This window comes from Mesoplodon densirostris, chromosome 3, assembly GCF_025265405.1.
Source record: "Mesoplodon densirostris isolate mMesDen1 chromosome 3, mMesDen1 primary haplotype, whole genome shotgun sequence".
Classification (NCBI taxonomy): domain Eukaryota; kingdom Metazoa; phylum Chordata; class Mammalia; order Artiodactyla; family Ziphiidae; genus Mesoplodon; species Mesoplodon densirostris.
The window spans coordinates 118,283,401-119,256,276 of NC_082663.1; the positions used below are offsets into that span (position 1 = coordinate 118,283,401).

Below are 972,876 nucleotides of genomic sequence, written 5' to 3' on the forward strand. Positions count from 1 at the left end.
AAATTAAAAGAATATTTATTAATCTATTTTAAAATAACAACAATAAACCATTACATGTTTAACATAAATATTTTGGTGACAGAAAAACTATATTTTACAAAACAAAAAAATTAGTGATAAGATTGGCATATTTTATATTTTTTCAAATCTCTTTAATATCCAGCTTAATATTAGAAGATACCTGGATTCTCACTTCTGCTTCTGCATCCAATCAGTGTCAATATGTTGTTCTGGTTGAAGTATATGATGAAATTCTGGCCTCAGAGAGTTGGAAAAGGAAGAAGTATTTTAGCTTTCAAATAATTGTGGATATTTTTCTTTGATACTACACCAAAACTCGATACATGGTAATTTCTTTTTTTTAATTTAATTTAATTTATTTTTTATACTGCAGGTTCTTATTAGTTATCTATTTTATACATATTATTGTATATATGTCAATCCCAATCTCCCAGTTTATCCCGACACATGGTAATTTCTTAAAGATCAGTTGCAATGTGGAATCTGAAACCATATCAATCAATCCTACTCTATTACATTAAAATCCATTGATTTACCTTGCACTTTAAATAAATTTAGTAACATCATGCATTGGTTACTTGGAAAATACAGATCCTCTGAGTTATACAGATCTTCCAAATGTTGATACATTTCATTTACAGTATTTTAAAAATCACATTCATTGTATCACCATCAATCTCATCAGAGATATCTTTTTTTTTTTTTAAGAGAATGTAAGATATCTCTGTACCTTTTTTTTTTTTTTTTTTAATTAATTTATTTATGGCTGTGTTGGGTCTTTGTTTCTGTGCAAGGGCTTTCTCTAGTTGTTGCAAGCGGGGGCCACTCTTCATTGCGGTGCACGGGCCTCTCACTATTTTGGCCCCTCTTGTTGCGGAGCACAGGCTCCAGACGCGCAGGCTCAGTAATTGTGGCTCACGGGCCCAGTTGCTCCGCAGCATGTGGGATCTTCCCAGACCAGGGCTCGAACCCGTGTCCCCTGCATTGGCAGGCAGATTCTCAACCACTGCGCCACCAGGGAAGCCCCAGAGATATCTTTAAGCATTGGGAAGCCATCAAGTTCTTGGTGGCAGATACAAGTGTTCCAAATTCTAATTTTCGCTTGAAAGCTTGAATGTTCTCATGGGCAACAAATGCTGTCAGTTGTTTTCCTTGAAGTGACAGGCTAAGTTTGTTCATTTTTGGGAAACTGTCTGCCAAACACTGAAATCTGAAGAATCTTAGTTTGTCTTCCAGTCATTCTAACAAGTAAAAATGATGTTCCATGAAAAAGGAGGGTAATTCAGCTTGAAACTCAAAAAATTGCCAAAGTACTTTTCCTAGAGACAACCATTATACTTGAGATACAGCAGAAGTGCTTTATGTGTGCTTCCTATTTCCTCAGACAGAATATTAAAAAGATGTGCTTGAGGGTTGAGATTTAGTAAAAATTAATAGGGTTTACAGTTTTATCAAGGACAGTCCTAAGTTAAAGTGAAAATTTTTTTTACTGCAGTGAAGAATACAAGAACTACTTGTACAGTTTAGTGCCATTGCAAGGTGCAAGCTATTTTACCCACTATTGATTTTGCACCATCAGTGCAAATGTCAACACAGTGAAAAAGGAGAATAATGTCTTAATTGTGTTATGAAAATAGTTTTGACTTTATGACCTTTAGGGTCTTAGGGACCTCCCAATGGGCCATGGATCATACTTGGAAAACCACTGCCCTAAACCCTGTGGCCACGTTCCTCAGGGTTTGACTCTAAGTCCTCTTTTCTTCTCACTCTCTGCTCTCTCCTTAGGCAAACTCATCTACTGCCTTTGAACTGCTTTTGAACAAATGACCCACACACTTATTATCCCTAGCTCTGACCCCTGCCTGGAGCTGGAGACTCATGTATCTAGCTGTCAACCTTGGCAGTTGGATGTCTCAAAGGCTCCTGAAGCAACCTAAGACTTTGCTTGTGGTCTTCTCCCTGGTTTTCTTCCATCAGGTTATACAAGCTGGAATCCTTGTTCTCACCACATTGTTCTCACCACTCCATATCCAATCAATCACCAAGTCCTGTTAATTTTACCTCCTAAATTTCTTTTTAGTCCATAACTTCTCTCTATCACCACCACCACTACCGAAGTTAGAGGCACCCTTATCTCTTGCTGGAATTACCACAACAGTCTCCCTTCAATCCATTCTCCTCATGGTAGCTGAGTGATCTTTTCAAAACACATATTTGATCCTGCCAAAACTCTGCTTAAACCCTTTAATGACCTCCCATTGCTCTCAGGATGAAGGTCAAAATCTTTAACATGGTCTGACTCCCCAGTCAGGGGAGGTCAGGTTCTTTGGTATATGCTCTCCTTAAACATGTTCCTTTCCTTCATAATGCTCATCATGGTTTGTACTTATATATTCATGAGTGGGATTATTTGGTTAGACTGTAAATTCCCTCCTTGCTGAGACTGTAAGTTCCATGAAAACAGATGTTTTATAAATATTTACTGAGTTAGTGATCAAATGAGGCCTAGGACAATTCCTCTGAGCATAGGTTAACCACTGAAAAATAAGTCGTCTGCCCAGGTCCCTGGGTTGGGGGAAGACCTATTTTTATTTTTACTGTCTCATAGCATTTCACAGAAAAATACTACCTTGTGCGAGGCTTTCCATCAAAGCATCCTCCTAAGCATGGGGACACATCAATCTTCCTTTTGACATAGAAGCCCTCTTTGCTCCCTATCACTCATGCTGCCAATGGCTCTTGGAGAGGGTTAGCTAGCAATTCTGGCCCTTCAGGAATATAAAGGAGGACACATCTCTCTCTCCCACGAGGTGCTTGGCTAGGAGGCTCATTACAGCAGAAGAGAATAAAGTATATCAAGTGGAGGTGCCAAGGGGGAAACAAAAAGAGGATGAGTCATAATGTTTGTCCTCAGGGAGACTTCAATCTGCTGTAGAAAACAGAACCCCATCTTGGGTTTTTTGTTTTCTTTATTTTTGTTTTTTTTAGCTGAGGTCGATATAGAACTGGAAGTGGTCCTTCCTATAGGAGGAAAGGGAAACAATGTTTATTAAGCACCTACTGTGTTGTTAAGCAACGACCAGGCACTTTGACTGTTGTTCTCTCATTTAGTCTTTACAACAACCCTATGAAGTAGAAATTATTTTCCCACTTGTTTAGATGAAAAAACAACTGAGGCCCAGAGAGGTAGTGTAAGCAACACAGTCAGAATGGCATATTAGGTCTGTTTATCCACCCACTCCACATTCCCCTTGTGACTCTGTACTGGTCAAAACTTGGCTGCAGGCAGTGTCGTATACCACATGACACCCCTCACCCCAATGTCTTAAACTACCACTTACCCACTTCCATCCCCCTCCGCCCTTAGGTGATTGAACAAGAGGGAGGTTCTGACCCAAGGTCAGTCAGTTCATGGGTTAGCCAGTCACCTCTAATTTATGGTCCAGTGGAAAAAAGATAAGTTGAGCCAATCTGATTCCCTCTATTAGAAACCTCAACTTAAAGCAAAGAGTTCCCCAGCAGCAACCAGAGCCTGCAAGAGAAGCCAACTTGCCCAGTGCAGCTGAATCACATTAGCAGTGAGTGGAGCCTGATAAGGAAGAGCCATGACCTCCAGTTGCTGAGGAGCCTTGAATCTAGACTCCTCCCTAGCTCCAGTGCCTGCCCCTGGAGGCCCTGTGTGGCTCCTCATGATCTGACAATAACCTTATATGCTTGAGCTAACTTGAGGCGGGGGGGTCCTCTTTTCCCATAAGAGTTGGACTCACAGGGTTATACAGTGACAGAGTCAGAATCTGAACCCAAGCTCATCTGACTGCATAGCCTGTACTCGTCTCATTTTTCCACACTGCAGAGGGGGAGTCCCTGAGCAGTTCAAGGGCCCAACACCGTGGGAGTGAACACAGTCAACTTTGGAGAGAGGTACCAAGTTAAAGAAGGAAGTGTGAAGGACTTCCCTGGCGGTCCGGTGGTTAAGATTCTGCGCTTCCACTGCGGGGGGTGCAGGTTCGATCCCTGGTGGGGGAACTAAGATTCTGCAGGCCGTGCAGCGTGGCCAAAAAAAAGGATGTGTGAGGCACACTTTCCTGCTGGGTGCTGTGAGGTGGTCAAAAGATTGATTAATAGCGGCTGGCCTTGCTTTGGGAATCCTTCCTGAGAAGTACACACCATGCTAGCTAGAAGCCCTTGCGCTGCCAGTTACAGTTCGGTGTGCAACATCTTGTGTGAAGTGACTAGTCATCAGGGACATCACTCAGTGATGCCACTCCCATAAAGGCCCTAGACTTTGGGCAGGTCAGAGTGAGGAACTACAAAGAGCACAGGCTTTGGAACTGGGCAGATTGGGATTCAAATCCTCTTCCTGCCTGTCTGTCCTTGGGAAGGGCAGCACTACTTTCCCAGTGTGTTCTTGTATCCTCATTGGCAGAAATGGAGAAAAGTCCTACCTCGCAATAAGGATTATGAGATAAATATGCAAGACCCTACACTGGGGGAGTTAGTGTTTGGTGGGTACAGTGTTTGAGTTGGGTAAGATGAAAATGCTCTGGAGAGGGATGGTAGTGATGGCTGCACAACAATGTGAATGTACTTAATGCCACAGAACTGTACATTTAAAAATGGTTAAAATGGTAAATTTTATGTCATGTATACTTTACACTTTAAAAAAAAGAAAGGCTTTAAATTGGTCTCCCATTAGCAAGTGCTTTGTAGATGCTGGTTTCTGTTTTCATCCCCTGTGGCAGAAGCCAAGGTCCAGTAACTCCTGGTGCCCTTAACCCAAGGCAACCCTCTGGCCTCTCCTCCAAGACCATGAGGCATGGGGCCCACCACAGCCCCTGCCCTAAAGAGCTGGAGGCCCATCAGGGCAATGAAGTAAAGTCCCCAGACCTGGGAAGTCAGGACACAGTTATGAACTGAGCACTTTCTAGGGCAAGAGGCCAAGACTTGAAGCTGCTGAGGCAGAGGAGAACTGGATTTGAGACTTGACCAGGCCCAGCCTCAAGATGCTAGGCTACGGGGCAGTGTCCAGTGCTCTGACTGCTGAGGCTCTCTGCCCTGGAGAGGAGCACCAGAGAGAATGCTCATCAGGGAAGAAGAGTGGGTGGTTGATCTGCATCTCTGCTGGAAATTCCAGAGCTTTCTGGGAGGGCTCCTTTCTCTGTAGCCATCAGTTTTCTGATCACACCACTAGTGATGCTCATTATGTGCTGTGTGGAGCTGGGCTGGTGCCCCACCCCTTCCTCACAGTAACCTCCCTGCCTCCCCCAAAGTTGCACGTGTGTTAATATGATAATGCTGTGATAATGACCAGGAGATGACTTCAGGTAACTGATTAGGCCTTCTGGAATGGCATCTGAGGCACCTCTTTAATTTTCCCTGGTGAGGAGGCAGCCAGGGCCCAGGGCTGGAGCACAGGCGCTGGCTGGGAAATTGCATCTGGGAAAGCACTGAGGGGGAAAATTGGAAGTATCAGAATTTCCCAGGTTGCTGTTCCACAGGGGCCAAACATCGTTAGCAGCAGCACTAATTATGATCCAGGAGTGTCAGGCCTGGCTGCCTAGCCTGCCCAGGCAGTCCTTGAAAGCAGCCTTGGGAGCCAGCAGGGCAGAGGTATAGCTGCAGGGAGGCCTGGGAAGCTGGGAGAGGAGAGACTGCAGGGTCATTCAGACATGTGGGGAAGGGGAGCTGGTTAAGGTTCAGTGGCTGGGTGCCCTCCTGTCCTTCAGAATGCTTGGGACTGGGATAAGAAGGATGGAAGTCAGATTGCTGGAATGATTTCTATCTGACGGGAACTGAGAGTTGTCTCCACTTCCTCTCTTTTCATTCTCTCTTGTCCTCAATGCTCCCCTGAAAATTCTCTTGTCAGTGTCACTGGTGGCTTCTCATTTCAGCAGGATCTCTTAGTCCTCCTCTTACTCATCCTAGGAGCAACATCTGACACGGATGGCTGCTCGTTTCTTCTTCTTCTTTTTTTTTTTTTTTTTGCGGTACGCGGGCCTCTCACTGCTGTGGCCTCTCCTGCTGCGGAGCACAGGCTCCGGACTTGCAGGCTCAGCAGCCATGGCTCACGGGCCCAGCCACTCCGCGGCATGTGGGATCTTCCCGGACCAGGGCACAAACCCATGTGCCCTGAATCGGCAGGCGGACTCTCAACCACTGCGCCACCAGGGAAGCCCTTCTTTTTTTTTAAAGATTTATTTATTTACTTATTTTGGTTGCGTTGGGTCTTTTTATTTATTTGTTTGTTTGTTTGTTTGTTTGTTTAATTATGGCTGTGTTGGGTCTTCGTTGCTGCGCGGGCTTTCTCTAGTTGTGTTGAGCGGGGGCTACTCTTCGTTGTGGTGCATGGGCTATTCAACGCAGTGGCTTCTCTTGTTGCGGAGCACAGGCTCTAGGCGTGTGGGCTTCAGTAGTTGTGGCACATGGGCTTCAGTAGTTGTGGCTCACGGGCTCTAGAGCACAGGCTCAGTAGTTGTGGCGCGTGGGCTTAGTTGCTCCGCAGCATGTGAGATCTTCCCAGATCAGGGCTCGAACACATGTCCCCTGCATTGGCAGGCAGATTCTTAACCACTGAGCCTCCAGGGAAGCCCCTGCGTTGGGTCTTCATTGCTGTACATGGGCTTTCTCTAGTTGTGGTGAGTGGGGACTACTCTATTGCTGTGCGCAGGCTTCTCATTGTGGTGGCTTCTCTTGTTGCAGAGCACAGGCTCTAGGCGTGTGGGCTTCAGTAGTTGCAGCACACAGGCTCAGTAGTTGTGGCTTGCGGGCTCTAGACTGCAGGCTCAGTAGTTGTGGTGCAAGGGCTTAGTTGCTCTGTGGCATATGGATCTTCCCGGACCAGGGATCAAACCTGTGTTCCCTGCATTGGCAGGTGCCCTGCATTGGCAGGTGGATTCTTAACCACTGCACCACCAGGGCAGTCCCGCTGTTTCTTCTTAAAACATCCTCTTCCTTTTGCTTCCCAGACACTCCTCTCTCAGTTCTCCTCCACCTCCTCAGTTTCCTGTGCTGGCTCCTCATTTCCCCCATCTCTGATGCCCTAGGACTGTCATCACACCTTTGTTGTTTCTCCACTCTCCCTAGGTGTCCCATCTATCTTAGGACATTAAAGTCAGCTACATGTTAATGACTCCCAAATGGATATCTTCAACCCCTACATCTCATATCCAGCTGCTACTCGACATCTCCCTGTGAATGTTGCTCATAGTCCACTCAAACTCACTGTCCCCCAGTCTTTTCCACAGCAATAAACGCAACTCTACCAGATACCAAACTTTGGTGTCATTCCTTGATCCTCTCTTTCTTTCACACCTCCTTATCTAATTCCTCAGAAAATGTTGTCAGTTCTACCCTTTAGATTATTTCCAGAATCTGGTCACTTATCTCCAGTTACACCATTCCCACCCTCATCAGAGCCACCATCGTTACTTGCCTAGGCAGTTGCAGTCACCTCTGAATTGGTTACAATTTAGATTAGGCTGCTACATCAGAGTCTCCAAAATATAGTGTTTTGTACAAGATAGATTACTTCTTTCTCAAGTATGAACCTGTGCATAAGTGGTCTGGGCTTGATACAGTCACTCCATAACGTCAGGGATCTTAGCTTCTTGTGGCTTGCTGCTCTGTCATCTTCAACATATAACTTCCATTTTGTGGCCTAAGATAGCTGCTCCAGCTGCCACTTTCATGTCCATGAGATTCCAGTCCATGGAAAGGGGAAAAGGAAGAAGTGGATGGCAGGCCCCTTCCTATAAGAACATGACCTGAAAGTTGCAGATATCCCTCTGCTCACATCCCATCTGTCAGCATTTTGTCACGTGGCCACACTTAGCTGCAAGGGGGCTTGGGAAATGTAGTCCTTTTTTTGAGTAGCATTGTGCCAAGCTAAAATGTGGAAGGAGAGACTGAATTTTGGGGGAAAATAAGTGGGCTCTGCCATAGCTCCTAAGTGGTTTTCCTGCTTCTGCTCTACTCCCTGCAGGTTGTTCTCAACACAGAAGCCAGAGTAGTCCTGTAAAATCAAAACATGTCACTTCTCTGTGCAGAACTTTCTAATCACTTCTCTCTCACTAGGAATGAATTCTAAAATCCTTACCATAGTCTACAAGGTCCAATGTAATTTGAGCACCATTTCTCTGTGATCTTATCTCCTACTGATCTCCCCATTGTTTACTTCACTCCAGGCATGCTGGACTCCTTGCAAAATGCCCCCAGTGCAGGGCTTTTGCATTGCTATTCCCTCTGCCTGGGACGCTGTCCCCTCAGATAGCTGCAAGTCCAGCTCCTTCACTTCCTTCAGGTATCTGCTCAAATGCTACCTCCTCAGAATAGCTTTTCTTAACCCCTATTCCCACCATCCCTAGCCCCCTTACCTACTTTGGTTTTTTTCCAAGACAATTAACACCACCTGAAATATGTTTCTCCCCACTAGGCCTAAGATCTATGGTCCACATATAGCAGGTGTGCTATAAATTCTTGTTGAATGATTGAATGAATGGATGAAGATGGCAGTGCCTGGGATCAAAGGTGGCAGGATGGGGCTTCTTTCCTAATCCTTTCAGGGAGGACCCATTTCTTGATCTCTGTTGTGGTTCCATTTTGGAAACAGACTAGTGAGTTTCTTGCTTCTGGGCACTCCCTTCAGTTCAGTTTATCAAATATTCATTAGGCAGCTAGTGTGTTAGGTATTTAGTACGATGGATATAAAAGGAGAATAAGTACTATAGATTAGTACTGGCGCTCAGGAAACTTACAGGTTGGTTAAGAGCCTAAATTTTGTCCTTTTTTTTTTCTTTGCAAGTCTGGCCATTCAGGTGCAGTATAAAAGATCAGGAAAAGAGTGATTCCTCTCTTTCTTTATGGCAGCACTGTGAACTGGTGTGGCCTAGGTAGGGGGAGAGGGGTGGGTATGAAGAAAGGCTGCCTTAGTATAGATTATAGTTTTAGGTTCTGATGGGCTTCTGTCTCTTACTCTTTTTTTTTTTTTTTTTTTTTTTGCGTTACGTGGGCCTCTCACTGTTGTTGCCTCTCCCGTTGCGGAGCACAGGCTCCGGACGCGCAGGCTCAGCGGCCATGGCTCACGGGCCTAGCCGCTCCGCGGCATGTGGGATCTTCCCGGACCGGGGCACGAACCCGCGTCCCCTGCATCAGCAGGCGCACTCTCAACCACTGCACCACCAGGGAAGCCCCTGTCTCTTACTCTTTATGGAGTAGGGCCTTACTCACTGCTGGTCTGCTTAAGAAGTAGTTTGAAATAGTTCTCGTTCAATGGATGAAGGGAAAAGACATAAGACACAGCAGGTAGCCAAAGGGCTAGGGAGATGGAGTGGAGGGATGGGAGTTTTAGGGGGCCCAGCTGAAGGGAAAGGTAGCTCAGAAAAGCTGAGCAGGAGATAAATTACCTGAGCAGGAGATAAATTACCATTATCCTTTCCTGCTCTGGGCAAAATGCAAAAGGTCAGGGTTGGTTATTTTCCCCAGACTCCTCTGTGCAGGGCCACTTAGACACTGTTCTGACATTTATAGTCCAAGAAGATCAGAGGACTCCTCTGAGGCCTAGCTTTGGATTTCCACATTGGGAAAGTTCCTTTTTTTTTCCCCCTTTGGATGAGGCTGCTTGTTGCATCCCCCTCTAATTCTCCCTTCTCTTGACATTTCCCTTCCATCTGAGAGGTAGAGCCAAGAGCAGTGGCTCTTAAACTTAAACAAGCGTTGGAACTACCTGGAGGGCTTGTTAAAATAAGATTGCAGGTTGTCACAGCCAAAATTTACTAATTCAGTAGGTCTGGGGTAGGGCCTGAGAATTTATGTTCATAGCAAGTTCCCAGCTGCTGGTCCCAACCACATTGGGAAAACCACTGGCTTAGAGCAACTAATTTGGGTCTAAAGGTGTCCCATCCCTGACCTTCCACTCCAGTCCTTTCCCCTAATTCCCCAGCTACCAGGAAGTGGGCCTTGAGTTATCACAAGATTAAATTAGATGTCAAGGATTTCCTGATTATGAGGGTTATTGGCCAAGGCAGTCCCAGTCCCAGTCCCAGGAACCACCCTCCCTGTGAATCCTTGACAATCTCCTCTACTCCCATATGTCTGGGTGCATGCAGATCTGGTTCCCCCCACCCCCACCCCCTGCTATGCATGGAGGTCGGGGAAGGCCCTCCTCAGACAGGGAATCCCTGGATCTGAGAGTTGCAGAAACTGTTGCAGGTGGAGGATTGGAGAACAATAGATGCAGAGTAAGCAGAGGGAACCCCCTCCCCTCCTAGATTTCTGTTTCTTTGAGGTTAAAATATTTGTTTCTTTCTGGGCTTTGCTCATGCTCATGACTGGGAAACCATTTATGCTTAATGTCCCCAACCCATTAGCAGCCCAGCATGGGGCTCTGCTAATCAGGCTCCTTAATGGCTGCGCTGTGAAGAGTAAGGTCGTGAGTGTCTGCACCAGCTTCCCAGCCTCAGCTAGAGAGAAGCATCTAGACAAAGATCAGGGCCTAGATAGGCTCAGAGGTGTCCTGAGAATGATTCATGTCAGTGTAGCAGTCCCATCTAATTCATGGTAACCTGTCTTCCCACCTCCATTTTTGGTAGAGATGCCAGATTAGGCCCCTTGGTCACCTTGGCTGAAATAAGAAGACACCTGCCCTCCCACTCCAGCCTTCTCTCTCCTGCATTAGAAGACAGTGAGCTTCTCTGGAAGCATATTCCTGTACCAGTGATCCTCATCCAAAATTTGTTGAGCACCGCTGTGCATGAAAGTCTCTCTTCTACATCACCTGCTTCCCCCTTCAAAATCCAAAAGCCTATTTGTTCTGTCACCAGATAGGTGATGAGGGCCTTTGGCCTGGAATCTGGGGAATCCCTGAGGACCGTTTAACTCTAAGACCCTGCAGTTCTGTGTTGGCTACTATTTCGGCAGCTGCTCTTTTTTTTTTTTTTTTAATATTTATTTGGCTGAGCCGGGTCTGAGTTGTGGCACGTGGGATCTTCGTTGCGGCATGAGGGATCTTTAGTTGTGGCATGTGATCTCTTAGTTACAGCATGTGGGATCTAGTTCCCTGACCAGGGATCATACCTGGGCCCCCTGCATTGGGAGCGCGGGGTCTTAGCCACTGGACCACCAGGGAAGTCCCTCTGCAGCTGCTCTTAAAGAATTTGTGTTCTGTGGCTTTGATCTACAGAGCGTATATTTGTAGTGCCCTCATTTAAGGGTAACCAGATAATCGCAGAGAGGAGGCCATGCCTTGAATCCCATCTCAAAGTATTTGTCTCTTGCTCTCTTGACATCTCATGATGCATTTGATCCGACTAGATAACTCAAACTACTGGCAGTTCCATAAGGCCCTGAGACGGAAAGATATTCTCTCCCCCGCCCCAACTACCCCCTTCAATGAAATACTTGAGAGAAGAGATGAGTTTCTACTATTAAGAGGCATGGAGGGAGCCAGCAAGTGCCAGTGACTGGTTCCTGCTTGCCCTCCCCTCATTTCTGGGAACTCCAGGGCCTGGGACAGGTTGAGCACCTCTAAGGGGGACCCCAACACTGAGTCTCAACAGCCATCAGAATTACAGGGCTGGATAATGCTGACTTTTCTCCCTCCAGGCAGGGAGAGCCCATATGGGCACCTGTATTTTAAGCCACCAATAAGCAGGCTGGTTGGCCAAGAACTTGCGGGCCTCCTCTTTCCTGCTTTTTCAGCCTCAGGTCTAAGCCATGGGGAACCCTCTCCAATCTGCTGGAACAGACCATCACAAGCTGCTCCTGTTGTGGTCTGGGCTGCCAGCTCCCCAGCCTGCTGCTGCTGGAAGAAGGCTGCAATGTCAGTAATCAGTCCACAACATCCCTCCACATGCCAGCCCTTTGTGGGGGAGGGGAGCCCATTTGGAAAGAATCACATCTGAAGCAGGTGGTTTGGAGAGGCTTGGGGAGAATGGAGGAAGGGAGAAACGCTCAGGTCGCCAATTGGGCAAAGCCATGTTTTAGCCAGGCCACGTTGTGTCCACACTTCTCCCGTAGCCCAGCCTACCCACATGGCCTGTTCAGGACCATCTGCCCAGTTCTCATACCCTCTACTGCTCCTGGGCCCTGGAGAAATGTCAGCATTTCCCTTCTTTGTCCCTTCTGACTCCTGGGCCCCACCTGGCCCACCCCCAAGATGTACAAACATCCAGCTGGAGACTGGCTTGGAGGCAGGCAGTGTAAGCAGGGCAGGGGCTAGAACTGTAGTTTTGAGCTGATGATACTGTGTTCCAGAGCCAAGGGTAGTTGGACATACTTAGCAACTGAAATGTTACCTGTTTCCTGGCCTCCTACCCTACCAGGACATGATCTTCCTGAAGCAGACTTTATTTTATTTTATTTTTTGGCCGCACTGCGCAGCACATGAGATCTCAGTTCCCCAACCAGGGATCGAACCCGCACCCTCTGCAGTGGAAGCAAAGAGTCTTAACCGCTGGACCGCCAGGGAAGTCCCCTGAAGCAGACTTTAGAGGTAGAAGACCAGTGTTTGATTCAGATCTGTCCCTTTTCTAGCTGGTAGCTTTGGGCATGTCAACTCCTATGAGTCTTTACTTCCTCAACTGTAAAATGAGGGCATTAAGTAGGGTAATTTGAGAAGGAATGAGTAAACTGGGAACTGCAGTACAGACCTCAGTTATCATTCTCATGCCCTGCCCTTTTGGGTGCCCGTGGATGCTGATCACACAGGGGATGCTCTCTTGTCTGCCTGAGGGGTCAGGATGCTCTGAGGAGCAGCCCCACCCTGTCCAGGAGCAGCCAGAGCCCTGAAACCTCCAGGAAGGGGTGCTTAAACCCATATCTGTGTTGCTTTTCCAAGGACCCAAGGGAGTGGGCTGGCTTGAAGATAACTGAAGTCACAGGAGGCGCTTTGGGGTGCCGGGGTGGGAGTGGGTCTCATTTCCTTCACTTTGCCCCGGAAGTCCCCAGAGTATGTGTGTGTAGAGTTTTTCTCCTGTCTGGCCAGGTTTGGAGGAGGAATCCCCACTGAAGATTGATGTCACAGACTTGCCTTCCCCTCCCCCAGCCTCACCTTTGGTGATTTAAAGAAATTATTTGGACACAGTAGTTAACGGAAGTAGGTTGCTAGTGTGTGGGCGAATTCATCACTGTCTCCCTGCATTCCAAGAGCAGATCTGTCTTTCAGGGTGAGATATCCCCGTGTGACTTTCCCAGGTCTGAGAAATACAGGCTACCTTCGGAGGGCAGAGTTGGGGGCAGGCTGGACAGGGATTTGGGGAAGGTGGGGTGACTGCAAAGTGGCTGTAGGGGTTGGTTGGGAGGTCTTTCCCTTTTGTTTCTTTAATTATGGGAGAAGGGAGGCAGAGGGTATTGGCACTGCTGGGAATGTTGCTGCCCCAGACCCACCCCCACCCCCAGCTGAGAAGTAGGCATATCCTCTGCAGTCCACTCCTCAGGGTGAAGAGGGCTGTTTTTGCAGCTGTCAGGTGGCAGTGATGAAAGAGGTGGAGGGGAGGGGAGGTAAAGGGAGGTTGTCTGATGGGGTCGTGCTGTGGAGGGAAGAGGACTGGCTCTCCTCCCTTCCATCCCCCCATTCGACCAGCTCAGCACTTCCTGGAGGTAGCACTCAGACAGGGAGCTGTTTTGAAATCACAGAGACCAAGTGCTAGAAGGCTTGGAGGCTGGGAGGGGGCCTGTGAAAAGGGGAAGATAATTATTCAGGTAGGGGCAGAAGTCTCTGGCCAGGAAATGATTGCTGCCCTGCTACAGCCCCACAGCCAGCCAGGCCTTCCCCACAATCTAAGCACACATGTGTGTACGTGTGCATGCACACTCATGCCTACATTTAGTGGGAGCACAGAGATGAGCTATGAAATGCTTACAGGGAAAATGACTAGAGACAGTGCTGAGGCTCATTCCCTACCTCTCTAGCCAGTCAGATGGTTTCTCAGATATTTACTTGGGTCTTGGCTGGTCATCTCTCTACCCCTTATTTTACTCCTTTCTCTCCTCTAGGTTTCTCGGTGTCCTGTCTCTTTTCCCCCCTCCCTCACTGTCTCTGTTCTTGAAAACAGGAAGTGTTGGAAGAAGACTCTCCCTTCTAGCTGCCACTATTTAGGATGCAGCAAGATGGATTTAAATCAGGTTAAAGAAAGAACTAGGAGTGGGGAGTAGTGGGTGGTCAGGACAGAAGGCAGCCACTAGGGGTGGAGGTGGGGGGCTGTGGAACCCTATAGACTCATAGAATGGTGGAGCTAGGGCTTCCCTGGTGGCGCAGTGGTTGAGAGTCCACCTGCTGATGCAGGACACACGGGTTCGTGCCCCGGTCCGGGAAGATCCCACATGCCGCGGAGCGGCTGGGCCCGTGAGCCATGGCCGCTGAGCCTGTGCGTCCGGAGCCTGTGCTCCGCAACGGGAGAGGCCACAACAGTGAGAGGCCCGCGAACCGCAAAAAAAAAAAAAAAAAAAAAAAAGAATGGTGGAGCTAAAGAGACCTGAAGAATCTTCTAGTCTCTCTTGAGCTTACAGATGTGGAGCTGAAGATGCTTTTGGAAACAGCTATTATTATCTGTATTATCAATGGTAAATTTGGTCATGTCTCCCTGGCACCTAAGGGAGTTGCTGGGGAGAAGTGGGGTCTCTCCTGTGCTCCCTGAGGTTGGCAGATCTTCCACCACTCACTCACTGAGGTGATTCACTGAATGTGGCACAACCTCTTCTCTCTGAGGCTCAGAGGAGGCGGGTGATTTTGCTTTGTGATATGTGACTTTTCTCCTAAAGCTAGGGACATCTACAGACTGGACAGCCCTCCTCTGAGCTCTGGGCATATATGCCCAGAGGCCAGGCTACAGGGTCCCGGTGTGTTGTCCTTCTCCCAGGTCGACTGCTCTCTGGATGTTCCCCTCCTCAGTGACCCCTGGGGAAATCCAGCTCTGATTCACGCTCTGGCAGTGAGTAAATGAGGCAGCATAAAGCGTGGCCCCTTCTGTTGGAGCAACTAGAATTGGCTTTCACTTCTTCCTTCTTCCACTCCCGACTAGCTTCAGACAAGCCAGACAGCAGGGGGCACTCCTGGGTCATCCTAGGAGAGGATTCTGTGAGGCCACCTTCAGCCTGGACTCTGAGAACATTAGAAATTTCGTCTGTCCACCTGTCATTCTGAGGGTGAGCAGGGGAGACCCTTTGAGAGTTGGAAGCAATCTTTTTCTAGCAGGCAGAGACAGAGACTTGAGAGAAAAATTGCTTTCCTTAACTGTCTCTGAGACTCCTTGGGCTGAAAGGAACCTGACTTTTGCCTCTGGGAGACCAGTTAGTAGGGCAGGTCTCTATCTGGAAGCCACGGCCAAGACCAGGAGGGCCCAGTTTGGAGACCGTGTAACTCCTGGCCCCTTGCTATTCCCTAACAGCTAACGCTGGTTTAGCTGTCTTTGGGGAGCTAAATTTTCTTCAGAATGACTTCCAGATTAATCTGTGTTGCTAATACCCATGCCCTGCCCACTAGGTTCTTCATCATGGCGGGGGGTGGGGAGAGGTTTTTTCTCTTTTTCCCAGACCTAACACAGTCCTCTGTGACTATTCCTGGACCTGTCTGGGAGTCTGATGGGGATGGGGTGCAGCAGGGAGTGCTGAGCAGATTGGTGGGGTGTGGCTCATTCCTGACCTGTAGCTGACCCAGCTGGGGCTTTCTGGGCAGCAGCTGCCCTGAGGGAAAGCCCCTAAGAGAAGAATTCCCAAGGCCCCCCACTCCTGCTTTCTCTCCAGTTGTCTCCCTCAGACTTCCTCATCCCCTACCCAGTCATCCCAAAGCCACCAACCCTCAGGAACCCCTCCTCTTCAGTTACAGGGCCTGTGTGAGTATTGACTTATGGGCACAGGGATGGTAAAATGCCTGTATCAGGAGTTCTGTCTGTCCAAAGAATCGGGAGGAGGCCAGTGTATAGTGACTGGTGCGCAAGATGGGATCTCTGAGCTGGAGACAAAGGTATTGTTGCTAGCAGAGCTGAGGGCACAGGTTCAAATCTGTGAATTTATTCTGGTGGAGTATATGTTCGAGTCATCCTCAGAACTGATCTCTCACTTCAGAGCCCAAAATTATTGGTTCTCCCTAGAGTCTGGCTCTGCAGAAACCACCTCATCCCACAGGGTCTCAGCTTTGCCATAAACATTAAGGCAGCAGTCCTCCAAGCTATGGAGGAGAGAAGGGTTAACGGAATGGAAAGAAACCCAGTGTTGGAGGCCTTGGCTCCAATGTCTTGAGCATCCTGACAGCCCTAGCCCCACCTGTCCCCCACTGAGGGATCAGCTCTCAAGCTCTCTAGGGCAGTAGAGGTTAGGGACTGGGCCTTCTCCAGCTGAAAATCTGCAGAGGTGAATTCCATAGCTTACCTGTAGCCTTTTCCCTGTGTCTCCCAGCTCCTTTAACCAAGAGGTTAAAGGTTTCCTGAGGTTTCACCTAAGTTCTTCCAGCTGCAGTTGTAGCCTAGGTTTTAGCTTGTGGCAAACCCTGGAGACCCTGGGACACCCTCCCATGTAGTTCGTGTGCGATTGGACCAGTGAGGTACAGATGTATGGAAAGGGCTGAGTATGAGGAAGACTGCATCACAAACCAGCCTGTTCATGGGTCTCAAAGGTCAGAAGTGTGACTAGGCTCTGGAGGAGTGTTGGTGTTTCCAGAGGGGAAGATGGTGAGGTATTGGGAGCAGTCTGCAGTTGCTTGCCATATCTGAGATCTCCTTATGGAAATGAGGCCTCAGATGGACCAACAAAAGACAGGAACAAGAGGCTCTGTAGCTCCACCCATGTGGTCTCTCATCCATTCTCTTGTGTCCCCTCCTCCAGCATGGCACCTGACCCTCTGTGTAGGGACAAAACATTTTTCCATTCTAAATGACCATTTACCCCTTTCCTCCAGGATGCTGATCTAGCTGGACATCAACCTAAGGCTCCTGAGACGGAAGTGAGGGAGTACAGAAGTCAAAGGCTTATTTTTGGTCCAGAAGTGAGTTAGAAGTTAACCACAATTCCAGAAGCCTCATTTTCACAGCCAATACTACTTAGGGAACTAGGAGTTTCAGCCAGCTCAGGGATTGCTTCCAGGTACATAATCTGAAGGCCTGGGGCGGGGAGAAGGGGAAGGGAGATGTAGAAATCCTAATAAGAGCAGCTCCAATTTATTAGGCATTTTCTATGGGGAAGATATTGTTCTAAGCATTTCACATGCTTTATCTTGTTTAATCTTCAACCCACTGAATCATGATTCCTATTTTACCGATGAGTAAATGAAGGCACACATTTATAATAAAAATTAAAATACTAATACTAAGGATAAAATTTTAACAGCTAAAAATTTTTTTTACATCTTTATTGGAGTATAATTCCTTTACAATGGTGTGTTAGTTTCTGCTTTATAACAAAGTGAATCAGTTATACATATACATATGTCCCCATATCTCTTTCCTCTTGCATTTCCCTCCCTCCCACCCTCCCTATCCCAACCCTCTAGGTGGTCACAAAGCACCAGCTGATCTCCCTGTGCTATGCGGCTGCTTCCCACTAGCTATCTACCTTACGTTTGGTAGTGTATATATGTCCATGCCACTCTCTCACTTTGTCACAGCTTACCCTTCCCCCTCCCCATATCCTCAAGTCCATTCTCTAGTAGGTCTGTGTCTTTATTCCTGTCTTACCCCTAGGTTCTTCATGACTTTTTTTTTTTCCTTAGATTCCATATATATGTGTTAGCATACGGTATTTGTTTTTCTCTTTCTGACTTACTTCACTCTGTATGACATAGTCTAGGTCCATCCACCTCACTACGAATAACTCAATTTCATTTATTTTTATGGCTGAGTAACATTCCATTGTATATATGTGCCACATCTTCTTTATCCATTCATCCGATGATGGACACTTAGGTTGCTTCCATCTCCTGGCTATTGTAAATAGAGCTGCAATGAACATTTTGGTACATGACTCTTTTTGAATTATGGTTTTCTCAGGGTATATGCCCAGTAGTGGGATTGCTGGGTCATATGGTAGTTCTATTTGTAGTTTTTTAAGGAACCTCCATACTGTTCTCCATAGTAGCTGTATCAATTTACATTCACACCAGCAGTGCAAGAGTGTTCCCTTTTCTCCAGCATTTATTGTTTCTAGATTTTTTGATGATGGCCATTCTGACTGGTGTGAGATGATATCTCATTGTAGTTTTGATTTGCATTTCTCTAATGATTAATGATGTTGAGCATTCTTTCATGTGTTTGTTGACAATCTGTATATCTTCTTTAGAGAAATGTCTATTTAGGTCTTCTGCCCATTTTTGGATTGGGTTGTTTGTTTCTTTGTTATTGAGCTGCATGAGCTGCTTATAAATTTTGGAGATTAATCCTTTATCTGTTGCTTCATTTGCAAATAATAAGGATAAAATTTTAACAGCTAAAATTTTTTTAAAAACTGACCCAGTACCAGGCCTTGCAAAAGCACATTATATGTATGATATTATTAAGTCCTGGGAATTTATCATATTATAACCATTTTCAGCCAAGGAAACTGGGACTGAGAGAGAAATGACTTGCCCAAGGTCACAGAGTCTTAGAAAGTGACCAAGCCAAGAGTCAACCCACTTCTGTCTGATTCCAAAGCAGCCCATGCTCATGATCCCTTAGCAACACTGCCTCCCTCATGCAGAGAGCAGGTGGTTATGAAAGAGAGTCCCGCTGAATTTTAAAAGCAGAGATTGGGGCCAGGAGCTGCAACACCTGCCATTTTGGGAAGCTGTGGAGGAGCTGCCGCTGCCCCCCACCCCAACAGTGAGGGAAGCTTTGATCCTGTCTTCTCACCCACCTGGGACTGGGCTGTGTAAATCCACAAACTGCAGGAAAACAAATCCTGGAACAGACTGGACAGGGAGGCAGGGGATGCTTCTGTGGCCTGAAGCCTCTGCCTCTTTGCTCACTCTAAGATGTGTGTTCCCGCCCTGGCAACCTGTCGTGCGGCTGCTGTCAGTCTCTGCTCTCTCTCTCTCTCTTCATCTTCACTGTGAATCTTGCTGGGCTGTTGTTGCCTTGGTAACTTGATGGGAAGCTCTTGAGGTTTTCTGGAACCAGAGAGGGCTATGGAGGGAGGAACCAGGCTCCGTTAGGCTGCTGGTCACAAAAGGAAGAAACCATTCCAGTGCTCATGGCCCCTGCCAGCCAGTCAGCCAGTTTTTCTCTGGGTCTGACCTCAGCCTCTTCTGTTGCATCTGCAGGAGCTTAACAGCCTTTAGGGCTGGGGCTGGGGCTGAGAGGAGGGAGCTGTCAGGTACTGCTCTGCCCTTGGAGTTGGCTCACACAGTCACCAGTGCTGCCTGGACTCCTGCTTGCTCCTGTGCCCTGGCCCTGAAGTCTTAATTGGTTTTATGAAGTTCAGTGCCTATTTTTTATGAGACAGATAATTATGGTGAGGGGAGGTCAGGCCCTCCTCTGCTAGGCTTGGCGAGGCCTCCAGAATTGCTGACTCACCAATCATCACCAGGCAGATTGATGGGAGCAGGGTGGGCAGGGGCAGACCTGGGGGGAGCGGGGGATACTCACTGCAGAAGGAGGCGCTGAGTCTCCAGGCTTGCAGTCCCTGTGATGGGATCAGGGAGGAGAATGCACACCACCTGCCTCTTGAAGGAGCCCACACATCTGAGGTGGGCACCTGTGGATGCTGTCCTTCCCGGTTGTTGGTGGGTGGGAGGTGTGGCTCTTCTTCCAGGGATTCCTGGCAGCTCTCTCAGGCCTCCTGGGGGGATTTCTACATGGGGCTGTCTCTGGCTGTGCCAAGAAACCCTCAATCTCGACACAGTTACTACCTGAGGAGCTGTTTCTTCCTCCCTCTCTCTTTCCAGTCTTCCTCCTTTACCTCTCCCGCAGTCTCAGTCTGAAATATGACCTATGTCTTTCTTAGGTCAGTCTCTATAACAGGTCTCTGTTTCTCTCTTGGTCTTTCCCCTAGTTCTAGTCTATGATATTTTCTTTCTCTTTCTCTCCCCCCCTCCCACCAATCCCTCATTCTTTCTCTCCTCCCCAGGTGGGAATTGACTTGTTGCCCATTGGAGGACAGTTGCACTCTGTGATTCACTGCTGGCACAGGCAAGGTATGAGGATAGTGGGGAGTAGGTGGGGGGCACTGGAACAAGAAATTCTGCTAATGCTAGGATGGCTCCCCTCCAACACTCATGGCCAGGTGGGGCAGAGGTTTATTTGCATCTCTTCAGGCTAGGAGCTACTGTCCAGTTTTGTGACTCCCAGGTAGGCTAAGAGGTTGGCCCTGTCCCTAGACCAGGAACAGGACCCCCTAGCTCTCTGGGAAGGACCTTTGACAACCTGCTTTGGCTCTAGTTACTGTCTGTGTGTCCTCATGTCCTCCTCCAAAGGGAAAGAAGGTGATTGACCCATTCATGGCAGACACATAATTGCACTTTTAGATTGAGCCGGTTGCTAGATATGGCTGGCAGTGGTACACAATGACCTCAGGAAGACCCTTACCTACTCAACATATTGTTAAACTCCCTCCTCCCTTTGCTTTCTGACTCAGTCACCAACTCCCCAGAAGTCGCTTCTTCTTTAGAGTGAGTCCAATCTTGCAGAAAAAGAAGAAAGGAAGAATAGGACTGGAGCTGCTCAGGTCAGGTGGGCCGGAGTCCCTGACAGCAGAGGCCAGGCCCTCTTCCGTCTCATGCTCCTCCATTTAATTAGCTAATGTCTGTAAAGGCCTGGGCAGCAGAAAAGCCCTGTACAAATGTTGAGCACAATTTTATTTCCAAGGCTCGCCAAGAATATATTTGCAGACTTGAGGGAAAGGTCACTGGGCCTTCCTGGGACAAAAGGAGGACTCCCTGCAGGGCCCAGAGAGAGGACACTTCTGGGAAGCCAGGATTGGGCAAGGAGAGGCCACAGTGGAGGCCAGGGCCCCTGCCTCTTTGGTGCTCCAGCTGAGCATCTTGGCACCATGCCTGCTTCACACTGCTCCCTGCCCCTCCTGACTCCCAGGGTCCTAAAGGCTCAGCCCTCTCTGCAGAGACCACCCTCAGAGACTTTCCTCCAGGAAATTATGCTAATATTCACACCAACTAGTATTTATTGAACACTTACTATGTTCCGGGCTTTGCTAAGGGGGCTGGAGCTCTTCAGCTTGGGGAAAAGTGGCTGCCTCTTGGTACAGTGGGGTGGGGAACTTTCCAGCGAAGCAAGCCCCTGTGTGCTGTAACCAGGTCTGTTTGAAGTCTCTCTGAAACCTTTAGGAGGGGGGTATCACTTATCTTCTCTGACCAATGAGAGAAGTTCCTGTTCTGTAATCCAGGTCCCTCTAGTGTGGATGTTCTGCAAGCTTCTGGACTCTCCTGTCCTTTCCCCAATGACAAGTAACCTGGTCCTAAATCCATTATGAAATGGATTGGCTCTACCATCATTGAGGCCAATTAGCCTTGATAGGCTGCATGTCCAAGGAGCAGCTTTCCAGTTTTTGCTCCAAGGCCTGATTTTGTGTCCCTGCCTCTCTCAGAATTCTATGTTATCCCATACCTAGGAGCAGTCCCCTCATTCCGTCTCTGGGCAGGACTTGGTTTTGGGTGAGGGCCAGAGGGCAGAGGCTGGGAGAATAGAATAGCCAGCCTTACCCCTCACAGCTCACAACCATGGTCAAGGTGAGCACTTTGGGAGGGCAAGAGAGACAGCAAAGCAGGGATTGGAGGCTCCCAGAAAAGGCAGGCAGGCCAGGCCAGGAATATTGATAACGAATTTCCAGAATCCTCTGGGCTTCCTTTGTCCATCCACTTACCCTCTAAAATCTGAACAGAGCTAGAATGGGCTTTCTGAGACACAAGGTCCTTGAACCCCCAAGTCTCACCAGCCTCCATGCTGTTCCCAGTTGTTCTCTGGCTCCTTTCCAGAGCCGGGAGCTTCCATGTGTCATCAGTTCATTGTCATTCTGATAAAAGTCATTAGTCCTTGAAAAAGCATGACTCCTCAGCTGAGGCCAGGCCCCCACAACCTGAGAAGGAGTACAGGTGAATGGAGACTTAGGGGGAGGGTGCAGACACAAACACAGCCGTACAGGCACACAGTGGTGCCTGTTCCCAGGGGTGTGTGTAAATGGACACAAACCCTCCAGGGGACACAGTGCACATACCTGTACACACAGGCACAGGAGTGTTTCACATGCCCAGGTGTAGAGCTGTACCAGAGAGCCCCCAGCGCCATATCACTGTAGCCACACTCGGTTGCTTACAGCCCCTGAGATTCAGTCAACACCTAGATCCGCCGTGCAGCATCCAGCAGCCTCAGCCTCCCGCAAACCCAGCGGGCAGCCTCCCTAGACTCGGGGTGGGGGAGGAGAGTGGAATGTGGAAGCCGAGGTTAGAGATCTGCCAGTTCCATTAGCCTCAAGAAGCATGTCTGGAATCTAAAAGCGCAGGGACAAGGGCGCTGCGGAGCAATTCCTGACAGCGGGTTTACATTTCCCACCCCCTCCCCCACCAGGAAGCTCCGTGTGGTCAATAAAGCCATTTACGGATTAGAGCAGCTCCCTCAATAAAAGCTGCTTATTCAAAAGGTGCTTTCAGTTAATTTGCATTTACTTCATGGATATTATAGTGTGTGGAAGAGCTGCCTCCTTGGTCTCCCTTCCTGTTCCCATTTTGAGTCCCTGGCCCACACACCCCCTCTTCCTTCCACGCTCCTATCCTCTGCCCCAACCAGCGGGCACAGGTATCAGTTTGGGATGGGCCATGATTTGCAACAACCCAGGGGCCTTGAGGGGGAGTAGGAGGTGATGAACACTGGCCACTGACCCATGGTAAGGGGGCAGCTCCAAGGACAGCCAGAAAGGGCCAGAGCTAAGAGAGTTTTCCCAAAAGAGAGGGAGGAGGGTCGAGGCCCTCGGGGAGCCCTGGCTGGTTCCCCCAGGTTGGGTACAAGCCTGATCTCCTAGGGAAGGGGGAATCTGTTTGCTGTTTGAAAATGGGGATGCGATGGGTATTGGTAGAGTCAGCTTCAATTTCCAGGACTTCCTCTGACAGCCACCTCCCATGCATTCAGTTCATTCAGAGAATATTTAATTAATACCTACTGTGTGCTAGGCTTTATGCTAAGTATCTGGAACAGAGTGGTGAACAATACAGTATGGCCCCTGCCCTTACAGAGATTCCAGTGTCAAGGGGGAAACCCACAAAAAAAGAGGAAACCAGCTGAGGAGTACAGAATTACAAATTACATAATATATAATAAGTACTATAAAGTGAACAAACAGGGTGCTGACATAGAAAGGGGGACCTGGTTCAGATGAAGTAATCAGCGAAGGATGGTGACATAGGAAGAGACCTAGAAGAGTAGGAGCCAGAGGAAGAACATTTCAGGTTTCAGGAACTGCCAGTGCAAAGGCCCTGTGGCAGGAGTGTTGGAGAAACGGAAAGCAACGTGGCTAGAGTGAGGCAATAAAAGGAGTGGTACCCGTTGAGGTTGGTATGGTTAAGATGGGCAAGGTCAGGTCTTGTGAGCCATGGGAAGGAATTTGATGTTATCCTAAGGGAAGAAGGAGGCTTACAAAGAAGTTTAATCAGGGAAGCAAGAGGCATGATCTCACCTTCGTTCAGTAGAAAGATGTGTTAGGAGGGTACTAGTGGATGCGGGTAGAGGGGTGAGGAGGCCATTGCAGTCATCCTTACAAAGAGAAGCAGGAAGGTGAAAAGGGAAGCGTCTACCTTTTTTTTAAAAGTAGGAGAATCAAAGTCCTCAAGGAAACAAGAAGGCCTCTCTTTTTAAAAATTTTTATTTATTTATTTATTTATTTTTGGCTGAGTTGGATCTTTGTTGCTGGGCGCAGTGCGGAGAGTGGGAGCTACTCTTCAGTGCGGTGTGCAGGCTTCTCAATGCAGTGGCTTCTCTTGTTGCGGAGCATGGGCTCTAGGCGCATGGGCTTCAGTAGTTGTGGCACGCAGGCTCAGTAGTTGTGGCATGTGGGCTCTAGAGTGCAGGCTCAGTAGTTGTGGCACATGGGCTTAGTTGCTCCGCGACATGTGGGATCTTCCTGGACCAGGGTTTGAACCATGTCCCCTGCCTTGGCAGGCAGATTGTTAACCACTGTGCCACCAGGGAAGCCCAAGAAGTCCTCTCTTGATTTGTCCTTTTATCACTCTCAAGGTACACCATGGGGTTTCCCATCCCAGCTCAGGGCAGAGCCATGGCTTGTGCCTCCTCATCCCTACATCAGTACATAAGGAGGGTGCTATCTTCTGGAGACTCTCCAGGGAAGGCCCCCACCTGCTTCCTTCTGGTACATCCTGCAGGACTGGGAGGAGAGTGCCTTTCTGCAAGGAGGGGTTAGTTTCATTGCCTTCTTGCCCAGGTGATCTGGAGCATGCACACTGGGCAGCGTCCAGCTCAGGCCTGGCCAACTCAGGTAGACACAGAGCCACCCACCCTCACTCCCCAAGCCAGGGTCCCAGAGACCCTAGAGCCAATTCCAGCTCCCCCACTGCCCCTCCTACCATCAATCAGGGGACAGGAAGGATGTCAGAATCAGGACTAGGGGAAGGGGGGGCACTCAGAGCCTGAACCACCCCCCAGGGATGCGGGAATATGAGGCAAGGAGCCTGAGCTTGAACATTTACAGGTAGCACTCAGGATTGAAAACTGATTTATAGTCTGAACACAGGCAGAAGGGAGCGGGGGGAAGGTGGGGAGCTTTGTGTACAGTGCAGCCTTGTAGGGCGGCGGTAATTATATATTACATTGAACTGTCCTTGCAGCACAGTGAAGGGCAGTGGAAATGAGACTCTAAATCACGCTTTCCTGATGCTCCCCATAGCTCACCTCCCTGTGATGTGGCCCTAGAGCACAGGGCTGACACTTCTGTGCACGTGCACACACATACACACAGCACCTGGTGGGGAACCAACCTGACTGGGGACCCAGAGAGCAGGAAGATAGAATGTTATCACCTCTGGCAGCTTCCAGGGGCTGCTCATCCTGCAGGCCTCATTGTTTATTGCCCCTACACATCCCCCATTCTCTATCCCTCTTCTTCCACCAGTGCCTGAATGTAGGCTGTATCATTTGAAGACATCCCTGTTTACCCTTCATTTGTTCACTCCTGCAGCATCTTTCTTCTCCACATCACAGTCACTAGCTTCATTTAGGACCTCATCATTTCTCTCCTGGATTTTTGTAACCATTTCCTAACTCACCCTCACCCCTAATCCACCATCCTTTATTTTTCGCCATGGTGATCTTCCTAAACACACCTCTGACCATAATCTTGATCTCATTTATCAGGGAATTATAGGAGTGGGGAGAAATGGTCAGAGATTTGGGGGTCTTGAGGGCCCAAGAGGGAGGAAGCCTCCTCAGGCTTATCTCAGGTTGGTGAATGTTGGCTCACTGTCCACCCTGAGCAATCAGCACAGGAGGAACACTGGTACTCATCCTTCCTTCCCTGGCAAGACCCTGAACCTTAGACCAATCACCTTGTGCCTCCTCCCTCCAGGCCCCTGGCCACAAGTGGCTGGCACTTCCTAGTTCATTAGAGAGGTTGTCATGCTTAGTAGAGATGAAAAAGGGCTCTGGGGTCAGAAAGATCTGGATTTAGATTGTGGCCCATGAACACGCACAAGTTGTTTTGGTAGTGAACTGATTAAGATCAAGAACTCTGCAGCCAGACTGCCTGAGTTTGAATCTTTGCTCTGATACTCTTTAGTCTAGCTAGGGCAAGTTCCTTAACCTCTCTGTGCAGTTTCTCCATTTCTAAAAATAAGGGTAATAATGGTACTTCATAGAGTTGTCTACTTCATAGAGTTGTCGTGCAGATTAAAAGAAAACAATAATAATACATGTAATCATCCCTGCTGTTACAACAAGGTTGTGAGTGTGAGCTGTTATTATTTTAATATCACCTCTCTTAGCCTCAGTTTCCTTGTCTATAACAAATCTCCATAATATATCTCCTCCCTACCTCAAGGTTGTTGTGAAGATCAAATGACGTGTTCCCTTTAGAAACTCTCAAGGGCTTTACAAATGTAAGATATAATTATTATTCAATATCAGGTACTTGCTCCCTGAAGTTCAGAGTTTGGGTAGGAGGGCCACACTCCCTTTAACAACAAAGCAGTTACCTTCAACCTCCTCCAACAGCAGCCTCAACACAGGAAACTGTGGAGTCCTGGAGCCAGGAGCAGCCTTGGAGCTCATCTGGGTCTTCGACCCAGAGGAAGGGGCTTATAAGGCCATGTAGACAGACGGGCATCTCTGATAAACAGATGATCTCAAAGGAGGCTGCTAATTAAATTAGAAATAGAGAGTTTATTCTCTTCATTGCAGAGGTGGACCCAGGTTTTGTGGGTCCCGAAGTTCATACAATCTGGGGAAGTTCTCTTTAAGAAAAAGAATACAAAATTATAGACATAAAAATTAAGGGCAGGGCTTCCCTGGTGGCGCAGTGGTTGAGAATCTGCCTGCTAATGCAAGGGGACACGGGTTCAAGCCCTGGTCTGGGAGGATCCCACATGCCGCGGAGCAACTAGGCCTGTGAGCCACAACTACTGAGCCTGCGCGTCTGGAGCCTGTGCTCCGCAATAAGAGAGGCCGCGATAGTGAGAGGCCCGCGCTTCGCGTTGAAGAGTGGCCCCCGCTTGCCACAACTAGAGAAAGCCCTCGCACAGAAACGAAGCCCCAACACAGCAAAAATAAATAAATAATTAATAAACTCCTATACCCCCAACATCTTTAAAAAAAAAAAATTAAGGGCAGCCTTTGGAAGGGGCCTGTGGAAATGTGTAGCCCCAAAGCTTAAGCTTCATTAGCTTTATGGAAAATCCACCTCTGCCACCATGTCAAGTGAGCAATGAACAAATACTTGTGAGTTTGTTGCTTATGGCCAAAACAAACCATTCCCACCACAGGCCAGGGTCTCCAGAGGACTGCAGTGGGCTCATCCTCCACCCAGACTCTGGAAGTTACCCCATTACTTGGGCTATGGGTTCTCCACTGCCTTCACCCCAGGCTAATTGTTTTTTTTCAAGACCCCGCAAGCTATTTATTTTTGCTTTCAATGTATTTGCATGTGATTTACATAGCATTAATATTCTCATTCATATTTGGAACCCTTTCTCTGCCCCAGCTTAAGCTGGATTCCTGGGACTTAGTTAACAAGGAAGATCCAATTCTCTGTCTTCCCAGGATGTAGAGGGAAAGATATAGTCAATTTGGGGGTGGGTAGGAGAGGGGGATATTATGAAATTTGTCTTGGAGTCAGTTTCTAAAGTCTCTGGCTCTACTCAAATTGTCCTCTTCCACATACCCCCATCCCCTGCCAACAACATCCCTTCCCAATTTCCCCATGATTATGAATTTGGAAACGAACATATTCAAGGACACACACCTATTCAAATGCTGGGCTTACTTTGGCTCAAGTGTGCGGCCCCTGAAGTTGAGGCACAAGGCATCAAGATGCCAGTAGATGAGCACACAGGAGCTCTTCCTCACATCGCTCCCAGGGAGAATCGCCCCCTAGAGTCCCCTAGCATTGTTTTTTTTTTTTTTTTTTTTTCCGGTACGCGGGCCTCTCACTGTTGTGGCCTCTCAGGCTCCGGACGCGCAGGCTCAGCGGCCATGGCTCACGGGCCTAGCCGCTCTGCGGCATGTGGGATCTTCCCGGACCGGGGCACGAACCCGCATCCCCTGCATCGGCAGGCGGACTCTCAACCACTGCGCCACCAGGGAAGCCCCCCTAGCATTGTTTGATGCCCAGTTTATTCCCCTCACTGATGGAAACAGATGGCAGGTGGGAGTATATTTCAGTGTGTGTGGTGTGTGTGTGTGCGTGCACACGCTCTTGCAGGTAAGCTGTACACACATGTCAAAAGTGTGCACACATGTGTGAGACAGTGACTGCCCATGTGCACATTAGTACATCTAATAAGACAGGCAGATGAATTGGAGGTGAGGATGTGGGAAGGAAGATCTTAGTCTAAGAAAACCACATTGTGGTTCTAAATGACACCAAAGGTGAAGTCTGCTTCCCCAGCCCTACCCTGTAATGGGGAGGCAAAAAGAAGCTAGAAAGGGAAGAAAATGTCTCAGGTCAGGGATGAGGTGCAGCTGGCAGTGTCACCATCAGCTCCAGCAATGACATCACCCTCCTAGATCCCTCCTCTGGGGTGGTGAGTCACCCGGAGCCCAATCAATACTGCATTCCATTTGTCTATGCCTTCCTTACGCTCTCATGAGCCAATTCATGCTTTCCTCTTCCACACAGCCCAGCGCCAGCGCCCCCACCCGCGTGCCCCTGAGGCTCAGTCCTGGGGCTTAGCTCTCCCATGCCTCTATCAGAGAACGCAGGAATTCCTGCTTCAGAGAGAAGAGAGAAGAGAGGGAACAAGAGAAACAAAAAGAGAGACACTGCTGCATGTTTAGGGGGTCTAGGAACAGAAGTTGAAAACTTGCAAAGCCAGCTTGTGGATAAGGAGAGGAGAAAGAGGAAGAGGCAGAGAGAAGAGAATGGAAAGGAGAGAGTCAAAAGAGAAAGAAGAAACAAAGACCGGGATTGGGGAAGAGAGATGGGGTGAGGTGATTCTGACTTCTGTGGACTCTCCCTTCTCAGGATCTTAGGATTGCTACCCCATTTTCCTGGAACTTCAATCATATTTGGGTCTCCGGAGCTAGTGATGTAGGGGGAAGCCCAACGCTCTAAACTCCCTCCCCGGGAGAGGAGCCCCAATTTTTACCCTGCGAGGTCTCACCTTGGTCCCACTCTCCTTGTCAGAAATGGGGTTGGGTGGGGCTAGAAACAGGGCAGTGAGGAGGAGCAAAGAGTGAGAGGCATAAAGGGAAGGGAGTGCCCACGGGGGCAGCTCTGGTTTCTCTCTTGGGACCTCAGTTTTTTTCAAGGCCTTGGCACCTGCCCAACCATTGTTCCAACTGGCCAGGCCCTTGTGCTCAGTGGCAGCCTGAGCATCATCCCTCACCACTGATGGGAATCAGAACAAGAGCCCCTTTATCTGACGTTGAGAGGAACTTGACTGCCCAGTCTCTGTGACTCTAATTTTCCAAGGTGCTGTTTGTTCCTGGTGTAAAGTTAGCTGCCACAAGGAAAGAGAATAGCCTCTTTGGGTCTATGTCTGGGTCAACAAGACGGCACTGGAGAGGTGAGGCTGGGCTTTCACAAGATCACACAGAACTTCTGGTGGAGACCCTTTGTCTGGAGATTTCCTCCCCCCGGAACTCACTGTGGCCGAGTGTCCTGCAAACAAGAAAGTCTGTCTCCAATCCCCACTTCCTAAATCTCCATCATAATACTGATACTGATACTAATACTTAATAATAGCAACCATTTACTGAGTGCCTAATATATGCTGGAGGCCTTGGTAAGTGTCTTATGTACATTATTTCATTCAGTCCTGCAACAACAATATGGAATAATCACCATTGTGGAAAGTGAAGGAGGAAACAGGTTTCCAGAGGTTGTCTAAGATTTCACAGCTTGAGGTAGAACTGAAATTTGATCCCATATCTGTCTGATTTTTTCTACCTCAACAATCCAAAGGTTTTTTTGTTTGTTTGTTTTGTTTTTCTAAATTTATTTATTTATTTTTGGCTGAGTTGGATCTTCGTTGCTGTGCGCAGGCTTTCTCTAGTTGTGGTGAGCGGGGGCTACTCTTCGTTATGGTGCGCCGGCTTCTCATTGCGGTGGCTTCCCTTGTTGCAGAGCACAGGCTCTAGGGTGTGTGGGCTTCAGTAGTTGTGGCACACGGGCTCAGTAATTGTGGCTCGCAGATTCTAGAGCGCAGGCTCAATAGTTGTGGCGCACGGGCTTAGTTGCTCCACGGCATGTGGGATCTTCCCGGACCAGGGCTCGAACCTGTGTTGCCCGCATTGGCAGGTGGATTCTTAACCACTGTGCCACCTGGGAAGCCCAATCCAAAGGTTTTGAGTTGCTATTCAAAGACTTCATCTCCAGAAAGTTCTCATTCCCTCCTCCCTCCCTCAGCTCTCCCTCCTGCACCAGCCCCAGGAAGCCCCTGGCTGCCCAGATGGTCCCTTTTGCTGGCTCAGGTTAGGTTTGGAGTTCCCTCTGTGGTCCTGGGGTTGAGGTGGTGATGAAGAGAGCAGTCTGCCCTAAGCTCCCACTCCCCAGGGAGGAAGAGAGGCAGGTGAGAGTGACTGTCATTTCACACCAGGAGCAAAAACATGAGGTTGTTGAAGAGGTTTAGGGTCACATGGTACCTGGGGCTCCTGGTTCTCTGGAGTTCCACAAAAGGGAATAGAAGACTGTGGAAACTACCAGGTCCTAGAGGGAGCTGTGAATGGGGCAAAGGAGGAACAAGAAACTTATTTTCCCACCAGAGCATGTGCCCCTAGAAGGCTGGTGCTGCCATTTGCTGACAGGGCAGTCACAACTTCTAAGGCTGCTTGAGATGTAGCCCGGCCTGCATTCCTAGACCCTGTGGTCCCCAGTGAAAGGAACCTCTTCCAGACCTTGGAAGACCCCAGACACCTCCCGATATGCTCAGTAAAAACAGTGTGCTGCTAGGGCTTTGAGGCAGTCATGGAGCCACCTCCCACCAGACTTTCTCCAGGCCCCTCTCAGAGGGGCTGTTCTGGGGCTCTAATGGGAGACACATGTGGATCAAATATCCCTCTGAGAGTCTGTGGGCAAATCATTGAGAGATCTGCAGAGAGAACGGAGCAAGGCAAAGACAGCTGGGTGTTCTCACATAGGAAGGAGCAGTCACCACCTAGGGACAGAGGTGGAGCAAAGCAGCAGAGAACAGCTGTCCTTTCCCCTGGAGTCTGGGCACATGTGCTGCAAGGTGGCTCTAGGCATAATTTAGGGCAAACTCTTTTTTAAATATAAGGAAGTTGAAGGTCAGGGAGGAGCCAGGAACTGCCCTAGGTCACATGGCTCCTGAGTGGGTCTCCCCTTCAGTGTTCTGGGTGCAATGAGAAAAGGCAGCACTGCCCCATCTGTCTTTTCAGAAACAAGGGGACCTGAAGGTAAGGGGTCACAACTTCAACTACCCCCACCCTGTTGCCCCCTTCCCAAGGATTTCAGAGGCTTGTCTTTCATCTGTAAAATGCCCTGGACCCTCAGTTCCCTCATTAGTAAAAACAAGGACAAGAACACCTGCTTTCCTTGCAGGGCTGTTGTGAGAATCAGCTGGAAATAATGCATGGGGAAGAGCTTTACAAGCCAGGGTGTTATTAAGTTTGTGATTAGTCCAGGTCAGTGAGGGCTACAGGAAAAATGGGAGGATTAATGCCAATGCTGTGGGAAGGAGAGAGGCTAAAGTCTGCCCTGTCCTCTTCTCTCAGTCACCTGCCCTGAGAGAAAACAGTCGGTGTTTCCAAATTGACTTAAATAAGAAATGTGTGGCAGCAACAGCCATCCTTCACTCAGCCTTCACTTGCCCAAGGCAGAGAGATTTTAATTTTCCAGCAGTAATGAGAAAAAGAAACTCAGAGTTAAAGAATATTCCAGTGAAGCAGTCAAAAGAGCTGCCCAGACTCTGAATCAAGGGGAGAAATGTAAATTAAAATTTCCCTCTCCCTCCCTAGCACCAACTGGACTTGCAGAAGCAGGTCTGGGCCAAGACACAGCTGGTCAAAGTCCCCACGACCTTGGCCCTGAAGTCACATGGGCAGGCAGGCCCCACCCCCACCCCAGGATACTGACAGGACAACAGGAACAGAGACCTTCCACCCACTCACTTCTGGGCACGTGCACTGCAGGGTGGCTCTAGGTGTAATCAGGGCAACCTCTCTTTTAAATGTAAGGAAGTTGAAGGTCACGGAGTAGACAGGAGCTGCCCTAGGTCACATGGCTCGTGACTGGCTCTCCCCTTCCGTGTTTTGGGAGCAATGAGAAGAGGCAGTCCTCTCCCCATCAAAGGGAGATTCACCTCCATCAGGCTGAACACGACCCTGCTGAGTGAGATCAGGCCTTGAATGTTGAGTTCAGAGGTGGCAGAGAGTGGGTGGTATGCGGGGGTGACTCCCTAGTCCCCACATTCTAGTCTTCTGAGGCACAGAGACGCTGCAGCCTGCTTTTATTTCCTCTTCTCACAAATGCTAGCTCACTCATGTACCACGCACCTCTCTCTGTCCCCTACAACTCAGGCCAGTGGTCCTAGGCATGGGGAGGGGCTGCCTAAGAAGGAGGGAGTACCTGAGCCCTCCGCTCACCTTCTTCTGAGCTTCAGTTTGTTCCCAAAGGGGACACCCTTTCAAACACAGTTGGAAGTTGGGTTGGTGGGAATGGCACAGGCCCCAGAAGAGGTGTGCAAACCTTAAGGCCAAGACACAGCTCTCTCCCTGGCCCTCTTCTGGCCTCATCTGCCCTTGACCTTCTCCTTTCTCCCTCTCCTTTTCTCATCTACTTATCCAAGAAACACTAACTGGGGAACCTACTTTATGCCAAGATCTGTGCAGGGATCGGGGACTGCATAACTAAAACAGACCCAGGCCCTGTTGTCAGGTAAACTGAGGATTGTGATATAGTGTAGAGCACGCTCAGCAGTCAAGTATGGAGTTGGTCAAAAACCCTGGAGTCAGACTGACCTGGTTCAAAAACTGCCTTCATCCCTCACTCCTGACAGTGTGGCCTCAGGCAAATTGTCTAACCTTGATAAACTTCACTTTACTCACCTGTGAAATGGGGATGACAACACTTACCTTATAGGATTGTTGTGAAGATTGAGATAATCCTGCTAAATTGCTTGGAACAGTGCCTGGCACATGGTAAACACTCACTAAAGGTTAGTATTAGTTTAAGTATGCTAATGATAATGCTGACATTTATTACCCTTTATTGGGTGCTCACTCTGAGCTAGCCAGGGTGCTATGGGTACAGCAATGACTCAACTGTGGCTCTGTCCTCAAGGAGTCCGCAGTCTATTAGGGGTGACAGATGTGTAAATAGTGAAGAAGTGTGATCACTGCCATCATCACTCCAAGAACTGTCATTTTCTGAGCCCTGACCATGCGCCAGACACAATTCTAAGTTCTGAGAATGCAGTATCTCTAATTCCTCCCTAACCCTGCAAAGGCTACATTACCCCCATTTTATAGAGGTTCCATAATAATTAGTAACTTGCTCAAGATCAGTCTGTTGGCAGAGTGAACTACTGAGTCAAAAGAAAGTGATGAGCTCTGCCTGAAAAGGGATCAGGGAAGGCTTCAGAGAAAAGGTGATCTTTGATCAGGATTTTGAAGAATGAGTAGGAGTTTTCCAGGAGCCAAGATGGGGAAGGAATGAAATGGCATAGCACTCACTTCTGTGGGCCTCCTGGAGAACTGGAGCTGCAAGCAGCATCAGCTGGAGTTCCACAGGCCTGGAGGTCCTTGTGTTTCACATCAGGAAATGCTCAACAGGGCCCTGGTTCCCTGCACCCACCCTGACAACTATTCCCTATATCACTCAAGATCATATCATAACCTAGATGAAGCGTGATTATTTTAGAGAGAAAATAGTCAACAAGCCTATAACTCCAGAGGATTTCAGCTGAGGCACAGAGCTGAAATAATTGCATGGAAGTGGAGCTCCTCCCCCAATCATTCATTGACATAGCCATGGGCCCGGCAAGTCAGGGGTGTGGGGTGGGATCCCTGGGGAGGCTGGGAGGCACTGACTAGGTTGGAGTCCGGGAGATAGTCTCAATGACCTTGAGAGGACCCCACCAGATTTGGGGCAGATAAATGAAACTTCTTCCTTCGTTATGGTCATTTCCCCTCCACTCTCTCTCTGCCTGTTCACTCCCCTCATACCCAGCAACAGCTTCAGAGGAGGCAGCCATCTTGGTACAATCACAGATCTGGTGGACTGAGCCAGGATGTGGCATTAGGATCCATCGGCTTGTTCCGCACCCAGGAAAATCTGGACTTATCATCATTGACATTCTGTTTCCCTACTCAGAGCAAGGAGAAGCAGGCATCTTGAGCTAAGGACAGCAGCAAGGGGGAGGCTCTTACAGCAAAGCAGTCTTCAGAGCTCAGACCAAGTCTCAGGGCCACCACCCTCAGCAGCACAGCGAGGGGCTTCCAAGGCACTGTGGGAGTTGGGGCAGACCTTGGGGGAAATTGACCACAAGGTGTTGAGACTTTGGTGCATGTGACAGGATTGCAGGTGTTCTCCAAACTCCAGCTTGAATAACGTGGCCTTGGAGGAAGGGGTAGGATAGACAAGGTACAGCCCTGAGGCCGACCTACCCTCCACCCTCACCTTGAAGCAGCCCACAGTCCTAATTCATTCCTTACATTAAGAAGTGTCCCTGGGAGGGAATGGTCCCCACAAGAAGCAGGAAGCACATGCACATTCCAATAAAACACTCAAAGAGGCAATTATTTCTGGGCTGCCTATCCCAGCCCAGAGTACCAGCAGCCAGATTTCCAGAGCTGCTCTCATTGCCTCTGGCTGTTGGCAAAATTAAACTTCTTGAGAGATGAGAATGAGCTGGCCCCCAGCTCAAGGGGGTTGGAATCATTTCCCTGACTGGGGCCTTCATTGTGAGGCTGGGGGAAGCAGGAGGTAGGTGTGGGGACAGGGGGAGATTATGGAGGAAGCAGAGTAGCATCGTAGGCCCCCACCAGGCAGCACACACCTGTACCACATAAATGTGCATGGAACATGTACCAAGTCTGCATATCACCCACTGGGATGTGAGCTCGGTGAGGGCAGGGGCCTTGGCACTCTTGATCACCTCTGCATCCCCTGTGCCTGGGACAGTGTCTGGCACATAGGAGATGCTCAGTACACAGATAGTGATTCCTGAATGAATGTGCATACGTAGGCACCAGACCACAGTCTTGTGATACACACTGTGAGAATCCTTCCCAGTCTTTCAACCAACACAGGTCACATGTGGGTACCTTGAAGAGCACATAAATGCCCTGCCTTCTTACCCTTGCCATGGGAGGATGCTGCAAGATACTTAGTAAATTCCCCAAGAGTGAGAAATGGCCTCCTCAGCACACAAAGGGGCAGACAGTGTCCTGGTTAGGCAGCCTACAAAGAGGAGGTCCTCTCTGGGGCCTCAGACCACCATGGTTCACCCTTCCACCCGTGTCAGGAGCATTTGCCTGCCCAGAGCAACCTCCACCCCCCTCTTCTGACGTGCACTGCTCAGCCCTCATATCTTCAGCCTCCCCCATCAGCCTCGCATTGTGTTACTCTTACTCTATTGGGACACCTCTTGTGCCCCACTTCAAATTCTGTCTCACTTTTTATTCCAGCCATTGCAGTGACAAACAGCTTCACCCTGGCTTCAACCAGTTCATGGGTGTAACCCGACAGCACCTTCCCCTCAGGCCCCTGACCTTTCCCTCTGGCTTTCTGCCCTAGGGCTTCTTTGTGGCCAGGGAACTGTTTGGCTTTCCTGAAAGCCAAGTGCAGGGTAGATAATACCATGGAGGCGACTCTTGACAAGGAGGGTGGGAAGCACTGGATAAATGTTTCCCTCTTACTTGCCCCAGGTTATGTTTCTGAGACCCTCCCATAAGTCTTTTCAGAATGCTCCCCGAGGGCTTCCCTGGTGGCGCAGTGGTTGAGAGTCCGCCTGCCGATGCAGGGGACATAGGTTCGTGTCCCGGTCCAGGAAGATCCCACATGCCGCAGAGCGGCTGGGCCTGCGCGTCCGGAGCCTGTGCCCCGCAATGGGAGAGGCCACAACAGTGAGAGGCCCGCGTACCGCAAAAGAAAAAAAAAAAAAAGACCAAAACAGAATGCTCCCCGATTGCTTGAAGCCGTGACCAACTCAATACATACAATTCTCATATGGGCTCTCCTTGGTCTCCCTCCTCTGATCCTCATCCCTGCTCCCTGGATTACAGCCTTCGGGTTGGCTTTCAGGGGAGCTCAGACTAAACCATTTCCCCTTTCCCTTTGCCCTCTCTGCACCAGCCACACTGGTTTTTTTTCAGCTCTTCAAATCTTTCCCATCTCAGGACTGTCAAACAAGCTTTCTCTGCTACCTGGAGTGCTTTTCTCTCTACTAGGAAAGTCCCTTGGCTGAGACCTGAATGACTGGAAGGAGACAGTCATGGAAAGGAAGATCTTTTCTTAAAATTTTATTTATTTATTTATTTATTTTTGCGGTACGCGGGCCTCTCACCGCTGTGGCCTCTCCCGTTGCGGAGCACAGGCTACGGACATGCAGGTTCAGCGGCCATGGCTCACGGGCCCAGCCACTCCGCGGCATGTGGGATCCTCCCAGACCCGGGGCACGAACCCGTGTCCCCTGCATCAACAGGCGGACTCCCAACCACTGCGCCACCAGGGAAGCCCCTTATTTATTTTTTTATCAAATTTTTAAAAATTGAAGTATAGTGGATTTAGAATGTTGTGTTAATTTCTGCTGTACAGCAAAGTGATTCAGTCATACATATATATATATATTCTTTTCCATTATGGTTTATCATAGGATATTGAATATAGCTCCCTGTGCTATACAGTAGGACCTTGTTTATCCATTCTATACATAATAGCTTACATCTGCTAACCCCAACCTCCCACTCCATCCCTCCCCCAACCCCCTCCCTCTTGGCAGCCACCAGTCTGTTCTCTATGTCCATGATTCTGTTTCTGTTTCATAGATAGGTTCATTTGTGTCATATTTTAGATTCCACAAATAAGTGATATCATATAGTATTTGTCTTTCACTTTCTGACTTACTGCATTTAGTATGATAATCTCTAGTTGCATCCATGTTGCTGCAAATGACATTATTTTGTTCTTTTTATGGCTGAGTAGTATTCCATTGTATATATGTACCACATCTTCTTTATCCATTCATCTGTTGATGGACATTTAGGTTGTTTCCTAGCTATTGTGAATAGTGCTGCTATGAACAGAGGGGTGCATGTATCCTTCTGAATTATAGTTTTGTCTGGATATATGCCCAGGAGTGGGATTGCTGGATCATATAGTAATTCTATTTTTAGTTTTCTGAGGACCTTGCATACTGTTTTCCACAGTGGCTGCACCAACTTACATTCCCACCAACAATGTAGGAAGGTTTCCTTTTCTCCACACATCCTCTCCAGCATTTGTTATTTGTAGACTTTTTTTTTTTTTTTTTTTTGCGGTACGCGGGCCTTTCACTGTTGTGGCCTCTCCCGTTGTGGAGCACAGGCTCCGGACGCGCAGGCTCAGCAGCCATGGCTCACGGGCCCAGCCGCTCCACGGCATGTGGGATCTTCCCGGACTGGGGCACGAACCTGTGTCCCCTTCATCAGCAGGCGGACTCTCAACCACTGCGCCACCAGGGAAGCCCCTGTAGACTCTGATGCTCGACATTCTGACTGGTGTGAAGTGGTACCTCATTGTACTTTTGATTTGCATTTCTCTAATAATTAGCGATGTTAAGCATCTTTTCATGTGCCTATTTGGCCATCTGTATGTCTTCTTTGGAGAAATGTCTAGTTAGGTCTAATGCCCATTTTTTGATTGAGTTGTTTGGGTTTTTTGTTGTTAAGTTGTATGAGCTGTTTGTATATTTTGGCAATTAAGCCCTTGCTGGTCGCATCGTTTGCAAATATTTTCTCCCATTCTGTAGCTTTTTTCGTTTTGTTTATGTTTTCCTTTGCTGTGCTGCTAAGTTTGATTAGGTCCCATTTGTTTATTTTTGTTTTTATTGGAAAGGAAGATCTGGGAGAAGAACGTTCCAGGCAGAAGGAACAGCCAATGCAAGAACTCTGAGGCAGGAATGTACTTGGCATGCTCAGGGTACAGCATGAGGGCCTTTGTGGCTAGAGAGAGTGAGACAGGGAAGAGGGGCACAAAATGCAGTTGGAGAGGAGGACAGAGACCAGACCAAGTGCAGCCTTGTGGACCACAGTAGGGAGTTTGCATTTTATTTTTATTTATTTTAAATTAATTAATTTATTTTTGGCTGCATTAGGTCTTTGTTGCTGCGCAAGGGCTGTACCTAGTTGTGGCGAGCTGGGGCTACTCTTTATTGCAGTGCATGGGCTTCCCATTGCGGTGGCTTCTCTTGTTGTGGAGCACGGGCTCTAGGTGCGTGGGCTTCAGTAGTTGTGGCGCACGGGCTCAGTAATTGTGGCGCATGGGCTCTAGAGCGCAGGCTCAGTAGTTGTGGCGCACGGGCTTTGTTGCTCTGCGGCATGTGGGATCTTCCCGACCAGGGCTCGAACCTGTGTCCCCTGCATTGGCAGGCGGATTCTTAACCAGTGCGCCCCCAGGGAAGTCTGGGAGTTTGCATTTTAAATGCATCAGGAAGCAAGCTCCATGAGGGCGGGGATTATGTTTATCTGGTTCACTGCTGGCCCCCAGTGTGAAGTAGGCACTCAATAAATCTTTGTGAAATAAATGAATAAACATCCCTTTCTGTATCCGTGTTCCAACAACCCCTCACCCCTCACAAGGTGACAAGAGCAGTCCTCTTTCCTAAGACAACAGCTCCCAGGAGGGCAAGGTCAGGCTGGTTTCATTTTATCCTGAGAATCCTCCGGAATCTGCTTGCTCTGTGCACTGACTCTCCTACCCTCTCCTTTTTCTCCCACAGTCAATTCTGATGTCGTTGCTCACTTCTCTGCTCATGTTGGGCTCCGCTCCTGACACCATTAGTCACCTCCCTCGGTTCTCAGCTTCCCTAATGAGCAGCTGTCTTGTCTTCAGTCTGAGACAGGCCTCCCCCTGCCTGCTGCTTCCTGGGGAAACCAAGGTCTGGGGTGGGAGTGTAAGGCTCAGAGAAAGGTCCCAATCTTCCTCCGTGCTCCCCACGTGCTGTGAAGGGCGTGGGAGGACAGAAAAAAGTATTATCTCTAGGCAAAGGAGGAGGCAAGTGGAAAACAGCTGACGTTTAAGGGTAGATCATAAAGGGTGGACCCGGCTTCCCTGCTGGAAAGAGTCCATGGAAGGGTCAAGAAACAGGATGAGATAGCGGCAGGAGGATCTGAGTCAGGCCTGAAGAGGAGAGAACCCATTCTGGTGGGCAACTGAGGCCAGAGGACCTCTGCTTGCTTGACGGCCTTTCCTGGGCTGGCCAGTCTCTGCCTTGTTACTGATCTCCATGTGTGGAGGCAGGGAGGTGACAGAACAATATCTTAAGGGTCCTGCCAAATACCAGAGAACACTTGATTGAGATTCCTTGATTTTTGTGGGTTGGTCTGAGGCAGCCCCAGGCAGGGATGCCCATCAAGGGGCCAAGGTGACTGGAGGTTTCCACGCTGCTGTGCCACAGTGAGAGGCTGTACTTGGCAGGGGCCCTACGGAAAAGAGATGGCACACTCATAGATTAAGGTGAAGAGGGGCAATGAAGGGAATATTTCCTGGGTGGGGTTACAGTAAACAACATAGGACCTAGAGGCACCCAAGGCCTAGCCACAGAAGAAAGTTGTTACCAATTCTAGGCTGGAAGGGGAAGGGGTAAAGGAGGGAGTGATGTTGCCAGAACCTGGTGAGAGCTGTATGTGGGAGACCCCTTGCCCCAGGAGCGGTAGCCTTCTGTAAAGGACCACAGCTGCTGCCAACACCGAGGCCCAGCAGTGGGGCTGAGGGTGGAGAATAAATACCCCTACCTCGCTCTCTTCCCATTGGTTTGTCTCCTGTCAGTGCCTCCCATTGGCCAAATCCAACAAGGAGCTGAGGGCAAGGAGCCAGGGTGAAACTATCCATAGAGGCCAGCTTCCTGGGCCACTGAGCAGAGCAGAGAAGAATGGAGAGTGAATCGAGACCCTTCTTATCTCTTCCTCCTGATGTCACCCACCTGTAAGCCTACCTCGTCCCTACCTAGTTCCTGAAAAGCTTATAAGTCCCTGTGCAACCTACGCTCAGAACTCATCCCATCTCTCAGGCTGACATGGACCAGTTCGGGGCCAGGATCAGGGGAGGCTCCAACCATGTGGGGTAGATTTCAGTTGCCCTGAGACTGCCTCCTGCCTGGCTGTTCAGCATCAGGATTCTCAGATGGCCTCATTCTCTTTGCATCAGGCTTTAGGAACAGGGAGGCTGGGTAATCATACTTTCCTATCAAACCCTTGCCTCCATTTGACTCTCTGTCAACTAGATGAAGCAGGAAGTTTCTCCCTGCCTTCCCCTGCATGGGTACTGACCACTGCCCTTTATCCTCCAAAATTCCATTTTGATATGGGGAAGCTGGGAGAGCACCCTGACCCTCTTAGCATCTCAGAAACTGAGAAAGAGCCTGTTCCTGCTTGACTTATCCTGGAAATGACAAGTCCCTCTCTCCTCCCCCTTAGAACTATTAAATTATTAAATTCCACTGGTTCATTTCTCAATACTGACCTGGGTTACCACCTTGGACCTTAATTAGTCCCTTCTTCCAACTAGCTCATTTCTCACCCTGGTCACTCTGAAGGACCCTAAGAGAGGAACTTGAGGTGGACTCTAAGCTCTGAAGCCTAGGGGTCCAGTCATAAATATACACTGCATTATTCAGGGTTCTTCAGAGAAACAGAACCAATAGGATCTATTGATACAGCTATAGATGTAGATATAAATGGGAAGTGAGACTTATTATAGGGAATTGGCTCACACAATTATGGAGGCCGAAATGTCCCATGATCTGCCATCTGTAAACCAGAGACCCAGGGAAGTCCATGGTCTACTTTTTTTTTTTTTTTTTTTTTGCATTACACGGGCCTCTCACTGTTGTGGCCTCTCCCCTTGCGGAGCGCAGGCTCCGGACGCACAGGCTCAGCGGCCATGGCTCATGGGCCTAGCCGCTCCGCGGCATGTGGGATCCTCCCGGACCGGGGCACGAACCCGTGTCCCCTGCATCGGCAGGCGGACTCTCAACCACTGCGCCACCAGGGAAGCCCCCATGGTCTACTTTGAAGGTCTGAGAACTTGAGAGCTGATGGTGTAGATTTTTGTCTGGTTCTGAAGGCCTGAGAACTAGGAGTGCTGAGGAGAGGAGAAGACCGATGTCCAAGCTCATGCAGTCAGGCAGAGAGAGGATTCAACCTTCCCCTACCTTTTTGTTCTATTTGGGCCTTTAGCAGGTTGGTTAATTTTATGTGTCATCTTGACTGGGATATAGGAGGCCCAGATTTCTGGTTAAGCATTATTACCTGCCCACACTGGGGAGGACATTCTGCTCACTCAGTCTTCCAATTCAAGTGCTAATCTCCTCCGGAAACACCCTCACAGACATACCCAGGAATAATGTTTAACCAGATATCTGGACTCCTGTGTCCCAGTCAAGTTGATGCAAGATATTAACCATTACATGTACCTACCAGTTCAGGTAACTGTGCCATCCTTCCTCTCTCCCCAACCTCCAAGACCAACTGGGCCCTAGGTTTTCCCAGTGCACATGTCTTGTAGTAGAAAACTACTGTTTTGGCCTATCCAGAATCCATTTCAGTCTTTTTTTTTTTTGAGCCGCGCCACGCGGCATGTGGGATCTTAGTTCCCCGACCAGGGATTGAACCTGCGCCCCCTGCATTGGAAGCATGGAGTCTTAACCACTGGACATCTCGGGAAGTCCCCCTCCCTTCAGTCTTGAGTGGAAAGACATGAAAATGGAATTCATTTATCGCCAAGACAGCAACATGAAGAGATTATTGCTTAGTCCCATCTCCCTTGATTTCAGTGTTCTGGTTCTTCATCTTCCTGGGATAGCCTCTTCAGTATTTTCTTTGATTATGTAAGCCACCCCCATTTCTTTCTAATATCATCATTTTTTGCTTAAGTTACCTAGAGTTTTCCTGTTGCTTGCAACCAAACATTTTCACCAATACAAATTCCTCTTTCTCAGAGGAGCTATGGGCTCTGCCCCTCTAGTGGGCTCATATTTGCAATCTCTGGCTTGAATTCAGATCTCATTTAGTCCTGGAATGAGAGGGAAGAGAGCTCCTGCTGCTAATGGATACTTGTCACACCTCATCTCAGGAACAGGGTCTTTGTTGCCTGACTCATCAGGACCCACTCCCAGCCTGACTTGCATGTCTCCACACTCAGGTCACAGCCTGAAATAGCCAAGCTTATTTCCCATGACTCGCTGTCACAAGTCCTACAGCCAGGTCAGCCTGGTCTCCTTGTTATTTTCCACTCATTCCTGTGCTGTGCCTTTGCTCGTAATGTTCTTGGACATCTGACAAGCTGGTGACCCTCTGCTGACTGCCTGAACCCCTCTCAGACCTTCAAACCACCGTGGGCCACATCCTACCTCTTCCTTCCCTAAGCCTCCTGTGCACTATCAAGCCCACAACAGCTTCCAAACCAAGCACCTCTGTGGGCTCTTTTTGATATGGAACAGAGAAAATGATTTGTTTGGTTGAGCTTTGTTTCCTTTGTAGACTTAAGTCTTTGAGGACTTGAGTTGAGGCTCAAGTACTTTTACCTTATGGGTCTCAGCGTTGGACATGAGGCTGAGCACACAGTGGGTGCTGATGTTTATTTCTCCATCCCTAGTTTGGAAATTTTCTTGGTCCTATAACACATATTCTTCATTCATTCATTTACCCAACATTTATCAAGCACCTCCTAAGTGTGGGTTCTGTGCTAAGCTCTGGAGGTACACAGTAAATAAAACATAGCCAAGGAAATCACAGTCTAGAACTGAAGATTTATTGAGAATTAGACATAGCAGAATGACCCATTGGGAAAATAACCCTGTTTAGTTTTTCTCAGCTGCAGGCTCACCTCAAAGGAATGAAAAGCATTTCACCCATTCTGAGAGGAGAGCCAAGCTTTATGTCTTTGAGGTTTGGACTTTTTTGACCCCCATGAAGATTTGTGTGTTTCTGGGTAGAAAGGAGAAGCTGCAAGCATCAGGCTACATGGAAGACAACTTCCATAAAGCCTTTCCTAACAGAGCTTAGGGCTGGAGGCTTAATGCTTCCCACATTGAAGAGGGCTGGTCCCAATTCAGGAGGGTTGGATGGAATGAAGGGGATGAAGGTATTAGTTCCATCAGAGCAGAAACCTGAGCTCATGTGAATGCAAGTCCTCTGAGATAGGAGGACCGAGGAGGAAGAATATTTAGGTGAACAAATACATGATAACAGTAACAGCTGGCATTTATTGCACACTTAATGTATGCCAGGCACTGTGTTAAGCACTTTATGTGCATTCACTTATTTCTCACAAGACCTCTATGAAGTAAGCAATATTATGGTTTCCATTTTACAGATGAGGTAAAGAAAGATTAAATGAATTGCTCAAGGTTATGGATCTGAGAATCAAACCCAGGCAGTCACTGAGGGCCATAAATGCCTGTGAGGTCTGAGTACAAAGGGCCACAGTTTGGGGAGCCTTGGCAAGGTTGCTGTAGCTGAACTTGTCACAGAGGGCATGGAGCTGCCTGAGAACTCTCACTTTCAGATGTACTTCACAGCCCAGGCAGGGGGTACAGCAACTGGCACGATCTGAGGACCTGGTAATCTTGATAAGAAGGTGCTTATATCAGTCAACTGTGACCACAGTAATGCTGTATAACAACCACCAAATTTCAGTGCACACAACAGTAAGCATTTACTTAACTTGTGTTTGGAGGTCAGCTGTGGGCTGGTTTTGGCTGGGGTGGTTTGGCTCTGCTCCATTTGTCTCTCATCCTCCTTCCAGGACCAGCAGGCTAGTCAGGGAATGTTCATCTCATGGAGACAAAGGAATACAAGAGTAACAGCCCCAATGCATAGCCCATTTTAAGCCTCTGCTTGTGTCAAGTCTCATAAAATGCCACTGGTCAAAACAATTCATATGAATCATATGGCCAAGCCCAGAGTCAAGGGATGGAGAAATACACTCCACCCACAGGACAAATCTGCAAAGTTACCTGGCAAAGAATGTGGATTTATAATCCTATTACCTAGGAGGAAGCAAAGAGATGTTATCTAGTGTTCCACAGAATTTAAACTGAACTTAATTTGGATTTAGAGAGAGAATGAAATCTTACAATGTATCATGGAACAGTTCATGCCTATTACAGAGGTAAAAATCTATCTTCAGAGACTACGACATTTGCTATGTGAATATTTAAATTTTTAGTTTTTATTTTAGTGAAAATTTAAAAAATACCTTTTAACAAGAACATACTCTGGAGGGTCTAGATGACTATGATAGCTGCCTTACAATTTTCAAAGCCCCAGTGATCACCTAGAGTGCCAATATTTAACTTTATATGCAGGCTTCTCAAACTAGAGTCTGTATTCTTAGGAAGACGTGTTTTCAAGGTAGGAAAACATTAGCGAGAGTGGTACACAGCAGACAATGTATAGAAGAGGCCCAGATACAGTGCAGTGGGCATCAAAGGGTGCTGGAGGCAGGGGCAGCTTTGGGGCTTAAGGGAGGGCTTATGGTGCCTTGCAGGACAGCAGTGGTAGCATTTGAATAGATCTTGAAAGATGCTGGGGTGGTGTCCTGGGAATAATCCTCAGATTCCTTCTCCGTGTGGGCATAACTAGATTCTTGTTTCTAGGGCTTCCCCCAGAAAGAAAGAGCTTTACATTCCATCTCTGTAAATCTAGAATCTCTTTCACATTTTTGCATCAGTGCTTTGTCCTTCACTTTCACATATATATGCTGTTAGTTATAGCATTTGAAGAGTAGACTGGGGAGGTTAATGGCTAAACTTCCTGGCTTTGGAGTGTTCAAATCTTGGCTTTGACATTTACTAGTTCTGGTCTTTAGGGTTCAAATCTTGGCTTTGACATTTACTAGTTCTGGCCTTTAGGCAAGTTGCTTGAACTCTCGGAATTCCAATTTCCTCACCTGAAGAAGGAAACACTAATTCTTCCAGGGGGTATTTAAAGAATTAGAACTTGCTGGTAAAGTGTAAGTTTTCTTTATGGGAAGATTTTTAGATTGAATTTCTGATTCAATTTCTTTAATGGCTATAGGATTTTTCAGATTTCCTATTTCAAGTTGAGTTGGTATTAGTAAGTTATATATTTCGAGAAATTTGTCCGTTTCACATATATCCTCAGTTTTTAAATAAATAAATAAATAAATAAATAATTTTTGGCTGCGCTGGGTCTTCGTTGCTCTGCGCAGGCTTTCTTTAGTTGTGGAGAGCAGGGGCTACTCTTCGTTGCCGTGCGAGGGCTTCTCATTGTGGTGGCTTCTCTTGTTGCAGAGCACAGGCTCTAGGAGCACGGGCTTCAGTAGTTGTGGCACGTGGGCTCAGTAGTTGTAGCTTGCAGGCTCTAGAGCTCAGGCTCAGTAGTTGTGGCGCACGGACTTAGTTGCTCTGCGGCATGTGGGATCTTCCGGGACCAGGGCTTAAACCTGTGTCCCCTGCATTAACAGGCAGATTCTTAACCACTGTGGCACCAGGAAAGTCCCTATTTTCAGTTTTATTGGTACAAAATTATTCATAATATACTTTCATTTTCTTTTTAATGCCTGAAGCATCCATAGCAACATCCCTCTTTTCATTCCTGACATTATTTATTTTTGTCTTCTTTCAACTTTTCCTTGATCAATATCATCAGAGATTTTTCGGTTTTCACAGAATCGGCTTTGGCTTGGCTTATACTTTCTGCTGCATATTTGGTTTCTATTTCTTCAATTTCTATTCCTCATCTTGCTATTTCCTTCTTTCGACATTCTTTGAGTTTATTTTGCTCTGTTTTTTTATAACTTATTAAGAAAGATTCTTAGCTCATTAATTTTCAATCTTTTTTCTTTCGTAAGATGCACATTTAAGGCTCTATATTTCCTTTTGGAGGCTTAAATAAAAAAGACATATGTAAGTGCCTGGTCCTAAATAGGCACTCATTAAATATCTTATCATCACTATCATAATCATTATCCAGTCTCAGATGAGATGGCCTAGCATAGTTTCCAACTCTCTTGCTCTCTAATATGACCTGTGTCCCCTGAGTTTTACCATTGGACTCTCTGAGGACTTCTGAGGAATTGTTTTGGGCCACATCACGTCCTTTTGGGGGTTTTGGGGAGGCTTCCTCTGAAGATTAAGGCAGGGCACAGACAGGGGCATGTGCCTTTGACTCCACCTTCCTCAGGAGCTCAGACCTTATTTTCCTAGAATGTCTGACAATGTCCCAGGCCCATGGGAAGTGTGGGTTCTAACCTGCAGGCCTTTGGCACATTATATTTTCAAAAAATGGCCACAGTAGTATCTCCCATCCCATAAGCTCTTCTAGAACTTGTCATTTCCCCATCAAGAGGTAGAATATACTTCCCCTCCCCTTGAGTCCAGGGTTTGTATTCCTTACAGATTATAGACCAATAGGTTGCAGCAGAAGTGGTGCTGAAATATTTCTGAGGCTTGGTCATAAAGAAAATGAAGCTTCCACCTTATTAGCTGAAAAACTCATGATTCAGAGCCCAAAGTCACCATATAGGAAGTCTGACTAGCCTGCAGGCACCATGTTGTAAGGAAGCCATACCACCTAGAGAGGCCATATATAGGCACTCTGGCCTCCAGTCAAGGCACCAGACATGACTGAATAACCATTTGGTGATTCCAGACCCCAGCTGTTGAGGGACCTACATCCTTCTAATCATACCAGCTGAGGCTCCAGACATTGTGGAACAGAGACAAGCTATCCCCCACTCTAGCCATCCCAATTCTTGATCTACAGGCTCATGAGCATAAAAAAATGATTGTTTTTAGCTCTTAGCCTTTCAAGTATTTTGCTACACAGCAGTAGATAACTGGAACAATATTTATTAACCTTTCTGGTATCCAACTCCTCCATCAGACTCCTTATACACTGTATTTCCCACTGAGGCCCAAGTAGAGACTGCAGAAGCAGAGCACAGCAAAGGTCTTTTGTGTGAGCCCTGTAGGAGCAAACTGGAAATGGAGATTCTCTGATCCTATCAATTTGTCTAGACTGAGCTCTCCTAAGACCATTGGTTCCCAACCTTCCCGAGTACTAAGAAAGACATTTATCTCATCTAAAAGGCTGAGTGTCTCCCAAATGATATGGCTGTACTTTCAGTATAGCTTCATACATAGCTAACATTCATTGAGACCTTACTAAGTGCCAGGCACTGTGTGAAGTATTTTATATACATTATATCCCTGAATCCTCATAACAAACCCAAGACTATTGTCATTCCCATTTTACAGATGTGAAGTGAGGTGATCAAATTGCCCATGCATCCTGTTCTGCATATCAGATGCAGAGCTCATGAAGTAGGGCCTATAGAATAACATCCATACCCTTACCCTGGTGTGATGGTGAGTGTTGTTGTCTAGCCCCACATTTGCCCTCTACACTGTTCCCCAAGACCTAGGAGCCTGCAACCCACATTTCCTATACTCCTTTGATAGCTGGCTACCTGTTATGTTCCTCCAGTTGAAATCACTGGCTGGTGACTAGAAGGCAGGAGTAAGGGAGAAGCCATGTTCTTTTCTGCATCTTGATGGCACCTCTAGCAATGGCCACATTGCTTGCTCTTGTGTTCCTTCTCGGGCAGTTTAGTTCCTAAAAGCAGCCTCAGTGGCACAGCAGTTTTTAGCTATGGTTAAAACCGTTGCCCATTTTGTTCTTCCACCTTAGGGCTAATAGTGACTTCCTGTGATTACTAATCTTTGGAAAATCTCATCTCCCTCTTTTCATTCCTCCAGCCCTTCCAACATGTTTGCTACCAGTTCCTCAAATTAAATCCCTTCTACTTGAAATACCTAGAGTGATTTCTTTTTTAAAAAAATTAATTAATTTATTTATTTTTGGCTGCATTGGGTCTTCGTTGCTCTGCGCGGGCTTTCTCTAGTTGCGAAGAGCGGGGGCTACTCTGCATTGCAGTGTGTGGGCTTCTCATTGCAGTGGCTTCTCTTATTGCGGAGCTTGGGCTCTAGGCACGTGGGCTTCAGTAGCTGTGGCATGCAGGCTCAGTAGTTGTGGCACACGGGCTTAGTTGCTATGCAGCATGTGGGAAATTCCCAGACCAGGGCTTGAACCTGTGTCCCCTGCATTGGCAGGCAGATTCGTAGCCACTGCGCCACCAGGGAAGTCCCCTAGAGTGATTTTTGATTTCTCCTGTCTATTGACTAACACACTTATCTTTACAAAACTTAACCTGACCTTTATTTAACTCTCCAACATCAACTCCAATCATTCTCCCTCTTGCTCACTATGCTTCAGTCACACTTGTCTCCTTTCTGTTTGTCAAATAATTGCAGTCTTTTCCTGCCTTGAGGCCTTTGCTCCTGTTGTCCTCAATGCTTAGAATGCTTTCCGCCAGCAAGTTGCAAAGCAGGTTCCTTCCCCTGCCTCTGGTCTCAGCATAAACATCAGCTTTGCAGAGCAGCCTTCCCCAGCTAGAAGTCTAGAGTAAACCGACCCCATACCCAAGCAGTCTTATCACCTCGCCCTTTTATTGTCTTCACAGCACTTATTACTAACTAACCTTACTGATCTATTCCTTAACTTGTTTATTGTCTGCTTCCCTCTCTAAAATGAAACCCTGAAAGAGCAGAGAGCTTGTCTCTTTTTTTTATTACTGTATCCAGTGCTTGGCACAGAGTTGGTGCTTAATACATATTTTTTAGTGAACGAATGATGGAATGAGTGGTATGCAAGCCTCTCCTTAGGCCTGAAATGTGCTCTGGCACCTACTGAGATGTTTGACATTGGAGGCTATCCAAGGGAGAGACCTCCCTGCCTCTCTTGAGACAGGACCACCAAGGTTTGTACCTAGTAATAGGGCCCTGAGCTCCACTTATGTCTCCAGGCAGGCTCCTCCTGAGCTGTGGGAGGCCTCCCTGTGGCCCTGCCCCTGTCTTCTGGCATGTTCTAGTCAGTCTGTTTCTTTCCATGCTTCTAGCAGGCTTCAGGGCATTAATGATTAAAAGTGCAAACTTGTCCAGGGCCAGTATAAGTTAGACCACACGCCCACCATGTGGGCAGCTCATTAATTCTAATAAGCCAGGACCCACTCTCACAAAGCTTTTCCATCTGTGTACTGCATTTGATAACTACAAAGAAAACAAACAAGACTGTTACAAAATTAATTTTACTGAGCATCATATTCTTATCACACAATAAGAAGCAGAAAGTTTCTGTTATATAACATTTAACCCAAATCATTGCTGTAATAATAAGCTGAACCCAAAAAGAATGAAATTCATACTGTAATGCACGCAACTATAAAGAGCCATTATATTTTCCTTTTATGACATTATGAACAAAATAAATTATGGGATCTTATTCTAAACAAAACAAAACAAAACAAAACAAAAACCCATTTTACTGCTGCACTAGAAAAGAGAAGCCAGCAGGATGAAGCCTGAGGCTTTCTTTGCAAGATTGGGTGCTCCAGCAGGTCATCTTGTCCATCTTACTGCTTCTGGAGAGACCTCTGTTTAATGTCTCCCAGTTTGGGAGTATCCTCTGGATAGCAGGCTGGCTGACACAGGCAGAGGAAGCCAACAGAAAACCCATAGAAATGTTTATAAGAACATTAGGAATCCAATTTCTAAAAAAACTTTGAAAGAGATTGTTGAGAGAGGGAGAAGCTGACTCTGGGCTAGGACCCGGACTTGACCAAGCTAACAAAGGCAGAAGAGTCTAGTCAAAGGCCCATCTACTCTGGACTCATTTACCAGCAATTGCAGGCACTCTCTTGGTCCAGGAACCCTTGGCTGGGCAGTTGGATGGGGTGGGGATAAGACCCTCTGTATGCTCTTGGAGGCCAGCAGACATACTCGTTTTGCTATCTTTCCATTATTTCCTCCCAATTTTTCTGCTTTAGGCTAACTAAACCATTCACCATTCCCTGTCTAAGTATCTTACTTTCTATCTTCTATAGCTTTCTCATGCTGTTCTTCCTCTACTGGAATGCCCTGCCTTCTTCTATACCCACCTAGATCCTCCGGTATTGTTCAAAACCCAGCCCAAAAGCCACTTCCTTCAAGAATTCTTCTCTGGTCTCCCCAGCTGGAGAGTATTACTCTTCCTTTTGAGTTCCTAATGCCCTGGATCATAGGGCTCTGATCATTTTATATTGTATAATGAGTATTCATGTTCTTCTACCCCTTAATAATGATTATATTATTTTCCCCAATTATTCACTTCTCCTCTCTGTAAAAGTAATATAAATTGACAGATATCTGCATGTGACTTTCAGTACCTCCCTGTAGAGGGAGGATATTTCCTTACCCCATTGTCATAGGTTTGGTCATGAGACTTGCTTTGGCCAATCAATTGAGAATAGAAGTGATCAGAGCCATCACAGTATCCTCTACCCTCTGCCACAAGAATGATGTGGGGCTTCCCTGGTGGCGCAGTGGTTGAGAGTCTGCCTGCCGATGCAGGGGACACGGGTTCATGCCCCAGTCCGGGAAGATCCCACATGCCGCGGAGCGGCTGGGCCCGTGAGCCATGGCTGCTGAGCCTGCGCGTCCGGAGCCTGTGCTTCGCAACGGGAGAGACCACAACTATGAGAGGTCCACATACCGCCAAAAAAAAAAAAAAAAAAAAAAAAAAAAGAATGATGTGTACTAGACTCTTGAAGCAGAGCCAAAGCTAACCTGAAGCTGATGAGCAAGAAATAAACCTTTGCTGTTATAAACCACAAAGTTTGGGGGGTTGTTTGTTATCACATCATAACCTGGAAAAAGCTGACTAATACATCTTTACAAAAGTGGAAGCATATTTTGGGGAGGATCATATCTGATTCATGATTTGTTTCTTCTCTTTCATAAACCTAGCACAAAGCCTTTTTTAGAGGCTCAGTAACTGTTCACTGAGTGAACAAGTTAATAAATCTATCATTTACTATGTGCCACTCTAATAATTCCTCACCTTGTGTAGTGCTATGCAACCCACAATGCAGTTTCACAGATACTGTCTCACTGGACCTCAGGACAACCCTGTGAGATCAGTAAGGGAGAGTGGACATCTGTTGCTTTCTGTCTATCTAACATCTCTGATTTCTTTGGGGAATCACCCCTCCCCCACTGCATGTGGTTCTGGTGGGGCTGCCAGTTGTAACACCAGCCCCACTAGTCACAAGGCTAACTATGTGACCCAGGTCTGCCTGATTACAGTATCTCATCCTCTGGGCACAGTGACTGGACCAGAGATAAGCATAAGACCTAAATAGGGCCAACGGAGGTATAGACCCAGAAGAAAGATGTCTAGAAAGAGTCCCAACTATGAATGGGAACTCTAAAGAGGCCACTTAACTGTTCTGTAATCCTCCTATACTCCTCTAATATATTCACTTTCTCACTCTTCAAAACTTCTGCTTCATAACTTCTCCTGTCTTTGAACATTTTTCACTCTCTTCACCACTCACTTTCAGCTGATGACCTCACCTCATGACTCATGGAGAAAATAGAAGCAATTAGAGAAGTGCTCCCTCATTTTCCTAGCAGCAATTCTACTTACCTACCTGTATGTGTCCTCATATGATCTACCTTCCCTCTTCATACAGTGGCTTGAGTGTCCCTGCTTCCATCAACGGCCAACTGCTATACAAGAACATTTTCAGTATCACATATTCTCTAATGTATTCCAGCTTTAAAACATAAATAAACAACCCTCCCATTACCCCATGTTCTCCTGTATCACCACCCAATTTTTCTACTGTGCTTCATGGCAAAACCTCTGGAAAGAGTTGTATATAGTTCCTATCTCCACTTTCTCCCTCGCATTCTCTCCTCAGCCCCTCAGGTGGGCTTCCATCCCCACCATTCCACTGAAATTAAAATGTTAGGGTTATCAACGGTCAGCATGCTGCCAGGTCTGAGAGCTACTTCTCAACATGGTTGACTTCACTTGCAACTTGAAACATGATCTCCCACATATGTACACTACCATATATAAAACAGAGAACTAATGAGAACCTACAGGGAACTCTACTCAATGCTCTGTGGTGACTTATATGGGAAGGAAATCTAGAAAATAGTGGATATATGCATATGTATAACTGATTCACTTTGCTGTACAGCAGAAATTAACACAACATTGTAAAGCAACTATACTCCAATAAAAATTAATTAAAAATAAAAATTAAAATAAATAAAAAATGAAAAAAACCCCACTAAGGTTAAAAAAATAAAGAAAGAAAGAAAGGAACATGATATCCCCTTGACTTCTAGGACACCATACTCTCCTGGTTTACTAACTCACTGACGTCTTTGCAGTCTCCTATGCTGGCTCATTCTCTTCCACAAACCACTAAATATTAGACAGTCCCAGAGCTCAGCCTAACATCTCTTCTGTTCTCTATCTACATCTAGTCCCATGGCTGTTTTTTTATGACTGGCAAACTAGTATCTCCAAAATAGACCTCACCTTTGAATTTCAGCCTTCTATACCTATCAGCCCACTTGATGTCTGCTATGGATTGAATTGTGTCTCCCAAAAAGATATGTTGAGGGACTTCCCTGGTGGTCCAGTGGTTAAGACTCTGGGCTTCCAATGCAGGGGGTGCGGGTTCCATCCCTGGTTGGGGAACTAAGATCCCATGTGGTGTGTGGTGCAGCCAAAAAAAAAGATATGTTGAAATCCTAACCTCCAATACATATGAATATACCCTTATTTGAAAATAGGGTCTTTGCAGATATAATCAAGTTAAGATGAGGTCATATGGATTAGAGTGGGCTCTAAATCCAACATGACTGAAGAAGGGAAGACATAGAGACAAACAGAGAGACTGTCATGTGAAGATGGAGGCAGAGATTGGAGTGATGTGTCTACAGCAAAGCACTGCTGGCAGCCACTAGAAGCTAGAAGAAAGAGACGTGGAACCCATTCTCCCTCAAAGCACCCAGAAGGAACCAACCCTGCTGACACCTTGGTTTCAGACTTTTGGCCTTCAGAACTATAAGAGAATAAATTTCTGTTGTTTTAAGTTTGTGGTCACTTGTTACAGCAGTCCTAAGGAAATAATGCAACATCTTGTCAGCATCTCAGATTTAACATGACCAGAAGAGAACTCTTATCCCCTCCTGTGCCCAAATCTGGTCCTCCCCCTCGCCATTCCCCCAAATCCTTTTTCTACCTTGACCCATGGTCTGCTTTCCATACAATAACCAGAGGGTTCTTTTTTTTTTTTTTTTTTGCAGTACACAGGCCTCTCCCGTTGCGGAGCACAGGCTCTGGACGCGCAGGCTCAGCGGCCATGGCTCATGGGCCCAGCCGCTCCGCGGTATGTGGGATCCTCCCGAACCGGGGCACGAACCCGTGTCCCCTGCATCGGCAGGCAGACTCTCAACCGCTGCACCACCAGGAAAGCCCAGAGGGTTCTTTTAAATACATAAGTTAGGCAGTTCCCTGGTGGTCCAGTGGTTAAGAATCTGCTCCCAATGCAGGGGGCCTGGGTTCGATCCCTGGTCAGGGAACTAGGTCCCACATGCATGCTACAACAAAGATCCTGCATGCTGCAACTAAGACCTGGCACAGCCAAATAAATAAATATTTTTTAAAAAATAAAATAAGAACATAAGTTAGATTAACTCCCTCTGTTGTTTAAAACCCTCCAAAGTCTTCCCACAATCCTTTGAATGCAATAAAAATTCCATATCTTGACCTACAAGATCCTTCATGCTCTGGCCCCTGCCTCCTTCTTTTTTTTTTTTTTTTTTTTTTTTTTGCGGTACGCGGGCCTCTCACTGTTGTGACCTCTCCCATTGCGGAGCACAGGCTCCGGACGCGCAGGCCCAGCGGCCATGGCTCACGGGCCCAGCCGCTCCGCGGCACGTGGGATCCTCCCGGACCAGGGCACGAACCCGTGTCCCCTGCATTGGCAGGCGGACTCTCAACCACTGCGCCACCAGGGAAGCCCCCTGCCTCCTTCTTTGTTGTCATTTCTTAAGTTCTCTTCCTGCTCACTGCTCTCCACTCACACTGGCTTCCTTCTGTTCCTTGCACAAGCTTAGTCCTGACTTTGGGCTTTTGTACCAGCTATAATACTACTTCTGCCTGGAGCTGCCCTATCCACAGATCTGTCCATAATCCACCTTTCCTGACCTCCCAATAAAGAGTGGGCCCAGACTCTACCACACCACCAGGTTTGATTTTCTTCATGGGAGAGCACATCCTTTCAAGCCAAGTCCCTGGTTCCAGTCCCTTGGTCCTGGATTTCCTTTGATCCTTTGATTAGAATCCTCCTCAAATCTGGGAGTCAAAGCACTCAATTTTTACTTAAGAATTTGAGGGAGGTGTCTGACACTTCCAGTAGAAAGAATCCTGCCTAATTAAAGGCTAATAAGCCCAGTCTCTACAAAGGACCACACCCCAAGGAAGACTGATCAAAAGTCCATGCTAGGGCCTCCCTGGTGGCGCAGTGGTTGAGAGTCCGCCTGCCGATGCAGGGGATACGGGTTCGTGCCCCGGTCTGGGAGGATCCCATATGCCGCGGAGCGGCTGGGCCCGTGAGCCATGGCCGCTGGGCCTGCGCATCCGGAGCCTGTGCTCCGCAACGGGAGAGGCCACAACAGTGAGAGGGCCACATACCGCAAAAAGAAAAAAAAAAAAAAAAAAAAAAAAGTCCATGCTCTTCCAGTGCAAGAAGCCTGCTGGCTTTCGATTAGCATCCTCAAACTTTCTGTCCTGTGATGAGAAAAGGTCATATCCAGCTTCCACCAAGGGTAGAGGGAGGCGGAGCTCACAGTTTATCTCTCAAATGCCATCACGCCACCAACCAGCTATCATAGTTTCCCTGACTCTGGCCTCCTCACAGACTGAGGGGGAAGCAGAGCAAGACAGAAGAATTCAAGGAGAGAGGAACTTCAGGGAGATGTCTGTGTGATCTGTAGTTTGCCATCATCCCCCCAAAATTGAAAGGAGATCTGTAGCTCTGTGTGTCCTCTGTTGATGCCAGGCACTGTGCTAGGACTTTAATAATAATAAAACATCAATTGCTGCCATTTGGGGAGTGTAATCTGGACCAGGCACAGGGCTAGGCATTCTAGAACCATTATAGCATCTAGTTCTCACAACAGTTCTCTGAGGTAGGTATTATCATCCCCACCTAACAGATGAAGAAACAGACTCAGTGAGCAGAAGGACTTGCCAGGTGGTTTCTACTGCAAAGCTGTGGTCTTCCTTCTATGTGGCATTGCCTCTTTGCTAAACCTTCTGGCACCTAATTCCCAGCATGAGACGAACCTGTGACTAAATGTACATACTGGGACCTGCAACCCTCGATTCTAGCCAATGAGTCACCAGAGTGGGGATCTGCCAGCTCAGGAACTTAACCCTCAAGGCAGCTGCCCCCAGCCCTTCTACAGCTGTGCTTCAAAGAGAGATACCAAGGCCTGAGTCACTTCCCTGGAAACTCCCTTTCAGAGACTGTCCTTGAAATAAGATAATGCAAAAATCTGAGCTGGACTGCCCCGGGGGCCAATTCCCACCAGCCTCCACTGATGAGTTGCCTCTGCCTGTTCAAGGCGCCACAGCAAGGGTGAGCTTGAAGCAACATTCCAGCAGGAGCTTCTCCAGATATGGAGAGGCCAAGCAGATAGAAGCTGCTGCGGTGGGACAAATAGCATGCATAGAAGGATCCTGGGCATGGAGGTCTGGGAAAGGGATGGAGTGAGCATCTCTCATCAAGAGAATGATTCCTGGGCTTCCCTGGTGGCGCAGTGGTTGAGAATCCACCTGCCAATGTAGGGGACACGGATTCGAGCCCTGGTCCGGGAAGATCCCACACGCCACGGAGCAACTAAGCCCATGCGCCACAACTACTGAGCCTGCGCTCTAGAGCCTGTGAGCCACAACTACTGAGCCCGCGTGCCACAACTACTGAAGCCCGTGAGCTCTAGGGCCTGTGCTCCACAACAAGAGAAGCCACCGCAATGAGAAGCCTGCACACCGCAACGAAGAGTAGCCCCTGTTCGCCACAACTAGAGAAAGCCCGTGCAGCAACGAAGACCCAACGCAGCCAGAAACAATAAATAAATAAAATAAAATAATAAAATAAATAAATTTTAAAAAAGAGAATGATTCCTAAGGCCTCCTCCTTGCCAGAATTGCAACCTGAGATTCTGTCAGTCAGGGATGAGGCTATGTTAGTGAAATGTCTATAGCCTGACCCCCCGTAGGAGACAGTGAGGCCATTGGTGTGAGCATCTGCCATGGCAGAGACTCAGCAGAGATTTGGTGGGCAAGAGTCAGGAGTCTCAGTTTAGACGTTGACACAGGCCTGAGGGTCCTCGGAGTGTCATACATGGCATGTTGTGATGGAAGCCTTTAGGGATATGGATTCCAACCTCCTTGTTGCACAGATGGAGAATCCAAGGCCAGGTAGGGGAAGTTACCTGCTCAAGGTCCCCAGCCATGAGTGAAAGAGCTGGTACCTCTCATACTTCTGTACATTCAGGTGAGAACCCCCCCATCTCATCCCTACTCTAACAATAGAAAATAAAACATTGAAAATTCAAAAATAGAACACTGAAACCAGGACGGGAGCCACGTCTAACCTGGCTGCTTTGGGAGGGCCCATGTGTTTAAGCCCATGTCATGACCCCTGAGTATCCCTGGAAAGCCAAGTTGGCATCCTGCATTGTGTGGATGGGATTCACGCTTGTGCCAATCACACACCAGCCCACCTCCAAACGTAGAATGGTGTTTGCGTATGGGCACGGCATCTTTGTGATTTTCCTCTGATGATATCTTGTTTTGCCAACTAAATTAAGACTATGACAGAGAACAGAGACTACCTCTAGCAGTTTAGTTCAATTAAGATTTCACATCAACAAATTAAAATGTATCCTCACCGTCTGCAAAGTAAATCTGCCTGCATTTAGGAGGAAGCTCTGACATTTGCTGTTCAGACACCTAGCTGTTAACGAGCCGAGTATCAGTGAGGACCCATCCTTTCTGGGACTGGCTCTGGGGGTTCAGAGACTTACAGCTTCTGGGCCAGGGCTTCCCAAGCATGAATGTGAGGACCAGCCTGAGCCTCTGATGAAGTTTTCACTGGTCCTCTGTAAAATCACAAAAATTAGAAGTAGGAAGTCATGTTTTCCATAAAACTAAGTCAATTCAAACTAAAAGACTGTTAACAAACAGTTTTAAATTTGTCAGCCACTCTTGAAGGGACTGAGGATTCACCAATGAACAAAACAGACAAAAATCTCTGTTCTCTAGGAGCTTTTATTTTATGCGGAAGAGACAGACAATAAATAAGACAAATGAGTGAAATATGCAATAAGTTAGAGAGTGATAAGAGCTGTGGAGAAAAATAAAGCCGAGAAAGAGGATAAGGAGTGTGGAGGGCAGAGGGATTTGTGATTTTTAAATAGCAGTTTGGAAGGCTTCCGTGAGAAGGTGACAACTGAGTCAAGACCTGAAAAGGTGAGGGACTGAGCCATGAGGATATGGGAGATGCGGGGTAGGCGGGGGCACTTGGGCAGAGGAGTGCCAAATGCAAAGGCTGATATGTAGTTGTAGGTGGTGTGCAGATGGAACAGAGTGAGCAGGAGGAAGAAGAGGAGATGGGGAGGTCAGAAGAGAGGGATCATAGGCCATAATAGGGACTTCAGATCATTCTCTGAGTGAACAGGAAGTAAGCACAGGGATGGAGCAGAGAAGAGACAAGCTCTCCCTTAGATTTTAGTAGGATGGTTGTGGCTGCTGTGTAGAGCATAGGCAGAAAGAGGGCAAGGTTGGAAGCAGGGAGACAAGAGACTTATTGTGGTTACTAAGTGAGATATGGTGGTGGCCAGACTGAGGGCTGAAGAGCAGGTGATGTGGGAAATTGGCTCAAAATGTTTAAAATCAGTAATATCTTAGAAAGTTCAGCATGTAAGGTCAGCACCTTCTTGACATCTTTGAAAAAAGGCAATTCCATTGGTGGTCCTGGGACAGGGACCTCAAATCCTTAATGGCAGCACAGGGACCACCCACAGTGTGGCGCTCCAAGAAATGGACCTTTTCCTCTGTAAAATGAGATGAATAATCTTTTCTTTCTAGAGAAGGCAAGTAAAGCTATCTCCTCCATTGAAAATTAGAGAACTGAGAGAGTGCAAGCCCCATGAGGGCAGGTGCTATGTCCACATCCTGTTTTCAGATGTTCCCCAGCAGCTACTTCTAGGTCCAGGACATGCATACTCCAAAAATAGTTGTTGAAAAAATGAATGCATGAGTACCCTTCCCCCATGCTTCAGATAGGGATTTAAACAGAGTTTTAATAACAAACTTTGAAATTGTGTATATATGTGTGTGTGTGTGTGTGTGTATATACTTTTTTTTTTTTTAAACCAGAGGGCTGTTTGTGTGTGGTGATGGTGGTGAGTTTGTTTTCTGTGAACATAAAAAATTATGGATTATTATATAGATTAGGTTCTTGCTGCTGAAGGATTTGGGTAACTTCAGGGTTATTTCTCATTCTCTCTTTTCCCCTTATTTTCTTCATTTCCTTTCTCCTTCCTCTGTAATCTTAGTTAGCCATCATGTAAAACTGGACAGAGTTTTATGCTTCCTATTTCTACTCTTTAAAGTAGATATGTGAAATGTTTTTTATTTTTATCTTAGAAAAGCCCAACAACTAAATTAAATTCTTTTTTACTTGTGTAACTCTCAGTTGATTTTTCTCTCACTGTATGTCAGCATCCCCACTTTCTGCATCTAAGGAGTTGATACTACTTCCTGATGGGAAGGAAAACACACCCAACATGGGACTCTGGACTTCACCACTTTAAACTTCTCTGCTATTTAACTTGCATGGTAATTTGCATAGATCTACATATGTTATGCAATCAGCCTGCTCTCCTTTTACATTTAAGCCTAAAATAATTTTGCTTTTATGATGTTCTACTCTGCTGCCTTCTTTATTTCTTACTGGTCCTGCGATTTAGATTTTTGTAAAAGGAATTGATGAAAAGCCAAAGGTATAGACACATTACCCAAACAGCTATTGGGGAGAGGGAGACAGGGAAGCAGCATGGTGAGATTGTCTTTGGGATTCATTTATTCATTCAGCAAATGTTTATTGAGCACCTACTATGTGTTAGGCTCTGTGCAGGTGCTAGGAATACAATGGTGAGGAAGCCAGGCACAGTTCTTACTCACATAGAGCTTATACTCTCCTGAGGAAAATAGACAATAAACAAGTAAACACATAAATACAAGCATGATTTCTGATACTAATAAGTGCTAAAATGAAAATATAGTTATTGGAAAACTGGTTTAGATTGGGTAGTTCATAGAAAGTCTCTCTGGAAAAGTGAAATTTTTTTTTTTTTTTTTTTTTTTTTTTCAGTATGTGGGCCTCTCACTGTTGTGGCCTCTCCCGTTGTGGAGCACAGGCTCCGGACGCGCAGGCTCAACGGCCATGGCTCACGGGCCCAGCCGCTCCGCGGCATGTGGGATCTTCCCAGACCAGGGCACGAACCCGTGTCCCCTGCATCGGCAGGCGGACTCTCAACCACTGCGCCACCAGGGAAGCCCTGGAAAAGTGAAATTTGAGCTGAGACCTGAATGATTGGAAGGAGACAACCAGGTGAACATCTGGTGGAAAAGTGTCCCAGACAGCAGGAACAGCCCTGAAATGAGAAGGAGCTTCCTTTTAGGAACAGGAAGGAGGTGTAGTATTTTGAATGCTTTGAATGCTTTTCAGTGGAAAGAAGTTGCCTCAATTCAAAGTAGTGCAAAAAAAAAAAAAAAAAAAAAAAAAAAAGGAAAGGAATTGTATTACCTCATATAAAGAAGCCTGAGGGCAGAGGGGTAGGGTTGTAAGGCTGGTCAACATCATCCAAGGCCAGACTATTCCCTTTTGTCTGCACAGTCACCCTTTTGTGCTGAGGTCCTTCTGGATGCCAAGATGGCTGCCAAAGCTCCAACTTCATACAACTCCCTTGTACAATGTCCAGGAAGAGAGGAAGAGGGCAAACCCTTCCCTTTTCAAAACAAGGAAACCCTTCCCTGGACACTGTGCAGATTTCCCTTCATATCTCAGAACATAAAACTTTCATCACATATGCATTCCTAAACTGGTCATTAGCAAGGAGAATGAATGACTCAGATTGGTGTAGAGTTGGGCAGAGGAGCAGTCTAGCTTCTACTGAACTTCATGGAAGAACCAGTGCTACCAATTTCTGACAAAAACCAGGCTTCTGAGAGTAAAATTAGGCTTCTGTGAGCGAGGAAGAAGTGGGGAATGGCTGACTGTAATTTGGTGCTCAAGAATATTACCGCAGGAGGACAGTGTGGCTGGAGTACTGGTATAAGAGAAGGTTATGGAGATGGAATGAGGGAATGCAGAGCTTGTTTTAGGTTCTTCAAATGTAATCTTTCAGATCCATGTAAGTCCCTAAGGCCTTACCTCATTTTGCACTAGTTACTCTCTCCAGTGCTGTCCCTCTTCCCGTCACTCGCCCAAGGAACCACCTCACCTCTGGGTGTGGAGTTGTAGGAAGGCTGCCCAACTCAAGTATTAGACACTGAGTCTAACACTAGCTGATGACACTGGGTAAGTCCCTTCCCTTCCTTAAGCCTTAGTTTCATTACCTACAGCAAAGACACAATAACATTTGTCCAACTGGCTCTTCAGGAAAGTTGTAAGGATCAAATCAAAGAGTTTCTGCATGTCCTTTGAATACTATAAAGTGCCATAGTTATTATTATTGCTGTTACTGTCATTCATCTTCAGTGAGAGACAAAGGGTTTTTTAAAAATTTATTTTATTGAAATGTAGTTGATTTACAATGTTGTGTTAATTTCTACTGTACAGCAAAGTGATTCAGTTATACATATATAAACTTTCTTTTTCATATTCTTTTCCATTATGGTTTATCACAGGATATTGAATATAGTTCCCTGTGCCATAGAGTAGGACCTTGTTGTTTATCCATTCTATGTATAATAGTTTGCCATCTGCTAACCCCAAACTCCCACTCCATCCCTCCCCCATCACCCTTCCCCTTGGCAACCACAAGTCTGTTCTCTAGAGACAAAGCAGTTTTAAATTTTGAGTAGTCACCTCCTCCAGCTCCTTGGGAAGGGAAAGCTGTCATTTTGGAAAGTACTCTGAGGGGGTAAGGAGGGCAGCCTTGAGCTCTCTTTTGCCCTTCATTCCCCCAGACCTTTCCTCAGTGTCCCCCATTCCCCCCTCCCCCAACAGTCTTCTGTGCTTCACATCAGAGATGTCCTTAGAAACAAGCTGGGCTGATGTTCAATAAAATGTGAGCTAAAGCTGGCTGAGTTATTATCCTTTTTTCTTGATAAAAAGAGTGGATGTATTTTCATTACTGGCAGAGTGCTTTTAGCTGGTGCGGACAATTAAGCCCTGGAAATGCAGCAATCCATTTCACACTGAGAGAAGATTTGAGGGATGACTCACCAAACACCCAGGCCCTGGAGGAGCCAAAAACATGGCCACTGTACCCAATAATAAAAACCATAGCATTTTTGTGGTAATAAGGTAAAGCAGCCTCTAGATGACTCCAAGTAATTTGCCCCACAGTGGAATGCTGCTGTTGCTGCTGGCATGAGAGCTGTGAGCCTGACACTTCTCCACATGCCTCAAGACCCTTCTTAGCCATCCTCTTCCTTATTCTTATCATCTCTTGGGAAGGCAGGCTGGGAGGAGCTCCATGTTATGGGCAGCAGCTTCTGCCAAATGTTACCTTTTAGGTTCAGACACTCTTCTTGGTTTTGCTTCATAATCTTTTGATCACCTCCCTCACCCCTCAAGCCAGACCCTATGTCCAAAGAATCAGATCTCTTGAGACCAAGAGAGTTGTCCATTCCAAAGCTACAAGATCGGTGGAAAAACCCTCCTTTATGAGATCAATGACAACCCTCCTCTCTCCTCTCTCCTTCCCTCCCATCTTTTTTTTCTCTTTTTCAAAGATGAATTAGCAGTTCTAATTTCCAGCCCCGAGAGGCAAAGGTGAGATGACCACTCCCCACCTTCCCTGCCCCACCAACCCAAGCTGAGAGGAAGAGTCTTAAGCTGCAGATTCTTGGAAGCAAGAAATTTGCTGGTATTGTGGCTTATTTGGCTACACATCTACCTCCCTCCTTAAGAACAACGAGGAGCAGGGATGGTGTTGCCAACTCCTTCACCTCTGCATCTCCTGCAGCCTGCACAGTGCCTGGGATAGTCAGCTCTTAGATGTTTGATGAATGAATGAATGAACAAACAAAGCCACCTCTGTGTTGGTTTATTTCCCATGGCTTTGTCTTTTTGTTCTGTTCAACACACAGCTCCACCATCATAACTTAGAAAGTGGAAATTACTTCAGAGGTGCAGGGACTGAGTATCAGCGGAGTGAAAGCGATCTGGTACATTATTACAATTTTTTCTTAAACCACTTAAGCTCTAGTTTCCCTCCTGTTTACTGTTAGAAGGGATCCCAAATCAGTCGTGAACTTTCGTCTGCCTTGAGGGAGTAAGAGGAGAGGGCTGGGGTGGTTGTCCAAGCTTATTATCCTCTCCATTACTCAGGAGTGTTCCCCTGAGCTTTCACATGATTTTATTTTAATGCTGTTATTTGTATTAGGCGAGTCTCCAGCTCAGCCAGGCCAAAAAGGGAGGTGGGGGAACCAGGGAGGAGCTGATGGAAAAATAAATATTCTGTAGGTTCATGATGATCTGACCATGGCTTTAATATGAATCATATTTGCTCTAACCTGCTTTCCCACAGTCAGCATTTCTGCTAGAAATAATTTATAATTATCAAACTCCAGTTAGGCTAGAAGATTCCTTGCAAAGGACTTTGATATGATTAGGGAAAGGCTTGGAAATGTAATTTGCATGGTTCTTGTCCTCTCTGCCAATGACATTCCTGGAGAAGGCATCTTGTCCTTCCTGGCAGGAGAAATTCCAAGGGCAGATAGGAGCTGGGGACCAGACTTCAGGGTCACTGGGGCTGCTGCTCCAAGGCTGGCCCAAGAAGAAGATGCTTTCCTGGAATAATGAGCCTGAAAGATTTCCCATCTCAGCATTTCAAGAACTGAGAGTCAGTGAGTGGCCCAGAGTGGGACAGTGCCAAGTGCATGCTGACCAACAGCTGTGCCCAACACTTCAGTGTGAAGGCCCTTTGGTAACTGCCCAACACCCAGCATGGGTCATCCCAAGAGAGTCCTGGTCTTGCTCCTGGCTGAGAACTAGTAACAATCCCCTCTACCTCTTTCCTCATCTTAACTCTTCAACTCTGCAGCAGCTGAGCCAGAGAAGGATAAAAGTTAAGCAAAGGTGTGCTGAAAAATACAAATATTATTGAAAGAAATTAAAGAAAACCTAAATAAATGAAAATATATCCCATGTTTGTTACCAAACCAGGTTCATTTGCCTGACACACAGCAAGCAAAACGCTGAGACACTGAGGTTTGCAGCAGAGAAAGGGTTTATTTACAAGGCAGACAAGCAAGAGATACGAGGACAAGTCTCAAATCCACCTTCCTGAAGGTGAGGGGCTTGGGATATTTATGGGATAAAGAAGCAGGGTGGTCTGAGATGTGGGGAAAGATAATTGGAGGCAAGAAAAAGGTAAAGTAATTGGTGTTCTGCGTAGGCATATCTGAGTTACAGGCTCCTTCATGGGATACACATTCAGAAAATGGCTGCATTAGCATGAGGGTGGAGTTTTTGGCCCTCTGATATCCAATGTTGTCCTTCAGACACTCAAGCAGACCCAGCTGAATGGTTGGTGGTCTTGACTGGTTTGAACTGGGCAAGGCTAGCTCCATGTTTCTGAAAAACAATTTAAACAACAGTTGCTATAGCAGATATACATCAGAGGTGTTATCTATAGCAGGGTGGTTAAAGGAGTCTTGTGATATGTTGTCTAAGCTATGTGAAGCTTAGAGGGTATGCAATTTACAAAAACAATTAAAGCAAGTTTAGTTAGTAAAGGCAGGTTACAGGATATTATTTATTAAGCAAGTTATAGTTTAAGGGATCTAACTGATGACTGCCCTCGGTTTCATGTTCATGGAAGACTCAATATTGTTAAGGTGGCATTACTCCCTAAATTAATTTACACATTCAATTCAATTCCTATTAAAATCCCAGCTGCCTTACAACAAGAAAAAAACTAAACAAACTGAAAAGCAACAACTTTTCTTAGATTCATCAGAAACTGAGGTCACAGGACAAACGACCACCCTATAAACTAGAGAGATAGGTGAATGCGGAGAATGCAGACCACTTTACCTAAAGAAGAAGCTGCTGGAGCCAGGAACCAATTGCACTGAAGTACTGATACATGCTACAGTATAGATGAACCTTGAAAATATTATGCTAAGTGAAAGAAGCCAGTCACGAAAAACCATACATTATATGATTCCCTTGATATGAGTATCCAGAATAGGCAAATCCACAGAGACAGAAAGTAAATTTGTGATGGCCAGGTTGGGATGACTGGGAAATGTGGAGTGATTGCTAATGGACACAGGGTTTCTTTCTGGGATGATGAAAATGTTCAGATTATGGTGATGGTTGCACAACTTTGTGAATATATTAACAACCACTGAATTGTATGTTTTAAAATAGTGAGTATTAAGCTATGTGAATCATATCTCAATTAAAAAAATAAAAAGTTAACCAATGATGATTTGGGATGGGAAATCCAAATTTCCCTTTAGATTCGGTCTGCAGACCGTTTTTGGGAACCAGAGCCTCTGTAGGTCATTTTCCTACTGACTGACCAACCCAGCCTTTGACCATTCCAAGAGGAATTCTGGGATATGGAAGGAAAGAGAGTGAAGAAGGGACTTGAAGGAAGGGGGCTAGGACTGGGAAATGCTTGAAATGAGACTCCAGAGCCTTGTGATTGTAGCTACTGTTCTGCAGGAGGCTACCTCCTTCATTAAGTCTCCCTGGTTTCTTCTTTCCCTAAAGCATTTCATCCAAAATATATCATTTTGACCCAAAGACCTCTCACTGGATCCTTGTTAGCTTGTAGGCTCTCTGTTTATTCCACAGTAAGCTATTTTACTTGTTCCAGATATGTGTCCCCTCCACAATGACACCACAACCTCTTCCAGGGCAGGACCCCTGTCTTGGTCTCACAGACCCTTAATGTAGGAAAGAACTTTGGGCATTGCTTGGCTTTCCTCTCCTAATTTAAATGTAACCCAACTATCAGCTTCTTGGGTTTATCCAAGACTCCCAGCCTCCTGGGGTCATCTTCCCCCTCATGTTCAGCTGGGAGGAATCACCTTATGCTGCTCCCCACCCTCAAATACAATAGGAAACCCCATGTCCTGAACTCTGTGTCTTTGGGAATTCTTGTGCAGTGTTTGAGAGAATGGCTTTGGAGCCTGGGTTCACATCCTATCTCTGCCACTTATTGGTGGTATGACCTTGGACAAGTTATTTAACTTCTCTGTGCCTCAGTTTCCTTGTATATAAAATGGGAATAGTCAAAGCTCCCCCTTCATAGCATTAAATGAGTTACCAGTAATATATGAATATATAGCACATAGAACTGTATCTACCACTCCATAAGGGCTATAAAAATATTTGCTCTTGGGGCTTCCCTGGTGGCGCAGTGGCTAAGAATCTGCCTGCCAATGCAGGGGACACAGGTTCGAGCCCAGGTCCAGGAAGATCCCTCATGTCACGGAGCAACTAAGCCCATGCGCCACAACTACTGAGGTTGCGCTCTAGAGCCTGCGTGCCAGAACTACTGAACCTCACGTGCCTAGAGTCCGTGCTCCACAACAAGAGAAGCCACCGCAATGAGAAGCCCACGCACCGCAACAAAGAGTAGCCCTCGCTCGCCGCAACTAGAGAAAAGCCAGCGTGCAGCAACGAAGACCCAACGCAGCCAAAAGTAAATAAATAAATTAAATAAATTAAAACAAAAAAATTTGCTCTTTTTACCTCTTTCAGCTGAATTCTTGACCTACTGTGCCCCTCATCCCTTTCTCCTCTCATGCTGCCAAAACTCTTCACTCTCCAAAGCATCCCTAATTCAAAGCGATGTGTGGCAGACTTTTGCTAAAAGCTTGAGGGAAACATGCCACACAGCTCAGCCAACAACTTAAAATTGTATCTTGAGCATCGTTGTTCTTCAAAGTCCCCTGATCATTCTTGCTACCAGGCATGTCTCAGTTACCATCCAACTTTTCTTCTCTAACGCCAGCTTGCTGCCTTGCTCTGTACACCCAGTTTCCATCAACACTTTCTCACATCTCCTCTCGCCTTTCCCCAGCCCCTCATCCTGGAAACTCAAAATTTCACGGTGGAATTCTGTTCTCGTTAAGCCTCACAGTAGCCATCTAAGCCCTGCATGAGGCGGGCAGGGGAGCATGGGGAGAGGCAGGGAGAATAGCTTTTGCATCCAGAGAGGCCTTGAAGCTGGTTTCCTATTAAAGAGGGCTCTCACTACCAGGACTCAAGGAGGCCCAGCAGGGGCCAGGGACACCCCCAAGGTTCCCTGGATGGAGAGAAGTTACCATCTTCCCAAGGAATGCATTGCACACCCAGCAAAAGCTACATAAAGCACCCACTGCACAAAGGACTAGCCAGAGAGCAGCAAAGTAAAACTAGCTTCTTTGTGCCGTTTGCCTTATATAATTTGTTACTAGGCCCAGATGATCAGGGAGTTACTGTTTTTGAGGGAGGGTTGGAGGTGATATTTTAGCCCATTAAAGCCTTCCCCAGGCCTGATTTTCCTCTGGCACCACGTTGAACTTTTTCTCTAGCTGCCAAGGAAGGCAGGATGTCAGGCTAAGGTAATTTATGTTAATTTTTTTCCCTTTCTGGTCCATTAACTTTTGTGATGTTAATATATCTTACAGGATCTCCTCACCGCATGAGTTGCTGCATCTGCTGGGTGCTGCAGGGCCTGCGCAGGAGGCTGCCTGCTGGCATGACCTCCCGGGCCCTGTGTGTACCCTTTCTCCACTGCCTGGGGATGTTGGTAGGGGGTGGGTTGGCTCCCGCCTGCTCAGATGAAAGTTAATGATTCCCTGAAGTGGGATTCCCGGAAGCTCTGGGAGGGAAATGTTGCCAACAAAGTCCTTCCCTGGGCAGTTTCTTTGGAGTTCCTTCTGGCCACCCCCATTCCAAGGCCAATTTGAAAGGAGGCTAGGGTGGAATAAACTGAGCAACACACATTTCCTTACATTACAGTGTGCTGTCTTGCAGGGAGGGGGAGCTTTGGGGATTAGAAAAGGAATAAAAATCTCTTCGTTCCCTTCAGGTGTTTTCTGTATAGTTGGGGGCAGGTTGGGGTGGGAGGGTAGATGTAACCTAATAGGGTCAGTTCTGTTAGAAGGTGATGTTGAGGAGGGGGAAATGTCCCTCTCTACTTCTCTGGAGTTCTTGTGGCTGGATAAATAAAATTGACATAAAACAGATTAACAGGAGAAAAAGAAAAAAATTTTAATTCATGCGCATGGAGGTCTTATAGAAATGGGACCTAAGAAGTGGCCAAAGCAGGCAGCTTTTATACTTTTTAGACAAGGAAACAATAAATTTGTGAGGAATTGACAGGACAAAGAAACTTAGGTTTTGGGTGCCCAATTAGTGAAGAATCTAAACAGCGTTTTAAAGAAGTAACATGGTTTATATACACTTCTTGGCCTGAATTCCCTACCTTGGGCGATAAGGGTGTCCTTTTACTTCCAGATGCAGGGAGAGCATCTGTCACGTGAGAGACTGATTTCCTGCTTTCAGGAGACAGAAAGGAGAGTCACAGTGTCCCTCTTGTGTTGGCCATTTTTTAAGTAACTTTAATTGAAAATAAGCAATATGCCACTGAGGCACATTTTGGGATGGCCTAACCTGGGCCCCAACAGTGACATATATGCTCCTAAATATCACCAAGCTTTGCAAAATCCCTCAGGGCTTATAAGAAAACCTGGGATTTCACAACAGTGAAAAGTTCACCAGTGACACATTTAAAAAAGACAGGAACCTGATAAAAATGGTAGCATAGCTTTACAAATGTTAAATGGTTAAGCAAAACATAAATACTATAGTAAATATAGCACTCTGATTTGGAAAAAACCTGCAGTTGGCTTGTGGAAGTGGGTGTTGGCAAAGTCACAGCTCATGAGTTATTGTGAAGTAGAGGAAGGAGGGTTATCTGAAATTTTGTTTGTTTGTTTGATTAAATTTATTTATTTATTTATTTTTGGCTGCGTTGGGTCTTTGTTGCTGCGCACGGGCTTTTCTCTAGTTGCTGCGCACGGGCTTTTCTCTAGTTGCTGCGAGTGGGGGTACTCTTCGTTGCGGTGCACAGGCTTCTCATTGCAGTGGCTTCTCTTCTTGCAGAGCATGGGCTTCTCATTGCAGTGGCTTCTCTTCTTGCAGAGCATGGGCTCTAGGCGCGTGGGCTTCAGCAGTTGTGGCTCGCGGACTCTAGAGCACAGGCTCAGTAGTGCTGGTGCACGGGCTTTGTTGCTCTGCGGCATGTGGTATCTTCCCAGACCAGGGCTTGAACCCATGTCTCCTTCATTGGCAGGCGGATTCTTAACCACTGTGCCACCAGGGAAGCCCAGGTTATCTGAAATTTGATGGAAAGTTGTAACACCAGATGTGGATGGGTATGGATCATAACACATGTGTGGTGTTTGTGTGGGTTGTGTTTTGTATATTTCTACATGGGTTGATTCAGGTGGGTGTATTTTTCTGCACTCACCTAGTGTTTCTTGTGGATGAAGTCGTATAGAAGCAAATGTGAAATTTGCATTTTTGTCCAAACTGTTTCCTAATATATCAGTTTGGAACAAATTCATGTTTTCAAAACAAGCCTTATAGAAACATAAGACTCTCTATACATACACTAAATGCCATAATATCGGTTTGTAACCAGATAATTTATTAAGAAACTAATTCATTTGTTTTCTCTACATTTTTTTTCCTCTTCTCCATTCCAAGAAGGTGGCCATGTTCCTTGTAATTCTTTGCCTCTGTGACATTTGCAGAACAGAAAACATGCAGTCATTCAATCAATAAATAAACATTCATGAGTCTCTCCTATGCACCAGGCAGGGTTCTACACACAAGGGGATAGAGCAGTGAACAACCCACACAGGCTTTGTTTTCATGGAGTAAGGGTTCTAGTGGGAGAAGCAGACAAAAAACAAATAAATGTATAATAGAATGTCAGGCAGTGAGAAGTGCTGTAAAGAAATATAGAGCAGAATAAGTGGTTAGGGAGTGACTAGAGGTGGAGGGAGAGGACATGACTCCTTTAAAATCGATGAAATAGTGGTGGGAAAGGGGAGATTTGAGCAGAGATCTAAATGAAGTGAGGGAGTGGGCCATATGATTATTTAAGGGAAAAGTGTTCAAGACAGAGGGAACAGCAAGTGCAAAGGCTGTGAGGAAGAATCATGCCTGGTACATTCGAGGGATATCAAAGAGGCTGAGGGCCGGAAGGATTGAGAGATGGAGAGAACAATAGGAAACTAGATAGGAGGCATAGCAGGAACCTGGTCACATAATGTCTGTAGGTCATGGTCAGATATGGATTTTTTTTTTTTTTTTTTTGGTAAGTGTGATAGGAAGTCATTGGAGTGTTTTGAGCAGGTGAGAGATATCTGACTGAAGTGTTAAAAGACTCACTCTAGGTCAGTGCTGTCCAAAAGAACTTCAATGATGAAAATGTTCTGTCTACTCTGCCCAGTGTGGTAACCATTGGCCATATGTGGCTATTGAGCATTTGAAACGTGGTATGACTGAGGAAGTAAAATTTTAATTTATTTAATTTGAATTAATTTGAATTTATATTTGAGTAGCCACATGTGGCTAGTGGCTAGTATATTAGTGCAGTTCTAGATGTTGAGCATAAAATAGACTAAAAGGGAGTGAGAATTGAAGCAGGAGGACTGATAGGAGTGTAATAGTCCAAATAAGAGGTGATGGTCACTTGGACTGAGGTGGTAGCATTGGAGGTGATAAAGAAGTGGTTATATTTTTATTCTGGATATATTTTGAAGGTAGAGGTAACAGGCTGATGGATTAAATATTATAGAGTATAAGAGAAAGAAAGGAATTGAAAATGATTCTTAAGTTTTTGGCTTGCAACTGAATGAACAGTGGTTTCATTTCCTGCCATGGGAAATAATTGGGAATGAACAGAAAGTTTCCATTTTGTGTTGTTTTGTTTTTTCCCCCAAACCTAAGCTCACTGATGAGGCTGTTCCAGGGTCCTAGAGTGCGTGGAAGAGAGGAAGGTGCCCTGGAATGCAGCCAGGTTGGGAAGAAATCTGAAGTCAGGAATATTTCAAATTGTGTAAACCTAAACCCTAGTCCTTGCAGAACCTCTGAACAAGTGCACTAGAGAAGCCGGCCCCCAAAGAACACTGTCCCAAGTCTGGGCCCAAAGCAGCAGAGCTTCCTGATCCGAAGGGACCAGTGGGCTGGGATGATGGATGTGTCAGTGGTGACCTGGATGGCTGACATGTGGAAGAATCTCCCCGACCCTGCCTGAGACACTGAGCTTCATGAAGGTGGGCAAAATGGCTGGATATCAGTGTTCTGCCAGTCTCAAGAGATGGGTATTTGGAGTCATCTTTACATGCATTTAAGGTAGAGAAAGAGGTGTAGGTACATGAGAAGCATTGTGGATGGGCTGAGGCATTGTGGATGGCTGTGAGGGAGATTAGGGGGATTAGGAGGCGGAGTCAGGAACGGTGGGTGCTTCTACCCCATAGACTCTAGATTCTAAGTCCAACAGTCAACTTTCAGTGCCTTCTGTAAACTTCTCAAAGGGTGTAAAAGATCCTTTCATTCAAGTCATTCTATAAACATGTTAGGAATAACCTTTAATCTTTCTGTTTTTCATTTTGAGGAGGGTGGGAGTCACACGCTGGGATATCTGTGCCAAGGCAAGGATATACCTCTCACACGCAGTAGGTAAAATAAAGAATTCAGAGTAAACAAATCTGGGTTTGAATCCCAGGTCCCTCCCACACTACCTGTGTGATTTGGGGCAATTAACCTCAGTTAATTAATTACTTTTTTCTGAGCCTCAGTTTACTCATTCATAAAATGGGACCACCCAGGTCTGAAATGAGGAATAAATAATGTATGTACAATATCTTGCATGGCACCTGACAAATAGGAAGAGTTCAGTAAATGCTAATTTCCCCTTCCTATAGAATTGCCCGGAGTTGCTCATTGTAGCTTCAGCCCCAGAACCTTCTTGTGGTATGCTGCCCAGCGTCTCCTGTTCAACCTGGGTTCTCCATGGCTTGCTCAGATCACATCACAGCTTTTTCTCCCCTGCATTAATGCTAAGCACTTCTTATTAAAAAAAAAAAAAAAATTCTCTGCTTGCCTCGTACCTTGTGATCTGAAAAAGCAGCTGTAAATAGAAGGTGTGCTCCCTATGATGCAGCACTCTTGGCATTTTGCTCTTTAAAGGTTAATGGCCGGGACTCTACCTTTGGAAAACTCAGCCTACAGCACTCACCAGAAATTGCTGTGAAGGAAAGTGAGCTTGAGAGGATGTGGGGAGGGTGTTGAGGAAGGTCTGTGGAGTGGGATGGTGAACCTGTACAGGGAGAATGGTACATTCTAAGAAAAAAAGATAGGCCATGGGAGCCCCCAGTCATGAGAGGTAGCAGGACTATGGCTTCCATCTGGCCCCCTTTCTGGACCACACTGAGGTCTTATTGCCTGTCCTTTGCTAGAGAATTCCTGAGAGGACTTGCAGTGATAATTCGGTGCTCAATCATGCTTCAGTTGCAATTTATTTAAAGTCGACAATAGGGTTCCTGCCTTTTACAACCAGATTCCTAGTACTTGAATCTCTGAGGCTGGATTTTTTTTATCTTGATAAAAAAGCTATATTTCACACTTATTACAACACCTGGCACCTGACACCCTCCAGAGACTTTATAAAACTAATGAAATGAAACCCTCAGCACCATTGTAAACAGGAAAGAGAGTTGAAAAACTAGATTCCATACCCCCTCACGTAGGAGACAAAGGACCAAACCTGCCTCACCTCCACCTTACCGGTAGATCCAGATTTTTTTAGGCCAGTCTTCAAAGAGCTTTTGATTGGTCCTCAAAGAAGTCCTAGCTCACAACATCTCCTGGAGGTCAGGATATACCTGAAAAATGGGTCAATCAGGCACCAGCATACAGCTCTGACCTGTATGCAGATGAGTCCTCCAGAACCAGGAACCCCCCTCCAGCTTTTCACGCTCAGCATCAGACAATAGCCAGTCAGAGAAGCTGGATTCATCTTTGCCAAATGTCCCCAGGGGATGAAGTATGTGGGCATGTCTGTCCTGTGATGGAAAGGTAAATGCAGTGGTTCAATTGAGGAAAAGTACAATCATATGATTCTCCCTGACCCTACAACCCAGCTGTCCTGATATCTCATCCCTGATTGGGTCCCTACTGGAAAAACAGTGGGGCTTATAGTCAGAGACCTGAGTTCAAATCATCCTTCTGCCACTTAACTAGACTTAAAACTTAATTTCTCCAAGTCTCAGTTTTCACATCTGTATAGCAGGAATAATAATACCATTATGGTTATCTATTACGGTGTAACAAACAACCCCAAACTTAGTGGCATTAAAAAACAACCAATCTGTCATGCTCACAGATTCTGTAAGTTAGTAATTTGGACAAGACACAGTGGAGATGGGTTGTTTCTGTTTCATGATGTCTGGGGCTTCAGCTGGGATGATTTGAAACTGGGCTCAGTTGGGACTGTTGACCATGGCCTCTCCACATGGCTTGGGCTTCCTCATAGCATGGTGGCCTCTGGGAGTTCTTACATGATGATTCTATGTTCCAAGAATGAGTGTCCCAGCCAACAAGGCAGGAACTTCATGGCCTTTTATGATCTAGCCATGGGATTCACATAGCATCATTTGTACCATACTCCACAGTCATAGAAGTCACCAGCCTGCCCAGATTCAAGGGGAGAGAACACAGAATAGATATCACCTCTTGCTGAGAGGAGGATTAAGAATTTGAAGTCTTGCTTTCAAACTGCCATCAGTTCCTCCCTCACTCGGTTCCTGTGAGGAATGAAATAACAATCTTGTACATAGTAGAGGCTCAATAAATAGTATTCTGTATTCTCTTTATCTCCTTTAGGCCTTTCAGAACAATTTGCACTCACTCCGAAGGAGAGGAACACAACCAAAATTGCCAAAGTAACCAAAACTGCTTCTCTTTTTTCTGGTTTATGTCCAACTCTGGAATATCACAAAACCTAGAGAAATGGTCCCTCAATGCTGACTCTTAGGGTGGTAGCCTGGGGCAGGTAGGTGATTTAATGTCCTTTGGGAATTTTCAGAGCTACTTCTCAGGATAGAAAATTAAAACCAAAAAAACCCCAAAAACAACCAAAAGGAGATGGACTTCCCTGGTGGTGCAGTGGTTAAGAATCCGCCTGCCAATGCAGGGGACATGGGTTCGAGCCCTTGTCCAGGAAGATCCCACGTGCCGCGGAGCAACTAAGCCCGTGTGCCACAACTACTGAGCCTGCGCTCTAGAGCCTGCGAGACACAACTACTGAGCCCACGCGCCTAGAGCCCATGCTCTGCAACAAGAGAAGCCACCACAACGAGAAGCCCGCGTACTGTAGCGAAGAGTAGCCCCCTCTCGCAGCAACAAGAGAAAAGCCCGTGTGCAGCAACAAAGACCCAACGCAGCCAAAAATAAATAAATAAATAAATAAATGTAGGGAGGGGATAAAAAAGAACAATTATAAAACCAAGTTCAGAGCTTGACTCCTCTGCTGATAGGAAATCCAGCCCTGCAATTCAATGCTAAGCATGTCCAAATTCTGCACTATAGCTTTAAGATAAGTCTGTATTTGACTGTGTATTTCCTTCATGCTCTGTGAGGAAATCACCCTGGGAGTGTTTGCATATCTCTGACTGAAAGAGCTGTCCAATGAGGCAGAGGGACTGAATCAGAGGAGGGCAAGGAAGCTGCCAGGTTTGGAGTCCACTCAGATAACACAAATTCCAGATTCAAAATCCAACTCCAACGTTTTGAGGTCCAAGTTTTGTTTACTCTTGGCAAGCTCACTTCTTTTGTTCACAGAAAGAGTAGAAGTTTTAAGGCGCTCAAAGAGAGACCTCTCTCACACCAAAAGCCCATTCATAGGCCATGGGGATGAAGTGAGTATAAATGATTCCTGAATGTATGGCTTCTTTTTTCCCTTGAATTGTATATAAGGGAACATAAATTAAGAGAAAAAACTGGCAAGGGAAAGAAAAGTGTGTAGGGTTTTAGCCAACTCTGAAGCTTTGAAAGCACCTTGGGAATCATGTTGGGATGCCTTCCACCAGGCCCACCAAGAGATGCTGGTGAGCAGGTGGACAATGAGAATCATATGGGACAAGCAGAAAGGCCCTGGATATCAAAGGGAAGGTGGTATATTAAGGCAGTATATTAATCTATTGCTGTGTAACAAATTACCCCCCAAATGTAGCAGCTTTAAACATTTATTATCTCCATAGTTTCTGAGGGATGGAAAGCAGGGAACAGCTTAGCAAGGTGGTTCTGGCTCAGGGTCTCTCAGGAGGTTTCATCGCCTAGGACTGGAGTCACCTGAAGGCTTGACTGAGGCTGGAGGATCTATTTCTAAGATGTCACTGATATGGCTGTTTTCTGGAAGTCTCATTTTCTCTACAGAGATGCTTATGATATGGCAGTGGAACCTCAAAGCAAATGATGTGAGAGAGAGAGGAAAATAATGAGCCCAAGATAGAAGCTGCAGGGTCTTTTATAACCTAATCTCAGTAGTGATATACAATTACTTCTGCCATATTCTTTTTTTTTTTTTCTTTTTTTGCTGCATTGGATCTTCGTTGCTGCTCACGGGCTTTCTCTAGTTGCAGAGAGTGGGGGATACTCTTCATTGCGATGTGCGGGTTTCTCATTGTAGCGGCTTCTGTTGTTGCAGAGCATGGGCTCTAGGCATGTGGGCTTCAGTAGTTGTGGCACATAGCCTCAGTAGTTGTGGCTCATGGGCTCAGTAGTTGTGGTGCAAGGGGCTTAGTTGCTCTGCAGCATGTGGGATCTTCCTGGACCATGGCTCGAACCCGTGTCCCTTGCATTGGCAGGCGGATTCTTAACCACTGCACCACCAGGGAAGTCCCTGCCATATTCTGTTGGTCACATAGACTGACTCTGGCACAGTGTGGGAAGAGCCACACCAGGTGTGAATACCAGAAGACAGGAATAATTGGAGGCTGGATACAGATGGAAGAGGTACAGAGACCAGGAAGGCAGTTGGATCTGGGCTCCTTCCAGAATGATTTTTTTTTTAATACATCTTTATTGGAGTATAATTGCTTCACAATGCTGTGGTAGTTTCTATTGTGCAACAAAGTGAATCAGCCATATGCATACATATATCCCCATATCCCCTCCTTCTTGAGCCTCCCTCCCACCCTCCCTATCCCAACCTTCTAGGTTGTTGCAAAGCACCGAGCTGATCTCCCTGTGCTATGTTGCTGCTTCCCACTAGCTATCTATTTTAATTTGGTAGTGTATATATGTCAATGCTACTCTCACTTCACCCCAGCTTCCCCCTCCCCCACTCCATGTCCTCAAGTCCATTCTCCATGTCTGCGTCTTTATTCCTGCCCTGCCACTAGGTTCATCAGTACCAATTTTTTTAGATTCCATATATATGCGTTAGCATATGGTATTTGTTTTTCTCTTCCTGACTTATTATTTCACTCTGTATGACAGTCTCTAGGTCCACTACCTCACTACAAATAACTCAATTTCATTTCTTTTTATGGCTGAGTAATATTCCATTGTATATATGTGCCACATCTTCTTTATCCATTCATCTGTCGATGGACATTTAGGTTGCTTCCATGTCCTGTCTATTGTAAATAGAGCTGCAATGAACATTGTGATGCATGTCTCTTTTTGAATTATGGTTTTCTCAGGGTATATGCCCAGTAGTGGGATTGCTGGGTCATATGGTAGTTCTATTTGTAGTTTTTTAAGGAACCTCCATACTGTTCTCCATAGTGGCTGTATCAATTTACATTCCCACCAACAGTGCAGGAGGGTTCCCTTTTCACCACACCCTCTCCAGCATTTATTGTTTCTAGATTTTTTAATAATGGCCATTCTGACCAGTGTGAGTTGATACCTCATTGTAGTTTTGATTTGCATTTCTCTAATAATTAGTGATTTTCAGCATCTTTTCACATGCCTCTTGGCCATCTGTATGTCTTCCTTGGTGAAATGTCTGTTTAGGTTTTCCACCCATTTTTTAATTGGGTTGTTTGTTTTTTTGATATAGAGCTCCATGGGCTATTTGTATATTTTGGAGATTAATCCTTTGTCCATTGCTTCATTTGCAAATATTTTCTCTGATTCTGAGGGTTGACTTTTCATCTTGTTTATGGTTTCCTTTTCTGTGCAAAAGCTTTTGAGTTTCATTAGGTCCCATTTGTTTATTTTTGTTTTTATTTTCATTACTCTAGGCAGTGGGTCAAAAAAGATCTTGTTGTGGTTTACGTCAAAGAGTGTTTTTCCTATATTTTCCCCTAAGAGTTTTATAATGTCTGGTCTTACATTTAGGTCTTTAGTCCATTTGGAGTTTATTTTTGTGTATGGTCTTAGGTAGTGTTCTAATTTCATTCTTCTACATGTAGCTGTCCAGTTTTCTTAGCACCACTTATTGAAGAGACTGTCTTTTCTCCCTTGTATGTTCTTGCCTCCTTTGTCATAAATTAGGTGACCATATGTGTGTGGGTTTATCTCTGGGCTTTCTGTCCTGTACCATTGATCTATATTTCTGTTTATGTGCCAGTACCATGCTGTCTTGAGTACTGTAGCTTTGTAGTATAGTTTGAAGTCAGGGAGCCTGATTCCTCCAGCTCCATTTTTCTTTCTCATGATTGCTTTGGCTATTCAGGGTCTTTTGTGTTTCCATACAAATTGTAAAATATTTTGTTCTAGGTCTGTGAAAAATTCCATTGGTAGTTTGATAGGGACTGCATTGAATCTGTAGATTGCTTTGGGTAGTATAGTCATTTTCACAATATTGATTCTTCCAATCCAAGACCATGGTATATTTCTCTATCTGTTTATGTTATCTTTGATTTCTTTCATCAGTGTTTTATAGTTTTCTGAGTACAGGTCTTTCACCTCCTTAGGTAGGTTTATTCCTAGATATTTTATTTTTTTTATTGTGATGGTAAATGGGATTATGTCCTTAATTTCTCTTTCTGATTTTTTGTTGTTAGTGTATAGGAATGCCAGAGATTTCTGTGCATTAATTCTGTATCCTGAAACCTTACTAAATTCATTGATTAGTTCTAGTAGTTTTCTGGTGGCATCTTTAGGATTTTCTACATAGAGTAGAAAATCATGTCATGTCATTTGCAGACAGTGACAGTTTTACTTATTCTTTTCCAATTTCTATTCCTTTTATTTCTTTTTCTTCTCTGATTGCCGTGGCTAGGACTTCCAAAAATATGTTGAATAATAGTGGTGAGAGTGGACATCCTTGTCTTGTTCCTGATCTTAGTGGAAATGCTTTCAGTTTTTCACCACTGAGTATGATGTTTGCTCTGGGTTTGTCATATATGGCCTTTATTATGTTGAGGTAGCTTCCCTCTATGGCCGTTTCCTGGAGAGTTTTTATCATAAATGGTGTTGAATGTTGTCAAAAGCTTTTTCTGCATCTATTGATATGATCATATGGTTTTTATTCCTTAATTTGTTAATATGGTGTATCACATTGATTGATTTGAGTATATTGAAGAAGCCTTGCATTCCTGGGATAATCCCACTTGATCATGGCGTATGATCCTTTTAATGTGTTGTTGGATTCTGTTTGCTAGTATTTTGTTCAGGATTTTTTTTTTTTTTTTTGCGGTACACGGGCCTCTCACTGTTGTGGCCTCTCCTGTTGCGGGGCACAGGCTCCGGACACACAGGCTCAGCGGCCATGGCTCACGGCCCCAGCTGCTCCGCGGATGTGGGATCTTCCCAGACCGGGGCACGAACCCGTGTCCCCTGCATCGGCAGGCGGACTCTCAACCACTGCACCACCAGGGAAGCCCTGTTCAGGATTTTTGCATCTATGTTCATCAGTGAGTGATCCTGGTCTGTAATTTTCTTTTTTTGTGATATCTTTGTCTGGTTTTGATATCAGGGTGATGGTGGCTTCATAGAATGAATTTGGGAGTGTTCCTCCCTCTGCAGTTTTTTGGAAGAGTCTGAGAAGGATTGGAGTTAGCTCGTCTCTAAATGTTTGATAGAATTCACCTGTGAAGCCATCTGGTCCCGGACTTTTGTTTGTTGGAAGATTTTAAATGACAGTTTCAATTTCATTACTTGTGATAGGTCTGTTTATATTTTCTAATTCTTCCTGGTTCAGTCTTGGAAAATTGTACCTTTCCAAGAATTTGTCCATTTCTTCATGGTTGTCCATTTTATTGGCATATAGTTGTTTGTAGTAGTCTCTTATAATCCTTTGTATTTCTGTGGTGTCAGTTGTGATTTCTCCTTTTTCATTTCTAATTTTATTGATTTGTGTCCTCTCCCCTTTTTCCTTGATGAGTCTGGCTAAGGGTTTATCAATTTTGTTTATTTTCTCAAAGGGCCAACTTTTAGTTTTATTGACTTTACTATTGTTGTCTTCATTTCTATTTCATTTATTTCTGCTCTGATCTTTATGATTTCTTTCCTTCTACTGACTTTGGATTTTCTTTGTTCTTCTTTCTCTAGTTGCTTTAGGTATAGGGTTAGATTGTTTATTTGAGATTTTTCTTGTTTCTTAAGGTAACATTGAATTGCTATAAACTTCCCTCTTAGAACTGCTTTTGCTGTGTCCCATAGGTTTTGGGTCATCATGTTTTCATTGTCATTTGTTTCTGTGTATTTTTAAATTTCTTTTTTGATTTCTTCAGTGACTTCTTGGTTATTTAGTAGCACACTGTTTAGCCTCCATGTATTTGAGTTTTTTAGTTTTTTTCCTGTAATTGATTTCCAGTCTCATAGAGTTGTGGTCAGAAAAGATGCTTGATACGATTTCAATTTTCTTAAATATTCTGAGGCTTGATTTGTGACCCAAGATGTGATCTATCCTGGAGGATGTTCCATGTGCACTTGAGAAGAAAGTGAATGCTTTTTGGATCAAAGAAGGGCAATCTTCCTAGGATCTCCACTCCATCTTTCTCTTCTGCACCTCTAATGGGTTGTAAACTCTATGAGGACCAAGACTGTGTAACTGTGTCTGTCTTATTCACTGCTCTTCCCTGGTGCCTGGCCCATGCTTGTTACATAGTAAAGCCCTTGATGTTTGTTGAATAATGAGATGCATAGGACAAGACAGAAGTAGATTAGGTAAAGAATGGTGAATTGGATTAAAGCATTGAATTCCAGGCTCAGGAATTTTGTATCCTGGGTAATGTGAAGCCACTGGGAGGGCACCCTTAGACCTAGTTTATGAGCAGGCTCTTATGGCTTCTGCTGCCTGGAATACTCTCTCTTCAGGATTCCTGCTCCTCAGTCAAAGGGGGTAACTGATAACAGAACAAAGTATTGAAAGAAGCAAGAGGGGGGTGTGTGTGTGTGTGTGTGTGTGTGTGTGTGTCACTATGCACACGTGCATGGGCACATATGTGCATGCATACAGAAGCTCAGGTGGAAGGAAAATATTACAAGCCCAAAGCAAAGGAAAAAACATGGGTGGAGATTCAAAGACATTTTGAGGTGGATAAGAGGGATATATATATATATTTTTTTGCGGTACCCGGGCCTCTCACTGTTGGGGCCTCTCCCGTTGCGGACGCGCAGGCTCAGTGGCCATGGCTCACGGGCCTAGCCACTCCGCGGCATGTGGGATCTTCCTGGACCGGGGCACAAACCTGTGTCCCCTGCATCAGCAGGCGGACTCTCAACCACTGCACCACCAGGGAAGCCCAAGAGGGACCTTTTAAGTCCACAGGGACAAGAGAAAAGAGGGAGAGTGAGGAAGCTCCCAAATAAACTATGTGCACCTGAATCCCTGTTTCAGGGTTTGTTTTGTGGGAACCCAAAACAAGATGTCTCACAAAATTCAAGCATAGATATTTAGGTCTTGCTTGGAGGAGATGCAAGACAAGGGCTGCTTTTCCAAAGCCCAGAGTCAAGGTGAAGTGTCTACAAGATGCTTTTCATTCTTATGGTATAGCTCTGGTAGTTATTATGCTAACAATAATATCTCTTTTCTCCAACAATGTCTCTTTCTCCATCTTTTCAAAACCTGCCTTCTAACTCCCTAGTTTGGTGTATGCCACAGTCCCTGCTCTGTCACATATGCCACTGAGCTCATCATGTCTGAAAGAGCTTCATGAACTGTACTGTTAAGCAAATGGAACAAGTGAGGAATAGGGGGAGAAGGAGAAGGAGGGGGAAGGAGAAGACAAACAGAGGAAGGAAGATGGAAGGTCTCTAACGTAGAACAAGTAATGCAGAGTTGGGCACAAAAGTCAAGGCAGGGTGATGGGAGGCATGTTACAGAAAGTAGCCAGAAGTTGGGCACTGAACTTTTGTAGGAAGCCAGTGTTGAAACAGCCTGGGAATAGCAGACACAGGCCTTCACTTGAAGCTGGTTCTTCAACTCTCCTTGACTTCATTTTAAGTAACCCTTCCACCAGGCTGGCATGTGGCAGACTGGAGCTGCAGTGAAGATGCTGGGTTGCTCACAGCTGTGCTGCGTGATGCTGTGCAGCATTTCTTCAGTTTCCTCTTTTGCTTCTGTATCTGCTGGCAACTAGCAGGGGTGGCTCAGAGGACCTGCCGAGCTGAGGAATATGCTCTCCTGGGGTGTGGCACTCAGAACCCTCCCTGGAGCTGACTGCAGATCCCTAGACACACAGTTTTGGCTTTCTTCGAGGGTTATATTCTGTGGGTGGAGCAGAGGCAAGAGTGGGGCTAAGGCAGTGGGGTGGGCTGGGGTGGGGGGGAATTTAGGTCAAATGTCAAGAAGGCCAACCTAGCCCTCTGGGTTTTCTGGGGAGAGAATGCAAGGACTGCAAAACTGACAAAGAATGCAGGGTGGCTGGGGATGAAAGCTCCCTTTGCCCTTTCCCCAAGAGGAGACTTTGTGCTTCATGCCTTCCTGGAATTCTGCTGGCAGGGGCCTGGACCCAAGTAAAAAGGCTGGGTTTGTTGTTTCTTGAGGTTGTGAGGCAGAGAATCATCAAGACACAGAGGAAACAAGCCTGGGGAGGGAGAGGTAAAGGGCTTAAGCCACAGAATGACACCATTTTGGGGTGGGGAAGGAGTCTTTGTTGTGTTCATTCATTCATGCATGCTTCCATTCATACATTCATCTACTTGCAGGCATTTATTACTAGAGGTGCTGAGCTCAGAGGCGGCCCAGATACACAAAGCTTCCTGACTTACGTGTCAGGTTGCTGCCCTTAAGGATAGCTCTCCTGCTGTGGTGAAACGAATCTTTTCTGTTCTCTGAGGAGCAAATTATAATAGTTCAGGCACAGGGGGTAGATGTGAATTCCAGACTGCTGCCTGTAGAGAGGATGAGCTTTCAGAGGGAGGAGGCCTGGCAGGATCAGTGTGCCTCACTTTCTTGCCTGTCCCCCACGTTCCCTGAACCCCAAGAGAGGGCACAATCATGCCTGTTGAAGCCTGTCCCTTTTACTTGGGCAATCTGCCTTCTTGCTTCCTCATTCTTCACTCCAGCACCACTTTAGTCCACAGAATGGGACCAACTTGCAGGACATATTCTTCCTTCCTTCCATGCTTTCTCTTTCTTTTCCTTCTTCTAGTATTTACTGAACATCTACCAAGCACCAGACACTCTACTAGGTGGCTTCCTTAAATCTGTTGAAGTGAAATGGTGCTTTCCGAACAAGAAGTATTCTGTTGTCATTCCTCTTTCTTTGGCCACGTGGAGCTAGGCAGAGATGCTTTTTCTCCCTCTCTCTTTTCTCTGCCTCAGCCGGTTCTCTGAGGTGACAAAAGCTGGCCTTTGGCTCCCTCCTTGGGGACAGCCCACTGCAGCCCTCCCTTCCTTTCCCCACTTTCTCTGGCACATATGGGCCAGATGAGACTGGGGCACTGTGAGTCCTGCCGTCTATGACTGTGTCCATTCCATTAGCACTTTGGTCACTTTAGGGCCTCTGGGAGCCAGGACACTTTCATAACCCCCAGAGAAGACCAAAGCCACCCCAGCCTTCTGGATGCCAAAAGTTCCCTCCCATGTGGCTTCTGCATCAATGACCTACCCCTGGTTTTGTGTGTGTGTGTGAGTGGTGGTTTTTTTGGTTTGTTTCTGCCTCAGGCACATTTTCTCTGTAATTTTTGGAACCCAAATATAAGGGAAATCTCATTTGCTCCGTTCTGACTCATTTACAATTAAATACACTTGTTCCCATCTGTGTCTGTATACATCTGCATACATTTGCTATAGCATTGCCCTTAATTTTGGAAAATGATGCGGCTGGTGTTATTTTTACCATGACTGACAAATTGTCTGAGACCAGTGGGTGTTCACCCACCCAGTGACAGCCCCCACCCAGTCCTGTCCCTGAGGGAGGTGGTGACATTTCTCACATGGGAAAGACATCAGACCCCTGGTCAGTACTGGTCTTTGTGGTTGCCTGTCTTAGGGGGTCCAGCTGCCAGGACTGGGTGTGTTCCTGTCCATCTCAGTGCCAAGGCCTCACTGACCACAGAGATGGGCCTTGACTCCCTAGGCTACCTGCTGGCAGCTGCTTTGCTAAGCATCGAATTGGGAGGTGGAGTTGGGGGGGATTGCTGACACTCAAGGAAGGTGACACTGAGGAAGCACTGCCAGGTCACCTCAGCCCATCCCCTCCCAGCCCAAGAGAACTGAAGAGCTGTCTTTACTGTTCAGAGGGATATGGTAGCATGTGTGGGCGCCTGCCTCACCTACTTACCTAAAAATACCACACCATGGTTGTCTACCACTTTTTTCCTCAAAAATCCAAGTTATATTCACATTTAATGAGATGATGGTGCCTGTCAGTACACTTCAAGACCTTTTTATATTATCTCATTGAATAATGTTATTTATACCCATATGCTAAAATAGAACTTGGCCAACAATAATATAGGATGCAGAAGATAAGACATCAACTGCTGCCTATCAAAAAAAAAGTTTATATCAAAACAATTCTTGAAACAATAGTCACGTTCTGCTGATCTTTAACCTCTCTTGGAAATTCTGTGATGGGTAGTGTTGCTACTGCTGTTGATAAATAATTCAGATCTTCTCAGAGAAAGGCTAGGCTTTCGTATTTTTTCTGCATTACTTCCAAGACCCTGGACTCCATACTTCCTGTTGATGCCAGAATTGCCCAGAGTGTCATTCAGTAGCCTGAGACCTCTTTAGGCTGAGAAACAACGATCCATGGGCACCAGTTACAACCAAGGATACTCTTTGTACTCTTTGTACTTGGCTTTGTCTTGGGCCTAAAGACTCCACAGAGGTGGAGTAGCTGCCATCCCTGGCCTTGGAGAGCTTAATGACTGGCCAATATTTCCAATCTAAGGTTGGGGATCAGTTAGCTACTCTCCTCCAGTGGGTTCCTGGGTCTCTGCCATCTCCACTGAGAACCTCTGCCCAAGTTTCCTTGACTGGTTAAGGCCTTATCCCTTGCTCAGTCTGAGTGGCTGCTAAGCACACACACACACACACACACACACACAGAGTCAGTTGTGGGCAGAGTCAGCTGCTCCTTAAGCAACCAAATCTACTATACATAACCCCCTTTGCCTAGGTTCTAGACATACAATGCCTCTTAAAATTTCCTCTCTTTTGGCGCTTAACTCCTTGCCATCCCTCAGGTCTTGACTGAGACACCACCTTCTCCAAGAAACCAGGTTGGGCTGGGTGTCCCTGCTCTGTGTCTAAATAGCAGTATATTGTAATTGCCTGGAGCTGTGTCTTTGGTTTCACTAGACTGTATGCTTTCTGCAGACAAAAGCTGTGTCTGTCTTACATCCCTTGTGCCTAGAGCAGGGCCTGATATTTGGTAGCTGTTCAATAAATATGTATTAAATGAGTGAGTGAATGAGTGAATAAATGAATGCATTCCTAAACTGAGTCATTTTGTAGAATCCAAGCTCCATGGTCATTTCACTCAATTCATCCTGTGGAAGAAACCAGTTTTCTTAAAAAGAAACATATTGCATATGTTGAGATAAACATTTAGAGAGATCTACCCCAAAATGAAATAGTAATGACAGTAATAGTTGAAAACAATATGGGATAGTACAATAATAGGTGAATTGAATTTTCTTTTTACTTGTGTGTGTTTTCTAACTTTTCTACAATGAGATATATATACCAAAAGAAGTTACCATGCACAATTATGCTATATAACTGTCCTAAATTCTTTTTATAAATTTGCTTTAAATGTGTCTTCCCCTTCCCAAGAAATAATGATAATGATAAATAATGTTTATTAAGAAGCTGTTGTGTCAGTATGGTCCTCTGAGAAATAGACACCAAGATGAGAACAGGCATGCAAGAGATTAATGGGGGAGCATCTGTGAAGGATAAAGGGAGAGGGAGCTGGGGAAGATGGTGAGAGTCTTTTGACTACAATGCAGATTTGACAATCTGGAAAAGGAGATGGGCAATGAGGGAGGACTGGGTTGGAAGAGCTTCAGACTGAAGTGCAGTTCTGAAAAAGTCTCAGCCAGGCTCGCTGAGAGTTCTGAGCAAATGTTGGTCATCAGATCAAAGAATAAACAAAATGTCATATATACAAAACACAGAATATTATTCAATCTTCTTTTTTTAAAATTTATTTTCGGCTGCATTTGGTCTTTGTTGCTGCTTTCTCTAGTCGCGGTGAGTGGGGGCTACTCTTCGTTGCAGTGCACGGCCTTCTCATTGTGGTTGCTTCTCTTGTTGTGGAGCATGGGCCCTAGGTGCGCTAGCTTCAGTAGTTGCAGCACGTGGGCTCAGTAGTTATGGCATGTGGGCTCAGTAGTTGTGGCATGCAGGCTCTAGGGCACCCAGGGTTCAGTAGTTGTGGCACATGGGCTCAGTTGCTCCATGCCATGTGGGATCTTCCCGGACCAGGGATTGAACCCACGTCCCCTGCATGGGCAGGCAGATTCTTTTTTTTTTTTTTTTTTTAATCTTTATTGGAGTATAATTGCTTTACAATGGTGTGTTAGTTTCTGCTTTATAACAAAGTGAATCAGTTATACATATACATATGTTCCCATATCTCTTCCCTCTTGTGTCTCCCTCCCTGCCACCCTCCCTATCCCACCCCTCTAGGTGGTCACAAAGCACCAAGCTGATCTCCCTGTGCTATGTGGCTGCTTCCCACTAGCTATCTATTTTACATTTGGTAGTGTATATATATGTCCATGCCACTCTCTCGCTTTGTCATAGCTTACCCTTCCCCCTCCCCATATCCTCAAGTCCATTCTCTAGTAGGTCTGTGTCTTTATTCCTGTCTTACCCCTAGGTTCTTCATGACATTTTTTTTTCTTAAATTCCATATATATGTGTTAGCATACAGTATTTGTCTTTCTCTTTCTGACTTACTTCACTCTGTATGACAGACTCTAGGTCCATCCACCTCATTACAAATAGCTCAGTTTCGTTTCTTTCTATGGCTGAGTAATATTCCATTGTATATATGTGCCACATCTTCTTTATCCATTCATCTGATGATGGACACTTAGGTTGCTTCCATCTCCTGGCTACTGTAAATAGAGCTGCAATGAACATTTTGGTACATGACTCTTTTTGAATTATGGTTTTCTCAGGGTATATGCCCAGTAGTGGGATTGCTGGGTCATATGGTAGTTCTATTTGTAGTTTTTTAAGGAACCTCCATACTGTTCTCCATAGTGGCTGTATCAATTTACATTCCCACCAGCAGTGCAAGAGTGTTCCCTTTTCTCCAGCATTTATTGTTTCTAGATTTTTTGATGATGGCCATTCTGACTGGTGTGAGATGATATCTCATTGTAGTTTTGATTTGCATTTCTCTAATGATTAATGATGTTGAGCATTCTTTCATGTGTTTGTTGGCAGTCTGTATATCTTCTTTAGAGAAATGTCTATTTAGGTCTTCTGCCCATTTTTGGATTGGGTTGTTTGTTTTTTTGATATTGAGCTGCATGAGTTGCTTGTAAAATTTGGAGATTAATCCTTTGTCCATTGCTTCATTTGCAAATATTTTCTCCCATTCTGAGGGTTGTCTTTTGGTCTTGTTTATGGTTTCCTTTGCTGTGCAAAAGCTTTGAAGTTTCATTAGGTCCCATTTGTTTATTTTTGTTTTTATTTCCATTTCTCTAGGAGGTGGGTCAAAAAGGATCTTGCTGTGCTTTATGTCATAGAGTGTTCTGCCTATGTTTTCCTCTAAGAGTTTGATAGTTTCTGGCCTTACATTTAGGCCTTTAATCCATTTTGAGCTTATTTTTGTGTATGGTGTTAGGGAGTGATCTAATCTCATACTTTTACATGTACCTGTCCAGTTTTCCCAGAACCACTTATTGAAGAGGCTGTTCTTTCTCCACTGTACATTTGGCAGGTGGATTCTTAAACAGTGCACCACGGGGGAAGTCCGTTATTCAACCTTTTTTTTCTTTTTTTTTTTTTTTGGTACTCCGGCCTCTCACTGTTGCAGCCTCTCCCGCTGGGGAGCACAGGCTCTGGATGTGCAGGCTCAGCGGCCATGGCTTACGGGCCCAGCCGCTCCACAGCATGTGGGATCCTCCCGAACCGGGGCACGAACCCGCATCCCCTGCAATGGCAGGCGGACTCCCAACCACTGCGCCACCAGGGAAGCCCCCCGTTATTCAATCTTAAAGGAAAGGAATCTGACACATGATAACATGCATGAACCCTGAAGGCATTATGCTAAGCAAAATAAGTTAGTCACAAAAGGACAAACAGTGTAGGATTCCACTTATATGAGGTACCTAGAGTAGTCAAATTCATACAGGTAGAAAGTAGAATGGTGGTTGCCAGGAGCTTCAGTTGGGGGGCACGGGAGTGGGGAGTTAATGTTTAATCAGTATGGAATTTCAGTCTGGGAAGATGAAAAAGTTCTGAAGATGAATGGTGGTAATGGTTGCACAATAATGTGAATGCACTTAGTGCCACTGAACTGTATACTTAAAAATGGTTAAAATGATGAACTTTATGTTATGTATATTTTACCACACACACAAAAAAGTTGTCCATCAGAGCAGTCCCATGTTGTGCAGGAAAGGCCCAACTCTAGTGCCCCTGCTAGGTTCAGTCATAGGCTGAGAGCAGCCCAGAGGGTGCATGGCCTTGGTGTGGATGCTGTGATAGATCTTGAGGTCAGTCAACTCTGCTCACTACAGCAATTTTCTCAAAGGGAAATCTGAGCAGCACATCACCATGGCCACCATAGTCACCATAGCTGTGTAATGCCTCTGGACTTTGACTGCCTGGGTTCAATACCCAGCTCTCATATTTTCTGGCTCTGTGACTGTGGGGAAATTATTCAACTTCCCTGTGTGTGCCTTAGTTTATTTATCATAAAAAAGGGGTAATGATGTTAGTTCCTACCTTATAGGGTATTACATAAATGAGCTTATATAGGTAAAGTGCTTAGAACATTGCCAGTTGTAAAGTATGCTGTTTGTAAGAATTTGCTAGTATCATCATGAAGCATTTACTGTGATATAGGCTCCGTGATAATGAGCTTATTTGATTACTTCAAAAGAGCCTCCCAACAACTTAAGAGGTAATAATCTCTCCATTTAGAGATGGGGAAACTGAGGCTTTGTGAGGCTACACAGCCAATTAGAAGTGAAGCCCTGAGGAGGTCACTGGTAGCCCAGCTCAAGAGTCCAGACAATTACTAGGTAATGCTGTATCCTGATCAGTCCTTTGCCTGTGACACTGGCTCTTGCTCCATTCCAAGATAAGGGTTCCATCTTGGCCCTTGTCCTCAAGTATAGCATCTTCATCATTACCATTATCAAAATTGCCATCATCTTCATCAGCAGCAGCATCAGCATCATCCAAAAGGCCTTTATTAAAAGCATCTAATTACACATTCTGCTGTTCTGTATTTTAGAAAATAATTATACAGACTTCTAGGAGCTTAGCAACTAATGCTTTGATGAGCACGTTAAGGGCTCCCAAATAGCAGGATAAAGGCACAGCTATAGAGTAACTTACAACTGGTGATGTCTCCTTGGGCAGGCTGTGAACTTCTTTGAGCCTTTTTGATAGGATAAAATCTACTTTCCTTCCCCCCCAGACCATAGTGAGATAAGGTTTGAGGACATGCTTGGAGGATTAGGAAGCTCTGTGCAAACTTTAGCTAGCACTTCTCCCAGGCCTCTTTGATTGATCCTGCCAGAGTTGATAGTGAGAATGCTCCTGTACTTCTCACCTGTGAATTCACTGCTCTTGTCCACCTGGGAGTACATGGATGATGAGGAGTAGGATCTTTTTGGCCACACCTTCTGCCTTTTGCTCTTAGTTATCAGAATTTAATATGGTGTTATTTTCCTGGTTTGGCCCATAGGAAGGGGCTGCCTCTCTGCTTTAGGTCTAGATTTATGACAACCCCTCCTACTACTGCCATAAAAATGACCATTTCCTAATTCATATTTCTCTGAACCGCATTTTTCTATCTAGTCAGTCAACACACATTAGTGAAGTACCTATATGTGCTGGTTATTGTGTTGTGTGCTAGGAGTAAGGAGGTGAACGGATGCCTTCATTGAGCAGCTCACTGATATCGGCTAGTGGGGTAGATGACAGGTAAATGTGTCATTGCAATACAGTGAGATAAGCCTTGACAGATGTGTGTACCAGGCTTGAATATCTGGGAGGATATCAGAATCTGGAAGAAAAAAGAGAATAACTGTGGGGGTAGGAAGGTGGGTGGTGAGGAGAGAAGGAAAGTTATTCCAAGCTGAAGGAATTAGAGGCTTTGATTAGTGAAGCAGGTCTAAAGACATTCATAAACCCCCATCCTTCCAAATCTCAGGGAATGAATACAGGAATTGAGTGGGATGAGGTTGGAAAGATAGACCAGCACCATTCATCCATTCAGCACCTACTATGTACCAGACATTGTTCTAGGTACTGGGAATAAAATAGTGAACAAGACAGACAAGGTCCAAGATGTCAGGCTACATCCTAGAGGGAGAAGACCAATAATAAGTAAGTAGACAAACAAATGAATAATTTTGGATGGTGACATGTGCACTGAAGAAAATACAATGGGATGATGGGATAGAGAGTGACTATCCAGCTACCTTAGAGTGGGTGATCAGGGAGGCTGAATTGAGGCGGTGACATTTGAGTTGAGACCTGAACAATAAGAAGTCACTGCCATAGGGAGATTTGGGAGAAGAGTCCACCTGGCAGGGAGACAGCTTGTAGAAAGGAGCAGATCCCTAAAGGCCCTGTAGGCAGGCTAAATTGTTTAGGTTTTGTCCTGTAACAATGGTAAGCCACCTGAGTCAGGGAGCACCTGCCTAAGCCACATTTTGGAAATCTCACCCTAGTCTCCTGGGCCTCAGCCTCAGTGAAGACACAGGACACCTTCTCCCTACCCCCTAAACCTGAATACCCTTTGATGGGCAGGGCAGTCAGAAGACATTGCTCACCACCAGGTAAAAAGGGCTTTGGTCCAGAGAGCCAGATGTTTGGCTGAAAGCTCAAGGTGAGAGTAAAATGCTGAGGGCAAATGATAGCAGTCATGGGGTCACAACCTCACCTTAAGCAAATTAAAGAAAGGAATAAGGCATTGCGATCTAAGGGGACCTTGCTCTGTGCACTGCATTATGGCCCAGGAGGCAGAGGAAACTGGTGTGCCCAGTGTTGGAGGCACTGATGTGTTGTTGCTTAGCACAACAGGCAGATGTCTTCTGAATTCATGATTCCTGCTGGTCCTGAACTGGGCTGTGGAGGCTGGGAATAGCAGTAATGGGGTAGACAATTTCATTTGCTAAACTGGACCTTGATCAACCCAGAAAACCCCAAGAAGGGTTTCACTGAAGGCATAATGCCCACTTTCAGTAGGAACTGCTGTTCTAGATAAAGTGCGGCATGTTGTGTGGGGCTCAGCCCAGTCTCCTTTCTCTGTCCAGAGATGTTTCTAATACTCCATCTGGCATGGTCATTCCCCTGCTTAAAATCCTTTACCAGTCAAAAGAATTTATTAGCATAGCATGATTCTAACCTGCTCGCTTCTCTATCCTCTCTGACCTTGCTGTGCCCAGTCATTAAAAAAAATATTTATTTATTTATGTATTTTTGGCTGTGTTGGGTCTTTACGGCACTTGGACTTCTCTCTAGTTGTGGCACATGGGCTCCAGAGCGCATGGGCTCTGTAGTTGTGGCACACGGGCTTAGTTGCCCTGTGGCATGTGGGATCTTAATTCCCCGACCAGAGATCGAACCCACGTCCCCTGCATTGGAAGGTGGATTCTTAACAACTGGACCACCAGGGAAGTCCCCCAGCCCAGTCATATCGAACATCTTGCTTTCCCCCAGAATCCACTATATTCTGTTGCCTCTGTGCCTTTGCACAGGCTGTTCCCTTGCTCTTGAATGCCTTCCCTTCACCTCCAACAATGCTTCACCTGGCTAATTCCTACTTATCTTTCAGGACTCAGCTTAGATGTCAGAAAGTCTTTCCTGCCCTGCAGAGCTAGGGTTAGAGTTCAGTGGGCCACAGCACTCTTCCCCTCCTTTTTTTTTTTTCTTTTTTTATTTCTTCCCAGTTTTATTGAGACATAATTGACAATCCTCCTTTCCTTTTTTACCTACCTACCTCTTTACTTGCAGCTCATCCTTCTGGCCTCCTGAGTCCTCCCAGACTAATCCAAGCTTCCCTCTTATACATTCTCACATTATTTTTCTTTCATAGCTCGTATCACAATGGGTAATGACATGTCCGTGAGAGTGTTTAATTAATGTCTGCCTCCTCCACTAATCTGTAAACACCATGGGGGTATATATGTTGTCTGTTTAGTTCATCATTGTATTCCAAGAGCTTGGCACGTAAATACTTATTAAATGAATGAATGAATGGTACCCTTAACAAATGGAAATTACTCCCAGCACAGGACTTAGCTCATTATAAGAGCCTATGTACTTCTCTGTCCCTCCAGCTATCCTGTAAACTCCTTGAGGGGAGGAATGATGTTTGGCTCACCATGATTTCCCAGTGCTTGGCATACTGTCTGGCAATTAGCCACTCAAAAAATATTTTTGAGTAGGTGAATAAATTAATGTATGATGACAAGCATTCACTCATGTTCTCTTACCCTTCATTCATTTTTTTTTTTTTTTTTTTTGGCCGCACCACACGGCATGGCATGCAGGATCTTAGTTCCCCCACCAGAGTCCTAATCACTGGACCGCCAGGGAAGTCCCACACTTCATTCTTTTTGTTTTGTTTTGGTTTTTTTTCATAATGTTACTTTTTTATTAATTTTTATTGGAGTATAGTTGCTTTACAATGTTGTGTTAGTTTCTGCTGTACTGCAAAGTGAATCAGTTATATGTATACGTATATCCACTCTTTTTTTAAAATAAAATTTATTTATTTAGGCTGCGTTGGGTCTTCGTTGCTGTGCGTGGGCTTTCTCTAGTTGTGGCGAGCAGGGGCTACTCTTCGTCGTGGTGCATGGGCTTCTCTTTGTTATGGAGCACAGGCTCTAGGCGCATGGGCTTCAGTAATTGTGGCTCATGGGCTATAGAGGGCAGGCTTAGTACTTGTGAAGCATGGGCTTAGTTGCACCATGGCATGTGGGATCTTCCCGGACCAGGGCTCGAACCCGTGTCCCCTGCACTGACAGGCAAATTCTTGACCACTGTGCCACCAGGGAAGCCCTATCCACTCTTTTTTTAAGATTTCCTTCCCATTTAGGTCACCACAGATTAATGAGTAGGGTTCCCTGTGCTAAACAGTAGGTTCTCATTAGTTATCTATTTTATACATAGTAGTGTGTATATGTCAATCCCAATCTCCCAGCTCGTCCCACCCTCCCTTTCCCCGCTTGGTAACCATAGCTTGTTCTCTACATCTGTGACTCTATTTCTGCTTTGCCAATAAGCTAATCTGTACCATTTTTCTAGATTCTACATATAAGCGATATTATATGATATTTGTTTTTCTCTTTCTGACCTCACTCTGTATGACAATTGCTAGGTCCATCCATGTCTCTGCAAATGGCACTATTTCATGACTTTTTAATGGCTGAGTAATATTCCATTGTATATATGTACCGCATCTTCTTTATCCATTCCTCTGTTGATGGACATTTTGGTTGCTTCCACGTCTTGGCTATTGTAAATAGCGCTGCAGTGAACATCGTGGTGCATGCATCCTTTTGAATTATTGTTTTCTCCAGATATATGCCTAGGAGTGGGATTGCTGGGTCATATGGTAGCTTTATTTTTAGTTTTTTAAGGAACCTCCATACTGTTCTTAGTGGCTGTACCAATATATATTCCCACCAACAGTGTAGGAGGGTTCCCTTTTCTCCACACCTTCTCCAGCATTTATTGCTTGTAGATTTTTTGATGATGGCCATTCTGACCTGTGTGAGGTGATACCTCATTGTAGTTTTTTTTTTTTTTTTGCGGTACGCGGGCCCTCACTCTTGTGGCCTCTCCCATTGTGGAGCACAGGCTCCGGACGCGCAGGCCCAGTGGCCATGGCTCATGGGCCCAGCTGCTCCACGGCATGTGGGATCTTCCCGGACCGGGGCATGAACCCGTGTCCCCTGAATTGGCAGGCAGACTCTCAACCACTGCGCCACCAGGGAAGCCCTCATTATAGTTTTGATTTGCATTTCTCTAATAATTAGTGATGCTGAGCATCTTTTCATGTGTTTGTTGTCCATCTCTATGTCTTCTTTGGAGAAATGTCTACTTGGGCCTTCTGCCCATTTTTTCATTGGATTATTTGGTTTTTGTGATATTGAGCTGCATGAGCTGTTGGTATATTTTGGAGATTAATCCCTTGTCAGTTGCTTCGTTTGAAAATATTTTCTCCATTCTGAGGGTTGTCTTTTTGTTTTGCTTATGGTTTCCTTTGCTGTGCAACCACACTTCATTCTTAATACAGCAGTCAAGTGACCTTTTAAAAATGCAAATCAGATCACGGTCACCACTTCATTTTTTAATATTACTAGGGTTTTTGCATTGCTCTTAAAGGACAACCCAAAGTCCTTACCATCACCTACAAGGTCCTACATGATTTGGCCCCTGCCTACTCCTCTGACCTTATGTAGTACTACCTTTTCCTTATTTACTACCCCCCACACACTTGTCTTTCTTGTGTTCCTTGAATACGCCAGGCTTATTCCCACCCTCAGGGCTTTACACTTGCTATTTCCTCCTGTGGGATATTGTGCCCCATCACAGGGCTCATTTTGGTCATTCAGGTCTCAGCTCAAAGCTCACCTTTTCAGTGAGGCCTCTCCTGACCTTTCTATCCAAATAAGCATGCCTCCTCCCGGTCACTCTTAGCACTTACCCCTACCTGAAATCACATTGTTCATTTAACTGTTACCTACTTATTGTCTTTCTCCTTCTCTAGAATGTAAATTTCATGAGGGCTGCCCACTACGGTATCTCCAGGGTCTAATACAATGCATGTCACATAGTAGGTGCTCCAGAATATTTGTTCATTGAGCAAAAAAAATGGATGAATGAATGAATATGGTAATAGCCTTCTGTGATGGAGGGGCAGCACCTGCCAAACTTACAGGCAGGTAGAAGAGTGAGTTACTGTGACTAAAGAAATAAAGAAGCTGGACTGGTAAGAACTGATGGAGGGAGACAGACAGGATGGAATGTAGGTTTGCCAGACTCCACTGTGAGCTCATAGAGTATGGGAATCTCAGGGCCTACTAGACTGCCTGACTCTAGTCAACTCAGAATCAAATTCACTCTGGGCAAACCAAAGACAAAGGCTGCCCCGGCTTCCACTTTAAGTTTTCCTGTATTCAGAATGCCCATATGGGGACACACGGAGGCATGTAAAGATTCTTGGCAGATGTATCTCTCTGCTCTGTTCAAACAGGTTTTCTTTTTCTCAAAGTTTCTTGGAATTTAGAAAAATTGTTAAGCCATGAAAGCAATGAATGGAGACAAATGACTCATTCACTATTACATCTGAAATCTAAAGTGTATTAATTTAATTGAGCTTACATTACAATGCAACAATTCTTATTTTGATAGCATTTTTCATACTCTTATAAAAATCTAAAAATGCCAGACATAAAAAGAATTTTTAGAATGGTGAATACAAAGAACCAGGTTTCCATAATAAAGCCTACTGATACTTTAAAGAGAAAAATAAAGCACAAACAACCCTCTTCTATCTCCCTCCCTTTTTTCCTTTCTTTAAAAAAAAAAAAAAAATTATTTATTTATTTAGGCTGTGTTGGGTCTCTGTTGCTGAGCGCGGGCTTTCTCTAGTTGCACTGAGCGGGGGCTACCCTTTGTTGTGGTGCGCAGGCTTCTCATTTGTGGTGGCTTCTCTTGTTGCAGAGCATGGGCTCTAGGTGCGTGGGCTTCAGTAGTTGTGGCATGTGGGCTCAGTAGTTGTGGCTCACAGGCTGTAGAGCACAGGCTCAGTAGTTGTGGTGCATGGGCCTAGTTGCTTCGTGGCATATGGGATCCTCCTGGACCAGGGCTCGAACCCATGTCCCCTGCATTGGCAGGCAGATTCTTAACCACTGCACCACCAGGGAAGTCCCTCCCTCCCTTTTTAAAAGACTTCTTTTTAGATACGATTGTGCTTGGTTGTCACAGTCTTTAACTTTTTTCTTTTCAGGTTCTCTTTCTCCATTGTTATCAACAAAAATACGAGCATGAAAGGGGGGGAGTGTTTTTGTGTACTCATCTTTGATCATATCAGAGAGGAAAATCGTGAACACCCATTGCTGACTGATTTTAAAAATTAAATCTTGATTTCAGTTTCTTCAGGGAAGATGAATAACATGAATAAAGAGAACCTTACGCATGTTTCTTAAGCATCAAGGGCCTAAGTTTGGTTCTTTTATTTAAAACTTAACTCACCAAATAAAGCCAACAGCATCCTCTATTAGAAGAGGCCTGGAAAGGATACAAGTGAGCCTCTGTCCTGGTACCCCCACCCCCAAAAGAAGCTCCCAACCAGCCTCACTTATCACACTGTTCGAAGCTGTGTAAAAAGACAAAATGTAACAGTATAACAACCAGGGATTTAAATTACCTCCATCATAGTATAGCCTTAAAATGAAAACTATTCTGACTGTGGCTTGTCAACAAAGAGTTTTTAAAAGCCATTGACATGGGACTTCCCTGGTGGCGCAGTGGTTAAGAATCCACTTGCCGGGCCTCCCTGGTGGCGCAGTGGTTAAGAGTCCGCCTGCCGATGCAGGGGATACGGGTTCGTGCCCCGGTCTGGGAGGATCCCATATGCCGCGGAGCGGCTGGGCCCGTGAGCCATGGCCGCTGGGCCTGCGCATCCGGAGCCTGTGCTCCGCAACGGGAGAGGCCACAACAGTGAGAGGCCCACATACCGCAAAAAGAAAAAAAAAAAAAAAAAAAAAGAATCCACTTGCCAATGCAGGAGACACGGGTTCAATCCCTAGGTCCGGGAAGATCCCACATGGTGCGGAGCAACTGAGCCCATGAGCCACAACTACTGAGCCTGTGCTCTAGAGGCCGCAGGCCACAACTACTGAGCCTGTGCTCCTATAGCCCATGCTCCACAACCTACAACAAAGAGTAGCCCCCGCTCACCACAACCAGAGAAGGCCCGCACGCAGCAACGAAGACCCAATGCAGCCAAAATCAATCAATCAATCAAAAAAAAATTAAAAAGAAAAAAAAAGCCATTGACATTTCAGAGGCTAAGTGGGGCAAGATTAAGAGCCTGGTTCTGGATTCTGGTAGATCTGGGTCCCAGCACTGCCATATTCCCAGTGTGACCCAAGCTTCTGTTTCTAATTTATAGAATGAGGAATACAATAATCCTAACTTCTTTAGGATTATTGAGAGGTTTGGATGACATGTGAAGCTCTTACCACGGAAATTGGCATGTACTAAAGACTTAGTAAATACAAGCTATTATTATTTTCAGTCACTGAGTATTAAAATAATTATAATTGTGTGAACAAATGAATTAATGAATGAGTTTTAAGTATACTTGACTTCACTTTGTTTTCTGTCCAGCCTTAGGCAAGTTATCAGTGATTCTCAACTCCGGCTGCACAGTAGAATCACCCAGGGAGATTTTAAAAAATGCTTAGTCCCTGCCTAAGAACAACTGAATCTGAGCCCCCGGGGTGGTGCCTGGGTATCATATTTTTAAAAAGCTCTTCAGGTGATTCTAAGGTGCAGACAGAGTTGTGAATTACTGTGCTACACAGAAATGAGGAAAATACCCTGGTGTTAGTTAAGCTAACATAAAACTGCCAGGATGGCAGGGCTTTACTGCTTTCCCCCAGCCATCTGAAAGGGAACGGAAAGGCAACCAGTGCCACTAGCCATCCAATTGCCTTTGACCCTGATGTGGTCCCACACTTAGAGTTTTATTTATTTATTTTTGGCTGCATTGGGTCTTCGTTGCCGTGCGCGGGCTTTCTCTAGTCGTGGCGAGTGGGGGCTACTCTTTGTTTTGGTGTGCGGGCTTCTCTTCCTTGCGGAGCACAGGCTTTAGGCACGCGGGCTTCAGTAGTTGCAGCACGCATGCTCAGTAGTTGTGGCTCACGGGCTCTAGAGCGCAGGCTCAGTAGTTGTGGCGCACGGGCTTAGTTGCTCCGCGGCATGTGGGATCTTCCCCAACCCATGTCCCCTGCATTGGCAGGCAGATTCTTAACCCACTGCACCACCAGGGAAGCCCACCACACCTAGGTTTTACCTATAGTTTTTTCTGACTCCTGTCCCAATCTGATCCCCTTTGTTGGCTTTCCCAGGCTAATCCAAGGGTCCCTTTGGTCTCTTCTATGGGTCTTATTGGGGGAGGGTGGCTCATCATTTCATGGCAACAAGAGGTAAAGGTTTTCCAAACTTTCATTTCAAAGCTGCCAAGTCTGTTCTCATCTTCATTATTTTCGGATCTTTACTCATTTTGGTTCTTCATACAGGAATGTGGTTTGTAAACTGTAAAGCTCTTTACCAGCACAGGAAGATAAATAATAATGAGAGAATATGTAGAGATCATAATGTAGAGAATCTCTAAAATGATCTCTGATGGTTCATCTTTATTGACATTTTGACATTATTTTATGTTACTTTTCAGAATACTCTGGGAAGTCTTGCTGATTGACTTTTTTGGACTGTTTTTTCCTTAACATTCTTTCTTTTTTTTTTTTTTTTTTGCGGTATGCGGGCCTCTCACTGTTGTGGCCTCTTCCGTTGCGGAGCACAGGCTCCGGACACGCAGGCTCAGCGGCCATGGCTCACGGGGCCTAGCCGCTCTGTGGCATGTGAGATCTTCCTGGACCGGGGCATGAACCCGTGTCCCCTGCATCGGCAGGTGGACTCTCAACAACTGTGCCACCAGGGAAGCCCTCCAAATATTTTTAAGTGCTTTTTTTTTTTTGGCCGAGCCATGTGTCATTTGGGATCTTAGTTCCGCGACCACAGATCGAACCTGTACCCCCTGCATTGGGAGCATGGAGTCTTAAGCACTGGACCATCAGGGAAGTCCCTTAAAGTGCATTTTATCTTCCAGGCACTGTGCTACATTTTTTTTTTCTTTATTTTTGGCTGTGTTGGGTCTTCGTTGCTGCGCGCGGGCTTTCTCTAGTTGCGGCGAGTAGGGGCTACTCTTGGGCTTCAGTAGTTGTAGCACGCAGGCTCAGTAGTTGTGGCACACGGGCTTAGTTGCTCCGCGGCATGTGGGATCTTCCCGGGCTAGGGCTCGAACCCGTGTTTCCTGCTTTGGCAGGCGGATTCTTAACCACTGCGCCACCAGGGAAGTTCAGCACTGTGCTACATTATCAGAGCAGAGAAGTAAAAAAGTCAGACAAGATTCCTGTCCTCATGGAGTATATAGTCTAATAGAGGAGACAGAAAATAAACCATGAGACAAGACAATTCTAGAGAGGGATGAGTGCTATAAAGAATAGAAATGCAGTAACACGGGTGGACAGTGACTGGGGTGTGGGAGATGTGGTCAGGAAAGGTCTCTCTGACCAGGTGATGATGAAACACTGAATGTGTTAGGTGGTGACAAGAGCTAAGAAGTACAACAGGGTAAAGAAATAAAATGGAGAGGGGCGGGAAGGGAAGTGGGTGCTAGTGTTATTTTACAAAGGGTAATTAGGGAAAGACTCTTGGATAAGGTGATATTTGAGCAGAGATCTGAACGAAGCCATGGAGTGAGCTAAGGCGCTATGGGGGAGAAGACCATTCCAAGTAGAGGAAACTGGAAACGCAAAGGCTCTGAGGAAGGAAAGTGCTTCCTTGTGTTATGGGAATGTCTGGGACTCCAGTGTGAGTTGAAGTGTAAGGATGGAGGGGAAAAGCCAAAGATGGGTCTGAGGTTGCTGGGCAAGACTACCACTCTTTTATTTAGATTAAGATGGGAAGAACTGGAGGGTTTTGAACAGATGATAGGTTTTAAATGGCTCAGATGCTATGAGAAAAGAGCTTTAAAACGAATATGTATTCATTGTTAAAACATAAATGGGATATTATATGCATTGCTTTACAATCTGCTTTTTTCCAAAGTGAATTTTATTTATTAAAAAAATTTTTTTAAGTCTTTATTGAATTTGTTACAATATTGCTTCTGTTTTATGCTTTAGTTTTTTGGTCCCGAGACACGTGGGATCTTAGCTCCCCAAACAGGGATCGAACCCGCACCCTCTGAATTGGAAGGCGAAGTCTTAACCACTGGACTGCCAGGGAAGTCCCCCAAAGTGAATTTTTAAAAAAACGAAATATTATCATCTTTCTCTCTTTATGTCTGAAATCCTTTGTGGTGCCCATTCCCTCACAATCAAGTCTGAAGCCTTACAAAGCCTTCTCCAGTCTGGCCTCTCCCTACTTTACAGCTCTCAAATCACGGGACTTCTTTTCCTGTAGTAGGACTTGGGGCTTTCAAACTTGCTTGTCCCCTTGTCTAGAAATACTCTTTCCTTCCCTCCCTATCCACCTTGTCAATGGCTTTTCTATAGATTCCATGTATTCTTTCTTTCATTCATTTAACAAATATTTATTGAGGGATCTATGTCCCTCAGGTCCTCTTCTAGAAATATATTCTAGGTACCAAGGACATAGCACTGAACAAAACAGACAAAAATTCTAGCCCTCATGGGGCTTAAATTCTAGTGAGAGGAAGACAGGAGAAAACAATAATTTAAAAAATATATGTGTAGATATATACTGTACGACTTTATATGTCAGATGGTGATCCACCCTAAGGAGAAAAATAAAGCAAAGAAGGAGGGATGGGATGCTGAGGGAAGGGAATGCAATTTTAGATAGGGTGGCCAAGAGGAAGCCTCACCAAGAAAGTGACAGCTGAGCAAAAGACCTGGGGGAGGTGAGGGAGTGAGTCAGGCAGCTATTTGGAGGAGAACATTCCAGGCAGAAAGCAAAGGCCCTAAGCCGAGAGCCTGTCTCTAAGTGTTCCAGCAATTGTAGAGGCCAGTGTGTCAGGTTTGTGGTGGGGCAGGTGAGCTCTGGAGGCCCTCATATGGACCTTGCCTTTTACTCTGAGTGAGATAGGAGACACTGGAGGGTTTTGGGCAAAGTAGGAGTGACATGTTTCGACTTATTAAAAAATTTAACAGGATCACTCCAGCTGCTGAATTGAGACTAGACTGAGGGAGGCAAGGGCAGAAGTAGGAAGACCAGTTAGGAGGCTCCTGTTAAATTCAAGCTAAGTGATGATAATAGCTTGACATAGGATGGTAACAATGGACATGGTAAAAAGTTGGTGGATTCTGAATATACATTGAAGAGAGAGGCACAGGATTTGCCAGGAATCAGGTATGAAATGTGTGAGAGAAATAAAATAGTCAAGGATGACTCCAAAGTTTGGCCTAAACAACTACAAGAATGGAATTGCCATTTATGAAATGAAGAAAACTGTGGGATCAATAGGTTTGGACAAAGGTATCAGGAAATCAGTTTTGGACATATAGACATAAAGTGTGAGATGCCTAGATGCCTACTGGATATCCATACCGAGGTATCAAGTAGGGAGCTGAAAGTGGGAGTTTAGAATTCAGAGGGAAAGGTTCAGGTTGAGATATAAACCTACAGTTGACAGCATAGTTAAAGGCAAAAGACTGGATGAGATCACCGATGAGTTCATGGTAGACAGAAAAAGAGGTCCAAGGATGGAGTCCTGGGACACTCTAACAGTAGTTCTTAAACTTTTTAACCTCAAGATCCTTTTACACTCTTAAAATTTTTTGAGGATCTTGAAGAGCTTTTGTTGAGGTGAATTTTATCTACCAATATTGACTGTACTATTACATGATCATAAATAGATTTTTTTTAAAACATAGAAAGTCAAAGTTTATTTTGGTAGACTTGCTTTTATAGGCGTTGGTTTAAAGTATAAAATAGCATTTTTTTTTTTTTTTTTTTTTTTTTGCTGTATGCGGGCCTCTCACTGTTGTGGCCTCTCCCGTTGCGGAGCACAGGCTCCGGATGCGCAGGCTCAGCGGCCATGGCTCACAGGCCTAGCCACTCCGCGGCATGTGGGATCTTCCCGGACTGGGGCACGAACCCGTGTCCCCTGCATTGGCAGGCGGACTCTCAACCACTGCGCCACCAGGGAAGCCCTAAAATAGCATTTTTTGAAAGAAAAATAACAATGTTTTCTGAAACAAAAGAAAATTCAGGGGGAGAAGTGTCCTTGTTTTGCATTTTTGCAAATTTCTTTAATGTCTGGCTTAATACAAGGTAGCTGTATTCTTGTATCTGCTTCTGCATTCTGTGTGATATTATATATCATGTAACCTGTAAAACACTCTATTGTACACCATGAGATATTGGGAGTGAAAAAGGCAAATGATATTTTAGTATTATTATTAAAATAGTCTTTATCTTACAATCCCTTGGAAAGGTCTCAGGAGTCCTCAGATTGCACTTTGAGAACTATTTAGAGGTTGGGAAGATTTAGAAGGAATCATTAAAGAAGACTAAGAAGTTGCATCCAGGGAGGCTGAAGGAAAATCAGAAGAGCCTTGTGCCCTGGAGATCCAATAAAGACAGTATTTTAATGGGGAGAGTGATCAAACACTGCTGATGGTACAAGTCAACTGTGGGCAGAGACTGATCACTGGATTTGGCATCATGGAGGTCATTAGGGACCTTGATAAAAGCAGTTTTGGTGGAGAGGTGAGTGTGAAACTCTGGCAGGAGTGGGTCACAGCATAAAGGTGACTTACTTAGGTCACTGAACCCCAGACTAGGTTAGTTTCCCCCTAAATCTACTTGTATCTCTTCCCTATCTTCACATTTGACCTTCTTTTTTTTATAGTTTACCTGTTTTAATACCTGTCTCTTCCATTATATTTTAAATTTTGTGAGAACAGGGATCTCAATTGTATTATCTCAGTTTTAAAGTCAGTTTTATTCACTACTGCTTCTCCAGCACATAGCAAGTACTTAGGACATAGTGAATGCTCAAGTTGCCCCTAGTAAGTTTTTCATGCTTTCTCAGGGGTCAGGAACTGACTCCCCATAACTTACAGGGCACACTGCAAGTCTCTCATCATGCTCTTTTTCTGTCACCTGATCCTTCTTGTCCTCAAACAAATCCACTTTTTCATCTTTAGGGAGTCAGTCCGTTCAGGCTGCTATAACAAAATACCACGGAATGAGTAGCTTATAAATGTCAGAAATTTATTTCTCACAGTTCTAGAGGCTGGAAAGTCCAAGATCAAGGCACCAGCATCATCATGTTCTAGTGAGAGCTCTCTTCCTGGTTCATAGAGCCTTCTTGCTCTGTCCTCACATGGCAGAAGGGGCAAGGGATACCTCTGGGGCCTTCTCTTTAAGGGCACAGATCCCATTCATGGGGGCTCTGCCCTCCTGACCTAATCACCTCCCAAAGGCCCCATCTCCTAATACCATCACCTAGGGCATTAGGTTTTCAACATATAAATTTGGGGAGACACAAACATTCAGTCTATAGCAGGTCCCCATGCTTAGAAAGGTCCCATGCTTGGTTTAACGCTCCAATGTTGCTGTCTTGAAATTGTTAGTAATTTTTGAACACGGGGCCTTGCAAACTAAGTAAATGGTACTTGAGTGAAGTGATGAATATACTAAGTTATGGAGCATAATCCTTTAACTCTGTCTCTTGTTAGTTCAAATATTTATTGACTGAATATTATGTTCTAAGGTAGCTAAGCGTAGTGGGGGGAAGCCATAGCCACTCCAGGCAGGGGGGACCATAGGAGCAAAGGCTCTGAAGCTAGAAGCAGAATGGGGTGTGGTTGGAAGAGAATGGCCTCATTAAGGTATGTCTCTTGAAGGTTATTCTCTCCTTTCATGGTCCTATTTCCTTTTGTCAGCAACTCTTAACTAGCACAAATCCATAGTGCTTTGAATTACAGTGGGCACATTCACCCACAGACATTAACTGGGCACTGCCTAGGGGATGAGCCTTGTGCTGGGTGCTGTAGGGGATATAGCTCCTGTCTTGCAGGAGTTTGCATTTCCTGGTAAAGGGAGATATAAGTAGTAAAGAGTAAACATGTTGAAGGCAAGTCTCCCTAGCACCCTGTTCAGTGCTCAGCACCAAACAAGCAGTGGATACTGTCTTGCATTATTTTGGATTTATAGACCAATACTGAAATCAACCTCGTTCATCATCCCATGATGAAGATAAAACGTCATTAGGGTTTTCTATACCAGGATGATAGTGAATATGTATTTGGTTTGTTTTTTGTTTTGTAGTTTTTTTGGGGAACATTCACCAGGAAGCTAAGGAAGAGTGGGAATAAAATTCCGTAAATGGCCAGAAGGATAGGAATAGACGCCATGTCCTTCAAATTTGTGTGTATTTATGTGTGTGTGTGTGTGTGTGGGGGCAATCTCAGGAGGGGACACTGATGTGAGAAGCCTCTTGTCCTCCATCAGGAGAGCTCTCGGTTTCCCCATCTGTAAAGTGTCAGATGAGTTACGTGACTTCTAGAAGGGCTTCTATCGCACATTATGAGGTCCCTAGAGTCGGATTCTACTTCCACTTCGCCTCAAGCTGTGAGGCCTGTTTCTCCTTCTGTAAAACCAGTGGGAGGACCTAGAGTACTTTTCCAGAAGCCTGTTACTCCGAACACCTGTGGCACTCCTCAGAGGAGAGTGCCCAGGATCTGCGTCGACTCAACCCGTTCCCTGAGGCACCAGCGGGGGGTGGGGCTTGAGCAGGCCGCGCCCGGAGACTCACCTGTGCGCGGAGCGGTGACTCACCTGCCCTCCCCGGCTCGCGGGCTGTTCCAGGAGTCAGCGCTCCTCCTTCCTCTCGGGCGGCGGGGGGGGGTCACTCCCATCCCTAGATCACTAGGGGCCTGGGATTAAGTAACTCAGGGGTGAGGGGCGGAGAGCAAGAGGTCCTGTTGGGGGTCCAGGCCTGGCACTGCCAGGCTCTTTGGTCGAGGGCTCTCTCCAAATCGAGGAGCGGGAAAGCTGGGCTGCAGTGGGAGGTGCCGGGAAGAGCGCGCCGGAGGGAGGTGCTGGGAAGGGCGGGCGGGGCCGGGGGCTCCGGGCGGCCCATTTCCTCCTCGGAGCCGGACAGGCGGAGACAAAGCGGCGGCAGTCGGCTTCGGGCTTCGGGAATCTTGCTGCACTCGCCGAGCTCGTCGCAGGTAATTGTCTTCGTGCGGGTGCGGGCTCCCCAGCCGGGCCGAAGGGGCTCCTCGGGTGGGCGGGCCGGGTGCGGTCACCTCCACGACCCCGCCCGGAATCAGGCTCCGGGCGGGCGCTGGTGCGGCCTCCGGCCCGCTTCCCCGGCGGCGCCCCGGGCCTGGGCCCTGGCCGTGCGGGGCCGGCGTTTCCTGGCGCTCGAGAAGTTGAGGGGCCGCGGCGGCTGGAGCAGGGCGAGCCGCCGGCCCCGCGCCGCCGCGGCGCTTCCTCACTTGAAAGTTTCTCCCGGTTTCTAAACTTTGTTCAAGTGGGCTTGGTGCGCGCGCCAGGCCCGCGCTGGGCCCCTTCGGCCGCCTTCCTTGTGGGGAAGAGTCGGCGCGTTGTTCCAGGTGCGGGCGGGTCCGGGAGTTGAGTTTTCCATTGAAGTACGTGTGGTTTGTGGTTTCTGTGGTCGCACCCCCGCCACCGCCACCGAAACTTCCTGGTCAGGTGGACAGGACGTTTGCTGGGCCCGCAGCCCCGCATTCCCGGCCCGAGCGTATGTGAAAGTTTGAGTGGCCCTTTTCTCTGACACAGTCTGGTTGGGAAGGGCAGCCACGCCCGTGTGGACTTCTGGCGTGCACCGTGTTAACCTTTGTTGTGAAATTACTCAGACTTCTTGTGCTGGTTAATTGGACGCACCTAACACTGATTAGTACTAGTTTTCACGAATGTCCTTGGAACCTTTTTGTTGTTGTTGTTGACTTTTAAAGGAGTGTGCGTGTGCGAAGCGCTTGTTGAAAAAAATGTTGACTGAATGCCTAACCTTGGCTTGGCAGGAATGGCTTCCCAATAATGCAGGCGGCAGTTGGCTCAGATCCAGGACTGACAACCTCTTATGTACTCCCGCGTCTTTGTAACATTTTTTTTGGTGTGTTTTATACAAACACCTGTTTTATACAAAACTTAGGATAGTTTAGAAAAGAGTAAGATATGTTAAGTCTCCAACTAAATTAAGGGCATTTCGTGTTTATGATGAAGGAAATGATTACACCACTGTATTGTTGCAACAGGAAAGGCATTTCGATGAGAGGATATTTTGTTGAGCAGTGATTCTTAAAGACTGTACAGGTGTATGTTACTTTGGGAAAGTATGAATTTATAAATCAAATTAAGATGTGTTATTTTATTTTACAAGAGGGAGGGGTTGAGAAATTATCCATAGCCTCTGCGCAATTATTTACCCTTTTTGAATTTTACCAAGTTAAAAAATAATTTATCCACTTTCTTAAGGGACCACAGTTGATTAAGAAATGGTCTCTGCCCCCAAGAGCTCACAGTTGTAATAAGGAAGAGACACACACACCCCAGGTGTAGTACAAGGCTGATGGCGTTTAGTACCGTAACACTACTGCTGAGAAACTTGTGCATGGGTCAGTCTTACATAATAATAATGATAAAAACTGGTGGAGATGTGGAGTGGGGGCTAATGCTTCCAGGAGGGGACGGCATTTGAACTGGATGAAACAGGAGTAGGGTTTGGTAGGGAGGAAGCATAAAAGGGCGAAGGAGTTTGTGGAATTGTGATGTAAATCTCTCCTGGTTTTCCTTACAGTTTTGGCTCTTGTTTCTCAGTCTTCTTCTTGTTGTTGTTCAGTACACTCATATCCAGGATTCTGTCCAGCATATCTCAGTCTTTCACAGCGTTGATGTGGTATCACCCTCCTTCCATCAGTAACATCTCGTTCCTATGGTGACTGAAGAGATCAGGGGTGCCCTCCCCCTCCAAGTTGAGAATCCGTTCTCTGTGCAGTCTCCCTGCCATCAAACTTATGCTAAAGTCCGATACTTGTGCTAAAGTGGAAGCTTCTATTTTGAGTGCAGATGTTTCACCTCATCCACATGGTCACCTGTGCACTGGAGAGCTGCTTGGGTGCCCCCAGGGGCATCTCAAACTCAAGAGGACTGGGCTTCCCTGGTGGCGCAGTGGTTAAGAATCCACCTGCCAGTGCAGGGGACACGGGTTTCGAGCCCTGGTCCAGGAAGATCCCACATGCTGCGGAGCTGCTAAGCCCATGCGCCGCAACTCCTGAGCCCACGTGCCACAACTACTGAAGCCTGTGCGCCTAGAGCCCGTGCTCTGCAACAAGAGAAGCCACTGCAATGAGAAGCCGGCACACCGCAATGAGCCGCAACTAGAGAAAGCTCACACGCAGCAAGGAAGACCCAACGCAGACAAAAAGAAAACAAAAACAAAAAAACCAAAAAAACTCAAGAGGACCAAAATGAGAAACATTTTTCTTCTTTAGACCTAAACCAGATGTAGAGATAGGCAGTAACTGGCAGAGTCCTGGGATTTCTTTGAGAAAGTAGCAGTGGTGTGAGACGTGACAGACAGACCTGGTTGTTGGGGGTAGTGGTTTGTGTGCTGATGAAGATCTAGACAGAGGGAACAGGATATTCTGCTTGTGTAAATAAGGGTCCTGAGACAGGAGAGAACTCCATGTGTTTAGAGACCTAAGAGAAGACTTGTGTAGCTTGAATACTTTTAGGATGGGGAGAAGGCCTTAACGTGAGATTCCCAGGAAACTCCACGTCACATGTTTGGATTTTCTTCTAAGAGCTGTAAGAAGCCATTGTAGGAAGTTTCATGATCTGATTTCCTTTTTTTTTTTTTTTCTTTTTGCGGTATGCAGGCCTCTCACTGTTGTGGCCTCTCCCGTTGCGGAGCACAGGCTCCGGATGCGCAGGCCCAGCGGCCATGGCTCACGGGCCCAGCCGCTCCGCGGCATATGGGATCCTCCCAGACCGGGGCACGAACCCGTATCCCCTGCATCGGCAGGCGGACTCTTAACCACTGCGCCACCAGGGAGGCCCTGATTTCCTTTTTAAGAAGATTGCTCCTGCTAGTGCTTGCAAGGCTTGTATATGTGTACAAGTGGAAGTAGGGAGTTGAGCTAGGAAGATGGTGGGAGTGAAGGTGGTGGGATAAAGAGAGCTGTATTTTGGAGAAATGAGATAGGCCTTACATATAAATTGGATGTAGGGGCCTCGGATAATCTTTTACTGTTGTTTTGTTGTTTGCTCAGTGACGCACCTTGTTCTCCCCCACTCCCCCAATTTGTATTCCATCACTTTTTTTTTTTTTTTTTTTTTTTTTGCGGTATGCGGGCCTCTCACTGTTGTGGCCTCTCCCGTTGCGGAGCACAGGCTCCGGATGCGCAGGCTCAGCGGCCATGGCTCACGGGCCCAGCCGCTCCGCGGCATATGGGATCCTCCCAGACCGGGGCACGAACCCGTATCCCCTGCATCGGCAGGCGGACTCTCAACCACTGCGCCACCAGGGAGGCCCTCCATCACTTTTATAACGAGCTCTTAGTCCTATCACAAGGCTCAAGCTAGCACTTTCCTTTCTGGTAGCAAACTTCTTCCCACTAGCTGGTGTACTCCACTGTACTGTACCTTGTTATTGATATCCCTGTTTGCCTTTCCCGCTAGGAAGTGAGCCTTAGCCTTCGGCATGGTACCTGGCCTGGAGATTAAAGAAAAAATTAGATGCACGTTGAATGAAGGAGGAAGGAGTTTTTTCTGTCTGGAGCCTGGCTTGTGGTTGGAACTATGACAGATGAGGCAACAGTCAGATTATGGAGGGCCTTGATGACCAAGTTGCTGTTATGGGCAAATTGAGAACCATCCTCATTCCATTCTTATTCCTTTCCACCGAGATCTAATCAGATGAAATCCTTTACATCTGGTCTTCCTCTTACATAAATTCCTGTTTTCCCTTCTCTCTGCTTCCACTCTAGATTATCTTCTTATCTTTGAACTATCAAAACTACTTGTAGTTCTCTGGATAAATTGTTCTATTGTTTGCTTTGGTGCCTTTTTCATATTTTTTCCTTTGCCTAGAGCACTGTTTTTCTCATCCATCTGACAAACTTGTTTATTCTTTAAAACTCACCTTAGACGTTAGTGCCTCTGGGTTTTCTCTTGGATCTCAGTGCTTCTTGGGTACCTTGTACATATTCTGTGGTTACATCTTTTACGTCATTTGGTAAATATTTTTATGGATTACTTCCTCTCAGCTGGGGGTTTCTTAGAAGTTGGGTCTTAGCCTTTATTTTTAATAAAACTTTAAAAACTTAAAGTATAACGTACATGTAGAAAAGTATTCAAATTATAACAGTACCTGTCTAATGAATTATTTGAGTGAACACCACCCATAGACACCATCCAGATCCAGAAACAGAAAATTACCAGTACTCTGGAAATCTCTTTGCAGTCACTACCCACCCCTCCTCTCCCTTCAGTTTTTATAATCTGAGAATTTGGAACACTGTTGCTCTGTAAGTGTTTGCTGAAGTTAGTTGAATTTCTTACTATCTTCCCCTCCACCATTCAGTCTTTTACACATAAGCAGTACTCATTCTTCTTTTGGGAAATGTACTGCTATCTTGTTGTTGCACTAGTCAGAATCTTAGATAGGCATTCAGCACCTTCTAAGTCCTGGCCCTAACTTATTTTTCAGCCTTATTTTCTATTGTGAATTGTTGCTACATGTCTCTGCATCTGCCAGGCATTTGTTCTGGAATACTCCATCCTTCTCTGATACAAATGCTATCCATCCGAAGGCTGATTGATATGGTTTTTCTATTGACACATTGATCATCGTTGCTGAAAGTGATCTTTAACTTATCTGAAATTCTAAAATTTGCACCTGATTATGACATTCTCATTAGTTTTTAAAATATACATAACAAAACTTACCATTTAAATTATCTTTATGTGTACACTTCAGTGGCATTAAGTACATTCACATTGTTGTGTAACCACTACTGCTGTCCATATCCAGAAAAAATTTTCATTGTCCTAAACTGAAACTCCATATCCATTAAACAATAACTCTCCATTTCCTCTCCCCCCAGCCCAAGGGCAACCACCATTGTACTTTCTGTCACTTTGAATTATTAACTTAACTGTGTTAAGTACCTGGCTTATTTTACTTAGCATAATGCCTTCAGGGTTCACCCATGTTGTAGCATGTGTCAGAATTTCCTTCCTTTTTAAGGTTGAGTAACATTCCATTATCCATTCATCTATTGATGAACACTTGGGTTGCCTCCATATTTTGGCCATTGTGGATAATGCTGCTGTGAACATCGATGTGCAACTATGTGTTTGTGTCACTGCTTTCAGCTCTTTTGGGTATATACCCAGAAGTGGAATTTCTGGGTCATTTGGTATGGTAATTCTACACTTAGATTTTTGAGGAACTGCCGTACTGTTTTCCACAGTAGCTATGTTACTTCACATTCCTAACAGCAATGTGAAAGTGTTCCATGTTCTTCACATTTTCACCAACGCTTGTTATTTTCTGTTTTTTAATTAAAAAAAAATTATTTACTTTTTAATAATAGTCATCCTAATGGATGTGAGTTGATGTTTCATTGTGGTTTTGATTTGCATTTCTCTAATGTTTAGTGTTGTTGAGCATTTTTCTTGTGATTATTGGCCATTTGTTTATTTTCTTTGAAGAAATGTCTGTTCACGTCCTTTGGCCATTTTAATCGTTTGGGGTTTTTTTGTTGTTGAGTTATAGGACTTCTTTGTACATTCTGGCTGTTAATCACTTATTAGATGGAGGACTTGTAATATTTTCTCTCAGTTTTACCCTGTTGATATGTCCTTTGATGTTAAAAAGCTTTAAATTTTGATCAAGTCCCATTTATTTGTTTTTTCTTTTGTTGCTCATGCTTTTGGTATCTTCTAAGAAGTCATTGCCAAATACAGTGTCATAGAGCTTTTCCCTGTGTGTCTCTCCCCACCCCCACCCCAGCTGAGCTATGTCTACTTTGAGGGCAGGAACTAAAGTTTTTATTGTAGCCAACTTCTGGAAAGAATTTTTTTTAAATGTAGTTCTTAAAATGTCATAGCAAACAATAATTGTATGGTAAGTGGTTTCCTGCTGTTGCTAATTTGTCATTGATTATGTGTCTATTATCTGATGATTTATGATGTTAACCTGCTTTTAGGGTTTTTTAATCTTATGAGTCTCAGTTGGAGAGTTTGAACTTTGTCATCTATGTAATGACTAAGATGACTTATAAAGGATATTTATTTTAATGTCTAACATGATAGAATGCTAATTTATTCCTTTAGTTATGGACTGCTGGGCAGGACATGTTTTGGTTCATATTAAGTTGTCTTATCAGTAAAACCAGTGGACTAGTTCAGTTATTTACATAGCACTGAGTTGCTGATTTACCTTCGTAAAGACTCTTGTGGACCATAAATTCTTTTGTTACATGCTGAGCTCCTTCAAGGCAATTATATTCTTTTGTATCTTTTAGTCTTTTGTGATACCTGACTCATATCTAATATGAGTAGATATACTTATGCTATATATAGGATTGTGCCAGATTGATATGGGGGTGGAGGCAGCATGGCTTTACATCCAGTTTATTTAAGTTTTTTAAAAAAATAAAACCACTGAGACTTCCTGGCGGTCCAGTGGTTAAGACTCCGCACTTCCAATGCAGGGGGCGAGAGTTTGATCCCTGCCCAGGGAATAAGATCCCATGTGCTGCGTGGCACGGCTGAAAGATTAAAAACAATAACAAAAAAAGTCAACAACTTTATTTAAAAAATTCATATTTATATCACCTAGAGATATAAACACTGTTAACATTTTGGTGTACATCCTGTGATATTTTTTTCTAGGTATGTGTATTGACTATGTATAACTTTGATAAAAACTAGATTTTACTTTATTTGCTCTATTGTAATCTGCTGTCCATTTATCATACTTGAACATTTCCCCTATTAATAGTAGCATTAAGATTAACCTTTATGTACCACTAAGAAAATAAACACTGCCAAGTAAACTAGGAAATGCCATCAATTGTAAGACATCCAAATTTTAGAGACTTAAAGATGTGAAATATGTATGCTTTAGAATGGATGAAATATGGTTAATCTCACAGTGTTAACATAGCATATTAATGATCCCCTACTGTTCCAATATAGCTTCTTTAATCAGTCCTCTGTTGGACATTTCACTTGCTTCCAGAGCTGCTTTAATTTGTAGCTGAATCTTTTGCCTGTCCTTACTTCTTAAGGGAAACTTCTTAGAAGTGGAATTCCTAGGGGAAAAGATTTGCTACTCTTAAAATAATGTTTTTAAATTGGGGTTAAATATACATAACATAAAATTTACCATTTTCACTATTTTTAAGCATTAAGTGCATTTACAATGTTGTGCAACCATCATCACCATCCATTTTAGAACTTTTCCATCATTCTAAACAGGAACTCTACTCATTTAACAGTAACTCCCCATCCTGCCCTCTCCCGAGCCCCTGGTAACCTCTTATCTACTTTTTTTCTTTATGAATTTGCCTATTCTAGGTACCTCATATAAGTGGAATCATATATTTGTCCTATTGTGTCTGGCTTATTTCACTTAACCTTTGAGGTTCATCTATGTTGTAGCATGTGTCAGAATATTCTTCCCTTCCTTTTTTTTTCTTAAATTAAAAAATTGTAAAATACACATAACAAAATTTACCAACATAACCATTTTTAAATGTATAGTTCAGTGGTATTAAGTACATTCATATTGTGCAGTCATCACCACCATTTATCTCCAGAGGTCTTTTAATGTTGTAAAATTAAAACTATACCCATTAAACTTCAAGTCCCCATTACCCCCTTACCCCAGCTCCTGGCAATCACCTTTCTTTCTGTCTCTTTGACTACTCTAGGTAACTCATATAAGTGGAATCTTAATCTTTTTGTGACTAGCTTATGTTACTTAGCATAATGTCCTCAGGGTCCATCCATGTTGTAGCATATATCAGAATTTCCTTCCCTTTTTAAGACTGAATAATATTTTATATATATCCTAGTTTGCTTATCCATTCATTTGCTAGTAAGCATTTGGATAGTTCTGCTGTGAATAGTACTGCTATGAACATGGGTATACAAATATCTCTTCGAGACACTGTTTTCAGTTCTTTTGGATATATACCCAGAAGTGGAATTGCGGGATTATATGGTAAGTTTATTTTTAACTTTTTGAGAAACTGCCATACTGTCTTCCACAGTGGCTGTACCATTTTGCATTCCAACCAGCAGGGCACAAGGGTTCTTATTTCTCCACATCCTTACCAACACTTGTTATTTTCTTTTTTTTTTTTGATAGTAGCCACCATCTTAATGAATGTGAGATGGTATCTCATTATAGTTTTGATGTGCATTCCCCAAATGATTAGTGATATTGAGTATCTTCTCATGGGTTTATTGGCCATTTGTATATCTCTGGAGAAATGTCTATTCAAGTGTGTTGCACATCATTGAGTTGGTTTTTTTTTTGGTTGAGTTTTAGTTTTCTATATATTCTGGATACTAATCTCTTTTCACATATATGCTTTGCAGTTATTTTCTTCTGTTGTCTGGATTGCCTTTTCACTCTGTTCATAATGTCCTTTGGTACACACAGGTTTTTATTTTGATGAAGTTTATCTCTTTTTTTCTTTTGTTACCTGTGCCTTTGGTGTCATATCCAAGAAATCATTACTAAGTCCAATGTCATGAAACTTTTGCCCTGTGATTTTTAAAATATTTATTTATTTATTTTTGGCTGCATTGGGTCTTCGTTGCTGCACATGGGCTTTCTCTAGTTGTGGCGAGTGGGGGCTACTCTTCATTGTGGTGTGTGGGCTTCTCATTGCGGTGGCTTCTCTTGTTGCGGAGAACCAGCTCTAGGTGAGTGGGCTTCAGTAGTTGTGACACGCGGGCTCAGTAGTTGTGGCTTGCGGGCTCTAGAGGGCAGGCTCAGTAGTTGTGGCACACGGGTTTAGTTGCTCCGCAGCATGTGGGATCTTCCTGGACCAGGGATCGAACCCGTGTCCCCTGCATTGGCAGGTGGATTCTTAACCACTGTGCCACCAGGGAAGTCCCCCTGTGATTTTTTTTTTTCCTAAGAGTTTTATAGTTTTAGCTCTTACATTTAGATGTTTGATCCATTTTGAGTTAATTATTATATATGATATTAGGTAAGAGTCCATGTTCATTGTTTTACAGGTGGATATCTAGTTTTCTCAGCCCCACTTATTGAAAAGACTGTCCTTTCCTCATTGAGTGGTTTTGACACCTTGTCGAAAATCATTTGACCATGAAAGGATTTGTTTCTGGGTTCTCTGTTTTGTTCTATTGATCTCTGTGTCTGTCTTTATGCCAGTACCATACTGTTTTGGTTACAGTAGCTTTGCAGTAATTTGATGCCAAATTTGCTCTTGAAGTGAATAATCTTTTGTACAGTTAGGGTCTATGGTTTAGTTGTATGTGTGTGCTGTTGTGAAAATAAAATAAATTCTTTAAACTGTTCTATCTCTTTATTATGGAAATGATTACACAACTGAGTTTGTCAAAAGTCGTAGAATAGTATACTAGAGTGAATTTTACTGCATATAAAAAGTGAAAAAATAAACAGGTAATAATAAATTCATTCAAAAAATATGTATTTTGCAAGTTTGACCTTCTGTATAGAGATAAACAAAATAGTGAAAAACATGAAATCAATTATCCTTTCTGCTTTCCCAGCCCAAATCATTTTTTCCCCTTGAGGGACTGTGAAGCCACACACTTAGAAGTATTAAGGAATTTTGGCTATACCTTATGTGTTGGAGGATTTGTCTTATTAGTACCTTCTGTTTTCTCTTAAGAAAAAAGTTAAACACATCAGGCATTACGGAGAGTCTCACAGAGCAACAGTTCCTAAAATTTGCCTAGGTGCCACTGTGCTTGCTTCCAGACATTGAAGGTGGTATTTGTTGCTTGTGCAGTGTGGTGGTCAGCTCAGCCCCCCATGTTGTGGTCCTGGGCTGAATGGGCCGAACTGTGTAGGGAGGTGAACAGTTTGGCTTTACTTGCCCTGTCTCATGCTGTTTTGTTCACTTGCAAGAGCACTATACTAAATTTATCCATTATTGAAAGTTCAGAGTGTGCAGAAATAACCGTGCTTCAAAATAAAACTTCAGCATTGCCCTTTCTCTGTTGGAGCCTCTAAATGTTCATTATTTTCCCCTTGAGTTTTTTTTTTATAACTATCAAACTTTCTCTGTGTGCAAGCATACCACCAACTCCATTTCTAATGGAGCTTGAAATTACCATACATTTCTATTTACTTGTTGATGGGCTGTCATCTATCAAACCCCCTTTTGATTGGGATTTAATTTGTGCTTTTTCACTGGCTGCAAGTTTGGAGCAATGCATGTAAGGTAAATACAGTTTGCAAGGCAACTTTGAGTGTTATTCTAAATATTTGTAACAAAGATTTGATCATTTGGAACAAGTATTGTATGAGTAGTGTGATTAGATTTTTAAAATTTCTTGTCATCTGTTCAGTGGTCCCATTGTAGTAAAAGAAGAGAGGGAATTTTATTGTGGAAGTTGTAATTTTCAGCTGTAAGAATTTTTTTGCATTTTTAAAAATATTCTTTTCCATTATGGTTTATCACAGAATATTGAATGTATTTCCCTGTGCTATACCTTAGGACCTTGTTGTTTATCCATTCTAAATGTAATAGTTTGCATCTACGAACCCCAAACTCCCAGTTCATCCCTCTCCCTCCTCACCTTCCCCTGGGCAACCACAAGTTTGTTCTCTATGTCTGTGATTCTGTTTCTGTTTTGTAGGTAGGTTCATTTGTGCCATATTTTAGATTCCACATATAAGTGATATCATACGGTATTTGTCTTTCTCTTTCTTACTTACTTCACTTAGTATGATAATCTCTTGTTACATCCATGTTGCTGCAAATGGCATTATTTCATTCTTTTTTAATGGCTGAGTAGTATGCCATTGTATATGTGTACCACTTTTTTTTTTTTTTTTTTTGGGACAAAACTGCGAAACTTTACTGAGATAATTTTAACAGTTACATTTCCGACACAAGAACGGCCTGCAGGGGCTTCCCTGATGGCGCAGCGGTTGAAAGTCCGCCTGCTGATGCTGGGGACACGGGTTCGTGCCCTGGTCCGGGAGGATCCCACATGCCGCGGAGCGGCTAGGCCCGTGAGCCATGGCTGCTGAGCCTGCGCGTCCGGAGCACAACCTGTGCTCCGCAACGGGAGAGGCCACAACAGTGAGAGGCCCGCATACCGCAAAAAAAAAAAAAAAAAAAAAAAAGAACGGCCTGCATGGTTACAGTTTGTCTTCATTTAAACCTGTGATTGCCCTTCACCTGTAAGATAACATAACATTTGGGAATATTAGTTAGAACTTTATTTAGATAATGCTAAAGGAATACAGAGGACACTACAATCTTAGTTTTATAAAATGGTTAAAACCAGAACCCTAAGGGTGACCCTTGGCTTATATACAGTTAAACCTCTGTAGAGACTTTGAAGGTAGACTTCAGGCACATTAACAATATTTGCTAAACACACCACTCTTTCTAGTGGTACAGAGAAACAAAGAGACTGTTCAAGTTCAGAACTGATTAAACCCAATGCTTCCATTCAGAGGTGTTTTTTTTTTTTTTTTTTTTTTAACATCGTCTTTGGAGTATAATTGCTTTACAGTGGTGTGTTCGTTTCTGCTGTATAACAAAGTGAATCAGTTATACATATGTTCCCATATCTCTTCCCTCTTGCGTCTCCCTCCCTCCCACCCTCCCTATCCCACCCCTCTAGGTGGTCACAAAGCACCAAGCTGATCTCCCTGTGCTATGCGGCTGCTTCCCACTAGCTATCTATTTTACATTTGGTAGCGTATATATGTCCATGCCACTCTCTTACTTTCTCACAGCTTACCCTTCCCTCTCCCCATATCCTCAAGTCCATTCTCTAGTAGGTCTGTGTCTTTATTCCCATCTTGCCCCTAGGTTCTTCATGAACTTTTTTTTTTCTTAGATTCCATATGCATGTGTTAGCATACGGTATTTGTTTTTCTCTTTCTGACTTACTTTACTCTGTATGACAGACTCTAGGTCCATCCACCTCACTACAAATAACTCAATTTTGTTTCTTTTTATGGCTGAGTATGTACCACATCTTTATCCATTCACCTGTTGATGGACGTTTAGGTTGTTGCCATGTTTTGGCTATTGTAAACAGTGCTGCTATGAACATAGGGATGCATGTATCTTTTTTTTTTAATTTTTAAAAATCTTTTTGGCCACTCCACATGGCATGTGGGATCTTAGTCCTCGGACCAGGGATGGAACCTGCGCCACCTGCATTGGCAGCACGGAGTCTTAACCACTGAACCACCAGGGAAGTCCCTATCTTTTTGAATTATAGTTTTATCTGGGTATATTCCCAGGAGTGGGATTGCTGGATCATATGGTAATTTTATTTTTAGTTTTCTGAGGAGCCTCCATACTGTTTTCCATAGTGGCTGTACCAACTTACATTCCCACCATCATCTGTAAGAATTAAAAAAAAAAAAAACTTTGAGGGCTTTACAGAAGCAAAAATTTATCATTTGCATTTAATTTTTGTGATGAAGTAATTTAATCCAATTTAATCTTAATGTTAGATAACTGATGTAATTCTTTAATTGCTAATTTAAAGGGTAGTTCTTTTCTGGATTACTTCATTTTGTCTATTCCATTTCATTATATTGAGCTGTGGATTTCCTTCTTTTTCTTGTTCTGAGATTTCATTATTAAATACTGTCATAAGTAAGTGGCTCATCAGTTGTATTTTGAAAATGTTTTATTGCTGTTTTATTTTATTATGTTTTATTTTATTTGTTTTATTTTGTTTTATTTTATTATGATTTGAAGAGTGTGTTGAAAGCCTGGTTAATTATCAGATTACATGTACTGGTTTATTAGGTTAGACTGCAGGCTGTTCTTGAAACTGAAAGTGCTATCATAACTCAGAAAATGCATTCACTGTGGCCCATTTCAAGTTACATGAAGGATAGGAGCCTTTGCTAGTAGTCCATTTGCCCTGTGCAACTCCGATACATGCTTTGTTTCCAAGCAAAGATGCATTGTTACTATTTTCTCATGGTATGTTGAATATTTCATTATGTTAAATATTTCAGTATTAATCTAGACTCTTAATCATGGTTTGTGAAAAATGATAGCGCACTGAATAAAGCAGAGCTGAAAGGGTAGGTTATTATTACTGACGAGTCAGTGTTCTTGGGGGTTTTCTGTTCCTGGAGATCTCTAAATTGGCAAAGGTTTCTTATAATCATCTGCTATCATTTTCTTGCTTCCTTGGACCTGGGGTCATCATGTTCTCAGAAAAGCTCTGGACTGACTTTGAAGTGTATCTTTAGAAACCTGTCATTTGGCACAGAAGTGGATAAGTGAAATGTGAGCTTGATCCCTTGGGAGGAGGGGAAAAAACTCAAGGAAATGGAAGATGGCAACCCTTGAGAGAAATTTAAGCTTCTTTGATGTCATTAAGACCTGTGAAAGAGGTAATGTTTTCTAGGTATCTTTATTGAGTTCGGGTCTAAGGTCGTGTTTAGTTTGCTGTATCTCAATTGCAGGGGGAAGGGTTTAGTTAAATACAATGCATTTATTAAGCCTGCCTGGTTTTTTTTTTTTTTTTTTGCTAATCTATAACGGGAGAGAGATTTCTTAGTCCTTTGCACACACATCGGTGTTGCTAGATGAAATCTAAAAACAGTGGAGCCAGTTCAGTTAATCATTTATAGAATGTTGTTAGATGAAAGTTATCATGCTCAAAAAAGGCATGATCTCTGTACTCAAAGGAGCTCTCAGCTTTATGGGAGATGGAAACACTGATATCGTGCTATGTGGCAAGTGCTGAAATAGAGATGCTTGTAAAGTGATGGGGGAACCCAGAAAAGAGGGAACAGCTCTTTCTATGAAAGCAGAGGACATTTGTGTGAGCCTTGAAGGAAGATGGAAGAGTCTGGAGGGGTGCTCTGGGGCAGAGGATAGGGGTTATATAAAGGTCTGGAGACATATACTATCTGGAGAAGAGTTTGGAGTAGAGGCAGGTGATGAGGTTGGCAGGCCATTGTGAGTAAGGTTTGTAGGAATTTCTGCTTCATCCTGCCTGTGGTGGGGAAGCAATGCCAAGTTCTTTTCAGAGGAGAGATTCCATGACAGTGATAACTGGGGCTGTCTGGAGGGTGATTGGAAATGAGAAGACTCCTGAGAATGGGAAGGGTTAGAGTGAGATATTTACTAAGATGCAGAGGAGGGGAGGGAAGAGGAGGAAAAGGGCCTAGAGGCTCCTTCTAGGGGACCTGGTTTGGTGGAGCTTTGGTAGGTGGAGATGAGGAAGGCCAAGGGGGAATAGATGGGGAGGAAAATGCTTGGCTCGGGCCTTGTGGGGTTTAAGGAACTGAGCTCTGCGGTCATGTGCGTGAAGTCCTTTAGATTGGGAAAGTGCTGCTCTGGCCAGGAAGGCACTTGTTTTTGACTTTTGGTCTTTACTATGGTTACTGTAAGAGGTGGGGTTTTCTCCTTTGTCTTTGAGGGTTTTTTCTGGGGCGGGGTGTGTATTTCAGGATTTCCCAAGTATTATAGAATGGTATTTTCAAGTTAAGAAAACCTCCAGTACCTTCTTAATTTCTTTGCTTGTCTTTTAGCCTTATCTTCTGCCATTTCACTATCTGTCTTATATTTTTCATTCACACTTGTGGTTCTTGGAAGGTGCCAAAGTTCTCTGGTCCCTTTGCACAAACTGAAACAACTGCCCTCCCTCCCTCCCAGTACATCAGATCCTCAGTGAGGACTCTCTGGCCATTGGGGGTTCCCTCCTGGGTGCTCCTCTTTGTACTGGTGGTTCACTGTACAACTCTATACTTTCTGTTTTACTGTAACTATTTTCCGTTCTAGATTGTGAGCATTTCCCCCAACTGTTTTTGAGATGCTTCAAACGTACAGTAAAGTTGTAAAAGCGTAATACAATGAGCACTTGATTCTTCAGTTTACCTAGTTTCATCAATTGTTAACACTTTTCAAATTTGCTCCATTACTCTATATAAACTTTTTTTCTGAGGAATTTGAAAGTAGACTGCAGACACCAAGTATTTCACCCTTAGGTTTTTTGGCATGTAACTTCTAAGAGTAAGGACATTGCCTTACTTAACTACACTATATTAGAAATTTTATATTGATATAGTAACATGATTTAAAGAGTGGTCCAAGAACCAGTGTCTGCTCTCCCTAGGAACTTGTGAGAAATTCAGACTCTTACGTACTACCCTAGACCTACTGATTCAGAATTTGCCTTTTAACAAGATTCCCAGAAGTACTGATCTCATATACAGTCCATATTCATATTAAATTCCACCAGTTGTCCCGGTGATGTCCTTCATAGTTTTTTTTTTTTTTAATCCAGGAATCAGTAAAAGATCCCATACCTCATTTAGTTGTTGCATTTCTTTAGTTTTTTTTCCAAATTATATTCTTTTTAAAAATATATTTATTTATTTGGCTGCGCAAGGTCTTAGTTGTGGCACGTGGGATCTTTGTTGCAGCACACAGGGTCTTTTTAGTTGTGGCATGCAGGGTCTTTTTAGTTATGGCATACGGGATCGAGTTCCCTGATCAGGGATCGAACCCAGGCCCCCTGCATTGGGAGCATGAAGTCTTAACCATTGGACCACCAGGAAGCCCCCTGTATCTCTTTAGTTTTTGATTTTCAGTCTTTTTTTCCCCCATGACATTGACACTTTTGAAGAGTTTAAGCCAGTTTTATAGAATGTCCACAGTTTGGATTTGTCTTATTGTTGCCACTTTTGGCAGGAACAGTACATGTGTGATGATGTACCTTTCTCAGGGCATTGAAATAATTGTCAGGTTGTTCTATTGGTGGTGATGCTAAGTTTAAACACTTGTGATTAAGTGACATCTGCCAGATTGTTCCATTTAAAGGCAACTTTTTCCTTTTGTACTTAATAATTAATTGCTGTGATGATCTGGTAGGGATTTCTAATTAGACTTTGTGTCCCTGGCACCTAGCAGGATCCCCAGGATGCGGTAATTGGTCAGTCATTGACAAGTGAATGACAAACTAGGTCATCAAAGGTTTACATTACAAGTTTTAGAGATAGTTCTTTCTTGCTTTCTCACTCAGTCTGGGTAACTTCCTATACTCTAGTTAAGTTCGGGCATCTTTTCTCCTGGCTCTCCAAGAAAAGTCCAGTCCTCTTCTTCCTGCGCAAATTCTCAGCTGTGTGAGAAGTTTCTCTGCCTTTTAGTCCCATTGTTGTAAAACAAAACCCTCTTTTTCCCTTTGTCTCTTTTCTCTTGTGCTTCCAGCCCACATGCTGGTTTCATCTTTGTTTTTCAGACCAGAGTCATCCAGTTTCTTATGGAAACAGGGACTTCCTGTGTATCCATAATCAGTTGCCTGTTAGAGGGCTTAGTGCAATTTTCTCTTAAACACTTCCTTTGTTGATGGTCTCAACCATGTTGAGTGGAAGCTAAGTAAACGAACAGATATCCAGACCACACTGCAGTTACTTCAGCAGCTCTGGAGCTTGTTTTTGTTTTTTCCTTCACTTGATCTCTCTCACCTCTTGCTCTATGCTCCAGCCACATTGGCCACCTCTTTCTCTAAGCCCTGGGAGATGCTGCCTTGTCTCTGTTACCTCTGCCTGCAGCACTCTTCCCCCAAATAATTCAGTTGATTGGCTCTTCCTTGACTTTCAGATTTCAGCTCAAGTGTTACCCAGACAGAAGGCCCTGGAAGGACCCCACCTAATTTCATTACCATTACCCTGCTTAATTTTCTTTCTAGCACAGATATTGTCTTATTTGTTTATTTATTTATACTGTTACTACAGCGTAGTTTCATGAAGGCAGAGTTTTTGGTCTCAAATAGTGTCTATACAGAGAAGGCACTAAAATATTTGCTGATTGGGTGGCTAAATGGTGGACTGAACATTGTTTTTTTAGGTTTACCTTTTGTCCTTTGCTTAGTGCTCTTGGTAATCATTGTGTCTCCTAATGCTTGTGGCATGGAAATTCTCTCATTCAGTTGTTCCCTGTGTTTCCCCATTGCCTGTTTTTTTTTTTTTTTAATATTTATTTGGCTGCGTCGGGTCTTAGTTGCGGCTTGTGGGATCTTTTGTTGGGGCGCGCGGGCTTCTCTCTAGTTGTGGCACACGGGCTCTGGAGCTTGCGGGCTTAGTTGCCCCGAGGCATGTGGGATCTTAATTCCCCGACCAGGGATGGAACCCGAGTCCCCTGAATTGGAAGGCAGATTCTTAACCACTGTGCCACCAGGGAAGTCCCTGGAGTGAGTCTTAATTATAAAGGTTACCTTTTTTTTTTTTTTGACAGTAACCAGGAGATTTGAGAGTTGAGATTCCAACAGCTGTGTTAACTCTGTTTAATGCAAATGCAACCTGGCATCCCTACGACTGCCCTGAGTAATCCACAGTCCTATATCTTGTGCACTGTGACAGTTAACGTTACTGTGGGTACTTTAATTTCTAAATTTCCTGATTTGCATTTAAATGACCCATTCTAACACTGCATTAACTTAACCTTGCTGTTTAAAAAAAAAAACTGGCATTTAGTAGCTAGGTGCGGATATTCTAAAGCTTTGGAGCAGACACATTTTAAGAATAATGTGGCCATTCTGTTGTAAATGAACCTTTAATATTTTTGGAGAAGGTATATAGCTCTTTGCACAAATGAGACAGATTGCCAACAATCAGCCTCCTTCGTTCTGATGGAACTGTGCTTTTATTTTCTGCTTGTTGCTTCTCCATTTCTCTTTCTGTCATGAAGATTGCTAGTCACATGCCTACCGTCTCTGCCCCTGTCTGAATTTATAGTGAACTTTTGCTTTATAGCCAGGATTGCTATTTATAAGGTAATGAAGACTGAGTAACTACAGTTTAACTTTTTATTTCATTCCGCTAAGCGTGATCCCTCCTGGAAAAACCTAAGGTTGCTGTAATTCATTAAGGTTGGCTGGCTCTAGTAGGTTTTGTAATAGATCTTGTGAAGGAATGCTCTGTAAGTTAATTGGAAAACTAGAAATTGCCAAGAGTTTAAAAGTTACTTGTTTAGTTACTTTAAACAATGCCATTAATTGTAGAGAAGCAGAAGCTATGACTAAGATTGAGGCAGGAGCTTTGTCTTGGTAGGCTTGTAAATATTTTAAAATCAGATTGCATAAATTTAGTTCAACTAATACTGTGTCTGCTTTGCATAAAGCATCTTTGCATAAAGTACCTTGCCAGCAACTTAAGGTATATAAAGAGACATAAGCATAGTTATCACATTAAAACTTAAAATACAGGTAGGAATACCACAGAGTAAACCTGGGAAAAATCAATTACGTTTAATGAAACAGTTCAGAGGCTACTGAGAGACCATTTAAATGAAGGGAATACTAGAATTTCAGAGCTGGAAGGATATGGAGCTTAGAATTCAACCCCTTTCATTTTATAGATGAGAAAACTGAGGATCCAGAAAGGTGAGGTCAGTTGTCCAAGGTCAGAGAATAAATAAATGACGAAGCTGGTTCCAGGAGCCATGTTCTTTCCAGAGAACGTATTTTCATTAGATTTTATTTTTTATTATTTTTTTAAACTTTGAAGAGGTCAGTATTCTTTTTTTAAAAAATTAATTTATTTAATTTATTTTTGGCTACGTTGGGTCTTTGTTGCTGCACGTGGGCTTTCTCTAGTTGTGGTGAGTGGGGGCTACTCTTCGTTGCGGTGCACGGGCTTCTCATTGCGGTGGCTTCTACTGTTGTGGAGCACAGGCTCAGGCACGTGGGCTTCAGCAGCTGTGGCTCGTGGGCTCTAGAGTGCAGGCTCAGTAGTTGTGGTGCACGGGCTTAGTTGCTCCGCGGCATGTGGGATCTTCCCGGACTAGGGCTGGAACCCGTGTACCCTGCATTGGCAGGCGGATTCTTAATTACTGCGCCACGAGGGAAGCCCTTCATTAGATCTTTAAATGTTCTACCTCCGCTTTTTGAAATCCTTTTAGGGTTGGGGTCACCAAAAGCATAACTTGATTCTGTAGTATAGTTTAATAACATTTGGTGTCACTCTTGGAGGGGCCTTTGATTAAAGATGCCTCACAAGGCAGTCTGCTTCCATCATGGTATTGAATGACTTGAAAACACATTGAATGGGTTCTCAGTTTTCAAGTGTCAGTATATTTCAAGTTTCTCAATGGAAGTGAGTGATTGAGTCCTTTGCCTTAACACCTCCCTCCTCAGAGACAGTACTTAAGAGGATGTGGAGTTCTGGGATGTGGAATCAGAAAGGACTTCAGGGGAGAATCTTGTTTAGTGATTGCAAAGTGGTGACCAACAGGGCAAACATAGTACTCAGATATGAGTGTTTGTCCCATACAGTGGTAAAATCTTTTGGAACAAGTTTCTAACATTAAAGTTGGGAGATTTAATGTAAAAATCTGCAAGTTTGGATTTCTTTAAAAATCGAATGATCTGCTAACCAGAGGTGTGCATGATAAAGGTTGCCTGGAGCTCATGGGAAGCTGGGCACATGCTTTTCCCATTTACCAGTCCCTAGTGGGTCTCCCCAGACCCAGAGAGGTCAGGGTCGTTTGCAGTTCATTATTGTGCTTACACTCTGCCTTTTTTTCCAGTTAATAAGAAAGTGAAATTATTTTGTAATTGGGAAAACAAAAGACCAAAAAGACTCTTTTCTTTAGAATTAAAAAATTTTTATGATCAATCAACATGTGTACAGATCATCAGGGGACTCTTGTTCTTTCTCTAAGGCAGCCCTAATTTTTCTCCAAGTGTCTGAAGCCTTTTTCCCCGTTACTGGACTGGTCCAGTCTTCCCAGGCTCACCTTGGGCAGCTTGCTCCCCCTCTTTGAGTTATCTCCAAACAGCTTTTCTTCTCCTTGGCAGCTTCCCTGTGGCTTGAGACCTTGTCTCTCTCTCAGCTCAGGATTCTCATCCTCTCCAGTTTTGCTCATTGGGCGTGAGCAGTGGATTCTAAAACCGTAAGAGAATGCATGTGTATGGTGTTTGGACCTTGTTTTGCTGGTTTTCAAAAGTAATCAAGTCCTCAGGACAGATGCCTTTCTTCAGGCAGGGGTTGGGCTAAGTGCTTTTCCCTGGGCTCCTTTCAAGAAGTCTTTTTATTTCAAGAAAAAAATGAAAGGGTGTATTTCTTTGGGAAAGTGAATTGTTGTATGTTGTACTTGTTTAATAATTAAAATCCAAATGTGACCACATGTCTTCTTGCAGCTAACTTCACTTAAGTTGTCTTTTGACTCCTTCCCTCTGCAACCTTTGAAAGATTTTCTGTTCTGTGTTGATACAGTGGCTGGAATGCTAGGATACAGAAATGTGGGATCCATGGGGAAAAATCATTCCTTCTGAAATGTCTTATCTTTGACATTTGATGACATTTGCTTGAGCTGTTGTCAGTCCTGTAGCAATCTAAAGGACTCCCATCTCCTAGGGTTTACTGACTTGGGCTGATGTTTAGTGGGCAAATAACCTTTAAAAACCAAAGTATAGGCTTGACATAATATGAGTGTAGAGAGCAAATTTGCCCACTTGAAATGAAACAAATTCCCTGGAAATGGGCATTTTGTGTTACCAGATTAAGCAAATCCACATTCCTTTTGGCATTCCATCTTCAGCGATTCTAGAATTTGTAGATGATGCCTCCAGTAATATTTTCAGCTATATCTAAAGGAGTCTACCTATTTGTGCCTCAAGCATGCATTTATGGGAGAGGGTACAAACATATTTTTTATACTAAAGTTGTTAGGAGTGTACTGGTCACAGACATGCGTAGTTCTCCCTTGTCCTGGTCATTATTCAAATACAGGATTTAGATGTCTGATGTTGCTTTCTGTAGAGGGTTTAGAACTGTGCTGTCCGATAAGGTAGTCATTGGTGGCTATTTAACATTAATTAAAATGAAATAAAATACAGATAATCAATTCTCAGCTACACTAGCCACATTTCAAGACGTCTCTCTCCCCCTCCTCTCCTCTCCCCTCCCCGCCTTGTTCTCTCCCGGTCCTCTCCCTCTCCTCCTACCTTCTTCCTCTCTGTTCCTCCTCCCTTCTCTTCTCTCCTTCTACCCCTCCCTCTCTCCATCCTGTCTCTCATTTTTCACTTCAATTTCCCTCTGTTCCTAGTCTTTCTCCTCTCTCCCTTCTTCTCCTTCCCACTCTTCCTCCCACTTTCCATTCTTCTCTGTATATATGCATATATTTAATACATTAGTTTTTTCTAAACCATATGAGAGAGTAAGTTGCAGACATCATTCCCCTTACATGTCACAAGGACATAGCTACAATATAATGATGGGAATTTGAAAAGTTAACATTGATACATTACTATTTATTATCTATTTCAGAGTCCCTGATAAAAGTTTTATCAGTTGTCTCAATTTTTTTTCCCTCCTAATACAATTTTCAGTCCAGAATGACTGCATTTAGTTTTCATGTCTTTTTTAGCCTCTTTTAATTTGGAAGAATTTCTCAGCCTATTTGTTTTTCCTACCTTGACATTTTTGAAGACTGTAGCTAGTTATTCTGTAGAATATCCATCACTTTGAGTTTGTCTGATGTTTCCTCATGACAAGATTGAGGTTATGTAATATTGGTAGGAAGTACCACAGAAGGTGATGCTGTATCCTTCTCAGTGCATTGTACCAGGGGATACGTGATGTCCATTTGTCCCATTATTAGGGATGTTAATTTTTGTTACTTGGCTAAGGTGTTTGCCGGGTTTCTGCATTGCAGAGTTATATTTCCCCTCTTGGTAATCAGTAATCTGTTGGGAGTTACTATGAGACTATGTAAGTACTCAGTTTCTTAGTAAACTTTTCATCTGTTTGCTTTAGCATTCTTTGATAATTCTTTTTTTTTTTTCAGCCTCAATTTTATTTTATTTTTATTTTTATTTTTTATTAGTTTCTGCTTTATAACAAAGTGAATCAGTCATACATATACATCTGTTCCCACATCCCTTCCCTCATGCATCTCCCTCCCTCCCACCCTCCCCATCCCACCCCTCCAGGCTGTCACAAAGCACCGAGCTGATCTCCCTGTGCTCTGCGGCTGCTTCCCACTATCTATATGCCTTACGTTTGGTAGTGTATATATGTCCATGCCTCTCTTTCGCTTTGTCACAGCTTACCCTTCCCCCTCCCCATATCCTCAAGTCCATTCTCAAGTAGGTCTGTGTCTTTATTCCCGTTTTACCCCTAGGTTCTTCATGACATTTTTTTTTTTAAAATTCCGTATATATGTGTTAGCATACGGTATTTGTCTTTCTCTTTCTGACTTACTTCACTCTGTATGACAGACTCTAGGTCTATCCACCTCATTACAAATAGCTCAGTTTCGTTTCTTTTTATGGCTGAGTAATATTCCATTGTATATATGTGCCACATCTTTGATAATTCTTGCCTGAATATTATTATGATGTTTCCTAAATGGTGATTTTTCTAAATATGTTATTCCTTCCCTATTCGTTGGTTCAGAGGAAACTTTTCTTTTGTTCATGTTAGCGTGGACTCATTCAGTGGATCAGTCTGTTTAATTTAATGTTTACAAAAGCCATCTAAAGATAATGATAGTCTTTTTTCTTTATTATTATTTTAATAAATGTATTTATTTATTTATTTATTTATTTATGGCTGCGTTGGGCCTTCATTGCTGCACGCGGGCTTTCTCTAGTTGCAGCGAGCGGGGCTACTCTTTGTTGTGATGCGCGGGCTTCTCATTGCAATGGCTTCTCTTGTTGCGGAGCACAGGCTCTAGGCGCACAGGCTTCAGTAGTTGTGACACGCAGGCTCAGTAGCTGTGGCGCATGGGCTTAGTTGCTCCGCGGCATGTGGGGTCTTCCCGGACCAGGGCTCAAACCCGTGTCCCCTGCATTGGCAGGAGGATTCTTAGCCCCTGCGCCACCAGGGAAGACCCCTATTATTATTATTTTTTTCTTTTCTTTATTTTTTTGGCTGCATCAGGTCTTAGTTGCAGCACACTGGATCTTTGTTGAGGCACGTGGGATCTTTCGTTGCGGCTCACAGGCTTCTCTCTAGCTTTGGTGCATGGGCTCCAGAGCATGTGGGCTCTGTAGTTTGTGGCACTCAGGCTCTCTAGTTGAGACATGAGAGCTCAGTAGTTGTGGCACGCAGGCTTAGTTGCCCCGTGGCATGTGGGATCTTAGTTCCCCGACCAGGGGTCGAACCTGTGTCCCCTGCATTGGAAGGTGGATTCTTTACCACTGGACCACCAGGGAAGTCCCTGATAGTCTTTTTCTAAAAAGTAAATGATAGTTTTATTTTATAAATGAGGAAACAAGTTCAAAGTGATTAAGTGATGATCAAGCCTGCCTTTTGATTATATTGTCCTCCTTACAATTTGTAAAATAAAGATTGTACTTTTTTTCATTACAAAAATAACTTTCTAAATACCTGTCATTTTATAAAATCAGAAAATAAAATTATAAAAAAGAATGTTAAAATCACTCATAATCTCCAAATCTTAGAGGTAACATCATTGTTAATATTTTGGTTTATATATCCCCCTGCAGTTATACTTCATATTGTTTTCAAAATCCCCTTTCCATCTTCAGTAGTATGTATTTTGAACATTTTCTCATAAACCTCTACATTTTCCCCTTATTTAAAATGAGAAATTTCAGATATACACACTCAGCCACACACTACATCTTCCATCTAATTTAACATTTATGAATATTTTTTCATAATTCCTTGGTCTCTCTGTGTATGTGTTTTTACTTTTGCTGAATTTGAAAGTTGCGATCATCTTGACATTTCACCCCTAGATATTTCAACATGCATCTCCTAAAAATAGTCCTTTTTCTATATAGCCACAATTCATTATCACACCTATGAAATTGAGCGGTAATTCCATAATATAAATATTAAAAATTTACCAATTTTCCTGCAAATGTCTTCTTAATAGCTTTTTGTTTCAAACTGGGATCCAAACAAAATACATGTATTGCATTAGATTCTTACGTCTCCTGAGCCTTTTAGTCTAAAATATTCCCCACCCCTCCATATTGACTTTCTGATGAGTTAATGTTCTGTTTTGTATGCTGGTTTTGTCTGTTACCTCATGGTGTTGTTTAACATGCATGTGTATCCCCTATAAACTTCTATACTTCATATAAACTTGCAATACAGTCTAGGTTAGGGTTTCTTAACCTGCACTGAATTTGAATTGGAAAAATTTTGTCTTTGTTGTTATTATTAATAGGAATTTAGCATTTCCTTCTATTATTAACAATAGAAAACCAACTCCAGTTTTCAGTTGAACCTCTAACTTTGTCCCACTAGTAGGAATCTCAGTGCTTTTCATATATGCAGCAATTGCAATGTATCTTGAAAAAGTGCGTGTTCATTATACTTTGAAGTAGTTATCAGACTTATTGACTTTTTTTTTAAAATTTATTTTTGGCTGTGTTGGGTCTTCGTTTTTGTGCGAGGGCTTTCTCTAGTTATGGCGAACGGGGGCCACTCTTCATCGCGGTGCGCGGGCCTCTCACTGTCGCGGCCTCTCTTGTTGGAGCACAGGCTCCAGATGCGCAGGCTCAGTAGTTGTGGCTCACGGGCCTAGTTGCTCCGCGGCATGTGGGATCTTCCCAGACCAGGGCTCGAACCTGTATCCCCTGCATTGGCAGGCAGATTCTCAACCACTGCGCCACCAGGGAAGCCCAAGCATTATGTTTTAATACAGTAAGACAAGATATTCTCTAAGAATCCATCAAACTAGGTTTAGTTATTTAAGGGGATGATTATTAGATCCCAACATTGTAAAGGTGTATCCTCCCCCCTTTGTAATTAGTAAGTAGCCTGTTCAGGTGATACTTTGGCACCTTACAAATACCCTATTCCCCAATAGCCTATCACCTAATGGTGTTAACATTCATTGATAATCCGTGTTTGAATGTTATCACACTGGGGTTTACAAAATGGTCATTTTCTAATTCTATTCTATATTTATGGTACAGAAATTCTCTTCCCACCCCCTTTCTTTTGAGGATCCCTGTGGTCATAGGATAGCTATCTACTAGGCAGTTACAGTCATCAGTTATTCTTCTTGATACTCAACTTGTGAATTTAGCCAATGGAGCCCTTGGTTCTAGTATCTTTTTGATATGATCTTGTTAGTCTTTGTGTCTTTCCTTGCTTTCTGCACAATAGGATATATCAGACCTGTAATAAGCCTTTTTTTTTTTTTTTTTAAGGAAATAGTATTTAATAGAAATAAAGACCTGGGCAGTGAGAACACTAATTTTTGTTTTTTCTAAATTTTGTCAGTATAGTTTTTTAAGAGTAGCACAGTATCCCCTTGTGTGGTTGGTTGTGTGATTTATTCAGTGATCTGTTTGAAATTTAGGTAGTTTCCAGTTTTTAATGATTGTATACAGTGCTGATGTGAACATCATTGATTCCAAGTTTTTACATGTACCTTAATTTTTCCTTTAGAATAAAAATTGAGAAGTAGAATTTCTTGTTCACAAAAATGCACCCTTTTAAGGTTTTATATTTCTGTGAACAGTTTGTTGTCTGGAAAGTTTTAGTGTTTACCTCAACTACATGTCTCACCTGGTTTTCTGGTTTTTCTTTAATCTTTGAGGCACTACTTTTAGAAGCAAACACCAACTGCTTGGTATTTTGGCTGAAGTCTTTTCCCTTAGTCTTAAAGCCTCTTTCTAATGGAAGTTTACTTTGACACTGATACAGTGATATTTGACTAAGTGTGACTTGAAATTTTTTCTGGCTACAAGTGATAATAGCTGTAGGTGCAGAGGGCAGTAGGCTTAAGCATTATGGGTTTTTTTTTTTGCGGTATGCGGGCCTCTCATTGTTGTGGCCTCTCCCGTTGCGGAGCACAGGCTCCGGACGCGCAGACTCAGCGGCCATAGCTCACGGGCCCAGCCGCTCCGCGGCATGTGGGATCCTTCTGGACCGGGGCACGAACCCGTGTCCCCTGCATCAGCAGGTGGACTCTCAACCACTGCGCCACCAGGGAAGCCCAAGCATTATGTTTTAATACAGTTAGACAAGATATTCTCTAAGAATCCATCAAACAATGAAGTGAGGTTTACCTTTTAGATAATAGTGTAGTATAAATATTTTGGAATAAGAAAAACCAGAATCTTTTGTATGTCTTCTTCCACTTTAGCTTTTCATCCTAATTCTAAGTCAGTGTGGAAAAACTCGAGGTAGAAGTGTCTTGGTGCCAGAGAAGCCGAAAGGGAAAAAAGCTCTGTGTGTTTGGGAATGCCCTCTTACAGTAGCCCTAATGTTTGTAAACTCGAAATCTTAAGTGTAAGAGGTTGTAAGAATTATGGGCCGTCACGTGCAGGCTGGTAAGAATTTTTTTCATCTTGTGGTGATTGTAGCTTTCCTGGTATAAAAGTCCTTAAGTAGGAGAAGATTTGTTATATGTTTCATGTTTGTATTTGATACTTGCCTGACTTTGTCTCTTTCTCTTTCAGAAATGACTGCTGTCCACGCAGGCAACATAAACTTCAAATGGGACCCCAAAAGTCTAGAGATCAGGACTCTGGCAGTTGAAAGACTGTTGGAGCCTCTTGTTACCCAGGTAAGAATCTGCAAACAAATACATAGTTGTTGTAACATGATTCCATAGCAATAGGCCCCGGTAATAAACACAGGGCAAGGTTATTTAGTTTAAAGCCTTAATTTGAGTGGTTGAGTTTAGGCTGATAGTAATGAGACAGTTTGGCTCCGCTAATAGTTAAATATTGATGTGTGGATTCATTTAGCCCTTTAGAAACACACTTGCTGCCATTTTTTCAGTCTTATTGGCAGTAATAGGGGCTAGTGGTATGTAGTGCAACTAATACTTAAAAGTATTTCCAAAAAGGATAGGATGTGGAGCCTTGACTGTTAAGCTTCTTCACCCTGCTTAACACACCTTTTGTTGTCTAGGATTGATTAACAGGTCATTTAACTTGAGGATGTAGGTTTGGTATGTCTTGTTATAAGTACAGATATCACAGTGTGATGACATTTCATTAACTCTTAGCAACTAGCTATGCACTTTTAGTGTTTTGGCACATTTTACTCGTGTGTGTGTGTATGTGAGACAGACAGATACTGTGTGAGCACGAAAATGAGATGTAATGGCATGTGCTAGCTTTTTAAAAAACTCCATTCTAGCTCATAAATATAAACTAGTATTATAAATAAGTAAGTAAGTAAGTAGGAGTGTGTGGTAATACTCGAGAATATTTACTTTCTTGGAGCCCATCTACTGCAGCTCTCAGGTCTGTGGACCGCATTACACTAATAAATGTTTAGTCATCTTCAACCTATACAGATCATCATTATTATATGTGTTAATGATGGTTAATGTCTGGAACTTAAAACATCATCACAGTAGGCTGCTTTGGGCAATTGTTCCTTTCTTTATTAAGGACCTTTCCTAATTAATTGCTATTTGTATGAATACACTGAAAAGATTTCAGAAGCAAGTTATCTTAAAACATTTTGCACAGGTTGAAAACATGGAAAAATGTGACCTCCAGGTAGATCTAATAAATTCATTGTTAACCTCTTTCTAACCTTCTTGATGACATGCAGTAGAGACATGTAACTGGTTTGTTACCAGTTTTTTTTTTTTTTTGTTGTTGTTGTTTTTTTTTTTCTTTTTGCGGTATGCGGGCCTCTCACTGTTGTGGCCTCTCCCGTTGCGGAGCACAGGCTCCGGATGCGCAGGCCCAGCGGCCATGGCTCACGGGCCCAGCCGCTCCGCGGCATATGGGATCCTCCCAGATCGGGGCACGAACCTGTATCCCCTGCATCGGCAGGCGGACTCTCAACCACTGCGCCACCAGGGAGGCCCCTGTTACCAGTTTTTAATTTGTAAAATGAAGCTTAAAAACCTAATGATCATGTTTGAGGAATTAAAATATTCATTATATTTCTTAGCTTACATATTGAGATAGCTAAATTATTTTGGAAACTAAATAGAGTATCATTCCTGAATATCTTAAATATGGAGAGAGTTGTATGTTATTTGTTAATGCTTAGTGGAATCTCATAAGTGTCATGTTTCATTTTATTATGAATAATTTATTCTTGCTACCTTTAAAGTTGTTAGTCCTTCTGTTTTTTAAAAAATTTTAATTGACTACAATTTAATTTTCAAAAATGAAACTTTTAGGTTACAACCCTGGTAAACACCAATAGCAAGGGGCCCTCTAATAAGAAGAGAGGTCGTTCTAAGAAGGCCCATGTTTTGGCTGCATCTGTTGAACAGGCAACTGAGAATTTCTTGGAGAAGGGGGATAAAATTGCAAAGGAGAGTCAGTTTCTCAAGGAGGAGCTTGTGGCTGCTGTAGAAGATGTTCGAAAACAAGGTAGGTCAATATCGCTTTTTATATATAGAGAGGCAGGCCTTTCTAGAAAAATAATCCTTAAAGGTGACTTTTTGTGGTCAGTATTTTCATTTTTATATTCTTGCCAGTTGCTCAAGTAACTATGAATATTCACTTAGTGGAGATGTATTAAGTTGTACTGGCTTAAGCTTAAATCAGGAGAGATTAACAAAGGAACGTCTTTTTTGGAGACTCTGAATCCGGTTCCCTTGGGTGTTGCAAATAATAGTTGAGTCTTAGAAATGTTATAACACAATTTGATAGGAAATAAATGGGGCAGAAGTTTATATTTTATCCTATGTAATATCTCTTAGTTTGTGCTGAAGATGTAAGGGTGATAAAATGGAAAAATGTCCAGCCATTCTGAAAATACACTAGAAACTGCTTCATTCTGTCAGACTGGTATGTTAAATCAGCCATGCATATTTGCACTGGCTTGAGTTTAAAATAATTTAAATGTGAGCTTAAGGGAAACATTTTTTTTGGAAACTCAGAAGTAGTAAAAAGTGAAATTGTAACCCACAGCTAATCAGTAGTTACTATTAGAAAAACTGTCATCACTATGATGTAATAAGAGGACTTTATTTTATTAAAAATTTATTTTATTTTATATTGGAATATAGTTGATTGACAATGTTGTATTAGTTTCAGGTGTACAGCAAAGTGATTCAGTTATACATATACATGTATCTATTCTTGTTTCAAATTCTTTTCCCATTTAGGTTATTACAGAATATTGAACAGAGTTCCCTGTGCTATACAGTAGGTCCTTGTTGGTTATCTAGATAAGAGGACTTTAAATCTGGACGATTAACTTCTTGAAACCTGCAGTTTTGTGTTAAACTTCTGGTCCAGCAGGAGGACTTCAACAAAGACATAGGTTTTTTTTTTTACAGCTGTTGGATATCATCTAAGGTGAACTGACCTCCTGCTCTGTGCATGTGCTTTACTGGCTTTTGGGAGAACCCCAGTGGCTCTCTGATGGCTGACAGCAATGTACATAGTCCATTGGAATCTTAAGTCAAATTCATCCCTGTGACAGTACCCAAAAAGAGCAGTGCATTAAATGGAGATGCTATCTCCCATTGTTCTGAGTTTGTGAATAAATATTTTAATACTGCAAATGATGAGATTACTTAAGTTCTGTAATACTAGCTAGGTGGATGTGTTAGTTTTCTCTGGCTGCCATAAATAAATTACAACAAACTTGGTAGCTTAGAACAACAGAAATTTTTTTTTTTTTTTTTTTTGCGGTATGCGGGCCTCTCACTGTTGTGGCCTCCCCCGTTGCGGAGCACAGGCTCCGGACGCGCAGGCTCCGGACGCGCAGGCTCCGGACGCGCAGGCTCAGCGGCCATGGCTCACGGGCCCAGCCGCTCCGCGGCATATGGGATCCTCCCAGACTGGGGCACGAACCCGTATCCCCTGCATCAGCAGGCGGACTCTCAACCACTTGCGCCACCAGGGAGGCCCAGAAATTTTTTTTTTAAAGTTCTGGAGGCCCGATATCTGAAATCAAGGCGTCAGCAGGGTTGATTCTTTCTTGGGGCCTTAGATGAAGAATCTGTTCCATGTTCTTTCCTGGCTACTGGTTGTTGCTGGCAATCCTTGGCATTCCTTGGCTTATAGACACATCACTCCAATATCTGGCTCTTTTTGTCACATGGTATTTATTCTCAATGTATCTCTGTGTTGCAAAGTTACCTCTTATAAGGACATTAGTCACTGATTTAAGGTCCACTCAGTATGACCTCATCTTAATTTGGTTATATCTGCAAAGACCCTATATCTAAATAAGGCCACATTCACAGGTTCTGGGTGGACTTGAATTTTGGCAGGACACTATCAACTTGGTAGAGTGGGTTTTTAATGAGTTTATTTTAAAGTGGTTTAATTTTCCAATTCAGGACAATTTTTGAGCTTCCTGTTGAGGAAATCAGGACAGCTGTTATTACTTCACTGACCTCAGAAAGTTTTGTTTCCTAGGCCTTCTTGCCTCCTCTAATGAAACAATCTTAACAGGTGAATTTGGTCAAGTGTTCATTGTCTAGTGACTAAGACATTTATTTTCAAAATAAAGCTTAATTATTGCAAGTAACTTTTTTTCCCACTGTATATGTTCCTTGTTTCAGAAGTTACTCTGATACAAATCTGTAGCAATCATGGTATAATACACTCTCCCCAAGCACCCCCCCATTATGAATGCATATCTAAATTTCTGTTTCTTTGTTTTTCTTGTTTATATCTGAGAAAATCTTTTATGTGGCTCTGAATCATAAATACGTGTTCGTCCCAGTCCAGCTTTGCAATTATTTTTGATCTGTTCATGATTTAGTCACCATAATTTTCCTTCTCCTTGCAGGAAGACAAAACAAAACAAAAGTAAAACTAAAGCAAATATACAACTGCCTGTCATCATCGTTACTGTATCAGATGTGAAAAGCTGAAGTGCCTTGCCTTTTTTCTGTTGGCTTACTTTTTTCTTTGTTGATTGTTAACAAATGGTGATGCAGCCTTTCTCCTATCATAAGTAGAAAATACGTGGTATGAAAATGGTTAAGCACAGATTCTTTAGTCAACCAAACCTTGTTGGTTATGTTGTTGAAGCTGTTTACTCATCGTTTGAAACCCTGAAGTGATGTTAATATATCTGCAGGTTCTTTGACACCTCTCCGTTTAAAAAGTGGCCTCTACCTTTGATTCTCTTGAATGTGTGTTGTACTTAGAGACTCTTGGTTCTATAAAGAATAGAATGGGATGTGGAAGTTATACTATTTACTTTCAAAGCAAAGTCATAAAAAGAGTGTTGTATCCTCTTATCTCTTTCTCATGGGTTATTCACTCTGGGGAAGCTGGCTGCTATGTTAAAAGGACACTCAGGAGGTTTTGTGGAGAGGAACTGATGTCTCTTGTACCAATTTGCCAAGCATGTAAGTAAGCTGCCTTGGAAGCACATCCCCCAGCTACAGTCAAGTTTCAGGTGATGGCAGCCCCAACCAACCCTGAATTCCTGACCCACAGAAAACTTGGGGAGATAATAAATATTTATTTTAAGCAACCAAATTTTGGGGTAATTTATTGGGTAGGGAAAGATAATTAATGCAAAAACCTTTCCCAGGCCCGCTTTCAGTGGTCCTGAGCACTTACGCAAAACTCTGACCTAACTGCTCTGAATTTTACTGGTATATAAAATGTAGAGTAATTATAATTTATCTAGCGCTCCATAGCAGATTGACTAATGAAGTAGAGTTAGAATCCTTTGCATTTCAAGTCTGTTGCTTATCCACTGGAACACTTAATTGCTAAAGGATGTGTATTTATTTATTTATTTATTTATGGCTGCGTTGGGTCTTTGTTGCTGGGCATGGGCTTTCTCTAGTTGCGGTGAGCAGGGCTACTCTTCATTGTGGCATGCGGGCTTCTCATTGCAGTGGCTTCTCTTGTTGCAGAGCGTGGGCTCTAGGTGCGTGCACTTCATTAGTTGTGGCACGTGGGCTCAGTAGTTGTGGCTCACGGGCTCTAGAGCACAGACTCAGTAGTTGTGGCGCACAGGCTTAGATGATAGGCACTTAAATGTTTGAGGAAGGTAATTGACTATGTTCTCCAAGAATTTTGTGAGAAAAGGCTCTTTCCAAAAATTAAGGTGAGTTTCCTCCCCACTGCCAAATGTAAATGCAGGGATACTAGTGGAGAATCTTACCTTAAAAAAAAAGAAATTAAGATGTAATTCACTTAACATAAAATTCACCCTTTTAAAATGTATATGATTCAGTGGTTTTTAGTATATTCACAGAATTGTGCAGCTGTCACCATTATTTAATTCCAGAACATTTTCATCACCCCCAAAAGAAATCTCATACCCATTAGCATCCATTCCTTATACATATATTGATTTTTTTTTTTTTTTTTTTTTGCGGTACGCGGGCCTCTCACTGTTGTGGCCTCTCCCGTTGTGGAGCACAGGCTCCAGACGCGCAGGCTCAGCGGCCATGGCTCACGGGCCTAGCCGCTCCGCGGCATGTGGGATCTTCCCAGACCAGGGCACGAACCCGTGTCCCCTGCATTGGCAGGCAGACTCTCAACCACTGTGCCACCAGGGAAGCCCATATATATTGATTTAAAAAAAAATTTATTTAATTTATTTATTTTTGGTCACGTTGGGTCTTCGTTGCTGTGTGCAGCTTTCTCTAGTTGTGGTGAGTGGGGGCTACTCTTCGTTGCGGTGCGTGTGCTTCTCATTGCAGTGACTTCTGTTGTTGCGGAGCACGGGCTCTAGACGCATGGGCTTCAGTAGTTGTGGCACATGGGCTCAGTAGTTGTGGCTCGCGGGCTTAGTTGCTCCGCAGCACGTGGGATCTTCCCGGACCAGGGCTCGAACCCACGTCCCCTGCATTGGTTGGCGGATTCTTAACCACTGCGCCACCAGGGAAGCCCATATATGGAAAAGAGTATTCGTGAATCCTTGAATAGGGCTCTGATAAGAAAAAGAGGGCCCTTAACTGATTAGGGGACATCCAAGGGACAGAGATGGGAAAGCCTAAATGAAACTTGTTTGAAAAGGGGAGACATTAATAAAGGAGGACCAGTGATGGTAAATCGGAAGTTGACTGATGAGGAATAGTTTCTACTAGAACAGGGTTTTTAATCCATTAGTTACAATTCACAGTTAGGTCTCAAAGGCCAAGAACAGAGACTTGCTGCTGCATCAGTGACTTCTTCCCTACAGCTCTTGGGCATTTCTGGGTGGAGGAGGGAGGAGAAGGCCCCAAGAATCTGAGGTGCACCTTTTTTTTTTTTTTTTTTTGCGGTAGGCGGGCCTCTCACTGTTGTGGCCTCTCCCGCTGCGGAGCACAGGCTCCGGACGCACAGGCTCAGCGGCCATGGCTCACGGGCCCAGCCGCTCCACGGCATGTGGGATCTTCCCGGACCGGGGCACGAACCTGTGTCCCCTGCATCGGAAGGCGGACTCTCAACCACTGCGCCACCAGGGAAGCCCTGAGGTGCACCTTTATGTATTCCCGCACGGCTTCTAATGATACTCTGTTCGGTAAAGGGACCAATGATTGGTGTACTGCACAACAGTGGGTTTCCTGGGAAGAAGCTTGTGTTTAGAGACACCAGAGTGGGGAAGGGGCTGGGTGACCATGTGTGGTCTCTGATGCAGAGAGACTGTCTGCAGGAATTCCCTGGCAGTCCAGTGGTTAGGACTCAGTGCTTCCACTGCAGTGGTCCCCAACCTTTTTGGCACCAGGGACCCATTTTGTGGAGGACAGTTTTTCCACGGATGGGGGTGGGGATGGTTCAGGTGGTGATGCGAGCGATGGGGAGCAGGCAGATGAAGCTTTGCTCCCTTGCCCGCACCTCCTTTGCACCTCTTGCTGTGCAGCCCGGTTCCTAACAGTCCGCCGCACCTGTCCGTGGCCTGGGGGTTAGGGACCCCTGCTGTAGGGGGCTTAGTTTCAGTCCCTGGTCAGGGAACTAAGATTCTGCATGCAGAGCGGTGCGGCCAAAAAGAAAAAAGGCAGACAGGAGGCTGTTTTTCCTGTTTCATCTTGGAGCTTATAATCAGGACATATGGAAATGTAAATTAATAATAGCATGAGTGTCATGCAAAGAATGGAGTGGACTAGGAGGTTAAGCATGGGATTAGAAAAGCTTCCTGAAGGTGCAGTAGTGGATCTTGAAAGGTGAAAGAAGGGAGGGGAAAAAGTCATTCAGGTAAGAAAACCAGCAGACAGAGCAAGATGTGGGTGAGGAACAGTGAGGGTTGTGACTGGAGAGGAGTGCTGGGAGGAGAGGTTGGATAAGAAAGAGCTTGGAAGCTAGATTTTAGAGGGTGGCTTGGAATGCCAGGTGAAGAAGGGAGCACTGTCCGGGAAATGACACAGGACTAGAGGGTTCTGTGGCTGGAACAGGTCTCCCAGGTTCAGTTTCCTATATATTTAAATATATGTAGTGACTCAGGACTTGCTACCTCTGGAAGCAGCTTTTTCCAGCCTTGTGTTTATTTTTAAAGCTTTTTTCTTCTTAAATTAAACTGAAACATGTCTCCTTAACTTTGTTCCTGTTTTTAAGAATTTCTGCCATCTGGGCAACACAGAATATGAAAAAAAGTGGTGTTTGGGAGAGATTAGTTTCTCAGGTGTGTGCAGGAAGCTTAAAAGTGGTTGGGGGCGAGCCTGGAGGACAGACCTACAGTCAGGAAACCATCAAGGTGGTGGGCGGTGAGATGGTGCTATTAAGGACAGGACTGCTGCAACAGACCGTGGAAAGGGAGAGTTGGCCCGTTGTCAAGCTGGTTTACTGCCAGTTTGGCCTGTGGTAAATGGCTAATTTTCTTCATAGATAAAACTAAGGGACCTGGTATGTGAAAAATTACAATATTTTCCTCAGACTTGAATCACTTAGGGTATATATTGAGGCAGTGTGTGCTACTAAAAACTCCAGGTGAATTACCTAAAATTAGCATACTCTCCTCAGTTTAGAGCCATTCTAAGGTTCTGGTACGCAGTTTTCCATCAAGCTGAAAAAAATTCCATTACATTATTTGCTTCAGTGTTTATTTACACTAATAAAAAGTCAACTAACATTATTATTTTTCTTAACTTTTTATTTTGATTCACAGGGATTTGCAAAGATAGTACAGAGCAGTCCAGTATACTTTTACCCAGTTTCCCCTAATGGTTACATTTTATGGAACTATAGTGCAGTATCAACACCAGGAACTGACATTGGCACAGTAATTCTCTGGTTTTATCACCTGTGAAGATTTGTGTAACCATCTCTGCAATCAAGATAAAGAACTATTCCATCACCACAAAGCTCTCCCTCATGCTACCCGTTATAGTCATACCCATGTTGCTTATATTCCCCACCATCCCTAACCCTTGGCAACTAATCTGTCTCCATCTCTAATTCTGTCATTCCCAGAATATTGTGTAAGTGGAATCATACAGTATAATATACTGTATATAAGTATATGACCTTTCAAAATTGGCTTTTTTTTTTTTCCACTTAACATGTTGCCCTTGAGAGCCTTCCAAGTTGGTGTGTCTATCAGTAGTTTGTCTGTAAGTACTCCATAGTGTGGATGTAGCTTGTCTTTTCATCCTCTTAACAGGTCTTTTGCATAGTAAGTTTTTAATTTTGATGAAGTCCAATTTATTGATATTCCCCCCCATTTATGGATCGTGCTTTTTTTTTTAAAAAAATTATTTTTGGCTGCATTGGGTCTTTGTTGCTGCGTGCGGGCTTTCTCTAGTTGTGGCGAGTGGGGCTACTCTTTGTTGCAGTGCCCGGACTTCACGTTGTGGTGGCTTCTCTTGTGGTGGAGCACAGGCTCTAGGCGCGTGGGCTTCAGTAGTTGTGGCACGTGGGCTCAGCAGTTGTGGAACGTGGGCTCAGTAGTTGTGGCACACAGGCTTAGTTGCTCCATGGCATGTGGGATCTTCCTGGGCCAGGGCTCGAACCCGTGTCCCCTGCATTGGCAGGCGGATTCTTAACCACTGCGCCACCAGGGAAGCCCATGGATCGTGCTTTTGGTGTCACGTCTAAGAATTCTTTAACAAGCTTTATGTTAGCTCATGAAGTTTTATGTTTTACGTTTAACTCTCAGACTCATTTTGGGTTAGTTTTTGTATAAAATGTGAGGTTTAGGTTGAGTTCTTTTTTCCCTTGCAAACATCCAGCTGTTCCAGTATCGTTTTTTGAAAAGACTGTCTTTCCTTCATTGAATTGCTTTTGCACCCTGTTAAAAATCAGTCACCTGTACTTGTGTGAGATTATTTCTGGGTTCTCCGTTTTGTTGTATTATCTATGTGTCTGTCCCTCTGCCAGTGCTCACACAGTCTTTATTGCTGTAGCTATGAGTCTTAGAAGTGGGTAGAGTGATTCCTCCCCCTTTATTCTTTTTCTAAATTGTTTTAGCTATTCTAGTTTTTATTGCTTTTCCATATAAATTTTAGATAATCTTGTCTATGTCTACAAAAAAGCTGCAATTTTGGTAGGAATTACATTAAACTTGTAATCAATTTGGGGAGAATTGATATTTTTACTATATTGAGTCTTCTATGAACAAAATATGTTTCCATCAATTTAGATCTTTTTTATTTCTTTCATTAGTGCTTAGCACCATGTATATATATATAATATATATATCCTCTATATGTTTTATTAGTTTACATTATTTTATTTTTTGAATTATTATAAATAGTATTTTATATTTATTTAGTTTTGTGTTTCTTTTCAAGTCCTTGGCTACACGCATATGCATTTTACCCTAGTTTTATTTCTAGCTTTGATATCATTTTACTATTTCCTTTAAAAAAATTTAACACTAATTACAGGCATTTTTTTATGATTTAGTATAACCTTGGAATTTATTATCTTTAAAACTATGTACTTTCCAGGGGCTTCCCTGGTGGCGCAGTGGTTGGGAGTCCGCCTGCCGGCGCAGGGGACGCAGGTTCGTGCCCCGGTCCGGGAAGATCCCACATGCTGTGGAGCGGCTGGGCCTGTGAGCCATGGCCGCTGAGCCTGCGCGTCTGAAGCCTGTGCTCCGCAACGGGAGGGGCCGCGACAGTGAGAGGCCCGCGCGAAAAGAAAAAAAAAAAAACAAAAAAAAAAACTATGTACTTTCTGGGACTTCCTGGTGGCGCAGTCGTTAAGAATCTGCCTGCCAATGAAGGGGACATGGGTTTGATCTCTGGCCCGGGAAGATCCCCCGTGCTGTGGAGCAGCTAAGCCCGCGAGCCACTACTACTGAGCCCGTGTGCCATAACTACTGAAGCCCGCGCGCTTAGAGCCCATGCTCCGCAACAAGAGAAGCCACCGCAAATGAGAAGCCTGCGCGCTGCAACAACAGAGTAGCCCCTGCTCACCACAACTAGAGAAAGCCCGGGCGCAGCAACAAAGAGCCAATGCAGCCAAAAATAAATAAATAAATTTATTAAAAAAAACCAAACTATGTACTTTCTATTACATCATTTCCCTGTTATTAGACTTAGAGGTTATTTTTATGTTTTTGATATAAATAATGCTGTAGTGAGTGAATACCATGTATATATAATGTTTTCCCCTTTTCAAAAAATTATATCTTTAAGATGTATTTTCTGGAGTAGGAATATAGGGACACAGATCTTTTTTTAAAAAAATTAGAGTATAATTTATATACAGCAAAGTACACAAATTGGTGTACAGATTGAAGAAGTTTTACATATGTGTATACTCATGTAACTACCATTCAGAAAAATGTAGTCCTAAATAGTTCTCCAGTAGGGTTATATCTATCTATCTGTCTGTCTATCTAGTTTGCTTAGTGTTCATATAACCTCACCTATTACAGGTTACAGAAATTCAACTCAAACTTGTTTAAGCAAAAAGGGAGTTAATGGGTCTTAGTAACTGGGAATTCCAGGAGTAGATCCTGAGTTCAGGCATGACCAGTGTGACTTGACTGAAAGGATGTGAAGCTTCCTTCATCACTTGCCTCCATGTATTTGTTTACCTCTGTTTTCATATATACATATTGGACAAGATGTCCACCTCTAGTTTGAGGTGGTCATCCTAGTTTTGTCATCCCAGCAGATAAAACTTTTCTTTCTTAGTGTTTATATCTTAGTCATGGAGGGGACTGATTAGCTTTGCTTTGGTCACGCTCGGCTCTAAACCAGTTTCTGTCTCCGGAGGAGATTGATGAGCCAGTGTGGATCACATGTTCACCCCACGACACAAGGAATGGTGGAGCGTTCTCCTAGGGAACAAGGGATATAATAATATGATGTTTAATGGAAGCAAATTATCCTTCTTGACAAGTAATGGGATAGTCCATTAAAATTTTTTACTATCCTTTTTTTTTTTTTTTTTTAAATCTATTTATTTATTTTTGGCTGCATCGTATCCCTGTTGCTATGCGTGGGCCCCCTCCAGTTGCGGCCAGCGGGGGCCACTCTTCAGTGCGGTGCGCGGGCTTCCCATTGCGGCGGTCCCTCCCGTTGTGGAGCACGGGCTCCAGGCGCGCAGGCTTCAGCAGTTGCGGCTCATGGACTCCAGAGCACAGGCTCAGCAGTTGTGGCACACGGGCCCAGTTGCTCTGCGGGCTCGAACCCGTGTCCCCTGCACTGGCAGGCGGACTCCCAACCACTGCACCACCAGGGAAGCCCTTTTACTATCTTTAGAGGTGTAAAATGCTACTTTAGTTTTTTTAAATTTGCATTATTTGGAGTAATTGATGTTGACCATTTTTTCGTGTTTGTTTATGACTGTATCTGAAACATGATGGTGCTTGTGAGAGCCCCTAGGGCAGTGATAAGTATCTATAAACATTAGTGCTCCTTTGTTGATTTGTTGAATCCCTGTTATTTTTCTTATTGATTGGAATTATGCCAGGTTTTCAAAAATTGTAACTTGGCTTATTGGACCAGAGGTGCTAATCTTTTAGGTTTCTCATCGCTAATCTATTGGTATGCAGAGGTAGTATTAACTTGGAGAATCAAGACATGATTGTGTGTGTCTGTAATGATTTTAATGGTGGGACCTGTTTTATGGTAGACATGGAAAAGGTGGTTGAGTTCAGTTGAAAAGAGCAAAGATTGCAGCTAAATCTAGTGACTTTTATTGCCTCCCAGACCATGTGGTTTGATTTTTGTTCCATGACTGCCATACTACTAACCACACCCAGTCATCTCTCATGTATGTGCTGTTATTCACATGGTGGACAACATGAAAACATCTGGATAATTCACTGTGGCCTCCTCTCCAATATTGGAAAAACAGTTAATAGTAATACCTACATACCCCATCTCCCCAAATGGATAGAAGGTAAAAATAGAGTAAATCCTTTTACTAAGTATCCTTGACAAGTAAATAGAAAGCAAACATTTTAATGTTTGGCTTATAGTTTCCCACCTTTCATGTCTGTTTATGTCAGGCAGTTATTTGTCTTAAGATTTCTTTGGAGGCTTTTCTTTTCAAGCTCTGGCTTTGGGATCATTACAGTATTCCATTTCAGGTAAACTTTGATCATAATGCAAGCCCATTGTTCTTGAGTAGAAGTAGGACTTCAGCTTATTGAGAGCAATCATTGTTGTTCAGTACTAAGTTTCAGTTGTTATAAGAACCATCTTTTCTGTAGAAAGTGTCTTGTAACTTTTAGAGCAAGAAAGCAGTATATATTGGTGTTCTAAAACAATAGAGTTAAAACTGTTGAGTTTGCTAAGATCTGTGTGATCTTAGCAGTTACAGTGCGTTGGTGAGCATATTCATTAACGGACTTCTTGCACAAATATCTTCTCAGCTTTTTTTAAATCTTGAAAGTACAGAATTACATGGATAAAACTGATGGTCTTTTAAGGACATTGTTATAAAGAAGGAATAGTCAGTGAAGGTTTTAAATTGATATTAAGAGACATTCTTTTATTTATCTCAGTAACTGTGCAGTGAAATTGAGGATGTAGAGGCCTTCTTCCTTGTTATAGTTTGAGTGATTTGTATACAGAGAGAAAATAGTATATACATATGGAGAGGTGTGTGTGCATGCATATATATGTGTGTGTGTGTACATATTTTTGTGGTGTGTATATATGTGTCTGTATACATATATATATATATATTTTTTTTTTTCCCATTGTAGGTCTTGGCAAGGCAGTTTTAAGGAAAATAATGATGTATTTTATCCCTTACAAAAGAATATTGAACACAAGTTATCAGGCTCTTGAGGCATAATTTTCTCCCTGGCAACTAACTGAAGTCAGATTGAAGGAGGTGAAAATTGGCCTTCTGTCCAGTGCAGATGTTGACAGCTTCAGACTGGTATACCCACATCTAATATAGCCAGCCTGCAAGATAGATGTTAGAAGGCAGATGTGATCAGGACAAAGCAGCTGTCAGTGAGTGTTTTGAGTAGGATTTGAGAGGTAGACAGGAGACAGCGAAATCTGGGTTTGCTGAGTTCATGATGTGAAGACTTGAAACATAGCTTTGAGGAGCTTTGTGTGGGTGTGTGAGACTGCATTTTAATCTGTCTGGTCTTGTTAGTGTGGTTTTATTCATGTTGAAATCATGAGCTTGATCTTATATATGGGCTCTTTAATTTTTCACAGGAAAAAAAATGACAAGTATTCCTACCCTGGAATATTGAGTATGGGTTTCAAAAAGTGTTAATTATGCTATGGAAGAGCAATAGCAGAGAAACATTTAACGTTTTGAAAACGATTAAATTTAAGTTAATTAGGTTTTCAGATTAGTGTAATCACTTTCTTCATTAAATCTAACAAGAAATCAGCTGATTTTTCTCATACTCTTGCTTTAAGTTCTGGCTTCTCATTTGTTATCCTGCCTTTTCCCCTTGCTATTTTGGTAGATTTTTCATCCTGTTTTCGCTGCTTATTTTTGTGGATATCTCTCTTCATGTGATCCCGTGATGGCTGTATCTGTTGTTAGAAGTGCTCCCACTCCAATTCCTACCCTTCATATGTTCCTGAGGACTGTGATTAATTTAAAACTTGTTCATTATTGACCCCTCTTCCTCCGCTCTCACTATTTAATCCATTTTCTGTTGTTCTTCATTTAACTTGAGCAGGAAAAGCAAAATATAAATTCCAAAAAGTCATTAACTGGTCGGCATCTGGGTGTTTTATGTCTTAAAGTTGTCTGTCTGACTTAAACTGTAAGTCTCTAGGCTGGAGGCTACATTTTCTTTGACTTGGGATGTGTCAGGGATGCTGTCTGCTTCTGGATCACTACCCTTGTGTGAGCATATGCTACTTTGCAAATACTTGGGTTCTGGTGTAGCCAGCTTGGAAGTGAGGAAAGGAGGATGAAGTTATTAAATTCTAATGTTTCCTGTCATTTTGAAATTGCTTCTTTTTTTTTTTTTTAAGTCAATCTTGTTAAACTCACAAAAATAATAACACTGACCAGGATAATAATACTTTAAGATACAGTGGGTAATATTCCTGCCTTAATATATTTGTACAGTGTAGCTAAGGAAGTTATCTTAGGTATTGAATTTTTGACTTTGGCATGACTTCAACCATGATGTAGAAACGTGGTTGCTACTAGTTAATTTCTTAAAGTGATTCCAAGTTGAAATGCATGTTATGCATTTATTTGAATGTGTAATCAGGAAGTAAGTGCTTCTCTGTGGAGTGTTTTTGAATAGCAGCAGGGCACACTTGAATTAGTAAGGAAGATGAGAACATGAATATGTGTGGTACTCTTTTAATTTTTTTAAAAGATCCATTCTGTCTACTAGAAAAAGTAGAAATTTCAAAACTCCTTTTCTTACCCAGAGTGGATGGGGAAGGGTGTAGATTGAGAGTTTTTCTAGGTGCTCCCTGAACTGATTCAGATGGGCTGACAGTATTTAAATAACATATTAAATGTTTTTTTTTCTGGGTTGATTTTCAAAAAATAAATAGTTTTGTGAATTAAAAATGACACACCAGGGAAGTTCTCTTAAAGCATCTGTCAGGAATTCTTTGAATCATTGTCAGTTTTTCTATAGTTATGGAGGTGTCATCTAGGGGTCTGTGGTTTTTGCCACATATCACCCATTGATGAATGGAAAGGTGAAGGTGGAGAGCATTAAGTGTTTTGTTCACGTTCATCTGTATGTCACAGGGTGGGTGAGTTGCACCAGATATATTCCACCATTTGGTTCCTTCCCATAAGAACTATGTTATAAAATCTGTTATTCTTTGCAACTATATTGCTAGTTTGTTTTCATTGACAAGTGTGGAAGATGTCTTATTTTGTTACTAGATCATGGAAAATGAATTAAAAAATTTTGGATGTTGGAGGGAAGGGATTGGGACAGGTTGGGAAATGCATGTTAATCCTTGATTATCTTGAAGTTGGCAAATAATTTTGTGAAGACTTGGTCCTGTCAATTTATTATTTTGTAAAAAGAAAGTTGGTGGAATGATAACAAAGAAGTAAGAACAGGTATATCACTTTTTGGTGAGATCTTTTAATCAGATATGTTTAAGAGAATTTGGTATAAAGTAGGTTTATCAGTGGAGCTAAAGCAATAAGAAAGTAACTTTCAAGAATTAGGAATCCTGTATTCAGATTCAGGGCTGGATTTTTTTTTTTTTTTTTTTTTTTTTTTTTTTTTTTTTTTTTTTGGCTTTCTACTGTGTAAAAAGATGCCCAGCTGTTAAGTACAGGGTGGTTTATAACAGACTTACCTGTGATGTTGGTTGCTTGCTCTTTTTTTTTTTCCTCTTATTCGTCTGGCTACTCTGGGTAGAACTGAAAACATTCCTTTAACAAAAGTTAATTTTCTGCAGTGAACATGTTTTTGATAGTAAGAGCAAAAGAGAAGTAAAAATCAGCTATAATTTTGTTACCTAGAGATGAAATCAATGGTTAACATTTTGGTCTTGACCCCTCCAGTTTGTTTTTTATGAATATACTCACATGGGTAGAATTATGTTTTGCTCATTTATTTTTTTCACTTAATGGGTCCTGAACATCTTTCAGTATCATTAAGTACTTTCCTACAACATAATTTTTAATGGCTGAATAATATCCTCTATAGAGTAATATGATTTAAGAAGGTTATTTTGAACCAGAAAACTAAAGACTTCTCTTTATTATATTTATGACCAGAGTTTTATTCACTTTTCAAAAACTTAAAAGGAGTGTGGTAAATAGGACAGTTTTTATTTTAAAGACTGAAGCCTGCCATTGTTAACAAGGATAGTATGAGATATCTGAGAGAATGAAAAATTTTAGACAGTTAAAATCATTTTGAGATAAAGAGATCAAAGTGACTTGACCAAGGTTATCCAGGAAATTAGTGGGAGAGGGGGAATCAGAATTACACATATGGCCATGAAATTGATCATGAAATGAATAAATAATTGGAACATGTTTAAGATGATGAATGGCTTTTAACTCTTCTCCTGGAAGCGTCTGTCATTTTAACACAGGGCTGTGTTTGCTGGTCCTCAAAAGCATATTCAGGTGGATGTCTTAAAATATCTTTTCTTTTGGATCTGGCAGTTGATAACAAACAATATGGTCTTATAAAATGTTCTATTTAAGAAATGTCTAGTTAGGGTCTGTATAATAGTTGAGCTTCTCCTGCAGCAACTAAACAAAAAAATAATGACAATAAGATTGGCTTTGCAGATGGGCCCCTTATTTTACCAGTTGGCTTTCCCATATTTTGGATAAGCTTCTCAAGATAGCTGATTTTACACAGCTTTTATTTCATAATGTATGCTAATTTTCCTTTTTCCTTTTTGCAGTGACACTAGTAGCCATGGGATTTTTTTATACCTTTGAAAAAAGAAAATTTGCATATATACTTTCTTGGAGTGCTTTAAGTTATTCGTTTCTAGGAAAACCTCAGTTTTATGTATCACAGACATGAATTAAGGATATTTTACATTTTAAAATTATTTGAAGACTTTTTTCTTTAAAAAGATATTCATTATAGAAAGTTAAAAAAGAAAACCCACACAAAGAGCAGAAAATAATCACCCATCGGGCTATACAACCTTATACTATACCACCTCTGTTAATATTTTCGTGTATGTTGGTGTAGTCTCCCCCATGAAATAAATACTTTGTGATTTCCATTCTCATTGTGCAGTACAGATTATTGTATGTCTGCTATTTAAGGTGGAAATTTAAAAAAAGGGTTTTTTTAATTCGTAAAGACACCTGGAGCTGGTAGATTATATAACTTACAGAAGATAAACCATGTTCCTCTGCTGGGCTGGCCGAGTTCTTGTCTTTTTCTGGACCTAAAGATAGAAAAAGTTCTGGCCAAGGAGCATATTAGAAGTATCCTTAGTATTGTTTTTAGGGAAAATATAACTTTGCTCTATATTTTGAGTCTCCTTGGAGGACTTTTGAAGGCTTATAGAGATGTTTCCATAGCTGAATTTCTGAGGACTTGGTGCCCTCTGCTATGGCATTGTGATTAGGAGCCTTTTTTTTTTTTTTTTTTTTTTTTTTGCTGTACGCGGGCCTCTCACTGTTGTGGCCTCCCCCATTGCGGAGCACAGGCTCCGGACGCACAGGCCCAGCGGCCACGGCTCACGGGCCCAGCCGCTCCGCGGCACGTGGGATCCTCCCAGACCGGGGCACGAACCCGTATCCCCTGCATCGGCAGGCGGACTCCCAACCACTGCGCCACCAGGGAAGCCCGGAGCCATTTTTATAGTATGGCATGGGCTTTTGGGGATGGGAAGTTGTAAATAGGATATACGAGGGAGATGACCAGTTTTTAAAAACTTGAAGGAACCTCAGATTGGCATAATTTCTCTCTCTCTAATTTTAAAAACCAGCTGGAAAAACTAAAGCCCAGCAAGGGGAACTAAGTCAAGCTTTGTAACTATTATCACAAAAGGACTGGTTTTTACCACTTTCTGCACTATGGAGATGGGAGTGAAGGAGGTGCCTCCTTTACTACTTCATCACTACAAATTAAAAGCCAATGTTTCCTTCATCCTTTGAGAAACTTGCTAGCATGCCCTTATTTCTGAAAATATAAGAAACGATTGGTATGTGAGCAATGACAATGTTCTGAATAGGTTTAAGAATTGGAGAAAGTAGATGAGAAAGTGGAAGGGGCACAGAAGTATTTGTGAGCTTCGTATTTATTACTTCATTTAATTTTCAAAACAGCCCAGTGGGGTGGGAGATGGTATTCTCATTTTACAGAAGAGAAAACAGACTTAGAGCTGAAGCAACCCGAAGTCACACAGCCATCAAATAGCAAAGTTGGGATTCAGACCCAGTTCCAATACCTTGTTTGATCTACTCCAGACATTGTTCTGGGAGAAGAGTATATATTCATTAATATTACTTAGCAACATCCTTTGTTTTAAAGGAGTGGCATAATAGAATATCTCATGTTTCCTAGGCTCAAGTTAAAAAAGAAAAAACAGTCCTCTCTTTTTTTACTTTGTGTGTGTTTGTGTGTCTCATACACACACACCCACACACTTTTCAAACCTGTCCTTTACCCATAACTTTATAAAAAGTTGGATTGCTTTGAAGGGAATTTACTCAAGATATTTGATGCTTCAGAAAGGCCTTTATCTTGTCCTGTTCTAATGTAGAACGGTGTTTTTTGGTTTACTTTACTTACAGTTGCCATTTGTCCTTGTTTCGAACTCCAGAAGAGCTTAACTTTTATCCCCAGCTTAGTTAGGGGAAAATGCCAGGGGATGGGCATGTTGACAGATCTGATTTCATGGCTGATGGAACAGTAGTAGTGGGTTCCAGAAGACACAGTTATGTTCTCAACCTTTACTGCTGATCATGTGACCTTGGACAGACTGCCTGTCTGCCTCAGTTTTCCTAGTTTGCCTTTTTTGTGTACAGAAAGAGTACTTTTTTTTTTTTGCGATACGCGCGCCTCTCACTGTTGTGGCCTCTCCCGTTGCGGAGCACAGGCTCCGGACGCGCAGCCTCAGCGGCCGTGGCTCACGGGCCCAGCTGCTCCGCGGCATGTGGGATCTTCCCGGACCGGGGCACGATCCTGTGTCTCCTGCATCGGCAGGTGGACTCTCAACCACTGCGCCACCAGGGTAGCCCAGAAAGAGTACTTTTGATAACTCTTACAAGTATGCACTGTAAACTAATTGACAGTTACATTTATCGTTTTTAAAGTTTGATTGATTACCTTATTAAACATCTCAAGTCAATCTTATAATATCATGTTCCTTTTATAGAGATGACCATTTAGCAGAAATTTGAGGTCCACCCCCTTTTTTAAAAAAAAAGTTAATGGATTGGGGCTTCCCTGGTGGTGCAGTGGTTAAGAATCAGCCTGCCAGTGCAGGAGACATGGGTTTGAGCCCTGGTCCGGGAAGATCCCACATGCCGCAGAGCAGCTAAGCCCGTGCGCCACAACTACTGAGCCTGTACTCTAGAGCCCGCAAGCCACAACTACTGAGCCCGTGTGCCACAACTACTGAAGCCCGCACGCCTAGAGCCTGTGCTCCCAACAAGAGAAGCCACCACAGTGAGAAGCCTGCACACCACAACGAAGAGTAGCCCCAGCTCGCTGCAGCCAGAGAAAAACCCGTGTGCAGCAACGAAGACCCAACGCAGCCAAAAATAAAATAAATAAAATAAAATAAATTAATTTATTTTTTAAAAAGCTAATGGCTTATTTGCTATTCATAGTTGAATGGAAAAAATTGTTTGTTTTACTCCATCACACAGTATGTTTTCTGATGTATTTTTCATTACTAATACCATATGTTAGCCATGAAGTTAAGGGTTTGCCATTATGGTTGTGAGCTATGGTTGTGAGGGTGGATGTAAATATATTTAATTTACTGTGCTTCTTCCTTCCAGTTCCACTTATCGTTTGACCTGATACAAATTTAGAATGATATCATGCTAGCTGTAGAGGCATGAAACTGTTTAAGAGGAACTGGGGAGGGAGGGAGAATTTGGAAGGAGGGGGTTATGGTATAAAGAGAGATTAGAGTTGGGGATCAATTGGGGGATTATTACAGTGAGGTTAAGTAATTAAATTTAAAATTATAAGACTTTATGCTTGTCCATTTGAATGTAGCTAATTATTGAAGAGTTTTGATTCATTTAGGTGGGCTATAGCTTTAAGAATGTACTGTAAGTTCATCCTGTTTGGCTTACTCTGGGCCTTTAGTTCTTCCCACAGTTCTTTCATTTACCTCAGGTTGATTCACTTTTCCATTTCCTGTAGCAGCTGCTTCAGAGTTTCTTCCACCCTCCTCAAACCTTCATTTCTATTACCATCCCGTTCAGTTTTTAGGAGAGCTTCATTTACTGCCTCTGAGAAAATAGATTCTCTAGCTATGCTAAACTTTATACTGCCTGGAAGCCTCTTGCTACCTCTGCTTTCACTTCTCATCTGAGGGTACAAGAACTCCATGGCTCTCACTTCCTCCTGTGGTCCTGATTATGTGTGTTCCTGTCTGTGATCTAGAATCTTCATTCTTTAGTTATGTGTCTTTGGTGTCTTTTTGCCTCCTTTACCCCCTCAATCTGTCTGGAACTAATTCACATAGTGATAAAAGATAGTATGGGAGTGCAAGCACTATTCTAACCTCTCTCCTAAACATTGGGTTTCATATCCACAGTAAGCCTGGGAGGTACATAGAGGCAGTCCTCACTTTGCAGTGTTCCAGTATGCACAAATTTGTTACCACAGTTTCATAATACCAGTTCCCCAATAACATGGTTCAAATTTTAGTATATTAACTGAGTGATTGTATACAGTACAGACTTTACTGCTAGCTCTGAAGTGTACAAATCACTACATAAATAACAGGTCTGAATCACGATCACTGACCAATCATGTCTCTTCTTTCAAGGTCTGTTAGTGATTGATTGGTCACTGCAACTATTCAGTTCATGCAAAGTGTGTAGTTGTGTTGCCTCCTTGTCTCTCAGTGGTAAACCCACGTGAGCCATTTTATAAGAAGAGATCATTGAAAGAGGGAATTTGCTAACAAAGATGAAAGTACAGCAAAGAAAGAAAAAGTGATAAATCCAAGTTACAGAAGAAATAGCTGACTGGAAATGTTGACACTGCTGCTGTTTAAGAGACTTTAGATATGCAGTCAGAGGAACTTAGTGAAGGCAAACTTATTGACATAAATGAGAAAAGTAGTTGTGATGGAAAGGATAATGATGTCCAAGAGAAAGTGATGTCATCAAAACCTTCACATTAAAGGAACTCTTGGAGATAGTTCATAACATTGAAAGTGCAAAGGAAATGTTGGAAACTGATCCAAACGTAGAAAGAAATAGGATAATTGTGAAGGGATAAAAAAGATACTCTGTATCGTGTTGAAAAAGGTAAACATTGTTCAGAAACTACTTTTGAGTAGTTTTCTTACAAGGAAATAAAACATTTTCATTCTCAGTGTTATTATCATAATGTTTTAAGTTATGTATTAAATAAATATTAGTTGTACTATTTTTGTTTAATTTCCCTGTATATTTATAATCAATAGTAAGGAGGTTTTAACCTGTTGACAAAAAATTTTAAAGGTCACAAGGCAATTGTAATTTTTCCCATTGATGATTAAGATCACATTGCATTGTTCAGTTTGTGTGATCATTTTTACAGACCAGCACTACTGTGCAAAGTAAGGATTACCTGTATTATTTGTTATACAGCTGTGGAAACTGACCTGTGTAGTGGTGAAGCTACAGTTTCTGTCTGATTGTAAGTTCATGATCATACTCTCTTCCATTATACTGCTAATCCTACAAAAAATAAAAACAAAAAACAAAAGAATTTTCTTTAGTAGGCCCTTGACTTTTCTTCTTAGTAGCAGACCAAATTCTTGAAAGAGCAGTTTTATTTCTAACTTGTTCTGTTATCCTTGTAATCTGGCTTTTGCACCTACCACAGAATCGCTCTTCATTACCTCCATGCCAGCCACACTGGCTTTCTTGGTCTTCCAATATCATTTTAGTGTGTATCTGCCCTAGGGTCTTTGGCTTGGTGTTCCCTCTGCTTGGAATGTTGCCTTGAGTTAGCTAGCCACATTGCTCCTGTGCTGCCTTTTTCAAGACTTTCCTCAAGTGGTACCTTTTCAATGAGGCCTGCCTTGATCCCCCTATTTTAAATTGTATCTTATATCCCCACTCCCCCTGTCTTTCTTTCTGTCACTGCCCCTCCATAATTGATTTATTATGTTTATTATCTTTCCCTCTCATTAAAATATAAGCTCCCTGGAGCCAGGAATTTTTGTCTGGTTAATTTCTATCCCAAGTGTTTAGAATAGTGCCTGGCTCATTGCAGGCACTCAGTAAACACTTGCTGAAAGAAGGCATGGATGCCCTTGAGGGTCATTGGTGAACAGATTTGAATACTCAGGAAATGCAATGAAGATCTTTTCTCTGTCTTCTCATCTTGTTTTACCTAATAGTAATAATTTCTACCACCCCCTTATTGTCTCCTAATGCAAGGTAATAAAGTAGGCCTTTTATATGTCTTATTAGTTGACCCTCACAGCAAGTTATTCTCTAAGTATTACAGAAGAGGAAACAGGCTATGGAGTCCAGTCACATAGTAAGTGGAAAAGTCAAAACTCAAGCTTACCTCCAACTCCAAGGTGTGTGCATTTTCAGGTCACTGCATTTGATACTCTTATTTATCTTTTTATTTTCTGAGTCGTAGTAATTCACATACCGTAATATTTACCCTTTTAAGGCATACAATTCAGTGGTTTTTAGTATATTTACAAGGTTGTACAGCCATCACCACTATGTAATTCCAGAACATTTTCATTACCCTAGAAAGAATCCTCATACCTATTAGCAGTTAGTAGTCCTCACTCTTCCCTTCTGCCCCAGCCCCTGGCAACTGCTGATCTAGTTTCTATCTCTGGATTTACCTATCGTGAGCATTTCATATAAGTGGAGTAATATAATATATGGCTTTTTGTGGCTGGCTGCTTTCACTTGGCATAATGCTTTGAGGGTTCATCCATGTTGTAGCATGTACTTTATTCCTTTTTATGGCTAAATATTTCATTGTATGGATATACCACATTTTATTTATCCATTCATTAATTGATGGATGTTTGGATTGTTTTCATATTTCAACTGTTATGAATAGAGCTTCTGTGAACATTCATGTATATGTTTTTGTGTAGACACTTGTTTTCAGTTCTCTTGGGTATATACCTAGGAGTAGAATTGATGGGTCATATGGTAACTCTACATTTAATCTTTTGAGGAACTGCTAGACTGTTTTCCGAAGTGGCTGTACCATTTTATATTCCCACCAATTGGCTATGAGAGTTCCAGATTCCCCATATCCTCACCAACATTTGTTATTATTTGTCTTTTTTATTATAACTATCCTAGTATAAGGATAGTTTTATTTTAACATATCTTAGGTATCAAGTAATATTTAGTGATTTTCTTTTTATTGCCTTCATTCTTTTTTTTTATTCTTATTAGTCATCCATTTTATACACATCAATGTGTACATGTCAATCCCAATCTCCCAAATCATCACACCACCACCCACACCTCCGCCACTTTCCCCTCTTGGTGTCCATACATTTGTTCTCTACATCTGTGTAACAATTTCTGCCCTGCAAACCAGTTCATCTGTACCATTTTTCTAGGTTCCACATATATGCATTAATATACGATATTTCTTTATCTCTTTCTGACTTATTTTACTCTGTATGACAGTCTCTAGATCCATCCACGTTTCCACAAATGACCCAATTTTATTCTTTTTATGGCTGAGTAATATTCCATTGTATATGTACCACATCTTCTTTATCCATTCATCTGTCGATGGGCATTTAGGTTGCTCCCATGACCTGGCTATTGTAAGTAGTGCTGCAGTGAACATTGGGGTGCATGTGACTTTTTGAATTATGGTTTTCTCTGGGTATATGCCCAGTAGTGGGATTGCTGGGTCATATGGTAATTCTATTTTTATTTTTTTAAGGAACCTCCATACTGTTCTCCATAGTGGCTGTAACAATTTACATTCCCACCAACCGTGCAAGAGGGTTCCCTTTTCTCCGAACCCTCTCCAGCATTTGTTGTTTGTAGATTTTCTGATAATGCCCATTCTAACTGGTGTGAGGTGATACCTCATTGTAGTTTTCATTTTCATTCTCTAATAATTAGAGATGTTAAGCAGCTTTTCATGTGCTTCTTGGCCATATGTATGTCTTCTTTAGAGAAATGTCTATTTAGGTCTTCTGCCCATTTTTGGATTGGGTTGTTTGTTTTTTTAATATTGAGCTGCATGAGATGTTTATATATTTTGGAGATTAATCCTTTGTCCGTTGATTTGTTTGCAAATATTTTCTCCCATTCTGAGGGGTGTCTTTTCGTCTTGTTTATGGTTTCCTTTGCTGTGCAGAAGCTTTTAAGTTTCATTAGGTACCATTTGTTTATTTTTGTTTTTATTTCCATTACTCTAGGAGGTGGATCAAAAAAGATCTTGCTGTGATTTATGTCAAAGAGTGTTCTTCCTATGTTTTCCTCTCAGAGTTTTATAGTGTCCGGTCTTACTTTAGGTCTCTAATCCATTTTGAGTTTATATTTGTGTATGGTGTGAGGGAGTGTTCTAATTTCATTCTTTTACACGTACCTGTCCAGTTTTCCCAGCACCACTTATTGAAGAGCCTGTCTTTTCTCCATTGTATATCCTTGTCTCTTTCGTCATAGATTAGTTTGCCATAGGTGTGTGGGTTTATCTCTGGGCTTTCTGTCTTGTTCCATTGATCTATATTTCTGTTTTTGTGCCAGTACCATATTGTCTTGATTACTGTAGCTTTGTAGTATAGTCTGAAGTCAGGGAGTCTGATTCCTCCAGCTCCGCTTTTTTCCCTCAAGACTGCTTTGGGTGTTCGGGGTCTTTTGTGTCTCCATACAAATTTTAAGATTTTTTGTTCTAGTTCCCGTAAAAAATGCCATTGGTAATTTGATAGGGATTGCATTGAATCTGTAGATTGCTTTGGATAGTATAGTCATTTTCACAATATTGATTCTTCCAATCCAAGAACATGGTATATCTCTCCATCTGTTGGCATCATCTTTTTTTTTTTTTGTGGTATGCGGGCCTCTAACTGCTGTGGCCTCTCCCGTTGCGGAGCACAGGCTCTGGACGCACAGGCTCAGCGGCCATGGCTCACGGGCCCAGCCGCTGTGCGGCATGTGGGATCCTTCCAGACCGGGGCATGAACCTCTGTCCCCTGCATTGGCAGGTGGACTCTCAACCACTGCGCCACCAGGGAAGCCCCTTTTCTGTATTTTCTTAAACACAGATTACGTACATTTATCATTTCATCTTTTTTTTTCTGCTTAAGATTTCATCATAAGCTTTAACATTTTTTCCCATATATGTGTTAATATTTGCATAATAGTCAATTGTAGGCTTTACCATAATTTACTTAACTAGATGCTTGGTTGAGCATTTGAGCTGTTGGAAGTGTTTTGCTATGAGGAAAATGAATGAGTCAGTGACTGAACATACCAGTGAGTTTCTGTTTGAGCTATATGCATTAGGTAGTTGTGATGGTTAATGAAGTATAATGGTCCTACATAATGGTTGCTGTGTTTCTGTATCATTCTGTGGATGTGAGGGTAGATTGCATTAGATCCATTTTTTTTCTCCCATTCAAATCTTGAATTTTTTTTTCCCACTAGGATACATATAATGGTCCTTCTTGGAAAGGAGTATTATTAGATCAATGGAAAGAAGTATTTTTAAGGCTCTTGGTACATAGTGCTAAATCACTTTCTAGATATTGTGCTTTTACCAGGAATGTATGAAGGTGCTTTTCTTAGGGACGGCTAGAAAACAAAACCAAAAAGACAACAAAAAAAATCCTTAAACTAAATTCTGCCCATGAAATATACAAAGTTTGAATTATTTTTATTTTTTAAAAATGTAGACCAGTTATTTGGTTCATTCTGCTGAGTTTGTTTTTCTGTTCTGTGAAACAGGCGATTTGATGAAGAGTGCTGCTGGAGAGTTTGCAGATGATCCCTGCTCTTCCGTGAAGCGTGGCAACATGGTTCGGGCAGCTCGAGCTTTGCTCTCTGCTGTTACCCGGCTGCTTATTTTGGCTGACATGGCAGATGTCTACAAATTACTTGTTCAGCTGAAAGTTGTAAGTATAGGCCTACGTCTGTAATTTGTTCTATCACAGCGAGGCTGCTGCTGGCCATACTTAGTTCAACATTTCTTAGAGTTTGGTTTGGTTTTGAACTTGGTTTACCTAAATGGACCAGGAATGTTTTTAATTTCCACTCACTCCTCTGTTCCAAGTGAACATCATACTGGCTCTGCTGTGAACCTGTGTTGTCTTTGTTCTAATAAAGAATTTGCAGAATAGGTTTTGTTTTGACTCCTTCCCTTTTTGTGGTAGTGATTAAACATTTCCTTGTACCAGCAGAGTTCCAGAGTTGAGAAATCAAGATATGTTAAATTGTATCCTTTTAGATGGAAGTCACAATAATGCTGTCCTTCCCCACCTCCCATAAAACTCCCATGTAGTAGCTGCTCAAATGTTTGAGGGCCATGTAAATTGAAGAGGAAGTTTGGATTGCTATGTGAGTAGCTGTCGAAAGGAATAAAAAGTTCTAGATCTTCTTTATGTACAGACTTGTATTGTTGAGAATTTTTCTTTTGGGGGTGTGTGTTTTATAGGTAGAAGACGGTATCTTGAAACTGAGGAATGCTGGCACTGAACAGGACTTGGGAATACAATATAAGGCCCTGAAACCTGAAGTGGATAAGCTGAACATTATGGCAGCCAAAAGACAACAGGTACAACCATGATTTGGGGATACATTTAAGTTGCTTATGTTATTACCTAGTGGGAAAAATCGATTTTACCTAAGTTTTCAAAAGGTACCAATATCTCTCTCTGCTAATATAGTTCCATTAAAATATTTAGTTTATGATGTGTCCTTTCAGTATTGTTAATAAAGTTAGTATTAAGTTGTATTCATGTTTTGCTCCTATTTTGATTCCTGTGAAAATTTTACTTTAGGTAGCTTAGCAGTTTGTGATAGTGTCTGGAGAAGTGATAGGCTTTTGTTCTGTGTGTTCAAGGATGAACTTGAGTTGGTGGTGGAGTTTAATTCAAACTTTTAAAAACCTTAAACCAGTCAAAACATATTTGAATTACTTCTATACCAGAAAGTACCTCCCCCTCCATATTTTGTAACTTTTAAAGTGTTTCTTACCATTCAAGTAGTTTTCATAGTGTTAGGAATTTGTGTTGTGTGGTATGTGGATCAGTGTTCTTATTTTTCCAGCCTTTGCTACCTCTTGGGCATTTTGCTGTTGGGGTGCTTGAACTCTTCCCTGTGCCCTTCCTGGATGCTGTGTGTTAGATGTGTGTTCCTTAGGGAGCATGCATGTGTCACCATCCAGCTCTTAAAATGTTCCATAGTCTTGGTCAAGCTTGTGCTATTCTTATTTTTATTTTTTATTTATTTATTTTATTTATTTATTTTTTTTTTGCGGTATGCGGGCCTCTCACTGTTGTGGCCTCCCCCGTTGCGGAGCACAGGCTCTGGACGCGCAGGCTCAGCGGCCATGGCTCACGGGCCCAGCTGCTCCGCGGCATATGGGATCCTCCCAGACCGGGGCACGAACCCGTATCCCCTGCATCGGCAGGCGGACTCTCAACCACTTGCGCCACCAGGGAGGCCCTATTCTTATTTTTAAAGAGCACTGAGAAGACGAATTCTTATTTTTTTTTTAAATTAATTAATTAATTTTTGGCTGCGTTGGGTGTTCGTTGCTGTGCGCGGGCTTTCTCTAGTTGCGGCGAGCAGGGGCTACTCTTTGTTGTGGTGCTCGGGCTTCTTTTGTTGCGGGGCACGGGCTCTAGGCGCACGGGCTTCAGTAGTTGTGCCGCACAGGCTCAGTAGTTATGGCTCACGGCCTTAGTTGCTCTGCAGCATGTGGGATCTCCCTGGACCAGGGCTCGAACCCGTGTCCCCTGCATTGGCAGGCGGATTCTTAACCACTGCGCCACCAGGGAAGTCCCGAATTCTTATTATTGTTAGCCAATACCTGTATTGGTTAAAATAGTTTATGCTGCAGTTTACAGAACACCCAGCTCCAAAACTGCTTGAACATTGAGGGGTTTATATTCTCACTAATTAGAAGCCCCAAGTTAGGTTAAGTGAGTTCAGGGTTGTTAAATTTAAAGGCTTTGCAGTATCATCAAGCATCCAGTTTCTTGACATTTTCCAGCACTGCCATCTTCAATGTGCCTGGCACTGGATGGCTGTAGAAGCTCTAGATATGACATTTGCACGCATCAATATGTCCAGTGAGAAAAAAAAAGACTGTTTCTTCCATATGTCTCTCGTTATAAGCAAATGATCTAGAAGCCTCTAACAGATTTGCCCTAAATATGGATTGTATAACATACCCATTCCTTACTAATCATTGGTAAGAGGAAAGCAGTTAACTCTATCTGACTCAGAGTAATGAAGATCTGCCTTCTTGTCTGTGATAGGGGTAGCCTTCCTGAGAATAGGAACATTCAGCAAGAACTCTGAGGAGTTCAGGCATGAGGAACATGGGGTCAATACTGTAAATGTCCAATATATGACAGCCTCAGCTTTGGAGACTTCAGCTTTCATTTGGTTACATTTACATTAGTATAAAATTCTACCCCACAGGGTTGAGAGAATTAAATTAAAGAATGTGTGTGAAGTATTTAATATAGTGCCAGACATTCAGTAGGCCCTCAGCAGTGGGCAGTTGGTGAATAGTAGTTATTGCTCATATTTTAAGCTGTAAGGTGTGATCAGATTGAATCTGTACATATGAGATCCTGGTTTTACATTTCCAGTACTTAATATTACACATGATAATATAGCTAGATTTGTTGTATTGCCTGAGTAATTTAGTTAGTGTAGGCTCAGTGTGCTTTTATCATTTGTCCTTGTGTTGGCTTATATTTCCATCACATAAATCACAAGTAGTTTTTTCTTTTTGAATTTTTGAATTCTATAGGTTCTTATTAGGTATCCATTTTGTACATATTAGTGTATATATGTCAGTCCCAATCTCCCAATTCATCACACACACATACCCTGCCACTTCCCCCGCTTGGTGTCCATATGTTTGTTCTCTACATCTGTGTCTCTGTTTCTGCCCTGCAAACTGGTTCATCTGTACCATTTTTCTAGGTTCCACATATGTGCGTTAATATATGATATTTGTTTTTCTCTTTCTGACTTACTTCACTCTGTATGACAGTCTCTAGATCCATCCACGTCTCTACAAATGACCCAATTTCTTTCCTTTTTATGGCTGAGTAATATTCCATTGTATATGTGTACCACATCTTCTTTATTCATTCGTCTGTCGGTGGGCATTTAGGTTGCTTCCGTGACCTGGCTATTGTAAATAGTGCTGCAATGAACATTGGGGTGCATGTGTCTTTTTGAATTATGATTTTCTCTAAGTATATGCCCAGTAGTGGGATTGCTGGGTCATATGGTAATTCCATTTTTAGGTTTTTAAGGAACGTCCATACTGTTCTCCATAGTGGCTGTATCAATTTACATTCCCACCAATAGTGCAAGAGAGTTTTTTTCTTTTTGCTGGGGCTGACTGATCCGAAAAAGAATTTGTTGTATGATAGTATGGTAATTTTATAAATATGGCAAGCTGGCCAAATTATGTTCACAATTTATTTTACTTAACATTCTTGATATAAGTTCTCTTTTGAATATGTGAAATGAATGTTAGTTATATTTAAAAAATAAAGTTTGGTGAATAGTCTTACTGTCTTAAAACCTAGTCTGATTTTGACTTATGAAGACTTACTTTTTTTTTTTTTTTTTTTTGGCGGTATGTGGGCCTCTCACTGTTGTGGCCTCTCCTGTTGCGGAGCACGGGCTCCAGACGCGCAGGCTCAGCGGCCATGGCTCACGGGCCCAGCCGCTCCGTGGCATGTGGGATCTTCCTGGACCGGGGCACGAACCCGTGTCCCCTGCATCAGCAGGCGGACTCTCAACCACTGTGCCACCAGGGAAGCCCCAAGACTTACTATTATTTGAGGAAAGTGAGAACATTTAGACTGACACTATTGCATATCTTTGCAAAATGGTGGAATAAGTAAATTGATGATGTTCTTGAGATAAACAGAATAATAGTCCAGAATTTTGTATACTACTGGAGAAACTTACTGGAAAGTAATGCTGCCTGAGTTTTAATTCATTGTGCCATGAATCCATGAAGAGTTCCTTCATAATCCCTGATGTATTTTTTTTAAAAAAAGAGAATTTCAAACATTTACAAAATAAGATGTCATAAAAATCTTGAAATTATTAGTTAACATGCCAGATGATCTTCTGTTAGCACCTCCATGTCTGTTTTCTGCCCTTGGTCACCCTGCTCTCTGCCCCAGGGACCTGACCTGTCTGGACTGCATCCAGGGGCTTCTTTGCCCTCTGGCTTCTGGTTGGGTTGGCCACTGGGAGCGCTATTAGGAGATCAAAGGACAGTGAGGATAGGGTTTTATCCCTCCCTGCTGGTTGCCCTGGGATGCTAAAAGTCATAGCCTCTCTTGGGTGGTATTCTCCCCACACCTCACTTCCTGGGTTCTGGTTTTGTCTCTCTGGGCCTAAGTGCCCTAATAGCCTGTGGTTTTCCTGTACTTTGCCCATACCTTTTGTAGCATAGTCCCTAAACCATCTTTGAATTGCCCAGCTTGATTTTACCATCTGTTTTCTGCTGGTATCTTTTTTTTTTTAAATTTATTTACTTATTTATTTGTTTGTTTGCCTGCGTTGGGTCTTAGTTGCAGCACTCTAGTTGTGGTGCATAGACTTAGTTGCCCCACGACATGTGGGATCCGTTCCCAGATCAGGGATTGAACCAGCGTCCCCTGGTGGGAAGGTGGATTCTTAACCGTTGGACCACCAGGGAAGTCCCTCTGCTGGTATATTGAGTGATACATTTTAAAGTTTGTCTTGGGTTTGTAGTATGTCATGGTCATTTATAGTTTTCCTTGGACCTAATTCTTTAACCTTTAGCCTTAGCCTCCTATCATAGAATTTGTTGAATAGGCTGGCTGTGGGTGCCTGTGTGCCTTCTGATCGTAAAGTGACTTTTTATAGGGCCTGGGCCTTGGTGTATATTTCTATAAACTAGTGCTGTTTTTGGGAATTAAACTCAACTCATTTTATCCTAAAGTACCAGCCTGGTGGAAATTTCATTCTCTCTTTTAGATACTGCCCATTGGCCTCCTTCAGTTACTGGTCACAATTTTGCATGTGTGTTTTCTGGCAGAGTTCCTCTACTGCTGTATGCTTAGTACCCTAGACTGTTTTCTCCTGTGACCTTTCCTTCTCTTCCCAGGTGTGGTATGTAATAATTTACCTCCTCATCAAGCCTTTTATATTTGCAGGCAGCCCTAGTCCAGAAAAAGGGTGTTTCCTCAAGAGCAGTATTTGGATGTGATGTGTGTACTTGGATGCTTTAGCCTCCCTTGTACCATTTAAGCAGCAGCCACCCAGTGAGGAAATGTTGAACCTTATGAGATCTGCAGGCACTCTGGGATTTACCTATTTGTCTCTAAGGTTTTTCTGCAACGTGGCGTGGGGGTGAGGATGTTGCTGAAAATAATAATGAATAACTTTAAAAAGGTGTTTACTATGTGCTAAACACTGTTACAGTTCCTTGATAAACATGAATTTAATTTTTACAAAAACAGTATAAGGTAGATCCTATAATTGATCAGATATTAGTTTTTATAGGTGAAGGAACTGTATGTAGCATAGAGAGGTTAAGTAATTTGGCATGGACATTCATCTAGTAAGTGGTGGAGCCAGGTTTTGAACCTAGGCTTGTCTGGCTCTAGAGGACAGGGATTTTGTTTAAACTGCTACTATAATCCCTAATGCCTAGAACATTGCCTAGATACAATAGTGATCAATAAATATTTGTTTAACTAAAGAGAGAATAACCCATTTTGCTGTACTGCAGATCCATCCTGGAATGGGATTCTGTGTGTGACCATAATCTGTTAGTTTCTTGGGCTAGAATATTATTTGCTGACTAGAAGTTTTGAATTTCTATTAGGCTGCAGGCTCTTATTTGACTGTAAGGGTGAATTAGATGGCAGAGGTAAGGATCTGCCAGCATCCACCCTGGTTCCTGTGAAGAGGACTACCTCTGCCTTACATTGTCAACTCTGCCTCCCCAATATGCTAAAGATGGAATACTTTGATGTTTACAATCTATCCACCCAGGTACATGAGCTTGTTGATATAGGTTTGGTTAAAATGTCGTGCTTCTTACCTAGTCTGTGAACTCTTTCATGATTATTTTTCTGAAAGCCTGAACAGACAAATTGGTAATGGATAGTACTGCCACTGTTTTATGTGTAAATCACCTGTACTGGATGGGTTTGACCATGGACCATTTCTTTAAGTATAGTCATTTGAATCCAAGAGAAGACATCTGATCAAAAGTATCTATGGGGACTTCCCTAGCAGTCCAGTGGTTAAGACTCTGGGGGGATCATGGAGTTCGATCCCTGGTTGGGGAGCTAAGATTCTGTATGCTGTGTGGTGTGGCCAAAAAAAAAAGTATCTATGGCTACAGTTTTACATTGTTAAGAGGCACATGAGAGGAAACTTTCACTTGAATTTCCAGGTCTTGGTTAGAAAGTGTTATGGATTGCTTAGAATTTAGCTTCTGTTTCTTGGTCACTGCCTGTGATCGTTGGTTCAAATTATGTTGAAAGGGGTCATTTCCACTTTATGTTTTCTGTTTGTTCCTGAGTCTGTTTGAAATATAACTGGATTGGTCAAATTGGTGAATCATGAAGGCTAAAGTAGACCAAGGAACTCTGTAATTTTCTAAGTAATCTATTACACTGCTAATAGCTCACTTTTTTTTCACTAATCTGGGTTACTTATCAGGACTATATATCTTGAAAAGAATTCTTATGATTGATCATTATTATAGTAAGTAGTGCTGCCTTGTGATAGTGTCTATTTTCCTATCTTAACAAAACCTAGTTTCTTTGTCCTACGGCAAAAGCAATTCTAAAGAGAGAAAATAGAACACCTTAGCAGTTAGGACAAACGATGGTGGCTGTCATTTTCATCATAGATTAAAATATATCCCCCGTACTTGTAAAAAGAAGTCTATCAAAGATACATTGTGATGAGGGCAAGACATTTAGAAAATGCCACACAGAACATGTACACTAGCTGCTTACGCATAATGGTGAGCCCTAGACCTTTGTCACAGTTTATGAGTCTTGAAATGATCGTCGACTCCTCTAAATCCATGGGGTCCTATTTCTGAGTATTGAACCTGATGTAGTCTTTGGAAAGGTAGGAGTTTATCATACCAGGCCAGGCAGTGGCTTTAGGAAAGTCAGATGTTGAATAGTAATTTTGGCACCTATTATAACTTTAAGTGACCACAAGTGTCTTTGCTAACCTTTACAAGAGGCTGTACTGATATCTAGGTTATAGATACTTAGGGAGAATGCCAAAGTTGATTGCAAAACATTTTATAAAACAAAGGACATTATTAAGTGCTTAAAGGCAAATGCCTCCTTAGAAAACTTAAAAGTCCCTGAGGTGTTGGTGAGGGCAAGACATTTAGAAAATGCCATACAGAACATGTGCACCAGCTGTTTAAGCATAATGGTGTGAGCCTCAACCCCCTGTCATAACCTGAGTCTTGAAATGATCACTGATTCTCAAAATCCACAGGGTCCTGTTTATGAATATTTAGCCTAATGTACGGTGCTACAGGGCATTTGGAGTGCTGTGTGCTATTGCTTGCAAATTCAGATTCCAAATGAGAAAAGAATTCTAGGAGGAAAAGTAAGCTGTCATATTATACAAGGTTTGAATAAAGATGCAAACCTAAAACATATAGTGAGATGAAGTTTCAGGAAAAGGGAGGAGGTTTGGTGTTCTAATGCTTAATCAGGAACTCATTTAGAAAGATGAGCCATTAAACAGCTGTCAGACTTTAAGTTGAGTAATTGACTTTGGCCTTTCTAAGTCAGTTTTCTCTTACTGTTTGTACAAGTAATACTCATTTTAAAAACATTTAAATTTGTACTCTAGGATTCAGTTGGTGACATTAACATTGAAATTCTAGGATCACACGTAAAATAGAGTTGGAACAGTTGGTGGTCAGTTATGGTTATCACTTATATTTCTCTTCTGTGGTGGCAATCCACATTTACTGAAGACTTAGTTTTCTCTGAGTAATTGCAGTAACATAGGGGTACCAGAAATACCCCCTTTCCATCTTGCTTATTATTGGTATCACTTAATTGTCACTTAGCATATTCACCCGGTTTACCAAGTAGATGCTGGTAGTTGAAACCATGTTAGGAACCTCAAATCCTTTTAACTCTGAATTATAATTATGGGGTAGAGGAAATTGAAAAAGGACAGTTTCACCTAAGACTACATATCTATAGAGTATTACAGTGAAATACAAACCTTTTGGATTAAAGTCATGGAGTCCATGAGCCTCAGCTTTATGCCTTAATAAACCGGGTCCTAAGGTGGTCTTTGGGATGTGGGAGGGGGGAGATGTTCTGTACTTGGGGGAACAGCCTGCCACATCCTCACCTGGCTGGTTTGAGTAGTTTGTGTATACTTGTGGTATCCCATCCCAAATTTCATAAAAATCTTTCAGTGAACTTTTATAAGTTAATAAAAAAGAAATCCTCAATAAGTTTTCCTGTGTTTAAATGTGTCTCTGATTTTTCTATTTTGGTTGGAATAGGTACATCCATCTTTATAAAGTTGTAATCAAGATGCTAGTCAGTTTTATGTTTTGTTTTTTATTTAGTGCTGTTCTAGATGCTTTACATGCATTATTCCATTTAATCCTCAAGACAATTGTAAGAGAGGTAATATTATTGCTCCTATTTTACAGAAGGTGAAACTGAAGATGGAGAGTTTAAATAGGATCATAATAGTAAAAATTAGAGCTGGAGATTCAAATTCAGGTCCATGTGTTTTGGAAAAGTTTGAACTCTTAACCTACTAAGCCATACTGCCTCCTTTGTGATGAACTTTCAAGCCAGGCTGTTAATGAAAATATTGTCTAATTAGTAGAAATTCTAACTTTTCAGAATTCACTGACAAATTTTTACGAGTAGGACCCATATTCTTGTTTTACTCTTGTAGGAACTGAAAGATATGGGCCATCGGGATCAGATGGCTGCAGCCAGAGGAATCCTGCAGAAAAACATTCCAATCCTCTATACTGCATCCCAGGCATGCCTACAGCACCCTGATGTCGCAGCCTATAAGGCCAACAGAGACCTGATATATAAGCAGCTGCAGCAGGCGGTCACAGGCATTTCTAATGCAGCCCAGGCTACTGCATCAGATGATGCCTCCCAGCACCAGGGTGGAGGAGGAGGAGAACTGGCATATGCCCTCAATAACTTTGATGTAAGTTATACTTGGGAGGAAACTACAGGCTCTTGACCATCCCTCAAAGTTAACAGATTTCTGGGGAAATGTGATAAAGGTTTCTCATGAAAGCTCAATTTCTACTTAGATTTGTAGTCTAAGTTGAAAGAAATTTTATGAACTATCAGTCTACTTGACCTTGACTTGGCCTAAAGCATTTTATCTTTTCTTCCCCCTCCCCTTCCTCTTCCCCTTCCCTTCTCTTTTCTTTTTTAGTTTTAAACTTCTGAATTCTTTTATGCAACTTGTGTTTCCTATGAGGTCATTCTTTGGTGAAGATATGAATTTGGTTCATTTCAATCAAGACTTTAACCTTCTGGTAGATATGAAGCTATGGGAGATACAGAGGCAAAGCTCACTTAGGCTCTGCCCTCCGGGGGCTCACAGTCAGTGAGAGATACAGACACATCATAAGTGACTACAGCAGAAGTGCTGTCCTCTTAATCTGACTTGTCTGCCTAGATACACTTCTCTTCTCAATGACTAAATAATAGACAAAATTTAATCAAGTGGAAGCAAATTTAGGATGAAAATACTTCCTTAGCATAATGCCATATAACTACCTTTTATAGATGATGCCCCAGATCTGTTCTGTATATATATTCTGTGTACACACTATCCTATGTATCAACTTTAATCTTAATTTTTTGGGTTGTGTTTTATGGTTTTAAATTCCTACCCACAATGCCTCATGGCTTCCAGTAGATGGCAGCAGTTTTAAGATTTTTTTAAAGTGGTTTTTTGTTTGTTTGTTTTTTTAAACCAACTGTTATGTTATTATTATTTTTTTAATTAACATAAGGGAAAATTGCCTTCCAGGTGACCAGCATCCTTTCATTAGCAGGAGTGCTTTGAGGTATAGAATCAATATAATGGAGTGCATTTTAACAGTTTTTTCTGGTCTTTACTTTTCTTTCCTTTGTCTCACCCCTTTACTTTGTCTTGGGTAAAGACAGTGTTAAGCCTAAAGACCATGATGTTAGAACTAAATTTTTACCCTGGAGCCTTAAACATCAAATGACTTTATGGCAAATTCTTAAGATATATCTTACAATTAACTGGCACTGTTGTTTTTCCCCTTCAAATTTGGCAGTATTAGGTACTGCCCCCTTCAAGGCAGTACAGATTACATTTTGCCCTAAGTTGAGTAATGTCTATCAGAGGTCACTTAACCTCTTAAGATTCTAGTGAAACTTCATTCATAAAATGACAGGGTTGGACTAAACGGTTACAGGTCTGTTGAAGTTCTATGACTCTATGTTAAAATTCTTTGACCATTCATTCTTCATTCCTGTTGGTCATTGTGAAGAAGATGTTGTGTATTCAGTTTTTTTTTTTTTTTTTTTTTGCGGTATGCGGGCCTCTCACTGTTGTGGCCTCCCCCGTTGCGGAGCACAGGCTCCGGACGCGCAGGCTCCGGACGCGCAGGCTCAGCGGCCATGGCTCACGGGCCCAGCCGCTCCGCGGCATATGGGATCCTCCCAGACCAGGGCACGAACCCGTATCCCCTGCATCGGCAGGCGGACTCTCAACCACTTGCGCCACCAGGGAGGCCCAGTGTATTCAGTTTTGACCAGAGAAATACTGCAGTAACTTAATCTGGTAAAAAAATAATCAGCTAAAATGTAGGTTAATAATAAACTGAAGGAATTGTATGTTTAGTTTTGAAACTGACGGTTCTTTGGAAGGGAAAGAAGACGTGTACTTATTGGAAAAGGGCAAGCTTTTTTTAGAGAAAAAACTTGGCATTTAAACTGAGATCAATAAGAGCATAGTTCTTATAAAGAAAAATTAAAGGCAAAATATTTGTACACGCATTTATTGGTGTAAGGATAAATTGTATCAAGTGGAGAAGTTTGAGGAAGGCCAGTAGATCTTGTCCTGGGGGTGTTGATGTTTGACCTAGAACCTATAGCTTACTTGTGACCTGACCTCACTCATCAGTGGTAAAGCTGGATTTAAGTGGAGTCAGGGGAGTGAAGGGAAGACAGAGGAAGGATTTATTCTTTTTCAGGCAATTGTATCTCAGAGAGTGGCTTTGTTGGGACAGATTGCTGTCATCTCTTACAGAATACCTGGAGGTCTTTCAGCAAAGAAAGTCTCTAGTTTGGAATTAACAGGATAAATTTGAGCCTGAATTGTTTATAAGCTTTAATGAAATGTATAAGATGAAGAAAATTGAAATTGATTATAAACTCATTCCTTTCTGAAACTTAGAAGACAGAAGTCAGTGTTTTGTTTTTATTTATTTTTTGTGGTGAAACAGTTCTGCTAATGTCGTGTAGCAGTTTTATACTCTACATAGAAAAGAACAAGAGTGCTAATGTTTATTTTCCTTGTAATTCTCATTTGGTAACTTACTATTACTGCATAGGCTGACCTTTAGATGTTCAGATTAAGTAATGTGAACATGATTTTTATGCCGACATATTTCTGTTTGCATTTGTGGTATCGTACCTTATTCAGGCCCTGTTCCACTGGATAGTATTGCTTCCAGCGTCTTCTTTGAGAAGTAATCCACCACAGGCCAACTTGTGTGGGATGCCCCTCATCTGCCAAGAAGTATAACTTTGTTTCAGGAATTGAAATTTTTGTGTTATATATTGGTGTTCCTAATCAACACTTTCCTCACCTTCTTGAATATTGGAGGGAATAGAGATTACACTAGCATTCAATAATGTTTCCTTTGCAGAAACAAATCATTGTGGACCCCTTGAGCTTCAGCGAGGAGCGCTTTAGGCCTTCCCTGGAGGAGCGCCTGGAAAGCATCATTAGTGGGGCTGCCCTGATGGCTGATTCATCCTGCACACGTGATGACCGGCGTGAGAGAATCGTGGCAGAGTGTAATGCTGTCCGCCAGGCCTTGCAGGACCTGCTCTCGGAGTACATGGGCAACGTGAGTAAGAGGAATTTTCTATAGCAGATATTGGATCTGAGGTGTTTTTCAGAACTTTTCTTTGAAGTAACAGGAGTTTTCCATAATAATTGTTGGGTCTTAACTATACATGTTAAGAGGTGTTTTAACTATACATGTTTTAACTATACATATCAAGTATGTTTTAACTGTATATGTCAAATATGTTTTTAACTTCTTGACTCTCGGGTGGAGTAAAATTTTTCAAGGAATGGATAAATGGCTTTCTGTAGTGCACCCTTTCTGCCCAACTTTTTGGTGTGAAAAATTTTAAACTTACAGAAATCATATAATGAACACCCATCTACCCTTTACCTAGATTCACCAATTAACATGTAAACACATGTGCATGTTTGTGTGTATAAATATATGCATGTATATGTATATATACACATATACAACCTTTTTATTTTTATGAAACATTTGAAAGTAAGTTGCAGACATTGTATTGCTTCGCCTCTAAATATTTCAGCATGTGTCTACTAGGGATAGTAACTTTCAGTACCCCTAAAATTCCATTATCACATGTAGGTGGCCATCTAATTTTGGGCAAAATGGAATGCTGAAAATATTCATAGTTGATGAAGTTATTTGAATGAGCCATGTGCAGTGCTATAAGAGTAAGTAATTGCCAAGTAGAGCTGTATTAGGTGAACTGAGTAGTGTTTTTTAATTTTTAAGGTTTGTGTTTAAAAACCAGTGCTGTGAAATTGGATACCTGACAATTTTTTTGCCGTAGAAAATACTGTATCTGTTGATTTCTTTTCGGTATTGTTAATGTCTTCTTTTTTCCTTCCCTAATACTTCTTTCATTCCAGTTATTTAATGCTGGTTTAGGGTTAGTGTAGTTTAGACCTTGTACGCAGCATTTTACTGTGGCAAAGAAGGAATAAATTAAATAAAAATTATATAAAATCATTTTAAAGGGAAGAAGGACAATGCAAATTAGTTATCACTAGTGATTTTTCCCTATTTAATAGTTTTCATGAAAAGATCTTTGGTGCTTTCTCATTTGTTCATTTGCCATATATCTTGTTTGTTCACTTATATTCTTATATAAGTGAACATATAATGGTGAGTCATGATGGAATTCCTAGGGTGAAGATGAATGCTTTCCTGTGTTTATCTGGTTTCTACCATATTGTGAAATTAGTGAAGCATATTGAATTCTTTTAAGCCATTGCCATGTTTTGATCGTATGCAGTCTACCTCAGAAAAATGAGATTAGAGACTTGGTTAAATCAAATGGAAGAAGCGGTTGATAAGTCACATTGAAAATGTGGGACACATTTAAAAACCCATATATAAGCCTGAAAATCAGAAAATATAAAAAATGAATAATTTGAAGACTGGCTCAGGGAAACTAAGACTCATGGCATGTATGTGAATCAGTTATCTACTGTCGTGTGCTGAAGTGGTATGAAAGTGTCCAGTGCAGTTATGATTGGGAAACCACTTTAAAAACAGCCTTTGTGGGGAAGAGTATGTGATAAATCTGTTCTCATTCCCCTATACTAGAGTTTCCTAACCAGTCTAAAAGATATTCCTTGAGTCTTGGGGTTGGTCAGATCTTGGACTAGTCATCTCTGATCATGAGGTACCTCCTAGATTCTCCCCAGAATGCCAGACAAATAGTACTTTCTATTTTGTGCCATGGATGTAAGTATTGGTGGGAGATACTCATTTATACTGAAGATATGGAGACCATAACAGCACTCTTATATAACATTTTATTATGTAAGTGAAAACTAGAACAGTGATTGATGTCAGGCTGAAATTTAAGGATTATGGTGGGGGTTTTGAAAGAAATTCTCTCAGTATTCAGAAATATATTTTAGAAGGTGATTTCTGAACACATTTCTCCTAAAGATAAAAATATTTAGTTTCCTTGAATTGACTCACATAACAGTGATCAGGCTGTGTCCTGTCAAAAAGTGATGGAGTGAGGATAAAGGGGGAGGGCAATGAAGCACATTTGAAGAAAGCTTAGAATGATAAAAGGGTCTGCAAGAAGCAGAATCAACTAGGGATAGATTTTTGCTTATTTATGAAACATTCAAGAACATTTAGAACCTCCAGTGACAGTCAGAACTTAACCCGCAGTATCTTCCTGTCACTCAGTTCATATTGAGTATGTGTCATCTGCAGAGTAGTTTGCTGGGCACTGTGTAAGAGGAGGAATGAGGCACTGATCCCTTCCTTCTGAAACATACAGCATCTCTACAGAACATTTATTGGGAGTGCCATCATAGGTACTACTAAAATACCATGGGGATTGCAAGGAGGATGAGATTATTTCTAGCTGGAAAACCTGAGGCAATTTATGGAGTATTTATTTTATAATCTTTGTATTGAGCTTTACCTTGATTTTAAAAAAATGATTCACTTTAAGTTTTGATTATTTCTTTTGAAAAATATTAGATAAATAATTATGGTATGTGGAGAATTGAGACAGTCTGGATTAATTAAAACTGGTTCAGTACTTAGAACTTTGTTGACAGAGTGGTAAAATCCAGAAAGGTTCACATATTTTTACTTTTTTTCATTTACTGGATTCTCTCAGTCATGTCATGATTTTTTTTTTTTTTTTTTTTTTGCGGTATGCGGGCCTCTCACTGTTGTGGCCTCTCCCGTTGCGGAGCACAGGCTCCGGATGCGCAGGCCCAGCGGCCATGGCTCACGGGCCCAGCCGCTCCGTGGCATATGGGATCCTCCCAGACCGGGGCACGAACCCGTATCCCCTGCATCGGCAGGCGGACTCTCAACCACTGCGCCACCAGGGAGGCCCATGTCATGATTTTTATAGATACATACTTTAAAATAAATCTTGTAATTTCTTGAGCCTTCCTTCTTCATCCTTTGTTGCCACTTATCAAGTTACATTGGTGTTTCCTCTAAGGCAATGATTCTTTTTTATTTTTTAATTTAATAAAGTTTTATTTTCCAGAATGTACAGTTGGTGGGATAAGGCAATGATTCTTAACTTTGGATGCACATCAGAATCCCTGGGGGGCTTCCCTGGTGGTGCAGTGGTTAAGAATCCGCCTGCCAATGCAGGGCACACGGGTTCAAGCCCTGGTCCGGGAAGATCGCACATGCCGCGGAGCAGCTAAGCCCGTGCACCACAACTACTGAGCCTGTGCTCTAGAGCCCGTGTGCTGCAGCTACCAAAGCTCGCGTGCCTAGAGCCGGTGCTCCGCAACAAGAGAAGCCACTGCAATGAGAAGCCTGCTCACCGCAACTAGAGAAAGCCCATGTGCAGCAACGAAGACCCAACGCAGCCCAAAAAAAAAAAAAGAAAAGCTTTTTCTGAAAAAGAAACTTAGAAATCCTGATGTCTAGGTTGTACCCAAGTTAAGTCAGAATCACCAAATTGAGTTCCAGGCATCAGTATTTTTAAAAGTTCCCCAGGAGATTCCAATGTGCAGTTAAGGTGGAGAAAGTGCTACGATGGTTTATTGCATTTTTCCTTTTCTGTCTCCACTGCTGTTGTCTTATTCCAGGCTGTATTCACTTTCTCCACTTCCAGTTTGTTCTGCCTGCTCAGGCCAGTCTGAGCTCATGCCTTCAGTAAGACATTGTCCATTGTGTTATTGAAATTCCCTTCCTACTTATTTAAACCTAACCTGCCCTTCCTTCAAGGCCCACATTTCGCCCCCCATCTCTTTGCTGAAGGCCATTTCAGACTACACCATTCTACATTATTTCTTTGTAGCTTGAAGTTTTGCACTCAATTGTTTACTTCCTTGAATTGTTGCTCAATTGTATTTCCTATATCCATGTAATTTCTGCAGCTAGGTTTTAAGCTTTTGAAAGATGGGAACTATTTAAAAAATATTCTTTCAGGGTCTGGTATAATGGTAGTAGAGATACTCAATAGGTGCTTGCTTAATGAACTCACGCTGACTTGGGAGAATGGATAAAGTGAACAGTTTGGGATATTCATGGTACTAGGGATATATTAGTGGAAAAAACAAAGATCCTTGCCCTTATTGACCTTACATTCTAGAGGGTTATGGGGGAGGAGGCCATGGGTGATTTACCCTTACTTCCTGTAGCTCTTTCAGTATACAGATGACATTTTTGGAAAAAGTTAATACTCTGAAATAAGCAGTGAATGGAAGTGATATGTTAGATCATAGGGTGAGGGCCAAACTCCCTTTTAAAGGCATCAAGGGCCAGGAGGCCAGCAGCCTTACTGCTTCTACTTGCATTGTAGTTTGAAGAGTTAGAGATAGATAGTCTTAGATCTATCACTAACTTACTGTATGATGCTTTAAGAGATACTGATGTTAAGGGTAATGCATTTGACCCCTACTTACTTAAACATTATGGAAATGCTTCAGATGCCTGAGAGCAGAGGGTTTTTGACCGTTCAGGGGATCTTTGTTTCACAAATGACTTCCAGGTTTCCTTGAAATGAAATGTAGTTATTGTGGTTATGTTTAATTTGTTCTTGCTCTATCAGCCTAAGGTTACTCTGCCTATGAGGATTCTAGAGAAAGAAAAACAGCTTGGATGGGTTTAAAAGTGAATGGATTGGACTTCCCTGGTGGTCCAGTGGTTAAGACCCCATGCTTCTACTTCAGGGGGTGCAGGTTCAATCCCTGGTTGGGGAAGTTCTGCATGTTGTGGGGTGCGGCCAAAAAAAAAAGTGAATGGATTGAAATTAAAGTGAAATGTAATTGAATTTGAAAAAAGTTATTGCCACTTTGTTTATTTTTTTGTAGTTGAAAATCATACATGTGCATTAAATTATTGACCCACCATTACTATTAACATTTAGGTATATGTATTTCCAGTTTGTCCCCGTTCTTGTATGCAGAGTGTTTTTAAATTTTAAAATAGTTTTAACCCTCTTAATGCTCTCTGCATAGACACAAAATATTCGTATAACATTCAGACTATTAGGTTAATGGTGCAACAAGATGGGTGGACCTGGAGGACATTATGCTGAGTGAAATAAGCCAGACACAGGGACAAATCCTGTATGATCCACTTCCATGAGGTTCCTAGAGTTGTCAAATTCATAGAGAGAAAGGAGAATGGGGGTGCCAGGCGCTGGGGGAGATGGGAATGTGGAGTTACTGTTTAATGGGGACAGAATTTCAGTTTGAGAAAGTGAAAAGTTCTGGAGACGGATGTGGTGATGGTTGCACAATAATGTGAATGTTCTTGAGACCTATGAGCTATATGCTTAATATTGGTTAAGATGGTAAATGTTATGTTATACGATAAACAGTAAAAAAAAATAACAAACAAAATTAAAAAACAAACAATTAGGTTAATGGGTTAAAACAAACTACTAGTTTAATAGGTTAAACTTTCTGTTTCTTAAATGTGTAGTTGACTTTGGAGTCCAGTTCTGTGTTATAATACTCTTTGAAGATAGTATTTCAATGCCAGTGAAAAGTCTCCTTCTGAAAAGCCCTGTACTTGGTACAGCCGAATTCTTTCTTTCACACTCTCCGTTCTGCTAAGAGATATGCTGATCCTTAATGTGGTCCTTTCTCCCTTTGTTAGGGCATGTGCTTTGAGTTTTTCCCAGTACTGCAGTAGAATTTATTGGGACCAAACTTATTTGTCTCTTTTATCACACTCACATTCCCCTCAAAAAACAAATGAACAAAACTCTCCACTCTAACCCCCCTCCCCCCCGACCCCAATCTGAAAACTCTTAACACAGTGTCTGAAACATAAATGACCCTCAGTCTTTGAAATGAATTCCATCTGGTTTTGACCTGAGCAATCTTGTCCAGCAGTTCATGGTCATATGCTGACTGACTAGAATGAGAATTTATAATTGGTGTGAAGAAACACATGCCTTGGGCTTGAGTAGCTTTAGCTCTGTTCCATCCAGTGTGGTAGCCAGTAGGCATATGTTGCTGTTGAGCACTTAATAGGTGACAGGTCCAATTTAAAATGTGCTGAGTGTAAACTATATACCAGATTTCCAAGACTCACTGCACTGAAAAAGCTGTAAATATCTCAGTAATATCTCATTGATAATATTTTGGATATATTGGGTTAAATAAAATCTGTTCTTAATTTTTATGTGTTTCTTTTTACTTATGGCTACTAGAAAATTCTAAATTATATAAGTAGTTTTTGTTTCTTGCTTGTATTATATTCTGACTGCTGGGTAACCAACCAGCTAAGGTGAGTAGATAAGAGTTAAGCATCAACTTTTTCCTTTTTTTAAAATTAATTAATTAATTTTATTGAGCTAGCTGTGCTGGGTCTTAGTTGTGGCATGCAGGGTCTCCATTGCTGCAGGTGGCATCTTTAGTTGCGGTATGTGGGATCAAACCCCAGCCCCCTGCATTGGGAGCATGGAGTCTTAGCCACTGGACCACCAGGGAAGTCCCAACTTCTTCCTTCAGTGTCCAGAATGGTAACTTACATAGTAGCTATTGTAGCTTGTATTTTTTATACCTTAAACTAGTTTTAGGCAGAAGAAAATTGGTACAGCTTAGGACCAGGGGAGGATGATGTTGCTTAAGGTTAAATTTTATCTTTGCTCTTGCCCAGAAACGTTGGAGGTTGTAGGATCCTAAAAGAGTAATGAAGTAACTGGACATTTTTTGTATTGGACTGGGCCTATATTTGAGGGGTTTGATTATGTTAGCATATCAGATATAAAATTTTTATCTGATTTGGATAATAGTTAGATATGGAATATATGAATAAGGTGCGGTTAATGTTCACTCTCAAAGATATATTGTTATTGCAGTGAGGGGAAGCACTTAATCTAGATGCTAATCTCTTCTCAGTTTTGCAAATGCTTTCCTGGAACCACTTTAGCGGAGCCAAAGCTTCCAAGCCTTTGAAGGACTCCTTTGAAGAGCTTGTTAACTGCATTATTTTGTGGCTGCATTTTCTTATTTTCAAAATTAGAATAGGTTAATTTTCTTCTGATTATAAAGTTCTCTGTTCATTATATATCACCATTTTCAGTATATAGCATTCCAGAGTTCATTCTGTCTGTGTGTATGTACACATTTATCTGTTCTTTTCTTACTGTTTCTTCTTTTTTTGACAACAGAAATAAGGATTGTCTTTACTATTATACTGCTTACCATATTCTAGCCATTGTGCTGAGAGACACACATTATTACCTGTTTGACTTCCATAATAACCCTATTGAATTGTTACTTGCTCAAAAATACTCAGTCATGTAGCTTAGATTTGAACTCAGATCCCTGTGACCTGAAAATCTGAATGCTTACTACTTTTATCATAGTGTATCTTTGTAAGTGAGCAAATACGATTTTACATCATCATCTTTAATAATCATGGGTTTTTTCACTGTATAGCTTTATAAATGAAATTTATTACTGAAATTTATTAATGAAGTTAAATACTTCACACTAAATAAGGTAAACCCAGGTCTGGTATAGCTGCTTGAAGTGAGCTGAACAAGAAAAGAAAGCTTTTTTAGAGTATTCTCCCAAGCTAGACTCTCTGGAGTTACTTGAGTGTCATAGATGTTTCAGTTGGCTCTGTGATGTGCAGCTACAGGGCCTGAGTTTTGTTATATGATATGCTATGATTTTCATCTTTGTGCGAACCTTTGGGTTTCCTGCAGTAGAATCTTTTTTTTTTTTTTTTTTTTTTTTTGCCGTACGCGGGCCTCTCACTGTTTTGGCCTCTCCTGTTGTGGAGCACAGGCTCTGGAAGCGCAGGCTCAGCGGCCATGGCTCACGGGCCCAGCCGCTCCGCGGCATGTCGGAACCTCCCGGACCGGGGCACGAACCCGTGTCCCCTGCATTGGCAGGTGGACTCTCAACCACTGCGCCACCAGGGAAGCCCCTGCAGTAGACTCTTGCCTGTATTGCTAGTCCATAGTTCTCTAGCTATATGATTTTATTGATTTGTTAGTGTAAGCTTTTTGGTGAGCTGCCTAGCATATTTGGAGAATTTAGGTATAAATAGATGTTTCATTGAATGCAGAATTCAAGCATGTTTAGGACTTAGTCCTCTTGACATAGCATTTATTTAATTTGGAAAGCTTCTTTGTCAAAAACTGTGTGATTTTCTTGTGGTGTGAGATGAGAGGTTTAAGAGAACTTCTTAAGTCTGAGGACGACATCTCACCCTAGTTATATTTTATGTTGCCTGAGGTACTTCCTATATATGCCACTCTGGCATTATGGATTGCAGTATTTAACAGGCAAGTTCCTAACCTTTTATATGCAGAAAGATACATGTTTATATATTAGATAAAATGGTGCTGGCTTAATGGAACAATAGTAGAGTGGTCTCTTGAAATCAGGATGATGGGGCAGACCCGGAAGCCTGCCCAGTGTCAGGCTGCAGATGCGTCAGGTTTTAGCCTACAGGAGACTGCTGTTAGACTGTCCTTGGTGTTAATTTATGCTTTTTAGATGTCAGGCGGCCTTGAAGAGCTTTTATATCTAAAAAATGTGTCTAAATTAAACGGTAGTAATAACCTCTAAATATATCAGAATATTAGTAATTATCACTGGGTGGTGGGATAATAGCTAATATAAATTTTCTTCTGTAGTTCCTCCCACATTTTTGACAATGTTTCTTATGGTCATTATGACACAAAGTTTAGAAATAAACTTAGACCCTTAGTTTTATGTGTCATGGATTTTTAGGTTTTGTTCATAATCATATACTGTGCTTATTTCCAAAGTACTATTAATATGAGAACACTGAAGATTTTTCACGTTAATAAGGTGATTCGTCTTTGAGGTAATGATTCATTCAGGACTAGTTTGAAGTGGTGAGTTGTCTGGGAGGGTTTTTTGTTTACTACAGTATATACTTCTAGAAAGTCTTGGTCAAAACAGAGTCAGTTATCTCTGTGTGATAGTACTTGCATTATCCTTTTCTTGAACTATTTGTCAGTGATTTTTGACCATGGAAATATAGAATTATAAATTTTAGAATTTGGAAGTGACATTAGTTATCATAGTGTAGGGTTGACAAATTAAACTTCTCTGGTAAAGTCTTGCCTGCCATCTATTTTTGTAAATTTAATTGGAACATAGCCATGCCCATTTGTTTACTTACAGTCTATGACTGCTTTTCCACTGCAGTCGTGTAGTTGAGTAGTTGTGACAGAGATGGAATGGCCCCCAAAGCCCAAAATATTTGATATCTGGCCCTTTACAGAAGTTTGCCAAGCCTTAATCTAGTCCAGCCAACTAATTTTTTTTTCAACTAATTTTTTGAAGGTTTTAAAGTACAAACTCAATTTCTCTTAACGGATGTGAGATTATTTAGGTTATATATTTCTTCTTAGATAAATTTTGGAAGTTTGTGGCTTTTAAGGAATTGGTCCATTTTATCCAGTTAGTCAAGTTTTATATGCAAAAGTTGTTTGTAGCATTCTCTTATTATCCTTTTAGTGTTTGTGGGGAGTCTGTAGCCATATTCTCTAATTCATTTCTAGTGTTGGTAATTTGTATCTGCCTCTATTTTCTTTGCCAGTCTGGCTATAGGTTTATCAATTCTGTTGATCCTTTGAAAGAACCAGCTTTTTTTGGTTTCATTGATTTTTCTGTTAATTTCTATTTCACTGATTTCTGTTCCTCATTGTTTCTTCTGTTTCCTTTAGGTTTATTTTGTTTTTCTAGTTTCTTGAGGTGGGAAAGTAGGTTATTGGCTTGAGATCTTTCCTCTTTTTAAATGTAAAGATTTAGGGCAGATTTCCATATAAGCCCTGCTTTGTCTCCATCCCATAAATTTCAATATTTTGTATTTTTATTTTTGTTTAGTTTGAAATATTTAAAAATTTTCCTTGAGTCTTCCTCTTTGACCAGTGGATTATTTGGAAGTACAGTATGTTGTTTAATTTCCAAGTATATGGAGATCTTCTTGTTGAATTTCTGTTATTGATTTCTAGTTTAATTCAAATTCAATATGGTCAGAGAACATACTTTGCATGATTTCAGTTTTTTAAATTGCTTATTGAGATTTGTTTTATGACCCAGTGGTGCTATCTTTGTGATGTTCTGTCTGCACTTGGCTATGTTTTTTGGCTGTTGTTGGATGGAGTGTTCTATAAATGTCAGTTAGATCCAGTTGGTTGATGGCATTGGTTGATTGAATTGGTTCAGTACTTCTATACCTTGATTGCTTATTTATTTGTTTGTTTATTTAGGGTCTGCTTGTTCTAATAGTTACTGAGACAGTTATAGCCCTGTCTGCCAACTATAATTGTGGATTTGGCTCTTTCTCATTTCAGTTCTCAGATTGCTACTTTATGTATTCTCTCCAGGGTTTTTAGTTGCATTCAGTGGGATAGACAGGGTGGAAAATGTTTACCCCATCTTAACCCGAGCTAAAACCAATCACCTATTTTCAAAACAGCCTGAAACTAGAGGTAACTTGGCTGTGATTATACCCAGGTAAGAATAGTTAAGATTAGAATTAAGCCTTCTGATTATCAGTCCAGAGTTACTTCTAATGGTCCTCATCATATGTGATGCCATGGATGGTGGACAGTAATGCTTACATCGAATAGGCATCATTAAAGCTTGATCCAGTAGCCTCCCCCTGAGCTACTTTCTCAACTGTGAAACAGGGTCATTAATAGCTGCCCCTCTACCTGACTTTGTTAGAGGGCACAGAGAACCACTCAAGACCAAGCAAAATGAAGAAAATGGGATAATGGGTGGTGGTAATGCAAAAAATGCCTTGAGACAAAAGAGCATTAAATGATGTGTAGCCAAGAACAAGGTTAACAGGGATCTGGATAGGCAGTGACCGAGGCTGCTCTCCTGTCTCTGTAGCAGATTCTTCTCAGCTCTGTGTGGTAGCTCCATTCCTTGCTCTGTCTATAGCAAAGAGCCAAGGCAGCAGTCTCCACCCACAAGTCTGCATGATCTTGTAGTTCAAACATCTAATCACAGCTGACAGGGGATCTCCCCCGCCACCCCTCATTTGAGTGTGGAAAGGGAAGGGGATACCATGTTTGACTTGAACATAAAATTAGAAAGTGCTATAAATACATGCAAATTGGTATCGTTTTAGGAAATTAATAATACACTTCCTTCTTATTTATTCTTTTTACTTTTGGCAAAGTTGTCATATGTTAATAATAAATTGATTCTTTTAAAAGAGTGTCATTGGGCTTCCCTGGTGGCGCAGTGGTTGAGAGTCTGCCTGCCAATGCAGGGGACACGGGTTCGTGCCCCGGTCTGGGAAGATCCCACATGCTGCAGAGTGGCTGGGCCTGTGAGCCATGGCCGCTGAGCCTGCGCGTCCAGAGCCTTTGCTCCGCAACGGGAGAGGCCACAACAGTGAGAGGCCCGCATACCACCAAAAAATAAAATAAAAATAAAATAAAAAATAAAAAATAAAATAAAATAGTGTCAGTGTTTAAATGTAACAAAGTAGGCATTTTATTGTTTAATAAACCTGTTTATCTAGAATGCCATATGTGACAAACATGTAAAATTAGAAGCTTATCAATCATAACTTTCTACCCTAATATTTTCTGTCCATTGGTCTTAAAAAAAATTTTTTTTTAATTGGGTGTTTTAGAGGACTTAAGGTAGTTAATAAAACTCCTTGAGTTTCCAAACTATCCTTGCCAGAGACAGGTATAGCTCTGGCTGCCAGGAAATTTTCTCTTCTGTGATTTCAGGCCTGCTCTCTTGAAAATTACTACGGTTTTCATATTTCTTAGTCATAAAATTAGAAGGGTTAAAGTCTGTGGAATGTGATATTTTTCTTCTCTGAGCGAATGCCCTTATTTTTTCTGTTTATTTTTTGTTCAATCTGTGTTCACATCTGATGACTGCTAAATAAGTACTTGAAGTCACTCAATAACTTATTTATTTTAAAGTGGAATATTCAATATTTAGAACCAGATACTGCTGAGAACTGATTTTGTTTGGTCATTCTCTGAAAATGGCATAGGACCTTTTCATAATGGTATGATTTGGAGATACACTATAAGGAAGACATTTCATTTGATTTGCTTTATGCTAAAATAATATCTAGTCAGTAAATTGTCTTACAAGGATTATTTTCAGATGTGTTAGAATGATTGGCCTCCTGGTTTTACTCCAGTTGCAGATATTCTAACTTAGGGTTTTGTAATTTACAGTTTGTAATAGTCTACCGTATAGAATGCAGAGTGGCATCTGATTTCAAGGCTTCCCTGATAATTGTCCTTTAAATTTAACTCTGGAGCGTACTTGTCCTGAATTAATTCTCCCTGCTTTGCGGGAGAATTATTGGTTTTGCAGACTCAAATAAGAAACTCATCTTCTAGGAATAAAAAGATTTATGTTTTGACTTGGCCTTGTTCTTGTGTCTATATGAACATTGCTTATTATTCCCTGGTGTAAAATAACCTGAAATATTTTATAAGAAAAATCCTAAGTATTTGACCAGTGATACCCAACTGTAATCTTTAAAGCTCATAACAATAAATTCACTTGTTGCTGGGAAGTAGACCTATTTATGTTGTTGCTTTTTTTTTTTTTTGGCTGCATTGGGTCTTCTTTCGTTGCTGCGCGTGGGCTTTCTCTAGTTGCGGCAAGTGGGGAGTACTCTTCGTTGCAGTGCGTGGGCTTCTCATTGCAGTGGCTTCTCTTGTTGCAGAGCACAGGCTCTAGGTGCTCGGGCTTCAATAGTTGCAGCTTGTGGGCTCAGTAGTTGTGACACACGGGCTTCAGTAGTTGTGGCACGCAGGCTCAGTAGTTGTGGCGTGCAGGCTCAGTAGTTGTGGTGCACGGGCTTAGTTGCTCTGCAGCATGTGGGATCCTCCTGGACTAGGGATGGATCCCGTGTTCCTGCATTGGCAGGGGATTCTTAACCACTGCACCACCAGGGAAGTCCCTATGTTGTTTTTAAGATTCTATGTTGGTGAAAAAAAGATAAAGACATTATATACTGGAAAATTGTTTGGTTTTTAAAAGTTGGTTGTTTATATATACCCTTATTTAGTGATTTCTTTTGTGATAAAGGAACCCCCTGTCCCCTTGACCTTTTCAAAGCTGGTTTTTCTTAGGCTATCAGAATTTCTTAACTCAGGAAATGGACTTCAAAACATTAGGAAGACGTTTGTTAGATTTTTTTTTTCAAAGCAATATCAAACTTTGTAGCATTCAGAAAAAAATTCCATTTAAAAAGTGGAATTCTGGGCCTTCCCTGGTGGCGCAGCGGTTGAGAGTCCGCCTGCCATGCAGGGGACACGGGTTTGTGCCCCGATTCGGGAGGATCCCACGTGCCATGGAGCAGCTGGGCTCGTGAGCCATGGCCGCTGAGCCTGTGCGTCCGGAGCCTGTGCTCCGCAACGGGAGAGGCCACAACAGTGAGAGGCCCGCGTACCGTATTAAAAAAAAAAAAAAAAAGTGGAATTCTAATCACAGTGTTCGTTGAAACTGACTCCATTGACTAGCTCTTACTTGCTGTCTACAGATCTGTCATTTTGGCAAACTCTAGAGCTAGAATCAAACTATTTTTTTTTGAGTTGGTTTTCCCAGCTAGTGCAAAATTAGCTATTTTCTTAAAACCATTCCGAATCAAGAATTACATTAGTTTGGGAATTCTCTGTTAGCTGAGTGGTTAGGACTGCACCCTTCCATTGCCGGGACCTAGGTTCAATCCCTGGTCAGGGAGCTAAGATCCTGCAAGCCAAGCAGTGCGGCAAAAAAAAAAAAAAAAAAATCACATAAGTTTTAGGGTTATGGTGATAAACGTCAGTAACTGTATGTTTGCAATTTGAGGTTTTGGACAAGTGATAGTTCTTTTAACCCTCAACATTTGACAAGATTTGAACATCAAGAGATGAACATAGATTCAAGGGGAATCCCTTATGAAATGACATGATGTTGTAGATTTGTTTTAAAATACTCCACCCCAAAACTAACAGAAGTGCTATAAATGATACAAGAAAGCAGAAAGTTGATAGCTGTGAAAACTTGGTGATGTTGCATAAGGAAGTTCATTTTAGTATTCTTAATCATTTTAAATGTTTGGAAAATCCCATAATAAAAAGTTAATAAAAGACATCTCTTATCATTATGGTTATTTGAGTAGATGTCAGCATATTAGATGTTTAAGGGCATAGTCTTTGCAATGTTTACAGCCCTTCTGAAGGCATTTGTCTGTCTTGCAACCTCTCGAACAGCTTGCTTTATTCTATTCCAGCCCCCTTCTCAGTCCCCAGTTCTTAGGCCAATTAGATTCTCTTGGGAATTTGTATGGGAAAATAACGAGAAAACGATGCAGTTAGTAAATGGAAACTGAAGTAGGAAATTATGCCATTAAGTAGAGTCAGGGTCGTGAGGGGTCATGGCAAAGTGAATTTGTGGGTGGGCAGCAGCTATGAATTAGTTAGGCAGCATAGAGGGTAACATTGGGTCAGGTATTTGAGGTTGGAGAAGGGTGCAAGCAGCTAAGAGGAGGATCCTATTCTTCCTGTATGGCCTTCCTGAGGCTGGTTGCCCAGGTGTGCTTGGGTTTTTGTGCATGTGTCCTTGAAGTAAACGCTTTGTCACTGTATTTGATTTTAGTTCCTTGATTCTTCCAAAAGGAGTGTACCTAGTATAGTCATTGGACGATGCAGAGTTTTCTTGGCTAAATTGTTAGTAAGCACTTTTTTAGAAGGTCAGAATTGGTCATTGCCTAATCATCTAGGCATTCCATAGTCTACTACCTGAAGCATTATCAGAGCTATTGCCCTCCCCTGAATCATATTTTTAAAGCTCTATCATGTATAGTAAGAAGTTTTCTGTTTCTTACCTGCTTGATTGTTATATAATTTAGTAGTGATGTTTCCTTGTTGTTCACTAAACTTTGATTGAATGGAATTTAATAAATGGCAGTAATTAGAGCTTTCTTTTTTTCAGGAGGGTGGTGGTACGACTTCTGTAGATTTCATATTAATTAAGAAGTTGCCTCAGCACAATTTTAGGTGGCTTAAACAGTATTTTCTTGGCCACGATGATTTCAGATTCCTTGCTTTTGCTGTTGATTATGAAAATACATTGTCTCTAGCTAGAGAAAACCTTATTTGAATATAAACATTCTATGTACTGTTTCTATTATTTTTCCTTTTTTAGTGCTCTTTTTGTCGGCAGAAATCAGAATGAGGAGTTCTGATTTATACGAGATAATGCTGGTGCAATGAAGTTTTTTAAAGGAAAGCACAAATAAAATTATTTTATTATTATAAAGCACTGGAGCAAGTGTAAAACTTATATTAAATAGGATATACAAAGACAGACAAGGTTGGCATTGATTGGCATTGAAGAGTGGGCGAAGGGAGAAACAATAATAGATTTAGAATCAAGAATTAATTAGTGTGCAGGGAATGGCAAACCTCTTGGCTTGTTGGGAACAAAGAGCCTTTTTTTTTTTTTTTTGCTGCACCGAGCATGGCACATGGAACTTCCCTGACCAGGGATTGAACCTATGCTCCCTGCAGTGGAAGCGTGGAGTCTTAACCACTGGACCACCAGGGAAGTCCTGAAGAGCCGTTAAGGAACCATTTTACAAGCAAGACTAGCTAGAAGCAGTCCTCTTTTCCCGTTAGTGGGTAGCTCACTGACAGTCAGAGGTGTTGGGAAGTGTTTGCTTTTTCCCCTTTAATTTGCTCCTATGGAGAAAGGTATTGTTTAGATTCTAGTGATAAGGGGCTTGTGGAGAGAGGAGTTTTAATCATTATTATTTTTATCTTGTAACATCTTCAATTGACAGCATCCTTGTAGGGTGGTTTTAGCCTTTGATACATTTCCTCAGGCCCAAGAAAATGATCTGCTAAAGCAGAAACGAATGAAACTATTCCATTTAGCCTCTAGACAGCGACACATTAAGGACTAATGACTGCCAAAAGGAAATGTCAAACACTAAGCTAGTCTACTTTTTTGGCAGCCGAAAATCCGGTGAATCAACAGTTTTTGGGGGTGTATATTTAATGTGGGTGGAAGAAAAGAGTGTCTAACATTCTTTAAGGCCCTGTTAAGTTTGGCACGGTTGGACTTGGAGCCCACTTCTACTTTTCTAAACCCAGGGAAGCCATGTGCCACAGAATAAGGATAATTACTTGTTATGTAGGTAGTATTGGATAGACACATTTTAAAATGTGTTTGTGGGCTTTGTTTTTATGTATTTTTGTTCGTTATAGGTGCTAAAAAGTGGTGCATTCATGTGTGATGAATCAAGAGTTGATTGCCTTGGTACCCTTTTTCACAAACAGGAATTATCTGAAGAGTTTTTTGAAAAAGAATGGATAAATTTGTGATTCTGGAGGTTTAAGGAGCAAGTTTAGACTGAATACTAAAAATTACTTTTAAGAAAAGGACAACAAATTTAGAGCTTTAAAACTTAAAGCCAAGTATGGTCACCATGTCCCGGATATTTAAAATTTAGTACTTAAATATTCACATCCAAGGATTGGAGGAGTGATAGCTAAAGGGTATACAGAGCTTCTTTTTAGGTGATGAAAATATTCTAATGGTAGTGGTTGCATATATCTGTGAATATACTTAAAAAATATTAAATTGTATAATTTACCTGGGTGAATTGTATATGCATTATGTCTTAATATACATCATAATAAATATACATATCTTAATAAAGCTGTTTAAAAATAGTCACATGCTTTTTCACGTACGTACCCTAATGATGTGATGATCATTTTAAATTGTATTTTATATAGATTCATGCAATTTGTTTATCTCATATGAAGTAAAGAATGTTTCCCCCATTTTGAAACGGGGCCTGTGTCAGTTATTGCCATCAGAATGACATTGGCCAAATTAAAAAGCCTACATAAAAGTACATAAAAGTTGGCCTCTTTTATCTCCTGGCTTTGTATTGAATAGACTAATGGCCTGCAATTTTCTGTGGCTGTTTCATTTAAATTATGAATATGTCAAGTTAAGGGTTGTTGAATCAAAAATAATTTAAAAACTCAGAAATCAGATTGAACATGTATCATTTCAAAGCGACTTTTTTATTTTTGTCTTTGTGAAAAAGTGGCGGATCTGTACAATATGCATATTGTTAGCCCTTAAATTATCACATTTTAAATACTTTGGACTTTTTATTTGAAGATTCTGCATATAATCACTAGAAATTTGATTATCTTAGAACTCTAAGAACTATAAAAATGGATCAGCTTTTATTAATTACATAGTCTTTTTTTTTTTTAATTGGGGTATGGTTGCTTTACAGTGTTGTGTTTCTGCTGTACATCGAAGTGAATCAGCTATATGTATACATAAATCCCCTCTTTTTTGGATTTCCTTCCTATTTAGGTCACCACAGAGCACTGAGTAGAGTTCCCTGTGCTATACAGCAGGTTCTCATTAGTTATCTGTTTTTTGTTTTTTTTTTTGCGGTATGCGGGCCTCTCACTGTTGTGGCCTCCCCCGTTGCGGAGCACAGGCTCCGGACGCGCAGGCTCAGCGGCCATGGCTCACGGGCCCAGCCGCTCCGCGGCATATGGGATCCTCCCAGACCGGGGCACGAACCCGTATCCCCTGCATCGGCAGGCGGACTCTCAACCACTTGCGCCACCAGGGAGGCCCTAGTTATCTGTTTTATACATAGTAGTGTATATATGTCAGTCCCAATCTCCCAATTCATCCCAGCCCCTCTTTCCCTGCTTGGTGTCCATACGTTTGTTCTGTACGTCTATGTCTCTATTTCTGTTTTGTACATAGGTTCATCTGTACCATTTTTCTAGATTCTATAGTCTTTTTAGATTAAAAACTTTTTTTTGTCAGAGGAATATAATGGATTCCAAAGAGGGATTTTGATAGAAATAATGGTGCTCATAAATATATACTAGTATCTCATAGCTATATTCTAGGCCCACTTGAACTTGAAGAAATTGCAAAAAAGATGTAGCAGAGGTTGTAGGTGAACTGGCTTGTTTAAAGCAACATTAATTACTTTGTTAGCTTATAATAGATTTTTGCTTTTTTTTTTTTTGTCTCTATGAATTATTTGTAGCTCAACAGCGTGGCTCTTCAGTTTGTGTTATGCTGGCCGTTTCTGGTCTTTGTGGTTCACCTACCAGAATAGAATGGCTGATCCCATAGGGTTTGCTGCTGCCCTGCAGAGCTAAACTGCAAATCTATCAACGTTGGTGGACCCAAGGGGCTGGCCTTACCTACTGTGAAGTGTAGGCAAAAGTTGGCAGCCTCCTTCCAACTTTCAGTGATCCTAAGGCTTTATCACAGAAGTATGTTCAATTACATCATAGAAACCAGCAACAAATATACAATCATAAAATAAGTCTCACTCCACTCTGTGTATATAATATAAAATTACAATTACTAACAAGGGTTCAGATTAACCATAATGACCTCATTTCAGGGTTTTCCATTTATGTTAACCTGCTAGGTAGTTTGTACCTTTTATCTACTGGTGTTTGCTACCAGACCAAACTGTAACAGGCTCCAAAAACATTCATATGAGAGATGGGATTTTTCAAAATACTTAAGCTTTTTCTGAAATTAGGAGGAAAACTGTGAACATTCATTTTTTTTTTTTTTTTTTTTTTTTTTTGCGGTATGTGGGCCTCTCACTGTTGTGGCCTCCCCCGTCGCGGAGCACAGGCTCCGGACGCGCAGGCTCCGGACGCGCAGGCTCAGCGGCCATGGCTCATGGGCCCAGCCGCTCCGCGGCATATGGGATCCTCCCAGACCGGGGCACGAACCCGTATCCCCTGCATCGGCAGGCGGACTCTCAACCACTTGCGCCACCAGGGAGGCCCATGAACATTCATTTTTAGCTGTCATAATTCCTTAGTTAAAATGTCAATTGAAATAGTCAGATATAATCTCTTTTCCCCACTTTTCATTGTTGCTTTGTTTGGGGATATTTGCACCTGCACCCCCCCCCCCTTTTTTTATCTTAAAGAAGATTCTTAAAGAGGAGGCTGATGGTGGAATTTCAGGCACAGTGACAGGAAGTAAGAAAGATGTGTTTTGGTAGAGACAGTCACCCTCAGATCAGTGTGGGCAGGTGCTTGTGAAGCCTATTTTGGTGAGGGAATCTCTCTCTAAATTGATGTCCTGGGAGACAGAGCATATTTTTGCTGCCCCAAGTAAATTTTCAATGAGTTACAGAAAGGAACTGTTGGGTCAGCTCTCGGTTCTGTTGCTGCTTCTTGGAGCTTGGTACTAATGAAGTTGGTATTTCTTTATCTGGGACTGAAAGTAGAAGCTGAAGATGACAAACATTGTATAAACTAGTGTATCTCTCATTAGTTGTGAAGGTGTCAGGGATGCTTACTGTTACCTATGTTTCTGGAGAGAAATCAGGTGGCTCCTCTGCATCTTTAAAATTCTCTTTGCTTAGTTGGGATTTAGTGGCCTTCCTCTGGGGTGGTGAAATCTACCTAATTTGAAGCTTTGTTTTCCCTCCAGAGATGTTTGAACTCTGTGTTTACTAATTTGTATAGGTTGTTGGCATTAAGATAAATTTCTTACTGAAGGGATTTTCAGTGGAGTGCTGTTGTTCTTTTTTTTTTTTTTTTAATAAATTTACTTATTTATTTATTTTTGGCTGTGTTGGGTCCTCGTTGCTGTGTGTGGACTTTTTCTAGTTGCCGCGAGCGGGGGCTACTCTTTGTTGCGGTGGGCTGACTTCTCACTGCAGTGGCTTCTCTTGCTGCGGAGCAGGGCTCTAGGCGCTCGGCCTTCAGTAGTTGTGGCTTGCGGGCTCTAGAGCACAGGCTTAGTAGTCATGGTGCACGGGCTTAGTTGCTCCGCGGCATGTGGGGTCTTCCCAGACCAGGGCTCAAACCCGTGTCCCCTTCATTGGCAGGAGTATTCTTAACCACTGCACCAGCAGGGAAGTCCCGTTCTGTTTTTTGACAGCTGCACTGAACAGGAAGAGTCACCCAGAATCCCCCAGTTTCAGTCGCCTCAACACTGAGTTGGGGATGATGATTGTGCCTACACACAGCATGGTTGAGAGTGTGTAAAACAGCCCCTGCTGTTCATACTGCTGCTACTATTACCACTACTATTACTAATAAAGTTTAGAATTTTGAATGGTTTAAAATTTTAACTCCTCTGTTTTTTATTTTTACCTGTCCTGCTTTCCAGTGATTTCTTAGAGTAGTTGCATTTCTCCTTCTGCTGAGTGAAAGAGCTTAATTCCTACCCTCCCTCCATTTACCTTCTTCCCTCCTCTCTTTTAGCAATGGTCAGATACATTTGGAGAATTTTCTTTTTTTTATGCATTCTGGTAATAATGTCTAAAGATTGTATTAATTTTTAGCAAGTGTGTCCCTGCTGACTGTGTCGCACAGGTTATTTTATTGCTTTCTGTTTGTTTTAACTGTCTTGCCTGAAGTTGGTGGCCTTATTCCCAGATTCATGATATGTTCTGTTTACTATTAAAATGTACATTTTGCTTGGGTCTGGCATACTTCTTTTTTTTTTTTTTTTTTTTTTTTTTTTTTCGGTATGCGGGCCTCTCACTGTTGTGGCCTCCCCCGTTGCGGAGCACAGGCTCCGGACGCGCAGGCTCCGGACGCGCAGGCTCAGCGGCCATGGCTCACGGGCCCAGCCGCTCCGCGGCATATGGGATCCTCCCAGACCGGGGCACGAACCCGTATCCCCTGCATCGGCAGGCGGACTCTCAACCACTTGCGCCACCAGGGAGGCCCTGGCATACTTCTTTATAGTAAATTCTGAGTTATCTGGCATGGGGAAGCGAGGCTCTGATTGTCAGTGTTCATTCTCTGAATTGAGTTTTCTGTAGGCATCTCTGTTTAAAATCTCTCCATTATTCTTTCCCAATCATTTTGCATTTATTTGATGATTACATTTGAAATAGATTTTTAAAAATTTCAATACTATATCCATATACTTTCTTTTCTCGTTCACTTTCTACAAGTCATGTTTATTTGTCCTCTCTAGCTTATTAAAACATCTTTCTAGCATCAGAGGAAAATATTGTTATGAATAAAACTTTTTCTGATCTTATTAATAAGATCTTTTCTGATCTTAATTCACTGTTTAAGATAATTTACACACCCTAGAGCTGGTTAAATAATTAACCCCAAAAAATAAGTTTAGGCATTGCATAGGTAGTATTTAAAAGACACTGGAACAGGTAGTGTGAGGTCTAGAAGGTTTCTTTTCCCTTTGATGTTTATAATCTTTATTTCTTTTTAGAGCTCTAAAATGGCTGAAGAGAAAAATCTTAGTAGGAAAAATCTTTGTAGTTAAGCTGGGCTGACTTAGAAGTGAGGCATGTGGGCTGGCTGGCATCATCAATCTTCACTTAGGAGATATGAACAGTTGCCTTCAGATATTATCTGTGAACTTGCTCATTGGATTAATGGTTAGTTGCTTCAAAAGTGATATTAAAGCTAAGAGTAATGGGAAGCGTTTCATTTGCTGCCTCTCGTAGGCTTGTTTTGAAAAGGTAGGTCTCTCTTGTTGAGCTGAGATCCTATGACTGCATTATTGCTTTATACCTAATAAAAAGTTGTTTTTTTAATTCTCTTTTAAAAAAATTAATTAATTTAATTTTTGACTGCTTTGGGTCTTCGTTGCTGTGCACAGGCTTTCTCTAGTTGCGGCGAGTGGGGGCTACTCTTCGTTGCGGTACGTGGGCTTCTCACTGCGGTGGCTTCTCTTGTTGCGGAGCACGGGCTCTAGGCTCGCGGGTTTCAGTAGTTGCAGCACGTGGGCTCAGTAGTTGTGGTGCATGGGCTTAGTTGCTCTGTGGCATGTGGGATCTTCCCAGACCAAGGCTCAAACCCGTGTCCCCTGCATTGGCAGGCGGATTCTTAACCACTGTGCCACCAGGGAAGTCCCTGTTTTTTAAATTCTTAAAATAGGTAATATATTTACATGGTTCAATATTAAAAGGGTATAAAAGAGTATATAGTGAGTATATACTTTCATTCCTGAGTCCCCTTTCATTCCTGTACTGGAGCCATCCATTTTCTTTCCTTACATTTTGTTATATTTCCTTCCAGAAATGTTTTATGTAGATACAGTAAAGTACACACACATGTAATTAAAGGTGTCTGTAATGAGAGTTTTATTACTTAATTGTAAAAGAGACTCTGATAATTTCTTGATTTCTGCTTATTTTTTTTTCCTTTTAAAAGTGTTATACGGGCTTCCCTGGTGGCGCAGTGGTTGAGAGTCCGCCTGCCGACGCAGGGGACACGGGTTCGTGCCCCAGTCCAGGAGGATACCACATGCCGCGGAGTGGCTGGGCCCTTGAGCCATGGCCACTGAACCTGTGCGTCCCGGAGCCTGTGCTCCGCAGCGGGAGGGGCCACAGCGGTGAGAGGCCCGCGTACCACACACACACACACACACACACACACAAAAAGTGTAATTATGCTAAGTATTTTATACTTTGCTCTTATGGCCACCAAACTGCATCCCACAGCTCCCTTTTTTGGCCAAAACTTTCTGCAGTCTCTTTTTTCACTCCTGAGAAAGCTGTTTCCAGTTTGTCTTTGCTTTCCTGCCTCTTTCTTAGATATTTAATCTCAGAGGCCTCTGTTCTGTTCTCTCTACTGTGGCATCAGCTTATAGTCCCTTATTGTAATGAAGTCCATAAACCTCACATGTCTGGAATGTAATAATTGTGTTGTGTTTCCTGTCTGAATTGCTTTTCAACTAAGTCAGATTGAGTAGCCCTAGGCGAGGTTTTCTATTATTGACTGTTCTGTATAATATTGAGATTACTTCTCTTTAACAAATAATTACTATTAATGACAGCACATCTTAGTGTATTATCTATGTAGCCAATAGGCATTTACTATCCTCTTTGAAATGTTTATTTCAGAGTGTCAGATCTCTTTACACTTCATAATTTATTACCTTTTCTCATCACAGATGGTTTATAGTAGTCTTCATTCACTATAATAACTTTCAAAGTTTTATCGTTTCACTATAGTCTCTTTCAGTTTTGCATATCTGACAATTCCTGTGGTCTTTAACTCTTGACCCTGGCTCTTGTCCTGGAAAACATTGATGCTTTCTGGTTTTAGAGCCCAAAAGATGATACCTCTGTAACTTTTTTGCCTATTACCATTATACTGGGGTTGGGGGGGAAACCCTGTCTAATAAGTCTTTTTTTTGTGATTGATAGTAGTTTTTGCTTTCTAATTTTGGACCTTTAACTTCAACCAAGCACAAGGAGTTTTTACATTCAGTTTAGGGGATATTGTGCATTACCTATAGCCATGGTAAACACTGCCGTGCTGTGCTCTAGGAAGAAAGACTAACTGTTAATAAATAAATAAACAAACAAAAAGTACTCTTTGCCTTGTGCCATTAGGAAACATGCAATACAGTGTAACCAGTGATATATGCCTGGGAAGTTCAGTTTTAGAATAATTCCACAAAATATTCTGTGTAGAGCATATCATGGGTAATCAAGAGAGGGGAACCCATGTTGCCTTTAATGGGCTCCTATCTCACTGAGCCTCTCTTCTTATCCTGCTGGGCACTTCTGTGCTTGATCTCTGACCCCAGGGCTTCTGGGACCCTAAGCTTCACATCCTCAGGAGATTTTCCAGTGGATTAAGGCAACTGGTCATCTTGGGAAGTGATGCTACATGGCCTGTGGGTAAAGGTGGACTATGATGGGGATGGATGGTTCCTGCCTCTAAGTAGGGGAGGTATTCATTATAGGTACAACTGGTTAATGTGGATGCTACCCAATCAGTATTGCTTTTGTGCTGGAGCAGGATTCTAGAAGCCTCCATCAGGCCTGGCATTAACCTTTTAAGTAATGGGATGTGTGTGTGTAAGTGTAGTATTTCAATACCTTTAACAATGTCTCAGTGTATTGCCACGAATATGGGCCTTGTCTATGAGGCTGTGGGCCAAGAGCTGCCACCCCCTCTCCACCCCCATCAACATTTCCTGCTTGCAGGCTCAGTTCAAGGAGCTACTTTCACCTCTTTCTTGGCAGTGTTCCAGGACAGTGATTCCAGCCTCTTCTCCACTGTACATTCTCTTTTCACTGCCTTCCTTCTCTTCTTCCGTTTTCTGCTTTTTTTTTTTTTTTTTACATTGTTGTCATTTCCTTTCCAGGATCCAGTGAATCTGATGACTAGTATAGTTTAATTATAGTTGCTTCCTAGACTCTATATTGACTTTTAAAATATTATAATTATAAGAAATTAGGCATCACTTTTTTTTTTTTTTTTTCGGTATGCGGGCCTCTCACTGCTGCGGCCTCCCCCGTTGCGGAGCACAGGCTCCGGACGCGCAGGCTCCGGACGCGCAGGCTCAGCGGCCATGGCTCACGGGCCCAGCCGCTCCGCGGCATATGGGATCCTCCCAGACCGGGGCACGAACCCGTATCCCCTGCATCGGCAGGCGGACTCTCAACCACTTGCGCCACCAGGGAGGCCCCAGGCATCACTTTTAACAAGTGCAACTAGCAACACAAAAATTATAAAGACAAAGATAATTCATCCTCTTTTAAAATTTATACTTACTTGCTCACAGATACACATACACATACACATGCACATAGCTTTTCCATAAATGAGATCTATATATCCATACTCTTTATTTTTCACTTTCCCCTACTTCCACTCAGATCTCTCCCTCATCCCACATCTTCCTTGGCCAAAGAAACAGTGTTAGCAATCTGGTATGAATATCTCCATACTTTTCTCTGCTTATATCTCTACTCTCCACATCCCCAACCCCCATATCGATTTCTTGGCATAGGTGTTTCCATGATCAAAGTAGGATCATTGTTTACAAACCTGCGTCTTATTGTTCAACAATGGAAATCCTTTCAAGTCTCCTGATTTACCTCTAATTCATTCTTTTAATTGCCGAGTAAGATTTCATAGTGTGGATATACCATAAATTATTTGACAATTCCCTTCTTCTTATGAGCATTTGCTTTAACAAATTTTTTTAAGCATCATGAACAATGTTGCGTTACCTTGCATTTGGTACTTTATTTCTATGAGATAGATTCTGTATTTTATTTTTATGGAATTGCTGGGTTGAATAGTATATACACATTTTTATTTGAATGGCTGTTGGTAGATTATTTTCCAAAAAAGGCTAAACTAGTTGCAGTTCTACCACCAGTATAAGAAAATAGCCTTTTCTTCACTTCCTCTGTGTAGTAGGTGTTATTTAATTTTCCTAATCTGATGGGTAGGAAGTAATAACTCATTATTACTTTAATTTGCATTTTCTGGCCACTTTTGAATTCAAATAATCTTTTTATATATTTGTAGGTCACTAGATTTGCTCTTCTGTGAATTGCCTATTTATATCCTGTATCCATTTTTCTAATGGCTTGTGTGTCTTTTTCTTTGCTGGAGCTCTTTATATAGTATAGCTATTAACCTATTATCTGCCATCTGCATTGCGTATATTTTTTTCTAAATCTGTCATTTATCTTTTGACATTGCATATGGCTTTTTTTCCTCACCATATCAGAGTTTTCTTTTTATTTTCATGTATGTATGTTTATCTTTTGTTTTTTGGCTAGGGGATTTCCTGTTTTAGATTACTTACGTACACAAACGCACACACCCCTTTGTGTCACTAAGGTTTTAATCACAGAAGCAGAGCAACTATGAAAGATATATAAGGGATTTATTATAGGGATTTGACTTTATGTATTGGGTTGGCTAAAAAATGCCTTCAACTTTTAAGTAAAAATAAAAGACACATTTTTCATTTTCACCAAGAACTTTATTGAACAATGTATTCACCCTTTTGTTCCACAACCTTCTGCCATTTTTTAGGCAACTTCACAATTCCATCTTCCCAAAACTTTTTATCTTTTTATCTTTTTGAGCAAAGAACTGTTCCAGGTGCCTTTTACAGCCTTCCAGGGAATTGGAATTTTTTCCATTAAGAGAATTTTGTAAAGATCGAAATAAATGGAAATCCAAAGGTACGATGTCTGGTGAATACAACGGATGAACCATAACTTCCCAGCCACACTGTAACAGTTTTTGCCTGATCGTCAAAGAAACATGCAGTCTTGCGTTATCCTGATGGAAGATTATGTGTTTTCTGTTGACTAATTCCGGACACTTTTCGTCGAGTGCTGCTTTCAGTTAGTTGGTCTAATTGGGAGTAGTACTTGTTGGAATTCATCGTTTGGTTTTCCGGAAGGCGCTCATAATAGAGGACTCCCTTCCATTCCCACCATATACACAACATCACCTTCTTTGGATGAAGACCAGCCTTTGGTGTGGTTGACGGTGGTTCATTTTGCTTGTCCCACGATCTCTTCTGTTCCATATTATTGTACAGTATCCACTTTTCATCACTCATCACAATTTGTTTTAAAAATGGAACGTTTTCATTACGTTTAAGTAGAGAAAAACGGTCAAGGTTTTTTTTTTTTGCTTAACTTATCTGGAACCCAAATATCAAAGCAATTAACATGACCAGGTTGGTGCAAATGATTTTCAATGCTTGATTTGGATATTTTGAGTATGTCATCTATCTCCCACATGTTATAACATTGCTTGTTCTCAATTAATGTCTCGATTTGATTGCTATCAACTTCAACTGGTCTACCTGACCGTGGAGCATTGTCCAGCAAGAAATCTCCAGCATGAAACTTCTCAAACCACTTTTGACACGTTCGATCGGACACAGCACCTTCTCCATACACTGCACAAATCTTTTTTTGCGTCTTGGTTGCGTTTTTACCTTTCTTGAAATAATAAAGCATAATATGCCAAAAATGTTGCTTTTTTCTTCCATCTTCAATTTTAAAATGGCTACTCAAAAATACACCAATTTTGATAAGTCTTTTTTTAAATGCACGCTGATATGACAGCTGTCACATACAGTCTAACAAAATTGTTTTGAATGAAGTTAAAGAGAGCTGAATGCTACTAGAGCCATCTTACGGAAAAAAACGAACGAACCTTTTGGCCAACCCAGTAATTATGGGAGCAGATTAAACAGTTCATATGAGGCTGTTGCTTTTGTTTCTGGTGCTGGAGCTAGAAATTAGCAGGGCATGCAGTCAGTAAGAGAACATGGTACATATGAAGCAGGATCATTCTGGAATATAAGTTGGACCCCATGAGGACAGCCTGCAACTCATGTTAGTCTCTCACTACATCCAGACCTCCAACTCTGATGATAGAGATTTCTTGAAGGAGAATATGGGTACCTTTATCACAGATTTAAATATGCACCTGGCCCAGAAGGCAGAAAAGCTGAAGGAAAAAAACCCTGTAGGAGTTGTGGTCATGGTCGTTGCCCCATGCTAAGCAAAGGAGCCAGCAGAAAAATCAACAATGTGTGTGACCTGCAGTAGCACCTTGTACCTGCACTGACTTTTCCAGTTTAAAAAGGTGGTGCTGCTTCATTTCCACCTTTCAAATCTCATGCCAGGATGTCTCTTGCGGTCCAGGCTAACCTGGAACTATGCAGGGAAGAGAATTCTGGGAAGTGTAGTTCTGGATTGCCTAAATCGACAAAATACAAATTCATCACATTCTTTCATTTGCCTGCTGTGAGATAAGTGCTCCAACTTAATATTTCTTCTAGCTGGATAGTGACTTACGTTTATACTGTTCATTAAATAAGCTATGGCTGTGAGTGTGCATGGAACACATGCAGAAGTAGTACCCAAAAAAGAGAAAAGACTGTTTAACTCTGGTTCTAGGAATGAATTTTCAAATGAGAGTATCATATAAATTGACATATTCCAATTACAAATTCCTTTGCAAAAATTTCATGGTTGAATACAAGGTAGTAATTAATTGCCTAACTTTGAGCTTTTAGGTTTCATAAATTTATAAATTTTATAATATTTTTTTTCCACACAGGCTGTTTCAGTTGTTTAGGATCAGAAGTCATTTGACCTGCTGGATAGGGGAAGTAGCCCAGTCATAAATCTGGTTTAGTGGAGGTTTTCAGAGCCTTCTGTGGTAAACTTTTCACAATTCTCATTGACATTGCATCTGCAGGATTTCTATACTGATAAATAGTTTTAAGAATATTTGTTTTTATTTGTACCTACGTCTGCAGAATTTGTGTGGATTTCTACAGTTTATTTATGGATGTACAAGTTCTTGAATGCAAGCATTTAATGTAACTACACATATTCAAGTGAGGGGTTCTTTAATCAAGTAAAAATGACTGGTACAAGACTTGAAATCAGAGGGAGGTGCCAAAGTTTTAAAAAAAAAATCTTCGACAGGAAATGAGCTAAATAATGGCTTTCTCATTGAGACAAATAGAAGCTATTTTATTTTGTCTTGATCCAAAAGACAAAAGACTTGATATTTTATTTTATCTTGTCTCTTTGCTTCCATTTTCCCTCAACTGAACACAGATACTTGTGCCTATTGAAATATTCTCTTACATAGACTTAAGTGAAAAGTATAAATGCTTGAAAGCTCTCAAGTAGGGAAAGACAGAACAAAAGGCTGAATGAGTAGGCTGCCAAGCATCCTGGAGAGAAACTTAAGTGAGAGAAGAGGTGAAGAAAGAACAGTTTGACAAACTTCTCTGGCTGCAGTAGTGTAAAATATAGACATTTTGTGGTACAGTGAAAACAGAGTAAGAGATTTTAAGGGCAGAATTCATTTAACCTACTATGTCCCTCTACAGTAAGTCCCCTACATACGAACAAGTTCTGTTCTAAGAGCACGTCCGTAAGTCCAATTTGGTCATAAGTCCAACAAAGTTAGCCTAGGTACTCAACTAACACAATTGGCTGTACAGTACTGTAATAATACTTTTCACACAAATAATATGTAAAAAACAAACACAAAAAATAAACATTTTAAATCTTACAGTACAGTACCTTGAAAAGTACAGTAGTACAGTACAACAGCTGGCATACAGGGGCTGGCATCGAGTGAACAGGCAAGAAGAGTTACTGACTGATGGAGGGAGAGGAGGTGGGAGGTGGGAGGTGGTAGAGCTGAAGGATCATCAGCGATAGGAGACGGAGGGCAAGCTGCAGTTTCACTCACGCCTGATGTTGATGGCACAGGTTCTGGTTCTTTGCTGGATTCAATTCTATCTACCTGCTTGAAAAAATGATCCAGTGTTATCTGGGTAGTAGCTCTTTTTTTTCTCGTCATAGATGACATGGTAGCCCTGGATTGCATACTGAACGGCTGCTGCAACCTTTGTGTACCGTTCTACATTCGGGTCCTATGCCTCAAAAACTAACAGTGCCTCCTCAGATAAAGAAAATCCCCTTGCCATTTCCTGCATCATGAATCTTTGATTCTTCAGTTACTTCTTCCTCTTGTCTCTCTTTGTCCTTTCTCTGGGCCTCCAATTCCATCAGGTCTTCCTTAGTAAGCTCCTTGTGTTGCACAGCAACAGAACTGTACAGTAAAGAACACAAAAGCACAACCACTTGTAGAGGATGCACACACGTTGCAATGTACGCCAGACACATGAACTAACTTACATGATTGGATATACAAATACACTTTCGCATCTTTGAAAGTTGGCAACTTGAAGGTTCGTATGTAGGGGACTTACTGTATTAGAAAAGAATTCCCACTGAGCCTTTCTGGATACATTTTTCCCAGTTCCCTTTTTTTTTTGGACTAATTTATTATGATACCATCTTATTCTTCCTTATCCTATGTGGATACTATTCATTAAAAGGGATAATGATGGCTTATATAATATGTCATCCTGTATGTAGAGGTATTTCTTATTTCGTGGGACGTAAACTCTGAATGATTTCTCCCTAGCACTGGCAAAGCATTTTCACTCATCTCCTCACAGTTTTCGTTACCAGTTGTAACCATTGACAGATATTTTCAGTTTCACAGACAAAATCATTGGAGTTTAGAATGTGAAGAGCAAAACCGATCTCTTGAAGAGACCAAACCCATGACTGACCTTTTAACCAAGCAAGCTAACCAGCCAGTTCTATATATCAGTGTTATTGTGGATGCAGGAAATTGTAGATTTACCATTAGAAACCCTTTAATATCAATGCAGAAAATCTAATACATACTGGGTACATTTTTCCCTACCTGCCTCCTGAAAATGTGCACTTTGTTGAATTTTAATAATCTTTTTAAAAGCTTAGAACACTGTATTTTTTACCAGTGGTTCTAGTTGCAGACCCTCGCCTGGAGGTGTTCTGGGAGCCCACGCTTCTAGTGTTTGGTGGGTGAGACAGAGTCTCCATTTTGTCCCTCTCTTAGCACAGGGGAAAGCATGTCCCTTTTTTTTTTTTTGTCAGAAGAGCTGCAGAAAGCAGCAAGAGTTGACATCTGGTTGGGTCTTGCCGTTTAATTTCCCCCTACTTTGGTTAAATTAAAAAATATTTTATTTATATACATATTTTTGGCTGTGAGGCATGTAGGATCTCAGTTCCCCGACTGGGGATTAAACCCGTGTTCCCTGCAGTGGGAGTGCAGAGTCTTAACCACTGGATTGCCAGGGAAGTCCCTTAAATCAAAAATTAATGTAGAATTCTTAACTCTGTGGAAAAATCTGGATATCTGATAATTTTCATCGTTTGCCTAAGTAGAGAAATTTATCAGCTAGTCTTTTTTTTGGCAGGGGGGGGAGTAAAATTGCTTTACAATGTTGTGTTAGTTTCTGCTGTACAATGAAGTGAATCAGCTATATCTATACCTATATTCCCTCCCTCCTGGACCTCCCTCCCACCTCCCCCATCTCGCCCATCTAGGTCATCACAGAGCACTGAGCTGAGCTCCCTGTGTTATACAGCAGGTTCCCACTAGCTATCTATTTTATACGTGGTAGTGTATTTATGTCAAGCCTAATCTCCCAATTCGTTCCACCCTCCCCTTCCCCCCCGCCCCGTGTCCACATGTCCGTTCTCTACGTCTACATCTCTATTCCTGCCCTACAAATAGGTTCATCTGTACCATTTTCTTAAATTCCACATACATGCGTTAATATACGGTATCTATTTTTCTCTTTCTGATTTACTTCACTCAGTATGACAGACTCCAGGTCCATCCACCTCACTACAAATAATTCAGTTTTGTTTCTTCTTATGGCTGAGTAATATTCCATTGGCTATATGTGCCACATCTTCTTTATCCATTTGTCTGTCGATGGACATTTAGGTTGGTTCCATGTCCTGGCTATTGTAAATAGTCCTTCAATGAACATTGGGGTACATGTCTCTTTTTAAATTATGGTTTTCTCAGAGTATATGCCCAGTAGTGGGATTGCTGGGTCATATGGTAGTTCTATTATTAGTTTTTTAAGGACCTTCCATACTGTTCTCCATAGTGGTTGTATCAATTTACATTCCCACCAACACTGCAGGAGGGTTCCCTTTTGACCACACCCTTTCCAGCATTTATTGTTTCTAGATTTTTTTTTAACATCTTTATTGGAGTATAACTGCTTTTACAGTGTTGTGTTAGTTTCTGCTGTATAACAAAGTGAATCAGCTATATGCATACGTATATCCCCATATCCCCTCCCTCTTGCATCTCCCTCCCACCCTCTTCCTCCCACCCCTCTAGGTGGTGCAAAGTACCGAGCTGATCTCCCTGTGCCATGCAGCTGCTTCCCACTAGCTGTCTATCTTACATTTGGTAGTGTGTATACATCAGTGCCACTCTCTCACTTCGTCGCCGCTTACCCTTACCCCTCCCTGTGTCCTCAAGTCCATTCTCTACATCTGTGTCTTTATCCCTGTCCTGCCCCTAGGCTCATCAGAACCATTTTTTTTTAGATTCCATATATATATGTGTTAGCATACAGTATTTGTTTTTCTCTTTCTGACTTCATTCTGTATGACAGACTCTAGGTCCATCCACCTCACTACAAATAACTCAATTTCCTTTCTTTTTATGGCTGAGTAATATTCTGTTGTATATATGTGCCACATCTTCTTTATTGGAGTATAATTGCTTCACAATGCTGTGGTAGTTTCTATTGTGCAACAAAGTGAATCAGCCATATGCATACATATATCCCCATATCCCCTCCTTCTTGAGCCTCCCTCCCACCCTCCCTATCCCAACCTTCTAGGTTGTTGCAAAGCACCGAGCTGATCTCCCTGTGCTATGTTGCTGCTTCCCACTAGCTATCTATTTTAATTTGCTAGTGTATATATGTCAATGCTACTCTCACTTCACCCCAGCTTCCCCCTCCCCCGCTCCATGTCCTCAAGTCCATTCTCCATGTCTGCGTCTTTATTCCTGCCCTGCCACTAGGTTCATCAGTACCAATTTTTTTAGATTCCATATATATGCGTTAGCATATGGTATTTGTTTTTCTCTTCCTGACTTATTATTTCACTCTGTATGACAGTCTCTAGGTCCACTACCTCACTACAAATAACTCAATTTCGTTTGTTTTTATGGCTGAGTAATATTCCATTGTATATATGTGCCACATCTTCTTTATCCATTCATCTGTCGATGGACACTTAGGTTACTCCCATGTCCTGGCTATTGTAAATAGAGCTGCAATGAACATTGTGGCACATGACTCCTTTTGAATTATGGTTTTCTCAAGGTATATGCCCAGTAGTGGGATTGCTGGGTCATATGGTAATTCTATTTTTAGTTTTTAAGGACCCTCCATACTGTTCTCCATAGTGGTTGTATCAATTTACATTCCCACCAACAGTGTAAGAGGGTTCCCTTTTCTCCACACCCTCTCCAGCATTTACTGTTTATAGATTTTTTGATGATGGCCATTCTGACCAGTGTGAGGTGATACCTCATTGTAGTTTTGTTGCATTTCTCTGATAATTAGTGATGTTGAGCATCTTTTCATGTGCCTCTTGGACATCTGCATGTCTTCTTTGGTGAAATGTCTATTTAAGACTTCCGCCTGCTTTTTAATTGGGTTGTTTGTTTTTTTGGTATTGAGCTCCGTGAGCTGTTTGTATATTTTTGAGATTAATCCTTTGTCCTTTGCTTCATTTGCAAATATTTTCTCCTATTCTGAGGGTTGTCTTTTAGTCTTGTTTATGGTTTCCTTTGCTGTGCAAAAGCTTTTAAGTTTCATTAGGTCCCATTTGTTTATTTTTGTTTTTATTTTCATTACTCTAGGAGGTGGGTCAAAAAAGATCTTGCTGTAGTTTATGTCAAAGAGTGTTTCTCCTATGTTTTCCTCTAAGAGTTTTATAGTGTCCAGTCTTACATTTAGGTCTTTAATCTGTTTGGAGTTTATTTTTGTGTATGGTGTTAGGTAGCGTTCTAATTTCTTTCTTTTACATGTAGCTGTCCAGTTTTCCAAGAACAACTTATTTAAGAGGCTGTCTTTTCTCCCTTGTATGTTCTTGCCTCCTTTGTCATAAATTAGGTGACATATGTGCTTGGGTTTATCTCTGGGCTTTCTGTCCTGTACCATTGACCTATATTTCTGTTTTTGTGCCAGTACCATCCTGTCTTGATTACTGTAGCTTTGTAGTATAGTTTGAAGTCAGGGAGCCTAATTCCTCCAGGTCCGTTTTTCTTTCTCAAGATTGCTTTGGCTATTTGGGGTCTTTTGTGTTTCCATACAAATTGTAAAAATTATTTTTGTTCTAATTCTGTGAAGAATGCCATTGGTAGTTCGATAGGGATTGCATTGAATCTGTAGATTGCTTTGGTTAGTATAGTCATTTTCACAATATTGTTTCTTCCAGTCCAAGAACATGGTGTATTTCTCCATCTGTTTATGTCATCTTTGATTTCTTTCATTACTGTTTCATAGTTTTCTGAATACAGGTCTTTCGCCTCCTTAGGTAGGTTTATTCCTAGGTATTTTAATCTTTTTGTTGCCGTGGTAAATGGGATTGTTTCCTTAATTTCTCTTTCTGACTTTTTGCTGTTAGTATATAGGAATACCAGAGATTTCTGTGCATTAATTTTGTATCCTGCAAACTTACCACATTCATTGATAAGTTCTAGTAGTTTTCTGGTGGCATCTTTGGGATTCTCTATGTATATTATCATGTTATCTGCAAACAGTGACAGTTTTATTTCTTCGTTTCCAATTTGTGCTCCTTTTACTTCTTTTTCTTCTCTGATTGCCGTGGCTAGGACTTCCAAAACTATGTTGAATAATAGTGGCGAGAGTGGACATCCTTGTCTTGTTCCTGATCTTAGTGGAAATGCTTTCAGTTTTTCACCATTGGGCATGATGTTTGGTGTGGGTTTGTCATATATGGCCTTTATTATGTTGAGGTAGGTTCCCTCTATGCCCATGTCCTGGAGAGTTTTTATACTAATGGGTGTTGAATTTTGTCAAAAGCTGTTTCTGCATCTATTGAGATGATCATATGGTTTTTATTCCTCTGTTTGTTAGTATATGTACCGCATTGATTGATTTGCGTATATTGAAGAATCCTTGCATTCCTGGGCTAAATCCCACTTGATCATAGCGTATGATCCTTTTAATGTGTTGTTGGATTCTGTTTGCTAGTATTTTGTTCAGGATTTTTGCTTCTATGTTCATCAGTGATATTGGTCTGTAATTTTTTTGTGTATGTGGTATCTTTGTGTAGTTTTGGTATCAAGGTGATGGTGGCTTCATAGAATGAATTTGGAAGTAGTCCTCCCTCTGCAATTTTTTGGAAGAGTTTGAGAAGGATGCGTGTTAGCTCTTCTCTAAATGTTTGATAGAATTCGCCTGTGAAGCCATCTGGTGCTGGACTTTTGTTTGTTGGAAGGTTTTTAATTACAGTTTCAGTTTCATTACTTGTGATAGGAGTGTTTGTATTTTCTAATTCTTCCTGTCTCAGTCTTGGAAAATTGTACCTTTCCAAGAATTTGTCCATTTCTTTGTGGTTGTCCATTTTATTGGCATATAGTTGTTTGTAGTAGCCTCTTATAATCCTTTGTATTTCTGTGGTGTCAGTTGTGATTTCTCCTTCTTTTCTAATTTTATTGATTTGCATCCTCTCCCTTTTTTTCTTGATGAGTCTGGCTAAGGGTTTATCAATTTTGTTTATCTTCTCAAATAACCAACTTTTAGTTTTATTGATCTTTGCTATTGTTTTCTTCATTTCTATTTCATTTATTTCTGCTCTGATCTTTATGATTTCTTTCCTTCTACTGACTTTGGGTTTTCTTCGTTCATCTTTCTCTAGTTGCTTTAGGTGTAAGGTTAGATTGTTTATTTGAGATTTTTCTTGTTTTCTTGAGGTGAGGTCGAATTGCTATAAACTTCCCTCTGGTTTTGCTGCATCCATAGGTTTTGTGTCGTCATGTTTTTGTTGTCATTTGTTTCTAAGTATTTTTTTATTTCTTTGATTTCTTCAGTGATCTCTTGGTTATTTAGTAGTGCACTGTTTAGCCTCCATGTATTTGTGTTTTTTTTACAGTTTTTTTCCTGTAATTGATTTCCAGTCTCATAGCGTTGTGGTCCAAAGAGATGCTTGATATGATTTCAATTTTCTTAAATATTTGAGGCTTGATTTGTGACCCAAGGTGTGATCTATCCTGGAGAATTTTCCATGTGCACTTGAGAAGAAAGTGTATTCTGCCAGTTTCAGGTGGAATGTCCTATAAATATCAATTCTATCTGGTCTATTGTATCATTTAAAGCTTGTGTTTCCTTATCTATTTTCTGTTTGAATGATCTGTCCATTGGTGTAAGCAGGGGTGGTCCTATGTTGGGTGCATAAATATTTATATTGTTATTGTTTAAGGAAGGAAAAGCTAACTTATTCTTTTTTCCACTTCCACGCACCCTAAAAAATACATAGCTTTCTTACTCAGTTCCCCCATTTCTTTCGTACAGGTATTTAAAAGATTGCTCAAATTACCCTATATGTTTAAAATTTTCCCTTCTTTTCTTTTTCTTTTTTTTCCAGCTAGTCTTGATTTTAATGAAAATCTGAAAAAGAAAAGAAATGTGTTTTCTTATTTGACACACTGAAGAACTCTTATAAGTATGATGGTTTCTGAGTCTTTCTCAAGAAAGAGGAAGTATTTGATTACAGACAGGAAACCAAAAACATGAGAGTGTTAAATTCAAGTAGGGAATGAAAGGATTCTGAATTTTGAAACTTGTTGCTGTTGTGAAATGAAACCCTTAAGATGTCATTTTTCACCTTCAATTTCTGTTATTAAGATAGGACTTAGGTACCGTTTGGGGCTTTTATTAAAATTGTATTGGCAGCCATGCCACATAGTTTTTAACAAAACCAGCAGTTACACTGAGGTTTCTAACAGTGAAGCCATTAGTCAACCTCTTATATATGAAAGTAACACATTAAACCTTGTAATAAGATTCTTTTGTAGTATGTGAGAGACTTAAATTAGCAGGTTGTCACTACACTGTGCTCCTGCATTTCTGTTTAATTTTGCACCATATAAGGGAATCAGAAATTATTGTCCTAAAAGTTTAAAACTTTAGCGTCTAGAAAATTTAAGAGTACATGAATAAGATGGGGAAAAAGGGTAGATTTCACTAGAGTGAATGGGACCCAAACCAGATCTTTGCCCCATACTTAAAAAAGTAGAAACTGGTTCTGCCTTTTCCATGTCTAATTCATGAGAGCAAGTCCTTATTGATACTTGATAAAAAAAGTTGTAAATATGGAAGCATGGAGAAACTATGTATCTTCTCAGAAAACAGTTTCAGATTGGAGATTAATAGTGAAAACTTGAAATTTAACATGAGAACTTGGAGGCTCTGTTTAGTACATCCTAGTGAATGAATGATTTCTTACATCTCTGCCCCTCACGCTACCCATTTCTCTTGAGCAAAGATCTCAGAAAGAGTCATTTGTTTTTTTTTCAACTGACCATTGGTTCTTACCCTTTGCCTGTCCTTCAATAAATCTTTCTTTTATCCATCTTCCTTAGCAGCCCTTTTCTGATAGTTAAAATTATAGGTTTTGTGTCAGCAAAACAAAAATTGCTAAAATACATTTTTCTAAATCACCACTTTGACCATCATATCCCAGCCATCTCCACAAATCCAGAGTGGCCGTTCTTGCTGACCATGTTAAATCTGAGCACCTTTCCTGGTCCCAGAGGCCCCTTGGCATTTGGCCCTACCTTCTCTGCACTTACTGGTATCATCTGTCAGTGGCTCTGGCCACTCCTGCACCCGGCCATATTGAAATCCTGATGGTGCTTTTGTACCTAGCTTTAGGCTGTTTTCTCCACTGCATTCTTCAGTGCCCTCCCTGTTTTCTAAATATCAGCAATCTAGGTGGTACCATCCAATGCACCTCTTTCGGGCTTATCTTCTTTTATTAGTTATTTATTGAATATTTTAAGTTTTACCTCTGAGTAAACTATAAACTCCTGAGGGCAAGGGCCTATATCACCTTAGCACCTTGTATAGTGGAAATTGAAGTACTTGTTGAATTACATATTTTAAAATATTGTGAAGAAGAAGAAGAAGAAGAAGTAGTAGTAGTAGTAGTAGTAGTAGTAGTAGTAGTACAGGTCACACTTCAGCGCTGTGTGCCCAGAATTGTTTTAAGTACTTCACACACATTCCCATTTAATCTTCAGAGCACGAGTTTGATACTGTTAAGACATAGAGATTAAATGACTTGTTTAAGATCTCACAGGTAGTAAGTGGAGGTACTACACCTTGAACCTAGCCTGGCTCCAGAGTTCAAGCTCTTAACCACCATGCAGTGCTGTAGGTCTAGTTGAGAGGAATACTATGTTAGATTGCCAATACCATAAATTACAATTGTAATTATATTTTTTTCCTTTTCTCTCAACATTTTATTATGAAAATTTTCATACATACACAGAAGCTGGAAGACTGTTCAGTGAACATCATATATACACACACCTATTTCCTAGATTCTGTGATTTACTTTTTGATATATTTGCTTTATCACATATTTATCCATTCCTGTATCCATCTTATTATTGTTTTGATGCATTTCAAAGTCAGTTGCAGGTACTTGTGTATTTCACCTCTAAACATTGCAGTATGCATGTCATTTAACTAGAGTTCAGTTTTATTATCGTAAATTTTATATAGTGAAATGTACAAATTTTAAGTGTATTATGTGATAGGTTTTGATAAATGCACACACTTTGTACCCCAATCCTTTATCAAGATAGAGAACATTATATAGTTATCATTTTATTGAATATTTGGGTACATTGTAGCTCAAGTACATGAGCCGTACATTTCCCCCCACATTAAAACCTGCTTTTCTGGGACTCCCCTGGCAGTCCAGTGGTTAAGACTCTGTGCTCCCAATGCAGGGGGCATGGGTTTGATCCCTGGTCGGAGAAGTAAGATCCTGCATGCTGCATGGTGCGGCCAAAAAAAAAAAAAACCACAACAGACCTGATTTTTTGATTGCCCCGTGTTCTCTTTTTTTTTTCTTGTCAATTCTTGAGCCTTTAATTTTTCATATGAATGCAGAGGTCCATTTCTCATTTTCACTGCACTGTGCTATTAGGATTTTAATAGGAATGCCACTGGATTTGTAGATTAATTGACATCTTTGCAACAGTGAGCCTTCCTATTCATACACATTGCCTACTATTTCACTTATGCAGGTGTTCTTTTATTTTTTTCAACAGGTTTTACCATCATCTCTAAGAACATCTTGTTTCTATCTTTTTAGATTAGTCTTAAATACTAAAGTTTTGTTGCTGTTTTGAATAGTTTACCTTTTTATAATGAGATTTTACTTCCTTGTGGTATTATATACAGATGGTATTAATTTTTTTTTAACATCTTTATTGGAGTATAATTGCTTTACAATGGTGTGTTAGTTTCCGCTTTATAACAAAGTGAATCAGTTATATATATACATATGTTCCCATATCTCTTCCCTTTTGCATCTCCCTCCCTCCCACCCCCCATCCCACCCCTCTAGGTGGTCACAAAGCACCGAGCTGATCTCCCTGTGCTATGCGGCTGCTTCCCACTAGCTATCTATTTTACGTTTGATAGTGTATATATGTCTATGCCACTCTCTCACTTTCTCACAGCTTACCCTTCCCCCTCCCCATATCCTCAAGTCCATTCTCTAGTAGGTCTGTGTCTTTATTCCCGTCTTACCCCTAGGTTCTTCATGACCTTTTTTTTTTCTTCTTAGATTCCATATATACGTGTTAGCATACGGTATTTGTTTTTCTCTTTCTGACTGACTTCACTCTGTATGACATAGTCTAGGTCCATCCACCTCACTACAAATAACTCAATTTCGTTTCTTTTTATGGCTGAGTAACATTCCATTGTATATATGTGCCACATCTTTTATCCATTTATCTGTTGCTTCCATGTCCTGGCTATTGTAAATAGAGCCGCAGTGAACATTGTGGTACATGACTCTTTTTGAATTATGGTTTTCTCAGGGTATATGCCTAGTAGTGGGATTGCTGGGTGCCCATCCTTTTTTGGTTGACTGCCATTTGATAGATATTGTTTAAAGATTCCTCAGGTTGGTGTAGGAGAAAAGTGTGGTTTTATGATTCTCTTCTTCATCTCTCAGTCCCTTGGTGAAATCATTCAGTTTTATGACTTTCAATACCTCTATTCACTGATGATGACTTCGAAATTTATATTTCCAGCCTAGATCTTTACCCTGGATTTGTCATCTCTACTTAAATTTCAGCTTTAACATGTGAAAAACTGAATCTTAATCTTTCTTACTCCTTCCCTTCCCAATCTATGCCATCCATAGTGTTCTGCATCCCAGTTGATATTGGGTCTTGGAATTCACTTAGTTTAAATGCTAATTAATAAATCAGAATAAAGAATGTAGCCTTTCGTAGGTTTTATCTAATCCCCAGATGCCCCACCTCCCGTCCCGTTCTGTCCCCTCTTCAGTTTAAACTGAGGACTGTGTGTGTGTGTGTTTGAAAATTGACGTAAAATATTTAGAAGGCACGATCTTCAAAATACTGATTATTATTTTGGAGAGCCAGAAGATTTGTGTTTTTAACAGAATTATATTTGTTTAATAATTTTTGTAATAATTTATGGTGATGTATCTTGTGGGAAGGTCAAGCAGACTTTAGATAAACCCTTTTACAGTTTGACTGTTTCTTCACATTCTGTCTATAATTCATCTCTCGTGTAATTCTAAGAGAGCACAAATTGGGTGTCTCGATGATACCGCTTATGCACTATAAGGTCTTTTGACACTTTAGGAATGCTGCATCAAAAAGAAGAAAATTCTTGACCACCTGCTCTTAGGTTTTCATGTAGAGTAGTAGATAAATCTTAGCCTGGCAGTTTTACCACAATAATAAAATGGACTCTAGTTGTTGGAAGTTGATGGCAAGTGTCAGAGAGCAGTTTTGCACCCACTGGCCTGAAGGGATTGTCAGGAGATGAGGGAGATGTGGTGGCCTGACACTGTCCCAAGATGTCTACAGGAGTATGCTGAGGGTAGTAGATTCTTTTCTCTTCTTTATCCCTGCCATTATTTTCCCTTGTGAATTTCAAGGGAGAGTTAGGGAGGTTGATCAGAGAGAAGGTAGCATTGTCAGGGTCACTTCTGAACCCAGTTCTTAGTGTGTGCCATGAGCGACAGTCGTAGCATGGGGTGCCTGATGCTCTCGTCTTTTTCTCTATTTGGAGCAAAAACTATGGCAGAACGTACTTTCAAGTGAAAGGTCAGTGTTTTTGTGGCCAGTTCATTGGAATCCTGACAAAACTGGTATGAAATTTTAGAGCACAGATGAGGGAAGTAAGGATTACTACCTGTTATCTTGAGAATTCTATATTTCTGAAACTTTTACAACCATGGCCTGTGTACCTGTGTCCTTTATGCCCCAAGGCATGTTCCCCACCCCCACATAAACCCAGCAAAATAGCTATTAATATTAAAGATGTGAAGAGTGTTAGGAATTTTATTTAGTCAGAGAGCTGGATGAGTGCTAATTATTAAGAGCAAAAAGGGCACTGTCCTTCAATGACTGGTATTTCTTGTCTTTTGAAAGTAAAAGCAAAGTGAATAAACATTATTTGTTACTTGAATCTATACAAAGGGAAGGGTATACTGAGAAGACAACTCAGATGTGTAATTGTGTTTCTAACAGTATTTTCCAAGTTGTATGGATTAGTTTGCAGCTGACAGACACTTGGTTTTGTGGAGTTGAGGAGTATTTTTGAAATTATGGCTATTTCTTAAAAAGGGGTTGCTTAGCACTGGATATACTACAACTGAACAGTTTTCCCCCAATAAGGTTGTTTATCCTTGGAGTTTTGGAAACCATGAAGAGAAGGAGAAATGTGAAAAGCTTGTTTATGTGGTGATAAAAGAGGAAGGAGAACAAGCCTAGGGTCAAGAGATGGGGAAAGTGCAGAAAAGTTGCAGGTGAAGGAGCAGTTAAGGTAATTTGCCTTGTTGGATAAACTGGATCATGATCTTGGGGAAGACAATGTCAAGAAAGAAGTTCTTGAGTTGAAAAATCTGGGCCATAAGATCTGTAGGTTCTGACATGACCAAATGTGTGTCTTCATTCAGACAGGTTAATTCTGCACAAGCTTTATATTTAATAGAGATTTTGGTAATATGGAGGATCACTGTACAACAATCATGAAACATATCCTCCTGGATTGACGGGTTATCTTTGTCTTTTAAAATTCTCATACTTGCCTTGCTCAGATCCCTCAATAATTCTGACAAACCTGCCTAGGAACCAATCTGCCACAATTGGATGGGCTGCTTCCTAAATTAGATGTGGTAGGCTTGAAGTACATTTTTTCCTAAGCAAAAAAACCCGAACATAATAGTGATCCTTAATTCTGAGTTATGTATTTTGTACTAAAATAAAATTGTCAGAGGCCGAGATATCAATGAGATTATTTTATATTTATTTTGAAAAACAGAATCTGTTTGTGATAATGGATAGTATGTGTTGTCCTATATAATTTTACTGAACAAGGAAAGACATTACTTGATTTTTAAGTGACTGTCTTACCCAGAAGGAATTTTGGAATTATGGATTCTAAATCTTTTGAAATTTAGCCTTGATTCATAAAGCCAAACCAAAGTAATGTCATGACTAATATAATAGTACATTTATATAAAGCAGATTACTTGACTATGAGATAATATGCTCAGTTCTATATCAATATTAGATACAAAAAGTGTATCCAGGCTATTGGCTTATTAAAAGCTCTCGCTGGGCTTCCGTGGTGGTGCAGTGGTTGAGAGTCCGCCTGCTGATGCAGGGGACATGGGTTCGTGCCCCGGTCCAGGAAGATCCCACATGCCACAGAGCGGCTAGGCCGGTGAGCCATGGCCGCTGAGCCTGTGCATCCGGAGCCTGTGCTCCGCGACGGGAGAGGCCACAACGGTGAGAGGCCCGCGTACTGCAAAAAAAAAAAAAAAGCTCTTGCTAATTGTCGATATTCATTTCAGATACTATACATTAACTTAGTGAGGGAAGTAATACTAGAAAGTAGAGAGTTTCAGGGAGCAACTCAGGGGCCTAACATGTCTTTAATGTGATTATATTCTCGGTGGATCTCTCTCATCTAGTTCTCCACATACTGTTACTAAAAATAGCAAACATTTGTTAAATATTTACTGTGTTCAGGACTTTCTCAGGACTTTACATGTATTAAATTCCCTTTTGGTTGTTACTGCTATTAATTCCAACTTAAGGGTGAGAGACCCAAGGCACAGTGAGGCTGATGGACTTGTCCAGGGTGACAGGCCCAAGTGTGGGGCAGGTCTCTGAACACAGGTCTCTATTTGCTCCTGTTGAAACCTAGGAGGTTTTGCTAATGGCATACAGAATGGGTTTTAAATTTTAAAGAGACTGTTAAATTTCTGACAGCTATTCAGACCATTGAACGCTTTATCTTTTTAAATGTGTTCTTTCTTTGGAAATTTGTTATCATCTTATAGATTCTTACCCAAGGAGAACATTTATGATTATCATCAGCATAACTAGAGATGATGCATGAAATGTGCTTCTCTTCATTTGTAATGTAGTGGAAGAGTTTTAAATTTTAAATTGTACTCCTAGCCTAGAAGATTTATAATGTAATGGATTAGGAATTTACTGGGTGTCCCTTATGTGATGGAACCCTCTAGTTTGGGTCCCAGGGATGTGATAAGGAGGAAACATGAACTGTTCTTCCAAGTAGGTGCATATTCATTCTTGCTGACTTTATAGGCTCTTGCCTTGGGTCACAACAAAGGTTAGATCATACCACAAAGCATGCATCATGCTTGTGTAGCCTCCTTTCCCATAGTTTTTTCAAGGGTTGACATGAAAAACATGTCTGCCTGTTCTCTGAAAGCTCCTTGGGGATATTTTCTGACATGTTTCCTTATTGTTCCTAAAGCTGGCTCTATTTTAAAGATAATTCACAGACTTTTGCATTTGTGTCATTCCCCCCAAATAAACCAATGTGCTTTCTTTATCAGACGAAAGCTGTTGATTTTCTTCTTTGCCTTGGCCAGGAAGATCAAGGCCCAATTAGAATATACTAGTGTATACTAGAATTGTTTCATTGCTCTGTTAGGGCTTTTTTGTGAGTTAACCAAAATGGTTTAGGATCGGTGAAATTGCTATACTCAACACAATATTTGCAATATAATTTCAAGAGATTCTTGCATCCTATGAAACATATCCTGGACCCTTAGAATGAAGAATCCATGCTTTTGATCTTTTTACATCCTTATTTCAATCATTCTGTACATATGAATGTATTTTGCTAAGTTTCCTTGACTTTTAGGCTATATGTAAATGATAAATACATTGTTTTCAGAGATCTTTAGGTGCTGAGCACTTACCCTCTATGTATTTGGCAGTGAGGCCATAGGAAACGTTTTTGTTTATCACAGGAGGAACTTTTTTGGTTCTCATGATAATGAAGCATATAAATGGCTGTAGAGTTTTTATCGTTTGATTTGCCAGAAAAAGCAACCTGGAGATTTTGTGTGTGTGTGTGTGTGTGTGTGTGCGCGCGCGCGTGTGCGCACGCGCGCACACTTAGTAGAAATACCAGGTCCTAAAGATGGAGTTTTTGTGCACTGAGCACAATTGTGAATGGATATTCAGTAAAGTTATGACATTTTTACATCTCTTCGCTGTGGTTCTTGGTGAAGTCTCTTCATGGAAGTTGTGAAAAGGCTTTGGGAATTGTCTCTGGGGCTGCAGTTTTAAAATCTGGTTCCCAAATGAGGGAAGAGCCTTCTCTCTTTGGGTGGTGGTAGAGCCATTGGCCCCTGCCTTCAGGATTGCAGGATTGTTGTTCACAGGTGCTCCTTCATGTTGGAGGTCCTGAGATGAAGGATGGGCTAGCTTTGCTCTTGGCCTCCATGTTTAAAAGGAGGGTATATTCACTTGGTGGGCTTTGCAGGAAAGCATGTTTCATTGTACTTGCCTTTGGAGATGTCTTGCTCTTTAATGTCTCCTTCAGATAGAGCTTCAGGGAGGCTCAGCATCTGTCCCTTAGAGGTGTTCCCAAAACATTGGCTAGTGAGGAGGAACTCATGCTAAGGGGAGATGTGGGAATAGCTGTCATTTTCACCTCTTTTCCCCTTCTTTCTTTGTAAAAGACAATTTGTAGTACATTTTGTCTCTCTAAGGGAGACTCGAGTACCCAGCTGGTTAGATATATTTAAAGAAAGAAAAAAAAATCTCTTCACACAGACCTTGAAGAATTCTATTATAAATCTGAGTGGGAACCTGAGAATGCTGTGGCATACAGGCAAAACTAATTAAAATAACTGATAAAGAAATCAGATGTAGCTTTACATGGGATTTTCAAGATTAAAATGTACGAGAATTATGTTAATAAGCTCTGCTTTTAACTCTATAAAGGATAGGAACTCATTCCTTTGTGCAACTTGAAACTACTATCACCTGTGCCCTCTAGTGCATACTGGATGAGTTAGTTTGACAGTAAAATTCTGTATTGTGCTTCCTGCCTCTGCCCTAATTCTGCTGAGGTTCCTGGTGTAAGAATTCCCTTAGCCTCTCTGATCCCCTCATCCCTAGGTGTTTATTCCTGCCTGTCTGGTCCTGTTGTACTGCTCCTGGCCTGGAGAATTAGTAAGGTCATCCTGGCAAGTACAGCGACCTGTGGCAGTCAATTCTCAAGGCCAGGGCAGTTTCTGCCCCCAGTGCTGCCGAGGCAAAGCATGCTGTCCTGAGGATGTTTATGCCAAGCAAGGGAGACTAGTTAAAAATCTTCCCTCCCTTTCCCCTATCCATACTTACTGAGCTGGTGTCTGGGATAGAGTGGGTTATGTAGGGATCCTAGAGACCCCAGCATGGTCAGCACCTGTGGACCTCCCTCCCAGGAGTGGTGTGCAAGGTACTGCTAGGATCTACCCCAACAGATCCCTGAGGTAGAGGCCAAGTTACTGTTTGCTGGGTATAGGCAATCAAGTACCTTTTTGAAGTTCCCCAGGCTGTGGCTGAACACAGGGGAGGGTGGGGGATGGCGGCCAACCTTAGGCCCTGTGAGCCCCACAGATAGCTGTTTGTCCACTTGCTAAGGCTTGTGACAGAGCAGCTTCTTATTGCATGACTGCTGTTTACTGGCATGGTGGCTTTTTAGCCAGCCCTCCCCTCCCTGCCTTACTTCCTAGCCTAGTTTTGCCTGTCTCCGAATGAAGACAGGTGATGATTAGCTGCCCTTTTTCCAACTGGCACATTTGGCATTGTAGAGAGCATGGTACAAAACAACTGTTCATTTAAGGTTTCTATATCTGTCATAAATGAGTTTTCAACTTTCACATGTCAAAATTGATAGGTTACCAAGGAAAAGCTTTGGAAAAAAAAGAAAGACATTGGCTGTTTACAGTATACACAATTTTAATAACAAAACTTCCCTGTACACTGCACTTGGTTACCCCCCCACCCCCATCGCCCCAGTATAATCGTATTTTCTTCCCACCCTCCCAACCCACTTGACCACCTCCCACCCCCACCCACCCACCCAGATGGCTTAGGGTGATTGAACACAATAGGTTTGGACTGTACTTTCAGTTTCCAGTTTCAGTGTTGATAGGAATGTTCATCAAACATTCCATAGATCAGGCTTTTAAAAAATTACCAAGGAAGAATAGGTTAATTGAAGGAGTAGCAGACATTTCCAAATGTCTGCAATAGCAATATGAAAGCTTAAACAGTCATTTACTACTCGTTTTTTGCCTTAAATTATTTAAGTACTATGAGTTTCCCTAGGTTAGGAACAGAAATATTTAATTATCTGTGGATGGCCTTATCACTTTTGTCTTCTTTTTCTGGTTGAAGCAATTTAGCCAATAAGGTATGAAAAGCATGTCCCAAAACAGATTTTTGAGACCAGTCTGTCATTGTATTGCTTTATTAGGAAAATGATCATGTAAGTCATCTTCTAAAAATAGTATTTCAAAATTTCATACTGATATCCACACTTTGGAGAGAACGGGACATTTATAGCTCCCCCTCATAGTTGCGTAGGAAGTATGCCTTAAGAAAATGATATGCCTGTTTTGAATTTTAGGATTAAGACCTCATGCTACATAGGGTTCATTTTTATTGGAAAGAGTCTAGCTCTTGGTGACTAGCATTAGAATAAGCAGATGGATTTTAATAATTAGTGGAGTGGGAAAGTTCAATCAATTCCATTCAATGAATCGGTACAGAAATTAACTTAGGCACATTAAGAAATTACATGTGTTAGTGCAGATTTTTGGCTTAAAAAATTAGTATCTTTGCTATTTGATGTTGGCAGTGGGTATTCTCTGAGTGGTGTAAGGATTTGCAAATTTATCAGCTCACTCTTCTGTCAGAAAGGTGATTGAAATCCCTGGCAAGCTACAGAAATGAATATAAATGATTCCAAACTAGCTCTTGGTTACTAGGTGGGTACAGTATCATAGCCTTTGTTAGCTTGCTTTTTCCAGAGATTTAATTATTTTTCTGTTTTTTAAGTGGTCATTTTCCTCTAATCTTGAAAGTGAAAAAAGGGAGAGGGGACGTTGAAGAGGATAAAACGACAGCAAAAAACAAAAGGCCTAACATTATATTACCAGGATCTGCAGTGTAGTTGTGATGCTCTTCCACCCGAGCCAGTTGGTAAAGAGAGCACATATGACTAACAGCCTCATCTTCAAACCTGTGCTGATACCAAAACACAAATAGACCAAAATTAAAAGAAATTCTGCCTTCTATAGGCAATTGAAAAGGGAAGTTTGCACTTTAAATGGACAAGGAAAATGCTATTTGGCACTGTTATTCACTTTTCTCAGAGAGCATTGCCCAAAAAATGAAGGGCCAAAAAAAATCTGTTAATTTTCAACTGAAAAGTATGCCTTGGTGGCCTTGGCTATGCTGTTCCCCTGAATTACTAAATGGCTTGCTTTTCCAATTTTCTTTCCTACATACATTAAGGATTTTGCCAATTGACGGTCCATTTCACTAACTGTAATCTTTAGGATTAATGTGGGGACTCCCAGCCACTATTTCTCACCCTTCTGCTCACAGTTTTAATTAATTTTAGGTTGTGGTTGAAATGATGGAAACTACTTCTCTGCTATCCTCCAGGGCTAGTGGAATCTTGTGTGTCTAGGACACAGTTGTATTGTGATAAAGTTGTTCTCTGACAAATGGCCATGGTTACCCTGATAAATGGGTTGGTAAATTTTAGCTTGTGGAGCTCTCATTTGTAATGGGGCTTCTGATCCAGCCCTTCTGTAAGGAAGCTGTGAGACGTGCTCTGTGCCGTAAAATCAGCTTCTGTCCTTGCCCAGGCAGGCCTAGTGTCTGGTTTAACAAGAGGTGAAATGCTCAATGCTCAGGATCAGTTGAGATGGGCTGAGACTTTGCCAAACTAATCTACCCACCTTAAAAATTGTAAAGAGCACATTCTTACCATAATTTGTGATCTTGTCTGCTTTTTACTGAGACACATTTTCTTTGAAATGTAGGTAGACATCCCTCTCTTAGTATTAAATCTCATGGATTAAACTAATCTTAACATGTTTCAATTCAATCTTGGGAAGAAATATGCCTTGAATGAAGGATATCATGTTAAGTAAAGATAACTTTTTTTATGGTAGTGGTTTTCTCTAAGAAGTTATGTCTTTTTTCTCATCAGCAAATGTCAGTTGTAAAAATGCTCATTCTTCTAAAATCAAGTCAGTAGTCTAATTTCATGGTTTTTGCTACTACATACATGGAACCTCATTTATGGAAAAATTCTGTGTCAATTGGTAACTTGCATCTAAATTCTAACTATGTCATAGTTTCTCCATAGAAATCATAATGGAAGAAACAAAGTACTTGTGACTCTTTTCTACACGAATAGTGTGGCATCATAATGATTTTTTAATTTCTGAACATTTATATTAATACCAGAGAACCTCCCCCACTCCCCTTTCCAGCTGCAGGTCCCCGGGCCTTGCCCTGTTTGATGCAGATCATGTATAGTTGCCAATTTGCTTGGCTGCCTTTTAACTTTGCTAACCTGTTTCAGCAAGAGTCATATTTCAAAATGCTGCCTTTCTCTTTCATCCCCTCACCTCCTTCGAGTTACCACTGTGTGGCTGCATAGGCATATGTTGTGTTCTGTCATGAGACGGTTTGCCTCAGATATGTGTTGTTCCCTTCACTTAGAAGGACCTGCTCTTACAGTAAGAATAGGTATCCATTAAAATGTCAAAATTTAGCATATAATTTTTATAAAGTGATTTTTTTTCAAGGTTCCTTTAAAATTTATTCTAACAAGAATCAGTATTATGCCTGTTGCTAGCCAGTTATTTTTAATTTGGCTCTTTGAGGCCTGAAGATCAGGAAAAGGCAGAAGAAAGAGGTTTAAACCCCTTTGTCAAGGCATCTTTGATCATGGCAGTTGAGGGAGAGATGGAGGTGGGGGGTGGATGACAGGGGGAGAAAGAGAGAGACTGGGAGAGAGAGTGTATTTGTGTGTGTGCTTTCAAACTAGAGTGAGCAGCTGGTCATAGGATTGCTAAATTGACTCAGTTTATCTCTTTTCTCTCCAAAATAATTTCTAAATCTTTTTTCACATATAAATGTATATATAGGATTTAGTAAACTAATTAGTAAAGTGATAATTTAACACTAGTTTAAAGTAAGTATCTAAATGCCACAAAAATCAACATGTCCATTATAAGTCAAACTAGAGATATGAAACGAAGTCAGTGTAATTATTTAGTATTGATTTCATTGTAATGAGACCTTTTCACAATCACTTGGATTCATTGTTTAAATATATTAAAGAGTCCCTCAACTTATTAGAATTACATAAAGGGTTCTGATTTCATGATATGGACTTTGATAATATCTATTAACCCAGGCAAAAACTCTGGAAGAAGAGTGTTTAATATTGACCAGTCTTCAGCATATGTGAAATTCTACTCCCCACGCTGGCAGTAAATAATAGGTTTGAGTAAATACCAAATTATCATACAAGAGAACTTTGCTAAGTCTCCTTTTAAGCAGCAAGCCAGTTGTGGTACTTGGGGTAGAGAGCAATGATCAAACAAGTATTGATCCATATCTCTTTCTGCTCAGTAGCTTCTTTCCAAACTGTTTTCAGTAGAAAAAAATAGCATATGGAGACCTTAGTGTAAATGTTTACCCACAGTAGCATATAATTACATACATGAAGTGTCTTATTTTGAAGTAAGCATTTTTAGACTTTCCAACAAGAGTGCAAATTAATGTGAGCATCGCTTCATTTAACACTTAAAGTATGGTTTCATTAAAAAAAATTAAAAATACTTCAACACGTCAGAAACCTAAGTCTCCACTTGGTTTGGAAAAATTAGCCTTATTGTCACCATTGGTAAAAATTAGATATGTATTTAGCCCCTACTATGTAAAATAGGTTACTTATCTGATGTGATTTTTGATGATGGGTAGATATTATACTTCGCATTCTTTGTATGGCAGCTGCTGACACTTGCACTGTCCATAACCATTAATGATGATGAAAGGTCCTTCATGGGTGGGTTCATATTCATTATATGGTCCTTGGTCTGACATGTTTGACATATGGAGTCGTGTTTGGGATCGGAGCTGCCTGTGGTTCTGAATCATTGAGCACTGCCTAATTCTTCTTAAAGTGGGAGGGCAGCACTTCCTGGAGATGAACACTATAAAAATAATAAAAAAGAAAGAAAACAATAAAGCCATTGTTCCCGTAATTACCCGCTGAGTGAAGATGGCATTGTCTGGTTCGGGAAAGTGTTCCTCAGTAGTAACTGCTATGCCCGCAGTAGTTGGGATTTCTTTGTCTCCCACATGGTAACTTGATGAGCTTATTCTTTTTGTATATTCAGTGGTTGGATCTTTATAAGTTGTAGCCATGGCGGTGACAGTGGTTGATAAATTCCAGCAGAGCTGAAATCCGTGGACTGCATCTAGTATATCCTCTCCTTGGGTGTGGTCGGGGCTGTGGCATAGGATGGAATGCTCCCACCGACCTTGGAAACTGCCCAGCCAGGAGGCCAAAGCACATATTCGAGGGCTGCATTCCCACAGATTGCCAGAGAGGCCAACGGTTGTGAGGGATCTCAGGGAGTTTAAGATCTTGGAATCAAGGCTGTTTAACTTGTTGTTATCCATGAGGAGTATTTTAAGATTAGGCATCGTTTCAAACACTGTCAGGTCGATGGCTTTTATTTCATTTCCAGTCAGGTCTAGCTTTTCTAAAGTGCCCCAGGTCCACTCCATCCCACATGTCAAGTTGCTAATTTTGTTCCATTGTAAGAAGAGTGTGTGCAGACTGCTTAGCCGTAGGAAATGAGCAAAATTAATCTTCGTCAGCTGGTTGTGCTCTAGGTGAAGCTCTCTCAGTTTGATTAATCCTGCAAATCCATTGCGAGCCAAACTTCGCAAACGGTTTGTGCTCAAATCCAGAAACTCCAGACTACGACAGTCCCAGAACAGGCGTACTGGGATAGTCCGCAGGGAGTTGGACCGTAAATGCAAGGTCTGTAGCTTCCGGAGGCCATAGAAGAGCTCTGGGTGCAGAGATGACAGCTGATTAAAAGACAGGTCCAAATTTTGCAGGTTAATCAGTTGGGTAAAAGTTGTGTTTGGTAAATAAAATATTTTGTTGGAACTTAAGATTAATTCCTTAAGTTTATATAGTCCTTGAAAAGCATCTTCTTTTACTGTTGATATTTGATTATGGTCTAAGTGGAGCCAGGTAAGTTGACTGAAGCTGGCAAATTGATCCCTTTCAAGCTCTGTGATGTGATTGTGCCTCAGGGACAGGCCCAGAGAGCCCTTGTCTGTGGTGTTTGGCACTGAGTGGAAGCCCTGAGAGTCGCAGTAGAAGAGCAGCTTCTCACAGCGGCATTTGGGTGGACATGCCATACCCAGGGCAGGCAGCATTTTTAAAACCATACTCATTGCATATATTGCTGCCAGCATAGGGGCCCCTAATGGCCACTTGAAATGTAAGCCTGCAGAATATAATTTAAGGAAGACAAGAAGATAGGATATTTTTCAGCAGAGCGTATGGGCTATTAAAACAACAACAACAACAACAACAACAACATAACATTATGGCAAAAGATTTCACTACATATAACTTATTTTTCATTTGCTGCAGGAACACTAACCTTGTTAGTATGACTAGAACAAAACTTAAACCATTAAGAAAGAATATAAAACACATCCTATCATCAGCAATATATGTTTTTACCTAAACCTCAAAATCCAAAAATGTGACAGTGATCTCCCTCATAAAATGTGAATTCAGTGGCTTATTATTTTAAAAGCGTTGATTCCTTGCTGACTGTACAAGACACATAAATACATGGACTTACCCATTCTTCTGAGCACATTGGAGCCTGCATTCAGTCTCGGCTGTCAGACTCAACGCAGTGAGTCTGTAAAAGGCTCTAACATGCGGGAGCCTTTGACCAGTTTCCTGTTTTCTGTGTCCCAGGCTTTCCGAGTAAAATTGAATCCACCAGGGTGAGTTGTTTTTTCCTTAGGATATTCCTCTCGAAAGCATTGGTTTCATTTTCTGTGACCACTCTGATCCCCTAAATCAGTTTTGAATATGTTATTAATTTCGTCCTCCTCTGACTGCTCATCTGGTTAACCAAAGCTTCAGCCTCTCCTTTCTGCAGCCGTTAGTTCTCTCGGTCTTAACTTGTTGATGGCAGATGGGCGGCTTGTTGCAGAGAAGAGCTCCTGGAGCAGCATGAGTGCATTTACTGAAAAGCTTTTCCGAGAAACGGCACAAGAATGGATTTGCTTATGTGCTGCGACCACACAGAACTGTATATAGGCTGACGTCACCGGGTGACGTGTCTTTTGTTTGGGTTTTCCAGAAGCTTTACTGTTATAAAGCAGTGTGCTTTGTAACAGTATCGGGGTCGTTGTTAAGACCCCTGATTATAATGAAGCGAGAAAGAAGAACTCCTGACTTAAAAACATGGTATTCCTTCAGTGTAGGAAGCAGCAGTGAGGTTGTAATAAAGGCTGCATTCAAGAAGACCCGTCTGAACAGTGAGTTGGGTTAGCAGAGTGATGATTTTTTAATGCTTGGGAGAGCCAGTGTTAGACTGCCGATTCTGCATAGAGAGATCATCTAAATGGGCAGGAGCCTGCACAATTTATGAAGTGCTGATTTAACAGCAGCCTCTGCAAGTGCCTGCTGCTCTGGTAGTTTGGAAAGCTACTCAATCACCTTGCTGTCATGCTTGGTTAACATAGAAGTATGACTATGATTTGCTTCAAATGTGTTGGTAAACTAGCTAAGTGGGCTTTGTTTCTTTGTCATTAAGAGTTTAACATCATAAACTAAGAATAAAGGGCAAAAAAAAAAAGGTTGGAAAACAAAGCATTTGGTTATTTTGCTCTTTGAGAATTTCAGGAGAAATCTAATTAAAAAGATTCTTCTTCTCTGTCTTATTTTATATAATAGTGTTTTATCACAGTGCTAATTGAAAAATAATGCTGATTTGATCTTTGGATGTCTTCGTAGGAGAAAAGGGTAGGTTGATACAGTCATTTAATATTGCATGCCCTAAGTGTTAACAGTGGAACAAATGATTTAGGACAAATGGTATAGCGTGGCTGGATTCTGACATGGTCCCTTGTATTTACCTCAGAATTTCACCTACTTCTTCGGCTAAAAGCCTCTACTGCTCTGGGATTGGGGCATTGTGACCCTCAAACAATGGAGCATTTACACACTCAGTAGTGCCTACTGGCACACTTAAGAACTGACTTTGAGTCTTATACTAACTGTTGTTGAAATCTCTCTAGGGAATACAAAAGGTCACTCATACTCTGGAATAGGATTTTTGCTTTGGCTGTTTTTACTTGACCTAACACCATCTTCTCCCTGTCGAATAGTATCACTTTTCAGAATTTGGTTATGACTGTACAGCTCCATGTTTACTATTGTATAAATGTAAAAGATATTTCTACTGTGAGTCAGGGTCATATTTTCAGGCCTGACAAAGGTAAGGCCTTTTATACATCTGACATTATTGATTTGGCCTTCCAGGCCATTTCTCCCATATAATTGGCACTTATCCTTAGTAGGTCTTGTCTCAGACCTGAAGGCAGAAATCTGAAAACTACCCATTGTGTCTGTGAAACCAGAACGTCATCAGTCTGTTGGCTTCCAGGGGCTTTATCACACTGGGCATGTGTAAGAAGTTATTGTCTCAAGGGGTATAGTTTCTGTGTTGGAGTGTGGTGCTAGAGTGAGGACTGGAAGACTCCAAGGTGCCTTCCTCAGGGCTCTGTGGAGACAGCAGCAGCTGCAGGTGTGTAGTTTGGCTCCTCCTAGAAGCAGACCCCAAGGTAGGATTAGAAGTATAAGAATTTTATTGAGGAAAATGCCTGGATGTGTAAAGGGAGAGAGAAGACAGCAGGAATACACTTAGGTCTGGTAGAGTCTAACAACTGTGGGGCATGTCTGATACCTCTGAAAGGAGAAGACTGAAGGAAAGACTCTGTGGGCAGTGCAGTTCTAAGATAGTGTGCCCAAGCCAAAGTTACCCATGAGTGGAACCCCTTATTCTCAGGAACTAGTACTCCCACTGTATTCCTGCTTGCTGGTTAAGGAAGGGAGGGAGAGGTCCTGTTTTAGACTTCAAGGATGCCACTCCCCCAACTGACCTTGATCCTTTCCATAGTCTTTCTCTCTTGTAAGCTAGAAGTTCTTAACCTGGGTCCATAATTGGCTTGTAGAATTTTGTTGCTTGTGCATTTTTCTGTGGATAAGGTTTAATGAAATTCTTACAGGGTCTGTGACCATAGGTTTCAGAGTGACCGTTCTATAGGAACTTGCTCCCAAAACTTCCAACGAGGGGAGTCTGACAAGGGTGTTAATTTTTTTTTTTTTTAAGGAAAAGAAGCCCTTGGGATACTGTAAATGCTCTTACTGAAGTCAGCCACCCTCTGATTAAAAAAAAAAACTTTGCAAGGCAGGAGGAGCTGGATTAAATTCTCCCCTGAAGTAACAACTTTAGTTCCATGTGGAGAAAAGCATTAGAACCAATTGGATTAGAGCAACCATGATTAGGAATGAGTTGTATGTGAAAATTTAGAGGGAAGAACATTTCCTTCCCCTTAAACTCTTGGTTCTTTTCTGCTCTGTAGTCTGCTTGGCCTACTTCTTATACTAACAAATGGAAAACCCTTAAGTTACATTATCCCAATACTGCTATAACAGATTTGTGGGCAAGGAAAATTGCGCAGAAAAGCACCAGTGCAATCAAGAGTAATTATTTTTTGATGCATCTGGAGAGTGGGCAGTAATGCCTGCCATATCACAGTACCCAGAGAGCACAGTCCGTCTAGGTCACCAGCCATCTTGCCCACTTGCCCTCTCTTTGGGTTCGAAAGGTTTAGACTGTGGAATCAAAGAAGATGTGAGTTTGTTTTAAAATTGGTTGAAGTACCATAGTTCCTATTGATGGAACTTTTTATCATTTTTTGATCTTTATCTTTCTTTAGCTAAAAGGACTAAAAAACCCATGTTCTTTCTGAATTAAACTTTTTCTTGGTTTCATTTTACAACAGCTTTATTCTGCATACATATGCCTTTGACTTAAAGTTGCAGTACAACCTCTGGAAGGTACTTTCCATATCATCTGTTTCAATTTTCACTGTTTTAGTTGTTTGTGACAAGGCAAAGGACAAGTAAAATCTGGCCCGCCTGTCCTCTCTGTAAATGGTTGTAAGCAAATTAAATGAGTCATGTGGCAGGGCTGAGGTGTTGTAGTTACCTGCATTACTCTACATGATAGTTTGCTTTGAATATATATTGCTAATTAGGGACAAATACTTCCCCACTTGGAGAAGCAGATGTATGGGTATATACATGAAATCTTCTAATTTGTGGTAGAGAGGGAGCTGGATTTTGCTTTATGCTAAGGAGTCAAATGTTTCTTAACTAATCATGCACGACTCCAAAAATTTTAATACCCCAGCACCCAAAAGTGTGGTGGGGAAGCACAGAGGTGCTCTGGAGAAGTATGTTAAAATAAACCTTTTTGCTTCCAGTCTTGGTCATCATTCCTTGGAGATCTCCTTACGATCATCAAAAAGTGATAGACATTTTTAGGGTGGAGATCCAAGATTTGTGGGTCTGAGTATATCCCCTCCTAAGAACCTTTTAGGGTTCTTAGTGGCAGCCACATACTTGGGCCTATACTGTATCAACACCTGTATTAGAGTGAGTGGGTTTTACTAGCCTGTTTTTGGAGGCGGGAAAGAAAGAGGATGGGAGAATATTCTGATAAATCCTAGAGTTGTTCACTGCTTTCAGACGTGTGTATTTGGAGACAAAGATTGACTGTTCTTTTAAACTATTTATTTATTTATTTGCTGTGTTGTGTCTTTGTTGCTGTGCGCGGGCGGGCTTTCTCTAGTTGTGGCAAGTGGGGGCTACTCTTCGTTGCAGTGCGCGGGCTTCTCCTTGTGGTGGCTTCTCTTGTTGCGGAGCACGGGCTCTAGGCTCACAGGCTTCAGTAGTTGTGGCGTGTGGACTCAGTAGTTGTGGCACGCAGGCTTAGTTGCTCTGTGGCATGTGGGATCTTCCCGGATCAGGGCTTGAACCCATGTCCCCTGCATTGGCAGGCAGATTCTTAAACCACTGTGCCACCAGGGAAGTCTGACTATTCTTTAAAATTTTTGATTTGCTCTTTAAAAGCTACTGGGGTTTGGCACTAAACCATTTGTTATCTTCCCAAGAACCAGAACTTATCTGATAGAGGCAGATAGAATATGTAAGGATTGATGGACTTACCAATCTGTCATGTTAGAGATGGGCTAAAGAGTAGTTGATTATCCCAGGTAGAGCCAGAGGATCTGAGAACATTTAAAATTCTAGGCTCTTAGAGTTTCGGTGAAAGCACAGGGGACCACTGTTGAGTGTAAATAAGTATCTCTATTGCTGGGATCTTTCCTTTCAAAAGCCCTTTAAGAAGTAGACTGTCGGGCTTCCCTGGTGGCGCAGTGGTTGAGAGTCCGCCTTGGTGCCCTGGTCCGGGAAGATCCCACATGCCGTGGAGCGGCTGGGCCCGTGAGCCATGGCCGCTGAACCTGCATGTCCGGAGCCTGTGCTCCGCAACGGGAGAGGCCACAACAGTGAGAGGCCCGCGTACCGCCAAAAAAAAAAAAGAAGTAGACTGTCCACGTTAAGCCTACAGAATCCCTATTTATGACCTCGTCTTTGCCCTCCATTAATTGTGATTTTTAAGTTCTTTTGTTATCTTTATTAAACATGACCGAGAAAGGAGTAGGAAGGAGTGATGGTTACACCAGTGATGATGAGCTGTGTCCCTTTTGATGCTGTGACTTACAAAGTTTGGTTTTGGAGGCATGTGCTTTTTGGCAATTGTTGGTATTGGTGGGGTGGCAGAACTAGGATCATGTGACAGCCTAATTCTGTTAAGCTAGCATTGTGATCTGTGCCCAGGGCTAGAAAATTCAGCAGTAAATTTTGAGGTGATGCACCTTAGGTAAGGGAAGATTTTCCATAGAAGTTTGAGCAGAGGTACATTTAGACCACAAAGATCTTTTATGTCACCTATTGTAGATATCAAACCAACCCAAACCAAACAGAACTATCCTGAGGTCTTGATAAATGCATAGACTCATTGAAATTTATATTGCCAAGCCCTTTTCTTATTCTTGCTTGCCAGTGGCTTCATCGTGTTCATGTTTCCCCCATCCTCTGTGCATGGCAGGCTTCGTTTTTTATTCTGAAGTAGAGCCGAGTTTGCTTTTTTTGTTTTGTTTTTAAAGATTTACTTTTTAAAAATTTATTTTTGGCTGTGTTGGGTCTTCGTTGCTGCGCACAGGCTTTCTCTGATTGTGACGAGCAGGGGCTACTCTTTGTTGTGGTGCGTGGGCTTCTCATTCTTATTAAAGAAATTAATTTTGTTTGTGAAATATTTTACAAAGATTTCTTCCAGTTAGTCATTTGTTTTTTAAAGGTTTTATGGTCTTTGCTATATATACTTAATTTTAATGAGTGGCAGAGAATCTTTTCCTTCTCGTTGGAAGGAAAAAAAAAAGTTTGTTCTCCCAGAGGTCACCACCGAAATGGGTAAAATCCTCCAGGAAATTCTAGTTCTTAATACTTTAAAAAAAAATCAGTTACAAACTTAAATGTAATTTCCTGTATGACTTTTACTTACTGCTCTGACCCACTGTTATGTCATTCTGAACTCCTGTCAAGCCCAGCACAGTACAGGGTCTTGCTGAATTAGGGGTTGCTCTGAATTATTTTATCTCAGATTAGAAACCCTCTGAGAGAAGGATTATGGCTCATCCTGCCTACTCCAGTGGATGTAGAGTGCTCAGTAAAGATAGTCTAAATAGATAGAAGTCTGTCCACGCAGGAGGAAGGTGGAATGGCTTCTTCATGCTTCTCTTAAAGATTGGTTTTAAAAGCCCTTTCACTGTCTCAGCCAAAACTGTGTTGCTTAGAGGTAGTCCCAGCTAATAACCTTTGCTTCTCCTCAATTCAGCTGATCTTTACTTGTTGAGGAGAAGCTTTATGTTGAAACCCCAAACATACCATATCTTTTTCTTAGAAAGCCCTTTTGTCACTGTGTAGCAGGGGCATACATATCAACATTGAGTGAGTCTAGGTGGTGTCTCTGCTTAGTGGAATAGAGTCTCTCAATTAGGTGGGAACCAAGAGTCACTTATTTTAAAGATTCATTGGGCAAACTTACTTTGGCCTAGCCAAAACTAGAAATACAAAATCATAACAGCCTTAATCTCAAAGAGAAGTAAGATCTTGTTTTACAGATCAGCAAGCCTTCTACTTTCATCAAGCTCATTATTAAGTTTGTAAGCGTGTGTACTCACCCCTATTATATTTTAAATTATTGGAACTGTAAACTTGCTATTTGGACTGGGTTTTTTTTTTCTATTTTTAAGAGATGCTTTGATTTAAAAGGTGGTCTAGGGTTTCCCTGGTGGCGCAGTGGTTGAGAGTCCGCCTGCCGATGCAGGGGACATGGGTTCATGCCCCGGTCTGGGAAGATCCCACATGCTGTGGAGCGGCTGGGCCCGTGAGCCATGGCCACTGAGCCTGCGCGTCCGGAGCCTGTGCTCCGCAACGGGAGAGGCCACAACAGTGAGAGGCCCGCATACCGCCAAAAAAAAAAGTGGGGGGGTGGTCTGTCTAGTATAACCTAAAAACTTCAGTAAGTAACTGCTTCTGAACTGCTCCCTACTGATTAATGAGGTATAAGCCTCTATTTCCTAAAGTAACAAGAAAGACAAATTGATTTTTAAGGTAGTTTGACAAAGAATTAACAGATTCATGTTGTGTGAATTTTGCCTTGTGAATGTAATTCCCTCAAAAGTCAAGTTTAAGGATTTGCTTTTATATAACTTTCTGAGTATTATAAATCCTTCTACCCAAATTGAGGACATTGCAAGGAATTAGGCTCTCATGAGGTTATTGAGCCCAGCCTTTGGATTTCAGATAACAGATGTTTTCTGGGTAAATGATCTATTAGAAACACCCCCCAAAATGTAGCTAGGTACAATGACAAATTTTACTAGGTTTACTTCAAAGTGAGTGCTTGAGTATCTAAGAAATGTACTGAGACTTTCCTGATTTAAGGATTAATTATGAGGTCAGTTTGATTTTTTTAAAATTCAGTTTTAGCCACCTTTGCCTTAGATCCTGGTATTTTGATCTTTGAGATTGTCAGTAACTAATTATACTTGTCAAGTTCTCTTCTGACTGATGGCCGTGAATAAATCACAGATTATTCCTACAAGTAGAAATGCTCATATTTTCTCAGTTTTTGTTGGGACTCTTTTTTTTTTTCCCCTTAAACCCATTAATATTAGTGGATTACTTAACTTTATTGACAGTACAGTTGGAGGAAAAGGTAAGGGATATGACCCTGACCAGATTTGATAGGGACCATATCAATGTATCAGTTATATTTCAACTTTTAATTTTAAGTCCTTTTTTGTCTCCTTTCTGCCTTCTGCTAAATAACCTGTATCCATCAGTATTCCTTCTCTTTTCTTCTAATAGCCCAGAGATGGAGGCAGAGGGACAAGTGTCATTGTCTCCATTTAACAGATGGGGGATAAGAGAGAGATTGAGTAATAAATGTACATTAAGAGGCACTCGGAAAGCGTGTAACCACATCTCCCCATCCCCGGCTATTTATCTACTATGCTGACTTATGTACTGATGGCATATCCATACCAGAATGTCTTGAGGGCGACCATGGGTAGAGAAACACTGAGTTAAATTCCTTTGTCCATTCGTATCTCTTCTGTAATTGCTATATGTTTTACAGAAAGAGCCACATTTGTTGACAGGGCATTTTGTAAGGAAAAACTTTTAATATATTTCGTAGTTTAACCTAGCTGATGTCTTACTAGGTATTTCTAAGCACATGGCTAGCTATCTCTACCTGGGATAACTACCTTTGTCCCTTTTCTTTCGACTACCATCCATTTTGATTCTGCTTAGAATGTTCCCCAATGCAAATGTCCACTCAACCCCCTGACCTCTGAACAAATGCTGATTTACATACCTCTCTCAGAGTGGCTGATAGGTTCTTTTCTGTGCAGTACAATTGCGTTAAGCTTAGCCTAGAATTTTAAGTAATCTTACGAAGCATACTTATTTGGCCTGTATAATATACACTGTTAACTGAAGTAATCTGACAAAGCATTCTTATTTGAGCTATATAAAAATACGTTATTAACTCCTATCCATCATGGTACATCTTAGTTTTACGACTTGTTGTTTCACGTTGTTTTAGTGCCAGGTGCCATCTTTCACATTTTGACCTTCTTCGCATCTCAGAGTTCTTCAAAATCAGGTATAACCTGTTCTTGCTTGCAGTTCTTGGAGAGCTGGTTCATTAATGACGTTGTATGCTGAACCTTTTTTTTTTTTTAACATCTTTATTGGAGTATAATTGCTTTACAATGGTGTGTTAGTTTCTGCTTTATAACAAAGTGAATCAGCTATACGTATACATGTATCCCTGTATCTCCTCCCTCTTGTGTCTCCCTCCCACCCCTCTAGGTCGTCACAAAGCCACCGAGCTGGTCTCCCTGTGCTATGTGGCTGCGTCCCACTAGCTATCTTTTTTACATTTGGTAGTGTATATATGTCCATGCCACTCTCTCACTTCGTCCCAGTTTACCCTTCCCCCTCCCCATATCCTCAAGTCCATTCTCTACATCTGCTTCTTTATTCCTGTCCTGCCTGTAGGTTCTTCATCACCATTTTTTTCCCTTTAGATTCCATATATATGTGTTAGCATACGGTATTTGTTTTTCCTTTCTGATCTACTTCACTCTATGACAGACTCTAGGTCCATCCACCTCACTACAAATAACTCAATTTCGTTTCTTTTTATGGCTGAGTAATATTCCATTGTATATATGTGCCACATCTTCTTTATCCATTCATCTGTCGATGGACACTTAGGTTGCTTCCATGTCCTGGCTATTGTAAATAGAGCTGCAGTGAACATTGTGGTACATGACTCTTTTTGAATTATGGTTTTCTAAGGGTATATACCCGGTAGTGGGATTGCTGGGTCATATGGTAGTTCTATTTTTAGTTTTTTAAGGAACCTCCATACTGTTCTCCATAGTGGCTGTACCAATTTACATTCTCACCAACAGTTGTATGCTGAACCTTGAATTAAAATATAAATTTAATTTTTCAAGCAGAACTTTAAGCAAAAGTCCCACCTCTTGGCTTCTCTTATTTTGGCAGAACCCCCTCAATTTCCATCCTGAAATAATATGGAGCCCCTAAGAGTTGTAAAATTAGCTTTTTATGAACAAAGCCACATGGCGCTCTCCCCAGCCTCCTGTATGTCCCAACTTAGGGCTAAAAAAATTGATTTTTCCATATTGATCTGAACTTAGTTATTGACTATCATTACATTTCCTTGTAAATTACTGCAATGTGCATCTCTTTCCTTGTTTTCCAGGCTGGACGTAAAGAAAGAAGTGATGCACTCAATTCTGCAATAGATAAAATGACCAAGAAGACCAGGGACTTGCGTAGGCAGGTAAGCTGGAAGAAGTGTCGATTGCTTTCCCAAGTTCTCAATTTAGTTGTTTTGGTTAAAATCCCAACAGATACTGGGCACATATTCTTTCTTGAGTTAACGGATGAATTTTCATAGAAAACTGACTATCTCTATTTGTTTTTTGCTAATAAGCTTCTAAATGGCTAATAAAATATCTTGGGGACCTGGAATACTACAGTCCCACTGGAATGGACTGAATAAATTAGCTCTAGTTTGAAAAGGATGTTCAGGTAAGAAAATCAATTTAAAATGACTTGGGGATCTGTGAAAATACCCTGCAGGATCTTGTGATGTTAACTTACAAACAATAGAGACAGAAATTGGAGTTATTTATTTGACTTGCCCCATTCTGATTTTGATCCTTGATGGAAATGTGTTTCTGGTACAAATATGGTAGATATAGAGGTATTTGGGGCCATCAGTTTTCTGAGTTAGTAAGTACAGAGGGTCTTTCTCTTCATTTAATGTTAAATAATCCCATTAACATTTTGGAATTAAATTGAGTTTTAGTCTTTAAGAAAAAGTTGGATTGAATTTGTAAAACAGTGTATTAAGACTTAAAAAGAAGTTGTAATAGTAATACAATCTCCTGACTTAGTGGAGAAACATTTTATTGTTAATGTCTGATATAAAGCAGAATTAAAGATGGAATGTATCTATACGTCTTCCTTTTGGTAGAGTAGTATCACAAATGGTTATAAAGATAACGTTTCAATTTTAAGGTTCATAGTATGCTCACCCTGTTCAGATAAACCAGAAAGTGCTTTTTTTCTGCCTTCTCAGTTTTATTTAGCCAATTAGGCTAATTATATATATATTTCAAGGCTATGTGCCAATTCAGTCTAGAGCTGTTTCCTGTTCAGTTTTTTTATTATTCCTTTAAGATACAAGCTTTAGTTTTGTAATTCCCAAGAAAAAAAGGATTTTATTTTGAAAACTGAGACTCTGTTGCTGAAATGCTGTTACTGTAGTGTAAGCTGTTAGCTCCACAATTGTGTTTCCTGTGTTGCAGATTATATAACTGCGTGGCTTACATGAGGGGTCCTCATATAAATGCAGCCAAACTGTCATGAGCTTCCATTAGATTTAAAAGTGCAAGAGAAATAAAAAGCAATCTAGCTTCTTGGTAGAAATAAAATCAAATTTTTACAATTTAATTATTAGCTCCGCAAAGCTGTCATGGACCATGTTTCAGATTCATTTCTGGAAACCAACGTTCCACTTTTAGTATTGATTGAAGCTGCAAAGAATGGAAATGAGAAAGAAGTTAAAGAATATGCCCAAGTTTTCCGTGAACACGCCAACAAATTAATTGAGGTAAGTGTATTAGCAGTTTTATTAATTATGTGTAACTTGGTGGACTGTGGTGATTTTTAACCACAGTATTTAATCAGCGGAAAAATTTAGGGGCTCATCTAATGTACAATATGTGTAAGACGAAAGTCTTTCATTATTAACATCTATCCAAAACTACCATTTTGGTCAGTTTACATTAAGTACATACATAATTAAATATAGGTAGTCTTTATCCTGGAAACTTAACATCTCCACTTGGTGTTAATGCAAATAAAGATAGATCATGACATACTTAAACTCAGAAGACACTGTAGAAAGTAGTGGCTAGAAGCTGGAGCTTAGGAGTCATACTGCCTGGGCTTGCATCCTGGCAAATTACTGAACCCCTCTGAATTCCCATTTCTTACTATAAAATGAAGATACTAATGATGCCTATCTAGAGATTATTTTGAGATCTCAAAGAGATGATGTATGTCAAGTGCTTAACCCTTTGCCTGAGACACAGACTCAGCTCCATCATCTTGTTTTAAAATTGTAGAAATTGGGAATTTCCAGGTGGTCCAGTGGTTAAGACTCTGCGCTTTCACTGCCGAGGGCGTGGGTTCAATCCCTGGTTGGGGAACTAAGGTTCCCCAAGCCAGGTCACATGGCACAGCCAAAAAAAAAAAATTGAAGAAACTGAGCCCTAATGTGCTGCTAATTAGATATGTTTGAACAGTAGATATCTGTATGTTAGTGGTTGGTTTTTTGGGCTATAAGAAGAAAGAGTGAGTTGCTATTTAATTTCCAGATAAGTTAGGCTTGCCTCCTATCTTTTGATTACTGAAATTATGTTACTGTTTAATTGATTTCATTATTACTTTATTTCAAAAATTTGACACACTGTAAGCATATACCCAACTTATTTAATTTTGTAACCCTAATGTAAAACATCTAATATTTGGAAGAGATATTCCGTAGACCATTTGGTAAGTTGGTCATTATGTAAGAACAGAAAATGGGCCTTTTATGTAAAATGTTTCTTGTACGTTTGGATTTATAGTGACATTAGGCCAGGTTAGTACCATAAAAATATTCTAAGGAAATCATCAGTTATCACATTAAATGTGTCACTAATTTTAAATCTAGTTTTCTTTGAACATTAATCGTTATTCTCACCTGAATTAATTATGTGCAAAATACATAGGTCAGTCTGCTATTCAAGTTACTGATTCTGGCATTTGGTTCGAAGACTTGCATTTTGTGTCTCCATTAAGCATAACCTTTTCACGGTAGTTATATGACTGCGTGAGGTGTAACCTCCAAATGTACAAAGATTGTCTTCACAAAGATTGTCTTCAGGAAGCCAGCCTCCTGTAAGTAGCCTACATCTTAGAAAGTGTGCCTGTGAGGCAGGAAGCAAGGACACTGCCAACCCATGGCCTTGGTTAACAGGTAGCAGTAATGGCATGGGAAAGGGCATCTGAAAGAGTATGGCAGGCTGAAGCTCACAGGGCAGCCCTTTTCTGTTCTATGGCTGGAGGGCCCTTTATAAGGACCTGCTGTACAGTCCTCAGCCTCTCCATCCAACAGAACTGACACTTGTTGAGCACCTGCTGTGTACCATGTATATGCAAATACAATGTACTTTCCACATTCTCAGGTAAGGAAACAGGCTTAGAGAGGTTAAGTAACTTGCATTCCTCCCACAATGAGGGCTGTGCCACTCAAGCTTACTGGCGTAGTGGACAGCCTTATGCCCAGTAAGAAGCACTAGATGGACCTGGTGGGTTTGGAGACCTGCTCCAGGAACTTTGTCCATGCTTATACTTCTTATTTCATTCTGAACTAACCAAGGGCCCCTTAATGTTTAGATTTTGATATTCCCTGTCACAACTCACTTCTGACTCCTTTCTCCCCTCTCTCCCCTCTCCATGCCCTCCACCCCCATCGTCCCACACACATAATATATGTGTATTAAATGACACATGGCTTTTCATTGCTTGATGCATAACCAAAGGCCTTGTAGTATCATTCTGCAAACATTTAAATTACATTTATGATAATAGAGATCCTAGGGTATATAATTGCATATGTGCATGGAAAGGAAATGAATTTTTAAAGTGTTTGTTATAGAAGCCTCAAATTCCTGATTCAAGGCAGAACTTCATTCTTCAATGACAAGCCTTCTCCTCCCCACACTAGTACTTTTGTATTATAATGAAACACTGAATTAGTGAGAGACTGTTTAAAGCAAAGGTAAAATACTTTATTGTGATTATATTGTTAATCTCCTGACATCTTCCTTTCTTTTTATTAGTTCCCCCTCTTAAGTGGAGTAAATGTCTGCAGGCCAACTTTGGTTTTAGGGGCCATTTGCCATTTTTCCTGGGGTTTAGGGGGAGTAAGGGTGCTATGTGAAAGTTGGGAAGGACTGGTGGTGATAGGCCTCTGGCAGGAAAAGAAGGGCTCAGATTCTGCAGCCACTGAGAATTCTGCCAGGTATGTTTGTCCGCCTAAAATATTGAAATACAATTCTATCACTAACCACCTGGAATTAGCACAGACTCCACAGGTAAAAGGCATAATTCCCAGTAAGATTGCCCTCAATATAGATGCCAACTGCAAGTTAGGGGAGTCCCCAGCCCACCTGTACTTCTGACCCACCTGTCTATAAATTCAAGTGTTCCCATGACCTCTCATCCCTTCTTCACAAGACTGCCCTCATTTCAAATGCCAGCCGCAAGTTTGAGGGTCCCCAGTCCACCTGCTCTTCTGATCAACTAGCTACAAATTTGGAGGGTTTCCATGGCCCACTTCAGGTTCAGTAATTTGACAGGACAACTCATAGAATTCAGGAGAGTGCTATCCTTATGACTGCATTTTATTGTAAAGGATACAAATCAGGTCCATCCAAATGAAGAGACACATAGGGTAAAGTGTGGGAAGGTCTCAAAGACAGAGTTTCCTGTCCTCTCCCCATGGATCAGGGTATGTCACTCTCCTGGCACATTGATGGTTCAGCCAGGAAGCTCCACTGAGTTTCAGCAACCAGAGTTTTTACTGAGATTTCATTATGTAGGTATGATTGATAGAATCCCTTCCTTCCGTGGACCTTGGTTTTTCCTGAAAGCCCCCATCCTCTAATCACATGGTTGGCATGGTGGCCTCCCCATCCTCAGTCATCTCATAAGTCTAACATATATAGGGGCTCAGCTGGAGTTACCTCGTTAGCATAAATGATGAATAAGAAAGACACTCCTGTCACTCCTGAAATCTCTCAAGGATTTAGAAGTTTCCTCCCAGGAATCCAGTGCAAAGACCAGACATTTTTTTATTATGTAACACCTCCCCATCTTGAAGGAATGTGGAGTGCATGGTTTTTGGATAGCTTGCTGCCCAGCCATAAACACCACATGGAAGAGGTAAGACAGGGCAGGTTTGTTTCCTGCAGCTTTATGTAGATCCTGTTTGTGGCCATTTACCCAGTGATTTACCACTTGTTTTATCTGGTGTTCCTTGCATTGTTTGGTTTTACTTTTCCCTGGAGGTTTGCCCATTAGGAGCCCAGTTTTCTGATTGAGTCCATCTCTTCTCTCCTAAGTGAATGGTTCTTTCTCATAGAATCATTGATTCTCCCTCTGGTGTATAAATCCCCTTCTGTTTAATATCCGTGTATTGACACTTACCCTTTCTTAGACTCATTTTGTAGTGGGAAACCTCCCTCCTTTCAGAGCCGGCACCTTCCACTGGTGGATTTCTCTGGTTGTTAGGAATGGGGGGCCACAGTCTCCTTCTCTGGAACACTCCCTGTCCATCTTTTTACTGCTGCACACAAATGAATTGAGAGGAGCTATAAGTAAAAATAGACACCTGATTTCAAAGATGTGGCGTGGAAAAAGAATGTAAAAGATTTCATTATCTTTGTATTGATTACATGTTGAAATATATTATCTTGAGATTAAATATTATTTTTTCTAATCTCACCTCTTTTTTTTTTTTTTGGTGGTACGCAGGCCTCTCACTGTTGTGGCCTCTCCCATTGCGGAGCACAGGCTCCGGACGCGCAGGCTCAGCAGCTATGGCTCACGGGCCTAGATGCTCCACGGCATGTGGGATCTTCCCGGACCGGGGCACGAACCCGTGTCCCCTGCATCGGCAGGCAGACTCTCAACCACTGCGCCACCAGGGAAGCCCTAATCTCACCTCTTAATGTGGCTCACGTTGTATTCCTTTTGGACAGCTCTAGTCTAGGTGATTTCCTCAGGCCTTTGAGAGGCTCTCTTCATTCTGCCTCTTCTCTGGATGCTCGCCACTTACGTGCCAGTCCTTATTGAACACCTGCTGCAAGAGCGGGCAGATGGAGGTAGAGCAGCCAAAGCTTCCGCTGGCTTTTGGGCAGTGACCTCACAGTTAGTCAGCTCCAGGATTTTGCTTCCAGAGGTGCTGCTGCTCAACTCCATCTTCTCCATCCTGGTCTGTGTGGGTGCAGTTGGTTGTTTGGCTCTCTCTGTTTTGACACTCATCCAGTATAAACTTCTTAGATTCAGTCTAGTGTTCTGTCCTGTCAGGACTGTTGCTGGCATTGCTCTTCATACTATTGACAGCCCCTTCCAAACTTGTATCATTTCTTTCTTTTTTAAAAAATAAGCATGTCTTTCCTCCTTTGATCCAATATGTTTATAAAATACTGTCTAAGACAACCCATAGGATAGAAACTTTCTCTCAGCTTGCCACTAGAAATCATTGTGTTGATTGTACCATTCTTTGTATATAGTTAGCCGTTCAGCCAGTTACAAATTCCTTAATTTTTGTTTTGATCTCTGTCCCTGCCCACCCTGGCCAAATAAAATAGGGTAAAAAGGTTATGCTATAATTTGGGTTGTCATGTAAAGTCGCTTCAAATGTATTAATAGTTTCTGAGTAGTATTAGGGATAGCATGCACAGAGAAATGGGAATATTATGGTACCTTCTCTGTATACCACATTATGGAAATACAAGATTAGCTTGAAGAATAAAAACCACATACTGACTCGTGAGGTTTTATGAGCAGAGGTGAATTTCTCCAGCCCCTCTGTGTGGGCATAGTGTTTGGAAGGCTGTGTGGTGCCTGCCGCCTATTGGATCCTTATTAAATGACTGTGATTTTACTTGGGAAAGCAAATAACAGAGTGTTTGCTGTGTGGCTGCTCTTATTTTCTCAGGGTCTCACTAGGACCTCTGACTGCCTCACACTACAGTTGTCAGTGGGATCTATTACCTCCCCACATGGTATTGAATCCCCTTTTCTTATGTGAAGGGTACATAGAGGTTGTGCGTCTCAAGGCCAGTGAGTAGGGGAGCAGGAGCTGAGGGTCAGTGTTAATGAGCTGGTGACCCTTCTGTTCACCGTTTTCTTCTGTTCTGGAATATAGCACTGAGGGCTGTTCTTTCATGTTTATGAAAGGGCATGGCCATTATTCAGGGTAACGATAACACCTTTTATACTTGACTCTCCCATATCAAGTTAATGATTTCTTTATGTTGCTTGTCAGTTTAGTGTATTGAGGTGAAAAATTTATTTTCTGTCAGAAATATTAACCTTTTTGTCAATAATGCAACACCCATGTGTCCTTTTTAATTGCTTCATTCTTTGCCTACCTCCTTTGCTGTGAGCAGCTTAATAGCTAAAGAGCAATCAGTTTTCCCTTTTTAACTTTGCTGTCTTCTGGTTCCTTTTCAATTTCATGAATTGAGAGTGAAATAGGAAAAATGCAATTCATGAAATCTTGCCTGTAAAAACTATTATTTAGTATCCCTTTCCCCTCAGCCCGAGACACTGTACAATAAGATAGTGTTTTGTTCATTGCCTTATGAATTAAGAACCAAAAAGTAAATGTAACTGGTATGATTTTGACCTGGATTATCATTATTTGCTATGCTCCCACCACCACCACCACCCCAGGACCAAGTATTTCCCATTATCCAGGACTTCATAGGGTGCGGCTTTATTGGCTTAAAATGTGTATTTTAACTGCAAATTGAATGATCTGCATTATAACTTTTATTCTGTGTTATGCTTATAATACACAGTAAAGTGACCTTGAAGAAACCTCTGTAAGGGGCATTTGAATTAAACACTGACCTTATACGATCTGCCTGTGACATCTTGGATATTTTCTCAGTACCTCTGTACAATACTATAGGCTGAAATTCTTGCAAATGACAAATCAAATGAAACTTCAATTTTCCAGGACTGTAGGATGTTTGCATGAAAGCAGTTGGGTATTCTTAGGGAAGAATGCTGACCTCGGAATCAAGAAGAATTTCCTGAGCATATTGAGCTTGGTTTTCTCACATTTTCAATGGTGTGTAATTTCATATGCGTAGGGTTGTGTAAGACCAAAGTGTCTTGCCTGTACTATTTTAACACCTTAACACCAAGCTTTTTTGGCTGAACTTAACCACCTAGTCAAATTTTGGGATGGTCAGGTGAAGGCAATGGATGTATCTTGTTCTCAAGGAGCGTTGAGCTTCTTTTTTCTTGGAGTGTTGGCAGGAACAATTAAGGAAGCACTCTGCCCAACTCTGGTCTTGCTTCAGAAAAGAGTGTAGGCCCTCCTGTTGCCTCACCAGTAGAGCTGATGGACTAGTGTTTAGACAGGCACCCTTCCTAGCCTTATTGACAGATTTATTCAGGAGATTAGACAGAAATAGGGACCTTTTTAAGTGATCTGTATAATAACATGTAAATGGAAATGATGACAATATCACCTGGGTGGTTATATACACATGAAAGCCTTTTTAAAAATATCAAATAGCCAAGCTGTTTAAAATAGTTTATGATGTTTTAGTAAATTCACAATTTCTAATCCTGTTACTAGAGGTACTGATATCCTGCCTCTTCCTAAAATTAGATTTGGCATGGCTTATTTTGAACAAAAACATGTAAGAGAAAATAAGGTAGATGTAGAAAATCAGGATGTAGGAGAGAAATAATACATAATTATGAGCTATAATTGCCATGCTTGAGTTTGGTTGTGGCACTGCACTTCCTGGTAGCATGGAGGAAAGGAAGACACACAATCAGTTATGTATTCTTGTCTTTAGAATGGAAGAGTGATATTTAAGTGATATTTCCCATTTTTTCATGGGAAATGAGCCTATCGTAAAATGTTAAAAAAAAAATCCTTACTTGGGACTTTTACATAAGGGGCAGTGAATGATTTAATACATAGGGTCCTCAACATTTTAGTAATAAATGTAGTGACAGAGTCCACATGATTTTTTTTTCTTGTAAATTCCGTCTAAAATGAGTCATATCATTCAGTTGACACTGAATTGAGTTCCAAAGAGCTGTGATGAGGAGCTAACCCAGCATGTGGCCTTCTGTCTCCCAGTAACAATATTAGAAGAACTGAGGGCTGTGAGTCTGTGAGTCCAGTGCTTCCTCCTGATCATCCCAGTGTAGCTTTCTTTCTTTTTTAAAATAATGTTCAACCTTCCTGTTTCTTTGTGTTTTAAATGTATCCTGTAAAGAGCTTATGTTTAGTTATTGTTATTCAGGTTAGCAGGGTTTTTTTTTCCTGTTAATTAGGGAGTTTTGTACACACACATTTATTATCATTATGACATGTGGATTCATTCTTACCATTGCATTTTTGTTCTCTCTTTCCCCTTCTTAACTGTGCTTCCATCCCTCCTCCTCTATTTCTAACTCTCCTTCCCTCTTTTGGACTGATTGAGTCACTTCCTTCTATTTCCCGCCCCCCGCCCCTTCTCATTTGGAAGTCATACACTCCGTTTTATTACTAGCAACTCTGGATATTTTAAGCATGCATGTTCAATTCAGAGGTTGAGGTTAAGTAGTATCTTTTCCTCCTTCTGAAACAGTATGAGAATCTTAGAATGCTTTGACTTTAGTTATACTCTAACTTAGATGTTATTGTTGTCCAGTATTTTGGTTCTCTTAATTTTTAGCCCCATGAGTTAGACACTGTTGGTATTGCTTTATTCACTTATTTCAACTTTTGCATAAAATTTACCTGATACCATATTTTCATTGCTTCCCATTTCTTCTTGCATATTAAAACTTCCTTCTGGGATTGCTTCCTTTTTTCCTGAAGCATCTTTATTAAACACCTTTAGTTGGGGTGGGAAAGATCTGTTGGGAGTAAATGCTCTGAGATTGGTTTTGGTTTTGTTTTGTCTTAGTGTCTTTATTTTGGCTTAATTCTTGAAAAGATAATTTTATTGGATGTATAGTCCTAGGATGATTCCCCCCACTACCTCCCTTCAGGGATTTGAAAATATTATTACCCTATCTCTGGCTTCCATTGTTGCTGTTGAGAAATCAGCAGTCAATCTCACTGAGCTTTCTTTGTAGATAATTTGTATTTACTTTCTGGCTGTTTTTAAAATCACTTTTGTTCTAAAGCTTCACTTCAGTGTGTCAGGGTGTAGATTTCCTTTTATTTACTCTGCTTAGAATTTATCTTCCCAGATCTGAAAATTGTTTCATCCATGCTGAAAAATTTCAGCTGTTACCTCTTTCAGTATTGCCTCTTTTGCATTCTCCCTGTCTTCCCTTCTGAAATCCTCATAGTTGAATAATAGACCTCAGTTTATCTTTCATGTCTCTTAATTCCTTTTATGGTTTCCATGTCATGAAAATGTCTTGGTTTTCCTGAATAATTTCTTCAGTTTGACTTTCCAGGTTAGTAATTCTCTTTTCAGCAGTGTCTAGTCGATATTATTTTAAATGTCTAGAAATGGTAGACATTATTACTTTTCTCTTAAAGTTCTATTTTGATCCTTCTCAAATCTGCCTAGTTATTTTTGAGTGTGTTTTTCCTTTTCTATACTTTGTATCCTTTGTGTTATCTCTGTTAATGTAAAAAAACATATTTCTTAATACTCCACTTTTGATCATTTAAATATCTGCAAGTCATGGATCTGATTACACAGTTCTTTTGCTTCCTCTTGCTCAAGATACCTTATTTCCTTGTGTACTTCCTGTATTTTTTATTGTGGGTTCACATTCCTGGTATTTCGTATTTGGGAATTCTTTGAGGCCTGGGTTTAGATTACTTCCCAGAGAAAATTTCCATGTATATTTACTTCTGCCAGTTGCTTATGGATACTATTAGTACATGACCTCCTAAACCTAAAAGTTTTGGGGGCCAGATAAATAATATAATTTCTATACCTAAACCCCTGAGGAGGGCCAGCCTTTGGTTAGAATTTACAGGAGAGACCTTTTTTTTTTTTCCTCCTCCTTGAGGGAATGATTAGGGCTTATACTGGCAAGTATCCTACTATTTTGCTCTTCATGTTGACTTTTCTCTTAATTCACTCACTTAGGATGTTGCCTTTTGGCTGTCCCAGCTCTGTGCAGATTCTCTCATCTAAGGCATCTACCTTATGAGACCCATTAAAAACCCAAGTTCTGACCACAGAATGGCTCACATACTCCCCTTCATAAACAGTTTTCCGTGCTTGCTTACCTCTCTGAATTTCTGTTTTCTCATTTCTAGCCTCTCCTAATTTCCCTTAATTACTCAACTCTTACCCTACATTTTTTTTTAACAGCATGATTGAGGTATAATTTATATACCATAAAACTCACCCATTTTAAATGTACAATTCAATGGTTTTACTAAGTTTACAGAGCTATGCAGTCATCATCACAGTCCAGTTTGGAAGTTTTCTGTCACCCATGTGTGCTTTACTTTTTGGTTAGCTATCTTGTTCCTCCTCATAAGATAGCCAACACCTGTCCCTGGAAATTGGAAAGTTGGAAGCTTGACCTCTGTTCCATCATCATTTCTTCTGTGGGTTTGGAAGTAATTGTTAGAAATATCTTGAGTGGTTCTGAAATTTATATGATGTGCAGTTGGGACTTCTCTCTTCATATATGACAAGTTTGGAAAAGTTGATTTATTATTACTTTGGATTTTTTGAGAGTACAGAGAGCTTAACCATTTTAAAGAAGAAAACTCAGGTGGTAGCTTGACCCAAGATCACATGGCAAGTGATGTAGAGTTTGAGCTTCAACTTTACGGCATGCTACTCAGGTCGTGGTGTCACTACTTAGACGTAAAAGCTCCCTATTCCACAATTCTTGTCACTTGTTTCACCTCCACAACAGGTATAGGCTACTATGAGAGTAGGTCATTAATTTATTACCAAGAACAAAAACAAATCTCTTCTTGTCTTCCTGCAAAGGTCCCAGGGTAAGGGGCAGTGGGAAACAACCTGTGTTTGACTTAAACAAATTTTAAATTTATTTAAAGTCTTCAACACATGTATAACAGAGGAAAATTTGTCATAATGGTATATTTTTTCCCCCTTGTAACCTTGTTTCATATATTTTATTTAAGTAAAGAAATTCTAGAGCTTTCCTAAATGTCTGAAAAGTTGTCTTTCCTGTCATGTCCAGATGTCATATTTGTTGATTTGACACAGCCTGGCTGTGACCATTTTTTCCTGCACAGCACAGATTATTACTGGGCTACTCCTAAAACCAGCTAAAGCCCAGGGCTGTTTTTTGTTTTTTTTAAATCAGGGAGTTGAAAGTTTTCTGAAATGCTGTGTCTTCTACAGGGTCCAAACTTAAATGGGATAGGCAGAAGTGGTGCAAGAGAGGCCTCATGATTCCAAAGCTAGTAGTCATGGTGTCAATCTTAGCCCACCTCTTAGATTAGCGGGAATCTAAGATGTTTAACTTGTTAATGCACAAATTACTGTGGTAGCAAAGATATAAAAAGTTATTCCCAGAGCAAATTAGAGATGTTGCTCATCACTCTCCAAAGTCTCAGCTCTGCTAGGTTCTCTGGAAGTTAGCTGCTCTGAGTATTTTTAATTCAAACTTCAGAAACTTCTTCAGTCTACTGAGCTGCTATCCCAGATTTCTAGAGCCCCACAAAGAGGTATTTAGGAAGCTCCTTCCCTCATTCCCAGCTTTCATGGCAGTCAAGCCTGGCACTAGTATATGAGGGAGGTTAGCTTCTCAGAGAGCTGTGGTCGAGATGTTGCATTTGCACATTTGTCATTGTTAGAAGTGAGTGGTGCTTTCCCTGGAGGGTGAATTGAAGCTCATTCATCTGGAGAAGACTGTCAGTGACAGGCGCCCACTTCCTCCTCCCAGGGCAGGCGGGGTGGCCTCCTGAAACAGGCAGTGTAATCTTGTAGAACATTAAAGTAATGTTTTTAAAATAAAGAATACGTCTTCCCAAGTCTTGTTAGTATTTGTATCAGGAAACAGGAAAGATGGTGTACAGAAGTCAGCCATTTCAGCCTTTAGCCACATACCATCTCGTGTGTCTGATCTGTAGTAGATAATACTTATTGTAATCCTTTGCTTCTTAATTATTTTTTTCTGAGTTTTACAGATTCATAAAATTGGGAGAATACGAAATTATACTAGTAGTGGCTAGAGAGTGGAAGGCAGAAACAGTGACAGACCTTCCTGAATCTAACATGTGACTGGCCTCCGAAAATGGTGGGCATGGGGTGGGACTAGGGATCTTTGTTAGTCCCAAATTGCTAATTTAGTCATCAACCTCAAATTTTATATTTGGTTTCAAAATGCCTTGTTAAGGCAGTGAAGCAATAGAAGCTGCGGCTTCATAAACACATCTAATTTAAGCTTTCTCCTTCAGTAGAGCATCATAAAATGTACATTTGAGGGATAATGTTTGTAAAAGTTTTATCTTCTACAGAATTTAGCTTAGGTCCTATTTTGTAGCACTTTTAAAGGAAACAAATAGAAATCAACAATTATCTTTATAGACTGTCATCATAAATAGAAGTGCCTCTTTGCTCAGGTCCAGTTGACACTGGAAAGTGGAATTGTAACCTTCAGGAAGTATAAATCTTACTTCTTTTGTGTGATTTTGAAGGCCCCTACCCATTAAAGATCTGACTTAATCTTCTTTTTCCGTACATTTTTATGTTTAAGTTGCATGTTAGTTCTTTTGTTTCTCCTGGTGATTAGGCATTGCAGGATTGTGATAGTTCACAGTCTAACAGAAAGCTGATAATCCCTAACTGTAACACTGCGAACAACAGTAATGGTATATAATTTTTCTTGTGTCTTTATCTGCTTAACTTGGGTGGAGGAGTGAAAATCAAAGGTTATTGCCATTGCCCTTGTTTACTCTGGCATTTTAAATTCTCAGAAAGTGCCTCTGATATTCAACTGCCTGCACCTCTATTATCCATAACTCAGTTTGCAACTGGGGTAAGATATGTCTCAGCACTGTGTATTCAGTTGGTCCTTGGTATTGCTAACGGAATTGGCAAGCCTGTTTATTTAGAAACATTGGTAAGTGATCACAGCCCTAGCAGCCGCTACAGAACAACATTCTCAGCACAGCCAGAGCTTCAGCAGAAGTATGATACAACTTGGAAAGATTGTTTCTGGCTACATGAGTAGTGTCATTGAGGCAGTTGGATGGCAAGGTAAAGATTTTAGTTCAAATGAAATAGCATCATTCAGGAAACAGTCCAGCTGTCAGTGCTTTTGAGAGACCAGTTAAAAGACAGTTTTGCTCTTAACTACGGGATATCATCTCTGTTTCTTCTTCCATTTCTGATGAGGATGGCCTTGGGTCCATCTTGAGGTGTTAATGCTACTTTTTAAATTTGAAAAATAGCCTTGCGTTCAAATAAAACTCATCTTGGCTTAAAGTAAGCGTCCATTCACCTGTCAAATGAGAACAGCAGCTTAGAATTTCGATTTCTTTCCTTTAAGAACAGCTGCAAAGTACATTTTTATTTGAGGGTACCAATGATTCTTTGGTGCCTTTGTTTCCTTAGTTTTTCTCACGTCTCACAACAGGAGACCCTTTTTCTAAAGTTACTGTTCAGGCAGGTTAGAGCCCATGTAAAGCTGGTGAGTTACAAGCCCTAGGATCTTTCAGGGTTCTGCCACCAACTTACAATGTGACCTGTGTTATGAGTTTAATTTCCTTAGCACAGAGCTAAAAAATTTGTCCTCATAAGCAGGTAGTCAATCTGTGAGAAGTAAAACACCTTTGGTGCTTTTGTCATTTGTTCTGTAAAGGTCAGGGATAGGGTAGGTGTACATTTGTTTTCCTTTGCAGTTAAAAGAGAAAAATCTTCAAAGGTCTTTTTAATCTTTTCTTCTAGGTTGCCAACTTGGCCTGTTCCATCTCAAACAATGAAGAAGGTGTAAAGCTTGTTCGAATGTCTGCAAGCCAGCTAGAAGCCCTCTGTCCTCAGGTAAACTACAACCAGCAATGTTTAAGGTTTCACCAAATTGGATTTGGGTTATTAGAGTGGGGATGAGGTTTATTTTGTTAGTTTCGTTTCTAGGATTTTAGATAGAAGTCTTGAGGACAGAACGCTGATCCACAGTCCATATAGCTTGAGAAATCTGTGTTTGGCTTTAAGTGATATTTCCTTAAGGCATCATGTATTACTGTCTCCTTGCCCTTCATTAAAAATGTATAGTGTCGGGACTTCCCTGGTGGCGCAATGGTTAAGAATCTGCCTGCCAATGCAGGGGACATGGGTTCAATCCCTGGTCGAGGAAAATCCCACATGCCGCGGAGCTGCTGAGCCTGTGCTCTAGAGCCCATGAGCCACAACTGCTGAGCCTGCATGCCACAACTACTGAAGTCCGTGCACCTAGAGCCTGTGCTCCACAACAAGAGAAGCCACCACAATGAGAAGCCCGTGCACTGCAAGGAAGAGTAGCCCCCGCTCACTGCAACTAGAGAAAAGCCCATGCAGCAGTGAAGACCCAATGAAGCCAAAAAAAAAAATGTATAGTGTCCTCCACTGCTGGCAAATGGAGAGTAGGCAGTGGCCATTCTACACCCTCCCTAAGGGAGGGCCATCTGCAACATGTGGTAGTCCTGGAATCAGGATGGTTACCCACAAGCCTGATAGAATAACTGTTACCCACCCACACTCCATTGTGATGCCCAGTATTTGGATCTTGTTAGAGGGAATGAGATTCAAGAGCTAGAAGCCTTACTTAGCTATGTCCTGAAGTAGCCTTATGATACAGATATTAATAATGTAATTCAGCCAGCTACTGAAGTAAAAGCTTAAGAACTTTTCTCCATTTATATTGGCATATTGGAAGACGGGTGATCAGGCTAGGTTAAGCATCTGGGGCTCTAGAAAGACTCTGAAGCACACAGAAGAATGGTTTCTTTGTTAAATGTTAGATGAGTTGCCTGCCTCCTGTGAGGGGAACTGATCCTGTGTGTGTGCCTGACACTCCTTGCCCCTCACAGGGATTTCTAAGCAGTGTCAGTGCTGTTTTGGTGGAAGAGGTTGCCTCTTCAGTTTCCCAGGTAGAGAATGGTCATGGGCATACTCTGAAGATTTACATTAAACTCTTTCTAAATGTCCTGTCAGATTGCACTGACCTCAAATAAAGGGGAATAAAGCAAGGGAACTGGAGTAATAGAATAGAGGTCACAGGAATGAAATTTCTATGTTATGTCTGCAACAAACTTTAAAATATACCGTGACTAATACTTTGTTTCTTTCATATGTATAATTCCTGACACTCAAGGTAGGTGACCAAAATAAGTAAAGCCTGGTTATTAACCTGGGATCCTAACTGGTACACAGGTTAGCTAGGGCATTTATTCTCATTCTCAATCATGTGGGTTAGTTTGCCAGTGAGAGCTGCTTCATCTGAGTATTAGTGTGATGAGCCAGTTGTGGATCCACATTATCTAATCAACATTTCCCCAGCTTTAATCCAGTCATGAAGTCTACTACTGGTCAATAGCTGTACAGATAATAAGCACAATGAATTTAATCACCTACAGAAAGTTCATGGATGACCAAGTTGTATGAAATAAATTTAGAGTAGATTTTAAAGATTTGGCATTCTTTTCTCAAGCTTGCCATTTTACCTTATCAGCACTTTATTATTATTTTTTTTTAAAGAAAAGGGTGGAATTTAATCTTTATTTACAGGACACTGCAAGATACGAAATTCCACATAGAAATAAGAAACCCATTGAGAGGAGAAGCTTCATACAGTATGTACAGTTTGGAACTGCTCAAGAATAGTTTCTTTGTAAAAAAGTGCTACAATAACAAACCACGTGTAAAAAGAGTTCTTAGGAGAGAAAGAGTAAGACAAACTTCTACCAAACATAGTACACAACAAACAACTTTATGCCTCAGGTGTACAATCTAAAAGTTGAAGGTCCCAGCAGTGCCATCTTGAACTTGGAATGTAAACCCTTCAGAGGTAGTTTCTGGCACAACATTTTGATCTTCCTCCACAGAGAAATACGTCTCAATCAAGTTTTTTTTTTTTTTTTTTTTTTTTTTTTTTTTGCGGTATGCGGGCCTCTCACTGTTGTGGCCTCCCCCGCTGCGGAGCACAGGCTCCGGACGCGCAGGCTCCGGACGCGCAGGCTCAGCGGCCATGGCTCACGGGCCCAGCCGCCCCGCGGCATATGGGATCCTCCCAGACCGGGGCACGAACCCGTATCCCCTGGATCGGCAGGCGGACTCTCAACCACTTGCGCCACCAGGGAGGCCCTCAATCAAGTTTAACGAAGCTTTGTACACAGACCCATTTTCATGGTTTTGTAGAGCTTCCATTTTGTCCAAACCTCCACATTCTTCAATCATCATACTAAGTTTCTCAGTTTCACCTAGTTTCTCAGCAGCGTGAAAAATATTTGAAATGGCATCCAGAATAACCAGAGTAATTTTGGTGTCTTTCGCAGTTAGGAGGTTCATCAACGGTTCTGTTATGCCACAATGAACAAGGTATACCATCTGCTCAACTGTTCCGCCACGTGTATAGTTTGGTCACAGCCCATACAGCTTCCTTTTGTGTCTTAAAGTCTGCCTTAGAGAGAACGCCAACAAGGAACGGGACTAATTCATTATTTACAGCTTGTTGTATCTGGTCCTGGCGGCCAGCCGTGATGTTTGACATTGTCCACGTAGCCTCCTTCTGAATATTAGTTTTGGAGTTTGTTAGCAGGCTGGGAAAGATGGCAAGTGCTCCTGCATCTTTTACAACCTGAGTCTGTTCATCTGTTCCAATGACAATATTCCCTATGGCTCTTTGCGTAGGAGTCACGATTGGCAATTCAGTAGCTCCTAAAAGCTTCACAAGTTGGGGTACAACCCCAGTTTTCACAACCATTTCAGTCTGTTCATTTGGACCATTGGTAAGGTAGGAAATAGCCCAGCAGGTATCAGCTAAAACTTCTGGATCATTGTGATGCAGGAGATGAACTAAAGTAGGAAGAATTTGCTCAACAGAGTCTGGGGCGGGGCGCACGATTCTTGTTGCGACAAAGATTTGAAAGTGTCCAGGTGAGATTATGTAAGTAACCACATGCTAAAGATGACAAATCAGGAACCGCCAAAAGTGCCAACAGCGGGTCAACTGCACCATACTTGATAACCAAGTCTCGGAAAACTGAGCTGTCATCTGCAATGTTTCCTAGAGCCCATACATCTTGTTCACTGATGTGAGTGTGGGGAGATGCCAACAGAGAAATGAATGCTGGGATAGCACCTCCATCTACCACAGCCTTGGTCTGTTCTGTAGTCCTGGAAGCAATGTTAGTGAGGGCCCAAGCAGATTCAAACTGAATGGGACTACAATCCGTTCTGCTCAAGGACACAAATTTTGGAATCAAACCAGCCCGTATTATGCTATGGGGGGCTATTTTTCCCTAGAAAGCAGTTTCCTAGCAGCTTGAGTAGCTTGGAGCTGGCTTTCCAAGTTGTTGTTGTTTATGCCTTTGACAATATCATCAAGAGACCAATTTACAGTGCCCTGGTTTTTGCGGTTTTCCTGCAGTGGAGAAGCAGCATCATCTGGAAAAGAGCTGACATTTCTCCTTTTCAGCGTCTGGTCATCCTTCTTAGCTTTCCTGAGCTCCACATTAACTTCTGTTCAGCGCCGCCTCATTTCTGTACTGTCTTTCCCCTTGTTTTTGAATCTGTTAAGGCGGGCAGCTGGTGAATTAGCATCCTCATTGGTGGACATGGTTATGAGACAAAGGAAGAAAGCTACACAGTTGACTCAAGCTTCCATAGGAGGTGGTGCGGGGCGCACAGGCTGCACATCGGCTGCCCTCAAAACGTCCACCACGGTCAGCCCGAGGATGGTGTGCCAGCACTTTATTTTTAATGCCTTTGGTTCTTCTCCATTTGATTTTGAAATGCTTGAAAAGCGACAATGCTTTCACATATTGGCTGAAACAGATGGTAACATACGCTGATCACACCTACTAAGAGTATTTATATAAATGATCTTAAAGCCTAGAAAAAAAAATCACATGGAGAGTCTAGTAGATCCTAATAAGAGTGATGGTGTGCATAAGTCATGTTTGGCTGGGACGTGTTGCCCAGGTTTTAGGTTGCCCTCAGAAAGCACCTTTTTTCCCTCTCCTTTGTAGATTCATTTCTCCTGCTAGAACAGACCTCAAGACAGTGTCCAGACCACGCTTGGAATTGGGTATATGTCCTAGATAAAAAGGTGTTTCTCTAGGTGTGATTATTCCTGCAGATTCTCTCCTAGGCCCCTTCCTACCCTTGCTCACAAACAGGGCTGGGCAGGTTCAGTGATGGCAAATACAGTAGACATTTGCAGGCATGGTAATGACCAACTATGTAGCATGTGCCATTTCTAAATGAGGTAACTGTGACTCCGCTCCAACCCATTATTGCTAGGTTCTTTCATTATTTTTAAAGAGGAGTCAGCAATTCAGATTTTTTTGACAAGTCTCAATTTTAAAGGATCGGTAACTAATTTAAAGTTTTGAAATTCTTTGAGGAGCGTAAACCAGATTTCTGGGAGCTGCATCTTACCTACCCTGGCCATGTGTTTCATGCTCAAAGGACCTCTCCTTTAAGGATGGCTGATGGCTGTCCTCTCAGGAGGAGTGGAGCCCTCTCCTTATTCTTCAGCCTGATGTAGGCAGTGATATCAGGCATCGGGGGGTCTTAGTCCTGAGGTGTTTCCTTCCAGGGTCACTGGCTTGTTTGATAAACAAACCCTAGGCACGTTAATCAACTTGACTAGGCTAGTTAGTTAATTCGCCAGGAGTTTAAGATGGTGTTCAGTATGCTGTAGCATGTAGACAAAAAGTTATTATATTAAAGTGTATGTTTCTTTATTTGAGGCTACTGTCAGCAACCGTCCACAGTATGGAATATGTATCGGGTTTTTCCGGTTTGTTTTTCAGGTCTCACACCCACACTGCTGCATTCAGGCAGCCCTGGCCCCTCTGCTGGGGCTGCTTTTCTGTGGCTCCACCTACAGTCTGGAGTTGGTTCCTAGACCTTATTGTTCCTTTCTGGAGAGGAGAGGTGACAGATGGAACCTGTAGAGGAGTTTTCTTCTCCATCTTTCAGTTCACCCAATAGCAAATTAATTTTTGGAAATGGGAAATTCTGTTCTAAAGTACTAACTTTTTAGCAGTTAAGTGACTTAACTCTGATATTTGCAGTGTTAAAGTTGAGTTCAGGCAAAGTAACCTGAGAGTGGATTTATTTTGTTGCTTGGGGGAGAAAAAAGCACCCACATTTTTTGGTGGTTTATGAGTAGGAAAGAAAGTAGGTCAGCTCTTTCCCTGCATTGCCTTCTGTTTTGTGTCTGCAGTATCGCACTGTTCATCAGAAAGGGGACCTCTCTCCATCTGAGCAGAGAGCCCAGCCTCACATGCTTTTATCAGGAAAAAAAATCTAACTGTTTTGGGAAAGAACCTGATTCTCTACCCACATGTCCTCCCCATCATCTTGCTCATGGATGTGCTGAAGTCTTAGTGCATGGTAGCTGCTTAAAACACTTCAGTTTTTCAGTTCATCTGATGCTGGTCAAAAGAAAATAGAAAAACCCTGCCAACAGCATGTTTCTGACAGCTGATAATTCATATGGCCTTTCTTGGAAATTTAAGCAAGGGTGAATTAAGTATTTGAAGCTGCTGCTTATCTACATTTCTTTGTCTTTTTTTTTTTTTTTTTTTGGCGGTACGCAGGCCTCTCACTGCTGTGGCCTCTCCCGTTGCGGAGCATAGGCTCCAGACACGCAGGCTCAGCGGCCATGGCTCACGGGCCCAGCCACTCCGCGGCATGTGGGATCTTCCCGGACCGGGGCACAAACCCGTGTCCCCTGCATCGGCAGGCAGACTCTCAACCACTGCACCACCAGGGAAGCCCTCTTTGTCTTTTTTGGGGGGTATTTCTCACTAAATTGAGAAAGAACTTATAAAATTGTTGGTTCTTTCTTCTGCCTCCTTAGATTTATCTTCCATATTGCTGCTTCTCCCATTGTTCTGTGGGAATGCTGATCATTTTTGTGGCTAACAGGCTTGACAAGCATCAAATAAGCATAAACCCAGACAGGCCTGGTCTATATAGGTAGTGAGAAAATATATAGCTCTTAAATGAGCATCCAAGGCATACGGGCCAGGGAAGCCTGTGGCCTCAAGTTCTCATTCATGTATTATTTCACAATCATAGGACCATCTACCTTTGAATCACCTCACTTTTCCACTTCTGATATTCTCTAATCTTCTTACACAGCAGTTGCACAGAAGAGCTAAAAGGAGGTGCTTCTGACTAAAAGTTTCTCTCAGCATTTTCTGTACCTCTTTCCTCCCTTACCCGCTCCCATGGAGGTCTGCAGGTAACAGGCCTCCAGAGACACTCTGGTTTCCTTGTAAGCCTTGCATATTGGTATTGGTTTGTTGTTTTGTTTTCTTGTAAAGTCTGATTTCCATATCATAAAAGTTGGAAAATGTTTCCCTCTCTTCCATTTTCTTGAGAAGTCTATATAACTGGTATTCTTCTTTAAATGTTTAGGGGGAGTTTATTAATGAAGCCATCTGGCCTGGAGTTTTCTTTTTTCTTTTTTAAAAATAAATTTATTTATTTATTTTTGGCTGCATTGGGTCTTCGTTGCTGCGTGTGGGCTTTCTCTAGTTGTGGTGAGTGGGGGCTACTTTGTTGCAGTGTGCGGGCGTCTCACTGCCATGTCTTCTCTTGTTGTAGAGCATGGGCTCTAGGCGCGTGGGCTTCAGTAGTTGTGGCACACGGGCTCAGTAGTGTGGCTTGCGGGCTCTAGAGTGCAGGCTCAGTAGTTGTGGTGCACAGGCCTAGTTGCTCCGCGGCATGTGGGATCTTCCCGGACCAGGGCTCGAACCCGTGTCCCCTGCATTGGCAGGTGGATTCTTAACCACTGCACCACCAGGGAAGTCCCTGGAGTTTTCTTTGTGTGAAGATTTTCAACAATTAATTTAGTTTCTTTATTAGGTATAATGATATTCAGATGATTTATTTAAACATTTAGCTGTTTATTCTTGAGTGAGCTTTGGTAATTTGTATTTTATTAATTGCTACTCTGTTATTTTTTTCCTTCTCCTTGCTTTGGGTTTAATTTGCCCTTTTTCTAGTTTCTGAAGTTAGAAGCTTTTAAATCATTGATTCGAGACCTTCTCTTCTAATGTAACATGTAATTGTTGGTGTGTGTGTTAAATAGCATCGTTGGGATGGTCAAGAAAGACCTCACTGAGAAAGCGATGTAGAAGCAAAGACCAGAGAGGAGATGACAGAACAAGCCAGAGAGGGTGTCTGAGGGGAGAGCACTCAAGGAAGAGGGAACAGCAAATATAGAGGCTTTGAGGAAGGAGGGTCAGGTATCTAACAGGAGTGTGAATGGTATAGAGCCTTCTTGGGCCATGGTAAAGCATTTGGCTCTTTACTCTGAGTCACATGGGAAGCCATTGATGGGTTTTGAGTAGAGGATTGACATAATCTAACTTTGTTTTAGCAGGGTCTCTCTGACTTCTCTGAGGAAGGATAGAAGCAGAGGGACTCCTTAGGAAGCTGTGGTTAGCAGAATAATGTGCTGCCTCCACCCCCAATTTTCTAATTCCTGAAACCTGTGAATATGTTACCTTATATAGCAGAAGGGACTTGGCAGAGGTAAACAAACTAAGGATCTTTAAATGGTTAAATTATCCTAGATTATCCGGGTACATCCCCAGTATAATCACAAGGGTCCTTATATGAGGGAAGCAGTGGTGTTGGCATCAGAGAAGGAGATGTGATCATGGAAGCAGGAGTTGGAGTGATGTGGCCACAAGCCAAGGCATGTGGGCAACCTCTAGAGGTTGGAAAAGACAAGGACTGGATTCTCCCCTAGAGCCTCTGGAATGAACAGTTATGCTGACACTTGATTTTAGCTCTGTAAGACCCATTTTAGACTTCTGACCTTCAGAACTGTAAGGTAACACATATGTGTTGTTTTAAGCACAGCTAGTTTTGTGGTTATGTTACGGCAGCATAGGAGACCAAAACAGAGGTAAGAGTACAGTGGAAGTGGTGAGCACTGGTTATAGAGTCTGGATATATTTTGAAGGTAGAATTTACTGAAGGATTAGTTGTGAAGTGGAGGGGAAAGAGAAGAGTCAGGAAAAATTCCAGGTTTTTTTTTTTGGTTTTTTTTTTTGCGGTACGCAGGCCTCTCACTGTTGTGGCCTCTCCCGTTGCGGAGCGCAGGCTCAGCGGCCATGGCTCACAGGCCCAGCTGTTCCGCGGCATGTGGGATCTTCCTGGACCGGGGCACAAACCCATGTCCCCTGCATCGGCAGGCGGACTCTCAACCACTGCGCCACCAGGGAAGCCCAAAATTCCAGGATTTGATCCTAAGTAGCTAGAAGGATGGAGCTGTCATTTATGTTAATTTTGTGGTGCCTGTTAGACATGCAAGAAGCAAAGTCAAGTTCAGGAAAGAGGTCTGCACGAAATGTATAAATGTGAGATCCATTACCACATACATGGTGCTTAAAGTCATGAGACTTAATAAGTTCACCAATGGAATGTGTAAACCCAGAGTAAAAAGGTCTGGGAAATAAAACGGGGGTTCCCTAACATTTAGAGTTTGGGGAGATGAGAAGTATCCAGCAAAGGAGATTAAGGAAGTGTTATTGACCAGAAGAGCACCAGAAGCTGGCTGTGTCTTGGAAGACAAGTGGGATAAGTATTTCTAGGAAGAGTGATTATTCATGTAAAATGGTTGTAGAATGTGACCTGAGAACTGATCCTTGGATTGAGCAACATATAGAGATCACAAGTGATCTTGGACAAAGAAGTTTAGGTAGAAATTTAGGAGAGATAAGCTTGACTGGAGTGGATTCACGAGAGAAGAGACAAATTGAGTATAGCAAGTTGACAGCTCTTTCTAATTAAATGTAAGGATTATGGAGACATGGGGTGATAGCATGAGGTAGATATGGGGTTGAGAATGTTTTTTGCTTCTGATTTTTAGTCGGGAGCATTTTTCTATGTTTAGCTGATGGAAATAATCCAGTAGAGGGGGAAAACTGTTAATAAAGAATAGAGCAGAGAGAATTGCTAGGACATTGTCCTGGAGCAGAGGAGGAGAAATGAGATCCAGTGGACACGTGGCAAGGTTGGTAGGAGCATAGAGAGGAACATTCATAAGTAAAGAGAGGTAAGATAGAGCATGTGGCGTGGATGCAGGTAAGTGGATAGGTGCGGTAATAAGATTCTATAGACATTCTCTTTTGATGGCATTCGTCTTCTCATTTAAATAAGAAGCAGAGCTATGAGCTGAGAGTGATGATGCTGGCAGAAGTGTTACAGGTTTGAGGAGAAGGTATGGAACAATTACTCTTTTAGGGTTCAGACTTGAGGAGAGGAAGAGACTGATTGGACTAAGAAAATCTAGTTCTCTTGCTGTCCCCAACACTGAGTCCACTTGAAGTTGAGTGATCAAGATTTTAAAGGAGTTCCATTCAACATGGTTGAGAACAGGAAATCATGAGTTTTATTTTAGACATGTTTATTTTGAAATGTCTGAGACATCTCAGTAGAGCTGTTGGGTATGTAGCTAGGAAATGACTTAGGGGCTAAAACGTATGGTCTGGGTTGGAGATGTGGGAGTAGTTGGCAGACGGGTGGTATGTAAAATCATATGATGAAATTGCTCATAGGTGGGAGAAGTGTAGAATGAGGAGAGAAGGTAGCATAGGATCAAGCCTTGAAGAACTTCAGCATTAGTGGAGGAAGACAAGACAGCAAACGAGACACAGAAGAAGTAGCCAGAATGGTGGAAATGAAACAGAAAAAGTATTTGACAGAATCTAACATCCAGACCTGATAAAAACACTTTGTAAACTAGGAATAGAAGAAAATTTCCTCAGCCCGATAACATCGTACTCAATGATGAAAGGCTGAATGCGTCCCGCTAGGATCAGAAACCAGACAAGAATGTCCTGTTCGATGTTGTACTGGAGGTCTTAGCCAACAATAGCATTTAAAAAGTTGCCATGGTATATATGGTGGTAGTGCGTAGTTTGGGGCTCTCTGCAAATTTAATGAGCAAGAATAGTGACTCATTAATTTATAAGTGAGAGTAAACTTTTCCCTCTAGTTGTTTCCTAGCGACTTGTAGGTCACCTTAGGTAGGCTGTTGATGTCTTACCCCATTTTCTACTGGTATTTTAGTGTTCTCCTTACTGATTTACCTAACACTATGTATACTTCATCTGTCATGTATACTTAAATACAGATGTAAATAGAGAATTTTCTAAGACATGAGGAATGTTCAGTAAATGCATAAATAAACACGTTCTTTTAGGCTTATCTTTTTGTGTGTGTGTGTGTGTGTGTGTGTGTGTGTGTGTGTGTGTGTGTGTGTGTGTGTGTGTGGTATGCGGGCCTCTCACTGTTGTGGCCTCTCCTGTTGCGGAGCGCAGGCTCAGCAGCCATGGCTCACAGGCCCAGCCGCTCCGCAGCATGCGGGATCCTCCCAGACCGGGGCACGAACCCATGCCGATGCATTAACCTGCATCGGCAGGTGAACTCTCAACCACCATGCCACCAGGGAAGCCCAAGGCTTATCATTTTTAATTTAACTCATTATCTATCTGGAAACGATCTTATTTAGCACATAAATATAAGTATGAAGTGAAGCTATAACTTTATTTTTCTCCAAATAGCCCATATCAAATGTAGAAATATGCCATTCCTCACTGATTTTGATGTCACTTTTATCATACACTGAATTCTGCTCTATGATAGGGTCTGTTTTTAGACTATTCTTTTCAGTTACTTTAGCTTTGTATTACATTTTAACTCCTTTCATTACTCTTTTTTTTAAAAATATTTACTTATTTATTTGGCTGCACTGGGTCTTTGTTGCAGCACACTGGATCTTCATTGCCGCGTGCAGGATCTCTTTTGGTTGCGGCATGTGAAATCTTTAGTTGCAGCATGCGGGCTCTTAGTTGCGGCATGTGGGATCTAGTTCTCTGACCAGGGATCGAACCTAGGCTGCCTGCGTTGGGAGCACGGAGTCTTAGCCACTGGACCACCAGGGAAGTCCCTCTTCATTACTCTTGCTCTCTATCCCTAATATCTTTTTGCTGTTCTCAGCTATTTACTGTTTCAGATTAATTTGTGAATAGGTCAGTCTTCCTACTCCTAAACATGGACTGTGTTTCTATTTATTCACATTTCTTTAATGTACCTCAGAAAAATTTAGTCATTTTTGTTACTTCAGTCCTCTGGGTTTCTTTACAGATTTAATCCCGCATATTTTCTATTAATTGCTTTCATGAACAGCTAATACTCCCCTCATTTTATTTCCTGTTTTCTGGCGTATAGAAACGTTACTCATTTTTATATATTTATATTGTCTCTAGCTAACTTAATGAAGTCTTATTAATTCTAAGAGTTTTTTTGGTTAACTCACTTCAGTTTCCTAGATAAAGAAAGATGATCTACATTGAAAAGTAATTTTGTCTCCTTTCTAACAGCTTTTTATTATTATTTCCATTTCTCACTTTATTTCATTAGCTAGAAAGACCATTATTATTTAACTAATGGTGACAGTAGGTATTCTGATCAATAACATCTTGATTTTTAAGGTAAATGATTCTAGAGTTTCACCACTAAGTATCATGTTGGATGATTATTTGAAATAGTATGTTAAGTATCTTTCTATTCCTAATTCATCAGAAATTAGTATTTATCATGTCCTTTGTAAACAGTTTTGTAATCAGAATGAGAAAATTCACCTTAGACGAGGTGCTTTTCCTCCATTATATATAAGGTATTACAGAACAAAGAGAGCAATTTTCTCTTTGTAAGGGAAAATTATCTTAATATTTAAGACATATAATTAATTCCCTGACCCGTGTTTACTTGGCTCTCTTAAGAAACATTTTCTTCACCCAGATTTTCTTACAAAGTCTAGCTCCACACTGATTCATTGACACATTAGTGAATTAATGAGTTAATTAATGAAGAGTAGTCCACAGTGTTGAATCACCCAGTGGGAAACGAAGGGAAGAGGGAAAAGAGTCAAAGAACAAGCCTGGAAATGATGAAAATAGAGGAGACCACAGTATAACACATGGGAAAGATAGGATACCTCTTCTTCCAAATAATTTATTGTCCAAACCCATTCACTTTTTTTTTTTTTTTTTTTTTGCGGTACGCGGGCCTTTCACTGTTGTGGCCTCTCCCGTTGCGGAGCACACGCAGGCTCAGCGGCCATGGCTCACGGGCCCAGCTGCTACGCGGCATGCGGGGTCTTCCTGGACCGGGGCACGAACCCGTGTCCCCTGCATCGGCAGGCGGACTCTCAACCACTGCGCCACCAGGGAAGCCCGAAACCCATTCACTTTTGAAAGTAGTGGGTTATTAATAATAACTAGGATAGCCTAGTCCCCAAAGTCTATGAATCTATAATTGATAGTCTTGATAATCTATCCCTTCCAGTTATCTAGGAGGGAAGAGGAATAGTTGCACCAGTCTAATGGGTCTGATTCTTCTTTAGTTTGTTGATTACAGTCTTTGGGGGGTTGGGGGGGCTAAGTTGATAACCTCACTCTTGAATACCTCTCCAGTATATTAAGAATTAAACGTATGACCTAAAGGCATGTGGTTTCTATAGCACCGAAGAAAACATCATCCCAAACTCCAGCCCTCAGGTAGCATTGCCCATATGACTCTGTGATAACTACTGTTCTGCCTCTTCCAGATGTCCACTCCATCACCACCAGTTTCCTCTTGTCTTTGCTTACGTTCAGAGTTGCATTATTATGAACACATTTATTTCCAATAACCCATAAGCACCTTGTACATAGAAATCTTACTAATTATTCTCTCAGCTCCTTTTCATACTTACTTTCATTATTCATTTACTGAATACATCAAAGGATCTGAAAGGCATTTCTCCAAAGACTGTACACTAGTGGTCAACAAGTACATTAAAAGATAAGCAACATCATGAGCCATCAGGGAAATGGAAATCAAAACCACAGTGAGATATCACTTCACATCCACTGGGATGGCTAAAATTTTTTAAAAAAGGAAAAAGGAAAAACAGGTGTTGAAGATGTGGGGAAATTGGAACCTTCATACATGCTGGTAGGAATGAAAAATGGTTCAACTGCTTTGGAAGACAGTAAGGCAGTTCCTCAGAAAGTTAACCATAAAGTTAACCATATGATCCAGCAGTTCCATTCCTAGTTACATATTCAAGAATAATGATAACAAACAAAACACATATGTGAATGTTCATAGTAGCATTATTCATAATGACCAAAAAGTAGAAAGAATGCAGATGTTTGTCAGCTGATGAATGAATAAAGAAAATGTGGTAAATTCGTATAATGACATATTATTTGTCAATAAAAAGGATGAAATACTGATACATTCTGTAGCATGCATGAACCTTGGAAACATGTTAAGTGAAAGGAGCTAGTTCCAAAAATGCACATATTAGTATGATTCCATTTTAAAGAAAAGTCCAGAATAGGTAGCTCCATAAAGACAGAAGTTAAGTTAGTGGTTGCCAGGAGACAGGGTTCAGGGAAATAGGGAGTGACTGCTAGTGGGTATGGGGTTTCTTTCTGGAGTGATGGACATGTTCTAAAATGATTGTGGTGATGGTTACAAAGCTGAATATACCAAAAATCTTTGAATCTTCCAATTTAAATGGGTGACTTGTTTGGTATATAAAATTATATTTCAGTAAAGCTTTTTTTTTCCCTAAAGAAGTTATTTTTTATTATTCTAGAAGAAATTACTTTTTAAACTTAATAAATGTTACACTTTCTGTGAAGTTATTATATGTCAAATACAGTATATCTCAGAAAAAAATATTTTTCACATATGTACTTTGAGAATGTACCAAGAACCTAAAATGCCAAATGTTCATTACAAGATTAAGAATGGTGGGTGACTGGAACAAACCTAGGTATCATATAATCAGAATAGTGATGTGCATCTATAAGATGGAATAATAAACAGTTAATGTTTTTTAACATACATTTAATGATATGGAGAAGTATTTAAAAGAAGAAACAGGAATAGTCAGTTTTATGTAGCATATAATTCTAATTATGTATTTTTTGATTTGGCACACATAACCTGTGTATGTGAGGGGGAAAAAAAGCCTGGAATATAATGTCAAAAATTGTGAAGAGTTGTTATCACAGGGTGGAGAGATTAGAGATACTTTTGTTTATCATCCATAGTTCCAGTGTATTACTGTATTTCAGATGTATTCCTTCTCCATTCACATATAAAGCCTGTTGTTCAATACTTCTCTACTTCATTTTTGTAACTGTTACAGTGGAGCATGTGATGTCATACGTCCTCATGAAATGCACAGGAGACAAAGCCATAGACACTGTGCTGACCAAATTATCTCACTTGTTTTATTTTCATGACTCTGAAAGAGTAAACAATGAACTTTAATGTCTTTGCAGGTTATCAATGCTGCATTGGCTTTAGCAGCAAAACCACAGAGTAAACTGGCCCAAGAGAACATGGATCTTTTTAAAGAACAGTGGGAAAAACAAGTCCGAGTTCTCACAGATGCTGTCGATGACATTACTTCTATTGATGACTTCTTGGCTGTTTCAGGTAATGAGCTGATTCCCCAGGGAAGTATGTGAGGCTGTGCATAATTACTTTCACCTAAGTTACAATCATGGGATATCAAAATGCCCCCAAGTATGGGCAGGTAAATTATTCTAGCAATAATATTGTGCTCGTTTTCATTTTAATTAAAAACAACAAAAACAACAAAAAAAGCTACCACTGACTCCTGAGCAGTGGGACTTGGGGTTGGAGTTGTTTCCCTTGTTATGGGGTGGTCTCGATCTTAGAAGTGTGAATTAGTAACTGCCTGGCAGAGGTTTTTCTCTGTTTATATAGAGTAAGGTCTTGCAGCTGTGACCTGTACAACACTATAGCCATCCACCTCTCTTGCTGCTGCTGTGTTTAGAAAACACATGGACCTGTGTCCTGGCTGTGGTTATTTGTTATGAGCCTATGAGACTTAGGAGGAGGGATTCCCAACATCATCAGCTTTAGTTTCTTTTGTAAAAATTGTTCCCCTTGGAAAGCTTCTCTTTCTCTCTCCCTCAGAAAAGATCGTAGTTTAACTGCCTACTTTTCGAAAGACTCTGTCTGCATGATGCACAGATAGAAAACAGAGAGGAAATATTTAAGTACCTTTTAATTATGAACTTGCAAAAAATAAATCTGGGTAATTCACCTCACAAAAACAGTTGATTTCATTATATAAACATAAACTGGTAATGACATAGTAAATTGCATTCATATAGAAAATGTCTGTCAACTGCAATTCCCTGTTTATCACACAGAGATAAGTTTCAGTCCATCTTCTTAGAGTTGAGCAAGTATAAATGCATTCTCCATTTAACAGGCCTCTGCTGCCCTCGACTGCACTGCTTGCTCTCTGGAGGTGCCAGGCTTCCTGAGGCCAGTGGCTGTGGGCAGAGTCAACGGCTGGTACTTGTAGGGCTGAAACTACCTGTCACCCCAGGGAACCACAGTTTGGAATGTGGGAGATGTGAGTGGCCATGGGGCTTGAAACTGAAGCGGGGCTTAAGTACATGCACAGCACAGTCCTCCAGCAGTGACCTATGTAAGGTGACAGTGTGTTCTGCATACCAATGTTCCCCTGTGTCTGCTTGCTCTCCTTGGGGTTGGAGCTTTGGCTCTACTTGAGATAGTGGGGAGCAGGCAATCCGTAAACTGCAAAATAAGGGGGTAAATCATGCTGCTGCAGGACTGCCAAATTGCAGGTGCTGGTACTTTAAAACAAAAAACCCATTTGTAAGCACATCTTTGCAGGTGCCAAAAATGCAGGAATTGCTTTTCTGGGAAATCTTTGCCTTCTGTTGTTTTCCCCAGTGAAGTACTGAATTATTCTTTTCCATAGATTTAGAGAAAAACATTCCACCTTCACAGCACACTTTTAAGCAAACAACAAATTCTGATACCTAAATGCAAAGCCCCCCTCTGGAGATAGATATTACATTCCTAAACTTACTTACCAGGTAAGGCTGGGTCTCAAGGGGTTTTCGGTCCTTCTTATAGCAAAATAAAATGTAATAGAATCAAATGTCCCTCATGCAACATTCTTCAAATCATAGAACAAAAGGGATTTTGCAGTAGCATTTAGTGGGATCCAGGCAGTATCTTTAGGGTATATGACATAAAACAGAAGAACGGTAAAGAGAAATCAGATTCTTTAACAGATACACTTTTGTCTGGTGAGTATGTTCAATTTTTATGCAAATGTGGGAAAGTAGAAGAGTTGACTTGGTGGAAAGGAGTTTAGACAGTTTCTATTTAGCAAATAAAAACACAGAACAGTCCTCTCAGAAAGTGGTGGTGCTTTCAGAGTATCTGAATTTTAAAGATCCACCTTAGTGTGTTTCTCTAATGTTTTGTCACAGACTTGCTTAGCAGTGTCAAGTAATTAAATAATTAACAGGACAAAACTGTTATTCACAATTCCTTTGATTTTTATGGTGTGCTTTTTAGGGGCATGGGATGAAGGGAAGAGACAAGCAGATACCTGTGCAGAGTTCTACTGGATTGACCAGTTAATTTTTAGCATTCAGACTCCTTTATACCCTTATGCACTTACCTCACCCATGGCAGCTTTAGCACTTTTTATGTGGCAGACTAGAGATGTCTCTCCATCTCACCTGATACACTGGCTCTCGTTGAGAGGAATCCCATTTTCAACCGGGCAGGCCCCCACTGGTCCCCAGTCCTTGGCCCTTGTACAACTCACAGCCTCTCTAGAGGTGCCCCGTGGATTGGAGAGCAGGCGTCATCTGCAACCACTGTGTGCAGTCTTTATACCAGAAGCTGAGATCTGCCCACTTCTATTACCCAGAGGCTCAGTAGTCTGTTAGCAAGGTGGGCATGTTTCTGAGTAAGGGGCTGCAGGACAAGTGCCCAGCACAGGGCCTGGCTTAACGTTGGTGGACTTCATAAAATTTTACGTAATGAAAAGTAAGAATGCTGCTTGACTCCTTGGAGTGGTGGTGTTTTACTGTGTCCCGGGATATTGTGGCCCTATGGCAGTGTGATAGGTTTTGAGGAATAGTTCTAGTAATGATATTTCACCATCAATCCCCCTTGGAATCCCTGGGGCCTGTGTGTTTGCTGTAGCCCTGCCCACTCATGAGAATCCATCCAAAGGGAAGTTACTTAGGGGATAGGACTGAAAGGACCCTCTGCTGCTCTATCTCTATTATTCCTGGATATTCTGTCCCATTGGTTCCAGAAGTTCCCTCGTGCTTATTACAAGTTATATCCTAAATTTGTGGCTCAAAAATTAATGGCCATCTTGTGTATAGCCTGGTAAAGCCATTAAGACCCTGATGCCAGTGTTTCATGACGCTGCAGGGCAGGGGGAACTTGAGTCACTGTGTATCAAATACGCCAGCGGCACTTGGAAATAAAGAGGGACATGCAAGCCACCTCCGGGGGAGAGGGAGCGGGACCCGTTCCCCAAGCTGTTCTATTCAGAAGGTTGCCTTGTAAATATTGGAGGTGGTTTAGGATGCTACAGAGCGTTCAGCAAGCCGTGAATATATTTATATGGACCGATCCCTTAAGGACAGTGGTTTGAAATTTATCAAAGCGATAAAGACTGTTTGAATTTCATTTGAATTGTATTTGATAAACATTTTCCATGGAAATGAAATTTACTTTCTCATTCGTTTACTCTGCTTTCATGTGGAAGTTCTGATCCTCCCCCCCCAACACACACCTTTTTTTTTAAGTTGCAAGTGGTTGGTTAGAGTGGTTCTAGTTGGGTTTATTACTTTTCTTTACCAAGTGCTCTTGGAAACAAATAACATAATGCATTAGATACTTTGGGGCAACACATAGGAGTAGTAATTTGTACTCTTCTTCAGTGTCAGCGTGCTCAAATAATTTGGTCTGATTGGTCTAAATAAAAGGATTTTTGTACCTAATTTTTGTTTTTGTGTTTAATCGCAAAAATCCAAAACTGAAATTAAGGTAAGGAAGTGGTGAAGTTAGTTTGATTTCTGACTCCCATGCCCCCTAGCTTGAGCAAGTCACTCAGTACTTCTGTGCCTGGTTTGCACATTAATTAATAGTGATTTTTAAAAAGTGGTTACTATAGAGTTAGTTAAATGTCAAGCAACTCAGAATCTTTCCATAATATTAGAGTAAGTTCTCTATATAATGTATTAATATTATCATCTCCTGTGTGCATAAGGCTGCACTGATAAAGATATCCAGAGCAAGGGGAGGGCGGAATGGGCCCTGTTAGACATTGTGGACTGAAGTATAAGTTCATGCAGGCTTTCTGGAGAATGCCAGTTGGCTTGGTTCCGGAAGGCAATTAGGCATCATACATCTACTTTATACATATATGCCTTTTGACTTAGTATTCCCATTGCTAGAAAATTTCCCCAGGGATGTGTACATAGATGTTTGCCAAAATACCTGTACAAGGATGTTCACTTCAGCCAAAATGCCTAAGAGAAGACTGGATAAATGAATGATGGCCCCTCCGTCTGTTCAGTAGGGTACGGTACAGCCATTAATATGGATGAGGAAGATCTGTGGAGGCAGTTCTAGAAAGATTTTCAAATGAAAATCAGACATGTTAACGTCCATAATGTGACCCCTTGGAGACAGACTGTTGTGTGTGTGTGTAGGGTTTTTTTTCCTTTTGGAAGTATCTACATATAAAGACTGTATTAAACAATCAGTTTTTAATGGGGTACAGATTGGTGTGTCTACTCAAAATGGAGCCATGCTGAGTTTACTTGGAAATTCAATTAGGGTAAAGTAACATGGTTTAAGTTAGTGTGGGTACCTCCAACCCTCCCATATTTGCACATGTCCAGTGGGAACTCACTTCTCCCTTAGGGCTCAAGTGTAGAGAGCAGGTTGTTGTGTCCTGGGTATATAGTGGCCTCAGCTGGCTGGGGCTTTCCCAATGAAGGTGGAAAATGTTACTTTAGTCAGCTTCCTGAAATAGAAGCCTTCCTTGGTGGCTAAAGAATGGCAAGCTCTTCCCTGGTTTGGGTTCAGCTGGAAGAAAACCTGTATAAATTCAAGAAAATCTAAATTGATTTTTAAAAACACACTTGCCGGGCTTCCCTGGTGGCGCAGTGGTTGAGAGTCCGCCTGCCGATGCAGGGGACACGGGTTCGTGCCCCGGTTTGGGAGGATCCCACATGCCGCGGAGCGGCTGGGTCCGTGCGCCGTGGCCACTGAGCCTGCGCATCCGGAGCCTGTGCTCCGCAACGGGAGAGGCCACAGCAGTGAGAAGCCCGCGTACCACAAAAAATAAATAAATAAATAAATAAATAAAATAAATAAATAAAAACACACTTGCCTAGATGAAGGTTAACAAATCCTTGGTGGAAGTTTGGGCTACTTTGTTTAATGAATGACAAAGAATGCTATACTTCATTGATTCTAAGATGTGCTTTCCATCCCCTGGTATTAACAATCCTGATACCAGGATGAGTCTTAAAAATCAGTGATGTGAGAAAACATTGGTTCATAGTTTCATTAGCAACATCTTTTCTTTCCTTTTTATTCCTTTCCTTCCCCTTCCCCAAATGTTAGATTCAGTAAAAGCAGCAGTTTTTAACCTAAGGCCTAGTATGGTAGGCAGGCTCAGTACCAGTCTGCTTAGTTTAATATGTAGAGAGTTTGTATATAAAAGATGTTTCTGATCTAAACATGGGCTCTAAATCCATTTATTCTTATAATGGGCTCACTTATTCCTCCTAAAATTGGTTTATGTAAGAAGTTTAATACATTATCTCTTTCAGTAGTGCAATGGTGTAAATTCTAGCAAGTCTCCTAATTTTTGAATTAGCACATGCTAAATTATGGTCTTAGCTATCTTGTGGTAATTCACTTTTCCCTTCTGCAGTGGAAATTTTTACTACATTTTGGCTTTCCCTGGAAAGATATTTATTTTAATTGATGAATTTTTATTTTTTAAAAAGACTTTTAGAGCAGTTTTAGGTTCACAGCCAAATTAAGAGGAGGGTACAGAGACTTTCCATCTACTTCCGGCCGCCACACATGCACAGCCTCCCCCTTTATCAACATCTCCCGTGACAGTGGCACATTTGTTACAATTGATGAACCTACATTGACACCTCATTATCACCCAAAGTCCGTAATATACATTCCTGTTCACTCTTGGTGGTATATACTTCATAGGTTTGGACAAATGTATCCATCATTGAGTATTTTCACTGCCTTAAAAATCCTCTGTGCTCCACCTATTCATTCCTCCCTGCTCCAACCCCTGGCAACCCCCGAGGTTCCTGCATGTCTCAACATAGCTTAATAGCACTTTTTTTTTAAGTGCTGAATAATATTCCACTGTCTGGATGTACCACAGTTTTTCAGTTCACCTACTGAAGCATGCCTCAGTTGCTTCCCAGTTTTGGCAATTATGAATAAAGCTGCTATAAACATCTGTGTGCAGGTTTTTATGAGGACTTAAGTTTTTAGCTCCACTGCATAAATACCAAGGAGTGCAATTACTGGATCATAGGTAAGAGTATGTTTAGTTTTGTGGGTGCAAGTCCCTTCCTGCAGTCTCTTGGGAACTACAAAATGAAGGGCCTTGTTCCGGGAGCCTACAGGGGATCTTGAAGCCCAAAGGCAGGGCACTGTGGTGGCTCTATTCTTTGCTGAATCCACTAAGTATCACTTGCCTCTGGCTCCCCTTAAGAGGAAATAGCATCGTGATCACTAGACATTGTCATATATAACTTGACTGAGTATGTTAGCAGAGGCTGTGAGGGAAGGGCGAAGACTTTGGAAGAGAATTAAATCAGGAACCAGTCTAGATAATGACAGGTCAAAGCATAAGGTAACCAGGGATGGCAAAGAAATGACCAGGTGTGTTTCTTTCCTTTTTCCTCCCCTCCCCTCCCCTCCCCTCCCTTCCTCTTTCCTTTCCTTTCTTTCTTTCAAAAATTTATTATTTATTTATTTTTGGCTGTGTTGGGTCTTCGTTGCTGCATATGGGCTTTTCTCTAGTTGCGGTGAGGGGGGGCTACTCTTCGTCGCGGTGCACGGGCTTCTCACTGCAGTGGCTTCTCTCGTTGCAGAGCACGGACTCTAGGCATGCGGGCTTCAGTAGTTTTGGCCCGTGGGCTCAGTAGTTGTGGCTCATGGGCTCTAGAGCACAGGTTCAGTAGTTGTGGTGCACGGGCTTAGTTGCTCTGCAGCATGTGGGATCTTCCCAGACCAGGGCTCAAACCCGTGTCCCCTTCATTGGCAGGCGGATTCTTAACCATGGCGCCACCAGGGAAGCCCCAGATGTGTTTCTTAAACAGATTACATTTGCCCTAATTGTCCTGTCTCTTCCAGAAAAACCAGAACCATTACTCTTTCACCTATTGTGCCAAGTACTTTCTTGGTTTAAGGAAGTGACCATGTCTTTAACAGACACTGCTTCTAAGAGTTCTTACGTGTCTTGAAAGCTCCTTTCTAAGCTGGAAGGAAATGGGCAGGCAATGACCTGGAGGCTTTGTGTTGCTCACTCACCCACCCACCCCATGGATTGTGGGCATCCCTGTCACTTGGGCTGTCTGCTGGTAGACTCTGCAGCTCCTGGTGGTGAGCACATTCCCTTTCCCATTCTGGGTCGATCCCTACATATCAACCTCATCCATTTTAATGGCTGCATAGTGCCCATAATTTATTACCCACTCTGCTCTTGGACATTTTGGTTGCTTCCACTTTGCTATTATAGATGAGGTTGAAGCGGACTCCTCACTCTTGTTTCCAGTACCCACTGCCAAGCTTTTTGCTTTGAGGAAAAAAATAGTTTTGGTGGGTCCTCCAAATCCAGCTCTATGACTAGACAGCTTAACAGGAGTCAAGGGTTTCCTCAAATATCACAACAGGCCCACCTGCATCCCATGAGTGGTTTACTGAATGTTTCGCCTCAGGGGCGGTCCCTCAGCGCCCTCCAGAGGGGGCTTTAACCTGCCTTCCAGGACCTTCTTCTGTTCCAGAGCTGTCCTGGCACCTTGGTAGCTTGTCTGAATACCATCGGCATCTACTGTAGGGAGGGGCAAGGAACTGGGAGAATAAGACCTTACAGTGAACCTTTTCTTCTAATTTAGACCTTGTTTGGGATGTAAAACCAGTGAAATCATTTAAGGGAAGGAGAAGTTATTAAGGATCTGTGATCTTGAATTTTCTGCCTGGCTTAAAACAACTGTGCCTTAAAGATGGGCATCTCTGTCTCTCTCTTTTAAACCTGGAATATAGATTGTTATTCTTGGAGGCGATTGCAGGTTGAGTTTCTGTGGGACAGTTAATCTGGTCTTTTTTTTTTTTTTTTTTTTTGCGGTACGCGGGCCTCTCACTGTTGTGGCCTCTCCCGTTGCGGAGCCCAGGCTCCAGATGCGCAGGCTCAGCGGCCATGGCTCACGGGCCCAGCCGCTCCACGGCATGTGGGATCTTCCCGGACCAGGGCACGAACCCGTGTCCCCTGCATCGGCAGGTGGACTCTCAACCACTGCGCCACCAGGGAAGCCCTAATCCGGTCTCTTGAGTGAAATGATACGTGTAAAGCTCTTGGCACCATAGCTGGCACAGAGTGAGCTGTCGATGAATGGTAGATGCCAACTTACAGTTGGCCCCTTCTAGTGGAAGGCCTCCTCCCTCATTCAGCATTTTTTGTTTGTTCCTCAGAGAATCACATTTTGGAAGATGTGAATAAATGCGTCATTGCTCTCCAAGAGAAAGATGTGGATGGGCTGGACCGCACAGCTGGTGCAATTCGAGGCCGAGCTGCTCGGGTCATTCACGTGGTCACCTCAGAGATGGACAACTATGAGCCAGGGGTCTACACAGAGAAGGTGCTGGAAGCCACCAAGCTCCTCTCCAACACAGGTGCGGGGGCTGCCTCCCTTCCCTCTGCTCCCCACACACAGATGGCCTGGTGGCCAGGCCATCCAGTTAGTGCAGGCCCTGTGGTTAGGAAGTAGGACACTGGGACTCAGATCGGTCTTAGGGACAAGAATTCTGGAAGGTATGTTAGATTTGTGAGAAGTTGGTCAGCCACACTAAGGCCTCAAAAAAACATTTCTTTATGTGTGTCCCACAATTAATAATGGGAGTTATTTTAAGATGAACATCTGAGTTATATCTCCTGTCAACGAACACAGTAAATTAAGGAGGGTCCCATTCTAGCAAGGCCTCAAGTTAATCCCAGTTCTCAACGATGTAAATCCTGTTGCAGAATCTGCCCAGAGACAAAGAAGATGATTTGAGTTTGTAAAATACAGCATTTGATTTATTTCAACCATAAATACTTCTCACATGGGTAGAAGCAGAGGCTCTTCATCATGCACCCTTCCTCTTTGTGTCTAACTGAGGGATTTAGGGAGGGCTGGTAGAGCAACAATGTTTGCAGGGCCAGCAGGATCTGCCATGCTCTCTTCTTCCGCAGTCATGCCACGTTTTACCGAGCAAGTGGAAGCGGCCGTGGAAGCCCTCAGCTCGGACCCCGCCCAGCCCATGGATGAGAATGAGTTTATCGATGCCTCACGCCTGGTGTACGATGGCATCCGGGACATCAGGAAAGCGGTGTTGATGATAAGGGTGAGTAACTGCATTTCAGGTGCTTTAACAGCTTCTTTCTTATCATTTGCTAAACTTGAGCAATGCATCGTTTTAGAACTCAGCAGATGAGTGGCAGTATATTAAAACCATGAATCTAAAAGCTGTTAGAATGAGATATATTTAATTACGTTGTCTAAAATGACTTATAGTTGCAAGTTAGAGCCCAAACTTGGGCTGAGAAGGGGAGCTAGTATGAGTTGGCCTTGACGATTTACTTCAAGTTAAACAATTGCCACAAATATGAGGCTTCCATTTGAGTTAGAGGGAAACTACAGAAAATAAAGGCTCATCAGTTAGTTTCAGAGAAGGGAGCGTTTCCCTAAGGCAGGTTGAAGCTCTTCTTTACGTGGAGCACCCCTCGCCTCAAAGGTGGCAGGCAGGCAGGATGCTAGAACCCCAGGGTTTTGAGGGTGAGAATGAGGGGCTGTGGCAACTCCTGGGCTCGGGGCCAAGCGTTGAGCCCTCTCACCGTAGCTGAATGGAAGTGCCACCTGCCCTGGGCCCCACGTGACCCATCCTGTCTGAGGCCGCAGCAGTTCTCACCATCTGAGACAATGTCTAGGGCCCCCTGTGGATTAGCACATGCACAAAGGGGTTTTGAGAAACTACGGACTCCTCTGTGATCCTCCCCAGTGTGCTGCGCTGGGACTCACAGCTGCCCTTTCCATAGCAGTTGATGCCTCACATGCTGTTCTGAGCATGAACAGCTCTGGAAGCTGGAGCAGAGCCTGTGCCAAGCTCCCCCAGGCTCACCTGGGCCTCCCCCAGGCTCGGGCCATCCCTGCCATAGCCACAGAGCCAGCAGTTGGAATGCAGGGTCTGCCTGCTGAGTAGACAGCTGCTTTGCTGTGCTGACGATCCAGTCGGGTCAGGGGAGTTTCAGTTACACCTTCATGGGTTGCTAGTCAAACCTCCCAAGGTAGGCAGGGGTTCTGTCCCACTTTTTAGCCCCTCAGCTGGAAACAGAGGCCATTTCTGAGGCAGATGCATGACGCTGGACCCATTCTGTATGCAGTGTAGAAGTGCTTGGGCAAGACTGCGTTTCTCTCTGGGGTGAGGAGGAAAGAGAACTATTCAGGGATGGTCTGGTTGGCTGATGACTGTCCCTGCAGGCCCAGGTCACCTGGACATGCTGGGGTGTGTGGGGGAGAGCTGGGGGACCCTTTTTGCTTTCTCCACGGCTGCTGCTGTGCTAGAGAGCAACCCATGCTCAGCAGTCGTAGCCCGGTTGAATGCAAGGTTAAAACCCAGCAGCCAGATCTCAGTGGTGTGAAGGGATCCCTGGGTCAGGTGTACCAGTGGTGGTAAAACACAGCCCTATTTTTCCAAAGTTCTTTGCATACTGACAGACACTTAGAGAATAGAAGAAATGATAATGAGGAGTCACTGGGTGTTTGAGATTAATGCCTTTGGGGTTTTAAGTGAGCTGGTACTGCGCACACTCCAGGATGCCTGCACATTCCAGGGCCTGTTCTGTGGAAGCAGGTCGGGTTGTGGGAAACCACACCCTGGGAACAGGCAGGCAGCTTGGATTCCTCTTCACGTCTGTGACTCTAAGCAAGCTTCCTCATCTTTCTGAGACTCACCTGATGTTGTTGATGGTTTTAATGGGATGAAATGGAGGTAGCGTGTTCAGCTCAGGGCCTGGCATGTAGTAGCTGTTTCTTGCGCACTTACTGCTGTGTTGGAGCGTAAGTATGACAGAGGCCCTGGCAGGCCCCGTGAGATAGAACCCGGGGTGTGGTCAGCTGGGAGGGCCCAGAGCAAGGGCAAAGTAGGTCTGCGGCAGCAGTGGTTTAACTCCTCCCTTATTGTCTTGATTTTAATTCAGGAATCATCCTTCCAACCCCCAGGCCTCTCGGTTTCTTGATGTCTTATCATCCCCCAACCTCAACCTCACTTGCCTAGTCTTACCCAGTCCTTGTCATTACCAGTATCTGCATCATCCCAGTGTCAGGTTTCCGCCTTCCATCCGCTCACTGTCTCTGGTGCTGTGACTCCCAACAGTCCTTTGAGTCCATCAGGATCTTCAGCCGGTTGGCCCTCCCCACTTGCAACCCTCACTCAGCCCTTCAGGTCCTTGCCTCACTTCTTTTCTAGCTTTGAGTCTGGTCCATCAGTATAATCTCCTTTGCCCCCTTTTCTGTCCTTTTATTTGCCTTGCAAAATACAATCCTAGTGAAATTCCTTCTGCTGAGCATGGTGTAGAAAAGTGCAGCCACTCTGACTGGGGTCACCGAACCCAGGACCGTCAGGGGGCCCTTGATGCCATGCAGCCTCGCCCACACAGCCATAGGGTCTGGGAGCACTTCATACCTTCCTGCTCGCCTCCCCATCTGTGCCCCATCATCCTACGTGTCTGGTCTCAGTGCCTGTTGCACTGAGGATCCTGAGGCAGTTAGAACATCTGCTCCTGGCTGAGCCCGTCCCCTGCACTGGGTCCCATTCTCTCTTCCTCCAGCACCTTCCCCCCAGCATACAAACATGCCATTATTTCTCCTGTTATAAGAAAATCTCCTGGCCCCCCTCCTCCTCAGTCTCCTTTGCTGGTTTATCCTCATCCCTCATCTTCTCAGCCCCTTAACCACTGGTACACCCTGTAGCAGTTTTTCACCTTTCTCTTTTCTGACTGTACTCACTCCCCTGGTGCATAAAGACGTGAGAAAACAGCAAGAGGTTGACCCTTCTGCAGTCCACATTCATCTAGCCACCTTGCCTACTGCCTCTCACTTGTCTAACAGGCACCTCAAGCTTATTATTCCCCGAAGTGAGCTCCTCATCTCTCTCCACCCTGTTTTCTTGTATCAGTTGATGGCAAATGTGTCTTCCACTTGCTCAGGCCCGAACCTTGGATTCACCTTTGATTCCACTTTTTGCCTCAAACCCTGAATCTGATTTATCAGCAAATCCTGTTGGATCTACCTTCACAATAAATAGAAACTCTGAACACTGTTCCTACCCTGGTCCAGGCCACCAGCATCTCTCACCTGGATTCATGCAATTGCTTGCTTCTCAGCCAGTCTCCCTATTTGCATTCCTAGGTGCCTGCAGTCTCATCCACAGAGCACCCAGGGTGATCCTTTTAAGCTTCAATTAGATCACGTTATCTACTGCTTAGTACTCTCCAAAGGCTGCCATGTCACTCAGTCCTTACACTGGCCCACAAGGCCTTCGAGGAGCTGAACCTGTCACCTCTCTGACCTCATCTCCTACTGCTCCCCTGGCTTTGCTCCCAGGGCTTCAGCTGACACTGTGCCATAAGGGCAGTGAGCTGAGCCCCTACTGTGGCCTTGCTATTCATCCAGTTCCCCAGGCCTTTCTGTTGGTGACTCCGTCCTGCCGGAACACTCCTCCCCCAGGTACCTCCTGTGCTCCCACCTTCATTGCCTTCAGGTCTGTGCTCCAATGTCACCTTCTCATGAGACCTTTCCTGACCACCGATATAAAATTATAGTCTTCCTCTACTGCTTACTTATAGTACTGATCACTTTCTAATAGGTCATGTGATTCACTTTTGTCATTTTTCCCATCAGAATATATGTGAGAGCAGGGATTTTTTGTCTGTCATTTTGTACCTTCAGCGCCTAGAACAGTGCTTGGCACACAAATATTCAGTGAATGAATGAATGAATAGGAGATACTTGGTTTTCTTGGCAAGAACAGTTCTTGGGTCTGTGATGAGCTATCGAGGAAGGTGGGGAAGTGGAAATCCTGTTAGGAGGGCACCCCTTTGACAAAGCTTCTCCACAGACTGAGGCTCAAGTGCCTGTGACCTCAGGACTAAAATGGCGAATGGCAGCAAGACTCCAGGATCTTGCATTGCCATGGGACTCAACTGGTTCCTCGAGTGACCCTGGCTGTCCTCACCTCCTCATGGAGGGGCAGGCCTGGCCTTTGCACCTGTACAAACCCAACATACTCTGGGCAGTTTTGGATGCTTCCTCACAGGAAATCCTTGGGCTGGGCTTGGATTAGGTCCTGGTGCAGATGAGGGACTTGCCTCACTGCCCTCCTGTCACAGGCCGGCCGGCTGGGCTAAGAGCCAACCCCAGCTGTTCTGCCTGCTGCCCTGTTGCTGATAACTTCCAGAAGATGACATTATGTTTCAAGTCAGCAGCTAATCATGAGAGGCTGGAGAGTGTACAAAATAAGAATTTTATTTTATAATTAAAGCAAAGAGGTAGGACCAGTAATCGGTCCCTTTGGTATTTATTCAGACCTCATCTGCCATATTCTCTCTTTAATAAAAGTAAGTACATAAAAATACATTGCCTGTTTTTACCTCTCAAATCAGCCTTTGGCACCCTAAGAGAAGTCCCAGTATTAGTTAATTCATTTAATTTTCTTCTTGTCATAAAATGGGAAAGTTGTAAGAATCTGCTTAATGTTGTATGAAACTGCTATTTTTAATACAGTACCTTTTCCACCCAGGACAACTCTCACCTTTGTCTTAAGATGCAGGTGTTGGAGAAGTACGTTAAGAAGTGAAAACCTTTGTCAAGCAAAGAGTGTCGACTCATTGGTAGAAACTGAAACCCTCATCCCCATAAAGGACCTGTGTCCTTTGGGAAGTGCTAGTGTGGTGCCTTTGCTTGCTGTTTGTTGAACGGGCTGCCTGGCACGTGCATGAGCTAGAGCAGGGTCTCAGACAAATATTGAGCGATTTTAACTTTATTCCTCACGACTGTTTGAAATACTGCAGAAAATTCTGGATGTCTGTACATCAGGCTGTGGGCCCAGAGGCCTGGGTAAGCTGGAGGCCTAGGTTTGTGTTTGACTTGTGATTTCTGTCTCTGTGGCAGACCCCTGAGGAGCTGGATGACTCGGACTTCGAGACGGAAGACTTCGATGTCAGAAGCAGGACAAGCGTCCAGACAGAAGATGATCAGCTGATAGCTGGCCAGAGTGCCCGGGTAAGGACCAAGTTTAACTTGTCCTGCAGACCCTCCCTGTCCCTCTCTGTTCTTGGCTTTTTCTTTTCCAGGAAAACACTCTCATTATTGAGAACACCATTTTCCCTCTCGTTTTCTCTGGCAGTAGGACCGAAGTTATCCTAAGTTGTGGCACCTGCTAGTCAATTGTAGGTTCATCCAAAACATCTTCTCAGCTGTGCCCTGAAGCTTTGGTTTGTGAAGAGCCCTGAGTCAGGAAAGCCCTAGGATCTAGTCAATGCAATGTTTGTTAATAGGACAGTGAAATTCAAAAAAGATTGCTGTCTTTGCCTATCTCAATGATACCATGGGCATGAACTATTTAATTATTCATGGGTTAAAAAAAAACAACAGTGGTACATTCAAGAAAATCAGAGCCATTGCATTCATTTAAGTCATTAAATCTTCAATCAACTGCATTTATGTTTTTGGGAGGATGCCAAGAAATATTACTAAGGAGTCTTTTTTCACCCCTTAGAAGATATTTTGAACAGCGGGTACATCCCTGCTTTAATCCCCACTCAGTCCTAAGCATTTTGGGAAGCTGAGTGGAGAGGAGCCCAAGGCCCTCAGTCTGTGACTTGAGGTGGGCAACAGGCTTCCAGGTCCTGTGGTGATAAGGTTTAAATGCCGTCTCAAGTACCTAAAAAGTGTACTCCGCAGCAGGTTCTCTTCTGCCTGCCTACTTGCCTTCTTTAAAATTCACATTCTAGGGCTTCCCTGGTGGTGCAGTGGTTGAGAGTCCGCCTGCCGATGCAGGGGACGTGGGTTGGTGCCCCGGTCCGGGAAGATCCCACATGCCGCGGAGCGGCTGGGCCCGTGAGCCATGGCCGCTGAGCCTGTGCGTCTGGAGCCTGTGCTCCGCAACAGGAGAGGCCACAACAGTGAGAGGCCTGCGTACTGCAAAAAAAAAAAAAAATTCACATTCTAAAACTACTTCTGGGTCACCCTGAAAAATTAGAGATGTATTACAGCCACTGGGCCTGCCACAGAAAGGACTCCATGTATTAGCCCCTCCCTCATCTCCTCTCCCCATGGCAGGAGGCAGAGGATGAAACTTCTTTTTTTTTAAGGTTCAAATGAAGTTTATTTTTTTAAATATTTTAATTTTATTGGAGTATAGTTGATTTACAGTGTTGTTAGTTTCAGGTATCAGCAAAGTGATTCAGTTATACATTCTTTTTTAGATTCTTTTCTCATATAGGTCATCATAGAATATTGAGTAGAGTTCCCTGTGCTATACAGTAGTTCCTTGTTGGTTCTCTCTCATAAGAGATATATATGTGGTAGTGTGTGTATGTTCATCCCAAGCTCCTGATTTATCCCCCGGTCCCCCACACGTTTCCCCTTTGGTAACTATAAGTTTGTTTTTGATATCTGTAAGTCTGTTTCTATTTTGTAAATAAGTTCATTTGTATCTTTTCTTTTAAATTATCAATAGATTCCACATATGAGTGATAGCATATGGTATTTGTCTTTCTCTGCCTGACTTCATTTCAGAGGATGAAACTTTTAAAGAATTAAGCTGATTCTGTCCCTGTGCAGGCATGATCATGAAGCTTCTGCATTGGCCTTCAACCCCTCATACCCTGTTTTTCTCCACACTAAAACTTGTTCTTGAAAGTGGGTCGGGAATTCAGGCTGCTGTAAACTTCGGTGCAAAATGGCTCTTCAGGCAAAATGAAACCTATTAAAGCATTAGCCTACCTGTGTCATAGATTGCTTGGTGGAAATATTCTTGGCTAATGCACTGTGAGAACTTCATATTCTCTTTATGTAAGAGCTTCCTGGGCTTCTGATTTTAGGCGATCATGGCTCAGCTTCCCCAGGAGCAAAAAGCAAAGATTGCGGAACAGGTGGCCAGCTTCCAGGAAGAAAAGAGCAAGCTGGATGCCGAAGTGTCCAAGTGGGACGACAGTGGTAATGACATCATCGTGCTGGCCAAGCAGATGTGCATGATCATGATGGAGATGACAGACTTTACTCGGTGAGCAGTGCCCAGCCCCAACCTGCTACACGGAGGGCTTCCCCCCTCCCTGCAGGTCACGTCACACAGGCAGGACGTGCTGCTCTGTACACACTTTTCTGTTCATCTCCACCTACAAGGGCTTCAGTTGCGATCATTCTTGTTCCCTTTTTTCAGAGGTAAAGGACCGCTCAAAAACACATCAGATGTGATCAGTGCCGCCAAGAAAATTGCTGAGGCGGGATCCCGGATGGATAAGCTTGGCCGTACCATTGCAGACCATGTAAGTGACAGACTTGCCACATGGGCCTTGAAGTTCATCCTGGGACTCTGGCAGCCTAGCGGTGATAACAGTGTTTTTCATGAGACACAGCACTTTTCCCATCTCAAAAATTGTTCTTAACTCATCAACCTGCTTGACTAACATCAGCATAGAGTTTTAAGGATTTCTGTATTCCTGTTTCTTCTTTGCCAAGTTTTGTAAGGCAGACCCAGTTTGCATTGAAGCACATCTCTGGAGCAGGTGTGTATGTCCTGAAATCTTCCCTTGGTCTACAGCTAAAACCAGCCTTTACTGTTGTTTATTATCTCTCAGATCTCTTCAGGATGTCAGCTCTGGGCAGGAGCTAATTCTGCAAGCCCTAATACACTGAAACTAGGTGTATAAGAGCCTCTTCTTGTGGAAGTATTGCAGTATTTCATGTGAGAATCAGGAGCCCTTTTGGCTAGTGCTTTTGGAAGGCTGACGTGCCCAACTGGGGACAGACATCTATGTCCTCAATCACCCAGCCTTCATCCCTTCATTCTCTGTATTGATGTGTCCAAAAAAATGTGGTTCCTACCTCCTGGGAAGTTTACAATATATTTCTCTTGATGCGCCAAGATATTATCAGCTGTAGTTACAAACCCTTCCCACTCCTTTCCCTGAAGTATCCACACGCTCAGCCTGCATTGGGGTTGTGGGACAAGTGACAATGGTTTCTCATTGCTCAAGCCAAAGATTGGGAAGTATCCTCGACTCCCCTCTTTCATGTAATAACCGATACTCAGCCCTGGTGCTTCCACTGGCCACACGAATCTCAACACCATCTATCTGGTCCTTCCCTCTTAGCAGCCCCCAGCTGAGTCCTGGCACGCATGGCCCACACCTGCACAACTGTGGCCTCTCCTCTGCATGCCAGCCTCCACACAGTTGCCAACACAGTCTTCTTATATGATCATCTTAAAATGCAAATGAGGTATGGCTCTGCCATGCTTCAGTAGCTTCGTAGAATACAATTCTACATCTCCAGCGTGGTCGGCGTCCCAACCTCACAGGAGGGAGGTTTTGGCATAAACACTTGAGAGAGGTGCTCTGTTCCTCCTTTGGGTGAAGTCTCCGAGGTTGGCCCTGAGCTTTGGCAGCAAGACAGGCATTTCCCTGTGACTGGTCGGGACCCCACGGCTCCCATGTGCTCTTCTTGCTTTGGTTGACTCACCCGTTCTCCATCTTTGCCTAAAATGACTCTCCTTTCATCAGGTGTTTACAGAATGCATCATAACTGAGCAGATGAAGTCCCTTTGAGCAGAAGAGCTATTTGGATGGTTATCGCCTAGTTCACAACACTCTCACTTTTCTCCAGAACCAGACTCTCGCTTGCTGAGGCTATTTTTCACCTTTAGGGGCTAGGGGCAGGGGCTGCAGCAGAGAGCAGCCTAGGGCGATGATGGCCCCAGGTAACTGGGTAACTCCTCTCTTGCCCTTCGCTCAAGCAAGGAGTGAAGAGCTGGTGGCACACTGAGCCTTTCAGAAATACCTGTGGGGGTGGGTGTGTTTGAGCCGGGCTCAGCGTGCTTGGTGCTAATTCCACTGTCCCATCAGTGCCCAGACTCAGCCTGCAAGCAGGACCTGCTGGCCTACCTGCAGCGCATCGCCCTCTACTGCCACCAGCTCAACATCTGCAGCAAAGTCAAGGCTGAGGTGCAGAATCTCGGTGGGGAGCTGGTCGTCTCCGGGGTAAGTTCCATCTGTGAAGAGAGCTGGTCAGTGGGAACGTGCTAGGAAGTGTGCTGTGGAAAAACTGGAAGTTTCCTCTTGGTCCTCAGAGGCCAAGGGCTGCACATTGTCTACTTCCTGCAGAACTGCAGCTCTGCTTAGCATGGTTGGTTACAGCTAGGAGCTCTTACAGTGCTTGCCTCTTCCCCTTTGTTGACCACTCCATAGGTAAAAGTATTTTTGTCTTCATCGCTTTTCCTCCCCCAGAGAGAACTGAGCCTGTTCAGAAATTGCAGAGATGACATATAGGCTTTCTCAAATCCCCTCCACTCTCAGAGTTCCCAAGTAGTATCTCTTCCCTTGTCTGTTTACCATGGCACAGTTCTGGACCCCTTGTCACCTTGGGCAGGGGAAAGAGGACATCTCGCTCCACTGAAGCCCTGTGGCTTCTGCTAAACCCCACAGAGTTTCTTTCGAAGAAGACTTGGTATGTTGGACATACTCATACCATTTGCTTACCTGCTACAACATAAATGCCCCTGTCTCTGGGGAGCAATTATCTATATTCTCTAAATGAGAGAGGAGACTCCCTGGGTCATTACTGAAAGCACTGCGGGGGGGGGGGGTGGTTCTCTGTCTAGGAGGCTGACATTGCCACCTCCCCCTGCACCATGGCCATCCATGGCTGTTCTCGGTGCTTATGGTTATAGCTCTGCCATCACTCAAAAGATTTCGGCAGATCCTCCCCCAACCTGAGTGAATGAAAACTTGTTGAGGGGTGGGGGCAGGTAAGGTAATGGTACCTTAGGTTTTTATCATTCCTCCCTTCTTCAAAAGACCTGAAACACAGGCATTTTCAGGGTATTTGGATAAGAGCACCCAGTCATTGGGAGAGCCATTCAGAGGCAGGGCTGCTGCCCCCGCCCCTGTCCTGGTCCAGGAGGAGTGGGGACTCCCCCGCCAGGGACTGACAGCCTCCAGCTGGACCGGAGGGTCCAGGCCCTCCGGTACCTAGACCCAGGCCCCCTGGGTACACGTGGGGTTGGAGGTCAGGCCTGTGCTCCTTACCTCCCTGTCTGCCTCTTAGGTGGACAGTGCCATGTCCCTGATCCAAGCCGCTAAGAACTTGATGAACGCTGTGGTGCAGACAGTGAAGGCGTCCTACGTGGCCTCCACCAAATACCAGAAGTCTCAGGGGATGGCTTCCCTTAACCTCCCTGCTGTGTCATGGAAGATGAAGGCGCCTGAGAAAAAGCCCTTGGTGAAGAGAGAGAAACAGGATGAGACACAGACCAAGATTAAGAGGGCATCTCAGAAGAAGCATGTGAACCCTGTGCAGGCCCTCAGTGAGTTCAAAGCCATGGACAGCATCTAAGGCTGCCCCCAGCCCTCAGGGCTTCTAAAGATCTGTCACTGTTCTTCACTCGTATACTTGCTAAATAGAACACTGATGTTAGATTCCATAGGAAAATAGATTTCAGACCTGGCCAAGCTGGTGAATTTTGCAAAGACACACTTGTGTTTAAGTCAGTCAAAAGTACTTTTAGAATTCAGGAGCATGTATCTTAGCTATATTTTTTTATAAGCGTAAAAATTCCATAACCAAAGAGAATGCCACATTAACTTCTTAGTAACACTGTTGGCCAAGTTGAAATGCCTGTCCTCCTAGTGGTGGCAGCTGTAGGGTTTGAGAGAAGGGGGTCTGACTCACCCTGGTTCACAGAGAGGGCTTCCACCGGTTCTGGCAGTTTGGCTGGTATTAAATGACCAAAGATGACCCAGAGTAAGCAACCTGGCATCTTAGGAGGCCCTGGAAAAAGGAACATTCCCAGAAAGGTCTTCAGAGGGACAAACCACATGAAACTGAGTCAAACATAAATGTATCATGAAGAAAACTGATTACTCTCTTTATGACATGAGAATTTTAATGCATGGTTACAATAACTAATGTACTCTGCTGCAGGACATTAATAAAGTTGCTTTTTTCAGGCTAGAATGTTGTGATGCTGTAATCAGAACATGCTTTTTTTCCTTTCTTCAGCTTCAAATGCAAATTCATCATTGGGCTCACTTCTAATAATTGCAGTGTTTCCTGCCTTGGGCTTATGAGAGAAGCCTGACAAAATAGTGTTTGCTTAGGCAGTAATTTAGACTTACCTTATTTGTGATTACTATAGCTACAAGGTATAATTTTACTTTCTTATTTAAATTTTATGAATTTGAATGTTTTTTACACTAACTTTTCCCAATAAAGTCCAAAATGAAACCAAGTCTAAGGGGCCAGGGTCCTTTTCTTTGCCTTCCAGTGGAGTCGAAGTTTACATTAAACATCTCCTGGATTTGCCTGCAGCATCTGCAGTGCTCTGGGCCCCCCCACCGCCGTCCCTCATTCCCTGGATGGTACTGCCCAGTGAGGAGACCATGCCTATGGCTCTAGGCTGAGGGCCTCACCTCCTTGCAGCTTCCATGCCAGCCCAGCAGGGAGGGCCATGCCCACAACGGGAATTCACATGTCCGTGCTTCAAGGTGCAGGTCAGAACCTCGGAGGCATCCTTGACATCTCCCTGGATGTCACCCCCTCTCTGCTGAATCATCCCCATCAGTTTGCAACCATACCATGGTAATGGCTGCCTTAGAAATGGCTGCCTTAGAGATAACCAGCCTCCTCAACCCCATGTCCTTTCCTAGCCAACATCCCCACTTAAGCAAAACTCCCTAAAGAAATGTGTGTAGCCCATGTCTCCTCTTCCTCACTTCCTTCCCTGCCATCCAGTCAGCTCTCTGCCCCACCATCTTGTCACCATCCTCCATTCCATCTTACTGTCCTCACCCTATCAGTGGCCCAGGTGAACAGGCCCTCCCTCCTGACAGCTCCTCCCCTGTCCTCCAGAGCACCTCGCCCTCATTTCCTGTCTTCCTTACTGGGCACTCCTCCTCCTCTTCCTAGTTGTTCTAAGTTGCGCTGTCCCAGGGCTCAGCCCCTGGGCCTCTTCTCTTCTGTTTCTGCTCACTCCTGATCTTAGCCAGACTCCTGACTTTAAATACCGTCCAATGCCAACTTCTCCCAGAACTAGACTTTTATAACTGCGTGCTTCCTAAAGTCTCCACTTGAATGTCTTCGTAAGCATCTCAAACTGGACCTGTCCAAATTCTTCCCTTTGAAATACATGCTAGGTCCAATTATTTCTCACCAGTTCCACTTGCCATCACCTAGTCTAAGCCTTCATCACTGCATTAATTTCTATTAGTGTGTAACAAACTGCCCTACAACTTAGCAGCTAAGACAACAAATATCACCTCACACTTGCTGAAGGTCAGGAATCCAGGGGCAGCTTAGTGGGAGGTTCTGACTCAGGGTCTCTTATGAGGCTGCAGTCTCTGGAGGCTTGTGAGCTGGAGGGTCCACTTCCAGGCTCTTTCACGTGGCAGGTGGGCAGAAGGCTTCGGTTCGTGCCAGGTGGGCCTTCCCATGGCAGCTGCCTCCCCCCCAGAGTGAATGATCTGAGAGAACAACAACCAGATGGAAGCTACAGTGTTTTATAAAAACCTGATCTCAAAAGCAATACATCATCCCTTCAGTATTCTATTGGTGACACAGAACACCCCTGGTCCACGGTTGGAGGGCACATGCCAGGAGGTGGCTCCCATGTCTGTACGCAGACCATTGCAGTAGCCTACCCGCTGCCAGGCTTCCCTGATGGTCCTGCTCCCACGGCAGTCACAGTAACCCCTATATACAAAAGTCGGAGCATGTCATTCTTTTAGCTCAAACCTTTCAGTGGCTTCTACGTTCTAGAAGCCAGAGTCCTAAATGACAGGTATGGCCTCTTGCTGTCTCTGGCCTTTCCTCTCACCAATCTTTGTCATTTGCCCTTTACACTTGTGGTTCCACTTTCCCCAGAGACCCCTATTTCTTCTCAGGATCGCCTTCAGGTGTCTTGTCAAAAGTCCCCTTATCAGAAAGACCTCCTCTGATAAATCCTTACCCTGCCCTCCTTGTTCATAGCTTTGAACTATTTACGCATCCATTTGTTTCTATTGTAAGCTTCACAGGGACAGGAATCCTTATTTTGTTATCACCGACTCTCCAAGGCTCAGGACACAGTAAATGGCCACCCTGGGGATCCCTCGCGGGGCCAGGCCCACAGGTACTGGCCTCCCTTTACTCAGCCATTCCTCCTGGCTGACTCAGAATCCATGCTGACACCTGGAACATTTGCATGGCTTTTGTTGCCATCAGTTTGTCACACTCCGAAACTGTCTTCCAGGCTTCAGATACACGTCTGTCCCCAGCTGCTTCACCCTATCCGCTGATGTCCTACAGCCCTGCACCCCAGTGCCAGGTTACCAACCAGTCTACCTCCCCACTCAGCCCATCTACTTCTTAGAGGCTGAGCCCCACCCCTCGTCTGGACAGCCACCTCCCTCAGCCCCCAGCATCCTTTATCCGTTCTCCACCTGGTGGCAAAGGAAGCTTCCAAAAGCTTCTCAAGAGTCGAGCCTCTGCATATAATCCTCTGGGGCCCCCCATGCCTGCCTCAAGAATGCCTGGCACTGTGACCCTGCCCTCTGCACCCACACTGCCCCCTGGAAGTGATTCCTGGGACACACCCGTGCTCTCCCTGTGAGCCCATCACTTGCATGTCCCAGTCATCACCTTTGCCATCCCAACCTTAATACCATTATTTACCTAAAAAGACTGACTTTTGTTGAGCTTCGCCTCCTCCTAAGCAATGTCTATGAAATCACGTTTGATGTGCTACATTTTTTTCTAATACACGTTAAAATAATTTTAGTAAATGTTCGTTCATGTATCACCTAAAATCATCCCTTGTATCAATACCACAATGGGAAACAGTGGCCCACAACCTTCCTGCTCATCAGGCCTTGGCTCAGCCCTCTTGGCCATGGCACGTGGTGTCATGGCGCCAGCCCTCACAGGACTGTCCTGCAGTCCTTGGGCAAACGGCATTGGTCTTGGTCACCCCATTGCCCAGCAGAGGGCCTGGCACGTGCTTGACAAATAGCTGTTGAAGCATTCGAGTGATTCATTGCTTTAAACCAATCTATCAGAAGATACTAGAAGGCAGAGAGCAGGTCACTGAGGAGGCACCAGAGGCCTTGCCCAGAAATCCTGAGACCCTCCTCTGCCCTCCTCAGAGACCATGATCGGGAGCGGCGTGGCCTGGGCTGAGCTCAGGGGAGACTCACCTCACCACGTCCTTGGGGGGATTTGCTCCTGCCCCTTGGCTACCGCCAAGAGAACTGTCTCCCCTCAGCATCCTGAGGCTTCTTGCTTCTCAGCCAGGGCAGCGGTGACCTCAGTGTCACCTCCTTCCATGACACCTCCTCCGGTGAGGCCTGGCCAGCTCCCTGCTGGACGGTGCCTCGTCAGCCTGGCATTCTGGGCCTGGCCGCCCCACATACCTGCTCTGGCCACGACCTGTGCACAGCGTGGGCAGAGCCCAGCTGCCCTCCCCGCTGCCCTGCAGCACCTCCCACAGCGCCTAGGCGGACACTTCCAAGGCCCCACCTCCCCTCTGCAGCCTTAGTCCTCACAGCTTCCGCTCTCCACCCAGGTCAGGGTCGCCACCCCACTGCAGGAAGAAAGGAGGAGCGGCCACAAGCTGGGGACGCCCAGGACCCCGTCAGGCCTTTACCCACATCCCCCCATTGCTTGTTTACAGCCTGTGAGGTGTTGCTGCTATTCCTGTCCCTCAAACTTCACAGTTGTGGGAACTGACTCAGGCACAGAGCCCTCACCCAAGTTACACAGCTCACAAGCCGCCCAGCCCCTCCTCCCAGCCGCAAGATCCAGTCCCTCTAAAGCCCAGGTTCTGACCATCCCTCTGGAGCCCTAGACGGCAGCAAAGGGGCTGGTGCCCCCAGTCTTCCTCCCAGGAGGCTGATTCGAGGAGGCCGGCAGCTGGGAATGCCCTCATGCTCCCACCACCACACCTGCCCCATCCCTGCACGGGTCCTCAGGACTCCGCCTGTCAGGATGCAGGAATTCTCCAGGCTCCTGGGTAAGGCCACCCCCTGACTAGTCACTGGATCCCGGCCCACTCAAGGATTTTACCCCTCAATTCTCCCCTCCATTTCCTGCCTCGCCAAGTTTTCCTTCCCCCCAGATCATTCTCATCAGCACACACAACAAGTTCTGATAGCTCCCAGAGTTTTAAAAAAAAAAAAAAAAGAAAGCTTTTCTGAGTCCATGTCTCCCCTCCCCTTACACAGAGCTCCTCAGGTGAGTGTTCAGACCCCATCTCCACGGCCCACCACCATTCTCCCCACACGGTCCAGCCCTCCCCTCAGCAGCACGTGCAGCTGGCAGCCACTCCCTCCTTCCCTGTCACACTTTCATTAGATTTCCACCACCTCCACACCCTTCACTTACCCTGCTCCTGATATCCTTTACCAGCTCTTTCTCTTGATCTCTAATGTTGAGCTGGTCCAGGCCTCTGACCTTGGTCCTCTTCTCTTCCTTGTTTCCGGTGATTCCTAAGTAGTGGTTTGCTGGATAATGTGCAACAACCAGCTTTTCAGGGTGGGGTTGGGAGAGACTGCATATATAACCATACATTTTGTTATACATTTTACTCCTATAAAGGAATTATAGCACACAGTTCACAAATAACAAAATATGCAATATTCTTTAAATTCCACTGAGGCTTTGATTTTTGCTGAACTCTTGCATCCATAGCCAACCTATGGTTGCAGCCAACAGAGTCTAGTTCTGACATGAATATTGGTTGATATTTTTGTTTACCTTAAGGAGTAAGGAAGTAAAACAACAGAAATATATGTGTGAGAATTTTACTTGTTTGTCAGTGAGTGACCTCTGTTGAATCAGTAATAGTTGTCAAATACTGTAAGACAATTTCCTCAATTTTTTGTGCTATGTATAGATGACACACTCTAAGTTTAATTGGCATTAACGTTTTCATCATCACTTTCTCAAGTCTAGACAATCAACAAAACAATAAATTAAGCCTTGGTCTGTAGCATTTCCCAACTTCTATGGTGTAAATACTCCCACCACATCAGATTTCCAGCCACCCACACGGTGTCCTGATGGTGGAACCGGGAAGAGAAGCACAGAAGCGCAGGAAGAGAAGCGTTTCCACCACTAGATGCAATAGACGGAAGTAATCTCAGGAGCAGAGATAACAGTCAAATGTTAGGAAAGGATACGTTCTGAGTATTTATTACCTTAAAATTTTTTAGCTATAAATTTACACGGATTAAGATTCACTCTTTTTGGTTCACAATTCTGAGCTTTGACACATACGTAGAGTTGTGTAACCACCACCACAACCAAGATACAGAACAGTTCCAATGCCCTCCCCAAGATTCCCCTGTGCTACCCCAATGTCGTGGAAATGTCCCCTAAGTCCTGACAAAACGCTTTCCCTATAGTTCTGCCTTTTCCAGAATGTCAAATAAATAAAGCAAAAGGTTTGCAGCCTTTTGAGTCTGGCTTCTTTCAATCAGCAGCATGCATCTGAGATGCATGTGTTTGCTGTGGGCATCAGCAGTCCATTCCTTCCCACTGTGGAGCAGAAGCGGTGCATGGATTACCACATTGGTCCATCCATCCCCAGATGAGGAACATTTTAATTTTTTGTAGTTTTGTTTTGTTACAAATAAAGTTGATATAAATATTCATGTACAAGTTTTTGTATAAACAAAGATTTTTATTTATCTTGGGTAAATACCTAGGAGTGAGACTGGGATTCTGTATGATAAGAACATGTTGAACTTTATAAGAAACTACCAAACTGTTTTCCATAGTGGCCGGCGTTCTTGCTTTGTTCCCAATCTTAGAAAAAAAGAAGTCTTTGACTATTGAGTTTGAGGTTTGCTGTAGGTTTCTATGTGGTTTCCCTTCGTCAGGTTAAGGAAGTTACCTTCTGTTCCTAATTTGCTGAGAGTTTTTATTAGGAATGGATATTGAATTTTGTCAAATATTCTTTCTGCATCTATTGGGATGATCATGTCGCTTTTTCTTCTTTAGAAACACATCATCTGTGTTCCCACCACAACGTATGAGCATTCCAGTTGCTCTGCATCCTCACCAGCATGTGGTATTGTCAGGCTGTGTTCAGGTTTTTTTTTTTAAGCCACTTTAATAGGTGTCTATTCATGTCTCGTTGTGGTTTTAATGTGCATTTCCCTAACAACTAATGACACTGAGCATCTTTTCATTTGCTTATCTGTCATTTGTATATCTACTTTGGTGAAATGTCTTTTCAAATCTTTATTTTTTTAAACTGGGTTGACTATTTTCTTGTTTTGAGGATTCTTTATATTTCTGGATACAAGACCTTTGTCAGATACATAATTTGCAAATATTTTCTCCCTGTTTTTGACTTGTCTTTTTATTTTCTTAATTCCACAGATCAAGTTTCTAATTCTGGTGTTGTTCAATTTATCAATTTTTAACCTTATGAATTGTGCTTCTGGTGTTGTAGCTAAGAACTCTGCCTAACACAAGGTCACAAAGATTTATTTCCTGTTTTCTTCTAAAAGTATTATAATTTTTCATTTAGGTCTATGTTTGGTTTTGAGTTAAATTTTGTATAAGATGACAGGTATAGGTCAAGGTTCATTACCTAAAACATGGCTGTCCAGTTGTTGCTACACCATTTATTGAAGACGAATCTTTCTCCACTGAAGTGTCTCTGCACTCTGTCAACTCAATTAACTATATTTGTGTGGGTCTAATTTCTGAACTCTGTTGTGATTCATTGATTTATGTGTCTATTCTTTGACCAGTGCCATACTGTCTTGATTACTATAGCTTTGTAGTAAGTCTTAAGACCAGCCTAGTATGAGTCCTCCAAATGTATTCCTCTTTTTTTTTTTTTTTTAAGTTTTAATTTTCAATTTTATTTTTGGCTGCACTGGGTCTTCATTGCTGTGCACAGGCTTTCTCTAGTTGTGGCGAGTGGGGGCTATTCTTTGTTGCGGTGCGTGGGCTTCTCCTTGAGGTGGCTTCTCTTGTTGTGGAGCGCGGGCTCTAGAGCGCAGGCTCAGTAGTTGTGGCGCACGGGCTTAGCTGCTCCGCGGCATGTGGGATCTTCCTGGACCAGGGCTCGAACCCGTGTCCCCTGCATTGGCAGGCGTATTCTTATCCACTGCGCCAACAGGGAAGTCCTGTATTCCTCTTTTTCAAGGTTGTTTTAGTGATTCCAATTCCTTTGCATTTCCATATATTCAAATCAGACTCTTGATATCTAAGAAATTCCTACTTGGGACTGCAATGAATCTATAAGTCAATTTAGGGGGTGGACTTAACAATATTAAGTCTTCCAACCCATGAACACAGTGTGTCTATTTAGATTTTTTAACTTTCTTTCATCAGTGTTTTGTAATTTTCAGCATAAAAACCCTGCATATTACTTTGCTAGATTTATACATATTTCATTTGTTTCATTGCTATTGTAAATGTTTGTTTTTTAAATTCAATTCCCAGTTGTATACAGAAATACAGTTGATTTTTGTATGTTGACCTCAGGAGCATGTTAGACGTACTGCTATTTCTAGGAGATTTTTTTGTACATTCCATGGGATTTTTTAAATTAATTGTGCCATCTATGAATAGAGACAGTTTTATTTCTTCTTTTTCATTCAGTATGCCTTTTATTTCATTTTCTTGCCTTACCGCACTGCCCAGGACTTCCTGTACGATATTGAAAAGGAGAGGTGAGAGCCGGCATTCTTGCTTTGTTCCCAATCTTAGAAAAAAAGCAGTCTTTGACTATTAAGTTTGAGGTTTGCTGTATGTTTTTATGTGGTTTGCCTTCATCAGGTTAAGGAAGTTCCCTTATGTTCCTGATTTGCTGAGAGTTTTTATTAAGAATGGATACTGAATTTTGTCAAATGTTCTTTCTGCATCTATTGGGATGATCATGTGGCTTTTTCTTCTTTAGTCTATTTATGTGGTGATTTGAGTTGAACTAGTCTTGCATTCCCAGGATAAACAGCCACTTGGTGATGATGTATCTTTTTATATACTGCTACATTCAATTTGCTAATATTCTGTCAAGGAGCTCGCATTGAAGATTTTACTAGGGACTGCGGAAAAATCTGAAGTACTTACCACAGCCTCCAAGATCTCCCCTCCCCAAGCCCCCCAACCTCATCATTTATAAGGGATGCTGATCTGTAATTCTTTTTTTTTTGTCTTTGCAATTTATTTAACACAGATTCACTGTGGGAATTATAATAATTTCACTAGCCAAGAGAATACAGGATGTCTCTTAATAAACCAATAAAGAAATTAAACATACTCAAAACAAATGATAGATTAATTACCCTATGGTACCAGGCAAGGTGAGATAAAAGGAATAAAGTCTAACTACACCTTAGTTAAGGTGTACCTTTTCTATGAGTTTTATTTTCTCGGGAGAGAAGGCTTTGCCAACCAAGATCTGACTTCCATCTGCCAGCATAAAAGTCCATCGCGGCTAGAGCACGTTGCTAGGGAACATTGGTGCAGGTGCCCACAGGCAGGCTGATCTCCTCTGGCTGCTGTTCCAACCACCGCCTAATAAAGATGTTGCCTTTACCAAGGCAAGAGGTATTAGCAAAGGGTAGCTTTTACCCGGACCGACAGTTGCTTCTCCTCATGTTCTTACCAATAAGCCCCCAGAAAGCCCCCTCAGCGGCTGGGCTAATAAGTACTTTTCTTTTTTTTTCTCTTTTACTCTTTATTTTATATTGGAGTATAGTTGATTAACAATGTTGTTAGTGTCAGGTGTATAGCAAAGTGATTCAGTTATACATATACATGTATCTATTCTTTTTCAAATTCTTTTACCATTTAAGTTGTTACATAATATTGAGCAGTTTCCTGTGCTAATACAGTAGGTCCTTGTTGGTTATCCATTTTAAATATAGCAGTGTGTACAAGTCAATCCCAAACTCCCTAACTATCCCTCCCCACCCAACCCTTCCCTGCCCCGTAACCATAAGTTCATCCTCTAAGTCTGTCAGTTTGTTTGGGTTTTGTAAATAAGTTCATTTGCATCATTTTTTTTTAGATTCTGCATATAAGCAATATACAATATTCCTCTTTGTCTGTCTGACATACGTCACTCAGTATGACAATCTCTAGGTCCATCAGTCTATCCATGTTGCTGCAAATGGCATTATTTTGTTCTTTTTTTAAATGGCTGAGTAATATTCCATTGTATATATGTACCACATCTTCTTTATCCATTCCTCTGTCAATGGACATTTAGATTGCTTCCATGTCTCGGCTACTGTAAACAGTGCAGCAATGAACACTGGGGTGCATGTATCCTTTCGGACCACGTTTTTCTCCAGATATTCGCCCAGGAGTGGGATTGCTGGATCATATGGTAGTTCTATTTTTAGTTTTTTAAGGAACCTCCATACTGTTCTCCACAGTGGTTGTATCAATATACATTCCCACCAACAGTGTAGGAGGGTTCCCTTTCACCACACCCGCTCCAGCATTTATTGTTTGTGGATTTTTAAAATATATATATTTATTTATTTGGCTGTGTCGGGTCTTAGTTGTGGCACACGGGATCTTCAGTGCAGCATGCTGGCTCTTAGTTGCGGCATGTGGGATCTAGTTCCCTTACCGGGGATCGAACCCGGGCCCCCTGCATTGGGAGTGTGGAGTCTTAACCACTGGACCACCAGGAAAGTCCCTGTTTGTGGGTTTTTTGATGATAGACATTCAGACAGGTGTGAGGTAATATCTCATTGTAGTTTTGATTTACATTTCTCTAATAATTAGCAATGCTCAACATCTTTTCATGTGCCTCTTGGCCATTTGTATGTCTTCTTTGGAGAAATGTCTAGGTCCTCTGCCCATTTTTTGATTGGATTCTTTTTCAAAGAACCATCTTTTCATTTCACTGATTTTCTTTAGTTTTTCTGTCTTCAATTTTATTGGTTTCTGCTCTTATCTTTATTATTTTCTTTTCTTCTGCTTTCTTTGGGTTTAATTTGTTTTACTAGTTTTTAAAAATTACCTTTGTTCTTTTAATATTTAAGTATATACAATTTGATTTTTTTTTAAGATTTTTTTTTTTTTTTTCTTTTTGCGGTATGCGGGCCTCTCACTGTTGTGGCCTCTCCCGTTGTGGAGCACAGGCTCCGGATGCGCAGGCCCAGCGGCCATGGCTCACGGGCCCAGCCGCTCCGCGGCATATGGGATCCTCCCAGATCGGGGCACGAACCCGTATCCCCTGCATCGGCAGGCGGACTCTCAACCACTGCGCCACCAGGGAGGCCCAAGATTTTTTTGATGTGGACCATTTTTAAAGTCTTTATTGAATTTGTTACAGTATTGCCTCTGTTTTATGGTCGGGTTTTTCGGCCGCGAGGCATGTGGGATTTTAGCTCCCCAACCAGGGATCGAACCCACACCCCCTGCACTGGAAGGCAAAGTCTCAACCCTGGACCGCCAGGGAAGTCCCAATTTGATTTTTAATAATGGCTGTGTTCCACAAACAGCTCACAATGTTTCTCATATCCACACGCCTCACACACTGCTATAAGCTGGCTCCATCACACACTGCTTCTGAGTCTCTCTCTTCACAGGTGGCCTCTTCCCTCAGCTCCAGACTCTCTCCAGCTGCCTATTCAGCATCCCCACTGGAACGTCCCATTGACATCTCAATACAAACACGTCAAAACAACATCCACCACAAGGCCCCAATCTTTTTTCCCCTACTCTTCTATCCTCCCACTTTGTAAACAGCATCTCCACACACCAGTTTGCTCAAGTCCCCGGGTAGGGCTTCATCCTTGACTCTTCTTTCCTCACACACCACATGTAGTCAGTCAGCAAGTCCTCTCAGCTTGACCTTTAAAACACATCTGGAGTCTGACCACTTCACACCACCTTCTCCATCATCACCCTGGTTCACAACGTATCAGCTCTCACCTAGATTCTACATCACACCCTGCATGGGCCTCTTGCTTCATTCTTGCCCGTGTCATCTATTCTCACCACAGCAATGTGAGTGATCCTGCTAAAATGTCAGTCACGTCGGGTCTCTCCTCTGTTCACAACTTTCTAATGGCTCCCATCGCAAAGAAGAAGCTCAAGTCCTTACCAGACCAGCCAGGATCTGCCCTCCCCATGTTGCTTACTATTCTCCCTTCCACCGACTCTTGCTTTTCTTCCAACACCCAGCCATGTTCCTGCCTCTGATATTCCCTTGGTCTACAAAGCACTTCCCCAGATCCCCACAGGGCTCACTGCCCCGCTTCCTTCTGTTCACACAGCACCTCCTCAGAGAGGCCTTCCCTGACACTCTTTAACCCCATTTCAGGCTTTATTTTTCTTCATAGCTTTTAGCACTCACTGCCGGACATCATATTACATAGTTATTAGTCAGGGTCTACCCCACACACACCTCAACTGTTCCACTTACCACTTCATGCCCTAGAACAGCACCTGGGTCCTAGTAGTCCTGAATCAGATTTGTTTGTGAATGAAGGACTGAGTAAATGAATTGAGCAGCAGCCAGGAGAATGCTTAAAACTCACCCCTTGCTCCCTGCTGTATCGGAACGAGGGCGCGCTCCCTGGCAAGGCTGGTAGGGTGCTGGAAAATGTGGTCCCCTTGACTCCTGTAGCTCCACCTTGGCCACCTGGCCCTTCACCCCTGGCACTTCCTCCACCTATGGTGAACTTCTGGGTTCCTCAAATGGACCACTCTCTCTCAACCTCAGGCCTTCTTCTATCTTCAGGCTGGAAACCCTTTCCCCACTCCACTTGGCTTGCTCTTCAAACGTCCTTCAGGCTACAGCTTGGCTACCACCGGCTCTGGGAGGCCTTCCTTGACCTCCTCAACTAGGTGAGGGGTCTTCTCAGGTCCAACTGACCAAGGCTTCCCCCACCACAGTACATGTCACGCTCAACTGCTTCCCCACCAGACTGTGAGCTCCCTGGTGGCAGGGCCTGTGATTTATTAATCTCAGGCTATGGGAGCCCAACACAGAGTAAGTGCTCAACAAATACAATTTGAATGAAAGAATGAATGAACAAGTGGATTAATAAAGACCAAGCCTGCTGAGGGATGGGGAGAGGACCTAGGCCCCCCACCCTACTCCCCACCCCTGTCAGCCTCCCGCACAGAGGGCCTGGTTCAGCCCAGCTGAGGAGCAGGGAACCAGCAATCATCCAGGGACTACAGGGTGTCAGCCAGTCACAGCTCTCAGTCCAGTCCTTGTCAGAAGGCCAAGAGCCTTGGGGCCCTACCACGTGACAGGGGTGGGAGAAGAAATAAATGGCCTCCAAACCCTGGCAGGAAGAAGCTGAATCACCCCAAGTCTGGTCACTATGCCCCCCCACCATTACCACTTTCTGCCTAACTTCAAGCCCAGGTCCCACTCCCTGGGCACTGTTCCCAGGATGGCACCCAAAGGGAAGGCAGAAAAGGGCTCCTCCTAGACCTGCAGACAACAATCACTGATGAACTGGGTGGCAGAACCAGAATCCACACCCATGTAGCCTAAGCCTGAGCCCTGGGTCACACTGCTGCCTGTGTCCCTGGAAGGTCTGCTTCAGGGCCCAGGACCAAGAAGTCAGAGGCCCATGATGAACCCAGATGAGGCCACTGAGAAGACAGACTGCAGACCAAGCTTCACCCTCCCTGATGCCTTGTCTGTGTGTATGTGAGGTGGAGAAGAAGGGAGAAACAGTCCCATCACCCGGCTGTGGCAGCCTGGCACTGGTCTGGCTCCCCTCTCTTACCTCCCATATGTTCTTTTCTCGGCCCCAGGGTCCCCTCTCCCCAAGAGTTCGTGGCCCCAAATCTCCTTTCCGCTTTACAGGTATGCTATTTTATGCAGCATACCTGAGGGCAGAAGAGATACCGGGGTCCTCAATTAGGCCTCTACTAGTGCCACTCCTTCCGTGGGAACCCCTTCCCATATCCCACATCAGACCCTGGAGGTTACAGAAGCTTCAATGGCTCTGGGGATCCTCAGTCCCAGCCTGATACTACCATAGGGGCCTCACAAGCCCTCCTTCCACAGCTCCCCACATTTCTGTCAGCCCTCGTCCAAATAGTGCACCTGCTCCTACAGCCTCAGTGCTCACCTCTGCCAGGACCGAGACTCAGACCAGACTTGTTCCCAAGTCCAAGTTCCCCCCTCTCCATGTGCCAGGGCAGCCCCATTCCCCTATGTCTCCCCTTCCCCCTTTGTCAAACCCACCTGAGAGTCTCCTGACACCCTCTTTAAAGTGACTCTTGACCTTGGCCTTACCCAGGTCCCAGCACCTCCTTTCTGTACCCTGCCCTGCTCTGCCATCTCTCCTGGCCCTCCCGCCACTGCCTGTCAAATTAAAAAGATCCTTTTCTGAGCCAAACATTCAAGCTTTCCACAGCATGGTCAGCCCAGCAAACTCCAGCTCTGCCACTCACAACCTGTGTGATCTCAGGCAGATCATTTAGCCTCTCTGGCCATGATTTCCTCATATGTAAAATGTACTTCGAAGGCTACTGAGAGGTTTTAAAGGCAGTGAGTCAGTAGGTATCCAACTCTTGATAGACTTTGGGTCTGATCCCCACACGGCCGAGCCCTGAGGCATCCTACCCTGGCTCAACAGACTCCTGCTTTCCTCCCGCCCTCCTGGGAGAGCTCTCTGCAGCCAGCAGCACTCCCAGGCTTCCTGTGTGTTGTGGCATGAGGTGGGCAGGGGAGGGTCTGAGGCCGAGCAAAGGGACTGCAGGGAAGTAAGCCACCAACTTGCCCCAGGTTTCTCTGGGCCTCAGTTTCCCCTCAGTTCAGTGAAGCTGAGATTTCTACACGCAAGGTCAGGATGGGGAGATTTCTACATGGAGGCTGGGAGGGGCTGCCTGAGCAGCAGGAGTGAGTCTCTGGTGCATTGGGAAAGGCAGAAAAACAAACGCACCAGAATCCAAATCAGGAAAGCCCAGAGCAGGGGTTGCCGTGGCAACCTGCGGCAGGCTCCCAGCTTCTCTAGGGTGGGAGCTGCGACTTGTCAGGCTCAGCTGCCCCTGCCTCCAAGGCCGCCTCCTCCAGCTCAGCATAGATCACCACGGACACAGGAGAGGGGCAAGGGCACAGAGAAGCACCTCTGCCCCGTTAGATGGGCCCAGCAGGCCTGGGCTCCCACTACCAGCTTTATCGAGATTATTCCTCTCCCAGAGTTAGGCCTACACCCAAAGGCCTCCAGAGGGCACGGAGCCACCGCAGTCCCACCACCCAGGCCCCAGCGCCAAAAGCTCCAGCCTCGCCCATCAGCTGCCTGGGCTGACATGGCATCCCTGCGTGTGGAGATGCCCTCAGGCTTCTGCCCGTGCCAGTGGCCTTGAAACTAATATGTAGGCACAGGATGAAGGGGCCAGTGAGATGATTACCCAGACCTCCCTACATAGCTGGGTGAGGAGGGGACAAGCACGAGTGCCAGGCACTGGTGTAGTGCTTTATGTATGTTTTCTCTCATTTAACAGCATTCCCCTTTGACAGATAAGGGAACAGCCTCAGGCAAGTTAAATGATTTCCCAAAGTCACAGAGCCACTGGCTGGGTCCCAACTGGGGTTTTCCAACTCCTGGGCCCAGACTCTTCCCACAGGGCCTGTTACTGGATGCCCTGGACTGACCACCCAGCAAGTCACCAGGGGACCTCAGGGCGCTATCACCCAAAGACCACCAAAGCACTGTGCCCAGTCTGCACAGACACACAGTAAATAGACAGACAGTGGCCTTCATGCTTCCATTTAATGGCCAGGCCAGCACTGCCCTGATGATGCCCAGGCCCCAGTGGGGAAGTCCTCCCTCCTAGCTGGTATCCCCTGAAGAGCCCACCCCAGCTGGTGCCCCTCAGCCTCACCAGCAGCATCCCAGTCCAGTCCCAGTGTCAGGGGCAGCCTCATCTTAGCTCCTTCAGCAAGCTGTTGATAGAGCCCAGGAGTTCCCAGAAGTAGCCCTCATCCTCGCCATCCTGGAGCTCCAGGGCAGCCAGTGCCTGGTACTCAGCCTGGAGGGTGACCAGCGTCCTGTTGAGCTGCGGGTCCTGACGGTAGCGGTCCCGACAGGTGGCCAGGAGGGCACCTAGCGTTTGTAGCACCTTTTCGCGGGCGTCGTGCTCTGGCAGTGCCAGGAGGTGGGCAGTGATCTCGCACCAGCCCTGTTCCTGAAGGCCTGGCAGGAGGTGCACCTGGCGGTACTGCTGCAGCTTCTCTGGGGACGTCTCCCGCATCAGCTCGGCCTCCTCCTCAGCAAACATCTGCCATCCACACGGCCAGGGGCCAGGGTGTGGGAAGGGGAGAGAACACACAGAGAGCAGTCAGCCCCGGCTTTCAGACTCGAAGGCACACGGCTGACCCATGAGTCTGCACCCTCTTCCTCCTTCCCCTTGGGCCTCAAGGGCCCTTCATGGGAGAAGGCCAACTGGACTCATAGCTTCACACATGCTCTCCAGCCCATCCATATGTCCACCCATCTGTCCATCCATCCACTCATCAAAAACAACTGTGTAATGTGCCAGGTGCTGGAGAAACCAAGATGGAGACATGGTCCGTGCCCTCAAGGAGCTCAGGATCTATCAGGAGATTAAAAATTAACTGAATAAGTCCTAAATATCATGATACATTTCATCCAGCAGGGTGGTGTGGAGACAGACAGTCTGGATTCAAATTCCTGCTCCACCACCGAGAGCTGAATGACGGAATGACCTTGGGCTAGCACTTTGCCTCCCTAAGACTCAATGCCATCATCTCTTATGTGGAGGAGAGGACATAACCCCTTCAGGACTGTTGGGAGAACTCAGTGGGACAGTGACCATGCAGCCAGTGCCCAGCACACAGAGCACACCCACAACGTGAGCTTCGCCATCAACAAACGTTAGCTGTACCAGCAGCAGCATCACATCACCATCACCACAACTACAGATCCACTCCCTCAGAGGAGTTAGGGCACGGGCAACAGAGGAGGCTGGCATGTCCCTGAGCCTTGAGGGGCTTGTGGGAATTGCCCAAGGGGATAAGGGTGGAGGGTCCACAGACACAGGAGGGTTGTGACAATAGGCCTGGGCCCACCTCATGTTTGAAGACCAGCAGGCTGTTATGGTCGATGGGGCACGAGGGCCAGGCTGCACCCCAGAATGCTCAGAGCCCTGGGCGTCCCTGGCCATTATGCTGAGGGCCTAGGGAGTTGAGGAAAGTTTGGGCAGGAAGTCACATGCATGGCCTGTGTCTGGTAAGTGCAGAAACCCAGCCCCATCAGAATATGGTGGGAACCAATCCTGCCAGGCTGCCAGAGGAAACACCTGAAACCTGACAAGTTACCAACTTATTTCACAATGCAGAGTACTAATCACTATACGATCACGGCAAGCCACCAGGAGTCTACCAACTTATTTCAAATGTCAGAGGAAGGCTATGCAGAGGTGGAGGGTCGGCAGTGGGTAGAGATGTCCCACACTGGTTGTACTAAATGCACTTGCAAGTAGAAAAAGAAATCACTGCCCTAACTCCAGGGGAGGATGAGGCATGCAAGTGACAGGGAAGGCAAGAGGGAAGCCCAGAAAAAGATCAGGGGCCACAGTGGAGCACCTGATGGCTTTGGCGCTTGTTGGAGCTGGCAGAGGAAGCAGGGGAGGAGCGGGGTCAGCATCCTGGGACAGAAAAGGCTGAGAGGGATGTAGTAGTCCTTTCCTAACCTACTCCCAAGTCCTGCCAGCTCCACCTCCAAACACATCCCAGTCCTCCCAGCTCTCTGCCCCATGGGGGCTGCTCCTCACTGCACTTTTGCAGTCTCCTGTCTCCCGCTCCCAGCCTGCATCCTCCAGTCCTCTGACAGCAGACAATGGCACAGCCCCAAACCCTTCACAACTTGGCATTTCTGATGATAAAGACTGACTCCCTTCCCTGGGACTTGGAGGCTCTTCAGGATCTGCCCCTGCCTGCACTTGGGCTCCTCCCCACACATGCCCTCACTCTGGCACCTGTCACACCAACTCTCCCCCAGGACCTATGTATGTGCAGCTCCCACTTCCAGGCACCCTCTCACCCAACACTGACTCCACAGTCAACTTGACTCGCCCCTCATTTCTCACTCAGCACCTCCTTTGACTCCCCAGAAGAGGTTAGGGCCCTGATCATAAGCCTCCAGGGCCTACATGCTCTAGGAGATTCTCTGAAAAATGTCTGCCTGAAAGCACCAGGAGGGCAGGGACCATGGGGCTGGCACAGCACTGGCAGGGCAGACACCCAGTCAACACTTATGGAAGGAACCAGCGGGCAGGTCACCCCTGCGGCCCTTCGGCTCCAAGAAGGCACGAGAGGACGTGGGCTCATGACCACAGGAGGGCATCCCAGTTCTGCAGGAGCCCAGACGTCAGGGCACAGTTTCTTAGTGGAGGGCCCACCAAGAGCCAAGGGACAGAAGAAGAAATGCCTGGGGTCTGGGCGACCACAGAAGGGGAAAGCCAGTGAGCCAAGGACCCTAACAATCTGAGAGGTGGTCCCACACTCTCTTGGGAATTCCGCCTTCAGCTGCTACCTCCCGACACCAAAGATGCCCTCAAGGTGCATGGCACCCCCCGGTTGGCAACCTGTCACACCTCTACCTTCAGGCAGCTCTGGACCCATCCCCAGATGGGTTTGGCTACTTTGACTAGCTCTTTATTCTCTCTGAGAAACCATAAGAACAAGAAGCCTTGACTGCCTCAAGCATAAAGTATGGCTGCCATCTGTTCTAACACTCTCTGGCTGAAACTCCTCCACGGTCCTCCTCCTGCAGGAGGATGGCTGTCTCCATACTGTTTGCAGAGAGACATCACTCCCTCCCTGATCTTCACAGCACCCCAAAGCCTCAAAGCCCGGCTCGGGGGCCAGCTGACTCAGGGGCCTGCCTCTCACCAGGGCAGCCCCCGTGAGACTGCCAGTGGTAGCTCTCCGGGGATGAAGCAAAGTCACAGTGCCCACTACACCAGGGCTGGGGGCAGCAAAGAGACACACACGTCACGAGGGGAAACTGATAGGTTTCTCCTGGGAAATGCCAAGCCTATGTACATGTCCTCCCCCTGGCTTGCTGGCCCACTCCCAGGATGTCAGCTGTGCTCCGGCCTTATTAATTGGACGTGAGGACCACATGGCTGTCTGCTGTTCTGAGAAACCGGGTCTCTGCAGCTTAGAGGGGTGGAGGAAGAGAAAGGGGGAGAGGGGGAGAGAGAGAGGGAGAAACTGAAAGACAAGACAGGACAAGAGAGACAGAGCGAGTGAGTGAGTGCACACACACAAAAGCCAACAGGTGGAGAGAAAAGCAGCAACAGACAACCCTGATCCTTGGCCTGAGGCCTGGGGGGAGGGGTGCGCAGGGGAGGGGCAGGGAGGAAGGGCTGGGCCCCTCTTCCTCCAACATTCAGAAGTGGTTTCCAGTGGCTGCTCAGCCCTGCTCCACTGATCCGCAGTTGGCTGTAGGGAGAGTGTGGCCCCAGAGAGGCAGCTGAGAAAACCCTGCCAACGCTCTCTGCAGCAGCTGAATTAAGAATCAGCCCTGGCTGGTTTTACCCTCTCCTTAATTAAGACACTTCTCAGGCTCACAAACACCAAAGTGCGCTGGGCACCAAGTCTCCTCCCAGATGGCAAGCCTGTGGGTCCCTCAGTGGCAGCCAGTCTGAGCCCCTGCCCAGAGCCAAAGCTCCCAGAGGAGGCACCTCCAGGTTTCTAGAATCTTAAGATTCAGCATCATTCCAGCCCCTGGCTCCTCAGTCTCCTGGCTGCTGTGATGGCTCCCAGACACAGCTGCTCCTGGTCACCCTCACCCTAGGTTTCAGCCAAATGACCTTTTATTCCATGAAGGGCTGATCCTGGCTGTTTCTGGCTTCCGGTCACACTGACCCTTCATCATGCTGACCCCTGTGCTTGCACACTTGGCCCTGACCACTGCCAGTGCCCCCTCCTCCCCTCCCACTCCTCACCAGCCCTCAGGTTTTAGCTCAGCAGTCACTTCCCACAGGACATCCGCCCTGACACCTCAGAAATCCTGGGCTCCACAGCATCCCTGTCAGCCCAGCTCAGGGCTGGCATGTTTGCTCAGGACACTCAGCTATGAGGATGGAGGGAATGGATGGAAGATATGGGGAGGGGGGAGGGTCAAATGGCCAGAAACAAACACAAAGCAAAGTGCACAGGAGGCAGGACAGGCCTGGACACTCACCTTCTCAGTGAGCAGGTCGTAGAGCAGAGTGACCACGCGCACGGCCAGCACCTCCATGCCCTTCTCCTGGACCAGACTCCTCAGCACCTGCAGCCCCCCCAGCTTCAGGAACTGCTGCTGGGCATAGGGGAAGTGTCGCAATAAGGAGCACAGGGCAAACAGAACCTGGGGAGGCACAGATCCAGATGGGTGAGTGGCCACAGAAACTAGGCCTTGGGGCAGGCACCCGGAGGTGCCCTAGCTACCCCAGCCCAGCTCCCATTCTTCCTGGCCCCAACCACCACCCTTGGGTATAGCTCACCCCAGTACCCAGGGCTATGAGAGCCAGGAGAGACATCAGACACCTTCAACACCACCCAGTGGACAAACGGAGGCCCAGGACAGGAAGCCACGGTGTTGAACCTGAGACTGCACCGTGGGAGCAGGCCTCCAGACGCCTCACATGCTGCTGTGCTGCTTTAGGTGAAGAGGACCTCTCCCCCTACGCCACCCAGCGGGTGGCCACTCAGGCCCCCAAGGGTGACGTGTACAACCCGGAAAGGGACCCTCGCCTTTTAGGCTCCATGGGTGTGCTGGGGTCTGGGCGGGAAAAAGGCAGCAGAAACGCACCTTCTTCTTTGCAGTGAGAGACTGCTCCGTGGCCAGAACGACCAGCAACTTCTGCAAGGCTCCTCCCTCAATGGCCTCCACCTGGACCTTTGGGTTGCTGGAGGGGGAAGCACAGGAAAGCAGGACTTTGCACCTACTCACCAACTTGGGGGCACGCCCCTGGGCCCAACCCAGGGAAGCGGGCTACCACCACAGCAGCCATGCCTGGGGAGGAACAAGGTGCACAGCAGGTGTTCCCACTCCGGACAAGCTAGAACTTATCTGGGGAAACAGAAACAAACTGGTGTAGGTCCACCTGGGTACAATGGCCTATGGCACAGACAACAGGGCCAAGGGCCCCAGGCCAGTGTCCACTCCCTATCAGCCAATGGGCTGGGGTGATCTGGGAATGGAAATCACCTCTCTACCATTTTAAGATCCCTCTGATGCTAAAGGTGCTACTTCAGTGTCCCTCCTATGGAAAACCTTCCTCCACACTCCTCAAGACAGCCTTACGTGCTTCCCCCTTCCATGATCCCAGGTGCATCACACTCTGGGGGAATCTCTAACGATCTGTTCCCTTCAGGGTGTGGAGCTCCAGGGCCAGGGACCCCTTCCTCTCTCTCCTCCCCTCCTGGGTGGAGCACACAGACAGTATGGAGTAAACACTTATGGGAGGGAGGCAGGCAGAAAGAACAACATCCAGGGAGCCTTTGCATCCCTGAGTAGATCCCAACCCAGCTGCCTCCCTGCTGGACTCTCCACTACGTGACGACAGCTACTGTGATTTTCCCTGTATCTCAGCACTCAGCACAGGGTCTGCCATGGCGTAGGGCCCTGGACAGTAAGGAGTGAATGAAGCAACATATGTGTACAACCATGACTGCATCAACCAACAAACGGGCAACACTGAAACACAAAGAACCCAGAGCTGCCTCTGGAACTCCAGTCCCCATTCTGGGCTAGAGAAAGAGTGATGAGCTTTAAACAAATATTTCAGGCAAAGTGCTCATGGATGAAAGGATGGGGGACCTGGAGGGTGAGACCTCCTCTAGGGCAGGGTGCCAGAAAGGGACATGGCTGGGAACCCCTTACTTTATAAGATCAAACTGATGATGAATTAAGGAGCAAGTGCCAAGCACAGGGATCTGTGTAGTTAGGCCTTCGAGGAAGGTCAAGACTCCTTCATCAGCAGCTTATGAGGCCTCAGAAAAGAAAGGTGGCAGGCATGTAAAAAGGCTAAGACCAGCAGCAAGGGGAGAGGCTGGACCAGAGGTGAGACAGTGGCTGTCACCCTCACCCAGACAGCTAGCACAGAGGGCACCCAGTCTCCTCTGGGCTCTGGCTGCCTTATCTTAGCATGGCCACCACAAAGTACCCTGGAGACCCAAAAAGCACCTGTTTCTCCTAACCCCCAATCTTAGCAGGGGGCCTTCAGAACATGTTGGAGAGTAAGGCAGGGTACAGACAAATCAAAGAGTCCATTCCTGGTCCAAAACCCAGAGAAAAGGGGAGGCAGGTAACAAGAGAGAGAGCACACTGCTGCTCACAGGAGAGGGCCTGGCACACAGAAGGCACCCCATACAAGCTGGCTGGATGGTACGGTAATGGGGCCCAAGTGAGTCCTTGATGGTCCACCCACTACTCCTACCAGGCACCAGCTTCAAGGTTTGAAGCAGACTTGGCACATGAAGCCAGTTTTCCTGCTGTAAAATGGGAGGCGCCTGCATCCCTCTGCATCTTCTCTGCAAAAGGATGTGCAGGGTGGGTGCCGGCCTTTCCCACTGCAACTTCACTTGTGTCTGAGGAGCAGCCTGGAGATGCACTGGGGTCCCTGGGGAAGAAGGCTGACAGCTCCTCTCCAGACAGGCAGGTTGGGCGCCAATGCAGGGATTATGGAGCTGAGCCTCTTCCCTGCCCCCTGCTCCCCCAACTTGAGAAAGGCAGCTGCTTCATCAAAGCGTGAGTTAATTAGGGCTGTCTCTGCCGTCATGTGTCTGAGGAACGCTCACCCACAACAGGCAGGGTCTAGGAAAAGAAGTCGACCACGCTGAGAAATTCACACAAACATCAAACGCAGTCTCCCAAGGAAGGGGGGCTGTGAGGCCCAACATCTCATCAGCCTCAGGGAACAGCACCTAGGAGCCCCATGCCCAGTGGGCCTGCAGAGCGGCACAGACAAGGCCCTCCAAAGATGTCACGTGAAGCTTCATCCTTGTCTACAGATCTGCTGAGAACAAGACCCAGAAACAATCACCTGGCTAACCCCGAAAGACAAGCTCAGAGCTCAGGAGCAGAGGGGCCTCCAAGGAGACCCAGCCTAAGCAGCTCCCAGAGTAGCAGCCCTGTCACCAACTTGGGCAGTACTGGGAGAGGGGAGAGACATGAAGAATACTGGGACTCTGCCCACCCAGGTTTCACCTGGTAGAAGGGGAGAGAAGACTCAAACCCCAAAGGGAACCACAGCACAAACAATAAAACAAACTACCAGGGGCAAAAGGGGAGGGCACATACTGTGTAGGCAAATTCCTAGGATCCTCCAGAGAAAGAATAAGCCAATGGAAGTAAACAAAAGATGCCAAAAGCCAAGAAGATATATGGCTTTCCCAGCATTTTGTCTATCAGAGCCCCGATGTGAGTTAGAAAGGGCCAGAAAGCACTGTCCTAGGAAAGATCTAGAGGCAAGGCACTGTCCAGGCAGTTGCTCAGAGAAGCCCCACATGCAGAACAGATCCTTGGGGACACTCAGCCTGTTCTCTGCCACTCAACACTCAACAAGCCAGGCTCCACACATAGGAGAGACACCACACCACTATATTCTACTTACAGGTTTCAGAGTGAATAAATGAATGGGTACATAACTTTTAGGCCGTAGCAGGTGGCTCTGAACCTAAGGTCTGTGGGGGTTCAGAGAAAGAATGTCTGGTCTGAAAGAGCCAGGAGGGCTGCCTGGAAGAAGAGGGACGGCAGAAGACTGGAGTACAAGTGAGGAAGATAGCCTGTGCACCAGACGACAGGCATGTGCTCAGGGAACAGCATGAGCATGTACAGAGAGGCAAGCAGACTATTCAGTGGAAGGCTGCCCTGAAGAATCATAGAAAACGGGGCTGAGGAGTGCAGCTGACTCCTGACATAAGGGCAGGTCAGGCTGCGACTGAGGATGGGGAGACACAGGACCCATATCCTGCCCAGCAAGTGGAATCTGCTCCTGCTTCTCCTTCCTCAACACACGCAAGGCAAAACGGGGAGTTGGAAACAAGCATTTCTAGGGCATACAGACACAAGAGAGGGCCCAGGAGAAGGGCCTGCCTCAGGACAGTGACCCCAGGGTGGGAGATGAGCTGGAGGGACACTCTGAGCCAGGCATAGCCCACAATTCCCAGGTCAGGCCGACTCTGTTACGTGGTGCATGTCGGTATCTGCCCAGCATCCTTTCTTCCTCACCAGGCACTGACACCCCTTTCTTCCCTTCCACTGATGGCTGCCTCTTCCACTCCTTGTGGTCCTGAGGGGGCAGGTCCCAAACCCGCAGGGAGGGCTTATGGCCCAATACTGGCTCATCATATCTGCCCCCCACCAGGCCCTCCGTTGGTTGCCGAGGACTGGCAATCAGAGCTTTTCAGTCTTCTACACTGGAGTCAGGACAGAGAAGTTCTCTTCTTCACAAGGTAGGTAGGTTGCTGTAAGCCAGAAGCACCTATAGCCATGCTAATAGCAGCCAGGTCCCATCCCAACCCAAACCATCCCCATGGAGGGAAGCCACTTAGAGTAGGAAAGAATAGAACTCAAACACAGGAGAAGTAAACCAGAGAGAAAAAGGGAAACCCTAGTGCCTTTTGCCACTTGCGAAAATCACTTTCATAAGGCAATGAATCTACTCTTTCACCTGCAGCAGAGTCCTGAAAACTTGGGTAAGTAGAGCAGGACCATGGGCCAAATGTGGGCCTGTGGCTGAGTGTGGCCAAGTGCGTCCTTAGCAGCCCTGGGCCCACACCCTGACTAGCTTAAATGAGGGAACCCACGTAACTCTGAGCTCTACCCTAGGCTTCAGGGCTTCAGTGGCTCCACGGACACATCAGGGGTTCCATACAATACCCTTCCAAAAAAAGCCTTTTAGTGCCACCCAGTCAAAGAGGCTGAGGAAACACAGCAGGAGGGTAGGAAAAACCAGGCTAGCATTTCCAGATGGCACTCAGTCCATCCAGGCAGGGACAGCAGAGAAGGGCTTTTCTTGAGCAATCTGCCCTAGAGAGGCAGACACCAACATGCTCTCAGAACCCCTCTCTCTCCAGGCAGCTGAGCCTTGGGCTCTGAATGCTCACTGCTATGTTTTGGGGGAAGAAATGCCCAAAATAGCTCAGAGTGAGGTCTACAGAATGTGCCAGGGCAAAAGTCTGGGGAACTCTTGGTGAGAATCCTGTAAACAATGGCTGATGACCTTGGGCAAGTCCCTTCACTTCAGTTTCTTCACCCGTAAGGCAGAGTTAACACTACCTTGAGTTAAAGATAGAACAGCTAACGAGTGCCAAAATGCTAGACACTACACTGTGACTGAAAGATTATAACTAGAGTGGGTTTGCTACACAAAGAGCCCAGACCATATCCTTGAGAACACTGCTTTTATTGAGCCCAGATGCCCCAGGCACATGTATGCTGGCCTCATCCCCCTCCTAGCCTACAGACTCAGGACCGGAGCTGTGGCCCACGCCTGAGGGTGGGGGTGGGGGTGTCTTGCTGGCTGGAAGATGGGTGTCCTGACAGCTGGGGATCTGAGTGAGTTGGAAGGCCAGGGGCCTGGCACGCCTCTCAGCGACATCAGTGGCGCTGGTGTGCTCAAAGTCAACAGAAGGATATTAAGGACGTAGCTCGTCTCCAATGAGATAAATGAGAATAAACCTTGTTCAGGGCTAAGCTGGCTGGACTGAATAAATACCATTAGCACTTGGATTACTGGGATGTTCACAATCAGCAGGCGAGTCAGCTGTCTGTGTGCAGAGGGACGGCAGCAGCTGCTACTCTGTTAATCTTGAAGGCGGGGGGTGGGCGGGGTGCACGCAGAAATGGAAGTGATTGCATTTGCAGAAACCAAACACTCTGGGTCAGGGTGACTGATGTGGGCAATATGCCAAGGGTCAGAGGTCATATTTCAGCTAACCAAGCTGAGCAAGTGTTTAGGGGGCATTGAGGAGGTGGTGGAGCTGCTCTCAGGGTGGCCAGGGGGCTCATGAGAATGCTGAGCACTTCAGACTCAGGAGCTGCCCTCCTCCTTCCCTGTCACTCAGGACTCACTACATAATGTTCATGGAAATGTGCACACTTAGTTGTTCTAAAACTATCAGGAATTTCAAGATGGTTAGGGCAGAGCATTAAATCAAACACAGGCCCCTTTCAGTGTGGGGTCCTCTGCAATGTACAGGGCCATGAAGCAGCCACTGCTGGCACCAGAGTGTGTGCACAGAAACAGGAAATGCACAGAAATCCTGCGCACAGGTGAATCAGAACAACAGGGGCTAAAAAGGGAGTTTGAATCAGTGGAAAAGGAGAAAAACAAAAAGGCAGAGCTTCAGGACGGGAAATAAGGATTAGGTTGACTGGTTCGATGGGGGCTGAGGAAATACTAAGGTGAAACCTGTGGCGCAGAGCCTGTGTCACCCGGAGTTTCAGTCCAAACCTAGATATCAGGCTTGTCCACGGCACACTGGGGACATGGGACACATGGGGTATGTGCCCTCTCATGAGTCCCTGCAATATTTCTAAGTAGGACAATTATCATTTCTTCTGTCTTAGCAACAGAAGAAAAAGCTACCATTGTTCTGAAATGCTCTCTGCGAAGATGCTGTGCAGTAGCGAAAGGGGGCACATCGCAGGCTTAATCATTTGTGATCCTGACTGATGACACTGTGCATGCTCATCTTCTTGCCCAGAGAGAAAGATTCCTTCTCCGATGGTCTCACCTTGTTTGTGCCCTAGCGTGTGGCCTTCATCACCTGTGAAACACAAGGACTTGCAGGATGTGTATTCCTGAAATAGGTTCATTAGGGATCTATAGTAGCCTGCCATCTAGGGATTAATAGGGTTAAGCATCTGTTAATCAAGATGTGGACAGTTACCAACTTAAATAAAAACAGAATAGGTTCACCAAAAAAATAAATGCCACGTACAACTCTTCCACATGAAAGTGAAGCCCCCAGGAAAAACAAAACATCTAGCCTGTTACGAGCTTCATATCACCTAACTATGGTGGGAACCACATTAGGCCCCTCAGAAGTTCTATCTGGACACTGGAGAAAAGAAGGAGAATCACTGGACCCATTCAAATACAGTCCCCAACCAGATGCCAGTCATGTAAGCAAATGTGGGACACCCACTGTTCACCACAATGATAAAGCTCACAACAGTATCTCTAGAACCTCTTTCCAGACACAAACACACAGAATGATAATCTTCCTACCTCTGGAGAGACAAAGGGGCCTCAGAGGAAGGGGCACTGAAGAATCTTCTTGACATCTGGTAGCTCTCAAACATAGCTCTGCATCACAGTCACCTTTGGGCATTTCCCCCCTCCCTTAAATCATTTCAGACTGGGCACTTAAAAACTACTACAGAGAATTATACAGAAAAATAACCTACAGAAAAGTTGCAAAATAAAAAAAGACTCCTATCAAGTCACCTGTTAACATTTTACTACATTTGCTTTCTCATTTTCTCTCTGTATGTTTATACATTTTTTCTGAAATATTTGAGAGTAAGTTGCAGATTTGATGCCACTTTACCTGTAAATGTGTCAAGTGTGTATTTCCTAAGAACATAACCACAGTTATCAAAATCAGGAAATTAACATTGATACATGATCTATAGATATTCAGATTTTGCCAACTGTCCCAATAATATCCTTTTTAGAAAAATAATTTTGGTCCAAGGTCCAATCCAGGACTTACATGATGAATTGAGAAGCATGTCTTTGAATCTCCTTTAACCTTGACACACCCCTCCTTAGCCTGTCTTTGTCTTTCACTACATTGACAGTTTTTTTTTTTTTACATTGACAGTTTTGAAGAGTACAGGCCAGTTGTAGAACGTCCCTCAGCCTGAACTTGATGTTTTCTCCTGATTAGACTGAGGTACTGTAGGTTGGCAAGAATGCCACAAAAGCAATGTCTTGTCTTTCTGGGTGCATCATATCAGGAGGCACATGATGTCATTCAGGCTCGCAAGTGGCTGTGTTCACTTTGATTACTTGATCATGGTGGTGTCTGCCAGATTTCTCCACTATAAAGATACTATTTGTCCCTTTGGAATTGATAAATATATTGTGAGGAGACTCTTTAAGATATGAAGACAGCCGGTTCCTCATCAAACTTTCACCCATTAGTTCTGGCATTTATCAGTAATTCTTATTTAAAATAATTAATACCATGATGTTTGTCAAAGGATGATATTCAAACTCCATCATTGCTTCTATCTGTATTTGTTGGCACTCTACCTAAAAGAAGTTTTCCTTCTTCCTCACTTATTCATTCATTTATATCAGTATGGATTCTTATTTAATCTATGGGTTAAAATCCAGTTCTACGATTATGTAAAATATACCTGATTAAATCTGAAAAAAAAATAGAGCCTTTTCATGTTGGTTTCTGTGTCTTTTTGACACATTTCCATCATTCTTTGAGCACCTCCATACTTTTTGGCACAAGATGTTCTTGTACAAGATATAGTACTTTTCCTGCACCTGCTGTGGAATAAGCCATTTCTCCAAGGAGCACTTTGGGCACTTGCTGAAAATTTTAACAGATTCTAACCCTTACCCTACACATACTGAATCACAGTCTCAGAAGATAGGGCTCAAACACCTGATTTTTCACAAATGCTTCACATGAGCCTTACCAGGAGGCCTGGCACTGATCTGAGGACCAGCATTTGGGATAACTAGATCCAATGCCCAACCTTTTATCCAGTACAGCATGTCTGATAACTGGCTGCCAGGTTGAAGATTACAGCAGTAGGGAGGCTTATCCTTACGTTAGCTTTAAACTCTTCCAATTGCTAGAAAAACGTCTTCTGTTACCGAGCTAAAATCTGCTTTCATGAAGCTTATATCCACTGGTCCCAATCTGCCCTCTCAAAGTATAGAGAGTCACCTGAACCTGACCTGACAGGTCAGCCCTTCTGAACCTTAGAAGCCAAATGCCCAGAGAAAGATCCCCTCTCACAAATCTAGCCTCATGGGACCCAGGAGTCATTGTTCGTGTGACTCCTGAAATCCTTTGCCTTCTTGACAATGCTCTATGGGACACTGCCCCATGTACTGAGGAATCCCTAGAGGTGGTACTCACACCTACCCACAGGGCTCCCCCCAGAGCTCAGTGGGCCCAGCCGCGCTGCCCCAAGGTCATCTGCCCCTAATACCTGAGGCAGTAGTGTCACAAAACTGACTCAACGCTGGGCCTGCCTAGGTCAAATCCCTGCAGGCTGTTCGTATCACCCTCTGATGAGTCAAGTGTTCTCCAACATGGCCCTGAATACAAGTAGAGAAGGTAAAAAACAAGTTACAAATGATGCGGTGGACTGACACCATACTTTTGTTCCTGTGTGGTAAGACTTTAAAAAAAAAACCCACAAATATGGGTTATTTATAAAATTAAAAACTGAATAATAACAAAATTTTAAATGTTGCTTTGCTACCTGGGCCCTTCATCCTAGCCTGTCACTATTCTTCTGGATCTTCATTCTGTCTGTCTAACATGTTGGTTATCCCTTCCGAATCTGTGTCATCTGCCCCCATGCCCTCACATGAGAACCTGAATGCAGGCTGGACAGGCAGAGTCTGACATGAGCTCTTTGGCACATCACTACAGTGAAGGCTCTGTTGACACTTAACCACTTATAAACAAACCTTTATTAGGTCTGATTGTTAAAGACATGTGGATTTGTAGCTACTTGATCATCAATTTCTCTATCTGACCTATTTGATTATCATGAGGTTCTGACAAATGCTTCTGAAATGCAGATTCCCTCTTTGTCTATAACATTGGTCTAATCTTCTAGGTTGGCAAATCTTCCTGAAAAAAGAAATTAGAATTAGGAGGGAGCATGAGAGTCTTCTGGGGTGCTGATAAAACCCTATTTCTTGACTCGGGTGGTAGTTACATGGGTATGTTCACTTCAAAAAGTCATCAAGTAGTACGCGTAAGATGGTTGTACTATTCTGTAGAAGGAAGGGCAGGGGGAAGGAAGGGATATTAAGCTTTAAATCAGTCTATTTTCATGGAACCCACACTAGCTGCAAGAGATCACCTCTCTTTAGAAATGCCCATAAATGAAGTCTCAAAAACTTGCCTTGTTATTTTGAAAAGCAAAACAGTTACCATCCTGTCTCCTTACTCCTCTCTCAGTGATGCTTAAACATCCACATGCACAGGTCTCATGATGATATCATTAAGTTTTCATTTGATGTTTCAGACCCTAACTAATTTTAAGGAGCAAGTGGCTCTTCTCCTTCCTCACACTTCTGTGCTGAAGTTCTTCTTAGCCATGTTTGTTTTACTCTTTCTGGAGGGAAGGCCATTCTTCTTAAAAGAGAACTTAGAGGCAAAATAGAAGAGAGGACGGTGATACCCTGTCATCTGCTACACTGAATCACCTGACTGAAGCAGCTGGCCCAACACCTTCCCTGCCATTCCTCTCACTCTGAACAGTAACTGCTCAGGCAGGTCCTTTGTTCTAAGCATCCCAGGTTCCACCCACCTAGTATTCCTGACAGTGTTCTCAGAGATCTACACCTTTGTCCTCAGTTAAAGGCCCCTTTATCATCTCTCAGACAAAAGCCCAACTCTAAGAGCTCCCCATGCGGCCTTGTTGGTCTGTTTAGGTGTCTCCTCTCTGTTCCTTGCAGTAATCACTTGTGACTATCTTAAGCACATTTCATTGTTCAGACTATGAGTCATCCTTCCCTTCAAAGTTCTTGCCCAAACAACATATCTACTTTTTCCTGGACCTTCTAAAATCTGCTTTCCTCAAAACTCAAGAGTTCTGCATTTCCCTTGGCTTCTCCAAACACAGCCACTTTCTGCTAAAGTTTCTAACACCTTCACTTCACCAAACAAATCCTTCGTGATGCTCAGAATACAATTTCAGTGAAGCCCTTTTCCTGAATCTTCTGAGAGATAAAACTGTCAGAAAAGTGAGTTAAGAATTAAAGCAATTCAATAATTGACGAGAGTCTTGTTTTCTGCAGAAGGTTTCCCAAAAGACCTATAGCACCACACCAACTTGCTTCTGCACCAAGTTTTATAATCTCAATTCAAAAGGCCTCTTCTGACTGTCATACAGAGTGAAGTAAGTCAGAAAGAGAAAAACGAATACCGTATGCTAACACATATATATGGAATCTTAAAAAAAAAAAAAACTGGTTCTGAAGAACCTAGGGGCAGGACAGGAATAAAGAGGCAGATGTAGAGAATAGACTTGAGGACATGGGGAGGGGGAAGTGTAAGCTGGGACAAAGTGAGAGAGTGGCATGGACATATATACACTGCCAAATGTAAAACAGATAGCTAGTGGGAAGCAGCCTCATAGCACAGGGAGATCAGCTCAGTGCTTTGTGACCACCTAGAGGGGTGGGATAGGGAGGGTGGGAGGGAGACACAAGAGGGAGGATATATGGGGATATATGTTTATGTATAGCTGATTCACTTTGTTATACAGCAGAAACTAACACAACTTTGTAAAGCAATTATACTCCAATAAAGATGTTAAAAAAAAAAAAAAAGCCTCTTCTACACTGAGAGTAAATAGCTGACATCTTACCCCAGGGTGTGTCTGTTTTTTGGTGGGCTAAGAGCCAGTGATCTGGACTTTTGTTTTACCACAAAGCCCAAACTCAGTAAGCAAACTACTGAGTAAGAGCTGCTCTGGAGTCAGAGAGACCTGAGTTCAAGTCCTAGTTCCAGCATTTTCAAGCTGTATGACTGCAAAATGTTACTAAACTTCTTTGGACCTCAGTTTCTTCATCTATAAAATGGGGATTAATAATATTTATCTCATGAGGTTGTTGTAGGGATGAAGTGTGATAATATATAGAGATTAGCAGACTTCCTAACACCAAGCATTCAAATAATAGTTGTTTTTATCATAACACTTTATACTCTTAAATGAAAATTACTATTTTTACCTTTCTGCTAAGAAAGGCAGAGTGCCTGGGTTTTCAGGCTTCTCAGAAGTGGGAGGGGTTACCTGTGGTAGGGGAAGAAGAAGAATGTACCACCTCCCACTGAGTGGCCCTACATTCTCATTCTCAGCTCCTCTGGCTAGATAGGCAAAGCCAGTACAGGAAGAATTCATGGGGGAGAAATGTAATTAACAATCTAGAGGGAGAGACAGGGAGGAAGGATCAAAGAAGCTAATTAAAACTGGCTAAAGGGAGGCCACAGAGTGGGGAACATGGAAGACAGAGAGCTAAAGAGAAATTATCTGTGGCCTATAATTATTCAACAAACATCTCCCAGTAATTGTCTCAGACAGTTTGAGGGAAGCAAGGTGGGGTCAACAAGGTTAAGCAGAAGAAAATTCAGGCTAAAACATATGGGAGATTTTTCACAGTGAGATTTATCAAGTTTATTAGAGAACACAGAGAGGGTGTTAGTTTGGGTCCTCTATACTAGCTGGAGGTAAAACTATCCCCCTAGGTGCCAAAGGCTGAGGGAGAGCAGAGCAGGCTGGTCCAGCAGGGTATAAGGGCCCCAGGGAAATCACCTGGCCAATCCTTGTTCCACGCTGCAGGCAATACACCTTCTCAACAAGCCTAGTGGCTCAGGAAGGAACTTCCTTACTCACTCAAATCTTGCTCTCAGGAGTTCTGAGACGTGTGCTAGGAAATCACTCACTTTTCCTTCCAATCTCCTCATCTCCTCAATCAGACCCAATGGAATCAAGCAAGGCCTATTTTGCTTTTGCCACACAACTGTAGAAATGTTTACGAATGAGCCATCTCTCAATAGCAAAAGGAAAGGCAACGACCGTGGGATGGTCTATAGCAGAAAATGACAACATTGAAATGCTTCATTTCCAGGATTTGGAAGTAGTATAGACTACAAGTCTCTCTGCTGTGCAACATACATAACAAGTCCCCAAAATATCCTTTGTTTGCTAAGGTTCTGCTTAGATATTTAAGGTTCCTGACAGTTTAAATATGGTGAACAATATGGTGAACCATCCAAATACTTTGCATCATTGGTATTTGGAAAGATCTTTGCGAACAATTAGTTCTAGTTCTGAGAGACAAGAACAGCACCCAGGCTCCTGGTTTTCCATAGGGGTGGATCAACATGGCCTCCTTGGCCAGTGCCATTTCATGTGGCTGATCTCATGGCTTGAGTGAGCATGGGTTTCCTGCTCCTAGCCACTTCTGTCACATTGTAACAGAGGAGAAAACCGAACAGAGTGGGTCTGCTGACTCCCCAGCCAGGCTCAGGGCTCACCAGGTCTCCTCCAGGTTAAGAAGGACACAGAGCTTCCCTGATGCAGAAACAAACCTGGGAGGCCTGGTCTTGCCCAAAGCCTTTATACCTGTCTCATCAGACACTGGAATGGGGGCCTAAAAGGAAAGTGAAGACTTCCCATTCTGTGGAGATCTTCAAACACTGGAGAAAACCCCCAGTCACTCACAGCTTCTGGAGACAGAACGATGGATGGTTTTGTTTGTGAGCATGCTATTTGTCTGAGGCTCTTTGCCCAGTCAGCTGGTTGACAAATGCTGATTGGGCCCAGAGTGCACAGGGTCTTCAGCTAAGCATCTTAAGGCCAGAGCAAAGAATGAAAATAGCTCCTGTCCCTATTAGACAAAATTAACAGCCGACAGAAACATGCAGAGATGAACTCTATTAGACAAGAAACTGTGCAAGAGGATGGCTTCAATATTAGGTGTAATCTGAAAAATGGAGGGCTTGACCAGGAGGGTGTCCAGGAAGAATGACCTCAACAAGATCAAAAGTCACTCAGCTAGGAAGAGAAAGGCTAAAAGTCTGCATGTATTACCCAAGTGAATTCAGATAAAAATCTACTTTTTTTTTCTTCAAAGAAAATGTTAAGAATCACCTTCCACAGACCCTTTTAACTCTTTTACTAATAAGTCATTAAAAGGCCTTCTGTTGCGATCATTCTGATGCCAATGAGAAAGTTACACTCATAAAATAGTCAATGTCAAAATGTAAATGGTTTGTTTAAGATTCAGCAATTGTTGCTGAATCAAACACAAAATCTCTATGGCTTGAATAGGAAGGGAAACAAAAGGCTTGACGATTTAGTGCTCATTAAAGCCTGTCTGGCTGAATTTTAGATTGCAACTTAAAAGAAAAAAACATTAAACCAGTTCAAGTGTGAACTGAGTCTGGAATGTGACTTGAACATACCAAGGCTGTGGTTGGGCATGGCCCCATGTCCAGGGTACATAGGGGTAGAGCCAGAGATGAGCAGAACCTGAGACAAAAAAGCACTGGGACACACAGCCCAGGCTCCCACCAGAGCTTGAGTTCAGCACAGTGGAACAGACCAACCCCAGTTAGCTCTTTCCTGCAGGAAGGCTAAGGGGTTTGTGGACAGCCAAATTCTAGGCTGGGGCTCTTTTGCCTGGGAGAAGTGGGAAAATGTAAGCTTTTTATACTTCTTCCCCTTTTCTGGCCTGGCTTGTCAGACACTTCTATGAAGCCACAGTGGGACTCTTGTCTTGATAAATCTGATTGGCTTTGTGACCCTCACAGACCTCAAGTCTGGTCTTAGAAATAGTCCTTTGTGGTAAGTTTGTGGGGTGCTGAGCAGAAACTTTGTCTAAATCCTCGTGCCCAATGGGCTATAAAAGTGCTTAAAATTTTACCACCTGGGGTTTGTTTCTTTGAGTCTTAAAGATAATTCTGTCTTTCAGGGTCCCCTATTAAAATGCCACTGTCCCTGGGTTGGGAGAACCAGTCATGTGTAAGTAGGGTGACCACATAATTTATTGTCCAAACTGGTACACTTTTAAGAGTGAAAAAAAGCACTATTAATGACTGCACTGGGGCAAGAGGCATAAACAGAACATATGGTCACCCTCTGTATAAGATTCTGTGTTAAGTTCTATGAAGGTACAAAGGTGAATAAAAAACTTGCACAGTCCTGGACCCTGGACACTAAGCTAAGGAGCAAAGGATACTGGGAACAGGCCAAGGTTAGGCACCCATGGGAGGGGGAAAATGACACCCCAGAGGGAAAGATCACGGTAGAATACAAGGAGGCAGCTTCACAAAGGTAAAGACCACGGGCTCTGGAGCCAGACAGACCTGAGTTTGAATCTTGGACCTCCTTTCTGCATAACCGTAATTAAACTATCTTTGCCCAAACTTCATCTGTAAAATGAGAATTATTTCATTGGGAGGATTAAATAAGGTATCCAATGTAACTGTGCCTGGCACATAATGTTCAATAGGTTGCATACTATTAGCATTATCAGGACCAGCACTCTACTTAAAACCCCAGCTAGTTCTATACATGCCCCTGTCAGAAGGTGGAGGAGAGACAGGAAGACAGAAAAATACTGAAAGGGCAGACAGCTTCTCCTCCTCGCAGACTAACCCCTGAAGGGCCACTCCACGGCTGAGTTCTCAAGGGCCTCAACTGCAGCAGCTCCTGAGAAGTGATCTGATGACCTGGCTGCCTTGCCCTCCTGGTCTTAGACTTCACACACTGACCCAGCCCAGCAGCTATAGCTCTACCTTGAACTCCTAGATGCTCACGCCATCCACAGTTCCCTCAGTGCAGACCATAGAGAGAAGGACCTTTCCGAAGTGAGTGAGCCCTGTCCTGATTGTCCAAGATAATGCTTGCTGTCTGTTGAGTAGTGGTACATTCTCCTGGGCCTCTTGTGACAACAGAAATGCAAAACTAAGGGCAGCCCCTCACAGTCATTAGGAGAATGGATTCTGGGTTCCACCATTTAACAGTTCTTAAGTGCTTTCCAAATGTTAAGTCACATAATCCTCACAACAACTCTATGGGGCAAATACTATTATTACCCCCATTTTACAAATCAATAAACTGAGTCATGGAGAGTTAAGTAGTTTTGTTTTTTTTTTTTTCTTTTTGCGGTATGCAGGCCTCTCACTGTTGTGGTCTCTCCCGTTGCGGAGCACAGGCTCCAGACGCGCAGGCCCAGCGGCCATGGCCCACGGGCCCAGCCGCTCCGCGGCATATGGGATCCTCCCAGACCGGGGCACGAACCCGTATCCCCTGCATCGGCAGGCGGACTCTCAACCACTGCGCCACCAGGGAGGCCCTAAGTAGTTTTTTTCCCAAGGTCACATAGCTAGTAAGTGGCAGAGGCCTCAAAGCTCAATAGGAGCTAAGAGACCTGGATTCCACTGGGGCTATACCACAAACTACCAGCTGAATGGCTATGAAAGAGTCCTTAACTTATTTGAACTTTACTTCTATTATCTGTCAAAAAGCTGTCCTACTTAACCAAGGGAACTGCTTTGAGTATCAAATGATACAGGGCAAGTGAAAGCACTTGCTTTTAAAAGTGTTTAAATATTATGATGCCACTGCCAACATCTGCCATCATTTAGTTTTGGAGAGCTGGACCCAGTATGAAGAAGAAGGAACCTGGTCCCGCACTATTCTCCCGTCCCTAGGACCCTGGACACTGGCTCAAGGTAAAGAAGGAATTATACTAATACAGTGGTTTTCAAAGTGTGGTCTCTGGACCAGCAGTACCAGCATCACCTGGGAACTAGTGTGAAGTAAAAATTCTTAGGCCCCAACCCAGACTTAGTGAATCAGAAACTTGAGGGAAGGGTCCTGGCAACCTGTATTTTAAGAAGCCTTCCAGGTGCTCTGATGCATGCTTAAATTTGAGAACTACTAGGCTAGAGTGTCCATGGACAGATGACAGGCTGGGCTCTCTCTAGCCCTGGCCAGGAAAGGCCTGCTTCAGGGGCCTAAGGCAGAGCCCAGCTTTTGCAAGAAGACCCAGGCCCCGAGGGCCACTGCCAAGAAGATGAAAAGCTCCCAATAAAACCCAGACCTACATGGCCACACTGATCAAAATACAATAAAGAAGAAAGTGAGAAATCTGACAAAAGAAAAACGCAGCTTCAGTGGGGACAAAATACAACAATCTTCTGTAGGAGATGAAAAGCATAAGAGGGATGTTAGATGTTCAAAGAACCAAATGTCGAAATGACAAAAAATACAAGAATAAAGACAAAGTGTGGCCATCAATGCCACATGGGCCTCCGTCTAATGATGGCAGTAGCAGGAAACATCACTCCCCCCAAGCCTAAGCCTGCTCTCCCCCACCCCCAACACGACAGTCTCTATAAATAGTCTTGAGGAAAAAAATACCAGCAATTAGTCACTGAATCCTGCTTGTTGGAATGAGGAAAAGCTTGTGAAAAGTCACCAGAGGCTCTGGTGAGAAAAGCTTGGCTAAGCAGGCCATGCAGACTGAGGGCGGGAGCAAGATCATTACGGGAGAAGGCCTGTGGGGTGTTCCTGGCAGTCTTTGATGCCTGCCAGGTCTTACCTGGAAGGAAAAATGGAGGGCCCAGCCACGAGGCTATAATGAGCTCCAACCTGGGCCCATATCCAAGTCAGAAGACCATTTATGTGGGCTTGGGCCAGAGGCGGGTGGGTGGGCGGGGGAAGGAGTCCTCAACCCAGGGTAGCAGACCCAGCCCTGGGCTGTGGAACCTTGGAGGATGAGGCACTAGAACACAGAGCCTCTGACCAAAGTGCCTCCACACAGAAGCCTATCCAGCTACATACAGGTCGTCTCCCAGGCACCGAGCAATCAGTATAGTAGCCTCAGTACTCCCATTCAGGAATCTGCTGAAAATGACCCCATGTAAGGACCAAAAACTGGACCTCCTCCTGCAACGAATTTCTCAACTCAAACGTTCAATGCTCACTACTGTCTCTTGCCTGGAGTGTCCTCTCCCCACCACTCCCCATCCCTGGGCCCAACTTCATCAGGCTAGTTCCTATTCCTCCAGGTCTCTCTCCAACCATCTCCTCAGAGAAAGCTTCACTGACCACCTGACCAACACAGGGCCCCTGCTATGCATTTCTGGGACCCCTTTCTCCTTCATAACACTCAACAGACTTGGTCAAAGTCTGTTTCCCCTACTAAACCGTCACCACCCTCAAGGACATGGACTATGCCTTGCTGCCTGATCACCTGTAACCTCACTCTCTAGATGGTCTAGCCCAGTGCCCAGTACTCAATTAGTAGGAGCTGCCTAAAAGGATGAGGCTGGCTTGGTGTCGTTTCGCTGCTGGGACACCGAGGCCTAGATGGTCCAGCCCCATAAGCAGGTGTGTGGATGGGTTGGACACACGACCTCCCTCCCTTTCTGAGCAGCTTACCCACTCCAAGAGCTCACACAGGGCAGACCCCAGTTAATGTTCTAAATTTTGCCTTCTTTTCCTTTCCTCCTCTAGTTTGACTCTTTAACCAGCTCCCTGTGTGTCCCCATCGCCATGCATTCCCAATTGCTTGAGAAAAAGGATAGAGTAGAGGTGTTCAATGACCCCTGGGGTACCCCTTCTGGGAGTATCTATATTTGCTCACAAGAAGAGGTAAGAGATGTATTTAAAAACCAAGAAATTAATTCCCAACAGTATTAACAGAATTTTAGGCAGCAGGAGAAAAAAAAAATTGGGGGGGGCAGGATCCTCCAACATGGTTCCCGAAATCAATCTCCAATAGGTAACTTCCTTTTGTGCTGTGTCTGAGATCAGCCCTGACTCAATCCTAATGTTAGGCACTGCTTGCCAGCCATGGCGGGGCAGTCACAGACATGTCTGCAGATGGCCACTGTCATCTCCTTTCAGCCCAACCTCACCTGGCTGACCTTGAAAACAGCCCTCTGACTAAAGATCAGAAACCTAGGCTACAACTTCTGCTTTCATTTCTGGAACCCTAGTAACAATCCAACTTTCCAAACCAATGTCAGGTCAGCATGGCATCAGAGGTGGCTCCTTGGCCACTCTCCTCCTTCTGCAATACTCCAAGCTCCACCAACTTCTGCTCCACCTAAGAGCTACCCACAGTCAGCTCTGCCAGGGGCCCTAATAGACTGACATGCTAGGGATCCACTGAGAAGGTGGCAGAGAGCCACAAAGAGGAGCACGAACACTGTAAGAGGGCAAGGTCAAGTTAACAAATATCATACAATGAGAAAGAATTGCATGAACTGCAGTGGAATTACGTAGCATAACAGATGGATAATTTGATTTATTCTAAGATCTGTAAAAGTAAGTAATTAAAAATATGGATGAATCTGCCACAGAGAGATACCTAACAGCCTCACAAGGGCCCTGCGGCTGGCACAAGCAGCCTGGGAAAGAAGCAGTGGGCAAGGAACCTCTAACACTTCCCTGATGTTTTAGGGACAATAAATTCAGCACCAGCTCAAGCTGGGCACCAGGGGACAGCCCGATTTCAGAGGGAAATAGTCAGACTCACAGCCGCAAACAGCACTGTGCCACAGGAGTATGGTTCCCTGTCTACATATGGAAGACAGGAGCTTAAGGTAGACTGATAAAACTCCCCATCACTGACATGTTTGGCAAGTCCCCTGCAAAGCAAGACTGACAGATTGTATTTATCTCTCCAGGAGCAGAGGAAGGAGATGAAAAATGCATGCACGGATGACAAGATTAACTGACACCAAGAGGCAGGCTGGGAGACCCAGGCTCAGGTCTCTACCCTCCTCCCATAGGTTGGCAGTAGATGGTGAGGGTGCCGTTACCCACATAAGAAACATGAAGTGAGCACTCAATGTGTGTGAAGCACAGTGTTCCGCACAGGGTCCCAGCAATGAAGCTTCTTCCCTGGACATGATATTAGTTATTTGGAAGCAAAGAGTCAGATCAGTTGGAAGCTGTTTTCTATTAGTCAGGACTCCTTTTTTTGAGGGACCAAAACTGAATTCAGACTCATCTAAGGGAAAAACTAAGTTTGTTGGGCCCCATCATGAAAAATGATGACGAAAATAAAAGGACAACTGAGTCTAGAGGCTCAAGCAACATGCCAGCCCCTCTCTCAGGCTGCAGGCTCTGTTTTCCTCTCTAGATGAAGATGCATTCTCAGGCAAGGATGAGTCTGATGGCCACTGGTAGCCCCTAAACACATCAATCCCAGCATAAACAATTCTTCCTCTCAAATGGTATGGAATTCCAGGGCAGGACTTTGATTGGTCCTCCCTCTGTCACATGCCAATCCCCGGGACAGTCACTGTGCAGACGGAGGAGGCACTATGAATAGCTAGTCCAGGTCATATGACCAGCCCTAATTGGGAAGGGAAGAGGTGGGTCACAAAGATTAACAGCCTTACCTGACCACATGGTTCTGATAAAGAGATTCCCAAAGGAAAGAAGATGTTTTCCAAAGGAGGAAGATAGAAGAATCTTTCGAGAGACCAAAAACAACATAAATCAAGAGCCTTCACAGCTCACCACACTGTTTCATACCAGCTCAAGCCATAATACTAGATAATAATTGGCTGTTTGGGGCTAGATTGGGAGTCATCCCAGGTATGTAACAGTCTGGCTGGGGTCCTCCTTGCAGAGATCCAGTTTGACCCTACCAACTTTGAATGCTCCAAAGTGCCTGCTGCTTGTCCCTTTAACAGCAGCCCGTCCTTGCAGCCGTGTCCCCATGGCTCAGGCACAAGATCATGTGGACACCAAGCAGCTTCATACTTAGGAAACTCACACAGTACTAAAGCATAAAGCCTCCAGGCAGCCAACTCCTTGGATGTTTTCTTTACTCACTAACTTGAATCTCCTTCCCATAGCACCAACCACGCAGAATAACGCCCACCCCGCTGCCCCCCGCAACCTGGAAACCTCAGCTCCTTATCTTTGATAAGGAGCCAAGAATAGGGATGAGGCTCGCTTCAAAACCACTCCCATTTACATCAGTGGCTCCACAGGGTGGCTCTCTATTCCAAGATATTCCTACCTCCTGGAGAAGGGAAGCAGGTATTTTAGGTACAGAAAGAGAAAACTCACCATATCCCCACTGCCACAAAAGCCACCACTTGCTCAGCGCCTAGCACAAAGTGCTCACATTGGGGCTCTCCCCCTAATCTGACTCGAAGGAATAGAGTCCCTGGCCTTCCTCACCTCCAGAGCCCACTGTACACTCCTCTAACTCCCTCATCAGGCCCCAGCCAACAGCCTCAGTCATCTCTCTGGCTAATTATCAAAGCTAATTATCCCCTTCTCAAAGGACTCTGAGAACTCATATCTCCTTTAGCCTACACATATCACATTCTTCCTCCAAAAGCCCAGATCGAGCTCTGTCAGGGTCCCTGGGGAGAGGTGAGACATATTCAGGAGGCCCCTTTGTTCTAAGGCCAGCTGGGGACACGAGATCACAGGGACCTTTGGGAGCCAGATCCAGCAGAGGCATCTTTAGGCCATCAGCTCCCAAGTTCTGCACATTCTTGAGTCATTCCAACAACTTCATCACTGACCTGAGGCCTGCCTAAGCAGTGATGCTGGCCAACACGGGGCTATGAAGTTCTTTCTGCCACTGAGGCCTTCTCTAGAAATGCATGAAAATGAAGCTTGGCTCCCACATGGAGCAGCTAAATGCTCTGGCTATGCCTGGTACTTTGGAGCCACATTTGAAGGTCTGGCCCAAGGCAGCTATGCTGGGCTCAGATGTAAAAACCTCCAGCTGGGCTGAAAAGCAGCTCTGCCCACAGACGGGCCCTCTGGCCCAGAGCTCCTTGAGCTGGCTCTGCTCGTGCTCCACACACACTGAAATTTACTGCTGCTGCTAAGAGCCCCAAAGACAAAAAAGTTCCTGCCTCCACTTTGTCCCTGCCCCTCCTAAGCACATGCTGGAACCAATCACCAGTCAAGACCTGGAGTGAACCTCAGTAACTATGAACCCCAAACTGAGCTCAAACAACTTTTCTTGAGCCACAATCTAAATGAAAGTTGTTTGTTTTTTGTAACTCAGAGAAACAGTTAAACACCAACTAACCTTTCTCACCCCCTTCAAAATTACTGATCTTGGACAAACCACATACATCAAAATAGTATCTGGATCAAGAGTTTAATCCTCTCCCCCAGAAGCAAAGAGGGGTCTAGGTGGGTAATTTCAGGGTAACCCTGGGTCTAGCAGATGCAGGGGAAATGGTTCCTGGGTCCTCAGGGAAGGAAAAGAGAGAGGGGTAATAATAAGAGCAGGAGGGAGGACAGCAATCATGGGACTAAGGCACTGGTGACTGGGGATAGATCTGTGCTTGTTTAGCTCCAATAAGGAGAACAAGACTCTAAGAGAGCCTGGGCCATGGTATTCATGAATAATGTCTCGCTGGCCACCTGGCTGAAGGGATCTGAACAAATGGTTGAGTCCACCCCAAAACTCAAGCCAATTAAAGGTTACATACCATAACGATTCAAAGGGCCGATTCCAGCAACTTCTCTTACATGTTTTAAGTTCACTGTATCTTTTAATTAGAAAATGATATAAGCTCATGATAAAAAAAATCCATACAGTATAAAAGGTGCAAAACAGAAAAGTCCCTCTAACTAATAACCTCATTCCTCATACCCTCAGAGATAAAAGCTGATTTTTATATTAGTATTTACATGCACTATAAATTTATAAATAAATCTTCACTCATTTACTTTTTATATGAATGGATCATTACTGTACATGCTATTTTCAATGTTGAGACCCTACTTTACAGAAAGGAGAGGCTCCTCGAGGCTCCTAATGTAGTCCCCTGATGCCAAACAGAGCAGCAAATAGAAGGAAAGAGGGTGGTCAATCATATTTTAGAAGACTCCGGGAAGATCTAACATTTCAGAGTTGGGAATTCCCTGGTGGTCCACAGGTTAGGACTCCACGCTTTTACTGCAGGGGGGCTGGGTTCAATCCCTGGTCAGGGAACTAAGATCCTGCAAGCCACATGGCATGGCCAAAAACAAAAACAAACAAACAAAAAAACACTCCAGAGTTAAATTTAAATCCAAAGAGTTCCTCAGAGGGCTTCCTGGGTGGCGCAGTGGTTGAGAGTCCGCCTGCCGATGCAGGGGACACGGGTTCATGCCCCGGTCTGGGAAGATCCCACATGCCGTGGAGCGGCTGGACCCGTGAGCCATGGCCGCTGAGCCTGCGTGTCCGGAGCCTGTGCTCCGCAACGGGAGAGGCCACAACAGTGAGAGGCCCGCGTACCGCAAAAAAAAGAAAAGAGTTCCTCAGAGAAGCATGACCCTTGACTCCAATAGGGCCTCTCCCTCTGGCCCAGGTGAGAGAAAAGGTGCCTTGTAAACCATTCCTCCCTGGCTCTCCCGCTCTGCCGTTAGCAGCTTTGCCTCCCCCAACGTGTCAATCCAGGGCTCTCATCCTTCACCCTGAATCCTGTCACCACCTTTGTCCTCTCCCCTTGGGGTCTGCTCTACAGCCTCCATGCTCCTCTGAAACATCACCATTGGCAGGGCTGAGCTAACTGAGAACAATAGGAGATGACCTCATGGCCTTCACATTCTAATGCCAGCTCTCAATTACTTGTACTGTTGAATAACTGAAAGAGGAGAATAATCCACTCAGCTGATTTGAGAAGCTGGCCAGGCACACAGATGATCTCAAAGTGAATTATTCACACTAGATAATCGGGAGTTGCCCAAACTGCTATTCGTGGTTCAGGCATCACATGGAAGAACATTCAAGCTGGAAAGTATGAATGCTGGAGGAGGGATGGAGACCTCCCTCCTAGGCCCAGAGTCCCTTTGTGTTGCTGGGTAAGTCACTGCCCCTCTCTTGGTCTAACTTAGGGTCAAAGAATATAATAATGATGATGATGATGATGAGACTGATGTTAATAATATTATTAGTGACAGGTCTTATTGTATTTGTTTACCACATGCCATGCTCTGTGCTAGGAACTTTATTTATGCTGTACATACATTATTTCATTTAATCCTCACAGTGAGTCAGTGAAGCATCACTGTGTTCTCCACTTCTCAGCTGAGGAAGCTGAAACTTAGATAGGTTAAGTAACTTGTCCAGGATACAGTGTCAAGATGCCTGTCTATCCAGAGCCCAGGCTCTTACCCAAGAAGCTCTTCTGCCACCCAACTCTTACCTCTCCCACTTTGTAAGGGAGAGTCTTCCTAACAGAACACGTGAAACTATAAGGAATGAAAATAGCCCTTTTTTAGTGTACTACCTTCTACCCTCATCTTGAAATGACTGGATTTCAATTTACCAAAAATGGCCCCCTCCTCTGAAAGCTTGTAGGAAGAGGCTGGTCAACTGGTCAGTCTACCTCAAGAAATCCAAAATCTAAATGCACAAGCCATTGGCAGAGTTGTAATAAAGCAGTCTTCTGTCACTCACTTCAGCTATCATCATGATCAAAGACTGAAAAATCAAACCACTGTCCTCCCCGACATGCCACAACTTCAGCCAAGAGGCAGCTCAGCACTGTGCGGCTGGAGCACGGGGAAGGTTGTGGGGCCTGCAAGCTGCAGTGAGCGCCCCCTGCCTCTCAGACAGGCACCCACAAAGTGCCTGGGCCAGGCCCTGGATGCTTGGGATCCCCCCAGTGCCTTTTCAGGAAAGCGTTCTTGGTGCTCTAGGTGTGGTAGCCAGTCTCCAAAATGGCCACCAACAATCCTTGCCATCTGGTATTTATACCTTTGTATAGTTCCCGCTCCCACTGAATCACAGCTGATCTGTGTGACCAAAAGAATACAGAGGAGGTGGTGGTGACGACTTCTGAGGCTACATCATAAAAGGCACTGACACTTCTGCTTTGCTCTCTTATGTTGTTCACTCTGAAAGGAGCCATGGGGATATATAAACAGGCCTATGAAGAGGCTCACATGGAGAGGAACTGAGGCCTGTAACCAACAGCCAGCATCAACTTGTGAGGCATGAGAGCTGCAAGTAGATCGTGCAGCCCCAGTCCCAGCCAACATCTTGACTACGCTTCAAAATTTGTGACCCACAGAAACGGTGAGAAATAATAAATGAATGCTGTTGCTTGCTTTAACTCACTAAGTTTGGAAGTAATTTGTTATACAGCAATAAAAAAAAAAAACTAACAATCAACAAGAAGGAAAGGAGAGAGACATTTCACAGCGTTCTGTTTCCTGCAAGTGACACATCGTTGGAAGAACTGGGTCCGGTGTCAGAGCCACAGGCCAGCAAAAGCCCTGACTAAGCCCATAACGTCCAGAACACTATACAAGAGAGGACAATCACCTTTACGGCCCATATATCCCAGCTTTCCAGCTAAAAAAAAGCTTGCAGAAAATACAATGCCCATACCTCTGCCTCCAGTCAGGATAACAGAAACAACAATAATAAAGCTACCATTACTGAGGGCTTACTGCCTGCCTAGCATGTGCTAGGCACTCCTTTACATTATCTCCCTTACTCTTCATAATAACTCTCTATTATGTCCTTTTGATGTCATTTCAACTTTCTATATCACATATTACTTTAATGTTTGGAAAGCTTATACTGAGCATGCATTTCTTTGAGTCACACGAAACAATACATATGAAATTAAAAAAAAATATTTGCAGAGCAAGCAAAGCACTAATGACTATGTGCCATACACTGCCTTCCCCAGAGAAGTGTCCTGAGCTGACTCTCTGAGTTAATGTTTGGGTGAACAAAGAAAATATAATAGCAGTTAACACTCTGATCACTACCTGCCAGGCATTCTTCTAAATGCTTTACAAGTATTACCCCATTTAATTCTCTGTAATAACCAACCTTAGGTAGGTTGGTTATCCTCATTTTACAGATAAGGAAACTGCTTGAGAGATTACATAACTTGCCCAACGTTTTTCAGCTAACGAGTAGTGGAGTCCAGATTCAAATCCAGGCCATATTGCTCCTGTCTTATGTTCTAACTCACCACATCACTGGCCTCTCAAGAGATAACCTGGAACTGTAAAAAGTTCATTCCAACCCTGCCCACTGGGTTATGTTGCTTACCATCCAGCCTGTCCTCAACCGCAGGGGAAGAAAGTAGGTATGCTGCTAGCTGGTAGAGGCAGAAGGATTGCCCTACTTATCTTGGGGCCAAGGAACTAGGGCCAGAGCCAGCCCCAGCACTGGAAAACCAAGGAGACACCATGGTCCTGAATATGGAAAGTGACAACCACATGATGAAAGTAGCCACATCCATGGAGAAACATAGAAACTTTCTTATTCCATTTTCTAATCTGGAAAGCAATAATCTTCCAGGTTATGAAGGGCTATCATGGCCATGAGATCTACCACCCAGAATCCTGATGAGAAGGGATGACTTGAACAAGACACCAAGAAGAACCTCCTACCACGAGAGGTGTAAGATTACTAGACAGGAGGCTCTACATTCTGAAAACATGAAGAATTCCTTCCCACAAGGCAATCAGAAGGATCACTCAAAAAATGTAAATCAGATCTTGTTACTCCCCTGATTAAAAGCTACCAGTGGCTTCCTATTACCCTTAGAATAAAACCGAAATATATCTTACCTTGGTCTCTAATGCACTGTTAACTTCCCCAACCTCAATTCTTAGTCTCCCACTCCACTCAGGCAACAATGGCCTTCCAGCTGCTTCACCAACTGGCCAAGCTTGTTCCTGCCTCAGGGTCCTTGCACTGGCTATTCCTCTGCCTAAAAAACTCTTAGCCTAATGTGTGCATGGCTGACTCCATCTCGACATTTGAGTTAAGGCCAGAAGGACATCTCTTGAGAAAGGCCTCCCTAACTAACCCTTCTAAAAAAACAATCCTATTTTATTTTCTTCATAACACTTATCACTGACTTTTTTTTTCTTTTTCTTTTTGGCCGTGCCTCGCAGCATGCGAGATCTTAGTTCCCCAACCATGGATTGAACCCATGACCCCTGTAGTGGAAGCAAGGAGTCTTAACCACTGGACCACCAGGGAAGTCCCATCACTGGCTTTTTAAAATAGCTTAATTGAGATATAATTCATATACCATACAATTTACCCATTGAAAGTATACGATCCAATAGCTTTTTAGTATATTCACAGAGTTGTGCAACCATCATTACAATAAATTTTAAAACATTTTCATCACTCATCCTCTCCCCAAAAGCCATATCTATTAGCAGTCACTTCTCATTTTTCCCAAACCCCCACCCTCCCAGGATCAGGCAACCTCTAAATTCGTTTCTGGCTCTATAATTTGCCTAGTCTGGCCATTTCATATAAAGGGACTCATACAGTATGTGGTCCTCTGTGACTGGCTTCTTTTATTTAGCATGTTTCAAAGTTTCATCCATGTGTTTCATGCAGCAGCACTTCATTTCCTTTTATTCTCAAATAATATTCCACTGTATAGATAAACCAAATTGTATTGATCAATGAACATTTGAACTGTTTCCACTTTTTGGATACTATAAATAATGCTGTTGTGAACATTTATGTATCAGTTTTTGTGTGGACATATATTTTCAGTTGTCTTGGGTATACACCCCTAGGAGTGGACTTGCTAGGTCATATGGTAACTTTATGTTTAACTATTTGAAAACTGATAGACCATTTTCAAAGTGGCTGGATCATTTTACATCCCCACTACCAGTATGTAAGGGTACCAATTTCTCCACATTCTCACCACAACTTATTATCATCTGTTTTTTTGATAACCATTCTAGTGAGTGTAAAGTGTTATCTCATTAAGGTTTTGATTTGCATTTCTCTGGTGGCTAATGATGTTGAACAGCTTTTCATGTGCTTATTGGCCATTGTATATCTTCTGTGGACAGCTGTCTATTCAGATCCTTTCCCTATTTTTCAATTGGGTTATTTATCCTTTTTATTACTGAATTGTAAGAGTTCTTTACGTATTCTAGATATGAGTCCCTTATCAGATATACGATTTGCAAAATTTTTCTCCCATTCTGTGGGTTGTCTTTTCACTTTCTTGACGGTATCCTTTGAGGCACAGAAGTTTTTAGTCGTGATGATGTACAGTTGACCCTTGAACAACTAGGGGGTTAGGGGCGCCGCCCTCTGTAGTCGAAAATCTACACGTAACTTTACAGTCAGCCCTACTTATCCATGGTTCTACATCCACAGGCTCAACCAGCCATGGATTCAACCAACCTTGGATCATGTGGTACTGCAGTGCATATTTATTGAAAAAAATCTGCATATAAGTGGACCTGAGCAGTTCAAACCCATGTTGTATTAACTGATTTTTAAAAATTAATTTCTGACTAAAAGGTAAGCTATTTAAGAAGAGAGACCTATCTGTCTTGTTCACCACTGTTCACCCCCAGTACAGCAGCCTAGCACATGGTAAATATTCAATACAAGTATTTTTAATGAATGAATGACTTTTAAGACCAGAAGAGGTTAAGTATGAAATGGGCTATGAGAAATGGCTTCCTTGCTAGGAGACAGGGGTGAAAAGGTGACTTCTGAAATCATTTCTGGTCTAGAGAAGATATTAAGATGGAGAGCATGCAGACTTCCATTGGAGCACAGGGGAAGAGCATTGAGGGGTGCTAGATGCAACATACCTGAGAAGTGTACATCACCAATAATAAACTCCCTCATTTAACTGCTCAGGCAGTCATCCTTTCTCTTCAGCCACTCTGGAGAGCCAAAAGACAGAACAATGGCTCAGGAATGGGGCCATCCAAGGCAGAGAGGCCCAGCCACAGGGGGAGGTTCTCTCCAGAGTCCTCAGCTCAGCACAAAATTCCAGAGGCAGGCTCCAGGCTCCTCTGTTGTTCAGAACTGCTAGGGCTTGTACGTCACTGTGACTGACAAGCAGAGGTTATACTAAGGAAAAAAAGGAGGTGAAAGCTGGCTCCCTAGACCCTTCATCTAGCCTTTGCCAAGAACAACATCAATAAATCTGAAGAGCCGAAGGTCCAAGCCAGGGTACCTCATCAAAGCATCCTGGGGATCCTGGATTTCACTGCCGAGGGGGAGCATTTCACCAGCCAGGCAAAGAGGGTAGAGGTATGGTATGGGAGCTCAAGGTTGCCCGAGTTGTGGAAAAGGTCTGGACAACCAGGGCAGGGGAGAGAGAACTTCGCAGACAAGCAGGAATGTGAAACACAGGTGTGGGAACTCATCAGCATCAAAGAAAGGGATTCAAAAACAAGAGCCCCTGCCTTCCACTATGTCGCTTTCATGACAGGAGAGGAAAGGGGCAGAATGAGTTTGTGAGGCGCATGCATGCATGTGTGTGCACATGTGCACACACACACAGACACTCACAAACACACATATGGAGTTGCCCCTGGGAGGGTAAATAAATATTCATGAACAGTTCAGTGTGTGAAAAGCAAGGACAGAGGATGACAAATGGTGACAATTAGAAAGAAAGGGTCATATCTATTTTTAAAGTGGCTGAATAAACAATAAAGGATTGCTTGCTAAAAATACTGTGCTTGACCCTCTCCCCAATGACAGACAGGGTCCCTCTCCTGTGCTTGGTGACAACAGGCAAATTCTCTTCCCAGTGTTGTGGGTCCAACACTGCCATGACAGCCTCAGATTGGCATTAGAGGTTCACCTTGGGTGCCTGTCTCCAGCAATAAGAAGATGATTTCTTCTGAGAAGCATTCTGGGCTCAGGACCACAAGCTGAGATGGGCACTCACACTCTCCAAGATTCCAAAAGGAGCCCTTGGTGAGGAGGGGGCAAGTGAATGAAGGACTCCAATGAAGAATTCAACTACAGAGGCAACATAACCCAATGTATCAAAAAGGGGGGAGGAAACCCCAAACTACCTTCCCTAGGGAGCAGAGTCCCCTGTGACAGGAGTGTTTGACAAGGGTCATTTCATGGGAATGGTGAGTTACCAAAATCAAGTTTCTTATCTACTGCCCACTCCTGATACACATCTTGATTTTCCTACTAGGGTTGGATCTGACCTATGGCACAAGGAAATAAAGGCAAAGAATAAGGCTGATTATCACACACAGGCAGAGAAAACAATAGAAACCCAGATATCTAGCTGGCCCTCTCTCAACCTCTTTCTCATCCCCCTCATCTTCTCGTCCATCTCCCCTCCACTCTTTCCCTTCCCCCTGTCTTTTTCTCTGTCTCTCTCTGTCCCTTAATGTATCTGTCTTTCTCAGTGTCTCTGTCTCTCCTTCAGTATTTGCCATCACTCCGGCATCGCACAGTGGTGGAAAAACTTGGCTTTTGGGTTACACTACCTGGGTTCATGTCTTAGCTCTAACACAGTCTAGCTATGTGATCCTAGGGAAATATTTGACCTCCCTAGGTCTCATTTCCTCATGTGTAAAAATGTACATGATAGTTGTATTTATTCATAATAATACTTACTTGGATATATTCAATGAACAAATGTACGAAAGCCTCTTAGTTCAGTGTCTGGAATACTCTAGGTACACTGGTTATTTCTAAACATTCTTCATGCCTTGATCTAGACTCTAAACATTCTGAGGGCAGTAAACATGCCAAATCTATCTATCTCTTTGGAAAGCAACAAGAATTGAAATTCAGTAAACATCTGTCAGATGAGTTGGCCTCTCTTAGCCTGTTTGCCCTGGGCAATAAGCATGGCTGCCAAGTACTTTTGCCCAGTTCACAGTTCTGCTGTGCTCATTACCTCGCAGTTAATCCTCCCAACCATCAGTGAGGTGTGCAGGGCGGGCAGCATCTGCCCCTCCCTTCATTAGGAAAAGGTGAGACTAAACTGGAAAACTCTTCCAGGTAAGAGCACAGAGGCCAAGGGCTTTGGCTAAGGTCCCTGTGCAAGTCAGTGGAACCTCAGTGTTCCTGGCTTGTGGGTCCCTCTGCACCCCTGGATGGCATCTCTGCTTCCTGTAAGACTTCCCCAGCATGCTTCTTCTGGGACATTTAGCAAATAAAGTCACCTCTTAACAACTCACCCATGGTGGGGGGTGGCATCTGGCACTATTCCAAAAAACATCCCTCTTGGTGGGAAGCCCTTAGCCATGACTGCTACCTGGCTTAGTCCTCCCCTTCCAGCTTGTCATCAAGAATCACATTTGTACAGCAGTCCAGAGGCTGGGGTGCCACACAGAGAGGGGAGCAGGGCAAGGACAGGGCCCTCATACTGCATGAGACATACAGGAGATATGTGCTCAAGTAGATGTCTGTCCCACCACCACCTATCCCACACTAATGGGTCTCCCACATTCCAGCCCTCCACAATAGAGCTTGTCCACCTACCCAGTCATAATAGAGAACACTGCTCCCAAGAGAAGAGGGACAGTGAGGCCTGGCAGAACTGTGAATATGTGTGACACTGATGTCCAAGCAGAAAGAGACAGTCTCTGTGAGACACAAGCTTAGGAAGCATCTCTCCTCCTAGAGAAGATCCTAACCACTGCCAGACAAAGGCTTCCTCTGCTGGGAATAGCTCTTTCAGCCATCTCTCTGACACATACCCTGCCCACAGCACTGGGCATTGGACAGATAGGTGGTCATGATAACCGCAAGTAGTGTGTGTTATCCTGGAGACTAAAGTAAGAGCTTCCTGTCACAGTGGGCTTCTTGGGGGATTAGCAAAGGTGCTAGAACTGCCCCTTGCCCCAGAGGACAGGTTCCAACCAAGGTCTGGAGAATCAAAGACTAAAGAAGGCACTGCTAAGTTCCGCTTCCACTTTTTATAACAAGTAGGGTTAAGTGTCTAGCCTATCCTCTTGTCACTGAATAGAGCAGCTGCATCTCCAGGACTCCAGGAAAAGTGGATGAGAGGTAACATCCAGGCTCAAGCACAAAAAGAGGAATGAGTACTGAGACCCTGGATGCCAAGGATTACTCAGTCCCAGGCAAGACTGGCATTGTCCTGCTAATTCCTCCCTTTCCCATACATGCTTGAGTCCTTTCAGGTCCAGGAAATCAGGCAAGGTCCCTAAGCATTGCCATCCCCTTCCTATCCCCAGATACCCACACAAAAGCAAGGAGGAAAGTCTGCTGAGCACTGCTGGCTCTTGGGGTCCAGGCGAGTAAGAGGCAAAAGGGCCAGGTGAGGCTGAGCTGGAAAGGGAGATGTCTCTGACAGGAACAAAGGCTGTATCGGACACAGGGGATTAGATACTTCTCAGCTCAGGGGATTAGACAGCATTCTTCACAAAGGGGACTCCAACGAAATAGGCAAATTAAACTCCTTTGTGCCTGACACAATGGTAGCAGTGGAAAGTACAGCCAGAGCAGCTAGCAGGGCCAAGGTAACACCAGGACATGGCAGTGGGAAAATGGGGAGAAGAGAAGCAGGGCTCAGTTCTTAGCTCTACAGCGGCCTGAGCGTGGGGTATGGACTTTGGTTTCACCTTCTCTGATGTGGGACCAAGAAACCTTACCTTGCTCCCTTGGGGATAGTGCTCTCTAGGCTTGTTCAATTTAGAGAATGCCCGAGAAATGTCATCAAGAAAGATTTTTTTTCACCCCCTTCTGAGGTGCTTTGCTGTACTCCTTTCCATCTAGGGATGAGTGAGATCCCTTGTGATTCCCTCTGACCTGCCTGGTTAGCAATTCAGCAGGAAAACACCTCCCACGGCAAAATGAAAGTAGACTTCAAGCCGCTTTCCTTCTGGCTGTCTCCCATGTAAATGAGTTGCCTGCAGCCTGACTCACAAGAGCTCAAAATGGAAAAATGAAAAAAACAAAAAACAAAAAAAAACCCAACAACAAAAACTCAGTTCGAAGGTAAGGGTAAGGCTAGCCTATCAGACGAGGCTTCTATGGGCCTAAACCCAGCACAACGCCAGGAACTTGACATGAGCACCAGAGCCTGGAAGACAACTCAAGAAAGGGATGGTGGCACACTTCTCTGTCCGGAAAGAACCTCAGATATCTATTCCTCTTGTTTTTATAAGTAAAATGATTACTCAAATGTCAGTTAGCTGGTGGCTATAGACCTGATACTATGACCCACGTGAGTACAGGACTAGATCAGAGTCACCCTCAGGATCAGGATCCCCTGCCCCACCTCCCACCCCATGCCCATAGCTAGAGTTAGTGGTGGCAGAGGGTGATGAGGGAACTTCGGCTTCCTCCCTTAGCCCCTGGTCCAGGATGTGCAGCCCATCCATGAAAGCAAACCCGAGCTCTTTAGTTCCACAGATGATGTACCGTACTAACAGGTCCCCTGGCAAGGTGCCAGGGTACCCAATTATCCTAATGGACTTGGTGATTAATGTGACTGCAGTCCCCCATAGCACCAGGCCTTCTCCCTCTTGCTCCCTGTATGGCAGGGTCTCCACAGGCAGAAGCTGCCCTAGGTGACTGTTTGGTTCAAACATCAAAAAAGAACACATCCATTTATTCGCTATGGAAAGGAGGCAGTCATTTCAAACCTATACATCATGCATCTCTGCTGCAAGAAAAAAGAGCAAATTAAATTAAAATTCTCTCTGGAAGACTTCTGCCCCAAAAGACAGAAAAGCACTCTACAGTTGTACCTAGTTCCCACCCCCAAGCAGCTTTCTGCTCCCCTCCTCCCTCTTTCCCTTCTGGCTGGCCAGCTCCAGATGTGTCACTGAGTTTCATGATTCACTCTAATAATAACACACCCTCAGAACAAATCATGGACTCTGACTGATTTAGGAGGCAACTTGCACAAATACCTGTAATCTAGTCGTAATCTTGTTTGTTTCCATCCCAATTATCCTGCATCAATGGTTTAAAAATGGGAACCGTCTGGTGCATACATCCAATCCATTTTAATAGAGGATAAATCTGGGTTATTGTGACCCTTTCCTCTCTCAGGCTCAGGACAGCACCAGCCGTCTCAAGGCGCTGATTGGGCCGAATCAGCTCTAACTCTATTCAACTCTTTAAGGATTCAATTAATCATACAGCCAATTCCATTCTGGGCTCCATCTGTCTTGCCTCCTTCAGGGACTAATAATTACTCACTGCGTGTTTTTACACACTAGTTGAACTGAAATTAAGACTGATTTCATCATGGAGCACTCAAGAAGAAAAAGCATTTCTTGGAGGAAAATTTCAGAGCTACTCCAATATTCAGTCTCGGTAAAGATAATATTAAATAAACAAAAGAACATTTTTTTAAAAACTTCAAAATTCTTGACATTGTAAAATAATTCTTGTCATCCAAGTCCTGGGAAGAAGGCAGCTCCTCAGGAGAACTAGAAACTCTCAATGTTAGATCATGGAACAGAGAGACTCAATTTGTCCTTGGGCATTAGCAAAGCATGGGTACCCAAAAAATGTGAGGGAAAAAATGAAGTCAATTTGATATTTGATACATTTTTCTAAAAAATCTAACTAGTCATCCTTCCTTGGAGTGGTAGACTTAATTTAAAATTTGGAATTCTTTTTGAGTTACCTATCTGTGGGGAGAAGGAGACTGGGGGGTGGGGTCAATGGGCACCATATTCTTTTCAGTGTTCAGGACCTCTGGATGTCTTAAGCTGGACCTGTGGATTCTAAGCCCATGCACTCCTCTAAACGGCAAAAAATGTGGCTTTTGTCTTCTGTAAATAGCCTGGCTGCCCCAGAAGCATTAAGGTTGCTGCCCTGGCAAACACTCAAGATGGAGCCGTCCTACTCACCCCAGAAAGATTCCCTGATCTTTCTGGGATCATCTCTTTACCAAGAACATGACCACAAAAAGGTCAGAGTCCAACCAGTCAGCCACCTGGGTCTGGAAGCATTCCCAACTTGTCAGCAGGGAAAATGCAAATAGCTAAGCTTTTTATTTTTACTTTTCACAGTTGCATAGAAAGTATCTGGGCATCTCCAGAGTCCCAAGTGCCTAGTGGCCATGGTATACCTAGTGCAGCCCCCTACATCTGACTGTTACAAAATTGTCCCAACACAGCATAGGAAAGGCACTGCAGCCAAGGAGACCCAGCATGTGGCTGCTTTACTCCCTTAACAGGTTTTAAACTAAAATTCTGAATTGCACAAACTCCCAATCATAACTAATGACATAGTCATTCTAAACTTATCATCAAAGATGCTTTGTGAGTCATACTGGCTCTAAAAAGCCACCAGTAATCACTCCTTAGATACAACAATCAAATACATCCTTAATTTAAACCATAAACTGCGCCTAGTAATAAATCTAATTAATTGGAGCACTGTCATTTTTAAACATGGGTCAACACACACACTTTCCCAAAGGTTTCCACCTGAGTCATTCTACATTTATTTAAAACAAAAGCCACCTCCTAAGAAGCTGTTTATGTACTGATAAAGAATGATATCTAAGATATATTGTTAAGTGGAAACAAGTAAATTGTATAATCATGTACACATAGTAAACTACCTTTTGTGTAAAAATAGGAAAAAACACTATATAGGTGTATTTGCTTGAATATACATAAATGTCTCTAGAAGAAACTGGCAACACTGGTTGCTCTGAGGAAGGGAAGCTGGATGGCACAGGAATGGGGTGTAAGGAAGTATTTTCACCATTGCCTTTAGTGCACTTTGAATTTTGAACCATGTGAATATATTACCAAATCAGAGTTGAAGACATAAAATTTAAATTTAGTAAGTCACCTCATAGACACTAATCTGGACATTTGCCAAAACTCTACAGAGAAGTCTAACCACATTTCATGGAGAAAACAAGAGTCTTACCCATCTCTCAGCTATGCAGTTTTCGTAAGCCTTTGGGTACAGACTTCAAGAACACAGGACCAAAATTAGCTATAGCTAGAAAGATGTAGGGACCCAAGTGGTCACTATGAACATCTGAAGACAAAGCTGTAGCAACAAAGGAGGGAGGGGAAAGGAAAGCGGGGAGAAGGAGAAGGAAGGCAGGCTAGACACTTTGCGTAAGACACCCACTGCCCCATAAGCACCATCTAGCTTGATAAGCCCCCAGTAGGGCTTTGTGAAACAGGAAACTGCAGCTCATCTAAGGCACAGGTCATTATGAGTTACAGGGCTGGAGAGAGGGGCTTTATCTGAATATTGCAGGAACACGTTGTTCCGGATCCCAGGAGCTTCTGTGCAGGAAATGCTACCTGAAGGCCATATCTTAGCCTGAAAAATCAGAGCTTCTGACTCATCTTCTCATTTTGGCTGCCAGCTGGCTCTGTGGTCTTGAACAAATCATTTCAACAGAGACACTGAGGGGGATTTGAGGCTCCTCCATTCAGCCATTCTCCACAGCTCTTCGGTAAGAGCATCTGTGCAACAGGGATTTCATGTTAAATGGCAAGGGTATGCACCAGGGCTTGCTGATTCTTGTCCTCTCTTCCTGCCTGAAAACAACTCAGCAAGCTTACTCCTGGGTCCACTTTCTGCTTAGCCTTTGCTTCTCTTTGAATATTAATGCCCACCCCAATGTGGACATACTTACCCAAAAGAGTTTTCCACCAAGACAATGGGGATTGTGAAAAGACACCTGCTCAGAGTGAAGGTACCAGAGTGACCATCATGAAGGAAAATCCCTCAGGATGCCCCCAGAACTCCCACCCAAACAGAAACCCTACTGGGACAGCCTTTACCCTCAAGCCCTTGCTGTGAGAATCTAAATGGCCCAACCACAGAACATAACATGGGGAGTACTCCTGGGAATTGGGCAGGTGGACTGCATTTTATTTTTCATGCACTTTCTAGGTGGTTTTTAAGAAGAGCTTTCAGCTCCCCCTTTATCCTTCTCATATTCTGGATGTTTTGCAAAAGGAAGGCTCCATGACAGCTTAAACTACCCTGCACTTGCCAATCAAAGAGAGAAGGAAGCCTCTAGAAATTCTGTATTCTGGCGTGTTGACCAGATGCTCTAGATGAGGCCGGGGCATGAGGGCCCAGCTATAATCCTTTCATGGCAAGCCTCACTGAAGTGGCTGTGAGACTAAAGCAACTGATTAAACGCAGTATAAAAGCTGAGAGAAAATGAGGTAGAAATAAATTAGCTTTAAACCTCAAGGCTGTGTACGCAAATGAAGTGCAGTATGGCTTGGGAGGGAGCCTGGGAAGTCAGTCTTAGAGATTTCCCTGAAACAAAGGGATTATGGATTGTCCAATACGAGAAAATCCTTCTGTTCCACAGCCACATGACAGCCTTTTACCCGGTGCTGTTCATTAAACACTTCGCATACATTCTGAGATAATGGGATGCAGCCAACTTCCTGAAAAAGCCCTGAGACTCCTCCCTTCCCAAGTCTTCTACTCAGGCAGCACAAGCTGCAAAGCATGGCTGTCATCAGCGGGGACAGGGTCGAAATTTCCTGCCATCTTTCAATTATTGCCCTCCCCCTTCTCTTTATGGATTCTCCTCTTTAAGTAATGGACTACTGTTACCCGCAGATGAAAGGGTGGGAGAGAAAACTCTTAACTGATCAGAATTCAATACATAACTCAGAAGTGCTTGAAGGGAGGCAGAGAAGAAAGGAAGTATGACAAGAGAAGGTTCCTCATCTCTGACCTTGTGACTTAAATCCCATAGAGAAACCACGCAGAAGGGGCTCGACCGTTCTGAAAAATGAACCAGAGTAGCAAAATTCGAAACATGCTTGCCCAGTCTGAGCAGCCCCACTTCTGGAAAGGCTGGTCAGAGCTGCTTTCAGGGTTCATTTGCAATGGGCAAAAAGCCTGTGGCCATGAAATTCCTAATGAGGCTCAATCTAGTCAGTGTCCATTGGACCCTCATACTAATGTATAAGCAGATCATGGAAAGAAAGGAAGGTACAGAACACTTACCAAGTCACATCCTGTGTTGGCTATAGCTGCTAGCCTTAATAGAGACCTTTCCATAAGCCTCACCTGTTATTTCCCCATCTCATTCCCTGCAACCTCAAAATATCAAAGTCAAGAGCTTCCATGACTGATGAATAAAAAGACTAGGGTCTCACTCAAGACCCTTAGAGGCATAGCCCTTTCTGTGGGAGTCTTAACTCTTCAAACTAAAGAAAGAACATGGGCTTTGACATCAAAGACCTGGTTTTAAAGGGTAGCCCTCCCATAAATCATCTGAGAGTCCCTGGGCAAGTACCCTCTTCTGTAAAGCCAGAATACTATTACCCACAGCAAGAGTTGTTGCAAGGACTAAATGAAACAAAATATGTAAAGCCCCTGCCCCTAGCAGGCTCCTCTTCCACAACCAGCCTTCCTCATATCCACATTGTACCTGGTCCAGGTTAGTTCAGTTCTCTCTGGCATACTGTGCTCTTCAAGTTCTCCCCATTCTACAGAAAAGAAACTGAGTCTTTGGTAATTTCTCAAATCCCCCCAAAAAGAAAAGAGATAATTTTATGCTTAACTATCCCAGAGCACCCAAATTCCACCGCAGCCAAATTTTTGCTGGGCAAATAAAGTATAAGTAAAAAGACTACATTTTGGCCAACAGGGTATAAACAGGAGCATCATTTGCCAGCTTTTAAGATCCTCCTTAAAAGACTTAAGTGTCGGGCTTCCCTGGTGGCGCAGTGGTTGAGAATCTGCCTGCCGATGGAGGGAACACGGGTTCGTGCCCCGGTCCAGGAAGATCCCACATCCCACGGAGCGGCTGGGCCCGTGAGCCATGGCCGCTGAGCCTGTGCCCCACAACGGGAGAGGCCACAACAGTGAGAGGCCCACGTACCACAAAAAAAAAAAAAAAAGACTAGTATAACCAAAAAAAATTAAACATCACCAACATCATTTATAATCACAGATTTTAAAATTCTTAATTAAGGATTAGCAAATTAAATCAAACAAAATATTAAAGATAACACATCACAGCCAAGTAGAACAGTAGAAAAACTTCCTAATGCAATTCATCACTTCAGCAAATTAACAGAAACAAAATCATATAATCACTTCTACAGATATAAGAAATTATCAATAAAATCTAATACAAATTCATGATTAAAAAAACAGCAAACTGGGCTTCCCTGGTGGCGCAGTGGTTAAGAATCTGCCTGCCAACGCAGGGGACATGGGTTCAAGCCCTGGTCCGGGAAGATCCCACATGCCGCGGAGCAACTAAGCCCGTGTGCCACAACTACTGAGCCTGCGCTCTAGAGACCGTAAACCACAACTACTGAGCCCACGTGCCACAACTACTGAAGCCTGCGCACCTAGAGTCTGTGCTCCGCAACAAGAGAAGCAAGCACAATGAGAAGCCCGCGCACTGCAGTGAAGAGTAGCCCCCGCTCGCCGCAACTAGAGAAAGCCTGTACACAGCAACGAAGACTCAACACAGCCAAAAATAAAAAAATAAATAATAAAAATTAATCATAAAAAATTTTTTTTAATCATACATCAGCAACAACAAATTAGAAAATGAAAACTTGAAAACAATCCTATTTACAATAACAACTCCTATAAGGTACTTTGGGATAACAAAAGATATTTAATACCTAAGTAGAAAAATTATTAAAAGATTATTATTAAAAGCTTTAAAAACATCTAAGTGGAAAGATAAGCCATGTTCACAGACAGGAACACAACTGTGTAAATATGCTGATTCTCACGAATTAATCTGTAAATTTACTTTAATTCTAAAGGAAATATCCAGAGTTTTTGTTGACCCTGACAGAGTGTGCCCAGAATCCATATGGAAGAGTAAAGGGCCAAAAATATTCAAGGCAATTTTAAAGAAGAATAAGAAAAAAGGATCTGTTTTACCTGATATAGAAACATATAAAGCTACAGTAATGGAAATAATATGAAATTGGTACAAGGATAGGAAAAGAGACCAACAGATCAGAATACAAACCCATATAAACAGGGGAACTTGGTATACAGTAGAGGGACCATTATAATTCACTGGGGAAAAGACAGATTACTCATTACATGGTGCCAGGACAACTAGTTGACCACATGGTAAGAACTAAAATAAATCTATGTATCACAGCATAGAGCAAATAAGTTTTAGAATAAAAATCTAAGGGTCGGGCCTCTCTGGTGGTGCAGTGGTTGAGAGTCCGCTTGCCATTGCAGGGGACACAGGTTCGTGCCCCGGTCCGGGAAGATCCCACATGCCGCGGAGCAGCTGGGCCCGTGAGCCATGGCCGCTAAGCCTGCGCATCCGGAGCCTGTGCTCCGCAATGGGAGAGGCCACAACAGTGAGAGGCCTGAGTACCGGAAAAAAAAAAAAAAAATCTAAGGGTCAAAACTTTATACTCAGGACCTCCCTGGTGGCGCAGTGGTTAAGAATCCGCCTGCCAATGCAGGGAACACAGGTTTGAGCCCTGGTCTGGGAAGATCCCACATGGCACAGAGCAACTAAGCCTGTGCGCCACAACTACTGAGCCTTCACTCTAGGGCCTGTGAGCCACAACTGCTGAGCCTGAGTGCCACAACCACTGGAACCCATGCACCTAGAGCCCGTGCTCCACAACAAAGAGAAGCCACCACAATGAGAAGCCTGTGCACTGCAACGAAAAGTAGCCCCTGCTCGCTGCAACTAGAGAAAGCCCGTGCACAGCAATGAAGACCCAAAGCGGCCAAAAATAAATAAATTTATAAAAAACAAACTTTATACTCTTAGAAGGTAACATAAAGAGAATATCTTTATACATTCAAGGCAATAAAGAGTTTCTTAAAATATAAAGAAAAGAAACTATAAACAAAAAGTGGTAATTTTGACTTTCTAAAAATACGTTAGAATGTCTATAACAAAAGGCAACATAAACAATGCTAAACAACAAGTCACATACTAGAAGACATTTGCTATGCATATAACTGACAAAATATTAGTATAGATTATATATAATAGACATGAAAATATACACACTATATGTTAAGTATACAGATTTTATATTTTTTAAAAACACTAAGCAATAAACAGAAGACTCAATGGAAGATCAGGCAAAAGATGTGAAGAAGTAATTCAAAAAAGTGCAGCCCTGATGGCACAAACAAAAAATTTACTCATCAAAAAAAGGAAGGGGGCTTCCCTGGTGGCGCAGTGGTTGAGAATCTGCCTGCCGATGCAGGGGACACGGGTTTGTGCCCCGGTCAGGGAAGATCCCACATGCCGCAGAGCAGCTAGGCCCGTGAGCCATGGCCGCTGAGTCTGCACGTCCAGAGCCTGTGCTCCGCAACGGGAGAGGCCACAACAGTGAGAGGCCCGCGTACCGCAAAAAATAAAAGGGAAGGGAGGGAGGGAGGAAGGAAATTTCTGAACAGTAAATACAGTACGATTCCAATTATGGGGGGGAAAATGTATTCAATCTCTCTAGAAGTCAGGGAAGAGTGAAATAAAAAGGATGGGATACAATTTCACATCCATCAGATTGGCAAAAACTTAAATACAAACATACATCCATACAGACACACACAGATATGAAGACAGATATATATGATAAACTATAAAAAACAGATATGATACACACAAAATTGAGAACAGTGGTTACCTTGGGAAGAAGAAAGGGAAATAGAAAGGATTACGAAAGTGTCTTTAACTATATCTAATATTTTATTCCTTTAAGAAATCTTAACCAAATATAGCAAACTTTAGTTTATTAAATCTGGGCAGTGAGTATAAGATTTTCTAAACTCTTTATGTTTGAAATATCTCATATTTAAAAAATAATATGAAGAAAAAATATTTATATACTCCTGGTGTATAAACAGCTTTATATGTGCCATAAGAAACAGAAACCAGGGCTTCCCTGGTGGCGCAGTGGTTGAGAATCCGCCTGCCGATGCAGGGGACACGGGTTCATGCCCCGGTCCGGGAAAATCCCACATGCCGCGGAGTGGCTAGGCCCGTGAGCCATGGCCGCTGAGCCTGCGCGTCCGGAGCCTGTGCTCCACAACAGGAGAGGCCACAACAGTGAGAGGCCCGCGTACCGCAAAAAAAAAAAAAAAAAAAGAAAGAAACAGAAACCATAATAGATTAACAATTTTGTCAAAATACACATTTTTAACTTCCATATAGAAAAGTACAATGGTGGGGAGGGATGGACTGGGAATTTGGGGTTAGTAGATGCAAACTATCACATTTAGAATGGATAAACAACAAGGTCCTACTGTATAGTACAGGGAACTATAGCCAATCTCCTGGGATAAAACATAAAGGAGAAGAATACAAAAAAGAATGTATATATGAGTATAACTGAGTCATTATGCTATTCAGCATAAATTAACACATTGTAAATCAATAAAATTTTTGTACAAGTACCATAAGTAAGGTTGAAAGAGAAATGACAAACTTGGAAAAAATATTTGTAACACAAAAGGTTAATCCCTAAAATATAAAGAGCTCTATTGCTTCAACAATGCCTGGGGCACAAATTGTTCAACAAACTAATCCTATCAATGTATGACTCCTTTGAAGGAATAGTTTCTGAGGTCCCTGTTTGATGTTTGTTCTCACCCTGGAGGGTTCCTCCCAACTATCTTACTCCCTGGTTCCTTCCTGCAAAGTAGCTGGTGTACAATCTAGCTGGTGCCTCTTTGTAAAATCCATCAATCTCCTCCCAGCTGCCTTTTAACACAACCTCCACTGTTCTTTCTTTCTTTTTCTTTTTAAATATCTTTATTGGAGTATTTACAATAAATACTTTGCTTTACAATGTTGCATTAGTTCCTGCTGTACAATGAACTGAATCAGCTATACGTATACATATATCCCCATATCCCCTCCCTATCCCACCCCTCTAGGTCGTCACAAAGCATTGAGCTGATCTCCCTGTGCTATGCAGCACCTTCCCACTAGCCATCCATTTTACATTTGGTAGTGTATATATGTCAATGCTACTCTCTCACTGCATCCCAGCTTCCCCTTCCCTCCGTGTCCTCAAGTCTGTTCTCTATGTCTGTGTCTTTATTCCTGCCCTGCCACTAGGTTCATCAGTACCGTTTTTTTAGGTTCCATATATATGTGTTAGCATACGGTATATGTTTTTCTCTTTCTGACTTACTTCACTCTGTATGACAGACTCAAGGTCCATCCACCTCATTACAAATAACTCAATTTCGTTCCTTTTTATGGCTGAGTAATATTCCATTGTATATATGTGCCACATCTTCTTTATCCATTCATCTGTCGATGGACATTTAGGCTGTTTCCAAGTCTTGGCTATTGGAAATAGTGCTACAGTGTCTTTAGGTTTGAACTTCTGCACACTGTTGCAGATGAAGTCAGTTCCATTGGGAGGAGATGAGGTGAGATCTGTTTTATGGCCTCACATCCCCCCAGGCAAAATTTGAGCCAGGGCTCTGGAGCTGGAAGTCAGAACAATGACAAGCTTCTGAGTGACACTCCTAATCCAGGAGTTGAGTGCTCAGTGCATTGGAGTACAGAAGCCAGCAGTGGAGGTCCTGTCAGCTTGCCTCTCCCAGCATAGAAGGACCACCTCATGAGCCAGGGAAAAGATGAATGGGGTCCCAGGATTCTCAGTGCTCCACACCAAAGGTAGCACCTTCACTGCACAAGTGGAGATTGGACAGAAAAAGGGAACACCAGAATGCGCTCTGGAATGCGCTCAATCACAACTTAGCTTTAGCTACAGGTAGCTCAGGGGAGGATGAGAAATGATACATTTCTTCTCTTCCCAGGAAAGAAGCCCTCCAACTGGGAGCTGGGGGTAGAGGAAGTCCCGCATTCCTGGCTGCAGCAGTTTGGAGTAGAGTCTCTACCTCACTGAGCTGGAAGTGGGGAGGGAAGAAGCTGTCTTGGTTCAAATGACACAGACTCTTGCCTTTCTTACCAAAATTTTGTAGATTTCAGTGAGTAAAGGTTTCTTTATTTGCTGTTTACCCTCAGGACCATTTCCAGAGGTTTTATTTATTATTATTATTTTTTTCGTGGTACGCGGGTATCTCACAGTTGTGGCCTCTCCCATTGTGGAGCACAGGCTCCGGACATGCAGGCTCAGTGGCCATGGCTCACGGGCCCAGCCGCTCTGCGACATGTGGGATCTTCCTGGACTGGGGCACGAACCCACTTCCCCTGCATTGGCAGGCAGATTCTCAAGCACTGTGCCACCAGGGAAGCCCTCCCTCTTTTTCTTGATGAGTCTGGCGAGTGATTTATCAATTTTGTTTATCTTCACAAAGAACCAGCTTTTAGTTTTACTGATCTTTGCTATTGTTTTCCTTGTTTCTATTTCATTTATTTCTGCTCTGATCTTTATGATTTCTTTCCTTCTACTAAATTTCGGTTTTGTTTGTTCTTCTTTCTCTAGTTCCTTTAGGTGTAAGGTTAGATTGTTTATTTGAGATGTTTCTTGTTTCTTGAGGTAGGATTGTATTGCTATAAACTTCCCTCTTAGAACTGCTTTTGCTGCATCCCACAGGTTTTGGATCATCATGTTTTCATTGTCATTTGTCTCTAGGTATTTTTTTTTTTTTTTTTTTTTTTTTTTTTGCTGTACGCGGGCTCTCACTGTTGTGGCCTCTCCCGTTGCGGAGCACAGGCTCCGGACGCGCAGGCTCAGCGGCCATGGCTCACGGGCCCAGCCGCTCCGCGGCATATGGGATCCTCCCAGACCGGGGCACGAACCCGTATCCCCTGCATCGGCAGGCGGACTCTCAACCACTGCGCCACCAGGGAGGCCCGTCTCTAGGTATTTTTTGATTTCCTCTTTGATTTCTTCAGTGATCTCTTGGTTATTTAGTAACGTATTGTTTGACCTCCATATGTTTGTGTTTTTTACGTTTTTTCCCTGTAATTTATTTCTAATCTCCTAGCATTGTGGTCCAAAAAGATGCTTGATATGATTTCAGTTTTCTTAAATTTACCAAGGCTTGATTTGTGACCCAAGATGTGATCTCTCCATGGAGAATGTTCCGTATGCACTTGAGAAGCAAGTGTAATCTGCTGTTTTCGGAGGGAATGTCCTATAAATATCAATTAAATCTACCTGGTATACTGTGTCATTTAAAGCTTGTGCTTCCTTATTAATTTTCTGTCTGGATGACATGTCCATTGGTGTAAATGAGGTGTTAAAGTCCCCCACTATTACTGTGTTCCTGTTGATTTCCTCTTTTACAGCTGTTAGCAGTTGCCTTATGTATTGAGGTGCTCCTATGTTGGGTGCATATATATTTATAATTCATATATCTTCTACTTGAATCGATCCCTTAATCATTTTGTAGCATCCTTCCTTGTCTCTTATAACATTCTTTATTTTAAAGTCTATTTTATCTGATAGGAGTATTGCTACTCCAGCTTTCTTTTGATTTCCATTTGCATGGAATATCTTTTTCCATCCCCTCACTTTCAGTCTGTATGTATCCCTAGGTCTGAAGTGGGTCTACTGTAGACAGCACATATTTGGGTCTTGTTTTTGTATCCATTCAGCGAGGCTGTGTCTTTTGGTCTGAGCATTTAATCTATTCACAGTTAAGGTAATTATCAATATGTATGTTCCTATGACCATTTTCTTAATTGTTTTGGGTTTGTTTTTGTAGGTCCTTTTCTTCTCTTGTGTTTCCCACTTAGGGAGTTCCTTTAGCATTTGTTGTAGAGCTGGTTTGGTGGTGCTGAATTCTCTTAGCTCTTGCTTGTCTGCAAAGCTTTTGATTTCTCCACGGAATCTGAATGAGATCCTTGCCGGGTAGAATAATTTTGGTTGTAGGTTTTTCCCTTTCATGACTTTAAATATATCGTGCCACTCCCTTCTGGCTTGTAGAGGTTCTGCTGAGAAATCAGCTGTTAACCTTATGGGAGTTCCCGTGTATGTTATCTGTCGTTTTTCCCTTGTTGCTTTTAATGACTTTTCTTCATCTTTAATCTTGTCCATTTGATTACTATGTGTCTCGGTGTGTATCTCCTTGGATTTATCCTGCCTGGGACTCTCTGTGCTTCCTGGACTTGGGTGGCTATTTCCTTTCCCAAGTTAGGGAAGTTTTCGACTATAATCTCTTCAAATATTTTCTCGGGTCCTTTCACTCTCTCTTCTCCTTCCGGGATCTCTGTAATGAGAATCTTGGTGCGTTTAATGTCCCAGAGGTCTCTTAGGGTGTCTTCATTTCATTATTTCTTCTTTCTTCTGTTCTGCAGCAGTGAATTCCACCATTCTGTCTTCCAGGTTACTTATCCGTACTTCTACCTCAGTTGTTCTGCTATTGATTCCTTCTGGTGTATTCTTCATTTCAGTTACTGTATTGTTCATCTCTGCTTGTTTGCTCTTTAATTCTTCTAGTGTTTATTCTTTAATTCTTCTAGGTCTTTGTTAAACATTTCTTGCATCTTCTCAATCTTTGCCTCCATTCTTTTTCTGAGGTCCTGGATCATCTTCACTATCATTATTCTGGATTCTTTTTCTGGAAGGTTGCCTATCTCCACTTCATTTACTTGTTTTTCTGTGGTTTTATCTTGTTCCTTCATCTGTTACATAGTCCTCTGCCTTTTCATTTTGTCTATCTTTCTGTGAATGTGGTTTTCGTTCCACAGGCTGCAGGACTGTAGTTCTTCTTGCTTCTGCTGTATGCCCACTGGCGGATGAGGCTATCTAAGAGGCTTGTGCAAGCTTCCTGATGGGAGGGAGGGACTGGTGGTGGGTAGAGCTGGGTGTTGCTCTGGCAGGCAGAGCTCAGTAAAAATTTAATCTGCTTGTCTGCTGATAGGCGGGGCTGAGTTCCCTCCCCAGTTGGTTGTTTGGCCTGAGGCAACCCAGCACCACAGGCTCCTTGGTGGGGCTAATGGTGGACTCCAGGAGGGCTCATGCCAAGGAGTACTTCCCAGAACTTATGCTGCCAGTGTCCTTGTCCCCGTGGTGAGACACAGCTGCCCCCCGCCTCTGCAGGAGACCTTCCAACACTAGCAGGTAGGTCTAGTTCAGTCTCCTATGGGGTCACTGCTCCTTCCTCCGGGGTCATGATGCACACACTCCTTCGTGTGTGCCCTCCAAGAGTGGAGTCTCTGTTTACCCCAGTCCTGTCAAAGTCCTGCAATCAAAACTCACTAGCCTTCAAAGTCTGATTCTCTGGGAATTCCTCCTCCCATTGCTGGACCCCCAGGTTGGGAAGCCTGTTGTGGGGCTCAGAATCTTCACTCCAGTGGGTGGACTTCTGTGGTATAAGTGTTCTCCAGTGTGTGAGTCACCCACCCAGCAGTTATGGGATTTGATTTTACTGTGATTGCGCCCCTCCTACTGTCTCACTGCAGCCTCTCCATTGTCTTTGGATGAGGGGTATCTTTTTTGGTGAGTTCCAGAGTCTTCCTGTCGATGACTGTTCAGCAGTTAGTTGTGGTTCTGGTGCTCTCACAAGAGGGAGTGAGCGCACATCCTTCTACTCTGCCTTCTTGCGGTCCTAACTGCAATTATTATATTTTCCACTTCTAGAAGCTCTATTTGATCTTTTTCAAATCTTCCTGGATGTTATTTTTGATAGTCTGTTATTCTCATACATTTGATAAAATATTTTATTTCTTTAAACATATTAAAAGAATTATTCTACATACTGTACCCTCAAAATTTTACTCTCCGTAGCTTTACAGGTCTGATTACATTGTTTCTGCTGTCTTTTACTCACGATGCTTTTTTTTTTTTCGGTACGCGGGCCTCTCACTTTTGTGGCCTCTCCTGTTGCGGAGCACAGGCTCCGGACACACAGGATGAGCAGCCATGGCTCACGGGACTAGCCGCTCCGCGGCATGTGGGATCTTCCCGGACCCGGGCACGAACCCGTGTCCCCTGCATCAGCAGGTGGACTCTCAACCACTGCGCCACCAGGGAAGCCCTCGATGCCTTATTTTTTGTGTGTGCTTTGTAATAGTTTGTTTGCAAGCTCATGATCATTGCAATTTTTTCTTCTTTGTAGAGATGCTTTCAGGCCTAGATTTAAGATGTGTTCCTCCAAAAAGGGTTTATATTTGTTTCTACCAGTAAGTTGGAAATTCTGCCAATTTGGAACTACATTAAAAAAAAAACACACACAACTTTTTCTTACAGAAATTTTCATCTATAGACTAAAGTACAGAGAATGGTATAATAATCCTTCATGGATCTGTCACTCAGCTTTAAAAATTATGAAGTCATGACCAGTCTTGTTTCATCTATATCCCCACCCACCCACTTCCCCACTTCCTCCAGATAAGCATAAAGCAAAACTCAGACATACTATCATCTTACCCATAAATGATTCATTATGTTTCTCTAAAATGACTCTTTTTAAAAAACACAACCACAGTACCATTTCACATTAAAAATGTCTAACAGAAACTCCTTAATATTATCAAATACCAAGTAATTATTTAAATGGCCCCAATTATCTCACAAATTTTTTTAACATTGTTGATTTGGTCAGGCTCTAAATACAGTGTAACTGGTTGATATTTATCTTAGGTATCCTTTAATTTACTGGTTTCATTCCCTCCATCTTTTTCTTATAATTTATTGTTGAAAAATCCAGTAGTTCTACAGTTTCCAACATTCTGAACTTTGCTGATTACATGTCCATTATATCATTTAACATATCTGCTGTCCCCAGAATTTCCTTTAAATTGGAAGTTCGATCTCAGATTCAGATTTGATTTTCTATCAAGACAACTTCATGGGCGGTGGTGTCTACTTCTATCAGGAGGCATGTCAGAGTCAGGTTCCCTAATAAACAAACTCTTAAGATTTGTGGGCAAGAGGTATACTAGGGACTATTCTTGGGTACAATACCTCTGAGGGATGAGGGAAGCAGGATTAGGCAATGGGAGAAGCTGAACTGTGATGGCAATTACAAAAGAGGGCTCAACTGATCCCACAGGGAGCTCTGGAGTTAGGATGGTCTTTCAGAGTTGTTTCCTTTGAGGTAAGGGTGGAAGCACTTTGAACCCCTACTTTGTGTCATTTGGAAGCAGGCTACCCCCAGGAAGGGGCCATAACCTTGAGCAAGGCAGCTCCCTTCTGGATTAATTCTTGGAGGAACTGAATCATGAGCCTTGCGTAGCCAACACTCCCAGACCTGGGGGAATAAATGCCTTGGTCCTAAAGGGATAACTGGATGTGCACCACATCATCCACAACAATGCAGATAATGTTTGATTGCCTTTCTTTTGCAGCCATTGATGATCATTGCCAAGATCCATTAATTCATTAAAGGTTACAGAAAGGTAATATTCTAACTGCATCACTCTTCCTTTTTTAGCTAAAGTTTCTCTATAAAGATAAACTTGCCCTCAACTAGTTGAGTGCACGGAGATTCAGTTCATATTGGAAAGGCAAGATAAACAGAAAATGCTTTATTGTTTCTATTTATTTGCTATTTTTGATTATGAATTGGTTGCTACCCAGCACTCTTCAAAAATGACCAGTGAAGTTTCATTTGTTCTTTTAAGTATCATGATGAGCTTGGGGATTTAAACATATTTGATTTGCTTCAATTCATTGAAGTTATTATCCTTCTTGAAACTCCAAGAGTCCCATCTATGGGCAATGGGAACCTTTTCACATTGAACCCTGAGTCCTTTACACAAGACCCAAGTAGTCTTTGAGAATGTCCTTGCTTTTGATTATGACAAGATATCCAGGGTCATTTTGCAAATGTTTTACTCCAGATTTGAAATGAGCTATTTCTTTAAGAAATCACAGTTCCTTTTAGTGGAAAATGCTATTTTAGAGGGAAATGTTATTTAGAAAATACAATCTAGGAGGCACAGTTGATCACTGTTATCAGGTTCATCTTTTTTTCTAGATCCTTTCAGTGAACAGAGCTAAAAAAAATACCTTTTTTAAGAAAAAATTCATCATGAAATCATACTAATACTTTCAATCCAAAATCAGGACTAAGAGGGATTTTACCCAATATTCAACTTTACATCAGTATCTCCCTTCTGGCACGTTGAAAATCCTGGTTCTCAGAGAAACCAGCATAATTATTCATCTGCTTTATCCCACAATACACATAATAGTCTGAGAATAACAACACCAACATTTCCATCAACAATAGGATTTCTGAAAAGTTTTACAGATTTTCTGTCTTTAAAATACATCCAAATTGGGATGTATAGTCAAATTATTGGATTGTAAAATCACATAAAAGAGTTCCTCCCTGTGTGATTATCCCACCAACTCTACAGACAGCTAGATTCAGTTGTTTCATCTTGTTCTCAATTTTTATGAAAAATATTTTTTGTAATTATTTTGAGTTTTTAAATTCATAAAATATCTGCATGATCACAAAGTCTATCTCCCTATAGCATTTATCCTTCATTTTTTAAAAATATAAGCACATGCACATGCTTAATAGCAGTTTTTCATAATTTTCTCTACCTTTTTTTTTCATTTAACAATATAGCCTGGAAAATATCACAACAGAAATATTCTGTATTATACAAAAACATTCTTAAATCTTTTCTATAACTCTATAGCACTCCATGGAATAAATTATATAATTTATTCAACCAATTCCCTGCTGATGGACATTTGGGCTGATTCCTATCTTTGCTATTAAAAATAGTGCTATAATGAATAACCTTGAGCTTACATATGTTTTTTCATATCTTTACCAGTGTATTATAGAGGTAGAATTCTAGAAGTAGGAATAATATTTCAAAGGGTAAATATATGTGTGCAATTTTGTTAGATATTGCCAAATTTCCTTCTGTAAGGGTTGTTCCATTTTAAAGTTCTCCCATCAGTGTATAAGAGCCTATTTCCCCACAGCTTCACAAACAGAATATGCTATCGACTTTTGGACCTCTACTATCCTGATAGGTGAAAAACAGTATCTCAGTGTAGTTTTAATTGGTCTTTCTCTTCTTATGAGTGAGGTTGAGCATTTTTTCATATGGTTAAGCCATCTACATTTCCTTTATTCTGCAAACCGTGTGTGTCTATCCCATTTTTCTATAGGGTTATTAATGTGCTCACTATTTTTAGGTGCTCTTTATATATATCGGAATATTAATGTTATATCTGTAATATAAGTTGCAAATATTTTTTCTAGTTTATTATTTCCCGAGACTATTTTAGACTAAACTCTCAGCTTAGAGATTTTTAGGCCACAAAAAGAGTATGATTTCCAGCCCAAATGCACTCAAGGGTGAATAATTTTCTTGGAAATTTTTCTACCTTCTGTTCAAAGCCAAAATGCCTTAATACCTCCTTTCGAGTAGAAGATTTTCATTTTTCTAATTCTCCCTTTCATGGGCTGAAATTTTCACCTCCTGTCCCCCAGCTTAACGCCTGTTGATATCAAGAGATCTTGGCCACTAGGGAATGACAAGTGTCCTGAGAACAGATATAACTTTCAGCATTCCGTATCTCTAAGAATTTGTGCTTTCCATTATATTTGTCTTTGGAACTTCTCTCAATTTCTTGCAGGACTACCACATAAAGAATACGTTGAGACTTCTCTGGTGGCGCAGTGATTAAGAATCCACCTGCCAATGCAGGGGACACAGGTTAGTGCCCTGGTCTGGGAAGATTCCACATGCCACAGAACAACTAAGCCCATGCACCACAACTACTGAAGCCCACCTGCTTAGAGCCTGCGCTCCGCAACAAGAGGAGCCACCGCAATAAGAAGCCTGCGCACCGCAACGAAGAGTAGCCCCAGCTCACCGCAACTAGAGAAAGCCCGCACGCAGGAATGAAGACCCAACGCAGCCAAAAATAAATAAATAAATTTATTAATTTTTTTAAAAAGAATATGTTATTTATTTCCCCTTTAGTTATGCAAAGCAGTGGCCCTACAGTTTCTTATCAGCTGAATTGAGCATTTAAGGAAATGTTTATATGTTATAGATCCAGCATCCTCAAGTACTGTGAACCAAAAATGCTTTTTGGGAAATGTAAACCACCATTTGCTAGATACAGAAGTCTTCCAATTCTGTTTTGCTTTGTTACTTATTGTTTAAATTTTAATTACAAATGTAATACACACTCACTGGAGGACAAATAAAACAAAACAAAAAATTAAGAGCTTCCCTGCTCTTCCTGGCTTCATTCCTCCCACTGATTTTTGGTGATTTCAGCTTTTGTGCTGGACCATTTAGTTTGTACCGTGAAATGCCCTAAGCAGCTACATGAAACTTACCCTCTATAACGTGTTCTGGGTACCACAGACCCAGGTACTAGCTTCCACTCTCAAGAAACTATTTTATTGGGAAAACAGAGGAAAGAACTGGCATACATAGAGAATTAGATGTATAAAAGAGATAGTTTAGGAGTCCAGACAACAAATGCTAATAAAGTTGAAAGGAAAGAACTTTGTGGGCTGGAGTTATGCAGGGAAGAAATTAAAGAGGAGGTAGTAAATAATGAAAAAATCTGAAAGCAGCCACATACAGAATCTGGAGGAGGCAGGGGAACATTACAGAGATAGATTCAAAAGAAATGCAGAAGGGACAAGTTCATTAAGCAAAGTGGTGCTTCCCTCCTCAGAATGAAGCCTTGGTTTCTTCAATACTCAGGGTAGCTGGTCAGGCTTAGATCTCATTTTCCATTTGTCATTAATTGCCATTTGAAAAAAGAAACCAGACTTTGAATGCAGCTTTAAAAGCTATAAGGCTACCCAACTGCCCAGGCCAACCTGGTTAATATGCTAATTAATTTATGAGACACAAAATGGTTTGAGCACCTCCCTGTCACTAGAGGAGTGTGAAAAATTAGGTCATGGAGTCAAGAGGTCAGAACTAGTCCTAGGAGTTGCACTTGATCTTTTATTCAAATTCTGGCATTTCCAACATCTGACCTCATCCCAATCTCTAATCTTCTATTTTCTGGGCCTTCAGCTGCAGGGCCGGGTTGGGGGTAGGAGTGGGGAGTGCTGTTTCCATGGCCTTAGATTTTTAAAGGGTCAAGGTGAGGTATATGAATCATCCACTATTACGTCATTAATAAAGACAGCATTCTCCACTCAGCCCTCATATGCTATCTGAAAAACACTTCATTTCCTAGGTATCACTTTATTCTTTCATTGTTTCATTATCATTTCCTAGCACTCAATGCTAGGTCCTGTGCTATATACTGGGGAGACAGCAAGATTAAGATAGAAAATGAATCCTATCCCCCTTGTACTGTCTAACAGGGGTTATCAAGAGGTAACAGGTAATCAAACAAATATTTAGTTGCAAATTGAGATAAGTGCTAAGAAGAAGCAAGGGTATTTAGGTGTTTTTTTTTTTAACATCTTTATTGGAGTAATTGCTTTACAATGGTGTGTTAGTTTCTGCTTTATAACAAAGTGAATCAGCTATACATATACATAGATCCCCATATCTCCTCCCTCTTGCGTCTCCCTCCCAATACTCCTTAGAAGCAAGGGTATTTAAAAGGAATTTTAAAGATGTGAGAGAAATTTTTGAAATTTATTAATATAAATATGTTCAGAAACAAGTAACAGAATAATGACTAACATTGTTTTTTGTTTTCTGTTTTTTTTAAAAAAGACTATCTCTCACAACAAAAGTATGGAAATAGATGGTTCCAAAACCGGTATAGTAGCTAAACTATTCATAAAGGAGCTAGTTTCCTGTCCTTCCCCTCTTTTATCCTCCTCAACATGTTGCCTTGTGCATCTCATCTCACTGGTCTAAGCCAGCTGTAGCTCCAACAACTGTAATCAAGGCAGAAAGAAGTGGACAAGGTCTCTTTACTATCTTTCTTTTTATAAGAGAACAAAATCTTTCCCAGAAGCTTTCCCAGCAAACATCTCTTTATGTCTCATTGGTCAGAACTGGGTCACATGCTTATCTCTAAATCAATCTACATCCACAGAAAATGGCATTACCATGCTTGGTTTAGACTATTCAGGGCTCATTTCCTAGCATTGGGAGAGAGAGTCCCCTCCCTAAATATGTTGCTGCCCTCACAATATCAAGGTTCCTTAAAATAGATTTATAAAAGGGAAATCTCTGTTTAGTAGACAACAATCATGAAAATAAAAATCCATAGGACTCAGTGACCAAGTAAACAACTAAATAGAGAGAAAGAAGGCTCAAATATCACTCCAAAGTTTCAAGTTTTGGTAACAAAGACAATCATATGGCCAAGAATAGATAAAAAGAGAAAGTGGAAGAAAAACCTAGTTTATGAGACAGGCAAAATGAATCCCACTTTCTTCTCCTTGAGTTTGAGGTGCAATGACACAGTCTGGTAGAAATGGAGGAAAGGACCTGAGGAGGAAGACTGGACTTAGACATTGGAGTCATCCACATGAGGTAGAATTTGAAACCATGGGAATAGGTAGGACCATTGGTGAAGAAAATGAAGAGACAATAAGGACAAGGCCATAATAATCTTGGTGAATTAGGAGATAGAAGGTGATGATTAGGAGACAGAAGATGATGTTGCCATAATTAGGAGATAGAAGATGATGCTGCCATAAAAAGAAAAGGGGAGGGAGTAATTAATTACAGACATCCAAGACCAAGGGACTACAATCACATGGCAGCCAAGAAGTAAAGTTTCCAAAGGAAAGCAGTGGTCGAAATTGTTAAACGTTATGGAGATGTCAGTAATGCAAAAATACTATTGAAAAATTTCAGGGATGGTATCTCATGTGCACTTATTTGGATCCCTTTTTGTCTACTCTTCCAAGAAGTTTGGAAAGGAAGGCTGGCAGGGGTCAGTGGATAAGTAAATGAGAACATCTGTGGGCTAAGAGGAAGGAGCCTAGAGAGTGGCAAGAGAGTGAGGAACACTGACGGCAAAGGGGAGAACAGGAGGGCATGCAGAGGTTGGAGATCACAACAAGGATAAAAACCACATTTAAGAGGAGAGATGAAAATGTGAAGACATGATGGAGGTGGGCAGAGAACATGAAATGTTGGGGAAAAAACGGAAACAAGTTTCGAGATATCTACTGGATGACAGCAGTAAAGGTAAAGGTCAATGGAATTAAGAATGCTGATCCCCAGGAAACTCACAAGAGCCATCAGGAAAGACAGAGAAGATACAGATGAGCCCTGAAATTCACTGGGATAGCAGGAAAGAAATCTGGAAATTGGAGGCCAACCGATGGAAACAGGACACAATGATTTGACACTGGCCAAATGGTTAAAATTAATTAGTAAAATATCAGTGGGAAGAGTACAACGGAGAAAACTAGAGAACCAACGAAGCATGGGGTGACAGTGTGAAGGTCAGCAGTGGGATAAACATTCATTTTATAAAGAGATGTATGTAACTCAATATTTCCTAAGGAGGTTCCAATGAAGATGTTGAAGACAGGGTAGAATGTAATCCTGTTCCAGGGATTCATCATAAGAGGCCATAATCACACTATGACTGACTGCACATGTACCTCCCTTTCTGTACTAGGCATAGGTTCACGACACACTGCAAACTACAGACAGTTCAAACAAAAGGACTGCATACAGTGAGCATTTACAAGCCTATGTAATTGCATAATAATTCATACATATGCATATAAGAATGTGAGTTATTAAAGATGGACAGAGAACACCAAAAGTGACTGAGGGAGGGTCATGAGAACAGCAAAAGCCAGTGATCCCTGGGATAAGCATACCAGTTTCTTGATAATTTAACTCCTGACAGTTAAAAGGTAAGGCTACAGATAGGGAGATAGTGGAAAACAAAAGGAAGCAGCCAGTTAGCTGAGAAGTGAAACCAAAACGAGTTTACAGAAGGCTGCATGACTTCTGAAATTCACAAGGCCTTTCTGAGTGTTCCCAAACACAGAAACACAAATAACTTGCCCAGGATTCCAGAGACTTCTCATAGGCCAGACTGTAGACAAACACAGGCAGGTGCCATCATGAGATGAAATCAGGTCACAGAAAGACCACTGAAAGTATCTGACTTGAAGAAAGGAGAAAGGAGAAAGGGAAGGAGGGAAGGAGGTAGGGAGAAGGAAGGAGGGAGGGAGAGGGAAGGAGAAAGGAAAGATGAAGATGCCAAAGGCATCAGACTCCTACCTCCCTATCTTTACATATCTTCTTATGCAAGAGCCTGACCTGCCTTGCACATGGGCAACAAAAACATGGGCAGCAGAAAATGAATGTGTGTGACCCATAATGAGTGTGAATAATATTTTAAAAAGGGAACAAACTTTCAGTGGCCACGTAACACTGAGTGGCCACATCAATTACACTTATGTCAACTCTTTCTTCTTGATCTTGGATTAACTGCTTCACATTTAACACCAAGGAAGAGATCTCTCCATCCACAGAATGTATGTGGAGGCCTGATGAAGCAATTAACTCAGGTAGGCAAATAAATACCCTCATGAAGCAGCAAGGTTAACACCAAGAGATATATGTGGTAGAATGCAAGCTCTTAATAGAAGAGAAAATGAGGAAGACAAAGGTCTGCACTGTAAAAACAAAAGAAAAAGAAGTGCCTTATAGTGAAAACTCAGAGTAAAAAGGACACACGATGAACATGATGATATACCCCACATCACTGACAGGTACTTTATAAGCATTTTCACAGGACTTATTGTATATTATGTTCTTTCATGTTCATTCAGTCTTATGAAATGCAGAGGAAACCTATTATTGCTTCTAGCTAACAAATGAAAAAGGTGAGGCTTAGAAAGGTGAAAATCCCTTGCCCATAGGCAAACAACCAGGAAATGATAGAGACTGGACTTGAACCTAGATTTTCTGACTCTAGGTACAGTGGTCTACCTAGTCCTCCCAAACAGTCAAACATCTGGACTGACTGGGCAATATTCCTGCTCATCAGCAGAAAACTGGAAGGAATGACTTCTAAACAAGATCCCCAAACCGTGAGACTCCATGATTCCAATGTGCTCACTACCCCTTGAATGCCCTCTTGACAAAGAACAAACTCACACAATCATTTTGTATGTGCACATATGCATACATGCATGCTATGTGTGTGCACACCTGCATGCTGAGGGCAGGTAGGGAGCTGCGGAACCAATACTTAGGACATCAAGAATAAATAATGAATATCAGACTAGACCACTGAAACCTGCCTCTCTGCATAGAAATATTTTTAGCTTGCATCAAGTTCCTCTTTGCATAAAACACTGACATTTTCGTGATGTTCAGGAGCCTGCTGTTGGCTTCCAAAAGCTCTGGCACTATACCATGCTGTCACTGTAACTGCCCTCCAGTGAGCCATCGAAATCCTGACTAGACCATTTTTGAATACAGCAGCTTTCTTGCCACCAAAACACTAAATTGCAATATTTTATATTTATCTCTATTTAAATTTTAGTGATGCCACATAAATGTTAACACGGTCTTACACTAATACAATCATGAAAAAGTCTTAATAACACCACATATTGGCACAGACCCCAGATGAGTTATGGCTTGCTAAGCAGGTCCAGAGCATGCTTCTCAAGTCACTTAGTCTCCCTTAACTAAGATGTGACATCAAGATGTTTCCCCCATGAAATGTGTTTCCGGAAGCAATGGAAAAGTATACATAGAATCATTTGTTCACATTCAAAGTAGAAAGAAAGTATTTGGGATTACAGAAAAGATTACCCAAAAGGGTCTGGGAGAGAGGTTAATAACATTTGAATCAATTATTTTATGGCATGAGAAACAAAAAGTGAGCCTCAGTAAGTTCGCAAGCCTCTAAAGCCTTATGAAGATAAGGACCTTAACTTTTCCGGGGCTGAAATCACAGCTACCATCGACAAATTCACATATTCTTCACCTTTCCAGTAGGTGCACAGGCAGTGATACCCCTGCCTGGCTCTGGTAAATCAGAGCAAGGGAGATATGCCCTGGAGTCCACAGGACAACCAGGGGTTGAAGATGAGGCAGGTAAGCAATAAGGGAAACAAAGGCCTGCAGTGCCCTCAACCTCTCCCCATGGAACAATTCTTCCAGCCTTCCTAGCTCTGCCCTTCAATTTACTAAGAAAAGATGCTTAAGTCTTTGAGAATGAGAGGGCATCAGACCGATACTGTGATTAAATAAAGATAAGCAGAGATGAAAGGCAAAGGAAATCTTTTCAAAACAAAGATTCCTGTCCATCAACAGCGGAATGGATAAAGTAGGTGTGGTACATATATACAATGGAATATTACTCAGCCATAAAAATGAACAAAATTGGGTCATTTGCAGATGTGGATGGACCTAGAGACTGTCATACAGAGTGAAGTAAGTCAGAAAGAGAAAAACAAATATTGTATATTAATGTATATATGTGGAATCTAGAAAAATGGTATAGATGATCTTATTTGCAAAGCAGAAACAGAGACACAGTCGTAGAGAACAAATATATGGATAACAAAGGGAAAAGGGGGGTGAGAGGAATTGGGAGATTGAGATTGACATATATACACTACTGATACTATGTATAAAATAGATAACTAATGAGAACCTACTGTATAGCACAGGGAACTCTACTCAATGCTCTGTGGTGACCTAAATAGGAAGGAAATCCAAAAAAGAGGGAATATATATATGTATAGCTGATTCATTTTGCTGTACAGTAGAAACTAATACAACATTGTAAAGTAACTATATTCCAATAAAAATTAATTTTAAAAAAAGATTCTAAGGGTAAAAATGTTCAGAATAGCCTTTTTCCTACATCACCACAATCCCTGCATGCAAGCGAGGCAACACTTAATAGGAACCACACGTGCCCTTAAAGCAAGAATCAGAATACTGGTTCCTGTTGTAGAGGAACAAATGGTCCTAGAACAGATTTTCAAAAACAGAAGGAACTATAGTTCCAACGGACCAACTACAGCTTGAAGACATCTTGACTTTTTTAGGATGAGTATAATGATGAGGTGTTCAAATCTCTTTCTGCATCCACTCCTTAGAGATGCTCATTTCTCTTGCCTGATCAGTCTTCTAGCATAAGCCAGGCTAACTGAAATTTAAACAATTCCCAATCCAGAGAGTGTGATAATCTGACTGCATGTTGATTGGTTCCAGGCAACTAGGGGAAGACACATTTCCCCCCAGAAGGCCCTCCTTGGTCAGGTTCATCATTTATTCATCACCAGAGTAGCTTTACTGACAAAAGGATCAGCTCTTGGAGTTCATTCCCCTTCCTCTCAACTACCTATGGTTGGTCTAACTTCAACTAGCTTTAAATAAAACAGAGAATGTGACCTAAAATATGTTATTAAATGTCCATACAGGGTTTTGCTGGTGGCGCAGTGGTTGAGAATCCGCCTGCCAATGCAGGGCACATGGGTTCGATCCCTGGTCCGGGAAGATCCCACATGCCACGGAGCAACTAAGCCTGTGCACCACAACTACTGAGCCTGTGCTCTAGAGCCCGTGAGCCACAACTACTGAGCCTGCATGCTGCAACTACTGAAGCCCACGCGCCTAGAGCCTGTGCTCCACAACCAGAGAAGCCACCGCAATGAGAAGCCTGCTCACTGCAACAAAGAGTAGCCCCCGCTAGCCGCAACTAGAGAAAGCCCACGCACAGCAACGAAGACCCAACACAGCCAAAAAAAAAAAAGTCCATACATATAAGATGAGGGGGAATCAAGAGTCACAGATGCTGACAACATGGGTGAAAATTCTTATCTACTTGGAATAAGGGCAGAATCAAATTCTTACTCTAGTTTCAATGGGATTACACTAAACTGTGGATAGAGATGTGCATGAGTTCAAATGTAACCTTCTTCCAGGCCAGTCAGGCCAAGAGTAAAGCTAGACTTCACCTGAAGGTTCCAAAGGATCCTGGCCAATGGGATGTCCATCCATGCTGCTCACCTGGAAAACGCAGCACCCAGCACAAACGCAGCATACTCCTTCAGCAGGGGTTCTGTGCTGTTCAGCCCATTGATCACCACTTGAAGGCCACCGAAGGAAAGCAGGTCCTGTGCGTTATCCATCTGCAACAGAGGCACTGCTTAGTACAGTACAGACATCAAGGAAAGAAGAGCCTTTCTTTTGGTGACTATTGAAGAACAAACTAAAAAATCAAGTAAAAAGTCTCAGTGGCCTTTCTAATTAGGAAAGCGTTTGTAAAAACAAACTACATTTTAAAATAATCTTAAATTTGAGAATTCCTAATTCACCCAACATGATTTATGAGCACCTGCGTGGGAACTGGCAGAAATGGTACCTAGCAATTGCTTATGCCAAAACGTCCTGGAAAATTCTAATACCGTAATGAGTCACAAGCTTACTCATAATATACAAGCTGTTAACACAAAGATCTGGTGTCATCAGCAGTAGTAAATGGCACTATGCTTCCTGTTGGTGTCCAGCCTCAATGGGGGCAGTGGAGGCAGCAGACACTTTTTAAAAAGCTGATTTTTAATTAGAAATCAGGGACCGTAATAGGAACTCTGTTGCAGGGAAAGGGCTGGAAAAGTGCTAGGAGAAGAATAACAATAGTATGCTTCTCTTCCCTCTTCCTCACTTTATAGTCTAAGGTTGACTGAATCTGAGGACACTCATGATAAATCTGCACAAAAGTCTCTCTCTCAAAAGCTTTAGCCTAGGTCTGTGCTACTCACTAGTGGCTATTATTGGACAGTGCAGAACATTTCTACCATCCCATAAAGTTCCTTCGGACAACACTGGTCTAGGCTATACTTAAGGTCCAAAGCCCCAAGTCCAGACTCTGTCTCTTTTATTCTATAGGGAATCTCATTCCCCAAGCTTTATTGGTATCCTGGAACAAGAAGACTCAACTTCCTCAGAAAGGTCACTGGATCCTGTTTTCCCCATGCAGTAGCTACAGTCTCCCTTGAAAATATCTCTGTTGCTATAAAAGCTGTCTCTTGTCTACATGCTGATCCCACTCTACAAATAATCAGGAAAACTCAGGAAACTAGAGCCCAACAACAATGTGACTACTATCCACCTTTTTCCTCCAGACACCACTGAGCCCTTTCCTACCTGACTGTATCTTTCCAAACTGGAAGATGGCTCTAACAGAGAAATCCAGTTTGAAGGGCTGTATTTGACTCTGCCTATGTTTTTGGAGAAGCCTAGCCCATTTTTACCACTTAGAAGATCATTCTTATACTCAACCACAAGAGCAGGGGTTTTTGTCTTTCTGTCCACTGGTATACGCCCAGTGATTACAACAGTGTAAGCATATAGTTAAGTGTTCAATAAATCATCATTAAACCAATGAATAAATTTGATCAGAAAAAGATGTTACTGAAATAAACTCCACTGTGAGTAAAAAAGGCAATCTGGTGTATGTGTGTCAACAAAATGAATGGGTCGCTTGTACCACAAACCTAAAGAGATGGCCAATCCAGGGCCATGAAGTAAGCATGGAGTCTGCTCTGTCATAAGGTCCCCAAGCCAGGGTTGGCATTTGTCTGCCCTAATATGTCCTATGAAGAGGAATGATTTACTGGGCCATAGCCCAGCTAACTAGGAAGACTCAGAGCTGGGTGCTTTGCTGACATAAGCACAAATAATACGGGACTTCCCTGGTGGTCCAGTGGTTAAGAATCCGCCTTCCAATGCAGGGGACACAGGTTTGATTCCTGGTTGGGGAACTAAGATCCCACATGCCGCGGGGCAACTAAGCCCGTGTGCACTGCAACTACTGAGCCCACGCACCACAACTAGAGAGAAGCCCACGCACCGCAACAAAAGATACCGCATGCTGCAACTAAGACCCAACGCAGCCAAAAACATAAATAATAAATAAATAATACTTACTGAGTCTTCCTTCCTCACATACTTTGATTTTAAAATCTAAGAATTCACTACCTCTCCTTTGATCTTCCTTCCTCCAAGTTTTCTAGATATAAAACTCTGGCTCAGAGTCCTATAATTTCATGCCTGAGATGGCTACCTATCAAGGCTGGTATGAGTCCCTAGCAGAGCAAAGCAACACAGCCCAGAGTCACAGAGGTTCTATTCTAGATTCAGTTTATCTTCATTACTACAAAGATAATCCAGGGTATTATAAATGCTGACATTTATATAAGCACTTCAGCCTTTTCAAGATGTTTTCTCATTTGTTATTTCACTGGAAACTAGGAAGAAAAGAGTCACTCTGCCTACTGCATACCCAAGCTCCAAAATCTGGACCCCGCCCAGTATCACACAGGAGAAGGCATGACCAGAGTCTGGGTCTGGGGCCAGAACTTTTCCCAGGCTGCCCTCAGGATTGGGTGGGACAGGTGGAAAGGAGCTCAAGGTAGAAGCAGGGAGCACATAAGGAAGGAGGCAGTAGGGAACTCTGCCAACACTCAGGAGGGAAAAAGGGAACCAGAAAACTGACAAGACGATGAGAGAACCAAGAGAATAAAGAACGAGAGAAATGATGGTAAATAACTGAGGAGTCACATGAGGGAAGGCAAATACACCACCCCAGGGTGGATGGGGCAGACAGTGACTGTTCCTCATAAACAACTCACACACTGTTTCCACACACACAGTTTTGCTTTTCACAAATCTCGTTTAATAATTCAAACATGGCTGTGAGGAATCCTTGGGCAGATCCACTTTGGGTCCTTGAAGCCCATAGCTCCTCAAAACTGCCAATCAGTAAGTCTAGAATAGAAATGGACTAAGTATGTTCCTGGCAAGAAGAGTTCTATCTTCCTCAAAGCTAGTACTACATCACCCTAATTCCCCATCGCAACTGGAACTTAAGGCCGAGCTATGTCTTCTTTAACCCCCTGGTGAAATCACAACACTGCTGCAGGAAGCCCGACATACCAGCCCAAACCACCTTATCCATATTTCTACTCAAAAGACCAATCACCCAAAACACTTATGACTCTTCTGCCAAAAGATCAAGTTTGGTCTCCATGCAGGGACTGGTTCCTGGACTGACCACAGGCTAAGTTTGGTGATGTCCAAGAAACTGTTAATCCTACCCAGTGACCCATGAAAGCAGAATGGGTTATCAGCCTAGAGATGACACTGCAGGGTGACCAAAGAACCTGCAAGGGAAATAAAATTTGTTAGGGCCCTGCTAGCCTCCTGTGTACTCACTCCCCCTAGGTAAGATAAGCTCTTATAAAAGGTCATTTGGCCTTTTATGCTGCAACTAAAGAGCCTGAAGCCTGATACCTAAAGATCCATCCAAGTATGTTAAGATGAGAAAGAGTAAAAGCTGTCAACATCAGAGCAGGACTGAGTGGCCAATAACCCCTAGGATCCTTAATCCTTTAAATATCTATAACGGAAAAGCTGTTGGAATTTTTGTTTTTTACCCTGGAGAGAAAGACTGGAAAGAGGAAAGAGAACCCAGGTCCATTTTCTTCTCTAAAAGGATCACAGACCTGCTATTTGAGGCCTGAGAAAGAGTTATGAGCAGAGAGAGATGAAGAGGCCACCCCATAATTCCTGCAGATACAGTACATACTCATCCTCTCTCAACACAAAGGCTGGCAAAATCCTAAAGAATGTCTTTTGGCCTAGTTTATAGAGAACAAGGACGCTGTCGTGCGTGGGAGGATGCTGAAGATCTATGTCTTGATGAAGATCTCAAACAAGCCTTTGATTATGATTGCACAGCTTTCCCAGGCCACCATCGCCCCTAGTCTGGATTACTGCAATAGCCTCCTATCTGGTTTTCCTGCTCCTACCCATGCCCTCGGCCTACAGACTAATTCTCAACACACAGCCAGAGGGATCCTTTAAAAGTAAGTCAGATCAAATGCTTCTTCTGCTCAACATCCTCCAAACAGTGTCTGTCCAATTTCATTCTTTTCCACGGCGCTCCGTGATCTCCCTTCCCTTATCTCTCCAAGTTTTACCTACTTCCCTCCCCCTTCTCTTAGCTCCCGCCACATTATTGTTCCCCAAACACACTAGATATGCTCCCACCTTTAGGATTCGGTACTTGCTGTTGCTCCTGTCTGAAATCTTCCTTCCCAACACTGCCAATCCTTATCCTGCTCTACTTTTTATTTTTGAATAGTATCTATCACCTTCAAACATATTATATATAATTTACTTGTTAGTTATGTTTGTTGTCTATCTGCCTCTTCTAGAAGGTAAGCTCCAATTTTGTTCACAAATGTATCTTAAGTGACTGGAACAGTGCCTGGAACTTAACAGGCGTGCAATAAATTAACTTATTCAATAAGTGCATGACCTCTCTTGGCTCCTTCCACTTACATCCACCTATTCTCCTCTGAGCTTCATTCAGATGGCACCAGTATCCTGTGAGTAGCCAAAAGGTTTAGAGCACAGAGTTTAGGGTCAGACAGATCTTGTTGCAAATCCCAGCTCTACCCTCACTAACTGGCTGACCTTGGGAAATCACAAATGTGACCTGTGTTTTATTTGCCTCAGTTATAAAATGGTATTAACAGTAGTACTCCAAAGGCAGGTATGGAAGTCAATGAATTAATGTGTACAAGGCACTTGAATATGTGCCTAGTATATGATAATGCTCAATAAACATTAACTATTACAATTATGGCACAAGTCTGATCAGTCATTTCCCTGCTTCAAACTCCCCAGTGGTTCTTAGGATCAAGGATAAAATCATGAAGAGAATGATTTTCCAAACCTCACCTCTCTGACTCCCTAACCTTTCCACTTTATCTATGCCACCCCACCCACTGGTCTCTGTGCTCCAGTCACTCCAGTCTTTTCCAGGTCCTCAATCTCACCAAGTTCTTCTCTGACTCAGAATTTTTGCACATGCTGTTTCCTCTGCCTCTAATGCTCTAATACAATGGGGCAAACTTTTCCTGAAGGGCCTGAAAGTAAACATTTTTGGCTTTGTGAGCCATGTGGCTCACAACCACTTGACTCTGCCACTGTAGCAGTAAAACAGTCAAAAGCAATAAAACAACACATAAACAGATGTGACTGTGTTCCAATAAAACTTTGTTCACAAAAGTGGGCCATAGTTTGCCACCCCCAGCTCCAATCTCCCCTCTTTGCCTAGTTAACTCCTAATCATCCTTTAATGCTCAGCCTAAATGGCACAACTTCAGAGAAGCCTTCCCCAGTGTCCCTGACTAGGCTAAGTTCCCCTGTTATATATTCACACATTACCCTCTGGAGCCCTTATCACAGTCTTAAATTATCTCATTATTAAATTGTTAATTTTTTCATTGTTCAATTGTTCATTATTTAATCACTCTCACTTCCAGACTATAAGCTACATGGAACAAGTACCACATCTATTTTACCTCTGCTGTATCCTCAGTGTTGAAAAATTAAATGAAGTAACACTCCAAATGAAAAAGAGCTTGGCTCTGGTCTGTAAGAAGATATCTTACTACAACAGATATTGGCCTAGATTAACAATGCTATATACCGGGCTTCCCTGGTGGCGCGGTGGTTAAGAATCTGCCTGCTAATGCAGGGAACATGGGTTCGAGGCCTGGTCCGGAAAGATCCCACATGCTGCAGAGTAACTAGGCCCGGGCGCCACAACTACTGAGCCTGCGCTCTAGAGCCCGCGAGCCACAACTTCTGAAGCCCATGCACCTAGAGCCCATGTTCCACAACAAGAAAAGCCACTGCAATGAGAAGCCCTCACACACCGCAACGAAGAGTAGCCTCTGCTCACCACAACTAAACAAAGCCCGCGTGCAGCAACGAAGACCCCACACAGCCAAAAATAAATAAATAAATAAATAAATTTTAAAAAAAATGTTGAATACCTTGAGAGAGAAGGAAAGATGGTGACAATATTTTCGTAGGGCCTTGGGCAGTGGGTGTTATTTTTTGGAGCTGTTAGTTAAAAGTCAGACTGACAGACAATGAAATATAATACCTGATGGACATAATATTCAAGATCAAAGAGTGCCGCAATCTTCTCTTCCAGGCTGGAGTTGGAACTATTGAACTTGTTGATCAGTCGTACCATGATCTGCATGTCAGTCTCAATGACAACATTCAGCTCCTCAAAGTCCTTCTTCAGCTCCTCAATGGGACGGAACAGCCGTTTAACTTTGGCCTGCCTTGCCTAAGGAGAGTAGCAAAGAGATGGTTAATCCTCGATTGAAGACATCTCCCCAAGACTCCTGTGGTCTACCATGGATACCCATCCTCAAAGAACTGCTGCTCTAGGAGGCAATCTTCTTTAATCTGTACTATCAAAAGTCCTGATACTTTCCAAGATGCCCAGAGAATAGAGAGCCCTCAGAGTCTACCCATGTAACCCTCTGCCCCAAGAACACACTCAAGATTTTCCAAGGTTCACCTATCTCAGTATGCCTTCCAATGTTCGGAAGAATGTCAAGTATTCTTGTAATCACTGAGGTCAGAGGAAGCAATGCAAGCTCACCCTCCAACCCTTAACCTCACATGGGAAAGCTGAGGTCTAAGGTGGAATAATCCACACCTTGGTTCTCTTTCTTCTACAATCATAGAATATCTTTGCTTTGCCCCTGCCCCATCCAGCAACATTTTAGGGAAACCCGGATGGAGGAAACTGTGGGTAAAGAGCTGTCAGAGTGGGAGCAATTTGCTGATGAAAATTAAATCTCTGTCATTACTGTCAATCTAACTACAGGTGTACAATTTGTTCAACTTTTGAAGTAGCTAAATTACTGCATGTACTATACTCGTCTCAAACAATTTTCGCTCAGTACCTCCCCACCCCACACACATATAAAGATTTTAAAATGAAGTTATGTTGGAGGTGAATAAGAGGCTTTAATTAGATATTTTATACATGTGACACTTTCTGTTTTCTTCCCAATTTTAGAGGATAGTGCTTATAAAGAGAGTCTGAAAGGTCACAGTGGCTTATGTCTCTATCTTCCAAGAATAATTAAAAGGCCCGAATATTTATAAAAAGCAGGATGATGAGCAGCTGTCAGCTCCAAATTGCTCATCTATTACCTATGGGTTTTCTCTCCACTTACAAGGACTCCACAGAAACACCAACCAAAGAAATGAATCAGTCTCTCTTAAAAAAAAAAAAAACCAAGTTCCTAGCAGAGCAATCTCATCTATGCGATGCCATATTCTTCTCCTTTAGGCTAAACAGTGAAATGCTCTCCTTACACCCAGCTAGAGGACTCTGGGTGGCTGCCAAAGGCCAGGCAAAGAGGTCTAGGAAAGCTGAGTCACTGCCTAGAGCTGTGGGATGACAGACAAGTGAGCAGGATAAGAAACTAGTCACCTCTGCCTAACAAAAATGATGCACGCCCTCAGGAAGGCCTTTAACAAAACAAAACTTTTAATTTTGCAGTAATTATAAACTCAAAGGAAATTACAAAAATAATACACAAAAGTACTATATAACCTTCATTCAGCTTCCTCCGATGGTAACATCTTATGCAATAACAGCACAATGTCAAAACCAAGAAAGTGACATAGGTACAATACTATTAACTAGACCACAAGCCTTATTCAGATTTCACCAGCTTTTACATGTACACATTTGCATGTATGTATGTGCATCATTCTCTATAATTTTATCTAATATACAGATTCATAACAGAACTATCAAGTTACAGAACTGTTCTATCACCATCAAACAACTCCACCATAGTCCTCTATAGTTGCACCTCATCCTCTCATCCCTTGCCTCCTGTCCCTATGCCCTGGCAACCACTAATTTGTTCTCCATATCTATAATTCTAGCATTTGGTGAAAGCTATACAGACAGTTACACAGTCTGTAATTTATTGAGATTGGCCCTTTTACTAAACTTAAAGCACTTGAGATCTATCCAAGTTACTGTAAATATCAATGGTTTGTTTCTTTTTAATGCTGAGTAGTATTCCATTATATAGATGTACAGTTTGTTTAAACATTCACCTGTTGAAGAATGTTTGTTTCCAGGTTTGGAGTATTATGAATAAAACCGCATGAACATTTGTATAAAGGTTTTTTTGGTTTATTTTTTTGCAGTATGCGGGCCTCTCACTGTTGTGGCCTCTCCCATTGCGGAGCACAGGCTCCAGACGCGCAGGCTCAGCGGCCATGGCTCATGGGCCCAGCTGCTCCGTGGCATGTGGGATCTTCCCGGACCGGGGCACGAACCTGTGTCCCCTGCATCGGCAGGCGGACCCTCAACCACTGCGCCACCAGGGAAACCCTGTATAAAGGTTTTTTAAAAAATAAACTTGGGGGCTTCCCTGGTGGTGCAGTGGTTAAGAATCTGCCTGCCAATGCAGGGGACATGGGTTTGATCCCTGGCCTGGGAAGGTCCTACATGCCGCAGAGCAACTAAGCCCGTGCGCCACAACTACTGAGCCTGCGCTCTACAGCCCATGAGCCACAACTACTGAGCCCGCATGCCACAACTACTGAATCCCATGCGCCTAGAGCCCATGCTCTGCAACAAGAGAAGCCACAACAGTGAGAAGCCCGCGCACCGCAATAAAGAGTAGCCCCCGCCCTCCGGCGACCTACACGCAGAGGCGGGGCCAAATCCAAAGCTGAGACCCAGGAGCTGTGAGAACAAAGAAGAGAAAGGGAAACCTCTCCCAGCAGCCTCAGAAGCAGCGGATTAAAGCTCCACAATCAACTTGATGTACCCTGCATCTGTGGAATACATGAATAGACAACAAATCATCCCAACTTGAGGAGCCAGGAGTCAGTGCTGTGCCTCTGAGGTGGGAGAGCCAACTTCAGGACACTGGTCCACAAGAGACCTCCCAGCTCCACACAATATCAAACTCAACAGCAGCACCCAGCTTCACTCAACGACCAGCAAGCTATAGTGCTGGACACCCTATGCCAAACAACTAGCAAGACAGGAACACAACGCCACCCATTAGCATAGAGGTGGCCTAAAATCATAAAAAGTCCGCAGACACCCCAAAACACACCACCAGACGTGGACCTGCCCACCAGAAAGACAAGATCCAGCCTCATCCACCAGAACACAGGCAGTAGTCCCCTCCACCAAGAAGCCTACACAACCCACTAAACCAACCTTAGCCACTGGGGACAGACACCAAAAACAACGGGAACTACGAACCTGCAGCCTGCAAAAAGGAGACCCCAAACACAGTAACATAAGCAAAATGAGAAGACAGAAAAACACACAGCAGGAGAAGGAGCAAGATAAAAACCCACCAGACCTAACAAATGAAGAGGTAATAGGCAGTCTACCTGAAAAAGAATTCAGAATAATGATGGTAAAGATGATCCAAAACCTTGGAAATAGAATAGACAAAATGCAAGAAACAGTTAATAAGGACCTAGAAGAACTAAAGATGAATCAAGCATCGATTAAAAACACAATAAATGAAATAAAAAATACTCTAGATGGGATCAATAGCAGAATAACTGAGGCAGAAGAACGGATAAGTGAGGTGGAAGATAAAATAGTGGAAATAACTGCTGCAGAGCAAAATAAAGAAAAAAGAATGAAAAGAACAGAAGACAGTCTCAGAGACCTCTGGGACAACATTAAACGCACCAACATTCGAATTATAGGGGTTCCAGAAGAAGAAGAGAAAAAGAAAGGGACTGAGAAAATATTTGAAGAGATTATAGTTGAAAACTTCCCTAATATGGGAAAGGAAATAGTTAATCAAGTCCAGGAGGCACAGAGAGTCCCATACAGAATAAATCCAAGGAGAAATACACCAAGACACATATTAATCAAACTGTCAAAAATTAAACACAAAGAAATCATATTAAAAGCAGCAAGGCAAAAACAACAAATAACACACAAGGGAATCCCCATCAGGATAACAGCTGATCTCTTAGCAGAAACTCTACAAGCCAGAAGGGAGTGGCAGGACATAATTAAAGTGATGAAGGAGAAAAACCTGCAACCAAGATTACTCTACCCAGCAAGGATCTCATTCCGATTTGATGGAGAAATTAAAACCTTTACAGACAAGCAAAAGCTGAGAGAGTTCAGCACCACCAAACCAGCTTTACAACAAATGCTAAAGGAACTTCTCTAGGCAAGAAACACAACAGAAGGAAAAGAACTACAATAATGAACCCAAAACAATTAAGAAAATGGGAATAGGAACATACATATCAATAATTACCTTAAATGTAAATGGACTAAATGCTCCCACCAAAAGACACAGACTGGCTGAATGGATACAAAAACAAGACCCATATATATGCTGTCTACAAGAGACCCACTTCAGACCTAGAGACACATACAGACTGAAAGTAAGGGGATGGAATAAGATATTCCATGCAAATGGAAACCAAAAGAAAGCTGGAGTAGCAATTCTCATATCAGACAAAATAGACTTTAAAATAAAGACTACTAGAAGAGACAAAGAAGGACACTACATAATGATCAAGGGATCAATCCAAGAAGAAGATATAACAATTGTAAATATTTATGCACCAAACATAGGAGCACCTCAATACATAAGGGAAATATTAACAGCCATAAAAGGAGAAATCGACAGTAACACAATCATAGTAGGGGACTTTAACACCCCACTTTCACCAATGGACAGGTCATCCAAAATGAAAATAAATAAGGAAACACAAGCTTTAAATGATACATTAAACAAGATGGACTTAATTGATATTTATAGGACATTCCATCCAAAAACAACAGAATACACATTTTTCTCAAGTGCTCATGGAACATTCTCCAGGATAGATCATATCTTGGGTCACAAATCAAGCCTTGGTAAATTTAAGAAAATTGAAATTGTATCAAGTATCTTTTCCGACCACAATGCTATGAGACTAGATATCAATTACAGGAAAAGAGCTGTAAAACATACAAACACATGGAGGCTAAACAATACACTACTTAATAACGAAGTGATCACTGAAGAAATCAAAGAGGAAATTAAAAAATACCTAGAAACAAATGACAATGGAGACACGACGACCCAAAACCTATGGGATGCAGCAAAAGCAGTTCTAAGAGGGAAGTTTATGGCAATACAATCCCACCTTAAGAAACAGGAAACATCTCGAATAAACAACCTAACCTTGCACCTAAAGCAATTAGAGAAAGAAGAACAAAAACATCCCAAAGTTAGCAGAAGGAAAGAAATCATAAAAATCAGATCAGAAATAAATGAAAAAGAAATGAAGGAAACGATAGCAAAGATCAATAAAACTAAAAGCTGGTTCTTTGAGAAGATAAACAAAATTGATAAACCATTAGCCAGACTCATCAAGAAAAAAAGGGAGAAGACTCAAATCAATAGAATTAGAAATGAAAAAGAAGTAACAACTGACACTGCAGAAATACAAAAGATCATGAGAGATTACTATAAGCAACTCTATGCCAATAAAATGGACAACCTGGAAGAAATGGACAAATTCTTAGAAATGCACAACCTGCCAAGACTGAATCAGGAAGAAATAGAAAATATGAACAGACCAATCACAAGCACTGAAATTGAAACTGTGATCAAAAATCTTCCAACAAACAAAAGCCCAGGACCAGATGGCTTCACAGGCGAATTCTATCAAGCATTTAGAGAAGAGCTAACACCTATCCTTCTCAAACTCTTCCAAAATATAGCAGAGGGAGGAACACTCCCAAACTCATTCTACGAGGCCACCATCACCTTGATACCAAAACCAGACAAGGATGTCACAAAGAAAGAAAACTACAGGCCAATATCACTGATGAACATAGATGCAAAAATCCTCAACAAAATACTAGCAAACAGAATCCAACAGCACATTAAAAGGATCATACACCATGATCAAGTGGGGTTTATTCCAGGAATGCAAGGATTCTTCAATATACGCAAATCAATCAACGTGATACACCATATTAACAAACTGAAGGAGAAAAACCATATGATCATCTCAATAGATGCAGAGAAAGCTTTTGACAAAATTCAACACCCATTTATGATAAAAACCCTGCAGAAAGTAGGCATAGAGGGAACTTTCCTCAACATAATAAAGGCCATATATGACAAACCCACAGCCAGCATCGTCCTCAATGGTGAAAAATTGAAACCATTTCCACTAAGATCAGGAACAAGACAAGGTTGCCCACTCTCACCACTCTTATTCAACATAGTTTTGGAAGTTTTAGCCACAGCAATCAGAGAAGAAAAGGAAATAAAAGGAATCCAAATGGGAAAAGAAGAAGTAAAGTTGTCACTGTTTGCAGATGACATGATACTATACATAGAGAATCCTAAAGATGCTACCAGAAAACTACTAGAGCTAATCAATGAATTTGGTAAAGTTGCAGGATACAAAATTAATGCACAGAAATCTCTGGCATTCCTATATACTAATGATGAAAAATCTGAAAGTGAAATCAAGGAAACACTCCCATTTACCATTGCAACAAAAAGAATAAAATATCTAGGAATAAACCTACCTAAGGAGACAAAAGACCTGTATGCAGAAAATTATAAGACACTGATGAAAGAAATTAAAGATGATACAAATAGATGGAGAGATGTACCATGTTCTTGGATTGGAAGAATCAACATTGTGAAAATGACTCTACTACCCAAAGCAATCTACAGATTCAATGCAATCCCTATCAAACTACCAATGGCATTTTTCACAGAACTAGAACAAAAAATTTCACAATTTGTATGGAAACACAAAAGACCCCGAATAGCCAAAGCAATCTTGAGAACGAAAAATGGAGCTGGAGGAATCAGGCTCCCTGACTTCAGACTATACTACAAAGCTACAGTAATCAAGACAGTATGGTACTGGCACAAAAACAGAAAGATAGATCAATGGAACAGGATAGAAAGCCCAGAGATAAACCCACGGACATATGGTCACCTTATCTTTGATAAAGGAGGCAGGAATGTACAGTGGAGAAAGGACAGTCTCTTCAATAAGTGGTGCTGGGAAAACTGGACAGGGACATGTAAAAGTATGAGATTAGATCACTCCCTAACACCATACACAAAAATAAGCTCAAAATGGATTAAAGACCTAAATGTAAGGCCAGACACTATCAAACTCCTAGAGGAAAACATAGGCAGAACACTCTATGACATAAATCACAGCAAGATCCTTTTTGACCCACCTCCTAGAGAAATGGAAATAAAGACAAAAATAAACACATGGGACCTAATGAAACTTCAAAGCTTTTGCACAGCAAAGGAAACCATAAACAAGACCAAAAGACAACCCTCAGAATGGGAGAAAATATTTGCAAATGAAGCAACTGACAAAGGATTAATCTCCAAAATTTATAAGCAGCTCATGCAGCTCAATAGCAAAAAAACAAACAACCCAATCCAAAAATGGGCAGAAGACCTAAATAGACATTTCTCCACAGAAGATATACAGACAGCCAACAAACACATGAAAGGATGCTCAACATCTTTGCTCATTAGAGAAATGCAAATCAAAACTACAATGAGATATCATCTCACACCAGTCAGAATGGCCATCATCAAAAAATCTAGAAACAATAAATGCTGGAGAGGGTGTGGAAAAAAGGGAACACTCTTGCACTGCTGGTGGGAATGTGAATTGGTACAGCCACTATGGAGAACGGTATGGAGGTTCCTTAAAAAACTACAAATAGAACTACCATATGACCCAGCAATCCCACTACTGGGCATATACCCTGAGAAAACCATAATTCAAAAAGAGACATGTACCAAAATGTTCATAGCAGCCCTATTTACAATAGCCCGGAGATGGAAACAACCTAAGTGTCCATCATCGGATGAATGGGTAAAGAAGATGTGGCACATATATACAATGGAATATTACTCAGCCATAAAAAGAAATGAAATTGAGCTATTTGTAATGAGGTGGATGGACCTAGAGTCTGTCATACAGAGTGAAGTAAGTCAGAAAGAGAAAGACAAATACTGTATGCTGACACATATATATGGAATTTAAGAAAAAAAAATTTCATCAAGAACCTAGGAGTAAGACAGGAATAAAGACACAGACCTACTAGAGCATGGACTTGAGGATATGGGGAGGGGGAAGGGTAAGCTGTGACAAAGTGAAAGAGCGGCATGGACATATATACACCACCAAACGTAAGGTAGATAGCTAGTGGGAAGCAGCCGCATAGCACAGGGAGATCAGCTCGGTTCTTTGTGACTGCCTGGAGGGGTGGGATAGGGAGGGTGGGAGGGAGACGCAAAAGGGAGGGGATATGGGAACATATGTATATGTATAACTGATTAAATTTGTAAAAAAAAAAAAAAAAAAAAAAAAAAAAAGAGTAGCCCCCGCTCGCCGCAACTAGCGAAAGCCCTCACACAGCAATGAAGATCCAACACAGCCAAAAATAAAATAAAATTTAAAAAATAAACTTAAGTTCTTATTTGTCTGGGATAAGTGCCCAAGAGTGTAATTGCTGGGTCATAATGATAAGCATATGTTTGGTTTTATAAGAAAGAGCCCAACTACTTTCCAGAGTAGCTGAACCATTTTATATTCCCACCAACAATGTATGAAAGATCCAGTTTCTCCACATCCTCACTAGTATTTAGTATTATCATTTAATAGTAATAGATACTGCTATCTATTACTATCTATCTAACAGATTGTATTATCATTAAATAGTAATAGATGTATAGTGATATTTCATGGTGAATTTAATTTGCATATCTCTAACATCTAATGACATTAAACATTTTTTCATGTGCTTATTTGCCATCTACATATCCTCTTTGGTGAAATGTTTGTTCATGTCCTCTTCCCATTTTCAAATTGTTTGTTGGTTTTTACTGTTGAGTTTTGAGGGTTCTTTATATGTTCTAGATATATACAAGTCTTTTTTCAGATAGACAGTCCTTGCTTTGTACAGATCTGATATGCACCACTTTCAAACACAGTTTAAATAATACTAGTCTCCCAACATGATGCAAACTTCAGTTGCCATCATATATTTAACTTTAATTGCATTAAGTACCAACTTTGCTGCTAGCTCTTCAGTCCATAAATCACTATGTAAATAACATAAATGCCAATCATGAACAGTGGCTGATCACATTATTTATTTCAAAATCTGACAGTGAACTATCACTGTGCATCCATTATGCAGTTCACACACAGATGTCAAGTGTGTGGTTATATGGCTTCCTCATCTCCCAAGGATAAACCCATGTAACATTTCATAAAAATGGATAATCAAAAGAGAGAACTGATCAACAAAGTTGAAAGAGCAGCAAAGAAACAGAAAGTGGTAACTCTGGCAGTTGAACATATATTATTAAACATACACGGAATTACAGATGATGTCATAATTTTTGCTACAACTATCAAACATAATTTTAAAACTTCAAGAGAAGGATAGTCTATTAGAGTTTCCCTTACTTTTATTCACTTCACTGTTCTTTCTTCCCAATGGTCCATGATTTCTTCTGTTATTATTTCCTTTCTCTTTGAAAAATATTCTTCAGTCATTCTTTTAGGTAGGTCTGCTGGTGATAAATTCTTTTAATTTTCTTTTTTGTGAGAGTGTCTTGATTTTATCCCTGACACTCCTGCAGGAGATTTTTATTGGCTACAGAATTCTGAGTGAACAATTTGTTTTTTTCAGCACTTGAAAAATATGCCACATATTTTTGGCCTCTGTGATCTCAGATGAAAAAGATGCTGTCATTCAATCATTATTCCCTATTGATAGTATGTGGTTTCTGTCTTGCTGCTTCCCAGATTTTTTTTCTGTCTTTAGTTTTCAGAAGGTTGACTGTGATGTGTTATGGCATTGATTTCTTTGAATTTATCCTATTTAGAATTCACTCAGCTTCATGAATCTGTGGGTTTATATCTTTCACCAATTGGGGGAGTTTTCCATCTTTATTTCTTTGATTATTTTCTCAGCCCGATATTCTTTCTCCTCTCCTTCTGAGACTCTGTGACACAAATCTTAGATTTTCTGTTATAGTCCTACAGGTCCTTAAGTCTCTGTTCATTTTTTTTTCAATCTGTTTTCTGTTACTTAGATGACTTTTTATGTCTTTAAGTTCACTGATTCTTTTCTTTCTCATCTCTATTCTACTATTAAGCCTATCCAGTGATTATTTTTCTAATTTTCAGTTGTATTTTTCAGTTCCAAAATTCTATGCTCTTTCTTATGTCTTCTATTTCTCTGCTGAGGTTATCATTTGTCTCAAGAGTGTACATAACTGCTTGAAGCATTTTTATGATAATTGCTTTAAAATTCTTGTTTGATAATACCAACTCCTAGGTCATCTCACTGTTGGCATTGGTTAATTGTCTTTCCTAATTCAAGTTTTGATTTTCCTGGTTCTTGGTATGATGAGTGACTTTTGGTATACTAGGCATTTTGAGTATTAAGTTATGACTCTGAATTCTACTGAAACTTCTTTTTCAGTAGGCAGTCACACTGTTTAGGTTTAATATATTGGTTCTGGTGTTCTTGTACAGTTGTGACCCCAAGACAATTTAGTTTTCACAGAATTTGCAGTGTATTTTGGTCTGCTTCCTGTGTGTACTACCTAGAGCTAATCTAAAAACCTGGGCAGTATTCCACACTGTAGCTCCATTCTCCAATCTGTTGTGTTAATTCTGGTCGGTTTCTCTTGTGGGTTACTAAGGAGCATTCCCAGAACTTCATATGCAAAATTCCCTTCTCCATCTCCCTTCCCTCCAAAACCCTACCACCACTCTCTTGTTAGGAGAAGGAAGAGCATCATCTGCCACTGCTGGACACTCAGCATTGGGAATGGAAGCCCTTCCTTGGCCTATACTGACATCACCTTGGCAGGGTAACTGAAGCACTGCCTCATCACTGCTGATCTGAGGGTAGAAGTTCAGGCTCCTCACTTATCCCCATTAACACCGCCCCAGAGTAGAAAGCAGAATGCTGACTTACGCTGCCTTGTTCCCACCAGATGGAGGGCAGAAGGACAGACTCTCCATTCACCAGCCCTCTAGCATCGCTGAAGCTAAGAGGAGTGAAAAACTACCTTGGTGCTGCCAGGGAGGAGACATACATTCAGGTTCCCTTCTTGGCCTCTGCTGACACCACCCCAACAGAAAAAGCAGCCTGCTACACGCATGTGAAGGGTGAAAACCAGGGTCCATACTTGGTCTCTGCTGGTACCACAGCAGTGGGAGAAGCAGAGAATAGTCTTCTACCACCAGGCAGAGAGTAGAAATTCAGGCTCTCTGCTCAACTCTCCCTGACATCACCTTGACTGAGGTAGAAGAGCACTGCCTCACACCATCTATTGCCACCAAAGGGGGTGCAAGGTCAGGCTCCCCACTCAGCTTCTGCTGACACCACTCTGGTAGAGGAAAGAGAGTACAGCTTTGCTATACTACACCAAATGGGAGGTGGAAATACAAGTTCCCCAATCAACTCCCACTGGCACTAAGGGAGGTCTTTGGCTAAAGCAGAATAAGTATTGTCAAAAAGTTTTTTGTTCTATTAGGCTGCCCTTTTCCTAGTTCTATCTTACGAAGAGCAGGCCTTTCTTAGGGCCTTTTCTCTATCTGTACCTGTTGCTATTTCCATGATATGGGCTTCTCCAGTGCCCATTCTGGGATATACAGACGGCAAAAAGAAAGCCAAGGAACTCACTGCCATGTCATCCCTGAAATTCCAAGGTCCCTATCTAATCCACCTTCTTCTTCTCACCTTTAAAGTCTTCTTATGTTTGCTTTTAGTATTATGTCCAGGATTTTTAGTTGTCCTGAGCAGGAAGAATAGGGAGAAATGAGTCTATTTTATCTTGTCCAGAATCAAAAGTTTAAGAAGGCCATATTTGGGGGACTTCCTGGTGTTCCAGTGGTAAAGAATCTGCCTTCCGATGCAGAGGACGCAGGTTCGATCCCTGGTTGGGGAACTAAGATCCAACATGCCACGGGGCAACTAAGCCCACACGCCTCAACTGGAGAGAAAAAATCCACACGCTACAACTAGAAAGAGAGAAACCCGTGTACCACAACGAAGAGCCCGTGCGCCACAACAAAAGATCCCACATGCCGCAGTGAAGATCCCACATGCCACAACTAAGACCCAACGCAGCCAAAAATAAATAAAATAAATAAATAAATATTTTTTAAAAAGAAGACTATATTTTTTAATGGAGCAATTTATAGGATGTAGGTAAATAACAGCTGACATGATAAAAACATAAAGCATCAAGCAATTTGTTTGATAGTAGGGGGATAAAGAGATCAGGTTCAACAAAAACGGCCCAAATGTGTTGGGTAAGACAGAGATTTTCCACAAAGCAAGGGACTCTGGGGGCTTCCCTAGTGGCGCAGTGGTTGAGAGTCCACCTGCCGATGCAGGGGACACGGGTTTGTGCCCCGGTCCAGGAAGATCCCACATGCCGCGGAGCGGCTGGGCCCGTGAGCCATGGCCACTGAGCCTGCGCGTCCAGAGCCTGTGCTCCACAATGGGAGAGGCCACAACAGTGAGAGGCCCGCGTACCACACACACACACACAAAAAAGCAAGGGACTCTGGGAAGGACTGATTCACTTAAATCTAATAAGTTACCAATGGATATAATGGAATTGATGCCCTTCCCCCAAAAAAATCAGGTAAAAAAAATTCACTCAAGTGGTTAAGATACGACACAATATCTAACAGTATTGTCTTTATAAATAGTAAAAGCACATCCTGTACTTGCAAGTCACCATGCAAAGATTTTGTTTTAATATTGATAAACAAAAAGTATTATGGTATCTGCAGCCAGGAGCTTGAGACATGTAAGAAACTCCCCAACCTACTTCAAGTTAATTTATTTGCCAGTCCCAATGCATTGGCAGGGAGCTGAGTCAGTCCAGGAAGGATACAAATGAAAATGAGAAAAAGAACCTAGGACCCAGCACCTCAGTGAAGGAGCTAACAACCTAAGTGCCACAGAAGTAAAGAAACAGTGTGGCAGCCATAGGTCAGAAGTGGCAGCTGACTCAAATCAAATGGTACAGAGGTGTCGTATTTGGCTACCATTATTTGGATCTCCCCTTGCACAGGGAAAGAATTATTTTTAATTGCAAAAAAAAACAGCAACTGAAAACTTAAATAATCTCTTGCTTTTCCATTTAAAAAATATTTTCATAATATTCATACTTTTCTACACTAATTGAATTAGGGGATAAGAACGCCATTAAAGGGAGCAAAGAGAAGAAACAGGGGTGCAGTGAGTCTTCCACCCACAGAGAAAACATGGAACAGGGGCCAACTTTTATGTTCCCATCTGCTCCATGTGGAGCTCATGGTGAGAGAATGAGTAGTAATGAGCCCAACCCCTGGTCACAGGAATACCAATCTCTGCTCCAGGCACCTAAGCATGCACTGCTCTCCTCTGCTGGCCTCACCTTCAGCAGGTAGGGGATTTACTTTTCCTCACACCTCTCCACCCCCACAGTTAATACACCTGCAATGGGATATAATTTTATGCATCACCTTCCTTTACCACAATTGCTGCCATCCTGCTACTCACCTTCTCATACCACATACACTCTCCACATTGGGAGATGAGACTTTGGTAAGATGAGTAAAGACTTGGAGACTTGGCCTGCATATTAACACCTCCTCCTGAGGTCCTCTCCAACACACACACACATGTGCACGCACACGCGCGCACACACACACACACACACACAAAGTCCATCTGTCTCAGAAATACTTAGCTCTGAAGGATCTGAGGGACCTAAAGCTTCCTCCACTAACACACAGGCTGTCAAGAACCTGGTGTTGCCTTTCCAAGATACCGCCAGAATTCTGGCGTGAGGGCAGAGAAATATAATACAAAGCAAAGGGGCTTGTGAAGAGGAGAAGGGGGAGGGAGAACTTAGAAAGGTCTGCAAGGCAGCCATTGGAGGAGGTTCTTTCAAGGACAGGACTCAAGTGGAAATGTAAAAACTGATTTGCAACATTCTCTGGTTATCACATGAGCTCATGATCCATCTAAGAATAAGACTTCATTCTGATAGGTCGGGATCCACGAGCCATCCCAGACATTAGAGGCGTAACCAAAGGGCTGCAATTCTGCCTCTTTCTCCTTCTCATTCCCTTAGCTTATAAACAAATTTAGAGCTGGAGGAAACCTCAGCCATCTGTTGTACATTTAAGGAATTTGAGGTCTGGAAAAGGTTTGCTACATGTTCAAAGGACTTGGGCTCCTTCCTTCCTGGCCTAGGTCCTCTGTCCTTTAAATTTGTGTCTAATCCAAGTATAAGTGAAGAGATCTGGGTTTTAATCTCTATTCCCCTCACTGATGTCTGTGGTAATGCAGAGTATGGCTCTCTCTGCTTTCTGCTTCAATTTTTCCAGATATGTAATGAGAAGTTGGATCCTAACGTAAACGATGACAGAAAAGCTCCCAGCATTTTTTTTAAGAGTCTGTAAAGGGTTACTTATTTGGCATTAACTTACTTGGCTCTTTAAATTATTTTATAATATTATTGTTATTATTATCCCATGTTTACTGCTAAAGCTTCAGGAGACAGTGATTCCCTTCAAGGCCATTCTGCAGGATGATATGAACTCACTATAAACAACATCACAAACCTTGTCTTCCTTTGAACTCTCCATATCTGCCCCCTCCTTGAATTTTGCCAGTGCACTCTTGAGGTCCTGAGATGTATAGGTATTGGTGTTGATGTCCAGCCTGTCCAAAGAGAAGTTGAGAGTCACAAGGGGGGCACCATCTTTCCCAAGAAAGAAAACCCCTCTGGGTGGCTGGCACTCCAAGGCCAGCTAATCCAGGCCAGCTTTAACTCAGAGCACACTATCCTAACTTTGCCGTGGGTCAGCCAGAAGTCTAACAGGGTAATCTCACCTTGAAGCTAGAGGAGGAAAGAGCTGAAGATGGAGTCACTTCATGAAAGAGGAGAAAATGGCATGAGGCAGAGAGAAGCCCACCATGGACAGAGAGCTCTCAGCCAGCTACTCGGGCAGAACAAGTCTAGAATGTCTGTGCGATGCTGCTCTCTCAGTACGTGCCAGAGTAAGACCTCCTGGAGGACACTGGGCACAGACAGAGGAAATAACATATACCTTATTTATATTCTTCTAGGAAAGAGACCAACAGGGACCTGAGCCCCCCAAGTGTGTGCCTGACCTGATTTGACGACTCAGTCTATCTTTACAAAAACAGGTTGGATAAATTCATACCCTTAAGACCAACCCCTGAGCACAGAGTACATGCAGGAGGTATGAGTCAACCTGACAAAGGAATGAGTCTGAGATACTGAGAACTAAAATCGAGGCCAGCCACCTTCCATAGCCAGCCTCCAAGGGCAGGGAAGAAAGGAACCAATGTGGACATAATGTCAGGAACCTGGCAGAGACTAGAGTGGTATCCTCACAAAGAGCTCTGGAGCTGATCCAAGCCACAACAATTCATCTTGACTGGAGAGAAGGTATTCATGGGGTGAGGGGGTGGAAGGCACGTTTTGCCACCAGCACTCACTTCAGTTCAGGGAACAGAGGTAAGAAAAAGAGTGGTACATACAGACTAAGGGAAGTGTAGAAAGTGGGCTGTGCATGACAAGACTGTCCAGCTGGCAGGGCAGGGGGAGGGAGGAATCCAGATATCCCTGGAGATATATCAGAGGCTGGGGAGGAAGGGGCTACTGGACCACTCTCTGTTCCAGGCGAGATGAGTACATCAGTCTCATGGTCCAAGATCCTAGCCAGCCTCAGGTCTCATGAGAGGTACTCACTCACAGTCTTTGATTCATCCTAGAGACCCCTTAGGGCCCTCAGAAAAACACTTGACTTCTTTAAACCCCAGTCCTCCTAAACTAATTAATAATAGCTAATCACTCCCATTTACAGACGACTTATCCATGTGTCAGGCACTATGTTAACCCTTTAGAAGTAATATTTCATTCAAATCATTACCACAACCCTACAAGGTAGGAAAGAGAACCCCTTTCCTGTCAGAGAATCACCCACTGCCAGCTGCATGAGGATGCCACTGCCCTGACCCTTACCCCTAAGAGGGAGTTACGTATTTAGGGCTATAACTTGAACAGATTATCTCCTCCTTCCTCCAATACTTGGTCAGGATTAATCCCGTCATGTCTGTATATCTGTTTACTGCCTAAAGTCCCATTCTCCAGGCTATCCATCATCACCCACTCTCAGCCCCAACTGCACACACAGAAATGTGCACGTGTGGGTACACACGAGTGTGTGCACACACACAGGCACACATACAACTATCCTCAGCTGGTATTCTCACTTTATTCTTCACTGAGAAAAACAGATGTTATCAAGAACTCCCTCACCTTTCCATCATCCACTCTATACACCAACCTGCACCTAAATCTGTATTTTCTGCTTTCCCTACTACTGGAATGGATGACAGTGTCCCTGCCCCTGCTGAACTTAGGCTAGAGATCCCACTTGCCTTTTCAAAAGCTTTAACTCCCATAATTATACCACTCCCACCTGCCTGCATCATCAATTTTCCCTTTGATTGGATTATTCCCATCAGCATACCAACACTCCTTTGACTCCAGTCTCTAATTATCATGCCATTTCCCTACTCCTGTTAAGATTAAGTAAAACTTTATGAACACATTGTCTTCATTCACTATCCACACCTCCTTGAATGCTATTTACGTTGCCATATGCATTAACCTGGATTTTATTCCCACAACCCCACTAAAATGGCTCATCAAAATTCCCAGTAACTGATGGCCAAATCCAATGGACTCTTCACTAGTGCCATGTTCCTCAACCGCTCAGCAGCATTTACACAGTTCACCCCTCCCTCCTTGAAACACTCTCCTTTCCTGGCTTCTTGTTGCCACACTCTCCCGGTTCTTCCTCTTCCTTACTCCTTCTCTGTCTCTTCTTGCTGGTTCCTTATCTCCTACCTAAATCCTATATGCTGGAACACCTCAGAGTTCAATCCTGGAAAATCTTTTCTTCTCTATCTCTATCCTCTCACCCTAGATATTTTAAAATATCTATCAGGCAGTGATGCCCAAATTTACATCTTTGACCCAAACCTCTTCTCTGAGTACCAGCCAGACTCCTGTACAACTACTGATATATCTTGGATCTCGGATGTTTAATGGCCACCCCAAACTTATTACATCTAAAACATAGGTCTTGATAGTTCTCCCCATAAAACTGTCCCTCTCTCAATCTTTTCTATTTCAGTAAATAGTACCTTCAAGTACCTAGTTGTGCAAATCCCAAATGAGGCTTTACCCTGAACCCCTAACCCTACCCTTTTTCCAACCCCTACATCTAAATCGTAAGCAAGTCTTATTGCTGTTACCTCCAAATTAAATCTCCAATTCATCCACTCTCCTTCACACACCATAGACTAAGCCACCATTACGTTTTCCCTGATCCACTTAAATGACATTCTAATTGTCTCTGTGCATCTGTTTTTGTCCACCTTCAATCTATCCTCCATATACATAGCAACTAGAATGATCTTGCTAAACTATATTAAATGACTCTCCCACCCCCAATCCTCCAATGGCTTTCCATTACAATTCTACTTAAATGAAGAACATTCAACATGCTCCTCAAAATTCCACATGATCTGGCCCCTCATACCTTCCCAATCTCATCTTAGTCTTCTTCCTTCTCCTACCCTCTAGTCAACCTGATCATTTTCCTGTTTCTTGAACTTGACAAAGCCCTTTCCTTAACAAAGCCAGAAGCTCTTCTTGTTTCTTCTGCCCGAAATGTTCTAACCATAAACCTATAAAACTAACCCCCTGCATGACTAAATACCCCTCATTCTTCAGGTCTCAGTTCGAACATCTCTTTGAGAAGGCCTTCTCAAACCATTCTATCTACAGTTACCTCCCTCAGGGACTTATCACCTTATTTCTTCCCTAGTATTTATTATAATCTGTAATTACCTTACTTGCATACTTATTTCTCTCTTTTCCTGCCTGCCAACCTCAATAAAGCTAGCATCTTGCCTGTTTTGTTTACTACTGTATCCCCAGTGCCTGGCACATAGGCATTCAATAGGTCTTTTGTGAAATGAATGAATGGAGTAAGTAAATGGTCCTGTCCTTGGCCCACTCCCTTAACTACTATACCATATTATACCGTGGTAAATGCTCAACCCAAAATGAAACAACTTGGATGCAGTTTGTCCCTTATCCCTCTAAACATAAGAGGATGACTCAAAAATCTGGTTGTTCCAAGGCAAAAATAGAGATGTACTATGGAGAGATTGACAGGGATACAGACTAAAACCAGTGGAGATGGCAATACCTAACACACAAAGAGGAAAAGGAAAACCTGCTGAGAGCCAACTATACACTGAACTCAGGTAGTGCCAAGAGAATCTTCTGGGACAAGTCAGAGTCAGGAGACCTTGCCCAGGCTTTAGAGCCCACCGGAACTGTAGCTCTAGGTAGCAGTGTGGCCAGTCACACATCCAGCAGCTCTAATGGAGAAGCTGCCATGGATTAGGCTGAATGGACTATCCCCATCTCTCTCTAGCCAGTGGTTCTTTTTTTTTTTTTTTTTTTTTAACTTATTTTTATTTTTGGCTGCCTTAGGCCTTTGTTGCTGCGCACGGGCTTTCTCTAGTTGCAGCAAGCAGGGGCTACTCTTAGTTGCGGTTCGCGGGCTTCTCATTGGGTGGCTTCTCTTGTTGCAGAGCATGGGCTTTAGGAGCGTGGGTTTCAGTAGTTGTGGCACTCGGGCTCAGTAGTTGTGGCTCGCGGGCTCTAGAGCGCAGGCTCTGTAGTTGTGGCGCACGGGCTTAGTTGCTCCGTGGCATGTGGGATCTTCCCGGACCAGGGCTCGAACCCGTGTCCCCTGCACTGGCAGGCGGATTCTTAACCACTGCTCCACCAGGGAAGTCCTAGCCAGTGGTTCTTAACTTTGTGGGATCACCAACTTCTTTGACAATCTGATGGAAAGCTGTGGATCCTGTTCCCCAAAACAGAATTAAGTCAATAAGCAAAATATTATAACAGTTTTGAAAATCAGCCCTGCCCTTTGGCCTCTGTTCCCATTCCAGAACTAAAGAGGCAGGAAGACACTGTGAAGTGGAATTAAAGGAGCACAGGATGAGGTCGACTCCATGAGCAGGAAGTCACCACCAAAGGCAACCAGAGACTCACTGAGCTCACAGCACTGAACACCCACACCACCTTGTCAACGCCTTTGGGCTTCTGTTCAGACAGGTTTGCTGCTCGCTATAAATGCTGAGAAGGAAGAAGACATGTCCAGCATATCCTGGAGGCCATTCCAGGGCAGAGCCCTCAGAAACATTCCAAAGGAGAAAAGCAAAGAGGCAGGAGTAGGGACGAATATTCTTCTCTTATGGTGGCTCTACTACAGACCACATGGATGGCTCTGCTTTCTAGTATAAAAAGACAGGAGCAACAAGACAAAGCAATAAGTGCTCCTACTGATGATCTATGGTCAGGTACTGGAGAAATCACTTCCCATAGTATTAAAACCAACAAATAAAAACCTCCAAAATCATCAAGTTCCTAACTCAATATTCTTTTTTTTTTTTTTTTTTTTTTTTTGCGGTATGCGGGCCTCTCACTGTTGTGGCCTCTCCCGTTGCGGAGCACAGGCTCCGGATGCGCAGGCCCAGCGGCCATGGCTCACGGGCCCAGCCGCTCCGCGGCATATGGGATCCTCCCAGACCGGGGCACGAACCCGTATCCCCTGCATCGGCAGGCGGACTCTTAACCACTGCGCCACCAGGGAGGCCCAACTCAATATTCTTAAACGAAGAAAAATCAGACTTCTTATTCAGAAAATAAGACTTGACTTAGATGTGAGAAAAGACTTCCTAAGTACTTTGAGACACTGAAAAACGTATGTATGTGCATGCTAAGGATGGAGGGAGGTTGATAGGGGTTACGACAACGAGATTTGATTCTTTCTTCGACGGTTCTGAGAAAATAATCATCATATAACCTGGGTTAATCCAGGTTCAGGACTATCTGGAGAGATGGGGAAAGTAAAGATCCTTCCCAGTTTGGGGTGACTATAAGGACGACAAATAGCTCCTTATCTATCATAATATAAAGTTGAATTTTCCAACAGTGAAAAATGCCCAAATCTGAATAAGCTACTTTATGGGCTTGTGAGTGCCACATGGACAGGATGGATGACCTTTTGCCAGGTATATAAAAGAAAAGACTCAGGTAAAAATTGGGTCTCTAAGGTAACTTTCTGCCTCATATCTAACTGCAAAATATTGTTAAAATAATAAAAATCCAAGGACTGAGTAACACTAACCCCACTCAGTAATCCATGATTGATTCCCAATACTTACATAAATAGGCATATCTAGGAGATATTGAGGTCACTGTTCCAAACCATCGCAATGAAGTGAATATTGCAATAAAGCGAGTCACATAAATTTTTTGGCTTCCCAGTGCACATAAGTTATGTTTACACTATACTGTAGTTTATTAAGTGTGCAATAGCATTACGTCTAAAAAAAAAGTAGGTACCTTAATTAAAAGATACATGACAAAAACCAATACAAACCAAAAAACCAATTACAATAGTAACATCAAAGATCTGTTCATCAAAGAACTAATCACAGGATCACCATAACAAATATTAATGAAAAAGTTTGAAATATTGTGAAAATTACCAAAATGTGACACAGAGACATGAAGTGAGCAAATGCTGTTGGAAAAATGGTAGCAATAGACTTGCTCGACACAGGGTTACCACAAATCTTCAATTTGTGAAAAACGCAGTATCTGCGAACCGCAACAAAGTGAGGCGCAATAAAATGAGATGTGCTCGTATTAGAACAGGGACAGCGAACTATTTGTAATAATCAGATAATATTTTAGGCTTTGTAGGCCTTATGGGGTGATTTTCCCAACTACTCAACTCTGTCAGTGTAGCAAGAAATCAGCCATAGACAATACCTAAATGAGTGAGCATGGCTATGTTCCAATAAAACTTTATTTATGGACACCGGAATCTGAATTTCAAATAATTTTCAGTCATGAAATATTATTCTTCTTCATTTTCTTTCAACCATTAAAAAATGTTAACAACAACCTAGCTTCTGGGTCATACAAAAAAAGGCAGTAGTCCCAATATTTTGCTTCAGGCCATAATTTGCTGGTCCTTGTATTAGATACTTCATGGCTGGTATTTATACTGACCTTTCAAACTGCACAATTCCAGCAGCCCCTGCAACCCCATGCCTCAACCTCCTTCTCCCTTACACAGGAAATAGCAAGCAAAAAAACTTGATAACTCAAGACAAAAAACATAAAAATAGAGACTACGAATTGCCCAAAAGCAAATAATCTAAACTGATTATTAAAAAATAAGGCAACTCTTACCATTGGAGAACTTTTGAAAGCCTGTTTTAATATAGACTAACAAGAGGAAAAGTTGGTCTGAATTAAAGACTTTAAAATGCAATTTTATTGCTCACCAAGTAAGTATTACTGCAAAGCAGAAGGCCTAACAGGCCTGTTTTAATGAATAGATGACCCATCTGTAATCAGTGCATTAATTGTTGGGATTCAAATGAGTACTCTTAAAGTACTGGGGAAAATGGCTTCATTTTTAAAGCAGGTTAAGCATTCCCCCTACAGCCTTTTTTAAAGTATCAATTTGCTTTGCAGACCATAGAAGTAAACATGCATAAAACCCTGACAGATTTATCACAAATTCTAAGCTATTAAATTTCAAAAAAATTTAAAGCCATGTGTATTTTTTTTTTTTTTTTCTTTTTGCGGTATGCGGGCCTCTCACTGTCGTGGCCTCTCCCGTTGCGGAGCACAGGCTCCGGATGCGCAGGCCCAGCGGCCATGGCTCACGGGCCCAGCCGCTCCGCGGCATATGGGATCCTCCCAGATCGGGGCACGAACCCGTATCCCCTGCATCGGCAGGCGGACTCTCAACCACTGCGCCACCAGGGAGGCCCAAGCCATGTGTATTTGGGTAAGAAACAATACATTGTCATTACTCCCAGTATTACAGGGTCAGTGCTGTCAGTCTCCCAGTCCCTAGGGTTGACACTATACCTTTTGCCTTTTTTCAACCCTTTCAAATTATTTCGAAGCTTGTCCTCATCTTGGAGTTTCACTTCTCTTGCCCCAGTCTGGAGATTCAGACGCACATGGGATCCTGCAGGAACAGCATGACCTAAAAGCCAAGAAGAGAGGAGGCTTATGACGTATACAGTACATGGAGGGACACTGCATGTGAAAAATTCCTTCAAGCGAAGTGCATAGCACAAGTTATCTTGGAAAGATGAGGTAAACTCCGAGCATAAAAGAGTAATGACGTAGCAAGAATTCAAGTTTTCTCAATTCTGGCAGGATCATAGCAAACTCCACGTTACATCAACCACTGTGCCTCCATCAGAGAACCGAGGAGCTGGGGAAACACCACTCCAAGACAAGCTGTTCTGTTCCTGCCATCCCACTTCAGCAGGGAGTTTCTATATCTTTGCCTAAGAATTAAAAGGGAACTTGAGTACCTGAGTGTATGTGTATAATGATCCACTTCTAACCTCAAACCCATCCAAAACGCCTCAAGGATTTTTTTAAAAAGGTATGTTCAGAGTAGAATGGGGAAACCTATCTCTGGGGAGGCTCCCTGAATTGGGGGTTAAATGATGCAAAAAGTGAGACCCAGACTGGGAATAAAGGGAATCCCAAATAGATGGTGCCCTTCATGCAAAGACTCAGACACAGAAACTGACAGGCCACATTCAGGAGGCAGGGAGCAAGAAGAGCTTGGAAAAACTGGAAGGGCTGTGGAGGCTGCTGTCTTGATGTGCCATTGGAATCCCAGTTTGGGTAGGAAAATAAAAGGTAATGGCTGAGGAAGTTGGTTCTGGGAAAGATGAGGCCAAATACTGGCAAGAACAAGAAACTGGTAACTTCTATCCTATTCCTATGATCATGGGGCAAGAGGTAACTTCTTTTAGCATTAATTCCATCTCCAAGGGAGTTCCCTGGTGGTCTAGTGGTTAGGATTTGGTGCTTTCCCTGCCGTGGCCCAGGTTCAATCCCCAGTCCGGGAACTGAGATTCCAAAAGCTGTGTGGCACAGCCAAGGGGGGGAAAAAAAATCCCATCTCCAAATGTATGAAAGGGAGAGATTATCTCACCTGGAGAGATCCAAAACCAACATAACAATAAGAGTATCTTCCCGGCTGAAGGCTAAGCAGGTCATCCTTGATTTTCCCTCTACTTTACACCCCATATACCCAATCTCCCAAATCGAGTGTTTCTCCTGCCATATGTCTTCTTTCTTCTTGAATGCATACCTTTCTCTCTGCCCTCCCCACCACTGCCCTTCTCTGAACCATCACCATCTCTCTTCTGGATACTGCCAAAGCCTTCTAACTGGCCTCTACTATCTCCTCTTACCTCATAATCAAACTGTTCTTTACAATGAATGATTTTTTTTCTTTCAAAACACAAATCTGACTATGTTATTCCCCTGCCTCGAACCTTCTGATGGCTTCCTACTGTTCTTAAAGATGAAAATCTTCATGCTGGTCAATGAGGCCCTTTTTAGTATCTAGCTCTTTGCCTGCCTCTTCAAACTTGTCCACTCCTCGTTCCCCATGTTCTAGGCCACACTGGCCTTCTTCCATTCCATGAAAGGAACCATGCTCCCTCCTACCACAGGGCCATTCCACCTGCTGTTCCTTTCACCCAGAATGCTCCTTCCTACCCCAGCCTCCATCTCTTCATCCTTCCAATCCCAGCTAAGAGTCATTTCCTCTCTGAGAGGCATCCTCTTTTTCCCCAGACCAGATCTGGCTTCCCCCTAAAGGTTTTCACACAACACCATGACCCGTTTTCTTTCTCTTTCCTTCTTCTTTTTTTTTTTTTTGACCACCCCATGCAACTTGCAGGATCTTAAGTTTCCCAACCAGGGATTGAACCCGGGTCCACGGCAGTGAAAGCACCTAGTCCTAACTACTGGACTGCCAGGGAACTCCCTGCCATGACCCCTTTTCTTAATAATACCACAATCAATAGTTATATCTTAGCTTATCTTCAGGGTCTATCACATATGCAAGCATATAGTAAACCCTCAATAATTATATATTAAGTGAAAAATCAAAAATGGAAGAGAGAAAATCCTAGCTTATCTAGAGGTGTGTGGAAATGCCAACAAGGATTTTCACTAGGACAAGTAGATTCATAATAATTCATAATAATTAGTAGTCATAGTTATTTTTAATAGTAAATGTACTAATAACATAATAATAATAATAATAATATCTTGAATTTTCAGACTTTTGAAATTAGAAATAAAAAAGAGAAAAAGTACATGACTTTAAAAGTTTCAGAACATAACAGGTTAGACTGTGCTAAGCTGGCCAAGGAAAAGACTAGGATCTTATGTGAATCCATATATTTTATTTGGGGAAAATTCCAAAATTACTCCCTTCACATAAGCCACCATAGGGGGCAAGAGCAACCACAATAACATTAACTTAAAATACAGGTTACGCTCATTTAAAATACATGAAACCAGCCACGGCAGCAGTGGCAGAGGCAACAGAAAACACGGTATTTCAAAGGTTTCCACCCCATTGGGAAAAAGGCCAAGTTAGAGAGTGTGATCTGACCTGCTTCCTTCTAGGGCCTCTCTGAAGGGACCAGAACACTGGAGAAGAACAGAACAGAGGCAAAAAGTCACCAGATACATGCAGGGATTGGGAGGTAGAGGGGAAGGGGAAAAGCAGAAAATAAGACAGGAGTCCAGAAAGGCAAATAGGCCTGCAAAGCCTGCGGTGTCTATTTCCCTAACCCTGGCTCCCTGAGGGGGAAAAAAATAGGTGGTAGACTGCATCATTGTCACCAGTTCTGTTCCATCCACCCCCTTTACCATGTGACCTCACAGTCCCTCCTACTAGTAGTAGAGTGTACTTTCCCAACCTTTGACTTCGGACTTAGCCTGTGACGTGCTTTGGCCGGCAGGATGTTAGCAAATGTGCCACAGAGGTTTGAAATGTGCTTGTGTGTTTGGCTTGTCTCTTGGAATTGTGTATCACTGTGAGAAGAACATGCTATACTAGCATTCTGATCCAAGAAGGATGAGAGGTCCATGGAGCAGACCTGGACCCAAAGTGCAGACTGGAGATGAACCCAGCTGAGCCCAACCACGGTCAGCCAAGTCTAGCCTATTTGCAGACATGTGAACAAGAATAAATGACTGGATACCTTTTTTAACTTTTTACTTTGAGCTACCTTTAAATGTACACTTGCAAAAATAGTATAGAGAGTTTCCATATATCACACAGCTTTTCCCAATGTTAATATCTTATATATCCATAGACAGTTACTGGGAAGTTAATACCAGTAACCAAACTAAAGATCCTTTTCAAACCTTACCAGTGCTTCCACTAAGGTCCTTTTTTGTTCCAGGACCCCATATGACCTTTGGTTGTTATTTCTCCCTAGTTTCCTGCACTCTACAACAGTTCCTCAGTCTTCCCTTGTCTTTCATGACCCTGATACCCTCAAGAAATAAATACTTATCAGTTATTCAGAACTGTCTGGTTCTTGGCATGATTAAACTCAAATCATGCCACCTTGACAGAAGAACAACAGAAATTATGTCATGCTCTTCTCAGTGTATCATATCAAAAGGTTCGTGATGTCAACATGTCTTATACTGGTGATATTGGTCTTGATCAACTAACAAAAGTAATCTATACTGAGCTTTTCCACTGTGGTAAACAAAAATCATGGCAAACTACCAAACTGTAGAAAACAGGCTGGCGGTTTCTCAAAATGTTAGACAAAGAGCTACCATATGAACCCAGCGATTCTTCACCTAGGTGTATTCACGAGAGAACTAAAAACATATGTTCACACAAAAACTTGTACATGAATGTTCACTGTAGCATTATTTATAATATCCAAAATGTGGCAACAACCCAAATGTCCATCAACTCTGAGAAATGAACAAACAAAATGTGATCTATCCATTCAGCAGAATACTATTCAGCCACTAAAAGGAATGACATACTTCAGATCATTAAACTGTATCTCAATAAAACTGGAATAAATAAATAAAATACACAGTAACTTTAAAAAAAAGAATGAAACACTGATATATACTATAACATGGACGAACTTTGAATGCATTAAACTAACTGAAAGAAGACAGATACAGAAAGTCACATATCATATGATTCCTTTCATATGAAATGTCCTGAATAGGCAAATCAACAGACATAGTAAATTAATGGTTGTCAGGGGCTAGGGGAAGGGAGGAATGGGGAATGACCACTAATAAGTATTGTTTCTTTCTGGGGTGATGAAAATGTGGTGATGGTTACACAATACTGTGTGTATACTAAAAATCCCTGAATTGTTTAAAAAAAAATCATGGGGGAAATATTCTGAGATTACACAAATCCTCTTTTTCCTCAAACCTTTGCACACCATTAGAGGGGTCCGTTTGCAACAATTACCACTGTGGAGACAGTCTAATAGCAATTTTCTACTCCCCTCCTTCCTTACACATTTATTAATTGAAATTTCACTACAAGGAAAAACTGTTCCTCCTCCATCTACTTAATTATTTACTTTATCAATATGTTCTCATGGATATTTTATTCTATGAGTTATAATGCAATATTATCATCATTTTGTTGCTCAAATTATTTCAAATTATTTCAGCTTTGGCAACTAGGAGCTCCTTCAGGTTAGCTCTTGTGTTCCTTTGGCAAGTCCCTTTGCCCCATCATTTTCTTTTTTCAAGTACTTCCTTACTTTCTGGATCCATAAGATGCTCCAAGTTTATCTTGCATTTTCCTTTTCCCAGCCCTGGAATCAACCATTTTTCAAGGAGTCCTAGTTTTTTACTGAAGAACAGTGTTTAGAAACCATGATCTGCATGATAGGTGTGCTCATTACTACTAGGTTGTCATTGCTTCTGGGCTCTCTCTGGGTCAGAGAAAGAAATTTATATGTGTGTATACATATACATATACATATATTCACATATACACATCTGTATTTCTACATCTATTTGTCTGTGGACCTCTTAAAAACTACAAGTTTATACTGATACCTCAGATTCCAATCAGCCCCACAGGGTTCATCTCCCCCATTTCCTTATTTGCAACTTCTTTCTCCAATAGTGAGAAAACTAGTTCTTTTTACCTGCAATAATTTATTGTTCAATACTAGTACACATACAAAGTAGTTTCAAAATTGCTAACCCATACCCCTGTGAGAAACACATTTGACAAACTAGATTACAGCATTTACATACAGCTCCTTTGTCTTTAATTTTACAGTATCTAGTCAAAGTTATCATTTCACAAGGTCACTTAGGTTAGTTCCATTCTTCCCTACCCCCATCAGTATGATTATGTTATCAATTTGGTTCATTTGTTAGTGTCTGTGTTCCACTTTGTTGTTTCCATTCCTCCACATCCTGGTTGGTTCAGTTTTTTATTTGGGGGCATATGAAGGGTACGTGAACTATTACTATGGTTCTAAGAGTCAAAGCTATACAAAAAGAAATTACTGTCGTTTTAAAGCTGAGTTTTGAGTGGTTTGTTTATTGTGGCAATTCATTCCAGTGGTCCCGAAACAAGGAATTTAGAAGTGTCCAATATAAAAAAGAGTTCTTTTTTTCTGAAATTACATCATTTCTATCTTTTTAGTGTTAAAATGTCCTTTTATAAAATGAGATAATGATGATGGTGGATGATAGTGGGTTGTTTCTATGTTAAGGCCCTTAACTCAGCAAAGTAAAGAAATTGGCCTTTGGTCCTCCGAACTTTCTTTTAAAGTTTTCTGGTCCATGAAACACCATAGTCTAGAAACCACCCATCTATTCTACCAACATTCCCTAGGACGTTTGAGAATTATTCCCATGGTACACTTTAAATTACTGAATTTTATGGTATATAAATTTTATCTCAATAAAGTTGTTTTAAAAATTAATTTCTTTGGATAAAGCAGTACTTCTCCTTTTGAATCCCGGGACAGCAATTAGGCTATCAGATATAGTACAAGGTGACAGCAAGCATTCCTAGGGGCCAAGAAAAAGCTAAGTTCAGAGCCTAAACACAAACCCAGAAGGATAGTTCTGGGTAGGGTAGAAAGAAGAAAATGAGCCTAGAAAGCCTGAGGCCATCAAACACCTAGGCAAGAGGAATACTGGTAGAAGGGCAGGTAAGAAATATTGATCCAAGATGCAGAAGCCAACTCAAATGCCCATGGGAGGGAGGCAAATAAGAGAGATGAGTGAGGAAGGCCATCTGTAAGACAACAGGGAGTGGTGAGGGCTGAGAAAAAAATGCCCCCTCTGAAAGCATTCAAATTTTTAAATACAAAAGCTAAACAAAACATATCTATATATGGAATTCAGCCCACAGCCAATTTGTTACTACTGGAAAAGATGTTTCACCTATTGACATATCTTGCCTGACTCAGTATTTGTCCCAACTCACCCAAGTGCCCAGTGATTAGAAACTTAGCCCTCCTGGGCTCAGAGTGGCAGCATCCTGCTTGGGTAGTGCCCACAATGAGCCTGCTGTGCAGTCTGACTGCCCTGCTTCAGCGGAGACAGGGCCAATTGAGATGGATGCCACAGTGCCCTGGTTTCTGCGTTGGCATCAGATACCTCGCGAGTTATATGTCTTTGGGAGGTGTCTCTGTAGGCTTTTGCCTGGAAACCTCCCCCTCCAGGGACTTCTAGGCTCTTTCAAGTCAAACCTGGACACAATGGCAGAAAATCAAGGGCTGCCGCGGCACAGCCTGCTCAGATGAGAACTGGCCATGAGACCATGAGCACTGGAACTCTGCTACCCACTCAGCTCTTTCTTTGAGGGCCAGGTAAATTCAGGCAAATTCCTTTTTATTTTTTAATCTTCATGCCCTTATGTGTCAAATGACAAGAATCTATCATGTCTGCTTTCACTGTGTTAGACTGTTGTGAAGAATAAATGAGAAAACACTGCGTCAGTGCTCAGAAGAAGTTAAAAGTGCTTCAGGAAACACAGCCCCGAAAAGGTAAATGTCGGGCCTTCCCTGGTGGCGCAGTGGTTGAGAGTCCGCCTGCTGATGCAGGGTACACGGGTTCATGCCCTGGTCCGGGAAGATCCCATATGCTGCGGAGCGGCTGGGCCCGTGAGCCATGGCCGCTGAGCCTGCGCGTCCGGAGCCTGTGCTCCGCAACGGGAGAAGCCACAACAGTGAGAGGCCCGCGTACCGCAAAAAAAAAAAAAAAAAAAGGTTAATGTCAACCAGAATGAAACAAAGACATTTTATTTATCAAGTCCTGTAGGTATGTGTTAACACGAGTAAAAATTCCCAATTATGCCGAGTTTCTAAAGGGCAGGGACGAATTACTTGTGCCCACAGCTCAGGCTCAACTCCAGGCACACAGTAGGCCGCCAGAAAGGTCAGCTTGAATGCCAGCCCCCTGGCTCCCACTTCCAAGACCAGAAAGAATAGGAGGAATATGGGACAGGAAGCAATGCCACTCACCTCCAAGCTCCTAACCAGGGCTGGTCAGAGCTGAGACTTTACAAGCACAGTTGCCATCGCTACCACAGCCCTATCCTCCTGCTTTTTAATTCAAAAACCCCTAACAAGTCCTGGCAAGATCCCTGCCTCACACAAATGAGCATCTATCCTGTCTCCAAGGCAGGACTTGAACTGAACCAGTAACAAAAAAATGTGCACAAACCTCTCTAGGGTGCTGAACCCTGAACCAATGCTTAATGTTTTTTGAAGGGAAACACAACTGGAGATCGTTTTTGTAAGCAGCAAAACACAGAGTGAACCAGTCTGTATTGTCATTACATTTATGCATTTTCTAAAAGGACTAAACAATGGCAAAATGAGAAAAAATAAAAATATTCTCCAAACTGATTTTTTACTCTGCTGCATAATCTACAGTCTGAGCAGGGCCTTAGAAGAGTTCTCTGGCATGGCTTCCAAGCAAGGGTGGAAATCCATCACCTGCATTAAAGCCCTTCAGATCAAGAGACTCCACAGTCTTCCTCTGGGAACAGCTATCTTCATAGCTCCCACCACATTCCAGAACTACCCTCCAAAATTTTATCTGCTGTGACCTAACCAGTGTCTCCTTTCCAGTTCTCAAGGAGGACAGACGACAGCTGGGCACCAACTTCTGTATACAGAATTCACAACAGCAGTGGTCTTCAAGTACAAGGACTAGCAATGCTACTTGGAAGATTTCCTCTGTTACAGTTGGAGAGGTGCTCTGAACAGCCATCAGGACAAAGGCTCAAAGTAACCATATCCAGGACACCGTGAGCCTCTTTCCACAACTGGCTAGTCAACAAGCATTTACTGAGGATTAGGTAAGAGCCTGCCTGCTCTATTCTAGGCATTCCTTCTACCACACTTTACTGTGTACCCACTGAAGAAAGCCACCTGCTGTGTTGGGCACTGGTAAAGATACCACATTAACAAAACCAATAGCTGCCACTGAGGAATATGAAGTAAACGAGGAAGAGGGGTAACAATATTTAGAGTCCCAAGTCCAGATAACAGCTTTCAGGCAAGCAAAGAAGTGGGCATATTCAGGGGACAATGAATAACTCCATTTGAAGCTCAGCATGTAACAGAAAGAGAAGGAGCAAAGAGGCTAGTTAGAAAGCTATTATACTTGACCTAATCAAATATAATCAAGCCTGAATGAGGGGAATGGGTAGGGAATGGGAAGAGTGAGACGGAGTAAGGGATGACAGTATTTTGACCAGAAAAACTTAGGAATTCTATCTGACAGGGGTCAGTCCTCCTTCCCTCAAAAGCACCAGACCTTTAAGCATGTGCAGTGACTCCTCGGACCAGCCCAGGAGACCTGTCAGAGCCCCACAATTTAGTAAATCCATGGGTAAAGGAGAACAGGGGAGAAGGGGCAGAGGGGCTACTTTCACCCAGAGACTCAGGATGGGTATCCCACACCTGTTTCCTAGCCCACTGATTGCCTCCGTTCCCCTTTTATCTCTACCCTCAATGTGTTCCATGTTCCTCTTTAGCTCAGAAGACCCAGTGAGACTAACAGATATATAGCACAGCCCTTTAATCAGAGCACTTGAGCTTTTACATCCATGTTGGGAACTGGTTTTCAATAACCCTATTTATTGCTATAGTCTACTAGTTCCTGCCATTTCTTTTTTTAGAGATATTGTCCCACACCCTACTCTCTCAACCCTACAAAATGTTAAATATATTCAGATTTCAAACCATTTTCAATAACCCTATTTATTGCTATAGTCTACTAGTTCCTGCCATTTCTTTTTTTAGAGATATTGTCCCACACCCTACTCTCTCAACCCTACAAAATGTTAAATATATTCAGATTTCAAACCATTTTCAATAACCCTATTTATTGCTATAGTCTACTAGTTCCTGCCATTTCTTTTTTTAGAGATATTGTCCCACACCCTACTCTCTCAACCCTACAAAATGTTAAATATATTCAGATTTCAATCCATTTTCAATTGTGCATACATGTATCTGTTGGGGATGAGGAGACAGGGGAAAGACTTGAGAAAATTAGAGGGATTTCCCTGGTGGTCCAGTAGTTAAGAATCCATCTTCCAAAGCAGGGGATGTGGGTTCGATCCCTGGTCAGGGAAGTAAGATCTCACATGCCACGGGGCAACTAAGCCCGCACACCACAACTAGAGATCCTGTGTGCCACAACCACAGAGCCCACGCACACTGGAGGCCACACACCACAACTACAGAACCCACGTGCTCTGGAGCTCGCATGCCACAATTAGAGAGAAGACCGTGCACCACAACTACTGAGCCTGTGCACCGCAACGAAGAGCCTGCATGCCACAACAAAGACCCGATGCAGCCATAAGTAAATAAACAAATGAATGAATGAATGAAAAGAAAATTAGAAGAGGAAAGGAATCATTACGAGACCAAAGGCCAGGCAGTTCTTCCAGCTCTCTAGAGACCAAAGGCCAGGCAGTTCTTCCAGCTCTCTAATCCCACTTAGGAATTATTGAGTCAAATAAAACCACATTTTGAAAAGTCTCACTACAATTTAAGTTAACCATAAGATACTGGCAATGAGTTTCACTTAATAATGAGGAGGGGAAAAACAGCAACTGGGAATGGAGGAGTTAAATGTGCCCCTTTCCCAGGGGTCAGGGATCTTAGTTCCACTACAGCTCATTTTCTGGAGAAGACTCAGGGATTCTAGAGTGCCTGCATTTCCCACCCAGGCACAATTTCATTAGCAGCTCATTAGCAAGAGTGGCAACCATTTCTGACTCTTGTTTTTCGTAATATTTATTGGTTAATTGAGACTTTGAACACAAGTTGACTGAGAACCAAATGAAAGTACTAAAACCATTCATTAGTCAAATTTAAAACACAAAGATTATATTTTAAACAAACCCTTTGTTCTCATTTATTTTCCTCAAACAGAAGTCATAATTTAATAAGAGGGCTAAGAAAGCAAATTGCCAAGATACTGCCATAATTTTTAATCCTTTTTTTTTCCACCACATCAGTCCCCAGGGTTCCTGACATCATAATTGGCTGTTTGTTCTCTTTTTTTTTTTTTTTTTTTTTTTGCGGTACGCGGGCCTCTCACTGTTCTGGCCTCTCCTGTTGCGGAGCACAGGCTCTGGACGCGCAGGCTCAGCGGCCATGGCTCACGGGCCCAGCCGCTCCGCGGCATGTGGGATCTTCCCAGACTGGACCGGGGCATGAACCCGCGTCCCCTGCATCGGCAGGCGGACTCTCAACCACTGAGCCACCAGGGAAGCCCTGTTTGTTCTCTTTTACAACACCTGTTACCTCCACAGCCAAACATAGTTCTGTGAATTATTTCAAAACAGTACCAGCTACTCCTGACCTCCACAATTTCCCCACTACCTGATGCAAAAGCCCTCAGTTTGGATGCTTCCTGCAGTGGAAAGAGAGGAAATCCATAAGTATGAGGGGAGCAAAATTCCTAGGGCCAAATTTCTCTCTAGATAAGTTCTAAAGGATGGGACTCAACTCCCTTCCTTTTTGAGGGAGAGGGGCAGAATGCAAACCAGAAGGGGAAAAGATGCAAATGGAGCAATAGATACAGTGTAGAGAAGGCAGTCAAGGAAACAACTGGTCCCAAGTCCTTGCACCTCATTGTGAGAGGGCCTCCCTTAAATGTAGGCAACATGGACAACAAAATGAGGTTAGTTACCTGAGCCTTCTTTCAGCTATCAAAAATGTAATGACAATCCCAACTTGTTACCTCTTAAAGTTTTAGATCATGAGTATTAAGAGACCTACTAAGCAGTGCTGTGCTTTGCTTTCTTCACCTGCACTGTTAGTCTCACCAGAAGGAGCTAAGCCTCTAGCACTTGGGTGACCTGGGTAGTTATCCAGTCCAGTGGTAGAGAGCACAGGCTAAGGAAGACCCAGGTTCCAGGTCCAGTTCTACCACTTAATAGCTTTGAGACCTTGGGAAAATAAGCTCTGTGGTCCATGTACAGAACAGGGCTCAGAGTACTCACTTCATAGAGTTCACAGAGTTCACTGTGAGGAATAAGAGATAATGCAAGTGGGATGCTTAGGGTTGATCCAGAGTACTCTCAACAATGGTGTTTGCTGGACTCTTGTCTCTCTCTGACTTGTTCAGTTTTCCCAGCTATGGGACAGGGACCATTACAGATGGTTAGACTGAGTGTTAAGCTCTCAGTACATACTTAATTGAGTTCTGTAGAGGATAAGTGAGTACATGATTTTTGTAGAATTTTGATGTCAGACTGCCTCATTAAGGCTGCAAGAAGTTCAATAACAATGAAGCCTACAGGGCATCCAAATTGAGAGGGCAGCCAGTTAAACCAGGCTTCTACCACACTGAAAAGATGCACTACAGCCTTCCTTGGCTGGGGCCAGCAGTAGGCCAACCAAACCCATGGAGCAGTCCTACCTATCCTATTCCCCAAGTCAGAACAGAAAACAGAGGCCATAACCAGCAGCATGACTTAAGCAAACGTGGGGAGGATTTAAATGAGAACAACTGCCAAGCCAGCAACAAGGGAAAAGGGTTTCAGGTTTCCCGATAAACTTAATTCAAACACAGGCTCAAGCCAGTTTTGTAACAATGCACTATAAGGCTTATAAAAGCAGCTGCCCTGCTCTGGCTTCATGTTTCTCGGGGGACAGTGCTTGCAGGTGCCCACCCAAGCATGAGTGAGAGGTCTAGATGTTCCAGGCCACTGGGCACAAGGTTGGTGCTTCAGCAAACCTGCTAATATGTACACTCCTGACAAGCAGCCTGCTTCATACTCCCAACCCGTCATCACAACAGCTGATGCTGCCCCCAGCTGTGCATCCCCACAAGACTCCCAATCCTAAGCACTTAATGTTAACTCTGCAACTGTCACTTGATTATATACACTCTACCTGCTATACACTCTGAAGTCCCCTACAAGTACCCAGTCAGTGCTTGCAAGTTCCGGCCTTGGTGCTTACTACCATTCATGAGTGGATTCACTCCCTACTGAGTGCTTCTGGTCTGGATCCCTTTTGATAGAAATCACCTCACAAAAAGCCATTGCCAAGACACCCTCTTTCCAACCGCCATTTCAAATTTATGAGAGAAGGCAAACCCTTCAGAACTCCATGGACACCAGCATCGTGAGCTAGAAGGAACCTTAGGAGATCATGAGACCTAATCTCCACTGGAAAGATACATGATCCCTCCTTGTGCCATGCCTCCTGCCATTGCAGCCTGGCGAAGCATCCCCAAGGACAATTCTGTTGGCACTCTCCTTAAAACATTCAGTGGTTTCTTTGCTACCCTCCCAAGTACCAATACTCCTGCTGGTGTTCAGATCCACCTAATACAGCAAAGTCCCTGCCTAACATTCTCTGCCTTATCTCCCCTCATCCACAAATACTCCATCCTCTGGCCAAACTCACCCCCGCTTTCTTTGGTCCTTGATACTGCCTCTTCACTTGCTTTTACTCTGTCAAATTAAAATCCATTTTTTAACGGCCTAACTCAAACAATTCTATGCAGTTTTATATATTGTCTTCCCTTCCTTTCAACCTTGAGTGTCTTGCTTATTCCTCTCAAATGGCACTTCCTCTATTCATTGTTTCCTACTCAACTGGGTTCTTTGATACTCATTCAACAGATATTTACTAACCACCTACAATATGCCAGGTTTTAGGGAAATCAAGGATGAGACATGGCCTCTCTACACTTAAGGAAATCACTGGTCTGGTGAGGGAAGCAAATCCATAAAAATATGATACTTGTCAAATTTTCCCCAGTAGGTTAAATTCTCCTTGAAGTCAGGACATCTTTATATTCCTACAGTGCTAAACAGAGTGTCTGGTAGTAAATGTCCACTGTGTGTATGTTCCAAAACAAAGGTAAGTTAGCTTTATGGGAAGAAAAGCAAATAATTTCCTCTTTCTGAAATGTGGGGAAAAGGGATGTATTGCTGCAAAGACAGTCTTTAACATGGGATCATGGGAAAATAAAACCTAATTTAATAAATACAACAAATATTTTTAAATGTGTTTTAATTCCACAGTATCATTCCTCAACCCACAAGTTAAATGAGATAGAGGTACAAAGACTAAGAATTGCACAAAGAGGGACTTCCTTGGCATTCCAGTGGTTAAGACTCCACGCTTCCACTGCAGGGGCACGGGTTCCATCCCTGGTCAGGGAACCAAGATCCCACATGCCACACGGTGCGGCCAAAAAAAAAGTTGCATAAACAGAAACAGAGAGCAAGAGATCAAAATAGAATGAGAGACCTACACTGCTGGTGGGACTATAAGCTGGTACAGCCACTATGTAAAACAGTATGGAGGTTCCTCAAAAAACTAAAAATATAGTTGCTATATGATCCAGCAGTCCCACTCCTGGGCATATACCCAGACAAAACTATAATTCAAAAAGATACATGCACCCTTATGTTCATAGCAGCACTATTCACAGCAGCCAAGACATGGAAGCAACCTATATGTCCATCAACAGATGAATGGAAAAAGAAGATGTGGTACACACACACACACATGCACACACACACACACGCACACACACACACAATGGAATACTACTCAGCCATAAAAAAGAATGAAATAATGCCATGTGCAGCAACATGGATGAAACTAGAGATTATCATACTAAGTGAAGTAAGTCAAAAAGAGAATGACAAATACCATATGATATCACTTATATGTGGAATCTAAAATATGATACAAATGAACTTATGTACAAAACAGAAACAGACTCACAGACATAGAGAACAGACTTGTAGTTGCCAAGGGAGAGGGAGCTTGGGGTTAGCAGATGCAAACTATTATATATAGAATGAATAAATATCAGGATCCTATTGTATGGCACAGGGAACTATATTCAATATCCTGTGATAAACCATAATGGAAAGAATATGAAAAAGAATGTACACATATGTATAACTGAATCACTTTGCTGTACAGCAGAAATCAACACAACATTGTAAAGCAGCTATACTTTAATAAAAAAAAATTTTAAGAAAAAAATGAATGAATAACCAACAACAATTTAAAAAAAACAGAATGAGAGAGAAGCATGGTTGAGCTCTTAACTGTTAGTAAACCACACACATCAGACTTCACGTGGACTTCAGAGTATTATCACCTCTGATTACAGGCTTCGGTGGATGAACTATTGGTCGTAGCTTTATAAGTGCTCTTTATCCTTAAACTTTCAAGTATTCCCAAGTCCACCAAACAGAAGCAAAAGAGATGTGGTAGCTAGGAAGGCAACAAGAAGAACTATGTCACCTGAGAACAGTTGGTGAAGACTCTAAAACTGTATGTGAAATATTTAAGTATACAATTACATTTTTCTGAGAAGGTTTATAGCTTCTACCAGTTTCTTAAAGAGGTCTGTAAATCACTCTCCCAACACACATATAAACATGCATACTTTGGAGAGCCTGTAGGCCAATACTGGGAAGGCTACACAGCAACAGGCATTCTAATACACTGTAGGTAAAGATACAAATTAGTGCAATGTTTTTGGTCATCTGGCAATATCTATTAAAATTGTAAATGTTCATTTCATTTGACCCAGCAGATTCCACTTGTAGGAATGTATCCAATAGAGACATTCGCCAAAGTACACAACTGATATATTGATAGAATGTTCATTACAGCATTTTAATAATTGCAAGCAATGAGAAACAATACAAAATGTCCATCAGTAAGGGATTTACTACACAATGCACTTCATGCCTTCAATGGAACACAATAGTCTCCAGTAAGGACGAGGGAGAATTATCCTGACATAAAAAGATGACTAAAACTAAACAAAAAGAACAAGCTGCGGGCTTCCCTGGTGGCGCAGTGGTTGAGAATCTGCCTGCCAATGTACGGGTTCGAGCCCTGGTCTGGGAAGATCCCACATGCCACGGAGCAGCTAGCCCCGTGAGCCGCAATTGCTGAGCCTGTGCGTCTGGAGCCTGTGCTCCGCAACAAGAGAGGCCGCAATAGTGAGGGGCCCACGCACCGCGATGAGGAGTGGCCCCCACTTGCCGCAACTAGGGAAAGCCCTCACACAGAAACGAAGACCCAACACAGCCATAAATAAATAAATAAAATTAAATTTAAAAAAAAAGAACAAGCTGCAAATACATGATTTCATCTTTCTTTTTAAAGAACATATATGTTAATGTGGCAGCAATACAGTTTTTAATCTATCCAAATCCTCATATTAAAACACTCAGTGACTAGATAGCAAAACCAGCCCTATAGGCAACATTTGTATCAAAACAAAGTGAAAAGATGCCTATAAATCCCCAAACAGAAGTGAAGCAGGTGAAGACAAATCACCACATCTGCATGGTATCAGTCTCTGTATGGGAGGACATAGGAAGCAATGATGTGTCTGACAAACTTGAAAAAGGAAAACCCCAAAGTAGTCAATAGGTATTCACACACACACACACACACACACACACACACAATAGGCCAGTGGGAGAAGAGCACTTGAACCTAGGAGGGATTTTTCCCAGTCTAATAGTAGGCAAGTACAAGAAACCTGGTGGTAAATTCTCAAGGGGCTAGAGCAATCGAGCCCCACTGAACTCTCAAATTTAATCAACCAGTGCTCCCTACTAGGACAGGGAGGCACTGAGAAGACACTTCTAGAAGAGAAATCAAAAGCAGAACTGGAACAAGAGCAATACAGGAAAGAGAAGATCCAGATAAAAGTGCTGGAAGAAAACAGAGCCAGGAATTCTCATAGAGCAAGCTGCCATGTTGAAAACAACAGAAAGGGAGTACTGCGAATTTTTTTTTAAAAAGATAATTAAAGCCATGCTTCTTTTCTAATTTTCTAAGAAATGTAATTTCACATAAAAATGACCTGAAAAAAGTAATGAGCTCAAATCCTATACAATAACGTTATTATAAGAAAGAAAAACAGAATAAGGAGAGGAGTAACATTCCTATGGATAATGAAAGCAAGCCAGAAAAACATGCCATGAACAGATCAGAACTGCAACTTCCTATTTCAAAATGAGCTAAACACATGTTTTTGATGATACAAGATATTCAAGAATAAAAATAAGAGGTACCAGAACTCAATGAAAGTTAGAAATAAAAGAATAATCACAACAAAAAATTCCTTAAAATAAGTAGAAGGTGAAAGGAGAAAAATTTGAAAAACCAAAAATGAAGGAAAAAAAGTAAAATTTATCAGAAACTGACAAATAAAGACAGACAAAAAAGATCCAACATTAAAGAAGAAAACCCAAAAAAGGAAAGAGAATACCAAAAACTATAATTCAAGAAAAATTTCCCCTAGGGCCTTCCTGGTGGTGCAGCGGTTACGACTCCACGCTCCCAGTGCAGGGGACCTGGTTTGAGCCCTGATCAGGGACCTAGATCCTACATGCTGCAACTAAAAGCCCGCATGCTTCAACTAAAAGAAAAAAAGATACCACATGCCGCAACTAAAAAGATTCCGTATGCCACAACTAAAGATCCCACATGCTGCAACAAAGATCCCACACGTGGCAACTAAGACCCAGCACAGCCAAATAAATAAATAAGTAAATAAATATTTTTTATTAAAATTCCCCTAAAATAAAAAAAAGTTAAAAAAAAACTATGTATTGGGACTTCCCTGGTGGTGTAGTGGTTAAGAATCTTCCTGCCAATGCAAGGGACACGGGTTTAGGCCCTGGTCCGGGAAGATCCCACATGCCGCGAAGCAACTAAGCCCATGCACCACAACTACTGAGCCTGTGCTCTAGAGCCCTCGAGCCACAACTACTGAGCCTGTGTGCCACAACTACTGAAGCCCGCACACCTAGAGCCCATGCTCCACAACAAGAGAAGCCACTGCAATGAGAAGCCTGTGCACTACAACGCAGAGTAGCCCCCACTCACCACAACTAGAGAAAGCCTGCATGCAACAACGAAGACCCAACGCAGCCAAAAAAAAAAAAAAAAAAAAGCTATGTATTGAAAGAACACACTGTGTACCTCAGAGAATACTGACCAGGAATGTCTAACAGCAAGATATATTTTACCAAAATTATTGGATTTTAAAGGGAAAAAAGAGATCATTTGGGCATCTAAGTCCAAATTAAGAAAATCAGTCTTATGAGTGTTTCTGACAGCAAAGCCTACTGCCAAAAGCAGATAAATTAACATATTTAAGATATTCAGAGAAAAAAAATGTGAACCAAGAAGTTTATATCTACCAAAGTGACTTCTGGGTATAAAGACCACAAACTTATCATCAACACCCAAGAACTCAAAGAATATTGTTTCAATGAACCCTGCCTGAAGAATCTACTAGAAAGCCCATTTCAGACAACCAAAATAACTATAAAGAGACACTGTCATTAAGACTGATGTTAAGTATCAAATATATATAATTATTCATAGAAATAAGACTAAATGAGTGTTAAAATGAAGAAGTATATAATGGCTATATGCTCTGACAATATAGACACAGTACAGCTGTTTACAAATGATGAGCAAACACGCGCAAAAGAATGTTTTTAACTTTTTTCAGAAATCATATCAGGGTAGTAGTATTGCCATTCTGAAACTGTTATATGTATAATATGACACAGGACAAATGAGTAATTATTAGATATTCTAATTGTACACTCTCCTATATCCCAGAACCAGAATTCTTAGTGTGAAAGAAAAGAGATATAGATGTAATATCAAAGAGGCTAAATAAAAATCCTGTACTCCTGAATATGAATATCTGCTTGAACACATGAAGTATATTATCATATATATTATTAGCTCTTGTCACCTGAAAGACCTGGAAACAATGACCAATGCAGTAGCAATGAGCTACCCTAATGGCCAGATTACAGTCTTAAAACATCATTTCCAATTAAAAGAAACCAGAGCTTCTTTAGAGCAATGGCTGATTCCAGTCCTAAGCAGGAAATAAACAACATTAGCCTAGACTATCCTGTCACACCAGACGGCAAAAATGCTACCAATAACTACTATGGTAACATCAAAAGCACTTTGGTTCAAATGACCAAAGACGATTTCAGTTTCAGTAAAAACAGTAATTGCAATGGGTTGAAACTCACTAAACGTTCTTAAAGAAAAAACACTTAATCCCCTTCAGAGGAAGCCTGGGAAACAACTCATTACCTTGAAAACTGAGAAATCAGGAAAAAAATCAAGCATTTATCCTGTCTTTCCTTTATGAACTATACCACTGGATAACCAAATCGTGTATGAGGGGAAGTGTCTCTTTATAAAAGTTTTACGGGTAAAAGTAAAAAGGAAATGATAGGTTTGAATATCGCCATCTTGTAACCCCACAAAAGGAGAGGAACTCCCCAATACAAAAACTCAAACTTATTTATAGTATTGTGAAAAGGATGGAACCTGAGTCTGATTGAGCCTCTGGATCCAGCTGACAATTTGTAAGAAATATTGAGGTCTGAGGATCATGATTAACTGCATCATGAGTATGAAAGCAACAAAATTCAATCCGGGAAATGGCCTCAGTTCTTCAACAGACAAATTGTAAAGATAAGGAATGGAAAAAGGAATAACCTGTGGATTCAAGGAAACTTAAAGGATATAACAATTTTTTTAATGGGAAACACTTTAGAGTCTAGGGTGTACATCTGGGTAATATACTATTTTGAAATGCAAAGAAGCAACTACTGTAAAAGCCAGGATAACAGCTACATTTGGGGGGAAGATGTTGCAGCTGGGATGGGACACAGGAGGGGCTTCTGAGGTGCTTGGTAAAGTTCTCTTTCTTAACTTGGGTAGGATTTCACGAGTGTTCCCCTTGTAATTCATTAAGTTTTACATTTTTATTTAATTTTATAATTCAAATTGTTTAAAAAGAATATATTAATATATGTTTTCTCTGGTGAAAAAACTGGACTTAGAAGGACTTCTACTTCCTATGATATACTACATCTTATGATTTTCTAATGGTGAGCATGTATTACTTTTAGTACTAGAAAATTAAATAAAAATTTATTTTAAAAAGAAAAAAGGAAGGGAGCTGGAAAAAAACAAATCAACCATTTGACATCTCTTACTATAGGTTGGCTTCATTCGGGCTCCCTTGAAATACACTGTTATAACTGGGATCTATCTATTCTATCTAATCTATCTAAATTACATACCAGCAACACACACACACATTCTAAATTGAGAAATGATGACTCAGAGTACCACATACAGGGCCTGAACCAAGATGGCAGAGTAGAAGGATGAGCTCTCACTCCCTCTTGTGAGACACCAGAATCACAACTAGCTGCTGGGCAATAATCAACAGGAAGACACTGGAACTCACCAAAAAAGATACCCCACATCAAAAGACAAAGGAGAAGCCACAATGAGACAGTAGGAGGGGCGCAATCACAGTAAAATCAAATCCCATAACTGCTGGGTGGGTGACTCACACACTGGAGAACACTTATGTCACAGAAGTCCACCCACTGGAGTGAAGGTTCTGAGCCCCACAACAGGCTTCCCAACCTGGAGGTCCAGCAATGGGAGGAGGAATTCCTAGAGGATCAGACTTTGAAGGCTAGTGAGTTTTGATTGCAGGACTTTGACACGACTGGGGGAAAGAGAGACTCCACTACTGGAGGGGACACACAAAGTAGTGTGCACATCGGAACCCAGTGGAAGGAGCAGTGATCCCAGGGGAGACTGTACCAGACATACCTGCTAGTGTTGGAGGGTCTCCTGCAGAGGCAGGGGTGGCTGTGGCTCACCGTGGGACAAGGACACTGGCAGCATAAGTTCTGGGAAGTACTCCTTGGCATGAGCCCTCCCCAGAGTCTGCCATTAGCCCCACCAAAGAGCCCAGGTAGGCTCCAGTGTTGGGTCGCCTCAGGCCAAACAACCAACAGGGAGGGAACCCAGCCCCACCCATCAGCAGTCAAGTGCATTAAAGTTTTACTGAGCTCTGCCCACCAGAGCAACAGCCAGCTCTACCCACCACCAGTCCCTCCAATCAGGAAACTTGCACAGGTCTCTTAGATAGCCTCATCCACCAGAGGGCAGACAGCAGAAGCAAGAAGAACTACAATCCTGTTCCTGTGGAACAAAAACCACATTCACAGAAAGACAGACAAGATGAAGAGGCAGAGGGCTATATACCAGATGAAGGAACAGGATAAAACCACAGAAAACCAACTAAATGAAGTGGAGATAGGCAACCTTCCAGAAAAAGAATTCAGAATAATGACAGTGAAGATGATCCAGGACCTCAGAAAAACAATGGAGGCAAAGATCCAGAAGATGCAAGAAATGTTTAACAAACAACTAGAAGAATTAAAGGACAAACAAACATAGATGAACAATACAATAACTAAAATGAAAACTACACTAGAAGGAATCAATAGCAGAAAACCTAGGGCAGAAGAGCAGATAAGTGACCTGGAAGACAGAATGGTGGAATTCACTGCTGTGGAACAGAAGAAATAAGAAAGAATGAAAAGAAATGAAGACAGCCTAAGAGACCTCTGGGACAACAGTAAACGCAACAACATTCGCATTATAGGGGTCCCAGAAGGAGAAGAGAGAGAGAAAGGACCAGAGAAAATATCTGAAGAGATTATAATCGAAAACTTCCCTAACATGTGAAAGGAAATAGCCACCCAAGTCCAGGAAGCACAGAGAGTCCCATACAGGATAAACCCAACGAGAAACACGTCGAGACACACAGTAATCAAATTGGTAAAAATTAAAGACAAAGAAAAATTATTGAAAGCAGCAAGAGAAAAATGACAAATAATATAAAAGGAAACTCCCATAAGGTTAACAGCTGATTTCTCAGCAGAAACTCTAAAAGCCAGAAGGGAGTGGCATGATATACTTAAAGTCATGAAAGGGAAGAACCCACAACCAAGATTACTCTACCTGGCAAGGATCTCATTCACATTCCATGGAGAAATCAAAAGCTTTACAGACAAGCAAAAGGTAAGAGAATTCAGCACCACCAAACCAGCTCTACAACAAATGCCAAAGGAACTTCTCTAAGTGGGAAACACAAGAGAGGAAAAGGACCTATAAAAACAAACCCAAAACAATTAAGAAAATGGTCATAGGAACATACATATCGATAATTACCTTAAACGTGAATGGATTAAATGCTCCAACCAAAAGACACAGGCTTGCTAAATGGATACAAAAACAAGACCCATATATATGCTGTCTACAAAAGACACACTTCAGACCTAGGGACACATACAGACTGAAAGTGAGGGGATGGAAAAAGATATTCCATGCAAATGGAAATCAAAAGAAAGCTGGAGTAGCTATACTCATATCAGATAAAATAGACTTTAAAATAAAGAATGTTACAAGAGACAAGGAAGGATACTACATAATAATCAAGGGATCAATCCAAGAAGAAGATATAACAATTATAATTATATATGCACCCAACATAGGAGCACCTCAATACATAAGGCAACTGCTAACAGCTGTAAAACGGGAAATCAACAGTAACACAATAATAGTGGGGGACTTCAACACCTCACTTACACCAACGGACAGATCATCCAAAATGAAAATAAAAAAGGAAACAAGCTTTAAATGATACAACAGACCAGATAGATTTAACTGATATTTATAGGACATTCCATCCAAAAACAGCAGATTACACTTTCTTCTCAAGTACGCACAGAACATTCTCCAGGATAGATCACCTCTTGGGTCACAAATCAAGCCTTCGTAAATTTAAGAAAATTGAAATCATAACAAGTATCTTTTCTGACTACAAAGCTATGAGATTACAAATGAATTACAGGGAAAAAAATGTAAAAAAAAACAGAAACACATGGAGGCTAAACAATATGTTACTAAATAACCAAGAGACCACTGAAGAAATCAAAGAGGAAATCAAAAAATACCTAAAGACAAATGACAGTGAAAACACGAGAACCCAAAACCTATGGGATGCAGCAAAAGCAGTTCTAAGAGAGAAGTTTATAACTATACAAGCCTACCTCAAGAAACAAGAAAAATCTCAAATAAACAATCTAACATTACACCTAAAGGAACTAGAGAAAGAAGAACAAACAAAACACAAAGTTAGCAGAAGGAAAGAAATCATAAAGACCAGAGCAGAAATAAATGAAACAGAAACAAAGAAAGCAATAGCAAAGATCAATAAAACTAAAAGCTGGTTCTTTGAGAAGATAAACAAAATTGATAACCCATTAGCCAGACTCATCAAGAAAAAGAGGTAGAGGACTCAAATCAATAAAATTAGAAATGAAAAAGGAGAAGTTACAACAGACACCACAGAAATACAAACCATCCTAAGAGACTACTAAAAGCAATTCTATGCCAATAAAGTGGACAACCTGGAAGAAATGGACAAACTATTAGAAAGGTATAACCTTCCAAGACTGAACCAGGAAGAAATAGAAAATATGAAGAGACGAATCACAAGCACTGAAATTGAAACTGATTAAAAATCTTCCAACAAACAAAAGCCCAGGACCAGATGGCTTCACAAGCGAATTCTATCAAACATTTAGAGAACAGCTAACACTTATCCTTCTGAAACTCTTCCAAAATATAGCAAAGGGAGGAAAATTCCCAAACTCATTCAACAAGGCCACCATCACTGATACCAAAACCAAACAAAGATGTCACAAAGAAAGAAAACTACAGGCCAATATCACTAATGAACATAGATGCAAAAATCCTCAACAAAATACTAGCAAACAGAATCCAACAGCACATTAAAAGGATCATACACTATGATCAAGTGCAGTTTATCCCAGGAATGCAAGATTTCTTCAATATACGTAAATCAATCAACGTGATACACCATATTAACAAACTGAAGGAGAAAAACCATATGATGATCTCAATAAGTGCAGAAAAAGCTTTCGACAAAATCAACACCCATTTATGATAAAAATCCTCCAGAAAGTAGGCAGAGAGAGAACTTTCCTCAACATAATAAAGGCCATATATGACAAACCCATAGCCAACAACATCCTCAATGGTGAAAAACTGAAACCATTTCCAATAAGATCAGGAACAAGACAAGGTTGCCACTCTCACGACCACTATTCAACACAGTTTCGGAAGTGTTAGCCACAGCAATCAAAGAAGAAAAAGAAATAAAAGGAATCCAAATCGGAAACGAAGTAAAGCTGTCACTGTTTGCAGATGACATGATATTATACATAGAGTATCCTAAAGATGCTACCAGAAAACTACTAGAACTAATCAATGAATTTGGTAAAGTAGCAGGATACAAAATTAACACACAGAACTCTCTTGCATTCCTACACACTAATGATGAAAAACCTGAAAGTGAAATTAAGAAAACACTCCCATTTACCATTGCAACAAAAAGAATAAAATATCTAGGAATAAACCTACCTAAGGAGACAAAAGACCTGTATGCAGAAAATTATAAGACACTGATGAAAGAAATTAAAGATGATACAAATAGATGGAGAAATATATCATGTTCTTGGATTGGAAGAATCAACATTGTGAAAATGACTCTACTACCCAAAGCAATCTACAGAGTCAAGGCAATCCCTATCAAACTACCACTGGCATTTTTCACAGAACTAGAACAAAACATTTCACAATTTGTATGGAAACAAAGAAGACCCCGAATAGCCAAAGCAGTCTTGAGAAAGAAAAATGGAGCTGGAGGAATCAGGCTCCCTGACTTCAGACTATACTACAAAGCTACAGTAATCAAGACAATACAGTACTGGCACAAAAACAGAAATATAGATCAATGGAACAAGATAGAAAGCCCAGGGATAAACCCACACACCTATGGTCAACTAATCTATGACAAAGGAGGCAAGGATATACAATGGAGAAAAGACAGTCTCTTCAATAAGTGTTGCTGGGAAAACTGGACAGCCACATGTAAAAGAATGAAATTAGAACATTCCCTAACACCATACACAAAAATAACATAACAATGACATAAATAAAATGACATAAATCACAGCAAGATCTTTTTTGATCCACCTCCTAGAGTAATGGAAATAAAAACAAAATAAAATAAATAAATTTAAAAACAAATGGGACCTAATGAAACTTCAAAGCTTTTGCACAGCAAAGGAAACCATAAACAAGACCAAAAGACAACCCTCAGAATGGGAGAAAATACTTACAAATGAATCAATGGACAAAGGATTAATCTCCAAAATATATAAATAGCTCATGCAGCTCAATATTAAAAAAACAAACAACCCAATCCAAAAATGGGCAGAAGACCTAAATAGACATTTCTCCAAAGAAGACATACAGATGGCCAAGAAGCACATGAAAAGCTGCTCAATATCACTAATTATTAGAGAAATGCAAATCAAAACTACAATGAGGTATCACCTCACACCAGTTAGAATGGCCATCATCAGAAAATCTACAAACAACAAATGCTAGAGAGGGTGTGGAGAAAAGGGAACCCTCTTGCACTGTTGGTGGGAATGTAAATTGATACAGCCACTATGGAGAACAGTATGGAGGTTCCTTAAAAAACTAAAAATAGAATTACCATATGATCCAGCAATCCCACTACTGGGCATATACCCAGGGAAAACCATAATTCAAAAAGACACATGCACCCCAATGTTCACTGCAGCACTATTTACAGTAGCCAGGTCATGGAAGCACCGTAAATGCCCATCGACAGATGAATGCATAAAGAAGTTGTGGTACATATATACAATGGAATATTACTCAGCCATAAAAAGGAACGAAATTGGATCATTTGTTGAGACGTGGATGGATCTAGAGACTGTCATACAGAGTGAAGTAAGTCAGAAAGAGAAAAACAAATATCATACATTAACACATATCATGGAACCTAGATAAATGGTACAGATGAACTGGTTTACACAGCAGAAATTGAGACACAGATGTAGAGAACAAAGGTATGGACAGCAAGGGGGGGAAAGCGGTGGTGGGGGTGTGTGATGAATTGGGCAATTGGCATTGACATGCATACACTGATGTGTATTAAATTGATGACTAATAAAAACCTGCTGTATAAAAAAGTAAAATAAAATTCAAAAATTAAAAAAATAAAAAGGAAATCGAGAAGACAAGAATGACTCTAATGTGTTGGCTGTAGCAACTGAAAGAATGGTGTTGTTGCTCAGACAGAGAAGTGGGAGGAATAACTCTTTGGGGAGGGAAAATTACGAGTCCAGTTTTACACCTGTTAAATTAGAGATGTTTATTAGGCATCCAAGCTGAGATGTTAAGTAGGCAATTGGTTAAAGAGTTCAGGAGGGAAAGCTGGGCAGGATTCTTAAATGTAGCAATAAGTAGTGTTACATGTGGCATGTAAAGTTATAGGAGTAGATGAGATTACTTAGGGGGTGAAGGGGAGATAACCAAAAAAAAAAGAGTACCATATAGTCATAATCAACATGCACTACTCAGACACATTCTAACACATCCTGCTAAGTAGACATGAGTCCAACCGATCAAATGTAAATTGCATATTTGCAGTAAAGTACCTGACAGGTATTTCCCTAGGGTATGGCTTTACAAAGAGGTGGTCCAGAAGGCTGAGAACACGGGCCTTGCTCAAACACAAACCAACAAGATGCTGGGTTCAACCTTAGTGCCTTTTTTCCCAAATGGCCTTGAACAGAGCCCTCACCCAACCAGCCAATCTGCCCCTCAAGGCTTAAGCAGGGAAACCAAAGACTGGAAGAGAATGGGCACTTCAGGAAAATTGGTACCCACACAGGTAGTGGTGGGCAAGGTGGGCGTGGAGAGGATTAAAGAGCTTTTTTTTAATGGAATTCGTGTCCCTTCAACCCCTCTTGCCTCCAGAGCTAATCATCTCTGAGTTATGTTTAATGCTTGCTATGGACTGAACGTCTGTGTCCCCCATAAAATTCATATGTTGAAAACTAATCCGCAGTATGATGATATTTGGAGGTGGGGTCTTTGGGAGGTGATTAGGTCATGAGGGTGGAGCGTCATGAATGGGGTTTGTGCCCTCATATAAGAGACCTCAGAGAGCTCCCTTGCCCCTTCCACCAAGTGAGGCCAGAGTGAGAAGATAGCCATCTATGAACTGGAAGTGAGCTCTCGCCAGACACTGAGTCATATATTGGTGCCCTGATCTTGGACTTCCCAACCTCCAGAACTGAGATATAAATTTCTATTGTTTATATACCACCCAAGACATGAAATTTTGTTATAAAATTCCAAACTAAGATGATGTTTTGGTTACCAAAGGGGAAACAGGGTGGAGGGATAAATTAGGAGTTTGGAATTAGCAGATACAAACTGCTATATATAAAATAGGTAAACAAAAAGGTCCTACTGTATAGCACAGGGAACTATATTCAATATCTTGCAATAAACTATAATGGAAAAGCATATGAAAAAAATATATATATATGCATAACTGAATCACTTTGCTGTACACCAGAAACACAACACTGTAAATTAACTATATCTCAATTTAAAAAAAAGGATGATGCTAAATGCCCATAGTGACTGAAATGCACAAATGAGCAACCAGAGTTTGATAGCATTATCCACAGAAACCGCTGAAAGAAGGGTGTGCAGACCAACCTAGACAGGGTTCTGCCTTGAGGCAGATGGATGGAAGCACTACTTCCTAAAAATTTCCATCGCCTGGAACTTTATTTTTCCTCCACAGCACGAGCTATCTCAAAACAAGGACATCAGTCCAAACTGCTCTATGGAGTAAAAGCTACACTCCAAGGACTTTTCTGAGTTTGTGGCAGCCACTGAAGGGTAGGAAACGATAATGTGTGCTTAAGTTTATGTCCAGTCCTACTAACTCTACAAAATGGAAACAAGTTCCCTAAAAACCAAGTACTCCTAGATGCCCTAAGCAGTCCCCACCACTTCCCTGGCTCTGCAGACATCAATAACAGAGCTCATCACAGGGAATAAAACACGATTATAAGATAATGCTACATAAACGCTGGTGCATTTATGGGGAATAAATGTCAAGGTAAAGCAGGAATATTTATTTTCCATGAGGGAGATGGTGATTTCGTGTGTCAATGCTTATTATGCTGAACTGATTTCAGTTTTTACAGATCAGTAAAATATTTCACATCATTTTGCATGGCTATGGCAGTCATAGTGACAGAACCTACAATGACCTTCCACAAGGTCTAGCTTTCAGACATCTGGACTTCACAACCTCCTCTATTCTAAGGTTCCATTTTCCCAGGACAGACATAGTGAGGCGTGCAGAACTGGCAAGTTTTGATTCCCAGTAGGACTTGCCACAAGCAGGCCCATCCATTCTCTTAGCATTCCAGAGGAGCTGGACCCAGGTCTTTCCAAGGACCCTAAAAGTCCTGTTATTTAGTCCCTTCTGAAAGTTGCTTAAAAGTAACAAAAAGGAAGCAGCTAATTTACAGCCCTATTCTTTTAATCTTGGTCAGCCAGATTTTCACAGACATCAGTTTATTTTGCTTTATAATAATATTAGACAAAACAACAGTACCAGAGTCAGCCCCAAGGCAGCAACTCACTCTCAGGGGTTCTGCTGACATTATAAACTGATCCTATTTCTCTCTTGTGTTTTATGTTATCAGCTAAACCTGTCAACTTAAATTATTGCCTTGTAACCAAATCAGAGTTACTTATTACTCCGGTATGTGTACATTTCTGAAGCTGTGTACCTATATCAAGTTTTGCAAGGGTAGAAAACAAGACCATAAATAAACAAATGGATAACAGAATATGTTACCATTACTTTAGCAATGGATGCTAAAAGTCAAATGCATCACATGGAAAGCCACTAAAATGGCTGAATATACAGACCTTGGAAACACAAAGCTTGATACTGATACAGTCATTTGTACGTTGCTCCATCCTGCAATCAATCTCTGGGCTCTGGTAGTTCAGAGCATCTCCATTTAGCAGAGTAATTAAGTATCCCTGGGGCCTGTGACAGGTGGGTGGACATTTGAAAAACTGAGGGCATGATGTCAAAAAGGTCAGATTTATAGCCACTCCATTATTTCAGCAGCACAGTAACAAAGAAACCAATTTTCCTTCAACTGGTATGGCTAATGGTCACTCTTATTCAAAGACCACTGTGACCCAAATTGAGCAATAAAAGAGCCTCCAATAAGCCATCAAAAAGCTATTCCCTTCTCAGGACTAATTCTGGTTCTTTAACCATACCCTCCTCCACAATCTAAAAACAAATCTTCCCCCAATTTTTCTGGGATTTCATGGTGCTAAATATATGATACCTTTATAAGCAAAATGCGTAATTCCTTCTTCATTTCCAAAATAAATAACTTCAAAACTACAAAAAGTATAAAACTTGACATACATTTCAATTTCCCCCAAATTTCTATTATCCAATACCCAAGACTTCCTCATTTCACATTTTTTATACTTTACATATCTTGTCATAAGCATCAGTTAAATGTTCTCCATGACTTTCAATGACAAGCTCACAGTGTCCAGGGACACTATTTTAACTTGAATTTCTGTATAGTTCACAGCATGGCAGCATATCCTTAGAAAGGACAGCAACAGACTGCAGGCTCAGAGGAATGGAGGAGGCATTCTATGATCTACAGCAGGGGTCCCCAACCCCCGGGCCACGGACCGGTACCAGTCCACGGCCTGTTAGGAACCGGGCCGCACAGCAGGAGGTGAGTGGCAGGTGAGCGAAGCTTCATCAGCTGCTCCCCATCGCTGGTATTACCACCTGAACCATCTCCCCCACCCACCCCCACCAACAACCATCCGTGGAAAAATTGTCTTCCATGAAACCAGTCCCTGGTGCCAAAAAGGTTGGGGACCGCTGATCTACAGAGAGGTCCTGAGGCTCAGAAGACAAATGACCACCTGAGAGACCACCCATTAAGTGGAGTGGTGTTTCACTGAGTTCTCATCAGTTTTCCTAATGAAATTCTAACAGGTCCAAATCCAGGAAAAGGAGGCCAGAGTCGCACCCTACAACAAAACTCCATCTCCCCAAACTCTTGTCTATAATATAATTCCAATCTAACAATCATTTTCATTCTCTCTGGGAATTTATTGTTTAATCTCCCTTAGCTTTTCCTAACACCTACTACCATACCTCCTGAGCCTAGAAACTGAGGCCTTGCCACACATCATGGGAAAGTTTCCCTAAAGTCAACTCTCTGAATAAACCTGAAAGGGTAGAGCAGGAGGCACAGTTCTATGCAGAGGCACCAAAACAGTCACTGATGAGCTGGATTTGAGGGCTATCAGAAAGACACTAAAATCCCAATACTCCCCAAAATCCTACTAATTAAATCCCATTGTTAGAGAGTCATCTTTTTGGTCAAATCTTTAGCTCATCCTAGGACAAATCATACAATTAAGTGCACGTTAGGAGGAGGGCATGGCAGGGTAGGAGTGGTGTATATGAGTGTGCCTGCCACTGTCCTCATTCCCTCTAACGCTGCCCAGACAAACTAAAGCACAGATCAAGGACGCATATATCTAGATATGGGATTTGGAAAGATTTTGTATGAGCCCAGGGCAGTAAAGATGTCCCTCCAGGGTCACTTATGCAATGTGGCTACATTTTTCCATGAAAAAATCTCACATTCACCTTTCTAGGTACACAACAAACAATATTTGGTTACTATACACTCCTATGTCTCTAATATTTGCCTAACCTCACCTTGCCTGAAAAAAATTACTAAGAATTATAGTAGACAAAATTGTAATTGACAAAAATGCTTCCCAATCTCTCATTTAGGCATCTGGGAAATTTTAAAAAAAAATCTTCATTTCTGGAATCATCTTAACTCTTGTGGAACCCTTTGGACTTGATTTTCACTCTATAGGTCCTGAAAGCCAAGCATCTTCCCACCTGAGCCTCCCAATTTCACTAGACCTACTTTCTTCGTGCCTCCCTGCTGGGGAGAGTCAGAGCAGCAGAAGAAGGCAGGTCCCAACATGCAGAAGCCACCCACATGATCAGGTACAGCTTCTCTGCTGAGAAGCTTGGCCTCACAACCTGCATGTCAACTCGTCACCATTCCCAGTGGATGGAGAACCACCACCACATGGCACACATATAAAATGCCAGGCAACAAGAGGCAGAGAACACCACGTTGCTGCCAATGGCTTTAGCTAGTACTATCTAGCACTTTCCACTTGAGAATTTTAAATTAATAAAGCAGCAAAATAACAACAACCATAAAGCAGCTATTTAAGAGATAATACAGAAAAGGTTATGTTTCCACATCAGCAGTCAATTAAGGCAGACTAGCATCAGCCATTTACTTTCTAAACTAGCACTGTTCAATTGAACTTCCTGTGAGGATAGAAATGTTCTAAATCCATGCTGTCCATTGCAGCAGCCCCTGGTCACACATGGCTATTGAGCAATTGAAATGTCACTAATGAAACCAAGGAACTGAATTTTAAATTTTATTTAATTCTGATTAATTTAAATTTAAATAGTCACAAATGGTTAGCGACTACCATATTCAACAGCACAAAAGTAGATCCTCATTTCACAGATGACACATCCCTGAAGTACTGTGAGGGCCCAGTCAAACATCAGATGGAAAAGGGCTTTGAGAGGCATGATGGCCCAAACATAAGCTGAAATCCTGGGGCCTTACAGCAGAGGCCCCTCTAGGGGATTCAAATCTGGTTTATAATACTGAGTATCTCTTGCCAGTTCCACTTCAGGAGACCCTAAGCCAAGGAGTAAACAAGAGCAGTGGCTCTCCAGAGTCAGAGAGGAAGGAGGCCAGGGATCCATTAGTACTACATCTCTTCTGAGGACAAGAATTATGGGTAATTCCCCTCTCTCCAAGCTAACTGTTATAACAGATACCTATTCCCTAAAATAAAAATGCTCAAGGGTCATCTCCATAATTGAAAGGAAGGCTGAGTATAATTGAATGCAAACATAAATAATAGATGAAAACAGGTACAGAATACCCTGCCCTCCCAAACAATTCAGATAACCCTTTCAGAGATGAAAGGAGATGAGATGGAAAATAACTTACTAAGGAGGGGCAAAGGGATAATGAACTGCACTGGACTTCTTTAGTTCAGGTGGTGACAAAAAAGAACTAAATGGAAAATTAAACTCTACTGAATAGCATCTTATGTTAACTGAAACCAAAAGGTTCAACGAAGTAAGAAAATAACTTCATAATCACTTTATTCATATACAGCCTGTGGTTTTCCTCCATTTCTGAGGTCTGAAGGAACTGTACCCATTAGCAAATGTGCACTGGCTATACCAACATTTTCCAATTTCCACTTTTTTTCTTCTCCATGCCAACTTCAAAGTCCCAAGAAGAGAAAAACCAAAGGGAACAGATAGGAAAACCTGGGATTTCTACTTTCTTTCATATAGCCACAACTAACATCTTTCAGCAAATCTCCTAGGCCCATATTTACTTCTGATCTTAAACAAAAGAATTTCTTATGTAACTGAAGGCTACCATCTTCAATGGGGGAAGGGGGTTAGGGGGGTGGATGCATGTTATTGTACTTGGCAATAGATTGTGAGTTGATGTTCTTTTCTCCAAATAAAGCTATACATAAACACAAAACTTGCTGGATACAGATTTTACCACCCATTGGACACCCTAATGAAAACCATTAAACAATTCATTAGGATTTTTATTAAAAAGTCAACGTGTCCAATCATTTTTACATTGCCACAATGCACAGAGTATGAACACAAATGGATCATTCCAGATAAAGCGCTGTCTTGAAAGATGAAACAATGACCAGTTAGATTGTACCAAGTCCTGGCCAAAGTTTTCAGTCTTAATCTGACCACTATTCAAGTCCCTGCCAAAAACCAACCTGACAGAGCAGATATCTGAGAAAGGCAATCTAAAGTACAGGCTCTCTCCATTCTGCTAAGGGGACTCTATATTGTATCCTAGTTAAAACAGAAGAATGCTCACTGGACTTGTCCCCTACAAAACAAATTCACTGAAACCTGCTTTCTTGTATGCCGTCAGGTTTTGTTCAGGTTCTATATAAGGAACAGATAGAAAAAAAAATTCTGCATTTTCTGAAAAAATCTTGTTAAAGACATTGTCCAGTACATGATTTAATGTCTATTACAAAAATGCTTTTAGATCAGTTCTTACTAGTACCAGGGAAAAGCTTTCAGCAGACAACCTATTTTATAATTTTTGACTACTTTATTAGATGATAATTATGTGATTCATCATATTTTCCTTTTTCTCTTGCCTGCCAGGACATTCAGAATTACATTTAATGTTTAGATCCTGTAACCAAAGTAGCCAAGGTAGTTATTATATTTGTTTTCCCCAATCCCACACCCACAAAGAGTTTAAATTAATTCTAATTTATATTTAAGCAATCATACATCTTTTACTAAAAGCTACTCGAAGTCCTTTTAATTAGCAGGCAGCCTCATAAAAGAGTTGTACTACCACACTATGAGCACAGCATTAATCACTGTTATCACAATGTGGTGTCAATGGTAGTTCACTTGATAAATTCCTATCCTAAGACAGACATTCAAGAGAAGTAAAGTGAGTACAGTCAAGGCACCAGGTAGGGAGGCATGAAACAGGATACAGCATCCTTCAGGAACAATGTGGGTAGGGGAATTCCCTCTCAGAAAATAGATTTGAACTGCAATATAAATTCTAGATAGGGCAAATATTACTTTTTTGCAGATAAGAAAACAGATGACAAGGAGCTCAAGTATCTTGCCCTAGTCCCTGGCTCTCTCCACTACACCATACTGCTGTGCCATGAGCCACTGATGTGAATAAAGCCTTCACAGACCACGTGGATGGCTACAAGGACCACAGAAGACAACCTAGATGGGGAGAAAGGCCATACCTGCTAAAAATAAGATACGCTCAAGCCATTCTCACTGTAGCCTATTAAGTGTGTACATAGTAAGTCATAAGATTTCTAACCTTTAAGGGTATAAGAGGGAAGGGGGGCAGAAAAGAGGAAATTAGCAGTTACCAATTAGTTACCAATTACCTCTTGATGCTAGGCATTAGAATAGCTTCTATACATATCTTATTTCGTTTTCACAACAATTCTATGGGGTAGGTATTCCCATTTTACAGACAAGAATACTTTGGTTATACAACTAGACCAACTCAACAAATATTTACCAAACATCAAATTACCAGGCATTTTGATTCTGCAAACCACAGTGCTTCCTGTCTACAGTAGCCTTCAGGCTGGTGTTAGAACCAGGTCTCCAACCCAGATCTGTCTGAAAAAGGACTTCAAAAGTACTTCTTCTTCCACCACTGACGCTGCCTCCCTCTGTCTCTGAGCCAGGCTGAGGACACACTGAGCCTGATAGTATTTCAGGAACAACCAAATCCTAACTGTCAACAACCTCTGCTGCCTACCCCCAAGAAAGCTAAATGAGGCCAAACAGAAAAGTCTCTCACTATGTGGTATAAGTCCGTTGATGCAGAGACCAGAATCTATGCTGATCTGGGGCCTGGCTGCATCTGCAAAGCAGATATCATTAAAGGTCAAGAGAGAGACTGGTGAGCTGGTAGAATAAAAGATTCCCTAGAGGCTGGACAGCTCAGCCCCTTTAGCCTAAAATTCTTCCATGATTTCCTCCTGCCATTCGTGGCAGGCACTAATCTATACTTCAATTACTTTGTGTCTTGATGGATTGCTGAGTTGAATTTATCTAATGCTAGGTTAGTGCCTAGGTTGCTACGTAGAAATGGATTCCTCTAGGGATCAGTAAGAACACAGATGAGACTTCCAATCAAATCCTTATCAGTCATAATCATTGGGACCCTAGTCAGGAAGCTGGTAGTAAATTAAAGGTCAATCAATCAGCCCCATCAGGCATATAGCTCCTGCTATTGAAAAAGTAGGGCCTTTAGTCCCTCCCAAGGCATAGGAGCACTAAAGCCCCAGAATACCCAGATATGTGTGGGGCATGGCAGCCCAGCTCAACAAAGATGGAGCAGCCACTGAGCATGAGCACCCAGCCAGACCCTACAGGTGTTCAAGATTCCAATGATACCAACTCCTGATTCAGGAGCAATAAGTGGGGAGGTAAGGCAAATCCAAAAATTACTATAATATGAGGCTCAGTGTGAGTTTCATGGGAGAGATTGTGGGGTGGGGGTGGGAGCTGGAGGAGTGGAAAGTATAAGCACCTGCCACTGGGAAAAACAAGGGGGGAGAAAATCTGGGTGAACCCTGAAGGCTGGGGACAACTTGTTTCTCATTTTTTCCATGCTTTATGTTTTCTGATTACTATAGAAATATACAACCATTTTATTTTAAAAATCAAACATTACATGAATATATAATCATCCTACAATCCCTATAATCATTACTTTTCTTCAAGAATTATCATTTAAAGGGTCTAGTTTTCCAATCTTTTCTCTATACATTCATATACATTTACTATCAACAATTTTTTTAAGAATGGAATCATAAATATATATTGTTATACAACATGCTTTTTAATCATCTAGCAGTATACCTTCAATATCATTCCATGTCAGCACATATACATCTACTTCATTTCTCAACAGTGTCACAGTATTCCATTGTAATATATATAAATCAACATGATTTTAACAGGTAGAAATTATGTTGGGAAGTGGAAAAGAAGCTTCAGGATGAAAAGTAACATGAACAAAGAAGGAAAGTCTAGGACACACTCAGGGAAACAGAAGCAGTTCCATGGCTAGAAAATGAGGTATGTATAGGATCATAATAGGAGGTAAGGAAGAAAGAGAGAGGTTATGGGGCCTCACAACCCAGGCTGAGAAGTTGGACCTTAACTCTGTAGGCAGTGGGGAAGCATTTCAGTTTCTTCAGGGAAAATTGATGTTACAATCGCTTAGACAGAAGAACAGTGGGTTACACAGACTGAAGCAGTAGCCAATTATGCATAGGATATGCCTGGAGGCAGATGCACCTAGAGTTGGGGAAACTGGGCAAGGAGCCACAGCTCAGTAAGAAGTCATGGGGTGGGAACAAGATGGAGCAGTGGGAAGGGAAACAAGTGATGGGACACAGCAAAGCGAGGTGACTGATGAGAATGGGCTGGGGGGAAGGGAAGAAGAGAGATGCCAAAGTTTCAAGGTAAGGTAACTGGAAGAATAATGATGCCATAATTAAATCGGAAGAAGAATGGGTTTTGGAGGAAATTATGAGCTTGGTTTTAAAGAATGTGTAGCACCAATGGGACAGGTGGATATACATAAGGCAGCTGAAAATATGGGATGGGGGTTCAGGAGGTAAGGCTGAGGCTGGAAATACAGGCTTGGGAGTCATCGGCATGGCAGTGAGAGCTGAAGCCAGAAATCCCTGAGGCAGAAAGTGAAGAGAGAAGAAATAATACTTTTCTTTTGACAGCCTTGATAAAAGGCTACATCTGAAAAGTAGGAAGGAGAAAAGGAGTCAGAAAACAGGTAAGAATGGACCCCAGTACAGTAACAGATGTAAAAGCAATTTGCCAAATTTAACTTCAATATAAATGAGAGTTATTAAAATAATAATAAACTACATTTAGAGGCTATCTTCCTTCCCCCCTCTTCCAGCTCCAACTCCACTCCTAGAGCTAGCAATTAGACATCAATTCTAGCCCAGACCCCAGGACTCTAACTTCCACCCTATAGCAATTCTTCATTCCTAATCCAACATCCTGCAATGGTCCCACCTTTTCCCCTATATGACAACAAGGTGAGGGAATCAAGGGGGCTGACAACAAATACTAGTGTCTTGGAAATGAGAGGTGCCATGAGGTCCATGTTACATCAAGAAGAGAGAGGCCACAAGGACACTGAGAGACTCTAAGAACCAAGATGGGGCTGATGGGTCACAGGCCTGGCTCCCTGAGGTAAAACAACAGCTTATGGGAACTGGGGGCAATCAGTGACCAGAGTGGGGGTCAGTCATATTGTTATAAGTTCTGGAGGGAGGAGGTGATAGAGTGGGTGGGGCTGCGAGGCTATGGGAGGGAGCTACTAGAAGCAGAAGAAGCCCACGTAATTCTCAAACAATGGGAAGTGGGTAAAGCCTCCTCAGAGAAAAGATAACAAGTCCACTCCCTTCATTTCCCAAATGACTACATGTGGCAAGTATCCAGCCACCTGTCCACTTCCAGGTATGCACCCTCTCTTCCTACAAGCCAGCTGAGGCAGTTGCCCCCTGTCTACCATCACCTGGGAATCTCCCTACCCCTCCCTGAACCACTGTGCCTCTGTTCCAAACTCTATCCCTCACCCTCTCTTTCCATGTTGAGCTATTATTAAGCCTGTCAAGCTGCTACCTCTGGAGCACAGATTCCTCTAAAAAGATGACACAGAATTCTGACCCCTGCTTCCTGCCGCTGCTCAGCCCACAATGGTTCTTTCATTCACTCGTTTAGCAAACATTTGCTGACTGCTGACTAGGTGCCCTTTCCATTTTGTGATTTTTCTGACAAAGAATAGTGAAGTCAAAAACATCATGAAACATTTTCAAAATCCAAACCACTCCTGGTTAGTTGATTGGCTGAGAATAAAGCCCTTCTAATAAGCGAGATTTTGCTCCCCATGGGAACTCGTGCCCAAGTCCTCAAATGCCACGGCTCAACTCATTCTACCTGCTTCTCTACACTCTGAGAAGCAGAGTGTAATTTCTGGTGCCAACTCTACCTGCCCACCCAGCTCCTGTCCATCAACTTAGTTTCTAAGAACATTTCCTGGGGCAATGATGGGAAGAGTCGATCTAAAGAAGTCTGCTTCCCATATGCCTCAACTCCAAGCTGTTCCAGCATGGTTCCCAGCTATACTGTGGCAGATATGCTCAGATCCCCCTTTCAAGGAAAGACTTGCATAGGTCAGCAGGCAACCTATAGTGTCAGCTCCTTCAGGGTTTGTCTCGCCTGCAGAGAGCTACTTTGGTCAAGGTCATGATATTCAGGGGCAGCCTGAATTCAGGGGACTGAGCCAGGAATGGGTATAAAAACCTAACCATTGTGGCCTAATGTAAGGCAATCTGAAAAACAATACTCACTCCAGAACTCCTTGCTGGGATGGCCATGGCTTCATTGAGTTTGCATCACAGTTTGACTTCATTCTCTGTCCAATCCTACCTTCCTTCCCCTTCCTTTCACACATGTTGATCCCTTATAAACAGACTGCACCCCATCATCAATCTCAGTGTCTGCTTCAGGACAACCCAACGAAAAACTTTTTATACTAGTGAAGCTGTAAAACCTTGTGGGCCCTATTTATGGCAGGACCCCAAGCTCTGGTATGGCTATAGCACTGTCTTGGAAGAAAGAAGCAGAAACAAGTAAACAGTCGCTCTGTGATGATGCAACATTTGGGGAACTTCCTCAAAAGACCTTTTGTGAACTGAAATAAATAGTGGACAAAGTGTCTAGTACCACCCACCAATCATAACCACGTTTCTCTAGTTAGCACACTATACCCCTCTACTCAATCATTTATTCAGATCATCCACCCTCCCTGCAACCTCTGATTCCCCGTTCTTAGTGGAGGCCTGGCCTTCTACATCATGGAGCATACAGAAGTTATCAGATGGGGTCTCCCCAACTTCCCCCTTACAAATGGATAGAGTATCTCTTTTCAAGAACCTTCCTCTTATCCACCCTCTCTCCTGAATCTTCCGCCTGTCCCTGTGTACTGCAGTCTTTCCATCAGCATGTATACAGTCTCCAATTTCTCCAACACTAATGAACTTTGAAAACATTATGCTAAGTGAAAGAAGCCAGACACAAAAAGTCACATATTGTATGATTCCATTTATATAAAATATCCAGAATAGGTTAATCCATAAAAAAAAGAAAGGAGTTTGATGGTTGCCAAAGGCTGGGGTGTGGGGTGTGGGGTGTGGGTAATGGGGAGCAACTCCTTTCCCTTCGGAGTGATGAAAACGTTTTGGAACTGGATAGAGTTGGTGACTGTGAATGTATTAAAGGCCACTGAATTGCTCAGCTTAAAATGGTTAACTTTAAATTATGTGAATTTCACCTCAATTTGTTAAAAAGACAAAAGAAAAATTTCCCTATACCCGTTCCGGGTATGACCTTTTCTCATTTCCTTTCCTTTCTCTTATACTGAGAAACTTTTCAAGGGTTGTCTACACTTAAATGTATCTCCTAATCCTCCCGTTCACTCCATAGCTCACTCACTCTACTCCCACCCAGTGACAACCACCGATGCTTCTTACTCCTCATCTTATGAGATTTTGTGGCAGCACCTGACACAAGAGATCAGTATCTCAGTCCTAAAGTACTCGCCCTGACTTCCTTGAGACTGCACATCTCTGGTTACCTCCTACTGTAGAGCCTCTCCTTCCCCAGATTCCTTTGCCAGCTTACCCTCTTCTATCTACATTTAGGAGTTGAAATTTCTCAGGAGTCAGTGTTTGGCTCTCTTCTGGGGTTCATCACACACACACACACACACAGGAAAGCACAGAAATAAAACTAGAATGACCTATTAGATAACAAAATAAAATATATTGTAAAGTCTATATAATTAAAACAGTTTCATAACTGGCACACGAATAGCCAAAATTAGCTACGGAAAAGGAAAGAAAATTCAAAGATAGACCCAACTGCATACAGAAATTTAGTACACAATAAGGTAGCATCTCAAATCTGTGGGGAAAGAAAAGACTTTTTAATCAGTGTTGTTGGGATAAAGTAACAAACATATGGAAAAAAATAAAATTAATTCCATTCCTTATGCCTATATATCAGGATAAATTTCAAACAAATCATATTTAAACATTAAAAATGAAACCACACAAGCATCAGGAGAAAACACAGGTGAATTCCCTTATAAACTGGGAGCAGTGAATAACTTTCCTAAATATGATTTAAAAATCCAGATGCAATAACAAAAATACTAATAAATCTGATTATGCAAAAATAAAAATAAGTTTATAAAGTTTTAAATGCATGGAAAATAGTATAAGCAAAGTAGAAAAACAAATGACAAACTGGGAAAAAATCTGCAACTTAATATAGTCAGCTCTCTGTAACCGTGGGTTCCACAACCAACCATGGGTTGAAAATACGCAGGAAAAAAAATTCCAAAAAGTTCTCAAAAGCAAACTTTAATTTGCCACACACCAGCAACTATTTACGTAGCATTTACAATGTATTTACAGCTATTTACATAGCACCTATGTTGTATTAGGTGTTTTAAGTAATCTAGAAATGACAAAAAAAAAAGAGGGTGTGTGTAGGGTATATGAAAATACTACGCCATTTTCTACAAGGGACTTCTGCATCACAGATTTTGGTATCTACTTGCATACACTGCTGATGGAAATGTAAAATGGTACAATCTCTATGGAAGAGAATTCAATAACATCTAATAAAATTACAACTGAATTTAACTGTTGACCCAGAAATCTGATTTCTAGGAACTGATTCTGAAGACATATGATCAACAACCTGAATGATCTTGGAAGCAGATTCTTCCCCAGGGGCTCCAGAAAAAATACAACTGGATGACATCCTGATTTCAGCCTGAGACCCTCAGCAAAAGATCCAGTTAACCAGTACCTGGACTTCTGACCTACATACACTGAGATAAGCCACTATGCCACTCAGTTTGTGGTCATTTATTACAAGGCTATAATCTGTAATACAGACCTGCAGATGGGAGAAAGAGTTTACACCAAGACCAAGAGATGGGACTAAGTCAGCTTTGTGAGACCTTAGGCCATCTAGTTCAGCTGGATGGCAGGTAGGCAGAGCTAGGAACTGAGAAAAGCTAAGGTTCTTGAGGCCCACTTTCCTTGCCTGACCATCCTCTGAGGGTGGGGGAGTAGAAGGTGAGGAAGAAGGTCAAGGATGGGAAGCCCCTGGTAGGCTGCATTGCTGGTAATGAGCGTATGATAACTCACACTTTAATTCACATTCAAGAATCTTTAAGTACTTTGGTGTCTTTTTATTCTTTCCTTATTTTTTTTTTTTTCTTCTCTCTCCTGGACACTCAGACTTTAAACCAGAGAGCCTTGAAAAAAAAATTTTTTTTAACAAAAAAGTAGCCTGTTATTTGGTACAAATTTCCCCTTTGTAAGCTTTCCCTTTATGTGAGTCTATTTCTGCAGATAATTGAACCCAACTGTGATATTTTAATAGTTTTAAGAAAGTACATTCTGCTCTACTTGCAAAGGGAGGGGATCGTTTGGCCTCTTCCTAAAGATAGGCAAAATGGAAGGGGATGCAAGGTGCCCTGTTTATTTGTCTCCAAGACCAATCTACTCCAGGCCCAGGCCCAATTCCTGTACCCAGAGCGAGTAGGCCTTTGTTCAGAGAGCATCACAGGTGTGACGGGCTCAGCACCAAAAACATAAAGCAAAATTGCTCCATATTCAGGCTCAAGACAAGGGAAACATGAAAACAACAAGAGATGGAGAATGCCAGGCACAAAGGAAATATCTTTTATCTTACAGTTTTGTTGTTCCTGATGACTTGTGTTCAGACCTGAAATCAGTGTGACTCCATTCTTTGGAAAGTATGCACTATGGAGGCTTAAAAACATATTATGAGGGGAGACCTTCAAGATGGCGGAAGAGTAAGACGTGGAGATCACCTTCCTCCTGAAAAATACATCAGAAATACATCTACCTGTGCAACAACCCCTACAGAACACCAACTGAATGTTGGCAGAAGACCTCAGACTTCCCAAAAGGCAAGAAGCTCCCCACATACATAGGTAGGGCAAAAGAAAAAAGAAAAAACAGAGACAAAAGAATAGGGATGGGACCTGCACCAATGGGAGGGATCCATGAAGGAGGAAAGATTTCCACACACTAGGAACCCCCTTCGCAGGCGGAGACTGCGGGTGGCGGAGGGGGGAAGATTCAGAGCCACGGAGAAGAGCGCAGCAACAGGGGTGTGCAGGGCAAAGCAGAAAGATGCCCGCACAGAGGACCGGTGCCGACCAGCACTCACCAGCCTGAGAGGCTTGTGTGCTCACCCACCGGGGTAGGTGGGTGCTGGGAGCTCAGGCTCTGGCTTTGGAGGTCAGATCCCAGGGAGAGGACTGGGGTTGGCTGCGAGAACACAGAATGAAGGGGGCTAGTGCGCCACAGCTAGCCGGGAGGGAGTCTGGGAAAAACTCTGGACCTGCCTAAGAGGCGAGAGACCATTGTTTCGGGATGCGCGAGGAGAAGGAATTAAGAGGGCCACCTAAACGAGCTCCAGAGAAGGGCGCGAGCCGCAGCTATCAGCGCGGACTCCAGAGACGAGCATGAGACGCTATGGCTGCTGCTGCAGCCACCAGAAGCCTGTGTGCAAGCACAGGTCTCTATCTACACCTCCCCTCCGGAGCCTGTGCAGCCCGCCACTGCCAGGGTCCCGTGATACATGGACAACGTCCCCAGGAGAATACACGGCGCCCCTCAGACTGTTGCAACGTCCCTCTAGTCTCTGCCGCTGCAGGCTCACCCCGCAATCTGTGCTGCTCCATCACCCCCACACACACCCCAGCATGAGTGAGCCAGAGCCCCCTAAGCACCTGCTCCTTTAACCCCGTCCTGTCTGAGCACAGAAAAGAGGCCAGAGGGTGACCTACATGCAGAGGCGGGGCCAAATCCAAAGCTGAACCCCAGGAGCTGTGCAAACAAAGAAGAGAAAGGGAAATTTCACCCAGCAGCCTCAGGAGCAGCGGATTAAACCACGATGATCAACTTGATGTACCCCGCATCTCTGGAATACCTGAAGAGACAACGAATCATCCCAAAATTGAGGCGGTGGACTTGGGGAACAACGGTATGTATATATTTTTTCCCTTTTTCTCTTTTTCCAGGTGGCTGAAAGAGTCTTGGTTCTCCAGCCGGGTGTCAGGCCAGAGCCTCTGAGGTGGGAGAGCTGAGTTCGAGACATTGGTGCATTAGAGATCTCCCGGCCCCACATAATATCAAATGGCGAAAGGTCTTACAGAGATCTCCATCTCAACGATAAGACCCAGCTCCACTCAACGACCAGCAAGCTACAGTGCTGGACACCCTATGCCAAACAACTAGCAAGACAGGAACACAGCCTCACCCATTAGCAGACAGCTAATGATTTTAGCACCCTAAAATCATAATTAGGTCACAGACACCCCAAAACACACCACCGGAAATGGTCCTGCTCACCAGAAAGACAAGATACAGACTCATCCACCAGAACACAGGCACCAGTACCCTCTACCAGGAAGCCTACACAACCCACTGAACCAATCTTAGCCACCGGGGGCAGACACAAAAAACAACAGGAACTCAGAACCAGCAACCTGCGAAAAGGGGACCCCAAACACAGTAAGTTAAGCAAAAGGAAAAGACAGAGAAACACACAGCAGATGAAGGAACAAGGTAACAACCCACCAGAATGAACAAATGAAGAGGAAATAGGCAGTCTACCTGAAAGAGAATTCAGAGTACTGATAGTAAAGATGATCCAAAATCTTGGAAACAGAACGGAGAAAATACAAGAAACATTTAACATGGACATAGAAGAACTAAAGAGCAAACAATGATGAACAACACAATAAATGAAATTTACAATTCTCTAGAAGGGATCAACAGCAGAATAACTGAGGCAGAGGAACAGATAAGTGACCTGGAAGATAAAATAGTGGCAATATCTACTGCAGAGCAGAATAAAGAAAAAAGAATGAAAAGAATTGAGGACAGTCTCAGAGACCTCTGGGACAACATTAAACGTACCAACATTCGAATTATAGGGGTCCCAGAAGAAGAAGAGAAAAAGAAGGGGACTGAGAAAATATTTGAAGAGATTATAGTTGAAAACTTCCCTAATACGGGAAAGGAAATAGTCATTCATATCCAGGAAGTGCAGAGTCCCATACAGGATAAATCCAAGGAGACACACACCAAGACACATATTAATCAAACTATCAAAAATTAAATACACAGAAAAAATATTAAAGCAGCAAGGGAAAAACAACAAATAACATACAAGGGAATCCCCATAAGGTTAACAGCTGATCTTTCAGCAGAAACTCTGCAAGCCAGAAGGGAGTGGCAAGACATATTTAAAGTGATGAAAGGGAAAAACCTACATCCAAGATTACTCTACCCAGCAAGGATCTCATTCAGATTCAACAGAGAAATGAAAACCTTTACAGATAAGCAAAAGCTAAGAGAATTCAGCACCACCAAACCGGCTCTACAACAAATGCTAAAGGAACTTCTCTAGGCAGGAAACACAAGAGTAGGAAAATATCTACAATAATAAACCCAAAACAATTAAGAAAATGGTAATAGGAACATAGATATTTATACTTACCTTAAATGTAAACAGAGTAAATGCTCCCACCAAAAGAAATAGACTGGCTGAATGGATACAAAAACAAGACCCGTATATATGCTGTCCACAAGAGACCCACTTCAGACCTAGGGACACATTCAGACTAAAGTGAGGGGATGGAAAAAGATATTCCATGCAAATGGAAATCAAAAGAAAGCTGAAGTAGCAATTCTCATATCACACAAAATAGAGTTTAAAATAAAGACTATTAGAAGAGACAAAGAAGGACACTACATAATGATCAAGGGATCAATCCAAGAAGAAGATATAACAATTCTAAATCTTTATGCGCCCAACATAGGAGCACCTCAGTACATAAGGCAAATGCTAACAGCCATAAAAGGGGAAATCGACAGTAACACAATCATAGTAGGGGACTTTAACACCACACTTTCACCAATGGATAGATCATCCAAAATGAAAATAAATAAGGAAACACAAGCTTTAAATGATACATTAAACAAGGTGGACTTAATCGATATTTATAGGACATTCCATCAAAAACAACAGAATACACTTTATTCTCAAGTGCTCATGGAACATTCTCCAGGATAGATCATATCTTGGGTCACAAATCACGCCTTGGTAAATTTAAGAAAACTGAACTCGTATCAAGTATCCTTTCCAACCACAATGCTATGAGACTAGATATCAATTACAGGAAAAAATCTGTAAAAAAAAAAAAAAAAAACCACATGGAGACTAAACAATACACTACTTAATAACCAAGAGATCACTGAAGAAATCAAAGAGGAAATCAAAAAATACCTAGAAACAAATGACAATGAAACCATGATGACCCAAAACCTATGGGATACAGCAAAAGCAGTTCTAAGAGGGAAGTTTATAGCAATACAATCCTACCTCAAGAAACAAGAAACATCTCAAATAAACAACCTAACCCTACACCTAAAGCAATTAGAGAAAGAAGAACCAAAAAACCCCAAAGTTAGCAGAAAGAAAGAAATCATAAAGATCAGATCAGAAATAAATGAAAAAGAAATGAAGGAAACGATAGCAAAGATCAATAAAACTAAAAGCTGGTTCTTTGAGAAGATAAACAAAATGGAAAAAACATTAGCCAGACTCATCAAGAAAAAAAGGGAGAAGACTCAAATCAACAGAATTAGAAATGAAAAAGGAGAAGTAACAACTGACACTGCAGAAATACCAAGGATCATGAGAGATTACTACAAGCAACTCTATGCCAATAAAATGGACAACTTGGAAGAAATGGACAAATTCATAGAAAAGCACAACCTTCCAAGAATGAACAGTGAAGAAATAGAAAATATAAACAGACCAATCACAAGCACTGAAATTCAGACTGTGATTAAAAATCTTCCAACAAAGCCCAGAACCAGATGGCTTTACAGGTGAATTCTATCAAACATTTAGAGAAGCGCTAACACCTATCCTTCTCAAACTCTTCCAAAATATATAGCAGAGGGAGGAACACTCCCAAACTCATTCGACGAGGCCACCATCACCCTGATACCAAAACCAGACAAAGATGTCACTAAGAAAGAAAACTACACGCCAGTATCACTGATGAACATAGATGCAAAAATCCTCAACAAAAACTAGCAGACAGAATCCAACAGCACATTAAAAGGATCATACACCATGATAAAGTGGGGTTTATCCCAGGAATGCAAGGATTCTTCAATACACACAGATCAATCAGTGTGATACACCGTATTAACAAATTGAAAAATAAAAACCATATGATCAACTCAATAGACGCAGAAAAACCTTTCAGCAAAATTCAGCACCCATTTATGATGAAAACCCTCCAAAAAGTAGACACAGAGGGAAGTTACCTCAACATAATAAAGGCCATATATGACAAACCCACAGCCAACATCATTCTCAATGGTGAAAAACTGAAACCATTTCCTCTAAGATCAGGAACAAGACAAGGTTGTCCACTCTCACCACTATTGTTCAACTTAGTTTTGCAACTTTTAGCCACAGCAATCAGAGAAGAAAAAGAAATAAAAGGAATCCAAATCAAAAAAGAAGAAGTAAAGCTGTCACTGTTTGCAGATGACATGATACTATACATAGAGAATCCTAAAGATGCTACCAGAAAACTACTAGAGCTAATCAATGAATGTGGTAAAGTAGCAGGACACAAAATTAATGCACAGAAATCTCTTGCATTCCTATACACTAATGATGAAAAATCTGAAGAGAAATTAAGGAAACACTCCCATTTACCACTGCAACAAAAAGAATAAAATACCTAGGAATAAACCTACCTAGAGAGACAGAAGACCTGTATGCAGAAAACTATAAGACACTGATGAAAGAAATTAAAGATGATACCAACAGATGGAAAGATATATCATGTTCTTGGTATGGAAGAATCAACATTGTGAAAATGACTCTACTACCCAAAGCAATCTACAGATTCAAAGAAATCCCTATCAAATTACCAAGGGCATTTTTTACAGAACTAGAACAAATAATCTTAAAATTTGTATGGAGACACAAAAGACCCCGCATACCCAAAGCAGTCTTGAGGCAAAAAAACGGAGCTGGAGCAATCAGACTCCCTGACTTCAGACTATACTACAAAGCTACAGTAATCAAGACAATATGGTACTGGCACAAAAACAGAAACATAGATAAATGGAACAGGATAGAAAGCCCAGGGATAAACCCACACACCTATGGTCACCTTATTTTTGATAAAGGAAGCAAAAATATACAATGGAGAAAAGACAGCCTCTTCAATAAATGGTGCTGGGAAAACTGGACAGCTACGTGTAAAAGAATGAAATTAGGGGCTTCCCTGGTGGCGCAGTGGTTGAGAGTCCGCCTGCTGATGCAGGGGACATGGGTTCGTGCCCTGGTCTGGGAAGATCCCACATGCCACGAAGCGGCTAGGCCCATGAGCCATGGCCGCTGAGCCTGTGCGTCCGGAGCCTGTGCTCCGCAACGGGAGAGGCCACAACAGTGAGAGGCCCGTGTACCGCAAAAAAAAAAAAAAAAAAAAAAAAAAGAATGCAATTAGAACACTCCCTAACACCATACACAAAAATAAACTCAAAATAGATTAAAGACCTAAATGTAAGGCCAGACACTATCAAACTCTTAGAGGAAAACATAGGCAGAACACTCTATGACATAAATCACAGAAAGATCCTTTTTGACCCACCTCCTAGAGAAATAGAAATAAAAACAAAAATAAACAAATGGGACCTATTGAAACTTCAAAGCTTTTGCACAGCAAAGGAAACCATAAACAAGACGAAAAGACAACCCACAGAATGGGAGAAAATATTTTCAAATGAAGCAACTGACAAAGGGTTAACCTCCAAAATTTATAAACATCTCATGTAGCTCAATATCAAAAAAACAACCCAATCAAAAACGGGGCAGAAGACCTAAATAGACATTTCTCCAAAGAAGATATACAGATTGCCAACAAACACATGAAAGAATGCTCAACATCATTAATTATTAGAGAAATGCAAATCAAAACTACAACGAGGTATCACCTCACACCAGTCAGAATGGCCATCATCAAAAAATCTACAAAGAATGAATGCTGGAGAGGGTGTGGAGAAAAGGGAACCCTCTTGCACTGTTGGTGGGAATGTAAATTGATACAGCCACTATGGAGAACAGTATGGAGGTTCCTTAAAAAACTAAAAATAGAACTACCATATGACCCAGCAAACCCACTACTGGGCATATACCCTGAGAAAACGATAATTCAAAAGGAGTCATGGAGGATCCGCCGCGCCGGCTGCGGCCGGCCGGGCTGGGAGACCCGCGCAGGGGAGGTGAGGGGACCCGGCGGGCAGCTCTGCACGGACCGGGAAATGAACGCTTGGGAATCTGTCTGCGAGCGGACCCATGATCCAAGGACCAAAAGAGCCGCGTGATCGCCCGACCTGGCCCTGCGACCCGAGACATGGGCCAGACCTCGGTCTCCACGCTGTCCCCGCAGCCCAGCAGCGTTGATGGACTGGACAAAGCTTCTATAGCAAACTCAGATGGCCCAACAGCAGGCTCCCAAACACCTCCCTTCAAGAGAAAGGGGAAACTCTCCACCATTGGTAAAATCTTTAAGCCTTGGAAATGGAGGAAAAAGAAGACCAGTGACAAATTTAGAGAAACATCAGCAGTATTAGAAAGGAAGATTTCTACAAGACAAAGTAGAGAGGAGCTGATAAGAAGGGGAGTTCTTAAGGAATTGCCTGATCAAGATGGAGATGTAACAGTTAACTTTGAAAATTCAAACGGGCACATGATACCCATCGGAGAGGAATCTACCCGAGAGGAAAATGTAGTAAAATCTGAAGAAGGTAATGGCTCTGTAGCTGAAAAAGCACCACCTCTGGAGGAAAAGGCAGAAGATAAGAAAGCTGGTTCCTCTCATTCAAGAAAAACAACTGGCTCCAAAGCAACAGCTTCACCGTCTACTTCCTCCACCTCATCTCGTCCTAAAGCTTCAAAGGAGACAGTTTCTAGCAAAACAGGGATGGTGGGACTCACAAAGGGCAAGAAAAAAACTGGCAAGCAGCCAACGTCTCAGCCGTCCTCAGATGCAACCACTTCTGGCATATCTGACCTTAAAGGAGAGCCTTCGGAGACCAGGGTGGCGAGTCTCAAACCCGAGCAGACTGCCCCTGGCACCGAGGAGCAGACCACAGGCAGACCCAAGTCCGCAGTCCCTCTGCCCGCTGTGGCTCCAGCACCTCCTGCCCCCACCCCTCCTCCTGCTCTGGAGGAGCGGAGTGTTGTTTCCTCAGACATGCCTGTCGTCCTGGTCAGCAACGGAGCCGAGCTGCCCGCCCCTGCCTCAGACCCAAGTCAGCTTCTCTGGACTGAAGAGACGACAGACAGCACCACTGTCCACTCAGGCACTGGCTTAAGTGTTAGCAGAGAAAATGCAAAATGTTTCACAACCAAAGACGAGCTGGGGAAGGCAGCGCCTCAGCTCCTGACTCCTGGGCTGATGGAAGAATCTTCAGAATCCTTCAGTGCCTCAGAGGACGAAGGCCAAAGGGAATACCAGGCCAATGACTCTGACTCTGATGGGCCTATCTTGTACACCGATGACGATGATGATGAAGAGGATGAGGACGAGGATGGCAGTGGAGAAAGTGCTTTGGTAAGTAAAATACGACGAAGGGATACCCTTGCTATCAAACTCGGCAACAGACCGTCTAAGAAGGAATTAGAGGACAAAAACATCTTGCAGCGGACCTCTGAAGAAGAGAGGCAGGAAATCCGACAGCAAATTGGAACTGAGCTTGTCAGGAGACTTAGCCAGAGGCCCACAACTGAAGAATTAGAGCAAAGAAATATCCTGAAGCAAAAGAATGAAGAAGAAGAGCAAGAAGCAAAAATGGAACTTAAACACAGACTCAGCAGAAAGCTCAGCCTGAGACCCACAGTGGCAGAGCTGCAAGCTCGAAGGATCCTGCGGTTTAATGAGTATGTAGAAGTCACCGATTCACCTGACTATGATCGCCGGGCAGACAAGCCCTGGGCCAGGTTAACACCTGCAGACAAGGCGGCAATAAGGAAAGAACTAAATGAATTTAAAAGTACAGAAATGGAAGTTCATGAAGAGAGTCGACAGTTTACCAGGACACAGTTTTCATTGCGACCTCCAGTTTATGAACATGACTGGTCTACTCACCTTCATCAGCATTTTGGGGTGGTGGGGGTTCTAAAGAATGAACAATAATATCCTATTTCATTGATTTCTATAAGGTTAGGCATTTTACATATTTTTATTGATTTTTTTTCTAATTTGATGTGCTTCGACCAGTTCTCTTTGGAGTTGTTTGTCTTTTTCATATGGATTAGTAAAACTTCCTTAAATATTGTGGATATTGGCCCTTTGTTACATGTGTCACAATACTTTCCCCCAATCTGTAGTTAATGTTTTAATTCTTTTTATGGTCTTTTGTTTAAATTTTTGCATATTCAAATTTGTCTATATTGTTATGTTTTAGTTCATTATTTTGTGTCTTATGGAGGATGGCCAAGCTTATAAAACTTATCTTTGATTTTTATATGTGCTTTTTTTTAGTAGTTAAATCTTTCATTCATCGGGCATTTATTTGTACGTATGATTCAAGGGAGTAAACTAACTTTACTGTGTTCTATTTTTGTTGTTGTTGTTGAGTTTCTTTGTTCTAAATCAATTATCAATTGTCCCTATGCCATTTGTTTCCCCCTTTATGTGAAATTCTTCTTATTAAAAGAAGACCATTAAGGATCAATTTCCAGATTCTGTATTGGGCTCTAATGAGCTGTTGTCTGTCCTGGCACTGTGTCACACAGTTTAATTAGAATAGATTTGTAGTATATTTTTAAATCTGTTGGAGTCTTTTTCACCTTTAAAATTCTATTGGCTATTTTTCTGTATTTATTCATCTGTAGAAATTTGGAGTGTTTGTGTGTGCCGTAAAATAGTCGATTGTTATCTTCATTGTTTAAGCAAATATTAATAGATGCAAACAGGGATGACTGCATTTCAAGAGAAAATCATAGGCTTTTTTTTTTTTTAACAGCTGATACAAAGGTAAGCTTTAAAAGTTTTCCCAAAAATGTACTGGTTAACACTCTTTAAAATGTCTTTTAAAGACACTGGTGGGGGAAGGGGTGAATTAGGTGAAGGGGATTAAGAGGTACAAATTTCCAGTTATAAAATAAATAAGTCATGAGAGTGTAATGTACAGCATGGGGAATATAGTCAATAATATTATAATAACTTTGTATGGTGACAGATGGTAACAGCCTTATCATGGTGATCACTTCATAATGTATAAACATACTGAATCACTATGTTGTATATCTGAAACAAATATAATATTAAAAGTCAATTATAGTTCAATTTTTTAGAAAATTAAATTTCTGGATAAGGAAAAATTAAATATTCATATCACTAAGACAAAAAAAAAGGAGTCATGTACCACAATGTTCATTGCAGCTCTATTTACAATAGTTAGGACATGGAAGCAACTTAAGTGTCCATCGACAGGTGAATGGATAAAGAAGGTGTGGCATATATATAGAGTGGAATGTTACTCAGCCATAAAAAGACACAAACTTGAGTATTTGTAGTGAGGTGGATGGACATAGAGTCTGTCATACAGAGTGAAGTAAGTCAGAAAGAGAAAAACAAATACTGTATGCTAACCCATATATATGGAATCTAAAAAAATGGTTATGAAAAACCTAGGGGCAGGACGGGAATAAAGACACAGATGTAGAGAATGGACTTGAGGACATGGGGAGGGAGAAGGGTAAGCTGGGACGAAGTGAGAGAGTGTCATGGACTTATATATATTACCAAATGGAAAACAGATAGCTAGTGAGAAGCAGCCACATAGCACAGGGAGATCAGCTCAGTGCTTTGTGACCACCTACAGCGGTGGGATAGGAGGGTGAGAGGGAGACACAAGAGGGAGGAGATATGGGGATATATGTATATGTATAGCTGATTCACTTCGTTATAAAGCAGAAACTAACACACCACTGTAAAGCAATTATACTCCAATAAAGATGTTAAAAAAGAAAAACGTATCATGACATATATCAAGTTCCAATGCAGGAAAAACTTGCCATTGAACAAGCACTGCCTGAAATCCTCCAGAGCTCAGTCAGGTCCATTTGTCAACCAACATTTCCCCATTTCTTGCACCTGAAAAGGTGCCGACAGTACAATTCTCCACCCAACACCACCTCCATTAAAGCATCAGAGGAACGCAGAGGACCTCCTGGCATGGGCACGAAGTATGGAAGAGACTGGTCCTTCTCCACTCTGTTCAATGGAGGTCCTCAAAACTCTCTTTCCGGGGCCTCCCTGGTGGCGCAGTGGTTAAGAGTCCGCCTGCCGATGCAGGGGATACGGGTTCGTGCCCCGGTCTGGGAGGATCCCATATGCCGCGGAGCGGCTGGGCCCGTGAGCCATGGCCGCTGGGCCTGCGCATCCGGAGCCCGTGCTCCGCAACGGGAGAGGCCACAACAGTGAGAGGCCCGCATACCGCAAAAAGAAAAAAAAAAAAAAAAAAAACTCTCTTTCCGTCCCTTGCCCATTACACTTCTATCATCCACATATTTTTCTTAGACATTGTGAATCCATACTTTTAAGCATGCATTTACTATACATTGTGTGAGGCAGGTTTGCTTTAGTTCATCCTAAATTTAGTCCCCTTGAGGTCAAGCAGTTTTGCCAGCTTCTACTGACCAGGATTTGCTGAACCAGTCCACATTTCCACCATCTTTATCCTCCAGGTTTTCAGTGCTTGTCACAGAGAAGCTCCATACATATTCGTGATTAAATGAATTTTCTTTCACTGGCTTTACTTTCCTAGATCCGAAAGTCCTATGCTTCCCTCAGTGTCATCACTATCCATACACATTCCACGTCTGTAATGCCAAACCAGCCAGTCCTGGAACACAGGTTTAACCGTGGGGGGAAGCAGGTGTAGGGAAGAGGGTGTCTCTCATAAACCAATCCTCACCTTCAAGAGGAACAATTTCTGCCAGGAAAATAGTAAATTGCAACATTTACTTGTTCTTTCTGCTGATGGGTGAACACATTGGAAGCACACAACCCACTTCTGACATGATTCTCATTTCCATGTGAACTCAAGTAGAATAGAAACAACAGATGTCATGTCCTCCATTAAAATGGGACACCATTAGAAATCTCAAAAGAGAAAAGAGGGCTTCCCTGGTGGTGCAGTGGTTGAGAGTCCGCCTGCCGATGCAGGGGACACAGGTTCGTGCCCTGATCCGGGAAGATCCCACATGCCGCAGGGCGGCTGGGCCCGTGAGCCATGGTCTCTGGGCCTCTGGGCCTGCGCATCCAGAGCCTGTGCTCCACCAACGGGAGAGGTCACAGCAGTGACAGGCCCACCTACCACAAAAAAAAAAAAAAAGAGAAAGGAATACTCAAACACAAAATCCTCATGTTGTTTAAGGACGAAAGGGTGATACAGAGGAATTCATTCTTTCATTCATTAACAAATATTTCTTAAACACCTGCTATGAGCTAAGCACAGTTCTGAGCCTTGAAGATCCAGATATGAGCAAGACAGGTCAAAATCCCTATTCTCTCAGAATTCTGTAGTGTGGAAATAGACGATGAACAACACTAGTAAAATATATAAGATAGCCAAGTACTAAGGAGCACAATAATGTAGGGAAAGGATATGAAATGACAAGGAAGGAAGAAACTCGTTTCAGATGGTGGCCAGGGAAGGCCTTGTTTGAGACAGTTACTTTTTAATTTGGGGGATAATTTTAGATTTATGGAAAACTTAAAATGATAATAAAAAGATTTCAAAATATTCCTGTACACCTCTCACTCAGTTTCAGTTCCTCTAATGTTACGATCTTCATTACTGTAATACATTTGTTAACATTTAGAAATCAACACTGGGGTGTGGTCAACACAGAAGAGCAGGAAGACCTTGACTGAGCCCACCTCCTCCCATTAGCCCACGAAAATTATAACTATTTACAGAACAACTATCAATGAGAATGACCCGAAGACTCTCAAAAAGATTTTCAGGGACTTCCCTGGTGGCACGGCTGTTAAGAATCCACCTGCCAATGCAGGGCACACAGGTTCAATCCCTGGTCTGGGAAGACCCCACATGCCGCTGAGCAACTAAGCCCATGCACCACAACTACTGAGCCTGCGCTCTAGAGCCCACGAGCCACAACTACTGAGCCTGCGCACCACAACTACTGAAGCCTGCGTGCTCTAGGACCCACATGCCACAACTACGAGGCTGCGTGCTGCAACTACTGAAGCCTGCATACCTAGAGCACGTGTTCCGCAACAAGAGAAGCCACCACAATGAGAACTCTGCTCACCACAACAAAGAGTAGCCCCCACTCATCGCAACTAGAGAAAGCCCTTGAGCAGCAACAGAGACCCAATGCAGCCAAAAAAAAAAAAAGATTTTCAATGACTAAAGATATAAAGAAGGAACCACAAGACTCGTAGGAGGGGCAATGACACGGGAGTCAAGACATACATCCTTGGGTAGGTAACGCACAAATGGGAAGATAATCACAATTGCAGAGGTTCTACCCAAGGAGTTAGGGATCCAAGCACCACACCAGACTCCCCAGCCTGGGGGTCCTACACTGGGAAGACAAGCCCCCAGAATGTCTGCTTTGAAGGCCAGTGGGCTTACATATGGGAGAGATGGAGGGCTGTAGGAAACAGAGGCTCCATTCTTAAAGGGCACACAAAAATATCTCACACGCTCCAAGACCCAGTGCAGAGGCAGTAATTTGAAAGCAGCCTGGGTCAGACCCACTCGCTAATCTTGGAGAGCTCCCCACAGAGGCAGGAGGATGCCCCCTAGGAACAAAGACACTTGTGGCAGCCATTTTGGGGAGCTCATTCTACCACGAGGACACTGGTGCTGGCAAGCACCATTTTGGAGTCCTCTCTCTAGCCTACTAGCACCAAGGGCTCACCTGCCCACCAGCAGGTGAGTACCAATCCTGGGACACCCTGGGCCCTGTTGCCAGTGACACTGGAACCTGGCCCTGCCCAGCACCAAGCTAGCGACAGCCCCAAGATCCCCTGGATTGCAAGCCAGCCATGCCATGACCCAGCCCCACCCGCCAGTGGCCAGCAGCCTCCATATGAGGTAGGGCCTGGTAGCCAACTAGGCTGGAGGCTAGTCCCACCCACCAACACATCCACAGTAATTGGTGCTACCACAAGAGAAGGGCTTATGCAGCTCACAAAGGGGGCACCCCTAGAGCATACAGCTCTGATGATGAAGGTAGAGTGTGCTGCAGGGCCCCATAGGATGTCTCCTACATAATGCCACTTCTCCAAGATCAGTAAACATAATGATCTCCTAATACACAGAAACAAGATAAAATCTCAGAAGAAGAACTAAGCAAAGTGGAGATAAGTGATCTACCCAATAAAGAGTAAAAGGTAATGATCATGACAATGTTCAACGAACTCAGGAGAAGAATGGGTGAACACAGTGTGAAGTTTAACAAAGAGTCACAAAATATAAAGAGGAACCAGAGATGAAGAACACAATAACTGAAATAAAAAATATATTGGAAGGAATCAACAGTAGATTAGGGCCTCCCTGGTGGCGCAAGTGGTTGAGAGTCCGCCTGCCGATGCAGGGGATACGGGTTCGTGCCCCGGTCTGGGAGGATCCCATATGCCGCGGAGCGGCTGGGCCCGTGAGCCATGGCCGTTGAGCCTGCGCGTCCGGAGCCTGCGCGTCCGGAGCCTGTGCTCCGCAACGGGGGAGGCCACAACAGTGAGAGGCCCACATACCGCAAAAAAAAAAAAAAAAACAGTAGATTAGATGATACAAAGGAACAGATCAGTGAACTGGAAGAAAGAATAGTGGAAATCACCCAAGTCAATAGAAAAAAGAGAGGTATTTTTTCAAATGAGGTCTCTTAAATAGTTTAAGAGACCTCTGTGACAACAGCAAGCAGACTAAAACTTGCATGATTGGGGTCTCAGAAGAAGAAGAAGAGAGATAAAGGGGCAGAGAACTTATCTGAAGAAATAATAGCTGAAAATGTCCCTAACCTGAGAAAGGAAACAGATATTCAGGTCCAGGAATCACAAGGAGTCCAAACAAGATGAACTCAAAGAGATCCACACCAAGACACATTGTAATTAAAATGGCAAAAAGAAAGAGAGAGAGAAGGAGAAAATCTTAAAGCAGCAAGGGAAAATCAACTAGTTACATACAAGGAAACTCCCATAAGACTGTTGGCTGACTTTTCAGCAGAAATTTTGTAGGCCAGAAAGGAGTGGCACCATATATTTAAAGTGATGAAAGCAAAAAACCCACGACCAAGAATATTCTACCTGGCGTGACTATTAGTCAGATTTGAAGGAGAGATAAAGAGTTTCAGAGACAAGAGCAAGCTAAGAGTTCAGTACCACTAAACCAACTTTACAAGAAATGTTAATGGGACTTCTCTAAGCAGAAAAGTAAAAACAACTAGAAATATGAAAATTACAAAAGGAAAAATCTCATTGATAAAGGCAAATATACAGTAAAGGTATCAGAAAAACACTTACAAAGTTAGTAGGAAGGTTAAAAGACAAAAGTAGCAAAATCATCTATATCCACAATAAGTAGTTAAGGGATACACAAAACAAAAAGATGTAAAATATGATGCCAAAAACATTCAATATGGGGAAGAGTTAAAATCCAGGGTTGTTAGAATGTGTTCAAACTTAAAAGATCCCCAACTTTAAATAGTCGTGTATGTGTGTGTGTGTATTTGTATATAAACCTCATGGTAACCACAAGCCTAAAATCTGTAACAGGTACATACACAAAAAAAGAGAAAGGAATCCAAACATAACATTAAAGATAGTCATCAAATCACAAGGAAAGCGTGGGGGGAAAAAGAATAAAGGAACAAAAAAGAACTACAAAAGCAACCAGAGAACAATTAACAAAACAGCAGTAAGTACATACCTAACAATAATTACTTTAAATGTAATTGGATTAAATGTTCTAATCAAAAGACAGAGTGGCTGAATGAATAAAAAAAAATGAGACCCCTATATATGCTGACTACAAGAGACTCACTTCAGATCTAAAGATACACACAGACTGAAAGTGAAGGAATCGAAAAAGGTATTCCATGCAAATGGAAATCAAAGGAAAACTGGGGTAGCAATACTTATATCAGACAAAACAGACGTTAAATGTATATGAATAACTAAATCACTTTGCTGTACACTTGAAACTAACACATTATAAATCAACTATACTCCAATATAAAGTAAAAGTTTAAAAAAATAAACTTTAAAACAAAGACTGGGGCCTCCCTGGTGGCGCAGTGGTTGAGAGTCCGCCTGCCGATGCAGGGGATACGGGTTCGTGCCCCGGTCTGGGAGGATCCCATATGCTGCGGAGCGGCTGGGCCCGTGAGCCATGGCCGCTGAGCCTGCGCGTCCGGAGCCTGTGCTCCGCAACGGGAGAGGCCACAACAGTGAGAGGCCCGCATACCGCAAAAAAAAAAAACAAACAAAAAAAAACAAAACAAAGACTGTAACAAGGGATGAAGATGGGCATTACATATAATGATAAAGGGATCGATCCAACAAGATGATGTAACACTTATAAATATATGTGCACACAACATAGGAGCATCTAAATACATAAAGCAAATATTAACAAACATAAAGGGAGAAATTGACAGTAACACAGTAATAGTAGGGGACCTTAACACCCCACTTACATCCATGGACAGATCATTCAGATGGAAAATCAATAAAGAAACACAGGAATGACATGTTAGATCAGATGGACTTAATATATATACACAGAACATTCCATCCAAAAGCAGAATACACATTCTTTTCAGGTGCACATGGAACATTATCCAGGTTAGATCACACACTAGACCATAAAACAAGTCTCAATAAATTTTAAAAGACTGAAATCATATCAAGTATCTTTTCTGACCACAACATTATGAGACTAGAAATTTTTACAAGGTAAAAAACTGCAAAAAGCACACATACTTGGAGTCTAAACAATATGCTACTAAACAACCAATTTTCAGTAATTTCTTCACTGAAGAAACCAAAGATGAAAACAAAAAATACCTGGAGACAAATGAAAATGGAAACAATGACCCAAAATCTATGGGACACAGCAAAAGCAGTTCTAAAAGGGAAGTTTATAGTGATATAAACCTACTTCAGGAAACAAGAAAATCTAATAAATAACCTAACCTTACATCTAAAGGAAAAGAAAAAGAAGTACAAGTAAAACCAAAAAGTAGTAGAAGGAAAGAAATCATAAAAATCAGAACAGAAATAAATGAAATAGAAAGTAAAAAACATTAGAAAAGATCAATGAAACTTTAAGAGTTGGTTCTTAAAAAGATAAGCAAAATTGATAAACCTTTAGCCAGACTCATCAAGAAGAAAGAGAGAGGGCCCAAATCAATAAATTCAGAAATGAAAATGGAGAAATTACAACAAACACCACAGAAATGCAAAGAATAGTAAGAGATTACTACAAACAGTTATACACAAATAAAATGACAGCTTAGAAGAAACTGATAAATTCCTAGGAACATACAATCTCGCAAGACTGAATCAAAAAGAAATAGAACAGACCAATTACCAGTAATGAAACTGAAACAGTAATTTTTTTTTTAATCCCAACAAACAAAAGGCCAGGGCTAGATGGCTTCACAGGTGAATTCTACTAGACACTAAAAGAAGAGTCAACACCTATTCTTCTCAAATTATTCCAAAAAAAATTGAAGAGGAAGGAATGCTTCCAAACTCATTCTACAAAACCAGCATTATCCTCATACCAAAACCGGACAAAAAACACCATAAAGAGAGAAAATTACAGGCCAATATCACTGATGAACATAGAAGCAAAAAAGCTCAAGGAAATATTGGCAAACCAAATTAAACAACACATTAAAAGGACCATGCACCATGATCAAGTGGGGTTTATCACAGGGAAGCAAGGATGGTATGATGTCCACAAATCAATGTAATATACCACACTAAGAAACTGAAGAATAAAAATCATATGATCATCTCAATATAAAGAGAAAAGGTTTTTCATAAAATTCAACATCCATTTATGATAAAAACTCTCCACAAAGTGGAGAACATACACCAAGAGGGAACATACCTCAACATAATAAGGGCCATATATGACAAGCCCACAGCCAATATCACACTCAACAGTGAAAAGCTGAAAGCATTTCCTCTAAGATCAGGAACAAAAGAAGGATTCCCACTATCACCACTTTTATTCAACATAGTATTAGAAATCCTAGCCACAGCAATCAGACAAGACAAAGAAACAAAAGGAATACAAATTGGAAAAGAAGTTAAACTGTCACTGTTTGCAGATGACATGATACTATATATAGAAAATCCTAAAGACACCACCAAAAAACTATTAGAACTAATAAAAGAATACATTAAAGTTGCAGGATACAAAATTAATATACAGAAATCTGTTGCATTTCTATACACTAACAAACTATAAGAAAAAGAAACTAAGAAAACAATCCCATTTACAATTGCATCAAAAAGATTAAAATACCTAGCAATAAGTCTAACTAAGGAGGTGAAAAAACTGTACTTGGAAACCTGTAAGATATTGATGGAAGGCACTGAAGATGACACAAACAAATGGAAAGATATACGGTGCTCATGTATTGGTAGAATTAATACTGTTAAAATGACCATATTCCCCAAGGCAATTACAGATTCAATGCAATCCCTATCAAAACACCAATGACATTTTTCACAGAATCAGAATAATTCTAAAATTTATATGGAAATTAGGAGATTGGGATTAACATATTCACACTACTATATATAAAATAGATAACTAATAAGGACCCACTGTATAGCACAGGGAACTCTACTCAATATTCTGTAATAACCTAAATGGAAAAGGAATCCAAAAAAGAATGGAGATATATGTTATGTGTATAACTGATTCACTTTGCTGTACACCTGAAACTAACATAACATTGTAAGTCAACTATACTCTAATAAAAATTTTTAATTAATTATTTATTTTGGCTGCACTGGGTCTTAGTTGCAGCATGCAGACTCTTAGTTGTGGCATGCAGGCTTATTAGTTGCAGCATGCAGACTCTTAGTTGCAGCATGCAGGCTTCATAGCTGTGGCATGCATGCAGGATCTAGTTCCCTGACCAGGGATCAAACCCAGGCCCCCTGCATTGGGAGCATGGAGTCTGACTCACTAGACCACCAAGGAAGTCCCCCAATAAAAAAAAAATTTAATTATATTGAAGCATGTAAAGTAAAACAGGAATAAACACTGAAAAAAATAAAACTTCTAAGGAAACACAAAAGATCCCAAACAGCCAAAATAATCTTAAGCAAGAAGAACAAAGTTGGAGGTATCATGCTCCCTGATTTCAAACTATACTACAAAGCTACTATAATCAAAACAATATGGTACTGGCACAAAAATAAACACACAGATCAATGGAACAGAACAGAGAGCCCAGGAACAAACCCATACTTATATGGTCAATTAATCTATGACAAAGGAGGTAAGAATATACAATGAGGAAAAGACAGCCTCTTCAACAAATGATATGGGGAAAACTGGTTACATGCAAAAGAATCAAACTGGACTACTTTCTCACACCATATACAAAAATAAACTCAAAATGGATTAAAGACTTAAATGTAAGACCTGAAACCATAAAACTCCTAAAAGAAAACATAGGAAGTACACTCTTTGACACTGGTCTTAGCAGTATTTTTTGGCGGGTTTTTTTTTTTTTTGGTTTTGTTTTGTCTTCTATTTTTTGGCCTTGCCACACAGCATGCGGGATCTTAGTTCCCCAACCAGGGATCAAACCCATACCCCCTGCAGTGGAAGCATGGCATCTTAACCACTGGACCGCCAGGGAAGTCCCTTAGCAGTATTTTTTTGGATCTGTCTCCTCAGGCAAGGGAAACAAAATAAAAAATAAACAAATGGAACTACATCAAACTAAAAAGCTTATACACAGCAAAGGAAACCATCAACAACAACAACAACAAAAAAGGCAGCCTACTGAATGGAGAAGCTATTTGCAAATGATGTATCTGATAAGGGGTTAATATCCAAAATATACAAGGAACTCATAAAACTCAACATCAAAAATAAACAACCTGATTTTAAAATGGGCAGAGGACTTTTTTCCAAAGAAGACATACAAATGGCCAATACACACATGAAAAGATGCTCACTAATCATCAGGGAAATGCAATCAAAACCACAATGAGATATCACCCCACACCTATCAGAATGGCTATTATCAAAAAGACAACAAATAACAAATAACAAGTGTTAGCAAAAATGTGGAGAAAAGGGAATCCTTGTGCTCTGTTGGTGGGAATGTAAATTGGTACAGCCACTATAAAAAACAGTATGGAGGTTCCTTAAAAAATTAAAAATAGAACCACTTACCATACAATCCAGCAATTCGACTTCTATTTCCAAAGAAAACAAAAACACTAATTTAAAAAGATATATGCACCCCTATGTTACTGCAGCATTACTTACAAAGCCAAGATATGGAAGCAACCTAAATGTCAATAGATGAATGGATAAAGAAGATGTGGTATGTGTGTGTGTATGTGTGTGTGTGTGTGTGTATGTATACACACACAATGGAATATTAGCGATAGAAAAGAATGAAATCTTGCCATTTTCAACAACACGGATGGATCTAGAGTATATTATGCTAAGCAAAATAAGTCAGAAAGAAAAAGACAAATACCATACGATTTCACTCATATGTGGAATCTAAAAAACAAAACAAATGAGCAAACAACAAAACAGACTCAGATTCAGAGAACAAACAGGTGGTTGGAGGGGAGAGGTGTAGGAGGATGAGTGAAATAGGTGAGAGAGATTAAGAAGTACAAACTTCCAGTTACAAAATAAATTAGTTAAAGGGATGAAATGTACAGCATGGGAAATATAGTCAATAAAATTGTAGTAACTTTGTATGGTGACAGATGGTAACTAGACTTATCATGGTGATCATTTTGTAATGTATAGAAATATCAAATCACTATGTTGTATACCTGGAACTAACAGTGCTGTAAGTCAATTATACTTGAATTAAAAAAAATAAAGAAAGAAACCAACATTGTTACATTACTAGTAACTAAACTCCAGACTCTTTGTGTTTCACCAGTTTGTCCATTAATGTCTTTTTTCTGTTCCAGCAAACCATTCAGAATACCACGTTGCATTCAGATGTCATGTCTTCTCTGGTCTATGAGAGTTTCTTGGTCGTTCCTTGTTTATCACAACCATAAAAGTATGAGGAGTACTGGTCAGGTATTTTGTAGAATGTCCCTTAATTTGAATTTGTCTGATTTTTTTCTCATGATTAGAATGGAGTTATTGGTTTTGAGGAAAAATACCATAGAGGTGAAGAGCTCTTGTTTTCACATCGCATCAGGAGACTTATCATATCCATATAACAGCACTGGTGATGTTACCCTGAATCACAGGTAATGCTTACCAGGTTTCTCCACTGTAAAGATACTGTTTTTCCCTTTCCATAAACTACTCTTTAGAATTGAGTCACTAAGTCCAGATCACACTTCAAGTTCTACCTCCTGGAAGGGGGAAGTATCTATGTATATTACTGGAATTCTTTTGTAAGAGATTTATCTTCTCTCTCCCATTTATTTAGTTATCTATTCATTCATTCATTCAATCATTTGTTTATATAAGTTTATATTCATTCAATAATTTGTTTATATAAGTTCAGACTCAGGTATATTTATTTTATACTTTGGGTTATAATTGAATACATTACTTGTTTTGCTGCTTAAATCATCTGAGCTTTGGCCATTGGAAGAGAAGGTCACTTCTGAGTAAAGATCTAGGAGAAGTGAGGGAGCAAGCCACAAACTTATCTAGGAGAGGAGTATTCTAGGTCCCAAGGTGTGATGGGCCTGGTGCATTCAGGAAACATGAGGGAGGCCAAGGTGTCTAAAGGAGAGGGAATGTGAGGGAGAGTAGTACAAGATGAAATGACGGAGATAAGGGTAGTAATACACATCACAGAGCTGTGTGGGCCATGGAAGGGACCTTGACTCTTTATAAGAGAAGGAAAGCCAAAGGATATTTTTGAGCACAGGAAGACGTTAACAAAAGGATCATTCTGGCTGCTGTGTTGGGAACTGACTGCAAGTGTTAACAGCAGAAGGAGGAAGGCCAGTTAGCAGCCTATTACAGTAACCCAGGGGAGAGATAATGGTGGTCATAGGGGTAATGAGAACTGGTCAGATTCTGGATATATGTGAAGATAGAGCTGTTAGGACTTGCTGTTGGATAGAATGTGGGTGTGAGAGAAAGAAAGGAGTCAAGAATGGCTCTGAGGATTTTGGCCTGAGTAACTGAAAGGACAGAGTTGCCATTAACTGAGATTGGGGAAGGTTACAGGAGCTCAGTTTCAGACATGTTAAGTTTGAGATGCCTATTAAACATCCAAGTAGAGGTAGCAGATGGACAGATAGGTCTGGAGTTCAGAAAAGTATAGGCTGGAGGTTAAAAAAATTTGGGAGTCTTCAGCATACAAATAAAATGTAGGCTAGAGGAGATCACCAAAGGCATAAAAGTAGATGAGAAGAGTAGAGGTCCAAAGACTAAGCCTCGGACACTCTGGTACTGAGAGAAATCAAGGCCTTCTTACCTGCCCTTCAATTAGAAACAAATTTAGCAAAAATTTTCCCATCCATTGTGTACATAGTACTGTTCTGGAGCCTATAACTCTCAGGTCTCTCAGTATGCAACCTTAGCTCTCACATTTCTGCAATTCCCTACTCCCAATCTGCTCTTTTGCTGCTGTGCAACTGGTCTCCATCATGAGACAATCATTACTGCCACCATACCTTTGCAAGCTGTTCCTCCCACCTGGATAACCCTTCCCACTCCACCTCATAAAATTCCAACTCTTTATCAAGCCCTAGGTGTCCCATCTTCTCTCTGAGCTTTATCTAACTATTCTGGCTTATAATAAATGACATTCCACTCCAAAGCAGCCCATCTCTGAATCTCTGTAACACCTGCTATCTGTACAATTAGATATTTATCACTTATTGACCTGTATGGCTAGTTAACTTTACCTATAAATAGCTCTTATTTATACGTACTGCAGCCTCCTTTAAGGAGAAGGGTATCTCAGCCTTTCCTATTCTCCCAACAGTAGCCTGCCAAATACCTACCACATAGCAAGTGCTTGATAAACGTGTATGGATTATTTCATGTCAATTCTGTTATCCAGTCCAGTTCAGTAAGCTTCTTGAAAGTAGGGGTCTGTTTTATATCCCTCCTTCATCTGGCATTGGGCTGGACACAGGTGGGCAAGCACTCAACATCTGTTTACCATCAAAGAGACTGATGACAATGTCCCTGTCCTGGGGATCCTACAGTCTTGGTACAAAACAATAAGAACGTGTGTTCTGTGCTTGCTGCCCTGTCTTTCCTGAAGCCAGCTACTTCCTAGTCAAGGGAGAAGTACCTAGAGATCACAGAGAGAAGAAATCCCAGGGCATCTGATGTGCGATGCACAACAGGAATGAGAGATACTCAAAACACGGTGTTATCTTAACAGCCCAGACAAGGTTATCCCCAGCTGAGGTGCTGGGCAAAAGAATCACAAAAGATGAGCACTTCTACTTTAGTGAATCTCTTCTAAGAACATGGAGAGCACATAAAAATATACGCAAGAATGTTTACTGTAGAATTACTTATAATAATGAAAAACTGGAAGCCACCTAAATGTGTAAAAATAATAATCAATTAAGCATAATTTGGTATATTCATACAAAGACTAGCATCTGGAAAAAGTTCACTGTGTGCCTAATTATGTGCTGGAGGCTCTAGCTTTTAAAACTCCACAACATTTAGCTCCCAATTTCTAAATGGAAAATATTAGCCTCTAAATATTATGTACAGAATGAAAGCACTTTTGTAAAAACAACTGGAAGAACATAAACCATGTTATCTTTATATCTGGACAGTGGAATAGGGATGGTTTTGTTGTTGTTTCCCTTTGTGCTTTTCTGTGTTTTCCAAGTTTTCTGCTTTGAAAACATAATATTACTTTGTCAGCAGGCAAAAAAAAAAAAGCGTTTTAAAAACAAACACATAAAAGCTAAATTCTCAACCATCTAAGCATCAACTGCTAGAATGTTCCTACTTCTGATGTCAAATGCAAGAATCATAAGCTTGAGCCCTCCCCTTATCCCCCCTCCCCGCCCATAACAGAGAAAACCCATGAAACTATGAGACTAAGAGCTTCTTGAAGGTAAGATCCTGTTTTGCTGATCTTTGGTTTCCCCCCAGAGTTTTCAGCACCCCATAAGGCACATATTTACGTGCTCAGTAAACACAAAAGGGAAGGAGGAAGTGTGGTGAACTTATAAGGCACAGGTGCCACTAACACAATGACATTACCCTACCTCCATCCACCCCATCCCAGGTCTGATCCCTTCCTCTCCTATCTCTAGGCATTGCACAAGCCGGCCAAGTAGCTCTTAGAATAGACAAACTGCTGACTTTTTGCACCGCAGCATACATCTTTTGCTTTATTTCCCCTTTCCTTTCTCCCTCTTCTTAAAAGGTAATCTTGCCTTTCAGCTAGTATAATGCACCGCACTGAACCAGCGTGCCAGTCAGTCTTGCAGAGAATCATTGAGAGAATGAATCTAAATAATAAAAGCCAGAACAACGGGCTTCCCTGGTGGCGCAGTGGTTAAGAGTCCGCCTGCTGATGCAGGGGACATGGGTTCGTGCCCCGGTCCGGGAAGATCCCATATGCCACGGAGCAGCTGGGCCCGTGAGCCATGGCCGCTGAGCCTGCGAGTCCGGAGCCTGTGCTCCGCAACGGGAGAGGCCACAACAGTGAGAGGCCCGCGTACAGCAAAAAAAAAAAAAAAAAAAAAAAAGCCAGAACAAGGAGATACCTTGGAGAGAGACTTGGTGTAGTACCTTCAATTTAGAACCTCATTTCAGTGGCTAATGCAATCGTTGGAGACATTAGCCTAATTTTTGCCAGGAGAGTCCAGCAACACAGCGGTACTAAACATGGGCACAGAGGACCCTGCTCATCTCAGAGACAGAGTGCAGAGAATGAAATTAGCAGCACTGCACTTCTGGTGTAGAGGAAAGCAAATCCCCACACTCTTCCACCAATTCATCACCAACCATGTTTATATATATATATATATATATAAACATATATATATATATATAAACGCGCAGGCTCCGGACGCGCAGGCTCAGCGGCCATGGCTCACGGGCCCAGCCGCTCCGCGGCATATGGGATCCTCCCAGACCGGGGCACGAACCCGTATCCCCTGCATCGGCAGGCGGACCCTCAACCACTTGCGCCACCAGGGAGGCCCACCAACCATGTTTAAAATAAAAACACACAAGAATGAGTATGGGAGTCAGCAGGAGAATGAAGTTCGAGAGAGACCGAGACCCCTGAAGAGGCCCCCGTGGGGCACTTACAGACTACATGAAAGTTAATTTCAAAGGACATCCAATAAAGGCAGCCCTACAACAGATTTTGTCATTGCTAAGCCCCATATGCTGGGATGGCTCCAAAACTTGCCAGCAGATCAGTCTGCTGAAGCCAGAAATAGGGAGGCAAGCCCCAAAAGGTCAGACTGGAAGGGAAAGGCTTAGCTCCAGACATGTCTACACAGACTTAGGAGATAGGGAAGTTGTTCCTAAGACAAGAGCTTCCCATTGGCTAGGCTAAAAAGAAGTTGCATCTGGTCTGGTCCAGGCTTGTCCTAAGTCTCTCTCCCAAGTGGTCAGTCTCCTTGCTGCAAGAGCCAAGCAGCTCAGGACCATGCACTTTCCTGTGGCTACGTGAAGAGGGAAGCAGGAGCCTCAGAGGTAGCAACAATATCCCTAGGGAGCAGTCTCTGAGGGGCTCCCCAATCCCTTGTAGACTGGGCCCACAGTGGGTCTCCCTGAATGGTCAGGTAGAGGAAGGCACTCCTTTCTCTTGCTCTAACAGGTTGTTGGGCCAGCAGCTCTCTCTCTGACCTTAAGAGATTTCTCATTGTCTCTGGTCCCCCAAAGTTCCATTCTGCCCTCCATTCTGTTATCTGAGGTTCTTCTGACTTATCTAGGGGTGGGTGAGAAGAAAAAAAGTTTAACCAAGTCTTCATAGCAAACGATTTTCTAGAACACAATGCTCCTTCTTCCTCTCCCCTCCCCCAACATAAGGCAAAGGAGAGCCCAAAGTCACCAACAACTCTTTCCTTTTTTTCAGTTGAAGTATAGCTGATGTATAATATTCTATAAATTACAGGTATACAATATAGTGATTCACATTTATAAAGGTATATTCCATTTATGGTTATAACAAAATATTGTCTATATTCCTTGTGTTGTACAATATATCATTGTAGCTTATTTTATACCTAATAGATTGTACCTCCTAATCTCCTACCCCTACATTGCCCCTCCCCCTTCCCTATCCCCACTGGTAACTACTAGTTTGTTCTCTGTATCTGTGACTCTGCTTCTTTTTGTTATGTTCACCAGTTCATTTTATTTTTTAGATTCCACATATAAATGATATCATACAGTATATGTCTTTTCCTGACTTATTTCACTTAGCATTATGCCATCCAAGTCCATCCTTGTTGCTGCAAAGGGCAAAATTTCATTCTTTTTTATGGCTTAGTAGTATTCCTATATATATATACACACACACACATATCACATCTTTTTTATCCATTCATCTGTTGATTGACACTCAGGTTGCTTTCATATCCTGGCAACTGTAAATAATGCTGCTATGAACACTGGGGTGCATGTATCTTTTCCAATTAGGGTTTTTGCATATATATTTTAATATATACACAAGAGTGGAATTGCTGGACCAGTAACTCATTCTTAACAGCTTCATGGCCCTACCAGCACTAGCCTAGACGCCTTAATGACTTTAAGAGGTCAACACTGTAATGACAGACACAAAGACACCTATACATCAAGACTTTTGAGTGGAGGGGTGGGACCACCAACATTCTTGATCAAATGGATTCCCTGTGGTGCTTAAAGCCAAGATACTCTGCTATGCTCCCACTGTACTTAACACAATGGTAGGCACATAGTAAGTACTCAAACACCTCAGGACCTGAACTCTTCTCATAGGTCTCTCCATAAAGTTCTGGGTATACGAAAAACTGTGCCCTCTACCTCATAGATACTAAAAGACAGCCCTACAGGAGACACAGGGGTTGCTTGGGAGGAAAAGCAAGAGATGAAAAGCTAGACACCCCAGACTCCACCCAGGAGGCATACGCAATGAGGGGAGCAGTGCAGGCATAGGGAGACAAGAATTACTCTCCACATACACTGCCTGCCTGCCAAAATTTACTGGATGGCAGGAATCCTAGATCTGTGGGCAAGGAATGAGTCATGTTATGAATCCCTTTTTTCTAAGCAGCATGTGCAAAAATTCCTCCATCTCAGGAAGGGAAGACAGTGGTCTACAACTGGAAGCACCAATTTCATTCTAATGCTGGAGCAGCCTCCTCAAATTACAGAGTCCATTCTGGAAGAAGCCAGGCGAGCTAGACTGTGGCTTTGGATAGAGTCAAAATACCACCGCCATGAAACTGTATCATCACAGTGTTGATAATTTCCCTTTAAGAAGCAAATCTTCCTTTAACTGTAAATCAATCCCTCACTGCAGTTCTAGAAATCAAAAAAAAAAAAATCAGCTATTACCAGAAATTCTAAATGCTAGACACTAGAAGCTGAGCTCCAGTATAATTAGGGGAGATTCTGAATGGTGCCCTGAGGCAGACTATACAAGAACAGGGTAGGAAGGAATTATATACACTTAGAAAGCTCATTTAGGGAATAGGCTGTGCATAATGCATGTAGGCCTGGGAGTGCAGACATTCAAAGGCAGGCTTCGAGCCGTGACACTGGCAGATGGTTGCCTCAGTGGCAATTGTGCACGCTTCAATGGCCGCCTCCTCCCGTCCACCCTTAAGCACAGGCTTATGCTCCCATGAGGCATGGGGAGCACCGGCAGACATTACCCCCAAAGAATGGTGCCTTTCCCTAGGGTTGGTAAACATTTCCATCAGAAGGCAGAAGCTGACACAAGGCAATATCTCTCTGTGCAGGGAAAAGAAGCCACAAATATAAAGTTGCTCATTCAAAAGAGACAGATGACCTCTGCAAGCCAAGCAGTGCCAAACCATTTGTAAAGGGTTTGCACACATCCATCAGCACAAGTGGCTGCAAGGGGGAGGAGGAGCAGGAGCGTGGAAGGCCCACTCAGGGTACAAGACTCTCTGGCCTCAGGCCACTTGTTATCTGACTGAAGAGAAGCCCCAGGAGAAAGGAAGCTGGTCATCTTTCCACTGGGGCTCTAGCCCGAGCAAAGGTGCAGCAAAGGTTTGATTTGTAGCCTTGTCTCGCTCCTCTATCCCAGGTGCTTCCAATCCTCCCAATCCACACCCAAGGTCTGTGCACTTCAACCCTCTGCATTCACAAGCCTTCAGGGGTAGTGTACTGTTCAATCTTGAACGGGACACTTCTCCCTCCCACCACCACCTCCCATCTTTGTTTTTAGTCACATGTGTCACATACTAGTCTTATGCCTAAAATATCCTACAGAGAAATATGGTTTATGAACTCTCCTGTAATACTATACATAATTCAGAGACCAGCCATTTGTCACACTATTGAGTAAGCCACATGCGTCCCCAGGGTGTGACAATAAAATTTGTAAATCAACAGCAAAAAGCAGTACACCTTAGCCACTGAGTTAAAATACAAAGAACATTTTTTAGCATTGATTTTTTTTTTTTACTTAGAAAATATATGGGCTTTTGGAAGGTAAATACTGGCGAGGGAGCTGTGGGCTAGAATGGAAGACTTTATACTTTCCAGACCCCGCCCCCCACAGCTGACTTCAATGCAAAAATAAAAACTCCAAGACTCATATTCTCCCAATGATAATAATGGCTTTCTTCTACAAAGCCTGTTATTAGCATGACAGAGATGGCCACATTAGTCATAAGAAAAGCACATGTACCTTCTGCACCCAAGATGAGCAAGCAAAGTACCTGCTTTATGTGAGAGAAAGGCACTTAAAACAGGAAAGAAAATAATAAATTATTGCAAATCTTGGTTTGAACTTATTTTTCTTTCTTCTGGATGATCAAACAGTGAGCGTGAGCGTAGGGGTAGGCATTGAGATCTGCGAACATATTGCCATAGTGATTGGTGCTTAGATAATAGGATAAAATAGGCAGTATTTCATTTATATTCCAAGGAACAGAGACAAATGCCCTGATCACTCAGCCTAATGACAAATGAGTGGCCTCCACCCTAGTCGCTATGGCACCACTGCAGAATCAGAACTGGGGCATGTGTCTGAGTTGTCTGTCACCCAACGAATTATCCACCTAACCTCTGCTCAGGATGCAGCAGGTGTTCAGGAGCTAAAGGCCAAGCATTGGGGCCCCTTAGTAAGAGCCCTTCCTGTGACACAGGAGGTGAGACTGAGTCAGGTATGACCTGCTATGCATGGCTCCACCCTGGTCAGTTTCTCTTTTTACCTAAGAGGTCACTTGGACTCCAGTTATTTTAACTTTTTAATTCGAAATAATTTTAGACTTGGAGAAAAGTTGCAAAAACAGTACAAAGTCCCCATACCCTTCACTCAGTTTCCCCTAATATTAACATCTTACATAACCACAGAACGATTATCAAAACTAAGAAATCAACATTGGCACAATAGTAGTTAACTAAACTACAGAATATTTGCATTTCACCTGTTTTTTCCTCTAATATCCTTTTTTCTGTTCCAGAATCTCATCTAGGATATGACACCGCATTTAGTTGTCATGTCTCCTTAGTCTCCTCCAATCTGTGACAGTTCCTTGGTCTCTGTCTTTCTCGATCTGGACATACTTAAATACTGGTCAGTTAATTTTTAGATCATACCTCAGTCTGGGTTTGTCTGGTGTCCACTCATTTTTACTACAACAGAAACAACAGTAGCTAATATTTATTAAGCTATTCCTATATACCTGGCACTATAGTAAACACTTTATGCTTACCTTATTTACCCCACTTAAAATAATCCTCTGAAGTAGGTATTATTACTATCCCTATTTTACAAATGATATTTCATTACAGGGTGTTTCATTAAACCTTAGTGGAATTAAATAACTTGCCCAAGGCTATCTAGCTGGAAAAGGCAGAGCTGAACCCGGGTAGAGTGACTCTGCAACACTCTACTGTCTGCTATATTCAAGGCACTGCGACAACAACCACATGCCAAAATACAGGCTAGACTCTGCCCTCTGGCAACTCCTTACCCAAAGGACATGTCTCTTTGAAGAGAGGGCATTCTAGGCTTTTGTCTTTTGTCCAAGGGAGACAAACTATCCACTTTAATTTCTAAGTTATGCCCATACAACCAGAAATTTCTTTCTCTTGACAAGAGGCACCTTCCTGGCCTGAGGACAAAGAAGAGGGCAGTGTTCTCCTGAGACCTCACCCTCAACCAGTACCAGGAAAAGGGGAAACATACAAGCATGTAGGTGTGCTCAACTCAAGAGCACTCTCTTCCAAAGGCTTCTGCAAGTACATGAAGACGTTACGGTCAAAGGATAAAAAAGGAATCTTCTGGGATTGCTTCTTTTCCATGTCATGCCCAGAGATGCCCAGTGATGGGCAACACAAGCTGACACCTTCTCTTTAGCATTAGGCTCTTTGGGAAAGTTGAGGCACAACCCATTCATGTAGCACAGGGCAGAGTGTCAAGGGACACGGCTGTGGAAGCCAGGCTGGGAAGAACTCTGCCTACACTCCAAGACTTGCTGTTAATGACTATGACTTTAGATCACTCAGTTCCACAGACTTGATTTTTCCCAAATCCCCTCTCTGACAACACTAAAGTGTTTTTCCTCTTGTTCTGATTAATCAGTGAAATACATGGCTGAAAGGACTGGCATGGAAGTCATTTCTCTTGTTCTGATTAATCAGTGAAATACATGGCTGAAAGGACTGGCTTGGAAGTCATTTCTTTTTTTTTTTTAACATCTTTATTGGAGTATAATTGCTTTATGAAGTCATTTCTTGATGCTGGTAGAATTAAGAAAATACCTCCCTAACTACACACTCCACATCTATCCACCCCTGCCACCTGACACTCAGCAGCAGGTAGAGGCCATTACAGCAAGGGAGAAAAGAATGCAAAGAGGGCAGGCAGTGAGTGAGGAAGAGAGAAGGGCTGAGAGCATGAAAAGGGAGGAAAAAAAACAGAGAAAAAGTATTTTGTTCAAATTCAGTCACTATAGAACCAAGACTTTCACTGACATGCATAAGTAGGGTTAAATGACATCAGCAAATAGGTGAAAAAACTCAGGCTTCCTTTGATTTGTCCTTCTCTTAACTTCTCCCCACTTTCCTTCACTCCCTCAAAGGGCACCTCCCAACCCCATCATTTAGATAGGCTCCTGTAAATCAAACATTTCATTTGGCTGCCAGCTTTGGGCAAGAAAGAGCCACCCTCTTTTGAAATCTACCATTTTGTATCTAACTCCAAGGTATCCTCAGCTAGCTATTTTGATCAAATACTGGAGGTTGAAAAGCTAATGGTCTTTAGGGAATAATTCCTCCAGCCTCTCCATCTGCAATCTAACCCAGTGGGAATCTAAAGCCAGCTAATAGCCCTCCAATCACACTGCACACAGGGCTACTTAATCCACTGTGTTTAAGGAACATCTGGATCTACCCCTAAGATCTAACCTAGGAAACAAAGATGGGGCAGCTTGAATAATTCTCCATCCTCTTAAATAATTTCCCCTCTCAATGTCAACAGCCTCCAAAATTCACATTATTTTGTTCCCACAGAAACCTGAAATAGCACTACTTTTAAGCAATGATCCTACACTTTCTATCTTCAGAAGAAAGAAGAAAATCCTGGGAAGAGCAATGGTAACTGAGGCCCCCTCACTGGTCAAATACAAGCTCCAAAAGAGACCAAGAGAAGAGATAAACACTTCTTTACAGGGCACCTTCAAGCCTCCCTTTAAAAATGTACATAAAGCACTAAGGACAAGGGGGGGTTCCCCCAAAATGTTAGTTTTCTTCCCTTCCCCAACAGCTAGACTAGAGTTCCTGGGTCCTATTCCACCTCAGTCATTCTTGGCCATGAGGTACTACAAAACCTCCTCACCCTCTGTCCAAAATCCTGACTTGGCAAAACCAGGATTACAGAATGGAGATTAACAAATGATGTTTATGCAACATGTAGAGGGCTGCTTGGGGTGGGGGTAGTTTCCTTTCGGCTAGGCAAAAAAAAAAAAAACTTGACAAAAGCACCACATTACTACTCCATAAAAACTCACCTCGGAGAGAAGCTTCAAGATGGCAGAAGAATAAGACGTGGAGATCACCTTCCCCCCCACAAATACATCAGAAATACATCTACATGTGGAACAACCCCTACAGAACACCTACTGAACGCTGGCAGAAGACGTGAGACCTCCCAAAAGGCAAGAAGCTCCCCACGTACATGGGTAGGGCAAAAGAAAAAACAGAGACAAAGAATAGGGACGGGACCTGCACCAGTGGGAGGGAGCCATGAAGGAGGAAAGGTTTCCACACACTAGAAGCCCCTTCGCAGGCGGAGACTGCGGGTGGCAGAGGGGGGAGTTTCGGAGCCACGGAGGAGAGCGCAGCAACAGGGGTGCGCAGGGCAAAGCGGAGAGATTCCCGCACAGAGGATCGGTGCCGACCGTCACTCACCAGCCTGAGAGGCTTGTGTGGTCACCCGCCCGGGTGGGCGGGGGCTGGAAGCTGAGGCTCGGGCTTCGGAGGTCGGATCCCAGGGAGAGGACTGGGGTTGGCTGCGCGAACACAGAATGAAGGGGGCTAGTGCACCACGGCTAGCCGGGAGGGAGTCAGGGAAAAGGTCTGGAGCTGCCAAAGAGACAAGAGACTTTTTCTTGCCTCTTTGTTTCGCGTTGCGTGAGGAGAGGGGATTAAGAGCGCTGCGTAAACGAGCTCCAGAGATGGGCGCGAGCCGCGGCTATCGGAGCGGACCCCAGAGAAGGGCATGAGACGCTAAGGCTGCTGCTACAGCCACCAAGAAGCCTGTGTGCAAGCACAGGTCACTATCCATACCTCCCCTCCCGGGAGCCCGTGCAGCCCGCCACTGCCAGGGTCCCGTGATACAGGGACAACTTCCCCAGGAGAACACACGGCGCGCCTCAGGCTGGTGCAACGTCATGCTGGCCTCTGCCGCCACAGGCTCGCCCCACACTCCTTACCCTGCCCTCCCCCCGGCCTGAGTGAGCCAGAGCCCCCTAATCAGCTGCTCTTTTAACCCCGTACTGTATGAGCAGGGAACAGACGCCCTCAGTCGACCTACACACAGAGGCAGGGTCAAACCCAAAGCTGAACCCCAGAAGGTGTGTGAATAAAGAAGAGAAAGGGAAATCTCTCCCAGCAGCCTCAGGAGCAGCGGATTAAATCTCCACAATCAACTTGATGTACCCTGCATCTGTGGAATGCCTGATTAGACAACGAATCATCCCAAATTGAGGCGGTGGACTTTGGGAGCAACAATATATATATTTTTTTCTCTTTTTCTCTTTTTGTGAGTGTGTATGTGTATGCTTCTGTGTGCTTTTGTCTGCATAGCTGTGCTTCTACCATTTGTCCTAGGATTCTGTCTATCCTTTTTTTTTTTTTTTTTAGTATAGTTTTTAATGCCTGTTATCATTGGTGGATTAGTTTTTGGTTTGCTCTCTTCTTATTTCTTTCTTTAATTACTTTTTAAATTATTTTTTATTTTTAATAATTTTTTTAAATTTTAATAACTTTATCTTTATTCCTTCCTTTCTCCTTCCCTCCTTCCCTTTCTTTCTCTCTTTTATTCTGAGCCGTGTGGATGACAGGGTCTTGGTGCTCCAGCCAGCCATCAGGCCTGTGCCTCTGAGATGGGAGAGCCGAGTTCAGGACACTGGTCCACCAGAGAGCTCCCAGCTCCACATAACATCAAATGGTGAAAATCTCCCGGAGATATCCATCTCAATGCCAAGACCCAGCTCCACTCAACAACCAGCAAGCTACAGTGCTGGACACCCTATGCCAAACAACTAGCAAGACAGGTACAACTGCACCTGTTAGCAGAGAGGCTGCCTAAAATCAAGGTCACAGACACCCCAAAACACACCACCAGATGTGGACCTGCCCACCAGAAAGACAAGATTCAGTCTCATCCACCAGAAAACAGGCCCTAGTCCCCTCCACCAGGAAGCCTACACAAGCCACTGAACCAATCTTAGCCACTGGGGGCAGACACCAAAAACAACGGGAACTCCGAACCAGCAGCCTGTGAAAAGGGAACCCCAAACACAGTAAGTTAAGCAAAAGGAGAAGACAGAGAAACACACAGCAGATGAAGGAGCAAGGTAAAAACCCACCAGACCAAACAAATGAAGAGGAAATAGGCAGTCTACCTGAAAAAGAATTCAGAATAATGATAGTAAAGATGATCCAAGATCTTGGAAATAGAATGGAGAAAAAAAACAAGAAACGTTTAACAAGGACTTAGTGATGAAAACACAATAAAGGAAATTAAAAATTCTCTGGAAGGAATCAATAGCAGAATAACTGAGGCAGAGGAACGGATAAGTGACCTGGAAGATAAAATAGTGGAAAGAACTGCTGCAGAGCAGAATAAAGAAAAAAGAATGAAAAGAATTGAGGACAGTCTCAGAGACCTCTGGGACAACATTAAATGCACCAACATTCGAATTATAGGGGTGCCAGAAGAAGAAGAGAAAAAGAAAGGGACTGAGAAAATATTTGAAGAGATTATAGTTCAGAACTTCCCTAATATGGGAAAGGAAAGAGTTAATGAAGTCCAGGAAGCGCAGAGAGTCCCATACAGGATAAAGGCAAGGAGAAACACGCCAAGACACATACTAATCAAACTATAAAAATTAAATACAGGGCCTCCCTGGTGGCGCAAGTGGTTGAGAGTCCGCCTGCCGATGCAGGGGATACGGGTTCATGCCCCGGTCTGGGAGGATCCCATATGCCGCGGAGCGGCTGGGCCCGTGAGCCATGGCCGCTGAGCCTGCGCGTCCGGAGCCTGCGCGTCCGGAGCCTGTGCTCCGCAACGGGGGAGGCCACAACAGTGAGAGGCCCGCATACCGCAAAAAAAAAAAAAAAAAAAAAAAAAAATTAAATACAAAGAAAAAATATTAAAAGCAGCAAGGGAAAAACAACAAATAACATACAAGGGAATCCCCATACGGTTAACAGCTGATCTTTCAGCAGAAACTCTGCAAGCCAGAAGGGAGTGGCAGGACATATTTAAAGTGATGAAAGGGAAAAACCTACAACCAAGATTACTCTACCCAGCAAGGATCTCATTCAGATTCAACAGAGAAATGAAAACCTTTACAGATAAGCAAAAGCTAAGAGAATTCAGCACCACCAAACCAGCTCTACAACAAATGCTAAAGGAACTTCTCTAGGCAGGAAACACAAGAGAAAGGAAAGACCTACAATAACAAACCCAACACAAGTAAGAAAATGGTAATAGGAACATACATATCGATAATTACCTTAAATGTAAATGGATTAAATACTCCAACCAAAAGACACAGACTGGCTGAATGGATACAAAAACAAGACCTGTATATATGCTGTCTACAAGGGACCCATTTCAGACCTAGGGGCACATACAGACTGGAAGTGAGGGGATGGAAAAAGATATTCCATTCAAATGGAAATCAAAAGAAAGCTGAAGTAGCAATTCTCATATCAGAAAAAAATAGAATTTAAAACAAAGACTATTAGAAGAGACAAAGAAGGACACTACATAATGATCAAGGGATCAATCCAAGAAGAAGATATAACAATTCTAAATATTTATGCACCCGACATAGGAGCACCTCAGTACATAAGGCAAATGCTAAAAACCATAAAAGGGGAAATCGACAGTAACACAATCACAGTAGGGGATTTTAACACCCCACTTTCACCAGTGGACAGATCATCCAAAATGAAAATAAATAAGGAAACACAAGCTTTAAATGATACATTAAACAAGATGGACTTAACTGATGTTTATAGGACATTCCATCCAAAAAAACAGAACACACTTTCTTCTCAAGGGCTCACAGAACATTCTCCAGGATAGATCATATCTTGGGTCACAAATCAAGCCTTGGTAAATTTTAGAAAATTGAACTCGTATCAAGTATCTTTTCTGACCACAACGCTATGAGACTAGATATCAATTACAGGAAAAAATCTGTAAAAAATACAAACACATGGAGCCTAAACAATACACTACTTAATAACCAAGAGATCACTGAAGAAATCAAAGAGGAAATCAAAAAATACCTAGAAACAAATGACAATGAAAACATGACGACCCAAAACCTATGGGATACAGCAAAAGCAGTTCTAAGAGGGAAGTTTATAGCAATACAATCCTACCTCAAGAAACAAGAAACATCTCAAATAAACAACCTAACCTTACACCTATAGCAATTAGAGAAAGAAGAACCAAAAAACCCCAAAGTTAGCAGAAAGAAAAAAATCATAAAGATCAGATCAGAAATAAATGAAAAAGAAATGAAGGAAACGATAGCAAAGATCAATAAAACTAAAAGCTGGTTCTTTGAGAAGATAAACAAAATAGATAAACCATTAGCTAGATTCATCAAGAAAAAAAGGAAGAAGACTCAAATCAACAGAATTAGAAATGAAAAAGAAGTAACAACTGACACTGCAGAAATACCAAGGATGAGAGATTACTACAAGCAACTATATGCCAATAAAATGGACAACCTGGAAGAAATGGACAAATTCTTGGAAAGGTACAACCTTCCCAGACTGAACGGGGAAGAAATAGAAAATATAAACAGACCAATCACAAGCACTGAAATTGAAACTGTGATTAAAAATCTTCCAACAAACAAAAGCCCAGGACCAGATGGCTTTACAGGTGAATTCTATCAAATATTTAGAGAACAGCTAACACCTATCCTTCTCAACTCTTCCAAAATATAGCAGAGGGAGGAACACTCCCAAACTCATTCAACAAGGCCACCATCACCCTGATACCAAAACCAGACAAAGATGTCACAAAGAAAGAAAAGTACAGGGCAGTATCACTGATGAACATAGATGCAAAAATCCTCAACAAAATACTAGCAAACAGAATCCAACAGCACATTAAAAGGATCATACACCATGATCAAGTGGGGTTTATCCCAGGAATGCAAGGATTCTTCAATATACGCAAGTCAATCAATGTGATACACCATATTAACAAATTGAAAAATAAAAACCATATGATCATCTCAATAGATGCAGAAAAAGCTTTTGACAAAATCAACACCCATTTATGATAAAAGTCCTCCAGAAAGTAGGCACAGAGGGAACTTACCTCAACATAATAAAGGTTATATATGACAAACCCACAGCCAACATTGTTCTCAATGGTGAAAAACTAAACCATTTCCTCTGAGATCAGGAACAAAATAAGGTTGCCAACTCCCACCACTATTATTCTACATTGTTTTGGAAGTTTTAGCCACAACAATCAGAGAAGAAAGAAAAATAAAAGGAATCCAAATCAGAAAAGAAGTAGTAAAGTTGTCACTGTTTGCAGATGACATGATACTATACATAGAGACTCCTAAAGATGCCACCAGAAAACTACTAGAGCTAATCAATGAATTTGGTAAAGTAGCAGGATACAAAATTAATGCACAGAAATCTCTTGCATTCCTACACACTAATGATGAAAAATCTGAAAGTGAAATTAAGGAACACTCCCATTTACCATTGCAACAAAAGAATAAAATATCTAGGAATGAACCTACCTAAGAAGACAAAAGACCTGTATGCAGAAAACTATAAGACACTGACGAAAGAAATTAAAGATGATACAAATAGATGGAGACATATACCATGTTCTTGGATTGGAAGAATCAACATTGTGAAAATGACTCTACTACCCAAAGCAATCTACAGATTCAATGCAATCCCTATCAAACTACCACTGGCATTTTTCACAGAACTAGAACAAAACATTTCACAATTTGTATGGAAACAAAGAAGACCCCGAATAGCCAAAGCAATCTTGAGAAAGAAAAATGGAGCTGGAGGAATCAGGCTCCCTGACTTCAGACTATACTACAAAGCTACAGTAATCAAGACAGGATGGTACTGGCACAAAAACAGAAAGATAGATCAATGGAACAGGATAGAAAGCCCAGAGATAAACCCATGCACATATGGTCACCTTATCTTTGATAAAGGAGGCAAGAATATACAGTGGACAAAATATAGCTTCTTCAATAAATGGTGCTGGGAAAACTGGACAGCTACATGTAAAAGAATGAAATTAGAACACTCCCTAACACCATACACAAAAATAAACTCAAAATAGATTAAAGACCTAAATGTAAGGCCAGACACTATCAAACTCTTAGAGGAAAACATAGGCAGAACACTCTATGACATAAATCACAGCAAGATCCTTTTTGACCCACCTCCTAGAGAAATGGAAATAAAAGCAAAAATAAATAAATAAATGGGACCTAGTGAAACTTAACAGCTTTTGCACAGCAAAGGAAACCATAAACAAGATGAAAAGACAACACTCAGAATGGGAGAAAATATTTGCAAATGAAGCAACTGACAAAAGATTAATCTCCAAAATTTACAAGCAGCTCATGAAGCTCAATAACAAAAAAACAAACAACCCAATCCCAAAATGGGCAGAAAATCTAAATAGACATTTCTCCAAAGAAGATATATACAGATTGCCAACAACCACATGAAAGAATGCTCAACGTCATTAATTATTAGAGAAATGCAAATCAAAACTACAATGAGATATCATCTCACACCAGTCAGAATGGCCATCATCAAAAAATCTACAAACAATAAATGCTGGAGAGGTTGTGGGGAAAAGGGAACCCTCTTGCACTGTTGGTGGGAATGTAAATTGATACAGCCACTATGGAGAACAGTATGGAGGTTCCTTAAAAAAGTAAAAATAGAACTACCATATGACCCAGCAATCCCACTACTGGGCATATACCCTGAGAAAACGATAATTCAAAAAGAGTCATGTCCCACAATGTTCACTGCAGCTCTATTTACAATCGCCAGGACATGGAAGCAACCTACGTGTCCATCGACAGATGAATGGATAAAGAAGATGTGGCACATACATACAATGGAATGTTACTCAGCCATAAAATGAAACGAAATTGAGTTATTTGTAGTGAGGTGGATGGACCTAGAGCCTGTCATATAGAGTGAAGTAAGTCAGAAAGAGAAAAACAAATACCGTATGCTAACATATATGTATGGAATCAAAAAAAGAAAAAAGAAAAAAAGGTCATGAAGTACCTTGGGGCAGAACGGGAATAAAGACACAGACGTACTAGAGAATGAACTTGAGGACACAAGGAGGGGGAAGGGTAAGCTGGGACAAAGTGAGAGGGTGGCATGGACATATATACACTACTAAACGTAAAATAGATAGCTAGTGGGACACAGCCGCATAGCACAGGGAGATCAGCTCAGTGCTTTGTGACCACCTAGAGGGGTGGGAGGATGGGAGGGAGGGAACACAAGAGGGAAGAGATATGGGGATATATGTATATGTATAGCTGATTCACTCTGTTATAAAGCAGAAACTAACACACCATTGTAAAGCAATTATACTCCAATAAAGATGTTAAAAAAAAAAACAAAACCTCACCTCTGCTCAGATAAACTAATTTTGGCCACAGGTAATCAAATCTGAAAACTTTTTAATCTAAAGAAATGATTCTCTCCTTTCAAACAACTGCATTATACAAACCATAAACAGACTATTCTGAGAACTAAATAAATTAAAATATAAATCAATTTGTTTGTCTTAAATCAACATATTATGGGAAATAAGGCAAGACCAACAACCTACTAGTCTATGAAAAGTAACAAAGCAAAACCCCAACATGAACAGAAATAAAATCAGCCTGATCAGAGCACAAGGAACAAAAGGCTTACAGAGCCCACTGCACACAAGTTCTGCTTCATTCAGGTTCTTTTCAGGCCTGCCTAGAAGATCAGTGGCTAGTGGGATACCACCCTAACTCTGACTTTGAGCACTGCCAAGAGCCTCAAAGAGTCTTGATAATCCCTGTTTCAGAAGAGGGGAGGTTAGAGTAGGTTCAGAGGAGCTTCCACTAAAGCTCTCCCGCTTGCCCCATAGGCCAAAGGTCTCCCTCATCAATCCCAAAGACAATCCAACAGTCTCCTTAATGATCTACCCATCTTTCCTCACACTTCAGCTATCCACTGTCCAGGGCTCACACTGCTCTAGAAAGTCACCAAGCCCACTGGTCCTGGCCCAGAACAAAGTCAGGCTGTCAGTCGTCAACTGGCCCCTGACGCTGGGCAATGCTTAGTTCTGACCTCTTGACTGTCTGAGCAACTTCCTCACAGTGGTTATTCCTTAACCTCGTCATTCCTTAAGCACCCAATCAAGGCCTTCTCTTTCATCATCCAAGGTAAAAGCCCCACCCCTGGCTTGACTCAGAAAATCGAAGACATCTAATGGAAGCTTCCTCAATTTCTCTCTACATCTCTAGTACTCTTCCTTGTTTTTGTCTAGGCTGTGCTTCAAATTTCCAAGGCTCATCACATTCATGAGGCCAAGACTTTCCATCTGCCACCTAAACAACTTTGCCTCATCAATGATCTTCTCTCTGGGATTTCAAATCTGTCAACGGTGCCTCCTTCCCCCTCTGCCTTCCAACGTACACAAAAACTCTCTCCACTCAGCTTCAATGCTTCAGTGTCCCTCTGAAATGAAGAGCTGCCTCTGGGAAGATGTTCCTTCAGGGCCAGACCTCTGTCTTCTCGCAGCATTATATTCCTGCCTGGGGTCTTCCTACACCATAAGCCCAGGCAGGCAAGCCCCTCTGTCAATGCCCACCATGGTATCTCCGACATCAAGCACTATATCTCGAACATTATAGGAGTTCAACAAATGTAACAAGAAATGAATTTTTTGGTGTGGCTATCTGTGAAGTTACCATTTTCATTCTCTTCTTCCACTTATTTTCAAACTCCTCAGACTCAGGAGTTTATATCATCCTTCTTCATTTCCTCATCTCCCATTCACGGCACAGCCCTGAATGGATTAAACTACACACTTATTTTCACATAGTTAGATCTACTGCTTTTCAATTCTCTTTCCTCCTACCACCCCCTATCCTGACAGAGGGGATGCTGTGCACCACCACCATCCCATTATTCTGCTACATATCTCTGCCTCTCCTACCAGGTAGATATACTCTCACTTTTAGAGTGAGAGTTCATGTCATCCTCCCCTTCATTGCTTCCTACCTGTCCTCTTCTCTACCTAGTCAAATATTATCTCCTCTTAAGTTACCAATCAAGTTCTACCTCTAGTACTGTGACAAACCTAGGAATGGAACAAGCTCTGGAAAAGGGCCTCTCATTCCAGCTCCAGGTCAGTCCTTGAGAGCTATTCCCAGCCCTGGTTAATCCCAACGTTGGAGATGGCCTAGACAGTCTTAGCCAGTAGGGCGAGGGCAATATTAGAGAAAGAAGGGAAGTCGAGGCTCCACAGATTCTCTGAATTAAAGCCAAGCCCTGGGTATGAGGGCCGGAACTGGTTTTGGCAGCTAGTTTTCCATTATCCCTAATCCAGTCTAAGTTTTTTTATTTAAGTCAGTTTGCGGGTCCCGATCTTTGAAAGCTGAGGCTGCGCAACTCTAAGTACTCTTTATTAAACCTCAGAGAGAACCGGTAGATGGAGGAAGGAGAGGAAGGGGAGAATAAGGGCCTAGGGTGAGCATTAAGCATATAAACGCTTGTTAGAAAGCAGATGTCCAACCATCCAAGTCCACAGACTGCAAACTGGACCCTGGCCTGCCCCATCCAGGTACTTAAGGCCAAAGCCCAGGCAGAGATGCTCTGGTGCCAGTACAGTGCTCAGCCAGCTAGTCTCAAAGTGGCCTCAACCTTGACAGTGGCCATCCTGCCCTGGCCTCCACCTGCTCCCCCCAGGGGGGTGTGGAATTTGGCTGCCATGGGGCAGTGGTCAGCCATCCTGGGAGAAGTCCACATATGGGAAATGGTGTCTCTCTGAAATGAAGAGCTCTAAACTGTCCTTATGGAGCCATGTGGGGCCTTCATGTACTCCAGCCCACCATTATTTTCTCTCCCAGTACAGGGTAATTTGGAGCCTCTGACATTGCTCCTACAGGTCTCAAGAGGCCTGGCATCCTGCTATGCCCCCAGCAGTTCCCTGACAAACTCATACTGATAAGGAATAAAGGAGATGCTCAGAGTAGAGACGCTTAACAAAGGCTAGGGAGGTGGCAGTAATGGGGGAGATGGACTAGAAGTATAGGCAGGAGAGAAACAAATGAAGTTCTCGGGGAATCCCCAGAAGACTTGAAAGGTTTCAAAGTAGGGGAGGGAGGCACTCTGCAGAAGGAGGCAGCACCAAAGATAAGCTCTGCTCAACACCTCATGCTGAAAAGTTGCTGGAGATAGCAACTTGTGTTCAAGAGAGGACGCAGATTACCATACCACACAAAAGGCACGCAGTTTCCTCTATCCCGCCCCTGCTCCACCTCTCCAGCGCTGCTCTGAGCCAGGGTGAAAGATCATCCAACAGAGGCCCCTTGCTATAACCCTCCCTCAGGCCATTACCTCCCGCTGGCAGTCAAGAAGTCCCAACCTCCCCACTCTCATGAGCAAGAGGAGCTTAGGTATGAACTGCCCTTAACCAATACTCCTACTCTCACCCACCGCTCATAGGCTTCGAGGTGTGTGTGTGCCTGTGTGTGAACGATGGGACACAAGCGGGTCATACTCTTGTGGACCATCTTGGGGAATGAGATAACCTGTAAGGAAGATCCCTCCTGACTAGGGAAGGAAAGGAGGGTCACCTGCCTCCCAATCACAGAGCTGGGTAGGTGGCAGAAGGCACTGGGAGCTTTGCCCCTTAGTCCCACCTCAATTGTAGCCTGTGGTATTAAAAAAAAAAAAAGTATCTGGTCTTTATCCCTGGTTCCTGAAATGACTCTTGCAGGGGATGGGGGGATGGGTGTGGGGGGGGGGCGGGGGGTGGAATTAGGTAACATCAAGATGGGGGCAGGTCACCAGAAAGACCAAGCCTTGATTAGACAGTTGGAACCTTTAGCCCCACCTCCAGGGAGGAAAGGGGGGCTGGAGACTGAGTTCAATCTCCAATGGCCAATGACTTAATCAATCACACGCCTAAATAATGAAACCTCCATAAAAGCCCCTAGGGGGCTTCCAAGAGCTTCTGATTGGTGAACACCTAGAAGTACTAGGAGGGCAGTGTGTCCAGACAGGGCATGAAAGCTCTGTACCCCACCCCTCATACCTTCTATGCATCTCTTCCACTTGGCTATTCTGAGTTGTAGCCTTTATAAAAAACCAGTAAACATAAGTAAGGTGTTTTCCTGAGTTCTGTGAGCTGTTCTAGCAAATTATCAAACCTGAGGAGGGAACTGTGGGAATCCCTAATTTATAGCTGGTCAGTCACAAGTCCAGTGGCCTGGGACTTGTGACTAGCATCTGAATTAGAGGCAGTGGGACTGAGCCCTTTAACTGTGGGATCTGACACTAATTCCAGGTAGATAGTGTCAGAATTGAGTTGAATTATTGGATACCCAGTTGGTGTCTGAGGATTGGAAGATCACACAGCCTCTTCTAAGCTGCAAGGGGCCAAAGGCCTCACAAAGACAATCCTGCAGAGTCACCCAGACCAGAGTCAGGTGTTCCTTCAGACAGATGTCCAGGGCCTGCAGGAAATCAGACTCCTCCCTTAAATGCCTGAAACAGAGTAGTTGGTCTACCATAAATGAGGTTTTTAAAATTCAATTCCCTCCTATTGCTCGTGCAGATCTGAAATGATCTGACCAGATGGCTGGTGCTCTATAATTCTTGGATTGCTCTCATCAGTTGTTGATGATTTAGACTTTTTTTTTTTTTAACCACCTCACATGAACGTGTTCCTGCACAGGCTTCCTGTATGCTCCCATCAAGTGGCTCTTTGTGCTAATGCCAATATTCCAGAGGCTCTCACACAGTATTTCAGAGCCTGCAAGTCACCTCAGGTCAATAAGAAGCTCCAGGTCTAAGCTTCCCTGAACCCATATGAGGCCAACATATAGCACTGGGTAAGGGGCAGAAGAAGAGAGGCCTTTGCTCAGATAGCCTCATCGCCTCCATTTTTCCTTCAGGTCCCCAAGGAAAGGGAGGCAGCAGCAAAGGTGTATTTTTAAAATGACAACTATAGCCATTTATTGAGTATTTCCTATGTGCCAGGCCCAGAGTGAAACATTTTACACATGTTAATCTTGTTTCAGTCTCACACCATCTCTGTGAAGTAGGTATTTTCATCCCTATTTCCATATGAGGAAACTAAGGTTCAGAGATTCTAATCAAACTGACCAAGGCCACACAGCTCAAAAAGAGAACTGAAGGTGGGTTTGGAGGTTTAGCATCATAAAATTTGACTCAAAGTTCCACCAAGATCTCAGGGATAGAGAGAAGGCCCTGGCCTGGCCTCCCCATACCCTCCTTAGTGCCCTCATTGAGCACAGGACACTACCACCAGGACATCCAAAACACTTTTTTTCTCTGTATCCTCTGTGAGACCATAAGCTACTGGAAGGCAGGGGTCATGTCCCATTTGTTACCCAGAAGGACATTATGGTACAGTGGTTAGAAGCTCAAGCTAGATCTGAATTCTGTCTCTACCACCTACTGGTCATTTGGCTAAGTCACTTATCTCTGAGACTCATTTCTGTCTATGAAAATGAGGGTAGTTATAGCACCTGCCCTCAAAAGATGCCTGGCACAGTCGATGCTAAGTAAATGTGAGCTATTATCTGTCTCTGGCTACCAGTACAGTGCCTGGCACAAAGTAGGATCTCAGGAAATGCCCAGGGAGCAAAAGGCCCACAATATCTGGCTGTGACCAGTTTTCTCTAATAACAAGTGCACAGGCACAAAGCCTGGGATACAGGGGTCCTCAGCCCTAGGACAAATTCCTGAGTTCCCTGCCCAGAACCCACAGGACCTGCCAGCAAACAGCTTTCCTCTGCTTGTTTGTGAACAGCTGATGCTGAATCCACACTCAAATGCTTGCTGTGCCTCTGTAAGGTATGACAGATCCCAAAATAAACCAGGAGAGAAAGAGAGAGACAGGAAAATCACTTCCAGGAAGAAGCGACTCGTAGTGAGGATGCTGACAGTAATAACAGAGGCAGGGAGACTTCAGGAGGGTGGCCTACAGCTACTCCAAGGCTAAGTGACTGGGGCCCAACTCCTATCTGGCCTGGTAGGAAGGTCCATGAAGTTACGGGTTGGTCCCCTGGTATTCCAGGCCACAGCAGGCAGTCAGGAAATCTGCCTTCAAATGAGCCCAGTGTCCCCTCCTTGAGACCTGAGGACAACAGAGATGAGGTCCTCCCTTCAGAGACCTAAAGAGACAGAAGGTACTGAACTGAAATCAATAACTGTCAACATAAACTAGCCATTTTGCCATTCTCTTAAAAGTCCCCAAAAGATATTCCATCATCTTCCTATGCCACGCACCTAGCTCTCAGGCAGGAAATGCTGTACTAACCCCTTCTGCTCCCGTATCAAAATTCTCCCTGGAAGGAAAGAGGGAGAACATTCCATGACCGTGGAAGTCTCTCCTTGTCACCATAAGTTCCCTTCCCTATCTAAAGCCAGAAAGGACAGGAAGGCTACATTCTCATGTACCCTCACTGGCATCCAATTCCACAATCAAGTTTAAGGAGTGGCACAAATGGCAAATTTACCATTAAAAATCAGAACTGCTGTGTACTGAGTAATGTCTACATGTTGGGAATCCTCAAAACAGCCTCTGCAGCAGGCAGGGCAGGACATTTCCCCGACATCACCAATGGGGGAAATGAAGGGCAGAAGGATTCAGTGACTTGCCCAAGATCCCCTAAGTAGCAAAGCTAGGATTTGAACCCAGGACTGGCTCGGTCTAAAGTCTGTGCTTGGGACTTCCCTGTTGGTCCAGTGCTAAAGAATCTGCCTTACAATGCAGGGGATGTGGGTTCGATCCCTGGTCAGGGAACTAAGATCCCACACGCCACAGGGCAACTAAGCCTGCACGCCACAACTACTGAGCTCACGCACCTCAACTAGAGCCCGCGTGCTGCAAACTACGGAGCCCACGCGCTCTGGAACCCACGCACCACAACTAGAGTAAAGCCCGCGCACCACAACCAAGAGCCCGTGTGCCGCAACAAAAGATTCCCCCATGCCTCAACAAAGATCCTGCATGCTGCAACTAAGACCCGACACAGCCAAAAATAAATAAGATAAATAAATGAATAATAAATAAATCTTTAAAAAATAAAATAAAGTCTGTGCTCTTTACCACTAAATTATACTACCTCCTCACTTATCTACTCACCCTGGGACTGGCTACATTCCTTTTAACCTTTCAGTAGCTGTGATGGAAGCTCCCAGGCAGCATTCGTTATGTGGTGAATTAAATATACTCTGATTAAAGGCAAGTGCCAGCTATCCACATAGACCACTGAGATGTCAATTTCCTACCAACAGACATAACATATAAAACCTTAATATACACACAGAACACCTCGATCCTGTCCTGGGACCTAAGAGAGTCTTGTCTGCCTCGACAGTACCAGACTCTGAATCACCACACATCAAACCCTGAGGCCATAACAAACCTCTCACCTTCCCTCCCCTCACTGGTCCTGCTTTGGGGGTGAGTGTAGGTGAAATGAAAAACACTCTTGGGATATGGGGCAAGCATGTCTGGACCTAGACTTGCTTTGCCCCCATTGCTGAGTGTCTGTGCTCAAGCACAACACCCCAGCCTTTGGGGCAGCTTCAAGGGACTTTGCGGCAGAACAACTTATAAGGGGCTCTTGAGAAACTAGAAGGCAGAAGATGACGCCAATGGGGCAACAAGTTAAATATAAAAATCGGTACTCCACTCTAATTCTCCAGGAGGTGCTCAGAGCCCTCAGCCTGCCCTTGTTACACAGGCTCTGGCCCTCCCTCCCCAAAGATACAAAAAGGGCTCTTTTGCTTAACCATGAACAGGAGCCCCACTGCCCAGAGGCTGGGCAAGGGCCCTGGGTCAGAACTTTCAGGCCTGTTCTGCAATGTGGACTGGGGTCTTGAAGGGTGCCACAGGAAAAGAGACGGTAGGAGTAGGGATGACAGGACATTGACCTCCATCGGCTCAAGGTACTTGCCTGGTTAAAAGTGGTACAACCACTTTTAATCACATAAAATCAGTGGATACAGCGTACATCCTCCACTTCCCACACCCTGAGAGCCCCTCTAGTTTTAGTCTCCAAAGACCAGGGGGCTCAGTTCTCAGGGAAGGTAGAGGAGGGCAGCCAGAGGTTGGATCTGCTAAACCCAGTACCTCTGTCCCTAAAATCTCCCTCTACCCAACTCCATTAGCACCTACTTGGTTTCCTTGGTGATTCATCACTCTTCTGTGGCAGCAACTACCCGCATGCAAGCCCAGCAGGAGTGATATTGCTACCAGATAGTTGGCTGGCACAGCAAACGCTGCCCCTGCCAGCACAGCAGCAATGGGGGCAGTGAGGACATGGTGATGAATATCAGCAAGGAGTTGATGAAACTATACTCTGGCAGCTGCCAGGGCTTGCCATCCACCCGCCACAGTGCAGAACGCAAATAGCCTACTCCTGAGAATGGGCTCAAGTGTCACCACAGTCGGGCTCCAGCCAAGGACAGCTGGGACTCTAGAAGGACAAGTGGGAGGAAGATGGGTCCAGACTGGGGTCAATGACATAGGACAAGTTGGCTGGATGACATAGGTCAAGTCACCTAACCTCTCTGAGCATCAATGTTTTCATCTGAATATAAAGACAATAATAGCTCCTATTATTGTGAAGACTGAACAAGATTATGCACATGAAGCACGTAGCACAGTATCTGAATGTGGTAAACACCACAACTGCTGGCTTTTTTCATTATTATTTTAAGCCCTGGGCCCAGGGCCATAAAAGGGTTAGAAAGTTGTTCCTTCTGAGGATGCTCCATTTAAAAACCAGGCCAGGAACAGCCCCTGTTTCTTGGCACAGGTTCCTTTAACAACAGAAAACTCCTGCCCCACACCAGTGCTCCGGACTCTCCCATGAACAATATTTCAGCAGCACTAAGCCGAGCAGCAGAGCCCAAAATAGCATTTGCAGAGTGAGGCACATGTCACTGCCTCTCCTGTGCTTCAGAAGTGCAAGGAAAGAAAGTTTTCTATCACTTGCTCCAAAAGCTCGGCCACCCACCACCTGCCTTCCTTCCAGGGCACTCAGATGCCACAGTTTCTGTTCTGCAAGAAAACTAAGGTCCTTGAGTCCTGCAGCAGCAGCCACCCTTACTCCCCTCCAGGAGGCCAGAGAGGGGGTGTTCCTTCAAAACAGCCCTGGGGGGAGAAAGGACATACACATTTTGAATTTCAAGTGTGTTTCCTGGGGACAGCGCTGGGCTTGGTACCTGGCCGAAGTGCCTGCCACTCATGGGTCGGGTGAAACACCTCCAGGACCTTGGGATCCAGCTCCTCCTCTTCTGTGGTTTCCTTTCTCTCTGTTTCTTTGGTGCTGCTCTCCTCTGGGTTGGTCAGTGCAAACTCCTTCAGAGAAAGGAAAAAACAGGGCATGAACCACCACAGTTGCGTACCAGGCAAGCAGAAAGAAAATGGCCTGGGGCAGTACACCCTTCTCCTCCTTGCCCTTCCTGCCCTCCTTAGCCCTGTTTGGACCTTTCACAAGGTTAGTGTCAGACCAGTACAAGTGAGGTGATATGGTTAAATTAACACAGTATGTGTTGTGTGTATATGGCACTTTTGTATATGCATTAAAAAAAAAAACTCCAGAAGGTTCCACACTATCTTGAGGGAGTTAAGGGAACATACTGGGGAGAGGGGTTGACAAAACGAGACAATAAGAGCCTTTTACTTTTTACTTGATAAGCTCCTATCCTGTTTGATGTTTAAAATTCATACCTATTACTCTTACAATTAAAAACTAAAGATATTTATAAAAGAAAAAACATACATATGAATAGGAAAGTAAGGCCTCAAATGGTCAACACAGATGTACAAAAGTTGGCAGCTAAGGCCCAATTAATTCCTAAGCAGCCCAGCAGGGCAGAGTAAGGGCGTGGGTACCTTCATTACCCAGGGTACCTATGGAGCATAAATGACCTCTTAGGGCATTCCAATCCATGGAAGAAGGGGTACAAGTGGGAAGGTGCAAGTCCAGCTGGGCTGAGGGAGGAAGATGCCCGGGTTGGAAACCTCTTCCTAAAACCTGTTTCCTTCCACCCCATGGAGAGCATGGAGGATTAATGAGATGCTGTAGAGCACTTTGAGCTCAGGAGACAGAGATGTAACATAAATACAAAGTATTATTCATCTTGCTCCTTCCCAGCCTCCAATCCTTCCTGTCCCATTTTTAAACCTATTCTTGCATAAAAGCAGTAAGGCCTCAGGAAATTGGAACCAGAGGGTTCCAGAGCTCTGGGAAATTACATTTGGGAGGGCAAAGAGGAACCCACACTAGAACACTGGGAGATTATTTCAGCCCTTCCACCTCCCCCGCCATCACTTTTCCTCCACCTCCCAATTCTTCCCATAATAAGAGTAAGGTTTTGTTTGTTTGTTTGTTTGTTTGTTTGTTTGTTGCAGTACGGGGGCCTCTCACTGTTGTGGCCTCACCCGTTGCGGAGCACAGGCTCCGGACGCGCAGGCTCAGCGGCCATGGCTCACGGGCCTAGCTGCTCTGCGGCATGTGGGATCTTCCCGGACCGGGGCACGAAGCTGCGACCCCTGCATTGGCAGGCAGACTCTCAACCACTGCGCCACCAGGGAAGCCCAAGAGTAAGTATTTTTCATGGATTCTTCCTATGAACCCAAACCTGTGCTAGATACTTTAAGTAGATCTCATTTTGGTCTCCCGAACAATTCTAATCCTACATGGGAGGTAACAATGTATCCCTTTCAATGTGCCCCAGCACAAATCTGAGCTCAAAAGAAAACAAGGGGGCTTCCCTGGTGGCGCAGTGGTTAAGAGTCCACCTGCCGATGCAGGCGACACAGGTTCGTGCCCCAGTCCAGGAAGATCCCACATGCCGCGGAGCGGCTAGGCCTGTGAGCCATGGCCACTGAGCCTGTGCATCCGGAGCCTGTGCTCCGCAATGGGAGAGGCCACAACAGTGAGAGGCCCTCATACCGCAAAAAAAAAAAAAAAAAAAGAAAAGAAAAGAAAAGAAGGAACAGAGAGTAGATGTGTGTGAGACTAAAGAGAAGACAGACCGGCAGGAAGCTCCGTGCATTCTAAGGGCACGGACATCAAACTTTCAACAGCTGAGTTTCCTGAGGGCAGGCACCGTGTCAGTCTCTTTCACCACTGTATACCCCTTGCCTAGCCCAGGGCTTAGTTTGTAATCACGCAACAAAGGAACAAAAGAAGGCCTTCCTCCTACAGACAGGTATGTCTTTTTGGATGTCTTTTGGAGGCAAGTCCAAAGAGTTTGCTGGAAGCCAGGAACTAGCCCCACACTCCAGAACAAAGACCACTTTGTCCACTAAGTACCTGCAGCCTATGTACTCCAGGGCCCAGCCATGCTGGTCAGTCTCTGCCAAAAGCACCATACACGAGACTATGGGACTAGAAGACCGTTAATAAGATTTACCTTAGAAGTATGTGGACTAAATGCCTCCAGAGGCCAGGCAGGGATGGATGTAAATGAGAGCTGTGTGCCAGGTGTAAAAACAACCAGGAGTGGTGGGACTGTGAAAACTGGAGTCCTCCTGCCTTGACTAAGAAACACAGCTGCTACTCAGCTGCTCCACCACTGCCACGAAGGCATTCAACTTGATGAGAAGCAAAAATCCAGATTTTTATGTGACATTTTCTTACTTTTAGAACACTAAGAGGGCCAAACTAAACATCTCTAAGCTTTACATTACAACTCTTGCTTTAGTGTATCTATTAGCCAGTTAACTCCTAGCAGGTACAGTTGTAATCAAGTAACCAAATCCTCAACATCAAGAGAAGCAGAAAGAGGCAAGGGTAATGGTGATGATGAAAATATGGCAGAAAGCCCAATCCAGGCAAGGCTAGTGTTCATTCTGATGAGTAGGGGCTGAGAAAGCCTCTTTTTCTAGATCTTTAATGAGATTAATGGAGTAGGTTCAAGAAGAAGGATTACAACAAGATATGAACCATTGAGACACATGCTTCAAGCCCTAGGAAAGCCAAACGCTTTCTGCAACAATCCCATCACTGCTCAAAATGTTTTTTAAGCTTCCTCTTGGTATCATCTTTGAACCATATTTTAAGTTACACACAGACACACACACACACACTCACAATCTGCCATTATTTTACAGATCACCTGTTTTTAGTAGAGGTGATATAAATTTGGTGTTCCCGTCTGGTCAGCTCACCCTGTTCACCAAATCTGGCTCTGAGTGACTTTGGCAAGCACTGAGGGAGGTTCAGTCACACAAACATACTACAAGCTGGACAATCACTTCAAAGGTGGAAGTACAGAAAAGGTTTTCAGGAAAAGCAGCATCATGGAGGTGAGGTTGTAATGATAACAGTAGCTACCATTTATTAAGCCCTTACCCATATTCCCAGAACTGGTCTGAAGTGCCTTCCATGCCTCACAACTCATCCAAGTTTCATCTATGAAGCACATACTTTTATTCCCATTTTACACGTACAGGGCCTGTGCAAAACCACACTGCTGAGAAAAGAAGAGCAGAGATTGAAGTCCAGGACTGCCTGGCTCCAAAGTGCATGCATGAATTCTGACTCACTTCTGTGTTTCTGTTCTTAGTCATGTGTTCTAACGGTTGTGCCCTGGGATGCTGAGGGAAGGAAGCAGGGTCAATGAGATCACCCCAGCACATTTATCAGTACATCCTCCTTCCCTTTAATGACTGTGTTTAAAGAAACACCGTCCCAGAGAAAGGGACGACCCTCTCTCTGCTCCAGCAGTGTCCTGAACAGGAGACAAAGACCAAGAGGTGAGGGAGGCCAGCCAGCCCTTGGGTCAGCTCTGAAGTAAATCTCATGCTCTGGTGACCTCTCAGTTGGCTTCTCCGAGCTCCCTTCCATGCTGAATCCTCTCTTCTCTCTGCCATCATTACTCTAAATACCAATTTCCTCTTAAGTGGCAAGAAATCCCAGCTAAGGTGTTAGCTGACAACAGCTTACCATGTCACACTTCCTTATAATTGTAACTGAGTAAGAGATTCTTAAAGACCAAAGCCTTCAAGATCCAAGAGAATGAATGAATCTCTCAAGGTAGGTGGATAGATGCTGTGACAGAGACAGACTGAGAAGGCAACATTTGGGATAGGAGCCTGGCTGACAGAGCCCTAAATTAAACAATGGAAGCAGCCAACCCTTACTAAAAAATAACAGCTGACATTTATTGACCATCCATTAGCCATATTGTGCCAGTGCCAATGCTAGGTGCTTTATATATACAATCACATTTAATCTACACTAAAATTTAAGAGGGAGGTACCAACCCTGTTTACACATGAGGAAACAAAGCTCAGAAATGGTCAAAGTAAAAAAAAAAAAAAAAAAAGAAATGGTCAAATTGCCAAAGTAGGAGGCAAAAGGGAGTTTACCAAGGCTCTGTGCTCCTTCCACTGGGTTCTACTACCTCCCTCATCATCCACCACCTTTTGAAGGCCAGTATACCACACAACCACATCCCTTTAGCATTCACACTGCTCCTAAGATGTGGCATCCAGGGAGATGCCATAGCAGGAGCCAGGAAAGGAGGCTGGCTCCAGATCATACCCTGATACACACAGCCAGCCTTTGCTGGGTGGCCATTAACCTGTACAAATGCCTTTGGGGAGGACAATTCCAGGTCACTAGGAGCATTTGCCTGGACTCTAGGCTCTGAACAAAGGATCATGACCACTCCCACCTCCCCCACCACCCATTTTCACTGTTGTGAAGGTGGCTGGCTGCATAATTTGGATTTTAAATGCCATCGGGGCAGCAATTTTTATGGTATGAGAGAAAAGATGCTTCAACTCCTACTTGTACTTAGCACATGATGAAAGATTATGACAAATGGATACAGCTTAGGAACAGACATAAGGATAAAAGCAGCTTTTGCTGATGAAAGTCAGTATTAACATTTTTCTGAGATTAGACTCAAAAGAGCTAATATAAATGGGCCAGAATAATTATGGCTCTGAAAGCTCATCTATTTGGTTGGACTATTATCTAAAAGAGACTTACTAACACACAGTCCTTAAGTAAATTCATCAGCATGCTTTTGTTAATTGTGCATCTGCTAAAGCTCATAATGGGGAGCACCCAGATCCTCATGAGCTGCAGGTTGGAGGGGACACAGCCCTGAGCCCTCGAGACACTTGGGTGCTTTTCTGGGCCAGGCTATGCCAGAAACAGCCCCAACTTCATGCCATGGCCAGTCCCAGCCTCAGGGGCCAATGGGATCCCAGTCTCATTCTCCTTGAAGAGGAGGCCAAAAAACGGCAGCAACAAGATCTTAGTCAAAGAACATTAAAAGCTCAAAAGGATTCGTGACTCCTAACTGTACATTCTCTCCTGCTCTACAAAGTGGGGAGAAAGGCAGAGAGAAAACAAATGACTTCAGAGAGAAGGTAGAAGCTTGCCATGAGCCAGAGGTGAACCTCAGCTGAGCTGGATTAAATTCATCACAATTGTCATTTGCACTTCAAGGCCCTCCGGCTCCAAAGCCTCCAGCACTTTACCCAACATTTAAGTGGGACCCCTGGGGTTGGAGAAGGTGGCCAGGGGAGGGTGAAACTGTGAGAGAGCTGACAGTCAGGGCATCTCAAGGGAGAGGAAAGAGAGGGCATTGGGAGTTGATCAAGGGTAGGCTGTTGGTGGGGCAGGCCAGGGAAATGGGGCCAGGACACCCTGCAGCCAGGCCAAGCTCAGGGCTTTCTCAGGCATTCTGCCCCTGCCTTTGGCAATGACAGAAACCCTCAGCAATGAGGTCTGGGTTAATGAAAAGGAGGCTGTAAAGAACATGGAGAAAAGGACAGAGGGAAAGAGGATACAGAGAATGCACATGGATGAGCAGAGTAGACAAAGAAGCAGTCTTACTTGGTGCTCACCACACAGGCACCCAGCCCCTTGGGGAGAATCCTGACCTTCCCAGCTCTGCCACAAACTAGCTTTATAATGTTGGCCAAGTTACTTAATATCTCTGAGACTTAATCTCCTCCTTGTCAAATGAGGATAATAACTGTAGTTGTCTACTTCATAGGGTTGTTGAGGGGATTAAATAAGAATACATATAAAGCACATAATACAATGCTTGGTACATAGTAAGCTAATCATATTATCATCATTGTTATTATATCATTATCATCATCCTCATCTTTTCGCCAAAGAGAAACTGTGTCGTAAGCTTTAAACAGAGGCCAGAGGACTAAGGGATGGGGGAAGAAGTACACATACTATGTGACCCAGCACTGGTCACATTCCTATAAGAAACTCCCACAGCAGCTCTGGTGGCATGGAGGCTTTCTTGGACCCAAAAAAGATCCCTCTATTTGCGGTAAGACACTTACCGAGTTCTTATGACTGAGGCAGAAGGTGAAGCAGGAGGTCATCAGCATGCCGAGTAGCATGCCCAGAGGAGCCATCCTAAATAGGAGCAGGCTCTGGTGAGGCATAGTTAGGGGCCTGAGGAATGTAAACACAGAAAATAGAAGGTCAACAGGAAGCTGGTGTTTGACACCCCTCCCCCTGCCCCAGCATAGTGATTCCCATGATGTCACTTTTTTGACAGATGTCAAACATTTCAGATGATGTCAGACATTTCCTGAATAGAGGTATCACAGGTCTTTTACCCCAAAGGCAGATCAACCTGAAGTAAGCCTCCATTCCGCCATATGGGGAGATATGCCTTGGTTAAAACTGTACAGTAAACCAGGACCCTTGCATGAGCTATAATAGCCCTGGTCCCTTCCTTCTTCATTATCCGGGTTGTTATCAGGTTGCACAGGGTGGTATTGGCTATGGTGAAGAGAGAAGGAAACTAACCAAATGATCTGTGTGTGAACAGACATGGGCCCAAATTCATATGAGCCTTTATAACCATTCACTTCTAAACCATATCCACTGTTATACCTGAAGACATACCATCAGCACCCTCTAAAACAGCAAAGTTCAATATTCCCAAGCCATAAAGCCTTTTACATCACTTTTCAGACAGTCAAAAACACCAAAGTGCAGGCCCTAGTAGCTGTTAAAATTTAAATAACACAAGGATAAAAGGATACTCCATGTTCACAGATTGGAGGCTTAATAATGTTAAGACAACAATACTACCTAGAGCAATATGCAGATTCAATACAATCCCTATCAAAATCCCAGTGGTGGGGAATTGGGGAATTCCCTGGCGGTCCAGTGGTTAGGATTTGGCACTTTCACTGAAGTGGCCCAGGTTTGATCCTTGGTCGGGGAATTAAGATCCCACAAGCCACAGCATGGCCAAAAAAAAAAAAAAAAAAAAAAAACCAATGGTGATGTTTTACAGAAATGGAGAAACCCATCCTAAAATACATATGGAATTTCAAGGGACCCAGAACATAAAAACACAGAAAGAGAAGAACAAAGTTGGAGGACGCACACTTCCTGATTTCAAAACTTACTACAAAGCTAGAGTAATCAAAACACTGTGGCACTGGCATAAGGACAGACATACAGACCAATGGAATAGAATTGAGAGCCCAGAAAAAATTACATATATGATCAATTGATTTTCAGCAATGGTACCAAGACAATTCAATGGGGAAAGGACAGTCTCTCCAACAAACTGTTCTGGAACAACTGGATTTCCACATGCAAAAGAATGAAGTGGACCCTTCCCTTACATAATATATTAAAATTAACTCAAAATGGATCAAAGATATAAACTGAAGAGTTAAAATTCTTAGAAGAAACATAGGGAAAATCTTCATAACCTTAGATTTGGCAATACTTTCTTAAATAAGATACCCAAAGCACGGACGATAAAAGAAAAAATAAATAAATGGAACTCCTTCAAAATTAAAAAATTTTGTGCCTCAAAGGACATTATTAAGAGAGTGAAAAGACAACTCAAAAAATTAGAAAAATATTTCTAGATCATCTATCTTAAGGGTTTAGTATCCAGAATATATAAACAACACCTACAACTCAACAACAAAAAAAACAAGCAAGCTAAATTAAAACAGGCCAAAGACTTGAATAGACATTTCTCCAAAGAAGATATACATATGCCAACAGGGACATTAAAGGATTCTCAACATCATTAATCACTAAGGTAATGCAAACCAAAGCCACAATGAGATACTGTACCATTTTACATCCACTACTATGGCTATAATTAAAAAAAAAAAAAAAAAACAGAAAGTAACAAATGTTAACAAGGATGTAGAGAAACTAAAATCCTAGTACATTGCTGGTGGGACTGTAAAATGGTGCAGCTGCTGTGGGACAGTTTGGCAGTTCCTCAAAAAGTTAAACATAGAACTACTATATATATATAATCCAGCAATTCCACCCCTAGGTATATATTCCACCCAAAAGTTCTGAAAACATTGACTCAAACAGATACTTCCATGTGAATGTTCACAGCATCATTATTGACAACAGCCAAAAAAGTGGAACAACTTAAGGATTCATCAACAGATGATTTTTTTTCAAATGTGGTACATACAATGGAATATTATTCAGCCATAAAAAGAATGAAATTCTGGGGGCCTCCCTGGTGGCGCAAGTGGTTGAGAGTCCGCCTGCCGATGCAGGGGATACGGGTTTGTGCCCCGGTCTGGGAGGATCCCATATGCCGCGGAGCGGCTGGGCCCGTGAGCCATGGCCGCTGGGCCTGTGCGTCCGGAGCCTGTGCTCCGCAACGGGAGGGGCCACAGCAGTGAGAGGCCCGCATACCGCAAAAAAAAAAAAAAGAATGAAATTCTGATACATGCTTCAACATGAATGAACCTTAAAAACATTATGCCAAGTGAAATAAGCTAGACACCAAAGAATAGATACTGTATGTTTCTACTTAAGTGAAATACCTAGAATAGGCAAACTGGAGCAGTAAAAACATTTTGGTCAGTAAACTAGAGTGGAAGTCAAAAGAACTTAATCCAAACTGGCAAGTGACCTCAGAAAGAAAGGCAGAAAGAAAAAAAAATAACAAATTAAAAAAGCAAAAAAGAAAAACACCTTAGAAAAATTCAGAACCTGTCAGTATCAGCCCAGACCCTTATAAAAGGTTTTTGTGTTGGTCACTCAGCCCCAATACACCTCATTAGGCAGTTTACTCAGAAGAGTCTTAAATGAATTAATTATAAGGGAAACACCTCTGGAGAGCATGGGGTTTTACCTTTTCTCTTTCCTACTCCTGCCACACTCCTCCATGTTCCACCCCAATAAATTGGTCCTGTGACAAGATTGCAGTGGAACCCAAAGCCCTGCCTGAACCCACTATAAGAAGTTATTACCCAGTGACCAGCCCACACCTTCTTGGGGGCAGACGGAAACTTTCCCTAAGGACATCTGGAGCCGTGAAGGAAAACAGCCCTGCTGGACCGGGACTGTGCTAAAAAAGCACAGCCAAATGGAAAAGCAAAGGCTTGGGAGCTAAAAATAGATGCTATACTCACCCAGCAGCAAAAGCCTTTGCTTTCTGCCAGTTTCTCCCCTCTTTTTTTGTAGACAAAATGGAACAGCTGAGTGCCACATGAGCTTTCCCCAGCAACCTGGCTCCTTGGGGCACCAATCACACTGAAAGACACAGACTCAGTTCATAGCACAGCACTAGGTTCTGGACAGGTGCCTGGCCATGTCTGGGTGTGCAGAGGAGTGGGAGTGCAAGGCTCGATGAGGATGAACAAGGGACAGAAGCTGCCACATCAAGAATGAGAAGTCAAGAAAGGCCCAGGGAGATGGGTCCCAAGAGGACACAGCCCTAGAGCTTCCTATAATGTCCCATACCTTTTTTATTCTTGCATCCTTGGCTGTGGGGAAAAGGAGAATAAAAAATGGAAGTAGGGGACTCACAGCATTATCAGGACAACATACATTAAGAGAGAAAAGGATTATCCAAAAGCCACAGACTTCCCTTCCCCTACGTGAGACCGTTCATGTGTATATGCATATACACACACAGAGAGAGTTAGACGCTTCCTTCTTACAGCCAGGGATAAACACCTGGAACTCATGCTGGGGGGAAATAATGAGAAGGAACAGAGAAATGAGAATGAAATCAAGGGCAAAGATGACAAATGAGCAGAAGGAGGAGGCCTAGAAGGGACTGAGGAAGAAGAGGTTGGGGGCAGCTGATGCACTAACAGCATACCCACCTCCTGGAGTGGGATGGCAGGCCGGGTGAGAGAAATGGCAGCTCCCACAGGGCTCCTTGCTGCCTCCATCACCTGCACACACACTAACGCCCTCAGAAGCATTTTCTGACAATACTAAGGAAGACAGGTCGATTCACAAATGGATCCATCATCTCCCCCACCCCCAATAATTCCATGTGGACTGCACACCTGACCTGTTCATTGGCTCCATATATTTTCTTATGAATCAGAGATAAAGAGAGAGAGAACACGGTGTGGGGGGGACAGTGCCTGGGGAGAGGCCTAGGAGCAGTGAGGCTGGGAGAAAGGTGTGAGACAGTTTCCCAGGCATTGCAAGGGTACCCAGAGAACAAGTGCAAACTCTGCAGCACGCAGGCATGGGTAATGCTGTCCTCTGTCCTCATAAGGCCTGGCCTGTAATTATGTCACCTGGGCTTTGTCCTTATTCAAGAAGTGGCGATGTAGAGCAAGCAGGCACGTTTTCCCTTGGGCTTTACACTGAAGCTGGGGGGAAGGGGGAAAGAGGGAAAGGAGAAGTGGCCCACAGTTTGGTTCTGCCAGGATGGTCCACCATCACAAGCAGGGACATAGGCAGCAGCAGCAGCAAAAGAAAACCTCAGACCCTGACATAAGTAAAGCCAAAGTCATGGAATCCCACTGAGGCATAGTTTGGCACTTGGCCTGAGGTTAGCGCCCTCCCCAAATCACTTGCCACCCACTAACGCTGAGTTCACCTGATCACCTGCTCCTGTACACCCTGGATAACAAACCTTCCCATCATCCTTGGCTCTCAAAAGAAGACAGAACTACATCTTTTCATTTATGGCCTTCTTCTGACTTACAATACCATCACTCAGTCCAGGAAAGGGGAATGCATTTCAGTGTTCCACCAGTAACTCTTTCCTTAAGTATCCTTGGGCTTTGAGACAAAAAAGATAATAAGGTACTTGAGATGCCCATTTTTCTATCAAAACTGGCCACGTGTAGTCTGTACTTCTACTTAAATAGAGGTTGGATGCTCTCAGCAATCTGTATTGCCAGCCTGGAGCAGATGCTTGGGGCACAGGTGGGAGAAGGCCCTTGGACTCACTAGCCCTTGCCTCTCTGGTGCCTTATATTCTCCTCTCAATTCAGACAGGACTCTAGGAGGGGACTGGGCCACATATAAACAAGACATCTTCCCGTAACTTTTATCTTCTCTTAAGGCAGGAACACAAAAGAATGGCATGAGGATGGCAGGAAGCCAACAGAGGAAGGAGGAGTGGAACTGCTGGACCTCCTAAAGCTTCTGACATGCTGGTAGGTCCCATGGACAGTGGCTGCTCTCCAGTCTCAGGGCCAGAGCACAGGGGGAACAGGTAAACATCACAAGTGTTCTGGGCAGGGAGACCCACCTCAGCAGCCTGCCTGGGAACGCTTGGAACTCCCATCTTATAAAATGCTCATGTTCTTAACCTACAGTGTATATCCATGTATTTGTTTCCCCAAATCTTTTGGAAAAAGTGAAAGGGCAAGAATTTCTACTTCCATCTTATAAGAAGGAAATTAAAGCAAAGAGATTTAAAACATTGGGTTGAAAGTACAGTACATGAATTTAGATTCAGACACATCTAAGGCCAAGTCTTGGCTCTGCCAATTTCTAGCTATGTGATCCTGGACACACACTTCACTAGGCCTCAGTTTCTTCATCTATAAAATGGGCATAATAAGAGCTCCTACTTCAAAGAGTATTAGGGAGGATTAAATAAAACAATGCGTGGAAAGTACACGGTACAGCACCTGGCACCTAGTTATCACACCATCATTAGACCGGGGATGAGGACTTGCCCCTGGTCCCACAGGCAGTCAGAGCCAGGCCAGGCACCCTAGAAACACTCTCCAGAGCTCCCTGACTCCTGCAGGATCTGCATACCCTCTAGCTGACCCCACATCTCAAATTTTAGGACCAAAGCCTTTTGCTGGGTATCTGCTTTCAGGAGGTGAAGGAAACAGATGTTAGAGGAGGATCCCCACAGCTAAAAATGGAGAGACCCCAGCCAGTTTTCTGCTGAGCACCGAGGCAGACCCAGCCCATTCAGTGCTTTTCCCAGCATATTAGTGTCCAGAGAGCCAGGCCACCATCATGTAGAACTTCCACTTGCAGGAACAGCTATAAGACAGTCTTCTGCTTTACAAACTGACAGTTAGAGGATAAGCTCTTCCCACAAACACGTTCATTACTATTTATGTGCTACACAAACCCATACACACACACACACACACACACACACACAGAGTCACTCACCTCTACACAAATAGAAGCTCACTGCCTAATTTGGGCAGACAAATATGAATCTGAAAAAACAATGCAAAGAGAACATTGAAAGGATAGTCCTGACAAGGAAGAACAATGTGCAAAGGCTTAGGAAAAGAAATGGATTTTTAAAGAATAATTTGAAGGACAAGAGAAGTAAGTTTGAAGAGGTCAGACAAACAGGCTTTTTCCCCATAAGACATAAATTAAACAAAGTCAGGAGGTAGACAGCAATTAAATAAAAAGAGGCTTTGAACTGCAAAAGAAATGTGGCTTCTAACCCCAGTCTAGCCCTAACTGGCTGGGAGGCTGGACCTGGAGCATCCTTAAGCCACTGACCATTTGTGTAATGGCAACAGTGTGTGCCCCAAATACTGAAGTCATGCCTAAGGCCATGCAAATGGGGACTGCTCTCAACAAACCCAAGGCACCCTAAAAGGAAAGTGATCAGGTGAGGCTACTGGAGGGTAAAAAGTTCACAATGGATCCAAGCCTCTGCCTGACCAGAGAGTTACAAGGCCAAAATCCGCTTGTACAGCCTGCAAGGGAGAGCCCAAGTGAGGCCTTTCCAGTGGCAACACAGAGACAGGTGCTGGCCCTGCCAGAGAGCACATGGAGCCAAGAAGGGCTCCACAGGCCCAGCTGGGACTGGAGCTCTAGAAGGAAGGCAACACAGGATGGGATGAAATAGGAAGGGGGCATTCCTGACCCCTCCTTAATACTCTGTACTCCAAAATGTGGGGGACATGGCCAATCCCATCCCTACCCCAGTAGAGAAGAGAACAGATCTTCAAGAAGGTAGCTAAGTCACTACTAAATATAGAATAGATAACCAACAAGGACCTACTGTATAGCACAGGGAAATACACTCAATATCTTGTAATAACCTATAATGGAAAGGAATCTGAAGAAGAATAAATAGATATGTATAACTGAATCACTTTGCTGTACATCTGAAACTAATACAACATTGTAAATCAACTGTATTTCAATTAAAAAAAATTTTTTAAATGGTAGCTAAGCATGTTAACAAAAAACTGCAATCTCGGAGACAAAAGACAGTGCTCCCTCTAAAAGAAATCAGGTGACAAGTAGAGTGATTGAATAAAAAGGAGCCCAGCCTGGCCCTCTCCAGACCCATCCTATTCAGCCCCAGCCTTCAAAGAATCTGAATGCTAGAAGGGAGCTTAAGACTTAGTCTTCATTTGGACTGCTAACAATCCAAAAGACACAGCAGGCACTTGATACCTACACACAGAAAAACCAGAATTCAATGCCTTCAGGTATGGGCTTGTCACTGCATCCAGGAAGGCTCTGGCAACTTCATGCCTGTTGAAGACAAAGAGGTAGAGAGGACTAGGGCAGAAGAAGAATTTTGGTGCCATCACCCAGAGGTGACAACCGAAGCAATAATAGAGTTCCTGTATTACGGAGAAAACTTAAAGAGAAAGGAACAATGGGCCAAGAAGAGTTTTCAAGCCATGACTGTATGTTAGGAAAAGAAAGAGGATGGGACTTCCCTGGTGGTTCAGTGGTTGAGAATCCGTCTTGCAATGCAGCGGATGCCGGTTCGATCCCTGGTGGGGGAACTAAGATGCCATATGCCGTGGGGTAACTGAGCCCACACACCACAAGTACAGAGCCCAGGTGCTCTGGAGCCCACATGCCACAACTAGAGAACCTGCGCACTGCAACTAATGAGCCCACGTGCCACAACTAAGACCCAACGCAGCCAATAAATAAATAAATTTTTTTTTAGAAAAGAAAGAAAGAGGAGCAATCCAGGGACCAAGATGAAGAACATTAAGAATAGTGCAGAATTACACAGGTCAAGAGAGGGAATCCTGAGAAAATCAAGTTGTGGGTTCAACAGTCAAGAGGTCAGTCAGAACAAGGATGAGAAAAGCCACTGGATTTGGCAACAAGGAAGCTGGAGGGCCCTTCAAAAGAGGGCACACTTGTGAAGAAATAGAGGCACAAAGATAGAACACCTGGAAAAGTTGAGTAGGTCCACTGAAGTTTGGAAATTTGGGGCCACTTCTCTAAATCCAATTTTTTCAACCTTTCCCCTAGAGTCATAATGATAACAGAGAAAATACTGAGCCCGGTGGTCATATAGAGAGATTCTCTGGTGCCATATGGTAGGTTCCCTTGATGGAGTAGAGCTACCCCTCAACACACACATCCTCAGGATAGTGATGGGCACAGTCACATCAGTAGAGAAAGGAGGCAAGGAGACAAAGCCTCCAAGAACAAACTCCCATCAGACACACAACTCCACCTTCTCTGAGCTCTCCGCCATGCCTCAGACCGCTCTGAAGCTTTAGTCCTTACACTCTGTAGAGCTGTAATAATCATAATTATAGCACTTGGACCGAGGGATAAAGAGAAATACCCGCATGACACCAAATTCCCTAGTATTAAAATGCAGTATTTGGGCAGCCCAGAAGAAAATAAATTCTGTATAATAATAATTATAGTCAACATTTATAGAGCACTTTCTATGTTCCAAGCAAAGTTCTAAGCTCATTTACTCTTCACCACAACCCTGTGATGGGGTTCTAATATGCTGCTTATTTTGCCCATGAGGGGACTAAAATTCAGAGAGGTTAAGTAATTTGCCCAAGTTCACACAGTCAGAGAGTGGTAGAGTCAGGAATCAAAGCCATTCCGGCCCCAGAACACATACTCTTTCTACAGACCATGCTGCCTTTCCATTGGTCTATGAAATCAGCCATTCATTTTATTTGTTTTGCAACAATGTGAATAAAAAGGCACACATTTTGTGTCAGGAGAGAAATTTTTTTTTTTTTTTTTTTTAAGAAGATGTTAGGGGTAGGAGTTTATTAATTAATTCATTTATTTTTGCTGTGTTGCGTCTTCGTTTCTGTGGAGGGCTTTCTCTAGTTGTGGCAAGCGGGGGCCACTCTTCATCGCGGTGCGTGGGCCTCTCACTGTCGCGGCCTCTCTTGTTGCGGAGCACAGGCTCCAGACGCGCAGGCTCAGTAGCTGTGGCTCACAGGCCTAGTTGCTCCGCAGCATGTGGGATCTTCCCAGACCAGGGCTCGAACCCGTGTCCCCTGCATTGGCAGGCAGATTCTCAACCACTGCGCCACCAGGGAAGCCCTGGAGAGAAATTTTTTAATGAGCCTACTGGAGCCCTCTTGCGGAGAGAGCCACTTCTACCACATCTATATTTCTGCACATCATACACACACACACATGTACACACACATGCACACACATTTTGATTACTGAATGTCCTTCGCACAGCCCAGCCCACAGTAGAGACACAGACATTCAAGAAGAAGAAGGCCCTTGCCTCAGACTGCAACCAGTTCACTGGCACCCTGTGTGACTTGACCTCTTAACCTCCCATAACTCAGGCTCCCCAGCTGTACAAGAAGCAAAAGCATCCTTGCTCTCCCTCACAGAGTCCAGCACAAAGCACTCCCCCTTATACCCAACTGTCTGGAAAGAACTTAGCAGAGGGGAGGAGAGAACTATATTGGGTAAAAGTTGGCCAAGATGATATACAAGCTCATTTACAACTAGTCTATGATCCTATTCCCCACGCATGAAATATATAGGACAGGATTATTTCTACATGGCAGATGAAGAAAATAGAACCCAAAAGGGTGAATGGGGCTTGCCTAAGCACACCAGCAAGCAACCAGGCAAAGTAGAGGAATATACCAGCCGTGGTCAGTGTATTTTCCACTAGGCTCCAGACTGCACGTTTCTAGCAGGGAGTGGGCAAGGAAATCTACTCCTTATACTTGCTCCCCGACACTGCGTGAGGTCCTTAGAGTGATCAGCCTGTGTCTCATGACAGCAGCCAAGGTTACCAAAAACTCTACTCAACTCCATCTCCACTCCAGACCTGGACTTCCACCCAGGTCTCCCCAATTAGTTGTGGGACTTTGGGCCAGCCACTTAACCTCTCTCCAAGTTTCAATTCCTTCATCTAAAAAGGGACTTAATAGTAACTATTTTGTAGGATGGGTGTTAGCATTAAATGAGATGACATGAAGCATACAGCACAATGCTTGACACAAACCAAGGGCTCAAGAAGCTTGTAGCTCTCACTAACAACTACTGTTAGAGAAAATTCTGAGCAAAGGACAGGATAAACAAAAGCAGTGAGGCTTCACCCCCATATAGAAATGTCTTCTGTTCTGATAATCAAGCCTCTCCTTGGAACCCAGCTTCCCTGAGCTGCAAATCTGCCCACACCTGGACTACACTCTAGGTGGCTACAGAGGCATTTCCATTGAAACCTTTAAGCAATATTGGCTGGCTCTGCATCAGTGCCCACTGGAGAGTTGACTAAGAACAACCACTTCAGAGCCCAGCTTCCTGGTGATTCAGGCCTGTCTTCATATTCCTGCTGCTGCTCTCATACCTCTGAGAGAATAGGGAAGGCAGGAGCAGCAGGGGCAAATTCAGCAGACTTAGACTGCCCCAGACAGGGTCAGTTGCTGTCCAGGGAGTAAGAGCTCCAGGGCCACCTCCTTCCCTCTCCTTTTAAACTAATAACTATATCTCCTAACAGTAAGCATGATGGGCTTTCTTTATAGACTGCTCCCCAAGAATACCAGGACCTTCATACATTCATCTACAAACCACAGTCTGGGGCTGGAGAGGGATCAGAGTTCATCTTTCCTTTCCCCTGCTGTGTCCAAACTTCCAGCAAAGGTCAGGGCCTCATAGTGGGACTATGATAGGATAGGGAGGAAGGTATGACTTCTAGTCCATAGCTCCAAATGGACTATCTGCAAATCAGTAAGCACACTAACACTTATTCTGTGCCAGCCACTGTGGCACTTTGGATTACAAGCATTCAGCATTCACACTCTAGAAACAGGTACCTCAGGTCCCCTGAGCACACTGGGAACCATACTGTATAACAGAACATACAAAAGATACCATCACTGTCCGCAGGTGTTTTATGTCCTGTTGACCATCAGTGAGTAGCATGGTTTTCCATATCTGAGTCTCAGACAGTAAAATTAAGCAGAAAGTGCTCTTAAGGAATATGCCGTGAGAAAATAGATACTGTTCTGGGCAACTTGAGACACAAATTGTAACTTTGAAATGATGAGATGGGCAACAATTAAGGTGATCCTTAAACTAATTGAGGAACCCCAAGAAAACAGCATTTACTTACAGGAAACCTTAGTGGCAGCATAAGTACGGATCACCAATCACTGAACTCGCGACTACCATATTGGCATTGACTATGCCCTCGAGGTAAGTCAGCAACTGAAACAACATATTTTATTTTTAACACACCTGAGAGTCTAAGACTATTCATAATTCCAGATCCTTAAAAACTTGAAAGGAGAATAAATTTTAAAGTGTACACATTTACATACGTGGGCAGAAATACAAAAATCAGATGCTTCTCAACACAGCTCAGGGAGCCATAACTCATGGTTTTCAGAATCCCACCTAACACCCAGAGAAAATCTGGGCGCCTTCTCTGAGAGATTGTGGGAGGCTGGGTAGGTAGCCAAGAAACAAAGAAACCTAAACTCAGCACTTGGCAAGACAATTAAGGAGCAGAGGATTTTAAATGCATTGTTTCTGACTCTAAATATGTCTACATTTATTACCAATTTGGGATCAGAAACCACATTTAGTTCTGCCATGACCACGCACTAAAAATATTAAGCAGAGTATTGCCTAGGAAACAGCAGTCCTCCCTGCTGCAGCAGTCCCATTTCAGAGCTGACTCTGCCATGGTCTCAGGGCTCCCCATCCTGGGCTTTGCTAAGAGCCCAGTCACAAGCAGAACTGCCACTGTCCTGACAAAGCCTCGCTTGCTTTTTAGAAAGCAGCAGTAGGAGCTTCCTTGGTGGCGCAGTGGTTAAGAATCCACCTGCCAATGCAGGGGACGTGGGTTCGAGCCCTGGTCTGGGAAGATCCCACATGCCACGGAGCAACTAAGCCCATGTGCCACAACTACTGAAGCCCATGCGCCTAGAGCCTGTGCTCTGCATGCAACGGGAAGCCACTGCAATGAGAAGCCCATGCACCGCAACGAAGAGCAGCCCCCGCTCGCCACAACTAGAGAAAGCCCACACACAGCAACGAAGACCCAATGCAGCCAAAAGTAAATTAATTAAAATTTTTTTAAAAAGCAAGCAGCAATAGGAGCCAGGGCTAGAGACTACACAACCTCCTCATCCTCTCCAAGGCTGTGTTACGTGGTCAGTGAAATTCCATTTCATGGGCCTATAACAACTACAACCCAATCTGACTGGGAGCTCCGCAAGGGTAGGGACAACGTCCACCTAAACCACTGCTGTATCCTCACTGCCTAGCACTGTGGCAGACGCTCGAAAAATATCTGTTAGTTGAATAAAATTAATAATCTAAAAGGGGGTCACGTGGAATACACAATGGAAAATAATGTCAGTGAAAATATGAACTATAGTGAAACATGAAAACAGATACATAAAATACTGTTGAATGAAGAACATAATGGCACATGTATATAAAATATTAGTACTTTGAAAAAAAGTGTATGTAGCCATCTCTGTGATCAGACATGAAGTTATTAGAATTATGGAAAGCTATGTTCAATGAGGTCTTTCTTCCTAAAATGTTAGACATATGAGAAAATACTTAAAATAAACATTATTTTCAACACAGAACCTGTTCCCTTATCTACTTTTTTAAAATAAGTTTATTTATTTATTTATTTTTGGCTGCGTTGGGTCTTTGTTGCTGCGCATGGGCTTTCTCTAGTTGCAGTGAGCAGGGGCTACTCTTCATTGCTGTGTGTAGGCTTCTCATTGCGGTGGCTTCTCTTGTTGCTGAGCATGGGATCTAGGCATGCGGGTTTCAGTAGTTGTGGTACACAGGCTCAGTAGTTGTGGCTCACAGGCTCTACAGCGCAGGCTCAGTAGTTGTGGCACACAGGCCCAGTTGCTCCATGGCATGTGGGATCTTCCCGGACCAGGGCTCAGACCCGTGTCTTCTGCAATGGCAGGCGGATTCCCAACCACTGCACCACCAGGAAAGCCCTCCCTTATCTACTAATTCGTTCTGGTGCCTGGGATCACAGAGACCTTGTTCAGCAAGACCATCCATCTATCACGGAAAGAGAGAGCACAAGGAAAGAGCTGCAGTCTTAAAATCCAACTTATCAAGTTGACCTTTTTTTACCAGACGATTTCCAGTCTGCATCACCAGTATGACTGGCTCCCTAGACAGGTGGCCAAGATGGAGGTGCAGAGACCAAAAAAAAAAAAAGGATGCCAGAGCTCCAAAGAGGTATCCCCACACCACACAGCCCATGGCCTACTACCCAGCAATGTGCCTATTAAGAAAGGTAACAGATACCAATCCTTCTAAAATTTCCAAAAAAAGAAGAAAAGGGAACACTTCTTAATTCATTCTGTGAGACCAGAATTACCCTCACACCAAAGCAAGACAAGGACACTACAAGAAATCTACAGACCAGTACCCTTATGAATATACATGCAAAAATCCTCAACAAAATATTAGCAAGGGAAATTCAGCAGCATATCAAAAGGATTATACAACATGATCAAATGGGATTTATCCTAGGAACACAAGGGTGGTTCATCACATGAAAATTAATCCATTTAATACATTACATTGGTAGAGTGAAGGAAAAAAAAACACATGATCATCTCAATTGACATAGAAAAGGCAGTTGACAAAATCCAACATCGTTTCGTGATAAAAACACTCAATAAACCAGGGATAGAAAAGAACTTCCTTAACATAATTAAGGTCATATATGAAGAACCAACAGCTAACATCATACTCAATGATGAAAGACTAAAAGTTTTTCCTCTAAGATCAGGAATAACACAAGGATGCCTGCTTTTGTCACTTAGATTCAACATAATACTGGAAGTTCTAGCCAAAGCAATTAGGCAAGAAAAAGAAATAAAAGGCATCCATATTAGAAAGGAATAAGCAAAACTATCTGTTTGCAGGTGACTTGATCTTATACAAAGAAAACTCTGAAGAATCTACAAACAAAAACTATTAGAGCTAATAAATTCAGCAGGTACAAAAGTTGCAGGTACAAAATCAAAACTCAAATCAGTTGTATTTCTATACACTAACAACTAGCAATCCAGAGAGAAAATTAAGAAAATAATTCCATTTAAAATAGTATCAGGGGCCTCCCTGGTGGCGCAGTGGTTAAGAGTCCGCCTGCCGATGCAGGGGATACGGGTTCGTGCCCCGGTCTGGGAGGATCCCATATGCCGCGGAGCGGCTGGGCCCGTGAGCCATGGCCGCTGGGCCTGCGCATCCGGAGCCTGTGCTCCGCAACGGGAGAGGCCACAACAGTGAGAGGCCCACATACCGCAAAAAGAAAAAAAAAAAAAATAGTATCAGGGCTTCCCTCATGGTGTAGTGGTTAAGAATCCACCTGCCAATGCTGGGGACACAGATTCGATCCCTGGCCTGGGAAGAGCCCACATGCCATGGAGCAGCTAAGCTCATGTGCCACAACTACTGAGCCTCCACTCTAGAGTCTGCGAGCCACAACTACTGAGCCCACGCACCACAACTACTGAAGCCCACGTACCGTAGAGCCTGCAAGCCACAACTACTGAGCCCACACGCCGCAACTACTGAAATCCATGTGCTCTAGGGCCTGCGTGCCACAACTACTGAGCCCGCATGCTGCAACTACTGAAGCCTGCACGCCTAGAACCTGTGCTCTGCAACAAGAGAAGCCACTATAGTGAGAAGCCCGCGCACCGCAACAAAGAGTAGCCCCAGCTCACTGCAACTAGAGAAAGCCCACACACAGCAACAAAGACCCAACATGGCCAAAAATAAATTTTAAAAAATAAATAAATAAAATAGCATCAAAAAGAATAAAATACTTAGGAATAAATTTAATCAAAGAAAGCCTTTAACCAAGACAAAAGACTTATACACTGAAAACTACAACACATTACTGAAAGAAATTAAAGAAGACCTAAATAAATAGAAAGATGTTCTGGGTTCCTGAACTGGAAGACTTAATTTCGTTAAGATGACAATACTACCCAAAGCAATATACAGATTCAACATATTCTCTGTCAAAATCACAAAAGCATTTTTTGCAGAAATGAAAAAACTAATCTTAAAATTCATATGTAATTTCAAGGTACCCTACCCAAAATAATCCTGAAGAACAAAGTTGGAGGAGTCACACATCCTGATTTCAAAACCTTACCACAAAGCTACAATAATCAAAACTCACATAAAGATAAACATATACTCTTATATTGACATAAGGATAAACATACCCTCTTATATCATTACATCAATTGATTTTTAACAAGGGTGCCATTGACTAAAAATGGAGCAAAGATTTAAATTTAACAGCTAAAACTATAACATTCTTGGAAGAAAATGTATGGGCCAAACTTCATGACCTTGGATAGGGCAACAGTTTCTTAAATATGACACAAAACCACAAGTGATAAAAGAAGAAAATAGATAAATTGCACTTCATCAAAATTTAAAAACTTTGGTAAACAATGAGGTGCTACTGTACAGCACAGTAAACTATATTCAATATCCTGTAATGAACCATAATGGAAAAGAATATAAAAACAAATGTGTGTGTGTATATATATATATATATATGTATAACTGAATCACTTTGCTATACAGCAGAAATTAACACATTATAAATCAACTATACTTCAATAAAAAAAATAAATTTTTAAAAACTTTTGTGCTTCTCATTAGCAAGAGAATGAAAAGATAACCCACAGAACGGGAGAAAATGTTTGCAAATCACCTATCTAATAAGGGCTTACCATCCAGAACACATAACAACAACTACAACTCAACAACAAGACATGCAACCCAATTTAAAAATGGGCAAAGAACTTGAATAGGTATTTCTCCAAAGAAGATATGCAAATGGCCAATAAGCACATAAAATGATGCTCGGTATCACTGATAATTGTGGAAATGCAAATCAAAGCCACAGTGCGATACCACTTGACACCTATTAGGACAACTATAATTTTTTTTTTTCGGTACGCAGGCCTCTCACTGTTGTGGCCTCTCCCGTTGCGGAGCACAGGCTCTGGACGCGCAGGCTCAGCGGCCATGGCTCACGGGCCTAGCCGCTCTGCGGCATGTGGTATCTTCCCAGACCGGGGCACGAACCCGCATCCCCTGCATCGGCAGGCGGACTCTCAACCACTGCGCCACCAGGGAAACCAAATTTCTTTTTTTTTAATGAAAATCACAAGTGTTGGCAAAGATGTGGAAAATTAGTACATTGCCACTGGAAATGTAAGTGGTACAGCCACTGTGGAAAAGTCTGACAATTCTTCAAAAGCTAAACATAAAATTGTCATATGACCCAACAATTCCACCCCTAAGTATATATCCAAATATCTGAAAACAGTGACTCAAACAGATACCAGCATGTGAATGTTCACAGCAGACAAAACAGGAAATAACTTAAGTATCAATAGATGAATAAATTTTTCTTTTTTTTTTTTTTTTTTTTTTTTTTTCTTTTTGCGGTATGTGGGCCTCTCACTGTTGTGGCCTCTCCCGTTGCGGAGCACAGGCTCCGGATGCGCAGGCCCAGCGGCCATGGCTCACGGGCCCAGCCGCTCCACGGCATATGGGATCCTCCCAGACCGGGGCACGAACCCGTATCCCCTGCATCGGCAGGCGGACTCTTAACCACTTGCGCCACCAGGGAGGCCCAATAAATTTTTTAAATAGATTTTTTAAGTGGTATACACATACAATGAAATATTATTCAGTCATAAAAATGAATGAAGTTCTGATTCATGCTGCAGCATAGATGAACCTTGAAAACATTATGAAATAATGTAAATTTTCTGGCTAAGTAAAATAAGCCAGACACAAAAGGACAAATATTATATAATTCCACTTACATGAAATATCTAAAATAGGCAAATTCATAGAGACAAAAGTAGATTAGAGGTCACCTGCAGGGAGGGGGTAGGTAATGGGAAGTTATTCCTTAATAGGTTCATGGTTTCTGTTTGAGGTGACGAAAAAGTTTTAGAAGTAGATAGTGGTAATGGTTGCAAAGCATTGTGAATGTAATTAATGCCACTGAACTGTACATTAAAAATGGCAAATTTTGTGCTATCTATATTTTATCATGCTAAAAAAATATAAGATTGTCCATGAAACATAAGGTAGATAGCTAGTGGGAAGCAGTCGCATAGCACAGGGAGATCAGCTCGGTGCTTTGTGACCGCCTGGAGGGGTGGGATAGAGAGGGTGGGAGGGAGACGCAAAAGGGAGGGGATATGGGAACATATGTATATGTATAACTGATTAAATTTGTTATAAAGCAAAAAAATAAAAATAAAAAATAAGATTGTCCATGAGTTGGTAATTGCTGAAACCGGATAATGGGCACATGGGTACATTAATTATATTGTTCTGTTTTTTTAAATTTAAGAAAAAAAATAATGTTTTCTGTAGTTTTCTCTGGTAGATAGTCTGTCAAGGTAAAGAAGTGCCTTTCTATTTCTAAACAGCTAAGAGGTTTTATCATGAGTGGGTGTTAAATTTTATCACATGTTTTCCCTACTCTAAGATGATCATATAGTTTTCCCTTTAACCTACTAAAGTAGCAAATTTTATGTGCAGATTTTCTAATGTGAAACCACCCTTGCATTCCTGGGATAAGTCCAACGTGGTCAGATGATCATTTTTATATCCTGCTGGGTTTGATTTGCCATATTTTGTTGGTCCTTCATGTACTCCCATAACTCTCTGTGCAGCTATCATAAAATCCACCAAATTGTACTATAAATATGAACTCCCTGAGGGGAAAGACTCCTTCCTCATCCACTACTCTATCCCTAGCTAGTGCGGGGTCTAGGACACAGTAGGCCCTCAATAAAAGTATGGCAGGTAAATAAGTAAATGAATGGGTAGGTGGAGAGATTACCAGGTGAGCAGATGAACACCTTAATCCATAATAGTGACACCCTGGCAGGTGTGCAGAGAAGATTTTTCAGGCAGGAAGACCTTCTGAAGGCTCACCAACCACTCCATAGAGGCGTCTTCTCTGTTTAAGAGCAGCTCAGTTTGTCTGCAGCTCTGTAAGCTGAACCCTAGCCCTAGACTCTCATGTCCCCACTTTCCCTCATTACCTAATCAATAATGTCCACAGTTTAGTGCCTGCTTTCACACAACAAGATGCAGCCTTCATACCAAAGCATACCCCAAAGCTCAGATCCTGTGCTGGGATTAAAGGGGAATGTGGCATTAGTTTCAAATTTAAAGTGTTCCTGCCAACCTTAGAGTTTATTCCCAACAATCAAAAAGGCCTCATCCCAACCCTGATTGGCACAGCAAGAGCCCATCCCATTAAAAATTCACTGCATCAGCAGTACAGAGAAGGAGAGCAGTCAGCAAGGGAAACAGCTGAATTATTTCAGCAGCTGTAAATTATGTGTTCTCTCTTCCTCTCCTCCGAGTCCATGTTCAACTGTGCCCCATGCCTCCACAATGAACTTGGGTTTGTCAAGTATCTATGTCAAATGCAGTAACCAAACTTGAGTTCAAGAAGCAATATTAAAAAGCACTAATTAGCTGATATTTAAATAACTATGTTTAATGTCAACAAAATCACACTTTAACATTAAACATCCCCTACTCTATTAGTTGCTTAATTTAAAAAAAATTCCTTAAGATCCTTGGACACTGGCACAGAGCACACTGCCCTGGGGAGCATTCCCAGGCCCTGACCTTGGCAGGCTGTGGAAGGGAAAGGGCCCAAATCCCTGAGGAAGTGCCAGGAGAGCCCAGTTTTCTTCTAGAGTCTCCTAAGGAGGTGGTTTCTCTTCACAGCTCTGCTGGTCTCCATAGGGCAACAAGAACATGACAAACACATCCTGAGCCTGGAAAATTGCCAAACCAGGCTACAATTTTTTTAATTTTTTTTTTTTAAAGCACACATAAACCCGAGAGATACTTTTCCCATCTGGCATCTGTTCTTCTTAAGAGTAGTATATCATGAGACACTGAAGCACGTGTACAAGGGAGATATAACAGGATTCATGACAGCAGGTAGGGTCAGAGGGCTCTGCAAGATGCCACCAACCAAATCCCAGCCTGCCAGGAGTCACCAGCCTGCAACTGACAGGGGTACAGCTCAGCCAATAGCAGTATCCTAGACTGGAGCCTGGAAAGGGACTCTAGGTTCCAGTGAGTGACCTTGTGATGGGGATGCCAGTGGGACCCCAGGAAGTCTCTCCTGCCACAGTAGGCTCCATGAGGATGACCTACCAGCTAGCTTCTCACAGCACCAGATTTGCTGAAAGGGGATAACATGCCAGCTACCTGCCCAGGTAAACATTCCCTAGAAACAATCAGTCTCACAATCAGCCTCCAAGTAGAGCACATTCAGCTGAGGATCAATAAGCATTTGGAACCCACATTTTGGGCAGCAGATGCTCTGAACCCAACCCCACTGGGTCATGAGTAAGACAGTATCATTTTAAGGGCAACAAGGGTGTAACAGATGCCAAGTGGCCCTCCCTTGCCTCATCCTTATAGCAAGGGTCCCAGTTCTTTCTGGTTTCCTTACAAAACGATCCCTTCACCTCTCAGTTGGTATCGCATTTTTATTTCTGTCACTCAGCACCTTCCCTACACCTTCTATTTTGCCAAAGGGCCTGGCCTGACACAAAATAGGAGATAATTCTTTCCAATTATTCTATCTTGTCTCTCACTGTTCGGGGATTCCTCTTGTGGCAGCTCTCCTTAAAAGAGCCACCGCAGCCCCTAATGCCAACAGATAACACTGTAGAAGAAGCTTGGTTAATATTACACCCTCTCACGGTGAAAGGCAACCACTCCCATGAACAACCAGGCACAAGCCCTGGCTTCAGAGAAGCTGGATGTTTGGGTTGCAACTTATGAAAATGTGGAAAGCAACCAGAAAACAAAAGAGCATTATGCCCACGCAGCCCAGACACACTGCTCACTTACTACCTGCAGTTTCACACCCATGCCAAAATCATTTCAAACCCAGATGAGCACTCAACAGCCACGCCAATGTGGAAAAATATTTTTGCAGAGACCTTGTTCACTTTCCCATACAGGAAAGCTACAAAAAAGCAAGGGCTTCCCTGGTGGCACAGTGGTTGCGAGTCCGCCTGCCGATGCAGGGGACGCGGGTTCGTGCCCCGGTCCGGGAGGATCCCACATGCCGCAGAGCGGCTGGGCCCGTGAGCCATGGCCGCTGGGCCTGCGCGTCCGGAGCCTGTGCTCCGCAACGGGAGGGGCCACAACAGTGGGAGGCCCGCGTACCGCAAAAAAAAAAAAAAAAAAAGCAAAAACTTGTTCACTATGAAAAGATGAATAAACCCTTACCACCTACTAGGGAACATATATCCAGTTGCCACCACCTCCAACACATCCAAGTAGCAGATTATTCACCTTTCAGCACATGTTTATTGAGACCTGCTACATCCCAGACATGTGCCAGGTGCTGGGGATACAAAGACTAAGTAAAGAGGGGTCCTGTTGTCCAGGAGCTTCTAGATGGGCAATGTAAATCGATAAGTAAATCAGTAGTTACAGTAAGCACTGGGTTGAAAGAGCCCTGACAGAGATGGTTAGAAGGCTCCACGGCAGGAAAGCACAGATATCTCCATCAGGAGATAGGGGTCAGAGAGGACTTCTTGGAAGAGAAAAAGGAATTAACCAAAGACAATAAGAAAAGCATCCCAAGCAGAGGCAAGACTGCTTTTTGAAGGCCTGGAGGCATGAAACGTGAAACGTATTTATTTCAACAATGCTGGAGCAAAGGGTTTACGGGGTAGTGGCATCATGATACGCAAGAACACACTTTGCCAGATGGGTCAGATGGGTTCCAAACACATAGCTTATTGCACTTTCTTAACAAACCTTTGCAATCTCTGTCCTTTTCAGAACTGCCCTATGTGAAAGGGAGACTGGAGAGAGGAAAAAGAAGCCTGCTAAGATAAGAGGGTCACCATTGTTTGTGAATTCTGCTTATGAACTCACTCCTTTGCCTTGCAGTTCAATGGTTTGTTAGTTCTTGCAAATTCTCAATATCTATTAATAGAAGGAGTTAGTTTGTAAATAGAATCTGGATTTGTACTGTATTATCTCTCACAGTGGCCTAAAACCCAAGTGGGTAATTTGAACAGGAAAAACAGCCTGAGATTCTAGGCACAATCTCCCCGAAGGATATGCCGTGCTCTACTCTCCTCTGTATGTTTCACACTCAACAAGTCCAAAGCTACTCTACTGATCCTCCTCTAGAGTCGCCTAGCTTTACTGCACGAGCCAGAAACCCGGAAGCTCTCCTCAACACTCCCTCTCCTTTCCCCCACTTCCCTTCTGCCCCCTGCCCATCACCAACTACTGAAGATTTTATCTATTTTCCTCCATGTTCACCTGCCCAAATTGCTCACCCCCACCCCAAGCCACCACCTCTCAGGTGAGGGCAACCCAAGATGATCAGCACAATGAGGAAGCAGAGGGCACAGCTTTAATGAATCTGTTATTTTCTCAGCCCAGGGTTTCTGGAATAACCCAAACCCAGTCTTCTGAGCCCCTCTGAAAGGCTCTCAATAGAAGCCACTTTCTTCCTCAGATGAAGAGTATCACTCAGGGAACCCATTCAATAACAATAGCAAGCTGGAATGTGGGCTGCAGAGAAGGTTTGGTGCCTTGAGTGAGTCCTCTAGAGGTCCCAATGCCCTGTGACCCCAGAGGCCAAAGCCAAATCTATGATTATGGGAATCAAATCCCAGGCAAAGCAAACTTGGCCCCCCCCTACAGCCCCACCCCTCAGAGCCCATGGAGACATACTCTGGGGATAGCCACTGAGCTGAAGAGTCTTCATCCCTACTCCCTCTGCCCTAAGAGAAGCCATTTCCTTCCACCAAAGCAGGTGGAAGAAAGCAATTTTCAGGAGGATGGTGATGGTGAAACCGACATCCCAAAATAAGGGATAAAATGTGTTGAAGAGGAAGGAGAGCACTGGCCATGGCTCTCAGCCTCAATTCACTGGAAACTTCCCTTCATCCCATTCCTTACCAGTGGCCCTCACAGCAGCCCAGGAGGAATAAATGTATGTTGAATGAATGAAGAAATGAACAAATAAGCAGACTGAGAAGCTGGAGGGAGGGGGCAACAAGAGAGAAAGAAGGCCTTGCTCAGAACCATCTCTCCATTCGTTCAGGTATCTCTGGGCACCTACTATCCTACTATGTACCGTGTACCGAGGCAAGGTGCTAGAAACACTCAGGTTACACAAACTATGAAAGAAGGGCAGAGAGAAAAGCACTCTTCTTCATCTCCCTGGAATGGCATATTTCCAAATACTACTTTAACAGCACCTCCCATTTGCCTGACATTAAAGCCATGCCTAACGGCACATATGCAAATAAAAACTTCACTTTTTATTGTATCCAGTACTTTGGGGCCTTGTGGTTTCTTTTCTAAAAAAAACCTGTCATTCATCTCCTTGATTAAAAATGGATTTAATTTGGCTTTCATTAGGTAGGTACAAGGGGAAAACATACAGATTCACAGAGTTAACTCACATGGCAACAGGACTGTGATGAGCTTTAGCGACTGCACAGTTGGGTCCCAACCCACCACTAAAGAAAGAAAATTAAAAAGCTCACAACGTGGAGCTTAATCTCCAGTCAAAAGGAATTATCTTCCCATAAGCATCTCTGTCGGATTTTTGGTTAATGTAAAACATTTTCAAAAGAAAGGAAACCCCAAGGGTTTCATAACATATAACTTAGAATTTCTATATTTTTCTAATTCTCTTGCAGGGAGAAAAGGCAAAGAGGTCTTTATTTCTCAATCCTACTTTTCAAAACTTTTCCCATTGATTTGATATTGTCATAAAAATTTTCAATTTGTAGAGAGTACAAAGCAGAGGAAGGTACAGTGGCTGAGGAATTTTAAGCTGCTGTGAAGGGGGCAGTGAGGTGAGAGTGGGAAGAGCTGCAGAGGAGGTAGGAGTTACAGTCCTGAACACCCCATGCTCAGCAACACGGCCTGGGCTCTGGGTCTAACTTCAAACATAAGGAACTCAGGCCTGGGGCAGCCCACACTCTCTACCACACTTCAGGCTCTTGCACTCAGTGATTTAGAGCAAATGGACAGACTTTGCTGCAGTGTCAGAGGGTTTTAGGGTAAAAGATCAACAAATTACAATTATACACCTTGATTAAATGTTAGAGGGATTATTCTACAGCTAGAGCATGAATTCGATCCTACCTTCCCCTGCTTGAAACCATTCAATGGTTTTCCAGGGCTCTCAGGGAAAAGGTCAAATTCCATACCCAGGCGTTCCACCATCAAGCCCCAATCAATGTCTCCAGCTTTCTCTATTTCCTCACCATGTCTATAGTTGGGCTTATGGAACTTTCTTCTCAATGCTCTAAGACATCTTGTCTCCCACCTCCAGGCCTTTGCACATGTCTCCTTGGAACTTTTCCTCTCCTCTTTATCTGGCAAATTCCTACTCATCTTAAAGGTTTGCTACTCATCCTAAGACAGACACTTCATGTAGGAGGCCTTCGATGACCCTCCTCACTAGATTCAATTAGGCACTGACACAGCACCCATACTTTCCTTTTCATTGCATTTACTACACTTTCTTATACAGTTATCTTCCTCCACTGCTAGGCCTTAAGCATCGTAAGCATAGGGACCACATCCACATGCCCAGCTAACTCGACACTTGACACAGAAGAAATGTTTGGTAAATTCCTGAAATATTTAGATTCTGTCTCACTTCTCAGTTCTATCCTGTTCAACACCCCCCAACCCAGTTACGTGCTCATCTCCCCTCTGCCCCACCTCAACCCCTCACATTTCAGTTCTCAATGAATGGCTCACCCAGGCCTTAACCTGGGTGTTCATTAGTTACCAGTGCAGCGTCTGCTGTGTGATGGACACAGTTAGGTAATTAAAATATAGAGATGACTGAGCCCCTTCTACCTTCTTGCAGAAGAAAAAGCATATGAACAAATAATCGCTATATAATATGACAAGTGTCATAAAGGAGAGATACATGGTGTGTGGGAGGGGCAGAAAAGAAGCCATTCTTCCCAGGGTCCCCTTTCCCTCAGTATCACAAGCTAACTACTCTCTGCCCTTCCTCATTCTTGCAGATAAAAATCCCTCCAGTGCTCTTTCCCTGAGTATTTAGCCCAGATCAGACTTCTCTAAACTGTGCTCCCACTCAGTTCCAGATTAATTCAAATCCTTTCTTGGCTTCTGCTTTCTTACCTTCTTCAGTTCTTTTCCCAAGCATCTAACATATATCTCTGCCTCTACCCTATCCTTAGCCAACTTATCTAAGCTACTATTTTTCCAACTCCTCCCTCAACTGTCTTGGGTGATCACTTGACATTTATGAAACATCTGCACTTACAAGGAACATACATAACAGTCCCTGTCTACAATGCAAAGAGGGGACTCATGAGGCCAAAACACCAGAAAAAATTAAATGCAAAATAAACCATCCTCACAACACAGCTTTTCTCCTCTACCGCTTTCTCTTATAGATCCAAGTGCCAGGGCATCATGGCCCCCAAAAGGATGCTCCGAATTATGTTCCCAATTTCCAGGGAGGTTACAGCACCCTTCATCCACTAGCCCCCAGCCAATGAAGCCCTGGCCTACCCCTTCAGTCTTTCTGAAGGCAAAGATCACTCTATTTAGCCACACATTCACTTAATCAACATGTACTGAGTACCCATATGAGCGAAGAACCATGTCCCCCACAGTGCTGTACACAATGTCCTGCACATAACACATACTTGGTTAATGTCTATGACTGAATCTCTGATAAGAAGAAAACCAGCTAAGCTTCTCCTGCCCTTTGCCCAGGAATACCCCAGGGCAAAAAAAAACACTCTGCAATGAAGCCTGAGGTCAGAGGCCTCCCAAACCTCTTACTCATCTGAGCCCAGACCACGGAGACCTTCACCTCAGGTAAGAAGATGCTGACACAGCCCTCCCATCAGTGTACGAAGGAAGTTAGAGAAACCACTGTTGTAAAATACCCTTTAATCAAGTGACTTGTCTCCACTTAGTGTAGATTTAGGGGAAATTTTTCTCAAGAAATGAGTAATAAATGGAGGGGACAAAAGAACAGAAATTAATGAATATAGTAATTATCCCCCAAAGTTGCAAATCAGAACAATTCCTCACTTGAAGACAAGTATGAAAAACAAGATTAAAATGCTTCAGGAGGGCTTCCCTGGTGGCACAGTGGTGAGAGTCCCCCTGCCTATGCAGGGGACACGGGTTCGTGCCCCGGTCCGGGAAGATCCCACATGCCGCAGAGCGGCTGGTCCCGTGGGCCACGGCCGCTGGGCCTGCGCGTCCGGAGCCTGTGCTCCGCGGCGGGAGAGGCCGCAGCAGTGAGAGGCCCACATACCGCAAAAAAATAAATAAATAAAATAAAATAAAATAAAATGCTTCAGGGATGTGTTCGTGAAACAGCAGGTAACAGAACAGATAAAATGCGTTTACCGTACCTCGCTGGGGTACCGTACCTGTTGGCTGATAGCTATCAGATACTAAATACCACTGTAAAAATAATACTCTTCTATGCTTCATTATAGTTACCATTATCCCTGGGAAAACAGCAACACAGCAAACTGTCTTGAATGGTAATTGGGAATAATTTCAGAGCCCAAGCTTCTCCCCAGGTATCTGAGCAGAAGTGGGTATGAACCAGGTTATAACCCCCCATATTAGTCTGCTAAGACTACCATAACAAAATACCACACACTGGATGGCTTAAACAAGAGTAACTTTTTTTCTCATAGTTCTGGAGGCTACAAGTCCAAGAACAAGGTTCTGGCTGGTTTTGTTGCTAGTGAGAGCTCTCTTCCAGGCTTGTATACAGCCACCTTCTCCCTGGCCTCAAGTGGCATCCTCAGTGTACAAATGCTGTGGAAAAAAAGAGCTCTCTGGTACTTCTTCTTATAAAGACCTTAACCCTACCAAATCAGGGCCCCACACTTATGATCTCATTTAACTTTAAATTGCTTCCAAATTACTCCCTTATTCCAAATACTGCCATATTAGAAGTTAGTACAGAACCAAAAAGAACTACAATCCTGCAGCCTATGGAACAAAAACCATATTCACAGAAAGGCAGACAAGATGAAAAGGCAGAGGGCTATGTGCCACATGAAGGAACAAGATAAAGTCCCAGAAAAACAACTAAATGAAGTGGAGATAGGCACCCTTCCAGAAAAAGAATTCAGAATAATGATAGTGAAGATGATCCAGGACCTCAGAAAAAGAATGGAGGCAAAGATTGAGAAGATGCAAGAAATGTTAAACAAAGACCTAGAAGAATTAAGAACAAAAAAACAGAGATGAACAATACAATAACTGAAATGAAAACTACACTAGAAGGAATCAATAGCAGAATAACTGAGGCAGAAGAACGGATAAGTGACCTGGAAGACAGAATGGTGGAATTCACTGCTGCAGAACAGCAGAAGGAAGAGAGAATGAAAAGAAATGAAGACAGCCTAAGAGACCTCTCGGACAACAGTAAACGCAACGACATTCGCATTATAGGAGTCCAAGGAGAAGAGAGAGAGAAAGGACCAGAGAAAATATTTGAAGAGATTATAGTCGAAAACTTCCCTAACACGTGAAAGGAAATAGCCACGCAAATCCAGGAAGCACAGCGAGTCCCATATAGGATAAACCCAACAAGAAACACGCCGAGACACATAGTAATCAAATTGGTAAAAATTAAAGACAAAGAAAAATTATTGACAGCAGCAAGAGAAAAACGACAAAAAACGTACAAGGGAACTCCCATAAGGTTAACAGCTGATTTCTCAGCAGAAACTCTGAAAGCCAGAAGAGAGTGGCATGATATACTTAAAGTGATGAAAGGAAAGAACCCACAACCAAGATTACTCTACCTGGCAAGGATCTCATTCACATTCCATGGAGAAATCAAATGCTTTACAGACAAGCAAAATCTAAGAGAGTTCAGCACCACCAAACCAGCTCTACAACAAATGCTAAAGGAACTTCTCTAAGTGGGAAACACAAGAGAAGAAAAGGACCTACAAAAACAAACCAAAAACAATTAAGAAAATGGTCATAGGAACATACATGTCGATAATTACCTCAAACGTGAATGGATTAAATGCTCCAACCAAAAGACACAGGCTTGCTGAATGGATACAAAAACAAGACCCATATATAAGCTGTCTACGAAAGACCCACTTCAGACCTAAGGACACATACAGACTGAAAGTGAGGGGATGGAAAAAGATATTCATGCAAATGGAAATCAAAAGAAAGCTGGAGTAGCTATACTCATATCAGATAAAATAGACTTTAAAATAAAGAATGTTACAAGAGACAAGGAAGGACACTACATAATGATCAAGGGATCAATCCAAGAAGAAGATATAACAATTCTAAATATATATGCACCCAACAAAGGAGCACCTCAATACATAAGGCAACTGCTAACAGCTAAAAGAGGAAATCGACAGTAACACAATAATAGTGGGGGATTTTAACACCTCACTTACACCAATGGACAGATCATCCAAACAGAAAATTAATACGGAAACACAAGCTTTAAATGACACAATACAGCAGATAGATTTAATTGATATTTACAGGACATTCCATCCAAAAACAGCAGATTACACTTTCTTCTCAAGTGCGCACAGAACATTCTCCAGGATAGATCACATCTTGGGTCACAAATCAAGCCTCAGTAAATTTAAGAAAATTGAAATCATATCAAGCATCTTTTCTGACTACAACGCTATAGGATTAGAAATGAATTACAGGGAAAAAAACATAAAAAACACAAACACATGGAGACTAAACAATACGTTACTAAATAGCCAAGAGATCACTGAAGAAATCAAAGAGGAAATCAAAAAATACCTAGAGACAAATGACAATGAAAACACGACGATCCAAAACCTATGGGATGCAGCAAAAGCAGTTCTAAGAGAGAAGTTTATAGCTATATAAGCCTACCTCAAGAAACAAGAAACATCTCAAATAAACAATCTAACCTTACACCTAAAGGAAACAGAGAAAGAACAAACAAAACCCAAGTTTAGTAGAAGGAAAGAAATCATAAAGATCAGACCAGAAATAAATGAAATAGAAACAAAATAGCAAAGATCAATAAAACTAAAAGCTGGTTCTTTGAGAAGATAAACAAAATTGATGAACCATTAGCCAGACTCATCAAGAAAAACAGGGAGAGGACTCAAATCAGGAAAATTAGAAATGAAAAAGGAGAAGTTACTACAGACACCACAGAAATACAAAGCATCCTAAGAGACTACTACAAGCAACTCCATGCCAATAAAATGGACAACGTGGAAGAAATGGACAAATTCTTAGAAAGGTATAAGCTTCCAAGACTGAGCTAGGAAGAAATAGAAAATATGAACAGACCAATCACAAGTAATGAAATTGAAACTGTGATTAAAAATCTTCCAACAAACAAAAGTCCAGGGCCAGATGGCTTCACAGGTGAATTCGATCAAATATTTAGAGAAGAGCTAACACCCATCCTTCTCAAACTCTTCCAAAAAACTGCAGAGGAAGGAACACTTCCAAACTCATTCTATGAGGCCACCATCACCCTGATACCAAAACCAACAAAGATACTACAAAAAAAGAAAATTACAGACCAATATCACTGATGAATATAGATGTAGAAATCCTCAACAAAATAGTAGCAAACAGAATCCAACAACACATTAAAAGGATCATACACCACGATCAAGTGGGATTTATCCCAGGGATGCAAGGATTCTTCAATATATGCAAATCAATCAATGTGATACACCATATTAACAAATTGAAGAATAAAAGCCATATGATGATTTCGATAGATGCAGAAGAAGCTTTTGACAAAATTCAAACACACATTTATGATAAAAACTCTCCACAAAGTGGGCATAGAGAGAACCTACCTCAACATAATAAAGGCCATATATGACAAAACCACAGCAAACATCATTCTCAATGGTGAAAAACTGAAAGCATTTACTCTAAGATCAGGAACAAGACAAGGATGTCCACTCTCGCCACTATTATTCAACATAGTCTTGGAAGTCCTAGCCACGGCAATCAGAGAAGAAAAAGAAATAAAAGGAAAACAAATTGGAAAAGAAGAAGTGAAACTGTCACTGTCTGCAGATGACATGACACTATACATAGAGAATCCTAAAAATGCCACGAGAAAACTACTAGAGCTAATCAATGAATTTGGTAAAGTTGCAGGATACAAAATTAATGCACAGAAATCTCTTGCATTCCTATACACTGATGATGAAAAATCTGAAAGAGAAATTAAGGAAACACTCCCATTTACCATTGCAACAAAAAGAATAAAATACCTAGGAATAAACCTACCTAGGGGGACAAAAGACCTGTATGCAGAAAACTATAAGACACTGATGAAAGAAATTAAAGATGATACAAACAGATGGAGAGATATACCATGTTCTTGGATTGGAAGAAAAAATATTGTGAAAATGACTATACTACCCAAAGCAATCTACAGATTCAGTGCAAACCCTATCAAATTACCAATGGCATTTTTTACGGAACTAGAACAAATAATCTTAAAATTTGTATAGAGATACAAAAGACCCCGAATACCCAAAGCAGTCTTGAGGGAAAAAAACGGAGCTGGAGGAACGAGACTCCCTGACTTCAGACTATACTACAAAGCTACAGTGATCAAGACAATATGGTACTGGCACAGAAACAGAAACATAGATCAATGGAACAGGATAGAAAGCCCAGAGATAAACCCACGCACATATGGTCAACTAATCTATGACAAAGGAGGCAAAGATATACAATGGAGAAAAGACAGTCTCTTCAATAAGTGTTGCTGGGAAAACTGGTCAGCTACATGTAAAAGAATGAAATTAGAACACTCCTTAACACCATACACAAAAAATAAACTCAAAATGGATTAGAGACCTAAATGTAAGACCGGACACTATAAAACTCTTGGAGGAAAACATAGGAAGAACACTCTTTGACATAAATCACAGTAAGATCTCTTTTGATCCACCTCCTAGAGTAATAGAAATAAAAACAAAAATAAACAAATGGGACCTAATGAAACTTCAAAGCTTTTGCACAGCAAAGGAAACCATAAACAAGACGAAAAGACAACCCTCAGAATGGGAGAAAATATTTGCAAACAAATCAACGGACAAAGGATTAATCTCCAAAATATATAAACAGCTCATGCAGCTCAATATTAAACAAACAACCCAATCCAAAAATGGGCAGAAGACCTAAATAGACATTTCTCCAAAGAAGACATACAGATGGCCAAGAAGCACATGAAAAGCTGCTCAACATCACTAATAATTAGAGAAATGCAAATCAAAACTACAATGAGGTATCAACTCACACCAGTTAGGGCATCATCAGAAAATCTACAAACAACAAATGCTGGAGAGAATGTGGAGAAAAAGGAACCCTCTTGCACTGTTGGTGGGAATGAATGTAAATTGATACAGCCACTCTGGAGAACAGTATGGAGGTTTCATAAAAAACTAAAAATAGAATTACCATATGATCCAGGATTCCCACTACTGGGCATATACCCAGAGAAAACCATAATTCAAAAGACACATGCACCCCCATGTTCATTGCAGCACTATTTACAATAGCCAGGTCATGGAAGCAACCTAAATGCCCATAGATAGAGAAATGGATAAAGAAGATGTGGTACATATATACAATGGAATATTACTCAGCCATAAAAACGAACAAAACTGAGTCATTTGTTGAGACATGGATGGATCTAAAGACTGTCATACAGAGTGAAGTAAGTCAGAAAGAGAAAAACAAATGTCGTATGTTAACGCATGTTTGTGGAACCTAGAACAATGGTACAGATGAACCGGTTTTCAGGGCAGAAGTTGAGACACAGATGTAGGCAACAAACGTATGGACACCAAGGGGGAAAAACTGTGGGGGGGTGGGGGGGTGCTGAATTGGGCGATTAGGATTGACATGTATACACTGATGTGTATAAAATTGATGACTAGTAAGAACCTGCTGTATAAAAAATAATAATTAAAAAAAAAGAAGTTAGTGCTTCAACATATGAATTTTGAGGGGACATGAACAGAAGGGTGAGGTCTGTTCCTAAAGATTAGCTCATGCACTGAGAAAGGAAAATGAAGGACTGGCTAAGAAAGTGGCCTTGAGGACACAGCTGCTGACTGTGGGGGATGATGGCCAAAAACCCTAGGGATATGGGGACAATGATGGGGGTGGTGGGGGAGGCAGGAGGGAATGTCCAAAGTCAAATAAAGTCTTGAGGAAGTCTTAAGGAACTATTCCTCTCCCTTTCACAGAAGATAGCTAAATAATATTAATAGTAATATTTATGTACCTAATTAAGAATATTTACTGGGAATTTGGGGTTGGTAGATGCAACATAGCCAACTATATCCAATCTCCTGGTTAAACAGAAGGGAAGGGGTCAGGGCACAACCTTTAAAAGAATGACACAGCTATAGGACATAACAAACTGATTACCAACTAGGTCCAGATGGTGGAAGATTCGACTTCCAGTAGACCTTGAGCCTCAGTATATGCTCACTGTAATACATTATTATAAAACACACCCAGCAGTGCCATGACAGTTCCGAGGCCGACCATCAAAGATCAAAAAGTGGGCAGTGGCCCAATTCCTGGAAATTTCTGCCCCTTACCCAAAATAGCTGGAATAATCCTCCCACTCATTAGCCTATAAAATTACCCAGCCCTTAAAAACTAACCACCCCGTATTTCAGGGCCTCTCGCCTTCTGAGGTGGCCCATACTCTGTCTGTGGAGTGTGTTTCTCTCCAAACAAATCCACTTCTTACCTATCACTTTGTCCCTCACTAAATTCTTTCTGTGATGAGACATATAGACCCTGAGCTTCATTAAGTCCTGAGACCAGGTGTGTGATCTCAATTAAAAGACCGTGGGTTCAATTCCCAGTTTGGCTGGGTTCAAGTCCCAAATCTGAGTTGTGTGGTTTCACTGGGATAAACCATAATGGAAAAGAATATTTAAAAAAGAATGTATAAATGAGTGTATAACTGAGTCACTTTGCTGTCTAGCAGAGGTTGGCACAACATTGTAAATCAACTATACTTCAATAAAAATAAATAAAATTTTAAAATACCCGCTCCAAAAAAAGAATATTTACTAGGTACTAGGCACCAACTATATATTTGACACTGTGCCAAGTGATTGGCATGCAAGGTTCCATTTAAGCCTCATGGAAATTATTCCAGAAGATACAATCACCATTTTTATTTTACAGATAAGGAAGCAAACTTACATTGGAGAAAGTCTAGCAGCCCTCCAAAGATATCAGGTCCTAATGCCTGGAACCTGCCAATTTACCTTATAAGAAAAAAAGGTCTTCACAGATGTGATTAAGGATCTTAAAATGATTACCCTGGATTATCTGAATAGGCCCTAAATACAATCACAATGTTCTTGTAAGAAAGAGGCAAAGGGAGATTTGACACAGGCACAGAAGAGAAGGTGATGTGAAAACAGAGCAGAGAGATTTGAAGATGCTGAACTTAAAGAATGGAGTGATGCAGCCACAAGCCAAAGAATGACAGCAGCCACCAGAAGCTGGAAGAAACAAGGAACAGATTTGCCCTAGAGCCTCGAGAGAGAGTGTGGCTCTGCTAACACCTTGATTTCAGCCCAGTGATACTGACTTCAGACTTCTATCCTCCAGAACGAGAACTAGAATCTCTACTTGTTTTAAGTCATCAGGCTTGTTTTAAACTTTTACAGCAGCCACAGGAAATTAATACCTCCAGCTAGTAGTGGCAAAGTCAGCCGCTGAACCTGGGTCCTTGTGACTCCAGGCCTGCACTCTTGAGCCCTGTGCCTTGCTGCTTGTCTGCACACAGCCTCCCTAAGCCAGACCTGTGCACTGATGGGTGGGCCTGGTGAGACTTGAAGTAATCGGCACCGACAGCTCCTCTATGGCGAGGCCCCCAGACAAGCCTCTCTCCCTCCTTCTCCCATATCAGAGCAAATGCTTATCATAGGCAAAACTAACATCTTAGTGTTCTAATTATCAGGTATGGAGAGAAACAGCCCACAGACCAACATCTTGATGAGAAAGCAAACCAAAGTGTCTAACAAAGGTTTTCATCTAATTTATTTGTTTGCACTTGACTGTTTTCCAGAACATCAAGAAGCTCCTAATCTCTGATGCTTGCTCCATTTGGCCCGTGATTTATTCTTTCCCATACAAACACGTTTGGGGAAGAGTATCAGCTCCAAGAACTGCTCCCCCCATTTCCTGTTCCCCACTTGATGACTTCTCAGGGAAACAGAGCGAAGGAGAGTGCCACACTGAGTCCCTTTGTTGAAGCCTTTGAGATGAGCGGTGGTGTGAGCAGGCTGGCACAGAGATGCCTCAAGTTAACCAATTCTGAATTAACAAGCAAGCTAATAAACACATTGTCAGGGCAAAGGTACTGCATCTCAAAATGCACTTTTTGAACCTATTCTGACAAGTACGGTGAGCTTTATTTATAACACTTCAAAGTGAAGGTGGCAAAACACAGCTGTATGTTTTATAAAAATAATGATGTCCTGGTATTGGAGAATATTGTGGCTGCTGTGGCTATTAAATCTTTGCAGAGGAGCCAGTAACAAGCTGGGGGTTTCTGGGAGAACAATCAGCTTGCTGGATTAGCAAAGGGGAAGACTTGGGATTTACTAACGTAGTAAAACAATAGGTAACTCATTACAGTACCCAGAGTTCTCCTCCTTTTCTTTTTGCTAAATGCTTTTTTCTCTCCCTCAACCTCCTATCTTCCTTCATGGTTCTTCTAGCAACTTCCTACCTTATTGTCACTTGCCAAGAAGGTTCAATCTGATATTCCATCAGTATCTCAAAATAACAATTACAGCTAACATTTAGAAAGTACTTATTCACCAGACATTGGGCTCACAACAGCCTTATGTCATAGGTACCATCGTTATCCTCCATTACATATGAGAAAGCTAGACTCAGTGGGGTAAAGTCACTTTTCCAAGGTCACAGAGCTAATCAGTGGCAAAGTCAGAATTCAAACGCAGATCTGACTCCAAAGTCCAAGCTCTTACCTATATCATACTGCCTACCTCCCAAATGAACTGGGGGCCTTACTACTGTGACCTAGGGAAGATCTTAAGGAGACAAACCCACGTATCTTTGGCTTGAGGCTCCAACTGCTCAGAAAGCCTGGCAAAAACTGTCCAGAAAATTTCTTTCCTTCCCCATTTCTCAGAGAGAACCATCTGGAAAATACAGTTCGTCCCAAAGAATCCTTGGGGGAATGTAAATGAACCTAAAAATGAAAGCAAGTTTACCCCTTCCCCAAACGAACCAAAACTCCTGGATTTAGCAGTACCTGAAGGGAGCCCACCTCTGCTCCTTCTACCTGCCTGAATCTCACTCAGCAGGCTGTCACCAACAAGATCCTCATTCCACCACCAAGGGAATAACGGAGAGTCCCCAAGTCTTGGGAAGAAAACCAAAAACAAAGGCAAAAAGGGAAGGAATAAATAAGAAGAGAACAAAGCTCAAACTCTTACTTATTATGTATCTGCAGGTTCTGGATTTTTCACCTTCTTATTAAAATATTCTGGCTCCAAATTCGTTTTCTTTGCTTAGTCCTAATTATTGCTTCAGCTCTCTTCAAATGGGCCCCCAAAGATGTTGAAAAATGTATCTGAAAGGTCACCTCCTTCCATGGGAACTGCAGGGAAATGCCCTGACATCTTGCTCCGAAATGCTATTTTGTAACTTCATAGGATAATACCCTAGAATTAATCAGGGTAAAGAGTTCTCCATTTCCCCCAGCAACAGTGCTCACCAGGGCTAGGCAGGCAAGGGGAAAGAAAGATGGTACTGCGAGAGAAAAGCCCCCATTTCCGCATCTAGCAGCACAGGCACAAAACAGGCTCCCAAATGCTACCCAAATCACTAGGCTAGTACTGACATCAAATTCCAAAGCTACATGTCACATGAGGTGACACTGTCCATTCTAATGGGGGAGGGGTCAGCAGGTTGCTGGGAGATGAGGAACTGGGGTGGCAAAGATAGAGAATGGAGAAGAAATGTAAACCATAAATTAGGGCCGGAAGCCCTGCTGCTTCTCCTGCTAAGAGCTGGCAATGAAGGACTGAATCAACTTCCTAGGTAAGACCATGAAAGGGGATGTTAAAATAAATTGAGAGAGAAAGAGGAAAAAGATCAGAGGGGAGAAGGAGAGTTTTACTGCACCAGGTTTGCAATTTGTCTGCTCTCAGAGCTGAAGCTCTGAGTGGCAGGTTTTTTAAGGTTTATTTTAAGAGCTTTGAGGCCTTTGGGGGCAAAAAAAAAAAAAAAAAAACTCACTAATTCTACCTTTTTCAAAGTCTCCTGAATTTTGCTGTAATGGAGGGCATTTGCATGAAACAAGATGGATTCCTCTTAGAGAAGGGTCCATTCCTCAGAAAATGAATGTGTTCATTCATGTGCATGTGTGTGCATGCATGTGTAAGAGAAGAGAGACATTTGACAGCTGTTTCCATAGTAGTCTATTATTCCATCAGATACACAGGTGAAGAATATGGGGGGGCAGGGCTGGGGGGCCTGACCCTCCAAATCCTTGTGAACACAATAATTGGCAACTGGTTTTGAAGAAGTTCTTAGGATTCAAGGAAAGAAGAGAAAATCAGTGCAAATCAAAATAAAAAGAGATACAAGTTGGTTTACATTTTAACCTAAAAACAAACAAAAAAACTCAATGCAAGAAGAGAGAGAGGAAGGAAAGGAAAGAAAAGGAAAGGAAAGGAGGAAGGGAGGAAGGGAGGAAGGGAGGAAGGGAGGAAGGGAGGAAGGGAGGAAGGGAGGAAGGAAGGAAGGAAGGGGTAGCCTGATAAGCTACCTGAAATGTAGGCCATCACCACCCCTAGTTTGGGGACTCACTGGCTGATGCACCTTTAAATGACTCAGAATTATGGATGACAGTCAAAATGGGGTGGGAGGGTATAACAGTGCATTTTACCCATCCCAACCACATTCCTACAATCTCACACACACACACACAAACACATGTTATATAGCCTGCGGGAAAAGGAGATGGAGCCTAACATTCTACCTACAATCCTGGCTAGAAGAAAGCTGTGAAAATTCTGAAAGAAAATATTCCTTTGAACAAGAATTGCAGAAACAACAGAAGGAACAGGAAATAGAGAAGTGAGAGAAGATTAAAGGAATAGAGATCATCATTTAGCTCAGAAAAGACTGAAGAGAGGAGGTGAAAGAAGTGAGAATAATGATTTTTGAGCCCAGAGAAAGTTGCTTGAGAGAGCTACTTGCTGTTCTACCAAAAAGCCACCTTCTGGTATCAGAATCTTCAAATACTTGTCTTGCTGGCTTATAGCTGAAATTCTTGCATTAAAAAAAGTCACTAAAGGGCTTCCCTGGTGGCGCAGTGGTTGAGAGTCCGCCTGCCGATGCAGGGGACACGGGTTCGTGCCCCGGTCTGGGAGGATCCCACATGCCACGGAGTGGGTAGGCCCATGAGCCATGGCCGCTGAGCCTGAGCGTCCGGAGCCTGTGCTCCGCAACGGGAGAGGCCACAACAGTGAGAGGCCCGCATACGGCAAAAAAAAAAAAAAAAAGTCACTAAAAGGTGGACTTCTAGATAAATTTAAACACAAATTAAAGATTACCCCAGATGGACAGAGGATGGTCAGTAATGATAGCAAGTTAAGACACTGACTTAGTAGTAACAAGAGTGACCAAATACCCCGAATTAACCACAAGTCTAAGCCCTTCACAGGAGGAAAATAAGGAGAGAGCTGACAAGGAACTATCCAATGTCTTCCTTTTCTGAGCTTTATTAATAGTGAAGAGTCAACAATATCTAAAGCAGGTTAAGATAACCGTGTATAAGAGACAAGGAAAAGGAAAAGGCAGCTTTAGGTGGGAGAAAGGGAGCCTTGGAAATGAGTAAAGACCAGCACTTGCAGGGCTATAGTTCTCAATAAACACAGACCCTTTTTAGGAATTTAAGCCCATGTCTGCTGGCTTACTCTGCTCCCGACACACTCTCCTGCTCATATCCATGTCTGGAATTTCATTCTCTAAATCCAGGCCCAGGTCTTTGAGCACTAGTAACATTTAGGACCCACATTTACAAAGATGGCTGGATTCCTGTTTCTTCCTTTTTCTAGGAGCTTGGAGTGCTTCCCTAGCAAAGCAAAGCAGATTGCCTAGGACTTACCAGGTGGGCATAGCAGTACTGAGCCTACAAGCCCCTGCAGCTCCCTAGGTTACAGGCCCTCTGCAAGGGGAACAGTTAACTGGTCCAGGTCTCACTCATGCCACTAACATTTGCCACGAAAAAACAGGGCACTGACAGAAAGAGAAGCGCTATCCCCTCTGACTGCTCCATGTCTCACCCTGCTACTCACTCACATTCTGTGAATTTGTATCTATCTGGCCATCCTCAATTTGTCAATTCTTGTCTAATGCCCTTGTCTAAGTACTTAGGTAGTATTGCAAAAAGTGTCAGAGTGAGAAAAATCAGAGTGAGATAAATTTGCCATCATGGTCAGCTTCTGTGTTTGTTTTATTCCAAGCAAATGCACTAAAGCTTGCTTCCTTATAACAGAAAACCTAAAAATCAATGCCCAAAGCCCAATAACTACAAACTCCCCTTTCCAGTAACAAAATGCCTGGAAGAAAGACAACCACGTAAAAGGAAGCCAGAGAAAAATAGCCTCTCCCTAGAAGATTCCAATTAATGGTTGAGGGAAAGGTGGGGAGGACAATTAATAAGTAATGAACAAGAAAGAAAATCATCTTGATTACATTTATTTAGGAAACAAAGCATTATGAATGTGAGCACCTGTGTACCCAGTCTGAGTAATAACAAAATCCATTCTCATTTACAAGCTCATTCGTTCAATAAATGTTGTCTGATCATCTACTATATGCCAGGCACTGTTTCTACCACTGGAAAAACAGCTGTGAACATGACAGACAGCTGTTCTCATGTAACTTACATTCTGGTGAAGGGAGAACAGTCAACAAGAAGCAAACAAGAAAAATATCAAACACTTATGTTACCATGACAAAAGTAGTCACTTTAAACCAGAGAAAAGGAAGGGCCTTTCTCTTAAGTAACAGCAGAACTGAGATCTGAATGACAAGGAGTCAGTCAAGTGAACGTGAGGGAAGAGTATCCCAGCCAAAGGGTACAGTTGAAGCAAAGGTCCTCTATGTGAGGAACAGAAAGGAGTCACTGTGGCAAGAACACGGAGATCGAGGGGGAGAGTGCAGGAAATGTGGCTGCCAAGGCAGGCAGGTGGGGATCTGCTCAGTAAAGGCCTATAACCAGGGTAAGGAGTTTGGACCTTATTCTAAGTATGATGGTAAGCCAGCAGAGAGTGAAAGGCAGGGGAGCTACATGGTCCTTAAGAACTTATTGTGGAAAGTTGGTAGCTTATTCCAGGACGTAGACTGACTTTTGAAAAAATTTATCTGTCCCCAGAAGTTTCGAAGGGTTTCATTTCCCAAGAGACATGCTCAACTGTTTCTTAATCTATAAGTCACTGAAGATGTACTATGTGAAGGGCACTGTGCTGTTTTACACACATTATTTTATTCAAACCTCAACCAACATTATGAGTAGATATTATCATTTCCATTTTACAGATGAGGATGCCAAAGTTCAGAGAAGAGGGGAAATGACTTGCCCAAGACCACACAGCATGTACAAGGCAGAGCCAGGGCTGGAACCCAGGTCAGTCTGCCTCGAAAGAGCCGGGGCCCCCATCCACTTTGCTCTAATGATTCCTAACCCCTTTCCGTTTGGGGGGTGGGAGGAGAGACAATAGTTCTTTTGGGTGACCACTTAAACCTTCTGCCTATTGCTTTTCTTCTAACTGAAGCAGTCTCTCATATTCCCCAGTGAGGAACAAAGATTGGGGCCTGACTCCAAATACCTTCTCCAGGAACCTTCCCTAACAAACCAAATCCATTCTCACCATTCCATGCCCTTGGCCAGCCTTCCTTGGCACCTGCGGTCCCATCCATGGCTTCTCTACTTGATGGGGTATGAAGTCTTTGAAGGTACTATAATCCTCACCATTCACTGAGCACCTACCACATGCCAGGCACATGATGTACATTATCACATTTCACCCTAACTGCCCCAGCAGGTGGGTATCAGCATACCTTATTCAGATGAGGAAACTGAGTCACAGAAATACTAGGACAGGGTCAAAAACTAGCAATTAGCAGATGTGGAATTCTCTTTCTTCCTACAGAATGCAGTGCACACAGCTTACTAAATGGTGAGTGAATGAAGGGACATATAAACTCATCATGTCAACATCCCTAGCCCCATGAATGAGGAAGAAAGCATGGACACAGGTCAGGGCCTGCACACTCTAGACCAACACATCTCATCTTCTCAGCCGATGAAGGCTCCGATTCAGAGAATGTGAAAGACTCTGTCCTTCCTCCACCCTCCACCCTCACTTCCACCCCTGCAGGAATCAAATAAATCAAATTAACTTTCTTCAACACCTCCACCAAATACAATCCCATTACAAAGATCATTCCTCTCCCCAAACCCCAGACCACTGGGGGGTATTTTATTTCACCAATTTGGTACTAAACAAACCTTTACAGAAAATACAACCCAGCTTATTTTTCATGGTCTCTTTTATGTCAACCACCTTACATGGTATTTTACAAAGGAGAAGTAGCAGCAACAATAGAGTGCTTCAAGAAACAAATAAAAGGGGCCAAGGCTGTTCACTACCAGAAATGGAAACTCAAAAGGCAACAAAAAGAGAAGGCTGCTCCAAATGGTGCAGTCCTAGCAAGAAGCAGGGCTACCTAACCAAGAGCTGAGCACCCCCACCCCCAAGCCAGGAACAAACAGGAATCAAGGCATGCTGGAGGCTAGGGGCCACAGGAGGAGGAAGAGGCCCACAGGAAGACAAAGCATCACCAAGTAGACATCTGATCGGGATCCTCTCTAGGGGACTCCTTGTTTTACTGAAGCATGACCACACAGAACAGCAGAAAAAGTGACCACAGGGACTTCCCTGGTGGCACAGTGGTTAAGAATCTGCCTGCCAATGCAGGGGACACGGGTTCAAGCCCTGGTCCAGGAAGATTCCACATGCCGCGGAGCAACTAAGCCCGTGCGTCACAACTACTGAGCCTGCGCTCTAGAGCCCACGAGCCACAACTATTGAGCCCATGCACCACAACTACTGAGCCTGTGCTCTAGAGCCCACGAGCCACAACTACTGAGCCCACGTGCCACAACTACTGAAGCCCGCGCACCTAGAGCCCGTGCTCCACAACAAGAGAAGTCACTGCAATGAGAAGCCCGTGCACCACAATGAAGGGTAGCCTCTGCTCGCCGCAACTAGAGAAAGCCCGCACACTACAACGAAGACCCAATGCAGCCAAAAAAAAAAAAAAAAAAAAAAAGTGACCACAAAACTGAGCACCTCAAAGCCAGGTCATCTTTATGCCATGCCCAGCATGGAAAACAAACAAAATTAGCCAAATAAACCATTTGGCTAATAAAAGTTAACCACTTTTTATTCATCATTTATGTTGTGAAGGCAGCTAAGCACCTTTCATATAGTCTCACCAATACTTCACAACAACTACCCTGTGAGGTGGAAGCTTATTATTATTTCCCAGTTAGAGCTAAGAAAACTATGGGTCAGAGAAGTCAAGTAACTTGTCCAAGATCACACAGCTTATAAGTAGTGAAGCAGAGATTCTAACTAAGTCTGCTCAATTGCAAGGGTCGTGCTCCTAACCACTATATGCAGCATGGCCTTCCAGCTGAGTAAGTGAAAGGAGCAGTGGCCAAGGCTACAGTACTGCTGAGGAAGGGCTCTGATCTAGGGTCTGGAACCACCTACCATGCACCTAACTCTTGGTCTGACAGAGTGTGACTCTGACCCAGGCTTCTTTATACCACAGGTTCCTCCTGCATCTCAGTCTTCCTGGCTACACAGTGGGAAGAATGACTAGAGCACATTTCCGGCCCTCCAGACACTGGTTGCTGCCAAGAGAGAACATGTGCACACCTGCATCAACCAGAACTGAGTGGTATACAAACTGCAGGTGCTGGCTTTGCTAACTTGGCACATCACATCTCAGGGAGGTGCCTGTGTCAGTGGCTTAAGCGGTACAAGGTGAAAGGGGTAGCCCTTGCTCAGTAGTGACAGCCAACACAGGGGTGGTAAGACAGCAGGTTACAAAGTGCTTTGTTGCTGTCACATGTTAACAAGCGACAGGCATTAAACCTCCAGGCCTTTTTCTGGGAAGATGGAAAAATGCCAAATGCCAGTACTCTGAGCCACCACGTCTGCTGAGTGGCCAGGTGGCCCCAACAACACACTGACGGTGGGCACTGAGAGAGGACTTGACTCAGGAGGAACAAGGCAACATGGCATGGGGTCGATCTCAAGATTACCATTTAGCTGACTGAAGGAAAACAAGTAACCTATTATTACAGTAATGTTCCTTTTCTGGTCTTCATTCTCACTCTCTCAAAACCCATCCAATGTTCCATCTAACAGAGTGATCTGTTCATAGTGCAAATTCAATCATCTCACCACCACAACCACGACTAACAACCCTCCAAAGGACTCTTCTAGTAAATACAAAATGCCTTGCCACGGCTGAACAGGCCTGCCCTTGCCAACCCCTCCAACCTGACCCTGTACCCATCTCCTCTCACTCTCTGTGCTCTGGCCACGTTTTATTTCAGTTCCCCATAGAAGTCATGCTTCTTTGCTCCCCACCGCCGCCCCCCCAGGAGGCTTTGTAAACGTTGGGCCCTCAACCTGAAATGCTCTTCAACCTCACGTCACTTTGCTCAGTAAACATCTGTTTGTTCTTCACAATTTAACTCAAACATCATTTCCTCAAGGAAGCTTTCCCTGATACCCTCTTAACCCAGGATCAAGTCAAATCCCCTGTCAAATATTCTCATGGTACCACATTCCTTTCATTCCACATATTTATTACAATCATAATTTTACATTTATGTATATGGTTATAATTTGATTTGATGTCTATATTCCTCAATACTCTAAGCAGGAACTGTATATGACTTGGTCACAAGTGTATCTCAGGGCTTACTATAGTGTCTGGAATGTAACAGACACTATATATATGTTTACTGACTGAAAGAAAAATTCAGAGAGAAGGAAAATGAAGCTCTGTCCAAATCAAAATGGTTCTGCTTAGAGAAGCTGTTCTCCTCTTGTGACCTTAAGACAAACTAATCTTCCCCTTCCCCCTTCCTCTTTCCCAAATTTCTTCCAGAAGTTACTTTCTATATCCTGCCATGGTAGCCATAGTGATAAGCTGGCCTACAGCCAAAAATAGACTAAAAAGATATCACCTTGTCTGAGTACTCCAGGCTTCCAAAATAAAAGTCCACAGCAAAAGCCCAGGCATATAGAAATATAATAACCTTTACCCAGTAAAGAGACTGAGCCAAACAACTAGCAGCCTCTGCAAGAAACAAGTACTTCCCAAGGCAGGCAGTGCCCCCACATGACCCACCCAAAGGAAAAAGGCGAAAGGAGCAAGGCTGCAGGCGACTGAGGCAGAAGCAGGGATACCATTCCCTAAAGGGATTTTAAACCTTATCTTTACTCCCTGGATAAAGCAGAGATGTGCCCAAACATGAAATATCAAAAGTCTCCCTGAGAGGCAGCTTCAAAGTAGGTCTACAGATTGTGGCTCAGAGAAGCAACACCAGGGCCTGAAGAAACATAAAGCTCTAATTGAGGCCAAAATTCCTTTTAGAAGCAGGAGGGTCTTGTCCTTGTCCTTCTACTCTTTAGGATAGGCAGGTGGGGGTGGGGTGAAGGAAGCAGAAGCATTTACTAAGCTCTACTTAGTGGCAGGCATAGTGATAGGTACTTCAGAGACAGGGCTGTTAGAGAAAAACAAATGAGACATAGATGAGCACATACAAAGTCAGGCAGGTGAGGCTCAGGGAGGTTAAACTTGTCCAACAGCTAATGAGTGGCAAGGTCAGGAGCAAACCCAGGTCTGCCTGAATCCAAACACTCTTTTCTCCTACCCCAGTGCTGTCTTTGTGGGTCATCTATGAGCCCAGCTCTGCTCCTCACCCCTTCACCACCACCTTCCTATCCAGAGTGGGAACGCAGCTCCAGCAAGCTCTCTGGGTAAGGAGAGGCTGTCTTCTGCAAGCACAGCCTCAATTAGTATGTACATATAAATGAGGTACACTCCACCCCCACAGGTATGGAATACATTTCACTGTAGGGAGTAGAGCTCATCACCTGTATCTAAGAAGATGAGGCTTGGGGCTTCCCTGGTGGCGCAGTGGTTGAGAGTCTGCCTGCTAATGCAGGGGACACGGGTTCGAGCCCTGGTCTGGGAAGATCCCACATGCCGCGGAGCAACTAGGCCTGTGAGCCACAACTACTGAGCCTGCGCATCTGGAGCCTGTGCTCCGCAATAAGAGAGGCCACGATAGTGAGAGGCCCGCACACCGCAATGAAGAGTGGCCCCCGCTTGCCACAACTAGACAAAGCCCTTGCACAGAAACGAAGACCCAACACAGCAAAAATAAATTAATTAATAAACTCCTACCCCCAACATCTAAAAAAAAAAAAAAAAGAAGATGTGGCTGGATTTTCTGAAAATCCCAAATGGTCCCATAGGGATGAAGTCTCTCTGCCTTTCCTAGAACCCACTGCTGCTGGGTGCTAGGATGGTAAAACTTAAACCAAAGGATGATGTATGCTCCATCACACTATGAGAAAGACGGTACCTTTAAGGCAGACAACCCTAGCTGAAGTTTCCATAGCCCCTCTAGCTATGCAGAGAGGGTAGCAACTCAATACCTGAATCATTAACATCCACAGGGCATCTCTTACAAGATTAAGCACCCATTCCCTGTGCTATAGTACAAGGTTAACCCTTCCCTTGCACTCATTACAGGATCTGCCTCTTATCAAATGCTATGCCAGCTGATTATTATGATAACTATTATGCCATTATAATAACATTATTGCACTTTTTTCCTGCACTTAACATCTGTTGGCTGATAGGTTTAACTGGTACATAAGCAATAATTACTCGGTGCTCTCTCATCTCCAACCGAGCCTCTAGTGTGACTCTTAAAGTTAAATCCAACTGCAGCAAATGCCCAGACCCAGCAGCAGTGGGAAACATGGTTCATGTGGGCTCAACCACCATATTTCCAGCGGTCACAGTACCAGAAACAGAGGCTCTGCTAGGTCCCTAATTGTTGACACACTCCCCCATTTCTGGGAAGGTGATGGAATTTGGGGGAAACACCAAGCAGCAAGCAATTTATTGTTGAAAACCCCTATAGGGTCAGAGGAGTCGTGTACAGGCCTCAGTACTGCAGAGGGACAAGCAGTACCAAATCACAATGCTACACACCACAGCAAGAGAAGGAGGAAAGGAAAATGCATTTCTCCACTGGGAGCTCTCAAATAAATGGTTCCCACAGAGCCATTCTGCCTGCTTTCCTATACACACTTCTTGGCAACTGCTGGTAAATTGGCAACAGAAGGAGGAAGAGGGAACAGAGGGCTATCTTCAGGCCCCATTTTGAAGCTAAGAAATCCGTCAACCTGGCTGCTGGGCCTTCTTCATGCAGAGCCCACTAGGGGCCAGGATGCAGCCTGGAGTCCAAAATGGAGAAGCAAGTCCCACTTCCGGTCAGCCAAAGCCCCTGACACAGTATATATATGTGACTATATATGTCACGCTATATATGACTAAGTAGAGAAAGATGTGAGATTCTATGACTACAGAATATCAATATGCCTGAATTACACATTAGCCTTATTAAAGAAAAGGCAACCCATAGCAAGGCTGCATAAAAAACACATGATAAAACAAACCCCACCAGGAGACCAGGGCTGCCCCTCTTTGTTCTCTACCCTGTAATACACAGGGCTCTTTTTTTTTTAAGGCGGAGAGGGCGGAAGGTTATTTGAATTTAAATTACCCACGAACACTATAATCTGTGTGCGAGGAGAAAAGGAACATTCAAGAGTGCCAAGAGCAGGCCTTCGGGACATGTGTGGCCGAGGCAGTAGTAGCCCACAGGGCTTTCTCCTTCAGCCTCAGCTTGCTACTGCTCTCATCACTTGGGAGCAAGCAAGCCAGCAGGCATGGCCCAGGCAGCACAAAGGGGCACTGTCTCCTAGGTCTAGGGAGAAGATTATCCTCTCAGAAGGAAATTAGTATGAAGCAACAAAAAATGCACAAGACCAGTCATCCACAGAAGTAAGCCATCTGAGAAGGGAGTTTGGAAAGGTGTTTCTGTCTCACTCACCACTATATTCTCATGGCCAAGCAGTACCTGACACATAGTGGGTGCTCAGCAAAAAACTGTAGATTCGGGGCTTCCCTGGTGGCGCAGTGGTTAAGAATCTGCCTGCCAATGCAGGGGACACGGGTTTGAGCCCTGGTCTGGGAAGATCCCACATGCCACGGAACAACTAAGCCCATGCACCACAACTACTGAGCCCGCATGCTGCAACTACTGAAGCCTGCGCACCTAGAGCCCGTGTTCCGCAACAAGAGAAGCCACTGCAATGAGAAGCCTGCGCACCACAACGAAGAGTAGCCCTCACTCGCCACAACTAGAGAAAGCCCATGCACAACAACGAAGACCCAATGCAGACAAAAATAAATAAATACATAAATTTATTTTTTAAAAAAACCCAAAACTGTAGATTCAATGGTAGCCAGAAAGCCTACTTAGGTTGGAACAGATTGAGGAGAGCTAGAATCTAGTTGTTCCTACTGTAACCTGTGGTAAAAGAATGACTGTGGTCTGCAAAGGATACATAAAAGGGAATCTAGAGAATAAAAATGAATCTCTCTCCAATATATTCCTGGTGCCCGAACAGACTGACAAGTGTATTTTGGTCAGAATACAGATATAGCCCTAGAAGGACAATGCTGCAAGGAAAGAAGAGGAGAGGCAAGGAGACAGGGGAATAAATAGGACAAAATATTTACTGAGTGCTTACTATGTACATATCTGAAAACTCCAGGGGGAGTTTACAAATGAAGAAATAGGAGCAGAGAGGTTAAATAACTCATCTCAAGTCTCACAGCTAGTATACGGTTTGAATCCAGGTATATCTTATCTACAGCCAAGAGCTTTCCACCATGCTTCACCCTGACTTCCTCCAGAGCTGAGTTGGCTCCCAGCTCACCTTTCCTATACTGGAGACAATGCTCCTACCTGTGCACACAAATCAACTTGGTAGTCATGTTTCTCAGTTAATTAGTTAACTGAAACTGTGGCTTGATGGTCTCATGAATTTCATATGCTTAAGAGAGCCCACTGGAACTTAAACCTGGGTGAACTAGCTGAGTTTCCAGACCTGCAAAGCTGCCAACCAGTGAGGCAACTGACTAAGCCATCAGCTGGTACATATCTCTATAACAACTCTCTTCAGCATAGCACAGGTTGGGGCTAGGTGAATAAAGATAACCTGAGCATGACCTCTGCATGCCCCCAATAAGTTCTCTTCAGAGATTGCAAAGGAGGTACCAGGAGCCTCTCCCACTCTGAGCTGTGTCAGTAATGCACAGAATTCTCTTTGAAGGCAACCTTATTCTGATTTAAGTAAGAACAGAAAAGGTAAAAAGTCAAAGATTTCTGCTTAGTTCTTAGAAGCAGTTGAGCCTTCCCTCCATGGTGCTCACTGCCTCTCTGGAGCTTCCAGAGACCTTCCACACCCATGACACCAGGGGCAGCAGACTGGAAAGGGTAAGATGATTGATTGATTGATTGATTTTTGGCTGCATTGGGTCTTCATTGTTGCACGTGGGCTTTCTCTGGTTGCGGCGAGAGGGGTAGCGCTACTCTGTTGCGGTGCGGGTGGGCAGGGGCCTCTAATTGCGGTGGCTTTTCTTGTTGTGGAGCACGGGATCTAGGCACGCGGGCTTCAGTAGCTGTGGCACACGGGCTCAGTAGCTGTGGCTCGCAGGCTCTAGAGCGCAGGCTCAGTAGTTGTGGGGCACGGGCTTAGTTGCTCTGAGGCATGCGGGATCTTCCCGGACCAGGGATGGAACCCGTGTCCCCTGCATTGGCAGGAGGATTCTTAACCACTGCGCCACCAGGGAAGTCCCAGGGTAAGATGATTTCCAATGTTGTATTCTGAAGAGACCAGTGGTGAGGATCAGCCAGTGTTTCTAATGGAAGTGAATACCCTGGACAAACTCAGGGGAAACTAAGAAGTACTAAAACACACTGTTTCTCAGGGTTGTCTGTTTATTTTGCCTCCTGTATGAGAGCTTTCATCAGTTAAAATTGTTTTTTTCAATGCTTAGGGAAGCTGACGATTCACCCAGGTGCACAACAGCTGCCGGGAAGACCTGTGGGAAGGGACCACCCAGCAAAGGCAGGCTGTGTATGGTGAGGAGGGTCTCCCAGGGCACTCCCAGGGAGTGCCCTACATGCCAAACCATATGTTGTCAGGATATTAATCCAAACCCATCTTGCACACTTTACAATGTTTACTCTCTCTGGGATGTGGAGCATTAAATTATATCCAAGGACTACATGAGTCCTTCCAATTCTATTCCATACTTACTTCTTTGCTCAGAAGATTTGTAACCAGGGCTTCCCTGGTGGCGCAGTGGTTGAGAGTCCACCTGCCGATGCAGGGGACATGGGTTCATGCCCCGGTCCAGGAGGATCCCACATGCCGCAGAGCGGCTAGGCCCATGAGCCATGGCCACTGAGCCTGCGCATCCGGAGCCTGTGCTCCACAATGGGAGAGGCCCACGTACCGCAACAAAAAAAAAAAAAAAAAAAAAGATTTGTAACCTGGAAACAAAGCCCTCTGCCTAACAGCAGCAATAACACTCAGCAAAGAATAGAAAACCAGACTGTCAATTCAAGCTTCCCTAAAAGGTATCGCCCCAATGGAGCCTTAATTTACCCTATCTAGAAAATGGAGAAACCTACTACTGACCCGTTTTTTCCAGAGAAGACAGGCCTATGTAACTAGATTCCTAAAGAGGGAAAAGCTAGAGACGAAAGAGGAAAGAGAAAACACCACAGCTCCACCTCCTGCCCCTACTGCAACAGCTCTGAAAACCTGTAAGAGAATTCCAAAAAGAGAAGACTACCTCACTGCCATAAGAACTTAGAGCAAGGGGCATGAATGTAAACTAAGGCTACCCGGAACAGTCACAGCTCTACCCTGACTAGCTATATGGCCCCAAGTAAGTCATTCAGACTCCCCAAACCTCAATTTTTCACCTCTATAAAATGGGGATGTTGTAAGGATCAGATAAAACAATGTATCCAAAAGCCCTTTAAAAACAGTAAAATGTTGAACATACTTTAGGCCTGATTGTCATTCTAAGACCCCTAAGTGAGAAACCCTAAAAAACTTCTGGGGACCAGAGAAGCAAGGCTGCTACCTCTGAGAGGCAATCTACAGTGACTGGGTCTAGGTGTTTACAGAGAAACCCATGCTTCAGGACTAAAGTGGGAACAGAGAATTTGAAGAGGAGATCAAACTTAGGCTTGCTCAGGTACATTAAAAAAATAACAATATATGTACATGGTTCAAATTAAAGAAAGCACACAAAGGTATACAATGAAAAGTCAGTCTCCCTCCTCTCCTGTTCTCCAGCCACACAGGGGGTCTCACCAGAGACGACCCTCTTTTCAGTTTCTCATGTATTTTTCCAGATATTCCAATTAGCTAGTTTCTACCGCAGATGAGGATACCACTGGTGGCAACACTTTCAGACCTGCGAGTAATACCAAGCAGTAAGCACTGCCATGGGCCCTTAGAGACTATGAAAAGAACAGGACAGCCAAAGGAAAGATAATGCCCTCCAAGAGGCTCCATAGAGGTTCAGATTTCCTTCTGGCTATTATACTGCTTTGCCCCTTGGCTGACCACATTTAGGCAATGATTTTGTACAATGTATTTTCCTTTCGGTTGTGCTTGCTCATCCAGAACCCCTTCTCAGAGAAGCCATTAACAGGAATGGTCTCTGGGACTTCGCACTGTACCAGCCTGACCACCAGGCCCTTAGAAGTCGACAGAAGCAAGAACAACCATCAAACCTGCCTCAGCCGAGGCTGGGCAAAAAGAGCAAAAATCACGTATGTCCCCAGGACACCATCTTTCTGGGGACAGAATACAAGGGAGGATGAAGCCCAGACCGTGCATGGTCTCTGCAGGACTCTGCTCAAGAAACTAAGTCACTACCCACAGAAAGTCACAAGATGCTCTCAACCCAAGCTAGGCTTTCACCAAAACTCCCTCAAAGGCTTTCAGATTATGATCTCCCCTCCCTTTCTTCTTCCACAAGGAACTTAAATGTGTGAAATTTCAGCCTCTACCCAAAGGTCACAAATGGATAGTGTATAGGTCAAATCTATACCACAGATGTGCTTTGGTAGTCCTCGTAGATTTCACATTAAAATCTGGATTTCTAGCTTCTCTTGTAATATGAGATGAGGAGGCCACTAAAGCCACACTCACCCATGGCAAATAATGGGCTGAGTAGCAGCTGTCCCCCATGGAGCTCATCAGTTTGACACAGCCCAACATTCCCTGCTGCCTCACACTGGTTCTGACCCGGCCCTGGAACATCATTGAGTTGGAGACCCCTGGCCAGTGAGTGACAGAGAAGGCTGATGAACTGGTAGGCAGAGGAACTGACCAAATGGCTGGATTCCTGGATTCAAAAGCATGTATTAAACACCCTCTATGTGCCAGGAATTGTGCTGGGGGCTGGGTACACAAAGAAGAAGAATGAGGGATGCAGTTTCTGCCCTCCGAGAATTTCTAATCAAGTTGGGAAGATAAGACTTATTCAAAAGAATCAGACTGTTTCACACAAAGGGCTCTGGGAGTTGAGTGTGCCAGACTCACTGTGATTAGGGATCAAGGAATATTTCAGGGAAGAATTGAAATTTGAACAGAACTGTTAATCATTTCTCAGGCATTCATGTATTCATTTATTCAACAAGCATTTATGGTGTCCATGTTACACTCAGCATTATGCTGGAGACAAAATAAGGCACCCCCATGTCCATGAGATGCTCATACAATAAGAGACAAAGCAATGAACCAGGATAAAGTATGCTGAATTCTATAATCAAAGTGTTGCTATGGGGATACAGATGAGTAGGTATCAGGCAAGGCTGACTGAAGAAGGTGGATCTGCAGCACAAAGTAGGAAACTAAGCAGAGAGTACTCTGGACAAAAGAACTGGCAGAGACGCAAACATGTGGAATGATTACAGGACCACGTGGATCAGTTTACCAGGAGCAAAGGGTACTTGTAACGGTACAGGATATAATTCAAGTGGTAGGACAGGGATACACCGTGATAAGCATGAACACCAGGACAACTGATACATATGGAATTTGTTTAGCAGCCAGTAAGTGCCACTGAAAGCTTCTAAACATGAGTGTTCTCCAATCAGCACTGTATTTAGGAAGACCCTAACGGGCAGTGGTACACAATGTCCTGGAGGAAGCCTAAGGAAAAGACAGAAGGAGGCTCCTATAAAAAACTCAGGTACAGTTCCAGGAAACAGAGGAAGCAGTAAGACTAGACAAGAAAGATACTGCAGAGGCTTGCCCCAAATTTTAAGACAATGGCATTTCTTTGAAAACACTCTTTAATTTCTGGGGTTTGTTACCTACTCAGACTGGTCTTGCCCCCAAATAATGAGGTTTTACCCTATTTGCTTCATTCAGAGAAGTAAGGCACAGGCTATAGTTATGATGCTCAGGATTTTTAAAACCCCAGCTTGAAATCAATATAATGGGGGGCAGGGCTTCCCTGGTGGCACAGTGGTTGAGAGTCTGCCTGCCGATGCAGAGGACACGGGTTCGTGCCCCGGTCCGGGAAGATCCCACATGCCGCGGAGCGGCTAGGCCCGTGAGCCATGGCCGCTGAGCCTGCGCTCCGCAATGGGAGAGGCCACAACAGTGAGAGGCCCACATACCGCAAAAAAAAAAAAAAAAAAAAAAAAAATATATATATATATATATATATATATATATATATATATATATATATAATGGGGGGCAGTAACTTCAGGGGCTTTTTCCCCACTCCCACCCCCATTGCTACACTGAACCAGTTGCAAATCTCACAGGAAAAGAGCCAACTTGAGCACAAAATCCAGGTCAGTGTATTTGACTATGCCCCTGTGACCTTGCACAAGGCCAGAAATGGGCATACAAATCAGAAGAAAGCTGTGACAGAAGTCAAAGTCCCCTTAATGAGCTAATGGCTTCATGTCTGGCTGAAAAGCAGAAGGCAAGAGACAAGGAGAACACATTGCCTCAGAGGGCTGCAGGCAGACTCTGGACCAGCCAGCCCTGCTCCATTAAAATCACGATGTCAGACACTGCACAGGAAACAGAGCTCCCTGACTGGGGCAGCCAGTTAGAGAGAGCCTCAAAAAGGTGAGAACTAAGCCGAGTAAGGAAAGAGATGGCAGAGAAGCTGCAAACTTCCTTGCTGTTCACAACTTTTAGTTATTTAGTATGAGCATGATCAGTGTGATTGATAGGAATAATAAGCCAACCAACAAACACAATGATGCGATGGTTAAGATCACACTTGCCCAGTCAGCATAACTTACCCTCTAACCAGGTCAGGAACTGGAAACTACTGTTGCTGTCATTATTGATAATAATATATAGAGCACTTACACTGTGCCAGAGGATGCACTTTCTGCAATTCTCAATTCAGTTACAAAAGTAGCTATTACTATTCCCATTCTACAGATTATAAAATCAAGGCTTGGAGAAAATAAGTAACTTGTTCACATCTGAAATCTAATAAGTAAAGAGCAGAATAAGAAACCAAGTGAGCTGACCCATGAGCGGGTTTTTTTTTTCAACTGAAGTATAGTTGATTTATAATGTTGTGTTAGTTTCAGTATGTATATATTTATTCTTTTTCAGATTCTTTTCCATTATAGGTTGTTTGTTTATTTGTTTGTTTGTTTGTTTTGGCCTCACCACACGGCATGCAGGATCTTAGTTCCCCAACCAGGGATCAAACCCATGCCCCCTGCAGTGGAAGCACGGAGTCTTAACCACTGGACTGCCAGGGAAGTCTCTCCATTATAGGTTATTACGAGATACTGAATATAGTTTCCTGTGTTATACAGGAGGTCCTTGTTGTTCATCTGTTTTATATATAGTATGTGTACCTGTTAAGCCCAAGCTCCTAATTTATCCCTCCCCACCCCTTTCCCGTCCGGTAACCATACATTTGTTTTCTATATCTGTGAGTCTGTCTCTGTCTTGTAAATAGGTTCACTTGTATCATTTATTTTAGATTTCACATATAGGTGATATCATATGATATTTGTCTTTCTCTGTCTGACTTACTTCACTTAGTATGATCATCCCTAGGTCCATCCATGTTGCTGCAAATGACATTATTTCATTCTTTTTTATGGCTGAGTAATATTCCATTGTATGTATGTGTGTATATATATATATATATATATATATATATATATATATATATATATATATATATATATAAAACACATCTACTTTATCCATTTATCTGCGTTGGGACACTTCGGTTGCTTCCATGTCTTAGCTATTGTAAACAGTGCTGCTATAAACATTGGACCCCTGAGTGGTTTTAAACCACCTGACATACCATTTATTCCTTCACTTTCTTTTTCTTTTAGAAATGTTTTAAAGGTTTGCTTGGATCACAAAATAAGGTCTACTGGTTCACTGGCTCCATTCTTTACAGAACACACAGCAGTCTGGCCTGGGAACTACTTCACTGTTTCTACAACAAGTGGAAACTTCAAATCTATTTCCTTTGGGATAAGAGCAAAAGGAAACACACTTCAACATAAACAGGAGAGAAATCAGGGCTTCCCTGGTGGCGCAGTGGTTGGGAATCCACCTGCCAATGCAGGGGATATGGGTTCAAGCCCTGGACCAGGAGGATTCCACATGCCGCAGAGCGGTGAAGCCTGTGCGCCACAACTACTGAAGCCCACGCGCCTGGGGCCTCTGCTCCGCAGCGAGAGAAGCCACTGCAATGAGGGGCACGCGTACCGCAGCAGGGGGTAGCCCCTGCTCACCGCAGCTGGAGGGAGCCCATACGCAGCAACAAAGACCCAACACAGCCAAAAATAAATTAATTAAATAAATAAATTTTTAAAAAATCAGCATGATAGCTAAAAACCTCACTGGTGAGAGTTGTAAGATAATAAACAAGGCAGTCAGTGGAGGCAGGGCCTTCTCCCTCCCTAGAAATTTTTAACTGCAATAATATCTTGCATCTTTACAAGGCTCCAAATAATTCTAGCAACATCTATGGCCATCTTCTGTGAGCTCTCTGGCTTGAGTCTTGGCTCTGCCACTAATACACTGGTGGCCCTAAAAAAAGTATATGGCCCATTTCACTTCTCTGGGGCTTCTTTTACCAGTAAAATAGGAACAAACAGAAAGCAAAACTGAAGTACTGGGTGGTCACAGAACTAGAAGGTTACCTCCTCTTTACTCACCCAAGGAACCACAAACAGCCATCCCTTGGATCTGAACAAAACTCAGTCCTGATGTTTGCAATGAAACTGATATAAAGACCCCCTAGGATGATCTCTTCCAGCACAGAAATACCATGAATTTAAACTTTAGCAGCTGGGCCCAAGGGTGGAGACTTTGCTTCATGAATATAGTCAAATTCAACCCTCATGAGTACGAGATGCAGAGGGTCACAAAATCAACCTTAAAATCCTACCTAAGGAGCTGGCCTTTTATGCTTCCAATGTCTACTACTCACCGGATTCAAAGCATGACCAATCAATGTTTTCTGTATTGACTGTCCTACATTATGTTTCTTCCACTGAACCAAAGCCTGCTAGTTTTCTACAGTTTGGTCAGACAGATGCTACCTCCTTGGGAGGCTCATAGAAATGAGAGGCATAAGCATGAAACTATTCACAAATGTAAAGAGATGTCCATTTAAAAGTCCACTGGCATCAGCCTTCCTCACCAGACCTTTGGGATGCATCTCTCATTCTTCTTCACATTTCTAGAACTCCTCTCTCTCACAAGACAGAAAGGGCAGGCACCTTGCAGAAAGGGAAGTGGCGAGACATGGATCAATTCACTGACTGCTGTATGTTTCTCTACCTGTGATGATAATAAATGGTAATTAAAAGGTATAATCAAGAATACTTTCAGTCAAGCACTCCCTCTGGAGAGAGCACCAGAATCACAACTAACTGCTGAACAATCATTGACAGGAAGACACCGGAACTCACCAAAAAAGATACCCCTCATCCAAAGACAAAGGAGAAGCCACAATGAGACGGTAGGATGGGCGCAATCACAATAAAATCAAATCCCGTAACTGCTGGGTGGGTGACTCACAAACTGGAGAACACTTATACCACAGAAGTCCACCCACTGGAGTGAAGGTTCTGAGCCCCATGTCAGGCTTCCCAACCTGTGGGTCCAGCAATGGAAGGAGGAATTCCTAGAGAATCAGACTTTGAAGGCTAGCGGGATTTGATTGCAGGACTTCAACAGGACTGAGGGAAACAGAGACTCCACTCTTAGAGGGCAAACAAAAAAAAGTAGTGTGCGCATCAGGACCCAGGGGAAGGAGCAGTGACCCCACAGGAGACTGAACCAGACCTACCTGCTAGTGTTAGAGGGTCTCCGGCAGAGGCAAGGGGTGGCTGTGGCTCACCATGAGGACAAGGACACTGGCAGTAGAAGTTCTGGGAAGTACTCCTTGGTGTGAGCCCTCCCACAGTCCGCCATTAGCCCAACCAAAGAGCCCAGGTAGGCTCCAGTGTTGGATCGCCTCAGGCCAAACAACCAACAGGGAGGGAACCCAGCCCCACCCATCAGCAGACAAGCAGATTAAAGTTTTACTCATCTCTGCCACCAGAGCACCAGCCAGCTCTACCCACCACCAGTCCCTCCAATCAGGAAACTTGCACAAGCCTCTTAGATAGCCTCATCCACCAGAGGGCAGACAGCAGAAGCAAGAAGAACTACAATCCTGCAGCCTATGGAACAAAAACCACATTCACAGAAAGACAGACAAGATGAAAAGGCAGAGGGCTATGTATCAGATGAAGGAACAAGATAAAATCCCAGAAAAACAACTAAATGAAGTGGAGATAGGCAACCTTCCAGAAAAAGAATTCAGAATAATGATACTGAAGATGATACAGGACCTTGGAAAAAGAATGGAGGCAAAGAGCAAGAAGATGCAAGAAATGTTTAACAAAGACCTAGAAGAATTAAAGAACAAACACCTAGAAGAGTTAAAGAATAAACAAACAGAGATGAGCAATACAATAACTGAAATGAAAAATACACTAGAAGGAATCAATAGCAGAATAACTAAGGCAGAAGAACAGATAAGTGACCTGGAAGACAGCATGGTGGAATTCACTGCCGTGGAAAAGGATAAAAAAAAAATAATGAAATGAAGACACCCTAAGAGACCTCTGGGACATTAAACGCACCAAGATTCTCATTACAGAGATCCCGGAAGGAGAAGAGAGAGTGAAAGGACCCGAGAAAATACTTGAAGAGATTATAGTCGAAAACTTCCCTAACATGGGAAAGGAAATAGCCACCCAAGTCCAGGAAGCACAGAGAGTCCCAGTCAGGGTAAACCCAAGGAGAAACACGCCAAGACACATAGTAATCAAATTGACAAAAATTAAAAACAAACAAAAATTACTGAAAGCAACAAGGGAAAAATGACAAATAACATACAAGCGAACTCCCATAAGGTTAACAGCTGATTTCTCAGCAGAAACTCTACAAGCCAGAGGGAGTGGCATGATATATATAAAGCAATGAAAGGGAAGAAACTACAACCAAGATTACTCTACCCAGCAAGGATCTCATTCAGATTTGACGGAGAAATCAAAAGCTTTACAGAGAAGCAAAAGCTAAGAGAATTCAACACCACCAAACCAGCTCTACAACAAATGCTAAAGGCACTTCTCTAAGTGGGAAACACAAGAGAAGAAAAGGACCTACAAAAACAAACATGTAGGGCTTCCCTGGTGGTGCCGTGGTTGAGAGTCCCGCCTGCCGATGCAGGGGACGTGGGTTCGTGCCCCAGTCCGGGAAGATCCCACATGCCGCAGAGCAGCTGGGCCCATGAGCCACGGCCGCTGAGCCTGCGCATCCAGAGCCTGTGCTCTGCAGTGGGAGAGGCCACAGCAGTGAGAGGCCTGAGTACCGCAAAAAAAAAAAAAAAAAGTGTAACAATTAAGAAAATGGTAATAGGAACATACATATCAATAATTACCTTAAACGTGAATGGATTAGATGCTCCAACCAAAAGACACAGGCTCACTAAATGGATACAAAAGGAAGACCCATATATATGCTCTTTACAAGAAACCCACTTCAGACCTAGGGACACATACAGACTGAAAGTGAGGGGATGGAAAAAGATACTTCATGCAAATGGAAATCAAAGGAGAGCAATACTCATGCCAGATAAAACAGACTTTAAAATAAAAAATGTTACAAGAGACAAGGAAGGACACTACATAATGACCAGGGGATCAATCCAAGAAGATATAACAATTATAAAATACATGCACCCAACATAGGAGCACCTCAATACATAAGGCAACTGCTAACAGCTATAAAAGGGGAAATTGACAGTAACACAATAATAGTGAGTGACTTTAACACCTCACTTACACCAATGGACAGATCATCCAAACAGAAAATTAGTACGGAAATGCAAGCTTTAAATGACACAATAGACCAGATAGATTTTTTTTTTAATTCCCGATTAGCAATTTTTTCTCTTTCTTTCTTTCCTTGTTTCTTTCTTTCTTCTTTCCTTCTCTCTTTCTTTCCTTTCCTCCCTCCCTCCCTCTTTATGGATGCATTGTGTCATCATTTATTTACAGGAAGCCCCAACCAGATAAATTTAATTGATATTTATAGGACATTCCATCCAAAAACAGCATATTAGGGCTTCCCTGGTGGCGCAGTTGTTAAGAATCCGCCTGCCAATGCAGGGAACATGGGTTCGAGCCCTGGTCCGGGAAGATCCCACACGCTGTGGAGCAACTAAGCCTACTGCCACAACTTCGACCCTGCACTCTGGAGCCCATGAGCCACAACTACTGAGCCCACGTGCCACAACTACTGAAGCGTGTACGCCTAGAGCCTGTATTCCACAACAAGAAAAGACAAAACAATGAGAAACCCGCGCACTGCAATGAAGAGTAGCCCCAGCTCACTGCAACTAGAGAAAGCCCTCGTGCAGCAACGAAGACCTAGCACAGCCGAAAATAAAATAAATAAATGAATAAATTTATTTTTTAAAAAAACTCAGCAGATTACACTTTCTTCTCCAGTGCACATGGAACATTCTCCAGGATAGATCACATCTTAGGTCACAAATCAAGCCTCAGTAAATTTAAGAAAACTGAAATCAAATCAAGCACATTTTCTGACCACAACACTATGGGACTAGAAATGAATTACAGGGAAAAAAACCGTAAAAAACACAAACACATGGAGGATAAACAATACATTACTAAATAACCAACAGATCACTGAAGAATTCAGAGGAAATCAAAAAATACCTAGAGACAAATTACAACAAAAAAACGATGATCCAAAACCTATGGGATGCAGCAAAAGCAGTTCTAAGAGGGAAGTTTATAGCAATAAAGCCTACCTCAAGAAACAAGAAAAATCTCAAATAAACAATCTAACCTTACACCTAAAGGAACTAGAGAAAGAAGAACAAACAAAACCCAAGTTACCAGAAGGAAAGAAATCATAAAGATCAGAGCAGAAATAAATGAAACAGAAACAAAGAAAACAATAGCAAAGATCAATAAAACTAAAAGCTGGTTCTTTGAGAAGATAAACAAAACTGATAAACCATTAGCCAGACTCATCAAGAAAAACAGGGAGGGCTTCCCTGGTGGCGCAGTGGTTCAGAGTCTGCCTGCTAATGCAGGGGACACGGGTTCGAGCACTGGTCTGGGAGGATCCCACATGCCGCGGAGCGGCTGGGCCCGTGAGCCACAACTACTGAGCCTGTGTGTCTGGAGCCTGTGCTCCACAACAAGAGAGGCCGCGATAGTGAGGGGCCCGCACACCACAATGAAGAGTGGCCCCCACTTGCCACCACTGGAGAAAGCCCTAACACAGAAATGAAGACCCAACACAGCAAAAATTAATTAATTAATTAATTAACTCCTACCCCCAACACCTACTTTAAAAAAAAAGAAAAGAAAAACAGGGAGAGGACTCAAATCAATAAAATTAGAAATGAAAAAGCAGAAGTTACAACAGACACCACAGAAATACAAAGCATCCTAAGAGACTACAAGCAACTCTATGCCAATAAAATGGACAACGTGGAAGAAATGGACAAATTCTTAGAAAAGTATAAGCTTCCAAGACTGAGCTAGGAAGAAATAGAAAATATGAACAGACCAGTCACAAGTAATGAAATTGAAACTGTGACTAAAAATCTTCCAACAAACAAAAGTCCAGTACCAGATAGCTTCACAGGTGAATTCAATCAAACATTTAGAGAAGAGCTAACAGCCATCCTTCTCAAACTCTTCCAAAAAATTGCAGAGGAAGGAACTCTTCCAAACTCATTCTATGAGGCCACCATCACCCTGATACCAAAACCAGACAAAGATACTACAAAAAAAGAAAATTATAGACCAATATCACTGATGAATATAGATGTAAAAATCCTCAACAAAATACTAGCAAACAGTATCCAACAACACATTAAAAGGCTCATACAACATGATCAAGTGGGATTTATCCCAGGGATGCAAGGATTCTACAATATATGCAAATCAATCAATGTGATACACCATATTAACAAATTGAAGAATAAAAGCCATATGATCATCTCAACAGATGCAGATAAAGCTTCTGACAAAATTCAACACCCATTTATGATAAAAACTCGTCAGCAAGTTGGCATAGAGGGAACCTACCTCAACATAATAAAGGCCATATACGACAAAACCACAGCAAACATCATTCTCAATGGTGAAAAACTGAAAGCATTTCCTCTAAGATCAGGAACAAGACAAGGATGTCCACACTCGCCACTATTATTCAACACAGTTTTGGAAGTCCTAGCCACAGTAATCAGAGAAGAAAAAGAAATAAAAGGAATCCAAGTTGGAAAAGAAGAAGTAAAACTGTCACTGTTTGCAGATGACATGATACTATACATAGAGAATCCTAAAGATGCCACCAGAAAACTACTAGAGCTAATCAATGAATTTGGTAAAGTTGCAGGATACAAAATTAATGCACAGAAATTCTTGCATTCCTATACACTAATGATGAAAAATGTGAAAGAGAAATTAAGGAAACACTCCCATTTACCATTGCAACAAAAAGAATAAAATACCTAGGAATAAACCTACCTAGGGAGACAAAAGACCTGTATGCAGAAAACTGTAAGACACTGATGAAAGAAATTAAAGATGATACCAACAGATGGAGAGATATACCATGTTCTTGGATTAGAAGAATCAATATTGTGAAAATGACTATACTACCCAAAGCAATCTACAGATTCAATGCAATCGCCATCAAATTACCAATGGCATTTTTTACAGAACTAGAACAAAAAAATCTTAAAATTTGTATGGAGACACAAAAGACCCTGACTAGCCAAAGCAGTCTTGAGGGAAAAAAAAACGGAGCTGGAGGAATCAGACTCCCTGACTTCAGACTATACTAGAGAGCTATAGTAATCAAGACAGTATGGTACTGGCACAACAACAGAAATATAGATCAATGGAACAGGATAGAAAGCCCAGAGATAAACCCAAGCACCTATGGTCAACTAATCTATGACAAAGGAGGCAAGGATATACAATGGAGAAAAGACAGTCTCTTCAATAAGTGGTGCTGGGAAAACTGGACAGTTACATGTAAAAGAATGAAATTAAAACACTCCCGAACACCATACACAAAAATAAACTCAAAAAGGATTAAAGACCTAAATGTAAGGTCAGACACTATAAAACTCTTAGAGGAAAACATAGGAAGAACACTCTTTGACATAAATCACAGCAAGATCTCTTTTGATCCACCTCCTAGAGTAATGGAAATAAAAACAAAAATAAACAAATGAGACCTAATGAAACTTAAAAGCTTTTGCAAAGCAAAGGAAACTACAAACAAGACGAAAAGACAACCCTCAGAATGGGAGAAAATATTTGCAAATGAATCAACAGACAAAGGATTAATCTCCAAAATATATAAACATCTCATGCAGCTCAATATTAAAAAAACAAACAACCCAATCCAAAAATGGGCAGAAGGGCTTCCCTGGTGGCGCAGTGGTTGAGAGTCCGCCTGCCGATGCTGGGGACACGGGTTCGTGCCCCGATCCCGGAAGACCCCACATGCCACGGAGCGGCTGGGCCCGCGAGCCATGGCCGCGGAGCCTGTGTGTCCGGAGCCTGTGCTCCGCAACGGGAGAGGCCACAGCAGTGAGAGGCCCGCGTACAGCAAAAAAAAAAAAAAAAAAAAAAAAAAAAAATGGGCAGAAAACCTAAATAGACATTTCTCCAAAGAAGACATACAGATGGCCAAGAAGCACAAGAAAAGTTGCTCAATATCACTAATTATTAGAGAAATGCAAATCAAAACTACAATGAGGTATCACCTCACACCAGTTAGAATGGGCATCATCAGAAAATCTACAAACAACAAATGCTGGAGAGGTTGTGGAGAAAAGGGAACACTCTTGCACTGTTGGTGGGAATGTAAACTGATACAGCCACTATGGAGAACAGTACAGAGGTTCCTTAAAAAACTAAAAATAGAACTACCATATGACCCAGCAATCCCACCACTGGGTATATACCCAGAGAAAACCATAATTCAAAAAGACACATGTACCCCAATGTTCACTGCAGCACTATTTACAATAGCCAGGTCATGGAAGCAACCTAAATGCCCATCGACAGATGAATGGATTAAGAAGATGTGGTACATATATTTAATGGAATATTATTCAGCCATGAAAAGGAATGAAATTGGGTCATTTGTAGAGACGTGGATGGATCTAGAGACTGTCATACAGAGTGAAGTTAAGTCATAAAGAGAAAAATATCGTATGTTAATGCATATGTGTGGAACCTAGAAAAATGGTACAGATAAACTGGTTTGCAGGGCAGAAATAGAGACACAGATGTAGAGAACAAACGTATAGACACAAAGGGGGGAAAGTGGCGTGGGGGTGGGGGTGGTGGGATGAATTAGGAGATTGGGATTGACATATATACAGTAATATGTATAAAATGGATAACTAATAAGAACCTGCTGTATAAAAAAATAAAATTCAGAAATTCAAAAAAAAAAAAAAAAAAAAAGAATGCTTTCAGTCAAGACAGCCAGCAAGCAGACCTCTTAAACATACCCCTTCCCATTTCTGTGTAGATATGACATGTGACATGGGCTAAACATCAGACACTACCCAAAGGCTCCAATTTCTAGACCAGGAACACCTGGGCTCAGCTGTGAGCAAGGCCAAGGAGGCACCAGAGAAGCAAATGTAAAGAATAAATTCAATTCCTGCCTCTTTGGAAAAGTCCAAGTAAAAATATCCCTCCTACCTCCACCCATATTCCATTTCTTTCTGAATCTCTTAACATCATTAGGCTTTGAGGCAGACAGTATGGAATAACTTCAGAAAGGGACAAACAACTTCTGCTGTGAATTATTAAGAACATCAATAAGCAAAAAATAAACATCATTCTTACTAATCCTCACGCTTACAAACATCTAATGGCCAAGGAGTTTACTGGGCCTGCTACACCCATTTGTTTATACCCTGTACATAACATGCTCAGTGATCAGAAACAGCTCTGCTGGTTGGAAAATGGAACTAGTAAGGACAAATCCACAGCTCTGACCTTCCTAAAAGTCAGCTAGCTCCAATCTTTCCAAGACAGTCATTAGCTAGAGCCAGCCATCTCATAAGAGGCCCAAACAGGAGAGGGTAACAAAGGCACTATCCCTAAGGCATCTGCAACATGTAAGACGTCACTCAGTGACCTCTTCAACAGCAGGAACTCTCTTTTCACAACATTTTTCATTGGGCTTGGCACCTACTAGGGCCTTGAGAAAATAAGTTGAATGGTTGATTATCCTGCTGATGATTGCAGACTCTTGAGGAGTGGGGATGGGCAGCAGAGTCAACAAAAATAGCTCTAGAATCAGAACTGGATTTAAAGACTGACTACACCAAACTTTTTGACCTTGACCAAATCACTTAACCTCATTAAGCTTCAGTTACTTCATCTGTAAAATGGGGATAATACCAACTATCTTACAAGGTTGATGTGAGGACTGAATGAGATAATATTCTCCTGCTTTCACTAGTTTGATGTTTGAGGTGTTGAAAAAGCTTATGGTAACAGGTGGAATTTCTAGATGGAAAACAAGCCTTGATGACTGTATGAGTGAGACGATATAGGATAAGACTATGCATTCTCAATGAGGGCAAAATCATCCCCAAAGGGGTGAAAACTGATTCTTGGGGAAGAAAAAATCTTAGATATTACAACAGTTTGTGGCCCTCCAAAGAGCCATAGTACATAACCAGATACACAGTACATCTGTGGTATTAAAATTCCACTGACTGGAGGCAGGGGGGCAATTAGGGGAAAAAATGTCTCAAAAGGTGCTAATGAAAAAAGGTTGAGAAACACTTGATTAGATGTCCAAAAGGACAACCCAGTTTCCTCAAGAACCTGGTCATACTGGCACCCTAATCTTGCACTTCCAGCCTCCAGAACTGTTGGAAATAAGTGCTTGTTACTTAAACCACCCAATCTATGGTATTCTGTTATAGCAGCCCATAATTGACTAAGTCACTTCTCAATGCCTCAAATAGTGCCTAGGACACTATTAGGAGAATGAGGGCAGACATGGTCAGCCAACATAACCACACCCTTGTCTATCAGTCTGGGCTAAACATAGTTCAGTTGCTCCTGGATTCTCACTATCTCCAAGGTAGAAAATTGCACAAGTGAGGATGTTTACAGGTTTACACAAGTTTACAGGTGTAAACTCTTCACAAATCAGGAAAATACTGACAGGTGCTTCACATGTGTCCTGAGCAGCTTGACTCTTTTATGAGGTTTTTATCCCAAAGACTAACTCAATTACTGTTGAAGCTAGTAATCAGGGGTTACCGACAGCCCCACCTGAATGATAACAGGCTATCCTCCTCCCCTACTCAGCAGTAAAACCCTTGGTGAAAGTAAATAAAGAAAAGGGCAGGATATTCCTTTCTTATAATTAAAATAAGAAGCTCTATGTTATGGAAGACTAAGGCTTGTAGCTTAAAGCCGACTCAGAGAAGGATAAAGCATTCATCCTTGCTCAGAAAGAGAAAAGATTAGCTCCACAAGGACAGGTCTCCAAATTGATACCAAATCCAGGCATTAGAGACTCCTGTGCTACAGAGCGTGATCTAAGCACCAGCTGAGGCCCCGGAGAAAAATCCCCAGGAATCCACAACCAAGGGGCTGGCATTGTAAGAATGTTCAGATTAGCTCTCCCGAAAAGAGGCTTACTCCAAGAAACTGGCAGATGGCCTCCACAGCACAGCTTCACTCAGGAAAGGACAGAAAATGAATGAAAAATAGAACTACCATACGACCCAGCAATCCCACTACTGGGCATATACCCTGAGAAAACCATAATTCAAAAAGAGTCATGTACCACAATGTTCATTGCAGCTCTATTTACAATCGCCAGGACATGGAAGCAACCTAAGTGTCCATCAACAGATGAATGGATAAAGAAGATGTGGCACATACATACGATGGAATGTTACTCAGCCATAAAAAGAAACGAAATTGAGTTATTTGTAGTGAGCTGGATGGACCTAGAGTCTGTCATACACAGTGAAGTCAGAAAGAGAAAAACAAATACCGAACTGGGAGATTGGGATTGACATGTATACACTGATGTGTATAAATGGATGACTAATAAGAACCTGCTGTATAAAAAAATAAATAAAATTCAAAAAAAAAAAAACCCTATCATGAGTACCATTAACTGAGACCACTCCCTGGCTCTACTTTTCCTAAACTATAAAACGGGTGTAAGAATATCTACACCTCCCCCCAAAAAAAAGAAAGAAAAGGAAAAAGAATGCCCTATGCTAACACATATATATGGAATCTTTAAAAAAAAATGGTTCTGAAGAACCTAGGGGCAGGACAAGAAGAAAGACAGAGACGTACAGAATGGACATGAGGACATGGGGACGGGGAAGGATAAGCTGGGACAAAGTGAGAGAGTGGCATGGACATATATACACTACCAAATGTAAAACAGCTAGTGGGAAACAGCCGCATAGCACAGGGAGATCAGCTCTATGCTTTGTGACCACCTAGAGGGGTGGGATAGGGAGGGTGGGAAGGAGACGCAAGAGGGAGGGGATATGGGGATATATGTATACATATAACTGATTCACTTTGTTATACAGCAGAAACTAACACAACATTGTAAAGCAATTATACTCCAATAAAGATGTTAAAAAAAAGAAAATGAATGAAGAAAAAGACAGGAGGCCGGATGAGAAGGTCAGAGCATGAATCCACAAACATAAATGAAATAACAATTAGAAGGCATCCACCTATTTGGAAAAAGGCACAACTTGCCTTTACAAACGCTCCTTTTTGAATATTCTCATTTATAGCAAATTTCATTCTTTGAGGGTGAAAACAGTTATTGCATTCCTATGTCCCAAGAGCTTTCATATGTACTACCTCATTTAACCACTCTTTAAAATATTATTCCCATTTTTATCCATTGGAAAAACCAACCCTAAGAGGTGAAATAACTTGTCCAAGGTCATATGGCTAATAAGAAACAGATTCAGAATCAAAACTCATGTTCAGGGGCTTGCCTGGTGGCGCAGTGGTTAAGAATCCGCCTGCCAATGCAGGAGACACGGGTTCGAGCCCTGGTCCGAGAAGATCCCACATGCCGTGGAGCAACTAAGCCCGTGCACCACAACTACTGAGCCTGCGCTCTAGAGCCCACGCGCCACAATTACTGAGCCCGTGCGCCACAACTACTGAAGCCCGCGCGCCTAGAGCCCATGCTCCACAACAAGAGAAGCCACCACTGCAGTGAGAAGCCCGCACACTGCAATGAAGAGTAGCCCCCGCTCGCCGCAACTAGAGAAAGCCCGCGCTCAGCAACGAAGACCCAACGCAGCCAAAAATAAATAAATTAATTAATTTTTTAAAAACTCATGTTCAGGGAATTCCCTGCCAGTCCAGCGGTTAGGACTCTGCCCTTTCACTGCCGAGGGCCCAGGTGCAATCCTGCTAGGGGAACTAAGACTCCACAGCCCTCGCCGCGTGGCCAAAAAAAAAAAACTCATGTTCACCACTAGGTCCACTTCAAATGAACTGTTAATTCATCTGAAGTCAAGGGACAAGATTGCTTACCCATGCCATTTGGGATTTAAAAAAAAAAAAGTATGGTATCATGTATTAATGAAACTGATCTCTCATATGGTTCAAAAATGTCTCTGTCAGAGTTGGATTTTCAAAACTACTTTGTACAAAGGCCATATCCAAAAAGAATTTTTTTTATATGGGAATTCCCTGGCAGTCCAGTGTTTAAGACTCCACACTTCCAATGCAGGGGACACAGGTTCGATCCCTGGTCAGGAAACTAAAATCCCATATGTCGGGTGGTGCAGCCAAAAAAAACAAAAACAAAGGCCATATCACTTAAGTGATGCCACCCTCAACCCCCTCCACTTGCACCTACACATACCATTCTAAAGGAGAACAAGAGACTCAGTGAGAATTAAGTTCTGGCATGTTTATTTCAAACCCTTTTTTTTTAACTTTCAGTTTCACTTCATTATCCTTTTCTCGGGTCAATGAAACACACCAGGACTCAAAATTGGCCTCTGCAGAGAATAGCTCGTATTCAAAGACAGCAGGAAAGGTGAAGAAAGCAGGAATCACAGGACAAGGCAATTTCTCATTCCTGAGCTACCACATCCCTACTAACATACTCCCCATTCCCATCGTCTGTAAAATGGGGGCAATAAGTCTTTTCTGTTGCCAATTTCATCAGAACAGCACATGTATTAATTAGCTGATAAAATTCACCGAACACCCAAAAGAAAGGTAAAAATAAATTTGGTGTGGCAACACCTTTAAAACCCAAGGTCCATGTTCTCAACTGAAGCCACAGAGCAAGTCCTGCTATCCAATCTCCAAATCTGGCTATAGTTTTATCATAAAGGAAAAGAGCTTGGGTAGGTTGGGAGATAAAAAGACACACAAATACAAAACACATCTTTCACACTGTCAAAACAAACACTATGTTTATAAAAATCAATTTCTTCTCTTAGCAAACATGGAGGATTCATTCTTTACCTGCCTACCTAGTCTGGGTTTAATCTAACCCCCTCAATCCCCCAAAGCAGTTTGCCTTTTTGTTTTGTTTTATTTAGGCCAGAAAGCCAGCTGGACTTGAATCAAGGCCAAGCATTTTAAAATATTAGAAAATTTATCTTACATATGAATCATATTTTTTAAATTATTATTTTTTAAGGCATGAAACAGCCCTCTAGCTCCTCTAGGGCAAAGGAAGCCCCCACTGGCCTCTTAGGTGTTGGGCATTTCCTGACTCCTTGTTTTTCCCACATGGGGCTCATATTTCAAATGATTTTCTCCTGCCTTCTTTAGCAGAGAATTTCAAAGCGAGGATTTCAGGACCACCTAAATCAGAACCACCTGGGAAGGATTGCAGGTGCCCATGCCCCACTTTACCCAAAATTCCTGTAAGTAAAACCCAGGGATATGCACAACCTTCAGGGTGATTTGTAACACACCCAAGTCTCTAACCCCTACTTTAAAGGCAAGTATTTCATCTACCAGGGCAAAGGATAACACAAGACAGGAGTGGATATACGACGCGGGTAGGGCTCAATTCCACATGGTGAAGAGACACCAGAATGTCAACACTGGAGCAGCTGGACAAATGCAGAAACTGAGGCAGGGAAAAGGGAACAGGGAAGGGAACTAAAACAGATGCGAAGCCAAAAGCCCGTCTCGGATGCCCACTGCCTCATCTCCTGGCCTTTAAGCACGGTTACGGGAGACGTTTTGAGAGGGAAAAGTAGGGAAGGCAGCCTTGGGCTGAGAGGCCCGGTCTGCGGAAACCAGTGAGGAGCCCAGGGCCCCCTTGTACGTCCCGCTTCGCAGACACTAGGGGGGCGATATGTAGGGACCCCACAACAGTGCTGGGAAGGCGCCAGGGCCTCTGGCGGGAGGAGACCCGGGCAGCGCCCTGAGCCCCCAGCCCAGGCCCAGGGCCGGGCGGCCCTCACCGCCCCTACCTTCGGCTTCCCGCCCGGCAGCCGAGGGGCAGACACAACCCCCACAATTCCAGGCGGCCGCAGCGGCAACCAGCTCCCCGTACGCAGACGCAGCGGCCACCGTCAGAAGCCGTGAGCGCGCAGCTATTATGTCACTTGCCTCCTCGCCCAACTGTCTTCTTCCAAACAGCGTACAGCCGCCTCTCTCCCCTTCCCGCAATCGGAGTTGTCAGCCCCACCCCTCCCGGCTTCTGTTAAGTCCCGCCCCCTAGCGTCTATCTGAGCAAACCTCCTGGAACTTATTTACCCCAGTATCCCTCCGCCAGCGTGAGGTACCCGCGGGCCTGGTTTTGTTCCCAAACCACAGCTTAACTTCTTTCTAGCGGAAGGATCATCAGAAAAAAGTGAGAGGTCGTACTGCCCTCGTGGTCCAGGGGTTAAGACTCCGGGCTTCCACTGCAGGGTACAAGGGTTCGATTCCTGGTTGAGGAAATAAGATTCCCACAAGACGCATAGTGCGGCCAAAAAGAAACCAGAGGTGGTAGGGAGTAAAAAATCAAACTGGCGTGACTCAGTTGGGATAAAGCAATAAGGAGTCTGAAGCAATAAACAGTCCTTAGAAAATTTATGCAGAAGAGGGCACCTGCAAGTCACCTACTTTATCTACTTATGTAATGTGTGAATTGACAACGACCAATTATTTTAAAAATAAAAGTCGCCAGCAGCTCTAATTCCGTTCTACCACCGAATATCTTATTTATATATGCCAGGTGTTGCGTATACATTATATTTACTTCTTATAACGTTTTTATTTTTAATTTTTGGCTGCATTGGATCTTTATTGCTGAACACGGGCTTTCTCTAGTTGTGGTGAGTGGGAGCTACTCTTCGTTGCAGTGCACGGGCTTCTCGTTGCGATGGCTTCTCTCATTGTGGAGCATGGGCTCTAGGCGTGCGGCCTTCAGTAGTTGTGGCTCACGGGCTCTAGGGCACAGGCTCAGTTGTTGTGGCACACGGGCTTAGTTGCTCTGCAGCATGTGGGATCTCCCTGGGCCAGGGCTCAAACCCGTGTTCCCTGCATTGGCAGGCAGATTCTTAACCACTGCACCACCAGGGAAGCCCCTCATAACTTCTAAGATCAGAACTGTCACCCCCTTTTTATAGATAGGGAAGCTGTGGCTCAAAGAGGTTGAAAGACTTATACAAGTTCATACAGTCCGAAAGTGCTATAACTGGGAATTTAAGTCAGAGAAAGGATAATCTAAATAATAAGAGCAAACAATCAACCTATCTGTTTAGTTACTTTCCCTTTTCCATGTATTATGTGAGCTTCTAGCAGTTAATCTACTTTCTCGATTATGTTTACTTCAAGCAGATGGAAGATTGACTTCACAACCATGAATAAACTTTGGTTAGTAGCCTGGAAAGAGAGAACAAGCCCCTAGGCTTCAGTGAGTAGTGCCACTTTATTAGAAAAACCTACATAAGATATTTCCCTGGGACTGGGTGGGAAAGGACAGGGAACAGCTCACTTTTCCCATGGAACACCCAGGAGGCTGGTGAGAATAGCTGGGCCCAGGAATAATTCTAGTTTGTGTCACTGCCTAGTACCATGAGGACAGATAATAAATGTTCAACAAGTATTTACTGCATCAGTGGTACATTGCATAGTGAACATATAAATTACAATTGAGCCTGACACAAGTTATAAAAAAGATATTAATAAAGTACTACAAGAGTAAGATGCTTAAAAATAGAATAACTCAAATCTCAGAATTCTTACTTAAATGCATGAGCCAAGAGAAGAGTCCAGCTGGACACAGAGCTGCCAACACTCACAGGAGCATGGCTTCCTTCTTGGGACAGATCTAACCAGTTCAAATATGTACAGAAGGAAAATTCTGTGTCCCCCCAATCCCCAAACCTCTAAAAGCCCTGATTGAGAACCCCTTCCCAGGGGAACTAGCTCCAAGCTCAAGCCTATTGAGCTGCTAAAATCAGAGTGCAGGGCTGGGCCTAAGCAGCTTGCCTCTACTCTCGTGGCCCCCAAACAAGGAGGACCACTGTAAAGGTGGAAAGTTTGAAATCCAAGGATCAGATTGGGTGGTGGGATCACGTTGGTCTCTTCTCTGTTTCCCTGTATTACTCTTGGAATTGAGCAGAAATAAGTTTTAAATTTCCTTTTCAATAAGTAAACAACAACTAAAAAGCCTTCTGTCCCTTACAGCTCTGTTGGAGAGCTTCCAAGTTCCCTCTTCCACTCCCCAGAAGAGCAAAACCTTGGAAAGGTAAAGAGCCTGGGGAACCACCTTCAACCTTGCCACCATCAATTAAAGGAAACCACAGCACCCACCCCCAGAGCCCTGGCTAGGCAGAGATTTATATGATCAATCTGGCCTACCTCAACAAGCAAAATGTATGAATAGATCATTTCTCCTCTGATCAAACTTTCTCAATTAATCTCTGACAAGCCTGATACCCAGTTGTGTGAAAGCATTCCTGGCATCAGGAATTGGCTCCCTGCTCTCTCTGGATGGCCCTAGAATGTTGAGTGTGGGGAGCCAGAGCCCTAGCTCTCTGTCTCACCACCCTATTGTCCTGCCCCCTCCTCTCTGTGTACCCCCCAATCCCAGCTCTCACCATACACTTTATTTTTTTTAATTTATTTAATTAATTTATTTATTTGGTTGCAGCAGGTCTTAGTTGCAGCAGGTAGGCTCCTTAGCTGTGGCATACAAACTCTTAGTTGCCATGCATGTGGGATCTAGTTCCCTGGCCAGGGATCAAACCCCGGGCCCCCTGAATTGGGAACATGGAGTCTTAACCACTGTGCCACCAGGGAAGTCCCTCACCATACACTTTAAATCCTGCTGCCAGGAGTCACTTCTGAACTCCAGACATTTTATTTACTTGAACATGAGTACCATGCTACATGCGGTGAGGATACATCTCTGATACTATCCCACCTGTTCTTACCCTTAAAGAGCTCAGAGTCAGAAGAGAGACACAGAAATGTAAACAGATCAAATCAACACAGTCCAGCAAGGGCCATAAAACAGAAATTTTAACAAAGAGCTATAAGTTCACACTGCTGTCTATCTGTCCAGATCCCTTATGTGAATAAAACTTTTTCACATTCATCATCTTGTTTGCTTCAGACAGCCCTATGAGGCAGATGGGGCCAATTTTTATCCCCATTTTACAAATAAAAGAAAAACTCTTCTCTCTGAACTCTTCAGAGCTGTGCTGTCCTACACAGTAGCCAATAGCCACATGCAGTATTTAGATTTAAATTAATTAAAATTAAATAAAATTTTAAGTTCAGTTTCTTAGTCACACCAGTCACATTTCAAGTGCTCAAGAGCCACATGTGGCTAATGTCTACCATATTGGACAGTGCAGATTATGAAACATTTCCATCATCGCTAAAAGCTCTGTTAGAAAACAGTGCTTTAGAGGTCCTGAGAGGCTGAGAGTCAGTGCAAGGGCAGGAGTGTGAAGCTAGAGAGAGCTCTCTGCGTTCCCAGAAAAGCTAAATCAAGCTGCCAACATGGAAGAAGCAATAAGCTGAGAGCAAGAAGCTGAGGGGAGGGCCTTCCCTGGTGGCGCAGTGGTTGAGAGTCCGCCTGCCGATGCAGGGGACACGGGTTTGTGCCCCGGTCCGGGAAGATCCCACATGCCGCGGAGCGGCTGGGCCTGTGAGCCATGGCCGCTGAGCCTGTGCGTCTGGAGCCTGTGCTCCGCAGTGGGAGAGGCCACAACAGTGAGAGGCCCGCGTACCGCAAAAAAAAAAAAAAAAAAAAAAAAAAGAAGCTGAGGGGGACTGCCGAGGAGACCAAGAGGAACTGGCCATCTGAACCAGGGTCCTCTACTACCTGTGCTGCACTCAGGTGGAGTAGGTGGCAGCAGCTAAGGCAGTGCAAAGACGAGATGACCTCTGCCCTGGGACCGGGCACACTTGAGCCCATCAGCAGCTTCCTTGGTGCCAGTCAGGAATTCTAGGTCTCTCTATCCCAGGAGACATCAACGACCCCAGTGTCTGTGCTTTGCTCAGGTGCATTTCTGAAGGCCTCAGTAGCAGAAAAGGAAAATTTAAAAAACAGTGTTTTCAGCCCCCTGAGAAAGGGATGTGAGGCCTCTGGATGGCAGCCTCCCACCTACTAGAAGGCTTTGGCATCTCCAGGGAGTTTTGGCCAGAAAAAGGTAAGTAAATTTAAGCTGCACTTGCTTTCAGCTAAACAGGCCTCTCTGGTTCAACGGGAAAGCACGCAAAAGAAGAGACTCAGAAGACAGACAAGATTCAAAGTGTTCTCACCAAACAGCTCCCATTGAGGCCAAAGCTAAACCCCAAGAACCATGATTCTGTCTCCAGAAACACCTTCAATCACACACCTACTCATGTACACAGACATCTGACACAACTGTACTGCCTATGGGCACCCACAAAGGCACTGAATCACAGGAACACACACACAGAGCAGACACAGCTACAGCCGCATAACAAAGCATCCACAGTCATTTATTTAGCAATTTGGTCAGGGCTTGGTAGGGAAGAATAGACTCTGCTCTGTGCACTGTCCACTGGCGTGGCTCAACTAAGGCATGGTTCTCACTCACATGGCTGGAAGTTGACGCTGGCTGTCAGTTGGGACCTCAGCTGGGGCTGTCAGCCAAGACACCGACAAGTGGCCTCTCCCAGTATCTGCTTGGCCTCCTCACAACTTAGTGGCTGGTTTCCAAGAATGAGCATCCCAAGAGAACCAAGCATTAAGGTGCATGGTATTTTTATGATCTAGCCTCAGAAGTCATGTAGCATTATTTCTGCCATACTCTATTGGTTGAACCCTTCTCTCCTCTAACATTGTCCCTAATAAAGTTCCCCAAGCACCAAAGCTTTGGGAGATCACATGTGGAGAATAAGGCTTGCCATGTGGCATGTCACAGGACGTTGGATCATCAAATCCAATATCGTTGTCAGCAGAGAGCCTAGAATTGGGGTTGTAGAGCAGTGTAAGAACAGGCTTTGAAATTGGACAGACGTTTTAAGTCCTGACTGCCCCTCACCAACTAAGCAAGTTGCTTTAACTTTAAGCAATGTTAGAGGTGTGTTTCCTTATTTGTAAAAAGGAGATAATATTAGTACTCACCTCAGTAATTGTTATGGAGATTAAATGGGATAATATATATAAAGCATTCAGCCCGGTCCCTGGCACAGTAAGTGCTGAATAGTTCTTAGCTATTACTATTCTTTTCCATGCCTGTTGGCTACACAGATGTTGTGCTAGAAGCTGGGCAAAGTTAAATCACACACATATACACATGTGGGTACTTATAGACTCACACAGGGGATCCGGCTTTATATCCCTACTTATATTCTAAGTAATTATCCCACTCTCAGACATACACATATTACACACATATTATACATCATGCCCAGACTCTATAGGAGCTTTCGCAGAAATGTTGGAAGAGGTATTACTAAGGCAGACAAATCCTCCTTCCAGTCAAAAATGAGACACAAAAAAATGAAAGGTATGGCAGTGTCTCTGGGACAGAGGGTTTCAAGGGGGTTCTTCTGGGGAAAAGAATACTGCATTTTCTGAGCTGGGTTAGAGTGACAAGTTGAATGTGGTTTTTCTCAGCAGTGTCTTTATTAGTCCATATGTTGGAGCACACAACAGGCCAGCTCAAGTGTCAAGGGGCTGGTCACATGCAACTAATCATTCTTATTTGTTTACCTAGTGTGGCTTCCCATTTCCCCACAGCCTCTGCAGAGACGCCCAGGGTGGGAGGCATTGGCACCAAGATCATTATGGAATAATGAGACCCATCGAACCATCATTAGAGCCACTGTGGGGAAATAAATCTTCCCTGGCTAGAACTGGACTGCACAGCCATGGGAACCGTCCTAATGTGTTTTCCTTAGGAACTGGCAGGGGTAAGAGCTGAAGAGTGGGGTAAGGTTCAGGGGTCCTTCTCCAGGGCTGGGGATCTAGGGGCTCTGGCCTTGTCCACTCCTCATCCTGGGGAACAATGATAATAATGACAACCTAATGTTAAACAGAACTTTACAGTTTATATCACTTTCTTGCATTCATTATACCATTTAATTCTCATAGGAATCCTGTGAGATGCAGGATACATTGTCCCTCATTAACCAAAAAGGAAACTGAAGTTCAAATACTCTGAGAGGTGCGGCATGGTAGAGATGACCCATGGTAGCCCCAAAATGGAACATGTGGAATGGAGTGCTTCTAAGAGTCCAGTTAGACCTCAGCTTTGATCTAGCTGCAAATCTAATATTTTCATATTACAAATAGGTCAGCTTTTATCTACCAGAGTATATCCATTAGTTAACAAATTTATTGAGTTCATAAGCCAGGTGGTATGCTAAGAGCTGACAATGTATGGTGAGTGAGCTGACTTAGTCCTCAAGTAAATTAAAGAAAGCCTCAACTTTTTGCACTCCTGTCATTCAGATGTGGGTTATATTTCCCCTCCCTTTGAATCTGGGTTGGCCTGTGACTGCTTTGACCAATGGAATACAGAAGGAGTGACACTCTTCAATTATAAGCCCCATCTTTCGGAGTTTCCATTTTGGTTTTTTGGATACCTGAGCCACTCTTTCATAAGTCCAATCACTCTGAGGGAGGGACAGTATGGAAAGGGGCCCAGCTGAGACCAGGCTTCCAGCTGACTTGCCAAGGTACCAGACATGTGAGTGAAGCCTTCTTGGACCCTCTAGACCAGACCAATTTCTAGCTGAGTGCCGATGAGCAGTGCCAGTCAATATCACATAGAGCAGAAGAATCATCCAACCAAACCCTTCCTGAAGTCCTGTTGCACAAAATCATGAGATGTAACAAAATGGTTGTTTTGGCAAACCTCTTCTATAAAGGGCCAGATAGTAAATACTTTAGGCTTTGTGGGCCATGTACCATCTCTGTCACATATTGTTCTTGTTTAGGGGGTTTCTTTTACAATCCCTTAAAAATGTGAAAAAAAAATTCTTAGTTTTTCAGTTATATAAAAACAGGTGAGGGACTTCCCTGTGGTGCAGTGGTTAAGAATCCACCTGCCAATGCAGAGGACACGGGTTTGAGCCCTGGTCCAGGAGGATCCCACATGTCGCAAAGCAACTAAGCCCACAACTCAGTAGTTGTGCGCCACAACAACTGAGCCTGTACTCTAGAGCCTGTGAGCTGCAACTACTGAAGCCCACGTGCCTAGAGCCCGTGCTCCGCAACAAGAGAAGCCACCACAATGAGAAGCCTGCGCACCGCAACAAAGAGTAGCCCCCACTTGCCGCAACTAGAGAAAGTCCGCGCAGCAATGAAGACCCACTGCAGCCAAAAATTAATTAATTAATTAATTAATTTAAAAACAACAACCACCACCAAAAAAACAGCTGGTAGGCTGGATTTGGCACATGGGTCCTACTATGCCAACCTCTGCTTTAGGCCACTAAGGTTTGGGGTAGTTTATTACCTAGAAATAGCTAACCAGAACAGTCCCTTCCTTCATGAAGCTAGAAGACTGCGAGGAAGACAACATAAAACAAAAAAACAATTACTAGTTAATCAAATTGCTACATATGCTCCAAATGCCATTGGACTTTAACAGCACTGATGGCTCCAGGAAAGGACTCCCCCAAAAGGTAACATTTAGACTAAGACTTGAAGGATGACTATAAGTTTGCAGGTGAAAAGAAACAAAGAAGAATATAGTGGGCCCACCATTTTGGTTCAGTGTGGGACTCTCTGAAGGGCAATACTAGTTCCAGAGCTCTCTCTTGGATTGGCGAAGGACTTCTTCTTCCACCCAATCTTCTTCTGCCTCCTTCCTTTCATAGGTATTGTTCCCTATGAACATCTGGAACCCTGAACCCAGTCTCAGTTCCTGCCTCTGGAAAACCCAACCCATGACACTTGCTAAAACAAAAAGGGAATTTATTGACTCACGTACTTGGAGAGTCTACAGGCAGAGTCCTGGGTGTCAAGCAGAGGTAGATTTAGAGCTCCAACTAGGGTGACCAACATGGGACACAGGACTTTCAGTCCTAAAACCAGGAAGGTCACAGACAAACTCCAATGTATAACCAGGTCTTCATATCTCTCCATGGCTTGGCTCTACTATCACCTGGGTGGGATAATTCAGTCTCAGGCTCTACACAAAGCAAGACAGGTCAGCACGTTCAGACCCTCTATTCTCTCAAGTTGGAGACCTGCAAGAGGGAAACTAGTTTGCTACCCTTACAGCTCTAAATAATTGGATTGAGTCTTATTGGCTCTCATTGGCCTGCTTAAGTCACGTGCCCTTATTTTTTAAGTTTAGTGTTTTTTGTTTTGGGGGTGGTTTTTGCCTGCACCACGCAGCATGAGGAACTTCCCCAACCAGGGATGGAACCTGCACCCCCAGCAGTGGAAGGGTGTAGTCTTAACCACTGGACCACCAGGGAAGTCCCAAGTTTAGTTTTTTTTTAATTGACATAATTCACTTACTAAAAATTCATCCTTTTAAAGTATGAAATTCAGGGCCTCCCTGGTGGCGCAAGTGGTTGAGAGTCCGCCTGCCGATGCAGGGGATACGGGTTCGTGCCCCGGTCTGGGAGGATCCCATATGCCGCGGAGCGGCTGGGCCCGTGAGCCATGGCCGCTGAGCCTGCGCGTCCGGAGCCTGCGCGTCCGGAGCCTGTGCTCCGCAACGGGGGAGGCCACAACAGTGAGAGGCCCGCATACCGCAAAAAAATAAATAAATAAATAAAGTATGAAATTCAGTAGTTTTTAGCGTACTCACAATGTTGTACAATTATCACCACTATCTAATTCCAAAACATTTTCAGCACCTCAAAGAGAAACCCCAGACCCATTAGCAATCATCCCCATTCTCCCTTCCTCCAATCCCTGGCAGTCACTAGTGTACTTTCCATCCCTGTAGATTTGCCTATTCTGCATATTTCATATAAATGGAATCATATAACATATGGCCTGTCTTCTTTCACTTAGCACAATGTTTTCAAGTTTCATCCATGTTGTAGCATAAATTAGTACTTCATTCCTTTTTATGGCTGAATAATATTACCCTTGTATGAATATACCAACATTTTATTTATCCACTCATCACATTATGGACATTTGGGTTGTTTCCATTTTTCATTGTTATGAATAATGCTGCTATGAACATTCCTATACAAATTTTTATTTGAAGACCTGTTTTAAATTCCCTTGGGTATACACCTAGGAGTAGAATTGCTGGATCATATGGTAACTCCATGTATGGCCCCATTTTTTAATCAATCACTGTGGCCTGGAGCATGGAATCGTCTGATTGGTTTAAACCTAAGTCACAGGCTTTACTCTTGATGCTGAGGGTGGAGTCAGTTTCACTAGAACAACACGGACTGAGGAGAGAATGATGTTTCACCAGAAGGAAATGTGGAACAGCTAGCAGATGCAGGGTGAATGGACTCTAGGCAGCAAATCCACAGATGACCACTGCAAATAACTACTTTTACTGAATGCTTACTATGACCCAGGCACTGTGCTAAGTACATGCATTATCTCATTTAACCCTGCTAGCAACTTCATGAGGTTTCTACTATTATTCCTATTTTACAGATGAGGAAACTGAGCCTCAGAAAAGTTGAGTAAGTTGCGCAAGTTTGTGTATCCGGGAGGTGGGAATTTGAACCCAGGTCTGATTGAAAGCAAAGTGTCAGAGAAAAAACAGATTTTGAGTTATTTCAAAGTGTATCTACTAGAGGCTCTTTTATTTCATTTGCCCAACATTGTTATAATCATTGTAGAAGAGTCTGTGTAACCAAAAATTTCCTTTTACATCAGGAACAGAGAAGAACAGGTTTTATAATGAAAAAAACACAGTTGACATTTTTTCCTTTAGATTTCCAAGTAAGCTTCCAACTTAGTGAGATACTGCATCATTGGCATTGAAATTAATCAGCTATATTTCTCAGAAAGCCCCCATGCTTCTTGTAACCAACCATCTTTTTCAAATAGGTCTAGCAGAAATTCAGCTAAATTTTTCTTGTCATGAGATTAGGAAATGCAGAACACCACATCATGCTCTTAACCTCCCTCAGACATGATTTACAAGAGCTCTTATCACAGGCTCTTCTGCAGTCCTCATGGTGAGGACCTGAGGCCAGGGATTTCTGACTCTCTGCTCCAGTAGACCAGAGCATGGGCAGTGTGAGATGGGTGGGACAGAAGATGTGAGGTTGCCAAAGAGTTGAAAGGGTACAAGGAGTTGCATTTCATTGCCCCCACACCCTCTGCCGAATCCAACAAGCCAGTCTTTGGAATATCATGGAAGAATAACTTCGTATTAAGCTGCATACTGTATTAAGCTTCATACTAAGCTTCAGGCTTACAGCACCATACTGGCATTTAAGAGACTTCTTCCCACCACCTCCTCCTCCCCAGTATACGTACATCCCCACCAAAGCAACTTGCATCCTAAGCCCTTAAAAGATTTACTGCCAGTATCACAGACAAATTAGTGAATGCTCCAGCAGTTGTTTCCAAAGACAGGACACTCATTTGCATGAGGAGTTGCATGCCATCTGCATTATATTTGCAAGTAATTTGCATATCATGTCTGTCCTGTCAGAATGTACATAAATCCTTTATACTTTTGCTTTTTTATTTTCTAAAAGGGACTACGCCTCCACATCCTGCCCAGACTGTCTGGTAAAATTACCAGTCGAGTATTCCTAGCTTGATTGTGAAGAGCCTCACATGCCATGCTAAGGAGATCTCAAACTGTAGCGAATCCCCAAGGATATCAGGAACCAGTTTGAGATGCTTCCTTCATTCATTTATTCAACAAATCTTTACTGAACACCTACAATGTGCCAGACACTGTTCTGGGTGCTGAGGATATATCTTTGAACAATGAGATAAAAATAATTACAGCATTAAAAATTAAATGCTGGGGACTTCCCTGGTGGCATAGTGGTTAAGAATCTGCCTGCCAATGCAGGGGACATGGGTTCAAGCCCTGCTCTGGGAAGATCCCACATGCCCGGAGCAACTAAGACCGTGCACCACAACTACTGAGCCTGCGCTCTAGAGCCCATGAGCCACAACTACTGAGCCTGTGTGCCACAACTACCGAAGTCCACACACCTAGAGCTCGTGCTCCGCAACAAGAGAAGCCACTGCAATGAGAAGCCCACGCACTGCAATGAAGAGTAGTCCCCATTCGCCACAACTAGAGAAAGCCCGTGCACAGCAATGAAGACCCAACGCAGACAAATTAATTAATTAATTAAATTTTTAAAAAATTAAATGCTCTCATTTCAGAAGATCACTTCTCACCAACCCAATCAATAAATACAAGTGCAAACCAACACTAAAATCTCAAAGTGTTTGGCTATAACGTAGTCATCTGGGTATTACAGACTATGCTTACATTTTTAAAAAACTAATCCTGAAATTAAATAATACATTTTTAAAAAAATATTTATTTATTTATTCATTTATTTGGCTGCATCGGGTCTCAGTTGTGGCATGCGGGATCTTCGTTGTGGCATGCGGGATCTTTCATTGAAGCACAGGGCTCAGTAGTTGTGGCATGCTGGCTCTCTAGTTGTGGCGTGAAAGCTTTAGAGCACGCGGGCTTAGTTGCCCGTGGCATGTGGGATCTTAGTTCCCAGACCAGGGATTGAACCCGCGTCCCCTGCATTGGAAGGCGGATTCTCAATCACTGGACCACCAGGGAAGTCCCAAATAATACATTTCTTAAAGGGTACTGAAGACCCCTGAGAATACATCCACAGTGATCCATGAGCCCCAGGTTTGAAAAACACTAACTAGAGAGTCATTAAAAGATTTAAGCAGGGAACTTCCCTGGTAGTCCAGTGGCTAAGACTCCGCGCTCCCAATGCAGGGGTCCCAGTTCGATCCCTGGTCTGGGAACTAGATCCCGCATGCCACAACTAAGAGTTCTCATGCTGCAACTAAAAGATCCGGCATGCCGCAACTAAAAATTCCGCACGCAACTAAAAATTCCACACGCCACTAAAGATCCCGCAAGCAGCAACGAAGATCCCTCGAACCGCAATTAAGACCCAGTGCAGCCAAATAATTAAAGAAAAATAAATTTTAAAAAAAGATTTAAGGGCTTCCCTGGTGGCGCAGTGGTTGAGAGTCCACCTGCCGATGCAGGGGACATGGGTTCGTGCCCCGGTCCGGGAGGATCCGGCGTGCCGCGGAGCGGCTGGGCCCGTGAGCCATGGCCTCTGAGCCTGCGCGTCCGGAGCCTGTGCTCCACAGAAGGAGGGGCCACAGCAGTGAGAGGCCCGTGTACCGCAAAAAAAATAAATAAATAAATAAAAGATTTAACCGGACTTCCCTGGTGGTCCAGTGGTTAAGACTGTGCTCCCACTGCACAGGGCACAGGGTTCAATCCGTGGTCAGGATAAGATGCCACAAGAAAATGACCTAGGTTTGTGTCATAGATCTTTCTGGCAGCTACATGGAGGGTGGGCTGGAAGCAGTTTCAGGTCAGAGGCTAAGAGATCAGAGAGAGACTTCAATAGTCTGGGTGTGACTCAGATGTGGCGCTGTCCACACTGCCAGCCTCATAAACCTTGGCCCCCTCACTGATGTCTGTCTGAAATCAAGTCACAACACTTACATGGTAGCTTCAGAAGTTTTACATAAAAATTTGTGCAGTCACAGAGAGGGGTCACAACCTACATGGTTTCACTTGAAAAGTCAGGTCTAGACATGTCTATCCAAATTCTCTTACGCAGGCATAAGTGGAAGGTCCTTCTCAACTCTTCCATCACCCAGCTCTCAACTGACTCTAGTGTCTCTCTTCTTGATCTTTTAAACTCTGGGACTCCAAATACATCATGTCTTAATTTTGTGGAGCAATTCAACTTCTATTTGAAAACCCCAGGAGTGTTTGAAAACAATGGGCCATTCAGTTCCAGGACCTACCGTATGGGAAGTTATAAATAATTTAAAAAAAAATTCTGTCCTTAAGAAAAATCTAGTAAGAACCTTATCAAGAGCAATAGCTCTGTAATGGAGAGAAGAGACAGAGATAGATAGCAGAGGGAGAATCACGACTATAGGGGGAAAGGAAGCCCATGGCCAAATACAAAGATTCAAGGGGTAGGCCACAAACAGCTCTCATTAGGTCTTAGTCACATGGTTAGGGCGGATTGCTTGGTTTAGAAGCTCAGAGGTATCCAGACAGGGTCTGGTTAAAAACCCAGGGTAATGCCAACCAAAAAGAAGAGAAAGGTAATAGACAGGAGTCCAAGGAGAAGTGAGATGTAGAGAGATGTAGCAGAAAACAAAAGAAGAGCTTCAAGAAAGAGGGAGCCAGCAATGTAGAACATCACACAGAGGTCAAGTACAAGGAAAACTGGAGAGAAGACATTGGATCTAGCAATTAAGGTGACCAAAAGAACAGTTGTAGTGAGGTCTTGTGGGAGATACTGTTAATTATTTACCCCAAAGCTATTTTCCCACCCTCCTTCCCTAATTACAAGGACTACCTCCCACTACAGGGGAGGTTGGATAATTTCTCAGTACACCTTCCCCCACTCCTTTAAACCCAAGGATAGACAAGTGACCTAGTTCTGGGCAAAGGGACTTGGGAATAAGCCTAGAAGCTTATGGAAAAGATTTTCCTTTTCAATACAATAGATATCTTCAACCCCTTCCTTTCCCACCTTGAAAGTTGTATATGAGCTCATGCTGTTCAGAGCTGTGGCAGCCATCTTAGGACTGTGGGGGGGACAAGCTCAAGAATGGAACAAACACCCTGAGGAAGGCAAATGAGAAAAGCCTGGATCTTTGTGTGTGTCCGTCTGTCTGTCTGTGTGTATGTGTGTGTGATCTTAGTTCCCCAACCAGGGATTGAACCCGGGACCAGAGCAGTGAAAGCACCGAGTCCTAACCACTGGACCACCAGGGAACTCTCCAAAGCCTGGACCCTTGATTGTATTACTGAGTGGTGAAATAACCCAAACCTGAAGCTACTTACCTCTGGATTTCTTGTTATATGAGATAAATAAATGTTCTTACTTCTTAAGTCACTGTTAGTCAACTATTTCATTATTTACAAGCATGATACATGGTGAACATGGAAGCCAGAATTACATTTACTGAAAAGGGAATGAACAACAAGAAAGTAAAGATTCTTAGTGTTGTCCAGTGGTTTCCAAATGCCAATTAATGAACTAGCTGCATTAAAATTACAGAAGGAGCTTTCTAAAAATACAGCTGTCTCTCCTTTATTCCTGGAATATTCTGATTCAGTAAGTCCAGCACAGAGCCCAGGGATCTTGCTTTTTAATAAGGGCCCCACTGGTACACCATTTTGGAAAGTTGTTGGCACTTTCTTATAGAGTTAAACATACACATATACACCTATCCTGTAACCTACAATTCCACTACTAGATATTTACCCAGGAAAAAGAAAAATATATGTCCACAAAAAGAAGTGTATGAGAATATCCATAGCAACCTTATTCATAACAGCTGAAACTGGAAACAAGCGCAAATACCCATAGCAGAAGAATGAAAGAGATCAAGGGCTGGGGATGATTACAAAGATAACCAAGGGGGCTTCCCTGGTGGTGCAGTGGTTAAGAATCTGCCTGCCAACGCAAGGGACACGGGTTCATGCCCTGGCCCGGGAAGATCTCACACGCCTTGGAGCAACTAAGCCCATGTGTCACAACTACTGGGCCCACGTGCCACAACTACTGAAGCCTGAGCGCCTAGAGCCAGTGCTCCACAACAAGAGAAGCCACGACAATGAGAAGCCCGCGCACTGCAACAAAGAGTAGCCCCCGCTCACTGCAAATAGAGAAAGCCTGTGCACAGCAACAAAGACCCAATGCAGCCAATAAATAAATAAATAGATAGATAGATAGATTTTTAAAAAAACAAAAAAGATAACCAAAGGACACTGGAGGCCTGACCACGACTGGAAATCAGACCCTGGAGCCAATGAGCACAGTTCTGTGGTTTTCTCTGGTAGCCTCGAGGCAGGAGCAGAGTAAAAATGAATGTTGTCCGAGCTATGTGTGGGAATTAGAATGGGAGGGATGAAATGACAGGATGACAGGAGGCAAAGGAACTAAAGGAAGTGGCGAGAATGGAGGCAAAGTGACTATCTCTGTCTGAGGTTTCTTTTTTTTTTTTTTTTTTTGGCCACGCGGCCTCAGTTCCCCAACCAGGGATTGAACCCATGCCCTGAGCAGTGAAAGCACAGAGTCCCAACCACTGGACCGCCAGGGAATTCTCTGTCTGAGACTGTTTTTGAAACACCCCTGTCCAGGCTTCCCTTATTCTGCCCCCTTTAGCTCTGCCCTCCATGTGTTTCGTGCCTCCTCTTCCTTGGATTCAAAAGTAGGAAAACCAACCAACCCATTTTGCACACTGGGACTGAGGCTTAAAGGAGAGAAAGTAGGAAAGGTAAAAGTCAGTGTTGAGGGAAGCGAAGCAAAAGCTGAGGGCAAGACAGAGATGTCCCTGAGACGTTCAGCCTACCTGGGGACCCTAGAAAGGGTAAAGGCAAATCCCAAGTTTGTGTGGCAGCCAAGGAGGTTGACCCTGCTCTCAGTGAGGGTCTGAGGAGCTGTCATCTATGAGATATCTGGTAGCCTGAAAAATTAATTGGCCTGCTCCGGATAGGAGATAAAAGGAAAATTCTATCCAAGCAGGTGTCACACTAATTTGGCAGGAGGCTAGGTGCTGATTTGCATATGTCAACATCCTCTTCCCTTATTCTTCCCTCTCCCTCAGTCAGGCTGGTTTCAAGCTGCTCCCTAGGGAGGAGCATCAGAGAAGCGCAGCCTTGCATGGATGAAAATTAGGCTTTCTAAGGAGAGAAGTCCTGAAAAGGAGAGTGGAGACAGCTGTAACCTTACAGCTCTAACTTCCCTTCCTCTCTCTCCTTGCAGGCTCAGTAGAAGGAAAGGAAAAGAAACCAACACTATCAAAGTTCTACTTTTTATCCAGCCCTATGCTGAAAGCATTTAACCTAATCTTCCGAACAACCCTGCAAGTCCAAGATCATACCCAAGTAAGGAAAGAGGAGTTTGGGGGAGGGGAAGTGTCACACAGCTAGTAAGGGGCAGGGGCCACGCCGGGACCCCAGTGCATGTCAGTCTGACTCAAACTCTGAACTGTTTCTACTATAATGAGCTGAGTGGTGTTTTCTGTGTGTGTCAAAAATTAATCGACCCTATAGCCAGTGCAGATACTTAACTGTAGAGCACTGACTTGCAGGAAAGGGCTCAATTTCCCTAATTCCCAGGGCACCTAGTGATACACAGAGCAACAGCTAAGACTGTCACCCACCAACAATAACAACAAAACAACAATGGGGGGCTTCCCTGGTGGCGCCGTGGTTGAGAGTCCGCCTGCCGATGCAGGGGACATGGGTTCGTGCCCCATGTCCAGGAAAATCCCATATGCCGCAGAGCGGCTGGGCCCGTGAGCCATGGCCGCTGAGCCTGGGCATCCGGAGCCTGTGCTCCGCAACGGGAGAGAAGCCACAACAGTGAAAGGCCCGCGTACTGCAAAAAAAAAAAACAAAACAATGGGGGACTTCCCTGGTGGCGCAGTCGTTAAGAATCCGCCTGCCAATGCAGGGGTCACGGGTTCAAGCCCTGGTCCGGGAAGATCCCAAATGCTGTGGAGCAACGAAGCCCGTGTGCCACACTACTGAGCCTGCGCTCTAGAGCCTGCAAGCCACGACCACTGAGCCCCCACGCCACAACTACTGAAGCCCGTGCGTCTAGAGCCTGTGCTTCACAACAAAAGAAGCCACCACAATGAGAAGCCCGTGCACTGCAATGAAGAGTAGACCCCACTCGCTGCAACTAGAGAAAGCCCGTGCACAGCAACGAAGACTCAACACAACCAAAAAATAAATAAATTTATTATTTTTTAAATTAAAAAAAAAACAGTGGGAGCCACTACTTCTCGAGATCTATGTGCTAAGTATTGTTTTAAGGGCTTTATAGGTATTATCTAATATTTATCTTCACAATACCCTATGAGGCAGCCAATGATTATCCTTTCAAGCACCTATGGAACATCTAAAAAACTGATCACATACTAGACAGAAGAGTACATCTCATCAGATATTTTAAAAAGTCAATAAACCACTTTCTTTAATCAAAATAGAACTTAACAACAAAAAGATAACAAGGGTCCCATGCATTTGGAAATGCTTCTAGACCCATGGGACAAAAATTAAATCAAAATGAAGATATTTAGGGCTTCCCTGGTGGCTCAGTGGTTGAGAGTCCGCCTGCCGATGCAGGGGACACCAGTTCGTGCCCCGGTCTGGGAAGATCCCACATGCCACGGAGCAGCTGGACCCGTGAGCCATGGCCGCTGAGCCTGCACACCCGGAGCCTGTGCTCCACAACGGGAGAGGCCACAACAGTGAGAGGCCCACGTACCGCCAAAAAAAAAAAAAAGATATTTAGAAATTAAAATTAGCTGTGGGAAGCAGATAATGTGATACTTAAAGGGAAATGTGTGGATTTAAATGCTTATATAAAAAAAGCAAAAGCTGGAAAAAAGCATCCAACTCAAGAAATTAAAAAAGAACAGACTAATCCAAAAGAGAGTAGGAAGAAGAAATCAAAAGACAAAGCCAAATTTTAACAAATTGGGAAATAGAGATACTATAGAAGATCAATAAAAACTTTTGATAAGCTCAATCAAGAAAAAGAGAAGGCATAAATAAACAATATCAAAAAAATTTAAAGGGGACATACCGGCAGATAAAGTAGAAAATTTTAAATCACAACAGAATACTGTAAAGAACTTTAGGTCAATCAATTTTAAATTTTGATGAAATGGATAATTTCCCTTAACATGGAAGAACAATCCTATGATGGAGATATTATTATTATTTCTTTTCAACAGATAAGGAAACTGAGGAACAGAGAAGAACTTGTTCAAATTCCCATACTACTAAGAGACAGAGTCTGGATTTGAAGACCCAGGCAGTGGACCTCTAACTCATCCTTCCTCCTTCCCACATTTACTGAGCACCTGCCACTGTGCTAGGGATTATAAGAATAAAAGACAAAGTTCTTACCCTCAGGAAGCTCCCAATCTAGGAGAAGAGATGAGGACAGGGAATAAGGTGAGTCAAGTGAGCTACCTAGAGCACAAAATTTAAAGATTTACTCTCACTTGAACAACTCTCCTTAAATTTCGCTCTCTAGTCTTGGGCCTGCTAATAAACATAATCACAACTACAAAGTTACATGCTTTCCACATTGAAACAGGTAAGAATTTTGAGCTATGGACTGTGAGGAAAGGGCATTCCAGGCAGCGGGGAGTAGTTTGAGCAAAGGACAGAACAGGGAAGCAGCATGATCCCTGGTGGGAACTACCAGCAGTTTGATATTTCAGAGGCATACAAATCAGTGCAAGGTAAAGAACGGCAGAGGAGAGGCTAGAGAGATGGCCAATGTTCGGGTCATTGTAGGTGCTAAGGATTTTTTACTTTACTCTGAAGGTTTAAGCAGAGGAGTGACACGGGCAAAGTTGTATTTTATATGAGCCCTCTGGCTGAAACATGGATGGTGTTGGGGGCAGGAACAGGCTGAAGGCAGATGACTTAGGAGGCCATAGCAGCATCCAGGCAAGAGATGAAGAGAGCCTGCTCTAGGGAAATAGCAGTTGGACTAAAAAAATAGGAAAAGGATTTAAGAAGTATTTGAGATGTAAAATTGGCAGGACTTAGTGGTTGACTGAATGTGGGAGAAGAAAGTGTGAAAGGAATCAAGAATGAGGCCCCTACCACCCAGTTTCTATCAGGAAAAACTGGAGTGCATAGTAGTAATATCAACTTCCATCTCTTTCTTGATTCATACATACATCCAATAATCTATCCATCTTTTTAGTCATTCATTCATTCATTTTTTGATTCATACATCTATATATCCATCCATTTATACATCTATCCTTTAATCAAATCCTTATGAGTGTCAAAGCGCCATGAAGAATACATGTATAGGGCTTCCCTGGTGGTGCAGTGGTTAAGAGTCTGCCTGTCAATTCAGGGGACATGGGTTCGAGCCCTGGTCCGGGAAGATCCCACATGCTGCAGAGCAACTAAGCCCGTGTGCCACAACTACCGAGCCTGCGCTCTAGGGCCCGCGAGCCACAACTACTGAGCCCACGTGCCACAGCTACTGAAGCCCATGCGCCTAGAGCCCATGCTCCACAACAAGAGAAGCCACTGAAATGAGAAGCCTGTGCACCGAAACAAAGAGTAGCCCCCGCTCACTGCAACTAGAGAAAGCCCGCACGCAGCAATGAAGACCCAGTGCAACCAAAAATAAATAAATAAAATAAATGTTTATTTTTTTAAAAGTTAAAAAAAAATACATGTATAAAAAGGTATACTACTTGGCTTTACTCATTTATTCATTCACTCACTAAACGTTTATTGACATCCTGCTATGTGCCAGATACGATTCTAGGTAATAGAGATATAGCAGTGAAGAAGCAAAAAAGGGGGCTTCCCTGGTGGCGCAGTGGTTGAGAGTCCACCTGCCAATGCAGGGGATATGGGTTCATGCCCCGGTCCGGGAATATCCCACATGCTGTGGAGCGGCTAGGCCCGTGAGCCATGGCTACTGAACCTGTGGGTCCGGAGCCTGTGCTCTGCAACGGGAGAGGCCACAACAGTGAGAGGCCCGTGTACCACAAAAAAAAAAAAAAAAAAGCAAAAAAGGTCGTACTTAAGGACCTAATATTTTAGTGGAAGATACAAATAGAAAGTTAAGAAATAATATAATTTCAAGTAGTGAAACTTCTTTGTAATAAAAGAAACCAGAGTTCCTTGGAAATGGCTGATTCTAGGGATGGAGCAGGAAATATACAATGTGAGCCTGGAGCATCTTGCAGTACCAGAAGGAAAGGAAGGACTCAAATAAAAACACAATGATGGGGCTTCCCTGATGGCGCAGTGGTTGAGAGTCTGCCTGCCGATGCAGGGGACACGGGTTCGTGCCCCGGTCCGGGAGAATCCCACATGCTGCAGAGCGGCTGGGCCTGTGAGCCATGGCCGCTGAGCCTGCATGTCCGGATCCTATGCTCCGCAACGGGAGAGACCACAACAGTGAGAGGCCCGCGTACCACACACACACACAAAAAAACAGAAATTTATTTTTCCTGTCAAAAGCTCAACATCAGTTTACATATATTCGTAGTTCATTCTTTTTTACTGCTATGTAGTATTCCATTGAATAAATATACCAGTTTATTTAGCCATTCTCCTGTTGATGCACAGTTGGTTTGTTTCCAATTTGGGGCTATTATGAATAAGGTTGATACGAACATTCTTGTACATGTCTTTTTGTCCACATGTGCACTCATTTATCTTGGGTATATACCTAGGAGTGGAATTATTGGATAATAGTATATGTCTAACTTTAGTAGAGAGTGACAGTTTACCTAAGGGCATTTCCCAGTTTACATTCCCACCAGCAGTGAATGAGAGTTCCAGTTGTTCCACATCCTTGCCTACACTTAGTGTTGTCAGAATTTTAGCATTCTGGTGGGTATATAATGGTACCTCAGTGTGGTTTTAATTTGCATTTTTCCTGATGAATAATAATGCTAAGCATCTTTTCACTGGACAACTTTGAGCAGAAGGGAGACGTAATTTAATATTCTTAAAAGATTACTCTGACTCTGAGTTTAAAATAGAAGAGGTAAGGAGTAGGGGTGGAAGTAGGGAGACCAGTTAGGAAGTAATTACACTAATCTAGGTGAAAGAGGATGATGGCTTGAACCAGGATGGTAATGATAAAGTTAATTTGAGGTGGTCAGATGCAGAATATAGTTTGAAAACATAGCTTACAGAGCTAACTGATAGATTGAATGTGGGGACTGAGGGAAAGAGAGGAGTCAGGAATGGCCCCTAGGTATCTGACTTGAGCAACCAGGTAAAGGGAGATGCCACTAGGATTGTGCAGGGAATGGCGAACTAGAAGGGTCAAAGAATCAAGATTTTTTTTTGGACATACCAAGCTTGAGATTGCTATTAGATATACAAGTGGAAATGTCAGGTAGGCATTAGACATCTGAGTCTGTAGTTCAAAAGAGAGGTCCAAACTAGAGATATAGCCATCAGTATAGAAAGTATTTAAAGCTTGATACTAGAGAAAATTACTTAGAAATGAGTATGGGTAAAAGATATATCCCTGGGACTTGAACTTGTAGAAGGCATAAAGATAGGGAAAGGATCTGCCAGGAAAGCAAGAGGAAAACCATAAACGTGTTAGTGACCAGGAAGCCAGGTGAAGAAAGTGTTCCAAAAGAAGGGTGCCATGAACTAAGTCAAATGATGGTGAGACACAGACTAAATGATAACTGAAAATTGACAAATGGATTTGGCAAGTAGCTTTAAGTTGCTTCTTATCCAAGGGAGGAGCTAGGAAAGGTGAGGAAGAAAAGGAACCACCTGTGTGGCTCTGGAAAAAAACATCCTTAACCAGCATGTCTGGGGGTGGGGGTAAGGATGTTTAGAGAGAAAGATGAAACCCACCAGACTGTCAATGTCGAATGCTTGCATCTCAGACTACCAGCCCACATGGGGCAATTACTAAGTCTTCAGGCTAGAAAGATCACCACTAAATACAAAAATCTCTCCTTGTCTTCCAGGGAACTATACCTAAACTTGCAAACTGAAGGACTTGCTGGCTGAAGGGACCATCCTGGGATTCTAGTCCTTCATTCATAAAGTATTTATGGAGCCACTACTATGTGTCGGGTAGTCTATAGGCTCTATGGAAACAGCAAAGAACGAAACAGACTAAACTCCCTGCCCTCAGGAGCTGATCGTCTCCTATGTCCCTGTACTTTCCTGTAGTCTCACCCTCTTACATGCCCAGAGACCCTAAGGCTATAGGGCAGAGCAAGGCAGATCTAGTCATCACTCCCTGAGCCCTGGTAAAACATACAAAACTCTCCTTTTCAGAACAAAGTACAGTGATCAGCCCCTTGGCAGAGGGTGAATTTTCCCCGGGGCCAAACCCAAGCTGGGAGCAAAGGCCCCACATCTGGAGTGCCATTAGTTTGGATGTCACTGCAATTATCACGTTGGCTCCAGACAAAGCCGAATCACAACTGAAGACAGGATTTTAAATCACGACCTTCCAGAGTCTCATTAGGTAATTGATGCTGATCACATTGCTTAATGGGGACCCATAAAATGCTTGCTATTTATATTGCAATGGGCAAAGAAAAGGCTCAGCTAACCAGATAATTGACTGATGATGTAAGGGACTAGGGTGAAGGGGTGGGAAGAGGCATGGAAACCTGGTGAAGTTTCCCTGCCTCTGGCTTTTAGCATCTTATTGGTGATGATTGTTTGACTGGATTCAGAAGAGACTGTGCACCATGGTCTTCACAAAGCCCAAAGCTGCTCTTCCCAGGAGCCAGGGACTAAAATAAGAATTGTAATCGGATTTTCTACAGCAGGCTAAATCGTTTGCTAAATGAGCAATTTCAAACATCCTTTCCCATCCACTAGGAGGGAATTAAGCTCACTTCTCCTCCAGCCTATACCCCCATCTCTCATCCTCATCCCTCACCAGTTCTTAGCAAGAAAGATGGTCTGGTTGAAGTACAGAAGGTACAGATTATAGCAAGATGCTTTGGGCCCAACTGAGTTCACCAGATCAGGAGACTATAAGAGAGTTGCAGCCATATTCCCTACCCCTGCACACCCAAGACCACCCTTGGAGAGCCATGCACACCCTCCAAATGTGGGTCTCCTTAGAACAAAGACCCCAGGGTAGGCAAACTTCTCCAAAACTTGCCAAGAAGGAGCTGTAACACTTCCTACTGCAGAAAGGGGGTTGGGGATGAGATTAATTTCTTTTCATTATTGAGACCTGGGTCTTTTCAGCAGGGAGTTTTGATTAAATCCCACCAATTAAGGCATATAAGGCATTCTCATAATCTCTGGGTATTTGGAAGAGAACCTAGGGAAAAGGAAGGAATGATCTTGGGAAGGAAGAAGCCATAGCGTCTTCAGTCTATGGACTGAAATCAGATTAATGGAAGATGCATCTGATAAGGAAGAATTCAGTGTTCCCAAATTCTGCCTCTTGTTTGGCCTAGGACCTCACCACATCTGGATTCATTTCTACTTGCTCCATATGCATGACCACTTTCTCTCTGTCCTCTGGTATGCTCCTTTTGTCTCCTTTTGCATTGGGATTGATAGATGGCATGATGTCCTGATTAAGAATGACGGTTTTCTCCACAAATTGATCTACAACACAAACCTTATCAAAATCCCAGCTGGCTTCTCTGCAGAAACTGACAAGCTGATCCTAAAAATGATATGGAAATGCAAGGAACCCAGAGGAGCACAACAGTGTAAAAAAAAAAAAGAACAAAGTTGGAGTATAATAATCAAGACAGTGTGGTACTAGCATTAAAAGAGACATATAGATCAATGGAATAGACTTAAGACTCCAGAATAAACCTCACATTTATAGTCAGTTAATTTTCAAAAAAGATGTCAAGACAATTCAATAATGAAAGAATAGCCTTTTAACAAATGATGCTGGATATCCATGTGTGAAAAAAATGAACTTAGACCCCTTCCTTATACTATATATAAAAGCCAACTCAAAATGGGTAATAGACTTAAATGTAAGAACTAAAACTATAAAACTCCCAAAAGAAAACATAAGAGTAAATCTTCATGACTTTGGGTTAGGGAAAGCCTTCTTAGGTATGACAGTAAAAGCACGAGCGATGGAAAAAAAAAAAAGCTAAGTGGACTTCATCAAAATTAAAACTTTTTTGTGCTTCAAAGGATACCATCAAGAAAGTAAAAAGACAACCCACAGAATGGGCGAGAATGTGTGCAAATCATAAATCTGATAAGAGACTTGAATCTAGAATATATAAAGTACACTTACAACTCAATAATAAAAAGACAAATAACCCAATTTAAAAATGGGCAAAGGATCTGAACAGATATTTCACTGAAGAAGATATGCAAATCGCCAATAAGCACATAAAAAGATGTTCAATATCATTAGTCACCAGAGAAATGAAAAGTAAAACCACCAGGATGGCTATAATAAAAAAAAGATAGATAATAACAAGTACTGAACTTTTTGGAGGATGGAGAATGGGAAATTATTGTTTAATGAGAACAGAGTTTCAGTTTGGGAAGATGAAAATGTTCTGGAGGTGGATGGTGGTGATACTTGCACAACAGTGTGAGTGTACTTAATGCCACTGAACTGTACACTTAAATGATTAAAATGGTAAAGTAAAAAAAAAAAAAAAAAGGAGGATGTGGAGAAATTGGAACCCTCACACACTGCTGGTGAGATTGTAAAGTGGTGCAGGGACTTCCCTGGTGGCACAGTGGTTAAGAATCTGCCTGACAATGCAGGGGTCACGGGTTGAATCCCCGGTCCGGGAAGATCCCACATGCCTCGGAGCAACTATGCCCATGAGCCACAACTGCTGAGGCCGCGTATGGCAACTATGGAAGCCCATGCACCTAGAGCCCCTGTTCCGCAACAAGAGAAGCCACTGCAATAAGAAGCCCGTGCACCGCAACAAAGAGTAGCTCCCACTCGCCGCAACTAGAGAAAGCCTGCGCACAGCAACAAAGACCCAACATGGCCAAAAATTTAAAAAAAAATAAAGTGGTGCAGCTGCTTTGGAAAACAGTCTGGCATTTCTCAAAAGGTTGAACACAGAGTTACCATATGGCCCAGCAATTCCACTCCTAGATATACATATACCCAAGGGAGTTGAAAACTCGTGTTCATACAAAAATTTGTACACGACTGTTCATAGTAATGTTATTCATAATAGCCTCAAAGGGGAAGCAATCCAAATTTTTATCAATTGATAAATGGATAAATACAATGTGGTATTTTATGGTATAGCCATACAATATCCATACAATGGAATATTATTATTCCATTCCATTAATATTAATGGAATATTATTCAGCAATGAAAAGAAATGAAGTACCGATAAATGCTAAACCATGGATGAACCTTGAGAACATTCTGCTAAGTAAAAGAAGCCAGTCACAAAAGACCACATAATGTATGATTCCATTCACATCAAATGTCCAGACTAGGCAAATCTATGGAGACACAAAGTACACTAGTGGTTGATTAGGGCTGGGAGTGTTGGGGGGAAATGGGAAATGACTCCAAACGGGTACTGAAAATGTTCTAGGGTTGACTGTGGCGATGGTTGCACAACTCTGTAAATATACTAAAACTACTGAATTGTGCACTTTAAATGAATTGCTTAGTACATAAATTATACCTCAATAAAGATTATATATATATATATACATACATATACATATGAAGAAAAGCAGCAGGTAAGTCAAAAGCTAACTAAAAATTCTATGTGAAATAGTTACAACTAAGAGGTCTGATCATCGCATTTAAAAATAATAATAAAAAGATTCTTAAAATAAACAAACCAAATTCTGAGGGCTTTGCTGGCCAATCTCAGTTCTGGCACCTGCTGACTTTGTGACCTTGGACGGGTTACTTAACCTCACTGAGCTCAGTTATCTCATCTGTAAAATGAGCATTAGGTCATTATGAGGATTAAATAAATTAATGTGTAAAGATACCGGGCACATAGGAGGTGCTCAGTTAATGGAAACTATAAAGAAGAGTCAGAGAATAGTAGTAACTAGAGAAGGAGAGAAGAAAAAAATAGTATTTATGGGCCAAGACCACATCCATATATTTTTGCCTAAACCCTGGATGGGCTCTAGGGACATAAAGAAGTCCCTGACTGAGGAGCTGGAAGGCTAAGAGATCAGGCATTCCCGAAAAAAAAAAATCCCAACAAAATGAAACAAGTGCTGCAACAGAGTTATAGACAGGTTGCTCAGGGACATGGAAAAGGCTTTTAAAGTGGAGGAGACTTCCTACAAACAATAAATACTGGAGAGGGTGTGGAGAAAAGGGAACCCTGCTATACTGTTGGTGGGAATGTAAATTGATACAGCCACTATGGAGAACAGTAAGGAGGTTCCTTAAAAAACTAAGAATAGGACTACTGGGGCTTCCCTGGTGGCACAGTGGTTAAGAATCCACCTGCCAATGCAGGGGACACGGGTTTGAGCCCTGGCCTGGGAAGATCCCACATGCTGCAGAGCAACTAAGCCCATGTGCCACAACTACTGAGCCTGCACTCTAGAGCCCACAAGCCACAACTACTGAAGCCTGTGCATCTAGAGCCTGTGCTCCACAACAAGAGAAGCCACCACAATGAGAAGCCCTCACACGGCAACGAAGAGTAAGTAGCCCCCGCTCGCCACAACTAGAGAAAAGCCTGTGCACAGCAACAAACACCCAACACAGCCCAAAATTTAATTAATTAATTAATTAATTAAATCTATTTTTTTTTTCAAAAGAATAGAGCTACGATATGAGCCAGCAATCCCACTCCTGGGCATATAGCCAGAGAAAACCATGGTTTGAATGTTCATTGCAGTGCTGTTCACAATAGCCAAGACATGGAAGCAACCTAAATGTCCATTGACAGATGAATGGTTAAAGGTGTGGTACATATATACAATGGAATATTACTCAGCCATTAAAAAGAATGAAATAATGCCATTTGCAGTAACATGGATGGACCTGGAGATTATCATACTAAGTAAAGTAAGTCAGACAAAGAAAGACAAATATCATATGATATCTCTTATATGCAGAATTTTTAAAATTCATAGGGTCTTCCCTGGCAGTTCAGCAGTTAAGACTTCGTCTTCCAATGCAGCAGGTGTGAGTTCAGTCTCTGGCTGGGGAGCTAAGATCCCACATGCCTCCTGGCCAAAAAACCAAAACATGAAACAGAAGCAATATTGTAACAAATTCAATAAAGACTTTAAAATGGTCCACATTAAAAACATGATACAAATTTTTATTTCCATTACTCTAGGAGGTGGGTCAAAAAAGATCTTGCTGTGGTTTATGTCAAAAAGTGTTCTTCCTATGTTTTCCTCTAAGAGTTTTATAGTGTCTGGTCTTAATTTAGGTCTTTAATCCGTTTGGAGTTTATTTTTGTGTATGGTGTTAGGTAGTGTTCTAATTTCATTCTTTTACATGTAGCTGTCCAACAAAAATAAACAAATGGGACCTAATTAAACTTAAAAGCTTTTGCACAGCAAAAGAAACCATAAACAAGATGAAAAGACAACCCTCAGAATGGGAGAAAATATTTGCAAATGAAACAATGGACAGAGGATTAATCTCCAAAATATACAAACAGCTCAATATCAAAAAAACAATTCAATTACACATGGCCAAGAGGCACATGAAAAGATGCTCAACATCACTAATTATTAGAGAAATGCAAATCAAAACTACCATGAGGTATCACCTCACACCGGTCAGAATGGCCATTATTAAAAAATCTAGAAACAGTAAATGATGAAAAGGGTGTGGTGAAAAGGGAACCCTCTTGCACTGTTGCTGGGAATGTAAATTGATACAACCACTATGGACAACAGTATGGAGGTTCCTTAAAAAACTAAAAATAGAACCACCATATGACTCAGCAATCCCACTACTGGGCATATACCCTAAGAAAACCATAATTCAAAAAAAATACATGTAGTACAAGGTTCATTGCAGCACTATTTGCAATAGCCAGGACATGGAACCAACCTAAATGTCCATCAACAGATGAATGGATAAAGAAGATGTGGCACATATATACAATGGAATATTACTCAGCCATAAAAAGAAACGAAATTGAGTTATTTGCAGTGAGGTGGATGCACATAGAGTTAGTCATACAGAGTGAAGTAAGTCAGAAAGAGAAAAACAAATACCATATGCTAACACATATATATGGAATCTAAAAAAAAAAGGAACTGATGAACCTAGTGACAGGGCAGGAATAAAGACATGGACATAGAGAATGGACTTGAGGACATGGAGGGGAGAGGGAGGAGAGGGGGCAGCTGGAGCAAAGTGAGAGTAGCATGGACATATATACACTACCGAATGTAAAACAGTTAACTAGTGGGAAGCAGCAGCATAGCACAGGGAGATCAGCTCGGTGCTTTGCAGTGACCTAGAGGGGTGGGATAGGGAAGGTGGGAGGGAGTCTCAAGAGGGAGGGGATATGGGGATATATGTATGCATATGGCTGATTCACTTTGTTGTACAACAGAAACTAACAAAGTATTGTGAAGCAATTATACTCCAAAAAAATCTATTTTAAAAAATGATACAAATGAACTTATTTACAAAACAGAAACACTCACAGACTTAGAGAACAGATTTACGGTTACCAGGGGGAAGGGCAGGGGTAGAGATAGATTGGGAGTTTGGGATTGACATGTACACACTACTATATTTAAAATAGATAACCAACAAGGACAGTGCAGGGAACTCAGATCAATATTCTGTAATAACCTAAATGGGAAAAGAATTTGAAAAAGAATGAATACTTGTATGGGTATAACTGAATCAGTTTGCTGTACACCTGTAACTAAGACATCATTGTTAATCAACTACACTTCAATATATAATTAAAATTTTTTAACGTTTTAATAAAATAAATAAATTAAAAAGTGAAGGAGACTTTAAGATTTGGCCAGGTAGAAAAGTGATGAGTGGTCCCTTGTCCCCTCCCCCATTGTGGATGCCCAAAAGGATGTGAAGCACACCCTCCCACACCCCACCCAACCCCCTGTAGAGAAGGAAAACTGGATAGAGCCAAACTAACACGGGCAGAGACAGAAGTCAAAAGAGCAATTGTGGATTGACTACTTGTGGCCAGGATGGGCAGTGAAGCTGGCACATGAGATGGAAGGTGGCGCCTGCCTCCTTGGACTTGCAAGAGGTAAGCTGAGCCTTGAGAGCTCCTCCTCTCTCCCCTTCTTCCCAGCTCCTCTCAGCCACTAAGCCTCTGGATCTCCTTCTCCCTCCCACCAGCCCTCTTTTGGGGAACAGCCCGCTGCTCTGTGGGCAGAGCGTGATGCCTCTATCACTCCTCCCTCTAGTGACTCATCCTCAAGACTGGGGGTGGCAGGAAGTGTCAGGGCCCTAGAGTTGCAGCCCCATCCGGATTCTGGCAGCTTAGAGACATCCTGTCTTCTTCCCTCCTCCCCTCACCCCCGCCACCTCCTCTACTTCCAGCTCTGACTCTTGACATTTTTATGTAAGAGACATCCACCTCCCTCAAAACTTTTGTTGCCTTTCCATTGCCTCCTCCGGTCCCTCAGCTCTGGCCCCCAGGGGTTGCTGGGGTGAAACAGCTTGATCTCTAGGGGAGCAGGCACAACCCAGGTTTAGGGGCCCTTTCTTGGGGAAGGTGGCCAAGTAAGAGCTATATCCCCACAGCCAGGCCTTTGAGGGGTATTACCCATGATGTAGAAAGCATTCTGAGCAACACTTAAAACAACAACAAAATTATTTTACTACCTACTAAGAACTTCATAAGTTTTCTCATTGATTCCTCACAACAACCCTGTGAGGCAGATACTATTATCACTGCCATTTTGCAAGTGAGAAGAGTGAGGGGAACTAATTTGGAAAGAAGACTGGGACTCAAATTCAGGACTCTTTACCACCAGGCTTTTCTGCCTGTTTGGGAACAGAGGGCAGTGTAGTCCTCCTTGAGCACAGCCTCTGAGTAATGTAGGGCAGCACATGCAATCCTGAGGCCCTTGGTACAGCTGCCCTGAAGTCTGACTGGGGCTAAGGGCTTTGACCCTAGCCTGCCTTCCTATTCTCATTGCCTCTGTGGACCTGCCCCCACTCCTGAGGGGTGGGAATGTGGAGGGCTACTCCTAGGATTCTCATCCCCCTCAGGAGCTTATCTTCCTATTAAACTTCTCAGACAAACAAACATCAACGTGCTTCTTGAGTGCCCAAGGGCTACTTAGAAAGAGAGAAAAGAAGGAGCATTGCTTATAGGTACAGGCCAACAGAAGGGGGTGACAGACACCCAAGCATGGGGTTAGCCCAGGCTTGCAGACTGAGCAGACACCTGTCACATCGAAGAGGCACAGAGATGGCCCACGTGACAATAGAAATAATAATACGGGGCTTCCCTGGTGGCGCAGTGGTTGAGAGTCCGCCTGCCGATGCAGGGGACACGGGTTCGTGCCCCGGTCCGGGAAGATCCCACATGCCGTGGAGCGGCTGGGCCCGTGAGCCATGACCGCTGAGCCTGCGCGTCCGGAGCCTGTGCTCCACAGCGGGAGAGGCCACAACAGTGAGAGGCCTGCATACTGCAAAAAATAATAATAATAAAATAAAATAATAATAATAATACCCTTGAATTATGCAACACATTATAATTCCTCAGGCACTTTACAAACATCTGATTCTTCCGATGACCTCCAGGGAGCCAAGGAGGCAGAAAGCATTTTTTATAAGCTGTTGCCACCTGTCAAGTTTTCCCCCCAGAGGAGGAAAGGCAGGAGGCAGGCAAGGCAGTGAGTGAGTTAACCAAACCCAAGCCCCAGTGGGTAACGGATAGTTTTAATGGTGACTTTATCCTCAGACTCCTCAGATATCATATTTCCACTGGATTACCACATTTACATAACAGTGCAGGGTGAGAGACACTGATAAATCTTCTCTGCATGGGGATGAATACAGTGGAAATGTACTCTGTTAACATCCATTTGTTTTACTACACTCCTGCCCTTCAGTTTAGGGAGGAAAGAGCAAGGCTATTGCTTTATGAAGGGAGGGAGGAAAGGAGGGAAAAATGGAAAAGGGACGGAGGAAGATCAGAGATCTGGAAAGAGAGAAGTGAATGAGAGGGTTAGAGATGGAGAGAAAGGGAGAGCTTTGGGCAAGCTGGAAAGATGAAGCAAGGAAGGAAAGAAGGAAAGCCATCTCAGCAGTCAAGGGTTTAGTGGTGAAAGGGATGGAATGATTCTGCACCATGTGGCTAGCTACTGGGGAGCAGCCCACAGTGGGGGTGAAAAAGATTCAGAGGTTTTTTGGGTGGCTTTCACTTTTGTAGCTGGTCAGAGAGGTTGGGAGAGTAAGGAGAGCCACAGGGCACAGGACTCCTTTTAAGTCTACTTAAGGTGTTATCAGAAACCTCTCTGAACCTCTTCCCATCACATCCCACCACTTTCCATCCCCCTATATCCAGAGAACAGGTGGGCTTCTAGGGGCATCAGGACTGACCTCTAAGAATCCCTGGGCCTGAAGTCTTTCTGATCCAGAGGATTGGATTTCAGTCCCTGCTCTGCCACTAATTTAGCTGGATGATTTTACTCCCCTAAACTCTCAGCTTCGGTTTCTCTATTGGTAAAATGGGAATTTATTTTTCCATCCAACAAGTATTGACTGACTGTACACCAGGCATTTTCTATAGAGCAGAAAACAAGATAGATAATAGTCCTTTCCTTCAGAGAAAGACAATCCAACGAAAGTAACAAAACTTTGTCCGAGAAACAGGCCCTGCCCACATTAGGATACAAGAGATGACAGCTCACTCTGTGCCAGGCACTGTGCTAAGTGCTTTATGTATTAACTCCTATGATCCTCACAGCAACCCAGTGAGAACAGTCCTGTTATTAACCCCATTGCACAGATGACAACACCCTAGTTGGGGCAGCCTCCCCAACACACCCCATCCTACTATTTCATTTTCTTCACAGAATTTACCACTATCTACAATGAACTTGTTAACTCACTTGTGTGCTTATTGCCTTATTCACATCTATATCCCAAACATCTTGAGTAGTTTCTGACCCAAAGGAGGTTCTCATTAACTGTATATTGAAGGAATGAAGGAACAAAGGAATGAGGAGCTCCTGAGGAGTGAATGCCACCCTGCCCTCCACGCAGGGTGATGACGAGGGGGATCTGAGGGCAGGTGCTGGGGGTGCTCTATCACTGCAGACATGGAGGGGGCTGTAATCAGCTGACCGTTCTTTAGTGAGGAAGAAGTGCCTGTTCTTCTCCCTATTCTTCAGCTGTCTTCTTTTTTGTAACTTCCCTCAGATGTTCTGCCTCTTCTGGTCCCATGATTAATTATGCTTCCTCTAATTGTATCCTCCTCAATTTCTTTGTCTCACTCTCATTCTTGTTCTTTTTGCTTCCCCGCTTCTTTGTTTCTCTTTGAGAGAAAGCTCATCCAAAGAATTGCAGTTGGTGATTTCAGAGGCCAAGTGGAAGTGCCCTGCAGAGGGCACTTTTCTCCATCTAAAATGGGCAGACACTTTTAAAAAAAGAAAAAGGGCAGGTTTTTTTGCAGTTTTTTGAACCAGTGCTGGTGGGTCTGTGGGAGAGGGGTCCACAGCACTGACCTTCCCACATCCTCATCCAGAGAAGCCTCCCCAAAGCCTTAACCACAGAAGTCCCATAACCAACAGATAGCTACTTCCTCTCCCACTGTGTGTTATTTACTTGTTACTTGCAGTAAATGCCAATCAGAGGAATAATAAGCCTGGCTTTCCCTCTCTCTTTGGTTTTTTTTTGTTTGTTTGTTTGTTTTTTGTGGTACGCGGGCCTCTCACTGTTGTGGCCTCTCCCATTGCAGGGCACAGGCTCCGGACGCACAGGCTCAGCAGCCATGGCTCACGGGCCTAGTCGCTCCGCGGCATGTGGGATCTTCCCGGACCGGGGCACGAACCCATGTCCCCTGCATAGGCAGGCGGACTCTCAACCACTGCGCCACCAGGGAAGCCCTCTCTTTGGGTTTTGAAAACTCCTCAATCCATTGCATAGCAGCTTCTGCCGAGGCTGTAACCAGCAAGGCCATGGGTTAAGTGTAGAGAACCATGTCACCACATGATTGGCCGTATTGTTACCAAAAGTGGGATCTGGCTGCTCACAGCTCTAAAGCCAATAAAGAGGCAAGGTTGGTGGAAAGGAAAGTTTGCTTTATTTCAGAGGCTGCCAACTGGGGGCGGGGGGTAGGGGTAGGGGTGGGAGGGGGCAGACTCCTGTTGTCCAAAGGCCAATCCCCCCCACCACTGACAATCAGGGGGCAAGAGCTTTTATAGGCAGAGGGAGGGGGCTATGTGCAGAAACAGTACAGTCAGCTCTGACAGTCATCTTGAAATTGGTCATGCAGTGGTCTGATCAGTGTCATCTTGATTGTTTTAAGTACAGTTAATCTTCAGTTCCAGAGTCCATTTGTCCCCATTTCTTTGAGGGAAAGTTCTCAGAATTTTGGCAACTTAAGTCATGGCTACAGTCTGGTCATGATGGAGTTAACTTCTTCCACCTGGTGGGGGTTTCAGTATCTGCAAGACAGCTCCCAGGATATGGCTCAGAATATTATCTATAGCCCTTGAGGAGGAACTAAAGGTCCTTGACTTTGTTTAATGACTAAACTATGATTATTTGGTCTTAGTTGACTGTTTTCCTTTGCTTCAGCATTTTCTCACTTCTCTGATTAAACGTATTCTTTGGCTAGTTTTTCTACAGACAAAAGGCAGGCACGGGCTTCCCTGGTGGCGCAGTTAGGGGTTGGGGGTCCGCCTGCTGATGCAGGGGACGCGGGTTCGTGCCCCGGTCTGCGAGGGTCCCACGTGCCCCGGAGCGGCTGGACCCGTGAGCCGTGGCCGCTGGGCCTGCGCGTCCGGAGCCTGTGCTCCGCGGCGGGAGAGGCCACGACAGTGGGAGGCCCGCGTACCGCAAAAAAAAAAAAAAAAACAGCAGGCAGAAAACATGGGGGGGAAAGGACCATAGGGTCCTACTCCATTTCACTATATCAGAGTGGTTGGGAACGTGAGCCTGAAGATTCAGACAGCCCTGAGTTTGAGGCCTGGCTTCTAAGTGAGTAGACTATAGACGGCAAGGGCAGAAGTTGTGTGTCAGATGAATCCTTTTGTACTTTCCCCAAATCAGGCATTCCTCACAGGACCACCAGAGCCGCCCCCGTGTCAAGTCATTTTGGCCAGTCGAATTGGGATTATCTCTTCAGAAATGTCCAACCCACAGGATTCTGAGCTCCTCAAAAACTCAGTTTTTTTTTCTTTGTATCCCTAGAGCCATAAAAGCAGCACGTTGTCCAGACCCAAAGATACTCATTCACTCCCTCTAGACACTGCTGTTCCTCGAGACTTTGTTATACTTAGCACCTACTGTGTGCCAAGCACCCTAAATATGTTATCTTATTTAATCCTCATAATAGCCCTCAAGTTAGGGATTAAATGAGACAATAAGCATTATCTCTCACCTGGACTATGGAAGAGCCTCCTTCTAGAAGAACACTGAGTTCTTCCTCATTTGACACCCATAGTCTATTCACACAGCAGCCACAGATCCTTTTAAAATCATGTCACTCCTCTGCTCAAAACCCTTCAATGGCTCCCCATTTCACTCAGCATAAAGTCCAAAAACCTTACTATAGGATTCTGTAGTTCTATAGTTCTACAGGGCCCTATATTACCTCCCTAACCCCAGGCCACAAATTTTATGACCTCATGCCCTACCATTCTCCCCCTTCCTCTCTCTGGTAAGCCACACTGGCTTCCTGACAGTCCTCAAACTTTGCTGCACACACTCCTGCCTCAGGCCCTTTGCACTGGCTGTCCCCTGTGCCTACAAAGCTTTATCCTGAATATGTCCATGGCTTTCTCCCTTGTTTATTTCAAATCTTTACTCAAATGTCACTTTATAATGGAAACCTTCCCTGACTCCCCTGTAGTAATTTTAAAATATGCCTACAAATTATCTGATACTATTCCCTTAAGAAGTAGAACTCAATTCTCCTCGCCTTGAATGTTGGTCCAACTTAGTGACTGCTTTCTAAAGAATAGAATATGGCATAACAGTGTGTGACTGCTAAGACAAAGTCACAAAAGGCATTATGATTACCCTAGTCTGATCAGGAGAAAACACCAGACAAGCCCAAATTGAGGGACATTCCACAAAACACTTCATCAGTACTTTTCAAAATTCTCAAGGTCATGAAAAACAAAGAAAGACTGAGAAACTGTCACTGATCAAAGGAGACTAAGGTAACATGATGACTAAACGCAACGTGTCATCCTGGATTGGATCCTAGAACAGAAAAAGGACATTGATGGAAAAACTGGTGGAATCTGAATAAAGTCTATAGTTTAGTTAATAGTTGTGTACCAATGTTAATTTCTTAGTTTTGACAAATGCACCATGTTTATGTAAGATATTAATGTTAGAGGAAGCTGGGTAAAGTGTATACAGGAACTCTCTGTACTATCCTTGCAACTTTTCTGTAAATCTAAAATTATTGCAGAATAAAAAGTGGCTTCCTCATTGCTCTCTTTCTTGGATCACACACTGCCATGCCATGGGGATACTCAAATAGTGAGGACCATGTGGTGAGCAACTGAGGCCTCCGGCCAAAGCCCTGTGAGCCAACCATCTTGGAAGATCCTTCAGCCCTAGTCAAGGCTTCAGACACTGGGGTCTTGACTGACACCTTGACTGCACCTTCAAAAGAGACCCTGAGCCAGAAACGCCCAGCTAAGCCACTCCTGACCCTCAGAAACCGTGAAAGATAATAAATGTTTGTTGTTGTTTTAAAGCTCTAAGTTTTAGAGCAATTCATTATGCAACAATAGATAACTAATATATGCCCTTATCTAAAATAGTCTGCTTACAGTCACATTCGACCCCCTTTCTGGCCTTAATTTTCTTTATAGCACTTACCACCTGACACAGAACAAGTTTGTTTATTTAACTTGGTCTCTATACCAGAATGTGAGCTACATGGGAGTGGAAACTTTGTTTTATTGATGTCCCCAGCATGTAGAACTGTGCCTGACACACAGCAAATGTTCAATAAAGGATAGTTGCTGTAGTTATTATTATTGCATAATAGAGGGTTCCCTGTCCTCACCTGGAAAAAAAAACCCTGCCCCTGGGATGTGGGGTGTAAGATGGGGGGCAATGTGGCACTGGGAAATGTGAGCAGAGATGAGTACAAAACCCTGACTTCTGAGTCCAAGTTCCTCATCCACTGAGATCCCTTAGACAAGCTCTTCCTCTCTCTGGGTCTCTGTTTCCTCACCTATTAAATTCAAAAGAGGACTTCCCTGGTGGTCCAGTAGTTAAGACTCCGCGTTTCCACTGCAGGGGGCACGGGTTCAATCCCTGGTTGAGGTACTAACATCCTGCATGCTTCGCGGTGCAGCCAAAAAATATAAAATAAAATTCAAAAGACTGGGATGACCTACAAGTCACCAAGATTTCTTTTAGCTCTAATAGCCAATGATTCTAAGGGCGGGCTGGGAGAGGGAGGCACAAGAGTTCAGTTCTGGAGATGGAGGAAAGGAGAGGGATGAAGAATATGTTTATCTTCCACAGGGACCAGGCAGAACCTGCCTCCCTTTGAGCTGTGCCCACTGCCTGGAAAACTTTTTGCATTTTATCATCTACTCCTTTGCCCTGAGGCCCTGCTGCCCCTCTTCCCTCCTCTGCCAATCCTTCCCAGGGGCTGGGTTACCTACCTGTGTCTACAGGCTCCCATTGCCCTTTGCATAAGCCCTCATAAGGCACTTTCCACAGAGTATAGTAATGGGACCTTTGTGTCCTGGAACCTCATCTCCTAACAGAAACAAGTAAGTCCTGGGGAACACTCCCAGGCTTGCAATTCCCTCCCAGAGAACACGGTCCCTAAAGGGAGAAAGGAAAGAGAAAATGGGGGAGGGGCTGGAAGACCAGGTATGTGCTGAGACTCCCCTAAACCCTTCCCCTTTCCCTCTTCTCCAGTCTTAGCTTCACTACCAAGAGAAGCATGCCTACCAGCCTGCCTGCCCCTCACCTAAGAACTCTGTCAAATGCCACTTATTTGAGCCATATTATCTTTCCCTGCTCCTCCCTCCCTTAGTCCCCCATGCCCCTCCCACAACAGACTCACCCTAGGTCCCCTCCTAACATGTGCTCCAGGTCTCTGAAAGCTTCCTGGTATATTGGTATGAAGTCATTTTCTCTCCAGAAGAATAGCTCATGTAAACACTGAAGAACATGGTATGTTCCGGGAATCAGAGGTAGTAGCATGTGTTATGTTTAGTCTGTTAAGTGAGGTTGGGAGTAATGGAGATGAGGCAGGAACCAGCATTGGTGGAGGATTTTGTCTCATAGGCCATGGAAGCCAATGAAGAATCTGTACAGGTTGGAACTCACTTCCCTTCTACTCGGCCCACCTCACTTACATTCCTTCCTATCTCTTTCTGTACCCCCTTGGCCCCCCACATCCCACTTGGCTCATATCATAATCTCAATAACACCAAAAATTTATTGAGAACCTTCACTGTGTAAGCTTTCTGTTCACATTACCTCATTTCAACCTTTCAGCATCGAGGAGGTAGACGTTATTATTGTCCCCACTTCATAGGTGAGGAAAATGGCTCCAGTAAGTGATTTGCCCAAAGTTTCAAATCAAGGAAGAAGCAGAGCCCATTTCTTAAGCATTACACTAATTGGTCCATGCTTTCTGACCTTTTCCAAATCTCTTCTTTGGGGGAAAAATTAGAGATGTCCATAGGAGGTTTTGAGGTCTGAAGACAGAACAGGAAAAGAATCCAGAGACTAGAGAATGCTGGAAGAGAGAGTTCCAGGCTCTGATGGGGCCTATCTCACCCAGCTTTGCTACCTGGCTGTGCTTGGCAGGCAGTCGTTTTCTGTTTTCCCCACTCCTTGTCTTGGTCCACTTGCTTCCTCCAGTTCCCACATCCTCCTTCACCTCCTTGGATACTGTTTGCCCTTGTCCTTCAGCTTCTGGGTAATACGTTTGTTCTGAAGATGCCTGGATGAACCAGGACCCTCTGGAAGCCTCCAGATAATTCAGGTATCTGGAGAGGATGGCCATACCTTCCCCCTCTTCCCCCAACTCTAACAAAAGGGGTCACCCTGAGCTTCCAAGGGTCTTCAGCAAAGGTTAGTTCCTCTCTATCTCATCTCCTAACACCTACCCCATGCCCTCTCACAAGCTAAAAATACATAACCACACAAGCTTCTCAGCACATGACAAGTTCTTGAAATCTTTGCACAGGCATTTTCTCTCTCAGGAACGCCAGCACCCCCTCCACCCAAGTTTGTTTCCAGGAAAACTCCTAATTATCCCCAGTCTTGACTCAAACATGACCTTTATCCCCACTGAATCATCACCATTCAGGCTGTTATTCCTTGCCTGGACTACTCCCTCACTGGTTTCTAGGATGCCACTCTGGCCCTACACTATCCATTTCCCATACTGTACCCAGAGTGATCTTTCTAGAATGTAAACTTAATCTTATCACCTCCTTTCTTAAAACTTTTAAATGGTTTCCCATGCCCTCAAGGTAAAGCCATAATCCTTAACCTGGTGTGGCGGCTTTCACCCCACTCCCACCTACTTCTCCAGATGCGTGCCTTTCAGCTGAGCCTACCACCATTACTAGTACTCCAGCCAGATTTCCTGACACTTTTTCTCAGTTCCTTGAAACTTGCCTGCTCTCTCTCGACCCTACACAATGTTCCCTTGGCCTGGAATTCTCTTTTCCTTCTCCTTCCCTAGCTGACTTCCACTAACCCTTCAAGCAGGTCTCGGCCTGAACTCACTTCACCACTGAGCCTTCCAGAACCCCCCAGACTAGGCAAGTTGCCTCTGCTTTCTGCCCCCAGTGTCCATTATTTCCCCTAAGACAGCATTTATCCTGTTTGTTACTACCCATTTATTTATTCATATCTCCCAGACCCAACTGCGGGCCTACTTTATCCCCTGCTATAACCCAGAGTCTAGTACTAATGGGTTCTCTATGAACAACTGTTGAAGTGGTGAGTGAACAAAGCCTTCTCTGTCTTAACAGTGCAGACTCAGACACCCACTGCAGCTTCTACCACCACCATCCACATAGTTACTATTATGGATTACTTCTTCTCTGGGTGTTCCTCTCTCTTTATGGACTGGGATGGCACCTTTCACGTTAGTACTCCAACACCTAATACAGAGCATAGCATTCATCCTTCCATCCATCCTCTCATTATTGTTTTTTTAAAAATATGTATTATCTACTATGTACTAGACACTATGGATGCAGCAGTGAGCAAGACAGACAGTCCCTGCTGTCAAGTTCACGTTCTAGTGGCATATATGGGTAACTAGTGAACTGGAGGTTGAGTGGATCTCAGTCTTATTGGGAAGCCCCTGAGGGCTTTCCTCTCCATAGCTACAAAGCAAGGAGCACAGGCTCTGAGGGAGGAGATATATGCTCTTGGTGACCTCTGGACCTCCCTTTTTACAGGTTTTCTTGGGACCAGCCATCAAGCAGCAGCAGCAGCAGGGAGGAAGGGAATGAGGGAGGGTGGACCGAGTGGAGAGGGTCCAAGCCTCTAAAGACAGGCAATGGTGTTGCAGCCCAGTGCCCACAGGCACTCTGCCAGGGCAGTTTGGTAACTGGCTTTCCTTGCTATCCTGGAGCAGAGAAAGAAAGAGATCCACAAAGGGAAAGACATCAATGGACAGAGGTGACAGAGGAAAAAGGAAGGAGAGAAAAAGTGGAACAGAGAGGTGAAGGAGGAGGAGTCAGAAATACAGAGAGAAGGAAGGAGACTGAGGCACAAAAAGAAGGCCTGCGGGACTGAACCCTCCCTGTGTTGCTAGGAGAAAGCTCTGGGGCTTGGCTCCTCATTCAGGTCACTAGGGAGAAAAAAGATTCAATATTGAGTCTTTAGGATTCCTCAGATGCTTTCCAGAGCCCTCTGATCCCTCAAATTGTCTTTGGCCCCATCTGGTCATCCCAGGAGGCTTCTGCCAGGGATCTGTCAGCCCCCCAACCAGGATATACTCTGTGCAGACCCTCACAAGCAAGGGATAGGCAGTGGTGGAAAAACACAGTAGCTCTGGGCACAGCAACCTCTGATTTTCATCTTTTTCAGAAAGGATCGTAGAAAAGACCCTATGTTCATCATCTGTTTCCAAACTGGGGGCTCCAAGCTCTACTCTCTGAGATACCAGCCTGACCATATCCCAATCTGCAGGCACAGAGCAGAAACTTCCTGAGCTGGGAGCTGGGGAGGCAGGGGCCCCCACCCCAGGAACTCGCAGATGCCAAGCAGGAGTCTGAGTTCTTAATAGTGCTGCTGCTCTTGCCAGCAGTCTGGGATGCTCGCTCCTGAGGCTGCGATGCCATCTGCTGCTCAACTTAGGAAACTGGCTGATTCCGGCTGCATAGCTAAAGCTGAACCTGGCAGGAGTCAGCAGGAGACCTGCCTGGGTCTCAGGAGGCCATGTCTTTGTCTCTGAACAGACCCAATGCTGGGCCTCAGGGACAGAGCAAATACTCTCTTCCCTGTCATCATTCTTTCAGCAGCCATGTGAGTGAGCTTGGATGCGGATCCTCCAGCTTCAGGCAAGCCTTCAGATGACTGAGGCCCTAGTGGACAGCCTGACTGCAGCCTCACGAGTGACCCTGAGCCAGCTCAGCTGAGCTGCTCCCAGTTCCTAACCCCCAGAAGCTCTGTGAGATAAGTTTTTGCTGTTTTAAACTCTACAAGTTTGGGGGTAATTTGTTATGTAGCAACATAACAGACCTGTCACATGGTATTATTAATATTGTATCATGGCATACCATCTGCATTATATCACTTCATTTCCTTATAAGAGCTGGCATCTGGACCCCAACCCCTCAATCTCTCTAACCTCATCTCCTACCACCCCACCCTCTCCCGAGCTCACCCTCACCCTAGGCTCACTCCTGCCTGAGGCCCTTTGAACTTGCTTTTATCTCTGCTGGAGCACCCTCCTAAACCTCTGCATGGTCACTCCCTTATCTCCTTCAGGTCTTTATTCAAATGTAGCCTTTTCAGTATAGCCTTCCTTGACCCCCTGCACCCCTTATCTGCAACTCCCACATCTGCTTATCCTTTTCTCTATTTTTATTCTTAGCCCTTATGATTATAAGGCATATATATATATATATATATATAATGTAACATATATAACAGAATATATTTTACATATTTATCTCATAACTTCTACCTCCCCCACTAGAATGTAAGCTCCATGAAGGCAAGAATTTGTGTTTTTGTCTATTTTGGTCACTGCTCTGTCTCCAGCACCTGGAATAGTGATAAGCACATCATAATAGATGTGCAATACATATTTAGTTGAATGGGGAAAAAATGAATGTCATAATTCACTACTTATAGTATGTATGTCTTTTGGATCCTATATCGTATATCACATGCCATATTATGATGTCACATATATATTATATTTAAACACAGTACAAGGCAGTGCAGAGAGAGTAGGGCCATAAACAAGAAGACCTAGCTTTGCTTGCTGATCAGCTATGTTTCTATGAGCAAGGCATGCAATCTCTCTGCGCCTCAGTTTTACTCAGCTATAAAATGAGGCTATTATAACTTCCCTGTCCTATCATAGGGTAGTTGTAAAAATCAAATGATGATGAATGTTACAGCAATTAAAAAAAAACTAGGGCTTCCCTGGTGGTGCAGTGGTTGAGAGTCCGCCTGCTGATGCAGGGGACATGGGTTCGTGCCCCGGTCCGGGAAGATCCCACGTGCCACGGAGCGGCTGGGCCCGTAAGCCATGGCCGCTGAGCCTGCGCATCCAGAGCCTGTGCTCCGCAACGGGAGAGGCCACAACAGTGAGAGGCCCGTGTGCCGCAAAAAAAAAAAAAAAAAAAAAAAAAAAACTAGCACATGCTAATATGATTGTTTCTGAAATGTGTTCCAAAGACCACCTGTCCCAGGATATGCTCTGTGGAGGAAAAAAAAGATCAAGAGGTTTGGGAAAATGGGTTCCAATATTCTAAGCACCCCCTCCCCCATGGACACTCACGGTTCATTAGCATATGAAAGGCTCTGAAAAACCTTGCTCTCTAAATATACAGAGCAGCACCTTTGTTAGCAGCATAATACTGTTACTTTAGAAGAAGGAATTCTAACGTTTTTGGAACCGAACTCCCAGTGGGGTAGGCGACGAGATCCCACAGCTGATATAGATTGGGAGGAGGGGGTAGTGGAGAAAATGAAATGGAGGCGGCACGAGAGAGGAGGGAAGGAAAGCGAGAATAAGGAAAAGAAGGAAGAAGAAAGAAAAATGGTGGTAAAGGAGGAAAGGACAACTAAAATAATGCCCTTTGAAAAGAACTCAGCAGAACAAAGGCAACCTGAAATTTCCTGTGGGCGGGGGCGGGGGAGTGAATCCAGGAACCCTGGTGTCGCCTGCTGAGCCGGGCTTAACCCTTTGAGTGCTGCCTCTGCCAATTTCTGCAGTTGGAGCTCAGGCTTCCTTTTGTTTCAAAGAACCTCTGATTGAAGAGATCTCTTCTTTATCAGGGGGGTGGAATCAGGTAAACCAAATCAGCAGCTTCTCAATTTAGTGTACTTATTAAGTGCCTGAAATGGCAGCTGCCATTTTTCCTTTCCTTGTGAGCAATAATTCTTCTTGGCAGCATTCATCTCCCCAGAGGACGCCTGGCTTGGAAAAGGAAGAACAGCAATTTCTCCTGAAAAGATTCCCTAGGCTAAATGGGACATGAAGAGGTTGGCAGGTTTACCTCCAGGTCGACCTTCCCTAGCCCAGTCGAAACAGGTATTCTTAGAAAAAAAAGATTCTGTAGCTCTCTGAGGCATCCACTCATATTTCCAGCCCTCATGGTGAGGAAGTCCTTTGCTATACCTTATTTCAGTCTTTTTGTATAATTTCATTTTTTTTTACTGCCTTTCCTTTACCCCAGAATAAGGGAGTAATCAATCATAAATTGCATGTATAGTGCAATTTGTAGTAACCAATTTCTCTGGACATATGATTGGTTAATACCAACTGAAGAACCTCATTTCCCATCAAATGAGAGACTGGATTTTTTTTTTGTAATTGTGAGATTCAAAGGTAGGATAAGGAGGTAATGGGAACAGAAGCAACATATGTTGGGCACCTGCCCCATCCCTTATATATGCTATCTCATTTAATCATCACAACAACCTAAAATGTAGTGATTATAATCCCCATTTTATAGGTGAGGAAACTGAGGTCCAGAGGTCAAACCACTAATATTTAAGTGGTGGAGTCAGAATCACATCCATATCTGACTGTCAAATCCATGTTCTCTCTACCCCAGGGGCTTGTACATAACACACAGAAACCTGGGTCTTTGATTTCCTTGCATTCCTTCTGATATATTTAGTTTCTTCTTTAACCCCACAAACATGCTGGGATTTGGGCTGTTTTCACATGCACATTTACTGCAGGTTAAACTTAGCATCAGAAAGGTGCCAGTAACTCCCTCAAGGTTTTCCTGTGACCAAAACTGATCTCAATCTACCTGATGTCCACCTGCCTCATCAGACTGTAATCTCCATAATGGTAAGGACCATGTCTGTCTTATTCACCACTGTATTCTCCTAGTGCCCAGCACAGGACCTGGTAGATATTCAATATTTGTTGAATGAATGAATAAATGAATGACAAAGGCAGACAAAAGACTCCATAAAGCAAGAGAAGAGAACCTAAGATGAAGATTAAAAAGGCCAACATTTATTTTAAAGAAGAAGCAAAGAAGAGGAGAGATAGCCAGGAAGAGAATGAGAGACAGCAAGATAAGAAAATTCAGCACAAACAAGCAAGATAAAAATATCCTCTTGCCACTGTCCTTTTAAAATTACTTTCTATATTTGAGCCCAAGTGACAAGTGAAATCTCCTCTGTAATTTCCCATGTGTTCAGCTTAATGAATTTCCGGCACATGGTTTCAGTACTGGAGGGCCAATTTGGACACTGTGGGGGTGGGGGTGGAATTGAAATAGACTAACTAATTGAGTCTAGAAACCAAATGAAGGGGTGATTGGAAGCATGTGAGGAGGGAGCCAAGTCTTGGAACTTGCTCAACATCAAGGACTGGGAATTAGTCTTGCTCTAGCTGATGTCACCATGATGTTTCCCTACATGCCATAGAGGGAGCCCAGGATCCCAGGATGCTTTGCAACTATTCTTTGTACCACATCGCCTATCTTCTATTTATTTATTTATTTAGGCTGCATGGGATCTTTGTTGCTGCAGGCAGGCTTTCTCTAGTTGTGGTGAGCGGGGGCTACTCTTCGTTGTGGTGCATGGGCTTCTCATTGCAGTGGCTTCCCTTGTTGCGGAGCACAGGCTGTAGGCACGCGGGCTTCAGCAGTTGTGGCACATGGGCTCAGTAGTTGTGGCTCGCGGGCTCTAGAGCGCAGGCTTCAGTAGTTGTGGCACAGGGGCTTAGCTGCTCCACGGCATGTGGGATCTTCCCAGACCAGGGTTCGAACCCACGTCCCCTCCGTTGGCAGGTGGATTCTTAACCACGCCCCACCAGGGAAGTCCCCACATTGCCTATCTTCTAAAGAGCTTTATCTGTTTATATAGAGGGTAGCCTATTAGCAACTTAATTTCAACCATTGGAAAAATAGACTAGATCTTTCCATATACCTTCTACACAGTAGGTACACCATAAATCTTAAACCGAAACATTATGAGAGAGTCAAGTTAGGGAGGGGAAGTATGAGAATGCACAGTCTACCCCTCTGCATCTGTTTGTGCTGATGTATTAATGGGTGTGGCCACCCAAATGCATTAATTTTCTTTGTATACTGAGGAAGGAACTCTGAAAGGCCACAAGACCCAGAATAAAAAGTCCTTTCTAGACCTTAAAATTGACAATGACCATGAGGCCCACAATTTTAATCAGAATTGCAGATCTTTTAGGTCCCCAGGTATGCTTCTTATTGTTGTTTTAACACCTTTATTGAGATATAATTCACATACCATACAATTCACCCATTTAAAGTATACGATTCAACGGTTTTTATTATACTCACAGATATGTGCAACCATCACCACAATTTTAGAACTTTTTCATCCCCTCAAAAAGAAACCCCATGGGATGCTGGGCCCCACGCCTTTACACAAACACAGCAGCTCCTCCCCCTGCACCTCTGCCTTCACCGGCCTTGCGGGGATGGTTCCATCATGGCGTCAATGTAGAAATGACTACAGAAAGAACTGTTGGCTTTGCAAAATGACCCACCTCCTGGAATAACTTTAAATGAAAAGTGTTCAAAATTCAGTTACACAATGGATTGTAGACATAGAAGCTGCACCAAGTACCTATATGAAGGGGATAAATTTCAACTTCTATTTAAGTTTAGTAGTCGATATCCTTTTGACTCTCCTCAGTTATAATTAATTCCCCATGGGACTTCTCTGGTGGTCCAGTGGTTAAGAATCCACCTTCTAATGCAGGGGACGCAGGTTTGATCCCTGGTCCGGGAACTAAGATCCCACATGCCAGGGGCAGCTAAGCCTGTGTGCTCTAGAGCCCACACACCACAACTAGAAAGAAGCCCGCGTGCCACAAAAAGATCCCGCGTGCCGCAACTAAGACCCAATGCAGCCAAATAAATAAATAAATAATTTAAAAAAAGAAGAAACCCCATAACCCTTAGCTATTTCACCACCCCCACTCAACCTAAGCAACACTTAATTTACTTTCTGTCTTTATAGATTTTCCTGTCCTGGACTTTCATATGAATGGAATTAAGCACTGTGTGGTCTGGCTTCTTTAATTTAACATAATGTTTTCAAGGTTCACGTAGGTTGTATCATGAATCAGTACTTCATTTATTTTTATGGCCAAATAATATTCCACTGTATAGATATACCACATTTTGTTTATCCATTTGTCAGTTAAACGACATTTGGGTTGTTTCAAATTTTTGGCTCTAATGAATAATGCTACTGCGAACATGTATGTACAAGTTTTTGTGTAGACATACCTTTTCATTTTCTTGGGTATATACTTAGGAGTGGAATTGTTGAGCCATAAAGAAATTCTATGTTTAATAATATGAAGAACTGCCAGACTGTTTTCCAAAGCAGTTGCACCATTTTACATTCCCACCAGCAGTGTATGAGGGTTCCAGTTTCTCTATATCCTTGACAATCTAACTATGCTTTTGAGAAATAAGGACTTCCCTGGTGGTCCAGTGGCTGAGACTCTGCGCTCCCAATGCAGGCGGACCAGGTTCAGTCCCTGGTCAGGGCACTAGATCCCACATGCCGCAACTAAGAGTTCACATGCTGCAGCTAAAGATCCCAAACGCCACAATGAAGATCCCATGTGCTGCAACTAAGACCCAGTGCAGCCAAATAAATAAATGAATAAAAATTTTAAAAAAGAAATAAGGACTACTGCAGGGCCCCACTCTAACTTTGGTAGCTATTACAGAGCAGCAGCAAGGAGTACAGGGATGCAGGAGAGATCCCTCTTCTACTCTAAGCCTTTAAGATCAGCCAGAGGGAATACTGCCATCTCTAGTACTCTTCCTGACTCCCCAGGCTAGGTTAGCTGCCCCCTGAGATATGCCCAAGGATACCTATACTACTTATCTTTCTTCCCCAATAGACTGTAAGCTCTAGGCAGGCAGGAATCTCTATTCCTCTGAGTTTATTTTTTAATTTAATTTAATCTTTTATAAATTTATTTATTTTTGGCTGCATTGGGTCTTCGTTGCTGCGTGCGGGCTTTCTCTAGTTGCGCCAAGCGGGGGCTACTCTTTGTTGTGGTGCGCGAGCTTCTCACTGCAGTGCCTTCTCTTGTTGCAGAGCACAGGCTCTAGGCGCGTGGGCTTCTGTAGTTGTGGCTCACAGGCTCTAGAGCGCAGGCTCAGTAGTTGTGGCGCACGGGCTTAGTTGTTCCGCGGCATGTGGGATCTTCCTGGATCACGGATCAAACCCGTGTCCCCTGCATTGGCAGGCAGATTCTTAACCACTGTGCCACCAGGGAAGTCCTATTCCTCTGACTTTATATGCAGCACCTGAACAGGGTCTGGTAAATGGTAGATGGTCAGTAAATGTTGATGGGCAGATTAATTGAAGAAATGATTAAATATTTCTCTACTGGTTATTCCTGTCCAGGGAGGAGAGGAAAAGAGCAGTCTCGGGGCTGAAAGACATCAAGTAAGGAAGCAAGAAGGAGAGGATAAATGAAGGAGAAAGGGAAAGGCAGGCAAAAAGCTTGGAAACCTAGTGTCCCTTGGGGTCAGGCTTTTGATTATGAGGTCAAACTCAGAGCTCATGGACCTTCCCTAATCCTTTGCCTTTCATCTCACTGCATTTTTTTCCTATAAATTCTCCCTTTTCTTTTTTGTTATTCCTAACAATTTTGTCTTTGCAAGAATAAGAAACAAACAAAAAGGTAAAAAAGTAGTTGATATTATAAATAAAAGACCATATAGGGCTTCCCTGGTGGCACAGTGGTTGAGAGTCCGCCTGCCGATGCAGGGGACATGGGTTCGTGCCCCGGTCCGGGAAGATCCCACATGCCGCGGAGCGGCTGGGCCCGTGAGCCATGGCCGCTGAGCCTGCGCGTCCGGAGCCTGTGCTCCGCAACGGGTGAGGCCACAGCAGTGAGAGGCCCGCGTACCGCAAAAAAAAAAAAAAAAAAAAAAAAAAAAAAAAAAAAAAAGAACTGGGAGCTTATTTACACCCAACCATGGCATCAATTCACTGAAAAAATAAAATGCACATTTTAAAATAAAAAAAAAAAAAAAAAAAAAAAAAAGACCATATAAGTCAACTTGCCAAAATGAATTCAGAATTTAAAAGGATGGAGATTAAGAAGGTTGACTATAAAGGATTTTTTAACTGAGAAATGAAGAAATCATAATCTAGGTTTTCCTTCAAAGGACACACTAGCTAGCTAAAAAAGGTGACCACATTTTCAATATCACATGAGAACATGGCACATCTCTCAGCCTTACCTATGTCTGGCCTTCCCTCCATCCTGCCTTCTCCCTGGACTGATCTGTGAAACCAGTTGTCTCCAGGTCATTTGGTCCCTCTCTCCTCAAAGGCCCTGGTATCTCCCTATTCTCAATTACTTCCTGTCTTTGCTCTGAAAGCACACATGCACACATTCACACAAACCTCATCCTTCCTTTTCATGAATCCTTGGGTAGCTCTGCCTTCTCCATTTTGTGTGTTTGGAACGAAAGAAAGCAAAATATATGAGATGCCAATGCAATTTCTCCTTTAGCAGAGCTCCGCAGGACAATTACCCACCCCATCTGCCTGGTTTTATAGCTCTCATAACCCTCCTTTATGAACGCACTGTGGCAGCTGGATGCAGGCATTGATTATGGCAGCAGTCTTCAGCCACTTTCCTATTTAACTGCAAAGCAGAGCTCCTGCCTACCAGCCCAGCACTGATCATGTGACGTTTTTAATTATTGTATTTATGTAAGCCTTTTTCCTACCAGAGCCTGTGTCCAATTCCATCAAAACTGGGGAGGATTTGTGCTTGCCACTTCAGTGGCTCTGTGTCCTTAGGGCCTAAAGTCTTTTCCTGGAATCAATGTAGGACTCTGGGCTTTCTCAGCAGAGGTCTGGAAGTGTGGGGGTGTACAGGAAGCACATTTTTTTGTTGTTGTTATGAAATACCCGAGGAAATAGATAATAAAACATGTTGGCAGATAAGGGCATTGGCTGACTCCCAGGGGTTCACCTGACGAAGGTGCCAGGTGCAATAGATCAGCAGAGCCAGTAGGATGCTGGAGCTATAGGAACGAAGTGGCTTTAGAATTTTGAGAATTATGGAATGGATTTTGGAATTACTGCTGCTGGGCCTTGCCCTTCTAGTCCTCAGCTTCACCAAATGTTCAGCAGGAGAGAATCATATTGACTCCAGGTAGTGGGGGAAGGTTTAGTGTTCAAAAGAAATGCTGGCAACCTGGTGGGCAAAATATGGCCTCTTTGGCTATTGTGCCACGGTGAAAGGCAAGTCTGGCAGAGAAAGTACTCTTTAGTTGCTGCAGCTCAGCTAAGGATCCCACTGCAGGGCCGCAGGGATGGTCCCGCAGGTTAGGCTGGAGTGACTAGCATAATCTAGCCGAAAACCTCCTGGAGAGATCCCAAAGACCAAGGTGACCTGTGTGGGCAGGCGATCCGTTAGCCGAGTGACAGAACTGCTGAAGAAAGCCAGAAAGAGGATCTGCGTGGGAGGTGGAAAAAGCGTGGGCTGAGCTTGCGGCAACCGAAAGACGCCACACGTGTGAGGAACCCGCGGCGCTCGGTGTGGGCAGGCGGGAAGCACCGCCCCGCTAGGACACACCAAGTTTTCTCTTAAGCAGTCCCACACCCAGCGCCCTTTGCATGCGTAAGTTACAAATGGGATGGGTGTCATAATTGTAACGCTTGTTCGGATTCCTACCTTTTCTCTTCTGGGGTCTAGTTCCTGAAAAAGAGAGTATGCTCACCTCTGCCACAGCTCTCCCATTTTTCTAACTCTTTCCTGGGCGGGGTTTCTGGGCCCCTCCCGCTGAGGGCCCGCCCAGTAGCCGCCCCGGGGCGGGGCTCCCCTCGGCTCCCGGCTGCCCTTTCCCCTGCGGACTCTACCCGAGCTGCAGTGTCCCCGCCGAGCTCCGGACACGTGCTGGTGAGTAAGGGCAAATAGGGGAGAGAGTCCTTGGAGGTTTACCAGCCAGGGGCGAGAGGCAGTTGTGGGGAGGCTTCTTCCTTGGCACGGGACGAAATTGGGGTTCGTTCCCTCGTGACCCCAGGTTCGGAGGGCATGTTGAAGAGATGCTGGGGGATCGTACCCCCAGAGTCGCCCCCTGTTTCCTACCATCCCTACTGTCTCTGGAGAGTTCCCTAGAGCCGGTCTCGGAGAGTCCCAGGCACCAGGGCCAGGGACTTGGGAAGGTTTCTGAGGAACACGTGTTCGGGTGGAGCTCGGTCAGTCCCTTCAACCCGAGCCCCTGAAAGGGACAGGCTATTTTTGGATTCGTTTTTAGACCTGGACAATAAGCCCCCTCTATTTTCCTTTTCCTCTAAATTGTTTGGAGGCGTTTAGGAGTGAAATTAGAGGATGGCTGGAAAAAAGTATGGTCTTAGATACTCTCACTTTATATATATAAGATAAATTATAAGGGTGAGTGTGTAGGAATGTTTATTAACATTTTGCAAATATTTCGGTTATTGTTTTCAACCTGTAGTTGGGGTCGTTGGCAGGAATGGCAACCTAACTGCCTCCAGTTCCTTTCACACCGATTACTGCATCCAATCATTTTTTAAGATGCTGTTTTATGGTTCTTCAAGAGGTCACATAATTGAGGCCCTTCTCAATCTAGTTTTAACCAGCCTCTCCAATTTTCACTGCCCACTGCTCTCCCAGGATAACTTTCCCTTCTACTCACCAGTATTTATCTCCTTGCCTGGAATGTAGCTCCTGATAACAAGTGTTACTGAGTTATCAGTCTATAGCAGATATTATCCTATGGGCTTAATTTATATTCCATTTAAATCTCCCAACCACCCCGGGTACTATTATCAACACCCCCATTCTACAAATGAGGAGACTGAGGTACAGAGGTTAAGTTACTTGCCCACTGCCACTTGGGTGTTAAGTGACAGAGCCATTAATTTGATACTTGATGAGACCATTAATTTGCTACTGTTGAACTGCTGTGGTATGCAGGTACAAATGACATATGACAATAAAGCTAACCAAGGGAAAGCTATTTGTTTTATTTCCTGCTATTGTTTCTGTGGCTCAGGCCTCACCAAGTTAGAGTTTTGAGGGTAGGGGTCTTGAACTCCACACAAGTGTTCACTAACTATTGGCTGACTCTAACCTGGAGTGCTTTGATTGCAGAGGGGCCAGCTGTGGACTTTGGGAAGATGCAGCGCCAGGTGAGTGCAACTCCATTAGCCTACCTTTGGCCCCAGCTGTAGGCAGCTGCCTAGGTTTCCATGTACCTAGGCAAGTGTTACACTGCTGGGAGAACAGCAGCCAATATAGCTGGTTGGCATTCTGGGCCTGGTTCATGCCAACTATGTTGTTAACTATACCAGGATGCCAGCATATTTGCTTTTCCATTAAGGTTAAATCTGCAAGAGCATGCCTTTGCAAGGAGAAACCTAACATGGAGAATGGTTCTGGTCCGACAGGTTTGGCTAGTATGAAGTTCCTTGAATCATGCCTTGGAAACAGAACAAAGGCAATGGAGGGATATATAAGTAGAGAGGAAAAGTTGGGCTTTTTTGAGTCTACCAAGTGCTCAAAAGGGGCCTTATAGGACTTTCCTGGTGGTCCAGTGGTTAAGACTCCAAGCTTCCACCGCACGGGATAGATCCTTGGTCGGGGAAGTTCCACATGCCCCGCGCTGCGCCCCCTCCCCACCCCGCAAAACAAAACAAGTGTGCGCAGACACACAAAAGAGGGGGGCCTTATAGAGGGTGGAAGTCAATGGGATTTTTGCAGATTTCATAGCTCCCACTCCCCCACAGTACAGAGCTAGTCAGGATAAACCCTTTGTAGAAGGATAGCTGTAGTTATCTGTGAGAATGCCATGCCTTACAAGGAAACATAGATGTGAATCTGCTTTAAAATTATGGTGGTTTTTTTTTTTTTTTTTTTTTTTTGCTGCACTGCATGGCTTGTGGGATCTTAGTTCCCCAACCAGGATTCGAACCCGGGCCCTCAGCAGTGAAAGTGCAGAGTCTTAACCACTGGACCGCCAGGGAATTCCCTGGGCATTCTTTAGTTCATTAATAGAATATAAAAATATCAATTCATTGAGGGGGCTCTAGATACTAGGTCTAGCTACAATGATAATAATTTATGCTTTAGGTTGACAGTATATTTTTGTTGATATCTTACTGATTTTCAGGAGTAAGCAGACTTGTTGTCTCTTTGGAGCAGTAGATACTGAGTCCCCTTTGTAGTGATATTGTTTTAGAATGCTAATTTTCTAAAAAAGAGATGCTTCTCAGTTCTAGGCAATCACTTATCACTCAGGGTGATGCTGGAGGTTGTCCAATAGGGCTGACTTAGTTGCTGCTTTCTGTGAAAAGTGATATGTTAGTTCTACAGAAGGAACTGGTGAGGATGTTGGGAGGCAGAGGAGTTATTTATCAAAGCTAGTTTTGTTCTATCAATTGGCTTTGCCTTAAAAGGATTCTTTCAGCTAAATGTTGGGTGCTTTGTGTGAATACCTCATATGTTCATTGTGAATAGCCTTTAATATGTCGTTTTTTTTTTTTTTAAGATGTGGGGGGTAGGAGTTTATTAATTAATTTATTTTTGCTGTGTTGCGTCTTCGTTTCTTTGCGAAGGCTTTCTCTAGCTGTGGCAAGTGGGGGCCACTCTTCATCGCGGTGCGCGGGCCTCTCACTATCGCGGCCTCTCTCATTGCGGAGCACAGGCTCCAGACGCGCAGGCTCAGTAGTTGTGGCTCATGCTCCGCGGCATGTGGGCTCCTCCCAGACCAGGGCTCGAACCCGTGTCCCCTGCATTAGCAGGCAGATTCTCAACCACTGCACCACCAGGGAAGCCCTATCGGTTCTTAATACAAGTGATATCTAGAGGTCTTTAGTAGTAACAGGCAAGAAAAAAGGTAAGTAATGGGAAATAAAATAATTGCTGAGGATATAAAAATTATGGTAAATCATAAATGACAAACAGCATTTTGTTTCTGTCTCTACAAAAAAGCAGCCTTAGGAGCTGGGATGTTGAACACTGAAATCTTTTTCTTTTTAGGATGACTTGAAAGTAGGGCATCCTTGGCCCTCCTGAAGAGAGGAAATTAGTGGCAGATGGACAGTCTGTGTATGGAGTTATCAGGTAAATGTCCTTATTCATTCCAACATTGACTATGTGCCAGGCCTGTTTGTTAGATGGAGCCCATCAGGAAACAATTGGGAGGCAGAATCAACTGTATTTGCCCCTAACAAATCCTATTCAGGGAAAGGCTGAGTAGGATTTTGGTGATTATGGTCTGAAGGCATGTGGGATCTTTGAGATTATCTGTGTCATTCCATCTGAGGAAACTGGGGGGCGATTGTAAATTCTGTGAGGGAAAGGTTAGTGTATCTTACCTTGTTCACAGCTAGATCCCAAGCACAGTGCCCAGCACATTGCAAGAACTTGCTCAATGTTGGATAAAATGACTGAAGCCATGGGAAAGGGTTTCCTGTTCCCAATTTTTTAAAGGATTTGACAGCACGGTCTGCAATCAGTGCTCCTAGGCCTCTGTTTTGCAGGCCGTGTTCAATTCATGGGGATACCTATATCCATGTCTTCTACCTGGGGTACTTGGGTATCTGAAACAAATAAGAAAACTGTTTCAGGAATCATCCAGCAATTGTCAGCTGTCCAGGCTAGTGTGATGCCTCGGATGGTGTTACACTGTTGGAAGAGCAAATGCTGCCTTTATCGAGGTCTGGCTGTAGTACTGTTTTGGCGCTGTGGCTGAGTACCTTTGGGCAACGTTTTGCACCTCTGAGAGTGGAGTAACTCCTCCTGTGGAGTTGGTCCTAGTCTGGGTGCAAACAGTTTTTTTCTGTTAGAAAAGGACCCTGCCTTAAGGATAGCCTGTCATTCCTTTCCGCTTTGAAACCTAGATGCCTTTACCTGAGTGAGAAACCTTCCTCCACTGGGACCTCAGATGTCTGACCAGCCCTTCATGACACCAAGATAAGTAATGTATGCAGTGCTTTTGTCATGTAGTTTCTAGTTAACTCACTTCAGCTCAGATGGGTGGTGTGAAATAATAGAAAAAATATATATACATACATTTTTTTATGCACACACACACACACACTTGATATATATATATCTGCCCCTGGTTTTTGGTACAGCTCCTAAAACCCTTCTGATTTCCTAAGTGATCAGAGCACTAGGAGCATCTTTTGTTCTAATATTTGGTCTTTGAATGTGGCTCCTGACAATGAGCTCCTAAATCCCTTGGAACTTCCTGGGTGATGTATGTCTTTTGTTCTGGTGGGGCTGGTCACCAGAAAGACCAGGCAATGATTAGAGCTTAGAATTGTCACACACACACACACACACACACACACACACACTCTCTCTCTCTCTCTCTCAGACACACACTCATTCTCCAGAATGGGGAGAGGGGTTGGAGATGGAGTTAATGATCATGATGAAGCCTCCATAAAACTTCCAGCAGTATGGGGTTCAGAGAACTTAACAGGTTGGTAAACAACATGTTGAGCTGCTGGGAGAGTAGCATCCCTTCCCACATACCTTGTCCTGCGCATCTCTTCCATCTGGATGTTCATTTGTATCCTTTATCGTATCCTTTTATAATAAACAGGTAAACAGTAAGCTGTTTTCCTGAGCTCTTTGAGCCACTCTAGCAAAAATTAGTCAAACCCAAGGAGAAGGCTGTGGCAATCTCTGACTTACAACCTTTCTGTCAGAAGTACAGGTTAACAACCTGGACTTGTGTCTGGCATCTGAAGTGGAGAAGGAGCAGTCTTGTGGGACTGTGCCCTTGGCCTCTGGGATCTGAAGTTATCTCTAGGTGTAGATATTGTCAGAATTGAGTTAAATTGCAGGGCACCCAGCTGGTGACAAGATTTGCTTGGTGTGGGAAAAACACCCACACATCTGGTGTCAGAAGTACTGAGAGTGTGATCAGAGTGTGAGACTAAAGGAAAAACAGGAGTGAGGTTTTCTTCATAGGTGGGAATATTTAAAATTCTAAAAAAAATTGTGGCAGGACTTCCCTAGTGTCTCAGTGGATAAGAATCCGCCTGTCAATGCAGGGACACAGGTTTGAGCCCTGGTCTGGGAAGATCCCACATGCTGCGGAGCAACTAAGCCCCTGTGCCACAACTAATGAACCTGCGCTTTACAGCCCGCGAGCCACAACTGTTGAGCCCACGTGCCACAACTACTGAAGCCCTCGCGCCTAGAGCCCATGCTCCGCAACAAGAAAAGCCACCACGATGAGAAGCCTGTGCCCCGCAACGGAAAGTAGCCCCTGCTCACCGCAACTAGAGAAAGCCCACACGCAGCAATGAAGACCCAACACGGCCAAAAAAAATAAACTTATTTAAAAGAAAATTATGGCAAGAACTAGAATTTTAGAGAAGAATGATTACTCTAAAGTCCAAGGCTTGGGACTTCCCTGGCAGTCCAGTGGTTAGGACTTTGGGCTTCCACTGCAAGGGGCCTGGGTTCAATCCCTGGTTGGGGAACTAAGATCTTACAAGGCATGCAGTGCGGCCAAAAAAAAAAAAAGTCCAAGACTTAAACTAAGCCCTCATATTCTAGAGCTCTGCTGTACACTACATGTGGATTTAAATTGACAAATAAAATCCATTTCTCCATATCAGTATCTAGTGACTACCTACTGGCCAGCTTTAGAAGACATTTCCACCAATGCAGGAAGTTTGCACTTGTGTTCTAGAGGAGGAGTTGGCAAACTTGCTGTAAAGGGCCCAATAATATTTTAGGTTTGTGCACCATATAGTATCTGTTGCAACTACTCAAGTCTGTAATTGCAGTGTGCAAGCAGCCATAGATAATACGTTAACAAATGAGCATTACTGTGTTTCAATAAAACTTTATTTAGGGGGCTTCCCTTGTGGCACAGTGGTTAAGAATCCGCCTGCCAATGCAGGAGAAACAGGTTTGAGCCCTGGTCCGCGAAGATCCCACATACCGTCGAGCAACTAAGCCTGCGCACCACAATGAAGAGTAGTCCTGGCTTGCTGCAACTAGAGAAAGCCCACGTGCAGCAACAAAGACCCAACACAGCCAAAAATAATAAATAAATAAAATAAATAAATTTATTTTTAAAAAAAACTTTATTTAGGGACATTGAAAGTGAAAATTTCAGTGTTGAAAGAAAAAATTCCCCTCAACCATGCTAAGCTTGAGAGCCTGTTTTTTTTTTGAAAAAACAGATGGCAGGCCAGAATTACCAAACTCTGTTTTAGGGAATGAAATTCAGGCCTTGGGAGTTTACAGCTCATTTGTGACAGATTTAGGGCCAGTACCAACATGTGTCCCTAAAAAATTATGTTATCAATACCTTTGCCTTAGAGCAAGCTTTTACCATATGGTATTAAACTCCTTTTAGAGGATTGAGGTGACTTAAGTAAATTATCCAGTAGTAGGATAGTACTTATTTCTTGTGTTTAGTGTTTGTTATATATACTTTTTAAATGGGTTACTTATAATTGTTTTCTCTTTTAATGTACACCTAAAGAAGAGGCCCTAAGAAAGAATAGCAATCTGGTTTCCAGCAGAAGCTGATCACAAACTCAACCCTAGGTAGTGAAGTAGAAATGGTCCCAAAGGAAAGAGGAATTTTTTTTTTTTTTTTTTTTTTTTTTTTTGCGGTACGCGGGCCTCTCACTGTTGTGGCCTCTCCCGTTGCAGAGCACAGGCTCCGGATGCACAGGCTCAGCGGCCATGGCTCACGGGCCCAGCCGCTCCGCGGCATGTGGGATCTTCCCAGACCGGGGCACGAACCCGTGTTCCCTGCATCGGCAGGCGGACTCTCAACCACTGCGCCACCAGGGAAGCCCGGAAATTTTTATATATCATGAATAGCCAAGGTTTAAAATCTGGGATCTCAAGTTCCTCTGAGCATACAGATTGCTTTCCTGAGCATGGTAAAGCTACCCAGGTGCAGGGAGGGGCCCCTATGTTGCTACTTGGAAAGGGAAAATTCATTTGGTGTTTGTGCCTGTATTCAATACCCCAGGAGGTTTCAGTGGCTTAATCATGCACATTAAAATAATTTAATGGGATTTCCTACTTGATAAGTGAAGTTAATTGGTCACTTACTACTCCCTGTCGGCTTGATTTCTTTTTTTTAAGATTTCCTATTGAGTCTGAGATGAAGTTACACATTTCAGAGTAGCTTTTTATCCATTCCTTCTCTTTCACCATCACCCTTTTCCCTTGCTGCAAGAAAAACTGAAATTGGACTGGCAGATATTGGTCTGTAAATATCCAAGCTGCCACCTCCTGCCATAGATAGCAGTTAGTGAACACAAGTGCCCCTTTTCATTGCTCTGCTCAAGTTTCAGGTCCTGTACTATATTAAGAGGGAAAATTAAAGCAGGATGAGTAGAGGGCCCCAAGTATTGAGTGCTGTCCCTGGCGCCTGTCAATTTATTTTCCTTCCTTCAGTGTTGAAAGAAACTTGTCAATGAACATTTACATTGAAATTTTGGATTATATCTCAAATTTTAATCAGGAAAACAAAAACCCCAGAGGAATAAATTCTGCAGGCCCCAAAGGGACATAAAAAGGTGGCTCAGTCCCTAGGAACTCACACAAAGGAAAACAACCTGGTAAGAGCAACTAATTAAGAACCTAAAACAGTGACAATGGCTCTTGTGACTCGTGTTGCTTAATTAGGGTTTTATGAACAGATCCAGTTAATGGACCCGTCAATATTCTCTTGGAAAACAATTTCACTGAATTAACAAATCAACTGTAATACTTAGAATGTCTGCTTAGCAACACCTTTCTCTTTACTGTTATTTAGGAACACTTTTAATGACCCAACATGCTAGGTCATATATTTGTCAATTTAGGATCCTAAAGCCTGGTTCAAAGGAGCCCCTGTTACTTTAGCTCTCCCTAATCTCCATTATAAGCCCTTTGGGGTGTGAGAACATTTTATACTGCTTTTTGAGGGTGACTTAACCGTTACCTGGGAAAGGCGTGATAAAATGGACCTTGAAATTTATTTCATTTTAGAATAGTTGTAGATTTACAGAAAAGTTGTGAAGATGGTACAAAGAATTCACGTGTAGCCTGCACCCAGTTTCTCTTAATGTTAACATCTTATATTAGTATAGTACATTTGTCACAATTCATAGGCTAATATTGGTACATTATTATTGACTAAAGTTCATGCTTTATTCACATTTCCTTAGTTTTCACCTAATGTCCTTTGTCTGTTCCAGGATCCCACTGAAGATATTACATTTAGTCATCATGTCTCCTTAGGCTTCTCTTGGCTGTGACAGCTTCTTAGACTTTCCTTGTTTTTGATGACCTCAGGTTTTGAGTAAGGCATTTTGTAGAGTTTCTCAATTAGTTTGAGTTTTTCTCATAATTAGGATTTCAAAATCTTAAATGATTTTGAAAGGAAGACCACAGTACCATTCTCCTCCCATATCAAGGGTACATACTATCAACATAACTTATTACTATTGATGTTAACCTTGATCATGTGGCTGAGGTCATATTTTCAGGTATTTCCACTGTAAAGTTACCCCTTCTCCCCAATGTTGTACTCCTTGGAATGAAGTCACTGTGTGCAGCCCACACTTAAGAAGAGTGGAGTTGTGGTATTCCTTCTTTATAAATATATATATTTATTCGAGTATAGTTGAGTTACAATGTTGTGTTTCTGCTGTACAGCAAAGTGAATCAGTTATACATATACATATGTCCACTCTTTTAGATTCTATTCCTGTATAGGTCACTACAGAGTATTAAGTAGAGTTCCTTGTGCTCTACAGTAGGTTCTTAGTTATCTATTTTATATATAGTAGTATGGAGTTGTGGTATTCTTAAGAGTGAAATGTTTACATCAGTTTATTGAAATTCTATAGAAAGTAATTGGTCTCTTCCCTCATTTATTAAATTTATTTCTATGACTATGGACTCATGGATATTCATTTTATGCTTTGGGAAATAATCCAGTATTAAACTTAATTTTGTTCAAAGTGTTGGCATCTTTGGCCACTGGGAGCTCTTACAGTTGACTCCTGTGTCCCTTTGATATGCCCCCATCATTGTGCTGTTGTTTTTAAACACTTCTCACTTTATGGCATCATAAGATGCTCCAGGTTCATCTTATATCTTTCCTGTCCCAGAGTTAGCCATTTATCTAAGGAGTCATGGTTCCTTTATTGGAGAATGGTATTAAGGAACCAAGACCTGGGCGCTAAATGTGCTCTAGATACTGAGGTGTTATTGCTTCTAGGTCCTGTCAGCTACATGGTGCTTCTATGAACATTGGGGTTCTTGTATCTTTTCATTTTATTTATTTATTGGCTGCGTTGGGTCTTTGTTGCTGCACACAGGCTTTCTCTAGTTGCTGCGAGCAGGGGCTACTCTTCCGTTGCGGTGTGTGGGCTTCTCATTGCAGTGGCTTCTCGTTGCGGAACACGGGCTCTAGGTACGCGGGCTTCAGTAGCTGTGGTGTGCAGGCTCAGTAGTGTGGCACATGGGCTCTAGAGCACAGGCTCAGTAGTTGTGCACGGGCTTAGTTGCTCTGCGGCATGTGGGATCTTCCCAGACCAGGGATCGAACCCATGTCCCCTGCATTGACAGGTGGACTCTTAACCACTGTGCCACCAGGGAAGTCCCGCTTGTATCTTTTCAAATTAGAGTTTTCTCCAGATATATCCCCAGGATTCCTGGATCATATGGCAACTCTAGTTTTTTAAGGAACCTCCATACTTACTGTTTTCCATAGTGGCTGCTTTACATTCCCACCAACAGTGTAGGAGGGTTCCCTTTTCTCCACACACTCTCCAGCATTTGTTATTTGTAGACTTTTTAATGATGGCCATTCTGACTGGTGGGAAGTGCATTTCTCTGATAATTAGTGATGTCAAGCATCTTCATGTGCTTATTGGCCATCTGTATGTCTTCTTTAGAGAAATGTCTTATCTAGGTCTTCTACCCAGTTTTTGATTGGGTTGTTTGTTTTTTTGATACTGAGTTGTACAAGCTGTTTGTATATTAGAAATAAATTCCTTGTCTGTAGCATCATTTGCAAATATTTTTTCCTATTCTGTAGGTTGCCTTTTCATTTTGTTTATGGTTTCCTTTGTTGTGCAAAAGCTTAAAAGTTTGATTAGGTCCCATTTTTAAATTTTTGCTTTTATTTCTGTTGCCTTGGGAGACTGACCTAAGAAAACACTGCTATGATTTATGAACATTCCATTTTTAGTACTCAACATGTCTTAGTCTATGGTCTTCGTTTATTCTCTTTCATTTAGAATACTGGTTGAGGCTGTTGTCTTTTATAGTAGATGCTGTATTCCCCAAATGACGGATTTTTTTTACCCTATGAGCTCACAGAAGAGGATGGGAATTTTGTATCAGCTGGTGGTAGAAGGGAGGAGCCAAGCCCAGGCCCTAGTGTACTAATGAATTGAAGGAAAGTAGAGATGTCCTCAAGGCACAGAGCCTGTGAGTTAGAATCTGGGACTTCACCAGGATGGCAGATGGTAGAACTTCCTCTTCTTCCCCTCAGTTGTAATTCTCTAGAGGAGAACTCCAGGAGCTAATGGTTACAGTATGTTGGCCACCCCAGGAGAGTTCTTTGCCAGCCTACGGCACAACCCCTACTCCCATGGCACTCTACCCTTTTCTACACTGGGCTTCCATTTCTTTCCCCTGTATAGTAGGGCCCAATCATGATCTGCTCATCCAGGGGACTCTTCATATTTAGTTTCTCACATCCCTAACCTCCCTCTTATTTGTGTGTATAATATCTCCCGGGCTAAGTTAGAGGAAGATGAGTAAATAACCTATGCTATTTACTCATCTTGTCAGAAGACTAGTCATTTAACTCATACCCTTTTTATGGCTTTACAGCTTTTATGAACTGAACTCTGCTAGACATTGGGGATACGTGATGAACAAGACACAGTCTAGCCCTCTCTTGTTTACCACCCTCAGATTTCATTCTGGACACGCTGGTTTCTTTCAGTCCTTTTGCGTCTAGGTCTCTGCACATGCTGTTTCCCTTTCCCATTCCATCTTCCTTTTCCACTTTTTCTACTTTGAGATCTCAGCCCAGGCAGCACTTCAGCAGAGAAGCCACCCTCCCTGACTGAGCACGCATTTTATGTGTCATTGTACCATGTTTTACCACAGAGCTAGATAGCCCCGTGCCATGTAACAGTCCTTTGAAAGATATTATTCACCAGTTTTTACAGGTTTACCTCACTCCCATATAGCCAAGCAGCCTCAATTCTACTGACAGCTGACTAAAGAGCCTCAACTGGTAAATATTAGTATCAGTGTGTCATAAGGTACCCAATATAGAGTAAGACCATAGGTATATCCTACTTTTTAACAATACCCCAGTGGGTAAGGATAATAACAGTGCTGGTTTGGTTTTGTTTAACTTTGAAAAGAAAAATCATGGTAACAAAGATGTTGGGTTTCCAAATCATTTGCTGGTGGACTCTAAAGATATAACAGTGGCTAACTATTTGAAACTAAATTTAGCTTCAAAGTGTTATGTGAAAATAATGGAATTGCGAGGATTTGTTGTTCAAATTTGAGACATCTTTTTTTTTTTTTTTTTTTTTTGCTGTACGCGGGCCTCTCACTGTTGTGGCCCCTCCCGCTGCGGAGCACAGGCCCCGGACGCGCAGGCCCAGCGGCCATGGCTCACGGGCCCAGCCGCTCCGCGGCATATGGGATCCTCCCAGACCGGGGCACGAACCCGTATCCCCTGCATCGGCAGGCGGACTCCCAACCACTGCGCCACCAGGGAGGCCTGAGACATCTTTTAACTAAAATGTGTGTGGCCTTTTAAACTTTTTTTGATAATCTGTAAGTGTCTTTATGTTGAAGAAAATTTTTGAAACATCTTTCTAAATTATAACTTGTAGAACCTCTCTTACTAGCAGTCATTGCACTGACAAGTAGGTGCCAGGATAAAACTTATAACCAGATTTAAATGGGTAATTTTAACATGTTTACTCTGGAGCTCTATAAAAGTGAATAATCTTTGATTCTATGGTTTTGTCATTTTAGAATATTTATGTAAATACACTTCAGGACATAGAATATGGAGAATATTTACTGCATGTTGACCATGGGCCAAAACTGCTAAATTCATTCTATACATCTCTTAATCCTCTCAACAGCCCTACAAGGTGCATGCTGTTATTTGCCCAAGGTCACACAGCTGGTCCAGGAAGTATGGTGGTGGTCACTGAATCTGACTTCAAAGCTAGTGATTGGTTTGGGGGTTTCATGTATAGTTCCCTTCCAACTAATTCTCATATATAGCTTCAATCATCAACCTCATTCAGCCTAACAGAGACTCCTGGGTGCTATGAGAGGAAGTATGAAGTACATGGAGACTCCTTTTATTTATTTATTTATTTATTTAGCGTACTGCGTGGCATGTGGGATCTTAGTTCCCTGACCAGGGATCAAACCTGTGCCCCCTGCATTAGAAGCTCAGAGTCTTAACCACTGGACTGCCAGGGAAGTCCCTAACGGAGACTCCTTTTAAAAGCAAGGGTAAAGACTATATCTGTATATGTTCTATGTATGTTAACAGCAAAAGGAAGCTTCCTCAAGCTACAGCAGTAGTGGCCAAGATGCCGATGGCCTGAAACAAGGTATGTGGCATTTGTTATGTGTAAGAGACTAGAAGCAAGAAGAGAAGCATTTCAGTAGTCCCTGAAAGATGTCACACATCCCCACTCCTAGCTTTGCTCTTTGGTAGGGTTTATCATATTTTATTAAAATTCTCCAGTGCCTGTGCTACTAAACTATGGGCTCAATGAGAGGGTCAGAATAAGAATTTCAAGACATTTAAAAATTCCTCAAGAATTTATGTTTTTAGAGGATGGGAGTTGGATTCTCTTTTCTGTTTGACATATATAGTGGAATATACCTGCTAAATTAGGGACATAAAGACCTTGATAGATAAACCATTATATAAAAATATAACATTATTCCTAGATTATTTTAAGAATACATCAAAAATATTTGCAATTAATTGATCTCAATAAAAGTTACATATTATCCCAACATGCTAAAATGGCATTTACTAAAATTGCTGAGAGTCAGGTTTCCAAGCCTGGTAAAATGTATCTTATTCTGAAAGCCTGTGTGATGCTTAATAGGGGAACCCTAGAACTGTTCCGATTAAAACAGAAAGCTTTTTGTTCAACGGTACTATCAAAGGCAAAGAGGTATGAGAAGAAAATGTATAAATGGGGGAAAAGGTAAAAATCAGTTGTAGATAATAAGTTTTCTTAAATGCTGTGTCAACTGAAAATAGTCCATTGAAGTAGCAAGTAATCAGTTTGAAGATAAACTGGAAGGAAGACAAAGCTAGGAATCATTAAAAAGACATGTATAAGTTATATATGAAGAAAATATTAAAATGACAAAAATGAGACCTTAAATGGAAGTCATACCATGTCCAATAAATCTCAACATAATGCTAAAGAAAAGTATAAGTTTATTAAAATCTCATTAAAAATAACAGGATAATTTTTGGAAGTAGACAAGTTGATTCTAACATTCATATGGGAAAACCATAATATTAAGAATTATTATGAATAATATAATATTAGAACTAGAGTCATAAAGGAAAACTAGCTCTACCAGATGTTAAAATAATAAGACAGGGTGGGAACTTCCTTGGCAGTCCAAGGGTTTGATACCTGGTCGGGGAACTGAGATCCTGCATGCTGCATGGTGCAGCCAAAAAAAAAAAGGTGGTACTGACACCTGAGTAGACTACTCTATGAATGGAACAATTAAGGGAATACAAAAATAGATCCTGAAACAAAAAGTTCAAGAACAAAACAAAGTATAATTGTGTAGTAGCTTTGCCTTCTAAGTGAAAAAAACAAAATGAATACCTAAAAAGACTGGATGATGTCTAGATTTTTAAAATTTTGTATGGAAAAACAAACAACCAATAAAATGTTTGCCAAGAGTTAATTTTTCTTTAATACAGTCCCTATAAATTAAGAGGTAAAAGCTCAACAACCCGATAGGTAATGGCAAAAGATATAAACAGTTAAGTGATCCTTAACCCTAGTTAATGCAAGTAAAGTTCATAGCTTAAACTCCATTTTCCAGCAATCAGATTTACAAATAGAATTTGATAGGTTATCAAAGGAATAATTAGTTCCAATTAAAATTCCAATATTTGTGTTTATTAGAACATAGTTAATGCTCGTTTATTGACCAATCGTGGCTGCTTTTGCACAAGTGCAGAGTACTTCTGACAGACTATGGGCCTTGAAGCCTAAGATGCCATTTGACACTACAGAAATTTTGCCTGACCACTGCTCTAGAACAGCACTATATAATTAAAAGTTCTGCAATGACAGAAGTTTTCTCCAAGCTGTCCACTAGTTAACTATAGATAGTAAGATTGAGAAAGTGAGTGTAGATTATGGCTGTTGTACAGCAACAGCATAGGTTTAGAAAATGAGGGGTTTATTTTAAACTGCACATAGACTTTGACATGTATAGGGTAATATGTACATAAACTTTTGATTTTTGGCCACATGTGATGGGCAGGATCTTAGTTCCCCCACCAGGGATCGAACCCATGCTCACTGCAGTGGAAGTGCCGCATCCTAACCACTGGGCCACCAGGGAGTTCCTGTACCCAAACTTTTTAATACTAATGCTTTGAATAGCAAAAAATAGGAAAATAAGAACAGGGAAAATAAGACTTTGGTGTGTCACCACATTATAAACCACCGTAAAACTTAGTAGTTCAGGGGCTTCCCTGGTGGTGCAGTGGTTCAGAATCCACCTGCCTATGCAGGGGACATGGGTTCGATCCCTGGTCCGGGAAGATAGATCACACCACAACTAGGGAAAGCCTGCCCACAGCAACGAAGACCGAACGCGGCCAAAAATTATTTTGAAAAAAAAATTACTAAAAAAAAAAACTTAGTAGTTCAAACAAGTATTAAAATTCTGTGGGTTAATTGGGCTCTGCTGGGTGGTTGTGTTGTTACACATGGATTTGGCTGGGGCTACTGCCATCTGGAGGCTTCACTTCGGCTGGCAGATGCCGCTGGCTGTCACCTGGGAGCTCAGCTGGGGCTGTTGACTGAAGCACCTTGATTCTTTTGATGTGGTCTCACAGCATGGCACTTGACTTCCAAGTGGATGAAAGTAGATCTTAAAATCACTTCTGTGTTCTGTTGTTAAAAGCCAATTACAGGGCCCTTACAGAGGGCAGGTAAGGGGGAAATCGATGCTACTGTTTCATAAGTACGGAAAAGGATTATCTGTGGCAATCTTTAATTCACCACAAGCATATGTGTGTGTGTGTGTGTGTGTGTGTATGTATATGTATATATGTATGTATATATATATATATAAATGTTTATGTTTATAGGAAATCCTTAAAATATACAAATGGTTGATAGTGGTTGCCTTTATGTAAGGGAGTGGTGGTTGGGGAAAACTCTTTGTTGTGTGCTTTGAATTTTATATGTATTCTTTATTCAAAAACTTTTTTAAATTTTATTTATTTATTTTTGCCCTCACTGCTACATGGCTTGTGGGATTTCCCTGACCAGGGATCGAACCCAGGACCCCTGCAGTGGAAGTGTGGAGTCCTAACCACTGGGCCACCAGGGAATTCCCCCAAAACCCTTTTTTAGGCCCACTTCCCTTCCCTTGCCACTGCTAAAAAAGGGCCACTGGTTAACTGTTTTCTGTTTTTAAATAGCCTAAAGTATTGAAATGGCCTGGTTCCAGGGCATTAAATCTATTTAAAAAGTAGAGGGTGGACTGCCAGGAGATTCTGAGACCACAGCTTTGCTGAAGGCAATCCAATATAATGCTTTAAAGCTCTGGGTTTGGATTTATTTAGAGTGGAGTTCAAATCCTGGCTTTGTCACTCTTTAGCTACATGACCTTAGGCAAGCTTTCTTAATCTCTTATGTAAAACAAGAGTAATGGTACTTTACTCTCAGAATTATAATGCATTATGAGCTACTTAGTGGTGTCAAAATACATGTCCTCAATCAATATGACTCTTCTGCTCAAAACTTTTAAAGGTATTCAATATTAGCTCAAATGTAGACTGTATCCTGGTGTTTAAAGCCTTATTCCAAACTTGTCACTTAGACCTTCCAAAGTCTCAGCAGAAATACTTGCTTCGTACCCTCTTTATCATCCCTGGTGTACCACACCCACTGCCAAGAAACCCAAATGTGAATAGAGCTCTTGATCCATCTCTTCTCATAGCCGGGCCCACCTTGAGGCCAGACTCCTTGTCCAATCTTCATCTGACTGGGATCCTCGAGAGCTGGTAATTTGTCTTATCCATCATTATATACCCACCCTTGTACACTGTCTTTCATGAAATTGGCATTTGATGACTGAAATCTTGTATCAGTTTGGTTTCCAATGTGTCTTTTTGCTGTTGACCCACTAAGCAGATCCTCAATAAATAATTACTCAATTGAAAAAGCCTGCCTTTCCTTCTTTGTACGACCACCAGATTGCATTAACAGCCTATACAAAAGCATGGTTAAGTGCATATCTGAACTAAGCATGCATTCAAGTTTCTGTCTCCAGAGAAGCAGAGCCTCTTTTTTTCATCTAAGATCTGGGGAGAACATAAGGTGAAGTCTTATCCAAAGTCAGTTGGAATCAAAGACTCACAGAGTAGAAAGCAGATCTGGTTTCAAGTGAAGGAGGACCCAGGATTCACTGAACATGTAGGATACTCCCAAATTTCATTCCAAAGTTAACTACTTAGTGGGCTTACGCCTTACTTATTCAGGAGAACCCCCAGTTCTTGATGTATTCTACCAAATGCCCTGTCAAAGCCTGTAGAAAATCATGCAACACAATGGAGGTGTGGGATTACAGTTTCATTCTTCACAACAGCTATTTAAAAATTTTTCCTTCATGCAGCTCTAGCCCTTTCCACAGATGGCTTAGTCACAGAAAATTGAAGTCACCTGACTATAATTCCTAATGAAAACTCCGCACCATCCTTCCCATACCGCCTGTTACAGTAAAGACATGTCTCCTTTCAGATCCCATCCTTTGAGTAGTGTCCAATTTGAATTATCCCTTCTCGTCCTGTTTTTTTTTTTTTCAACCAGTCCTTTCCTAAGATAACTCTTCTGCAAACATTTTAATTGTGCCCAAAATTCTCCCATAGTAAAACAAAAATCTTCCCCAACCCTGCTTTCTCCTCTCTTCATAGCCACTTTTTCTGCATTTGGTAGTTTCCCTCTTACAGCTTTCCATACACTCCCATCTGACTTCCTCTCCCACTTTACTGGAAGTCCACGTTGCTAAATCTTTTGTAGATGTTTTTAGTCCTAGTCTTGACCTCTTGATAGCATTTGACCCTGTTGATCATTTTGGCCTTTAAGTACTTTGGCTGGGCTGTCAAGGCAGTACAATTTCTCTCTCTCCCCCTTCTTCGCTTTGGTCACTTGGTCTCTCTTGCCATTCAACTCTACCAGATTGTAAGATTTGCTTTTTGTCCCAAACGATCTCTTCAGCATTCTACAGGTCTCTGCTCTTCTCCATCTTTTCCCTTTCCACTATCTTCACAGTGGACCCAGAATGACGTTTCAAAGACATGAATCTGAGTTAGCATACTCTAGATTTAAAATTTTTCAGGGCTATTAATCTGACTTGTATTCACTAATTTACCTCAGGTGTCAGTTGATTCCCTGTCCCTCTGCGTTTAAACTTGAAACCCCAGGGAAATGGCCCTTTCCTCCGGCCTTATCTATACAATTTCTCAGGATTTCCACACGTGCTATATACTCCTTTGCTCATGGGGTACTTGAGTGTTCTACGTTCAGATTCACCAAATGGCTGCGGCGGTCTTTTCAATAGCTGTCTTTCTCCTCAATGACCCTCTGCATGAAATATCTGAAATCAAAAACCACTCAAATAGGGCCTCCCTGGTGGCGCAAGTGGTTGAGAGTCCGCCTGCCGATGCAGGGGATACGGGTTCGTGCCCCGGTCTGGGAGGATCCCATATGCCGCGGAGCGGCTGGGCCCGTGAGCCATGGCCGCTGAGCCTGCGCGTCCGGAGCCTGCGCGTCTGGAGCCTGTGCTCCGCAACGGGGGAGGCCACAACAGTGAGAGGCCCGCATACCGCAAAAAAAAAAAAAAAAAAAAACACTCAAATAGTATCTGTCCCCACTTCCCGGCCCTAACTACGACCCCTCAGCAAATTATCAGATAATACCAGAGGATAGAAATTGGGTCTAGGCCAGGGATTCCTGCGACTAGCTTCTAACGCATACTCTTTTTAAGTTTTGCACCAAGCAATATGGAGGGAGTCGAGAAAAGTCCTTTGTGGGGAATGGGACTCGAACTCCTAAGCTACGGCTCTCCATTTCCCGCCATAAGCGGGCTACAAGATTAGAGAACAACGACCGCCGCTGAGGGCGCGAGCGACGTGCGCGCGCTGAGTAGGGGGAGGGGCAGAAAGGGACCGAGGTGGGTGGGGGCGAGCTCTCGCGAGAGTGGGTTTGTTCTTGGGCTGCAACCGCTGCTGCCACCTCTTACAGCGCCGTTGCTGCGGGGGATTGTGGGAGTCTCAGCGTCCCGCTCGCTTCGAGAGAGGTACCTCTCTTCCCTCTTCCTCTCCTTAAGGTAGGCGAGAAGCGGGTAAGAATCGGGGTGGGGTGGCCGGGGGCTCTCTGCGTCCGCCGGGAGGAGGCAGCGACGGCGACAGGGGCCGCGGGGAGCCGGCGGCGCGCCTTTCTTGCTCGCTCCCGCTCGCCCGCTCTGCCTCCCTCCGCGCTGCGTATGTGAGCCGCCTGATCGGCGGCCGCCATGTTAGGAGCGCAGTGGCGGCGCAACCAGCCTTCTCGGGCGGCGGAGGTGAGCGGCCCCGGAGGGAGACACGCGGCCAGTCAAGGGCCCAGGGTGCGGCGGGAGAGTCGGGGGCGCAGAGGGCAGCCGATCGGCCGAGCTTCCTGCGTCTTGGGCTTGATGTGGGCGGGGGCGGGACGACGAGCCCGTTACACGCGGACTGCAGCGCTGAGGGGAAGGGAGGAGCGCTCGAGGCCTGAGGGACCGACTAATCATAGGGGGCCTGCCGTTTGGGGAGGATAGTTAAGATAGGGCCAGCCCCAGATATATTTGCTTTTTTTTCCCTTTTGCGCCTGAAAATGTGCCCCAAAATGGAGGATTTCGTAGACTCTGAAAAGCCTAGCCGTTTGAGCGGCGTTTTTTCCCTGGTGTCGCGGCCTTCGCTCCTTTCCTCGCCCATCGTTTCATAGCGCCCCCTAAGACTCCCCTGTCTCCTGCCCACGCACAGGCGCGCGCGGTTTTAGCCGGACCTCAGAAACAATTCCCCTCACCCGCCATCGCGTAAAAATGGCCGAAAAATGAAACGTTAACGCTTGTTTATCGTATTGCGTCGTGGATAAAGCCTTCTTCAGTGCGCTGCGAGGCAGGAGATTTGTTGTTTAGAGAGTCACCTCACATTCCTTTCCCTCTTTATTAAAATACTCTCAGTCTAGGGTTCTCTAGAGAGGATGGCGTGGTGTGGGGACCTTCCGGTTTCCAAACAAAGGGTTTAGAGTACACCCTGGTGTAGTCGCGGCATCGTTGTTCTTTTCGTTGCCGGCGCTGTGCCATGTTCTGTGTTCTACAGGGACTTTTCCCATTTACGGCGCAGCAATATCTCCTAGGTGTTTATCCTGCTCTGTGGCCCCATTCTGTGGCATAGGCTTATTGGATCAGTTACAATTTTCCAGCCAGATATTTCTAGAACAGTTATGGCGATTCCGAAATTCTAGTCTTTCAAGCGCGCTGGAATAGTGTGCGAGTCGTTGATTTCCCAGGTCGTAGTCATGAGATTTTGCATTGATGCTGCGTTCTGCGTGTTGAACAGAGCTTGGTTTAATAATTTTAGATAGTCGACAAAACAGTTTTCTCCCAGGCAAATTTAAACAGCTGTACTCTGCGGGCAAAAAATATATTTTAGGCAATTTTTATACATGTTCAAAATAAAATTTCCTTTTAAAAAGCTAAATGGTTCAGTCACCTACGGAGTGTCTCGACATAATTGTTCCACGTTAGTGCTGTTGTGGAAATTAAGAAGGCGGGGAGGACAGATTTTTGTTACAAAAAACGCTGTGTGACTTTTACACTTAACTTAAAATTAAACACGATTGAAGTATTATATGAAGGTTCTTCTGGTTGGTCATGTAAATAAGACTTGGAAAAGAGATCGTTAGCCAGAAGCGTTTGTGTTAAAAGTGCCTTAAATTGGCATTTCTTCCTTTACACGTTATATGTTGATAACGTTAGCGTATGCTTTACCCAGAGAGGAAGTTTTCACATTATCATCTTTACACATCTCCTCAGCTTTGCGTAAGTGGAGTTGCTTTTACGTAGCATTTTGAGCTAATTAATTCAGAAGGATTTAACCACCCTTGACCTTAAAACATTGTGTATGTTAAAGGAGTCTTTAAACCTAATTCTACTAATGCTTTTAGGGACGTGTAAACGCCAAGTATTATTACAAGTCAATGATGTTTAAACTTTAGCAACTGAAGAATGCAAAGAAAATATCTTACATAATTTAAGAAATAACAGGTAGTTCAAATTCCTAATTTTATAGAAGAGAGAATTAAACCCCAAGGAAGTCGTTGTTATGTAGTTAACCAGTGGCAGTGATGCCAGTGTATTCTAGAACGCTTGCATTTTGATTGGATACTTGATTCAGGCTCTGCATGTTTTAATAAATAGGCTTAAAAATGGAAGAACTATACTTACAGGAAGTTATCCTGTAAATAAGGGAATAGTGTGTCAAAGATTGGTGTACATAAATGTTAATGTTGGTTATTAAGCATTAAAAATCCAGAAGATAAAACATTTGGAGATCTTCTAATTGTAGTGTGGCCATCAAGTGGTAATCTATACAGCTATTTAGAAGTGTTTTAAGAGGAGAGTAGTGATGGGAAAATTATAGTGGAATATAGTACTCATTGGGAAGAAAGTGTAATAAAACTCCACCAATACCAAATTTGATTATTTTTTTGTTGTTTCAAGGAACATGTAAATAAGCATAAAAACAGAGATATACCCAAAATTTTGGGTTGGATGTTAGCATCGTGGGTCATTTGTATTTCCTTCTTTTTTTCCTGAAATATCCACAAGACGTTATACTTACTTTTGTAATGAGGAAAAATGAAGCATTTTTTGAAAATGCTAGAACTGCTGAAAAGACCAGAATCTCATGTTTTGTTTTTTTAGGATCTCATGTATTTTTGAGGGGAATTGAGATAGAAATGGGCCATCTTCTTGAAATCAAGTGCAGAGTGTTCAAAAGTGACAGAAAGAAGCGCTTGTGTAAGATACCCTTGTTATTATGTGTGTACAGAGAAATCTGAAGACATTCTTATGTAAAATTATTATTAGGACTAATAATTAGAATATGATATGAACTGCAGCCATTAGCTGTTTTTAAATGATCAAAACTAGAGAATTGGGTAATGGTCTGTTAGGTGGTGTTCTTAGCAGATCTTCTAATTAAAAGTCTGTGCTTTATTTTTATGTATCTCTCTTAGTTAGAATCGTATTAAAATTGTACCATACTGTGACAACAGGTTCTAAGTATACTTGACTGACTTAAGGTTTGGGGTGGACAATACTAAATTCATTGTGGGTGAGGTGGAAGGGTTGTAGACAGTGTAGTTTTGCAATTTTTTATATATGTGGTTATTCCAGGGCTAATTAACACTGTCCAGGAAATTGCTTTAATTTAAAATTTCTAGGTATGTAGTGGGTCTTCTCATTGGACCATTAGGATCAAGGGTTGTGACATGCTTGTTAAAAAGTTTATAGGTAGAAAAGCTGTTTAGTGGATAAAGGTAGAGTAGAAAGAAGCCAGTGGATTGAGAGGACTTCGGATACGTACCCTTTAAAGTACGTTAGTTTTTGACTTATCGCAGATGATATTGACTGTAAGCTTAAATATAAACTGTAATACATTAGAAGTTATATGATAAATGCTGTGTTATCTTTCCTCACCTGAATATAATTTATTACTGTGGCAGGTCTGAATAGATGCAATACCTTTGATGCGTTGCAGCCTCCATGTGATTTTCCAGTTGTAGGTCAAGCCCTAATGTCTGTATAAAAAAGGCTCAGGAGTTGCTGAAATTAAAATTTACATGAGGTAGCAATGAAAGCTTACGTACAATTCTTTTTAATTAATTTTTTTTTTTTTTTTTTTTTTTTTGCGGTACGTGGGCCTCTCACTGTTGTGGCCTCTCCCGTTGCGGAGCACAGGCTCTGGACGCGCAGGCTCAGCGGCCATGGCTCACGGGCCCAGCCGCTCCGCGGCATGTGGGATCTTCCCGGACCGGGGCGCGAACCCGTGTCCCCTGCATCGGTAGGCGGACTCTCAACCACTGCGCCACCAGGGAAGCCCGATTAAAAATTTTTTTAACTTAAAATCTTTTAACTTAAAATTTTTAATTATTAAAAATTTAAAAAGTATTCCAAAGATTAAGGCTCATTGATATAAAATACTTGGTTTTTTTCTGGAAACTTTTTAAAATAGCAAATCTCTGCCTTCCTTTTGTAGAGTACCAATAGCCTGTGGTTGTTGGTACCTGTCAGAACACGTTAGTAGGAAAACAGAGGGTTCCCATGGTGGGGGGTGGGATGATAGGTCTTCCCAGCTCTTGCTGTTGGATATGCTGCTAGATAAGAAGAGCTAAGAGGGGGGAAATGCCTATAGTTGTTGTCACAGTTAGCAGTAAATGCAAATATGGAAAGTAATCTGTTGATACTAGAGTCTCAGTAGAATCTTTGATTTGTAGTATCATAGATTGTTAATAGACAACTTTCTGGTCTTTAAAGGTGATGTGTATGGTGTTTTTGTTTTTGTTTTGTTTTTTTTTTCCTCTGTGGGAATTTCTAGGATTTTAAACATCTCCCTCTGGTATAGTCACTGACAGAAGAGCTTATACCATATGTGAAAGTTTAAAGTCAAGTGTTTGAACACCCGAATCACACAGTAGGTGGGAAAGAAACAGTAATAGCAAAGAAATACAAACCTTTGTACTTAAATTTTTCTTGGGACTTCCCTGGCGGTCCAGTGGTTAAGACTTCGCCTTCCAGTGCAGGGGGTGCGGCTTCAATCCCTGGTCGGGGAGCTAAGATCCCACGTGCCCCCCCAGGGGCCAAAAAACCAAAACATGAAACAGAAGCAGTATTGTAACAAATTCAATAAAGACTTTAAAAATGGTTCACATCAAAAAGTAAAAAAAAAAAATTTCCAGCTGTGAAAAGATGTGGAACAACAGAACAATTTTAATGCTTAGCTGTGTTTCCTTGTGGGCTGTGATATTCTGGGAAAGCAGAATGGACGAGGAAACTTTACACTTAAGCATCAGGAAACCGAGAAATATTCATAAACAGCGTTCTTGGTAGTGACAGGAAATTGGAAACAGTCTAAATGTTCATCATCTGCAAAACAGATAAGTGTATGTGCCCTAATGGTATCTATATTGCAGTGAAAATGTAGATGTAATTCATGTGTAAATCAGTTTTAAAAAGTAAGCAATACATACATTTTAAGCCAATTTGTATAAAATTCAGAAATGCAAAATTAACACTGTTTAAAAAGATATATGTCTATTAAGTGGTAAGACTTAAAAACAAGAGACTGCAGAAGGGGAGGAGGAATCACTGGAAATTGGTAGGTAGAAGGTATCTAAGGTTTTATTAACGTTGTTTCTAAACTTTGGTGTTTATATACACAGGTTTGTATAATGTATGATATAAAGGGGGTGGTGCTGGGCCTTAAGAGAATTACTAGTATTAAGTGGAGAACGGAGAGACACATTCCAGCTAATAATTGTATTTGAGTGTGGACTTCATGTGGTAAGTAGTAGGGAGGTGTGTGTGTGTGTTTATTTATTATTTATTTATTGGCTGCGTTGGGTCTTCGTTGCTGTGTGCGGGCTTTTGGGGGCTACTCTTTGTTGCAGTGCGTGGGCTTCTCTCACCGTGGCTTCTCTTGTTGAGGAGCACGGGCTCTAGGCGCTCAGGCTCAACGGCCATGGCTCACGGGCCTAGCCGCTCCGCGGCATATGGGATCTTCCCGGACCGGGGCACGAACCCATGTCCCCTGCATCGGCAGGCGGACTCTCAACCACTGCGCCACCAGGGAAGCCCTAAATCTGGTCTTTTAAAGCAGACTTCTGGTTCAGAAACAGAGTTCAGATTTTAAATCTGACTTTAAATAGAAAGGGATGAGACATGATAGTATAGTTGACATATGAAATAGTGCAGTGAAAGTGAAAGGTGTTTATGTCTCTGGGCCAGTCCTTTTACTTCTAGTTTCTCATTGGTTGTGAAAATCAGATTGCATAAAGTAGATGATCACTGTGGTGCTTACCATGTACCAAGTCTTATGAAACGGGTGTTATTTTTATTCCCATTTTACATACGAGGGAACAAACACAGAGATGTTAAGTAATTTGCCCAAGGTCACACAGCTATTTTGTAGTAGAACTGGGATTCAAATCCAGGCATTTGGGCTCTAAAAATCTCAGCTTATATCAAATCAGAGAGTTGTACAAATGTTTGTGGAAACCAAGAACAGTAAATCATAAAGTTGTGAGTGGAGGGGGAAAATTTTAAGACTGCAGAATGGTGCCTTGAGAAAAACCACAAATTTTGCTTTTAAGTAGAGAGGAGAGTTAGCCAAGTTAGTGTCTTAGGTCAAATTGAGAGTCAAAATTGCCAGTTGAATGGAATAATTTTCTTTCCTATAGTATGAATTTGCTTAATCAGTTTTCTCTATTGCTTAATCTGAAAATATTTAATGTCTAGTTGATAAAGTCACTAGGAAAAAAATTTAAACCTAGGAAGAAGAAAAATGTTCCAAGTCTGAATAATAGGAATCCCTTCTGTAGATTACCGTGAAGATTTCTATTTTAGCAGATGAAGGTGCTGTGTTAGCCTAAGGATCAAGAAGTGGGCTAGAAGCTGAATCCAGGTCTGTGATTGGATTAACACCAACAGTCTTAAAGCATTTAAAAATAATACTTGTTTTTCAGCCTTCCTGGGCACGACACATTATATGGTTTTATCTTGTGTGATGAGGTACATATTGCTTTATACAAAACAAATTAATAGAGCTGGATAAACAACAAGGATATACGGTATAACAAAAGGAATAATAGCTGTTATCTTGTAATAACTTACAGTGGAGTATAATATGCAAAAATACTGAATCACTATGTTGTACACCTGAAACTAATATAGTATTGTAAATCAACTATACTTCAATTAAAAAAATAATCTGGAACAGTATTTCCTAGGGGGTTTACTATTTAAATTAATTAGTAGTTTGTTTTTTTTAAAAAAAAAACCTTGTAAGTCTCTTAAAGGCATACCATACTGAAATGAGATTATGTCACTGAAGAATACAGACTAAAATATAAGTTTTTAAAGTGGCTCAAGCTCAATATATAAAATTGAATAGTTCCTCAGATAACAATCTTTTTAAAAAATGAAACCGTTAAATGAAATACAGGTTATAAACATATATTGGGAAAGCATATAGTGACATAAGCTAATGTGAAAATGAAAATTTACTTAACACTGTAAAATGGAAACTATGTTGATAAGTTATTTATAAAGCCATTATAAATTTAATAAATGAGAAACTTTAAGGAGTAATTAACCTAATCCTGTATTTTAATTGGAAATGAGTCAGTTGCTTGCTTTAAAAGTTCTGACCAGAGTAGTCAATGCTTTAAATTACTAATAGTGAACTATCCCTGCCATCTGTTAGTGAAATGGTTAGGACATTTTTACTGTATTGGTATTGTTGGTTGCTACGTGTATTTGGCATATTTTCGCATGAATAAGTTAAATCACAAGGGTGTTTGACCTTGATAGAACGTGGAAAATCTGAAAATTTCTTACACCCTTCTGTGTTTTTAATTCAGATGGGGGAAATACCATAAGAAACTATTGTTTTTTAGCTGTTGTGTGTTAAATTTTTATGTGAGATTAAAGGGTTATTATAAGTGGATTTTTTTTCCTGAGCATCTCTACAAGCCTTTATGATTATACCATCTTAAAATTAGTTGTTTAAGAAGTGATTATTTCACACAACTGAAAACATAGTTAAGAATCCATATGATGGTATTAGATACCTTTAAAACATAGCATTTTTTTAATTTTTAATTTTTAATTTTTTTTTTTTGCGGTACGCGGGCCTCTCACCACTGCGGCCTCTCCCGCTGCAGAGCACAGGCTCCGGACGCGCAGGCCCAGTGGCCATGGCTCACAGGCCCAGCCGCTCCGCCGTCATGTGGGATCCTCCCGGACCGGAGCACGGGCCCGTGTCCCCTGCATCGGCAGGCAGACTCCCAACCATTGCGCCACCAGGGAAGCCCAAAACATAGCATTTTTAAATTTAGAAGCTGAAGATGTTTTTCTATAATGTCTTTTAAAGAACTAAAGTCTGCTTATGGTCATTTCACTTCCTGCTAAATAACCCTTTGAAAGAATGAATATGTAATAGGACTAATAGGTAATCTTTATTTTACATAGGAAATCAAAATATGGAACAACTATTTGTTTTCTCTACGAACTTTCTGGATGTGTTAAGCTTTCATTTGTTTTCTGAAATATTATAGTTTTCCATTTCTTTTAATTGTTGAAGAAAATAAATCCAATAAAGAGTATCAGATAGTATTCATGGAATGTGGAGGTTGAATATTATTAACTGAAGCTTATTTCTTAACCATATATAGAGATACTTGTTCATCTGTTGAAGGTGAAGCTAACATCTTTAGTAGCACTTATATCATGAACTAGATTTAAGTTCCAGGTTAATAATTTAGAATTGTGTATTAAAATGAGCTTTAAATCTGTTCATTGAGAATTTGAATATCAGATTGTAGTTAAATGGCATTTGTAAAGCAAGCCTAATTAGTCGTTCTTTTTCTGATGTTTTCTGGTTGGGAGTGGGGTGGAGGTACTTTCTCTTTCAGAAGTGAAATATTTTGCATTAATGGGCATTTAGAATTTATTATATATGGAATTTAAATGGGTAAATTGGATTTTGATATTACATTCTAGATTAGTTATCTCAAAGGAATTATTTTCAAGCTTTATTAATCTCTATGAAAAGGCAACTTTATAATGATGGGGAAAATACAGTAAAAGAAGCTAATCTTTTTTTAAGATCTTGGTAACTTTGTAAACCTCTCAGTATTGTGCTAACTTTCATAGGCAGTAGGTCTTGCTTAAAGGAGCCTTTTAAAGTGACTTGTTCGTCTTACGTTCACCATTGACCAAAGATCTAAAGGAAGTTTTTGTAAATGTTCTTGCACCAGTGCTGTCCTGTCTGATTTCTCTTAATTTCTTTGTTCTAATAAAAGATTTTTAAGAACTTTGTTTCAATCAGAAGTCTGACTTAAGTTCTTTTTCAGTAATGCTACTCTCATGTCTTTGTGTGGGACTGCATTTTAAGTTGAAACTGAGCATTTTAAGTTGAAACTCTGAGTCACAAAAATATTGTTATTCTTAAGAATTACAAGTTGTCATGGGATTTACATGGTTTGTCTTGCCCTTTTTCTTAGTTTTTTTGACATCCATTTTCTGTTTGTCTTAAGGTTATCACCTTTTACCTTTACTTCTCTTAACCTTTCCTTTTTGCAGATCCACCATTTTCATATATGCTACAAAGAAAAATAATTCTGTAATGCAACAATCATTTACTTCCCTTCAAATATGATCAATTAAAAAATTTACATACGATTATAATGCCGCAGTATAATTTCCCTAAGGGAAAGAATAGTTCTTTCAAAAGACCGGCTTTTCAATAATACAAAGCTTTGGCTCTCAAATGAAGGGCAAAGCTGCAATTAATAGTAACCTCAATACTTTGAATTTTTGATTTTGAAAAACCCTCTTAATGGTATTGATTTTTTTTTTTAAACAAAGTATATGTGAAAACTTAGAGGGTCCTACCAATGTTTACACAGTATTTCAACCGGCATTCTGTATGGCATTTAAAAGTCATATCAAAGAAACCTTCATCCAACGATGTACACTTAGTCTTGTCTTTATTAATCTTAAGGCCTAAATAGTTTACATAATGGATCTCATCTAGAACTAGTTTCTTTAGTGTCTTTTCTCAAATTCGTCTTTCTTGGTGTGCAAAAACATCTTCTGTACTTCCAGTCACCTCTGATAGCATTTCTATGTCTTTTTAACTTGTTACATCGTTTTGTAAAATCTGAAGTCTTGCCTCCAACTTTTTTTTATACTTCTTCTACCACTGTTTTCATCCAGTGTTTCCTTACTTTAATCTGTCATTGGTGGAATTGGTCCCATAATAGACTTGTAACTATTGAATATTGCCTGGTTTTTTACATTATTGAAGTTTAATATTTTAAACTAACAGTACTTAGGGGTATGGGTGATGAAATGTATAAAAGTTAACTGAGCAATGCCTCCTAGTAGAATTATGTAGCAAACAATTTAAGACTTATCAACCTCTGTATGTAATTGTGATTATAAAATTGTTTCATCAAGGACATTTATTGTGTATATCATTTAACTGATACTTTATGAGCTCACACAAATGCTTTCCAAATTCTTATGTAACAATTTCTGAGGTAAAATAACAATTTAAGAAAGAAAATGAAAATAATTTCATTATTTTCACGTCTTGGAGGAAACATATCTTGGAGGGTCGCATTCAGAATTTAAATTTTCCAGGTGATTGGGCTATTCTTGTGAAAGAATCTATGTTTACAGAAATCTGTGTAAGCAAGATCTCATTTTCATTTTCACCTGTTTTGAGCTCTGGGGGTGCTGTGGCCCTGAGCATTAAGTGAATGTCGATGGCTGCTACCTTGGGGAGTTTCACTTCTTTAAATCACCTATACTTCCTGTACCTGGGTTTTTTCTTGGGAGGTCTCCTATTTCTGTACTGAGCGTATTTAGTTCTCCTTACCTTTTAAGATTAGAGCTGAAATAAGCAACTGCCTGATATAGGATGGACAGTAAGAAGGCAGTTAATTATTTGGCTTAAATTTGTGCAGAAATCCTTAAACTGTAGGAAGTCACTTATTTTTCTTCACATCTGTCTTTACCTCAATTTGATTTTGCTGCATAAAGGTCTCAACTGTTGTGTTTGATCTTAGATCTTATACTAGGTACTTGACACCTAAGCTTCGTTTACTTGTGATTTTACTTGGTTCTTTCTGATAGTGTTAATAGGTCTCATTTTCTAAAACAGAATACAACTGATTCATCTTTGACTTGCTGACCTTGATTTTTTGTTTTTAGTCTTCTGGAACTTAAGCATCATACTATAGGGTGTATTTTTATTCTTCTAAAAGAAGAGACCCATCTATATTTTTATTGAAATTTTGATGTATTCAGACATCTAACCCTTCAATTGAAATGTTTTTAAATTCAGTATGAAATTCCCTTTAATAGTTAAACTTTAGCATGAAAGACTACTTTTTAAATATCTATATGCAGGCTCTGCATACATCTGAAATCTGTTTAAGTTATGTAATTCCTTGTAAGTTTGAGATCTTAAATGTTTTTTTTTAATCAACATGATGCATAAGTTTTTTTTCTAAAAAAACGGCATCTACTTAAAGGGATTTATGACTAAAATTGCTTATTTTTCTACAGAGTTGTCTGCTGGTTCTCAGCTTGAAGAAGATTCTACAGTCCTTATTGATCCTTTTTCTTGGCGTTACCATTTTTTGAAGCAAAGTTAACCTAGTTTTCTAGTTTGAGCTTTCTTTTTGGCCATCTTCTAAATTTTTTTTTTTAATCTGTAAACTAGACAAGAGATAGTTCTACAATGTCCAAGTCATTCCAGCAGTCATCTCTCGGTAGGGACTCGCAGGGTCATGGGCGTGACCTGTCTGCAGCAGGAATAGGCCTTCTTGCTGCTGCTACCCAGTCTTTAAGTATGCCAGCATCTCTTGGAAGGATGAACCAGGGTACTGCACGCCTTGCTAGTTTAATGAATCTTGGAATGAGTTCTTCATTGAATCAACAAGGAGCTCATAGTGCACTGTCTTCTGCTAGTACTTCTTCCCATAATTTGCAGTCTATATTTAACATTGGAAGTAGAGGTCCGCTCCCTTTGTCTTCTCAACACCGTGGAGATGCAGACCAGGCCAGTAACATTTTGGCCAGCTTTGGTCTGTCTGCTAGAGACTTAGATGAACTGAGTCGTTATCCAGAGGACAAGATTACTCCTGAGAACTTGCCCCAAATCCTTCTACAGCTTAAAAGGAGGAGAACTGAAGAAGGCCCTACACTGAGTTATGGTAGAGATGGCAGATCTGCTACACGGGAGCCACCATACAGAGTACCTAGGGACGATTGGGAAGAAAAAAGGCACTTTAGAAGAGATAGTTTTGATGATCGTGGTCCTAGTCTCAACCCAGTGCTTGATTATGACCATGGAAGTCGTTCTCAAGAATCTGGTTATTATGACAGAATGGATTATGAAGATGACAGATTAAGAGATGGAGAAAGGTGTAGGGATGATTCTTTTTTTGGTGAGACCTCGCATAACTATCATAAATTTGACAGTGAGTATGAGAGAATGGGACGTGGTCCTGGCCCCTTACAAGAGAGATCTCTCTTTGAGAAAAAGAGGGGCGCTCCTCCAAGTAGCAATATTGAAGACTTCCATGGACTCTTACCGAAGGGTTATCCCCATCTGTGCTCTATATGTGATTTGCCAGTTCATTCTAATAAGGTGAGTTAATGCAACAGATACTTCTAATTTCTTTTACGTTGTAGTGCCTATTCTGTATTTACCTATATCTTTTACTCTAATTCTGTAGTCTGGTGACATTGAGTTGATCAAGAATTTTTATACTTTTGAGAACACTTACTTTATTTCGAAGGTAATTGTTTTTGAGCATTTTAAACCAGGGCTTTACATTAATACAATCTGCCTAGATTACTTCTGGCCACAAAGCTGTCATCCACTGGGATTATCTTGTTGGTTTTTGGCATCAATATGTTCTTCTTAGTCGTATATTTAAGCAGGTTTTTTGTCTGCTTTGTTGAATTGTTAAGTATTTTTTATTTTTTTTTATTTTTTTTATTTTTTTGCAGTCAATGTGCTCTGCCATTTAGGATGCTAGATAATCAGCTCTCCATCTGTCTTAATTACTGATTCGTATGTAGTAAAGATGTATTCTTGAACAATTCTCTTTTTTTCCTTATCTGTGGCTACAGGGAAAGAGTTAATGTAGAGCCCTGGTGTTTCAGTATATTTCATATTTTAGATTAGTTCATTCTTCCTTTTTTAATTTCCCTTTAACACAAACTCTCATGCTATAACTGAAATTTTTTCATCATTTTTTTTCTCCTTTTCCACAACTTTCTTAAACATACTTCAGAACTCACTTTTTATTATCCCATATTGCATCTATCCCTTTAGAGACTTGGGAAAATCAACTACTGCAGTATCCTGCTCTGTGTTCCTCATAAGCATGTTCTTTTTCTGACTTAGGCTTAGACTTCTGGTATAGTCATTTGAGGAAAAAAAAAATCTAATTCTCCTTTGCTTTAATTATCACATCTGGCAAAATGGGAACTTTTTCAAAATATCCTTTTAAATATATTGTCTTTTCTCTTTCAACGTTTTCAATGCTAATCATTCGCACTGTTTTTTTTCCCCCCAAAATACAGTGCAGTTGACTTAAGGTCAACATTATAGCAGTCCACTAGCTTGATCTGTAATCTGACCATCCATTTTTCCTGATGTGCTGTACTTAACTGGAACATGTTGCTGCCATGAAACTGATTTGATGGTTACTGTTACAGGGTTTTTTCTTCACAGTAACATTTGGAAGGGTCATTTTCTTTTCATATCTATCCCTTTTAAATGCATTTTTAAGTGAGTGTTGATTTTTGAGCAAACTATATCATATAAGTCATTAGCAATTTTGTTTTTAATCTTTTTAAAAGTATTACCAGTCAATCCCTTTTCTGTGTTTGGATCTCAATATTTTTGTCTCAGATAACTAAGAGAAGAGACTTCTTATATTATTTGAATTTACAGAGTACTTTGAAAAATATCTTTAAGAATAATTTCTAGCTAAATATATGTATGTATTCCTTATAATACAAAAATCTTTTGAATTAATGCATCAATAATTTAAGTATACAAGGAATATTTTAATCTTTAATCCATGTCAAAATAAATTAATTTCAAATGCTAAATTTACGTTCATAGATTAATTTTCATTTTAGACAGAACCACAAACTCATAAAAGTTAGGGAATTTAGTTGATGTTTTCCTTTTTCAAATTTGTTGGATACACTAAGTATATCATGGAATTTAGTTTTTGTTCAGTACCAAACTTCTTCAAGTTTTAGGTCTGGTATGAATTGATTTAATGAAAAGGTCCATTAAACTTTGGTGACTCAAAATATTTTGTTACTTCTTGCCTGTTCGCAAAAATGGCAATACAAGAAATATTCTCAGATAGGTTCTCTAAACTCTAAGGAAGATAGCTAGTTACAGTGTCTCAAAGTGATTAAGGGACTTAAAATCTTTGCTACTGGAGTCATCATAAATCAAAAGCTGTTGTTGGAAGTCTCCTTTTCCTGACTTTGAGCAGTAATTTAACCTTGCTGCTTACACATGGGAAAACAATTCAGTAAAGGAACACAAAAGAAAACCAAGAAGGACTTTAATCAGAAAAGTTTCTATTTTTATATATGATTATACTTTTCTCTCCAAATGTTGCTACCTTCTAGTTCCTTAACAGTTGTATTAATAAATAATGATAGTAAATGGACCTCAATTGACAAAAGAATACTTTTGAATATTTAAAACTTTGAATTCAGGAGTAAGATACCTTACCTAGTGCAGGAGGTACTTTTAACCTGTAAAAATGCATGTACCCTAGCTAGTTTGGGTATTTTATCAAAAATTTAGAAACAGTTAAGAATTACTTTAGAGGCCCTTTGATTGTTTGGTTTACAAAATTTATGGTATTTGTAAATTGTACCAATTTTAAGAAGTTTAGCACCTGGATTCTCTTAATGTATTTTAGTTTCCTTAACATAGCTAATGTTTTCTGGATATCTTCATTATGGAAAAAATAAATACTCACTTTTAGTTAGGATCTTTTTAATTTATAGCTGATGTAGAATCAATGAGTTTAGAGAAAGTAGATAATGAAAAATTTTTTAACATTTAATCCTGCTCTCTGGTATTGCTGCATAACTTGGAAAATCTGTTCTTTTCACTTAGTAGTAACGTTAAATAGCCTACATGATCAAAACTTCTTCTTACTATGAAATAAGAAACTTTTAGGTGAAAAACATCTAATTTGTCATCATTATTTTTGATATTTCAAGTAACTTTCAGTGATGGTGTTGCTTTTATTTCTTTCTAGGTCATTGTAGAACATCAAGTTGCTTTTCTACACAGCCTCAAACTTGCCTCAAAATTCCTTTCACTTAAAGAAAACTGGCCACTACAGCCCTTTCACTGTCTTGTCACTTGAGTTCATATTTTCCTTTCAGTATTCTAGAAGCCCTTAAGTTATTCTTTATTCTGCCATTCCACATGTGCTTCTCCAAATTATCTTTTCTTTATATAATTTAGGTGTCTCAGTGACATCAAGGTGAATGTAGTTTTTCCTGCAGAACTTCTGAATTCAAAAAGTGAATCCTTACTCTTTATTAATCTGGTGTGAGTTACCTCCATGTAGAATCCAAGGATATAGGTTTTTTTTAAAACCTTTTGGCTCTTAATCCTCACCTTAGACCAAACAGTAAAAGATCAGGTATGGTAGTGCAGATTAGTAATGGGTGGGTTTGGGAGGTATATAACTGATTCTTTGATCTTGGCTTTCCTTCTAGTACTTTGTAAGACCAGCCACACTTTCACAAGTTTGAACCTTTAAAGATCATGGGGGATTGGATATAAATAACTTCTGGTCAACTAGATATCCTTTCCATCTCCTATTAATTAGAAGCATGCCTAATAGGGTAACTTTTGCTCCTCTCCCAACACACTACTTCTCAAGGATATTTTAAATCTGAATATTTTTCATTAAGAAAATTCTAAGTTAACGTATTTGTTTAATCCCGCTTCTGAATTTTGTGAACTTTACCTATGGCGCCTCTTGGTTACAGCCATTTTTAAAGTGGCCTTCAACAAGTCAGTGGTCTGTTGCTTTGCAAGTAGAAATGTTTTATATCCCAAATATCTGGTTGTAGAGCCAGCTGGAGAGATCTCTTCCAGTTCCTTACTTATTAGCCATTATTTTAAAAAGACAATCCAGCTTTGAGAGATAGTTCCCCAAGTTCTTAGAAGTACCATTCTGTTTGAATGTGTTCCATTTTACCTCTTTCACAGTTTTAGTTAATTTTAGTAGGGCATAGAAATGTGTGTAAACTCTCAAAATGTAAGTTAGTTTTTAAAGATTAGATCCCATTTATAAAATAACTTTTTGAAAAGTTTCAGAATGGTGTCTCTTATAATTTGGTTCCTTACTTTAGTTCAGCTCTAAGTGAGACTCCCTTTTTAAAACATTGCCTGACCATGTTTTATATTCCAAATATAATGTATTAGGTAGTGTGGGTGTTGGAAAAGTTAGCTTATTTTGTGGGGATTTGTGAAACAATAATACTTGTAAAGCAGGAAGTGTAAAACAAGATAGCTTTCTTTATAAGCAATATAATAATAGTTGCTTTTCTTTTTAATTAGAAAATTTTTTATTATTAGCACTTCCTATGTGCCTGGCAATGTTCCGATAAACAGGTTACCTTTATTAATTCATTACTTTTCACAAAATCCTAGGAGAATATTGAATCACAGTGAATTTAAATAACTTACACGAAGAATTCACATCTAGTAAGTGGCACCTTGGGAATTGAATGTAGGCAGTCTGGCAGCAAAGCCAACTTTTCCTAACTCTTTCTTATATTGCCTAAAATGTTAATCATTTACATGTGAATTTTTAACTAAAGAAAGGAAAGTTTATTTGCATAAAATAGGGAAAAAAATTAATCCCTTCAAATTTAAAATAATCACACAGGAGCAAATACTGAAGAAATAAAATGTTTTCCTCCTTAAAATTTAGAAATGGACACTCCTAAAATTTGCTTCTCTGTTTTTGGGAAATATAATGGGAGCTTAGTTTTTTGATAAATGGGAGCATTTTCTAGAAAGGTCACTCCTGTTGAATCAACTTAGCTTTTTATGGCTGTAGTACACTTTCAACATACCTCAAAGGCTGGATGAAATTAAAGATACTATTTTTAACTGATTATTCACATTTATAGTATATATTTTCTAAAGTGATATAAGCATGGATATTTTATCATATTTAGAGTTCTATAAAAGCAATTCTAATGATACGTAAATAAAAATTCAGTTTCGTCCACAGCAGAAATTAATATGCCTACTGATCTCAAGGTCAGTTACTACTCTTGATCTTTATTAACTCTATATCTTTTCCCTGTCAGGTCTGTTAGTATATTAACCAAGTTATCCAGTTTTTCCAAGAATGTGCATGGCGTATTTGAGGGCAGGATCAAGCTACAAGGATTCAGAGAAATGGTTTTAAATTAATTCATTGTGATTAGTGAATGGGCAGCTGTTTGTTCTGCTTATGATACTACGTATAGATTAACATCCTAGATTTTGAATGGTTCAAATGAAAATATGTTAGTTTTATTTTTGTTAATTCTGCTAATTTACTTTGCTACAGGAGTGGAGTCAACATATCAATGGAGCAAGTCACAGTCGTCGATGCCAGCTTCTTCTTGAAATGTAGGAGTTTGAAATACCTTTAAAGAATCGTTATCGTGAATCAGAAACACCCATTGATTGCTTTGGGGAGTTCACCGTTTACTTGTAATATCCACATTGTTATTATTGCATAGTTGATACTGTCCAGGCAATGCCAATTACAAACAAAATGTTTAGATCTGGAATTGTATATGGGATGTTAGATGCAGTGGTAGTGGTACTTTGTTATTTAATATTATTTCTAGGGTTAATAAACGTTGGTTCTTTTTATACAAATTGAAAGAATTAATAGACTTAAAGATAGCCTTTGATACATAGAACAGATTCATAAGAGCATTTGCAGTAACAGTAATACGTGCTCTGAGAATATAGAAGATGTGGAAAGGGGAGAAATTACTAGAAGTTACAAGTTAGTTTTCAAGCAGAACCCTTCAGGATGTATTTTTTGCTTTTGAGATACTTTTGATTCTGGGTTTAACCTGCTAGAATGAAATTGAATTCCTAAAGAATCTCCCTGCCTAAATAGCACATGATACCCATTGTTCACTGAAGTGGCCATTTTTACGTATGCTATGCTCTGTTGGGGCTGTCCTTTCTGTCTAGTGCCACGACTCAGCTCTGCTCTTGGTATTTAATATTGGAGAAAGAAAATCTGTGGTCAGTCTTTGTTTCCCTATATAACCCACATTTCCAGTCCCTCATGCAGCACTTTTCCTCTTTTTGAATTAACGAATATAGGGAATTCCCTAGCTGCCCAGTGGTTAGGACTACACACGATTTCACTGCCAAGGGCTCGGGTTCAGTCCCTGGTTGGGGATACAAGCCATGTGGCATGGCTAAAAAAAACCAAATATAGGAGTATTTTAATTGCAACATACATTACCTACATTTTCAGGCAATACAGAACAAGTTTATTCTCCTTCATTTGGATTAATTTGAAATTCTGAAATTTTCCTTTGGAAGTATCTACATGTCATGTTTTTAAACTGTAATATTTCTAACACTTAGACTCTGTATAACTTTACTAATGAATAATCTCTATTTTAAAGGCCAAACGAGGCTACTTTGGGAATAGGACAGTTTTATTTTAAAGTTAATTTTCTGGTCTTTTTAAAGCTACCCAGAATGGAATCCTGACAATGATACAGGACACACAATGTAAGTTAAATTTTTTAAGCTATTGTTTGTAAAGGAGATCAATGTAAGGAATTCAGGTTAAATTTTTCAACATTTCATAAACAATATTTTCTTAATTTCTTTATTGAATATGAGAGTTTGGTAAAAGTCACTGTGGGTGAAAGAATTTCTAGAAACTATCTTATGTAGTAATTTTTATGTTATGGTTGTAGATTTTTCCCTAGTTACTTCACACAAAAATGCCCCCAAAGATTGGAATCATAGTCATACAAATGTTTTAGCAGTAAATCTTAGTTATTTCTGATGGACTTGATCATGCTTTGTATTTTATGTTTTCACATTATACTAGGGGTGATCCCTTCATGTTGCAGCAATCTACAAACCCAGCACCAGGAATTCTGGGACCTCCGCCTCCCTCATTTCATCTTGGGGGACCGGCAGTTGGACCAAGAGGAAATCTGGGTGATTATAAAATTCATGTTACCTTTCCCTAAGAGCTTTTATCATAAAAATTAAATGCAGTGATGTTAGGCAAAAGAAGTGTCATAGAACTTTAACTCAGAAATAACATTGCATGAGAAGACATGTGGTACTCATATGATATTTGTAATATCCTTCATTTGTGTTTGAAAGATGTCTGTTTTTCAATTAAAATAGCCTGGTAGCACAAGTATATTTATTACAAGACTGAAAAATATACTTTTTCCTTGTAAAGGTGCTGGAAATGGAAACCTGCAAGGACCAAGACACATGCAAAAGGGCAGAGTGGTCAGTAATAAAGCTCTTGGCTTTTACTGTTTTAGCTGTTTGGGGGAATGTGATTTGACTTGAATCCTTGCTAATTGAATTTGTGTCATAGTCTTTATTATAGGAAGATAGCTTTAGTTTGAAAATCATCAGGCTTTTATATATGACTTTGATAAGAGTTAAAACTTTGTTTTCCTATGTCCATAGTCTAGAGATCTCACCTTGATTCAAAGTTAAGAACTTTGCTATCTAATTATGTACACAGTGGTCAATTTAAATATCAGTGCAGATACTGTTTTCTGAAACTTTGAGATTTGCCCCAGTGACATATTTTAAATATTTAGTTTTTTCCAGTTGACCGTAGATTATAAACGTTTTAATATAATACATAACCTGTTTCATATTGCTTCTAAAGAGACTTGTTTACTAACTTGATTTTTTTCCTAATGGATAGGAAACTAGCCGTGTTGTTCACATCATGGATTTCCAGCGAGGGAAAAACTTGAGATATCAACTATTACAGCTGGTGGAACCATTTGGAGTTATTTCAAATCATCTGATTCTAAATAAAATTAATGAGGTATGAGTTAAGTGTAGTATTTATTCATCACTAAAATATTTCCTAAGGGGATTACATAATTTTGTATTAGAAAAAGAATGTAAGCTTAAATCGTCAATATGGAATGTAATATAGAGCAAAGGGCCAATAGTTGACCTAATCAGTAATAAATTCTAGTACTAATGGATTATTAGTAACTTTATAAATGGTGATTCTTAAGCAGTAACATTGTCATGATTACACTGCTGCTACTATAAGGGCTATATAAGAATAATTATTTGGAAAACCATTTCAAACTTTTACCCAAATGGCACCAGTAGGCATAATAAATGATAGTTTTAGTATCATGACGGTAATAAAATCTGAGGTGATCGTTAATAAATAGCAAATTAGCAATGCTGGGTTTCTTGTTTTGCTTTTAGATTCTTGAAAATGCTTTCTATTTAATGATTAAACATTTTTGGAAAGACTTCAGGTAGTGTGGAATTTGGTTGGTTTGGGGAAATAATTTTTTTTGCCATTTTAGGCATTTATTGAAATGGCAACCACAGAAGATGCTCAGGCTGCGGTGGATTATTATACAACCACACCAGCATTAGTATTTGGCAAGCCAGTGAGAGTTCATTTATCCCAGAAGTATAAAAGAATAAAGGTAATATCGGTTTTTCCAGATTTGTATTACCAACCATTTGATACATCATTTTAGTATTTACTAACTTACAGCTATTTTAAGTTGTTGCTAATATCTAGGATAATCTTAACTGTTAACTAATAATTACGGCATACCTACCAACGTTTGACTCCCCCTTCCTCCCTTTTTTTCCCGTTTATTAAATTAAAGAAACCTGAAGGGAAGCCAGACCAGAAGTTTGATCAAAAACAAGAACTTGGACGTGTGATACATCTCAGCAATTTACCTCATTCTGGCTATTCTGACAGTGCTGTCCTCAAGCTCGCTGAGCCTTATGGGAAAATTAAGAATTACATACTGATGAGGATGAAAAGTCAGGTAATATACATGTAGAAGTGTTGAAAAAGATTATTTCTCAGAGTGCTTTAAGTTTTTTGTTTCGTTTTTTTTTTTTAATATCCTCATTTGTAGTGAAGAAAGGGCGGGGGCGGTAATTTGGCGTCCAAGGTGGAGTGGTTCTTTATCTTATCATAGTTGAATTTTCTAGCCAAGTGGTAGTTAAGTAGGCAAATTCTATCAAACATTTAGAGAAGAGCTAACACCGATCCTTTTTAAACTCTTCAAAAAATTGCAGAGGGAGGAACACTCCCAAATTCACCATCACCCTGATACCAAAACCAGACAAAGATACCACAAAAGAAGAAAATTACAGACCAATGTCACTGATGAACGCAGATGCAAAAATACTGAACAAAATACTAGCAAACAGAATCCAACAACATATTAAAAGGATCATACACCGTGATCGAATGGCATTTATCCCAGGGATACAAGGATTCTTCGGTATACGCAAACCAATCAATGTGATACACTATATTAACAAATTAAGGAATAAAAACCATATGATCGTCTCAATAGATGCAGAAAAAGCTTTTGACAGAATTCAACACCCATTTATGATAAAAACTCTCCAGAAAAATGGGCATAGAGGGAACCTTCTTCAATATAGTAAAGGCCATATATGACAGACCCACAGCAAACATCATACTCAGTGGTGAAAAACTGAAAGCATTTCCACTAAGATCAGGAACAAGACAAGGATGTCCACTCTTGCCACTCAACATAGTTTTGGAAGTCCTAGCCACGGCAATCAGAGAAGAAAAAGAAATAAAGGGAATCCAAATTGGAAAAGAAGAAGTAAAACTGTCACTGTTTGCAGATGACATGACATAATTTTCTACTCTACATACAAAATCCTAAAGATGCCACCAGAAAACTACTAGAACTAATCAATGAATTTGGTAAGGTTGCAGGATACAAAATTAATGCACAGAAATCTGGCATTCCTATACACTAACAACGAAAGATCAGAAAGCGACATTAAGGAAACACTCCCATTTACCACTGCAACAAAAAGAATAAAATGCCTAGGAATAAACCTACGTAAGGAGGTGAAAGACTTGTACTCAGAAAACTATAGAACACTGAGGAAAGAAATCAAAGATGACATAAACAGATGGAGAGATACACCATGTTCTTGGATTGGAAGAATCAATATTGTGAAAATGACTGTACTACCCAAAGCATTCTACAGATTGAGTGCAATCCCTGTCAAAGTACCAATGGCATTCTTCACAGAATTAGAACAAAAAATTTTGCAATTTGTAAGGAAGCACGGAACACCCCAAATAGCCAAAGCAATCTTGAGAAAGAAAAACGGAACTGGAGGAATCAGGCTCCCCGACTTCAAACTATACTACAAAGCTACAGTAATCAAGACAGTATGGTACTGGCATGAAAACAGAAATATAGATCAACAGTACAGGATAGAAAGCCCAGAGATAAGCCCCCGCACATATGGTCACCTAATTTTCGATAAAGGAGGCAAGAACATACAAGGGAGAAAAGACAGCCTCTTCAATAAGTGGTGCTGGGAAAACTGGGCAGCTTCATGTAAAAGAATGAAATTAGAACACTCCATAACACCATACACAAAAATAAACTCAAAACGGATTAAAGACCTAAATGTAAGGCCAGACTATCAAACTCTTAGAGGAAAACATAGGCAGAACACTCTGACATAAATCACAGCAAGATCCTTTTTGACCCACCTCCTAGAGAAATGGAAATAAAAACAAAAACAAATGGGACCTAAGTAAACTTAAAAGCTTTTGCACAGCAAAGGAAACCATAAACAAGACTAAAAGATAACCCTGAGAATGAGAGAAAATATTTTCAAATGAAACAATGGACAAAGGATTAATCTCCAAAATACACAAACAGCTCATGGAGCTCAATATCAAAAAAAATAATTGAATTAAAAAATGGGCAGAAAACCTAAATAGACATTTCACCAAAGAAGACATACACATGGCCAAGAGGCACATGAAAACATGCTCAACATCACTAATTATTAGAGAAATGCAAATCAAAACTACAATGAGGTATCACCTCACGCTGGTCAGAATGGCCATTATCAAAAAATCTAGAAACAATAAATGCTGGAAAGGGTGTGGTGAAAAGGGAACTATCCTGCACTGTTGGTGGGAATGTAAATTGATACAACCACTTTGGAGAACGGTATGAAGGTTCCTTAAAAAACTAAAATTAGAACTACTGTATGACCCAGCAGTCCCACTACTGGGCATATACCCTAAGAAAACCGTAATTCAAAGAGAGTCATGTACCAGTGTTCATTGCAGCACTGTTTACAATAACTAGGACATGGAACCAATCTAAATGTCCATCGACAGATGAATGGATAAAGAAGATGTGGCACATACATACAGTGGAGTGTTACTCAACCATAAGAAGAAACGAAATTGAGTTATTTGTAGTGAGTTAGATGAACCTAGAGTCTGTCATACAGAGTGAAGTAAGTCAAAAAAAAAAAAAAGGAACCGATGAACCCAGTGGCAGGGCAGGAATAAAGACATAGACATGGAGAATGGACTTGAGGACATGGAGTGGGGAGAGGGGGAAGCTGGGGTGAAGTGAGAGTAGCATCGACATATATACACTACCGAATGTAAAATAGTTAGCTAGTGGGAAGCAGCAGCATAGCACAGGGTGATCAGCTCGGTGCCTTGAGATGACCTGGAGAGGTGCGATTGGGAGGGAGGCTCGAGAGGGAGGGGATATGGGGACATATGTATGCATATGGCTGATTCACTTTGTTGTACAACAGAAACTAACACAGTATTGTGAAGCAGTTGTACTCCAGTAAAGCTCTATTTAAAGATTATTTCTCAAAGTGCTTTAAGTTTTGTTTGTTTTTTGTTTAATATCCTCATTTGTAGTGAATAAATAAAAGTGGAAAGTAAAGATCTTTTCTCTTGCTTGGTTAATAACACTATTTGTTTCCAGAGTTTGCTTCCAGAGATCTTCCTTTGTGTATATAGGTATACTTTTTCCCCTTACTTCAAATGGGATTATATCATACTGTTGTTTTCCACATTATATGATTCCATTGAGTAAACTGTAATGAATTTAATTTCTTTAGTTGATGGATATTAGAGTTGCTAGTATTTTGGCTGTGCCATTAATGCTGCTGTGGACTTTGTGGCATGTGAATTTATGCATTTGATTGAAGGGTACAATTTCAGAATTGGAATTTTGGATCCTGATATTTGCTTTCTTTACTTTGATGGTGTCAAATTGCTCTTCAAAAAACAGTATAGTCACACCAGCATTGTCCGAGAGTGAGAGCTTTGCAAACACTGGATATTAAAGACTTTTCAAATTATGTGAATTTAATGGATGGATTAAGTTATGTCATACTTGTGTTTCATTTTTAAAATTCACAGTAAGGAGAGCATCTTTTCTTTTTTGTTAACCCTTTTGTAGCAACATGAGTTTGTATCCTTCCAAACTTTTACTTTTTAATTTTTTGTTCTTTTCCTTAATGTATTTTGAGTGATATTTTCTAAGCTTAGTACTTCAGTTACTTTTGCAAAAAGACTGCATACAGGTGGTTTAATATTTGGACAAGATACTTTGTAAATCTGACAAATTGCCCTTATTTCACTGGGTGATTTTTAACTCTTAATGCTATCTCTATACTAAAGATTAAATTCTCCTAACAGGTAGAAAAAATAAGCTCTAACATTCTGTACAATTCTCTGAAAAATAACGTCTTTGCTAATTTTTTTTTTTCAGGCCTTTATTGAGATGGAGACCAGAGAAGATGCAATGGCAATGGTTGACCACTGTTTGAAAAAGGCCCTTTGGTTTCAAGGAAGATGTGTAAAAGTTGACCTGTCTGAAAAATACAAAAAATTGGTACTCAGGGTATGTAGTATTTGATTCTACTTCATTATAAAGTTTGTTTTCATGCTTTTCAAGCCATGACATTCTTATAAACATTTTTATATGCCAAGGATATAGGGTTTGGTTATTGAAAGAGAATAACCTTTCCTCTTTTTCTGGTCTTCATTAGTACAGAAATTTTTAAAGTGATGTCTGTATAAAGCACTTTTTTACTTTTACCTATTTTATTTAAGATTTTATTTGAACAGAGTTCTGTTAACAAAATGTTTATTACTCACTGCTCTATGGAAATGTTGATTGTAATGAATTGTAATGTGCAGCTTAAATTCTTAGGTATGGTTACAGAGATTGAATAAGCTTAGTTGATATATAAAGGATGGTCATCAATTATTAGTTAATTGGATAATTATATATTCTACAAATTCTAATACATTTATTTAACTTCTGTAAAATTTTGTCTTTTAGATTCCCAACAGAGGCATTGACTTACTGAAAAAAGATAAGTCCCGGTAATTTCCCTTTGTGTGTGTGTGTGTATCTGTGTCTTTGTATACACTAGTATATTAAAAACTTCTGTTTTCCAGCTCAGGTGAATTAATTCAGATGTATCTTTTGGTTTCAGGAAAAGATCTTACTCTCCAGATGGCAAAGAATCTCCAAGTGATAAGAAATCCAAAACTGATGGTTCCCAGAAGACTGAAAGTACAACCGAAGGTAAAGAACAAGAAGAGAAATCAGGAGAAGATGGTGAAAAAGATACAAAGGATGACCAGGCAGAACAAGAACCTAACATGCTTCTTGAATCTGAAGATGAGCTACTTGTAGATGAAGAAGAAGCAGCAGCACTGCTAGAAAGTGGCAGTTCAGTGGGAGATGAGACAGATCTTGCTAATTTAGGGGATGTGGCATCTGATGGGAAAAAGGAACCATCAGACAAAGTTGTGAAAAAAGATGCAAATGCGAGTGCTTCAGCAACTGCCAAGAAAAAGCTTAAAAAGGTAAAAGAAGATTATATGTTGACCTGTTTTAGTAGAAAACGAGATCAGATAAACGTTTCAAATTATATATGTTAGGGTCACAGTAAAGAGAAGTCACTTATATTAGGAAAAAATAGATATGAATAATAAAAACATTGAAATCTAAACTCTGCAATAAATAGATTAAATAGGACTAATTTTCAAAAGAAAAATGTCAGTTCACAAAAGGAACTTTTTAGTAGTGAAGGAGAAAGACTTAAAACTACATATGATTCTGTTTTGTAGTGATAGTGTGTAAGTAGTAGTAGGCAGCATTTATGGTCCAGCTTGTTTTTTAAAAGATGGGGTATGAATTTTACAGTAACTTAACTGATCCAGGCTACTAAAAACCTTTTGTCAAGAATGGTTGAATTTGAAGAATTTTCCTATTAGAGAAATGTAACCTTGATCAGATACTTTAATAGGTTTTAAAACATTTTTTCTTAGAACACATGTCACATATAAGAGCATATAAGGCAAATATCAATACAAAAATACATATATTGTAAAAGAATAGTAACTCAAGAGACCCATGGTGTATTGACTACCTATGTTTGGAGCTCCTTAAGATAAATGGGTCTTGAAATGAGATTTTTATAATCCTATTTCATTGGTTCCTTCTAAGCAGTACTCAGCTACTAGGAAACTAATACTTACCTCCAGTTTTTGATGGCTTGGTCAAAAAAGTTAGTCTTGAGATTCTTTTTCTGGCGGAAATGGATAGTGCTGTGTTTGCACTCTTAAGAGCTAATTATTGAGCGCTTATTACATGCAATAAGTTTTCCTAAGCTCTTCGTGTGTGCTGATTAACTGATTCTTATAATAATCCTATGCCATAGATACTTTGTTATCCCTATTTCATGAATGAGCAGATAGAGATATGTTAAAATTGAGTGGATTGTGGTTATACTGCCTGTAAATGGCAGAGCCAAAATCTAAACCTAAGCAATCATGCTCCGGAGCTTGATTTTTAAACCACAGTGCTATTTTTAGACTGAATGTTCTCTAAGCAAGATTTATACTGTAAGATACCTTCTTTGAAGGACATCTTTCACCTACCAGATCAGTTCTTTGATACATTCCCTAGCAGCAGAATAGTCTCAGAAGGTATAGAATATGAATGTCCTCATATTTATTTTCTGCTCTTTGTATGAGGCAAGCCTTCGATTATTTAGTTTTAAAACAGGCTAAGGTGTTTTTGATAAGGTTAGTAATTTAGAGGGGAAAAAGGAAGAAGTCAGCTTTCTTTTTTTTTGAGAAAATGAAGGCAAAGACGCTATCCCTTTCCCTTCAAGTAAAGCAAATGGAAGGGATGCTGCAGGATAATTGTTGCAGAGTAAATTTGTCTTTCTTAACAGCGTCGTTTCCCAGGGAGTATGGAAGGTTTTGTCACTCTAGATGAGGTTGGTGATGAGGAAGATTCGGAACTTCAGAAACTTCGTAAATCGGGCATGGCATTTAAATCTGGTGACAAAAATGATGATGGTTTGGTTGAAATTAAGGTGGACAAGATCGAGGAACTTGACCAAGAAAACGAAGCAGCGTTGGAAAATGGAATTAAAAATGAGGAAAATACAGAACCAGGTGCTGAGTCTGCTGAGAATGCTGATGATCCCAACAAAGATACAAGTGAAAACGCAGATGGCCAAAGTGATGAAAACAAGGAGGACTATACAATCCCAGATGAGTATAGAATTGGACCATATCAGCCCAATGTTCCTGTTGGTGAGATTTAAGGCTTTGTTCTTCCCCTCTCACCCTCCCCAAACTCTTATTAAATAAGACTTTTAAAATTGGTCTTACATAAGCTCTGATAACATTCTTAATTTACTTCTCTGCAAAACAGTTTGTAAATCTTAATTGGAACACTCTTTTTTCCTCTTACCCATGTCTCCTGATTTTGTATTATCTTTTGTTACCATTCCATAATATGTTCTCTTTTCTCAAAGTTTTCTGAGAATTTCACATTGCTTTTTGTTTGTTTACCTTTTCTATTTCAAAATTTAAGTACGAACTATTAACAATGTCATGGGTTTTGTTTTGTTTTAGCTTAGGCTATATTAGACTTGTCACAAATGTTACCTCATTCAAATTATATTGACAGGAAAAAAAGATTTGAGAACACTATTAAAATCTTCAGTTTACTGAATTTGTAAGAATGTATGTTTGTGTTCTAGGTATAGACTATGTGATACCTAAAACAGGGTTTTACTGTAAGCTGTGTTCACTCTTTTATACAAATGAAGAAGTTGCAAAGAATACTCATTGCAGCAGCCTTCCTCATTATCAGAAATTAAAGGTAAGGCTATATCTAAAAGAGTAGAGTTCTTTAGTGAAAACTAGCAAATCATGTAAGTTTATGGAAAGTACTGTCTGTGTACCCAGCATGCTTTATCCTGGAGATAACATTCTTTATTGATGGACCTTGAGCAGTTAAATGAATTCTAGAAACATCTGTTAATTAAGCCTCTTTCTAGAAAACACTCTTAACTAAATGTTGATAATTGAGTAATTTCTAAATTTATAGTTCTAAATGTTATAAATTCTTTGGTATAATTAAAGTTATTTGAGTATTCTCAAATGGTTGTTAGACTGTGATTTCTCTAATTTGGATATTGGAGGCCTGAAAGCCAGCTTTATAAAGTGCCACATCCCTTCATACTTAATGATTTTTACATTGACTTTAAATTATTATATATTTATAATGACACTTCAGTAAGTTTCATGATCAACAGGATATAAAGATAAAAGGATAAATTAAAACACAACATGGTAAAGCATAACAAATTTCTGTTTGGATATTTTGAAGTCTGGTGTTTTAGTTAGTGGCTTAAGGACTAAGTATTGAAATAAATAATGGGGAAAAACTTGAAAGTAAGAGTTAAAGAATTCATAATTTTAGATAACTTAATTGTAGATAACACTGATTTATAATATAAAGCTACTAGAGCATTAAGAACAGTGTGTATTTTCAGTGGTAGTAGCAATTTAATATAAATATTTTGTCTGCTTGGCTTAGTGGAAGGGTCATTGAATAAATATGTGTCATTTTAACTAAGTTCTTGGGGTTTAGCAGTAGTTCTTCTGTGTGGCTGTTATGGTCTTTGATCATCTCTGTAAGTTAGTCTTAATTGCACATTAAATAACTTTTCCATGTTTTACCGTTTTTCTCCTATGCCTTACTGTGGTGTCCAGTTTAGTTTCATACCTGCCTAATAAGAATAACTGGATCTTAAAAATACTGATAAGGTTATAGTTAAATTAGACTCAAGTCCCTAAACATGGATAGACTATTTGGAGTTAATCCATTTGTTATGTTTCACTGTGGTGACTTAACCTTTGTAAAAAAATTTTTTTCTCTTTTCTTTTCAGAAATTTCTGAATAAATTGGCAGAAGAACGCAGGCAGAAGAAGGAAGCTTAAGATGTGCAAGAAGCTTAATGAATTCAAAGAAAATAATGGTTCTTTGTTTTTAAATGTTAACCTTTTTTAAATACAATACAGATAGTTAGAAGAAAACTATTGTACTCTTTTGTTATAGTGGAAAAATAATAGACGTCTGTTCATGTGTTAAGTGTTATAGCAAAAATACATATACGGTTAAGTTAATGAAGAATTGTTTTTGTTTTATCAAAATGGTAACAGACAGAAATACTTGTTAGAGACTGACTTCATATGCTACTTAAGACACTTGCACCACTAAGAAAGATACGTAGAAACATTCAGAGAAATGAAATTTAGTAGTTCCAAGCTTCAAAGAAATGTCAAAACTTTTGATTCCATTCAATAAAGAACAAAACCAATTGTATTTTTACTACTTTCATCTGAAACATTCCACATTTTAATCTGAGCCTTGCAGACTTTTCATTTGCAGTTCGAAGCATTTTTTGGTTTTGTTTCAATTTTTGAGAACTTGATTAATGTGAGATTGGTAATTAAAATGCAGGTGCAGTTTCTTTTTAATGTCATGCTGTTTAGGTAATAAGAAATACTAAGTAATTGGCTTTAGATTTTGTAATTTTTTCCCTAAGTTCCTGCTAGATTTCGTATTCTAGTAGTCATTGTATTTTTCAGTGAAATGTAAAAATATTCCCATTCTCTTTGACCAGTGTTAATTTCTTGCGATATTGCTTGTCACTTGAATCCTGTAGCTGTCATACATCTGGTATAAGCACATTTGATTTTTGAAGTGTGTAGACCATCTCTTCATATTTTCAAGATGTAATTTTACATTTCTGCATTTTAAAACCAGTTTGGCCATAATCTTAGACGCACGCTTCTAATTCATATACTGCATATGTGACCTTTGTGAACAGAAATTTGCATGTATAATCTGTGTTTACTTGTAACTTTCTGGTTATATACTGCTTATATCTGGATTCAAGTTTCTGAAGTGAGTACCAATAAAAAAAAAACCTAGGCCATGTTCATTGGTTATACATGTTTGAAATGTTAACCAATATATTTGTCAGTTGTGGTTTTTATTCACTGTTACACTTTTTGCATGCTTTAACAAATTATTACATTTTTAATTTAGAGTGTTCTAAAGAGTGCTACTAAAGATCTGAGTTTTAAAGCTTTTGGTGCTGGTGGATTTCTTGTTCCTGTTACATAACTGAAAATGGGACTCTTCATAGTTTTTTAAAACCTTGGAGTTTTAAGATGTTAACGGGTGAGGAAATGGTAAAAGCTCATGTTTAGACATGTCTAAATATTTAACGATAAAATTGGAAGTAACATGGAATAACAAGAATTGGTTTTACCAGCCTTTCAAAGTTGTTGGGATTATAGGTATAAGAGATTATTGTCAAATTTTTGATTTAAAAAAAACAAGAATTTAAGGGATTCTCTTTGAAACTCTTAGGTCCAAGTGTATTAAAGGATATATCAAATAGTTGAAAGAAATATGATCTACCACTGAGGGGCAGATGACACTTTTTTAAGTGTTAACATGCACAAAAAATCCTTGCCAGTTTACTTCTGTAGTTTAATTTTGGCCTTTACTAATTACCTGCTTTTGTTTAACTCCAACTTTTAACTAACAGCAGCTACACAAAGCATTTTGTGTACACAAATCAAGGAATCCCTTGATTGTTTTCTGTCAATGATAACTTTTTTCATAGATCCTACTTTGTCATATATACCAAGTTGTAGAAAAGAATGTTTAATATCTTCATTGGAAAGCAGAAATCCTCATAAATAAATTGCTAGTGATTAATAAATCTGTAACAGCTATTTCCCAGATTATGGCAAACCTTTATTTAAGAGGAATGTTTCCACTTTAACCAGCTATAAAGTTGAAAATTTCCCCACCACCATTTTAGTTTTTAGTTTAATCTGCTGTTAATCCTGGGTAAAGGAAGCTTTTATAAACACCTTCATGTTTGTTTTACAGTTTTCTTTTAACCGATTGTTGATAAATTTGGCATATGAGAGTGACCCTGGTAAGGCTTGAGTTGGCTAGCTTAGTATTGTGTATCCTAAAAATTTTATTTAAGACTTTATTAATGAGGAAGGTGAATTTCTGGCTATAGAGTACACCAGGAAGTACCTCCTCTAGAAAATGGTATGATTGCAAGGAACTTTTAAAGGTTATATCCTTTCTCTGAATTCTTTTACACCTTAGGGTGATGGGGACAAGGATGTATATACCCTATTAAGTATTATGGTGGCATTAAGTTTATAAAAGGGAAAGGGTACACATACTTTATGCCTCGCTTTGTTCACAGTGCATTTTTGGTGGCTTTGACCTGTAAAACAACATCATGAATAAACTGGGGGAAAAGAAGCTCACGGTATGTAGTAGAAATCTGTAGGAACACTGCAGATTATATTTTTAAATCAGTAACAAAATTGGTATAGACAGTTTGGTTAGGATAATATGCACTAGGTAGGGCTAGGAGTGAGTAGCTCTGTACTCTTCTGTATTGGTCTCCATCCTAGAAAATGGCCTAGGATAGTTGAAAGCTCAGGTATTGAATGGTTATGCATTTGAGATTATATTCCCTGACAAGGAAGGACCTTGAGCTGTTTGTTGAGCTGGAGTGCCTCTCCAGTCTGATGCAGGTCCTTTGACTGTCATGGGTAAGACCAAGATTCTTATCCAACATGGTATATAAACAATGGTTCTGTGAATTCTTTTCCTTTAGTGGTTCTCAAATGTTACCATGCATCAGAATTACCCGGAAGCTTCATTTAAACCTTGCTAGGCCCTGTTCTTAGAATTTCTGATTTGCTAGGTGTAGGGTGGGTGTTAATAATTATCATTTTTCAAGTTACCAAGGTGATGGTGATGTCAAGGATAGAGGCCACACTTTGGTTTATCTGTAGCTGAAGTGTTACTGCTAGGCAGTTGTAATCAAACACCTGGTTTAGATACTGTTGCTTGAAGTACTGGTTTTGCTACTGTTAAAAACTAAAAATAAGGGGAATGTTGGAAAATAATTATTTGGGGGCACTCGCAAAGCATTTTTTAAAGAGCCATTAATGGGAGACGCCCATTTCAGAGCCCTAGATACTGCTTTCCCAAGTCAACCCTTTATCTTTTGCTTGGAACATTAATAAAGTCTTGAACAGCTAATTTACTGAAGTTTCAAGTGAATGGCAAAATGGAGGTAGGTACCTCTCATCACTCCATGTATATTTAATTTGCTGAATTACAAACTTTATAGTTGACACAAGCTAGAGCTCAATTAAGGTACTAGTTTGGAAAAGTTCTGAGGGAGAGGACTGTCAGATAATGATTAATTTTTAAAAGGCTATATTAATACTTTTAAAAGGCTTTATCTTAAGATTTTTAGCCCTGGCCTTTCCTTGAAATTATAGTTCTTGCCTTAGATTTATAATTTCCATACAGTTTTAAGAATTCTGCAAAGCCAAATGTACAGTAGAGAATGGGAAAATTGAAGGGCAGTATGTTACATGTAGTAGAGAAAAGTCAAACGTACCCATGCCAATAGTATTTGTAAACTTCTGGTGAAAATTGCTGCCATTAGATACAAGTTTAATGATCTTTGAACCATCTTGTCATTGTGCTTCATAAATGGCAGCATTGATGTACTGGTTCTGAGGACCTGATCCAAATGGATATACCAAGAGCAGCAGGAATGTCCTACCTTTGACAAGGACAAAATACTGAGGTTTCAGTCATTGCACCTGATATCAAAAGTAGGACCAATTTCTATTTGCTCTATTAGCAATCTTGCCAGGGTTGTTAAATCACAGCCACTTCCTTGGCAACTTCCAACTATGTTCTTGATATATGCCCCCCCTTTTTTCCTACACTTTGTATCAAGATAAGCCCTAGTTCATGCTCTGTGTGCACTCTTATTTTGTGGTATGAAAACCTGTGGAAAAGAATTGGAGTTTAAATGATTCTTGGTGTAATGGATGGTGAAACTTTAGTGAAAACCTAACTCATTTTCCTGATGGTGGCTGCTTTTGCTCACAAGTACAAGGTGTGTTTCTGACCCATCTCATTTTAAGTAGCTGGGCTGTGCAAAACCAGCAAGAAGGGCTTGGCTCAGACTGGAAAAGGGGAGCTTTTTCTTCCTCATACCACCCTTCTGCAAAAACCTTTGCTTATTTTACATTTACAACTTACTTTCTACAAATTTGACCCTCCTTTTAGGACAGTTTTGTTTTTTTGGGGGGGCGGCGTACGCGGGCCTCTCACTGTTGTGGCCTCTCCCGTTGCGGAGCACAGGCTCTTGGATGTGCAGGCTCAGCGGCCATGGCTCACGGGCCCAGCCGCTCCGCGGCATGTGGGATCCTCCCGCACTGGGGCACGAACCCGTGTCCCCTGCATCGGCAGACGGACTCTCAACCACTGCGCCACCAGGGAAGCCCAGGACAGTTTTTTTTAATACACAAAATTTACCATCTTAGCCATTTTTTAATAATTTGCTTTATGGTTAATACCGTAATTCACTTAACCAATTCCCTATTGATAGGCTTTTCAGTTTCTTGGTTTATAACATAGCTATGAATATCCTTACGTATCTATATATATGTCCGATTTCTTCCTCATACGTGGAGTGTTTGAGTCAGAGGGTTTACACATTCTACATTTTGAAAATTCGGGGAGAGTGGGAACCTGTTCATAGCCATCCTAGTCCTTCATAACCATCCTCTCCTGATTCCTGATTCCTACTTCACCTTCCATCTCAAGTTAGAATTGTTAGTGCCTGAGACAGTTGAATGCAGCATTTTAAAACCGCACCTCTGATGGTTCCATTGCAGTCTTTCCTCATCATTGGCAAACTGCTTAGCCTTCATTATTGTGATAGTGTTTTCCATTCATAGACCATCATCACCACCATCCAGGCATAGCATAAAAACATGACAGTACCCTGGGCCCATCAGGCTTTCTCAGCCACAATGGTGAACTCACTGTGAGCTGGGAATTGAGATCTGTAACCCCTTTGTGTGAGAAAAACAACATAAGCCTTTGAATGGGTCGGATTAAAATAAGCCAGGATTTAGCAGAGATTATTTTTCAACAAATTACATAGGTTGTGTTAAGTAATAAGTTCCATTTATCTCCATGATTAGCTTTTAAGATTGCCAGAGTCATCTACAGATTAAACTACCTATTTTGATTTTGTTCTCCCTCCTGTTCATGCCTCTTCTAGCCTCGAGTTGATAGTTCCAGGTTCCTTGAATGAATCATGCTCCACAGACCAGTAAAACAGCACCATCTTCCTCCCCAGAGCTGTTGGCTCAGCAGGCAAGAAAGCCAGCCCTTCCTGTTTAGGATACGGATCTGCAAATGTGGCCAAAGTGGTTGACCAAGGGACAACTGCCAAACTTTCTTTGGAGTTTTGGGCTGACTCAAAGATTTTTTTTTTTTTTTTTTTTTTGCGGTACGCGGGCCTCTCACTCTTGTGGCCTCTCCCGTTGCGGAGCACAGGCTCCGGACGCGCAGGCTCAGCAGCCATGGCTCACAGGCCTAGCCGCTCCGCGGCATGTGGGATCTTCCCGGACCGGGGCACGAACTCGTGTCCCCTGCATCGGTAGGCGGACTCTCAACCACTGTGCCACCAGGGAAGCCCCAAAGCAGATTTTTAATGAGTGAAGTGGCCCTAGAGAGAAGCCCTCGCTTGGATTCAAGAGTTTCATGGAGGGAACTTTCTTTAGTTTTAGCAGTTATAAAAGCTTGTGGTTTTTTAAAGATTCAAATTTTACAAGAGAGTAAAAAGATAAATCTCAGTCCCTCATTTTACTTCCCCAAGGGGAAGAAATTAGAAGTTTTTGTGTGTCCCCTCTCAAATATAATGTATATTCGGAATTTTCTTATACACTGTAGCTTGATTAGCATCACTAAAAATATATCAGGACGTGCCAGTGATGAAGCATGGATTAGAGTAACGTGTGCAGGGCAGCCCATCCAAGATCATGGACGAGGAAATTCTTGGACCCTTAGGTCTCACCCTTCTATCTTACCTCTGGACAGAGTATTTCCTCCCTTAGCCTGGTCACCATATATATTTCGGTAATTTGCGCCTGTGTGTTAAGATCTAGCTTCAAAAAGTGTGTTCCTGAACGTGTATGAGTGCAGGTGCTTGTAGATCAGTTAACATGCCTCTGTGAATTTGTCTTAGTTTATTATTTCTGCGTTATGTTTCTGTGTCAGGATCTCTGGATATGATTTGGTACATGTCATTCGTAGTTGACGCTGTGTATCACGTTTGGTGTGTGTTCCTGGGTGTGTGAGTGCGCTGTCGTTATCTAGATGTTCCTATTTGATGTCAGTGTGTTTGAGGTAACCGTTGCGGTGTGAATAGTCCACGTCTGTGTATCTTTCCTGGGTCTCCTTCCCAGCTCCCCCACTCACTGCATCCCATCATTCTTGAAGGATGGGCGGTCGTGGGGACACTAGCCCAGCTCCACTCCGGTTTTCCTGAGAGAACACGACAGGACTCCCAGTGTTCCCCGCGGCCGCCGGGGTACGCCGGAAAGGCCGTTGCGCATGCACATGTGTGCCGCTTAGGCGACGAGAACTTTGAGGTCGCCCTTTCTCTCCCGCGCGCTCTCTGGTGGCCTCGGAGGGCAACGATGACAAAACGAGAGGCGGAGCCGCCGGCGGCGGCGGAAGTGAAGTCACTTCCGGGCTGGGGTGTTTGTTTGGACTGGAGAAGGGAGGCGGCGGGCGAAGCGCGCGTCGAGCGGGGTAGCGGCGCTGCCTGTGGAGATCCGCGGAGGCCTACCAGATTCGTTGGCTGCCGTCCCCGCTGCCGTGCACTGGGTGAGGGGTTCTCTCGGGTGGAGCGGCGAGAAGGGTGCGGCGGCCCGGCGGTCGAGGGGCAGCACCTCGGCGACGGCTGAGGGGCCTAGAGGGTCCCCTGGGTTGTTGGCCACCAAGCCTGTGTGGCCCCCATTGTTCTTTGCCTCTTCCAGCCGAGTCTGAGGGATGATCTTGGACCGACTTAGTCTCTTTCTTCTCTGAGAAATGGCCGTCGCTTTTTTCTCATTGTCATTATTATGGTTTGGACCTCGCAGCTCTCTATCCGGGTCCTCGGTGGCGCGCGAGGGTTGCCGGGATAGCACTTTCTCGCGTGCTCCCCCTCCCTCCAATCGATTCACCCACCCTCCGATACCCTTTCCCCCTGCCCCCCACTGCCGCCTCGGCAACAAAGCTCATTGTTTCTCCCCACTTTACGCCTGCGCGTCGCCACGCGCAGCCCCTACTTGCTGCGCTTGCGCGCTCCTCCAGAAGCTTGGGTGGGGGAAGAGAAAGGGGCGGAGGGACTGGCGGGCTGGCGAGCGTCCTAGGGGAGCATTCTGTAACCGTCCACGAGCCTGTACCTTTCTGATGATCCCCCTTTCTCCGGTTTCTTCGCCTTCCCCTGACCCTTATTTTTAGTTACATTGTATTCCGTGCTCGGGATAGGAGGGCCTTTGGAGTACTGGCAGCTCCTACTCCAGGACTGTTTTGAACCAGATGAACCCATCCAATTCATATTCTTTTGATTTTGGTTATCTCACTTTTTAATTTCTACTACTGTGCTTATTCCCTCCCACCATCAAAAATATATGGCTTATGGTAAAGTTGTTTGTTTCAAAACATTTGTTGAAGCAGTCAGCAATGGTATTCTCTAGTAACTGCAAAAGGTGGCCTTTTCTGCTTCCTTTTATTGTCTTATTTTCCCTGATTTTGCAACCCCATCATCTCACAGAAACCGCAAACTCTAGAAAGAATTTGGCTTCCAGTATGCCATGGGATGAGGTCTAACAGCTGACAGCTTTTGACATTTCAACAGAAGACAAATTCCCATTTTGCATGTGCTGGCTTATCTTGTTAACCTGATAGCATAATTTGTCACAATTTGCCTTTGAGCAGTTGGTCGGGTGTTGGTTTGCGTTTGAAATTTCGTGGGGTGCAGATTATTTTTGCAAATAAGGGTCTCTCAGGGTTTTTAATGAGATTCCCAGTGTTTGCTGTTTTTTGCTTCTGTTTCCGGTTTGTGAGAGGATATATGGGGCAAATTAGTCTGTTTATATTATTTGTTAATTGTGAACTTGAACAGAACTTAATTTTTTCTCACAAGTAAGTGTCTATGATAAAAAGATGGGTAACTCTCCCAAAAGTATAGCCTCCTTATCTGTTTCTTTCAGGAATGGGAGCTAAGTGGGTTTCATATTTATTATTAACCTGTGAAATAGGCAGGGGAAGTTTTTTTTTAATACAAATTTTAAATTATTTATTTATTTATTTTTGGCTGTGTTGGGTCTTCGTTGCTGTGCGCGGGCTTTCTCTAGTTGCCACGAGTGGAGGCTCCTCTTTGTTGCGCTGTGCAGGCTTCAGTAGTTGTGGTTCACGGGCTTAGTTGCTTCGCAGCATGTGGGATCTTCCCGGACCAGGGCTTGAATCCCTGTCCCCTTCATTGGCAGGCGGATTCTTAACCACTGTGCCACCAGGGAAGTCCTAGGCAGAGTAAGTTTTATCCTGCCCTTTTTGAAATCGGGAAAATAGAAACTTGAGAGATTATTTTATTAGGCACATATTTCCATAGCACTTAGTAATGCCAGGCATCGTTCGAAGTGCTTTTACAAGTATTTAATCTTTAATGTCTGTAGGCAGTAAGTACTACTGTAAAATGAAGATTATAAATGAGAAATGTGAAGTAACTTGCCCACTGTTACATAGCTAATAAAAGCTGGAATTCAAATCCAAATACTCCAGAGATTATGTGCTCTTAACCACTATAGTGTGTTGCCTGGAATTTAGTAGCATATCCAAGGCCCTCTAGGTGGTTAGTGGCATATCTGGGACTTGAATCCAATGCAAGGTTAAAGTTGTCCAAGTTGTTGTCTTTGTGATCTGGATCACCCTGTTGCACAGATACATTAATAGTTTGTATATGTTACAGCCTGAGGTTCAGTTCCAATAACTCAAATCTTTTTTCTTAATGTCCTCATCGTTTAGAGTGGTGCTGTCCAGTAAGATAGCTACTAAGCACATGTCTGTTGAGCACCTGAAATGTAGCAAGTGCAACTGAAAAACTAAAATTTTAATTGTATTGAATTAAAATTAAATTTAAATAGCCACATGTACCTGGTGGCTACCACATTGGGTAGCGTGAGTTTATTTGAATTGCCTTTGCTTTTTATTTTTTGTATCAGTTTTTATAAATAAGGATGGTATTTCTGATGTGCTTTTATCAGCAGTGTTGAGCCATCCTTACTCTGACCTGATCACCCTGGTTACACTACAGTTGAGATTAGGGTTATACTCTCTGGGACTTTTCTGTGACATTGTTTCACTCCTACAGATGTTTGGACCTATTATTTTTATTTATACAAATTTATATTTGCTCTAAGTGTTTAAGAATACTGTTATGTGCCAGGCTGTCTGCCTAGGTACAGATGGGGAACCTGAAACACAGAGAGGTTAAATAACTTGCCCATCGTCACATGGCTAGAAAGGTAGCCTGGTTCCAGAGCCCCTTTTTTGTTTTTTTAATTTTTAATTTTATTTTTATTTGTTTATTTTTGGTTGCGTTGGATCTTCGTTGTTGCGCGCGGGCTTTCTCTAGTTGCGGCGAGAGGGGACTACTCTTCCGTTGTGGTGCGCAGGCTTCTCATTGCAGTGGCTTCTCTTGTTGCAGAGCACAGGCTCTAGGTACGCGGGCGCAGTAGTTGTGGCACGCAGGCTCTAGACCACAGGCTCAGTAGTTGTGGCGCACGGGCTTAGTTGCTCCGCGGCATGTGGGATCTTCCTGGACCAGGGATTGAACCTGTGTGCCCTGGATTGGCAGGTGGATTGTTAACTACTGCACCAGCAGGGAAATCCCAGAGCCCATGCTTTTAATCATTCCTTTATACTGCCAAACATTAAAACAAAATATTCAGCGCTGCTCACAGACTTCTGAATTAAATACAGAGGGTGATGCAGAAATTTCTTTATCTTCTCTAAAATACATACGTATAAAATATATATGTGTACAGATAAGGTTAAGGAGTCTACTGTAGTTCAAAGTAGAGTCCAGTGGAATAAGAAAAGGTGTTATGTCTGTGGGGTCAGTTTTTTTTGGGGGGGGGGTTGGGGTTTTTTGGCCGTGCCACGGCTTGTGGGATCTTAGTTCCCTGACCAGGGATCAAACCCAGGCCCCCAGCAGTGGAACCCCGGAATCCTAACCACTGGATCACCAGGGAATTCCCTGTGGAGTCAGTTTAATGAAAAAAGTGGAAAGAGAATCCTGTTTGAATTTTAATGAGAATTTTTTTGAAGAGTTAATGTTTTTATTTTTTTATTACAGTTTTATTGAGATATAATTGAAATATATAGCACTGTGTAAGTTTAAGGTATACAGCATAATTTGATTTACATATATCATGAAGTGTCTAATGAGAATTCTTAAGAAAGTAGGGGGAGACTTTTCTAAAACTTAGAAGATTTCCATATTTTAAAATTTTGTAGGGACTATGAAAGGATGGACACTGCTGGAAACCAGAATGTGTAAGAGGCATTTCAGAAGGGAACAAACAGCTGAAATAAAGAGTTTGTAGATTTAAAGTGCCAGGCATCAGAAAAAACAGCTCTCACCTAACCAGAATCTGGCAAAATCTCTGAATTTAGGTGTTAGGCTCTCATATCAGGCGTGATGTAAACAGCATGTTTACAAAAGAAAGAAAATTCATTTTCTACAATAGTGAAAGTTGGAATATTCGTAGGTTATTGATAGAAAGGACAAGTCTAAATCTGTCCCACTTAATATTACTGTTCAAATATGAAAGCAAAAGACAGTTTCAGACATGAAGTAGCTTAGAAATTTGTAACCTTTTGAAGAAATATTAAGGCAAAACAAAGGTGTCAAGTTAGGGGAAGATGATTCTTTACATATATAATCTAGGGGAAAACCTAATAGTGTAGATCTAACAGTGCTCAATTATTTCTACAAAACTCAGGATATGGGGTGGGGAGAGGAATTGGGTAAGTAAAATCATTCTAAAGGTCTTGCTTTGTCTGGGAGCAGGGATTGGGTTGGATATATTGAAGAAGGTAAAGCATTCTAAATGTCTTGGGTTGGTTTGAGGGTGTATAGAGTATTTTTTTAATCGATAGAAAACTGTTCAAACTAATTTCACAATAGATATGTCAAATCATTGTGCTGTACACCTTAAACTTATACAGTGCTGTATGTCAGTTACATCTCAAAACTGGGGGGAAAAAACCAACTGAAATTCCACAGTAGTTTGTAAGTTACAGAAAATAAATCAAGTATTTTTTTAAAAATCTGCTTAAAATAGGAAAGTAAACATTACAGGAATAGAATGTAAAAAGAAACTAAGAAAGCTAAATACGAAGTTATGATGAAAGACAATACCAAGCATCAGTTACCAAAAATGTTAATTCCCTGTGAGACAGATCCTCAGACTGGGTCAGGTAATCTAGCTGTTATAGTAGAGGACTTGAATATTTCACTTTCAGAATTTAACAGGTAAAGTTTAAAAAAAAGAAAGAAAAAAAAGACCAGCCTAATATATATGCATCATTTTTTATGTAAGAAATAGAAATCACAACAAGGTCCTAATGTATAGCACAGGGAACTATATCCAATATCTGTGAAACCATAATGGAAAAGAATATAAAAAAAGAATGTGTATATGTGTATAACTGAGTCACTTTGCTGTACAGCAGAGATTGGTACAACATTGTAAATCAACTATACTTCAATTTTAAAAATTGAAAAAAAAAAGAAAAGAAAAGAAATGCAAGTCACACATTTTTCTCTTTAGGCCCAAGGAACATTTTGCAAAAATCATTAGTTGTCTGCAAACAAAACTGTAATAAATTCCCAAAAGTGAAGGTTTTCTGGCTGCATTTTATAACATAATAAAACTAGAAATCAGGCATCAAAAGGTAACCAAAAGAACCTTAACTACTTGGAAATTAAGAATATTCTTCTGAATAATCTCTGGCTTATTATAAATTAAATAATTTGTAGTTACCTAAAGTTGGTAACTGTATATTAAAATTTCTAGGGAAAATTCATAGATAAAAAATTTTTATTTGTGAAAGGTTGAAAATAAACATTTGTCAACTTGAAAAACAAAGAGCAACAAATTGAAGTTATGTAAAAAGGAAGGGAAAAATAATGTGAGGAAAGTAAAATTAATAAAATAAAAAATAAGTAGAAAAGATCAATAAAACCAAAAGCAGGAGTTTTGTTTATTAAAGTTGAATTTTTAAATAGGTAATCCAGGGCTTCCCTGGTGTCACAGTGGTTGAGAGTCCGCCTGCCGATGCAGGGGACACGGGTTCGTGCCCCGGTCCGGGAAGCTCCCACATGCCGCAGAGTGGCTAGGCCCGTGAGCCATGGCCGCTGAGCCTGCGCGTCCAGAGCCTGTGCTCCGCAACGGGAGAGGCCACAGCAGTGAGAGGCCCGCGTACCGCAAAAATAAATAAATAAATAAATAAATAAATAAATAAATAAATAGGTAATCCATTCCCCAAAAAAGATACAAAAAATATCCTTAGCCATCTAGTTCTCCTCCCTGTAGGTAACCAGTATTCTCAGTTTTGTTTTTAGCAGCTCTTACTGAGCTATAGTTCACATACCATGCAATTCATCCATTTGAAGTGTATAGTAGAGTAGTTTTTAGTATATTGCCAGAGTTGTGCATTGATCACCACAGTCAATTTTAGAACATTTTCATTACCCCAAAAAGAAATCTTGTTCCCATCATCTGTCATACAATATGTGTTCCTTGGTGACTAGCTTCTTTCATTTAGCATATTTTCAGTATTCATCCATTTATCAATTGGTGGACCTTTGGGTTGTATCCACTTTTTGGCTATTAAAAATAATATTTCTGTCGGGCTTCTCTGGTGGCGCAGTGGTTGAGAGTCCGCCTGCTGATGCAGGGGACACGGGTTCGTGCCCCAGTCCGGGAAGATCCCACATGCCGCAGAGCGGCTGGGCCTGTGAGCCTGAGCCTGCGCGTCCAGAGCCTGTGCTCCGCAATGGGAGAGGCCACAGCAGTGAGAGGCCCGCGTACCGGGAAAAAAAAAAAAAGAATAATATTTCTGTGAACATTTGTGTGTATAAGTTTTTATGTAGACATTTTTATTTCTCTTGGGTATATACTTAGGAGTGGAATTGCTGAGTTATAAGGTAATTCCGTGTTTAATCTTTTGGGGAACTGCCAGACTTTTCCAGAGCAGCTGCACCATTTTAACATTCCCACTGGCAGTGAATGAGCATTCCATTTCTCCACATTTTCACTAATATAAAGTGGTATCTCGTGGTTTTGATTTGCATTTTCCCTGATGGTTAAGGATGTTGAGCATCTTTTCATGTGTTTATTGGCCTTTGGAGAACTGTCTATTCAGATCCTTTGCATTTTTAAATTGGTTGTTTTGGGGACTTCCCTGACGGTCCAGTGGTTAGGACTTTGCCTTCCAATGGCCGGCGGGGGGCGGGGGGGGGTTGCAAGTTCAATCCCTGGTTAGGGAGCTAAGATCCCACATGCCTCGGCCAAAAAACCAAAACATAGAACAGAAGCATATTGTAACAAATTTAATAAAGACTTTTTTAAATGGTCCACATCAAAAAAAAATCTTAAATTGGTTGGTTGTCCTTTTATTATTGAGTTGTAATAGTTCTTTATATGTTCTAGATATAGTTCCCTTATCAGATACAATTTGCTTCTCTGCTTTTTGTCTTTCTAGAGATTCTATGCATTTGCAAATTGTGAACACACACACCTTTCTTTTATATATATGAAGAGTTTTATTACACTTGCTGTTCTGCAAATTGCAAAGTTGGAATTTTTTTTTTCCTACGATAAATCCCTGGTAGGCCTAATCGAGGAAAAGAGGAACATAGTCAAATTAGCTATGAAATAGGAGAAATTAGATAGTTTTATGGAGAAATAAAATTTTAGTGAAATAAAAATTACCATAGTTAACCAGAGAGGTAGAAAACCTGAATAGATGAATCAAAACAAGAAAAACAAAATTAAAGGTTGTTAATAATGTACTAGTTTAAAAAGTACCAAGCTCTTATAATTTTAGATTCATTTGTCTTCAGGGATCCCATAATTCTTGTTATTCAAATGATTCCTTAATATAAGGATGGGAAGTTTCTAGTTCATTTGTTTGAAAACTATTTTCTGTAGAGTTCTAGTAATCTGGGTTTGCAGTTATTTTCTTTCAGTGTGGTCTTTTGCTTTTCATTATTGTTGAAAAGCAGCTGGTTTTTCTCATTCTTTTTTGAAAATAATGTCTTTGGTTTTTAGAATTCTCTTTGATATTCTGCAGTTTGATATATCTTGCTTTTTATTTATCTTACTTTGAGATTCTTGGGCTCCTTAAACATGTTGGTTGATTGCTTTCATCAAATATGCAATATTCAGATCCTGCCTCTGCCCTATGTTTCTTCTTTTCTTCTTCAGGAATTCGATAGTTGTCACTCTGCCCTCTACATTGTTTGAATCCTCTTTTGTATGTTCTATCTTTTTGCTGTTTTCTGGGTACTTTCTTTTGTTTTCCAATCCTATTGTATCTCATCTGCTGCCAGACTTATTACATTTTTGTTTATGTTGTTATTTCTGTATATCCAGAAGTTTTATTTGGCTCTTTTCCAAATCTACTATGCACTTTTTATATTTTGCTGTTTTCTGAAGATATTTTCAAGCTTGATATGTAATGATCATTTTTGTCATCTACCACATGGGTCTGGTTATGCCTTCTATAAATTGCTCTGATTCTTGCATGTTGTATCTTGCTTTTTCCTTCTGGATTTAGTTATCTTTCATTTTGAACTCTTTATTGGCCTTGAAAAATCATTTTTGGAGGTCCTTAAGGCCTAGCATGAAGATGCCTTCCTCCCAGGGAGTTTTACATTTGCTTTTTCCAGGCACTGGCACTAGAGACACTACCAAGTCAGGACTACTTCATACTCATTTCATGACTTGGGATGTTCTGGACCTCCCAGGTGATGAATTTATTCCTCCTATCCACAGGAGGACCAACCACAGTCACAGTGTCTGTGTTCCATTCCACCTTTTCCTTTTGATTTGCTTGGTGGGGAGTGGGAGTTGCTTTTGGTTCACCCTTACCCTGAGCCTATAGCCCTTTAGGGTCCCAGCTTAGAGTGGGGAGGATCTTCTCTTCAGTTTTCCACCTTGACCTTTATGCCTTTTGCCCCATGAAGCATCCAAGGTCAAAGAAGGCTACTGGGCAAAAGTCCTCAGTGCGAAGGCAGCTTCAGTGTTTAAAAGTTCCACTTTGTTCTCAGAATTCCCACTTTACTTACTCTTCAACACTTTAATGCTTTTAAGTGTTTCTTTAAGACTATGGCATCCGACACTTCCAGTTTTCAATGGAAAGACTGGTCCAAATAACCTAGCCCACCATTATTGGTAAAAAGAAGTCCTGACTCATTTATGTTTTAAGGAATGTTAAAACAATTCCAAGTAAACGGATGTACCATCTTCCTGGCCAGAAGGCTTAATATAAAAAGATGATCCTGATTAAGCTGCAAATTTTTAATAAAATTCCAGTCAGACTCTTATGGAAAAATTATTCTAAAGTTCATATGAAGAATAAAAGTGCAAGATTTCCACCCCCCAAAGAAAGTTGAGATGTGAGTTGTGCTACTACGTATTTAAACTTACTGAAAGGCTCCTGTAATCAAAAGAGTAAAATACAGTGCTGAAATATTTGAGGATGAAAGGTCATAATGTCTGCAACTTATCAGATGGTTAAGCAAAAAAACTGTATAGAGAAAACAACTGTGGCAAAATGTTAACAGTTGATGAATCTAGATGAAAAATACAAATGTTCACTGTACTATTATTATGACTTTTCTGTAAGTTTAAAATTCTTCAAAATAAAAGTTGGGGATTAAACAGTATACATACAATACACCATCATGGAACAAAGAATCTAGAAACCATGTAAGTGGGAATTTGATTATGATAAACATCAGGGACAAGCTTTCATTAAATAATGATGAATGATGTGTTCATATGGAAAAATATAGATCTTTCACATCATACTCAAAGAAATGTTCACACGAGTTAAAGATTTAAATGTAAAAAAAAGAAACTATAAAAATACTGAGAGAAAATAAAGGAAATATAACCTCAAGGTAGGAAAAGACTTACTAAGCAAGATAAGCATATCCCAGGAGCTGTAGAGGAAAACAGATTCTTTTTAAGCCCATCTGTTTGCAAAAGTAAAATGCTATGTTGCTTATATAGAGAACTGTTGAGGATGCAGAGAAATGGGAGCATTCAGTGTATTATAGGAATGTACACTACCATAATATTTTTGGCAAATAATCTGTCTTCTCTTAAAGCTACAAGTGCACACGGCCTTTGACCCAGTTATTCCCACTTACCAGAATGTATCCCACAGAAAGCTCAAATAGAAAAGTATATGTGTACAAGGGTGATCGAAGCAGGATTGTTTGTAATGAAAAAACTGGAAATGTAAATGCATCAAAGGGGGAATTGTTGAGTAATTGGTGCTGTATCAATTAAAAAGTAAAGTGTACTTCTACATGTTGATTAGTAAGGATATTTCATGTAATATATTTAGCATGATTCTGTAAAATATATAAATCCTTTATGTGTGTTTCTATAAGCAAAGAGATATGAAAGGACACGTACTAAGCTGTTAACATTACCTCTGAGTAGGATTGGAGATCAAAAGGAAAAAACTTACATACACTTAGGACCTGTTTTGTACATTCAATTTTTTTTTTTTTTTTTTTTTTTTTGGCTGTGTTGGGTCTTCGTTGCTGTGGGTGGGCTTTCTCTAGTTGTGGTGAGTGGGGGCTCCTCTTCATTGCAGTGCACGGCTTATTGTCGTGGCTTCTCTTGTTGCAGAACATGAGCTCTAGGCGCACAGGCTCTAGAGCACGGGCTTAGTTGCTCCACGGCATGTGGGATCCTCCTGGGCCAGGGCTCAAACCCGTGTCCCCTGCATTGGCAGGCAGATTCTTAACCACTGCGCCACCAGGGAAGCCCTAACTTTTTTTTTAAGTAGGATGTACTTTGTATATGTACATTTCTTTCACTTTAATGCTTCTTTTTCCAACAAGATTTCCTAACTATGTACAAAATTTTTTAAATGATTATTGAAAACACTGTAAGATGATACATTGCTGTTTTACTGTTTTGTAATTTTTGTTTAGGAAAATCTTAACTATGTGTAGTCTAACAACTACTAGATATTTAATATTAGTAATTTAATATAGCTTGTTCAGAGTTAGTATTACTATGTTATTTTAAAAATCCTTTTATGAGAGTAAGGCTAAAAAATTATTTGAATTACAATTTTCTGATAATTTTAGGATTTTAAAGCATAATAAACATTATTTGAAGTAAATATGAACATTAAAAAATTGCGGGGAAATTATTGGCTTTCTCAGTTCATTTCTGCCAGTTTTAAAGTGGTTTGGATTGAAGCATGAACAAAGATAAGATAGCAACAGATTGGTATGGTTTGATTACCAGATTTTTTTTTTAACTGTATTTGTCGAGTTATTATCTACATTGTGCCCTCAGACATCACTCAAGCAAATTAGGTGCTTCTGTTGTATTTCCAGTAGTTCCTCTTTTAGTTTTGGTTGGTTTTGTTCTAGAGAAAAATTTTTTCTCAGCCACAAGAGACTAATATATATAGATTTGAGCTCATTGACTCTTGGAGTCTTGAAGCTGCTTCTTTTGGGCTGCCTCTGAATGGGATGATAATACACCCCAGCAATACACCTTTCACTATATATTTTTTTGGTGGTTTTCCTAGTGGTTACCCTGGGAATTACAACTAACATCTTAGTTTGTAACAAGTATGAACTAGTAATAATTTAGTTTCGTATAGAGAGAAAGAGGGGTTATAAAGCAAAAAATACATTATTAGTGATTTTTGTATTTACCTATGTAGTTACCATTGTTGTTTATTTCTTTGGATGAATTCAAGTTAATGCTCGTATTTTTTTGTTTCAACATGAAGGACTCACTTTAGGTTTTCCTATAGGACAGGTCTATTGGTGATGAATAAGCTCTTACTTTTTTACTTATCTGGGAATGTCTTACTTTTTTTTTTAGTCACTTTGTATATGTTTTCCTACTGCCTTCTGGCCTCTGGTTTCTGATGTGAAATCAGCTATTAATCTTATTTTGAAGATGCTCTCTTTGACTTTCAATAACTTGATTACAGTGTGTCTCAGTGTGGATTGCTTTGAGTTTATCCTGCTTGGAGTTTGTTGAGCTTCTTGGATGTGTAGACTAACATAGATTTCATCAAGTTGGAGGAGTTTGGGGCCATTATTTCTTCTAATACTCTTTCTCTTCTCCTTCTGGGACTCCCATTATGCATATGTTGGTACATGTAGCAGTGTCCTACTGGTCTCTGAGGTTCTGTTCATTTTTCTTCATTATTTTCTCTTTCTGTTTCTCAGACTGAATAATCTCAGTTGACTTACCAAGTTTGCTTATTCTTTCCCTGCTCAAATCTGCTATAAACCCTCAAGTAGAATTTTCATTTATTGTACTTTTCATCTCCAGGATTTCTACTTGGCTTTTTTTAATAATTTGTCTCTATTGATATTTGCTATTTGATGAAGCTATTTGCTATTTTTATGGTTTCCTTTAGTTCTTTGTACGTGGTTTCCTTTGGCTCTCTGGACATTTAAAACACCTGATTTAAAAGTCTTTGCCTAGGGCTTCCCTGGTGGCGCAGTGGTTGAGAGTCCACCTGCCGATGCAGGGGACGTGGGTTCGTGTCCCGGTCTGGGAAGATCCCACATGCCGCGGAGCGGCTGGGCCTGTGAGCCATGGCCGCTGAGCCTGCGCATCCAGAGCCTGTGCTCCGCAGCGGGAGAGGCCACAACAGTGAGAGGCCCGTGTACCGCAAAAAAAAAAAAAAGTATTTGCCTAATAAGCCTAATGTCTGGGCTTCCGCAGGGACACTTCCTACTAACTTCTTTTTTTTTCCTGTTTATAGGCCATACTATCTTATTTTTTTGCATGCCTCATAATTTTTGTTGAAAACTGAACATTGTGACTATTATATGGCAACTCTGGAAATCATATTCTCCCCTCTCCCCAGGGTGGTTGTTCTGCTTGTTCTGTTATTTGTTTAGTGACCTTTCTGAAAAAATTTTGTAAGAGCTTGTATTATTTTTTGTGTGGCCATTGAAGTCTGTCCCATTAGCTTAGTTGTCAGCTAGTTCTTTTCTTTTTTAAAAAAATTTATTTATTTTTAATTAATTTAGTTTGGGCTGTGTTGGGTCTTCGTTGCTGCACACAGGCTTTCTCTAGTTGCAGCGAGCGGGGGCTACTCTTCATTGCGGTGCACGGGCTTCTCATTGCAGTGGCTTCTCTTGTTGTGGAGCACAGGCTCTAGGTGTGCAGGCTTCAGTAGTTGTGGCTTGCAGGCTCTAGAGCACAGGCTCAGTAGTTGTGGTGCACGGCTTAGTTGCTCCGCGGCATGTGTGATTTTCCCGGACCAGGGGTCAAACCCGTGTCCCCTGCATTGGCAGGCAGATTCTTAACCACTGCGCCACCAGGGAAGTCCCAGCTAGTTATTTTCAAGAGATGTCCTTTACTACCCCTAAGCAAAAAATAAAACTCTCCCAGTCTTGGCAGATGGGTTTTTGTGTATGCCGAGGTACATCTTTAACACTCGGGCAGTTTACAGCTCTTTCTTAACCTTCATTTTATGTGCAGAGCCAGAAGCCTGAAAAATGTAGGGCCTTGTTAGGTCTTTTCTGAGCATGCTGCCAGCACTGGGCATGCCCATGGCCTTTTAGGTTTCCCAGAATATGCAGGAGCTTTTCAAAGCTTTTATTCCCAAAGCATCTCCTTCACCAGCCTTTCCTCCCAGGCTTTTTTTTTTTTTTTTTTTTGCGGTACGCGGGTCTCCCACTGCTGCGGCCTCTCCCGCTGTGGAGCACAGGCTCCGGATGCTCAGGCTCAGCGGCCATGGCTCACGGGCCCAGCCGCCCCGCGGCACGCGGGATCCCCCCAGACCAGGGCACAAACCAGCTCCCCTGCATCGCCAGGCGGACTCCCAACCACTGCGCCACCAGGGAAGCCTCCTCCCAGGCTTTTTGCCCCAACTGTTATTCTTTGCAGGCATTGGCTACTACATTTGCCTTTAACAATTTAAAATTGTAAATTTTATGGTATTTGAACTATATACTCAATTTTTTAAAATAGCAAAACACACGACACAATCTAAAGAGTGTGGTCTAAGAAGGATCAAGAACAGGTCATAGGGCTTCCCTGCTGGCCCAGTGGTTGAGAGTCCTCCTGCCGATGCAGGGGACACGGGTTCGTGTCCCGGTCCAGGAGGATCCCACATGCCGCGGAGCGGCTGGTCCCATGAGCCATGGCCGCTGAGCCTGTGCCTCCGGAGCCTGTGCTCTGCAACGGGAGAGGCCACAACAGTGAGAGGCCCGCATACTGCAAAAAAAAAAACAGGTCATAGAAGAAAATTTAAAATCTGATACAATACCTTATATTAGAACACCTTGTACTCAGTAATTGTAGGTCTGTCAACGTTCTGAAAGTAAATGATACTTACCCCTCTGGCTTTTCACTTGGCTAGCTGTATCAGAAATCTGGTCAGCAGTTGTTCCTTCCTCAGCTATCTTAAGGTGTAAGATTAGTGCCCAGGCTCCAGTTGATTTTTACTGGTTCCAGTTATGATTTGTTTCCCAAATATTACTTGACCGAAATTTCATTTACTGTCCTTCATAGACTCTTTCACTGGGATCTATACCAAAGCCACGGGTTGTTTGATGAGGTGATAATCGGCAAAAAGCTGACCTAGAGACATGTCAAATGCAGGGATTGGGCCCTTTAGGCTAAGCACTGTTTATATTTTATTTGTTACTGGTTGGCATCAAACAAGGAGGGAGGGAGTCCCTTGAGATTCTCAGACTACAGAATTTGCTGATGCAGATTTTTCATTGTTTCATTGTTATGCTTGTGAAATGTACGGAGAACACTTTTTTCTTTTAAAAAAATTGCGTTTATATATAGATAATTAGTCACCTGAAGCACATTCAAACACAAGTTAGTAGTATTTCTAGTATGTCTCACATGTATAATTGCTACTTAACTATTCAATTCTACTTGGATATCCTGTACTGTGTGCTAAACATGATTTTTATTTGCTGTTTTAACTAAAGATATGTCACTTATTAATATTGTGGTCTTCTGAAACGTAGGATTTGATGGGTACGAGTTGGGATAGGACACATGTTGGGAAAATAATAATGTAAAGCTGTTATAAATTGGGGTGTCTTTGAATATAGTTTAATGATCAGTTCATATGCAGAGTAAACAAAGTTCCATCCAGTTGCAAAGCAGAATTGACCCCCTGCTTTTCATAATATTTGAGTCTAGTCTAAAATGTAATTTGTTTAGGGCTTCCCTGGTGGCGCAGTGGTTGAGAGTCCGCCTGCCAATGCAGGGGACACGGGTTCGCGTCCTGGTTCTGGGAAGATCCCATATGCTGCGGAGCGGCTGGACCCGTGAGCCATGGCCGCTAAGCCTGCACGTCCGGAGCCTGTGCTCCGCAACGGGAGAGGCCACAGCAGTGAGAGGCCCGCGTACCACCAAAAAAAAAAAAAAAAAATGTAATTTGTTTAAAGATGAGCATATAAATGTTTGGTAGCCTTGACATATAAGCATGAGTAATTTTCTAAAAAAAAAAAAGAATGAGTAATTTTCTTTAGAGGAACTGATTGCTCTCTAGTCGAACGACACTTGTTATCAAAATAAGGGGGGTTGGGCTTCCCTGGTGGCGCAGTGATTGAGAGTTCGCCTGCCGATACAGGGGACACGGGTTCGTGCCCCGGTCTGGGAAGATCCCATATGCCACAGAGGGCTGGGCGCGTGAGCCATGGTCACTGAGCCTGCGCGTCCGGGAGCCTGTGCTCCGCAATGGGAGAGGCCACAACAGAGAGAGGCCCACGTACCGCAAAAAAAAATAATAATAAGGGGGTTTATTTAATCCAAGATTAATGATAAATAAAAGTATCAAAGATATCCATCATCTGTTTTCTTTTTTTTTTTTTTTTTTTTTTTTTTTTTTTTTTTTTTTGCGGTATGCGGGCCTCTCACTGTCGTGGCCTCCCCCGTTGCGGAGCACAGGCTCCGGACGCGCAGGCTCCGGACGCACAGGCTCAGCGGCCATGGCTCACGGGCCCAGCCGCTCCGCGGCACATGGGATCCTCCCAGACCGGGGCACGAACCCGTATCCCCTGCATCGGCAGGCGGACTCTCAACCACTTGCGCCACCAGGGAGGCCCCCATCATCTGTTTTCTGTCGTGTCTGCTTTCACAGTGCTTCACTTTCTTAACCTACATCATGTTTCCTTTCTACTCACAGCCTAGCACATAAATCTCAGTCTGTCTCTGCCTTTCTTTCATATACATACAACAATGAATAAGTAAGGCAGAAGTTCTCAGTAATTTTTAATTCAGGACTTCCTAACAATTGAAAATGCTACCACCATGATGACTGTTGTCATTAGTATTCAGTCTTGAGGGAAATGCATGTGTATGCCAGGATATGACCCCCTACCACAGCTTAGAGACTAAATTCATGTTATATGAACAGCTATAAGTTTTATTATACTTAGGTTTTCCTAAGGATAAGCCCATAAAATGAATGTAAAGGGCCAGGCAACATACATAGAGCAAGTCTTTACCTGAACCTTACCCAAAGAAAAAAACTATTTCTAGTAGGAGATTTTGGTTTTAGTATTTTATTTGATTATAAGTTTAAGAAGGCCTGAAGAAGTTTTTTTTTTTTAACTCTATTAGGTAGGCTATTTCCTTCCTTCGGCACAAGTCACACTAATGTTTGGATTTATGTACAAGTGACTCTTGCTTTATGTAAACCCATTTTTTTAGTAATTTCAGAGTCAGTGAATTGGTAGACTATTGTAGAATCTGAAACTTTATGCTTCATACTTTTAGCCTGCAACATATCAGCTAGGTTAGATCATGTTATCACCTATTGAGTAGAGTATAAGAAACCAGATCTACTATATGAGATTAGATGCCTGATACTTACTGTACAGTGGGAAAATCCAGACATGGAGGAACTCAACATGGACCCAAAGATAAAGCAAATAGAGAATGGGCTATGAAGTCGAGAGAGCCAGAGCTATACCTCGCGACTAAGGAACTAGGAGTTATTAAAAGTTTGTTAGTTTTCACTTCTAGTCTCTGGGCTTTTTTTTTTTTTTTTTTTTTTTTTTTTTTTTTTTTTTTTTTGCGGTACACCGGCCTCTCACTGTTGTGGCCTCTTCCGTTGCGGAGGCTCCAGACGCACAGGCTCAGCGGCCATGGCTCACAAGCCCAGCCGCTCCGCGGCATGTGGGATCTTCCCGGACCGGGGCACGAACCCGTGTCCCCTGCATCGGCAGGCGGACTCTCAACCACTGCGCCACCAGGGAGACCCTGGGCTTTTTAATAACAATTTTAAAAAGTAGAATTTGCTTTTCATAAAGTCTCTTGATGACTTAAGTCTTCCAAACCATGCTTGTTTTATAAAGCACAGAATATCCAATTTAAAAAAAATTTGATGGTTTGGGGATTCCATTTAAACAATTGATTGCCTTTGTTTACTGTTATTAGAAAACATTAGATGAATCTAGGCTATTCTCAGCTATTTCTTAAACATTAAAATCATTTAGGAGAAAAAGCTTTCCAATTGCTGTGTTTATCATGTGCGTTAATATATCATGTACATCTAATACCTAATCATGATGGCTGGTAATAATGGATGCTAGAACTGAAAGAATGACTGACTAGATTAACTGTATTGTTCTTCTTTTAAGGCTAAAAACTATATCTAACACCAACCATGAAAGATCCAAGTCGCAGCAGTACTAGCCCAAGCATCATCAATGAAGATGTGATTATTAACGGTCATTCTCATGAAGATGACAATCCATTTGCAGAGTACATGTGGATGGAAAATGAAGAGGAATTCAACAGACAAGTTAGTTTTGTGTATAAACATGCTCTTTTATTGTAGCCTATGACAGCTGTCAAATAATATAAATGTACTTTTCCCTGAAATGCGTTTTTCACTTGGTCCCTTATATATGAAATACATGCATTTATGTGCCACCACACCACTCCTATTTTAGTTGGATGCTGATTACTACCAGGTTTAACAGCTCATTGAAATAACCTAGGGAGCTTTTTTCGGGGTCCCACTCATAGATTCTGATTCAGAAGGATTTAGGGTGAAGCCTGGGAAACGTATTTTTGTTGTTTTTTTTTTTTTTTGCGCGGGCCTCTCACTGTTGTGGCCTCTCCCGTTGCGGAGCACAGGCTCCGGACGCGCAGGCCCAGTGGCCATGGCTCACGGGCCCAGCCGCTGCGCGGCATGTGGGATCCTCCCTGACCGAGGCACAAACCCGTGTCCCCTGCATTGGCAGGCGGACCCCCAATGACTGCGCCACCAGGGAAGCCCGGGAAACGTGTTTTTTAAAAGCTCCCAGGTGGTTCCAGTGAGCAATTAGGTTTGGAAACCACTACCTTACACCAGTCAGATTGTTCTATTGCAGTGAAAGTCAAGAGAGCTGGAATCAGGAGCAGATAGGCACAGGTACTGGGGTACAGATTGTACTGTTTTTCATGTAAGGTTCTCATTCTGATCAGCCTCAAAATCTGACACCACTGTTCTTTTTAGAGAACTCTCATACATTGATAGATGTCTTTTATTCCCATATTTCTGGCACCTGTTTCTACCTTTCATCTAGTTTCTCTCTGATCCTGGCTTTGATAATTAGTAGCCAGCTTGATTTCACCATATCCAGTTATATATATTCAAGAGTAAAGCAATGTAGTCTTATTTCAGTGAGATTGTTTAGTTGCTGACCCTACCCTCCAAATAATTTTTTTTTTTTTTTTTTTTTTTTTTTAAATTTTGGCTGCGCTGGGTCTTCGTTGCTGCATGAGGGCTTTTTCTAGTTGCGGTGAGCGGGGGCGACTCTGTTGCGGTGCGCGGGCTTCTTATTGAGGTGGCTTCTGTTGCGGAGCATGGGCTCTAGGTGTGCGGACTTCAGTAGTTGTAGTGCAAGGGCTCAGTAGTTGTGGCTCACGTGCTCTAGAATGCAGGCTTAATAGTTGTGGCGCACGGGCTTAGTTGCTCCGCAGCACGTGGGATCTTCCCGGACCAGGGCTCAAACCCGTGTCCCCTGCATTGGCAGGTGGATTTTTAACCACTGTACCATGTCCCCTGCATTGGCAGGTGGATTCTTAACCACTGTGCCACCAGGGAAGTCCTACCCAAAGATTTTTTTTTCCAGTCATTTTTGAGTGGGTTTAGGGTTTGTATATAGTTTTAGAAGTATCATAGGTAATTCTGATACACATTCCTCCATGAGAACACTTCTTTGTTACTTCTTCCCCGCCACCCTCAGTGGAAAAAAGGAATATTCTGCTGTGACAAATAAAGACATAGCAGAACCCTAAACAGATCTTTCCAGGTTTTATGGAAAAGATTTTTTTTCCTTAGCACAGAAGCAAAGGAGGAAGGTATAACATTGTTTCTAAATGGTTTAGTTCAAGATTCTTTAAGCCTTTTCTAGTGATGTCATCTTACCAAGTATGCTATAACTTACCCTTTATTTATTATAAATCCAGATAGAAGAGGAGTTATGGGAAGAAGAATTTATTGAACGCTGTTTCCAGGAAATGCTGGAAGAAGAAGAGGAACATGAGTGGTTTATTCCAGCTCGAGATCTCCCACAAACTATGGACCAAATCCAAGACCAATTTAATGACCTTGTTATCAGTGATGGCTCTTCCCTGGAAGATCTTGTGGTAAAGAGTTATTTTTTCATCTTTTTAAAACCTAGCTCAGCTCATCTCTCTCCCATAAGTGGAAAAGCTAGCAACCATCTATTTAAGAAGAGTTCTACATCTCTTCCCCTTCAGAAATTCTGCTGCTTCTTACTATGGAAGCAGAGGCCTCCTGGTCTCACTTATGATAAGGAGTGACTTCTGGCAACACTCTGGAGCTAGCCTGAGACTACTAACAGACTTCTTGCCACTGCTTTTAGTTATGATAACTATGTTGCCCTAGGAAATGTCTTAAAGCATTAATTCAAAAGGGAGTACACAGGATGTTCATGTGACTTGCCTATACAAAAGTAGCTTGATGGAGAGGTTTTGCTCTTTAATTGTCTTAAATATTTGGTGAAATTACAAATTTTTTCTGAAAGATAAAATTTGAGATTTTTTTTCCTGACCCAGGATTTTCATTGAGTTACCCTGACTCCATTTGGAACTGTGATAAGGACTTTTACAAGCTCTTGGCAGAAAAGGAACACAAATCTTTTTACATTTTTAGTTATTCTCAGTGTCTCATTGCTGATGGTTTATTTGTAGTGAAAAGTTTTTTCAGAAATTTTGATAACTAAGCATCAGTACTAGAGTAAAACCTAATGATTCCTTTGCTAAAATTAAGATAAAATAATTTAAAGTCAGAATGTTAAACTTTCTTTCCATATGGACAATCTGTCTAGTTGCTTCTACAAGATGGTTCTCTGGAATTTACCCCTAGACTCTGAAGTAATTTTTGCAGTTGTCTTCTGTTCACTGTGCAGTGATTTCCTAACCTGGCTGTATGTCATAATTACCTATGAAGCATTACAAAAATTTTCTCAGCATCATCCCAGACCTGCAGAATCAATCATCTAGGCATGTTAATTTTTAAAAAGCACTCCCAGAGGATACTGCCAGCCTGCCCTATCAGGCATTTGGAAACCATTTTTCTAAAGGGCTGTATAGAGAACACTGAAATTTACTTGTGGTATAGCTTTTGTTGCAGTAATGACAGTAACCCAATTGAGCAGATACATGATCTGAATAGTCTGTTGAGATATGCTTGCTTATGGCTACATTAGGCACTCCACAAATAATCCTAGTTGCTCTGAGGAGGGAAGCCCTTTGCTGGGCATAATCTGTAACTTTAACTGGACCCAGTATCTTTCCATTGTCTAGAAACTGGTTTGTTTGACTCAGTCTATTTGAGGTTAATTCCTTCTCATTCTTTTGTAGCTGCCAAAAGATTGGACATTCAAGAACACTGTTTTTAAATTTAAACCTCAGACTTCTAAAGTTTAGATATATTTCCCTTGAGAGAAGGGAATGGTTGTATATAAATTATGAAACTTAAATTATTGCTCCAACATGTTGTTTAATATGCTTTGGTCTTGAAGTAAGTGATATTGGGGGCTCAGATTCAATCTAAAATCCTGCCAGCATGCCTACATTTCAGGCCCTGGAATCCGTCCTGGTTTCTTTTTGTCTTGATAACTTGCATTCAGAGATGTGGTAGAGGAAAATTTCCAGCTATTCCCTATATGCTGACACATCTGCTTAGGAAAGTAAAGATTTAGAAATACAAAATAATGGTGGTACAAGTCTCTCAGGCTCTTAGAGGCTTTGGCCCAGTCTTCCCCTAACTGATGCAAAAATGAAGTCCCAAAGAGTGACTTATCCAGGCCTATATAAGAAGTTAGTTAGCAGAGCTGGGATTCCAACTTAGGTCTTCTGACTCCCCATGCAGTTTTCTTTTCCTCTTATATACCATGCTACCTGTGGGAATTAGAATACAGCAGTTGTAGAAAGACAACTCCATATTTTCAAGGAGCATCATAAAGTAAAATTAATCCATAAACCATTCCCCAATCACTTTTATCATCATTTCAACACTTGTGTAGTATTTTTGCATAGTATGAAACTGTTTAAATAGTAAGTCAAGTATCATAGTTAAATGAACAGAATTCCGTGTTCTGAGACATTCCTTTAATTGATGTGAAGTTAGTGAGTTTCTGATTATACTTAAGCAAATTTAATTTCAATTTCTACTTTCTCTTTAGAAAGTTGATAAAATTTGGTATAATATATGTAGCTTACCTCTGGTTCCTCCTTTCCCTGCTGTGGATTTTTTTTTTTTTTTTTTTTTTTGACTTAAGTTTGACCTTACAATCTGAATTCTTGCCTTTGTCTTATATTTTTGGAAGATGTTTTTGCATGTGGATCTGGGTTGACTGCTTCTGAGTATCTGAAGCTTATCTGTTAATGAACTTGCTTTTTTATGTACTTATTTTCCAGGTCAAGAGCAATCTGAATCCAAATGCAAAGGAGTTTGTTCCTGGGGTGAAGTACTAAAATATTTGAGTAGACGGGGCCCTCTTTTGGTGGATGTAGCACAATTTCCACACTGTGAAGGCAGTATTAGAAGACTTAATTGTAAAAGCTCTCTCTTGTCACTGTGTTACACTTATGCATTGCCAAAGTTTTGTTAGTCTTGCATGCTTAATAAAAGTGCTGAGACTGTTATTAAGTAAAAAGCTGTCAAACATTTACTGAAAATAGAATTGGCCCCATGGCTTGATGTGAAGACAGTGAGGAAAGAAGCACCAGTCAAGTTGTGTCAAAGCACCAAATTAAATGACCTCTAAATCTTAGTGAATTGTCCTTTTTGAGACTAAACTGGTCCCTTAGGGTTAACTAATACTTGTTAATGTCTAAACTTTTTTTAAATGAGTAAATTTAAGTTCTAGTAGTTAAGTTAATTTCTCAGTTCAGACTTAAATTTACATTTGTCCCCATCAGAAAGAATCTTCTTTTTCTGATGAAGGCTTGTTAGTTAATTTGAAATAATTTTTTATAAACAAGTATGTCTTAGGTTCACTACCTTGTAACCTTAGTAACCAAAGTCCTAGCTTTTATGGTATGTTATCATGTAAGAAATATTGAATTCCCCTAATGTTACATCTGAGAAAGTATGTGATTTGAGAATTGCATCCTCTTCTAAGGAGTCATTGCATCAAAGCTATACCTGTGTAAAGTCTAACATTTGACCAACCCATAACCAATTGAACAAAGAAATTGTAACCTGTGATTTGAGTGGTGCTTTTCCTTGCTTTGTTAACCATCACTACAATAGTCTGCAGCACAACTTTTCTTTTAACAAAGCTAGAACAGTTTTGGCTTCTTAAACTTCTTATTTGGGTAGGTTAAGCTGCCATACGTGTTCAGTGTGAATAGTGTTTAAGTTGAAAATATTGTAAAAAAATTATATTTTTTCAAAAATATTTAAAAAAATAAATAATAGTAGAACTGAGCAGATGGTTGTGTTTATTGGTGCTGGAATACAGACTCTCCAGTGGTGATACTTCCTTCAGCGTGGGCTCAGTCCCTCAGGACAACCCTGCTGGCAAGATTTGCTGAGAGAGCAGGCTTTATTATTAGATTCCATAGTGTCGAGTATGTTGTTATATAAGTGTCTGTCCAAAATACAGCAGTAAAATAAATCCCATAGCCCCTTGCGTAGCCCACCTTGATCACCTCAGGCTGCAGTGTCAAGACAATTGTATATATCCATGTTAAGAAACTTTCTGGCTGACCAGTATAATGGTAACCTTACTGTAGTATAAACTTTATTGAGTTTTGCCCTTCACAAACCATTGCTGCTCTGATTGGACTGGTTTGCTCTTTTGATTCACCTGGACCTTCCCCTTTTTCACCCTCACAAGCTAATTAATAATAGGTTTGTGGCTAATATTTATTTGGGATAGGCTGTCAACCAACTAGCAATTTCCTGGTTCCACATACAATTCTGCCCCACGGCCTTACTCAGTCGTTGATAATGTCCTCTGTGTTTTTCTTGAGCTTGGAGGGCTCAAGATTAAGAAGACCATCTAGTCAGTTCTGGGTCACATCCTTCCTAGGATCCTTTGGTGTGCGTACCTGTGCCTGGTGTTTTTTTAGTAGCTACCTTACTAAGCTAATAAACAGGTGGGTTTTTTAAGACACTAAAGCAGACGATCCTGCTTGGCTCTCATCCTTTTTGGAGCCATAATACCACCAGTCCCCTCTGTTCTCTAACAGCTCAGTACCACAAGTGGCACAGCAGGCTGCCAAGTATATGAGGGTTACAGATCACTTCTCTGAGCCTAGACGGGGGCAAATGAGTTCATTTCCACATACTGCCAAATTATCATCATGCAGCATAATTAGAGGTTATAAATTTGAATTAGAGAGGCATTGTTACCTAATGATTAAGAGCAAAGACCAGCCTATCTCAGGATTGTGTGATTAGTTGATACACATCAAGTACTTAAGACAATCCCTGGTACATAGAAATTTCTATTTAAGTGACTTATTACAATTAAGGAGTCATCTAAGCTAAGCTCTCACTTTGTTGGAACTTGTCTGAGGCAGTGTGCACATTAAAACTACTTTGATTTTTTTTAAGGGCTTGAAACACATTACTGCATCTGGGCCTATGTGGCATAGTTTTAGGGTAACTGAAGTCACTCTGTTTCGTAGGGGTTTTATTTTATTACAACTATTTAAACAAGGCACCTTATGTGAGAGGATTTTTCCTATTCTTGTGCTATGTCAGTTATTTCTCAACCTTTGCTATGTCATAAAGTGTGATTTATCATACTGGAGTGTAAGGATGAGGCTGCCTGTAGCTAGAGTTTACGGCTCATTGGCTCCAGTTGACCCAGTATCAGCCCAGATAACCAAAGGCCAAAGGAATCAATACTTCAGTATACTTGTAACCTCCTACAAGGTTACTGGCCCACACCTGTTGGGAAGTTCCACTGTCACTATAAAATGGCTAAGGAGTTCCACATATGTATATTGACTTTTTACCCAATATGCCTTCTGATTGAAAACATTCAAATAGGTCACAGAAATGGAAACTGAGTACTTTGTTTTCTCTTTGGTTAAAGCAGAAGAATGTTGTGATTTTTCAACCCTCCCACAAAAGCCATAGACTAACAGACATCCTACCTTTCCTGGGCACAGTTTTTCAGACCTTGGTGCACACAGACCCAGTTTCTGTATTTTGTGGGGTATCTTCTGGAACTGGAAGCTGGTCTTTTGACCTTGAAGAAAATCCTTTGAAGACTGGGCAGATAGGAATGTATTTCAGAAAGGCAGTTCTTTTTACCGTGCTCATCCCAATGGGAAAGTCATAGCTCTTCAGGCTGGTGGACATCTCACTGTTGGCATGGGCCCCAGCTTTCCACTGTATCAGACCTCGTTCCTCTGGGCTTCCTGGAAGAGGACAGTGGGGTCACTTACCAGAGCCAGCAATCCTCTGCTACCTCCCCTTCCCATAACCTAGTCATAAGGTAGACTTCCGGAGTTGTCTTGATTCTCAATTCCCTGGTCCTGAAAAGTTGAATCTGTGATCTCTCAGCTCTTAACTTGGCTAGAGCTCTAGGGAACCCTAAGGGATACTGGTTATACGTAATTAGTATTTATTGTGTATCTACAGTGTGCCATGGTCTGTGCTAAGTGCTTTTATTTCATTATCTAATTTCTTTGAAACATTGGTGGGAGGTGTATAGGCACTATTACAAAAATTTTATGATCAAGAAGGCAGGCAGATGGTTAAGTAATTGTCGACCTACATCTCGAGTATGGGGCTGGTGTCTGCTGGGCCAGTGGGGACCAAATAATGCTCAGACTGCTGTGAGGGCAGGAAGTTATATTTTGAAACACTGTAATCAGTATTAATATTCAATATTATGATTCCATATTTGGAAAATAAACTCTTGTTTTTATAATACAAACTTCAGAAAGTCAAGCTAAGTAAAATCTTTGTTGGTGGTAGGGATACGCAAGAGAGATTTTTTACAACTAGGGGAAATCTCCTTTAGGAGGTACGGGAGGGATGTGTGAATTCTCTGAGGTTTTCACAAGAGGGCTGGGGTTGACCGAAGACTGTGAGACAGTGTAAATCTAGTGCAAAGATTTCCACGCGTTGGCAGCCCAGGCTGAAAAGCCCCATGAGTAGAGAAACCAAATGTGTCCCAAAGTCTCAGAGGAGAGGGCACTGAGGGAGGGCTGGCATCCTTAGAGAAGACCACTTGGAGGAGGTGCTGTTTGAGCTGGGCCTGACTGCACGAAGAGCACAGGTGGGCAGGGTGGAGGGAGAAGAGCTGCAGCTGTGGCACAGGACGGAGGTGACTGATGGCCCCACTCCTCACCACTGCGGGGACACAAGAGCCAGCCTGGCACTCCCTCCCCTCCCCTCCACATCCCTACCTGTGTTGCCTTCTCCAGTGCTTCTCCAAGTCCTAATCTTCTTGGCCCCACCCAGAATCATCCAGGAAGCCCTCCAGATGACTCCAGCCGAGGCTCATTCACCTTATTGCTCTAAATTGCTTTAAACCCAGTTTTACTTTCTATCTTGTTGACTTAACGTTTTTTTACCCTTAAGTGTCTAACTCAAGGCCGTGCTTGCTCCAGTAGCACTTGCTGAACTAAACTTAACTGCCCCTCTAAGGTTGGTATGTGGGTAGGTAAAGAGTAAGAGCAAATGCAAAGTGGTCTATCAGCAAAATGTACCCATCCTACAGAATAAAGCTCTGCAATTCCATTGTTGAGGACAAGGTTCTGAGCCAGCCAGACCTGGGCTTGAGACCAGGTTGTGTGACCTTAGGCAAGTGATTTAACCACTCTGAGCTTCAGATTCCTCATCATGCACATTGAAGGACTGTTGAAGATTATGTAGCATAATACATATATTGATCATTGGCAGGGATGGTTGCTGATGGGCAGTTGGGTTGAAGGATAGAGCTGTGAGGAACTCAGGCACTCTGAGGCTGTTCACATCTGGGTAGCTTAATCCAGCTGCCCAAATCACAAACCCCTCTGTACAGATACCCACCCAGATGCCCTCCATCTCTGTGGATTCCCTAGGCATTGAGGTTGCCACTTCCCTGTCTCATGTCTGCAGGATGAGCTTCTCCAGGTCCCACCTCAGCTTCCTCTGGTGGGCAAGGGGGGTACCATGGTCAGGTATCACCCATCCATCTAAGTGATAGCTGCTACCAAAAGCTCCCTCATCTGATGCTATCTAAAATCCCTGAAAGTGCCAGGGAGTCCTGGCCCTTCCCTGCCCAAACTCTAACCCACCAGCTGTGCATAGCCAGCCGCTGATTCCTGTGCTCTGAATAGACACTTGTGCCTTCAGAGAGGGGAAAACAAGTGGGGACAGCTATGTTTAGGCTGTTAAGTCGCAGAAGATGGAGAGCTATCATCCTCCATCTGTCATCTCTGTGGACTGATGCAATCCAGCCCCTGTCTCTACGGAGCTTTCCTTGATCTTACAGTTCCCCTGAAACTCTCTAGCAGAGGCAGTGTGGTGGAGTGACTGGAACACAGGCCTTGGACTAACTGCATCAGATGGACTTGTTTAAATCCCAAATTTGCAGTGTTTTAAATCAGCAAGTGTTGTGACCTTCGGTGAGTCACCTAACCTCTGATTCTTTTTTCTCATATAAAATGGTGTTGATAGCCTCTGCCTCACAGGATAGTTTTTGAGGATGAAATGAGACATTTAGCTCCATGCCTGACCCATAAATGTTTGGTAAATGCTAACTATTCTTATTACTAGTTAGAGCACCTGGTGACATTTAGTTTTTATATATTTACTGGGCACATAAACATGGGTCAGGAGGATTCTCAGGGACCCCACAAAGTATCCTCCATGATCCCCGTAAAAAGCCCTGATACCAAAGAGAAACGTTAGGGGCTCTTCTAGTACCCAACATGACAAGTCACTGGCATATTTGGAGTGAGTTTTGCCAACATACTGATGCTACATTTCCATCTGTCCTACTCTAAGAAAGCGAAAGCAAAAGCAACCCTCAACCCAGTGGCAACAAAGAAATGGAAAAGAAACAATTTACAGGGCCCGGGAATGACTCTCGTAGCCACATCATCTTCAAGACTAAGAGGGAAGCCTGTGCCTCTATCAGGCTGGTGGTCTCTCCCTCCCGCCCATCTGTTCTGCTTCTCCCTGCAGGGCCTGAGGCATTGCATCTGACCTGGCCACAGCTCCGGCTCAGGAGACATCTGCTGGACTGCCTCTGAGTCCAACCTAGTTCTCTGTTCCCTTCCCAGGGCTGACCCATACCTGGCACTGTGTTGTCCAGTATGAAAGCGAGGCACCCACCCACAAACATCTCTGTAGTCAGCAGCACAGTCAGAATCTGGTCCACTTCAGGAATGCCTGTGGAATAGGCCAAAGGCTAATGGGTGTCACGGCCCCATCTGGAGAACAGAGCTCAGAGACTTTCTCCCCACTGGTGCAGCCTGCTGACTTCCTTGAGCAGGCACAGAGATGGAACAGTACAAAACCTTCACTTTCAAGATTATACACCTCTGCCTCTCCCATCCTTGGATTCAAATCCCAGTTTTGCTGGTTGCTACTTGTCTTGCAACAAATCATTTAACCCCTCTGAACCTCACTTTTCTCACCTGTCACATGAAGATGGTAATAGTGTCTGTTTCATGGAGCCGTTGTGAAAATTAAATGAGCATATGTAAAGCTCATACCTGTCCACAGAAAGTGTCTTAGTAAAGCACAGCTGTTAATTAGCCTCTCAGCTGCTAACATCCAGAGATGGGCAGGATTTGTGGCTCTGGCTGTGTGGAGCCTTTGAGGGAAGAGGCTATGCTCAGTCGAGGCCCACCACACCTCCCCCACCCTGAGACAGGTAAGACAGGTGGAGGCACCTGTGTTGATGGCATTCGGGTTGGAGTCCAGGTAATTGGGCAGCGTGAGCCCGAAGAACATGGAAAATCCAAGCACGAAGAGGTTGCGGGAAGAGTTCATGTCCACGAACTGCAGGTTAGACAGCCCCACAGCTGTAATCATGCCTGAGAGCACAAAAGAACCGCTGGAGGCTCCTCGCAGGCTGGGTGGGCTCCACCACACGGCAACCACGCCCCAAAAGCACGCACAACACTCACCAAAAAGGGTGCAGAACATCCCCCCTAGGATGGGGTCAGGGAGAGAGGCGAAGAGGGCCGTGAATTTGCCAATGGTGCCCAGGACCAGCATGATACCCGCACCATACTGCACCACGCGCCGGCTACCCACCTGCCAGTGAGCCAAGGGGTGGGGCTAGACCCAGGGGGTGAAGTTGGGCGGGGTTAGTTGCGGGAGGGGAAGGGCGCGGTGGGTGGGCGGGGCCTGTTATAAGAGCAAGGTACATATGGGTCAGAGCATGATGCAGGGGAGGCCTGTCAAAGGCAGGGTGGGGCTAGGCCAAAGTAGGGACAGGTTTGGGGTGGGGCCTGCGGCACATGGAATGGGGGCACAGCTTTTTGCTGCTCTGGCTAGTCGCGGCACCTTGGTAATCCCCAGGACACCAATGTTGGGGCTGGACGAGGTGGACCCGTTGCCCGTGCCCAGCAGCCCTGCGATAACGCAGCAGATGCCTTCGGTGAAGATACCCCTGTAAGAAAAGGGCAAGTGGGTGCCTTGGTCCATGCTCTAGCCTGGCTTGTGTCCTCCCATTGCCCTGGCCAGAGTCTCTAGGGCTGTGTGAGCTGCAACTATCTGTCCATAGTACTCCCCACTCCAGGCCAGAGGTGGGTCTGGGAGCCAGGAGCCCAGGTCTGAATGCTAGTCCCACTGCCCTGGCACTTAATCCTTAGGTGATTCTGGGCTTCAATTTCCTCATCTGTAAGATGGGGATATTAAAGAGTACCTGTCTAACAGAGCCATTAGTGGATTGCATAAGAGAACGCACATCAAGAGCTAGACACATGGGGACTTCCCTGGTAGTCCAGCAGTGAAGACTCCGCGCTCCTAATGCAGGGGGCCCCGGTTCCATCCCTGGTCAGAGAACTAGATCTCACATGCTTCAACTAAGAGCCCATGTGCTGCAACTAAAAAGATACCATGTGCCACAACTAAGACCCAGTGCAGCCAAATAAATAAATAAATAAAGAGAGAAAGAGCTAGACACATGGAAGGCTGTCAGTGACTGTAGTTTCCCTTAGACTTCGTTGTCTCCTCAGCTGTTTGCACCACAGACTGAGTGATGAGAGCATCTCCATTTCATAAGTAAGGAGAACCCGTCCTGGAGAGTTAGTGACTTGCCCAACTCCTTGTCCCCCACCTCTGGGATTCAATTCTGTCTGTACGTTTGCTTCCTGAGTGACCCTTGAGGGGATGAGATACCAGGGAAGGCAGATGGGCATACCTGTTGATAGCGTGCACTGGAGGGGGTGGTGCGCCAGCCAGGCGGGCACAAGCATAGTAATCTCCGATGGACTCAATGATGCCTGCTAATGTGGCACTAAACATTCCCAGCACAGCAGCCGCAGTCACTGTGGGAAGCCCCCACTGACCTGTATCAACAGGGAGATGGGAGGTTGGATGCAATGAGTGTTCCTAGGTGGGTCAGGGAGCGGACTAGGCAGTACTTGGGTGGAGCGGGGGAAGGGGTAAAGAGATCTCAAGCTGGGGTGGGAGCTATACAGTTGTGGGAGCTTATTTGGGGTCACTTAGAGTCATAAAGCTGGAGTGAGACTTTGAGTACACCACCACTCTGCCTGGCACACTATAAATGTGCAGCTAATACTTGTTATGTCATCAGCTGGACTGGGGTCACCAGGGGCCTCACTGATGGGCTCAGTTGGAGGCAGAGGGGCCCAGATGGGGTTGCTTACAGGGGTAGGGGATGCGGATCCAGGGAGCAATAGCCACGATGTCCCCTCGGGCATCTGTTCGTGCCTGGAAGCCATAGGCTGTGGGATCTGAGGGCAGCACGTCCGTCAGGGTCAGTATATAGCAGAGCAGCCACACGGTCATGATGGCTAGCACGATCTGAAGTGGGGGATGGGGGGTGAGGGTTGCACTGAGGGCCCAGGAGGTCTTGGTCCAGGCTAACCAGCTCCTACCTAAGCCCTAGCCCCAGCCCGAGCCTGTGCCCCAGCCCCAGCTCAGACCCCAGCCCCAGCTCAGACCCCAGCCCCTATCCCTGGCTAGGACCTCAACTCTGCCTCTAGCTCCCCTGCTGCCCCTGCCCTTGGCCCTGGATATAGGTCCAGCCCCTGCCCTAGTCCCAGCCCGAACCGCCTGTCAGCTCCTCACGGGAAACATCTTGAAGATCTGGATGCGGAAGAGAGTGAGGCCCTTTCCCCAGCAGTAGACGGGCAGCAAGAAGGTGAGATTTCGCAGGTACTGGGAGAAGAGGACAATCAGAAGAATGGAGCTGGGGACAGAAGCACAAAGAGAAAACGGCTGGTAGGCCGGGCTGGGGGCAAGAGCCAAGGCTAAGGGGGCAGGACACGAAGGGGTTGAGGGACTGGGGCTGAGCAAGGATCAGGCCTGGTGCCCACTCACCAAGCCGAGATACCCCAGTGGGAGCCAGCTCGGTCACCAGCAGCTTGGAAGACAGAGAGACCAATGAGGGAGACAGTGGGGGTGACTGTAAGAGGCCCGATGTAACTAAGCAGGGCCCCAGGCAGCCCCATCAGCCCAATCACCACCTCCACCATACTGGACACCATGATTGCACCCTGGACCTGGAAAAGCAAAGATCAGCTATAAGTCACTATGTAGAAGCCATGACCTCTATGTTAAAAAAAAGTTCCTGGACCACGTCCTCATATCCCCCAATTCAGCAGTGGCCTTCCCTCCCATCTAGTCCCACCCTCAAGTCCAGGTCTCTTCTACCCCACGTGCAAACCCACCTCTCGTATCCGTGGGTGCCAAATATGAGAGGTATTCAGGGGCAGACTCCAGTTACCATAGATCTCCTCTGGGGGCATAGACAGGAACACACACACACACACACACACACACAGGGAACAAAGACAGAGAGAAAGTAAAGATGCTGCCCTGAAGGCACCTTGGGGTATGGACATGGAACAGTCGCCCAGACCTCTAGGCTCCTGGGGCTCCCCTCTCCAGTGCAGCCCCCAGAAATGTGCCCACCTTCTGGAGGGCATTTCCATCTCTCCAGGGCCAGGATGGCTTTGGCTGGGACCAGAAATGCAAAGGCGCTGGCCTGGAACAGCGGCAGCCTGGAAAGAGAGGCACAGAGCAGCAGGGACAGGTTGGGAGGTGGGGAGGCAGGAACAAAGAGACAGGGGAGATGGGGAGGGAGGGGCACAGAGCGAGGCACAGGGAGAATCACACACAGGGACAGAGACACAGAGGAACAAGGGCAAGGGCAGAACAGAGGTAAGTCACTGAGGCCCCAGGCAGGACTCTGTAACATTTTGGGGGCCTAAGAAAGAAAACAAATGGAGCCCCTGGCTCACAACCTGCTCCCTTTCCTTCTCAGCACCAGCTCCTGCACTGTGAGGGGCCACGTGCACGGAAGTGGACAGCTCAGCTCCTGCATGCAAGCTCCACTCACAACCTTCCTTCATCTTCCCACCATACAAATGACCATCCTTAGGCCACCCAGGCCTAGGACTGTGCACACGGGGGCAGGGGGCCCCCAGGAGGACGGACCACTGAAGAGGCCCACACAAGCCCTGGCAGCAGGGGAGTGAGTGGTCCCAATTACCCAGAGTATGGCTTAACGGAGGAGACCCCAGCTAGGGCACGTTCCCTTTCCTTGAGGAACACCTGGGGTCCAGGGTGGGACCCCAGCTGCCTGGCTCTAAGGCTGGCCTGGAAGCAGAAGCAGCAGGTGGGGGCAGATAGCAGTTTTTCTTGTCCCACAAGAGTCCTCTGAGACTGCCCCTGCTGTGTGGATCACTGTGTGTGTGTCTACGTGGGGTGGGGTAGGGGTGGGAGTGGGGCAGCTCACCGGATGCCCAGTGTGGTCTGGATGAGGGTGGTGATGCCCACACAGGTGAAGATGGTACCAATGAGCTGGCTGACCATGTACTGGTCACGGCCCACACACAGCGCCTCAGCCAGGAGGAAGGGCACAGCGATGGTGCCACTGAAGCAGGTCAGGTAATGCTAGGGGTGTGGGGAGAGCGCATGAGGCAGGGCCCACGGAGCTCACAGGGAGGCAGGGGAACCCTCACAGTCCTCACGCCTGCCTCAGTGGGCCTGAGCCCGTGCCGCCCCTGCCAGTGTGCCCACCCAGGACTGATACTCCCATAAGGCATCCCCACAGAGCGACTGCTCACCTCTCTGGGGGTTACTAATCTGTCCCCAAGTTATTCCTGCAGCTTCTGTGGAGTGGGCCCCCTTCCCTGTCACCGGCACTCCGCCTGGCAGGTGATATCTTGTCCCTTTCAGGCCCCATCAAGCCTCTTCCCCACCCCTGCTTGGTGACAGTCACTGCTTCCGACTTTAGGTTTCTCTTCCTGTTACCCAAGATGACCTCTTTGGCCAGGGAGGGGGCTGGGGAGCAGGCAGGGCGGGGGTGGGAAGGCCCTGGGGAGACGCCCACCTGGAAGCCCAGCAGGATGCACAGGTACCAGGGCGGCACATCCTCGATCTTGTACAACATGTCAGACTTGGGCTCTGTGCACAGGGCCGTCGGGGGGTCCTTCGTGGAGGTCCCTGCTGAGCCCAGGGACTCATGCTGGGGACAGCAGAGAGAAGTAACTCAGCGTGGAGTGATGGGAACCAGAAAAGTCCATTCTGCTTCAGAATCAATTAGGTAGCCCAAGTGGCCTGTCAGCTCCTCAGAATGGGATCCCCACCCTCCCTCAGTGCTCATGCACCCAGCTACCCCTTGGCCTGGCTACACCTGGCTCCCAGCTCACGTTGCTTTGTGCAGGGATGAGTCCGCTGTACTGGCTCCTGGAGCCCTCAGAACCTGGGCCTTCTAGCCAAGGGAACGGGCCCATACGTCAGAAGGCCAGGGGTACCAGGAGAGGAGGCCAAGAGGGCTGGAGACTGTGACAGGCCCTCTTGGACGTACTCTGGTCCCCCCTCTGTTCCTTAGAGGTCCTTGGGGTGTCACTAATGGGGCGGTAGGCTGGGCCCCCGCCGGCCCCCAAGCTGGGGTGAGCCAGTCCCAAAGCAGAAGTCTCCTTCACCCCACTGCCACCCACCCCTCCCCCAACTGCCACATTCCGCCTGGGACAGTCACTCTTGATCCAGTTCATCAGAACCTTTGTCTCTGCCCTCCCAGGGAGCAAGGACTGCTCAGGCCCCCAGCCCCACCCTGCCTCCACCCACTCCCCTCATTCCCCAGCACCTGTGTCTGGCCCTCAGGGTCCTCCTGGGCCCTCATCTTTGGGGCACAGGTGTGAGCAGTTCCTGAGGAGAAGAAGGGACGGCTTATACGAAGGCCAAGGAGGACTTTAATCCGCATAGCCGACATTGTTTGAAGTAAATCTGTAACCAGATATCCAGCACCGATTGCGAAAGGAGGGCCCAGGCCTGGGTAATATATTAACTCCGGCCATAGTGGAAAAGGCCGCCCAAGCCTCTGTCACATTTACCTCCCGAGCACACCCTTCCTTGCCCGCACCTGACCCTGGGCACGGGACAGGTATTTTCCGAGAGGGGGCCGGAGTGGGGGTGAGGAGCGGATGGCCTTGGAAGTTTACCAGGCCCTGGGTGAGGTGAGAGGAAAGGGAGTGAAAATGGGCACATATTATGGCACACTCTGAATGAGGTTTTTCCCTGCTTATTAATCAAAAGTTAATCATTATCATCATCATAACCCATCTCGTTACTTAGGAACAACTGTGTGCCAAGCAACATCTATGTATTGTCATGTTTAACCCCAGGTGCTGGGTGCCATTAACCTCTTTTACAGCTGAGGAAACAGATTTAGGAGATGTGATCTGACCAAGGCTACACAGGTAGCAAGGTTTTAGAAAGCCATTCCAAAAATTCAGGTTGGCCTGAACTACTGAGCCCACGCTGTTAATTATACATTAAATGTCAGACAGGACTGCACTCCCCACCACCTCCGCTTGCCCCTCAGGGTCCCTGAGGCACAGAACAGATGGGCCTCCGGAGAAGGAGCTGCTGAGGCTAGCCCGGTCTTGTCTGTTCTCTGTGTCAGGACAAGGATTCCTTCCCTTCCCCTCCCAGTCAGGACCAGCTACGTAATCTGTGGGACCCAGTGCAAAATGAAAATCTGGGGCCCCTGTTGCAAAAGTATTATAAATTTTTTTTTTTTTTTCGGTACGCAGGCCTCTCCCGTTGCGGAGCACAGGCTCTGGACGCGCAGGCCCAGCGGCCATGGCTCACGGGCCCAGCCGCCCCGTGGCATGTGGGATCTTCCCAGACCGGGGCACGAACCCGTGTCCCCTGCATCAGCAGGCAGACTCTCAACCACTGCACCACCAGGGAAGCCCTAAAGTATTATAAATTTAAAAGTAGCAACAGCAGGGCATTAAACTGATTGGGGTCTTTCTAAGCACCGGGCCCTGCGTGACTGCTACACAGTCGCTGAAGCCGGCCTGGGCCCGGCCTGTCTTCTCCTCCCGGGGGCTGGGGAGAGCCCAGGGGCTGAGGGTCCTGGTTCTGCTCCCTTCTGCGCTGCCCCAACCCCATTAGGGTCCACCTACTTCTGGGTCGCTGTGCCCACGGCCAGGCCCTGCCCCAAGGCCTCCCCCGCAGCACCGCTATCCAGCTGGGTAGCAGCTTCATGACACAGCCCCGAATCCGACGGCCTGTCCAGCCTCCAGCCCGTTCCTCTGTCCACCTGTCCTCTCCTCTCAAATCCTGGCCCCTGTTCCCAGGTTCCCAAAGTCATCTGACCAGTTCGAAGCCTCTACTCCTCGGCACTCTCCTCCCCACGCTCTCCTCCCCGGTACTTCCCAGGGGCTGGGGAGACACCCCTACCCCTTCCACACATTGTCCGTTGGACCCTCATATCAACCCAAACCACATACCACACACATGGAGACAAAGCCGGGAAGTTGCACATGGTCTCAGATACGCAATCACACAAATGGACCCGGAGCACCTAGACTCTGATGCAAAGTGTCTCTAAATCACGCCACAAAAACACAGGGCCACGCAGGTGCACGTCATGGGCTCCCGGCTCCACAGCTGATACTACTGACTGCTTAGCCAATTCCTTGGGCCCTGGCTCTCCTGGTGCTTAAGAGTTCTCTCCTGAGGGCCAGGAGGAGGGGCCTCAGGCAGATGGGGAACAGGTGATGGAACATAGGGGGCTGGGGTGCAGGGTGGTAAGGGCCTGCCTGGGACACCCCCATTCCTTCAGCCCTAACCTTCCCCCACTCCCCAAATTTGAATCCCCTCCCAGCCCTGCCACTGCTCAGCCTGGGACTCTGCCTGAGCCTCTTTTGTTGTCTGAGCCCCAGTTTCTGCACCTGTCAACAGGGGATTAGAGTGTCTGTTCTGTCTACTTTCCAGAGCTTCGGAGGATCAGAGACACAAATGAAACTAAGCTGTAGCACCATTGACCCCAGATACCCAGACCCAGGTGTGAACCAGGTGGAGCTCTTTTCTCCGTTTCTAAGAAAAGGGCCCCAGGTGAGAATTTCTGGGGAGAGCAGGACGTAGAGCCAAGATACTGAATCCAGCCTGTTCCAGGACCCCTGTCCTGCCCTGCCCTGTCCCAGGTGAGCACCGAGAGCTCAAACATGCTAGCTGGGGTCAGAAGCAGAGTCTAGAAAGTGAGCAGCTGCTGGGTGTAGACCCAGGAAGACTAGTGTTCTGGGAGGGGCACAGTAGCACACAGTGGTTGCAGTGGGTATGTCCACAGGCAGCCTGCTTATGGAGTTTGCCTTGGCTTTTCTTTTCTCTCGTGAGGGATCTGGGGTTTCAACCGTTCAGATAACTGGTTCCATATGCTTTTGACAGCTCACTCACATTTCCAGCCATGACAGATCTCACTTACCTCTGGGAAATTGTGGGGGACGTGTACCTGGCCCTCTCTAGGAGGGACGTCAGCAGAAACACCAATGTCTATCCTCCCAGCCCCCCAAGCACCTTTTGCAGAGAGAAGGAATCGAGGTCACTGGTTTTATTTGAGTCCAGAGGGGAAGGCCTTGGCCACCCCCCAGGCCCCAGGGCCCAGAAGCTGAAGGAGGGAGGGAGAGTGGCAGCACAGAAGAACAAGGCCTCCCCGCCCTCCAGGCAGCCTGCAGAAAGCAGGGGACAGATCCAGAGGAAGCCCAGCTCCCTTTAGGGGCTGACCAGGAAGGGGAAGGAGGAGTCGGACTAGAGCTCTGCCCTTGTGACTGGTGCCTCCTCTGAGCAGGCCCCCTGGGGGCCTCCACACAGCAATGCCTCCAGGGCCCCTTGACCTTGTTGGTGGGCTTCATAGATCTGGTCTTCTCCAAACTCCCCCAGGTAGTGGAAGCATGTCTTCGAGAGCCTAGGGGAGCCCCGGAGGAGCCTCAGACTCTGCCCGGCCCACAGTGGGGCAGACCAAGGCTCCGTCCCACCCCAACCCTCCAGTCATGACCTGGTAGGCCACGGCGCCCCCATGATGATCACACTGATGCTCGGCTCCGGCCCCTTCCTAAGTCCTGGGCCCATGAGGCGTTTCACCTGGTCCACTTCTCCAACTCCGTAGCTGGAGGCAGTGGGAGGAGAGGGAGACAGCATCAGTGTTCCCGGCACCACATGAAGCTGGGCACACTGGGCATCTGCCGAGTTTAGTGCCCAGATTCTGATCCTCCCTGCTGAAAAACCAAGGACCAGAAAGGGGAAACTCCTGGCCCAAAGTCACACAGCAACCTTGTCTCCTGGCCACCTTACTCTTCTACTTGCTCCCAGCTCCAGAGCTCAGACTCTGTCCCAGCCAGTCCCCACCCTTGGGCCAGAGCCCTAGTGGAGTGTGTGGTGTGTGAGTGGGAGAATGAGAAGCCCCACTCATCAGCCTGCCCCTGGAGGAGGGGGGCAGGGGCCAGATTTTCAACTCACCCCTGCCAGGTCTGGGAGCAGCTCTGGTCCAGGACGTCTGTGTATACCGACTCGCTCAGCCTGCCACGGCCCCCGGAGTCCAGGGTGTGAAGCTTGGCCTCTGCCTTTGTCAGATGCTGCCACATCTGCAACAAGGAGGGGGTGGGAACCAGGGCTTCAGCACTGCTCAGCGTGAAAGGAGGGGTGATTGGCGGGGGTGGGGGGAACAGAAGCCTGTGTCTCTGAGGAAGAACGAGGAAATGGAGCCTTTTGAGCAGGAACACCTGTGAGGCAGGCTTCATGGCCCTCCCCCAGGTCCAGAAAGCTAGGACCACGCCAGCTGAGGCAGGATCCGCTGCCTTGGGATGGGGGGTGGGTGGGAAACACTGAGGTGGAGAATTAGGCCTGGGCATTGGGGCCCCTCCCCCAGGGCACACCTGCCCATCAGCACACACTATTTGAAACCACAAGAACAAGGAAAGAAAAAAAAACCTCCCAGTCTTCAGTGACACGTGTACTCATAGCCCCCGTGTGCGTGCGCGTGCACACAGTCACACAAACACACACAAGAAGTACTCAGGCACGCGTGACAGGTTTGTATGTGAACTCAAGCCACGCACATGCTCATGGATTCATGGGATTGACAAACATGCACACGTGTACACATACACCAATGCTCCCCAGTCATGCCTTGGGAAGGAGTCCAGACTTAAGGGTGGTCCTAGAAAGGGAGGAGTCCGAGAGGACAAGCTAGTGACTCCCTGGTGTCCCAGAGATCGCCTGCTCTTTGTTGGGCAGACAGACAGGTAAACTGAGGCAGGCCAGTGCTGGTGAGGTGAAGATGGCAATATCATGGAAGGCTGAGTCTAGCTCAATGCCTTGGGGGTGGGGCGGGGTTTGGGGATCCAAGGCCAGCAGTGGAATCTGAGGTAGATGGAGGGGTCTGGCTTGGGTGGAGGCCTGGGTAGGGGCAGGAGAACTGCTCGCGGGGCGGCAAGGGGGTGGGGGGCTCACCTGGTAGGCCACCGCCCTGCAGGCGTCACAGCGCAGGTGAGCAGGCATGTGAGCTGAGAACTTCTCTTCATCATCCAGCTCGGGGGCCGTGGCTGTGAGCGGGGCCCTGTCCCCAAGGCCCCCTGGGATGGTCCAGGCCCCCAGCAGCAGCAGCAGCAGCGACAGCCTCATGGTCTGTGGAGCTGGCTCAGCGAGCAGGGACTGTGGTTGGGGTGCAGGGATGCACGTGTGTACGCGCAGTGGGGGTTGCTGCAGAGAGCCCGCCCCAGACCAATGGGAAACCGACACCTCACCCTCCTGTTCTCTCCCTTCCCCCAGGGCCCTGGAGACACCGCTCGCACACCTCCTCTCATGGGACCCCGGCTCCAGCCAATGAGGCAAGGAGAGGGGCTGGGCCTGGGCGAGGGCACATGGGGGCTGATACCTCTCATGTCCTGGGACCTGAGCACATGGCAGGCACTGCGCTGAGCCCCTCGGGGAAGGAGGTGGCTTGTTACTGTCATCTTAAATCTACCCCTGAGGACACAAAGGTTCAGAGAAAAGTGTCAAATCCAAGGCCACATAGCTAGAAGGGCTATGCTGAGATTGGAACCCAAGCCTTGTTGACCCCAAGGCACACTGGCCACTCGGCCACCAGGAGAAATGAGGCCACAGGCGTGGTTGCCAGCCAAGGCTCCCTCCCTGAGAGGCAAGTTCGCTGAGGCAGGGACGCCACAGTGTATGAAAGACACACATGGTCCCCTCCCCCAGGCCACACCCAGGCATGGAAGGGCACTCTGGGGGTGTTAAGGGACCGCAGCAGGAAATCAGACACCTTACACCAGTTGTTCCAGCCATCGTGGCCATTGGGTCAGCGATTTATTGCACACCACGATGCGGTGAGGGGCCCAGGAGTGGCCCAGGACCCTCCTTGCCATCAGGACCAGCATCTCCAGCCACAGAAAGATGTCCAGGTTATTCTGACTCATAGTTCTCTCAGTCAGCTTCCAGTTCAAGGCAAGGGGGCAGTGACTCCAAGGGATCCAGGCCCCCCGGAGGCCTGGAACTTAAGGAAGGCATTGATCTCCATCCCTGACACTGCTTCTAATGGTAACTCTTCTTCCCCAAACTCATCACATCACATACCGGTCCCACAAGGCCCAGCCACTTCACTCAGAACTCTACACAGACCCCCACGCAGACCACCTCCCACACCATGCATCTCCCTCCGCTCTCCTCAGAAGCTCCTGGAGTCTCAAGGCAATTGGAACACAGGCCCTAGGTCCTGTCCCTTCCTATGCTGTGACCAGCCTGTACAGCCAGCCCCTCCCTAGGCATGTTTGCCACACCTGCTACCAGGGCAGTGGAACCAGATGAGAGCTCTTCACAGGGGCATCCCTTCTTTTGCCAGCCCTAACCCACCCTCCACCCCACCCAGAGAGGTCAAGAGTCTCCTCTGGGACAACAGCTCAACCATCCTCCGTGCTTTTAAGACTTTCCTGACGACGCACTCATCTGTCCCCCACCCTCGGTGGGAATGGCTGGAACCTCCACTCCTAACCCCAGGACCAGCCAGTTCAGCTCTGAGGGCTTAGACAAGCCAAGTCAGAGGCTGGGGTTGAGGGGAGAATGAGGGGCGGTACTCCCAGCTGGAGACTACAGTCACCTCCCCACCTTCCCCGCAGCACCCCCACCCCAAGTCCCGGGCTGACCCTCCACAGCCTCTCCCATATTACTTCCCTCTCCACCTCTACCACCTGTCCCCGCAGCTCCCTCTCTCAGATGAGACTCACCTAGGGCCTGCACTAGCCACTCTCCCCCACAGCCTCCCAGGCCAAGGCTCAGATCCTCTTGCAAAGAAAAACAGATTTGATAGCCAGTGTCTTTCTCTCTTCATCCCATCAGTGCTCACTAGCCTGCTCCACCTCTGCTGGGCCCGCCTTCAGGGAGACATAGACAGCTCACTACCTCTGGGGGCAGCCCTGTCCCCTGCAGCTCCCATTTCCTGCTGCCCCCGAGGAACCCCATCACCCCCTCAGGTCGGCATCTGGGGCCATGTCCTGGGATTTCTCACACTACCAACTAAAAATTGTCACTTGCCATCTGCCTCTACAAGGATGAAATCACTAGCCAGTGCAATCGCTGACCTTCAATACACCCTGAAAGGAGTTCTGGGCAGAGATCAGGAATGAGGCCCTCTGCGCTCTGGGAAAAACTGGCAGAAAAGGCCTTTAGATAGTCAGATATTTTCAGGAGAAGATTTTATGAGCCCAATTTCTTGCATCTTCTCATAACTAGAAAAGCACTAAAATCATTAATGGACATCTGCTCCTTGTGACTAGCAGCAACCTTCTGCCAAAATGTGGTCTTGATTGCCTGTATCCTCCTTCACCAAACCCACATATACACTGACTTCCCCCACTTACCTCTTCGGAGCAGTTCCTCAGTGCTGAGAGGCTGTCTCCCAGGCTTATAGTTTTCATTTTGCCCCAAATAAAACTTAACTCACAACTCTCACGTTCTGCATTTTTTTCATCCCACAACACACACACACAGCCCCCCAACACACCACACTCTGGGAATGCTTGGGAAAGGGGTATACGATTTTGTCGGGGGGAGGAAACAGGCAGCCATTTCCTGAGCTCCAGCTCCATCAACGCTGGGGGTCTCAGATAAGCACTCTGAAGGTAACTTCTGGTCTGAAGACTGCATGAGATGGGTAAAAGAAAGAAGTGATAGAAGGAAAAGAGGGCACAGGACTGGATGCCAGAACCTCCAAGGCCATTAACGGGTCCCAACACCATGGGGATCAGGCCCTGGGGCCTCACACGGGGAACAAGGAGCCCTTGCTCGTCTGGGCGGGACCCAAGCTGGAGGGTGGAGCACAGAGGAGCAGAGGAGGCGCGGGGCTGGGGGTCCCGCTCACTGGCAGGTAGTACATCCCGTCCAGGGGCCCCGCCTCGGAGGCCCAGGGTAGCTGGGGGCCGCTGAAGGCCGGCGGGCCCGGGGATGGTGGCAGTGAGAGGCCAGGGATAGGCCCATAGGCCGGCGGGTAGAGGCCGGGGCCCAGGGCCAGCGGGGTGTAGACGCGGCGGGGTGGCACCGAGGGCGAGGGTGGCAGCAGCACCTCCACGTACTGCCCGCTTTCGGGGTCGAAGAGCAGCCGCAGCCGAGGCTGCCTCGACGCCTCCACCAAGTAGTAGCGGCCGCTCTCTGGGTCCACCAGGACCTTCCCCGGGTGCGCGGCCCCGGGCGGCCTGCGCGCCCCCTGGGAGGGGCCTTCCGGGGACCGGTCCATGGGAGGCGCCGAGGCGGCGCGGGCCTGGGGCGGGGCCGCTCTGCCAGCGGACGCTTGGGGCTCCCGCGGGAGGGGCGACTGGACCGCAACCGCGGGCTCAGGGGCCATAGGTGGCGTCTTCTGTTTCGGTGCTATTCCAGGGCTCGAGCTAGGGTACGCCTGCGGGGAGCTGGGGCGGGGCGGTCCGGGAGGTTGGGTCCCTGCCGGCCCTATCGGCGACTTCTGGGGTGAGGTGCGAGCGCCGCCTAGAGGGCTGGTACGACCCTTGTCGTCGGGGACCAGGCGCTGGGGCTCTGCATCCCTGTTCTTTCCGCCAGGACCGCGCACCACGACTCCCTGGGTTCCCTCCGGCCGGCGGCCTAAGGCCAAGGCACCAGGCAGGCGGATCTCAGTGCGCGCGAAGGGTTTCGCCGTGCTGTTCTCTGCCCTACGCCGCAGGACCCCGTTGGGCTGCGTAACGTCCCGGGGGACTGTGTCTGCGGTTGGCTCTGGGGTCTCGTAGGGGTGTGACACGACCGGTAGAAAGTCCTTGAGAAAAACGGAAGTGTAGTGAGCCGGGGCGGGGGCCCCCAGCGCCTGAAGCTCTTGTGTCTTGGATGCGCCGCCTTCCTCCCCGCGGGGTTCCGCAGGAGGCGCAGGCAGCCCTGAGCCTGGGGTGCTTGCCGGGAAGCTTGGCGCGTATGTGGTCTTCACCATCTTGCGCACGTCGCGGGGCCGCGGAATGGCCACGCGCGGGCGTCCCGAGGTCGCTTCTCCAGAACCCAAGGCTTCCGGGCGCGCGTCGGCATCCAGGGTGCCCACGAGGCGACTGAGGGGCAGCTGGGGTGCAGCCACCGCTGGCGACAGCTGGCTGCCTCGGAAGGCAAGATCCGGCATCTCCCGCGTGGACGGACTCTGCGCCTCTGTTAGCTCTGGAGTCCCGGGTGCAGATGGCGTGGGTGGCACCAGTTCCTCCTGGGCTACGCCATTCATAGCTTCCCGCGTAGACACTACCGCTGAGCTCTGCACCGTGGAGTCCCACGTCTCTTGGGGCGATGGGCTCCACGTCCCAGTAGGACGATCTGGAGTCTCCCATGAGGACAAGTTTGGCGGGGACGGGCTCCTACTCCCCTCAACTGTATCCCCAACTGCCGGATGCGGAACCTCCCACGAGGAAGGAGCTTCGGGGGATGGGTTTCTTGCACTGGCAACACCCCGATTCCACTGGGAAAGGGTCGGAGGGGAAGGGCTCTTTCTGCTGACAGTTTCCGTGACAGCAGCATCCTGATTTCCCCATGCGGAGGATGCCTCGGGGAGCGACGGGCCACTCACCTTCCGGATAGCCCTATTCCACGGGGACAGGTTCTGGGGCGAGGAGCAGCGAGGACCCCGCACGGTCCCATTTGGGGCTTGCCACAGTGGGGATGGGCTCCTTGGTCTCACAGCCTTACTCGAAACCTCCCGGGGGGCCCTAGACTGGGAAGACGGACTCTGTGCCTTCAGGACGGTTCGATCCGGAGTCTCTCGCGGGAACCGAGTCTTGGGTTCCTGGTGGTGCGCCTCCTGGATCTTCTCCCCAGACTGCAGGAAGATGCTGGAACTAACTGGACCCAGCGGCTCGGTCCCGGGCGCGGGCTTGTCGCGCCGAATTGCGCGCTCACGGAGGCTAGGCCACGGTCGTGGGGCCCTGGCGGGGGCTGAACTATAATGCACACGAGGTGGCCGAGACCTGGCCTCTTTCAGGGCCACTCGAGTACTGCGGGGCGTTTCCGGGGCCGCAGGCTCTGGCGGAAACGTGGGTCCGAAGGTGGCGCTGCTTGGGGCAGGGGTCGCGGGGCTCAGTTTTCTGGCCAGCGCCGTCTGCACGAGGTCCGCGGCGGCCTGCAGGCGGCCCAGAGACTCGTCCAGGGAGCCGGTGCGCAGGAACAGTCGCGGGGGCGGCGCGCTGGCCTCCCGCGGGGGACTCCGGGGCCGGGGGCGAAGCTCGATCTGACGTTTGGGCACCGTCCGGGGCCTGGCAGGCGCGGCACGCTCCTCCAGCGCCACCTCCACACACTCGAACTGCGCTGGGGTGGCAGGACTCGGCCCGCGGGGTCGCAGCTGCAGGTAGGTGGCCCAGCGGGAGCCACCGTCGGGGCCCTGGGGCTGCGGTTCGGCAGGGATGGGAGACGCGGAGCCGGGCGGAGAGAGGCTGCGGAAGGCCTGCGTCGTGAGCTGTTGCACCTCGCTATCCTCTGCGTCAGAACGGCTGAACAGGGGCCCGGCGCCGAAGATGACTTCCATCTCCCCCGACGGCAGCATGCGCAGCTGGGGCTGGGGTGGCCGAGGGCCCGAGGCCGGGCCTCGCGGGAAACCCGAGCTGGGCCCGAGCTGCTGGCGGCTATTCTGGGCGCTGACGGACAGGCGAGGCTGCGCGCCCTCCCCCAGCACAGGGGCCACCGTGGGCCAATTCGCCCTGCCCTCCGCGTCCGGCCCAACGTCCGGGGGCTCTGGAGAACCCGGAGCCGTGTGGTAGGAGCCTGACGAACTGGAGGAGTCCTGGCGCCGCGCGGGGGCCGCGGGCAGCCGCCCTGGGAGCCCGGGCAGGGTTGGCGGGGCGAACGCGGTCAGCATGCTGGGGCCGGACGCCGCGCACTCTCTCCCTCGCGTTCGCCTCCGCTGGTGCCGCGACGCCCGCACTGTCCCCGCCCCGCCCGCGGGTGCCGTGGGGTCACCGCGCCTTAAAGCGGCCGCGTCCGCTCCCGAGACGGCGGCGTAGGCAGCCGGAGAGAACTGGGCCCTGGGTCCTACCCTCCCAGACCCCTTCTCCGGCGCGGCCGGAGGGCCTGGGGTGGTATTCCAGGCTTTGGTTGACGGGAAGGGGAGGGGAGGGCAGGCATCCAACTTGTACGCAGGAGCTAGGCCCAACTCCACTCATCCATCACCGGTGACAGAACGGAGGCTAAGCAGGGACCTGCCTGAGATCAAGCACTACGGCATGTGGATCAGAGTGTGAGCCAGGAGACCAGACAACTCAGGTCTTGCTAACAATTTCATCTTTATGTCAGTCCCCCGCGTCTTCCCATCACTGCAGTGCACCCTCCTCCCTGGCCCTCCCATAGTCTGTCGCTAGAGCTCATAAGGGTGTATTCCCCCCTCACCTTTGATAGAGGAGTATGGCTTGGAGGGCTCCGCTCCCCCCGACTCCAAAAGTTGTACTGGGGCCTCAAAAAACTGCTGTCCCTGGCTGGACCCACTGCCCTTAGTGGAAACCTAGGCTGGAGGGGACAGTTCTAGCTTTTCAGGCTGCCAGAACAAGTCCCGGATGCTGATGTGGCATCTCTTAGGAAACTCTGGGGTAGCTGTGGTCCCTTCTCTAAAGCCCCTCTGAGGCAAGAATAGCTCTGTGCTCCCCCATGCGCTCACAAGGCCCTCATTCCAGCCCCTGCCACCTCAGGACTTGCCCTGGGGACAAGTGCTGATGGGGAAGCAGCCACCACCTGTCACTCTCTTGGGACAATGACAATGGGCACCACTTGCCCTTAAACTTCTGGCTTCAAGGTCCTGCTATGACTCAGGCCCCAGCTGGCCCTGGAGCAAGAGCACTGGCCCCTCCTACGCATTCATTCTCACATTGAGCCAGGAAAGGCTAGACTTTACACATCTGACTCAGCCTCCCTTGAGTGGGACCCCTGCCTGGTGTGTCCCCTTGATCACCTAGGGCACATTAGTGATGGCTTCTGAGAGGATCCAGCCTGTCCATTACATCCAGCCCTGCATATGCAACTTGAGCACGTCATAGCCCCTTCACACAGTTATCCCACCTTAAAAATAGACATAGCAGAAGAAAAACACACAACACAGCATTGTCCTTTCCCCTTCCTCCATTTGTGCAGACTAATAAGCTTCTGTTTCGGAGATGTGTAAGAAGATGCAAATGTGATTCACAGGTACAGCGTTGTTATGTGATGGAAACTGATTTCCCAAATTCACTGTGGTCCTGGAACCCACCATCTTTGAACTCTCCAGTCGGGGCTTCTCACAGACACATACACAACACATACACAGATAGCCCTTCAAGTTGGGAGAGTTAAATTTACCAGGGCACTGGGGTAACCAGGGTTGTTTATGTAGGAAGGAATTTAATACCAAGAGTAAGAAGGGACAGTGCCTACTAGACAACCAAGTAGTCCTTCCCTAGGCTACAACCCCATACCCCCATGGGCCCCCACTACTACCCAAAGGAGGGAGGGAGGGGAGTAGCAGGGGCTGGAGACTCGAGGAGCATCCATTCTGAACACAGCAGTGGCCTGGCAGGTGGTGGTCCAAAAGGCAGGCAGGGAAGGAGGAAGGAGAGTGTCTTTTGCCTTTCACCCTACCTCTTCCCTGGGGTCCAGGCCACTGTGAGGCCTGAGGGATGTACCCGCAGGGATCGGAAGGGTCAGGATGGGGACCACCACAGCAGAGGAGGCAGAGGTTGGGCATTACAGCCAGATAACAGGAAGGAGATGACCATTTTATTTTTCCTTGGAACGCTGGCGGCTCCAGGTCTGACGCATCCCCAAGGCTTTCTTATGCTTCTGGTCCAGCACCTGGGCCATGTAGTTCTCCTGCTGCTTCTGGATCCAGAAGTCAGACATGTGATTCCTGCAACGGAGCCGGCTGGGCATGGGCTGGGGACAGCCCAAGCGTAGGGACCAGAGGTCTGGCTCCCCACTTCCATCAACAACCCCCAGCCTGGCCCGGACCCCTCACCTGAAAATCTCTTTCTGCTGGCTGATAACTTGCTGCAACTCCTTAATCTCATTCTCTTTGCCATTAAGTATATCTTCTCGCTTTATAACGTGAGACTCAATTTCTGTGGGGGAGAGAGGCAGGCAGGAGGAGTGGTTCCCATCCCATGAGCTCCTTCCTGAAATAAGGCATTCCCTCAGGGGTCTTTTCAGAACTTGGCTCCCCCCACCCAGGGGTTGTCCAACAGTAGTTGCTAATGCCTTCATAAGAATGAGTTTATTATGGAGTCATGATGGGGTGGGAATGGAGGGCACAACATCTTGATGAATGTGTCAGTGACTTTACAGTTCTATTCTGGACCAGGTAGCTCACATGAAGGCAGGCAAGGGCCCTTGGAGAGAGATGGTCAGCCCTGCCCAAAAGCAGGAGGATGAATGGCTCCTGCCCTCAACTCCTGCAGCTCTTTACAGATATCACCTCCTTGGCGAGACCCTTCCTAGTCTAAAATCACAACCCTTCCCAATACTTCCTATCCCCTTTTCCTGCTTTATTTTCCTTCTTAGCACTTATATCTCACAGACCACACATTTTGCTCATTTGTCTTTTCCTCTACTAGGATATAAGGTCCACAAGGACAAGGATTTTTTGTTTTATTCACGGCTTTAGCCCTAAGGCCTAAAATAGTACCTGGCACATACTAGATGTACAATACTTTTTTTTGTGGAATGAACAGGATGTCCCCTGGGCCTTTAGGTCTTAGAAACATCACCTAATTCAGTCATTTCAATCCAACCAGACCTACTGAGGACCAGCTGGATGCCCAGCCCTGTGTTAGGGCTTCAGGGGAGAAGACAGGATCCCTATTCCACAGGGCAGGTGGGGAGGACCCAGGGAGATAGTGGTGGCAAAGCTTACCCCCAGATTAAGTGCGCATTAGAAGCAAGCGTAAGTTTTGTGTCTTGGGTTAAAATCCAGTGAGGCTGTAGGGATCTGGGGTTGCTTCATTTACATAATGTCCCTCAGGGAGTCCTGGAAAATTCTGATTCTCAAAGGAAGAAAATCCTACTGCTTTTAAAGGCTGGACAAAGATTAACTAGAACATAAGCTCTGAAAATGCAGATATACTGAAGCAGTGAAGGTTTCAAAAGAGAAGATCTGATAAAAAGTTAAGGCACACGTTACAGAGAGACATGGGTGAAGGGAAAGAATGAAAACATGGGCTCGCTGGGTCACAGGACCAGGACTATTGAACCTCCTTCCTCAGGTCATCCAGTGAATCCAAACTGATTGCTTGTGAAGTTCTTACGGGAAAAAAGTACCATAAGTGTGTTTGAATCTTTTAAAATAAATGAGAGCTAAATTTAGAATAAATGGCACCCAATGAGAGAATGGTTAGAAAAGCGTTTTGAGAATAAGGAACTATGTAAGTGTAAAACTGGAACCATGCAAAGGGAGGTAGCGGGGGTGGGAGACAGGCCAGGGGGTAGCTCAGGTCACCAGATCTCCTCAGGTGAGGGCTTATGCCCTACTGGAGGAGTTCAGAACATTCTTGGGGGAGGCAGCCAGGCTCCTCCCCGTGACTCACACACATTCCACAAGCAGACGCAGAGCCCCCGAGGCCCTGGCTGATCTCTAGGAAATATCGTAGAGGAAGGGCCTCTAGCAGCACCAGGAAAGAACCCTAGGCTTTTAGGGAAGTGGGGGGATGTCCAGGGAAAGGGGAAGGACTAGGAGACCAACATCCTTGGGTATGGAGGCGCTGACTGCCTGTTGGGCTCCAGGAGGTCCTAACAGGAGCTCTTTTAAAAAATTTATTTATTTATTTTATTTTATTTTTGGCTGCGTTGGGTCTTCGTTGCTGCGCGCGGGCTTTTCTCTAGTTGCGGTGAGCGGGGGCTACTGTTTGTTGCGGTGTGTGGGCTTCTCATTGCGGTGGCCTCTCCTGTTGCGAAGCACGGGCTCTAGGCACGCGGGCTCAGTAGTTGTGGCACACGGGCTTAGTTGCTCTGCGGCATGTGGGATCTTCCCGGACCAGGACTCAAACCCGTGTCCCCTGCACTGGCAGGCGGATTCTTAACCACTGCACCACCAGGGAAGCCCTAACAGGGGCTCTTGATCAAACAACCATGAGGCTCGTTAGCCCACTTGGCCAGATCAAGATGGCAGCCTGCTGGCATCTTTCCAGTGACAGTACTCACCAGGGGAGAGAGAAGGCTGCATTGGTGGGTAGGGGGTGCCCAAGGCTCCAGGTGGGGGCCCATCAGGAGAGACACTGAACCCCTTTTGGGCTTGAATTCTGACCTACTCAAAATGAATGCTGCAGTGAATGAAGGAAATGTTGTATATGGAATTTACATCTACTTCTTAAACTAGGTAAGGGGAGTTTAGCATTCTGGGAAAATGAAAGGGGGTCCTAAGGTCTCAGGACACTGGGTAGCTCACTGAAAGTGCCCCACAACTCAGGGCACCAACTGGGCCAACAAGTGGCCACAGGCATCTGCATAGAGCAGAGTTGAAACCTAACGGCCCACAGACATATTTTCCCTGGCCCATACAATACTTAAAAAATTTCTAAATCAGTTGCCAACACTAAAAAGTCAGAAACGCTTCCATTAAAATGTGGTTTCCAGCTTCTTTTTTAAAGATCTGACAGTACTGGGCCCCTATTCCCACAGCAGAGGTGCTAGGCCCTTGAGAGGGGGCATGGTTCTCCACATTACCACAGTCCCCACTCCTCCTATTGGGTCCCCAACACTGAAACTAAGCGTCAGCTTCCACACAGCACTGTGCTTGCCCCGTTGTTCCTCTGCTAACAGAGTTATAAGTAAAGTACACTATTACTAATAGTCACCAAAAGTGGGAAAACAAAAAGGTGGACTAAGAAGGTCATATGTTTCAAGAAAAATGGGAGCGAGCCCATTCCTTTATGGCCATGAGGAATACTGTACACCAACTACTTCCCTCATTTCCGTGGCCTGCCTGCTCGCTGAAGGCCTTTGCAAAGGTGTGGCCCACCTGGGCTTGCATGTATCCTCAGCCAGGGACAGAAGTTGGGGTGAAACCCTGCTCTGGACACAGGCACTGGGCTGTTAGGGAAGAGCCCACGCATGTAAGCATGGGAGGGAGTGCGGGCCTCCCGCCTACCATTGCACTTGGTGATGAGCTGGTCCTTCTTGCTGGACTCCTGCAGGGCTCTGCTCTTGCCACTGGAGAGCCTGAGTGGAGAAGATAAGAAAGGGTGGGAAGGCTGATGGGCAGATGGAACCCCCAACCGTTCCCCCACTACCAAGGCCCACTCACGCCTTTTCAAAGGCCAGCTTCTCTTTCTCCAGCTGTTTAGACAGCACCTCTACCTCTCCGAGGGCAAACTGCAACTTCTCCTCTTCCTTGGCCAGGAGAACCTTGGTCTTGGCATGGGCAGCTTTCTCTTCCTACAGGGCAGCAGTAGTGACCTCATTACCCCAAGCCACGCTGGGTCTCCTAGGCTCCCTTAACCAGCCCCCTTTCTCAGAAGGGCACATAGAAGCCAGGGTACAGGAAGATTCTGTCCTTACTATTGGGGCTGGAGGCTCTCAGAGGCTAATACTCAATGACTCTACCCAATCACAGGGATCCTGGGAAATGGGGGAAGCTGACAGAGGCCATCACTTACCACCAGCTTTTTCTCCACTGCCTGGAACTCTTCTTTACTGACAAAATTTTCGTCCTGGAGAGTCATCTGCAACAGAGCCTGGCTCAGGAAGGGGCTGGGGTGGTAGGGGTTTCTCTAGGGACCAGGACTGAGGATAGATAATGGGATGCCCAGGGCACCTAGGATGACACTGAGGCCCAGGGAAGGGAGAGTTCATTCCACAAGATTCACTGATGCTCAGCTCTACGTCCTGCCCTCAAGGAGCAAGAAGTCTCGTGGATAAGACAGCCCATGGCCACCACTTCTAACATGGTGTGTGCTATGATGGAGGTTCCCAGAGGAGGCCCCTGACCCGGCCTGGGGAAGGGTCAGAACAGCTTCAAGGGAAGGGGATGTCAACCTGATATCTGACTGCTAAATAGGGGTGGGCCAGAAGAAGAGGATGGAAAAGAAAAGTGTTCCAGACAGTGAGAACACACATGCAAAGGCCAGCTGCCAACAGAAAGACCTGGGTACCTAAAGGTATGCAGGTAATTCAGTGTCCAGAGCTGCATACTACCGTTAAAGAAATAGATGTGAAGTCAGTTTTATGTGTCCCCACCTTCTTACCCAGATAAAAAACAAAACAGAAAAACTATGAACTCCAGTTGGCCAGGATTTTACCATGCCTGTCCATGTAATCTGTGGCTCCAATGCTTTGCACCCATGAACGGGGGTTTGATCAAAAAAGCAAAAGCAAAGGGACATAAAGGGGTTGGAAGCCTTTAAGTCAACATGTGAAGAGCCAATTCTGTGCTTAATGCACTCATCATGGGGAGGGGATTCCATAATAGGAAGGATGTTATAGTTACTCTGCACACAAAGGCCTTGGCAAGTCAGTGAAGTCATCTTCAATTAGAAATGAGGAAATTGGGAATTCCCTGGCGGTCCAGTGGTTAGTACTCCAGCTTTCACTGCGAGAGGGCGGGGTTGGATCCCTGGTCAGGGAACTAAGATGCCGCAAGCCATGTGGCGAGGCCAAAAAGAAAAAAAAACGAAATGGGGAAACTAAAGCTCAGTGAATAGATGGGCATATCTATCAGGCCCTGCACAACCAGTCAGAGAGAGTAGGAAACAACTTGGCTTTGACTAAAATTCCCCGGTAAATATTCACGAGACACTGCCCCCTTTTGGCTCCACCTCTACCAGCCGGAACACATCTGGGCCCCGCCTCCTCGTGATGACGCCATTGGCAATGTGCTATCGGCCCGCCCCTGGCATCGGGACAGGGTCTGGCCCCGCCCCCACCACTTAGGCGTCCAGTCCGGCATCCCCCAGCTCTTCTGGTTGCGTACCACGTTCCTCAGCTGGTAGATCAGTTCCTCCTGAGACTCAATCACGTCCCGCAGTTGATCGAAGGCGAGACACACTGATCCTGACCCCCCCCGCGACCACCCGACGGGCGTCGCCATCTTTCGCCCCCGCCAGCTCGTTGGAAATGGCTGCCGCGGCTTGCCTCCCCGCTGACGCCCACCAATGAGAATGAGACGCCACAAAGCACCCTGGCAACCAGGGGCGAGGACTTCCTTTGTTAGCAGGGATGGGGCCCGCCTCTTAAAGGAGCCGCTCTCTTAGAGGAGCCGACTGGGGAAGAGAACTTCCAACACTGTTAGTAATTTAAGTTTATAGGGAATTTGCACATCTATTATATGATATGTTTCTCAGGCAGTCCTGAGGAGCGGGCAGGGCCCGGCTTATACTTACTGTAAGGACCGAGGGGCAGGCAACACTCAGACACCAGCCCTCACCCTTCTCCCAGGGCCCATTAAACTGCAAGACCCTGAAGCAAGGGTCAGCTAAGACAACCCCTGTATATTTAGCTTCACATGTCTCTTTATTCCACTCTGATCTCTAAATTTCCCCCATAGTATGAGACTCCAGCCTCCTGTGATCTTTATTCCTCCTAGGAACACACTGAGTATTTAGGGGGCCTGAGCCTAAGCAATGAAGGGAAGCTCAAGAATAGAAAAGGAGAGTGCCTTCACCCAAGATAAGAGTCCTCACATTCTGGTACCAGGCTCTGGGCAGCCTGAAGAGCCTGAATATATTAGAACTGAAGTCAGGCATGAAGGAGACTTGTAAAATGGAGGCAGGGAAGGATAAGGTGATCACACATCCCCACCAATCCTCATTGAGGGCTTGTTTTGAAACCCAAATAAGATTATGCTCAGGCTATTAGATATTAGCTATTACCAGAGCTAATATTTATCGAGTATTCACTATTTCATGACACCATTATGCCTTATTAGTGTTATTTCATGTGATCTTCACAATAACCTTGTGAAGTAGATTCTAATGTCCACATTTTACAGATGAGAAAATGCAGGTTCTATGAGAATGAATAACCCAATAAGCCAAGGTCACCCAAGCTAGTGAGCCTTGGAACAGGGTTTGGACAGAGGCAGTCTGATTCCAGGGTCCATGTTCTTAACCATAATGCTGTGATGCATTTTGGTTGAACATAGTGGATTCTGAAGTTATGGAATTTGAAACCCCCAAGTAGGAAATGACTATATTAAGAAGGAGTTTGGGGCTTCCCTGGTGGCGCAGTGGTTGAGAGTCTGCCTGCCGATGCAGGGGACATGGGTTCATGCCCCGGTCCGGGAAGATCCCACATGCCGCGGAGCGGCTGGGCCCATGAGCCATGGCCGCTGAGCCTGCGCATCTGGAGCCTGTGCTCCGCAACGGGAGAGGCCACAGCAGTGAGAGGCCCGCGTACAGCAAAAAAAAAAAAAAAAAAAAAAAAAAAGAAGGAGTTTGGAAAAAATGTTGTCGATGACCACAAAGGGAAGTTGAAATTTCAGGTAAGCCACTTAGGCTGCTCTCCTTAGCTGCTTAGGTGCCTCTTTTTGGCTGGATGTTGTGACCTGACAAACATGGCCATTCCTGTGGCTCTCCCAGTGGTAGCCCTTGTTTTAACTTTCCTTTTTTATTGTGTCTGTTCTCATGTCCTTGAGGGCAAGGCCACCTCTGTTGATCAATTTTTAAGGGCCTAGAGCTGTAGAGTCCAACAGAACTTTTCTGATGGAAATGTTCTGCACCGTCCAGTACCAGCAGCCAGTAGCCTCACGTGGCTCAGCAGTACTTGAAATGTAGCTCAGGTGACTGAGGAATTGCTTTTTAAATTTTTCTAAAATTCCAATTAAAATTTAAATTTAAATAGCCAGGGACTTCCCTGGTGGCGCAAAGGTTAAGAATCCACCTGCCAATGCAGGGGACGCGGGTTCGAACGCTGGTCCGGGAAGATCCCACATGCACGGAGCAACTAAGCCCATGCACCACAACTACTGAGCCTGGGCTCTAGAGCCCATGAGCCACAATGGCTCACGTGCTGCAACTACTGAAGCCCGTGTGCCTAGAGCCCATGCCCTGCAAGGAAGAGTAGCCCCTGCTCACTGCAACTAGAGAAAGCCCAGGCACACCAATAAAGACCAAACGCAGTCATAAACAAACAAACAAACAAACAAATAAATTTAAATAGCCATATTTGGCTAGTGGCTACTGTATTGGATATCATGGGACTATAGGATGCTCTGTGGTTTATGTGCCTCAGGACAGAGACCTCTAGGAACTTTGTCTTTCAAATGCGAATGCTCCTTTGAATTACCCTGGACAAAGCTGCACATTGCTCTGGGGCAGCAATCACTGAATCTCCCCACGAACTCTGTCCCCTCTCTAGGGTCTTTTAGGAGGTGCTGCTTGATGTTCCCTTGCCACTCAACATTCACCTCCGCCAGCTGCCCTCCACATTTAGGGCAAAACCCTAAAAGGCTCCAGCAGCCAGTTCCTGAGGATGGGAAGTTATGAGCAAAGAGAGAACCCTGGATCCAGGTCTGCACCCTGCATACTAGCATGGACATGAGGGACGCTCACCCTGGTTGGGGATTGCCACGGACTCCCACTCTATGTCACCAAAAACTACAGGTTCTTAGCCAGCTGGGGCTCAGCAAAGCTCAGGATAACATGACATCACAGATAGCTTTGTGATCCTGCCCTGGGAAGTGCTGCCTTTCTGCACAGGCTTGTCATACTGGTTGATGTTCTGGTTATCTACTGCTGTATTAACAAACCACCCAAAATTTACAGCTTAAGAAAATCACTTTGCTCAGGAATCTTCACTTTGGGCAGGGTTCAATAGTGAAAGCTTATTTCTGCTCTATGTCGTATTGCCTGGGATGGTTAGTGGGCTAGGGGGTGAGGGTATGAGAAGTTCCACTTCCAGGACGGCTCACTCACATAACTGGCAAGTTGGTGCGGTCAGCTGGGAGTTCATCTGAGACTCAGGACCAAGGTTCTTGGTTCCTCACCATGCGCCACTTGGGCTTTCTAATAGCATGGTGATTGGGTTTAAAAGAAAGCATCCGAAGTGATGAAACGGAGGGAATACCCTGGTGGTCCAGTGGTTAGGACTCTGTGCTTCCACTGCCGGGGGCCTGGGTTCCAAAACAAAAAACAAAGAAAACCCACAAAGTGACGAAATGAGAGATGCCAGTTTTCTTAAGGCCTGGGCCTAAAAACTGGCATAGTGTCATTTCTGCCCAACCTTATTCGTCAAGGAACCACAGAGTCCGTATTAAAGCAGTGGGGACACATCCGACCTTTTTTTTTTTTCTTTGCGGCACATGGGCCTCTCACCGCTGTGGCCTCTCCCCCTGTGGAGCACAGGCTCCAGACGCGCAGGCCCAGCGGCCATGGCTCACAGGCCCAGGCGCTCCGCGACATGCGGGATCCTCCCGGTCCGGGGTACGAACCCGCGTCCCCTGCACCGGCAGGCGACTCTCAACCACTGCGCCACCTGGGAAGCCCCATCCTACCTTTTGATGGAAGTAGTTTCAAAGAATTTGAGCTGTACTTCCAGAGGAAGTCCTGACAGGTGACATGTCATTTCCTTCAAGGTTCAGTTCAGATAAAACCAGACTGGAACTTAGTCTAATGGGGGAGACAGATAATAATCAAATAAACACCCAAATAAATCCCAATTTAAGTCACTATTCAAGTAAATAGCATTATAGCTATGAGAGGTACAAGAAAGAGAGGAATGAGAGTAATTTAAAAGATTTAGCCCAGCCTGGGGTGTCAGGTGTGAGGAAGAGATGTTTGAGCTGAATGAAACCTATTAAGTTAACCAGGAGGCACTTTGCAAAGGGGGCAGGGGCAAGTGAATGGGAAAGGCTTCCAGAAAGAGGGAACAGTATATACAAAGTCCCTCGGGCAAAAGGGTTGGCATAGTGTAGTAACTAAAAGGCTAGTATGGCAGAAAAGAAAAAGATGTACAGGACAAGCAGGGGTAGCGGCCAGAAACCTGGTAGAGCCTTAAGTATTAGGCCATACTGAAGACTTTGCTGATTTTTATTACAGGGGCAAAAGAAAGGTACTGAAGTATTTTAAACAAGAGGGTGATATGCTATAATTTATGTTTGAAAAGATCTCTCTGGTTGCAGCAAGGTGTATAGATTGGAGATGGCCCTAAGTAAATGCACAGAGACTACTTAGGCAGCTACTGCAGTAGTTTCTGTCAGAGAAAGTGGATGGTATTTGGGAGTCAGATGTTATCAGAGGAGATGAAGAGAGAAGATGGATTTAGGATGTTCTGGAAGTAGAATTTATAGGACTTAATGATGGAGGGGATATGGGGAAAAGGGAGTCGAGGTGTTTGGTTATCTACTGCTGCAGACTACCACAAAATGTCATGGCTTAAAACAGTAGCCAGGGGGCTTCCCTGGCGGTCCAGTGGTTAAGACTCTGTGCTTGCAATGCAGGGGGCGCGGGTTCAATCCCTGGTCTGGGAACTAAGATCCCACATACCGCTCGGTGCGGCCAAAAAAAAAAAAAGAAACAAACATTAGCCAGTGTATTATTTGCTCACGGTTCTGCAGTTTGAACCAGGCTTGGCAGGGCAGCTCATTTCTGCTGTGATCATCAGTGTGGGTGGCAACCAGCTTGGCTCAGATTGTGTCTGGGTTCAGTTCTAGCTGCCAGCTCAGTTGTTTGGTTCTCCTCTGCATGGCTTCTCCATGTGGTTAGCTTGGTGGTCTCAGGGTGGTGGGACTTAAATGGAAGCTGGTTTCCCCTAAGTGCAAAAATGCAAGCTGCTGTTTTTGCCACATTCTATTGATTAAAGATCAAGGCCAGCCCGGGTCAGAAAGGGGACTACACAAGGTCATGAATATTAGGTGTGGTCCACTGGAGGACACCAAATTAAGTCTACCACACAAAGTCTCCTGGGTTTCTGACTTCATATTTAGATGGATGGTGGTGCTATTTGTGGAAATGGGAGCACTCCAATGGTGTTGCTTCTATCCCCATTTAAAAAATCACTGCACTCTGTATGAAGGATGATTACATTTCAAATCTCTTTTCCTCAGAATTGCTTTCACTGATCCTCCATCCTGGATTAAATCCCATTGTTATAGATTCCCAAGCTTCCTTTGGTCTCCCCTTTGAAATTCATCCCACTGGGGAGCATTGTCTAATTGGCTTTCCCCATTAGATGTGAACTCCAGGAGCTATGGTACTGGGTCTCACTTGTTTCCTGACCCCCATCCCAAAAGTTCAGCCCACTTGGTACATAGTAAGTTCTCCATCTTTGCTGAATTGAATATTACTTTAATATTTCTTCACATGAAAGGTATTATTATTACATTAACAATGTCCTGTATTTCTAAACCAAGACTACCCTGAGGACCATTAGGAACAAAGCCAGCAAGGAACTGGGATAACACCTGATGTTCAGATGCTAAGTAGATTTGATGTGTACATTGGCTGTAATATGCTGCAGCTGCTGACATCTGATGGAAAACAAATATTGAATTGGTGATGCCACCAATGCTATCTATTATGCTAAACACCAATAATTCCATTGATGTATGAGGGAACACTGGAGCAGAGGTCAACAGCCTGTCTAGTCCTAAGTGGCTCCAAGGAGTCAGGCAATATGCAGTACCTACGGGTGCCATGGGCAAAGGTAAAAGAACAAAGGAAAAATATAAAGCCATTCTTTTTATATAAAACCATTTAATTTCTTTCTGTTAAAATACACTCAATCCAGATGCAATGGATCAGGTGACCAGATTTTTCAGGATTCTTCCTCCACCAGGAGCTGATTCCATCTGTGTCAAACCTGGCTCTGGTCACAGAACATTCACATCTTTAATTCCAAATACTGAATGTGATGCAAAAGATGTAATCAATATCTAACACACAGGTATATAGTTACTTGGTGGTCACTGCACAGGTTATCAACAATGCAGGCTCAAAAAATAAGATGGATAATAAGTTGGTCCTTTCCAAAAATAAATATATTAGGACACTAAGCATATACCTTAAATGAATCCAAAATAAATACTAATTAAGTGCTAGCTCCTGTGAGGAACAGTGCATGCAGACAATGAACCCGCGTGTGTGGCTATTCATAACAGAAAGCTCTGGAATCCAAACAGTGCCTCCTCACAAAGCCAGTCCTGAGTGTGAGGATGTAAATGAGAGTAACACATAGCTTGACTAGGCTGCTGGATTCCACGTTCCAGTGGGGTTTGGAGTTCGGCGTAATTTCTAATAGTTTCCAACAGAAAGAACAGCAATGGCATTTTCTTGCTGGTCACTTCTCCCAAGCTGTGAGGCCTGGAGCTCATCAAGGAAGTTCAGAAGGCTTCTAGTTTGAGCAGATGAACCCCAGGGTTGCTAATCTGGGGACACGGATTCCTTTAAATTGCAGTGCCCCTTGTGATGAGAAGGGTTTTCATCCCACCTTCCTCACTGCTGATCATGCAGTGCAGAGGGCACTTCCATTCTTAGGAGAGCTTCGCTTTCTGCTCGAGCCTCAAGCCCTATTTCTTAGCCCCACTCCCATCACGCGTCTCCAGTCTGCATTTGTGCTCACAGAAATAGTCTAGAGTTGCATGCCAAGTTCTGAGAGCAAGAATACGCCATGCCTAGAGAGTTTATATATGATAAAAACTTTCCAAATGATGTAGGCAAGAGGAAAACGCTTATTTTACCATCATGCAGACAACCCATCTTAAAATGCAACCCAGGAAATTATAGTTTAACAATATTCTGGACAGTACTAAATAGATTAAACTATCCTTCAACCCGAAGCAAATACCATTCCCTTGAGGAAAACCAGATGTGAGTGTTGCAGTCTATTAGGTAATAAATAAAACAGTACCATCAGTGCTATAAAAACAGACAACAGACCTGACATTTAATGAAGTGAGTTAGTATTGCCTCTATTTAGTATCATCACAGATAACTCATCTCTGTCATGAAATCCAGGTGTGACTACGCTATTCATGGGCATCTAGAGCAGAGTCTTTTACCTTGTCAAGTCAGTTTAATTATGGCCCATTTTCTAGCAGAGATTGGGGTTGGGGACAGGAGAGCTTTGATTTTTGTGTGTACAGGAAAATAACTTTCTATAGCTCATTTGGCTCACAGGCACATTTTACCATGTAAATCCCTTCAGTCGCTCAGAGGGGATCAAGGAAGCCCCCCAAAACTCAGGAGTATAGACTTCATTGGGTGACAAAATCTGACTATCTCTGGAGCTGCCTTCCCTCCCTACAGCTGAACAGGTGCCCCTACCAGCCTCCAAAGTCCCACTCTTTACCTCTGGACTCATCTCCTGACCCTGTGGGATGCCCACACGTGGGACAATACTAGACTCATCTGCCCAAATCACGGCTATGCATCTGAAAGGAGAAACTCTACTTTGGAAACAAGTTTTAATGTAGACTCTCCTTCCAACAGGAACTTTTCTTCCATCCTGAAGAAAACATGGAGTGTAGACTACATTCACCTACTGATCCTTCCAGGTTCAGATTCATGATATAATCTGGGCTGCTCAATCCTGGTAGCTCACCTCCACAGGAAGGCCCAGAACCACACAGTCCAGGCAACAACTTCCCTCCTCCTTGTCACCAGTGGGAAGAGCTGCCTGCTTTTGTTTTGTATACAGAAGTGGTGTAGAGAGGTGTCCTGAGTGGATGTAGCACTGCCATAGAAAGGATACAGGATCCCAGGGTGGGTGGAGGAGCATCCTTGGGAAAGATTCTGCTTTAACCAATATGGCTAGAATTACCTGAGCAATGGGGATGATCACACACTTCCTACTTGATAGTTGGCCTACCATCTAGCTCTGTTACAACAAGTTGTGTGACCCAGTTCAACCATGCATCCTTTCTGGGCCAATGTTCTCATTCCATACCAGGCACTCAACAAATGTTGACTACATGAAAAAGCATCCCCTATCACAAACTACAGGGCACTGGGTTAAACAAAGTGACTGCTGGGGCCAACGCCAGACCCCCATAGCCACAGACTGAGGGTCTTTCCCCTCTATCTCTAGGCTTGAGCAAACAGCCCAGCTGGCTGGCAGGGCCTCCTCTTAGGTCTGACCACTGTACCTCTGTGGGGTGTAGGGACTCAGCTCAAGTGTGATGCTCCAAGGGGAAATGCCAAAAAGAACATTCTCTGGGTTCTGTGATGGACTAGGGAACCTGCACTGAGCAGCCGAGACTTAGTCTTGCATTTTACCTTCACCCCTGGCCCCTGCTTCCATGTGTCCATTGAATTGTTTCACTCAATAACTTAATTTCTGGGCTCTCTACAAGAGAGAGGGTTAAGGAAGTAAAAGAAACTCAAATTAGGCAGTTTGCTAATGCTAGTAACTCTGAACAGATATTAGACAAATAGAAAACTGTGGACTACAACAGTTTACATTTCTCCACATTTCCCTTAGAAAATGGAAAGTTGAGTTGTTCCAACAGCTGAATCTGGTGGGGAGACAATGACCCTAATGAAGGGAGAGGTATAATTCTCAGTGCACATTGTAAACAACCAATATTAAGCTGCTTTGGCGAAGCCTAGGAATGACTAGCTATTGAGACTTCACTGAAGGGAAGAAGGAAGAAAACATGAATCTGCTCTGGGGTGCCCTGAACTACATTTCTAGAGGCAGGGTAGGCGCAGAGCAGGGGGCTGAATCTAATGCTTTGCCATTAATTCAATTTAGATGACCTGCTCCTGGCCCCCAGAGCCAATCCCCAGGAAGGATTCTGTGATGACAAGTCTGGCTCCGTGCTGAAGCACCTCCAACTCTGCCCACCAAACGAAGTTAGCAAATTGTAAAATGTTCGTCATTTCCTAATTTTGTATTATACAATGGAATTAGGAACATAAACAGTAACACGTAGCAAAACCCCGAGCCTGCATAGGATTACCATCCTCTCAGCCACCTCTGCGTAGGCCAATCAGTTTGGAAAGTTTTTCACAGTTTTCAAGTTTCAGCGACTCTGCCTTCTGCTTCAATCGTTCATCTCTGTATAATCCTGCCAAGTTGGTCAACTCCGACTCTGAAAGATAAAAGAGGTAACAATTCATCAGGAAAGTTGAGCCCCTCTGTTTCACTTCAATACTTCTGGAAGCAAAGCTCCTTTTACTTTAATGCTTTGTCTTTCAATTAAACTTAAGAAACTCTCATTTACTCAAGAAACACGTATCAGGCAGCTACGCTACACCCACCAGGTGCTGAGGATTAAGGGACACCTGTGATCCTGGAGTCCAACAGTATCTGTGCTCTATTACAAAAGCACTGGACTTAGTTCTTATCAACAGAACATTTGGCACCAGACTTAGGAAACCTGCACGCGTGCGGTAAGAGGAGACCCTGTTTCAGGGCTTTCCTACGAATGGTATTCAGATGGCAGTTGGGAGAGAATAGAGTCCAATCGCTTGTTCCTGTCATCTGAAACAAAGACAGCTGCTTCACCCTTCCCTCTGCGTTGCTGGATCATAACTCATATATGCGGACTGACACAGAGCCCTCCACTGGCAGGCATGCCTTCTATAGAAGGCCAGGTTGCTGGTGGCGTTCTTCATTCCCTCACCACATGTGGGGCCCCTAACTCAAAGGCCAAAGGCAGCTGGGCTCTTTTAAAAGTGAAATCATCTGGATCCGGTGACCTCTGTCTCCTTGATGAAATGTATTTCATTTTCTCTTCATGGTGGAGAAAGTCATTCTATTTTTAACCAGAATATAATCTCTGCTGTCCTCCCGGACTCAACAGTGGTTTGGCTGCCTCTCTTTTTTATCCTTTTGTATAGTTTTAGAGACATTCGTAGGAAGGAATGCCTGAAAAGCAACTCCAGAGACGTGTTGTGTATTAACAGGATGGCATGCTTCGAGGGGCTGCGTGGCTTCTGAAAGCCTCAAATAGCAGGCAGCTACTCAATGTTTAAAGGACCACACTTGTGAAAATGCTATTTTAATCATTCTGAAATATGTCTATCCATTCTTAGTCATCTTGCTGACAGATTTTGTTTTTCTTGGTGGAACGAGAGGCACCTGTCTGATTAATCAGCAAACTGCCTGGAAACAGGACTTAATACCTAGCCAGAGGGAACAATGCACAGTGGTTTCTGAATAAGTCTCTATCAACACAAAATACAGGCATTTCTGCTCACAATGGTCCCGTTCACACCAAGTAAGGCCCAAAGTGCAGATTAAGTGCAGGACTCCAGGGTGAGGGGTGGGTATGCATGAAAACCCACCCTCTGCGATGGGGGTTCAGAGGCTGGGCCCTGGCCCAGCAGTTGCTTGGCAAACAGGGGGTGTCCTAGGCTCTAGAACAATGTGCTCTCACCCCGCGGTGTGGGGCCTGCAGTGCGCGCCAGCCAGAGCTTGCCCCCCGCCCAGGCATCCTCGCAGGTGATGTGGCTTCATGGCGGATCACGCACCGCACCCAGATGAAAGCCCTCTGCTCCTTGGTTCCGCCCAGAGCTAGGCACTGACTCCACTTGTCTGGCTTCTTTGGCATGTGGGAAACCTGTTCAAGAAGGCTCTGTGAAACCAGGCTGTCCCTTCGGTCCTCTGAGTCACAGTTACACCAGTATATAGAGCAGATCCTATGGCTTTGCTTTTCCTTGAAACGATTTCCTTAGGTTTTTTGTTACTGACCTTATCCAAATATCTCATTGCCTGAAATCTCATTCCAGAAAACATTAAGGGCTAGTGATTCTTACTATTTTATACACTGACAACCACTGTAATAAGCTGATGAAAGAGAACTGCACATATATGAATGCTTTTCTCAAAACATGATGTTGCTTTTTTAAAGTTCATTGAAACCAGTTTTCAATGCTCCAGAGATTGAGAGCAATGACCTTGCACAAGGGCAGTGTTTCAAGGAACTATGTCGCACACCCCCGTGACCATGCTTGGAGAAACTTCTCTCCAAACTGCCAGTGAATCCTTTTGCACTTCAATGAACAAAAGGTTAACTCAATGAATGTTACTTTTCACAAGTTCTGTTAATATTCAATAACTTCTAAGAAGAAACAAAATCTTTGGCAGGGGCAGGATCAAGGGAACATCTTTTCTTCTCTGCAAGATGTTTCCCGAGCCCTGAATGCCAGTGTAATAGATGGACAGAGCGTTGCACCTTCAAGGTAAGCTGACTCAGGCAAATTGCCAAGAGAGGCAAGTCCCAAAGCCTGTCTCAGAAACACTCTGCATGCATGGGCTACCCTGGTGGCGCAGTGGTTGAGAGTCTGCCTGCCAATGCTGGGGATGCGGGTTCGTGCCCCGGTCCGGGAAGATCCCACATGCCGCGGAGTGGCTGGGCCCGTGAGCCATGGCCGATGAACCTGCATGTCCGGAGCATGTGCTCCGCAATGGGAGAGGCCGCAACAGTGAGAGGCCCGCGTACCGCAAAAAAACAAAAAACAAAAAACCCTGCATGACAGCCCGGATCAGAGTCCTGACAGCTGGAAGACCCCGACAGATCCCAATGACCATCATGATCCGGCCTCATAAGACAGTGCTGCATCCAGTCGAGCAAGGCCAAGCAAGGTCTGGATTCAGTCAGGACCCAAACACTTACTATATGCCAGACACCATGCTAAGCGTTATACTCATACCATCTTCTATAATCCATACAACCTCCTTGGGAGGAAGAAAGCAGAGAAAAGAAATTAACAAAAGATTTTAAAAGACAGTGGCTAACTTTGCTAAAAACAGTTTCCATTCGGTATTTTGCCAAGAGTGAACTTTGTTCTCAAGCGGGTTTATTTTTACAACCTCCATGTGCTAAATTTAACCATGCTGGCTGCACTTGCTGCTGGATCCGGAGGGCAGATGCTGCTTGTTCTCAAATGGCACTTGGGTTGTGTGGAGGCTCCGGACGGCCACCATCCTTAAATGCCAGAAATAGATTTTTAAGGGGTGTGTGATGATAACCCCCGGGTTGGAACTTGTGGGTACACGCATCATGCTCACCCACTGGATCTGTTTATACCTGGAGGGTTCCAAAGCCCTGAAAGTAGGCCTCATGAGGATGGGGACAAAAGCCTAGAAGCCACCTTAGGTGTAATCCTTACCGTGAGCTCTCTGCATAATTTCAAAACCCTCTCAGAGTCTAAAATAATGGAGACTCTTAGCACATACACTGTGGCCTTCACCTGATTTGGATCCACGTTTATAATGCCTTTAAGTCTAAGGCCTCTATCTTGCTCCAAAATTCTTTCCTGATTTTGAAACTTGCAAAACCTAGTTTAACAGTGGGGTAGGGGTACTTCCTGACCCCTCAGTTTTTTCAATAAAAAAGCAACTTCCTCCTCCTGCTGAATTCCTCCTTACATCCAAGTCATTGCCTACCAAGCTCCTAATGCACCTGAGAGGTCAGATGGGCTCTGCCCTACTGAGATAAGGTCCCTCAGGGGCAGGGTTAGGACAGTAGCCCTGCTCAGTGATTCCTAGTCCTCAGCAGTTTCACTGTTTTCCAGTCCTGAGAATCCTCTCTTCAAAAGACATTTGTGGAGCATCTGTTCTGAAGCAAAGACTGTGCCAAGGGCCTGGGACACAAAATTAGTAAGACATGGTTTTTGCCCTCAGAGAGCCCAGAGTCCAGCAGGGAGACTGTCATGTACCTACAGAACACGTTAACATGGTGAGGGTGGCACTGTCTTAGCAGGATGAGCAAAGTGCTTTAAAAACACAGAGGAAGGAGAGACTAACTTGGGGTGGGGTTGGGATGCATGATGGGTCAGCGAGGACTTAGCAGCACTGTGACTGAGGATCTAAATTTATCAGGCGCTGTTAGATGTTTAACAATACCCAGTGACAGACTAGGTTTTAAAAAATGAGTTTGTTTGCTTTTTAAAAATTAACCAAAGCCAAGTTTTATAAGATACAATTACTAATGGATATGTGTGTGTGTGTGTGTGTGTGTGTGTGTGTGTGTGTGCACTCCCCATGAACACTCACTGGGGTTGGAAGCCAACACTGTCACCCCCATTGTCTCCAGGCAAACAGTGTGGAAGACCTGCTCCTGGGAGAGTCGCTTTTGTTCTGTGTGGCCACAGCTGATTGGAGGGGAAGAGAAGGGGCACTGAACTCAATAACAACAACCTATAAAACTTTGGTTAGGTTGGATCCATCAGATTTCCCTCTGGGAAATGTGAAATTAGGAAATCATGGACCAAACCAGCAAGCTACTTAAACAGGAAGCTTGTGATGTAGAAAGGGGCCAATGACTTGTGGGGGTGGGGAAGTTGGGAGAGTGAATAGGAGGGTAGCAACCAAAATAAACCATGGCAAATTAAGGCTGTGAAGGAGGAGAGCTTGAAAAAGCAAAGAAAAGAAGCTGGCAGAGAGAGGAGAGAGGGCAGATAGGCAGAGAGATGTAGAGACTCAGAGACAGACAGACAGATAGGCAACTAGTACTGCTGAAGTTCCTAAGATTTCCCAGTCCTGGCCACATGTATCCTGTCAATAAACTTCCCTTTTTTTGTAATATCCTGAATGGGCCTCTGTCCTATCCCTGTTCACGTAAACATGAGTAGCTCAGACAAGGAGAGAGAAGGGATCAGGAAGCTGGGGATGCCTCACGTTGGAAGCATGGCACCAGCTAAAGCCCCTTTTAGAGCATCTTACTTTGTTGCTTCTCCTTCCAACAACTTGTCTGGATGTAATCAATGTAATCCTTTTCTATCGTCTTCTCCAGGTCACGCAGAGATGCTCCTCTGTAGGCCTTGTCAAAGTTTTTATCCACAAAGTAAGGCACCTGTAGGTTCTGGGTTTCTCTAGAAATGGTGTAGCCCAAGGTCCTGAAACAAGGAGAGAGAGGCTCAGGTATGCTTGTCATACTTGGCAATATCACTTTTAGCACTGGCCTCACAGAGATCATTCACACAGTCACCTCTTCATAGGGCAGATGCAGATATCATTTTCTAATACATCTAACATTTATTATTTCTCAAGCAAAGCAGTAAGTGTAATGTCATCATTGTTGCTATTATGTGAGCATGTTCAAATGGATTCAATCTCAACATATTTATTTCCTTAAAGGATTCACCTCCCTCTCTTCACTCTCTCTCTTTTTAAATTTAAAACATACGTCATGAAGGCTTGTCTTACATAATTATGAAATGATTACCACAATAGGTTCAGCTAACATCCATCTTCTCATATAGATACAATAAAAAGAAAATAAATAAGACAAGAATAAAGGAAAAAGAACCTTTCTCCTTGTGATGAGAACTCTCAGGATTTACTTTCTTAACTTTCCTATCATTTTCTATCATACAGCAGTGTTACTACTGTAACACTGTGTTGTATGTGACATACCTTGTACTTACTTAACTTATAACTGTTAGTTTGTACCTTTGACCATCTTCCTTCAATTCCCCTTCCCTCTCTCCTCCACATTCGGTAACCAGAAGTCTGATCTCTTTTTCTGAGTTTGGTTTGTTTGTTTTTTTTTTAGATTCCACATATAAGTGAGATCATACAGTATTTGTCTTTCTCTGACTTATTTCGCTTAGCATAATGCCTTCAAGGTCCCTCAATATTGTCACAAATGGTAGGATTTCTTCATTTTTTACGGCTGAATAATATTCCATAGTGCGCACGTGTGTGTGTGTGTGTGTGTTCAGGTTGTTTCCATGTCTTGGCTACTGTAAATAATGCTGCTGTGAATATGGGGGTGCAGCTATCTGGATTGACCTCTCTTAGACTGCTTTCTATGTTAAAAGTAGAATGCTGAATGCTTAAAAAACAATTTCTATATTGTATAGGACCTAGCATGGCACCTGGCGCAGAATGGCTATTGGTAAATGTTGGTTGAATGAAATGATTATTACTATAAACTATTTAAAAATAACCAGACAGCTTATACCAACTTAGTTCTAATTTTTAGGACATGATAAAAAGTACTTTACACATAGCCATTAGGTGAGAACTGCGAAAAACTAAGACAAAAGATTTCAATGATACCTCCAGGCTAACTCTCAGTGGGTCTAAGATATCCAAAGGTGTCTGGTGCTCGGCAACTTTAACAGGTCTGGGTTAACTGAAGTCTAACCGTAAGAAAGTACAGACGGGAGTTCAAATTCAAGTTAAAACAATGTGATGGCAATGTGCAAAATCCAAGCTGATTTTGTCCAAACTGGACAAAGTCCATCTTAAAGGAGTTATATTTGACCTTTTCCTAGCCTTTTCCTTTGATCTTTCAACTTATGGATCTTCCTGGATGTCTAAGAGCCATGACTGCTCTTGCCTCCCTCTGGGAAGCTGTTACCAGGGTAGGTTCCTGTCTGTCCCACTGGCCTGACAAGGAAGGAGGTAGCAGTAGCATGTGGAGAAATATGGGAAGTCAGGGAATAAGAGGGAATCAGGCCATTGTGTCCCGACAGCAATAACCTCTGAGTCTCAGCTTTCCTCTCTGTAAAATGAAGATACTGATCTAGAATGATAGTCTTTAGTCTACAGGGATCACCAACAAGAGCTCTTCCTGTTAGGTACGGTTCCATGGAGTCCACATTTTGAAAGGTTTTTGTCTGCTAAACTATAATAGTAATGACTCATTTCCCATTATTAATTAAAAAAAATAGTCCAGTGATTCTCAGACTTTAGTATGGACCAGAATTATCTGGAGGGCTTGTTAGAACTCATATTGCTGGTTCTCACCCCTAGAGTTTCTGATTCAGTAGATGTGGAGTAAGGCCTAAGAGTCTGCATTTCTAACATGTTGGCAGTTAATGCTGATGATGCTGGTCTAGGGATCAAATTGAGAACTGATTTAACTGAAATAGTTAATTGAAGAAATTTTAAAATTCCTATCAGAGCTCAAATTTTCCATGCAACACAAATTTTATAATGATTTCTATATTTTTAGCAAAAGCAAAGAAATGAGATACTATGGTTTGACTGTATAGCTTTATGAATAAATGTACTATTCTTGCAATTTCTTAAATTGGAAATAATCACTAGATCTTAGTTACTATGTTCTCAGACTCACAGGGGTCCAGCGATACTATCACAAGCTCAGTAAGGTCCTTTTTAACTCTAAAGTGGAATGTTAAGGATTTAATCTGAACCTGGAGTTCGTCTATTAATCCTTCAGAAACCAGCCATTGCTATTCTGCAGCTGACCAGATGGTGTCGCTGTAGAACAAAACAATCCAGGTCCTGAGTGCCTGGGAAACTGCCTGAAGTACAATATTTTTGAGCCTCTGCATTATTACTATCCAGCTGTTCCTTTAAACACAAAATCAGTGTTTTCTACAACAAAAGGTGAAATGGAATGTTAGTAATGTACCAGCTTGTTAAGAAATATTTCTAAATATTTGACTTACGATTTATAGAATAGACTATATGGGGGATTAGCAGCTAGCAGCTGAGTAATCACAGATATAATCACAATCACCAGAACTGGAAGTAACTGAATAAATGCAGAATATGTAGTCTGAAAAAGAAAAAGCATTTGGTGTAAGTGCTCTTCATCAATATAAAGTTTACTGAAAAGAGAACAGTTTTCCCAAAGAAAATATGAATTACTGATGTACTGCACATAGCCCAAGGCTTTTCTGGGAAGGTTGTACTTTCTGCTGAGAAGTACCAAACAGCCCCATTCCGTCTGCTGAAAAGGCTGAACAAGGCCCACCTACAATCTGGATTGACACTCAGTAATCCTTCTGCAGCCCCCTTTTCTAAGACCAATGAAGCAGACACCTGTGTGGGAGCTTGCCCAGACTATGACTCTCATGAGGTCATGTTATTATGCAACTCTGTTGCCTTGGCCTCAGCTGAACGGACTGTGGGACATCTGGGGGACATCAAACCATAGCAGGGATGATCACATTCTCCCTCCTAAGCATCTGGGATTGAGATTCATCACCATTCACTGCTAGGCAGTCACTTGAAGAAAGGACACATACTCTGAGGCACTGTAGACTGGACATTTGCAAGGGGAAGCAAAAAAGCCAGCCTGCTTAGGGAGAACAAAACAGATGCAGGGAGGCAGGAAAACTGGAGACAGTCTGGCCCCAAGAGTCATGGAGAGCACAGCTGCATGGGGGCCTGACAGCACCCCAGTTCCTGGTTCCCATCTGACATAAGGCCCAGCAAGCTTCCTGCCCTTAAGCTTCATGAGACTCCCTTGATCCCTTACCTTAAACCCCCTTTAGTACTGAATATTTTGAAGGAGGTTCCTATTCTCTGCAGTCAAGAAAACGTTTTTCAAGACAGCCCCATAGGTGAACAGAATTCCCGGGACAGTCACCAAAGAATGGATGGGGGAGGGGGTAACATTCTGGCTTATTTGGGCCAATTATCCAGCTCTTCTTGCCAGGCTTCTGCTTTCCTAAAGCACATTTTAGCAACATATCTCAAGTTGAACTTCAAAAACCTGATCATACTACATAAAGGTCAGCTCAGTACAAGTGTTTATGGGCAGCTGTTGTCCTGTCCTCCCCAGGTACCTGAGGCTTATCTTCTTCCTCTTCCTTCCGTGTCTGCATCCTCTCATGTCGGTGCCACCGGCGGTAATAGTGGGGGTCATCTGTCACGTTTGAAAACATATGAATGTTTCCTGGAAAAGAAAGAAAAATACTTAGTATGCAATATGGCAAACACCCCTTCCTTGCCTTTTCCAAGGTCCTTGCTTCCAACTAGGTTCTCTGAGGGTAGAGTATTGTCCCATTTTACTCAGTAGAAAAATATAACAGTAGGTATGTCAAGTGAACCAGCTGGAAATGGGACATGCTTAGCTCTCTCGCCCTTATTTAAATAATCCTTTGTAACCAGGGAGTGAGAGAACCCCAAGAGGCTAAGAAAGAAAGCACTTGGGCCATGAATCCTGTCTGACATGCTCATGTCTGCCTCCTTGCCCAATATCAAATTATGTCACTAGTATCTTTAATAGCACCTAACAAAATTCATTTTACTTCCCAGGCATTTAATTAACCCAACTTCCAACTCTCTGGGGGTACTTCTCTAACCTTTACCTTTATATAAATGCTATTTTGCAATAATGACAATATAGGCATTTTGCTTCTAATTTATAAAACACTTAAAAAAATATCCAATCCTCACAGCAGCCTTGTGAAGTTGGTATTATCAACCCCATTTTTAGGTAAGGAAACAAGATCAGACGGACTAAGTCAAAATCATGCATAGCTGGAGGGTGGAGACATGCCTTCAACCCCAGGTTATCTGATTCCAAAGTTTGCTGCTGCCACCATACCATGGTCCCTCTATCAGATCCTCAAACAGATCTCAAAATATATATGAATTTTTTTTTTTTTGGCCACGCCGAGCGGCATGTGGGATCTTAGTTCCCCAGCCAGGGATCGAACCTGCACCCCCTGCAGTGGAAGCATGGAGTCTTAACCACTGGACTGCCAGGAAGTCCCTATGACTTCTTAAACGATAATTTTGGGATACTAACCTGTAGGAAAATGTCCTCCAAAGAAGACATTGAACAGCTCTTCTGGAGTGATGTCGGCTTCAAAGTCCCTGTAATAATGATAAGGTCTGGCTCGAGGGGTAGTGAAAATCACCTGTTCATCTCCATATTCATCATAGCGGAGTCTCTTGTCAGGATTGCTCAGGACTGCAAAGGCATTTCCTATTGCTGCAACAAAAACAAAAAGCACCTGAGTACATAGTCTGCTGTAGCTGAGGGTGATCATAGTAGTAGCATTGAAGAGCCCGGAGTTCATTGGTGCTGGACAACTTCACAGTGACCCACGGAGAGGTGCTTGGGCCTAGAAAGTTCACCAAAGTGCTTGCCCTTGAAATCTTCCATGATCTAGTCTGATAAGCCTGAAACAACACTGGACTCAAGATGAACTAAGAAGTACTGTTCTCCGTCATCAAAAATGCGTTATTTCACTTGAGAGCAGTAGTTTATGGTTGGAAACAGTTCCTACATAAGTAGTGGTATTCTAACATGAAGTCACATACAATCTCCTGAATAAAATAATCAGTAAAAATCCTCCTGCTTGGCTAAAAGCAAAGTCCTCACTCATCAGTCTTATTTCAGCTTACTTTTTAAATTTTTGGCTGTGTTGGGTCTTCGTTGCTGCGAGCGGGGGCTATTCTTCATTGGGGTGCATGGGCATCTCATTGCAGTGGCTTCTCTTATTGTGGAGCACAGGCTCTAGGCACGCGGACTCAGTAGTTGTGGCACACGGGCTTACTTGCTCCGCACCATGTGGGGTCTTCCCGGACCAGGGATTGAACCCGTGTCCCCTGCATTGGCAGGCGGATTCTTAACCACTGTGCCTCCAGGGAAGTCCCTCAGCCTACTTTTTTTTTTTTTTTTTTTTTTTTTTTGCAGTACGCGGGCCTCTCACTGTTGTGGCCTCTCCCGTTGCGGAGCACAGGCTCCGGATGCGCAGGCTCAGAGGCCATGGCTCACGGGCCTAGCCGCTCCGCGGCATGTGGGATCTTCCCAGACTGGGGCACGAACCCGTGTCCCCTGCATCGGCAGGTGGACTCTCAACCACTGCGCCACCAGGGAAGCCCCCCCTCAACCTACTTTTAAAAATGGTCTTTAGAAATTAAGAAATGTATCTCCAGGGAATTCCCTGGCGGTCCAGTGGTTAGGACTCTGTGCTTTCACTGTCGAGGGCCTGGGTTCAATCCCTGGTCAGGGAACAACAACAAAAAAAAGTATCTCCAATGTCTCAAAGAGGGATCAAAGACTGAATAGATTACATATGCATACCATCACTTCTCTTCCCTATGCACAAATGTGCAAACTTTGTCCAATTTCATTTAAACATACAATCAGTACCAACAATCAAAGAAATCTTGAAAAAAAATCTTTTAAGACATTCCTACCCACCTACTTTTAATTCAGTCAACACTATCAGAAACATAGTCAGAAAGAGCATTTCCTTATGATTCTTCTAGCTAGGCAATTGTATTAAATATTTATAGCAATAAAACTGCTAAGCAGAAAAAACAAACAGAAAAGCCTACACAGAGTTGCTTAAACATTCACATCCCTTGAAATATGGCAGATTTCTCAGAGAAATGGCATTAGTCTGTGAGGTACCTTACATGAAGGTGTGAGGAAATTGTGGGTTATCTGTTTCCTTGTAGAAACTGTGGGGAGAACTAGATTCACAATGGCACATCAACAAGGGTAGCTTGCCCTCTGAGGTAAATGCTGACTTTAAAAAATGTCTCAGATCTATCATTTTTTACCTTTTCTTTTGAAAAATTTCAAATCTCCAGAAAAGATGAAAAAATAGTACAATAAAAACCTTTACACTTATTCATCAATTGTTAGCATTTTACCACATTGCTTTCCTCAACTCTCTACACATACACATATAATATGTGTTCATTTTTTTGCTGAACCTTTTGAAAGTAGGCTGCAGATATTATGACACTTCACCCCTAAATATTTTAGCTACGTCTCTGGAGAAGAAAGATATTCTCCTACATGATCACAACATCATATCATAGCTAAGAAAATTAACATCAATTCATTATCACCCAGTGAATCCATGCAAGGTTCATGAGTTACATTTGGTTTCACGTCTCTTTAGTTACTTTTAATCTATAACAGTCTCCCTACCTTTTTTGTTTTTCATTATATTGAATTTTTTGAAGAGTAGTTCAGTGTTCTTTGTAGAATGTCCCATATTTTGATTGCTTCTTTATTAGATTCAGGTCAAACATTTTGGCAAGACTACCACATGGTATTACAACATGTAATGTTAGGTTGTTCTAGTATTGGTGATGATAAGTTGGATCACTTGGTTAAAGTGGTGACAGCTAGCTATCTCCGTTATAAAGGAAAATCTCCCCTGTGTAATCAATAAGTATTCTGTGGGTGATTATTTGACATTATGTGAATATCCTATGCAACAACAACCTATCACCCAATGGTTTCGGCATCCATTGATAATCCTTGCCTTAATCAATGACATTCCTGAGGGTGAAGCTCTTAAGTAAGATTTTTATTTACGTGCTGGATCCAAAATATTTTTTTTTTTTTTTTTTTTTTGCTGTACGCGGGCCTCTCACTGCTGTGGCCTCTCCCGTTGCGGAGCACAGGCTCCGGACACACAGGGTCCGCGGCCATGGCTCGCGGGCCCAGCCGCTCCGCGGCATGTGGGATCTTCCGGGATCGGGGCACGAACCCGTGTCCCCTGCATCGGCAGGCGGACTCTCAACCGCTGCGCCACCAGGGAAGCCCCAAAATATTTTTTAAGATTATATCACTGGGGCTTCCCTGGTGGCGCAGCGGTTGAGAGTCCGCCTGCCAGTGCAGGGGACACGGGTTTGAGTCCTGGTCCGGGAAGATCCCGCATGCCGCGGAGTAGCTAGGCCCGTGTGCCACAACTGCTGAGCCTGCGCTCTGGAGCCCGTGCTCCACAACAAGAGAAGCCACCGCGGTGGGGAGTGGCCCCCGCTCGCCGCAACTAGAGAAAGCCCGCCTGCAGCAACAAAGACCCAATGCAGCCAAAAATAAATAAAAATTTAAAAAAAATTTAAAAAAAGAATATATCACTGAAAGTATCACGGAAATCAATGGAAAAAAGATTCGATCTATAACCATGTTTTTGCTCTTTACAAAGCTGTATAAAGCTTTTTCATACATGTTACTAACAGAGGTTTCATGAACAAATATTTTGATGGTCAAAGAAGTTTGGAAATGCTGTCTAGGCCCTACTTGCAAGTGGCCACCAACCTATAAGTTCCACAAGAGGAACCATATCTGTTTTACTCACCATGGCACCTGGCACATAGATCTTCAATAAAGATTTGCTGAATCAAGGAATGAAAGGTTCCAAAAGGTGTCACTGAGAAACCAAATATTTTTTCCAAAAGAAATTAAGGTAAGTGAATGAGGACAGGAGAGAGCTATGCTAATAATCACTATCTAAGAGGTGTGGCAGGAAAAAACAAAACCCTGCTTGTGGCCTTATAAAACAATTACAGGGGAGGCTGAAAACAACTTGTTCTGACCAAACAACATAAGAAGGGTAGAATTAAGCATTAGTTTAGGATCAGACCTTTGAAAGCATCTGTTGCTCCAGGAGCACAGTTCTTGTCAGGATGAAATTTCAGGGCGAGTTTTCGGTAAGCTTTCTTAAGCTCTTCATCACTGGCATTTCGTGAAACCCCCAGAATTTCATAGTAATTTCTGCATTTCTTGATCCTAAAAACACAAATCAGAAATATATTTTGGTATGTCTACAAAGGCCCCTTTTGTACAATTAACTTCAAAATAGTAAATCAATCCCCTCTCCAATCTGTGAGCCCCAAAACAAACCTAAAAGAAAACTGGTGAACACGTTAATGAAACATACAATTCACTAACAATGTCCTCCTCCCAGTGACAGCTTAATTCCTTTCAAAGTATTTTTACATCTAATATTTTTTCTTTCTATATCCCTGCAAGTGGATAGAACAAGTATACTAACCCTTATAATATTAAGGCCCAAGCTAAGTCCTCAGAGTTGAACCATTGGACAGCAAAGTCAGAAGAAATACCCTAACAATCCTTTTTTTTTTTTTTAAAGCTACCTTTTTTTCCCCTTATGGCTATCTGTTTAAATTTTGTTTTAAAAAGTTAACATATTCACATGGTAGAAGAAAAATATCCAATGGTACTAAACTATATACAGTGAAGAATCTTCCTGCTTCCCCATTCCCTGTCCTCCAATCTCCTACCCTAAGAATAACCACAGTTAGAAGTTTTCTGTGGGGCGTTCCCTGGTGGCCTAGTGGTTAGGGTTCTGGGCTTTCACTGCCATGGCCCAGGTTCAATCCGTGGTCAGGGAACTGAGATCCTACAAGCTATGTGGCACGGGAAAAAAAAAAAAAGTTTTCTCTGATTCCTATGTACAGAGAGAGTACATGTATAGAGACTTCCCCATTTTTTTTACATAAATGGAAGCATATTATAATCACCCTTCTATATCTCATTTTTTTAAACTAACAATTTATCTTGGGAATTGATCCATAACTTATAGAGATGAAAAGTACAGGGATAACAGTTTAGATCACCAGAGTGTTGGTTCTGAACTTTTTGATCTAAGAAGTCTTTTATAAAATGATACAATGGCATGTTATACAGCCTCTCAAAAATTCCACTGTATAATCCTGAAGGAATGAGAGTGAAAAAGGCAAATAATATGTTTGTATTATCAGGAAGATAGTTTTAAACTTGCAGACCCCTCCCCAAAAGGGTCTTGGGGTTCCCAAACCACACCTTGAGAGCGGGTGGACTACAGCATGAACTCTGGAGTCAAAATGCCTTGGTTGGCATCTGATCTTGCTGTGGACTTAACTCTGTGCCTTTGTGTTATCTTCTGAAATGGGCTGATAATTATACCTATATTTCACAGCTGTTATAATTAAATGAAGTATTCATTAAAATGCTTGATAGCATATGACATGACGTAAATATTGGCTATTATTACAAATATACCACATTCTACAGATGGTCAACAGGCACGTGAAAAGATGCTCAACATTGCTAATTATTAGAGAAATGCAAATCAAAACTACAATGAGGTATCACCTCACACTGGTCAGAATGGCCATCATCAAAAAGTCTACAAATAGTAAATGCTGGCGAGGGTGTGGAGAAAAGAAACCCTCCTACACTGTTGGTGGGAATGTAAATTGGTGCAGCCACTATGGAGAACAGTATGGAGGTTCCTTAAAAAACCAAAAATAGAACTACCATATGATCCTGCAATCCCACTCCTGGGCATACATCTGGAAAAGATGAAAACTCTAATTTGAAAAGACACATGCATCCCAATGTTCATAGCAGCACTATTTACAATAGCCAAGACATGGAAGCAACCTAAGTGTTCATCGACAGATGAATGGATAGAGAAGATGTAGTATATATACACAATGGAATATTACTCAGCCATTAAAAAGGAATGAAATGCCATTTGCAGCAACATGGATGGACATACAGATTATCATACTAAGTGAAGTCAGACAAAGACAAATATGATATCACTTATATGTGGAATCTAAAAAAATAACACAGATGAACTTATTTACCAAACAGATACAGACTCACAGACATAGAAAACAAATTTATGGTTACTAAAGGTGAAAGCAGGGGTGGGGGTGGAGAGGAGGGAGATAAATTAAATCAGGAGTTTATAATGAACAGATACACACTACTTTATATAAAATAGATAAACAACAAGGTCCTACTGTATAGCACAGGGAACTATACTAATATCTTGTAATAACCTATAATGGAAAAGAATCTGGAAAAGAATATATATATATATTCAGTTACATATAACACTGCTGCACACCAGAAACTAACACAACATTGTAAGTCAACTATATACTTTAAAATAAAAACCTACCACATTCTTTAAAAAAGCTGCATATTCTTGCATTTTATGGATGTATGTACATTCCCTACTGATGGGCATTTAAAGTATCTCCATTTTTTTGCTACCACACAATTCAGTTAGGCAGGCAGAGACCCAGAGCCTTGTTGAAGAGTTCACAGTAAGTCAGTTAACACAGTTGGGACTATAATGCAGGGTCTGGAATGTTGGTCAGGGCCCTTCCCCAAGAGCTGCCCATGAGGATCCTATGGATTCCCCACCCTAGTTTCTGATCCCTCCTTCCATGGCAGATCCTCCCCTGCCTTTCTCTTTCCCTCTCTCCCTTATCAGATATATAATTTGAAAATATTTTTTCCTGTTTTGTGGGTTGCTTTTTCACCTTCTTGATGGTATCTTTTGAAGTACAAAAGTTTTTAGTTTTGATGAAGTCCAATTTGCCTATTTTTTCTTTTATCCCTTGGGCTTTGGGTGTCAACAAGAAATCGTTGCCTAATCCATATGTCACAAAGCTTTACATTTGTTTTCTTCTAAGAGTTTTATGGTTTTAGCTCTTACATTTAGGTCTTAGAATTAATTTTTGTATTTGTGTGAGGAAGGGGTCCAAGTTCATTTTTTTGCACGTGGATATCCAGTTGTCCCAACAACATTTGTTGGAGACTAGTCTTTCCTTCATTAAATTGTCTTGGCACTCTTGTCAAAAACCAATTAACCATAAATATAAGGGTTTATCTCTGGAGTCTCAATTCTATTCCATTGATCTACATGCCTATCCTATGCTGGTGCACACCGTCTTCATTACTGAAGCTTTGTAGTAGGTTTTGAAATTGGGAAGTGTGAGTCTTCCAACTTTGTACTTCTTTTTCAAGACTGTTTTGGCTACTCTGGGCCCTTTGCATTTTCATATGAATTTTAGGATCAGGTTGTCAATTTCTGCAAAAAAGTAGCAGGGAATTTGATAGGGATTGTGTTAAATCTGTGGATCAATTTGAGGACTATTACCATATTACCAATATTAAGCCTTCCAATTCATGAATACAGGCAATCTTCCCATTTATTTAGGTCTTCTTTAATTTCCTTTAATAAAGTTTGTAGTTTACAATGTAAAATCTTACATTTCTCTCATTAAATTTATTCCTAAGCATTTTATTCTTTTTGATGCTGTTATAAATGAAATTGTTTTCATTTTCAGATTGTTCATTCTTAGCATATAGAAAAATAATAATTTTTGTATATTGATCTTATACTGAACTTTGCTGAAGTAATTTATTAGTTCTAATAGTTTGTGTGTGTGGGTATTGCTTAAAATTTTCTATACTAGATCATATAATTTGTGAATATACTTTTATTTCTTCTTTCCAATTTGATGGCTTCTACTTCTTTTTCTTGCTTAACTGCCCTGGCTTGAACTTCTAGCACAATGTTGAATAGAAATGGCTAGAATCTTGTTCCTGTCCTGTTCTTGATCTTGGAAAGCATCAAATTATTCACCATTAAGTATGATGTTAGCTGTAGATTTTTTTTTTTTAATTTAAGGAGTTTTTTAAAATTAATTAATTATTTATTTGGCTGTGCCAGGTCTTAGTTGAGGCATGCAGGATCTTCGTTGTGGTATGCGGGAACTTTAGTTGCGGCATGCAGGATCAAGTTCCCTTACCAGGGAACGAACTTGGCTCCCTGAATTGGGAGTGTGGAGTCTTAACCACTGGACTACCAGGGAAGTCCCAGCTGTGGATTTTTTTTTTTTTTTTTTTTTGCAGTACGTGGTCCTCTCACTGTTGTGGCCTCTCCCATTGCGGAGCACAGGCTCCAGACGCGCAGGCTCAGTGGCCATGGCTCACGGGCCTAGCCACTCCGCGGCATGTGGGATCTTCCCGGACCGGGGCACGAACCCATGTCCCCTGCATCGGCAGGCGGACTCTCAACCACTGCGCCACCAGGGAAGCCCCCAGCTGTGGATTTTTTGAAGATGACCTTTATCAGGTTGAGGAAGTTCCCCTCTATTCTTGGTGTGTTGAATACTGTTATCATGAAAGAGTGCAGGGTTTTGTCAAAAGCTTTTTCTACACCTATTGAAACAATCATGTGACTTTTGTCTTTTATTCTATTAATATGGTGTATTACATTATTTGATTTTCATGTGTTAAGCAACCTTGCATTCCTAGGATAAATCTCACTTGGTCAAGATATATAATCCTTTTTAAATGTTTTAAATGTTGCAGAAATCTGTATCCATCTTGTGATGACTTTGGTTTTGGTTACAGGGTAATAATACTGGTCTCATGGAATGACTTGGGAAGAATTCCCTTCTTTGGTATTTTCTAAAATAGTTGATGAAGGATTAGTTAATTTGTCTTCAGACATTTGGTAGAATTCACCAGTGAAGTCACCTGGGCTTGGGCTTTTCTTTTGGGAAATCGAATTTATCCATTTCATTCAAGTTATCTAATTTGTTGACATATAATTGTTCACAGTATTCTCTTACATAATCATTATTTTGTAAGATTGGTAGTGATATCCCCTATTTCACTCCTGATTTTAGTTATTTGAGTCTTCTCCCTTTTTTTTGCTTGGTCAGTCTAGCTATAAGTTTGTCAATTTTGTTGATATTTTCAAAAAACCAACTTTTGGTTTTGTAGATCTCTATCGTTTTGCTATCCTCTATTTCATTTACTTCCACTCTATATTATTTCCTTCATTCTGCTTTTTGAACTTAGTTTGTTCTTCTTTTTTTAGAAGATTAGGTTATTGATTTGAGATTTTTTAAAAATATATAAACATTTATAGCTATAAATTTCCTTCTAAGTATTGCCTTAGCTGCATCCTATATGTTTTGGTATGTTGTATTTTCATTTTTTAAATTAATTTTTATTGGAGTGTAGTTGCTTTATAAGTGTTTTCATTTTCATTCATCTCAAAGTATTTTCTAATTTTCCTTGTGATTTCTTCTGTGACCTATTTATTTATCTTCTGTGACCAACATATTTAGGAATATGTTGTTTAATTTTCACATATTTGTGAATTACCCAAATTTTCTTCTGTTGTCAATTTCAAAGAACATACAGCGTTTGATTTTAATCCTTTTAAATTTATTAAGGCTTGTTTTATGGCCTAATATATGGTCTATCCCGGATAACGTTCCATGTATACTTGAGAAGAATGTGCATTCTGCTGTTGTTGGGTAGAATGTTGTACAGGTGTCTGTTATGTCAAGCTCATTTCCCCTGTCTCTCTTACAGTATAAGCAGGGCAGTTACTTCAGATTATACCCTAACACTCCACTTCCACCTAGCCGTGCCTCTGAGGCCAAGAAGCTATTGTGCTTCAATAATAGTAATAAAAATAATAATAGCAGTCAATACTTACATAACACATCATCTGTGCCAGGCACTGTACATAAAATCACTCATTTAATCCCACCACAGGCTCACCTTTGTACTCCAAGCAGCTGCTCCTCAGTATAAGTGGCATTCCCCTCACCCTGCCGGGTCTGATTCCACTCATGCTCAGACTTCTTTTCCTTTTGTGCCTTCCTGCAGTTACAGCAACCACAGGGGTCATGACTTTCAGGTCTGTCTTCTGGGTATTTGTTTCTTCTAACTGCATCAATGTAAGCTGCAAAGCAACAGCACCTCCATGAGGCTTCAGTCTGACCTGAAAATCAACTTTGCTACTGGCCTAAGCTATCTGGGAGGCTGCCTGTAGGCAAATGAGTGTGAGGCCCAGGTTACTGACATCAATGCTGACTTCTAAACACCCATACAAAGCTGAAGAAACATCTTCCTTGAGAAAACAATATAGAAAATACAGAGGCAATCACGAAAAACTTTTAATGCCAGAAACATGAAGCTTAATAATGTCCACCATACCTACAGTCATCGGTCAGCAAATAATCTTCACTCAGAGCCAGTAAAGGGGCTCAAGAGGCATCTGCCCAATACCTTGGCTTTAGGGCAGCACAGGGGAAGCCTATTTCTCTGTCGTCCATGGTCAGAAGTGAATTGATCATAACACATTATTTTTTGTCGCAATGCCTCCCACCACTAAGATTTAAAGTAGAAATGTGTTCAATTTTTTAACTGACGGTTATAAAACTAATATGTACAATACATTTGGCTAGATAGATCAAGGAGATGTATGCATAAGACCTACTCCTGACCACAAGGAGGATATAGTTTAAAGGAGAGTATTTAATTAATCATAATGCCTGCAGAGTACGAAGAGGGCCATAGCAATATAGTCAAAGAAGGCAGAGTACTCGTGTCCTGTATGGAGGATCTGGGTAAGATTTTAAAAAACCCTTTCTCCTGCTTAACATCTCTTACTGACTATCCACTGCTCGGTGTCCAGATTTCTTATCATGGGCCCAGCCTGTCTCTCCAGCCTCAAATCTCACCACAAGCTCCTTTGTAGTCTATGCTCTAGCCACAGCAAACTCCCTTCAGATCATCAATGCTTTCTCTTTTCTCTGTGCCTTTGCACATGCTGTTCCCTCTGCCTGCAAAACTATTCTCTAAGTAGGTCTGGCTAACTCCAACGCACCCTTCATGTCATCATATGTAACACTTTCTTCATGAGGCCTCTGACACCCAGGCCACGCTGAGTGCCTAGTCAGTATGCCTCCCAAACCTACGACCTTGCTGTGTAGCCCAGGACATTCTGGCCCTGTTTTGTAACTGACTGTTTACCTGTCAAACTCCCTCAGTAGACTTAGAGTTCTGTGGGCTCCGGGGCCCATGTCTGTCAAATTCCGCTGCAGGATCAGCATAATGCAGAGTACGTAATAGGCACTGGCTCAGTACTCTTTGCCTGACTGTAGGATGGAAAAAGCTGGCCCATCCGTCCTGATGCTGGCTGCAGGGACAAGACCAAACCCAGGCCGAGGGTCAGGTAGCCCAGTTTGGAGGCGAGGATAAGGACCGAGTAAGCAAGCTGCGGGAAACCGCGTCACCCCGCTGACCCCGGCGCAGGCGGGCCTGACAGCTGCAGGCCCTGGGCGGGGCTGGGGGCCGGAGGCAACAAGTCGTCACGGGTGACTCTGGGTACCCGGCCGGGTCCTCAGCTTGAGCCAGCGCTCCTGGTTTCCGGATCCCGGCCCCCTGCCCTGGGCGGTTTCCCTCCTCACCAGGAACCGTACTCAGGCCCAGCATCTTCTCATAGACCTCCATCCTTCATCTCAGGCCCAGGATCTCAGCCCCTTCAGGCGCCGTCAGGAGCCCCATCCCTGATTTCTCCCTGACCCTGCCCTGTCCCACCCTCCGGCCAGGACCTGATACCTTCCGTCCAGCGCTCCCCGCTGCCCAGCGTCGCTGCCATACCGCTTCCCAGTCAGCAGGTCTGCCGAGCCTCCCCCGCGCCCGAGGCTGAAAGGGAAGGGGGCGCAAAAAAGCGCGGGGCATGCTGGTCATTGTAGTCCAATCCATAGGAGCGGAGGTTCATTGGACTACAATTCCCGGCAGGGATCGCGCCAGGGGTCGCAGATGCAGCGGTGTGAAGGGGCGCGACCCTTGCTGCCGGTTGACTGCTTTATGACTAGCGGCTCACAGTCTGAAACTGTGGCCACAGCGGGCCGCGCTTTTCCTCATTTGTCGAGTGGGGATAGTGGCTTTGGCCCCGCCTAACACTTCGGACGTTCAGGGAGACGCGATGAGATCCATCCTGGGAAAGGCATTGCAAACTAAGGGCTAGAGGGTGACATTATGACTATTTTTATCCTCAGGGATGTCCTTTTTAAATATAGCTGATGCCTGTTCTGTGCAAAGTGTATGTTCGGTCCTGGACAGGTTTTGGTGATGTCGAACCTAACCCTAGGGGGAACCAAGAAAATAAGAAAGTGAGAGATATATGTGGTTAGAGGGCGGCTCCTCTGGCATAGCTTCATTAGAGGGACCGATAGGAGTCAGGGGTAGGGAAAGAAGAAAAAGGCAGGTATTGGAGCTGGCATTAGATCCCCTATCTTTGATGTTCCTTATCCTTCATTCGTCCCATCCTACTCCAGGGCCCCTCCGAGACTTTTCTCCTCTCCTCCACCCCATTCGTTTCCTTGGCCCATTCCCTTCTTTTCTGAAGGACCAGGCCCTAGGAGATTAGTAAAAAGGAAATGAAGAAATATTCCTGCTTTTCCCCACCCAGGTTCGTATGGGGCCTAGCAAAGAATAAAAGCAATTCTTCATAGGTGGATAGGTCCAGTGTCATTGACTCATCCCTGCAGGTGAATTGAGATGGCCAAAAATCAGGTCTGCAAAAGTGAAAAATGATCATGTACATCCCCAAATAAAAAATTACCTGGAATTCAAGGAAGACCAAATCGGTTATGTCAATTATGATATCAACCAGCAGTTACTTAGGTAGTTGGAGTGTAGTGGGGAGATGTACAGCCCTAGACACAAACTGAAAGGGTAAATGCCTTCAGTGGTATGCAGTTCCATCCCTTCCCTGCAGTCATGGCCGTGGGATATATGAGCATCAGTGTGTTCAGAAGGCTGGGTCCTGAAGAAGCCACTTGTGCTCTTCAGACAAGGGGTCTGATCAGGGACATCCTTTAGGTGGTTGAATATAAGAAGGAAGTGTATTTGGTTTAGGGAGGCTAGATAGACTGATCTAGAAGATGTACAGGGGAAGGTGGAATATGTCTTGAAGTCCAGGGGCACAGGGCTAAGGTCTGGAGGTACTCAAAGATGTCAGAGTACCATGAAGTCAGAGGTATCTGGTTGAGAGTGGGGGTACTAGAGCATTGTAGGGGGAATTGGATTGAGAAGGGGTGCTACAAATTATGGGGCTACTTAGGAGTAGAGTCCAGGTTCAAGAATGCTGGACAAGATTTGGGAAGCTGGGGCCTCTTGAAAATGTCTGGTACCTCAACAACCTTTCCCATCATCCTCTGAAACCTCACTTCCTCCTCTTCTAGATGGCTCATTTACTCCTAGATCAGTAAACAATGGTTTAGCTTGCAACCTTCTCAGGTGTTGCCATGCACAAGTATCCTAGAGCTCATTTACACCTCAATTAACACCTCTGGATGAATTTTTCTATGACTATATCACCAGGACTAACTTAGAACTCCAAACCTCAACACTTAGAACACTTCTGTGCCAGTTTTTGCTTAAGCATGCCAACCACGCAACAAAAATAATTCCCACTGTCAAATTCAATCTCTGTTTGGTAAAAGAGGAAGCTGTGGGCTCAACAGCCTCCAGATAGAGGTGCCAGGGGAAAGCAATCAGCAGGAAGAGTGAGAGCACCTGGGAAGGAGATAAAGGACAAGAACTTGGCAGTTCTCAAAGAGAGGAAGGTAGGTGCAGAAAGAAGTTCAAAGAGCTAAGAAAGGACATCCACAGATCCAGGGGAAACTACTGAGCAGAGGCACACAATGTTTTCCAGCAGATTCAAATAGAATTGAGTAGTACTAGCCTGGCTTTGGGAAACTGTGTTCTAGACCTAGGCTGGGGACCCTGCAGTGACTCTTTACCTGCTAAACCATTTTACCTAGAGCCAGCCTCGAATTTCTATCAGTTTTCTCTTCTTACTTTTAGAAAAACTTGTTGAACTGTAGTGAATTTTTTCTGGTGATACTGAGGTTTGCCATGTGCCCTATATGATTGAGGTGCTGCCCCATCCAGCCCTGGAAGAAAGATACTGAGTAAATGATCCCTCTATTCAACTGGGCCTGTGCTCCTGAGCTGGCTTGTTGATTGCCCCCCCCCCCATAGGATGAGGGGAGAAGCAAGGGAAGAACACACAGCAACCACCCACGCCTGCCACCCGTTCCTGCTTTGGGGCCCTTTAGTCCTGTGTTAGAATAGGGAGGAAGCTGTCTTCTAAATGGCCACCATCCTGTTGTCTAGACATAAAGGAAGAGATGTGGTCTCAGGGAAGCTGCAGGGAAAGGCTATATATACTTGGATTTCCTGTCAGAGGTGGAGTCTTGTATTTACATAAGTAGTAGGATCCTCCAGCAGAACCCTGTCTAATATAATTTACCAGAGAGCGGAATTCAGCATTAAGTGAATTCATCCTCAACCCCTTTCCAAAGGGTAGTTATTTGGCAATGGGAAAATCAACATGGCTAATGTGGTATTGCAATGTCAGTTTCAGGGTAAAAGCCTTTCAATCTCATACTAATACAAGTTCACCCCATCTCTCCCATATATAAATACCTTAGGACTAACAGCTCATATTTGCAGGACATTGTCCAGAGTCAGGGGGAAGTCTGTGGCCTTATATTGAAGACGTCAACTTACCTAGAATGAAGACCATGTCCTTGACCTAATTAGTCCAGCATGATAAGCAGCTGAACTAAGTACCCATGGCAGTCAGAATAACAATAACAATTCAAACAGAATCCAGTACTTCTAGACATTGTTAGGTCACCTGTAGAGTTCTGTCCCAGTGATGGATTTTTGTGCTGGAACTAGCTTGGAAGTCACATGTTTTTTGCACTGTGGCTTAAATAAAATATATCTGAATTGTTTTTTAAAATGCTATAGTCTTGCTATCATAGGTTGGGTACTCCAGGAAATAGAGTCTCTGAGATTTGCATGCTGAAGATTTATTGGTGAGTGCTCCTGGAACTACAATTGTGAGGAATAAGGGAAGCAGGATTAAGCAGAGGGAGAAATTGAGGCAAGGGGTCCAGGTCTTCATCCCCACCTCCCCGCCCTATCAACTGGTCATCAGTCAGCTATGAGCCCTCAGCAGCCAACACTCCCAGCAATTCAAGATCAAGGGTCTTGATCCTGAAGTGGAACCTGTGTGGTGGTACTCCATGTTGTCTGCTGCAATCACCAGCTAGTACTTTTACTTCCCAAGTGTCTCCACGTTTACTATTCCATTTTACCTACCAAGTAGCCTGTGAGAGAGACAGGGCCAGGTCGGGATCATTCTTCCACATTAATACACATGAACGTGCAGGAAAATCTAAGTCCAGAGAATCTAAGTCCTAGAGTCACCCAAGACTTGTCTCTGGCTCCCACCCAGAGTGATCTCTACTTAAAAGATTGTGTTCATTTTTTCTTACATCTAGAGTTTATAGAACTGTAAAATATAAGAACCCAAAAAGATGGTGAAGGCCAGGTAGTCTACCCACCTCATTTTAAAAGTAAGAAAATAGGCTCAGAGATTGGGATGATTTCGCCAAAATCAAGCTACAAGTCTGTGGCAGAGCCCAGCCTTTTGACTAGATTTCCTGCACTCAAGATCCAGTTTTCATGATCTCTGATGTGCTGAGCACAGTGTACCACATGGGAGCTACAGACATGAGCAGGTTATGAAATCCTCTGCCCTAGACGATTTTAGAATCCAGTAGGTTTCTTCAGGCCACTTTAATAGTTTCACTGAGACAAGTAGAGTGAAACTTTCTGTTCTAAGCGTTCTCTCTCCTTGCAGAGACTAAATCCAGAAAAAAATAGCATATGGTTCCTTCAGAATGGGTAATCTATGTTCTAAACTGCCATCAACCAGATGCCTGTAGCACTCCATGCAGACATACCCAGATGACTCTTGCATTGACTCTCCCCAACCAAGATTCATTTCCAAACCAGTGTCATGGTAGAGATGACTAAGATAACTGCATTCTTATTCTCTTGAAACAAGTTTACAGTGTTTGTGAGACATCATTCTGTGTCTTGGACGCAAAAATCATAGTTGTGTGGGGCAAAGGGAGTGGATTTGGGTTTACAAAGTCACAGATCTATCCTCGCTCCAAACCTCCCCAGTGCTATTCCCACAGCTAGGACCAAAATGAGGCAAGTCTACCTGGGGCAGGCAGAGGACATTTGCCCTTATATTATTCAGCTCTCGTCACCGGAGTTTTCTAATCAGAATGCGTTATGTGTCCCATGTTCTCACTCTCCAAACTTAAAACTTCTTTACTGGTGACAGTGATCACTGTTTACAGCTCCTTTTCTCTCCCTTCTGTTGGAGTGGTTAGTCCTCGTCACTACTTAATAAACCAGGTGAAACAAGGCAGACCTGACAAAAAGTTCTCTCCACCTCCCAGGTTTCTCAGAGAGCTCCCCACGGGGGTAGAAACTTGCACACATGCCTTACCTACAAAAGGAGGCCCCAGAGCTGTTAGAACACTCTGTTAAGAAATACCCATGGGAACATAGACCTTAAAAGAAATTAGACTGCAGGCTAGAAAATAATTTTAATGCAAAATAGAAAGGACCAATTCACTGTCATTTTCCTTGCTCTGGCCCTATAGACTCCTCCTCCCTGTGACTTTGAGATGGTAGGAGGAGCATGCTGTGTTTCTAGGGTGACTGTCCATGTGGGAAAGAGTCTCTCATGCTGGCAGCTTGCTCCCAGATCTGGAGGAATGCTAATGTCCTTTAGATCTGGGAGTAGATGTGAAACAATAAAATAACTTATATCTAGTTTATTGCCTCTACCCATCCCATCGCCTTCCTTCTTACAGTCACAGGGAAGCTGCATCATCGTCAGATCCACAGGGACCCAAGGTCGTTTTTAAAGAACCTGCAAAATAAATACATAATGAGGATGGATGAAGTTAACTGGGAGTGGTGGGGTAGGGAAGAGGAGAGAAAAGCCTGGATCTTTTAAAGTATCTCCTTTCTGGTTAAGGAAGTGGAGCCTGAAAGGAGGAGGAGGAGGGAGAAGGGAGGAAGGAACCAGGAAAAATGCACCTTCTCTGCTGAGGGGCATCCTTTGCTGTTATTCATGTTGATGTTCTTCATGGAGATGAGGGTGATGCTGTCTTTCTCTCCATTGGCTGTGGAGCAGCTGGGGAAGGAAGAGAACATGGGTTATAGACAGAAGGAGCCGTAGGGCAATGGGGGTCAAGGAATTGGAGGGTTGTGAAACTTAACCTTTGTTTTAAGAAACCTTTATTTTGGTGGTGGACTATAATGAAATGAGTGTGTGCTTTGAAGCCCCAAAGACATGTGTTTAAATCTTAGTTTTGCTACCTACTACTTGTGTGATCTTGACCAAGTTCCAACCTCTCCTAAGTCTTAATTTTTTAAATGTGTAAAATGCAGTAATATCTGCCTTGAAGAACTCCTCTAAGAATTTGAGATATTACAAAAATTTCTACCATAGTGCTTGGCACATATAAGGTATTCAACAAGTGGTTCCTTAAATAAGTACCTTCTTGTTTAAGGAGTATATTAGAATCTGAATTCCTGCACTTTTCACGAAGGGGTTATAGAGACTTAGTCTTGGGGCTGAAGTGTTCCAGTCCATCACCTGCCCGAGCCCTGGTCTCAGTGAGGCTGTCAAGATTCTGTGTGTGGGTGTGGGTGTGTGTGTGTGTGTGTGTGAAGGCAGGAAGTGTTGGTCCTTCTTGGAATGGGGGAGTAAGAGGTCAGTAGATGATTCTTCCCTTATACCTCTGACAGTCTTACCTTTCAGAGAGCCCTGAACTCCCAGGTTTCTGGGGATCTGTAAAAATCCAAAGGCACGGATTGGGGGTCACAGGCTGTAACTCAGAAGCCCAATCTGCCCCTCAAAGCCCACCCAGTGGACCCTCCCATTTCCCCTAGTGGTGCCATTCCTTCCCTCAACTCCAGGCTGGGTGTCAGTTCCAGAATCTAGCTCTGAGTCCCTCATCAAAAGAGAGGCAAAGGGGGCCCTGAGGGTCAGGGCATGTACCTTCAGACTCCTTGTTCTTCCGACATTTAAACCTTAGACTGACCACGCTGACCAGGACGATCACCACAACCACCAGGATGGCAATGAAGCTGATAACACCTGAATAGGGAAAAGGATGGGGTGAAGGAGAAGTGGAGGACAGGACAGAAGAGGGCAACAGGAGTCCAAATTCCCTTCCCAGCTAAGTGCTGTGTAGACAGGCTCTAGGAGTAAAGTGAATTCCCCTTCTCTGTTGAATGAATGAGCTCTCCGCCTGCTATTTCTGGCTCCACAGCCCTGCCCCATCCTCCCTTAAGAACATGGAGCCCATCAGAGTCCAGAAGAGCTGAGTGGAGGGCCAGTGGAGGCTCCTTCCCACCAGCATCTTCCTCATCAGCCAAACCCTCCTAAACCAAATGGACAAGATTTGAACTTGAGTCCTAGAGTCCAAGTCAGCTCAGGCGTGAGGTCCCCTGCCACTCCCCACCTTCTCCTCCCTCTCACCGAATGCAGCCACAGTGAGCACCGTCTCTGACGTGGGGCTGGGCAGGATGGTCGAGTCTCCTCTCATCCTCAAACTCATGGTGGGCAATTTGGATGTCACATTGTGAGATGTGTCTAAAAGGGAGTAGGGATGGGGGTATCAGCGAAGGGACTGATGCGGTCTATATGAGAAAGCTGGTCCCCTCCCACTTCCCCCAGTTAGAGGACTGCAGAGAGAACTCATGCCCTACCAAAAAGACTTCCTCCCACCCTTCAGAACTGGGTGATGTGGGATCACGTGAAGAGCATTGCTGGTTGCTCGTGTTCCTAGTTCCAGAGGACTTCAGAAAATTCAGGATGCTTCTCTCATTATGCTCTTCCCACCACACCCGTGGGGTCCAGAGGAAAGGGATTTATGCTGCAGAGATAGGGAGCCAGACCGGGCAAGGGGGAGCCATCTGTGTTTTGCCAAAGGTTGAGGCGGAAGGAAGGAAGGGCATCAGATGTTTGTCCCCAGGCACTGACATAACAAGCCAGGCTGCCAGTTAAAGGGCACAAGTTTCTGGTGCTCTTAAAAAACGGTATGGTCGCCCATCTCTGCCCCACTTCAACACATTTACTGCAGGCCTGATTGCTATTCCACTTCCTTATCCTCACCCAACTCCTAAATAAGTCTGGAAGTGTAAAAAAGCCCCAGAGCCGAGGGCTGGGATGAGAGAAAGGGTCAGGGTGCTCTTCACTGTGAGCACAGACAGGACATACCTCTGCTTGTACTGTCACTGCTCTTGCCGCTGCTTGGGACACCTGTGCCTGCACCAGGAAACAGGAGGGCCCAGATGGAGGGTGTCCACCCCCTCCTAGTTTTCTCCCATGCTGCTGGGTGAAGGCCAACCTGCCCTGAGAAGCGTGTAGCCCTTTCCCGCCTTTTCTGCCTCCCTTTCCAACATTTTGGGTTCTCCTACCCCCGGCTTACCCGTTCTATGTCTTTATCAGTCCTGAGTCCAGGCTCCTTTTACCTTCACTGAGACCAGTTCCTCTCTCCACTTCCCCCCCACCCCAAGCCTCTCTACTTCTCTCCCAAAGCAGGGTACCACTGGTGTGGATCCTGGCCTTGAGAACCCTCACTGTGGGGCAGGACCTGGGCTTCCCGAGGCGGGAAGAAGGAACCCAGCCAGACATGACCCAGGGTTTTTCACCCACAGTCCCAGGTACTCATGGAGTCCTGATGTGTGCTTCTGTGGCTGGGACCAAGTCAGTCCCAGCAAGGACAGGGGTGACCGGCCACGGTGCTTGAACTCAGAGTCATGGGTTTACTGGCTTCCATGGAGACCTGTGAGGGCTTCTCTGGAGCTGCTGCAGATTAGGAAGCATGCGTGGCCTGCTTAGGGCCTCAACCAGCATGTGCGCAGGGAAGCTCTTTAGCCTCAAATCTGCCTTCAGTTCCTCTGGGCCTTTACCTCTGCAGTTCCCTCTCCCTGGGATATGCCCTACCACCCTCCACCCCACAATCTTCATCTGATTAACTCCTTCTTGGGCCTCAGCTTCAGAGATCACTCACTCTGGGATGTCTGGCCCCCAAGTCTGAAGTGGCTAATGTTGCCCGGGTTCCTATAGCACCTTCGGCTTACGCTCATCATGGACCTTCTCACTCTGCTTTGTAACTGTCAATATGAAGTCCTATTTGCTTGTCTGGTCCTCCACTTATCTGTATTGTCCTTTAGAGCAGAAACTGTGTCTGCCTCCTCGCTGGACCCTCCCTGGATGGCATCTGAAATCTGAGTGGCAGAGTACCTGGGATGTCGGTGCTGGACAGAGGGCTTGAGTAGCTAGGCTCTGCGGAAGGACCATCTCCTGCAAGTACAAGTGGAGGGCAGCTGGAGGGGGGGCAGGTTTGGTGACACCACACTCCCTAGCCCACCCGAGAACCCTTGGGCTCCAAGCAGATCTAAAGGGCTGGGCAAGGGACAGGGCTTGGCCCCTAGGCAACCACACTCACTCACCTGTCTGGGAGGAAGTTGGCTCTGTGGTTGGACTATGACTGCTGAAGTTTCCTGAAACAGATCATCTGAGACTGAGGGTCCGTTGCCTCCTATAGCTCCATCGGCCTCTCTCCTTTGCTAAGCTGGTATTTTCTAGTCTTTCTTCCTCCTCCACCCCACGCCCCAACCTGTCATCTCTCTCCTCTCTCAAGGCATGTGAAAGATTAGTGCCAAAACAGGCCTGGAGCTCTTTCCACTTTTCCTCAGCTCCCAGGCCAGAATGCTGGAGTAGGCCCTGTGTCTTTGGTCTTACCCTGAGGGCTAGTTGTCGCGGGCTGGGAGTTGTGGCCTGCAAGAGAAAGCAGAACATGTAGACTAGCTTGGTGAGCCTTCTGCCCAGCCTTCACCCCCCCGGAGAAGAACCGAGGCCTTTTGGCTTCCAGCCTCCAACACTAGAAGGCAGACACCCTTGGCAGTAGGCTAGAGGATGTGACTCCAGCTCATGGCGCTGGCTTCCTCTGAGACTGTGACTCAATCACACCATCACCACCACCTCATGGTTCAGTGTCCTAGAGTCCTTTCCTGTCTCTTCAGTCCCACATGGGTTACATACCAACCTGACACAAGGGCAGGGGAAGGTTATTCTAAAGTAGTGATACGTCCAAGGACAGAGGACCAGTGACCTGCCACGTCTAGACAAAGACCCAGAACTCCAGGTCTCTAGCTAATGTTCTCACTACACTACCATGGGGCCATCCCTTTTCTGTGAATACTGTCATCCTGGTCTTGCCCCAAGGGAAGGGGATGGAAAGATGTGGTGAATAAGATGAGGTGAGGGATTGGGGTTGGTACCTGGGCTGTCTCTCTGCCCCTCCAGCTGGAGGTAAGAGCCTACACAGGAAGCAAGTTCTGAGGTACATACAGGAGGCAAGGAAATTCTAGAATGAGCCACCAGTTTACTCTAACAGGTAGAGGCGACTTCAGAAATGGTCACTGTTAGCCAAACCCAGGGAAGAGGCAATTATCAGGAGGCCCCAGTCACAAGGCCTTGTTCTCCTTTGTGTGTGTGCATGAGTGTGCCTGCGGACCTCCATGCAGATGTACATGTGTGCTGTGTGTCAATATACGTGTCCCCTGTGTGGTGGGATCTGAAAGGTCAGGTTGTGTTTGCTCATTTTCCACAATGAAATCATTCTTGAAACCTGTGAACAATGTGAAAGGAAAACAACGTGGGGAAGTGGAGCCGCCCAGCTGGGTTCCCGTCCTCCACTAGCTGGGCTGGGACTGCAGCCGCTGGCCTGGCCTCCTGCTCCCTCAGCCCCTCATCATCAGGGGAGTACCAAGCCTGGGACCCCAGGCCCCGGTGAACAGAGGCTGCTGAGGGCCAGGGACCTGCCCAGCCTGGGGCAGCCCACTAGTTTATTTTCTTCAGCCACTGCCTTCCTCCATGGGGCTATCACTTGGATAGTGTAGAATTAATTGCTTCCAAGCCCAAGCTTGCCCAAAGCCAGGGCTGTGTTTTTCCAGGTCACCATCTCTCATAGCCCCATTCCCTCCTTGGGTGGGGCCATCAAGAGGGGAATTAAAACTTCTAGGTGCCCCAGCCTAGAGAGAACTCTTCCCAGTTGGGGAGTCACCCTGGGTGAACATTTTTCAATCTGAGGCATGTCTTTAAAAAAAAAAAAAATCTATCAGTTATTGATCAAGCATATCTAAGGTACCATCTTTGTTCTATAAGGTGATCAATAGTTTTTAGTGGGAAGGCACAGTTCACTGCCTTCCTACGTTTATCTAGAAGCAAAACTAGTGTCTTAGAAGGAGTTCCAAAGTCACAAGCTCTGAGTCCCAGTGGCCTGCTCTCTCTTTGTCTCCTGTCTCCCCTCCCCCTACCAGAACACTTTGTCAACAGTGGATTCCTCTGTGAGTAGAGGAGGGACTTGGGGAGCATCTGTTTCTATAGGCCGGTCTGCCTCTGACCACTAGGCACAGGGATATCTTACTTTCCTGTCTCCCCTCCCTAATCCCTACCTGCTTCACTCTCTGCCAGCCTCTCTCTTCCCCCTCTTCACCACCACCACACTGTTTTCCTCAGCAGCGTAGTTTAATAGTTAAACTCATGGATTTTGGAGTCTGGCAGTCTTGAGTTCAAGCCCTGACTCTGTCACTTACTGTCTGACCTGGGCTTCAGTTTTCTCTTCTTTAAAATGCAAGTGATTTTAGTAGCCCAAAAGTCGTTGTGAGGTTAGGAAAAGGCACATAAAGCACTTAACACAGGGCCTGACAGTTCATGCTCAAGAAATTCTAAACATTTAAAATATTGCCCCCTTCTCTCCAATCCTCCAAGTTTCAAGTCTGCCCTGAATCTGTGTCTCCACAGTCACGTCTCTTTGTGGGCCTGAATATCCTCAGAAAGATTCCCCAGTCCACCAAAAGAAGGAAACAGCGAGGGCTGTGAGATCCTGGGATGAGCGGCTAGGGTACTCCAGGGTGACTGCAGCGCAGGTAGAATCACTCAGGACATTCCTAACCCTGGGGCTTGGCTGGGACAGGATGGCACGTAGGGAAGCTGGGAGAAGCCTAGGTTTGTGAAAATGTGCCCTCGTGGGTCTCACCTTTTAATCTCCTCCTCTGCCATTTCTGAGGTTTCTACGACAGCCTAGTCCCCCAGCCCCAGATCAGATGTGTGACTCTATCCTCCCGGGAGGGGGTGGGGGGAATAGGAATGGGATGATCAGAGTTTTATCCCCAGTCCTTAGGCTTTTAGAAAAATGTCTGACCTCTCCAGGAGACAGAGCATTGGGGAACTTGGGCCCTCTCACCCGCCGCCAAGAAACCGCCAACCTCCCTCCCCATCCAAATACTCTTGAACCGCCTTCTGCCGCTTTGAGCACATGCTCATAAATCCTCCACAGAGGACCTGTGGAGGGTGAGGTGGGGGTGGGGAAGGGATGACCAAAGGGAAGTTTCTGCCCTGTGAGTCAGAATCTCCTGGATTTCTCATGTTTCCCAGAAACCGCTCCCTAATTAGAGGACCCCTTATGAGCTGCTTCACAACTCATCAGCTAGCAGAGCTCTATCTGAGAAGTGTTGTTCCCAAGTCATTTCCTCTGGGGGTCATTTCATCTGGCCTCCTAGATGAAATGCGTACATCTTCTTTGGCAAATGGTTCTTTGTATCTAACCTGAATCCCTCTTGCTGTGATTTGAGCATAAAGTCAATATTTGGAAATCCCAGGTTGTTACTCCTCATATGAAAGAAGAAAAAAGATCACCTGTAAAGCCAAGGTACAGACAGTTTTGTGCTAGGACACCCTGGAAGGAGCTTTCCAGCCTCAACCTCACACCAAGACAGTCACCTCCCACATTTCAGGGGGCCAGCCTCTCCGGGGGCCCCAGTTCACCCTGGAAAATGTCCCACAAAAGAGTCTAACCATACCTCTATTTTACTGCTGCCTGGGAATGACCAGCTCCCAAGCCAAGTGATCCCCTTCACAAAAAGGCTCTGGAATTTCCCTCCGGGTGAGCGAAGCCCTGGATGCAGAGCCTGTGTGGTGTGTGTCCTGAAGGAGAGACAGGCGCCCAGGACTGCCGGCCGCAGGAGAGGAGCTGCTGAAGGACAGTGGCAGGTGCCTCTTACCTTGGAGCAGGAGGAAGCCCAGGATGGCCCAGCACAGCTGCGTTTCTCCGACGCTCCCCATGTCAGCTGGGTCTGCGGCAGGCAGGCAGCCTCTGTGCGGAGGCTCTGTCCATAGTGGAAAAGAGAGAGGGAGTGCTGGGGCGGGATGGGGGTGGGGGCTGACTCTCCAGAGCTTCCTGTCAAAGAATAGAAGGAAACAGATTGGGACTGGCTCCAGGGGCCCTGCTCAGCCCAGCAGCCCAGTTGAGGATGTAAGGATGAAACAGCCGCGCCTGTGCCCCGGCTCCTCGTGGCCTGGCCTAGGGCCACCGTGGTCTCCTCCAGGACCTGTGCCCAAAAGCCAGCGATGGCAACCTGGCCCCGTGCCTCCTCTCTTCCCCTCCATGGGGATCCATCGGTCCCTCCGTACACCACCTGGAGGCTTTCTTGGAGTGTAACTCTTGTTTCATTGAGCCCTATAGCTCGGTCCACCGGCCGCCCACCCTCTGTAGACTGAATCCTCTACTTGCCTCTCCCTCCTCAGGGCTCCGGATGCAGATGGGACTCCCTACATCTTTCAGGGAGAACTTACAAACATTATTGTTATTCTGAATAGAAAAACAAGAGGACCACGTTCTAAGCATCCTTCCCTCAGCCCTCCCCTCACACTGGGGTCAGGTGTTCCCTGTGCTCCAACAGCACCCTGTCGTTAGCATCCAGCCAGCCAGTTGCACTCACTCTGCAGGTCAAGTCAGCAGCCCAATGACCAGCAGCTTAAGTGAGCTTGGAGGTCTGAGTGGAGTCCCTAAATGTTAGGGTGTGTAGCAGCTGGGCTGAGAGACAAGGAATCAGGAGGCTACATCTTACTTCCTGGGATCAAATCACTGGGTGAGGGGAGTTCCTGGGGGGTCTCCTGGTCTCCAGACTGGAATAGAGGGTGGTGCATGCACAGCGAGGGACAGATTGAAGGATGGCTGGTCCCACGGAGTTAGTTGGGAACCCAAAACTATCCTTTATAAACTGTCTCCGGGGAGAGGAGAGACTGGTGGGCACTTTTTGTGACTTGGATGCATTAAAGCACACACATTCACAAATGAAATTATAGACAAGTGCAAAGAGACATACCAGAATTTATACTTGTGAAAGTCAAAGAACCCAAAGAGAAAAGAATGCCTTGCATGGGAATGATAAATATCAAATTCAACAAGATATTTATCCCTACGGTGAGAAGGAGGGGAGAGGTCAAAGAGTGGGGCTTCTATTTTATTTGTAATGTTTTAGTCCTTAAAATTTTTTGAAATCAATGTGACAGACTATTGAGATGAACAGAACTAGTGGTTGCGCCAGAGAGATTTAGTATATTATAGTCTGCGCTTTCCAGTGTGTTTGAGAAATCGCTTTTTTTAAAAAAAATCAAAGACAATGACTTCAAGGAATCAGTTGGGATAGAGAGCAGGCAAGTCCTGGTCGGGGGAGGGACGGGATTCAGGCACTGGCCAAGTGCCTGGGATCTTGTGGAGGAGGTACGGGCAGGCAGACCTAGGCTCCTGAAGCTGGCAGGGGGCATGAAAGGAGGTGCCAAGGAGTAAGATCAAAGCACTGTCAGAGTTGAGGGCTGGGCTCAGGGTAGTCCAGATGTTCGAGGAAGTAAAAGCGCAGGAGAGAGCGTTGAGGCTGTGTGTGCAGAGGGTGTGTGCCCCGTAAGCCCCATAGACGTGGCAGCTCCGGGTAGGGACCGAGCTGGGGAGGCAGGCTCTCCTTTGCCCGGCTGGCCGCCAGTCCCGAGGGAGCCTTGCGCAGCCGGACAATGCATCAGGTAGATTCTCAGCTCACCCCCTCCCGCCAGGCTGGTGAGACTCCCCCCAGGGGCCCCAAGCCTTTCACCAGCCTGTGCTTCCCTTTTTCCCCTGTACATCCAGAGCTGCTTCCCCACCCCCTGGCCTGGGGGCTCTGTGGCCTGGGCCCCAGAGAGCTCTGACTTTCAATTTCAAGGGTGGGGAGGTAGGTATTGAGCTTTCCAGATGCCAAGAGACAGGTACTGGGGAGGGATGGGGTGGACAGTGTGACTCAGGAACTAAAGGGAGTGGGTTTGTCCTGGCCAGCCCTTCCTGGACCCCAGGTGCCTACCCATGGGGATGGCCAGGCTGAGGGTTCAGGGTTAGGGGAGGGGCTCCATCTCAAGGGTCTGCTCCTCAAGGTCCAGCTGGGGAAGAGAAGCCTGTGATAACTTCGCCAGCTCTGGGGCTTACAATTTGGAGGTTTGCTACCTTGATGGTAATCCCCCCAACCCCCTCTCAATACTTAGCAGGATAGAGACAGACAGAGGTAGGGATCGTGACCCCCAGCTTTTGGTAGAAGACCATGGAAGAGAACAGAGGTTGGCGTGGGGTCTCCTCAGTCCATCTTGGACAAAGCCAGGAATCCACACTGGGCATTCCCTCCCCTCCAGGCCCCTGAACCTGATTCTGAGTGGGGTGTTTGGGGGTATAGCTCTTGCCTTACTCCAAGCCTCTGGGGTTCATGCCTCCTCTTCCTCTCTCCCTCTCCCCGGGGTACACCCCTCTTCCTACTCTGTGTGTGGAGAGTAGTGGGAACGTATGATGCTGGACACAATGACTCCTTTTTCCTGGGACTTTAAGGAATAGCTGTTCACTACCCCCTGGCCAGGACATGGGACAGCAGCCTATGGTGTGCTAAGATTCCTGACCCAGGACATAAGATCTATTTAGGAATTTTGCTGAAGACCTGGGAAGAGAGAGCAGTGGGAGGGGACTTGGCAGGGGGTCGGGGTGGGGGGAGGAGGCAAACTTCATATGCCAGCCTGTAATAAAGCCCCTCTCTTTGTCCCTTTCTGAATGACCTTGTTGCCTTATCTCTGTTTTTTTCCACCCTCTGTCTCTGTCTCTCTGCATCTATCTTCACTTCTGTCTCTTTATCTCTTTCTTTCTGTCTCTCTCTTTGTATCTTTCTCATTCTCTCTGTATCCCCCTCTGTCTTTTTCTTTCATTCTCTCTATTGTTATGTGTGTTTATCTCTGTGATTCTCTGTCTCTCTCTTCTCTCTCTGTCTTTACTTTTCTCTCTGTCTTTCTTTGTCTCTCTCTCTCTCTCTTTCTCTCTCTCAGTTCTCTTTGAGTGTCTATCTCTCTCTATTTTGGTCTTTTTCTGTGTGTACATGCCCATGTCACCCTCTCCACCTGCTGCTTCCCTCCCAGGCTGGCCACCATCCCTGGCTTTCTGCAGCTGTGAACGGCTCAGCGGGGCAGGTGCCCCAGAGGCAGCTTCCGGAGGTGCTGAGCGGGGCCTGGGAACCACCTCAAGGGGTCGGGCTGCCCCTGCTAACTGTCATTGTCACTGCCTTTGTCTTGCTGGCAGTCTGTATCGTGGTGGCAGTCCACTTTGGGCCAAGGCTGCACAAGGGCCATGCCACTCTCGCCACAGAGCCACCATCCCCAAAGCCAGAGGGCGGCATCTCTCTCACCCACTGGCGAGTGCTGGGCCGTCAGGACAGTCATGAAGATCCCCAGCAGGAACCTCCTGGCTCTGACTCCTGCCCTGTGCCAGATGGGCCCAGGTTCAGCATTGATGAAGTCACATTTCTGTAGGAGGGAGACTTTGGAAAGTTGGCCTGACCTGGCTCAGAACAAGAAACTGGACAGAGAATTAGGGCAAAAGCAAATTGGGGCCTGGGCATCAAAGCTTCGGAAGGGCACACTTGGACTTAGCTGGAGCTGCCCTCTCAGCAGAGTATTTATACAGAAAGCCCTGTTGTGGACCAAAGAAATAAAAGAAGCTTGAGTGCTGCTGTGAGCATTCCCAGGGCCCAAGTTGCCCTTACAAACGTACCCCCTCCTCTTCAGCGACCACCAGACCACTGAACCTCCCTCCCTGAGTTCCTACTCCCTCCCTGAGTTCCTACTCCCTCCTCCACTCCTCATCTCCTCCCCTTTTGGTGTCAAAGTGAGTCTAGCTTGGAAGATTCCACCACCCACCCCACCCCTGTGCAGGGATGTGATGTCAGAGGCTTCTGGTAGAGGACCCGTCCCCACAGCCTGTGAGGGCCAGCCAGGGAGAGTCAAGGCAAAGAACCCAGGGGTCTGCCTTCTCTGAGACTCAGGAAAGGAAGGAAAATCTGTTACCCTTTACCTTTGGCTGTCAGGGCCCAGGTCTTGCCAACAACTTCCAAGGCCCTTAAAGACCCCAAGCACCAATCATAGCTCCCCAAATTGTCTTTGAATTGCCCCCACTATCTTGGAGCAAGACTCTATCTTGCCGTCCCAGGATGGGATAGAGGAAACTGGCGGGGGCGGGGGGGGGGTGGCGCTCTCAATACCTCCCACTTTCTGTGCGCATTGGCCTGTTAGAACTAGCCTAGCATTTACCCCAGGACATTTCCCAGATCCAGAATCTTCCAGCTGGTGGGAAAACAGGAAAGGAAAAGGAGCTCAATGGAGGTTGTCTGGGGAGAGGAAGGGGTGGGGATCCCTGCAGCGGTCGGGACATGGAGACTGGGAAGATGCAGGAAGCCAGGAAGGCAGAACAGAGCCTCCCAGTGGCTCTCTGGAAAAGTACCCCTTTCCCTGACACCTTTGAGCCTCACTTATGTGCAGTCAAGAACATGCAGACAGACGTTTATGGAGGAACTTCTGGGTGCTTTACTCTGGGGAACACCTCAGGGCAACAAGTCAACCCTGGGGACTCTCCTCGGTGAGACCCCAGCACAGTCAAGGACTCTGAGAAATAACAGAAGATGAAGAGGAACAGAGACGGTGATTGTAATGTGTGCAGAGGACTGGCTTGCCTCCGCTGAGACTGGTAAGAGGCAGCTCTAACGTTAATAGTTGCTCCTTCTTGTGGGCCCACTATGTGCTGGGCTCCAGGCTCATCCATGGACCTACAGATATTATACTGTTTACTTCTCATAACAGCCCTGGGAGGAGGAGCCACTGTTATCCCCATTTACAGTTGGGAATATCAAGACACCCAGGAGGACACAAGTACTAAGTGGTGGAATCAGGATTTGAACCTGGGGCCATCAGACTCCATAGTCTGAGCACCATGTTGGGGGCCGGATGGGTAGGGGAAGGTTATGTTGGGGATACCCTTAATTCTGGGCTGGTTTTTAGGTGTTGGAATGACTGATGTGAAGTTGGGGGATCCTCAGGGGCAGAATGGCTGGCACAGTGGGGGAGGAGAGGAGACTGTTTCCCCCTTCACTCCCTTGGCTCTCTCTTTACTCTCTGTCATCCTTGGGAGCAGTGCGTTGCTTCTGGCCAATGTGTGTCTGTGCGTGGAGTTTTTTTCCACAGTAATACTGTACTCAGAAATTCTTATTGAGCATTTGTGATAAAAACAAAGATGGGAGGGAAGGAATAAGTCTTGGGCAGAATGGATAGAAGTGGCAGAAATGGGCTGTCTGGCCTCCCAGATGGGGGCAATTTTGCCACCATGGTGTCATTGCAATGGCTCAGGTCTAACAGTGATGGCACAAAGTATGGCAGGTGGCCAGCTGTGTTGTCCAAGGTCCCCAGCGTATATCCCACCACCTCACACAAACCCTCTTCCCCCCGTTATCCAGGGGACTCTCATCCAGAGACGTTTATTCAGTGGCCCCTGATTCTTTGAGCAGCCCCTTGCCCAGGACACATGTGTGTAACCGTCATGGCATCTGTGTGCTGGCTCAGGCCCCTCCCTGTCTCCCAAGCCTCCCACCGGAGACAAGGGCACTGAAAGGGCAGGTGGAGCGGGGATGCTGCCCAGGTCCATACCCTCAGCCCAGCTGGTGGGCTCTGTCTACACTGAAATGATAGCTACCACCTTATGGCCCTGTACTAGGATGAGGAGGGGTGTAAGGAAATGTGTCTGTGCAAGCAGATTTGGACATTGCAGATAATAATGGCCAGCGGCCTGTATCAGTCAGAGTCTGGTCAGAAAAAGATGGCATACTCATATAATCTGAGGAGTGTTTAAAAAGGGGAAGATTTAGGAACTTCCCTGGTGGTTCAGTGGTTAAGACTCCTAGCTTCCACTGCAGGGGGTGCAGGTTCAATCCCTGGTCAGGGAACTAAGATCCCAAATGCTGCATGGTGTGGCCAAAAAATTAAAAAAATAAAAATAAAAAGGGGACTATTTACAAAGGGCAGGTGTAAGGAAATTACAAGTGAGAGTGAGCACTCCAGACTGAGCATCAGTGAGGCTCCAATACCACTACCAGGACTGAAGGGGCACGAGGAGGAGGAAGTTAATGAGACCTGGAGATAGGGTTACTGAAAGGGTCCTTTAGGTCTAGAGAGAGCCCACAGTGACCTTGATACTGTAGGGAGGGACCTGGGGGAATAGATACCCCAAGCTCACCCTTCCCTTCCCCTCCTCCCACTGGGGCTTCCCATTGACTGAATGTGACCAGAAACCAGAGGGCAAGGTAGCCTGTTGAAGCCATCCCAGGACAGAGGAGAGGTAGAGAGTAGGTCTGAGGGTCCAATGGAAGACACCTGGAAGATTCTTTAAGTTTACCTGGCATTTAGAGTTTATAAAAAACCCATACAGCCATAGTCCTCACAAAAACTACCTGGTGAGGTAGGTAGGGCAATGATTATAATCCCATTTCATAGATGAGGACACTGAGGCTCAGAGAGGTGAAACAACTTGCCCAAGGTCATAGGATTCATCTTGAGATGTCAAACTCAGGGACCTTTTCTGAGAGGCCCTCTATGGGAGGAAATGGCTCTGCTAGGCCTCTAGCTGCTGAAGAAAGAAATCCTCCAATCCAGAGTCTTGGGGATGGCCAGGGGCTCAGGGAAGGTGACTCTGGGCCTCAGAAGACATCCGAGCGGAGCGGGAGAGGCTGTTCCATGCCACTGATGAGGAGCTCAGGCTCTTGAGACAGTGTGGAGAAAACGGGCATCACCGAGGTCCCCACGCTGCCCATGGTAACCTCCCTTTCCTCCTGCCGAAGGTGCTGGAGAATCTCCTGTGACAAGGAGAAGCTGCTTCCCTCTGCGGGTTCTGGAACGAGGGTGGGGGTGGGGAGTGGGGTGAGGGCCTCACACATTCCCACTCTAGCACACCCAGAGGACTTGCTGGGTGAATCCTCGAACCCTCCCTCTCCCCCACCTCCCTGCACCTCCTCCCTACTCCTAGCCACTGGGGCTAGAGTTTCGTGAAATCCTAGAGCTAGCAGTGGTTTTAGAGACAAGAGAATTCCACCCTCTTTCTTTTAGAGATGATACTCAGAGAGGGGCAGATACCTGCCTAAGGTCACAGAGCAAGAGACTGGCATGGCTGAGGCTGCAGCCCTGGCCTCTTGGCTCCTGGCCTGGGGCTATCTGCTTCTTCTAGCATCCCTAGATGAAGTGAGAGGCCCCTAGAGCCCACCTCTTCACACTCCACCCGGGACCCATAGCCAAAGACCTCAGAAAGCAATCAGGTATCCCACGGTGGGGAGAAGTGACCTCTCCTCTTCCTTCCAGGGGAGGAAGGGGCAGGGCTTGAATGCCCTGACCACTCGGGAAGACCTGGGCATGGTGCTGCCATATCTCCTGTTGACCCCCTGGGAGACCCCTGGGGCCCCCAGCTTTTCCTGCCCTTAAGTCTATCAAGCCCTCACCCTGGTAGACAATGAGGTGGCAGTTGTTCTGAGACTCAGGGGCAGCTGCCAGAATGTCTTCAAGTGTCCGGCAGAAGAGTTTGGCCTGCTCAAGCCGGTCCTCCCGGCTAAAGCCAGCTCGGCCATCCTGTGACATGGCAAACAGGGTCTGCAAGGGGGTGGCATATTCCAGGATACAGATGCCTGCCTGGAGGAGGTAAAAGGAAGACCAGACTCAACCAGGGGCCAGGCAGACAGACGCTGGACCCCAGTGCCACTGCTCAATCTGTAGGGATGGAGTCAGGGGAGGTGGCCACCTGATGGGGTCTATACTGTCTGGCTGTCCTTTGCCTCTGACACCCCACTCCTAAATCAGGGCCAGGGCTGCGTTAAATTTACCCTTCCCAGATCCTCCTCCTGAGATTCTCAGGGCAAGGCCCACTGAGCTAGGATGTCAACTGCTCCAGCTGGCAGTCAAGTCTGGGGATGGGGCTTTGGGGTTCAGCCTTGGCTGGGTTCCCCATAGCCCATGTGAAATCCTTCACACATTCTCACGGCCTTCATCTAGGGCAGCTTTATGGTCAAGAGCATGGTATACTCAAGGTGAAATTGTCCACTTTCTCCCTGGTTCTCTGAGTCTCGCTTTCCTCTTCTGTAAAGTAGGGGCTATAACAGTCCCTACCCTACAGGGTGGCGGTGAGGATGCAGTGAGGTAGTCAGATGAAGCACCTGGAATAGCACCTGGCATGCAGTAAGTGCTCAATTAATGTTACTTGTCAGTTTTGTCATTCAGAGCTCAATTTTGCCCAGCCCTGGGACCAATTGGAGAACCTGAGGCTCAGAGAAGGGCAGTGAATTTTTATCAGGGCTTGGCCAGGGCCCAGAGTTCTGGGTCTCTAGGCCTGACCCCTCCCCAGAATTCCCACTTCTCTGCACACTCACCGGCTGCCCATTCTCCAGAAGCTCATAGACGCTGTTGGTGTAAACCCGGCCCTTGATGCCCGCACGGTCAGCACGTTGCTGGGGCAGCTTGTGTAGGAAGCGAATGTTAGGGTCAGCCACGCTCAGGTCGTCAGGCACCCCACAGTCCAACGGGAAGAGGATGTGCAGCCGGTGGCTTCCTGCGCCCCGTAGCACATTGTTGTGGAACTGATTGTAAATTTGGATCCGGGCCTGGAGCCCTGGGGTGGAGAGGCCCAAGAAGTCATTTCCACAAACTGTGTCTCCCATCCAACTCAGGACAGAGACCCACATCATTGTTCCCCTCAATGTGTGGGTGCAAGAGAACCGAGGGGCCACTCCACTCACATTGCCTGGGAGGCCAGGAGGGGAAGAGCATGTGAGCAAACTCCCTGCTCCTCAACCTGCTCCCACCACCCCTTTCTCTCCCTCACTTGACCTTTGTCCAGATTTCTGTCAGCCCCACTCCTTCCCACCACAGCTTTCAGGGCTCTGAGAGGCAGGAAAAGTCCTGGGAGTTGACATGCCAGCAGGCCCATGTGCACTGAGCCAGGCCTCTAGAGGAAGCCCTGGTGTCAAGGGAAGGCAGCCATGAGACGGGGGAGAACCAAGGCCTTCACCAGCAAGTCAGAGGAGTGAGACACGACCCGTGGGCTCCCAGTGGGGTAGTCAAGGGTCCAGGCTCTGGAGAGGCCTGAGTTCAAATCCTGTCTCCTCCTCTAACTAAGCTGTGTGACTTTGGACAAGTCACTTTATCTCTCAGAATAGCTGTGAAAACAGGGGTGATGATTATCCCTTCCTCACAGGGTGTGAATTGAAAGAGAAAGTGCGCATGAAGGGCATACAGCATGCAGCAAATATTTATTGAAAGAATTCATGTGTGACTTGGGACAAGTCACTTAACGGATCTAAGCTCCACATTTCTTCCTGTCAACCAAGCATAATAATAACAGCCTTCATGCTTACAAGATTGCTTTGGGAATGAAATGGTTTGTTAGACATGAAAATGCTTTGGAAATATAGTGAGTTCTGGAAACACAAGGTTGTGTGTCTTGCTGTCTGTCCTGTAGATCTGGAAATGGGGGCAGAGAGGATGGCTCACCTGGCAAGATCAGCCGCAGGTACCCAATATAATATGACCAGGCCAGCCCGTGAGCCACATTGAAGTTCCTTTTTTCACAGATTGCAGAGATCTCTGCTGGGGCCAGGCCCTGTGGATAGCAGGGTGGGGCTGGGGGGCCTCCATGAAGAACAACCAGAGCCCTCCTCCTCCTCCCCCCAAGATTACCCAACCTGCTGCCATTTGGCTCCGTTCTCTGCCACTGCTGAACCCAGACCATTATAGGCTCCATCCAAGGACCAGCCTCTAAACTAGTCCCACTCCCAGTACTAAGCTCAGAGCAGGTCACATTTGCCACACCTCCTCCTGAGCAGACCCTTCACCTCTCTTTGTGTCGTACCTGGAGGCCCAGGAGGATGTTAAGTGCCTGTGAGAGGCCCAGGAGAGCAAGCATCCAAGTGAAGGGCACGCCAGCCACGTTTGGGAGGGAGCTGTAGAAATAGCAGGACAGCAGCAGCAGGGCCCCACGGTGCATGGGGCAGCCCAGGCAGGCCCGCACAGCCTTCCAGTAGCTGCCTTGGTACCTGCAAGTGACAGCCAAGCTCCAGACCCCAGCCCAGCTCAGCCAGAGAGATTCAAGGAGGGGCAGGGCTGGGGGTCAAGGGACTGAGACATGTTGGGTGCCTAATCGCCACGGGTACTGCAGGGAGTCACCTGGAGTGGACGTGGCACAGCTCCTCCGCCAGACTGCAGCCCCCCTTGATCAGCAGTCCCATCTGCTGGGAGGCCAGGTGGAGCACCAGCCACTGGAGAGTGTAGTCTGGCAGCTCCCCCAGCCCCCAAAGGGCCACCAGGCAGGCACCTAGCAGGACCAAGGCTGCCTTCTGGGCCCTGTGACCCCTGGGCCGTGGGATGGATGGATGCAGACTGGAGTGGGGCATCTGTGGATATCAAGAAATCCATGGTTGTATTCTCCTCACTCTCTTATTGTTCTGGGACTGAGGCTCTGGCTGGGCACTTGCCCCAGCTCTATGTTTCCCTGGTGCCCAGCCATACCCAGAGGCTGCTCTTGGAGACACCTCGAGGGGACAGGCTGGGCATACAGCATCCCAGAGCTCCGATCCAAGAGAGATTTGTTGAAAACAGAGCGGGTGGAGAAAGAAGTGCACGCGCCCCACATACACACCCCACCCAAGCCCAGTGAGACCACAGGTGTGGCAAAGAAAGAAGACAGCGACTACCCCAGACCTAGACCTGAAAGTGTCCCGTGAGGTACCACCCACCTGGGGACCCTTGGGGACCGGGGCTTCCCTCTCCCCACAATCCACCCCAAGAAGGACCTTAGTCAGCAAAGCTGAAAACTACAGTTCGGAGGGTAGGGACAGGGCAGCCAGAAGGTTGCCACCCACCTCTGCAGCTTCTGCAGGGGCCTCAGCCTTGGAACTCTGGCTGGGCTGCTCCTGATCTTACCTTCTGCCTCCCAGACGGCAGCTTGTTTCTGGAAGGCAACAGGGAGAGAAGGCCCGGCACAAGGGCTCCCAGCAATGAAGGATGGCCTCTCAGGGTGCAGCGTGAAAATGAAAGCTTAAAAACAATGGAAGCTTCCTCCACAGCACTCCAGCCCTGGCATCTCACCAAACCACAGCTGCACTGGGCTGTGCTGGGGAGGTTATTTCCTGCCACCCAAGGAGGGAGGAAGAGCCTTCCCACCAAGGCCCCGATGAGCCACGTCCCAGTATCAGGGTGAGGAAGAAAGCTTGAGAAGGCCCCCATTCCACTGCCCATTCCCCAGACCGAGGGCATTCGGAAACTCCCTCAAACTCCCTGCAGACACAGCCCTGAATGGGCTGTGCCCCTCAAGCACCCACAATCAAGCCCACTCTACCAACACCCACGTGGCACTTCACACACCCAGCCAAGCACACACACTACACCATGCTGCCCTGCCTACTTGTTTTATTCTGATTTCCAGATGCAGATCCTCTTCTGAAGACGGTGATATCAGGCCAGAGGCGGGGAAAATGAAGAGTTATTTCCTGTAACAACAGCCTTCTAGTAAAAAGCTTAGTGGGAGCAGAGGCCCTGCAGAAGAGTGGGGTTTCATCTCTCCACAGGAAGTGGCAACGCCTGTGGCTTCTCAGAGAGAACCTGGTGCTTCCAGCCGAAAAGGCAGTCGCGTGAATAATAATAATAGTAATAATAATAAAGTGCTCACCGTGCTGCAGACATTATGCCAAGCATTACATAAATTGTTTCACTTAATCCCCTCAGCCACCCTCTCAGGAAGGTATAATACTAACCTCATGGACAATCTGAGGCTCAGTGAGGTGAATTAACTTGCCCCAGTCCCCTGGCTAGTAAAGGAGGGAGTGGGGACGTGAACCAGGTAGGTGGCTCCAAAACCCAGCTGGTTCTGTGCCTTGATTTCCCAGAAAGGGGTGGAAAGTGCCAGGACCAAGTTTCATGATGCGCTTTCCCCTGGGGTGGGGAGTGTCCCTGGCTGCCTCCTGGTAAACTGGTGAGCTGATTGGATTCGAGGAGGGGGCACCCGGGAGTGGGATTGGGGTGGAAGCCACAGAGCGCAGCAGTCTATATGTCCCCAGGCCAGAGGGTCCTCGCCTAGACCCTTCCCCACATCCCAAACAGACACAAGAAGACACACCACGTTCATAGATGCCATTGGCCTCTCAGGAGCAAAGAGGCTTCCAGAAAACTCTCTCCTTTTTTAGAATAATTTTCTAAGAATGGAGAGAATTTGAATTTTTCTGTACTTTCTCTCCCCTACAGTGGCTCACAAAGGGGCCCCCTGCAGTGGGCAAGGGCTCCAGGGCTTCAGAACCAAAGAAAGTCAAGGTTGCCAAGCAAAAGGCCTGAGCAGAGTCCTCCCAGAGTGGGCAGTCCAGCTGCCCCAAAGTCTCCCTGTGCCAAGCAACCTCGGGCCTCCAGTACCCTGCCCAGCGGCCAGCACCCCCTCCCCTGGGTGATACTACTGCTGTCAGCTCCACTGTGCCACCCCTAAACCTGGGCTTCATCTCTGCCCCCTTCTCCTGGAGGACGGTTCTCTATTTTATAGGCCAGATTGGCACTATGCATCAGAAGCCTTAAAATACACATAGACTCGTAGACCTTGCAATTCACTTCTGGGAATCCTTCATCAAAAAATAATGAGACAAGGGCACAAAGATACCAGTTTTTCAGATGTTTGTGCCAGTGTTGTTTATACCAGAGAAAAACTAAAAACCATCTAAATGTCCAACAATAGGGGACTGATTAACAAAACCGTGGTTCATCTTATAATAGAATGTTAGGTAGCCACTAAAATGATGATGTAATTTTATATGTTGACTCTTAAATACGTTTAGTATATTGTTTCTTATTGGAAAAAAGCAGAGTACAAAACAGTATAATTGCATTTTAAGAAATACACATTGCACGAGAGAAGGTCCGGAAGGCTACAGGATATACGAAAAATGCTAACAATGATTACTCTGTGGGGCGGGAAAGTGAGTGATTTTTAGTATAATTTTCCCTTTTTGCTCATTATGTTTTTTAAGGTTTCTTTTCCTGACATTGAACACGTATTAGTTGTTTGATGCTTGGATTATGCTGTAAAGAGAAAAAATCCCAACATTGTCTTGGGGCCTCCTTCCACCCCACTCTGTCCTCACTGCCCTTTGCTGCCTGCTGCTGCTCTGGGCTGTTTTTCCTGAGTTTGAACCTGCTCTGAGGAACGCCTTGCAGGAGGCATGAGGGCCAGGTCATTCAGGAAGAGTAAGATGTGGCCTGGCTGAGGGGAATGAGGAATGATGGGGACCAGGGAGGCAGGGAGGCCATCCGGAGTGTGGAGTTGGGGGCCAAGTCTGACTGGAGAGAAGGCTGCTGAGGCAGCCAAGGCCCCAACTTCTGGGCCCTCAAATACCAGCCCAGGAGTTTCCACGTACCATGCAGTCCACACAGGTGTGTCCTGACTTCCTGCTGTGTGTGTCAGGGAATGTGCTAGGCATGGGACATGCCTGTGAACTGTCAGACCAGAACCCTGTTGTCACAACACCTATAGCTGGGCAGGGGCAATGGGCCTTGCATAACTGTGCAAGTCAGTACGAGTCACTGCAGATATAGTGAGGGCTTCAAAGAATGCATTCCTGTTGCTGCTCTGAGGGGAACTTGGAAAATCCCAAGTCCAGATTTCCCTGTGCCATTTATGTTGAGTTTGGAGGACCAAGAGAGAGATGTGGTGGAGGAGTGAGAGTCTAGAACATTCAGAAAAAACAGCACACATAAAGGCCCTGGGGTGGGAGTAAGGAGTTTGGCCTGAGGAGAAACAGAAATGGCTGGTGTGGCGGGAGCATGTAAGCATGTTGGGGGTCTGTGTTATTTTCTTAGGGCTGCTATAACAAAGTACCACAAACTTGGTGGTGTAATACAACAGAAGTTTATTCTCACACAGTTCTGGAGGCTAGAAGTCTGAAATCATGGTGTTAGTAGGGCCATGTTTCCTCTGATGCCTCTAGAGGAGGACCTCTCCTTGCCTCTTTCACTTTCTGGCAGCCCGAGGTGTTACTTGGTTTGCAGCTGTAGCACTTCAGCCTCTGCCTCCATCATCATGGGGTGACCTTCTCCCTGTGCATCTCTGTCTTCACATGGCATTTCCTCACCTTATAAGGATACCAGCCATTGTCCCATTGGATTAGGGCCCACCTTAATGACCTCATCTTAACTTGGTTACATCTGCAAAGACACTGTCTCCAAATAAGGTCACATTCCCAGGTACTAGGGAGTTAGGACTTCAGCATATCTTTTTGGGGGGACACAATTCAACCCATAACAAGGTCAGTGATGTAAGAAAGGGTACTGGAGAGTTGGTTGGAGCCTTGTGGGCTGTAGCCAGGGCCTCAGGGCATGGGAAGTGTCATGACGACTGCACGGATGAGATTGTCTCATCAGCTGTGCTGATGGCCAGGGACCTTGAAGCCCTTCCAGACTGGCCATCTGGCACCCAAGGAGGAAGCCAAGGACCACAGAGGGAAGTTAGGTCTAAGTTCCAGACTGCCCAGCTCACAGGCTGCTGCCCTCGGGTCAGTGTTGCTGAGTGCCAACACTCTGCTCCACAGCCTGCTCACTCCTGGGGCCTCCCCCCCTCACTTCCTGGTAGTTGCGTCTTCCCTCCAGACACCCCAGAAGTGCTGGTCTGGGATGGCTTTCATTTCCATTGCCAACCTAGTTACAGTTCCCATGTGTCTTCCCTAAAACTTGTCATCAGTGTTCCTGGGAGAGAAGAAAACACTAAGCACTCATTCAGTGGACGCTGGTTCTGGGACAGCATGAGTGGGATAAGGAGGCCTCTGGCTTCTAAGGAGCCACTCTTTTGCCCATGCAATGCCTTTCATGGTTAAATGTCCCTGATATTTGTGTGTAAATGTTCCTGAATCCTGCTAGCGCAGGGACATTGGGGGGATTTTGATAACAGCTGAACACGGTACACCTGGGATCTTGCCTCTGCCTCTCCTTGCTGTGTGACCTTGGCCCAGTTATTTAACTTCTTTGAGAGTTAGTTTCCTCAACCTAAAGTGAGGATGGTAATACCTTTTTTCTCATAAAATTGTCATGAGAATGAAAAGAAATAATGTGTTTGTAGGCCTGACTTGTAAGTGCTCAGTAATCGTTAACTCTAATCACCACCACCACCATCATCATCATCACCATTGACAATCACACTCTTGGAGTTGCCACTCCCTGTCATCTTGGCCTCTACCTTGGGCTCAAGTCACCTCTCCTGTGGACACAGAGACTTGATGTCTCATCCATGTGTGGCTCTGAGTCTGACCTCAGCCACCTCCTTGCTGTAATTTTATTGCCCCATCATGGAGCTGCCTAGTGTGTCATGGGCTTTCCAGGACAAGACAATATCCTGGTAAATGTGATAGAGAAAGAGGGACTGGATGATGCATGACTGGGGTTGGGGAAGTGCAGCTGGTTGAGCTTCTGTATCTTCAGGGAGTAAATAATGGACCTACATCCTCCTGGAAGCAGGTATTCCTCAGGGTGGAGAGATCTATCGTTGTTTTTAGTTAGTTTTTGGTAACAGCCTAACTGAAATATAATTCACATACAATACAACTCACTTATTTAATGTACAATTCAGTAGTTTTTAGTGGGCTTCCCTGGTGGCGCAGTGGTTAAGAATCCTCCTGCCAATGCAGGGGACACAGGTTTGAGCCCTGGTCCGGGAAGATCCCACATGCCACAGAGCAACAAAGCCCCTGCGCCACAACTACTGAGCCTGCACTCTAGAGCCTGCAAGCCAAAACTACTGAAGCCCGCATGCACCTAGAGCCCGTGCTCCGCAACAAGAGAAGCCACGGCAATGAGAAGCCCTCGCACTGCAATGAAGAGTAGCCCCCGTTCGCCACAACTAGAGAAAGCCCGTGCGCAGCAACGAAGACCCAACACAGCCAAAAATAAATTTTTTTTAAAAAGTCCTAAAGAATAAAAGACTTCCATTTCAAAGGCAAATACAAATGGGAAGATATGTTCATTAAAAAAATTAGTTTTTAGTATATTCACATCCCCACACTCAAATTTAGAACATTTTCATCACCTCAAAAGAACTCCTGTAGCCAACACCCCCACCCCACCCTCAGGCAACAACAAATCTACCTTTCTTCTTTATAGATCTGCCTGTTTTGGACATGTCATATAAATGGAATCATGCAATATGTGATTGTGTCTGTCTTCTTATGTTTTAGAGATTCATCCATGTTGCAGCATGTATCAACATTTCATTCATTTTTATTGCTGAATAATATTCCATTGTATAGATATACCACATTTATTTACCTATTCATTTACTGAAGACACTTAAGTTGTTTCCACTTTTTGGCTATCATGAAGAATGCTGCTGTGAACATTCATGTACAAGTGTTTGTATGGACATATATTCTCATTTCTCTTGGGTAAATACCTCAGGGTGGGGTTGCTGGGTCATTTGGTAATGCTCTGTTTAACCTTTTGAAGGACGACTGGATTGTTTTCCAAAGTGGCTCCATGATTTTACATTTCCACCAGCAATGTATGAGGGTTCTAATTTCTTTAGATCCTAGCCAACGTTTACATATGTCTTCTTGAGTATAGCTATCCTCACTTAACTGGTATGAAGTGGTGTCTTATAGTGGTTTTGATTTGCATTTTCCTGATGGTAAATGATGTTGAGCATCTTTTATGTGCCTATTGCTATTGTATATCTTTTTTGAGAAAAGTCTGTTCATATCCTTTGCCCATTTTTAATTGGGTATTTGCCTTTTTATTATTATAATAATTTATTATTGTAATTATTATAGGAGTTTTTTGTATATTTTAGATACAAGTCCCTTACTAGATAAATGCTTTGGAAAATTTTTCTCCTATCCTTTGGGTTGTATTCTCACTTTCCTCATGGTGTCCTTTTAAACACAAACGTTATTAATTTTGATAAAATCTGATTTATCTTTTATTTTGTTGCTTGTCCTTTTGGTGCTATATCTAAGAAGCTATTGCCTAATCAAGGTCATAATGATTTGTCTGTGTATTTTCTTCTAAGAGTTTAATGATTTGGCTCTTACGTTTAGATCTTTGTTCCATTTTGTGGTTTTTTTTTAATGTGGTGTGAGTTAGGGGTTCATATTCATTCTTCTGCATATAGATATCAAGTTTTCCCAGCACCTTTTGTCAAAAAGACTATCCTTTCTCCATTGAATTGTTTTGGCACCCTTGTCAAAAATTAACTGACTCTAAATGTGAGAGTTTATTTATGAATTCTCAATTATTTTTCATTGATCTATATATCTATCCTTATGCCAGTCCACACCATCTTGGTTACTGTAGCTTGTAGTAAGTTTCAAAGTCAGGAAATGTGATTCCTCCAACTTTGCTCATCCTTTTCAAGATTGTTTTGGCTATTCTGGGTCCCTTAAATTACCACATAAATTTTAGGATCAGCTTGTCAATTTCTGCAAGGAAGTCATCTGGGATTTTGACAGGGATTACATTGAATCCATAGGTCAATTTGGGGAGTATCATCATCTTAACAATATCAGGTCCACAAACATGAGTTGTCTTTCCATTTATTCAGATCTTCTTTAATTCCTTTTAGCAATGTTTTATATTGTATAGAGTATAAGTTTTGCCCTTCTTTTGTTAAGTTTATTTGCAAGTATTTTACTCTTTTTTTGGAATTTTTAAATTGTGGTAAATACGTATAACACAAAATTTGCGACTTTAGCCATTTTAGGTGTATGATTCAAGGGCATTAATTACATTGGTGATGTTGTACAATCATCACCACTATCTGTTTCCAAAATTTTTCACCATCCCGGACAGAAGCTCTGTACTCATTAAGCAGTAACTCCCTATTTTTCCCTCCCCTCAGTCCCTAGTAACCTCTAATCTACTTTTTCATCTCTATGAATTTGCCTACTGTCTATTTTTTTTTTTTTTTGCAGTATGTGGGCCTCTCACTGTTGTGGCCTCTCCCGTTGTGGAGCACAGGCTCCGGACGCACAGGCTCAACGGCCATGGCGCACGGGCCCAGCCGCTCCGCGGCATGTGGGATCTTCCCAGACGGGGGCACGAACCCGTGTCCCCTGCATCGGCAGGCGGACTCTCAACCGCTGCGCCACCAGGGAAGCCCTGTCTATATTTTATATAAGCTAAATCATATAATATTTGTCCTTTGTGTCTGGCTTATTCCACTTAGCATAACGTTTGTAAGGTTTATCCACATAGTAGCATGTATCAGAACTTCATTCCTTTTCATGACCAAATAATATTCCATTGTATGTGGGTACCACATTTATTTATCCATTTATTTGTTGATAAACACATGGGTTGTTTCCACCTTTTTTTTTTTTTTTTTTGCGGTATGTGGGCCTCTCACTGTTGTGGCCTCTTCCGTTGCGGAGCACAGGCTCCGGATGCACAGGCTCAGCGGCCATGGCCCACGGGCCCAGCTGCTCCGCAACACATGGGATCCTCCCGTACAGGGGCACGAACCCGTGTCCCCTGCATCGGCGGGCGGACTCTCAACCACTGCACCACCAGGGAAGCCCTCCACCTTTTGACTATGGTAAATAATGCTGCTATGAACATTCACTTGAAAGCATCTGTATGAGTCCCTGTTTTCAATTCTTTAGGGCATGTACCTAGAGTAGAATTGTTGGGTCATTTAGTAATTCTATGTTTAACTTTTTGAGGGGCCCCCAAATTGTTTTCTATTTTATTCTTTTTTTGTGTGTGGTACGTGGGCCTCTCACTGTTGTGGCCTTCCCCGTTGCAGAGCACAGGCTCCGGACGTGCAGGCTCAGCGGCCATGGCTCACGGGCCTGGCGGCTCTGCGGCATGTGGGATCTTCCCAGACCGGGGCACAAACCCGTGTCCCCTGCATCGGCAGGCAGACTCTCAACCACTGTGCCACCAGGGAAGCCCTATTCTTTTTGATGTTATGGTAAATGGAATTGTTTTCACAATTTTATTAGATATACAGTCTTGTAACCTGTGTTTTGTTTTTTTTTTTTAAGACTAGGGAATGTTTCAAAGACATATTTGTGGATCAGTAAAGATAAGATTACATCATAGTTTTTGGTGTATACCTAGCATTCCATGGATAGAATTATGAATCATGATTTAATCAGTCACATATTTTGGGACATATAGGGTTTTTTTTTGGTTTTTTTACATCTTTATTGGAGTATAATTGCTTAACAATAGTGTGTTAGTTTCTGCTTTATAACAAAATGAATCAGTTATACATATACATATGTTCCCATATCCCCTCCCTCTTGTGTCTCCCTCCCACCCTCCCTATCCCACCCCTCCAGGCGGTCACAAAGCACCGAGCTGATCTCTCTGTGCTATGCGGCTGCTTCCCACTAGCTATCTACCTTACGTTTGGTAGTGTATATATGTCCATGCCTCTCTTTTGCTTTGTCACAGCTTACAGTTTTTAAAAAATTTTTCTCTGCTATAAGCAACTTTGCAACAAACATAAGAAGGTGCATCTTTGTGCACTTTTCTGATTATTAGGAGAGATTCTTAGAAGTGGGATTGCTGGATCAAAGATTATGCCTATTTTTCAGGCTTCTGATAGTACCAAAAGGCTCACTAGATGTATGCTGTTTGCTTTGGAAGCCACCATGAGAAAATAGGAAAAAACTCAAATTTTCAGCACCAGGGGATCAGTTAAAATAATCACAGTACATGGTGAGCAGCCACAACACACTATAATGTAACACTAGATTTACTGACACTGAAAGACATTTATAGCACATTTTAAAATCACAGAACTAGTTACAGAATAGTCCATATTAAATAAACTTGGCTGTCTCCATTCAGTAAAATACTCTGCAGCTCTTTTAAAAATGAGGCAATTCTCTATGTACCGATATGGAAGTATCTGAGAGCTATATAGTAAGGTCAAAGAGTAAGTTGCAGAACAGTGAGTTTGGAAACAAAAGGGTAGATATGTATATGTTTGTGGTATTCTAGAAACAGGTGAAGGCATATTTCAGGGAGGGGAGCCAAGTGGCTGAAAGCAAGTAAGAAAGGGAGACTCACTTTTAACTGCATATGCTTTTGTGCTATTGTACCTTTAAATTTTTATACTGTGAGTTATCACCTGTTCAAACATTACATAAAATAGTAATTAACCACAGTATGTACATTATGATACCATTTTTTTTTAAATTTATTTATTTATTTATGGCTGCGTTGGGTCTTTGTTGCTGTGTGTGGACTTTCTCCAGTTGCGGTGAGCGGGGGCTACTCTTTGTTGCAGTGTGCGGGCTTCTCATTGCGGTGGCTTCTCTTGTCGTGGAGCACAAGTGGCTTCTCTTGTCCCCTGCATTGGCAGGCAGATTCTTAACCACTTCTCCACCAGGGAAGTCCCCAAAGTCCCCTAAATTGTGACTTTTGACAGTTTTAATATAACATGTCTTGGAGAAGGTCGTGGGTTTTTTTTTTGGGAGGGTGGGTTCGCGGGCCTCTCACTGCTGTGGCCTCTCCTGTTGCGGAGCACAGGCTCCGGATGCACAAGCTCAGAGGCCATGGCTCACGGGACCAGCCGCTCCGCGGCATGTGGGATCTTCCCAGACCGGGGCACGAACCTGTGTCCCCTGCATCGGCAGGCGGACTCTCAACCACTGCACCATCAGGGAAGCCCCCATTTTTATTTTTTAAGGTTGATGTATATAGTTGAGTGAGAAAAGTTCTGGTAAAATGTTCATAGTAGTTATTTGGGAAGGGGATTTGGGGTATCTGGAGGTTGAAAAAGATATCCACAAATTCTTTCATACTCCTTCCTTCAAGAGGTAGAGCCTAATTCCCCTCCCAAGTATAGGATTAACTAGATCATTAAAGGCATTGTGGTTTCTTCCTTATTCTCTTTCTTCGATCATTCACTCTGGGGACAGTCAGCAGCTGGGTCAAAAGATACTCAAGCAACCATGGAGAGGTCCACGTGGTGAGCTACAAGGCCTCCTACCAGCAACCAGCAACATCTTGCTGGGTGTACAAATCAGCAACCTTAGTAATAAAACTCCCAACCCTGATCAAACCTTCAGATGACTGCAGCTCTGGCTGACTTCCTGATTGCAGTCTTGTGAGAAATCCTGAGCCAAATCCTTAAGCTACTCCAAAGCACCTGAATCTGAGAAACTGGGAGATAATAAATGTTTGTGGTCCGAAGCTACGAAATTTGTGGGTAATTTGTTACACAGAAATAAATACAATAATACAAGGTAATTTTAGATTCTTATTTTGTTTATCGTATTTATAAATTTTATTAAAATGAATGCCTGTTGTTCATGAAACTAAGAAAAAAGGAAATAAGCAAGAGAACAGAGGAAATACAGTTCAGAATGAGGTTCGTTAACTCAGCTGTGAGATCCCTAGATGGGACCTCTCTGGCCTCTTAGCAGCTTGAGTGAAGAACCCTTGAGGGCTTTAGAGGACCACAATTACACTGCGAGTCCCCATCAAAAGTCTGCTGCTTTCCTGGGCTATGTTCATGGGAATGTAGTGTTTCTGCATCAGAGAAGGTGACTTCATGGTTTCCCCAGACCCCACATCACACCAGATCTGGGCATTGGATACTGGTATCCAGAAACCACTGAAGGGCCTAAAGGTGTCTCTCCCTTCTTTTGGGGACTCTTGCCACACAGCTCCTTCCTCAGTTGTGTACTCCAGCAAGACTGGACCTTATCAGCCCCCCAGCTACTCCGTGCTCTCTCTCACTGCCTAGATGGCTCTTCTGTCCCTGCTTCTGTTCCCCAAACACCCCATCAACCCCCCACCACCATGATGCTGCATTTTCTAAGCTCAGGGTACCAGCAAAATTCTCCCAGTTTTTCTTAAAAAGTTTGATATTGAATGGCATTGAAGTTGCTCACCCTTTGTCTGACCACAGGGAGATCTCAGGAAGTCTTCCTAGGCACCAGGCTGTCTGAGGCCCTTGCCCCCTGCTCCATGTCAGACCAGATCTCTCCTATTTGGCCTTGTACAAATTTTATCATTACTGCTGGTATAGTTTTTGGTTTCTTGGACAGACTACAAGCCATGGGAGGACAGGCCTCAACTTTGCTTGTTCTCTGCTGTGGCCCCGAGGCCTGTCACATAGTAAATGCTCTGTATACAGACATGAATAATGAACAAACAAACTCAGGAGACCTGAACAATCTCTTCAAATGCCTGGAGTGCTGTATGGGAAAGAAGAGCCCTCCTCTTTTTGCCTATAGAAGGTAAAACGAGGACAAATCAAAGTGATTGTCAAATTTTGGTTCTAAGTCAGGAAGGGTCTTCTAATAATACAGGTTGCCTGTGTTACTGACCCAGGTTCTTGGACTCTTTAATCAATAGAAATTGATAAGAAGTCAGACAAGAAATTCAAGCAAGGCTTTATTGGGACTGGTGCTGCAGCAAGAGGGAAGAAAACGAGCAACAGGTTCCCTTGCTCGCTCCCCAAGGTGGGGGTGGGGTGGGGGGCGAGAGGGGAGGGTGGGAGGTGGGGAGGCAGCTGGTCCCTTAATTGGGGTGAGGGTACATGTGAATTGGTGGGTCGGGCCAGAGAGGCGGCTTAGGTGGTCTGCCTACCCCCTGGGTGGTGCCGTGTGCAGGGATCATGTGCAGTACCCTGCTTTTGCTCCCCCTACCTCAGAAATGGCAGTTGGGTTTTGGTCTTTTTGTATCTTGTTCATAATTTGCCACAGCTGGGCATGCATGCAGTTATTTTTAGTCCCTTATAGTTTCTTTGTATTCTGTTGCTTGAGGAAACATTTGTCCAGGGGCAGGCACTGCAGTAAAGGTCCCAGGTCTCTGCCTCTCTCACCTGTGAGGTAGTGAGCTGCAGTCACCAAAGGGGTTTACAAGAAACTGGTGGGCTCTCTGTGAGGGATGGGCTGTAGAGAGAATTCCAGACTGAAGAGGGGTATGAGTAACCAAGATCCCAAGTGAGCTGGGCTGTTGAGGAAGTCATGAGGGTGTCTTTCTGGTGGGGGAGGGGCAAGGAGATGGATTATTTTTTCCACTAGAGGAACTTGCTTCTGATTCAGGCCGGCTGAGCAGAGCTGGTTGGGTTCACCCGTTCACACTTCCCCATCCCAGCTCCACTTTCCTTCATCAGACCTGAGAGAGGCTGTGTGGCTGGCACTGGTGACACCTGGTGGCCAGTTGGACTAGGACACAGGCAACCCCACCATCTGCCTGTCCTGTGCATCTGGTTCATAGCTGTATTCCAGGGCCTAATACAATGCTTGGCACAGAGGAGGCCCTGCCCTTTGAGGAAGAAATGGATGAATGGGTGAATGAATGAATACAGACAGTAAAGAGGAAGAGGAAGAAGAGATGCTGTCTCTCTGGGCCTGGAGGTCTAACTAAGTGGACCAACCTGGACTCCAGGAGGGAGCCAGACAATTCACCTGCTCAGGGATGTACAGAGAGAAATATCTCTGCTCTCTCTTTTGCCTTCCTCCTCTGTGCCTGTCCTGTGTCCTAGGGGTACCTGTGAGGTGGGGGGAGTGTCTATTGTAGGAAAAGACTAAAGTTAATTAAAAGCTGCTCCTGCATCTAAGCTTAATTGGGCTCTGGAGCTATGAAGCTATGAATAGAGACCCATGGGCTGGGTTGGAAGTTCCTGAATAAGGCTCCTTTCAGGGTGAGGACACCGAGGCCCAGAGAGGGCAGGAACCTACTTAAGGTCCCACAGCCAGACTGTAGCAGGACCAGGACTCCCAGCTCCAGTTCCTTAGGTCAAAATCATAGCATTTGACCACCTAAGATAAAAACACAGAGGAAAAGAGCAGTTGACATGGAGCCTAGAGGAGCAATGACAAGCACCTTAGCCTGGCAACCAGGGCTTTCCCACCACCTTGTGACACTCCCTAGCACATGCCTTTCCTTCCAACTGAAGAAATGTGGCCCAAACTGAGTGTGCATCACCTTCCAACTCACTCAGAGCCCTCCTCTCAACCACTCTGCTTTATACCTATCCCTTCAACTGTATGGATGGGTTTAACCTCCCTGAGCCTCAGTTTCCTAATCTGTGAAGGGATTATTTGAGGTGTGAGAGAGGCTGCTTGTCAAGTGCTTAGAACAATGTTTGACACACGGTAAGCATTCAATAAGAATCAATAAAGGTCCGAGAGGATCGTGAAGCCCCTGACTCAGATGCCGAGGTGGATGGTGTGGATGAAGAAGAGGATGATGAAGAAGGAGAAGATGAGGACAAGGAGGAGGATGAGGATGGCGAGAAAGAAGAGTTTGATGATGAAGAGGATGAAGATGAAGACGAAGATGTAGAAGGGGAGGAGGATGAAGATGAAGTCAGTGGGGAGGAAGAAGAATTTGGACACGATGGAGAAGTTGATGAAGATGAAGACGATGAGGATGAAGATGAGGATGAGGATGAAGAAGAGGAAGAAAGCGGGAAAGGTGAAAAGAGGAAGAGAGAAACAGATGATGAAGGAGAAGATGATTAAGACCCCAAATAACCTGCAAAAAAAGAACTGTTCAGTATTGGTTGGACTGCTCACACGGATTTGGTAGCTGTTTAAAAAAAAAAAAAAAAAGTAGCTGTGATACAAACCCCAGGACACCCACCCACCCAAAGAGCCAAAGAATAGTTCCTGTGACATTCCACCTTCCTCCATTTAGTCCCTCTTGGAAATCCACCACCAAGCTTGGGGACTTCACCCCAACAAAATTGTAAGCATTGTTAGGTTTTCGTGTAAGACTCTTGCTGTAGCGTGGATAGCTGTGATTGGTGAGTCAACGGTCCATGGCTGCCAGTTACACTGAGATTGTAACAGCATTTTTACTTTCTGTACAACAAAGAAGCTTTGTAAATAAAATCTTAACATTTAAAAAAAAAAAAAAGAATCACAGCTGCTATTACAGTTGCTGTTGTAATTAAGACCCAATTCAAGTCCTTCCCACAACTTCCAACTAGATGGAGACATCCTTGAGGGCAGAGGGCAGAATACCTTGACTGTGTATGCAGAGAAGACCCAGGACACAGTGGTGGTCTGTGTTGGCTCTAGAGGGCATCTGCTGACTGGTTTCCCTTAGGGCCTTCTCTCTGGGCCAGGCAGGGACTGGCCCTGCTGTCTGAGTCTGGTTTTCCAGCTTTCATTCCTTAAGGCTGTACTGAGTCACTTGTCTGGACTGGGCTTGAGATTTTTCTGATGGGTCAATAAACAAAGAGAGACAAAGTGCTGCTGGAGTACCAAGATGCCATCCCCAGCTGCTCTGGATGACATGGTGTTGGTGGGGGGCATTCCAAACTTCCAGCAGAGGAGCAGGAATGGGTCCTTGAGGTGACAGAGAAGAAAAAAGCTGATCTATTGGCACAGGTTCTCCTTAGCATCCCTGGGAGGTGGGTGTGCCCCTAAACCAGACCCCTGTGGGTGGTAGCTTGAGGGGAGCTGGAAAAACTCACCACCACCCCCCCCAAGTCATGTCCTCTCCTCCATCCTCAGGGCTGGCTTATTCTTGGTTGTTCTCTCTCCCCTGCCACCATGCCAGGTCCTTGAGCTTGGAGTATGCCCAGATATTCATTCATTCTGGACTCAACAAGTATTTATTGAGTCCCCTCTCTGTGCCAGGCACCTTGCCATAGGAGCTTACATTCTGGCTGGGGGGACAGACAAAGAAGCAGACAGGCAAATCTCCACTTAATAAGTGCTGTTTCAGGAGTAAGCCCAGGGTAAGAAGGAGGTAACCTTTAAACTCAGTCTGAAGGAAGTGGAGGAGGTATAGCCACTAGGCAAGAGGAACCTGTGTACAGCCCAGAAGGAAAGAGAGCCCTTTCTGAGGAGCTGCAAGAAGTAGGTTTCAATCATGGGAGGCTTGTTAAGCATGGGTGCCGGTCCCAGGGATTCTGATTTGGTGGACCTGGGGTGGAGACCCAGAATCTGCACATTTAACAAGCTCCACCAATGATTTTGTTGCAGGTGGGACTGTGGCTCCACATGTGAGGGAGGCATTGTGAAAGATGGGCTGGAGGTCGCAGAGGCCAGGCTGTGAAAGTCTCGTGGGTCAGACTGAGGAGTTTGGTCTTTACACCAAAGGAATCAGAAAGCCCCTGAAGAGCTTACATCCAGGGAACAGCCAGAATCTTCGCAAAGATCCCCCCTCTAGCTGCAATGTAGGAAGTGGGTTGAAGAGGACAGGACTGCTGGCCGATGGGGCCTTCCAGCCTGGAGTGAATATTGGCCTGAATTAAGAAAGAGGCAGTGGGGCCAAAGAAGTGGCTGAATTTGGGAGAGGAGGGGGGACAGAAGCATTCACAGGACCTGGTAATGTGCTGGCTGTGAGATAAGGGAAAGCAGGCATCCAGAAGGCAAGGGAATGGGTGGTGAGGAGCCCAAACCTGGTAAGGGAAGTCGGAGGAGTGTGAGGAACCCCTAAAACCCAGTTCCCATGCTGAGTTTCTGATTAACCTCTCTGTCCAAAACCTTCTTACCTTTCTTGTCCCATCGCTGTTCCCCTCAGGATTGAGGACGATCAAAGAAAAGGGGGGACTGAAACTGAGCAGGACCCTGAGAGGCCTTCCCAGGTACAAGCCCCTCTGTGCCCCCCCTTCTTGTTTGGCCTTCCCTGAGTTCCAAAGAGCAGACTCAAGCAGTTAATGATTAGAATAATAGAGTTACGGTTCCTCCTGAAGGGATATAGATAAGAGTGTGAGTTGTTCTGCAAAAACTCAGACCCTCCACCAGGTGGAGGATGGTGACTACATGCTGACCACAGGCATGTAGACCCCAGACTGGCTGGAACCAGAAGGTTGATGACTGAGATTCCTGAAGCATCACCCTGTTATCTCACCACCAACCAGTCCAAAAAATGTCCAGGAGCTGATCTTACTCCCTGAGACCCTCACCCCTCATGTCGCCTTTTAAAACCCTTGCCTGAAAGCCATCTGGGAGTTCGAGCCTTTTGATTACTAGCTGCCCAGTTCTCCTTGCTTGGTGCCCCGCAGTAAACACTGTAATTTCCATCACCACAATTTAGTATCGGTAGATTGGCTTGGCTGCATTTCAAGCAAACAGACCTGAACTGGGTAACAAAGGGATTCAATGTGGAATCTGAGGGGTCTGAGAGGTCGGACCATAGTGTCCATGCCTGTTGCCTGAGGACACAGGCTGGGAATAGGGAAGGCACTGCACCTCAGGGACCCCAGAGTCGGGAGACCCCACAAACTGGTGTATCCTGTGTCCACAGTAGGACGGAGACCACCACAGAGGCCTAGCCCGCAGCTGGGTCCGTACCCTTCCTCTGTCCCTCTGGTGACATGCCCCAGCAGCTGCCATTCCCGGCTTGCTTCTGGGCTGTCACCTCATGGGGCTCGGTGGCCAAGGGTCCAGCCTCCGCTACATGGCACTGCTCCGGGCATCCCCCTTGGCCCCTCCTGCCACTTGGCTGGTGCCAGGAAAGGACCGGGAAGGCACTCCGGGCCTCCTGCTCCTGCTATAACGCCGCTTGTCTGGCAGATTCAGGCCTGCCGCGCGGGTGCGATCAACCCATCGTAGCTGGAGCCACTAGCTGGCTGGCGCTGGCTCCCGTGTCCACGCTTTGGCCCAGAGAGTCTGTGTTTCTGCACACTTCTCCCAGGTGCACAAGTCAGAGAACTGGACATCATTCTTGAGAAGGCTTTCAGCCTCACACCCACATCCAGGTGGTCATGGAGTCTAGTGGCCCATTCTGTCTCCTAACCATCTCCAGGACCCTTCCCTGACCCCAGCCCTTTCTCAGACCTGCTAGCATGACAATTAAAGGAATAAATTACAGGATCAGCTCCTAGCTGTGACTTGAGGAAACAGTCTTCCCATGCTTTAGTTTCCCTTAAAATTAGATGGAAATAATACTAGCTCATAAGATTGTTGGTAGGACTAAATGAAATAATCTTTTTCATTACAAAGCAAGTGGTCAATAAATATCAGCTATTTAACACTTCTCTTTGTGTTTCTGGAATATACTTACTGGCCCAGACCCTTCAATGGCTTCTGACTGCACTCAGGATACAGTGCAAACCTTTAGCTTGGCCTGCAATGCCCTTTCAGTGTCACTTCCTGTCACTTCCCATCTCTTCCTTCCTTAAACTTTGGCTTTATCATAGGGTCCTCTGTGCCTTGGCCTATACGCCCTTTCCCATTTTCCCTATACCTTCTAAGACTCTCCTCACCATTTAGGACCCATCTCAAAAGCCTTCCTGTCACATACCCTACAATGATCCCAAAGTTTTAACATGCCTAGAACTGATGTTATTAGAAACAATACGGAAAAACTAAGGAACAATATGTCATGATTATAAATATGTTTGAACACTCTGTGCTTAGTTTTAGGGACAAAAATGGCTGGGGAGGTGACTGAGCTGGGAAATTAGAAGAGAAGAAGATGAGGAGGAGAAAAGATAAAGAGCATCCCTCATCCCTTACCCCACCAGGTGCCCAGGCCCTGAGAAGGCTACCTCAACCCCCAGGAGCCAGTTCAGGTCTTTGAACAGAACTGATTTATAGATTCTTGGAGGCAGGTACTGCACACTCCTTTGGGCAGCTTTTCCAGCTGTGGGAATGGGTGCCACTGAATCACCTGCCCACTGGCATCTGGTACCCTGTAAACTAGAGGCAAGCACATGTGAAGAGGCCAGCCAGATCTGGGGCAATGCAAGCTGATGGAGAGTCTGAGCTGGTAGGCTTCATGGGGAATCTAGACCCCAGCAGATAAATAACCTGGTATGCCCATGCCTATGCCCAAATGTGCTTCAGTCCCCCAACCAGGTCATCCAATCCAAAGCCTCCACTCAACTGGGCAACCCACAGAGGTGAGCACAGAACGTAAAACCCCATCCCACCATATCAGTCCTTCCCCAGAACTTACCAATTTGTGTGCCAGACCTTGTGCTGGGCAATGCTGGACAGATAGAACAATGTCATTCTTGTTCTCTTGGAACTAACGGGCTAGTGGGGGGAGATGAGTAAATCATGAGGACAACATGTGACAAGAGCTGTGAGAGGATTAAGTGAACTAGGGGCAGGCAATGTTGTGCAGTGTTTAGAGACCTAGACTGGCATCAGATGATGCTGTAAAAGTGCTTAGTGCCATACATGTCATGTATGAAGTGATCAAAAAATATTTACCTGATGCTATTCACCCAAGAGGCTATTGAAGATGCAAAGGTCTAGCATCCAGCTCATCCTCTAAGACTTCTGCGGTCTTCCTAACAAATGCGAGCTACCCCTGTTAAATCTCTGTAGCTGTTGTTCACAGAGCACACTCCTCAGCTCACAGATCAACTGAGTCCATCTCCTGAACAAAGGACAGTGAAGGGGGAGGGCAGGGGAAATGGCAGGAGGATAATGGGAGAAAGACTGGGGGAGGGGCTGGAACCTCGGGAGGAGGTACCTCAGGCCCTTGGGGTACCAGGGAACGCCAAGGTATGCATTTTGTGGAAAGGGGCTTCTGGGAAACTTGTCTTGGAGGTCTATCTGCATAACAATTAAAAAGCATCTATTTTTTAAAAAAGGCATCAATTATCCATATCAAAGAAAGAAAGGGGACTCCCAGCCCCCCTTGGCACTGCCAGGATCATGTCCCTGACTCTCCAGATCATCAAAGACACAACTGTTATTACCAAGAGGTATCAGAAAAGAGACCACAAAAGTTCTTGGGTCTTCTTTCTTTCTACTGCTTTTCTTTTGACCCAAGTGGTTAGATTTGCTGGAGCTTCTTACTCTGGAGTTTATTGGGCCACGGGGAGACAGGAATCTATCCAGAGGCTAAATATAAAGCCAAAGGTCATCAATTCCCATCTGTACCCAAGTTTTTCCAAATAGGGACTTTTCTCCCTTTATTACAGAATTAATACATGATCACTTGCAAATAAATTAGAAACCACAGATAAGAAACAAGAAGAAATATTTGATATAATGTTTTATTATTTTCCTCAAAAATATGAAAAGGTAAATAAAATACATTCTAAATATTTGCTTCTGTCACTAAAACCTGCTGCTGCACAATTTGTAATGGTTGTAGACTGTTTTGTTGGAGATGGGGGAGGGTGTGTGTGCGTGCATGCACGCACCCCAGAAAGGATGGAGGGGTGGCTGGACTGGGAGGGATTGGGGAGCTAATCCTTTTGTGACCCCAGGAGATTCTTAAATAATTGGAGAGACAATGATTGATGATGGAGGGTATTGAAAATACCAGTGAATGGCCTGGAAGTGAGAAAGGGACCTGGAAAAAACTGGTAAGGGGAGGTCAGGGGAAGCTGAAGCACCAGCAGGAGGAAGAGGACGGACAGGTTTGGAAGTGCAGCCTGCCTGGAGGTAGAGCATACTGGTTTCAGAGTCCCAGCAGGACTTTAGGTGCCAACCTGGCCCTTTTGTTGCCATAACTTTGAGCAGTTCAGGACCTTCCTCCTTCTTTTCCTTGACTGTAACATTATCTTCTTCCCAGAAGAGCTGTGAGGAGTTTGGTATCTATTAAGCACTCAGTAAATGCTAGCTATTATTATTACCAAGTGCTAAAGATATGGTCCTTTGTGTGCTACTGTGCTCAGTAACAAGAGCCCATTGTTACATATTACTGGGCCACCACTGGAGGGTGAGGGATCAAAGGAGGCCTGAGGATCCTAAATGTGAAAGCCCCTCAGGAGGCTCCAAGGCTCCCTAGCCAGGAAGGCCTTTATGATGATTATTAAACAATAGGCAGGCGCCCAATCCCAAACTTGGCCCAATCACCCACCCCTTACTTCTCTGGAAGGGGTCAACAGTCCCTCTGGGGCCTTGGCAGGAGAAGTTTAAAGATTCAAGTGGGGGACTTCCCTGGTGGACCAGTGGTTAAGAATCCACCTTCCAATGCAGGGGACTCTGGTTCGATCCCACATGCCAGCGGGGCAACTAAGCCTGCGCTGCAACTACGGAGCTTGCAAGAGAGCCACAACTAGAGAGCCCGCACCACAACTAGAGAGAAGCCCACGCACCACAACGAAGAGCCCGTGCTCTGCAACGAAAGATCCACATGCCATAACGAAGATCCCTCATGCCGCAGCTAAGACCCGACGCAGAGTACCCGACGCAGACAAAAAGAAACAAAGAAAAGATCCAGGTGGAACTAGGCAAAAGCCACACACAGAAGCTGGGCCAGGTGAGAATGTTCTCCCCTCTCCCCACACCAGCACGTAGCATGTAGGTCTCTAGATACAGGCGCGGGCAAAGAAAGAGTGGAAGGTGCCACCATGAGCACTCCCCCACCCCATGCCTCCTTCTCTCCCCCACCGAATTTGAGAGACTGTGCCTAGAACAATGGGAAAAAGAGTAAGTTACAGAGGGTCTCTAAAAATAACCTTTTCTTGCTACAGAACTCAAGTGAATGAGCTGAACCAGCAGTAGGAGGGATGAGATTAGACTATAAGAGGAATTTTATTTACCTACTGACAGCAATGTTAAGTGGGCTACTTATAGAAAGATTAGAAACCTTCTGTCGGAGACCTGTAAGAATAATAATAACTACCTGGTTAGGTGCCTGGTGCCTGGCACATTAGCTCATCACATCCTATAACAATCCCATTTCAGTGCTATTATCATCCCCAGATGAAGAAACTGTTTTCAGAGTTGGGGAAGCCACTGGTCCAATATTATTCAGCAAAGTAAATGGCAGTGGGCAGAACCTCCATCTAGTGGACAACTCTGCCTCTTGGACACCCACCTTCAAGGAGGGGCTGAGTGGACCCACGTTAGAACCTACCCCAGTGCCTCTCAAGGATTCTTGTGTTTAATTTGTAGTGTCTGGTAACTCCCATAAATTTGTGTCACCTAGGGTTACAGATGGATGTGGATGCTGTTTGTCACTGGCTATCATCATCTGGGAGCTTCCAGTGAGTTACAAATAGGGCTCAAAAGCCACTCAGCAGAAGTCCCTAGTGTGCTCCCTTCAGGGTCAGGGGCTTTATTCAAAAAGGGTGCCATCTTGTGTGGGGTGCTCATCTTCGGGGAGGGGGTAGGGAGGTAGGAACTGCACAAGCATCGCCCTTCATTCTTTTTTCTTTAATTGGCAATGTTTCAGGTATACAGCATAGTGATTCAGTTACGTGTACTATATATATATATATATATATATATATATATATATATATATATATACTCTTTTTCAGTTTCTTTTCCATTATAGGTTATTACAAGATATAGTTCCCTGTGTTGTACAGTAGGTACTTCTTGTTTATCTATTTTACACATAGTAGTGAGTATCTGTTAATCCCAAATTCCTAGTTTATCCCTCCCCCCCTTTCCCCTTTGGTAACCATAAGTTTGTTTTCTATGTCTGTGAGTCCATTTCTGTTTTGTAATCTGTTTTGTAAATAAGTTCACTTGTATCATTTTTTGATTCCACATGTGATATTCTATGATATTTGTTTTTCTCAGTCTGACTTACTTCACTTAGTATGATAATCTCTGGTCCATCCATGTCGCTGCAAATGGCATTATTTCATTCTTTTTTATGGCTGAGTAATACTCCATTGCATATATAGCACATCTCCTTTATCCATTCATCTATCGATGGGCATTTAGGTTGCTTCTGTGTCTTGGCTATTGTAAATAGTGCTGCTATGAACATTGGGGTGCGTGTATCTTTTCAAATTAGAGTTTTTGTCTTTTCCGGATATATGCCCAGGAGTGGGATTGTTGGGTCATATGGTAACTCTATTTTTAGCTTTTTAAGGAACCTCTACACTGGTTTCCATAGTGGTTGTACCAATTTACATTCCCACCAACAGTGCAGAAGGGACCATGCATTCTTTTTTTTTTTTTTTTTTTTTTCCCGCCACACCTTGCAACATGCGGGATCTTAGTTCCCTGACCAGAAATTGAACCCGTGCCCCCTGCAGTGGAAGCACAGAGTCTTAACCACTGCACCGCCAGGGAAGTCCCTCATTCTTGACTTTGTAATTCTCATGCTTGGGATTCCCAGCAGTTCACATCCCCATTTTTATAAATGAAGACACAAAGCTTGAAAGATATAGGCATGCAGGTCTCTGAGCAAGAAACGCAAGTGGCCAAAAAGCATATGAAAAGGTGTGCCTAACCTCATTTGTGATGAGGGATGTCTTTGGGTGTGGGGAAACAGGTGGTCTCGTATACTACTGATAGGGGGTGTAAATCTTATGACCTCCTTAGCAAATAATCTGGCAATACCTACTGAAAATTTAAATTTGCATATCCTTTCATCCAGCAATAATACATCTAGGGATTGTTTGTGTTTTTTTAAAAAAATTTATTTATTTATTTATTTATTTTTGGGTGTGTTGGGTCTTCATTTCTGTGTGAGGGCTTTCTCTAGTTGCAGCAAGCGGGGGCTACTCTTCATCGCGGTGCGTGGGCCTCTCACTGTTGCGGCCTCTCCTGTTGCGGAGCAGAGGCTCCAGATGTGCAGGCTCAGCAGTTGTGACTCACGGGCCTACTTGCTCCGTGGCATGTGGGATCTTCCCAGACCAGGGCTCGAACCCGTGTCCACTGCATTGGCAGGCAGATTCTCAACCACTGCGCCACCAGGGAAGCCCAAGTTTAATTTTTTGAACACATTTGTAGGATAAATCTCTAGATGTAGGACTTCCCTGGTAACACAGTGGTTAAGAATCCACCTGCCAATGCAGGGGACATGGGTTCGAGCCCTGGTCCAGGAAGATCCCACAGGCCGCAGAACAACTAAGCCCGTGCATCACAACTATTGAACCTGTGCTCTACAGCCTGTGAGCTACAACTACTGAAGCCCTTGTGCCTAGAGCCCGTGCTCCTCAACAGGAGAAGCCCCCGCTCACTGCAACTAGAGAAAAGCCCATGTGTAGCAACCAAGACCCAACACAGCCATAAATAAATAAATAAATATTTTTTTTTAAAAAGAAGTTTTAAGGTACATTGCAGAATGGAATACTACACAGCAATAAAAAAGAACAAATGTTGATACATGTAAATGGATCTCAAGGGTATTTTGCTGAGTGAAAAAAGCCAGTCTGAAATGACTCATGTGTACTGTATTAGTCCCTTTATATATTATTCTCAAAATGAAAAAATTACAGAAATTAAAAGTAAGTTAGTAATTGCCAGGAGTTAGAGATGCTGCAGTCGGTGGTTGGTGGATGTGGCTGTAAACAGGTACTATGAAGGAGATTTCTGCAGTGTTGTAATAGTTCTGCATCTCGATTCCAGTGGTAGTTACAGAAATCTGCACATGTGATAAAATGACATTAAACTATATACACACATTGTACCAACATGAGTTTCCTGGTTTTGATATTGTACTATAAATAGGTAATTTGTAACTATTGGGGGCAACTGAATGAAGGGCACACTGGAACTTTCTGTACTATCTTTGCTACTTCCTGTGAATCTATAAGTATTTCAAAAATAAATTTGAAACTACATTTATAGAGCCTCATATGTAGTATGGGTCCACTTCTGTAAAAAAATTTTAAAGCAGCTATTATTTGAGAAATAATATTTGAGAAAACATTATATATTTGAGAAAACTGATGTCCAGGATAAGGCTCGATTGTTAAAGTCAGCCTGTATTCTTGACCACTACATCATACCATATGTATATTTATGTATACAATATTTACATTAAAAAGTTTGGACAGGGCTTCCCTGGTGGCGCAGTGGTTGAGAGTCCGCCTGCCGATGCAGGGGACACGGGTTCATGCCCCGGTCCAGGAAGATCCCACATGCTGCGGAGTGGCTGGGCCCATGAGCCATGGCTGCTGAGCCTGCGCGTTCGGAGCCTGTGCTCCGCAACGGGAGAGGCCACAAGAGTAAGAGGCCCGTGTACCGCAAAAAAAAAAAAAAAAAAAAGTTTGGACAGACACGCAGCATTAGTTATGGTAGTTATTTCTGGGAAGGTAGAATTAGGGAAGGGGGCACTAATTTTCAGCTCTATAGGTTTCTGTATTGTTTGACAATACACATGACTTTTTTAATCAGACAAAAATATTAAAAGGTAAACAAACAGGTAAATCTACTGTGGTACCCCCTCTCCCATGTCCTAATGATGGATCTGGGTTACTCTACAATAGTCACAATATTATTCTGAAAGACAAAGCTTGGCAGGTGGGCCCCCAGCCTCTGTCAGGATGTCCCCCTTTCCTCGCCCTATTTTGTGTTCATCTCTTTGATCATTCTGCCTCCTTTGGTCTCAATCATCCCTCTAAATCTGTGTGGATCCTGGATTGTACGTGGGGCTGGATGCAGAGGAAGGTCACCGTTCCGGTTGGTCCCGGCCGTACCTGGCAGGAGGGCTGCAGTTGCCCCCAAGGCGGCACTGGGGACAGGACGGAGCCGCAGGCTGTAGGGAGGCGCCTGGCTGTAGGTGCCGCTTTCTACTCGCGGCTGAGGATGCTCAAAACCAGTCCCTCCTCTCAGGTCCCGCATGCCTGTTTCCCATTGGCTAACTTTTACTGGAACAAGAAGGTTTCCAAAAGAATGCTTCTAGGGCATCGGTAAAAATAGATATTTAAAAAGTGATAATGTTCACGCAGAGCTTCGCCGCCAAATCCCAATTCTTTCCTGAGAGCAGTGTTAACATTAAAAGGTCGTGAGACCGTACGTAGCATTAAAGTTCGTCTGCTTTCTCCTTGAAACACGAGCGACTTCAACCAGAAGTTCAATTTCTCTAATGTAAATTACAGGGAAATCAGCAATACCGTGATGTGGACTGGACACAATTTGCCTGAAGCCTTTGGACTGTTCTTAACTTCATTTTGTTACCCACTGATTGGGAGGGAAGGCAGCAAAAATGTCCTTGCGGTGACAACCCTGGTGGTGCAGTGGTTAAGACTCTGTGCTCCCAATTCAGGGGGCCAGGGTTCAATCCCCGGTGAGGGAACTAGATCCCATATGCCACAACTAAGACCCGGTGCAAGCAAATAAGTATTTTTTTTTAAATGTTCTTGAAATCGATGGAGTGATTTAAGGGACACCATAGAAAACAAATAAGTTTTTTCTATTTGCTTTTGTTTTAACAACAAAAGAAAATCATGTTTTCTTGTTATTATTATTTTGGCCAGGCTACGTGGCTTGCAGGATCTTAGTTCCCCTGACCAGGGGTGGATCCCAGTGCCCTCTGCAGTGGAAGCTGAGGAGTCCTAACCACTGGACTGCCAGGGAATTCCCATGTTTATTATTTTAAAATGTAAATAATACAGAGGAGTATGTAAAACAAAAAGTGCAAGTGTCTTCCCTCACCTTCCTCACGTAATTCCCCAGGGGTAATTAAGTAACAATCACTGTTAAAAATTTGATTTTCATCTGTTCAGATCTTTTTCCATGCACATTTCAACACATACACACACAACCAGAATTTCATGAAGATGGAAAAAAAACTTTTATTGAGATATTACTTAGAATAAATTGTGCAAATCTCAAGTGTAAACAGCTCCATGAGTTTTTATTAGACATTTTTAACCCACAAAAATGGAATTATATCAACCACATTTTGCTGCAATTTTTGTTTTTTACCTCAACAATATTGTGATAGTTTTTCCACAGTGGGACATATGGATTTAACTCATTCTTTTCATGGTGGCATATTTTTCTGTAGTATGAGTTACAGTACTCAAACCTTTTCCAATTGATGAATAATTAGACTGTGTCCAATTTTTTGCTATAACATGTCATTAGATTTTAAAACTTTTTAAAAATTTATTTTTATTTTATTTATTTATTTTTGGCTGCGTTGGGTCTTCGTTGCTGCGTGCGGGCTTTCTGTAGTTGTGGCGAGCTGGGGCTACTCTGCGTTGCAGTGAACGGGCTTCTCACTGCAGTGGCTTCTCTTGTTGTGGAGCATGGGCCCTAGAGCACAGGCTCAGTAGTTGTGGCACACAGGCTTAGTTGCTCTGCAGCACGTGGGATCTTCCCGGACCAGGGCTCAAACCCATGTACCCTGCATTGGCAGGCAGATTCTTAACCCCTGCACCACTAGGGAAGCCCAGATTTTAAAACTTTAAAAACTTTTTTTCTTTATATAAGAATAATACATGCTCAGTATGAAACATTCAACATTTTAGAAATATTTGTCTTAGGGTTTCCCTGGTGGCGCAAGTGGTTGAGAGTCCTCCTGCCGATGCAGGGGACACGGGTTCGTGCCCCAGTCTGGGAGGATCCCACATGCCGCGGAGCGGCTGCGCCTGTGAGCCATGGCCGCTGAGCCTGCGCGTCTGGAGCCTGTGCGCCGCAACGGGAGAGGCCACAACAGTGAGAAGCCCGCGTACCACAAAAAAAAAAAAAAAGAAAAAAAACAAGAAATATTTGTCTTAGAAAGCAAAAGTCCTTCATAATCCCCTCTCAGAAACTACCAAATACAGATGTTATTCTCTGTATATAGCACGTACATCATCTATATTGTGTAGTCTCTATACACTGGAAAAGCAAATAAGGTTGAACTATATATCTTGTTTGCTGCTGAAGCCATTGGCATTTGAATACGGGGTCCTTATCTCATTCCCAGCAGTGAAGCAGCTGGGTCTTTTTAAGTTATAGACTACGAGAACCACCAAGTCCTCAGAAATTGGGGCTTTAATTAGCTGTCTAGGGTCTCTGCCACCTCTTCTGTCTCTTAGTCCTTAGACCCTCCCTACCCTTCCAGGGCAATGGCATAGGTTGAGCCTGCAGGAAGCCATCCACCCTTTGCTGCTGTACTCTCATCCCCACCACAAGGTTCACAGAAAGAGCAGTGGTTGAGGGCTCTGGAAACCAATCTCAGCTTCACAGGGGCTGAGTTTGTAGACTTCTTTCAAGGGAAAAAGACTGCCTAGGACCAGTCTTTTATAATACTGCTTTTCTCAGAAAAAGGATCATTATCATCATAGCTAATATTTATAAGCACTTCCTTCAGGACAGGAAATTTATACATACTTAAAAAAATTGTTTTTGGCTGCGTTGGGCCTTTGTTGCTGCACATGGGCTTTCTCTAGCTGCGCGAGCGGAGGTTGCTCTTTGTTGCCGTGCACAGGCTTCTCATTGTGGTGGCTTCTCTTGTTGCGGAGCACGTGCTCTGGGCGCGCGGGCTTCAGTAGTTGTGGAGCCCAGGGTCTAGAGCACAGGCTCAGTAGTTGTGGCACATGGGCTTAGTTGCTCTGTGGCCTGTGGGATCTTCCTGGACCAAGGATCGAACCCGTGTCCCCTGCATTGGCAGGCGGATTCTTAACCACTGTGCCACCAGGGAAGTCCCTATACATACCTTTTGTTATTTAATCTCATAATTCTATGAAGATGCTACCATTATCCCCATTTTACTGATGAGAAAAACCAAGTTTCAAGAGGTCAAGTAAACTTGCATAAACTTCACACTAGGAGCAAATAGCAGAGTAAGGCTCAAACCCACTGACTGCAAAGACCTGGTTCTAAACCACGGTGTCACTGGATCACACTACCTCTCAACACCCCTGACCTCAGTAAGGGAAGCAGCACAAGGGCCCACAACCATCTCCTCCTTTCAGACAATTTCACCAGGAGGAAGTCCACATGTGCACAATGACATCTTCTCCAAGGAGAGAGTAGGGATGGTATTTTTCCTTCCTACTAGATTTTGAACCCTCTACACTGGGTTTAGATTGTGTTCTGTGCATAAAGTCTTGGAATACTACAGAGTGTTTTTGTTTGGTTGGTTTTTTTAAGGGATCTGCTATCTTACCCAACAACTTGTGAGTATAAAGAAGGTTTTTTTGAGCTGCTCCTAAATTCATTCAACATCTGTCTTTGATATGCCAGGCACTGGGGATTAAAAGTGTAACAAAAGAGACAACATCTCTGCTTTCCAGAAACTGACAATCTATTGAATGAGACTGTTGTCCAACGATTAAAATAAAGTGTGATCAATCTCTGGGCAGGACTCTAAGAGCACCTAAACTAGTCTGGGTGACTGGTCAGGAAAGCTTCCTGAAAGATGACTTTTAGGCTAAAACCAGTCTGCCAAAAAACATAAGAAAGTGTTATAGGAGGCAGGTGGCAAAGTTAGCGTCATTTCTTCAGTTAGCAATTCTTACGAAGTAGGGCATGGACACAGCACCAGATCCCAACAATATAACTAATGCTGGTAGGCAGAACACACTCCAAATCATATATAACGAGAGAGAGAGACTGTTCAAAAAGAATGTAAAATTGAATACAATTCTTTTGGTAAGCCACTGTTCTGATTTTTGACCATGAAAAAATGAGCTACTTCAAACTCACAAAGCCTAATTTTCCTAGGAAACAGTTTACCTCTGATAGCCTCTAATGGTGGTACTATCTTAAAGAGTCTGGGATGTTTGGGGACATTCTGTGTTTTAAATCTACACCTTAGAAAATATCACAGGGAATTCCCTGGCCATCCAGTGGTTAGGACTCAGCCCTTTCATTGCCATGGCCTGGGTTCAATACCTGGTCGGGAAACTAAGATCCCACAAGCGGGGCCCGGGGCCCAGCCAAAAAAAAAAAAAAAAATCACAAAAAGGGGTTATACTGATGCAGCTAGAAAATCAATTCCTGGTTTACCTAATACTTCTTATTCAGTTATTCTAATAAGACACAATGAACTCTCCTATAGGGTTGCTGAGATCCCAAAATAGGGAGTTCCCAAATTATTTGCACTGTACTCTTTACTCAGCCCACAACAATCATCTGTCTATTTATATTAATGAGTATACTCCTTATCATTTATTTTATTTTATTTCTTTATAAACTTATTTTTGGCTGTGTTGGGTCTTCGTTGCTGCATGTGGGCTTTCTCTAGTTGTGGTGAGCGGGGGCTATTCTTTGTTGTGGTGCGCGGGCTTCTCATTGGGGTGACTTCTCTTGTTGCAGAGCACGGGCTCTAGGCGTGCGGGTTTCAGTAGTTGTGGCACGTTGGCTCAGCAGTTGTGGCTCACGGGCTCTAGAGTGCAGGCTCAGTAGTTGTGGCACACGGGCTTAGTTGCTCCGTGGCATGTGGGATCTTCCCGGACCAGGGCTTGAACCCATGTCCCCTGCATTGGCAGGTGTATTCTTAACCACTGCGCAACCAGGGAAGCCCCTCCTTATCATTTAATCACAGCTGTCAGCTCTGGAAACACCTTTGCTAAGGGAAAGCCTTTAAATACTGTAAAGCTTGTAGTATTGGGTTGACAACCAAGAATGTGCAGTGTGCTCACAGTTTCAGTAGGACAATGGAAGGTAAACTGTGGGCTCTAAGATCCATGTAGGGTAAGTGGAGGAAAAATCACCCCAAGGAGAAATCTACTATATAAGAAGATTTAAAAATTCTGCATACTCTTAAATCTTTTAATATTGTTTTATTTTATATATACATTTGCATATAATAAAATGCTCAGAACTTTAATGTTCTTTTATGTTCAGTTCTATGAGTTTTGACAATTCAATATATGTACGAGTGTAACCGCCACCCAAAACAACATATAGAACATTTCCATTACCCCAGAAAATTTCCTTGATCCCTTTCTTGGCAAATCACCTCCTCAACAAGAGCACTTTTTTGACTTCAAACACCAAAAATCAGTTTGTCTGTTTCTGGACTTCATATAAATGGAATTGTACAGTTCATATTCTTTTGTGCCTTTCTTCTTTTGCTTAACATAATTGCTTTGAGATTCATCCATGTTGTTAACTGTGTCAGTAGTTCATCCTTTTTTTGTTATTGTAGAATTCCATTGTATGACTTGTCATAATTTGTTATCCCAGTCTCCTGTTGATGAACATTTGGGCTGTCTCCACTTTTGGGCTATATACAAATAAGGCTGTTACGAACATTTGTGTACAAGTCTTTTTTTTTTTTTCAGTACGTGGGCCTCTCACTGCTGTGGCCTCTCCCGTTGCAGAGCACAGGCTCCAGACACGCAGGCCCAGCGGCCATGGCCCACAGGGCCAGCCGCTCCGCGGCATGTGGGATCTTCCCGGACCGGGGCACGAACCTGTGTCCCCTGCATCGGCAGGCGGACTCCCAACCACTGCGGCACCAGGGAAGCCCCTGTGTACAAGTCTTTTTGTGGACATATCTTTTCATTTTTCTTGAGTAAATACTTAAGAGTAGAATTGCTGGGTCATATGGTAGATGTACATTTAATTTTCTAACAAATTACCAAACAGTTCTCCAATCTGGTTGTATCATTTTACACTCTCACCTGCAATGGGAGTGACAATTGCTGTACTTCCTTGTCATCACTTATGGTTGTCAATGTTTTTGATTTTTAACCATTCCAGTGGGTGTGAAATGGTATCTTGTTACGATTTTAACTTGCATCTCCCTGATGACCTATAAATTCCAAAGTATTTGAAAATAACCCTTGGTCAAAGAATGTATCACAGGGGAAATTAGAAACTATTTTAAACTGAAGGAAAATGAAAAACAAAACATAACTAAGTTGTAAGATACAGCAAAAACAGCGTGTTTTAAATGCTTTATTACAAAGTGCTTATATTGGAAAAAAAAGGAAAAGTGTAAAATTGGTGATCTAAGCTCTTACTTTAAGAAGCTAGAAAAGAACAAATTATATCCAAAATAAATAGAAAAAAAATAATGAATATAAATCAATAAAATAGAAAATGGACAAATGATAGAGAAAATGTAAGGTCAAAAGTTGGTTCTTGGGCCTCCCTGGTGGCGCAAGTGGTTGAGAGTCCGCCTGCCGATGCAGGGGATACGGGTTCGTGCCCCGGTCTGGGAGGATCCCATATGCCGCGGAGCGGCTGGGCCCGTGAGCCATGGCCGCTGAGCCTGCGCGTCCGGAGCCTGTGCTCCGCAACGGGGGAGGCCACAACAGTGAGAGGCCCGCATACCGCAAAAAAAAAAAAAAAAAGTTGGTTCTTTGGAAGGTTTAATAAAATTGATAAATCCCTGGGACTTCCCTGATGGTCCAATGGTTAAGACTTCATGTTTCCACTGCAGGGGGCAGGGGTTCGATCCCTGGCAGGGGAACTAAGATCCCTGCATGCCGCGCCACCAAAAAAAAAAAAGATTAAATGTCTCAAACAGCATTTAAACAGAATAAAAATGTAAGACTAAAATAGGCATATATATATTTTTTAAATTGATAAATCCCTAGCAAGATTTAGCAAGAAAAAAATAGAGAAAACACAAATAACCAACATCAGGCATACAAAAAGGTACACCATTATATATATATATATATATATATATATATATATATATATATATATATATATATAATTAATTTGGCTGCATTGGGTCTTAGTTGCAGCATGTGGGATCTTCATTATGGCATGCGGGATCTTTTGTTGTGGCACACGGTCTTCTCTCTCATTGTGGCCCCAGGGCATGTGGGATCTTAGTTCTGCAACCAGGGATGGAACCCGCATCCCCTACATTGGAAGGGAGATTCTTAACCACTGGACCACCAGGGAAGTCCCTGGGGATCCCATTATAGATGCTACATATAGTAGAGGAAAAATAAGATATTATGAGTAACTTATTCTAATAAATTGGATGACCTAAATGAAATGCACAAATTCCTTGAAAAACACAATTTATCATAATGGACACATACATATGAAAGAAATTAAGTTTATTATCAAACTCCTTCTGCAAAGAAAACTCCAGGGTCAGATGGCTTCACTGGTGAATTCTATCAAATATTTATTTAATGAAGAAAAAAAAAATCCTACACAAACTCACGCAGAACATAGAGGAGGAACACTTTCCCATTTATTTTATGAGGTCAGAATAACGTTGATATGAAAAGTTGACAAAGATATTACAAAAAAAGAAAATTATAAACCCTTATCCCTCATGAACATAGATGCAAAAATCTGATCAGTCTTTGATATAGCAATTTCATTCCTAGGAATTTATACCAAAAAGCCCTCTTAGAGTTGTACAAAGATCAACTACAGAATATCCACTATAGCAATATTTTTTTCACTATAGCAATATATATTTTTTTAATTTATTAATTTTATTTATTTATTTATGGCTGCATTGGATCTTCGTTGCTGCGCCCGGGCTTTCTCTAGTTGCGGTGAGCGGGGACTACTCTTCATTGTGGTGCGCGGGCTTCTCATTGCGGTGGCTTCTCTTGTTGCGGAGCACAGGCTCTAGGCGCGTGGGCTTCCATAGTTGTGGCACGTGGGCTCAGTAGTTGTGGCTCATGGGATCTGGAGCGGAGGCTCAGTAGTTGTGGCACACGAGCTTAGTTGCTCTGCGGCATGTGTGATCTTCCTGGCCCAGGGCTCAAAACCGTGTCCCCTGCATTGGCAGGCAGATTCTTCACCACCAGGGAAGCCCTATAGCAATATTTTTAATGGTAAAAATTGGAAATAACTTACATATCCCCCAAAATGTGACAAGTTAATTAAATATGATTGAATATGTAGCCATTAAAATATAGTAGAAATATGTCTTGACACAGGAAAATTCACCATATATTGTTTATTTTAAAAGTAAATTACCTTTTAATTTACTTTCACCACACACACAAAAAATGAGGAGATAAAGATGTAGTAATGCTTTCACCACACACACAAAAAATGAGGAGATAAAGATGTAGTAATCATATCACTATGTTTATGTTTGTCAAATCAACATGCTGTACACCTTAAGTACATAAATTTTTTTTAAAAAAGGTAGATTACCAAATAGTATGGCATGACCCTACATTTTCAAAGAAAAATATGTATATATATATAATGGAAAAACACTGAAAGGACATAAGCCAAATGCCAAAAATGGTTAATCATTGGATGATGGGAGTATGGTTGACTTTTATTTCCTTCCTTTTACTTAATCTGTATTTCTTGCAACAAATATATATTACTTTTTAATACAAAAAAGTTATTGCTGAAGAAAAATTTTTAAAAATCTGACCAATGGGCATTTTTGTACCTCTCCCATCACAGTTCTCAGGAAGAAAAGATTTAGGACTTTGGACACTTCCTCTTCACCTTCAACCTAAAACCTATGCATCTTGGGCGACTGGACACAGCTTTTCCCTCCTTTGGCTCACTGGGTCCATGGTGGCCCTGCCCTATGGGTCCAGCCTCTACTCAGTAGATGAGGCAGTACAAGTTTTTTTTTTTTTTTTTTCGGTATGCGGGCCTCTCACTGTTGTGGCCTCTCCCGTTGCGGAGCACAGGCTCCGGACGCGCAGGCTCAGCGGCCATGGCTCACGGGCCCAGCCGCTCCGCGGCATATGGGATCCTCCCAGACTGGGGCACGAACCCGTATCCCCTGCATCGGCAGGCGGACTCTCAACCACTGCGCCACCAGGAAGGCCCCGAGGCAGTACAAGTTTTGCTGCTGATCTATTGTGTGACTTTTGGCAAGATCCTTTTCCTTAGGGGCTCCAGTTTCTCGTCTCTTAATCAATGATCTTCAAGGTCCCTTCCAGACAGAGGAAAGAACAGATTTAGAATTAGAAAACCTTGGGGAAGACTTGAGAATGTGGCCATCACCTCCCAGGAAAATATTCCTTACTATTCTTCCGTGTTCCCAGTGTCTCCAGACAGGTAAAAAGCACCTCCCAGCCCAGGCCTTATACAACCAGTGAGCCTTATATTTCACTAGTCCTGGTGCAGGGCTCGACACAGAGTAGTTGCTCAGTGAACTAGCTTTTTGCCTCCATCTTCTAAAAGCAACCCCAGAATAGGTTTTCTAAGCTTGCTTTTGTTGGTGATTTGAATGCAAGGTTGGTTTTAATTACTGGAGCACACGTTTTGCAAGCTTTTTTTTTTCTCCCTGAGGTAACAGATACAGTGCCTATTTGTAACAATTTACCAGGCAGAGCACTTCTCCTGACATGCCAGTGCATGAGACATTCAAACAGTCTCTCAGCTGGGGCCTTCGTCGGAAACACCATCTAAGGGCTGCCTACGGCGTGCTTGTACAACCACATTCCCGCAGGTGCCCAGGCTGTTGCCACGCGGCTTCCAGGGAGGGATCTAACGAAACTCTCGACTTAGGGAAGTCCCAGCTTTGCCACTGTGGAGCTGTGTGACCTTGGACAAGTCCCTTCCTCCTTCAGGAACATTGCAATGGACCAAAGTGCTCTTCCCGGGTCCGTCTATGCTCTGGGGATGGTAGGGTGATATGAATAACATTCGCTTTTAACGTTTATTGATCTCAGATGTCACGCGAATGAGGGACCACAGGTAAGGGACTCAAGGGTCGTAGCGAGCGAGCGAGCGAGCTTCTGCGACCCGCACCACAGATGTCGCGAGATCTCCTCCTTGCGCTTCGCGGCGTCATCGTCTCGGCGGCCGTGGCGGCGACGGCGACAGCGCGTAAGGTACTCACAGGGGCGGCCCGTATCCCTCCGCCGCCGGCGCGGCCCGGCCCAGCCCTCCCTCACCGGCCCGCCAATCCCCGCTCTCCCGACCTGCCCCTCGGCCTGGGCCCACCCCGCGCTCCGCCTGCCCCACCCCGGCGGCGCCGCCCGCCCGCGCGTCCCTCGGTCCACCTGCAGCAAGCAGTCCCTCCGACCGTCCGACCCAGAGGCGCCGGCCGAGCCCGAGGCCTGGGTTCTTGCTCCCTGGCGGAGGGATCCGCGGCGGCTGAGGAGGCGGCGCTGAGCCTAGAAGGAAGAGGCAGCTACCGCGGTGGCGGCGGCGGCGGCTCGGGCGGCAGCGCATAAAGGGGCCGCCGCCGGGTGATGCGGTGACCCCTGCGGCAGGCTCAGGAGCCGAGTGGGCCACGGCCCCAAGTCCGTCCCGCCGGACCCGCGCTCCGGAGCCCCCATCTTCTCCGGCCGACCCGCGATCACCGAGGCGGCCTCGCGCCCCCTCATCCCTTCCCCGTCCCTCCCCTGCCCCTGTTCCCGCCCCGGGGGCCGCCTCCACCTGCCTCCCACGATGGCTCTGAAGAGAATCCACAAGGTAAGCGGCCAGAGGTCGGCTGTGGCGGGTCGGGCTGCCGGGCGGGTCGGCTGAGCAGGCTGCGGCCTGCATTTCCCGCCGTCGCCTCCGCCGGGCTCGCAGCTTCTTTGGACCCGGCTGCCGGCGATGCCCCGGCCGGGCTGCCTTCACACCCCACTCCCAGTGATGGCGCCCATGGAGGCCCGGGCGCGCTGCCCGCGCTTAGGCCGGAGGTATGTTCGCCGGCTCAGCGTTCCTTCCCGGCCTCCTCTCTAGGCCCCGCGTGGTATGGAGTCCCAGGGCCTCTCCCCGGCCTGAGACTGCTGTGCCAGAGGGCCATTGTCCGGCCGTGCCGGGAGCGGGTGCTGGGACTGGGGCGTTGGGCGGCCCCATCGACGGAGGTCGAAAGGGCTCTATATGCCCCATCTCTGCCCATAAAACCCCTACCTCCACCTGCCTAGGTTCCCTCCACAGAACCGCTTGAGCTTGGGGCCCGTATCTCAGGCAGACTGAGGAAGCCCTTTTGTCCGATTCACAAATATTTCTGGAGTTCACTTGCCTCTTAGCGGCCGCACGCTTCGGTCCACTTAACTCGTCCAGAAACTGTTAAGAGTAGGAAGTTCAGGAGGAAATAAACATGACTTTTATGAGGCAGGAGGGAAGTGGAGGAAGAAGCGTTTTAGTCCTTGAGGTTGCCAGATGTAGTCAGAAACTGACACTTCAGTTTGCAGGAATGGATTTAATAGAAAAGCTGTTAAATTGTCAAGGGTAGAGGTAGAAACCTGAACATTGAAAACCACTGGAGAGAATTTCATAAAGTTTCCTTTTACATTCTCTTCGCAAAATGGATTTTAACGCTTAAATTAGGTGATATGTTCAGGGAGATCCTTTTAATGTAGAAGGTATTTTGCTACCTTTTTCCATTAGGAAGGATTTCTTTGCCCTTTAGGATAAAGGGTTATTTATTTGTAGTTGCCTCTACGGAGGTTTTTCTAATATTGCTTCTGGAGTATAGGCTTAGCTTAAAGTTTAGAGTTTTTCCCCTTCCCTCTAATATTGTAACCTCCTATTACTTCTCACTATCTTTTTTTCCTTCTTCTTCTAAGAAGTGGGGAAGCGGCACTGGTGATTTTTGTTTGGTGTTTCACATGGCTACTTGGAGAGGTTGTATTAAACCTCTAGCCCGTAAGAAGTAGATCCTGGGATTATCCATCCTAAAGGATGGGATAGAGATGCAAGGGGAAGAGAACCAGTTTTCACCTTGCCTTAAACTCAGTGAAAATGCAGGTTTGGTCAGTTTAAACACCTCAGCTCAGCAGCTTGTCTTCGTTTCATTCTTGATCAAAGACCTTTAATGTGGAATTAATCCCAATGGTTACTGTAAATTAGGTTAGATCCTCACCAACTTCTTTTGACTTTGATTTCTATCAAATGAAAAAGGGCAGACTTTAGACAGAGTAAATCTACTAAAATGAAGCAGGTTATTTGTTAAAAGAAGCTTGAACTTTAAGTAAAGATCTCTTAACCATTTAAGGGACAGGAGCACACTGAGGACAGGTCTTCCAAGTAAATAATACATATACATTTTTAAGGCTTTAAGGAGTTAGGAGATTTTGAAGACTCATTGAGAAGTTATCAATTTGAGATTATATGTGTGGGAGATTGTGGCCTTATTTTTAAAACCTGAAGAAGAGTGAGTATAATGTGTGATCACTTACAGATCAAGAAATGTAGCCTTTAATCTCTACTCTGATATGTATGTTATGGAGGTTTTTTCAGAGAAGGAAATAGCACTCAAAACATGCATTTTAATCTTCTAATATCCTTGCCTCCAATAATATGATTTCTTTTGAATACTACATGTTCTCTAGATTTTCTCTAAAAGATGCCCTTATTAAAATTTTAATAAGGAAAATCAAGTGTAGACAATGATAATTTGAACTTTTAAAACTCAGTATTAACCTTTTTTCACCTGGTTTATAACCTAGAGCCATCCTCAAAGTATGGCTCAACTTCTGAGACTGCCAGGGATTAGAAAAATAAAAATTATTTTTGGTGTACATACTAGTCATAGTCAATAAGATTGTGAAAACAAAATGGAGATTTTTTTCCCCTAACTTTTTGTATGACACCAATTTTAAATTGAATGCAGACTTGGATAAGACCAGTCCTAATGTCACCCTCAGCCCTAGTAATGTATCTGCAATGGAATCTCCCAAAAACAGACATGGCTTACATAATTGATCTTGGTCTTGAACCTTCCCAGTTACTATTCTCTGAGAAAATAGTTCTGCTTAAATACCTCTCAACTTCAGATATCATGAACTACTGCATCTGGGTTCTAATAAAATTTTATTAAGAACAAATACTTTTGACATGTGGCATCTTCAGGAATTCAGTATCTTGTGTTTCATTGACAGAGGGAAATAGTGTTCTGTGAATCTGACAGTCCTTTAAATGCCATGACTTTTTTGCAAAAAGCTTTTGGTGGACTTTATTTTGATATATAGTTTAAGGTCAACTGACCGATGCTTTAACAGAGTTTACCAAAGAGGTTTCATTTTGAACATCCATTGTAGTTCTGTGCAGGGATTGGGACCCTTTGGGATTGTTCGTATCTACACCAAATGGCCCCAGCCTGCTACGTTTTGAGGTTTTCTGCTGACATTATCAGTCTTCAGCTTTGATTTTGATGCTTTGAGTGTCTGCCTCTAGCAGCACCACCCCCAACCCTTTTCCAGTTGGCTGCATCTCATCTGTTGTGGGCTGGGAAACCAGATCACTGAGCTTATTAAAATTATGTCTAAAATAAGATCCAGTAGGCTCTGAGTGAAGAGGGCTTCATGTGTTCTGTGAACTGTGTGGTCTGACTGATCAGAGACCTTTTTTTACTTGCTTCCTGTTTTTCTTCTTTACCTTTGTTATACAGATGCAGGAAGCTTTTTGTTGCTCTTAGCGTGCCATAATATTGAAATACAAGGTTAATTTCTTTATTTTGAGGAAGAGTAAAAGGCTGAATATCATGATTCTTTGAAGAATTGAAGACAGACCAAAGTTAAGATACTAAAAAACTCTTAACAATGATAGTGCCTTGTACATTTTAATGGTGTCGTGCTAGTTATAGTTAACATTTGGAATACATAGCTTTAATGCCAGGACTATCACTTGATTTACTGTATTTCTATGATTAAAGGTCTTAAGGCCCCTGAAAAGCCCAGTCAGTCAATTTTCCAGTAAAATAAAGATTTCAAACTCTGATGGCTAGGCAGGTGACCAAAGTGAGCAAAGAGAATTGGAGGGAGCTAGAAATTGCATGTGCTATTAGAAGAGGGCAGCTGCTATTCAGCTCCCTCCAAATGTTGCTATTGCCAGGATCTGTGCCCAAAGTTGCCAGATTTTTTTTTTTTAAGGGAAGCCACAAATCCAGATTTTTGGCAGCCAATTCAAATTAAAAACAACAACAAAACCAAAAGATAACACCACACTTTTTTTGTAGATTGGTAGGCACCAGTTTAATATATGAATTAAAAATAACTGAAGATTGAGGTTCAGCAAGTAACCAGGAGTGTAAGGATTAAATCATTTAAACCATACTTTTTCTTTTTAAAAGTGTCAAAGTATTGTTTTATGTAAATGGGTACAATTAAGTATCAGTAGTTTTTTGTAAACTTCTAATTAACTTCTTTGGTGAAGTTTTGTATGGTTATGGTCATAGGAAAAGCCAATTTAGTAGATGCATTGATCCCATGGTAGAAGTTTACATCTTAACTTCATTCATCCTGTTTCACGTTATGAATCATCTTTCTGTAGACTACATACTTTCAAAATGTCTAAGATTGCCAGTTACCAAAGGGTGATTTTTAAGGATATGGGAAAGGAGTTGTAACAGTACTAATTTTATTTTAAGATTATTTTAAAATACTGTACTAGAAGTGTGATATCATACATTGCATTAATCTTATCAGAGGTAAGGATCCAGTGAATTCCAGTCAAAATGATGAAACAAATTAGCAAATAGTCTTGAGTATTTGGAACTTCAGTATAATAAATGGTTGACAGAAGATGACTGTTTGAATTAGTTTTATCTTGGAAAGCAGACATCCATTCATTCATTCATTCATTCATTCATTTATTTGGCTGTGTTGGGTCTTCCATTCATTCATTCATTCATTCATTCATTTATTTGGCTGTGTTGGGTCTTCGTTGCTGCGCACAGGCTTTTCTCTAGTTGCGGCAAGTGGGGGCTACTCTTTCTTGTGGTGCATGGACTTCTCATTGTGGTGGCTTCTCGTTGCAGAGCACAGGCTCTAGGCGTGCGGGCTTCAGTAGTTGTGGCACACGGGCTCAGTAGTTGTGGCTTGCGAGCTCTAGAGCACAGGCTCAGTAGTTGTGGTGCATGGGCTTAGTTGCTCCACAGCATGTGGGATCTTCCCGGACCAGGGCTCGAACCTGTGTCCCCTCCATTGGCAGGCGGATTCTCAACCACTGCGCCACCAGGGAAGCCCCAGACATACCTTCTTACTCCAAAAGATAAGCTTCTTGAAATCTCGGGGAAGATTTTTTTTTTTTTCCTTTAGAAAAGGATTCTTTGTTTCACAAAGGTTCATTGAATTGAGAAACTTTCTTTGGCTCTTCTGGGTTGCTATTTAAATGTAATTTAAACAGTCATTAACTCAATAAATCTAGGGTTTTTTTTTAAAGTCTCCCCGTGTGTATTACTGTACTGCTGACTGACAAGGAGAAAGTTTTGACAAAGTCCAATTCTGGATATTTTAGTCCAGAGAGAGAGGGCTGCTAAAATATCCTAGGCAGTTCCCAGGATAGGAATACCTGACTCATGCCTGATGCTGCCAGAAACCTCTGCAGCCTCATCCCAGAAATGAAGGTGCACACTTGTTTTTTCTGTAGAAATAAAATTTTGGTGGTTAGGTTCCCAGACTAACCTTCAAAATCATGTTAAACTATGACATAGGAAATAAAGTACCATTTGTTCTTTTGTCTGCACAGTCAAGTGAGATTTGAAGTAATAGAATCATAAAATTTTAGCACTGCATCACCTCTCAGAGCTACTGTCTGAAAAGGCCATGTGACTTAGTAGGGCTGGATAAAGAACCTGGATTTTTTGACTGTGCCCAGTGTCTTTTCTGGCAGGCCCTATACTCGTACGTAGTCGTTAGGTATGTAAATCCAGAGGATGCAATCTTTTTCTTTTGTTTGCACAATTGGATATTTAAACTGTGCCCTGGAAGCAGATTTTTTCCTCAACATCTCTTCTTATTGTTGGAGAGGTGTCTATGAATTCCCTTAAAACTATGTAGATTTTTTAGGGGGAGGGAGCAGGTTTCAATGTTTTAATTCCAAAAAGCAGAAAAATAAGAAACTATGCAAATTTTGGATGTTCTGTCCTCCATATATCTTTCATCATAGTCAAATGGGTTTTTTAATCTCTCCAAAAGACTAAGAATCACTGTCCCGTCTCCTTAAACATTCTGTTTTAATCTCAGTAGGTGACCCAATTACCTATTCTGTGGAGGAAATAGAAATCTGTGTGAATTCTTTCAAATTTCCTTTGAGGCCTTTAAAAAGAAAGAGAAAAACCAAACACCACGGCTACCATCTTTATAGAGTACTCACTCTGTATCAGAATGACTGAATCTTCTGAACAACCCTATGAAAATTCTGTTCTCCCCAGGTTAGAAGAGAAAATGGAGATTTGGAGAAGAAACAAACTTGCCTATGATTATATGGCTGTGATAGGAAAAGCCAGGATTCAAATGCATTCGATCTTGACTCTGGAGCCAGGCATTGCTCCAAGTATACCTTAGTCATTGCTCTTCTTCCCTTTTGTCTCTGAAGAAGCTATACTTTACCCATTGCAAGCTAACTTTTACTTTTCATCCTATTCTTTTTGCCAGGTCCTTGCTCTCTAGTAATTGTCCCTGCTCTCCTAGTTCTAACCTCTTCTCTGACTCTTCTAAGCATCCAAACTTATCTAAGAATTTCCTCATCCTTAAAAACAAACAAACAAAAAAAACTTTTAAGCTCTCCTCTCCCCTAGAGCTGATTCCTTTCCTTCCTCCTCTTTATCCCTTCCATCTCTGGCATTTCAGTGCCAAAATTCTTGACAGAATAGTGTCTGTTCACTGTTCTGGGACTGTTCAGTAAGGTCACTGTTGATAACTTAATTGCCAAATTCAATGGATACCTCAGTTTTGTAACACTTAGTGTGATTATTACTCACATTATTACTCATTTCCCTTAACTTAAAATTTGATAAATTTTCTCCTCCTTTCTCATATCTAGTGTTCTAATAATGTTAGTATTTCCTAACGTTATTAGAACACTTTTCAAACTAGTATTATTTATGGATACAAACAAAAGTTCATGAAATAATGCACACTTGGATTAAAATTGACAGCACAAATGGCTGTCAATTAGGAAAGCTAATTAACATAATCAATATATAATATCACAAGCACAAAAATAGGTAAATTACTTAAAAACAAAATATATTAGGATGAAACATTATTCATTGTCATTTTGCTATAAAGTAACAAACACCTAAAGAATAGTATTTTAAGAAAATGAAAGGGATCCTCATCAGGTGCTGCATTAAATGTGTTACTCTTGGGAATTCCCTAGCGGTCCAGTGGTTAGGACTCCACGCTTTACTGCTGAGGGCCTGGGTTTGATCCCTGGTTAGGGAACTAAGATCCCACAAGCCGTGTGGCATGGCCAAAAGAAAAAAACGATGTGTTACTCTGTATTGTTTTCATTATAGTATAATGTGAAAATTTGTTTCAGGGAGGTGCACTGCAGCAAAAAAAAGAATTAAAACTGCATGTTTTGCAATATTCATGCAGTTAGGCTACTACCAATTATTAATTGTCTCATGGACAGACAGATCACCTAATTTTAAAAAAAGTATATGCTTTGCTCATGTTTATTTTAAAATAATCTGGTTTTTCAGGCTTAAGAATCAAAGGACTCAGCTTTTCATTTAAAATTTCCATGGGGCTTCCGTGGTGGCGCAGTGGTTGAGAGTCCGCCTGCTGATGCAGGAGACACGGGTTCGTGCCCCATTCTGGGAGGATCCCACATGCCTTGGAGCAGCTAGGCCCGTGAGCCGTGGCCCCTGAGCCTGCGCGTCCGGAGCCTGTGCTTCGCAACGGGAGAGGCCACAACAGTGAGAGGCCCGCGTACCACAAAAAAAACCCAAAAAAACAAAAAAAAACTTCCATATTCTAGCTATAAGTCCATGGGGAATGTAGAAATATTTGGTATTCAATAAGCTTTGATTAAATAACTTCTCAAATATATAGTGAATTATGATAATAAACAGGATAGTTCTCTGAAGTCAGGTAATACCCATGGTTAAATGCTGTCTATGCATCGGAACACAGATATAATTTGCTTTGTGGTGTGCAGATTTCTTGAGGCAAATTATTGCTTTAAATTCGTGGAAGTATGTAGTATTTCTTAAAGACGTATTAAAAGTAGATAAAATTTAGGACAAAAATTTTGCCATCTTTATTTCTATAATACATGTTAGTGTCTCATGAGAAAGATTAATATAATTGAAACAGTTCTAATTGATCTTTCTCAGAATTATTTTCCTTTAGTCTTTTAGCTTTTCCTTATGCCTTCTCAACCCATCCCCTCCTCCTGAATTCTTTCTTCATCCTTGGAGATCCAACAGACCCCTTCTCTGTGAAACATGCCCCAGGCATTCAGGCAGTAGGGTTCTGCTGTAAAACCGTTTCTTAGTATGCAGACATGATTGATTATTATCCCCTCTAGACTGAACTCTTCTGGGCAAAGTCCCTGTCTTACTCTTACATTCTCAGTACCTGATGCATAGTAGGCATTCAGTTTTTGCCAGCAACATTTAATGAATGTCAACAGCAAGTGGTATAGTGAAAAAAAATAGTAGGATTTTGGAGCAACATGCCTACTGAGTCATGTTCTAACCCTGTGGCCTTAGGCAAGTTACTTCACTGATTTTTTTTTGGCCTCAGCTTCCTTGCCTATAGAATGAGGATAGTGTCACATACCCTGCAAGCCTGTGGGGGATGAGTAGAAAGAAAATATGGACCACATAAAAGAAGTTTTTTGTTTTTTGGGTTTTTTAAAATTTATTTAATTTATTTATTTTTGGCTGTGTTGGGTCTTCATTGCTGCACGCAGGCTTTCTCTAGTTACAGTGAGCAGGGGCTACTCTTCGTTGTGGTGCGCGGGCTTCCCATTGCGGTGGCTTCTCTTGTTGCGGAGCACGGGCTCTAGGCGCATGGGTTTCAGTAGTTGTGGCACGCAGGCTCAGTAGTTGTGGCTCATGGGCTCTAGAGCGCAGGCTCAGTAGTTGTGGCACATGGGCTTAGTTGCTCCGCGGCTTGTGGGATCTTCCCAGACCAGGGCTCGAACCCGTGTCCCCTGCATTGGCAGGTGGATTCTTAACCACTGTGCCACCAGGGAAGCCCAAAAGATAATTTTTAATATTAATTACCACTGGCTTAACTGCCCAGTAATGTTGACCCATGAAATTGGTAGAATCTTGAAATCTTAGGTGTCAGTGTTAAGTGTCTGTTTAGCATTTCACTTCATTGGTACCCCAACCAAAAAAGAAAAGGGAAAAAAATATACCCTGATGTTGTAAAGTGATGTTTTAGAATATTTCTAAATGGAAAAAGGGACTGAGTTCCAAATTTTTTCTTCAACAAAGTTCTAACTATTGTTATCTTAATACGTTTCCAATAAATGTGATATTTTTGTAAGCCTAGACGTGAAAACAATTCTCTTAACATAATTTTGTAATAGAAGTATCTGCTGCTGTCCTTTGAGCATGTCCCCACACCACTTGTAGAACATCAGTGCCTATATAAGTGATAGCACTCCTTTGCCAACTTTTTAAGGGCATATAGCAGATAAAACATTTGAAATCAAAGCTGAATTTTACAGAAGCTGCAGTGATAACAGTTTAGAAATAGGTTTCTTAAAATGATAGTATGCTAATGGGAGTGAGTGATTTTCTTTAGATTAAATGTCCTCATTTATACCATCTGTATTAGTTTCGTAGGGCTGCCGTAATAAATTACAAAAAACTGAGTGGCTTAAAACAACAGAAATCTATTCTCTCACAGTTTTGGAGGACATATGTCCAAAGTCAGCATACCTGCAGGGCCACACTTCCTCTGGAAGCTCTGTGGGAGGATCCTTCCTTGCCTCTTCCAGCTTCTGGTGACTGTAAGCATTCCTTGGTTTGTGGCTGCATCACTTCAGTCTCTGCCTTCATCTTCACACTACCTTCTCTGTGTGGTCTTCTCTTTTATCTCTTATAAGGACACTTGATCTTACACTTAGGGCCCACCCATGTAATCCAAGATGATCTTATCTCAAGATCCTTAATTTAATTATGTTTACAAAGAGCCTTTTTCCAAATAAGGTAACATTTATAGGTCCAAGGAATTATGATGTGCCACATACCATTTTAGGGACCATTCAATGCAGTATACCATCTAATCCCCAAATTCTAATAAAGTGACTGCTGTAATTACGTTTGGGCTTTTCTGATTTTGTTTTTATCTTTCTAAAATTTTGAAACAATCTCAAACCTACCAGGGAAGTTGCAAGTACAATACCTAGAACATCTTTTTCTTTAACCATTTCAGAGTAAGGTGCCAACATGATGACTCATCAACCCCAAATACTTTAATGTGTATTTCTTATAAAATGGACATTCTGCTACATAATCGCAGTATAACCATCAAAATTGGGAAATTTCCATTGAGATACTACTGCTATCTAATCGTCAGACCCCATTTAAGTTTTGCCAGTTGTTCCAATAATGTCCTTTATAGGAAAGAATCCAGTCCATAGTTACTCGTTGCATTTAGTTATCTATCTCTAGTTTTCTTTAATTCCTTAGTCTTTCCTTTGCTTCATGACCTCAACACTTTTTTAAAATTAAAGTATAGTTGCTTTATGACCTTGACACTTTTAAAGATTAGAGTCCAGTTATTTTGCAGAATGTCTCTCAGTTTGTGTTTTTCTGATATTTCCTTGTGATTAGATTTGGGTCATGCATCTTTTGCAGGAATGTCACAGAAGCAATGCTGTGTCTCTCTCTACATCCTATCAAGTGGTACATGATTTAGGTTGGATTCTTTTCATTCCATCCTGTCAGGTGGTATACAATTTCAGTTTGACCCATTACTGAGAATTTTCACTTCCATCACTTGATTAAGGTGATATCTACCAGGTTTCATACTGTAAAGTTACTCTTTTTCCTTTTATAATGAGTAAATAATTTGTCTGGAGATGCTTTGAATATATGTACTTCTTCTGTTTTTACTCTTTATCTATTGCTGCATAAGAAAATACCCTAAAACTTAGCTGCTTAGAACAATAAACATTTATTATCACATAGATTCTGAAGATTGGGAATCTAAGAATGGTTTAAAGCTGGGTGGTTCTGGCTCAGGGTCTTTTTTTTTTTTTTTTGCGGTACGCAGGCCTCTCACTGTTGTGGCCTCTACCATCGCGGAGCACAGGCTCTGGACGCACAGGCCCAGCGGCCATGGCCCACGGGCCCAGCCGCTCCGCGGCATGCGGGATCCTCCCGGACCAGGGCATGAACCTGCGTCCCCTGCACTGGCAGGCGGACTCCCAATCACTGCGCCACCAGGGAAGCCCTCAGGGTCTTTTTTGAGGTTGCAGCCAAGCTGTTGCCGAGGGTTGCAGTACTCTGAAGACTAGAGGATCTCCTTCCAAGCTCACTCCGTGGTTGTTGGCGGATCTCAGTTCCTTGTGGGTTGCTGGACTTACAGACTCATTTTCTCCCCACGTGGGTTTCTCCCACTCAGAGCTGCCTGAGTGTGCTTAAGACATAGCAGCTGGGTTCCCTCAGAGTGATCTAAGAGAGATAGAGCATCCAAATGAAAGCCTGTAGTATCTTTTATAACCTAATCTCAGAATCGACAGGCATACCATCACTTCTGCCATGTTCTGTTGGCCTCACAGATTACCCTGGTACAGTGTGGGAGGGAAGACTGCACAAGGGTGTGAATACTAGGAGTTCAGGATCGTTGGGAGCCAACCTGGAGTCTGGGTGCCACACTGTTACTCAAAAATTTTAACTTACTCATTTTAAAGTTTATATTTGTATGGACTCATGATTTCCTATTTTATTCATGTGGGTTATAATAATTTATTATCATTTACTTTAATCCTCAAATTGTCCCCAATTTGCTTTTTTCCCCATCATTTGAGCACTTCTTTAAGTTCTGGCACAAAAAGATGTTTCCTGCATTTTCTTCTACTTTCCCTGCTCTAGCTCTGTAATCATCTATTTTTCCAAGGATCCCTTGGTCTTTTTAGTGGTGAATGGTACTTAGAAACCAGGATCTGAATGCTAGGTATGCTCATTGCTTTTGGAATCTCACTGTTTCCAGGTTTTCTCAGTGTAATCAGTGGATGTAGCTAGGGGAATATGTGTATGTATTGATTTACTTTTCTCTATATATATCAAAAACCATGAGTTCACACTGGTGCCTCTAATTCCAGTCCAGTACCATAGGGTTCACCCTGTATTTTTTCCTTACAATATTGGTATTCCTTTATCTTACAGTGAAAAACCTGGCTTCCGTTAATGTACTTAATCATTTGATCAATTCCCCTGTGTGTAATCAACTTCCCATTGCTGTGGCCCACCTACATAGATAGGATTCTTTGTCCCCCTCTCTCCTAGGGGTGCCCTTCTTAACTCTGTCCTACTTTGGACATCCTGCAGTGGGTCATGCCCATTCCCCTGTGGATAGCCTCACTATTTTTTAAAAACAAATTAAAATATAGGACTTGTTTGACATAAATATTTAGATTAAAAACTGTTTAAAATAATAATGCTAATTGTTACTTAAAACACATATGGAAAAATCAATCTAGTGATTGTGACCACATGCACTTTTCCCAGTTAGGGAATATGGCATTTTCTATAGCCCATTTTTGGAAAAGACTAAAACCATAATTTTAGTTTAGTGTAATTATTATGAGACAATTTTGATAATTATACTAGTAACCTGTATAAACTAGTCTCCATTCTTAGAAATAGTTGGAAAGAACCATAATTTAACCATAAATTAAAGTCCCATAATCTTTTATTATGAAGTATTTTTATGTCTACAGAAAGTTTTAGATACTGATGTGACCAACACCTAGGTACTTACTATCCAGTTTAAGATTCAGACCTACCTAATTTAGCTTCAGTATTAGAGTTTAGTCAGGAGCCATGGCTTCTCTTGGTAATTTATGAGCTTGGGATCTTTGCATATATTTAGAAATATCCATGTTTTGATAAGGGTACATTGTTGTAAGTAATGGGGAATTACTTGTGAAACCTCCCCTACTTTACCTATTGCATCAAGGCAATACTATATCATCACTGAGTTTAGTAGTAGGCTAGATTCCTGTCCATTGAAAGGTTATTTATACTTTAAGCATTGTGTTTCACTTTTGTTGACTAGAAGTAATAAAATCCACTTTGAAGTAATTGAGCTTATCAGGAGTATATCATACATGCTTGTGAGCTCTTTTTAAAATTGTGAATTGCCATGATATTTGACTTGAAATCATTTCCCACATGTTTAAAACACTGATTAAATTGGTTTAAAACCGAAATTTGAATTCCTTTCAAAGAGAAATAGTTATACCATTTATTTTTATCACTACAGGGCAAATCTCTAATGAATAAAAATTTGTTTAACTTACAGCGACAATCCCAAAACATGCTTATGCAGTATTTTTTTCAGTATATGTAAGTCTTATTTCAGTTCCTCTATTGTTGAACCTATAACTTGATATGAAAATTAAATTGTATGAGGTCACATGCAACATTAATAATTAAATTGTATGAGGTCACATGCAACATTAATACAAGGTTAAGAAGATTGTTCAGACTTTGAGGAACAACTTGAAGGTAACAATGTATTGGCATTTGGATCATGAACATGACTTGATCTAATCTGGGAGTGTGAGATAGGACCACCAGTGTGGCACTCCTTTTACTTCTTTTTTTAAAAAATTTATTTATTTATTTATTTATTTATTTTTGGCTGTGTTGGGTCTTCGTTTCTGTGCGTGGGCTTTCTCTAGTTGCGGCGAGTGGGGGCCACTCTTCATCGCAGTGTGCGGGCCTCTCACTGTCGCGGCCTCTCTTGTTGCGGAGCACAAGCTCCAGACACACAGGCTCAGTAGTTGTGGCTCACGGGCCTAGTTGCTCTGCGGCATGTGGGATCCTCCCAGACCAGAGCTCGAACCCACTTGCCCCGCACTGGCAGGCAGATTCTCAACCACTGCGCCACCAGGGAAGCCCTCCTTTTACTTTTATAGTCAGTATTTTCATTGTCTTCTGGCTTCCAGTATTGCTGTTGAGTCCAAAACTATTCTGATTCCTGATCCTATGTATGTGATCACCTTCCTTTCTGGAAGCTTATAGATTTTCTTTGTCCCCAATGTTGTGAAATTTCATGATGTTTGATGGTGTAGGTCAGTTTTCACTTATTTTACTCAACATTCAGTTGGTCTTTTTGAGTCTTCTTTTTTTAATATTTATTTATTGGCTGCGTCAGGTCTTAGTTACAGCACGCGGGATCTTTCATTGCGGCACACGGGCTCTTTGTTGCAGCGCGCGGGCTTCTCTCTAGTAGTGGCATGCAGGCTTATTAGTTGTGGTACGTGGGCTCTCTAGTTGCAGCATGCAGACTCCAGAGGGCACAGGCTTTGTAGTTGTGACACGTGGGCTCTCTAGTTGTGGCGTGCCAGCTCCAGAGTGCGTCGGCTCTGTAGTTGTGGAACGTGGGCTCTCTAGTTGTGACGTGCAGGCTCAGTAGTTGCGGTGCACAGGCTTAGTTGCCCCTCGGCATGTGGGATCTTAGTTCCCTGACCAGGAATTGAACTGGCGTCCTCTGCATTGCAAGACCGATTCTTAACCACTGGACCACCAGGGAAGTCCCTGAGTCTATCTATATGGACTTGCTTATTCTGGACATTTCATGTAAATAGAATCATACAATATGTGACCTTTTGTGTATGGCTTCTTTCGTTTAGGCATAGAGTTTTCAAGGTTTAGCCAAGTTGTATGTATCAGTAGTTAATTCCTCTTTATGGCTGAATAATATTCCATTGTATGAATTTACCACACTTCCTTTTTCCATTCATCAGTTGATGGGCATTTGGGTTGTTTTCATTTTTTAACTATTAAGAATGATACTGCTATGAACATTTATTTTAAAATTTTTGTGTTAACATATGTTTTCATTCCTCTTGGATATATACCTCAGAGGGGAGTTGCTGGGTCATATGGTAAATTTATTTTTAATTTTTAAAATTGTTTCCTTCTAGGAATTTTATAGTTTTAACTCTTACATTTAGGTATTTGATCTGTTTTTTCCAATTTTTTAATTGTTGTAAAATACATATAAGATTTACCATTTTCACCATTTTTAAATATACAGTTCATTGGAATTAAGTATATTTGTATTGTTGTACAACCGTTACTACTCCATCTCCAGAACTCTTTGTTTTTCAAAACTGAAAGTCTGTACCCATTAAACAGTGACTCCTCATTTCTCCCTAGCCTTTAAGCACCCACCATTGTACTTTATCTCTCTATGGTTTTGACTGGGTTCCTCATAGAAGTGGAATCATACAGTATTTCTCTTTTTGTGACTGATTTATTTCACTTAGCACAGTGTCCTCAGGGTTCATCTATGTTGTCAGGGTTTCCTTCCTCTTTGAAGGCTATTTACCATTCCATTGTATGTATATACCGTATTTGCCTATCCATTCATCTGCTGTTGGACACTTGGGTTGTTTACACATTTTAGCTATTCTGAATAATTCTGCAGTCAATATGGGTGTATCTTTTCAAGACCCTGCTTTCAGTTATTTTGGATATATACCTAAAACTGGAATTGCTGGATCATATGATAATTATATTAATTTATTTATATTTAATTAATTAATTTACTTATTGGCTGCGTTGGGTCTTCGTTGCTGCCTGTGGGCTTCTTCTCTCTAGTTGCAATGAGTGGGGGCTACTCTTCATCGCGGTGCGTGGGCTTCTCATTGCGGTGGCTTCTCTTGTTGCAGAACACCAGCTCTAGGCACGTGGGCTTCAGTAGTTTCAGCACGCGGGCTCAGTAGTTGTGGCACCTGGGCCCTAGAGCGCGTGGGCTTCAGTGGTTGTGGCTCGCGGGCTCTAGAGCGCAGGCTCAGTAGTTGTGGCGCACGGGCTTAGTGCTCTGCGGCATGTGGGATCTTACCGGACCAGGGATCGAACCCATGTCACCTGCATTGGCAGGTGGATTCTTAACCGCTGCATGACCAGGGAAGTCCCCAGTAGTTTTATTTTTAGTTTTTGAACAACTACCATATTGTTTTCCACAGTGGTTACACCATTTTACATTCCCCCTCCCCCACCACTGTGATGCATAAGGGTTCCAACTTCTCCACATCCTCACCAACATTTACTATTTTCTGTTTTTGTTTTTGGTTTGTTGGTTGGTTGGTTGTTTTTTTAATAGTAACCATCCTGATGGAATGAGATAGTGGCCTTTGATCCATTTTTAAGTTAATTTTTGTATATAGTGTGAGGTAGGAGTCTAAGTTCATCTTTTTCATGTGAGTATCCAGTTGTCCTAGCACCATTTGTTGAAAAGACTGTTCTTTCCCACACTGAATTGTTTTGGCAGCTGTGTCAAAAACCAATTAGCCATAGATGTATGGGTTTTATTTCTGGACTCTCAATTCTGTTCCATTGACCTATGTCTGTTCTTATGCCAGTACTATACTGTCTTGAATACTGTCGCTTTGTGTTAAGTTTTGAAATCAGAAAGTGTGAATCCTCCAACTTTGTTCTTTCCCAGGATTGTTTTGGTTTTTTGGATCCCTTGCATTCCCATATGAATTTTAGGTTCTGCTTGTTGTTTCTTTTTTTAAGAAAAAGGCATTCGGAATTTTGATGGAGATTTCGTGGGATCTGTAGATAAATTTGGGGAGTGTCTGGACTAGTCTTCCTATATTTTCTTTTCTGTCTTTTATCCACTTTTTGAAAGACTTTCTCATTCTCAGAATGTTTGCTTGCTGGTTTGTTTTAAGGATTCTGCTCTTGTTTCATAGAAGTAGTAGCTTCTCTTAGCTTTAAGGATATTCATGATAGTTTTTCTTTTGTTTTGACTTTTTCTTCTTCCTTCATGGTCTTTGTTTTCTCCTGCTTCTTTTTTTCTTCACATTATCTTGATCTTTATCTTTCATGTTGAAGATGAATCATATTGAAGATGGCCAGTATCCTTCATTGTCAGTTGTTTATCCTTATTTTAGAGTAAAACACTGATTAAAGGGTCTGAGCATGTGGGGGTGAGGTTTGGCAACTCTGGGACTTAATTTATGGTTTACTGGCAGGGCTGTTTCTCCAGATGAACCACTGGTGTCCCATGAATTGTATAGATCTTTATCTTGTGCTGGTCAGTTTTTCTCGAGAAGAATCTTTTAATCTCCTGCCTGGAAGGTACAGGCAAAGCTTCCAGTGTTCTCAGGACCGTTTGGAACAAATTGTGTATGTAAACATTCACTTAACCTTCCTGATTTCCATACATCATCCATGCCATTGACTGCTTAGTGTCCCTTAGTCCTGAGAACTTATGTTGTATCCTCTCTGGAGAACAAACCTCTGGTTTGTGTGGATGGGAAGGACATTCACTGGTGGAATCAAGGAAGTGATCTAGATATCACTTTTAGTTTTAAGTTTTAAAGTTTTATTTTTATTAGTTTTAAGATTTGTACCCATAAGCAACATATAATACTGTTTTGGATGTTGTCAAAATTTATATAGACGTCTTGGAAATGTATACATTTTAAATAACATGCATTTTCAATGAATACAAATATGCCAACAATATATTTTAAAATTTATTCCCCCTATAATAGACATTTGTTTCCAAGTTTTTGCTACTACAGATACCAAAGCATCAATATCCCCATACAAATCTCTTGGTGCACATAGGTGAGAGTTTCTCTTAATAGTCAGTAGAATTGTTTGGTTATAGAGTCTGATGCTTTTTATTTTTGTAAGGTAATGCCAAATTGTATGGCAAAGTTTTTGGACACCCAACTATAGGATATGACAGTTTTTAATTAACTTTTTTTCTTTAAAATTTTTCATTGTTATAAATATAATACAGTATATAAAAGTACACAAAACAGGGCTTCCCTGGTGGCGCAGTGGTTGAAAGTCCGCCTGCCGATGCAGAGGACACGGGTTCGTGTCCCGGTCCGGGAGGATCCCACATGCAGCGGAGCAGCTGGGCCCGTGGGCCATGGCCACTGGGCCCGCGCGTCCGGAGCCTGTGCTCTGCAATGGGAGAGACCACAACAGTGAGAGGCCCGCGTATCGGGGGGGGGGGGAAGTACACAAAACAGATGTCTAATAAACTTCAATGAAATTTTCAAACATATCCAAACATTGAGTATTCTATAACATATCACCATGTGACCCATCACCCATCATTTTGTGTTTATTCTTTTTTTTTTAGATGTTGGGGGTAGGAGTTTATTAATTTAATTTATTTATTTTTGCTGTGTTGCGTCTTCGTTTCTGTGCGAGGGCTTTCTCTAGTTGTGGCAAGCGGGGGCCACTCTTCATTGCGGTGCGCAGGCGCCTCTCACCATGGCGGCCTCTTGTTGCAGAGCACAGGCTCCAGATGCGCAGGCTCAGTAGTTGTGGCTCACGGGCCTAGTTGCTCCGTGGCATGTGGGATCTTCCCATACCAAGGCTCGAACCCGTGTCCCCTGCATTAGCAGGCAGATTCTCAACCACTGCGCCACCAGGGAAGCCCTGTGTTTATTCTTGATTACCTCTTCCACCCTTACTGGATTATTTTAAACCCAATCCCAAATGTCATATCATTTTATCTGTAAATAATTCAGAATGTATTACTGAGAGATAATGCAGTGGTTCTCATTGGGGGTGGTTTTGCCCACCAAGTGATGTTTGGCATTGTAAACATTGTTAATTGTCACAGCTGGGAGGCTATTGGCTGCTACTGGCATCTAATAGATAGAGGCCAGGGAGCTACTGAACATCCTACGATGCAAAGGACAGCCCCCCACAGCAAAGAATTATCCTGCCCCAAATGTCAGTCGTTTCCCAGGTTGAGAAACCCTGAGATAAGGAAGTCTGAGGTACTTTCAATGGTTCTTCTGGAACACATGCTATTGTATTACACCAAAATTTATATTTCTAGGAATTGTAACTCTGAAAGAACAAGCACTTGAAAAGTCATAAGATACAAAACCCCTGTGGATCTTAACTATCTTTATGTAGCTGATAAAAGTATCGGACATTTACATATTTTTTATTTTTATTATTTTTTAAAATTTATTTTATTTATTTATTTTTGGCTGTGTTGGGTGTTTGTAGCTGTGCATGGGCTTCCTCTAGTGGTGAGTGGAGGCTACTCTTCGTTGTGCTGCGTAGGCTTCTCATTGTGGTGGCCTCTCGTTGCGGAGCATGGGCTCTAGGCGCATGGGCTTCAGTAGTTGTGGCACGTGAGCTCAATAGTTGTGGCTCGCGGGCTCTAGAGCACAGACTCAGTAGTTGTGGTGCATGGGCTTCATTGCTCCACGGCGTGTGAGATCTTTCTGGACCAGGGCTTGAACCCGTGTCCCCTGCATTGGCAGGCGGATTCTTAACCACTGCACCACCAGAGAAGTTCCTACATGTTTTTTAAATAGTTTGTGATTTTCTCCTAGATCAATATGTAACGTTTAAAAGTGGCTGCTCTCTTTAAATTTAGCTAAGATGGGTAGCTGATTATTTACCTTATTATTGAGGTTTTAGGTAAATATTTATACCTGCTAAGATTAAATATTATTTGGTGTTATAAAGGATCTTGGGCAAAATACTGGGATGCCAAATCTGAAGGGATATGGATCACTTGAAATAAACTACTTTTATCATGACTTTACCCCTTAACAGTATTTTAAAATATTAAAAATATTTCTCTTGGGCCAGTAGCTTTCAGTAGCACGGTAGTTTGGGGGGGAGGGTGTGTGTGTGTGTGTTTGTTTTAGTATTTAGCAAAATTAGAAATTTGGTGTTCTTTTTTTTTTTTTTTTTTTTTTTTTTTTTGCTGTACGCGGGCCTCTCACTGCTGTGGCCTCTCCCGTTGCAGAGCACAGGCTCCGGACACACAGGCTCCGCGGCCATGGCTCGCGGGCCCAGCCGCTCCGCGGCATGTGGGATCTTCCGGGATCGGGGCACGAACCCGTGTCCCCTGCATCGGCAGGCGGACTCTCAACCACTGCGCCACCAGGGAAGCCCAGAAATTTGGTGTTCTTTTGCTGAGAAACTGATGTGGTGATAATTGTTGGAAGGATCTATTATTGAGCCTGTTATCTTTAGAGACTACACATAGGGGTATTTACCAGTTAGCTTTGCTGTATAACAAATGACTCCAAAACTTAAAACAACAATGATTTATTATTTCTCAGGATTCTGGATTGACTTGGTGGTTTTGTTTCATGTGTTATCAGACAGGGTTATCCCTGTGGCTGTGTTCAGCTGGCATCAGGGTTAGAAGATCCAAGAAGACCTCTCTCACGTGTCTGGGGCCTTGTTGCTGACTATTGGCTGGATTGTGTTCCACTGCCCCCCAAATGGCCTTTCCAGCAAGATAGCCTGGACCTCCTATGTGGTGGCTTAGAGCTACGAAAAAGCAGGAAGAAAAGCTGTCAAGCCTCTTAAACACTAGACTTGTAACTGACATGGTGTCATAATTTTTTTTTGGTCAAGCAAGATCCAGGCCAGCTGGGATTCAAGGGGAAGGGAAGTAGACTACTTCTTGATAAGAGGAGTGGTGTGTTCTTACAGGGAGGGGAGAAATTGTTGGCACCCATCTTTGGAGATTACTTACTGCAGGGGAAGTTGTAGTAAGTTTTGTCTTAGTACTAACATACTTCTTGGATAAGGTCACCTGTTAAAAATTTAATTCTGTAGTAGAATTTTGCTTCTTTGGATTCATTAAAAACAGTTCTAAATGGTTGGGTAATATTAAGTTAACATTTTTTTCCAAATGTTAATTCAGAGAAATTTTTTATGAAGATTTGTTTGGCCAGTCAACAGGAGGAGGGAAGAAGGGAAGAGTAGAGGGTAAGGGAAAGGCTTGTTGGATGTGAAATCTAAAAATGTGATTGTTTTGAGGAGAAGTATAACCATTTACTTGGGGCCTTGCCTTTTCCTGTCAAAATAAACTTCATAAGCTGCTTTGTTTATTTTTTTCTTTTTTCCCCCAAATTTATTGATATAATTGACACATAACATTGTGTAAGTTTGTTACACAGTGTGGATTTGATACTTACATATTGCAAAATGATTACCACCATAGTGTTAGGTAGCACCTCCATCATGTCCCATAATTATTTTATTTTATTTTATTTTATTTTTTATTTTATTTTTTATTTATTTTTTGTCTGCACCAGGTCTTAGTTGTGGCATGTGGGATCTTCATTGAGGCATGCAGGATCTTTCATTGTGGCGTGTGGGCTTCTCTCTAGTTATGGCGTGTGGGTTTTTTTTCTCTCTCTAGTTGTGGCACACAGGGTCCAGAGCATGTGGGCTCTGTAATTTGCAGCACGCAGGCTCGCTAGTTGAGGCGCATGAGCTCAGTAGTTGTGGCAAGCCAGCTTAGTTGCCCCGCGGCATGTGGGATCTTAGTTCCTTGACCAGGGATCGAACCCGCATCCCCTGCATTGTAAGGCGGATTCTTTACCACTGGACCACCAGGGAAGTCCCTATGTCCCATAATTATTATTTCTTTTTTTGTTGTGGCAACATTTTAAGATCTCTCTTAGCAAGTTTCAAGTATATAATACAGTATTATTATATTACCATGTGATCCCCAGAACTTATTTATCTAATAACTGGAAGTTCGTACTCTTTGGCCAACATCTCCCCGTTTCCACCATCTCCCCCCCACCCACAAGTTGCTTTGTTCAGCTTAGTGCTGGAGACTAAGGAAAAGGAATTTAAAAGATAGGATGTAAGTGTTCTAAAAAGCCATATATGTCCTGGGCTTAAACTATTTCTTTCTTGTAGCATTAAAATATCATCACCATGCTCTTCTGAGTTTTTACCTGGTATTCTTTAAGTTTTTCCTATAATATAAGACTTTAAAAGTCTAAAGACCACGGAGGTGGCTGCCTTCTTGTTTGCCTGTCTATTCTGGAAAGTGTTGGATAAAATTGAGTCATGGGAAGGAATAATTTTATATTACCAGCCTTGTTCTTACCAAGACACTCACATAACTCATGATCTTGATAACTAACACACATGAGGCCGACTAGGCTGGGGATTTTTTTTTTACTTGATTCATAATGTTTTCATACTTTTCCTATTACCATACCAAAGAGCAGCTTCTGCCTGCCATCTCTTCTTTGTTAATCTCAAAAGTGCTCTCAGAATCCTCAAGTAGCACCACTGTAATGATTATATGGGTTAAACATTCCCTGTAGGTTCATTGGTCAGATCTGTCATATCAAAAACTGCTTATGAGAACTATGCTTTGTTCTTTTTTGTGTGTGTGTGGTACGAGGGCCTCTCACCGCTGTGGCCTCTCCCGTTGCGGAGCACAGGCTCCGGACGCGCAGGCCCAGCAGCCATGGCCCACGGGCCCAGCCGCTCCGTGGCATGTGGGATCCTCCCAGACCGGGGCACGAACCCGTGTCCCCTGCATCGGCAGGCGGACTCTCAACCACTGCGCCACCAGGGAAGCCCTGCTTTGTTCTTAATATCAGGAATATAAAATGTTTTTGAAACAGTTAACAGTACCAAACCTTTCTCCAGCCTAACTACGTACTTGAAATTTCTGTTTGGCTCTTCCCCAACCTTTGCTGCAGACAAAATGGAAATCCTTTTAGGCTGTGAACTTCATCATAGCAAAACAGAAACTGTTCATTTGTCTTATTGTCATGGTGCTATAATATATACTCCCCCAAGACAGTAGTAAATGTTTCTATTACTGTGTAGAAGATACTTGATTAAATGGCATCTCAAGTGATTTTAGTGTGGACAGAGAGCTCCTATCTCTAGGCTTACATAAAATGTAACTTGGAAAAGACATTTCTTCAGATGTACCTATTCACACTTTTGTTAATAGTGTTTATTGCTTTGTTTTGGAGGTTGGACTGTTCCAGGGAGATGCAAAAATCTATTGGTGTTTGAATAGTTGTTCTAAGATGTAATCCCAGGCTTAAGAATTGGTTCTGTGTGTGTGGTTTTTTTTTTAAACTTGAATTGTGTTTTCTATGCTTTGATTCATCACATGAGACAGTTTTGCAAGTATGTAGCAAGTCTTCCAGCATAATAAAATTTAACAGCTTGCTTGACGATTGGTCACCTGTCTTATAGAGATTGTCAGTCTGTAGGAAGACTGATTTAACTGTGGGTAGATTCATCATCTTGAGCTCCTTAGGTTAGTGTTGGAGAACTTGTGAAACAGAAACTGACTGTGCTTTGGAAGAGTGAAGAGTAAAGTCCATGAGAAGTGTTATTTTTAAATTTCAAGGATTTACAGTTCTAGGTGAATAGTTTTTATATATTTCAAAACATCAGAGTACCAGAACTTAACCATATGCTACTTACTAAAAATAGTACATGTGAGTTATTTGGGGGGGGGGGAGCACATAGTTTTACAGGGTATAATGAGAAAAGGGATGTCTTTTTTACCTCTTTTTAAGATCTTCATTACCACTTTAAGTAGCCCAGAAGCACACCAAGATAATGATATCACCGTTTGTTTATATCCCCATTTTCTCAAGCTTGGGACTATGGTACATGGTGATTAGTGCTATAGAAGAGTTCTTCAGGTTTCTAGTTTGGTATGTAGTTGTTAACTGAGGTGGAATTGGCTGGTGTAGATCCTGGTTATTCAAATGCCAGGAAGGGAGTTCTTTTCTTAGGATTCCAGTATTTTCTTTGGAGCTTAGTGAGCGCTGGAATCTTTTGGCATGGATGTTCCACCATCTATCTGTTAGCACGTAGACTCTTCCCATCTACCTGGCTATGTGCTACACTTGTTTTGGAAACAGAGTATTGAAGAGCACTGACCCCTGCTTCAGTAGCTAAAAGGAGAGGTAATTTCAGATCCTGACGGAGACCCTGCGCCTGCGTGGAGTCTAACCTGTCCCGACAACTTAGCTACCAGTGATCATCAGTTCCAGAAGCAAGAAACAGCTATTTGCCTGTTTTGCTTTTGGTACCATGTGTACCACGCTAATATTCTTGTCCCCTTACTTTCTACAGAAGTAGTCTTCCGGAAGAGTTGTGATTTTCCTGTCTTAACTCTGTCATTTACTCAACCATCTTCTACTTTGGCCTTGACTGCTAAAATTTTAAACTTGTTCCTTGTTAGGTATATGATCCTGTGGCTGCAGTATCAGTATATTACTACCTTTCCAAGTGCCTTACTTCATTGAATCTAAGACGGTATTAGTTGAAAGACGTACTACTTAGAAAGAAAAGGTATTGCCAGTTAAGCTGATATACCATTGATTGTAGTATGCAGTTTGATTTCAAGTATATTAAAAAAAATCTTACAATCAATGAAAGATGGTATTATCTTTCTCTACGTACTTAAAATTACTGTGTGTAACTGTAACAGTCTGTTCTTCAACAGATATTTACTGGGGACTCACCCTGGACCAGGGACTGTGCTGGAGGTCAGGTCCCTATTTGTCATTGGGTTGAGAGACATTAAATAATCACACATGTACTATAAACCATCCTGAGTTGCTAAGGCAACTTGCACTTTTCCATCGTAGTATTTAATAGGAAATGGAATGGAAATAGGGGAGAAGGGCTTCTAGGAGACCTGTCTCTAAGCACAACATTTACGTGAAGACTAAAGGTGCATGGAGTTGGGGTGGGGCGTGCACAGTATTCCGGGCAAACTGTTCCTAGAGTCTTGGACTAGTTAAATTAGAAATTTAACTTTTAGGGCTTCCCTGGTGGCGCACTGGTTGGGGGTCCGCCTGCCAATGCGGGGGGCGCAGGTTCGTGCCCCGGTCCGGGGGGATCCCGCGTGCCACGGAGCGGCTGGGCCCGTGAGCCATGGCTGCTGGGCCTGCGCGTCCAGAGCCTGTGCTCCGCAACGGGAGAGGCAATACAGTGAGAGGCCCGCGTACTGCAAAAAAAAAAAAAAAAAAAAAAAAAAAAGAATTAAGCATTCAAGGGATAGATGTAAGGGTACACAGAAGTTTGGTAGTTGTGGGTAAAATATTGATCGCAAGATATTACTATACCATACCATATATGATACTAGATTTGTATAGTATAGTTAATAAACAATAAGCTGCTTGGAGAAAGAAGGAAGTCCCTGGGGAATAAAAAAGATTATTTTTCATCCTAAAAAAGCAGTGTGTGAACAGTAATCTTTTTTTTTTTTACATCTTTATTGGAGTATAATTGCTTTACAATGGTGTGTTAGCAGTAATCTTTTTAATTGGAAGTGTTTAGTGTTGATGTGTTTTAAAATCGTAACTGTGCTATTGTGAAGCTAGATAACAGAGAACTGGGGTCTAGCCTTTTTAAGACTTTTTTTTTTTAATAGATCTTTATTGGAGTATAATTCCTTCACAATACTGTGTTATTTTCTATTGCACAACAAAGCGAATCAGCCATATGGATACACACGTCCCCATATCCCCTCCCTCTTGAGCCTCCCTCCCATCTTCCCTATCCCACCCCTCTAGGTCATCTCAAAGCATCCAGCTGATCTCCCTGTGCCATGATGCTGCTTCCCACCAGCCAACTATTTTATATTCGGTAGTGTATATATGTTGATGCTACTTTCACTTCTCCCCAGCTTTGCCCTCCCACCCCATGTCATCAAGTCCATTCTCTATGTCTACCTCTTTATTCCTGCCCTGCAACTAGGTTCATCAGTACCTTTTTTTTTTAGACTCCATATATATGCATTAGCATACGGTATTTGTTTTACTCTTTCTGACTTACTTCACTCTGTATGACAGACTCTAGGTCCATCCACCTCACTACAAATAACTCAATTTCATTTTTATGGCTGAGTAATATTCCATTGTATACATGTGCCACATCTTCTTTATCCATTCATCTGTTGATGGACACTTCGGTTGCTTCCATGTCCTGGCTATTTAAATAGAGCTGCAGTGAACATTGTGGTACATGACTCTTTTTTTTTTTTTTTTTTTCTTTTTGCGGTATGTGGGCCTCTCACTGTTGTGGCCTCTCCCGTTGCGGAGCACAGGCTCCGGATGCGCAGGCCCAGCGGCCATGGCTCACGGGCCCAGCCGCTCCGCGGCATATGGGATCCTCCCAGACCGGGGCACGAACCCGTATCCCCTGCATCGGCAGGCGGACTCTTAACCACTGCGCCACCAGGGAAGCCCTCATGACTCTTTTTGAATTATGGTTTTCTCAGGGTGTATACCCAGCAGTGGGATTTCTGGGCATATGGTAGTACTATTTTTAGTTTTTTAAGGAACCTCCATACTGTTTTCCATAGTGGTTATATCAATTTATATTCCCACCAACAGTGTAGGAGGGTTCCCATTTCACCACACCCTTTCCAGCATTTATTGTTTCTAGCTTTTTTGATAATGGCCATTCTGACCAGCATGAGGTGATACCTCATTGTAGTTTTGAGTTGCATTTCTCTAATAATTAGTGTTATTGAGCATCTTTTCACGTGCCTCTTGGCCATCTGTATGTCTTCCATGGCGAAATGTCTATTTAGGTCTTCTGCCCATTTTTTAACTGGGTTGTTTTTTTTTTTTTGATATTGAGTTCCATGAGCTGTTTGTATATTTTGGAGATTAATCCTTTGTCTGTTGTTTCATTTGCAAATATTTTCTCCCATTCTGAGGGTTGTCTTTTGGTCTTATTTATGGTTTTCTTTGCTGTGCAAAAGCTCTTAAGTTTAATAAGTCCCATTTGTTTATTTTTGTTTTTATTTCTGTTACTCTAGGAGGTGGGTCAAGAAAGACCTTGCTGTGGTTTATGTCAAAGAGTGTTTTTCCTTTCCTCTAAAGGTTTTATAGTGTCTGGTCTTACATTTAAGTGTTTACTCTATTTGGAGTTTATTTTTGTGTATGGTGTTAGGTAGTGTTCTAATTTCATTCTCTAACATGTAGCTGTCTAGTTTTCCCAACACCACTTATTAAAGAGGCTGTCATTTCTCCATTGTATGCTCTTGCCTCCTTTGTCATAAATTAGGTGCCCACATGTGCGTGGGTTTATCTCTGGGTATTCTGTCCTGTACCATTGATTTGTATTTCTGTTTTTGTGCCAGTACCACACTGTAGCTGATGACTGTAGCTTTGTGGTATAGTTTGAAGTTGGGGAGCCTGATTCCTCCAACTCTGTTTTTCTTTCTCAGGATTGCTTTGGCTGTTTGGGGTCTTTTGTGTTTCCATACGAATTGTAAGATTTTGTTGTTCTAATTCTGTGAAGAATGCCATTGGTAGTTTGCTAGGGACTGCACTGAATCCGTAGATTGCTTTAGGTAGTATAGTCATTTTCACAATACTGATTCTTCCAATCCAAGAACATGGTATATTTCTCCATCTGTTTATGTCATCTTTCATTTTTTTCATCAGTGTTTTATAGTTTTCTGAGTACAAGTCTTTTTTTTTTTTTTTTTTTTTGCTGCAGTATGTGGGCCTCTCACTGTTGTGGCCTCTCCCGTTGTGGAGCACAGGCTCCGGACGTGCAGTCTCAGTGGACATGGCTCATGGGCCTAGCCGCTCCGCAGCACGTGGGATCCTCCCGGACTGGGGCACGAACCTGCATTCCCTGCATCGGCAGGCGGACTCTCAACCATTGCGCCACCAGGGAAGCCCAGTACAAGTCTTTTGACTCTTGAGGCAGGTTTATTCCTAGGTATTTTATTCTTTTTGTTGCAGTGGTAAATGGGAGTGTTTCCTTAATTTCTCTTTCTGATTTTTTGGTGTTGTTGTATAGGAATGCCAGAGATTTCTGTGCATTAATTTTGTATCCTGCAACCTTACCAAATTCATTGATTAGTTCTAGTAGTTTTCTGGTGGCATCTTTAGGATTTTCTGTGTATAGTATCATGTCATCGGCAAATAGTGACAGTTTTACTTCTTCTTTTCCAATTTGTATCCCTTTTATTTCTTTTTCTTCTCTGATTGCTGTGGCTAGAACTTCCAAAACTGTGTTGAATAAGAGTGGCGAGAGTGGACATCCTTGTCTTGTTCCTGATCCTAGTGGAAATGCTTTCAATTTTTCACCATTGAGTATGATGCTCACTGTGGGTTTGTCATATATGTTAAGGTAGCTTCCCGCTATGCCCATTTTCTGGAGAGTTTTTATCATAAATGGGTTTTGAATTTTGTCGAAAGCTTTTTCTGCATCTGTTGAGATGATCATATGGTTTTTATTCCTTAATTTGTTAATATGGGGTATCACATTGATTGATTTGCATATATTGAAGAATCCTTGCATTCCTGGGATAAATCCCACTTGATCATGGTGTATGATCCTTTTAATGTGTTGTTGGATTCTGTTGGCTAGTATTTTGTTGAGGATTTTTGCATCTGTATTCATCAGTGATATTGGTCTATAATTTTCTTTTTCTGTACTATCTTTGGTTTTGGTATCAGTGTGATGGTGGCTTCGTAGAATGAATTTGGGAGTGTTTCTCCCTCTGCAGTTTTCTGGAAGAGTTTGAGAAGAATAGGTGTTAAGCTCTTCTCTAAATGTTTGATAGAATTCGCCTGTGAAGCCATCTGGTCCTGGACTTTTGTTTGTTGGAAGATTTTTAATTACAGTTTCAATTTCATTACTTGTGATAGGTCTGTTTATATTTTCTAATTCTTCCTGGTTCAGTCTTGGAAAATTGTACCTTTCCAAGAATTTGTCCATTTCTTCATGGTTGTCCATTTTATTGGCATAAAGTTGTTTGTAGTAGTCTCTTATAATCCTTTGTATTTCTGCAGTGTCAGTTGTGATTTCTCCTTTTTCATTTCTAATTTTATTGATTTGTGTCCTCTCCCTTTTTTTCTTGATGAGTCTGGGTAAGAGTTTATCAATTTTGTTTATCTTCTCAAAGAACCAGCTTTTAGTTTTATTGATCTTTGCTATTGTTTTCTTCATTTCTATTTCATTTATTTCTGATCTTGATTTCTTTCCTTCTACTGACTTTGGGTTTTCTTTGTTCTTTATCTAGTTGTTTTAAGTGTAGGGTTAGATTGTTTATTTGGGATTTTCCTTGTTTCTTGAGGTGAGATTGGATTGCTATAAACTTCCCTCTTAAACTGCTTTTGCTGTGTCCCATAGGTTTGGGGTCATCATGTTTTCATTGTCATTTGTTTCTATGTATTTTTTTACTTCTTCTTTGATTTCTTCAGTAATCTCTTGGTTATTTTTTAGCACACTGTTTAGCCTCCATGTATTTGTGTTTTTTACAGTTTTTTTCCTGTAATTGATTTACAGTCTCATAGCGTTGTGGTCAGAAAAGATGCTTGATACGATTTCAATTTTCTTAAAGTTTCTGAGGCTTGATTTGTGACCCAAAATGTGATCTATCTTGGAGAATGTTGTATGTGCACTTGAGAAGAAAGTGTATTCTGCCACTTTGGGGTGGAATGTTCAATAAATGTCTGTTAGATCTATCTGGTCTATTGTGTCATTTAAAGCTTGTGTTTCCTTATTTGTTTGATGATCTGTCCACTGGTGTAACTGGGGTGTTACAGTCCCCTACTATTATTGTGTTACTGTCGACTTCTCCTTTCATGGTTGTTAGTATTTGCCTTATGTATTGCGGTGCTTCTATGTTGGGTGCATAAACATTTATAAGTGTTATATCTTCTTGGATTGATCCTTTGATCATTATGTAGTGTCCCTCCCTATCTCTTGTAGCAGTCTATTTTAAAGTCTATTTTATCTGATATGAGTATTGCTACTCCAGCTTTCTTTTGATTTACATTTGCATGGAATATCTTTTTCCATCCCTTCACTTTCAGTCTGTTTGTGTCCCTAGGTCTGAAGTGGGTCTCTGTAGACAGCATATATATGGGTCTTGTTTTTGTATCCTTTCAGCCAGTCTGTGTCTTTTGGTTGGGGCATTTAATCCATTTACATTCAAGGTGATTATTGATATGTATGTTCCTATTACCATTTTCTAATTGTTTTGGGTTTGTTTTTGTGGGTCTTTTTCTTCTCTTGTGTTTCCCACTTAGAGAAGTTTCTTTAGCATTTGTTGTAAAGCTGGTTTGGTGGTGCTGAATTCTCTTAGCTTTTGTTTGTCTGAAAAGCTTTTCATTTCTCTGTTGAATCTGCATGAGATCCTTGCTGGGTAGAGTAATCTTGGTTGTAGGTTTTTCTCTTTCATCACTTTAAGTATATCCTGCCACTCTCTTCTGGCCTGCAGAGTTTCCACTGAAAAATCAGCCGATAACCTTATGGAGATTCCTTTGTATGTTATTTTTTTGTTTTTCCCTTGCTGCTTTTAATATTTTTTCTTTGAATTTAATTTTTGTTAGTTTGATTAATATGTGTCTTGGTGTGGTGTTCCTATATGGGACTCTCAGTGCTTCCTGGACTTGGGTAACTATTTCCTTTCCCATGTTAGGGGAGTTTTCCACTATAATCTCTTCAAATATTTTCTCAGACCCTTTCTTTTTCTCTTCTCCTTCTGGGACCCCTATAATTCGAATGTTGGTGCATTTAGTGTTGTCCCAGAGGTCTCTGAGATTGTCTTCAATTCTTCTCATTCATTTTTTAAAATTTTGCTCCTCGGAAGTTATTTCCACCATTTTGTCTTCCAGCTCACTTATTCGTTCTTCTGCCTCAGTTATTCTGTTATTGATTCCTTCTAGTGTACTTTTCATTTGTTATTGTGTTGTTCATCTCTGTTTATTTGTTCTTTAGTTCTTCTAGATCTTTGTTAAATATTTCTTGTATTTTCTCAATCTGTGCTTCCATTCTATTTCCAATATTCTGGGTCATCTTTACTATCATTACTCTGAATTCTTTTTCAGGTAGATTTCCTATTTCCTTTTCATTTATTTGGTCTTGTAGGTTTTTGCCTTGCTCCTTCATCTGTGACATATTTTTTTTGCCATCTCTTTTTTTTTTTTTTTTTAATGAGTGGAATTGTATTCCTGTTTTACTGGTTGTTTGACCTGAGGCTTCCAGCACTGGAGTTTGTAGGTTATTGGATAGGGCTGGGTCTTGGTGCTGAGATGAGGAACTCTGTGAGACCTCACTCCAGTGAATATTCCTTGGGGTCTGAGGTTCTCTGTTAGTCCAGTGGTTCGGACTTGGAGCTCCCACCGCAGGAGCTTCCCCCCGAACACAGGCTCGCGAATCAAGATCCCACAAGGCAGGTGGGGTGGCAAAAAAAAAAAAGAGAGAGAGGCTTCCCTAGTGGTGCAGTGGCTAAGAATCTGCCTGCCAATGCAGGGGACACGGGTTTGAGCCCTGGTCCAGGAAGATCCCACATGCCGTGGAGCAACAAAGCCCGTGCACCACAACTACTGAGCCTGCGTTCTAGAGCCCATGAGCCACAACTACTGAAGCCCACGGACCTAGAGCCCGTGCTCTGCAACAAGAGAAGCCACGACAATGAGAAGCCCACGCACCACAACGAACAGCAGCCCCCGCTCCCACAGCTAGAGAAAGCTCGCATGCAGCAACAAAGATCCAATGCAGCCAAAAATAAATTTAAAAAGAGAGAGAGAAAAATAACAAAGTAAAAAATAAAATTAGACTGGTAAACTAACAGATATGTTAGAAAGAACGTGAAAATAAAAATATAGATGAATCAACAACCGGAAGGTACATCAGTACTACAATAGTAAGAAAGAGGAGGAAGGAAAGGGAAAAAAGGTGTGTGGGGGGTGCGGCCTTAGCTGTGGAGAGTGGGGCCTAAGCAAGGGTGAGGTTTGGGCAGTGGGCGGGGCCAATGCTCAGGACCCACAGGGCTGGAAAAGGTGCTGGGGGCTGTGGGGGATGGGGCTTAGGCTCAAGGAACAGAAGAGGCCCAGGCCTGCCCCCCAGCCTGGTCTCAGAGGGCAGGGGACCTCACCTGGGAACTAGCAGGCTTCCTGGGCTCAAGAGGGCAGGGCAAACGCCCTCCTCTCCTCTTCTGCTCTTCCAGTCTGGGGCCTGGGAGGGCCCCTCCCACCTGCCTCCCCTGATCTCCCCAGCCTCCGTCCTATGCCCCCAAGGACCCATGTGGCCTGGAGGGCAGGGGATCGGCCTGGGAGCTCAGCAGGCTCCCCTGGCCCAAGTGCAAACTCCCTCTGCTCCTCTCCCGCTCCTCCTGGATGGCCCCTCCCGCCTGCCACTCCTGATCTCCCCGGCCTCCTTTCTATGCCCCCAGGACCCACGCGGCCTAGGTGGGGCTTTAAATGGGGAAGGAAGCAGCTTGGGAGCTCAGTAGGCTCCCCTGCCCGAGTGGACCAGGTGATCGCCCTCTGCTCCTCTCCTGCTCTTCCCAGAGAGTCCCTCCCTCCTGCCTCTCCTGATCTCCCTGGCCTCAGGGGCGCTGATCTTGTTTGACCTCCACTCCTCCTCCCCGCTGGGTCCCCCTAGTCCTACCGGTTCATTTCAGGGTTCCTCCCATCTCCTTGGGGGTCAGAGTCCCCCACCAGCGGCCAGTAGATGCCCTAGTTGTGGGGAGATGCTAACTCCACATCTTCCCACACTACCATCTTGACTCCTTCCTCGACAGTTTTTAACTTCAGGTTCATAATTGGGTTAATTATATCCTTGTCAGAATTTCATATTGGTTTCTGCTTTGTGAAACTTTAAATGTGCCAAAACAAATATGAATCCCGTATAACTCAGCTGTAATTTATTTTATAGAAATATCAGGGAATTTGCTGGCAGTACAGTGGTTAGGACACAGTGCTTTCACTGCCGGGCTGGGGTTAAATCCCTGGTCGGGGAACTAAGATCCTGCAAGCGGCCGGCCAAAAAAAAGAAAGAAAGAAAGAAATACTGTATAAGTGTGAACTCACAGCTTCTTTCCTGTAGTTGAGTTTTCCCACTTGCAGAATAGTGATAGACCTCATTATACTCTGACTTCCTGACTCCAGCCTCCTTTCCTCCCCTACCCCTGCCCCTTTATTGAAGTGTAGCCCTGGTTGCATAATTAAAGTCAATAATGAGTCTAAAAAAGAATTTTCTTTAAAATTTTGTAATTCTTTTAATTCCTTGTTTTACCTTAGGGTAATCAGGATCTCCTTTGTTACCTAGAATTTTAGATCATATTGACTTTATATGTATAAGTACAATAAGGTTACCTTGCTTAGCTTTCCTTTCTAGGTTGTGATATGAGTAGTATAAGCTTTCAGTATTTGAACATTTTGTAGTGCAACAGGTAGGATTATATAAATGACAAATATTGCTAATATCTTTATGTAGCATATCATTTCCCTTTTAAAAGATATGTCCTGGGGCTTCCCTGGTGGCGCAGTGGTTGGGAGTCCGCCTGCCAATGCAGGGGACACAGGTTCGTGCCCCGGTCTGGGAGGATCCCACATGCCGTGGAGCGGCTGGGCCCGTGAGCCATGGCCGCTGGGCCTGCACGTCCAGAGCCTGTGCTCCGTAACGGGAGAGGCCACAACAGTGAGAGGCCCGCGTACCGCAAAAAAAAAAAAAAAAAAAAAAAAAGATATGTCCTTTGTGAGAAAAGTGCTTTTCTCCCTTTTTATCTAGAAAAAATGTTTTAAGCCAGAGACACATCAGCTATCTATTTGATCACTACGACACATTGTCATACAAATAGCACTTGTAAGGATTTCCTGGAACTTGACAAAAGTAACTTAAAAAAACAACAGAAAAAACCCGTCTCCAGAAATTAATAGAATCATTTAATCGCCTTAGAAAGGGCATTTATTTTGTATTAACCATATCTGAAAAGGTACTCATAATGAGCTTTTTCTTGCTATAAGCATATTCTTAAAATATTTTGAACAGAACATTATGAATGTATTTAATACCACTGAACTATATGCTTTAAAATGGGTAAGATGGTAAATTTTATGTTTGTGTATTTTACCACACACACAAAAAACCACACTGAAGTAATTTGTAGTCCAGATGTGAGAGACAAGGTGTGGATAACTTTAGGACAGTATTAGCCATGTTGTGTAGATTTCTCTATGTCATGCTTTAAATTCTTTTATTTTACAACAATAATATTTCTTTGGGATAAAAAGTGTTCGTGATTCCTTCAGACTTATGTCGGACTTTCCCATGGGCGTTAGACATTTTGTGAGAATAAAATCTTGGGCAGGGAACGGGGCGTTGGAAGAATGGGCCAAGGAAGGAAGCAAAGCCTGCTTCTGTGTCCAAACAATAGTGTTTTCTTTGTGCAGGACTTCTTTAGAACCTTGAATATTCTTTTTTTTTTTTTTTTTTTTTTTTGCGGTATGCGGGCCTCTCACTGTTGTGGCCTCCCCCGTTGCGGAGCACAGGCTCCGGACGCGCAGGCTCCGGACGCGCAGGCTCAGCGGCCATGGCCCACGGGCCCAGCCGCTCCGCGGCACATGGGATCCTCCCAGACCAGGGCACGAACCCGTATCCCCTGCATCGGCAGGCGGACTCTCAACCACTTGCGCCACCAGGGAGGCCCTTGAATATTCTTATAAGTATGTGGATTATAACATTTCCCAACTTATTTGACCCCTTAATCTATAACCAAACCATGCTATTTTAGTTTAACTTCCTTGTTTTATAGATGTGAAAGTTCTGATCTGGAGAAGTTGAATGACTTGCTTAAAGTTACCTAAGAGCAGAATAATGAGAAAACGTCAAAGGATATATATATAGAGATATATATATATATATTAAACATAAATACAAGTTTTCTTTTTGTTGTTGTTTTGTTTTGTTTAATATTTATTTATTTATTTGGCTGCACCGGATCTTAGTTGCAGCACGTGGGATCTTTAGTTGCGGCATGTGAACTCTTATGCAGCACGTGGGATCTATTTCCCTGGCCGGGAATAGAACCCAGGCACCCCCACCCCTACCCCACCCCCACATTGGGAGTGTGGAGTCTTAGCCACTGGACCACCAGGGAAGTCCCATCAAAGGATATTAAGACTTGGAAAAACTGAATTCTGCCTGTTGCCCCTGCTAATATCAGCAAGAACATAAACAGGTTGTAGAATAACCATTATAATCCTTATGGAAACTTATTTTCATTAACATAATTACACATGAAATGGTTAGTTTCCAGTATTTATAGAAGGGTTGTCAAATGGTGGTGAATGAAGATTCAGATGGAAGATAGTGTCTATCATGTTCATTTCTATGTTCTTGGATGTTGGCAGATAAATTGGCCTCCTGGTTAAGCATGTTCTAGGGATAATTTTCCCTTCTCTAGGCAATGATCAGGTTTGCAAGTTCCAGTGTGTTGAACAGTACACTTATTTTTGCCTGTGTGTATGGATTGAGGAAATAATTTTTAAAAACCCATACATAATAAAAGGCATCGGTGCATGGTTAAAAAGGGGGAGAGGTACTTGTTATTTAAGTCAAAGAAGTGTTTAGCTTGAAAAACTCATGTGTATACAAGAATGTGTGTATAAATATTTACCAGAACATTGTAATAGTGAAAAATAGGAAACAAATGTCCATCACCTAAAGAAAGGAAACATTATGGCTTAGACACCCACCAGCAAAATGAACAGCAGTAAAAAAGAATAAACTATAAACTAGATCCTCATGGAAAAATATCTTACTATGTTGAGGGAAAAGCAAAGTATAGAAGAATACATGCCATATAACACTTTTTAAATAAAAGTTTAAATACATGATAACAAAGCTACGTTGTTTATGGACACATAGAAAAGTATAAAAGTATGCAAGAGAATGATAAACACTAAATTCAGGGTAATCATTATTTTGGAGAGGAAAACAAAGGGGACTTCTTAAAGATCCAGAGTTGATACAATAATGTTTAGATTGGGCAAAGCTGGGTCATAAGTTTGTGCTGGGTATTTTCTATACTTTTAGTTGACTTGAATTTTTTAAAAAGAGTACAGACTTTAATCTCAAATAAGGTTACCACTTCTGCTTATACTGAGTTCAGGGAAAGATTGGTATTGATACATGTTTCCATCAGTTTGTCTGTCTTTAAAATAGAAGGCAACATTATTAAGAGGGAAATAGAAAATATTAGAGTACCAGATTCTATAATTTGATATTTTCAGAAATTAATTATAATAATTTTCTTTCCAACTCATCTAGGATAACTGAGTTACTAATATTTCCTAAGTTTTAAAAATTTATAATTTTAAATATTCTAGCAGTTAATTTTTAAGTACTAGCTTCAAGTATTATGCTGGACACATAAGTTAACATTTCTGTTGCAACCCTGGTAAGATAGGAGTGCAGCAGGAAGAATGCAGTACTATGGTAATGACAGACTGCTTCCCTTCAGTGTGTCTTGAAAACGTGGAACACACCTTATCTTTCTAAGTCTCACCCCTTTCTTTTTTTTTAAATTAATTAATTAATTTTTCAATTTTTGGCTGTGTTGGGTCTTCGTTGCTGTGCGCCGGCTTTCTCTAGTTGCAGTGAGCGGGGGCTACTCTTCGTTGCGGGGCGCGGGCTTCTCATTGTCGTGGCTTCTCTTGTTGCAGAGCACGGGCTGTAGGCGCGCAGGCTTCAGTAGTTGTGGCACGTGTCTCACCCTTTCTTGATTTCTTCATTTTGTGCTATCATGTTGCCCTTCACCTTCCCTTCACTTTCAGTTTTGCTGGTAGTGAGTCTTCTAGCATTGTCTTCTGTCTCTGATGCTTAATTTGTCAAACATAAAGGCAGTCAGGATTTAGTGTACATCATAATTTCCTGGGGGACTTGTTAAAATTAGCACATTGTTAGGCTACACTGCAGAGTTTCTGATTCAGTAGGTCTGGTTGGAGCCTGAGAATTTGCATTTCTAATAAGTTTTCTTGTGATAATGGTGCTGCTGTGCCAGGATCTCATTTTTGAGAACTACTACTTATCTAGCTGTTCTTTCTTTGCAGTTCATTCATCTTAAAAGGAGGTTCAGCTTGCTTTCCTGGGCAACATAGTTTCTCAGACATTCTAACTTGTACATTTCTAGTATTTTTTAGATTCAAACTAAAAAAGCATGATATGGTAGAACAAGTATAGTAGAACACCATGTCCTTACTCTAATTACTAATTACATGTTTTACTTGGGTTGGATACTTTGTATCTTTTTTTCTTTTTGCGGTATGTGGGCCTCTCACTGTTGTGGCCTCACCCGTTGTGGAGCACAGGCTCCGGATGCGCAGGCTCAGCGGCCATGGCTCACGGGTCCAGCCGCTCTGCGGCATGTGGGATTTTTCCCATACCGGGGCACGAACCCGCGTCCCCTGCGTCGGCAGGCGGACTCTCAACCACTGCACCACCAGGGAAGCCCCTGTATCTTTTTTAAAAAATAAAATTGGGGATTGGTCTAGATGATCTCTTCTGGTGTTGAATCATAATTTCTGCTTAAATCTTCTCATATCCTGATTATCACCACCTAAGATCCTTGATTTGTACAGCAAAATTTAGAACTATTAAAAATTGACTTTGGGGCTTCCCTGGTGGCGCAGTGGTTGGGAGTCCGCCTGCCGATGCAGGGGACACGGGTTCGTGCCCTGGTCTGGGAAGATCCCACATGCCGCGGAGCGGCTGGGCCCGTGAGCCATGGCCGTTGAGCCTGCGCGTCCGGAGCCTGTGCTCCGCAATGGGGAGAGGCCACAACAGTGAGAGGCCCGCGTACCGCAAAAAAAAAAAAAAAAAATTGACTTTGGAGCCAATTTTCTGTGAAAGTAACTATAACCTCTCATTTCCCCATCTTGTTTCTCTCACCATATGCCATAGGGTAAAGACCAAAATGGTGAAACAAATCTGTATTCCATGCAATCTGTATTTTGCTTCATAATTGTTAAGACTGGGGAAAGAGGATTTTTAAAAATAGCTAATAGTAGCATTAATTTTTACCAACTAATGACCTATTTGAGTACTTAAGGATACAGTGAAAGGAAACTCTACATATCCCTTATAGGACCCCCTCCCCACAGAGCTAGGAAGTTTCCTTTCTTTCTTTCTTCTTCCCCCCCAACCCGCACCCTGCATTCCCTGCAGTGGAAGCGTGGAGTCTTAACCACTGGAGCACCAGGGAAGTCCCAGGAAGTTTCCTTTCTTTTTGCTATAGTTCTATGATACAGCAATATCTGAGGCTCAGAGACTTCAGCATTCTGTTTTCTTTAATAGTGGTCCCTTTTAAAGAAGGGGTAATCCTTTGGAAAGTAGGTATTCTTAAGGAGTCATATAAGGCATTATAATCATTCCTCTGTATCTCTTCATTGGATTTCATATTCCTGAGCCAAAAAAGGTAGTAGTAGGAAATGTATTTAAAAGTTTGGCTAGAGAATGGACTTGAGGATACGGGGAGGGGGAAGGGTAAGCTGGGACGAAGTGAGAGAGTGGCATGGACATATATACACTACCAAATGTAAAATAGATAGCTAGTGGGAAGCAGCCGCATAGCACAGGGAGATCAGCTTGGTGCTTTGTGACCACCTAGAGGGGTGGGAAAGGGAGGGTGGGAGGGAGGGAGATGCAAGAGGGAAGAGATATGGGGACATATGTATATGTATAACTGATTCACTTTGTTATAAAGCAGAAACTAACACACCATTGTAAAGCAATTATACTCCAATAAAGATGTTTAAAAAAGTTTAAAAAAATAATAAATAAAATATAAAAGTTTGGGGACTTCCCTTGTGGTCCAGTGGTTAAGACTCCACGCTTCCACAGCAGGGGGCATGGGTTTGTTTGATCCCTGGTCAGGGAACTAAGATCCTGCATGCCGTGGGGCACAGCCAAAAAAAAAATGTTTGTAGTGAATTAAACCTTACTTGAAAATAATTAAATTAATTGGTATAAGGTTTTGGGGCTGTTTGAACTAAGATAAGAAACACTTGGGAAAGTTGCAGAGAATCAAAATTGTTTATAACCCTTAATCTTTAAAAATAACAGTTCTGGGGCCTCCCTGGTGGCGCAAGTGGTTGAGAGTCCGCCTGCCGATGCAGGGGATACGGGTTCGTGCCCCGGTCTGGGAGGATCCCATATGCCGCGGAGCGGCTGGGCCCGTGAGCCATGGCCGCTGAGCCTGCGCGTCCGGAGCCTGTGCTCCGCAACGGGGGAGGCCACAACAGTGAGAGGCCCGCATACTGCAAAAAAAAAAAAAAAAAAAAAAAAATAACAGTTCTGCTGTATACCTATAAACAAGGGGAGTGTACACCGTCAAAGAAAAAAAATTTAATTGAGAACTATTTAGTAATATCTAGTTTATTCCCAAAATAAGACCTTTATTTTAATTTTTTTAGATTTCAAAGAAAGATTATAAAATCTTTTTAGAAATTGAGGATTCTGTCAAAGTTCCCTCCTCCCTCTTTTTTCTAAATTTAATTATATATACTTTATTTCTCTATTGCTCTTTCTATAGAAAAGTTTTTCAATAAACAGGAAAATTCCTTGGTTTTGGGTTTTGTCTTAGCCCTACTCTCAATCCCAGTAATGTATAATTTGCTATATGATATACAAGACAAATCTGAATACTATTTCTTTTGGAATAAGAAGTCAGGGAAATTAATGTACAGGTATAAAGGCATATGATAAAGCCAGCTGTTAAACAAAAAATAGCCTGATGTGTTACGGTATTTTTTTCTGCCCAAGTGATCTGTCTAGATCAGTGCCTTTATTTAGTTTCAAGATTCATCTTTGTTTTGTTTTTGGCCACACCACTCGGCTTGCAGGATCTCAGTTCCTTGGGCCACGGCAGTGAAAGCCTGGAATTCTAATCACTAGGCCACCAGGGAACTCCCTTCAGTTTTCATCTTAATGCAGGCACATCAAATTTTGTAGCTTCTGTGTCTATTCAGTCTAACTGGCTTTTCACTGTTTTGAAATGAGATGGTCACAGCTTTTAATAGCTATTTTATTTTAATCCAAATTTATAGTCAGAACTGGTAAGTTATTTTTTTTATATAGATTTAATTAATTAATTTTTTATTTTTTGGCTGCATTGGGTCTTCCGTTGCTGTGCGCGGGCTTTCTCTGGTTGCGGCGAGCGGGGGCTATTCTTTGTTGCGGTGCGAGGGCTTCTCATTGTGGTGCCTTCTCTTGTGGCGGAGCACAGATTCCAGGCACGCAGTCTTCAGTAGTTGTGGCGCACGGGCGTAGTTGCTCTGCAGCATGTGGGATCTTCTCGGACCAGGGCTCGAACCCATGTCCCCTGCATTGGAAGGTGGATTCTTAACCACTGCGCCACCAGGGAAGCCCCTGGTAATTTATTTTTCAAATAGGCAATAAATACACTTGTTAAAAGGTATCAAAGGGGGCTTCCCTGGTGGCGCAGTGGTTGAGAGTCCGCCTGCCGATGCAGGGGACACGGGTTCGTGCCCTGGTCTGGGAAGATCCCACATGCCGCGGAGCGGCTGGGCCCGTGAGCCATGGCTGCTGAGCCTGCGTGTCCGGAGCCTGTGCTCCGCAATGGGAGAGGCCACAACAGCGAGAGGCCCGCGTACCACAAAAAAAAAAAAAAAAAAAAAAAAAGGTATCAAAGGAATACATATAGTTCCTATTCTCACCCCCAAAACAGGCTTTCCTTCTGAAGGCAAATACTGTGAACTAGTTTCTTATGTATTCTTCAGAGATATTTTATGCATATACAAAGATGAATGGATATATGCTTTTTTAGTAGACAACTTTGATATATATTATATGCAATAAAATTCAACAATTTTAAGTATACAGTTTGAGTTTTAATAAATATATACACAGTTTTGTGGTCCCTATGAAAATCATGATATAGAATATTTCCATAACCCCCCAAATTTTCCTCATGTTCCTTTGCACATCAATCCCCTCCAGCTCTCTCTAGCCCCTGAAACAATTGGTCTGCTTTCTGTTGCTATAAATTTACCTTTTCTAGAATGCATATCAATGGAATCATACAGAATATAGTCTTTTTATGTCTGACTGATTTCACTTAACATTATGCCTTTGAGATTCATCCATATGAGTGCCTTGAACCAAGGAAGTGTTGAATGAGTATATTAATTATTTATTAGCTTAAGTTTGGGTTAAGGTTTTTTTAATTAATTATATCATACTGGCTCATGAAGTGGACTGATGGATTTTTTTTAATGGCTCATATTTTTTTCCTTTCAGTTTTATTGAGATGTAATTGACATACTATATAAGTTTAAGATGTTCAGCATAATGATTTGACTTACATATATCATGAAATGATTACCATGGTAAGTTTAGTGAATATCCATCATCTCACAGATACAAAATAAAAGGTAAAGAAAAAAATTTTTTTCCTTGTAATGAGAACTCTTACGATTTATTCTCTTAACAACTTTCATGTATAACAAACAGCAGTGTTGGGACTTCCCTGGTGGTCCAGTGGTAAAGAATTTGCCTTCCAATGCAGGGGATGCTGGTTCGATCCCTGGTTGGAGAACTAAGATCCCACATGCCGAGGGACAGCTAAGCCTGTGTGCCGCAACTATTGAGCCCACGTGTTCTGGAACCCACACGCCACAACTAGAGAGAGAAAAACCCGCATGCCACAACTAGAGAGAAGCCCACACACCACAATGAAGAGCCCAAGCGCTGCAACTAAGACCCGATGCAGCCAAAAATATAAATAAAATAAAATATTTTTTAAAATACAGCAGTGTTAATTATATTTATCATGATGTACATTTACATACCTAGTACTTATTTATAACTGGAAATTTGTACCTTTTGACTAACTCACCACCTCCCCTCACCTCTGATAAACAAATCTGATCTCTTTTTCTATGAGTTTGTTTGTTTGTTTTTGAAGTATAGTTGACCCACAACACTATGTTAGTTTCTGGTGCACAACATAGTGATTTGATATTTCTGTACATTACAAAGTGATCACCATCTGATGAATCTTATATTCACTTAGATAAATGTTAGTCAGAAGTAGATTAACTTTTTGTTTCAAATCAAGCAAGCATTCTTAGTTATAATGACCTTTATTACAAACATTTGGGAATAGGAACTGTTCAGTAGGTTGTTTTTTGTTTGTTTTCCTCCTTGAGACGGGCAAGGAATGGAATCTCTGTTGTAGAGAAATACAAAATCACCAAATTGAGATACGAAAGAAAGTAAATATTGTTAAATCTTTATCTCAACCCCAGCCCTTTAAAAAACAAAACAGAACTTTATTTCTATATTTTATGCTCTGTCCTCCGAGCTTACAGATAGGATAAAACAGGATAATTGATGAACCCAAATGGCCGGTTGAATAAGTTAACTCAGAAGAAGGGACTTACAGAAATATCTATGTGTTGCAAGTTAAAAAGTTTACTTATGTAGGGCTTCCCTGGTGGCGCAGTGGTTGGGAGTCCGCCTGCCGATGCAGGGGGCGCGGGTTCGTGCCCCGGTTCGGGAGGATCCCACGTGCCGCGGAGCGGCTGGGCCCGTGAGCCATGGCCGCTGAGCCTGCGCGTCCGGAGCCTGTGCTCCGCAGCGGGAGAGGCCACAGCAGTGAGAGGCCCGCGTACAGCAAAAAAAAAAAAAAAAAAAAGTTTACTTATGTAACTCATTAATAAGATCAGAGATAGTTTTTATTGTACTTTTAATAGATTTTACTGTTTTTACTGTCCTAGTTTTAACATATAATTAAAACTAGTCCTCCCTCAGAGCTTGTTTTTATCTCAAATACCAAGTCAAGGGGAAAGGGAATATAGTATGATTTCCTGCTTTGTGGTTTTTCAGGCATCCCCACCCAGCAACAAATCTCAAGTTTGTGGGTTCTTACGTTAAAATAGCTAAGAAGCTGGCATCTGGTTGTGGAGCATTACTACAAGTAGTTCCATCTCTGATTACAAAACTTTATGATGGGTTATATTCAGCCAGCCTTTGTAATATATCCTTTTTGTTTGTTTGTTTTTGTTTTGTTTGTTTGTTTTTTGCGGTACGCGGGCCTCTCACTGTTGTGGCCTCTCCTGTTGCGGAGCACAGGCTCCGAACGCGCAGGCTCAGCAGCCATGGCTCACGGGCCTAGCTGCTCTGCGGCATGTGGGATCTTCCCGGACCGGGGCATGAACCCGTGTCCCCTGCATTGGCAGGCAGACTCTCAACCACTGCGCCACCAGGGAAGCCCTGTAATATATCCTTCTTAAAGTTTTTTCTACTACCTTTGAAACCTTGGTAGTGGGTATGAACTGAAAAAATACCAGCATCTTGTTAGATGGTTCTGTGTACTTTGGAACATTTATGACTTAAAGAGTTTGTCTCAAGTATAACCTAATGGTTTTGAGGTACAAAAACCAGCCTATGGGGACTTCCTCTGGTGGTGCAGTGGGTAAGACTCCGCCTGCCAATTCAGGGGACACGGGTTCCATCCCTGGTCCGGGAAGATCCCACATGCTGTGGAGCAACTAAGCCCGTGCGCCGCAAGTACTGAGCCTGCGCTCCAGAGACTGCGTGCCACAACTATTGAAGCCTGCATGCCTAGAGCCCGTACTCCGCAGCAAGAGAAAGCCACCGCAGTGAGAAGCCCAGGCACTGCAATGAAAAGGAGCCCCCACTCACCACAACTAGAGAAAGCCTGCGCACAGCAACGAAGACCCACTGCAGCCAAAAAAATAAAATTAAATTAAATCTTAAAAAAAAAAAGCCGTTGATCTTTTTTGAAAACTAATAAGTTTTTACTTAAAAACAGTTTTTGTGGTTCTTTAGTATGATACATGTTTACCTTCCTTATATTTAATATCTACTAAACTCCGAACAAAGCAAAAATGATTACTTTTATAAACATATATTTGCATTCAAGAATCCCAAATAATGAAATCCCAAGGATTTCATTAATCTACCCTTCTCTGACTTTGAAGGAGTGCTCCTAAAAGAGCTTTACTGGTGGGACAGAGAATGTTGGTAACAGTGACAATTTTATTAATGGATAAAAATTATATTTATGTTGAATACATTTCTTTTTTCTCTCCTTCTTAAGGAATTGAATGACCTGGCGCGGGACCCCCCAGCACAGTGTTCAGCAGGTCCCGTTGGAGATGATAGTAAGTATGTAAAAAGAATGATAGAGTGAAACATAAAACAGCATAACAGTCTGCCTCTGGGGAACTCTGGGACTGATAAATATACATCTCTTAAGGTTATTTTGTGTGAAGAGATAGTTATGCAGTAGGGAAGAGGCAGTATTTACCTTTACTTGCCCACGAAAGGTTCAGTTTTATGTGTATCCCATCGTCTTCTGTACTGTTTATTACATTTTGAACCTCTTCTGCCAGACACTGTCTGTGTAGTTGTCCTGACTCCTTCTTATCTGTCCTTTGTCCCTTCTGGGTATTTACTTGAGTCAAAATATTCGAGCTTTTACCTACAGCAAGCTACTGTTCTTTCAGTAAGATAATACTAAAGATGATGGGGGGGGATATGTGTGTGTATATGTATATGTGTATGTATGTATGTGGGTCTGTGTCTGTCTTTCTAGTGACTCATACTTGTGAAGACAGCTACAATTTATTTTTAATGTCCAGTTTATCTCAATCCTGTCTAAAATAATCTATTGTACTTATCATACATGCTGAATAATAATTTTGCTTTTGTTCCACTTTGTCTCAACACAACTTTTTCCCCTTATACCATCTTTCATCCTTTTTAAAATGGAGGATATTTGAAGAGGCTGTGCCTTGTAACACAAAAGTAATTCACACACAAAAAATGCAACATTTAGCAAATAGGGAAAAAATGGAATATACTTGGAGTATACTTGGAAACATTTGTGTAAGAGAAGTATATAGATGAAGGCAAAAAATAAATGAGGTTATATTAGTTTGTGTGTAAATTAATTTTTTCCTTGTTTTTCTTAGGTTGCTGTTTTGGTCTCCTAAATCCTTGAGAACCAAAGCAAAGCCCTTGTACAAGGACTGCTTTATAGATAAAACAGATGTTATAAATTATAAGACTAAGTACTTGTGATGAAAAATCCCATTTATGTTATGTTTAGACTTGTCCGGTATGAGTAACTATAGTATTTGATACCAAACAGGACAGGACAAGTACTTAAACACACATTGTCTCATTTACGCCTCACAATTCTTTTAGGTCATTGGGATAGAAATTGTAAACTATTTTAGAGAAGAATCTGGTGAGAGGCTTGTGGAGGTTCCGGAAGTGGACTCATTCTCAGGTTTTCTGATTCTACTTTTGTCATTCCACGGTTATCATATAATCTGTCTGCATCAGTGTGGTCATTCAATTGAAAGAGTGTTTTTATTTCAGGTAAATTCCTCAAAGTTGAGAGTGGCTGATTTTTAATTAAAAGCGTTTGAAGTCTGGGGATTAGATTTTGTTTTTGAAATTCTGTGGTGTGCTAAAGTAATTTGCCTTTGCTTCTACCATAGTATTATTACATTCCTTTCTCAGATTGAAAAAATGGTTACTCTGGAGAGTTAAACTCCCCAAAGCATAAGCAGTAAAAGAAAAAGATATATTAGACTTCATCAAAATTTAAAAATTAGATGCAACAAATGATACTATTAAGAAAGTGAAAAGACACACAGAATGGAAGAAAAATTTTGTAGGTCATATATATCTAATAAGGCATATTTATCCAAAATATTTTTTAAAAGTCTATATCTCAGCAATATAAAGATAGATAACCCAATTTTAAAATAAACAGAGGATTTGCATAGCTGTTTCTCCAAATAAGATATACAAATGGCCAATAAACACATGGAAAGATGTTCAGCATCATTAATCATCAGGGAAATGCATGTCAGAACCATGAGATGTCACTTTACACCCACTAGGATGACTAGAATCAAAAAGTCAAATAATAAAAAATGTTGATGAGGATGTGGAGAAATTTGAACCTTCATACATTGCTGGTAGAATGCAAAATGGTATAGCCAGCTTGGAATACAGCCTGTCAGTTCCTCAAAAAGTTAAACATGGAGTTACGATATAACCCAGTGAGTTCATTCCTAGGTATGTGTCCAAGAGAAATGAAAACGTATATCTGTACAAAAACTCATACATGATTGTTCATAGAAGCTTTATTTATAATAGCCAAAAAGTGAAAACAACCCAAATGCCCACCACCAGCTGATGAAGGGGTAAATAAAATGTGGTGTATCCATACAATGGAATATTATTTGACAATTAACAAGAATGAAATGATATATACTACAACATGGATGAGCATTAAAAACATTATGCTGAAAAGACCTATACTCTGAAAACTATAAGTTGCTGGTGAAAGAAATTGAAGATGACATAGACAGATATTGTTAAAATGACCATACTGCCCAAGGCAATCTACAGATCCAGTGCTATCCCTATCAAATTACCAATGGCATTTTTCACAGAACTAGAAAAAAAATTTTTTTAATGTGTATGGAAACACAGAAGACCTCAAATAGCCAAAACAATCTTGAGAAAGAAGACTGGAGCTAGAGGAATCATGCTTCCTGACTTCAGAATGTACTACAAAGCTACAGTAATCAAAGGGGTATGGTGCGGAAAACAAGAATATAGATCAGTGGAACAGGAAAACAAAAAACAAGCATATAGATCAGTGGAACAGGATAGAAAGCCCAGAAATAAACCTACGCATGTATGGTCAATTAATCTACAACAAAAGAATCAAGGATATTCAATGGAATATGGTCACCTTATCTTTGATAAAGGAGGCAGAAATGTACAGTGGAGAAAGGACAGTCTCTTCAATAAGTGGTGCTGGGAAAACTGGATAGGGACATGTAAAAGTATGAGATTAGATCACTCCCTAACACCATACACAAAAATAAGCTCAAAATGGATTAAAGACCTAAATGTAAGGCCAGAAACTATCAAACTCTTAGAGGAAAACATAGGCAGAACACTCTATGACATAAATCACAGCAAGATCCTTTTGGACCCACCTCCTAGAGAAATGGAAATAAAGACAAAAATAAACACATGGGACCTAATGAAACTTAAAAGCTTTTGCACAGCAAAGGAAACCATAAACAAGACCAAAAGACAACCCTCAGAATGGGAGAAAATATTTGCAAATGAAGCAACTGACAAAGGATTAATCTCCAAAATTTATAAGCAGCTCATGCAGCTCAATAACAAAAAAACAAACAACCCAATCCAAAAATGGGCAGAAGACCTAAGTAGACATTTCTCCACAGAAGATATACAGACTGCCAACAAACACATGAAAGGATGCTCAACATCTTTACTCATTAGAGAAATGCAAATCAAAACTACAGTGAGATATCATCTCACACCAGTCAGAATGGCCATCATCAAAAAATCTAGAAACAATAAATGTTGGAGAGGGTGTGGAAAAAAGGGAACACTCTTGCACTGCTGGTGGGAATGTGAATTGGTACAGCCACTATGGAGAACGGTATGGAGGTTCCTTAAAAAACTACAAATAGAACTACCATATGACCCAGCAATCCCACTACTGGGCATATACCCTGAGAAAACCATAATTCAAAAAGAGACATGTACCAAAATGTTCATAGCAGCCCTATTTACAATAGCCCGGAGATGGAAACAACCTAAGTGTCCATCATCGGATGAATGGGTAAAGAAGATGTGGCACATATATACAATGGAATATTACTCAGCCATAAAAAGAAATGAAATTGAGCTATTTGTAATGAGGTGGATGGACCTAGAGTCTGTCATACAGAGTGAAGTAAGTCAGAAAGAGAAAGACAAATACTGTATGCTGACACATATATATGGAATTTAAGAAAAAAAATGTCATGAAGAACATAGGGGTAAGTCAGGAATAAAGACACAGACCTACTAGAGAATGGACTTGAGGATATGGGGAGGGGGAAGGGTAAGCTGTGACAAAGTGAAAGAGCGGCATGGACATATATACACTACCAAACGTAAGGTAGCTAGCTAGTGGGAAGCAGCCGCATAGCACAGGGAGATCAGCTCGGTGCTTTGTGACCGCCTGGAGGGGTGGGATAGGGAGGGTGGGAGGGAAACGCAAAAGGGAGGGGATATGGGAACATATGTATATGTATAACTGATTTAATTTGTTATAAAGCAAAAAATAAAAAATAAATTTAAAAAAAAGAATATTCAATGGAGAAAAAGATAGTCTCTTCAGTAAGTGGTTCTGGGAAAACTGGACAGCTACATGTAAAAGAATGAAATCAGAACATTTTCTCACACCATATACAAAAATAAACTCAAAATAAACACCTAAGTTTAAGACCAGATACTCTAAAACTCCTAGAGGAAAACGTAAGGAGAATACTTTTTGACATAAATTGCAGCAATATGTTTTTGGCTCCGTCTCCTAGAGTAATGGAAATAAAAACAAAAATAAACAAATGGGACATAATTAAACTTAAAAGCTTTTGCACAGCAAAGGAAACTGTAAACAAAAAAAGACAACCTGTGGAATAGGAGAAAATACTTGCAAACAATGCAACCAACAAGGAATTAATTTCCAAAATATACAAACAGCTCATACAGGTTAATAAAAGCTTTTTGATAAAAAACAAACAACCCAATCAAATAATGGGCAGAAGTCCTTAAATAGACATTTCTCCAAAGAAGACCTACAGGTGGCCAATAGGCACATGAAAAGATGCTCAATATTGCTAGTTATTAGAGAAAAGCAGATCAGAACTACAATGAAGTATCACCTCACACTAGTCACAATGGCCACCGTCAAAAAATCTACAAACAGTTTGCTGGAGGTGTAGAGAAAAGGGAACCCTCCTACACTGTTGGTGGGAATGTAACTGGTACAGCCACTATGGAGAACAGTATGGAGGTTCCTTAAAAAACTAAAAGTAGAGTTATCATATGATCCAGCAATCCCACTCCTGGGCATGTATCTGGAGAGAACTACTTGGAAAAGATATATGCACCCCAGTGTTCATAGCACTGTTTACAATAGTCAAGACATGGAAACAAAAGTCGGTGATTCCAGTAGGTATTCTTATATTTAACCAGTGTGGCAGGATACTCAATTAAGATTTAAATGGTAGGTCTTGAAATGCTTTTGTTAATTAAATTTTTTTTTTTTTTTTTTTTTGCGGTACTTGGGCCTCCCACTGCCGCAGCCCCTTCCGCTGCGGAGCACAGGCTCCGGACTCGCAGGCCCAGTGGCCATGGTTCACAGGCCCAGCTGCTCCACGGCACGTGGGATCTTCCCGGACCGGGGCACAAACCCGTGTCCCCCGCATCAGCAGGCAGACTCCCATCCACTGCACCACCAGGGAAGCCCCAAATTAATGTGTTTTTATTTTGTTCTTCTCTGCCTTTTGTTGGTATTGTAGATTCTAGATCATTTTAACAAGAGACATAAATATTGTTGATCTCAATTGCTACATCAGTAATTTCCTTATTCCTCTCCCGTCTCACTCTTAAAGACAGCCCTGTGTATGTGCTTTTACTCATTTTTCTGGTGACAGTATTTGACCCTTTATTTATAAAGACGAAAACAAATAAGTTAATAAAGGTTAGCATTTGAGTGTTAATGGGTTTTTATTTTAGAACTAATGGTTTATATAAGTTCAGTTCTATTGGGGAATATTAAACAAACATGATTTACTAACTAAATGGATATGAATTACATATGAAATAGCCTGTTGATGCTGCTTATAAGAGTTCTCAGTAATATAAGATTCTTGCTTAAATACACTAGAATATTTTTAATTTTCCAGAGTGCCAGATATGAAAGAGATTGCATTATTACTTGAAAATATTGATCTTTTCACATCTTCTTCTAGGAAGGGTATCCTTTATGTAATTGTAAATGTTCTAGTTGCCAGCTTGTCTTGTCAGAATTTCTGCTCCAAGCCTTTTGGGTTTCTGTGTTGTCTAATTTTTAGTTGATTTTAATCATAAAGCATAAAATGGGCTTTGTTTTCTGTAGAGGAAGAATAGGAAATCACCAAAAATAAATATTTTACCTTCAGCCAAGAATTTGTTCAGGTTTAAATTTTACTAATAACTTCTAAAGTCTGGCAGTATTTTTAGCAAGAGAAAGATTGATCTTGAAAAGACTCAGAAAAAAGTTAGGACTTAGATAGTTAAAAAAAATTAAATTTTTTAGCATGTCTTGATATTTTATCATCTAAGTGCTTTAGTCCTCTCTTTTTATTCCTTACCTGATTCTTACAACCTTTAACAAGAATGCAGGTATAGCTATATCTTCCCATTTACAGCCACAAATTTTAAAAATATAGAAGGATTAAATGGAAGAATAAAATTGCTTTAAAACATTTCCCTTGACCTGTAGCTTGGTCATTTTTAATAGTGTTTTCAGCTTTGTCACTGGGATTGTTTACTCCAATTATCAAGTGTGTTTTGTTTACTCGAATTGTAAGTATATTTATGATTAAAAACAGAATGAGACTTGTTTCTTTAAACAGGACCTTAGGGCTCTTTTAATAGGACCTTTGTTAAAGATATTGGGACTAATCTTAGTGACTCAAAGTGACTTTCTCCTTAGCTGCTTAATCCATAAAGAATTGGTTGGCAGAAGTTATGAGGAATTTTTCTCAGTACTAATGATGGGTAACCTAAAAAGGAGAGCTTCAGCAGTACCTATCCTTTATTTTTAATTCCTAATAAACAGGCTGCTCTTTGTAGATTCAGGCCCCAGTGAGGGGCAGGCCAACCATAGGGTCAGTTCTCATGCAGGTGGTCAGAAGGAATTTAAGGATTTGGCCTGATATCCCAGTGGATTTTTGTGCAGTTTTTTAGTCTTCACATTTCCTCTTTGTGTCGAGGGTTAGGTGGTTTGGGTTGCTCATGTATAATCCCATTGATAGCTTCCCTTAGTTTGCTCAAATCCTAGTGTGAATGTTAAGTGCTAAGTAGCTTGCTTAGAAATGAAAACTGGCTTTTTGATCTTTGTGTTGTCCTTAGTGGCATCACCTTGGAAATGGAACAAGCACCATTTTTTGCAGTTTGAAGAGAAAATTTCCTTATTAAACAAGTATATAATTTATTGGGATTATCCCGAGTTTGTAATCAAGCTTGGGGCTTTCAGCTGATGTTTTCTTTATTTACTGAGGTACCAGCAATTCTAAACACCTACACGTGAGAACTCTTGGAAATTTTTTTCTCACTGGAAAAAAAACAGCATTTCCTAATTTGAGTATTGTCTACTTTAAGTTTACTGTTCTGCTCTATGCCAGTACTATAAAAGGAGTATATTATATATATTTGTGTTGGGGAAATGATACAACACATGAAAGATTGAATCTTGTGGTTCTTTTTTACCCTTTGAGGTAAGGAAATGCCTGTTTAAAAGTGAAATTTTGGACCTTGTCAAGTATTTTGTCTCCCTGACATGAATTTTCAAGATGTTTTAGCCCAAATACTTCTTTGTTGAGCACCTTATCAGTGTTCTATACCATGCTAGTCATTTTTGTTTTTTCTGTTAGACTCCAACTTAATTTAGATTCCTCATCCTGCTCAGGACTCATCATATTGCTAATAAATGAACTGAGATTACATGGGGAATGATATGTTATTATGGTGTAGGTATACTGTGGATATTGCTTCATGGTGATTTTTTGTTGTTCTTTTTCAGTGTTCCATTGGCAAGCTACAATAATGGGGCCAGTAAGTATTCAGATTAATTTTAGAATAAATAGTTTATGTAATTCACTCATTTTAATCCAACTTTTCCTGTTATCAACAGAATGACAGTCCCTATCAGGGTGGAGTATTTTTCTTGACAATTCATTTCCCAACAGATTACCCCTTCAAACCACCTAAGGTAATTGGGATATGACAATTGTTTTGTATCTACTTTCGACAATACTATTGAAACAGTTTACAAAAAATTTTCCTTTTTTGATAGGTTGCATTTACAACAAGAATTTATCATCCAAATATTAACAGTAATGGCAGCATTTGTCTTGATATTCTACGGTCACAGTGGTCTCCAGCACTAACTATTTCAAAAGGTAATAGAATGAGTATTTGATATCAATATAAAAAGCCTACTGTGTTTTAAGATTACTTATTCTGGGAAAGATTGCTCAGATTCCTTTTTTAAGAGGAGGTAGCAATCCCCCTTATTCTATCTATCTATCTGTCTATCTATCTATCTATTTATTTATGGCTGTGTTGTGTCTTTGTTTCTGTGCGAGGGCTTTCTCTAGTTGTGACGAGCGGGGGCCACTCTTCATCGTGGTGCGCAGGCCTCTTACTATCACGACCTCTCTTGTTGTGGAGCACAGGCTCCAGATGCACGGACTCAGTAATTGTGGCTCACTGGCCCAGTTGCTCCGCGGCATGTGGGATCTTCCCAGACCAGGGCGCAAACCCGCGTCCCCTGCCTTGGCAGGCAGACTCCCAACCACTGTGCCACCAGGGAAGCCCCCCACTTATTCTTAAAAAGACCTTTAGACCCACTGGAGAGAGCTGGATTTTCAAGCATAGGTATTCCTTGGTGTCGTGACTACTCTCTGTCCATTGCTCTTGCTATTCAAGCATAGGTTGGAATATGGCTACTTGGTATGAATGTTTTTTTTAGAGCATAGTAAAAGTAGAAGACAAACAATGTCTCTTCCAACCTTGAGATCCATGAATGGAAAGGATAGATATTGTTCCAGAATAAGAAAAAAAACAGCCATTGTAGAGGAATGCTTGTATACTATAAGCATAGTCAGTAGTTTCTTGAAGAGCAAAGTATAGGTGAATTCATATTCACATTCTTTAAGGTTTTACTAGCTCTTATCTTTAGGTTTCTGTCAGGAACAGAATCACCCTCTAAGATAATCAATTTAATATAAATTTTTATTTGAGCATCTTAATCTTTGGTATACTGTGTGTATGTGGGGGGGGGTGAAAATGTGTAGAGAAAGTTAGTTACCAACTTTGTGATGGAAGATCCAGTAGTTCTTTCTTTCTTTATTTACTTATTTATTTACTTATTTGGCTGCGTTGGGTTTTCGTATGCGGGCTTTCTCTAGTTGTGGTGAGCAGGGGCTACTCTTCATTGTGGTGCACGAGCCTCTCATTGTGGTGGCTTCTCTTGTTGCGGATCACAGGCTTTAGGTGCGCGGGCTTCAGTAGTTGTGGCACACAGGCTCAGTAGTGTTGTGGCTTGCATGCTCTAGAGCGCAGGCTCAGTAGTTGTGGTGCACGAGCTTAGTTGCTCCACAGCATGTGGGATCTTCCCGGACCAGAGATCGAACCCGTGTCCCCTGCATTGGCAGGCGGATTCTTAACCACTGCACCACCAGGGAAGTCACAGGGTCCTTAGTTGTGGTATTCGAACTCTTAGTGGTGGCATGCATGTGGGATCTAGTTCCCAGACCAGGGAGTGAACCTGGGCCCCCTGCATTGGGAGCGCAGAGCCTTAACCACTGCGCCATCAGGGAGGTCCCCCTCCAATAGTTCTTTAAAATAAGACCTAGTTATATGAGGAGGTTGGGGATTTTTTTATATCCCTGAACTGAATATTATCTTATTTGTTGATTTGAGATTGTTCAACCCCTCAAAATCATACCCAAATGAAATCACAAGTGGATTAAATGTTGTCAAAGTACAGATACTAGAAATAGGCTGCAAGTATGATAATGGGCCAATATGTTTAACAGATATGAAGAACATATATAAATCAGTAAGGAAAAACCTAGATCCCAATGGACAGAAAGGAACAGAATAATCAAGGAAATTAAAATAAGTTCCCATTTTTCACCTTTTTAATTAACAAAGATCTTTACAAAAGAAAACTAAATGTTGGTGAACTACATTGAAATGAGTGCTTATATATGCTATAGATAGAAGTATAGATTTGTATAGTCCAGTCTGCCAGTATGTATTAAGAAATAAGAGATTTAATCATTAATACCCTTTGACCCAGTAATTCTAGGTTCATTCATTTGTACTAAAAAAATAAGCCCAACTGTTAAAAAAAGTTCTCTGTGCAAGTACATTTGCAACAGTGTTATTTCTGAAAAATAGAAATTACATATAGACTCAACGGTAGAGGAGAAAATATATTGGTTCTGGCAAATGCATTCAAAAGAGTATTGATCCTTAAAAATATTGTGGGAGGGCTTCCCTGGTGGCGCAGTGGTTGAGAGTCCGCCTACCGATGCAGGGGACACGGGTTCATGCCCCGGTCCGGGAAGATCCCACATGCCGCGGAGCGGCTAGGCCCGTGAGCCATGGCCGCTGAGCTTGAGCATCTAGAGCCTGTGCTCTGCAACGGGAGAGGCCACAACAGTGAGGCCCGCGTACCGCAAAAAATATATATATATATATTGTGGGAAATAGTAAAATACAGTGTTTGAAAAAAGCAGAAAAGAGATAAAGTGTTACACACTGTAACTTGCGTTGTACAGAAAGTATATTAAATAGCTAGAAAGAAATAGTTTGGGTATTTGGGGATGAAATTTGGTACATGAAAATATTTTTCTTTTCTGTCTACTTAAATTTTATCATTTCTTTAATGCATACATTTAGGCAAGAGGCAACATAGTTTCATGGTAAAGAACATAGATTCTGGATGCAACTGCCTGTATTAGGATCTCAGCTCCACCTCTTATTGGATGAGACTTGAGACAGATTGGCTTCTGCATTCCACAGAGTTTTCATCTGTAGAATAGGGATGATAAAAACTATTTCACTGTTATTATGAAGATTAAAAAAGCAAAAATACATAGTTAACTGGTTCCTTGTAAGCACCCAAATAACTGGGATAAAGGCACTATTGTAAAAAGTATTGGAGGGGACTTCCCTGGTGGCGCAGTGGTTAAGAATCTGCCTGCCAATGCAGGGGACACGGTTTCGATTCCTGGTCCAGGAAGATCCCACATGCCATGGAGCAACTAAGCCCGTGCACCACAACTACTGAGCCTGCACTCTAGAGCCCACGCACCTCAACTACTGAAGCCCATGCGCCTAGAGCCTGTGCTCCACCACAAGAGAAGCCACTGCAGTGAGAAGCCCGCGTGCCACAATGAAGAGTAGCCCCCCACTCGCCGCAACTAGAGAAGGCCTACATGCAGCAACAAAGACCCAACGCAGCCCCCCCCCAAAAAAAAAGTACTGGATAGGACTTCCCTGGTGGCGCGGTGGTTAAGAATCCGCCTGCCAATGCAGGGGACATCGGTTCGAGCCCTGGTCCAGGAAGATCCCACATACTGTGGAGCAGCTAAGCCTGTGCACCACAACTACTGAGCCCACAGCCTAGAGCCCGTGCTGCACAACAAGAGAAGCCACTGCAGTGAGAAGCCCGCACACTGCAATGAAGCATGGCCCCCACTCGCTGCAACCAGAGAAAGCTCACACGCAGCAACAAAGACCTAGTGCAGCCAAAAATAAATAATTAATTTAAAAAATTATTGGATATTTGTCATGTTATAATTATGGTAGGACTTGCATACTCTTAAAAGTTAATTTTTTGAAGGAAACAAATACTCTGGGGCATTAAATTAAGATTTCTGGGGTCCTAGGCAAAAATACAAATAAAAAATCAGAGGACCACATTTTTTTTTTTTTAAAAAATATTTATTTATTTATTTTTGACTGTGTTGGGTCTTCGTTTCTGTGCGAGGGCTTTCTCCAGTTGCGGCAAGCGGGGGCCACTCTTCATCACGGTGCGCGGGCCTCTCACTATCGCGGCCTCTCGCTGCGGAGCACAGGTTCCAGATGCGCAGGCTCAGCAGTTATGACTCACGGGCCTAGTTGCTCCGCGGCATGTGGGATCTTCCCGGACCAGGGCTCGAACCCGAGTCCCCTGCATTGGCCGGCAGATTCCCAACCACTGCACCACCAGGGAAGCCCCAGAGGACCACATTTTTCAAAATTGTGACTGAAATAGTTTTCCAGATAAGTGACCCCTTTTCTTTTTTTAGGCCTCCTTGCAATTCAAGGGCTGCTTGTGAAAGTGTTCATATGCCTATTGTTCTTTTGATTTCCTGGCCTGGTTGCTCTTCTTTTACCAAGTATCTGTAGAGATAGAAATCTAGATACAAATGGGGCCAACAGAGGTGGGACTGTGTGTGTGTGTGTGTGTGTGTGTGTGTGTCTGGGGGGGCGGGGGGGTCTAGATACCTGAAATTATTACCATAGCTTTTTTTTTCTTTCCCTTCTGTGCCTGGTGTTGGTTTTTTCAGTTGTTCTAAATCATAAGGGCTGTTAGTTTATTTGACTTGATATGTTCTGTCTAGATAGCTATCTTTTAAAATAACTGCAGTGCCATTTTGTTGAATTTGGTTATATCAACATACCTAGATTTAGTGTTTTAAAGAAGGCCTGAATCCTATGTGTGATATAATTATCCCTTTAACATAGTCTGTTTTTTCTTTTTTTATTAATTAATTAATTAATTAATTTTTTGCTGCATTGGGTCTTCGTTGCTGCACGTGGGCTTTTCTCTAGTTGCGGCGACTGGGGGCTACTCTTCATTGCAGTGTGCAGGCTTCTCATTGAGGTGGCTTCTCTTGTTTCTGAGCATGGGCTCTAGGCACGCGGGCTTCAGTAGTTGTGGCACACAGGCTCAGTAGTTGTGGCGCACGGGCTTAGTTGCTCCGTGGCATGTGGGATCTTCCCAGACCAGGGCTTGAACCCGTGTCCCCTGCATTGGCAGGCAGATTCTTAACCACGGTACCACCAAGGAAGTCCCCATCATCTGTTTTTGAGGGCAGTAATCTTGACCCGAAATGCCCTCCACTTTGAGTATATAGGTAAGGGACCTAAATATACAGAAAACTTAAAGGAAGCAGATTAAGTGCATCATAAAGCCACTTGATTATATGTTTTTAGAATTGGAATTGACTGTGGGTTATGACACTAATGAAAATGGGTATGTACTGATGAGGAATATATATATTGTTGGAAATTTAGTTACTTCAGTGAAGAGTCTCTACAAGCTGTAGAAATAGAAGTTATTCTCTTTATAGAGAAGGAAGGTATAGTATATTATAAGCCAAAATTAATTTTCTACAAATTAAAGGATCTAAGTAGTGTACTAAGAACCCTTTCACCAGGTCCAGATAACCACCATCCTACCTTCCTTTCCTGGAAAGAAAGAGAGAAAAGTTATTTACTTAAAACTTATCTTTTTAAAATGATACAAATGAACTTATTTACAAAACAGCAACAGACTCACAGACATAGAAGACAAATTTTTGGTTGACAAAGGGGAAGTGGGGCGGGGAGGGATAAATTAGGAGTTTGGAACTAATAGTTACACACTACTGTATATAAAATAGATAAACAAGGACCTCCTGTATAGCACAGGCAACTATTCAGTATCTTGTAATACCCTATAATGCACAAGAATCTGAAAAAGAGTATATATGTATATGTATAACTGAATCACTTTGCTGTATACCTGAAACTAACACAACATTGTAAATCAACTATACTTCAATTTTTTTTTAATTTGTCTTTTTAAAGTTGCCTTATTGAAATAGTTGGAAGAGTAAATAAAGGGAACTTATAACAAATACTAATTTGGTTGTATGTCTAATTTTAGGTGAAGAATCAGTTGTATTCTTGCCAGCTGGATAGGCCAGATAAGTTTCTTCTTCTATAGTCAGTAATTTCATGAACATTCAGAGATCTATAACTCCTTGTTGTCATTTCCAGGAAATACATGAAATCTTTCCTAATTGCTGTTAGAATGTTCTGTGCTTGAAGAGGGCATCAGGTGATACACCTGACAATGGGAAGAGAAGATATTTTGGGAATGCCATCTGCCATTTGTGGGCAACAGGAATGAAGAGTCAGAAAACATCTTGCCTGATGTTTTTTGTTTTCCATATACTCTTAAGGCAAGGAAATAGCTTTTTTTGTTAACAACTGAATGATAAAGGGCGTGTAAACTTTCTCATCTCTCAGAAGCCCTTGATCTCCATAGAACAGATTTGATAGGAAAAGGAATATTCCTTTTCCTGATGAATTTGATGTTTGGGGAGTAACGTGGGCTCTGAATCATTGTCTCTTGCTACAGAACATTAGAGAGAAATAAGGTAGCTGAGTTCTGGTAGCATCAGAATAGAAGGATTGGAATTTATTTCAGTATGTCAGAGACCACTGGATTTAATGTAATTAGTGCCCTTAGCCTCCTCTTTGCTTTCAGTAAGGAATACATAAGTTAATGAATTTGAACAGAAGAAACTGTACTGTTGAGATCTGTCTGCTACATTCCGGGTTGTCACTGAGGAAATGGCTTAGATGAGATTCTAAATCATTACTGAAAATAATTTGAGACTTTAGTTTGAGATATGTTGTATCCTCTATAATAAGTGTGGCCAGCCCCATTTAGGAGCAAGTACTGGCCTTTATGTTCTTAGACTAAATCGTTTTCAACTAAAAATGAAACAGATCCATTGCATTTGAATATATAGTACCTGCCATGGAGAAAGCAGTAATTGTTGGATTTCATAGTTGTCATTTCTTACTAAGAGCAGTCAGTAGTGTGGTTGTCTTTGGAATTTTGAAAGCCATTTATCCCTGAACATGGGCTTCTAAAAATCGAACTTCATAAGCTGGGAAAAGTGTTATTGGTCTAGGATTTGGAAGACCTGGATTCTAATTCCACTCTAATTTTACTCACTAACCAGGGACATGAGGCAAGACACTTCACCAGCCTGGGCCAGCTTCCTCAGGGGTTCAAGCATAGAGAAATCTTGTTAGAATCTTTGTTGATTGCTGTTACTGTAAACTTAGGTAGAGCTTACAAAGCTGTTAGGCACTACAATATAAATAGGGTCTTAGAATTTTCTCTTGTGTTGGCATCTCATGTTTCTTTCAACCTTTTTGCTTTTGTTCCTCTACTAATTTGTATGTTTTTTTCATTCTAGTACTTTTGTCCATCTGTTCTCTGTTGTGTGATCCCAATCCAGATGATCCCTTAGTGCCTGAGATTGCTCGGATCTACAAAACAGATAGAGAAAAGTAAGTATGGTCTCCAGACAGCAGAGTATCTGTGGTAGGGTGGAGATATTTTTGTCTAAGGGCTGAATATGGGTCAGATACTTAAAATGAAGTCCTAATATACTCATCTGGGGACAGGAAAGAGGAGTATTTGCATCGACTATCATTATAAATAAATGATTTTATATCTGATTGTTTCATGACTCCTACTGCCTAGAAAAACTTTTCTATAGTATATTTTCCAACAGCTTTAGGTCTTCTGCTTGGCTTTTGACGTGTAAAGATTTTGCATCAAGAGCCCATTTGTCTTAGGTAGGTATTTATAAATTAATGGGAAAGAGAATTGATTTTCTACCATTTGGAATAGTGTAAAAAAGAAAGTGAATAAATGTTACAAGACATGAAAGCCCCAAGTTTCCTTTAAAACAAAACTTGTAGAATTTACATATTTTAGAATTGTATTGTGAATTATTGAAGAGTGGTCAGGATATCACAAGAGATAATAACTGAAAGTGTTGAAGAAATCTTTTTTTGTTTGTTTGTTTTGTGTATTATTCAAAAAGATTGTGAAGGAAATAGATGGGAGGTAGTGGATAATTTTCTAAAGTTAAAATATAAAAGATTAAACAATTAATTGAATTATTGGTTAGAGAGGCATATAAATAGGATATTTTAAAATGGAGCTACATTGAGAATGGGGAATTCTAACAGCAATTGGTTCTTAGTTTAGTTTTTTTCTGTATTTAGGTCTGAATAGTATCTATAACTGTATTCTTGGCTGCATTCAGAATAAAATTAGATCATGCTTTTTTCTATTTGTGAATTTACTTAGAAATGCTTTTTTTTTTTTTTTTTTTTTTTTTTTTTTTTTTGCGGTACGCGGGCCTCTCACTGTTGTGGCCTCTCCCGTTGCGGAGCACAGGCTCCGGACGCGCAGGCTCAGCGGCCATGGCTCACGGGCTCAGCCGCTCCGCGGCATGTGGGATCTTCCCGGACCGGGGCACGAATCCGTGTCCCCTGCATCAGCAGGCGGACTCTCAACCACTGCACCACCAGGGAAGCCCAGAAATACATTTTTTGATTAGTGAACGATTTTGTCCAGTGTTTAGAATTATGGGCATTTTTCCCAAGTCATTGTGGCGGTAATGGTCAGCAGAACTTTTTTAATCAAAGAATTAAAGATCCCTTTGCCCTGCTTATTTTACTACTAGAATGTTCTTCTGGAGCAATAAACCCATTCATTTTAGCAACCAAATTGTTAAAATAAGTCCTGCCAGAACTGGTTGTTTTATTGATGCAGGGGGAAGTATTATGTCAATTTAATCATTATTATATGATTTCAAGAACTATATAATATAGAATTATATTGTTCCAGGAACTCCAAATAAGTCAAACAAGGGTTGAAGATTGTCTGTTAGAAATACATCGATCAAGTATAGACTGAGGGTATGCCAGCAAGTGCTAAAATTTAATTAGAATCCTGTATTAGTAGCATTTATAGGATATTTCCCACTATCATTGAATAAATGCTTATTAGAAATTTGGAGTAGGAAGATGGCTTAGCTTGAATATACTATAAGTTATTCCCTTCAAGTTACTTCATGGGATAATGAATGAACTCTGTTGCTTTCTAACTGACTCCTCACCTGTGTTAAGCTAAGCTTCTCTTTGTGTGTACAGGTACAACAGAATAGCTCGGGAATGGACTCAGAAGTATGCGATGTAATTAAAGAAATTATTGGATAACCTCTACAAATAAAGATAGGGGAACTCTGAAAGAGAGAGTCCTTTTGATTTCCATTTGACTGCTTTCTATGAGCCCACGCCTCATCTTCCCCTGTGCACATGTTTACCTGATACAGCAGTGCTGCGTGTTGTACATACTTGGAACAACAAACTAGAAATACTGTACTTCTGTACCAACATTGCCTCCTAGCAGAGAAGTGTGTGTGTGACAAGCCAGTTCTCCAGGCATAACCTAGGTGTGAGACTAAAAGCTTTCCTTATTGACTTAAATTTGGATAACGGCAGAGTGAGGGGTGGTGGGTATGGTGTGTGCTTGGATGGGGAAGAAAAGCTCCACTGACCTGTAGGAGATTGTTTTTTAAGTGAAATTCCATTAAACTCAAAACAAACAGTTATGAAAAGCAAGGCGAAGAACATGAAGCTGTTTCTGTATTCATTTTATTCCGAAGGACTTAACGTCTTAGGTGAAAGTTATGACCAATCAGATTAAACTCTACCTACATCCTGTATTTTAAGGTCTAAGTTTAACTGGTCAACATTTAAATGGATTGGAGCTATTAGTAAGTAAAGTGTGATGGGCTTTGTTTCCAACTCTTTTACATCTCCCCACCCTTCAACCTTCATCCTTCAGCCCCTCTTTCTCTCTTCCATATTCTTTGGTTTGTATGTGGTTTCTCAGTTAATACATAGCTAATAGCTCTTATTTTTCTTATGTTTTTAACTGCTTAGGTCTATCTGGATGGTGAAAATTCATTCGATGGAAATACTTGTGTATATTTAAAGACCCAATTGCTCCTCTGGAGCCTGTACGTTCAAGAATGATTAATCTGTGTAATAAACTGATTACTACAGTCATTACATATAATTTTGTGTGAATAGGCTTTTTGATTTTAAGAATTTTGTGTAGCTGAGATTAGTGGTGGATTTTTTCCCACCCCTGAAATGTTTTCATTTATACTGTTTGCATTTCAAAATCATGAAACAATTCAGTTTACATAGTAAAAAGGATATCTTGAAAGTAATTTTACTGAACAAGATAAATGCATAAGCTTAAAAGAATTTTCATGAAATTTATATGTGCAGTATTCCAGGAACATGACTGTTAAACTAAATAAGAAATTTGCTTTATTATTGAAACTAAGCTGCATTTCACCGAAACCTTGTGACATTCCTTTGGTACACAGGCCATAAAACAAAGGCATTGCTATTTGGTAAGTTAAGCTTCTGTGATTGTGATTGTAAAAACAACATTGACCAAACCTGGGAAACATGAGCACAATCTTGTATTGGAGAGTCTACATAATTACTTTGCACTAACATTGCAGGATGTTCATCCAATTTTAAATTGTACTGTATGTGGCTTTTTGGTCTTCCCTTGACGCTAGTAAAATGTAGTTTGAAACTTGTAAACAGCTGTGTTTGCCAGAAACATCGTTCCTGTGAACTAGGCAAGTTACTTTTTCCCCCCTACTTCTCCTAATCTAATTGTAAACCAGGCCAGCCTGAAAGCAATGGCTGATGCTCTCTAGCCGTCAGGTTCTTTCAAATGCATCTTTACACTCTTGCACAAAAATTGAGGAATAAATGTCCACTGCTTTTGGTTTTAAACTTGTTTAACTTGTCTTATCTCTCAATGTCACTATTCCATCTCAGAACTAAGGTGTGATACCGGAAACCTTTGAAGTGCTTCATTTTAGCTGCTGGCTACTTATTATTAGCATTTCTAGCATCCTTGACCTTGCAAAGAAGTTTGACTATTAATAGTTGTGGGTAAAGGAGTTAGAATTGAGCTCTAACCTAAAATTACCCTCATTCTCAGTATCATGGGTAAGTGGGAATTCAGTTTTTGACTGTTGACCATGGGTTAGTTGCACAGATCCTGAAAGCCCCATTCTTTGTCATCTTAGACAGCAACCAGCTTATTACCATTTATTAGGTCATAATGTAGATATTTTCACAAGAGTACTTTTAAGTAAAGTGCTGAAGTAAAAGTCATCCTGGTGTTCATGAAACATTTGGCTTTTGAATGCGGTTTGGTCTTGCTCATTTGAGTTTGGAACATATTTGGTCCAGTCTGCTTACATATGCCTTGGCCAGAATGAAGGTTCAGTGAGGGGGAGACCACCTTCCCCATTCACAAAAAAAGTGTGTAACTCAGGATGGGTCTCATCTGGGATCACATTGCTTTTTACAGAAGTGTCTGTAGTTTTATCACATGTGAAAGCTTGTTTGCAGTAGATTTGATTATCTTGGTGAGGCAGTGGTTACAAAGGAATGTCAATGTATGGGTTCCCGTTGCTGCTTTTTTGTTTTTAATTTAAGTATAGTTGGTTTACAGGGTTGTGTTAGTTTCAGGTGTACAGCAGAGTGATTCAGTTACATATATATATATATGTATATATGTGTGTGTGTGTGTGTATATAGATAGATAGATAGATAGATTCTTTTCCCTTACAGGTTATTACAAAATATTGAGTATAGTTCCCTGTGCTATACAGTAGGTCCTTGTTGGTTATCTATTTTATATATAGTAGTGTGTATATGTTAATTGCTTTGCTTTTTTAAAAAAATTAATTTATTTTATTTATTTATTCTTGGCTGTGTTGGGTCTTCATTGCTGCGTGCGGGCTTTCTCTAGTTGTGGCAAGCAGGGGCTACTCTTCGTTGAGGTGCACAGGCTTCTTATTACAGTAGCTTCTCTTGTTGCGGAGCACGGGCTCTAGGCGCATGCGGGCTTCTGTAGTTGTGGCTTTCGGGCTCTAGAGTGCACGCTCAGTAGTTGTGGCATACCCGCTTAGGCATGTGGGATCTTCCCAGACCAGGGCTCGAACTCGTGTCCCCTGCATTGGCAGGCAGATTCTTAACCACTGAGCCACCGGGGAAGCCCCTGCTTTGCTTCTTAACAACATGGAGTGCTTGATCAAGTTATAGTTGGAACAGTCTCTTTTGGTAAAGCTACATGATTTTGGATATTTGCATGCTCTGTTACTGGCCAGTGGTCAAAGGTAGCGTTGTCCTGCTAGTTTCTACACTTTGGGTAATATAAAGATTTGGCAAGAGGACTCTTGGGGTGGGGAGCAGCGGGGAGGTCTATAGAGAGAAGGATGTGGTGGTCAGAGAGAGGGGCAGAGAGAGTTCTCTGCACTGACCTAGCAATTGAGGCATTCCTTTTCTACTTCCAACAGCTACAGTATTCCACTTTTCTAGTCATTCCTCTTTGCCTCAACAAGTAATTTGGAGCCCTAGGTAGGTTGTCAGGGGAAAAGAATTATTTCTAAACTACAGTTGGAATGCCTGTAAACCGCCCCTTGTCTGCAATTAGAGTGAAACTGTGGCTTTTGTCTTAGTCTGCTGTACCATACCAATTAACACCCAGTGGCTAGGTTTTAATAGAAGAACTTTCTTCAGTTCCTAGATCTTCTGAATTATGAACACATCTTTCCTTCCTTCCTACCCAGGAATAGCCTCTTTATTACCCCTGCAGAAAATTGTCACTCATGTTAGGGACCCATCTCCATTTCATTCCCTTTGTGAAACAGTCTTTATTTCACGTGATGGGTTATTCTGGTGATTGTGATGGTAGAGAAAGCAGATTTTTTTTTTCCCATTTAAGCAAAGCACAAATGCTGACTCAACGTAATATCACGTAAAACTTTTTCTCTTATGTTTATAACTCAATAGATTGGTAAATCCAGAGGAACTGTTATAATCACTATATGGGACATACTGTATTAGTATTTCAAAAGTCTATTCCAACCCATTTCTTCTTTTATATTCTAAAACATCTTCATTATGTTTGATGAGATAGATCCACAAGAAGATGGAGGTACCCAAGGCCAGTCCGGCTTTCAGCCAGTCAGGTTTGTCATCTGGTAGCTCCCAAATGTAGAACCTGGAGCGTGCTAAAAAGCCATTCAGGATCCTGGCCCGGGCCAGCAGCCTGGAGAGGGTGGAGAAAGCAGACTTTTAATATGAGAATAAATATGAAGGTAGCAAACTATCAGAATATACATTCATATCCATCCAGGAAAGAGAAAATAGACTTCCTTTGGGACACTCCTGGAGCCTGTTTCCTGTTTCATCATTCCTTTGTTGTGCGTGCGCTTAGATGAAAAGTGGCTCTGAGTTCTCTGTGCCAAACAAAAGGCTTCCTTAAAAGCCTTTTCCTAACCTTAGCCCCAGCTGGTATAAGTGGTTGGTATTCAGGCACCTCTGAATATTTCCAGGGATATTCAGAGGTGCCTGAATACAATTCCTGGGATGGGCTTAGAAATAATGAAAACCGGCCATGGGATCACTTTCTTAGGGTGATCCCGAAACACATACATTCCCCCATTGTTGCCATATTTTACCCTAGTCAGTATAAGTGGCAAAGCTCAAAGCTTGGGACTGACTGTAAAGCCTTTAAGGCCTTTGGTCTCAGCGGCTCAGTGTGTGACACAGTCACCAGCCAGCTTTGCCCTTTCTCAGTGCCTGCTCCTGGGCTGATTGAAGAAGAGGCAGAGTCAGACATTTTTGTGACAATTGATTACTTTTCATCTTTGAATTTTTTGTGGAGCTGCACCCTAACCGGAGGCAAACTGTAGCCTGCCTCTTATCAGATGAAGAACTATATGAATGTCTTAGCACCAGGATAGCACTTAATAGTTTTCAATTGAGTGGGGGTTTTGTTTGCTTTTAATCTCCTATGTGAGTTGTTATTAATAGAATGGCCTTTTCCAGGGCTGAGGTTCCTGATAACCCTACAGTGTATATACACTGAAAGCAAATGGTTGATCACTTTTGGAAAGGCCAAGAAGAAGTTACTGAGTGCCCAGGCCTCTGGTGACTGATGTCCAGAGAAGAGCAGCATCAGCCTCAGTCAGTGTGCCATGTTCCTTTTCAGACTTCTAAGGATATGAGGGGCGACAGCAGCCATTTTCCCAGAAACCTTGCTCCTTGCCCTGAGCCACTTGTTCTCCTGTTTGAATTTCTTCCTGAGTACTTAAAAATCTTGACTCTTAAAGGGTACTCCCCTACCCTAAATTGTAGGGCCTCTAGAGAACGAGAGTGAGTAGGAAGGGTTTGGCCAGCTTTCTCACCTTTGAAGTTTTCCATAGGAAGTGAATAGCTTTGAAAGCTCTAAAACTGCTACTTAGGCCTTCTGACTTGGAGGTTTCTAGAAACAGTACACAAGTACAACCTGACATTTGGGCTCCAGAGCCAGCTCAGGGGTGAGAGATGTTCCATGCTTGAGGTAGTTGGCAAATCTAGGCTACCTACCTGACAGGGGCATCTGGAGCTTCCCCCAGCTAATTAAGGGGCAATACTGGTTAGGTCCTTCTGGGCAGTCTCCCCCCACCTCCATTCCACATTTCTGCCATCTTTGAAAGGTGTGGCTGCTTGCAGGGTGTTGCAGTAAAAGTTGAGGGGAGCTGGCCTTGTTTCAGAGGCACCCAGGACTTCCAGTCACCTGCTGCGGTGTAACAGAAGGAACCAGGTTCCGGAACAAAGGCTTTCTCAGACCTGCTAGAGAAGTTGAGCTTTTTCAAAGGATGGTTCCAGATCATCTAAGCCTGGCCCTCCTTTGGAGGGGAGAAAGAGAAGGCATAAGACAAGGGGTAAAGGGGAGGTTCTGGTGCATTGCAAAAGGTTATGGGGCAGGCACTGTTTCCATGAGTGTGGGGTTTTAACCTCTAAGCTGGAGAGAAAGGACACTTGAAGTTTTGGATGTAAATTTTGGGAAGAAGGGCAGAATTCCTTTGTGATCTCTCCTCTGACACACTGTGTCCCTGGGTTCCTCCCTGCTAATCCTGCCCCCTTCTGACTTAAGTAACAGTTGGGTAGGGTTAAGTTTCTATGCCCACAGGTGGAGGAGGTGACTGACGTGCTTTTGCTTGGGTAGGGAGAGAGCTGGTATCTGAGTGGATGCTAGTGCCTGAGTTGCCAGCAGAGGGCAGTGGTGACCTATAGCTGTAACAACCATGAGGTAGGTGGTCAGTAAATCGGCTTGGACAGAACCTGGGAGGGGCTTTGGTTGGGGTGGGGAGGCCTGTTTGGGTTTGGCTTTGTTTACTGTTTATCCAGAACTGGATGGCCCAGTGTCTAGCTCATTATGCTCCATCATAGCCTTAATCACAATGAGGGAACAGATTAGTATTCTAGCCCAAGGCCTGCCAGAAATGTCAAGCCACCAGCTCCCCATTGCCCTCACCATTGGTATAGTAGCCATATGCTTGTGTGTGGACAGGTTCGTAGGGCCCAGGCCAGGGCCTTTGCCCACCTAGCTGCAGGGTGCATGGGGACAAAGGCCTATCTGTTGCTTCATGTGAACAAGGGGATCTCATATTTCTGGCACTTCTCTGGTGCCCACTGTTACCTTTCCCCAAAGGCAGGCAGTCTCTGCGACTCTAGCCAACTAGCCCTGTCTCCTTTGCCTGCCTACCTACTCTGGGCAACCAGGACATGACTTTTCATACCTGAGGGGTGGAGGGCTGGGGACAGGAGGAACAGAGCTGGGGGCTGGTGATAGGGCCTGGGAGATGTTCTTCCCTTATCCTTTTCAATCTTATCTTGTGTGTTGGGGCCCTAGACTCTCCAGTCTTCCAGCCCAACAGCTGTGAGCCTCCAGGGCCACTACCCGGAAGCCAGCTGCCTCTTCTTGGGGAATTCTTTGAAATTCCAGGCTCGGCCATCTGGGTATGCAAATATCTCCAGATTTGCTGAGCCCGCCAAGTGGCTGCACCCCAGGCAGAGCTGTGAGAATTAACTGCCACTACCCCCAGATGGGGAAAACTGCCTAGGGGCTGTTGGTGCATGGAACCTGTGCTTTCACCTGCTGAGAGACTCTTTAAGAGTGGGAGAGAGAGGAGTCCTGGGGGCTGCCTAGGTCCTGCTCTAGTTACTAACTGTATAAGGGATTTTGCATCCAAAGGGTGAGTTGGGAGACCCTTGGGGCCCCTTCCTGGAGTGTGAATCTCTGAGCATAAGAAAGTCCCTGGAATATGGAGGGAAGCCTTGGGTCTAGCGTGCCTAGAAGGGTGGGGGCTATCTGCAGGGAAAGCTCCTGGCTTCCTACCATGCCAGATCCAGGCAGTAGAGCTGGCTTAGGCAGCCCAGAGTAGGCCCAGCAGTCTGGCCCCCAGAATGCCTTGCTTTCTCCCAGGCCTCCCCCTGGGGCTGGTTATCTGGCTGTAGCAGGAGGAATGTGTGCTTTGAGTGGGGAGGGGGGGGCAGGGTCAGGGCGGAAACCTGGGAATGTGGACTCCCTGCTTGTCCCTGTCCCTGTTGGAGGGAGGGAGCCATGGAGAATGTGGCTGACAGGCCCCAGGCGTGGGAGACTGTAGGCCTGCTTGTATGTGTGAGTATGTGCGGGAGGGGGCTGCCCATGTGTGTAGGAACGTGTGAGAGAATTGTGAGCATGGACATTCCTTAGTGTTTATGCATATGGGTGTGAGCCTAAACTGTGTAGCCTTTGAGAAACAGAAGTCGAATCTGTATTTGAATCACAGGCCCATGACTTTTCAGTTGTATATTCTTGAGCAACTAATTTCTCTCTCCTTTGCTTGGTTTTCTCATCTGGGAAATGGGCACTTGGCCCAGCCTGGCCCATAGGCAATGCTTGGTGGAAAATGGCCTTATCAAATTAAAGGGTTGCGGCTGTGGGTGCTTATGGATTCAGGGAAGTAGGCGTGGATAGTTGGACATTTTTGCTGGACTCTTATACAAGCCAGATGATTTTGAGCAGGACCAGCTCCTGGGACACCCAGGGACTTGGGGCAGGCTGTCTGGGCCCCTTTGGGGCCTATGCCTTTCATACCCACTTGGCAAGGCCTGCAAGAATGTGCCTAGGGCTTCCCTGGTGGTGCAGTGGTTGAGAGTCCGCCTGCCGATGCAGGGGACGCGGGTTCATGCCCCGGTCCGGGAAGATCCCACATGCCGCAGAGCGGCTAGGCCTGTGAGCCATGGCTGCTGAGCCTGCGTGTCCGGAGCCTGTGCTCCGCAAAGGTAGAGGCCACAACAGTGAGAGGCCCGCATACCAAAAAAAAAAAAAAAAAAAAAAGAATGTGCCTAAAAACAGAATGGATAGGCATTTAGATGATGGACATGCCTGGCCAGCCTGTGTGCCCCTGCACACAGGGACACAGAGTTTGTGTCCCTCTGTTTCTCTTGGGGGACAAAAGGGGAGCTCAGCTACCCTTTCTGGTGAATAAAAGCCTGGAAGGGGATGCTGGGAAGAGCTGCCTCCAGCCATCTGGGAGTGGGGATGTTGTGGAAGGAGGCCAGACCTCCCCCAGCTGTTTCCCCGCCCTACCTGAAGGGTGAGAGTAAGGGATGAGACATGGGTGATTGTAGCACTGCCCACGGCCCAGAATCCTTGCTTTCCCCCATTCTAGAGCACAGGCCACCTAGTGGTTCTACGCTGTCTTAAAGAGTGCCTCTGTGTGCCTGTGTGTGCGTGCATGAGGTCTCGAAGGGGGGCAGCCATTGGAATCTTGGATCAACAGGCAGGATTTGGGATCCAGGCACAGAGAGGCTGGGGAATTAGGCAGTGTTACACAGCCAGGCAACCTAGGGAATGTTTGATGTCTTTCTGGGTGGCACCTTTAGGGGGAGTTCCCTGGCTGCAAGGGATTCCTGGAAGCCCCTGGGAGGTCCCAGGCCTTAACTGGAGGAAGTAAGGGCTACAGCCCAGCTGGCCCTACAACTGGAAGCACAGGAGTGGCCTGTAAGGGTGTGTTGAAGGAATGAGGGATCTTGGCCTTGTTCCTACACACATGTACCACTGGAAAATGATGGTGGTGAGGGGTGGGGTGGATTTCTGAGATCAGGGGCCAGCCCTCTTTCCTGCTTTAGATTTGGAATAGGGAGCGCTCTGGAACTGATGCCTCGGTTTCTGTACGAAAAATGGCAGAATGGAGAGAGAGACTGATTAGGGATGGTCCTTAAGGAGCTTGCGTGGGAGGTTCTGGACCTTGTTTTAACTGAGAGAGCAGATCACTGCTGGGTGGGTGGTGCTTTGTGTTCTACAGCCTTGTGAGAGTGGCAGGAAATGGGGCCAGTAGCTATGTACTAGTTGAGTTGCACCTGATGAGAGATTGAGGGTGGTTTCCCCACGGAAGTCCCAAAGTGTGTGTGGCCAGTGTGGCAGTGTACTAGGGGAATTGATATGTGTGGCCACTGTGTGAGTGAGTGTAGCAGTGTGAGTGGTTTGTGACACTTGAATTGTGTTTCCCAGGTGTGTGTAATGGCTGAACTAATTTTGTTGTTGGGATGAATCAGGTTCCTGGAGAGGAATGGACCTATCTGGAGAGAGTGATGCTATTAAGTAGTTACAATCATTATATTGATATGACTTAACTAGTATACAGACATTAAAAATGATCCCACTACCCTCTGTGTTTTGAGTGCTTACCATGTGCTTGGCCCCGTGCTAAGTGCCTAACCTGCAGTAGCTCATTTGGTTCTGTCAGAACCCTGAGAGTTAGTGCTGGTTTGCCTGTGCCACAATGTTTATTGTGCCATGTTATATTCTCGTTGGCGGATGTGATACAGCTGCATCTCTGTCTTACTTGCTGAAGTGCAACTTGTGGCAGTGTGGGGTCCTGTTGTATACTTGGGCTCTCTGTCCTGTTTTGTGTTGCCAATATGGGGCTCCACTGTGCTGTTCCATAGTTTAAGACCCAATTTGACAATGTTTTTTGAGGTGATGGTGATGGTGTATAATTTGGCTGTGTGACTTTTTTGCTTTGTTGTGCAGCCAGAGTATGTAACTCCCTTCTGTCCTGTAGTTGAGACCAGCTAGTAGAATGTATAACTCATTTTGTATCTTGGTGATGTGGGTGTCTAGTGTAGGGTCATCGGTTGTGGTGGTGTGAACTGGTTGTGTGACAGCGTGACTGGCTGTATTGTTATGTGTCTGTGACCCTATTGTGTGTGTCCAGGGGAACCATTTGTTTGACCCCTTGACCTCCTGTCCTAACTTGTGTCAGAGACTGTTGTAGGGTGCTGTAACTCCGTGAGGTGAGTGTGCTTCCTTGGTGGGGGCAGTGGCCCATAGTGGCCCATCTCTGTACAGATTGTGTGTCCGTGTGACCCCATGTGCCGCTGTGCCCCTTTTCGGGTCTGTGTGTTGTCTGACCTCAGCCGCGTATGCCCCCACCCCTGCCAGCACCGCTGCCCCTCCCCCGCGCCGCCCGCCCGCGCCGTGCAGCGATCGATCGCCATTGATTGTCCCTGACGAGCTGCTCCACTTTCCAGCCAATGTCAGGAGGGGGGATCTCCGCCGCCCTGGCGGTGTCATTTCCACACACTCCCTGGGCTGCCGCCAGCGCGGGCGCCACTAAGAACCGGCCTGGATCGCCCAGAGCGCGGACCGGACCGCCCACGCCAGGACTCCCGACGGAGAGGCCAGGACTCCCGACGGAGAGGCCAGACCCCCGCCTGCCCGGCCTGCGGCCCTGCACCCAGACCTTCCTCCCTGGGTGGGTGGATGCTGTCGCTCCACTAGTTTGAGCTGGCCCCGGGGAGGGTGGGGGCACGGTCGGTGAGCCTGTGCGCTCGGGTGGGGGCGTGGGGGGCCCGTTTCCGGCGGGCGGAGGCGCCTGCGGGCCAGCTTTGCCGTGGCCCAAACAGATGCTAATGATTTTCCGGGAGGCGCCGGTTATCTCTGGCCCCAGCCAGCCAGTGCTCGGGCTTGGGCCGGGCTTAGACACCTCCCCACCCTCCCCCTCACCCCTATGAGCCTCGCCAAATGACCACCTGGCCCCGAGTGGACAGTGGGGGTCGCAGGCTCCCTGGGGTGCCCCCAGAACTCTGGCTGCAAGGGAATGTTTGTTTGCTCCTATCCACCCAAGATGCCGCTGCATTCTCCTCTGAACCCTTCCCAAAGCATCTCCCCTCCCATCTGAACAGGGGAAACTGAGGCTCAGAAAAGCCCAACCCAAGGTCATGCTGACCCACCACCTGCTGGGCTGAGTGGATCACAGTCTCTCAAGGCCACCCTGTTGGGGACTCAGCCTTCCTGGTCCCCCTTTGCCCAGGGGCCAGAGCCAGTTTCCAGGCTCCCCGGTGGAAGTGCTGACGTGGCTTTGGGCAGCTGTCTGGGGCCGGGAAGCGGGGCAGATGTCACAGAGCCCAGGGGAGGAGGCGGCTCCATGGGGAGGGAGGGCAGGGCCTCTTGCCTGGTGAGACACGCCTCCTCCCCCTAGGCCTGGCGGTGTCTGGGACTAGGGCATAGCTGCTGCCCAGGCTGACCCGCCTCCAATTCTAGCCCCAGCTCCTCTATGTGCCTGCTGACAAGTGTTGTAACCTCTCTGGTTCTCTTCCTCCCCTGTGGAGGAGTATAACAGCACCTGCTTTGGATGAGTGTGAGCCTCAGATGAAAGCAGAGGTGTGCAAGGCCCCCAATCCAGTGCTGGACATACTGTTCCTGCTCAACATGTGTTAGCAATTATTATTATTGTCTTTGCAAGTGGGAATTTGGTGTGTCCAGGAGCAAAACTGAGTCCTGAGAGTGCCAGCTGGCTTCAGAGGTCATTCCAGCCAGCCTCCTGCCTTGGTGCCCCTGGCCCTCTGCATTTCTTATGCCTGTCTAGCTTTGTTTCTTCTCCCTGAAGTGTCAGCTCCCCTCAGCTCTGCCTGCTGCCAAGCTGCCCCCACCCCCTCTTATCGGTGTAGTTCCCTCCTATCTGGCCACCACATTGGGTCCCTCGAGCAGCACAGCCCCTTGGGAACAGCAATCGATGGGGCGGAACAGCCTCCCTGACAGATGGACCCATGGAGGCTGGGCTGCTTCAGCGGAGCTCCCTAGGAAACCAGAGACAAGAGCCGAGCCACCATGGCTGCCTCCTAAATAGAAATGGGAGGAGGCAGAGAGATGAGGAGGAGGCCAGAGCTTCCAGCCAGCCCCATGCTGGGCCAACCCTCTGGGGATGGGTCTGGCGGGGCAGGGCAACCCCTATACTTTTCCACAGATCCTCTTGAGGGGAGGGCTCTGTAGAGCTTGCCCCTTGTAGTAGGATATGTCTGAATTCCCATCATGGGCAGGTGAAGTTTTGCTGTCCCCATCCCCCCATGGGCACTTTTTCTAACAAGACCAGAGGCTGGTGGGTGGGTGGGCAGGCAGGCGGCTTACCACATTCCTCAGGCTATAAGGGGCCTTTGAAGCCAGAATGGCAGGAGGACCTTCTCTGCCTGTTGGGGGTGGGAAATGATGAGCCTCGGCCCCTGTGAGTTTGTGCGCAGAATACCTCCTATCTCCTACCAGGCTCCCAGATTAGTCAGGGACTTCTTCCAAGGGTTTCTCAACCTCAGCACTATTGACATTTTGGGCCATTTAATTCTTTGTCCTGTGCATTGTAAGATGCTTAGCAGCAGTTGTGACAACCAAAAATGTCTCCAGGTATTGCCTCCTGGGAGGCAAAATCGGCTCTAGTTGAGAATCACAGGTCTAACCTCAGGACCAGCCCCCTGGGTTGGAAGGGGCGGCTAGGACCCCATGGGGATGCCATATATCCTCTTCAATAGTGGAAAGGGAGGTTTCCAAAAAGGCTCTGTCCCCAGCTGTCTCAGGCCCAGGAGGGTGGGAGACACTCTCCCTCCTCCCCGTGGCCCCTGCTAGGTTGGAGGGAACTATGCTTGCCTGAGATGGCAGAGCATTTGGCGTCACTGCTCAGCTGCACCAGGCTTGGTGCCAACACCTTACTGCTGAGACTACATAGCATGGGGGCGGGGGAGCGGGGGCGTTCATGGGGGTACTCAGGCTGCCTGTGCGACCTTCTGTCCAGCCAGCTTGAGATGAGGGGAGCCAACATGGATGATCAGCCTCCTGCCTTCCCTTGGTGCCCTGGCAATGTCTCTGCTGCCTCCCTCTAGGCCAGTGTTGGGTTGGGAGTAGGTCTGGCAGGACTGAGAGCCAGTGGGGGCTACTGCCTGGAGCAGGAGGATTGTGGACACAAGTCCAGCGGGCCCAGCCAGCTGACAGCTGGGCCACCTGAATGCCGAGCTCTCCCCTTGAGGAAGGGGAGGAAAGAAGACACTGTGGGTTGGCTAAATGCTACCTGAGTCCCCCCTAACCCAGAAGCCCTTGAGCCTGAGGACTGGGGAGGGAGCTCCCTCTGGAGTCATCTCCCTCTTTCTGCTCAAGCAGGCAGGCAGGCATTGAGGTAAGGGAACATTTTCTAGAGCATAGTGTCACTGCTGGGAAGTCCCTACTTATGTCTAACCTACTTCCTTTCTTCCTGTAGCATCTGCCCTCTCCTGGGCTTTGTGGTTCTCTGGCCAGGGTGTGCCCTTATTCCTGGGGAAGAGAACCCCATGGGGGAATTTTCAGTCAAAATAAAGGTCAACGGGTCCTTGTGTGGGTAGAGGGATGAGGGTGCCTAACTGGGCTCAGGTAGGGGATGGAGAAGAGCACTGGTGCCAGTTGACAGACCAGGGCCTACAGAGAGCAGGGTTTCCCCAAGACACATTGAACCCATCACCAGCCTAGGGGGTCCTAGGGTGGGGAGGAGGAAGTGGCTGGGAGGTGGGCAGTGGCTTTGTAACCAGAGATGGGCCAAGTGGTATGAGGCAGCAGCTTGGAGCTGGAGTTTAAAATAGCGCCTCGGCCTGGCCAGGATCGGGTTCGGGTCACCCACAAGCCAGTGTGGCCACGACCATCCGGCTCGGGTTTCTTGCCACCCTTGATGATTTAATGGAGGAGGGGGCTACCCAGGCAGATGGACCTAAGAAAGGGGGTCCAGGCACAGCCACTTACAGTACCCTGAGCAGGCTCTTGCCTGTCTCCTTTCTCCTCCACACCCACCCCCATGGGACAGATTGCCCCAACTGCATCCTGATGCCCTCTCCCTCTTCAGTAAATATTTGACACCAACTGAGGACCAGGTACTTGACAGAGCATGGAGATGAGTAAGGCCTTCACCTTGTCTAAAGCCCAGGAGTTTTGGTCCCCAGGAGCTCACAGAAGGGGGAAGGTGATAAGTATTCAGCAGAGACCCTCCACTGATGTCCTAGCCTCAATCCTGAAAGTCCTAGGCATTGGGAAAGGAAGAGGCAGAAAGACCCCCACAGGCTGCAAGAGAGGAGGGTTAGGCCTCAAATAAGCCTTCCAGTGAAGAAATGGATTATGGCTACAGTGGAGAGGGGAGAATGTCTTCTCAAAAGCTAGTGATCATCCTTGAAAATTCCCCAGGGTGGTCCACTCCCCCAGTGTTCCCTGGCCTGCCCCTCCCCCAAGGCAAAGCCCTCAGACATAGATCTGAGAGCACATTCTGGTCCTTCTCTGTCCAAGTAGAGTGATTACTTCCTCAGGCTGACCCAAGCAATAGGGCAAGGGGCGAGGGGATATGGGGGTTGGGGGTCCCCTCTTTAGTTTTTTGAGGAAAGTAGCTCTAGCTCTGCCACGTCCCATTTTGCTGTTAGAAAGTGGGAAAAAGCTACTTCAATCAATAAAAAGTTCTAACCATAACCCCTTCTGCTCCACTCTCCCTTGCCAGAGAGTCTCTGGGCCCCTGGGGGCAGTAACAACCTCTGGGCAGTGGCCCTTGAGGCCTGGCAGGTAGGGTTTCTCCCCACTTTGCCCTCCTTCCCCAGCCATGAGTCCAAGGAGGTGACCCAACAGGCCAAGCCAGCTCAGGGCCAGATCTCTCTCTAACTGGAGCAATGGCCATCTCTCCTGATGGAGCCCACATATATCTAAAAAAGCGTCTTGTATATCTTAATGATTTTTCAGCAGCCCCTGATTGAAGCATGCTCAATTTAGCTGTGCCGTAAGTAACTTTTTATATTTCCTCGGGGAATCATTTCATTTATGAATCTTTTCTGAATCTGCAATCTCGATTAAAAGTTGATTTTTTTTTTTTTTTTTTTGGTCTCTGTCTCCTCGGCTTCTGAGATGCCTCCCTAGCGAAAATGGTGGTAGCACCATCAGTCCTCCCTCCTTAGCCTGTCTGGGTCAGGAGAGTTCTTCCTGAGGTGTGGGGGGAGCAGCAGCCAAGCCTCCTCTGTGGTAGTACCTGGGGCTACGTGACCTGAGGGGGAGCTGCCCTGGAGGAGGGGCTTACAGAGAGGTTGGGGGCATTGCCAGTCTCCTGCCCACGTACCCTCCCCTACCTGCCTCATATCAGCCCTGCTACAACCAGTGTTACACTGGGGGGATTGTCCCGCCCATTCTGGCTTTAGGGTGTCTCCTCACCTGTAGTTTAGGAATTTAAGAAGGAGAGGGAGAACCCTTCAAGGGTTCAACTTGAGAGCACACAACGGGTTCAAATCCTGGCCCTGCTCCTGTACAGCTGCCACAGCCTAGGTAAGTCACCTCTCCTCTCAGAGCCTCAGTTTCCTTATTTGCAAAATGAGAATGTGATTGCTAAACAGATTACCAAGGAGGTAAAGGGTTTAGCACAATATCTTCAGAAAGGCAGCCTTTATTATTTCCCTTGGGGGACCCCAGCACCAGGAAGCAGGGTTGGAACAATGCCGAGGGTCCTATCCCAATTCTGAACTGTATCTATTACTTTTCCTCAACCCATTCATTATCTAGTCCTGGTGATACCCCTTGAGGGTGAAGTGGGTGGGACTGGCATAGTTATCTCCCTGAGGATAAGGGTCTGGTGGGGTTGGGACTTGCCTAGGGGCTGCCCCAGGAGGCCCACCCAGAGCTCCTGACTCTCTCCTAAGAGGCAAAGGTCAGGGCTACAGTAGGAAGGCTGGAGGGCAAACTAGGGTGAGAAGTTCTGAACTTAGAAGGGCCTTCCCCATAGACACCATCCCCGTCTGCCCGCCCCCACCTCCCTCCAGATAGTCGGGGGAGGGATTTGTCCAGGTGCTGCGACCTCTGGCTCTGACCTCTAACCTCTGACTCTGGCCTCCAGGGGGCTGGTGGGCTCTCTAAGCGTCAGAGTCACAACTGGGGGTGGGGCTGAGGGGACCCAGCAGCAGAGACTGCTCTGGGAGTTAACGATTTACGAGGGGCCCCTTCCTGAGGCCTCCCTCCTCACAGGCCCAGCCAGGCAAGCAACCCGTGACTGCCCAGGTGGCTAGACACAGAACCAGTCCCGCCAGTTCAAAGAGCAGTTCATCCTGGGTCTACCCCCAGGCAACTGCCTGAGTACCCCATTCTCTGGAAGAGGAAGGCAAAGTAGGGGTTGGTAGGTAGGGTCTGGTCTGAGGAGGGAGGCTGGGTCCTGTTTTCCAAAGTCTCAGTGTGAGGGACATTTAAGACCCTGCTTTGCCTTCTGGAGTCATATCTGTGAGGGGAGGCCTAGCCCCACCTCTCCACCTCCAGCAACTTTTCTCCATATCACCCCACCCTAGCCTGCACGTCTTGGGTAGAGCACTTTTTGGCCAGGCTTCTGGATGCCCAGGGCACACCGCCACCGGCCCCCCCTCTTTGGGCCTGGTCTGTGGACTCCAGGTTTGGGATGCTGTGTCCGCCCCTCCCCCAAGGCCCCTTTCTGTTACCTTGCGGCCCCTCCCTCTTCTTGACCCTGAGGCCATGGAGCCACAGCTTTGGCCTCTGGGAGCACACAGTCCCACTTCCTGTTGGAGAGACAGTTGAACCATGATTGTACCTAGTGAAGTCAAGAGTTACTGTCAGGGGACTTCCTGGTGGCACAGTGGTTAAGAATCCGCCTGCCAATGCAGGGGACATGGGTTTGATACCTGGTCCTGGAAGTCCCACATGCCGCGGAGCAACTGAGCCCATGCGTCACAACTACTGAGCCTGCGTGCCTAGAGCCTGTGCTCTGCAACAAGAGAAGCCACTGCAATGAGAAGCCCGTGCACCGAAACGAAGAGTAGCCCCCGCTCCCTGCAACAGAAAGCCCAAAGCCTGAGTGCAGCAAGGAAGACCCAAACAGCCAGGGAGAGAGGGAGGGAGGGAGAGAGGGAGGGAGGGAGAGAGGGAGGAAGGAAGGAAGATCTTAAGAAAAAAAGAGTTACTGTCAGGGGCATGATGGATGCCCCCAACTGTCCCCACTCCCCTTCCCTTACCACATAAAGGCTGAGTTCCCTGGGCCTGGCAGAGCATGGGGCTACTTCTGGTTGTCTGGCACATGTGTAGCTGTGCCTGGGTGCAAGCGGAAATACAAAGTGTGAGTGTATGTGTTGGCCTGGTCTCTGCTCCCTCCCAGTCATTTTATTCTGGGACTGGAGTCCCCCTTCTGCCGCCTCCCTTCCCCACTGTTTACACAGCTCAGGGCCAGGCTGGGCCACCAAATTGACTTCTTAGGGATGGCTGGACCTTGGCCTCCTAAGAAACAGATCTAGCTTTTCTGAAATTTCCTTCTAGTTTCACAGTTCTCTTGTCCCTTCGGAGGTCATGGGGGCAGGGATGGGGCCGAAGGGCCAGTGGTCAGTATGTGAGGGCTTAGACCCCAGAGGCGTGGGCCCATGTCTAGGCAGTCAAGCTTCTCTCTTCCCCTGCCCATGTTTGCACCCCCAGCCCTGCTCTGGAATTTTGGCCAAGGTCACAGTCCAGTGTGACCCCACTGAGCATTATCCTGCACCCTGCCCTGAGGCAGGGCTCCAAATGCTCTGGCTCTCATTTTCTGTGATACAGATGCGGAAACTGGGGCCTCAGGAGAGGCGTAGGCCAAGCTCTGGGTTGGCCGTCTTTATTGGAGACTAACTCCCACACTCCTCTCCATGCAGCCATTCCCAATCACTGGATGTTTAATCAATGACTGACATTAGCTGATAGATGGTAGTCATGGAAAAGGTAGATCCCCCACACAAGGCATGGGTTTAAATCTTGGTTTTGCTACTTTGTAACGTTAAGCAGTTATCTTGAGTCCTGGGATTAAATAAGCATATTCACAGAAAGCAATTAGTGTGGTGCCAGACACATAGTAAGTGCTCAGAAAACTGTTGGCTACAATCCTTACTACTGGTACCTACTTAGTGCCAGGCTTCAGGCCCAAAGCAGGTAGGAGACCCTCCTTTACCCTCAACAAATTTTCGTGGGTGGTAGTAGTGAGGGGACAGGGAGACAATGAGCAAATAAAAGCTATTTCTGTGCAGTGTGGTCACTGTGGCCATAGGAGGGGACAGATGAGGGCCCCCAAAGCCAGGCCGCAGAGTACAATTGTTCAGCACATGCACTGCAAAAAAGGCACCTGGCCAAGGGGTCTAAGAAGACTGGAAGACAGTTTATGACCTGCTGCCAAATGGGGGTACCTATATCTGCCAAAAAGTGGTAGCTTTTTCTAATTTGCACAAAGGCTAGTGCTGGTCCTGTATATAAGCCAAACTGAGGCAGGGAGTAGAAGTCAAAGAAGGTTCCCAGTGGAGTGATACATGCTCTTGGGCTTCAGTGAGGACTTCAGGAGGTGAGCTTGATTAAGGCCCTTCTGGGCAGAGGGAACAGTGCATGCAAAGCCACAGATACTTGAAGGGAAGTTTTGGGGGGTCTGAGGGAACCACCAGTGTTGAGTGGTGTTGGTCAGCAGGGCTCAGGAATTGCAGGGAAGAATAGGACCAGTTAGGGAAGCCAGGCCAAGTTGGGGAAGGGGCTTGAGCTGAGCCCTATGGGCTCTGAGGATCACTACAGGATGAGGAACAGGTGAACCCCAAGCAGATCTGTGTGTGAGAAGCCTCACTAGGATAGCAAATCTCTGAGGTTAGGAAAACAACTCTGGTGCCAGTCTCATGTCAGTTTCCTCATCTGAAAAATGGGGACAATACTACTACTGGGACTGATGTAAAGATTAAATGAGATAAGTTACCTTAACTATTTAGCTTAATGCCCTGCTCAGGATAAGGGCTTTGTAAATGCCAGCTATGGATATAACCAGGACCAGGAGAGCAGGATCCAGGGTACTGGACTGACACATTCCTACCCAGAAGACAGGGCAGGTGGGTGCAGGGCCTTTCTCTCCCTGACAGGTACTGGAGACTTATGGAATTTGCTTCCTGACTCTAAGCTGATTGATTGAATAGCAATATGAAACTCCAATACTCCTTTTTGGAGGGGTTGTGAACCAGGATCCCTTTACTTCTTCTTGTGGAAGGGGCCTGGGGTGGGGATAGTCTCTCCCAAGGCCAGAGACGTCCTGCCCAATCCTTCCTGGGTGTCTCCCCCTTGTCTTACTTGTTATGGTAGAGAGTTCTATGTGGCTGGTTTGCACATGGAATTTCCTGTTCTTGTTGTATTTTCCATGTGGACAGTTCTGCTACTCTCCTCTCTGGTTCCTACCTGGGGTGGATAAGTGAGGATCTGGGTCTCCCTCCACTTCTTAATTTCCAGGAGAGGGGGAAGACTCCCAAGATCCACTCTCTAAACTAGGCCAGTCATATGCCAACACCCCTTCCCTGAGAAAGTCACCATTGGTATCACCTGACTCATCTCCATTGCAGCCTGCAGCCCCTTGGGCTTTGCCCTCCTGAGATGGGGAGGGGACAGAGGTCTTGGGGAAAAAAGTGGATAATTAATAGTAATTCCCTAAGGCGAAGCTACTATCCTCCCCCACCCCCCATGGATTTCAGCATGAAGCTTTTTTCAGGTATGCAGGGCCTGATTCTGCACTCACCCTAGGCTTCAGAAGCCCTGAGGACTGAGTTTCATTTCTTGGGTCCTAATCCTCTGAGGCCTGCTGCTGACTCCTGGGCAACAGGTCCCACCTCACAGTTTGGGCCTCAGCTTCCCCAGAAAAGGTAGATAGTGGTGGGCTAAGTGTTTGCAGATCCCTGAGCATCTAGGCCTGGGACCCTGCTTCCTTTCGCCTTGTATGGTCAGTGCCTAACACCGTACCATACCTGACACTCAGGGTGGGGCCCAGAATGTCTGTCTTTAAGCAGTTTAGGGGTGATAATCTGGAGGTGTTCGTTTGTCTTAAAACTGTGTTCTCAGAGCAATTACCTTGCTTTACTCACATGGTACGTTTGGTGTGGCTCTGAGGAAGCTTGCTGGACAGGAGAGGAGAGGCTAAAGGCCTCCCCTAGGGAGACATTCGTTGACACACAGTTAAAGGAGGACACTTCTCAGCTTTTGTGGAAGGGAGGGGGTGTCCAAGAGAGGATCATTCCCTGTGGCCTGGGAGGTCAGGGCAGGTAGAGAGACAACACATTCCAGATGAACTCTGCCCTCTGACACCTCCCTCACACCCCTATCCCCTGGCAGGGTCAAAGTCCCAAAATCAAATTTAGAAGGCTTGGAGGGTGGGCACCAGCCGCTGCTCCCATGAGACCCAAGCCCCAGACTCTCTAACACCTGAGGCAGGTGGCACAGAGGAGGAAACAGCGAGGTGGGAGCTAGTTTTGCTTCTTCCACTGAGACTGCTCCAGTGACTGGAGGCACCGGGTCGCCGCAGTTAACTCCCTGTTATCTGGGTCCCAGTCGTTCTCAGGCTGTAATGTTTAACCCTAGGCAGACTTCGCAAACGGTCCTGCCCCTTTCCTGTTAGGGTCTCTGGTCTGGGGGCTGTTTTCTCTGTCTCGAGGAGGCAGCACAAATCCACCCCCACGAATTCCACAGAATTGAAGAAACTTTCCACTTTGGGATTATACGAGTGAGCCTGGGGCTCACTCTGTGGGTCCCTGAAGTGGTGAGAAGACGACATCTGCAGCTTTAGGATTAGCCCAAGCTGGGCAGATGGAGGGGGCACTGAATGACGGCGAGGATATACGGGCCCAAATCTGTACCCGCTGGGCTTTTGTTCTCTCAACCAGTGTCTATTGAGCGTTTCTCTGTGCTAGGCACTGTTTCGGGCTCAGAGTTCACAGGCCACGGTCTCAGGGCACCACAATGTAGTCGCTTTAGCTCCAAGACTCAGGGTTTCGGTTGGGGCCAGCGTAGGTAACAAAATGTCCTTTCTCGGGTCAGTTTCCTCATCTGTGTAATGGGGACAGGAACCTCCACCCCTTTTCTCCCGGGTAACTAGAGCCCACCAAGTACGGGAATGCGCTCTGGGAAGGGTGCAATCTTTGAACACGCGTCTAGCTCCAAGAGTGCTCGGCTATGAGTTCTCGGCCCTACGCGCACCTGAGCTGAGGGGCGCGGCCAAACCCTTCCTGCTGGTCCTTGTAGCTTCGCGGCCGGCTGGAGAGAGGGGGCAGAGGGATGGCGGATTTCCCCATAAGGTGCGTCTCCAAGCCCATGCACTCCTCACAGAACGGGAGAGGTCCTCTTATTTTTTGTAAAGTTGCAGAAAAAGAGGTGAAGACGGGGCGCGCTGGGGAGCTCAGCCTGGGCCGACCTCGTCAGAGCGCGGGGAGCTTGAGGCGCAGTGGCTGCGGCTCCGGCCTCAGAGCCTGCGGCGTCCAAGTGGCCAGAGCTGCGTCGGGAGGGAGGCGGAGGGAGGAGGGAGGGGAGCCGAGGTGGGGGGGGGGAGGAAGGAGGAGGGAGCGTTGAGTCCGGTCCGGGTTTTGCCGGCAGCCCCCGGGCAGCGTTCGGAGCTCCTGCCCGGGCGGGCGCGCGGCGGCGGCGGCGGCAGAGGCGGCGGAGCCTGAGCGGGGATGTAGAGGCGGCAGCAGAGGCGGTGGCGGCGGCGAGAGCAGGCGCCCGAGCCGAGAGAGAAGAGCGGCCGAACCTTGTTCCCCGAAGCCGGGCCCCGCGTCCCTGCCCTGCCCAGCCCAGCGCCCAGCCATGCGCGCTGCCTGCTGAGTCCGGGCGCCTCACGCTGCGCCCTCCGCCAGCCGCTCAGCGCTACGCTTGGGGGTGATTAGTTGCTTTTTGTTGTTTTTTAATTTGGGCCGCGGGGAGGGGGAGGAGGGGCAGGTGCTGCAGGCTCCCCCCCCTCCCCGCCTCCGACCAGCCGCGGCGGCGTGACTCCGGCTCCGGACCCGGGCACGGCGGGCGGCGCGGCTGGAGCGGAGCGCACCGCGGCGGCGGTGCCCAGAGCGGAGCGCAGCTCCCCGCCCCTCCCCTCCCCCTCGGCCTCGCGGCGGCGGCGGCAGTGGCGGCTTGGACGACTCTGAGAGCCGGTAGGTGTCGGGCCACGGCCCTCCCCCGACCCCCCCCGGAGGCCGGCCCCCTCCCCTTCCCCGCCTACCTCCCTCTCCTCCCCCGGGGCCCGGTGCGCGGCCGGGGCCGGAGTTCGCTGCAAGTCTGCGGAAAGTTTGGCGGCGCGGGCTCCCCCGAAGTTCAGGTGCGGAGAGCCAGGGACGGGAAAAGAGGGGTCCGTGTTTGGGTGTGGCGGGGGGCGCCCGTAGTCTGAGCCTCGGAGCCCCGGAGGCTGGGAGCCTTAGCTCCGGTGGTCGCTCGATGGCCTCTTCTATACTCAAGCCTCCCCAAGCCGCAGTCAGCTCGGTCGCAGATCACTGAGTTCAGACAAAAAGAGGGGTTTTAGGGTCGGGGACGGCGGCTTGGGCGCCATGGATTGGGGTCGGGGCTCTCCCTGAGGGGTACGGTCCCCTCCCCAAGTACTCGCGCTTGAGGGCACAGGGGCGGCGGGAGCCCGTGTCCTCACCTCTCGGTGTTGGGCGGGCGCTCCGCCTGCGGGGGTGGCTGATTGGAGATCTCCGGCGCGCACTCCCCCCAACAGACCCCATTCGCAGCCCTGTGTTTTGGGGGCATTACTGCTCTAACGCCCAGGACGACGCGTGGCTGAGTCTCCCCCTCCACTTGGAGGGGGCGGTGGCCACTTCTACATTTCCCCTGCGGCTCCTCGCCCCCGCTGCCCGCGGGGTGCCTGGCGGGCTGACCAAGTTTGACCTTTTTTTTTTTTTTTTTCCGTCAAAGTATCACCCCCGACCACCACTCCTCTCCGCGGCCTCTTTCTCCCTTCCTCCCTAGCCTTAGGGAGTCTTTCAGGCTGTCTCCTGAGCCCCGCGTGGCCAAGCAGCATGCAAAGCCAGGGAGGGAGAATGGGGGTGTTCCTCTAGCTGCGGAGCTGTGGGAGGCGGGTGTCCCAGGCGCCTGCTTCGCTGCTCTGGCCCCAAATTTACCCGTGAAGTTTGGCCCCGAGCCCCCTCCTCTCTTCTTCCCCAGAGCGAGGGGCCGAACCGCCGCGAGAAGAATGTGTTAATTTTCTTGCTGGGGGAAGTTGTCCTCGCCCGTAATGGGCTGCTTTCTGGCGGGGAGCGCGGGGTGCGCCTGGCTTTGTTTATTTGTAGGATCAACAGAAAGTGAGTGACCCCAGTTTTTAAATGGGGGGCCGCCTCCGGGACCTGTCAGAAGAGCTGAAGCACCCAATGAGGGAGCAAGATCGCTTTTTGGTCTCCCACCCCCCCCTTCAGGAATCGGAAGGGGTGCGCGGAGTTGGGCTGGTGCCACGGGCTGCGAGGAGGAACCTTGCAGATTTGGGGGGTTCTGTAGGCACTCATCCGGGAAGACTTGCTCCCTCCCCTTGTCTCCTGCGACGGGGGTCTGAAGGGTTGGCAGCCGCGCCCTGCTTTGCCCCCTGGACCCTGGGTGGTCTGAGAGTCGCGTCTTCGGATAGAAGGGGCTGAAAGGGGGGTTCTGGCGAGCCAGCCTCTTGACCTCCGCCTTAGCCTGCGCCGCGGGCGCTGTTCGGAGTCCTAGGTTTTGTGGTGGGCCCGGCCCCCCCGCCTCTCCGCGTTTGCGCAGGAAGCGCTGAGGAGGGGGCGTGTACGTTGGTTCGGCCCTCGCCCCCGCCGGAGCCGCCCCAGGGCGGCCGGCAAACAGAGTCCCTTTCAAGTTTTCCGCTGGGGCCGCCTGGCGGGGGCTGCGTGCGCGGTCGCTGCGGACTTGTTTGGAGCGCTATTTGAACGCCCGGCGCCACCTCAGCTGCCCCGGCCCGCGGGGGCGGGAGGCGGGGGGGCCGGGGGATGGCTGTCCATGTAACTGAGAGCATTGAGAGCATTTAAATTAGATGTTTTTAGGGGGCGTGCTGGCCTAAGCTTGCCCTGATCCCCCTCCCGAAGGACCCTCGTACCCTAGGTGCCAACCGTCTTAGGAAACCCAGGAACCCGAAGCCTCCTCCCAAACCCCTTTTTGAGAGCGATGCGGGGAGACTGAGGCCAGCGCTACCTACTACTGCGTAGTGTTGATTTAGCAGTTTCTCTGGATGAGACTCAAGCAAGAGCTTGCGGGGGGGAGCGGGTAGTGGCCCGCTCTGCAGCTGTCACCCCCTTCCCAGAACGGAAATTGTCCTCTCTCCTTGGGGAGGAGGGAGAGGGGGTGATTTTTGCCCTGGGAAGGGGTGGGAACAGCTGAGGGAGGTTGGCCTCTGAGTTTTCAGTCAGCCCTGGGGGTCTCGGTAGAAGCTCACCGCTCCCACATGCCCACCTCCAATCCTGGCAGGACCTGGGGCTCTCCCAGGGAAGCAAGAGCTAGCCTTGCACCTCCCTCTCCCATGCTACCTCCCTTTCCAAGGTGGGGGCAGAGGTTCCTCTGCAGAAGACAGACCCTTGGCTGACTGGCTGTCCGTTGGCGCCTTATTTATGTGTGTATTTGGGCCCGGCTGTTTTCCCGGCTCAGCAGGTGACCCTGGCCAGGGCCTCCTATCTCTCCCCCGACAGAGCCTGTTGACTTACCCGTGGGCCAGCGGCCTCGTCTTTATCACGTGAGGCCTGGAATGTCCACCCGGCAGGGCTGGGCTGGGTGGGGGAGGGGAAGGGGAGGGGAGGATTCTGCATCCAGGGCCCAGGCCAGCTCAAACCTGTGTTCTATGGGTTCCTACTGTGGCCCCCAACTCTTGCTGCCTCTTTCCAGCTTCTTGCCTACCTTCTACCCATTTGGCAGATGTGAAGCTGAGGCTTATGGGAGTGTGGGGGGCAGGGTTGCATCTGGATAAAGGATCAAGTCTCTGGGAATTAAATACCCCACCTTCTTTAGGACCTCATCTAGTTATTCATGGGAGAGTGGAATGGAGATGGGGTTCTCTCTGGGAGGGAGGGGTGTAGGCTGAGCTGAGGTCAGCTGACTTTCCAGGGTGCAGGATAGGGTGGAGGAATGGTGGGATACTGATGAGCCAGACCCAGGCCTACACTTTCTTAGAGCCTCTGGTGGGGTGACCATGAAGTTAGAACTAGCTCCCCAAGCACGGTGTCCTGAAGCATACCTTAACTGACCAAGGATGGGGTGGGGCTCAATTATTATTACTGTTGTTATTATTATTGCCCACTCTTTATATATAATTTACTTATTCATTCATTGGTCCAGTGTGTATTTATTGAGCACCTACTATGTGTCAAGCCCCACCCTTCTGGGAGTGCAGAAATGAATCACTGACTGCCCCTGCTCTGGAGGCAGGCCCAGGGTAGAAACTCCACCCTCTTTCCCTACCCCCTGGGGCCCTGAATGGGGCTTTCCCATTTTTTTCCTGGGGCTCTACCTCTCTTACCCCCCACCACCTGGTCCCATCCTAGCCTGTGTGTGTGGTTGTATGGGTGTGCGTGTGTGTGAAGTGCCCTTGATTAAGTGTATTAATAGTTAAACTCTCGCTCATAGCTGGAACTCACCAGACCACAAAAAGCCTCCCCAGTTACTCACGCGCTACTGCCCAACAAGAATATCCCACTCAAGTTTTTTTTGCTTTCTCTTACTTCCCCCTTTATTCCCCCCAACTCTGAGCCCACCTCCCAGGCTGCGGGCATTAAGAAAGGACTACCCCCTCAAAGACCCAGGAATCTCCAACCATTCCACCTGCCCCCTAAAGTCAAAGGCAGTGTCAGCTGCTGGATGAGGCTGTATGGGTCTAGTCTGTTGGTATGAGATGTGGGAATCTGGGTGGTGTGTGTGCTAATGACTCAAAACGTGTTTATCTGTGACTCTGTGTGTTGAATGTGTGTCTGTCTATCTTGGGGTGTAGGAGTCTGAATATGTGTATATTTGTGAATGAGGACATGTGTCTGTGGATCTAGGAGTTGTGTGTGTGTATGCATCGCATATACCTGTGTGTTTGTGAACCTGAGAGCCTATATCTGAAAGTTGGATTTGTCCCTGTAAATCTAGGAATGTGTATATTCTGAGTTCTGTGTGCTTAGAATTTTGGAGAGGGTGTGTTCATGATTTGTGTATATCTGTGTGTTTTATATATGCTTGTAAATATCAGAGTGTCTCGCTCTCTGAGTGGTGTATCTGAATTGAGAAAGTGTGTGTGACTCTGGGAGTGGCATATCTGAGCTGTGCTGACAATGGTCTATGTCTGTCTTTGGTGGCTGGTGTCTATGTTCCTTTCTCTTTCTGAGTCTCTCCCTCCCTGATTGAGGCCCTGAGTGTGTGAGTGTGTGTAATGTTGAACCTCTCCCACCCAGTCTTTCCCCTCCCCTGCCCTCCCTGGCAGTAACTGGGCAGCCTCCCCATCTGCCTGCCTGCTGGGAGTTTTGGAAGCCATGGAGGGAGACAGGCTGGGGCCGGGGTGACAGCACGTATCCACGGCGATGGCAGCCTGTGATTATGGGAGTAAAAGGATTTTAAGGTCATGGGTTTATTTTTCTGTTTTGTTTTGTGTTTTTCCCCCCTTTGGTGGAGCCATTGGCAGCAAAGGGCCATTGCTGTGTGTCTGCAGGTTGGGAGTCTGTCCCCCTGCAAGTGAACATGGATTTGCAGGGCTTTCCTGGGAGCATGAACACATGTGTGTACATGCATGAGTGGAGCCTGTGAGAGCGTGTGTTCGTATCTTCCTGCTCCCCATGGGAGAGTCCACAGGACTGTTCCCTGGGGGAGAATTCTCAGGAAAACTTCTTGTTTCTGGGTGTTTCATGGAGCTGGAACCCTGTAGTCCTGTGTGTGCTGAGGAGTGGTCGGCCCCAATCTTTGCCCACCTGTCTCCCCCTCCCTGCCCACCCCCCCCCCATAGGGTGTCTCTGGCCAGAGACTGGCTAGGCCCAGTCACCTGGGCCAGGCCACATCTCGGGGTGTCAGTGCCCCTGGCCCTGCTCCAGCCCCTGTAATTGCATTCTGCCGCCTAATCCCCCGCCAGCTCAATTAGATCGCAAATTCTTCTTCATTTCCTGCCTCTGATGCTGGCCTCCCTCTGGGCTCACAGGGCCTGGGAGGGAGGGAGGGGATCTTGCCCCCTCTTCTGCCAGCATTGAGGGCTCAGGAGGTGGGGGTGATTAGTTCCTGGCACACTGGCCCTGGGGTGCTGGTTGCAGCCCTGGGGGCCAACATGACAGGGCTTTTTGGACCAGCCTCAGTATCCCCATGCTGGGGGGAAGGGGCTTGTGTAATCTGGTACATGAGCTCTGGGTAGACCAGGCAGATCACTCTGGCCAGGCCCCTAAGCAGTGCCCTCACTCTGGGTCCCCACAGGCTCTGCCCATCTCCTGTTCCCAGAGCAGTAGCTGACAATCCCTGGCATAGCAGTTGTGACCTTGATTTTGACCTTTTCCTGTTGGCTGTTCCAGGCACCAATAGGATCATTGAGCTCCCCTCTACTGGGTCCTCCTAACCCCCTGCCTTGACCTTGCCTGGGCAAGTGTATTTGACCACTGGCTCAGGCGTCAGACCTGGCTCCAAATCCTGGCCATGTCACTGCCTAGCTGGATATATGACCTTTGGTCCATATGTGTTCCTTCTATGATCCTCAGTTTCCTTATCCCTGAAATGGGACAATAAGAGTGCCTGCCTCACAAGGCTATTTTCAGATTAACACAGGGATGGCTGTGCAGTGCCCAGCACCAGTGGCTAACCCACAGTCAGCATTCAATAAAAGTTGGCTTTTATGGTGATGAGGACTTCATATCCCCCAGTGAAAAGGAAAAAAGAACACGTGGCTCATGGTTAGCATTTCTGTCTCCATTCTGCTAATTATCAGGTGTATGACCTTGGGTACATCACTTTGCCTCTCTGGATTTCTCTTCCCCATCTGTAAAATGGGACCGATAATGGGTCTGACCTCACAGGATTATCTGCATGCAGTTGCTTGGCCCCAGCTGCCCCTGCAGGTTTTCAAAGTATTACTTGTCCTCTTATTTCTTTCCTCACACCAAGCCTGGGTGGGGTGGGGCTGGTGAAGACACACACAGGCTCAGGGACAAGGGGACTGGCCAAGGTCATGAGGCTGATAATGGGACCTGGGTGGGTAGAGGGCTAGGGGATGACCTGCTGGCTTGCTTGCCCGTTTACTCGCTGGCTCAGCTGAGCTGTGAGGCATGGCCTTCCCTCCCGCTTGTCTCTGCGGAAAGTGGTGGCTTGGCTGATTTTTTTTCTGTAAAGGGGAAGCTGGATGTCTACCCCCTTCTTCCCCAGGAGGCGCCTGTGGCAGCGGCTGTGCTGACAGGCCTCCTGGCCCTCTTACTAGGGTGGCTGGCAGCTCTGGAAGGCCGGCTGCACGCAGATCAGCCAGAGGGAAGAGGGAACCGCAAAGGTCCCCTGCCATCACTAATCCCTACGGCCCCTCCCACCCTCAGCCTGTCCTCCGTCTGGATGGAAAGACAGAAAGCAGCCACAGCAGGAGGAGAGCTGGAGGAGACTGGCTCTGCTCAGGAGGTGATGGAGGGCGACAGACACGGATTTGGGAGGGGGTCTGCTTCAGGGTCCCTGTATCTCCCTGGCTAGTGTCCTTATTTCTATGACCTCTGTCACTCATTGGCCTAGGGTCTTTAATATTTCATGGCCTTTGGAGCCAGCCCCCTGCCCCAGTGCACAGGCCCCCTTTGTCTGCCTGCTGCCCCCCACCCGGGGGCATCCGTGTCGCTGAATTGCTGAATTACTGACCCCAAGGCTGCCTCTGCCTTCCCCCAACCAGCCCTGACATCATCCCTGTCCCTCCTGACCTGCCTCCCTGGCACCTCTGCCTGTCACACCCTCCATCTCTCCTGCGCACTCTCCCCTCCTCTCCGTCTCTGACTATCTCCCTGCCCTTTCCCTCCATTTTCCTCTTTTGTTGGCCTCCTCCTTCCCAGCAGAACAGAAACCGCAGCAACTGGTGCGCCTGTCTGCCCCCTCTCCTGGGTCCACCCCTTCCTGCCCCCTCCCCCCAGCTGTGCTGGCCATGAGAGCTGGTTTTATTTATTTTTCTGTTTGTTTGGGAAGAGGGCAGTGGCAGTTCTGGGCCCTGGCTGCTGCGCTCTGCCTAGAGCAGCGGGCAGGCGGGCCGTACTGGCCTCCCAGGAATGTGGCCGGGACGCCCCGCGCTATATTTACTTCCCTCCAGCTGCTGGCCCCAGCAGGGCAGAGCCAGGCCTGCCCGGTGGCCCCGGGGGAGCCCTGTACCCACCCCACCCCCGTCCGGCAGACCCCACATGGCCCTTGGGCCCACTGTTCCCTTTCTTCCCCATGACCTCCCTTGACCTCCTCGGACTTGCCCCGTCTGCCAGCAGGAACCCTCATGTGCTGTGCCAGGACAGGCATGAAGTGCGGGCGCTGGGGCCTGATTCGTGTGGGACAGCACCTGGCAGCCTCCACACCTCCACCTAGGGGCCTAGCCTAGGCCTGTAATCTGGTGGTCAGAACTATGCAAAGCATCTGTCCAGGCCTCTCCCTACCTGGCCTGGTCCTTGCTTTTGCCATGATCCCCTCGGCTCTGCTATGATCACTGGCAGGGGCTGGGTAGGGTAGGGTGGGGGGCCTGAGCCGGCGTCAGCAGCTGCGTTCTGTTCACTGCTACCCCACTTCCCACGTAACCTGCTGGACCTCCCAGGTTTCCCACGTAGACGCATTCATATGCGTAACTAAGTTCTTGCCACATACATGTGCAGCACACATGAACACATGATGGAGTGTACCTTCTTGGAGGCAGGGCCATGCCTCTTGTCATTGAGTCCCTCATTCATCAGATGCTTATGGGATTTACTGAGCCCGCTCCTTGCCAGCCTTGCAATGGGATGTGGCAGTGATTCCTTCCTGTACCCCCAGTGCCTGGCACCAGCTAAGTGTTTGAAGAGCTTTAGCTGCTGCTCTAATCAACTGCTGTCCCCCAATTATTACTATAATGATCATAATAGGTCGTAACAATAGTGATGACAATGGCTAACCCATCCTAAGCCCTTCCTGTGGGCAGGCACTGTGTGAACAGCTTTCTAGTCTTCATTTCCTTTAATCCTCACAGTAGGCCAGTGATTTGGGTGCTGTTAGCATTCCCATATACAAATGAGGAAACTGAGGCTGGAGAGTTTGTGACTTGCCACTGACGAGTGGGATTGAGTCCTGGCTGAGCCCTTGACTGGCTATAAACACCAAGAGGACAGCCAGGGTTGGTCTCTATGTGGTGGTCCACACTGCCTGGCACACAGCAGGCACTCCGTAAATGCCTACTGAATACAGGCCGTGCTCTCTTTCCTTCTTGAGGCCCCCAGACTCCTGGCAAGGGGCCTGGCATCTGGTGGGAAGATGGGCTGATTGGCTAGTTGGGTGAATGAAGGAATGAATTAATGAATGACCAGGTGATTGGCTGTGGAATTGAGTGTTCTCAAGGGACACCAGAATGGGGGATGTGCTTATGCTGGTGATTAGAACGGTCTGTGGAGACCCACTGGCCCTGTAGAGGATTCTGGAAAGTGAGCTTGAGGGGCAGGGCTGAGAGATGCAGCCAGAGACCAGTAGGCTGCTGAGGCTGAGCCCTTGGGGCAGGTCATGTCTTCTCCCTGGACCTCAGTTATTCCATCTATCAAATGGGCTTGGGAACCTTGCCCTGGCTGGCTGCCGGCTGGCCTGGGAGGCTGAGAGGTGAGAGGGGACTGTGGTGGGAAGGAGGAAGCAGTGGGTGGTGAAGACAGGAAGATGAAGCGTGGAGCTTGGCTTGGAACCTGAGAAGCAGGGAGACCAGCCCTGACCTGACGCCCGTCCTCCCTCTGAGCTGCAGGGTGAGGGTGCAGGCTCACAAACCCCTACCCACCCACTTTTGCTCTGGCGAGGGCTGGACTTCCTGACAGCTGCAGCGTCAGTGGCTGTGTGTGCCACGAGGTGGTGGCCTGTCCTCCAGGACTAGACCAGCTTGTATCCCCAGGCTTATAACCCCCATGCCCGCCCCACAGCCTCACGTCCAGTTCCTGTTGACCCTGATGGAAGAGCCCAGCCCCTCTCCTGCCTGACCCGCCTCCCCCAAAGCTAGATAGGAAATTGGTTAGCTGGGCGCATAGCAGCAGGTAGGAGTGGGCTTGGCCCCCTTTCTTCCAGGCAGCATCCATTCTTGGTGGCCTAGAATTTTAAGTCACAGGAGTCTAGAATCATAGAATGCTTGGAGCTGAGGGATTCTTGTCAGGATTCTTGTCATGTTGGGATTCTAGAATCACAGAGCCATGGGCTTTACTGCTGGAAGGATGCGTGAATGGTCATGTTTCAATCTTGTTCGATGCTAGGAAAATTGAGGATCTGAGGGGAGGGGCTTCCCTGTGGTGCCCTCAGGTGACATGAGTACATACCTTAGACAGAAACCCAGTTCTGCCTCTGGTCTACCCCTCTTTGTAGATGAAGCCGGCGCAGGGAGTGGGCTGTGTGGGCCCAGTCAGGCAGCAAGGGGATGCGGCTGGCCTGCAGGCGCAGGAGGGGTCCTCACGGCAGTGCCTGCCCGCCCGCTGCCCACGCTTCCCCGAGGCACCAGTGTGAGGAGGAAATGCAGGCTGTTGCTTCCAGCGACAGCCGGCAGGGCCGGGCGGCTTCCCAGCTCCCCCTCTGATTCACGGCCGCCTGCGGCTCCCCCCTCCCCTGGGGGCCTCAGCAGCCCCATCTGTGCAATGGGGAGAGGGGGCTTTACCCCACAGTCTAGCGTCACAAGGACAATACAGTTGGGATTCTTTTTAAGACCACCCTTACGCTGTGGGAGAGTTGGGCGAGTAGTACTGAATAGCCAGCTGGGCGTTCGGACCCAGAGCACTGAGAAGTTGTGCTTGGAGTCGCCCTAATGCCTCCAGTAGCCTGGGAGGCTGAATGGGTTCCTGGGGCAGAAAGTGTGGCGGGTGGGAAATGATAGAGAAGGGCCCTACAGACAGAGTCTCCTTCAGGAAGAACCCTGGATGGGAGACCTAGCTCACTGGGCTCTCTCCTGGCCTCGGTAGACCCATCTGAAAAATGGACCGTGTCATTCATTCATGGTCTGCTCTGTGCCTGGATATGTGCTGGGTACTGGGGATGCTGAGGCAAGTAGTGGGGAGAGGAGGGGTGTCCTTGGTTGCGGGGTGGGAGTATGATTTGGCTAAAGGGGTGACTCTGGGAGAAGGAATGAGGGTGGTGCCGGTGGGGGGAGATAAGGGGCTGGCCAGCGAGGCGCAATGTCCAGCGGAAAATCCCAGCTGTTCTCAGGAAGTGTTTCCTCCACTGGTCCCCTGGGAGGGAGGCAAGGCAAGCAGGAAGGAGGATAGTTGGGGCAAACAAGGCCCCCAGCCAGTCGGATGGAGACGTCCCAGGCCTGGCAGCTGGGCAGGTGTGCCCCTCACACTGCAGGAGTGCTGGAACACAGCCCCCCACGTTCTGGGGCTGGGCCTGTGGTGGCGGGCCGGGCTGCCAGGAGGGGCCGGGCCATAGTCCAGATTTCAAAGCCTTCCCCAGGGGCCTCACGGTGCCCTCCGCCCTGTCCTGAGCTGCCACCGCAGGAGCGGCAGATGCTGTTTCATCGGCTGAGGCGAGTGGGAGGCCTCCGGAAGGTCCTCCTGGGAGGTTCCGGGGGGCAGCGGGGGCGTCAGCAGCTGCCGCCCAGCCAGGGCTGGCTCATGGTGGCCTCCCGAGTCCCTCAGTTCCCCCAGGCCTGGGGGCCGGGGCTGGTGCTTCGGAATTGAGACTGGTTCCTCCTGCCTTCACTCCCCCTACTGCCCACCAAGCTTCTTGGCTCTGGCCCCCCTCCCATCCCTGGCTGCGTCTGCAGAGCCCCCGGGGGAAGGCAGGGGAGGAGGCGCAGCGGGCTCAGAACAGCGGGTGCCCGCGCAGCCAAGTATTTGCGCGAGCTGTCAGAGACAGACAGGCATGTGGGGAATTTGGTGCGTGTGGGGCTGGGGGAAGCAGCCGGGTGGGCAGGCAGGCAGGAGGAGGGAAGCTGGGGCTGCTTCCCCCGGCTGTTGAACCCTGCAGAGACCACCGTTCTCCCCAGCCCAGGCCAGAAGGTGCATCCGGCACCTTCTTCCTGCCTGTATCAGTAGAGTGGGAGGAGTGGGACCGGGACCGCGGCTGATGATGGTGCTGACACTGGGGAAGGGGTGCCCTGTTGAGGGCCGGAGCCTGGGAGAGGCTGTCTGGTGGAGTGTGGAGCCAGGCAGGAATCCGGGTTGTGCCCAACTGTGGCCTGCAGGAAACAGCAGCTGTCATGCTCCTGCGTCTCCCCCCACCCCAAGCCTGGCACGACTTGTTTCCTGGCCAGGGTCCGGCTGAGGCAGGTCGGAGGAGCCTGGTATTGCCCAGCCTGGGGAAGGAATAGGTAGGGTGAAGGGGGCCCTGTTTATAAGCCTAAAGGTACTTGGGTGCTGGGGAGGGCTCCCCCAGGCATTCTTTTGCTGAAGCAGGCTGGAGTCATTTTGAAGGAGGAGACCTCAGCCCCTACCTCCCTGGACAAAGACCTCAATTTAGTCACCTTTGTCTTCTCTCCGATAGTTCCTGTTAGGCAGGTCAGGGGCCTAGAGCTGAGTAATACTTGATGTTTCCTAGCTGAGAGCCCAGAGAGGGGCATACACTGGCCCAGGGTCACACAGGGGGCTCCCCGGCTTTCTCCCTACCCTCATGAGGGTGGGGTCAATGGGAAGAGGTGAACATTGGGGGTTGCTAGGGTGGGGTCTATATTTAGTCAGTCCTGCAGAGCCAGGGGGCCCCTGGGAGCAGCTGTTGGTGGGGGGGCAGACAGAGGCCTAGAGCTGCATTTAGTCTGGACAGAAATATCCTCCCCCCACCCACCCACCCACCGGCTGGGCGGCCAGGCTGCGGGCTTGTCCCCTGAGGGGCAGCTTGCCTGGGCCTGGCGGCCGGCAGGACAGCAAGATGACCCGATAGGCTTTTCCCAGCTCAGGTTTCGATGAAACAGGAACCGGAGCCGTAGCCTGGGCTGTGGGGGCCAGGGCTGCCTCCCCCCACTTCTCCCCTTCTCCCCATGATGCAGCCTCCCCTTCTCAGAGGCCTGGGGAAGCAGCAGGTTATTTATCAAGCTGGCCTCCCTGCCGCGTCTGCCCGAGCTTCCCCGCCCCTTCCCTTGCGCTGGCGGCCATGAGCCCAGCAGAGCAGGGTGAGCTAGGCGGGCTGGCGGCAGGCTGAGCTCAGGAGACGTGAGTCACCCGGCACCCCCGGGGGCGCACGCTAGGGACAGACGGTCACTCAGCACACGTCGTTCCACACAACCCAGCACACACGGCTGACCCCCACGGGCACGGCCCAGTCACATTCACAGTGCACACTCCAGAAGCACGCTCTCTGTCACACTCACGGCCCCAGCCTCTGGCGCACACGCACACTGGCACACGCAGAGGCGAATGGGTAAACAGAGTCACACGTGGGCGTGCTGGGCCCCTGGGACACGGCTCCAATAAGGCAGTTGTATGTCTGCTCCATCCTGTCACGGCCTCAGGCCATCGTCCTCCGGCCACAGTTCACCCAGATGGTGCGGAGAGTTGGGCCAGGGGCGCTGACCGCACCAAGCCTGGCACGCACACGCGCGCTCTCAGCGTGGTTGAGCCTCCATTCACTCAAAGGCCCCGTATAGGCTCACACAAAAGAGGCCCAGCCCTCGGCCATGTAGAGTCAGCTGAATTCTACAAGGTGGGCACGGGAAGGGAGGCGTTTTCCCACCCCTCAGCCTGGCTCTCTGGGGGAGGAGGCCCAAGTCTCAGGCGTGGAAGTGTTAAGCCCACTTGCCCTCCAGTATGAGGATCTTTGGTCCAGGCAGAGCCGGTTGGGGGTCGATGGGGGAGGGATGCAGAGGAGCTAGGAAGAGGAAAGGCTGGAGAAGGAAAGCCGTGGAGAATCGATTTTCCTGGGAGCGCCAAGTGGCCAGCTGCTCCCCCCACTCAGGGAGCTGGGTCCTTGGGAGATTGGGGGTGCCAGAGACTGGGGAGGAACGAGCCTCCCTTGATCTAGGGGCTGCGCCTCAGGAGTCTGTCAGCTCACACTGCCTGCTCACCCTGGCACCCACTTTCCTCTGTCCTCTTGGTTCCCAAGCCCCTCGTCATCCCCTCCTGCCCTGCAGCCAGCACCCTGAGACTTAGAATTTGGAGTTAGCCCCTGGTTCTTAGTCCCTGGCCTGCAAAATGGATACAGAGCTGGCCTGAGTACAAGGAAGGGCTGGGCTGCTGCATAGAGGGATGTCCTCAGGGAGCCTCCATGTTTCTGCTGCCTGTTGGGGCTGGTGCCTGCCTTCCCTGGAGTGAGCAGAACTGGGGGCACACCCATTTTTCATACACTGAAAAGTATATCATTTTTCAGATGAGAGAATTGAGTCTGATGGGGGTGGCTTCATGGTCATTGAGGGCTTTGGACACAGTCACCTAACACTCAGACTGCAGATCATTCTGGGCCCACAGGATTGAGACAGCCTAGCAGAGGTCAAGGGGCAGGTGAACTCGGGCCCATGTTGGCTCCCATCTCCTGGCCACATAGGTCTCCCCCATAAAGGCCTGGACAGTGACTGGGGAGAAGAGAGGGGCCTAGGCACCCTGAAGAAAACAAACAGCAGTGGCCAGTCAGGAGGACAATGTCTCCTGAGCCATTGACTTGAGTTGGACAGGCCTGGGCTCCACACCTGGCTTGGTTACTTGGAGCTTGATTACTGCCTGCTGTGTAAATCATGGCCCAGTGCGCCAACCTCTCTGACCTCACTTTTGCCACCTATAAAATGGGTATGACCCTTATCTCTGTGTCTTAAAACTGCAAGAGCTGAAGTAGGTGGTGGGCTGTGGTTCTCACCACGTAACAGTTGGATCTCCAGGTGAGTCCAGCCCTCCCCTCCACCTGTCTGCTCCACCAAAGCTGGCATTTTTCTGGGTGTAGTACCCCACGACAAGGACTCCTTGATTAGAATGTCTTGGATTTACCCTTTTCTAGGACTGTTCTTAGATGACAATGCTGGGGTGTGGGAGTGGAGAGGCTGGGCTTGGGGCCACAGAGAGGGGGAGGGTTGGGAATAGATTGGACCTGGGGCAGAGGAACCTGGGGTCCTTGGGTGGACATTCCTGGGGGCTTCACAGTATGGGTGGAAACAGAGAGCCAACCATGGTTCCAAGACTTTTTCTATCCCCTAACCCCCAACAGGTAGCAAGGCCACAAGTTAGACTCAAGTGGGGACTTCCAGGTGGCAAATGTGGCCTTTGCAGGGTGGTGAGGGGCTTAGTATACACCCGTGGAAGGGCTATTGGGACTGTGGGAGTTTGAAGAAGTGCTGACATAGAGCAGGCAGGGCTGGGGGGCCAGGGAGGTAGGAGGAAAGGTTGGCAGGAAGTAGAGGTGGGTTATTCCTGTGGCCAGCAAAGGACAGCTGAGTGCTGCCCTCTTTGTAGCCTTCAGACCCCTACCGTGTGCTCACCTCCCCCCGTGTTCCTGCAGGTAAGAGGACAGGGCAGGGAATGTTCTGTTTCAGGCTGGGGAAACTGAGGCATGAGGGATTGGCTCAGACTCAAAGGCAAACGGTGGCAGAACTGGGACTGCAACCTGGATTCCCCAGCACTCCTGGCTTGAGCTGTCCTTGACACTCATTCTCGTGTTGGCTCATGATGACAGTAAAAATAACAACACAGCTCTCACTTATTGAGCGCCTGTGCATGCTGGCCCCACACTGAGAACCTCATATATATCCTCTCTAGGACCCTGGTGGGGGTGGGGCTGTCATGGTGGGCATTTCACAGATCAGGGAATGGGCTCAGCAAGATCAAGCCACTTGTCTGAGGTCACCTAGCTGGAGACTGCAGAGTGGGAGAGGAACCCTGACCCCAAGCCCCACTTGGACCCTTTCATGGCCTGAACCTGTGCCTCTGGGGGACTCCTGCCCATCTCCCATAATCCACATGATGAGTCGTGTTCCTAGTTGGGCCATCCCCTTCCCCTCTGTTATCTTGGACCCAAGAACCTTGGGACTGGGCTTCCCTGGTGGGGCAGTGGTTGAGAGTCCGCCTGCCTATGCAGGGGACGGGGGTTCGTGCCCCGGTCCGGGAAGATCCCACATGCCACAGAGCAGCTGGGCCCGTGAGCCATGGCTGCTGAGCCTGCACGTCCAGAGCCTGTGCTCCGCAACGGGAGAGGCCACAACAGTGAGAGGCCCACGTACCGCAAAAAAAAAAAAAAAAAAAAAAAAAAAGAACCTTGGGACTGCTGACCCCTTAAGCCTGGGGAGGGTGAGCCCTGTCGCCCTTGTCTTCTGCAGACATGATTCAGTGGGAGTGGGGTAGGAGTCAGGGCATGCCCCAGGGAGCAGATTGATGCTCCTTAGGGTTGCAGGGATCTCCTTGCAGACAAGTTCTGGGAAGGTCAGTTGTTAGTCTTGTGAGAGCTGCGTAGGGGCCTGGTCAGCGTCACACACCTCTCCCATCCCCACCCCCCACCTTCCTGGGGACTCTTTTCCTCTCTCTGGGGAGCCCTGCAGGGAGTAGTTAAGAAAGTGCCCTTGAGCTGGAGCTATCTTCCTCTTCTGTACACAGGGGCCACAGTGACACCCCCCACTGCCCCAATCAGTGTGCTGGTTAGCTAAAGAGAGCACCAGGCACAGCGTGGCCCTGGGTCAGGGCTCACTAAAGGTCACTGAGTCGGGTTTATATTGCTGGAAGTTGGTGCTGGCCTTAGACGAGGGGCAGAAAGTCTGGGTTTGGGGCCCTGCGCTGTTTGGCAAGTTACTTCCCCTTTCTGGTCTCAGTTTCTGCATCTGTAAAATGACTGAGAGTCTGCCCTGCACATTCTCTGAGGTGGAGGTAAGTCACAGTCAGACAGACGCACTCACAGGCCCTGCAACCGCAACTGGTCACCAGGTCCCCTAGGCTCAGGGCTCCTGCAGACCTCATGTCAGCATGGGATCCAGGGGGAGCAAGGTGGGCTCTAGAGATGGGCCAACTTGGATTTTAGTCTCACCATCAACAACTTGGGTGAGTTTACTTTAACTCAGCGCTGAGCCTCAGTGTTCTCATCTGTGAAATGGGAAGGCCATGGTGCCTACCTCTTTTGGCTGCTGGGAGAATAAAACAAGATGGTGTGGACAGAGCACCTGGCACAGACTCGATCCATGGTGACCTACCACACCCACCAGCTGTCCTCTTGGTTGCTGCACCACCACCGCGCCCCCCCCCCCCACCCCCCGTCTTGGTCTCAGGGCTTCTGGGAAGGAGACAGTGCCAGTCTGCTGGCTCAGCCGGCTTGGCCACTGACCTTCAGAGCACCCAGGCTGTCAAGGCCACCTGACTGCCTGTCGGGCGGGTGAGGGGAGCGCCAGCCAGCTCCTCGCCTGACGCTACCCGCCCCTGCTCCCACTCTCCTCTCCTCTCTGCGCCTGTGTGTGAGCTAATTAATCTCAACCCCTTTGGGAAATTAGAACGCCGCAGTCGCGGCCTCCTCAGCCTTGCAGTGCCAGTGCTGCTACTGGGCCCTGCCAAGACCCACTGTGGTTTGGGGGCACAGGGTGGGGGGTGGGGGCAGCAGGATGGGCTGGGCAGGCATGGGTGTCCCTGAGCCCTCCACCTCCTGGCTGGGGGGCTCTGGCTTCTCGGCCTCCTCCCCTCTCATTCAGCATCCATAAGGAGGCCAGACAATCACCCTGCCAGGATGAAACCCAACCCCCAGTGCCTCTCTGACCTCTTCCTGGGGCTAGTATGGTCACCCCCTAGTATGGTCATGTTCCATCTCATTGCGGGGTCTTCTTGCCTGCCCAGCTCAGGCTGATGGAGACAGATGTAATTATGGAATTTTGCTTGGGAAATTAATTTGAAAAAGTTAATTAATTGGTGGTTCCAGAGGTGACAGGCTCCACGCCCAGCTGGTCCTACTGACGTCAGTGCTGACCCGCCTGGGACGTGCAGCTTCCTGGGCAGGCTGGGGAGGGAGACCCCGGTGACCTGGCTGGGCAGACCAGTGTCCTGGCCCAGAGGGGACACCTGGGAAGGGTGTGTCACCTGGACCTGCTAAGCTGAACTCTGGACTCTGAACTCAGCTACTTGTGTGTTCACCAGGCCATTGTCAAGCTTCTACTATACACTGACCAGAGTGTCTCAAGTGCCCCTAGCCAACATAGACTACTGAGTGTTCTGTCCAGTTCTTCTGAATCCCTTTTCTCAAGGAAAACCTCTAAACCTATTCCCAAAGTATTTTCCATAGAGCTCAAGGGACATTATTGGGCCCATTGTACAGATGAAGCAACTGAGGCTCAGAGGGTGTGACAAGGCATTCAGCCATATTCTCCAGCAGGATGTAGTGGGTGTATAAAAGTTAGGCTTCTTCCCAAGGGATGAACACTTCCACAGGCAGCCCCCTCCCAAGTGTGTGTGATAGGAGCCTTAAAGTTGACTGTACCCCAAAGAGAGGGCCAGAGAACATGGCCAACCCCTTCCTCCTTGGCATCATTGTGCCGCCTCCTTCCCCTTCCTCAGACATTTGTGGTACCCTGTATGTGCATATGGGGACTTCTGCCACCACCCCACCCAATCCTCAGGATGACCCAGCTGGGCTGAGGCAGAAGGTCCCATACCCTGGGGTTCCCTGGGTTATGTAGGGAACCCTACTGCAGGGCCCGGACCACAACAACCTGACCAGGTTCTAGTGTCTGGACGAGTGTGGACTCTGTTACAGTCTTTGTCTAGACTGAGGATAGGCTGGGGCTGGGGCAAGAGGTAGCCAGGCCTGGGACAGGTCAGGGATATGACCTGTAGGAGGCCGGCAAGGTGAGGCACATGGGCTTTCAAGAGGTTTGGGTCTGGGTTCCCCTAAGCTGTGTGGCCTTGAGTAAGTGCCTTAGCTGCTCAGAGCCTCATTTTCTTCATCTGGGAAACAGGTGTGATCATATATGCCACGCAGAGGGCTGTGGTGAGGCACAGGGAGGTATAACCACTTGAAGCATCTGACTTTGGCACCAGACTGTTTCACTACCTGGTGAGGCCGGATGGGTGGGAGAGCAGGGAGCCAATGGAACTGTGCAGGTGCCAGAGCCTGAGAAGGCCAAGATTTTGGAGGGGAATCTGGTGCACGTGGTTGGGACTGGAGCTGGAGGACACAGGAAGAGGTGATATTTGTGAAGCACCCAAGAGCCAACAGCTATCGGCCCAGAGCCCTGGGGCCTCTAGGGGGAGTCCATACAGCATCTACTCTTGCATTTGTTCAGTGCATTTCCTTACCTCCAGGATGTCCCCAGGGACCAAGTGGGCCCTGCAGTTAATTGTGTAGGCCTCACCTCTCATAGTTGTTCAGAATAAAAGTGACTGTCGTGGGCAGGCTGAGCTGGGCATTTTTGCATCCCATAGCCCTCTGATGTAGTCTGTAGTTCTGGGTTTCTTCAAGGTCTGACCTCTAGCCTAGGGTTTAAATGTACCACACCCATTCCCTGAGCATCCTGTGTGGGCTGGGTATGGGCTTAAAGGGGAGAAACTTCCTCTGCCCACCTTACCTCCAAGAAGCTCCCAGCAGGCGACTGGCTAAGCGTTCGGAGTTCTCTGCACAGACTCTTATTAAACCCTTCTCTGTGTGTGTCCATCCATGTGCCCCTAGACTGGGAGCTTCCTGAGGGTGGGGTCCATGACATCTCTCTGATCCCATACCCAGCACAGAGTTAGCACTGGGTGGGGGTCATAGGGCTCCTGCTTTCCTATTTGACAGCTGGGCCAATTGACGCCCTGTGAGGACATTGCTCAGCCTTGTGAGGGGCAGAGCTAACCTGGCCCAGATGGGTGTGGGGTCTTCTGCAGGCTTCCTTGGGACCTGCAGCTCCTAACTCACCTGGCAGGCAGTGTTCCCAGTGACCAGCCTTGAGCCCCAGGCTCCTGAGACCTTGGGGAGTGAGGAGTTCTGGCATCAGAGGGTCAGAGAAGAGACCTTAATCTCTCCAAGCCTCAGTTTCTTTATCTGTAAAATGGGGATCCTGGTACCTCTTCCTGGTCGTGCTTGGGGGGCGTAGGATGGGTGGTTAAAAGAGACGTTCTTAGCTTCATGTCCAAAACTTTGTGAGAACTCCTTCTTAAGTGTTCACCATCTTTATTATTACTATTGACACTGTTATTTTGTTATCATTACATTATTATTCACCCTCCCAGGGCCCCAGCAGCTGCGGTGGCTCTGGGCCTGGATGCAGAGCTCTGGTCTACAGAGAAGTTGCAGTTCCTAATTAGTCAGTGCCCCAAGGAGAGGGCCTGGGTTTTTTTTGTTGTTGGAGGATCCCACCTGCCCAAGGCTTCCCCAGGCCCTATCATCAACTGGGCTAAGGCTGCAGCCCCCTCTCCAGCCTCAGGTAGGGGGCCTGGCTCCCAGCAAAAGCCTCCCCAAATTTCCCCTGCCACTTTCTCTGCCTCCCAGACCTCCAGGGCCATGAATCATTTATGAGGCAAAAATGAAACCAATTAAGAGCAAACTTTGAAAGCCTCTAATTGCTGCGCCTGGTGGCACCGAGGAATGAGGGAAGCCAGGCCTGTTCGGTGCGGAATCTCCTCCGCCCGGGCCTTCCCAGGCCGCCTGTCCCACCGCGTCCCAGGGCGCCGCGGCCTCCCGGCTCCCCGCCGCCTCCCGGCCGCGGACGTGCCTGCGCGTCTCCGGCTTCTGCTTCTGCGTCTGCCGCCCCGGCGCCCGCCCAGGTCCCTGGCCGACTAATTAGGGCCGGCTCCCCTCCCCGCGCCGCCCGCCGCCCGCTCCAGGCCGGAGGTTATGGCTGCTGTTCCTGCCGTCCTGGGGCCTGTGCCCCAGACCTGGCTGCCTTTCCCGTGGCGGGAGCCAGCCCTGCTGGCCTAGCTTAACCCAGACGAGCCCAGGGCACCGTGTCCCTGAACTGGGAAGCTGGGGCTCCCCGCGCCCGCATCCTGGGGTCCCGGCGTGGATAGGCGCTGGGAGGTGCTGGGTCACCTGGCTTGAACAGTTCCGTTCAGTCTCCGGGAGAGATCTGTGCGTCCCAGCGGGAGTGGAAGGGGCTGGGGGATGACTGATGAGATAGGGAAGCTGGAGGGATACAGGGGAAGGGATGGGGATGGGGATGGGGATGGGGTTGAGTTCCTGAGCTGTTGCATTGGTGAAGCAGGACCCGACTCTTCTTCTCAGCGTTGCCACAAACACAATAAGCTTATACAGATTCCTTAGCCTCAGTTTCCCCATCTGTCCACTATCAGGACAGGCCAGTTTTCTCTTGGATTTGTAATTTGAGGAGCTGGGCTTTACATGTCCCCCGCCCGCCCTCTTGGGGACTGCTGACGGGGTGGAGGTAGGGGTCTGGAGCATGGACCCAGCAGGGCCTGCCTCACTGCCAGGAGCCTTGGGCACTGGTGACCAGCCTGCTCACTGTGCTGAGGGCCAGGCAGGCCCTGGGCACTCAGCGCACGTCGTTTGCTGAAACCGAATTTCTGTGCTTGTGTTTTTCCATAATTATATTAGCAGGTGGGATTTTTCCTCGGGGAAGCGGTGGGAGGGGGAGCGCCATGGCAGTGTCCCCACCCGCTCTGAGCGCGAGCTCACACTCCGCTCTGCCCGCCCGCCTGCCGTAATGATTTTTTAATTATGCAGCCAGTGCTCAGAATTGCTAATCCGCCTCCAGCCCAGCATCCCCTCCAGCAGCTCATACCCAAAGCCCCTCACTGGTGTCCCCAGAGTGGTGGTGTCCAAGCCCGAGCCCATCACTGTGCCCGGGAGCACCACCATGGTGTGAGAAAGGGGAGGCCACAGGGCCACCTCTCCTCCATCTGCAAGTGACAGAACTTGCTGGTGCGGGGCGCTGTGGCTTTCTTCGCACCCTGCCACCCCTGGCCCCAGCATGGCTCGCTCCCACCAGCACAGCTGTGGCTCTGGAAGGGCGCAGGGGAGTGATCTGTGACCCCAAGGACACGTGCACCCAAGTACGAGCTTCGTCTCCGTCACACCCACACTCACACTTGGCTTCTCTTGCACATACACCCTCAGCCTCATAGCTACACAAGCACAGTAGCATGCTCTGTGTGTCTCTCACACACATAGCCGCACCTGAGGGCCAGGGTGCCCACAGGAGACCCCAGTTGCCGCCTCCTGTGCCCTGCAGCGGCCCTGCCCCCACTCTCTTGCCTCCATACCCCCACCCCACCCCCTGCCTGACTGGGTTGCACCCTGAGGTCTCCCTGCTCCCCCCTGGTGGGGCTGCTGCCTGTGGCTGGGGCCTGCCTGAACCTCCGTGGGCCCAGCCTGGGGGAGGTGGCGGGTTGGGGGGGCTGTTCGGCGGCGGCTCCTCTCCAGGCGCCCAGCTGTGGCATCTGTCAAGGTCAGATAGCGACTCCGGAACCAGCCGGCTCGGCCCCATGGCCCCTCTCGCCTCATTATTTTTGTGTTCCGGGGCTGCAGCGCCACCTCCCTCCCTCCTCCTCAGCCTCCCTCCTCCTCAGCCTCCCGCCACTTGCCTGCCTCCCCCACGCCTCTGCAGGGAGGGCCTGCGGCCTGGGGGCTTTTGTTTTCCAGTTTTTTCCACGCTCAGGCCAGGCAGATGCTGGGCAGAGCTGTCGGGTCTTGAACGGCAGACAAGGCAGGTGCCTCCCTCGGGGCTGGGACAGGTTCTTGGCCAGTGGAACCCTGGGTTCGTTTCTCAGGGGGACAAACTGAACCTGGGCGGAGCCCAGCCTCCACCACAGCCCAGGCGTACCAGTGGGCAACTTCCTGTTTCCACAGGGGCCCCAGCACCTGGCGTCAGTTCCTGTCTGCACCATCCCCATGCCAGGTGGGCCCCAGACTCACATCCCAGAACCCTTCAGAGGCCCTGAGACAACTCACAGTGAGCGCTTGCACGCCTGCACACACACGCACACGCTCACAGGCCAGAAGAACCCACAAACATCCAGCCACCACGTAAACCACTCTACTTGGACACACGCACACTCGGTCATACGCGTACGTCCACAGATGCAGATAGCCACATTCCACTCGTACACACAGGGGAGTCACACAAAGACCTCCACCTCCACTGGTATATAAGCCCCATGTGTACATCAGTGCTCACACCCACAGAGTGACAGCTGAGACTGTACACACACGCACACACTCTCGTGCATGTAGCGTGCACAGGTTTCTGACACACCTCCCAGGTGGACACACACAGATATACTTGTCCCTAGTGCTGCTTTCACCATACACACTCCAATCCGAGTGTGCTCCTTGGGGCCTGGTGTTCCTTGAGCAGTTACAACACCCAAGGCGCTTTTGTCCCCTGAGATGCTGAAGTGAGCTTGAGGCTTCCCCTCTGATGCACCCTGTGTGTCCAGGGAGCCCCTGGAAAGTAGGAAATGGTGGTTGACAGATGGGCCACCCTACCCACCTGGCCGGCCTCCATGGACGTCCACCATCTTGGGCACAAGAGCACTGAGATGGAGTGGAATGGGAGGGTTCTGGGTGGGTCAAGATGGGCTTGGTGGCGCTGGCTGGGAGGTCGGGCTCAGGGGAGTCTCTCAGGCTCTGTCTCTGGGTCCCTCTGCCCACCTCCAGCCCCTGATTAGGGTGTGTAAGTGTTGGGGGAAGGAGATGTGGACAGACTAAAGGCCCCCCGGGGTCTCTGGGGTAACCCTGGCCGTCACTCACTTCCTCCTCCAGCTGCAGACTGCTGTGACCGCCCCTGAGAGGGGGAGGTAGCTGGAGGTTTAGCAGTGGTGGGGCCGCCCACCCCCCAGGAAACTCAAAACCCTGGGCCAGCCGCGGGTGGCGGGTTGGGGCCGGCACAAAGAGGGCCTCTGTGCAGGCCGGCTGGGCTGCCCGCAGGATTCTGGGGGAGGAGCAGGAGCCGGTTTCCGTCCCATTCTGCTTCCTGCGGAGGCCGCCGGAATGCCCGGAGCTCTGGCCCAGCCTGGCCCGTCCGGCCCACCCTCAGCCCCTTCCCCTGTCTTCCTGGGCCCTAGGGTACAGCTGCAGACTTCTCTGCAACAGCATCCTGACGTGTTTTGCCCAGAGCCTGAGAACCCCCACCCCAGGAGGACCCTTGAGAAACCTAGAGGGTTCCCCTAGGCTGAGAGCTGAACTGGACCTCACCCTCCAGCCAAAACATGCCTCAGAGCCCTTGGCCGGTGTTGGAGAGCCAGGCCCTGGAGTCATAGAGACCTGGTTTCAAATCCTGACTCTGCCGTTTATTGACCTTGTGACCTTAGGCAGGTGAGCCTCATCTGTAAATGGGGCTAATACTAGTTAGCAAGTTACAGAGAGAATTCAGGGAGAAAATGCCTGTGAAATGCTTAGCACAATACCTGGCAGAGAGTGAGTGCTCATTATAAGGGTCTGCTATTATCGTGTCCTCTGGGAAGATAGGAAAGGGAGGGGTCTGAATGCTCACCCCAATAAGCCTCACATCATCTGCGGCTTGGTCCCAACCCTATGGCCTGCTCAAAACCCTTCTCTCCAGGCCTCAGTTTCCCCATCTGAAAATCGCATCAAGAGCCAGTTCTGGCCTCTGGGATGGGGATGGGAAGGTGTTCACTCTCCGGAGTCTTTTTTCTGTATCTCTCTGCCTCCTTCCGCATGGCCCACTCTGGGCTCATGGCTCCTGCAGTTTGGGGTTAGGAGCAAGAACCATTCTTCTCCATTTTACAGTTGGAAACTGAGGCTCAGTGTGGGGCAGGGTGTCAAAGTCAACAGGAAGGGACAGGATGGAGCCACAAACCTGGGCCTGCAGACTCAGTCCCCTGGCCAGTCCTATGGATATGTGCTCTGTCCCCACCAATTCCTTGGCCCACATATCTCTGAGCTGGCTTTCCCTGGCTTGTCCTGTGGCGAGGCCCACCTGGAGGGAGGTCCTAAGTAAGTGTGTGGACTCTGATCCCGGGCTAGTGTCAGCTCAGACATCTCCACTTTAGGAAACCTTAGTCTAAGATCCAGGAGCTCCCAAACAGGGAGGCCATCATTTTCTCCAGATCATAATTGCTTATTACACTGCCTGTTCTAAATGGGGCAATCATAGTACTTCCTTCAGCAAGTGGGTATGAGGATTCGATGAGACAAGCCATGTCCATTGTCTGGCACATAGGAAGGTCTCCATACATGTTAGCTCTTATCCTCATGGTGCCATGTTACAGATGGGGAAACTGGCTCAGAGGCCATATGCCACACTCACACAGCAAGGAGGGCCCTCTGGGTCCTTTGACTCTTCCAGAGAAGGAACCTGGCCCAAAGGAGGTACCTGCTGAGGCAGGCCTTGTCTTTATCAGTGGTGTCCCAGGACCCTTGTCTCGTTCCCCAGAGCCCCAGGTCAGGGAATACCTCCTGCCCGGGACCTCTGTGTTTTTTGTCCATGAAATGGGTTGATCCCCTTCTCCAGCTCCTTTTGGGAGCTCTGTAAGGGCTAACAGAGCCCCCTATACTCCTGGGTTTTCTCAGCATCATGTTTCAGTTCTCAGGCAAGGGGGTTGAGCCTGCCTTGAGAAGAGGGGCATAAAAGGCCAGGGGGTATGGAGTCAGGGAAATAGGACTGCAGCCCTCACCCCCATTCTGTCCTTGGCAGTTGGTCTTGGGGTGTTAGTCTTAGGGAGGCCCTAGTGGTATTGAGGGCGTGTCCCACTCCAGGCCATCTGCTGGGTGCTAACAGTGGTCAGTGTGTCCTTGTATGTGTGTGTCCATCCATAGCTGGATATGTGCCCTGTGCTCTCCAGCGGGGCCTGCATTTCTCCTGGCCTCCAAGACCAGTGTCCCCATGCGTGTCTCCCTGGGCCTGAGTAGGGCTTTTTTTTCCCTCTGGAAACTCCCCAGGCTGAATCATGGAAATCAGAGATGGAAACCCCCACCACACACACCCAATTGCTCAGCTCAGTTCAACCACCGTAGCCTGTGGTCTGCCCTCCTTGCCACCACTGGCCTGCCCACCATCAGTCAGTCTGTCCATCTTGCCTCCGTTGGAGACCAAGGACACCAGCCCATCAAGGTGGCTGGAGGGGCGTGAAGGGGTGTAGCAGGGATGTCAGGAGTGGGCACGGAAGTGTGGGGAAGGGTGCGATGAGCCAGGGTGTGTGAGTCTGCAACCCGGGCCTACCTAGACGATGGCGGGCTCTGCTGGGCCAGTGCCTGGGGTCCTGAAGGCCCTGATGAAATGCCACCTCTTCCAGGAAGCCTTCCTTCAGCAGGCAGGACGGCTGGGAGGCCATTCCAGCCAGCAGAGGAGTAGGGGAGGGATGGTGCCTTGTGCAAACTCTGCCCTTGGTATTGGTGATAGTTGCGCAATTCTGTAAATTTACTAAAAACCATTGAATTGTACAAAATGGGTGAATTTTATAGTAAGTAAAAACTGTACCTCAGCAAATCTGTTAAAAAAAAATCCTGCCCTTGGGCTTCCCTGGTGGCGCAGTGGTTGAGAGTCCGCCTGCCGATGCAGGGGACGCGGGTTCGTGCCCCGGTCTGGGAGGATCCCACATGCCGCGGAGCGGCTGGGCCCGTGAGCCATGGCCGCTGAGCCTGCGCGTCCAGAGCCTGTGTTCCGCAATGGGAGAGGCCACAACAGTGAGAGGCCCTAGTACCGCAAAAAAAAAAAAAAAAAAAAAAAAAAAATCCTGCCCTTGACCTCAAGCCCCACCCCGTTGGGACCCTGCCAACCTCATAGCCACACCTCGCACCCACTTCCCCATTTCTTAGGAACCCTTGCAGGTTCGTGTCTCCTTTGGTAACCTCTCCTTATCCTTAACTCACAGGCTAAGCAGCCCCTTCCTCCAGAAAGGTCCCCTTGCCCCACTCGGTCCCCTTCCCGCTCTCTCTTTGCACATCAGTTCATGTGACCATCAGCCCAGCTCCTGCGTACCCCTCCAGAGCAGTGCCGGTCTGTATCCTGCACTGTCTCCCCAGGACCACAGGGCATGGGGCCGCTATCGGGTAGGTGGTGCAGGCTGTGTGCAACTGAACATCTAGAACGTCTCACTGTGGCCACCTGTGTGCATGTCTCCGTGCAGACAGCACCATCCCACCCCACAGTGCCCGCCTGTCCTGCCCCCCTCCTCCATTGCTGTGTGGCCTGAAGGGCTCAGGACAGAGCCCCGCTGGGGATGAATCCTGGCTCCCCTGGCACTGAGGGTGGAGTGAGAGCTCTGCCACCACCTCTGGTGACCTCACTGCCAGCTTGCATTATGATGTCACTGGCCCAGCATTCCAGGTTCCTGCTTGGGTATCTCCAAGCCCCCCAGGTGGGGACACTCCTCTGGGGTCTGTAACAGCTCATCCCCCTGACCATGTAAAGGTGACGGGCATGGTAACAACCCTGGGGGGCTGGGGGCAGCCTCGGGGTAGCTGGGTCACCTTTCCCTGGCAGAACAAAGGCAGTCACAGAGCAGGGTGACTAACACTTGGGCTCTGGGTTCAAGTTCTAGCCCTACTGGGCACCGGCTGTTTGACCTTGGCCTGACAGCTTGAACCTCCCTGAGCCTCAGTTTCCTCATCTAAAGCATAAGAGTACGGGGCCTGGGACACAGTAGGTGCTCAATAAATGCTAGCAGATAGGGTCGGTTAGTTAAGGGAGCCTGAGAGTCACTTGGTGAGAGCTGGTTAGGGAGGGACGGTGTCCCATGTCTTTTGGGGCTGGCCGGGGCCTGGGGGTAGAGGCAGAGGCGGCTCCACTGTCAGGAGAGGGGCCCCAGCTTTGACTGTCCCTCACTTCCCAGCTCAGCCAAGTGAGCTCCAGCCCGTAGGAGGTGGGGCCCACAGCCTGGCCCTGAGACCAGGAACCCACTGACCCCCAGCCCTCCTTCCTTTCTCCTCCCAGCGTTTGGGCCAGAGTGGGCTGGGGCTCGAGACAAGCTGGGTCTCATCTGGCCTCCCCTGACCTCTGCCTCTCCTGTAGGCATGCCCACCTGCCTTCTCTTGGTCCCCAGGTCCTTGCATCTGGGACTGTCTCCTCAGGGCTCTGTTTCCATGTCTCTCAGATCCTCTAGTCTCTGAGCTGGGCCAGGTACCCTTCGTCTCTGAGCCCAGTTGCCTCAGTCTGTGTTCCCTATGATGCTCTGTCCTCTAACCTTGACCCTTTGCCCTGTCCTCTCTCAGTCCCTTTGTCTGACCCACCCCTCGAGTTCTCTTGTCTCGTGATCCTCTGTCCCCACCACCTGTCTCTATTCTTCTGGCCCCGTGTCCCCCTCTGCCCCCCAGCGCTCTATGCCTGGGTTCCCCCCCTCACCCCCGCCCCCTGGGCTCTGTCCCCGCCCGTCAGCCCCTGGTCCCAGCTCCCGGCCGGCCCGGCTCCTGCATGGACAAAGGGGTCCTTTGTGGGCTGACCGCGGCTGGCGGGGCGGCGGGGCGCTGGCTCCGCATTACTGATGAAACGGAGCCCTTTGTTGTCCCTCCTCAGGCGCAGTATTTCTTTTTGGGGGCTGGATGCGTTCCTGGCAGGGCCGATGATGGATGCGCCCGCCGCCACCCGCCTGCCCGCCAGCTTTCCCTCCCGCTCATTCCCGCTCCGCTTCAACGCAACCCCAGCTCCTCCCCTGCCGCCTGGGCACTGCCAGGCCCTTCCTGGCCTGGGAGGGGGTTGCTGCGTGCCCTGCAGTAGAGGCCGGGGCCTGGGAGAAGGTCTTCTCTTATGTCCTCCCCTTCCATGAGCAGGGCACGTGAGCCCTGTGGTCAGTGGTCCACTGGGACCAGGGCATCAGCTTTTCCCAGGGTCTGAAGGAGATGAGCCAGGTACGGGGACAGATCTGGAACAGGCTTGGTTGGGGACCAGGCTTTGGGGACTAGACGTTGGTATCTGTCCACCCTGGGGTTTGAGTTGCCCTGTGTGCCAGTCCCCCTCGTGTACCCCCCACCTTAACTTTCTGAGGCTGACACACCAGTGTTCTGCCTGCAGCACCTGTTCAATGACATATCACGTCCTCTGGGCCCGAAGTCAGCATGTCCCAGGACCTGGGGTGGGGTGGGGTGGGTGGGAGTTGGGGGTGGCTGGGGGGAGTTGTCCCTGAGGAAGGACAGAAAAATGAAAGCTCAGAGAGATTCAAAGAGGAGTCCAGAGATGAACAGAACATGAGATTAGGTCCCCACCAAGAGAGACTCGGGATGGAGACAGAAGCAGAGAGACTTAGCCAGAGTGCCAGCCCTGAAAGCAGGCCTGGCTGTGTCTGTGTCAGAGGGAGCTGACTTCTAATTGACCTGCCCGCCCCACACGCAGAGCCAGATCCTGGAGCTGGGAGGAGGGAGGGAGAGCAGCGTTAATGCAGCTATCGATTTCTGCCACCAGCCAGCAGGCCGCAGAGGCGGGGGACACACAGAGGGGCTAGGGCTCAGACTGCTTCCCTCCCCACATCTCCAGCCCGCGGGCGTCTGCCTTCTTCTGTCTTCTCCCCTCAGCCTGTGTCTGGGGCTCCTGGGGCTGTGGTCCAGGGCAGAGCAGCTGAGCTCGATGGTCATGGGCTAGGTGACTTGGCATGACAGTCTCTGACCCTGATCTCACTGGCCCTTGTCCCCAACACCTAGCCAGGGTCAGGGTCACTGATGCCTGGAGGGGTACTGATCTCTGAGGACAGGGGCCCAACAGCCAGCCTGGGCTTGGCTCTTAGGAGGTAGAACGGAGCACAGCAATCCTGGGGCATGTGTGACCCCCTTCCTTTTACTACGATCTGACCTCTGTGACACCCCCAGCCCAGTCTGGACACCCTGCCTGACCCTCCTGGGTTTGTCCTGGTGGAATCTGCCAGCTGGCCCAGCTCTTCCTCACCACCTATCCGCCTTCACTAGGAAGGCGCTTAGGTGGGCCAGTGCCTGCTGGGGAGAGGCAGGGAGTGGCTGGCTGGCTGCTGATGCCTGCCGTTCACCTCAGCCTGGAGACAGAGCTTTTCCCTCGCCTGCACTCACTTCTCCTCGTGGCCACTCCTTAGCAGTCCTTGGCCAGGGGCCCTGCCTGCTCGGGGCCTCGATTTCCCCTTCTGTAAGTGTACAGGGTTGGACTAGATGACCTCCCGGGCCAGGCTGAGTCCTGTGACTGGGGGATGGTGGGGTTGCCTGGGGACAAAGATGCAGTGTGTGCCGCCCCTAAGCCCAGGGCCGGACAGGCCCAGCCAGATGTGCGCCTCCCCCTTGAGTCGCCAGCTGCTCGGGGCTGGGCCCCGTCCTCCCACCCCTCTCCTGGGGGTTGCTGGGCCGTGGCAGGCAGACACTAGAGAGCCAGGGCTGATGAGGAAACTACCACTCGGCTCCATCTGGAACAGTTCCTTCTAGAGCTCCTGGCCAAGGAGCCTGGCTGCTCACATGCCTTAGTCTTGGGGCCTGAGCAGAACAGGCTCTGTCCTGGGAAGGGGCACCTCAGACACGTGGACGTGGCTGAAGAACAGGCTCCATTCCCTAGAGGGTCACACCTACTCTCTGTCCCAGCTTGGCAGCAGCCAGAGGTCCCTCGGGCCCACAGTCCTCTCTGCTCTCACTGGGACTTCCATCCAGACCCATCTGGGAGCCAGGCTGGCACATAGTAGTGAGGCCTGAGTAGAGACAAGGGTCCCGAGGTTAGAGAGAGAGGGGGAAGTGTGTGCTGATGTGTGCACAAGCCCCCCACCCCCCTGATCTTGCGGGAGAAGGCTTGTCCTCTGGTACACTGCTGCCTGCCCTCTAGCAGGAGGGTACATGCTCCTTGAAATAAGCGTTCTGCGCTCTATTTGGCAAACTCTGTTAAACAAAGTCAGTTTCCTTTACCTGCAGAACTTGCCAGGGCCTTGAGATAATTAATGTGTATTAGGAATCTCTAATGAGCATCCATGGGCAGCTTCCCATATTTTTTTTTTTTTTTTCTGTACGCGGGCCTCTCCCGTTGCGGAGCACAGGCTCCGGACGCGCAGGCTCAGCGGCCACGGCTCACGGGCCCAGCCACTCCGCGGCATGTGGGATCTTCCCGGACCGGGGCACGAACCCGCGTCCCCTGCATCGGCAGGCGGACTCTCAACCACTGCACCACCAGGGAAGCCCAGCTTCCCATACTTTTTGGTCTACATCTCCAAGCTGTTCAGAGACTGTGCCCACCCCTCTTCTCCATAGTTGGGTCAGTGAAAGATGAGGAAGCAGAGGGTAACCTCTGAGGTTAATAAAGTTTTCCTGCTCTCTCCTACCCGCAGCACAGGAAGGACTGCCTGCCTCCATAGGGTCTTCCCAGACCCTGGCAGGGCAGAGGGAGACCCAGCTGAGCCTCCACCGTGCCACTTGGTGGCTGTGTATCCATGGGCTAGTCAATTCTTCTCCCAAACCTTGTCTTCCTCACCTATGAAATAGGGTATTACTAGCCACTACCTGTGGGTTTCTTGTGAGTCTTAACTGAGGTAGTACAAATTAGAAATTCCTGTGGCTGGCACTTAATGAATGCCTAGCCAGGCTGTGGTGGTTACAGTGGTGATACAGCTGGTGGTGGAGGAGGCCCTGACCCTGTATCCTCTTGTGCCGACAGAGTGAAGACACTTGCACGTGGACGCCTGACCATGTGCCTGCGCTGAGCAGCAGAGCCCACCAGGCATCTCTGTCGTGGGCGGCAGGACCCCGGTGCTCATCTGTGGACTCCCCGCAGTTGGCAGGTTCCCCTACCAGCGGGGTCTGGGCCTCGGCCCCACCATGTCGAGCCTCGGCAGTGGCCCCCAGGACACCGGCGGTAGCAGCAGCGGCAGCAACGCCAATGGCAGCAGCGGCAGCGGCCCAAAGGCGGGAGTGGCAGACAAGAGTGCAGCGGTGGCGGCTGCTGTGCCAGCCTCAGTGGCGGATGACGCACCACCCCCTGAGCGCCGGAACAAGAGCGGCATCATCAGCGAACCCCTCAACAAGAGCCTGCGCCGCTCCCGCCCTCTCTCCCACTACTCTTCCTTTGGGGGCAGTGGGGGCAGTGGCGGTGGCAGCATGATGGGCGGGGAGTCTGCCGAAAAGGCTGCCGCGGCCGCAGCCGCTGCCTCCCTGTTGGCCAATGGGCACGACCTGGCGGCGGCCATGGCTGTGGACAAAAGCAACCCTACCTCAAAGCACAAAAGTGGTGCTGTGGCCAGCCTGCTGAGCAAGGCAGAGCGGGCCACGGAGCTGGCAGCCGAGGGACAGCTGACGCTGCAGCAGTTCGCGCAGTCCACGGAGATGCTGAAGCGCGTGGTGCAGGAGCACCTACCGCTGATGAGCGAGGCGGGCGCTGGCCTGCCCGACATGGAGGCCGTGGCGGGCGCCGAAGCCCTCAATGGCCAGTCCGACTTCCCCTACCTGGGCGCCTTTCCCATCAACCCGGGCCTCTTCATCATGACCCCGGCGGGCGTGTTCCTGGCTGAGAGCGCGCTGCACATGGCCGGCCTGGCCGAGTACCCCATGCAGGGAGAGCTGGCCTCCGCCATCAGCTCGGGCAAGAAGAAGCGGAAACGCTGCGGCATGTGTGCGCCCTGCCGGCGGCGCATCAACTGCGAGCAGTGCAGCAGTTGTAGGAACCGAAAGACTGGCCATCAGATTTGCAAATTCAGAAAATGTGAGGAACTCAAAAAGAAGCCTTCCGCTGCTCTGGAGGTAACGGCGCCTTAGAGGGAGGTGTGTGGGCTCTTGGGTCTGTCTGGCAGTCCGAACCCACCCCCGCCCGCATCCCCACCTTTCCTGCCTGGGCAAGTGTCTGGGGGATGCCCGGCCTGTCCCTGGGCTCTGGGGTCCTGGGCCAGGCTCCGCGACACCAGTTCACTGCCCAAGAGTCACAGCCACATCCTGAGATGCCCTTAGGTTGTAGTCTGCAACCTAGGCAAGCATGTAATTCCAGGCAGGGACCTGGCAGAATCCCTCCAGGCCCCGGGATTCTGAACTCCTCCTGGAGTTCTGGGTCAGGTATTGAGATTCCCACACAGGTCTTAAGTCTCTGACTTTCAGACGTGTCCTAAAGCTTCCAGTCTGTGACCTAAGATTCTGGGACTCTCCCCTGCTCCATGTGAGGGGTTCTGTCCTGTAGACTGTCTGGCTTTGAGGGATAAGTCCTTCATTTGCCCCTTCAGAGCCCAGCCTTTCCCCCAAGGCCACCCAAGGATAGAGCAGCTCCAGTGCTGACTGCTGTGCTCTGAGGCCTGGAAGACCCTAGCGCTAGGTACCTAGCTGACCGATTGGGGGTGCCTGGAGGCCCCAAGTTCAGTCTGGCTGCATAGTTGATGGCCAGGGTTCCTATGGGCTTGGGGTTAGAAGGTGGCTTGAGCCTGGGATGTGGGTAAAGCCTGTCCACTATGGGATTGGCTTTGAGAAAGCAGAAGGGTTCCCATGCTGCTTTCTCTCCACCCTCATGGCAGGGCCTGTCCCCATGCCCCCAGCCATGAGAGCCTAGCTGTGCTGCCAGGTCTGGGTACAAAAGCATCTTTTCAGCCTGCTGTCCCTGCCCTGTCCCCACCCCTCCACGAGTGGGCTTGACGCAAATGTCCAGAATGGTTGGAAAACAATAATGGCATCCCAGCCATGGCTATCCCCCCCAACTCACCCTAGCCCCAAACCTCATATCCGTTCTCCTGCCTAGAAAACACACCTGTATGCACACAAAGGCACCCGCTCTCCTCTCATGTAGAGACAGACAGATAAACACACACACACACACACACACACACACAGACACACCCTGCCCTGTACACAGTCTTATTATAGATGCAGCCTTTTAATAAACACAGCAGGCATCCTTCCTTCTCAGCACAGCTCCAAACACACTACACACTGTAGCATAGCTCAAGGCACACATCCTTGTATGCGTCCAGTGCACACGCATACACACTCATTCGACAGAAACGTGAACACAACTCCCAGATGCATCATGGCCACCTGCCGCTTGTAGCCTTTGGACCAGGGAAAGGGGTTTTGCTGTCTGGAAGGAGGGTTCCTGGGCACAGTGGCTCAGGAGGCCTCACGGTGCTCCAGACTCTCCGGTGGTCCAGCGGGTCAGGCTTCTCTGACCTGGCCAGGATGGCAGGAACTCCAAGGGGTGGCTGCTTTTACTCCATGCCCATTCCTCCGCCATGAGGCCATCCACGGGGGAACGTCTTTGCACCAGGCCCAGCCGGACCCTGACTGAACTCTCTCCTTGTTTTTGTCTCCCGCCCCCGCCAGAAGGTGATGCTTCCGACGGGAGCCGCCTTCCGGTGGTTTCAGTGACGGCGGCGGGAACCCAAAGCTGCCCTCTCCGTGCAATGTCACTGCTCGTGTGGTCTCCGGCAAGGGATTCGGGCGAAGACAAACGGATGCACCCGTCTTTAGAACCAAAAATATTCTCTCACAGATTTCATTCCTGTTTTTATATATATATTTTTTGTTGTCGTTTTAACATCTCCACGTCCCTAGTATAAAAAGAAAAAGAAAAGAAAAAAATTTAACTGCTTTTTCAGAAGAAGAACAACAACAACAAAAAGAGGTAAAGACGAATCTGTAAAGTACCGAGACTTCCTGGGCAAAGAATGGACAATCAGTTTCCTTCCTGTGTCGATGTCGATGTTGTCTGTGCAGGAGATGCAGTTTTTGTGTAGAGAATGTAAATTTTCTGTAACCTTTTGAAATCTAGTTACTAATAAGCACTACTGTAATTTAGCACAGTTTAACTCCACCCTCATTTAAACTTCCTTTGATTCTTTCCGACCATAAAATAGTGCATAGTTTGCCTGGAAAATCCACTCACGTTTATAAAGAGAATGTTGATGGCGCCGTGTCGAAGCCCCTCTGTATCCATCCACGCCTACGGAGCTGCCGCAAGGAGCTCACAGAGCGGGAGGGAGCAGCCCACCCACCCCCCGGGCCCAGGCCAGCCTCGCTGTACCCACGGTCCCCAGAATGGGACCCCCCCAACCCTAACAGTGATGATTTTGCAAAAACGAAAGTTCTGTTCGTTTATCCATTGAGATCTGGGAAGCTCATGTCTCGATATTTCTGATCCTGGCTACTTCCCTTAGAGAAAATAAGCCCTTTTTTTCTGGCCTCACTGATGGCAACAGAAGAAAGGGCTTCTTTGCGTAGCCCCCTGCCGGTGGGGGTGGGTGCCCAGGGGCCCCCGGTGGCCTGGGCCCCCTTGCCCATGGCCAGCTTCCTGCTGATGAACATGCTGTTTGTATTGTTTTAGGAAACCAGGCTGTTTTGTGAATAAAACGAATGCATGTTTGTGTCACGAAGCACCACTGGCTTCTTGCTCTCCGGTTTGGGGGCCTGGCTTGGGGGCTGTTGCTGGGCAGGGGTTGTCTGGGGCTACCTTGGGAAGGAGGAAGGATGGCCCAGGGACATTTAGAGTGGGGATCTCTTGGGAAGTGAGGCCGTCTGGATCCAGAAGGGGGGCAAGTAGGAGCAGCCCTGGCTGACGGGATGGAAATGCTCTTCATCTGGAAGTGGCCGGTACTGGGGCTTACTCACCTGCCTGATTGTACCCCCTACCTCAGGATCTGGACCTCCAGGGACCTTCACTTACCTGGGGCCACCTTCTCTGTTCACCTCAAGTCATCAGGTCCGATCAGTGCAAAGTAGCCAGCAGTACTGGCTGGGGGTGGGGACTGAGCTTCCTGTTCAGGTTCTTATTTGTTCTTCCTTGCAGGGATCTAGTAAGGTGAATCCCCAGGGATCAGTTTTAGCCCAGGTTCATGGGGACCTGGCTGTGCCTGGCACACACACACACAGTCATCCCCACGTCCCCCCTTCAGGCCTGGACGTGTCCCTGGCTTTGGCTCTTGGCCTACACACACACACCCCACCCCCGCCGAAAGATTGTTGGCACAAGGTCGTCTGGGACCTCCAAGACAACATGTCTGGGGAAGTCACCACACAGCCGCACGGTCTAGGCCAGGGCAACCTGAACAGGAAGGGGCGGCAGCTGCACGCCCCAGCCCTGGACATCACAGAGGCTGGACGTTTGCAGGATGCGGCCTCTCATCCACTTGAGCAGGTGGCGTTCTCCCCACCCAGCTGCTCTGAGCCTGGCTGACATGAAGCTAGACTTGAGGAAGGACTTCCTGACCATGTTGGGGCCTGGCTTCAGGTGGGTGAGGGCTTTTGGGATGACGAAGGGGCAACTTTTAAAGCTGAGTGGGCGGTCAGGTGGGGGAAATGTCTCTGCTTTTGTTCCTGGGAGGAAAGAAAGCAGCCATGTTGGCTGAGGGTTCTGACCCCCAGCCCCTTCCCAGGTGTCACAAGCTTCCTTAGAGCACCAGGAGCTCAGCAGCCTGGCCTGGCACAGCAGGGGCAGGCGGGGGTGGTGGGAGGCAGCTTTCAACTTCATCTCTGCCTGGGAAAAATTCCCTTTCATGTGGCTGCCTGTGATCTCTCCGGGCGGCTCTGCCAAAGGTGGGGGCGGTCCAGCGGGGAGTAGGGGGAGGTGTTGCAGCCTGGGGCACCCTCGCCCCCGCCAGCACAAGGCAAACTCCAGAACCTCTTAGGGGCGGGGAGGGTCCTCCTTGGAGGAGTGGGGGTGGGAAGCCTGGCCAGCAGGGGGCACCTGGGCAGGAGGCCCCTGCCTGCCCCCGCCTGGCTGCTGGCAGCGCACAGGCTGCAGATGGCCTGGGCCAGCCCTCATTGGCATGCCTACAGGTGTGGGGTGGACGGCTCCAGTGCCAGCCCTGAGGGGGGGATGCTGTGACTCAAGTCAGCCTGTACCCTTTAGTGTGCCAACCCACAGCCTGGCCATGGCTCCTGGGCTCACCCCCCAACACAGAGAAACCCTGAGCTTGAGGCCCCTCACTTCTTCCAGCTTTGGCCTCTTGTGCTGTGCTTTGTGGAAAGGGTGGGCCAGCCCCTCTGTCTGGAGGAGGCCCAGGTAGGGGTGGCGATAACTGAGGTTGAACACATGATGGGACCTCAGTTACCTCATCTGGGAAATGGGGACAGTGATATTCTCTCCCCTATAAAGTTGCCTGATGATGAAATGAGATCACTCTAGGGAAGGGCCTGGTTCATTGTAAGCACTCAGTCAATGGCAGCTGGCGCTGCTATTTTAAAACTTATTCACCAAAATCTCACCAAGATGTCTCCCACCTTCCGCCCAGGGTGTGCACCCTCCCTGAAGCCCCAGCCACCCCATCTCTCCACAGAATGGCCTAGCTGCTGCCCTAGCCCTGGGCCGGGCCCTGCTCTGGCATGTCTGTCTCTTACTGTTTCTTTCTTTCTTCTTCTTTTTTTTAATTAATTAATTTATTTTTGGCTGCACTGCACAGCTTGTGGGGATCTTAGTTCCCCGACCAGGGATCGATCCCAGGCCCCAGCAGTGAAAGCACTGAGTCCTAACCACTGGAGCGCCAGAGAATTCCCTATCTCTGCCTGTTTCTATCTGGTGCTCTGTCTTGACCGTCCCTGCTGGTCTCCGACTCTCTCTTCTGTGTTTCGTCACCTTTCCATGTGTCTCAGTCTCTGTGTGTCTCTTGTGTCTCTACATCACTATCTCCCTGTATCTCTCTGTGTCTTTCTGTTTCGGGCTCACTCCTGCTGCTCTCCTGTCTGACAGAGAAGTACTTAGAGGCGGGCTCCCCTGTGGAGCTGAATGTCCAATTCCCCTCCCTGGGGGTGCCCTCAGCTCCCCTATGCTACAGTTGGGAGCCTGACCTCCTGGTGACCTGGGTGTCTTCACCTCAAGCACCCCATACCCCGGCTTGCGTGGCAGTGGGTGGCTGGAGAGGCTGGGAGTGAGTGCACCTGGGGCCGTGGAGCTGGAGACAAACCCAGCCTCCATGTAGCTTTGTGTGCCTCTGTGTATGTGTGTGTGTGTGTGTGTGAGAGAGAGAGAGAGAGAGAGAGAGAGAGAGAGAGAGAGAGAGAGAGATGCTTCAAGGCCCTGACAACCACGTGAGGCCTTGTGTGGCAGCGTGGCTATGTGTGACACTGACTGTGACATTTTGAAAATGGGTCGGTGACAGTGTATGGTCGACTGATGTGAGACCTCGTGTGGCCATGGGTTAGTATGTGATGTCAGCATCCCCACACTTTGGGGTGTTCTGTGACATTGCATGTATAATCCTGTGACATTGTTCAATCCTGTAACAGACCCAGTATGATACCAGGTTGTACAGCTGAATGTGTGACACTGGATGTGTAACACTGATGCTGTATGGCATGCATGACCCCGTGACAAGACACTGGTGGCCCTCTGTGGTTTGTGATGTTGTGTCTGTGTGACCATCATGGGTGTGGCCCTGGGACTGATATCAGGGGTTCTATGTGAGTGTGTGATGCTGGCTTGTGATCATGCTGTGACCTTGTGACACTGCCTGGGTGTGTGCTTATGACATTGTGTGTCAAGATGCACCTGTGATCCCCTCAGTGATGCTGACATAATGCACCGTGGTCTTTGTCTACAGCATTTCCTGGGTCTCTGCCCTGACAGGCATGCAACTCTGGGGACAGAATGAGGGCCCTGGCAGCCCCTCTTACCCCCAGCCTGGCCCTGAGGCCCCGTCTGGGTGGGGGAGCTGGCATGGGGGCAGCAGGCACGGTTCCCACGGCCACCACGGCCCCTCTCCCAGCCCCACCACCGCCGGCTTCAGCTCCGCAGAATATCCTGGCAACCCCAGCTTCTTTGTTCTCTGTGGCCGCCAAAGGCCTCTCCCCACCCCGGCCTGCCCAGCGCTTGCCAGGCGCCCCCTCCCCCCGAAAGCAGCAGGGTTTGGCCTGACCTAGTCCCTTGCTGCCCTTATCCCCTACTCAAACTGGGACCCCTGTTTCATGCCCTGAACCTGACTCAGCACACCAGACTGGGCCTCTGACCCTATGCTATGAGCTTACTGTCATCGTTTTGTGCAGGAAGAAGGAAGCAGGACAGCTCCTGTAGTGTACTGGGTGATTGTGGGCCAGGAACTAGGCTCTCTGTATGGGTACTTCTCCTTGGCCCAAGGCTGGTTGGAGGCTGTCTTCAGTCTGGCATGGTTTCAATTTGTTGAATAAATTTGCTTCTTTGATTCCAGGAAGTCATCAGTTTAGGGATTATTATCTATTTTACAGATGAGAAACTGAAGCCCAGAGAGAGTAGGGGACATGCCCAAGTCACAGAGCAAGATGGTAAGGGGAACTGATTAGAACTCGGGCTCCTGGCTGCCAGACCCCTGCACCAGGCTGCTTTGGGAGGACCAGTTGCCTCCATGGACAGGAAAGAGGGCAGAGCCTGGGAGTCTGAGTCTAGACACATTAGTCCTCCCCTCTTCTTGGTCACCATGTGTGAAAGCCACGTTCTGCATGTATGTTTGTGTGGTGTGTGTGTGTGTGCCCTTGTGGATGACCTTGGCCAAATGCCCTTGCCTCTGTTCCCAGGAAAAAGGGGCAACATAACCAGGGACCGTAGGGTGGGGCACTTGGCATGGTGCTTTGCAGAGCAACAAGGTCACCTTACAGTGCCAAAGCCCACGGCACCTCCAATAAGGACAGGGGGCTGCTGGCCCAGGGGGCAGATTCTGGCTTGGGGCCCCAGCCTCTATTCCCAGATTCAGCCCAGCTCTGTGCTGTCACAAAGAAGGAGGTGGTGATGGCCACATGGCTCTGCTGCATTCAAGGCCGCTTAGGCCTGACCTGATTGCAGCGCCAGCTCCCACTCCCTCCCAGGTACTGGAGATGGATGGATGGAGGTCACTGTGCACCCAGCCCTGGCTCCCCACTGCCCACCCACGACCCTGTGCTGACAGGCACTGCTGATGACAGCCAAGGTGGGGGAAGGACAGGCAGCCACCAGCATGTTAACAATACAGACCTTGGCCTAGGCGCCCTGCAGGCAGGTAATTAGCACAGAGAGGCCCAGCTGCCCCCCAAGCTCACACAGCCCCTCAGGGAGTCCTGTCTCGAGAGGTCCACATCTCCCCTGAGGGCCCCTTGAGGGCTCTTCCTGCCACACCGAGTGGAGAATGGCTGGGGAAGATAGAGGGGGTATGGGAGGGTCCCCCGAGGCCACCGACCCGGCTGCCAGAGTGGACACTTTCATCTCTCTTCGCCTGTCGACCTGCCATCCCTCAGCGGCATTAAATTCCCCTCCTGCCAGAGAACAAGGGCTGCCTCAGATTCCAGGCAGCAGGGCGTGAAGATGGGGTGGGCCCAGGGGAGGAGAGCCAGGTCCTCCAGGGCTTTAGGCCTGGGCTGGAGGTGGGGCTTGGGCTGGGGGCTCTGGTGGCCAGCTACCCCAGCCGCCGTCCAGATGCAGGTCTGTTTCCTGCAGCCTTCTCCCTCCTGACTGATGCCTTCCTCCCCTTTCAGGTGCTACCTCCTCAGGAGCTTTCTTAACCCCTGCAGGACAGGTCTAGTGTCCCCGTGCCACCCCCATCACTGCTGATCACTCCGGCTGACCTCGCCCGACTTCAGGGCTGCGGTCTGCAGCTCAGTGAGGACAGCACTGGCACCAGAAAACCTCTCTGGGCTGAATAAACACATTATCTCCTTCTGGGCAGTTTTTTTCCTCTCATGTGTTTCCAACTCTAATTGGAGTGCTATCCACAGGTGAGGGTAAACTTACTAGAAAGAGCCCCTTCTCCCCAGCCCCCTGGAAGCTGCATATCCTGCATCTGTGCCCTTGGTTAGCGGTGCTGATGATATCTCCGCCTCACAAGAGGTAGAGCTTGTCACCTGTATGCCAGGCATTCGGCTAGTCCATTGCGCTTACTAGCTCACTTAATCCTCACCACAACCCCGTGAGGAGGGCGATGATGATCAGTTATCCCATTTTCTAGATCAGAAAGTTGAGGTTCAGAGAGTTAGAGGTAGAGAAACATACATAAGGTCACAAAGCCAAGTTCCTCTGGTTTCAGAAGCTGGCCCTTAAACACCTGGTCATGCTTCAGGCTTTGGCTGGAAGAAACCCAACCCCCCACCCTACATGCTGCCTGTGATCCTGCCCAGATGCAGGATTAGGGTCAAGCATTACTTACTTAAACTTTTCTGCACTTTTTGACTATTGTTTTTCTTTACTTTTATTTTTGCAGTAAATACATATTGATTTTCAAATCAGAAAACCCAGGAAAGTTCTTTAACCAAATGTTCTTAAGCCCAAGAAGGTTTGGAAACAAAGAGCATGGTGTGGAGTGAGGGTGGGGGATGAGAAGGTAGCCCAGGATCACTGGCCCCTCCCCTGAAATGACAGGATTTGGGTATTTGGGGGGCCCAAAATGGGTGCAGCCTGAATCTAAAAAGGCCTCCGCCCCTCCACCTCCCTGGCACCTCGCTGGCATCTTCCCACCACCCTCCCAGGTGCTCACCCAGCTCTGAGGCCGGCCCAGGAAGGGGCACCGCCTGTGGCTGAGTTGGCTCTGCCCCAGGGGGATCCACAGGCAGCTGCTGGGGTCCGGGGGGAGTGGCTGCGAGGATGAGGGCAAGGGCAGTGCCCGCCGCCGTTGATAAGGCGACGGAGCCCTCAGGAGTCAGGACGCAGCGAAGCCATGGAAACAAGTCTGAGGTGTGAGGCTGGCTCAGCCGCTTCCCCCAGGTGGCCGCCTCCCAGGCCTGGCGGGGGCCCAGCAAGGCAGGTCCACCCACTCCCTGACCCGGGGGCCAGGCTTGGGTGGGCAGCTGGGTAGGCTTGATGTCACCCCAGCCCACTTTCCCCAGGGCCTGGCTGGGGTCAAGCCTTGGGCCTGAGTGGGGAGGGCTGGGGACAGGGGCAAGGGTGCTTCAACCCCCCTGACCCCTTCAGTCCATCCTACCTTCTACCGCCCCCCTCCTTTCCTATAAATATGTGTGCATTATTTACCTTAAGCATTTTGATAAATCATAATAGGAGAGACATCTGCTGTCAAAACTGCAAACTGCATTTGGGGTGCAGCTGGCGGCTGAGGGCTAGAGGCTGGGGGGTGCAAGGGCTCTGATGGTCTGAGGGGGGATAATATAGACGGCCCCCACCTCTCAACTAGGGCTGGGCCTTGAAGGGGACCCAGGCCCCATCATTTGGAGCCCCTCCTCACCAGTTGCTGACCACAAAACCTTCCCAAGGAGTCTATGCACTGCCCCCCAGTCCTTGCCTGCCTCCTTCTGCTTCAGAATTAATGCAGCCGTGACAGCGGCTGAGAAGTTCCCCGAGCGGTGGAGATTAACTCCCGGGGCAGCGCGGGCGGGGTTGACCATGGGCGGCTGAGGAGCGGGGTGGGGGTGGGGGGGCGCTGACGCACAGGCCTCACAAGATTAATCGCCCTGAAGCCGGCCTCATCACGAGGGTGCCCGGTGCTCTGACCCCCACCCCCAGGAGGGGCGTTGGGTCCTGTGTCAGGAGCCTGCCCTGCCTCCTGCAGCCCCCATGGCTCTGATGAGTGGGAGGATTTTGGAAGCCAAGGCTGAGTTCCTTTCTCATTTTCTCTTCCCTTCCTGGTGGCCTTCGGGGACCCTGAGGACCAAGCAGCAATCTTGGGGCCTCTTTCCCTCCCCTGATCCCAGTGTGGCTCAGCCACCCAGGGAGAGATAGGCTCTGACCGTTTCCTGTCTACCTACCACCTGCCAGCCCCACAGACCCCACTGGCCTGCTAGTCCCCCAAAGCAGAGCTGGGGCGGTGGGGACTGGAAGAGGGGTGCAGTGGATTTATGCGCTCGAGGCCGGATGCTCCTGCTGTCCAGCCAGCCCCTCTAACCATCTCGGTGGGTCTCTGGAGACAGCGGAGGGAGGGGATCCCGGGCAGAAACAGAGTTGGATTGCTGATTGATAAAGCACTGGAGTCAGGGACCTGGGTTTTGGCCTTTCTCAGCCAGTTGTTCTTTAGGGGTTGCAGCTAGTGGGACTGAGGTTAGATATGGAAGTAAAGTTCCCTAGGCAGGCAGGACCTAAGGGAGGTTGAGCTGTGGTTGGAGTCTACCTTGACTCTGTTAAGTCTGGCTGGAGAACTCTCTTCTGTGCACCCACTGCCCCCGGTGCACCCATCACAGCCCTGCTGGCATCAGACGGGGTGAACTCTCCATTCACTTGCTGGTCTCCCCAGCTAGAAAGTGAGCTCCAAGCGGGAGGGGCTTGTCTACTGGCACATGTTAGGTACTCAATAATGTTGGATAAATGGATGAATTGGAGGTGGAGGACATGGGGTGGCCCTCTGTATATAAGGAGCTGGAGAAAGAAACTTGGATCTGAGCTCGAGGATCCCAACTGCAGGGTCACAGGCTGGTGACTGCCAAGAGGGGGCCCCAAGAGAAAAGGGGACTTGCAGCTGGGTGCCAGGTTAACACTCACAGGCTGCATGACCCTCTACTAGAAGCTTTCCTCTCTGGGCTTTGCTTCTCAGGGGTACTATGAGGGTGGAATGAGAAGTCCTGTGTGAACGGCCCTTGTCAACTCTCAAGCCTTGTACCCCTTGGTGAACAAGAGATCTATGTGGATGGGAAGAGCCAAGAAGCCTTCTTGGAGGAGGTGTGAGTAGAGCTGAGCCTCGAAGGACCGTGCTGCTTACCCAGGAGACTTAGAGATTGGATCAGTGAGGACACCATACTGGAGGAAGCCCAGGAGACTGTGGTGTCAACCTCAAGCTCCAGGATGAGTGAATGTATTTTGTCTTGGGCACAGTGGGAGCCAATGATGGTTCTGGAGCCTGGGCAGCCTTTGGAGGGACTTAAGTCTGGAGTGAAGCCTTCAGTCAACTGGGGTTTGTGGAGCAAATTCCCAACTCCACTCTGGGCCCCTGGGGCTGGGCTGGGGAGTCAGCAGGAGACCATGATCATGCTCCCTTCCATGTCCCCTTCCAAGGGAAACAAAACATACCCTTTATTAGGAAGGAAGTGGCTAGCCTTGGCCAGAAGTGACCTATCAGTTCTGAGGCCTTGACCACTCATTACAGGGTGGGGAACCCAAGTTACTGAATGGCCAGGCTGGAGAGCTTCAGGACCTGTTCACCTCCTGGAGATGGGGATAAGGGGACATCTGGGTCCCACCTCTTACCCCCTAAGACCTTAGCCTAGAGGCAGCAGAGTCCTGGGCTAAGAGGCAAGAGACTAGGATTTCCATCCAAGCTGTAACCTGGTAGCTGGCTTTGTGATCACATGACCAAAGGTATAGCCAGCCCTTCCTGTCAAGCCTCCCCAATCTAGACTGCAAAGGAGTCCCTTCCAGCATCAGTCAGCCAAAGTTCTAGGCCTTCCCTAGGGGTTCAGACCTCAAGAAGAAGCTGTAATTTGGGGGTCCTTCACTCCAGCCCCCTCCCCCACCTCTGTGCTGGGCTTCCTCCCTTCTCCTGCTCCGACACCCACAGCCCCCTCACCCCTGACCCTGTGGCCAGCAGCCTCTGCTGCTGTCATCCGTTGTCATGGGAACCTCACAGTTCTGACCTGGCCGCACAGGCAAGAGCTTGCCCAGAGCTCCTAGCAGGGGAAGCCGAGGGTAGCAAGGGGTGAGATGAGGGTGCCTATCTCTGCCAGCTTGGCTGAGTGCTGATGCACCCCACAGGAAGGGGGCATTGGAAAAATGACCCAGATGGGGGTGGGCTGGGGTGCAGGGTTTCAGGACCTGACTGCTCCCAGTCCCTGGGGTCTGTGCCCTTTCCCAGGCTGGCCCGCCTACCCAAACCCAGCTCCACTCTGGCGGTGGTAGGGAGGGGTGGCCAGGACCTTCCCATTTCCCTCACTGCCGATGGTTGCTCAGAGCCCTGAGCTCAGCTCATTCTCGAGGCTAAAAATACCAGGAAGGCGGCAGCGGCAGCTCCCCTGACACCCTGTCCGCCGCACTCCCCCACCAGCAACACACACACAGACACACACACACACACATGCCCAGCCTGGACCAGGCACCAAGGTGCAGCTTAACTCACTATGATCCTTGGAGTTTCCTAAAGTCCCACCCCTGTGTGAGACTCAAATCTGGGTTCCACTTCCCAACTTGCTGTGTGATCTTACACTGGGTCATAATCTCCATTTTCTGGATAAGCACACTGAGGCTGGAAGGTAAGTGTGGCTCAAGGGTGCTAATCAGGGCTTTGGGTTCCAGGGTGGCCCCCTCTTGTCCTGAAGTGGTAAGTGGAGCTTCTGGGACCCCAGGCATTTGTTGAAAAATAGGTCTGCACCTGTATAGTAGGGGAGTGGTTAGCTCCCTCAAATCTCAGAGGAATTCCTGGTTCTGTGAGCATGACTGGGACTGAGGAGGAGTCCACACTGCTCTCCACCCAGGGTCTGGCTAAGGCTTGAGGGGAAGGTCCGTACTCCCCACCCAAGGTGTGGCTGAAGTTCAGGTGAGGGTCCATGCTACCCGTTTGCCCAAAGCCTGGCCAAGACATGGGCTCACTGTCCCCCCTGCTCACCCACTTAGGCCAGTCCAAGGATGGAGTGAGCGTCCACGCTGCCTGTCTGCAGTCTTGGCTGAGCCAAGTCGAGGGTCCACACTGCCCACAACGAGCTGAAGTCAAAGTGAGCATCCATGGGACTTCCCTGGTGATGCAGTAGTTAAGAATCCACCTGCCAATGCAAGGGACCATGGGTTTGAGCCCTGGTCTGGGAAGATCCCACATGGTGCGGAGCAACTAAGCCTGTGCGCCACAACTACTGAGCATGCGCTCTAGAGCCCTCGAGCCACAACTACTGAGCCCATGTGCTACAACTACTGAAGCCCAGGCACCTAGAGCCCGTGCTCCGCAACAAGAGAAGCCACCACAATTAAGGGTAGCCCCCGCTTGCCGCAACTAGAGAAAGCCTGTGCGCAACGAAGACCCAACACAGCCTAAATAAATAAATAAAAATAAAATAAAATAAAATAAAATAAATTTTTTTTTAAAAAGTGAGTATCCACCCTGCCCTTTTGCCCTGGGCCTATGTCTCTTTTCCACCAGCCTTGGACTCAGGCTTCATTTTGGGTTTCATACTCTCTCTTCTCTCCTGGAAACCAAAATTTTTGCTCATCCACTATGCTTTAGAGGAGGCCCAGTTTCATATAGAGCAAAGGGGAAAAGAAAGATGGGTGCCCCTGCTATTTCCAGGACCCTCCATGGAAGTCACAGCCATTGGGCACTGAGAGGCCTCGAAAACCATCCCCAGATCTCAGGGACCCCTGGGGGTCCACTGCTGTGAGACCTATGTCATTGAGTCCCACTCCTCCCCACCCATCCTGTCACCCAATTCCACTGACATCCTGAGAACCACAGGGCACTCTTCACCATGGACCTAAGGTCTCAAAGGTTGGAGCTGGTGTCTGTAGGACCAGGGCATGGGTTTTCTGAGTGGGCCACCCAATCCTGCAGTGCAGAGAGTAGGCTTCAAGTCATAGACCCTAAGTTTGCAATGCTGGCTCTTCCTGTGTGACCTGGGGTAGGATACTTCATCTTCCTGGGTTTGTCCATCTGTAGAACAGGTGTTGAATAGCACCAGTCTGCAAGGGTTGGTGCAAGATTCCCATAAAGTGCCTGGCAGAGTAAGCACTCAATAATCATTTTTTCTGGAGGCTGGAAGGGAAGGGGCACGCTCTGAAAGGCTTCTAGGACATCCATTTATTAATTATTCCAGTGTCAAGAACTATGTTGGTTGCTGGGTCATAGGACCTAAGGCCCTAACTGGGGTCCCTGACTCTGAACTAGGGGCCTCCAAAAGGGAAGCGTTGCCCATTAGTTTTGTGAACATATTTTTAGCCCATAAATAGATGCTCTTAGGTAAAACATTATAAACTGCATCATGTTGGTGGGGAAAATTAAATGTAAATTAGATAATTAAAAATGAAGCTGATGGGACTTCCCTGGTGGCGCCGTGGTTAAGAATCTGCCTGCCAATGCAGGGGACACGGGTTTGAGCCCTGGTCCGGGAAGATCCCACCTGCTGTGGAGCAACTAAGGCCAAGAGCCGTAACTACTAAGCCTGTGCTCTAGAGCCCGTGTGCCCCAACTACTGAAGCCAGTGCACCTAGAGCCTGTGCTCTGCGACAGGAGAAGCGACTGCTCGCCACAACTAGAGAAAGCCCGCGTGCAGCAATGAAGACCCAACGCAGCCAAAAAAAAAAACTTAAAAAAAATCAATTAATTAAAAAGAAATGAAGCTGATGCCTGCTGCTTGGTGCTATTACTTCTTATTAAAAGTTATGAGAGGGCTTCCCTGGTGGTGCAGTGGTTGAGAGTCTGCCTGCCGATGCAGGGGACACGGGTTCACGCCCCAGTCTGGGAAGATCCCACATGCCGCGGAGTGGCTGGGCCTGTAAGCCATGGCCGCTGAGCCTGCGCGTCCGGAGCCTGTGCTCCGCAATGGGAGAGGCCACAACAGTGAGAGGCCCTCGTACCGCAAAAAAAAAAAAAAAAAAAAAAAAAAAAAAAGTTATGAGAGGTGGACCTGGGGGAGGTGGGAAGCTGGTTATTGGGTTCCAGCAGGGGTGGGTGCTGCAAGGGATTACCTACTGGAGCCCAGTTTGGTGTTCGGAAGAGTCGGACCTAGGGGATGCTCCTGCATGGGCTCTCAAGAGCTCTGAGGGTGCTGGAACCAGAGCCCTGGGTGTGGGATTCCTGAGTCAGTGCCTTCCCCTCACCAAACCTCAATGTTTCCTTATTTGTAAAAGAAGAATAACAGGACCTACCCTCACAGGACTGAGGCAGGGGTGATGTGAGATAGTTTCTAGAAAGTACCTAGCCTAGGGCTGGCACATAGTAGGTGTTCATTAAATAACTGTGATTACTAGTAATGTCGTCACTACCATCATCGTGACTGGGACCCTCCCAGCGGCAGACCCTGAGCTGAGGACATTACAGACAAAAGCTTCTGCACAGGCCACCCCTGCTAGCAAGCAAGATGGGTATTATTATCTTTATTGTATTAGACGGAGGAAAGCAAGGCTCAGACAAGGGGAATAAGGGATCCAGGGTCACATATCCTATGAGGTAGGTGGCACTGTTTACTACTCCAAGGTCACAGAGGGGAAGCTGGAGGAACACCACTCCCCTCTCAGAGCTCTGCTTCCCAAACTTAACAGGTTATATTGACTCCCTTCTTTTTTCTGCACCTGCTGTGTGCTTCAGGCTCTGTGATGGGTGTGGGGGCCCAGAGGTGAGTCATTCTGGAGCGAGGGAGACAGCCTGAGGGGCTAAGTCCCAAAAAAGTGTTTAACCAGAGCAAGACTCTAGAGAACAGACAGGCCTGGGGAGGGGGTCTTAGGTCTCCCCAGGAGGTGCGATCTGGTTCAGTATTATGAGATTGGTAGAGGGTGGAGCACACGCTAGGCAGGTAGCAGGACCAGTTGGAGCAAAGGCAGGGAGGCTGGAAAGCCCGCGGCCAGGCCTGCGGTGGGCTGTGGAGGGCTGTGGAGGGTGCGCGATGAGGGGGTGGGAACACGAACACGGAGCGGGTGAGTCACCATTTCTGGGCCAGGCAGGCGGCGGCTGCGGAGCGGGGGGCGCATTCCTGGCTGGCAGGGCGGCCGGCACTAATGTCTTTCCCACATGGCCCCGAATTCCCGGCTCGGCACGATCACACGGGCAAGACGCTCCAGCGGCCACCCCCGCCCCAGCTGCCTCCTTCCCACGGAGAGGGGAAGAGGGGGAGGGAGTGTGGTGGAGGCACGCGGAACGGCCCCTCCCGGGGCGGGGTGGGGGTCTTAGGCATGGCTTCCCGGAGGCCCGCGCCCACGGCGCCCAGTGCACCTTGACGGAGTAACGCATCAGTGTTAAAGAGCAAGGTCCAGCCTGTGAAGCGGAGGAAGGAAGGAAGGAGGCCCTAAAGGGCCATGGGTCCTTGGCCGCGTCCCTCTGCTTCTCTGGCCCCATTCATCCACCCCCGCCCTGTGTAAGGCAGTGGCGGAGGGGGAGCTTTGTTTTTTTTTGTTTTTTGTTTTTGTTTTTGTTTTTTGGAGCGCCTGGGCCGGATTGGCGGCAGGATCGTCGCAACTTCTGTGGCCTCAGATCCAGAGCCATCTGCCCCCTCCCCTCCTTCCTGCTCCTTCCTGACCCTTGGGCCCTGGTTGGGGTGGGGCTTGGGCAGGGGACTGGGGCTGGGGTTCCTGGAAGAGGCCACACCCAGTCCCCCATTCCGTGGGGTGGAGGACAGGCCCAGCTCAGACTAAGGAGACTATGAGCCACTGCTCTCCCACGCAGCCTCTGTCGCTGGGCCAGACCCCTGGGGGGAAACTGAGGCTGCGAGGGCGGCCCACCCGGAGCTCCCTGTCTGCTGGGGGAAGCTGGCGGTTGTCCGTCCCAGCTGGGCTCAGAGGCGCTAATGAGAGTTAAATGTGGGGCGTGAGTCACTTGGGGCGGGGGGCTGGAACCACCTCCAGATGTGGATCCTGGGTGGAATGGAGGTTTGTACAGACGGCTCAGCCTTTCCCCCAGTCCTCTGTGCTTCATCTCCTACCCCTTGGCAAGGTGGGGATGGATTTCTGCCCTAGCAGATCAGGCCCTGTCACCTGGGCCAACCTCCCCCAAATGGCTGGCTGCCTCAAGGGGAGGGGGGCTATGGAATCACAGGAGGATTCCAAATCCCAGGATGGGGCTCAGGTCCTCAGGACTTGGGGATAGACCAACACCTGGGGGTGTCTAGTGGTTATGAGTCCTGGGGTATGGTGATGTGTTTTGGGATAGGGCCCAGGCCACCGGGAAGGATTCCCTCACCCCGTACAGCCCATCTGGTCTCATTCAGACCACCAGGCTCTGACCACACAGGGTGCCTGTCCCCCCACTCCCAGCCCTGACCTCAGGCAAGCACAGGGACTTCAGTCTGCAGTATTCATGGCAAGGCAGATTCTGTGTGTGTGTGTGTGTGTGTGCACGCGCGTGTGCCCCTATGACTGGGTCTGTTTGTGTCACTGTGTGTATTTGTGACTGAATGTGCAATTGTGTATATTTATGTGTGATTGGCTGTCTGTGTGGGTCTCAGTGTTGCAGGGAGCTTGGGAGGGAAAGGTGGGTTTCTGCATGTCTATATCTGTGTCCCATCTATGTCTTCATGGATCTTTCTGTGTGACTGTGAGTGTCTGTGTCAGCCTAGCCCCATCCACGGGTTCCCTGGCTCCTCCTTGAGCACCCTATCACCACCACCAGGAGCCACAGGGTTAGGGAAGTAGACCTGGAAGGGGGCTCTGGGGGGAATGCAGTGCCCACTGTTCCCAGAATGTAATGGCCTGGCTGGGTGGGCGGCACCAGGGGGTGGGCAGGGGCGTGGGTAGCCACAGAGAGAGAGAAAGGGGGACAGGGGAGGGCCCCTGCTCAGCAGTCCCCTCCCTGCTCCCTCCGCTCCCAGCCCAGCGCCTCCTGGCAAGAGCTTATTTGCATGGTATTTACATTTCATTTGCATCGCGTTCAATTAAAAACCTGACCAGCTCCCGCCTGCCTGGCGCTGCCTGCCCAGCCTGGTGAAATCGTTGGTTGGGCATTGCCTGCCGCCTTCCCTCCTCCACCCCCCCACCCTAACACACAGGGATTGACTGATGTGGGAGGGGTCCTCTCCTCAGTGAGATCATCCAAGTCACCCACCCTAGGAGTGAGAGGGCTGGAAGTACGAATGGAGAAACTGAGGTCCAGTAAGAGCTGCCGGTGGCTCTAGGCTAAGGGCCAGTCTTGGACAGAGCTAGAATATTAGTAGTAACAGCTGCCCCTTTATGGAAGAGTCTCTGTGCGAGGAGTGCTGGCAGCACCTGGATGCAATATCTCATTTGAACTTAGCTACCTCTTGAGGGTAGGCCTTGCATTATCCCCATTTTACAGATGAGAAGACCAAGACTGGAGAGCGCAAGCCCAAAGTCATTCAGCTGACCCAGAATTCGAATCTCTGTCAGAATGACTTCCAAGTCCCTGCTCCGAACACCGAGCCTGACTGCCAAAGGTACAGTGCCTCCCCGACTCCTCCTGGCGAAAGGAGCTCATTACCTCCAGAGTCATTAGCTCTAGGATGAGCTATTACCGCTATCACTCTAACCTGGGGGGCTGGCCCAGCTGTTGCCTGTTCTCTTCCTTCCTAACTCTGACAGTCATGCCCATCCCTTGCTACAGGGTGGAACACTGTCTCCCTAGAAGTCCTTCCTGGAACTTGGCCATAGCCTTTCCTGTTGCAAGGCTGCTCTTCTTGGCAGTCAGAGCTGGTGACTTTGTAAAAGGCAACTGAAGACCCTGATAATGAAACAAACTCTAGGGGAAACAGCCGGACTAAGGGTGAAGGATGGGTGGAGAGATCAGGCAGGCCCATGGAGACATCCACGCCATCGGAGCAAGCTTGGGCAGGCGGAACCCTCAAGGCTCCTCCAGTCCTACATCAAGAGGCTTCCTGGAGCCCCCTCTCACCTGGCCAGAGCTGGGCTGGTAGATGTCATCTATACAGGTAGGAACTCTCGGAACTGGGGAGAGTGGAGGTCCTCAGGCTGCCCATGGAGGAGTCATCCAGGACCCAGAATCTAGCCCTGGAAATGGGGAGCCCTGGTGTTGACTGGCCCCAGGTGCCTCCCCACTCCAGGGACCACCTTTATCCTCCCCCCACCACCCTTAGGGCTCTAGAGGGACTCCACCCACCCCTGGTGCTGGAGGACCTGGCCAATCAGCAGACTCCTCTTCCCTGAGCACAGTGATTACTTCAGGGATGAGCCTGGCCAATCAGGTTGAATCCCAGGGCTTTGGTTAGAGTTATGGGGTGGTGGTGTCTAATATGTTGTGGGAATTTGAGGCTGCTACCACCTGGGGACAGCTATCCATGAATGAAGCTCAGAAAGGGAAACTGATCCTTGCTCTTGAAGGATCAAGAGCCTCAGAATGAACCAATAGGTTCTAATTTTGCTTAAGCCAGTGTGTGTTGGGTTTCTGTCACTTGCAACCTGAAGTCCTGACCAGTTAATGCATGCCTTGCCCAGTTCTGCCTTCAGGCCTTTGCCTGTGCAATGCTCTGCCTGGAATACCTTCCTCTTGTCCTTTTCTGACTAGTCATACCTATGTTAAGAGGTCCAGCTCACCTTTTCTCCTCTAGGAAATTCACTTCCATTCTGTACCATGTCTCCTGGCTCCACTCCCCTGGGAATGTTACCTGGAACTTCTGACCCCCAGCCTGGCACTCAGCATCTATGCCCAGAACTGCTGTGTTAATTCCCTTTTCCAGGGCTTGTGTCTCATTGCCCCATAGTGGATTGTAAATTCCTAAGTGGCAAGAGCTGTCTTCTCCTAGGGAGAGGAGTGATATTCTCCAGTGGTTAGGCACTAGCTTTGGCATCAGGCAGCCTCAGTTCAAATTTTAGGCCATCTGTGTGATCCAGTCCCTCCACCTCTGAGCCTTAGTTTCCTGTTCTTTAAAATGGGGATGTTGTGAGGATTGAATGAGTCTGCACGAAAAAAATGTACAGTCAGTCCATAAATGTTTACTGGGCACCCACTCTGTGCCCAGAACTGAGGGTTCAGCTGTGAAGCCCCACAGGCTTGGTAAGGTCCCTGCCCTCAGAGCAGCTGAGGCTGGCGGTTGGGGCAGTGGCCCCAGCTGGAGCAGCCAATCAGCAGAGTGGGGTGGTCCTCCCCAGCCTCCTAGCGCTCTTCTCTGAGATCAGGGGGCCCCCTCTAGCCCCCCTTCCTTCCAAGGCACTGGGGACTCTTGGTGGGGGGAGGCTTGGTCATCCCCTCCCCCTTCCTCTCCCCTCCCTGTCGGCGTCGTCGTCGTCCCTTAGAGCCGGTGCCGCTCAGAGTTAATCTCCTCGCCCGTCAGGGGGTGACAGGAGGTGTCTGTCATTCGAAGCCGAGGCCGTCAGCCTCGCTGGCTAATTGGGGCGCAGGCGCCGGGAGCACGGGAAATGGCCGGAGGGAAGGAGCGGGAATGAGGGGAGGGAGGCTGCCCTCAACTCCTTCCCACCAGGCTTGGGGCTGATCCACAGGACTCCTTAGGGGAGGAGGAAGGCCAATCAAAGGAGGAAGGGGCTGTGGGATGGGGACTCTGTGACCTTGGGCATATTGCTATTCCTCTCTGGGCTTTATATTATTATTATTATTCATAATGACAACAGCCAGCCTTTATTGAGCAATTACTGTGTAAATCACTTCCTAGCACATGCCTGCTGAAAACCTCCAGTGATTTTCTAAGGCCCTTGGAATTCAAGCCAGACTCCTTCCATGGTCCTCGAGGGCCCCCAGTACCCACACTTCTGCCCTACCTGCTCCCCTTGGTCTCACTACACCAGCCTCCCCACAGGGCAAGCTCTTCCTGCCTCAGGGCCTTTGCACTTGCTGTTTCTGCTCCTTGGAACACCCTTCCTCTGCCTTTTGGCATGACTGACTCCTCATTATTCAGGTCTCAGCTCAAATGATACCTCAGAGATAAAGTCCTTGACCACCTTATCGAAAACCACCCACCCACTGCTACCTCCAGCGGTGTTGTTATGTCACCCTACTACATTATCCTATTTATACTTTCACAGCATTTGTCACAATGTGAAATACATATTTGTGGTTTATATTCATTCCCCCTCTCTAGAATGGAAACCCCTGAGAACTGGGGACCTCATTTCTGTGATTTACTGCTGAAACCCCAGTATCTAAAACAATGCCTGGCACATGGAAGGCACTCAAATAGAGAATGATTAAATAAATGAAATTCAGGTATTCTGTTAGGGACTTCACCCAACTTAATTCTTTTTTTTTTTTTTTCCCAACTTAATTCTTACAAGAAGCTTTGAAAGTTGGTATTATCTCCATTTGAGATGAGGAAACTGAGGCTCAAAGAGATTGTGTGACTATAAGTTATGGTAGCTGGAATTACGCCCAGGGCTGTGTGACATCAGAAGTGTAAGGGATGTGGGGATGAACGTGAAGGTCTCAGCAGAGCGTAGGCCAGTGACAGGGGCACGCACAAGAAGAGGCCAGGGGTTGGGAAAGGCCACACCAGGTGGAAGCTTCCTCTGGGAGCTCAGCTGAGAGCACCCTGTGGAGCCTCTCCTGGGTATGGGGGCTGACTCCATTTGGGCTGCTGTAACGAAAATCCCATAGACTGGGTGGCTTAAACAACAAACATTTATTTCTCATAGTTCTGGAGACTGGGAAGTCCAAGATCAAGGCACTGGCAAATTCAGTGTCCAGTGAAGACCTGCTTCCTAGTTCATAGACACCATCTTCTCACTGTGTCATCACATGATGGACAGGGCAAGGGATCTCTCTAGGCTCCCTTTCATAAGGGCCCAAATCCCATTGATGAAGGCTCCACCCTCAGGACTTCACCTCCCAAAGCCCCCACCACCTCCTTATACTATCATATTGGGGGTTAGGATTTCAACATATGAATTTTGGGGGGACACAAACATTCAGTCTATCACAGAGGCAAAACCTAACATACTGTTCAGGGAGGTGGGTGCATGCAATTGATGCTGCACTGGGGGCCTTCACACAGGCCTGGCATTTTGCATACCCCAGGGCAGGGCTAAGATGTGAGCTATAAGCCAGGGTGGCAACCTCTTCCTCCAGTATGCATCCACCTTTCATGTCCTCTCCTGCCTATCAAGGTGCTGGCTACCCAGCCTAGCATTTTAGGCCTGACACTATTCAGCCCTCGTCTGCCTCCCTCTTCTCCTCTCCCCTTGCTGTACCTGACACCCTGAAGTGGTCCCTGCCCACAGTGCCTTCAGTCACATGTCTTATCACTTTCTCTACCCAACCTTTGAAGACCAGCCCCTGCCTCAACCCAGAATTCCCCCAGGAAGGGATGGAGGGGAGGGTGAGGGGTGAGGGTAGACAGGAATCTTCCCATCTCTGTTCCTATAATGTTGGAAATAGATAAGGTTAGGTGGACCCTAAATGAGTACTACCCAAAACCCTCACCCCCTGCTCTGGGTCAGCAGGTTGCAGGGGGTTGGGGGGAATGCCAAGAGGAGGAATAGGGTACCAAGACCAGACCTTTGTGTATTTTGATGTTATGTGAACAGCATGCAAAGCAGATGCAAATATTATGCAAACTAGAACTTTTCTTTTTCTAGTCATCAGCACTGACAGGCTCTGAAATGGGATATAGGGGCCAGAGAACCCAAGGGGAGGTGTGGAGATGAGGGTAGGCATCAACACTACTTTGTCAAGAGGAAGCTAAGTTCAAGCAGTACCTGAGTATCTATTGTATACCTGACACCAGGCTGGGCTCCTGAGAGTTTAGATAAAGACTCAGGCATAGGGAAGTTGAGTGAAGTAAGGGCAAGATCCATCACCACAGGGATTTGGCTGAAGGCCTTTCAGAGACATCCTTGCATTTAATAGAATATGAGACCAGATAGTAGAATGTTTAAATTCTCCTGTTCTAGCCTCAGCCAGACCTGGGTTTTATTCTCAGTTCCACCACTTAATTGCCATGTGATCTTGGGCAAGGCACTTCATCTCTGGAAGTTTCTGTTTATTTGCTCATAAATTAAGGATTGTAATAGTATGGACCTCATTGGGTGGTTGTAAGGACTCAATGACATGTATGTACCAGGGCATGGTGACTGGCCCTGGGTAAAGGCTCCATAGATGGGAGTTGTGACTGTAGTAACTGCTGCCCCAAAGGGGCCCCTCCACCCTCTCTGGCCCTGTTCTAAGTTCCTAGAGCACAACATTCCCTAACTAACCACAATGGACTCTTCCAAGCACCTGCCTGAGGGCAGGGCCTGGGTGTGCTTTTCTCTGTCCCCACCTCAGCCTTGCCTGGAGGGTCACTCAACTGATTGAATGAATGATAACTGAATGCTCTCAACTCCTCTGGCAGGCACGGAAGGCAGGCCCCTATGGAGACCACTGAGGGGCTCAGAGGGTTACCCCAGGATGGTGAGCTGGGGTCCTGGATGAGGAGTGATCCCAGCAGTCAGTTTAGTGAACAAGGACTGGGTTAGTCCCTTCCCTATGATCCCCACCCAACTCCCCTCCAAACAAAGGTGTGGGGCAGTGGGGAGAGGAGGAAGAGTTTCTACCCTCAGCAAATGAAAACAAGGCCAGAGGTGGGGTAGGAAGGCCAGGGGATGGTCCTGATACAAAGAGGCAGGTGGTGGTGATGGGGATGGGGGCGGGGGGGGGGAATAGTAACCACAGTGCCCATAATAATAGCCCAAATTTATTGAGCACCTACTCTTTACCAGGCTCCGTGATAAACACTTTTCAGATGTCATATTCAAACCTTACAATGGCAATCTCCTTTTCCTTTTAAAATGTTTGACAATATTGATAGAGATGCCTGTCCAAGGTCACTCAGCTGGAAAATATCTGTACCAGCATTTGAACCCTGGCATTCCTGCTCCACAACTTCACCCTTCACCTCTAAGCAGCCCCTCCATGCTCCCAAAGGCTGACCTAGGTTCAAGTCCTGACTCTCTCACCAAGCTTCTGTTGCTTCACCTCACCTCCACATCCACTTCATCAGCCCAAATATATCATTACTGCAGAAAGCACCCCCCTCCACCCCCATCCTCTCCCCTCCTCCCGGGTCCCTCTCTTGTACCTTTGCCTTCCTCTGATCTATATAATAGCCAGAGGGATCTTTAAAAATTTAAGTCAGACCATGTCACTCCCAGTTCAGAACCCACCAAAGGCTCCCACTGCACTTTTCATAAACCCTGACCCCTCACCTGGTCTGCAAAGCCCTGATCTATCTGCTTCTTCTTTGGGCCTAAGGTCATGTCCACAGTGGCATGCTCCACACCCTCTCCTTTGCTTGACTGGTTCCTCCTGGTCTTTCAGGCTTCAGTTCAGATGTTACCTCCTCAGAGAGGCCCTCCCTGACTACCATAGCTAACATGGTCCCCTCCCTGAAATCGGTCTCACATGACCTATTTTAATATCTTCATGGCTTTTCAGACTCTCTGAAATGATCTTGTTCACCTATTTGTTTACTTGATTATGGTCTGTCTCCCTGAATTAGAATGTAAGCTCTATGAGGCTGATGTCCCCATAGTCTAAACAGCACCTGGTACTTAGTAGGCACTCGATAAACATCTGAAAGAATGGTTGTGGTTGGTGTGACCTGAATCAAGAAGTCCAGTCCGTCTCTACCTCAGTTTCCTTTCTCTGTTGGGCTCTGTCTCCTTCTCTCAGCTTCCCAGGGAGTGCTCTGGATGAGATCAGCGATGGCAAAAGACTCCCTCCAGGGGAGGGAGGGCACGATGCCCGCCTGGAGATGAGGTCAGCGTGGCAGGCACCTCTCCGCTGTGCAGGAGGCAAGGCGAGTTGCAAAGATCGTTTTGACTAGACCACTGCCCCGGAATGAGATCCTAGACGGGCAGGGGAGGGTGCGCAACCCCTTCCTCCGGTGGCAAGCTCCTCCCGGCGGGGCCTCCAGTTCCCCCCTCCCCGGGGAGGCAGGTGGAGCTGCGTCCTCATCTTTGTTCCCATCTGGAGCGCGTTTGGCGCGGCGTGGCGGGGGCGGGGCTGCGCCCCCGCGGTGCCCGGAGAGGCTGGCCCGCCCGCTTATCTGATCTGCGGCTAATTGAAACTCCCTGCTCGCGAAGGTCAGCTCGGTCCCCTGACAGCTGCCGAGCCGAGCCGGGCCGGATGGAAAACCCGGGCTGTGCAGGGCCCGGCGGGGCGCGTGGGGGAGGGGTTGTGGGGGGCTGCCTCTGCGGCAAAGGAGACAAAGGCTGCCCCTCCCTCCTAGTGCGCGCTGCTGGGGGTCGGCAGAGGTAGCGGCCTTCGCCCTCACCCAGCAGGGCGCTCCGGCCGGGGTCACGTGGCCTAAGGCTAAAAGGGGGGGTGTGGGGGGAGCCCTTAATCCCTACGCGCCCGCCCACCCCGCTCCCACGCCGGGGCCCTGTCTGGGGTCTCTGGGAGAGTCACCCCCAACTTCCTGCCCCTACTCCGCCTCCACGCCCCGGCTATGAGACTTCCTGCCTCCCCGGCTCCGGGCTGCTCAGGCTGTGGGAAGCTGGCGGGGCTGGGGCGGCCGGGTCCCCTCCCCCTGCGCGCTCGACGGGGCGCTGGAGGTCCGGGAGGAAGTGTGCGCGGTGGGGGGCACGGCCTGGCCCCGGGGCGGCCATCCGGTGGGGCAGGTGCGGCCTCAGCCCTGGGAGGGAGGGCAGGCAGGCCCGTTGCTAATGGTGCTGGGGCAGGAGGGGGGTGGGGCGCACACCGCGGGGAGTCCCGTTTCCAGGGTTCCGGGTGCGGATGTGGCTAGCTCAGGAGGTCCCGCCCGTCGCACCCCAGGCAGGCCCAGGCCCAGCAAAGCCGGCACGTGTCCCCTCAACCTCCTGCCAGAGTCTAGGCTGAGGTGCTGGGAAGCTCTCAAGGTGCAACTCTCAGCCTTCAGGCTGACCGCGCCCTTGAGCAATGCCTTTTGGGCCTTGGCTTTCCCAGTCCGTAAAAAAATAACCCCAATGACAGCTACCATTTTTCAGAACCACGTGCCAAACATAGTGTTAAACGTTTCACGTACTTTGTCTCAAGCCACACGATTACATTTTGCTGATGAGCAAGCCGAGACGCAGAGAGGTTGTGACTTGCCCGAAGTCACATAGCTAGTAAGATAACCCAGGCGGACTCCAGGGTTCTTAACTATGGGTGGTCTTGCTTTAGCAGAGAGCTCTGGAGTTGTGCGCCTATATAGGTCGATCCTGCGGGGCCATTCACTAGTGCAGGGAGCCCTTTGGCGGCGTCTCGCCGCACGTGTTCCCCGTCTTGGAGCTGGGCACGTGTGTCTTGGAGCATTCCCGCGTGCCAGAGCCCGGGGACAGAGGTATAGCCTAGCGCACTGGTGCCCAGGTTCACCCTTCCCGGTTGGGACCTGGCAGAGTCATATGGCTTGAGCCGCGGGCGGAGTGGAGCGGGGGCGGGGAACTCGGAGTAGAGTCCACGCGGGCCGCGGCGCCTGGGAGGCAGCAATCCTGGCGCCTGCAGCCGGCGAGGCGCGGGGTGACGCGCGGGGGCCCAGCTACCGTGACCTCCTCCGCGGTTTCCATGGAGACGGTGCACTATAAATAAAAAAAAAAAAAAGAGAGAGAGAGGAGGAATTTCAAACCCGTTTTCTACCGCGCTAGGCGGGAGCGGGGCGCGGGGGGGAGGAAAGCTCTCTTTGAATCGAGTTTCCCATTTCACCTTCCCAGGCGGTGGGAGTGCTTCCCCCGCAGCCCAGCCGGGAAATTGCCGCCCCTCACGCCGCGTGGCGCCCCCGGAGGAAGCTAATTAGCGCAGCCCGGGGAGCTGGGGACTGGGGACCCGGCCCCGGGGGACCGGGGCCCGCCTCTTGAGGGGGGAGCGCCTACAAATTGCCGCTCCCCCCCCATCTCTCCAGGCGCGCACGCAGCCCGGCGCGGGCCGGGGCACAGGGCGCAGGCGGGAGGTCGCATCTGCAGCTTTGGCGCAATGAATCAGGCGCGGCCGCCGCCGCCGCCGCCGCCGCTGCGGAGCGCGTCTGGCATCCGGAGTCTCCCGGGATCGAAAATAATTTGGGCAAAGCGGTGGGAGGTGTGTGTGCGCGCGCGCTCCGAGGGGAGGGCGGGGGAGCCGGCGGGGCGGGGGGGAGGTGCCATCCGACAGCCCCGCTGTGGTGAGAACAGAGTTGACACTTCTTTCCTTTCCACTTACTGCGGCAAGTACCGCGAGGAAGCTTAACCCTCTCACTGCTTGGACGATTAGAGATGCCGCGAGCGCCCTCCTGAGGGCGCGCCAGTGTTGGGGGGCCAGGTGTGTAGGCTCTTTTGAGACTGGTCGTTGCGGCCCGCTGGGTTCAGCTCTCTGGCTCCTCAGACTGGCGCTCCCACCTGAGCATTCCTTAAGGCACCCTCCTCGGGGCTTCTCTCCATCCCTCCTTTTACCTTCTACAGATCTGGCTAGTGTCAGCGTTATGGCCTCAGTTTCCCCACATGTACAAGAGGGTGAGAGTTCTGCAGCAGCTTCCTTGTCTGGCTGGTGACCCTAGTTTTGTGACCTTTTGGCTGGAGCACTAGGCAGAGGCAGGAGTGGGTGGTTAGGGCGGTGGGTGCAGGAGTTGAAACCCCCCCTCCTTCATCTCCCGCCCCGCACTCTGGGCGCCCTTCAACAAAATGGCCGAGTTCCTGTTTTTGCCTCTGACGGCAGAAATGTCACCGCCGCTGCATTAAGCACGCTTGGTGGGAACTCGGTTTGGATCGAGAAGTGGTGCTCAGCTCTGCCAAGCTGCCTGCCGCAGGGGGGTGGGGATGAGCTGGCTGGCCAGTAGGCCTGGCTGGGGTCAGCCTTTGTCTGTGCGGTTCCCACCTAAACTGCCTGCCTCTCCAGCACCCCCAGGCTCCCCTCCCTCGGCGATGCTAGTTGTTCCCACCCCACTCAGTTTTTTACAGGGGCATCTATTCAGACCCTTGTGCCTGTCTGGCTCAGGGATGGCAAGGAGAGATGATTAGGGGGCAGAATCCACTTCTTCCTTCTCCCCACCCCCATGATGGGTAGCATCTCTAGAATTTACTAATCTTCTCCCCATTAGATGAGGAGTTGCCCTTTGGATGAGAAAGGAATGGTAGCCAGACCTCAGAGCATCCCCAGCCCCTGAAGTTCCCCTAGCAGGGCTTGAGTTGGGGGAGCTTTCCACTTTCCCCTACCCTCCTTCCTGCCAAGGGATCCCACCACCCCAGGAGTTCTCAAACCTTGGTGCACTGCAGATCATTTGGCCTTGTGAGCTTGCAGATGTGGGGAGGGAGGGGGTGCGGTATGTGGAGAGTCTGATTCAGTGGGTCTAGGGTGGTCCTGTCATCTGCATGCTTCACAAGACCCTAGGGGTCGACGCCCTGGCTCTTACCCAGGAGTCAGAGCTGGGAGTCCCACAGAGCTCGGTGGTCATGGCAATTAGCACCTGCACTGTACAGACTGGGAGATGGAGAGACGAGAAGGGACTGTCTAGGGTCACTCTCTAAGGTAGGGGTTTCGTGGTTAAGAGTGTGGGCTCTCTTGGCTCTGCTACGAATCAGCTGCATGCTGAGCTAAACCATGCCTTGGCATAGGGCAGGTGAGCTAAACTATACCTTGCTTTCCTCAACTGTAAAACGGGGTAACGCTGATAGTCCCTAACCTCACTGAAACAATGTGTGGCCTCAATGGGACAGTGTGTGGAAAGTGTGAGCGCAGGTCCAGGTACTTAGTGTGTGATAAATGTGAACCTTTATTATTGCTGTTATCACTATTAGAACCAGAACTGGAGCTCAGGTCTGGGGTTCAGACACTAGTTTTGGGGGCAGAGAGTCTGGCCCAGCTGTTGTTGGCTCCCCAAGTTTGGTCCTTCAGGGCCTCACCAAGTCTTGGGCAGGGAAGAGTGGGTATGGGGTAGGAGTCAGTCCCCTGGGGGTGGCCTCATCTGTGGGTCTCCCCACCGCAAGCCCTGGCGCTTTGGTCCTTTTTCAACCTTGGGAAATATCGCCCTCTCACAGCTCCAACAGTTCCAGATGCCCATTGGGCACTGCCCTGGTTAGTATTTGAGGGCTTGCCCCGCCCTAGACCCATGTCCACCCATGCTTCTTTGTCAAGCATCAGATCCTGTGATGGTGGGAAAGAGGCCAGGTAACTTAGCACCTCTTCCCTGCCAGGGGATGGTGGTGGGACAGGCAGTATTGACCTTGGGCATTCTGGGGGCAGAAATAGGATTGGAATAGGATACCCAAATTGGAGAGATCTTTGAGGATGGAGGAGCCCACCTCCCTCTTTGGAAAGGCAGGTTGGAGCTGAATGAGGACATACGACCAACATGTGCCTGGAATACATGGCTGATGTCTGTTTGATTCTGTGGCTTTGGGACTACTGGTTTCAGAAGTGTCACTCAGGGATTGTGGTTAGTATGCTGAAAGGACTTCCTGAAAACCAGGGCTATGCACTGGGGAGGCTTCTGGGGTGGTCCCTGGGCACGAGAGCATTCAAGTCTGACGTGGGGAAGGGGTATGTGTCTATTTGAGGCTGGCTGGCAGATGGCTGAGATGAGAGCTCCTTCTTGGGCTGTAGGCAGTAGAGGGCACCAGCTTTGGGCCCTACTGTTCTCACACACACTTGCCTACACATCTACCCTTGCTCAGCCACACTCATCCGGACTTACACTGGCCCATATGTTCTCATGCTCCCACATGTACATTCATGTACCATGAACATTTGTGTACACACATGCTAAAACACATGTGCAACACACATGTACACTTCTGCATGAATTCACACTAGTATGTGCTTGTGCTCCCAGATGCACATGCATGTGCACACAGTATCCTGATGCACTCACGCACGCACACATTAACACCTGTGTACACGCATATGTACTCATTAACACTCATGTACGCACACATGGGCAAACCCCTAAGCATTTGCTCTTCCATCAGCTAATTTGTGTGTATGTGGATTTTCTGTTTTCCCTGAGGATAGTTCTATCTTTGGTCATCGCCAAGTACCCGGAGAACAGAGATTTGTTCAACTTCAGGGCCCACATGCCTGGTATTTGGAAGGTGTACAATACAGTATTATGTGGAATAGATGAGTAAATGTGTAAGCGTATACAGGATGTATGAGTGAACAATAACCATAATAGTAAAAGCAACTACCATTTATTGAGTACATGCTGAGTGTCTAATCCAGTGCTAAGTGCTGTCTTTAGAAGTAGCATCTCATCTCAGCCTCGTAGCAACCTATGACACAAGTACTATTATAACTCCTGTTTAGGACTGTGAGAATGGAGACTCTGAGAAGGTCACTACTTGTATTAGTTTCCTAGGGCTGCCCTAACAAAGTGCCACAGACTGGGTGGATTAAACAACAGAAGTTTATTGTCTCACAGTTCTGGAGACGAGAAGTCTAAAATCAAGGTACCGGCAGCCTCCTTTTGAGGGCTGTGAGGGAAGGAACTGTTCTAGCCCTCTCTCCTTGACTTGTAGGTGACAGTCTTCTCTGTGTCTCTTTACATCATCTTCCTTCTATGTGTGTCTGTATCCATATTCCCCCTTCTTGTAAGGACACCAGTCATATTGGATTAGGGCCCACCCTAATGACCTCATTTTAACTTGATTATCTCTGTAAAGGCCCTATCTCCAAATAAGGTTGCATTTTCAGATACTGGGGGTTAAGGAGTCAACATATGAATTTTGGGTGGAACATAATTCAACCCATAGTGCTACCCAAGTTCACACATCTAGGAAATAGGGGAAGCAGGATTTGATCCCGGGTCTGGAATGTTAGAGGCTACAGTATCATCCTACTATGTGGTGCAGAGTGTGTGTACGTGTGTGTGTCCAAGTGGTCACTCCCCATGGCTCCCTCTCTCCCATCAGCACCTGGGTGTCCAGTGCCTGCTTGCATGAAGGAGTTGGCCTTTTACAGCCCTGGCTCACTGGCATGTTGGTAGCTTTAATGCTCCTTCGGCTATGATATGAACACCTAAAGCCATCTCCCAGGACCCTCGTGGCCAACGCTGCCCGACAAGTCACCATTGACAGGAGTGCCTGGAGATGCACACAGGGGACTGGGGGGGCTGCCTGACTCCCCCCCACTAGCTGCCATCTCAGATGCTGCAGCCTCATTTCAGAGGCTGCTGGCTTTGAAGCGCTCAGCCCAGTCAGGCGGGAAGCTGGAGCCAGTGTGGGGGAAGGGGGGCAGTCACGAGGCTTCCCTGCATCAGCTGGGGCAGCTAGGACCAGGCAGGCCCCGTGCTGACCTTTGTCCACAGCCTGAACCTCTCCTTGCTGCCAGGAGTCAGGGGAGCTGGACCTCACCCCTTCCTGCTCCTCTGAGCTTGGCTGGGGTGGGGGGCTAAAAAAGAGACCTGGCCCCCGGGACCAATGAGAGAGACAAAGTCTGAAGGGAGAGGGACAACCTCAATTCTATAGGGAGCCCAGACTTTGGAGACATGGCCTCTGCCTTCAGGGAGTTTTCAGTCTGAAAAGTCCTAGCTTTTCTGAGCCTCACTTTGTCCATCCAGGAAGTGGGGATGGCAGTTTAGTTTGTTGTGAAGGTTCTGGAAGTTATTGTGGTAGAGGAGGACCAGGATTAACATGGGCATCATACCCCACGAGTAGCTATAGCATTTATGGGGATGAAGATGATGATGGTGATGGTGACGGTGACAGGCAACAATTACCGAGCACTTACTGGCCCTCAAGTGCATTCTTTACCCAGTTATCCCATTTAATCCTTCTGAGATGTCTGGGAGGCAGCTACCAACATCACTGCCATTTTTTTTAACAGTTTATTCGTTTACTTATTTATTTGGCCGCGCCACGGGGCATGTAGGATCTTAGTTCCCCAACCAGGGATTGAACCTGTGCCCCCTGCAGTGGAAGCTCAGAGTCTTAACCACTGGACTGCCAGGGAAGTCCCATCATTGCCTTTTTTTTAAAAAAAATAAATTTATTTATTTATTTTTGGCTGCATTGGGTCTTCCTTGCTGCATGCGGGCTTTCTCTAGTTGAGGCGAGTGGGGGCTACTCTTCGTTGCAGTGTGCAGGCTTCTCATTGTGGTGGCTTCTCTTGTTGCAGAGCATGCTCTCTAGGCCTGCAGGCTTCAGTAGTTGTGGCTCATGGGCTCTAGAGCACAGGCTCAGTAGTTGCAGCGCACGGGCTTAGTTGCTCCGTGGCATGTGGGGTCTTCCCAGACCAGGGCTCGAACCCGTGTCCCCTGCATTGGCAGGTGGATTCTTAACCACTGCACCACCGGGGAAGTTTCCCATCATTGCCATTTTTAAATGAAGAAACTGAGGTTCAGTGAGGTTGACTTGCCCGAGGTCACACAGCTAGAGAGTGAGGGCATGGAGGTTTGATGGTGCTCTTAAGGTTTCCCAGCAGGCCCTGAAGTTATATGAGGATGGGGTCTCAGGGTGGGGGCCTCGGGGTAAGACTCTACCATGGCTGGTAATGGCACTGATTCTGGGGTCCCCACACTCTGAGCCCTACGCTGGCCTTGGTGACAGTGGCTGAGGTGTGTCCATGATGAGGATGATGAAATGTATCCTTTGTCAAGGTGAACCAAGCACCTGCCTCCACACTTTTGAATTTGGTCCTCACAGCAGTCCTGTGAGGTCAGCAGCGTGGGAATTATTCTTATTTTACAGATGAGGATACTGAGACTCAAGAGTGTTGGGAGGCAGTCTCCTAAGCAAGTCAGAAGGTAGTGAGGTCTCACTCAGATGAGAATACCCATGGGGATATTCTTTCTGCTAGAGGCAGGTAAGTGTCTTCAGGTCACTTCAGAACAAAAGTCCTCCCTGGTTCCCTTCCCCACCCCTGGGTTGCAGGCACTGTGACTGAGGGCAGGGGCAGATAAGGAGAGGGTGCAGATTCCCAAGAACCAACTCCCAATAGCAACAGCAGTGTTAACAGTCGACATGTACTGGACCCTCACTTTGGGGTAGGCGTGGTGCTTATGTGTGTTTGTGTAGCCAGTGCTTCAGGCAGCCGCTGCCAGCCAGCACGAATAGGCACAGGAATTCAGTTCAAATAAGCCTGTATTAGTGAGCACCTGCCATGTGCCAGGCGCTGGGCTGGGACAGAGTGATGCAGGTGAGAACAAGGGCAATAACTGAGAGGCAGGTGTGAGATAATGGTGATAACTGATAACGTACAGGAATGGCTAGACTGTGGGGACACAGGCACGGGGCCCCTAGTGTCTAACTGAGGCGCTAGGAAAGGTTTATCCAAGTAAGTAATGTCTAAGCCAAGGACTTAGAGTTCAGTAGGATTTAGCCAGACAAAGAAGAAAAGGTGTCAGGGAAGAGTTCTAGGCTTTGAGTACAGCCTAGAACCACAGAGGCCTGAAGGTAGAAGGAGAACAGCCTATCTGAGGAACTTAAGGATGCTAAAGGTGGCAGAGGGTGGAGGGGGAGAGAGGGTAGAGGGAGGGCAGATCATTGCTTAAGGACACTTCAGGCCAGGGTAAGAGGTCTGGTCTTGACCCTGTGGCATAGGGGCCCACTTATCCTGCTTCCTGTCCCCTCTGCCACGTGGTACTCTCCTATCTTTAAGACCCTTTTGCATCAATTGGATTTGTCCAATACCTCTGAGCAGTAGGTGGAGCAAGGGTCACCATACCCATCTTACAGATGAAGAAACTAAATCTCAGAGGTTATTGCGTTCACCCATTTTACCTGGCTGGTGAGAGGGGGATTGGGCCTGGGCCCCAGACCTCTTCAGCCCAGCACTCAGCCAACGACCTGGACTATTTGCAGGACGTCAGTGTGGATTGGGATGGTGGTGTGGTGTGGGGTAGGGGCACAGTCCGGTTTGGGGAAGCCCTGGGGATGGAGGGAGGGTGAGGATTCCCCCTCCCCAAAGCTCCAAGCTGGAGAGGACTGCTGCCGCCTCCCTCTTGCAGTCCCCAGTGGCTTGGTGGGGCTGAGTCAGCCTGGATGAAGTCACCTACTTCCGTGCAGCCTGTGCCCCCTGACCTGGGAGGCGCCTGCCAGGGGCACCAGCCAAGCAGGAGGACGGTCTGGGCAACTCTCCAGGTCTTTCCGTCGCAGCTGATTTAGGGGGGCTTGAGGTGTCCGGAGCCGTCAGAAGCAGCTGGGTGTCTGGGGCTGCAAGGCCCATAAGTCATGCTACCACCCGCTGTTCCCTGCAGTGCTCCCTGAGAGGTCTGTGATGAATCGCCAGGGACTGGGCTCATCAAAATCAGTTTATGCCAAAGGGAAATTAATTTCTGTCACTCTGAGTTGGGGTGTGGGGAAGGGAAGGGCAGTGCCAGAGGCAGGCCAGTGACAACACTGCAGGGAGGGGAGGGATCCTACAGTGTGGCCACGGTGGTCCTTGGCTAGGGACCCTGCCCACTTCCACAGAGGGGATGACTGAGGCTTCAAAGGAGTCTCCTAATCTTGGGGAGCAGAACCCAGGTTTTGTTCTTTATTAATTTTTCTCCCCTCCCTCCCTATTTCTGTATGTATTTATTGAGCACCTGCTATGTGCCAGACACTGTTCCAAGGTGGGGACACAATAGTGCACAAGACAAAAATCCTGCTTTCACAGAACAGACATTCTGGTCGAGTAAGACAGACTTGTAATAAGTAAATAAGAAAATACTAGACAGCAAGAATACTAGGTGACTATTAAGGTAGGGTGATATGGCCAACTTACCCAGCATGGCCAGGGAAGACCTCTCTGAAGAGGAGGCAGTTAAGCTGACACTTGAGTTTCAGAAGAGGATAAATCCATCAGTTGTGAAGCAAATTTTCTGAAAATCCAGTGCAGTTGGGGGCTGGGGTAGGAAGAGTGCATTTCAGGGGAAGGAGCCAGCAGATGTAAAGGCAGGCAACCCCCAGCCAAGCACTCCCCTCCTGAGGCTGGGCTGCTGACTGCTGCCACCTGAGCAGCTCAGCCTAGGCCCGGCTGTGTGGGTGGCTGGGGGGCAGGCTCAGTAAATGGCTCTGTTGCCTGGACTGTCTCTCTTACTAGGGGGAGAGTTCAGTAATTTAATATTACAATTTAATATGTTAGAAACAAGCCTGGATTGCTTATAGGGGAATTCACAAGACTCTTTTTATTTTTAATTTTATTTGTTTTGGGCTGCATTGGGTCTCGGTTGCTGTGCGCAGACTTTGTCTAGTGGCGAGCGGGGGCTACTCTTCGTTGCGGTGCACGGGCTTCTCCTTGCAGTGGCTTCTCTTGTTGCGGAGCATGGGCTCTAGGCGTGTGGGCTTCAGTAGTTGTGGCTAGCAGGCTCTAGAGCGCAGGCTCAGTAGTTGTGGCATGTGGGCTCTAGAGCACAGGCTCAGTAGTTGTGGCATGTGGGATCATCCTGGACCAGGGCTCAAACCCGTGTCCCCTGCATTGGCAGGCGGATTCTTATCCACTGTGCCACCAGGGAAGTCCCCCACAAGACTCTTCTTTAAAAATAAAACAGGAGATGTCAAAGAAACCTTGGGTGGGACAGCTGGCCCTGAGTCAAGGATCTGCTTTCTCTCTTTTTGAACCCTAGGGCTCCTTTGTGGTTAGGCAGGGGTGGCTGGGGGTCAGTCGTTTCCCAGCCCAGCTTGAATCCCTCTGCCAGGAGTTCCTCTGTGGCTCCCCATTGCCCAGTCACAAGAACCTCAGGCTGGGCATAGTGCCTGTCTGAATCCTCAGAACAACACTGTTAAACAACTATTGTTATTTCCATGTTACAGATAAAGAAACTGAGACTTGGAGAGGGGAAGAGAATTTTCCAAGGTCTTACACCTGATTAGTGACAAAGCCAGTATTCAAACTCACAGCCTGAGCCATTAATCTTCACTGCCTTCCCTATGGCCACATCGTCACACTTACCTGCTCTTGACCCACTTTCCATAATCCTGCGTTCCACAGACTGCATGCCGCACAGGTTCCTACCTCAGAACCATTGCATGTGTGGTTCCCTCCACCTGGAGTCCCCTACCTCCCCATCTCTGTTGAAACCCTAACCATTTTTCATGATTTTGTTCAGCTTCTTCCTCTTCTGTGAAGTCATGTGGTTTTTCCCACAAGCAAGGGGGCTGCCCTTTATCTCTTAGGCATCATAGTTCTATTTGCCCTACTTTCTGAGCCCTTATCACACATATTTTGTGTGCCCAGAGATTGGAGTGTGACAGACCAGGATTTAGGTTCACGTCTCATTTCTTCTCTTTATTTTTGTTGTGCCATGTGGCGTGCGGCATCTTAGTTCCCCGACCAGGGATCGAGCCCAGGTCCACAGCAGTGAAAGCGTTGAATCTTAAGCACTGGACTGCCAGGGAAGTCCCCATGTCTCATTTCTGTCACATATTGGCTCTGTGATCTTGGGAGGGCAACAACTTTGTCTCAGTTTCTTCATTAGTATAGTGGGCCTATACCAGGGAGTCAATAGATGATGAATTAGAAACACTCAGTATAGGGTCTAGGTAGCACTGAAAAAATGGCAACAGTTGTTACAGAGCATCTTCTAGCCTCAGTTTCTTCATCTGAATAAAACGGGGAAAATACAGTAATTCAACGTTCCCTTGTAGGTGGTCATAAAAGATGACAAAGGGTGTCCGATGTGTCTGGCACACAGTGAGTTGGTGTGCAGCCAGAGAGGGCAGATCTAGGGATTCACCACATCTGTCTCCCTCACGGGTCCAGCCCAGGGCTTTGTGGCTCGGAGCTTTTTTTTTCCAGTTGAAGTTGAGGTGGATTTACAATTCCAAATGATGTGGGCTCATCCAGTCCAGGCAGCCCTCACACCCAGCCAAGAGGTTGAAATGTCTCCCACAAAGTCTCCATCATGATCATAACAGCAATTAATTTTTTGATATGGGCAGTTGGCATTTTCATTTTATGTAAAGCACTTTTGGAAAACTTTGCTGTTTTTACTGATCTGTAACGTATTATTTAAGTACAAACAGCGGCTGCACAGGCAGCTTTAAGCAAAGCCCTCAGCTCCCTTGCAAACGGACTGCTGCCTGAAGTTCTTCCTGAGGAGAAATTTGGGAGCTCCCTCTATGCAGCCACCCCCCACTCCCACCCTCCCTTGGTTATGAAGCAAATTCTCTGGAAACTCTGCCCTTTAGTGGCTGGGGGTGGGGTGGGGGTAGGTGAAGACCCCCAGCTCCTTTTACAGAGGGAGGCATTGTCTTCAGTTAACCTTCACAGGGGGGAAGAGGTCTGAAAAGCATTAACAGAAAGATGGGCTGGGGTCTTCCCTGTTGGTCCAGTGGTAAAGAATCCTCCTTCCAATGCAGAGGAAGTGGGTTCGATCCCTGGTCGGGGAACTAAGATCCCATATTGCCACGGGGCAACTGAGCCTGTGAACCACAACTACAGAGCCCATGTGCCCTGAAGCCTGCGTGCCACAACTAGAGAGAGAAAACCCCACACACCACAACTAGAGAGAAGCCCTCGAAGCCTGCACGCCAAGCCCACACATGCAACGAAGACCTGACACAGCCAAAAAAATAAAGAAAATAAATAAATATTTAAGAAAAAAAGCATATGACACAATAAAATCATTAAAAAAAAGAAAGAAAGAAAGATGAGCTGACCCAGGGGCAGGCAGGAAATCTGCTTTCAGGTGGGGGAGGGGCTGTGCCCAGAAACCAATGGGGTCTCTGTCCCTAAAGACCTGTAACCTTTCCCACCCCACTCTTCAGGCCGATTTCAGAGCTGGGAAGACTGAGATTGACATTCCAGTGGCACCCATCTTGGGGCTATTTCTCTGGGGAGTTGATCCCACTTTCAAAGTACAGAGACAGCCAACGGGAGGTGGGGGCTTGGTTGCGTGTCCTTTTGGGGCCACAGCTGATGGAAATGGAGCTTCTCAGAGGAAGCAGCTCTGTCCAGAGGGCAACCCTGAAGTGTGAGGTGCCTGCAGTCTGGCTTGTCTACTGGGTACCCAGGTGTCCCTCTCCACTGGTTGGGGTCTGAGCATCAGCTTGGCAACACTGAATGAGAGCTGGAGAAATTATCCAATAGTTTGGAAAATTGGATATAAGAAGAGAGAAATGGGGCAGCGGACCATAAGAAGGCTCTATCTTTTTAGTTCATGGTACCTGAGGATTTCAAGAGACCTTTGCCTGGAGAGACATAGAGACCTGGGAGCAGCTGGGCCTCTGGGTGTTCCTGTGGGGCCTGGTGGCCCCTCTACCATCCTCAGTTTTCCACAGCCCCATATACTCAGGGACAGCAGAGGCCTTGCTGTGAGTGACAAAGTAGATGGTGTGTGGCCTTGGGAGAGAACTCCTAGGGCCTGTCTGGGCAGCCCCTACCTCCTCTCCCCTTGGGTATTGGGAGTCTAGCCATCTTTATTGAGCTTAAGGTTATTCAGTCAACAGTGTTTCTTGAGAGTCCCCATGGCCCGGGTTTGTGTTAGGAGCTGGGCCCCTGAGTGCCCCAAAAGTGTGTCCCCTCAAGGGACTCACCACCAAGAGAAGGGGGCCAAACCAGTGGAGAGCTCATTCCATCCCAGACATCTGAGATTGGGGATGCTCACAGCAAAGGCCCTTAATCTGGTCTGAGAAGCCAGGGAAGGCTGCGTGGAAGTAACTTGTTGGATTCCAATTACACCTCTTGCTAGTTGTGTGACCTTGGAAGAATTTTCTTTTTTACCTTGCTGTGCTTTACTTTCCTCATCTTTAAAATGGGAATAATAACACCTATTTCAAAAGACTGTTGTGAGGATTCAGTGAATTAATACATGTAAATATCCCTGAAAACAGTGCCTGCTACACAGTAAGTATTCTGTAAATTTTAAAAAATTATTTATTTATTTATTTATTTATGGCTGTGTTGAGTCTTTGTTGCTGCGCACGGGCTTTTCTCTAGTTGCGGCGAGCGGGGGCTACTCTTCGTTGCAGTGCTCAGGCTTCTCATTGTGGTGGCTCCTCTAGTTGTGGAGCACAGGCTCTAGGCGTGTGGGCTTCAGTAGCTGTGGCTCGCGGGCTCTAGAGCGCAGGCTCAGTAGTTGTGGCGCACAAGCTTAGTTGCTCTGTGACATGTGGGATCATCCTGGACCAGGGCTCGAACCCGCGTCCCCTGCATTGGCAGGCGGATTCTCAACCACTGTGCCACCAGGGAAGCCCTCTGTAAATTTTAAATAAAGAATAAAAACAGGGAATTCCCTGGCGGTCCAGTGGTGAGGACTCTGTGCTTTCACTGCCGAGGGCTCGGGTTTGATCCCTGGTCAGGGAACTAAGATCCCACAAGCCATGTGGCCAAAGAAATTTAAAAAAAAACCTACCGCTTGGATGAGTAGTACTTGGCAAGCATATGGATAGGAAAGAGTGTCCTCGGCAAAGAGAACAAGGGCTTGGATGTGGGGAAGCAGGTTCCTCCAAGGGTCTCCCTTCTGTGTTACCTGGTGGGGGTGACAGTGGCTGTCCGGGTCTATGATTTGGGCTGGTAACTTCACCCCCCTCCCCTCCACCACCACAGTGTGGTCTTGGGGCCTGAGATGTGACTGAGTCTGTGGGCTGTGACGTACCCACTCACCTAGTCCTGTACTAGTCCTGCCAATGTTTGTGAGCCCAGCCCTGGCTGGGCAGTGCTGGGCATTCTCATGTGGGCAACTAGAGCTCCCCGTTTGTTGGGAAGCCCAGGGGTCACGAGGGCTTCTTGAAAGAGGTGCTCTCTGAACAGTGTCCTAAAGGAAAATGAACACTCTCCCAGACAAGGGGAGCAGAGAGTTCCAGGCAGAGGGCACAACCTGTGCAAAGGTTGGAGAGATCCCAACTCAGGAGAAACAAAAAGACCTTGGGTGGAGTTTAAGTGCGGGGCCTGGGGAGCCCCACTTTGGGTCGGTTTTATCAGGAGGTTTGGATTGTCCTCCCTTTGCCCTCTAGCCCCAGCAGGGGTGGTGGCCTAAGAGGTTAAAGTCTCGTCCTGCTCCAGGACCAGCCCAGGAGCTGGGGGTAGGGGCGCCAGTTGCCCTGTGCCTCCCTCCCACTCCAGAGCCGGGAGGGTTTGGCAAAGCAACAAGGCAGCCTTTGTGTGTCTCTGTGGGTCTAGGCACGTCTGGCCCAGCCTAGGCGGCTGCTGGTTTCAATGCCCTGTGATCCTGGCCACGCGGGGTGGGGTAGGGCATCCTCAGGGTCCACACAATGTGACTTCCTGGTGTCCCCAGCACCCCCACCAGGCCTCCCCAGGTGAGGATGCCTGTGCCACGGAGTGCATGGCCACGTGTGGGGCTGGCAGTGAGGATACAGAGCAGGTAGAGGGCAGGTGGAGGTGTGCGGGGAGGTGGGGGATGGGAGCCGGGGACATCCCAAGGCTCCTGTGTGCTGCGGCATGTGCCTGAGGGGTACTCCTGGGTGAGTCTGTGAGTGTGCATTGGGGTGAGGACATGCTTCGGGGTGTGAGGGTTTGGGGTGGAGCACGTGAGTAGCCCCCAGCCTGCTCAGAACAGAGCACTGCTGTCTCTCCCCTTAGCGCCAACAACGAGGCCTCTCTCTTGGCGCATAATGTCCCCTCTGTATTGTCTGCTGCTCAGTGGTGACGATAATTTTAAGGCTCAAATCCTTTTCTCGGGTGCTGGGGGGAAGGATGGAGGCCGTCCGGGGAGGGGCAGTGCTCCCGGGCTGGGTTTCAGCCTGTTTTCAGGGGAGGTCTGTTGTGTGCTTGGGGTCTCCCCCTACACACTTACCACCCTCCCAGGGGCAGCAGAGGTACTCCCAGAAGCCTCTTCAGGACCCCCCTTAACCCCGCCAAGTCACGTGGCCCCGCCCAGCTCCAAACCCTCGCCCACTTAGACTTCAAGGCCTGGGGGCTGATACCTCTTCAAAGGAACCAGCTCTCTTAACCCCTTTTAGTCAATGCCTATCTCTGCTGATCTAGATGTTTCTTCATGTTTACCCCTAGTCTTTCCTGCTGTGGAAGCACTAGCCCAGCAGTTGTGAACCTTTTTGATCTCAGGACTCCTTTACAGGCTTGATAATTATTGAGGACCTTGAAGAGCTTTTGTTTATGTGGGTTATATCCATCAAGACTTACCATATTAAAAATTAAAATTTAAAAACATGTATTTGTTTTTTGAATTTGAACATTCATTAAAAAAATAACAGTAATGGGGACTTCCCTGGTGGCACAGTGGTTAAGAATCTGCTTGCCAATGCAGGGGACACGGGTTCGAGCCCTGGTCCGGGAAGATCCCACATGCCACGGAGCAACTAAGCCCATGCGCCACAGCTACTGAAGCCCGCGCACCTAGAGCTAGTGCTCCACAAGAGAAGCCACTGGAATGAGAAGCCCATGCACCTTAACGAAGAGTAGTCCCTGCTCGCCGCCACTAGAGAAAGCCCGTGCACAGCAGTGAAGAACCAACGCAGCCAAAAATAAATAAATAAATAAATAATAAAAATAAAATGATTTGTAAATATTAAAAAAAAGAAAAAGAAATGTGCCAGGGAGTTTTCAAGCTTATGGTGACCTATACAAGTATTCCCAAATTCAAATTTTCACTTAAAAAATAGAATTTTATCATTGGCGATAAATACTGTAGTTGTTTTCCTTGAAGTGACAGGCTCACTTGATTGTTTTTGAGAGCATAGCTGCCAAATATCCAAGTCTAAAGTTTGTCTGTCTTTCTTGTCGGGTAAAAATGGTGCTCCATAAAAAAGCAGCTAGTTCAGCTTGTAACTCAAACAACTGCCGAAGTGCTTTCCCTTGAGGCAGAAATCATAATTTGGTATGTTACAGACTGTTTTGTGTGAATTTCCCATATCATCACACACAATGTTAAGTAGATGTGTATGCAAGGTTGAGATTTTTTTTTAAATTTATTTTATTATTTTATTTGTTTTATTTTTGGCTGCGTTGGGTCTTCGATGCGGTGCGTGGGCTTCCTCTAGTTGCGGGGAGCAGGGGCTACTCTTCATTGCGGTGCACGGACTTCTCATTGCGGTGGCTTCTCTTGTTGCAGAGCACAGGCTCTAGGTGCGCGGGCTTCAGTAGTTGTGGCACGCAGTCTCAGTAGTTGTGACTCGGGCTCTAGAGCTCAGGCTCAGTAGTTGTGGCGCACGGGCTTAGTTGCTCCACGGCATATGGGATCTTCCTGGACCAGGGCTCGAACCCGTGTTCCCTGCATTGGCATGCGGATTCTTAACCACTGTGCCACCAGGGAAGTCCCCAAGGTTGAGATTTAATAAAATTACTAATTTTACTGCTTCACTTCAACAAGGACTTTCTTAAGTGAAACTAGCTTTTTTTTTTTTTTTTTAATGGACTCTCCTGACAGTGACGTATACAATGACTTCTAGTACAGTTTGGTGTCACTGCCTTGATTTGTGCTAAGGCACAAACAATTTTAACCACTATTGCTTTTGTACCATCATTGCAAATCTCAACACAGTAAAAAGTTTTAGTATTATTAGTAAAATAATTTTGACTTCACCTAGCCCTGAGAAGGTCTTGGATACTCCCAGGGTTCTATGGACCCTGCTTTGAGAATCACTGCACTAAGCTATTCTGCCTCTCATTCTGTTCTCATTCTGTGGTGATGGGCTGTATTTTACATATTTCACTGATTAGGACACTGAGGTGCAGTGGAACCTCACATGGGTCCTCATCTCTCATTTCAGCACTGAAATGAAAATTTTTTTCCTGCAAGGATTGGGGAGGCTTCTTAGGGGAGGTGGCATTGATTCGATGAATGGGCAGAATGCCAAAAGGGGGTGGGGCCTGGGAGTACAGTCTTAATGGAAGGAACAGCATTAGCAAAGACCTAGGGAAAAGAACACATGATGAGGCCAGATAACTAAGGGTCTCAAATGCCGGTCCCAAGGCAATGGGCAACAGAGAGTGGTGTTGACAGGGGAAGCGATGAACCTAGACACAGAGAGGGCCAGAGATGGGGCCCTGGTCCTTCACCAGGAGGCCTTCCCATGCTGGCTGGCCTCAGGGCTGTGTCCTTAGGGTGGGGTGACATGTGGCTACTTACATGGACTCATCCTTCATGACCATGACTGGCAGTGTGTGGTCTGTTGCCCAAAATCCCCTAGTGAAAAGTGTCTCCACAGGTTTCTGCACTGACAGTCAGCTTCTCTTTTCCTTTGTATCGGCTTTTGTGGTGACAGCGACTAGCCTCACCCAGCTTCTTGTGTCATGCATGCATGTGAGGGGACCTGGGCAGAGGTGGCAGCTGAAGGGAGAGGTTGGTCGTGGTGCCATATCAGCGTGTGATAAGGGCCTGGGCCTGAGTGCTGTGAAAGTAGGGGCTGCAGCACTGACCCTGAGCTGGGACTGCCTCCCATCTCCACCCCGGGCCTGGCCTTCACTCCTCCCGTGGCTCTGTGTTCCCGCTCCAGCTTGTCCCTCTGAGCTACTGGGGCTCGGCTCCTGGCCAGGTCTCATATGGGGAGACAGACCTCAGTTTCTGTGCAAGACAGGCCTCTATATCCTGCTGTGCTCCCGGTCTGGGTACTGGGCCTGTATGGGTGTTCGTGGCTGTGCCGTGTGACTGTGTGGGTATGTCCTATGCTACGTGTGATCATGACTGTGGCACATGATGTGCTCTGCAGCACAGATGTTTGTGAGCTTGTGTACCCTGCCATGTACATTGAGTTGTGTATATGTTTTTGTACTTTTAGTTGGTTGGTGTATATTTTAGTATATAGTTTTGTATATCTTTTGGGGGTGTGAGTGTCACCGTGGTGGGTGTGTGTTTTTGTGTGATGGTTTGTCAGTGTATATCTTGGCCCAGGCCCAGAAGAAGGCCTGCTGAGGTGTTGCCGGTGGGACCCATGCTGGGCCAGGGAGCCCACAGCCAGGAGGTCCGACTGGGAACAGACATGTCCTCACTGGCCCAGAGAGCATCGCAAACCCTCAAAGGGCCCCTGTCCAGCTTCGCCACCCCTGGCCAGTCAGGGTGGCTGGCTGGAAAAGGAGGCATGAGGGAACCAAAACAACCTCGACCCACCTCCCACACCTTGCTGGCGCTTGAGCCTAGCGGTGGTAGGCCAGGGTCCTGGGCCCATCCTCCTAAGGCTCCAAGCACTTTTTGTTGTGGGGTTGGGCAGGGACCACAGGCACAGCTCAGTGTGGCTCTTGGGGTCAACTTCAGCTTGTAGTGGACCACAGCGGCAGAGCTGGGCCCACACCTTGTTGGGTCAGGGCTGCAGGTAGAACCAGCCCTGCTGAGTCAGGACTGACGCTGAGTTCATTACATGTGTCACTCATTCAACAAATATTTATTGAGCATGTGCTCTGTTCCAGGCCCTGCTTTAGGTGTGAGGAATATAGCAGTTAACCTCACCGAATTGGGGGAAGGGGAAAGGGGCCTGCTGCTGTGCATTTTACAGATGAAGAACCAGATCCTGAGGGGTTAAGTGATTTGCCCAAAGTCCCGGCAAAGCTGAGACTGGAAACCAGGCCTGTCTCGTACCAGAGCTGCCCTCCCCCTGCTCTTGCTGCTCACAATTGCAGCCTACATGCTCACTGAGCTAGGACCAGCAGGGTGAGGGGATAGGCAGACAACGCTTGGCTAGCCTTGTGCCCTGGGCTATTGTCTGGTGCTGGAGAGTGGCTAGAGCAGCTAAATAGTGAGCTCCTAGTTGCTCTGCAGGGAAGGGGGGTGGTGCCTGGGGTGGTCCCCAAAGGCTGTGCATAGAAGTGGCCAGGTGGAGATTCAGGTGTGGGGAGGGTGTGGAGGGTGTACCTTGTGTCTCCAGGGTGCAGTGGGACCCAAGGGAACACTTCCTCTCTGGCTATGTGACCTGGGATGGGGCCCTGCTTCACTCTGAGCCTCAGCTTCCTCATCTGTAAAGTGGGCACAATAATTGTCCCTCCCATCCTCAGTGGTACAATGCTCAGGGCATAGTGCCTGGTGCACAGTAGGGCAGCTGGGGAGATGGGGCAGAAGTGGAAGTAGGCAGGGCCTCCCCAGGGCTCTCTGCTCAGCCCCAGGAAATGGGTAGAGGGTAGGGGGAGGAAGAGCAGATGTGCCCGCGTCTCACAAGAGCAGCCGCATTTAGCCACCGAGTCGGGATTGAAATATTCCTGAGGGAGAAGAACCCTGAGGCTTCAGGGCGGCAACAGCTCGTCAGTGGGGAGTGGGGAAGGGATGTTGTCACCATCTGCCTCGTGTCTGTCTGCGACTAAAATAATACTGGGGTGAGACTCGCCGCAGGCACGGGCCCAGCCGCAAGGTTCCCCGGAAGAGGGAGGGGGCAGGGGGTGCTGCAAGGCTCGTGGGGGGATCAGTCTCATGAGTGCAGGGCAAGGGGACCCTCCAGACCTGCCTGGGGTCTGCCCCAGAGGGGAGACCAAGCATGTGCTGAGATCCCAGTAAAGCAGAGGCTACAACAGAAACAAAACAAGGGGGACAGACAAATTGCCTGATTCAGCTTCCATGAGCTGATCCAGAATATTGAAACCAGAAAACGTAGCAAGAAGCTATTTTAATTTCAGCCAACGTATAAGTTTTGGGTGTATGGTTTACTGTGGTTTTTATTTTGAATCAAATATGGAGGATGCTCCATAATCTCCTCACAGCTCAGGGCTCTGGGGACGGAGTGCCCACCTTTCTCACTGGGTACAGTAGTCACATCCCAGCTGCCTCCAAGTGTTGGTACCCCTGGGCCCGGGCAGGTACCCCTTCAGATGGGGACCTGGCTGGGAGCCTGATGCTTGGCCTCTGGGCGGTGAAGCAGTCACGTCTGGTCTTTTGCTGTGGGTCTCACCAGACATGAGCAGTTGGGTATTTTTGTTTTTGCAGAGAGAACAGACCCATGACCTCAGCGGTTTATTTTAACTACAGAAGCACCCTAACTGTTGGTTGCTATGTGCTGACATGGTACAATGCTATCGGTTCAGCAGGCAACACATGAGCACCTACTGTGTGCAGGCCCTGAGCTGGGCAGGCTGGGCCCACTCTCAGCATACAAGGCCAGCCACCTGGGTACCAGGGAGGGTGCTGGATATGGCAGGAGACCACAGCTGTTGTCCTGAAGGAGGTGGCAGATGCACTCAGCCTTGAAGAGGAGACACAGAGACATGTGGCATCAGCAAGGGAGAGTGGGGAGGATGCTCCAGGCAGAGGGAACCGCATGTACATGGACCACGACTCTGTGGCTGCCTCTTTGTGGCAAAAGTATACACATCACAATCTTAGCTGCACTGTGGAGCCCTTCTAGTAGGCCAGACCTCATGCTTACTGCTTACATGTGTTTTTCTGGTCGCTCCTTACCAACCCCCCAAGAGATTGGTACACTTAGCGTCCATCCTACAGATGAGGAAACCGAGGCTCAGAGATGTCTAGTAACTTGTCCTGTGTGCTACCCCTGCACAATGCCCTCATTCGGCAGGCAGCAGCTGAGGTCCTGCTATGCACAAGCCCTGAGTCAGGTTGCTTCCTGGAATCGGACCCAGCAGCACACTCCAGAGTGTTGTATGGCTGAGGTCTCTCATCTCCATCTGGGCACAGAAACCAGAGGAACCTCTCTCCAGGGTGTGTGAGTGTGTGTATATGGGGGAGAGAGATGCAGGAGCCTGCATGCAGCAGCCTGGGGAACCCCACTTTACAACCCTGAGTAAATTGCTCCTCTGAGCCTCAGTTTCCCCATCTATAAAGTGGGGCTACAGTACCTGTGTGATAAGCAGGTGTGAGAAGCCCTCTGTGAATTCAATGAGTCTCCGATCAGGGCTGATTCTCCTCAAAACATGAGGAGTTATCTTCCCAGAACAATCCAGCCAGCAAGCTTTCCCTGCAGCTGACAGCCCCAGCCCCCCGCTGCACCCCCCCACCAGCAGCCACCACCCTGAATTATTCAGGATGCTCCAGGCCTCTGTGGCCACCCTTCCTCTCCCCTGCGCGCCAGGCTGTCAGCACCCACCTCCGAGCCTCTGCCAGGGTTTTGCCGACCTCAGGGCCTCCGCACTTCAGCCTGTTCAGGTGGGCCGTGAGTGTGATGGGGTGATTGTGTGTGAGTTTGAGAGAGTGACAGGGAGTGTGTGAGAGCATGAGAGTGTGTGTGACAGTGTGTGCAAGCATGTGAATGTGTGAGGGTAACTGAGTGTGCAAAGTGTGAGAGTGAGTGTGTGGACGTGTGAGGGTGAGCTTGTGTGTGAGGATGAGTGTGTAAGCATACGTGTGAGTGTGCTATACTGTGTGTGAGTGAGGATGGAGGCTGGGTCCTCCTTAGGTTCAGGGAAGCCAGGCTCAGACAGGGGTGTCCCTCTGGCTCAAGAGTTCACAGTGATCTGGGAGTCAGATTCCAGCCTGGAGAAGGAGGGGGTCAGCTCACCTCTGTTTCCATAGTCCCTTCTTAATTGCGAGCAGCAGGGAGAGGCGGGAAGAGGCAGAGGTTTGGGAAGCAGGGTATGTAGTGGTTAGATCATGGACAGGACCTGGAGTCCATGCCCCTGTGGTGGCTTAGACCGCTGCCAGACTATTCCTGGTATGTCTCATTTCCTGACAAACTGAGACCCTCAGAGGAGAGGCAGTTCCCTCCCACTGGTCCCCTTCTTCTTCCTGAGCCTGGGAGAGCTGAAAGCCCCAGTTGGGTGAGAGGTGTGGGACTGTTCCCTTGCATCTGTACTGTAGCCAGGTGGCAGCCCCCCACAAGGTCTTAAGGGGGTGCTGAGGAAGGGGGCAGGAATCCACCGGTAGGCTTGCTGGAGGGCCCCCACCCACAGGCAGGACCTCCCTCTTCTTGACCCACTCCTACCTACACCCTGGTCCTGCCCAGAGGCTTACTGTCCAGTGTGTGGGAATTTGGAGTGCCGGCGTGGGGTGGGGTGGTCTTTAGGAACTGGGAGCCTGTGGTGTGTGGTGGGGGTGGACTGTGTGACAGAGGTCTTTAGCATGAGAGAGGTCTATGTATTGGTGTGAGGATATGGGTGACTGAGTTTGCATTTGTATCTGTTAGTTTGTATGTGTGCAAGCAACGTACGTGTGACTGTGCTTGTGTTTATCTGCAAGTTGTGTGTGAGTACCTGTTGGTGTGACCAGATGAGTGTGTGCGATCTATATTGGAGAGTGTGTGTTTGTGGAAGCGTCTGTTTGTGTGAGCAGGTGAGAGATGACTGACAGGGAGGGGGTGGGGGGGCCACCCTCAGCTCCATGGCTTCAGCCTTCCTCAGACCTTGCTTGGCATGGCCTGATATCCTGTCTGACTGTGCTGGGACCATGCTGCTGGGAGTGTGATTGCCTGGCTTTGGCTGACAGAACCTCATAGCCCCATGGGAGGGGAGCTACAGGTAGGGGAGGCGAGGCAGGGTGAGAGACTTGATTTTTGTGTGTGTGTATGAGAGACTTGATTTTTGTGGGAGACAGATAGAACTGGGTACGGAGCCAGAGCTGCTGGAATCTGATGCCTGGGTCCAAGTCCCAGTTCCTCCACTCACTGGAGTGAGCTGGGTGAGTCGTTTCCCTCTCTGAGCCTCAGTTTCCTCATCAGAACAGTGGGGATTATTATGGTCAGGGGACCTTGGGGTATAGGGCCTGCACACTAAGTGTTACCCACCAAATATCCTATGAGACTGTGTTTTCCTCCAGACTCTGGGAAGTTGGCCAGTTGGAGGCCTGGACACTGGCCTCCAGAGGCTGGGGAGATGGCACCTCCTCCCCTTCCCTGGGCCCAGAAGGCCTGATTTGTCCCTACTGTACCTCTCCAATCAGAGGGCTGTGTGTGGAGGGCTCAGAGGAGTATGAGTCAGCAGGTCATTCTGTCCCTCCCCCTCCATTCGGGGAGGGTCAGCTCCCAGTCCCCAGACCAGCGAGCAGTGTCCAGTCCTCTACTCCTTCCCATGGCCAGAAGCCGGAATGGAGCAAGTCCTGCCCATTCCCTCTCTGGCCTCACTTTCTCCCTCTGTAGAGCCAGGCAGGTGGGGTGTACTGGGGTGGGAGGCTTGAGTGTCCCTGCTGCTAGGTCCTCAGAGCTGGCTAGCTCCCTCAGTGCCCCGCACCCGCTAGCCTGCAGAGCTGTGGTCCAGGCAGCTGTCCGGCTGAGCGGGTTAGCAACACAAGACAGATGGTGAGGGATTATCTCAGCTTCTCAGAGTGCAATGGCGGCAGTGGTTGGAGGGAGGAGGGGGGGGCTCTCACACCCTCCCCATGTGTGTATCCATACACACACACAAATGTACATGCAGCTCCCCACTCCTGCCCCAGACCCAACCCAGGCTCAGGATACTTATGAGGTGGGCAGGAAGGCAGGAGGAGAGAGGAGATTCTGAGAATTGTTGAGAACCGTGGGACTTGGCAATATTGTCCCTGTCCCACTGGACTCCTGGACCACAGGCTGAACCAGCTGGGCTTCTGAGAAGGCCCTCCCTCTGCCTCCGCTTCCAGGGTTTCTCGGCAGCTGCCTCCACTGGGAATGGTGTGTTCAGGAGAGCATGGACTTACAGAGAAGCCTGAGGCTCAGAGATGTGTGAGCTGTGCCCAAAGCAAGTTTGGCACACGAGCCGGCTGAGCTCTGGGGCTTGGCAGGTGGTGGAGGGCACCAATGGTGGGGCTCCTGAATCTTCTGCAAACAAGGTGTGTTTGCCCCAGCACTTGATGCTGCTGCCCAAGATCCCACAGGGGTGTGTGTATAACCTGTTACAGGAGCAGCTGCACGCACACAAGGACTCAGGCACAGCCTCCCTTTCACATATACTTTGGGTTCTGCATGCAGGCTGTCTGGTGTTGAATGACAGAGCTCTGTCTCCAGGCTCTGTCACTGGGAAAGAATTGGGGTGGGGTTAGACCCCCACTGAGTGAATTCTCCCAACTGTCCCCTAATGTGCCATAGGCAGACAGTGGAGGGGCTTTCTCTTCAGCTTCAGCTAGAGACTCAGCACTTGTCCCCCATCCTCCCTTAGACACCCTTCCCTCCCCGCCAGGCCTGAGTCATCAGTGCTGGGCCCCAGGGAGGGGTGTGGGCTAGGAAGCTGGGCCAGATTTGCAAATGGCCACCCCAGGGGACCCTTTTCCCAGCAGGGGGTGGGAGTCAGGAAGGGGAGGGCAGGGTGGAAGCCTCAAGACAGAAACTGTTTCTCTACTCACAGCTACCAATGTCCAGACCTCTCCTCCCTCCCCAAGAGTGACTCGGCCTGCTGGACCCAGGAGTGTGGACTAGGGGCAGTGCTAGGCTGCTCGGGTAGCCTGGTGCCAGTCTCTGCCCAGAGCAAACCCACTCCTCTAGGCCCCTGAGGCTTCAGCCTGTCAGTGTGCTCCTAAGGGTTCATGTGTGGGCTGTCTAGGACTCAAGGTCAGGTTAGCCTGAGGGTCAGCGGGGGAGCCAATTGGGCCTACCTTTGAAGCTGCATTATTTGTGGGCTTGCAGAACTTAGTGACACCACCCCACTGCTTCTGTCACGGACAAGACTCTGCACCACAAGCTCCTCATTTGTAAGCCAGGCTAGCCCCTCTCTCTCCTCTCGGCCTCCAGTCTGAAATGACCCCTGACTACACATCTGGCTCGCTGAAGGTGGGCACCTGGCAGGGTGCTGGGTGGAACCTAGCACCTGAGTCCTGGTCAATCTCTATCTCTCTGACCCTCCGGCCTCAAGCTGGTGGTCTGTATCCTGCATCGTGAGGGTTGGGCGAGACCATGTATAAGCTCCCCACCTCCCCTCAGAGCTTGACCTGGGGAGGTCCTACATGAACTTGAGGGGTCTGAGCTTCCCCCTCTCTCTCATCAGCAAGACTTTTCTCGTCGCTTTCTTAAGGTTTCAAAGTAACATTCTAAAGAGGCACCGTGAGAGCCAATCAGAGAGCCCATGTAAATGAGGAGTTGCTGATTGGCTGTCTCTTTCACGCCCTTTACGAAACTTCAACTACATCAACTCAGCAAAGATTTTTCGCTCTGGCCTCTCGCGCCCTGCAGGAGGCGGGGCTGGGGGTCACCCGGGCCATCCCCCTGCCGCTTGGTGCCTGGCCCGCCGAGTCGGGCCACTTAGGGACATGCGGGGGCGAGTGCGCCGGACTCTGGGGGTTTATTCTGGCTCAGAATCCCGGCGGGGGCGGCCCGAGGAGTGAGCCCCCTCCTCTTCTTTGTAGGACCGCTGCAGAGCGGGTTGCAGACCGCGGGTATCGAGCTTGGCTGGGCCGGATCGATATCTGCCCACTGGACTGATGCGCCAGGGAGTCGGCTCGACAGGGGCTCAGCGGCAGAGTGATGGCCGTGCAGCTCCCCGCCCCACCCCCTTCAGCGGCACTCCCCGGGAAACCGAGGCGGGGGAGTGGTGTCGGGATCGAGGGCGCGGCGTGGGGCAGGCGACACTCTCTCGTTCTGGGCCGCGGCCCTCACGGTGGGGGCGGGGGTAGCCCGGGGCCGCTCCCTGTTCCCCAACCTACGCTCATCCCCACCCCCAACGACTGCCCGAAGCTCGAGGTCTTCCCCGCCTGTATCTCGTCCCCTCGTCCTACATCCTTCGCCTTCCTCCCACTCTCTTTGTGTGTCTCCTCCCTGGCTCTGAGGTCCCTCCCTTACTTCTCCTCTCTCTGTGGGTGTCTATCTCTACATCTCCGTCTCCATTTCTTTCTCTGCCTGACTCTGTCTCTAGCTGTCCCTTGGTCTCTGCTTAGGTCTCTCCTCGCCTCTTGCTCATTTTCACTTCCTCTCTTTGTCTGGCTCTCTCTTCTCTCCCTCCCTTCAGCCGTCCCCCCCCCCCCCCCGCCACACACACACCTCACAGCCCTGTTTACGATGTCCCCAGGGCTGGCAGGTGGGCGGGGCTGCAGCAGAGACGGGGTAGGGAGGGAGACGCAGCCTCCCCCCAGCTGTTAACCTTCACGCTTCAGGCCTCTGCGGATGGCAGAGGAGGGGGAAAGCCCAGCTGCCAGCTTGGCGGAGGTGACCAGGCGGGGACTGGGGCTGCCCCTCCCTCTGGGCTTGTCTCTGGGGAGACCTGGGGCCGGAAGGAATGTGATGGAGGGCGCCTCCGGCGGAGAGAGGCTATTGGCCCCCCGAAGGCTTTTGCTGGCCGGGCGGGTGCCCAAAGGGGGCTCTGAGCGGCGCCGGCTCTGCCCGCGGCCGGGCCGGACGTGGGGGCCGGCGTGAGAATCCCGCCCATCTGTGAGCCGGCCTCACGCCGTCAGACCCAATTTATCTCGCCGCCAAAGTTTCACAGCCATCTGCTCGAGTGGAACGGCTTCCAGCGCTGGCCCCACCGGGCCCCCCAGCCAGCGCGGGGATGTTTTCCAATACGGCAGTATTGCAGCCCCCCCACCTCAAAGCAAGGAGGGGGGGAGGCGGCAGAGCGCGGTGCGTGGGGCTGGCAGGCAGCCCTCTCCCGCGAGCGAGCCGACCCTGAATTTTAAGCGATTGATCAGGAAGCGCAGGCCGTTCCCATCACTTAGAGCAGCCAAATGCGACGGCGCAGGGATTTCAAGGGGCCTTTGCGGAGGCGGTAAAGAGGTCACCGTCACCGCGCCAGCCGGCGGGCAAGAGGGGGCGAAGGCCTGCGGGTACACGTGTGTACACATGCCTGTATACAACCACATCTGTATCCACGTGACCCCCGGGGCCCCAGCACTGACCAGAACTCGGCATTTGGATGTGAGCCCATCACTGTTCCCCAACCCCCATCCCCCAACCCCTAGCGCTGTCTGAGAGACCAAGCTAGAATTCCGCCCCTGTCCCAACAATGATCACCTTAGACAGCTTCAGCACAGGAAGCCCAACCTTCCTCCCCTCCCACTATGTGCCTAAAATGTAAACGTTTGGGCACCTGCCCCTTGCACTTCTGAACAAGCTTGCAGAAGCAGATGTACCCTGGGCCCCCGGTAATCACACAGGTGTGCACAATTCAATTACACACTTGACCTCAATGCTCATGCATCGGTATACTCCCAGTCACCACCAACACACCCCACAAACATGCACACAGTAGCTCCACCATTCTCAGCCCAGCACCGAGGAACAGAGAGCCTCCACACCCCCTTCTCCAGGACGCACACACATGTGCATACTGCCTCCCAAGACTCTGAGCTGCTGCTGTGTCCGCGGGGTGGGCGCCTCCACTGCCCTCCAGGCAGCGCGGGTGCAGACCTCAAAGAGAACAAAGGCCGAGCGGATGGAGGGAGGGGAGCTGAGCCCCCGGCCTCATCCTCCTTGGCGATGCTCTCTGTCTCGGCTCCACGGCCACCGCATCGAGCGGCTCTGATTGCCGAGTAAATCACAGCGATGATCTGAATAATTATCGTCTCCTGAAAAGAGAAAAAAACAGGGGAATAAATAAACAGAGGAGAGAGCAGCCACCCGATTTCTCGCAGCCCTGGGTGGGGAGAATACATTGGGGTGGGTGTCAGTGCTCTCCTGCAGATCCTAAGGGCTTCTTTGGGATGCGGTGCAGGTGGGGGTGGGGTGGGCCTCAGGGCTGAGAGTCCTTCCAGAGAGGTGTAATTATGATCTGGTCCTCTCTCTTCATTCATCTCCCCAGGTTAAGTCAGGCCAGCTCCCATACCCCTTCCACCCCATCTGGCCTGTCACTGCTTCTCACACAATCAGGCCCACCTATCCTGTAGAGCTCCCTCCTGTCTCCAGTCCTTGGTTCAAGCCCATCTGCCCCCTGGGATGCCCTCTCCCTTCCTCTCCAGCTTGCCTGACTCTCCCATCTCTGAAGGACGAACCCCAGACTACTTCCTTTGGGAGGTTCTTCCTGACTGTCCAGGCTTCCAGGATCCTCCCCTCCCAATAGTCCAGTGTCTGATTCCACATAGCCTGACTGATTTGGGGATGCTCACCTGGTCTCCTCAGCTGGATGGAGAGCTTTGGTGGGAAACAGCTTTGTTCTACGTAAAATAATGATTATAACAACAGTAGCAGCTATTACCCCATCCTGAGCATTACTGATGTGCTGGCCCCATGCTAAAATATCCTCTCACATGGATCCTCCCCAGAATCCTGCGTGGGAAATAATATTCTCATTTTACTAACGGGGAAACTGAGGCTTAGCAAGAGTGAAGCTTGGCTCTGGCCATCCCTCCAGGATTAAAATGCAGGTCATCTTCTGGAGTCCCCCCCACCGCCATACTACAGGTTGGAGGAGCTGTTCCTCCCCCAGGTCTCAGCCCATTCCTGCTCTTCCCACCTCCCCCACCTCCGTTTTCCTATCCTCAGGAGGTGTGCCATCCATGCATGGTGACCCTCAACCCCCTAAAGGGCACGACCCTTCCCCACAGCCCCGGCATCAAAGGAGGGGCAGCTCAGTCCTATGCTTCTCCTGCTTGAAATGGTTCCAGATGTGGGACCTGCAGGGGCCTGCAGAAAACGTAGGGTGATGTTTGGCCCATGGATAGGTTTCCTCCTGGAGGGTGCCCTGAGGGAGACCCATCCACCTCCCACCCCTGGCACCTGGTCAGTAAATGGGAGCAGAACATGGTTCAGGGAGGGGGTCTCCCCAGAGGCTGAGGAAGGAGGACCCCTTGTGGAGTCTGGGGCAGGAGAGAAGCTGAACCCAATGTGGGTTTGCCTTCTACCCTCCATGGGGGGCAGGCTGTGGGATCTGGGGGCCTGAGGGCTATACCCATGGCTGGGTTCTCTGGGCTGTGCAAGGAGGCCCAGGACTTAGTGTTTTAGATCCCCCCACACCTCCACAGAAAAATGCCATTGTAGATGGGGGAAACTGTGTCACAGGTCCCAAACTGACTCCTGGCTAATTGTACCTGTGCAGACCACTCCCATGGGGATCCTGATTCAGGGCCTCATGTGTTTCTGGGGACATGGGTGGATCTGAAAGCTTTTGTCTGTGGCTTGGGTAGAAAAGGGACAGGTGAGACATGGTACTGGTCTAGAGACACATCGAGGTAGTCCCACCTCTGGATATGGGTGTAGATGAGGCAGGGCCCAGCCTGGCTCTGTGAAACCCTCAACCCCTACTCGTCAGGCCCCTGCATGTAACAGTCACAAACATAAGCACTCACACCTGGGTACAAACGGGCAAGAAGACATTCACACTAACATCCACACACACACGGGTACACACAGCACAAATATGTGCAAACAGGTACATACAGACACACTGTGACAAACACACAGGATATGCAAGCAGATTGCACACACAAGAATCCACAGGCCTACGTGCTCACCCCCATACACATGCTTATGGAGAACAGACAGGCACAAACAGATACATACAGACACACGCACAAAGACACGCAAGCACATTTGCACAGTGAGGCAGACGCACACATGTGCACACACGTAGGCACACACCAGATCGCTCGCCCCCACCCCCTTCAGGGAGCTGGCTGCCCGCCAAGCGCGGTGCTTTCTGCTGGGTGTGCACAACCTTTCACAGGCTCTAATTGAGTCGAGGGTGATTTATAACTCGGCGGCGCCCCTGCCTGAGTGGGCTGCCCCCTCCTACTGCAGCCCTGGCCAGAGCCTTCGACCACCTCTGCCCCATCCTCCGCACACTGGGTCACACACACAGGCCACTAAGAGGGCGAAGGGGACATTTCCCTCCTCGCCACCAGCTCCTTTCTTTATTCTTGCCTTTCTCCAGCGCCAGACGCTGGGTGCTGAGAGTTTTTGCCTCAACCTACTCACCACCATCCAACCCAGCACTACACAGCTCAGCCTCCCAGAGACCAGTCACAGCCTTTCTAACCTGCCTGTCTAGGAACAGCCAGGACTTTGACTGCAAACCTTGTGTGCTTCCCGACCTGCAGCAGGAGAAATGAATTTAGACATGAGAAGGGACTTTCTCAGTGTGTTGGGGCTGAGGGGTGGGTTCTGGTCAGCAGGGACTAGGAGAGCCTGGGTTCAGCGTGATGGGAGAGGGGGAGGCCACTGGGAATCTCGTTTCCTCCCCCTCCACTCTTTTGGGTAACTGAGCTGACTGTGACCCTCCCTCCCAGCTGTCCCCATGGCCTGTGTGCCTGGGCCTGTGATTAATCACATTCATTAGGCCTGGAGGTTTGGCTCATAAAGTCCCCTTGTCCACCTAAGAAGGAGCTGCAGTGAGGGCCTTTGTCCTGGTGTGTGTGCGGGGAGTATGCACCCTGACCCCTCACCTCTGACCCCGACGTGGACTAGCAGCTTCAGCCATGGTCCATGAGCTCAGCCTGAGAGCTATTTCATCCTCCCAGTATCAGATACGGATGCTGTTAACCCATTTGACAGTGAAGGCAACCCAGGCCCAGAGAGGCCAAGTCATTGCCCAAGTTATACACTTGGTTCATGGTGCAGCTGGGATTTGAAATCAGACAGCAAAGCACACCTAACCCAGAGCCTGACCCCACCATGGAGTCCCATCTGGCCCCCAGAACTCCTGGTGCTCAGGGTGCTGTGTTTTGGAGAAGGAGAGGTTCCTTGGAGGGGCTAGCCCTCTCTATTCCCAGAGTGAGCTTAGTTTACAGCATGAGGGACTCAGATTAGATTTAAGAGGGACCTTCCTGGCAGTAAAACGATAGAGAGCCAAGAGAAGTGTGTGTGTGTGTGTGTGTGTGTGTGTATGCGTGTGCACACGTGCGCGCGTTGGAGAGAGGTGCAGTGGAGAGTCTGGGCTGCCCCTAAGGGAGTCCACATGGTAATGGCAGCCAACATTTAGTACCTGCTTATTGCCTATTGACTCACATAATCCCATGGGAGAGGAGATGAACCCTATTTTAGAGATAAGTACAACTGATATTCTGACAATTTAAAACCATCTGCCCCAGCCTCATGGATTCAATGCAGCTGCACCCCCATTCCTTCCCCCCTGCCATGTTCTCTGGCCTCTGTGGCTCAGTGACCCCACTTCATCCTTGCTTGGGTCAACCTGGCTCTTGGCCCTTCTGAATTTTCTTGAACACACTTGAACACATGTGAGCGAGGGTGTGAAGTGGGTGGCCTCGAGGGCATGGGGTGTGTCTCAGACTCCGTTGGGGTAGGGATTTGTGTGTGGATGCTGTGTCAGTGTGTGTGCTTTTGTGACCCAGGTCTGTTTGTGTGCGGAGGTATCTTTGGGAGTCTGTGTGGGTTTGTGTTTGTCTATAGATCTCAGTATGTATCAGTCTACCTGTCTCTCTCTGCATGGCCTGTGTGATGTGTTTGTTCGTCTCTGAGTTTCCTCCTCATTTGTCTCAGTGTGTGTGTATTTTTGTATGTCTGTCTCTTTCCCAGCTTCTGGGTGTGTCTCTATGTGAGCATCTCTGCATGGCCTGCTGGGTGTGTGTGCCCCTGTAGCTCTGTCTGTTTCTGCAAGTGACTTTAGGTGTGACAGCGTGCGTGATGGTGTGTCGGTCCGTCCGTGTGTCAGTATCTGTGTGTGTGACTGCGGGTGAAGCTGTCTTAACTGTGTCTGTGTGCATGTGAGACACCATGTGTGCGTGTCACTGAATGGTGCTGTCTGTGACAGTGTTTCAGGGCTGGGACTACGGTGGGCACAACATTTCTCAGTAATCAGGAAAATTCTTTTCGTGTAATATTTTTTCAAAAATCGCAATTAATGCAAAAACGGCATGATGGAAAAATTTTAAAATAGTAAAGACAGGATGAGTATGTGTGCACGTCTGCGTGACTGTGTATGTCGCGGTGCCCGTGCGCCCTCCCTCCCGCGCCCGCCAGGTGAGCCCACCCCACTCCAGTCACGCTGCGCTGGGCTGAGCCGCGGTAATTTCCGAGTCGGCGGCGGCTTTGTGTGCACCGGCCGCTGTCTTGGGGGCGGGGATGGAAGGGAGGGTTATTTCTCCCCCCTCTTCCTTTTTATTGGGTCATTAACAACGGCCCGGACTGCCGCTGCGCCCCCGCCCCCCCCTTTCATGTCTGCCGCGCCTCCCGCCATTATCTCCCTCCGCCGCGCAGCGTAATTCGATGCCAATCAGGTTTGGGGCGCTGAGGCAGCCGGATCAAAGACCGGGCCGCGGCGCTGGAGGGAGTTGGGTGGGGGAGAGGCTGTGTCCCCCCGATCCCCGACGTCGGGGCACCCACCGTATGTCCCTACCAAGCGCCCAGGGTCAGACTGGGAGGCCCCGCCCGACCCGGGAAGGGGTTCAGAAAACCACTTGGGGGGACGAGGTGGTCAGCGGCACCAGCGCCCCTCGTGGGCTGGAGCTCGCGGGTGGTTTCCTGGGAGGGCCTGGCCTTTAGGCGGAGCCTTGAAAGATTTTGGTAACAAAAGTGGAGCTAGCTGAGAAATGGCATTATAGGTAGAGGGACCAGCTTGGGCAAAGGCTGGGAGGCGCGGACCAGCAGTGTTTTAGGAATAGAGAAGAAGCTGGCAGACTGTTCTGGCTGGGTGGTTGTGCTGTGTTCCCCGGGCACGGAGCAGTGGAGGGTTCTTGGGAGGGGAGGGACAGTATCTCAGCCTGCCTTTAGGACCATTTATCTGATGGTGTCCTCTGCCTGCTGGAAGCCCTGCTGACTCAGTTTCCGTCTCTGGGAAATGGGGACCCTATCAGCTCTCTCCACCTCCTCCAGGAGACATTAGTAAGATGGTGAACATGATACAAGAAGCAAAGACAAGCCCAGCTCACATTTATTGAGCCCTTACTGTTTGCCAGGCTAGGACCCGGTCTTGTTTCATCCTCACAACAGCCCCGCATGGTTGAAACTCATTTTACAGATGAGCAAATAGAGGCACAGAGAGGTAAAGTGACCTGCCCAAGGATCCGCAGCTGGTGAGGGCCATGGTTGGGATTTAAACCAGGCTTACACATCCAGAGCTCACAGGAAGAGGGTCCTCCCCTGGGAGAGCCCCCGCCCCAGCTCTCTATCCTCTCCCACCCGACCTGGGCCTTGGGGAGGGATGGGGGTAAAGGTTTTGAAGCTGCCTGTGTGGGGAGGTGATGACTCCACAGAGTAGACTGGGTGGGGGGTGGGACCAGCGTCATCCTCCCCACACTCACAGCCACCTCCATTGCTTACAACCCTCGGCCTTGGATATGTCACCTGCTACCTCCACCCAGTCTGCTGCTTCCTCTGTAAAATGGGGTTAACAAGTTTCTTTGGCTTATCCCTGAAGAGTCAGTGAGTGAATGCAGCAAAGGGTATTTTAAAAGTAAGATGTAATAGAAATGGTAGTGTTTATTACTGCCATCAGCCAAAGACTGGTGTGTGTAGCTGTGGGGGGAGCAGGGACTGTCTGCCAGACAGTCCCAGCAGAGGATGGAAAGTCCCCTTCTCCCCAAAGAAAATGTCAGTGTTTAGTCCCAGTGATTTTGGGGAGAGCTGTTCCCCTACCCACAACCCCTGAGAAGGAGAGAAGTAGATTTTCTCTCCCAAATAGTGCTGGGTCTTCACAACTCTAAATATCTCAGACCAGAGAATGTTCTGAGCAAACCACGATATACATAATACATGTTTCTGTTCTCAGCTAAAAACAGGTCTCTGGACCTCGAGGGCGCCAGCCAGCAAGGGGCCCTGCCTCTGTCCTCTACCCTCAACCCTCAGATCTGGGCTCTAGTAAGCAGGGGTTGGGGATTGGGGGGAGTGGGGAGTGGAGGCCCCTGAGCACTTGGCATCTTCCACATGGTTTCCTGAGTACCTACTTGGGCTGGGTCTGTGCTGGCGCCAGGGAGATAGATGTAGGAGGCCCACAGAGAGTGCGCATTCTGGTGGGGGTGGCCAGTGAGGACGGTTCCTGCACAAGGGGATTTGTGCTTACGTGGGCCAGGCTTCTAGTGGGCCTGGGGGTGCCCTCTCTTCCTGGAGGGACAAATGGGTTGGATTGAGAAGAATGAAGAGAAGTTTACCAGATGAGGGCTGGGGACAGGAAGCACATTTCAGGAACCTGCAAAGCCTGGAGGCCTGAAAGAATAGTGCACAGTGAATGTTTCTGGAGATGGGGTGAGCAGGGGGGCTGGACTGGAGAGGGCTGCCGGGTTCTGAAAGGGCAGAGCCTGAAGGAGCTTGGAGGTGAGGGTGCTGGGGACCCAGGGTGGCTTCACAGCAGAAAGTCACTGTACCTCAGCCTTCTTATCTGTACCATGGGCACAAGACACCACCCCACCCCTCCCAAGCCAGACAGGCCTCGGTGGAAGGTAAGGGGAGGCACTTGTGCTTTCATACCCGCCCCCCCCCCCCACCTCAGGGAACTAAGTCATGGGCAGAGGCTGGGGTGAGGAAGCAGGGATGCAGGGCTCTGTCCCCACTGTTCTCCATGCACATGGAAACAGATCTGGAGCCCCCTCCCAGACCTGGTCTGGGTTGCCAGATGGAGGTGGCCATGATTTGCAGCCCCAGGTGACGTGAGCCTGTGGCTTTGGCAGTGTCTCCTGCTGGGGAAATGGGATCTTGGTTCTAGCTCTCTGGTCAGGAAGGCTGCTCTCCGCTGGATGGCTCTGCAGGGCCTGGCCTCAGGCCTGACCAGCTTCTTTTTTGCTGTCTGTTGGTTCTATACCTCCTACCTTCCCGAAGGAGGTTCATTGTCCCCCATGCTCCATCCCTCCTGGGGAGTCCCTGCCTGGCTGGAGCTGGGTGCCTGTGTGCGTTGGGGAAGCGGGTGGCAGCGCTGCACACCGCAGATCCCAGCTGCCTCTGGACGCTGAAAAATCCAATTTTCTTCCTAATTGCCACCGCCCGTGCGCGCTCTCTCCCCTCTCAGTCTACTTCTGCTTGGCGGTGCCTCGTCCCCCCCACACTCCCCCTTCTCCTGCCTCCTCCTGCCCACCCCACGGCGGACGCTCCCCCCACTCCGTGGTCACCCGTGTCGGGACGCACCATATATCATGTCTGCAGCCGGGAGGGGCTCAGGGAGTGGACGGCCCCCGCCCTGGGCTCCCTGACGAAATCGTCCTTTTCCGCGGCGGATGACAGGTTGTGGGAACAACAGCTTGAATTACGGAAAGAAGTTTCCCCACTGAGTTAATCTGCAGTGGCTGGAGGTGACCTTCTGGAGACGGCGATTAATCACGGGCCGTGGCGGGCGCCGTGCCACGCCGGGCCCTTTGGGGGAATACTAATTCCACTACAAGATAAATCATAATTTGACAATAATCATCTGCCCTAATCACTCCAGTTCTTCCGTTTAATTATTTGTATACACCATGTTTCTTCATCGAGGACCCTGTGTGCCCATGGGTGGGGAAGAGATGGCCACCTGGGCAAAGACCCCTCTCTGGCCCCCTCAGCCTCTTGGCGCTGTGGGTGAGCCTGGGAAGACCTGACTCAGAACTGCTTGGGGGTACGTTGGCGCTCAGACTTGCCATAGCATGACTGGGGAAACTGAGATGCAGAGAGAGGCCAGACCTTGCCCAAGGTCCCACGTCAAGCTTGGGGTGAGCCAGGCTGAAGACTAAAGCCTTTGATGTTCAGTCCTAGGTGACACCCGCTGCACCGCCCTGCTGAAGAATTGGTCCAGAGTGCCTCACTTCCACTGCCCAGCTCCCTGACCTTTATCCCCAATCACCTGGGATGCCTGGTCCCACTCTCCATCTGCCAGCATGGACAGGGTTGCTGGCTGCTTCCACTCTCCTTACCTAAGCCCTGGGCCTGGCTGTCCACTCAGGAAATGAGGATCAGGGGTTGTGGGCATCTGAGTAGGCATGGCCTACTCCTGCCTACCAGATGCTGTGTGATTGCTGGCAGTTGACAGGACCTCTCTGAGTCTGTAGCCTTTATCTGTAAATTGGGTGAGGCTCCCTCTCTTCCAGGGTGGTGGAGACCTGGCCTGGTGCCAGATCTGCAAGGGTGCTCACAGATGCCTCCCACTGCTGCTTCTTGTTCTGTCAGGGCCCAACTACTAGGGCCCTGCATTTCCTACTTCCACCCGCCCACCCCCAAATCTGGCTTCTGGTGCCGCTATGCTCAGCCCTGGGTTGGGCTGCTAGGACAGCTCCAGGGATCTAGCTCTGCCCCTGATGTCTCCCCTTGGAGGGGCTGGCTAGGCTGCTGCCAACTCTGGTTCCCTGAAGCAGGAATCAGAATGACTCGGGGTCTTTCTTCTTCCAGGCCAGCTCCTGGCACGGCATGGTAGGGAGTAGTGGTAAGGAAGGGGTCCAGTGGGGGCTGTTGGACCGAGCAAAGCCCCCCAGATGGGGCTTTTGTGGGAACCTTGGTGTGCCTTTGTGGCACGTGAGGGGATGGCTTCCCCAAACAAGAGCCAAAAGCCTAGGTGAGTGCTGATAGGGCTACAAGCCGTAGAGAATGATATAGCAATGATAAGGAAAATAACAACAGCAGTGAATGTTCATTCCCAACAGCAGCCTGCCTGGGTATCTCCTGGTTCCAAGGATGCTCTATGGTAGGCTGGTGGTAGAAATACAGCCCTTATCCTCAGGCTGCCCTAGGCTCAGGGAAGAGATGTGGCCCCTTTGCTCAGATCTGAGAGAGAAGAAAGAAGCGGGGTTGGGGGGGAATGTAAACCACAGTATTACCTGCCAACATTTGTGGGGCTCCTGCTATGTGCCCGGCCCGTGCTTAATACTCTTGCCTTTTTCACATCTCTGAGTCCTCATGATCATGGGTGAGGTGTGATGGCAGCCCATGTTACAGATGGGGAAAGCAAGTCTCAGGGAGGCAAAGTAACTTGCTCTGTGTCACCAAACTTGTGAGTACAAGGTTGGGATACGAATTCAGCCTCCTTCTTCATTCCCTCCCATCTCCCAGAAATCTTGACAAAGCCACTTCATCAGTGTTGATCGGTCTTGTGGAATTTCTGGCCAGAGGATCTGGGGAAAGCTGAGCCAGTCTCTTCACCTCTCAGGGTCTCCGTCTTCCCACCCATGAAAAGGGGTCTGAGGCAGTTGTAAGACTGTATGTGAAAGGGCAGCTGGTCCCTACCTTGGCCCTCCATACTTGTAGGTCCCTCATGGGGTCTGACCTCCCTCCCTTCTGCTGTAGTTTCCCTTCACTCATCCTCTGTGGACACAGGGCTCCCTTCCTGGTCTTTGGCTAGACCTGTGCCCTCCAACTGCAGCTCCTCAGTGACCCCTGCCTGGAAGAGGAGATATGCGTGGGACTGGCAGTGTCTTGTAGCCCAGTGGCCTCCATCTGATGCCATTACCTGACAACCCCTGGGCAGATCAGCCATGGCTTGTGACCGTGGGGACAATGCTGGCTCTGTGAGATGTGTTTTGGTCAGGGACCCCCCCGGGGCCATCTCCAAGTCCTTACCCCACCAACCTGCCTTTTGGGGCCAGTATTCCCACACCCCAGGCAGGGGTCTGGAGGGTGGCTGTGCAGGAGTACCCCACCCCAGCTATAAAGACCCAAGGGGGGTCATTTGGTCTTTCTGAGCCTCAGTTTCCTTATCTGCAAACCAGAGGTAATAATAATAAGCACTTAATAATTCTTACCTATTGTTAGTATAATTATCAGACCACATGGTGAGATCACAGAAGGGTCAGCCAATTGTCACCCGCCCCTGGCCTGACCCTTAAGTTGCCTATTTGGGGTGTTCAAGAGGGGATGGGCAACCCCCGCTGCAGACAGCGCTCCAGTCAGAAAGGCCAGGCTGCTGGGTCAGGCTCCTCCCACCTGAGCTGCCTCTCTTCCTGCGAGGGGAATGGCAGGGTGGGGGGAAGCTGGCAGGGAGGTGGTGGAGCGGTGGCAGAAGAGAAGGGAGGCAAAGGCTGGCCGAGTCGGGGAGAGATGGCCTGGGGGGAGAGCAGCTGAGTCGCTGGGGAGGGAGGGAGGCTGTCGCTATAAATACCTCCCAGGTAACAGGACCTGTAAATGAAGGGAGGGAATTAGTCACATTCCGCGGCGCCTCGGAGAGAGGACGGGGAGCAATGACCTGAATCCATGGAAGGGAAAAAATTAGGCTAACCTTGGTGGGGGCTGGTTGGGGCTGGATACTGTGCCTCCTCAGAGAGGTGCCCTGGACACGATCTGCTGGACAGGCCAGGGAGGAGCAACTGTGGCAGGAAGGGTCTGGGAGGGATAGCTTGTCTGCTCCATGCCCATATGGGTGAGGGGCTCTTTTCTTCCCAAGGATTCCCTCGCCTCTCTCAGAAACTCAGACCAATTCCTCGTGGAAGTCTTTCCAGAGGTCTAGCCCTGGTCTTTCCTCATGTCACTCTGAAGCATGTTCCCATTTGCTGCCCTCCTGAAGCTCTCGCTCTTCCTGAAGCCCCTATGTTATCATGCATTCAGCTCTGCGGTCATTCCCTGGGTTCCTGGTTCAGGCAAAGAATCTGCTTGGGAAGTCAAGAAGGAGGTGTCCTGCTTCCTCTCTGGACCCCACTGCCAGGGGGCTGGATCCATTTGTCCCTCACCGGGATGATGACCATGGCCTGCTCCCCAGTCTCCCAGCTTCACCCCGCGCTGGGCCCGCCCCCTCCCCATGGTTGCCAGAGCAACAGTCAGTGCACCCCTCCTTTACTTGTACCTTCCTACTCCTCCAGGGATGGAGTCAGGCCCCTTGGCTTGGCATACGGAGCCTCCCAGATCAGTCTCCAAGCAGCTTTCTAACCACATATTCTGCCCTTGCTCTCCCTCACACTCTAAATTCTCCAGGTCTTTGCTCTGGTGGTCATTTTAGCCAAGGATGCCTCCTCTTGCTCTGGCTGGCAGATTTTCATTTTCTCCCAGGCCTCCAAGTCTGAAATTTTCCCTGCCACCTCCCCAGCTGAGTTGGGTCCTCCCTCATCTATGCTCTGGAAACCCTTCTGGCAGGGGTCGTGTGGGGAAGTGGTTAAGATCCATACGATATGCCCTCTGGTGAATAAATAAGCTCTCCATGCCTCGGTTTCCTCATCTGTAAAAAGGGGTTCTCACAGTGCTTCCCAAGGGTGGTACAGTTTGGGTGAGACGCTGCCTGAGGAGGGCTTAGCACAGTCGGCGGGTAGCAGTTGTTGGGGTCACAGTATCGATCGCACTGTTTCTGTGTCTGCTTCCTCTGTGGGCTGTGAGATGGGGGGGGTGGGGGTGGCGGCGCTGCGTCCCTGTGTGACTCGTCGCCGCAGCCGCAGTGGCCATCTCGCGCCTGGCACTGAGACGGTCGGCAAATGTTTGCTGAATTAATGAGTAGGGGCTGCAGGGCGGGTTTGGGCTGCAGTTCCGCCTGGGCTGCTGCAGCTGGGGCGCCTGTGTACTTGTGTGAGCCATGGGAGTATGACTGAGAGGTATCTGTGGGTGGGGGATTCGTATCCGTGTCCCGGGGGTCTGGCGGCGCCGTGGGCAGCCTGGCGCGCCCGCTCCCTGGGGTCCCCGCCGAGCGCCTGCCTGGCTGCGGGACCCCGTTGCCAGGAGCAGTCAGGATGCGGCAGCGTCTCCATGGCAACGCGGCATCACGAGCCGCGCGCCGCCCTCCCCCGGCGCCCCGCAGTGGGCAGGAGGCCGAGCCTGGCAGCCCCTCCCGGCCCAGCAGCCAGCAAGCTGGGCCAGGAGGCCGAAGCCTGGTGGGAGGGACTGAGGAGGGGGCTCCTTATTTTTCTAGAGATGAGGGGCTGACCTGTCTTTACTTCCCTCTCCATCTGGGGGAGGTGGACAATATGAGGGCTCTGTCCTCTGTCCAAGTGCAGCACTCCCCCCCCACCCCAACTTCTGTCCAGGAAAGCAGGAACAGGTTCTGGTCAGGGCAGGAGACCCTCACTGGCCAAGGGACATCTCTGATCTAAGTCCACGCTGTGAAAATGGCACAATGATCCAGCCTCGAGGGGCTGTTGGGAGGGGGCACTGAGGTACTGCTGGGGAAGTGCCATCCTGTCCAGGGTATGAGTGCAAGCCCAGTGACTTCCAGTACTCACCCAATGTCCACCGGTATCCCCACTTCTCACCACTATTGCCCATGTCCCCAGTACCCTGAAACAAACTCAGTGATTCCCAGTGTGGGCTCAGTTCCCACCTAGTGCCTCTGGTACTAACCCAGTATCTTCCCAGGGCCTGCCAGTACTTCCAAGTACCCACTTGGCACCTCCAGTTGTTATCCACTAGCCCCCTATACTTACTCAGTATTTTCAAATATCCACTCAGCACCCCACCCCGCAGTTCATACCCAGTAACTATCTGGTGCCCTCCTTTCAATTTAGGCTTGGTGCCCCTTAATATGCCCCAGGGACGACCCACTTTGCCGGGTACCTGCGTGGTGGCCTCTAGTGCCCTCCTCTTGTCCACCCAGTACCCTACAATCAGTACCTACCCGGTACTCCTGTTCACCCAGTGCTAACCACTACAACCCAGTATACTCCCAGTATGCACCCCCTGCCCCACTCTCTACTTTCCGGTAAATCTCCCTTATCCTCCAGATCTGCGCCCCTCCCCACTCCATCCCCCCCAGCCCGAGCTCCGCCAGACCGCAGTGCTCCAGATGGCCAGGAGGGGGCGCGCGAGCGGCCAACCGAAGACCGAAGCGCGGGGCGCGGCCCGGGAGGAGGTCGAGGGGCTGCCTCCGAGGCCTTTGTCTTCCGAGTCTGAGTACGCGCCCAGGATGGGGCTGCATTTCGGGGAATTCTGCCGGGAGTGACCGCACCCCCACCCTTATCCTCTGTTAGCCCCGCCGGGCCCGCCGCCGCCGCCGCCGCCGCGGCTTCGGCTCTGGGAGGGGGCGCGCGCCCTCTGGTGGCCGTGGAGCTGCATAGCTCCCTGGGCTGCTGCACGGGGACAAGGTGGTGCGTTCCTTCCCTTCCTCTTCCAGCGTCCTCGTTTGTTGGGCCTGTCCTAGTGCTGGCTCGCGGAGGGTTGGGGCTGGGGGTGGGGTGCGGTGGGGTTGTTGGCAATCCAGACCCTTCTCTGGTGGCAAGGCAGAGGGACTGGAGTCTGGGCTGAGGGAGAACATTGGTTAGGGAGCTTGGGACTAGTGTCGGGGGGAGTGCTCAATCCTCTAAGAAATGGATCTCTACTCAAGCATTTAGTAGTGGGATGAATTGGGAGATTGGGATTGACATATATACACTGATATGTATAAAATGGATAACTAATAAGAACCTGCTGTATAAAAAAATAAATAAAATAAAATAAAATTCAAAAAAAAAAAGGATTCAGCAATTAGGTTTTTTTTTTTTTTTTTTGCGGTACGCGGGCCTCTCACTGTTGTGGCCTCTCCCGTTGCGGAGCACAGGCTCCGGACGCGCAGGCTCAGCGGCCATGGCTCACGGGCCCAGCCGCTCCACGGCACGTGGGATCCTCTCAGACCCGGGCACGAACCCGCGTCCCCCGCACCGGCAGGTAGACTCTCAACAACTGCGCCACCAGGGAAGCCCAGCAATTAGGGTTTTTATCCGGGGTGTGCTGCCTGCAGAAGGGCTGGGGCGTGGGTGGATGGGGCCCGAGTCGGGTGGTAGGATAAGGCAGCTCTATTCCAGGCCTGGCAGCTCCTGCCTGGCCCCAAGTCCTTAGCGGTGGGATCCCCATCGATCGACCTACTCCTGAATGATGCCATTACTGCCTCTGCCCACCTGCCAGCCCTCAGTCCTCTTCCCGCCAGCCTGGACCAGTTCCCCAATCTTCAGCAGTGCTGGGGTGCCCTTTCTCTCTCCCACAGTGTGAGGTTTTCCCTCTTCTGTGTATTGGGGGAAATAGATGGAGCTACAGCAGGAAGGATCCAGGTTAGATTCCTGCAGTCTGTCCTTGATTTGGGTGACCTCGGCCTGTAGGACCAGCCAGGGTCAGATCTGTTATCTTGTGCCCACCTCTGGTCTGGCATCAGGACAGCACTCAGCTATCCTCTGCTCAATGGAGTAGTGAGTGAGTTCCCTTAGACTTATAGGTCCTTAGAGAGGCCTCCTCCATCTTCTTCCTCATTGCGTGGATGGGGAAACTGAGGCACCCAGCAGGTAAAGAATTATTCCGGAGTCACCAAGAATGGACGGGTGGGCTGCACAGCAGTGAAGTGATGACCACTGGTCCGGTCTGGGTTTGGGCTCAGTTCTGATACTTACTGAAGGAGCTTGGGCAAGTCATTTCCTTCTTTCTAAGCCTCAGTTTCCTCATTTATAAATTCAGGATTAAAAACTCTATCTACTTCCCAAGATAGCTGTGAGGGTTAAATCGGACGGTGATGGTGTTGGGGAGAATAATAGCTATTAGAGGCATTGTCAGCCCATCGCTCACTTTGTGCCAGGTGCTGTGTCAAGTGACTCAGCACATGAGATCCTAGAGGTGATTATACTAGGTTGACAAAGGCTCTGGGCCTTCCTGAAGAGGCCTTGGTAAGGAGAGCAGCTCACAGGCAGAGTGACGAAGCCCCTACCAGGCCTGGTGCCAGGCTCCAGGCCTCCAGGATGAGCTCCAGCGCTCCTTTGCCAGTGCTCTGGCTGGAGGCAGAGGGAGGGACGAGATGACCTTAAGCTGTCCCCTGTGCAGTGGCTCCCATGTTCCCGAGGTCTGGATCCCATTTCCGGCCCCGGGGGAGGGCAGAGGGGGCTGGTGGATGGAGGAAGTATGTGTCCTGGCCCGGGCAGCTGGACCTGGGGGCCTTGCCCCGGATCCTGGGGCCTTTCCTGCAAAGGGAATGTCCAAGAGCAGGAAGGAAGGAAGTGGGGAGGGGGAGGAAGAGGGGGAGAGAGAAAGGATGGGACAGGCCCCAGCTGCGAGTGAGTTTTCTCTGGGACTGGCCCAGAAAAGAGGACATCTGGATTAGCCTGGCTGAGAGGCTGTGGGTCTGGTGGCCCTGGCTGGGGCCTGGATGTGAGTGAGGTGGTGGGGGGCAAGAAAAGAGGATGAGTCCCACCCTCGCGCACAAGAACACCCCCTTCCTGGGCAGGATGAGAGTAAAGAATGAGGTCAAAAATGCAAAGCACCACAGGGGCCTGGTAGGTGCCTCACGCCTGAGTTAGTCCCTCCTCCCCCGCCTGGAGGCCTGACCTGTGAGACAATACACAGCTCAGACCTAGGCAAGGGCCTGTGAACTCAGGCATTCATTCGACAAGCGTTATTGAGCACCTACTGTGTGTTGGGGCCTGGGGCTCTTGACGTGCACAGGAGCCAGTCCTGCTCCCACAGAGCCGGTCTGTAGTGAGAGAGGAGGATGAGTGGCCAGGCAGTGAGGGAAGAGCACAGGGCCTGTGACAGTCCAAGTGAGAGGCCTGACCCAGCCTGGGAGGTGAGGGAAGGTTTCTTGGAGGAGGTGATATTCATGTCAGGACTCAAAGAATGAGTATGCCTTAGCCAGAAGAAGGGGCGTGGTGGGGAAGGGGGTTCTAGGTGGAGGGAAAGAAAAGCAGGTCCCAAGCCCAGGGTTCAGGGAGTGCACGGCTATGGCCGCAGCAGAATGTGTGGCAATGAGCAGTGGCAGGAGGGGAGGCAGGGCCTTGGGGCTCAGGGATAGGGCTGTGGCTTTTATCCTGAGGGCACTGGGGAGCCACAGAGAGTTATAGGCAGGGGTGGAATGATCAGAGCAGAATAAGGCCCAGTGGAGGGCACTCAGGGCCTCCACCTCCGTGCCCTCATCTCTCCCCGGTCCTCGGTGAGGAGCAGCCAGGCCAGAGTATCATAGCCCCCTAATAACGTCTCAGCTTTTCCCACCCC

At 44.6% G+C, this 972,876-nt stretch overlaps 16 protein-coding genes, 1 non-coding gene and 1 pseudogene across 34 annotated transcripts; 8 read left to right on the top strand and 10 right to left on the bottom strand.

The window, feature by feature from the left end:
- Positions 1 to 103,462: 103,462 nt before the first annotated feature.
- Positions 103,463 to 279,284, top strand: CTNNA1 (catenin alpha 1). The gene is made up of 18 exons (XM_060093424.1): positions 103,463 to 103,572; positions 130,004 to 130,110; positions 131,698 to 131,893; positions 156,368 to 156,534; positions 157,074 to 157,193; positions 165,581 to 165,850; positions 168,564 to 168,767; positions 230,055 to 230,135; positions 231,321 to 231,473; positions 244,567 to 244,659; positions 259,197 to 259,353; positions 267,484 to 267,684; positions 268,244 to 268,395; positions 273,219 to 273,329; positions 275,153 to 275,334; positions 275,491 to 275,596; positions 277,175 to 277,309; positions 278,376 to 279,284. The coding sequence occupies exons 2-18, from the start codon at positions 130,006 to 130,008 to the stop codon at positions 278,661 to 278,663; spliced, it is 2,721 nt and encodes a 906-aa protein (XP_059949407.1). The 5' UTR covers positions 103,463 to 103,572; positions 130,004 to 130,005; the 3' UTR covers positions 278,664 to 279,284.
- Positions 217,714 to 220,767, bottom strand: LRRTM2 (leucine rich repeat transmembrane neuronal 2). Its single transcript, XM_060091982.1, has 2 exons — positions 220,404 to 220,767; positions 217,714 to 220,037 (listed from the first exon to the last, which is right to left on the bottom strand). The coding sequence occupies exons 1-2, from the start codon at positions 220,405 to 220,407 to the stop codon at positions 218,491 to 218,493; spliced, it is 1,551 nt and encodes a 516-aa protein (XP_059947965.1). The 5' UTR covers positions 220,408 to 220,767; the 3' UTR covers positions 217,714 to 218,490.
- On the bottom strand, positions 246,604 to 248,448 carry LOC132485455 (importin subunit alpha-1-like; annotated as a pseudogene).
- Positions 279,285 to 293,714: 14,430 nt separating the features above from the next.
- On the bottom strand, positions 293,715 to 597,567 carry SIL1 (SIL1 nucleotide exchange factor). 5 transcript variants are annotated; one of them, XM_060091984.1, is made up of 11 exons: positions 548,293 to 548,425; positions 534,894 to 535,028; positions 480,615 to 480,729; positions 474,503 to 474,638; positions 385,548 to 385,668; positions 378,091 to 378,190; positions 363,500 to 363,691; positions 357,544 to 357,665; positions 299,084 to 299,180; positions 298,475 to 298,639; positions 293,715 to 294,539 (listed from the first exon to the last, which is right to left on the bottom strand). In XM_060091984.1, exons 2-11 carry the CDS (start codon positions 534,911 to 534,913, stop codon positions 294,183 to 294,185), a joined length of 1,425 nt encoding a protein of 474 aa, XP_059947967.1. In that variant the 5' UTR covers positions 534,914 to 535,028; positions 548,293 to 548,425; the 3' UTR covers positions 293,715 to 294,182. The 5 variants fall into 5 exon arrangements, with proteins under 5 accessions (XP_059947967.1, XP_059947971.1, XP_059947968.1 ...); XM_060091988.1 differs by lacking the exons at positions 534,894 to 535,028; positions 548,293 to 548,425 and adding an exon at positions 597,486 to 597,567; XM_060091985.1 differs by lacking the exons at positions 534,894 to 535,028; positions 548,293 to 548,425 and adding an exon at positions 597,532 to 597,554.
- On the top strand, positions 433,047 to 435,009 carry LOC132485834 (phosphatase and actin regulator 2-like). The gene has a single exon (XM_060092436.1). It carries the CDS (start codon positions 433,225 to 433,227, stop codon positions 435,007 to 435,009), a length of 1,785 nt encoding a protein of 594 aa, XP_059948419.1. The 5' UTR covers positions 433,047 to 433,224.
- A 79-nt stretch (positions 597,568 to 597,646) lies between the features above and the next one.
- Positions 597,647 to 646,428, top strand: MATR3 (matrin 3). 6 transcript variants are annotated; one of them, XM_060093425.1, is made up of 18 exons: positions 597,647 to 597,710; positions 598,929 to 598,966; positions 600,816 to 600,899; positions 601,679 to 601,760; positions 627,495 to 628,581; positions 633,569 to 633,630; positions 634,726 to 634,767; positions 635,096 to 635,208; positions 635,462 to 635,514; positions 635,948 to 636,073; positions 636,579 to 636,704; positions 636,894 to 637,061; positions 640,842 to 640,973; positions 641,418 to 641,461; positions 641,575 to 641,950; positions 643,327 to 643,693; positions 644,146 to 644,267; positions 645,341 to 646,428. In XM_060093425.1, the coding sequence occupies exons 5-18, from the start codon at positions 627,670 to 627,672 to the stop codon at positions 645,389 to 645,391; spliced, it is 2,694 nt and encodes an 897-aa protein (XP_059949408.1). In that variant the 5' UTR covers positions 597,647 to 597,710; positions 598,929 to 598,966; positions 600,816 to 600,899; positions 601,679 to 601,760; positions 627,495 to 627,669; the 3' UTR covers positions 645,392 to 646,428. The 6 variants fall into 6 exon arrangements, with proteins under 6 accessions (XP_059949408.1, XP_059949412.1, XP_059949409.1 ...); XM_060093429.1 differs by having other exon boundaries at positions 643,471 to 643,693; XM_060093426.1 differs by lacking the exons at positions 597,647 to 597,710; positions 598,929 to 598,966; positions 600,816 to 600,899; positions 601,679 to 601,760 and adding an exon at positions 616,341 to 616,442.
- Positions 601,412 to 601,611, top strand: LOC132487281 (small nucleolar RNA SNORA74). The gene has a single exon (XR_009531571.1). It is a non-coding gene; the product is annotated as a small nucleolar RNA SNORA74 (small nucleolar RNA).
- A 5,659-nt stretch (positions 646,429 to 652,087) lies between the features above and the next one.
- Positions 652,088 to 674,600, top strand: PAIP2 (poly(A) binding protein interacting protein 2). Its single transcript, XM_060091989.1, has 4 exons — positions 652,088 to 652,214; positions 669,289 to 669,452; positions 671,108 to 671,287; positions 673,586 to 674,600. Exons 2-4 carry the CDS (start codon positions 669,315 to 669,317, stop codon positions 673,640 to 673,642), a joined length of 375 nt encoding a protein of 124 aa, XP_059947972.1. The 5' UTR covers positions 652,088 to 652,214; positions 669,289 to 669,314; the 3' UTR covers positions 673,643 to 674,600.
- Positions 674,601 to 676,301: 1,701 nt separating this feature from the next.
- Positions 676,302 to 685,931, bottom strand: SLC23A1 (solute carrier family 23 member 1). 2 transcript variants are annotated; one of them, XM_060091990.1, is made up of 16 exons: positions 685,898 to 685,931; positions 685,696 to 685,782; positions 685,420 to 685,481; positions 684,664 to 684,798; positions 684,067 to 684,224; positions 683,241 to 683,329; positions 682,997 to 683,064; positions 682,647 to 682,828; positions 682,395 to 682,515; positions 681,971 to 682,127; positions 681,502 to 681,649; positions 680,643 to 680,748; positions 680,261 to 680,390; positions 680,024 to 680,167; positions 679,422 to 679,517; positions 676,302 to 676,549 (listed from the first exon to the last, which is right to left on the bottom strand). In XM_060091990.1, the coding sequence occupies exons 1-16, from the start codon at positions 685,929 to 685,931 to the stop codon at positions 676,302 to 676,304; spliced, it is 1,965 nt and encodes a 654-aa protein (XP_059947973.1). The 2 variants fall into 2 exon arrangements, with proteins under 2 accessions (XP_059947973.1, XP_059947974.1); XM_060091991.1 differs by lacking the exons at positions 685,696 to 685,782; positions 685,898 to 685,931 and having other exon boundaries at positions 682,985 to 683,064; positions 685,420 to 685,455.
- A 2,439-nt stretch (positions 685,932 to 688,370) lies between these two features.
- Positions 688,371 to 690,483, bottom strand: MZB1 (marginal zone B and B1 cell specific protein). Its single transcript, XM_060091992.1, is given in 5 exon segments — positions 688,371 to 688,527; positions 688,618 to 688,728; positions 689,079 to 689,203; positions 690,072 to 690,432; positions 690,434 to 690,483. Coding segments are annotated over 5 exon segments (804 nt in total).
- A 2,391-nt stretch (positions 690,484 to 692,874) lies between these two features.
- PROB1 (proline rich basic protein 1) lies at positions 692,875 to 695,940 on the bottom strand. The gene has a single exon (XM_060091993.1). The coding sequence runs from the start codon at positions 695,938 to 695,940 to the stop codon at positions 692,875 to 692,877; it is 3,066 nt and encodes a 1,021-aa protein (XP_059947976.1).
- A 1,354-nt stretch (positions 695,941 to 697,294) lies between these two features.
- SPATA24 (spermatogenesis associated 24) lies at positions 697,295 to 703,129 on the bottom strand. Of its 5 annotated transcripts, none has more exons than XM_060091996.1 (6): positions 703,006 to 703,129; positions 701,693 to 701,758; positions 701,341 to 701,471; positions 701,185 to 701,255; positions 698,062 to 698,164; positions 697,295 to 697,925 (listed from the first exon to the last, which is right to left on the bottom strand). In XM_060091996.1, the coding sequence occupies exons 1-6, from the start codon at positions 703,120 to 703,122 to the stop codon at positions 697,748 to 697,750; spliced, it is 666 nt and encodes a 221-aa protein (XP_059947979.1). In that variant the 5' UTR covers positions 703,123 to 703,129; the 3' UTR covers positions 697,295 to 697,747. The 5 variants fall into 5 exon arrangements, with proteins under 5 accessions (XP_059947979.1, XP_059947977.1, XP_059947980.1 ...); XM_060091994.1 differs by having other exon boundaries at positions 698,062 to 698,218; XM_060091997.1 differs by having other exon boundaries at positions 697,742 to 697,953.
- Positions 703,130 to 708,702: 5,573 nt separating this feature from the next.
- On the bottom strand, positions 708,703 to 732,737 carry DNAJC18 (DnaJ heat shock protein family (Hsp40) member C18). Its single transcript, XM_060093432.1, has 8 exons — positions 732,622 to 732,737; positions 730,777 to 730,960; positions 725,027 to 725,172; positions 721,438 to 721,623; positions 720,470 to 720,579; positions 719,345 to 719,454; positions 716,643 to 716,815; positions 708,703 to 712,062 (listed from the first exon to the last, which is right to left on the bottom strand). Exons 1-8 carry the CDS (start codon positions 732,659 to 732,661, stop codon positions 711,938 to 711,940), a joined length of 1,074 nt encoding a protein of 357 aa, XP_059949415.1. The 5' UTR covers positions 732,662 to 732,737; the 3' UTR covers positions 708,703 to 711,937.
- Positions 732,738 to 737,449: 4,712 nt separating this feature from the next.
- On the bottom strand, positions 737,450 to 745,175 carry ECSCR (endothelial cell surface expressed chemotaxis and apoptosis regulator). Of its 2 annotated transcripts, XM_060091999.1 has the most exons (10): positions 745,036 to 745,175; positions 741,713 to 741,748; positions 741,421 to 741,471; positions 741,212 to 741,271; positions 740,183 to 740,230; positions 739,442 to 739,555; positions 738,959 to 739,057; positions 738,712 to 738,748; positions 737,992 to 738,088; positions 737,451 to 737,821 (listed from the first exon to the last, which is right to left on the bottom strand). In XM_060091999.1, the coding sequence occupies exons 1-10, from the start codon at positions 745,094 to 745,096 to the stop codon at positions 737,813 to 737,815; spliced, it is 612 nt and encodes a 203-aa protein (XP_059947982.1). In that variant the 5' UTR covers positions 745,097 to 745,175; the 3' UTR covers positions 737,451 to 737,812. The 2 variants fall into 2 exon arrangements, with proteins under 2 accessions (XP_059947983.1, XP_059947982.1); XM_060092000.1 differs by lacking the exon at positions 740,183 to 740,230 and having other exon boundaries at positions 737,450 to 737,821.
- Positions 745,176 to 746,821: 1,646 nt separating this feature from the next.
- SMIM33 (small integral membrane protein 33) lies at positions 746,822 to 748,618 on the top strand. Its single transcript, XM_060092669.1, has 2 exons — positions 746,822 to 746,830; positions 748,229 to 748,618. Exons 1-2 carry the CDS (start codon positions 746,822 to 746,824, stop codon positions 748,616 to 748,618), a joined length of 399 nt encoding a protein of 132 aa, XP_059948652.1.
- A 2,894-nt stretch (positions 748,619 to 751,512) lies between these two features.
- On the bottom strand, positions 751,513 to 756,219 carry STING1 (stimulator of interferon response cGAMP interactor 1). Its single transcript, XM_060092001.1, has 7 exons — positions 756,089 to 756,219; positions 755,333 to 755,559; positions 755,019 to 755,202; positions 754,661 to 754,769; positions 753,541 to 753,779; positions 752,620 to 752,806; positions 751,513 to 752,018 (listed from the first exon to the last, which is right to left on the bottom strand). Exons 2-7 carry the CDS (start codon positions 755,557 to 755,559, stop codon positions 751,828 to 751,830), a joined length of 1,137 nt encoding a protein of 378 aa, XP_059947984.1. The 5' UTR covers positions 756,089 to 756,219; the 3' UTR covers positions 751,513 to 751,827.
- Positions 756,220 to 790,507: 34,288 nt separating this feature from the next.
- Positions 790,508 to 851,603, top strand: UBE2D2 (ubiquitin conjugating enzyme E2 D2). 2 transcript variants are annotated; one of them, XM_060093434.1, is made up of 7 exons: positions 790,508 to 790,986; positions 834,096 to 834,159; positions 841,680 to 841,711; positions 841,791 to 841,868; positions 841,953 to 842,058; positions 848,920 to 849,013; positions 850,673 to 851,603. In XM_060093434.1, the coding sequence occupies exons 1-7, from the start codon at positions 790,963 to 790,965 to the stop codon at positions 850,716 to 850,718; spliced, it is 444 nt and encodes a 147-aa protein (XP_059949417.1). In that variant the 5' UTR covers positions 790,508 to 790,962; the 3' UTR covers positions 850,719 to 851,603. The 2 variants fall into 2 exon arrangements, with proteins under 2 accessions (XP_059949417.1, XP_059949416.1); XM_060093433.1 differs by lacking the exon at positions 790,508 to 790,986 and adding an exon at positions 835,208 to 835,292.
- A 20,492-nt stretch (positions 851,604 to 872,095) lies between these two features.
- Positions 872,096 to 906,640, top strand: CXXC5 (CXXC finger protein 5). 2 transcript variants are annotated; one of them, XM_060093435.1, is made up of 3 exons: positions 872,096 to 872,638; positions 902,956 to 904,034; positions 905,592 to 906,640. In XM_060093435.1, exons 2-3 carry the CDS (start codon positions 903,117 to 903,119, stop codon positions 905,634 to 905,636), a joined length of 963 nt encoding a protein of 320 aa, XP_059949418.1. In that variant the 5' UTR covers positions 872,096 to 872,638; positions 902,956 to 903,116; the 3' UTR covers positions 905,637 to 906,640. The 2 variants fall into 2 exon arrangements, with proteins under 2 accessions (XP_059949418.1, XP_059949420.1); XM_060093437.1 differs by lacking the exon at positions 872,096 to 872,638 and adding an exon at positions 872,714 to 872,802.
- The last annotated feature ends 66,236 nt before the right edge of the window (positions 906,641 to 972,876 follow it).

Bases quoted from the DNA above. Each gene is read 5' to 3' on its own strand.
- CTNNA1 (XM_060093424.1), top strand. From the start codon at position 130,006: ATGACTGCTGTCCACGCAGGCAACATAAACTTCAAATGGGACCCCAAA. The intron at 131,894-156,367 runs GTAGGTCAATAT...TCTGTGAAACAG, and splicing joins AGAAGATGTTCGAAAACAAG to GCGATTTGATGAAGAGTGCT. The intron at 157,194-165,580 runs GTACAACCATGA...TTACTCTTGTAG, and splicing joins TGGCAGCCAAAAGACAACAG to GAACTGAAAGATATGGGCCA.
- LOC132485834 (XM_060092436.1), top strand. From the start codon at position 433,225: ATGGGCCAGACCTCGGTCTCCACGCTGTCCCCGCAGCCCAGCAGCGTT.
- SIL1 (XM_060091985.1), bottom strand. From the start codon at position 597,551: ATGGGAGAGCTGTGGCAGAG. The intron at 363,692-378,090 runs GTTTGTGATGTT...TACTCTCCTTAG, and splicing joins AGAGTTCAAAGGAAGACAAG to GCAAGGCAGGCCAAAGTTAA. The intron at 357,666-363,499 runs GTATTATATTTC...CCTCTGTTGCAG, and splicing joins TTGAATATTATGTCCATCAG to ATGGATAACGCACAGGACCT.
- MATR3 (XM_060093425.1), top strand. From the start codon at position 627,670: ATGTCCAAGTCATTCCAGCAGTCATCTCTCGGTAGGGACTCGCAGGGT. The intron at 634,768-635,095 runs GTAAGTTAAATT...ACATTATACTAG, and splicing joins AATGATACAGGACACACAAT to GGGTGATCCCTTCATGTTGC. The intron at 644,268-645,340 runs GTAAGGCTATAT...TTTTCTTTTCAG, and splicing joins CTCATTATCAGAAATTAAAG to AAATTTCTGAATAAATTGGC.
- PAIP2 (XM_060091989.1), top strand. From the start codon at position 669,315: ATGAAAGATCCAAGTCGCAGCAGTACTAGCCCAAGCATCATCAATGAA. The intron at 669,453-671,107 runs GTTAGTTTTGTG...TTATAAATCCAG, and splicing joins AAGAGGAATTCAACAGACAA to ATAGAAGAGGAGTTATGGGA. The intron at 671,288-673,585 runs GTAAAGAGTTAT...CTTATTTTCCAG, and splicing joins CTTCCCTGGAAGATCTTGTG to GTCAAGAGCAATCTGAATCC.
- SLC23A1 (XM_060091990.1), bottom strand. From the start codon at position 685,931: ATGTTGCTTGGCACACAGTTGTTCCTAAGTAACG. The intron at 684,799-685,419 runs GTGCTGGGGAAT...TGCTGTCCCCAG, and splicing joins ACCCTGAGGGCCAGACACAG to CATGAGTCCCTGGGCTCAGC. The intron at 680,749-681,501 runs GTATGCCCATCT...CTTTTCTTACAG, and splicing joins CCAGTGCACGCTATCAACAG to GGGTATCTTCACCGAAGGCA.
- PROB1 (XM_060091993.1), bottom strand. From the start codon at position 695,940: ATGCTGACCGCGTTCGCCCCGCCAACCCTGCCCGGGCTCCCAGGGCGG.
- SPATA24 (XM_060091994.1), bottom strand. From the start codon at position 703,122: ATGGCGACGCCCGTCGGGTGGTCGCGGGGGGGGTCAGGATCAGTGTGT. The intron at 701,759-703,005 runs GTACGCAACCAG...GCTCTGTTGCAG, and splicing joins TCTACCAGCTGAGGAACGTG to ATGACTCTCCAGGACGAAAA. The intron at 701,472-701,692 runs GTAAGTGATGGC...GCTGCCCTGTAG, and splicing joins CAGTGGAGAAAAAGCTGGTG to GAAGAGAAAGCTGCCCATGC.
- DNAJC18 (XM_060093432.1), bottom strand. From the start codon at position 732,661: ATGGCAGCGACGCTGGGCAGCGGGGAGCGCTGGACGGAAG. The intron at 725,173-730,776 runs GTGAGCCTGTGG...TTGTGTTTTTAG, and splicing joins CAGCTGCTTGGAGTACAAAG to GATCAAGAAATGCAGAAATT. The intron at 716,816-719,344 runs GTAAGTCAAATA...TCCTTGTTTCAG, and splicing joins TATAGTCTATTCTATAAATC to GACCTTGGGCTACACCATTT.
- ECSCR (XM_060091999.1), bottom strand. From the start codon at position 745,096: ATGGGGAGCGTCGGAGAAACGCAGCTGTGCTGGGCCATCCTGGGCTTC. The intron at 740,231-741,211 runs GTACTCTGCCAC...TTCCTGGTGCAG, and splicing joins GTCCAGCACCGACATCCCAG to GCACAGGTGTCCCAAGCAGC. The intron at 738,089-738,711 runs GTAAGACTGTCA...TTCCTTCCCCAG, and splicing joins AGTTCAGGGCTCTCTGAAAG to CTGCTCCACAGCCAATGGAG.
- STING1 (XM_060092001.1), bottom strand. From the start codon at position 755,559: ATGCCCCACTCCAGTCTGCATCCATCCATCCCACGGCCCAGGGGTCAC. The intron at 754,770-755,018 runs GTACGACACAAA...TGCTATCCACAG, and splicing joins ACATCCTCCTGGGCCTCCAG to GGCCTGGCCCCAGCAGAGAT. The intron at 753,780-754,660 runs GTGAGCCATCCT...TCTCCACCCCAG, and splicing joins CCTGCGGCTGATCTTGCCAG to GGCTCCAGGCCCGGATCCAA.
- UBE2D2 (XM_060093433.1), top strand. From the start codon at position 834,103: ATGACCTGGCGCGGGACCCCCCAGCACAGTGTTCAGCAGGTCCCGTTG. The intron at 842,059-848,919 runs GTAATAGAATGA...TTTTCATTCTAG, and splicing joins AGCACTAACTATTTCAAAAG to TACTTTTGTCCATCTGTTCT. The intron at 849,014-850,672 runs GTAAGTATGGTC...TTGTGTGTACAG, and splicing joins TACAAAACAGATAGAGAAAA to GTACAACAGAATAGCTCGGG.
- CXXC5 (XM_060093435.1), top strand. From the start codon at position 903,117: ATGTCGAGCCTCGGCAGTGGCCCCCAGGACACCGGCGGTAGCAGCAGC. The intron at 904,035-905,591 runs GTAACGGCGCCT...CGCCCCCGCCAG, and splicing joins AGCCTTCCGCTGCTCTGGAG to AAGGTGATGCTTCCGACGGG.